The sequence below is a fragment of the Pseudophryne corroboree genome, chromosome 4 (genome assembly GCF_028390025.1).
Source record: "Pseudophryne corroboree isolate aPseCor3 chromosome 4, aPseCor3.hap2, whole genome shotgun sequence".
NCBI lineage: Eukaryota > Metazoa > Chordata > Amphibia > Anura > Myobatrachidae > Pseudophryne > Pseudophryne corroboree.
The window spans coordinates 468,427,701-469,581,133 of NC_086447.1; the positions used below are offsets into that span (position 1 = coordinate 468,427,701).

At 44.8% G+C, this 1,153,433-nt stretch overlaps 2 protein-coding genes, 1 long non-coding RNA gene and 3 pseudogenes across 3 annotated transcripts; 1 reads left to right on the forward strand and 5 right to left on the reverse strand.

The window, feature by feature from the left end:
• Window positions 1-205,763: 205,763 nt before the first annotated feature.
• Window positions 205,764-253,413, reverse strand: LOC134909778 (troponin C, slow skeletal and cardiac muscles-like). Its single transcript, XM_063917037.1, has 6 exons — window positions 253,272-253,413; window positions 214,864-214,894; window positions 212,146-212,292; window positions 210,988-211,102; window positions 209,489-209,625; window positions 205,764-205,917 (listed from the first exon to the last, which is right to left on the reverse strand). The coding sequence occupies exons 1-6, from the start codon at window positions 253,293-253,295 to the stop codon at window positions 205,886-205,888; spliced, it is 486 nt and encodes a 161-aa protein (XP_063773107.1). The 5' UTR covers window positions 253,296-253,413; the 3' UTR covers window positions 205,764-205,885.
• A 148,785-nt stretch (window positions 253,414-402,198) lies between these two features.
• Window positions 402,199-402,317, reverse strand: LOC134912177 (5S ribosomal RNA; annotated as a pseudogene).
• A 697-nt stretch (window positions 402,318-403,014) lies between these two features.
• On the forward strand, window positions 403,015-403,133 carry LOC134912178 (5S ribosomal RNA; annotated as a pseudogene).
• Window positions 403,134-446,836: 43,703 nt separating this feature from the next.
• Window positions 446,837-963,649, reverse strand: MCHR2 (melanin concentrating hormone receptor 2). The gene is made up of 6 exons (XM_063919680.1): window positions 963,416-963,649; window positions 781,301-781,507; window positions 666,101-666,310; window positions 589,702-589,896; window positions 537,697-537,816; window positions 446,837-447,244 (listed from the first exon to the last, which is right to left on the reverse strand). The coding sequence occupies exons 2-6, from the start codon at window positions 781,480-781,482 to the stop codon at window positions 446,920-446,922; spliced, it is 1,032 nt and encodes a 343-aa protein (XP_063775750.1). The 5' UTR covers window positions 781,483-781,507; window positions 963,416-963,649; the 3' UTR covers window positions 446,837-446,919.
• On the reverse strand, window positions 474,211-474,329 carry LOC134913120 (5S ribosomal RNA; annotated as a pseudogene).
• On the reverse strand, window positions 860,712-862,224 carry LOC134911513 (uncharacterized). The gene is made up of 3 exons (XR_010176635.1): window positions 861,711-862,224; window positions 861,256-861,627; window positions 860,712-861,171 (listed from the first exon to the last, which is right to left on the reverse strand). It is a non-coding gene; the product is annotated as an uncharacterized LOC134911513 (long non-coding RNA).
• Window positions 963,650-1,153,433: the final 189,784 nt, after the last annotated feature.

Genomic DNA, 1,153,433 nt, shown 5'->3' on the forward strand with positions numbered 1-1,153,433 from the left:
GGATGTGCGTACTTTTTTTCAGGGAGTTGTACACATTCAACCTCCATTTGTTCCTCCTGCAGCTCCCTGGGATTTGAATCTAGTTCTTAAATTCCTTCAGGGACCTCCGTTTGAACCACTTAAGAGAGCAGATCCTAAATGGTTAACGGTTAAAGTACTCTTTCTACTGGCAATGGCCTCAGCTAGAAGAGTATCAGATTTAGGAGCGCTGTCGTGTAAGTCTCCTTTCCTAAGTTTTTTCCCAGATAAAGCAGTTCTCAGAACCAGATCTGGTTATCTTCCGAAGGTGGTTTCAAAGTTTCACCTTAATGAAGAGATTGTAGTCCCAGCTTTTCAGGTATCGGGACTGTCTGCGGGAGAAGCGTCACTGGACGTAGTCCGAGCATTAAGAATCTACATAGATCATACCAGTGCCATCAGAAAAACAGATTCTCTCTTCATCCTCTACGGATTTCATAGAAGAGGATGGCCTGCAAGTAAACAGACGCTGGCAAGATGGCTCCGAATGGTAATATCAGAAGCTTATTCTCATGCAGATCTCCCTACTCCGGCTAATGTCTCTGCTCATTCTACACGTAAGGTAGGTCCTTCATGGGCAGCACAACAGGGTGCTTCAGCAGAACAGATTTGTAAGGCAGCCACATGGTCTTCCATAAACACATTCATCAGACATTATGCCTTGGATACTTTTGCCTCTCATGATGCAGATTTCGGGCGAAAGGTCCTCCTGTATAATCAGGAGTGTCCCCACCACTAAAACTGGCTTTGGGAATCCCAATGTTATCCTGTGGACCCAGCCAGAGAAATAGACGTTATGGTAAGAACTTACCGTTGATAACATGATTTCTCTTCTGTCCACAGGTATCCACAGGGGTCCCACCCTGACGCACCTGATTTGAGGATCTTGACAATCACTAAACCTCTTCCCTCTTGTATGAAAGGGTGTGCATGTGTGTTCTTATCGCCTAAATAGGTTACTACCTGATGCTCCTGCCTAATCGCTGTGGAAAGAACTGATTTGACTGAGTCAGTGGGCAGGATTATATGGTAAAGCCCCGATGCATCCTGGGAGGCCAGAAATCTCGTGACCGTTTGGTGCTATTTCCGCTGTCGCTCCGGCATATCCCAATGTTATCCTGTGGACATAAGAGAAATCACGTTATCAACGGTAAGTTCTTACCATAACATCTATATTGAATCCACCAAGAGGATAAATTGGTCTATCATCAATATTTAACACATCAATGAGCCAGACACAGGTTAGAATATGGCAATGAGAACACTCCACTTGGGTAATAGATACACTTGGCTCTTATATAGATGATGCAAAAGTTAAACACTAGGTTAGAGATGGAGTCTGCAATCTGGATCTAATTTAAACCAATGTGTTGGTGTTTACACAAAGATGCTCGTTACAGGGATAGTATCAAATATAAACACAGAAAATTCAGTTGGTAACACAATCATTGTTGCCAATATGATGACATTGCAAAATTATGCACAGCATAATAATAATAATAATACATGGTATGGAAAAAAGATAGATCAAACACTGAGAAATACACCAGAAGATGAATTGGTCTTTCCAAAAAGATTTTTTTTCAATAATGTGCCAGACACAGATTTAAACATGACAATGAAAACAATCCACTAGGGTGATCGATTCACTTAGTCCTTATATGGATGTTGCAAATGTGTGCTGAGAGATAATCAAATGCAGCAATCTAGATTTAATTTGTACTAGTGTGCAGGTTTTTCGCAAAAATGTCAGGTACAGTACACAAATAGGTGATATCAAATACAAGCCGAGAATGTTCAATTTGGGGCATGTGAAATGAGCTTGAGGCTGGCTCACAATTACATGTAGAATGAGTCAAGGCTGGCTCACATTCATACATGATAACGGAAAACACCATTAATCTAAATAACAATTGATATAGATGTAAACAGTATGACATACATGAGGAAATCATACCTATTAGAATAATAGAGCAATGGTTTGTGTGATCACAGGTGTATCCATAAAGGGAAAAACATGTTTTTGTAACAAGTACTAGATGATAAGTTTACAAGCATAACATCATCCCCTGATGCATAATATATTGGGGGTAACAGAGGCCAGTGCCGTAACTAGACATTTTAGCGCTGTGTGCAAGAAACTGCATCGGTACCCTCCCCCCCAAATATAAAACAGAGCCAATGTGCGCTGTAGGCGCTAGACAAAAAATAGGATTTTAATATACCTACCAGTAAATCCTTTTCTCGTAGTCCGTAGAGGATGCCGGGGTCTATTTTAGTACCATCGGTATAAACGGTTCCACAGGAGCCTTCGGCACTTTAAGACTTTTTAACAGTGTGAACTGGCTGCTCCCTCTATGCCCCTCCTCCAGACCTCAGTATAGGAACTGTGCCCGAGGAGACTGACAACTTCGAGAGAAGGATTTAACATTAAGCTAGTGGCGAGATTCACACCAGCTCACACCGCTCAGCATGCCTCACAACATGGCATACAGCATAAAACATGTCAACGAGCATGAATAACGTAACAGCAACTGCTGTATAACAACTTAACACATGAGACTTAAGAAGAAAAAAGATAATGCAGAAAAAAGAAGCACTGGGCGGGGCGCACAGCATCCTCTACGGACTACGAGAAAAGGATTTACTGGTAGGTATAATAAAATCCTATTTTCTCTTACGTCCTAGAGGATGCTGGGTCCATTTTAGTACCATGGGGATGTACCAAAGCTCCCAGTACGGGCAGGAAGGTGCTAATGTTCCTGCAGAACTGACTGACCAAATAGAAGGTCGTCAGCAGCCAAGGTGTCAAACCTGTAAAACTTAGCAAACGTGTTTGCACCCGACCAAGTAGGCGCTCGGCAAATCTGCAAAGCCGAGACACCCCGGGCAGCCGCCCAGGAAGAACCCACTTTCCTTGTAGAGTGGGCCTTTACCGAAGTTGGTATCGGCAATCCTGCCATGGAATGAGCATGCTGAATTGTACCTCTAATCCAGCATGCAATAGTCTGCTTAGAAGCAGGACACCCAATCTTGTTGGGGTCAAAGAGGACAAACAAAGCTTGTTTTCCTAATCCGAGCCGTTCTTGCAACATAAGTCCTCAAAGCCCTGACAACATCTAAGGACTTGGAAATGGCTGAAGTGTCAGAAGCCACTGACACCACAACAGGTTGGTTAATATGGAAAGAAGACACAACTTTTGGAAGAAATTGCTGACGTGTTCTTAGCTCAGCTCTATCTTCATGAAAAATTAAGTAAGGGCTCTTGTGAGACAAAGCCCCTAATTCAGACACGCATCTGCCTGATGCCAAGGCCAGCAGCATGACCACTTTCCAAGTGAGAAACTTCAACTCCACCTCCTGCAGGGTCTCAAACCAGTTCGACTTAAGGAACTGCAACACATTAAGATCCCATGGTGCCGCATGGGGCACAAATGGTGGCTGGATGCGCAGAACCCTTTTTACAAATGTCTGAACCTCAGGAAGGGAAGCCAACTGTTTCTGAAAGAAAATTCACAAAGCCGAAAATTTGGACCTTGATAGAGCCTAATCTTAAGCCCGCATCCACACCAGCCTGTAGAAATAGGAAAATACGTCCTAATTGAAACTCCACCGCAGGAGACTTCTTGGATTCACACCAAGAAACATATTTTCTCCAAATACGATGATAATGTCTAGTCGTTACTCCTTTTCTGGCCTGAATAAGTGTGGGAATGACTTCATTTGGAATACCCTTACGGGCTAGGATCTGGCGTTCAACAGCCATGCCGTCAAACGTAGCCGCGGTAAGTTTTGATAATCTAACGGCCCTTGCTGAAGGAGCTGCTCTCGAAGAGGAAGAAGCCGAGGATCTTCTATCAGTAACTCCTTAGGATCTGGATACCAAGCCCTCCTTGGCCAATCTGGGGCAATGAGGATCGCCTTGTTCTTCTTATAATCTTGATAGTTTTGGGTATTAGTGGAAGTGGAGGGAACACATACACTGACTGGAACACCCACTGGGTCACCAGTGCATCCCCTGCTATTGCTTGTGGGTCTCTTGACCTGGAACAATATTTCTGAAGCTTCTTGTTGAGACAAGATGCCATCATGTCTACTTGAGGAACGCCCCAACGACTTGCTACCTCTGCAAAGATTTCTAGGTGGATGCCCCATTCTCCTGGATGGAGATCGTGTCTGCTGAGGAAGTCTGCTTCCAAGTTGTCCACTCCCGGAATGAAGACCGCCGACAGAGCTGTTGCATGTTTTTCTGCCCAAAAGAGTATTTTGGTCACCTCTACCATGGCCGCTCTGCTTTTCGTTCCTACCTGATGGTTTATGTAAGCCACTGCTGTTACATTGTCTGACTGGATCTGTATGGGACGATCTTGAAGAAGATGCGCCGCTTGTTGAAGGCAGTAGTAAACTGCTCTCAACTTCAGAATGTTTATGTGAAGAAGTGTTTCTTGACTTGACCATCTTCCTTGGAAGTTTTCCCCTTGCGTGACTGGTCCCCAACCTCGGAGACTTGCATCCGTGGTCACCAGGATCCAGGCATGAATCCCGAACCTGCGTCCCTTCAGGAGGTGAGAACTCTGTAGCCACCCCAGGGGTGAAATTCTTGCCTTCGCCGACAGGAATATTTTCGAATGCATGTGAAGATGCGATCCGGACCACTTGTCCATCAGGTCCCACTGGAAGACCCTGCAATTGAATCGGTCATATTGTAGAGCCTCGTAAGCCGCTACCATCTTTCCCAGCAGGCGGATGCACTGATGGATCGACACGCGTGCTGGTATCAAAAGTAGCTTGACCATCTTCTGGATTTCCAAAGCCTTTTCCACCGGGAGAAATACTTTCTGTACTTCGGTGTCCAGTATCATTCCCAGGAATGATAACCTCATTGTCGGTTCCAATTATGATTTTGGAAGGTTTATGATCCAACCATGCTGTTGAACCACTGTCAGAGATAGTGTAATGTTCTGCACTAACGTTTACCTGGATCTCGCTTTTATCAGGAGATCATCCAGGTAATGAATTATGTTGACTCCCTTCTTGCGAAGGAGAACCATCATCCCCACCATCATCTTGGTGAATATTCTCGGAGCCGTGGAGAGCCCGAAAGGCAACATCTGGAACTGGTAGTGGCAGTCCTGAACCGCAAACCTCAGGTATGCTTGATGTGGAGGGTAAATGGGAACATGCAAATAAGCATCCTTGATGTCCACCGACACCATAAATTTCTTCTCCTCCAAACTGGAGATTACTGCCCTCAGGGACTCCATTTTGAATTTGTACTGTTTTAGGTAAAGATTCAGCGATTTTAGGTTTAAAATCGATCTGACCGAGCCGTCCGGCTTCGGCACCACAGACTTGAATAAAATCCTGTTTCCCGTTGAAGTACAGGAACTAAGGAAATTACTTTGTTTTGACATAATTTCTGTATTGCGTCCAGCACTTTTATTCTGTCCTGAACAGAAACTGGTAAGGCTGATTTGAAAAATCGGCATGGGGAAGATCTTGAAATTCCAACTTGTAACCTTGAGATACTATCTGTAGTATCCAAGGATACAGATCTGAGTGAACCCAGACCTGACTAAAGAGTATTAGACAGGCCCCCACCCGATTGGACTCCCGTAGGGGAGCCCCAGTGTCATGCTGTGGTTTTAGCAGAAGCAGCGGTTGACTTCTGCTCTCGGGAACCTGATGGTGTTGCAGGTTTCCTACCACTTCCCCGCCCTCGTCCTGCAAAGGGGGGTACCTTTGGCTTTCTTGTACTTATTGGGCCGAAAGGACTGCATCGTATGAGTATGATATCCTTTCTTAGCTGGAGCAGCTGCATAAGGCAGAAATGCTGACTTGCCTGATGTAGTCGTTGAAATCATGGCATCCAGTTTGTCTCCAAAGAGGGCCCCACTATTGTAAGGGAGCGTCTCAATATTTCTCTTTGATTCCGCATCAGCATTCCATTGGCGTATCCATAGTGCCCTGTGGCCTTAAATCGCCATAGCGGAGGATCTTGAACTTAGTAACCCAACATCCTTCATAGCCTCAACTAAATAACCTGCAGCATCCTTGATATGACTGAGTTTGGATCAGGTCATCCTTATCAACTGTGTCTATATTAACTAGCAAGTTGTCTGACCATTTTTCCACAGCATTAACCACCCACGCACAAGCAATGGTGTGTCTGAGTAACATTCCATTAGCTATATAAATGGATTTTAATGTAGACTCTAATTTAAGGTCAGCAGGATCTTTTAATGAAGCTGACCCTGGGGCAGGCAAAATGATTTTCTTAGACAGCCTAGAAACTGAGGTGTCCACCATTGTGTCTTCCTCAGGGAAAGGGTACGCTACACGTATCCTTCTAGGAATAGTAAAAAAAATTTCTGGGTTAGACCAAGATTTTTCAAAAAATGCGTTCAAGTTCGTTGAAGGAAAAAAAGTCACCACCTGCTTTTTATTTCATTTAAAATAATCTTTTTCCTCAGGTAATGGTGTTGCATCAGGAAATTCCAACACCTCTTTTATAGCGACTATCATACTTTTGGCTAATTTGGGGTCTACCCCTCTCAACTCCCCAGTGTCGGAATCTGTGTCTGTGTCCCCTTGCATAATCTGGGCCAGGGACCTTTTTTTGGGAACTGGAGGGGTTTTGAGTGGATGATAGTGAGGGAACAGTAAATAGTCCGTCCTCCAGTCTGTCTCCAATACTTCGTCTGTTGTTCAGACGCAGAAATTTTCTTTGCAAGTTGTGACATATTACTCTGCAACTGTCTCACCCACACTGGCTCCTTCTGACGGAAGGGCCACCACATTACCCTCATGTGCTTCTAATATGGATTCCTCCGAGGAAGAACACTCCCTGTTGTCTGACATGTTACACACGTGTACACACACACAGGGGAGTTTTCAGGGACAGACTCACACTAATGTCTGTCAGAGAAAACACAGAGGGATGTGCCAGTCCACACACCGCGCCTTATATGCAATTTATAAATATCACACAACAGTAGCGCTATCCAATATTAGGTCCGCAGACCTAAATAATAAACATTCCCTTTCCCCCTCTATAACACCCTGGTACTTGTATCAGCGGTTCTTGAGAATACAGCGTTCAGGAGCAGCACTCTGGCGATTCTGCAGGAGAAAATGGCGCCCAGTGAGTGTTCTGCCAAGTCTGAGAATTCCCGCCCCCATTAATGGCGCGATTCAGCCTCATTAAATAATGATATTTATACTGGCTGGGGGTGACACATCAGCGCTTGTGCTGAGAGACATGGCGCGCAGCGGAGCTGGTACCTGTATGCCGCCAACGATGACCGGAGGACCCCTCTCTGCAGGACTCCGGTAATATACTCACCAGCCTTCTGACTGTTAGGGGGTGGCGACAGTGCTGTGGGAGTGAACGCTGGCTAGGCTTGGGCTGTGTTCAGTACCCTTCAGGAGCTAATGGTGTCCTGTCAGCGGAAGCAGAACCATTGAACTAATGGAGAATTTGGTTCCTAATTCCCCCCCTATGTCCCACAAAGCAGGGAAGCTGTTGCCAGCAGCTTCCCTGTAAAATAAAAAACCTAACAAAGTATTTTTCTAGCAGAACTCAGTAGAGCTCCACTAGTGTGCCTCCTGTCTCCCGGGCACATTTTCTAAACTGAGGTCTGGAGGAGGGGCATAGAGGGAGGAGCCAGTTCACACTGTTAAAGTCTTAAAGTGCCGAAGGCTCCTGCGGAACCGTCTATACCCATGGTACTAAAATGGACCCCAGCATCCTCTAGGATGTAAGATAAATTTAGGGGCGTGGCTTCATGGGGAAGGGGCGTGGCCACATAGCTCCCTTTTACACAGTACGGCTGGCAGAGCTCCCTTTTACACAGTACGGCAGGTAGAGTCCCCCTTTTACACAGTACAGCAGGCAGAGTCCCCTTTTACACATTAGGCAGGCAGAGTCCCCCTTTTTTACACATTAAGCAGCAGAGTCCCTCTTTGTTACATATTACAGCAACAGAGCCCCCTTTTTTATACACATTAGGCAGGGAGTGTGTGTGTCTCTCAGGCAGGGAGAGAGACTGAGTGTGTCTCATGTCATGTGTGTATGTTTGTGTGTCACCTGTGGGGGCGATCCGGCTTCCAGGCCTGCCAGGCGCAGACACTCATATGCAGGCGCTCCCAGTCCCTCTCCATTGCTGAGGCGGCGACGGGTCTCACAAGCTGTATGAGCAGAGGCAGCAGCGGCTCATATACGGGAGCTGGCGGCTGCAGGAGCGCTCCCACTCCCTCATTGCAGAGGCAGTGGTGGGTGTGTAACAGCAAATGCCCCCTGCGGCACCACTTGCTGTCCCTTACAGAGGTGGCGACGGAAGACATAATTTCTGGACTGCTTCTACTGTTCTAGGTGTTTGAGGGATTATCAAAAAATTCATGAGTCTACCGGAGGTATTTAGTTATAGGTCTAGTTTCACTTTTACAATGTTGCTCTCTGTTTTTGTTTTTACCATTTTTTGTGTCTCCTGTCTAGCAGTTAGGAAGAAAAATTATGCAATCTTTTTGAAAGGAGCTGGAATTGTTCACAGTGAAACTATATTGTTGTGCTACTGTACCTTCAAACACATTCCTATCCAGTTACATCCTCAATGTACAGTCCACACATATTTTTTCTTTCTTCGCTTCCATATCCTCCTGACCCTAGGCCAACATTGCTGTGTAATCATATTGTAGAGCCCACCAAGAACCTTTGCAATCTGGTGGACCAGTATGCAGTAGATAATACCTATCCTTGTGTATCAATGCCCATACCTCCCAACTTCCGGCATGACGAAATCGTGACTCTCGCGCGGCGGAATGCGCGCTGACCCAAAAAGGGGCATGGTCTTGCATGCGATGGGTGTGGCCTTGCTCGAGTGGGCGTGGTCTTGGTAAACGGGCCATTTTCCGGCCTTTTGGGGGCGTGCCCAGTGCTCCCCGAGCAGCCCCCGCTCCCCTCCCAGCATTGAATACATGCCGTGCGCACAGCATGTATTCAGTGATCACTGGCTGCTTTGCAGAGCAGAGGGTGATCAAAGGCTCTCCCAATGGCCCCCCCGCGGGACACTGCTGCCCGCGCGTGGGACAGGGTCTGAATAGCGGGACTGTCCATATGAATGCCTATTTCCTTATAGATTGGAAGCTTGCAAGCAGGGCCTTCCTACCTCTATGACTATCTGTTATTATACATTTTTTTATCACTGTTGTTTCAAGTTGTAAAGTGCAATGAAATTTGCTGCGCTATATAAACTGTTATTAACAGTTAATAATAATAATATGCTAGTAAAAAGCCCAGATTACTTTTCTTCATTCTGTAGTCATTATGTCAACAACCACAATGCAGCAGTTAAAGGTTAACACGTCGACTCATAATTTCAGCTTAGTTAAAATATTGACATCTAAATGTCGACATCTTCAGAGCACAGTCAAAATGTCGGCAATAGAAATTCTAGGGCTTCTGTTATGCTTTTGGGTTAAGGGTTATCGTTGGCGGTTATGTTGAAAATTGGGTGTCAACAATATATACCTGTTAATTTTTTGAATGGTTTGAACATTATAACCACAGTTATAGAGACATTCATCTGTAATTGGCTTTACACTAATTACCAAGTGCAGTGCTGCCATTAGGGGGTGTAAAGGTGATACACCTATATGGGGACCCAGTAGACTAAGGGGTGGTCTGGTCCAGTAGAACCATTGATTACTCCCTACTTCAAATTCTGCAAATTAGAAAAAGTTCATGGCCAATATCATCGGCGCTTGCTGCTGGCCCAGATATTGATGTATTGAATAACACGAATCAATAAAGTCTTTCACAGCGCTGCTCTTATAATTAGTCTCTAAGGGATACCACAGCTTAAAAATAACTGTAAATCGTCCATATGTCTTATCCACTGTGAATGGACAAATGACTCAGATAAACTTCAGAGTATTGTTCTTATACTGCCACTCCAGTATATACCACGATATTTATGCAATGGACAGTCTATTATGTGTTCACTCCAAAAATGAATTTTTCAATGCAGATGTCAGAAAGGTTAAAAAAAAACACACTTTATTTTAAAAATATCCGCTGTTAAAACAGGATTCGCACTTTGCAAAATCCACTGCATAAACAATATCTTCCTTCTTATATAAAGCAGTATTCAGTGAACATTCGGGCTAGCAGTAGGGTTCTGGGATAGATGGATATTCCCAGGTGGGAGCTCACCAGGTCCGCTGGACGCCGATCTCTTTAGCGGGGGCTCTCTACTTGGGAATTACGTTACCCGTGAAACACTGCCGTTCAGACCCACCTTTCTCAGGCAGGTCCCCCTCCCAGGGATCAGGCCACTGCTGCATCAGACCCATCTTTCTCAGGCAGGTCCCCCTCTCAGGAATCAGGCCCCTGTGCATCAGACCCACCTTTCTCAGGCAGGTCCCCCTCTCAGGAATCAGGCCCCTGCTGCTTCAGACCCACCTTTCTCAGGCAGGTCCCCCTCTCAAGAATCAGGCCCCTGCTGCTTCAGACCCACCTTTCTCAGGCAGGTCCCCCTCTCAGGAATCAGGCCCCTGCTGCATCAGCTTTCTTTCCTAACAGTCGGCCTCAGCCATTATGCCAGCTCAAACTCTCCTCTCTTATTTCCTCTATCCCTATATTTTGGCAAGTGCAGTGTTGACTGTGCACCACACAGAAGAAGACAATATAGCTGCAGTGTGCATAAGCGCTTAAAAGTTCTCCTTGCCATATCTAGGAGTGGGTGAGTTCTGCAATTGCACGGGGTGCTCCAAGTCCTGTTGCCATTGGCCACCAGATGGGCTGCCCTGGCCAACCGGGCAGAGGCTAGACCAAGCAGATCCACCTTCTAATACACTGCTTGGTTGGTGGATTTAGATGAGCGGGTTCGGTTTCTCTGAAACCGAACCCGCACGAACTTCATGTTTTTTTTACGGGTCCGAGCAGACTCGGATCCTCCCGCCTTGCTCGGTTAACCCGAGCGCGCCCGAACGTCATCATGACGCTGTCGGATTCTCGCGAGACTCGGATTCTATATAAGGAGCCGCGCGTCGCCGCCATTTTCACACGTGCATTGAGATTGATAGGGAGAGGACGTGGCTGGCGTCCTCTCCATTAGAAATTAGATTAGAAGAGAGAGAGAGATTGTGCAGAGTCAGACAGAGTTTACCACAGTGACCAGTGCAGTTGTTGTTAGTTAACTTTTATTTATTTTAATATAATATATCCGTTCTCTGCTATATCCGTTCTCTGCCTGAAAAAAAACGATACACAGCAGCAGCCAGTCACACAGTGTGACTCAGTCTGTGTGCACTCAGCTCAGCCCAGTGTGCTGCACATCAATGTATAAAAGGCAAAGCTTATAATAATTGTGGGGGAGACTGGGGAGCACTGCAGGTTGTTATAGCAGGAGCCCCCAGGAGTACATAATATTATATTAATTTAAAATTAAACAGTGCACACTTTTGCTGCAGGAGTGCCACTGCCAGTGTGACTAGTGGTGACCAGTGCCTGACCACCAGTATAGTAGTATATTGTTGTATGTATTGTATACTATCTCTTTATCAACCAGTCTATATTAGCAGCAGACACAGTACAGTGCGGTAGTTCACGGCTGTGGCTACCTCTGTGTCGGCAGTCGGAACTCGGCAGGCAGTCCGTCCATCCATAATTGTATTACAATATATACCACCTAACCGTGGTATTTTTTTTTCTTTCTTTATACCGTCGTCATAGTGTCATACTAGTTGTTACGAGTATACTACTATCTCTTTATCAACCAGTGTACAGTGCGGTAGTTCACGGCTGTGGCTACCTCTGTGTCGGCAGTCGGCAGGCAGTCCGTCCATCCATAATTGTATTATTATTATAATATATACCACCTAACCGTGGTTTTTTTTTCATTCTTTATACCGTCATAGTGTCATACTAGTTGTTACGAGTATACTACTATCTCTTTATCAACCAGTGTACAGTGCGGTAGTTCACGGCTGTGGCTACCTCTGTGTCGGCAGTCGGCAGGCAGTCCGTCCATCCATAATTGTATTATTATTATAATATATACCACCTAACCGTGGTTTTTTTTTCATTCTTTATACCGTCGTCATAGTGTCATACTAGTTGTTACGAGTATACTACTATCTCTTTATCAACCAGTGTACAGTGCGGTAGTTCACGGCTGTGGCTACCTCTGTGTCGGCAGTCGGCAGGCAGTCCGTCCATCCATAATTGTATTATTATTATAATATATACCACCTAACCGTGTTTTTTTTTTCATTCTTTATACCGTCGTCATAGTGTCATACTAGTTGTTACGAGTATACTACTATCTCTTTATCAACCAGTGTACAGTGCGGTAGTTCACGGCTGTGGCTACCTCTGTGTCGGCAGTCGGCAGGCAGTCCGTCCATCCATAATTGTATTATTATTATAATATATACCACCTAACCGTGGTTTTTTTTTCATTCTTTATACCGTCGTCATAGTGTCATACTAGTTGTTACGAGTATACTACTATCTCTTTATCAACCAGTGTACAGTGCGGTAGTTCACGGCTGTGGCTACCTCTGTGTCGGCAGTCGGCAGGCAGTCCGTCCATCCATAATTGTATTATTATTATAATATATACCACCTAACCGTGGTTTTTTTTTCATTCTTTATACCGTCGTCATAGTGTCATACTAGTTGTTACGAGTATACTACTATCTCTTTATCAACCAGTGTACAGTGCGGTAGTTCACGGCTGTGGCTACCTCTGTATCGGCAGTCGGCAGGCAGTCCGTCCATCCATAATTGTATTATTATTATAATATATACCACCTAACTGTGGTATTTTTTTTTCTTTCTTTATACCGTCGTCATAGTGTCATACTAGTTGTTACGAGTATACTACTATCTCTTTATCAACCAGTGTACAGTGCGGTAGTTCACGGCTGTGGCTACCTCTGTGTCGGCAGTCGGCAGGCAGTCCGTCCATCCATAATTGTATTATTATTATAATATATACCACCTAACCGTGGTTTTTTTTTCATTCTTTATACCGTCGTCATAGTGTCATACTAGTTGTTACGAGTATACTACTATCTCTTTATCAACCAGTGTACAGTGCGGTAGTTCACGGCTGTGGCTACCTCTGTGTCGGCAGTCGGCAGGCAGTCCGTCCATCCATAATTGTATTATTATTATAATATATACCACCTAACCGTGGTTTTTTTTTCATTCTTTATACCGTCGTCATAGTGTCATACTAGTTGTTACGAGTATACTACTATCACTTTATCAACCAGTGTACAGTGCGGTAGTTCACGGCTGTGGCTACCTCTGTGTCGGCAGTCGGCAGGCAGTCCGTCCATCCATAATTGTATTATTATTATAATATATACCACCTAACCGTGGTTTTTTTTTCATTCTTTATACCGTCGTCATAGTGTCATACTAGTTGTTACGAGTATACTACTATCTCTTTATCAACCAGTGTACAGTGCGGTAGTTCACGGCTGTGGCTACCTCTGTGTCGGCAGTCGGCAGGCAGTCCGTCCATCCATAATTGTATTATTATTATAATATATACCACCTAACCGTGGTTTTTTTTTCATTCTTTATACCGTCGTCATAGTGTCATACTAGTTGTTACGAGTATACTACTATCTCTTTATCAACCAGTGTACAGTGCGGTAGTTCACGGCTGTGGCTACCTCTGTGTCGGCAGTCGGCAGGCAGTCCGTCCATCCATAATTGTATTATTATTATAATATATACCACCTAACTGTGGTATTTTTTTTTCTTTCTTTATACCGTCGTCATAGTGTCATACTAGTTGTTACGAGTATACTACTATCTCTTTATCAACCAGTGTACAGTGCGGTAGTTCACGGCTGTGGCTACCTCTGTGTCGGCAGTCGGCAGGCAGTCCGTCCATCCATAATTGTATTATTATTATAATATATACCACCTAACCGTGTTTTTTTTTTCATTCTTTATACCGTCGTCATAGTGTCATACTAGTTGTTACGAGTATACTACTATCTCTTTATCAACCAGTGTACAGTGCGGTAGTTCACGGCTGTGGCTACCTCTGTGTCGGCAGTCGGCAGGCAGTCCGTCCATCCATAATTGTATTATTATTATAATATATACCACCTAACTGTGGTATTTTTTTTTCTTTCTTTATACCGTCGTCATAGTGTCATACTAGTTGTTACGAGTATACTACTATCTCTTTATCAACCAGTGTACAGTGCGGTAGTTCACGGCTGTGGCTACCTCTGTGTCGGCAGTCGGCAGGCAGTCCGTCCATCCATAATTGTATTATTATTATAATATATACCACCTAACCGTGGTTTTTTTATACCACCTAACCGTGGCAGTCCGTCCATAATTGTATACTAGTATCCAATCCATCCATCTCCATTGTTTACCTGAGGTGCCTTTTAGTTCTGCCTATAAAATATGGAGAACAAATAAGTTGAGGTTCCAAAATTAGGGAAAGATCAAGATCCACTTCCACCTCGTGCTGAAGCTGCTGCCACTAGTCATGGCCGAGACGATGAAATGCCAGCAACGTCGTCTGCCAAGGCCGATGCCCAATGTCATAGTACAGAGCATGTCAAATCCAAAACACCAAATATCAGAAAAAAAAGGACTCCAAAACCTAAAATAAAATTGTCGGAGGAGAAGCGTAAACTTGCCAATATGCCATTTACCACACGGAGTGGCAAGGAACGGCTGAGGCCCTGGCCTATGTTCATGGCTAGTGGTTCAGCTTCACATGAGGATGGAAGCACTCAGCCTCTCGCTAGAAAACTGAAAAGACTCAAGCTGGCAAAAGCACCGCAAAGAACTGTGCGTTCTTTGAAATCCCAAATCCACAAGGAGAGTCCAATTGTGTCGTTTGCGATGCCTGACCTTCCCAACACTGGACGTGAAGAGCATGCGCCTTCCACTATTTGCATGCCCCCTGCAAGTGCTGGAAGGAGCACCCGCAGTCCAGTTCCTGATAGTCAGATTGAAGATGTCAGTGTTGAAGTACACCAGGATGAGGAGGATATGGGTGTTGCTGGCGCTGGGGAGGAAATTGACCAGGAGGATTCTGATGGTGAGGTGGTTTGTTTAAGTCAGGCACCCGGGGAGACACCTGTTGTCCGTGGGAGGAATATGGCCGTTGACATGCCAGGTGAAAATACCAAAAAAATCAGCTCTTCGGTGTGGAGGTATTTCACCAGAAATGCGGACAACAGGTGTCAAGCCGTGTGTTCCCTTTGTCAAGCTGTAATAAGTAGGGGTAAGGACGTTAACCACCTCGGAACATCCTCCCTTATACGTCACCTGCAGCGCATTCATAATAAGTCAGTGACAAGTTCAAAAACTTTGGGTGACAGCGGAAGCAGTCCACTGACCAGTAAATCCCTTCCTCTTGTAACCAAGCTCACGCAAACCACCCCACCAACTCCCTCAGTGTCAATTTCCTCCTTCCCCAGGAATGCCAATAGTCCTGCAGGCCATGTCACTGGCAAGTCTGACGAGTCCTCTCCTGCCTGTGATTCCTCCGATGCATCCTTGCGTGTAACGCCTACTGCTGCTGGCGCTGCTGTTGTTGCCGCTGGGAGTCGATGGTCATCCCAGAGGGGAAGTCGTAAGCCCACTTGTACTACTTCCAGTAAGCAATTGACTGTTCAACAGTCCTTTGCGAGGAAGATGAAATATCACAGCAGTCATCCTACTGCAAAGCGGATAACTGAGTCCTTGACAACTATGTTGGTGTTAGACGTGCGTCCGGTATCCGCCGTTAGTTCACAGGGAACTAGACAATTTATTGAGGCAGTGTGCCCCCGTTACCAAATACCATCTAGGTTCCACTTCTCTAGGCAGGCGATACCGAGAATGTACACGGACGTCAGAAAAAGACTCACCAGTGTCCTAAAAAATGCAGTTGTACCCAATGTCCACTTAACCACGGACATGTGGACAAGTGGAGCAGGGCAGGGTCAGGACTATATGACTGTGACAGCCCACTGGGTAGATGTATGGACTCCCGCCGCAAGAACAGCAGCGGCGGCACCAGTAGCAGCATCTCGCAAACGCCAACTCTTTCCTAGGCAGGCTACGCTTTGTATCACCGCTTTCCAGAATACGCACACAGCTGAAAACCTCTTACGGCAACTGAGGAAGATCATCGCGGAATGGCTTACCCCAATTGGACTCTCCTGTGGATTTGTGGCATCGGACAACGCCAGCAATATTGTGTGTGCATTAAATATGGGCAAATTCCAGCACGTCCCATGTTTTGCACATACCTTGAATTTGGTGGTGCAGAATTTTTTAAAAAACGACAGGGGCGTGCAAGAGATGCTGTCGGTGGCCAGAAAAATTGCGGGACACTTTCGGCGTACAGGCACCACGTACAGAAGACTGGAGCACCACCAAAAACTACTGAACCTGCCCTGCCATCATCTGAAGCAAGAAGTGGTAACGAGGTGGAATTCAACCCTCTATATGCTTCAGAGGTTGGAGGAGCAGCAAAAGGCCATTCAAGCCTATACAATTGAGCACGATATAGGAGATGGAATGCACCTGTCTCAAGTGCAGTGGAGAATGATTTCAACGTTGTGCAAGGTTCTGATGCCCTTTGAACTTGCCACACGTGAAGTCAGTTCAGACACTGCCAGCCTGAGTCAGGTCATTCCCCTCATCAGGCTTTTGCAGAAGAAGCTGGAGGCATTGAAGAAGAAGCTAACACGGAGCGATTCCGCTAGGCATGTGGGACTTGTGGATGCAGCCCTTAATTCGCTTAACAAGGATTCACGGGTGGTCAATCTGTTGAAATCAGAGCACTACATTTTGGCCACCGTGCTCGATCCTAGATTTAAAGCCTACCTTGGATCTCTCTTTCCGGCAGACACAGGTCTGCTGGGGTTGAAAGACCTGCTGGTGACAAAATTGTCAAGTCAAGCGGAACGCGACCTGTCAACATCTCCTCCTTCACATTCTCCCGCAACTGGGGGTGCGAGGAAAAGGCTCAGAATTCCGAGCCCACCCGCTGGCGGTGATGCAGGGCAGTCTGGAGCGACTGCTGATGCTGACATCTGGTCCGGACTGAAGGACCTGACAACGATTACGGACATGTCGTCTACTGTCACTGCATATGATTCTCTCAACATTGATAGAATGGTGGAGGATTATATGAGTGACCGCATCCAAGTAGGCACGTCACACAGTCCGTACTTATACTGGCAGGAAAAAGAGGCAATTTGGAGGCCCTTGCACAAACTGGCTTTATTCTACCTAAGTTGCCCTCCCACAAGTGTGTACTCCGAAAGAGTGTTTAGTGCCGCCGCTCACCTTGTCAGCAATCGGCGTACGAGGTTACATCCAGAAAATGTGGAGAAGATGATGTTCATTAAAATGAATTATAATCAATTCCTCCGCGGAGACATTGACCAGCAGCAATTGCCTCCACAAAGTACACAGGGAGCTGAGATGGTGGATTCCAGTGGGGACGAATTGATAATCTGTGAGGAGGGGGATGTACACGGTGATATATCGGAGGGTGAAGATGAGGTGGACATCTTGCCTCTGTAGAGCCAGTTTGTGCAAGGAGAGATTAATTGCTTCTTTTTTGGGGGGGGTCCAAACCAACCCGTCATATCAGTCACAGTCGTGTGGCAGACCCTGTCACTGAAATGATGGGTTGGTTAAAGTGTGCATGTCCTGTTTTGTTTATACAACATAAGGGTGGGTGGGAGGGCCCAAGGATAATTCCATCTTGCACCTCTTTTTTCTTTTCTTTTTCTTTGCATCATGTGCTGATTGGGGAGGGTTTTTTGGAAGGGACATCCTGCGTGACACTGCAGTGCCACTCCTAGATGGGCCCGGTGTTTGTGTCGGCCACTAGGGTCGCTTATCTTTCTCACACAGTCAGCTACCTCATTGCGCCTCTTTTTTTCTTTGCGTCATGTGCTGTTTGGGGAGGGTTTTTTGGAAGGGACATCCTGCGTGACACTGCAGTGCCACTCCTAGATGGGCCCGGTGTTTGTGTCGGCCACTAGGGTCGCTTATCTTACTCACACAGCGACCTCGGTGCAAATTTTAGGACTAAAAATAATATTGTGAGGTGTGATGTGTTCAGAATAGGCTGAAAATGAGTGTAAATTATGTTTTTTGAGGTTAATAATACTTTGGGATCAAAATTACCCCCAAATTCTATGATTTAAGCTGTTTTTTAGGGTTTTTTGAAAAAAACACCCGAATCCAAAACACACCCGAATCCGACAAAAAAAATTCGGTGAGGTTTTGCCAAAACGCGGTCGAACCCAAAACACGGCCGCGGAACCGAACCCAAAACCAAAACACAAAACCCGAAAAATTTCAGGCGCTCATCTCTAGGATTTACAGTAAGATGCAGCTGCATTATGATGTCATTACATCATGCAGTGCAACTACACAGTGTATATAAGACCCATGCTCAAGCCAGGACACTGATGAGGTGTGAGCAGACACCATCATTGGAGAGAGGTTCTCATCTCACCCCAGCAGTGCACAGCAGCCCCAGTTCTCAGCAGCATTGCTTGAGCTACGGAGGGGGTGGTCATCTTGTTGTATTTTCCATGGTCACGCTTTGGAAGGGGGATGCTGACAGCCTGGTAAAGGGCTGAATGCTAGTAATATCAGAGGTGGGGATGGCTGGTACTGTAAATCCAGGGGAAGCATTGTGCAAATTTGGAAACAGTTCATGTGGCATATGAACTGGTGTCATTGGTGTTTCTATAATGGGTGCAATGTGTGAGGTGCACACGGGCCCTTGGGTCCAGGGGGAACCTACATCGCACACACTGCACTCATATTTTAATACTTACCTTTCCGGAGTTCAGCGCCGTGTGCTTAAGTTGTGTCGCAGCCAAAATTGCCACTGCGCATGCGCAGTAGTCAAACTGGTCTCCGGAACATGGCTGGTGCCATGTTTACGGAGACCGGTGCATGTGCAGTAGAGTCCGGCACAATGCCAGAGACTACTGTGCTGTTCAGAGGAGGGAGCCCACCTGGTAGTGCACATGGGACCCCTCCTCTGTTAAAATGCCCCTGACTGGGGGACACTAGGGGGGTCATTCCGAGTTGTTCACTAGCTGTTTTCGGTCGCAGCGACGTACTTTCACAAAAGCCGATGCAGTTTCACAGAAGGTCTAGCGACGCTTTTCAGTCGCACTGCTGGCCGCAGAGTGATTGACAGGAAGTGGGTGTTTCTGGGAGGTAATTGACCGTTTTCAGGGAATGTGTGTAAAAACGCAGGCATGTCAGATACAAACGCAGGCGTGGCTGGCCGAACGCAGGGCGTGTTCATGACGTCAAAACAGGAACTAAATAGTCTTAAGTGATCGCAAGCTAGGAGTAGGTCTGGAGCTGCTCAATAACTACATAATCTTTTTTTGTAGCATCACTGCGATCCTTTCGTTCGCACTTCTGCTAAGCTAAGATAGAGGGCGGCGGCTAAAAGCAGCTAGCGAGCGAACAACTCAGAATGTCATAATGTGAACTGGAGGTACTGTATTGCATATTGTGTACTGGTAGCCCTGCGGCTGAGTACAATGTGACATACTGTAACACACCTCCCAACTTTAGGATCATCCATGGAGGGACATTATCGTGCGCCAAATTTTAGGGGGCACTGCCTAGCGAAATGGGGGTGTGGCCTCTCATCAACTGCCGCAATCGCAAGCCATACCCCCATTTTTTGTCATTATGGGTGCATGGACAGCGCTGAGAGAACTGCTGGCCATGCCCTGTCCCTCTCTGCCATGCGCACAGCATCTATTCACCGCTGCTCTGCTCAGAGCAGCGAGTGACAGGAGGGATCTCCCAACTGCACCCCCACCCGCGGGTCACTGCGACCTGCGGGTTGGACAGACCGTGAAAAACGGGACTGTCCCGCCAAAATCGGGACAGTTGGGAGGTATGCTGTAATGTGTACTGGCAGCACTACAATGTGGCATACTGTAATGTGTACTGGCAGCACTACAATGTGACATACAGTAATGTGTACTGGCACTACAATGTGACATACTGTAATGTGTACTGGCAGCACTACAATGTGACATACTGTAATGTGTACTGGCAGCACTACAATGTGACATACTGTAATGTGTACTGGCAGCACTACAATGTGACATACAGTAATGTGTACTGGCACTACAATGTGACATACTGTAATGTGTACTGGCAGCACTACAATGTGACATACTGTAATGTGTACTGGCAGCACTACAATGTGACATACTGTAATGTGTACTGGCAGCACTACAATGTGACATACAGATGTAGCCACCTTTATCTTGAGTGGCTGCGGCGTTTGTCCCGTTCGACCATACGCAGCGTACTGGGGCGTAGCGAGGCGCGCCTAGTCACAGAGAGGCTATCTAATCGCACGGAGACAGACATTTGACGTTTGGCGTTACCTTTACGTGTAATACCTGCGATCAGCCACCAGATGTCGCTTTTTACAATCACCACTGCGCATGCGTGTGGTCTCCCGTAAAATACAATACTTAAATACATAATAAGGACTACTTTACTAAGGCGTCTCATTACGCTGCATACAGTAAATACTCATTACGCTGCATTATTTAATACAGTACTGTATATACGACACCGACGCAAATAGTACAGCATACAGTACTGTATATGATCCATCTACAATACTTTATGAATACTGTATGTGAGCGTCCAAGTCCCGCAGACAAAACATACAGTACTGTAAAACCAGTAGTGTACACTGTCGCAAATGGATGTGTGTTACAAGTTCACTATTGCCTCTCAAGATTAGGAATTTTGTACAGTATGTTATCGTCCTAATCCCGTAGCCATTACAGCATAATCAAAACCAACGGATTTATACATTTGTCTGCGGCGAAGTGGTGAAGTGTTTCGCTTCCTATACTCAGAGTCCAGGGTTCGATTCCTTAAGTACGAATGCATGTTAGTTTTTTTCAGACACTTTATTATTTTTTTTATTCACATAAACCAGGGCAAAGCTGCATGAGCGGTTCTATGCGATCGAGTCCGGTGTACCATAATGTGCAGGTTCTATGCAGGTTAAGGTTCTATGCTCCGTACAGTACACATACAATTCTGTAGCTGGGCAGACTGAATAGAAATGGCTACCACCTATGACTCCTTGCCCCACAGAGGCCCTAGGCTACGGAGCAAGTAATAGTCCAGATTGTACAGACTATGGGGCAATGCTGAAGGAGCGTCACAATCCCCTAGCTAAAATACACAGTATGCACATTATGGTACACCGGACTCGATCACATACTGTAGCACACTGGCAAAATGGCCGCCGCCCCTGAACCCTTGTGCAGGTTATGGGGCAATGCTGAAGGAGCGTCACAATCCCCTAACCAAAATACACAGGGGAGATAGGGATAAGCTACTGTAGGATTGCATACAGTATTACGGTACACCGGACTCAATCGCATAGCACACTGTCAAAACGACCACTACCCATGAACCCCCACCTCCTGAACCCCCACCTCGTGGCAGGCAGCAGTTGGGTATGGAATGAGAAATGGCATAAGCTGTGCAGGCTACGGGGCGATGCTGAAGGAGCGTCACAATCCCCTAGCCAAAATACACAGAGATAAGCGAGGTCTATGCACATTACAGTACGTTACACCGGGCTCGGTCGCATAGCAAACTGACAAAACACAAGTTTTACAGTACATACAGTAAAGCAGGCCAAAGCTGCAGGAGAGTTTCTACTGTAAAGGTTCTATGCACCGTACGGTAATGTACACATACAATTCTATAGCAGGGCAGACTCAATTGAAATGGCTACCGCCTGTGACTCCTAGCTCCTAGGAGGCACTCAGCTATGGAGCAAATAACAGCACAGATTTTGCAGGCTACGGGGCAATGCTGAAGGAGCGTCACAATCCCCTAGCTACAATACACAGGGGTGATAGAGATAATCGAGTGGCTGGAGGGGGGGTCCCCTTGATTTAAGGGGCCCCCACTCCTCCAGGGTACCCCGGCCAGGTGTGACTAGTTGGGTATTTAATTCCATGGCCGCAGGGACCGGTATAAAAGTGTCCCCCGGCTGTGCATTATCTGTCCAGCTAGTGGAGCCCAGTGCTGATTCAAAAAATATGGGGAACCCCTACGCTTTTTTGTCCCCCTTATTTTTTGCACCAGGACCAGGCGCAGAGCCCGGTGCTGGTTCTAAAAAGATGGGGGATCCCGTGTCCATTTTTTCCGTATTCCTGCCGGAATTCGACCGCAATTGCATATACAGTACTGTACCCCTTAATGTCACTGCTTACAGTATACAGTATTTAGACATGAGCTTGTGTACAGTATCTGTCATGAGGTGCTTTTTTCACTGACACTATAACTTTTTTCTATTGTAATATACTGTACAGAGGCGGCAAACTAGCCAAACGGGAATAATCAGCTTCTGCTGAATAAAATGAGATGCTACATGCCTATATTCTGTGAGTGACTGCGGCTCTATGAAATTAAATCAGAAAATTTAAATATGAAATGCATTACTAATGTGTGGCATTACTGTACTGTATGTGTATAAGGTGTACTACAATATTTTCTGGTGTAACATAAGGAAAGGGCACTACTGCATGGTCTAATGCAGTGGTTCTCAAACTTGGTCCTCAGGACCCCACACAGTGCATGTTTTGCAGGTAAACCAGCAAGTGCACAGATGTATTCATTACTAACTGACACATTTTAGAAGGTCCATACAGTAGGTGGAGCTAATTTTTTCACTTGTGATTCTGTGAGACCTGCAAAACCTGCACTGTGTGGGGTCCTGAGGACTGAGTTTGAGAACCTGTGGTCTAATGTAAATAAAGATGAATGTGGTGGGGTGTAATGTGAATAAGGGGCATTACTGTTAGGAGTAATGTGGTACTATGATATGATGTCATGAGAATAAGAGACACCACTGCATGATATAATGTGAATAAAGTTGCAGTACTGTGTTGTGTCATTTCATCTTCGGGTATTATTGTGTTACCATGCCCCTTCCCAGCAAGAACATACTGTACACTGTTTTGGGCTGGCACTAAATGTGCACATTGTTCTTATTTAGATTATAGGGGGTAGGAGCACCAAAATGGGTGATGGTGCTGGGAAAGGGGTGCAGGGTTAGAGGCGGAACTACGTAGCATCTGTGCAAGAGGGCATCAGCCAAAATCTAGCCTAGGGCATCATGTTGGTCAGGTTTGGCTCTGATAATACTGTATACTGTACTCTTACTGTACTTTGCATTCAATACAGATACTGTTTGCACACAGGTTTTACATGAATCATTGGCAATGCTGCAGGAGTGTCTCATTAGGCAATCTAAAATATACCACGACTATGGGTGGGGATACAGTAGGGAAGTTCTGTCACCATAAGCTGTCTGCTGTGTATAGCATATTTCCATCTGAGATGCATTTGTGTGTTTGTAATAAGAAAAAAACATTTTACTGTACATTTAGTGGATACAGTATTTCTCCCCCATAATGACGTATCATACTGTACAGGTACCCTCATGTACTGTACCGTACCATACTGTAAAATTGAATATTTATTGGAAAAACATCAATATTAATGTAAAAAAAAGTATTACAACATCCGATTCCATGTACTGCACTGATCAAAATGTACAGTACTCTTATTCAGGACTTATAAAACTGAAAATAACTGTTCATACACATCAATAACATTACTACTGTATAATATTCTACATTAGTTTATGCAATAATCAGACAAAGGCAATTTTATAATTTTTTTTAATAATGCACCAATTTAAAATTTTAAACAGAAAATACAGTACAGAACTACATATTTGTGGCTTGACCATTTCTTTCGACTACAACAGGTAATACTTTATACAGGTGATTTATATAATTATTACAATGTTCAGGTGTGAGTACTTCTAGCCAAAATTTCTTTATCCCATCCACCAGTTGCTGTTTTGTTGTTGGCTTTGCAACACTCCTAACGTACCTCTTCAATTGAGCCCACACTAATTCGATTGGGTTCATGTCTGGTGATCTATATAAAAATAAAAAAAAAGCGTATAGAAAAAATTAATGACATTACAGTAAATAGAGAAAATTAAACATACAATATTGTACTGTTTATTAAACAAAAATTTTTTTTACAGTACTAGAGTGCTATCCAAAATTTTACTTGTACACTGTTGAAAGAATACTCACTCTGGTGGTGTGCGTTCCCAATTCATACCTTTCTCTTCCATAAATTTGGCTGAGGCGGAGTGTTTAGGATCATTGTCTTGGAATATCCTATGGTGAGTTGGGTAATATTTATTCACAAATGGCACCATACATTCCTCTACTATTGTTTCTTGGAAAAATTTCTTATCCATGATCCCTACAGAAATCAAAAAATGTTGTTCATTAATAAGCAACTCCTTTTATTGTGCAGTTACACGTACTCTACAGTACAGCATGTATTTTTACAGAACACAGGCACAGAATAAAGTATAGTACTGTACCTTCGAAAAATAATAGGGGACCAGCTCCTAATCGTGATATGCCTCCCCATACATGGACTTTCAATGGATGCTTTGGGCGTGGTTTTAAAGAGATATGGTTACGTTTCCTGAATGACATTCTGGAGAACCGCTCAAGGGCAACAGACGATTCATCTGTGAAAATGACATCATCAAACGTTTCACCACTCTCAATCCATCGCCGTGCCTGTTCCACTCTCTTTTCTTTATTCACATCTCTTATCATTGGAGATATCCTGTGAAGAGCCAAAAATAATGAAATCAGATACAGTTATGAAATTACAGATTTACAGATTACTGTATATACAGTAGACTGTATGTGCAGTATACTGTATTATATACCTACTGTATACATTAAACTGTACATACAGTACATTAAGGTACATACAGAGTAATATATATATATACATACTGTACATACACACACACACACACACACACACACACACACAGTATACAGTATGTAATCATCACAATAAGCCGGCAATGCTTCATTGCTGTCTCTGAGTGCCTATACAGTAGGTATCTCTTTTGGGATAGAATATATACAGTATATACACACACACATACTGTATATAGTATAAAGCACACACTCTGTATAATGATTTATGGCATTGTTATATCACGTATCAAGGGATTATTAACAGTGCATTTACTATATGGTTTATACTGCTTTCAGTATTTTACCTTGTTGCGCCAAAGGTCCATCCCATTTTCCGTCGCATCCTTCTGATGCTGGTGGCCGATATGTCCAGGTCATACTTGGAATGGAGAATTCGTTTTATTTGCAAAGCAGTACGCTCATCATCCTCACGAGTTAGTTCCTCCACAATTTGTTGCACTCTCCTACAGTACAATACAGTATGAAAAATATGAATTCATGAACAGCACAATCACAGTTACAATTGATGAAGTTTTTATTTTATTTCCAAAAAATTGTTTATGGTATAAAGCAAGTCATTTAAACATTACAGTAGTGTACAGTACGTACCATGTGCATTTTGTAGGAAATACAAATCTGGGCGTTGTTCTCTCGAATGCATGATAGCGCACCGTTTCTAAAGTGACTATAATGCCACTTTCCTTGAGCCATGCATGGATCTCTTTGATGGTTTTATTTTCTTTTTTCATGTTGGCGATTATCTTGCTCATCGTTTTGTTGATAGTTACTGGCATGTTGTCCAACTATAATTCCTGTATGGAGAAAAAACATTTGTGAATACTGTAGTCTAAAATTTACACATCTGAAAATGCATAAGAGTTTTATGATAGAAGTTAATACTGTACATGTTTACTATCCAGTACCTGATGTTCAAATTTAAGTATTGTATACTGTACAGTACTGAAAATACCACTTCAGTGTTATGGACTGCAATTAGTTTCCTGTATGAAACAGATACAGTAAATAACCCTCCTTGGAAGTGCATGGGCCCTGTGAGACTTACAGTAGTGTACAGCATAAGGGTCGACTGACATGATGTACAAGCATTACATACAGTACATGTCAGTACTGTATGTAAATTCTTCAATTATTGCCTAACAACAATGCTGCTTACTGTATATTAAATACTGTAGGCCTAGAAATGTGCATCTCAATATACAGTAGTAGTTAAAAACACAGGGGCCTATGTGGATAAGCGAGTTCTATGTAGAGATGAGCGGGTTCGGTTTCTCTGAATCCGAACCCGCCCGAACTTCATGTTTTTTTTCACGGGTCCGAGCGACTCGGATCCTCCCGCCTTGCTCGGTTAACCCGAGCGCGCCCGAACGTCATCATGACGCTGTCGGATTCTCGCGAGGCTCGGATTCTATCGCGAGACTCGGATTCTATATAAGGAGCCACGCGTCGCCGCCATTTTCACACGTGCATTGAGATTGATAGGGAGAGGACGTGGCTGGCGTCCTCTCCATTTAGATTATAAGAGAGAGAGATTTACTGGAGCTTAGGACTAGGAGGAGTACTGTAGAAGTGTAGAGAGTGCAGAGAGTTTACTAGTGAGTGACCACCAGACAGTGCAGTTTATTTAATATATCCGTTCTCTGCCTGAAAAAAGCGATACACACAGTGACTCAGTCACATACCATATCTGTGTGCACTGCTCAGGCTCAGCCCAGTGTGCTGCATCATCTATATATATATATATTATATATCTGTCTGACTGCTCAGCTCACACAGCTTATAATTGTGGGGGAGACTGGGGAGCACTGCAGTGCCAGTTATAGGTTATAGCAGGAGCCAGGAGTACATAATATTATATAGTGAGTGACCATCAGACAGTGCAGTTTATTTAATATATCCGTTCTCTGCCTGAAAAAAGCGATACACACAGTGACTCAGTCACATACCATATCTGTGTGCACTGCTCAGGCTCAGCCCAGTGTGCTGCATCATCTATATATATTATATATCTGTCTGACTGCTCAGCTCACACAGCTTATAATTGTGGGGGAGACTGGGGAGCACTGCAGTGCCAGTTATAGGTTATAGCAGGAGCCAGGAGTACATAATATTATATAGTGAGTGACCACCAGACAGTGCAGTTTATTTAATATATCCGTTCTCTGCCTGAAAAAAGCGATACACACAGTGACTCAGTCACATACCATATCTGTGTGCACTGCTCAGGCTCAGCCCAGTGTGCTGCATCATCTATATATATTATATATCTGTCTGACTGCTCAGCTCACACAGCTTATAATTGTGGGGGAGACTGGGGAGCACTGCAGTGCCAGTTATAGGTTATAGCAGGAGCCAGGAGTACATAATATTATATTAAAATTAAACAGTGCACACTTTTGCTGCAGGAGTGCCACTGCCAGTGTGACTGACCAGTGACCTGACCACACTGACCACCAGTATAGTTAGTAGTATACTTATATTGTGATTGCCTGAAAAAGTTAAACACTCGTCGTGTGACTTCACTTGTGTGTTGTTTTTTTTTTTATTCTATAAAAATAAAACTCATTCTGCTGACAGACAGTGTCCAGCAGGTCCGTCATTATATAATATAAAATATATACCTGTTCGGCTGCAGTAGTGATATATATATATATTTTTTATATCATTTATCATCCAGTCGCAGCAGACACAGTACGGTAGTTCACGGCTGTGGCTACCTCTGTGTCTGCACTCGGCAGGCAGTCCGTCCATAATTGTATACCACCTAACCGTGTTTTTTTTTTCTTCTTTATACATACATACTACTACGACATCTCTTTATCAACCAGTCTATATTAGCAGCAGACACAGTACAGTACGGTAGTTCACGGCTGTGGCTACCTCTGTGTCTGCACTCGGCAGGCAGTCCGTCCATAATTGTATACCACCTAACCGTGGTTTTTTTTTCTTTCTTCTTTATACATACATAGTTACATAGACATCTCTTTATCAACCAGTCTATATTAGCAGCAGACACAGTACAGTACGGTAGTTCACGGCTGTGGCTACCTCTGTGTCTGCACTCGGCAGGCAGTCCGTCCATAATTGTATACCACCTAACCGTGGTTTTTTTTTCTTTCTTCTTTATACATACATAGTTACATAGACATCTCTTTATCAACCAGTCTATATTAGCAGAAGACACAGTACAGTACGGTAGTTCACGGCTGTGGCTACCTCTGTGTCTGCACTCGGCAGGCAGTCCGTCCATAATTGTATACCACCTAACCGTGGTTTTTTTTTCTTTCTTCTTTATACATACATACTACTACGACATCTCTTTATCAACCAGTCTATATTATTAGCAGCAGACACAGTACAGTACGGTAGTTCACGGCTGTGGCTACCTCCGTGTCTGCACTCGGCAGGCAGTCCGTCCATAATTGTATACCACCTAACCGTGGTTTTTTTTCTTTCTTCTTTATACATACATAGTTACATAGACATCTCTTTATCAACCAGTCTATATTAGCAGCAGACACAGTACAGTACGGTAGTTCACGGCTGTGGCTACCTCTGTGTCTGCACTCGGCAGGCAGTCCATAATTGTATACTAGTATCCATCTCCATTGTTTACCTGAGGTGCCTTTTAGTTGTGCCTATTAAAATATGGAGAACAAAAATGTTGAGGTTCCAAAATTAGGGAAAGATCAAGATCCACTTCCACCTCGTGCTGAAGCTGCTGCCACTAGTCATGGCCGAGACGATGAAATGCCAGCAACGTCGTCTGCCAAGGCCGATGCCCAATGTCATAGTACAGAGCATGTCAAATCCAAAACACCAAATATCAGAAAAAAAAGGACTCCAAAACCTAAAATAAAATTGTCGGAGGAGAAGCGTAAACTTGCCAATATGCCATTTACGACACGGAGTGGCAAGGAACGGCTGAGGCCCTGGCCTATGTTCATGGCTAGTGGTTCAGCTTCACATGAGGATGGAAGCACTCAGCCTCTCGCTAGAAAAATGAAAAGACTCAAGCTGGCAAAAGCAGCACAGCAAAGAACTGTGCATTCTTCGAAATCCCAAATCCACAAGGAGAGTCCAATTGTGTCGGTTGCGATGCCTGACCTTCCCAACACTGGACGTGAAGAGCATGCGCCTTCCACCATTTGCACGCCCCCTGCAAGTGCTGGAAGGAGCACCCGCAGTCCAGTTCCTGATAGTCAGATTGAAGATGTCAGTGTTGAAGTACACCAGGATGAGGAGGATATGGGTGTTGCTGGCGCTGGGGAGGAAATTGACCAGGAGGATTCTGATGGTGAGGTGGTTTGTTTAAGTCAGGCACCCGGGGAGACACCTGTTGTCCGTGGGAGGAATATGGCCGTTGACATGCCAGGTGAAAATACCAAAAAAATCAGCTCTTCGGTGTGGAGGTATTTCACCAGAAATGCGGACAACAGGTGTCAAGCCGTGTGTTCCCTTTGTCAAGCTGTAATAAGTAGGGGTAAGGACGTTAACCACCTCGGAACATCCTCCCTTATACGTCACCTGCAGCGCATTCATAATAAGTCAGTGACAAGTTCAAAAACTTTGGGTGACAGCGGAAGCAGTCCACTGACCAGTAAATCCCTTCCTCTTGTAACCAAGCTCACGCAAACCACCCCACCAACTCCCTCAGTGTCAATTTCCTCCTTCCCCAGGAATGCCAATAGTCCTGCAGGCCATGTCACTGGCAATTCTGACGATTCCTCTCCTGCCTGGGATTCCTCCGATGCATCCTTGCGTGTAACGCCTACTGCTGCTGGCGCTGCTGTTGTTGCTGCTGGGAGTCGATGGTCATCCCAGAGGGGAAGTCGTAAGACCACTTTTACTACTTCCACCAAGCAATTGACTGTCCAACAGTCCTTTGCGAGGAAGATGAAATATCACAGCAGTCATCCTACTGCAAAGCGGATAACTGAGGCCTTGGCATCCTGGGTGGTGAGAAACGTGGTTCCGGTATCCATCATTACTGCAGAGCCAACTAGAGACTTGTTGGAGGTACTGTGTCCCCGGTACCAAATACCATCTAGGTTCCATTTCTCTAGGCAGGCGATACCGAAAATGTACACAGACCTCAGAAAAAGAGTCACCAGTGTCCTAAAAAATGCAGCTGTACCCAATGTCCACTTAACCACGGACATGTGGACAAGTGGAGCAGGGCAGGGTCAGGACTATATGACTGTGACAGCCCACTGGGTAGATGTATGGACTCCCGCCGCAAGAACAGCAGCGGCGGCACCAGTAGCAGCATCTCGCAAACGCCAACTCTTTCCTAGGCAGGCTACGCTTTGTATCACCGCTTTCCAGAATACGCACACAGCTGAAAACCTCTTACGGCAACTGAGGAAGATCATCGCGGAATGGCTTACCCCAATTGGACTCTCCTGTGGATTTGTGGCATCGGACAACGCCAGCAATATTGTGTGTGCATTAAATATGGGCAAATTCCAGCACGTCCCATGTTTTGCACATACCTTGAATTTGGTGGTGCAGAATTTTTTAAAAAACGACAGGGGCGTGCAAGAGATGCTGTCGGTGGCCAGAAGAATTGCGGGACACTTTCGGCGTACAGGCACCACGTACAGAAGACTGGAGCACCACCAAAAACTACTGAACCTGCCCTGCCATCATCTGAAGCAAGAAGTGGTAACGAGGTGGAATTCAACCCTCTATATGCTTCAGAGGTTGGAGGAGCAGCAAAAGGCCATTCAAGCCTATACAATTGAGCACGATATAGGAGGTGGAATGCACCTGTCTCAAGCGCAGTGGAGAATGATTTCAACGTTGTGCAAGGTTCTGATGCCCTTTGAACTTGCCACACGTGAAGTCAGTTCAGACACTGCCAGCCTGAGTCAGGTCATTCCCCTCATCAGGCTTTTGCAGAAGAAGCTGGAGACATTGAAGGAGGAGCTAACACGGAGCGATTCCGCTAGGCATGTGGGACTTGTGGATGGAGCCCTTAATTCGCTTAACAAGGAATCACGGGTGGTCAATCTGTTGAAATCAGAGCACTACATTTTGGCCACCGTGCTCGATCCTAGATTTAAAGCCTACCTTGGATCTCTCTTTCCGGCAGACACAAGTCTGCTGGGGTTGAAAGACCTGCTGGTGACAAAATTGTCAAGTCAAGCGGAACGCGACCTGTCAACATCTCCTCCTTCACATTCTCCCGCAACTGGGGGTGCGAGGAAAAGGCTCAGAATTCCGAGCCCACCCGCTGGCGGTGATGCAGGGCAGTCTGGAGCGACTGCTGATGCTGACATCTGGTCCGGACTGAAGGACCTGACAACGATTACGGACATGTCGTCTACTGTCACTGCATATGATTCTCTCAACATTGATAGAATGGTGGAGGATTATATGAGTGACCGCATCCAAGTAGGCACGTCACACAGTCCGTACTTATACTGGCAGGAAAAAGAGGCAATTTGGAGGCCCTTGCACAAACTAGAGATGAGCGGATTCGGTTTTACTCGGTTTTACTCGGTTCTCAAAACCGAATCTTATTGGCTCACTGATGTCACGTGTTTTGGATAGCCAATAAGATTCGGTTTTGAGAACCGAGTAAAACCGAGTAAAACCGAATCCGCTCATCTCTAGCACAAACTGGCTTTATTCTACCTAAGTTGCCCTCCCACAAGTGTGTACTCCGAAAGAGTGTTTAGTGCCGCCGCTCACCTTGTCAGCAATCGGCGTACGAGGTTACATCCAGAAAATGTGGAGAAGATGATGTTCATTAAAATGAATTATAATCAATTCCTCCGCGGAGACATTGACCAGCAGCAATTGCCTCCACAAAGTACACAGGGAGCTGAGATGGTGGATTCCAGTGGGGACGAATTGATAATCTGTGAGGAGGGGGATGTACACGGTGATATATCGGAGGGTGATGATGAGGTGGACATCTTGCCTCTGTAGAGCCAGTTTGTGCAAGGAGAGATTAATTGCTTCTTTTTTGGGGGGGGTCCAAACCAACCCGTCATATCAGTCACAGTCGTGTGGCAGACCCTGTCACTGAAATGATGGGTTGGTTAAAGTGTGCATGTCCTGTTTTGTTTATACAACATAAGGGTTGGTGGGAGGGCCCAAGGACAATTCCATCTTGCACCTCTTTTTTCTTTTCTTTTTCTTTGCATCATGTGCTGATTGGGGAGGGTTTTTTGGAAGGGACATCCTGCGTGACACTGCAGTGCCACTCCTAAATGGGCCCGGTGTTTGTGTCGGCCACTAGGGTCGCTAATCTTACTCACACAGTCAGCTACCTCATTGCGCCTCTTTTTTTCTTTGCGTCATGTGCTGTTTGGGGAGGGTTTTTTGGAAGGGACATCCTGCGTGACACTGCAGTGCCACTCCTAGATGGGCCCGGTGTTTGTGTCGGCCACTAGGGTCGCTAATCTTACTCACACAGCTACCTCATTGCGCCTCTTTTTTTCTTTGCGTCATGTGCTGTTTGGGGAGGGTTTTTTGGAAGGGCCATCCTGCGTGACACTGCAGTGCCACTCCTAGATGGGCCCGGTGTTTGTGTCGGCCACTAGGGTCGCTAATCTTACTCACACAGCTACCTCATTGCGCCTCTTTTTTTCTTTGCGTCATGTGCTGTTTGGGGAGGGTTTTTTGGAAGGGACATCCTGCGTGACACTGCAGTGCCACTCCTAGATGGGCCCGGTGTTTGTGTCGGCCACTAGGGTCGCTTATCTTACTCACACAGCGACCTCGGTGCAAATTTTAGGACTAAAAATAATATTGTGAGGTGTGAGGTATTCAGAATAGACTGAAAATGAGTGGAAATTATGGTTATTGAGGTTAATAATACTATGGGATCAAAATGACCCCCAAATTCTATGATTTAAGCTGTTTTTTAGGGTTTTTTGAAAAAAACACCCGAATCCAAAACACACCCGAATCCGACAAAAAAAATTCGGTGAGGTTTTGCCAAAACGCGTTCGAACCCAAAACACGGCCGCGGAACCGAACCCAAAACCAAAACACAAAACCCGAAAAATTTCAGGCGCTCATCTCTAGTTCTATGCACACTAAAAATGGCCACCGACCGTGAACCCCCAGCACGTGGCAGCGCTCGGATATGTAGTGAGATACAGTATGGCATACATTTCACAGTCCAGGGGGCAATGCTGAAGGAGCGTCACAATCCCCTCGCTCAATTACACCGGGATAAGCGAGGTCTATGCACATTACGGTATACCAAGCTGGATCGCTTAGCAACCTGACAAAATGGCCGCCGACCGTGAACTCCCAGCAGGTGGCAGCGTTCGGATATGTAGTGAGATACAGTATGACATACATTTCACAGTCCAGGGGGCAATGCTGAAGGAGCGTCACAATCCCCTAGCTCAATTACATTGGGATAAGCGAGGTCTATGCACATTACGGTATACCAAGCTGGATCGCTTAGCAACCTGACAAAATGGCCGCCGACCGCGAACTCTCAGCACGTGGCAGCGCTCGGATATGTAGTGAGATACAGTATGGCATACATTTCACACTCCAGGGGGCAATGCTGAAGGAGCGTCACAATCCCCTAGCTCAATTACACTGGGACAAGCGAGGTCTATGCACATTACGGTATACCGAGCTGGATCGCTTAGCAACGTGACAAAATGGCCGCCGACCGTGAACTCCCAGCACGTGGCAGCGCTCAAATATGGAGTGAGAGATGGTATACATTTTAAAATACACCGGGATAAGTTGTACAGGCCAGGGAGCAATGCACAGGGACATTCATCATTTACGTATATAAATAATTGTAAACCGTAAATGAAAGAATTACCGGTCAAATACTGTATGACGAAACTGTGTCAATGAGCTGGAACACGTGAGCCTAGCAGAAGTTTTCGAAGGCAGAAACAGAGAGCAAATTATGAGGAGATTTCTGAAAGGTCGGAGAAGATCCAGACAGCAAGTCTGCCTACGAGGAAACAGCTTTGCAAAGTGGGTAGCGGGCGGTGACTGAGACGCTCTTTTATTCACATTCAAAAGTACAGTATGCTCTGTGATTGGTGTAAGGATGAATGCGCCTATATTGGCACCAATCACAGCGGTAAGAATTCCTTTTGTGTGAATGTGAATAAAAGAGCGTCTCAGTCACTGCCCCGCTACCCACTTTGCAAAGCTGTTTCCTCGTAGGCAGACTTGCTGTCTGGATCTTCTCCGCCCTAGCCAGATACAGATACAGCCGCAGTCACGCAAAATATAGGCATGCCGCATATCATTTTAATCAGCAGAAGCTGCTGGTGCCCCTAAGCATAGCAAATGCCCTAGGCATTTGCCTACTGTAGTTTGCCTATGCCTAAGGCCGGCTCTGCTGCACGATGTGATTCACTATGCATTACACTCACTGCACAATACCATATACTGAATGTACACTGCATGACACGCTGCAATTACGCAGCACGATACACTGTGATACATTGCATATACTGTACACTGCATGATACTGTACACTGCACAATCGTAGACCACGTGGATTGTAAAGAACTACTGTATATACACAAGTTTAAAAAAATAACAATTGTTTTTGTAAAACGCATGTCGATCTTTTTCCATGTCAACTTAACGACCATGTCAACCTACAGTAACTGGTGTCAACCAATTTCAAAAGCCGCACCATCTAGGTCGACGCAAAAAAACAAATTGACCTTTTGACCCGGGTTAATGTTTGGTCCTTGTTTAACCATTTGTTTACCACAAATACTGTACAGTGCTGTATAGACCGGATACCTGCTGCTACAGCAGCCCCTGCTATAATGTACTGTACCTGTAACTACAGTAACTTAAAGTACAGTAATCTACAGTAATGTACTGTACTTACAATCCCTTATGGCCTGCAGGCGTCGTGGGGTCCTCCTCACGAGGTCACTCCATCTCCTCTGGAGTGACCTCACCGTTCTCCTCCGGTTGTAAGTCCGGAGGATATCCCTGCTGGCCCTCCTATAAGCTCTCACCTTCTCCTCGTTGCTGGCGAGAGTTCTGTCCCGCCAGCGAACGAGGAGACGCAGCTCACCCAGAGCATAGGGATGGTCCCGTACAGCAGCCATGACCGTCCTTATGCTCAATGAGCGTCTCAGACGTCGTGCGCCTCAGACGTCGTGCGTCTCAGACGTCGTGCGTTCCAGGCATTCAACGTACAGTACTGTAGTTACTGTACTTTGTGACAGTTTCCCTTAGTTTTAAATATGCCCTTTCTTTGACCACAGTATTTTCCACTGTCTTGCCCTACGCCCTTCCCTCCTGGGAGCCTTCACAGGTCTTATGCAATACACAAATACCGAAGATGCACAGTCCGTCAGAATACACTCATTTCATTCCCGCTGTTTAGGTGCATTTAGCGTAAAGAATCGCTCCTGCAGATGTACTTTGATTTATGTGAAACCTGTGTGCATCCTTCCATTGACTGTCTTACAATGTAAATAAAATAATACAGTGCATTATTACAGAAAAAAAAAAAAAAGAAAGAAAGCACATCAGGTCTCGAACCCTGGACCCCCAGCGAGGGAGGTGGGAGCCTTCACCCCTAGCCCACGACACCTCATGAGAGATTTCCAATTTCATGTGTGAAAGTACTGCAAACAGCGCCCGGCCCCCGCCCCATTGCTGTTGGTTTATGCCTTAGAGGACTCGGACGCTCGCATTTGTAAAGCACAGTGTTTTCCTCCGCCTCCTGCTAGCCTGTTGCCCTTCCCCCATGGGAGCCTGCACAGATCATGCAGTAGACAGGGAGGGAATGCAGGTCATGTGCAATACACAAACGCCCACTGTAGTACTGTTTTGCTCACTTACAGTACTGTACTGTAGGTTGCATTTAGCGTAAAGAATCGCTCCTGCAGATGTACTTTGATTTATGTGAAACCTGTGTGCATCCTTCCATTGGATGTACTGTATTGGAGAGAAAAAAAAAATGTTACAGAGAATGTCACGGGAACACATTAAAAATAAGGTTGGCACTTCCTTCCCATTGGTGTTGGTTTACAGTATGCCGTAGTGTACTCGGACGCTCATGTAATTGCATTTCAAAGGCACAGTATTTTCCATCGTCTCCCCCCTACCCCCATCGCCCTTCCCCCCTGGGGGCCTGCACAGGGAGGAAATTCAGGTCCTGTGCAATACACAAACGCTGAAGATCTACAGTACTGTTTTGCTCAGTTGGTAGCGTCAGAATACACTCATTTCATTCCCGCTGTTTAGGTGCATTTAGCGTAAAGAATCGCTCCTGCAGATGTACTTTGATTTATGTGAAACCTGTGTGCATCCTTCCATTGACTGTCTTACAATGTAAATAAAATAATACAGTGCATTATTACAGAAAAAAAAAAAAAGAAAGAAAGCACATCAGGTCTCGAACCCTGGACCCCCAGCGAGGGAGGTGGGAGCCTTCACCCCTAGCCCACGACACCTCATGAGAGATTTCCAATTTCATGTGTGAAAGTACTGCAAACAGCGCCCGGCCCCCGCCCCATTGCTGTTGGTTTATGCCTTAGAGGACTCGGACGCTCGCATTTGTAAAGCACGGTGTTTTCCTCCGCCTCCTGCTAGCCTGTTGCCCTTCCCCCGTGGGAGCCTGCACAGATCATGCAGTAGACAGGGAGGGAATGCAGGTCATGTGCAATACACAAACGCCCACTGTAGTACTGTTTTGCTCACTTACAGTACTGTACTGTAGGTTGCATTTAGCGTAAAGAATCGCTCCTGCAGATGTACTTTGATTTATGTGAAACCTGTGTGCATCCTTCCATTGACTGTCTTACAATGTAAATAAAAAAATACAGTGCATTATTACAGAAAAAAAAAAAAAAAAGAAAGAAAGCACATCAGGTCTCGAACCCTGGACCCCCAGCGAGGGAGGTGGGAGCCTTCACCCCTAGCCCACGACGCCTCATGAGAGATTTCCAATTTCATGTGTGAAAGTACTGCAAACAGCGCCCGGCCCCCGCCCCATTGCTGTTGGTTTATGCCTTAGAGGACTCGGACGCTCGCATTTGTAAAGCGCGGTGTTTTCCTCCGCCTCCTGCTAGCCTGTTGCCCTTCCCCCATGGGAGCCTGCACAGATCATGCAGTAGACAGGGAGGGAATGCAGGTCATGTGCAATACACAAACGCCCACTGTAGTACTGTTTTGCTCACTTACAGTACTGTACTGTAGGTTGCATTTAGCGTAAAGAATCGCTCCTGCAGATGTACTTTGATTTATGTGAAACCTGTGTGCATCCTTCCATTGACTGTCTTACAATGTAAATAAAATAATACAGTGCATTATTACAGAAAAAAAAAAAAAAAAGAAAGAAAGCACATCAGGTCTCGAACCCTGGACCCCCAGCGAGGGAGGTGGGAGCCTTCACCCCTAGCCCACGACGCCTCATGAGAGATTTCCAATTTCATGTGTGAAAGTACTGCAAACAGCGCCCGGCCCCCGCCCCATTGCTGTTGGTTTATGCCTTAGAGGATTCGGACGCTCGCATTTGTAAAGCACGGTGTTTTCCTCCGCCTCCTGCTAGCCTGTTGCCCTTCCCCCATGGGAGCCTGCACAGATCATGCAGTAGACAGGGAGGGAATGCAGGTCATGTGCAATACACAAACGCCCACTGTAGTACTGTTTTGCTCACTTACAGTACTGTACTGTAGGTTGCATTTAGCGTAAAGAATCGCTCCTGCAGATGTACTTTGATTTATGTGAAACCTGTGTGCATCCTTCCATTGGATGTACTGTATTGGAGAGAAAAAAAAAATGTTACAGTGAATGTCACGGGAACACATTAAAAATAAGGTTGGCACTTCCTTCCCATTGGTGTTGGTTTACAGTATGCCGTAGTGTACTCGGACGCTCATGTAACTAATTGCATTTCAAAGGCACAGTATTTTCCATCGTCTCCCCCCTACCCCCATCGCCCTTCCCCCCTGGGGGCCTGCACAGGGAGGAAATTCAGGTCCTGTGCAATACACAAACGCTAAAGATCTACAGTACTGTTTTGCTAAGTTGGTAGCGTCAGAATACACTCATTTCATTCCCGCTGTTTAGGTGCATTTAGCGTAAAGAATCGCTCCTGCAGATGTACTTTGATTTATGTGAAACCTGTGTGCATCCTTCCATTGACTGTCTTACAATGTAAATAAAATAATACAGTGCATTATTACAGAAAAAAAAAAAAAAAGAAAGAAAGCACATCAGGTCTCGAACCCTGGACCCCCAGCGAGGGTGGTGGGAGCCTTCACCCCTAGCCCACGACGCCTCATGAGAGATTTCCAATTTCATGTGTGAAAGTACTGCAAACAGCGCCCGGCCCCCGCCCCATTGCTGTTGGTTTATGCCTTAGAGGACTCGGACGCTCGCATTTGTAAAGCACGGTGTTTTCCTCCGCCTCCTGCTAGCCTGTTGCCCTTCCCCCATGGGAGCCTGCACAGATCATGCAGTAGACAGGGAGGGAATGCAGGTCATGTGCAATACACAAACGCCCACTGTAGTACTGTTTTGCTCACTTACAGTACTGTACTGTAGGTTGCATTTAGCGTAAAGAATCGCTCCTGCAGATGTACTTTGATTTATGTGAAACCTGTGTGCATCCTTCCATTGGATGTACTGTATTGGAGAGAAAAAAAAAATGTTACAGTGAATGTCACGGGAACACATTAAAAATAAGGTTGGCACTTCCTTCCCATTGGTGTTGGTTTACAGTATGCCGTAGTGTACTCGGACGCTCATGTAATTGCATTTCAAAGGCACAGTATTTTCCATCGTCTCCCCCCTACCCCCATCGCCCTTCCCCCCTGGGGGCCTGCACAGGGAGGAAATTCAGGTCCTGTGCAATACACAAACGCTGAAGATCTACAGTACTGTTTTGCTCAGTTGGTAGCGTCAGAATACACTCATTTCATTCCCGCTGTTTAGGTGCATTTAGCGTAAAGAATCACTCCTGCAGATGTACTTTGATTTATGTGAAACCTGTGTGCATCCTTCCATTGACTGTCTTACAATGTAAATAAAATAATACAGTGCATTATTACAGAAAAAAAAAAAAAAAAAAAGAAAGAAAGCACATCAGGTCTCGAACCCTGGACCCCCAGCGAGGGAGGTGGGAGCCTTCACCCCTAGCCCACGACGCCTCATGAGAGATTTCCAATTTCATGTGTGAAAGTACTGCAAACAGCGCCCGGCCCCCGCCCCATTGCTGTTGGTTTATGCCTTAGAGGACTCGGACGCTCGCATTTGTAAAGCACGGTGTTTTCCTCCGCCTCCTGCTAGCCTGTTGCCCTTCCCCCATGGGAGCCTGCACAGATCATGCAGTAGACAGGGAGGGAATGCAGGTCATGTGCAATACACAAACGCCCACTGTAGTACTGTTTTGCTCACTTACAGTACTGTACTGTAGGTTGCATTTAGCGTAAAGAATCGCTCCTGCAGATGTACTTTGATTTATGTGAAACCTGTGTGCATCCTTCCATTGACTGTCTTACAATGTAAATAAAATAATACAGTGCATTATTACAGAAAAAAAAAAAAAAGAAAGAAAGCACATCAGGTCTCGAACCCTGGACCCCCAGCGAGGGAGGTGGGAGCCTTCACCCCTAGCCCACGACGCCTCATGAGAGATTTCCAATTTCATGTGTGAAAGTACTGCAAACAGCGCCCGGCCCCCGCCCCATTGCTGTTGGTTTATGCCTTAGAGGACTCGGACGCTCGCATTTGTAAAGCACGGTGTTTTCCTCCGCCTTCTGCTAGTCCTCCATTCCCATTATGCATTAGCGAACTCAGACGCTCATATATTTTAAAAGCACGGTGTTTATACATTGTACTGTACATTCTTCCTTTTACACAATTACTGTAGTTGCGTCTCCATACACATACAGTACTCCATACTTTTTCCACCGCCTCCCGTTACGCCTACAGTATTGCCAGAGCTGTAGATCAATCCGCCGCTATACTGTACGATCGAAAGTACTGGATTAGTGGAGCATTAGCCACACAGTGGTGGAGATGTGTAATGAATGATGAGTATCTAGATCGCCTCAACGCGCCTGCCTGTGATTAAACTCAGCTATCGCATTAGCGTGACTAAACGCCCGTCTCGGCGGAGAAACAGTCAAGATAAAGGTGGCTACATCTGTACTGTACAGTAATGTGAACTAGGGCACTACTATGGTTCAGAAAATGAACTAGGGCACTATTAAGTGGAATAACATTAGCAACCGCTGTGGTAAGGTGTCTCTCTAGGGGGGTCATTCCGAGTTGTTCGCTCGCTAGCAGATTTTAGCAGCATTGCACACTCCCTCTGGGAGTGTATCTTAGCTTAGCAGAATTGCGAACGAAAGATTAGCATAATTGCGAATAGAAATTTCTTAGCAGTTTCTGAATAGCTCCACACCTACTCACAGATTGCGATCAGCTCAGGCCCTTTCGTTCCTGGTTTGACGTCACAAACACGCCCTGCATTCGGCCAGCCACTCCCCCGTTTCTCCAGATACTCCCATGTTTTTCCCTGACACGCCTGCGTTTTTCCGCACACTCCCAGAAAACGGCCAGTTTCCGCCAAGAAACACCCACTTCCTGTCAATCACACTCCGAACACTACAACGATGAAAATTCTTTGTTCGGACGTGAGTAAATCTACTAAGTTTTGTCTTAAAATACTTAGCGCATGCGCACTGCGTACCATGCGCATTTTAGCCTTAATCGCTCCGTTGCGAAAATCGGCAACGAGCGATCAACTCGGAATGACCCCCTAGAAGCACTGCGATAGGGGCCCAATCAAACTGTTGCTATGAGGCCTACAAAGTTCTAGCTACGCCTCTGATTGCAGGTTTTAAAAGCGATGTAACAAACTAGAGATGAGCGGGTTCGGTTCCTTGGAATCCGAACCCGCCCGAACTTCAGGTTTTTTTACACGGGGCCGAGCGACTCGGATCTTCCCGCCTTGCTCAGTTAACCCGTGCGCGCCCGAACGTCATCATCCCGCTGTCGGATTCTCGCGAGGCTCGTATTCTATCGCGAGACTCGGATTCTATATAAGGAGCCGCGCGTCGCCGCCATTTTCACACGTGCATTGAGATTGATAGGGAGAGGACGTGGCTGGCGTCCTCTCCGTTTAGACTAGAGTACTAGAGAGAGACACAAATTTTGGGGAGCATATTATTAGGAGGAGTACTACTTGCTGCTGATAGTGTGACCAGTGACCACCAGTTTAATTAATCCGTTCTCTGCCTGAAAAAAAACGATACACAGTGTGACACAGTCACATACCATATCTGTGCTCAGCCCAGTGTGCTGCATCATATGTAATACTGTATATCATTATCTGACTGTGCTGAGTGCTCACTGCTCACACAGCTTAATTGTGGGGGAGACTGGGGAGCAGTTATAGCAGGAGTACATATTTTAAGAACAGTGCACACTTTTGCTGCCAGAGTGCCACTGCCAGTGTGACTGACCAGTGACCACTGACCACCAGTATTGTGATTGTCTGCTGACCACCAGTATATTGTGATTGTCTGCCTGAAAAAGTTAAACACTCGTCGTGTGGTGTTTTTTTTTATAAACGCATTCTGCAGACAGTGTCCAGCAGGTCCGTCATTACATAATATATACCTGTCCGGCTGCAGTACTAGTGTGATATATATATATATATTAATTTTATCTCATTATCATCCAGTCTATATTAGCAGCAGACACAGTACGGTAGTCCACGGCTGTAGCTACCTCTGTGTTGGCAGTCGCTCGTCCATCCATAATTGTATACCACCTACCCGTGGTTTTTTTTTTCTATCTTCTTGATACTAGTAGCTTACTTTAGGAGTCTGCAGTGCTGACAGACAGTGTCCAGCAGGTCCGTCATTACATAATATATATACCTGTCCGGCTGCAGTACTAGTGTGATATATATATATATTTTAATTTTATCTCATTATCATCCAGTCTATATTAGCAGCAGACACAGTACGGTAGTCCACGGCTGTAGCTACCTCTGTGTCGGCAGTCGCTCGTCCATCCATAATTGTATACCACCTACCCGTGTTTTTTTTTTTTTTCTATCTTCTTGATACTAGTAGCTTACTTTAGGAGTCTGCAGTGCTGACAGACAGTGTCCAGCAGGTCCGTCATTACATAATATATATACCTGTCCGGCTGCAGTACTAGTGTGATATATATATATATATTTTAATTTTATCTCATTATCATCCAGTCTATATTAGCAGCAGACACAGTACGGTAGTCCACGGCTGTAGCTACCTCTGTGTCGGCAGTCGCTCGTCCATCCATAATTGTATACCACCTATCCGTGTTTTTTTTTTTTTCTATCTTCTTGATACTAGTAGCTTACTTTAGGAGTCTGCAGTGCTGAGTCTGACAGACAGTGTCCAGCAGGACCGTCATTACATAATATATACCTGTCCGGCTGCAGTACTAGTGTGATATATATATATATATTTTAATTTTATCTCATTATCATCCAGTCTATATTAGCAGCAGACACAGTACGGTAGTCCACGGCTGTAGCTACCTCTGTGTCGGCAGTCGCTCGTCCATCCATAATTGTATACCACCTACCCGTGGTTTATTTTTTTCTATCTTCTTGATACTAGTAGCTTACTTTAGGAGTCTGCAGTGCTGACAGACAGTGTCCAGCAGGTCCGTCATTACATAATATATATATACCTGTCCGGCTGCAGTACTAGTGTGATATATATATATATTTTATTTTTATCTCATTATCATCCAGTCTATATTAGCAGCAGACACAGTACGGTAGTCCACGGCTGTAGCTACCTCTGTGTCGGCAGTCGCTCGTCCATCCATAAGTATACTAGTATCCATCCATCTCCATTGTTTACCTGAGGTGCCTTTTAGTTGTGCCTATTAAAATATGGAGAACAAAAATGTTGAGGTTCCAAAAATAGGGAAAGATCAAGATCCACTTCCACCTCGTGCTGAAGCTGCTGCCACTAGTCATGGCCGAGACGATGAAATGCCAGCAACGTCGTCTGCCAAGGCCGATGCCCAATGTCATAGTACAGAGCATGTAAAATCCAAATGATCCAAATCTGTGAGGAGGGGGATGTACACGGTGATATATCGGAGGATGATGATGAGGTGGACATCTTGCCTCTGTAGAGCCAGTTTGTGCAAGGAGAGATTAATTGCTTCTTTTTTGGTGGGGGTCCAAACCAACCCGTCATTTCAGTCACAGTCGTGTGGCAGACCCTGTCACTGAAATGATGGGTTGGTTAAAGTGTGCATGTCCTGTTTATACAAAATAAGGGTGGGTGGGAGGGCCCAAGGACAATTCCATTTTGCACCTCTTTTTTCTTTCATTTTTCTTTGCGTCATGTGCTGTTTGGGGAGTATTTTTTTGAAGGGCCATCCTGCGTGACACTGCAGTGCCACTCCTAGATGGGCCAGGTGTTTGTGTCGGCCACTAGGGTCGCTTATCTTACTCACACAGCAACCTCATTGCGCCTCTTTTTTTCTTTGCGTCATGTGCTGTTTGGGGAGTGTTTTTTGGAAGGGCCATCCTGCGTGACACTGCAGTGCCACTCCTAGATGGGCCAGGTGTTTGTGTCGGCCACTAGGGTCGCTTATCTTACTCACACAGCTACCTCATTGCGCCTCTTTTTTTCTTTGCGTCATGTGCTGTTTGGGGAGTGTTTTTTGGAAGGGCCATCCTGCGTGACACTGCAGTGCCACTCCTAGATGGGCCAGGTGTTTGTGTCGGCCACTAGGGTCGCTTAGCTTAGTCATCCAGCGACCTCGGTGCAAATTTTAGGACTAAAAATAATATTGTGAGGTGTGAGGTGTTCAGAATAGACTGAAAATGAGTGGAAATTATGGTTTTTGAGGTTAATAATACTTTGGGATCAAAATGACCCCCAAATTCTACGATTTAAGCTGTTTTTTAGTGTTTTTTGAAAAAAACACCCGAATCCAAAACACAACCGAATCCGACAAAAAAAATTCGGTGAGGTTTTGCCAAAACGCGGTCGAACCCAAAACACGGCCGCGGAACCGAACCCAAAACCAAAACACAAAACCCGAAAAATTTCAAGTGCACATCTCTATACGTGTATACAAAGCCAGATAAAGATTTAAATATCCTGCAGCGAGTCCTTCTCTCTCTTTTTGATGTGATTTTTTTTCAAATTTAACTCATATTCAGGGAAGATATAAGAGTACCATCTAGTGGTTACATGCTTCAACTACAGATAACATATTGTATAGACAATAATACAAAGTGAATTGGCAAATCAGAGTTTTGCACAGATGAATGGTTTTGACAACATATTTTTTGATCACACAACAATTTTGCAGGACTCAAAATAGAAGGTGCTTATTCAACAATAAAGATACAAATATTAAAACAGAAGATACGTCCCTGTGGTTACAGATTGAATTCCAGAGCTTTTTTCTTTTGCCAGGGGTCCTCTCTCAAGATGATGATGGAATGTAAAAAAAAAAAAAATATATATATATATATGTGTGTAATAAAGTTTTATCACAAAATCATGAAAGTCTTTGAATTATTCAGAAGAAGATAGGCTAGTCCAATCAAGGAGCGTACCCTGACTCACACTTCAAAGGGATGTGTTATACATATAAAGGGATCTTTCATCCACCACCGTGTGTGAAACACCAGCATGCAATGGACCCTTTAAACGGAAGGTAAGCGTACCCCACTCACACGAGAACAGGTTGAATTGAAGCACATAAAGGTTTCTTTTGTGTTAAAGAAATGTTCTTAGCTATTTATATGTGGCGTACCCTACTCACAAGTAGATCAGTTGTATTCACGGGTATCTGGGTTTCTATCGAAGATTCAACTTGTGTGTGATCGAATTACATACCCATGTATGGAATTTCCCCAGATGAGCACCATAAACGATTTCAGCAGCAAAAATCCACATAACATTTTTTTTTCTTTAAAACCCCAAACAATTGGGGTACAAAATAAAAACGTCAAACACAGTACAGATTAAAAAACAAAATCCAACAGGTAACCGTATACCGAGTCTCATAGGTCCCAGAAAGATGGTGTTGATTCACAAAAAATGAGAAAATCCCCCCCCCCCCCAAAAAAAAAATAATTATAATAATCAGGATAAGTATAAAAAAAGAGTAACAGTTGATACCTATGTAGTATAGAGATTTTTCCACACTCTCAGCTGGTCAATGATTTCGGCCCTTCATGAGCCTTTATCAAGACATGCTTAGAGTGTGGAGAGACCAGGGCCAGTATTTACTAAAAATCCGAGTTTGGTCGATTTGTGTTTTTTTTTCTAAGTTCCAATCCGGGAATTTACTAAGCACCAATCTCGGCAGTGTCTGGTCTATTCGTAATGGTTTGAATGACAACGTCCCGAAATACGAATGAATAGACCATCGGTCAAACACGGCTGTTATTTCATAGAATACGGCCATTCACTATTCATTCGTATTTGGGTGTTAGTTTCTGAGTGCTCAAGTGCGGGTTTGTTTTTTTTCGAATCGTTAAAAAAAAGCAATAATTAAATAGACCTGCTTTATCCAGTCGAGTTTGGATAACCATGCACGGATCAGTGAGATCTGTGCATGGTTATCTATGGGAAAGGCTCTGTTTAGTTTAAAATCAGAAAAAAAAATTGCGTGGGGTCCCCCCTCCTAATCATAACCAGCCTCGGGCTCTTTGAGCCGATCCTGGTTGAAAAAATATGGGGGAAAAAATGACAGGGGTTCCCCCATATTTAATCAACCAGCACCGGGCTCTACGCCTGGTCCTGGTTCCAAAAATATGGGGGACAAAAAGCGTAGGAGTCCCCCATATTTCTGAAACCAGCACCGTGCTCCACTAGCTGGGGAGATAATGCCACAGCCGGGGGACACTTTGATATCGGTCCCTGCGGCCGTGCCATTAAAACCCCAACTAGTCACCCCTGGCCGGGGTACCCTGGAGGAGTGGGGACCCCTTCAATCAAGGGGTACCCCCCAGCCACCCAAGGGCCAGGGGTGAAGCCCGAGGCTGTCCCCCCCATCCAAGGGCGGCAGATGGGGGGCTGATAGCCTTTTTGAAAAAATGTGAATATTGTTTTAGTAGCAGTACTACAAGTCCCAGCAAGCCTCCCCCGCAAGCTGGTACTTGGAGAACCACAAGTTCCAGCAAGCGGTGGAAAACCGGGCCCGCTGGCACCTGTAGTACTACTACTAAAAAAATACCCCAATAAAAACAGGAGACACACACCTTGAAAGTATAAGTTTAATACATACATGCACACCTCCAAACATACATACTTACCTATGTTCACACGAGGGTCGGTCCTCTTCTCCATATAGAATCCATGGGGTACCTGTGGAAAAAATTATACTCACATAATCCAGTGTAGATCGGTCCTCTTCTGTTCTCTGTATAATCCACGTACTGGTCAAAAAAATAAAACGCAAACCCGACCACGCACTGAAAGGGGCCCCATGTTTTCACATGGGACCCCTTTCCCTGACTGCCAGGACCCCCCCTGACTCCGGTCTAAGAGGGTTCCTTCAGCCAATCAGGGAGCACCACGTCGTGGCACCCTCCTGATTGGCTGTGTGCTCCTGTAGTGTCTGTCAGGCAGCACACGGCAGTGATACAATGTAGTGCCTATGCGCTCCATTGTAACCAATGGTGGGAACTTTGCGGTCAGCGGTGAGGTTACTTTCGGTCAACCGCTGACCACTTGGCTTCTCCAAGCGGCCCATCTTCTGAAAAATCGGGCCATTCAAGTGCAGTCGAACAATGTAACGACAGTGGCTTACATAAACCAACAGGGCGGAATGAAGAGCAGAGCTGCAATGTCAGAGGTAACAAGAATCATCCTCTGGGCGGAAAAAAACGTGTTGGCGCTGTCAGCAATCTTTATTCCGGGAGTAGACAACAGGGAAGCGGACTTCCTCAGCAGACACGATCTCCATCCAGGAGAGTGGGGCCTCCATCCGGAGGTGTTCACGGAGGTGACAAGTCTCTCAGGTGTACCTCAAATAGACATGATGGCCTCTTGTCTCAACAAGAAGCTTCGGCGGCATTGTTCCAGGTCGAGGGACCCGCATGCCTGGCGGTGGATGCCCTAGTGACTCCGTGGGTGTTCCAGTCGGTATACGTGTTTCCTCCACTTCCACTCATTCCAAGAGTTCTAAAAATCATAAGGAGAACAAAAGTTCAGGCAATCCTCATTGCTCTAGACTGGCCAAGAAGGGCTTGGTACGCGGATCTTCTGGATCTACTGCTAGAAGAACCGAGGCCTCTTCCTCTTCGGGAGGACCTGCTGCAGCAGGGGCCGTTCGCTTATCAGGACTTACCGCGGCTACGTTTCATGGCATGGAGGTTGAACGCCAGATACTAGCTCGGAAGGACATTCCGAACAAAGTTATTCCTACCCTGATACAGGCTAGGAAAGGAGTAACGTCTAAACACTATCATCGCATTTGGAAAAAGTATGTTTCTTGGTGTGAATCCAAGAAATTTCCTACAGTGGAGTTTCAACTGGGACGTTTTATCCTCTTCCTGCAAGCAGGTGTGGATATGGGCCTGAGGTTGGGATCCGTAAAGGTCCAGATATCGGCCCTATCCCTTTTCTTCCAGAAACAGTTGGCTGCCCTCCCTGAAGTTCAGACTTTTTTGAAGGGAGTTCTGCACATCCAGCCTCCCTTTGTACCGCCTACTTCGCCCTGGGATCTTAACGTGGTGTTTCAGTTCCTCCAGTCAGACTGGTTTGAGCCTCTACAGGAGGTTGAGGTCAAGTTTCTCACGTGGAAGGCTGTCACTTTGTTGGCCTTGGCTTCTGCTAGACGTGTGTCGGAGTTGGGGGCTTTGTCATTTAAAAGCCCATACTTGATCTTCCATGAAGATAGAGCTGAGCTCCGTACACGTCCGCAGTTCCTTCCGAAGGTTGTGTCGGCATTTCATATCAACAAACCTATTGTGGTGCCAGTTGCTACTGACTCCTCAATTTCATCAAAGTCCTTGGATGTTGTAAGGGCTCTTAAAATCTGTGTAAAGAGGACTGCTCGTCACAGAAAATCGGACTCTCTGTCCTGTATGATCGCAAGAAACTTGGGTGTCCTGCTTCTAAGCAGACGATCTCTCGCTGGATCAGGTTCACTATCCAGCATGCGTATTCTACGGCAGGATTGCCGTGTCCTACGTCTGTTAAGGCCTACTCTACTCGTAAGGTCGGTTCTTCCTGGGCGGCTGCCCGGGGTGTCTCGGCTTTACAACTTTGCCGAGCGGCTACTCGGTCTGGGTCGAACACGTTTGCAAAGTTCTGCAAGTTCGATACTGTGGCCTCTGAGAACCTGAAGTTTGGTCAATCAGTTCTGCAGGAGCCTCCGCGCTCTCCCTCCCGTTCTGGGAGCTTTGGTACATCCCCATGGTACTAATGTGGACCCCAGCATCCTCTAGGACGTAAGAGAAAATAGGATTTTAATTACCTACCGGTAAATCCTTTTCTCGTAGTCCGTAGAGGATGCTGGGCGCCCGTCCAGCGCTTCGTGATCCTGCAGTGAATACTTCTTGGTAAGTACTGTTTCGTTACTTGGTAAGCAATATTGTTCAGCCGTTGCTGATGTTTCAAGCTAGTTAGCTTGGTTTGCCTTGTGTGTGAGCTGGTGTGAATCTCGCCACTATCTGTGTAAAATCCTTCTCTCGAAGATGTTCGTCTCCTCGGGCACAGTTTCTAGACTGAGTCTGGTAGGAGGGGCATAGAGGGAGGAGCCAGCCCACACTCTCAAACTCTTAAAGTGCCAGTGGCATGGTACTAATGTGGACCCCAGCATCCTCTACGGACTACGAGAAAAGGATTTACCGGTAGGTAATTAAAATCCTATTTTTTTGGAATGTACCAATTTCTTCAGCAGGGTACACTGGTATTCCACAGGGAATAACATCGGGGGTGTAGAGTTGGATCTTAATCCAAGGCATCAACAGGCTAAAGCTTTGACTGTTCCCAGGATGCATTGCACCGCCTCCTCTATAGCCCCGCCTCCAGGCACTGGAGCTCAGTTTGTAAGGAAGCCATTACAAAAGGAGAAAGTGAACAACCAGTGGCTAGACATTTTAGCCAGGCTCGCCACCCACTAGTATCACTTAGATACCGGATGATAGATCAGGTACAACCTTTTCACAGAGGTGGTGACCGTGGTACACGATTACTTCAACTTGAATCGCAATGGATTCATATATTAGGTACCATTTACCCGCGGGGTCTTAATGACCATATAGGTCTCAGTTGTTTTATCTAACATCGGCCCGGGTATATATACTGTCACTGCACCTGAGCAGCATGCAGATGAGTACCTATCCCACTACCATCAGCTCCTGAGTAGGAGTATCAATACATTTAGGGACTTGATAGAGTATACTCTGATTGGTGATGTTTACAATATAGCTTTTCTCTATACCTTTTTTAATATTATGTTTAAGGCCGTGAATTATATATGTACATACTGGGTGCTGACTGCCCCGCTATGCTCCGTCTAGTGTTATGTATGAGGATTTGCATATATCGCTTCTATCATGCACTTAGTTGAAATGGAGGGGGAGTGACATGCCTCCAGCGCTTTGCAAAATGCCTACATGCTTTGCAACCACTGACACATCAGTAAAATACAGTGCTAGCCATAGCAGCGGGCAGGAAAATTAGCATTTTTTGGCTACCATGGTAAGTGGTGATGCTGATGTGCACAGATGGTCACTGCAGCAGCTCAACACGCTGAATCAAATCCCCCCATAGTTATGCAAGGGCATAATAGTCCTCAAGCGCTGCACAGTAGGGGTCCGCCCACTTGGGATGTCGAGTTTCTGACTTCGACGATGCCTGTCTCTGCCACAGCGGCTACGATGCTGCCTTGTATAACTTATTGACTGACCCACTGGGGCCCAGGAAAGCGCTCTGATAAGCGTAGCAGTGAAGCGTATGGGGGCGGAGCTTACCGCAATCTCACTGGGTTGCTGAATCCTGGACTGCGGCACTGTAAGTGCCCATTAAAGTGTATAGCTTTATATCCACACTGCTGCTGGCGCCGCTTCCTGTCTTACAACATGACAGGCGTAGCGGCAGCTGGCAGCAACATTCATGTACAGCACAGGGATGCAGAGCAGGAAGAACGCCTCTCCAGCCAGGCGCCTCCCTGCTTTGCATCCCTTTGCTGTGTGGGTAGCACTGGGCCTGCCTGCACCACAGTACACCACAGCTCACCACATACCACAGCTCACCGTCACCATTGACAGCACCGTCCCCAGGGTGGCGATCACGCCCGCTGCAAATAAGGAGCATCCGCCGGCTGCCGGTCCACGAGCCGTACTAATGATCCTCCCATCTAGCCGCCGGGCATGAGATAGATTGTACGGTGCTTTAGCAAATTTACAATCTATCGTACCTCAGCAAACGCGGGGGGGCTGGTATCGGCTGATCATATGTGCAGCACATATGATCAGCTGATGCGACATGCGACCCAAGGGGCCAAGCACTGTCTTATATACGCATGGTACAGTAGGTCGTGATGTGCATGCAATGGATCGAATGATAGGTCGATATTGTGTATTCGTACACCATATCGACCTAGTGTATGGCCAACCTAACACAGATAATCCCACACCAGTGTATTGTTGTAAAGTCTTGTTGTTATATGAATATAACACCTTGGGAAAATTATGTATCCCTATACGTTTATCTATGAGGTGCTACCCGCTACTCCACTAAAGGTCCATACACACTGGGCGTTTTTGTCCAGCGTGCATGCACAGCGATGATCGCTGACATCGCTGGGCTGAAAAGTGCTCAGTGCATACACACTGAGCACTTTTCCCCGCTGCCCAGCGATGTCAGCAGGGGTGAGCGGCTTTCCATAGCATGACGCTATGGAAAGCCGCTCACCCCTCCATTCATCTACAGGTAATACCAGTAGATGAACGGCGGCCGCCAGCTATGAAGCGGGAGCGCACATCGTTTGGGCATACACACTGGGCGGCTTTAAGCTGAAAGCAGCTCAACACACCAAAAGTGACCAGCTTTCAGCTCCAAATCGCCCAGTGTGTATGGGCCTTAAGACTAAAACACAAGACTGTATGAGATATATATATATATATATACACACACACACACACACACACACACACACACACACACACACACATTAACACACACACATATATATATATATATATAAATGATATAGTACATATAGAGTTATACAATTTTTTTTTATATATATATATATATTTCTCTTACATCCTAGAGGATGCTGGGGACTCCGGAAGGACCATGGGGTATAGACGGGCTCCGCAGGAGACATGGGCACTATAAAGAACTTTTAGTATGGGTGTGCACTGGCTCCTCCCTCTATGCCCCTCCTCCATACCTCAGTTAGATCCTGTGCCCAGAGGAGATTGGGTGCACTACAGGGGAGCTCTCCTGAGTTTCTCTGAAAAAGAATTTTGTTAGGTTTTTTATTTTCAGGGAGAACTGCTGGCAACAGGCTCCCTGCATCGTGGGACTGAGGAGAGAGAAGCAGACCTACTTAAGTGATAGGCTCTGCTTCTTAGGCTACTGTAGACCATTAGCTCCAGAGGGAGTCGGAACGCAGGTCTCCCCCCGCTGTTCGTCCCAGAGCCGCGCCGCCGTCCTCCTCACAGAGCCGGAAGATAGAAGCCGGGTGAGTATAAGAAGAAAAGAAGACTTCAAGGCGGCAAAAGACTTCGGATCTTCACTGAGGTAAGCGCGCATTGCTCCCACACACTACACACACTGACAGGCACTGATGGGTGCAGGGCGCAGGGGGGGCGCCCTGGGCAGCAATATAAACCTCTGGACTGGCATTATATAGATATTAGACTGCGAAGGCAGTTAATATATAAACCCCCACCATTTTTTATACAATTGAGCGGGACCGAAACCCGCCGCTGGAGGGGGCGGAGCTTGGTCCCTCAGCACTAACCAGCGCCATTTTCTCCACAGAGCACTGCAGAGAAGCTGGCTCCCCGGACTCTCCCCTGCTGAACACGGTAACAGAGGGCTGAAAAGAAGAGGGGGGCACTTGTAAGGCGCAGTGAGTGTATTACACGATATTATAATATAAAAGCGCTATATCGGGGAATTTGTTTCCAGTGTCAGTTGGCGCTGGGTGTGTGCTGGCATACTCTCTCTCTCTGTCTCTCCAAAGGGCCTTGTTGGGGAACTGTCCCCTTATAGATATATCCCTGTGTGTGGGGGGGTGTCGGTACGTGTGTGTCGGCATGTCTGAAGCGGAAGGCTCATCCAAGGAGGAGGTGGAGCAGATGATTGGTGTGTCTCTGTCGGCAAAGCTGACTCATGATTGGTTGGACATGTGGAATATGTTAAATGCAAATGTGACCTTATTATATAAGAGAATGGACAAAGCAGAATCCAGGGAAAAAGCAGGGAGTCAATCCACGGATTGGACTGGGTCACAGGGCCATTCAGGGTCTCAAAAACGTCCCCTATCCCAAATAGCAGACACTGATACCGACACCGATTCTGACTCCAGTGTCGACTACGATGATGCAAAGTTACACCCAAGGGTGGCCAAAAGCATTCATTATATGATTATTGCAATAAAAGATGTTTTGCATATCACTGATGACCCCTCTGTCCCTGACACGAGGGTGCGAGTGTATAAGGAAAAGAAACCTGAGGTAACCTTTCCCCCATCTCATGAACTGAATGAAGTATTTGAAAAAGCTTGGGAAACTCCAGACAAAAAACTGCAGATTCCCAAGAGGATTCTTATGGCGTATCCTTTCCCTGTACAGGACAGGGTATGGTGGGAATCCTCGCCCAGGGTGGACAAGGCTTTAACGCGTCTGTCCAAGAAGGTGGCGCTACCGTCTCCAGACACGGCGGCCCTCAAGGATCCTGCTGATCGCAGACAGGAAACTACCTTAAAATCTATTTATTCGCATACGGGTGGGGCATGGGTTTGTAGCGCAGTTGCAGCGTGGACAGATACCTTGTCAGCTGACTTTGATACCCTAGACAGGGATACCATTTTACTGACCTTAGGTCACATTAAACACGCAGTCTTATATATGAGAGAGCTCAAAGAGACGTGGGGCTGCTTGGTTCCAGAGCCAACGCCATGGCTATTTCTGCGAGGCGAGCTCTGTGGACCCGCAAATGGACGGGTGATGCAGACTCAAAGAAGCATATGGAGGTTTTACCTTACAAGGGTGAAGTTTTGTTTGGGGATGGTCTCGCGGACCTGGTTTCCACAGCTACCGTGGGTAAATCTACTTTTTTACCTTTTGTTCCCCAACAGCAAAAGAAAACTCCACAGTATCAGATGCAGTCCTTTCGGTCGCATAAGGCCAGAAGAGGTCGGGGCTCCTCTTTCCTCACCAGAGGTAAGGGTAGAGGAAAGAGAACACCTGCTTCGGCTAGTTCCCAGGAGCAGAAGTCCTCCTCGGCTTCTGCTAAATCCACCGCATGACGCCGGGGCTCCACTGAGGGAGTCCGCACCGGTGGGGGCACGTCTTCGACTCTTCAGCCAGTTCTGGGTTCTGTCAGACGTGGATCCTTGGGCGATGGAGATTGTATCCCAAGGCTACAAACTGGAATTTGAAGAGGTGCCCCCTCACCGATTTTTCAAGTCGGCCTTGCCAGCTTCTTCCCCGGAGAGGGAAGTAGTATTGGCTACAATTCAAAAGCTGTGTCAACAGCAAGTGATTGTCAAGGTTCCCCTGGTCCAACAGGGGAAAGGGTACTATTCAACCCTGTCCGTGGTCCCAAAGCCGGATGGTTCAGTCAGACCCATTTTAAATCTAAAATCCTTAAACCTGTACTTGAAAAAGTTCAAATTCAAGATGGAATCGCTCCGGGCAGTGATCTCCAGCCTGGAAGGGGGGGATTTTATGGTATCACTGGACGTGAAGGATGCCTACCTTCATGTCCCCATATATCCTCCTCATCAGGAGTACCTGAGATTCGCTGTACAGGACGGTCACTACCAGTTTCAGACGTTGCCGTTTGGGCTTTCCACGGCACCGAGGATTTTCACCAAGGTGATGGCGGAGATGATGGTGCTCAGTCACAATTATCCCGTACTTGGACGATCTCCTGATAAAAGCGAGATCGAGAGATCAATTGCTGAAGAGCGTGTCGCTCTCCCTGAGAGTGCTACAACAGCACGGTTGGATTCTCAATCTGCCAAAGTCACAATTGGTTCCAACGACTCGACTATCATTCCTAGGCATGATTCTGGACACGGAACAGAAGAGGGTTTTTCTCCCAATGGAAAAAGCCCAGGACCTCCAGAACATGGTCAGAGACCTGCTAAAACCAAAAAGAGTGTCTGTTCATCAATGCACTCGAGTTCTGGGGAAAATGGTGGCAGCCTACGAGGCCATCTCCTTCGGCAGGTTCCATGCGAGGACATTTCAGTGGGACCTTCTGGACAAGTGGTCAGGGTCCCATCTACAAATACATCAGAAGATAAGCCTGTCCCCCAGGGCCAGGGTGTCTCTCCTGTGGTAGCTGCAGAGTGCTCACCTTCTAGAGGGTCGCAGGTTTGGCATTCAGGACTGGGTTCTGTTAACTACGGATGCGAGCTTCCAAGGATGGGGAGCAGTCACACAAGGAAGAAATTTTCAGGGACTATGGTCAAGCCAGGAGGCTTGTCTACACATCAACGTGCTGGAATTGAGGGCCATATACAACGGCCTATGACAGGCGGAGAATATTCTTCGCGACCTACCGGTGCTGATTCAATCAGACAACGTCACAGCCAGGGCTCATGTAAACCGACAAGGCGGGACAAGGAGCAGAATGGCGATGGCGGAAGTCACCAGGATTCTTCGCTGGGCGGAAAATCACGTAAGCCTTCTGACACCTTGAAAAAGATAGCCTATAGCTATCGAAACGCGTCGGTGAAGGTAGCAGAATACATGTAGAGTTCTCGGCTGTACATGATCAACTCTGGGGACGCCTGGGTGTATCAGTAACAAACGCTGTTGTCTACCATTTTGTGTAGACCATTCCATCTGGTGAGAACCCATCTTGCAGACCATTTTAATGTTGTATGTGTCAATAAATTTTTATGGTAATACACTATTTGGAAATTATTTGATTCACATACATCTCCGGTTGGAGTAAGAAGGGGATCCTTCCTAAGAATTATAGAGAGGCCAGGATACTTGCGAGTCGGTGATCCGCTCTTATTAAGGCGATAATTGTCTACTATTGTAGACCATCACTCGGGGTACGAGTCTGGACCTTTTATTTATCATTCACGTTTAATCTCAATACAGTATCACACTATGTTTGTGTTGTATTTTATTTTAAAGGACATTCATTCCATCTTCCAAAGAGATTGAATTCCTGTTTGGGTTTGTCCTAAAAGCGCTTGGAATAAAGGGTGGCAACTATTGGAATTTGTATGTTTACTGGAAGTGTTGGTGACACTTCAAAACCACTCATCTTTTCGGGCTGCTCCTGTTTTGGCGCACTGTTTGTGATCTTTTTTACTTTGTTTAAGTTCTGTCAGCGGTCTTCATACCGGGAGTGGACAACTGGGAAGCAGACTTCCTCAGCAGACACGATCTCCATCCAGAAAACAGAAAATGTACAGGCAGCGCTACTGATGAAGTGAGTGGAATAGAACAATATTGAGTAATATGACAATTTATTATAATAAAAACAATAAAACTACTAAAATTAGCAATTACTCTCCTCACAATTGTAAAGAATAAATAAAATACATGTACCACATTCAGTTAATATTTCTGTATGTAATTGGATCACTTGGTGTCTGTTCCTGTATATTATGCCCAGATACAGTAAGTCCACTAATTCCATAGAGGCTTGGTTAGAATAGCACAGTTCGGTTGTTAAGATATTTACCGGTCACCACTTTAGAGGTGGAAAGGCTTCCATACATGAGAGTCCATGTTAGATTTAGAATGTCCTCATTTGTATTGGTGAGTGTTGGAGATGTCCTCTTGTTGCTGCACAGCAAGCTGGTAGTGGATCCGGGACTGGTTCAGACACACGCTGATGATCACCAAAACTGAAGTGGTGTGGAACAGGGGGTCTGACGCATTTCGCTGCTCCCCAAAAAGTTTAGCAGCTTTATCAAAGGATACCATACAATGAATGAGTGGGGTTTATATACCCTTTCAAATGAGGAGGATTAATAACACTTGTGCAAATACTCAATCCAATCACTTCATATAGAGTTCAAAACACATGTATAGTGCATAGGAGGCAGACCTATTGTGTAGACTTAGTGCAAACATCGTTCTAAGTTCTATTATTATAGTCCTATATATATATATATATATATATATATATATATATAAACCTTAATTTATCTTGCTCTAACTAGATATAGACCGTTTTTCAGCCAATAGGTGACAATGTTTATTATTTGTTGCTGTAGTAACTGGAGATTATATATCTCTATTGGTTACTAGGTTTGATAGACTTAAGCTACAGCCAATCAAAGCCTGATCAATTGATTGGTGAATAGCGGTCACGTGACCGCAAATGTCGATGACACATTCTGGCATTAAAAATTGTACACCTCTATTGGTTAATGAGGTTGATAGACTTAGGGCATAGCCTATCAGAATCATACCTATTGGTTAGTCAATGGCGGTCACATGACCGCACATGTCGGTGACACATTATCACATTCATTAATCAATGCTTCTTATGTCCCACCCCGAGTCGCGTGACGTACGCCGGTCATGTGGCCGGGTCACATGACGCGGCCCCAGCACGCGACTAGGTGCAAGGACACAGCCGATGTGGTAATAGGATCCTCATATATCGGATAGGAAAGAGGGAGGAGGGGAAATGGCCTCTGTTAGACTCAACAACATTAATTAAAAAAAATAGTTAAGGAAGGTGGTAAAGAATAAAAAATCGATTGCGGTCACATGACCTCTGACGTAACGCAACGTCAGTTTCTATTTCTCTCCTGGTTCCGGCGCTAATCCGTCACCAGGAAATGGACACTTTCTAGAAGGAGAAAAGGACAGGGTCCCAATTGAGAGGGGGAGAGCTCAATACTTAGCGATCTTGGAATAACCATTCCACATTATATGTTTACATAAGGACAAGAAAAAAAGACCATTTATATAGTCATATATATAAGAACCCAAAATGCAGAGAGAACAACAAAGGAAAGAAAAATAGGAATTCTGTCACATAACCAGAGTTATTTTATCCTTAAGACATTATTATGATAATCATGAAATATTATATAGAAGAAATTTATAATAATACGTTCAATTCTACTGCCTCATTCAATCCTTCAGGGTAGATAGAACCTACTTTGTGCATCCAATAAATTTCTTGTTTACAAAGTTTCTTAAACCGATCTCCATCCAGGAGAGTGGGGACTTCATCAAGAAGTCTTTGCAGAGATAACAAGTCATTGGGGACTTCCTCAAATAGACATGATGGTGTCACGCCTCAACAAAAAGCTTCGGCGGTATTGTGCCAGGTCAAGGGACCCTCAGGCAGTAGCGGTAGACGCCCTAGTGACACCATGGGTGTTTCAGTCGGTCTATGTGTTCCCTCCTCTGCCTCTCATCTCAAAAATATTGAGAATTATAGACGAAAAAGAGTACAGACAATACTCGTCGTTCCAGATTGGCCTCGAAGGGCCTGGTATTCAGATCTTCAGGAAATGATCACAGAAGATCCGTGGCCTCTTCCTCTCAGGGAGGACCTGTTGCAGCAGGGGCCCTGTGTATTCCAAGACTTACCGCAGCTACGTTTGACGGCATGGCGGTTGAACACCGAATCCTAGCTGGGAGAGGTATTCCGGAGGAGGTCATCCCTACTCTGATAAAGGCTAGGAAGGAGGTGACGGCGAAACATTATCACCGTATCTGGAGGAAGTATGTATCTTGGTGTGAAGCCAAGAATGCTCCTACGGAAGATTTCCATCTGGGCCGTTTTCTCCACTTTCTACAGACAGGAGTGGATATGGGCCTGAAGTTAGGCTCCATTAAGGTACAGATTTCGGCCCTATCTATATTCTTTCAATAGGAATTGGCTTCTCTCCCAGAAGTCCAGACTTTTGTGAAGGGAGTGCTGCACATCCAGCCTCCTTTTGTGCCCCCTGTGGCGCCTTGGGACCTTAACGTGGTGTTAAGTTTCCTAAAATCTCACTGGTATGAGCCTCTTCAAACGGTGGAATTAAAATTTCTCACTTGGAAGGTGGTCATGTTATTGGCCTTGGCATCTGCAAGGCGGGTGTCGGAATTGGCGGCCTTGTCTCACAAGAGCCCCTATTTGATTTTCCATGTGGATAGAGCAGAGTTGAGGACTCGTCCTCAATTTTGGCCTAAGGTTTCTTCATTTCATATGAACCAACCTATTGTGGTGCCCGTGGCTACGGATGACTTGGAGGACTCCAAGTCCCTGGATGTAATCAGGGCCTTAAAAATTTATGTAGCCAGGACGGCCAGGGTTAGGAAAACAGAGGCTCTATTTGTCCTGTATGCAGCCAACAAAGTTGGCGCTCCTGCTTCTAAGCAGACCATTGCTCGCTGGATCTGTAACACGATTCAGCAGGCTCATTCTACGGCTGGATTGCCGTTACCAAATTCGGTAAAGGCCCATTACACTAGGAAGGTGGGCTCTCCTTGGGCGGCTGCCTTAGGTGTCTCGGCATTACAGCTTTGCCGAGCAGCTACTTGGTCAGGTTCAAGCACTTTTGCAAAATTCTACAAGTTTGATACCCTGGCTGATGAGGACCTCACGTTTGCTCAATCGGTGCTGCAGAGTCATCCGCACTCTCCCGCCCGGTTTGGAGCTTTGGTATAAACCCCATGGTCCTTACGGAGTCCCCAGCATCCTCTAGGACGTAAGAGAAAATAAGATTTTAAACCTACCGGTAAATCTTTTTCTCCTAGTCCGTAGAGGATGCTGGGCGCCCGTCCCAGTGCGGACTAAATCTGCAAGACTTGTATATAGTTGTTGCTTACATAAAGGGTTATGTTACAGTTGGGATCGGTCTTTGACTGATACTGTGTTTTGTTCATACTGTTAACTGGTTGCGTATATTCCAGGTTATACGGTGTGATTGGTGTGGGCTGGTATGAATCTTGCCCTTAGATTAACAAAATCCTTTCCTCATATTTTCCATCTCCTCTGGGCACAGTTTCTCTATCTTAGGTCTGGAGGAGGGGCATAGAGGGAGGAGCCAGTGAACACCCTTACTAAAAGTTCTTTATAGTGCCCATGTCTCCTGCGGAGCCCGTCTATACCCCATGGTCCTTACGGAGTCCCCAGCATCCTCTACGGACTAGGAGAAAAAGATTTAACTGTAGGTTTAAAATCTTATTACAGGTTGAGTATCCCTTATCCAAAATGCTTGGGACCAGAGGTATTTTGGATATGGGATATTTCCGTATTTTGGAATAATTGCATACCATAATGAGATATCATGGTGATGGGACCTAAATCTAAGCACAGAATGCATTAATGTTACATATACACCTTATACACACAGCCTGAAGGTCATTTTGGCCAATATTTTTTATAACTTTGTGCATTAAACAAAGTGTGTCTACATTCACACAATTCATTTATGTTTCATATACACCTTATACACACAGCCTGAAGGTCATTTAATACAATATTTTTAATAACTTTGTGTATTAAACAAAGTTTGTGTACATTGAGCCATCAAAAAACAAAGGTTTCACTATCTCATTCTCACTCAAAAAAGTCCGTATTTCGGAATATTCTGTATTTCGGAATATTTGGATATGGGGTACTCAACCTGTATATACATACAATACAAATCTGAGGGCGCTAACAGGTTTCAAATATTAAAAATCTCACCAACGGTTATCTTAAACATTCTTTATAAAATTTAATCACATGATCAAAAGATATACAGTGTTTACAGAAATCTTTCAGTAATTTTTTCCATCATATGGATAGCGTACAGATATTCAATCTCATTAATAGAAATTCAATATACATCAGTTTGATTGATCAGAATTTACATCAATTTGATTGATCAGATGAAGAAGCCAACGCTTTTTGTCCCGTAGGACTTCCTCAGGGGTATTAGATCTGAACAATAAAAACACATTAACCCAATTAATTCACAATATACAAAACATGATCACATAAATTCATCCAAACCCATTGGTTAGATACAACGTGTTTATGGTAGATGTCAAAAACGTGATTAATTTAATAAAGTAATTAATTAGTGAATAGTTTATTATTTTAATAGTGCCAGAACGTGGATATAGAAAGAGCAGGTGATAAAGGAGTGGTACATACCAGTCGGCGTCTGAGACCGATATCTCTATTGAAGCTTAGAGGTCATAATTTAATTAGACCTATAATTATAGCAGACCTATAGTGAAAAATTAATTTAAAAAAAATAATACTATAACTCTTTAGGTGAATTTCACCACAGTGATAGAAAGAAAAAAGTACATACCTATCGGCATTTAAAACCGATATCGTGGTGACTTTATTAAACGTTAAAGGTCATGGTATAATCGGACCTGAATTAGACCTATAATGTGAATTAATTAATAGGAGTAAGGGACTCTCCTTAAGTGATTTTCACCTAGGTGATATAGTAATAGAGATATATACCAGTACACTGTGTGCTGAAAAACAACACTGTATATTTATAAAAATATAGCCGGCATCAAATCAAGAAGATAGTGCCTAAAAAGTCATACATAAATCCAGAATTATCTTTAAAAGAATTCATAAAAAATTCATAAAAAGGCTACCATACTGCCTTGTATCAAAACCCAAATGGGTAGAATTCACAATTATTACAATTGTTCAATTAATTACAAGACATATAATTTAGTGGCATAAAATCCAGAACAAAAATCAATGCCATTTACAAATACTATGTAGGAACAATGAACCCAGATTGCAGTGCTACTTACAATAATGCTATGCTCCTCTCTCAATATCCAGTGAGTAACTGGGAGAGGTATAAGGGGCCTTAATTTATACTCCCCCCCCCACCACCACCACCTTTGACATTATATTCCCTCATCTCGGGTTGGTTAACCCAGTCCTATAATCAAAATGTACTTTCTTATTATACTATGTAGAGCAACCTCCCGCAATTGATATCACACTATGAAGGGGAACAGTGAGTTTCATAAAAGGCACTTTTTAGACTGATTAAAAGTGTGGAATCGCATGCTTCTGGCATGCGTTCCAAAGCGCGGACTCTGGCTTCCTGCTGTGCGTTCCACCGGGTGTGACGCAATTCCGGTTAGTGCTCTCCGCCTCTGCTGGCCGTAACTGGCGGCTCTAATTCAAAGGAAGAGACTTTACTAGTAGGTGGAACGCTCTTTCCATTAATGCGTTCCACCTAATCTCAGCATGGGTATAACACTTCCTGTTAGTGTATTCCACCTAATGGCGTCGTTCACAATCGTTCCCACATAATCTCACTGATAGTACTTGTCATAAGGAGAGTGGAATCCCATTGGTGCGCTCCACCTATCCTCATTAATAGTCATAACTCCCACATTAAATGGATAAGTTTCAGGAAGACATTGCTAAGATTGAAACTTTTGTTACTAAATTTGAGGAAAGTGAGGAATATGAAAGGGACATTAAGGATTTACAATATAAAATTGATAATCTTGAAAAGGATATTATATTTAGGAAACAAAAAAAACTCCAGTGGGCTAAAAAGGACTACGCAAGTGGTCAGATTTATAATCGTTTTAATGAAAATCATCAGGTAGAGACACAGAAGGGTTTTAGTAGATATCCCCCAAAGATTGACTTTCCATCCAATCGCAGGTGGCAGAGACTAGATTCCCATAGAAGAGATGACCCTGGAAGAAGGGCAGGATATGAGCCCTCTCGGGATGAATACCAGAGAAAATGGTATCCTAGACCCAGGAAACAATCCTCCCAATATTGGGATTCTTCACATTCATATAGAAGAGAAGGTTATTCAGATAGGTTTGATAACCCACGCAATAGGCCCCCCCCTAATTGGAGGTCAGAAAGGTTAACTGATAGGTCAGAAGTGTTTAGATATCCACCCCCAGAGATTAACAGTAAACGCCATTTTTTAGGGGACAGATTGGGAAGACGCCCGACCATTCCGCCTCGTCATTGGAAGGAAGAACTCCATACGAGGTTGGATTCCCCACAAGGCAAAAAAAGAGGTTTTGGCACAGACGAGGAACAAGAGGTGGACGACAGATCCCCCCCAAAAAGGAAAAACCTTCTGACACAGGGGTCATAAACAATTCTTAAAAGGAATTATCAACAGCAGAACTCTCGGTTCTAAGTAAGGGGCTCAAATTTGCTCCAGACCAACACCTTGATAAGTTTGATCTCTTTATAGATTTGAATAAATACATACGCAGTTTGACGGTTCAGCGTAATTTTTTGAAGAATCCCGTTGTTGAATAACAACCTTTGAAAAAAACAAAACCTCTATTGGCCCCACCATCACGATTTTACCCTATGGAATCTAGAGGAAGTCATATTGACATTTTCTATGAGTCCGTTAAAGAAGACTTCCGTAAAATTAAATTATGTGACTCCAGATATACGGGTAATTTGATCCCAGAAGAAAAACAAGCAATTAAACTGTTGAAACAAGATGATGACACCATCCTAAAACAGGCTGATAAAGGGGGTGCTGTGGTCATGCAGGATGTACAGTAATACATGGATGAATCCAACAGGATTCTCATGGATGAAACTGCCTATGTCAGTTTGGATGGAAATCCTACAAATTAGTTTTTTGAACAATTGTCCCTACTTTTGAATAAAGTACTAAAAGAGGGGAGTATATGTATTGAGGAATATAATAATTTATTGGTCAGATTTCCAATTATTCCTATTTTTTATCATATCCCTAAGGTCCACAAAAATAAAGAAAATCCACCCGGTAGACCTATCGTCGCGGGGGTGAATTCATTAACTGCTAACCTTTCACACTATGTGGATCTTAAATTACAGCCCTTAGTTCTATTGAATAAGTCTCATTTGAAGGATTCCACCTCTATATTACACATCTTGAAAGATCTTGTTTGGACCTCTGAAATGATGTGGATAACAATTGACGTCCAAGCATTGTATTCATGCATACCCCATTTGAAAGGAACGGAAGCAGTACGCAACGCTTTAATTCTAAATTCTGCTGTTGATGAAAAAGAGGTTGTATTTCTTTTGGATTGTATCCGGTTCATTTTGGAGCATAACTTCTTTGAATATAATGGGAAATTCTATCTCCAGACCCAAGGGACGGCGATGGGGACAAAATTCACCCCCTCGTACGCCAATCTCTTCATGGCTGCCTGGGAAACCAGTTTCAATTACGGCTGTAGATTTGAGAAAAATATAACTCTATATAAGCGTTATATAGATGACATTTTGATCATTTGGAAGGGGGATCCCGGTTTGGTTCCAGAGTTCTTAGTGTATATCAATAATAACAGCAGTAACCTTAAGTTCACCCATTTGAAAGATCCCACACAAATTGATTATCTGGATTTTTAATTATTGGGGATTTTAGGAGCTCATATTCAATCCAAAACTCATTTTAAGTCAGTGGATGCCAATAGTTACATTTCATACTCAAGCTGCCACCATCCTTTGTGGAAAAAAAGCGTCCCCTACTCTAAATTTTTACGTGTAAGACGTAATTGTAGCCATCTTCAAGACTATTGGTCTCAGTCGCAAGTGCTTGTTGATCGTTTCATACTGAGAGGGTATGATCCCCTTTTAATAAAGGATGTCAGATCAAAGGCCTCCACTATGAATAGAGAATATCTCCTTACCCCTAAACCTAAGGTAGAAAGTATGTTGAAAAATAGACCTTTTCTTACACAGTTTAATAAAGAAAACCATTTGATCAGAAAGGTCTTAGACCGACATTGGAGAATTCTCAAGAAAGATCCTATTCTTGGCCCTCATTTGCCAGTGAAACCACACTTGATCTTTCGGAGATCAACAAACCTTAAGAATGTACTTGCACCAAGCAGGTTTCAAAAAATTAAGAAAACCGTTACAGATAACCAAAATGTATTATTATTTATTAGCAGTTTCTTATATAGCGCAGCATATTCCGTTGCGCTTTACAATTAGAACAACAATTATAGAACAAAACTGGGCAAAGACAGACAGACAGAGGTAGGAAGGCCCTGCTCGCAAGCTTACAATCTATAGGGAAATAGGCATTGATACACAAGGATAGATGCTACCTGTCACATAATGGTTCCCCAGGTTGCTAGGTTCTTAATGGGTTGTATATGATATGATCACCCAGCAATGTTGGAAGACAAAATGTGAGTTTAGGAGAATGCAGGAATAGGTGCGCCAAATAAACAATAATTACAAATAGATGTTTGGTATAATAATATTCAAACTAGTGACCATGTAGTTTTAAATCGTATCTTTTATTCAAAATGATGTTGTGTCTGCATCTGCTGCATTCATATACAGAGGCGTAAGTTCATATCATGCGCCCGGAGGCGCTATTGACAGTGGTGCCCCCACACAACGACGGTGACCCCCATTTACCATAGACAGCATTGGTTACCCCCATATACTACAGACAGCATTTGTGGCCACGATATGCTATATCCCTCAATTTAATTAAAAAAACAAACTTTCAAAAGTATTAATTTATTTTGGACTGAGAGGCCAAGAAAATTAAATTGCATACTGGACACACAAGACAGATAGATACATACATACACACACATATATACATATATATATATGTATATATATATATATATATATATATACCAGGTGTGTTGGAGAATCCAACAGAGGGCACTCACCAGTCCATAAAGATTATAAAGGTTTTTATTGATACATCATAATCACCAGTAGTGTGTCGACGTTTCGACCCATAGGGCCTTTCTCAAGACATTCAGAGAAGACATCCAAACAGCATGCCAGTTACACACATGTGTGTAACTGGCATGCTGTTTGGATGTCTTCTCTGACTGTCTTGAGAAAGGCCCTATGGGTCGAAATATCGACACACTACTGGTGATTATGATGTATCAATAAAAACCTTTATAATCTTTATGGACTGGTGAGTGCCCTCTGTTGGATTCTCCAACACACCTGGTATATGTGAAACCTCTTTGGGGTTATCATGAGGAGCACCCCACGGCGATGACATATGGGACGTGAGTGCGGACACTTCTATGGAATTTTATATATATATATATATATATATACATACATACATACACACACACACATACACACACACGTGTACACACACACATATACATATATACATACATACATACATACATACATACATACATATAGATAGATAACCAGTCGTCTGGCACTCTGTATAAATTAATCAACGCAGGGGTGTCCTCCTAATGAGTGTATAAATGGCAGTCATCCTGGGATCATGGCATAGTCCATTATGGAAAAAACAGAGGCGGCACTCCATGGGCTTCCATATTAATAGTGTATTAAGGTCCAGTAGGATTGCCATTTATATATGTTGAGTATATAAATACTGGCTGCCCGGGAATAATAGTTTAATGTTTAATAACAGACCTCTCAAGTATGCTGGCGGCTTGGAGAGCTGTCGCTGGCTCCAGTGGGACATCAGAGACGTAGACTTCCGCGATCCAGTGCCGAACCTCCTCCCAGCCTCCCTCGCGGGCAGCAGAGCTGAGGAGAGTGAGAGCCGAGGGAGAGCTGCAACGCCCCCTCTGTCACATGGACCAATGGCAGCGCAGCGGTGAGACGGGTTCCCGGGACTCTGCTGTGACACCTACTGCAGCAGCAGCAGGTGTACTACTGCTCGCTGCAGAAGTCATCACCAGCGCGCCTAGCACACACACAAGTAGTGGTTATAGATGGATTCATCTATAACCTACAGTGTCCGTTGTCCGGTGCCTGCTCCTGTGTGCCCCCCTGATGGCTAACGCCCGGCGGCAAAAGTCTCCACTGCCTTCGGGAGTTACGCCACTGTTCATATATGAGCTTATGCAGTTCTTAAAAAGTGGTTGTGGTTAGAATGGGGAGGGGGACGGGGCGGTGGGGAATGGGGGAAAAAATGCGTCTGTGTATCTGGAGAAACAGTGGCAAGTCCGTTTAAGTGAAAGTAGAGACACTCAGATAGGTGGCGTCCCACCTCTGTAGTGTCTGTAGTTCTGCTATAATAACCAGAGCCTCTGGTGGGTGTCTGTATTAATGTCCAATATGGAAAGAGTTCAAAAAACAAATATTGGTACCCCCGGAGGGCCGCTATCGGCACGGGATCCTGATGGTGGCTACTAGTCAGGTAATGAGGGCTCCGGACATACCGTCCACCCCTGTGCTCTGACAAAACGCGGTGTCGCTCTTATGAGCGCAGCGTGGTTGTCTGTGCGATTAGGGAAGCGGTCACCGTCTTGGAGAGGGAGGAAGACAACTGCTTCTAGCCCTGCTGGGCTGTCTGCCATGTCTTCTCCTCTCCTACAGAGTCCCTTACCTTGTCCTCGTAGCTCCGTCTTGTTTCCTCTTGCCGGCGGCCTGCTCCGTTCTTCCTAGACGATGGTGTCCTTCTTTCGCTTCCGGGTTGTTCCGGTCATGTGACCGCGGTGTTCCCTCGGTAAAGTGGCTGTTCTTTTTCACCCGTCCTCGTTTTTCTCTCCCTTAGGCTCTGTTGAAGTTAAAGGGGATGAGTAAAGTATTCTGTGGTGCTGTGTTCTTCCAACGCGTATATCGGCCCGTTACGGCCTTCGTCAGGGAATCTATTTCGGCCATGTTTGATGTGGGCTGTTATAGCCCATCTTTGAAAAAAGTCTCTGTCTCATTGGTTCTCTGTGCAATTAGGAGCGGGGTAGGGGGCGGGTTAGAGAGGGAATGGTGCATTCAGAGGAATAGCACATTTGAAAAAGACAGAATGAATGAAACAATATTGTTACATATCCGGCAAAAATGTGGGGGATAAAATAATAATAATAATATTATAGTAGTGAGTAAATGCCAAACTAATTATGAGCATCCAATGGGGGGGATGACTGTAGATACAATATCCTAATATTAATAATTGATGAAGCTGATTATATATATATATATATATATATATATATATATATACATTTGCATGTGTGTGCACATATCAGTAGAAATATGTATGCACATTTCCACATACACCCATCATATTGTACTGAATGCTTTTATTTAACATATCCTAAGTGCTTGATGTAGATATGTTAATGGTGGTGAATTAAAGTATTATTCCAAAGTTTGTCCTCTGTCTCATGGCCTAACCCCTACAATCACTGATCTTACTTCGTTGTCTATATTCAACCCATAGGGTTTCAAGGTTTTAAGTGTGAACATCCATTTTAATTCTTCCTTGTTTATTTTCCTAGTGAAGTCTCCTCCCCGCCAGTTTTGTTTTACCATTTTTATCCCTAAGATTCTCATCCCTGTTGGGTCTTGTTTGTGTTTCTCTCTAAAGTGATCATTTCTAGGCCCTTTCTTATATTCCTTATGTGCTCTGATATTCTGATCTTTAGGGGTCTCACCGTTCTCCCTATGTATTGTAAATGGCAGGGGCATTCTATTAGGTAAATAACCCCCTTGGTGTGACATGTAATGTGTTCCTGAATGGTAAACGATTCCTGTGTTTTGTTCGTCTGAAAACTAAATGTACCCTTTGTTGTGGTGTGGATGGATTTGCAGTATTGGCAACAGTTACATTGGAAAAAACCCTTGTTCAATTTGTTCCCTGTTAAGGTAGTTTGTACTGTCTCTTTTCTTTCTAAATGACTATGGGTCACTTTAGATTTTAAGTCTGGTGCCTTCCTGTATATTACCTTTGGTTGTTTGGGGAGTATGGTCCCTAATTGTTCATCTTCTAAGAGGATGTGCCAGTGGTCACGTATGATCCTTTCTATGTTTCTGTTCTTACAGCTATATTGAGTTTGGAAAGTGATTTTCATTTGAAGGATTCCACCTCTATATTACACATCTTCAAAGATCTTGTTTGGACCTCTGAAATGATGTGGATAACAATTGACGTCCAAGCATTGTATTCATGCATTCCCCATTCGAAAGGAACGGAAGCAGTACGCAACGCTTTCATTCTAAATTCTGCTGTTGATGAAAAAGAGGTTGTATTTCTTTTGAATTGTATCCGGTTCATTTTGGAGCATAACTTCTTTGAATATAATGGGAAATTCTATCTCCAGACCCAAGGGACGGTGATGGGGACAAAATTCACCCCCTCGTACGCCAATCTCTTCATGGCTGCCTGGGAAACCAGTTTCAATTACGGCTGTAGATTTGAGAAAAATATAACTCTATATAAGCGTTATATAGATGACATTTTGATCATTTGGAAGAGGGATCCCGGTTTGATTCCAGAGTTCTTAGTGTATATCAATAATAACAGCAGTAACCTTAAGTTCACCCATTTGAAAGATCCCACACAAATTGATTATCTGGATTTTTAATTATTGGGGATTCCAGGAGCTCATATTCAATCCCAAACTCATTTTAAGTCAGTGGATGCCAATAGTTACATTTCATACTCAAGCTGCCACCATCCTTTGTGGAAAAAAAGCGTCCCCTACTCTAAATTTTTACGTGTAAGACGTAATTGTAGCCATCTTCAAGACTATTGGTCTCAGTCGCAAGTGCTTGTTGATCGTTTCATACTGAGAGGGTATGATCCCCTTTTAATAAAGGATGTCAGATCAAAGGCCTCCACTATGAATAGAGAATATCTCCATACCCCTAAACCTAAGATAGAAAGTATGTTGAAAAATAGACCTTTTCTTACACAGTTTAATAAAGAAAACCATTTGATCAGAAAGGTCTTAGACCGACATTGGAGAATTCTCAAGAAAGATCCTATTCTTGGCCCTCATTTGCCAGTGAAACCACACTTGATCTTTCGGAGATCAACAAACCTTAAGAATGTACTTGCACCAAGCAGGTTTCAAAAAATTAAGAAAACCGTTACAGATAACCAAAATTTATTATTATTTATTAGCAGTTTCTTATATAGCGCAGCATATTCCGTTGCGCTTTACAATTAGAACAACAATTATAGAACAAAACTGGGCAAAGACAGACAGATAGAGGTAGGAAGGCCCTGCTCGCAAGCTTACAATCTATAGGGAAATAGGCATTGATACACAAGGATAGATGCTACCTGTCACATAATGGTTCCCCAGGTTGCTAGGTTCTTAATGGGTTGTATATGATATGATCACCCAGCAATGTTGGAAGACAAAATGTGAGTTTATGTGGACTGTACAGAGGGGATGTAACTTGATAGGGAAGCTGTGAAGGTTATGTGTGTGGGTCAGAAATTTGGTTGGCTTGTCTGAAAAGATGAGTTTTCAGAGAACGTTTAAAGGTTTGGAGACTAGAGGAGAGTCTTATTGTGCGTGGGAGTGCATTCCACAGAGTGGGTGAAGCCCGGGTAAAGTCCTGTAATTTTGAGTGGGAACAGGTAATACATGTGGATGAGAGACGCAGATCTTGTGCAGAGCGGAGAGGTCTGGTAGGGAGATATTTTGAGATGAGTGAGGAGATGTATGATGGTGCAGTTTGGTTAATAGCCTTGTATGTAAGTAAAAGTATTTTATATTTGACACGGTAGAATACCGGTAACCAATGGAGGGACTGACAGAGCGGATTGATAATGTCAATTATTATCTTAAAACATAAAGCTATACACTATTACCGTGGAGCCGCTATGGCCGCCAGACCACGTGCACGTGCTACGCACTTTGTACGCTATTTGCGTACAGAGTCCCGCACGTGGTACGCACTTGGCGTACACACGCTGCGCTGAGTGTACGGAATAAACACAGCGGGCGCACACACATTTGATAACCTTTAAACCTTGTTAATAAAACACAGTAAAAATATACTTATACTCTAAACCTCAGTAGTCAAATACTGTAATGATGTAACGCTTAAAAACCTTAATTAGCGCTGGTGATACAAAGTATCCGCAGTGCATACACCTTAACAATGCTTATACACTTTAAACAGGTTAAACTACTTTAAAAGCCCAGGCAGGACAGAGGAAACACAACACCGTTTGTTTTGGTTACAACCACAGCAGCTCAAACACCGCCGTGGATTGATTCTAATAAAAGGTAAAACAATACAAGTCATACACTACAAACTAACAAGTAAATCTAAACAGAATAATGGAGAATAATGGCTACAGAGAATATACATACGTGGGGAATCTTTCGCATGTGCGACCTGGAATCCAGTCCTCAGCTGTTCAGGTAGAAAGCCTTCAGAGTCTTGTGTGACCAAGCCTGCTGCAAGCTCTATTTATTCACTTCATCCAAAACAATACAATGGTCACTGTAATCCCTTTGTTCATTGGACACAGGGATATGTCTCTACATTACAGCAAAGGTCATAGGTGGATTTGAACAGGTGGGCTGTGTCTTTCCCCAACTGCTCTGGTGGGAGGTATCCTCAGGATTCACGCCGCATGTGTAATTTACAGCAAATACAGTTAATGTTCATAATCTACTTCTGTACATAACTATACGCAGGAACATGCAATCTTCTCCTAACTAACACCGGAATGTTACCCTTAAAATACCCTACAGCTGGATACTAGACACCACCTTTCAACCTTTATCTGACCCTTCCTATCATGCAAAGAGGAATCTCTCTGTCCAGGAACAGTTTAAACTAATCATACTCGCTGACATGGTCTAGGGGAATATTAACTACAAAATGCACTATTTGGGTTAAATATGCTACGATCGAATCGCACGCTACACGCTCACAAACTGCGCCGTAAATACACATCTTATGCGCACGAGACGCTGGAGCGTCCCCTACGCAACTTGCGGGTATGTGTACGCACGGGGGAACAGGTGCACGAGCAGCGTGCATGTGCATGAGGGGTTAGTACAAGGGGTATGCATCATGATATTTTTTGACTTTGACAGTCCATCCTTTGGCAGTCAACAATAACTGCCACTATCCAAACACTTAAGCAGAAAAATATACAATACAAAGAAATACCTATAAATGATTGGGTGGAGGGAGGAGAGGAGAAGGTGGGAAATGTATGACCTAGTGGGATAGTAAAAGCATGTATGTATGAAATTCATGTCTGAGGGGTCATGTATCATCGTGCCGTTCATGTTCTAGATAAGCTTCGAGGTATTGCGAAGTATACATTAAATCCTTCTTATCCCGTATTAAGGGTCTGTAAGTGGGCTAACAAACACTACCGAGCTCTTTTCAGCTTTTTGTTCCAACAAATGGGGTGCACATTAGTTGATGATACATGGAGGGGGAAAATATGTGAGTGCTAATATATGTACCTATATCACCTGTCGACTATGTGTGTCACTACCTAAGATCGTAGAGATGAAGATAAGAAACATGTGTTATAAATACATTCATATGATAATGTGTGTAATTGTCCTTGGATGTCTATTGAAGTCTTGTCCGGATAGGTGTATCCTTGAGGTGGGTGATAAGCAAAGTTTTTTTTCAAGTGTCCATACGAAGTCTTTTAAAGTCTCTAAAGTGTCTCGCAAAGTCTGTGGAAAAGTTCATCAAATGTCTGTGGAAATGTTCATCATCGGTCTGTAGGACTGTGCATCAAAATCTTCTTCCGAGTGGATGTCTTTTTACCTTGGAGAAAAACAAAGGAGAAACGGGTGAAAGAAACGGACCGTGGAATCACGTCTTATCACAACATTGTCTCGATTGATGGGTCATAAATTAAACCAGTTGTTGTAACAATGCCCTCGCTCCTCAAACTCATCAATTTGGTACTGCGCTTGCAATGTATTAAAATCCGAACACATCTAAATATCAAACCAATCATTATGACAACTCCCAGGATACAAAGGAGAAACTTCCCTACATTCACAATAACATTTTGAGCCCATTCTCCTAAACCTGAGAACCAATTGCGTGGGTTCAACCATGAAACCAAGCCGGTTAGTTCATTACTCACAGCAGTAAGGGTAAGGTTGTGTCTCCTTCGGAACTCCCACTTCAATTGCAAGATATCGTCCATCTTTTGATCTATGACCTCGGTTGAGTCATCAGTGCTGTTTGTGATATACGTACAGCACTTCACACCATACTGAGTTGCTAGGGTGACACAATACCCGCCTGTCACTGCTGTGATGTAATTGAGAACCATCCTGTGCTGGATCAGTTCCGTTTTGTAAGCTTGCAATTCCCTCCCAGTATACCTGAAGGTGTCATCATACATCTAGGTGATATTGTCTATCAGGTTCGCTAGTGCAGTAATATACCTAAAATTTATAATTCCTCTGGCGGTACGGGTGATATCTAACGCGAGTAGGAATTGAATCCCGGTGGATTCGTGGATCAAATCAGAGGCTGCGTGCTCTTTCCTATCTATAAGGTGTCTCTTAACAATGTGTTCGTAGTGAGTGTGAGTGTAAGGAGCTTGAGCATTGCGGTGAACGTCTTTCATCTTATCACGGGTAATGGTCATTACCACATATGAAATATGCATCATCGGGGAGTACATATGGGACAGAATATGACATCACCATATTGCAAACCTTCCAGGTGAAAAATCCTATCCCTAACTTTCTCATCTGTTCAGTACACGTATCAGGCTGTATGATATGCGCACAGTATCCTGGTGATACTTCTCCAACCCGCATGGTCCTACTTCCTAGAGTATACCTATACTTAAAATATTTCCCACCGTCGGCTATTTGGCGTATAAGTTCTGAGTCTACTGGCATTCTATCGGCTCTGTGTGAAAATGCCGTGGTTTGGTTGTTCCATGTCACTTCCCAATTTCCCGGCTTTCGGGGATTGGAAATGTCAAAACATACTAAGGACCTATCCACATGATATTGGTGGAGCTTCAAACTAGGAGGCCTAGAAATATTAAATTTCTTGTCCACCGGTCTCCCACCCCTTAATTCAAGTACCTCGTCTATTGTTAAAGGGTACGGTACTAATCCTGACTTGCTATGACCTTGAGGTACTTGTGAGCACACCCAGCATTCCGTTTGGTTTAAAACCTTACCCACTAATGAGTGATAGTCACTCAATGGATGATGGTCCATGTTGATATTAAGGCTGGACTGACATCTCTGGATGCACCCGTCCTCAACTATGTTTTCACAATTCCTACAGATACAATTCTCTTCAGCTAACAATCCTTCACAATGTCTCCTAGTGTCATGACTACCAGATCGTTTTCTGATACTCGCCTTTGCTCGGTGATTGTGTTGCTCTTGGAATTCTACGAATCCGTCCTTGTCATCAGAACCCATTCCAGATCCTTTCTCGACCTCTCTGGTACTCTCACCGAAATAGACTGCTCTGGTCAACAACAGGGTCAACAGGAAAACCCGGAACGCAGTCTCTTGGGGTAAGTCCATCTTGCAGGAGCAGAAAGAAAGAGTGGTAATGGGAGGTAAAGAAAATAATTAGAAGGGGAAAGAAAACTGGTGCGACAACCGCCTCTAGTCTTTTTGTTCTCTGTGCTCAGATGCCGTCTCAACAGTGCTGCCTCTCAGTCTTCCCAAAACGGACACTCCAGTGATACGATATTCTTTCCGAATCAGCGACCTTTCTGTAAGGAGCATAAATCTTGCATTACCATTTGTTTAACTGTTGTGTGACATACCATCCGTAGAACATGAAAAAACAAAAAGAGAGAGAATAATAGAAAAAGAGAAAAATTGTCAGATTTCCGTTCACCATCAGGCTGTCACACCAACATGTCTATCGGTATCTCTGCACAGTCTCCCCCACCAGTTTGTCCACTCTCCACCCTCTGTGCATGGCCAGGCACCATGATGCTGGTAAGATATACTGGGGTTGGGCAGACCTCTGAAAAGACCAAGTAGACATGTGACGTTTGAGCTGTAGTTCTGCTGGTGAACGTTAGAGATGAAGAGGAAACATTTGAAGATAAATCACAGAGTTTACCTGGCCGCCCCTGTGTCTACAAGGAATGACCTACCAATTACATCAACTGTGACCTCAGGTTTACTACCTAGGCTAATAATCAACTTCACTGGCTGCAAATTACAGGTGCGGCCCAAAATTTTTCCTATATGATCCCTGATTACAATTACGTGCGTCATACAGTGTGTCATGTTCAGGGCTAGGGGGTCGATATACCTTATGTGGGTCTCTAAATCTGCAACTCCGTGCATAATGTCCTTCCCTCTGGCAGTTACAACATTTTACCACACACGACTTACCAACAGGGGTCTGGGGTTTAGGCTGATGTGGCTTCGTTGTCAGGACTTTTATACTTATTGTCATCAGCTTACCCCCCTGTGACTCCCTGTGTTTACTGATGTTCCGATCGTGCTTAACAGCGGACTCTCTTAATGCAGCCACCGAGATACCTCTCCAGTTAGGTTGAGTGGTTTGTACTCTGGTTCTCAACGTTTCTTTTAAACCTTCCATTAATACGGACACTGCTACCTCTCTATGATGCACATTATCCTAACTCTACAATGTGAGGTGCAATTGTCTGTGCATAATGGCCCTCATTCCGAGTCGTTCGCTCGGTATTTTTCTTCGCATCGCAGCGTTTTTCTGCTTAGTACGCATGCGCAATGTTCGCACTGCGCCAAGTAATTTTGCTATGAAGATAGTATTTTTACTCACGGCTTTTTCTTCGCTCCGGCGATCGTAGTGTGATTGACAGGAAATGGGTGTTACTGGGCGGAAACACGGCGTTTTATGGGCGTGTGGATAAAAACGCTACCGTTTCCGGAAAAAACGCGGGAGTGGCTGGAGAAACGGAGGAGTGTCTGGCCGAACGCTGGGTGTGTTTGTGATGTCAAACCAGGAACGACAAGCACTGAACTGATCGCAGATGCCGAGTAAGGTTGAAGCTACTCAGAAACTGCTAAGCAGTTTGTAATCGCAATATTGCGAATACATCGTTCGCAATTTTAAGAAGCTAAGATTCACTCCCAGTAGGCGGCGGCTTAGCGTGTGTAACTCTGCTAAAATCGCCTTGCGAGCGAACAACTCGGAATGAGGGCCAATGTACAGTACCGTACTTACCTGTGGACACGACCTCACCTGTCCCTCCACTAGGGGCCTTCGCTACTGCTCTTACTGGTTTGGCCGTGCCCACCTGGGTGTCCTGTATGGTGGCTGCTAGAGAAAGTGCCGACATCGTGCTGGGCTCACTTTCTCGCTTGTAATCCTGAGGGAAGTTTAAAATGGGGTGCAACTTGCACGGGTTAGAATTTATACATTTATCAGTTTTACTCTTATCGTCATTAATACATTTATTAAGTGCACTCTTATCATATATCAGTATGTCATTCTCTGTAGCCATTTTCTCTCCTGTTATGTATGGTGGTGGTGGTGCTGTTGCTATCAGTTTCCTGCTAGGGTTGGAACCAGCTGCTTGAGCTAATCCCTGTTGTATCTCACCCTCCTGTTGCCATAACTGTAAATAATCATAATGTCTAATCCTTTGCTTTCCGGATTTTATCAGACATATCCTTCTCCTTAAATTTTGCAACACCTCAGGATTAAAACTGCCTACCCTAGGGAACGGTTCCCTATCGTCCACAGTCATTCGTTCCCACTCATTGCATAAGACCTCTGCGTGTGATCCATATTTCTCACACATTATGTACCTCGCTGACCCTTTGGGCCGACATATATCAACGTGAACCCTTGTTGATCGTCCCTTACTTGAGCAACTGGCCCCCATTCTTTGCAGGTATTGCCTTCTCAGCTAATCCTTACAAAAACCAAATTACTCAGTGATAAGGCGACGGTGAAAGTTCTCCGAGCGCTCTCACCCACTCACGCCCCTGTTGGCCAATACACCGAACACTGTGCCCAATGCTGGTCGTACCCAACCTCGGGCTCCTGTGTAACCTCTATTTACTGAGAGCGTGTGGGAGTATGCTACCCCTCCCAGTAAATATCAGTTGTTGGAGATTTCCTGAGTGACCAGCGAAACTCCCTTAAAATAAAAAAACTGTTACACAAATCACGTTACGTGTACAATTAGCGTCTATGACCCCGCAAATTGAGTGGGTATCAAGGTGAACTAACTAATGCACACAGTAACGTGAGGTACAGTCGCACTGCGTATAAGTAACTATTACTTATCCGCCGAACGACCAACGGAATCGATTGTTTAGGCTGCGAAACCTCAGCCGGAGCGTATTCTCAAAATGGGCCTATATGGGTACTACGCAAACCCCCGGGGCTGCGCTCTCTACCTCTGACCTTTCTCAGGCCAGGGTTTTCAGAACTTCGCTTGACCTGGTCAGCGGATTTCTGACTTCGCCGACTTTTTGGTCTGCTGATTGCTACCTTGCTCCTTTATACTTTATACAATGTTAACGTGAGAAAGCCACTCCCACGCCACCAAGTGTCCACTCACCTGATGTGGTCTCCTACGGGATCCCGAATTCTGGGTTCACAAAACTTTTATTGTTTGCACACTCACTCTTGCTCACTCATATACACTTTGATTTTTCTGTACAGAAAATTACTTTCATTCAGGTGAAACAGGCTAATCCCAGAGGTGATGCAATAAGAGAAGGATCTTTTAAACTAAACTTTTGGAAACTGAGCAAATTTTGTGCTATTATCGCGTGGCTACCGTATCGCCTAAACTAAAACAATGCTATTGTGTGATTTGTATTTAGTGGGCGTATCTGTACGCACGTTGCGTAATATACGCCACGTGTGTAGGCCTTTGCGTTGCGTACGCAGTCTCGCACGCTGTCCGAGACACGTGTACAAGGGCCGGATACGTCCGCCGCCATACAAATAACACGCTTCTATAAATGTAAACGATATTCAACTATAATCGCTTACCAAACACCACACAGTATCTCCTGTATAAACCTTTATAACTGGGTCAGGCTGCGTGTGTTTTACAATTACTCCCTTAAATTTTACTTTATATTTCTAACTAAAATAGCAACAAATTTTCTCAGCACGTGATCAATGCTAATGGCAAACAAAAGGGTAGATATGCAAAATACACAAAATACAGGTTTAAATGAATCTAGTAATCAATGCTTCCAATAGTATGATTCATATTGGATTGCTATCTTGCAGAACATACATTGATATAAACACACACACATAATTATAATATTATATCTATGTACCATTCACTGGTCTCCTGAGACTCATTTACTCATTAAGTGCTTCTAATTTGCATATGAATGTGCTTTTGACTGTCTGTGAAGGTGGTTTTTCACTTCCAGGAAAAAAGCAGCCACACAGGTTAATTTGCATTTCAATGGCTATCTTACAACAAGCAGAGTTTAACTGAATCCTAGAGGTAAAGAAAAAAACTTTGTTTATATCTGTATGTGGTTCTTACATGACATATTCATCTTACTATTAACTTTTATTAAGCCCCATCTGAATCTATTTGTAATTGACTATGGCATGGATTAAATAAATGCATTGGTAACTCATAAATGGTGATTTCTTTTTGACCAAGGACGGCTGATTATTCGGGCAGTGAAAATCTGCCATTTAGAAAAAATGACCTTCCCAAAATGGCCACTGCTCCTCCCCCTTCCACATCCATAAGGGTTACACAAAATGGTGGACAGGCCATGTGGTTAGTCCAAAATGGAGGACAAACCATGCGGCTTCCTTTGTCACTAAGAAATCGCACATCATGCGAGCCCCTGAAGTTATTTTACCTTGTTTTGCAACAATATGATCAGATATGCAGAATACAGGTGTATGCTTGTATTGTGTGCGCATTTGGCGCAAAACAGAAATTTACAGATTTAAAATAGCTTTGCATTCTTATCTTCCGGATCCCACCAGCATCCCAACAAACCATGCGGAGCAGACGCTTATCTAATCAGCACCAGTGTATCCCCGACCACAAAACGGCTAACAGGGGATACTACCTTCCCGCCCTTTGCTGATAGATAAAAGTCTGCCTTGTCCTGCTAGGCTGCGCATATGAGGAGAACTGGACGATTGCCCCCAATTGATAATGTCAATTATTATCTTAAAACATAAAGCTATACACTATTACCGTGGAGCCGCTATGGCCGCCAGACCACGTGCTACGCACTTTGTACGCTATTTGCGTACAGAGTCCCGCACGTGGTACGCACTTGGCGTACACACGCTGCGCTGAGTGTACGGAATACACACAGCGGGCGCACACACATTTGATAACCTTTAAACCTTGTTAATAAAACACAGTAAGAATATACTTATACTCTAAACCTCAGTAGTCAAATACTGTAATGATGTAACGCTTAAAAACCTTAATTAGCGCTGGTGATACAAAGTATCCGCAGTGCATACACCTTAACAATGCTTATACACTTTAAACAGGTTAAACTACTTTAAAAGCCCAGGCAGGACAGAGGAAACACAACACCGTTTGTTTTGGTTACAACCACAGCAGCTCTAACACCGCCGTGGATTGATTCTAATAAAAGGTAAAACAATACAAGTCATACACTACAAACTAACAAGTAAATCTAAACAGAATAATGGAGAATAATGGCTACAGAGAATATACATACGTGGGGAATCTTTCGCATGCGCGACCTGGAATCCAGTCCTCAGCTGTTCAGGTAGAAAGCCTTCAGAGTCTTGTGTGACCAAGCCTGCTGCAAGCTCTATTTATTCACTTCATCCAAAACAATACAATGGTCACTGTAATCCCTTTGTTCATTGGACACAGGGATATGTCTCTACATTACAGCAAAGGTCATAGGTGGATTTGAACAGGTGGGCTGTGTCTTTCCCCAACTGCTCTGGTGGGAGGTATCCTCAGGATTCACGCCGCATGTGTAATTTACAGCAAATACAGTTAATGTTCATAATCTACTTCTGTACATAACTATACGCAGGAACATGCAATCTTCTCCTAACTAACACCGGAATGTTACCCTTAAAATACCCTACAGCTGGATACTAGACACCACCTTTCAACCTTTATCTGACCCTTCCTATCATGCAAAGAGGAATCTCTTTGTCCAGGAACAGTTTAAACTAATCATACTCGCTGACATGGTCTAGGGGAATATTAACTACAAAATGCACTATTTGGGTTAAATATGCTACGATCGAATCGCAGGCTACACGCTCACAAACTCCGCCGTAAATACACATCTTATGCGCACGAGACACTGGAGCGTCCCCTACGCAACTTGCGGGTATGTGTACGCATGGGGGAACAGGTGCACGAGCAGCGTGCATGTGCATGAGGGGTTAGTACAAGGGGTATGCATCATGATATTTTTCGACTTTGACAGGATCAGCAGATGAAGAACGTCTGGCGAGGAAGATTAGCCTCGCAGCTGCATTTAAAATGGATTGAAGTGGTGATAGCCTATGTTTGGGAAGACCAGTAAGGAGACTATTACAATAATCAATGCGGGAGTGTTAGGGTCTCCTGCCCTGTGCTGCCACATCGTCATGGCAACCGGGAGACAAGTGCTAGCGGAGTAACCTGAGCGCAGCTGATACTCCGGTTCGGGTCTTTTGCTGTGCAGTGGTTACAGGCTCTGTGCACGGCAGGGGATCCGGTTTTTGTGCTCACAGTCTGTGAGGTCTGAGTGGGGCGTGGACAGCACCTGCTTTATAAGGCCTCTTCTCAGGTTAAGCAGATGCTGCTGAATCTTTGTTGGTTAGTCAGTTCCTGAAAGTTAGCCAGTACTGTGTAGCTTTGTATTTGTTGTTGCTTACTGCAAATAGGCCTGGGGATTTGGTACTACACTCTGCCAATCCAGACCTAGCAGTAAGACTGGAGTCAGTCGTTTAACTTGCTGGGGTTCTTTTACTACTCTGTGAACTTAGCAAGTTTGCGGCTGTATTCTAAGACTTGCCTGCCTAAATCCTGTCTCACTGTGCAAGGTGTCAGGTGTCAGTTTAGTGGCAGTAAGCTGAACCTGTGCACTGCAAGTGAGAATTATGATTGTGGAGACTCTCCTTGTGTCTATCATTCCATCTCTGACCAAGGAGTTTACTGCCACACCCGTTGGTAACCCTTTAGGGTTTTGCTGTTGCCCTTAGCAACAGCATTTCGGGTTCTCTACATATTAAAACACAACATCTTGCTTTTCCCATCTGAGCATTACTAATACTAGGGAGACACCCAGTTCCTTAGCCTCTGGGCTTCTCTGTTCACTTTGTGTGTATTTTGTTACCCTATCACCTTCTGTGTACGTAATGTCATATTCCCCAGTCTGTCTGTGAGTTCATTTGTTTTGCATACCTATCCGTTCAGACACCAGTACATTCCTGCAGGCACTGGTGTGCATAACAGTTCAAACACCAGTACATTCCTGCAGGCACTGGAGTGCATAACAGTTCTGACACCAGTACATTCCTGCAGGCACTGGTGTGCATAACAGGGAGATGATGAGTGCATGGATTAGAGTTTTTGCAGTGTCTTGTGTAAGATAAGGGCGTATTTTGGATATGTTTTTAAGGTGCATGTAACATGATTTAGAGACAGATTGAATGTGTGGAACAAAGGACAGTTCAGAGTCAAGGGTGACACCTAGGCAACGAGCTTGTGGGGTGGATAGTTGCATTGTCAACAGTTATAGAGATATCAGGTTGGTAACTACTCTTAGCTGGTGGGAAAATAATGAATTCGGTTTTGGAAATGTTGAGTTTGAGGTGGCGAGATGACATCCAAGATGAAATGGCAGACAGGCATCCAGTGACACGAGCCACTACTGGTGGTGACAAATCTGGGGAGGATAGGTAGATTTGAGTATCATCAGCATACAAATGATACTGAAATCCAAAGGAGCTGATTAGTTTACCAAGAGAGAAGGTATAGATTTAGAAAAGCAGAGGACCTAAGACTGAGCCTTGCGGTACTCCAACTGATAGAGGTAGAGAAGAGGAGGTAGAATCAGAGAAGTGAACACTGAAAGAGCTATTAGATAGGTAGGATGAGAACCAAGAAAGGGCTGTGTCCTGAAGACCTAGGGATTGTAGTGTTTGTATGAGAAGAGAGTGGTCAACAGTGTCAAAAGCAGCAGAGAGATCTAGAAGAATAAGTAGTGTGTAATGGCCTTTTGATCTAGCAGTGACTAGATCATTCACTACTTTGGTCAGTGCCATCTCTGTGGAGTGTTGGGCACGATAGCCTGACTGAAGTGGATCCAATAAGTTGTGCGAGTTAAGAAAGTGTGTAAGGCGAGTGTAGGCAAGCCTCTCAAGCAGCTTGGAGGGACTGGGTAGCTGAGAAATGGGACGGTAGTTAGAGAGTGTGTTTGGGTCAGAGTTGTGTTTTTTTAGAATGGGAGTAATGACTGTATGTTTAAACAGAGAGGGAAAGATACCAGTAGAGAGAGAGATATTACAGATTTTAGTTAAGGTTGGGATAAGCACAGGAGACAAAGTTTTACTGACCTGTGAGGGTATAGGATCAAGAGGAGATGTAGTGGAGTAGGAGGATGAAAAGAGTGTTGATACTTCATCTTCACTTGTGGGATCAAATGAAGAGAAAGTGCCAGAGGGTTCAGGTAGGGAATTGAGCAGGTCACTGGCTGAGTTAGAGCATACCATTTCATCTCGGATTTTATCAATCTTATCCTTGAAGTAGGAAGCAAGTTCTTGTGCACGGATAGTAGCTAGTGGGGGAAGTGAGGGAGGGTAAAGAAGTGATTTAAATGTATTAAAAAGTCGCTTGGGGTTGTTGGCATGATAAGAGATGAGAGATTGGAAATATGTTTGTTTGGCAGTGTCCAGGGCCTGACGATAGGAGTGGTAGGTAGTCTTATATGTGAGAAAGTCACTTGGATTCTGAGATTTCCGCCACTGACGTTCTACTTTACGTGACAGTTTTTGTAGGTGTCTTGTTGATTTAGAGTGCCATGGTTGGCATCTAAGCCTACGTGGAGTATGATGGGTAGCTGGAGCCACTTCATCAAGGGCACTCTCTAGGGTCTGGTGCAGGTGTGATACAGCAGTATCAGGTGTAGTAAATGTAGAGATTGGTGAGAGCAGTTGTTGCAGAGAAGTGGAAAGTTGTTGAAAATGTATATTGTTAGTATTTCTGCGGGTTAGAGGAGGCTTGCTTGGTTTTAGTGTCCTAGAAATTAAAGTAATAGAAGAGATTGTGAAGGTGATCAGGTTGTGATCAGAGAGAGGGAAAGGAGTGTTAGTGAATTCGGAAACTGAGCAGAGCCTGGTGAACACAAGATCAAGGCAGTGGCCCTCATGGTGAGTAGAGGAGTCGGACCATTGGGTTAGGCCAAGAGAGGAGGTTAGAGAGAGGAGTTTGGATGCATGAACAGATTGTGGACTGTCAAGAGCTATATTGAAATCACCCATAATGATGGTGGAGATGTCAGAGGATAAGAAGTGTGGGAGCCAGGCAGAGAAATCTTCTAGAAATTGTTGTTTAGGTTGCCAAGGAGGGCGATAGATAGCTGCAACACGCAGAGAGAAGTGGTTGAAAATCCTGATAGAGTGAACTTCAAATGAGGTGAATGCGAGTGATGGAACCTGAGGTAGAACAGTGTATGTGAAAAACTGTGACAGTAAGATTCCGACCCCACCACCTTTACTATTATTAGGCCTAGATGTGTGTGAGAAGTGGAAACCACCATGTGACAGTGCTGCAGGGGAGGCAGTGTCTGATTGTGTGAGCCATGTTTCTGTTATAGCCAGCAGATTAAAGTTGTGAGATATGAAGAGGTCATGGATGGAAATTTGTTACAAACAGAGCGTGCATTCAATAAGGCACATTTTAGTGATTTGGAGGGGGATGGGAGACACGTGATATTTAAGAGGTTAGATGGATTTCTATGTTGTTTTTAGACAGCAGAGTGTGAGAGGGAAAGGTGGTTGGGGCCTGGATTTGGTGATATGTCACCAGCTAATAAAAGCAGAAGAGTGAGATAAATCTTGGTGGATGTTTGCGAGTGTTTGTACTGGTGGCCAATTGCGGTTGTCAAAGTACTTGCAGAGAGGAAAGTATAAATCTCATGAGTGTTTAGAAGAGGGGAGTGGAGAATAGAAGCTGTAATGTTTACAGAGGGGTGAGTTTCAGGGTGAGTGTAGAATGTGTTCAATTTGGTGAGAATTCCATGAATTGAAATTAGACACAGTAGTTTGATGAACATGCTGAGGTTGTTTGTGTTTTATGGGTTAAGTGGAGTTAGAGTAAGTTGTTAAAGTAAGTTACCTTTTCTTGATGTTGTTCATTGTTTTTTCAACTGTTTTTTTTAACTGTTCGGATAACACACTTATTAATTCCACACTTAATAAATTCCAGCAAGCTACCCCCAACAAGCTGACCCCTTAACTGACTCTAAGGAAATACTGACTCTGATTAGGAACAGGCCTAACTCTGAACATTTGGTCACCCGATTGAAATGCTAATTGATCATAGAACAAATTGCACAGGGTGGGTCAACAGACTAAAACTACTCTAGCTATTCACAATAAATTCAATCACATACATAGGAAATTACAAGAAAAACATCACATACATTCAAATATAAGATGTGGTTTGTATGCAGCATGTGTGTCAGTCTGAGCCTGGTAGCATAGTAGCAATGAATTCACATACATTCAAATATAAGATGTGGTTTGTACGCAGCATGTGTGTCAGTCTGAGCCTGGTAGCATAGTAGCAATGAATTCACATACATTCAAATATAAGATGTGGTTTGTACGCAGCATGTGTGTTAGTCTGAGCCTGGTAGCATAGTAGCAATGAATTCACATACCTGAGAGATGAGAAGAAAAAAAGGTGATTAGTCCAGTCCCAAGAAGAAGAACTGTTTTTTTTAACTGTTCGGATAACACACTTATTAATTCCACACTTAATAAATTCCAGCAAGCTACCCCCAGCAAGCTGACCCCTTAAATGTTTTGTCAAATGTGAAAAAAGGTTGTATACCTTGTCAAAAATGCATTTGCTGCAAGTTCATGGATCGAACCAAATTTACGTTTAAACTAGACAATGGAAGACTCTACACACTTGATGAAGCAGTGACCTGTATGAGTAATTATGTGATCTATAAGATTTTGTGTAGTCGTGGTTTAACTTATGTAGGAAAAACTAAAAGGCAGCTAAAGATACGCATCCAAGAGCATATGCGCAATATTAAAAACAGAGTGAGGACACATAGTTTACCGAGGCACTATGCAGATAAACATAAGTCTGAAATTACACCTTCAAATTTCAGTTTTACGGTGCTGGAACATATTACGGTACCAATAAGAGGTGGTAGCAGAGATCTGATTCTTTCAACGCGAGAAAGTTATTGGATTTATACTATTAACACCCTAATTCCATCAGGTTTAAATGAAGGGATTGATATTACTTCATTTAAAATTGAAAGTTTAGTACTTCACTTAATATAGAGGTCTAGTCCCTAACACTTGTTTGAAAAAGAAAAGGTTATTAAACATTGATCTATGGGTATAACTTGTTTATATATATATATATATATATATATATATATATATATATATATATTTATGTAGAACTGTGGAAAATACATGTAAATGTAGGAACATTGAATCAGATTGCTTCATCCAGTAGAGTGTCCCTTTAGGATTTCCTTAATGTTAGGGTTATATGTGTAGATCCTCTTGGCAATTAAGAGTATATATCAGGAATCCTTATTAATTTGATTAATATGGGTGGCTTATAGTGGGGCATGGGGTCACTAAATATCAATTTGGCTTCAGTAATTATAGTCAGGAATAGGAGTCTACTAGTAAGTCATTATTATTGATCTTATTTATTGTAAGGGTTTATTAAGAACTAAATCCCATCTACTATGATATTTAATGTGGGAGTTATGACTATTACTGAGGATAGGTGGAGCGCACCAATAGGATTCCCCTCTCCTGATGACAAGTACTATCAGTGAGATTATGTGGGAACGATTGTGAACGGCGCCGTTAGGTGGAATACACTAACAGGAAATGTTATTCCCATGCTGAGAATAGGTGGAAAGAGCGTTCCACCCACTAGTGAAGTCTCTTCCTTTGAATTAGAGCCACCAGTTACGGCCAGCAGCGGTGGAGAGCACTAACCGGAAGAGCGTCACACCCGGTGGAACACACAGCAGGAAGCCAGAGTCCGCGCTTTGGAACGTATGCCGGAAGCATGCGATTCCACACTTTTAATCAGTCTAAAAAGTGTCTTTTATGAAACTCACTGTTCCTCTTCATAGTGTGATATCAATTGCGGGAGGTTGCTCTACATAGTATAATAAGAAAGTAAATTTGATTATAGGACTGGGTTAACCAATCCGAGATGAGGGGATGTGATGTCAAAGGGAGGGGGGGGGGGTAAAAATTAAGGCCCCCTTATACCTATCCCAGTTACTCACTGGACATTGAGAGAGGAGCATAGCATCATTGTAAGTAGCACTGCAATTTTGGTTCATCGTTCCTACATAGTATTTGTAAATGGCATTGATTTTTGTTTTTGTTCTGGATTTTATGCCACTAAATTATATGTCTTGTAATTAATTTAACAATTGTAATAATTGTGAATTCTACCCATTTGGGTTTTGATACAAGGCAGTATGGTAGCCTTTTTATGATTTTTTTATGAATTCTTTTAAAGATAATTCTATGTATATTTATGTATGACTTTTTAGGCACTATGTTCTTGATTTGATGCCGGCTATATTTTTATAAATATCCAGTGTTGTTTTTCAGCACACAGTGTACTGGCATGTATCTCTTTTACTATATCACCTAGGTCAGTGGTTCTCAAACTCAGTCCTCAGGACCCCACACAGTGCATATTTTGCAGGTCACCCAGCAAGTGCACAGGTGAATTCATTACTCACAGACACATTTTAAAAGGTCCACAGGTGGAGCAAATTATTTAAGTTGTGATTCTGTGAGGAGACCTGCAAAACATGCACTGTGTGGGGTCTTGAGGGCCGAGTTTGAGAACCTGTGACCTAGGTGAAAATCACTTAAGGAGAGTCCCTTACTCCTGTTAATTATTTCACATTATAGGTCTAATTCAGGTCTGATTATACCATAACCTTTAACGTTTAATAAAGTCACCACGATATCGGTTTTAAATGCCGATGGGTATGTACTTTTTTCTTTCTATCACTATGGTGAAACTGAGAGTTATATTATTATTATTATTATTTTTTTTATTATTTAATTTTTCACTATAGGTCTGCTATAATTATAGGTCTAATTAAATTATGACCTCTAAGCTTCAATAAAGTCACCCGTCTAGAGATATTGGTCTCAGACGCCGACTGGTATGTACCACTCCTTTATCACCTGCTCTTTCTATATCCACGTTCTGGCACTATTAAAATAATAAACTATTCACTAATTAATCACTTTAATAAATGAATCGCGTTGTGTCAGGAATCTGCATTCTCCATCGCATCACTTACTGTGGAACTACAGGTTCCAGCAGTTCAGTTCTGTTCCAGTTCCAGTTTTCAGTCTACTGCAGCCTGGAGTACACAGTGCTTCAGCTAACTCACAGCTGATCTGAACACCCAATCCAGCGGGGTGTGTTCTCACAGAGATGCAACATCCAATCATCACAGACCAAGGGGTATAAACTCCAGTTCCTGGCTCAGTCTCATCGCCTTGGACAACGTGTCACATCCTTTGAACAGGCAGCTCCTGTCTTCAGTCCTCTGTCTGCAGAGATTCCCCAGTGTATTGGACCTGTGGAACTACAGGTTCCAGCAGTTCCTTTCCAGTTCCAGTCTTCAATCCCCTGTTTCCAGCGATCTCCTATTTCTGGCATTTCCAAGTTGTTTCCCTGTTCCTGTGGAACTACAAGTACCAGCAACCATTCCAGCTTTCCTACAAATCACATTTGGTGTGTCAAGTTCTCCTGGTTCCCTGTGTTCCTGTCTCCAGTGGTTCCCTGTGTTCCTGTCTCCAGTAGTTCCCTGTGGTTCCTCTCATCATTCTGCATTTCTCCTGCTCGCTCCAGACTCCTGCCACAGTTCATTAGCAGTAAGAGACTCTCCTCAGGTGTTATTCATTGCCTAACCTATGCACCTTGTTACCAGCATTCCATTCTGTGCATTGCATCCAGCACTTAACAAACAGGGGCCTTGCTTGGCTAAAGAACTTTTATGTTACAGAGACTGTGTGCTTTTTACAATTAACGGAGTTCTGTTTGCTTCAATCATAGTTACCAGTGACTTTTGAATATTTATTTCCTTGGTTTAAGTTACCATTCATTATTCCTATTATCAGTTGTACCAGTTATCATCCATACTTCAGTTCCTGTTATTTCTGGTTTTGCATTCCACTGTAATTGCATTCTACTGCACATGTTATTCAATTGCTTTGTGATCCCTGTGACATAATAAATATCAGCGCCTATGCGCAGGACTATTCTTCGGTCTCCTCGTGTAATACATCACACCTACACTGACCCACTAGTGCCCCCTCCGGGGACAGACTAAATCAGAATCCTGACACGTATCTAACCAATGGGTTTGGATGGATTTGTGATCATGTATTGTATATTGTGAATTAATTGGGTTAATGTGTTTTTATTGTTCAGATCTAATACCCCTGAGGAAGTCCTATGGGACGAAACGCATTGGGTTCTTCATCTGATCAATCAAATTGATGTAAATTCTGATCAATCAAATTGATGTATATTGAATTTCCATTAATGAGATTGAATATCTGTACACTATCCATATGACGGAAAAAATTACTGAAAGATTTCTGTAAACACTGTGTATCTTTTGATCATGTGATTACATTTTATAAAGAATGTTTAAGATAACCGTTGGTGAGATTTTTAATATTTGAATTCTGTTAGCGCCATCAGATTTGTATTGTATGTATTTGTTTGAACCTTGGCCAACAGAAGGTTCATCTTGAGATGTTGCTCATCTAATACTCCTGAGCGCAATTGGGTACCATTTCTGTTGTTATATATATTTTGTTTATAGTTTGACTAAAAAATATTAAATCTCCATATCTCGGAGGTGGAGCTGCTGCTTAGACCATCACCTCCCTAGCCCGGCTATAGAGTGTTGGAACCTGAGCGTGGTAGTGGCGGGGCGGCCCTTTTGCAATGTCACATCCAGTGACGTCACACAGGGCGGGGGAGGTGCTGACGAATCATTAGCATGTGTGGGGGAAAGCATCCACCGTGCCACCATCATAGGCACAATATGCATTATATTCTGGCAGCGGCGTATGATTCACCGGCGCCGCGGCCGGGGAGGGGTCTCGTGCTGAGGCCGGAGGGCACGGGTCCTAGGATGCTGCCGGCTGCTGTAGAAGGAACATTTTTTTTCTGCGTACATCAGCAGAGGTCTGCAGATGAAGTGGGCCTATTTTGTAGGGTGGGCCTGGAGCTGCAGCTCCATCAGCCCCATTGTTAATCCGGCCCTGAGAGCATGTCCGCTGTGTGGGCGGGGACCCTGGGTCTGACTTCCATAGCAGGGAGATGCAGTGTGGAAGCGGGCACCGTAGGACGGGGAAGCTATGGAGCTCTCTTCCAGGGACTCGCGATGTGGGAGCGGGCAGCGAAGTTACGGAGAAGGAGCTTCTGCTGCAGGATCGGAGAAGGAGCATCTGCTTCAGGAAGTAGCATGTCAGGCAGGAAGCGGAGCACAGGAGGATGGACAGGCTGCAGCGCACACACAGCAGCTGGGGGACGGCACCTGACACCCAGTGGAAGTTGCTCCCTGAGCAGCCGGAGGAGAAGCTGCAAACAGCTGTGTGTGGGGATCCCTAATGTATGGGGGCACCAGGACGGCCGCCCCTGTCGCTCCTCCCTTAATCCGGCCATGCTCGTAGGCATTCCTAATGTACATTGGTTAGACACAAACATGCTGGCGTCGTTGTTTGTCAATTTTGGTCTAGAACCAAAACTGACCTTTAGTAAATTTACTCCCAAATATTTTTCTTTTTAAACTTTGTGTTTCTGTGTCTTTACATTTGTGTCTCTCCATTTGTGTGTCTGACATTATTCCTCCTTTACTGCGTGACTACCTTTTTACTGTACCTCAATTTTTATATCTATTTTTTAGCATTTATCCCCAACACCCACTTTCACAGAGGAGATGAGACTATATGCTGGCCAGTGCCACACTGGTTAGCGACTCGGCAACAGATAGGTAAAACTAATTAGTACTTTTTATTTAAAAAATAATAATTTCTTAAAACACCAAACCGCAAATTTGGTGCCATGTGTCCTGTAAAATTTATTCCCTTCTCTATTGTACATAAATCTGTTATATAAAGATGTTTTATAGGAAAAAAGAAAAGAAAAAGGGAATGTAATCCGAATGTGATAGTATTTCTGAATTATGAAATTTTACAAATCACCAGCAGGTGGCATCCCTAACATATGCCATAAACTCAATCTTGCACAAAGTTGAATTTACTTTTATGGATTATTTTTGACATATAATTTGTCAGAAAACCCACCCACAGGTCATGTTTTCAAGTTTTTTTTTTTTCTGTTGAAGAAGTGGGAAAGCATGACCTGATGAGGGTACTTAGTTGTGAGGTTCTGGTTTACAAGATTTTTTTATATTAAGCTTCTAATTAATATAAATAATACAATATAAAAATCAACATCATTCTATAATAAGCGTGCAAATCATTCACCATTTGATAAACTAAATTGTACCATAAGTGCAGACAAAAACAGACAAAAGTTACGTACAAAAATTAGCGAATGGTATCACTGCACAGTGCACACAAGTGGCATTAAAACAGTCCACAAAAAACGTGTTAAGTTAGTTTTAAAGAGCTTCCTTACTTTTAATAAGCGAAGTGCAAAATTCATTTTAAGGCTTAAGCACTAATTATTAGGCTTCTATTCATGTGTGTGTCAGTTAAAACTGGTGTTTTAAATAGATTTAATTTAGGTGTGCAGTCTAATTTTGCCTGCCTGGGAGCTATAATTAAGATGTATTTGAAAGTGTATGATGTTGCTACATACAGTATTGTATTTGTATGTTGCTAAAAGCCACCCACTTGGTAGCCTCTTATCATATCTCTTACCCTGTAGAGTTCTGGAATCAGGACAGTGTATGCACCTGGCCAACTGGGTATTTCAATTGGTCAACCATACTACAATTGCTATGACCTACTCATGGTGAGAGTGATACATTCCCCTGGTGGTGTGCTGCCCCCAGGCCCCTTCTTATGTAATAAAAACACACTTTCACTGCAGGGCACAATAACTGTTAGTACAGTATGTGTGGTATTGAATATATTAGTAGGACATACAGTACCCTCCAACTGTTCTATAATCAGGACAAAAGGTCTGATCAGCCGGACAGTGGACAAATTTGTTAGCTAATGGGCAAAACCATGTGCACTGCAGGTGTGGCAGATGTAACATTTGCAGAGAGAGTTATAGGCCCTACACATTAGTGGATTTCACTGAAAGATATGAATGATCTTGTTCATTAATGAGTGAGATATCGTTCCTATCTTTCAGTGTGTAGACACCAATGATGAACGATGCGCGGCCCCGCGCTCGTTCATCGTTGGTGCCGGGTCACTTATACATGCAGGCCAATATGGACAATCTCGTCCATATTAGCATGCATTGCTATGGGGCCGGGTGACGGGGAGTGAAGAAACTTCACTCCCCCTGTCACTCCCCCCGCCATCGGGTCGCTCATCGGCCGTATCAGCCGTCAAGCACCTCGGCGGCATATTGCCTAATGTGTAGGGCCCATTAGATTTTTGTGGGTTGTACATGTTTTATCTGCCTCCCCTGCAGTGCACATAGTTTTGCTCATTAGCTAACAAATTTGCTCCTGCAATCAGATCTGAATTAGGCTCTCAGTAAGGATTGCAAATTATGCTAAGTAGCAGAATTTGCAATCCTTGTGAATGCATGCTGGGGGCCGCCCATCGCAGGGCAAGGCCGTCCAGAATGCTGACCGTCACCCCCCCTTCCCCCCGCAGGAGACATGGGCACTTTAAGAAAGACTTTGACTCTGGGTGTGCACTGGCTCCTCCCTCTATGCCCCTCCTCCAGACCTCAGTTTGATACTGTGCCCAGTGGAGACTGGGTGCATTTCAGGAGCTCTCCTGAGTTTCCTGTAAAGAAAGCATTTTAGTTAGGTTTTTTATGTTCAGGGAGCCTGCTGGCAACAGACTCCCTGCATCGAGGGACTGAGGAGAGAGAAACAGACCCACTTCTCTGAGTTTCAGGGCTCTGTTTCTTAGGCTACTGGACACCATTAGCTCCAGAGGGATCGGTACACAGGTCTCACCCTAGCCGTCCGTCCCAGAGCCGCGCCGCCGTCCTCCTCGCAGAGCCAGAAGATAGAAGCCGGGTGAGTATTGAGGAAAAGACATCAGAGGCGGCAGAAGACACCTTGATCTTCATAGAGGTAACGCACAGCACTGCAGCTGTGCGCCATTGCTCCCATTCACCTCACACACCTCGGTCACTGTAAGGGTGCAGGGCGCAGGGGGGGGCGCCCTGGGCAGCAATATAAACCTCTCCTGTGGCAAATGTATATGTATATGTATATATATATATATATATACATGTACAGCTGGGCACTGTACATGTATATAAAGAGCCCCCGCCATGTTATTGAGAAATTTGAGCGGGACAGAAGCCCGCCGCCGAGGGGGCGGGGCTTCTCCCTCAGCACTCACCAGCGCCATTTTTCTCCACAGCACCGCTGAGAGGAAGCTCCCCGGAATCTCCCCTGCTTAACACACGGTGAAAGAAGGGTTTTAAAGTAGAGGGGGGGGCACATAATTGGCGCATATACATAACAAAAGCGCTACTGGGTAAACATATTGTGTTTTTCTCTAATGTCCTTGAGGATGCTGGGACTCCGTAAGGACCATGGGGAATAGACGGGCTCCGCAGGAGATAGGGCACTTTAAGAAAGCTTTGGACTCTGGGTGTGCACTGGCTCCTCCCTCTATGCCCCTCCTCCAGACCTCAGTTTTACACTGTGCCCAGAGCAAGATGGGTGCACTGCAGAGAGCTCTCCAGAGTTCTCTGCCTAGAAGCATTTTTGTTTGGATTTTTTTTTACCTTTTACTACTTTTTCACAGGGAGCACTGCTGGCTCCCTGCATCGAGGGACTGAGGAGAGAGGAGCAGACCTTCTTGTCAAAGATAGGCTCTGCTTCCTCGGCTACTGGACACCATTAGCTCCAGAGGGGGTGAACGCAGGTTCTTACTGGGCGTCCACCCCCGGAGCCGCGCTGCCGTTCTCCTCACAGAGCTAGAAGGACAGAAGACAGAAGTCGTCAGGCGGCAGAAGCCTTCAGCTTCACTGAGGTAACGCACAGCACTGCAGCTGTGCGTCATTGCTCCCATACACCTCACATACTCCGGTCACTGTAAGGGTGCAGGGCGCGGGGGGGGCGCCCTGGGCAGCAATATAGACCTCTGCATGGCAAAAAGACTATATACATGTACAGGTGGGCTCTGTACATGTATATAAAAGAGCCCCCGCCATATTTTACTAAGTTTGAGCGAGACAGAAGCCCGCCGCCGAGGGGGCGGGGCTTCTCCCTCAGCATTCACCAGCGCCATTTTCTCTCCACAGCACTGCTGAGAGGAAGCTCCCCGGACTCTCCCCTGCTTACACACGGTGAAAGGGTGCTTAAAAGAGAGGGGGGGGGACATAATTGGCGGTTTACATATTATACAGCGCTGCTGGGGAAAAACATTTTGTGTTGGTCTCCAGGGTTATTGCGCTGGGGTGTGTGCTGGCATACTCTCTCTCTGTCTCTCCAAAGGGCCTTGACAGGGATACTGTCTTCAGGAAAGGGGTTCCCTGTGTGTGTGTGAAGTGTGTCGGTACGCGTGTGTCGACATGTTTGACGAGAAAGGCTCGCTTAATGTGGAGGGGGAGTGCTTGAATGTCAGGTCGCCGTCGGCAACGCCGACACCGGAATGGGTGGATATGCTGAATGTCTCTGCGGAGCTATGTCAGAAATTGGGAAACTCCTCCCCCTGAAGATTCTCATGTGGCGCGTATGGTAGTTTCCTCTGCTCTGCCAGTAACTACCGTCACCTCTCTGAAGGAATTGACGGATAGATGTGTGGAGGGTTGTTTGAAAGCGATTTACACCCTACCGGGGGCTGGGCATAGGCCAACCATTGCAGCAACTTGGGCTGCTGAACCTGTTGAGGCGTGGGCTCAGAGGCTAGAGGCGGAGCAGCCTTCCGACGCATCTGAGCATGCTTGACAATGTCTCTCGTATATTAACATGTCTTCTCTGTACCTTAAGGAGGTGTTGGCGGCCGGGCTATTATTACGTCCGTCTTGGCCAGACGCATCCTTTGGTTGAGATCCTGGTCAGTGGATATGGATTCCAGGAAAACCCTGGAGGTGCTTCCTTTCAAGGGAGACATTCTCTTTGGAGAAGACCTCAATAAGATTGTGACTGATCTGGCTACTGCTTAAACAGCTTGCCTACCTAGTACGGCTCCTTCCGCACAGAAGGCTAAAAGTACTTGCCCTCTGCCCTTTCATCCTCCAGGTAAAGCAAAAGGTCAGGCGTACCCGAAGCAAGCTCGTGCTTCCAGACCCGCCAAGCCCAGACCAAAATGAGCCTGGGCTGCCAGTCAGCCTGCTTCCAAAACTGACAAGCCTGCCGCATGACTGGGCGGGCCTCCCTCTGGGGGATCCCAGGGTGGGGGGCCGACTTCTAGGTTTTGCCCAGGAATGATTGAAGACCACTTCAGATGCCTGGGTAAGGGAAGTCGTCACTCGAGGTTACGCCGTACCCTTCAAGAATCGTCCCCCTCATCGATTTTGCCTGACAGATGTTCCTTGGACCCTACAAAGGCAAACACTCTGCATATGGTGGTACATTCCCTCCTGACCACAGGAGTGGTAGTACAGGTGCTTCTGGCTCAGAGAGGCAAGGGGTACTATTCACCGCTGTTTCTAGTCCCGAAACCGAACGGGTCCTCGCGGCCCATTCTCAATCTGAAGTCCTTGAACAAGCATGTGCGGGTCTCCAAGTTTCGTATGGAAACTCTGCACTCTCTATTATTCTGGCAATGGAGCCTGGGGACTATATGGTCTCCCTGGACATACAGGATGCCTACCTGCATATTCCTATCGCAGTCTCTCATCAGCAGTACCTGAGGTTTGTGGTTGGCAACCTTCATTACCAATTTCGGGCGTTACCCTTTGGTTTGACAACGGCTCCCTGAGGTTTCACCAAAGTAATAGCAGTCATGACGGCTACACTCCGCCGTCAAGGGGTCAGGATCCTACCGTACTTGGATGATTTGTCGATTCTGGCAAATTCCCCAGAACTTCTCCTGTGTCATCTCAATCTAACGGTCCAGTGCATGAAAGCCCACGGGTGGTTGATCAACTGGAAGAAATCCTCCCTGGTTCCTGCTCGGAGCATGTTACATCTGGGAGCGTTATTGGACACTCACAACCAACGGTTGTTCTTGTCTCAGGAGAAAAGTCCTGAAGCTTCAGGACAGGATTTGATGCTTCCTATCTCGTCTGCAAGTGTCGATACATTCGGCAATGCAAGTGCTAGATCTCATGGTGTCGGCTTTCGACATGGTGGAGTATGCTCAATTCCATTCTCGCCCTCTGCAGATGTTAATTCTGACCAAGTGGGACGGCCTGCCTCACCGGATCAGATCTCACATGATCTCCTTGTCTCCGGAGGTCCGCCTGTCACTGAGCTGATGGCTTCAGGACCAACGATAAAGCAGGGGCCGTCCCTTCTGGATATCCAGCTGGGTCCTGCTGATGACGGATGCCTGTCTGAGAGGTTGGGGCGCGGTGTTGGAACAGCACTCTCTTCAGGGTTGGTGGACCAAGGAGGAGTCTCTACTCCCGATAAATATTCTGGAACTGCGGGCAATGTTCAACGCGTTAGAAATAAAAATAATGTAAAAAAAAAAAAGGGGCAGACTAGATGGGCCAAGTGGTTCTTATCTGCCGACAAATTCTATGTTTCTATGTTTCTATGTCCTGAATGCAAATGTCAATCTATTGCATAAAAGATTAGACAAGGCAGAAGCTAGGGATCAGTCAGGTAGCCAGTCCATGCCTGTCCCTGGGGCGCCAGGTCCTTCGGGGTCTCAGAAGCGCACCATATCCCAGATCGATGACACAGATACTGACTCTAGTGTCGACTGTGAAGATGCAAAATTACAGCCGAAGGTGGCTAAGGGTATACGGTACATGATTATTGCCATTGAAGAGGTTTTGCATATTACTGAGGAACCCCCTGTCCCTGACACGAGGGTACACATGTATAAAAGGAAAAAGCCTGAAGTCACTTTTCCATCCTCATTTGAATTAAGTGACTTGTGCGAAAAGGCTTGGGAATCTCCGGATAGGAGATCACAAGTTCCCAAAAGGATTCTCATGGCGTATCCTTTTCCACAAACTGATAGGATACGCTGGGAATCTTCGCCAAAAGTTGACAAGGCGCTGACACGTTTGTCCAAAAAGGTGGCACTGCCTTCTCAAGATACGGCTTCCCTCAAGGAACCTGCTGATCGCAGGCAGGAAATTACCTTAAAGCACATTTACAATCATTCCAGTACTATTGCTCGACCGGCTATGGCGTGGGCCTGGGTTTGTAGTGCGGTTGTGGCATGGGCAGATTCCTTATCTACGGAAATTGACACCTTAGATAGGGACGCCATTCAAATGACCATAGAGCATATCAGAGATGCTGCCTTGTATATGAGGGATGCTCAGAGAGACATTTGTTTATTAAGCTCCAGAATAAATGCTATGTCTATTTCTGCTAGGCGGCTCTTGTGGACCCGACAGTGGACGGGAGATGCCGATTCAAAGCGGCATATGGAGTCCTTGCCTTACAAAGGGGTGGAGTTGTTTGGAGACGGCCTCTCGGTTCTTGTCTCTACGGCTGGTAAGTCAAATTTCTTACCTTATGTCCCCCCGCAGCATACAAAAAAGGCAACTCATTATCAAATGCAGTCCTTTCGTTCCAATAAAAACAAGAAGGTATGTGGATCATCCTTTGTTGCCAGAGGGAAAGGCAGGAGAAAAAAGCTACACACAGCTAGTTCCCAAGAGCAGAAGTCCTCCCCTGCATCTGCAAAGTCCACCGCATGACGCTGGGGCTTTCCGAGGGGAGGCAGATCTGGTGGGGGCTCGTCTTCGGTTTTTCAGCCACGTCTGGGTTCACTCGCAGGTGGATCCCTGAGCATTAGAGATTGTTTCTCAGAGATACAGGCTGGAATTCGAAGACTTGCCTCCTCGCCGATTTTTCAAATCGGCTCTGCTGGCTTCCCCATCAGAGAGGGAGCTAGTGTTGGCAGCAATCCAAAAATTGTATATTCAACAGGTGATTGTCACAGTTCCTCATCTCCAGCAAGGAGAGGGATATTACTCAACCCTGTTTGTGGTCCAGAAACCGGACGGTTCGGTCAGACCCATTTTAAACCTGAAATCTCTGAACCTGTACTTGAAGAGGTTCAAGTTCAAAATGGAATCACTCCGGGCGGTCATTGCCAGCCTGGAGGGGGGGGATTGGATGGTGTCCCTGGACATAAAGGATGCCTACCTTCATGTTCCGATATTCCCCCCGCATCAGGCGTTCCTGAGATTTGCAGTGCAGGACTGTCACTACCAATTTCAGACGTTGCCGTTTGGGCTTTCCACGGCCCCGAGAATTTTCACCAAGGTAATGGCGGAAATGATGGTGCTCCTGCGCAGGCAGGGGGTCACAATTATCCCATACTTGGACGATCTCCTCATAAAGGCGAGATCTCGGGAGAGGTTGCTGGACAGCGTGTCTCTGTCCATGAAGACGTTGCAGATACACGGCTGGATTCTCAATATATACCGAAGTCTGACCTTTTTGGGGCTGATTCTAGACACAGACCAGAAAAAGGTTTTTCTTCCGATCAAAAAGGTTCAGGAACTCATAGCCATGGTCAGGAACCTATTAAAACCAAAAAAGGTTTCAGTGCATCATTGCATGCGGGTCCTAGGGAAGATGGTGGCTTCCTACGAGGCCATCCCTTTCGGCAGGTTCCATGCAAGGACTTTTCAATGGGACCTCTTGGACAAGTGGTCCGGGTCCCATTTACAAATGCATCAAAGGATCACCCTGTCTCCCAGGACCAGGGTATCTCTCCAGTGGTGGCTGAACAGTGCTCACCTACTAGAAGGTCGCAGGTTCGGCATTCAGGACTGGGTCCTGGTGACCACGGACGCAAGCCTCCGAGGCTGGGGAGCAGTGACACTGGGAAGAAATTTCCAAGGTCTCTGGTCAAGCCTAGAGTCTTGTCTCCACATCAACGTCCTGGAGTTGAGGGCAATATACAACGCCCTGCGTCAAGCGGAGGAATTACTTCGGAGAAAACCGGTTCTGATTCAGTCAGACAATGTCACGGCAGTGGCTCATATATACCGCCAAGGCGGAACAAGGAGCAGAATGGCCATGACAGAAGCGACCAGGATTCTACGCTGGGTGGAAGGCCATGTAAGCGCGCTATCAGCGGTGTTCATCCTGGGGGTGGACAACTGGGAGGCGGACTTCCTCAGCAGGCACGACCTGCATCCGGGAGAGTGGGGACTTCATCAAGAAGTCTTCGCACAGATCACGGATCGTTGGGGACTGCCTCAAATCGACATGATGGCATCCCGTCTCAACAAAAAGCTAAAGCGGTATTGCGCCAGGTCAAGGGACCCTCAGGCGGTAGCGGTAGACGCTCTGGTGACACCTTGGGTGTTCAGATCGGTCTATGTGTTTCCTCCTCTTCCTATCATACCCAAGGTGTTGAGAATAATACGAAGAAGCAGGGTCAGAACAATACTCATTGTTCCGGATTGGCCACGGAGGACTTGGTATCCGGAGCTGCAAGAGTTGCTCGCAGGGGATCCATGGCCTCTTCCTCTAAGGCAGGACTTGCTGCGGCAGGTGCCCTGTCTGTTCCAAGACTTACCGCGGCTGCGTTTGACGGCATGGCGGTTGAACGCCGGATCCTAGCGGAAAAAGGGATTCCGGAGGAAGTCATTCCTACCCTGATCAAGGCTAGGAAAGACGTGACGTTAAAACATTATCACCGTATATGGCGGAAATATGTTTCTTGGTGTGAGGCCAGAGCTGCTCCTACGGAGGAGTTCCATTTGGGCCGTCTACTTCACTTCCTTCAAACAGGAGTGATTTTGGGCCTAAAATTAGGGTCCATAAAGGTCCAGATTTCGGCCTTATCCATTTTCTTTCAAAGAGAATTGGCCTCTATTCCTGAAGTACAGACCTTTGTGAAGGGGGTGCTGCATATTCAGCCTCCCTTTGTGCCTCCGGGGGCGCCTTGGGATCTTAACGTGGTGTTACGTTTCCTCAAGTCACCTTGGTTTGAACCACTCAAAACTGTGGAGTTGAAATACCTCAGGTGGAAAGGGGTCATGTTGTTGGCGTTAGCTTCGGCAAGACGTGTTTCCGAATTTGGCGGCTTTATCACATAAAAGCCCATACTTGGTTTTTCACGTGGATAGGGCAGAGTTGAGGACTCGCCCTCACTTTCTGCCAAAAGTGGTCTCATCTTTTCATGTGAACCAACCTATTGTCATGCCTGTGGCTACATGGGACTTGGAGGATTCCGAGTCCCTGGATGTAGTCAGGGCTTTGAAGATTTATGTGACCAGAACTGCTAGAATCAGGAAGACTGAAGCTTTGTTCGTTCTGTATGCGGCCAACAAGGTTGGCGCTCCTGCTTCAAAGCAGACTATTGCTCACTGGATCTGTAACACGATTCAGCAGGCGCATTCTACGGCAGGATTGCCGTTACCGAAATCGGTTAAGGCCCACTCCACTAGGAAAGTGGGCTCTTCTTGGGCGGCTGCCCGAGGGGTCTCGGCATTACAGTTGTGCCGAGCAGCTACTTGGTCGGGGTCAAACACCTTTGCAAAGTTCTATAAGTTTGATACCCTGGCTGAGGAGGACCTCCTGTTTGCTCAATCGGTGCTGCAGAGTCATCCGCACTCTCCCGCCCGTTTGGGAGCTTTGGTATAATCCCCATGGTCCTTACGGATTTCCAGCATCCTCAAGGACGTTAGAGAAAATAAGATTTTACTTACCGGTAAATCTATTTCTCGTAATCCGTAGAGGATGCTAGGCACCCGTCCCAAGTGCGGACTTCTTCTGCAAGACTTGTATATAGTTATTGCTTACATAAGGGTTATGTTATAGTTTTTCGGTTGAACCGTGGCTATGTTGTTGTTCATACTGTTAACTGGGTAAGTTTATCACAAGTTATACGGTGTGATTGGTGTGGCTGGTATGGATCTCGCCCTTAGATTTACAAAAATCCTTCCTCGTACTGTCCATCTCCTCTGGGCACAGTTTCCCTAACTGAGGTCTGGAGGAGGGGCATAGAGGGAGGAGCCAGTGCACACCCAGAGTCCAAAGCTTTCTTAAAGTGCCCTATCTCCTGCGGAGCCCATCTATTCCCCATGGTCCTTACAGAGTCCCAGCATCCTCTACGGACTACGAGAAATAGATTTACCGGTAAGTAAAATCTTATTTTTCCTGGGTCATATAGCGCTGGGGTGTGTGCTGGCATACTCTCTCTCTGTCTCTCCAAAGGGCCTGGTGGGGAACCTGTCTTCAGAAAAGAGCTTCCCTGTGTGTGTGTGTGGTGTGTCGGTACGCGTGTGTCGACATGTCTGAGATTGAAGGCTCACCTAAGGAGGAGGGGGAGTGTATGAATGTTAGGTCTCCGTCGGCAGTGCCGACACCTGACTGGATGGATATGTGGAATGTTTTAAGTGCTAATGTTAATTTATTGCACAAAAGATTAGACAAAGCTGAAATTGGGGTACAGTCAGGGAGTCAACCCATGCCTTTCCCAATGTCGCCTGGACCTTCGGGGTCTCAGAAGCGCCCACTATCCCAAATAGTTGACACAGATACCGACACGGATTCAGACTCCAGTGTCGACTACGATGATGCAAAATTACAGCCAAAGGTGGCTAAATGTATTCAATATATGATTATCGCAATAAAAGATGTTTTGCATATCACTGAGGAACCCCCTGTCCCTGACACGAGGGTACACATGTATAAGGGGAAGAAACCTGAGGTCACCTTTCCCTCCTCACATGAGCTGAACGAATTATGCGAAAAAGCGTGGGAAACTCCAGACAAAAAACTGCAGATTCCCAAAAGGATTCTAATAGCGTATCCTTTCCCGTCGCAGGACAGAATACGGTGGGAATCCTCCCCTAGGGTAGACAAAGCTTTGACGCGCTTATCAAAAAAGATAGCGCTGCCATCCCAAGATACGGCTACCCTCAAGGATCTTGCTGACCGCAAGCAGGAGGTTACCTTGAAGTCCATTTACACACATTCTGGTACGTTACTCAGACCGGCTATTGCGTCGGCCTGGGTTTGTAGTGCTGTAGCAGCATGGACAGATTCCTTATCAGCGGATATTGAGACCCTTGATAGGGATACCATTTTAATGACCCTGGGGTATATAAAAGATGCCGTCTTATATATGAGGGATGCTCAAAGAGACATTAGTTTACTGCAGTGGTTCTCAAACTCGGTCCTCAGGACCCCACACAGTGCATGTTTTGCAGGTATCCCAGCAGGTGCACAGGTGTATTAATTACTCACTGACACATTTTAAAAGGTCCACAGGTGGATCTAATTATTTCACTTGAAATTCTGTGAGGAGACCTGCAAAACATGCACCGTGTGGGGTCCTGAGGACCGAGTTTGAGAACCTGTTGTTTACTGGGTTCCAGGATAAACGCTATGTCTATTTCTGCTAGGCGTGTCTTATGGACAGGTGATGCCGACTCCAAGAGGCATATGGAGTTGTTGCCTTACAAGGGTGAGGAATTGTTTGGAGAGGGCCTCTCGGACCTCGTCTCCACGGCTACGGAAGGTAAATCAAATTTTTTGCCATATATTCCCTCACAATCTTAAGAAAGCGCCTCATTATCAAATGCAGTCCTTTCGTTCCAATAAAAGCAAGAGAGTACGTGGATCGTCCTTTCTTGCCAGAGGTAAGGGCAGAGGGAAAAATCTGCACAACATAGCTAGGTCCCAGGAACAGAAGTCCTCCCCGGCCTATGCAAAATCCACTGCATGACGCTGGGGCTCCCCTGAGGGAGTCCGCTCCAGTGGGGGCACGTCTTCGACTGTTCAGCCACATCTGGGTTCACTCACAGGTGGATCCCTGGGCAATAGAAATTGTTTCCCAGGGTTACAAGCTGGAATTCGAAGAGGTGCCTCCTCGCCGGTTTTTCAAATCGGCGATACCGACTTCCCCCCTGGAAAGGGAGATAGTGTTATATGCGATTCGAAAATTGTGTCTTCAACAAGTGGTGGTAGAGGTTCCCCTGCTTCAAAGAGGGAAGGGGTACTACTCAACTCTGTTTGTGGTCCCGAAACCGGACGGTTCGGTCAGACCCATTTTGAATTTAAAATCCCTGTACCTTTACTTAAAACGGTACAAGTTCAAGATGGAATCGCTCAGAGCGGTCATCGCCAGCCTGGAAGGGGGAGATTTTATGGTATCTCTGGACATAAAGGATGCATACCTGCATGTTCCCATATATCCTCCTCATCAGGCGTACCTGAGATTTGCGATACAGGATTGTCATTACCAATTTCAGACGTTGCCGTTTGGGCTTTCCACGGCCCCGAGAATTTTCACCAAGGTAATGGCGGAAATGATGGTGCTCCTGCGTAAGCAGGGTGTCACAATTATCCTGTACTTGGACGATCTCCTCATAAAAGCGAGATCACGGGAGAAGTTGCTGAACAGCGTATCACTTTCACTGAATGTGTTACAGCGACACGGCTGAATTATTAATATTCCAAAGTCGCAGCTGAATCCTACAACTCGTCTGCCCTTCTTGGGCATGATTCTGGACCCAGACCAGAAGAGGGTTTTTCTTCCGACAGAAAAAGCGCAGGAACTCATGAGTCTAGTCATGAACCTGTTGAAGACAAAACAAGTGTCAATACGCCATTGCACTCAAGTCCTGGGAAAAATGGTGGCGACATACGAAGCCATTACCTACGGCAGATTCCATGCAAGGACCTTCCAATGGGACCTATTGGACAAATGGTCCAGGTCACATCTGCAAATGCATTAGCGGATCACCCTGTCACCCAGGGCCAGAGTATCTCTCCTGTGGTGGCTGAAAAGTGCTCACCTTCTAGAGGGCCGCAGGTTCGGCATTCAGGACTGGATCCTGGTGACCACGGACGCGAGCCTCCGAGGTTGGGGAGCAGTCACACAGGGAAGAAATTTCCAAGGCCTTTGGTCAAGTCAAGAGACTTGTCTTCACATCAACATCCTGGAACTATATACAACGCCCTACGTCAAGCGGAGATCTTACTTCGCGATCGACCAGTTCTGATCCAGTCAGACAACGTCACCGCAGTAGCTCATGTAAACCGCCAAGGCGGCACAAGGAGCAGAGTGGCAATGGCGGAAGCCACCAGAATTCTTTGCTGAGCGGAGAATCATGTAAGCGCTCTGTCAGCAGTGTTCATTCCGGGAGTGGACAACTGGGAAGCAGACTTCCTCAGCAGACACGACCTGCATCCGGGAGAGTGGGGACTTCATCAGGAAGTCTTCGCGCAGATTGCAAGTCGGTGGGGACTGCCCCAAATAGACATGATGGCGTCCCGTCTCAACAAAAAGCTACAAAGGTATTGCGCCAGGTCAAGAGACCCTCAGGCGGTAGCTGTGGACGCCCTAGTGACACCGTGGGTGTTCCAGTCGGTCTATGTGTTTCCTCCTCTTCCTCTCATACCCAAGGTGTTGAGGATAATAAGAAAAAGAGGAGTGAGAACAATACTCATTGTTCCGGATTGGCCACGAAGGACCTGGTATCCGGATCTGCAGGAAATGCTCACAGAAGATCCGTGGCCTCTTCCTCTAAGGCAGGACCTGTTACAACAAGGTCCCTGTCTGTTCCAAGACTTACCGCGGCTGCGTTTGACGGCATGGCGGTTGAACGCTGCATCCTAGCGTAAAAAGGTATTCCGGATGAGGTTATTCCTACGCTAATAAAGGCTAGGAAGGACGTGACATCTAAACATTATCACCGAATATGTCGAAAATATGTTTCTTGGTGTGAGGCCAGGAATGCTCCTACGGAAGAATTCCATCTAGGCCGTTTTCTTCACTTCCTACAAACTGGAGTGAATTTGGGCCTAAAATTAGGCTCCATTAAAGTTCAGATTTCGGCCTTATCCATTTTCTTTCAAAAGGAATTGTCCTCTTTACCTGAAGTACAGACTTTTGTGAAGGGAGTACTACATATTCAGCCTCCTTTTGTACCTCCGGTGGCGCCTTGGGACCTTAACGTGGTGTTAAGTTTCCTTAAGTCACATTGGTTTGAACCACTTAAAACAGTGGAGTTGAAATATCTCACTTGGAAGGTGGTCATGTTGTTAGCCTTGGCTTCGGCTAGGCAAGTTTCGGAATTGGCGGCTTTATCACATAAAAGCCCCTATCTGGTTTTCCATATGGATAGAGCGAAATTGCAGACCCGTCCTCAATTCCTACCTAAGGTGGTCTCATCCTTTCATATGAACCAACCTATTGTCGTGCCTGTGGCTACACGTGACTTGGAGGATTCCGAGTCCCTTGATGTGGTCAGGGCTTTGAAAATTTACGTGGCCAGAACGGCTAGGATCAGAAAAACAGAAGCACTGTTTGTCCTGTATGCAGCCAACAAGGTTGGCGGCCCTGCTTCAAAGCAGACTATTGCTCGCTGGATCTGTAACACGATTCAGCAGGCGCATTCTACGGCAGGATTGCCGTTACCGAAATCGGTTATGGCCCATTCCACTAGGAAGGTGAGCTCGTCTTGGGCGGCTGCCGAGGAGTCTCGGCACTACAGCTGTGCCGAGCTGCTACTTGGTCGGGGTCAAACATCTTTGCAAAGTTCTATAAGTTTGATACCCTGGCTGAGGAGGACCTCCTGTTTGCTCAATCGGTGCTGCAGAGTCATCCGCACTCTCCCGCCCGTTTAGGAGCTTTGGTATAATCCCCATGGTCCTTACGGAGTCCCAGCATCCTCTAGGACATTAGAGAAAATAAGATTTTAAACCTACCGGTAAATCTTTTTTTCTCGTAGTCCGTAGAGGATGCTGGGCGCCCGTCCCAAGTGCGGACTACTTCTGCAAGACTTGTATATAGTTTTGCTTACATAAGGGTTATGTTATAGTTTTCATCGGTCCCCGACTGATGCTATGTTGGTTTTTCTTACTGTTAACTGGTTAGTTTATCACAAGTTATACGGTGTGATTGGTGTGGCTGGTATGAATCTTGCCCTTGGATTAACAAAAATCCTTTCCTCGTACTGTCCGTCTCCTCTGGGCACAGTTTCTCTAACTGAGGTCTGGAGGAGGGGCATAGAGGGAGGAGCCAGTGCACACCCAGAGTCAAAGTATTTCTTAAAGTGCCCATGTCTCCTGCGGAGCCCGTCTATCCCCATGGTCCTTATGGAGTCCCAGCATCCTCTACGGACTACGAGAAAAAGATTTACCGGTAGGTTTAAAATCTTATTTTCTGCTTGACAGCAGAAATGAGGGTTGCCTCTTGCCGACGCAGCCTCCTTCACTTTAAAATTATTAAAATAAATTAAGTTCTGTTGAGGTTAATCTTCTGAGGGGTTCCTGAACTGAATGACATCATGCCTCTACCTTTTCTCCAGGTCCTTTGCATTTTCTGTAGTGCATAGTGATTCTATTTTACTGCCATCTTCATTGATACAGTATAAAAATTTCTAAGAGCAAATAGGCTCTGGTGAGCAAATATCCCTCTTTCTTATCTTTCTTTCTAAAGAATAAATCGAGTATTCTCCTGAGAGAGCTTTCCAGCCTTTGAGACCCTTTCCCATAGGTAGTTAATAAATGAAACACATACAGTATCTGCTTTAGAGATTCAGTTTAAGTGCTTGAAGCTATAAATCTTTTTTCTAATATATATATATATATATATATATATATATATATATATACATTCTGAACAGTGTGCGGCACTCAGGTTTGCAGAAGAAAATCACCTACCACGGATTTTCTTCTGCAAACCTGAGTGCCGCACACTGTTCAGAATGCATTTACCCCTCGGAAAGTGAGGGCACCAGGGACCAGTGCATTAGTTATTGGAGTGCCGGACCGTCTCCTATTTATATATATATATATATATAAAATGGATTTCTAAAATTGATGGTGATTTAAGCCTTCATACTAATTTGTGGATAGACTATAGGTACAAAGGATATCAAGTTTATTTACCTATCTTCTGTATAGGTTGAAGGAAAATTCTCGTAGTTAGGGAATACAGAATTATACAGCTAACAATAGTAGATGAAACCCTAATCTGAAAGGCAGAAAGGATCATCAATGACAACTCCCACCCCGCCCATGACCTGTTCCGACGGCTGCCGTCTGGCAGGCGGTACATCTTGAGGCTATTGAGGACTGCCAGACATAGAAACAGCTTCTTTCCCTAGGCAACTATCATGTTGAACTCGACTATTGCCTAGACCACTCCACAACCTTACACGGAAGATGCTACTCAAGCACCCGCCATGCTTCCCTTCTCTGTGTTGTGTTATGCTGCATTGTTTCATTGCCGTCCTATTGTGTTGTCTGAGAGCTGTGGTTATCGGAAACAAATTCCTTGTGTATTCTGTATTTGGTACTGATATACTTGCCAATAAAAGTGATTCTGTTTCTAATCTGAAAAGCTAAATTAACTAAAATGAGTCAGAGAGTTATTACTTGTTATAGGATGCGGTTAATTAACTGTCTGTCAGGAACCCGGCGTTCAGTATACCGACACTGGAATCCTGACAGCCTGTGAAATGCTGGCGGACAGAATCCCGACAGGCACCCGGGATTCCCACTCGGGTGGTGGTCCACGCCACCACCTCAGGGGGAATATAATAGGCCCGAGGCATGGCGAGTGCATCAAGCAGACAAGGGAACTCGCTGCGCTGGCTGTCGAGATTCCGGCATCGGTCTCCTGACCACTGGGATCCCAAAAGCTGATATTTCATACAAAATCCCTTGTTACAGAGGCTTTTTGTATATATTTTCTGCTTTAACAGAATCTTCAGATCAGTGAATTAGTGGATACACCACTGTTCTGTATAAGTGACAGGTTCACAGAGTAGAGATCAATATTGTATGCAGTAAAATTATGCAGCCCTGTGGCATGACAGAAAGCTTATTCACGGTGTGATGAGTAGATAGGTATGTCTTATGAGATAAGAGTATTCTGAGATGTCAGCAACTGCTGAAGACAGGAATAGTATTGTAAGCTTTTAAAAATGGATGTTTACATTAGAACTGTGCTTTTATTTATAAACTGAGTGCTGCATAAAGAGTGAGAAAATAAGAGGACGTCACAAAGTCTTATAAGGCATCAAGTAGTGGTCACTCACACCTCCGGCAATCCGTACTGCAGATAGCTGCAAGGAGGACACTTTATTATAGCACTCCTTTCAACTGAGCTTTGATACAGAGCTAACTACTCATTATCTCAAGAACCTGACTTATCAGAAGTGAACCAGATTCCCTGACCTGCATATTGATACACATATGTCATGAATGTATAACCAGAGGTGTGGTGATACCCGTGATAGCGATTCTGCACCTTTCTCATTAGTCATATGGCTCATCTAAACCCTGTAGGAATAATCACAATAGACAACTATTGCTTCATATGATATATTTATTCATGGATAGCTACAGTACATTGGTAACAATGATAAAGATTTCTACAAGAAATGAATTTGTTTTTCAGTTTGGACTCTGTTACATTCAAAACTTACAATTTTAAGTTGCCTTGGTAACTGATGAAGTTACTCGGTTTATTGATTATTTATGCACCTTGCTGTCTGTCATTACAGTGGCTTTAGGATTTTATTTTTTAATCTTGTATGGTTTCATGGTCATTTTCTTTTATTTATCATTTCTTTGATTATGCATTATATGCCAGTGAATTAAATAGAATTTTAACCTATTCTTTTGCGCTCCCTCTTGGTGTTTTACTTTCTTTGTAGACGTTTTGGGGCTGGCTATCCCCTATTTCTGAGAGAGCAACATAGATTCTGGGTCATAGTACCCTGAGATTTTTGGGTGTCTTTTTTCTTGTTCTTTATCCACATCATGGTAGATGTGTTGGGTGATGGACCAATTGGCGCTCAGTGTTTTCCCATAGAAATATTTATTTATAACACAGATAGAAAACAAGGGAGAAACAATAGGAATAAAAAACACTGACAAGTCTTACAACTTGCAATACAGGTGATCCTGAAAACATGGCATGTGAAGCAACATGTGGATAATGCTGAGAGTCTCAAGCAGAGCCCCATTAGTGAGTATGCAGGCACTCAGGGATAGAATATTATATGCAGTTATGGCAAAACAGTGTCCATACACTTCCATTGCTGCTGATGTACAGTATCTTTCTAGTGTCTATACACTCTATGGCTGCCAGTGTATCTGTCCACTGTTCATACACTCCAGTGCTGCTGACATATCTGTCCAGTGTCCATCCACTATCCAGTGTCCATACTATCCAGTGCTACTGACGTATTTGTCCAGTGTTCATACACTGCAGTGCTGCTGATGTAACTTGTACAACTTGTGTGTGGTGTACCCCCCACAGCATTCACATAAATAAATAGTAGTGCTGTCAGTCTGCAGTGTGAGTTGGCACCTGCAAACATTTTCTTCAAAAAATACAGTACTATAATAGTTTTGGTTTTTGTACAACTGGTGTGAGGTGTGGGTGCCATACCCCGCTGTGTTCACATAACATATACGTACTGAGACTTCTCAGGCCATACACCATTGTGTTCAAGTAAATAATACTATTAAACTGCAATTGATTTAGTATAGCGTGTGTGTGTGTGTGTGTGTATCACAATAATCATTTGAGAGAAGAGCAGAATTACCAACCAAATACTAGCATTGCAGCTGCTGCCAGTCATTTACTAATGGTGGTCCAGGCGGCAGAAAGTTTAGGAAAGGGCTCATAAAATGTAAATCTTTCACAATGTTAAACAAAGGGATAGAGGTGTCATTTAAAAAAAAGTGATAAATTAGTGCCCAAAACCAAGAACATTAAGGCTTAAACTGTGTGTTCAGATTCTGAAATCCCTGAGGAGAGTTTAGGGGTATCCGCACTATGGGGGTAATTCCAAGTTGATCGCAGCAGGAATTTTGTTAGCAGTTGGGCAAAACCATGTGCACTGCAGGGGAGGCAGGTATAGCATGTGCAGAAAGAGTTAGATTTGGGTGGGTTACTTTTAGTGATGAGCGGGTTCGGTTTCTCGGAAACCGAACCCCCCCGAACTTCACCTTGTTTACACGGGTCCGAGGCAGGTTCGAACCTTCCCGCCTTGCTCGGCTAACCCGAGCGCGCCCGAACGTCATCATCCCGCTGTCGGATTTTCGCGAGATTCGGATTCTATATAAGCAGCCGCGCGTCGCCGCCATTTTCACTCGTGCATTGGAGATGATAGGGAGAGGACGTGGCTGGCGTCCTCTCCGTTTATTGTAGAACTAGAGAAGTTGATTGGTTTATTGCTTTTGCTTAATTGTGGGGAGGATTGGGGAGCAGCTGTTAGGAGGAGGAGTACAGTGCAGAGTTTTGCTGATAACTTAAGTGACCACCAGTTTTTTTTATCCGTTCTCTGCCTGAAAAAACGCTCCATACCATATCTGTGCTCAGTGTGCTGCATAATATATCTGTGCTGAGTGCTCACACTGCTTAATTGTGGGGACTGGGGAGCAGCTATAGCAGGAGTACAGTGCAGAGTTTTGCTGACAGTGACCACCAGTATACGTTGTCTGCCTGAAAAACACTCCATATCTGTGCTCAGTGTGCTGCTTTATTGTGGGGACTGGGGACCACCAGTATAATTAATATTATATAGGAGGAGTACAGTGCAGAGTGCACTGCTGTACCTACCTCTGTGTCGTCATCCATTAAGTATACTATCCATCTACATTCTATACCTGTGGTGCATTTTAGACAGTTTTGCAGTTTGCTGACAGTGTCCACCAGTATACTATATATATACTTATAGCAGTACGGTAGGCCACTGCTGTACTACCTACCTCTGTGTCGTTACTCGTCATCCATTAAGTATACTATCCATCTACATTCTATGCCTGTGGTGCATTTTAGACAGTTTTGCAGTTTGCTGACAGTGTCCACCAGTATACTATATATATACTTATAGCAGTACGGTAGGCCACTGCTGTACTACCTACCTCTGTGTCGTCACTCGTCATCCATTAAGTATACTATCCATCTACATTCTATACCTGTGGTGCATTTTAGACAGTTTTGCAGTTTGCTGACAGTGTCCACCAGTATACTATATATATATACTTATAGCAGTACGGTAGGCCACTGCTGTACTACCTACCTCTGTGTCGTCACTCGTCATCCATTAAGTATACTATCCATCTACATTCTATACCTGTGGTGCATTTTAGACAGTTTTGCAGTTTGCTGACAGTGTCCACCAGTATACTATATATATACTTATAGCAGTACGGTAGGCCACTGCTGTACTACCTACCTCTGTGTCGTTACTCGTCATCCATTAAGTATACTATCCATCTACATTCTATGCCTGTGGTGCATTTTAGACAGTTTTGCAGTTTGCTGACAGTGTCCACCGGTATACTATATATATACTTATAGCAGTACGGTAGGCCACTGCTGTACTACCTACCTCTGTGTCGTCACTCGTCATCCATTAAGTATACTATCCATCTACATTCTATACCTGTGGTGCATTTTAGACAGTTTTGCAGTTTGCTGACAGTGTCCACCAGTATACTATATATATACTTATAGCAGTACGGTAGGCCACTGCTGTACTACCTACCTCTGTGTCGTCACTCGTCATCCATTAAGTATACTATCCATCTACATTCTATACCTGTGGTGCATTTTAGACAGTTTTGCAGTTTGCTGACAGTGTCCACCAGTATACTATATATATATATATACTTCTAGCAGTACGGTAGGCCACTGCTGTACTACCTACCTCTGTGTCGTCACTCATCATCCATTAAGTATACTATCCATCTACATTCTATACCTGTGGTGCATTTTAGACAGTTTTGCAGTTTGCTGACAGTGTCCTCCAGTATACTATATATATACTTATAGCAGTACGGTAGGCCACTGCTGTACTACCTACCTCTGTGTCGTCACTCGTCATCCATTAAGTATACTATCCATCTACATTCTATACCTGTGGTGCATTTTAGTTTTGCGCAGTAAATATAGTAGTAGGCCATTGCTATTGATACTGGCATACAATTCCACACATTAAAAAATGGAGAACAAAAATGTGGAGGTTAAAGGGAAAGATCAAGATCCACTTCCACCTCGTGCTGAAGCTGCTGCCACTAGTCATGGCCGAGACGATGAAATGCCATCAACGTCGTCTGCCAAGGCCGATGCCCAATGTCATAGTAGAGAGCATGTAAAATCCAAAACACAAAAGTTCAGTAAAATGACCCAAAATTCAAAATTAAAAGCGTCTGAGGAGAAGCGTAAACTTGCCAATATGCCATTTACGACACGGAGTGGCAAGGAACGGCTGAGGCCCTGGCCTATGTTCATGGCTAGTGGTTCAGCTTCACATGAGGATGGAAGCACTCATCCTCTCGCTAGAAAAAAGAAAAGACTTAAGCTGGCAAAAGCACAGCAAAGAACTGTGCGTTCTTCAAAGTCACAAATCCCCAAGGAGAGTCCAATTGTGTCGGTTGCGATGCCTGACCTTCCCAACACTGAATGGGAAGAGCTTGCACCTTCCACCGTTTGCACGCCCCCTCAAGTGCTGGAAGGAGCACCCGCAGTCCAGTTCCTGATAGTCAAATTGAAGATGTCACTGTTGAAGTACACCAGGATGAGGATATGGGTGTTGCTGGCGCTGGGGAGGAAATTGACAAGGAGGATTCTGATGGTGAGGTGGTTTGTTTAAGTCAGGCACCCGGGGAGACACCTGTTGTCCGTGGGAGGAATATGGCCATTGACATGCCTGGTCAAAATACAAAAAAAATCAGCTCTTCGGTGTGGAATTATTTCAACACAAATGCGGACAACAGGTGTCAAGCCATGTGTTGCCTTTGTCAAGCTGTAATAAGTAGGGGTAAGGACGTTAACCACCTAGGAACATCCTCCCTTATACGTCACCTGCAGCGAATTCATCATAAGTCAGTGACAAGTTCAAAAACTTTGGGTGACAGCGGAAGCAGTCCACTGACCACTAAATCCCTTCCTCTTGTAACCAAGCTCCTGCAAACCACACCACCAACTCCCTCAGTGTCAATTTCCTCCTTACCCAGGAAAGCCAATAGTCCTGCAGGCCATGTCACTGTCAAGTCTGATGAGTACTCTCCTGCCTGGGATTCCTCCGATGCATCCTTGAGTGTAACGCCTACTGCTGCTGGCGCTGCTGTTGTTGCTGCTGGGAGTCGATCGTCATCCAAGAGGGGAAGTCGGAAGACCACTTGTACTACTTCCAGTAAGCAATTGACTGTCCAACAGTCCTTTGCGAGGAAGATGAAATATCACAGCAGTCATCCTGCTGCAAAGCAGGTAACTCAGGCCTTGGCAGCCTGGGCGGTGAGAAACGTGGTTCCGGTATCCATCAATAATTCAGAGGCAACTATAGACTTGATTGAGGTACTGTGTCCCCGGTACCAAATACCATCTAGGTTCCATTTCTCTAGGCAGGCGATACCGAAAATGTACACAGACCTCAGAAAAAGACACACCAGTGTCCTAAAAAATGCAGTTGTACCCAATGTCCACTTAACCACGGACATATGGACAAGTGGAGCAGGGCAGACTCAGGACTATATGACTGTGACAGCCCACTGGGTAGATGTATTGCCTCCCGCAGCAAGAACAGCAGCGGCGGCACCAGTAGCAGCATCTCGCAAATGCCAACTCGTTCCTAGGCAGGCTACGCTTTGTATCACCGCTTTCCAGAATAGGCACACAGCTGACAACCTCTTACGGCAACTGAGGAAGATCATCGCAGAATGGCTTACCCCAATTGGATTCTCCTGGGGATTTGTGACATCGGACAACACCAGCAATATTGTGTGTGCATTACATCTGGGCAAATTCCAGCACGTCCCATGTTTTGCACATACATTGAATTTGGTGGTGCAGAATTATTTAAAAAACGACAGGGGCGTGCAAGAGATGCTGTCGGTGGCCCGAAGAATTGCGGGCCACTTTCGGCATTCGGGCACCGCGTACAGAAGACTGGAGCACCACCAAACATTCCTGAACCTGCCCTGCCATCATCTGAAGCAAGAGGTGGTAACGAGGTGGAATTCAACCCTCTATATGCTTCAGAGGATGGAGGAGCAGCAAAAGGCCATTCAAGCCTATACATCTGCCCACGATATAGGCAAAGGAGGGGGAATGCACCTGACTCAAGCGCAGTGGAGAATGATTTCAACGTTGTGCAAGGTTCTGCAACCCTTTGAACTTGCCACACGTGAAGTCAGTTCAGACACTGCCAGCCTGAGTCAGGTCATTCCCCTCATCAGGCTTTTGCAGAAGAAGCTGGAGACATTGAAGGAGGAGCTAAAACAGAGCGATTCCGCTAGGCATGTGGGACTTGTGGATGGAGCCCTTAATTCGCTTAACCAGGATTCACGGGTGGTCAATCTGTTGAAATCAGAGCACTACATTTTGGCCACCGTGCTCGATCCTAGATTTAAAACCTACGTTGTATCTCTCTTTCCGGCAGACACAAGTCTGCAGAGGTTCAAAGACCTGCTGGTGAGAAAATTGTCAAGTCAAGCGGAACGTGACCCGTCAACATCTCCTCCTTCACATTCTCCCGCAACTGGGGGTGCGAGGAAAAGGCTAAGAATTCCTAGCCCACCCGCTGGCGGTGATGCAGGGCAATCTGGAGCGAGTGCCACTGCTGACATCTGGTCCGGACTGAAGGACCTGCCAATGATTACTGACATATCGTCTACTGTCACTGCATATGATTCTCTCACCATGGAAAGAATGGTGGAGGATTGTATGAGTGACCGCATCCAAGTAGGCACGTCAGACAGTCCGTACGTATACTGGCAGGAAAAAGAGGTAATTTGGAGGCCCTTGCACAAACTGGCTTTATTCTACCTAAGTTGCCCTCCCTCCAGTGTGTACTCCGAAAGAGTGTTTAGTGCAGCCGCTCACCTTGTCAGCAATCGGCGTACGAGGTTACTTCCAGAAAATGTGGAGAAGATGATGTTCATCAAAATGAATTATAATCAATTCCTCCGTGGAGACATTCACCAGCAGCAATTGCCTCCAGAAAGTACACGGGGACCTGAGATGGTGGATTCCAGTGGGGACGAATTAATAATCTGTGAGGAGGGGGATGTACACAGTGAAAGGGGTGAGGAATCGGAGGATGATGATGAGGTGGACATCTTGCCTCTGTAGAGCCAGTTTGTGCAAGGAGAGATTGATTGCTTCTTTTTTGGTGGGGGCCCAAACCAACCAGTCATTTCAGTCACAGTCATGTGGCAGACCCTGTCGCTGAAATGATGGGTTCGTTAAAGTGTGCATGTCCTGTTTATACAACATAAGGGTGGGTGGGAGGGCCCAAGGACAATTCCATCTTGCACCTCTTTTTTCTTTCATTTTTCTTTGCATCATGTGCTGTTTGGGGACAATTTTTTTGAAGGGCCATCCTGCCTGACACTGCAGTGCCACTACTAGATGGGCCAGGTGTTTGTGTCGGCCACTTGTGTCGCTTAGCTTAGTCAAACAGCCACCTTGGTGCGCCTCTTTTTTTCTTTGCATCATGTGCTGTTTGGGGACAATTTTTTGGAAGTGCCATCCTGTCTTGATTGACACTGCAGTGCCACTCCTAGATGGGCCAGGTGTTTGTGTCGGCCACTTGTGTCGCTTAGCTTAGTCAAACAGCCACCTTGGTGTGCCTCTTTTTTTCTTTGCATCATGTGCTGTTTGGGGACAATTTTTTGGAAGTGCCATCCTGTCTTGATTGACACTGCAGTGTCACTCCTAGATGGGCCAGGTGTTTGTGTCAGCCACTTGTGTCGCTTAGCTTAGTCAAACAGCCACCTTGGTGCGCCTCTTTTTTTCTTTGCATCATGTGCTGTTTGGGGACAATTTTTTGGAAGTGCCATCCTGTCTTGATTGACACTGCAGTGCCACTCCTAGATGGGCCAGGTGTTTGTGTCGGCCACTTGTGTCGCTTAGCTTAGTCACACAGCGACCTTGGTGCGCCTCTTTTTTTCTTTGCATCATGTGCTGTTTGGGGACAATTTTTTTGAAGGGCCATCCTGCCTGACACTGCAGTGCCACTCCTAGATGGGCCAGGTGTTTGTGTCGGCCACTTGTGTCGCTTAGCTTAGCCATCCAGCGACCTCGGTGCAAATTTTAGGACTAAAAATAATATTGTGAGGTGTGAGGTGTTCAGAATAGACTGAAAATGAGTGGAAATTATGGTTATTGGGGTTAATATTACTATGGGATCAAAATGACCCCCAAATTCTATGATTTAAGCGGTTTTTTAGGGTTTTTTGAAAAAAACACCCAAATCCAAAACACACCCGAATCCGACAAAAAAATTTCGGTGAGGTTTTGCCAAAACGCGTCCGAATCCAAAACACGGCCGCGGAACCGAACCCAAAACCAAAACACAAAACCCGAAAAATTTCCGGTGCACATCACTAGTTATTTTGTTTCTGTGCAGGGTAAATACTGGCTGCTTTATTTTTACACTGCAAATTGGATTGCAGATTGAATACACCACACCCAAATCTAACTCTCTCTGCACATGTTAAAAAAATCTGTCTCCCCTGCAGTGCACATGGTTTTGCCCAACTGCTAACAAAATTCCTGCTGCGATCAACTTGGAATTACCCCCTATGGGGTATATGCAATTAGCGGCGAATCGCGGCAATTTTTCGGCCATTTTTTAATTCGACACAATTCGACCGTAGAATTCCGGCAAGTGGGTGCCGGAATTCAACATATTCAATAAAAAACGGATTCGACAGTCCCGCTGTCGAAAAACGGCCGATTTGACGGATTTTGATCCGATTTTTAAAAAAACGGAAAAAACTGTAAAATAACCCCCAAAAAATGAAGAGACCTTTCTGTGACAGCAGTCACGTGGGGTCTCTGCATTCGGGGAAAGGGGTCCCATGTGTAAACATGGGACCCCTTTCAGTCCGTTTGGTCCGGGTGTCCATTTTTTTTTTTTTTTGCCAAGTACGTGGATTATAATCTGGACACTGGATCAGGTGAGTATAATTTTATTCACAGGTACACGTGGATTCTACTTGGACAAGTGGACAGAGGTCGGCGTGTGAACATAGGTAAGTATGTATGTGTCGACATGTGTGTAATAAAGTTTTACTATCACGGTGTGCGTGTCCTGTTTTTATTTGGGGATTTTTTTCCAGTAGAACTACAGGTACCAGCGGGCCCGTTTTTCTCCCGCATGCTGGTACTTGTGGTTCTCCAAGTACCAACTTGCGGGGGAGGCTTGCTGGGACTTGTAGTACTACTGGAAAAAACAATATTCTTTCAATTTTCTCAAAGCTATCAGCCCCACATCCGCAGCCCTTGGATGGGGTGGACAGCCTCGGGCTTCACACCTGGCCCTTGGGTGGCTGGGGGGGACACCCCTTGATTGAAGGGGTCCCCACTCCCCCAGGGTACCCCGGCCAGGGGTGACTAGTTGGATATTTAATGCCACGGCCGCAGGGCGCTGTATAAAAGTGACCCCCGGCTGTGGCATTATCTGTCCAGCTAGTGGAGCCCGATGCTGGTGTAAAAAATACGGGTGACCCCTACTCTTTTTGTCCCCCTTATTTTTTGCACCAGCACCAGGCGCAGAGCCCGGTGCTGGTTTTAAAAATACGGGGGATCCCCTGTCATTTCCCACCCCGGATTTTTAGAACCAGGACCGGCTCGAAGAGCCCGAGGCTGGTTATGCTTAGGAGGGGGGACCCCACGCCATTTTTTTTCGGGTTTTTACCATTCCATTTAAAAAAAAATATTTTAAAAAATATATAAACAATACTTGTGCCTCCAAAATAGACAAACCAAGTACCTAATCCCTTCTAATATAAATAGATATGCTATTACCAATAAAAAAAACACCAAAAAAAACATGTTTTAAATTTTTTTATTAGATTCCACCACCAAAGTGTGACGGATTGAAAATGACGAATTTACTGTCTAAAAGCACTGTTGTCGAATTTCCAAACTTCAATTGAATATACTTTTGGCGAATTGCCGCATTTGTACCATTGCAGAAATGTCGAATTTGACAAATGTCGAATTTCAAAAAGTCGAATTTGGAAAGTCCGTTTTTTTGACGGAAAGTACTGAATTGCATTGTCGATTTTTTTTTGGGGCGAAAAAGTCCAGTTTTTCGACAATTTCGGGAATTCGACCGCAATTGCATATACCGTGTGAGTCTGACATTTCTCACACTCATGCGGTTGCTGAATGAATGCTGAAAATGTTCAGAAATTATTTGGGCAATAGACAGCATCTCCTGCATGCAACTGTAATGTAAAAAAATAAATCTGATTCACCAAGTTTATCATGTTGGAGAAATATGGGACATGTTCAAATTCACCAAATTGTAATCAATGTAAAATGTGTTATTGGAGTCTTAGTGGGGCAATCCATCTTGCTATGACATCCCTGAGTTTTTCTAACAGATGGACACTGGTATGCTAACTAATCAATCCAGTATGTATAGTGTAATGATTAACATTACTGCTTTACAGCTCTGAGGCCATGGGTTCGATTCCCACCATGGCACTAGCTATGTGGAGTTTGAATATTCTGCCTCTGCTTGTGTTGATTTCATGTGGGTACTCCAGATTCATTTCATTCCACAATCTGAACATACTGGTAGGTTTGTTGCTCACAACCAGAGGCGTAACTACTGCCCCCGCAGCCCTCGCGGTGGCTTGGGGACGAGGGGCTGCGGGGGCGCCACTGACTTAGCACAGATTGACATGCGGACGAGCGTCCGCATGTCAATCTGCGGTCTCCTCCCTCCGCTGCTGTGTTGGAGTGACACGGAGGGCACAGCGCGCGCCTCTCCCGTGTCCCTCCTGGCTCTCCGGCCGGTCTAATAAAGGAAGTGCCGTTCGTGAGCTCTGATTGGCTCACGAACCGGCACTTCCTTTATTAGACCGGCCGGAGAGCCAGGAGGGACACGGGAGAGGCGCGTGCTGTGCCCTCCGTGTTCCTCCAACACAAAGGAGCGGGGGGGGGGGGAGCAGACACTGTGGGGGAATATCTGGCACTGGGGGCATATACCTGGCACTGTGGGGGAATATCTGGCACTGGGGGAAGCAGGCACTGAGGGGCATATGTGGCACTGTGGGGGAATATCTGGCACTGGGGGCATATACCTGGCACTGTGGGGGAATATTTGGCACTGGGGGGAGCAGGCACTGAGGGGGCATATGTGGCACTGTGGGGAAATATCTGGCACTGGGGCATATACCTGGCACTGTGGGGGAATATCTTGCACTGGGGGGAGCAGGCACTGAGGGGGCATATGTGGCACTGTGGGGGAATATCTGGCACTAGGGGCATATACCTGGCACTGTGGGGGAATATCTGGCACTGGGGGCATATGTGGCACTGGGGGGGTATATTTGGCACTGGGGGCATGTACCTGGCACTGTGGGGGAATATCTGGCACTGGGGGCATATGTGGCACTGGGGGGGTATATTTGGCACTGGGGGCATGTACCTGGCACTGTGGGGGAATATCTGGCACTGGGGGCATATACCTGGCACTGTGGGGGAATATCTGGCACTGGGGGCATATGTGGCACTGGGTGGGGGGGTATATTTGGCACTGGGGGCATGTACCTGGCACTGTGGGGGAATATCTGGCACTGGGGGCATATACCTGGCACTGTGGGGGAATATCTGGCACTGGGAGCACGGCCCTAGCAACAAGCACTACCCCCTAGCAACGAGCATGACACCCAGTGCATGAAACCCCTGGCAACGAGCATGACACCCTGAGCATGAAAATCCCTGGCACCGTGCATGGAACCAAGAGCATGAAACCCCTGGCAACGAGCAGGTAATTTAAAAGTAATTAGAAGCCTTACTGTAGAACTTAATGTGTAATGGGCATTACGGTGTGTGGCATAATGTATCACGGACATTGCTGTGTGTGTCATAATGTGTCAGGCATTACGGTGTGTTGTATACTATATCACGGGCATTGTGGTATGTGGTATAATGTCTCAGGATCATTGCGGTGTGTGTCATACTGTGTCACAGACATTGTATGTGCTATAATGTATGAGGGGCATTGCAGTGTGCAGCATAATGTATAACGGGCATTGCGATTCCTGTCATAATGTGTCACAGGCATTACGATGTGTGCATATTGTGTCATGTGCATTATTGTGTGTGGCATAATGGCTAAGGCCATTGCAGTATGTGGCATAATGTATACTGGGCATTACTATAAGGAGGAAAAATGACAAATAATGTAAGGGGCATGAATCAGGATTATTTTTCTTTCCTGTGGTGGCTAACGTCTGGGCATGCAGGTTGCAAAACTGGGGTATAAGGTAGTCTTTCCCTGCAATGACACGCCCCTTTATGCGAAGCCACGCCCATTTCAACGAAGCCACGCCCCCTTTCTGGCGGCGCGCACCTTCGGCGCGTGCATATTTGTCCCTTTACTAGCGAAGAATTTTTTGGATTGGGGGAGAAAAATTTCTAGTTACGCCACTGCTCACAACAACAACAAAAAAGTGTGTATGTGCCAAATGGTTCTTATTTGCTGTCAAATCTAGCTAATTCTTCTTTCTTTCTTTCTTTCTTTCTTTCTTTCTTTCTTTCTTTCTTTCTTTCTTTCTTTCTTTCTTTCTCAGCAACTAAGAAGAGAAAATGCAATGAAAGAAGAAGGTTCAATGATTACCATTCCATTCCTTCTGATCTAGTTCTTATTTATTTAAAACATTCTTGGTTATTTTCTATGGGGTCAAATAGTTTATTAAACTGCCATCCTATCTGCCACTGCACTGTCACTTTATTTCCTAGATGTGCCATGTTTGAAGTTCAACTGACATATGTTTGTGTTGCCCTCTTCTGTTGCCTAGCTAAGTCAGGCAGCTAGCTTGATGCAACCATTTGGTCTAAACTGGATGTAAACTGTATTGTGAGCTGTGAGGTTTTCAAAATTGAGTGGAATGACTAAAAATTAATGTTACTGAGGTTAATAATGCTGTCGGAACAAAACAAAAAAAAAAGGCCCACATTATGTGATTTAGCAGTTTTTGTAATTTTTTTGAAAAAATAAAGATCCAAAACTAAAACCCGTGGTGGTGGTTAAACCAAAACCAAAACATGAAACTTATATAACAGATCCACAACCAAATCACGGGGGTCAGCGCTCATCTCTAATTTGTCTTATGTCCTAGAGGAGCTGGGGTCCATATTAGTACCATGGGGTATAGACGGGTCCACCAGGAGCCATTGGCACTTTAAGAGTTTAATTGTCTGGGCTGGCTCCTCCCTCTATGCCCCTCCTACCAGACTCAGTTTAGAAAATGCCCGGTGAAGCCGGTCACAGCTAGGGGAGCTCTACAGAGCTTCTTTAGAAAAGTTTTTTTTTTAGAGTTTGTTTTTTTACAGGGAGTCTGCTGGCAACAGCCTCCCTGCATCGAGGGACTGAGGGTGGGAGCAGTGTCCGCCCTGCGGGGTCTTGAGCCACTGCCTCCGCTGACTGAAGACTGAGCTCCAGAGGGTATCGATCGCGCCCCGCCACAGGGGAACGCTCACCCCAGCAGCCAGCCGCCACCCCCTCAATGAGCTGAAGTTGGCGAGTTAGTCACTGTCCCCCCTTACAAGCAGGGGGTCAGTATGATACGGGCGGCTTAAGGGTGGGAGCGCGGTATTAACCGTGCTCCCGGACGGCTCAGCGGTACTGCGGTGCGGTGCTGTGAGGGGCGCCCTGGGCCAGCAAGGTACCCTACACTGACCATTTCCAGCCTGTCGGGGTCCGCGGATCTCAGCCAGCACAGAATTCCTCAGGCCAGTATAATCTTAAAGAGCCGGAAGACAGCGCCATTGAAGGGGTGGAGCTTCTCAGAGTGGACCCAGCAGCGTTCAGCACCATTTTCCCTGCCTGCAATCACTTCCAATGGTTGTCCAGGTCCCTCCAGTGCAACTCCAGCTATCTGTACCGTACCAGAGGGTTGTAGAAGGGGGGGGGGGGGCTGTGTTATAGGCTGTGTCACCTATTAAGGGACACAGTCAGCGCGGGTTGGGGTTTCCCTATACTCTTATAGCGCTGCATGTGGGTTGGCTCCAATCTCTGTGTCTCTCTGCCATTCTTGGGGGGAAACTCTGTCTAAATAAATACCCTGTGTGTCTGTGGGGTGTTTGGTGTGTGTGTGACAACATGTCTAGGGACACTGTTTCATATGCTGCAGAGGATTTGTCTTCCCAGGAAGACTCCATTCCATGTAATCAGGATTGCACTGTTGTAGCGCAGATCCCGGCTAGAGAGCCAGAATGGTTAGCCTCTCTGATGGGGACTATTTCCCAGATTTCTAATAGGGTTGCTATGACTGAGCATGCCACTCAGGTCCTAAAATCCTCTATGATTGTATGGTCTGATACTGCTTCCTCGGGGTCCCCTGCGGTACATTCGCAGAAATTCTCATTTCAGATCCCTAAGAGGGTCTTGGTTGCTTTTCCCTTCCCAGAGGAAAATAGAAAGAAATGGGAGTCCCCGCCGATAGTCGACGCCTTTGTCTCCAGGCTGTCTAAACAGGTGGTGTTGCAAGCCCCAGGATCTACCGCGTTGAAGGACCCGGCAGATCGCAAGGTGGATGCTACGCTAAAATCCTTCTACACGGCTTCCGGGGCTATATTACGGCCTACTATAGCCTGTGCTTGGATTGCGAAAGCTATTGCCAGGTGGTCAATCACTTTGCAGGAGGAATCGACTACGATGGATAAAGGTGACGTTGATTTATTTTTACGCCATATTCAGGATTCTGCAGGATTCCTGGTAGATTCCATGAAGGACCTGGGTTCCATGGCTGCGGGGATCTCCTCCATGTCCGTCTCGGCTCGCAGGGGTCTCTGGCTGCGCCAATGGTCTGCGGACGCGGAATCCAGGAAGAGTGTGGAGGGACTACCATATACAGGTCAGGCTCTCTTTGGGGCGGCGCTGGATGCGTGGATTGCCACGGCTACCACGGGTAAGTCTACCTTTCTCCCCTCAGCTGCACTGGTTACGAAGAAGCCTTTTACACCAGCCACGTCACAGTCCTTTCAGCCTGCGAGGTCTAGAAAGAACAAGCCTTCGAACACCTTCAGAGGTGGTCGTGCCAAGGGAAAGAAACCTGCTTCCGCAAGTTCCCAAGCCCAGAAGCCCGCTTCTGATACCCCTATGTCCTCCGCATGACTGTGGACAGCTAGGCCTGGAGAAAGGTCAGGTGGGGGCAAGACTCCGGGAGTTCAGCCACGTCAGGTCTGGACCCCTGGGTCCTGGATATAGTGTCCAGGGGGTACAGACTGGAGTTTCAAGATCCCCCACCTCACCATTTCTTCAAGTCAGGCTTGCCAGCTCTGCTGGCAGACATAACAATTCTTCTGGAGGCCATCAGAAAATTAGTGGTGGCAGAGGTCATTGTTCCAGTTCCACCGCAGCAGTGGAGCAAGGGTTATTATTTGAACCTTTTTGTGGTACCGAAACCGGATGGTTCGGTACGGCCTATTCTGAATTTAAAGTCTTTGAACCCTTATCTCAGGGAGTTCAAATTCAAGATGGAATCTCTGAGAGCTGTCATCTCAGGACTAATGGAAGGGGAGTTCCTGGTGTCGCTGGACACCAAGGATGCTTACCTCCACATTCCCATTTGGTCGCTGCATCAGGCTTACCTCAGGTTTGCACTATTGGACGATCACTATCAATTCCAGTTGCTGCCGTTTGGCCTCTCCACAGCACCAAGGATCTTCACCAAGGTGATGGCGGAGATGATGGTTCTACTCTGCAAACAGGGGGTGAACATAATTCCATATCTGGACAACCTCCTGATCAAGGCGTCGTCCAGGAAGAGGTTGTTGCGATCCATCGCGCTCACGACACAGCTGCTCAGGAAGCACGGTTGGATCCTGAACCTTCCAAAGTCTCATCTGGAGCCGACAAGGAGGCTGTCTTTCCTGGGAATGATCCTCGACACGGAAGTGCAGAGGGTTTTTCTCCCGGTGGAGAAAGCATTGGTGATTCAAACAATGGTCCGGGATGTCTTAAAGCCTACCCGGATATCGGTTCATCATTGCATCTGCCTTCTGGGGAAGATGGTTGCCTCCTACGAGGCTCTGCAGTACGGCAGGTTTCATGCTCGACCTTTTCAGCTGGACCTGTTGGACCAGTGGTCGGGCTCTCACCTACACATGCACAAGAGGATACGCCTGTCTCCGAGAGCCAGGATTTCACTCCTCTGGTGGCTGCACCTTCTGGAAGGCCGAAGGTTCGGAATTCTGGACTGGATCCTTTTAACCACAGATGCAAGTCTAAGAGGTTGGGGAGCAGTCGCTCTGGGGAAACCTTTCAGGGAAGATGGTCGAACCAGGAATCCCTTCTCCCAATAAACATTCTGTAGCTAAGGGCCGTGTACAATGCCCTTCTGCAAGCGGCACACCTTCTACAGGATCGGGCTGTTCAGGTGCAGTCGGACAACGTGACCACGGTGGCCTACATAAACCGACAAGGCGGAACGAAGAGTAGGGCTGCCATGTCAGAGGTGACAAGAATCCTCCTCTGGGCAGAAAGACATGCGGTGGCGATGTCTGCGATCTTCATTCCGGGAGTAGACAACAGGGAAGCAGACTTCCTCAGCCGCCACGATCTTCATCCGGGAGAGTGGGGCCTCCACCCGGAGGTGTTTGAGGAGGTAACTGGTTGGTGGGGGGGTTCCTCACATAGACATGATGGCCTCCCGCCTCAATAAGAAGCTGCGGAGGTACTGTTCCAGGTCGAGAGACCCACAGGCAGTGGCGGTGGACGCACTGGTAACACTGTGGGTGTTCACGTCAGTGTATGTGTTCCCTCCACTTCCTCTGATACCAAAGGTTCTTCAGCTGGTAAGAAGAACAAAGGTTCTGGCAATCCTCATTGCTCAGGACTGGCCAAGGAGGGCTTGGTACACGGACCTGCTGGATCTTCTGCTGGAGGAGCCAAGGCCCTTACCTCTTTGAGAGGATCTGCTACTGCAGGGGCCGTTCACTTATCAAGACTTACCACGGCTACGTTTGACAGCATGGCGGTTGAACACCAGATCTTAGCTCGGAATGGTATTCCGAGTGAGGTCATTCCTACCCTGATACAAGCTAGGAAGGGAGTAACGTCTAAACATTACCATCGCATTTGTAAAAAATATGTTTCTTGGTGTGAGTCCAAGAAGTTTCCTGCAGTGGAGTTTCAACTTGGACGTTTTCTCCTTTTCCTGCAAGCAGGGGTGGATATGGGACTGAGATTGGGCTCCATCAAGATCCAGATCTCTGCTTTGTCCATCTTCTTCCAAAAACAATTGGCTGTCCTCCCTGAGGTTCAGACCTTTTTGAAAGGGGTTCTGCACATCCAGCCTCCCTTTGTGGCGCCAACGGCACCCTAGGATCTAGATGTGGTGTTGCAGTTCCTGCAGTCTGCTTGGTTTGAGCCTCTGCAGGAGGCTGATCTCAAGTTTCTCACGTGGAAGGCGGTCACTTTGTTGGCCTTGGCTTCTGCACGAAGCGTGTTGGAATTGGGGGCTTTATCTTGTAAAAGCCCCTATCTGATCTTTCATGAAGACAGGGCGGAACTTAGGACTCGTCCACAATTCCTGCCTAAGGTTGTATCGGCTTTCCATATCAACCAACCTATTGTGGCGCCAGTGGCTACTGACTCCTCAATTGCTTCAATGCCCTTGGATGTAGTGAGGACTTTGAAGATTTATGTACAGAGGACAGCTCGTATTCGGAAAAGTGACTCTCTGTCCTCTATGATCCCAAGAAAATTGGGTGTCCTTCTAAGCAGTCGATTTCACGCTGGATCAGGTTCACTATCCAGCATGCTTATTCCACGGCAGGATTTCCGTGTCCAAAATCTGTAAAGGCCCACTCTACTTGTAAAGTGGGCGCCTCCTGGGCGGCTGCCCGGGGTGTCTCGACTGTACAACTTTGCCGAGCTGCTACTTGGTCTGGATCGAACACGTTTGCCAAGTTTTATAAGTTCGATACTTAGGCCTCTGATGACCTCAAGTTTGGTCATGCAGTCTTGCAGGAGCCTCCGCGCTCTCCCTCCCATACTGGGAGCTTTGGTACATCCCCATGGTACTAAGATGGACCCCACCATCCTCTAGGATGTAAGAGAAAATAGGATTTTAATTACCTACCGGTAAATCCTTTTCTCGTAGTCCGTAGAGGATGCTGGGCGCCCGCCCAGCGCTGCGCTTTCCTGCATTGGTTTTACAGTTCAGTACTGCCTGGTTCCTAGGTAAGTTCTGCATTATTTACTGTTTCAGCTGTTGCTGAGTTGTTCCGGCATGTTGGCCGGATTTGCCTGTTGTGTGAGCTGGTATGAATCTCGCCACTATCTGTGTAATTCCTTCTCTCGAAGTATGTCATCTCCTCGGGCACAGTTTCTAGACTGAGTCTGGTAGGAGGGGCATAGATGGAGGAGCCAGCCCACACTATTAAACTCTTAAAGTGCCAATGGCTCCTAGTGGACCCGTCTATACCCCATGGTACTAATATGGACCCCAGCATCCTCTACGGACTACGAGAAAAGGATTTACTGGTAGGTAATTAAAATCCTATTTTTAAATATGCTCCACTAATCTACTGATTGCCAGAACAACTCAATTCTATGGAAGAGGATTACTCTCTGACTCCACGTTCCAGTTGCTCCTGCTCTGTGAATGTATCTCCTTTTCCATTCTTTTACACTAAGTTCCTGATCTCCTATAAGCACTCTGTTACACTTAGTGCCTGCTTTATAGTGGTGAGCTTGCAACTGTTTGATTTCCTGCATTTGCTTTTCTGCATTCAACATCTAATCGCTAGTAAGACTCTGTACTCGTTCTCAGCCAGCAGGGCCATCTTAACACCAGCGGCAGTGGTGGGTGGTGCTATCAGTGGCAGCTTTGATGTCCCACGGGCGATAGAGAATGTTCTATCTTCCACTCAGCATGTAGGACCTGGAGCAGTAATTTCTGTTAATTACTCCTTTACTGCACAGATGGTGGGAGATGGAGTGGAAGGGAGAACACTAAACTGTAGAAGGGGGCAGTGGGCTGAATGAAGAGGCCCTGGTACATGACTTCCAGGGAGGTAGGGGGTGTTTAATATGCAGGGAGTGGTGGAGAGTGGTGTTCGCTTAATGGCCCTCATTCCGAGTTGATCGGTCGCAAGGCGAATTTAGCAGAGTTACACACGCTAAGCCTACGCCTACTGGGAGTGTATCTTAGCTTCTTAAAATTGCGACCGAAGTATTCGCAATATTGCGATTACAAACTACTTTGCAGTTTCTGAGTAACTTCAACCTTACTCTGCCTGTGCGATCAGTTCAGTGCTTGTCGTTCCTGGTTTGACGTCACAAACACACCCAGCGTTCGCTCAGACACTCCCCCGTTTCTCCAGCCACTCCTGCGTTTTTTCCGGAAACGGTAGCGTTTTCATCCACACGCCCATAAAACGCCGTGTTTCCGCCCAGTAACACCCATTTCCTGTCAATCACATTACGATCGCCGGAGCGATGAAAAAGCCGTGAGTAAAAATACTATCTTCATTGTTAAATTACTTGGCGCAGTCGCAGTGCGAATATTGCGCATGCGTACTAAGCGGATTTTCATTGCGATGCGATGAAAAATACCGACCGATCAACTCGGAATGAGGGCCAATATTCATACTTTTCAGGTGACAGGGTAGCTTGCTTGACTGCAAATATCTCCAGGTCCTGGAAATAGATTTCTTAGCTTTCAATGGAATAAAAAACTTTGGGGTTCAGAGTTCAGGAGCCAGAGCAATCCACCAATGAAAATCTAAAACTGCATACCAAGTGTGTGGTACTGGAGCAGGAACCAGCTGCTGGAAGGTTGATATCTCTGGTCTGGGCATAGGAAAGACAAGATGCCAGTGTCCGACAAAAGGGTAGAGTCCCAGTTTTTAGAGTATACCCTCTAAAAAACTCAAAGTCATACAGAACCCGAGATACCTGGCTGGGAAGAACAATGACCAGGCTCGGTTGGGGACCACTGCTTTGAAGTCAGTTATCTCTGGTTCCCCTGGGCTGATTTTCAAAAATCTAACACTGGAAAAAGGGGACCCTCGGCTATCAGCCTAGGGACATATACTCCTGGAGCCCTTTGGCAACTGCCCATTTGAGCACATACTGTACAAAAAGATGGCACTCTCAGCCAGTGCTCAGTTCTCACCAAGCACTTGCCTCTCTATCAAGTTCCACAAGTATCTGGACCTCCTGCTAGTATTCCATCAGTTTGAGGTGTCTGGTCTCTACTTCTGGGTAGCTGGGGCTATCACTGAGTGTCAGGTTCGAATATTGTAGCTCTGCATATCCGTGTACAGGTTCCAGATCTGTGCTCTTGTAATCAGTGTACAGTATGAGTTCCTAATTCCTGGTTTTTGACTTCAGTTATTGCTTTGTCCAGTTCAGTTTAAGCTATGTCCATTTCCCAGTAATGGGTTCAAGCTCCAAGTTCCTTGGGTGCAGGGTTTGGGATTGAGCTCTCCAGATAGGTAATACTTCCCTGATACTGTAGTAAACAGGTAGCACTGTTCTTATAATCAAATGACAAGTCTTTAGCTTATGACTGACAGTAAAGTACAATAGGTGAAAACTTTGTAATGTTCCTTTCTTGAACTCATAGTTTGGTGGACAATATATGCATGGTAATGACATCATTATGTCAACCCCTTTTCATCCCCTTAGGAGAGGTTTAGTAAAATTCTAATTATGTAGTTTTCATATTTCCCACCTGCAGAATACCTATGTTAAATTTCATCTTCCTAACATATCAGGAAGTAAGAGAATTAGTGATGAGTCAGAGAGTGAGTGAGAGCTTTCGCATTTTTGTAGTTTATTAAATTCTACCCAATGGAGGTGCAATCCAAATGTTGATCCGATTATCCATTTGGGCGTTATCGTTCATGCAACGCAAGCCAAGCATCAGTAATGACATCATTATGTCAACACCCTTTTCAAACCCTTAGGGGAGGTTTATTAAAATTTTAATTACGTAGTTTTATTATTTCCCACCTGAAGAACAACTATTTTAAATTTCAGTTTCCAAACATATCGGTAAGTAAGAGAATTAGTGATGAGTCAGTGAGTGAGGGCTTTCGCATATACAAGAAAGAAATGGGATTTGTGAACCACACAACTTGGCGCAAGGGGAAGCAGCCTCTGGGAACACTGATCCAAATGGATATCACCACAATCCAAATGGTACACTGGCTTTATTATAGAAGGGTTGGATCAGTATATTCCCTCAGGCGCTAGGGATTCTAAAGGTATGTTGGTCTAAACCGGGACTTTTTTTTTTTTTGGTGTAGATTACTTTCCTAAATGATTCTTGGTAGAGGCATAAATGTAAAGTTGAAACCATCTTATTCCACGTACCCCCACTCACGCTGTTCAGGGGTAAACAGTATACTGTATGTCAAGGTTTCTTTCTCTAACGTCCTAGTGGATGCTGGGGACTCCGTAAGGACCATGGGGAATAGACGGGCTCCGCAGGAGACTGGGCACTCTAAGAAAGAATTAGGACTACTGGTGTGCACTGGCTCCTCCCTCTATGCCCCTCCTCCAGACCTCAGTTAGAATCTGTGCCCGGAAGGAGCTGGGTGCATTTTAGTGAGCTCTCCTGAGCTTGCTATTAAGAAAGTATTTTAGTTAGGTTTTTTTATTTTCAGAGAGCTTCTGCTGGCAACAGACTCTCTGCTACGTGGGACTGAGGGGAGAGAAGCAAACCTTCTAACTGCGGCTAGGTTGCGCTTCTTAGGCTACTGGACACCATTAGCTCCAGAGGGATCGAACACAGGAACCTAACCTTGGTCGTCCATTCCCGGATCCGCGACGCCGTCCCCCTCGCAGAGCCAGAAGACAGAAGCCGGCGGGTTGAAGCAAGAAGACGTCAAAATCGGCGGCAGAAGACTCCTGTCTTCATATGAGGTAGCGCACAGCACTGCAGCTGTGCGCCATTGCTCCCACACTAACCCACACACTCCGGTCACTGTAGGGTGCAGGGCGCAGGGGGGGGCGCCCTGGGCAGCAATTGAGTACCTCCTGGCAAAAAGCAGCATATATACAGCTGGGCACTATAATATGCATGAGCCCCCGCCATTATTTTTACACAAAATCGCGGGACAGAAGCCCGCCGCTGAGGGGGCGGGGCTTCTTCCTCAGCACTCACCAGCGCCATTTTCTCTCCACAGCTCCGCTGAGAGGAAGCTCCCCAGGCTCTCCCCTGCAGAAGAAGAGGGTGAAAAGAGAGGGGGGGGGGGCACATAAATTGGCGTAAAAACAATATATACAGCAGCTACTGGGTTAACACTACGTTACTGTGTGATTCCTGGGTCATATAGCGCTGGGGTGTGTGCTGGCATAGTCTCTCTCTGTCTCTCCAAAGGGCCTTGTGGGGGAACTGTCTTCAAATAGAGCATCCCCTGTGTGTGTGGTGTGTCGGTACGTGTGTGTCGACATGTCTGAGGTAAAAGGCTCCCCTAAGGAGGAGATAGAGCAAATATGTGTGTGAGGGTGTCTCCGTCGACAACGCCGACACCTGTTGGATATGTGTAATTAAGTGCTAAGGTGAATTTATTGCACAAAAGATTAGAGAACAGACAGGAAATCTACCCATGTCTGTCACTCTGTCGCAGAGACCTTCAGTGTCTCTCAATGCTCACTATCCAAAATAATAAACACTGATGTCGACACGGATATTGACTCCAGTGTCGACTACGATAATGCAAAGTTACAGCCAAAATGGCAGAAAAGTATTCAATATATGATTATTGTAATAAAAGATGATTTGCATATCACTGATGACTCATCTGTCCCTGACACAAGGGTACACATGTTTAAGGGGAAGAAAGCTGAGGTAAATTTCCCTCCTCTCATGAGGAAAAAGAGCGGGAATCTCCAGACAAGAGACTGCAGTTTCCCACAAAGAATTCTCAGGCAGTATCCTTTCCCCACTAGGGCCAGGATACGATGGGAATCTTCCCCTAGGGTGTCACGTTTGCCCAAAAGGTAACCTGTCGTAACAGCTGTTCTCAGGGATCCTGCAGATAGCATGCACATTCTGGTACACTACTCAGACCGGCGATTGTGTCGGCATGGGTTTATAGCGCTGGGGCAGCGTGGACAGGTACCTTATCAGCAGAAATTGAGACTCTAGTATGTAGATATATATAGATATATGTATATATAGAGATATATATATATATGTATATTAATGCTGTCTTAAGAGATTTATATATATATATATACCAATCTTTGAACGGCGGCACTCAGAGCAAAAGAGACATGACACTGCAAGTTGTTGCCAACGTTTCAAAGCAGACAGCTTTTTCGTCAGGGCCCTGACGAAAAAGCTGTCTGCTTTGAAACGTTGGCAACAACTTGCAGTGTCATGTCTCTTTTGTTCTGAGTGCCGCCGTTCAAAGATTGGTACATTTGGGGAGTTGCTATGCTCTCCTAATAACGGAAGGCAACAGACGGAGTAATCCTATTATGCTGAGAGTGCCGGGCCACACGCGATATATATATATATATATATATATATGAAACATGCCTAAAGAGACATGAGTATACTGGGTCCTAGAGACAAAGCTATGTCGGTTTCTGCTTGACGTGTCCTGTAGAATATGCAATGGACAGATGATGCCGACTTAAGAGGCATATGGAAGGCTGAGGAGTGTGTGGAGAAGGGTTCTCGGACCTGGTCTCCACAGCTATAGCTGGTAATTCTGTTTTGCCTTATATTCCTGCACAGCCTAGGAAAGCACGACATTATCAAATGCAGCCTTTAGAACAAAGAAACAAGAAAGTCCGAGGTGCGTCCTTTCTTGCCAGAGGCGGGGGCAAAGGAAAGAAGCTGCACAACACAGCTAGGTCCCAGGAACAGAAGTCCTCCCCGGCCTCTACAATAATCCACCGCATGTCGCTGGGGCTCCACAAGGCGGAGCTAGGCCCGGTGGGGGCACGCCTGCATAAGTTCAGCCACAAGTGGGTTCACTCCCTGTTAGATCCCTGGGCAATAGATATTGTGTCTCAGGGATGCAAGCTGGACTTTGAGAAGATGCCACCTCACCGACGGCACTACCGGCTTCCCCCCCACGAGAGGGAAACAGTGTTAACTGCAATGCACAAATTGTATCTTCAGCAGGTGGTGGTCAAGATTCCCCTCCTTCAACGAGGAAAGGGTTACTATTCGACCATGTTTGTCGTACCGAAACCGGACGGTTCGGTCAGACCCATATTGAATTTAAAATCCCTGAACATATACCTGAAAAGGTTCAAGTTCAAGATGGAATCGCTCAGAGCGGTCATCGCAAGCCTGGAAGGGGGAGATTTTATGGTGTCTCTGGACATAAAGGATGTATACCTTCATGTCCCCATTTATCCACCTCATCAGGCGTACCTCAGATTTGTGGTACAGGATTGTCATTACCCATTCCAGACGTTGCCGTTTGATCTGTTCACGGCACCGAGAATATTTACCAAGGTAATGGCAGAAATGATGGGCTTCTGCGAAAGCAAGGAGTCACAATTATCCCATACTGGGACGATCTCCTCATAAAGGCGAGGTCCAGAGAGCAGTTGCTGATCAGCGTAGCACACTCTCGGGAAGTGTTGCAACAGCACGGCTGGATTCTGAATATTCCAAGGTCACAGCTGATTCCTACGACGCGTCTGCCCTTCCTGGGCATGATTCTGGACACAGACCAGAAGAAGGTTTTTCGCCCGGCGGAGAAGGCTCAGGAGCTCGTGACTCGGGTCAGAGGCCTCTTAAAACCAAAACAGGTGTCGGTGCATCAATGCACGCGAGTCCTGGGAAAGATGGTGGCGTCTTACGAAGCCATTCCCTTCGGCAGGTTCCATGCGAGGAACTTTTAGTGGGACCTGTTGGACAAGTGGTCCGAATCGCATCATCAAATGCATCGGCTGATCACCTTATTCCCCAGGGCCAGGGTGTCTCTTCTGTGGTGGCTGCAGAGTGCTCACCTTCTCGAGGGCCGCAGGTTCGGCATACAGGACTGGGTACTGGTGACCACGGATGCAAGCCTCCGAGGATGGGGGGCAGTCACTCAGGGAAGAAACTTCCAAGGGCTGTGGTCAAGTCAGGAAACTTGTCTGCACATCAATATCCTGGAACAAAGGGCCATATACAACGCCCTGAGTCAAGCGGAGCATCTGCTTCGCAACCAACCGGTGCTGATTCAGTCAGACAACATCACCGCAGTGGCTCATGTAAACCGCCAGGGCGGCACAAGAAGCAGGTTGGCGATGGCAGAAGCCACCAGAATTCTTTGCTGGGCGGAGAATCACGTGCAAGCACTGTGAGCAGTGTTCATTCCGGGAGTGGACAATTGGGAAGCAGACTTCCTCAGCAGGCACGACCTCCACCCGGGAGAGTGGGGACTTCATGAAGAAGTCTTCACACAGATTACAAATTGATGGGAACTGCCACAGGTGGACATGATGGCGTCCCGCCTCAACAAAAAGCTACAAATGTATTGCGCCAGGTCAAGAGACCCTCAGGCGATAGCTGTGGACGCACTAGTGACACCGTGGGTGTTCCAGTCGGTTTATGTGTTTCCTCCTCTTCCTCTCATACCCAAGGTGCTGAGTATCGTAACAAAAAGAGGAGTGAGAACAATACTCATTGTTCTGGATTGGCCAAGAAAGACTTGGTATCCGGAACTGCAAGAAATGTTCACAGAGGACCCATGTCCTCTGCCTCTCAGACAGGATCTGTTGCAACAGGGGCCCTGTCTGTTCCAAGACTTACCGCGGCTGCGTTTGACGGCATGGCGGTTGAACGCCGGATCCTAACAGAAAAAGGCATTCCGGATGAGGTTATTCCTACGCTAATAAAGGCTAGGAAGGACGTGATGGCTAAGCATTATCACCGTATATGGCGCAAATATGTTGCTTGGTGTGAGGCCAGGAATGCCCCTACAGAGGAATTCCAGCTGGGCCGTTTTCTTCACTTCCTACAGTCGGGAGTGACTTTGGGCTTAAAATTGGGGTTCATTAAGGTCCAGATTTCAGCCCTATCCATTTTCTTTCAAAAGGAACTGGCTTCTCTTCCTGTAGTTCAGACGTTTGTAAAGGGAGTGCTGCATATTCAGCCCCTTTTGTGCCACCAGTGGCACCTTGGGATCTTAACGTGGTGTTGAGTTTCCTGAAATCACACTGGTTTGAGCCACTTAAAACCGTGGAGTTAAAATATCTCACGTGGAAGGTGGTCATGCTGTTTGCCTTAGCTTTGGCTAGGCGTGTGTCAGAATTGGCGGCTTTGTCACATAAAAGCCCCTATCTGGTTTTCCATATGGACAGGGCAGAATTACGGACTCGTCCACAATTTCTGCCAAAAGTGGTGTCATTTTTTCATTTGAACCAACCTATTGGGGTGCCTGCGGCTACTCGTGACTTGGAGGATGCCAAGTTACTAGAGGTAGTCAGGGCTTTGAAGGTTTATGTAGCCAGAACGGCTGGAGTCAGGAAAACTGAGTCGCTGTTTATCCTGTATGCATCCAACAAGCTGGGTGCTCCGGCTTCAAAGCAAACTATTGCTCGCTGGATCTGTAACACGATTCAGCAGGCTCATTCTGCGGCTGGATTGCCGCCTCCAAAATCAGTAAAAGCCCATTCCACAAGGAAGGTGGGCTCTTCTTGGGCGGCTGCCCGAGGGGTCTCGACATTACAGCTTTGCCGAGCAGCTACTTGGTCGGTTTCAAACACTTTTGCAAAATTCTACAAGTTTGATACCCTGGCTGAGGAGGACCTTGTGTATGCTCATTCGGTGCTGCAGAGTCATCCGCACTCTCCCGCCGTTTGGGAGCTTTGGTATAATCCCCATGGTGCTTACGGAGTCCCCAGCATCCACTAGGACGTTCGAGAAAATAAGATTTTACTTACCGGTAAATCTATTTCTCGTAGTCCGTAGTGGATGCTGGGCGCCCGTCCCAAGTGCGGACTTCTTCTGCAATGCTTGTATATAGTTATTGCTTACATAAGGGTTATGTTATGGTTGCATCAGGTTGGTCTAATGCTCTGTTGTTGTTCATACTGTTAACTGGGTAAGTTTATCACGAGTTATACGGTGTGATTGGTGTGGCTGGTATGAGTCTTACCCTGGATTGCAAAATCCTTTCCTTGTAATGTCAGCTCTTCCGGGCACAGTTTCCATAACTGAGGTCTGGAGGAGGGGCATAGAGGGAGGAGCCAGTGCACACCAGTAGTCCTAATTCTTTCTTAGAGTGCCCTGTCTCCTGCGGAGCCCGTCTATTCCTCATGGTCCTTATGGAGTCCCCAGCATCCACTACGGACTACGAGAAAGAGATTTACCGGTAAGTAAAATCTTATTTTCTGAACCTTTTTGGGTGTGCTTTTCATGTTTGTAACCTGCTGCTAATTGTGAAAGAGTAAAGCACACATCTGCTTCTTCATTTGTTTCCAATTTGTGTTCTCAGGAATAAAATAACAGTCATGGCCCCACAGCCTCCACCCCCACAAATAAAAAAAGTATACAGTACATAACATTAACTCATGGACCAGCAAGCCAAGCCCCACATGAAAAATATAAAACTCATGTGCAGTAGTGCAGTGCACACAGTGACGACATCCTCATAAGGTGAAAAATACCTTCATGGACCTCCCCCAGCCCCAGGCCCACAGAAAAACACATTCATTTACCCTTTGGTCTTCACTTCCAAACATGAGAGTCCACTCCAGGGGCAGCAGGAGGGGCAGGGGGCTTCACTTCAGGTCCAATGTCCAGGCAGGATTTTTCAGTCCACGTCTCCACACTCCACACATAGCACAGCAGCAGTGCAGTAGTACACAGCCTTTGGCACTGCAGAGTGCAGACTGAGCAGAAGCATAGTGTGGCATCATGCAAGCTTGGCTGGCAGTGACAAGCAAAGCCCTACCAGGCCCAAGCAGGCAGATACTGTCTGTGTGTCCTCTGTCAATTCTGTGTGGCTGTCTCACTGGGCATGGGCGGGGTGGCACTGGCAGGCTAGGCAGCAGGAGTGTGAAAAATGTAATGCTGCTGAGCCTGCAACAAGCCCTTCTCTGGCCTGGGCAGGTGCCGCTAGTGTGAGTGACACTGACACACTGTAGTGTCACCTCGTCCTGTCACTCACCACCAGTCCACTACGCGGCTCTGGGCTGTCTGGCATCCTCTCCACTTAAGATGATGGTGAGTGGGTGCAGCTAAAGGGGCGGGCTGACATGGTACTGCACAGTGTTACATCACTGAAGACACAATGCACACTGCTGCACAGCCGGACAGCATCCGGCATAGGGGGATATGTACTATGAACCTTCAAGTAACATAAAGTACAGCAGTTGCCCCTAGCAACCAATCAGCTTCTGTAACTTTATATACTGTTGAAGATAAATGACAGAAGCTGATTGATTACTTTGCAACATCTCCACTTTATCTCTCTCTAAGGACTGTTACATTGGGGCAAAGGGACATTTTTTTTCTTTTAATTACTGTATTTTAAAAGCAGAAAAAAGTGACTTATTACATTACTCTGAATTTGGGTCTTTCACTTGCATATTATGAAGTAAAAATGAGTACCAACAATGGGATTAATATTGCAGAGATAAATATGTCACTATAAGGTTGCTATATAACTTATTGCTTTTCTTAAATATAAAAAAACTCTGACATATTAAACATATCTGATCATTTGAAAAAGATTATAACTCCTACAATGAGCTAGTATTAGAAATACCTACTCTATGGGGGTCATTCTGACCCATTCGCACGCTGCTGGTTTTCGCAGCGGTGTGAATGGGTCGGGACTGCGGCTGTTTGGTGCCCGCAATGCGCACGCGCGTCGTTGCCCAGCCACAGCCGTCGCCGGGCAATAACCAGAAGAAAGAAGAAAGTGATCGCTAACGCGATCGCAAGAAGATTGACAGCGGGGAGGCATTCCGGGGCGGATACTCACAACGCAAGCGTTTGGAGGGCGGATGTCTGACGTCAATCCCGGTACCTGCATCGCTGGATTGATCGCACAGGGTAAGTAACTCTTACCCTGGTCTTGTTTTACAGGAATCTTTTTTTGCATAGCAGGGCTGCACAAGCGTTCACAGCCCTGCTATGCAGAAATACACTCCCCCATAGGCGGCGACTAGTTTATCGCACGGGCATCAAAAAGTTGCTACGTGCGATCAACTCGGAATGACCCCCAATGTGTAATAGTCTAGACTAGTTCTAATTCCATTCACTTCTCTCAGTCTCAGAGCCAGTGAGTGAAATGATGAACAAATGAACTACATGAACTAATCTTCTGAACTAATTTTTTGAGTGAACTAGATCATAATGAACTAATCACCAAAGTGAACTAGATTTCCCATCACTACTTGCCCAGCCAGCTCTCCGTCACAGAGCCACATGGAGACTGCCTATGCCTGAGAGGAGCTGCGCTCTCCGGCTCCCCCTACTGTACATTCAGCCGGCCTCTCAGTTTAAATAAAAGGACAGAGGCTGCTGCAGCGTAATAGACAACCCGAGGAACATATATATATATAAAAAAAAAGACACATTGCTCATCTGCGCAGATGGCTCGGCAGGCAGGGAGGGTTTCCAGGTACTCGGAGCCCCCCCTACGTGCGGTAATGCACTCACCATCAAATGATTTTTCCAGTCTGTGCAGTCTACGTAGCCCAGGACTTACTCCTACAGTGCAATACAAACAGGCTGATCTGGGCCAAAGCTGACGTCACACACCCTCCCAGAAAACAATTGGGAACGTTTGACTTTTCCCTGACACGCCCAGAAAACTGCCAGTTACCACACCCAAACATCCGCTTCCTGTCAGTCAACTTGTGTATGCCTAACAATCTAAATTTTCACACCATTCTTTTGCAGTTTGGCCACTGCGATCATACGCATGTACAATCATTCGATAATTGCCCGTCATGCGAAATCGCAAAACAGAGATCAGGTCTGAATTAGGCCCTATATCGCAAGGTGTGTACGCACCTTTAGCCTCAAAATCTCCATCTTTTATATCCAATGACTCTGAATGGAAAAACGCCTGACTCTAGCCTCAATTTTTGGCAGCTTTGAATTCAATGAAAACTGCAGCCTATTACACTGAAAACTTAAGCAGAAACTTTATGAATAGAAAATGACTATTATCTCATTAAGTAATGACTGAGCTTTACTTTAGTTTCCAACATACTGTATTTTTAAGATTCACATTAATACTTTTTACCACCTGAAATATAAATGTTGTTCAATATAAAAGCAGCTGTTATTTATATCTATGCATGTGCACTGGACTCAGAATGAATGATTGCTTGAATCCGTGCATAAATTTTACACCTGTCTGACTCCTACCTGCTTTGTTTGCTAATAAAGCTTAGGAATGCCTGCCAGAAGAATCTCTGCTTTGTGTTCTAACTTCTGTAAATAATTTGTACAGGCTTGGAAAAAAATGCATTTTAGAATATATAATTATCTGTTTCAAATATAGTTTTGTTTCAACATAGATTTAATATATACAGCTGTTATTTAGTCTGAGGGGCACATTTACAAAGCAGGTGTTTTTCAAGGTGACACTTCTGAGCGTGGTTAACCCCAATACTTAAACAGCAGTTATATGAAAAACATATCATGGCATGCTTTTCATCCATTTTTCATTAGACAAGGATTTGGGGGGGGGGGATAATAATTTGTTTTGACACACACACACACACACACACACACACACACACACACACACACACACACACACAGTGGTGATGTTGCCTATAGCAACCAAGCAAATTCTATATTATTTTCTAGGATGCACATGAGAAATGATAGAAATAATTTGATTGGCTGCTATGGGCACCATCACCACTTTTCATTTTTAGAGCCTTTAGTAAATTTACCCCGTAATCTTTGTTATATTTTTAGTTACTGCATCTGAAAACCCAGGTCTGAGCTACAGTTGTCAGTTCCACAATGCCTGCATGAACCTAGTAGACTGGTCATCTACTGTATCACCATATTCCATCCAGTTTTGATAGTTACCTGCTTCTGCAATCTTATTGATAAATGGCAGCTACTGTATAACATATTATCTGTCACTCACTGCAATAAGCATCCAGATCCATACAATATCATCAATATAGCTGATTTTTAGTAAATGGTCCATGGTTAAACTCATAAATTGTCGTACATTTCCATACACCAAACAAGACATGGCTGCTATGATACACACTTATTTAGACACAGTGAATAATTCACCAAGTACACTCAATGCTCCATAAAAAGTTTAATTACATTATGCAGAGTGTTCTCTGCAAAGCTGCAAAATTGAAACTATGAGGCAAGCAAAACTGTTGCTTAAGTAATTTGGACATTAAAGTTTCCTCGTAATTTAAATTTCACAACTGTCTGGGAAAGTGTTACTGGAGAAGATAACACAATCATCTTCTCCATTAATGCCTGGCTACTACAACATCACAGTATAGAGAGCAAGCCATGTGAGGCAGGTAAGGCAGAGCCACTCCTGTCATACTCCATTTTTTCTATAGTAAAAACTTTGGTATATACTGGTCTATGGTCCTAATTCAAAGTTAATTGTAAAATAAAATTTTCCCCTAATGGGCACAACCATGTGCACTGCAGGTGGGGCAGATATAATATGTGCAGAGAGCATTAGATTTAGGTGTTTTTTTTGTTTCTGTGCAGGGTAAATACTGGCTGCTTTATTTTTACACTGCAATTTAGATTTCATTTTGAACAAATCCCACCCAAAGCTAACTCTCTCTGCACATGTTATATCTGTCCCACCTGCAGTGGTTTTGCCCATTAGAGGAAAATTTTATTTTGCAATCAACCTTGTATTAGGCCGTATGATGGCGGTCATTCCGAGTTGTTCGCTCGTTGCCGATTTTCGCTATGCTGCGATTTGTTGCTAAATGTGCATGCGCAAGGCACGCAGGGCGCATGCGCTTAGTTATTTAACTAAAAACTTAGTAGATTTGCTGTGAATCCTGCGGCGCTTTTCAGTCGCACTGCTGATTTGTGAATGATTGACAGGAAAGGGGCGTTTCTGGGTGGTAACTGAGCGTTTTCCGGGAGTGTGCTAAAAAACACAGGCGTGTCAGGGAAAAACGCGGGAGTGTCTGGAGAAATGGGGGAGTGGCTGGCCGAACGCAGGGCGTGTTTGTGACGTCAAACCAGGAACTAAACGGACTGAGCTGATCGCAATCTGTGAGTAGGTCTGGAGCTACTCAGAAACTGCAAAGAATTATTTATTAGCAGTTCTGCTAATCTTTCGTTCGCTATTCTGCTAAACTAAGATACACTCGCAGAGGGCGGCGGCCTAGCGTGTGCAATGCTGCTAAAAGCAGCTAGCGAGCGAACAACTCGAAATGAGGGCCAATAGGTGAGGTAGGGCTTCATCTCTGATCATAGGCGTGCGCAGCCAATTATATTAGGGGGTGCACCGCCGGAGGGGCGTGTCTAGCACCGCCTTTTGGGCATGTCTAGCACCGCCCAGGGACATGTCTAGCACTAATTTACATTCTCTCAATAAAATCACATGGCTTAATCACATTACACCACACAGTATGAGCCAAATTCACATTACGCCACACAGTATGAGCCAAAATTCACATTACACCACCCAGTATGTGCCAAAATTCACATTACTCCACACAGTATGAGCCAAAATTCACATTACGCCACACAGTATGAGATGAAATTCACATTACGCCACACAGTATGAGATGAAATTCACATTACGCCACAAAGTATGAGCAAAATTCACATTACACCACACAGTATGAGCTGAAATTCACATTACGACACACAGTATGAGAAGAAATTCACATTACGCCACACAGTATGAGAAGAAATTCACATTACTTCACACAGTATGAGCCAAAATTCACATTACGCCACACAGTATGAGCCGAAATTCACATTACGCCCCACAGTATGAGCCGAAATTCACATTAAGCCACACAGTATGAGCCGAATTTCACATTACTCCACACAGTATGAGCCGCAATTCACATTATACCACACAGTATGAGCCGAAATTCATATTATACCACACAGTATGAGCCGAAATTCATATTATACCACACAGTATGAGCCGAAAGTCACATTACACCAAACAGTATGAACCGAGATTTACATTATGCCACACAGTGTGAGCTGAAATTCACATTACGCCACACACTATGAGCAACACATTTTATATATATATATATATATATATATTTATTTATTATGGACAGAGAGAGGCATGCAGGGGGACACACAAGGAGAGAGGCATGAAGAGCAAGAGGGGCATTGGGACAGGGAGGGGCAAGGGGAGAGTGAGAGGCATGGAGAGGGGGGGCGTGAAGGGGCATGGAGATAGTGACAGGCATGGGGGGAGATAGAGGGAGGGTGCCAAAAAGGGGGCATGGCCTACTGAAAAGGGAGCATGGCTTCGCGTGAATGGCACAATCGCGAGCCACGCCTCCAATTTTCACCACTGCACTCCTCTGAACAGAGCAGAGCAGAGAGTGATAGGGAACCTCCCAACTGCCCCACCCCCACTGTGGGACACTGCGGCCCGAGGGAGGAACAGTGGGACAGACCCCCAAAAAACGGGACTGTCCTGCGAAAAATTGGGACAGTTGGGAGGTATGCATTTATGCACCTTACAAATCCTGGAGTGCCGCTGCCTTTCTTGGATTATATACATGGCTTATTTATGCTGAGGGCACCCAGGTACTTTAATTGATTGCAGTGAATGCTGGGCACCAGTGTGTTTTATATATATATATATATATATATATATATATATATATAAAATCCTTTAATAAATATGTATATACCCCCGCCCTCCCCCCCACACGCTGATTGCTGGGCTCACCTCCAGCAGTACTGAGGAGGCCGACAATCAGTGTGTTTATGGGTGCCTGTCAGACATTGCTGCTGCTGAAGGTGAGGCCAACACTGGCAGGTACATCCCCCATAAACAAGCCGTAGTGCCCCCTTAGTTCCTTCCCCCCCCCCACCCCACACACCCCCTGCCACTGCCGCACACACTTTAAAGGCATCTGGCAGCCGAGATACTCACTGACAGGCTAATACCTTCAGTGAGTCTGCATCCTGCTGCCTGCTTCGATTGGCCGCGGCGCACCTAACAGACGGACCTCTCCTCCCTCTATGGCTGGGAGCGGGAAGGATCTCCTTCTCCTCTACGCTCTCCTGTAGCCTGCTCCGTCACCCGGTCTCCGTGCGCTGCTGGTCACATGCAGCAGGAAAGGAGGACGGAGGGGCTGTACTGACTGTGTGCAGGCGTGTGGGGGGTGCCGGACATTAGGGGGTGCCTGTGCGCACCAGGCACCCCCCGTGCGCACGCCTATGTCTCTGATCAAAACTCACCAAATCTACAGCAGTATACGGTATATTGCTGCACCTTTGTATAATGCTCACATGAACTCTCGGGTTCATACAAAATATGTGTGTGTAAGTCTGGCTTTGATTCTAACCAGTGCCTCCCCAGCCATTTACCTCACCACACGTAAACTGCTATTTACGGTACTTAATGTTTTTTGTTGTGTAGCAAGTAGAAAAATGTTAAGAAAATCCTTTAAACCTTACCTTATATAATGTCATCTAAACATGGTTTTATCTCAGGAAAATCCTTATCTTGGTTGAAAACTGCAGGTATTTTCCCAGATATTTTCGTTGAGACGAAGCAAGGCCAAGCGACTCAACTATGCACGATAACATTGGAACTGCGGTGCAGAAAAATGTCAGCAGCAGGTGCTCTGGCCTGATGAGTCAAGATGTTAAACATTTTACTGTAACAGAAGGCAAAACAATGAACAACAAGAAAAACAATGAGTCCTGGAAGTGATGATATGGCCCCCCAGATCTCAACATCATCGAGTCTGTCTGGCATTACATGAAGAGACAGAAATATTTGAGTAAGCCTACATCCACAGAAGATCTGTGGTTAGTTCTCCAAGATGTCTGGAAGAACCTCCCTGCCGAGTTCCATCAAAAACTGTGTGTAAGTGTACCTAGAAGAACTGATGCTGTTTTGAAGGCAAAGGGTGGTCACACCAAATGTTGATTTGATTTAGATTTCTCTTCTGTTCGTTCACTTTGCATTTTGTTAATTGATAACAATAAACTATTAACACTTGTTTAAAGCATCTATCGGTGTGGTATGCATGACCGGTGGTCAGGATACCAGCAGGCAGCATACTGATGCCAGTTTCCCGGCAGCAGAATGTCGGCGGGGGGAAGGGGGGGGGGCGAGCGCTACAAGCCCCTTGCAGTCTCCGGGGCATCGTGCAGTGACCACGATTTCCATTCCCACTCTATGGGTGTCGTGGACGCCCACTAGTGGGAATGGTTACCGTCAGGATTGTGAGCGGGCAGGATGTAGGGGGAAGTATTTTATATATATATATATATATATATATATATAATATATATAATGCCCACAAATCCAGTGCTGGCACTAAAACTACATGTGGGTAATTAAATAAACCTGGTTCTGTTAAGATCAGAGAGGCAGACCTGCTTTACCCCTCAGACACAGTGACAATACAAAAATCAGAATCCAACTCCATTTTATTATTATATGTTAAAGGTGACAGTGACAGAATAAGTAACAATCAGATTCTGAACTCTTTGTTGGAATGCACAACAGAAGGAAACCTTGAAATAAGCTGGCATTGTCTCAGCATAACACAGTTCTATGTAACCCGCAATAACAATAGGCAGGTGAGTTGCAGGAACAGGTAAGCAAGCTGGCGTTGTCTTTATAATAGCAGTCTCGTATAAATAGAAATAACAAGTAGGCAGGTGAGTTGCAAGAACAGGTAAGTAAGCTGGTGTTGTCTTTACAATAGCACAGTCTTGTATAACTATCAATAACAATAGGCAGGTGAGTTGCGGGAACATGTAAGCAAGCTGGCGTTGTCTCTATAATAGCACATAGGTATATTAACTTGAACAGGCACTGCTGGGCGGAGCTTGCATAACACAATCAATAATTATCCGCCTTGGTAATAAAAGCACACAGGTATATTAACTTGAACAGGCACACACAATCAATAATTATCCGTCTTGGTGATAAAAGCACACAGGTATATTAACTTTAACAGGCACTGCTGGGCGGAGCTTGCATAAGACAGTCAATAATAAATAACCTGCAGAACACAAAGCCCTAAACACTTCATTGCTTAGCATAAGCTATCCTCTTTTCTATCAGAACAGTTCCAACGAATGGCAACATTAGCATACACATACATAGCCTCTGAGAGCACTCAACCATAAACAAAACAATCAACCTTGAAATACTACAGCAGTAAGTACCCAGGGGAATAAACACCCCGATCCCCTTTTTACACACTGAGGTACCAATAACCTGAGCGGAGCCTACCGCCTTAATACTGCCGGCACAGTGGATACAGGGGAGCCATCCATATGTTAATTAAACTTGTGGGGCACAGCACTTAAGGGCAGCCTATCCCCTTTTTAAACTTTTCATGCAGGACACAACCTTCAGGGGAGCCCACCCCCTTTTAACAATATGTCCCCCAGTGCAATGTTTGGCAGCGGAAGGGTTAAATCCAGACAAGGTAACTGAGGGGCGTCTTTCCCCTAATAAAACAAATATGCAAGGACTGCAGAAAACTTAGGGGACCCTACCCCCTTTATTACTATTCCCCACGTGCAGAGCTATTGCAGCGGAAGGTGACTTGCGGGAGCAGAGTTATGCAGTGATAGGGGTTACAGGGTTCTCACCACCGCTGCGGTGCTTCTGCTACCTCGGACCCGGCCTCCGGTGTCTTCGGCGCCACCCGGGATGCAAGGCAGCGCGGATGCGCTCCTGGCATAGGTCTTCTCCTCGTCCTGGTCCTTCGCTGGCATCATCTTCTCCGCTCCGGCAGGCGTCTGCTGTTTTCAGGCGGCAGTGGTTCCACTCCTCCAGTCATGATCTTCGGTCCGCGCCGTCCTCTCTTGTGTGAAGCCAGGGGTCCTAGCCGGGGTCTTCTCATCCAGGGTCGTCCTTCGCGGTGCCTGCGCGCCCATCACCTGCCTCTGCCGGGTCACGCGTCTTCCCGAAGCAGCATCCTGGGAAGTCCTTGGGGGGGGGGGGCTCTATTCTGCTCTAACCTTACCCCTCTGGCACGTATATAGCACCTGGGACCTGCTCGTCCTGTTTCCTGAGAGCTGCAGAGCCGGGGGACAGATTTATCTGTCCCTGCAGGTTGCGGCCTGTACTACTGTCGGAGCCGGGGCCTCAATTTGGCTCTGACCCAAGACCTGAGCTCCGGAGCGCGACGAGGAAGACGGGGACCTTACCGGCTTGATCCCGCTGCCTTCTACCAGCACTGGCCCTCTGCGTGTGCCCACCGACGTACCCGCGAGTCCTGGAGCGCCTGGGGTGAAGGAGTGGGTGAGAGACGGAGCCTGCCGCTGGGAGCCGCGGCGGCCATCTTAGATCCCTCCGCACACCATCAGACCGGCTGGAAGCTGCACGCCTGTGAGAGAGGGGTCAGTGGCTGGTCCCTGACTGCCCTCCAGGCTTTCATAATACAATAAACAGCTCTCTTTCTTGCAGGGGAGGATACCTATAAATTAATAAAGTATCCCTGGTCAAACTCCTTCTCACGGGGTACTGTGTTATTATACAGAGGCCATTAACACACTGATACTCTGCAGTCCCTAGATACCTGTATACATCTTGATTTATACTTCTGCAATTCTGCCCCTTGTGTACATTCACGTACGAAGATTACTAACAGCAGGCTCCGGAACGGGGTTCTCTCTTGTGAGGACTCACAGTAATTGCTTTGAGACCCCCCATCCCACCGATCTGCTCTGACAGATAGCCATTTACACCTCTACACCTGTATACGGGCGCACTTGCTGTTGTCACCGTCTTCGGGACTGCCTAACCATATCTACATTTGATTCTTCTTCATTGCACCCGCCTGTTTCAGGGGTGAAGAGTGCCCCTTCAATATACAGGCTGGGATGATGTGATCGTTACCGCTATGTTCTGACCCCTCCCTTGCTCCTGAATACTGTGATATCGTTCCTAACACTTAGCAAGCCGGTGCTATCTCTATCTTGTTTGCCCTCCTTCTCGCTAATTTATTTTGCCTAAACTTACATCGGTGGAATCTGCCTCCCGGAATTATGCCACCTAAACAGCAGAAAGATCAGACACAGGTTCGTCCTGTAACTTTCTTCAAACAATCTCCCTCCACACAGAGCCCAAAGGGACCTAGCATGCCAGATTCCAGCGCTAAACATTCCCCGGAGCGTGATGAATCATCTGCGACATCCAGTAAGGGTCCGACCAAGCTATCACTGCTGGATGATGATGCACCCCTCACATTTGGCTCTGGCTACCTTCAAGGATGATATAACGACAGAATTTAAAGCAGCGTTGCAGTGCTGCCAACAAACGGTAGATGCCATAGGTCAGCGCACAGACCACCTCGAGAATAAATGTGAGGAGGTGGTGAAATCCCACAACGAAGTGATCACTCAACTTGAGGAGTTACAGTCGGAGGTCGCGGACCTAAGACGGAAGACGTGTGAACTCGAGGATAGATCGCGCCGTAACAATATAAAACTCCTCGGTATCCCAGAATCGGTCTCCAACTCAGAACTTAAACAGTTCGTAACAGATCTCTTCATGAACCTCCTCCCCACCAACTCCATCGATGATTTGCTCATCGATCATATCCACCATCTCCCAAAGGCAAAGAACACCCCGAAGGACGCTTCAAGAGACACATTGATGAGGATGCATTACTTTCACATTAAAGAACAAATCCTTCATACAGCTATGCGACCAGATCTGTCGGTATCAATACTGGGAGATTTACAAGTTTACGGGGACCTGTCAGCTTCCACTCTGGCTATGCGACGTTCATTCCATCCGGTGACCGCGGCATTACGGAAAGCCGATATTCCCTATCGCTGGGGATTTCCGACCAAACTCCTTATCAGATGGAACGGCGTTACCAATGTAATCACTTCCCCGGAAGCCGGTATACGACTCTTAGATTCTTGGAAATTGGAGACTACCTCAGCAAAGGCCCCATAGACTCTCAAATTGGATCAAGAATGGTCAGTTGCCGGTAGCTCAACTTGAAGGACTACAGCTCCTACTAGGTTGTATATTGCTGATTGACTTGGTCTATCTATTTGTTCTTGTGTTATTGGAGTTTTATTAATCAGTTCTCCCAGCCGACTTATTTGGCTGATATTGAGCAAAACATTTACGTACGTATGTATAAGACCTGTGTCTCATTATTGATATGCAAACTGTGATAGCGTATACATGATCTTCCTGGCCTCCTTTTTGCTTTCTACCGTCTACTTTCAACCGCCTATTTACCACTTTTGACTATCTCCTTTCTTCTCTTAACTACTATATACAATGTACCGTGTTACCGGTAGATGACTTACGTTTTTGGTCTCCCACCTTCGATGCTCGGGCCGCGGGTATGAGTATTTCCATTGAACATGGTTTATATTTTTCTTTCCCTTGTACATTTTAGCTGAGATCATATACCCTTAACCATGTCATTTTTGCCACCTTCACTGTTATGTGTCATGGGATGTTTCTCACGCTCAATCTCAGACCCCTTGTCATACGTGCGGAACTCAATTACTACCACGGTGGTTTGGTACGTTCCCCGGGAAGTCATGATGTTTATACTCATGTTATACTTTGACTGTTTCAGGAGTGAGGGAGGGTGCCCCCCTCCGCCTCGACCCCATGTGTTGCCTGATTCGGCAACCTCGTCTGGCATCTGTATGGTGCTTACTATGTTTTCTACTCTTGATATTTCTCCCCCCCTTCTATCCTTCCTAGTTCTGGTACACTTATGTTCTCGTTTATTTCATACTGCGGTTTATGTATGTAGATTGACTATAGTATTGTTACCTAAGATACCTAATGGTTAAGGTTCTCTCATTGAACGTTAAAGGTCTGAATTGACCCAACAAACGGCGGCTAGCCCTGAATCACTTTGCAAGGCACACATAGTGGTTCTACAGGAGACTCACTTTATGTCTGCATCTCCACCTTCCTTTAGGGATAACAAATTCCCCACCTGCTATATGTCCAATGGTCCTAAGAAAAAAATGGGAGTAGCCTTTTTATTTTCAAATAACTGTAATTTCTCTCTAGAACATCAGATTTCAGACCAGGAGGGCAGATACCTCATCCTGTCTGGTAAACTAGAGGACAAGCCTGTTACCTTGGCTACAATTTATGCACCCAACACCAAACAAATCCTCTTTTTAAGGAATTTTTTTAAGGCTCTACAGACGCATCGTTCTGGTGCTTTGTTATCATTGGGGGATTTTAACATGGTCCCTGACCCCACTGTAGATCGGTCCTCGTCTCGTTCTGTCTCCAGTGCAGGCTTGTTTCGAGACCATTCCCATTCCTTCAGAAATATTTTACATGAGTATGATCTCTATGATGTCTGGAGAGCCAAGAGCCCGACTTGTAGAGACTACACGTTTTTCCCCCGGTACATGGCTTTTTCTAGAATTGACTTGGCCGTGTCAGATAAATGGTCTCTTCAACAGATGTCGAAGGCTTCTATCCTGCCAGTATCATGGTCAGACCACTCTGCCCTCTCTATCCATTGGGACCTTCGACGTACTAGGACTTCACCCTCCCTGTGGCGCCTTGGAGACTACCTACTTACGAATGCGGAAGCTAAACGATCCATAACGCAGGCCTTATCCCTCTATATTGATACTAATGTCCCAGCTGACACCTCCATATTTACGCACTGGTGTGCTCTCAAAGTGGTGGTTAGGGGTGCAGCAATTCAGGCAGCTGCTTATTTATGTAGAACCTCCCGAGAACAACGGGTAGAGCTCGAAGCCCGTCTTCTAGATTTAGAAAACCAACTTAAGACTAGCCCGTCTAATAAGAAAATTTATCATGACTTACTTCGTACCAGGGATGTAATAAATAAATTGGCCTTGACAGAAGTCCACAAAAATCTATTCCGGTTGCGACAAAGGTTCTATATGCAAGGCGATAGAGCTGGTAGAATGCTGGCTCATAAATTGAGAGGGAAGACCGCAAAGGAGAGGGTGAAATCTATTATCGGTTTAAACAACGTTAAAATAACAAATCCATCTGCAATTGTTGACGCTTTTGCTAAATACTATTCCACCCTCTACAATTTGAAGGATGATTTATCTATCCCACAACCCTCACCGGCTGCCATTGCAGCCTTTTTAAAAGATATACGCATCCCCTCGATTGATTCGGAAATGTTACAAGCTTTAGAACGACCATGGACTCATAAAGAAATTAACCAAGCGATTGATTCACTCCCGTTGGATAAAGCGCCAGGCCCTGATGGGTTCATTAATAAATTTTATAAATGTTTCAAAGACTCCCTAACCCCTATTTTAGATTCAGTTTATAACCATGCTTCCTCTGTCGGGAGCTTTCTGACGGAGATGCTGGAGGCTCGGGTTGTAGCTTTCCCAAAGCCGGGGAAGAACCCCGCTTTGATGCCTAATTATCGCCCCATAGCATTACTGAATACAGATATAAAAATATATGCAAAATTATTAGCCAACAGACTTAATCCCCTTCTCACCTCCCTCCTTCAAGTGGGATTTATCCCAGGTAGACAATCCCCTGACAATACAAGGCGGGTAATAAATGTGATGGACGCCTTCTCCGCTTCAGATGATCCCTTATTATTGCTTTCGCTAGACGCGGAGAAGGCGTTCAATCGTCTGCATTGGGGATATCTTCAGGCAGTATTATGTAAATTTGGACTTATTGGCAGAGTACTCACCTCTATTTTAGCCTTATACTCTAATCCAGCGGCAAGAGTGTGTGTTAATGGAATGCTCTCTCCTTCCTTTTGGATTATGAATGGCACTCGCCAAGGGTGCCCCCTGTCCCCGCTGGTGTTCGCTCTAGCAATAGAACCACTTACTGAGAAAATCAGACCCTCAACCCTAATTAAGGGTATGGACTTTGTGGGACAATCTCATAAGATATGTCTCTTTGCGGACGATGTTCTTCTGACTCTAACTGACCCCATAGAATCCTTGCAGGCCTTGCGCACACTCTTGAATGAGTACTCTGCTGTATTTTACTATAAACTTAATAATAACAAAACAGAAGCGCTTCCCATTAACTTATCACCCTCCCTTCTGTCCGCGTTGAAAGCTGTGTATGCGTATTCTTGGCAGGATAGAAGCCTCAAATATCTGGGAGTTCAGATTACCCCGAAAGTGGATCACTTAATCTCAGCAAATTACCCCCCACTTTTACGTAAATTTACTAATCTGGCCTCCGATTGGATTATGCAACATGTTTCATGGTTAGGGCGAATAGCTGCATTGAAGATGACGATTCTCCCCAAGCTGATGTATCTTTTTCGGACCATTCCTATCCTCTTACCTAATTATCTTCTGTCTAAATTTAATTCTATTTTTAGCTCCTATGTATGGAAAGGTAGAAAACCAAGACTGGCCAGGAAAATGTTGACCCGAACCAAACAGGAGGGGGGCTTGGCCTACCCTGATATACATTCCTATCAATTAGCATGCAGACTGGCACAAATAGGAGCTTGGCAATCCAGTGATGACTATAAATTATGGGTTCAACTCGAACAAGGACTTGTTTCCCCACTCCCCCTGACGGATATATTGTTGCTTCCGAGACGTGAAGGCAAACTGTTTATCGCTAAATCTCTCGCAGCCCAATCTACTCGGAAAGCTTGGCTGGAGGTGAGGAGTAGAGTTGACAATGTCTCCTTCCCCTCCTCCACCCTCTCATTGACAGGCATAGCCTTCCTGATTCCTGATCTGCGATTCGATGCCTGGATCTCCAAAGGGAATTTGTCCCTTCAAGAAGTACTGGCAGACAACACCCTGCTCCCTTTTACGCAAATACAAGCAAGATTCTCATTACCGCATAGGGAATTTTATAAATATCTGCAGCTCAGACACTGGCTCCATGGGGCTTCATGCTCACCTCACGACGTATTCCCATTACCCAAGCTTATCCAGGACTTACTCAGAACAGGAGAAGGCAGGGGAGGCATCACTAAGTGGTATCATTATATTATCAATCCCCTTCCGTCACAGAAAGCCCCTATCCAATTAAAATTAGAGACGGATCTTAGATGCTCCATCTCGGAAGAGGAGTGGGAGGGGGTCTTTCAAATGTGTTTTAAATTAACTGTATGTCACATATAGAATTATTTTATAAACTCCTTCATCGCTTATATTATACTCCTTCCCGTTTACATGCGATGCAACCCTCCACATCTAACCTTTGTTGGCGCAACTGCGGTAATGTTGGGACTTTATTGCATATTTTCTGGGAATGCCCTGTGCTCACCCCTCTTTGGAACTCGTTTTTTCAACTTATAGCTTCTGTATTAGGCCATTATCTAACCCCTCACCCTCGATTGGTTTTTCTCCACCTTTATTATGGTGACCTATCGCCGAGCGATCGATATGTTTTGGGCCATATACTTATCTCTACCAAACTTTTGATTGCCCGCCAGTGGCGCTCCCCCGTGGTCCCCCATATAACAGCAATAGAAAATACTATACAGTCCCACTTTGAGTTTGAAACCGCAGGGGTGGCCTATTCTTCCACAGCGTCTTGCCCTCTCCTACGCTGGCTATCGTGGAACAACTACTGGCATGGTCGTCCCCTAGCGGCCCTGCAGAACACTTAAACACGACTTGATTTATGGTTTCATAGTTACTGTTGGATGGATTCGGATCAACATGATTTCACTAATTTATTTTTTATGTCTGTGTATGTATATGTTTATAAATATATATATATATATATATATAGAAGGTAACAACAATAGGCGGCACTCAGCTGAGTGCCGCCTATTGTTGTTACCTTCTGTCTACATTGGGAGAGTTATTCATCTTCCCCAGGAGGGCACCGCAGTCCATTATCATCACGAGCAGGGAGTGCCGGGACTGTTTGTTTGGATATATATATATATATATATGTATGTATGTATGTGTGTATGTATATATGTGTGTATGTGTTATCTGCATATTTATGTATCTGTTGAAATATTGGTGTACCCCCCTACCCCTTTCCCCCCTTTTTCTATTCTGTATCCCCACTCCCATTTATTTTTGTTCAAATACAAAATAATAAAAATTAATATAAAAAAAAAAGAAATCCTCAGCAACTTTTCCTGTGTCAAAGGAACTCAATACCCTAACTGAAGAACCATGGGTTAATCCTGATAGGAAATTTCAAATCCCTAAAAGGTTGGTATCATCTTTTCCTCCTGACGATAGGAAAAAATGGGAAAATCCACTGATAGTGGATGCATCAGTATCCAGGCTGTCACGAAAAATTGTATTGCCTGTCCCGGGTGCAGCCTTCCTGAAAAACATGGCTGATCGTAAAATTGAGACCACCCTCAAATCCTTGTATACAGCTGCTGGGGTGGCCCAAAGACCCACTATAGCATGTGGATGGATTACTAAAGCCATTGCCAAATGGTCGGGTAACCTAACTGAGGGGTTAGATACAGAGAAGTTCAGATTATTTCTAATAAATAATTAAAATGCCAGCATTAATATATGCTGCGGACGCAAGGCGCATCTTATTACCATATACAATAAAAGTGAGCTGTACATCGCAAACACTACATCCCTTAAGAGAAAACAAGCACTCACACACATTTTCTGAGTTCCAACTCTCAGTGATGTATATATTTGATATTAAAAAGATATGCATACAATATAACACATGTACAGTATATATATGGTTACAGATTTACAATTACACAGGAAGCAGTTGTTACAAAAGAATCCATACAGTTACAGCTAGCATACTTCACCGTATTTGCTCAATGCACATTCCGCTCCATCTTTGAATCTGCCTCAACACCAACAAACAGCAACTACCAGCAGCAGAAAAACAGCAAACAGAGCTTCTTGTGTGACTGGAATCACCTATATACTGTGTATTTTGGGGGAGTACATGTCTGGGACTGAGTCATCTGTTATTGGTCCAGGGGAGGGAACTTTCTCATTCATGATGTGTTATTGGTCAGTTCATATGCAAGCAATGTCCAGCCTTGTGTTATGCACACCAGTGCCTGCAGGAATGTACTGGTGTCTGAACTGTTATGCACACCAGTGCCTGCAGGAATGTACTGGTGTCTGAACTGTTATGCACACCAGTGCCTGCAGGAATGTACTGGTGTCTGAACGGATAGGGATGCAAAACAAATGAACTCACAGACAGACTGGGGAATATGACATTACGTACACAGAAGGTGATAGGGTAACAAAATAAACACAAAGTGAACAGAGAAGCCCAGAGGCTAAGAAACTGGGTGTCTCCCTAGTATTAGGAATGCTAAGATGGAAAAAGCAAGATGTTGTGTTTTAATACGTAGAGAATCCGAAATGCTGTTGCTAAGGGCAACAGCAAAACCCTAAAGGGTTACCAACGGGTGTGGCAGTAAACTCCTTGGTCAGAGATGGAATGATAGACACAAGGAGAGTCTCCACAATCCTAATCCTCACTTGCAGTGCACAGGTTCAGCTTACTGCCACTAAACTGACACCTGAACACCTTGCAGGGTGAGACAGGATTTTGGCAGGCGAGTCTGAGAATACAGCCGCAAACTTGCTAAGTTCACAGAGTAGCAAAAGAACCCCAGCAAGTTAAACGACTGACTCCAGTCTTACTACTAGGTCTGGATTGGCAGAGTGTAGTACCAAATCCCCAGGCCTATTTGCAGTAAGCAACAACAAATACAAGGCTACACAGTACTGGCTAACTTTCAGGAACTGACTAACCAACAAAGATTCAGCAGCATCTGCTTAACCTGAGAAGAGGCCTTATATAGCAGGTGCTGTCCACGCCCCACTCAGACCTCACAGACTGTGAGCACAAAAACCAGCACCAGATCCCCTGCCGTGCACAGAGCCTGTAACCACTGCACAGCAAAAGACCCGAACCGGAGTATCAGCTGCGCTCAGGTTACTCCGCTAGCACTTGTCTCCCGGTTGCCATGATGACGTGGCAGCACAGGGCAGGAGACCCTAACAGTACCCCCCCTCTGACGAGGGGTCAAAGAACCCCTACCACCGGGTTTATCGGGGAACTGCGAGAAGAAAGAGCGTATCAGTCTGGGGGCATGAAGATCACAACTGCGCACCCACGACCGCTCCTCCGGGCCATACCCCTTCCAGTGCACCAAAAATGACAGCCGACCCCGAACCATCTTGGAGTCAAGAATCCTTTCAACAACAAACTCCCTCTGGCCACGTATCAGAAGAGGGGAAGGTCTTCCACTGGAAGAAGGATTACTAATCACCCGTTTTAAAAGGGAACAATGAAATGTTTTATTGATACCCAAAGAACGGGGCAGATCTAACTGAAATGCCACCAGATTGATAACCCAAGTGATCTTATAAGGGCCGATGAACCGGGGGCCTAACTTATGAGATGGCTGTCTCAACTTCAAATTCTTGGTAGACAACCAGACGAAGTCTCCTAATTTGAAGCTGCAGGGTCTTTTCCGCTTATCAAAAACCCCTTTGGTCACTAATGACACAGACACAAGGGCTTTCTTTACTTTCCTCCAAATACCTCTAAGGACCGAAACCACAGAGGAACCACCAGGCGTGGAGTCCAGGGGGTCAAAAGAATTGGCCTTAGGATGATGCCCATACACACAAAGGAAGGGAGAGATCCCTGTAGCAGAGTGAGCTGCGTTGTTATAGGCAAACTCCGCCATGGACAGATGAGCAACCCAGTCAGTCTGACACTTGGAGACATAACACCTGAGGAACTGCTCCAAGGACTGGTTCACCCTTTCAGTCTGCCCATTAGACTGCGGATGGTAGCCTGACGACAAGCTGACAGAAATCTGGAGATCGGAACAAAATGCCCTCCAGAATTTGGCCACAAACTGGGATCCGCGGTCAGAGACCACATCAAGTGGCAACCCGTGGAGACGCACAACATGCAGCATAAATAATTCAGACGTCTGGCCGATGGCAGCCCAACCAGTGGAACGAAGTGCGCCATCTTCGAAAACCTGTCAACGACAACCCAGATGGCTGTCATCACCGAGGATTTGGGCAAGTCCACCACAAAATCCATTGAAATGTGGGTCCATGGCTTAGATGGGATAGAGAGTGGATGTAATGGGCCAACAGGAAACCCTCTAGGAGTCTTATTTCGGGCACAGATGTCACATGCTCGAACCCACTGATCCACATCCTTAGCCACCGAGGGCCACCACACCGCCCTAGATATCAACTCCCGAGTTCTGGCAATACCCGGGTGACCTGCCGACTTCTTGGCATGGAATTCCAGGAACACTCGCTGTCTTAACCTAGGAGGCACAAACAAAAGACCTACCAGAAGGTCTGGAGGAGCCTGCTCCTGTGCTCTAAGGACTAATGATAAGAGGTCCTGGGTAATGCCCACTTTAATACATGATGGGGACACAATGGGCAACGGCTCCTCGGTGGTCTCCTGGATTGGAGCAAAACTCCGCGAGAGCGCATCAGCCTTGATGTTTTTTGACCCAGGGCGATATGTTATCAAAAAATTAAAGCGAGCAAAAAACAAAGCCCATCGTGCCTGCCTGGCATTGAGATGCTTCGCTGACTCTAAATATGCCAGATTCTTATGGTCGGTGAGAATTGAGACCACAAACTTAGCCCCCTCAAGCCAGTGTCTCCACTCCTCGAGTGCATCCTTAATAGCCAACAATTCCCGGTTACCCACGTCATAATTCATCTCGGCAGGCGAAAATTTACGGGAAAAGTAAGCACAGGGATGAAGGCGATTATCAGACACTCCCATCTGAGAGAGCACTGCCCCAATACCCATCTCAGAGGCATCCACCTCCACCACAAAAGGACGCTCTGGATCTGGGTGTCGCAGCACCTTGGCCGATACAAATGCCCTTTTGAGACGGGCAAAAGCCGCTTTATCCTCACAAGACCAGTGAGCAACATCCGCCCCTTTCTTAGTGAGTGCCACCAAGGGCGCCACTATAGACGAAAATCCAGCGATAAATCGTCTATAAAAATTCGCAAAGCCCAGGAAACGCTGAAGCGCCTTCAAACTAGTGGGCTGCACCCAATCCAGGACTGCCTGTACCTTGGAACCCTCCATTTGGAAACCTTCTGGGGAGATAATATATCCTAGAAATGCGATTTGCTGAACTTCAAATTCGCACTTCTCCAGCTTCGCCCCAAGCTGGTGGTCTCTGAGTTTCTGGAGGACTAAGCGTACATGCTTCCGATGTTCCTCCAGGGAATGGGAGAAGATTAGGATGTCATCTAAGTATACAACTAAGAATCTATCCAAATATTCCCTGAGCACATCGTTCATGAAATCCTGGAAGACTGCCGGGGCATTACAGAGCCCAAAAGGCATCACCAAATATTCATAATGCCCTGAGTGGGTATTAAAGGCAGTCTTCCATTCATCCCCCTCTCTTATTCGGATTAGATTGTACGCCCCGCGTAGGTCAATCTTAAAAAAAATGGTGGCATTACGAAGCTGGTCAAACAAGACCGAAATGAGAGGCAGTGGGTATGAGTTTTTAATCGTGATACGGTTCAATTCCCTGAAGTCGATGCAGGGTCGCAACGAACCGTCCTTTTTACCCACGAAGAAGAACCCCGACCTAACTGGAGACTGTGAAGGTCTGATAAATCCCTTAGCCAAGTTCTCCTGAATGTACTCTGCCATAGCCTGAGTCTCAGGACGTGACAGGGAGTACAACCTGCTCTTGGGAAGCTTAGCATTTGGCAACAAATCAATGGCACAGTCATAGGGGCGATGGGGAGGTAGTACCTCTGCAACTTTTTTGGAGAACACGTCCGCAAAATCTGCATAACACCCTGGCAATCCTGGCAAACTTAGCTGCGAGAGCCTGACTGGAAGGCTCAAGCAACTCCTGAAACAATCAGTACCCCAACTAAGAATCTCCCCAGAGACCCAGTCAAATTGAGGATTGTGGGCCCTTAACCAGGGTAACCCCAACACCAATGGGGCAAAAGTACAGACAGTCACATAAAAGGACAATTTTTCAGAGTGTGTGGCTCCAATAAACAAAGAAATCTGGCTAGTGCAAGAGGTAATTTTACCTTGGGATAATGGTTCCCCGTTTAACCCACAAATCTCAATTTCCGATGCCAAGGGTACTAAGGGAACAGAGTGTTTCAGGGCGAATTGGCGGTCCATAAAAACCCTGTCGGCCCCACTGTCCACAAAGGCCTCAGTCTTGACAGTTTGACCGAGGATCTTCAAGGTCACCGGAATGATAAAAGTCTTCTTGGGAAATTCTGACTTCTAGCCTGACAGGATATTTCCCATCACCCTCAGGCCCTGAAGTTTTCCGGCTTTTCTGGGCATGATACTACCACATGACCTTTATTCCCACAGTACAAACACAACCCCTGCTGTCTCCTCCGCGTCTTCTCACGCGAGGAGAGGCGGGTAGCCCCAATCTGCATAGGCTCCTCGGAAAATTCCTCAGAGTCTGAGGTTCCCTTGGGAAAGAAGGAAACCTCGGTCTCACTTTCAAGCCTACGCTCTCTCAGATGTCTATCCACCCGGATGGATAACTGCATGAGCTGATCCAAGCTATCAGGCAAAGGATATTGTACCAGTTGGTCTTTTATCTGGTTAGAAAGACCTCTTCGGTACTGGTATCTCAGGGCTGGGTCATTCCACTGGGTATCATGGGCCAACCTCCGAAACTCCGTACAGTAAACCTCAACTGGCCTTCGCCCTTGCTTAAGGATCGAAATCTGAGCCTCGGCTGAGGCCGTCTTGTCAGGGTCATCATACAACATGCCCAGTGCCGTAAAAAAAGCATCAACACCTTTAAGCAACGGACAGTCAGGCTGCAACCCATATGCCCAGACCTGTGGGTCTCCTTGTAGCAAGGAAATCACTATGCCCACCCGCTGAATCTCCGACCCAGAAGACTGAGGCCTAAGCCGGAAGTATAGCTTGCAGCTCTCCTTGAAACAAAAGAACTGCGAGCGATCTCCAGAAAAATGATCCGGGAGATTTACTTTCGGCTCCTTAACCCCTGAAGGTGCTGCTGCTGCGGGAGCTCCGCCAGCGGCCTGGGAGGTGTGCATTTTAATGGACAAATCATTAAATTGTCGAGTCAGGACCTGCACCTGATCGACCACCTGTTGCAACGTATTTTGAGGGGTATGCTCCATATTCCCACAAAATTTCAACAGGAGTATTAGGCTGCTGAATATGTTATACACACCAGTGCCTGCAGGAATGTACTGGTGTCTGAACTGTTATGCACACCAGTGCCTGCAGGAATGTACTGGTGTCTGAACTGTTATGCACACCAGTGCCTGCAGGAATGTACTGGTGTCTGAACGGATAGGGATGCAAAACAAATGAACTCACAGACAGACTGGGGAATATGACATTACGTACACAGAAGGTGATAGGGTAACAAAATAAACACAAAGTGAACAGAGAAGCCCAGAGGCTAAGAAACTGGGTGTCTCCCTAGTATTAGGAATGCTAAAATGGAAAAAGCAAGATGTTGTGTTTTAATACGTAGAGAATCCGAAATGCTGTTGCTAAGGGCAACAGCAAAACCCTAAAGGGTTACCAACGGGTGTGGCAGTAAACTCCTTGGTCAGAGATGGAATGATAGACACAAGGAGAGTCTCCACAATCCTAATCCTCACTTGCAGTGCACAGGTTCAGCTTACTGCCACTAAACTGACACCTGAACACCTTGCAGGGTGAGACAGGATTTTGGCAGGCAAGTCTGAGAATACAGCCGCAAACTTGCTAAGTTCACAGAGTAGCAAAAGAACCCCAGCAAGTTAAACGACTGACTCCAGTCTTACTACTAGGTCTGGATTGGCAGAGTGTAGTACCAAATCCCCAGGCCTATTTGCAGTAAGCAACAACAAATACAAGGCTACACAGTACTGGCTAACTTTCAGGAACTGACTAACCAACAAAGATTCAGCAGCATCTGCTTAACCTGAGAAGAGGCCTTATATAGCAGGTGCTGTCCACGCCCCACTCAGACCTCACAGACTGTGAGCACAAAAACCAGCACCGGATCCCCTGCCGTGCACAGAGCCTGTAACCACTGCACAGCAAAAGACCTGAACCGGAGTATCAGCTGCGCTCAGGTTACTCCGCTAGCACTTGTCTCCCGGTTGCCATGACGACGTGGCAGCACAGGGCAGGAGACCCTAACACCTTGAAGAAGACATCATAGGGGTTGGCCACTGGTTTCCTGCCCACATGCTTTCTTTCAGGAATGTCCTTTTGTTCTAATAAGAGTGACTTTAGCTTTCATACATTTAATCATAACTACTCATTGCAATGTGCTACAATCTAACCACAGGTATCAAATTAACACAATCATTCCCCTGATTATTTTGACACCAAGCATGACATGTTTATCTTGTTCTGTTCCATTAATACATATACATGATGTTATACTCTATTATATAATTTAATACATTATAATGTCTGGTGCTTGACATGTTTAATTTATGTGTGGTATGAAATATGTGTTGAATATATCTTTGTGGCTTGTCTGTGTGAATGTGTATGCTACCATATATCGCTGTGCACGCTGCGTGTATTTGCACGCACAGCAACTCATCAGTGTGGAGTTTACATGTGCTGTGTATGTAATATTTTTGACTTCGACAATACCTTGCTTCAAGGGGAGTTTATTTTACTCCAGCAACATATACAGGACCCTGCTAACTTTATGGTGGAAGACATAAAAGAAGTAGGCTTGCTTAATGCATGCACCACTGCTATTGCAGTGTCAGCATGCAGGGGCTTATGGCTATGCCAGTGGACTGCTGATGCGGACTCCAGGATGGGCGTGGAAGGCCTACCCTTTACAGGAGAGGCCTTAATTGGAGATGAACTAGGCAAATGGATCTCCAAAGCTACTGTGGGTAAGTCCACATATCTTCCTTCTGCAGCTCTCCCAGCCAAGAAGCCTTACTCAGGTCCCAATTTACAGTCCTTTCAGACTGCCAAGTTTAGGGGCAAGGCCAGAGGTTCTTCTACCGCCGCCAGAGGTGCTAGAGGTAAACCATGCAAACCAGCCACTGCCGATTCTCAGGAACAGAGCTTAAGCTCTGCTTCATCAAAACCTTCAGCATGATGGTGGACTGGCCGGTGGGCGCCCAACTAAAATTCTTCAGTCACATCTGGACAAGTTTGTGCCAGGATCCCTGGGTCATAGATCATATTTCCCAGGGCTACAGACTAGAGTTCCAGGAGTCCCCACCTCACAGATTCTTCAAATCAGGCTTCCAAGTTTCACAAGAGGCAAGTATAACTTTACAGGACACCATTCAAAAACTGGTACAGACTCAGGTCATTGTTCCAGTTCCACCTCATCTGCAAAACAAGGGGTATTATTCCAACTTGTTTGTAGTACCGAAACCAGACTGTTTGGTAAGACCGATTTTGAACCTCAAGTCATTTAACCCGTATTTCCAAGTGTTCAAATTCAAGATGGAGTCTCTGAGAGCGGTGAACTCAGGTCTGGAGGAGGGGGAATTCCTAGTGTCTCTGGATATCAATGGTGCGTACCTTCACATTCCAATCTGGCCGCCTCATCAGACTTATCTACGGTTTGCACTGCAGGACTGTCACTACCAGTTCCAGGCCCTGCCATTTGGTCTCCACAGCACTGAGGTATTCACCAAAGTGATTGCAGAGATGATGTTTCTACTCCGCAAACAGGGAGTGAACATAATTCTGTACCTGGTTGATCTTCTGATAAAGGCACCGTCCTGGGAGCGGTTGTTGGAAAGCATTGGCCTCTCAACCAGAAAAAGGATATACCCAGAGATATTCGGGCGCTGTGAAAATGAGGTGCTTTGCTAAGCTGCAGCCGAATTGTTACAGGGAAGTCACTCCCACTAGGACAAGGATACAACAAAAGGAAGGCTGCGCTCCAAGAGGAAAGAACAATTACTTTCACTAAATGTGTCAATTTTGAAAAAGACAATTTATTAAAAACAATATCCTATGCAATAAACAGTATACCACATGAATTCATGTAATTTAAAAAGGGAATGGTTTACCCGGGTTACAGGGTCAGGACATGTATCAATGACAGCTATTCAGAGGAGTTTCAGAGAGGCACCATCCAAACACCGTATTGCATGAGGTACCCATACACCATACGGGACTTATATTGCACATTCCTCTAACGGTGCATGCAAAGAACAAATTGGACTCTCAATTTTCATAAGAGACTCTTGCTACTGGACTTTAATACAACTAAAGGGCCTTATTTGGAACGGATTCCTTGCACTGTATCATCGATACATGTCCTGACCCAGTATTCCGGGTAAACCATTCCCTTTTTAAATTACATTTTAGTATGGGTGTATACTGGCCCTCCCTCTATGCCCCTCCTCCAGACCTCAGTTAGATCTTGTGCCCAGAGGAGATAGGGTGCATTACAGGGAGCTCTCCTGAGTTTCTCTGTTTACAGAATTTTGTTAGGTTTTTTATTTTCAGGGAGCACTGCTGGCAACAGGCTCCCTGCATCGTGGGACTGAGGAGAGAGAAGCAGACCTACTTAAATGATAGGCTCTGCTTCTTAGGCTACTGGACACCATTAGCTCCAGAGGGAGTCGGAACGCAGGTCTCACCCTGCAGTTCGTCCCGGAGCCGCGCCGCCGTCCTCCTCGCAGAGCTGGAAGATAGAAGCCGGGTGAGTATTAGAAGAACAGAAGACTTCAAGGCGGCAGAAGGCTTCAGATCTTCACTGAGGTAAGTTCAGCAATAAACCTCAAGGATGGCATATTAGACAATATTAGGCTACGGAGGCAGTAAATACATAAACTAGTGATGAGCGAGGTTCGGTTTTACTCGGTTTTACTCGGTTATACTCGGTTCTCAAAACGGCATCTTATTGGCTATCCAAAACACGTGACATCCGTGAGCCAATAAGATGCCGTTTTGAGAACCGAGTAAAACCGAGTAAAACCGAGTAAAACCGAATCCGCTCATCACTAACATAAACCCCCGCCATTTTTTATAAATCAGAGCGGGACCGAAGCCCGCCGCTGGAGGGGGCGGAGCTTGTTCCCTCAGCACTAACCAGCGTAATTTTCTCCACAGAAGCTGCGGAGACGCTGGCTCCCCGGACTCTCCCCTGCTGAACACGGATCAGAGGGCTAAAAAAGAGGAGGGGGGCACAATTATTAATGCAGTGAGTGGGAAAATCATTAGTATAATAAAAGCGCTATCTGGGTTTATTCCAGTGTCAGTTTGGCGCTGGGTATGTGCTGGAATACTCTCTCTCTGTCTCTCCAAAGGACCTGGTTGGGGATTTGTCCCCTTATAGTTATATCCCGGTGTGTGTGGGGTGTCGGTACGTGCGTGTTGGCATGTTTGAAGCGGAAGGCTCGTCCAAGGAGGAGGTGGAGCAGATGAGTGGTGAGTCCCCGTTGGTGGTGCCGACTCAAGAATGGATGGATATGTGGCATATGTTAAATGCAAGTGTAGCATCCTTACATAAGAGACTGGACAAAGCAGAGTCCAGGGAGACTACAGGGGGTCAATCCACGGATTGGACTGACTCACAGGGCCCTTCAGGGTCTCAGAAACGTCCCTTGTCACAAATAGTAGACACGGATACCGACACGGACTCTGACTCCAGTGTCGACTATGATGAAGCAAGATTGCACCCTAGGGTGACAAAAAGTATTCAGTGTATGATTATTGCAATAAAGGATGTTTTGCATATCACTGATGAACCCTCTGTTCCCGACACGAGGGTACACATGTTTAAGGAAAAGAAGCAAGTAGTAACCTTTTCCCCATCTCATGAACTTAACGAGTTGTTTGAAAAAGCTTGGGAAACTCCAGATAAGAAACTGCAGATTCCCAAAAGGATTCTTATGACATACCCTTTAACACGCCTGTCCAAGAAGGTGGCGCTGCCGTCTCCTGACACGGCGGCCCTCAAGGATCCTGCGGACCGCAGGCAGGAGACAACGTTAAAGTCTGTTTATACACATACTGGTACCTTGCTCAGACCGGCAATTGCATCGGCATGGGTATGTAGCGCAGTTGCAGCTTGGACAGATTCCCTGTCAGCTGACCTTGATACCCTAGATAGGGATACCATTTTGTTAACTTTAGCCTATATTAAGGACACAGTCTTATATATGAGAGACGCTCAAAGAGACATTGGATTGCTGGGTTCCAGAGCCAATGCCATGGCTATTTCTGCGAGACGATCCTTATGGACCAGACAATGAACGGGTGATGCGGACTCAAAAAAGCATATGGAGGTTTTACCTTACAAGGGTGACGTGTTGTTTGGGGACGGTCTCGCGGACCTGGTTTCCACAGCTACAGCGGGTAAATCTACCTTTTTACCTTTTGTTCCCCAACAGCAAAAGAAAACTCCACAGTATCAGATGCAGTCCTTTCGGTCGCATAAGTCCAGAAGAGGTCGGGGCTCCTCTATCCTTGCCAGAGGTAAGGGTAGAGGAAAGAGAACCCCTGCTTCGGCTAGTTCCCAGGAGCAGAAGTCCTCCCCGGCTTCTACTAAGTCCACCGCATGACGCTGGGGCTCCCCTACGGGAGTCCGCACCGGTGGGGGCGCGCCTTCGACTCTTCAGTCAAGTCTGGGTTCGGGGATCTGGGTGGATCCTTGGGCGATGGATATTGTTTCCCAGGGCTACAAGCTGGAATTCGAGGAGGTGCCCCCGCGCAGGTTTTTCAAGTCGGCCTTACCAGCTTCTTCCCCAGAGAGGGAAGTAGTGTTAACTGCAATTCAAACGCTGTGTCAACAGCAAGTGATTGTCAGGGTTCCCCTGGTCCAACAGGGAAAAGGATATTATTCGACCCTGTTTGTGGTCCCGAAGCCGGATGGTTCGGTCAGACCCATTTTAAATCTAAAATCTCTAAACCTGTACTTGAAAAAATTCAAGTTCAAGATGGAATCACTCCGAGCTGTAATATCCAGCCTGGAAGGGGGGGATTTTATGGTGTCGCTAGACATAAAGGATGCTTACCTTCATGTCCCCATATATCCCTCTCATCAGGAGTACCTGAGATTCGCTGTACAGGATTGTCATTACCAGTTTCAGACGTTGCCGTTTGGGCTTTCCACGGCCCCGAGGATTTTCACCAAGGTAATGGCGGAAATGATGGTGATCCTGCGCAGGCAGGGAGTCACAATTATCCCATACTTGGACGATCTCCTGATAAAAGTGAGATCAAGAGATCAATTGTTGAAGAACGTGTTGCTCTCCCTGAGAGTGCTCCAGCAGCATGGTTGGATTCTCAATCTGCCAAAGTCACAGTTGGTTCCAACAAGTCGACTATCGTTCCTAGGCATGATACTGGACACGGAACGAAAGAAGGTTTTTCTCCCGTTGGAAAAGTCCAGGACCTCCAGAACATGGTTAGAGACCTGCTAAAGCCAAAAAGAGTGTCAGTTCATCAATGCACTTGAGTTCTGGGAAAAATGGTGGCCTCCTACGAGGCCATTCCCTTCGGCAGGTTTCATGCCAGGACGTTTCAGTGGGACCTTCTGGACAAGTGGTCCGGGTCCCATCTACTAATACATCAGAAAATAACACTGTCCCCTAGGGCCAGGGTGTCTCTCCTATGGTGGCTGCAAAGTGCTCACCTTCTAGAGGGTCGCAAGTTCGGGATTCATCATTCAGGACTGGGTTCTGGTAACCACGGACGCTAGCCTCCGAGGATGGGGAGCAGTCACCCAAGGAAGAAATTTTCAGGGACTATGGTCAAGCCAGGAGTCTTGTCTGCACATCAACGTGCTGGAATTAAGGGCCATATACAACGGCCTTCGACAAGCGGAGAGTCTTCTTCGCGACCTACCGGTTCTGATTCAATCAGACAATGTCACAGCCGTGGCTCATGTGAACCGCCAAGGCGGGACAAGGAGCAGAGTCGCAATGGCGGAAGCCACCAGGATTCTTCGCTGGGCAGAAAATCACGTAAGCGCTCTGTCAGCGGTCTTCATTCCGGGAGTGGACAACTGTGAAGCGGACTTCCTCAGCAGACACGATTTCCATCCAGAAGAGTGGGGACTTCATCAAGAAGTCTTTGCAGAGATAACGGGTCTCTGGGGAATTCCTCAAATAGACATGATGGCGTCACGCCTCATCAAGAAGCTTCGGAGGTATTGTGCCAGGTCCCGGGACCCTCAGGCAATAGCAATAGACGCCCTGGTAAAACCATGGGTGTTTCAGTCGGTCTATGTGTTTCCTCCTCTTCCTCTCATCGCAAAGGTTTTGAGGATCATAAGACAAAAGAGAGTACAGACAATACTCATTGTTCCAGATTGGCCTCGAAGGGCCTGGTACTCAGATCTTCAGGTCATGCTCACAGAAGATCCTTGGCCTCTTCCTCTCAGGGAGGACCTGTTGCAGCAGGGGCCCTGCGTGTTCCAAGACTTACCGCGGTTACGTTTGACGGCATGGCGGTTGAACGCCGGATCCTAGCTGGGAAAGGTATTCCGGAGGAGGTCATACCTACTCTAATAAAGGCTAGGAAGGAGGTGACGGCAAAACATTATCACCGTATCTGGAGGAAGTCTGTCTCTTGGTGTGAAACCAAGAATGCTTCTACGGAAGATTTCCATCTGGGCCGTTTTCTCCACTTCCTACAGACAGGAGTGGATATGGGCCTGAAGTTAGGTTCCATTAAGGTACAGATTTCGGCCCTATCTGTATTCTTTCAGAAGGAATTGGCTTCTCTCCCAGAAGTCCAAACTTTTGTGAAGAGAGTGCTGCACATCCAGCCTCCTTTTGTGCCCCCAGTGGCACCATGGGACCTGAACGTGGTGTTACAGTTCCTTAAATCACACTGGTTTGAACCCCTTCAAACGGTTGAATTTAAATTTCTCACTTGGAAAGTGGTCATGTTATTAGCCTTGGCTTCGGGAAGGTGGGTGTCAGAACTGGCGGCCTTGTCTCACAAGAGCCCCTACTTGATTTTTCATGTGGATACAGCGGAATTGAGGACTCGTCCTCAGTTTTTGCCTAAGGTGGTGTCTTCATTTCATATGAACCAACCTATCGTGGTGCCTGTAGCTACAAGTGACTTGGAGGACTTCAGGTACCTGGATGTAGTCAGGGCATTAAAGATTTATGTAGCCAGGTAGGCTAGGATTAGGAAAACAGAGGCTCTGTTTGTCCTGTATGCATTCAACAAGACTATTGCTCGCTGGATCTGTAACACGATTCAGCAGGCTTATTCTATGGCTGGATTGCCGTTACAAATTCGGTAAAGGCCCATTCCACTAGGAAGGTGGGCTCTTCTTGGGCGGCTGCCCGAGGCGTCTCGGCTTTGCAGTTATGCCGAGCAGCTACTTGGTCGGGTTCAAACACTTTTGCAAAATTCTACAAGTTTGATACCCTGGCTGATGAGGACCTCGCGTTTGCTCCATCGGTGCTGCAGAGTCATCCGCACTCTCCCGCCCGGTTTGGAGCTTTGGTATAAACCCCATGGTCCTTACGGAGTCCCCAGCATTCTCTAGGAAGTAAGAGAAAATAAGATTTTAAACCTACCGGTAAATCTTTTTCTCCTAGTCCGTAGAGGATGCTGGGCGCCCGTCCCAGTGCGGACTAAATCTGCAAGGCTTGTATATAGTTGTTGCTTACATAAGGGTTATGTTACAGTTAAGACCAGTTTTTGGCTGATACTGTTCTTTGTTCATACTGTTAACTGGTTACGTGTATTCCAAGTTATATGGTATGATTGGTGTGGGCTGGTATGAATCTTGCCCTTAGATTAACAAAATCCTTTCCTCGTATTGTCCATCTCCTCTGGGCACAGTTCTCTAACTGAGGTCTGGAGGAGGGGCATAGAGGGAGGGGCCAGTGCACACCCATACTAAAAGTTCTTTATAGTGCCCATGTCTCCTGCGGAGCCCGTCTATACCCCATGGTCCTTACGGAGTCCCCAGCATCCTCTACGGACTAGGAGAAAAAGATTTACCGGTAGGTTTAAAATCTTACTTTCTTCAAGATCGGGCCATTCAGGTTCAGTTGGACAATGTGACGGCAGTAACGTACATAAACTGACAGGGTGGAACAAAAAGCAGAGCAGCAATGTCAGAGATGGTATGAATTCTCCTCTGGGTGGAAAAACATGCCGTGGCGTTGTCGGCGGCCTTCATTCTGGGAGTAGACAACTGGTAAGCAGACTTCCTCAGCAGGCACAACTTGCACCTGGAGGAGTGGGGCCTTCACCAAGGAGGTGTTCCTGTAGTTGACACGTCGGTGGGGATATCCACAGATCGACATGATGGCCTTTCGACTCAACAAGACGCTCAAGCGGTATTGTTCCAGGTCGAGAGACCCACAAGCAGTGGCGGTGGATGATCTGACAAGCCCGTGGGTCTACCAGCTGGTGTACATGTTTCCTCCACTTCCTCTGTTCCAAGAATTGTAAAGAGAATAAAAAGGGAAAAGGTTCAAGCAATCCCCATTGCTCTGGACTGGCCGCGAAGGGCCTGGTATGCGGATCTTCTCATTACCACCGTATCTGGAAGAAGTATGTCTCTTGGTGTGAGAGCAGACAATATTCTGGAGTGGAATTTCATCTGGGACATCTCCTGCTTTTTCTGCAGTCGGGAGTGGATGTGGGCCTATGTCTAGGCTCCATTTAAGTCCAGGTTTCGGCCTTGTCTATTTTCTTTCAGAAACAATTGGCTTCTCTCCAGACGTTCTTGAAAGGTGTTCTGCACTTACAACCTCCCTTTGTGCCTCCCACGGCACCTTGGGATCTCAATTAGGTGCTGCAGTTCCTCCAATCGGACTGGTTTGAACTGTTACAGGAGGTTTACGTAAAGTACCTTATGTGGAAGACCGTCACACTGTTGGCCTTGGCTTCAGCAAGACATGTGTCGGAGCTAGGGGTGTTGTCTGACAAGTGTCCCTACTTAATTTTCTATGAGGACAGAGCTGAACTCAGAACTCGTCAGCAATATCTTCCTAAGGTGGTGTCCGTATTTCACATCAACCAACCTATTGTGGTTCCAGCTGTTACGGACACCTCTGCTACTTCAAAGTCTTTGGATGTTGTGAGGGCTTTGAAGGTGTATGTAAAGAGAACAGCTCTTCACAGGAAATCCGACTGGCTGTACGTTCTCTATGATCCCAATAAAATTGGGTGTCCTGCTTCAAAGCAGTCCATTGCATGCTGGATCAGGCTCACTATCCAGCATGCTTATTCCACAGCGGGCTTGCCAGTTCCAAAATCTGTACAGGCCCACTCTACTAGGGGTGTCTCGGCTTTACAGCTCTGTCGAGCAGCTACTTGGTCTGGTTCGAACACGTTTGCTAAGTTTTACAAGTTTGATAGTTTGGCCTCTGAGGACCTTCAGTTTGGTCAATCAGTTCTGCAGGAACCTCAGCACTCTCCCACCCGGTTTGGGAGTTTTGTTACTTCCCCATGGTACTAAATGGAATCCCAGTATCCCCTATGATGTAAGAGAAAATAGGATTTTAATAACCTACCGGTAAATCCTTTTCTCGTAGTTCGTAGGGGATACAGGGCGCCCGGTGCTACGTTCTTCCTGCACTGTTACTTGGTTCAGTAATGTTGACTGGTTCAGCTGTTGCTGTTCCTGTTTTCAAGTTTGGTTATCATGGCTTTCCTCTTGTTCTGTGTGTGCTGGTTCGTAATCTCACCACTTTCCTTATCTTTCCTTCTCTCAAAGTATGTCTGTCTCCTCGGGCACTGTTTCCTAGACTGAGTCTGTTAGGAGGGGCATAGAGGGAGGAGCCAGCGCACACTATCAAATTCTTAAGTGCCCAAGGCTCCTAGTGTACCCGTCTATACCCCATGGTACTAAATGGAATCCCAGTATCCTCTATGGACTACGAGTACAGGATTTACCGGTAGGTAATTAAAATCCTATTTTTTTGTTTATGTTAATTGCAGACCCATAGGTGACCCAGTTACTTGACAAGAGTAGTCTTGCTTGAGCATCATGACTGTAAAGAATTGTATGTGACCAACTTATTGAAGATTTTGATTAGAAACATACAGTACTTTGGATAATTACTACATTAGCTGTTTATTTCCTAGCATGTATCACAGACTATCCATGGTTAATGGTACAGCTAGTGTGAATTACATTAGCAGAATAGTTCAAGTACTGACATTCCGAGCACTGGAATTTTAACACCACTATTAAAGGAATGACACTGGAAGTATGTAGAGATATATGCTGCTGCCACACATGCTAAATGCTTAACTAATTGGTCATTGAGCTCTTATGTAGACATGCTATTATTAAAAAAAAAAAACAGAACTAATGTACAGAGTTGTTTTATTTTTAGCTTACAAAATAATATATATTAAAGATTGCTATTGTACTTTCCTACTCCTGCAACTCTCCTTGTCTATCACTTTATGCTACAGCAAGTTGCCCTACCTTTGCACCTGTACATGTCCCTGCCTGTCTATGGTCTAACTGTAATGTTGTATAATCATGCTACTGTATATTATTATGTGAAAGATACAGTATGTGCAGGGGAGGTTTAAGAGAGGAGGGATCCTGTGTGCAGTCTCCATAAGCACCATATATTCTAGGCAGTAGCGGATCTTGCTACGGGCAAGCAGGATTTTTGCCCGGGGCGCCGCCACCATCCGCTACTGGTGCAGGTGCTGAGCGGTGCTGTATGGTGCTGTGCGGTGCGCGATGAAGTCATTGTGCACCACACTGCATTGTGGGAACGGCACATAGACGCTAGAGGTCATAATTGACCTCTAGTGTCTATGCCAGTGGTCTCCAACCTTAATTCGGGGTGTGAGCTACTTTTGGAAAATAAAACATCTGAAGGAGCTACCCTTCCCCCCAATGCGCGTGCGTTCCTACAAAAGTGGGTGTGACCTTGCAAAAGTGGGTGTGGCCTCACAACTACAAGTAATGCTCCCCCCCCGCATAGTGCCAGGTTCACAAATAATGCCCATCAGCAGTGCCAGATACACAAATAATGCCCCCCCGCAGTGCCATTTAAAATGCCTCCCACTGCGCCAGATAAAATAATGCACCCTCGCAGTGTCCGATACAGTGCCCCACACAGTGCTAGCCCTTGCTGGCTTCTTCTACTGCCGCTGGTGCTGCTCCTCCTGTATGAGGGACGGAAGGGGAGGAGAGCGCAGCGCGCGCCTCTCCTGTGAAGTACGGAGAGTGGCTGCGGTGAGGGTGACAGAGTCTCCGGCGGCGGCGGACATTTAAAATATGGTGCCGGTAAGTAAGCCAATAAAAACTTGCGGTCCGGCAGCCAATCAGGTGCTGTCACTGCCGGTCCACGAGCTCTGATTGGCTGACGGCCGGCACCATATTAAAAATGATGGGAGGAGGAGTGCCAGTGACTGCCTAAGCCCGTGCGCTCTGTGAGCTACCGAAAATACTACAGCGAGCTACTGGTAGCTCTCGAGCTACGGGTTGGAGATCACTGGTCTATGCGATGCTATGGGAGAGACGTCTGGAGGCGGCTGGAGACGGAGGGCAGCAGCGGTCGGGAAGCAGGAGCGGGGATTGTAAGTATTAATTAATTTTTATTTATTTTTTTCTTTTCTACTCTGCAGGGGGCACAGTACTGGGAGCACAGTACTGGGGGCAATTCTACAGGGGGCACAATACTGGGGCAATACTACTGTGGGCACAGCTACAGGGGGCATAACTGACCACGCCCCTTCTCCATGAAGCCACACCCCTATTTTTTCACCCGGGGCACCGCAAGGTCTAGATCTGGCTCTGATTCTAGGGTCTATTCACAAGGCAGTGAAAATAGTGGAGAAGTATTAGTCACCTTCCAAAGCAGTGTCTTCTGTATCCAGCATCGGAAGCCAGGTCTTCTGCAGCAGGGTGAGTATGTGAGGAGTGTGGAGTGTCTGTGAGTGTGTGTCAGTGTGTATAAGTATGTATGAGTGTGTATGTGTGTGCATGTGTGTGTGAGTGACGCCAGTGTATGTGTCACTCCTGTGTGTGTGTGTATGGAAACTGAAAATCCTGCGGCCACATTTATCCAAGATTGGGCACAAGGTGAGCACGTTTTGTTTTTTACCTCGCTAAATCTCGCTCCCAATTGAATCTGCCCCTAATTGCAAAGACCATGGGGAAAAATTACATTATCCATAAGGAGTTTAATACATGACCTTCTAGGTGATGATGCATTACTTCAAATAGCCTTTTGTGGTTTCATTACCTTTAAGTCTAAGGCTACTTTTTAAATACATTGGGGTAGATGTATTAAGCTTGGAGAAGGCATAAAGAAGTGATAAAGCGGTGATATTTGCAAGGTGATGATGCACTAGCCAATCAGCTCCAATATGTAAATTGATAGTTATGAGCTGATTGCCTGGTGCATTATCACCTTGCACTTCTCACTGGTTTATCACTTCTTTATGCATTCTGCAAGCTTAATACATCTGCTCCAAAGAGTCTTAAGATGAGGAGTTCTGGTGGCATGTTTAATGCTAGAGGAGTACATAAAGGGAAGTATGCCATTTTCAAATGTCCATGTGAATGAAAATTGCGTATCTCTATGTTCAGACTGAACCTCTGTTCATCTGAAGAGCAGGGGCGGATTTAGGGGTGAGGGCGCCCCTATGCACAACCATAATGACCGCCTCCACCTGCCTAATTTTATTTTTAATGATTGGTTATAAGCCCTCATTTGATGATAATCAATTTAATAGAATAATAAAAGAGCCCCTATTACATTTTAATTATGTGTACATATTTACTAAGTAGGACAGCTTACAGGGACAGTCTGTGCTTGTCCTACCACTTTGCTCTCCATTTAAGATAGCATATGATATAGTACAGTGGATATATTTTGCAGTTACCGGTACTTTTTGGGCTGACAGTACAAACACAAGCATGCAAGTGCCTAACCCAAACAGGTGCCACCCCTAGGCACGTGCCTAAAGGGAAATTCCACACTGCTGAAGAGGCATAACAGAGGAGGGCAACTAACATGTATGCCAAGAACAACAAAGCTATGATAATTGATAACATACTTGTACAATACTTAAAAGCAGCCACAGATAGGACCATAACAAATGGTGTGTGAGTGGTGCCATCCCCCAGGGCCCTGGGGATGGCACTGTTGCTGTCCCACAACACCTGCATGTGACTTGCAGGGTGCCTTGAACTACACTGCTGCAGAGCCACCCGGGGCATCCAAAGGATGCTCTGAGCATGCACCCTGCAAAGCTCCCAAGCATCCTTAGGATACTTTGGCAGTGCCCTAGTTCATAGAGCTTGCATACCTGCCCTGTAGGCGTGACATCATGACATCACAGGTTTAGGGAGCTGTGCTGGCACAGGGTGGCCTAGAGCCTTGTTAAGACTCTGGTCGCAGATATTCCTGTCTGCAGATACAGTCTAGGCCTGTACACCTTTTTCAAAATAAAAGTGTTAGAGGTGCTCTATACCAGAAGAAAAGCTCCACGCTGTTGACAATATTGATCATCAACATGGGCCTTGGCAATTGTAAAACCAGCAAGCCCCCCCCCCAACACACACAAATAAAACAGAAGTATCCCCAGTACTAGTGGCTATGACCTATTTATTCCATCATAATTGCTACTACCATCATGGGCTATCACAGCTCATGCTGTAACCACTATTTTCAGTGGTTATTTTGATTGAATTTTATTATTATTATTATTATTATTATTATTATTATTTTTACAAAAATGCTATTTCATCACTATCGAGTTGATGAGAAAGACAAATGTTGGTCTCCTCCAGTATGCCATCATGTGTACTTATGTGCTTTAATCATATCTTCATGTAGATGTAAGATACCGGCAACTCAGAACAAACAAGTAAATACAGGTTTTTTATGACAAGTATTTTAAGTCTAAAGCTGGGTACACACTCAACGATGTGCACCCAGCACGACATTGTTAGCAACAGGATCTGGGCGGGCGGCATTGGCAACTGCACATACACTTGCCGATGCCAGCAGCGATGGCGAGGGCCATGCTGCATACACCAGTATGGCCCTCTCTAGCAATGTCTTCCATTGGCCCTGTATGCAAGGCCAACAGAGGATGTCACTGACAGCACACGGGAGCACACATTGTCAGCGAGTACACACTATATGATGTGCCTGATATGTTGGACTGATCCGCCGGTTCGGACGACATATTATCTAGTGTCTACACAACTTAATTGAGATGCAGCATGTACGGTATGAACATATAGTAATACCATTTACATATTGTTTAGAAAGTCATTTGGTTCTGTAATACTGCTTATTAAGCCACAACATAATGTAGTATTGCACAATTTGATTTTTATGTTTGTTTGTCTTATTAGGTAACATGTTTCACTGAGGTAATTAAATACATATGGCCCTGAATTATCTAGCAAAATGCATAGCCATAACATATAAAAACTCTATAATATGTTATGTGGTACAGTAATAAGGACATGTTACAAAGTCAATAAATAGAACCATACTAGAAAATAAACAGTCCCTTGGTTGTAATGCAAAAAATTGACTTTTGATAGTACAACCTGCAGGTTACATAAAATGAGGTGATACTTTTTAAGTTGTGCATTGCTGAATAAGTTGTGATCAACAGTGAAAATGATGAGTAGTTCTTTCTCATAGGTGTGCATCATTAGTTAGTGGCAAGTTAGGAAGATTTGGGTATGTTTTTGTCCAATCCTAGGTAGGGCCGTCTTTTTATATGGGCATAATGGGCAGTTTCAAAGGGCCCCAGGAGTATAAGGGCACTAGCTGAGTATAAGGGCTGATAGCTGAGGGTCCTCTTTTTCCAGGGGTACCAGATTTTTGAAAATCGGCCCTGGGAAACCAGAGATATCCGACATCAAAGCAGTGGTCCCCATCCAAGCCCACTCATTGCTCTTCTCAGCCACATATATTGGGTTCTGTCTGACTTAGAGCTTTTCTGAGGGTATATTCCAAAAGCTGGATCTATCCCCTTTCAGATGACACTTGTCTCTACTATGCCCAGAACAGGGACGTGCAGTCAGGGGCGGCAGGGGAGGCAGTGCCTCCCCTGTCATAATGATTAATATAATACAAAGATCCTACTTTGTATTATTGTAATCATTTTCAGAATGAAAATGCAGCCAAAGCTATGTGGGAGGCAGCGAGAGCGCTGCCTCCCACTGACAATAATAAAGAGGCTGAAGTGGGGGGCGGAAGGGGGCGGGGCCAAGCTGTGGGCTGGAAAAGCCCATTGAAAAATGAATGAAAAGCGGCACTAGAACGTCTGCCTCATTGACAGGGGGCTGTGCCTTCAGCTCACATCAAGGCACACCCCTGTCAATCAGGCAGACGTGATTGGACAATGGCAGGGGTGGACTGAGCCGGGTGGGCAGAGTGTCAGATGCCATTCCCCCAGGGCGGCCACATTTTAAGTACCGACAGACAGCAGTCCCTTTAGGAGGGAGCGTGACAGTCACTCACCAGCCTCTCCTGCCTGTGGACACAGCTAAACCACGGAGCTTCTGCAGCTCCTCACCTCCAGTTCAGCAGAGCTTGCAGCAGCTTGAGTGCCCTACCCCCTCTCCGGCCACTGACAGCTCCCTGCAGCTGCTGGTGTCCCTCTGCTTGTGGGCAGCAGAGTAATCGTGGTGCTGGGCGCTCAGTGGAGAGATGAAGGGAAGTGCAGAGTGGTGAATCTCCTGGCTCTGGATGCAGACATATTGATGTGTACTGCTGCCAGGTGAGTGCAAGGCCCCATTTAATGTAGCATACCTCCCATTTCTTCACGGGCCCGATTTTAGGGGGCGTGGCCTCTCGATGAGGGGGCGTGGCCTCGTGGCAAGTGCCGTGAATGCAAGCCACGCCTCCATTTTTGTGATTATGGGGGCATGAACAGCGCTCAGTGAGCTGCTGGCCATGCCCCCTGTCCCTCTCTACGGGGGGAGGAGGGGCAGAGCCATAACTAGGTGTGTGCCGATGATGCCTTGCCCACAGCGCAAATGCACTGAGGGCGCACCATTGGGCATCACACCTGCTAGCTCCGAGCCCAGACTGCTGAAGGCGGCGCCACCTGTGTCCCGCTGACGGCGGCGCCGCCCGCCCGTGTCCCTCTGAAGTCACCGCACGCCCGCCTGGACACAACCGTGTCCCACTGAAGCTGCCACCACCCGCCCACCTGTGTTCCGCAACTTCTTCTGAACTCGAAGCCACCGCCGCCCGCCCGCCCGTGTCCAGCTGAAGCCGCCGGCTTCAGCTGGACACAGGCGGGCGGGCGGCTTCAAGTTCAGAGGAAGTTTTCAAGCTGCTGCGGCGTCTGTGTGACAGGCAGGCTTCTCAATGGGCCAGCGGCAGCCCGGCCCCCCTCCCCTGCAATTCGGAAGCCGCTGCCGTCCACAAGACTCCTGCTGCTGAAGCCGCCACCCGCCCTCCTGTGTCCCGGTGAAGCCGCCGCCGCCCGCCCCCCGCCCACAACAGCACATGAGTGACTACACTATACTACAGTACACTATACTACACTACACTACACCCTAAGGGTAGGAGGGGGGTGGGGTGTAAGGGGGAATCTGCCTGCCGTACTGTGTTAAAGGGGGACTCTGTGTGCTGTAATGTGTAAAAGGGGACGCTGTCTGCCGTAACGTGTAAAAGGTGGACGGTGTCTGCTGTAATGTGTAAAAGGGGGACGCTCTCTGCCGTAATGTATAAAAAAGGAGACGCTGTCTGCCGTAACGTGTAAAAAGGGGACGCTGTCTGCCGTAATGTGTAAAAAGGGGAAGCTGTCTGCCGTAATGTGTAAAAAGGGGACGCTGTCTGCCGTAATGTGTAAAAAAGGGGACGCTGTATGCCGTAATGTGTAAAAAAGGGGACGCTGCCTGCCGTAATGTGTAAAAAAGGGGACGCTCTCTGCCGTAATGTGTAAAAAAGGGGACGCTCTCTGCCGTAATGTGTAAAAAAGGAGACACTCTCTGCCGTAATGTGTAAAAAAGGAGACGCTGTCTGCCGTAACGTGTAAAAAGGGGACGCTGTCTGCCATAAGGTGTAAAAGGGGCTCTACCTGGTGTAGTGGCGCTACTGTGTGACGTAATTTGAATAATGGAGACTACTGTGCACCATTATATGAATTGGTATTATTTTGTGGTCACACCCCTTTCCCGTGAAGCCATGCCCCTATATTTTTTACGCACGCCTACGGCGCGCACTACCGCCGGTTTGCGTTAAGGGGGGGCGCCGATGCCGTTTCTTGCACACATGTCTAGTTACGGCACTGAGAGGGGGGTAGTTATGTGACCAGCGGTCAGGAGTCCGCCTTCCCCCTACATCTCGGGGGGACCTCCCCCTACATCCCGCCCGCTCACAATCCCGACGGTCGGCATGCCGACCAACAGGGACTATTTCCCCTCGTGGGTGTCCACAACATCCATAGAGTGGGAATAGAAACTGTGGCTACCGCAGGTCACCACCGAGCCCGCAGCATGTCGAGCGAGCCCACAAGGGGATTGTTGCTCTCGAACCCCACCCGCATGGCATTCCGCTGCCAGGATTCCAGTGTCGGTATGCTGACCAGCGGTCTCACATACCACACCCTGCCGAGAATAGACACTATGCAAGGCCGGGTCTACACCTTGTGGCGCCCAGTGCGAAAGTTTCCACTGGTGCCCCCCCTCCCCGGCAAAACAGTTCACGAAAAATAGGGGCATGGCTTCATAGGGGAGGGTCGTGGCCACAGTTATGCCCCCAGTAGCTGTGCCGCCAGAATTGCCCCAAGTACTTGTGCCCCCCAGTTGATTTGCCCCCTGTAGCTGTGCCCCTAGTGGTTGTGCCCCCCAGTTAATTTGCCCCCAGTAGCTGTTCCCCCTGTAGCAGTGCCCCCTGTAGCTGTTCCCCCTGTAGCAGTGCCCCCAGTATGTGCCCCCTGTAGATCTGCCTCCAGTAGCTGTGCCCCTTGTAGCTGTGCCCCCTGTATGTGCCCCCTGTAGTAGTACCCCCAGTATGTGCCTCCTGTAGTAGCGCCACTTTGAAACCCTAAAAAAAAAAAAATACTTACGAGCCTCGCTCCTGCTTCCGGACCGCTGCTGCCGCTGTCTCCGGGCGTCGGCTCTTCCCTATGGGAGAGATGTCATGATGTCTCTCCCATAGCAGCGCCGCACTGACACTAGAGGTCAATTTTGACCTGTAGCGTCAGTGAGCGATGCGGCGCTCGCTGCAGCCGGGGAGCGGGGAGGGAGGGTGAATCAGTAGCGGCTCTTGTCACGGCAGCGGCGCCCTCAGGGTAGCGGCGCCCCGGGCAAAAAGCCTGCTTGCCCGTGGCAAGAGCCTCTACTGACGCTGTGCACATGCGCACAGCATCTATTCACCACTGCTCTGCTCAGAGCAGCGGGTGACAGGGGGATCTCCCAACTGCCCCCCCCCCCTCCTGACCACGGGACACTGCAACCCGCGGGTGGGACAGCGGGACAGACCGTGAAAAATGGGACTGTCCCGCCAAAATCGGTACAGTCTGTAGGTATGCTGTAGGACTAGCTGTGCTGGTATGGGGAGTGTGACTAGTAGCTGAGGAGTTCCCGCTGTGCAGTTAGCGAGTTTAGCCAGTGCCTCCCCAGGCATTTACCTCACCGCACGTCACTGGCCCAGAACCAGAAATATCAGGCTTCCAGCACTTTGTCCCTACTCCAACTCCACAAGCCTGGTATGCAGTTTTATATTTTCATTGGTGGATTGCTCTGGCTCCTAAACTCTAATCCCCAAATCCCCAGTACCTCCTGAAAGGTGGGACTCTCTAGATTTTTGATCCCATTGAAAGTAGTGATGTGCACCGGACATTTTTCGGGTTTTGTGTTTTGGTTTTGGATTCGGTTCCACGCAGTGCCAGATTAAGGTCCACATGGGCCTGGAGCTGAAATTTCTGAAGGGCCTATTTTGTGCTGCCACAGGGGGTGTGACTAGTGATGTGGGGGACATGACCAGTGCTGTGGGGATGTGGTCTGAAAAGGGGGTGTGGTCTGAGTTATGGACTGTGGCTAGTACCTTTCTACAGTCACCTCAATTGCCTTAAATCAACAGTGTAATGTGAGTCTATAAAAGTAAATGCCGATTGTTAACGTGACTGAAAATGAAATATGTCAGATACAGTAATATGAGTACAACATATGTTTATAACATTTTACAATTAAATGCAAACAGTAATAACAAATCTATGACATCATACTGCATTAAACAAATAAAATAAAACTTGGTCATAAAAGTGGTAAAAAATAGATCTTTTAATCTCAAAAAATGTCAACCATCTTAAGCAATGAATATAGGGTCCTGGTATGTTTAATGGCATACAAAGCGCTTAACCTGCATTTACAGTATTCTAGGGTTGAGCCATTCACCCGAAAAAGATCACCGCAGTTTCCTGAAGTACTGTAAATTGCAGTAGTAAGGACAGCAGCTTTAAATCATCGGCAGCTGTGAGTGCTGGTCATACAGGGTAACAAAATAGAAAGCAGCGTGAACATACCAGTCAAGTGTTCTTTCTATTCTATGGAGTCCCTTTTGTGGCAGGTAGGAAAAACCCCTTCTTACCATTGTTCTGAACTACTGTATTGGCGTTGCGGCGATCATGTGTAGCTGGACTGCAGACTATGTGCACTGGGCGTAGCAGCAGTTCTATGTAGTTGGCGCGCTATATGCGCACTTACTTGTTTCAAACAAACTACGTAAGTGTCTGGTGGCAGCAGCAGCTTAAGGTGAGGTGGTTGCAGAAAGGAGGACAGCCTAGTCCTCAGTGTTCAGGCCACTGGTAAGTCTGGGCTGCGCCCCCCTTTCCCTGTAGATAGTGGTTACCTTGCATAAAGACAATTACATTGTGATGTTTTTAAGTGAGGGTATTAAATGAAGGTGCCAGCATCTGGTGCACTTATTCTGTGATTCCAGGGTGTATTCTCTTTAAATGCAACATTGCGGTCAGCACTGTCTCAAGGGGATCTGGTCTTTAGGTCGACAGTAAGTAGGTTGACCACTATTGGTCGACAGTAAGTAGGTCAACATGGTTTCTAGGTCGACATGACAAAAGGTCACCATGAGTTTTTCAGATTTTTTTTCTTCATTTGTTTTAAACTTTTTCATACTTTACGATCCACGTGGCCTACAATTGGCAACGGTAACCTGTGCTGAGCACAGCGGTAGCGGAGTGAGGCACCTTGCCCGAAACATGGCGAGCGAAGGGAGCCATGCGAGGGGACATGGTGCACTAATTGGGGTTCCCGGTCACTGTACAGAGAAAATGACACAAAAAAAGTAAAAAAACTCATGTCGACCTAGTACACGTCGACCTAGAGTCCCTGTTGACCTGGAAACCATGTCGACCTAGACACAGTCGACCTAAATATAATCTACCTAACATACCACACCCGTCTCAAAACTCAAAGGTAAATATTGCTGCCTGTACTACACTAACTCACTTAACACAGAGCATCAGTGACCACTACATAATACAGAGGGCTTCACTGACGCAATATAATACAGAGAGCATCTATGACGCCATATAGTACAGAGAGAATCAGTGACGACATATACCGAAAGCGTCAGTGACGCCATATAATACAGAGAGCACCAGTGACGCCATATAATACAGAGAGCATTAGTGACGCCATATAATACAGAGAGCGTCAGTGACGCCATATAATACAGAGAGCGTCAGTGACGCCATATAATACAGAGAGCGTCAGTGACGTCATATAATATAGAGAGCGTCAGTGACGTCATATAATACAGAGAGCGTCAGTGACGACATATAATACAGAGAGCGTCAATAACGCAATATAATACAGAGAGCGCCAGTGACGCCATATAATACAGAGAGCGCCAGTGACGCCATATAATACAGAGAGAATCAGTGACGCCATATAATACTGAGAGCGTCAGTGACGCCATATAATACAGAGAGCATCAGTGACGCCATATAATAGAGAGCATCAGTGACGCCATATAATACAGAGAGCATCAGTGACGCCATATAATAGAGAGCACCAGTGACGCCTTATAATACAGAGAGCATCAGTGATGCCATATAATATAGAGAGTATCTGTGATGCCATATAATACAGAGAGCACCAGTGATGCCATATAATACTGAAAGCATCAGGGACACAATAGAATACAGAGAGAGCCAGTGACACCATATAATACAGAGAGCACCAGTGACGCCATATAATACAGAGAGCATCAGTGACACCATATAATAGAGAGCATCAGTGACGCCATATAATACAGAGAGCATCAGTGACGCCATATAATACAGAGAGCATCAGTGACGCCATATAATACAGAGAGCACCAGTGACGCCTTATAATACAGAGAGCGTCAGTGATGCCATATAATATAGAGAGTATCTGTGATGCCATATAATACAGAGAGCACCAGTGATGCCATATAATACTGAAAGCATCAGTGACACAATAGAATACAGAGAGAGCCAGTGACACCATATAATACAGAGAGCACCAGTGACACCATATAATACAGAGAGCACCAGTGACACCATATAATACAGAGAGCACCAGTGACGCCATATAATACAGAGAGCATTAGTGACGCCATATAATACAGAGAGCGTCAGTGACGCCATATAATACAGAGAGCGTCAGTGACGCCATATAATACAGAGAGCGTCAGTGACGTCATATAATATAGAGAGCGTCAGTGACGTCATATAATACAGAGAGCGTCAGTGACGCCATATAATACAGAGAGCGTCAATAATGCCATATAATACAGAGAGCGCCAGTGACGCCATATAATACAGAGAGCGCCAGTGACGCCATATAATACAGAGAGTGCCAGTGACGCCATATTATACAGAAAGCGCCAGTGACGCCATATAATACAGAGAGAATCAGTGACGCCATATAATACTGAGAGCGTCAGTGATGCATATAATACAGGGAGCATTAGTGACGCCATATAATACAGAGAGCGTCAGTGACGCCATATAATACTGAGAGAATCAGTGACGCCATATAATACAGAGAGAATCAGTGACGCCATATAATACTGAGAGAATCAGTGACGCCATATAATACTGAGAGCGTCAGTGATGCCATATAATACCGGGAGCGTCAGTGATGCCATATAATACAGAGAGCGCCAGTGACGCCATGTAATACAGAGAGCGCCAGTGACGCCATATAATACAGAGAGCGCCAGTGACGCCATATAATACAGAGAGCGCCAGTGACTCCATATAATACAGAGAGAATCAGTGACGCCATATAATACTGTGAGCGTCAGTGATGCATATAATACAGGGAGCATTAGTGACGCCATATAATACAGAGAGCGTCAGTGACGCCATATAATACAGAGAGAATCAGTGACGCCATATAGTACAGAGAGCGCCAGTGACGCCATATAATACAGAGAGAATCAGTGACGCCATATAATACTGAGAGCGTCAGTGATGCATATAATACAGGGAGCATTAGTGACGCCATATAATACAGAGAGCGTCAGTGACGCCATATAATACAGAGAGAATCAGTGACGCCATATAATACTGAGAGAATCAGTGACGCCATATAATACAGAGAGCGTCAGTGATGCCATATAATACCGGGAGCGTCTAACCATAACTAACTAACCCCATTATTCCCAATAGCATTTCCCTTATTATACTTCTCCCTCCACCCCCACTCAGGTGCTCACAAACTGCTGCTTTTTTCTATTAAAGTCCCCTCACCTGTTGAAGATCATGTTAATCCTATTAGGGGGGCCACCAGGAGGAGGTAGGAGCTATGTGTGCAGTGCTGTAACACAGCCTCTGTAAGTCCCCAGCGTTGCACCCATCGTAGAGCATTTTTTTTACAACCATAAAATAATCAAATCAGCGGTAGTACAGAGGACAAATGACTTCCCTCTTTCCACTCTGTCCAGTGTCAGTGAGTGTCCTCTCTGCACGGATGCTCACAGTGCAGAGTTGAAAGTTCATCATTCCTTTACTGCTGCTAAGCCGTTTGTGCACATTCTTCCATCCACTCTGGCTTCCCCTGCTATCTCCGCCCCCGGGGTGGACCCTATGTGACGTCATACAGTGCAGGCAGGGCTGAGTGTGGAGCTCCTCACAGCTCCGCTGTTTTTAATGCCAGGGACGCGGCTTCAAGCGAACGGAGGTATTCTCCCAGGCAGGTAGGGGGGCCGGCTGCTGGCAGCTTGTGATAGGAAATTTTTTTTCCTGTCAAAGCTGCCAATCTCCTGTGGGCCTATTTTCATGGGGAGGCCTGGAGCTGCAGCTCCATCCGCCCCATTGTTAATCCGGCCCTGGTTCCGCGGCCGTGTTTTGGATTCGGACGCGTTTTGGCAAAACCTCCCTGAAATTTTTTTGTCGGATTCGGGTGTGTTTTGGATTTGGGTGTTTTTTTACAAAAAAACCCTCAAAAACAGCTTAAATCATAGAATTTGGGGGTCATTTTGATCCCATAGTATTATTAACCTCAATAACCATAATTTACACTCATTTTCAGTCTATTCTGAACACCTCACACCTCACAATATTATTTTTAGTCCTAAAATTTGCACCAAGGTCGCTGGATGGCTAAGCTAAGCGACACAAGTGGCCGACACAAACACCTGGCCCATCTAGGAGTGGCACTGCAGTGTCAGGCAGGATGGCACTTCAAAAAAATAGTCCCCAAACAGCACATGATGCAAAGAAAAAAAGAGGCGCACCAAGGTCGCTGTGTGACTAAGCTAAGCAACCCAAGTGGCCGACACAAACACCTGGCCCATCTAGGAGTGGCACTGCAGTGTCAGGCAGGATGGCACTTCAAAAAAATAGTCCCCAAACAGCACATGAAGCAAAGAAAAAAAGAGGCGCACCAAGGTCGCTGTGTGACTAAGCTAAGCGACCCAAGTGGCCGACACAAACACCTGGCCCATCTAGGAGTGGCACTGCAGTGTCAGGCAGGATGGCACTTCAAAAAAATTGTCCCCAAACAGCACATGATGCAAAGAAAAATGAAAGAAAAAAGAGGTGCAAGATGGAATTGTCCTTGGGCCCTCCCACCCACCCTTATGTTGTATAAACAGGACATGCACACTTTAACGAACCCCTCATTTCAGCGACAGGGTCTGCCACATGACTGTGACTGAAATGACTGGTTGGTTTGGGCCCCCACCAAAAAAAGAAGCAATCAATCTCTCCTTGCACAAACTGGCTCTACAGAGGCAAGATGTCCACCTCATCATCATCCTCCGATTCCTCACCCCTTTCACTGTGTACATCCCCCTCCTCACAGATTATTAATTCGTCCCCACTGTAATCCACCATCTCAGGTCCCTGTGTACTTTCTGGAGGCAATTGCTGCTGGTGAATGTCTCCACGGAGGAATTGATTATAATTCATTTTGATGAACATCATCTTCTCCACATTTTCTGGAAGTAACCTCGTACGCCGATTGCTGACATGGTGAGCGGCTGCACTAAACACTCTTTCGGAGTACACACTGGAGGGAGGGCAACTTAGGTAGAATAAAGCCAGTTTGTGCAAGGGCCTCCAAATTGCCTCTTTTTCCTGCCAGTATACGTACGGACTGTCTGACGTGCCTACTTGGATGCGGTCACTCATATAATCCTCCACCATTCTTTCAATGGTGACAGAATCATATGCAGTGACAGTAATCGTTGGCAGGTCCTTCAGTCCGGACCAGATGTCAGCACTCGCTCCAGACTGCCCTGCATCACCGCCAGCGGGTGGGCTCGGAATTCTTAGCCTTTTCCTCGCACCCCCAGTTGCGGGAGAATGTGAAGGAGGAGATGTTGACGGGTCACGTTCCGCTTGACTTGACAATTTTCTCACCAGCAGGTCTTTGAACCTCTGCAGACTTGTGTCTGTCGGAAAGAGAGATACAACATAGGTTTTAAATCTAGGATCGAGCACGGTGGCCAAAATGTAGTGCTCTGATTTCAACAGATTGACCACCCGTGAATCCTGGTTAAGCGAATTAAGGGCTCCATCCACAAGTCCCACATGCCTAGCGGAATCGCTGTTTTAGCTCCTCCTTCAATGTCTCCAGCTTCTTCTGCAAAAGCCTGATGAGGGGAATGACCTGACTCAGGCTGGCAGTGTCTGAACTGACTTCACGTGTGGCAAGTTCAAAGGGTTGCAGAACCTTGCACAACGTTGAAATCATTCTCCACTGCGCTTGAGTCAGGTGCATTCCCCCTTCTTTGCCTATATCGTGGGCAGATGTATAGGCTTGAATGGCCTTTTGCTGCTCCTCCATCCTCTGAAGCATATAGAGGGTTGAATTCCACCTCGTTACCACCTCTTGGTGGTGCTCCAGTCTTCGGCACGCGGTGGCTGAATGCCGAAAGTGGCCCGCAATTCTTTGGGTCACCGACAGCATCTCTTGCACGCCCCTGTCGTTTTTTAAATAATTCTGCACCACCAAATTCAATGTATGTGCAAAACATGGGACGTGCTGGAATTTGCCCAGATGTAATGCACGCACAATATTGGTGGCGTTGTCCGATGTCACAAATCCCCAGGAGAGTCCAATTGGGGTAAGCCATTCTGCGATGATGTTCCTCAGTTTCCGTAAGAGGTTGTCAGCTGTGTGCCTCTTTTGGAAAGCGGTGATACAAAGCGTAGCCTGCCTAGGAACGAGTTGGCGTTTGCGAGATGCTGCTACTGGTGCCGCCGCTGCTGTTCTTGCTGGGGACACAGTACCTCAATCAAGTCTCTAGTTGCCTCTGAATTAACGGTGGATACCGGAACCACGTTTCTCACCGCCCAGGCTGCCAAGACCTGAGTTATCCGCTTTGCAGCAGGATGACTGCTGTGATATTTCATCTTCCTCGCAAAGGACTGTTGGACAGTCAATTGCTTACTGGAAGTAGTACAAGTGGTCTTCTGACTTCCCCTCTGGGATGACGATCGACTCCCAGCAGCAACAACAGCAGCGCCAGCAGCAGTAGGCGTTACACTCAAGGATGCATCGGAGGAATCCCAGGCAGGAGAGGACTAGTCAGACTTGCCAGTGACATGGCCTGCAGGACTATTGGCTTTCCTGTGTAAGGAGGAAATTGACACTGAGGGAGTTGGTGGTGTGGTTTGCAGGAGCTTGGTTACAAGAGGAAGGGATTTAGTTGTCAGTGGACTCCTTCCGCTGTCACCCAAAGTTTTTGAACTTGTCACTGACTTCTGATGAATGCGGTCCAGGTGACGTATAAGGTAGGATGTTCCTAGGTGGTTAACGTCCTTACCCCTGCTTATTACAGCTTGACAAAGGCAACACACGGCTTGACACCTGTTGTCCGCATTTGTGTTGAAATAATTCCACACCGAAGAACTGATTTTTTGTGTGTTTTGACCAGGCATGTCAATGGCCATATTCGTCCCATGGACAACAGGTGTCTCCCCGGGTGCCTGACTTAAACAAACCACCTCACCATCAGAATCCTCCTTGTCAATTTCCTCCCCAGCACCAGCAACACCCATATCCTCACCCTGGTGTACTTCAACAGTGACATCTTCAATTTGACTATCAGGAACTGGACTGCGGGTGCTCCTTCCAGCACTTGCAGAGGGCGTGCAAATGGTGGAAGGCGCAAGCTCTTCCCGTTCAGTGTTGGGAAGGTCAGGCATCGCAACCGACACAATTGGACTCTCCTTGGGGATTTGTGATTTAGAAGAACGCACAGTTCTTTGCTGTGCTTTTGCCAGCTTAAGTCTTTTCATTTTTCTAGCGAGAGGATGAGTGCTTCCATCCTCATGTGAATCTGAACCACTAGCCATGAACATAGGCCAGGGCCTCAGCCATTCCTTGCCACTCCGTGTCGTAAATGGCATATTGGCAAGTTTACGCTTCTCATCAGACGCTTTCAATTTTGATTTTTTGGTCATTTTACTGAACTTTTGTTTTTTGGATTTTACATGCTCTCTACTATGACATTGGGCATCGGCCTTGGCAGACGACGTTGATGGCATTTCATCGTCTCGGCCATGACTAGTGGCAGCAGCTTCAGCACGAGGTGGAAGTGGATCTTGATCTTTCCCTATTTTAACCTCCACATTTTTGTTCTCCATTTTTTAATGTGTGGAATTATATGCCAGTATCAATAGCAATGGCCTACTACTATATATACTGCGCACAACTGAAATGCACCACAGGTATGGATGGATAGTATACTTGACGACACAGAGGTAGGTACAGCAGTGGCCTACTGTACTGTACTGCTATATATTATATACTGGTGGTCAGCAAACTGTGCAAAATTGAAATGCACCACAGGTATGGATGGATAGTATACTTGACGACACAGAGGTAGGTACAGCAGTGGCCTACTGTACCGTAATGCTATATATTATATACTGGTGGTCAGCAAACTGTGCAAAACTGAAATGCACCACAGGTATGGATGGATAGTATACTTGACGACACAGAGGTAGGTACAGCAGTGGCCTACTGTACCGTAATGCTATATATTATATACTGGTGGTCAGCAAACTGTGCAAAACTGAAATGCACCACAGGTATGGATGGATAGTATACTTGACGACACAGCGGTAGGTACAGCAGTGGCCTACTGTACCGTACTGCTATATATTATATACTGGTGGTCAGCAAACTGTGCAAAATTGAAATGCACCACAGGTATGGATGGATAGTATACTTGACGACACAGAGGTAGGTACAGCAGTGGCCTACTGTACCGTAATGCTATATATTATATACTGGTGGTCAGCAAACTGTGCAAAACTGAAATGCACCACAGGTATGGATGGATAGTATACTTGACGACACAGAGGTAGGTACATAGCATTTGAGTTGCTCTGACCTTGTCTGGTAGTCAGCCACAGATAAACTGAACTGTGTTCTGGCAGCAAGACACATAAGAAATTTACAGTTCCAGAAGGAATACAGTGAGAGCTGTGCAAAGACATTGGGTGCATTTATGAGCATGCTTTATCCACCAAGATAAAAACTGTCAAGTCAACCCATTTATTGAGTAAACTTTGAATCCACGAAGTTCGAACATAAAAATAAAGCCCAACTATCTGTAATCCATATCCCTTTGTAGAGTTAAGGAGACCATTAATTACTGTTGTAAAACTCTGATGCAGGGGAATGGTGACAGCTGATACAGAGGACAGTGCAGAGGACAAACATGAGAGGATTATTCCCTAGGTGTGCAGTGTCAGCTCATCTGCAACATCTAAGGGCTGTAGTTAAGTTATATTGCTCCTGCCAAGTACTGTGTGTGCTAGATGTAGTGGCTCAGAGAGGGAGGGAAGTGGATAGGATACTAACTACCCAGGCTTGTTGGAATGGCCCAGCAGGGGCCTGGGTTCACTCCCTCTTCTCTGCCCCCACTCTTACCTCCCAGCCTTTTATTCAGCCCAGTACATGCTGCTGTGTGCTGGGCCGCAGAGAGTCCTGGGAGGCTGCAGCTGCTGTAATGTTGTATAATCATGCTACTGTATATTATTATGTGAAAGATACAGTACAGTATGTGCAGAAGAGGTTTAAGAGAGGAGGGAGCCTGTGTCCAGTCTCCATAAGCATCATACAGTATATTCTAGAGTCTATTCACAAGGCAGTGAAAAGAGTGGAGAAGTGAGCCAGTGGAGAAGTATTAGTCACCTTCCAAAGGGTGTCTTCTGTATCCAGCATCGGAAGCCAGGTCTTCTGCAGAAGGGTGAGTATGTGAGGTGTGAGGAGTGTCTGTGAGTGTGTGTTAGTGTGTATAAGTATGTATGAGTGTGTGTATGTGTGTATATGTGTGTGTGAGTGACCACTGTGTACAGACGGGTCCATGGTTATCTTGACTAGTTTTCTGCGCCTAGGCACAACATGATTTATTAGCATAAACCCTTCATCTATTGTTCTCAGCTGAAATACAATACAGAGAGCAATACAGATGGGGATTAAGTCATTACAGCAGGGGATTAAGTTCGACTGGCCAGTCTCAGTTAATCCTATTGAAGGTCAAGATAAATGTGGACCCATCTGTATGTGACACTTGTGTGTGTGTGTGTGTGTGTGTGTGTGTGTGTGTGTGTGTGTGTGTGTGTGTGTGTGTGTGTATGAAAACTGAAAATCCTGCGGCCGCATTTATCCAAGAGTCCTGGGAGGCTGCAGTTGCTGGATGCAGCAGTCTCCTCTGCCTGCGGGGGAGGGGCGAGGGGGGGGGGGGGTTAACGATTGCACAGATCGCATCCTCTCTGGATCATATCCTGGCTGAGGGGCACGTGGCACTGTCCTGTTGTCAGTTGGCGGTGCTTCTGAGGTTATGTTTCTGAAGTTATTGAAAAGGGGTGTGACCACATTGCAGCAATTAGGTCATAGCCCCTTCAATATCGAGGCCCCGGCAAGCTCTCTATGGTCCTGGCTGATTGTTTAATAAAATAGTAGACTCTGTCAAAAGATGGTGGTGTACTCATTATTTTCTTTATATCTGTTTTCTTTTACCCACTTCTATTTTTATTTTGTTATTCCAGTCTTGCTGTTGAGTGAAGCAACTCCACGGGCAGAAAATAAAATACATAACTAATGAAATTTGTAGAATTCATACTATTGAACTATTGATGTGCATGGTTGTGGCATTAGTTTTGGCTCTGAAATCATTTTCATGTTTTGGATTTGGCTCTGCACACAATTCCTTGGGGGAAATGTAATAGGGTGTGAGAGTCAGAACGTGAGAGATTTTAGTCAAATTCTCCTGTTTTTTTTAAAAAGTGGCAATCATTTACATGGCAAAATCAACCCGGCAATAATCACCTGGCCTCATCTGGCCATCAGCCTAGAAGTGCTCATCCCATGGCAGGTGTCATCCCATGGCACATTCCTCCTGTGCCTAGTGGGAAATTCACCACAGCTATCAGTAGGAAGAATCGATTTATTCATGAAGAGTGGAATAGTAGAAATAAGAACAGAAATAAAATATGTAAGGGACATATACTAAATGGATTTTTATAACATGGGATGGGAGCAGAGCCAAAGCTTTTTTTTTTTTTAGACATAAAGATATTTGATGTGATTAAAAAGTTTATAATTAACTGAATGTTCAAGATGATCCTGACTGCAGAACTTCTGGCCGCCGTAGGTGAGAAATATCATACAGCAAGCTTCTGGCAAATATTTTTTGGATTGGAGAAAATTGATTGAAAATTATTACAAATCAATATTTTAGCCTGTGTCAGTTGATTAATGTACAATAATCATTACTATTAGATCTTGACATCTGTGGCTTATTTGGGCTGCCAGTCTGCTGAAGAAGATCCAACACCTGTTCCTCTCCTGGTCTCTTGGCACTTCCGAGCCACAGCGGACAGTAATCAGAATTAGGACCATTTAAATCCTCTATAGAGCACCTATTGGTGATTCAGCAGCAGTCCTCCTTATTTTAGTTTAATGTACATAGCTCTATCTTAAAAAACACTAGTGATGTCTGGCGCTATTGTATATATATATATATATATACATATATATATATAAATATGTGTAATTGCGAGTGGGTGCCTATATACACAGTCAAACCCACTCCGCACAGGTATCAGGGAATTAATCCAATACTCTCATACCTCACAAGATCTATCCAGCAGCAACAAAGGTGAAATGGCCTGTGGATATGGCCAACACAATCCACCCGATTTTTAAAAAACCGGGTGTGAACTAAAACAAACAAAACCCCCCCCTTGCGCTATTCAGACTCAATTAGAGGCAACAAGGCTTGAATAATCTCAAATAAGATTATAATTACAAGATGATTTTATTATCTATAAAATTGATCAAATATGAACATATATAATTCATTAATAACTGTAATATGCGCATATACATAAAAATAAGACTAAAACATTAATAATAATACAACTACTAATGAGCATAAGAGGTGGATCATATAACTAACAGTGACCACAGTGGGCTAGACACTGATAACATCCTTGCTTTTAATTTTCAAATAAGACCTTCTCATCAAATGTGTTCATGAGTCATTCATAATTAGATATCATATGATGTAATATATTTGAAGCCTTTGTTTAAAGATCTCTCAATGAATAGAATTCATCCAATTGCTCACATATACTGATGGTGCTTTACTTGTGGGATATCATTCAAAAAGGTCATGGAGGAAGTAATACACACCCGGGACTCTTAGTGCATCGCAAGCACCTGTGAGAACAAAGCTCCCGTCTCAATTGCCACAAATGATGTCCTCCGTCTCCCACTGAAACTGGCTCCCGTGCACACACCTGTATTGGTTTGGAGAGAGAAGTAACAGTCCGGCTCCCGGAGCCCCGCGCACTGCAGGCGCTAGAGATAGATTCCGCTCCTGTTTTCCAGCCGCCGCATATAGCGTCCTCTCGTCTCCTGCGTGTCAGTCTCAGAAACCGCTGCACTTCAATGAGAGCTAACAGCCAAGGTCCACCGGGTCACAGATAGGGCACTTTCTCTGACGCGTTTCGCTTCTAATTGAAGCTTCCTCATAGAGTAAGAAACTTATTAGCAATGTAGCCCTTTTTAAATAGCAGCCTCATATTGGATTGGTGCAATCATCCACCTAGATATATAACACCTGTCTTAGATCCACCTCCTGATCCACCTCCTTGCTCACCTGTTGCTTAATTAACTATTACTATTAACCATTAACTTCTCATATGCCCGCCTGTCTATAAAGAAGCACCTATTTTAAACTGCTTTAACAATATATATATACACAGATATATAAAAATAGATATATCTGCTGGTAATAAAGACATCCTTTTCTTTCCAGATAATTAATCACAGTCACAAACAAATAATCTTAATAATAATATAATAATAATAATATATAAAAATAAAACTTAATAAATTAGTATAAATAATAATTAATAAATAAATTATGAATAGTGAAACAAGTGATCATTTCTCATTATAGAATATAAATCTTCTGGGGATCGAACTCATATCCTTTGCTATGGTAAACCCACACTCTACCTCAAACCCACACACGTCCCTAGTTCAACACAGCAATTCATATGGAAACATCATGTATTAGACCCATAGTTGTTTTATTTATTCAGAACTTCAATATAAACAATCACCATAGTATCCCAGTGTTATATACAAGCAATACTCCATAAATTAAATGTTTAGAGTATATATATAAAGAAAGTAGGCACCATGTGAGTGCTGTTCATTAATTAATTTATTTTACCTTAAATTTAATTTATTTTATTTTAAATTAAAACAGGGACTTGATCCTGTGATCTCAAATCCATAACCACACACATGTACCTCTACTCTATAAACCCATAGTATATAACCTCTAATAATCTCTAATATTATAAAGTGGTCATCCTAATAAAACATTATAGAAACGGTTGCCCCCACATTTAGACTGTTAATTTAAAATCATCATTATTTAATTCCATTCAACTAAGTTTATACCCCCTCGTGAGCGTGGGTCCTGGAAATGGCCGGTATCTGCTGGACCACCATTCCCCCCCACACGTAACAAAGAGGGCCCAACGTTCCTTAGTTAGCAAATGATTCAAAGTCTATACATTCATTCAAACCTGCGGGAGCTAACGTTCTTAACTGAAAAATCCACAGAGCTTCCTTCTCACACAACTTTCGATATCTGTCACCCCCTCGAATAGTAGTCTTAACGTGATGGACTCCTATCACACTCAATCCGTCAGTCTTACCTTGGTGAACATTAGAGAAGTGTTGGGACACACTATGATGAGAGAACTGTTTAAGGATGTTTAATCTATGCTCCCTAAATCTAGTTTTGAGCGAACGGGTAGTGCGATCTACGTATTGCAGGCCACAAGGGCACTGCAGTACGTAGATACAGTATGTAGTGTCACAGTTGATAAATTCACGTATCTCAAATTTCTCTTTTGTGGTATTCGATTCGACATTCAAAGCTCTATTATCTATAAAACCACATGTAATACAACGGCTTTTACCGCATTTAAAACATCCCAATATAGGGGTTGTTGTCAGCCACAGATTACTAGAGGAAACTACTGGGTTGTTTTCTTTTCTTTTCTTCAAAACACTTGGTGCTAATATATTTTTTAAGTTCTTATTTTTCTTAAAGATAATTCTGGGAGTTGAAGCGATTGCTGAATGTAATATAGTATCTTGTTGTAAAATCCTAAAATTACTTTTTATTATTTTCTTAATTTCATGTGATTGACTATTATACTTAGAAACATAACACATTTTAGTTAAATCTCCATTTTCATCCGTATTGAACTTTTGTGGTTTCTTTTTTATTTTCAATAAATGTTTCCTATCAGTGGTCTCTACTTTTTTATGAGCTACCTTCACTAGGGCTTTAGGATATCCTCTGTCAATAAAATCGTTAGCCATAGTGTCCGCCTGATTTTTATAATCATCTAAGGAAGAACAATTCCTACGAAGTCGACTAAATTGACTGAACGGCACGTTTTTTAACCACGGTTTATAGTGATTACTGGAATAATGTAAGAAATTGTTTGTATCAACAGTCTTTTTGTAATTTTTAGTGATAATCTGTCTGCCCTCAGAGGAGATGGTGAGATCCAAATAATTAACGGTGTTTCTACTGTATGAATGTGTGAATTTTAAATTATAATCATTTTTGTTAAGGTACGTGACAAAATTAAGTGCAGAGTTCTCATCTCCATCCCAAATAAAAAACAAATCATCTATGTAACGGCCATAGAATACTAGGTTCGCGCCATATGGGCCTCCCCATATGAATTGATCCTCAAACATGCCCATATAAATGTTGGCAAAACTTGGCGCGAACCTAGTACCCATGGCCGTCCCCAGTGTTTGAAGAAAATACTCACCCTCAAATAAAAAATAATTGTGTTTTAAAATAAATGTGATAGAAGAAAGTATGAATTCTTTGAGGTCTCTTGGAAATCCCACATCCTTACTTAGACATTGGTCCACAGATCTTAATCCTTTTTCATGGGGTATATGTGTATATAATGCTTGCACATCCAATGATATGAAAGCATAATTTGGCTTCCATTCTAAATTCTTAATGGAGTTCAATAATCCCGTCGTGTCTCGGATGTGAGATCTCAAAGAGACGACAAAGCTCTGTAAAAAATAATCAATATACTGTGATAAATTAGAAGTGAGGGACCCTATACCAGAAATAATTGGACGACCCGGGGGTGCAGTGAGGGATTTGTGAATTTTAGGGATGTGGTAAAATATCGGAATAACAGGGTGCTCAATAAACAAAAATTTATGTTCGTCTTTAGAAATCACTTCCTCCCCGAGGGCATCATCCAGCAATCTTCTAAGTTGTATTTGAAAATTCAATGTAGGATCTTTTTTGATTTTTTCATAAAAATCAGCATTATAAAGTTGACTATAAGCCTCAGATAAATAATAATCTCGTTCCAGTAGAACAACCCCCCCCCCTTTATCAGCACTTCTAATTACTAATGACTGGTCACTTTCCAATTCTTTTAGTGCCAGTCTCTCTTTCCTATTTTTAAATTGGAGAATCTTGATTTTTTGGCACAAATATTTTGAAAGTCATCCATAGTTTTTTGTAAAAATACATTATTGTGCTTGATTTATGGTTTGTCGGATTAAAGGATGATTTTCTCTTAAAGGGGGTACCTTTTTTCATATCAATCTGAGTACCTCTTATATCAAACACTTGTACAGGTATATTGGTAGTCTCAACATGATTTTCATCCCATAAATTTTCCAGCTGCATTAGACATTCCATATCCATTTTATCTAAAACTATTGGAGACATTAGATCATCATTCAATTTTTTAGAGGCAAAATACCTTTTTCGGCACAAATCACGAGTAAAGTGGTTCAACTCGACAAACAGGTCAAATAAGTTAGGGCCCTGTGTTGGAGCAAAATTAAGGCCCTTTTTTAGAAGAATGATTTGCTCATCTGATAATTCTCTGTTTGTCAAGTTGAATATACCTCGTCTATCTAATATAATCTGGCCTTTCTCGTGTAACCTCCTTCCACCTCTTCTTCCTCTTGATCTCTTTGTCTTTTGGCAGTATCTCTGATTAAGGGTGTGAACCTGTTGTGTGTTGTGAGTGGCCCTTGTCTTGGGTTTCCCCCTAAAAAATGATCATTTGTTGGATCCTGATAATCTGAACTATACCTACGAGGTCTCCTTCCACTGTAGGCCCTATTATACACTGGAGTATCATTCCTAGGGGTATCCTTTGCCTTAGGATCTCCCCTATACGCAGGTGACCTGTAATGTTGTCCTTTGAAATTGAACTGCCTTCCATTTCTCTCATATTCCGACTGAGGTCCATACTTCCCCTGTCGGTCTCTGAAATTAGTGGAAGGTGGATGCTTTCTATAGGTGCGAACCTTCCCATCTTTATAATCATTGTCATCTCTCAACAATTTTTTATTTTTTGTTTCCACTGGTTCTTTTTCAAACTGTTCTACTCGTTTGTTAGTGTTCTTATCTCTTTCTGAAAAAATGGGTAAATCCTTATATTTAATCAAAGTGTTCTTAATTTCTTCTATTTTCTTACCAATCTCGATTACCTTTTTTTCCCTATAATTGACTAATAATTCAATCAATTTGAACGAACATTCATCAAGATTACGATCCCAATTTGACAATAGTACTGGATCATCCTGTATCCCTAACGTTTTAAATATCCTTAATCCCCGTGGGATCTGTTTACTAGACAGATATTTCTTTAATGAGACACTGTCCCACCAGTGTCTCATTTCATCTTTTAATAATTGCTCTAGTTTATAGAAACTTTTTATCACCTCCCCATCTGTATGGTTAACATTCGTTATGGGTTCGATTTCTTCATCTAACTGTACATATAGTTCTCTTCTAGACAGGCGGGCATTAAAACAAGTGAACTCAGCCATGATTGCCTCAATTAAGTATAAATATACAGTACTAATTCTCTAATAAAAACTCTTAAAAAATCCTGGAGCAGCCGGACATACAATAGACTACCTGGGACCACGCACAATCCCGGTACGTCTTCCACAAACACTTAAAAAACACTAGTGATGTCTGGCGCTATTGTATATATATATATATACATATATATATATAAATATGTGTAATTGCGAGTGGGTGCCTATATACACAGTCAAACCCACTCCGCACAGGTATCAGGGAATTAATCCAATACTCTCATACCTCACAAGATCTATCCAGCAGCAACAAAGGTGAAATGGCCTGTGGATATGGCCAACACAATCCACCCGATTTTTAAAAAACCGGGTGTGAACTAAAACAAACAAAAACCCCCCCTTGCGCTATTCAGACTCAATTAGAGGCAACAAGGCTTGAATAATCTCAAATAAGATTATAATTACAAGATGATTTTATTATCTATAAAATTGATCAAATATGAACATATATAATTCATTAATAACTGTAATATGCGCATATACATAAAAATAAGACTAAAACATTAATAATAATACAACTACTAATGAGCATAAGAGGTGGATCATATAACTAACAGTGACCACAGTGGGCTAGACACTGATAACATCCTTGCTTTTAATTTTCAAATAAGACCTTCTCATCAAATGTGTTCATGAGTCATTCATAATTAGATATCATATGGTGTAATATATTTGAAGCCTTTGTTTAAAGATCTCTCAATGAATAGAATTCATCCAATTGCTCACATATACTGATGGTGCTTTACTTGTGGGATATCATTCAAAAAGGTCATGGAGGAAGTAATACACACCCGGGACTCTTAGTGCATTGAAACATAGCTCTATCTATCTATCTATCTATCTATCTATCTAAAAATTTCCATCCACATCCAGGGACAGGCGCTCCATTAGAAGCCTACCCCTGCCATGTATAAAGTAAAGTGATACAGTAGTATCAGAGATAGTTTTACTTCATGCTTCATACCAACTGCGCTTGCATTAGACTGTGCATGCGCAAGAGGCTGTTGTCAGGGAGTGATCGATCCTCTCCCGATAATTATGCAATATTTTGCCCATTGGCTACAATGGATAGCATCATCACTATTGTTAACAGAAACGGAAATCTATTCAGGGGACATTTACATACACTACCTGAAAAATGAAAGTATCCCCTGCATTTATTTCCATGTTTGCGATCTCAATAGTAAGGATGATATTTCCCACAAAATCTGTACAGTAAATATGCAACTAAAATATAACTGTAACATGTAAATGACTATGTAAAAGACGAAGAGACAGGATCAACTCATAGCTCCCACCGTGGCTGAGGCTGTGCATGGTTGATAATGAGACTTGGCTTTCCTTTTACAGGTTACATTTTCATCTTAACCCAGTGGGAAATGGGGTGTCAGGAGGTATTGCAATGTGTAGTGTTGAGAGGGCAAGTGTGCTATGGCAGGAACATTTGGTTCCAAGGTGGGGACAGAGAAAGGACAATAGGGGAAGAGGGGAATAAGGAAAATATGAAAAGGGAGGTGAGAAGGGTGCTGGTCCCAGAGGAGTAACCAGCCCACAGTAACTAGCCATGCACATACTGTCAGGGTCAGAACTAGGAGCGGGGGGGTGGAAGGCCCAGAGGGCAGAGAAGGGATGTGGGAATAGAGAGGCGGAGCATCCAGAAAGGGGGATATCTCCATCCAGAGACTACATAGACACATTGCCCATGTTAACTCTAGATGGTAGCTGCATCCCGTGACCCAATACATTGACTAGCGCCTCTCAGATTTTAGGAGTTAAGGCTCCCCCTTGCACTCCATATTGGCATCTATGCTAGCTATTTATCAGTGAACCAACACCACTGATTAAGTAACTGGGCTGTACATAGGCCCTCATTCCGAGTTGTTCGCTCGGTAAAAATCTTCGCATCGCAGCGATTTTCCGCTTAATGCGCATGCGCAATTTCCGCACTGCGACTGCGCCAAGTAAATTTGCTATGCACTTAGTAATTTTACTCACGGCTTTTTCATCGGTCTGGCGATCGTAATGTGATTGACAGGAAATGGGTGTTACTGGGCGGAAACAGGCCGTTTTATGGGCGTGTGGAAAAAAACGCTACCGTTTCCGGAAAAAACGCAGGAGTGGCCGGAGAAACGGAGGAGTGTCTGGGCGAACGCTGGGTGTGTTTGTGACGTCAAACTAGGAACGACAAGCACTGAACTGATCGCAGATGCCGAGTAAGTCTGAAGCTACTCAGAAACTGCTACGAGGTGTGTAATCGCAATATTGCGATTACTTCGTTCGCAATTTTAAGATGCTAAGATTCACTCCCAGTAGGCGGCGGCTTAGCGTGAGCAACTCTGCTAAAATCGCCTTGCGAGCGAACAACTCGGAATGACCTCCATAGTTTGAGTCTGCCACTGCTGTGGACTGTCTATTTGTATGGGATCAATGGGCAGTTGCCCAAGGGCCCCAGGAGTATAAGGTCCCTTGTCTGATATCTAAGGGTCCCCTTTTACCAGGGGTGCCAGAGTTTTGAAAATCGGCCCTGGGGAACCAGAGATATCCGACATCAAAGCAGTGGTCCCCATCCAAGCCTGCTAATTTCTCATCCCAGCCAGATATCTCAGGTTCTGTCTGACTTAGACCTTTTCTGGGACTCTGAGCTTTTGGTGGACACTGGCAGCTTGTCTCTACTATGCACAGAACTAGAGCTATCAGCCTTCCAGCAGCTGGTCCCTGCTCCAGCTCCACACGCCTGGTATACAGTTTTATATTTTTGCTGGTAGATTGCTCTGGCTCTTGAACTCTGATCCCAAAGTCCCCAGTACCCCCTAAAAGGTGAGACTCTCTAGTTTTTTTTATCCAATTAAAAGCCAATAAATTTATTCCCAGGAACTAGAGATATCTGCAGTCAAGCAAGCTGCCCTCCCACCGGAAAAAGATGAATATTAAGCCCTCTCCACTATCCACCCCTACCCTGCATATTAAACAACCCCTATTACCCTGGAAGTCACGTACTGGGGCCCCTTCATTCAGCCCAATGCCCCCTTCTACAGTTTAGTGTTCTCCCTCCTGCCCCATCTCCCACCATCTGTGCAGTAAAGGAGTACAGTAATTAGTAGACATTACTGATTCAGATCCTACATGCTGAGTGGAAGATAGAACACCCCCTACCTCCTGCGGGACATCAAAGCTGCCACTGATAGCACCCCCCCAATCCTACCGCTGGATGATGACATTGCTGTGCCCAGCACAGACAGCCCTGTGTCTACAGTTATAATTCACATTTCTTTCTTCAACTATTACCATTAGTAACCTTGTGGCAAGCGAAGCAAGCCACCGCGCCCGAAGCGTGGTGAGCGAAGCAAGCCCGCAAGGGGACTAATTTCAACAAATTGCAAAATGTTTAAAAACACAAAACATCCAAAATTGTATTTTTGTGTGTCAACCTTTTGACCCTGTCGACCTTTTGATTGCCGACCTTTTGACCATGTCGATCTTTTGACTGTCCACCTTTTACTGTAGACCTAATGACTGTCTATCTTTATAATGTCTATCTTCTGTATCGGAACCAATGTGTAAAAAGGGCCTCTACCTGATGCAATGTGTAAAATGGAACTCTACCTTGTGTAATGTGTCAAAGGGGGCTGTACCTGGCATAATGCGTAAAATGGGACTCTACCTGCTGTAAAGTGTAAAATTGGACTCTACCTGGCATAATGTGTAAAAGGGAGCTGTACCTGGCGTAATGTGTAAAAGGGGGCTCTGCCTGGCATAGTGTGTATAGACGACTCTACCTGGCATAATGTATATATGACACTCTACCTTGTGTAATGTGTATTAGTGATACTACAGTGTGGCATAAATTTGAATATTGGAAACTGAATGGGTATCATTTTGTGTCCATGCCCCTTCCCCATGAAGCCACTCCCCTATATTTTTGCAACACACCTCCAGTGCACATTGTCCCAGTTTTACTTATAGTGGTGGGGAGGGAACGAATTCTATTTCTGGCACAGGTCACTAAAATATCTAGTTACGGCTTGTCTGTTTACTTCACACCACCCACCGCCACTGAAGATCTGTTGGCTGGCCCACCTGCCTGTCACACTGGGAGCAACATTGTCAAGAAGCAGCCCTGCATCTCCACTCTCTTTTACTGAATTTTGATCTTTTGCATTTCAGTACTGTGTCTGCAAAGTAGTGCAAACAACATTTTTTTTAATTCATCCATATATACACTTTGGTGTACCATTGACTTGCAGGACAGAGGAATGTAAGCCTGCTGACATATGCCAAACACAATATGGACATGTTCAAGTAATTGGTACACAATTAAAACAACTGGAGACTGTACATTTTCTAGGAGGTGTAACTCTTGTCGATGAAAAAGCTGGTGCTCTAAAACACAATGATAATGCTGGCTATCCATAGTCCTAGCTAGCAGCACTGTCTGGCTGATTGTTTATTTTCTGATTCAGCAGAGATTACTTATTTGTTATCAGCTGTGGCTCTTACCTGGGTGGAAGAGGTGAGCTGCCACTGGCCATGCTGCCTTGTCCTCGCAGCCTGGTCCTCGCCGGCAGCCGGGTCCCTGCACCTGTATAATGTAGTTGACAGGCAACCGGTCCGGCGCATGCGCAAAACTCCGGCAACTATGAACTGCATCGGCTGCAGCCCATGGAAGCCGGCTAGGGCTTCCCAAAAGATTACTTGCAGCTCGATCTGGCAGTCCTTGAGGTAGGAAACAACCCCAATGGAACTGCCTGTCCTGCAGGTGACTGGCAGGTACAATAGGACTTCCAATAGGAAGTCACTGCCAGTTACTGTGTAGCCAGTGCAGTCTCACTGATATCAGCTGAGGTGGCAGATTTTACGGGGAGGGCTGCAGTCCTGCAGTCCATAGGTAAAATCCACAACTGTTTGTTAGCATTGTGGCTATGTTATGTGAGTGTTACATGAATACGTGATCATCTATTCCTATCATTAAACTAACATTTCTATGGGACTATTGAAGGAAATCCCGTTTGATTATTGACAGGTAATACATTGGATATTTGTAGCAATTTGTAATTGTATTTGCAGTCCATTTGATATAATACAATTTGTATTTTGTATATGTACTTAATGTTATCTTATATGGAAAATGCAGCTTGCATTTCTTAATAAAAATATATTTATGTTTTCTATAAAGAGAATCTTCTGTGTGTAAATATCATGCCATTATTTTTTATTTATTTATGTCTTATGTACAAATAGGGTAATGGGATTTAGGGCCTGCTTCAGAGAAGTACACTAATGCAGCTGCAAGTGTGCTTTTATATGCAATGTAACTGCAGATATTAGCAAGTGAAGCTGCTGCTCAGAAATGAAAAGTGACGCCCACCGGAGCGATCACAACTCAGCCGCAATTGCATACACATACACAGCCTCTATGCAAGAAAGGAAATCATTGACTGCTCGAGTAGGTCTATGGCTACGCAGAATGGCTGCAGCAGTAGTCACGCAGGCGCCATGTTTTTGTACGATAGAGTACCCAGCTGTCGTCAGATACACGCCCCGAAAATGGCCATGACATGCCTGCATTTTAACAACCACTCCCCACTTACACCATGTTAACACCTCCAAACGGTCACTTCCTGTCAATCACTTTGCATAGGAATGCTCACTGCGTGTGGGTCCACAGCAACACCTTGTAGCATGCGCAATTCAAATGCAGCACATGTGCAATAGTACGATAATTGCTCAGTTCCATGGAACATCAGCTTTGGGTACTTCTCTGAATCAGGCCCTAAGTCTTTAATGCTTACTCTCTTTCCATACATTTTTATGCTTCATCCATTCTGCCATAGGAAAGTATTCACACTTGCAATCCTGTCCATTTGGAGTAGATGCTACCATTTTAGAATTGGACGCATGTTCAAATGTGAGTGAACAAATGCATGTAAACAGGCTTTTCCTGCATGTGTCCTTCCCTAGATATGTTTTGAGGACAAATTTGGACTCTTCTTCATAAGCCCCAATAGTGTTTTCCCACAGAGTATAAGCTGAGAGTAGAACAGGTGATAAAACATGAAGGACACATAATTATTTATCATTAAGCGGGGTGGTAGAACATAAACATAACAACCAAAAGTTTGGAGTGGGGATCAATGGTGTATTTATAAGGATTGCAGGGTGTGAAGTGCACATGGGCCCAAGGTCCAGGGTGGCCCACAGCACGCTAGAGATGAGCAGTTCAGATTACCTTAAATCTGAACAGCTCCGAACTTGGGGATACAAGTCAAATCCAAGTTCTGACTCAGATATTCCCGCCTGACTTGGATTTCAAATTGAGGCCGAATGTCATCCTCCCGACACCAGATTCTTGTGGTTTTTGGATTCCATATAAGGGAGCCGCGGCCAGGACTTGGAACCAAATCACTCCAGTCACGCTGCTGTATGCTGCACTCTGCTCTGCAGTGTCCATCCAAGTGGCTTTGCGGAATACAAGTGCTGACACTGTGTTCATCTAAGGAGTTATGGTGCTGTCACTGTGTCCATCTAAGGGGCTGTACTGCTGTCACTGTGTCCATTTAAGGGACTATACTGTGCTGTGTCCATCCACAAGCAGTGTCCAATCCCCTTAGTCCAATTTCATCACAGTGGTGCTCCACTAACTCTGCAGGCCCCACCCACTGCATTCACAGTGAGACTCCATCACCATATTTGTCAGCAAAAAAAGTTTAAAAAGTAAAAGAAATTTTAAAAACTTTAAATAAAGTACCCCAGTGCACGTGAGTAAAATCGGTCTGACACTACAAAGTGTGAGCTGAGCTGCCAGTTAAAAAAATAAAAATAAAATATTATTGCATAATTTGTTTGTACTGTTCTGTGCACTGCACCACAGTATGCTGCACCCCATGATGAAAAGCAGTCTGACACAACACAGTGTGAGCTGAGTTGCCAGTTAAAAAATGGATACCGATCAGTTTAGAGAAGAGCAGAAGCAGCACCCAAATACTATCACTGCAGTTGCTTCAACCAGTCAAGATGACAGTACTCGTCATTCAACGTCATCTAAAGGCGATGCTTAAGGGGGTAGAGGGTTTAAAAAAAATCAATCATCTTAAAGTTTAGTGCAGAAAAAGAAAACATAAAATTGCCAACATGCCATTCACATGTAGTGGAAAAGAAAGGCTCAGGCCTTGGCCTTTATTTATGAGTGTTGGTTCTGAAACTGTCAGTGAGGCATCTTTTTCTGCCTCTCATGAGGATGAAAGACCTTTTTCCATCAGAGTCTAGACGAGGTGTAAAAAAAAATAAAAAACCAATAAGGCAGTAGAACAAACTGCGTTTAGAAACAGAAATGTCACAAATCCCTCAGGAGAGTCTAAGTGTGTCCTCGAGTGCTATGTGTGAGCCTGACCCTTCAGAAAAGCTGCCTTTTACCATTTCTGCTCCCTCTGCAAATGTGGGGATAAACAGTATAACTGATGACATAAAAAAGTGAGGATGCAACCATGGAAGTGCAAGAGGATGAGGGGGATATTTGTATAACTGATACCATCACTAATGAAGATGTTATTTATGTAAGAAGCACCAATGGAAGCAACTCTTGGCCATGATAAGACGTTCGCCATTGTCATGCCTTGGCACAGGACCAACAAATCAACATCTTATCCAAATCTTGACATCAATTGCCATTTGTAGCTTTTGTAAAACCACAGTAAGTAGAGGTAGGGATGATCTCCATCTAGGAACCTCCTCCCTGTTATGTTATTTGTAGCGAGCTTATGAAAACGTATAGAAAACATCAGAAACTGGTGCTAAAAAAACTAACAACAATCAGTCCAGCTAGTCTCTCAACTAGATCCCAGCACCTGCAATCTCCACTGTCAACACCTTGATCCTCAATGTCCTCAGTAATGATTGGAGGTAGTATTGCATCCAATTTGTTAAGACTAGGTGACACCTCTCCTATCCAGGATTCCTCAGAAGAATTCTTCAGCACTAGGCCTGTTGCTGCTGCTTGGGATGGATCTTCATTCCAGAAGAAGACCAAGAAGACTACTAGTAGTATTGTAAAAAAACACTATTGACTGTGAAACAATCACTGACGCCATCACGGCTATGCTAGTATTAGATCTGTGTCCAATATCTGCAATTAATGTAGTGGGTTTTACACAGTTAATTGAGGTCCTGTGTCCCTGGTACCAAATTCCATCATGGTTCCATTGTACCAAAAAAGCCATTCCTCAACTGTACCAGGATGCAAAAAAAACCTTAACCATTGGCCTACAAAATGCCATTGTACCCACTGTCCACGTAACCACAGGCATGTGGACAGGCAGTGGTGGGCAAAGTGAAGATTACATGACTGTGGCAGCCCACTGGGTGGGTGAATTGCCTTCACCAGCAGCTGTATCTAACAATGCCAGCTTATTCAGAGGCAGGGTACTCTGTGTATCACAGGCTTTACTATGAGGGCACACCACTGACAGCCTCTTAGAAAAACTAAGGGATCTCATAAAAAATGGATTACCTGACTTGGACTCTCCTCAGGATTTGTCATTTCTGATAATGCCACAAATATTATGAAAGCATTACAGATGCGTGAACTCCAACACATCCCACATTTTGCTCACGCAATCAACTTGGTGGTACAAGGTGTTTTAAAAATTTTTTTACAAGAACATGCAGAACATGCTGTCTTTGGCCCTCTCTCAGTTTTTCCGGAAGCAGCCAGGAAAAAACTCTGTAGACCCAGTGGTGATGCAGAGGAGTCAACACAACATTTTGACATCTGATCAGGTCTAAAAGAATTGCCTTAAATTTTTTACACCTCTACCGTAACTCCATCAGACATGGACACCATCCACAGAATGGTGTAGGATTATTTTATGACACTATACAAATAGGCATGTCACAGAGTCATTTTGACTACTGGAAAGAAAAAAAGGCAATATGGAGGCCCTTGTACAAACTGGCTTTGCATTACTTAAGCTGTCCACCCTTCAGTGTACAGTATACTCAGAAATAGTTTTCAGCAAAGCAGGGAACCTTGTCAGCGATTGGCGTAGGAGGCTACTTCATCAAAATGTATAAGAGATGATATTCCTCAAAATGAACCACAAATTCCAAGAGAAAGCAATTACATCAAAGTTCAGATACTTCTGTAATGGTGGATTCCAGCGGGGATGAAATGATATTGTGTGAGGATGATGTACACACTGGTGAGGGGGAGGATGGTAGTGATGATGACATCTTGCCACTTCAGAGCTGTTAGCAGAGCTGCCTTAAGCCCATTGGTAGCTTGTTTTGTGGGGGCCCAAACAAACTTAGCACTTCACCGACACAAATGTCAGTACCTGTCGCTGAAATGCTTGGTTTGTTAAACTGTGCATGTTCTTTTTAATATCAAACATAAGGGTGGGTGAGAGGGCACAAGGACAATTCCATCTTGTGCCTCTTTTCAAAATAGGCTGTAGTTTTGGGGGACATTAGGGATGAGTTTTTTTTGCATGGATGTTTGTATTTGATATAGCCTTATTTTTATTATGGGCTGCATTTTTGGGGGGCATTGGTGACTGTCTTTTGTTTTATTGTCTTTTTGCAACTAGGCCTCACCTCACAGAGAATATGGACCATACAGTTAGTGCCTACCACAATCAATCAATCTTTTTTTTTAATTCTTTTATTGTCTTTTTGCCGCAGGGCTAAGTAATCATTCACATCAGTTTCTTCCCTAGTGGACCATACAGTTGCCAATGCCTACATCAATAAATCAATCAATCAATTGTTTTTTGTTCTTCTTTTATTGTTGACATAATAAATATAAGCGGGGTGATTCGCTGCTGTGAGATGTAATTTTAATTGTACAACTTGTGTATGTTGAGTTCATCGATATGGATAATGTGGACCATACAGTTGTTTATCATAATCAATTCATTAATAATTTTTCTTTAAATTCTGTTATTGACATTATGTCACTAGGCCTCACCTCACTGTCACTTTGCTCACTCAGCCAGCTAGCTTGGTGCAGTTTATGCTGTGAGCTGTGAAGTGATCAAAATTAAGTGGAAATTAGTGGAAATTAATGTTATTGGGGTTAATAATACTATATGACAAAAAATAATAATAATGTGATTTTAGCAAGTTTTGTAACGTTTGGGGAAAAAATCCAAAACCAGTCACGACATTTTCTCAAAATATAAAAAAAAAAACAGATTACGAATTAGAAACAAAACCAGCAAAAATGGCCAGGCGCACATCTCTACTTATAATGAAGAACACAAGCCATGTTGTGCAACATACTGTACATGTCCTGTTATGGAGCAGACATCTCCAGTAAATCAGCACTCTTCCACTGGAACAAATAACCTGTAATTCATCACATACCCATGGACACATGGCCAATCATGTAGCCGTCAGTGTGCTGGAGACTGGCAGTGATATTTTTGTAGCACACATCCTTTTTATTCTTCTCCCCAGTATTTTCCCCATGGTGATCGGAGAGTGATAACGCCATCACTGTGTAGTGTGAATGCTGCCTAGCCTTAGGTGTATTGATAGATTCTTCAGGTTGTCATACCCAGGCAGTTAGAGGGAGTTTTCAAGTATGACTAAAGTTGGTTAAACATAAGAAATTCCTAACAATATAAGTAAAAAGTATTTATCTATCTATATTCTTTCCTTATTTAATGCAGCGTCTATTGTATTTTTCCTCTTCTCCCTTTGCTTTGTAGAAAGTGTCAGGCAGTGTGAATGCTGGTTTTGCTCCAATCCCCCCCCTCTCCCCGAGCAACAGAACAGCCCAGATTAACAGTCTCATACCCCTTTCAGACATAGGACCCGGGAATTTCCTTGCTTCAGACCCGGGATTTTCACCTCTGAAAAATCCCGGGTTTTTGCTGGGACCCCCTTTCACACTAACTAGGGTATTCAATTATCCGCAAATTCGCAGCAATTTTTCGCCCGAAATTTTTTCGCGGCAATCGGCCGAAAATTGCTGCGAAAACGCTCAGTTTTTCAATTTTCCGCAAATTCGCGGCAATTTTTCGCCTGAAATTTTTTCGCGGTAATCGGCCGAAAATTGCCGCGAAAACGCTCCATTTTTCAACCTATTCAATTCCGACCGGGTTTCACGTGAAAATTCTTGCAGTGAAAAGTGCAGGTGAAAATGGGGAAATCAGCCTGTACCCCAAAAAATGCTAAACTAACATAGTAAAACAGAAGAGAAGTGTGTTAGAGAACATATTAGAGAGTTTTTGGGGACTTAAATTGTGTGAAATGGCGGTTATATGCATTTTTTTTAAATGCAAAAAAATGATAGAAAGCAAGTTTTTTTGAGCAAAATAAATGCTCTCATTAAATTTGGGGTACATGAAAATGGGTATAAGTATATATTTGGGTTATTTTAGGGTACTTTTAAAAAAAGTGGAAACAGACCGATTACTCCCATCTGCAAGCCTAAAAAACACCTGTCCCACTCATAAAGTACCCCAATATACCTGTCCCATACCTTGAACCCCAATTTCCATCACTTTTTACTTTTTCACCCTAAAAATGACATGTCATTATTGGCCAATTAAAAATAATTAAAAACTTCAACGTGCCTAATTAGTCATAAAGGGGGGTGTCCCAGGAGTTCTGTACCATATCCAAACATTTTTACCTTAAAATAGTGACTTTTCCCAACTTTTCACCTGCTTCAGAGAAGGTGAAGTGAAATTAGTGAAAACATGATCACCGATACATTTTCCAGGATAATTGAATAGGCTGTAATTGCATTTCACGTGAAAAGTCCGGTATTTCACCTGAAAACCGGACTTTTCACGTGAAAAGTCCGTTATCACTGCTAATTGAATATACCCCTAAACCTGAGACCTGGGAAATTCCCGGGTCAACCCCTTTCAGACATAAGCCTGGTCTGCCCTGGCAGCCAGGTCAGACCAGGCTACTCTCATGTCACATGTCTTATACACACACACACACACACACACACACACACCGACGTCACACTCGTGCATTTACACACGTCTTACACATACACATGTCACACTCAAACACACACATACATGTAATATACACACACATGCCAAATTCATATACATACACATACACTCTCACTCACTCACCCCAACAGGCCGCCTCTCTGTTTGTTGGCTGCACCGGCTGCTTCAACTACTCACAGCAGCATAGACTACAGCAGCCGGCGCACGCCCCCTCTTTACTCCAGCCTCCTCCAGCCAGCCCCGCCAATCAGGTGCGACCTGGGAGCAAATTCCCGGGTCGCACCTTTCAGACCTAAGCCGGGCTGTCTTCCCAGGACTTGAGAAAAGCACTCATCTCAAGTATGCTCCGCATTGGCAGTATACTGTATGTGCCTGTATAACTCTTCATCATTGTGTCATTGCAGTAGATGCTAATTACATGCCCACTAACTGGTATATTGTTCCTGCTAGTCAAAATGTAGACATGGCTATACAGCTCATTCCCTCCCCCCATTCTCCAGGTGTAAATCTGGCATAGTAGTGTCTTAATCCACCCCTATGTTTCCAGTCTTTACTGGCAATCAGCACAATAGGAAATGACAACATTAGGAGGAAACAAAAGCTGCTGTCAAGTAAGTCTTTTTTGGTGCAAAAATGTCTTTTCTTTAATTTCATGAGAATATATATTTTTTTCAATTGTGTTGAAAATATACTTATTATTTAATTAAGGGAATCAGGGGATGGTCAGACGTAATCTTCGTTTATTCCACACCTTTCATAAACTCCAGGAATTCTGCAAAACATAACATTGAACTAATATAAGCACAGAAAGGGACACGAGAAAAGACCTAGTTTTGCTGTAAAGTAATTATGAGCAATGTCGGACTGGGGGAATGCAGTGGTAGGGGCCCATGTTAGGGGTGTGGCCAGTCTGCACCTCAATGGTTTGACTAACCATTAGAGAGTGCAACGTCTGGGCCCCTTCATAAATATATATAGTAAATTCAGTTGCTGCTTGCATGATAATGTACCAGATTAATAACAGCAATGCACTGTAGAAAATACACCATAGTCCAGTATAAGGTAACGTGTATAATGTAAAATTCAAGTGCACAGCCTGGAACCTGATCCTTAGAGCAGGATGTGGGGCCCCGGGCAGCAGGGCCCACCAGTGGTTTCCCCTGTACCCCTGTGGGCCAGTCCAAGCCTGATTATGAGCAAGGTTGCACATTCACAGTTTATGTTGCAGTACTTCTGGGACCGCCTTTCTGTGAGGTATGGCTACATGATTCACATCATCATGGCCCTTTTCTTCCCAGAACAATGCCACAATTCCTGGCATCATGCAACAGGGGCAGGGCCATGATCAGGCAGTTTGTAGGGAATTGTGTTATTGAGCCCTCCCACCACCCACTTCCCTAGAGAACTGGGGAGGGGGTGTGGGGGGGCTTCTCTCTTAGAAGTCTGGGAGATTTAACCAGATTTCATGAGTTTCCCGAAAATTCATTAAGTAGCAAGGTATGCAGGTTACAGTTACACCAAAGTGTTTGGTGGCATGTAGTAGTGAAAAGCCAAAACAAATAGTAGTACATTTATTTTCAGTACATTATAAACACATATATTAAAGCTAATGCTTTTGTCTTCTGATAAACAAATCTTAATCAACAAAAACATTTTATGTATACTGTAGGAAAAACAACTGTTGCTTAGCAACTGTGTTGTGCAAAGAAAAAAATCTTTCCCTCTAATTTTGGGAATATAATGTATAATTATGAATACAAAAGGAGAGCTTGCAAAAGATTACCTTGTTTGACTTATAGTTATTTTTATGATAGTTCTATGATAAGTTAACTAGTTCAAAGTTTAAAAATGTTACATTTTGCTAAGTACTTTATATATCATTAAGCGTAATATAATAAAATAAATACAGTCCATAAGTGTGGAAACTGCCTTATAAAAAGAAAATGAATAAGGAACTATTAATCCAGTGTCTACATATATGAAATGGGAGTGGGGAACTTTTTAAGGTATGTCCCCATTATGGAGGCCATCTTGGATGCAATTCTAAATTTTTAATTGGGAAGGTAGTCATGTGACATATTAAACAGATGCAGAATTTCATAAGAAAAATAACAATGTTCTTTTTAACTTATTGATTACCAGTTATTTATATAGCGCACACATATTCCGCAGCGCTTTACAGAGAATATTTGGCCATTCACATCAGTCTCTGCCCCAGTGGAGCTTACACTCTACAGTATATTCCCTACCACATACACACACACACACACACACACACACACACACACACACACACACACGCACGCACGCACGCACGCACACACACACACATTCATGCTAGGGTTCATTTTGTTGGAAGCCAATTAACCTACCAGTATATTTTAGATTGTTGGAGAAAAGCAGAGTTCTCGGAAGAAACCCACACAAACACAGATAATATACAAACTCCACACAGTCAGGGCCATGGTGTGAATGGAACCAATACCCTTGGTGCTGTGGGTAAGTAATACTAACCATTACATCATCCATTCTCAAGTTTTAACTGAGTTTTCTTTTGCAGGTAGTGACATATTTCCTTACTCATTACTCATTTCCTTTTTATAAGGGTGTTTCCAGTTTCCACACTTATGGCCCACCCTGTATACTTACAGTTCTAAATAAAATATGATCTGTTACCAATAATGCTAAACTAAGACCAGTGTGATCAATCCTGATGTCACTATTGTCCTTCGCGTATAATACTATGTATTTGATCACTTGTTTTCACAGTCATACACCTCCAAACTTACATTAATGTGGCATTCTGCACTTATTGTTTTTTGGGGCATATTCAGTAGTGGATGGTAATTCAATTCGGTCACAATTGACTAATGTTTTCATATCTGCACATGCACAGGAGTCACACTGCGTATGTGCAGATAAGGTCCTGCATCACAAGCTGCAGTGTAGGCATTGAATGCCTGACAGTCTGCAGCCATTTTGGGATGGGTAAGAGCCGAGGGAGTATTTAAGGAAACGTGGTGTGTTGGCCCCATTTTTGTGTCGTAAAGAAGCTAGTGGCTGCACCTTTGGTTGCAGAATCACTGGCCTTGGAAGCTTAGTTATGGCAGGTATTCTGAGCAACCTTAGGTTTGCTCAGATGCCCGATTGCCGGTGGGATGTTGCTGATGGTGATCCAATGCAGATCTGAGAAGCCAGTGTGGTCTTCAAATTTCAAAAGATGGTACCTGCTGTGTTTATATAACTTCTCAGATCCGCTGATACTGAAGATACAGCACTGACACCACTTACATCCACCTCTGCATCGGGCCCTTATTTACTATATACAGATGTGTCACCTTACATCCTTGCTGCAGTCACGCTAAACAGCCCTTCAAGTCGCGCTATGACGTGGTGGGACTCGGTAGCACCGAGTGTCTATTTTAGCATATTTTGCATCAAAAATGCATCTTAGATGCAATATAATGTATTAGGATGCACAAGCAGCTTCTGCTGATTAAAATGATATTCAGTATGCTTGTATTCTGTGTGTAATAGTGGCTCTATCTGCATCCGAAATGAAACGTTACAGTGTTTTCCAGGAAAACACTGTAGCATAGCATTTTGTATGCAAATACAGTCGCAGTCACACACAGAATATAGGCATGCTGCATATCATTTTAATCAACAGGAGCTGCTTGTGCGTCCTATTGCATTACATTGTGTATAAGACTTTTACGCATTTTAGTACCAAAATGAAAACTGATAGACATACTCAGTTTAAAAAATATCCCGTATCTCGACTGATCAGCAGATCCTCTTTCTTGTAAGCAGCAGTGAGTTGGGTAGGAAATCCCAGCAGTCGGGATCGCATCAGTCAGATGAATGACAGCAGGATCCCGATGGGCAGCATCCCAACACTTTCCAGCAGGTATTTCTACCCTACCTCTAATCCTCACCCTATCCCTAACCCACCCCTTCCACACCCTAACCCTGACCTTCCCCTCCCTCAGCCTAACCCCAATCTCCCCCACCCCTGGTACTTATATCTGGGATGTGTTGGAACTCTGACTCCTGGGATCTCGTTGCCGGTCTTCTGACTCTTGGGATCTGATTGTTGGTATTTTAACTGCATCACGCAGCAGTACAGTATATACTGTATGCCAGTATTTCATTTGTTTATAGGTGGCTATATTATTGGTATATAGATGTAACTCTCATAGCAAATTCCTTCATACCACTAAATTTAAAATGAAAACCAATTTTTAGATAACTTATTGCAAGCACAGACACTTGTACAAAATGTAATAAAATTAGCATGTCAGTATCTTTATTATAACCTTTCACTGACATTGAATACCTACCATCATAATCAATTCTGTCATCATTATTTTTATCCCCATCTCTCATGAGTTCCTCAAGATCATCATCTGTGATTGTTTCACCAGTTGCTTCTAACATGTTTTTCAGCTCCTCTAGGTCAATATATCCATCTGCATTCCTGAAACAGTACAGAAAACTGGTTATTTTGAATTATCAGATACTCAAAAAAATAATAATATCATCTCTATCAATGTAAAAATGAAAAACATGCTTAGAATCTTTTCATTATGAAGTTTTTCTCTTTCTGTGGAGTGTTTTGTTTTTATTTTTTCATAAAAGTTTTTCTCTTTATTTAAGGAGAGGGAAAGTGCACAGAACTCCCAGATTTCTCCTGCCGTCCCTCTATTTGTGAATTACATGCTATGGAGACTGCTATGGGAGATCAATATGTTAACGGTGATGAACAAATCTTATAATTTGAGGAAAAATCATAATGCCATCTCATGATAGTGTTATGTACAGTATACTTTCTAAAACCTCCAGTTATTCTGCACATGTGCCAGCTGTTGGCTCACACAGTACCAAATAACAAAACAGCAGTGATCTCCTCTGAAATTCTGTTTTTTATGCAAATGCAACGCGAGCCATGAACAAAGCAAAAAGGGCCTAATGAGTTCAGAGTCAATGTTACACAGACTACAACCGGTAAAACTAAACCACAGAAGTGTCATTTTGGACCACATCTCCAGAGGGTGTTATCTTGTTAAATTACTGTGATTACAACAAAAGTATAATCAATTAGAAGAGAGATATATATATATATATATACACAGTATATATATATATATATATATATATATAATGCAAGCTTATTATTATTATTATTATTATTATTATTATTATTAAGAATCTCATGGTGATGTGATAATGAAACAATTTTCATACTTAGGGATTAATAGGCATATTAATATTAGTGATGATCCTTACATTTCTTTGGATCAATATCCAATGCCACTATAACAACCATAAAATAAATCATGCATTATATAAAAAATAGTTTCATTGCTGTATTTTATTTAATGGATGAATTAATCTGTTTTAATTGCATTTTGCTAAAAAAAACAGACCCCTTTAGCCTCACCTGATATATTAGCCTGCCTGTCAATGTATACATTATTATAGCAAATTATTTATTGTGAACATTTTACAGATGTGTTGCAGCATAATAGACCCTTGATTGAACTAATTTTACGTTCTATTTACTAGATATCAGTATATTTCAACATACATTACTAACATACACTAGCTAATATCATTCTAAAGATATACAGTATTAAATGAATATCGTCCTTTAAAACAAGAAATGATTGAGAAGCTACATTGTGATCTGTCTACCAATTTTGTTTGCACATGCAAATGCCATCAAAAGTAACAAGGAGCTGGATCAGCATTCTGCATCCATTTTTGGACAGAAACATTTATGATCATGATCATGATTTATTTTTGCTAATTTATGCAGCTTTTTATATATTGCCCTTACTTGTCAAACATGCGGAAAAGGTCTGCTAATTCCTCTTCTGATTTTCCTTTGCTGTCATCTTTCATACACCGGACCATCATAACCAAGAACTCATCAAAGTCTACAGTTCCACTACCTGAAGTGAAGACATTTCAGTTAGAACATTTCACACACACACACTACTGTACATTACCCAGATGTTTAGTCAATTTTCATAAATTAGTATAGCTACAGTACTATTTTCTGCAGGAGCCCAAAAAGAGCTGAGACATAAGCCACAACTTTGAATACATCAGTGGAAAATATATTGTGGGCGGAAGAGACGCCAGTCTCATTGGTTGAGCCAAATTATGGTCATTTGAAAGTGACTGCGCAGACCAATAGGTTGCTTGCTATTGCACTGCACAATCACACAACTTCTAAACTGCACATTCAGCATGGATTGCTCTAAAGCACTCCCTTTAAATTGGATACCGTTGTATTCAGAAAGCGATTCTACATCATATGTAAAGCAAAGAAACAATAAGCAATTCTATTGGTGAGATAAAAGCTTTATCAAAAGAAGACAGAAAGAGGGTTGACGTATTAAAAAAATATATATACATTTTTGCATTGCTTGCACCTTAGGAAATATGCACTCCAAGTTGTGTGTTACATAAAATAAAAATGAACACTTTTGCCTTGTAAATGATTGCTGCTTTAACAAAATGGCCAAATTCGCACAAAATCCCACAAGTTCTGGCAACTCAGAGGCTATTACATTTAGTCCTATAAATTGATAAAATCAGGTTAATGTTTACCAACTAAATATTCTAAAGTGGAAACCTACAGTATTTGCTTTTCACCAATTGAATGGTCACAAATATTGATGGCAAAATTTCAGTTTTCCAGACTTATATTTGTGATTCAATATCTGCAGGTCACATTTGCAGCTCAATGGTCACAGATCATGTTAGAACTTCACATTACAATTTGTGTTTTTAAAAACTTTGAACTCTAAATTTGAACTGCAAGCACTACTGTGTTTAAAATGTGATGTTTGTGTGTCCATAAATTATATTACAGTCAAATTGTATCATGTTGAGCCAGTTTAATGATATTATTATTATTATTATTATTATTATTATTATTATGGAATCTATATTTAAGTAAAAGTTACAAACAAAATGTAAAACTGACCATCTTCATCCACCTCATCTATCATCTCCTGTAGCTCCTCAGGGGTTGGGCTCTGGCCAAGCATTCTCATTACTTTCCCCAGCTCCTTTGTACTGATGCATCCATCTTCTGCGCCTTGAACAAAGATGTCAAAGGCTGCTCTGAATTCTGAAATAATGTAAATATCTTAGTACTTTATCTTGTCAGTAGCATGTTTATGTTAGTCTCTTTAAGGTCAAAAGCATGTACATATTGTCATCATACTGAACAAACTAAATATATGATTAAAACAAATATGCCACATTCTCTAAACGATGTAGGAGAATTGCATTGATTTGTGACATGTGCAGCATAAAGGCATTTATCTAATGAGACACTGGGAAATCTTGCTGTCTAGCTGGATTAATGACAGCTAATAACTGATAGCTTATACTGGTTACAGCATATGTGCTCCTTCCACTATTATATTAAAATACCACAAAAAACATTTACATAAATTCCAGTGTACATATCTTATTTATTATTTATGTGTACTGTATTTCACTATTTTTCGTCATCAGCACTGTTATAAAAAACACAATTTACACTGTAAAGGTGCCCATACACTAGTACGATTTTGCCCGATTTAATTCGATTTCAACGCATCGGGCCGAGAAATCACATGAAAAGTGGCAAATCGCAGGTCAATCCGATCCAATGCGCAGTCCCGTGCTCATCGGATCGGAACCTGTGGATCTCAGAGGCTGCACTACATACATCATATGCAAAAGGACTGCATACAATGTATCGTATGCAATCCTGCCACCCGGGAAGCTGCCGGGCAGTTCAAGGGCAATGTATGCACACTAGTGTATGGCCACCTTACAGGCCAGTAGTGACGGGAGAGATGTGTGCTGAGCGATCTTACCACAGACCGCTCAGCACACATTTCTCCCCCCGCTCAGCACAGCGCGATGTGCTGAGCGAGGGGGGGCACGACGGGCGGCCGCTCACTTCACACAGCACTGAAGTGAGCGACCCACTAGATTGAGCCTGCATGCAGGCTCAATCTAGCACCGGCGATAGCGATGCACGGGGCCGCCCATCGCTATCGCTGGGGGGCATACACACGACGGGTGTAGTATAGAATGCCGGCGGCCAGGCTCCCGGCGACCAGCATACCGGCGCCGGGAGCCCGACCGCCGGCACACCGACAGTGTGGCGAGCGCAAAGGAGCCCCTTGCGGGCTTGCTGCGCTCGCCACGCTGCAGGCACAGTGGTGCGCTACACGCACCATGCTATTTATTCTCCCTCCAGGGGGGTCGTGGACCCCCATGAGGGAGAATAGCTGTCGGTATGCCGGGTGTCGGGATCCCGGCGCCGGTATACTGTGCGCCGGGATCCCGACATTCGGCATACTGAAGATCACCCCACACGACAGATCCGTGCTTAAAATCTAAGCAATCTAGTCAGTTTGCTTAGATTTTAAACACGGATCTCGCCGTTTGTACCCCCTTAACACCTTTTCATTCAATATTGTTTTTATATTGTGCTGAATTTCAAAATACTAAATACATATGTTTAACTGAATTACATTAAATAGGGAAGCTTAGATGAGCAGAATTTTTGTGTCTGGACAAAATGTGCCACATTGGACAATTAAATTCGCTACCTATCTGTCAGCAATGAAAGTAAAGAAAAGAAAGTGAAAGATTGTTAAAACTGTATTTATAGGCAAAGACATTGGGGTAAATGTATATGGGTGTGAGAAGCTGGAAGTGTGAGAATTTGTGCAAGAATGCCCATTTTTTTAAAGCAGCAATTATTTTGCCTAGTAAATTATTGCTGCTTTAAAAATCCAAGCATTCTCGCACAAAGTCCTGCACCTCCCAGGGCCGTCTTTTCGTATGGGCTCAATGGGCTCTTGCCCAAGGGCCCCAGGAGTTTAAGGGCCCTAGGCTGATAGCTGAGGGTCCCCTCTTTCCAGGGGTACCAGATTTTTTTTAAATCGGCCCTGGGGAACCGGAGATATCCGACTTGAAACCAGTGGTCCCCATCCAAGCCTGTTAATTGCTCTTCCCAGCCAGATATCTCAGGTTCTGTCTGAATTAGAGTTTTTCTGAGGGTATAATCCAAACGCTGTGACTCTCCCCTTTCAGTGGTCACTGGCAGCTTGTCTCTACTATGCCCAGAACCAGAGATATCAGCCTTCAAGCAAATGGTCCCTGCTCCAGCTCCACACGCCTAATATGCAGTTTTAGATTTTCGTTGGTGAATTGCTCTGGCTCCTGAATTCTGAACCCCAAGTCCCCAGAACCTTCTGAAAGGTGAGACTCTCTAGTTTTTTATTCCATTTAAAGCTAAGAAATATATTTTCAGTAACTTGAGACATCTGCAGTCAAGCAAGCTGCCCTCCCACCAAAAAAATAATAAATATTAAGCCCACTCCACTATCCACCCCTTCCCTACATATTAAACACTCCATACCACCCTGAAAGCCATGTACCAGGGCCCCTTCGTTCAGCCCAATGCCCCCTTCTACAGTTTAGCCCCATCTGTGCAGTAAAGGCGATATTAGCAGAAATTACTGCTCCAGGTCCTACATGCTGAGCAGAAGATAGAGCACCCCTTACCTCTGAAGGATGGGTAGGGGGCCCAGTGCATTGCTGTACCCAGGGGCCTACACTACTGTTAAGACGGCCCTGGCACCTCCGGCTTCTCATACCATATTACATTTACCCCATTATTTCTGATATTTACCATTTTTCTGCTCCTCTGTAAGTTGCTCAACCTGTAAAAGGGAAAATAAAGCATTTAGACTTATACAGCAGATACAATTACTGATATTCTGGCTATCTATCTATCTATCTATCTATCTATCTATCTATCTATCTATCTATCTATCTTCCTATTTATATTTATACTGTATGTGTCTTTCTATCTATCTATCTATCTATCTATCTATCTATCTATCTATCTATCTATCTATCTATCTATCTATCTATCTATATATGCTGCTATGCTTATAATCACAGCTCCACCGCATTAATGCTGGATTAGCACACAAACAATTAAGAAAAAGGGAGTAAGATAACTTGCAATAGGGAGCGCATAATGTAATAAAGCATCAATAATTATATTAACCATAAAAAGCATATCCAAATGTATTCACAGTCAATACACATAAAATTTAAACTTTTTCCAAAAACATGTACTACATATTAACTTCAATAAAAAGATCCTCTGCTAATTACGTACAAATCCTATATATTGATCAATTATTTTGCTGATACAGGTTGAGTATCCCATATCCAAATATTCCAAAATACGGAATATTCCGAAATACGGAATTTTTTGAGTGTGAGTGAAATAGTGAAACCTTTGTTTTCTGATGGCTCAATGTACACAAACTTTGTTTAATACACAAAGTTAATAAAAATATTGTATTAAATGACCTTCAAGCTGTGTTTATAAGGTGTATATGAAAAAAGGGGGGTGTTGTAGGTGCACTGTCTCTAGCATTACTGATATCATACAGCTTAGCATATAATAAATAGTGGAGTTTAGTTATGAATTGATCAATGCATGAAGCTGCAGCCCCGCGGCAAGGGACTCCACTCTGCTGCAGTACCTAACACTATAGGGGTTTAAACCTGGGGCACGGGACCCCCCAAAAAACCACAGCCAAGCAACCCCAGGGCATCGCAGGGAATAATTATGTGTAGTGAGAAGGATTAAGGGATAGGTGAGAAAAAAAGGGGTGTTATGGGGTGAATTAATATAAGTGAAAAAAATGTGTAACATGTATAATAAACAAACGGTGAAAGTGCCAAATTAAATGTAATGCTGCGATGCCCAGTTGTCGCCCAGCCACGGCAGTCCAGGAGGCCCCGTACCCCAGGAGCCACCCCATTTCTGACCTATTGTTCTGAATAATTGGACTTACCTAGAATTGTGCCATATTCACATTATTTTAACTAGGGTACCTAGCATGACTGCACTTGTGAATATGGCACAATTCTAGGTAAGTCCAATTATTCAGAACAATAGGTCAGAAATGGGGTGGCTCCTGGGGTACAGGGCCTCCTGGACTGCCGTGGCTGGGCGACAACAGGGCATCGCAGCATTACATTTAATTTGGCACTTTCACCGTTTGTTTATTATACATGTTACACATTTTTTTCACTTATATTAATTCACCCCATAACACCCCTTTTTTTCTCACCTATCCCTTAATCCTTCTTACTACACATAATTATTCCCTGCGATGCCCTGGGGTTGCTTGGCTGTGGTTTTTTGGGGGGTCCCGTGCCCTAGGTTTGAACCCCTATAGTGTTAGGTACTGCAGCAGAGTGGAGTCCCTTGCCGCGGGGCTGCAGCTTCATGCATTGATCAATACATAACTAAACTCCACTATTTATTATATGCTAAGCTGTATGATATCAGTAATGCTAGAGACAGTGCACCTACAACACCCCCCTTTTTTCTTCTGTAGAACTACAAGTCTCAGTAGGTAGCACCTCACATTACTGGCAGATATAGGTGTGCAGTCTATGGCCCCTCCCTAGCAAACTTAAGGTGTATATGAAGGATAAATGAATTGTGTGAATGTACACACACTTTGTTTAATATTGGCTAAAATTACCTTCAGACTGTGTGTATAAGGTGTATATGAATCATAAATGCATTCTGTGCTTAGACTTGGGTCTCATCGCCATGATATCTCACTATGGTATGCAATTATTTGCAAAATACGGAAAAATCCGATATCCAAAATACTTCTGGTCCCAAGCATTTTGGATAAGGGATACTCAACCTGTATTAAAATCATGGACACACTGGGTGACCTCCCCTAGTTAACAATTAGCGTTATATTGCCGATTGCTAATTAGGGGTGATCGCCAGTGCATACACACTAAACGATAATGATGAATGATATTGTTCAGTGACATCATCCCCCGCACTCCCCAAACATGCTGCTCAATAATATAGATAAAGTTGAGCTGCATGTTCAGTAGATAATGCCTGATCGAGAATGACCTGCAGGTGCGCGCATCGTTCATCATTCAGGCATACACATTAGATGATATGAACAATAGATCTTTAAAAATAAAAAAAGATTGTTATCATTCATATCATCTAGTGTGTCGTCCAGTGTGTACAGGGCTTTAGACCTAAAGTCATATCCTCTGACAAAAATTACATTATTGATTTGGATGGAGAAACGCATTAGTAACAGCCATTCTACCACTCCAAAAGTTATTCTACTCCACTCTAAAGTTATCAGCCCCATTGGATTGCTGGCCGGTAGTCCCATGACCTACATAAAGTGCTACCACCATCTGCAGCAAACCGTGATGTGATGTGCCCCCCTATGCATGGATTTCAAACTGCGGTAAGGACAATGGGAATCCCAACTCATGGCCAGAATCCCAACGTCAGAATGCTAATATGGGGGGATGGGGGGGGGGGGGGGAATCCCGGAATCAAAATACAGACTCCAGGAATTCCGATCATCCTCTCAGCAGGACATGCTCACATCCTGCCGCGGGATGTGTGTGTGTGTGTTAGGTTTAGGCATTAGAAGGGAGGTTAGGGTGTAGGGATGGGAAGGTCAGGGTTAGGTACCAGGGAGGGAGGGTCAGGTTTAGACACTTAGAGGGGGAGGTTAGGGTTAGGCACCAAGTGGGGAGGACTAGGTTTAGGCAGTGGGGAAGGGAGGATTAGGGTTAGGCACCCCTGGGCAGGGTTAGGTTTAGGCACTCCCAAGGAGGGTTAGGCACCCACAAGGGATGGTTAGGGGTCAATTTACTAAGCATTGGTTGGAGATAAAGTGGACAGAGATAAAGTCCCAGCCAATCAGCTCCTAACTTCCATGTCACAGACTGGGATTTAAAAATGACAGTTAGTAGCTGGTTGGCTGGTACTGTATCTCCATCCAAAGCTTACAAAATAGACCCCTTAGTGTCTTAACTATGAGTCTGTCGGGATTTTTGATGGCCGGAATGCCGTTGTCTGTATTCTGGCCGACGGCATCCCGTCCATTGGGATTAAATACTGAACCCAGGACAACAGATCAGTACATCCTCCAATGTATGTATGAGTGGCTGTAACCACCAATAAACAGGGGTGTGCGAGGTTGAGCAAGGCGCTGACTCCCAGCAATACAGTCAGCGCCAGTGGCGGAACTACCACAAGTGCAAGCGGTGCCTTGCACTGGGGCCCGCCACTGTGAAGGGGCCCAAAGCCAGCGCAGCATGTAATGAGTCAAACTGACTCATTACATGACGCCTGCCGCTGCGGGCCGCTGAGGAGGAGAGTGCTGGGACACAGCCACGGGGAGAAGGAGGAGGAGGGAGGGGGACTGGAGTCGCAGCAGCGCAATGTGATTGGTGGAGGTGCTACTGCAGCTGCCCCTCTCCTTCCATATAGGCTATACTCCGCCGCTGTGAATACTGGGATGCGCTTCCCTCATCACAGCAGCGATGACCAGCCTATGTGGAAGGAGAGGGACAGCAGCAGCGGTGCCACTACCAATTACACTGCACTGCTGTGGCTCCAGTCCCCCTCCCTCCTGCTCCTTCCCTGCCTGCCCGGGATCATCATCTGCCTGACTGCCTGCACTGAGGAGCCAGTAAGTATAATCTATTCTTTCTGTCTGTCTATCTATCTATCTATTTGACTATTGTAATGTGTAAAAAGGGGGATGCTGTCTGCCGTAATGTGTAAAAAGGGGACGCTGTCTGCCGTAATGTGTAAAAAAGGGGGACTGTCTGCCGTAATGTGTAAAAAGGGTATGCTGTCTGCCGTAATGTGTAAAAAGGGGACGCCGGCTGCCGTAATTTGTAAAAATGGGACGCTGTCTCGTGTAATGTGTAAAAAAGGGGGACTGTCTGCCGTAATGTGTAAAAAGGGGACACTGCCGTAATGTGTAAAAAAGGGGGCTGTCTGCCGTAATGTGTAAAAAAGGGGACGCTGTCTGCCGTAATGTGTAAAAAAGGGGGACTGTCTGCCGTAATGTGTAAAAAAGGGGGACTGTCTGCCGTAATGTGTAAAAAGGGGGACGCTGTCTGCCGTAATGTGTAAAAGAGGGGACTGTCTGCCGTAATGTGTAAAATAGAGGGACTGTCTGACGTAATGTGTAAAAAAAGGGGGACGCTGTCTGCCGAAAGGTGTGAAAGGTGGACTCTGTCTGCCGTAATGTGTAAAAAGAGGACACTGTCTGCCGTAATGTGTAAAAAGGGGAATCTGTCCACTGTAATGTGCAAAAGGGGCTCTACCTGGTGTAGTGGCGCTACTGTGCGGCGTAATTTGAATAATGGAGACTACTGTGCACCGTAAAATGAATTGGTATTATTTTGTGGCCATACCCCTTCCCCATGAAGCCATGCCCCTATATTTTTTTGCACGCGCCTACGGTGCGCACTGCCCCTATTTTTCATAAAGGGGGGCGCCAATGCCGTTTCTTGCACACAGCACTAAAATGTCTAGTTACGTCACTGTTGCTAGGTATCCATTTCCCTGGACCTGAGCAGGTCCCCCTCACCAGATCCTCTCCAGGGGTGAGGGGGTGGACTTGGACGGGATGAGGGGGGCCCAAAGCATTTTGTTGCACCTGGTCCCACCGCTCGCTAGTTCCGCCACTGGTCAGCGCTCTCCCTCTGCCTGTCACTCACCAATCATGCAGCAGTTCCTTATTAGATTGTTCCAGGGTTGAGCTTAGCGCAGTTGTGGAGACTGTCTGCGCTCTCCCCAGTATGAATTCACAGCACGGACTGAGGCCCTCATTCCGAGTTGTTCGCTCGGTAAATTTCATCGCATCGCAGCGATTTTCCGCTTAGTGCGCATGCGCAATGTTCGCACTGCTATGCACTTAGTAATTTTACTCACGGCTTTTTCATCGTTCTGGCGATCGTAATGTGATTGACAGGAAATGGGTGTTACTGGGCGGAAACAGGCCGTTTTATGGGCGTGTGGGAAAAAACGCTACCGTTTCCGGAAAAAACGCAGGAGTGGCCGGAGAAACGGGGGAGTGTCTGGGCGAACGCTGGGAGTGTTTGTGACGTCAAACCAGGAACGACAAGCACTGAACTGATCGCAGATGCCGAGTAAGTCTGAAGCTACTCAGAAACTGCTACGAGGTGTGTAATCGCAATATTGCGAATACTTCGTTCGCAATTTTAAGAAGCTAAGATTCACTCCCAGTAGGCGGCGGCTTAGCGTGAGCAACTCTGCTAAAATCGCCTTGCGAGCGATCAACTCGGAATGAGGGCCTGTGACATCTAATTTGAACCTAAAAGGAACATGTACCGTTTAGTCAAGATATAATTATTTATAAGGACATTCTGGCTGGCAGTCATAAGGAACTTCAGGGGAGCCTATCTTAATATCCGCAAACTAAGTGAACAATATTTAGGATTGGTAATCACCAGAGGACCTTTTTATTGAGTGTTATTATTATATATTTTGTTGAAAAAGTTTTATTTTTATGTGTCTTAACTGTGAATAAACTTGTATATACTTTTTACGGTTAATATAATTATTGATTATTTATTACATTATGCACTGCCTATAGTGAGTTATCTCACTCCATCTTTTTCTTACATGCAAAGTAGACTCTGGCACAATGCAAAATTCTACTAAATTGTGAGAGAGGAAGAGGCCTCCACAAAGAGAGCTCACGGGCCAAGTGCTCTTTTAAACCACCCCTTGTATAAGAGGAATGCTTGGGACTCTTGCTTACCACTCAAGCAGCAATTTGACAGCCTACAGTATATTGAATATGTGGCCCAATATTGCAGTATTTGTGTCCTGAAATTTCCCTTCATATTAAATTATTCAGCAGTGATTTAGCAAATGTATATTCTGATGTGAGTATGTGCAATTATTCTGATCTCTCTAAGGGGCCCTATACACTAGCCGATCCGCCGCCAAGCTGCCCGACGGCGGATACGGCCGACGAGCGACCCGGCGGCGGGGGGGCAGTGACGGGGGGAGTGAAGTTTCTTCACTCCCCCCGTCACGCGGCTGCATTGAAGTGCAGGCAAATATGGACGAGATCGTGCATATTGGCCTGCATGCACAGCCGACGGGAGACCAGCGATGAACGAGCGCGGGGACGCGCATCGTTCATTGCTTAAGTCTCCACACTGAAAGATATGAACGAGTTCTCGTTCATTTATGAACGAGATCGTTCATATCTTTCAAAAAATCGGCCAGTGTGTAGGGCCTATAAGTTACTCTACAGCTGCAATCATGTTATGCAGCTGTTATTATTACTAACTAGTTTTCAGCCAATCAAAATGACAGAACAACATATCAGTAATGTCAGGGCCGGCTGTTCATGCCCGAATGGAGCAACACTTGAATTGCTCCATCAGACGCCATCTAGTGGCCAGCGGTATCCAAAACACTTGAATTCCTCCCAGAGAAGCGAGGAGCAGCGTTAGCCTTCAGTTATATAGGATACCAGACAATAAAGCCACTTTCTACATATTTTTGTGTTTAAGATATTTTCACTGGACTCAATTATCCACACGTACGATTATATCTATCAGTGGCGCACGCAGGGGGGGTTTCCGAGCACCCAGAAACCCCCCCTCCACCAAAAAAAAATTAAAGATTCTTTTTTTTTTTTTTGCTGCATGAGTATTATTAATGGCTGTCTAGTGTCCTCTGCAGCCTGCTGTCTTCCTGGTTGCACTTGTAAGTGCTTAATAAAAGTTTACTTTATTTTAATTATAGTACATATATATCCATGTGCGTACATATATGCACATGTATATACATACATATAAACACACACACATATGATATATATACATGTGTATATATACGTGTACTGTATGTGTGTGTGTATATATATATATATATATATATAGGATATGTGGGCATCCGCACAGCACTGTATTACTAGAAGACAACACGGTGGTGCTCAACTCCAAGGAATTTCGGGTTCCTGATAATAGTCTTTTGCAAAAAGAGGGCACTCACCAACAATTTCTTAAAAGAAGGTCAGAAGGTCATTTATTGATACATACGTAGGTCGACGTTTCGATCACATCCCAGTGATCTTTGTCAAGACAACAAAGCAGTGTTGTGTGGTGACAGGGCACCAGAAGCAGTGTGTCAGACATGTTCACATACACAGGTATTTATACCATCATCAATTTGAGTAAACCAGCCCCACCCACATGTGTCACTTCCTGTCAGCTAGTAAACTGTAATCAGGCATTAAAGCCATATAATGTGGTTTAATGTTAGTAGAAAAGAAATGAGTACAAGTCCTAAGTATAGCACCTCACAACAAAGAAAGCATATACTTTCAAAACGTGCTAATATTGTTCAAAAGCGCCGGACACATAACACAGGAAGTGTCCGTGCGTTCCAACGGCTCTTGGAACGCACGCGCTGACCGGAAGTCACTCGCGTGAACCGGAAGTGCTGTATTAAAGGGCCGAACACATGGAGACAGGAAGTGTCAGTGCGTTCCAGCAACACATGGAACGCACACATGTACCGGAAGTGACAAGTGTCTACCGGAAATGACGCCTTATCCATCACAGCCGGAGGAATATTATCAATTGGATTAAAGGAGTGATGCGCGTTACCCTGACAACACAGAATCGCATCTAAGGGGCCATCTAACCTAAGCGTTGTCATTGGGTCAGCTGGAATAACAAATAGATGTTGGTTTACAATAATTTCCAAAAAAAAAAAAAAAAAAGTTAATAAAATAAAAATAAAACATAACTTTTAATAATACCATTAAAACATATCAAATATAATAATAATAAAAATGATGTATATTTTAGGCCACTGGAGACATAGGGCTTTTATGAGGCCGCCATAATTATGGCTGGCGTCAAGAGAGCCACAATGTACTCAAACATATGGTCAAACACACATCAATTATGTCTGCATAAAATGTTGAAATACACCATGACTATAGACTATCACAAAAAGATCCCATAAGGGTTAGCTTCATTTAGACCTTGTGGGATAAGTGTCTCTAACTCGAAGATCCACCGTGATTCACGTCGTTTCAATTTTAATTCCCTATCACCACCTCGGATCGAGGGTGGAATATGGTCAATTAACATACATTTGAGACTTGAAACTGAGTGTTTGTGTTGTAACCAATGTTTGGCTACCGGTTTGTCCGTTTTGTTGGTCTCCAGAGCCTGTCTGATAGAGTAACGGTGGTTCGCCATGCGTTCGCGGAAGCACCGTGTCGTAAGTCCCACATAGTAAAGCCCACAAGGGCAGATAATAATGTAGATCACAAAATCAGACGTACACGACAGCTTGTATTTAATTGGAATTCGTTTTCCACTTTGTGGGTGAGCAAAAGAAGATCCACTCATCATAGATCTGCATGTTGTGCAGTCCGGACACCGGAAACAGCCTATTTTCTTCCTCGTCAGCCATGTTTGATTCGCGATTTGTGGTTGCAGAGTTGGACGCATCAGCAACTGTCGCAAGTTAGGCCCTCGACGATAAGAGTGCATTGGAGGTCTTTGGCTCAGACCCTCCAGTTTGGTATCTGTTGCAACTATAGGCAAGTGTTTCCTGATTGCTTTTTCAGCATTCTTGGTCTTTGTGTCAAACGTGGAAGTAAAAATAAGCCGACCAGGCTCAAGTCTTGATGCAGGTTTCTGACCAATATTTTTGTATTTGACCTTAGCCTTCCTAAGGCATCTGGAGACAACCTTCGGTGAGTACCCTCTCGCAAGAAATCTCTCGGACATTTCGGAGAGCTGTTGATCAGCAGTGACCATAGAGGAATTATTTCGCAACACACGTAAAAATTGAGAGATAGGCATACTTTCTTTTAGGCTTTCTGGATGGTGACTCGTTGCAAACAGTAGTGTATTCCTATCTGTTTGTTTGCGGAACAGGGTAGATCCTAGGTGAGTACCTTCTCGGAAGATCGTAACATCGAGGAAATTAATATAGTCATGGTGTATTTCATAAGTGAACCGAATAGGACTATCAATTGAATTCAGATACTGAACCATTCCATGAAACTCGGACTCCGTGCCCCTCCACAAAATAAAGATGTCGTCAATGTAACGGCCAAAATACACCAGCCTATCTCCAAATTTTGGGACAATATGTGTATTCTCATACTGGTGCATAAATAGGTTAGCATACGCTGGCGCCAGGTTGGAACCCATGGCGGTCCCGTTGCACTGGAGATAGAAATCAGTGCCATAGCAGAAATGATTTTTACTGAGAACAAGTTCTGCCAGTGTTATCAGAAATTCAATGGGGGGACCGCCATGAGCACCACCACTCAGCGCCATCCTAAGTGCTTCAAGTCCAGCAGGGTGGGGGATCACTGTATACAGTGAATTGACATCCATAGATGCCAATAATACATCATCATGAATGTCACCGATCTTATGGATTTTATCGAGGAAATCACCAGTGTCCCTGATGTAACTCCACATATTGCTCACAAGTGGTTGTAAAAAGCTATCTACAAATCGAGCAATCGGTTGCAGAAGAGAGTCATTGGCCGAGATAATGGGGCGTCCAGGGGGAGTGTCAAGGGATTTATGAATTTTCGGCAATGTGTAAAGGATCGGACACACCGGGTGGTCAACAGTGAGATACATGGCAATCTGGGCATCAATCCAATTATTTTGGAGACCCATTGAAATGGTAGAGTCAACGAGTTTTTTTATCCCTGGCATGGGATTACGGGTGATTTTACAATAGGTCTGGGTGTCTGACAGTTGTTGCATTATTTCCCTATTGTACTTAGCCCAATCCTGCACCACTATCGCCCCGCCTTTATCGGCTGGGCGGATCACAATTTGATCATTTTTCTTAAGTGACTGGAGTGCTAGCCTCTGTTGTTTATTGAGGTTGTCATATATATGGTCACCCCTATGTTGTTTCATTTCATGTTCAGTTAGTCTAAGAAAAGATTTAATACTAGGATTGTGAGAAATAGGGTCAAAGTTACTGGGTTTTGAAAAAGTACGATCCTGAGGGGTCTCACAGGGCTGGTTAGAGAAAAATTCCCTAAGCCTAAGTTTCCTGCCAAATTTAAAGTGATCAACAGACCACTGAAAAGCATCGTGTCTTACTGTGGGGACGAAGGATAGACCCAAGGACAGGACTTCCATCTCAGTGGTGGTGAGGGATACAGATGACAAATTAAAGACAGTTGTTAAGTCTTTGTACCCTTGGCTTTTTTTGTGTTTCCTCCCGCCCCTCCTTGTCGGGTATTTGGGGGACGCCTTTCCGGGGGAGTAGTGTTTTTGCGGGTACCCCGACCTAAAAAATCACCCCTGGGTGGTCTAGAATCAGTAAATTCACTGTCAGAGTTAGATTGAGAGGAGCTATCGTATTGCCTCTGAGATCTGAATCGGGGATTGTGTTGGAATCTACGTGTGGAGTTTCTAGTATCCCCTTTCAACCACCTGTAAACCTGATGGTTCGAATAGTCAGAGTTTACAGTGTCTAGTTTTTTCTTTTTAAAGGCAATAAGATCACGCTGATATGTAGATACTTGATCTTTAAGTTTATCAATCCAATTCTCTGATTTTTCACGTGTAAGTGTGTTGAGATGCAGTGTATTAAACTCAGTGAGTTCTTGTCTGACCTTACCCAGTTCGATACCCACTTCCTCTATCACAAGAAGAATCAAATCAAGAGAGCATTTGTTCAATACTCCACACCAACGTGTGCAAAATGACAAATTGTTCCGCCCGATGGTGGGAGTATTGTTAACTCTAAAGCCACGAGGGATTTTTTTATTCCTATAATAATCAGACAAAAATTGACCATGTAGGGTAAGATCTATTTCCCTTTTTCTTAATTTCAACAATTTGTGATATAAATCAATAGGTGTATCATCTGGTAATCTCTGAAAATCACGGTGATCAAATAAAACTTTTTCAGCGTCATCATCAGTGAGTGAGACAAAGTTATTTTGTGCTAGATTCAGCGTAGCCTCATCGAGTATATTACTTGCCCCAAGTGACATAACAGACCTATTACTAAACCAACAGGTTTACAAACAAATGGAAATAAATGAAAATAAATCTTGGTCAAGTCTCATGGAATGGTCAGAAATGAAACAATAGGGAGTGATGTCTAAGTCAAAACTTAAAACAGGCATATAGTTAAAAACAACAGGTTCAACGGAACAAGCTGGTACATAATGCAACTTAGAGCACTGTGACAACCAACACATGCATAGAAGACATTTTTCTGGTAAATCTCACAGGAAAAACAGAGAAACTAAGTCCACAGGTGCTGGATGATAGCAATAGTAGAATATACACGTTTGCCAAAATGTAGGATATGTGGGCATCCGCACAGCACTGTATTACTAGAAGACAACACGGTGGTGCTCAACTCCAAGGAATTTCGGGTTCCTGATAATAGTCTTTTGCAAAAAGAGGGCACTCACCAACAATTTCTTAAAAGAAGGTCAGAAGGTCATTTATTGATACATACGTAGGTCGACGTTTCGATCACATCCCAGTGATCTTTGTCAAGACAACAAAGCAGTGTTGTGTGGTGACAGGGCACCAGAAGCAGTGTGTCAGACATGTTCACATACACAGGTATTTATACCATCATCAATTTGAGTAAACCAGCCCCACCCACATGTGTCACTTCCTGTCAGCTAGTAAACTGTAATCAGGCATTAAAGCCATATAATGTGGTTTAATGTTAGTAGAAAAGAAATGAGTACAAGTCCTAAGTATAGCACCTCACAACAAAGAAAGCATATACTTTCAAAACGTGCTAATATTGTTCAAAAGCGCCGGACACATAACACAGGAAGTGTCCGTGCGTTCCAACGGCTCTTGGAACGCACGCGCTGACCGGAAGTCACTCGCGTGAACCGGAAGTGCTGTATTAAAGGGCCGAACACATGGAGACAGGAAGTGTCAGTGCGTTCCAGCAACACATGGAACGCACACATGTACCGGAAGTGACAAGTGTCTACCGGAAATGACGCCTTATCCATCACAGCCGGAGGAATATTATCAATTGGATTAAAGGAGTGATGCGCGTTACCCTGACAACACAGAATCGCATCTAAGGGGCCATCTAACCTAAGCGTTGTCATTGGGTCAGCTGGAATAACAAATAGATGTTGGTTTACAATAATTTCCAAAAAAAAAAAAAAAAAAAAGTTAATAAAATAAAAATAAAACATAACTTTTAATAATACCATTAAAACATATCAAATATAATAATAATAAAAATGATGTATATTTTAGGCCACTGGAGACATAGGGCTTTTATGAGGCCGCCATAATTATGGCTGGCGTCAAGAGAGCCACAATGTACTCAAACATATGGTCAAACACACATCAATTATGTCTGCATAAAATGTTGAAATACACCATGACTATAGACTATCACAAAAAGATCCCATAAGGGTTAGCTTCATTTAGACCTTGTGGGATAAGTGTCTCTAACTCGAAGATCCACCGTGATTCACGTCATTTCAATTTTAATTCCCTATCACCACCTCGGATCGAGGGTGGAATATGGTCAATTAACATACATTTGAGACTTGAAACTGAGTGTTTGTGTTGTAACCAATGTTTGGCTACCGGTTTGTCCGTTTTGTTGGTCTCCAGAGCCTGTCTGATAGAGTAACGGTGGTTCGCCATGCGTTCGCGGAAGCACCGTGTCGTAAGTCCCACATAGTAAAGCCCACAAGGGCAGATAATAATGTAGATCACAAAATCAGACGTACACGACAGCTTGTATTTAATTGGAATTCGTTTTCCACTTTGTGGGTGAGCAAAAGAAGATCCACTCATCATAGATCTGCATGTTGTGCAGTCCGGACACCGGAAACAGCCTATTTTCTTCCTCGTCAGCCATGTTTGATTCGCGATTTGTGGTTGCAGAGTTGGACGCATCAGCAACTGTCGCAAGTTAGGCCCTCGACGATAAGAGTGCATTGGAGGTCTTTAGCTCAGACCCTCCAGTTTGGTATCTGTTGCAACTATAGGCCAGTGTTTCCTGATTGCTTTTTCAGCATTCTTGGTCTTTGTGTCAAACGTGGAAGTAAAAATAAGCCGACCAGGCTCAAGTCTTGATGCAGGTTTCTGACCAATATTTTTGTATTTGACCTTAGCCTTCCTAAGGCATCTGGAGACAACCTTCGGTGAGTACCCTCTCGCAAGAAATCTCTCGGACATTTCGGAGAGCTGTTGATCAGCAGTGACCATAGAGGAATTATTTCGCAACACACGTAAAAATTGAGAGATAGGCATACTTTCTTTTAGGCTTTCTGGATGGTGACTCGTCGCAAACAGTAGTGTATTCCTATCTGTTTGTTTGCGGAACAGGGTAGATCCTAGGTGAGTACCTTCTCGGAAGATCGTAACATCGAGGAAATTAATATAGTCATGGTGTATTTCATAGGTGAACCGAATAGGACTATCAATTGAATTCAGATACTGAACCATTCCATGAAACTCGGACTCCGTGCCCCTCCACAAAATAAAGATGTCGTCAATGTAACGGCCAAAATACACCAGCCTATCTCCAAATTTTGGGACAATATGTGTATTCTCATACTGGTGCATAAATAGGTTAGCATACGCTGGCGCCAGGTTGGAACCCATGGCGGTCCCGTTGCACTGGAGATAGAAATCAGTGCCATAGCAGAAATGATTGTTGTCTTGACAAAGATCACTGGGATGTGATCGAAACGTCGACCTACGTATGTATCAATAAATGACCTTCTGACCTTCTTTTAAGAAATTGTTGGTGAGTGCCCTCTTTTTGCAAAAGACTATTATCAGGAACCCGAAATTCCTTGGAGTTGAGCACCACCGTGTTGTCTTCTAGTAATACAGTGCTGTGCGGATGCCCACATATCCTACATTTTGGCAAACGTGTATATTCTACTATTGCTATCATCCAGCACCTGTGGACTTAGTTTCTCTGTTTTTCCTGTGAGATTTACCAGAAAAATGTCTTCTATGCATGTGTTGGTTGTCACAGTGCTCTAAGTTGCATTATGTACCAGCTTGTTCTGTTGAACCTGTTGTTTTTAACTATATGCCTGTTTTAAGTTTTGACTTAGACATCACTCCCTATTGTTTCATTTCTGACCATTCCATGAGACTTGACCAAGATTTATTTTCATTTATTTCCATTTGTTTGTAAACCTGTTGGTTTAGTAATAGGTCTGTTATGTCACTTGGGGCAAGTAATATACTCGATGAGGCTACGCTGAATCTAGCACAAAATAACTTTGTCTCACTCACTGATGATGACGCTGAAAAAGTTTTATTTGATCACCGTGATTTTCAGAGATTACCAGATGATACACCTATTGATTTATATCACAAATTGTTGAAATTAAGAAAAAGGGAAATAGATCTTACCCTACATGGTCAATTTTTGTCTGATTATTATAGGAATAAAAAAATCCCTCGTGGCTTTAGAGTTAACAATACTCCCACCATCGGGCGGAACAATTTGTCATTTTGCACACGTTGGTGTGGAGTATTGAACAAATGCTCTCTTGATTTGATTCTTCTTGTGATAGAGGAAGTGGGTATCGAACTGGGTAAGGTCAGACAAGAACTCACTGAGTTTAATACACTGCATCTCAACACACTTACACGTGAAAAATCAGAGAATTGGATTGATAAACTTAAAGATCAAGTATCTACATATCAGCGTGATCTTATTGCCTTTAAAAAGAAAAAACTAGACACTGTAAACTCTGACTATTCGAACCATCAGGTTTACAGGTGGTTGAAAGGGGATACTAGAAACTCCACACGTAGATTCCAACACAATCCCCGATTCAGATCTCAGAGGCAATACGATAGCTCCTCTCAATCTAACTCTGACAGTGAATTTACTGATTCTAGACCACCCAGGGGTGATCTTTTAGGTCGGGGTACCCGCAAAAACACTACTCCCCCGGAAAGGCGTCCCCCAAATACCCGACAAGGAGGGGCGGGAGGAAACACAAAAAAAGCCAAGGGTACAAAGACTTAACAACTGTCTTTAATTTGTCATCTGTATCCCTCACCACCACTGAGATGGAAGTCCTGTCCTTGGGTCTATCCTTCGTCCCCACAGTAAGACACGATGCTTTTCAGTGGTCTGTTGATCACTTTAAATTTGGCAGGAAACTTAGGCTTAGGGAATTTTTCTCTAACCAGCCCTGTGAGACCCCTCAGGATCGTACTTTTTCAAAACCCAGTAACTTTGACCCTATTTCTCACAATCCTAGTATTAAATCTTTTCTTAGACTAACTGAACATGAAATGAAACAACATAGGGGTGACCATATATATGACAACCTCAATAAACAACAGAGGCTAGCACTCCAGTCACTTAAGAAAAATGATCAAATTGTGATCCGCCCAGCCGATAAAGGCGGGGCGATAGTGGTGCAGGATTGGGCTAAGTACAATAGGGAAATAATGCAACAACTGTCAGACACCCAGACCTATTGTAAAATCACCCGTAATCCCATGCCAGGGATAAAAAAACTCGTTGACTCTACCATTTCAATGGGTCTCCAAAATAATTGGATTGATGCCCAGATTGCCATGTATCTCACTGTTGACCACCCGGTGTGTCCGATCCTTTACACATTGCCGAAAATTCATAAATCCCTTGACACTCCCCCTGGACGCCCCATTATCTCGGCCAATGACTCTCTTCTGCAACCGATTGCTCGATTTGTAGATAGCTTTTTACAACCACTTGTGAGCAATATGTGGAGTTACATCAGGGACACTGGTGATTTCCTCGATAAAATCCATAAGATCGGTGATATTCATGATGATGTATTATTGGCATCTATGGATGTCAATTCACTGTATACAGTGATCCCCCACCCTGCTGGACTTGAAGCACTTAGGATGGCGCTGAGTGGTGGTGCTCATGGCGGTCCCCCCATTGAATTTCTGATAACACTGGCAGAACTTGTTCTCAGTAAAAATCATTTCTGCTATGGCACTGATTTCTATCTCCAGTGCAACGGGACCGCCATGGGTTCCAACCTGGCGCCAGCGTATGCTAACCTATTTATGCACCAGTATGAGAATACACATATTGTCCCAAAATTTGGAGATAGGCTGGTGTATTTTGGCCGTTACATTGACGACATCTTTATTTTGTGGAGGGGCACGGAGTCCGAGTTTCATGGAATGGTTCAGTATCTGAATTCAATTGATAGTCCTATTCGGTTCACCTATGAAATACACCATGACTATATTAATTTCCTCGATGTTACGATCTTCCGAGAAGGTACTCACCTAGGATCTACCCTGTTCCGCAAACAAACAGATAGGAATACACTACTGTTTGCGACGAGTCACCATCCAGAAAGCCTAAAAGAAAGTATGCCTATCTCTCAATTTTTACGTGTGTTGCGAAATAATTCCTCTATGGTCACTGCTGATCAACAGCTCTCCGAAATGTCCGAGAGATTTCTTGCGAGAGGGTACTCACCGAAGGTTGTCTCCAGATGCCTTAGGAAGGCTAAGGTCAAATACAAAAATATTGGTCAGAAACCTGCATCAAGACTTGAGCCTGGTCGGCTTATTTTTACTTCCACGTTTGACACAAAGACCAAGAATGCTGAAAAAGCAATCAGGAAACACTGGCCTATAGTTGCAACAGATACCAAACTGGAGGGTCTGAGCCAAAGACCTCCAATGCACTCTTATCGTCGAGGGCCTAACTTGCGACAGTTGCTGATGCGTCCAACTCTGCAACCACAAATCGCGAATCAAACATGGCTGACGAGGAAGAAAATAGGCTGTTTCCGGTGTCCGGACTGCACAACATGCAGATCTATGATGAGTGGATCTTCTTTTGCTCACCCACAAAGTGGAAAACGAATTCCAATTAAATACAAGCTGTCGTGTACGTCTGATTTTGTGATCTACATTATTATCTGCCCTTGTGGGCTTTACTATGTGGGACTTACGACACGGTGCTTCCGCGAACGCATGGCGAACCACCGTTACTCTATCAGACAGGCTCTGGAGACCAACAAAACGGACAAACCGGTAGCCAAACATTGATTACAACACAAACACTCAGTTTCAAGTCTCAAATGTATGTTAATTGACCATATTCCACCCTCTATCCGAGGTGGTGATAGGGAATTAAAATTGAAACGACGTGAATCACGGTGGATCTTCGAGTTAGAGACACTTATCCCACAAGGTCTAAATGAAGCTAACCCTTATGGGATCTTTTTGTGATAGTCTATAGTCATGGTGTATTTCAACATTTTATGCAGACATAATTGATGTGTGTTTGACCATATGTTTGAGTACATTGTGGCTCTCTTGACGCCAGCCATAATTATGGCGGCCTCATAAAAGCCCTATGTCTCCAGTGGCCTAAAATATACATCATTTTTATTATTATTATATTTGATATGTTTTAATGGTATTATTAAAAGTTATGTTTTATTTTTATTTTATTAACTTTTTTTTTTTTTTTGGAAATTATTGTAAACCAACATCTATTTGTTATTCCAGCTGACCCAATGACAACGCTTAGGTTAGATGGCCCCTTAGATGCGATTCTGTGTTGTCAGGGTAACGCGCATCACTCCTTTAATCCAATTGATAATATTCCTCCGGCTGTGATGGATAAGGCGTCATTTCCGGTAGACACTTGTCACTTCCGGTACATGTGTGCGTTCCATGTGTTGCTGGAACGCACTGACACTTCCTGTCTCCATGTGTTCGGCCCTTTAATACAGCACTTCCGGTTCACGCGAGTGACTTCCGGTCAGCGCGTGCGTTCCAAGAGCCGTTGGAACGCACGGACACTTCCTGTGTTATGTGTCCGGCGCTTTTGAACAATATTAGCACGTTTTGAAAGTATATGCTTTCTTTGTTGTGAGGTGCTATACTTAGGACTTGTACTCATTTCTTTTCTACTAACATTAAACCACATTATATGGCTTTAATGCCTGATTACAGTTTACTAGCTGACAGGAAGTGACACATGTGGGTGGGGCTGGTTTACTCAAATTGATGATGGTATAAATACCTGTGTATGTGAACATGTCTGACACACTGCTTCTGGTGCCCTGTCACCACACAACACTGCTTTGTTGTCTTGACAAAGATCACTGGGATGTGATCGAAACGTCGACCTACGTATGTATCAATAAATGACCTTCTGACCTTCTTTTAAGAAATTGTTGGTGAGTGCCCTCTTTTTGCAAAAGACTATATATATATATATATATATATACACATATAGTTCCAGTATGACCGGCACTCCAAACAACTTGTTTAAATACCTGGGTGCCCTCCCACGGTCCAAGCAGAGCAGATACAGTGAGCAAAAACGGGCGGCACTCCACGGATTTTCAAAGCAGGATAGTATCCTGACGAAAGGTGTGATTAAATAGCACCTGAAACGTTGACAATCAAGCTTGTGTAGCTGTTTCATTTTGCTTTGAAAATCCGTGGAGTGCCGCCCGTTTTTGCTCACTATATATATATATGCATGCATGCTTAATATGCTATGTATATGTATGTATGTGTATATGTATATATATATATATATATATATATATACATACATACATATGGAAATATCAAAAGAAGGAAGGTGCGCTCATAGTGCAATTCAATTTAATTCATAAAAGCATATAAAAACAGGACCAGACAATTGATAACACAAGACTCATACCCCAGAGCTGGGCTGTATATCGCGTAATAGATATAATCCACAAGGTAATACGGCAAGCCACTGCACCTGGATCCGGGACCATGCACCGCTCCGGCTGAAGACCGATCTGTCTGGACACCTGCACCAGGAAAGTCAGGGCAATGCAGCCCAAGTGAAAGGTGAGCGTCTGGCAAGCCCCGCCTCATCGCGTTTCGTAATCACTTCGTCAGGAGGGCCTCTGGGGTACGTGTCTTGTGTTATCAATTGACTGGTCCTGTTTTTATATGCTTTTATGAATTAAATTGATTTGCACTATGATCGCACCTTCCTTCTTTTGATATTTCCAGAGACCTGTTGGACAAGTGGTCGGGATCCCACCTCCACATGCACCGGAAGATAATCCTGTCATCAAAAGCCAGGATTTCGCTTCTGTGGTGGCTACACAGTTCTCACCTACTAGAGGGACACAGGTTCGGGATTCAGGACTGGGTCCTGGTAACTACGGATGCAAGTCTCCGAGGCTGGGGAACTGTCACTCAGGGGGAAAGCTTCCAAGGAAAATGGTCAAGTCAGGAAGCCTGCCTTCACATAAACGTGCTGGAATTGAGAGCCATTTACAACGGCCTTCAACAAGTGGTACATCTTCAAGATCATCCCGTGCAGATCCAGTCGGACAATGTAACAGCAGTTGCGTACATAAACAGGCAGGGTGGAACAAAAGCAGAGCGGCAATGGCAGAGGTGGCGAAGATCCTCCTCTGGGCAGAAAGACATGTAAAGGCTCTGTCGGCAATTTTCATTCCGGGAGTTGACAACTGGGAAGCAGACTTCCTCAGCAGACACGATCTCCATCCAGGAGAGTGGGTCCTCCACCAAGAAGTCTTCACAGAGGTGACAAGTCTTTGGGGAGTTCCTCAAGTAGACATGATGGCATCTAGTCTCAACAAGAAGCTTCAGAAATATTGTTACAGGTCGAGAGACCCTCAAGCAACAGCAGTGGATGCGCTAGTGGCCCAGTGGGTGTTCCGGTCGGTGTATGTCTTCCCTCCACTTCCGCTGATCCCAAAAGTGCTCAGGATCATAAGAAGAACAAGAGTTCGAGCAATCTTCATTGCCCCAGACTGGCCAAGGAGGGTTTGGTACCCAGATCTTCAGGAGTTGCTCATAGAGGATCCTCGGCCTCTTCCTCTTCGCGAGGACCTGCTGCAGCAGGGGCTGTGCGTGTATCAAGACTTACCGCGGCTACGTTTGATGGCATGGCTGTTGAGCGCCGGATCCTAGCCCGAAAGGGTATTCCCAAGGAAGTCATCCCCACCCTTATTCAGGCCAGGAAAGGAGTGACGTCGAAACATTACCACCGTATTTGGAGAAAATATGTGTCTTGGTGTGAATCTAAGAAGGCTCTTACGGAAGAGTTTCAGTTGGGACGTTTTCTATATTTTCTGCAAGCTGGTGTGGAGGCGGGCCTCCGATTGGGATCAATCAAGGTCCAGATTTCGGCCTTGTCAGTGTTCTTCCAAAAACAATTGGCCTCTCTTCCAGAGGTTCGTGAAAGGGGTCAGGCACATCCAGCCTCCATTTGTGCCTCCAGTGGCACCATGGGACCTTAACGTGGTGTTGCAGTTCCTTCAATCGGATTGGTTTGAGCCTCTACAAGAGATAGAGTTGAAGTTTCTCACTTGGAAAGTGGTGATGCTTTTGGCATTGGCATCCGCACGGCGGGTGTCTGAATTGGGGGCCTTGTCTCACAAGAACCCTTACCTGATCTTCCATGAAGATAGGGCAGAGTTGAGAACTCGTCAACATTTTCTTCCAAAGGTGGTTTCATCTTTCCACATAAACCAACCTACTGTGGTGCCTGTTGTTACTGACACGTTCACTGAGTCAAAGTCTCTAGATGTAGTTAGGGCTTTGAAGATTTATGTCGCTAGAACAGCTCGAATACGGAAAACAGAGTCTTTGTTTGTCCTGTATGCTCCCAACAAGATTGGGTGTCCTGCTTCCAAGCAGACTATTGCGCGTTGGATCAGAGGTACGATTCAGCACGCTCATACTACGGCTGGATTGCCGTTACCGACGTCGGTAAAGGCCCATTCCACTTGGAAGGTGGGCTCATCCTGGGCGGCTGCCCAGGGGGTCTCGGCATTGCAACTTTGCCGAGCAGCTACTTGGTCAGGGTCAAACACATTTGCAAAATTCTACAAGTTTGATACCTTGGCCGATGAAGACCTCAAGTTCGGTCAATCGGTGCTGCAGGGTCATCCGCACTCTCCCGCCCGTACAGGAGCTTTGGTATAAACCCCATGGTCATGAAGTGGACCCCAGCATCCTCTAGGACGTATGAGAAAGCAGGATTTTGATACCTACCGGTAAATCCTTTTCTCCTAGTCCGTAGAGGATGCTGGGCACCCGTCACAGTACGTACTTTACCTGCAGTTTTGTTATTAAGGGTTACACAAGTTGTGTTATATTAGTTTCAGCATGTTGCTGTAATTGGTGCATGCCTGTTGGTGTGTGTTCTGTTGAATGCCATGTTGTGCGGCATGGTTGAGGTGTGAGCTGGTATGTATATCACCACTAGTTTAAAGTAAATCCTTTCCTCGAAATGTCCATCTCCCTGGGCACAGTTCCTATAACTGAGGTCTGGAGGAGGGGCATAGGGGGAGGAACCAGTTCACACCCATTGAAAAGTCTTAAGAGTGCCCATGGCTCCTGCGGAACCGTCTATACCCCATGGTCATGAAGTGGACCCCAGCATCCTCTACGGACTAGGAGAAAAGGATTTACCGGTAGGTATCAAAATCCTGTTATTGCCATACCCCAGTATATGCGAGTTGGAAAAATACAAAGAATATATAGCCATATGAAATTTTTGGGACATTATCCTACTATTCTCTTTTGGGATTCCTTTATTTGTTTGTCATTGATTATTGCACTCTGGATACAACCTTTCACTGAAATTGTTCCAAATACAGATATTCACCAGTTTCCAGGAGGGCTTTACCTATAGATAAGCTATTTTATGTTTTTATTTTAATCTTGTATGCATGTTTTTTGGGGCACATACGTCACTCAGACTTCCTCACTGGCATATATCATAATTCTCCAAGTCAATCGGCAGCTTCACTGTGCACAGATTGGAACTGCTCATCAGAATGTGATTGATTCCACTTAGGTGAATTAGTATCAGCATCCCTATTCCAGGCACACAATAGGAACACACTTGTTCCAGGTCATAGGGGGTAATTCTGAGTTGATCGCAGCAGGAATTTTGTTAGCAGTTGGGCAAAACCATGTGCACTGCAGGGGAGGCAGATATAACATGTGCAGAGAGAGTTAGATTTGGGTGAGTTATTTTGTTTCTGTGCAGGGTAAATACTGGCTGCTTTATATTTACACTGCAATTCATATTGCAGATTGAACACACCCCACCCAAATTTAACTCTCTCTGCACATGTTATATCTTCCTCCCCTGCAGTGCACATGGTTTTGCCCAACTGCTAACAAAATTCCTGCTGCGATCAACTCAGAATTACCCCCATAGTGTGTTCCACGGGCAGTGTTGCTGCTGGAAACATATCCTGTCTCAACAGTATATAATTTAGTGGGGTGTTAAACTCTTTCCCTATATTGCTACACCAATTTATTAAACTTTTATCCTTTCCCTCTTTCCTCTTAGTGCCTTCACCGAAGTCTCAATCACTTTTACCCATTCCACGAAGCAAGGTTGGAGACACGCTCAGAAGGTAAATATAGACTAAAGTTGCTTTTTGTTTAATCAATAAACTGTACTTGTTTTACATATATCTTTACAATATCATGTTACAAAATCAATATTCACCTAGTGAAATCTACACATACTTTTAAATATTTTACTGTACTGCTCCATTCTCTTCAAACTGGAAAGGAATGTTTAGCAAATAAACAATATAATCATTCATATGTCTATGTAGTTATAAAAGCATCCGGGGGAGGGTTGAAACAATATAGCTTTCCCAATCCTCCTTTCCTACAAAATGACACAGAATTAATACATAGGTGGTCATTCCGAGTTGTTCGCTCGGTAATTTTTTTCGCATCGCAGCGATTTTCCGCTTAGTGCGCATGCGCAATGTCCGCAGTGCGACTGCGCCAAGTAAATTTGCTATGTAGTTAGGAATTTTACTCACGGCTTTTTCATCGTTCTGGTGATCGTAGTGTGATTGACAGGAAGTGGGTGTTACTGGGCGGAAACTGGCCGTTTTATGAGTGTGTGCGGAAAAACGCTACCGTTTCTGGGAAAAACGCGGGAGTGGCTGGAGAAATGGAGGAGTGTCTGGGCGAACGCTGGGTGTGTTTGTGACGTCAAACAAGGAACGACAAGCACTGAACTGATCGCAGATGCCGAGTAAGTCTGGAGCTACTCAGAAACTGCTAAGAGAGGTGTATTCGCAATATTGCGAATACGTCGTTCGCAATTTTAAGATGCTAAGATTCACTCCCAGTAGGCGGCGGCTTAGCGTGAGTAAATCTGCTAAAAACAGCTTGCGAGCGAACAACTCGGAATGAGGGCCATAGTCAATAGTGACATGAGTGTCTTTAGGTGAATCCTGGGATGCAACTCTGATGCTTGAGGCCATATAATGCTGTATACAATATATGAATAAATGTTTTGCTACTGAAAATATATACAGTATATAGACATATAATCTCACAAGTCTCCTTGTGCATGGTACAGACTAAATTATATGGTAAGGGCTCTTTTGCTCTTTATTTTCACAGTTACCGAAGATGATTGCTGGAATAGAGAGACTCTTATACAGTAATTCTTGTAAGGTCTATGCTGCTGAATAGAATAAGGTAGTTTTGCACAGCAACTTGGTAGCATCAGTAATTAGTCATTTGCAGAAAATTATCCTTTCTTGCAATCACGAAATTCTGCTACTGTGCTATTAATTGCATATAAGTGTCTTGGTAAATGAACTCTGGCTGAATCCCTTAAGGACTTGTTTGGCTGCTTATAAAAAGGCTTATACTCAAATATGGTTGGTCCGTCAATAGTAAGCATCTCACAGAAACCACTGGGCTAGCTATAGGCTGCTCCTTTCTTCTAACACTGTATAAAGCAATGCAAGGGTCACCTTCTGTTGTAGTGAAGAGTGACTGCCTCTCTGCGTTAGCTACTGTCATTTGCCTGTTGTAGTATTTCAATACTGAATGAAGGGAGGGATAGCCAACATTATGTATGTCTTGTTTCCTCAGTACCTCATCCCATGGACAGCACTGGCAGGCGGTCTGCTATCAGTGATCCTCCCACTAGGCTTATTTGGTCTCTGGGTCAACCATTCCTCCTTGGACTGCCTGTCCTTATCTGCTTCCCTGCCCCCTCTATGATTAATTTTGGCTTCTCCTCAGCTACAGCACACCCATCTGGCCTCTCAGGTCCTCTCATCCTACCCCCAGGTATTTGCTGCTGCACACACACCCCTCCCTAACTACTGCTCTCCTCCTTTTATAGCCTTCCTTCAGTTTCTTATGCTCCAGGTCTCCTCAGCCTGGAAGTCATCTTCTATCTAAACCATTCTCCAGTTTGCACCTTACAAGTCACTGCTACCAATGTATAAACATACGCATACCTCCTAACTTGTGAAGGTATGAATGTGGGACCTGGCGCTCCTGTACTTGAAAAAGGGGTGGTACCTCGGGTGGAGGGGCATGGTCTTGTGGCACGACCACCATTATCGTCATTTTATGGGCATGCCAAGCACTCCCTGAGCAGCCCCAGCTCACCTCCCTGTATTGATTAAATGCCACGGTCGTGTGCATGGCATCTATTCAGTAGTCATCAGCTTCTTTGCAAAGCTGCGATGACCACAGGCTCTCCCAATCTGCCCCCCACCCCACCTGTGGGATATTGTGGCCTGCGAGCTGGACAGTGTCTGAATAGCAGGACTGTCCTGCTGAAATTGGGTCAGTTAGGAGGTATACATACATACATACATACATACATACATATAAATAAATATATTACACACACAGTGTCGCACTGGGGCATGAAAGGCCCATCGGGGGAATGCAGTGAGAATGACTATACTTAGGGGTGTGGCCAGCCTCAACAGAGGCTTGAAATAAACCATAGTCTTTGTGGAGTATAATGTAATACGTGTATCATGTATAATACAAGTGCACAGTGTGGAACCAGATCCCTAGAGGAAGGGGTGGGCTCTCATGTAATCGTTCCCACCGGGGTTTCCTCTGTACCTGTGTTGGCTAGTCCGACCCTGATTACGCATTACATGACAATAACATCTTGATATAAGCTACCTATTAAAACACACTCACACACGTATACACATTACAACAATATATTTCTGTCTGTCTATGTATATATAATCTAAACTGAGTGACATCTCACAAACCAAGAAAAAAAAATACCCAATGAGTTACTTGGAGAGAGAGGCCACAGCCACACAGGAGTGGTAGAAGTGAGTCCACGTGCACTGCACATCCTGCAATCACTGTTATTAGGCCACTGATGTGTAGATAGATAAACAGTAAATAGGTACAGTAAATAGATAATATATTTGGCCTGTTTCAGAAATGGATGCAGATCACACAGCTGCTTGTGTTTATATGCAGGAACTATGTGATAATATGCTAAAGCTGCAGACGCCCTCCTGCCGGCTTCCCTGTTCCGCTGCTGCATCCGAAGACACAGCATCAGATCACCTGCGAGAACACTGGACCATGGTGCACCACCAACAACAGCAACTCCTTGGATATCGATTTCAGGCATCGCTTATGCACATACACTGTTGGTCTACAAGGTACAAATTATACAAAAACCCATTTCAAAGACATTACTTTAATCCTGTGCGGTACCAAACTAACACCTTTTTTCTGAGAACACTGGACCTTCAGGTTACTCAGGATGTCTGGTGTAATCAGGGCCGGTGCAAGATCTCTCTGCACCCTAGGCAAAGCTTTAGCCTAGTGCCCCCAAACCTGCAATTCCCCCCACACCTCCTGGAATGGAGATGCAGGTGGCCACTGGGTGGACTGCAGTGAAATGCATCACTATACATATACAGAGAAAATGGACAAAACTCAAGGACTTTAAAGTAGAGATGAGCGCCTGAAATTTTTCGGGTTTTGTGTTTTGGTTTTGGGTTCGGTTCCGCGGCCGTGTTTTGGGTTCGAACGCGTTTTGGCAAAACCTCACCGAATTATTTTTGTCGGATTCGGGTGTGTTTTGGATTCGGGTGTTTTTTTCCAAAAACACTAAAAAACAGCTTAAATCATAGAATTTGGGGGTCATTTTGATCCCAAAGTATTATTAACCTCAAAAACCATAATTTACACTCATTTTCAGTCTATTCTGAATACCTCACACCTCACAATATTATTTTTAGTCCTAAAATTTGCACCGAGGTCGCTGTGTGAGTAAGATAAGCGACCCTAGTGGCCGACACAAACACCGGGCCCATCTAGGAGTGGCACTGCAGTGTCACGCAGGATGTCCCTTCCAAAAAACCCTCCCCAAACAGCACATGACGCAAAGAAAAAAAGAGGCGCAATGAGGTAGCTGTGTGAGTAAGATTAGCGACCCTAGTGGCCGACACAAACACCGGGCCCATCTAGGAGTGGCACTGCAGTGTCACGCAGGATGGCCCTTCCAAAAAACCCTCCCCAAACAGCACATGACGCAAAGAAAAAAAGAGGCGCAATGAGGTAGCTGACTGTGTGAGTAAGATTAGCGACCCTAGTGGCCGACACAAACACCGGGCACATCTAGGAGTGGCACTGCAGTGTCACGCAGGATGTCCCTTCCAAAAAACCCTCCCCAAACAGCACATGACGCAAAGAAAAAAAGAGGCGCAATGAGGTAGCTGTGTGAGTAAGATTAGCGACCCTAGTGGCCGACACAAACACCGGGCCCATCTAGGAGTGGCACTGCAGTGTCACGCAGGATGTCCCTTCCAAAAAACCCTCCCCAATCAGCACATGATGCAAAGAAAAAGAAAAGAAAAAAGAGGTGCAAGATGGAATTATCCTTGGGCCCTCCCACCCACCCTTATGTTGTATAAACAAAACAGGACATGCACACTTTAACCAACCCATCATTTCAGTGACAGGGTCTGCCACACGACTGTGACTGATATGACGGGTTGGTTTGGACCCCCCCAAAAAAAGAAGCAATTAATCTCTCCTTGCACAAACTGGCTCTACAGAGGCAAGATGTCCACCTCATCTTCACCCTCCGATATATCACCGTGTACATCCCCCTCCTCACAGATTATCAATTCGTCCCCACTGGAATCCACCATCTCAGCTCCCTGTGTACTTTGTGGAGGCAATTGCTGCTGGTCAATGTCTCCGCGGAGGAATTGATTATAATTCATTTTAATGAACATCATCTTCTCCACATTTTCTGGATGTAACCTCGTACGCCGATTGCTGACAAGGTGAGCGGCGGCACTAAACACTCTTTCGGAGTACACACTTGTGGGAGGGCAACTTAGGTAGAATAAAGCCAGTTTGTGCAAGGGCCTCCAAATTGCCTCTTTTTCCTGCCAGTATAAGTACGGACTGTGTGACGTGCCTACTTGGATGCGGTCACTCATATAATCCTCCACCATTCTATCAATGTTGAGAGAATCATATGCAGTGACAGTAGACGACATGTCCGTAATCGTTGTCAGGTCCTTCAGTCCGGACCAGATGTCAGCATCAGCAGTCGCTCCAGACTGCCCTGCATCACCACCAGCGGGTGGGCTCGGAATTCTGAGCCTTTTCCTCGCACCCCCAGTTGCGGGAGAATGTGAAGGAGGAGATGTTGACAGGTCGCGTTCCGCTTGACTTGACAATTTTGTCACCAGCAGGTCTTTCAACCCCAGCAGACCTGTGTCTGCCGGAAAGAGAGATCCAAGGTAGGCTTTAAATCTAGGATCGAGCACGGTGGCCAAAATGTAGTGCTCTGATTTCAACAGATTGACCACCCGTGAATCCTTGTTAAGCGAATTAAGGGCTGCATCCACAAGTCCCACATGCCTAGCGGAATCGCTCCGTGTTAGCTCCTTCTTCAATGCCTCCAGCTTCTTCTGCAAAAGCCTGATGAGGGGAATGACCTGACTCAGGCTGGCAGTGTCTGAACTGACTTCACGTGTGGCAAGTTCAAAGGGCATCAGAACCTTGCACAACGTTGAAATCATTCTCCACTGCACTTGAGACAGGTGCATTCCATCTCCTATATCGTGCTCAATTGTATAGGCTTGAATGGCCTTTTGCTGCTCCTCCAACCTCTGAAGCATATAGAGGGTTGAATTCCACCTCGTTACCACTTCTTGCTTCAGATGATGGCAGGGCAGGTTCAGTAGTTTTTGGTGGTGCTCCAGTCTTCTGTACGTGGTGCCTGTACGCCGAAAGTGTCCCGCAATTCTTCTGGCCACCGACAGCATCTCTTGCACACCCCTGTCGTTTTTTAAAAAATTCTGCACCACCAAATTCAAGGTATGTGCAAAACATGGGACGTGCTGGAATTTGCCCATATTTAATGCACACACAATATTGCTGGCGTTGTCCGATGCCACAAATCCACAGGAGAGTCCAATTGGGGTAAGCCATTCCGCGATGATCTTCCTCAGTTGCCGTAAGAGGTTTTCAGCTGTGTGCGTATTCTGGAAAGCGGTGATACAAAGCGTAGCCTGCCTAGGAAAGAGTTGGCGTTTGCGAGATGCTGCTACTGGTGCCGCCGCTGCTGTTCTTGCGGCGGGAGTCCATACATCTACCCAGTGGGCTGTCACAGTCATATAGTCCTGACCCTGCCCTGCTCCACTTGTCCACATGTCCGTGGTTAAGTGGACATTGGGTACAACTGCATTTTTTAGGACACTGGTGAGTCTTTTTCTGACGTCCGTGTACATTCTCGGTATCGCCTGCCTAGAGAAGTGGAACCTAGATGGTATTTGGTAACGGGGGCACACTGCCTCAATAAATTGTCTAGTTCCCTGTGAACTAACGGCGGATACCGGACGCACGTCTAACACCAACATAGTTGTCAAGGACTCAGTTATCCGCTTTGCAGTAGGATGACTGCTGTGATATTTCATCTTCCTCGCAAAGGACTGTTGAACAGTCAATTGCTTACTGGAAGTAGTACAAGTGGGCTTACGACTTCCCCTCTGGGATGACCATCGACTCCCAGCGGCAACAACAGCAGCGCCAGCAGCAGTAGGCGTTACACGCAAGGATGCATCGGAGGAATCCCAGGCAGGAGAGGACTCGTCAGACTTGCCAGTGACATGGCCTGCAGGACTATTGGCATTCCTGGGGAAGGAGGAAATTGACACTGAGGGAGTTGGTGGGGTGGTTTGCGTGAGCTTGGTTACAAGAGGAAGGGATTTACTGGTCAGTGGACTGCTTCCGCTGTCACCCAAAGTTTTTGAACTTGTCACTGACTTATTATGAATGCGCTGCAGGTGACGTATAAGGGAGGATGTTCCGAGGTGGTTAACGTCCTTACCCCTACTTATTACAGCTTGACAAAGGGAACACACGGCTTGACACCTGTTGTCCGCATTTCTGGTGAAATACCTCCACACCGAAGAGCTGATTTTTTTGGTATTTTCACCTGGCATGTCAACGGCCATATTCCTCCCACGGACAACAGGTGTCTCCCCGGGTGCCTGACTTAAACAAACCACCTCACCATCAGAATCCTTCTGGTCAATTTCCTCCCCAGCGCCAGCAACACCCATATCCTCCTCATCCTGGTGTACTTCAACACTGACATCTTCAATCTGACTATCAGGAACTGGACTGCGGGTGCTCCTTCCAGCACTTGCAGGGGGCATGCAAATAGTGGAAGGCGCATGCTCTTCACGTCCAGTGTTGGGAAGGTCAGGCATCGCAAACGACACAATTGGACTCTCCTTGTGGATTTGGGATTTCAAAGAACGCACAGTTCTTTGCGGTGCTTTTGCCAGCTTGAGTCTTTTCAGTTTTCTAGCGAGAGGCTGAGTGCTTCCATCCTCATGTGAAGCTGAACCACTAGCCATGAACATAGGCCAGGGCCTCAGCCGTTCCTTGCCACTCCGTGTGGTAAATGGCATATTGGCAAGTTTACGCTTCTCCTCCGACAATTTTATTTTAGGTTTTGGAGTCCTTTTTTTTCTGATATTTGGTGTTTTGGATTTGACATGCTCTGTACTATGACATTGGGCATCGGCCTTGGCAGACGACGTTGCTGGCATTTCATCGTCTCGGCCATGACTAGTGGCAGCAGCTTCAGCACGAGGTGGAAGTGGATCTTGATCTTTCCCTAATTTTGGAACCTCAACTTTTTTGTTCTCCATATTTTATAGGCAGAACTAAAAGGCACCTCAGGTAAACAATGGAGATGGATGGATTGGATACTAGTATACAATTATGGACGGACTGCCACGGTTAGGTGGTATAAAAAAACCACGGTTAGGTGGTATATATTGTAATACAATTATGGATGGACGGACTGCCTGCCGAGTGCCGACACAGAGGTAGCCACAGCCGTGAACTACCGCACTGTACACTGGTTGATAAAGAGATAGTAGTATACTCGTAACAACTAGTATGACACTATGACGGTATAAAGAATGAAAAAAAAAACCACGGTTAGGTGGTATATATTATAATAATACAATTATGGATGGACGGACTGCCTGCCGAGTTCCGACACAGAGGTAGCCACAGCCGTGAACTACCGCACTGTACACTGGTTGATAAAGAGATAGTAGTATACTCGTAACAACTAGTATGACTGACTATGACGGTATAAAGAATGAAAAAAAAACCACGGTTAGGTGGTATATATTGTAATACAATTATGGATGGACGGACTGCCTGCCGAGTTCCGACACAGAGGTAGCCACAGCCGTGAACTACCGCACTGTACACTGGTTGATAAAGAGATAGTAGTATACTCGTAACAACTAGTATGACTGACTATGACGGTATAAAGAATGAAAAAAAAACCACGGTTAGGTGGTATATATTATAATACAATTATGGATGGACGGACTGCCTGCCGACTGCCGACACAGAGGTAGCCACAGCCGTGAACTACCGCACTGTACACTGGTTGATAAAGAGATAGTAGTATACTCGTAACAACTAGTATGACACTATGACGGTATAAAGAATGAAAAAAAAACCACGGTTAGGTGGTATATATTATAATACAATTATGGATGGACGGACTGCCTGCCGACTGCCGACACAGAGGTAGCCACAGCCGTGAACTACCGCACTGTACACTGGTTGATAAAGAGATAGTAGTATACTCGTAACAACTAGTATGACTGACTATGACGGTATAAAGAATGAAAAAAAAACCACGGTTAGGTGGTATATATTGTAATACAATTATGGATGGACGGACTGCCTGCCGAGTTCCGACACAGAGGTAGCCACAGCCGTGAACTACCGCACTGTACACTGGTTGATAAAGAGATAGTAGTATACTCGTAACAACTAGTATGACTGACTATGACGGTATAAAGAATGAAAAAAAAACCACGGTTAGGTGGTATATATTATAATACAATTATGGATGGACGGACTGCCTGCCGACTGCCGACACAGAGGTAGCCACAGCCGTGAACTACCGCACTGTACACTGGTTGATAAAGAGATAGTAGTATACTCGTAACAACTAGTATGACACTATGACGGTATAAAGAATGAAAAAAAAACCACGGTTAGGTGGTATATATTATAATACAATTATGGATGGACGGACTGCCTGCCGACTGCCGACACAGAGGTAGCCACAGCCGTGAACTACCGCACTGTACACTGGTTGATAAAGAGATAGTAGTATACTCGTAACAACTAGTATGACACTATGACGGTATAAAGAATGAAAAAAAAACCACGGTTAGGTGGTATATATTATAATACAATTATGGATGGACGGACTGCCTGCCGAGTGCCGACACAGAGGTAGCCACAGCCGTGAACTACCGCACTGTACACTGGTTGATAAAGAGATAGTAGTATACTCGTAACAACTAGTATGACTGACTATGACGGTATAAAGAATGAAAAAAAAACCACGGTTAGGTGGTATATATTATAATACAATTATGGATGGACGGACTGCCTGCCGACTGCCGACACAGAGGTAGCCACAGCCGTGAACTACCGCACTGTACACAGGTTGATAAAGAGATAGTAGTATACTCGTAACAACTAGTATGACACTATGACGGTATAAAGAATGAAAAAAAAAACACGGTTAGGTGGTATATATTATAATACAATTATGGATGGACGGACTGCCTGCCGACTGCCGACACAGAGGTAGCCACAGCCGTGAACTACCGCACTGTACACTGGTTGATAAAGAGATAGTAGTATACTCGTAACAACTAGTATGACACTATGACGGTATAAAGAATGAAAAAAAAACCACGGTTAGGTGGTATATATTATAATAATACAATTATGGATGGACGGACTGCCTGCCGACTGCCGACACAGAGGTAGCCACAGCCGTGAACTACCGCACTGTACACTGGTTGATAAAGAGATAGTAGTATACTCGTAACAACTAGTATGACTATGACGACGGTATAAAGAAAGAAAAAAAAATACCACGGTTAGGTGGTATATAATTATACAATTATGGATGGACGGACTGCCTGCCGAGTGCCGACTGCCGACACAGAGGTAGCCACAGCCGTGAACTACCGCACTGTACTGTGTCTGCTGCTAATATAGACTGGTTGATAAAGAGATAGTATACAACAATATACTACTATACTGGTGGTCAGGCACTGGTCACCACTAGTCACACTGGCAGTGGCACTCCTGCAGCAAAAGTGTGCACTGTTTAATTTTAAATTAATATAATATTATGTACTCCTGGCTCCTGCTATAACAACCTGCAGTGCTCCCCAGTCTCCCCCACAATTATTATAAGCTTTTATACATTGATGTGCAGCACACTGGGCTGAGCTGAGTGCACACAGACTGAGTCACACTGTGTGACTGCTGTGTATCGTTTTTTTCAGGCAGAGAACGGATATAGCAGAGAACGGATATATTAAATAAAAGTTAACTTAACAACAACTGCACTGGTCACTGTGGTAAACTCTGTCTGCACAATCTCTCTCTCTTCTAATCTATTCTAATGGAGAGGACGCCAGCCACGTCCTCTCCCTATCAATCTCAATGCACGTGTGAAAATGGCGGCGACGCGCGGCTCCTTATATAGAATCCGAGTCTCGCGAGAATCCGACAGCGTCATGATGACGTTCGGGCGCGCTCGGGTTAACCGAGCAAGGCGGGAAGATCCGAGTCGCTCGGACCCGTGAAAAAAAAAGTGAAGTTCGTGCGGGTTCGGATTCAAAGAAACCGAACCCGCTCATCTCTACTTTAAAGTGATAAAGTACACTGTAAACAAAGTCACAACATTTTGTGACTTTGCTCACAATACACTTTCACTTATAAGTCCTTGAGTGCCATCTATTCTTTATGTCTACACGCTACCTAACATGTTAGGAATCGTATAGGACACTAAGGCCAATTTCACATCCCGACCATCATAATCCCGATATTTTGAATGAAATGAGTTAACCCTTTCCCTAACCCTCCCTCCCCGCAGCTTATCCCTAACCCTTCCTGGCAGAGGCGGTCGCTGGGCGGGAAGGAGCGGCACAGCGCGCGTTTGGCCGCCGTTTTGTGGTGTGGTCCGGACAACGCAGGCGTGGCCGGACCGTGCGGGGGGCGGGCCACTGCGACCCTGGCAGTGACGAGTAACTCCCGGCCAGCCGCAGGTGTTGCACTGGCCGGGAGTTACTCTTCAAGTACAAAAGCATCGCCGATGTGTGATGCTTTTGTACTTGTGCTGGGAGGTTCGGGCCTGAGATGCGGGCTGGACTAGCCCTGTGCTGGGTCCCCCCCCCCCCCCCCGCATGTCAGTGTAAGTGATCGTAGCTGTGCTAAATTTAGCACAGCTACGATCAGGTCGGAATGACCCCCATACTAACATTCAGGATGCTTGCTGTCAGGATTCCAGCATTAACATTCTGATAGGTGTCGGGATTCCGTTACCGGTATTCTGAACAGCAGCGTCCCGTGCACCGGGATGCCAACTACATTCCTCTAATTGTATGTGTAAACATATATATTAAACACACAGACATACATATATTTGTATGATCCTTATTGTGTGCCATCCCCCCATCTAGAAATTCATTACTGACCACCCCTCCTCCATTTGTACTGTGTTGTGCCCTAGTGTCTGAGTTTTGCTTATTATGCTGTTTACAAGTGCAAATCACCTATCGGGCTGTCTGTGGTCCGACAGAAACCCCCATGGGTTACTTCCCTTTAAACTGTTTACTTGTTTTTCCCTCGTCATTGGTAGGATTCCTCTTGCAGGCGGCAGCAACATTGCAGCGACGCTGCGGGTGCAGACATGTAGACAGGTGCTTGCTTCTGGAAAGCTGGGATCCAGGAGCCTGGAGGAGAAGCATCAGGGCTATGAGGAGTGGCCATTGTGGCGCCCCTCGGTAGCTATAGTTACATCCGCCTCCTATGTTGCTTAACATGACTTGATGTTACACGTGTCGGCACTGAGGAAGCTCTGAGGCACTATGTGGTACAGCATGATAGCGGCAGCTGCACCTGTTTAGACCCCCAGCAGTGGCCAGCGCAGTGTAAAAGGAGGAGGCATCCTTTATTTTTTTGCTAGATGAATTCAGTGGCACCCTCCAAGGGCTGGCGCCCCTAAAGCTGCCTAATGGTAGAGCCGATCCTGGGTGTAATCACATTGCAGAGGCCAGGAAATCTGCATCAGAAGATGGAGACCTGGCCTCTGCATGCCTACAAAATGAGCTAACATGCTCCTGTTTTCACAACGCTCCCAGATGTTGCCCCCACAGCGTCCAGGTCACTGCAAGTGATGTGCACATGTGCAGTGTGGCATCTGCATATGCACAGAGCTCACACCATAAGAAATGTACATAAACATCGGATTTGCGAACTTCTCTGAATTGGGGCCCATTGTGCACATACATAGTACATTGGGGGTAATTCCAAGTTGATCGCAGCAGGATATTTTTTAGCAGTTAGGCAAAACCATGTGGACTGCAGGGGAGGCAAATATAACATTTGCAGAGAGAGTTAGATTTGGGTGTTTCTGTGCAGGGTAAATACTGGCTGCTTTATTTTTACACTGCAATTTAGATTGCAGATTGAACTCACCACACCCAAATCTATCTCTCCCTGCACATGTTACATCTGCCCCCCCTGCAGTGCACATGGTCTTGCCCAACTGCTAAAAAATTTCCTGCTGCGATCAACTTGGAATTACCCCCATAGACAGAACACACAGAAGAGTCAGATACAAACTCAATTTCTTGACTTCAATAAAATTACCTTAGTTTTATTCTGCAATAATATATCTGCATTGTATACTGCAGTTGAAAACATGTATTTTAACATCATAACCCTGGAATATTTATCCTATCCAGAAATTTCAACTATGACTTCCTGAGCCCATGGCAAGCAAATTGCGGAAAGGTGGATGAAAAAATAGCCATGCTTTTATCATTTGTCCTCTGAGCTGCTGCTATTTAAGAGACAATTGAAGATCACAATAGCATTTGAGAGTGAAATGTGAATCCCATCTGTCACTCACAGTTGAGATAAGAAATATCAGCTGTGCTGCAGTGATTTTATTGTCCTGGCCTTCTAGCCAGATGCCTAGATACTAAGGCACTGGGGAGGTTTAGGAAGCATGTGCCTTACTTGTTGATGTTTAAAGTAACCTAATCCTTACTGCATGTGTCCTATTTCTGGCATGGACATTCAGGGATAGGCCGGAGCAAGATAAAACATTTGATTGTTACAAGTAGCTCAGTACAAGTAGCTACAATGGCATTTAACCTTAGGTTCTTTATCTGCTCTACACACTGAAAGCTAAACCAAATATAGCTCAACCTTTGCATTACCTTATGTAGGCATGAAGATACAGGCTCTGAGTTTACTGATTTAATTCCTTAATTGTTCAGCAGATTATAAATATTAGATCATTCTTCTGTTCAAACATACCATATTGCCAGCACATGCACAAAGTAAAATGTATTTTTCAGCCGTATATTTAAGGCATGCTATACATCTTTTTCACACTACATATATGACTAATATGCTATTTGCTGCATATATTAATGTGATAAAAATGGGGTAAAGAAAAACTTAAAAAGAAAAACAACCATGCACCAAGTGTGTGTGTGTGTGTGTGTGTGTGTGTGTGTGTGTGTGTGTGTGTGTGTATATATATATATATATATATATATATATATATTGTGCGTGTATGTGTGTACATGAATTTACTCCAAACTACTCCCTGTGCATATACATTTTTTCTAAATATGGCTCATACTTAGGTTTGTGTGTGTGTGTATATATATATATATATATATATATATATATAAAAATAAAAAATTGTTTACTGATAGATGTATTTAGGTGTATTTTTAACAACCAGAGGTACACAGTGAAACTATCTAGGGTAATCTTTGGGTGCACATGACACAAATTGAAAACCTAGTAGAAACTGATAAAAATGTGTTAATGCCTAGTCTGGGAGTGTATCTAAAATAATGAAGGTGATACAATTGATATATTGCCGAACACACAAGGGAGTACTAAAACATATGCAACTCTCATATAGCCTATTCCATTGTATACAGCATAAACATTATATACCAATTTTATTTTAACAACATAACACATATTGGGATGGCCTGTACTCATTCATACTGTTCTATGTTGTTATCATGTATACAAGTTGTGGGGAACCAGTAGTACATTGCAGTAGGGCCCTACATTTGTTTTATCAGTCATTACAGGTTTTTTGCAAGTTCTACTAAGACATAATATTGAAGAAGAGCAATGCTGAAAATTATTATATCGCAGCAGAAGGTCATGGAATAATAACTCATGTAATGTGTTCTATTTAAAAGTCATGGCCATCACAGTGTCAGTGCTAATGCTTGACTTGCCAGACAAGCGGCTGTTAATGTATGATGACTACCCATTGTTCAAACTAAAACAGACACACTGTATACAGCTAGGATAATTTCATATGCTTCAAGTAAAATGTAGCTCTTTGAACAGAGAATTCTACATACAAATTCATGAATAGTGAATAGCAGGTGAATTCAACATGTGGCAATCCAGCTGCTGTGGAACCACACATCCCAGCATGCACTGCCACAGCTTTGCTGATAGGGCATGTTAAAACTGTGCCAAGGCATGCTGGGATGTGTAGTTCCGCAGCAGCTGGAGGGTTACATGTTGCATTCCACTTGTGTATAGAATATTGTTTGGGTTTTTTTTGCTTATTTTTTTTCATTTACCAAATGATTACATTTTAATTCAAGAACACTGTATTCATCGAAATCTGGTTAAACCATGTAATTGTATATAACTATTCAGAGAAAAAAAATAGGATTCTTGCATTTTGCAAATTGTAGCTGCTTAAATTCTGATGTTTCACTAGAGGGTCATTTAAGTAAGACAGTTCCGTGGCTACAGAATGTGTGTCCATTTCATCACTGTGCTAAGTCATAGCCAAAGACAGGTTTCAAGGTCAGTGTCCTGTTAGAATGCTTTGCAGGCCTGTGGCTTTTTCAGTTACTGGCACTGTGGAGGCTTGCAGGTCTCTCAATAAGCACTTACTGTACCTACAAACAATGATAGTTGGTACGTATTCATGTGCATACTATAGTTTTAAATTGGAATGAAATAAAAATAATAATAATCAAAGGCTTAAACTAATTGATATTTCAATTACTCAATTCCCTAACCGCACAATGAAATACAGCACACAGTTTCTATATCTTACCTATTTTTTTTATTTCATACTTTTTTTTGGCCAATATTAACTATTCATACTGAACTGCATTTATTGAATAAACATATTCAAAATTATGGTAATTGTACCATCTACATTTGTCCTCATGTGATTCTTCTTATTTTTAATCATTAAACTGTATAGTGCTATAGAAAAAAATGGAAAAAACATCTAAGTTATAACTGCTGTAAAGTCTAGAGACAATGATAACATTATATAACTGTACTGCTGAAAGGTACAAGGTAGCAAGGTGAGAGACTCTACACATTAAAATAAAAAAAATCCACAGACTAATATTGTCTTAGAATTGGGTTATGCTGTTACTTGTTGTACTTTCCTGTGGCTGAGATTATGACATATTCTATAGACAACTCTAGATTTACACTTTTAATCAACTTCATCAACCTTTATGTAGCTCAGAGACAATTGATACATGTACTGTGTTTTGTTAATGGAATATACAAAGTAAACACAAGCAAATTTAAAGTTTTCCTTAAAGATAAAGAAAGCACTAATTATTAATCAAACACAATATCAACATAGTTTAGTAACAAAATCCTGTCTTTCTTTTCTCTAATATTGTTGTCAAATTTGATGGTAAAAATGACACTTACAGCTGCTTTGTAAATATCATCCATGATGTGTGAGGTTGGTAAGCGTCCTGTAGAGGTGAAACGGATGATTTAAATGACAATTTAGGGCTTAGCTTATATATAGGACACAGGAAGAATCTTAGAGTGCCTCTCACTGGTGATCCTGCTGAACACATCACTCATTTAACAGTTTCCGTCCCATCCCCTTGGAAACATAAGACTACCATGTAACACATACTGTACTCACAAGTGCATTTATTTATATACTCAATGGAAACTGAGATAGCACAGATTTTTATTCCTTATTCAGAGCTAGTCATTATGAAAACTTTATTAAGCATAAGTTACCTAAAGCTGTGCATAATAGCATTATCTGCTAAAATTATTATTAATTTAGTATCAGTATTTATTTTTTAATAAAAAAAAATAATGAAGATACTGTAAGGATACAAGATCTTTTGTAGCAGAAAACTGCAGGACTATTAATACAGAGCAAAAAAACAAAAATGCAGCAAATCTAACTGGGATGGGACTTTAGCCTTCAGAATGTGAAGCACCATAGTTACACAGCAGCCTCCCACAGCCCTGACCAGATGGACACTTCATATGTCTGCAACATTTCTGAGCATGCAGAGTAAATGTCACAACCCTGCAAATCTATAATAGCAGCATTTCAACACTTATTTCAGGGGATAGTTTATTAAGGAATAGAAAATGTTTCAGGCTAATAATAAATATGAAAAAATAAATAAAACAAACTGACACTTTTATGAAAAAGCCACTTTCATAACAGTGTGCATTTATATGATTCTGGTTCAGCCTGAACCTATCTTCAGCAATGTTTTACCCATGAGATATATGGTTGACATCTCTGATTTTCACCCACTCAGGTTTGTGATGTTTTCCACTTTTTTTTTTTTCAATGCACTTTAAAATTCGCATACTATAAAAATCTAAATGATTACCTGGATACTGACTGCACAAAACTCAAATAATGTAAAGGAATTACGAGAACGGGAAGAGATAAAGAGAATGATAAAGTGAAATGAATAGCTGAATAGAGTAAAATATGCCCTAGTGATACAAAAAGTATAAGTAAGCTACACTTGCAACAGAGATACTCAAAATTGTTTTAGGACCTAATATAAATGACCCAACAAGCAGTTTCCCAATAGCCAGGAAACTGCGCATGCGCAGGACCAGGGGTGTTGCGGGGGTGGCTCTGGTGGAGCGCGAGCTCTGGGCACCGGATAAGTTAGAGGGTACGCCGCCTGCTCTCCCTCCCTCTGCCTCTTTCTGCCTCGGCTGCTACAGCACCTCTCTCTGCCCTGGCTGTTGCAGCACCCCTGGCTGCCACAGCTGCTACAGCACCTCTCTCTGCTTTAAAGCAGTAACACCTCTCTCAGACCCAGTTCCTCTCTTTGCATTAGAAGCTGCAGAGTAACATGTATAAGTGGCTCTACTGTATGTATAACCTGTATAAGTGGCTCTACTGTGGTCTAACGTGTACAAGTGGGTCTACTGTGGCATAACCTGTAAAAGCGGCTCTACTGTGGTATAACATATATAAGCAGTTCTACTGTGTTGTGTAACGTGTATAAGGATCTTTATTGTGAAACATAACGGGTAAAAGGGGTACTACTGTGTGGTGTAATGTGAATAATGGACACTACTGTGTGGTGTAATGTGAATAATGGACACTTCTGTGTGGTGTAATTTGAATAACGGACACTACTGTGTGGTGTAATGTGAATAACGGACACTACTGTGTGGTGTAATTTGAATAACGGACACTACTGTGTGGTGTAATGTGAATAACGGACACTACTGTGTGGTGTAATGTGAATAACGGACACTACTGTGTGGTGTAATGTGAATAACGGACACTACTGTGTGGTGTAATGTGAATAACGGACACTGCTGTGTGGTGTAATGTGAATAACGGACACTACTGTGCGGTGTAATGTGAATAACGGACACTTCTGTGTGGTGTAATGTGAATGACAGACACTACTGTGTGGTGTAATGTGAATAACGGACACTACTGTGTGGTGTAATGTGAATAACAGACACTTCTGTGTGGTGTAATGTGAATATCGGAAACTTCTGTGTGGTGTAATGTGAATAACGGACACTTCTGTGTAGTGTAATGTGAATAGCGGACACTTCTGTGTGGTGTAATGTGAATTACGGACACTACTGTGTGGTGTAATGTAAATAACGGACACTTCTGTGTGGTGTAATGTGAATAACGGACACTACTGTGTGGTGTAATGTGAATAACGGACACTACTGTGTGGTGTATTGTGAATAATGGACAATATTGTGCGGTGTAGTGTCCATAATGGGTAATACTGTTCAGTGTAATCTGAATTGATACTATTCTGTGACCATGCCTATTCCCCATGAAGCCACACCCCTATATTTTTGGTGCACTGTCCTTATTTTAAACATGGGGGGCGCCCAATGGAAACTTTTGCCCTGAGCTCCACAAAGTCTAGAACCAGCCCTGTCACCAATTTAGGATTTTTAAATGTTTTTTCTTTTCAAATGTAACATGCACCCAATTCAGTACAGGGGAGGGGGTGCATAAACATACCCTTGCTCGAGGCACCATGGCACCTAGCTACACCGCTGCACAGGATCCATTTTGTACCTGTGCAGAATGTGTCCTGCGATCGCATCACAGATATGCAAATGACTCTGCCTGATTGACAGGCAAACGTGTTCATGGAGAGGGAAGGGGGCAAGGGGGACTGGCGTTGCTGGAAACGTAGGCATGCTGCCACTGTTGTCCTGGAGTGGCGAGGCCAAGGACTGCAGTTTCCTAGAACTCGAAAGCCACCCTGCAACAAGTAGTCTGAGTAAGCGATGTTCATCCAGACTGCGATGCGATCACAGTATTGCTATCACAAATGCAGGAAGACGGTGCTATGCTGTATGCCATATTTGCTGGTATAATTTATTTAACAAACAGATAAATCTGGAAAGTCAATATTCAAAATGAATAAACAGAACTTCAGATGTAGGTAGGCATGAACAGAATATAAATACAGAATATCAAATGTATAACATCACTTGCATAGCATAATGTAGATTAATGATTGTGCCAACACAAGGCTCTCTTTAATTACGTAGAGGTGGTAAATGTAGAGTCACAGTATATCAGCATAGAGTCTAAGTAAATCAAAGGACTAGGATGGGTCCAGAGCTCCTTAGTACAGCTGGCAAGAAACCCCAGGGTAAGTCTAACACAGTTCTTACCCTCTAGGTGGATGCTGGTAGCTGAGGTGAGTGCAGATGGTGATCATGATACAGAACAATCAGGTAAAACTCAGCGCTGCTGCCCACACAATATTAATTAGAGAAACTGATCCACCTGCAGCCGTCTTGGAGGAATACCCAAAAACCTTCAGAAGAACAATTTAGCAAAAAGAAATGTCAGACTGGTCTGATCCGTATATTTAAAATTGTATTTTATATACACTAAAAGTTACAAAATAAAATCCCAGCTGGTGTCAAAACAATATAAATTTCACACATATATTAGAAAAAGTAATAAATAAAACAGCCAACTGTATGCCACTTATTATTCAGTTCTGTATACAGGTTGTCGAAGTCAAAAAATATTGCAGTACACACATCATGTACAAACTACACACAGATGGCCTCCGTGCGCGTACTTGTTCTGCCGTGCGTGCGCATATTCGCAATTTGCGTATGGTCGCTCCCGCGGTCCTGTGTATTAGCGCGTGGTATGAGTAATTACGGTAGTGTTTGTAAACGCATGGAAAAGCCATAAACACACATTATATATTTAATCCAAATAGTGCACAATGTACACATAGTCTCCCTGCACCACACCAGCAAATTACACTACTTTAAATGGTATCAGAACAAAGGGATTCACCTTTACAGGATAGGAGGTGGACAGAACTAGGTTATAAGGTGGTGTTTGGTATCCAGCTGTAGGGTATATTAAGGGCAATATTCCGGTGTTGGTTTGCAGAAGATCGCACGCTCCTGCTAATAGTTATGCGCAGGAGCAGAATATAAATATTAACTGTATTTACTGTACACTTGGTATGCGGCGGGAACCCAGAGGAGACCATCTGCAAGTGCACCTGGAACAGACATTGCCCACCTATTCAAACCGACCTATGACCTCTCCTGTACTGTAAATGACCATCCCTGTGTCCAATGGACAAAGAGATTACAGTTTCCATTGTGTTAGGTTTTGGACTATTGTATAAAAAGCCAGCTGCATGCCCGGTCCCACACAGACTCTGAAGGTCATCTACCTTGATGACTGAGGACCGGGCCGGGAAGCGCAGGCGAAACCAAAACGTATGTACCATTGACTGTAGCCATTTTGCTATTGTATTGTATTGTTGTTATTGTAACCCACTTTCAGCAATTATATGTTGGTGTGTCAGAACCCAGCATCTTAAATACAATCTGGTGTCATGTCTATTTTCCCTGCTAAGGTTATAAGTGTATTTCAGTCACACGTGTAGCTGCTAAGTGCTCACGGAGTGTTTTTGGGTGTGTACGCACTGCGTGTACTTTGTACGACCAGCACGGCGTTTGTACGCAAAGTACGTACACGGTACGGGGCTTTGTACGCTAACAGTGTAAAAAGTACGTAGGCTAAGGTTTGATCACAGCGGCCGCAGCGGCTCCATTTTAAAGTGTATTTGATGTGTTTTTAAAGTGATGCTTTTAGTCCTGTATGTAAATCGACATTTACAATTGGGGGCTCGATCCGCTTTTTCACATGCTCGCAGGCTAGCAGGTCAGAGCAGACTTTAATCTGTCAGCAGAGGGTGGTAAGTTATCTACGTAACCTTTTTCTGGTTTGGGGATGTTCTAAAAACCCTATTTGTGTGGTGTTAGATTGCGTCTGCTCTGTCTGGTCTTCAGAGGTGCTGATAGAACCCATAGATAAACATGAAAAAAAGCTATTTAAAACTGTAATTTTTTTTGGCACCAAAAGCATACACAAAGGGCACCGATACTTTGCATACCCTCTCACATATTGTTGCCACAAGGTATAGATTGCTAGATCCGTTTAGATCTGTGTGAATTCGGATATATTTGTTGCTATATAGATAAATTTGAATTGTGTGTTAAGGGAATAATTATAAAGACACAAAACGCAGATCTGGCCCAGTCATAAAGGGTTACACAGAACAAGTGTGGGCTGTGTCTAGTGGGCAATAGTTGTTTTTATTGCTCACATTTATCGAAGTTGTGTGATTTGCTTTATTGCGTACGCACATTTTTACATGTGGTACGGAATGTGAGGACAGCGTACAAAAACGTGCACATGGCGCAAGGCCGCACACGTGGCATAGGGGTATGCATGGTTGCGTAATTACGCAAGCTTGCGTAGGGTTGTGTGTGCATAATAAAACCACACGATAGTTGTTCAATTAACGTAGGATAAAATACTTTAAATACAATAGCACATAATTATCCGATTTCAAAAGCAGATTAGTATAAGACTTTTGTTTAAACTGTATTGCCTCTGGGGGAAGAGCTGCCGATCAGAAAGAGTGGAAATTTTTTTCTGTACAGAAAAACGCTGTGTATTTGTGTGTGCTGAAAGCAGGAGTGAGTGGATTGAACCCCGTGAATTCGGGATCCCGTCGTTTGGTACACCAAGTAAGTGGAGGCTTGGCTGCGTGAGGCGGCTGACTCATGTTAGTATAGATTGAAGTACGCAAATCTTGAGGAGATTTGCAGAGGAGCATAATAGGGAATTGTGCATTGTCTAGTATTGAAGTAAAAAGATTTTTCTTTTGTTACGCTCCGACTGAGGGTCGCAGTTTGTACATCGACTCGTGGTCGTAAGGCGGCTAGGTAACAAGTACCTATACGCTGTGCGATTGGACCGCATGTTTGTGGGTGCGATACGTAGCGCAACTTGATACCCCTTTTACGAGCTTTTGTGTAAAATCGCGGTATCATTAGCGCCGTGTAGAGCATACGCAAGCGTGATTTGTGTATAAGTGCATAAGGGAGTTTTCGCTGGTCTCTCTCAGGAATCTCTCCAGCAGTGGATATTTGCTGGACAAGGTAAGCCAATCCTAACACTTCCAGTGAATAGAAACCAGTTAGGGACCTCACTGGGTACGCGGTGGTCACTTTTGGATAGAGTCGTGGTACATCAGCGGAGAAGGAGTGGGTGAAAGCGCTCTAAGAAATTTCACCGTCTATTCGTGTTGTGCATTGGGGATTGTGTAAAAGGAAAAAGTCCACAATGGGATCCAATTGCACAAGCGGTGGACGTATGGTAGCCAGGGTTCAGGTTGAAGAGCCGCAGCCCAAGGGGTCAGCGAGGTTTATTATGTGTGGGAAATATGGTCCACATGCTGAAGATTTTTTTTCTGAGTGGTTACGTATGACTGCAGAAGATAGGGTATCATTCCATAGGGTGGGCAGCTTTGAGCCAGAGGTATTACAGAACTTAAGGATAAGGATATGTCTGATAAAATCCAGAATACAAAGGATTAGACATACAGATTGTTTAAACTTGTGACAGCAAGAGGGGGATGTGCAAAGGGAATTAGCTCACACAGCAGGTTCCAAACCTAGCGGGAAAATAATGGCGACCGCACCACCACCACCATATATTGATGGGGAGAAAGTTGCTACAAGCAATGGTGCACTGGTACAGGATAAGAAAGTAATTGAGAAATGTACTAACGCTAATCCTTGCCAGCTGTATCCCATTTTACATTTTCCCCAGGATTGTGAGCAAGAAGATGAGCCCAGCACGATATCGGCACTCTCTCTAGCGGCCACCATACAGGACACCCAGGTGGGCACGACCCAACCACCAAGAGTAGTAGCGAGGCCCCCTGGCAGAGGGATAAGTGAGGTTGTGTCCACAGGTAAGTACGGCACCATACACTATGCAGAGATAATAGCTCCCCACATTATAGAGTAAAGCCAGAATGATGTAGTTGAATTAAATCCCGTAAGGGTGATTGCAGTCCCAAATGGGAAGACTGACGCTCAGGGAGTAACTCCCATCAGGAACATTGCCATGCATTGTCCTTGGTCCCGAGCAGAGTTAAGGTCAATTATGTCTGAATTTCCCGATCCCAGGAAAGATCTAGTCAGATGCGAGAAGTTCATTAAAGAGTTAGGTAATGCCCACGAGCCCACAAATAAAGATTGGCGAACAGTGCTACGGGTGTGTTTACCCTCAAATATTGACACCACGAAATTCATAACAGATTGTAAGTTAGACGCAGAGGTACCTCTCACTGACGAATACAATCAGGAGAATGTACAGCAAATCAATCTGCAATTAGGAGTGTATTTCCCTACTGTTGTCAAATGGAATAAAATCTTCTCCATAAGACAAAAGGAAGGTGAAATGGCATCCGAATATTTCCATCGGGCACTGCAGGAAATAGCTAGATACACTGGCATTGAGGACATTAAAGATAATGCACACCATAGGGAGGTAGCTGTTTCTGTATTAATGGACGGATTAAAGGAGGCACTGAGAACAAGAGTGCAGACCTCTCTACCTAACTGGAGAGATATCTCGGTGGCTGCATTGGGAGAGTCCGCTATCGAGCACGACCGGAACATCAGTAAGCACAGGGAGTCACAGGGTGATAAGCTGATGATAGTAAGTATACAGGCTCTTACAACAAAACCACATCAGCCAAGACCCCAGACCCCTGATGGTAAGTCACGTGTAGTAGTATGCTATAATTGTCAGAAGGAAGGACATTACTCAAGGGAATGTAGGAATAAAGGGACACATAATGTATACCGACCCCCTAGACCAGGATATGAACCACGCTATAACACTCATAATTGGGAACAGGGACCACACAGAGGGGAAACACAGATGTATCCACCCAGGAGGGACTGGCAGACCTCCGAAAACTCTCAGTTATCCCCCTCACATATTGTAGCTGCCAATGTGCTGCGGGAGGGTCTCACTACACAATAAAGGTTGGGCCACACCTGTAGTCTGCAGCCAGTGAAGTTGATTGCTAGCCTTGGTAGTGAACCTGAGGTCACGGTTGATGTAGCTGGTGTACCATTACCTTTTCTTGTAGATACAGGGGCAGCCAGGTCAGTGTTGAATTCCACATCAGTTGTAAACACCACGGGAAAAATGATTTCGGCAATGGGAGTAACAGGAACGGTGCAACAATACCCTTTGAGTAGGCCTACAGAGATTACGATAGGGCCCTTGCAAACCAAACATTCTTTTCTGCTGGCTGCATCGGCTCCGACTAATCTACTCGGCAGAGATCTATTGTGTAAAATGCGGTGTGTCATATACTGTATTCCTGAGGGTGTCTTTTTAGATACACCTGAGAACCATGCTCAAGAAGTACAAGATATACTAGACACCCCTCAAAGGCTAATGTCGCATTCTACTGTTATAGACACATGTCCATCATAGTTAGAGGAAATGATCTCGCAAATACCGGGTTCCCTTTGGACTAAAGATGGACAGGACACTGGATTGATGACGAATGTAGCTCCAGTAGCAGTACAAGTAAAAGATGGTAGGATAGCTCCAAAAATCCGTCAGTATCCTCTAAAGCCAGAGGTAGAGTTAGGAGTGTACCCTGTCATAGAGCGGCTGCTACAGCAGGGCATCCTAGTCAGGATGTCCAGCACCGCCAATAGTCCCATCTTCCCCATGAAAAAGAGTGGGGGGAAGGGTTATAGGCTAGTGCAGGATCTAAGGGGGATAAACAAGATAGTTGAGAGCCAATTCCCCGTAGTGCCCAATCCAGCTGTCATCCTCATGCAAATTCCCTCTACTGCAAAATTCTTCACTGTCATTGACCTCTGTTCTGCTTTCTTTTCTGTCCCTCTTCACCCTGACAGCCAATACCTTTTTGCCTTTACGTACAGGGGTGTACAGTACACCTGTACTCGTCTTCCCCAAGGTTTCATTGACAGCCCGAGCATTTTCTCCCAGTCTTTGCATGACTGTTTACAATCCTTTAAACCTGAGAGTGGATCAGTGCTAATACAGTATGTCGATGACTTATTGTTGTGTTCTGACTCACTCGAATCATCCTTGAAAGATACGAAACAGCTTCTGTTTCATCTTTCCCATACAGGACACAAGGTTTCAAAGGATAAGTTGCAGTTGTGTCGGACCAGGGTCAAATATTTGGGACACTGCTTGACACAAGGACTTAGACACCTCACCGCTGATAGATTACAGGCGATTCGCGACATGACTCTGCCACAAACTCAGCAACAGATCCGCACTTTCCTTGGAATGTGTGGGTACTGTCGAAACTGGATTCCAGGGTTCTCTATACTGGCTTTACCATTGCAAGAAATGGTCTCTTCGAACAAACCAGAATGGATCTCTCACACAAATGAGTCTGAACTGGCGTTTGATAGACTCAAACAGTGTCTATCACAAGCACCTGAATTAGGTATGCCAGATTATGAGAAGCCTTTCGAATTGTACGGTACAGAAAGTGCTGGGTGCGTGGTAGGAGTCTTAACACAGAGACATGGTGATGCCAGCAGACCGGTAGCTTACTACAGTGCACAGTTAGACACTGTAGCGCGGTCTCTCCCCACTTGCTTGCGAAGTGTTGCAGCGATAGCTTTGCTGGTAAGTAAAAGCAAGGACGTAGTGTTAGGACATGACCTGACCATCCATACACCTCATGCAGTATCAGCCTTGCTAAACTCCACCAAAACCAGTCATGTCTCATCTGCTCAGTTTACAAAGTGGGAATTATCACTGATGGCCCCTGTAAACATCACCATTAAGAGATGCAGCTCACTAAATCCTACAACCTACTTGCCAAGTGTGCCTGGACAGGCACAAAGGGTGGATGATGAGAATGATGGTGAAGGAGAATTTAGTGCAGATACTGATGCGCATGATTGTATGGAATACCTGAATCAAACTTTTACAGCGAGACCTGACATTAGTGACAATCCACTAGAAGGAGTAGACTTTACCTTCTACACTGACGGTAGTTGTCACAGACAGACGGACTCGGGAGACCTGTGCACTGGATACGCAGTTGTAGATGACAGAGGTATCATAGAAGCTGAACCCCTTGGCCCACTGCACTCAGCACAAGTTGCTGAGCTGGTCGCCCTAACCAGAGCGTGGGAATTGGCCAAGGGTAAGACAGCTAATATATACACAGACTCTAGGTACGCCTTTGGAGTGGTGCATGATTTTGGGGCCCTATGGCGCCTCAGAAATTTCATGACGGCAGCTGGCACACCTGTAGCGCATGTGTCCTACATCAAAAGGCTTCTAACAGCAATACAGGAACCAGAGTGGCTGTTATCAAGTGCAAAGCACACACAACCAAGACCCAATTTCACTTGGTAACAGCCGGGCAGACGAAGCTGCTAAATCAGCAGCAAGCACCCCCATACAGATGAACATCACGTCACTGATGACATTTAACACGGTCAACACACAACAGCTAATCGAAATGCAAAATTTGTGTTCCCTACAGGAAAAGGCAGTTTAGAAGTCGAAGGGGTATAGTCAGGAGTCCTCAGGACTTTGGACAGGTGGACATGGTAAGCCAGTAGCCCACAGAGCATATCTTCCAAGCCTAGCTGAGGCGGCACACGGTCTGACTCATCTAGGCAAGAGGGTATGTGCAAGCTGGTAAGAGCCTACTGGAGTGCGCCAGGATTCTCTTCTCAGGCAGGTAAGAGAGCAATGACATGTTTTACTTGCTTGAGGAAGAATATTGGAAAGACAATACCAACAGAGCCATCCCATATCCCTCCGACAGACGGACCATTTCAGGTAATACAAATCGACTTCATACAGTTACCACCCTGTAGGAATTTGAATTATGTGTTAGTATGTGTTGATGTGTTTTCCAACTGGGTAGAAGCATTCCCCGCTGCCACAAATACTGCTGTGTTCACTGCGAAGAAAATCGTGCAGGAATTTGTGTGTAGATATGGTATCCCTAGAATGATTGAAAGTGATAGGGGTACCCATTTTACAGGTGAAGTCTTTCAGGTCATGAGCAAACTGATGGGTATTAATAGCAAGCTGCACACTCCTTACCGACCACAGGCGAGTGCGAAGGTAGAGAGAGTGAACAGCACTATTAAGAACAAGCTGAGCAAAGTGATGGCTGAGACTGGATTACTGTGGCCAGAAGCTCTGCCGGTAGTTTTGTACAGCATCAGAACCACTCCCAGGTTTCCGCTTAACTTATCACCCTTTGAAATTCTTTTTGGCCGACAACCTCATGTGGTCGACAACCTCAGGATGATTTGAAATGCAATAATGAAGTGACTGTGAAATATTTGGTTGGGATGAGCCAGCAGCTGAGAAATCAACAAAGAAATCTAAAGCTGGTGATTCCTGACCTACCGAACAGTAATTGTCATGACATAGAGCTTGGGGATTATGTGATGATTCAAAATTTTCTACGTTCAGGTTGCCTCATTACAGGTGGGAAGGACCGTACCAAGTCTTGCTAACCAGCACAACAGCATTAAAGGTCGCCGAAAGAGAGACTTGGGTCCACTCGTCCCACTGCAAGAAGGTCGCTGACCCGGAGAAAACTCGTGACAAAGAGCAGAGTGGAGAGAACCTCGTATCACTAGAGTGTTTGTTCAGGGAAAGCTGAGAGGTAGGACTGTTGAGACGGCACCTGAGCGCGGAGAACAACAATACCAGAGGCGGTTATCGCACCAGTTTTCTTTTTTTCACCTCCCACTACCCTTCTTCCCTTCCTCCCCATTCTTGTCTCCCTTCTCTTCCCTTAACAAGATGGATCTACCCCAAGAGACTGCGTTTCGGGTTTTCCTGTTGATTCTGTTTTTGACCAGGACTATCTGTTTTGGTGAGGGTTCCAGAGAGGTAGAGCAAGGATCTGGAATGGGTTCTGATGGCGAGGATGGATTTGTAGAATCTCAGGAGCAGCACATCACACGAGTAAAGGCCGGTATCAGAAAGCGCTCTGGTAGTCATGGAGCTCAGAGGTAATGTGAGGGGTTATTGTCTGAAGAATATTGTATTTGTAGAAATTGTGAGAACATAGTTGAAGACGGGTGCATCCAGAGATGCCAGTCCAACCTGAATACTGACATGGACCGTCATCCGTTGAGTGATTACCACTCACTTGTGGGTAAAGTCTTAAACCAGACAGAATGCTGGGTGTGCTCGCAAGTACCTCATGGACAGAGTAAGTCAGGATTAGTACCATACCCTTTAGCAATAGATGAGGTACTCGAATTGCGGGGTGGGAGACAGGTGGACAAGAAATTCAATATATCTAGGCCTCCTAGTTTGAAGCTCCACCAGTATCATGTAGACAGGTCCTTATTGTGTTTTAATATTTCCAATTACCGAAAACCAGCAAATTGGGAAGTGATGTGGAATAACCAGACAATGACTTTTCACACAGAGCTGATAAGATACCTATCGACTCTGAACTTGTACGCAAGATAGCCAACAGTGGGAGGTATTTCTGGTATAGGTATACACGTGGAAGCAAGACCATGTGGGTTGGAAAAGTATCGTCAGGGTATTATGCCCATATCATCCAGCCCGATACTTGTATTGAGCAAATGAGAGAACTAGGGATTGGTTTCTTCACCTGGAAAGTTTGCAACATGGTGATGTTACATTTTGTCCCCTATGTTCTCCCAGATGATGCCTATTTCATATGTGGGAGGAAAGCGTACAAGTGGCTTACTCCGAGCTCTGAGGGATTGTGTTACATTGGAAGGGTACTACCAGAGGTCATGACCATAACCCACGATAGAATGAAAGATGTTCACCGCAGCGCTCAGACTCCTTATACTCATACTCACTATGAACACATCATCAAGAGATACCTCATAGGGCAGAGCACGCAGCCTCTGATTCGATCCATGAATCCACTGGGATTCAGTTCCTTCTCGCCTTAGATATCACCCGTACTGCCAGAGGAACTATAACTTATAGGTACATCCATGCGCAAGCGAACTTGATAGATAATATCACTGAGATGTATGATGACACCTTCAGGTATACGGGAATGGAGTTACAAGCCTACAAGAAGGAACTGATCCAGCACAGGATGGTCCTTAATTATGTTACAGCCGTGACAGGGGGGTACTGTGTTACTCTGGCAACTCAATATGGTGTGAAGTGCTGTACATATATTACGAACAGTACTGACTACCCCACGGAGCTCATCGATCAGAAGATGGACGAGATCTTGCAGTTTAAGTGGGAGTTCAGGAGGAAGCACAACCTTACCTTAGTGACTGTGGGTAATGAACTGACCGGCTGGGTCTCATGGTTGAACCCAAGCAAATGGTTCTCAGGTTTAGGAGAGTGGGCTCAAAATGTCACTATGAGTGTGGGGAAGTTTCTCCTTTGTATCCTGGGAATCATCATAATTATTGGGTTGATATTTAGGTGTGTTCAAATTCTGACGGGGCGCAAGCACGGCACAAATTTGATAAGTCTAAGGATCGAGGGCGCTGTTACAGCAGCAGATTTAATTTATGATCCATCCATAGAGACAGCATTATGACAAGGATTGCAAATGAATTTCATGGCCTGTGTCTTTCACCCGTTTTTCTTTGTCTCCCCCTCTGCCCAGATACATCCAACCGGAAAAGACGTCAGCCCTACCCAAAGTGTTTATGTGAATGTATTTTTATATATGTGTCTTATCTTCATCTCTGCAACCTCCAGTTAACGGCACACATAGTCAACAGGAGATATCCACATATACTAGCACTCACATATGTTCCCCCTCCATGTATCATCAACTAAATGTGCACCCCATTTGTTGGAATAAGAAGCCGAAAAGAGCTCGGTAGTGTTTGTTTGCCCAGTTACAGACCCTTAATATGGGATGAGAAGGATTTAATGTATACTTTGCAATACCTCGAAGCTTATTTATAACATATACGGCACGATGATACATGCCCCTCAGACATGGATTCATACATACATACTTTTTACTATCCCACTAGGTCATACATTTCCCACCTGTGCTGCAACTCACCTCCGATCATCCAAGCTTCTGTATATATATATATATATATATATATATATTGTATAGATATTTTTCTGTTTATTGATTAGTTAGTGGGAGTTATTGATGACTGCCAAAGGGTGGACTGTCGAAGTAGAAAAATATTGCAGTACACACATCATGTACAAACTACACACAGATGGCCTCCGTGCACATACTTGTTCTGCCGTGCGTGCGCATATTTGCAATTTGCGTATGTTCGCTCCCGCAGTCCTGCGTATTAGCGCGTGGTATGAGTAATTATGGTAGTGTTTTAAATGCATGGAAAAGCCATAAACACACATTATATATTTAATCCAAATAGTGCACAATGTACACATAGTCTCCCTGCACCACACCAGCAAATTACACTAGTTTAAATGGTATCAGAACAAAGGGATTCACCTTTACAGGATAGGATGGGACAGAACTAGGTTATAAGGTGGTGTTTGGTAACCAGCTGTAGGGTATATTAAGAGCAATATTCCAGTGTTGGTTTGCAGAAGATCGCACGCTCCTGTGAATAGTTATGCACAGGAGCAGAATATAAATATTAACTGTATTTACTGTACACTTGGTATGCAGCGGGAACCCAGAGGAGACCATCTGCAAGTGCACCTGGAACAGACATTGCCCACCTATTCAAACCGACCTATGACCTCTCCTGTACTGTAAATGACCATCCCTGTGTCCAATGGACAAAGAGATTACAGTTTCTAATTGTGTTAGGTTTTGGACTATTGTATAAAAATCCAGCTGCATGCCCGGTCCCACACAGTCTCTGAAGGTCATCTACCTTGAAGACTGTCGAAGTCAAAAATATTACATAAAAAGAACATACAAACTCTACACATTAAAAGTCGCTATACTTGCAAATACGCGCAGCGAGCATAGCAATATATGGTAACACACGCATTTACACAAATATGTCACAGAGATGGATTCGACACTTATTTCATGCAGTACATAACTATAATAATATCAAGCGCCAGACATCATGATGATTTAAAATTATATAATGAAGTAATGTCATGTATGTGTATTATTTGAACGAAACCAGATACACCTGTCATATTTGGTATTAAAGCAACCAGATTAATGTGTAGATTCATTTGATACTTGTTATTAAGTTGTAGGACATTGCAACAAATAATTATGATTAAATGTATAAAAGCTAAAATCCCTTTTATTAGAACAATAGATATTCCAAACAGGCAGTGGACAGGAAGCTCAGGCCAGCCCCTTTGGATGTCCCCAAGGCTGAACCTGTTTAGCATATACAAAGAGACTAGTGACTCATCATGAATTAGTAAATTCCCTCCCCCAAACTAGATAACACATTGCTGATCACACAGGAAGTCAGTTCTTGTTTTGGTCTCAGAGTAAGATGGAGTCCCAGCATGATTTTACAGAGAGAGAGAGAGAGAGACATAAGCATTGAGGGAATGGTATTGTATTCCTGGCCTGTAACTGTGTGTAACTGTATGTAACTGTAACTGTATGTATTAACTGCTTACTGTATGAGTTGTAACTATAGGTATACTGTACTTTGTAATATATTGAATCCATATCTTTTTAATAACAAATATATACATCAATGAGCTTTGGAACTCAAATAATGTGTGGGTGTATTGTTTTCTCTTATGGGATGCAGTGTTTTGCGATGTACAGCACACATTCATGGCAAAAGGTAATAAGATGTGCAGGCGTTTACAATATATATTAGAGCGGGCATTTTAAATATTTGTGAGGAAACAATTTGGCATTCACATTACTGAGGACCGGGCCGGGAAGCGCAGGCAAAACCAAAACGTATGTACCATTGACTGTAGCCATTTTTCTATTGTATTGTATTGTTGTTATTGTAACCCCCTTTCAGCAATTATATGTTGGTGTGTCGGAACCCAGCATCTTAAATACAATCTGGTGTCGTGTCTCTTTTCCCTGCTAAGGTTATAACTGTATTTCAGTCACACGTGTAGCTGCTAAGTGCTCACGGAGTGTCTTTGGGTGTGTACGCACTGCGTGTACTTTGTACGGCCAGCACGACGATTGTACGCAAAGTACGTACACGGTACGGGGCTTTGTATACTAACAGTGTAAAAAGTATGTAGGCTAAGGTTTGATCACAGCGGCCGCAGCGGCTCCATTTTAAAGTGTATTTAATGTGTTTTTAAAGTGATGCTTTTAGTTCTGTATGTAAATCGACACTTACAAGGTATTAGTATGTTTGGCAGCTGAGTTTCACAGCTGTGCTTTATTTAATGGTTAAGTAGTTATAGTTTCGTCATAAAGCAAGCAATATTAGTTTGGCTCTGTTAATATAGATAGCGCATTTTGGGGTATATGCAATTGCGGTCGAATTGACGCAAATGTCGAAAAACGGGGCATTTTCGAAAATAAAAAAAAACCTGTCGAATTGGATTCGACAATGCAATACAGTACTTTTCGTCAAAAAAACTGCTGTTTTAGATTTGACTTTTTGCAATTCGACATTTCTCAAATTCGACATGTCTGCAATGGTAAAAATGCGGCTTTTCAACAAAAGTATATTCAATTGAAGAATGTCGATTCAGCAACAGTGCTTTTCGACAGTCATTTCGTCAATTTCATTCTGCCTCATTTTGCTGTCATGATCTAATAAAAAATTTTAAAAACATGTTTTTTTGTGTGTTTTTTTGATTGCTAATAGCATATCTATTTATATTAGAAGGGATTATCTTCTTGGTTGTCTATTTAGGAGCCACAATTATTATTTAATATATTTTTTAAAAGAATATATTTATTTTTTTACTAACTAAAATAATATGGAGAGATCAGAGCATGTTTTTCAGTGGGAAGGAGTGGGAAAGGGAATGGGTTAAAATTTCAGAAAAAAAATGCGTGGTGTCCCCCCTCCTAAGCATAACCAGCCTCAGGCTCTTTGAGCCGGTCCTGGTTGTAAAAATACAGGAAAAAAATGACATGGGATCCCCCGTATTTGAACAACCAGCACTGGGCTCTGCGTCTGGTCCTGGTGCCAAAAATACGGGGGACAAAACACGTAGGGGTCCCCCGTATTTTTCACACCAGCACCGGGCTCCACTAGTCACAGAGATAATGCCACAGCCGGGGGACACTTTTATATAGGTCCCTGCGGCCCTGGCATTAAATCACTAACTACTAACTAGTCACCCCTGGCCGGGGTACCCTGGAGGAGTGGGGACCCCTTAAATCAAGCGGTCCCCCCATACAGCCACCAAAGGGCCAGGGGAGAAGCCCGAGGCTGTCCCTCCATCCAAGGGCGGCAGATGGGGGGCTGATAGCCATGTGTCAGAAAAAAGAATATTGTTTTTTTTGTAGCAGAACTACAAGTCCCAGCAAGCCTCCCTCGCAAGCTGGTACTTGGAGAACCACAAGTACCAGCATGCGGGGGGAAATGGGCCCGCTGGTACCTGTAGTTCTACTACAAAAAAATACCCAAATAAAAACAGTACACACACACCGTGACAGTATAACTTTATTACATACATGCACACCGACATACACACATACTTACCTATGTTGACACGAAGTGTCGGTCCCCTTCTCCACGTAGAATCCACGGGGTACCTGTAAATAAAATTATACTCACAACAATCCGGGGTAGATCGGTCCTCTTCTTAGTTTGTAATCCACGTACTTTGCAAAATAAAAAACGGAAACCACGGACCACGCACTGAAAGGGGTCCCATGTTTAAACATGGGACCCCTTTCCCCGACTGCTGGGACCCCCTATGACTGCTGTCAAAGAGGGTCCCTTCAGCCAATCAGGGAGCGCCACGTCGTGGCACTCTCCTGATTGGCTGTGCGTGTCTGAGCTGTCAGGCGGCGCACTCGAGATACACTGTAGCGCATAGGCGCTCCATTGTATCCAATGGTGGGAACTTTGCGGTCAGCGGTTGACCGCGAGGTTATGTGGGGTGTTGTGAGTATAATTTTATTTACAGGCACCCCGTGGATTCTACGTGGAGAAGGGGACCGACACTTCGTGTCAACATAGGTAAGTATGTGTGTATGTCGGTGTGCATGTATGTAATAAAGTTATACTGTCACGGTGTGTGTGTACGGTTTTTATATGGGTATTTTTTTTGTAGTAGAACTACAGGTACCAGCGGGCCCATTTCCCCACTGCATGCTGGTACTTGTGGTTCTCCAAGTACCAGCTTGCGGGGGAGGCATGCTGGGACTTGTAGTTCTGCTACAAAAAACAATATTCTTTTTTTTGACACAAGGCTATCAGCCCCCCATCCGCCACCCCTGGATGGGGGGACAGCCTCGGGCTTCACCCCTGACCCTTGGGTGGCTGGAGGGGGGACCCCTTGATTTCAAGGGGTCCCCACTCCTCCAGGGTACTCCGGCCAGGGGTGACTAGTTAGTGATTTAATGCCAGGGCCGCAGGGACCTATATAAAAGTGTCCCCCGGCTGTGGCCTTATCTCTCTGACTAGTGGAGCCCGGTGCTGGTGTGAAAAATACGGGGGACTGCTATTTGTTTTGTCCCCCGTATTTTTGGCACCAGGACCAGACGCAGAGCCCAGTGCTGGTTGTTCAAATTAGGGGGATCCCATGTCATTTCCCCCCCCGTCTTTTTACAACCAGGACCGGCTCAAAGAGCCCGAAGCTGGTTATGCTTAAGAGGGGGGACCCCACGCAATTTTTTTCACAATTTTTTTAACACTTTGTGCCATCCATGAAGTCGAATCCAGGACGCACACTATCATCAATTGGTCCGTTTTTCGACAGCGGGACTGTCAAATCCATTTTTTATTGAATATGCCGAATTCGGGTCCCGGCGGCCGGGATTCGACTGTCGAATTGTGTTGAATCCAAAAACGGTCGAATTCTAGCCGGAATTCGACCGCAATTGCATATACCCCATTATCTGTTAGTAAAATATGCAGGATTTTCTCTATTTGAGTTAAGGTTATATTACCTGTTACATTAAAATTCATGGCCAGGAACTCAGAATTTCTTTGTAGCAACCACACAAGATGGCTGGATCCTCTGGTAAACTGGGGCAGTTAATGGATCTTCCAGCCGCTGGTGAAATAAGGATACACTGGAAAAAGCATTAAGGACACATTGACATGCCTGCACTGGTGTTTCTCCAATAAACATCTCCATGGGCAATCAATTGTGGTAACCCTGGACAGGGCTGCAAGTTCCGGAATGCACCAGCAGCTGGGAGACCCAATAACCGCTCCAGCTGTCGACACCCCAGCATGCGTATTACAGTCTGTTGGAGAGAAGTGTTTGCATCCAACATTCTGATGTATGACTGATGAAATTGTTGATTATCCTCCATCATACACAGGAATATACAATGGAAATGATTGTTGTCAGTGCGAATATGCTCCATCAGGTTTGCCACACTGGTCACCTCAGTAGTCAGTGCCGAGATGTCTCTGTTGCTCCTGTGCCTGTATTTAGTCAGGTCATTGATTTGCCTCACTTGGTTTGTGAAAAATGTCATTTGTTCGGCTTGGTAGTGGGATAATGTGGTCCAAAACATTTATTCAAGATTTTGTGGTGGTGGTGTCTGGCTGAGTTGTGGTAGTGGTGTAGGCAGCATTGGTGGTGTTGTGGATGGGTTTAGTTTGGAATACCTACAATCAAAAACTGGGGTCAAAATCAAGACAAGGTCAAAATTAGAGATGTGCACCAGAAATTTTTCGGGTTTTGTGTTTTGGTTTTGGATTCGGTTCCGCGGCCGTGTTTTGGATTCGGACGCATTTTGGCAAAACCTCACTGAAATTTTTTGTCAGATTCGGGTATGTTTTGGATTCGGGTGTTTTTTTTCAAAAACATCTCAAAAACAGCTTAAATCATAGAATTTGGGGGTAATTTTGATCCTATAGTATTATTTACCTCAATAATCACAATTTCCACTCATTTCCAGTCTATTCTGAACAGCTCACACCTCACAATACTATTTTTAGTCCTAAAATTTGCACGGATGTCGCTGGATGACTAAGCTAAGCGACCCAAGAGGGCGGCACAAACAACTGGGCATCTAGGAGTGGCACTGCAGTGTCAGACAGGATGGCACTTAAAAAAATTGGCCCCAAACAGCACATGATGCAAAGAAAAGAGAAAAAGAGGTGCACTGTGGTCACTGGACGGCTAAGCTAAGCGACACAAACACCTCAATATCACAGGAATTACTCGTTCTAATTAATGGTATTATTGGTCCAAATCACTGGAAGAAAATTACAAACTCACTGGAATTATTCGTTCTAATCAGTGGTATTATTGGTCCAAATCACTGGAAGAAAATGACAAAATCACTGGAATTGTTCGTTCTAATCAATGGTATTATTGGTCCAAATCACTGGGAGAAAATGACAAAATCACTGGAATTATTTGTAAACATTTGTAGAAAGTCGCTGCTTTCTGATTACAGAAATGCTCAGATATTCCTGCGAATCCACAATCCCTTCCCAGTGGAAAAAGAAATTGAGAAACCGTTGTTTGAGAACGTTTGTTCTTTTTCCCTTACAAAGGAACAAACCACTTTCCAAGAAGACTGACGTTTTGGGGATTATGGAGACATAATGTTTTTGAATATAAATCCTAAAGCAGGTGGTGTATTAGAGCAAAAGAGTGCAAGAGACCAGCCATGCAGTTTCTGAAATATTATGACAAAATGTTACTATATTTCATAAGCACTCATTCCTAACTCTGCTAAGTACTGTTTGGTATACTGTATCTGGCTTCCATGAGGTAGTTGTCTATTATTTCAGCTTCCATTGACCTTTTTGAAAGCGGTAGAAGTCATCTTCTATTTTTTTTTTTTTTCATTTTTTCCCCCCTATTTTTAATTTTCTTCTGCATAGCCCAGTAAAATGTTGCAATGTTAAGTATTGATTTGTGCCTTCTGGGGGTCCACTTCTTTACCAAACCTAGCAAAATCTCATCCTAACCCTCTGTTCCACGTTCTCTATGTACCCCATCTGTGTCACCCATGTATGTCTACCCCTCCCCTTCAGATTGTAAGCTCTCGCGAGCAGGGCCCTATTCCCTCATGTGCTTATCCTTTGTCTTACTTTAATAATCTTCAACTGTACCACATCCAGCAGTCTTCTGCCACCTGATACTTATTCCAGTGTCATCTGCTGATGTAACTATGTTTATTTACCCTGTACTTGTCCTATACTGTCATCAACTGTAAATTGCTATTTTCCTGTTTGATTATTTATGTACTCTATAATTGTGCGCTGCGGAACCCTTGTGGCGCCATATAAATAAAGGATGATAATAATAATAATAATAATATAGGGTGTACAATCCCCAGGTGTATCTCACACATCGCTCAGTACAGATTACAGGATGTATAAAATCACTAGGTGTATAACACACGTCGCACAGTACAGTATACAGTGGGGATCAAAAGTTTGGGCACCCCAGGCAAAAATTCATTTTAATGTGCAAAAAGAAGCCAAGGAAAGATGGAAAAATCTCCAAAAGGCATCAAATTACAGATTAGACATTCTTATAACATGTCAAAAAAAGTTTGATTTTATTTCCATCATTTACACTTTCAAAAGAACAGAAAACAAAAAATGGCGTCTGCAAAAGTTTGGGCACCCTGCAGAGTTAATACCTTTGGCAAGTATCACAGCTTGTAAACGCTTTTTGTAGCCAGCCAAGAGTCTTTCAATTCATGTTTGAGGTATCTTCGCCCATTCTTCCTTACAAAAGTCTTCCAGTTCTTTGAGATTCCTGGGCTGTCTGTGACGCACTGCTCTTTTAAGGTCTATCCATAGATTTTCAATTATGTTGAGGTCAGGAGATTGTGAAGGCCATGGCAAAACCTTCAGTTTACGCTTCTTGATGTAATCCACCGTGGATTTTGAGGTGTGTTTAGGATCATTATCCATTTGTAGAAGCCAGCCTCTCTTTAACTTCAGCTTTTTCACAGATGGCATCAAGTTAGCGTCCAAAATTTGCTGGAATCTTATTGAATCCATTTTTCCTTCTACTCGTGAAATGTTCCCTGTGCCACTGGCTGCAATACAACCCCAAAGCATGATTGATCCACCCCCATGCTTAACAGTTGGACAGAGATTCTTTTCATTAAATTGTGTGCCCTTCCTTCTCCAAACGTACCTTTGCTCATTCCGGCCAAAAAGTTCTATTTTAACCTCATCGGTCCACAGAACTTTATTCCAAAATGCATCAGGCTTGTCTATATGTTCATTTGCAAACTTCAAACGCTGATTTTTGTGGTGAGGACGTAGAAGAGGTTTTCTTCTGATGACTCTTCCATGAATACCGTATTTGTACAGGTATCTCTTTATAGTGGAATAGTGTACCACAACTCCAGTGTCTGCCAGATTTTCCTGGAGGGATCGTGCAGTCAAACGTGGATTTTGACTTGCTTTTCTCACAATCCTGCGAGCTGTTCTGTCTGATATTTTTCTTGGTCTTCCAGATCTTGCTTTAACTTCCACTGTTCCTGATGACTGCCATTTCTTAATTACATTCCGAACAGAGGATATGGGCATCTGATAATGCTTTGCTATCTTCATATAGCCTTCTCCTGCTTTGTGAGCATTAACTATTCTCAGTTTCAGTGTTCTACACAACTGCTTAGAGGAACCCATGGTGCTGATTGTTGGAGCAAGGTCAGATGAGTCTGGGCTTTTAAAACCTTTGAGATTGACATCCCCTGGTCTTTCCAGACGATGATTGAGAACAATCCATGACACTGCCAGGTCTCAGCTGTCCAAAGGGGGCAGTACAAGGTATTAACTCTGCAGGGTGCCCAAACTTTTGCAGACGCCATTTTTGTTTTCTGTTCTTTTGATAGTGTAAATGATGGAAATAAAATCAAACTTTTTTTGACATGTTATAAGAATGTCTAATCTGTAATTTGATGCCTTTTGGAGATTATTCCAGCTTTCCTTGGCTTCTTTTTGCACATTAAAATTAATTTTTGCCTGGGGTGCCCAAACTTTCGATCCCCACTGTACATACTGGTCACAACAATGCAGCAGATATTGAGCACTGATCAGGATACTAGAAGTGACACAGAGCTGCAAGATACAGCAATGGCCTACTGTACTGTACTATATGTATACTGCTGGTCACCAAAATGCTGCACTGTCCTACTATATACTGCTCACAATAATGCAGCACAGAGATAGTATACTTGACACAGATCTGCAAGATACAGCAATGGCCTACTGTACTGTACTATATATATACTGCTGGTCACCAAAATGCTGCACTGTCCTGCTATATACTGCTCACAATAATGCAGCACAGAGATAGTATACTTGACACAGAGCTGCAAGATACAGCAATGGCCTACTGTACTGTACTATGGTGGTCATTCTGCTATGGTGCCATTTCTTGCTAAATGTGCATGCGTATGGTACGCAGAGCACATGCACTTAGTTATTTAACTAAAAACTTAGCAGTTTTGCTGTTGATCGTGCGCTGCTTTTCAGTCGCACTGCTGATCGGTGAGTGATTGACAGGAAAGGGGCGTTTCTGGATGGAAACTGAGCGTTTTCCGGGATTGTGCTAAAAAACGCAGGCGTGTCAGGGAAAAATGCGGGAGTGTCTGGAGAAATTGGGGAGTGGCTGGCCGAACGCAGGGCGTGTTTGTGACATCAAACCAGGAACTAAACGGACCGAGCTGATCGCAATCTAGGAGTAGGTCTGGAGCTACTCAGAAACTGCAAGAAAATATTTAGTAGCAATTCTGCCACTCTTTCATTCGCTATTCTGCTAAGCTAAGATACACTCCCAGAGGGTGGTGGACTAGCATTTGCAATGCTGCTAAAAGCAGCTAGCGAGCGAACAACTCGGAATGAGGGCCCATATATATACTGCTGGTCACCAAAATGCTGCACTGTCCTACTATATACTGCTCACAATAATGCAGCACAGAGATAGTATACTTGACACAGAGCAGCAAGATACAGCAATGGCCTACTGTACTGTACTACTATAATTATATACTGGTGGTCCCCAGTCCCCACAATGCAGCACACTGAGCACAGATATTTGCAGCACACTGAGCATAGATATGGAGCGTTTTCAGGCAGAGAACGTAGATATTTTCAGCACACTGAGCACAGATATTTGCAGCACACTGAGCACAGATTACGGAGCTTTTCAGGGAGAGAATACAGCCACGTCCTCTCCGTTCAATCTCCAATGCACGAGTGAAAATGGCGGCAACGCGCGGCTCATTATATAGAATACGAATCTCGCGAGAATCCGACAGCAGGATGATGACGTTCGGGCGCGTTCGTGTTAACCGAGCAAGGCGGGAAGATCCGAGGCTGCCTCGGAACCGTGTAAAATAGGTGAAGTTCGGGGGGGTTCGGATCTCGGAGAACCGAACCCGCTCATCTCTAGTCAAAATACAGACATTTAAAATGTCGACAGGTCAAAATGCCGGCACAAGTTTTTATTTTTGCTTTTTTGGTGTTTATGTTGACATAGGTCGACATGGACACCGTGCTTTGGGCACGGTGTCTCGCTGCGTTCAGCACACTATTATGTTCCCCCTCCAGGTTCACTGGGATGGTGAAGTATGAACAAGTCGGTTTCAATGAAAAATCCTGAAAAAATCATGTCGACTTTTTGACCTGTCGACATTTTAAATGTCGGTATTTTGACCTTGTCTGTATTTTAAATGTCAGTATTTTGACATTGTCTGTATTTTGACCATCGGGATTTTGGTTGTAAGTAAATTGACCGCATCCCATTGTGGATGTCTCATAAACTGGCATCAAATATATCATCAATGTTTCCTCTTCTGTTTTGGAAGGCTGAAAACTGTATCTGCTGGTTGCAGCTCACTTTGAACGTCCTCTGAAACTAAGGATGAGAAGTGTGTAATTATATTGGGGGTCATTCCGACCTGGTGCACGCAGGCTATTTTTTGCACTGCTACGACCAGGTAATCGCCGTCTACAGGGGAGCAGGTTAGGGCTGTGCAGGGCTGCAATCGCTTGTGCAGAGAGCTGCACAAACAAAAAGGTTGCAGTCTAAGCACAGCTCAGGACTTACTCACCCGCTGCAATGATCCGGCTTGGAGCTGACGTCAGGAACCCTCCTCTTCAATGGCTGGGCACGCTCACGTTTTTCCGGACACTCCTCGAAAACGGTGAGTTGCCACCCAGGTCTGCCTTCTGCCTGTCAATCTTCTAGCATTCGCTGCTGTGAACGGCTTCTTCGTAAGGTCCGTCGCTCCGCGGCGATGGGCGTCACCGGCGACCAACGCACCTGCGCATTGCCGCCCACGTGCATGCGCAGTTCAGACCCATTCGCACGGCTGCGAGAAATTGCAATGTGCGAACGGTTCGGAATGACCCCCATTGTACAATGTGAAGTGTTTTTTGCAAGTTTAAAACATACCTTTAAAATACAAAGCACTATAGCCAAGATTTATCAAGCCTTGGAGAGTGATAAATAGCACGATGATAAAGTACCAGCCAATCAGCTCCTAACTGTCATGTTACAGGCTGTGTTTGAAAAATGACAGCTAGCAGCTGGTTGGTTGGTACTTTAACCGTGCAATTTATCACTCTCCAAGGCTTGATAAATCTGGGCCATTATTTCTAAACCTTAAAAAGTTTAGATGAACAAACATTTTAATTAGCTTATACTTTTAAATTTAAATACAAATAAACGTATAATGTGTTGTTGTTGTTTGTTAGGGAGCACATCACTACTTCTATAATGTTTGATTTACATTTTTGTAAATTACATCGTCCTTGTAGTTTGTTTAAACATTTGGACTTTAGCTACATAATTTAACTTAAAAAAAAGTGTTTTCACAAGATTGCCAAATTGCATTTTTAAGATTTTTTTTTACAAATAAAGTGTGTGAATGAATGTAGCATGGGGACCGAGGATGGTTGCATGCTCACAGAGCACCCATCCTCAGCTCCCCAGTCACCACTACTCTGGGGAGGGAGTGCATTGGCGCTGGCCTTCCGGGTCGAGACCTCCATGGACTCGACCCATCCAGAGCAGCAGGAGGGACCGAGGAATGCAGAGGAATCAGACCTGGTGCGGCTTCTCTCGCTTCCTCATCACATCCGCCGGAACCGCTGCCTTACCAAACTCGGGAGGGGACTCACCTGGGGTCTGGGTCAACCCCTTCTCAGTCCCACTAGAGGCCTGCTGCCCTTCCTCTCCAGTCATGCCCAGTGCCGCTGGTGTTGGCTCTCCACGGACCTCCGTTATGGCCTGCTTCCGGGAATCGAGCCGTGGGCTGAATTTCTCAGCTGGCTCCTGTGTAATTGGTGAGCTCCGCAGGCATTAGCGTGAAGACTGCCTTCAGCGGGCGCTGCGCTTCCAGCTGCAAGCGGTCTGCCCCTGTGGATCCTGGCTGCCTCCTGAAACTGAATACCTCTCTGGTCTCCCTTCCAGTCTGCTTTTGAGGGGGATGATCGTTCAGGCACTGGTCCACCATCTTTCCTTAGGGATTGCTCGGCCTACTTGCTGGACTTAATGAGAAGGCTGAAGAGATCCAGCTACCGTCATCTCCCCCATGGGCTCACAGACTATTTCTACTTCACTTTTAGTTTACTCTGCTATTTGAATGGTTTAACTCTCTTCCCCCACCCACACATTTCTCATAATCTTGATCTTTAGTTTTAAGAACCTTTTCATTCACTTATGTTTTTATTGTGCTGGATTGTTTTTGCTTCATACTGCCATGTCCCCGCCCCCCCCATACACACACTGTATGCTGTACCTATGCAATGCAAACCATCCAACATTTTACACATAAAAACAAGTACAAATTAGGAAAGGGGCGTGGTCATGGCTAAAGGGGGCATGGCCACTCCCCTTTCCTATACTTTCTTATACTTTCAATGTAAATTTAGAGATTAAAAAATTGGTGGGAAGCCCTTTTTGGCAGGTACAGACCATAAAAAGGTACAGTTGGAGGGTATACCTATGTACTGTACCTCCGCTGATGCACCCACTGTCAGCAACAATCTAACGAGTGCGCCCCAAATGGCTGCCTCAGATGGTTCATCTGCGGGCAGGATGTGCTCCATGTGGATCTTTCCGTACAGGGTATATCATACTACTACACATGTGTCAATCTTCCCATATATGTGTTGGGCCCTTGTATGGCTCACCTCCCACAATGTAACCTTCGTAGTGCGCCCAACTTGCTGCCTCATCTGGCATGCTTGTGGATGAGATGTGCAATACATGGACCTGATAGTTTTATTGGTACCCTACTCTTAGCATTGGGACACTGCAATTCACCCCATTTTGTGTCATCTCTTCTAGAGGTCACTTATTTTACCCAGGGTAATCCTACACAGTGCAACCAGGATGGTTGACTCACCTGGTATCTTGTATGGTTGAAATGGACAACCCGTAGAAGTTATTACTTAAAATGCCTACACCATGGCTGGAGAAGAGAGCACTGCTGCTCTCCTCTCTCCAGTGTTCTTCACTATAATAATTCGGGGTACTCACCCCCTGGATTTCCTTTCTGGGGGCTCCCTGTCCCTCCCTGTGGGTACCCTTAGCCCTGTGGTGTGTGCTGCGGAGCCTGGGAGTGGTTTTCACCGCTCTTGCAGGTTGCGGCCTTCACACAGGCGGAAGCCGGGGACTCGCGTACTCCCGGCGCCCGCGTCTTGAGCTCCACGGCGGGAGCGTGGCACCGGGGAGCGGCGCGGACCCCGCAAACAAGCTCCGGACCACTCAGGAGACCCCCCCGGACCTCCGGAGCGGACACCCCCCGAGGCAAAGGGTCGGAGGGACGCCGGGCAGCGGGAGTCGGAGGTGGAACAGACGGCCAGTGAGACTCGGTGGCCATCTTTGACCCTTCTGGTGTGCTGGAATTGAGGTAGCAGGGTGCTTTTGCAGCGGTGGGGGTCTCTGGGTTGGGGCTTATTCAAGTTTGGTGGCCCTCCGGCATTGTTCCCTCCCTGCTCCTACCCTGGGGCCCCTGTAGCGGGATTGGTGCATTTATTTTCTTAAGTGGAGTAACAGACCTACACTAGACACCAGTCTTTTCTACTGCACCTGCCCCATCTAGTGGCCTCTAGATGCAATAGCCCACATTTATTTTTCATTGTGCTGGATATATAATACATATTGCTCTGCAGACTTCATCGGACCGCAGATTTCCAGGTTCCCGCTGAGTCAATCGCCGCGATGTCCACATGGATGAATAATATTATGTTCTGATAGCTATGTGAAGGCTCCGCCTGTGCCCGAATGTTCTTATGACATGATATGACAACTCGACAATTCTGTGGATCCTTCCTAGATTGACGCTCCAGACGCCTCCTACCTCCGGTTCCTCTACCTTTGTCATTCAGCGCTGCTATGCCTCCCAAGAAATACAAGGCTGCTAAAACTGTTTCCCAGGTGGCGTTCTTTAAACCTTCTCCCCAGGCCGCTAAAGCTAAGGACGCACGGGGTGGCGCCTCTAAACCTGCTGCTCTCGTGTCCTCACCGCTTAGAGATACGCCCGCCCCGGCCACTGCACACACCAGCTCCATTGCCGACAGCGAAGTGCTTACGGTGGGTGCTATGAAGCAGCTCCTAACGCAATTTAAGGATGAAGTCGTGGCAGAATTTAGAGCAACTATGAGGGAATGCCAGCGATCTATTGACGATATCGGAGGTCGCACCGATCACCTAGAAACGAAAATGGGTGAAGTGGTGTCGTCGCACAACGACCTAATCTCTTCACATGAACTGCTCCAAACTGAGGTCATGACGCTTAGAGACAAACTTTAGGATATTGAAGACAGATCGAGGCGTAACAACTTAAAGCTATGAGGGGTTCCGGAAACTGTCGCTAATAGCGCTTTAAACGACTTTGCAGTTGACCTCTTCAGCAAACTCCTTCCATCAAACTGCCCCGCGGACTTCTTAATTGATCGTATCCATAGGCTTCCAAAAGCCAGGAATGCCCCCGATGGTGTCCCCCGAGATGTCCTTATGAGGCTACACTATTACCATGTGAAGGAGGCAATCTTGAAAGCTGCCCGACCCTCGGACGCTGCGTCAGAGGCTTTGGGCGCACTTCAAATTTTCGGAGACTTGTCCCCTGCTACTTTGGCGAAACGGCGCTCTCTTTACCCCATCACATCTGTGCTACGTAAAAAGAACTGTCAAAGTCAAAAATATTGTAAATGCATACACCATGTACTAACCCCATACACATGCCCGCTGCGCATGCACTTATTCCGCCGTGCGTGCACATATCCGCAATTTGCGTAGGATCGCTCCTATGGGTATTTACGGCGGAGTTTGTGAGCGCATAGAGGGTTTTCAGAACATTACATATTTAACCCAAATAGTGCACTTTGTACACATAGTTCCCCTACACCACATCTGCAAGTATCAACAGTTTAAATGATTCCAGGACTAAGGGATTCGCCTTTGCATGATAGGAGGGGACAGACGAAGGTTATAAGGTGATGTCTAGTATCCAGCTGTAGGGTATTTTAAGGGTAACATTCCGGTGTTATGATCGCATGTTCCTGCGTATAGTTATGTGCAAAAGTAGAATATAGATATTAACTGTATTTACTGTATATTATGTATGCGGCGGGAATCCAGAGGATACCACCCACAAGAGCAGTTGAGAAAGACATCGCCCACCTTTTCAAATCAACCTATGACCTCTCCTGTAATGTAAAGACGGATCTCAGTGTCCAATAGACAAAGGGATTACAGTAACCATTGTATTGTATATGGAAGGTGTGTATAAAAGCATGTTGTTGCCTGGCCGGTCGGAAGACTCTGAACGCTTTCTACCTGACAAGCGGAGGACCGGCCGGGTTGCGCAAGCGAACATTCTCACGTATGTACATTGACTGTAGCCATTATTCTGTTTAGATTTATCTTGTTAGGTCTGTAGTGTATAACTTGTACTGTTACCCCCTTTTCAAATAATCCACTGTGGCCTTAGAACCCTGTGGTTCACTACATATCGGTGTTGTGTCCTCATTTCCCTGCTAGGGTTTAAAGCGTATTTAACTGTATAAGGTTTAAAGTGTATTGAAAGGTGTGTGCGCATATCGGGTACTTTATACCTTCAGCGCTGCGTAAAGGTTTAAGGTGTATCATCATTACAGTGCTTTTCGTCACAAGGTTTAGAGTGTAAGAATAACATTGCATTGCATCACGAATAAGGTTTAAAGTTTATCAAGAGTGTGCGTGCGCTGTGCGTACTCTATACACCCAGCGCGACGTGTGTACGCTAAGTACGTACGACGAACGGGACTCTGTACGCAAATAGCGTACGAAGTGCGTAGCGTGTGTATTAAGTCTAGCGGCCGCAGCGGCTAAATGGTAAGAGTGTGTTTAGAGGTATAGCTTTGTGGTTTAAGATAATATCGACATTATCAGAACATTCTATACAGATGGGGATTCCCTACGAAGTTGCTCATCTCCCGAGAGGGGTCCACAGTCGTTATAACGAACGTCGAGGAGGGTAAAAAGATCCTAGCATCATGGAACTCTGCAAGTTCTCCTACACACACATCTCCCGACCGAGGCCTTCAGCGGGACTGGGCCTAATCGGCTGCAGAACTTTGAGTATTGTTTGATTTGCTGCACTTGCTTTGTTTTCATGTTTCCTAATTAGTTTGTCATGTCGTATATTCCTATGTTGCATTAACTCCTTGGCGTTTATCTGACGAAACCGCCTGCCAGTTTAGCGGAGAAACGCGTAAGCAAGGCACCAGCACCTGCATCTTGCTGTCCGTTACTACCTACCTTCTCTGACTGCCGGAAAGTCTCCAAACAGGGTAAAGGCTACAGCGGGACCGAGCTAAGGAGGTCCGCACCCTGTTCATTCTAAAGCCGCTATAGCCGTGAGTAACCTGTGACAATTATTGTTGCTAGACAGCACAGGGGTGGAGTGTATCGCTGCAGCCAAGATCCAATACAGCTGACTCCCCCTGTCAGCAGCAAAAAGCTCACAAGTGAGTGAAATTATCATCTTATATCCTTATTCCGGCTAAAGAGATCTAATATGGCATTATACAAATTGGGGTCGTGGCATACCGCTGTGGACAGCTGAATACACAGCGCTCTCCCCCTGCTCTACCCCTGTCAACCTTATCAATCTGAACAAGTGGCCAAAATTAATGACTGCACCTTGTATTCCGGCATTCTTAAAGAGACGGCTGTCCAAGAGTAACAATTGTTACTAAGTATACACATATATAAAAGATACTTCATGGACACTTTTTACAAATGAACTTTAAGGGCAATTTTTTATGAGTTACTGTATGTGGATTAGAGTATTTTTATACATGAATTTATACATATATATGGTTTTATGTTTTATGTTGTTAATTGGAGTACGAATAAATTAAATATATTTAAAATCCAATAAGATTCAAGCGCTCCCTTGATAGTGTATGCTATTTTTCCTATATAGTTTATCTGAGGAGGTTGTTTATGTGAATTGTGAGTGCTTCTAGAATGTTTTTCAGTGTTGCCTCCTCACCGGTATTTCTTTGTTTACTGTCTGTCTCTGCTACCCCGACTGCCACCCACATTTCTTTGTTGGCTGGGAATTCTACTTAAGTTTCATTCACTCCCGGTGGCGGTCGGGGGCCCGGAGACGGGGTGACGAGAGACCACATTTAGTTTAACTTAGGTTCGTGTGCGGGCGGATTGACACTACCCCCCACCGTTTATCTCTGAGTCGCCATGGTTAGGCGTCCAAATGTGCCCCCGAGAGGGGTTAAGGTTCTGTTTATTCTTTCTGTTATTTCTTTCTGTATTCCTTTTCTCTTTTGTCCTTTCTTTTCCCTTTCCACTCTATTTGTCCGGGTATGTTACACACACTTTTTACTTGCCAGTTGGTTGTAGATAGGAACGTATTCCCCGACAGTTTTACATTATGGTTAACATTGTCTCTATAAATGCAAAAGGGCTTAATTCCCCGCACAAGAGGAGATTAGCGCTTAATTATTTTCATAAGCTTAAAGCTCAAATCATAGCAGTCCAAGAGACTCATTTTATAAAATCTGCCCCTCCGCGGTTTACTAATGGGAGATTCCCCCATTGCTCTTTGACTAACGGGCCGGCTAAGAAGGCGGGAGTGGCAATCTTGATATCTCAGCATTGCGCGTTCTCCCTTGCTTCGCAATATTGCGACCCTGAGGGGAGAATCCTTATTCTAGTAGGTACTCTTGAAAACAAAGAGGTGACATTGGTTTCCCCTAACACCAAGCAACTAGCACTTTGCAGGAAACTCTGCGCTAAGGTGCAACAATTGGCTAAGGGTGCTTTACTCTTAATGGGGGATTTCAATTTGACTTTGGACCCTTTAGTCGATAATTCTGGCAAGCGACCCCCACTCTCCAGTCAGCTCCATAGGAATGCAAAGGGCTTTAGCCAGCTATTGGCGGAATATGATCTTTTAGACCTCTGGCGCGTTAAGCATCCAATGGAAAGAGATTACACATTTTATTCCTCGGCGCACGCATCCTACTCTAGAATAGATCTAGCAATAGCAGATAAGTGGACCCTACAGTCCATCCGTAAAATAGTCATCCTTCCCATGTCCTGGTCGGATCACTCCGCACTATTCATTGTATGGGATATATATAATAGAAAGGTTACCCCGGCCCCCTGGCGTTTGGGTAAACTCAGTCTTCTTCAGCCGGAGACAGGCGATCCAATCCACCTTATATTATTATCTTTCTGAGAACTCTCCCCAGGAGACGTCTATCTTCACATTCTGGTGCGCCCTCAAAGCAGTGACACGAGGGACGGCAATTCAAACAGCGGCTAAACTTAAACGGGCATATCGCAAACAATTTGAACAAGCTGAGCTTACAGTCGCCTCCCTGGAGAGTTCTCACAAGGCACATCCGCATGATAAAGCACTTCTTAAGTCTTTGAAAGAAGCAAGGGAGGCGGTGAATGTCTTCTATCTAGCGGAGGTTCAACGCAACCTTCATAGATTGATCCAAAAATTATATGTTTATGCTAATAGGGCGGGTAGACTGCTGGCGAGGAAGCTGAGGGGTAAGAAGGCTAAAGAAAAAATTCACATTGTCCATTCGGATAGGGGTAACAGAGTCTACAATCCAGACGGAATTGCAGATGTCTTTGCATCCTATTACTCCAAACTATACAATCTGAAGGGGGACTCTTCTACCTTCCAACCTACAGGCGTAGATGTTCAGAATTTTCTGAGCAACTTACCTCTCCCCTCGCTGTCGCCGGAGTCTTGTAGCTCTTTAAGTGAGCCTTGGACTTTAGCTGAAGTCGAAAAGACTATTGACTCCCTCCCAGCAGATAAGGCCCCGGGTCCAGACGGTTATCCTGCCGGTTTCTATAAATCCTTTAAGGAAAGCTTGGACCCGGTGCTCTTGTCGGTGTTTAATGAAGCCTCAGAGGCAGGCCACTTTCCTAAAGAGATGCTGGAAGCTCAAATCATTACCATTCCCAAACCGGGAAAAACCCCCACCTCCGTCCAAAATTTTTGACCGATCGCTTTATTAAATACGGATTTAAAAATTTACGCCAAATTAATTGCCAACCGTATCAGCCCTTTTCTCCCCTCTCTTATCAACCCTGATCAAGTGGGTTTCGTACTGAACAGACAGGCCCCGGATAATACCCGCAGGGTGATTAACGTGATTGAGCATTCAGCCGGTAGAAGAGAACCCCTCCTAGTCTTGTCTCTTGACGCCAAAAAGGCTTTTGACAGATTGAATTGGGATTTTATGAGATTAACTATGGACAAATTTGGCTTCTCTGGAAGGATCTTGGACTCTATTTTGGCTCTTTATTCCTCCCCTAGTGCACTGGTCTTTGTTAATGGATGCCTTTCCTCACCCTTTAATATCTCAAATGGCACGCGTCAGGGATGCCCGCTATCCCCTCTTATCTTTGCACGGGCAATAGAACCCTTGGCTGCTTGCATTAGATCTCGGGATGCGATTAGTGGCCCTGTTATAGGGGGCATTTCTCACAAAATTAGCTTGTTTGCGGACAATATTCTGCTATGTCTCACTGACCCCAAAGCTTCCTTGCCAGTCTTGCATGAGGTCCTTCAAAGCTATTCAGATGTCTCTTTTTATAAGTTAAACACAAATAAAACTGAAGCCCTCCCATTCCATATACCCCCGGCTGTGGTCTCTAAGTTGAAGGATAGGTATAAATATGCCTGGAAGTCCTGCTCCCTGAGATACCTGGGGATAAACTTAACCAGAGAAGATAACTTGATTGAGTGTAATTATGACCCGTTACTAAAGGCATTTACTAAGCTGACTGGGGAGTGGATGCTGCAGTAGGTGTCTTGGTTGGGTAGGATTGCTGCTGCTAAGATGGTTCTTTTGCCGAAATGAATGTATCTGTTTCGCGCTATACCAAGGCCCCTTCCCAGACCCTTCTATAATAAATTTAACCAGGTCCTGACCAGATATGTGTGGGGAGGATCTAGACCAAAAATTGCTAAGAAGACTCTTGTTCGGCCTAAACTGTCTGGGGGGGTAGCTTTCCCAGATATAGAAAAGTACCATGTGGCATGTCTGATAAGTCAGTCTAGGGACTGGTTTGACACCACGAGTCTGAAGCCATGGGTTATTCTGGAAGCCTCATGCTTGGACGCTGTTTCTCTCCCTGATATGTTTTGGTTGCCACTGCCCGCTGCTCGGAGTAGGGCCGAATCCTGTAAGTCTATTAAAACGACCATAGATTCCTGGCATAAATTAGTACTCTCTTCAGAAGAGCTTCATTTACCCGCCCCCTGCCTGTCGTTAACTGCTCTTATGTCATTGATCCCCAATGTTTCCCTAGTGGAGTGGACTCGGAAGGGGCTCACTACCGTGGGCGATTTATTTGAAGGGGACATCTTGATGTCCTTCTCTCAATTGCAAGAGAGATTTGGGATTTGGACTCAGGATTTCTTTAAATACCTGCAGGTGAGAAGTTGGCTGCACTCATGTACTCCCTCACATCTCCACAAATTGTCTCTTCTGGCTTACATAGTCAACCGACTGGAGACACCCTCGCATAAATATGGGATTACGTGGTGGTATCAATTTCAAATGACAAATGGCCCCCAGATGTAATTGAAAACTCATACTTTATGGGAAAGGGATGGTATATTTGGGTCTTGTTTTAAAGTCTCCAAGTGTGCTAACCACTCAGAAATATTTTACAAGCTTATATAGAGGGCCTACTTCACCCCTGCCAGACAGCACAGAATCTGGCCTTCCCAATCTAAATCATGTTGGAGTAAATGCGGCTCCACGGGGGATATCTTTCATGTCTTTTGGGCATGTCCTCGTATACAACCACTTTGGAGAGAAGTTTTAAATATGGCCGGCATGGTGTTGGGGCTCAGCATCCCAATGGACCCAGCTCTAAATAAAATTATTATTATTTATTATTACATTTAATGTTTGGTAAAATTTGTGCAAACCATTCACTACTCTGATCATGTAGTTCTAAAAGTGTGTATGGTGCAATGTTAAAGGGTCTATTCATGAAGCAGTGAAAAGAGTGGAGAAGTGAGCCTGTGGAGAAGTTGTCCATGGTGACCAATCAGCTGCTCTGTACAATTGTAAATGTCACCACAATGCTGATTGGTTGTCATGGTCAACTCCTCCACTGGTTCACTTCTCCACACTTCACTGCTTCGTGAATAGGACCCCCCCCCCCCAAAAAAAAAAAAAACAAACAACCAAAAACAAAAACAAGAAGCTGTGGAGAATGCTGACTTGTCTCTTCAGACAGTGCCAGGACGGTCATTTTCGTGGAGGTGCAGAAATGGACCTTAAAATAGTGTGAAAAAAATATTGTATACAACAAAAATTGAAAAGCATTCTAAAGAAATAACTTTAAAAACGTAATTAGCAGCTTCCTCAGCATCATTACCATCACGCTGTGTGGGTGCTAGTCTCTGTGCAAACGTAAAATGAAAACATGACTTTTCAAATAAAAGGCATATTACATTAAAACAATACAAACATGTTCTTTATTAAAATAAGAACAAAACTAAGAAATTACAGTTTTTTTAACCTTATAAATTGTGCGTACTTGTTTCAAATTGAATTATCTTGTTTTAAAAACATTAAAAATTATATTGCAATTAATAACTTGTTTATGGGGGTCACAATACATGGGAAATATGTAAAACTAATGTAGGCCGGGATGTAATAAAATCTGGGTTTGGTGGCTGTGCGGGGTGCCGGTCAAACTCAGAATTTTTTTTAAACTTAAGTAAAGCAAAGCCAGTTTGTGAAAGGGCCCCCAAATTGCTTTTTCTTTCCTGCCAGTAGTGAAACGGACTGTTTGACATGACTACTTGTATGATATCACTAAAATAATCATCAACCATTCTATGAATGGTGACCGTATGATATGCAGTCACTGTAGACATGTCACTAATTGTAGGCAGTTTCTTCAGTCTTGACCACATTTAAAAAGTTTTTGGTGACTGATCTGCATCACCATCAGTGGATCTCTTAGGAAAATTTTGTTTTTCCCTGGCAGCCAAAGTTGCTGGGGAAACTGAAGGAGGAGATGTTATCATGGCAGTGTCACAATACGTGTGAGAATGAATATATATATAACATTGCAATGTACTTTCACAATACGTGTATGAGAAAGAAAAATTAGACAAACTACTGTATTAAGAAATAAGACAACAAAGTTTACAAGACTACTTACACTCAAAGATCAGCACTCAAAAATTGACAATACCAAAAGCCACCAACACACCAACTCACAGGCACTCTCCACTCAAGTCCTCTAACTAAACCCATGAGGTGCAGACGTTTGGGGCATATTTAAAAGGCTCTGGCAAATGTGACACTTTCTACCAATGAAGAAAAATATCTTAAGCAGCTTCCGCATTCACTCTTATTTTTCAAACATGGACTGGAATACTCTTGACTAAAACACGGCTGACAAACACAAATCCATACATCACTGAAAAACATGATTACGGAAAACACAACTAACATAAATTTCCATACTAGAGTAAGAAAAAAACTCACATGTCCGATTGATCATCAGTATTTAAAAACATGCAAACTTGGGTCAAATGCGAATCTTAGTAAATTTACCCCCTATAGTATAATCCACAAAAAAAAAAAAAAAAGTACCTCATCTAGTGCGTGATGTTCCAACTCAGTTTATTGGTCAATTATTGCAGATATTGTCTAAAGACTCCAGGGTAAATTTACTAAGGTAGGAGTTTTTTTTAGAACTGGTGGTGTTGCCCATAGTAGCCAATCATATTCTATCTATTATCTTCTAGAATCAACTTGATAATTGTTAAGTAGAATCTGACTGGTTGCTATGGGCAACATCACCAGTTCTAAAAAAACTCCCACCTTAGTAAATTTTCACCCAAAGTCTTTATGCAGACCCTCCAACATTACCCCTTCCATTCCTGTGCTTTATCAGTATCTCCCAGTCTCCTCAGCTGAACTTGCAGGTATGCACTTCCTCCACACACAACCAAGGGACCATCAGCTCCCTCCATGTTGCTTTTTTCGCTTATGATGGCTCCTGCCCTTAGCCACACCTCCAGCTCCACCTCCAGGATATATTCTGCAGCTCCCCTGGCTATGAATGACACTCAATAAATCTCTCCTCTTATTGTCATTAGTGATGAGCGGGTTCGGTACCTCGGGATCCGAACCCCCCCCCCCCCTCCCGGACTTCACCCATTTTACACGGTTCTGAGGCAGACTCGGATCTTCCCGCCTTGCTCGGTTAACCTGAGGATTCTCGCGAGATTCGTATTCTATATAAGGAGCCGTGCGTCGCCGACATTTTCACTCGTGCTTTGGAGATGATAGCGAGAGGACGTGGCTGCATTCTCTCAGTTTCTGTGTTCAGTGTGCTGCAAATATCTGTGCTCAGTGTGCTGCAAATATCTGTGCTCAGTGTGCTTGCAAATATCTGTGCTCAGTATGCTGAAAATATCTACGTTCTCTGCCTGAAAAATGCTCCATATCTGTGCTGCATTGTAGTATACAGTAGGAGGACAGTGCAGAATTTTGCTGACCACCAGTATACATAAAGCAGTACGGTACAGTAGTCCATTGCTCTACCTCTGTGTCGTCAAGTATACTATGCATCCATACCTGTGCTGCAATTTAGTTGTGCGCAGTATATAGTAGGAGGACAGTGCAGAATTTTGCTGACCACCAGTATATATATAGCAGTACGGTACAGTAGTCCACTGCTCTACTTCTGTGTCGTCAAGTATACTACAAAAGTTCAGTAAAATGACCCAAAAATCAAAATTAAAAGCGTCTGATGAGAAGCTTAAACTTGCCAATATGCCAGTTACGACACGGAGTGGCAAGGAACGGCTGAGGCTCTGGCCTATGTTCATGGCTAGTGGTTCAGATTCACATGAGGATGGAAGCACTCATCCTCTCACTAGAAAACTGCAGTGCCACTCCTAGATGGGCCAGGTGTTTGTGTCGGCCACTTAGGTCGCTTAGCTTAGCCATCCAGCGACCTTGGTGCACCTCTTTTTTTTTTTGCATCATGTGCTGTTTGGGGACTATTTTTTAAAAATCTGCCATCCTGTCTGACACTGCAGTGCCACTCCTAGATGGGCCAGGTGTTTGTGTCGGCCACTTGGGTCGCTTAGCTTAGTCACACAGCTACCTCATTGCACCTCTTTTTTTCTTTGCATCATGTGCTGTTTGGGGACTATTTTTTAAATCTGCCATCCTGTCTGACACTGCAGTGCCACTCCTAGATGGGCCAGGTGTTTGTGTCGGCCACTTGGGTCGCTTAGCTTAGTCACACAGCTACCTCATTGCACCTCTTTTTTTTTTTGCATCATGTGCTGTTCGGGGACTCTTTTTTAAATCTGCCATCCTGTCTGACACTGCAGTGCCACTCCTAGATGGGCCAGGTGTTTGTGTCGGCCACTTGGGTCACTTATGTTAGCCATCCAGCGACCTTGGTGCACCTCTTTTTTTCTTTGCATCATGTGCTGTTTGGGGACTGTTTTTTAAATCTGCCATCCTGTCTGACACTGCAGTGCCACTCCTAGATGGGCCAGGTGTTTGTGTCGGCCACTTGGGTCGCTTAGCTTAGTCACACAGCTACCTCATTGCACCTCTTTTTTTCTTTGCATCATGTGCTGTTTGGGGACTATTTTTTAAATCTGCCATCCTGTCTAACACTGCAGTGCCGCTCCTAGATGGGCCAGGTATTTGTGTTGGCCTCTTGGGTCGCTTAGCTTAGCCATCCAGCGACCTTGGTGCACCTCTTTTTTTCTTTGCATCATGTGCTAATTGGGGACTATTTTTTAAATCTGCCATCCTGTCTGACACTGTAGTGCCACTCCTAGATGGGCCAGGTGTTTGTGTCGGCCACTTGGGTCGCTTAGCTTAGCCAACCAGCGACCTTGGTGCACCTCTTTTTTTCTTTGCATCATGTGCTGTTTGGGGACTATTTTTTAAATCTGCCATCCTGTCTGACACTGCAGTGCCACTCTTAGATGGGCCAGGTGTTTGTGTCGGCCACTTGGGTCGCTTAGCTTAGTCACACATCTACCTCATTGCACCTTTTTTTTCTTTGCATCATGTGCTGTTTGGGGACTATTTTTTAAATCTGCCATCCTGTCTGACACTGCAGTGCCACTCCTAGATGGGCCAGGTGTTTGTGTCGGCCACTTGGGTCGCTTAGGTTAGCCATCCAGCGACCTTGGTGCACCTCTTTTTTTCTTTGCATTATGTGCTGTTTGGGGACTATTTTTTAAATCTGCCATCCTGTCTGACACTGCAGTGCCACTCCTAGATGGGCCAGGTGTTTGTGTCGGCCACTTGGGTCGCTTAGCTTAGTCACACATCTACCTCATTGCACCTTTTTTTTCTTTGCATCATGTGCTGTTTGGGGACTATTTTTTAAATCTGCCATCCTGTCTGACACTGCAGTGCCACTCCTAGATGGGCCAGGTGTTTGTGTCGGCCACTTGGGTCGCTTAGGTTAGCCATCCAGCGACCTTGGTGCACCTCTTTTTTTCTTTGCATTATGTGCTGTCTGGGGACTATTTTTTAAATCTGCCATCCTGTCTAACACTGCAGTGCCGCTCCTAGATGGGCCAGGTATTTGTGTCGGCCACTTGGGTCGCTTAGGTTAGCCATACAGCGACCTTGGTGCACCTCTTTTTTTCTTTGCATTATGTGCTGTTTGGGGACTATTTTTTAAATCTGCCATCCTGTCTGACACTGCAGTGCCACTCCTAGATGGGCCAGGTGTTTGTGTCGGCCACTTGGGTCGCTTAGCTTAGTCACACATCTACCTCATTGCACCTTTTTTTTTTCTTTGCATCATGTGCTGTTTGGGGACTATTTTTTAAATCTGCCATCCTGTCTGACACTGCAGTGCAACTCCTAGATGGGCCAGGTGTTTGTGTCGGCCACTTGGGTCGCTTAGCTTAGCCATCCAGCGACCTTGGTGCACCTCTTTTTTTCTTTGCATCATGTGCTGTTTGGGGACTATTTTTTAAATCTGCCATCCTGTCTGACACTGCAGTGCCACTCCTAGATGGGCCAGGTGTTTGTGTCGGCCACTTGGGTCGCTTAGCTTAGTCACACATCTACCTCATTGCACCTTTTTTTTCTTTGCATCATGTGCTGTTTGGGGACTATTTTTTAAATCTGCCATCCTGTCTGACACTGCAGTGCCACTCCTAGATGGGCCAGGTGTTTGTGTCGGCCACTTGGGTCGCTTAGGTTAGCCATCCAGCGACCTTGGTGCACCTCTTTTTTTCTTTGCATTATGTGCTGTTTGTGGACTATTTTTTAAATCTGCCATCCTGTCTGACACTGCAGTGCCACTCCAAGATGGGCCAGGTGTTTGTGTCGGCCACTTGGGTCGCTTAGCTTAGCCATCCAGCGACCTTGGTGCACCTCTTTTTTTCTTTGCATCATGTGCTGTTTGGGGACTATTTTATAAATCTGCCATCCTGTCTGACACTGCAGTGCCACTCCAAGATGGGCCAGGTGTTTGTGTCGGCCACTTGGGTCGCTTAGCTTAGCCATCCAGCGACCTTGGTGCACCTCTTTTTTTCTTTGCATCATGTGCTGTTTGGGGACTATTTTTTAAATCTGCCATCCTGTCTGACACTGTAGTGCCACTCCTAGATGGGCCAGGTGTTTGTGTCGGCCACTTGGGTCGCTTAGCTTAGCCATCCAGCGACCTTGGTGCACCTCTTTTTTTCTTTGCATCATGTGCTGTTTGGGGACTATTTTTTAAATCTGCCATCCTGTCTGACACTGCAGTGCCACTCCTAGATGGGCCAGGTGTTTGTGTCGGCCACTTGGGTCGCTTAGCTTAGTCACACAGCTACCTCATTGCACCTTTTTTTTCTTTGCATCATGTGCTGTTTGGGGACTATTTTTTAAATCTGCCATCCTGTCTGACACTGCAGTGCCACTCCTAGATGGGCCAGGTGTTTGTGTCGGCCACTTGGGTCGCTTAGGTTAGCCATCCAGCGACCTTGGTGCACCTCTTTTTTTCTTTGCATTATGTGCTGTTTGGGGACTATTTTTTAAATCTGCCATCCTGTCTGACACTGCAGTGCCACTCCTAGATGGGCCAGGTGTTTGTGTCGGCCACTTGGGTCGCTTAGCTTAGTCACACATCTACCTCATTGCACCTTTTTTTTTTCTTTGCATCATGTGCTGTTTGGGGACTATTTTTTAAATCTGCCATCCTGTCTGACACTGCAGTGCAACTCCTAGATGGGCCAGGTGTTTGTGTCGGCCACTTGGTTCGCTTAGCTTAGCCATCCAGCGACCTTGGTGCACCTCTTTTTTTCTTTGCATCATGTGCTGTTTGGGGACTATTTTTTAAATCTGCCATCCTGTCTGACACTGCAGTGCCACTCCTAGATGGGCCAGGTGTTTGTGTCGGCCACTTGGGTCGCTTAGCTTAGTCACACATCTACCTCATTGCACCTTTTTTTTCTTTGCATCATGTGCTGTTTGGGGACTATTTTTTAAATCTGCCATCCTGTCTGACACTGCAGTGCCACTCCTAGATGGGCCAGGTGTTTGTGTCGGCCACTTGGGTCGCTTAGGTTAGCCATCCAGCGACCTTGGTGCACCTCTTTTTTTCTTTGCATTATGTGCTGTTTGGGGACTATTTTTTAAATCTGCCATCCTGTCTGACACTGCAGTGCCACTCCTAGATGGGCCAGGTGTTTGTGTCGGCCACTTGGGTCGCTTAGCTTAGTCACACATCTACCTCATTGCACCTTTTTTTTCTTTGCATCATGTGCTGTTTGGGGACTATTTTTTAAATCTGCCATCCTGTCTGACACTGCAGTGCCACTCCTAGATGGGCCAGGTGTTTGTGTCGGCCACTTGGGTCGCTTAGGTTAGCCATCCAGCGACCTTGGTGCACCTCTTTTTTTCTTTGCATTATGTGCTGTTTGGGGACTATTTTTTAAATCTGCCATCCTGTCTAACACTGCAGTGCCGCTCCTAGATGGGCCAGGTATTTGTGTCGGCCTCTTGGGTCGCTTAGCTTAGCCATCCAGCGACCTTGGTGCACCTCTTTTTTTCTTTGCATCATGTGCTGTTTGGGGACTATTTTTTAAATCTGCCATCCTGTCTGACACTGTAGTGCCACTCCTAGATGGGCCAGGTGTTTGTGTCGGCCACTTGGGTCGCTTAGCTTAGCCATCCAGCGACCTTGGTGCACCTCTTTTTTTCTTTGCATCATGTGCTGTTTGGGGACTATTTTTTAAATCTGCCATCCTGTCTGACACTGCAGTGCCACTCCTAGATGGGCCAGGTGTTTGTGTCGGCCACTTGGGTCGCTTAGCTTAGTCACACATCTACCTCATTGCACCTTTTTTTTTCTTTGCATCATGTGCTGTTTGGGGACTATTTTTTAAATCTGCCATCCTGTCTGACACTGCAGTGCCACTCCTAGATGGGCCAGGTGTTTGTGTCGGCCACTTGGGTCGCTTAGGTTAGCCATCCAGCGACCTTGGTGCACCTCTTTTTTTCTTTGCATTATGTGCTGTTTGGGGACTATTTTTTAAATCTGCCATCCTGTCTAACACTGCAGTGCCGCTCCTAGATGGGCCAGGTATTTGTGTCGGCCTCTTGGGTCGCTTAGCTTAGCCATCCAGCGACCTTGGTGCACCTCTTTTTTTCTTTGCATCATGTGCTGTTTGGGGACTATTTTTTAAATCTGCCATCCTGTCTGACACTGTAGTGCCACTCCTAGATGGGCCAGGTGTTTGTGTCGGCCACTTGGGTCGCTTAGCTTAGCCATCCAGCGACCTTGGTGCACCCCTTTTTTTCTTTGCATCATGTGCTGTTTGGGGACTATTTTTTAAATCTGCCATCCTGTCTGACACTGCAGTGCCACTCCTAGATGGGCCAGGTGTTTGTGTCGGCCACTTGGGTCGCTTAGCTTAGTCACACAGCTACCTCATTGCACCTTTTTTTTCTTTGCATCATGTGCTGTTTGGGGACTATTTTTTAAATCTGCCATCCTGTCTGACACTGCAGTGCCACTCCTAGATGGGCCAGGTGTTTGTGTCGGCCACTTGGGTCGCTTAGGTTAGCCATCCAGCGACCTTGGTGCACCTCTTTTTTTCTTTGCATTATGTGCTGTTTGGGGACTATTTTTTAAATCTGCCATCCTGTCTGACACTGCAGTGCCACTCCTAGATGGGCCAGGTGTTTGTGTCGGCCACTTGGGTCGCTTAGCTTAGTCACACATCTACCTCATTGCACCTTTTTTTTTCTTTGCATCATGTGCTGTTTGGGGACTATTTTTTAAATCTGCCATCCTGTCTGACACTGCAGTGCAACTCCTAGATGGGCCAGGTGTTTGTGTCGGCCACTTGGGTAGCTTAGCTTAGCCATCCAGCGACCTTGGTACACCTCTTTTTTTCTTTGCATCATGTGCTGTTTGGGGACTATTTTTTAAATCTGCCATCCTGTCTGACACTGCAGTGCCACTCCTAGATGGGCCAGGTGTTTGTGTCGGCCACTTGGGTCGCTTAGCTTAGTCACACATCTACCTCATTGCACCTTTTTTTTCTTTGCATCATGTGCTGTTTGGGGACTATTTTTTAAATCTGCCATCCTGTCTGACACTGCAGTGCCACTCCTAGATGGGCCAGGTGTTTGTGTCGGCCACTTGGGTCGCTTAGGTTAGCCATCCAGCGACCTTGGTGCACCTCTTTTTTTCTTTGCATTATGTGCTGTTTGGGGACTATTTTTTAAATCTGCCATCCTGTCTGACACTGCAGTGCCACTCCTAGATGGGCCAGGTGTTTGTGTCGGCCACTTGGGTCGCTTAGCTTAGTCACACATCTACCTCATTGCACCTTTTTTTTCTTTGCATCATGTGCTGTTTGGGGACTATTTTTTAAATCTGCCATCCTGTCTGACACTGCAGTGCCACTCCTAGATGGGCCAGGTGTTTGTGTCGGCCACTTGGGTCGCTTAGGTTAGCCATCCAGCGACCTTGGTGCACCTCTTTTTTTCTTTGCATTATGTGCTGTTTGGGTACTATTTTTTAAATCTGCCATCCTGTCTAACACTGCAGTGCCGCTCCTAGATGGGCCAGGTGTTTGTGTCGGCCTCTTGGGTCGCTTAGCTTAGCCATCCAGCGACCTTGGTGCACCTCTTTTTTTCTTTGCATCATGTGCTGTTTGGGGACTATTTTTTAAATCTGCCATCCTGTCTGACACTGTAGTGCCACTCCTAGATGGGCCAGGTGTTTGTGTCGGCCACTTGGGTCGCTTAGCTTAGCCATCCAGCGACCTTGGTGCACCTCTTTTTTTCTTTGCATCATGTGCTGTTTGGGGACTATTTTTTAAATCTGCCATTCTGTCTGACACTGCAGTGCCACTCCTAGATGGGCCAGGTGTTTGTGTCGGCCACTTGGGTCGCTTAGCTTAGTCACACATCTACCTCATTGCACCTTTTTTTTTCTTTGCATCATGTGCTGTTTGGGGACTATTTTTTAAATCTGCCATCCTGTCTGACACTGCAGTGCCACTCCTAGATGGGCCAGGTGTTTGTGTCGGCCACTTGGGTCGCTTAGGTTAGCCATCCAGCGACCTTGGTGCACCTCTTTTTTTCTTTGCATCATGTGCTGTTTGGGGACTATTTTTTAAATCTGCCATCCTGTCTGACACTGCAGTGCCACTCCTAGATGGGCCAGGTGTTTGTGTCGGCCACTTGTGTCGCTTAGGTTAGCCATCCAGCGACCTTGGTGCACCTCTTTTTTTCTTTGCATCATGTGCTGTTTGGGGACTATTTTTTAAATCTGCCATCCTGTCTGACACTGCAGTGCCACTCCTAGATGGGCCAAGTGTTTGTGTCGGCCACTTGGGTCGCTTAGCTTAGCCATCCAGCGACCTTGGTGCACCTCTTTTTTTCTTTGCATCGTGTGCTGTTTGGGGACTATTTTTTAAATCTGCCATCCTGTCTGACACTGCAGTGCCACTCCTAGATGGGCCAGCTGTTTGTGTCGGCCACTTGGGTCGCTTAGCTTAGCCATCCAGCAACCTCGGTGCAAATTTTAGGACTAAAAATAATATTGTGAGGAGTGAGGTGTTCAGAATAGACTGGAAATGAGTGGAAATTATGGTTATTGAGGTTAATAATACTATGGGATCAAAATGACACCCAAATTCTGTGATTTAACTGTTTTTGAGGGTTTTTTGTAAAAAACAACCCGAATCTAAAACACACCCGAATCCGACAAAAAAATTTCAGGGAGGTTTTGCCAAAACGCGTGTGAATCCAAAGCACGGCCGCGGAACCGAATCCAAAACCAAAACACAAAACCCAAAAAATTTCCGGTGCACAGTCATGTGTGGCTTTTCCTTAACCCGTGCCCGCTGCCCGTCTGCTAGACTCCACAGAGAGTCTTCTTCATAAGGTAAGGCAGCTGCTCCAAATATCAGCGATATCTCAGGGGAACATCTACTGCTTCTGCCGCCTCTCAGGTAGCCAGCTTCTCTCATTATGGGCTGCTTCTCCAGAACTCTCCTCTCACTACAGCCGCTGATTAGCAGGTAGACAGCTGCTCTCCTCAGACCAACTGTCAGTGTCACTACCTCAGTGCTATTTATAGTTTTTCTTGGGTTGTCATGGCAACCTTCAAACCATCCAACAGTTCACCCCATAACTGGCACTCCTAAATTTTTATCCCTCTCACTGAATCCTAAATCCTGGCATGTGGTCATACTGGAAAGCTGTAGAAGGATAACAGCTGTTGTCAGTTACCGTACATGTGCCCCTCAGGTACTGAAGACATTGCTTTGGTGTAAGATACTAAAAAAATATATAATTTTTTTTTTTTACAAGCTCTATAATTCTTTATTTCAGACAGGAAAAAAAGGTAACTACCACTAAAAGAACAATTCTAGTCTGTCACGCTCGGCGTAAGTTGGGGTTCCGACAACCGAGTTTTGGTGAAGGGAGAGCTACCTGTGAGGAGAGTAAATGAGGTGGCTGAATGTAATTCCTCCTCATGGGGTGGAAGCCAGTGTTAACGTTGGCCGGAGGGTGTAAAGAAAAGGAGGACTCCGTAGGAAGATAACTGTAGTTTTAATGAATAATCAGGCTGTACATGAATATTGGAGAAATAGAAGAAACTGGAAGAATTAGAGTCTATGGTTAAATGACTTGAAGAGTGAAGCTGAAGAACTCCGGTCAAGAAATGAAGACTGTGATTTGTGTTTGAAAGACGAGGCTGAAGAACTTGGACTTTGAAGAAATGAAGACTTCTGCGGGAACCGCCGTTAGCACCTGGAGCTCCTCTACAACCTGGGACCCCGTGAGCGCTTCCACGAGTGGCAACGGACTTAGACAGCAGGACTGCAGCAGCGTTTAGGTCACCGATAGATGAGAGCAACCAGGACCAGGGAACCAGAAGTAACCTGGGAGCACAGAGCTGGAGAATCTTTCACAAGGAGGTAACGTGAAGCACTGGCACTCTCCCTCTGAGCCAGCCCCCTATTGTAATTGGAGAACACGCAGGATTGGCTGGACACAGATTGGGAACTTCATTGGTAATACTCTGGTCTCCAACATGGCTGCCCCCAGCACAGGAGACATACTTAGCTGTTAGCATACAGCTTTAGCCAGCTTCTGTCTCTGACACACTATACTGTGTCACCACTAGAGGACCGTACCGCATCGATCCCCGCCGCAGTGCCACTCTGTCCAGACCCTCGGCCCCCAGCCCTTGACAGACGCACATCCGTCCAGGAGTACCCACCGCCAGCAGCTCCCTGCTGCTGCAGCCGCGCCAACCAACGGGATGGCAACCCGCGGGAGCAGCCGCCGGAGGTAAGGCTCCGGAGCCTGACAGTACCCCCCCATTTTTAGGGTGGGCTCTAAACAACCTTGTGCTTTCATTGGATTGTTGGTATGAAAGGCCCGGACTAAACTTGGAGCGTGGACGTCCTCTTCAGAAACCCAGGACCTTTCCTCCAGTCCATATCCCTTCCAATCAATAAGATATTGGAGATGACCATATCTTTTACAACAGTCAAGAATCCTATGAACTTCTAATTCTTCTCCTTGAGCAGCTTGCACCTTGGGAGGTCTAGGGAGCGCAGCCCGAAAACGGTTAAGTATGAGAGGCTTCAGTAAGGAGATGTGAAATGCATTTGGGATCTTCATGTATGGAGGCAACGTCACTTTGTATGCTACTGGATTCAATACTTTTTCAATAGGATGTGGTGGCCAAATTCTCCTGTATATACTCAGACATCGCTTGGGTTTCCGGGAGAGGTAAAGGTTATGTTCGGCCTCTGGGAGGTGTTTTACCAGGCAGTAAATCGATAGGGCTGTCCCAACTTCGGTGGGGAGGCAAGGCATTCACCCCTTGCTTACTGAAGACGTCCAGAAAGGGCTGATAGGCATCTGGGAGATCAGTATAGTGTAGGGTAAGGAGTGGCTTGACGGTGAATAAACAGCTTCGAGAACACGACTCCCCCCAAGCGAGTACATCCATAGTTTGCCAATCCATGCAGGGGTTGTGCTCCTGTAACCATGGGAATCCTAGGATTATTTTTTGAGAGGGTTTAAGAATTACCAGGAAAGAGATAACTTCAGAATGGAGAATACCAACTTTCATCTTCAGAGGAACTGTACAGTGGGTGATGATCCCTTCAGGGATATAACTTCCGTCAACCGCGGTGATAGAGATAGCTCGCTCCAAAAGAGTGGTTGGTATTTCAGACTGTTGGATTAAGGCGGAAGTAATGAAACTTTCTCCAGCTCCAGAATCCAAAAGTGCTGTAACATGAAGGGAGGTAGAGGGAAGTTCCAGACATACAGCCAACAGTGATTCCTTCCTGGTAAATTGGTTGGGGAATGCTCCTAGCTTAACCTATCCTGCGTAAGCAAAGAGCAAGAGTTTCCCGGTCGTTGAATATAAGACTTAACAAAGTGGTCGGCCACCCCACAAATCATGCAGTGTCACGATCCGGGTTATTGGACATCATTATTTACCTTCCAAGTGTCTCCTGAGACTGGCCCAGCGTTCCAAAATGGGATTCCATCTGCGCTGTCTGCGTGCAGCGCGCTGTATATCATTACCTCAAGTCTCTTCCCTGTGATCCCACAGCGCTGTCATGACAGTCCTACAGCTTAGTTACACTGTTTGTAAGAATGGCGTCTCCTGCCCTCCGTGGCCTCCGCCGCCATTACTGCTGTTTACCACATGGAATATGCAAACAGACTTTCCCTCCAAATGCAAACATGGGGGCAGCCATGTTTTTCCTCATCACATGTCATTTCACAGCCTATCCGCTGCACTCTGGACTCTGCCTAATTATCCAGCCAATGCCTGCTTCCCAGCTGGTATAAATATCCTGCTCCTGGGCTGGATAATCGTCAGTGCTTTGGTTGTCTAACCTATACACGTCTCTCCTGCTTGTGGATTCTAGTGCTTGTTTCTCCGGGTATTCCAGCTCCTGTGATTCAGCTCCACTATGAGACCCGCACCTGTTTCCATCTTGCAGTGCAGCCTGACTTTTGCAGTGTTCCAGCATTGCTCCTGATTACTCCCTACGATCAGACACTGGCATCCTGCTTCCATCATTGGTCCTGCTTCGCTTCCAGCCTCCAGCGGTGTCCTGGTATTGTTTTCAACTCCTCCTTTCTGCAGCACCGCTCTCTATACTCCACAGCGTACTTACCACAGCCTACCAGCTTTCCACAGTGCTCCTGAATCGCTGGTATTCTGCTAGCGGTGCTCCACAGTGTCTTCAGTTTATTTCAATGTCATCAGCGGTATTCCTATATCGCCTGCATCAGTGACCACTCTACCATTGAACCACAGCGTCCATCGATGCTCACCATCGGACTCTAAATCTACAGTGGTGAGTTCTGCACACCTTTCATTCATACCTATTTCATCCGGCACTCTCTGCAATTACCAAGTACCATCTACTTCTGTGCATCTGTGTTGCTCCAGCCTCTGTACACCATCTGCTGGGCAGTACCAGTTCATACCTCTCCTCAGTGGTTAGCTGTGGCATACGGACTTACCATCTCCAGTTCTGGCAAGGACTCTGTAATATTCTGTTCTGCAAGAAACAGCACTAATTACCCTGTGCTTCGGGGAACTGTAGTGTAATTTACCACTGCACATCTTCTGTGACGTTTTGCATATCCAAGGTGTCTTAAGCTCTGTGTTCAATAAAACTGACTTTACCTTTTTACAACTTCGTTGTCGTGGTCACACATTCGGGCAAACGGTACTAGAGCTCCTGTATGTCTAGGAACCCTATACTATCTCCCCGGTTCATCTACACATCAGCCCCTACATCTGAGGCTTCCCAAGGTCAGCCTCAGCCCTCAGTTGTGACACAGAGGTTGCCCTGTCTGCATCTTTGACGTTCCTCATTGGTGAGACGAGAGCGGTTGACCTGCATGGGTTCTTCAGTAGATGGTGAGGATGGTCTAGGAGTGGGACAGGCCCGAGGTTTGGGTCGCTCGAACCTTGTTCTCTCAAGACAGCACTCCTTGTATCTCAGATCAATCTTGTTACATAAAGAAATTAGCTGATCGAGCTTAGCTGGCACATCCTGAGTGACCAGGTCGTCTTTAATTTTGTCGGAGATACCGTTCCAAAAGGCGGCAAATGAGAGCCTCTTTATTCCAGCCCACTTCGGAAGACAGAGTACGGAATTGGATCACGTACTGGGCGATGGAACGGGTTCCCTGACGCAGATGCAGAATCTTCAAAGAGGGAGAGGTGGTCCGGCCTGGCTCATCAAAGATTTTACGAAAAGTTGCCATGAATTCCGGGTAATTCGAGAGTACGGGATCAGTTCTCTCCCATAAGGGTGAAGCCCAATCCAGAGCTGGTCCGGTCAGAAGTGAAATGATGTATGCGATTTTGATCCTATCTGATGGAAAGTTAGCTGACTGAAGCTCAAACTGGATCTCACATTGATTGAGGAACCCTTGGCATTGCTTTGGACCACCGTCAAATTTACTGGGTTGCAGTAGTTGTAAACGAGGAACTGGAATAGACACTGGAGGATTAGGTGCTGGCGGATTGGAAGCTGGAACCGGAGTCCGAGATGTGGAATTGGCTGCGTGAAGAGAATCCAAATGAGTGGACATATTCTGCATGAACTGTACAATCTGTGCCTGCATGGCCTCCTGTTTATTTAGACGAGACAGAATATCCACAGAGGCATCGCACCCGGTAGCCTGCTCACGTGCCGGATCCATTGGGCCAGTGCTTACTGTCACGCTCGGCGTAAGTTGGGGTTCCGACAACCAAGTTTTGGCTGACGGGACAGCTACCTGTGAGGAGAGTAAATGAGGTGGCTGAATGTAATTCCTTCTCATGGGGTGGAAGCCAAACTAAGTGTTAACGTTGGCCGGAGGGCGTAAAGAAAATGAGGACTCTGTAGGAAGATAACTGTAGTTTTAATGAATAATCAGGCTGTACACGAATATTGGAGAAATAGAAGAAACTGGAAGAATTGGTTAAATGACTTGAAGAGTGAAGATGAAGAACTCCGGTAAAGAACTGAAGACTGTGTTTTATGATTAAAAAACAAGGCTGAAGAACTTGGACTTTTAAGAAATTAAGACTTCTGCGGGAACTGCCGTTAGCACCTGGAGTTCCTCTACGACCTGGGACCCCGTGAGCGCTTCCACGAGTGGCAACGGACTTAGACAGCAGGACTGCAGCAGCGTTTAGGTCACCGATAGATGAGAGCAACCAGGACCAGGGAACCAGAAGTAACCTGGGAGCACAGAGCTGGAGAACCTTTCACAAGGAGGTAACTTAAAGCACTGGCACTCTCCCTCTGAGCCAGCCCCCTTTTGTAAGGGGAGAACACGCAGGATTGGCTGGACACAGATTGGGAACTTCATTGGTAATACTCTGGTCTCCAACATGGCTGCCCCCAGCACAGGAGACATACTTAGCTGTTAGCACACAGCTTTAGCCAGCTTCTGTCTCTGACACACTATACTGTGTCACCACTAGAGGACCTTACCGCAGGGATCCCTGCCACAGCGCCTGGCTCTCCAGACCCTCGGCCCCCTGCCCTTGGCAGCCGCACATCCGTCCATGAGGACCCACCGCCAGCAGCTCCCTGCCACCGCAGCCGCGCCAACCAGCGGGACGGCAACCCACGGGAGCACCCGCCGGAGATAAGACTCCAGATCCTGACATAGTCCAGTGAATAAACTATATACAATATACAATACCTTCTGGTCCATGCGTAGTTGGTCAAGGGTTCATCCTACGTGTTGATGATGCTAAATATTCCATCAGGCTAGGCCAGAGATTTTCAACCTTTTACAACTCGCGGCACACTGAACAAGATCTAAATATTGCCAAGGCACACTCAAATATAATGGTGATGCATGGTGCAGTTCCCTGTCCTAGGATGTCATGTCGCTGCTTCTCCATAGGTAACACCTGAGCCACATCTGAGAAAGCCAGAAGAGCCCAACACTGCCGGGGCCCAAAATTAGAACTGGCTCTGCAACCACCAAACCCACCAGTATTGATAGTTCCAGGGCCTCAGTAGTGGCAAAACAGTGATGGCCTGGCTCTGCTTCTATGGCAGCACACCTGGAGACTGCTCAGGGCACAAAAACACTGGGCTAGGTTATGTTAGAATAACCTTTAAGGTAAAGAAAAAGCCAGTAGGTTTGAAATCATGGCAGCACAATATTCAGACTTAAATCCCATCAAGCTGGTTTGGGATCACCAGCATAGAAGTATGAAAACAAAGCAACCTACAAGTGCAATATATTTGTGGGATGCTGTGTAACAGTAGGGATAATTCAGACCTGATCACTAGCAAGTGATTTTTGCACTGCTGCGATCAGATAGTCGCCGCCTACAGGGGAGGGTATTTTAGCTGTGCAAGTGTGCAAAGGCATGTGTAGCAGGGCTGTACAAACAGATTTTGTGCAGTCTCTGCGCAGCCCAGGATGCTGCGATCACATCAGCCTGTCCATGACTGGAATTGACGTCAGGAACCCTCCCTGCAAACGCATGGACACGCCTGCATATTTCCAGACACCCCCTAAAAACGGTCAGTTGACACCCACAAATGCCTTCTACCCTTCGATCTCCTTGCAATCGCTCGTGCGAACGGATTTGTCGCACAAACCCATCGCTGCACGGCGATCCGCTTTGTACCCGTGCGACGTGCCTGTGCATTGCGGTGCATATGCATGCGCAGTTTGGACCTGATCGCCTGCTGTGCGAAAACGCACAGCAGCGATCAGGTCTGAATTACCACCAGTGTTGGGAAGAATTCCTGAACAATATTTGATTTCCATTGTAGAAGGAGTGCACAAGTGTGTTTGGCGGATATATCTGTAAAAGGTGGCTACTTTGATGAGTCAAAAATTCAGGTTAAACTTTGTTACACCAAATGATTTTGATTTAATTTTTATTTCCAACTGTTTTTTTTTTGTACTATGCTTTCATTTCAGAGTACAGTGAGACATGAAACTGCATACATTTTAATAAAACTAGAAAGAAATTAATGTGTTCTTAATCTTTTGACCAGTGTATAAAACACAAAAATAAGTAACTCATGGAGTTTGCACAGAGATTAAAAAAAGTCAAAATGTACAGACAAGCACCTGTCCTGCTGACATTCTTTGTTATCCTAACCTATACTGAGATTCATTTTCTAATCAAACATTAAGGTACTCGCTTTGTCATTAAAGGATCAAAGGGCATTAGAAATAATATACTACAAAATAATTTTATGCAGAATTTTTTAGCATTATGCAAAACCATCTCAAATTATAATATAATTCAGACACAATCTACAAAACTGTGCACCTCGGGTGAAGATTTATTGATTTCCTTTGATTGAAATACATACATTTTAGTTATTACTTTTCTTTTTAGGAAAGTATATCTGGAATGAGATAATAGGCTACCGTTTTTATGTGAAAACTAGTTAAAGAACTACGTATGTGTCTTGCCATTGGAACAGCAATGTAGAATATTGGAGCAATACAATTTACTGACATAAAAATGGCAAAACAGAAAAACATGCTGAATTAGTGAATCCCTGTTATTCATTCCATGAATCAATATTTAATTTGTACTCTGCAAATGATAATAAATGATTTATTTACTCTCCTCTGATCTGAACAAATGCAACTTTTCGGAATTAGCATCATAATTTACATTATATGATGTGTGTCAGAAAGACAAATACATGTACAATTCATTTGTGCGCAAAGACAGGTGCAATCTATTCAAATTGCAACGAACAAGTAAATATAGGTTTTCTAGCACCATAACATTTTTTATACATTAAACTATTTTAGAATCAAATAAAAACATTTGGAATGTGTCGGCACAATATAACATCGGCAGTGGGGGCAAAAGTGTATAGGTTCTGCAAATAAGCTGTGTATAGAAAGCATGTTACACTGAGGTAAAGGACTTCTCTCAAAGTTGGATGTATACGAAAGTTGAGGTTGTGTGTCTTGTTGTGATTCCCAACTGTTTTTCCTGGCAAGCTGCACTTGTAAGAAGACCTGGGATGGATATTGGAAGGGACATGTAGACTCAAAGTACAAACATGGCATGTTGTAGTAGTGCCGCTTACACACGTAACGCCCCCTGTGGTAGTTCCACTTTTATAAATAACGCCCGCTGTAGTAGTGGCACTTACACATGTAACTCCCCATGCAGCAGAGACGCTTATACACGTAACACCCCCTGCAACAGTGACACTTACATACGTAACGCCCCCTGCAGCAGTGACACTTACACATGCAACGCCCCCTGTACCAGTGCCACTTACACACGTAACACCCCCTGTACCATTGCCGCTTACACACGTAACACCCACTGTACCATTGCCACTTACACACGTAACGCCCCCTGTACCAGTGCTGCTTACACACGTAACGCCCCCTGTACCAGTGATGCTTACATGTAACGCCCCCTGCAGCAGTGACACTTACACACGCAACGCCCCTGTACCAGTGCCGCTTACACACGTAACGCCCCCTGTACCAGTGCCGCTTACAGTAGCGGATCTTGCCACGGGCAAGCAGGACTTTTGCCCGGGGCGCCGCCTTCCGGAGGGAGCCGCACCATGGCAAGATCCGCTACTGCTGTGCCCCCCGCTGCCCGCTGTGTCCCCCCGCTGGTCCCGCTGTGAAGGGAACTAGACGCTACGCGTCTAGTTTCCCTTCGTGGAGAGGACCTTTGCTGTGAGGTGCGCGATGACGTTATCGTGCACCGTACAGCAAAGGTCCTCTCCATGAAGGGAACTAGACACGTTCCCTTCGTGGAGAGGACCTTTGCTGTGCGGTGCGCGATGATGTCATCGCGCACTCCACAGCATTTCAGCGGCGCTACTCTACTGTACAGGGGGTGTAACTGACCACGCCCCTGTATGAAGCCACGCCCCTATTTCCCGCCCGGGGCACAAAAAGGACTAGAACCGGCCCTGGCCGCTAACACACGTAACGCCCCCTGTACCAGTGCCACTTACACACGTAACGCCCCCTGTACCAGTGCCGCTTACACACGTAACGCCCCCTGTACCAGCGCCACTTACACATGTAACGCCCTCTGTACCAGTGATGCTTACACACGTAACGCCCCCTGTACTAGTGCAACTTACACACATAACGCCCCCTGTACCAGTGCCGCTTACACACGTAACGCCCACTGTACCTGTGCCGCTTACACACGTAACGCCCACTGTACCAGTGCCGCTTACACACATAGCGCCCCCTGTACTAGTGCCGCTTACACACGTAACGCCCCCTGTACCAGTGCCGCTTACACACGTAACGCCCCCTGTACCAGCGCCACTTACACATGTAACGCTCTTTGTACCAGTGACACTTACACACATAGCGCCCCCTGTACTAGTGCAACTTACACACATAACGCCCCCTGTGCCAGTGCCGCTTACACATGTAACGCCCACTGTACCTGTGCCGCTTACACACGTAACGCCTCTTGTACCAGTGCCGCTTACACACGTAACGCCCCCTGTACCAGTGATGCTTACACATGTAACGCCCACTGTACCTGTGCCGCTTACACACGTAACGCCTCTTGTACCAGTGCCGCTTACACACGTAACGCCCCCTGTACCAGTGACGCTTATACACGCAATGCCCCCTGTACCAGTGACGCTTACACACGCAACACCCCCTGTACCAGTGACACTTACACACGTAACGCCCCCTGTACCAGTGCTGCTTACACACGTAACGCCTCTTGTACCAGTGCCGCTTACACACGTAACGCCCTCTGTACCAGTGACGCTTACACACGTAACGCCCCCTGTACCAGTGCCGCTTACACACGTAACGCCCCTGTGCCAGTGCCGCTTACACACGCAACGCCCCCAGTACCAGTGACGCTTATACACGCAATGCCCCCTGCAGCAGTGACGCTTACACACACGCAATGCCCCCTGCAGCAGTGACGCTTATACAAGACGCAATGCCCCCTGTACCAGTGACGCTTACACACGCAACACCCCCTGTACCAGTGACACTTACACACGTAACGCCCCCTGTACCAGTGCCGCTTACACACGTAACGCCCCCTGTGCCAGTGCCGCTTACACACGCAATGCCCCCTGTACCAGAAATGCTTACACTCGCAATGCCCCCTGTACCAGTGACGCTTGCACACGCAATGCCCCTGAAGCAGTGACGCTTATACAAGACGCAATGCCCCCTGTACCAGTGACGCTTACACACGCAACACCCCCTGTACCAGTGACACTTACACATGTAACGCCCCCTGTACCAGTGACACTTACACACGCATTGCCCCCTGTACCAGTAACGCTTACACACGCAACGCCCCCCTGTACCAGTGACGCTTGCACACGCAATGCCCCCTGTAGCAGTGACGCTTACACACATTATGCTGCACAGTCACACATATACCACATACACATATACATATACATACACAGCACACACATACTGTACATGCATTACACACATACAGTACAAATAGACACATTCTGTAGATACACACACACACACACACACACACACACACACACACACACACACTTTCTCACTCCCTCTCCATCAACTCACCATCTGGCTGGCCGACTCTGTAAGTATTCTGCCTTCTGTCTTCCTCTGCAGCATGGCCATGGTCCCGTGTAGCTCCGCCCCTCAGCACCGGTAAGCCCTGCCCCTTTTTCAGGCTGGATACACACAGACACTGGACTACTGTCAGGGGGGGTTAGGGGGAAGCTTCATGCTGCCGGTGCCGCTGCCTGTCAAACAGTGTGACAGGCACAGCAGCCGGCAGCAGCAGCAGGGGCCCAGGCGCAGCAGCGGGGATGCAAAGCAGGGAGAGCGCCTCTCCAACCCTGGCGCCTACTTGCTTTGCATCCCTTTGCTGAGCGGGTAGCGCCGGCCCTGGTCCTGGGAAATGTCAGAAATGCACTTTGCAGGGACACGACTTGCGGGTACTTCAACCCTGGTGCAAGTTGAAAATTGGTGATGATAGCCACAGCCTGTGTCTTATTTATCATATGGTGTATCTACTCCAGGTCACATTTAACATCTGTAGCCAACTCAGAATAGGTTGTGAAATGCAGCCAACTTTGACTAAGGTCCAAAGTGCACAATTTGGGAAAGCCATAGCTGTGAAAGGATCACTTAGGAGTTTAGGGGGACATTTACTAAGCAGTGATAAGAACGGAGAAGTGAGCCAGTGGAGAAGTTGCTCATGGCAACCAATAAGCACTGAAGTAACATCTATAATTTGCATACTTTAAAATGATACAGAGCTGCTGATTGGTTGATGGGGCAACTTCTCCACTGGCTCACTTCTCCGCTCTTATCACTGCTTAGTAAATGTCCCCCTTAGTATGAATACCTACAATGAAAATCCTGATAGTCAAAATACTGATGGTCAAAATCCTGACAAGGTCAAAATACCAATATTTAAAATACCGACAAGGTCAAAATCCCGACATTTAAAGTGTTGAAAGGGCAAAAGTCGACACATGGGGGTATATTTACTAAGGTCCCGATTTTGACCGAGATGGTGTTTTTTCTTCAAAGTGTCATCTCGGGAATTTACTAAACTCAAATCACGGCAGTGATGAGGGCATTCGTATTTTTTTGGAACTCAAAGAAAAAAAATACGAATGAATACACCATCGGTCAAATACGCCTGTAATTTGGTAGAACTCGGTCATTTACTAAAAAGTGTAATTCACAAACACTGCCGGCAATAGCCAAACACTGCCGTGAAAAAATACAAATCGTAAAAAAGTGCTAAAATAAAACAGACCTGCTTTTTTTTTACCGTGTTCTGATAGGCATGCACGGATCCATGAGATCCGTGCATGTTTATCAGTGGGAAGGGGTGGTAAAGTGCTAAATTTGTTGTAAAAAAATGCGTAGGGTCCCCCCTCCTAAGCAAAACCAGCCTCGGGCTCTTTGAGCTGGTCCTGGTTGAAAAAATATGGGGAAAAAAGTGACAGGGGTTCCCCCATATTTAATCAACCAGCACCGGGCTCTGCGCCTGGTCCTGGTTCCAAAAATACGGGGGACAAAAAGCGTAGCGGTCCCCCGTATTTCTGAAACCAGCACCGGGCTCCACTAGCCAGATACATAATGCCACAGCCGGGGGACACTTTTATATTGGTCCCTGCGGCCCTGGCATTACATACCCAACTAGTCACCCCTGGCCGGGGTACCCTGGAGGAGTGGGGACCCCTTAAATCAAGGGGTCCCCCCCCTCCAGCCACCCAAGGGCCAGGGGTGAAGCCCGAGGCTGTCCCCCCTATCCAAGGGCGGCGGATGGGGGGCTGATAGCCTTTTTGTCAAAATGTGGATATTGTTTTTAGTAGCAGTACTACAAGTCCCAGCAAGCCTCCCCCGCAAGCTGGTACTTGGAGAACCACAAGTACCAGCATGCGGAGGAAAACCGGGCCGCTGGTACCTGTAGTACTACTACTAAACAAATACCCCAATAAAAACAGGACACACACACCTTGAAAGTAAAAGTTTATTACATACATCCACACCTCCAAACATACATACTTACCTATGTTCACACGAGGGTCGGTCCTCTTCTCCATGTAGAATCCATGGGGTACCTGTTGGAAAAATTATACTCACATAATCCAGTGTAGATCGGTCCTCTTCTGTTCTATTTGTAATCCACGTACTTTGCAAAATAAAAAAACGGACACCCGACCACGCACTGAAAGGGGCCCCATGTTTTCACATGGGACCCCTTTCCCCGACTGCCAGGAACCCCCCCAGACTTCTGTCTAAGAGGGTTCCTTCAGCCAATCAGGGAGCGCCACGTCGTGGCACCCTCCTGATTGGCTGTGTGCTCCTGTAGTGTCTGTCAGGCAGCACACGGCAGTGATACAATGTAGCGCCTATGCGCTCCATTGTAACCAATGGTGGGAACTTTGAGGTCAGCAGTGAGGTTACTTTCGGTCAACCGCTGACCGCAAAGTTCCCACCATTGGTTACAATGGAGCGCAGGGGTGACTAGTTGGGTATGTAATGCCAGGGCCGCAGGGACCAATATAAAAGTGTCCCCCAGCTGTGGCATTATGTATCTGGCTAGTGGAGCCCGGTGCTGGTTTCAGAAATACGGGGGACCCCTACGCTTTTTGTCCCCTGTATTTTTGGAACCAGGACCAGGCGCAGAGCCCGATGCTGGTTGATTAAATATGGGGGAACCCCTGTCACTTTTTCCCCCATATTTTTTCAACCAGGACCGGCTCAAAGAGCCCGAGGCTGGTTTTGCTTAGGAGGGGGGACCCCACGCATTTTTTTTTTACATTTTTAACAATGTTTTATTTTTTACGAAAGGTGCACAATGAAGCCCAGCACGGATCTCACAGATCCGGCCGAGATTCATTGTGTTAAAGTCGGCAGTGTTTTACAATTCACTCCCGTAAAACACTGCCAAAAAATACGAATGACATCGACATCGGTAAATACGAAAATGCAGAATACGACAGCTTAGTAAATTAGTCGTAATAAATTCAAAAAGTTGCAAATTTACACTTTTGATGTCATTCGTGTTTGAACTTTAACCTCATTCGGAAAAATAAGATTTTTAGTAAATATACCCCATGGTTTTCATTTTTGTGTGTGTGTATGTCGACATAGGTCGCTTGTCATGCTTCGGGCACTTTTATATCCCCCTCCAGGTCCTCTGGGATGGTAAATTATGAACAAGTCGGTTTCATCGAAATAAACAGGAAAAACGCATGTTGACTTTTTGACATGTCGACATTTTAAATGTTGGTATTTTGACCTTGTCGGTATTTTGACCATGTCAGGGTTTTGACTGTCGGTCAATGGTTGTCGGTATTTTGACCGTCAGGATTTTGATTGTAGGTAAATTTACCACATCCCATCACTTAGTAGTGCTTTGTCACAAAAGTTAAAAAATAATCAAGACAGACTGTGCTATAAGGTGAGTGTGCATTCCTTTATGCAAAATGGACATGCGCCATTATAATCTCCTGCTGCTTATCACCTCAAAATAACAGAGAACCATTGCCTCATAAGAATTATTCAACAATGGTATTAAAGGTGGAATTATATTATAATGATTATAATTGTAGTGGTTTATAATGGGTTGTGCTCAATTACTGTAGAAAACAAAGTTGAAAACAGGAATGTAGAAGACAAGGACTGCTGGCCAGACTGTATAGGAATGTACAATGGCCCTCATTCCGAGTTGTTCGCTCGGTATTTTTCATCGCATCGCAGTGAAAATCCGCTTAGTACGCATGCGCAATGTTCGCACTGCGACTGCGCCAAGTAACTTTACTATGAAGAAAGTATTTTTACTCACGGCTTTTTCTTCGCTCCGGCGATCGTAATGTGATTGACAGGAAATGGGTGTTACTGGGCGGATACACGGCGTTTCAGGGGCGTGTGGCTGAAAACGCTACCGTTTCCGGAAAAAACGCAGGAGTGGCCGGGGAAACGGTGGGAGTGCCTGGGCGAACGCTGGGTGTGTTTGTGACGTCAACCAGGAACGACAAGCACTGAAATGATCGCACAGGCAGAGTAAGTCTGGAGCTACTCTGAAACTGCTAACTCGTTTGTAATCGCAATATTGCGCGTACGTCGGTCGCAATTTTAAGAAGCTAAGATTCACTCCCAGTAGGCGGCGGCTTAGCGTGTGTAACTCTGCTACATTCGCCTTGCGAGCGAACAACTCGGAATGAGGGCCAATATACACAACAGTGACGGAACTTGTAGGTGGTGGGATCATGTGCAAAAATATGCTTTGAACCCCCCTCCTTCACGACACCCTAAATATATAATATGCCAAATGGAAGTGAGTGATGGAGAGGCAATGGGTGACAGATAGCAGTAGATGGTGTCAGGGAGTGGTAGAGGGTGACTGGGAGAGGCAATGGTTGACAGGGAGATATAGAGGGTAAAAGGAAGAGGTAGATGGTGACAGGGAGGTACAGTGGGTGACAGGGAGAGGTAGATGGTCATAGAGAGAGGCAGTGGGTGAAAGGGAGGGTGACATGGAAAGGTAGAAGGTGACAGGGAGACAAATGGTGATGGAGAACAGGGGGATGTACCTCAGTGTGGGGCAGGAACACAGCCTCTGCTCTGTCTGTGAGAGGGGGCCATGCCTCCTGTGCTTTCCTCAGTTCAGCACCCAGCCAGGCAGGCTCTGGCAGTGCCAGCTACTGGCGGCTACTGCTGGCCATGAGCTGCCTCTAATTCACAGACAGCTTTCTGTGAAGTAGCAGCAATATGCAGCAGTAATCGTCACTGCTGATACGTGGCAGGACTCCTCTGTGAGTCTGGCACAGATGGCTCTACATACACACACAAGGTCAGGCTGCCTCGCTAAGACAAGGCATGGGATCGCCCTGTTTTCTAATAACCAGCACTAGGATGACCCAGCTGGGGCAACTGATGCTATTGGTCAGTTCGTGGCCGTTCCCACACTCTGACCAATCAGTGTGTTCTTATTCATTCCAATAGAGAGTGTCCCAGAGAGACCTCCCATTCATGATGTGGCTCCTGGAGGCTCAATAGCACTGGTTGTTTTTTTTTGCTAAGATTTGGGGATGCTATGAGGACCAAACAGGACATAAATGCCTATGGGTGCTATATGCCTGGGCATGCTTGCAGCTGCAGGTTGACCAAAGCTTGTTGTCTTTGAGAAGTCGGATCCCCATGTCCCTAGGTATATCCGTGTAAGTGGTGGTCCATGATTGCAGGGGACAGACATCCAGTTCATTACAGCCCAATTTGTCATATTAGCCTTGATACATTATAGCCCAAGTTGGCCAGAGGGCTGGATGTCTATTAGAAAATTAGCAGTGGGAGTATGGTACTGGTAATCCTGCGGTAATCCTCCAACAAGTGTGGCTTGTTGGATGCTGCTGCCAGCTGGAAACAGGAGTCTGTACTCCAGTAAGAAGACAGGGGGCTCAACTTGCACATGGTGACACGTTTCATCCCATCTCCAGGTTTCCATTAGAGGGGTGTTGATGCAAACGGTTGCCCTGCTATACAATCCCTAACCAGCAAGATAAAAGGTACTTCACTTTTTCTGCTCTCAGTACCACTATATTTGTTTAATAATAGGAGACTGCTTTGCAGAGACTGCACAAGGGAGGTTATGAGGGAGCGTAGCGCACCCGTGCATTATCCTTCCAGGGTGTGATACCAAAATGCCGCCTTCTCTGTAGTGATAGGAGCCTGGTGCAGCACTCGGCTCCTGGCAGTGGGAAAGAGCCAGCACTTCAGGCAATTGTCTCAGGGGGCAGCCCAGCATCTCCGGGGAAGCTGGCATGCCCCCAGAATGATGTCCCAGGGGACTTCCCCACAGGGCCACGCCCCCATATTGATGAGGTTGGGGGCTTCCACAACACATCGCCCTATCTGTGAAGCTATGCCCCCTCTTCAGGCATGTGCGCAGGGGGGCTCTTGGTCGCACCAGGTCTCACTGACGACGGTGCTGCCACTATTGCATTGTTAGTCTACTATCTCCAGAGTCAGGTGGTCAAGACATTTTTCTTCCCATGATAACTGTACGTTGGGGGTTATTCAGGTTTGTTGGCAAACCAAAAAAAAACACACTAATGGGCAAAACCATGCTGCACTGCAGGTGGGGCAGATATAACATATGCAGAGAGAGTAAGATTTGGGTGGGTTATATTGTTTCTGTGCAGGGTAAATACTGGCTGCTTTATTTTTACACTGAAATTTAGATTTAAGTTTCAACACACCCCACCCAAATCTAACTCTCCATGCACATGTTACATCTGCCCCACCTGCAGTGCACATGGTTTTGCCCCTTAGTATGCTTTTTAGGATTGCTAACAACTCTGAATAAGGCCCATTATGTTGATCTGTACACCTCATTGAGAAACAAAGGGGTGAATTTATTAAGAATCGTGTTTGGTTGAGAAGGATTAAACATGCTGGGCATTGCTGGGTTTCATGCTTGTTTTTCTTTTTAAGACGCATAGATTTACTAAGAATCGTATATCACTGAATCATGTATCTCAATGATCTATGCAATTGTGTTTAGTCGTGTGCAAGTTTAGTTATATTAGGCAGAAAAAAACGGACCTGCCTGTGAAGCTGCGTGTTCTGCAGAAGCCTGTTTTATGTCATTACCTAAACATGTTTGAATTATTTTCCTCCACATGAATAAATGATTGAGTCAGTTTCTCTATAATATGTATTAAGTAGTATGTGTTGTTCCTGGGTTTTCATAGGTAGTGTAAAGTATGATATCAGTGTTTCTTTTCTCCTTACAAGTGGATGCTTAATGATTTTGAAATGAATGTCAGTGAATTACTGATATTGCCAGGCAAGTTAAAAATGTTTCATCTTTTGTACAGTATTATTTGTGCTTTACAGGATTATACAACAGCGGTGCTGCCATTGGTGAGAAATGGGACAGTTTCTTGGTTATAGTATTTGTGTAGGCAGATTAATTTGGGAGAATTGAGATTGGTATGGTAAGTATACTTATGATGTGTACATCCATGATAATTAATGCAATTCAATGTGACTTTAGCTAATGGTGTTGTCGCCACGCTTAAATAGATTGTTCTCGACATATTTGCTAAATCCTATAATAAAATAATGGTTACTAACTTTGAGCTTTAGAAAGTACTATGCCAAAAACCCTGTATGCTATAGCATCTGTTTTATCATTATACGCAGATTCCTGTAATGCCACCTTTAGCTCAATATGCCCAAACCAGAGTTTATTATTTTTCCCACTGCCAAGGGGTCACCAAGTCCTCTCAAAGCTCCCTTACTTTCAGTCACATCCAGAGCCGGATTAAGAAGGAGGGGGGGGGGGGGGGGGGGGGGGCTCTGGGGGTAAGTACACCGGGCCTCCCATCTGAAAGGGCCCTCTGCCACCCATCGCAGATCGGATCTCTATTACCGATTGGCGGCGTGGTACTGTGATTCCCACTGACACCACACCGTGTATGCCGTGTTGTGAAAGTGTACTACTCACACTCTCACTCTTAGCCGCCGTCCGCCGGCGCTGATCCTCCCCCTGCCTAGTAACCAATGGGAACCTGGCGCCCGCACGTGATGTGAAGACATCACGCCATGCGCTGCAGCTGTCTTCTCCTGTACCTACCGCGCCACGGGCAGCCTTCTCCTGTACCCTAAGGACCTGTACCCACCGTGCACTGTTAGCTCCTTCCAGTCCTCAGGTGTCAGCCAGTGGGGCAAACTTGCTGTAAGGTATTTGCTACAAAATAATCAGTGCCTTGACTATAATATAATGCTACAAGTGCGTGGACTGTAAGATAATGCTACAAGTGCCTGTAATATAATGCTTCAATGCATGGGATATAATATAATTCTACAAGTGCATGGACTATTTACAGTGCTACTCGTTCATATCATTCAGTGAGTAGGTGCGTTCATCGTTGGTGCCGGGTCGCTTATGCATGCAAGCCAATATGGACAATCTCGTCCATATTAGCTTGCACTGCTATGGAGCCGGGTGACGGGGGGAGTGAAGAAGCTTCACTCCCCCCGTCCCCTCCCCCCCACCGCCGGGTCACCCGTCTTCCGTATCGGCCGTCGGGCAGCTCGGCGGCGGGTCGCCTAATGTGTGGGGCCCATAAGGGCTTAATTCAGATCTGATCGCAGCAGCAAATTTGTTAGCTAATAGGCAAAACCATGTGCACTGCGGGAGGGGCAGACAGGGCCAGACCCAGAACTAAATGACAGGGGGGGCACCATGACAGGAAAAAAGGGGGAGGGGGTTTGTGTGCGCATGGTCTCATGGAAAAGTGGGTGTAGCCATGCAACAAGGGGTGTGGACTCAAGGAGAATGCCATATCCACGAGCTATGCCCTCATTTTCATCACACTTCCTCACCCACTCCCATTATGCCAGCCTCCTCACCAACTCCCCAGCCCTTGCCAACCTTTGTCTCCTCAGTCCTCACCCACTCCTTTCAGCAGTCACATCCAGGCTTTGGCCTCCAAGTGACAGTCTCTATTCCCCCTCCTGGCACCGCTTCCCTCAGACAGCACTGATCAGCTCCTGACTGCTTTTCTGAAGACAGGGAGAGGCAGTGGGTGATATTTAGAAAGGCAGTGGGTGAAGCCAGGGAATGGCTGACAGGAGGAGGCAATAGGTGACACTAGGAGGAGGTAGTGAGTGACTAAGAAGATGACGGGGAGAGGGCGTGGGTAACGGAAAGGGTGACAGGAGAGAGAATTGATGGGGAGAAAAAGGGGAATATGGAAAGGCTGTGGGTGACAGAAAAGGGTGACAGGGAGAAGCAGAGGGTGACAGAGAAGGTGACGGGAAGAGGCAGTAAGTGAGAGGGAGAGGGTGGTGGGGAGAGGCAATAAGTGACCAGAGAGAGAGGGTGATACAGAGATATTGACACAGGGGACTGGCAGTGAGTGATGGGGAGAGATAGTGGGAGATGTAGAGGAAGTGGGTGACAGGGAGAGGCAGAGTGTGACAGAAGAGGGTGAAAGGGAGAGGCAGTGGATGATGCTAGGGAGAGGCAGAGGGTGACAGAGTGAAGGTGACAAGAGAGGCAGTAAGTGACAGGGAGAGAGTGACGGAGAGAGGCATTGGGTGACACCAGGGAGAGGGTGACAGGCAGTGGGTGAGAGGGAGAGGGTGACAGGTAGTGAGCGAGAGGCAATAAGTGATGCCAGGTAGAGGGTTAAAGGTAGTCACAGAAAGGGTAGTGGACAAGTGGAATAGCCTCCCATCAGAGGTGGTAGAGGCTAAGACTGTAGAGCAATTTAAACATGCTTGGGATAAGCATATGAATATACTTACAATGAATTAAGGTTCAAAAAGGGTTGAGATTACCTAAAGGATAAAAAAGGGGCAGACTGGATGGGCCAAGTGGTTCTTATCTGCCGTCAAATTCTATGTTTCTATGTAATGAAGAGAGGCAGGGGTGACACCAGGAAGAGGGTGATAGGCAGTGGGTGCCTAGATATTTATGCAAACACCAAATTTTAGTTTTTAATGTATTTGTTAAAAAATAAATCAAGACAAGGCAATTGTAGGAGCATGTGTTTTTGCAATAAAAAAAAAAAGAAGGTCGACATCTCCAGGACAAATTTCAAACTTACTGTACAAATACTAGTAAAAAAAAAAGTGTGGTACTATGGCCCTCATTCCGAGTTGTTCGCTCGCAAGCTGCTTTTAGCAGCATTGCACACGCTAAGCCGCCGCCTACTGGGAGTGAATCTTAGCATAGTAAAATTGCGACCGACGGATTCGCAATATTGCAAATAGACCTCTCTTAGCAGTTTCTGAGTAGCTCCGGACTTACTCTGCCATTGCGATCAGTTCAGTCAGTGTCGTTCCTGGTTTGACGTCACAAACACACCCAGCGTTCGCCCAGACACTCCTCCGTTTCTCCAGCCACTCCCGCGTTTTTCCCAGAAACGGTAGCGTTTTTTTACACACTCCCATAAAACGGCCAGTTTCCGCCCAGAAACACCCACTTCCTGTCAATCACATTACGATCACCAGAACGAAGAAAAAACCTCGTAATGCCGTGAGTAATATTCCTAACTGCATAGCAAATTTACTTGGTGCAGTCGCAGTGCGAACATTGCGCATGCGCAATAAGCGGAAAATCGCTGCGATGCGAAGAAAATTACTGAGCGAACAACTCGGAATGACCACCACTGTGTTAAACCCATCAAGGAAATAGAAATACTTTTCTTTGTATAGAGACTGTTACAAGAATCATCACTAATTAATCAATTACCAGTGGGGTAAAACGCTATAAAGTGTGCCCACAGGCATTTTATATGTTTATCCATGTGTTTTATGTTTGTGATGTGTTCCGGTACTAGAGAGTTTTTTTTAGCATTACCAGTAATATATATAAAAACCTGCACTTATAATTCACCTGGTTTTTATTTATTCTTACTCATTTATACAAATGAATTGAAATTTTATTCATAACTCTGTCTCATTGTGCACATTTTTTATAGATATAAAATAAAATATTTAAACACTCAAGCTAGAGGTGTGCTAAAACACTACATTTATCACATTATCACATAAGTGCTACTATTTGGTACTATGGCTGGCGAACCCCCCAAACCCCCCCCCAAAAAAAATACCTTCACGCTCCGGCTGGAGCCCAGGAGGCAGTGTCCGTTACGGCCCCACTTTGCATGGCTGGAGATCCTGAATGTAGGGGCGGCTGCCGGCTGGACATTGTGCCACTCTCTAGCCGCTGGAGAGTGACACAGGCTTAAAGGCAGAGGCGAGCTGAGGATCAGGCAGCGGCGTTGGCTGGGGCAGGGTGGAGCCTGCAGCCGCGGCTGAGACTGACAGGACATGTTAAGTCTCAGCGCGGCGGCTGTGGATGTTATTGCATCGGCGGCGGCGGCAAGGGTGAGGGCGGGAGAGTTGCTGCATTATAATAAAAAATCTTGTAAACGACAGGGGGGGCACGTGCCTTGGTGCCCCCCCCTAAATCCACCACTGGGGGCAGATATAACATATGCTCGGAGAGTTAGATTTGGGTGAGGTGCATTTAAACTGAAATCTAAATTGCAGTGTAAAAAAAAAGCAGGCAGTATTTACCCTGCACAGAAACAATATAACCCACCCAAATCTAACTCTCTCTGCAAATGTTATATCTGCCTCCCCTGCAGTGCACATGGTTTTACCCATTAGCTAACACATTTGCTGCTGCGATCAGATCTGAATTAGGCCCTAAGCACAAAAGTTCAGCACCTGACTAAATGGTGAGAATAAAGGGGGGTACACACGTAGCAATGTGTGTTTAAATTCTAAGCAATCTGACTAGATTGCTTAGATAAGAAGCAGATATTGCTCTGTGTGTATGCCCCATAGCGATAGCGATGTGCGCCCCACGCTTCGCTATCGCTGACTCTAGATTGGTCTGTCTAATCATCTAGTCAAATCGCTCGCTTCACCGCTGTGTGAAGTGAGCACCCCCCCTCGCTCAGCACACATTGCGCTGAGTGCTGAGCATGGGGAGATGTATGCTGAGCGGTCTGTGATAGATCGCTCAGCACACATCTCCTCATGTGTACCCCCTTTGGGATACCCAATCCTTCTTTAATTATAGCAGGAAACAGATGCATGATGGAAATGATTATGTTATTATTATTGAGAGCTTTTTATACAGTACATATTTTGTAAAACAGGAAATAGTTTTTGTTGCAATTCACATAGTTTCATGTCTCAATGTACACTGAAATGAAAGCACAGAACAAATAACCAATTGGATATAAGAAAAAAAGAAATCATAGTAAGACTTTGTTTAACAACAGTTTATAAATTTTTTGGGCTCAAGGTTACCACCTGTCAAGATGCACTCTTGTGATTCCTTTTATTCTGTCGTCTTCTTTAGATGGATACGTTTGCCACCTGTATGTATGGATTTCTCTACATAGTGTATGTTTAGTTGTGTGAAGCTTCATAGTTTTACTTATGGACAGAAGTGTCAGAATATTTTAGGTTGGGAGAGCAAGATTTTGGCACCCCTGGAGGTAAAGCCACTGGGGAGGAGTAGGCGGTACCACTGGAAGGAGGAGAAGGAGGCGGCAGCACCATCGAGGAGGCCAGAAGTCCCAGCGACGATGGGGGTAGGAGGAGCCTGGGACAGCCAGCAAGCACCATCTTCATGTTAAATGTGAAGCTGGCCACTGGGAAGCACATTTTACAACATGAAAAGGCTGCCGCTGCTCTATCCCTGCATTGCATGGAAGATGTAATGTGCAGTCTTTCATCTGACCGCACATAGCTCCTCCTGTATATCAGCGCATCTCTCATACTGCACGGAGGATGTAATGTGCAGTCTTTCACCTGACCGCACATCGCTCCTCCTGTACATCGGCACCTCTCTCATGTTGGAGGGGTGGGGGAGCTGCCCCACCCCCCATTCCGGCACCTCTGCTTAGAGATGATGTCTGCTCTGAGTCCTAATGGTGAATTTACTAAAGCTTCTAAAACATATAATGCCCAATTCACCTTCTGTGTATGCACGTCCTACTGAACTTTGTTTCTCCTCCATCCTCTGGCATAACTAGGGTATTTGTCACCCAGAGCAAGATGAAAAATTTAATTTTTAAACCTATGACAGCCTCCTGACACCCCACCCACCCAATGATGCTATCTCCGGCTGCATACCTAATCCTCGCCCCATCTTACACCTATTGGCAGGGCACTGGGGAGATGCAGTGAGCGTCAATGGGTAGAGACAGTGGATGACAGGTAGTGGGTGACACTAGGGAGAGACAGTGGGTGACACTAGGGAAAGATAGTGGGTGACACTGGGGAGAAGCAGTTGGTGACAGGCAGTAGGTGACACTGGAGTGAGGCAGTAAGTGACACTGGGGAAAGGCAGTAGGTGATGATTGGGAGAGGCAGTGGTTGACAGGCAGTGGGTGATGCTGGAGAGAGACAGTGGGTGACAAGAGTGGGAAACACTGGAGAGTGCAGTACAGTTACAGGGTAGTTAGGGCAGTATAGTACAGTACTGTACAGGGAAGTATCAGTTAGAGTGATTAAGGCAGCATAATATAGTGTAATAGAGAGTAGCTCTAGAAGCAATGTACACAGGGCCAGCCTGACAACTATGCTTGGAACGCAGGCACATAGAGCGCCACACTGGAAAGGATACTGCCGCTACTAAGTGCTACCACTATTAATATGCTGTGCAGCCGCACGTGGGCCGTGACTAAAAGCCCTGGGGACGCATTCTGGATGGAAGTCAAGAGAAGGAAGGGCAAGGGGGGTATCTCCTCTCATCTCAGCCTGGGAGTTCCGCCTCTCTGCCTGTTTCTCCAGGAGCGGGGACTGCCCCAACACCATGCTGACTGGAGCTGCCTGGCGCCAGGAAAGCTGTCTAAGATCCCTGCAGCTTCTATTCAGCATCCGGCTCTACTCAGCCTCACACTGGCTGCTGGGATTTACAAAGGAAACCAGAGATCACTGCTGCACCGCACTGCTATGTCTTTGTCACTCACCAGCAACCTCTAACCTAGCTCCCTTTTATAACATTTTACCTGGTGACCTCCCTGGCTCCTCCCCTCTGCCCTCTGAGTGACTGCCGGGAAAAAGATTGCTGGTGCCACAGGAAGGGGAGTAACAGCCCTGCTCCTGCGTGTTATGATTCCAGCACTCTGGTCTGAGGAGATCTTATAACAAGGACCTGAGCACTGGAACGTAATGCTGGAAAAGGGAGCGGGAATGGAAAATAGCCCCTGGCGCCCTAACTCCGTTGTCTCGCCCGTGCTGTCAGAAATCCCTTGCGAGACTATGGTTGCTTGAGCCCATGGCAGCTGTGTTTGAAGGGCGGATTACGTCTGCCCAACTCCGATGCCCCCTCAGGTCTTAATGGGAGACAAAGGGAAATCCGAGACAGGGTGATAACAAGGGGCCCTCTAACTCAGCAACAAAGCCTGGGGCTACAAGCTAACTTAAAACTAGAATATGTGCGGAAAAACCGCCAGGGAAAAGGACAACCAAAATATCCACTTGTCCACTCTCCTACCCGGCACCGCCGAGTTCCGGAGAGGACTTGTGGATGCGGAACCCTCCGCAAATGCTCCGAAACAGAATACAAAATAAAGCGGGCTGAGCCGCAGCACACGGCAGAGCCGCAACTCACGAACACCACACGAGATTCTCTGGCGACCGTGGCGGACAATAGGGGACCAGAAGACTTCTTGGAATGAGATGACAACTCCAACATTCAGGAACTCTGAGGACAGGAATGACCGGACACAGCAGGACTGGAACAGACGTTCAGCAAACCTAAGCAGCATGCAGGAAGCTATTACCGGCGTCTGTGTGAAGCACTGAGAAAGTATTTAACAAGGAGTCCTCCAATCAGATGTTCAGAGTCTGATTGCCCTAAATGCTGTGCAGCTGCCCTGCTGCACGCCCAGAAGATCAGTGTGTGTGTGTACTAAATTGACCCTGCAACGGGGAACGCGGTCCGCCCGTGTCGTCCCCGTTGCTAGGGTCCAGGCGGCTCATCGCGCCCGGCATCCCTGCGTTGCTAGGGAGCTGGTGGCTATGCACGCACGGCGTCCCAGCGTTGCTAGGGACCCGGTGGCTAGCACGCTTGGCGTCCCTAGTTGCTAGGCGCCGGGCCGCGAGGACATCGCGGACCCCGGCGCCTAACAGTACCCCCCCCCTTGACGAGGGGTCAAGGAACCCCTAAAGCCAGGTTTCTGAGGAAATTCCCGAAAAAATGCCCTCTTGAGCCTAGGGGCATGAAGATCCTTATCCAGGACCCAAGACCTTTCCTCCGGACCATAGCCTTTCCAATGAACTAAAAAATAAAGCCGACCCCGGGACAATTTGGAATCAAGAACTTTCTCTACCAAAAACTCCTGTTGTCCCTGTACATCCACTGGAGATCTACCCTGAGAGATCCTCCGAGGAAATCTACTGGAAGAAACGTATTGTTTCAACAGGGAACAGTGAAAAGTATTTCCAATCTTGAGAGATTTTGGTAAACGTAGCCGAAAGGCAACTGGGTTGACCTTCTTAATAATAAGAAACAGTCCAATAAATTTGGGTCCCAGTCTAGCCGAGGATTGTCGAAGCCTGATGTTGCGAGTTGACAACCACACTTTATCTCCCACCTTAAAAGTGCAAGGACGTCGGAGCCTGTCAGAAAATTTCTTCTCTCGGAAGGCCGCTTTTCTGAGAGCAAGGTGCACTTTTTTCAAAATTGCTCTGAGATGGGAGGTCAAGGTTAGCGAGGAGACTGGAGAATGATAAAAAAAAGAATTGGCTCTGGGGTGAAAACCAAAAACTGAAAAGAATGGAGACTCTTTGGTGGAGGAATGACAAAAGTTATTGTAAGCAAATTCAGCCAAAGGGAGAAACTCGGACCAATCATTCTGGAGTTTGGCTGAATACAAACGCAAATATTGTTTTAATGACTGGTTGACTCGTTCGGTTTGCCCGTTAGACTGTGGGTGGTAACCATATGTTAAAGACAGTTTCATCTTCAATGAGGCACAGAAACATTTCCAGAATTGTGCGATGAATTGTGGACCCCGATCAGAAACAATATCAGTGGGCAACTCATGAAGCCTGAACACATGGCGGAGGAACAAAACTGCCAACCCTTGAGCAGAAGGCAATCGGGGAAGAGCAATAAAATGAGCCATTTTACTAAAACGGTCCACTACCACCCAAATGACTCGGAATCCGGCTGAAAGGGGAAGGTCAACCACAAAATCCATGGAAATATGAGACCATGGCCTGAGAGGAACAGCTAAAGGCATGAGTTGCCCGATAGGCAACGAACGAGGAACCTTATGCTGTGCACAAACCTGGCATGAATGAACAAATTCCTTAACGTCTTTAGAAAGACTAGGCCACCACACTGAGCGAGAGACTAATTCCAATGTCTTAGTGATTCCCGGATGCCCTGAGACTTTGTTGTCATGAAATTCAGTTAAAACAGTGGCTCTCAAAAATTCAGGGACATAAAGACGACCAGCAGGAGTAAGTCTAGGAGCTTGGTGTTGAAGCTGGTTTAACTGGGTAAATAAATCCTGTGTGAGGCCTGCCCGGATGACCGAAGACGGAAGTATGGGGGTAACAACAGGATTGCTATTGTGAACCGGAAGAAAGCTACGTGACAGGGCATCAGCTTTTGTATTCTTGGAACCAGGCCTGAAAGTGATTATAAACCTGAAACGAGTAAAAAATAATGCCCAACGTGCCTGCCGAGCATTAAGCCGTTTAGCTGATTCAATATATTGCAGGTTCTTATGGTCAGTCAAAACCGAAATAGTATGTTTAGCTCCCTCCAGCCAATGCCTCCACTCCTCGAAAGCCCATTTCACCGCCAGTAACTCCCGATTACCAACGTCATAGTTGGATTCAGCGGAGGAGAATTTCCTGGACATAAAGGCACAAGGATGTAACTCCAGAGACTCCGGATCCTCTTGAGAAAGGACAGCCCGCACTCCAACTTCTGAGGCATCAACCTCCACAACAAAGGGCAATTCCGGATTAGGATGTCTAAGGACTGGAGCCGAGACAAAGGCTTGTTTCAAGGCCTGGAAGGACAATTCAGCTTCATGCGACCAGTTGGTAGGATCCGCTCCTTTTTTTTGTCAGAGCTACTATGGGAGCAACCAGGTCAGAAAAAGAATGAATGAACCTCCTATAATAATTCGCAAACCCTAAAAAGCGCTGAATTGCTTTTAAATTAGTGGGTTGCGCCCAATTAAGGATGGCCTGGAGCTTCTTTGGTTCCATGGAAAATCCCTGAGGAGAAATTATGTACCCTAAAAAAGATACTTCCATGACGTGAAAATCACACTTTTCCAGCTTGGCATATAAATGATTCTCACGTAACTTTTGAAGAACCAGACGCACCTGGGTAACATGTTGTTCCATTGATTCAGAATAAATCAAGATGTCGTCTAAATAAACGACCACGAATTTCCCTAGGAAGTCACGGAGAACATCGTTAATGAGGTCTTGAAAAACTGCCGGAGCATTAGACAGGCCGAACGGCATCACCAGGTATTCGTAGTGACCTGACTGAGTGCTGAAAGCCGTCTTCCACTCATCCCCAGATTTAATTCGGATGAGGTTGTAAGCTCCTCTAAGGTCAATTTTAGAAAAAATCACAGCAGAACGTAACTGATCAAAAAGTACAGAAATTAACGGCAAAGGATAGGTGTTTTTAATGGAGATCTTATTCAGGGCCCTAAAGTCAATGCATGGTCTAAGCGAGCCATCTTTTTTCTCCACAAAGAAAAAACCTGCACTTACAGGAGATTTTGATGGTCTAATAAATCCCTTCTCTAGGCTTTCCTGAATATAATTATTCATGGCCGTAGTTTCTGGCCCGGACAAGGCATATAATCTCCCCTTAGGCAAAGTGGCACCTGGAACTAGCTCAATTGCACAATCATAAGGCCGATGGAGAGGCAGAATGTCCGCATTGCCTTTGGAGAAGACATCGGCAAACTCTTGGTATTCCACAGGAATGAGCTCTGGAACGATTGCTGCAACTCTGACTGGATACGAAATACATTCCTTAGCACAAAATGTACCCCAATGGGAAATCTCCCCGGACCGCCAATCAATGGTGGGATTATGAAAGGCAAGCCAAGGGTGACCCAGAACAACAGGAACTGCCGGGCAATGTGTAAGGTAGAATTCAATATCTTCGGAATGTAAGGCTCCTACTGTAAGTACTACTGGAGGTGTACGGTGAGTAATTACCCCATTGGAAAGCGGACCCCCATCTAAGCCGTGCATGGTGATACATCTATCTAATGATAACTGTGGGATGCCTAAGGCCTTAGCCCAAGTTAAATCCATAAAGTTTCCTGCAGCTCCACTGTCGACAAAAGCCGACACCAAAGAACTGAGGCTGCCAAAGGAAACCTTAACAGGGACTAAAAGAGAGTTGTTCGAGGAGATAAGCTGCAGACCTATGAACCCCCTCACAATTTACCTGGTCAAAGCGTTTCCCGACTTGTTCGGGCAATTACGAGCAAAATGTCCCTTACCACCACAGTATAGACAAAGACCGGAATTTTGTCTTCTGGTTTTTTCCTCAGGAGACAGCCGGGAGAGACCTATCTGCATGGGCTCCTCGACGTCCTCTGGAAAGGAATATACACAAGGACTAGACCTTACAGATGTTCCTCTTTCAGCCCTCCGCTCTCGGAGACGACGATCAATCTTTATAGCAAGCTCCATGAGTTTATCGAGAGTCTCAGGAGCGGGGTACTGGAGAAGACTGTCTTTAATAAATTCAGATAAACCGAGGCGAAACTGACTGCGCAGGGCCGGGTCATTCCAGCCACAGTCGTTCGACCAACGGCGAAACTCGGTACAATAAACCTCCGCAGGATTTCTACCTTGTTTGAGAGCGCGCAGCTGACTCTCAGCGGACGCCTCTCTATCTGGGTCATCATACAAGAGCCCTAAAGACTTAAAAAAGGCGTCTACAGATAACAATGCAGGATCCTCTGCTCTTAAACCAAATGCCCAGGTCTGAGGACCCCCCTGGAGTAAAGAAATAATAATCCCAACCCGCTGAGATTCATTACCAGAGGATGTAGGTCTTAAACGAAAATAAAGTTTACAGGATTCTTTAAAATTAAAAAATTATTTTCTATCAACGGAAAAACGGTCGGGCAAATGCATCTTTGGTTCAGGGACTACCTTAGGGGAGGCTCGCAAAAGATCTTCCTGCGATCTCACCCGAAGAGAAAGATCCTGAACCATCTGAGTAAGTTCTTGAATCTGGTTGACTAAGAGCTGACCGGGATTTGGCCCTAAACCTGTCGGATTCATGAGGCCGACAAACTCTCACAAAAACAGAATGAGAAAAAATTATACCCCGTTTAATTTTAAGTTTTGGTATGGCCGGTAATAATGTTATGATTCCAGCACTCTGGTCTGAGGAGATCTTATAACAAGGACCTGAGCACTGGAACGTAATGCTGGGAAAGGGAGCGGGAATGGAAAATAGCCCCTTGCGCCCTAACTCCGTTGTCTCGCCCGTGCTGTCAGAAATCCCTTGCGAGACTATGGTTGCTTGAGCCCATGGCAGCCGCGTTTGAAGGGCGGATTACGTCTGCCCAACTCCGATGCCCCCTCAGGTCTTAATGGGAGACAAAGGGAAATCCGAGACAGGGTGATAACAAGGGGCCCTCTAACTCAGCAACAAAGCCAGGGGCTACAAGCTAACTTAAAACTAGAATATGTGCGGAAAAACCGCCAGGGAAAAGGACAACCAAAATACCCACTTGTCCACTCTCCTACCCGGCACCGCCGAGTTCCGGAGAGGACTTGTGGAAGCGGAACCCTCCGCAAATGCTCCGAAACAGAATACAAAATAAAGCGGGCTGAGCCGCAGCACACGGCAGAGCCGCAACTCACGAACACCACACGAGATTCTCTGGCGACCGTGGCGGACAATAGGGGACCAGAAGACTTCTTGGGATGAGATGACAACTCCAAGATTCAGGAACTCTGAGGACAGGAATGACCGGACACAGCAGGACTGGAACAGACATTCAGCAAACCTAAGCAGCATGCAGGAAGCTATTACCGGCATCTGTGTGAAGCACTGAGAAAGTATTTAACAAGGAGTCCTCCAATCAGATGTTCAGAGTCTGATTGCCCTAAATGCTGTGCAGCTGCCCTGCTGCACGCCCAGAAGATCAGTGTGTGTGTGTGTACTAAATTTACCCGGCAACGGGGAACGCGGTCCGCCCGTGGCGTCCCCGTTGCTAGGGTCCAGGCAGCTCATCGCGCCCTGCGTCCCTGCGTTGCTAGGGAGCCGGTGGCTACGCACGCACGGCGTCCCAGCGTTGCTAGGGACCCGGCGGCTAGCACGCTTGGCGTCCCTAGTTGCTAGGCGCCGGGCCGCGAGGACATCGCGGACCCCGGCGCCTAACACTGCGTGGAAAGAGAGACGCTGCCAGCCCATCTCACACCACAAGCCACGCTGATCTAAAGTGGATCTGGCCCCAGGAGTAAGTGAACTTATGATTGTCACTGCCTGCAGCTGTCACCCCGGCCTCCCCAGTCACCTGCTAGCTTCCTGTCACTCATATAGTATACTACATATAGTATTAATGGCACCAGGGACGTCAGAACATTTTTCGGGGGGGGGGCAAGATAAAATCTCAGTTTGGCGCCCCTAATTTCTGGCCGCTGTAGATGGGTCAATTGTACCTGTACGGAACTCTATGGAACAGCTGGGAGTAAGCGACCCCTTATATACATTATGTCGGGTAAACACCCCTTACACACAATATGCCTGACTGAGCCCATTATATACATTGTAGTGCACCTCCTCCATCTCATTCCTGTGCTCCACTTTCCTACCCCTTCCTCACGGTCAGCAACTATGCAGCTGCTTACTCCGTTGTCACCTCACTAGCAGCACGTCTCTGCAGAGCTCAGACACTGGCGGAAACAAGGTGGGGGGCAGAGAACACGGGGCCAGAGCCGGCCCTAGGCATAGGCAAACTAGGCAAATGCCTATGGCATTTGGAATGCCATGGGGCACAAGCAGCTTATGCTGATTAAAATTATATGCAGCATGCCTATATTCTGTGTGTGACTGCACTGTATCTGCATATGAAATGCTATGTTACAGTGTATTCCTGGAAATCACTGTAACGTAGCATTTCGTATGCAGATACAGCTACAGTCGCACACAGAATATATGCATGCTGCATATAATTTTAATCAGTAGAAGCTGCTTGTGCATCCTAGTCACATAACAATGCAAATAAGATGCATTTTCTGCAAAAAAAGGTGCCATGATGTTAGCAGAGCTTGCCTAGACCTACCAGTTGACACAAGCCAGGTGTCTCCTGCTGCATGGTGTATTGAGGCAAGATGTATGAGGACACATCTGTATCCAAGCAGAGGCAGAGGTCACAGTGTTATTGGCCATGTGTGCTGTGTACAGTGGGGGCATTACTCTGTGGTATTATGTGTATAAAGGTATTACTAATGTGTGGCATTATGTGTATAAGGTGCTCTACTGTGTGGCATAATGTATAGAAAGGGCACTACTGTGTGGTCTAATGTGAATAAAGAGCAATATGGTGTGGTGTAATGTGAATAAGGAGCAATTCAGTATGATGTAATGTGAATAAGGGGCACTACTGTGAGGAGTAACGTATATAAGGTAAAGTGGTACTACTGTGTGATGTAACGTGAATAAGGGACACTATCACATGATATAATGTGAATAAAGTTGCACTATTGTGTGGCGTAATTTGAATTGGGAGTAGTATTGTGTGGCCATGCCCCTTCCCAGCAAGAACACATGCTTTTGGTGCTGTGCGCTGAATATGCGCACTGTTCCAGTTTACAATATAGGAGGTAGGAGCACCAAAATGAGGACTGCTATGGGTGAGGTGTTGCTGGGAAAGGGGTACAGGGTCAGAGGCGGAATTAGCGGTGCTAGGGGGCACCAGACAAAATCTTGCCTAGGGCATCATATTGGTTAGGGCCGGCTCTGCACGGAGCAGGCAGCTTCAGCACTGTCCGCGCTGTATTAGAGCAGTGTGTTACTTCTTCTTAGAAGAAGTAACAGGTCTGTGAGAGCCAGAAATCTTGCTGCTTGGTAGGTGTCCAAATATTTATTTTCCACAAGAATATAAGACAAATTGTTTAAAAATCATACAATGTGATTTCCTGTTTTTTTCCCCTCCAGATTCTGTCTCTCCCAGTTGATGTGTACCTATGATGGAAATTCCAAATACTTTTTTGCCCCACTGTATGTATGTGTGTATATATTAGAGATGAGCGCCTGAAATTTTTCGGGTTTTGTGTTTTGGTTTTGGGTTCGGTTCCGCGGCCGTGTTTTGGGTTCGAACGCGTTTTGGCAAAACCTCACCGAATTTTTTTTGTCGGATTCGGGTGTGTTTTGGATTCGGGTGTTTTTTTCAAAAAACACTAAAAAACAGCTTAAATCATAGAATTTGGGGGTCATTTTGATCCCAAAGTATTATTAACCTCAAAAACCATAATTTACACTCATTTTCAGTCTATTCTGAATACCTCACACCTCACAATATTATTTTTAGTCCTAAAATTTGCACCGAGGTCGCTGTGTGAGTAAGATAAGCGACCCTAGTGGCCGACACAAACACCGGGCCCATCTAGGAGTGGCACTGCAGTGTCACGCAGGATGTCCCTTCCAAAAAACCCTCCCCAAATAGCACATGACGCAAAGAAAAAAAGAGGCGCAATGAGGTAGCTGTGTGAGCAAGATTAGCGACCCTAGTGGCCGACACAAACACCGGGCCCATCTAGGAGTGGCACTGCAGTGTCACGCAGGATGGCCCTTCCAAAAAACCCTCCCCAAACAGCACATGACGCAAAGAAAAAAAGAGGCGCAATGAGGTAGCTGTGTGAGTAAGATTAGCGACCCTAGTGGCCGACACAAACACCGGGCCCATCTAGGAGTGGCACTGCAGTGTCACGCAGGATGTCCCTTCCAAAAAACCCTCCCCAAACAGCACATGACGCAAAGAAAAAAAGAGGCGCAATGAGGTAGCTGTGTGAGTAAGATTAGCGACCCTAGTGGCCGACACAAACACCGGGCCCATCTAGGAGTGGCACTGCAGTGTCACGCAGGATGGCCCTTCCAAAAAACCCTCCCCAAACAGCACATGACGCAAAGAAAAAAAGAGGCGCAATGAGGTAGCTGTGTGAGTAAGATTAGCGACCCTAGTGGCCGACACAAACACCGGGCCCATCTAGGAGTGGCACTGCAGTGTCACGCAGGATGTCCCTTCCAAAAAACCCTCCCCAAACAGCACATGACGCAAAGAAAAAAAGAGGCTTTTTACTGATATTTGGTGTTTTGGATTTGACATGCTCTGTACTATGACATTTGGCATCGGCCTTGGCAGACGACGTTGCTGGCATTTCATCGTCTCGGCCATGACTAGTGGCAGCAGCTTCAGCACGAGGTGGAAGTGGATCTTGATCTTTCCCTAATTTTGGAACCTCAACATTTTTGTTCTCCATATTTTAATAGGCACAACTAAAAGGCACCTCAGGTAAACAATGGAGATGGATGGATTGGATACTAGTATACAATTATGGACGGGCTGCCGAGTGCCGACACAGAGGTAGCCACAGCCGTGAACTACCGCACTGTACTGTGTCTGCTGCTAATATATAGACTGGTTGATAAAGAGATAGTATACTCGTAACTAGTATGTATGTATAAAGAAAGAAAAAAAAACCACGGTTAGGTGGTATATACAATTATGGTCGGGCTGCCGAGTGCCGACACAGAGGTAGCCACAGCCGTGAACTACCGCACTGTACTGTGTCTGCTGCTAATATATAGACTGGTTGATAAAGAGATAGTATACTCGTAACTAGTATGTATGTATAAAGAAAGAAAAAAAAACCACGGTTAGGTGGTATATACAATTATGGACGGGCTGCCGAGTGCCGACACAGAGGTAGCCACAGCCGTGAACTACCGCACTGTACTGTGTCTGCTGCTAATATATAGACTGGTTGATAAAGAGATAGTATACTCGTAACTAGTATGTATGTATAAAGAAAGAAAAAAAAACCACGGTTAGGTGGTATATACAATTATGGACGGGCTGCCGAGTGCCGACACAGAGGTAGCCACAGCCGTGAACTACCGCACTGTACTGTGTCTGCTGCTAATATATAGACTGGTTGATAAAGAGATAGTATACTCGTAACTAGTATGTATGTATAAAGAAAGAAAAAAAAACCACGGTTAGGTGGTATATACAATTATGGACGGGCTGCCGAGTGCCGACACAGAGGTAGCCACAGCCGTGAACTACCGCACTGTACTGTGTCTGCTGCTAATATATAGACTGGTTGATAAAGAGATAGTATACTCGTAACTAGTATGTATGTATAAAGAAAGAAAAAAAAACCACGGTTAGGTGGTATATACAATTATGGACGGGCTGCCGAGTGCCGACACAGAGGTAGCCACAGCCGTGAACTACCGCACTGTACTGTGTCTGCTGCTAATATATAGACTGGTTGATAAAGAGATAGTATACTCGTAACTAGTATGTATGTATAAAGAAAGAAAAAAAAACCACGGTTAGGTGGTATATACAATTATGGACGGGCTGCCGAGTGCCGACACAGAGGTAGCCACAGCCGTGAACTACCGCACTGTACTGTGTCTGCTGCTAATATATAGACTGGTTGATAAAGAGATAGTATACTCGTAACTAGTATGTATGTATAAAGAAAGAAAAAAAAACCACGGTTAGGTGGTATATACAATTATGGACGGGCTGCCGAGTGCCGACACAGAGGTAGCCACAGCCGTGAACTACCGCACTGTACTGTGTCTGCTGCTAATATAGACTGGTTGATAAAGAGATAGTATACTACTAATATTATATATAATAGAGATGAGCGCCGGAAATTTTTCGGGTTTTGTGTTTTGGTTTTGTGTTCGGTTCCGCGGCCGTGTTTTGGGTTCGAACGCGTTTTGGCAAAACCTCACCGAATTTTTTTTGTCGGATTCGGGTGTGTTTTGGATTCGGGTGTTTTTTTCAAAAAACACTAAAAAACAGCTTAAATCATAGAATTTGGGGGTCATTTTGATCCCAAAGTATTATTAACCTCAAAAACCATAATTTACACTCATTTTCAGTCTATTCTGAATACCTCACACCTCACAATATTATTTTTAGTCCTAAAATTTGCACCGAGGTCGCTGTGTGAGTAAGATAAGCGACCCTAGTGGCCGACACAAACACCGGGCCCATCTAGGAGTGGCACTGCAGTGTCACGCAGGATGTCCCTTCCAAAAAACCCTCCCCAAACAGCACATGACGCAAAGAAAAAAAGAGGCGCAATGAGGTAGCTGTGTGAGTAAGATTAGCGACCCTAGTGGCCGACACAAACACCGGGCCCATCTAGGAGTGGCACTGCAGTGTCACGCAGGATGGCCCTTCCAAAAAACCCTCCCCAAACAGCACATGACGCAAAGAAAAAAAGAGGCGCAATGAGGTAGCTGTGTGAGTAAGATTAGCGACCCTAGTGGCCGACACAAACACCGGGCCCATCTAGGAGTGGCACTGCAGTGTCACGCAGGATGGCCCTTCCAAAAAACCCTCCCCAAACAGCACATGACGCAAAGAAAAAAAGAGGCGCAATGAGGTAGCTGTGTGAGTAAGATTAGCGACCCTAGTGGCCGACACAAACACCGGGCCCATCTAGGAGTGGCACTGCAGTGTCACGCAGGATGGCCCTTCCAAAAAAACCTCCCCAAACAGCACATGACGCAAAGAAAAAAAGAGGCGCAATGAGGTAGCTGTGTGAGTAAGATTAGCGACCCTAGTGGCCGACACAAACACCGGGCCCATCTAGGAGTGGCACTGCAGTGTCACGCAGGATGTCCCTTCCAAAAAACCCTCCCCAAACAGCACATGACGCAAAGAAAAAAAGAGGCGCAATGAGGTAGCTGTGTGAGTAAGATTAGCGACCCTAGTGGCCGACACAAACACCGGGCCCATCTAGGAGTGGCACTGCAGTGTCACGCAGGATGTCCCTTCCAAAAAACCCTCCCCAAACAGCACATGACGCAAAGAAAAAAAGAGGCGCAATGAGGTAGCTGACTGTGTGAGTAAGATTAGCGACCCTAGTGGCCGACACAAACACCGGGCCCATCTAGGAGTGGCACTGCAGTGTCACGCAGGATGTCCCTTCCAAAAAAACCCTCCCCAATCAGCACATGATGCAAAGAAAAAGAAAAGAAAAAAGAGGTGCAAGATGGAATTGTCCTTGGGCCCTCCCACCCACCCTTATGTTGTATAAACAAAACAGGACATGCACACTTTAACCAACCCATCATTTCAGTGACAGGGTCTGCCACACGACTGTGACTGATATGACGGGTTGGTTTGGACCCCCCCCAAAAAAGAAGCAATTAATCTCTCCTTGCACAAACTGGCTCTACAGAGGCAAGATGTCCACCTCATCTTCACCCTCCGATATATCACCGTGTACATCCCCCTCCTCACAGATTATCAATTCGTCCCCACTGGAATCCACCATCTCAGCTCCCTGTGTACTTTGTGGAGGCAATTGCTGCTGGTCAATGTCTCCGCGGAGGAATTGATTATAATTCATTTTAATGAACATCATCTTCTCCACATTTTCTGGATGTAACCTCGTACGCCGATTGCTGACAAGGTGAGCGGCGGCACTAAACACTCTTTCGGAGTACACACTTGTGGGAGGGCAACTTAGGTAGAATAAAGCCAGTTTGTGCAAGGGCCTCCAAATTGCCTCTTTTTCCTGCCAGTATAAGTACGGACTGTGTGACGTGCCTACTTGGATGCGGTCACTCATATAATCCTCCACCATTCTATCAATGTTGAGAGAATCATATGCAGTGACAGTAGACGACATGTCCGTAATCGTTGTCAGGTCCTTCAGTCCGGACCAGATGTCAGCATCAGCAGTCGCTCCAGACTGCCCTGCATCACCGCCAGCGGGTGGGCTCGGAATTCTGAGCCTTTTCCTCGCACCCCCAGTTGCGGGAGAATGTGAAGGAGGAGATGTTGACAGGTCGCGTTCCGCTTGACTTGACAATTTTGTCACCAGCAGGTCTTTCAACCCCAGCAGACCTGTGTCTGCCGGAAAGAGAGATCCAAGGTAGGCTTTAAATCTAGGATCGAGCACGGTGGCCAAAATGTAGTGCTCTGATTTCAACAGATTGACCACCCGAGTAGATAAAGTCAACCTTTCTGTCAAACTTGACAGTTGTTAACGCCCCCTTGCCCTAGGACCCGCCCCCTTTTAATATTAAATGATAGTGTTTTATATCGCTTAATATAAAATTAATATAAAATTTATAGTGTTCGATATTAAACCGTATTAAAAATTGTCGCGTAACACCAGTCGCAGAGTGTCGCGCAACACCCCGTCGCAGTATGTCACGCAACGCGGCGCGTCAAATCAGGCGGATGAAAGATGCATATTACACAGTGTTAAAACCAGGTAGTTTTAGCGGTATTGATAAATATTATGGGTCGGTTAAAAATAAATTTAAAAGATCCGACGTAAGAAAGTGGTTACAAGAACAAGACGCCTACACGCTGCACAAGCCAGCAAGAAAAAACTATAAAAGGAACATGATTTGTGTATCGGGTATAAACCAACAGTGGCAATGCGATTTGGTCTCGCTGATAGATTTGTCAAAATACAACGATGGCGTTAAATACATATTAACAATCATCGATATATTCAGTAAGAGGGTGTGGGGTGAAAGTCTGGCCGCTAAGAATGCAGCAACAGTCGCTAATGCTTTTGAAAAAATATTCCAGCGCGGTGATGTGCCGATGAAGCTACAAACCGATAATGGTAAAGAGTTTCTAAACAGAAGCCTAAAAAAGGTGTTAGAAAAATACGGTATAAAACATTTCACGACCAATAACGATGTGAAAGCGGCTGTTATAGAGCGCTTCAATAGGACTTTAAAAACACGCATGTGGCGCTATTTCACGGCAAAGAATACCTACAGATATATAGACGTTTTACAAGACTTCATACGCAGCTATAATAACACATACCATAGAACGATTAAGTGCGCTCCAAACGATGTGAATGACTCTAACGCGTTGAGTGTCTTCAAAACGACCTACGGTGATTACTTTAGAAGTAAGAAAGCCCCAGTTTGTTTAGGAATCGGTGACCACGTCCGTATTTCTAAATATAAGGACATATTTCAGAAAGGTTACGAACAGAGCTTTTCTGAGGAGATTTTTGTTGTACATAGTGTGAACACTAAAGGGATTAAACCGCTTTATAAGTTGGCAGATCTGTACGGTGAAGTTATAACAGGTAGTTTTTACCCCGAAGAGCTTCAAAGCATACCAAAAAACTATAACAGAGTTTACAAAGTGGAAAAGATTTTAAAAAATAAGACGGTCAGAGGCCGTAAATACGCTTTAGTCAAGTGGCGCGGTTACCCCGCAAAATTTAACAGTTGGGTCGCAGCATCGGTGATAAAAGACATATAAAGATCATCAGTATCTAACAAGACGAGCGATGGATGACAAGTCGTTCTACATAACCTTACCCAGCAACGCATCGGCTGTTACCTTCCCGCAAAATAAGATTTCTAACTATACGACAAAGTTGGCTAAACCGATAGACTTAAATGGCGAATGGGAAGTGGCACTTACTGAGATACAATACCCGCATACGTGGAATACATTGGATTTACAAGATTGTAGACTGCAATTATCATGGGATGGAACGGCGGAACAGCCGGTGGCGAGAGTCGCGAGTTTGTGCATTAAACCCGGTTTTTATGAGACAATCGAAGCGTTACTGAACGTAATCAACGCTGAAATTGTACAACTGAAACTGGACGTTGGATTAAGACTAACGTATGATCCATTTGCACGCGTTGTAACATGTGACAGTAAACTGTTGTATCAAATCCACGCCGGTTCTAAGCTGACATGGATACTGGGTTTACAACCTAAAACTAATATTTCTAAACCATGCGCCGACATCAAAGGCGGCCAATATACGATGTACGTGTACACAGACATTATCGAACACCAACGGGTCGGGGATAGTTATGTACCGCTACTTCGCACTGTTGAAATGAAGGGTTATAACAATGAGGTTGTCACAATACGATACGAGAAACCCGATTACGTACCATTGTGCAAAACACATTTTGACACGATAGCCATAGAGATAAAGAACGACCAAAACGAGAACATGGCATTTAAGTTTGGGAAAGCGATCGTGAAGCTACACTTCAGGCGCCGCAAAACTGAATTTTATTAACTAAGCAGAATGGTCGCTGTAAAAAATTATGGCGATCCGGGACTCTATGCGCAATATTATAAAACTCAAGCCGGTAATGGATTACCAGGTTTTCACGGCAGCGCATACATGTACGGCTGCGGTTTAGGCGGTATTTTTCGAAGTCTTTTCAGAAAAGCTGTTCCTCTTTTCCGGAGAGGTTTAGAGTTGGCTAAACCGCATATGAAGACAGCGGTTCGTAATATAGCGAAAGATGTTATCGGGCAAGCCACAACGGCCGTTGTGAATAAGATACACGAGGCGAACCAGGCAAAGCAAGACGGTTCAGGACTAATATATACAAGAAAAGGCGTGTCTAAAAGAAAACGGAAGCGTATGATAACGCTTCCGCCTTGGGACATACCCTTTTTAAATAAAAAACAGAGACGACGCAACTCAAAGAAGAAGAGAAAGCCGAAGAGTGCCGTTGGTGATATTTTTTAAACATGTCTTTCATACACCACGAATCCGTTGAATGTGCAAAAACAGAGCTGGATCTTTTTGACGTGCCCCCGACACAAACTAGCATAGAAAAAAGTCTATACGTCGAAGTTCAACCTTTAGCGGCGTTATCCGACACAGCACCGCTTGAATTTTATATAGCAGCCAGCGGTGAACACTACTACGATCTGAACAATACGCTGTTGTACGTGACATGCAAGATCGTACGAACCGATAACACGCCGATACCGCAAGGTGCGCGGGTCGCGCTTATTAATTACCCAATAGCGACCTTATTCAACCAAGTGGATGTAACTCTGGGCGACAGGCTCATATCACAATCCAACAATCTTTACGCATACCGCGCGTACATTGAGACTATATTAAATTACAGCTCGGACGCGTTGTCAACAAAACACACAACAGGACTATTTTACAAAGATGTGGATGGTGAATTTAACAACACGGCGCTGGACGGCCCGAATACGGGATTCAAAAAACGAGCAGGCGCAACAACGCAGAGTCGCACTGTTGAACTGCTAGGCCCGCTTCACTGCGACCTTTTCCATCAACATAAACTAATTTTAAACGCCGTTGATCTGAAGATTAAACTAACCAGAAACAAAGACGCATTCTGCTTAATGTCATCTGAGGCGGATGCCTTTAAAATACAGATCACAGCTGCATCCCTGTTCGTGAAAAGAGTTCAGGTCTCACCGGCCGTGCGGATTGGGCACGCGCAGGCTCTGTTAAACGGTAACGCGAAATACGCGATTGACCGCGTTGGGATGAAAATCTACAGCGTACCAGCAGGCAGTAGAGTATTTAATCTAGAAAATTTATTTTTAGGACAAGTGCCGAAAACAGTTATAGCCGGTTTCGTGGATAACGAATCATTTTCAGGAATACATAACAGGAACCCCCTGTGCTTTGAACACAAAAATGTAAGTTTTGCGTCCCTTTATCTGGATGGAACGCCGCACCCCGCCAAGCCATTTCAACCCGACTTTGAAAGCGGTAATGCTGTAAGAGAGTATATGTCACTCATACAGATCACAAATAAGCAGAAATCTGACAATGGTATACTGATTGACCGCGAAGAGTACATCAGGGGCTACACGCTATTTGCTTTTGACCTTTCACCAGAACAGGAGTGTGGAGAACACCTTTCCCTGATAAGAACAGGCAATCTACGTGCCGAATTCCGCTTTGCAGAAGCGTTGGACCGGACAGTCAATGTGATAATATATGCTCTATTTGATAACATCATCGAGATTAATCAAAGGCGCGATGTGCTGTACGATTATCTATAAATGAAATAAACTAACACTATGCTGCTGAAAAAATGAACACATTACAGATAAACTGTATTCTGTACGCCGTGCAAAGCACAAGGCATATTTTTAAAGGAACGTATCCGTGCGATATGTTGCCGGTCAGTAAACTGTCGCAATACCCCTGCGCGTTTGTAATCAATACGCATAGCAGCGGGCAGCCGGGTGAGCACTGGCTGGCCGCTTATTTTAACGAACAGCGTGAATGTTACTTTTTTGATTCTTACGGGTTAGCCCCTGACAGCCCCCTATTCCCAAAAGCGATAATAAATTTTTTAAACTTGAATTCAAAAAGTGTTTATCACCAAAATAAGCAGTTGCAAAATTTTAACAGCACCGTTTGCGGTCAATATTGCATATACTTTATATTTTACATGTGTAAAAAATACAAATATGTGGATGTACTGGCCCGTTTTAGTGATGACACAAAACGTAATGATTGTTTTGTTTCAAATTTTGTAAGACGACTCCCAAGAAGCCATTGTCTGAGTCATTATGAATATAGATATATACAGAATTGTGTAACTTGTAACCAACGCTGTGCGTGAAGCGTTTTATGTACAACGTGTCATAACTATGACACGTTGTACATAAAACGCTTCACGCACAACGCTGTGTGTGAAGCGTGTTACGCACAACGTTGTATTGTTTGTGTAACTTGTAATCAACATTCTGTTTGATACGTTTTATGTACAACGCATCATATCTATGATGTTTTTCTAATAAACAACGTTGTTTATTAAACTTTATATCGTGTGCTTGAAATTTCTTCCGTTTACAGCAATAGAAACAAAGAACAAAACGTTGTTTTATAAAGCATAAGCATATTTTATTGATATATGTATATATATATATATAACACGGTAAAGATGCATTTAAAACATTACATAAAATATTATTGACATAAGTTAAACATTGTGGCGCAAAATACCAACACAAAATACAGTGTATAAAAATAATATAAATTAGTTATATGTTATAGTTTCAGCCACTGTGAATCCTGAAATAGATTTACGGATCTTTTCCTAGGCAGTAAGTAACCGTGCGGTGTTGTTAAACCTGGGGGACTTAAAACATTTATTCGCCCTTTGTTAAGGGTTTGTAACGACATGGGCGATGTCACAGCGCCATCAGAGTCATCCTGCATCTCAGCTTTTAATCGTTCTAAACACATTCTATTCCCCGCATTGGCTATGACGGTTGAGGGAATATTCAATTCAGACATAGCCCGCATAAATTCAGGCCAACCATTCGGTATATTACGGATCGACACACCGTTACTTTGCGTGATGCTTCTTATTAAATCTAACATGTTGGAACCAGGCACAGTGACACCTTTGTACAGAAACTCCCCTTTACTGTTCCAGTCTGTGATGTGTTTAGAGCGTGTCATTTTACTCAATAGTATTTCACAGTTTTTCTTATACCGGTCATTAACACCGCTCAAAAGCTCATGATAAACAGCATCGGGGGCAATAGGCTGTGTCGTATTATTTGATTCATCAACAGATTTTGCAACGGGTGATAAAAGAGCTAAAGTTGACATTTCACTATCAGCCTGCTTACTCAACACCAGGTATCTCTGCAACAACATTGTATATCGCTTTGCTTTTTCATATTCTGATAAATCATTATTCTGTAGTATTTTCACGATCTCTACATCTAGACCGTGCGTTGCTGTTTTACGTATGTCGTCGCTGTTCGTTTTATTATGTAAACGTTCTATCTGATTCTGAGGCACCAGATACATTTTCTCAGCGTACTCCATCAGCGATTAGACAATAGTCCTGTAATTAGCGGTATAGCAAAACCAAGCAGCGAGCCGATAAAACCACCCGACTGTTTAACCAGAATCTTCTTTTTTCCAATGGCACATTTCTTATTACAAAGTGATTTTATAAGCGCACGCTTCTTTTTAAGGTAGTTCAGCTGCCGCTGAGACAGCGGTATTTTGCCTTTAAGCGTGTTGAGCGCTATCTCACAAATGGCCGTGACTAAATCGTTTGAAGCGTTGGATAAAATAGCATTTCTTTGGATTGGTGTTGCTTTAATTAACGTTTTTAAAAGCACCCAATTACGTCTTATCCGCCCCGACATGTTCACCGTTGTTAGAATGGCAACAAGTGACTAAAGGTTGTACTGTTATAGCTTTATAGAACCACGCTTCTTAATGACAAAAGCGACAGGCTTGTCTGGTGGGAATAAGCCGCTTCGTAAACGATAATCGTCAAGAGCGTTGTTTCTTAAATCAACCAGCAAATACCCATAAGGGGCAGCCGTCGCGGATTCATAGGATTCGAGAAAAAAACGATGTTTCGATGGGTACATTTGTCTAGCCAGAATGCCCACCTGCATTTTATCCCTGGGGTTTTTGAACAGGACCATATATTTTGTGTTTAAATGTATAGTTCTGCTCTTTTTACCTTGACAAAATATGTTTTGGACAAGGTACAGGATACTGAGATTACGATGATGTACATACTTTGTGAAAGCCTTCTCAACCTCAGAATTATTACTTGCCGCGTCCATCAAATCATCAATCACTGTTAAATTAACCTTATCAGGGGGAAAAAGTTGATCATCGCTAAAAGACTCTGGTAACCCCTCTATAAAGCGCGTACCGGGGTAATCACGCAGAAGTTGGTCGTATATAGGTTGCCAACAGGTGTAAAACCAAACAACATTATCAGGTACATGAGTCATATGTGTTGCAGCGTGTTGCAACAGCGTTTTGACAAAATAACTTTTACCCGAATTGGACGGCCCCGCTAAAATACATGAGAAAGGGTGTTGAAATCTGGTGTCCATCTTAATAGCCGAACGGCAGTGTTGTGAAGTTGTCCGTAAGAGACCGTTTAGTATAAACACACCTTTGCGTCTTCTGCAAAGTACGCGTCTCTATCTGCCAGCACTTTTTCACACGTACTATACCGGGTTGACGGATCACAACCTTTTTCTGGTCATCGCCTTCGGGGTTTAAAGGATAATCTAAGACCAGTTCTTTCAGGCTGTCAAAGTTAACGTGCTGCGCATTATCAACATTGAGCGTTATACCTTTAACTTTTAAACAGGTCTTTCCGTTGTTTAGTCGATAGCCGTATGACTTGGGACCGGCTGAGACAAATTCTGTTATATGTGTGCCTGTGGGCAGTTCGCTGGTCAACTCACCTAAATAATCACCCAATGGCGGGCTCCAGTCACCGGGTCTACTGACAAAAATTACAGAATCGGTGTCGTGATAAAGACATCTATCTTGTAATCTATACAGTAGTTTGTACAGTTCAACACGTGCATAAGCCGTTGTAAAGATGGCTATAGTTACATTTGAAATTGCACCCCTGGTGTAATGATCTTTGGAATACTTCCAATTTACCATAACTGTATCATCGTCAATAAAATCCAAAGCGGACACGTCATAGTACGGTAAGAACGCGTATTCAAAAAGTTTGTCGGGGTCAGTCACTAGACACGTATTGGGCATGTTGCTACGTTGACCAAATTTACCCCATAAGGAATTTAAAAACAATTTTGAAATTTGTCTTTTAGCGGGGTTGATTTCTATGTGTTCGGGTCGTAAAGACACGCCTTCATTTTTTTGATAGGCGTCTATATACTCTTGGCGTTTCTCGGCGTCTGTACACCATTCGGGATAACCAGAGGCCTCTTGTTTATCCCTGAGGTGCGTTTTAATGTAGCCTGAAAACAATTTGTCAGATCTCTCATCAAAATGCCACACCTCATAGATTTTACATACCTTGTAACCCATTTCTACAGCCAAGTTTAGTTCCACGGTACACCATGTACCGATGAGCGCACGTTTTTCTGAATCATGAACGCACGGCTCAGTCTGTCCAGACTCAGCGCATGTGCGACATAATGGAAACATTAACTTGCCGCCCATTTTAACCGGCAGAACCGGAAAGAATAGGCCACGAGGTGGGTAAACTTTAACCCTGGCAAAACCGAAATACTTTGTGACATCACCAAAGTCCTTATAAATAATGCGTGGGTGCTGTATAGGATACGTTTTGGTTTTATTAACATACGGATAGAGGCTGGTGAAATCAAAATAGTGTATTTTTTCATCACAGCCTGTTTTGTGATACAGCTTTATGGCGTTTGTGCGCCCGCCATAAAGAGCATCACGTGGCTCCAAGGGTTCGGGTAAATCTTTACCCTTCAGAAAAGCCTGTAGATCCGCATCAGAATCTAGCATAGACTTCCATTCACAACCCCAGATTTCACGTATCTGAAATCCACAACGTTTAAGGTAGTGCAACTTTACCTGCGTCTTGTGGTGTAATTGACCGTAGGTCGTTTTAGTCAGTTTGTTTTTATCATCGGCGTTGATACAAGCACCACAGCCGTGGTAAAAACAACCTTGGAATTCAAATGCAGTGGGTGTTCCGTTAATCACGGCATAACCATCCAGGCTGTATTTACCAACTTTCTTCTCACCCCCTTGTAAAGCGTGTCTTATACTCACCCCTTCTTTGTGTTCTATGTACATTAACCACTGTATGGCGGGCGTTGAGTAACGCTTCTGCGTCTTGTGATAACCGAACCCTTGGAGCCACGTGATGCTCTTTATGGCGGGCGCACAAACGCCATAAAGCTGTATCACAAAACAGGCTGTGATGAAAAAATACACTATTTTGATTTCACCAGCCTCTATCCGTATGTTAATAAAACCAAAACGTATCCTATACAGCACCCACGCATTATTTATAAGGACTTTGGTGATGTCACAAAGTATTTCGGTTTTGCCAGGGTTAAAGTTTACCCACCTCGTGGCCTATTCTTTCCGGTTCTGCCGGTTAAAATGGGCGGCAAGTTAATGTTTCCATTATGTCGCACATGCGCTGAGTCTGGACAGACTGAGCCGTGCGTTCATGATTCAGAAAAACGTGCGCTCATCGGTACATGGTGTACCGTGGAACTAAACTTGGCTGTAGAAATGGGTTACAAGGTATGTAAAATCTATGAGGTGTGGCATTTTGATGAGAGATCTGACAAATTGTTTTCAGGCTACATTAAAACGCACCTCAGGGATAAACAAGAGGCCTCTGGTTATCCCGAATGGTGTACAGACGCCGAGAAACGCCAAGAGTATATAGACGCCTATCAAAAAAATGAAGGCGTGTCTTTACGACCCGAACACATAGAAATCAACCCCGCTAAAAGACAAATTTCAAAATTGTTTTTAAATTCCTTATGGGGTAAATTTGGTCAACGTAGCAACATGCCCAATACGTGTCTAGTGACTGACCCCGACAAACTTTTTGAATACGCGTTCTTACCGTACTATGACGTGTCCGCTTTGGATTTTATTGACGATGATACAGTTATGGTAAATTGGAAGTATTCCAAAGATCATTACACCAGGGGTGCAATTTCAAATGTAACTATAGCCATCTTTACAACGGCTTATGCACGTGTTGAACTGTACAAACTACTGTATAGATTACAAGATAGATGTCTTTATCACGACACCGATTCTGTAATTTTTGTCAGTAGACCCGGTGACTGGAGCCCGCCATTGGGTGATTATTTAGGTGAGTTGACCAGCGAACTGCCCACAGGCACACATATAACAGAATTTGTCTCAGCCGGTCCCAAGTCATACGGCTATCGACTAAACAACGGAAAGACCTGTTTAAAAGTTAAAGGTATAACGCTCAATGTTGATAATGCGCAGCACGTTAACTTTGACAGCCTGAAAGAACTGGTCTTAGATTATCCTTTAAACCCCGAAGGCGATGACCAGAAAAAGGTTGTGATCCGTCAACCCGGTATAGTACGTGTGAAAAAGTGCTGGCAGATAGAGACGCGTACTTTGCAGAAGACGCAAAGGTGTGTTTATACTAAACGGTCTCTTACGGACAACTTCACAACACTGCCGTTCGGCTATTAAGATGGACACCAGATTTCAACACCCTTTCTCATGTATTTTAGCGGGGCCGTCCAATTCGGGTAAAAGTTATTTTGTCAAAACGCTGTTGCAACACGCTGCAACACATATGACTCATGTACCTGATAATGTTGTTTGGTTTTACACCTGTTGGCAACCTATATACGACCAACTTCTGCGTGATTACCCCGGTACGCGCTTTATAGAGGGGTTACCAGAGTCTTTTAGCGATGATCAACTTTTTCCCCCTGATAAGGTTAATTTAACAGTGATTGATGATTTGATGGACGCGGCAAGTAATAATTCTGAGGTTGAGAAGGCTTTCACAAAGTATGTACATCATCGTAATCTCAGTATCCTGTACCTTGTCCAAAACATATTTTGTCAAGGTAAAAAGAGCAGAACTATACATTTAAACACAAAATATATGGTCCTGTTCAAAAACCCCAGGGATAAAATGCAGGTGGGCATTCTGGCTAGACAAATGTACCCATCGAAACATCGTTTTTTTCTCGAATCCTATGAATCCGCGACGGCTGCCCCTTATGGGTATTTGCTGGTTGATTTAAGAAACAACGCTCTTGACGATTATCGTTTACGAAGCGGCTTATTCCCACCAGACAAGCCTGTCGCTTTTGTCATTAAGAAGCGTGGTTCTATAAAGCTATAACAGTACAACCTTTAGTCACTTGTTGCCATTCTAACAACGGTGAACATGTCGGGGCGGATAAGACGTAATTGGGTGCTTTTAAAAACGTTAATTAAAGCAACACCAATCCAAAGAAATGCTATTTTATCCAACGCTTCAAACGATTTAGTCACGGCCATTTGTGAGATAGCGCTCAACACGCTTAAAGGCAAAATACCGCTGTCTCAGCGGCAGCTGAACTACCTTAAAAAGAAGCGTGCGCTTATAAAATCACTTTGTAATAAGAAATGTGCCATTGGAAAAAAGAAGATTCTGGTTAAACAGTCGGGTGGTTTTATCGGCTCGCTGCTTGGTTTTGCTATACCGCTAATTACAGGACTATTGTCTAATCGCTGATGGAGTACGCTGAGAAAATGTATCTGGTGCCTCAGAATCAGATAGAACGTTTACATAATAAAACGAACAGCGACGACATACGTAAAACAGCAACGCACGGTCTAGATGTAGAGATCGTGAAAATACTACAGAATAATGATTTATCAGAATATGAAAAAGCAAAGCGATATACAATGTTGTTGCAGAGATACCTGGTGTTGAGTAAGCAGGCTGATAGTGAAATGTCAACTTTAGCTCTTTTATCACCCGTTGCAAAATCTGTTGATGAATCAAATAATACGACACAGCCTATTGCCCCCGATGCTGTTTATCATGAGCTTTTGAGCGGTGTTAATGACCGGTATAAGAAAAACTGTGAAATACTATTGAGTAAAATGACACGCTCTAAACACATCACAGACTGGAACAGTAAAGGGGAGTTTCTGTACAAAGGTGTCACTGTGCCTGGTTCCAACATGTTAGATTTAATAAGAAGCATCACGCAAAGTAACGGTGTGTCGATCCGTAATATACCGAATGGTTGGCCTGAATTTATGCGGGCTATGTCTGAATTGAATATTCCCTCAACCGTCATAGCCAATGCGGGGAATAGAATGTGTTTAGAACGATTAAAAGCTGAGATGCAGGATGACTCTGATGGCGCTGTGACATCGCCCATGTCGTTACAAACCCTTAACAAAGGGCGAATAAATGTTTTAAGTCCCCCAGGTTTAACAACACCGCACGGTTACTTACTGCCTAGGAAAAGATCCGTAAATCTATTTCAGGATTCACAGTGGCTGAAACTATAACATATAACTAATTTATATTATTTTTATACACTGTATTTTGTGTTGGTATTTTGCGCCACAATGTTTAACTTATGTCAATAATATTTTATGTAATGTTTTAAATGCATCTTTACCGTGTTATATATATATATATACATATATCAATAAAATATGCTTATGCTTTATAAAACAACGTTTTGTTCTTTGTTTCTATTGCTGTAAACGGAAGAAATTTCAAGCACACGATATAAAGTTTAATAAACAACGTTGTTTATTAGAAAAACATCATAGATATGATGCGTTGTACATAAAACGTATCAAACAGAATGTTGATTACAAGTTACACAAACAATACAACGTTGTGCGTAACACGCTTCACACACAGCGTTGTGCGTGAAGCGTTTTATGTACAACGTGTCATAGTTATGACACGTTGTACATAAAACGCTTCACGCACAGCGTTGGTTACAAGTTACACAATTCTGTATATATCTATATTCATAATGACTCAGACAATGGCTTCTTGGGAGTCGTCTTACAAAATTTGAAACAAAACAATCATTACGTTTTGTGTCATCACTAAAACGGGCCAGTACATCCACATATTTGTATTTTTTACACATGTAAAATATAAAGTATATGCAATATTGACCGCAAACGGTGCTGTTAAAATTTTGCAACTGCTTATTTTGGTGATAAACACTTTTTGAATTCAAGTTTAAAAAATTTATTATCGCTTTTGGGAATAGGGGGCTGTCAGGGGCTAACCCGTAAGAATCAAAAAAGTAACATTCACGCTGTTCGTTAAAATAAGCGGCCAGCCAGTGCTCACCCGGCTGCCCGCTGCTATGCGTATTGATTACAAACGCGCAGGGGTATTGCGACAGTTTACTGACCGGCAACATATCGCACGGATACGTTCCTTTAAAAATATGCCTTGTGCTTTGCACGGCGTACAGAATACAGTTTATCTGTAATGTGTTCATTTTTTCAGCAGCATAGTGTTAGTTTATTTCATTTATAGATAATCGTACAGCACATCGCGCCTTTGATTAATCTCGATGATGTTATCAAATAGAGCATATATTATCACATTGACTGTCCGGTCCAACGCTTCTGCAAAGCGGAATTCGGCACGTAGATTGCCTGTTCTTATCAGGGAAAGGTGTTCTCCACACTCCTGTTCTGGTGAAAGGTCAAAAGCAAATAGCGTGTAGCCCCTGATGTACTCTTCGCGGTCAATCAGTATACCATTGTCAGATTTCTGCTTATTTGTGATCTGTATGAGTGACATATACTCTCTTACAGCATTACCGCTTTCAAAGTCGGGTTGAAATGGCTTGGCGGGGTGCGGCGTTCCATCCAGATAAAGGGACGCAAAACTTACATTTTTGTGTTCAAAGCACAGGGGGTTCCTGTTATGTATTCCTGAAAATGATTCGTTATCCACGAAACCGGCTATAACTGTTTTCGGCACTTGTCCTAAAAATAAATTTTCTAGATTAAATACTCTACTGCCTGCTGGTACGCTGTAGATTTTCATCCCAACGCGGTCAATCGCGTATTTCGCGTTACCGTTTAACAGAGCCTGCGCGTGCCCAATCCGCACGGCCGGTGAGACCTGAACTCTTTTCACGAACAGGGATGCAGCTGTGATCTGTATTTTAAAGGCATCCGCCTCAGATGACATTAAGCAGAATGCGTCTTTGTTTCTGGTTAGTTTAATCTTCAGATCAACGGCGTTTAAAATTAGTTTATGTTGATGGAAAAGGTCGCAGTGAAGCGGGCCTAGCAGTTCAACAGTGCGACTCTGCGTTGTTGCGCCTGCTCGTTTTTTGAATCCCGTATTCGGGCCGTCCAGCGCCGTGTTGTTAAATTCACCATCCACATCTTTGTAAAATAGTCCTGTTGTGTGTTTTGTTGACAACGCGTCCGAGCTGTAATTTAATATAGTCTCAATGTACGCGCGGTATGCGTAAAGATTGTTGGATTGTGATATGAGCCTGTCGCCCAGAGTTACATCCACTTGGTTGAATAAGGTCGCTATTGGGTAATTAATAAGCGCGACCCGCGCACCTTGCGGTATCGGCGTGTTATCGGTTCGTACGATCTTGCATGTCACGTACAACAGCGTATTGTTCAGATCGTAGTAGTGTTCACCGCTGGCTGCTATATAAAATTCAAGCGGTGCTGTGTCGGATAACGCCGCTAAAGGTTGAACTTCGACGTATAGACTTTTTTCTATGCTAGTTTGTGTCGGGGGCACGTCAAAAAGATCCAGCTCTGTTTTTGCACATTCAACGGATTCGTGGTGTATGAAAGACATGTTTAAAAAATATCACCAACGGCACTCTTCGGCTTTCTCTTCTTCTTTGAGTTGCGTCGTCTCTGTTTTTTATTTAAAAAGGGTATGTCCCAAGGCGGAAGCGTTATCATACGCTTCCGTTTTCTTTTAGACACGCCTTTTCTTGTATATATTAGTCCTGAACCGTCTTGCTTTGCCTGGTTCGCCTCGTGTATCTTATTCACAACGGCCGTTGTGGCTTGCCCGATAACATCTTTCGCTATATTACGAACCGCTGTCTTCATATGCGGTTTAGCCAACTCTAAACCTCTCCGGAAAAGAGGAACAGCTTTTCTGAAAAGACTTCGAAAAATACCGCCTAAACCGCAGCCGTACATGTATGCGCTGCCGTGAAAACCTGGTAATCCATTACCGGCTTGAGTTTTATAATATTGCGCATAGAGTCCCGGATCGCCATAATTTTTTACAGCGACCATTCTGCTTAGTTAATAAAATTCAGTTTTGCGGCGCCTGAAGTGTAGCTTCACGATCGCTTTCCCAAACTTAAATGCCATGTTCTCGTTTTGGTCGTTCTTTATCTCTATGGCTATCGTGTCAAAATGTGTTTTGCACAATGGTACGTAATCGGGTTTCTCGTATCGTATTGTGACAACCTCATTGTTATAACCCTTCATTTCAACAGTGCGAAGTAGCGGTACATAACTATCCCCGACCCGTTGGTGTTCGATAATGTCTGTGTACACGTACATCGTATATTGGCCGCCTTTGATGTCGGCGCATGGTTTAGAAATATTAGTTTTAGGTTGTAAACCCAGTATCCATGTCAGCTTAGAACCGGCGTGGATTTGATACAACAGTTTACTGTCACATGTTACAACGCGTGCAAATGGATCATACGTTAGTCTTAATCCAACGTCCAGTTTCAGTTGTACAATTTCAGCGTTGATTACGTTCAGTAACGCTTCGATTGTCTCATAAAAACCGGGTTTAATGCACAAACTCGCGACTCTCGCCACCGGCTGTTCCGCCGTTCCATCCCATGATAATTGCAGTCTACAATCTTGTAAATCCAATGTATTCCACGTATGCGGGTATTGTATCTCAGTAAGTGCCACTTCCCATTCGCCATTTAAGTCTATCGGTTTAGCCAACTTTGTCGTATAGTTAGAAATCTTATTTTGCGGGAAGGTAACAGCCGATGCGTTGCTGGGTAAGGTTATGTAGAACGACTTGTCATCCATCGCTCGTCTTGTTAGATACTGATGATCTTTATATGTCTTTTATCACCGATGCTGCGACCCAACTGTTAAATTTTGCGGGGTAACCGCGCCACTTGACTAAAGCGTATTTACGGCCTCTGACCGTCTTATTTTTTAAAATCTTTTCCACTTTGTAAACTCTGTTATAGTTTTTTGGTATGCTTTGAAGCTCTTCGGGGTAAAAACTACCTGTTATAACTTCACCGTACAGATCTGCCAACTTATAAAGCGGTTTAATCCCTTTAGTGTTCACACTATGTACAACAAAAATCTCCTCAGAAAAGCTCTGTTCGTAACCTTTCTGAAATATGTCCTTATATTTAGAAATACGGACGTGGTCACCGATTCCTAAACAAACTGGGGCTTTCTTACTTCTAAAGTAATCACCGTAGGTCGTTTTGAAGACACTCAACGCGTTAGAGTCATTCACATCGTTTGGAGCGCACTTAATCGTTCTATGGTATGTGTTATTATAGCTGCGTATGAAGTCTTGTAAAACGTCTATATATCTGTAGGTATTCTTTGCCGTGAAATAGCGCCACATGCGTGTTTTTAAAGTCCTATTGAAGCGCTCTATAACAGCCGCTTTCACATCGTTATTGGTCGTGAAATGTTTTATACCGTATTTTTCTAACACCTTTTTTAGGCTTCTGTTTAGAAACTCTTTACCATTATCGGTTTGTAGCTTCATCGGCACATCACCGCGCTGGAATATTTTTTCAAAAGCATTAGCGACTGTTGCTGCATTCTTAGCGGCCAGACTTTCACCCCACACCCTCTTACTGAATATATCGATGATTGTTAATATGTATTTAACGCCATCGTTGTATTTTGACAAATCTATCAGCGAGACCAAATCGCATTGCCACTGTTGGTTTATACCCGATACACAAATCATGTTCCTTTTATAGTTTTTTCTTGCTGGCTTGTGCAGCGTGTAGGCGTCTTGTTCTTGTAACCACTTTCTTACGTCGGATCTTTTAAATTTATTTTTAACCGACCCATAATATTTATCAATACCGCTAAAACTACCTGGTTTTAACACTGTGTAATATGCATCTTTCATCCGCCTGATTTGACGCGCCGCGTTGCGTGACATACTGCGACGGGGTGTTGCGCGACACTCTGCGACTGGTGTTACGCGACAATTTTTAATACGGTTTAATATCGAACACTATAAATTTTATATTAATTTTATATTAAGCGATATAAAACACTATCATTTAATATTAAAAGGGGGCGGGTCCTAGGGCAAGGGGGCGTTAACAACTGTCAAGTTTGACAGAAAGGTTGACTTTATCTACTCACCCGTGAATCCTTGTTAAGCGAATTAAGGGCTGCATCCCCAAGTCCCACATGCCTAGCGGAATCGCTCCCTTTTAGCTCCTTCTTCAATGCCTCCAGCTTCTTCTGCAAAAGCCTGATGAGGGGAATGACCTGACTCAGGCTTGCAGTGTCTGAACTGAATTCACGTGTGGCAAGTTCAAAGGGCATCAGAACCTTGCACAACGTTGAAATCATTCTCCACTGCACTTGAGACAGGTGCATTCCACCTACTATATCGTGCTCAATTGTATAGGCTTGAATGGCCTTTTGCTGCTCCTCCAACCTCTGAAGCATATAGAGGGTTGAATTCCACCTCGTTACCACTTCTTGCTTCAGATGATGGCAGGGCAGGTTCAGTAGTTTTTGGTGGTGCTCCAGTTTTCTGTACGTGGTGCCTGTACGCCGAAAGTGTCCAGCAATTCTTCTGGCCACCGACAGCATCTCTTGCACGCCCCTGTCGTTTTTTAAAAAATTCTGCACCACCAAATTCAAGGTATGTGCAAAACATGGGACGTGCTGGAATTGGCCCAGATTTAATGCACACACAATATTGCTGGCGTTGTCCGATGCCACAAATCCACAGGAGAGTCCAATTGGGGTAAGCCATTCCGCGATGATCTTCCTCAGTTGCCGTAAGAGGTTTTCAGCTGTGTGCGTATTCTGGAAAGCGGTGATACAAAGCGTAGCCTGCCTAGGAAAGAGTTGGCGTTTGCGAGATGCTGCTACTGGTGCCGCCGCTGCTGTTCTTGCGGCGGGAGTCCATACATCTACCCAGTGGGCTGTCACAGTCATATAGTCCTGACCCTGCCCTGCTCCACTTGTCCACATGTCCGTGGTTAAGTGGACATTGGGTACAGCTGCATTTTTTAGGACACTGGTGACTCTTTTTCTGAGGTCTGTGTACATTTTCGGTATCGCCTGCCTAGAGAAATGGAACCTAGATGGTATTTGGTACCGGGGACACAGTACCTCCAACAAGTCTCTAGTTGGCTCTGCAGTAATGATGGATACCGGAACCACGTTTCTCACCACCCAGGATGCCAAGGCCTCAGTTATCCGCTTTGCAGTAGGATGACTGCTGTGATATTTCATCTTCCTCGCAAAGGACTGTTGAACAGTCAATTGCTTACTGGAAGTAGTACAAGTGGGCTTACGACTTCCCCTCTGGGATGACCATCGACTCCCAGCGGCAACAACAGCAGCGCCAGCAGCAATAGGCGTTACACGCAAGGATGCATCGGAGGAATCCCAGGCAGGAGAGGACTCGTCAGAATTGCCAGTGACATGGCCTGCAGGACTATTGGCATTCCTGGGGAAGGAGGAAATTGACACTGAGGGAGTTGGTGGGGTGGTTTGCGTGAGCTTGGTTACAAGAGGAAGGGATTTACTGGTCAGTGGACTGCTTCCGCTGTCACCCAAAGTTTTTGAACTTGTCACTGACTTATTATGAATGCGCTGCAGGTGACGTATAAGGGAGGATGTTCCGAGGTGGTTAACGTCCTTACCCCTACTTATTACAGCTTGACAAAGGGAACACACGGCTTGACACCTGTTGTCCGCATTTCTGGTGAAATACCTCCACACCGAAGAGCTGATTTTTTTGGTATTTTCACCTGGCATGTCAACGGCCATATTCCTCCCACGGACAACAGGTGTCTCCCCGGGTGCCTGACTTAAACAAACCACCTCACCATCAGAATCCTCCTGGTCAATTTCCTCCCCAGCGCCAGCAACACCCATATCCTCCTCATCCTGGTGTACTTCAACACTGACATCTTCAATCTGACTATCAGGAACTGGACTGCGGGTGCTCCTTCCAGCACTTGCAGGGGGCGTGCAAATGGTGGAAGGCGCATGCTCTTCACGTCCAGTGTTGGGAAGGTCAGGCATCGCAACCGACACAATTGGACTCTCCTTGTGGATTTGGGATTTCAAAGAACGCACAGTTCTTTGCGGTGCTTTGCCTTTTGCCAGCTTGAGTCTTTTCAGTTTTCTAGCGAGAGGCTGAGTGCTTCCATCCTCATGTGAAGCTGAACCACTAGCCATGAACATAGGCCAGGGCCTCAGCCGTTCCTTGCCACTCCGTGTGGTAAATGGCATATTGGCAAGTTTACGCTTCTCCTCCGACAATTTTATTTTAGGTTTTGGAGTCCTTTTTTTACTGATATTTGGTGTTTTGGTTTTGACATGCTCTGTACTATGCCATTGGGCATCGGCCTTGGCAGACGACGTTGCTGGCATTTCATCGTCTCGGCCATGACTAGTGGCAGCAGCTTCAGCACGAGGTGGAAGTGGATCTTGATCTTTCCCTAATTTTGGAACCTCAACATTTTTGTTCTCCATATTTTAATAGGCACAACTAAAAGGCACCTCAGGTAAACAATGGAGATGGATGGATTGGATACTAGTATACAATTATGGACGGGCTGCCGAGTGCCGACACAGAGGTAGCCACAGCCGTGAACTACCGCACTGTACTGTGTCTGCTGCTAATATATAGACTGGTTGATAAAGAGATAGTATACTCGTAACTAGTATGTATGTATAAAGAAAGAAAAAAAAACCACGGTTAGGTGGTATATACAATTATGGACGGGCTGCCGAGTGCCGACACAGAGGTAGCCACAGCCGTGAACTACCGCACTGTACTGTGTCTGCTGCTAATATATAGACTGGTTGATAAAGAGATAGTATACTCGTAACTAGTATGTATGTATAAAGAAAGAAAAAAAAACCACGGTTAGGTGGTATATACAATTATGGACGGGCTGCCGAGTGCCGACACAGAGGTAGCCACAGCCGTGAACTACCGCACTGTACTGTGTCTGCTGCTAATATATAGACTGGTTGATAAAGAGATAGTATACTCGTAACTAGTATGTATGTATAAAGAAAGAAAAAAAAAACCACGGTTAGGTGGTATATACAATTATGGACGGGCTGCCGAGTGCCGACACAGAGGTAGCCACAGCCGTGAACTACCGCACTGTACTGTGTCTGCTGCTAATATATAGACTGGTTGATAAAGAGATAGTATACTCGTAACTAGTATGTATGTATAAAGAAAGAAAAAAAAACCACGGTTAGATGGTATATACAATTATGGACGGGCTGCCGAGTGCCGACACAGAGGTAGCCACAGCCGTGAACTACCGCACTGTACTGTGTCTGCTGCTAATATATAGACTGGTTGATAAAGAGATAGTATACTCGTAACTAGTATGTATGTATAAAGAAAGAAAAAAAAACCACGGTTAGGTGGTATATACAATTATGGACGGGCTGCCGAGTGCCGACACAGAGGTAGCCACAGCCGTGAACTACCGCACTGTACTGTGTCTGCTGCTAATATATAGACTGGTTGATAAAGAGATAGTATACTCGTAACTAGTATGTATGTATAAAGAAAGAAAAAAAAACCACGGTTAGGTGGTATATACAATTATGGACGGGCTGCCGAGTGCCGACACAGAGGTAGCCACAGCCGTGAACTACCGCACTGTACTGTGTCTGCTGCTAATATATAGACTGGTTGATAAAGAGATAGTATACTCGTAACTAGTATGTATGTATAAAGAAAGAAAAAAAAAACACGGTTAGGTGGTATATACAATTATGGACGGGCTGCCGAGTGCCGACACAGAGGTAGCCACAGCCGTGAACTACCGCACTGTACTGTGTCTGCTGCTAATATATAGACTGGTTGATAAAGAGATAGTATACTCGTAACTAGTATGTATGTATAAAGAAAGAAAAAAAAACCACGGTTAGGTGGTATATACAATTATGGACGGGCTGCCGAGTGCCGACACAGAGGTAGCCACAGCCGTGAACTACCGCACTGTACTGTGTCTGCTGCTAATATATAGACTGGTTGATAAAGAGATAGTATACTCGTAACTAGTATGTATGTATAAAGAAAGAAAAAAAAACCACGGTTAGGTGGTATATACAATTATGGACGGGCTGCCGAGTGCCGACACAGAGGTAGCCACAGCCGTGAACTACCGCACTGTACTGTGTCTGCTGCTAATATATAGACTGGTTGATAAAGAGATAGTATACTCGTAACTAGTATGTATGTATAAAGAAAGAAAAAAAAACCACGGTTAGGTGGTATATACAATTATGGACGGGCTGCCGAGTGCCGACACAGAGGTAGCCACAGCCGTGAACTACCGCACTGTACTGTGTCTGCTGCTAATATATAGACTGGTTGATAAAGAGATAGTATACTCGTAACTAGTATGTATGTATAAAGAAAGAAAAAAAAACCACGGTTAGGTGGTATATACAATTATGGACGGGCTGCCGAGTGCCGACACAGAGGTAGCCACAGCCGTGAACTACCGCACTGTACTGTGTCTGCTGCTAATATATAGACTGGTTGATAAAGAGATAGTATACTCGTAACTAGTATGTATGTATAAAGAAAGAAAAAAAAACCACGGTTAGGTGGTATATACAATTATGGACGGGCTGCCGAGTGCCGACACAGAGGTAGCCACAGCCGTGAACTACCGCACTGTACTGTGTCTGCTGCTAATATATAGACTGGTTGATAAAGAGATAGTATACTCGTAACTAGTATGTATGTATAAAGAAAGAAAAAAAAACCACGGTTAGGTGGTATATACAATTATGGACGGGCTGCCGAGTGCCGACACAGAGGTAGCCACAGCCGTGAACTACCGCACTGTACTGTGTCTGCTGCTAATATATAGACTGGTTGATAAAGAGATAGTATACTCGTAACTAGTATGTATGTATAAAGAAAGAAAAAAAAACCACGGTTAGGTGGTATATACAATTATGGACGGGCTGCCGAGTGCCGACACAGAGGTAGCCACAGCCGTGAACTACCGCACTGTACTGTGTCTGCTGCTAATATATAGACTGGTTGATAAAGAGATAGTATACTCGTAACTAGTATGTATGTATAAAGAAAGAAAGAAAAACCACGGTTAGGTGGTATATACAATTATGGACGGGCTGCCGAGTGCCGACACAGAGGTAGCCACAGCCGTGAACTACCGCACTGTACTGTGTCTGCTGCTAATATATAGACTGGTTGATAAAGAGATAGTATACTCGTAACTAGTATGTATGTATAAAGAAAGAAAAAAAAACCACGGTTAGGTGGTATATACAATTATGGACGGGCTGCCGAGTGCCGACACAGAGGTAGCCACAGCCGTGAACTACCGCACTGTACTGTGTCTGCTGCTAATATAGACTGATTGATAAAGAGATAGTATACTACTAATATTATATACTGGTGGTCAGGTCACTGGTCACTAGTCACACTGGCAGTGGCACTCCTGCAGCAAAAGTGTGCACTGTTTAATTTTAATATAATATTATGTACTCCTGGCTCCTGCTATAACCTATAACTGGCACTGCAGTAGTGCTCCCCAGTCTCCCCCACAATTATAAGCTGTGTGAGCTGAGCAGTCAGACAGATATATAATATATATAGATGATGCAGCACACTGGCCTGAGCCTGAGCAGTGCACACAGATATGGTATGTGACTGACTGAGTCACTGTGTGTATCGCTTTTTTCAGGCAGAGAACGGATATATTAAATAAACTGCACTGTGTGTCTGGTGGTCACTCACTATATAATATATTATGTACTCCTGGCTCCTGCTATAACCTATAACTGGCACTGCAGTAGTGCTCCCCAGTCTCCCCCTCAATTATAAGCTGTGTGAGCTGAGCAGTCAGACAGATATATAATATTATATATAGATAATAGATGATGCAGCACACTGGCCTGAGCCTGAGCAGTGCACACAGATATGGTATGTGACTGAGTCACTGTGTGCTGTGTATCGCTTTTTTCAGGCAGAGAACGGATTATAAATAAAAGTGGTGGTCACTGGTCACTATCAGCAAAACTCTGCACTGTACACTACTGAGTACTCCTAATGCTCCCCAAAATTAGTAAATCGAGTGTCTAAACGGAGAGGACGCCAGCCACGTCCTCTCCCTATCAATCTCAATGCACGTGTGAAAATGGCGGCGACGCGCGGCTCCTTATATAGAATCCGAGTCTCGCGATAGAATCCGAGCCTCGCGAGAATCCGACAGCGTCATGATGACGTTCGGGCGCGCTCGGGTTAACCGAGCAAGGCGGGAAGATCCGAGTCGCTCGGACCCGTGAAAAAAAACATGAAGTTCTGGCGGGTTCGGATTCAGAGAAACCGAACCCGCTCATCTCTAATATATACTGGTGGTCAGGTCACTGGTCACTAGTCACACTGGCAGTGGCACTCCTGCAGCAAAAGTGTGCACTGTTTAATTTTAATATAATATTATGTACTCCTGGCTCCTGCTATAACCTATAACTGGCACTGCAGTAGTGCTCCCCAGTCTCCCCCACAATTATAAGCTGTGTGAGCTGAGCAGTCAGACAGATATATAATATATATAGATGATGCAGCACACTGGCCTGAGCCTGAGCAGTGCACACAGATATGGTATGTGACTGACTGAGTCACTGTGTGTATCGCTTTTTTCAGGCAGAGAACGGATATATTAAATAAACTGCACTGTGTGTCTGGTGGTCACTCACTATATAATATATTATGTACTCCTGGCTCCTGCTATAACCTATAACTGGCACTGCAGTAGTGCTCCCCAGTCTCCCCCACAATTATAAGCTGTGTGAGCTGAGCAGTCAGACAGATATATATAATATTATATATAGATAATAGATGATGCAGCACACTGGCCTGAGCCTGAGCAGTGCACACAGATATGGTATGTGACTGAGTCACTGTGTGCTGTGTATCGCTTTTTTCAGGCAGAGAACGGATTATAAAGTAAACTGCACTGTCCTCACTAGTAAACTCTCTCCACTCAGTCTCTACACTTCTACAGTAACAGTACTCCTCCTAGTCAGCTCCAGTAAATCTCTCTCAGTCTCTTATAATCTAAATGGAGAGGACGCCAGCCACGTCCTCTCCCTATCAATCTCAATGCACGTGTGAAAATGGCGGCGACGCGCGGCTCCTTATATAGAATCCGAGTCTCGCGATAGAATCCGAGCCTCGCGAGAATCCGACAGCGTCATGATGACGTTCGGGCGCGCTCGGGTTAACCGAGCAAGGCGGGAAGATCCGAGTCGCTCGGACCCGTGAAAAAAAACATGAAGTTCTGGCGGGTTCGGATTCAGAGAAACCGAACCCGCTCATCTCTAGTATATATATATATATATATATATATATATATATATAGCTTGGTAAATGATAGGTGCTAAGTCCTGGGTTGTATTTAAAATTGCATGCCTGGGGGGAAAAAGTGATTTAGATGAAGAAGTCTGCACTCAAAATAAATGTTTCAATAGCGCTTGAAAACAGGTCTGGCAGTAATATCAGGACACTACAGTATTCTCCCAGTGCTGTAAAGTAATAAATATACTGTAAATACCAGTCATCTGTTGGACAGGATTGCGTTCCTCCTGCCTGCTGCCGACATCACTGCCTCCTCCCTGCAACTATGTCTGAGGAAGTGAGTGACTGGAGGGGAAGGGAGGGAGAAGGACAGATCTACACAGATGTGGCTGTTCCTGTGAGTCACTGATTATCTGCTGTAGGGGGAGAATTGTTGCCAGCACCAACCCAGCACAACTGAACTTAGAATCTTCCACTCTAGGTCTGTCCTGTCCTGCACCGCATGAGAGAGATGTTTGTTGATCGCGCTTCAGCACTGTGGGGTAGCGCCAGTGGTGCAAGTAGAAAAAATGTCTTACGGGTACTGTGTGCCAATGGGTGTGGCCAATGAAAATGGGGGCGTGATACACATATGGGGGGAGGGGCAGATACACGTATGACCCCAATAGTGCCAGATACACATTGCCCCACAGTGCCAGATATACATTGCCCCACAGTGACAGATATACATTGCCCCACAGTGCCAAATACACATTGCCTCACTGTGCCAGATACACAAATGCCCCCAGAGTGCCAGATACACAAATGTCCCCAGAGTGCCAGATACACATTGCCTCACAGTGCCAGATACACATTGCCCCACAGTGCCAGATACAGAAATGCCCCCAGAGTGCCAGATACACATTGCCCCACAGTGCCAGATACACAAATGCCCCCACTGTGTCAGATATACATTGCCCCCCAGTGCTAGATACAGAAATGCCCCTACAGTGCCAGATATGCCCCCAGTGCCAGATACAGAAATGCCCCCAGTGCCAGATACACAAGTATGCCCCCATTGCCAGATATGCCCTCAGTGTCAGATATGCCCCAGTGCCAGATACACATGTCTCCGCAGTGCCAGATATGGCCACAGTGCCAGATACACATGTCCCCCCAGTGCCAGATATGGCCACAGTGCCAGATACACATGTCCCCCCAGTGCCAGATACACATGTCCCCCCAGTGCCAGATATGCCCCCAGTGCCAGATACACATGTCCTTCAAGTGCCAGATATGCCCCCAGTGCCAGATATCCCCCAGTGCCAGGTACACAAGTCCCCCCCAGTGCCAGATATGCTTCCAGTGCCAGGTATACATGTCCCCCCCAGTGCCAGATATGCTCCCAGTGCCAGGTATACATGCCCCCCCAGTGCCAGATATCCCCCAGTGCCAGGTATAAATGCCCCCCCCCAGTGCCATATATCCCCCAGTGCCAGGCAGGTATACATGCCCCCCCAGTGCCAGATATCCCCCAGTGCCAGGTATATATGCCCCCCTGTGCCAGATATGCCCCCAGTGCCAGGTATACATGCCCCCCCCAGTGCCAGATATCCCCCAGTGCCAGGTATACATGCCCCCCAGTGCCAGATATCCCCCAGTGCCAGGTATACATGCCTCCCCAGTGCCAGATATCCCCCAGTGCCAGGTATACATGCCCCCCCAGTGCCAGATATCCCCCAGTGCCAGGTATATATGCCCCCCTATGCCAGATATGCCCCCAGTGCCAGATATCCCCCAGTGCCAGGTATATATGCCCCCCTGTGCCAGATATGCCCCCAGTGCCAGGTATACATGCCCCCCCAGTGCCAGATATCCCCCAGTGCCAGGTATACATGCCCCCCCCCCCCAGTGCCAGATATCCCCCAGTGCCAGGTATACATGCCCCCCCCCAGTGCCAGATATCCCCCAGTGCCAGGTATACATGCCCCCCCCCCAGTGCCAGATATCCCCCAGTGCCAGGTATAACATGCCCCCCCCAGTGCCAGATTTCCCCCAGTGTCAGGTATACATGTCCCCCCCCCCCCCTCCTCCCCTGCTCACCGCTGCCGTCTGTCTGTGTGAGGGGAGGAGAGCGCAGCCTGCGCCTCTCCTTCCCCTCAGATCAGCGGCGGTGCGGCGGGGACGGCGGGTGCAGCGGGGAGCAGCAGAGGGAGGGAAGAGGAGCGGCGGCCCGTCGGTGTGGGTACGGCGTACCCACGGCTAAATTCTTACGGGTACACCGTACCCACCCGTACCCACACACTTGCACCACTGGGTAGCGCTGCTGATAGTGGTGGCAGGCACAGGCGGGCAATCGCGTGTCCGGGTGGATGGCGCCTCTCTCATGTTTGGGGGGAGCTGCTCCCTTGCCCCCCCCACCCCACACACACACACACACACATTCCGGCTCCCCTGAATGGCACTATACTGGAAACTACTGAGGAGGAAAGGGATCTAGGAGTCACTATGTGTGACTTAAAGGCAGGTAAGTAATGTAACAGAGCAATGAGGAAGGCTAGTCAGATGCTTGGTTGCATAGGGAGAGGAATCAGCAGCAGAAAGAAAGAAATAATGTCACTGTATAGGTCATTGGTATGGACTCATCTAGAATACTGTGTCCAATTCTTGAGGCCATATCTCAGAAGGATATTAATACATTAGAGACTGTACAAAGAAGAACAACTACAATGATCTACATCACAAACATACCCAGAAAGACTAAAAATCTCAATGGGGGGTCATTCCGAGTTGTTCGCTCGGTAAAAATCTTCGCATCGCAGCGATTTTCCGGTTAATGCGCATGCGCAATGTCCGCACTGCGACTGCGCCAAGTAAATTTGCTATGCAGTTAGGAATTTTACTCACGGCTTTTTCATCGTTCTGGCGATCGTAATGTGATTGACAGGAAATGGGTGTTACTGGGCGGAAACAGGCCGTTTTATGGGCGTGTGCGAAAAAACGCTACCGTTTCCGGAAAAAACGCAGGAGTGGCCGGAGAAACGGGGGAGTGTCTGGGCGAACGCTGTGTGTGTTTGTGACGTCAAACCAGGAACGACAAGCACTGAAATGATCGCAGATGCCGAGTAAGTCTGGAGCTACTCAGAAACTGCTACGAGGTGTGTAATCGCAATATTGCGAATACATCGTTCGCAATTTTAAGATGCTAAGATTCACTCCCAGTAGGCGGCGGCTTAGCATGAGCAAATCTACTAAAATCCGCTTGCGAGCGAACAACTCGGAATGACCCCCAATATGTATAGTTCTGAGCAGAGAAGGGATAGGGGGGACATGATAGAAACTTTCAAATATATCAAGGGTTTTAAAGTCTTAGGGTGGAATTAAAATGTTTGAAAAGTCAGTTGGGTGTCTGTTTTTTCCTGTCTATTAGATAGGAAAAAACAGACAGTAGAGTAGAGGCTAAGACAGTAGATTAATTTAAACATGCATGGGATAAACATAAGGATACCCGTACAAAGATATATGGATCAAATAAGGTTTCAGGTAAAAATATGGTAAAAAAGGGACAGACTAGATGGGCCAGGTGGTTCTTATCTGCCGTCAAATTCTATGTTTCTATCTTTCCAGTCACCTTCTATCCTCCTGTCACCCACTATCTCCCAGTCACCCACTCTCTCCCTGTCTCCCCTGCCTCTTCTTAGGATGTAATTGATAGATTTAAATGATTCATAAGCAAAGACAAAAAGTGTAAGAAAGGAAAATGTTTTAGTGATAAAACTGCTGGGGAAGGGGAAGCGATGAGGCACCTGTAACAGCACCACCATGTGCTGATTAGCTGGAGACTACAGTCTGCATGACCACCACAGAAGCAGGTAAGCAGAACATAAGTGACCTGGGAACATGTCCACCCTCTATCTCACCCCCATGTCTCCCTCTCTCCCCCATGTCTATCTCTGCCCCTGATCTCTCCCTCCCATGTCTCTCTCTCTCTCACCCCTATGTCTCTCTCTCCCCCATGTCTCTCTCTCTCCCATGTCTACCCCCTCTCTCTCCCATGTCTCCCTCCTCTCTCTCTCTCCCATATCTCCCCCCTCTCTCTTATGTCTCCCCCCTCTCTTTCATGTCTCCCCCTCTCTCTCATGTCTCCCCTCTCTCTCTCTCTCTCTCTCTCTCTCTCTCCCCCATGTCTGCCTCTTTTTCTCTCCCATGTCTGTCTCTCTCTCCCATCTGTCTGTCTCTCTCTCTCTCTCCCATGTCTGTCTGTCTCTCTCTCATGTCTGTGTCTCTCTCCCATGTGTCTCTCTCTCTCCAATGTCTGTCTCTCTCTCCCATGTCTGTCTGTCTCTCTATCTCTCCCATTTTTGTCTGTCTGTCTGTCTCCCTTTATCTCTCCCATGTCTGTCTCTCTCTCCCATGTCTGTCTCTCTCCAATGTCTCCCTCCCTCTCTCTCTCTCCCATGTCTCCTTCTAATTCTACCCCTGGTTCTCTCTTCCCCATGTATGCCTCTCTATCTGCCCCAATCTCTCTCTCCCTCATGTCTCCCTGTCTCTCTCTGTCCATGGTCTCTCACCCCAATATCTCCATCTCTCCCTGTGTCTTTATCTCTCTTCCATGTGTCCCTCTCTCTCTCCTCTCTTTCTGCATGTCTCCCACTCTCTGCCCCTAGTCTCACAGTCTCTCCCCCATGTCTTCCTCTCTCTCTGTCCCTGGTCTGTCCCCCCCATATCTCCCTCTCTGCCCCTGGTCTGTCCCCCTCTCTGTCTGCTCTTGGTCTCCCTCTCTCCCCATGTCTCCCAGCCCATGGTGTGTCTCTCTTTCTCCCCATTTCTCCCTCTCATCCTCATGTCTATCTCTGCCCCTGGTCTCTCCCTCCCATCTCTCCCTCTCTCTCTGCTCTTGGCCCCCCACTCTCCCCATGTCTCCCAGTCCATGGTGTGTCTCTCTTTCTCCCCATTTCTCCCTCTCCCCCATGTCTATCTGTGCCCCTGATCTCTCCCTCCCATGTCTCCCTTTCTCTCTGCTCTTGGTCTCTCTCTACCCCATTTCTTTCTTTTTCTCTCTGCCCCTGTTCTCTCTCCCCATATCTTCCTCTGTCTCTGCCCCTTGTATAGCTCTCTCTCTCCCATGTCTCCTCCCACTCCCTGCCCCTGGTATCTCACAGTTACTCATCCAAAAGGTGAAATTACACTCTTTGACTGGAGGAAATTAAACTCCTCCAGACGACCATGCCCCCTTTTCAAGAGCGTGAGCAGGGTTTTTCTTGCGCTCTTCATTTTGCCCTTGGCGCCATAGACCCTAGTTACGCCTCTATATATAACGTTACAGTGCAGAAAAACTAAACTGGCTACAGTACTGTATCTTAAGAGAAACCTCTTGTACTCACCCCATTTTTGTGGTCACTCTCCTGGCAGGTAATATTATTTGGGATTGGTTTTGTCCATTTATGCCCATGTCATTTTTTTTTTTCAAATTTTTGGGATATATTGATGTGTGAAGATCTAATTGTAACATTTACATTATTAGGGCAACCTCATTATTTTATTCATAGAGATTAGTACAGTGTTTCCCAACCTCATTCCTCAAAGCACACTAACAGCATACCTCCCAACTGTCCTGATTTTTGCGGGACAGACCAGTTTTTTGGGACTGTCTTGATGTCCCACCCATGAGCCGCAGTGTCCCGTTGTGACGGGGGGAGGTTGCAGTTGGTAGCATCCTGGCACTTGCTGCCCTGCATTTATTCACAGCAGACAGATGGACTTGGGGCATGCTAGCAGCTTACAGAGCACTGGGCATGCCTCAGTTATGAAAATTGGGGCGTGACTCACAATCACGGCACTCCTACGAAGCCATACTCCCTTTTCATAGGCCCCACCCCCTTTTTTGTCACACGTTGCTCCACGGCACAAGGAATTCCCTCTTTACCAGCTCCAAATGTTGGGAGGTATGTAACAGTCCAGGTTTTTGATATCCATCGTCAGCACACTGTAGATGGTTAAATTAAGTAATCCGTGTGAGAATGACTAATATGGCTATTCTTAAAACCTGAACTGTTAGCAGTGGAAGCAGAGCCCCCCACAGTGCAGAGGATGGGGGGGAATACTTAGCACATATAATCATACATGTTATGCTGTATGTAATATATGTGCTGGCTAGTTATCCTGGGGATCGGCAGAGCTGTGTGTATTAAGCCGCCTTGCAGCACCCAGGACTGAGCATTAGGGTTCACTATCCTTCTAAGTCTGCCCCCAGACACCCATTGGTTAGTTTCGGGGCTGGGCTTAGAAGGAGAGTGAAGTATAATGCTGAGTCCTGGGTGCCACATGGAGACTTAATACAGACAGCGATGCCAATCCCCAGGATAACCAGCCAGCACATAAAGCATAACATGTATGTTTATATGTGCTTAGCACGCCCCCCCCCCCCCTGCACTGCTTGGTCAGGGCTGCAGATACCCCTGACTGTTAGTGTGCCGTGAGGACCGTGGTTGGGAAACACTGATTAGGGACTAAAGGTGGTGACTATGAAACATAAAAAATTAAACTCCTGCAAACTTTAAAATCAGGCTGTATCACCTTTCACAAATCATTGTAAAGCTTGACTGAAATATTAAGCAACGTATGAATGTGATGTTTGTCGTGATATTGCCACCTACTGGTGACTTTGGAACGGAACCTAAACATAAAAATCTAATCACATCTATCCAACATTGATGCATCATAGAGACAGTTTATTAATATACTATACATAGTGGGTGATGTATTTTGAGCTGTAAAATCCATCAATTTAAGGACTTCAGTAATCAGGTAAATAATATTTCCTACAACTCCAAGGTGTATTTTATAATCCATATCATAACAGTTCAGGTAATTTAAGCTAGTGATGAGCGGGTTCTGTTTCTCGGAAACCGAACCCCCCCGAACTTCACGCTTTTTACACGGGTCCGATGCAGACTCGGATCTTCCCGCCTTGCTCGGTTAACCCGAGCGCGCCCGAACGTCATCATCCCGCTGTCGGATTCTCGCGAGGCTCGGATTCTATCGCGAGACTCGGATTCTATATAAGGAGCCGCGCGTCGCCGCCATTTTCACATGTGCATTGAGATTGATAGGGAGAGGACGTGGCTGGCGTCCTCTCCATTTAGAGAAGACTAGAGAGTAGTAGAGACACTTGATTTACTAATTTTGGGGAGCATATTAGGAGTACTACTTGCTGATAGTGTGACCAGTGACCACCAGTTTAATTAATCCGTTCTCTGCCTGAAAAAAAACGATACACAGTGTGACACAGTCACATACCATATCTGTGCTCAGCCTCAGTGTGCTGCATCATCTATGTAATACTGTATATCTGACTGTGCTGAGTGCTCACTGCTCAAACAGCTTAATTGTGGGGGAGACTGGGGAGCAGTTATAGCAGGAGTACATATTTTAACAGTGCACACTTTTGCTGCCAGAGTGCCACTGCCAGTGTGACTGACCAGTGACCACTGACCACCAGTATATTGTGATTGTCTGCCTGAAAAAGTTAAACACTCGTCGTGTGGTGTTTTTATTCTATAAACGCATTCTGCTGACAGTGTCCAGCAGGTCCGTCATTATATAATATATACCTGTCCGGCTGCAGTAGTGATATATATATATATTTTTTATATCATTATCATCCAGTCTATATTAGCACTGCAGCAGACGCAGTACGGTAGTCCACGGCTGTAGCTACCTCTGTGTCGGCAGTCGCTTGTCCATCCATAATTGTATACCACCTACCCGTGGTGTTTTTTTTTTCTATCTTCTTGATACTAGTAGCTTACTTTAGGAGTCTGCAGTGCTGAGCTGACAGTGTCCAGCAGGTCCGTCATTATATAATATATACCTGTCCGGCTGCAGTAGTGATATATATATATTTTTTATATCATTATCATCCAGTCTATATTAGCAGCAGACGCAGTACGGTAGTCCACGGCTGTAGCTACCTCTGTGTCGGCAGTCCCTCGTCCATCCATAATTGTATACCACCTACCCGTGGTGTTTTTTTTCTTTCTATCTTCTTGATACTAGTAGCTTACTTTAGGAGTCTGCAGTGCTGAGCTGACAGTGTCCAGCAGGTCCGTCATTATATAATATATACCTGTCCGGCTGCAGTAGTGATATATATATATTTTATATCTCATTATCATCCAGTCTATATTAGCAGCAGACGCGGTACGGTAGTCCACGGCTGTAGCTACCTCTGTGTCGGCAGTCGCTCGTCCATCCATAATTGTATACCACCTACCCGTGGTGTTTTTTTTTTTTTTTCTATCTTCTTTATACTAGTAGCTTACTTTAGGAGTCTGCAGTGCTGAGCTGACAGTGTCCAGCAGGTCCGTCATTATATAATATATACCTGTCCGGCTGCAGTAGTGATATATATATATATATTTTTATATCATTATCATCCAGTCTATATTAGCAGCAGACGCAGTACGGTAGTCCACGGCTGTAGCTACCTCTGTGTTGGCAGTCGCTCGTCCATCCATAATTGTATACCACCTACCTGTGGTGTGTTTTTTTTTCCTATCTTCTTGATACTACTAGTAGCTTACTTTAGGAGTCTGCAGTGCTGAGCTGACAGTGTCCAGCAGGTCCGTCATTATATAATATATACCTGTCCGGCTGCAGTAGTGATATATATATTTTTTTTATATCATTATCATCCAGTCTATATTAGCAGCAGACGCAGTACGGTAGTCCACGGCTGTAGCTACCTCTGTGTCGGCAGTCGCTCGTCCATCCATAATTGTATACCACCTACCTGTGGTGTTTTTTTTTTTTCTATCTTCTTGATACTACTAGTAGCTTACTTTAGGAGTCTGCAGTGCTGAGCTGACAGTGTCCAGCAGGTCCGTCATTATATAATATATACCTGTCCGGCTGCAGTAGTGATATATATATATATATTTTTTATATCATTATCATCCAGTCTATATTAGCAGCAGACGCAGTACGGTAGTCCACGGCTGTAGCTACCTCTGTGTCGGCAGTCGCTCGTCCATCCATAATTGTATACCACCTACCTGTGGTGTTTTTTTTATTCTATCTTCTTGATACTAGTAGCTTACTTTAGGAGTCTGCAGTGCTGACAGTGTCCAGCAGGTCCGTCATTATATAATATATACCTGTCCGGCTGCAGTAGTGATATATATATATTTTTTATATCATTATCATCCAGTCTATATTAGCAGCAGACGCAGTACGGTAGTCCACGGCTGTAGCTACCTCTGTGTCGGCAGTCGCTCGTCCATCCATAAGTATACTAGTATCCATCCATCTCCATTGTTTACCTGAGGTGCCTTTTAGTTGTGCCTATTAAAATATGGAGAACAAAAATGTTGAGGTTCCAAAAATAGGGAAAGATCAAGATCAACTTCCACCTCGTGCTGAAGCTGCTGCCACTAGTCATGGCCGAGACGATGAAATGCCAGCAACGTCGTCTGCCAAGGCCGATGCCCAATGTCATAGTACAGAGCATGTAAAATCCAAAACACCAAATATCAGTAAAAAAAGGACTCAAAAATCTAAAATAAAATTGTCAGAGGAGAAGCGTAAACTTGCCAATATGCCATTTACCACACGGAGTGGCAAGGAACGGCTGAGGCCCTGGCCTATGTTCATGGCTAGTGGTTCAGCTTCACATGAGGATGGAAGCACTCAGCCTCTCGCTAGAAAAATGAAAAGACTCAAGCTGGCAAAAGCACAGCAAAGAACTGTGCGTTCTTCGAAATCACAAATCCACAAGGAGAGTCCAATTGTGTCGGTTGCGATGCCTGACCTTCCCAACACTGGACGTGAAGAGCATGTGCCTTCCACCATTTGCACGCCCCCTGCAAGTGCTGGAAGGTGCACCCACAGTCCAGTTCCTGATAGTCAGATTGAAGATGTCAGTGTTGAAGTACACCAGGATGAGGAGGATATGGGTGTTGCTGGCGCTGGGGAGGAAGTTGACCAGGAGGATTCTGATGGTGAGGTGGTTTGTTTAAGTCAGGCACCCGGGGAGACACCTGTTGTCCGTGGGAGGAATAGGGCCATTGACATGCCTGGTGAAAATACCAAAAAAATCAGCTCTTCGGTGTGGAAGTATTTCAACAGAAATGCGGACAACATTTGTCAAGCCGTGTGTTGCCTTTGTCAAGCTGTAATAAGTAGGGGTAAGGACGTTAACCACCTCGGAACATCCTCCCTTATACATCACCTGCAGCGCATTCATCATAAGTCAGTGACAAGTTCAAAAACTTTGGGCGACAGCGGAAGCAGTCCACTGACCAGTAAATCCCTTCCTCTTGTAACCAAGCTCACGCAAACCACCCCACCAACTCCCTCAGTGTCAATTTCCTCCTTCCCCAGGAATGCCAATAGTCCTGCAGGCCATGTCACTGGCAATTCTGACGAGTCCTCTCCTGCCTGGGATTCCTCCGATGCTTCCTTGCGTGTAACGCCTACTGCTGCTGGCGCTGCTGTTGTTGCTGCTGGGAGTCGATGGTCATCCCAGAGGGGAAGTCGTACTCGTAAGACCACTTTTACTACTTCCACCAAGCAATTGACTGTCCAACAGTCCTTTGCGAGGAAGATGAAATATCACAGCAGTCATCCTGCTGCAAAGCGGATAACTGAGGCCTTGGCATCCTGGGCGGTGAGAAACGTGGTTCCGGTATCCATCATTACTGCAGAGGCAACTAGAGACTTGTTGGAGGTACTGTGTCCCCGGTACCAAATACCATCTAGGTTCCATTTCTCTAGGCAGGCGATACCGAAAATGTACACAGACCTCAGAAAAAGACTCACCAGTGTCCTAAAAAATGCAGTTGTACCCAATGTCCACTTAACCACGGACATGTGGACAAGTGGAGCAGGGCAGGCTCAGGACTATATGACTGTGACAGCCCACTGGGTAGATGTATGGACTCCCGCCGCAAGAACAGCAGCGGCGGCACCAGTAGCAGCATCTCGCAAACGCCAACTCTTTCCTAGGCAGGCTACGCTTTGTATCACCGCTTTCCAGAATACGCACACAGCTAAAAACCTCTTACGGCAACTGAGGAAGATCATCGCAGAATGGCTTACCCCAATTGGACTCTCCTGTGGATTTGTGGCATCGGACAACGCCAGCAATATTGTGTGTGCATTAAATATGGGCAAATTCCAGCACGTCCCATGTTTTGCACATACCTTGAATTTGGTGGTGCAGAATTATTTAAAAAACGAGAGGGGCGTGCAAGAGATGCTGTCGGTGGCCAGAAGAATTGCGGGACACTTTCGGCGTACAGGCACCACGTACAGAAGACTGGAGCACCACCAAAAACGCCTGAACCTGCCCTGCCATCATCTAAAGCAATAAGTGGTAACGAGGTGGAATTCAACCCTCTATATGCTTCAGAGGTTGGAGGAGCAGCAAAAGGCCATTCAAGCCTATACAACTGAGCACGATATAGGAGGTGGAATGCACCTGTCTCAAGCGCAGTGGAGAATGATTTTAACGTTGTGCAAGGTTCTGCAACCTTTTGAACTTGCCACACGTGAAGTCAGTTCAGACACTGCCAGCCTGAGTCAGGTCATTCCCCTCATCAGGCTTTTGCAGAAGAAGCTGGAGACATTGAAGGAGGAGCTAACACAGAGCGATTCCGCTAGGCATGTGGGACTTGTGGATGGAGCCCTTAATTCGCTTAACAAGGATTCACGGGTGGTCAATCTGTTGAAATCAGAGCACTACATTTTGGCCACCGTGCTCGATCCTAGATTTAAAACCTACCTTGGATCTCTCTTTCCGGCAGACACAAGTCTGCTGGGGTTCAAAGAACTGCTGGTGACAAAATTGTCAAGTCAAGCGGAACGCGACCTGTCAACATCTCCTCCTTCACATTCTCCCGCAACTGGGGGTGCGAGGAAAAGGCTCAGAATTCCGAGCCCACCCGCTGGCGGTGATGCAGGGCAGTCTGGAGCGACTGCTGATGCTGACATCTGGTCCGGACTGAAGGACCTGACAACGATTACGGACATGTCATCTACTGTCACTGCATATGATTCTCTCCCCATTGAAAGAATGGTGGAGGATTATATGAGTGACCGCATCCAAGTAGGCACGTCAGACAGTCCGTACTTATACTGGCAGGAAAAAGAGGCAATTTGGAGGCCCTTGCACAAACTGGCTTTATTCTACCTAAGTTGCCCTCCCACAAGTGTGTACTCCGAAAGAGTGTTTAGTGCCGCCACTCACCTTGTCAGCAATCGGCGTACGAGGTTACATCCAGAAAATGTGGAGAAGATGATGTTCATTAAAATGAATTATAATCAATTCCTCCGTGGAGACATTGACCAGCAGCAATTGCCTCCACAAAGTACACAGGGAGCTGAGATGGTGGATTCCAGTGGGGACGAATTGATAATCTGTGAGGAGGGGGATGTACACGGTGATATATCGGAGGATGATGATGAGGTGGACATCTTGCCTCTGTAGAGCCAGTTTGTGCAAGGAGAGATTAATTGCTTCTTTTTTGGTGGGGGTCCAAACCAACCCGTCATTTCAGTCACAGTCGTGTGGCAGACCCTGTCACTGAAATGATGGGTTGGTTAAAGTGTGCATGTCCTGTTTATACAACATAAGGGTGGGTGGGAGGGCCCAAGGACAATTCCATCTTGCACCTCTTTTTTCTTTCATTTTTCTTTGCGTCTGTTAGGCGCCGGGGTCCGCTCGTCGGTGCGGCCCGGCGCCTAGCAACCAGGGACGCCGTGCGCGTACAGCCGGCGGCTCCCTGGCAACGCTAGACGCCGGGCGCACGGAGCCGCACGGACCCTAGCAACGGGGACGCCACTGACGGACCGCGTTCCCCGTTGCTGGGTCCATTTTAATTAATAGGACACCTGTTTCCTGGCCATGCAGCTAGGCAGCTGTATGGCATCTAATCCAATCAGCCTCTAAACAGCTGATTGGAGGACTCCCTGTTAAATTCACTTCCTGGGCTTCTCACAGACGCCGGTAATAGCTTCTTGCATGCTGTGTCTGTTTGCTGAGAGTGTTTCCAGTCCTGCTGTATCCGGTCGTTCCTGTTCTCAGTTGTCCTGTACTCGGAAGTCGTCATCTGTTCCTGGAGTCCTGACTGAGCACCTTTGAACATCCAGTGGTGTTCGTGAGTCACGGCATAGCCGTGTGTTGCGGCTTGGCCGCTTTATCATTTATTATTTATTAATTGTGTTTCGGAGCTTTTGCGGAGGATTCCGCTCCCACAGATCCACTCTGGTATCCAGCGGTGCTGGGTAGGAGTAACGGACTAGTGGATTTTGGTTGTCCTTTTCCCTGGCGGGTTTCCGCACATACCTCAGCTTTTGTCAGTTAGCTTGTTGCCCCTGGCCTGGTTGTTTAGTCAGAGGGCCCCTTGTTATCACCCTGTCTAGGATTTCCCTTTGTCTCCCATTAAGACCTGAGGGGGCATCGGAGTTGGGCAGACATAATCCGCCCTTCAAACGCGGCTGCCATGGGCTCAAGCAACCATAGTCTCGCAGGGGATTTCTGACAGCACGGGCGAGACAACGGAGTTAGGGCGCCAGGGGCTACTTTCTATTCCCGCTTCCTTCCCCAGCATTACGTTCCAGTGCTCCGGTCCTTGCAATAGGACCTCCTCAGACCAGAGTGCTGGAATCATAACATTATTACCGGCCACACCCAAACTTAAAATTAAACAGGGTTTGATTTTTTCCTTATTCAGTTTTGTAAGATTTATCGGCCTCATGAATCCCACTGGTTTAGGGCAAAATCCTGGCCAGCTCCTAGTTAGCCAGATTCAAGAACTTACTCAGATGGTTCAGGATCTTTCCCTTCGGGTGAAGTCGCAGGAAGATCTTTTACGAACTTCCACGAGGGTAGTCCCTGAACCAAAAATGCACTTGCCTGACCGCTTTTCTGGTGATAGGAAGGAGTTTTTTAATTTTAAAGAGTCCTGTAAACTTTATTTTCGTTTAAGACCAATCTCCTCAGGTACTGAATCTCAGCGGGTCGGAATTATTATTTCTTTGCTCCAGGGGGATCCTCAGACCTGGGCTTTTGGTTTAAAAGCAGAGGATCCGGCATTGTTGTCAGTAGACGCCTTTCTGGGGTCTTTAGGGCTTTTGTATGATGACCCTGATAGAGAGGCATCCGCTGAGAGTCAGTTACGCGCTCTCAGACAGGGTAGAAATCCTGCAGAGGTTTATTCTACGGAGTTTCGCCGTTGGTCGAACGACTGTGGCTGGAATGACCCAGCCCTGCGCAGTCAGTTTCGCCTCGGCTTATCTGAGTCTATAAAAGACAGTCTCCTTCAGTATCCCGCTCCTGAGACTCTCGATAAACTCATGGAGCTTTCTATTAAGATTGATCGTCGTCTCAGAGAGCGGAGGGCTGAAAAAGGAGCACCTGTCAGGTCTACTCCATGTGTATTTTCCATTCCTGAGGACATAGAGGAGCCCATGCAGATGGGTCTCTCCCGGCTGTCTCCAGAAGAAAGAGCCAGAAGGCAAAACTCTGGTCTTTGTTTGTACTGTGGGGGTAAGGGTCATTTTGCCCGTAATTGTCCGAATAAGTCGGGAAACGCCTCGACCAAGTGAATTGTGAGGGGGTTCACTTTGGTCTGCAGCTTATCTCCTCGAATAACTCCCTTTTAGTCCCAGCTAAAGTTTCCTTTGGCAGCCTCTGTTCTTCGGTGTCGGCTTTTGTTGACAGTGGAGCTGCAGGGAACTTTATGGACTTAACGTGGGCCAAGGCCTTGGGTATTCCTCAGTTAGCTTTGGGTAGGTGTATCACCATGCATGGTTTAGATGGGAGTCCCTTGTCCAATGGGGTTATTTCCCTCTGTACACCCCCTGTACTACTTACGGTAGGAGCTCTTCATTCCGAAAAGATTGAGTTTTTCCTTACCCATTGCCCAGCAGTTCCAGTGGTTCTGGGTCACCCTTGGCTGGCCTTTCATAATCCCATCATTGATTGGCAGTCGGGGGAGATCTCACAATGGGGTACCATCTGTAATAAGGAATGTATTACATTTCCCGTCAGAATAGCTGCTGCCATTCCCGAACCCATTCCCGTGGAATACCAGGACTTTGTTGATGTATTTTCCAAGGGCAATGCGGACATTCTGCCTCCCCATCGGCATTATGATTGTGCTATTGAGCTAATTCCTGGTGCCACATTGCCAAAGGGAAGGTTATATGCATTGTCCGGGCCAGAAACTGCGGCCATGAATGAGTATGTTAAGGAGAGCCTAGGGAAAGGATTTATCAGGCCATCTAAATCCCCTTTAAGTGCAGGCTTCTTCTTTGTGGAGAAGAAAGATGGATCACTCAGACCTTGCATTGACTTTAGAGCCCTGAATAAGATCTCAGTTAAAAATACTTACCCTCTGCCGCTGATTTCTGTCCTCTTTGATCAGCTGCGTTCGGCTGTGATTTTTTCTAAAATTGACCTGAGGGGAGCGTATAACCTCATCCGAATCAAGTCGGGAGATGAATGGAAGACGGCGTTCAGTACTCAGTCGGGTCACTACGAGTATCTGGTGATGCCGTTCGGCTTGTCTAACGCTCCGGCAGTTTTCCAGGATCTCATTAACGATGTGCTCCGTGATTTTCTAGGAAGATTCGTGGTCGTTTACTTAGACGACATCCTGATCTATTCTGACTCTATTGAACAACATGTTACCCAGGTGCGTCAGGTTCTTCAAAAATTACGTGAAAATCACCTATATGCCAAGCTGGAGAAGTGTGAGTTTCATGTCACGGAGGTATCCTTTTTAGGGTACATTATTTCCCCTCGGGGATTCTGTATGGAACCTAAGAAGCTCCAAGCCATCCTTAGTTGGGCGCAACCCACCAACTTAAAAGCAATTCAGCGCTTTTTGGGTTTGCGAATTATTATAGAAGATTTATTCATGCTTTTTCCGGCCTGGTTGCTCCCATTGTGGCACTGACTAAGAAGGGAGCGGATCCTACCAACTGGTCACGTGAAGCTGAGTTATCCTTTCAGGCCTTGAAACAGGCTTTTGTCTCAGCCCCAGTCCTCAGACATCCCAACCCTGAATTGCCCTTCATTGTTGAGGTTGATGCCTCGGAGGTTGGAGTGGGGGCTATCCTATCTCAGAAGGATCCGGACTCTCTAGAACTACATCCTTGTGCCTTTATGTCCAGGAAATTCTCATCCGCTGAATCCAACTACGATGTTGGTAACCGGGAGTTACTGGCTATTAAATGGGCTTTCGAGGAGTGGAGGCATTGGCTTGAGGGAGCAACACATACCATTTCAGTATTGACTGACCACAAAAATCTTCAGTACATCGAATCAGCTAAGCGGCTGAATGCCCGGCAGGCTCGTTGGGCTTTATTTTTTACTTGTTTCAAGTTTATTATCACCTTTAGGCCAGGTTCCAAGAATACCAAGGCGGATGCCCTGTCACGCAGTTTTCTTCCAGTTCATAATAACAGTCCTGTTACTTCCATACTTCCGTCTTCAGTCATTTGGGCAGGCCTCACACAAGATTTATTTACCCAGTTAAAGCAGCTTCAACATCAAGCTCCTGGAAATACTCCTGCTGGTCGTCTTTACGTCCCTGAGTTTTTGAGAGCTACTGTTTTGACCGAGTTTCATGATAGCAAAGTTGCCGGGCATCCGGGGATCTCTAAGACTTTGGAATTAGTCTCCCGCTCAGTATGGTGGCCTGGTCTTTCTAAAGACATTAAGGAGTTTGTTTTTTCTTGTCAGGTCTGTGCACAGCATAAGGTTCCCCGTTCCTTGCCTATCGGGCAACTTATGCCCTTAAATGTTCCTCTCAGGCCATGGTCTCATATTTCCATGGATTTTGTGGTAGACCTCCCTCTGTCAGCCGGATTCCGAGTCATATGGGTGGTAGTGGACCGTTTTAGCAAGATGGCCCATTTCATTGCTCTTCCCCGACTGCCATCTGCCCAGGGATTGGCAGTTTTGTTTCTCCGCCATGTTTTCAGACTTCATGGGTTGCCCACTGATATTGTTTCTGATCGGGGTCCACAATTCATTGCACAATTCTGGAAGTCTTTTTGTGCCTCATTAAAGATGAAATTGTCTTTAACATCCGGCTACCATCCCCAATCCAACGGGCAGACCGAGCGAGTTAATCAATCATTAAAACAGTATTTGCGTTTGTACTCAGCCAAACTCCAGAATGATTGGTCCGAGTTTCTTCCTTTGGCGGAGTTTGCTTACAACAATTCTTGTCATTCCTCCACTAATGTGTCTCCATTCTTTTCAGTTTTTGGTTTTCACCCCAGAGCTAATTCTTTTTTTCAACATTCCTCTGTTTCCTCGCTAACCTTAACCTCTCATCTCAGAGTCATTTGGAAAAAAGTGCACCTTGCTCTCAGAAAAGCGGCATTTCGAGAGAAAAATTTTTCTGACAGGCTCCGGCGTCCTTGCACTTTTAAGGTGGGAGATAGGGTATGGTTGTCGACTCGTAACATTAAACTTCGACAAACCTCAGCTAGATTGGGCCCCAAATTTATTGGACCATTTCATATTAAAAAAAAAATCAATCCAGTTGCTTTCCGGTTACGTTTACCAAGAGCTCTCCGGATCGGAAATACGTTTCATTGCTCCCTGTTGAAACCATACGTTTCTTCCAGTAGATTTCCTCGGAAGATCTCTCAGGGGAAATCACCAGTAGATGTACAGGGTCATCAGGAGTTCTTGGTGGAGAAGGTTCTCGATTCCAAATTGTCCCGGGGTCGGCTTTATTTTCTGGTGCACTGGAGAGGCTATGGTCCAGAGGAAAGGTCTTGGGTCCTGGATAAGGATCTCCATGCCCCGAGGCTCAAGAGGGCATTTTTTCGGGAATTTCCTCGGAAACCTGGCTTTAGGGGTTCCTTGACCCCTCCTCAAGGGGGGGGGGTACTGTTAGGCGCCGGGGTCCGCTCGTCGGTGCGGCCCGGCGCCTAGCAACCAGGGACGCCGTGCGCGTACAGCCGCCGGCTCCCTGGCAACGCTAGACGCCGGGCGCACGGAGCCGCACGGACCCTAGCAACGGGGACGCCACTGACGGACCGCGTTCCCCGTTGCTGGGTCCATTTTAATTAATAGGACACCTGTTTCCTGGCCATGCAGCTAGGCAGCTGTATGGCATCTAATCCAATCAGCCTCTAAACAGCTGATTGGAGGACTCCCTGTTAAATTCACTTCCTGGGCTTCTCACAGACGCCGGTAATAGCTTCTTGCATGCTGTATCTGTTTGCTGAGAGTGTTTCCAGTCCTGCTGTATCCGGTCGTTCCTGTTCTCAGTTGTCCTGTACTCGGAAGTCGTCATCTGTTCCTGGAGTCCTGACTGAGCACCTTTGAACATCCAGTGGTGTTCGTGAGTCACGACATAGCCGTGTGTTGCGGCTTGGCCGCTTTATCATTTATTATTTATTAATTGTGTTTCGGAGCTTTTGTGGAGGATTCCGCTCCCACAGATCCACTCTGGTATCCAGCGGTGCTGGGTAGGAGTAACGGACTAGTGGATTTTGGTTGTCCTTTTCCCTGGCGGGTTTCCGCACATACCTCAGCTTTTGTCAGTTAGCTTGTAGCCCCTGGCCTGGTTGTTTAGTCAGAGGGCCCCTTGTTATCACCCTGTCTCGGATTTCCCTTTGTCTCCCATTAAGACCTGAGGGGGCATCGGAGTTGGGCAGACATAATCCGCCCTTCAAACGCGGCTGCCATGGGCTCAAGCAACCATAGTCTCGCAGGGGATTTCTGACAGCACGGGCGAGACAACGGAGTTAGGGCGCCAGGGGCTACTTTCTATTCCCGCTTCCTTCCCCAGCATTACGTTCCAGTGCTCCGGTCCTTGCAATAGGACCTCCTCAGACCAGAGTGCTGGAATCATAACAGCGTCATGTGCTGTTTGGGGGGTGTTTTTTGGAAGGGCCATCCTGCGTGACACTGCAGTGCCACTCCTAGATGGGCCAGGTGTTTGTGTCGGCCACTAGGGTCGCTTATCTTACTCACACAGCTACCTCATTGCGCCTCTTTTTTTCTTTGCGTCATGTGCTGTTTGGGGAGTGTTTTTTGGAAGGGCCATCCTGCGTGACACTGCAGTGCCACTCCTAGATGGGCCAGATGTTTGTGTCGGCCACTAGGGTCGCTTAGCTTACTCACACAGCTACCTCATTGCGCCTCTTTTTTTCTTTGCGTCATGTGCTGTTTGGGGAGGGTTTTTTGGAAGGGCCATCCTGCGTGACACTGCAGTGCCACTCCTAGATGGGCCAGCTGTTTGTGTCGGCCAATAGGGTCGCTTAGCTTACTCACACAGCTACCTCATTGCGCCTCTTTTTTTCTTTGCGTCATGTGCTGTTTGGGGAGTGTTTTTTGGAAGGGCCATCCTGCGTGACACTGCAGTGCCACTCCTAGATGGGCCAGGTGTTTGTGTTGGCCACTTGGGTCGCTTAGCTTAGCCATCCAGCGACCTCGGTGCAAATTTTAGGACTAAAAATAATATTGTGAGGTGTGAGGTGTTCAGAATAGACTGAAAATTAGTGGAAATTATGGTTATTGAGGTTAATAATACTTTGGGATCAAAATGACCCCCAAATTCTATGATTTAAGCTGTTTTTTAGGGTTTTTTAAAAATAACACCCGAATCCAAAACACACCCGAATCCGACAAAAACAATTCGGTGAGGTTTTGCCAAAACGCGTTCGAACCCAAAACACGGCCGCGGAACCGAACCCAAAACCAAAACACAAAACCCGAAAAATTTCCGGTGCTCATCACTAATTTAAGCATCATAATCTACCTTATGTGATAATCATCTCTTTAGAATCTGGTAAGAAGAAATAGTCAAGACCTGGACATATTATTCTCTCATGATGGCATTTATTAAAATAATGAATATTATACTTTTTAAATGATGCATTTCATGTAAAATATACATTATTGTTGTTTTTATTTGTGCATATGCACACAAATAGTGTCTGGACCGAATTATAAATACATTTGAAAATTGTATTTATAAACAGACACAAATGCAAAGTAAATAAAATAAAAAATTAAAATCCATTAAACACAAATATCCATTTCCTTAGACTTTAAAAAAATCATATGGAAACATTCTTAACAGATACAAACTGAATGCAATTATCAATAAAGTAATGCAAATAGGTTGGTGCTGCTTCATGTAACAGCAGCCACTCTAATAGACTGCAGAATGGGGGTATTTTCACCTCCGGACAGACTCATGTGCATTAGTGTTCAGGACTTCAGTACCTTGGTTGGATTTATGGTCACTGTTCTTTTAATTTGTATCCACTCCAGTGTCTTCCAATGCCCTGTCATCATGTTTCACAAATACATCAAAGGTGTTTTCCTCACACCAGTAGATACCCAGCTTAAAGAACCTTGATGTCATTTGCATAAGGTTTGATACTGTAGAGCAAAATTATCATCAGTATTTTGCATTTAGTACTGCTATTCACATTAGGAATTATACAGTACTGAGTCAGATGCATATGCATAAAAACTAAAAATTCACTCATAAATATGGTATTTATAACCTTTACTGGGTTTGAGGTATCTCAATATTTATTAAGCTCTTCATCAGTAGGATATGTGCCAGGTTTACATTAGGCATACATAATAGATACACTTATACCCAACCAGGTAATAAGCCCAAGAAAATATGGAACACTTTTCTTGACAGCAATAAAACACATTCACTATGATTTAAATAAGAAACCCTCTAAAATACAGCAGGCATAATTTACCTTTTTTTGAAAAAAAAAACAAAACACAGAAAATCATATAATGTATGCGTGAGACGTAAAGGAAGCACTGTCCACAATTCCCCATTCAGAAGCAGCTTGCTAGCACTTATTAAGATTTCCCGAATTCTAGTATACTATATTATCTCACGATGTACCATAGACTAACTGAAGACAGACTGCAAGTAAAGTCAGGAACACGACAAGTTAGTAATGTAACCTGTAAATACCAATAGCTAGCTGAACCCGAGAGAATAGACTACCTTTGCTCTGACACTGAAGTATGCCCTGAGATGTCCATTGGAGAGATTTATCAAACACGCTAAATAGAAAAAGGAGAAAGTGCCCATAACAACCAGTCAGCTTCTAGCTATTAATTCTCTCCACCTCCCCCCTAAACCTTATCCCTTCCTGCCTTCTCCGCTACCTCTCTCCTCTGCCTGTTCCCATCTTGCCCACATCCTGAATCTCTCCCTCTCTTTAGGCACTGTCCCCTCATCCTACAAGCATACCCTTGAGCATATTTTCTACAACCACCTTACTGACTTTCTTTCCTCCCACTCCCCGCTTGACCAGTTTCAGTCTGGCTTCTGTCCTCTCCACTCACTGCCCTCATGAAAGTCTGCAATGAAGTCCATGCTGTCAAATCCAAGGACCACTACTTTTTACTACTATTCTCCTTGATGTCACTGCTGCTTTTGACACTGTGGCAGTGGTGTATCTATAATGGGTGCAGTGTGTGCAGTGCACATGGGCCCCTGAGCCATTTTTTCGGAGACCTGCACATGCGCTGTAGACTCTGGCACTCTGCACATGCGCTGTAGACTCTGGTCTCTAGTGCTCACTCAGAGCGCTAACAGAGCTGCCACTGCAGGCTACGGGACACAAGAGGAGGGGGCCCACACACAGAGACTGTACATGGGTCCCTTCCTCTCTAGATACACCCGTGCACTGTGGACCACCCTTTCCTGCTACAAATCCTTAACTCCATTGGTCTGCATGATACTGCTCAATCCTAGCTTTCCTAATACCTCTCTTACTGTTTTTTTCTCTGTCTCCCCTCATGACTCCCTCTCCAACAGTGTCTCTGCTATCTCTTCTTGGATGTCCCAGCTCTTTCTTAAACTTAACATGTTTAAGACTGCGCTGATCATCCTCCCACCCTCCCATATAACCTCACCTCCCATAATTTTATTATCTATTGATGGCACAACTCCTCTAGCACCCAAGTACACTGTGTTAGAGCTATCCTTGTCTCCTTCCTTTTCTTCAAACCACACATTCAGTAATTCTAGAGTGCTTGCGTTTCCATCTCCAATATATTTTTAGGATCAGACCCTTTCTCACCCCGAATGCTACTAAGGCCCTCATACACTCACTTTAATCTCCATATTGGAATGCTGTAATCTCCTCCTATATGGCCTCCCTGACCAGGGGTGTATTTAGGGGTCCGAGCGCCCCTGGCAAAGTAAAGGACTGGTGCCCCCCCCCCCCATATTTGAAATAGGGAGGGCACGTGTGCCAAAAAAGGGTTTGGCCACTCAACAGTACCCCAATTCAAATTACACCAGAGTAGTGTGCCTTACTCACATTACACAGCATAGTAATGTACATTATTCACGTTATGCTACACAGTAGTACCCCTTATACACATTATGCCACACAGTAGTGCCTATATATATATATATATATATATATATATATGGGAAGGCGTGCACACTCCTGGGAAAGTGGGCATTCCTGGGAAAGTGGGCATGGCCTCACAATTTTTTATAATGATATCAAACTATAAATATATAATCACACCCCCTACACATGCGCACACACAATTAGCAGCCTTACACACAATACCCACAGTAGTTCTCCTTACACATAATGTCCCCAGTATAGTGTCAGATGCACATAATGTCCCCCAGTATAGTGCCAGTTACATATAGGCCCCCACAGTGCCAGATACACATATGCCCCCACCGAGCCAGACACTCGTATGCCCCTACAGTGCCGGACACTCGTATGCCCCTACAGTGCCACACACTCGTATGCCCCCACAGTGCCGTGCACTTGTATGCCCCCACAGTGCCGGACACTCAAATGCCCCCACAGTGCCAGATACACCTATGCCCCCACAGTGTCAGATACACATATACCCCCACAGTGCCAGACACACATATGCCCCATGTTGATTTTACTATTAAAGGCAGCACTTTTAGGTAGATTCACTTTTAGAGGTGACAGCTATCCCCCCACCCCGTGTAGTTCAACAACAGCAGGGATGCCCATTAATGATCAAAGAATGCAGCAGCAGCAGCCACTGCAATTGGCGACGGGGTCCAGCACTGCACCACAATACAGGCAAGAAACTCTACATAAACTACACCCCCCAGCAGCCGCTGCTGTATACTGTGAACGTTACTGGGCATCCCTGCTGATGAGGAACTACACGGGGTGGGGGTATAGCTGCTGCCTCTAAAAGTGAATCTACCTACTGCCCGTGGGTGGCACCTCTGGGCGGCGCCCCCCCTCGGCTGGCGCCCCTGGCGAGTGCCATCCTGGCCAATAGGAAGATACACCCCTGTCCCTGACTACCACCTCCCTCTACTACGATCTATCCTCAGTGCTGCTGCACGGCTCATTTTCCGCTCCAAACATACTATGTCCACCTCCCCTCTCTTACAAACCTTCAACCATTCCTCACCGTTGCTTACAAAGCCCTGACCCATTCCTCTCCCATTTACATATCTGACCTGTTCTTACTTTGACTATCTTGTACTCCATACTGCCTACAACGGCACATAACCCTCATTTTCTGCCACTCTGATGCTTATTTCTGTGTCCTGACCCCTGATGCAGAATTGTTTATATACCATGTACTTGTCCTACATTGTCTTGTACAGTAAGTTGCTGTTTTCTTGTTTTCTTCATTTGTTTATGTACTTTGTTAGTTGCTGCAGAACCCTGTGGTGCCATGTAAATAAAGGATGATAATAATAATAATAATAATAATAATAATAATAATAATCTAGCACCTTCTATAAAATGACATACTCATGTTGCTCTGGACAACTTCTCCAGTTTTTCTATTAGATGCTTTGATATGGGATGTAGTCTGCATGCTGGCAACAGAATCCCGACTATAAGTATGCCGGGGAGGATTAGGGTGCGGGGGGTTTGGGCTGGGCTATGGGTGTAGGGTTAGGATTAGGCTGCGGGAGAAAGGGTTAGATGTAGGCTGCGGGGAGGGAGGGTTAGGGTTCAGGGGAGGTTTCGAATTAGGGTTCTTTTACTGTGGTGCTCCTTTTGGGATTCTGCCCAGTTGGGATGCCAGTGTCAGTAATTTCTGACCACTGGCATCCTGAATGCTGGTCTCCCATACCCAACCCCTTTGATACGTCTTCCCATAAGTGTGATAGTAGTCACGTGCAAACATAGAAGAGGAGAGACACTATAATAAACACTATGCAGTATTTGGGACCAGAATGGGAATCCTGTCTGAATACTGCTGAATCGGGTAAAGCTTTTTGGTGTTTATTAACATAATTAACAGGTATTGAATTAATACCTTGATGTCACAAAACGTGGTTCCCATTACTGAGTCCAGTGTTGTCACCTTTCTGCTATCTGTGTTCCTGCTGGTTGGCTCTGGCATCCCTGAGACTTCTGAACACTCATTTGTAATAGTGGCTGGCAGGGCTGGTGTGATATGGTAAGCCTAGTATGCATTGCAGGGACAAGCCGGTCTACAGAGGTGCTCTCCCTGCTCTGCTGCTATCCACTATTGCTGTGCCTGTTAAACTGCATGACAGGCAGCATCAGAGCAGCAGCATCAAAGTACTTCAGTGTCAATCCGATCTGCCAGTGCTGCTGCTATAATTAGGACTTTTTTGCCTGTTACAAAAACCACCCAGTGGCATCCTACTGCCTCCTCCAGCAGGCCCTGACCCCTCCCATGGCCCCAACCTCCCCTCCTTTCCCCAGGACGTGCAACTCTATCTCTGCAGTACAAGTAACATACTACTCACCAAGAAGGCAGGGACACAGGATCTAAATGTCATTGAAGACCTTCAGATGGTTACATCCTGTGAGCCACACACCCTCCCTTGGGGCATGACCCCCCCCCCCCCCCCTCTCCCAGGGCCAGGCTACAGCATAGCTCAGATGTCAGTGCCAGTGACCAAAGAATACAGATGCCTCAGGCAGGCTTATTTTGAAGTTCCACATAGTATGTGTCCTGACCCTGATCCCATGTCATGTCCTCCACCTCCTCCAACAGGTTTCTTCTTGTGTCTTTTCATTTTTTTTATCATTTATATCAACAGCGTCTCAGCCCATCTTCTTTCAATGCCAGCGATTCTGCCCATCCTCTATGCCATCCTTTCTTCCCTTCCTCTGCACCAGCCTCTCTGCCCATCATCTGTCTACACCAGCCTTGCTGCCCATCCTCTGACTGCACCAGTCTTTCTACCCCCTTTCTGTCAGCACCTACCCCTTTTCCCTTCCTCTGCACCAGCCTTTTTGCACCTATCCTCTGTGCCATCCTTATTTCCCACTACCTCTACCCATCACCTTCTCCTGGTCACCCTCTCTCTCCTGTCACCCACTGCTTGTCACTCTCTCTTAGTCACCAACTGTCTCTCCATGTCACCCACTGCCTCTTCCCATCACCAAGTCTCTCTCCTGTTACCCTCTTCCTTTCACCCACAGCCTTTCCCTTTCACCTACTTCCTGTCACCCTCTACCTCTCCCTATCACCTCCTGCCCTTCACTGTCACCCTCTGCCCATCATCAACTGCCTCTCCCCATCACCCTCTGCCTCTCCTCATCCCCCACTGTTTCTCCCTGCCTTGTTTTCTTTGTCACCCTCTACCTCTCCCCAATGTCACCTACTACCTCTCCACAGCATCACCTACTTCCTCACCGCAGTGTCACCAACTGCCATTCCCCAGTGTCACCCACTGCCTGTCACCCACTGCCTCTTCAATTCGTAAGAGGGTGCAAAGTTATAGTTTAACGTGGGCACAGAACACCCTAGCACCAGCCCTGGTTGCTGGCATCCCACTACTGGTGGTTCCTTAATCCCTGTCATTCTGATCCATGACCATGGTCATCTGTGATATGATCACATGACCTTCTCTGCAAACTAGCTTCCAGCAATTTGTTACATATTACACTCCCTACAGTGCCCTATTTAAACCAGGAATTGCTGACAGCACATTAACAGTGTAATTTGTCTTCCTGAAGATCAGTAACTATTTTGCATTCCAGCATTCTGTTGTAGTTACCTGCTCCAATATATGTTTCATGGCATTCCGCACATGTAACAGCTATTTGCCTCGGCATTTGTTTCACAGTATTCAGCATGGGTTGGGGCTGAAATGCCGGGGGTTGGGATGCCGATGCTCAAAATACTGACCATGGCATCCTAATGGTTACAATCCTGACAGTGGTCAGGAAACAATTATAACTACCCACCCTAACCCTCTCCTCCCACAACCTAAACCTCCCTCCCCACAGCCTAACCCTCCCTGGTGGTGCCTAACCCTAACCCTCCTTTCCAGCAGCCTAAACCTAACCTTACCCCCAGCAGCTTACCTCTCCGATGGCCCAGCAGTCCATCAGTCGGGATCATGGCTATAAAGATGCCGGCGCTGGCAATGTGATCCTATTTGGGAAGCCAGTGCCAGCATTCTGATACATGTCGGGATTCCGTGTCTGTATTTTAACAGCCAGGATCCCGACAGCCTTCAGCACCTGTTCTAGATATCTGCATCAGTATTTGCTTCACACTGTTCAACACATATTCCAATTACCTGCTCCAATATTTGCTTCACAGCATTCTGCCTCAGTGTGTCCCAGCAAGCTTGCTTAAGTATTTGCTTTACAGCATTCAGCCTCAGCGTGTCCCAGCACATCTGCTTAAGTAATTGCTTCACAGCAAGACTCAGTGTGTTACAGCCAACAAGTTCCAGAATTTTTAGCAGCCTGCATCATCTGTGCTCACTGCACCTGATAATTATATCTATAGCTCCTGCAGCCTGCTTCTACTGTAGTACAACAACCAGTTCCAGTATCTCCAACAGCCTACTCCAGTTGTGCTTCTGGCAGCCGACTCCAGTATATTATTGCAGTCTGCTTCAGATTTACCAATATACAACTACTACCAACGGCTATCTTGATAGCCTGCATTTAGGGGGTTACTCAGAGATGGATGCAGATCTTGCTTCCCACAGCAAGATCTGTGTCCATGTCCTCACATGCTGGGGGCTGCTCAGCACAAGGAAAGGTCACCCAGCATGTGTGTGGCATTGCCTCATGATGCATCCGCAATTTAATTGCGGATGCATCAATTTAAGGTGACCCCTGCCTGCACAGGCTGGCTGTGCTGGCAGGCGGTCCACCGCCATTTTTTCTATCAGAGCAGCTGCATGTGACATCATGTAGCCTCCCTGAAAATGCTTGTGATACGGCCTCATTTCAGCTGCCACGCATCCGCAACACCGAAGCGTCGCAGCACGAACGCCTACCGCTGTCAATCAGCTTGCAGCAGCATCCTTCCAGGAAGTTGCCAGAAGATGACGGGCCATGCACGCTCACTGCGGCCGGTGCGCATGCGCAGACCAGATGGATGCGGCTGATGTGTATAAATGCATAGCTGCGACTATCTCTGAATAGGCTCAGCTTCTGTCCCTTATCATTCTGCAGCATCAGTCTTTACTGCTGCAAGGGGTCTATGAGTAATACTGTAGTAGAGCATGGCCATCAACTTTGTTTACACTCCAGCAGAAACAGCTAGCTCAAGGGGTACTGTCTCAAATCAACAAATGCCCAGTGACGTGACACATGAAGAGCCTCAATCTGGGACTTCCAATAACAAAATGATTTATGAAAGGGATCCGAAAAAGTAATGTACACAGGAAATGTCAATGTGACTATCACTGTGTCACAATGACTAGCATCCTGGGATCTTGGGCTTGATTATGACCAGGATACTGAACAGTACATGGAGCTTACATGTTTTCACCATACAGTGCTATGGAATTCTAATGGTGCCTTCTAAATAATAAAAATAATAATAATAATAATAATAATAATAATAATAATGTATTTTTGGTTTACGCAACACTAAATGTGCTTAATTACCATATATTTATTATTATTTTTCAAGGAAGGCCTGCTACTTCTGGGCCAGTGCTCTGGGCTTTCCCCCAGGCTAAAATGTGTGGGGGGCCAGGTACTCTGATTCCCTTACATAGAGCAAAGCAATAATGATAAATTAATTGACTACTCAATAAAATTGGTCCCACTGGATGAGGAATGTTTGTACTTGCAGGCGTGTAGCGAGGGTGGCTCCATTGGAGCGCGAGCTTCAGGTGCTGAATAAGTTAGAGGGTGCGCTGCCGCCCACCAACCCCCCTCCCCTCCCACGGGCCACTGTACTGGCAGCCGGGGAGAAGGAGGGGGAGAAGCAGAGGGGGTGCTCTTGGACTCAGAGATGAGTTAGGGAACAGAGCAGGCCAGCGGCAACAGCAGGAGACACTGACAGCCAGCACATGCCGGAGCTCTGCTCGCCCTCTTTATGTGTCTCACTGTCTGTTTGTAACTGTGCAGCAGGGTTACTTCTATCCTGCAGCACCACTCTCTGCCCCCACTGCTGCAGCACCTCCCTCTTTCCTGGAAGCTGCAACATGTCTCTACTTCAGATGCTGCAGCAGCTCTCACTGCCCTAGCTGCTGCAGCACCTCTTTCTGCCCCAGCTTCTGCAGAATCTCTTTCTGCACCAGCTGCTGTAGCACCTCCCTCTGCCTCGGCTGCTGCAGCACTTCTCTCTTCATTGATGCTGTAGCACTTCTCTTTGCCCCAGCTGCTGCTGCAGCACCTCTCTCTGCAGCACCTCTTTCTGATGAGACTGCTGCAGCACTTCTCTCTACATTGAAGTTGCAGCACCTCTCTCTGCTCCAGCTGTTGCTGCAGCACTTCTCTGCATTAGAATCTTTAGCACCTCACTCTGTCTATCAGGCTGCTGCAGCACCTCTCTCTGCTCCTCAGGGTTATGCCGCACAGCTCTCTCTGCCCGTCAGGCAATTTTAGGACATTATTTTAATTGAAGCATAGTGGGATTTTCAGGTCTGGGATGGCAGTTCTAGGGTATTATTTTCATTGGGGGATTACCAAATAGGGGAGGGGGGGGGGGTTTTGGTGCATTATTTTCATTGAGTGTTTGGGGGGTTTCAGGTTTGTGGGGGGGGAGGACATTTGGGGCATTAGTTTGATTAAGGTACTGAGAGATTATCAGATCTGGGCGGGTTAGTATTGGGGCATTATTTTCATTCAGAGATTGGGGAGTTATCTGATCTGTGGAGTGGGGTCACATTTGGGGTTTTATTTTCAGTGAGGAATTTGGGGGTTGTGAGGTCAGATCAGTCAGGGCATATATAGTGTTTTTTTTATTTATTTGAAATAAACAAGTAAATAGTTAAATTCAGCTACTTCCATAGCTGGTCTACCATGGTGTAATGTGTATAAGGGGCTAAACCATAGTTAAATGTGTACAAGGGGCTCTACTGTGTGGCATAACGTGTATAAGGGGTACTACTGTGTGGTCTAATGTGAATAATGAACACTTGTTACAGGTGGGTTAAGTTCGAGGAAACCCAGATGGGTGGATTTCCAGAAAAGCACTTCAACAAATGACGTGAATATATAGAAATATGAATTTATTTTATACTTAGCTAAGGTTATTGATCAATTCAGCAGATGTTCAATACAGCAATCACATCAGCATACTCAGGAGCCTCGCCCTCTGTGTCTAGAGGCTGAGTTATATTCAGATCATCCCGGTACTTCTGCAGTTCGTGTTTCATCCAGGTTGTCTAGGCTGCTTTAATATTGAAAATGTCTGTCTAATATAGGCTGGAAAATTCTGAGTAAGCATATTTTATATGTACAAAGTTCATATTACAAAATATACATAAATGCTAAGAAACAGTAGGGGGCAATGTTGCCTCAATTTTGAGTGTTAGAAATAACATAAAAATACCAATGTGTAACATGGATTGTATAGATTAACACACAAGGTGAAACACCATTGTCTCAATATGAAGATGCAAACATTCCAATGTTGACATATGTCCAACTCCAAACACTTGTCTTGTTTTTGTCTGTCTCATATAACCAGACAAAGGACATTGCCCTTGCTTGTAAAATACCTGTGTCAGAAATACTGACACACCCAGAACATACCAGTTTGTAATAAATATATATATGTTTCCCTTGTATTAAATATATATATATTTCCCGCTTCTTGTCCTATTAAAAACACCATATTATATTCATAACAAACACCAACCACCTTTCTAAAGATATAAAATAAAGTACTCATATAATAATCAAATGATGTAAAAAACATGACTTGTATATTGGGGGTCATTCCGAGTTGTTCGCTCTGTATTTTTTTGTCGCAACGGAGCGATTAGTCACTAATGCGCATGCGCAATGTCCGCAGTGCGACTGCGCCAAGTAAATTTGCTATGCAGTTAGGAATTTTACTCACGGCATTACAAGGTTTTTTTCTTCGTTCTGGTGATCGGAGTGTGATTGACAGGAAGTGGGTGTTTCTGGGCGGAAACAGGCCGTTTTATGGGTGTGTGCGAAAAAACGCTACCATTTCTGGGAAAAACGCGGGAGTGGCTGGAGAAACGGAGGAGTGTCTGGGCGAACGCTGGGTGTGTTTGTGACGTCAAACCAGGAACGACAAGCACTGAACTGATCGCAGATGCCGAGCAAGTCTGGAGCTACTCAGAAACTGCTAAGAGGTGTGTGGTAGAGATGAGCGCCGGAAATTTTTCGGGTTTTGTGTTTTGGTTTTGGGTTCGGTTCCGCGGCCGTGTTTTGGGTTCGACCGCGTTTTGGCAAAACCTCACCGAATTTTTTTTGTCGGATTCGGGTGTGTTTTGGATTCGGGTGTTTTTTAAAAAAAACCCTAAAAAACAGCTTAAATCATAGAATTTGGGGGTAATTTTGATCCCAAAGTATTATTAACCTCAAAAAACATAATTTACACTCATTTTCAGCCTATTCTGAACACATCACACCTCACAATATTATTTTTAGTCCTAAAATTTGCACCGAGGTCGCTGTGTGAGTAAGATAAGCGACCCTAGTGGCCGACACAAACACCGGGCCCATCTAGGAGTGGCACTGCAGTGTCACGCAGGATGGCCCTTCCAAAAAACCCTCCCCAAACAGCACATGACGCAAAGAAAAAAAGAGGCGCAATGAGGTAGCTGACTGTGTGAGTAAGATTAGCGACCCTAGTGGCCGACACAAACACCGGGCACATCTAGGAGTGGCACTGCAGTGTCACGCAGGATGTCCCTTCCAAAAAACCCTCCCCAAACAGCACATGACGCAAAGAAAAAAAGAGGCGCAATGAGGTAGCTGTGTGAGTAAGATTAGCGACCCTAGTGGCCGACACAAACACCGGGCCCATCTAGGAGTGGCACTGCAGTGTCACGCAGGATGTCCCTTCCAAAAAACCCTCCCCAATCAGCACATGATGCAAAGAAAAAGAAAAGAAAAAAGAGGTGCAAGATGGAATTATCCTTGGGCCCTCCCACCCACCCTTATGTTGTATAAACAAAACAGGACATGCACACTTTAACCAACCCATCATTTCAGTGACAGGGTCTGCCACACGACTGTGACTGATATGACGGGTTGGTTTGGACCCCCCCCAAAAAAGAAGCAATTAATCTCTCCTTGCACAAACTGGCTCTACAGAGGCAAGATGTCCACCTCATCTTCACCCTCCGATATATCACCGTGTACATCCCCCTCCTCACAGATTATCAATTCGTCCCCACTGGAATCCACCATCTCAGCTCCCTGTGTACTTTGTGGAGGCAATTGCTGCTGGTCAATGTCTCCGCGGAGGAATTGATTATAATTCATTTTAATGAACATCATCTTCTCCACATTTTCTGGATGTAACCTCGTACGCCGATTGCTGACAAGGTGAGCGGCGGCACTAAACACTCTTTCGGAGTACACACTTGTGGGAGGGCAACTTAGGTAGAATAAAGCCAGTTTGTGCAAGGGCCTCCAAATTGCCTCTTTTTCCTGCCAGTATAAGTACGGACTGTGTGACGTGCCTACTTGGATGCGGTCACTCATATAATCCTCCACCATTCTATCAATGTTGAGAGAATCATATGCAGTGACAGTAGACGACATGTCCGTAATCGTTGTCAGGTCCTTCAGTCCGGACCAGATGTCAGCATCAGCAGTCGCTCCAGACTGCCCTGCATCACCGCCAGCGGGTGGGCTCGGAATTCTGAGCCTTTTCCTCGCACCCCCAGTTGCGGGAGAATGTGAAGGAGGAGATGTTGACAGGTCGCGTTCCACTTGACTTGACAATTTTGTCACCAGCAGGTCTTTCAACCCCAGCAGACCTGTGTCTGCCGGAAAGAGAGATCCAAGGTAGGCTTTAAATCTAGGATCGAGCACGGTGGCCAAAATGTAGTGCTCTGATTTCAACAGATTGACCACCCGTGAATCCTTGTTAAGCGAATTAAGGGCTGCATCCACAAGTCCCACATGCCTAGCGGAATCGCTCCGTGTTAGCTCCTTCTTCAATGCCTCCAGCTTCTTCTGCAAAAGCCTGATGAGGGGAATGACCTGACTCAGGCTGGCAGTGTCTGAACTGACTTCACGTGTGGCAAGTTCAAAGGGCATCAGAACCTTGCACAACGTTGAAATCATTCTCCACTGCACTTGAGACAGGTGCATTCCATCTCCTATATCGTGCTCAATTGTATAGGCTTGAATGGCCTTTTGCTGCTCCTCCAACCTCTGAAGCATACAGAGGGTTGAATTCCACCTCGTTACCACTTCTTGCTTCAGATGATGGCAGGGCAGGTTCAGTAGTTTTTGGTGGTGCTCCAGTCTTCTGTACGTGGTGCCTGTACGCCGAAAGTGTCCCGCAATTTTTCTGGCCACCGACAGCATCTCTTGCACGCCCCTGTCGTTTTTTAAAAAATTCTGCACCACCAAATTCAAGGTATGTGCAAAACATGGGACGTGCTGGAATTTGCCCATATTTAATGCACACACAATATTGCTGGCGTTGTCCGATGCCACAAATCCACAGGAGAGTCCAATTGGGGTAAGCCATTCCGCGATGATCTTCCTCAGTTGCCGTAAGAGGTTTTCAGCTGTGTGCGTATTCTGGAAAGCGGTGATACAAAGCGTAGCCTGCCTAGGAAAGAGTTGGCGTTTGCGAGATGCTGCTACTGGTGCCGCCGCTGCTGTTCTTGCGGCGGGAGTCCATACATCTACCCAGTGGGCTGTCACAGTCATATAGTCCTGACCCTGCCCTGCTCCACTTGTCCACATGTCCGTGGTTAAGTGGACATTGGGTACAACTGCATTTTTTAGGAGACTGGTGAGTCTTTTTCTGACGTCCGTGTACATTCTCGGTATCGCCTGCCTAGAGAAGTGGAACCTAGATGGTATTTGGTAAATTGTCTAGTTCCCTGTGAACTAACGGCGGATACCGGACGCACGTCTAACACCAACATAGTTGTCAAGGACTCAGTTATCCGCTTTGCAGTAGGATGACTGCTGTGATATTTCATCTTCCTCGCAAAGGACTGTTGAACAGTCAATTGCTTACTGGAAGTAGTACAAGTGGGCTTACGACTTCCCCTCTGGGATGACCATCGACTCCCAGCGGCAACAACAGCAGCGCCAGCAGCAGTAGGCGTTACACGCAAGGATGCATCGGAGGAATCCCAGGCAGGAGAGGACTCGTCAGACTTGCCAGTGACATGGCCTGCAGGACTATTGGCATTCCTGGGGAAGGAGGAAATTGACACTGAGGGAGTTGGTGGGGTGGTTTGCGTGAGCTTGGTTACAAGAGGAAGGGATTTACTGGTCAGTGGACTGCTTCCGCTGTCACCCAAAGTTTTTGAACTTGTCACTGACTTATTATGAATGCGCTGCAGGTGACGTATAAGGGAGGATGTTCCGAGGTGGTTAACGTCCTTACCCCTACTTATTACAGCTTGACAAAGGGAACACACGGCTTGACACCTGTTGTCCGCATTTCTGGTGAAATACCTCCACACCGAAGAGCTGATTTTTTTGGTATTTTCACCTGGCATGTCAACGGCCATATTCCTCCCACGGACAACAGGTGTCTCCCCGGGTGCCTGACTTAAACAAACCACCTCACCATCAGAATCCTCCTGGTCAATTTCCTCCCCAGCGCCAGCAACACCCATATCCTCCTCATCCTGGTGTACTTCAACACTGACATCTTCAATCTGACTATCAGGAACTGGACTGCGGGTGCTCCTTCCAGCACTTGCAGGGGGCATGCAAATAGTGGAAGGCGCATGCTCTTCACGTCCAGTGTTGGGAAGGTCAGGCATCGCAAACGACACAATTGGACTCTCCTTGTGGATTTGGGATTTCAAAGAACGCACAGTTCTTTGCGGTGCTTTTGCCAGCTTGAGTCTTTTCAGTTTTCTAGCGAGAGGCTGAGTGCTTCCATCCTCATGTGAAGCTGAACCACTAGCCATGAACATAGGCCAGGGCCTCAGCCGTTCCTTGCCACTCCGTGTGGTAAATGGCATATTGGCAAGTTTACGCTTCTCCTCCGACAATTTTATTTTAGGTTTTGGAGTCCTTTTTTTTCTGATATTTGGTGTTTTGGATTTGACATGCTCTGTACTATGACATTGGGCATCGGCCTTGGCAGACGACGTTGCTGGCATTTCATCGTCTCGGCCATGACTAGTGGCAGCAGCTTCAGCACGAGGTGGAAGTGGATCTTGATCTTTCCCTAATTTTGGAACCTCAACTTTTTTGTTCTCCATATTTTATAGGCAGAACTAAAAGGCACCTCAGGTAAACAATGGAGATGGATGGATTGGATACTAGTATACAATTATGGACGGACTGCCACGGTTAGGTGGTATAAAAAAACCACGGTTAGGTGGTATATATTATAATAATAATACAATTATGGATGGACGGACTGCCTGCCGACTGCCGACACAGAGGTAGCCACAGCCGTGAACTACCGCACTGTACACTGGTTGATAAAGAGATAGTAGTATACTCGTAACAATTAGGATGACACTATGACGGTATAAAGAATGAAAAAAAAACCACGGTTAGGTGGTAGGTATATAATAATAAATAATACAATTCTGGTCGGACGGACTGCCTGCCGTGTGCCGACACAGAGGTAGCCACAGCCGTGAACTACCGCACTGTACACTGGTTGATAAAGAGATAGTAGTATACTCGTAACAATTAGGATGACACTATGACGGTATAAAGAATGAAAAAAAAACCACGGTTAGGTGGTAGGTATATAATAATAAATAATACAATTCTGGTCGGACGGACTGCCTGCCGTGTGCCGACACAGAGGTAGCCACAGCCGTGAACTACCGCACTGTACACTGGTTGATAAAGAGATAGTAGTATACTCGTAACAATTAGGATGACACTATGACGGTATAAAGAATGAAAAAAAAACCACGGTTAGGTGGTAGGTATATAATAATAAATAATACAATTCTGGTCGGACGGACTGCCTGCCGTGTGCCGACACAGAGGTAGCCACAGCCGTGAACTACCGCACTGTACACTGGTTGATAAAGAGATAGTAGTATACTCGTAACAATTAGGATGACACTATGACGGTATAAAGAATGAAAAAAAAACCACGGTTAGGTGGTAGGTATATAATAATAAATAATACAATTCTGGTCGGACGGACTGCCTGCCGTGTGCCGACACAGAGGTAGCCACAGCCGTGAACTACCGCACTGTACACTGGTTGATAAAGAGATAGTAGTATACTCGTAACAATTAGGATGACACTATGACGGTATAAAGAATGAAAAAAAAACCACGGTTAGGTGGTAGGTATATAATAATAAATAATACAATTCTGGTCGGACGGACTGCCTGCCGTGTGCCGACACAGAGGTAGCCACAGCCGTGAACTACCGCACTGTACTGTGTCTGCTGCTAATATAGACTGGTTGATATTTAAAGAGATATTAGTAGTATACAACAATACTATACTGGTGGTCAGGCACTGGTCACCACTCCTGCAGCAAAAGTGTGCACTGTTAATTAATATAATTGTACTCCTGGCTCCTGCTAACAACCTGCAGTGCTCCCCAGTCTCCCCCACAATTAATTATAAGCTTTTAATTTATACATTGATGACTGTGCAGCACACTGGGCTGAGCTGAGTGCACACAGACTGAGTCACACTGTGTGACTGACTGTGCTGTGTATCGTTTTTTTTTTCAGGCAGAGAACGGATATAGCAGAGAGAAGTGAACGGATATATTATATTAAATAAAAGTTAACTAGCAACTGCACTGGTCACTGACTGTGGTAAACTAACTCTGTCTGCGACTCTGCACAATCTCTCTCTATCTAATCTATCTATCTCTATTCTAATGGAGAGGACGCCAGACACGTCCTCTCCCTATCAATCTCAATGCACGAGTGAAAATGGCGGCGACGCGCGGCTCCTTATATAGAATCCGAGTCTCGCGATAGAATCCGAGCCTCGCGAGAATCCGACAGCGTCATGATGACGTTCGGGCGCGCTCGGGTTAACCGAGCAAGGCGGGAAGATCCGAGTCGCTCGGACCCGTGGAAAAAAAAGTGAAGTTCGTGCGGGTTCGGATTCAAAGAAACCGAACCCGCTCATCTCTAGTGTGTGGTCGCAATTTAGAGAATCTCTCGTTCGCAATTTTAAGAAGCTAAGATTCACTCCCAGTAGGCGGCGGCTTAGCGTGTGTAAAGCTGCTAAAAGCAGCTTGCGTGCGAACAACTCGGAATGACCCCCATAGTCTGTATGCAACCTGACATGTAATGGGTAACTAGTCCTAACTTCAGTATGTTTACTCATACTGTTCTTTGTATTTGGTGCTAAAGTAAACACATGAGAGCATGAGACTGATAATAGTGAAACGTATATTTTTGTATCACTCCTTACAACACTACTGTGCCATGTAATGTGAATTGGTACAATTCTGTGTCCATGCACCTTCCCAATGAAACCATTATTTATTTATTATTGCCAGTTATTTATATAGCACACACATATTCTGCAGATAATATTTTGCCATTCACATCAGTCCCTGCCCCATGGAGCTTACAATCTATGTTCCTTACACACACACACACACACACACACACACACACACACACACACACACCAGGGTTAATTTTTGTTAGGAGCCAATTGAGTATTGTGGGAGGAAACCGGCGTTCCCGGTGGAAACCTACGCAAGTATGGGAATATACAAACTTCACACAGGGCCATGGTGGGAATCGAACCTATGACCTCAGTGCTGTCCTATATATTGTTGTTGCAAGCCTTCGGCATGCACTGACCCTACTTTAAACATGAGGGCACCTAAAGGAAACTTTTCGCGCTGAGCTCCACAAGGTCTAGAACTGATCCTGTCACCAGTTTTGCATTTTTAAATATTGTTTCTTTCAAATGTAATATGCCACCACATGTTGTCTAGGCCCTCAATTCAGTACAGGGGAGGGGGGCGCCAAAACATACCCTTGCTCCGAGCACCATGGTGCCTAGCTATACCTCTGTGTACTTGGGAATGGGAATTCAATTGTAAATTCCTCTTTATCAGGGACTGTACATAGCATCTAATTGTACATCACTGGTGAATATGCTGGCACTCTTTAAATAAAAGCATAGTATTAATTGTGAGGAGAGATGTATCAAGCCTTTGAGATAAATAAAGTGGAGAAGTTGCCCAATCATTTTCTAATTGTCATTTCATAAACTGTGTATGTTGTCAAATTTTGGCGTGTGTGATTTGTGTTAATTTTGGGGTTTTCGCATGGGAAGTTGCTTCGGAATTCGTACTTGAATGCACAGTAGAATGCGTTAGAAGTCACATACCAGCACACAAAAAAACTCATGCTTTTATTTGCTGCACAAGTCGCTCCTCAAATCCAACCACAAGTTGCACCTTAATTCACACCAAAAGTTGAGGAAGAGCAGCAAAATCCCGAAACGCATTCTGATTGGTCAAAAAATTCACATGCTACAGTGACAGCACCATGTTGTTATAAAAACGCCCCCAAGGCACCGGAAACACGTGCATTTGGTGGTGTTTGTGGTGGAGTGTTTGTTGAGGTCGTTGGAGAGTAGAGTTATAAATTGAAATTACGATTGTTGCCTGGGATCACAAATTGTCTTGTAATTTTCTGTTGTCTTGGTCAGTTTATAAGTATGTCTTAGTTTTGTCCTGTGTCATTTTACGTTTTGTCTTGTCATTATTTATGAGTGCCTGTAGTGTGTGTGTGTGTGTGTGTGTGTGTGTGTGTGTGTGTGTGTGTGTGTGTGTGTGTGTGTGTGTGTGTGTGTGTGTGCCTTGATGGTGTGGAGGGATTTCTTATTTGCTTTCATTTATCAGTGTTAAGTGTTTTGTGTTGTGATGGAGGAGAGTGGAAGCAGGAGGCCTGAGGACAGTGGGAGGAGGAGGCCTGAGGAGTTGGACTCTGATTTAGAGGAGGTATCTGTACAGTAGCCTGTGTGTGACACATACAGGGAGGATGAGGAGGATGATGTGGAGGATGATGAGGAGTCTGTGCCTGTGGGCAAAACAAATAATGGGTGCAATGTCCGATTCACATATATAGAGAATGTGGCCCTGGTAAAGGGAGTTATGTGGAATTATGACAGCCTGTTTGGCCGCTACTCATCCAGGACCAGTAGGTGCAGGAAGTCTGCTTTGTGGGGCAATATTATGGATGAGGTGAGCTGCTTGGGCCCACTGAAGTGCATTGTGGAGAGGGCCAAGAAACATTTTAATGATATAAAACATTGGGTGAAGAAAAAGATGGCCACTGTGTCCCACCTGAATATGCAGAGAGGCGCAGGCTCCCCCTTCCAGCAGGAGTGGTTGAAGTATGAAGAGCCACTGTGTGTGATAATTCCCTCATTGGTGGTTGAGATGCTCCATGTGCATGACACAGATGCCCCACCAAAGTAAGTATTATCCTAATGCTAACCGTTATCATGTTAGTTTAATGTGATCAGTGTGACTGTTGTTGTAACATTTAAACAACTGTACTGTGTGTTTTGTGTTGGTCTGCTCATGTCAGTAAGTTTTGCTTATTCTTAAAAATCTAACTTTACCTTTACTAGTGTCACTGCTAAAGGCTGGTTGTTTTTTTGTTTAGAGTAGACCCATCAGTAAACACATTATATTTCTGTTACCATCCGCAAAATGTTTAAAATTAGACCTATAACAGTTAAGTTGTATGTCTGCTCTGGTAATGGTTTGCCCAGTGTACATTGGTTGACTTTCATTGATGTTTTCAAATGTTTTATTTTTTATTTTTCCCCCTATCTCAATATCACATCACAGGGGAAAGTGGCAAAGGGAAGAAGAACCATTCCGCCCACCCCAAAAGCAGCTGCACGCTGAGCCTGGTAAGTACATTTCCAAGAATGTGTTGTGGTCAGTCTCGCAAAACAACATTATCTTTTCATTTTAACATGCTTAATTTCTTTATGGCCCATCTGCCAGACAGCCACCACCACTGTCTGCATCAACATTCAGGAGTAGGGAATAATCGGCACCTGGGAGGCCAACACACACCTCCATGTGCACATCTATTCGGTGAGTCTCTACAAAGAAGAATGAAAAGGCTTAGCATCTTAGTCAAATATGTTTTAAAGCACCTTTGATTACATAAACTTCTGGTAATATGTCTGAAGTGAAAAATAATTTCTAAGTTGCACAATAGAGGAGTTTAAGTCGGACAAAAATCTGCAGATACTGCAATGTTTAAAAACAGTATTCTTGAGAAATGAGTGTAGTTTGGTATGATGAACTCCACATTTGTTTTGAATGATGAATACTACATCATACTGTACTTCATCCTGTTTCCATTTGTTCCACAAAATAAAATGGCAATCTATTTTTTTGGTGTTTATTTATTTTTTGAGGGGGGGAGGGGGGTCTTCCTGTGTGTTTTACTTTGTATTTTTGTGGCAGATACCACAATTGGTCATTGTGCTGTGTGTACACGTATATTTCCTCCTTTCACTCTAAAGGGCCCCATACACTAGTACGATTTTACAAGATTTCATACAATTCCAATATATCCTGTCGAAGTCAAAAATATTACATAGAGAGAACATACAGACTACACACATTATAAGTCACTATGCTTGCAAATACGCGCAGCGAGCACAGCAATATATGGTAACATACGCATTTACACGGACATGCCACAGAGAAGGATTTGACACATATTTCATACAGCATATAATTATAATAATATCAAGCACAAGACATCATAATGATTTAAAATTATATAATGGAGTAATGTCATGTATGTGTATTATTGGAACGAAGCAAGATAGACCTGTCATATTTGGTATTAAAGCAACCAGATTAATGTGTAGATTCATTTGATACTAGTTATTAAGTTGTAGGACATTGCAACAAGTAGTTATGATTAAATGTATGAAAGCTAAAGTCACTGTTATTAGGACAATAGACATTCCAAGCAGTTTGTGGACAGGAAACTCAGGCCAGCCCTTTTGATGTCTTCAAGGCTGAACCTGGTTAGCATACGAACAAACCAGTGACTCATCATGAATGAGAAAGTTCCCTCCCTTAGACTAGATGTGTGCACTCCCCCAAACTAGATAACACATTACAGAGACACACAGGAGTTAGTTGCTGTTTTGTCCCAGACGATGGTGGAGATGTTGCCAGACCAGTTCCTGTATTTATTTGCAAAGAGAAAGAGTGATATGGAGGGAAGAATATATGTGAGAAAGATATGGTAATTGTATCACTGGCCTGTAACTGTAACTGCATGTATTAACTGCTGACTGTATAAATTGTAACCATGTAACTATATGTATACTGTACATTGTGATATATTGAATACATATCCTTTTAATAACAAATATATACATCAATGAGCTTTGGAACTCAGAGAATGTGTGGGTGTATTGTTTTCTCTTATGGGATGCAGTGTTTTGCAAAGTATAGCGCACATTCATGGCACATGGTAATAAGATGTGCAGGCATCTACAATATATATTAGAGCGGGCATTTTAAATATTTGTTAGAAAGCAATTTGGTATTTACAATTGAGGGCTCGATCCGGGTTTCACATGCTCACAGCCTAACAGGTCATAGCTGACTTAATCTATCAGCAAAGGGCGGAAAGTTATCCTACGTAACCTTTTCCTGGTTGGTAAATGTGCTGAAAACCCTATTTGTGTGCTGTTAGATTGCGTCTGTTCTGTCTGGTCTGCAGAAGTGCTGATAGAACACGTAAAACAGGAAAAAAAAGCCATTCAAAAATCTGTGAAATTTTTTTTGGGCACCAAAAGCATACACAAAGGGCACCGATACTTTGCATACCCTCTCACATTGTTGCCGCAAGATTTAGATTGCTAGATTTGTTTAGATCTGTGTGAAGGAACAACAAAGGAGTGACCCGGCACTGGTCATACAAAGGATACACATTTAATAAGGAGAAACCAAAATTGGACGATTTTATATAAATTCTCAATTCTGTGTCCAGTTTGTTGGTGCGCCCAGAGCCAGAGAAAACATATGTCAACAAGGGGAGAAGAAAGAAGGCTCTTGTGTGGGCGTACTCTTATTTAATTGAAATAACTTATAGGGATTATCAAGTTAATCATAAGTAATGCTGATAAAACATAACTTTATTGCAATATTCTTTAAGATCAGTGTAATTGCCCATTGTAAAAAATATATGATCCAAAGTAAGGTTTATGCACATTGGGTTAGATTGAAGGAAATATAATAAAATGTTCTGGCCCTGCCTCAGGGAATGAGATAAGAAAGGATGTAGACACTTCAAAGTCGTACACCCATTTCAACCCGACCAGTACAGACAATCTGTATTAATGAAACCAATATATGGTCAATTGAGTAGTAAGTCTGTCAGGGTCAAAATTATTGACAAGACAGTACAAGGTTCATACTGTTTGTCAGGCGACTGCACAAATGTGTTAGAATAACCTATAGCTATGTATGTACTTTGAGGACTAATGTTGGTCCTTCAGATTGAAATATACACAATCTCAGGAGAAAAGTTGATGAAAATTTAGAAACAAGTGGTGATGCTGCTGTTGATGTCATATACCACACATCATATGAAATGATTGATACTCTACAACACTGGGTATTCCCTGTGAGTCTCCTCTTCAGGTACTGACCCAGCCCAACACTGTTTCGCTTCCAAGATCGGACGAGATCGGGCATTAGCAGTGTGGTTTGATAGTAGAGAAGGTGGGTCAGACTCCAATGAGAGTGCACCTAAATAAGAGAATGTGACTGTTTTGTCACAAGAGTAAAGTGTGGATCTGCTTTCTATGTTAGGCAGGAGACATCAAATCCCACAGCTGTGGAATTGTGCCCCAGGATCATAGATGAGTGTCCACGGAAAGGAAAGTGGTGAAAAAATAGAGACCTCACAAGTTTGCTCTGACTCATCCGTGACATGAAGATATTTAAACAATTTGTTCTTTGTCAACTATGCAAAATTCCTATATACATAGGAGAAAGGCCAAAGCTAATATAACTCAATAACAGTAATGAAAAAATATAGATCACTGATATCAGTGATCTATATTTTTTCATTACTGTTATTGAGTTTGGCCGCAGCGAGTTTGTCGCTTCTAGCCGCAGCATATAAGTATATATTTGAACGCAGTTACACCTAGACCTTATACATAATCTGTACCTGTATCTTTTAGAGATTTACTCTGTACATCATGTGATTTCTGTTTTTAGCCTAGCTGGTTCATCTTTCCCAGCCGCAGCATTTTTGTGATTGCACCTATATTAATGGATACATCTGTGTTTAACCATATGATTTGATGTCTCCTGCCTAACATAGAAAGCAGATCCACACTTTACTCTTGTGACAAAACAGTCACATTCTCTTATTTAGGTGCACTCTCATTGGAGTCTGACCCACCTTCTCTACTATCAAACCACACTGCTAATGCCCGATCTCGTCCGATCTTGGAAGCGAAACAGTGTTGGGCTGGGTCAGTACCTGAAGAGGAGACTCACAGGGAATACCCAGTGTTGTAGAGTATCAATCATTTCATATGATGTGTGGTATGTGACATCAACAGCAGCATCACCACTTGTTTCTAAATTTTCATCTACTTTTCTACTGAGATTGTGTATATTTCAATCTGAAGGACCAACATTAGTCCTCAAAGTACATACATAGCTGTAGGTTATTCTAACACATTTGTGCAGTCGCCTGACAAACAGTATGAACCTTGTACTGTCTTGTCAATAATTTTGACCCTGACAGACTTACTACTCAATTGACCATATATTGGTTTCATTAATACAGATTGTCTGTACTGGTCGGGTTGAAATGGGTGTACGACTTTGAAGTGTCTACATCCTTTCTTATCTCATTCCCTGAGGCCGGACCAGAACATTTTATTATATTTCCTCCAATCTAACCCAATGTGCATAAAACTTACTTTGGATCATATATTTTTTACAATGGGCAATTACACTGATCTTAAAGAATATCGCAATAAAGTTATGTTTTATGAGCATTACTTATGATTAACTTGATAATCACTATAAGTTATTTCAATTAAATAAGAGTGCGCCCACACAAGAGCCTTCTTTCTTCTCCCCTTTTTGACATAGATCTGTGTGAAAACGGATACATTTGTTGCTATATAGTTAAATTTGAAATAAAAGTATTTAAGGAAGTAAAAATAAAGCACAACACGCAGGTCTGGCCTAGTCATTAAAGATTACACAGAACAAGCGGTTGTGCTTGTGAGCGAGTATAGTTAGCAGTGCTCACATTTATAGAGTTGTGTGATTTGTTTTATTGCGTACTTACATTGATACACGTGGTACGGAATGTGAGGACAGCGTAAAAAAAAAAAAAATGTGCACGTGGCGCAAGGCCGCACACGTGGCATAGGGGTACGCACGGTTGCGTAATTACGCAAGCTTGCGTAGGGTTGTGTGCGCAATAATAAAACAACACGATAGTTTGTTCAGTTAAAAGGTGGGACAGTAGCTATGCTATAATAGCACGTAACTATCCGGTTTCAAAAGCAGATTAGTATAAAACTTTTGTTTAAACTGTATTGCCTCTGGGGGTAAAAGCTGCCAATCAGAACGAGTGAAAATTTTCTGTACAGAAAAACACAGCGTATTTGAATGAGTGAAAGCGAGAGTGAGTGGGTTGAACCCCGGAATTCGGGATCCCGTTGTTCGGTACACCAAGTGAGTGGAGGCTTGGCGGCGTGAGGCGGCTAACTCACGTTAGTATAGATTGGAATACGTAAGTCATGAGGAGACTTACACAGGAGCATGGTAGGGAATTGTGAATTGTGATTGAGACCCATATAGTTTTGTTGATACGCTCCGGCTGAGGTTTCGCATCTTGTGATTCGATTCCAGTGGTCGTAGGGCGGATAGGTAACAAGTACCTATACGCTGTGCGATTGGACCGCATGTTTGTGGGTGCGATACATAGCGCAACTTGATACCGCGATTTTACGCAAAAGCTTGTAAAAAGGGTATCATTAGCGCTGTATAGAGCAAACGCAAGCGTGATTTGTGTTCAAGTGCATAAAGGGAGTTTTCACTGGTCTCTCTCGAGAAAATCTCCAACGACAGATATTTACTGGAAAGGGTAAGTTACTCCTAAAAACTTCCAGAAAATATAGGTCAATTAGGGGCCCTAAGTTGGGTACATCGCCATCGCTATCGACAGTGTATGGTAATACCGGCCAACGTGGGCGAGAGTGGGTGAAAGCTCTCGGAGAACTTTCACCGTCGGCTTATATTGAGTATTTTGGTGTTTGTGGGAAAAGGCCCACAATTATGGGAGCCAGTTGCTCAACTAAGGGACGTATGGTAGCCAGGGTTCAGGTTGAAGAGCCGCAGCCCAAGGGGTCAGCGAGGTTTGTTATGTGTGGAAAATATGGTCCACACACTGAAGACTTTTTGTCTGAATGGGTACGTATGACTGCAGAAGATAGGGCATCATTCCCTAGGGTGGGCAGCTTTGTGCCAGAGGTACTGCAGAACGTAAAGATTAAAATATGTCTGATAAAATCCAGAAAACAAAGGGTCAGACATACAAATTGTTTAAACCTGTGGCAGCAGGAGGGGTTGGTGAGTTTGATCCTAAGGTATTGCAGGTGGTATGTCTAACAAGAGTCAGATAAGACAAGAATGGAAATATAAGAACTGTTTGAACTTGTAGCAACAATAAACAAGTAGGAAGAAAAAAAGAGAATGCAAGACCGCCATATGTAGATGTGGAAGCAGTTACGGCCAGCATACAAACTATAGAAAATAATAAAAATATGAAAAATATGACTGTAACCTATATATGTACTAATGAATGTTGAAGTTTTATTTAGGAGGAGAAGGTGACCTGATTGTTTTCAGCCATTTCTCATGCACTCAGAGGAGTATCCAACCGGTAAAAGAAGAGCAGTAGCCTGTGGAGGAAGTGGCTGAGACCAGTGGAACTGGTAAGTATGGTATCACTCGTGTACATATATAGTAAACCCCCCCCCCCCAAAAAAAAAAAAAAAATAATCAAGAAAGTAACGTCAGAAATGGAGAAAAACCTGTCCGCACTTTAGTATTTGCCAGTAGGAAAGCGGACAGAGACAGGGTAACCCCCGGGTATTTCTTTCAGTTACCATATAAGAAGTATTCATTCCTAGTAATGCCCATAGTCAAGATGAGCTCGGAAAAGTTTGTTGGACCATGTACAGACCCTTAATACGGGATGAGAAGGATTGAATGAATACTTTGCATGACCTAGAAGCTTGTTAACCTTTTTTTTTGTCTTTTTCAGTTATAGAAAACTCTCCATCTTGATAAGATCACTGGTAAACACTAATTCGGCAAATGGGAGGTAGCTGTCTCTGTGCTAATGGATGGGCTCAATAAGGCATTGAGGGTCAGGGTGCAGACTTCTATGCCAAATTGGAAAGGGGTCACAGTAGCTAATCTTAGAGAGTGTGCTATTGAACATCTCAAGAATAGTGCTAGGCGCAGAGAACAACAGGTGGAGAGGTTGAGGACGGTAAGTATACAGGCACATACAGGAAAGACCCATCAGTCCAAACCTCAGATCCCTAATGGTCAATAATATGTTACACTTGTAGGAAGGAAGGGCATTTTGCCAGCGATTGTAGAAGTAGTAGGACACATAGTCAATATAGACCCCCTAGACAGAAAACACAAGCCACATTATTAAACACATAGATGGGACCAAGGGACATATAGTAAGGAATCACGAATCATATAGAAAACACAGATTCGGTTAATGGGAAGAACAGAATATATGCAACATTACCCTTAGAGGGGTTAAGATGGGGCCTCTAAACTTTTGCTTCTTTTTCCTAGCAGAAATGTCCCCTGATTAACTTAACAGGAGCTTTGTTAGATATGATATACATATAATGTGCTCCCGCTCAGGAAGTACAAAGTATGTTAGACACCCACGAAGACTAATGTTACATTGCACTGTTCTAGATGCATGTCCATCACAGGTAGAGGAAATTATCTCACAGATACCGGGTTCCCTATGAACTTAGGATGGACAGGACACTGGATTGATGGCTGGGATAGTCTCAATAGCGATACGACAAACACAGAATTTTTTTAAGGGGAGTAGACCAAGTAGAGAATCACTTCCCCATAGTGCCCAATCCAGTTGTCAAATTTTTATTAAATTTTCTCCACCTCTGCAAATTCATCTGTCACCAACCTCTATTCTGTTTCTCTACAGTTTCCTCTTCATCTTTTGCGTTCACACAGGATGGTACAATACATGGACCCAATTACAGTTCAAACTCCACATGCATAGGTCCTTCAGAATTTCTGCCCAAACCCAGCATATCCCAACAGCATGATAACACCAATATTACTGCAGTGTGCCTTGTCATGCACAAAGGGTGGAGGAAGGATGAGAATACTGGTGAAGGGAAATTTTGTATAGACACTGATATGCCTGTTGGTGAATGGCAAACCTGGCATTTTCTTTTTCATTTTCTTCTTCTTTCTCTCCTCTAGAGATGTTTTTTTTTTGAGTTATGCTCTTGGTACTCTACTTTGCAAACACACAACGACTTCGTACAGTTAACACCCTTTAGGAATTATTGTTATGTATTGGTGTGCACTGATGTTTTCTCAAACTGGGTAGAGGCATTTCCTGCCGCCACGGATGCTGCTGTGTTTACCGGAAAGAAAAAAATTGCGTAGAAATTTGTGTGTAGATAATGGTACCCCTAGAAGTAGGAGCAAAGCTTGAAATTGTACTATTGTGATCATAGATACTGCCACTAGTATTATGTAGCATCGGAACCACTCCCAGAACTTCACTTAATGAATCACCCTCTTCAAAATTTGTTTTTGTTTTGGTATTTGTGTCTTTTTTGTTGTTTTTGGAAGACAACCTCATGTCATGATTGATCCGCACAATGAGCAGAAATACACCAATGAGGTGACAGTACAGTACCTTATTGAGATGAGCCAGCATTTGAGAACTTGACAAAAGAACTTGAAACTGTTGATTGCTGGTATGCCAAATACTAACTGTCTTGATTGTGAACCAAGAGACTGTGTGATAGTTCTTACGCTCAGGTTGCCTAATAGGTGGGAAGGACCATACCAAGTTTTGTTGACAGCACTATCCCAGTGAAAGTAGCCCGAGAGAGAGACCAGGGTCCACGATTCCCATTGCAGGAAAGTCGGTAGTCCGGAAAGAACTCGTAAATGGAGTGAGATCGCAAAAGTATCACCAGAGACTCTGTTCCATGAAGACTGAGAGGTGGCACTGTTGAACATTACCTGAGCGTACTAAAGGATTGCAGAAAGACCAGTTATTGTAATTGATTTGTTATGAACAAGAGTTGTTTTGTTCTATTTCTCTTTTCTCTCTTTCCCGCTGACAAACATTTTTTTTCAGGACATTCTATTTTTGCAAGGTTTTTTTTATGAGGAGTCGAGTGTGGGACTGGAACTGGTTCTGGAGGAAGGAGTGATTTCCTTAAAGGATCCCAGGATTAGCTGATCAGTTTGTTAAAGCCAGAGAAAAATCAAAGGTCTTGTAGTTATGGAGTTCGGAGGTAATCAGGAACAATCAGACAATGGCTATTCACACATTGCAGATAAAGAGCTCATTAATATATGTGGAAGAAAGGTTTATGAGTGGCTCTCTCCGAACTCCGAAGGTTTATGTTATTTAGGAAGGACACTACTTATAACCCTTGTTCAATGATTAAACAGACCTAGCATACATTCCAGAAATGGAAACAATGTTCAGAAAAGGATAGGAATATGTAGATCAGGCTTTTTCAACCAGTGTGCCGTGGCACACTAGTGTGCCGTGACCAGTTGCAAGGTGTGCCGCGGAGTCAGAGCAGCTTCTTGCACCTTCAAAGTGCACTGTTGGCCCGGGCTCTTCTTAGGGGAGCAGTCATGCTCTGGCCGTGACCTATGCCTTGATGACACGGCGGTGTGATATCATAGGTCACAGCCGCCACATCTCACCACCCAGCCAGCCCATCCACCTGCATACACATCTTTCAGTTCCCGCCTGCATCCACAGCTTTCCTTGCCCACCCACATCCACACCTGCCCGACCTCCTGCTGCTCAGTATGCGCAGCACTACACTATGAACAACCCCCGCCACTGAGTGACAGGGAGGAGGACAGCTGACCGGTAGGGGCTAATATTTGTTATGTTATCTCTCCTGTGGGGAGCAATAGGATTTATGGAGTTATGGGGGGAACAATCTGAATAATTCATGTGGGGAGCAATAGGATTTATGTGAGGAGAAATGTGATTGATTTATGTGTGAGCAACATGATTTATGTGGGGAGCAATGTGATTGATTTATGTGGGGAGCAATAGGATTTATGTGGGGAGCAATGTGAATGTTTTTTCTGTGTAGGCCAGTGTACAGTATGGGGTAAATTTACTAAGGTGGGAGATTTTTAGAACTGGTGATGTTGCCCATAGCAACCAATCAGATTGTATCTATTATCTTCTAGAAGCAGCTAGACAAATGTTAAGTAGAATCTGATTGGTTGCTATGGGCAACATCACCAGTTCTAAAAAAAACTCCCACCTTAGTAAATTTACCCCTATGTGTGGATTTTTTTTGTTCACCGTGAGGGCCAATGTGTGTTTTTTGTTTTTTTGCCTGTCGGGAACTGATAGTGTGCCTTGACAATTTTGAAATATTGTGCGGTGTGCCGCGAGTAAAAAAAGGTTGAAAATCACTGATGTAGATCATGAAAATTTGATGTCACTTTAACGATTTGTTTGTGTCTTCTTCATCTACCCAGCAGAACCTCAATCGAATCCGAACATCAGTGTACAAAGACATAGGTACATGTATATGTGAAATGTTCATCCAAAACAGACATTAAAGGCCAAAGCACTGTCCCAGCATACTCTATAGGTTGAATGTTGTCCCACACCCAACCAGTGGTCCCGTGACTGCCGAGTGCATATAGAGGATGTCTCGTCCTCCTCCCTGTCTTCCCCAAATATGGTCAAACATCTGATTTGCGAAATGAATACATACTTGTGTCTAGGTCACCGATTATTGTCTGAAATATTTTTTTTCTTATGTTAAAAATTTATGGCAGTTATTGTTTACTGCCAAAGGGTGGACTGTCGAAGTCAAAAATATTACATAGAGAGAACATACAGACTACACACATTATAAGTCACTATGCTTGCAAATACGCGCAGCGAGCACAGCAATATATGGTAACATACGCATTTACACGGACATGCCACAGAGATGGATTTGACACATATTTCATACAGCATATAATTATAATAATATCAAGCGCCAGACATCATAATGATTTAAAATTATATAATGGAGTAATGTAATGTATGTGTATTATTGGAACGAAGCAAGATAGACCTGTCATATTTGGTACTAAAGCAACCAGATAAATGTGTAGATTCATTTGATACTTGTTATTAAGTTGTAGGACATTGCAACAAGTAGTTATGATTAAATGTATGAAAGCTAAAGTCACTGTTATTAGGACAATAGACATTCCAAGCAGTTTGTGGACAGGAAACTCAGGCCAGCCCTTTTGATGTCTTCAAGGCTGAACCTGGTTAGCATACGAACAAACCAGTGACTCATCATGAATGAGAAAGTTCCCTCCCTTAGACTAGATGTGTGCACTCCCCCAAACTAGATAACACATTACAGAGACACACAAGAGTTAGTTGCTGTTTTGTCCCAGACGATGGTGGAGATGTTGCCAGACCAGTTCCTGTATTTATTTGCTGAGAGAAAGAGTGATATGGAGGAAAGAATTTATATGAGAAAGATATGGTAATTGTATCGCTGGCCTGTAACTGTAACTGTATGTATTAACTGCTGACTGTATAAATTGTAACCATGTATACTGTACATTGTGATAAATTGAATACATATCCTTTTAATAACAAATATATACATCAATGAGCTTTGGAACTCAGAGAATGTGTGGGTGTATTGTTTTCTCTTATCGGATGCAGTGTTTTGCGAAGTATAGCGCACATTCATGGCACATGGTAATAAGATGTTCAGGCATCTACAATATATATTAGAGCGGGCATCTGATGCGCATCCCCGTGACTGTGGATAGGAACCCCTAGGTCGTTGGTGCTGCACTAAATATATATCGGAATTGGATGGAATCGGACGAAAAAAGTGTGTTTTTTGTGCAGGTGATAAATTGCATGCGATGTATCACAGGGAAGTTTGACTGGCATTCTCAGAACACTCCCAGCCCCCGTAGCCCTCTATCCATCCCATCAGATATATGTTATGGTACAATTGTATGCTGTACGATATATTGCATGCGATGTATAGCAGGTTCATCAATCGCATGCAATATATCTTATGCAAAAATAGCACAAAAGTACCAAATCGTATGGAATCATTCCCAGGATCCTCCCAGGGGAGTTCAAGGGAAACTGTATCCGACTTCAGCCTCAGACACATCGTTGTAGTGTATGGGGCCCTTTACTGAAATCTACTAAAATTTGTGTTTCAGATTTCAGTCGAGTTTGATCTCGGCTGACATTGGCCATTTAAAAATGCTAATTTCTCTTTCGTCCTAGAGGATGCTGGGGACTCCAAAAGGACCATGGGGTATAGACGGGATCCACAGGAGCTTGGGCACACTGAAAAGACTTTGACTGGGTGTGAACTGGCTCCTCCCTTTATGCCCCTCCTCCAGACCTGAGTTAGAATTTGTGCACAGGACTGACTGGACACTCACTAGGGGAGCTCTCCTGAGTTTCTCTAGAATATACTTTTATTAGGTTTTTTATTTTCAGGGAGACCTGCTGGCTACGGGCTCCCTGCATCGAGGGACTGAGGGGAGAGAAGTCAGACCTACTTCTACTTAGTTCAAGGGCTCTGATTCTTAGGCTACTGGACACTATTAGCTCCAGAGGGTTCGATCACTTGGTGCGCCTAGCTGCTTGTTCACTTGGTGCGCCTAGCTGCTTGTTCCCGGAGCCGCGCCGTCACCCCTCTCACAGAAGCCAGAAGAAAGAAGCTGGGTGAGCATGCAGAAGGCAAAAGACTTCAGTGACGGCAGAAGACTTCAGTAACGAGATACAGCACAGCGGTAGCGCTGCGCTCCATGCTCCCACTCGCTTCACCAACGGCACTCACAGGGTGCAGGGCGCTGGGGGGGGGCGCCCTGGGCAGCAGTTACTGAGGTCTGGGAAGCTGGCAGAAGGCTTTTCGGTGCCTCGGCACCGTTTTTCATACCCCCGCCGGCATTTTTAATTTTCAAATTTTAGTGGGCTGAAGTGCAGTTTTGTGGTGCATATTTATTGTCCTTAGAGCAGCGCTGTCTACATATATTCTTTGGTGGGATATATGGGCGCTGGGGTGTGAGCTGGCATACTCCCTCCGTGTTTCTCTATCCAGGCTTCCTTGCGGGCCTGTTCCCTAGCTGAGGCATTGTGTGTGTGTGTGTCGGTGTGTCAATACTCCGTGTCAGCATGTCTGAGGCTGAATGTTATTCCCCGGAGGAGGTTGCTGGGGGAGCAGATGCGGGTCTGGAATTGGCTCTGTCGGCGCAGCCGACACCTGATTTACTCACATTGTTAAGTACACTTAATACAAATGTGGCCTGTTTGTCAAAAAGGTTAGATAAATCGGAGTCTCAGACACAGGTGTGGAGGAAATCCTTGGAGGATGCTTTGTCTCAGGTGCAGACCACATCGGGGTCGCAAAAGCGGCCGTTTACCCAAGTGGTAGATACGGATACCGACACAGATTCTGATTCCGAGGTCGACTTCACTGAGGCTGCATTACATCCGCGGTTAGTTAAGAGTATTCAGTACATGATTGTGGCTATAAAAGATGTTTTACACATTTCTGACGAACCTGCGGTGCAGGAAACAAGGATTTGTCTGTTCAAAGGGAAAAAACCTGAGGTGAAGTTTCCCCCCTCTCATGAAATGAATACTCTTTGTGAAAAGGCTTGGGAGTTGCCGGACAAGAGGTGGCAGATTCCCAAGAGAATTTACATGGCGTATCCTTTCCCCTCTGATGACAGGGAAAAATGGGAGTCGTCTCCAAATGTCGACAAGGCTCTATCCCGGTTGTCTAAGAAGGTGGCGCTTCCGTCCCCTGACACGGCAGCTCTCAAGGATCCGGCGGATCGTAAGCTGGAGACGTCTCTGAAGTCCATTTTCGCTAATACGGGTGCATTGCTCAGACATGCTGTGGCGTCGGTATGGGTGAGTAGTGCTATTGCTAAATGGGCTGAAAATTTAGCTGCTGATATGGACACGCTTGATAATGTTCTTTTAACTCTTGGTTATATCAAGGACGCTGCAGATTACCTGAAGGATGCGGCGAGGCATGTTGGTCTCTTGGGATCAAGGGCCAATGCCATGGCGATCTCGGCCAGGAGAGCGCTGTGGATTCATCAATGGAATGCTGATGCCGACTCCAAGAGAGCTATGGAAGCTCTCCCCTTCAAAGGTAATGTCTTGTTTGGTGACGGCTTGGCTGATCTGGTGTCTACCGTGACGGCGGGTAAGTCATCTTTTCTTCCTTATGTTCCCACACAACAGAAAAAGGCACCACATCAGCAGATGCAGTCCTTTCGTCCAAATAAATACAAGCGTGGAAAAGGTTCGTCCTTCCTCGCTTCAGAGGGTAGAGCAAGGGGAAGAAAGTCGCCTGCAGTATCAGGTGCCCAGGACCAAAAGTCCTCCCCTGCCTCTACCAAGTCCATCGCATGACGCTGGGGCTTCCCTGGGGGAGTCCGGACCGGTGGGGGGCCGTCTGCGAATCTTCAGTCAGGTCTGGGTTCAATCAGGCCTGGATCCTTGGGTCCTAGATATAGTATCTCAGGGATACAAGCTGGAGTTTCAGGAGGTGCCCCCTCACCGTTTTTTCATTTCGGCCTTACCAGTGTCTCTTCCGGACAGGGAGGTGGTGAAGGCAGCAATACAAAAGTTGTGTCAACAGAGGGTCATAGTTCCCGTTCCCCCATCCCAACGGGGGGAGGGGTTCTACTCAAGCCTCTTTGTGGTACTGAAACCGGATGGTTCGGTCAGACCAATTCTGAACCTAAAGTCCCTCCATCCATACTTGAAGGTTTTCAAGTTCAAGATGGAATCTCTTCGAGCTGTGATTTCCAGCCTAGAAGGGGGGGGGGCTTTATGGCGTCAGTCGACATAAAGGATGCCTACTTACACATCCCGATATATCCTCCGCATCAAGCTTTTCTCAGGTTTGCGGTACAGGATTCTCATTACCAATTTCAGACGTTGCCGTTTGGGCTTTCCTCGGCCCCGAGGATTTTCACCAAAGTCATGGCAAAAATGATGGTTCTCCTTCGCAAGCAAGGGGTTACCATTATCCCATACTTGGACGATCTCCTGATAAAGGCGAGGTCCAGGGAACGGTTGCTGAGAAATGTGGATTTGTCTCTGTCCGTTCTGCGACAACACGGTTGGCTGCTAAATCTGCCAATGTCTCAGTTGATTCCGACAACTCGGTTGCCTTTTCTGGCATGATTCTGGACACGGGCTTACGGAAGGTGTTTCTTCCGGAAGACAAAGCTCTGGAATTGCAGACGATGGTCAGGGAACTTCTGAGGCCGAAAAGTGTGTCGGTTCATCAATGTACTCGGGTTCTGGGGAAAATGGTTGCAGCGTACAAAGCTTTTCCGTTTGGCAGGTTTCATGCCCAGGTGTTTCAGTGGGATCTGCTGAGCAAGTGGTCCGGGTCTCACCTGCACTTGCACCGGAAGATAAGTCTATATCCCAAGGCCAGGATTTCTCTCCTGTGGTGGCTACAAAGTTCTCACCTCCTAGGAGGGCAACGATTCGGTATCCTGGATTGGGTCCTGTTGACAACAGATGCAAGTCTCCGAGGCTGGGGCACAGTCACCCAGGGAAGAAATTTCCAGGGGAAATGGTCGCTTTAGGAATCTTGTCTCCACATAAATGTTCTCGAGTTAAGAGCCATTTACAACGGCCTACTACAAGCAAGAAGCCTTCTTCAGGGTTGGCCTGTCCTGATACAGTCGGACAACATCACAGCGGTGGCGCATATAAACCGTCAAGGCGGAACAAGGAGCAGGGCGTCTATGGCGGAGGCCACAAGAATCCTTCGCTGGGCAGAACAGCATGTGAGTGCTCTGTCAGCAGTCTTCCTTCTGGGAGTGGACAACAGGGAAGCAGACTTCCTCAGCAGACACGATCTCCATCCGGGAGAGTGGGCTCTTCACCAAGAGGTATTTTTACAGAAGTGACGAAGCATTGGGGAACTCCGCTGATCGACATGATGGCGTCTCGCCTCAACAAGAAGCTTCCGAGGTATTGTTCCGGGTCAAGGGACCCCCAAGCCAGTGCAGTGGACGCCCTGGTAACTCCGTGGGTGTTTCAGTCGGTGTATGTGTTCACTCCACTTCCTCTCATTCCAAAGGTACTGGGAATCATTCGACGAGCAAGAGTACAAGCGATTCTTGTCATTCCAGATTGGCCAAGAAGGGCCTGGTATCCAGATCTTCAGGAATTACTTGTGGAAGATCCTTGGCCGCTCCCTCTAAGAGAGGACCAGTTATTGCAAGGACCATGCGTGTTTCCAGACTTACCGCGGCTGCGTTTGACGGCATGGAAGTGTAGCGCCAAATCTTAGCTCGGAAAGGTATTCCCATGGAGGTCATTCCCACTCTCCTTAGGGCGAGGAAGGAAGTTCCGGTGAAACATTATCACCGTATTTGGAGAAAGTATGTTTCGTGGTGTGAGACTAAAGCTGCTCCTGCGGAAGAATTTCACTTGGGTCGGTTTCTCCATTTTTTGCAGGCAGGTGTGGATGCCGGCCTGAAATTGGGTTCCATCAAGGTGCAGATTTCGGCTTTATCTATCTTCTTTCAGAAAGAATTGGCTGTTCTCCCTGAGGGTCAGACTTTTGTGAAGGGAGTGATGCATATCCATCCTCCGTTTGAGCCCCCGGTGGTACCATGGGATCTTGACGTAGTCTTACAGTTTCTTATGTCTTCCTGGTTTGAACCTTTGCGTAAAGTTGACTTAAAGTTTCTCACTTGGAAGGTGGTCATGCTGTTGGCTCTGGCATCTGCCAGGCGGGTGTCTGAGTTGGCGGCGTTATCTCACAAGAGTCCATACTTGACCTTCCATTCGGATAGAGCGGAATTGAGGACTCGTCAACATTTTCTGCCGAAAGTGTTTTCTTCGTTTCACATTAACCAACCTATTGTGGTACCTGTGGCTACAGATGCTGTGGCAGTTCCAAAGTCTCTTGATGTTGTGAGAGCTTTGAAGATATATGTCGCCAGAATGGCGATGGCCAGGAAAATGGAGGCGCTGTTTGTCCTGTATGCTTCCAACAAGATTGGTCATCCTGCTTCGAAGCAAACTATTGCACGCTGGATTTGTAGTACGATTCAGCAAGCTCATTCTTCGGCTGGGCTTTCGGTGCCAAAATCAGTGAACGCCCATTCTACCAGGAAGGTGGGCTCATCTTGGGCGGCTGCCCGAGGGGTCTCGGCACTTCAGCTTTGCCGAGCAGCTACGTGGTCGGGTTCAAACACCTTTGCTAAGTTTTACAAGTTTGATACCCTGGCTGAGGAGGACCTCGTGTTTGCTCAATTGGTGCTGCAGAGTCGTCCGCACTCACCCGCCCAGTCTGGAGCTTTGGTATAGACCCCATGGTCCTTTTGGAGTCCCCAGCATCCTCTAGGACGTAAGAGAAAATAGGATTTTAGTACCTACTGGTAAATCCTTTTCTCCTAGTCCGTAGAGGATGCTGGGTGCCCATCCCAATGCGGACGGTTACTTACAGTGTATTCTTATTAGTTACATTGGTTTACACACGGGTTGTGGATTTGTTGTTTCAGCTTGTTGCTGTAGTTAAATTCATACTGTTATCTGGTTTACTGTTACTCCGGTTGTACGGTATGTTGTGGTGTGGGCTGGTATGTTCTAGACCTTAGTTTGAACAACAATCTTTTCCTCGAAATGTCCGTCTCTCCTGGGCACAGTTCCTATAACTGAGGTCTGGAGGAGGGGCATAGAGGGAGGAGCCAGTTCACACCCAGTCAAAGTCTTTTCAGTGTGCCCAAGCTCCTGCGGATCCCGCCTATACCCCATGGTCCTTTTGGAGTCCCCAGCATCCTCTACGGACTAGGAGAAAAGGATTTACCGGTAGGTACTAAAATCCTATTTTTTTTAAAACAAATTTGGTAATTTGATAAACAACCGTGTTTGTTCAATTTGAGTTTTCCGATGTCGAGCAGGGTGATCCGTGCAGGGCTTCATTGTGTTAAGTGTGTAAAAGAGTTAAAATTTAAAAAAAAATTGTGTGGGGTCCCCTTCCTAAGCATAACCAGCCCTGGGCTCTTTGAGCTGGACTTGGTGCTTAAAATACCAGGGAAAATATGCTTAGGGGTCCCCCAGTATTTTAAGAACCAGCACCAGGCTCTTCTCAGTGATCCATGCATGATTCTCCAAACACACCAGCCAAAAGTAGGTCTATTTGAAAGTTCTCTTTCTGTACGAATTCCATCCTTTCGCGGCAGTGTTTGTGTAATGTCGGCAGTGATTGATAATACGAATTCTTGGTAAATTCCCGTGTTCTATGAGGTGTATAAGAAAAACCAACTGTGTTTGGTCGATGTTGTATTGATCCATATTTGAGTGGTCGCCCCTGAAATTGAATACGAATTGACCCAACACTGCCATGTTTAGCGTTTAGTAAATTACAGAGAAGCATTTTTGTCCACAAATGCAATCTCACATGGAATCGGGAGCCTATTAAATTTCCCTAAATGTTTTTCTTTAGATCCACAGAGTGATGTGTTTCGCTCACCAAGATTAGACCCTGTAGAAACACAAAAAGACACATTTACTTTTAATTTGTATGCGAACATACCACCACAGGCCCAAACTCCAAGCCCACACAGCCCAGACAAAGCCTACCACACAAACAGGTGCCTCAGCTTACCTGACCTCCATGGCAACATTCCATGGCTGGCATGTGGATCTATTAGATAAGCATGCAATTTGTGCAAACATGACAGCAATCTTTATGAAATGAATTCCAACTTCCTGATTTTAAATCAAAATATAACTACTCTGAATGAAAATGTCTGTAATGTCAACAAAAATTTGTCAGAAAATTTCAGCATGATATCTAGAAATTTAGAGGCACTAATCAACTCAAACATGGCCTTTCAAGATAATTTATGATGACTCATTGAAACCCAAAACAATATTCCCAGGGTCATAGTTGAAAATATGAGTTTCCTAGGCCAACAAATTGGTGTTCGCCTCCCTGAAGGCTCAAGTACTGCCAGTAGCAGTGCCAACCCCTCACCTGCACCAATGCCACACAAGCGTGGGGCCCACACAAGAGGTGGTCCTTGCTGCTTTTTAGCCTCCCCTAGACAACCACCTAAAAAGGTGATCCAAATAATGAATTCAAAATATCATACACAGATACACTGCTCAAAAAAATAAAGGGAACACTAAAATAACACACCCTAGATCTGAATGAATTAAATATTCTTATTAAATACTTTGCTCTTTACATAGCTGAATGTGCTGACAACAAAATCACACAAAAATTATAAATGGAAATCAGATGTATTAACCCATGGAGGTCTGGATTTGGAGTCACACTCAAAATTAAAGTGGAAAAACACACTACAGGCTGATCCAACTTTGATGTAATGTCCTTAAAACAAGTCAAAATGAGGCTCAGTAGTGTGTGTGGCCTCCACGTGCCTGTATGATGGTCTCCTAAGGGATATCCTCCCAGACCTGGACTAAAGCATCCGCCAACTCCTGGACAGTCTGTGGTGCAACGTGGCGTTGGTGGATGGAGCGAGACATGATGTCCCAGATGTGCTCAATTGGATTTAGGTCTGGGGAATGGGCGGGCCAGTCCATAGCATCAATGCCTTTGTCTTGCAGGAACTGCTGACACACTTCAGCCACATGAGGTCTAGCATTGTCTTGCATTAGGAGGAACCCAGGGCCAACCGCACCAGCATATGGTCTCACAAGGGGTCTGAGGATCTCATCTCAGTACCTAATGGCAGTCAGGCTACCTCTGGCGAGCACATGGAGGGCTGTGCGGCCCCCCAAAGAAATGCCACCCCACACCATTACTGACCCACTGCCAAACCAGTCATACTGGAGGATGTTGCAGGCAGCAGAACGTTCTCCTTGGCATCTCCAGACCATGTCACGTCTGTCACATGTGCTCAGTGAGAACCTGCTTTCATCTGTGAAGAGCACAGGGCGCCAGTTGCGAATTTGCCAATCTTGGTGTTCTCTGCCAAATGCCAAACGTCCTGCACGGTGTTGGGCTGTAAGCACAACCCCCACCTGTGGATGTCGGGCCCTCATACCACGCTCATGGAGTCTGTTTCTGATCGTTTAAGTAGACACATGCGCATTTGTGGCTTGCTGGAGGTAATTTTGCAGGGCTCTGGCAGTGCTCCTCCTGTTCCTCCTTGCACAAAGGCGGTGGTAGCGGTCCTGCTGCTGGGTTGTTGCCCTCCTATGGCCTCCTCCACGTCTCCTGATGTACTGGCCTGTCTCCTGGTAGCGCCTCCATGCTCTGGACACTACGCTGACAGACATAGCTAACCTTCTTGCCACAGCTCGCATTGATGTGCCATCCTGGATGAGCTGCACTACCTGAGCCACTTGTGTGGGTTGTAGACTCCGTCTCATGCTACCACTAGAGTGAAAGCACCGGCAGCTTTCAAAAGTGACCAAAACATCAGCCAGAAAGCATAGGAGCTGAGAAGTGGTCTGTGGTCACCACCTGCAGAACAACTCCTTTATTGGGGGTGTCTTGCTAATTGCCTATTATTTCCACCTGTTGTCTATTCCATTTGCACAACAGAATGTGAAATTGATTGTCAATCAGTGTTGCTTCCTAAGTGGACAGTTTGATTTCACAGAAGTGTGATTGACTTGGAGTTACATTGTGTTGTTTAAGTGTTCCCTTTATTTTTTTGAGCAGTGTATATACAAATATTTTTTTCATTCATTTATATGTTAAAACCAAAGCAATTAATATTATCTTCTTTTGTGATTCCTTAAAAACATCTATTGTTTAATTTGTTATGCTGGAAAAAAGGCATTGGGGGTAACTCCAAGTTGATCGCAGCAGGAAATTTTTTAGCAGTTGGGCAAAACCATGTGCACTGCAGGGGGGGGGCAGATTTAACATGTGCAGAGAGAGTTAGATTTGGGTGTGGTGTGTTCAATCTGCAATCTAATTTGCAGTGTAAAAATAAAGCAGCCAGTATTTACTAGAGATGAGCGCCTGAAATTTTTCGGGTTTTGTGTTTTGGTTTTGGGTTCGGTTCCGCGGCCGTGTTTTGGGTTCGAACGCGTTTTGGCAAAACCTCACCGAATTATTGTTGTCGGATTCGGGTGTGTTTTGGATTCGGGTGTTTTTTTCCAAAAACACTAAAAAACAGCTTAAATCATAGAATTTGGGGGTCATTTTGATCCCAAAGTATTATTAACCTCAAAAACCATAATTTACACTCATTTTCAGTCTATTCTGAATACCTCACACCTCACAATATTATTTTTAGTCCTAAAATTTGCACCGAGGTCGCTGTGTGAGTAAGATAAGCGACCCTAGTGGCCGACACAAACACCGGGCCCATCTAGGAGTGGCACTGCAGTGTCACGCAGGATGTCCCTTCCAAAAAACCCTCCCCAAACAGCACATGACGCAAAGAAAAAAAGAGGCGCAATGAGGTAGCTGTGTGAGTAAGATTAGCGACCCTAGTGGCCGACACAAACACCGGGCCCATCTAGGAGTGGCACTGCAGTGTCACGCAGGATGGCCCTTCCAAAAAACCCTCCCCAAACAGCACATGACGCAAAGAAAAAAAGAGGCGCAATGAGGTAGCTGTGTGAGTAAGATTAGCGACCCTAGTGGCCGACACAAACACCGGGCCCATCTAGGAGTGGCACTGCAGTGTCACGCAGGATGGCCCTTCCAAAAAACCCTCCCCAAACAGCACATGACGCAAAGAAAAAAAGAGGCGCAATGAGGTAGCTGACTGTGTGAGTAAGATTAGCGACCCTAGTGGCCGACACAAACACCGGGCCCATCTAGGAGTGGCACTGCAGTGTCACGCAGGATGTCCCTTCCAAAAAACCCTCCCCAAACAGCACATGACGCAAAGAAAAAAAGAGGCGCAATGAGGTAGCTGTGTGAGTAAGATTAGCGACCCTAGTGGCCGACACAAACACCGGGCACATCTAGGAGTGGCACTGCAGTGTCACGCAGGATGTCCCTTCCAAAAAACCCTCCCCAAACAGCACATGACGCAAAGAAAAAAAGAGGCGCAATGAGGTAGCTGTGTGAGTAAGATTAGCGACCCTAGTGGCCGACACAAACACCGGGCCCATCTAGGAGTGGCACTGCAGTGTCACGCAGGATGTCCCTTCCAAAAAACCCTCCCCAATCAGCACATGATGCAAAGAAAAAGAAAAGAAAAAAGAGGTGCAAGATGGAATTATCCTTGGGCCCTCCCACCCACCCTTATGTTGTATAAACAAAACAGGACATGCACACTTTAACCAACCCATCATTTCAGTGACAGGGTCTGCCACACGACTGTGACTGATATGACGGGTTGGTTTGGACCCCCCCCAAAAAAGAAGCAATTAATCTCTCCTTGCACAAACTGGCTCTACAGAGGCAAGATGTCCACCTCATCTTCACCCTCCGATATATCACCGTGTACATCCCCCTCCTCACAGATTATCAATTCGTCCCCTCTGGAATCCACCATCTCAGCTCCCTGTGTACTTTGTGGAGGCAATTGCTGCTGGTCAATGTCTCCGCGGAGGAATTGATTATAATTCATTTTAATGAACATCATCTTCTCCACATTTTCTGGATGTAACCTCGTACGCCGATTGCTGACAAGGTGAGCGGCGGCACTAAACACTCTTTCGGAGTACACACTTGTGGGAGGGCAACTTAGGTAGAATAAAGCCAGTTTGTGCAAGGGCCTCCAAATTGCCTCTTTTTCCTGCCAGTATAAGTACGGACTGTGTGACGTGCCTACTTGGATGCGGTCACTCATATAATCCTCCACCATTCTATCAATGTTGAGAGAATCATATGCAGTGACAGTAGACGACATGTCCGTAATCGTTGTCAGGTCCTTCAGTCCGGACCAGATGTCAGCATCAGCAGTCGCTCCAGACTGCCCTGCATCACCGCCAGCGGGTGGGCTCGGAATTCTGAGCCTTTTCCTCGCACCCCCAGTTGCGGGAGAATGTGAAGGAGGAGATGTTGACAGGTCGCGTTCCGCTTGACTTGACAATTTTGTCACCAGCAGGTCTTTCAACCCCAGCAGACCTGTGTCTGCCGGAAAGAGAGATCCAAGGTAGGCTTTAAATCTAGGATCGAGCACGGTGGCCAAAATGTAGTGCTCTGATTTCAACAGATTGACCACCCGTGAATCCTTGTTAAGCGAATTAAGGGCTGCATCCACAAGTCCCACATGCCTAGCGGAATCGCTCCCTTTTAGCTCCTTCTTCAATGCCTCCAGCTTCTTCTGCAAAAGCCTGATGAGGGGAATGACCTGACTCAGGCTGGCAGTGTCTGAACTGACTTCACGTGTGGCAAGTTCAAAGGGCATCAGAACCTTGCACAACGTTGAAATCATTCTCCACTGCACTTGAGACAGGTGCATTCCATCTCCTATATCGTGCTCAATTGTATAGGCTTGAATGGCCTTTTGCTGCTCCTCCAACCTCTGAAGCATATAGAGGGTTGAATTCCACCTCGTTACCACTTCTTGCTTCAGATGATGGCAGGGCAGGTTCAGTAGTTTTTGGTGGTGCTCCAGTCTTCTGTACGTGGTGCCTGTACGCCGAAAGTGTCCCGCAATTTTTCTGGCCACCGACAGCATCTCTTGCACGCCCCTGTCGTTTTTTAAAAAATTCTGCACCACCAAATTCAAGGTATGTGCAAAACATGGGACGTGCTTGAATTTGCCCATATTTAATGCACACACAATATTGCTGGCGTTGTCCGATGCCACAAATCCACAGGAGAGTCCAATTGGGGTAAGCCATTCCGCGATGATCTTCCTCAGTTGCCGTAAGAGGTTTTCAGCTGTGTGCGTATTCTGGAAAGCGGTGATACAAAGCGTAGCCTGCCTAGGAAAGAGTTGGCGTTTGCGAGATGCTGCTACTGGTGCCGCCGCTGCTGTTCTTGCGGCGGGAGTCCATACATCTACCCAGTGGGCTGTCACAGTCATATAGTCCTGACCCTGCCCTGCTCCACTTGTCCACATGTCCGTGGTTAAGTGGACATTGGGTACAACTGCATTTTTTAGGAGACTGGTGAGTCTTTTTCTGACGTCCGTGTACATTCTCGGTATCGCCTGCCTAGAGAAGTGGAACCTAGATGGTATTTGGTAACGGGGGCACACTGCCTCAATAAATTGTCTAGTTCCCTGTGAACTAACGGCGGATACCGGACGCACGTCTAACACCAACATAGTTGTCAAGGACTCAGTTATCCGCTTTGCAGTAGGATGACTGCTGTGATATTTCATCTTCCTCGCAAAGGACTGTTGAACAGTCAATTGCTTACTGGAAGTAGTACAAGTGGGCTTACGACTTCCCCTCTGGGATGACCATCGACTCCCAGCGGCAACAACAGCAGCGCCAGCAGCAGTAGGCGTTACACGCAAGGATGCATCGGAGGAATCCCAGGCAGGAGAGGACTCGTCAGACTTGCCAGTGACATGGCCTGCAGGACTATTGGCATTCCTGGGGAAGGAGGAAATTGACACTGAGGGAGTTGGTGGGGTGGTTTGCGTGAGCTTGGTTACAAGAGGAAGGGATTTACTGGTCAGTGGACTGCTTCCGCTGTCACCCAAAGTTTTTGAACTTGTCACTGACTTATTATGAATGCGCTGCAGGTGACGTATAAGGGACGATGTTCCGAGGTGGTTAACGTCCTTACCCCTACTTATTACAGCTTGACAAAGGGAACACACGGCTTGACACCTGTTGTCCGCATTTCTGGTGAAATACCTCCACACCGAAGAGCTGATTTTTTTGGTATTTTCACCTGGCATGTCAACGGCCATATTCCTCCCACGGACAACAGGTGTCTCCCCGGGTGCCTGACTTAAACAAACCACCTCACCATCAGAATCCTCCTGGTCAATTTCCTCCCCAGCGCCAGCAACACCCATATCCTCCTCATCCTGGTGTACTTCAACACTGACATCTTCAATCTGACTATCAGGAACTGGACTGCGGGTGCTCCTTCCAGCACTTGCAGGGGGCGTGCAAATGGTGGAAGGCGCATGCTCTTCACGTCCAGTGTTGGGAAGGTCAGGCATCGCAACCGACACAATTGGACTCTCCTTGTGGATTTGGGATTTCAAAGAACGCACAGTTCTTTGCGGTGCTTTGCCTTTTGCCAGCTTGAGTCTTTTCAGTTTTCTAGCGAGAGGCTGAGTGCTTCCATCCTCATGTGAAGCTGAACCACTAGCCATGAACATAGGCCAGGGCCTCAGCCGTTCCTTGCCACTCCGTGTGGTAAATGGCATATTGGCAAGTTTACGCTTCTCCTCCGACAATTTTATTTTAGGTTTTGGAGTCCTTTTTTTACTGATATTTGGTGTTTTGGTTTTGACATGCTCTGTACTATGCCATTGGGCATCGGCCTTGGCAGACGACGTTGCTGGCATTTCATCGTCTCGGCCATGACTAGTGGCAGCAGCTTCAGCACGAGGTGGAAGTGGATCTTGATCTTTCCCTAATTTTGGAACCTCAACATTTTTGTTCTCCATATTTTAATAGGCACAACTAAAAGGCACCTCAGGTAAACAATGGAGATGGATGGATTGGATACTAGTATACAATTATGGACGGGCTGCCGAGTGCCGACACAGAGGTAGCCACAGCCGTGAACTACCGCACTGTACTGTGTCTGCTGCTAATATATAGACTGGTTGATAAAGAGATAGTATACTCGTAACTAGTATGTATGTATAAAGAAAGAAAAAAAAACCACGGTTAGGTCACTGGTATATACAATTATGGACGGGCTGCCGAGTGCCGACACAGAGGTAGCCACAGCCGTGAACTACCGCACTGTACTGTGTCTGCTGCTAATATATAGACTGGTTGATAAAGAGATAGTATACTCGTAACTAGTATGTATGTATAAAGAAAGAAAAAAAAACCACGGTTAGGTCACTGGTATATACAATTATGGACGGGCTGCCGAGTGCCGACACAGAGGTAGCCACAGCCGTGAACTACCGCACTGTACTGTGTCTGCTGCTAATATATAGACTGGTTGATAAAGAGATAGTATACTCGTAACTAGTATGTATGTATAAAGAAAGAAAAAAAAACCACGGTTAGGTCACTGGTATATACAATTATGGACGGGCTGCCGAGTGCCGACACAGAGGTAGCCACAGCCGTGAACTACCGCACTGTACTGTGTCTGCTGCTAATATATAGACTGGTTGATAAAGAGATAGTATACTCGTAACTAGTATGTATGTATAAAGAAAGAAAAAAAAACCACGGTTAGGTCACTGGTATATACAATTATGGACGGGCTGCCGAGTGCCGACACAGAGGTAGCCACAGCCGTGAACTACCGCACTGTACTGTGTCTGCTGCTAATATATAGACTGGTTGATAAAGAGATAGTATACTCGTAACTAGTATGTATGTATAAAGAAAGAAAAAAAAACCACGGTTAGGTCACTGGTATATACAATTATGGACGGGCTGCGGAGTGCCGACACAGAGGTAGCCACAGCCGTGAACTACCGCACTGTACTGTGTCTGCTGCTAATATATAGACTGGTTGATAAAGAGATAGTATACTCGTAACTAGTATGTATGTATAAAGAAAGAAAAAAAAACCACGGTTAGGTGGTATATACAATTATGGATGGGCTGCCGAGTACCGACACAGAGGTAGCCACAGCCGTGAACTACCGCACTGTACTGTGTCTGCTGCTAATATATAGACTGGTTGATAAAGAGATAGTATACTCGTAACTAGTATGTATGTATAAAGAAAGAAAAAAAAACCACGGTTAGGTCACTGGTATATACAATTATGGACGGGCTGCCGAGTGCCGACACAGAGGTAGCCACAGCCGTGAACTACCGCACTGTACTGTGTCTGCTGCTAATATATAGACTGGTTGATAAAGAGATAGTATACTCGTAACTAGTATGTATGTATAAAGAAAGAAAAAAAAACCACGGTTAGGTCACTGGTATATACAATTATGGACGGGCTGCCGAGTGCCGACACAGAGGTAGCCACAGCCGTGAACTACCGCACTGTACTGTGTCTGCTGCTAATATATAGACTGGTTGATAAAGAGATAGTATACTCGTAACTAGTATGTATGTATAAAGAAAGAAAAAAAAACCACGGTTAGGTCACTGGTATATACAATTATGGACGGGCTGCCGAGTGCCGACACAGAGGTAGCCACAGCCGTGAACTACCGCACTGTACTGTGTCTGCTGCTAATATATAGACTGGTTGATAAAGAGATAGTATACTCGTAACTAGTATGTATGTATAAAGAAAGAAAAAAAAACCACGGTTAGGTCACTGGTATATACAATTATGGACGGGCTGCCGAGTGCCGACACAGAGGTAGCCACAGCCGTGAACTACCGCACTGTACTGTGTCTGCTGCTAATATATAGACTGGTTGATAAAGAGATAGTATACTCGTAACTAGTATGTATGTATAAAGAAAGAAAAAAAAAACACGGTTAGGTCACTGGTATATACAATTATGGACGGGCTGCCGAGTGCCGACACAGAGGTAGCCACAGCCGTGAACTACCGCACTGTACTGTGTCTGCTGCTAATATATAGACTGGTTGATAAAGAGATAGTATACTCGTAACTAGTATGTATGTATAAAGAAAGAAAAAAAAACCACGGTTAGGTGGTATATACAATTATGGATGGGCTGCCGAGTACCGACACAGAGGTAGCCACAGCCGTGAACTACCGCACTGTACTGTGTCTGCTGCTAATATATAGACTGGTTGATAAAGAGATAGTATACTCGTAACTAGTATGTATGTATAAAGAAAGAAAAAAAAACCACGGTTAGGTCACTGGTATATACAATTATGGACGGGCTGCCGAGTGCCGACACAGAGGTAGCCACAGCCGTGAACTACCGCACTGTACTGTGTCTGCTGCTAATATATAGACTGGTTGATAAAGAGATAGTATACTCGTAACTAGTATGTATGTATAAAGAAAGAAAAAAAAACCACGGTTAGGTCACTGGTATATACAATTATGGACGGGCTGCCGAGTGCCGACACAGAGGTAGCCACAGCCGTGAACTACCGCACTGTACTGTGTCTGCTGCTAATATATAGACTGGTTGATAAAGAGATAGTATACTCGTAACTAGTATGTATGTATAAAGAAAGAAAAAAAAAACACGGTTAGGTCACTGGTATATACAATTATGGACGGGCTGCCGAGTGCCGACACAGAGGTAGCCACAGCCGTGAACTACCGCACTGTACTGTGTCTGCTGCTAATATAGACTGGTTGATAAAGAGATAGTATACTACTAATATTATATACTGGTGGTCAGGTCACTGGTCACTAGTCACACTGGCAGTGGCACTCCTGCAGCAAAAGTGTGCACTGTTTAATTTTAATATAATATTATGTACTCCTGGCTCCTGCTATAACCTATAACTGGCACTGCAGTAGTGCTCCCCAGTCTCCCCCACAATTATAAGCTGTGTGAGCTGAGCAGTCAGACAGATATATAATATATATAGATGATGCAGCACACTGGCCTGAGCCTGAGCAGTGCACACAGATATGGTATGTATGTGACTGAGTCACTGTGTGCTGTGTATCGCTTTTTTCAGGCAGAGAACGGATTATAAATAAAAGTGGTGGTCACTGGTCACTATCAGCAAAACTCTGCACTGTACACTACTGTGTACTCCTAATGCTCCCCAAAATTAGTAAATCAAGTGTCTAAACGGAGAGGACGCCAGCCACGTCCTCTCCCTATCAATCTCAATGCACGTGTGAAAATGGCGGCGACGCGCGGCTCCTTATATAGAATCCGAGTCTCGCGATAGAATCCGAGCCTCGCGAGAATCCGACAGCGTCATGATGACGTTCGGGCGCGCTCGGGTTAACCGAGCAAGGCAGGAAGATCCGAGTCGCTCGGACTCGTGAAAAAAAACATGAAGTTCTGGCGGGTTCGGATTCAGAGAAACCGAACCCGCTCATCTCTAGTATTTACCCTGCACAGAAACAAAATAACCCACCCAAATCTAGCTCTCTCTGCACATGTTATATCTGCCTCCCCTGCAGTGCACATGGTTTTGGCCGACTGCTAAAAATTTTCCTGCTGCGATCAACTTGGAATTACCCCCATTGTTAATATTATGCTGATTAGAAATCATTGGTGTTTATTTTATACTGATTATTAAGCATTGAAGCCTATAAAAAAATAATAATATTTTTTTACATTGGATTTGTATTTCTCATGTATATTTCTATGCAGAAAAAAACGTACTTGAATTTGTCACCTGTACACGATTTCTATGGTTACAAAATTTTAATGTGAATTTTGTTTGATGCCTTTTTCTGGCTTGTTTACCAAACTTTAACAGCACTTTAATGTGAAATCACTAACATTATAAGCTGGTGTGTTACTAATAAAACCTAATATATGTCAGTTTTTTGTTTCATTGCTAATATTTATCAGTGTAAAACCTGTTTGCATGCAATTAGGTAATAGGAAACATAAGGCACATTAGAAGTGTTAACTGATTTTGCTCTTTTTTTTTTTATACAAATGTGAAAATACAGTCGTATACTAGTGAAAGTGAATGGGCCCTCATTCCGAGTTGTTCGCTTGGTAATTTTCTTCGCATCGCAGCGATTTTCCGCTAATTGCGCATGCGCAATGTTCGCACTGCGACTGCGCCAAGTAAATTTGCTATGCAGTTAGGTATTTTACTCACGGCATTACGAGGTTTTTTCTTCGTTCTGGTGATCGTAATGTGATTGACAGGAAGTGGGTGTTTCTGGGCGGAAACTAGCCGTTTTTATGGGTGTGTGTGAAAAAACGCTGCCATTTCTGGGAAAAACGCGGGAGTGTCTGAAGAAACGGGGGAGTGTCTGGGCGAACGCTGGGTGTGTTTGTGACGTCAAACCAGGAACGAAACTGACTGAACTGATCGCAGTTGCCGAGTAAGGGGCCCTACACACTGGCCGACCCGCCGCCGAGCTGCCCGACGGCGGATACGGCCGACGAGCGACCCGGCGGCGGGGGGCAGTGACGGGGGGAGTGAAGTTTCTTCACTCCCCCCGTCACGCGGCTCCATAGAACTGCAGGCAAATATGGACGAGATCGTCCATATTGGCCTGCATGCACAGCCGACGGGGGACCAGCGATGAACGAGCGCGGGACCGCGCATCGTTCATCGCTGGAGCCTCCACACTGAAAGATATGAACGAGTTCTCGTTCATTTATGAATGAGATTGTTCATATCTTTCAAAAAATCGGCCAGTGTGTAGGGCCTATAAGTCTGGAGCTACTCAGAAACTGCTAAGAAGTGTCTATTCGCAATTCTGCTAATCTTTCGTTCGCAATTTTACTATGCTAAGATTCACTCCCAGTAGGCGGCGGCTTAGCGTGTGCAAAGCTGCTAAAAGCAGCTAGCGAGCGAACAACTCGGAATGACCACCATGGGCCAAATACAGGGCCTAATTCAGAGTTGATCGCAGCAGCAAATTTGTTAGCAGTTGAGCAAAACCACGGCCCTCATTCCGAGTTGTTCGCTCGCTAGCTGCTTTTAGCAGCCGTGCAAACGCTAAGCCGCTGCCCTCTGGGAGTGTATCTTAGCTTAGCAGAAGTGCGAATGAAAGGATCGCAGCGCTGCTACAAAAAAAGATTGTGCAGTTTCTGAGCAGCTCCAGACCTACTCCTAGCTTGCGATCACTTCAGACTATTTAGTTCCAGTTTTGCCGTCATGAACATGCCCTGCGTTCGGCCAGCCACTCCTGCGTTTGTATCTGACACGCCTGCATTTTTACACACACTCCCCCTGAAAACGGTCAGTTACCTCCCAGAAACACCCACTTCCTGTCAATCCCTCTGCGGCCAGCAGTGTGACTGAAAAGCGTCGCTAGACCTTGTGTGAAACTACTTTGGCTGTTGTGAAAGTACGTCGTGCGTGCGCATTGCGCCGCATATGCATGCACAGAAGTGCCGCCTTTTTACCTAATCGCTGCGCTGCGAATGAAAACAGCTAGCGAACAACTCGGAATGACCCCCCACGTGCACTGCAGGTGAGGCAGATATAACATGTGCAGAGAGAGTTAGATTTAGGTGGGGTGGGTTCAAACTGAAATCTAAATTGTAGTGTAAAAATAAAGCAGCCAGTATTTACCCTGCACAGAAACAATATAACCCACCCAAATCTAACTCTCTCGGCAAATGTTATATCTGCCCCCCCTGCAGTGCACATGGGCCCTCATTCCGAGTTGTTCGCTCGCTAGCTACTTTTAGCAGCATTGCAAACGCTAGGCCACCACCCTCTGGGAGTGTATCTTAGCTTAGCAGAATAGCGAACGAAAGATTAGCAGAACTGCTACTAAATATTTTCTTGCAGTTTCTGAGTAGCTCCAGACCTACTCCTAGATTGCGATCACCTCGGTTCGTTTAGTTCCTGGTTTGACGTCACAAACACGCCCTGCGTTCGGCCAGCCACTCCCCCGTTCCTCCAGATACTCCCGCGTTTTTCCCTGACCCGCCTGCGTTTTTTAGCACACTCCCGGAAAACGCTCAGTTACCACCCAGAAATGCCCCTTTCCTGTCAATCATTCACCGATCAGCAGTGCGGCTGAAAAGCGCCGCACAAACACCAGCAAATCTACTAAGTTTTGTGTAAAATAACTTAGCTCTGCATACCATGCGCATGCGCATTTAGCAACAAATCGCAGCATAGCGAAAATCGGCAATGAGCGAACAACTCGGAATGACCACCATGGTTTTGCCCAACTGCTAACAAATTTGCTGCTGCGATCAACTCTGAATTACCCCCACAGTCACATACTTCATCTCAAAGTGTCATGTGTAATGTTAAGCACTCTTTCTGAACTCTCTACAACACATATTTCAGTAGAACATAAATGCTAGGCAACAGGACTACAATCTTCACTTTGAAGGGCATGACCTGTGTTGATTTTGGTAGGAGAAGTAGTTAACCACAAGTAAGGTGAAACACTCATTTAGAGTGAAGGGAAGACACACATCAGTTAACACTTTGTGGAATGGATACATTGTGCAGGATGTTGAGTAATTTTAAAAGTATTGCTATATATATTTTCACTGAAGGAAAAAAAAGTAATGTGTAATATACTTACTGTAAAGGGGTTTGGTATGGCTTGCCGGTAGTCAGGATGCCGGCAGTCACATGACTGACTGTGGCATCCTGACATTGAAGAGCCCAACATCGGAGGGGTAAGTATTTTTAATCTCCCCCAAACCCTACCCTAACCCTCTTAGGGATGGCAGCTAGGGCTAACCCTCAAGGGGTGGCAGCTGGGGCTAAGCCTTGTTGGGGGGGGGAGGTTTGCTAGGGATAACAACCCAACCTAGCTCCTAACCTTAACTCCCCTAGTGCCTAACCCTAACACCCCCGGGCCCTAACCCTAAGGCGAACCCCTATACTTACCTTCGGGATATTGGCTGTCGGTGTTCCGGCACCAGTATAATGAGTGGTTGTTCCTGATTCCAGTGTTTGTCACATGACTGCCAGCACCCCGAACTTCTGTACACGACTGCCAGGATGCCATCCTCTGTGAAGTAGTTGACTATCAACCGAAAGCCCTAACCTGTCTCTTACTCTCTGAGCTCACAGAGTCGCCAGATGAAACCAGAAGCCCTGCCTGCTGTCTGTGTGTTTCATAATCCAGCAGGACTGGTTGATTAAGGCACAGATTATGCAATGCATAGCATCAAATTATAATGTCACATATATTATCAATGGCATACAACATTGTCCCATAGATCAGTTAAGACAATGGAACCTAGATTTTAATAGCCCAAATGTATGTTCTATACCAGATCAAGTGGAGTTATGTGCATCATTATACTTGTGTTCTGCAGGACTACCTGGAAGTGACAATGGAGTCAGAAGCCAGGAGAAACATCCATATCCCGAGTCCCCTGTAATGTTAAAAATGACATCCCTCCAACATTTGTCCTACCTCAAATTTAGCAAACAGGGATGACTGGCTGAGGATCAAGAAATCATGGCAAGATCCAGGATCACAACACTTATAGTTCTTTGGTTTGCATCACAAACCACTTGCACATTGGTGGGATAGGTGTGGTAGCAATTTAAAAACATATATGCTCTTGCCACTGTGACTCCTGGCTAGGGAAGCAGATATACTGTAGGTGCCGGAGAGGGTCTTGATTGCGGAAAGGACTTGACCCATAGCATGATAAAGTGGCTTAGGAGGTCCCTACCACCCTCCTGTGAAGTGCAGAATAGCCAGAAGTTTATGTAGGCCTAATAAGGCTCTTGACCATGCAGTGTCTGGCTCAAGCAGAGCTTTAACAAGGACATACATGTGCTTTAAGTTGCAGCAAAAGAGGCAGAAATTCTGCATTACCTTATCATCAGAGACTGCAATGAGGTTCAACTGCTCATGAAACAACCTAGGTCTATGTAGGCTCTGCAGCACCCCTACCTGCTGGTCTGTTCTGTTTCTTGCTCCTGGGTCCTTTTAGTCAGCTGGTGCAGGCCATATGAAATCAGTGCCTGGGTCCAGGCTACACCATAACTAAACTCAGCCATGGTTGTGAGCAGAAAGAGAGACCTGCAGGTAACTTGGTGGGCTTTTATTAGCATTCTGATTGGTTTAGTCTTAATTATAATGGTTTTTACATGTTGCTTTTGGAAGTGGTGCATGGAGGTGTTATTTTTGTGTGATTTTGGTGGTGCTTTTGTGTCTTAGGCTAAATAATGGTTCATACATGTCAACACGTTCAAAAAAATAGTGCATTGAGTTGCGATTTAGTTGAGATTTTGGTGTGAAGTGGAGCAATTTGAAAAAAAAATTATAAGCTGGTTTGCAATTTCCACTGATACCAATGTTATTTGGGCAATGTTTGGGCCAATGGTGATTTTCCACAATTTGGAGTTCGAAGTCACTTGCTGCTCTGATTGTGTGGCCACCACCTGGCCCTGCTCGAAGACCCCTAGAATTGTGGGGCCCTGAGCTGCTGCCCAGTGTGCCTATACATTAAGATAGCCCTGACGCAAGCAGTGGATGAGGGATCTGCATATTGCATATTTTTTCACAGCTGCTGCATACAAAGATTTGTGACATTTGCATCCACATCTGACCCAGGCCCATAGCAATACAAGAAAGGAATAAATGTGCCCATTGGTAACACTATGTCTAGTATTTGTGGACTACATACAAAAGCAGCTAGTAAATATCTTGCATGCAAAAAGAAAAATGCATTTGCACCTTTGATTTTGTTTTGCTCTCAACTCTGAATCATCCCCAAATAGTGCTCTGCCTGCGAAACGTATGTAATTCAGAATAATACTGTACCTACTCATTACAGGTTGCACTTCAGGCACACTAATTACTTCTCACCTTTGGACTTATTCTGGCTGGAACCATTGTACTCATCATTGAAACTTGCACCAATCCCATGGTACTCAGTGTATGGCCTCCAATGTAGGTAATTAAGCATCAGCCAGTTCTGTGATACACCAGGAACACTCCCATAACACAAATGTAAGACAGTAAAGCTCTATGAGACTAAATAGTCACTTATCGGTTATCACCCAGGAACGTCCAGTACATTTCTCCGGCAGGGTCCACAGGTTATCCACAGGATAACAATGGGATATGATGGAGCGACAGCGGATTGGCACCAAACGATCACAAGCTTTCAGTCCTCCCAGGATGCAACAGGTCCGTCCATATATCCCCGCCCACTGGCTCAGGCAAATCAGTTTTTTGTTTGTGTGCGGCAGGAGCCGGACCATGGTCAGAGGGCTGCTGTTCTTGGCAGCCCTAAGCTTTCTTATTTTATTTTTATAGTCTTACTATGTTTTTGAGCAATCTTTCTTAACAGCGTGTTATACGCATATTGGAAAGAGTCGCTCCAACAACTCTCCGCCGGGTCGCAACAACGCTTACCCATATGTACAGTGCTGTCTCGACGGGCGTCTGTGTCGGATATACTAGCAGGTCCAGCAGACGTTACCAGACTGTGGCCGGAGCACGGGGAGAAGGTAAGGCATCAGTTCCACGTAGTCGGGGAATTTGGACACAGCCGCAATGTATTAGGAGGAGACTACCAAACAGTAGCTGACGCGCCGCCACCACGGGTGCTCCAGCGCAAGGCCTTAGGGATCATAAGGCACCAGGATTAGTATGAGGCTGCGATCCCTAGGGTTGATGTCAGCGGTGGGGAGTTAGACGCTCTCCTGGTCACCCCTCCCCCCAGTTCATGACCAGTTTCCGCGAGTCTCCCACCATGAAGTGTTGCCTCACTTCCATCTCAGACGCTACCACGAGGGGTCTCGGTCGCAGCATAGGCCACTGCGTCTGTGTTCACTAATCGCTACCGCGAGGAGACCCGGTCGCAGTACAGGCGTCTGTATGACTGGTGCATCTGTATGCACAGTGCGTCTGTGTCCACTTAGAGTTCCCGGAGCGACAGTGTACACTAGTAGCGTCTGGATACACTCAGCGGGGGTCATTCCGAGTTGTTCGCTCGGTAAATTTCATCGCATCGCAGCGATTTTCCGCTTAGTGCGCATGCGCAATGTTCGCACTGCGACTGCGCCAAGTAAATTTGCTATGCAGTTAGGAATTTTACTCACGGCTTTTTCATCGTTCAGGCGATCGTAATGTGATTGACAGGAAGTGGGTGTTTCTGGGCGGAAACTGGCCGTTTTATGGGCGTGTGAGAAAAAACGCTACCGTTTCTGGGAAAAACGCGGTAGTGGCTGGAGAAACGGAGGAGTGTCTGGGCGAACGCTGGGTGTGTTTGTGACGTCAAACCAGGAACGACAAGCTCTGAACTGATCGCAGATGCCGAGTAAGTCTGGAGCTACTCAGAAACTGCACAGAGATGTCTTTTCGCAATATTGCGAATCTTTCGTTCGCAATTTTACTATGCTAAGATTCACTCCCAGTAGGCGTAGGCTTAGCGTGTGCAAAGCTGCTAAAAACGGCTTGCGAGCGAACAACTCGGAATGACCCCCCGCGTTCGCTAAAGTATTGATCGATCTTGGAAGTGAGGTGAGTCTCCCTGTATCCCACTCTACTAAGTACGGGTTATACAGCACTAAATTTCTATCTACTTTGTCAGTATGAATAGTTAAGTTTAAGTGCCCATATGAGTCTGTGTAAATTACTGTGGTTTTCATCGCATTGCTTCTGAATACTTTAAGATCTGTATAAAACAGTAATATGTACTCCTACATAATTTACAATGTGTTTGTAGTTGATTATGTGCTCTTATGACTAATATATAACATGTGACTTACTGCTAGTGTGATTATTGACTTTATTATATGTTTGTCAGTTGCTTCTTCTGGTCCTCAATGCTGGTGCATGGGTAGGGTCAGATTGATATCACTTTAGAAGGTTAAAGTAATTTCAGTCACAGATTGTATAGTACACTGTTAAAGTGCTTTATCATGTCTAAGAGAGGCAAAGGTGACGAGGGTACACTCATAGTAACACCAACACTCATATCATGTTTGTCTTGTTTGTCTTGCAAAACTGTATTATCCTCTCAGGATCTGGTACAGGATGGTCTATATGCAAATTGTTTTGCATTTCAGCAGATTACAAGGCAGATCCATGTTCAACATCAGGTACAGATAGATGCACCTTGGGCGATGTTTGCACAGACCTTGTCCAGTATAGCTGAACGGGTAATTCCTACAGCTTCGCTACCAGGAATGGGGTACACTAATAACCCATACATGCAGCTCCCTATCTATGGTATACCATTTCCCTCACCAGCTTCTTCAAAGAGACAAGCTGATAAACCAAGTGTAAGTAAACCGTCAACTACACAGGTTACACAGGATGATTCATCGGATGATGAAAGCTCTATATACTTTACTTCGGCATACGAAGAACAAGTAGAAGGTCTCAGCTCAGTGGATATAGCTGAGTTAATTAGAGCAATAGAAGCCATTCTATCCTTAGAGCAGTGGTTCTCAAACTCGGTCCTCAGGACCCCACACAGTGCATGTTTTGCAGGTAACCCAGCAGGTGCACAGGTGTATTAATTACTCACTGACACATTTTAAAAGGTCCACAGGTGGAGCTAATTATTTAACTTGTGATTCTGTGAGGAGACCTGCAAAACATGCACTGTGTGGGGTCCTGAGGACCGAGTTTGAGAACCTGTGCCTTAGAGGATTCAGCAGAGCCTGTGTTCAAAGCCAAGGCACCTGTATTTAAACGGCCCAAAGTAGGTAAGACTGAGTTTCCAAGGTCAGACCAGCTAACGGAAATCATGGAGGAAAATTGGGCTACACCCAGTAAAAAATATAGAATTCCCAAAAAATGGGATTCCAATTATTCTTTTCCAGCTGGGGACTGTTTAAAAACCACTTAACTGACGATTTTTCCCTTCAAAAGCGTTAATAACATTGCTTTTTAATACTTGTTTTATTTAATGAAGTTTAAAAAGATTTTTTTTAAATATTTAAACATTATATTATGCACATCTGCAGAACTGATCTCCTCGTCAAAAACGGGGGGACAGGGTGGGACGGCGCAGTCGCATGAGATCTGACCATGCCAGTTAAGTGGTTGGGAAATGGCTCCCAAAGTAGATACGCATGTCATTCGATTAGTGCGAAAATCTATATTTCCTTTGCCATCAACGTCATTGGATGATGTCACGGATAGAAGAGTGGATGGTTTTCTGAAAACCATATTTTCTCTGTCTGGGGCAGTCATAAGGCCAGCCATGGCTTCAGCTTGGATGGCAAAAGCAGTTGCTGCCTAGATAGAGGTACTGGAAGACGGTCTTTCAGCACCTTCAAGGGAGCAAGAATCCTATATAGCTCATATAAAACAGGCTGCAATATTCTTGGAAGAAGCAGCATTATATATGAGCACTATCGCCTCCAGGGCATCAGCTTCAACAATAGCTGCTCACAGAGCAGTTCGGTTACGTACAAGGAAAGCTGATTCAGAATCTAAGAAGGTTCTGTAATCTTTGCATTTTACGGGAAGTATTCTGTTTGGTAAAGAATTGACAGATATTCTGGAGTCAGAAGCAGACTCCAAAAAGGTAAAATTTCCTTCCACATATAACCCCAAATGTAGGGGCCCGCTTTTCGGCCCTTTGGGTCACAAGGAAAAGCAAAAGGAAAAAGTGGTCATAAGCAGCCCCAATATAATAAATTTGGTAAGGCAAAAAAGCAATGGGCTACCAGAATGCCAGCATCCAAACCAGAGAATAAGCCATCAGCCTGATGGTGCGGGCCTCCTCCTGGGGGACCCCATGGTAGGGGGCCGACTTCTTCAGTTTGCACAGATATGGCAGAAGTCTACAACAGATGCCTGCGTACAAGAAGTGGTATCTCTAGGTTATGTTTTTCCCTTCAAGAAGCATCCTCCTTGAAGGTTCTTCTGCACCATCAGGTAGAGATGAAGGCCAGAGCTTTGCAAGTAGCACTTCAGAAATTGCTTCAGTCAGGAGTAATCATTCCAGTACCCCCTGTACAATGGGGACAGGGATTTTACTCCAACCAGTTTTTGGTTCAGAAGCCAAATTGATCATTCCAGCCAATTCTCAATCTCAAAATGCTGAACAAATACATTTGGGTCCCACGGTTTCACATGGAGACGTTACGCTCCATAGTTTTGGCCATGGAACCAGGGGATTATATGGTATCCCTGGATATTCAGGATGCTTACATGTTCCTATAGCACTGTCCCATCAGTGCTATCTCAGGTTCGCTATCCTCCAGCAGCATTTCCAGTTCCAGGCATTATCATTTGGGTTAGCTACGGCACCCAGAGTATTTACCAAAATCATGGTGGTTATGGCAGCTTATCTTCACAAGCAGGGAATAAGAATTTTTCTATACCTCGACGACCTGTTAATTATAGCACAATCACAGGAAGTGCTCCTGGACCATCTCCAACAGACAATAACATGTCTGTAGAGACACCGATGGCTCACAAATTGGGCAAAATCATCTCTAGTTCCGTCACAACAGATGACTCACTTGGGGGCTGTACTGGATTCAAGTCTGCAGAAAATATTTTTACCAAGATAGCCAAGGTACAGTCAAGGACTCAGGAGTTGTTACACAGTCAAACAATATCAATCCACGCAGCGATGCGACTGATGGGTTTGATGGTGTCAACATTCAACATGGTGGAGTATACACAATTCCACTCAAGATCTCTGCAGCGTCTGATTCTGGCCAGATGGAATGGAATACAACAGACAATATAGAAACAGACTATGGTACTTTCACACAAGGTAAGAAAGTCATTAGCCTGGTGGCTACAAACATCCCATCTAGACAAAGGGAGACCCTTTTGGATATCAGATTGGGAGATCCTGACAACAGATGCCAGTCTTCGGGGCTGGGGAGCAGTGTCCGGAAGATTATGGTTCCAGGGACAATGGACCACAGAAGAAAGTTACCTGCCAATAAATCTGTTAGAACTTCGGGCCATATACATGGCACTGATTCAGGCAAAGGACACTCTTCAAGGAAGACCAATCCAGATCCGCTCAGACAATGTAACGGCGGTAGCATACCTCAACCATCAGGGAGGAACGCGCAGTCAAACAGCAATGAAGGAGGTAAGTCACATACTAAAATGGGCAGAAATCAATCTTCCAGCATTGTCCGCAGTATTCGTTCCGGGAGTCCTAAACTGGAGAGCAGATTTTCTCAGTCGACAAGTCTTTCAGGCAAGCGAATGGGCTCTACACCCGGAAGTCTTTCAGACTCTGGTAGACAAGTGGAGTTTGCCAGAGCTAGATCTCATGGCGTCCCATCTGAACAACAAAGTACACGTATACGGGTCAAGAACAAAGGATCACGGAGCGATCTTTGTGGATGCCCTGTCAGTGAAATGGGACTTTCATCTGGCGTATCTGTTTCCTCCGATCATCCTGCTATCCAGGGTCGCGAGGAAGATAAACGAATCTAAAGGTGCCATGATTCTAATAGCTCCGGCTTGGCCCAGAAGGCATTGGTACACAGATCTGCAGAGAATGTCGATGGATGCTCCACTTCTGCTTCCTCATCGTTCAGATCTACTAATGCAGGGTCCTTGTTTTCACAGTCATCTGGATCGACTATCGTTGATGTTGTGGCTCTTGAAACCTCTTTCCTGAAGTCAAGAGGATTCTCATAAGAGGTAATTCAAACAATGCTCAGAGCAAGGAAACCCTTCTCAGCTCGCATTTATCACCGAATATGGCAGGCCTATATTCATTGGTGCAGTGAATGAAATATAGACCCTAAATCTTTCCAAATTTCTAGGGTCTTAGATTTCCTTCAGGCGGGAATGGATAAAGGTTTGAAGGTGGCTTCCTTGAAAGTACAAGTATCAGCATTGATTGTATGGTTCCAAAAGAAAATTGACAATTTACAGGATGTGCGTACCTTCTTCCAGGGAATGCTGCGCATTCAACCTCCTTTTGGACCCTGCCAGAGAAATATACATTATTGTAAGAACTTACCGTTGATAACGGTATTTCTCCTAAATCCACAGGTTCCACAGGGATCCCCACCTGACACACCTAATTTGAGGATCTTTCTACTCACTAAACATCTTCCTTCTTGTACGGAAGGGTGTGCATTTGTTTCTTCTCGCCTGGTTAGGGCTCTACATGATGCTCCTGCCTAAATGCTTTGGAATACAACTGATTTGCCTGAGCCAGTGGGCGGGGATATATGGATGGGCCCATTGCATCCTAGGAGGACTGAAAGCTTGTGATCGTTTGGTGCCAAACCGCTGTCGCTCCATCATATCCCATTGTTATCCTGTGGAACCTGTGGACTTAGGAGAAATACCGTTATCAACGGTAAGTTCTTACCATAATGTCTATTTTCAATACACTACTGAGACAATGCATCTCAATCCTTTCTGCAACTTTTTAGCAACATAGGGGGTCATTCAGAGATGGTCACAGATTTTGCTATTGCAACAAAATCTGTGACCATACTACTCACATGCTGGGGGGCCTCCCAACACAGAGCAAGGCTGCCCAGCATGCGTCACCCCACGATACAATCACAATTCAATTGCAACTGCATCGAATAGAGGTTGACAACAGGCGACGTCATCAGCCTACTCCTGAAAGCGGCCATGACATGCCTGTGAACACAGCGGCTGCATCCAGGACCAAATAAAACCCCTAGACCAGTGGTCGGGGAACAGGGGTAAATTACCCCAAATGGGGTAAAAATTAAATTCCTGGGGGTAATGGACGGTCGCGCTGCTGAGACACAGCCCCGTCCAGCACCGGCCGGCTCGTGATGTGACATGCTGACGTCATACCGTGCTCCCATTTGCCCGCCCTGCGCTGTGCTCCTGGCCGCGCTGTGCTGTGTTCCTGGCCGCGGTGTGACATGCTGATGTCACACCGTACTCCCTCATGCCTGCCCATCCTCCTGCGCTGTCCTGTCCTCCCGCCCGCGACCCACCAACCCACACACAGAACTTGAAGTGTTCTGTGGCTACCGCTGACAGAGTTCCGCAGGATCAGACAGTGGCCCACATAACAGTGGGAAATTCCCACTGACATTACTGAGGTGAGGATGTGACCATCTGTCTCCCAAAAGTCGTCACTCCCCCCCCCCCCCCCCCCCCCCATCCTTCTTTCTTACATTCATTCTTCTGTTTTGGGGAGAAAGTGTTAATTAACCTATTCATTTGAAAAAAATATATGTAAAAACACTATCTCAGAAATGCTATATAAACAGTGATAACCAGTATATATGCACAATATTATATGATTTCCTTCCTTTAAAATCAAGGGGGTAACGTCGGCGTATCTAAATATATTTTGGGGTAAAAGGTAAAAATGTTTCCTTAACTCTGATTCAGTATCAGCCCTGTTGTGTTTTTATTACATTTATTGACTTTACATTTTTACTTCTCCCAATACAAGAAATGTAGTTATTATTACAGCTTTTATATAAAAATATATTCCCACACATTTAGAAACACTCTGTTATGTGTGTGAAGGATTAAACTATGGTTACAGAAAACAATGACAGTAACGTCATATTTTCATTTATTAAATACTTTCAGCAGAAGATCTATAAATACACACCTACTCAAGGTTGAAACATTTTATTACTTGAGAAAACAAAACAGCAACACTTGCTTATGTGTTTTATAAGGCATTTATTAAATATTCATTTTGAATGCAACATACTATTATTAATACTTTTAAATGAAATGTTCTCTGTATATGATGTTAGCAGTAATGGGACACTGTACACAATATGTATACAAATAAAATTTTCCCTCATTAACTGGGTGGATGGAACTGTTTTATTATAATTGTGGCATACTGTAAAACTGTGGCATATTATAAAATGGCACTGTACATTATAAAATGGCACACTGTACATTATAAAGTGATTAATGAGTCATAGTGTGCAGTATTTTCTTGAGCACAAATAACAATCAAATCTATGTATGCAATTAATATTGATTTAAATCATGTGCATTTTATTATGTTGTATTACATTTGTGTTTTACTCATTTCTAGCTGCAGAGGTTTTGTGTGTCTGGGCTAAGCCCCCACAAGGTCCTGTAATCAGAAAATGAACTCTATATAGAGAGGTTTACATTTAGAAATCACTATGGGGTCTATTCATCACTTAATTTATACAAAAGTAGGAGAAAATTAACATTTCCACCTACTTTTGTATAAATTGTCAGGGCCATGCATTATAAAGGTAATGCAGGAGATATCATGGATATCAGTCCCGTTATTGTCCACTGTCCCCCATACACTAGTATGGGGACCTAATGTCATCAAGCTCTGAAAATATAACATTTTTGGAATTTGAGTGTGAGAACCTTCACAGTCTTCAGATTTTTGGGCAGATGTATTAAGCCTGGAGAAGGGATAAAGAAGTGATAAAGCAGTGATAAGTGGAAGGTGATAATGTACCAGCCAATCAGCTCCTAACTGTCATTTTTCAAACCAGTAATGATTGGCTGGTGTGTTATCACCTTGCACTTATCACTGCTTTATTACTTCTCCGGGTTTAATACATCAGCCCCAGTATTTGTTCCCGCACCTCGCTCCTTTCGTCATGCATGTGTGCACCCAAGTTCGCACATGCACAGTAGCACTGTCAAGACAGATTCTGCACAAGTAAAGTAGCAGTGAAAGGATCTGCAGGAATAGCTGATCTTCGGATCAGCTCCACACTGGAGTAATGTTGAATTGCTCTGGTGCTCATCAGCGAGTTAGATCCTTCATTATCGGGGATCATCTGATAAGTAACATAATGAATAGATCTCTTTAGTAACACACAGATATGCAGTACAACATAGCATCCAGTCAGCAATTCACAGATACATATTTACAGTTAACATAATCATGTAGAGAAGGGTTGTGTATGGAATCTCGGCGGCCGGGATCCCGGTGGTCAGAATACCGAAGCTGGGATCCTGGTGGTCAGAATGCTGGTAGCGGTGCTTGGTGGCTCACCACAGGTTCTATTCCCACTCTATGGGTGCCGAGTGGGAATAGCCCTGGCGCAGCTGTCGGCATTCTCGGCGGTCAGGATACCGGCATAGGTATTCTGACCGCCGCGATCCTGACCACCGGGATATTAACTACATTCCATAGTGCAGGCCAATAGAAAGAGGGAAAGAAGGGGAAAGAATTCCTGCGCACTGGAAAGGGTATATAACACACTTTTTTAGGGTGTTGAAAACACCATAAAACAATTTTTTTGATGATTATATGTGAGATCCTTTCTTTATCCACCAAAAATCTTCACATTAGTATATATACCATATGTATTATTTCTCACAAAAGAATATATACCATACGTCTTATTTCTCGCAAAAGAAATAAAACAAAACAAAAGAGGAAAGTCTCGTAATAAGTTCATAAAATGTATAAAGTCCGGTCAAAGTCCAAAAAGAAAAAACAATCTGTTGCTTATCTGGTATCCTCCTTATTGTTTGTAGTAAGTCGTTCCCACCGTATATGATTCCTTGTCTGGCTCCTCAATGTAGGTGCATGCAAAACAAATAATGGGGAATCATGGTGCAGACTTCTACAAATTTATTCAAAGAAACAATGTTTTACAATTAAAATGCGTACCAAAAAAGACCTTCCAGGAAGGCACAGTAAAAAGCAAGTAAGGGTATTTGTTGAGCTCCCCCTTATAGAGCTGTACCTTCACCAGGTCCTGGGCAGCAAGGGCACCTTGCTGCCCAGGACCTGGTGAAGGTACAGCTCTATAAGGGGGAGCTCAACAAATACCCTTACTTGCTCAACAAATACCCTTACTTGCTTTTTACTGTGCCTTCCTGGAAGGTCTTTTTTGGTACGCATTTTAATTGTAAAACATTGTTTCTTTGAATAAATTTGTAGAAGTCTGCACCATGATTCCCCATTATTTGTTTTGCATGCACCTACATTGAGGAGCCAGACAAGGAATCATATACGGTGGGAACGACTTACTACAAACAATAAGGAGGATACCAGATAAGCAACAGATTGTTTTTTCTTTTTGGACTTTGACCGGACTTTATACATTTTATGAACTTATTACGAGACTTTCCTCTTTTGTTTTGTTTTATTTCTTTTGCGAGAAATAAGACGTATGGTATATATTCTTTTGTGAGAAATAATACATATGGTATATATACTAATGTGAAGATTTTTGGTGGATAAAGAAAGGATCTCACATATAATCATCAAAAAAATTGTTTTATGGTGTTTTCAACACCCTAAAAAAGTGTGTTATATACCCTTTCCAGTGCGCAGGAATTCTTTCCCCTTCTTTTTGATTGTTATTTTGTGATTGGTGGAGTCACCTAAAAATTCCAGCAGCCAGTTTACTAGCAAGGATCGCAGGTGGTACCGCTGTCTTTTTTATCAATAGAAAGAGGGCCCTGCGACATATGAGTTTACAATCTAGCGTAAATTAGACAATGAAAGCTACAGTAATTGCTGTTTTGTTGCTATAATTTGCTGCGCACTTGTTCTTTTTTGCAATGTTAATAATAACTGTTTTTGAGAATATATAGTAGTGTGCAAATGTCTCTACAGCTGCCAGCACCCAAATGAGTAGATTATGGGGGTAATTCCAAGTTGATCGCAGCAGGAAATTTTTTAGCAGTTGGGCAAAACCATGTGCAGTGCAGGGGGGGGGGGGTGCAGATATAACATGTGCAGAGAGAGATAGATTTGGGTGTGGTGAGTTCAATCTGCAATCTAAAATGCAGTGTAAAAATAAAGCAGCAGGTATTTATTTACCCTGCACAGAAACAAAATGACCCACCCAAATCTAACTCTCTCTGCAAATGTTATATCTGCCCCCCCTGCAGTGCACATGATTTTGCCCAATTGCTAAAAAATTTCCTGCTGCGATCATCTTGGAATTACCCCCTATGTGTGCACAATATAACCTTCATGATACCTAGAACGTGAAAAAACAAATCTGCATTAATTTGGTAAACGTAAGTGTTGCACAATCAGTGCTTGATTAAACCCTGCGGAGGTCCCCAGGCAGTCAAAATCTCACTTCACCCCCTCCCCCTTCCCCTCCTCCTTCCCCCATGCAAATTATCTCCTAATATGTTTTTAGTTTGACCAACCAACAGTCTTTGATCTGGAAATTGTAATGTGAATCTGATGTCTATGGTTTATGTACTTTAAATTGTTACTGGGTACATTACATCAATACAGTATTTTCTCTATAGAGTATTTGGGGCCTAATTCAAGGTTAATCGCAGAAGCAAAATCTTCCTCTAATGGGCAAAATCATGGTGGGGCAGATGTAACATGTGCATTTAGATTTGGGTGGGGTGTGTCCAAACTAAAATCGATGACCACCAGTCCATGGACATCCGGGTTTATGACCCGGGAGTCCGTCTGTGCATACGCAGTGATGCAGCGTCCGTGGGGGATGCTGGAAGGGATCCCTCTGACAGTTCCATTGTGTAAAGAAGCCCATAGGCTTCTATAGGGTAACGTCATCTGTGTCACCTCTGTCTGTGTGCCCTTCCCCTTTAGAATGTAAGCTCTCACAAGCAGGGCCTTGTGTCTTTCGTTCTCTTACTTAAACTATCTTCTGCTCCATACTCCCTTCGACAGCACCAAATCCCTCAGTTTTCTGCCACCCTAATACTTATTTCAGTGTTGTCTGCTCATGCAGCTACAGTATGTTTATATACCGTGTACTTGTCCTATATTGTCTTGTACTGTAAATTACTATTTCCTTGTTTTGCTTATTTGTTTATGTACTCTGTAACTAGGTGCTGCGGATCCCTTATGGTGCCATATAAAGGGTATTATTATTATTATTATTATTAATAATAATAATAATAAAAATAATTATAATAATGATCCTGTGACCTATTACCATCTATACATGTACCAACCTCAGATTGTCCTCGACTAGGCCTCTGCCTGAACCCTTTGCCTAATTTGTTTCTTTGTGTTTCTTTTGCTGACATTCATCACCTTTTATTGTGTTGTACTCTAATTTCCCTCCTTCCATCCTGCCACTGGACTCCAATTCAGTCTCCAGACCATTACACGGACAGAGAACAAAATAAGAATGTCCTGGTTACAAGCATACAATGTACAGTGTAACATAGTAACATAGTTTCTGAGGTTGAAAAAAGACAATTTGTCCATCGAGTTCAATCTATGTGTGTTCTCCTACGCTGTATTATCTTTTAGGACTGATTTTGTCTGGTGCTAATGTGTAGGAGTTTTATTGCTCAGATGTCATACACAGGCTTGGACTGGCCCACAGGGGTACAGGGGAAACCACCGGTAGGCCCCACTGCCTGGGGGCCCTCCTCCTCCTCTAGGGATCAGGTTCTAGACTGTGCACTTGAATTATATATTATACATATGTTACCTTATATTGCACAGGATTATGATGTATTCTCTACAGTACATTGCTGTCATTAATCTGGCACATTATCAATCTGGCACATTATCATGTATGCACTAGCATTAATTACTATATAAATTATCAAGGAGTCCAGACCAGTTACTTTATAATGGTTAGCCAAATTTCTGTGGTGGGTGGCCACACCCCCTTTGGAGGCTGGCCACACCTCTAATCATGGGCCACTACCACTGCATACCCCTGGTGGGCCCTTTATGCTCCAGTCTGACCACTGGTCATACAACATGGGTTTAATATTTGCAAATAGAGTGACTCCAAACTTTCCAATTTGTGGGAACTGTCTCTCCATCCAGGACTTTTGTCCTGACTGGCATGGAGGCTGGGAGATATTCCCAGCTCAGTGGTATGTGGCAGGTGCACACAGTAATGTAGATGTCTTTCTAATAGTGGGAAGAGACTATGGGTGGCATCAAAAGTGCTAGACATCTCTCAGGGAGTGATCCTGTTGCCATGTTACCATGCTGTCTTTTCATACAAGCACTACAGATTTTACACGTTTCAACACAGCATGCTTCCCAACTGTTCCACTTCTCATTGGGTCAGTCCCAGATTGGGCAGACTGCACCACAAACAGAACATTCCTCCTGATTCACATGTGATTTGGGAGGTGTTACGGTGTTGTGCTTGGTGGAGGCTGGTAGCTACTGTACATAGCGCATGTGGCATACAAATTGCATTGTTTTTATTTTCTGTATACTATACTACATGTAACACTTTTACAGAAGGAATGTACAGTAAGTTGAATGTCTAGTACATTTAATTTACCAAAAAATACATTCATTTTATTAATTTAGCTGGGGCAAATTATGTTAACTTGGGGAGGCTGTATACTTATAATGTTTTACAAGGTTTTTCCACATTTGAATATGTTTTCTTGATTCTATTTTAACAATATATATATATATATATATATATATATATATATATATATATTAAGAATACAATAAAGTGCCGGATTGCAGACATGTTGTACTCATCGATATTCACCCAACATGTTAAACATTAAATGCAAATTATACCTACACAAGAAAAAAATAATTAAAAGCTGGATTTCAAAGTGTTATCAAAATTGTTCAGCTCACGTTCTGATATTTTCATTTTGGTTTTTGTACATTCAGAAAGTCTTTTCCGGAAGTTTCCACTGAGCAGTACATACAGGAAAGGATTGATGCTACTGCTGGCATAGCTGAGGCAAATGGAACAATAATAACTGACATAAAAAATGAAAGTGGGTTTAGCAATCTGAAGGTTCACTATCTGTATCACATGGTAGGGTGCGGCACTGATGATGAACACTCCCACCAGTACTAGAACCATCTTGGTCAGTCGTAACACTCTTTGCCTTGGTAAGCTGTTGTTGTAACTGGAACAAAGCAAGAAAGAAAAATATATTAGAATTAACAATGGTACTGAATTGCAGTATTGGACTTTCTGCAGGACACCAAACTTAATAGAAACTACTTTTGATCACGACATTGACTCTACCAGTTTTGTTTTATACGCACAATGGGGTATATTTACTAAGATTCGTAATTTCCGAAAATAGGTCAAAGTTCAATCACGAATGACATCGACAGTGTAAAACTGCAACTTTTTGAATTGATTACGATGGATTTACTAAGCTGTCGTATTCGTATTTTTCTTTGCTTCCGATGTCGATGTCATTCGTTTTTTTTTACCTATTTTTACGGCAGTGATTAGCAAAACACTGCCGTTTTTTTTTACAATCAATCTCGGCCGGATCTGTGTGATCCGTGCTGGGGTTCTTATTTTTTTTTTTTTTTAATTAAACAATGTAAAATCCCCAAAAAAAATGCGTGGGGTCCCCCCTCCTAAGCATAACCAGCCTCGGGCTCTTTGAGCCGATCCTGGTTGCAGAAATATGGGGAAAAAATTGACAGGGGTTCCCCCATATTTAAGCAACCAGCATCGGGCTCTGCGCCTGGTCCTGGTTCCAAAAATACGGGGGACAAAAAGAGTAGGGGTCCCCCGTATTTTTAAAACCAGCACCGGGCTCCACTAGCTGGACAGATAATGCCACAGCCGGGGGTCACTTTTATACAGCGCCCTGCGGCCGTGGCATCAAAAATCCAACTAGTCACCCCTGGCCGGGGTACCCTGGGGGAGTGGGGACCCCTTCAATCAAGGGGTCCCCCCCCCAGCCACCCAAGGGCCAGGGGTGAAGCCCGAGGCTGTCCCCCCCCCATCCAATGGGCTGCGGATGGGGAGGCTGATAGCCATTTGTGATAATGAAAAGATATTGTTTTTAGTAGCAGTACTACAAGTCCCAGCAAGCCTCCCCCGCATGCTGGTACTTGGAGAACCACAAGTACCAGCATGCGGCGGAAAAACGGGCCCGCTGGTACCTGTAGTACTACCACTAAAAAAATACCCAAAAAAACACAAGACACACACACCGTGAAAGTATAATTTTATTACATACATACATACACACATACATACATACTTACCTTATGTTCTCACGCAGGTCGGTCCTCTTCTCCAGTAGAATCCAAGGGCTACCTGTTGAAGAAATTCTACTCACCAGATCCATGGGTCCAGGCTCCTCGGCAAATCCAGGGTTAATCCACGTACTTGAATAAATAAATAAAAACGGTGTCCCGACCACGAACTGAAAGGGGACCCATGTTTGCACATGGGTCACCTTCCCACGAATGCCAGAAACCCACTTTGACTTCTGTCTAAGTGGGTTTCTTCAGCCAATCAGGGAGTGCCACGTTGTAGCACTCTCCTGATCAGCTGTGTGCTGCTGTCCTCACTGACAGGCAGCACGCGGCAGTGTTACAATGTAGCGCCTATGCGCTACATTGTAACCAATGATGGGAACTTTCTGCCCTGCGGTTGACCTAAAGTGACGTCACCGCTGAGCAGAAAGTTCCCAGCATTGGTTACAATGGAGCGCATAGGCGCTACATTGTAACACTGCCGTGTGCCGCCTGTCAGTGAGGACAGCAGCACACAGCTGATCAGGAGAGTGCTACAACGTGGCACTCCCTGATTGGCTGAAGAAACCCACTTAGACAGAAGTCAAAGTGGGTTTCTGGCATTCGTGGGAAGGTGACCCATGTGCAAACATGGGTCCCCTTTCAGTTCGTGGTCGGGACACCGTTTTTTTTTTTTATTCAAGTACGTGGATTAACCCTGGATTTGCCGAGGAGCCTGGACCCATGGATCTGGTGAGTAGAATTTCTTCAACAGGTAGCCCTTGGATTCTACTGGAGAAGAGGACCGACCTGCGTGAGAACATAAGGTAAGTATGTATGTATGTGTGTATGTATGTAATAAAATTATACTTTCACGGTGTGTGTGTCTTGTGTTTTTTTGGGTATTTTTTTAGTGGTAGTACTACAGGTACCAGCGGGCCCGTTTTTCCGCCGCATGCTGGTACTTGTGGTTCTCCAAGTACCAGCATGCGGGGGAGGCTTGCTGGGACTTGTAGTACTGCTACTAAAAACAATATCTTTTATTTTACAACAAAGGCTATCAGCCCTCCCATCCGCAGCCCATTGGATGGGGGGGGACAGCCTCGGGCTTCACCCCTGGCCCTTGGGTGGCTGGGGGGGGGGGGACCCCTTGATTGAAGGGGTTCCCACTCCCCCAGGGTACCCCGGCCAGGGGTGACTAGTTGGATTTTTGATGCCACGGCCGCAGGGTGCTGTATAAAAGTGACCCCCGGCTGTGGCATTATCTGTCCAGCTAGTGGAGCCCGGTGCTGGTTTTAAAAATACGGGGGACCCCTACTCTTTTTGTCCCCCGTATTTTTGGGACCAGGACCAGGCGCAGAGCCCGATGCTGGTTGCTTAAATATGGGGGAACCCCTGTCATTTTTTTCCCCATATTTCTGCAACCAGGATCGGCTCAAAGAGCCCGAGGCTGGTTATGCTTAGGAGGGGGGACCCCACGCAATTTTTTTGGCAAAAATAAGCACTTTCCCACCCCTTCCCACTGATATACATGCACGGATCTCATGGATCCCTGCATGCATCTCAAATCACGGAAAAAAAAAGCAGGTCTGCTTTTTTTTAGGACTTTTTTACGAGTTGTAATTTTTCACGGCAGTGTTTTGTGTTTTTTTGCTTTGCACTTCTTAGTAAATGACCGAGATTCATATCTAAACAGGCGTAATTTGACCGATGGTGTATTCATTCGTAATTTTTTACCTGAACTAGCAAAAAATTACGAATGCCCTCATCACTGCCGTGATTAGTGTTTAGTAAATGACCGAGATTAACCGAGATGACACTTTGAAGAAAAAACGGCATCTCGGTCAAAATCGGGAGCTTAGTAAATATACCCCAATGAGTGTAGTTTCAAAACCAACTTGTTTCAAGCAAATTGATACTACTTGGGACAGATTGCCCTCATATGTATGAGCAGGCTACAAAATAGCAAGTTAAAAGAAACTGTTGCTAAATATGTTACACCTGCTGCTAGACTAATAGCTTGCTATATTTAATTGCCTTTATCATTCTTTCTATTGTGGATGTGAAAACCGGCCGGTGGTTGCTTTTTTTATATGCTTTTTTACGTGTGTTTTTAAATAAATTGTAAAACTATTCAATTCCTGTGCGCTGTAATATTTTTTCTTCTTTTTTTTAAAATATATAAAATCAGCATCCTCTTAAGTAATTACAAATACACTCGAAATTCGGTTCACTCTGATTATATAGTTTACCTTAGTGAATCAGCATTTACCAAGTTACATTTTCAGTTCTGGAATATGGAAATGGTTGTGCACTCTAGTATGGAGTTATGTAATGTACCTAAAATGACCTCTCTTTTATGATTTTAAATTAAATTAAGCTTGCTCTCCAACACAATATTTGTTTTTTTTTGTGTATCCACAAAATGTGGCCTGATGGATGGAAATTGTATGTGTTCCTGCATTGTATGCACAGAAATAAATGTGTATTTATTTTATACCTGAATATAGAGCTATATGCATCATACTTACCTACTCTCCTGGAACTGCTCACAATTTTTGGGAAGTAATCTGGGCTATGGACACATGCATGGGAGGGTTCTGAGTACTCAATAGCAACCGATCAGATATATTTATTTATATATAAGCATCGTTAATTAGTACTTCTTTGGACTAACATCTATAAATGTAGATCAAAGAGCTATAAATTATTTGTTTAACCGGTTCCTTTTTGTGGATATGTCACAATGTCTAGGAGAAAATCTTCACTTGGTCATGACAGCGCTGTGACTAAAAGGAAGAAACGAGGATAGTGCGGAGAGAGAACATCACCTCTTAGGAGACAGAGAGAGATCTGCTTCTCGGCATCACACAGAAACCCAGCTGCAGAGAAGTACTCGCCTATCCTTGCAAGGAGAGCAAACTCATTTACATAACACCCTACATCAGGCATTCCCAACCTTGGTCCTCGAGGCACACTAACAGTATAGGTAACAGACTTCCTTTATCACTGACTTCCACCGGAGTGGAGTTGGTTGTTGCAGTTTGTATATACATACGGGATCCGTCTGAAGATCGACAGTGTCTAGGTCGACAATGTTTAGGTCGACCACTATAGGTCGACAGTCACTAGGTCGACATGGATGGAAGGTCGACAGGGTTTCTAGGTCGACATGTGCTAGGTCGACAGGTCTAAAGGTCGACATGAGTTTTTCACAATTTTTTTTTTATTTTTATTTTTTCATACTTAACGTTCCACGTGGACTACGATTGGAACGGTAAAGTGTGCCGAGCGAAGCGAAGGCACCATGCCCGAAGCATGGCGAGCGAAGCGAGCCATGCGAGGGGACGCGGTGCACTAATTTGGGATCCCGGTCACTCTACGAAGAAAACGACACCAAAAAAAAAAGTCCTCATGTCGACCTTTAGACCTGTCGACCTAGCACATGTCGACCTAGAAACCCTGTCGACCTTCCATCCATGTCGGCCTAGTGACTGTCGACCTATAGTGGTCGACCTAAACATTGTCGACCTAGATACTGTCGATAAAACGAACCACACCCATACATACATGGAACCCCCACACACATCCCACCCAGTAAAGCCTACATTTGTCCCTGGCACCCGGAAGAGTCGTGGATCTCCTATATCTGGCTCACTTACTACTGTAGTGGGCAGGATGATTAGAATGATGATAACGGTGGTATATGGGTAGTGGATGAGGCCAATATGATCTCATCTTGGCCCTGTCCATTGTTCTCAGGCTCACTATTCCCTGCATTTTGCTGTGAAGGGTGGGGCCTAATGATGCAAATAGTCTGGCTCCACCCCAATCAGCTGCCACCTACATCTTCTTTCAGGGCTTCTCTTGAAAGGGGAAATTAAACAAGTTGTCCAGTATGATATGCATCTTGTAGTCTGCCCACACGTGGGAGTCTACTTACTAAGCCTTGGATGGAGATAAAGAGGACAGAGATAAAGCACCAACGCTGCAATTATGGCGGTACGGGGTGGTACGGTGTACTGGTAAGAAATTCCCAGCTGGTACGCCGTACCGCTGGGCCATCCACCATACTGCATCCCGCTGGCTTCTGTGTGAGGGGAAGAGAGCACAGCGCAGCACCTCTCCTGCCTCTCAATTCTCGGTGATGCCCAGTCTCACCATCTCACTCTCCAGCGGTGGCAGCGGGGAGAATCTCAATAAGGCACCAGTTTGCTAGCCAATCAGAGCTCGTGGACCGGCAGCCGCTGCACCTGATTGGCTGCCGGTCCGCAAGCTCTGATTGGCTAATGAACAGGCGCCTCATTTGAGATACCTGCTGCTGGAGTCCTCACCGGACTTCTGGAGCAGTGAGGGGCAGGAGAGGCACTGCGCTGCACTCTCCTCCCCTCACATAGCAGAAACAGAGGCAGCGGTGACCGGGGGGTGGGGGTGGGCAAATGTACTGTATATCTGGCACAGTGGGGGCAATGTTTATGTGGCACAGTAGGGCAATGTACTGTATATCTGGCACAGTGGGGCAATGTATATCTGGCACTGTGGGGCAATGTATATCTGGCACAGTGGGGCATTGTGTATCTGGCACAGTGGGGCAATGTATATCTGGCACAGTGGGGCAATGTGTTTCTGGCACTGTGGGGCATTGTATATCTGGCACAGTGGGGCATTGTGTATCTGGCACAGTGGGGCAATGTGTATCTGGCACAGTGGGGGCATTTGTGTATCTGGCACAGTGGGGGCATTTGTGTATCTGGCACTGTGGGGGCAATGTATATCTAGCACTGTGGGGGCAATGTATATCTGGCACTGTGGGGCAATGTATATCTGGTGCTGTGGGGCAATGTATATCTGGCACTGTGGGGCAATGTATATCTGGTGCTGTGGGGCAATGTATATCTGGCACTGTGGGGCAACATGTATCCGGCAGTATTGGAGTCATATGTGTGTCTGGCCCCCCCATATGTGTATCAAGCCCCCATTTTCATTGGCCACGCCCCATGTGGCATTTGACCACGCCCATTTTTTTGGGGCGCACGCACCTTCAAGGCACGCACACAGTACCTATAGGACATTTTTTCTACTTGCACCACTGTAAAGCACCAGCCAATCAGCTCATATCTGTCATTTTTCAAACACAGCCTGTGATTGGCTGGTGCTTTATCTCCATCCAATTTATCTCCATTTGAGGCTTAGTAAATAGACCTTTGATACTACTCATAATCATTACACAACTGGAAAATGTCCATAGCCTGCAGTTGGGTCAACATGCTTGTACTAAAGTGTGAGGCAGCTGAAATATATACAACTGTATATCCTCCATAGATACTTTTGCTCAAGTCTTAAGCACGTACAGTTAAAAAAAATGTGCTTTACTAACTGGCATATGTTTTGCTCTGAATACACTTTTCGATTAAACTTCCTCTGACAGCACTGAATACATATTCAGATAATGCACTATTATATGAACAGGAAAGTGTCTCAAAGGTGCGTTTTGATCATGCTGGCCACTGCAGATGTTTTTTCTATCTACATTTATGTGGTCCATAATCAGGTGGAATTACTATAGGGTTCAACATTTTTGTACATAAATTGCAGAATTTAGGGGGTCATTCCGAGTTGATCGCACGCTGCTGATTTTCGCAGCACAGCGATCAGGTAAAAAAATGGCAAAACTGTGCATGCATATGCACCGCAAATCACACACACGTCGTATGGGCACAAAGAGCATCGCTGCTGTGCACTGGATCTAGCGAAGATTCCATTCGCACAGCCGATCGCAAGGAGATTGACAGGAAGAGGGCGTTTATGGGTGTCAACTGACCATTTTCTGGGAGTGTTTGGAAAAATGCAGGCGTATCCAGGCTTTTGCAGGGCAGGTTTCTGACGTCAGTTCCGGGACCTTCATCGCTGCAATCATCGCACAGAATAAGTAACTACAGGGCTGGTCTTGTTTTGCACAAAGGAGGTCATTCCGAGTCGTTCGCTCGGAAAATTTCTTCGCATCGCAGTGATTTTCCGCTTAGTGCGCATGCGTAATGTCCGCACTGCGACTGCGCCAAGTAATTTTGCAATGAAGATAGTATTTTTACTCACTGCGTTTTCTTCGCTCCGGCGATCGTAATGTGATTGACAGGAAATGGGTGTTACTGGGCGGAAACAGGCCGTTTTATGGGCGTGTGGGAAAAACGCTACCGTTTCCGGAAAAAACGCGGGAGTGGCTGGAGAAACGGAGGAGTGTCTGGGCGAACGCTGGGAGTGTTTGTGACGTCAACCCAGGAACGACAAGCACTGAACTGATCGCAGATGCCGAGTAAGTCTGAAGCTACTCTGAAACTGCTAAGAAGTTTGTAATCGCAATATTGCGAATACATCGTTTGCAATTTTAAGAAGCTAAGATTCACTCCCAGTAGGTGGCGGCTTAGCATGTGCAATACTGCTAAAATCGCCTTGCGAGCGAACAACTCGGAATGACCTCCAAAATGTTTTTGTACTGCTCGGCTGCACAGGAATTCGTACACTTGCAAAGCGAAAATACACTCCCCCGTGGGCAGCGACTATGCTTTTGTATGGCTGCTTAAAGTAGCTAGTGAGCGATCAACTCGGAATAACCCCCTTAGTGTCTGATAATCCTGTAAAAATGCAGATTTGGTTGGATTGTGAATAGATTTTCTCTTCTCCTGGGAGGGAGTTTTGGTAACAGTTTGCTGCATTTCATTACTTCACTCATCATCACTGACTGGAGGCCGTTGTGAATGCAGTGACGCATTTTATCTTGGAGATATTTCCTTTTCTTCCAGTGTGAATGAGAGTGCGTAGGCATTCCTTGGCAATGAGCAAGCATTGGCATTGCTGAGTAATAAAGTAGGTCTCAAATACTTCACACTGTATTATCTTATTTGTTTTAACTGTTTTATTATCAGATGCATTGTCTAATTAAATTCTGCAAAAACATTAATGTTCACAATGCCTGTTTATAAAATAATAATAATATATATATATATATATATATATATATTCATTGAAGCATAAAATAATAAAAACAAGCTAATACAATCAATGCGTAAATATTATACATCAAAGTAATTTGAAACATAAACACATGAACAATGAGCGTGTCATCCAAAGAATCCATGCTTATTAATCATGTCTATATCGTCCATTTGAAGTCAGTGAACAATAAACACATCAAATTACCAGTTGTTAATAACTTTAATCTTTAATAGTAGCAAATAATAGCATGCCTCCCAACTGTCCTGATTTTCGCGGGACAGTCCCATTTTGTGGTTCTGTCCCGCTGTCCCACCCACAGGTAGCAGTGTCCCATGGTGTGTGTGTGTGTGTGTGTGTGTGTGTGTGTGTGTGTGTGGGGAAGCAGTTGTGAGGCTCCTGTCACTAGTTGCCATGTTATCAGAGTTGCAGTGAATAGACACTGTGTGTATGCGCACAGTGTCTCTTCACAGGAAACGGGGGGCTGGGGGCATGCCATCAGCCCACAGAGCACTGGGCATGCCCTCACAGTGACAGAAAATGGGGGCATGGCTTGAGATTGTGGCACTTCACCGAGACCACCCCCCTTTCCCACAGGTCACATTCCCTTTTTGGGCGCAGGCGCACCTGCGGCACACAGAAGTCCTGACTCATCACCTTCATAAATTGGGAGGTATGTAATAGTCCAGTCGAAGTCGAAAATATTATTGTCACATGCACCAAGTACAAACACCACACAGATGGCCTCCGTGCGTGTATTTGTTCTGCCATATGTGCACATGCCCGCAATTTGCGTATAACCGCTCACGCAGTGGTGCGTATTAGCACGTGGTATGAGTAATTACAGCCTTGCTAAACTCCACCCAAACCAGACATGTCTCATCTGCTCAGTTTACAAAGTGGGAATTATCACTGATGGCCCCTGTAAACATCACCATTAAGAGATGCAGCTCACTAAATCCTGCAACTTACTTGCCAAGTGTGCCTGGTCATGCACAAAGGGTGGAGGATGAGAACAATGGTGGAGGATTTAGTGCAGATACTGATATGCATGATTGTATGGAATACCTGAACCAAACTTTCACTGCGAGACCTGACATCAGTGACAACCCACTGGAAGGAGTAGACTTTACCTTCTACACTGATGGTAGTATCCACAGGCAGATGGAATCGGGAGACCTGTGCACCGGATATGCAGTTGTAGATGACGAAGGTATCATAGAAGCTGAACCCCTTGGCCCACCACACTCAGCACAAGTCGCTGAGCTGGTCGCACTGACCAGAGCATGTGAGTTGGCCAAAGGTGAGTCAGCTAATATATACATGGACTCTAGGTATGCCTTTGTAGTGGTGCATGATTTTGGGGCCCTGTGGCACCTCAGAAATTTCATGATGGCAGCTGGCACACCTCTAGCGCATGCGTCCCACATCAAAAGGCTTCTGACAGCAATACAGGAACTGGACAGAGTGGCTGTTATCAAGTGTAAAGCACACACAACCAAGACCCAATCTCACTTGGTAACAGCCGGGCAGACAAAGTTGCAAAATCAGCAGCAAGCACAACCATACGAACTAACATCACATCACTGATGACATTTGAAACAGTTAACATGCAACAGTTAATTGAAATGCAAAATTCGTGTTCCCTACAGGAAAAGGCAGTCTAGAAGGCGAAGGGATATGGTCAAGAGTCCTCAGGACTTTGGACAGATGGACACGGTAAGCCAGTGACCCCCAGAGCATATCTTCTAAGTCGGCAAATGGTCTGACTCATCTATGTAAAGAAGGTATGTGCAAGCTGGTAAGAGCCTACTGGAGTGCACCAGGGTTCTCTTCTCATGCAGGTAAGAAAGCAATGACATGTTTTACTTGCTTGAGGAAGAATATTGGTAAGGCAATACCAACAGAGCCATCCCATATCTCTCCTACAGACGGACCCTTTCAGGTAATACAAATCGACTTCGTACAGTTACCACCCTGTAGGAATTTTAAATATGTGTTAGTTTGTACCAATGTCTTTTCCAACTGGATAGAAGCATTCCCCGCTGCCACAAATACTGCTGTGTTCACTGCAAAGAAAATCATACAGGAATTTGTGTGCAGATATGGTATCCCTCGAATAATTGAAAGTGATAGAGATACCCATTTTAAAGGTGAAGTCTTTCAGGCCATGTGCAAACTGATGGGTATTAATAGCAAGCTGCATACTCCGTACCGGCAACAGGCGAGTGCAAAGGTGGAGAGAATAAACAGCACTATTAAGAATAAATTGGGCAAAGTGATGGCTGAGACTGGATTGTTGTGGCCAGAAGCATTGCCACTAGTGTTGTACAGCATCAGAACCACTCCCAGGTCACCGCTTAACTTATCACCCTTCGAAAAAAATTTTGATCGACAACCCCATGTAATGATAGACCCCCAGGATGATTTTAAATGCAATAACGAAATAACTGTGCAATACTTAGTTAGGATGAGCCAGCAGCTGAGAAATCAACAAAGAAATCTAAATCTGGTGATTCCTGACCTACCGAACAGTAATTGTCATGACATTGAGCCTGGGGATTATGTGATGATTCAAAAAATTTTACGCTCAGGTTGCCTCATAGACAGGTCGGAAGGACCGTATCAAGTTTTGTTGACCAGCACGACAGCACTAAAAGTTGCAGAGAGAGAGACTTGGGTCCACTCGTCCCACTTCAAGAAGGTCGCTGACCCGGAGAAAACTTGTGACAAAGAGCAAGGTGAAGAGAACCTCGTATCACTAGAGAATTTGTTCTGGAAAAGCTGAGAGGCAGGACTGTTGAGACGGCACCTGAGAACGGAGAACAACAAAATAAAAGACGGTTGTCGTACCATTTTTCTGTTTTTCACCTCACCCCCACTGCATTTTTCTTTTATTTTGTTTCCTTTCTTATTTTTTCTCTCTCTTTGCTCCTTAATGAAATGGATCTACCTCAAGAGAATGCGTTTCGGGTTTTTCTGGTAACTCTGTTTTTGATCAGGACAATATGTTTTTGTGAGGGTCCCAGAGACATCGAGCAAGGATCTGGAATGGGTTTTGATGGCGAGTACAGATTTGTAGGATCTCAGAAGCAGCACATCACTCTAGTAAAGGCTGGTATCAGTAAGCGATCTGGTAGTCACGGGGCTCGGAGGCAATGTGAAGAGTTATTGTCTGAGGAATATTGCATATGTAAGCATTGCGAGAATATAGTCGAAGATGGGTGCATTCAAAGATGTCAGTCCAACATTAATACCAACATGGGCCAACATCTGTTGAGTGATTACCACTCATTGGGGGGTAAGGTCTTAAACCAGACAGAATGCTGGGTGTGCTCACAGGTACCTCAATGACAGAGTAAGTCAGGATTAGTGCCATACCCTTTAACGATAGATGAGGTACTCGAATTACGGGGTGGGAGACCTGTGGACAAGAAATTAAATATATCTAGGCCCCTAGTTTGAAGCTCCACCAGTACCACATAGATAGGTCACTGTTGTGTTTTAATATTTCCAATTTCCGAAAACCAGGAAATTGGGAAGTGACGTGGAATAACCAGACAATGACCTTATCACACAGAGCTGATAGGATTCCTATTGACTCTGAACTTGTACGCAAGATAGCCACTAGTGGGAAGTATTTTCGGTATAAGTATACACGTGGGATCAAAACCATGTTGGTTGGAAAAGTGTTGCAGGGGTATTGTGCCCACATCGTCCAGCCCGATACTTGTACTGAGCAAATGAGAGAACTAGGGATTGGTTTCTTTATAAGGAAGATTTGTGAATGATGTTGTTACATTTTGTCCCCTATGTTCTCCCAGATGATGCCTATTTCATATGTGGGAGGAAAGCGTACAAGTGGCTTACTCCGAGCTCTGAGGGGTTGTGTTATATTGGGAGAGTACTACCAGAGGTCATGACCATAACCCACGACTAAATGAAAGACGTTCACTGCAACGCTCAGCATCCTTATACTCATACCCATTATGAACACATCGTCAAGAGACACCTCGTAGATAGGGCAGAGCACTCGCCTCTGATTTGATCCATGAATCCACCGGGATTCAGTTCCTTCTCACATTAGATATCACCTGTACTGCCAGAGGAACTTTAAATTATAGGTACATCCATGCGCTGGTGAACTTGATAGATAATATCACCGAGATGTATGATGACACCTTCAGGTAAACGGGTAGGGAGTTACAAGCCTACAAGAAGGAGCTGATCCAGCACAGGATGGTCCTTAATTACGTTACAGCTGTGACAGGTTGGTACTGTGTTACTCTGGCAACTCAATATGGTGTGAAGTGCTGTACGTATATTACAAATAGCACTGACGACCCCACGGAGATCATCGATCAAAAGATGGACGAGATCTTGCAGTTGAAGTGGGAGTTCAGGAGGAAACACAACCTTACCTTGACGGCTGTGGGTAATGAATTGGCTGAGTCTCATGGTTGAACCCACGCAAATGGTTATCAGGGTTAGGAGAGTGGGCACAAAATGTTATTATGAGTGTGGGAAAGTTTCTCCTTTGTGTCCTGGGAGTCATCATAATTATTGGTCTGATATTCAGGTGTGTTCGAATCTTGACGCAGCGTAAACACAACACAAATTTGATGAGTCTAAGGAGCGAGGACGTTGTTACAGCAGCAGATTTGATTTATGATCCATCCATAGAGACAGTGTTATGATAAGGATTGCAATTGAATTTCATGGCCTGTTTCTTTCACCATTTCTCTCTGTTTCCCCCCTCTACCCAGAAACATCCAACCAGAAAAGACGTCATCCATGCCCAATGTTATGTGAATGTATTTTTATATATGTGTCTTACCTTCATCACTGCAACCCTCAGTTAATGGCACACATAGTCGACAGGTGTTATCCACATATAGTAGCACTCACATATGATCCCCCTCCATGTATCATCAGATAAATGTGCTCCCCATTTGTTGGTATTAGAAGCCGAAAAGGTGAGGGTCAAAAGCCCTTGCCCGAATGGAGCTCGGTAGTGTTTGTTTGCCCAAGTACAGACCCTTAATACGGGATAATAAGGATTTAATGTATACTTCGCAATACCTCGAAGCTTGCTTAGAACATATACGGCACTATGATACATGCCCCTCAGACATTGATTCATACATACATGCTTTTTACTATCCCACTAGGCTATACAATTCCTACCTACAACTCTCCCCCGATCATCCAAACGTTGTATATATTGTATAGGTAATATATTTCAGTTTATTAAGTGTGGTAGTTATTGATGACTGCCAAAGGGTGGACTGTCGAAGTCGAAAATATTATTGTCACACGCACCAAGTACAAACACCACACAGATGGCCTCTGTGCGTGTACTTGTTCTGCCATACATGCACATGCCCGCAATTTGCGTATAACCGCTCAAGCGGTGGTGCGTATTAGCACGTGGTATGAGTAATTACGGTAGCATTTGTATTCACATGAAAAAGCCACAAAGACACATTTCATATTTAATCTACATAGTGCACTATTTACACATAGCCCACATGCACCACACCAGCGAGTTACACTTGCTTAAAGGGTACAATAACAAAGGAATTCACCTTTACAGGATATGAGGGGACAGAATTAGGTTAGGAGGTGGTGTTTGGTATCCAGCTGTACAATATATTAAGAGCAATATTCCGGTAGCAGTTTGCAGAAGATGGCATGCTCCTGCACATAGATATACACAGGAACAGAATATTAATATTAAACTGTATTTACTGTACTTTGATATTCGGCGGGAACCCAGTGGAGACCATCTGCAAGTGCACCTGAACCAGGCATCGCCCACCTATTCAAACCGACCTATGACCCCTCCTGTACTGTAAATGACCAGCCCTTTGACCTATGGGTGAAGAGATTACAGTTTCTATTGTATCATGAACTGGACAAATGTATAAAAAGCCAAGCTGCCTGGCCGGTCACACATTCTCTGAGGGTCATCTAGCCAGATTGACTGAGGACCGGATTCGGGTGGCGCTTGCGAAACAAACGTATGTATCATTGATTGTAGCCTGTATCTCTTATTGTGAATTGTATTACTATTGTAACCCCCTGTTAGTAAATAACTGTTGGTGGGTCGGATCCCAACATATTTAAATGCAATTGTTGTCGTGTCCCTTTCCTGCTAAGGTTTAAAGTGTATTTCAACCACACGTGTAGCTGTATTGTGCCTACCGCGTGTCGGTGTGTACGTAAAGTGTGTACTTTGTACGTCTGTTGCGGCATGTGTGCGCAAAGTGCGTACATGGTACGGGCCTGTGTACGCTAACTGGGTAAAAAGTACGTAGGTTAAGGATTACATTCAGCGGCCGCAGCGGCTCTAATTTTAGTGTAAAGGTATAGGCCCTCATTCCGAGTCGTTCGCTCGGTATTTTTCATCGCATCGCAGTGAAATTCCGCTTAGTGCGCATGCGCAATAATCGCACTGCGACTGCGCCAAGTATCTTTGCTATGAAGAAAGTATTTTTACTCACGGCTTTCTCATCGCTCCGGCGAACGTAATGTGATTGACAGGAAATGGGTGTTACTGGGCGGAAACACGGCGTTTTATGGGCGTGTGGCTGAAAACGCTACCGTTTCCGGAAAAAACGCAGGAGTGGCCGGAGAAACGGGGGAGTGGTTGGGCGAACGCTGGGTGTGTTTGTGACGTCAAACCAGGAACGACAAGCACTGAACTGATCGCACAGGCAGAGTAAGTCTGGAGCTACTCTAAAACTGCTAAGTAGTTTGTGCTCGCAATATTGCGAATACATCGGTCGCAATTTTAAGATGCTAAGATACACTCCCAGTAGGCGGCGGCTTAGCGTGTGTAACTCTGCTAAATTCGCCTTGCGACCGATCAACTCGGAATGAGGGCCATAGCTTTTCTGTCCTGTAAATTAATCAGCTTTATCAGTCCAGATTGGCATATATGGGATCTCAAAATTAACCTTGGCTCGGTCCATACTAAGTTTGACTGACTCATCCTGAAGTAGTTATCTCATTTGTACTCACAGTGATTCTAGGTTTTGATTGGAAAATGCATTATATTGATAAAACTATCCCAAGTCTCATACAAATGTTGCATACATTTTACCTTGTTTAGGACAGCCTCCACCCATTCCATAAGGAAAATATAAAACATACTGTATATAATCCCTCTGTAAGAGGTGGTATGTATCCACATTCATTTATCATATTTGATAATGTCTCTGTGAAGATAGGTTGGCTCTATGAGATATATGATAATACATTTTCAAATATGTTATTGCAGGAAACATTAGAGAAGGGAACTGTAAGCCTAGTAGATGCTGTCAAATCAGGATATGCTCTCTCCAAGTAACAATACCAGAAGTACCTGTATACACTGTAATGATGGATTTGCGTCTTGGGAGCACAGTGGTTAACATCTTGGCCTGAGGACTAGCCAAATCAACACTAGTGGATGTATAAGCAACTGAGCTGCAATATTGATAATGCCCTAATGATAAAATTAACAATTCTTAAGATGTAATATTAAGTTTGTGCAAATGTTATGACTGTGCAGTTATCCACATTATCATCCAAGTTTAGAAATGGATAAAGCTTTGGGGTGGTGCACTCTGTGTATCAACACATTGGGTCTGATCCAGAGAAACACAGAATATCTTAATTACCTTGATTGATTAGCTTCATCAGTCTGCACACAGAAACTATCTTTATTATATTGTGGCAGGGAATTCCTTATATTCTGGTGTGTATACAGAAAATGAAACGTAATCATAAAAGTATGTTTGTACAGAATAATTTGATTGGTTAAGCTCAGGGCCATCTTAGCAGTGTAGGCCCCTGGAAAAAGCAATGCACTGGGGCACCTACCCATCCTCCAGCGGTAGAGATGGGGGTGCTATCAGTGGTAGCTTAGATGTCCCGCGTGTGGTGATCAGCCTGTAGGAACTGGAGACGTAATTTCTGCTAATTAATCCTTTAATGTACAGATGGTGGGAGATGGAGCTTGGGGGAGAACACTAAACTGTAGAAGGGGGCATTAGGCTGAATGAAGGGGCCCCAGTACATGACTTCCAGGGTGGGAGGGGTGGATAGTGTCCTTGGGGATCAGAGTTCAGGAACCAGAGCAATCCACCAATGAATACTGCATGCCTGGCATGTGGAGCTGGAGCAGGGACCACCTGCTGGAAGGCTGATATCTTTAGTTCTGGGAATAGCAGAGACAAGCTACTAGTGTCCTCTGAAAGGGGGGAGTTGCATCTTTTGGAGTTTACCTCAGAAAAACTCTAAGTCAGACAGAACCTGAGATATCTGGCTGGGAAGAGCAATTAACAGGCTTGGATGGGGACCACTGCCTTGAAGTCAGCTATCTCCGGTTCCCAAGGGGCGGTTTTCAAAAATCTGGTACCCCTGGATAAAGGTGACGCTCAGCTATCAGCCTAGTGCTATTACACTCCTGGGGCCCTTGGGCAACTGCCCATTGTGCCCATATGAAAAGACGGCCCTGGTTAAGCTAATAACACTTATTTGCTATGAATATCACTTAAAGATGTTATGGATTACATCAATTCAAAACTTGTTAGCCTAAAGAGAATAGGGTATATTTTACTAAAGTGCGGGTTTTGGAAGTGGAGCTGTTGCCCATAGCAACCAATCAGATTCTACTTATCATCTATCCAGGACCTTCTAGAAGATAATAGATAGAATCTGATTGGTTGCTCTGTGTCTGACCATGGTGGATCCAGTCCGAGGACCTCACCAAACCATCCAATCTGTAGCAGTGATCGACAGTAAATATAAACATGTAAAAGGAGAGCATTGTTCCTCATTAAAGATTTACACTTGTCTTTCACATACTGCTTAATGAGATAGTTTTAATATAAATATCAATATACTGTTACAAATGCTTAAAAAAGATCTAATTAACCTTCACAAGATTCACATTATTAATAAATGCATTACTGCAAAGAAAAAAATTATAATAAATACAGATATTCCTGTAAATGTACTAGTTGCAATAGAATCAACAATAAGGAGGGTATTTATCAAAGCTTGGAGAGAGATACAATTGTGAAAGCCAACCAATCAGCTCCTAACTCATTTTTCAAAGAAAGCCTGTAGAATGCAAGGCAGAAGCTTACTAGATAGTACTTTATCTCTCACAATTTTATCTCTCTCTGAGCTTTAATAAATACTCCCTAAAGACTTAGGACCTGATTCTAAGTCACACACAACTTTGAATGTGGTCCCAAAAGTTGGGAGGTGCTCTGCCCCCCCCCCCAGAAAGGATGAGCAAGTCTCCTGCCTCCGCTGCCAGCCCCCGCACCCCCTCCTCAGCTGCCCCCAAAATGGAGCACCAGTGGGTGGTCCGAGGGAGACCGCGTCATCGTAGCTCTGCACCCCGCTATCTAGTGCCTGATTCCTCGCACCCTGCTATCCTATGCCTGATTCCTTACCACTAGAGAGTGGGGGGCTGGGCCACGATGACGTATTCATGCCACCACACCCATCGAACATGCCCCCTTCCCACCAGACACGCCCCCTATTTGAGGACCAGGCTCCTGCAGGAGGGGGCGGCAAATATGTTGTAAATTCATCTTTGTAAATGTAAACATGACAAGTTGTATGCGTCTTAGCTGTTTCTTGTGGATGGTAAATGGGCATTTCTGGGTAGTAGCTGTGTAGCAACAATGTGAATGCATGCAAGAGAAGGCGTGGATGTGAAGCCAGAGTGACTCACTGCTCTGAGTCAAACGTATGCATTGTGGATCCCAAATGTGGTCAAATTCCTGCACCTCTCGAGGGGTGGGCATAATAGTCAATAATGATTGGCTCTCACTTACAGAAGAGCGGTACAGTACAATTGCATGTCTACACTTGAAAATAAAAATATATCTACAGTAGTTGCAGTAACATAATGTTTGCATTTCATTCATATCTGGTTGTCAGAGCTGTGTTTGCTCTACGTACAATTTAGAATCAGGCCCCTTATCATTTAACTTCCTGTAATGTACAGATAGTAAATGTTTGCATCAGACAAAAGTGTAAGTTAACATCCTTATTCCAATTACATGTAAATTATCTATATACATCAATGACTCCCACAGAAATAGAGGTGGTAGACTATCACTATCTATCTGTAATCTGCACAGCAGTGTCATTGTCTCCTGGACTTCTGTACTCCTGTCTATTGACCAGTGTTCTGATTCACCTGTTATCTGCAAATCACTATCAGTCTGTGAGCCAGGCCAAATACTGGAGATCAGCAATCTGCATGGCCCCAGTATCGTCTGCAGGATTCCTGCAAACCTGCCTGCTACTTTGTGTTTCTTGCTCTCCTTTGTTCTTTCTAATGGAAGTTGGCCATGGTCATTAGAGGTTAAGCCTGTACTATGGCTAGTAGCGTAAGTCCTGAGGGAACCTGAGTAACGGTAAGCGTTACTAGCGTTAAGGGAAAGGTGGCTGCCATTAGGCTAGGAGACCTGCTAGTCAGTTCTACAGGTCTTATCTTTTGACGTACATGGGCAAGCACCAAGACAATCTACAGCTATCATAACATTAACCCTTTGTGCAACAAGTTCAGTCTAAACCTCAGGACCCCAATGCAACTCTGTAAAACTTTATGATCGATGAACTCCAACGTTTAAATTGCTGGTGAAGACTGTGTTTAGGAACATTAGGGAAAATAGTGTATTTTTCTGAGTCTTAGTGACTTTAGTCAGTTTTTGCAAATTATTTATTCTTTTTTTTCAGTATCTTCTTCATGGTCAATGTGAATATTGCACTAATTAATACCTGCAAAACTGTGGTTATTTCGATTCTAAATCAGTATATTTTAAAACACATTGAGTAATCCAGTGTATTGTGAGCTGTCAGTTGAATTAGTCTTTTTCTTGAATGCCATGAATTGAATTAGTCTTCTCAATGTCAGTGTCTTGATCATTGTGATTGTGTGAACCAATTAATCTTTTTCTATCCAGAATTCTGTGCAGTAAAATAAAGAATATTTACAGTATGTATCTCTCTGAACCACCCACATCGAACAAGGTACGGGGAAACATTTTAGGGAAGGGCTCCATCACCAATGTTATCTATCCTTAACATCAGCCAACCCCATGGTTTTACAACAGTGCCTTATATAAAAAATAATGTTCTTTGTTCATATTACACCCACCTGTATATATATTTGTATGACCATGAAAATGCGTACATTAAAACAGTGGAACAGCATTTTACAAAAACTTTATCAATTGTAATGCCACTCTGCTACATGTATATTACATGTCATTTCTCCTTTACTTATCGAAGGGGCGGGGGTTAATGAAATTCAACTTAGCTGTTTTATTCTGCATTTACCATTACTCTTCATTTTCAAAAGGTCGACTGGAAAAGGTAGACAGTAGCAAAGGTCAACAAGCACAAAAGGTCAACATTGTCAAAATGTCAACATGGAAATGGTTGACACAAGATTTTTAAGATTTTTGGATGTCATTTTCTCATTCATCATATGTGACTACAATTAGTGCAAAAGGATATCCTCAAGTGCTCACTATGCTTGCTACTCTTTCGGCAATGTTTTGTCCACTGTCACCCTCTGCATCTCCTTGCCACCCTCTGTCTCTCCATTTTACCTCTCCCTGTCACCCTTTGCCTTCTGCTGTCACCCTCTGACTCTACCTGTCACCCTCTGACTTTCCCCATCACCCACTATCTCCTTGTCATCCCCTTCCTGCCACCCTCTACCTCTCAATGTCTCTCTAGTCACCACTTATCACCCTCTGCCTCCCCAGTCACCCTCTGCTTCTACCCTTCACCCTCTGCCTCTCTCCATTAACTCCCCAATCACTCACTGCTTCTCACTAACTATCTCTTCCTGCCTTCTACCTCTCCCAGTCACCAGCTGCCTCTACCAGCCACCTCTACCGGTCACCCACTGACTCACTAGTCACCGCCTGCCTTATCGCCACCCCCTATGTCTTCTGATGTCACCCGCAGCCTCTCCAGCTATCATGCACTGCTTCTCCACAGTCACCCACTACATCTCCTCGTAGGGTAGAGGAGGGGTACTCAGAGCATAATTTTGCACTTGGGCCCACCACTCGCAATTTCCACCACTGGACCAAAAGCATCCTGCTTCTATCAATTTGGATGGGTGCAAGACTCCTGTGGGACTTTGTTCTTGTAGTCATGTGACCGCTCACTCTGGCACCAAAAACAAATCAGGTCACCCTACCCACTTCAAATAGATGCCAGAGTATTCTGACATGGCTTGCGATTTGACCTGCTTTCTGACCGATTGGCTTATGACAATATTCTTTTTAGCTCTTCCTGTAGACCATCAAATCTTTTCTTTGTATGAGATTTCCATTTGGAACATGTTTCTTTTGCAATATGTATGTAGGACTAGTATTTATATATTATAATATGCCACAGCTCAGTTAATTAGCATATCATTATCCTAGCTGCATCAAGTAACATATTTCGCCCACTTTCACAGTGAATACCATTTTTTATTCTCTCTGCTATGCCATCCTCTTTAGGTTTGAGTGATAATGTAATCACAATGTATTGTAAAAATGTCTGCTCACTTGTGCATTCAGTCCCACTGTCTGCAAGGAGTAGTTTATACATCCTGCCAAATATGTAGCTTACAGCAGTGATATGCGCTGATGTGAGGCAGAGCCTTTCCTGTCACACTAACGTATACGCCAGAGATTTGGCTAGTATATTAAAAATACAAATTATGTATTAGAAATATCTTCTTTGTATTATTCTCATCAATTTTTTTAAACATTTTTTTTATTGAAGCAAATGTATTTGACAGTTTTCAGAAATCAGGATTAAGTCACTAATCATGACAATAAAAAATATAGTTCAAATAAGCTGATAAGGCATTTTTGAGACATCATATTAGACAGATTGAGAAGTTTTTATATGAACAGTTTACAAAAGTATATGTTAATCACAGCCTGAGCATTGCATTGCTCCAAACACTTTTTTTTCCAAAATTTCCCAACCAAAATGGGGAGAGCATGAGCTACGGCCGTAGCCCATGGTCACAGAATAAACTGTAAGTTTTTATTTAAACTACATACTGTATGTGGTTTGAACTGTATTCCATTGAGGGCTAAATAAAAATAACCGGAAAACAGGACTGAAGTTGTTATTGAACTGGAAAAATCTCTCCTCTGTGAAACAACATTGTTAAGAAGGCCCTACTAAACATACAAAAAGAAAAAGAAAAACCCAACACACATATATATATATATATATATATATATATATATATTTTTTTTCCCTTCTCTTCTCTTTTTAACTGAAGTTACAACAAAAGAAAAAAGACATCCCATCTATAAAGTGGCTATATCCAGGAAGGCCTTCTGACACAAACTAAAGTGCAAATGAGAGATATAAAATCAAATGATACATCCCTACACACACAGATGGATGTTATGATAACTATCTGATATGGCCTAATGGGTCAGAGTAGCAGGATGTGGTAGATATATAAACATAAGCACCTATTTACTATTCTACAATGAAAAGAAAAAAAGAAAATAAATAAATAAAACATCTTAAGATAACCTGGGACTTAAAGATTGAGGTATAATATAAATCCCTCTAGAGAATTGGTAAGGTTATAAGAAATGTTCACAACAAAAATGGTAACAAAGCAATCACATAGCAAAAGCAGTGTTGGTATCACAAAGTTATGGTTAGCAGGGTGAGAGCAATAGAACATGGGTCATTAACCATCTCTTCATGTAATTGCCCCTAATGGACTTAAGTAGAAGGGTAAAGTAAACATAGTGAGGGGTGAAAAACAATAGCACAGGAATAGGTACCATGATACAGGTATGGACGTGGTTAATCTAAAGCTGTAAATGACAAAGTCAGAAGTAAAGGTGCCAATTAGTGACCTCTGAGACAATTTGTGCAGAACCTGAACTGATAGCAGCTTCCGATCATGTTGTATAGCCTGTATTGAGTGAACAGTACGCACCATTGTGTCCCCTTGTCTCGAGACAGAGATACCGTCCATCCAAGTGTTAGGGTATGAGTCACTCTGAGTATAAAGGAAGCTAGACGTGGGGGGATTAACCCCTTCCAGGTGCTGGGGACAGCAAGCAGTGGGATCAGGCATCACTACAGGTGAAGAAATTTCAGTTGTGGATGCATCCGCAGACCAAAATGCAGGAACCTTAAAATCTACCAAGGCGTTTATTCGAGATAGCAGACGATTGATTCGGTTATCCAAATATGATAGTAGGAGATCACTCAGTTCCTCAGTTAAACGATCCAGCGCTTCAGTAGACATATTCAGGGAATAGGGGTTGCTCTTGGCGACTGGAGAGAGATGTAGGGGAGGCACCTCAGCTCTGCCCAGCAGCAAACTGAAATGATGACCCAGCAGAGAGATCTAATACCTCCAATGTAACGCGGAGTTGCAGCTGCAGACAAAAAGATTTCTCCTTTGAAAGCAGGCTCCAGCGACTTGCAAGCCTTGGAAGAGGAATAGGTGAGTGGGAAAGACTTGCACGTTCTCCCCGATAATCGTGCCTATAAAATGGCGGGCGGTCATACGCGCCTGATACCTTGCAGGCTGGATTCCGTCGTGATAAGAGTGGCTCCAGATCCAGCCAGGACCCATACAGTAAGTGGCAGTAGGGTGTTAGAAAGTCTGTACGTGGCTGGGTAAAAGCAATCCCAGAGTAAAGCTGCAGTTTGGAAGCAGTTTTTGAGCAGCTGAGTCCAGAGCCCATATAAAATGCGGCCACACGTGGTGCCCTGCCCACCGGAAGTCTCTATTCTCATCAATTTTATAGTCAAAACTCTGGAGTAAAAAGTCTATGACAGATGGGGCCCTGCCTACCCTGCCTATCTTTTCTGCACATCTCTGATCCAATTCCAATTCCAGGAGTATATACTGCTGCACCTTTACATAATGATATTGAGTATCTCCTGAACATCATCCTTTCTGTTAAGCAGGAAGAGTATTATTGAGCATAAAATAATAGTTCCTGCAGTATCAGAATGCTTATTAGTCCATATTTGTACAGTTGTATAAATTACAGTGTCAGTTTCTCTCTACAACAGTCTGCTGGTTCTTGGAAAATATTTCATACAATTTGCCAGTGGTTGTAGGCCCTCATTCCGAGTTGATCACTCGCTAGCTGCTTTTAGCAGCATTGCAAACGCTAGGCCGCCGCCCTCTGGGAGTGTATCTTAGTTTAGCAGAATAGCGAACGAAAGATTAGCAGAATTGCTACTAAATAATTCTTTGCAGTTTGAGTAGCTCCAGACCTACTCCTAGACTGCGATCACCTCAGTCCGTTTAGTTCCTGGTTTGACGTCACAAACACGCCCTGCGTTCGGCCAGCCACTCCCCTGTTTCTCCAGCCACTCCTGCGTTTTTACCTGGCACGCCTGCGTTTTTTAGCACACTCCCTGAAAACGGCCAGTTTCCGCCCAGGAACACCCACTTCCTGTCAATCACACTACGATCACTCGAGCGATGAGAAAAAGTCGCTCGAGCTTGTGTAACTCTCCAAAGTTTTGCGTGAAAGTACTTAGTGCATCCGCGCTGCGTACTATGCGCATGCACATTTTTGCCATTTTTTTACTTAATCGCTGCACTGCGAAAATCGGCAGCAACCGAACAACTCGGAATGACCACCGTAATTCCCTGTTGTGATTGACATTTATTGGTAAACTGCTCAATCAGATTGTGATGTCACTCAGGTGCTAAAAGAGAGGGGTAATTCTGTGTAAGAAAAAACATTTTGTTATCCCTAATGCATACTGAGTGAATACTAATACTACATAATAATCAGATAATACAGAGATCTTAGTTGCGTATATCTGCAGATATAGGGTTAAGCCCCCAGGCCGATCGGCAAGGCATCTCCCTATTGTGATGGATGCAGTTGTTATCCTTACAGGTGAGTTTCTACACTATTAAGTGTCTGTCTTTAAGACTAGAGGGCAAGTTTACTAAACTGCCATTTTGGCTTCTATTGCAAACCAATAGCATGAAAGGTGATTTAGGGCCTGATTCTGAGCTGGGAGTAAAGAAACTGTACACATGGACAAATCACGATACAATGCAGATGAGACTACAGTACATACAATTACGTGTGAGTAAATAGTGACTGCTTTTGCTTGTAACCCACAAGGCTGGACAGTTTTATCATAAAACAGCAATTTATTAGCTTTCAGCTACTGTAGGACACAGCGCACTCAAATCTAAATCTCTGTACATTTTAAATCTGCCCCACTTGCAATGCAGCATGGTTATGTCAATGTGCAGTTACTTGCTCTTTTTTGCTTCAGTTACAACTCAGAATGAACCCCTTAGTATATAAAAATAAAGCGCAGATAGGAGTGGGTCACATTTCACCTTTTATGCAAGGAGCCGGCCGGGGGTAGTAGCCGGTGGTAGCGGTAGGAACAGACAGGCCTCCCTTTCTGCCGAGTGTCCGGGCCTGAGACTCCACTCCCCCTCCCCAACGATGATGGCCCTGTTCTAGTCTAAAAATAATGCCAGATTATAATTTCACGATAGAAGTACAGATGGGTCAACCTTTATCTTGACTAGTTTTCTGTGCCTAGTCACAACATGAGTTATTAGCATAAACCCTTCATCTATTGTTCCCAGCTGCAATACAATACAGAGAGCAATACAGCAGGGAATTAAGTCATTACAGCAGGGGATTAAGTCCGATTGGCCAGTCTCAGTTAATCCTATTAAAGGTCAAGATAAATGTGGACCCATCTGTAGTTGTCTAATGCATGTGTAAATCTGATGAAGACTGCTGAAAAATGACAACAGAAAAAGGTGAAGTCACCTAACTCATAAAAATGGCAATACAACAAGAATCATACTCACATAATCATGTGCTAAAAACCAATTTTCAATCACAATAATAACCAGAATATTTATCAAAAACTGTTCACTGGTATATCTATTGTCATCTGTGTCTCCAAGCAATCATGTAAAAAAAAGGCATGTAAAGCAACACAATAGTGTAATATTGTCTTTTAACAGTACATCATCATCAGGTGAAAGCAGGAGGAATGAAGTATTCCACAAAAGTCCAATGATTCAAAACACATATAATTCTTTAAAAGAATGATGCTTACATTAGAGATGAGCAATTCGGATTCCCTGGAATCCTAACCATTCCGAACTTATGGAATCAGAGTCTTGGATTCCAGATCGAGGCCAAAAGTCATCCTCCAGGTTGCACCGTCTGTAAAGTATAAATCTGTTGTCTATATGTCTATTGTACACATCCAGTGCTTACATGGGAGAGGAGATAGTTCTTGCATTTTTAGAATGAACGTGGTAATGACCTTCAAAAGTGTCGGTTACGATAGTATAACCGGCTGCAGAAAGAAATAAAAAAATTGCAAAACAACATAATACTTATATAATCGGCCTTCTTGTTGGACAATTGGGATTCTTGTGTCTTTTGGGCACAAACCAGTAACCAGTCTGTACACAAACATTCCTCATGATAGAGGTCTTGAAGCCATGAGACAACTCCTGATTAAGAGCACGTATTATAATGGTCTGGATATAAAAACATTTCAATCACTTCTGGAGTTGACACTGAAAATATTTTTTTTTGTTTGATAGCTCTTACTATATTCAGAAGCTTGGCTGTGCAATGGGGTCCTGTGTGGCCCCGTGCTTTGCTAATTCTTTTATGTTTCAGGTAGAACAAAATGTATTATTCACAGACCAAAACATTGCTAGAAAAAAATCTCCTTTTACTGTTGCTACATAGATGACATCTGCATCTTTTGGTTGGTGAATTAATAGCTGATTTGGCCTCTAACAATATGAGAGATGACAACATTAAATTTTCTTTTGATTATAGCGACAAATCAATTCACTATTTAGATGTCGAGGTAATACTGCGGGGAAATGAGATTGTAACATCTGTGTTCACAGGGGGATTTGGTTTGGATCCGCACAGGAAAAATATTAAGGTAATGAACATAGATTTGTACAGAAATTGTAGAAAACTGTTCAAGAAACCAACAATACCGAGCTAAAAGATCCTTAGTGAAGGTATCTGAAAAATTATTAGTGGTTGGTGGTGCTCCCAGAGTCAGTAATAATAGTACAAAGGAAAGAAAAAAGAAAGACTCTGTGTTGGGGCACGCTTTGAAATATATAATACATTTATTAAGACTTAGCTTTTAATACAATGAAGTATAAAATAAAGGAGAGAATTTGATACCAAAAAATGTTCAAAATACACAAAATATACATATAGTAATAAGCAAAATAAATAGAATAAACACACAATATTTAGGTTGTATATGGTATACAAGTGAATTGGAAACAGAATTCCACACAGGGAGAAAAATAATAATCATATACTGTTTAGAATCAAACTCAGTTAGCAAAGTCACTAACGAAAATCAGATTAGACTGATAAAGAGTTAGGAGCACCTGTGGTGAAAAAATACATATTAAGAACAATTGACATGCCTGAGCTGATCAGAAAATGAGGGGTACCAATCAAAACCATACAAATATAATCACAATGGTGATAATTATGGGTAGGTACCTATTTATTAATCTAATGAAACCAGGATAACAGGCATAAAAGAGTATAATTTATAATTGAAAAATCAATTAACATATGTTAATCCCCTGGTAGGGACTCTGTTTGCTATGAAGAAGATCCAAGAGGGAAAGGGCGTTTGAAAGAATTAGATACCAAAATGGTATACATAGCCAAACATAAATTGCCTAGGAGAATGTCATAAGATTAAATAAAATTCTAAATAGAGTAAGGAATATTGATAAATAACCCAAATAAGGATATAGGAAGTTCGGAAGTTGCTTTAACACTTCTACTGTTTGTGGTCGAAGGTTCCTTTTTTACTGCACCTGATATTCCCAAATGGTCACCCAATAAGGTACTAATCAGGCTTGCCAACGCTTAGCTTCCAAGATCGGATGAGGTTGGGCGTTTCCGCTGAAATGTGGCAGTAATTGAAACACTATGACACAAATGAGAGGGTGTAATGGAGGAGCAACAAGGGTACTTCTGCTGTCCAGTTAATAGCGCAGATTCTCTGTTGCTACAAGCATTGCAGAGAGTGGTCTCGCATCTGGATGAGAGGGTACTGAGAAATAGATGAGGTAGTCGAAGAACAGGGAGGGGACCCCACCTTCTGCTGTCCACTGTCTTATAAAGTTATAGCGGACAGTGGATGAGAGAGGTAGGTTAGGCTCACCTATTGAAAAGAAAAAGGAGGGCGTGGGTATAGTTATGAAATCGCAAGGGGTATAGCAGGCTAATGAGATTTAGATCAAAAATTAATGTGCCTGGGAAAATTTTTCTTTTCCTTTTTGATAAACAAACAGAAGGAGCTCAGTTAGGCTGCCTCATAATAATTAAGAGGTATCTGGATATTTATAGTAGCCTATAATAGAGTGCTAATAGGTAAAGTACAGACTAGCATATAGGAAAAAATGAGAGCAGGTAATAAGAAGTCCAGTTATGCTGGGAAAAATTGCTAATAAGAACATTTTTTTGGGGAGAGGAAGAGGGTAGTTATTTGGCAAAAAAAAAAAGGTTTAGGATCAAAAAATTGGCAAACAGAGTAAAGCAAAAATTTGTATATATCAGGTTAAATAACACAATAGTAAGATGTCCCTAGTGGGCACATACAATACCAGGGGATACCAAGGAGTGATCTGAACTATGGAGAGTTCAGCATCACTATGCACAGACGGACCGTTTCACCAGGGTGGCTTGTTCACTGTCACATCTGTGTTCCAAAAAGAAGTAGATAGAAACACTTAATTACACACTTCAAGCCATCATCCTCCGGCTTTAAAACAGAGAATTCCTTACAATTCTTGAGTATAGTGAGGATTTGCGGTGATCCGGAAGATGCCAACAAACAGAATGATCTTCTATTAACAAAGTTTTTGGTGACAGGATATGCACCTAAACTGTTAAAAAAGGAAAAAGTACTACAAACTTCAAGATCCATGGCTTTAGCGTCATCTAAAAAAAATCTGCTCTGGAAGATAGAATTATTTGGCCTAATGACTTTACAACAGGTTCTAAAAATGTAATAACAGCTAGGAACATTTGGTCGGTAATCAGTTTGGATGCCTCTCTACAAACACTTAATAATAAATCTATTATGCCGGGCTATAGGAGAGGAATGAATGTTAAAGATACAGTATGGTGGTGAAGAATGATTTATCAAGAATTAAACCACAACAGAATAAAAACATTTTGTTACTCGAACGCCTGGAGATTTCAGATGTTTACGCTGCACTGCTTGTGGTTACCTGGAAATTGGGGACACTTTCTTGCATCCAAGATCAGGAAAGAAATTTGAAATTGCTTATCCACTTACTTGTTCGAGTACTCATGTAGTGTACTATATACGCAGTGTCAGACTGGAGCATGTAGGGCCCACCGGGGGAATGCAGTGATAGGGGCCCAGCCTCCACAGAGGCTTGAAATACACAATAGTCTAGTGCAGTGTAATGCAACATATATACCATGTTTAATACAAGTGCACAGACTGGAACCTGATCCCTTAAGGAAGGAGTGGGCCCTCAGGCAGTAGGGCCTACCTGTGGTTTCCCTGGTAATCCTGTGGGCCAGTCCTACCATGTATATACGCTGTCCATGTGGTCTATTCTACATCGCAAAGAGCTCCAGAACATTTAAAGAACGGATGGCCATGCATTGTTCGAGTATCAGACTAGCTGATGGTGACAAATCTTGTGAACAACCAGTTGCTCGCCATTTTAGAGAATTAAAGCATTCCCTGGCATCTTTACATTACAAAATGATTGACTGGGTGCCGCCGAATACCAGAAGAGGTGATAGGAATAAGGTCCTCCTCCAGAGAGAGGCATTCTGGATTTATACTTTACAGAAGATGCAACCTTATGGTCTTAATTAAACATTTTCATATAATAGTTTTTTTGTGAATAGTTCTCTATCCATTTATATCTTTTTGAATACTATTAATATAGTCCTGATTTAGTTATGGTATTGTTTTCCATATGTATGAATATTGTCTTTGCCAGTCTAGACAGTTATTTGCTTAAGCTACGTACTCTTATTGATGTTAGATGTATATTATAATAATAGAATTAGTTACTATAATGGATCAGGTCCATATATTTGGATTAATGAGCAATGGCATGTTGCTATAAACCGTTGTTTAGAATATATATTGTAACATTTCTGTAGTCTGTAAGTTTTTGTGTTTTGTTGTTTGATAGGGAGTAGTGAGGTGACTGGTGGTAGATACTAGATAGAGAGTAGTGTTTGGCATTTGAAGGAGTTTCAAAAAATTAAATAATGAAATAGCACCTGCTGCATTTCCAACTCAAAACACAAGGCAGCACCAGCATTAACTACCATACACAATGCAAATATCACAAACATTAGCTACATTTAAGGATATTCAAAGAGCGGAACCTATTACATGTGATTTCCTGCAAAAAATTGCAAGTTTTAAAAGTGCGATTTGATGTGATTTTTAGGTCACATCAAAACTCACAATCTATTATATTTCACCCCTGGTAACAATCCTATTACTTAAGATTTCTATCAGGTATGAAGGTTTTCTCCTTAGAAATTTTCATGTAAATATTTTTTTTATAGTAGACCGCATACTGTATAAGAACTGTTACATACAGTAGAAGATTTAGATAGTACATTGTATCAAACAAAACAGTGAAGATGCATCAACGATGAATGATGTGCGTGTCGCAATCATTCATCGTTAAACCATCATCGTGGATACATGCCAATCAATTTGGATGATATACAGTAAATGTATGTACTCTCATATCGTCCAAATTGACCATCGATATCGTACAGTGTGTAGTAAAAATCGACCATCGATAATATTGTTGGTTGATAATATCAGTAATCAAAAACATTGCCCAGTGTGTAGGCCCCTTAACAATTAAAAGTCTAACATACAAAATGTACACATCTAGGTTAATATAAACAGAAGCATTTGAAGAAATAATCTTTCTAAAGTTTGTGTGAGTCTCTATAGTGCTTTTTAGATGTATAGTATTTAGTATTGTATGTTCATATAAAAAAAATTCATTGTATGCACAATTGATGAATAAATCCCTTTGGTATTATACTCATAGGACCTTTTCTTGATCGATAGCACTTCAAGCGATCTGACTCCACTGATTTCAGTTTTCTTCTCCTTAACCTTTAGTGTTGTGAAGCCGCTTACAAAAAAAAGTTTAAAAAAAAGCCCACAATGGAGCATTATCTCAGATACATAGTTTTAAGAATACACAAATCGACTGGCACTCATTGATCGATAGAGATTCTGACAAACTGTAAAAGGATTATTATTTCTTCAAATGCTGTATGTTTAAGATATGTTTTAAGGAGAAAAACCTTCATACCAGATTGACAGCTTGAATCAGAGGCAGAACTTGTGAGTGGAGGGCCCAGGTGCAAAAATTTGGGCCCCCCACCTCCACTCCAACCCACGTTCACAATATGCCACACAGCAGTGGGTGACAGGGAAAGGCAGAGTGTGATAGCATAAGGCAGGGTGAGGTAGAGGGTGATCGGGAGGCATTAAGTGACAGGGGTACAAGCACAATGTCATGCGCAGTATGGAGAACAAGGGGCATGTACCTTGGTGGGGGCTCACCGGTTGTGAGCTGCCTGTGGTATCCCAGATGTTGATGAGGGCACAGATATGCTATCCCAAGGTGCAGGAGGGAAAGGGGATTCCAGAGCACAGCATTTGTAGAATATGTGAGTGACGGTAGGTTATTGGGCCAAAATCAGTGTGAATTAGCACCCAGTTGGGTGAGAAAATGAATTATTGGATGTACACCCTTGAGAGTAAAAATGTATATGCAAAATGAGGAAGAAAAAAGTGCTCTCATTATATCAGGGATAAAACCTAACTTTTATTAGTAGGTGTTTAAAAAAAATACATAAAGTAATGCTGTAGTATAAAAATCAAGTACAACTGAATAAAAATGAAAGTAAATATTCAATTGCACCCCTCTGTTATTCCATATAGCGACTGGGTGTCAGTAATCTATGTACAGTGCATACGGAAAGTATTCACAGCGCTTGTCTTTTTCCACATTTTGTTATGTTACAGCCTTATTCCAAAATGGAATAAATTAATTTTTCCCCCTCAAAATTCTACACACAATACCCCATAATGACAACATGAAAAAAGTTTTTTGAGATTTTTGCAATTTTATTAAAAATAAAAAACTAAGAAATCACATGTACATAACAGCCTTTGCCATGAAGCTCAAAATTGAACTCAGGTGCATCCTGTTTCCATTGATCATCCTTGAGATGTTCCTACAGCTTAATTGGAGTCCACCTGTGGTAAATTCAGTTGATTGGACATGATTTGGAAAGACACACACCTGTCTATATAAGGTCCCACACTTGACAGTGCATGTCTGAGCACAAACCAAGCATGAAGTCAAAGGAATTGTCTGTAGACCTCAGAGACAGGGTTAGCTTTATTCTTTCTACAAGCTGGCATCATCCCAACTGGCTGAGGACAATTCCAAAAGGGCAATTCACTAGGTTAAGGAGAAATTGTTCCAAAAAATCTGACTACATAACACAGGGCAGTAAACGAATAGCAAAATTTAAAGAGAAGGAATATGAGGAAAGAATAGTAGAAGAGGCCTTCAACCAAGTCGGAAAGGCAGACAGACTACAGCTACTAAAATATAAGGACAAAACGGAAGGCCAACATTCAAAAGAAGTAATATTCATTACCAATTACACACAACAAGCAAAATCAGTACAACGCATCCTTAACAAACACTGGCCGCTATTGATGGAGAATGAAACTTTGGGTGATCTTCTAAATACAAAACCCAATGTACTGTAGTTTTCAGAAAAGCACCGGATCTGAAACAAAAACTAGTACATAGCCATATACTGTACCACCTAAATGAACCATGCAGTCCAACATTAACCAATTAGAACCGAAAAAGGTTTCTACCACTGTGGAACATGTCAGGGATGCAGGAATGGGGGACCACATAGCACCAAACCATTAACTGGTTTTAAATCAAACAATACAGAAAAAACCTATGCCATTAAAGATAGACTCATATGAAATAGTAAAGGAGTTATTTACTTGTTAGAATGTGGGTGCAACAGACAATACGTGGGCCGAACAACACGTCCACTTAAAACATGAATCAGCGAACACATTGGCAACATCAAAAGGGGATATGAGGACCATAACCTCTCAAAACACTTTGAAACCATCACAGTAGTGACCAATGCTCATTAAGATTCATGGAAATAAATGAAGTACACCCCAATTAGAGGGGGGAAGGGGGGGGGGGATTTCACAGAGAAGTTAAATACCATAGAACTTAAGTGGATGTATGAATTAAGAACCTTGTCTCCATTTGGATTAAACCTTGATAATAAAGTAAAATCAATTATATGCAAGAGATAATTATTACACCCCCCCAAGTGAGGTGTAAAATATGTATTTAATTCATTTATTTTTACATATTGACTTATATATTTTTACACAGCACCTCCCAATTAAGAGACAATGGATTTATTATTGCTTCACCGCATTATACCCTGATATTCAAGGGAATAACCAAATGATAAACACTAACTTGAGAACGGAAAGAGGACGTATCAGGCTGATATCTGAGGAATAAAGACACTAATTGAATCAGTACTGGTCACACCAATGAGATCAAGCCAGCCAGGATCATGTGACCATTAGTGTGGAGACACAGTCTTTAAAAATCACAGGAAGCACTTTACAAACTCACACTTCCCCCCAGAGGATGGCCCCAAGTGGGGTGAAATGCGTTGGCGCCAAGAACAAACACATTGAAAGCTTTTACAATTGCAACAAAGTGTTCACTATGGAACAACACAGTCACCCGGTCATGTGACCAAGAAACCCAGAAGTGGTATGAGTTACCTAGCAACCGGAGAGAGGAGGACCAGGGGCAAGAAGCCGTGATGGAACACGGTGGATGGCGAGAGGCGGCAGCTGAGGTGACTCTCCATATGTGGCGGGGGGTACACAGGGAGCAGCTTTAAGAAGTGGTGACTGTGATCACCCCCTCCCTAGGCAAGTTCCACCTTCCAAGCCAACCGGCTTCCGGAAGGAACGTCTGTACCCGGACACACCACTGGTAGCTGGGGCACAGGAAGGGAGGACCAATCCGCAGGCCTCTATCTCCTTACCTTAGCCCACATCAGCATCAAATCACCATGAAGACCCTCAGAAATTCTCTTTAATTAACTGAGTGTGCATATACCATTTACAGACATGCGGGACGCCGCAGTCTGTTATTGAACTTCATCTCATTTATAGATTTTAGCAAGAATATTTTTTGCTTCACTTGAGACGTTATATTTTTTATTTTTTTCTTCAGCAGCAAATTCATTTATTGTTATTATTATGCATGCAGCTAGTTTACAACAGGACTCTGACACTACTGGACTTCCTTTTTGACAGAACTGTTTGATTCATTCATTGCGGAACAACTTGCACAGTGAATTTTTTATGTACTACATGTATTGATAATAACGCATACCACTGTTATCTATTATTGTGATTTTCAGCTAGTTAAGTATTGATGAGAAATATATTCAAGTTTATATACCTATTATTTTTCTAATTAGCTGATCATATTGAGATAAATGTCAACACCATAATTTACGTATTATGGTGTTCATATACCCCAGGACTCAGCGCAGTACTCTTGGAATATAAAATTGACTGTACTTAGGTTGGTCACCTAGATAATACAGCTGCTTATCCCAACAAATCAGACACTCAGTGCGCAAATAACAAAACCAACCCATGTAGAAGCGTGGACTACACCGTTTTGTTTAGGGGCATATTGGCCAGGATGTATTGGAAGCCGATAATTGTGCCTGGGAAATTATCGCACAACATTGAACATTACAAATGTGCGTCTATTTCCCGGAACTCGGTTAATGTAATGGCGTCCATCTTTTTAGTTCACAATGCAAATCAGATCTAACTTCTCATGGAATATTTATTCCAGGAAATGTCAGATTTTTTCAAACTAACCAGATAGCTTCTGTTATTTTAACAGTTGCATAGTGATATAACTCAACCTTTGGCACCCAAAAGTCCCATGACTAAAGCAAGACACACTTTAAATAATCCCAAATCCTCCAGGATGCACAAGCAGTTTATGCTTTTTTAAATGATATGCGGCATGGCTATATTCTATGTATAATTGCAACTGTATCATCACACCAAATTATGTTACAGTGTTTGGCTGAACATTTTGTGTGCAGATGCACTTGCAATTATTGCACAATCGGGTAAATGGCGCTCGTGTGTCTGGATATTCTGTGGGGGCTGCAGCCTGTAAATGAAGCACCTCCAAAAATGACTTCACATAAACAAGAATAATAAAGGGGTTTTACAGGTGCGCCTGAGAAGGATTGTGTCTGCAAAGAATAGTAAAAATGACCTCTTTTCCTGATTTAGAATACAATCGGTAGGTTACTGTGGTCAACAAATGAAAATAAGTAAGTATGTAAATATCTTGATAATCACAAATGAGAGTAAGTAAGAGAGTAATGGTCTTGATAATAACAAGAAGGCAGTAAACAATATAATGAAAATAAAACATGTCTTTTTATTTTTAGAATATGTTGTTATATCTAATACTTTAAGAATGAATGAAAAAAAGGGGGGGGGGGAGGGGGGGGGTACCGGGGAGTTGTGGGCTAGGGAGAGATTGAACTGCTAACAATGTAGCAGTGAAAAAATCCCTGATGTATACAGGTGTTAATAGGAATATAGTTATTGTGGTAGTTACACTTCAGAAAAGTGGCGTCCCACCTCTGAGTGAAGTCTGAGATAATTGAAATTGTCCAGAGCTGATGATGGGGCTAAAATGTCTTTTTGGCACCGGTGGGATCCAAAAGCAAAAACAAAAAGAAAATACGGGGTACCCCTGAGTTGCCACTGGCAATAAGGGATCAGGATAGGGCTATTGCTAGGGTAGTGAGGACTCCGGACAGACCGTACCCCTCTACGCCCTGGATCACCCCGATGTCGCTCTAATGAGCGCACCGTGGTGCCCTGGGCAGAAGGGGATAGATCGTGAGTCTTGGAGAGAGAGGTAGGGGCTGCTTCTAGCACTGTCAGTGCTGTCCGCCGCGCCTTCTCCTCTCCTACAGAGTCCCTTACCTCTAGTTTCTGCTCCGTCTCCTTTTTCCCTCTGCCAGCGGTCTGTTCCGTGTCTGCTTTACCCGGCAAGGCGTCCTCCCGCACTTCCGGGTATTCCGTCCACGTGACTAGGCTCAGGTGTCCCCGGGTCTCGTCTCTAGCGTCTTTCTTCCTTCCTCCTCCAGGTCACCGTTCAGTCGCTCTGTTAATTCGACGGGGGTATGAGAAATAAATGTAGATGAGATGTATGATTCATGCGCTCCAACGCGTATCGGCCAGTGTTGGCCTTCGTCAGGGAGTCCTGTTCCACCATCTTGGATGTGGGCTTTTTATGCCCACATCCAGCGGAAGTGGCCTAATAGATTTACTTCATAATCAAAAAAAGGGGGGGATGGGTATGGTTTGAAATAGGAGGTTTTTTAGGGGGAAACAGTTGAAAATGGAAATAAAATAAATCTAATTATAATATTAAAATAAAATAAAATAAAAATAAACATAAAAATAAGATAAAAATAAAAATAAAAATAAAGAAAAATAAAGAAAAATAGAATCAAAATAATAATAATAATAATAATAATAATAATAAAAGTAAAAATAAGATAGGAATAAGTGAGGGAAATTGAGATTTGAATTAGTGGGTTTTAACCCTCTTGTTCCTATGTGTCCATAAATTAATAGATGGACGTTGTATTATTTATAATGCTTATTGCAATGTTGAACTTCAAATTCATAGAAAAATAATAATAATAATAATAATAATAATAATAGGAAAAAATAATATAATATAATAAAAATAATACTAATAGTGAAGAAAAATAATAATAATAATAATAATAATAATAGATTCGTAATGATCAATATTCATGATGCGATTTATTAATCAATAATGACAAAGAAGTGAGATGTCTAAATAAGTGGGTTTTAAACCTCTTTCTCCTATGTGTCCATATGTTAGTGAATGAATGCTGTAATATTTACACTTTTACGTCTATGTGTGTAGCTGCATGCACACAAGTAAACTAAACTTGGGTCACTGATCACTTGCCTGTGATTATTGCTCTAACCTCATTGTCTAGGGTTAACCCATGGGGTCTTAAAGTCTTTAGTGTGAACATCCATTTTAGCTCTTCCTTATTAATCATCCTTATAAAGTCCCCCCCTCTCCAGTTTTGTTTCAGCATTTTTATCCCTATAACTCTTTGTCATTATTGATTAATAAATCGCATCATGAATATTGATCATTACGAATCTAAAGTGCAACACTGCAGATAAGTAATATAAATATTACAGTATTCATTAACTAGCATATGGACATATAGGATTAAGAGGTTTAAAACTCGCTTATTTAGAAATCTTGATTTATTTTTATTATTGTTTTTGTTTTTATTTACTTATTATTATTAATTATTAATTATTATTAATTTTCATTATTATTATTTTACTATTATTATTATTATTATTATTATTATTATTATTTTTCTTCACTATTAGTATTATTTTTATTATATTATATTATTTTTTCCTATTATTATTATTATTATTTTTTTCTATGAATTTGAAGTTCAACATTGCAATAAGCATTATAAATAATACAACGTCCATCTATTAATTTATGGACACATAGGAACAAGAGGGTTAAAACCCACTAATTCAAATCTCAATTTCCATCACTTATTCCTATCTTATTTTTACTTTTATTATTATTATTATTATTATTATTATTATTATTATTATTATTATTATTATTATTATTATTTTGATTCTATTTTTCTTTATTTTTCTTTATTTTTATTTTTATTTTTATCTTATTTTTATGTTTATTTTTATTTTATTTTATTTTAATATTATAATTAGATTTATTTTATTTCCATTTTCAACTGTTTCCCCCTAAAAAACCTCCTATTTCAAACCATACCCATCCCCCCCTTTTTTTGATTATGAAGTAAATCTATTAGGCCACTTCCGCTGGATGTGGGCATAAAAAGCCCACATCCAAGATGGTGGAACAGGACTCCCTGACGAAGGCCAACACTGGCCGATACGCGTTGGAGCGCATGAATCATACATCTCATCTACATTTATTTCTCATACCCCCGTCGAATTAACAGAGCGACTGAACGGTGACCTGGAGGAGGAAGGAAGAAAGACGCTAGAGACGAGACCCGGGGACACCTGAGCCTAGTCACGTGGACGGAATACCCGGAAGTGCGGGAGGACGCCTTGACGGGTAAAGCAGACACGGAACAGACCGCTGGCAGAGGGAAAAAGGAGACGGAGCAGAAACTAGAGGTAAGGGACTCTGTAGGAGAGGAGAAGGCGCGGCGGACAGCACTGACAGTGCTAGAAGCAGCCCCTACCTCTCTCTCCAAGACTCACGATCTATCCCCTTCTGCCCAGGGCACCACGGTGCGCTCATTAGAGCGACATCGGGGTGATCCAGGGCGTAGAGGGGTACGGTCTGTCCGGAGTCCTCACTACCCTAGCAATAGCCCTATCCTGATCCCTTATTGCCAGTGGCAACTCAGGGGTACCCCGTATTTTCTTTTTGTTTTTGCTTTTGGATCCCACCGGTGCCAAAAAGACATTTTAGCCCCATCATCAGCTCTGGACAATTTCAATTATCTCAGACTTCACTCAGAGGTGGGACGCCACTTTTCTGAAGTGTAACTACCACAATAACTATATTCCTATTAACACCTGTATACATCAGGGATTTTTTCACTGCTACATTGTTAGCAGTTCAATCTCTCCCTAGCCCACAACTCCCCGGTACCCCCCCCCCTCCCCCCCCCCCCTTTTTTTCATTCATTCTTAAAGTATTAGATATAACAACATATTCTAAAAATAAAAAGACAAGTTTTATTTTCATTATATTGTTTACTGCCTTCTTGTTATTATCAAGACCATTACTCTCTTACTTACTCTCATTTGTGATTATCAAGATATTTACATACTTACTTATTTTCATTTGTTGACCACAGTAACCTACCGATTGTATTCTAAATCAGGAAAAGAGGTCATTTTTACTATTCTTTGCAGACACAATCCTTCTCAGGCGCACCTGTAAAACCCCTTTATTGCACTTGCAATTATACACAGAATATAGGCATATCACATATCATTGGATTCAGCTGGATCGACTTGTGCAATTTAGTACACCCATTTGTGGCCAAGACACATTTTTTCAGGGGAAAAATAAAAACATTGCATGTACAGTATGTGGAGTATTTAATTAGAGCAAAGTCTGTTGGGTTTTGAAAGTGTCAAAATGTATTGTACAGTGTTTATTTCATGCAAATGTCCTTTAAAAGTGTATTTGTAATTGATTAACAACATTTTCATAACTAAGTTGGCCAAACAAAAACACCTCAAAATTTTTGAGAGTTTTAGAGCTGTTTGTGTCCGACTTGCAATATCAGACTCCATTACATCGGAAGAGTTGTATGGTCAACATGGCCAAAATATCTGGATTCGAATTTTATCGGGCGCTCTACTGTAGAGCAGAAAGCATCCAAAATATCCATTATTTGGGCATGATTCAGGTTGGATTGCAAATTCTAAGTAGCAGAATATGCAATCCATGAAATCGCATGCTGGGGGCCGCCCATCGCAGGGCAAGGCCGTCCAGCATGTTGACCGCCGCTCCCCACTTCATCAAACAGAAATTGTGATCACATTGCAATTTCTGCATGAGAGCAGAAATTAGGGTTGTCTCCTGCCGAGGCCCGCCGCCATCTTTCCAGTCATGCCTGCTGCGTGTGATGTCACGCAGCCATCGCAATCATGCCCATGCCATGCCCCCCGTTTTGAGGTCACCACCCTGTTTCACTGGCTCCATCTCAGTAAAGCTCCATCTCCGCCAGATTGACAGGCAGAGGTGATCACATTTTGTACGATCCCCCACAGAATATGCGGGCGCATGTGCAGGACGGGCACTCAAATGCGCCTGCATCGTTTTTGTAATTTTTGTGGTTTGTGATCCAACCTGAATTGCGCCCTTTGGCCACTAATACATTAGCTGTCTTTGTAAAATGAATCAGACATTTTGCCGTTATTGGCTCCCATTACTCCTTGGCCATAGTATTGCTTTGAAATGAAAGTCATCCCAATGTTAAACCAAGTGTAGCAGCTATCTTTAAGTGGTCTAATATAACCAAGGGCTGTACCATTTTATTCAGGCATATTACTGACATATAAATGAATGTAACCCACTGTAATTATCCATAAACAATAGCACCGTATAAATAAATAAATATCAGTAGGGAGATATGATAGAAATTGATACAGTATAAGCGAAATTGAAAAGATAGAGTATTTAAAATAATCTAATAAAAACTAATAAAAACATTAGTACCATAAAATCATTACTAAAAAATATATAGCAACAGAATCCAAACAAGAGAAAACAGATACCATCATAAAAAGGGAGTAATTTCATAATCATCTCTAAGTCCATTAGGAACCATCATGTTTAATTCAAATATACAGAACATCTCACGTCTAGATAATTTATTATCCAAATCACCTCATCTAAAACCCAAAATAACATGCAATATGGCTTTTTTTTTTTGTTGAAAATATATTTATTTAGTTTTCACAATGAAGCAAAGAAAGATACATACATCTGTGCAGTCTCGGAAATGGGACAAAGAAGACATCCAGACATGGCAAAAGATAATACTGGCATAACATGATGTCTCTTACTAAGAAAAGTACAATACAATGGTCAAAAGGATTCCGTATTAGGGAAGGCTGAGATTAAAAAGGCAAAAAACAGAGCCGAGGATTCAACCTTCAATCAAGTAAGAAAATGTACCTGCACAAATAGCATATCGAAGAAAACCAGTAAAATAGAGAAAATAAACAAAGAAGGAACAAGAAGGACGGACTGCAAAGGGACGGAGGGGAGGGACATAGGGTGCGGACACTCTGTCGGCAATGGACATATAAAAGCTTTTCTGCGACAGGCATATAACAGGATGAGAAAAAAATATATAAGTGAGTTCAGGAAACAGGCTTGGAACAAACATTAATAGAGTAAACAAATAATTTTAAGTGTCAATGGCAATGCGACGCAGTAAGAACCATTTTGTCGAATAAAATAAAGATAACACATGTTTTTGCTGAGAAGAATCTAAAGATTCTATAAATGGGCCCCATTTTTTGTAATAGCGTATAACATTACATTGAACGTTGGGCAGAGTGGACTGGCGATCTAAGTATAAGGTACAAATAATGCGTGAACGTAAAGTATCAAGCCTAGGAGGAGATTTGACAATCCAAGTAGTAAGAATCATCTTTTTCCCTAAAGTTAGATTAACATATAGTAACGGGATAAGGTGTTTGTGTTGTGATGGGATACCCCAATCCGTAAGGATCAGGCCAAGCATTGCTCTGCAGTTCAACTTTAGTTTGAGATGGAATGTGGAGTTGATAAACCATAATACTTTATACCAGAATTTTTTTTATTTTAGGGCAATTACGAAAACAATGTAGAAGTAGAGCATTGGGAGCTCCGCATTTCAGACATTTCCCAGATTCAGAAGGGACCATATGTTTCCATTGGCCTGGTGTGATATAGGCCCTCCCTGTGCGTAAATTTAACACGTGTCTCTTGAAGTTGTGTCGAATGGAGCGTTTTGCGAATATTAGGAAAATTGACAATTCTTTGTGAGTTATGGGAGAAAGGTAATCCGCCTCCCAACTCCTAACAATGGAAGCCCATATCTTTGTTTCAAACCCAGACAGTATGTACCAATAACGGTAAGAAGTTTTATAAGGTGAGAGCGAAACTAAGGCAACAATATGTGTGAGAGGGTCAATGTTAAGGGTCGGATCATGTGAGGGGGGTAAGGAGAGGACACAGTGTCTTAATTGCAGGTACATAAAAAAGTCAGCATGTGGGACCTGGTATTTGTTGATTAAGTCAGAAAAGGACATTAATACACCTCCAGGATCATATACATCTTTAATTAATGCAATGCCCTTATGTTGCCAGTGGAAGAACCTCGCATTGTCTAGCGCTGCTGGAAAACATGGGTTACCACAAAAGGATGTCAATTTAGAGTGAGCCTTAAGTGATTTATTTACAGACCACCATGCCATATAAGCATATTCTATATGGCTTTAAAAGATAAACAGTTCACACTAGAAGCAGTGGCAGTTTTAGGTGCGGGTTAGCAGGGCAGGCACCCAGGGCACTGCGGTCGGAGGGTGCGGCTGCAGTCACCCCGCCAGCCCGTCAGTGCCCAGCCACTGCCTGTACCCCACACCTTGCTGGCCGGGACCACTCCTGGCTGACTCCCGCACCACACACAGCACCAGCCAGCTCCCCCTGGCTGCCTCCCACTACCTGAACCCCAAACAGCGCTGGCTGGTACCCACCCCTGACTGTCTCTTGCTGCCCGCAACCCCATACTATATATATATACACGAGGGTTGTCCAAAATGCCTAAATGCTCATAACTCAAAATTTATTATAGATACAGATTTGAACATTTGCAGTAAAATACTTTGAAGTCTTAGTATCAGAATGACTGTACTCAAAAAAATCACCATCTGCCCTCAAACATTTTCTCCACCTCTCAACCCAAGCTGTGAAGCCACTTTGGAAAAATTCTATGGGCCAAATGTAATAGAGTGAGAGTTTCAGAAAGTGAGAGATTTGGTAAGGTTTTTCAGTTGTTGTTTTTTTAAGTGGCAATCATTTACACTGCAAAACCAGGTTTATCTTGTTGTGTAAATGATTGCCATTTAAAAAAACCCTGCAAAACCTTACCAAATCTCTCACTTTTTGAAACTCTCACTCTATCACATTTGGCCCTAGGGGTTGGTGTTTGACCCAGGAATGTATGGTGTTTTTAGCAACCTCTATGTCATCAAAATGTTGACCCTGGAGACAGTTTTTGAGAGGGCCAAACAGATGATAGTCAGAAGGGGCCAAATCAGGACTGTATGGTGGATGTGGAATTATTGCCCAACCCCATTTTGGCAATGGCTACAGATGTTGCCATCGAAGTGTAAGGTTTGGCATTGTCATGGTGTAAGATGACATTTGCTAAAAATGGAATTGTTGCCCTTTTTTTGCGGATGGATTCTTTCAGCTTCTTAAGTGTAATAATGTATTGATCACTGCTGATTGATTGGTTTGGTTCCAAGTGATCAACGAGAATAACACCTCGGCAATCGCAGAAGAATGTGGCCTTGACTTTGTTTATGGATCGCTGTGATTTAAAGTTTTTTGGCCTAGGTGAACTTGGGTGTTTTCATTGCTTTGATTGGGCCTCTGTTTCTGGGTCATAAAGGAATACCCAGGTCTCATCTCCTGTAGTGACATTTTCCAAAAACGTCTCAGGATTGGCTTCAAAGTTGGTCAAAAGTTAATTGCACACTTCCACCCTCTGGGCCTTATGATCCCCGATTAATTGCCTTGGAACCCATTTAGCACACAATATCCCAAATCATTCATTATTGTTTCTACAGCGCCATGGCTACGTTCAAGCTCATCACTGATATCTCATATATATATATATTGAGTAACCCTTATCCAAAATTCAAAATTCCACATTTTTGGCTCCTCTACTGAGATAATGACACATATATTATATATTATGTGTATATAGATATATTATGCAGATATATAATATATTATACATATATATGTGTCATTATCCCTTCAGGGGAACCAAAAATGTGTGATTTTGAATTTTGTATAAGGGATACTCAACCTGTATGTGTATATATATACATTTTTATATATATATATATATATATATATATATATATATATATACATTTTTATATATATATATATATATATATATTTATTAGAAACAAAAGAAGCCCTATCTAGCGCCAGATAAAGAGCTACACCTCAGAGAAATACCTCCTGTTAGACAAGGTATTAGGATAGAAATAAAAAGTGTGATCTCTCCCATTGTGAAAATTGGATATTAACCCCTGATGAAGTCCTAAGGACATACATCTGAGAAAATCTGTTGAATATTGGAAGTTCTATCTGTCTAATAGCCGCCATCAGAGAAAAACTCTACAGATGATTCCAAAATAATATGTGTATGTACAGTCGATGTATGTGATCCTGAATGAGATCTATTTGCATTTTAGACGTACGCAACAATGTTAAGAAATTCATTGTTCTTTTTATGATAATAAAATAATTTTTATATTCATTTGTATTCATTGACTAAGGTGGCATAGCTCCCTTGAGAATTCTCCACACACTATATATATATATATATATATATATATATATATGTATATATATATATGCAGTAGCGCCCTCCACCTTCAACACCATAAACTACCCTGTCACTGCCTAGTTCCTCTGCAAGTGCTCCACACCAGCTTGGCCCCATTCAGTCCTTTATGTAACTTAGATTTTATGACTTACTGTATTTGTCTTAAGATTTGTACCATGTATGTATGCACTTTGTTTATTGTTACAGACAGTTTTTGACTTACTGATTTGGTTATTTCTCTACCTCTAAAGTGTGTTGTGCTACTCATATATTTTGATAATTTGGTTACTATGGTGATGGCTGTATTGTATACGTCCTCAGGCCACACATAGTCCCAGAGTTTGACAAATTGCACTTTGTGTGAAGCTATTAAAGCTGCTAGTGTTTCTATATACTTTTATCCCTGGAGAAGAATATATACAATTAAATCTTGGATCACATCCTGTTGTTTGACCTGTTGCTACAAGTGTTGGCGTGAACTGATATTGGGTGCCAGAGGAAAATAGTATTATAGAAGAAAAAATGCCATATTACGACAGATTGAAAAAAGACCTCAAACATTGCTATGTTCTAACAAAACAATAGACTGTTCGAGCATCTATCCGGTGTGTTGTGGCATTTTTCTGCAATATATATTTAGATCCTTTGTCTGGATTTTTATGTAGCTTTGGTGAAGTTATATAAAAGGTATTATTACAGAGGGAACATTTGTTTTTGTTTTTTTTGTAATTCTTTTTTAGATTGTTGATTGTTGGGCCTGTTTTGGAGGTGGGAGTAAAGCAAAAAATAACAAGTAATTGTGTACAGTACCTGCACAAACCATGCTGCTGCATCGGGTAGAAATACATTTAATTATCTCTGCATGCAGGTTCAATACTGTCTCTTTTGCTTGTAGCACACCCAAATCTAATTTCTCTGCACGTTATATCTGTCCCACCAGCAGTGCAACATGAATTTGCAAGGTGCAGAGTTACTGTACTTGCTCTTTTTTGCTTTACTCCCACCTCAGTGAGAATCAGCCGGGAGTTTATTCCAACCTTGCCAGCACTATTCATGGGTATATTATTAAGGACAATAATGCACTTCACAGCTGCTTACCAAAGAACCCTTTATTTTCTTAACATAGCATGGAGGTAGGTAAATGTAGCCTTACAAAAAAGAAGAATAAGCATACTTCAAAACTTTAAATGGAAATGTCTCCTGCTTTACAATCCTTTATCATTTACTAACCATCTACAGAACCACTACAAATAACAACACCTAACACAGAAGACTAGTAATGTCAATATATACTGTATATATATATATATATATATATATATATATAAAACAAGATTTATTGTAAGAACTTACCGTTGATAAATCTGTTTCTGCAAGGTACACTGGGCTCCACAAGGAATAACATTTGGGTGTAGAGTAGGATCTTGATCTGAGGCACCAACAGGCTCAAAGCTTTGACTGTTCCCAAGATGCATAGGGCCGCCTCCTCTATAACCCCGCCTCCATGCACAGGAGCTCAGTTTTCGTTAACCAGTCCAATGCAGTAGCATGTAACAGAGACAACAATTGTTAGAAGCCACACACACCACACACTCATGACAGGAGAGGATGTCAGTGGCTAATTCCATACCAACCCAAAGAAGCCAAGTGCGTCAGAGTGGGCGCCTTGTGGAGCCCAGTGTACTTCGCAGAAAGAGATTTAACAATGGTAAGTTCTTACCATAAATCTCGTTTTCTGCGGCGGGGTACACTGGGCTCCACAAGGAATAACATCGGGGATGTCCTAAAGCAGATCCTTATGGGAGGGGATGCACTGTAGCGGGCACAAGTACCCGGCGTCCAAAGGAAGCATCCTTGGAGGCAGAAGTATCAAAGGCATAGAACCTTATGAATGTGTTCACTGAGGACCACATAGCCACCTTGCACAAGGGTCGCACCACGGCGGGCCGCCCAAGAAGGTCCAACAGACCGAGTAGAATGGGCAAGGATGGTAGCAGGAGCTGGAAGACCAGCCTGGACATAAGCATGTGCAATCACCATTCTAATCCATATGGCCAAGGTCTGTTTGTTAGCAGGTCAGCCACATTTGGGAAATCCAAACAGTACAAAGAGAGAATCCGACTTCTTAATGGAGGCAGTTCTCTTCACATAGATACGGAGAGACAGTACCACATCCAAAGACCGCTCTTTGGAGGACAACTCAGGAGAACTAAAGGCCGGAACTACAATCTCCTGGTTAAGGTGGAAGGAAGACACCACCTTAGGCAAATAACCAGGGCACGTTTTAAGAACTGCCCGGTCCCAGTGAAAAATCAGATATGGGGACTTACAGGATAAGGCACCTAAGTCCGAGACTCTTCTAGCAGAAGCAATAGCTAGCAAAAACAAGACCTTAAGGGAGAGCCACTTAAGGTCTGCAGATGCAAGAGGTTCAAACGGATACTCTTGCAAGGCCTCCAGAACCACTGACAAATCCCAAGGGGCCACTGGTGGTGCATAAGGAGGTTGAATCCGTAACACCCCCTAAGTGAAAGTATGAACATCAGGCAGGGTAGGAATCTTTCTCTGAAACCATACCGACAAGGCAGAAATGTGAACCTTGAGGGATGCCAGACAAAGGCTTAAGCCCAGGCCCTGTTGTAGGAAGGCCAAAAGTTTGGCCATACTAAACTTGTAAATGTCATGGTTATTAGACGCACACTGTTAGGGTCCTGGTGCTCAGAACAAGGGAGAAGTTATGAAGTGAGTCCAGAGCACCAGGACGTAATACTGGATTTGGTGAAATGGAACGGGAATAGCCCCTGGCACCCTACCTCCGTTGTTTTACCCGTGTTGTCAATTCACGCTTGCAGGACTATGGTTTCTTGGGCCCATGGCAGCCGCGTTTGAAGGGCGGGTTAGGTCTGCCCAACTCCGATGCCCCCTCAGGTCTTTAAGAGAGACAAAGCGTGAACTGAGACAGGGTAATAACAAGGGGCCCTCTAACTGAAACAACCAAAGCCAGGAGCTACTAACTAGGCTAAAACTAAATGTATGTGCGGCTTGTCGCCAAAGGAAAAGAACAACAAAGGAAATGCTGACCACACGCCGACACAATACTTTTGTGTACCGGCGGTGACAGCATAAGCAGAACCCTCTGCAAAACACCAGTGACAGATACAACCAAGGAATACAGCGGCCTAGGCCGACGGACTCGGCAAAGCCACTACTCACGGAACCGGTACAAATACTGGCAAATGAACAGGAACCCCCAATGCTGCCGACACAGACTCTCAGAACTGGAGGACAGGCAGAATCCCAAACGACAGACCGGTGGACACCAAGAAGCCAGAAACTCGACCAGGCATAGGCAAAGCCACAGGACTTCTGGACTGGAACGCTTCACGGCAGGACACGGGATCAGACACAGGAATCGACACAGGGACTGACACAGGAATCGACACAGGAAGCAGCTAGACAGACACTGCTAGACAGGAGCTCAGGAACTGGCAGGAACAAGCTCAGAACTCAAGCACTCTGGAAGACTGGAAACCTAGAAATATCACCAGCGTCTGAATTGCACTCAGCCAGCATATAACAGAGAGGCCTAATTAATTATGTCATGCAGCTGCACTGTTGCATGACTCCAAACTGACAAGATGCAATTAGCAGCCAGGTGAGGCTGAACACATGGGAACAGGCTGCAATTACACAGACTCACCACTGACAGAAAACAATAATCTTCTAAACCAGAGCAAAGGGAAATCCTGGCCTGCAAGAGAACTAAAAACATAAAATAGGAATGAACCACTACCTGTGGTTCATAACAGTATCCTCTCCTTAAGGGTGAGCTCCGAGCACCCCATGACACCCACGGGGAACATAAACAGAAGTATAACAAAAAATACATAACCAAAATGCAAAACAGGAATGAGCCACAGCCGTGGCTCATAACATTACCCCCCCCTTGAGGAGGGGTCAAAGGACCCCAAAATTCAGGCTTTCCAAAACAAAGGATACAAAAAAAAAACCTGACACACTGGTCTAACAGAAACAAGCTGTGGCAACAGCTTGTAACGGTGCCCCCCCCTTGACGGTGGCCACTGGACACAAGACAAGGAAAAAAAAATCTTATTTTTTCTTTTTCTTTTATATCAAGGCAAGAGTCAAAAAATAAATAAATTATTTCTTCTTCTTCTTCTTCTTCTTCTTTTTACAAAGCTCTTTAGGTCTGACCAAGGTAATTCCCCAAACATTGTCTGACCTGATGGTACCACCCAGCAAGGCTGCGTTCAAATCAGAGATAGGTTTCTTACCCTTGGGAGCTGAACTTTCAGGCAAAGTACTCCTATTAGAAGAAGAAGACAGAAAAGCACATCCTGCAGTCAAAACAACGGGCTGAGACTCTTGTGCCGAGTTTACAGTATTTGGTGGACTCTCAGCAGACAAGACGGGTGACTTAGAGGAACCTGAACCAATTTCTTTGGAACCATATCTTTTAATAACTGCATCACTGAATGCTGGGGGATCCTGAAGAATGGGATCTTCAGCTTTCATTAGGCTGGTCGCCCACTCAAAAGGCTCTCCTCTACAGGAATATATCAGATAGAGCACTAGGTTCTCTGAAGTGATGCCCAGAAATGGTCTAGACAACATAATGATGTAATAGTGTTTGTAAAGCGCCAGAAATTGGACTAAGTCCCCATCAAAGATTATGGATGTTGAGATATCAACAGAGTCAGGATCTGTTTCCTTCCCATCTGACTGACTAGAGTGCTTTGCTAGAACCTGGTCACTATTGACCTTACTCGAGGCTGAGACTCTCTGAACCCCACCTGGGGCAGTGACTTTCTGAACCCCACCCGGGGCAGTGACTTTCTGAACCCCACCCGGGGCAGTGACTTTCTAAACCCCACCCGGGGCAGTGACTTTCTGAACCCCACCCGGGGCAGTAACTTTCTGAACCCCACCCGGGGTAGTGACTTTCTGAACCCCACCCGGGGCAGTGACTTTCTGAACCCCACCCGGGGCAGTGACTTTCTGAACCCCACCCAGGGCAGTGACTTTCTGAACCCCACCCGGGGCAGTGACTTTCTGAACCCCACCCGGGGCAGTAACTTTCTGAACCCCACCCAGGGTAGTCACTTTCTGAACCCCACCCGGGGCAGTGACCTTTGGGAACCCCACTGGGGTCAGCACCTCGGATTCTTTTACTGGGACCGAGCCGTCGGCCTCCCCCACTGGGACCGAGCCATCGGCCTCCCTCACTGGGACCGAGCCATCGGCTTCCCTCACTGGGACTGAGCCATTGGCCTCCCTCTCTGAGTCGATAATTATCGAAGCTTCTCCTGGGACTATGACTTCCGGGACTTTTGCTGAAGCTATAACCTTCAGAACCTCCACAAATGCTATGCCTCTTAAGTTCTTTCCAGGGGAAGCGACCTCTAGACCCTTCTTTGAGGCTGCGTCTCTCGAGACCCCACTTGGGGATATTACTTCAAAGATCCCTTCTGGGGTTTTACTTCTCGAGTTCCCTTCTAGAACTATGGTTTCAGATCCTCTTTCTGGGGTTGCACTTTTCAAGTCCCTACCTGGGGTAACAGCTTCTGAGACCCCTTCTGGTAAGGACACCTGAGCTATAAAATTTGACGTCCCTCTATAACCTAGAGCATCGGGTACCGCTCCAGCGCTCTGGGCATCGGGTACCGCTCCTGCGCTCTGGGCATCGGGTACCGCTCCAGCGCTCTGGGCATCGGGTACCACTCCAGCACTCTGGGCATCGGGTACCACTCCAGCACTCTGGGCATCGGGTACCGCTCCAGCACTCTGGGCATCGGGTACCGCTCCAGCACTCTGGGCATCGGGGTACCGCTCCAGGACTCTGGGCATCAGGTACCGCTCCAGGACTCTGGGCATCGGGTACCGCTCCAGGAACCTGGGCATCGGGCACCACTCCAGGAACCTGGGAATCGGGCACCGCTCCAGGGGCTTGCAACTCTGCTTCAACAGGAACCTCAAGAGAGGAGAGAAACATTCTCCTTTGGTTCCTGAATCTATAATGGGGCTCCCTAGCCCAAGGACCCCAATTATAGGACAGAGTGCTTTTAAGTGTGGGTTGTGTGACAAGTACCTCTGCCACAGTAGAGACAGGAGTAGGTCTTGTGTCCTGACTAAACTTGGCCAGAGGGCAGGACTTGTCGCCACACTTTGGCTTGCGCAACTCACAGGTCTGCAGATAGTGGCCCAAACCCCCACAATATAGGCATAAGTTTAAGTTTCTGCAACGCAGACGCTCCTCTTCTGAGAGCCTGGGCCGTAGAAAACTTTTAAAACTTTTATCTTCAATTAAACCAGAGGATTCTCTTGTCACCATACTGTGAACAAGAGTCTCTTTAGAGATAGATGTACTCTCAATGACTTCTGGCAAGATGAGCAAGATTTTAGTCAGAAGGTTTTGCAGTTGCTTTAAGGATTGCTGCAAAACTTCTAGTCGCTCAGGTCTCAAAGCACTGAAAGCAGAGTTCAGGGCTGAGAGAGATGCCTGCAGGGCTTGCATAGTAGACATAGGAGGATTTAAAACTAGACAAGACAAGACAAGGCAAGACTAGACAAGGCAAGACTAGACAAGGCAAGACTGGATTTTTTTTTTTTTTTTAAATACCGGATTGGATATTGCACTCTGAGTTCTAGACATGACTGGATTTCTAAACACCGGACTGGATTCTGCACATGGAATTCTAGACAGGACTGGATTCTAAACACCGGACTGGATTCTGCACACTGAATTCTAGACAGGACTGGATTCTAAACACCGGACTGGATTCTAGACTAGACACTGGACTGGGCCAAAAAAGAAAAAAGTTTTATTTCTTTTTTGTGGTATGGCTGGTGATAATCTTAGGTTCCTGGTGCTCAGAACAAGGGAGAAGTTATGAAGTGAGTCCAGAGCACCAGGACGTAATACTGGATTTGGTGAAATGGAACGGGAATAGCCCCTGGCACCCTAACTCCGTTGTTTTACCCGTGTTGTCAATTGACGCTTGCAGGACTATGGTTTCTTGGGCCCATGGCAGCCGCGTTTGAAGGGCAGATTAGGTCTGCCCAACTCCGATGCCCCCTCAGGTCTTAAAGAGAGACAAAGCATGAACTGAGACAGGGTAATAACAAGGGGCCCTCTAACTGAAACAACCAAAGCCAGAGGCTACTAACTAGGCTAAAACTAAATGTATGTGCGGCTTGCCGCCAAAGGAAAAGAACAACAAAGGAAATGCTGACCACACGCCGACACAATACTTTTGTGTACCGGCGGTGACAGCATAAGCAGAACCCTCTGCAAAACACCAGTGACAGATACAACCAAGGAATACAGCGGCCTAGGCCGACGGACTCGGCAAAGCCACTACTCACGGAACCGGTACAAATACTGGCAAATGAACAGGAACCCCCAATGCTGCCGACACAGACTCTCAGAACTGGAGGACAGGCAGAATCCCAAACGACAGACCGGTGGACACCAAGAAGCCAGAAACTCGACCAGGCATAGGCAAAGCCACAGGACTTCTGGACAGGAACGCTTCACGGTAGGACACGGGATCAGACACAGGAATCGGCACAGGGACTGACACAGGAATCGACACAGGAAGCAGCTAGACAGACACTGCTAGACAGGAGCTCAGGAACTGGCAGGAACAAGCTCATAACTCAAGCACTCTGGAAGACTGGAAACCTAGAAATATCACCAGCGTCTGTGAATTGCACTCAGCCAGAATATAACAGAGAGGCCTAATTAATTATGTCATGCAGCTGCCCTGTTGCATGACTCCAAACTGACAAGATGCAATTAGCAGCCAGGTGAGGCTGAACACATGGGAACAGGCTGCAATTACACATACTCACCACTGACAGAAAACAATAATCTTCTAAACCAGAGCAAAGGGAAATCCTGGCCTGCAAGAGAACTAAAAACATAAAATAGGAATGAACCACTACCTGTGGTTCATAACAGTATCCTCTCCTTGAGGGTGAGCTCCGAGCACCCCATGACACCCACGGGGAACATAAACAGAAGTATAACAAAAAATACATAACCAAAATGCAAAACAGGAATGAGCCACAGCCGTGGCTCATAACACACACCAAGCAAAGTAAGAATTCCAGACCCTATGGTAAATCCGAGCAGAAGCTGGCTTATGGGCCTTCAACATAGTTTGAATGACGGCCTCAGAAAAACCCTTGGCCCTCAGGACGGAAGCTTCAAGAGCCACGCCGTCAAAGCCAGACGGGCCAAATCCTGCTATATACAACGGCCCTGAACGAGAAGATCTGGACATTGTGGAAGTAGAAGGGGACGATCTAACAAGAGGCCCTGTAGATCTGAGAACCAGAGCTGTCTGGGCCACGCTGGAGTGAACAGAAGCAGGATTCCTCCTTCTTGTTTGAACTCCCTTATTACTCTGGGCAGGAGTGACACCAGAGGGAACACATATGACAGCTGAAAGCTCCATGGGATTGCTAGTGCGTCTACGAACGCTGCTTGAGGATCCCTTGTCCTTGCTCCGAAGACTGGAACCTTGTGATTGTGTCAAGATGCCGTCAAGTCTACATCTGGAAGGCCCCACTTGTCCACGAGGAGTTGAAATACATCTCGATGGAGGCTCCACACTGCTTCCCAGTTGAGGACCACCGGAATGAATACTGCCGATATGGCTGGCAGATGGTATTCCCCCCATTGAAGAATAATTGATACTTCCCTCATTGCCATGCGGCTTCGAGTGCCACCCTGATGATTTATGTACGCCACGTGGTGGCATTATCCAATTGTACTTGACCAGGTCTGTTCTGTATCAAATGTTGGGCCAGCTTCACTGCATTGAACACTGCCCACAGTTCCAGAATGTTTATTGGAAGGAGAGAATCCTCCTTGGTCCACAGACCCTGAAGGGAGTGTTGATCCAACATCGCACCCCAACCCCTCAGACTGGCATCCGTCATCAGGAGGACCCAGTTGGAGATCCAGAAGGGACGAACCCCGCTCAATCGGTGGTCCTGAAGCCACCAGCTCAGTCAGGGGCGGATCCAGAAGAAAATGATAGGGGGGGCACCATGGAAGGGGCAAGTACATTTGCGTGTGGCTTCGGTGCATGTGAGGTGGCGTTTCTTATACAATGCCCACAGTTGTAGCGCTCATTATGCAATGTCCACTGTACTGGTAGTGTCCCTTATATAGACCCTACAGTAGTGGTGCCCCATATGCAATGCCTTATTGTCCCCAGTAGTAATGTTGCCTGTAGTAATGCCCCCAGTCATTATGCCCCCAGTGGTAATGCCCCTGCAGTTATGACCCCAGTAGTTTACCCCCCCCCCCTTTAGTTTATCCTCCCAGTGGTAATGCCCCAGTAGTTTAGCCACCAGTAGTAATGCCCCCCTGTAGTTTGCCCCATTGTAGTTTAGCCCCTGTAGTTATGCCCCTCTTGTAGTTTAGCCCCCAGTAGTAATGCCCCCAGTAGTTTGGCCCCTGTAGTTATCCTTCAGTAGTTTGGCCCCTGTAGTTATGCCCCCAGTAGTTTGGCCCCCCTGTAGTTTAGCCCCCAAGTAGTAATGCCCCTGTAGTTAAGCCGCCAGTAGTAATGCCCCTGTAGTTACGCCGCCAGTATTAATGCCCTCCTGTAGTATGCCCCCAGTAGTTAGCACCTTTGTAGTTGGCCCCCAGTAATAATGTCCCCCAGTAGTTTGCCCCCAGTAGATGCCCCCCAGTAATAATGTCCCCCAGCAGTTTGCCCCCAGTAGATGCCCCCCAGTAATAATGTCCTCCAGTAGTTTGCCCCAGTAGTAATGCCCCCTAGGAGTTTGCCCCAAATAGATGACCCCCCAGTAGTAATGCCCCCTACAAGTTGGCCCCCAATAGATGACCCCCCAGTAGTAATGCCCCCAGTAGATGCCCCCCCAGTAATAATGCCCCCAGTAGATGGCCCCCAGTAAAAATGTCCCCCAGTAGCTACCCCAATAGATGACCCCCCAGTAGTAATGCCCCCTACAAGTTTGCCCCCAATAGATGACCCCACAGTAGTAATGCCCCCAGTAGATGCCCCCCCTTAATAATACCCCTAGTAGATGGCCCCCAGTAAAAATGTCCCCCAGTAGCTGCCCCCAATAGATGACCCCCCAGTAGTAATGCCCCCAGTAGATGCCCCCCAGTTATAATGCCCCCAGTAGTTTGCCCCCAGTAGTAATGCCCCCCCCAGTAGTAATGCCCCCTGTTTATGCCCCCCAGTAGTAATGTCCCCCTGTAGTTTGCCCCCAGTTGATGCCCCCGCTGTATTAAGGAAGAAACAAACATCATACTTACCGAGCCCCGTTCCCGCTTCCAGACCGCTGCAGTCCTCCTTGGGCGTCCGCTCCTCAGTCAGCACTATGGGAGAGACGTCATGACTGATGTCTTTCCCATAGCGCACACCGCACAGTGACAGCGCCGGAAGCCGGAGCTCAGTACTGAGCTCCTGCCTCCAGCTGCCGCTGTGCAGGGAGACAGGCGCCCGCTGGTAACACAATCTCAGCGGGCGCCCGTCATCTCCCTGTGCGGCACCAGCGTCGGGGGGGGGGGATGGAGGTTACATATGACAGGGGGGGCATGGGCCCAAGTGCCCCCCCCCTGGATCCGTCACTGAGCTCAGTGACAGACGGACCTCCGGAGACAAGGAGATCATTTGAGACCTGATCCGGTGAGGCAGGCCATCCCACTTGGCCAGGATCAACTTCTGTAGAGGACGGGAATGTCGAAGGCCGACACCATGAGACCTAGCACTTGCATTGTAGAACGTATCGACACTTGTTTATGAAAAGCATTGAATCTTGTCCTGATGTTTCAGGATCTTCTCCTAAGACAAGAACAACCGGTGGTTTTGAGTGTCCAACAATGCCTGCAGGTGTCCCATGCTCTGAGCAGGTACCAGGGAAGATTCCTTCCAGTTGATGAGCCACCCGTGAGTTTGCATAAACTGGATTGTCACATCCAAATGACGTAGGAGAATATCTGGGGCGTTCGCCAAGATTAGTAAGTCATCTAGATACGGGAGAATCCTGATCCCCTGACTGTGTAGCACAGCCGTCATCACCGCCATGACTTTGGTGAATACCCGCGGAGCTGTGGCCAAACCAAAGGGTACTGCTCGAAACTGGTAATGAAGGTTGCCAATAGCAAACCTCAGGTACTGCTGATGTAACATTGCAATAGGAATATGCAGGTAGGTATCCTGTATGTCCAGGGAGACCATATAGTCCCCAGGCTCCAAGGCCAGAACAATAGAGCGTAGAGTTTCCATCCAAAACTTGGAGACCCTCACATACTTGTTCAAAGACTTGAGATTGAGAATGTGGTGCGAGGACACGTTCGGTTTCGGGACTAGAAACAGCTGTGAATAGTATACCTTGCCTCTCTGAGCCAGAGGAACCTGTACTACCACTCCTGTGTCCAGGAGGGACCGTACCACCGAATGAAGAGTTTTCGCCTTCACCGGATCCGAAGAGACGTCTGTCAGGCAAAATCGATGAGGGGGGCGATTCTTGAAGGATACGGCGTAACCTCGAGTGACGACTTCCCGTACCCAGGCATCGGAAGTGATCTACTGTGATTAACGTGCTGATCCCTCTTTGATCGCACATGCACCTTTTATAATATGCCTTTTCATTATATGCTTTCTTTAATAACTTGTTTTTATATAACATGCTCATATAATATGCATAACATTCATTGACTATGGTGTTCGGGTACTGTAATCACTTCACTCTGTCTGTTTGTAGTATTTCCAGTGCGCTCGGGGCGCCGGGACAGGCGTCCTGGTTGCTATGACAATACGCCACGGCGCGCCTGATGACGCACTGGGAAGGCGAAGGGGACCGAGCCGGAACTGCCGGGACTTGGACGGCGCGGGGCACGGTGGCGAGCTTCTTTTTTAGTATTTAGGTAAGTGTGAGTTTGCTGTTTTGTATTATGCACCTTGACAAAGGGGTGGCTTAGCCCCGAAACGTTGGTATCTGCATGGTGACTTGTTGAAATACACTTTACCACATGTTAAGTATCCAAGTGCCGCAGTACTTTCTTTCGTCATATATATATATATATATATATATATATATATATATGGAAGTAGTGTTCGGCACTCTGCACTTGTTATCTGTAGCAATCTGCTCCGGTGCCCTGCCAACTGTTGTCAGTATATAGGAAGAGGAATAAGCTGGCACTCAGAGACTTGAAATGAATCATTCAGACTACGTGGATAAATGCCAACGTTTCAGGGTGTTACCCCTTTTATCAAGACAACCATATAGTACAAAACAGTAAAAACTTATACCTTACCTAATCACCGCGTGTGCAGTCCAGCCACGGCGCCCGCAGAGACCCGATGACGTCATTGGCGCTGGCCAGCGCCGGCGACCCGGCGTCAGAGGGGGGAGTGGCGAAGACGTGAAGAGTGACCCATCACCATAGATACCAAAATAAAAAAACGGCTGTGGGAGAGAATGCAATACATGTATACTTCATGTCCAGAGTTATGCAGTGCATAGAGCTGCCATGGTGGAATAAGACAAATTGTTAACGCTGCATAACCACTCTATGTTATTATTAAAAGACCATGAATGTTGGCAAAAAATGCCTAAATAAATACTATGCTGTGGTGTCTCAATCACAAACCCCATATACAAGGTGTGATTATTGGCAATGCTATTTACCACATCAATTACACTTAAATTATCTTAATGTAAACATAAATCATATAACCTTATATGGTCTATAAAGTATAATAAGTATTAAAGAAAACAAGCATAGGAAAGTATATCATTGAGTCCCAGGGGTTTGACGGTCTGTAACGTATGGATCCAGTTGGCCTCCTTCGGTAATAGCATACGGCCTCTGTTACCTCCTCTTGAGGATTCTGACACTCCATCGATGATTTTGTAACGGATTGACGAGATGCTGTGATTGAATTCTTTGAAGTGCCTAGCCACCGGTTGGTCCCCTCCTCGACCTTCTAAGGCAGCTCTTATACTAGATCGGTGTAAGGCAATTCTTTCTTTGAATTGACGAATAGTCTTTCCTATATAGAGGAGGCCACAAGGGCACTTGATATAATATATCACATACCGGCTAGTGCATGTATAAGATCTCTTGATCTTAAATTCTTTGCCCGACCTTGGATGATGAAAGATGGCACCTGGTTCCAGGCTGCTACATGTGGTACAACCGAGGCATCTAAAATTACCCGGTTTTCGTGTTAGAAAATTTGTGATCTGTGGCGGTCTGAGGTTGGTGATGTCATTATGTACCACAGCATCTTTAATGTTACGCCCACGACGATAAGAGGGTAAGATGGAAGTGTCTTTGAGAGCCCTAAGATGTTTATCTTGAGTTACAATTGGCCATATTTGTCTTGCCTTTCGCATGACTTCCACATTAAATGTGGAATAATCTTGTGGCCATACTATGCAGTTGGTTTTCTGCTTAGACTGTGATTGTAATAATAGATGTGAGCGATCTTGTGTCAGTGCTCTTTCTTTGGCTTTTTTTAAAGGTTTTAATTTGTACCCTCTGAGAATAAATTTCCGTGTCATGATGTCAATTTGTTTGCTTGCTTACAAAGGATCACTACATATGCGCTTAATTCTGATAAACTGCGAATAGGGTAGTCCCCATTTCAGGGCTGGAGGATGGTGACTATTCGCATGTAGAGTAGTGTTTCTGTCAGTGTCTTTCACAAAAAGAGAAGTGTGTAATTGATGGGAAACGTCTTGTCTGACGGAAACATCTAAAAAATGAATCTCTTCGAAGCTAGAGGAAAAAGTAAACTTGATGGAGAGATCTAAGTTATTGATCTCTTGCATTGCTTGCAGGAAGCTTTCTTCAGTGCCTGACCATAAGACAAAGATGTCATCGATGTATCTGTAGTATGCCTTGATGTTATCGGATACTTTGGGATTAAACAAAAACAAATCGTTTTCGACTTCGCGCATGAAGATGTTGGCAAAGCTCGGTGCCACGCAAGAACCCATCGCGCAGCCCGAACTTTGCCTATACATTTTCCCATCGAACAAAAAATAATTATGTGTCAGGGTCAGCTCTAAAAGCTGAATGAAGAACTCAGCATCAGGACCAGAATATTTTTGGGAACCTGTAATGCAACGTCTAACCGCCTCAATACCTCTGTGATGAGGAATGTTGGTATATAGACTAATTACATCGATTGTGCACATCAGATATTTTTTAGGTAGACGGGATAATTTCTCAATCTCTACCAAAAATGCAGTAGTGTCCTTAAGACATATTGACTGATCTTGCACAATCGGTTGTAAATAAAAATCTAGGAATTTTGATATATTGTAAAAAAGGGAATCCCGGGCTGCAATGATTGGGCGGCCGGGGGGACATGTGGAATTCTTGTGGAGTTTAGGGATGGTGTATAACACCGGAATTACCGGCCATTCCACTGTAAGTAAATCCTTGGTCCTGGAGTTGATGATACCCTCCTTAACGGCTTCATCCAGAATTTCATCTATTTCTGCTTTGTAAAGCGTCGTTGGATCTGAAGGTAGCAGTTGGTAGGTGGCTGTGTCTGCAAGTTGTCTGTAGATTTCTGTTTTATATGCCTGTAGGTCTTGTACCACTATGCCTCCGCCCTTATCCGCCGGGCGGATGACAATATCAGTGTATTTGGCCAGGTTATTCAAAGCCATGTGTTCAGCAACTGATAAATTATTATCCTTAGTGTTGTATTGTGGCTGGAGATCATCATAAACACCATTGATATGGTTAATAAAACATTTGATGTTTAGATTGGTGGAAATCGGATCAAAATTTGAAGGTTTGTGTAGAGGAATATCTTGCACCAGAGAGGATGCATTATCTCCAAAGTGTTCCTTCAGTCTAACCCTCCGACCGAATTTATACAGGTCCACTTTGTTGGTAAATGCATCAGGTTTCCTGGTTGGGACATACGACAAGCCTTTGTTGAGGACGGCTAGCTCGTCTGATGTTAAAATCCGGGTAGATAAATTGAAAACTATGATAAATTGAAAACTATGTTTTCTTGTTCTTGGCTTTAACATCAAGGCATACTACAGATACATCGATGACATCTTTGTCTTATGGTCAGGCACTGAAGAAAGCTTCCTGCAAGCAATGCAAGAGATCAATAACTTAGATCTCTCCATCAAGTTTACTTTTTCCTCTAGCTTCGAAGAGATTCATTTTTTAGATGTTTCCGTCAGACAAGACGTTTCCCATCAATTACACACTTCTCTTTTTGTGAAAGATACTGACAGAAACACTACTCTACATGCGAATAGTCACCATCCTCCAGCCCTGAAATGGGGACTACCCTATTCGCAGTTCATCAGAATTAAGCGCATATGTAGTGATCCTTTGTAAGCAAGCAAACAAATTGACATCATGACACGGAAATTTATTCTCAGAGGGTACAAATTAAAACCTTTAAAAAAAGCCAAAGAAAGAGCACTGACACAAGATCGCTCACATCTATTATTACAATCACAGTCTAAGCAGAAAACCAACTGCATAGTATGGCCACAAGATTATTCCACATTTAATGTGGAAGTCATGTGAAAGGCAAGACAAATATGGCCAATTGTAACTCAAGATAAACATCTTAGGGCTCTCAAAGACACTTCCATCTTACCCTCTTATCGTCGTGGGCGTAACATTAAAGATGCTGTGGTACATAATGACATCACCAACCTCAGACCGCCACAGATCACAAATTTTCTAACACGGAAACCGGGTAATTTTAGATGCCTCGGTTGTATCACATGTAGCAGCCTGGAACCAGGTGCCATCTTTCATCATCCAAGGTCGGGCAAAGAATTTAAGATCAAGAGATCTTATACATGCACTAGCCGGTATGTGATATATTATATCAAGTGCCCTTGTGGCCTCCTCTATATAGGAAAGACTATTCGTCAATTCAAAGAAAGAATTGCCTTACACCGATCTAGTATAAGAGCTGCCTTAGAAGGTCGAGGAGGGGACCAACCGGTGGCTAGGCACTTCAAAGAATTCAATCACAGCATCTCGTCAATCCGTTACAAAATCATCGATGGAGTGTCAGAATCCTCAAGAGGAGGTAACAGAGGCCGTATGCTATTACAGAAGGAGGCCAACTGGATCCATACGTTACAGACTGTCAAACCCCTGGGACTCAATGATATACTTTCCTATGCTTGTTTTCTTTAATACTTATTATACTTTATAGACCATATAAGGTTATATGATTTATGTTTACATTAAGATAATTTAAGTGTAATTGATGTGGTAAATAGCATTGCCAATAATCACACCTTGTATATGGGGTTTGTGATTGAGACACCACAGCATAGTATTTATTTAGGCATTTTTTGCCAACATTCATGGTCTTTTAATAATAACATAGAGTGGTTATGCAGCGTTAACAATTTGTCTTATTCCACCATGGCAGCTCTATGCACTGCATAACTCTGGACATGAAGTATACATGTATTGCATTCTCTCCCACAGCCGTTTTTTTATTTTGGTATCTATGGTGATGGGTCACTCTTCACGTCTTCGCCACTCCCCCCTCTGACGCCGGGTCGCCGGCGCTGGCCAGCGCCAATGACGTCATCGGGTCTCTGCGGGCGCCGTGGCTGGACTGCACACGCGGTGATTAGGTAAGGTATAAGTTTTTACTGTTTTGTACTATATGGTTGTCTTGATAAAAGGGGTAACACCCTGAAACGTTGGCATTTAACCACGTAGTCTGAATGATTCATTTCAAGTCTCTGAGTGCCAGCTTATTCCTCTTCCTATATACTGACAACAGTTGGCAGGGCACCGGAGCAGATTGCTACAGATAACAAGTGCAGAGTGCCGAACACTACTTCCATATATTTGCATCCCGTTTGGATTAGGTTCCAATAAGGACTGTTCGGGCACCTATTTGTTTGCAGTATCATTTAAAGACTGCTGCTGATTTTTAACAGTTAACTGGCTGGAGAAGCATGACCACTGCAGATGCAGTACCAGGATTTTGCAGTGTGACACTTCCAGTGGGAGAAGGACTATGTCTGACTGATTCTGAAGCAGAGTCGATTTTATTCACTGATAAATTAGAGGATGCTTGTGGAGCAGAAACAGCAGAACAAGTATTCGCAACCCTAAATCGCTTAAAGAGAAGGGAAATCGATTACTATTTCCATGGAGTAACACTATCGGACTATTACCGTGATAAAAAAATCCCTCGTGGATTTAGGATCCGCAACATTCCGACAATTGGTCGACACAACCCAGAATTCTGCCGACGTTGGGCTGCAGTTTTAAACAAATGCTCGTACGACTTGATCCTCTTAGTTATAGAGGAATCGCGTAGGGAACTGGGTCTTTCTAAAGAACGAACCACAGCGTATGAACAGAGTCATACTGACATTATTCAAGCGGAGACATCCCTTGATTTATTAAATAAACTTTCAGTGGACATTGAGAAATATCGCCAGGAACTTATTCAGTTTAAAAAAACAAAACGCAACACTGTGGACAGAGATTACTTGGAACAAAAAGTGTATACTTGGGCATTCAGTCGGCATCCAGACACCAACAGGAAACCCAAATTCAGACGGCAGAGAAAATTTAATCTGGAAACAGACAATTCCAGCGCCCAATCGTCCAGTGACGCAGAATGTGTAGAGGCTACGACGTCAAAAAACTTAAAAAAAACCCCAGCGGGGGTCACAACTCGGGCAGCTCGTCAACCCAAAAAAGGCCCTACACCCGCAGAGGTGGACAATGGACAAGGCAAATCAAACAAAGCCAAGAACAAGAAAACATAGTTTTCAATTTAACTACCCGGATTTTAACATCAGACGAGCTAGCCGTCCTCAACAAAGGCTTGTCGTATGTCCCAACCAGGAAACCTGATGCATTTACCAACAAAGTGGACCTGTATAAATTCGGTCGGAGGGTTAGACTGAAGGAACACTTTGGAGATAATGCATCCTCTCTGGTGCAAGATATTCCTCTACACAAACCTTCAAATTTTGATCCGATTTCCACGAATCTAAACATCAAATGTTTTATTAACCATATCAATGGTGTTTATGATGATCTCCAGCCACAATACAACACTAAGGATAATAATTTATCAGTTGCTGAACACATGGCTTTGAATAACCTGGCCAAATACACTGATATTGTCATCCGCCCGGCGGATAAGGGCGGAGGCATAGTGGTACAAGACCTACAGGCATATAAAACAGAAATCTACAGACAACTTGCAGACACAGCCACCTACCAACTGCTACCTTCAGATCCAACGACGCTTTACAAAGCAGAAATAGATGAAATTCTGGATGAAGCCGTTAAGGAGGGTATCATCAACTCCAGGACCAAGGATTTACTTACAGTGGAATGGCCGGTAATTCCGGTGTTATACACCATCCCTAAACTCCACAAGAATTCCACATGTCCCCCCGGCCGCCCAATCATTGCAGCCCGGGATTCCCTTTTTTACAATATATCAAAATTCCTATATTTTTATTTACAACCGATTGTGCAAGATCAGTCAATATGTCTTAAGGACACTACTGCATTTTTGGTAGAGATTGAGAAATTATCCCGTCTACCTAAAAAATATCTGATGTGCACAATCGATGTAATTAGTCTATATACCAACATTCCTCATCACAGAGGTATTGAGGCGGTTAGACGTTGCATTACAGGTTCCCAAAAATATTCTGGTCCTGATGCTGAATTCTTCATTCAGCTTTTAGAGCTGACCCTGACACATAATTATTTTTTGTTCGATGGGAAAATGTATAGGCAAAGTTCGGGCTGCGCGATGGGTTCTTGCGTGGCACCGAGCTTTGCCAACATCTTCATGCGCGAAGTCGAAAACGATTTGTTTTTGTTTAATCCCAAAGTATCCGATAACATCAAGGCATACTACAGATACATCGATGACATCTTTGTCTTATGGTCAGGCACTGAAGAAAGCTTCCTGCAAGCAATGCAAGAGATCAATAACTTAGATCTCTCCATCAAGTTTACTTTTTCCTCTAGCTTCGAAGAGATTCATTTTTTAGATGTTTCCGTCAGACAAGACATTTCCCATCAATTACACACTTCTCTTTTTGTGAAAGACACTGACAGAAACACTACTCTACATGCGAATAGTCACCATCCTCCAGCCCTGAAATGGGGACTACCCTATTCGCAGTTTATCAGAATTAAGCGCATATGTAGTGATCCTTTGGAAGCAAGCAAACAAATTGACATCATGACACGGAAATTTATTCTCAGAGGGTACAAATTAAAACCTTTAAAAAAAGCCAAAGAAAGAGCACTGACACAAGATCGCTCACATCTATTATTACAATCACAGTCTAAGCAGAAAACCAACTGCATAGTATGGCCACAAGATTATTCCACATTTAATGTGGAAGTCATGCGAAAGGCAAGACAAATATGGCCAATTGTAACTCAAGATAAACATCTTAGGGCTCTCAAAGACACTTCCATCTTACCCTCTTATCGTCGTGGGCGTAACATTAAAGATGCTGTGGTACATAATGACATCACCAACCTCAGACCGCCACAGATCACAAATTTTCTAACACGGAAACCGGGTAATTTTAGATGCCTCGGTTGTACCACATGTAGCAGCCTGGAACCAGGTGCCATCTTTCATCATCCAAGGTCGGGCAAAGAATTTAAGATCAAGAGATCTTATACATGCACTAGCCGGTATGTGATATATTATATCAAGTGCCCTTGTGGCCTCCTCTATATAGGAAAGACTATTCGTCAATTCAAAGAAAGAATTGCCTTACACCGATCTAGTATAAGAGCTGCCTTAGAAGGTCGAGGAGGGGACCAACCGGTGGCTAGGCACTTCAAAGAATTCAATCACAGCATCTCGTCAATCCGTTACAAAATCATCGATGGAGTGTCAGAATCCTCAAGAGGTGGTAACAGAGGCCGTATGCTATTACAGAAGGAGGCCAACTGGATCCATACGTTACAGACTGTCAAACCCCTGGGACTCAATGATATACTTTCCTATGCTTGTTTTCTTTAATACTTATTATACTTTATAGACCATATAAGGTTATATGATTTATGTTTACATTAAGATAATTTAAGTGTAATTGATGTGGTAAATAGCATTGCCAATAATCACACCTTGTATATGGGGTTTGTGATTGAGACACCACAGCATAGTATTTATTTAGGCATTTTTTGCCAACATTCATGGTCTTTTAATAATAACATAGAGTGGTTATGCAGCGTTAACAATTTGTCTTATTCCACCATGGCAGCTCTATGCACTGCATAACTCTGGACATGAAGTATACATGTATTGCATTCTCTCCCACAGCCGTTTTTTTATTTTGGTATCTATGGTGATGGGTCACTCTTCACGTCTTCGCCACTCCCCCCTCTGACGCCGGGTCGCCGGCGCTGGCCAGCGCCAATGACGTCATCGGGTCTCTGCGGGCGCCGTGGCTGGACTGCACACGCGGTGATTAGGTAAGGTATAAGTTTTTACTGTTCTGTACTATATGGTTGTCTTGATAAAAGGGGTAACACCCTGAAACGTTGGCATTTAACCACGTAGTCTGAATGATTAATTTCAAGTCTCTGAGTGCCAGCTTATTCCTCTTCCTATATATATATATATATATATACATACAGTAAATATAGCAAAACACAGCAAATACTGGATGTATATCACAGGGTATTTGTACCACACAACTCTGACTGTATGCATTATTTCGTAACTAACACTGTCCACTGACAGGTAGAATACTTAAGTGTCCTGTAAAATGCACAGCGCTGACGTGCAGGCGGCTTTACAGAGGAGGATTTGCCCAAGCAGTCCCAGGAACAGCGCAGCTCTGTGTAATGGCGGCTGACAGGGAGTGAGGGAGAGATATGCAGCTCCAGGGCAGGAACATTTGCCTAAATCCTGCCCTGTGGCTAGGGGAGGGGCTACCGATCAGGGATTATACCCCGTGCTGGCTTCCCCACCATCCACTGCGGGCTGTCAAACAAATGGTTTTATGAAGAAAACCGACCTGTGCCCAGTGCCCTGGTGGCTAGTGGAGCCCCTGTCCCTTACAGTGTCCACGCCAGCGCATGCGGCCCGCCAGAGCCGGCCATAGGCATAGGCAAACTAGGCAATTGCCTAGGGCATTTGATATGCCTAGGGGCATCAGCAGCTTCTGCTGATTAAAATGATATGCGGCATGCCTATATTCTATGTGTAGAATTTCATATGCAGATACAGCCACAGTCTCACACAGTATACAGACATGCTATATATAATTTTAATCAGCAGAAGCTGCTTGTGCATCCTAGCCACATAGCAATGCAAATAAGATGCATTTTCATAAAAAAAAGGTGCCCGACGTTGGGGCAAGATTTATGAGAACACATATGTATCCAAGCAGAGGCAGAGGTCACAGTGTTAGTGGCAGTGTGAGTGCTGTGTGCATGTGGGTGGGTTGGTTGTGCAGTAGTGTTCAGAATATGTGTAAGGAGCATTATGTGTGTCATGTAAAAACACATTAATGTACAACATATGTGTAAAGTGGCACTATGTGTGTCATTATGTGTATAAGGGCATTAATAATGTGCGGCATATGTGTAGGGGGCACTATGTGTGTCATTATGTGTATATGGGCATTAATAATGTGCGGCATATGTGAAAGGACATTATGTGTAAAAGGGCATTAATAAAGGTTACCATAATGTGTAAGGCGCATTATGTTTATAAGGACATTAATGTGTCTCATATGTGTAAGGGGCATTACTGTGTGGAATTGTGTATAAATGCATTACTAATGTGTGGCACTATGTGTATAAGGTGCTCTACTATGTGGCGTTGCGTATAGAAAGGGCACTACTGTGTTGTCTAATGTGAATAAAGAGCAATAAGGTGTGGTGTAATGAGAATAAGGAGCAATTCAGTGTGATGTAATGTGAATAAGGGGCACTACTGTGAGGAGTAACGTTTATAAGGTAAAGTGATACAGTGGGATGTAATGTGAATTATGGACACTATCGCATGATCAAATCTGAATAAAGTTGCAGTACTGTATGGCGCAATTGGAATTGGGGTTACTGTTGTGTGGCCATGCCCCTTGCCAGCAAAAACACACCCCTTTTTGGGCTATACGTTAAATGTGCGAACTGTTCCTATTTAAAATATAGGGGGTACAAACACCAAAATGAGGACTGCTATGGGTGAGGGGTGATGGTGCTGGTAAAAAGGTGCAAGGTTAGAAGCAGTACCAGCGGTGGTGCTAGGGGGCATCAGCCAAAATCTTGCCTAGGGCATCATATTGGTTAGGGCCGGCTCTGCGGCCTGCCTCCCACTGGCCACGCCGGATCGCAGTTACAGCGGGCCAAAGAGACCCCCTTACCTCCCCCTGTATGCGGCAATGCGGCGGGTGGACAGCGGCGAGTCTGTGACTAACCAGAAGAACCCCCGGAGCCTCCGCTGTAATTACCCGGCAACCAGGGCTCGGGAGTATACAGCACCGCTGTGGGAGTGATGGAGCTGCAGCAGGGGATGTCTGACTAACATCTAGACACTACTGCAGCCCTTGAAGTCTTCAGATTTTCTTTCCTTCTGGAATAGCTTTTTCTTTAGGGCTGCAGGAGCAGCCCCCCTGTTGACTGCCTGCTACTGCAAGGCACCAACTACAAAACTGAGCTCCTGTGCACGGAGGCGGGCTTACAGAGGAGGCGGCGCTATGCATCTTGGGAACAGTCAAAGCTTTGAGCCTGTTGGTGCCTCGAATCAAGATCCTACTCTACACCCCGATGTTATTCCTTGTGGAGCCCAGTGTACCCTGCAGCAGAAATATATAAATTTTAAAAAGAGAAGAAGAGCGCTAAGGGTAAAAATAATAATTGTTGTAACTAATGGTTAAAATGATAGTGTTATAACTAGTGGCACCTGTAAAAAAAGAGGGTTGATTAGTTTCAGTAATGTTTACACTCTTTTGAGTGAGTATTTGGGTAGCAGATGTTTCACGGTGATACAGTACGTGGTATGGTGAATCTTACCCCTATCTTTCCCTATCCGGAGTGATGACTGAGCGGCTGTTAGATGGGGGCCGCTTCCGTTGTTGAGGCCGATGGCAGGGCTCCGGCGTGCTTTGCTTCCGCTGCGTCCAGCGGGCTGTGGAACGCACGCTGTCAGTCTCTTCCTCCGGCCACGGGTGATGACGTCTCCATGTTGCGGCCAAGCTCGGCCGTGTTTTGCGCTATCCCAATTGAAAGTTAGAGGGTTCTACAATGGCTCCAACGCGTTTCATGCGACAGCAGCGCACTTTTTCAAGGAGTGTGATAAAACTTATACGTTTATTTTGGTTTTTATTACTAAAAGTACCGGAACTTCCGCCCCGGAAGTGGTCATAGCATTTAGCGGGAATCACATGTTCTTAAAGAATACTTTAAAAAATATTTTAAAAATACTAATATGTATTTTTAGGTGCCACAGGTATATGGTTTTAACATAATTAGGTATTAGAAAGGGAAAAATTTGGTATTATTAGTTTTTTTTACTAAAATAAAAGGATGGTTTTGTTTCTAAGAGAAAAGGATTTATTTAATTTATAGTTTATACTACGCTAAAAGAAAGGGATTTAATTCAATGTCTACGTTTAACCCTCTTGGTATTAAAGTTTTTAGCTCGAAGATCCATTTTGTCTCCACTTTTTTCAGTTCTTCTGATATGTCTCCACCCCTCCAGTTTTTTTCTACTTTTTTGATGACAAGAAACTTCATCCCGGCTGGGTTTCTGTTGTGGGCCTCAGAAAAGTGTTTTGACACATTATGGGTTGCTAATCCTCTTTTTATGTTATTGATGTGTTCTGCAAATCTGACTTTGGCTGTTCTTTTGGTTTGTCCAACGTATTGTAGTTTGCAAGGACACTCTAATAGGTAGATAACCCCTTCTGTTCCACAACTGAGAAATTGGTTGATGTGATATGTTTTTCCTGTTGATGTGGACATGTAACTTGTTTGATTTTTTGTGGTTTTTTCACTGATGGTGCACGCTTTGCAGTTTAAACACTGGTGGAAGCCTTTCGCCATAGGGTTGGTTCTATTTTGTTCTGTTTGGTGAAGATGGCTTTTCACAATCGTTTGTTTCAATGATTGTGCCTGTCAATATATAATTCTGGGTTTCTCTGGTAGAATCTTCTTGAGGGTTTCGTCCAATTGCAGAATGTGCCAATGTTTTCGGATCATGTTTTCTATTGGTGCTGTGTTACTGGTGAATTGGGTGATGAATGGTAATTCAATCTTGTTATCTTGTTTTTCTCTATATTTAATGAGTTATTTTCTGTCAGTGTCGGTGAATCTAAGGATATGTTTTTGTATTTCGGATTCTGAATAACCTTTTTCTATGAAATTATTTTTAAGTCTTTCACTTTGAAGTTTGAAGGTGTCATCATCTGTGCAATTTCTATGGATTCTTTGCATTTGCCCACCTGGTATATTTCTAATCCAATTTCTATGATGGTTGCTGCTGGTTGGGAGTGTGTTGTTACCATTTACTTCTTTAAAGTGGGTACGGGTTTTGAGGAGTTGGTTTTCTATATAGATTTCTAGGTCTAGAAATATCACCTGTTGTTTACTTGTTGTAGTTGTGAATTCAAGGTTTAGTTGATTGTTATTGATGTAATTGATGAATCTCTGTAGATCTTCTTCTGGTCCATCCCTGACAAAAATTACGTCGTCTATATATCTGTGCCAGCATACTAGACCCTCTGTGAATGGATTTTTTGTCCAAATTTTGTCGTCTTCCCATTTCGAGACGAACAAATTGGCGTAACTGGGGGCCAGTGATGTACCCATGGCGGTCCCGCATTTTTGGAGATAGAACTTTTCGTCATACCAGAAGTAATTGTGAGTTAGTATAAAGTCTATGTTTGCCATGATGAAATTTACTTGTCGAGTAGGTAGTTCAGTTTAGGTGGAAAGATAATGTCGAGTATGTTCGCATCTCTTTTCATGTGAAATGCAAGTGTACAGCGACTTGACATCTGCTGTGCCCAATGTGTATGTTGATTTCCAGTCCAGTTTTTCTATAATTTGCAGTATGTGGATTGTGTCCTTTAAATAACTTCTTTGCTGTTTGACTACATTCTGAAGGAAGAAGTCTGTATATTTTGATAAGTTTGAAGTGATTGAATTTATCCCAGAAATAATCAGTCGTCCTGGTGGTTGTGGTAAATGTTTGTGGATTTTTGGCAAGAAGTAGAAGGTGGGGATCTTTGGGTTCTGTTGTTTCAGGAAGTCTAGTTCTTTTTTGGTAATAATTCCCAATTGGAATCCTTCCTCTAGATTAGGGGTGGGCAACATGCGGCCCGCGGGCCGGATGCGGCCCGCGGACCAATTCTGCCTGGCCTGCTGTGCCCCATCAGAGTGCAATGACAAGCAGCCTGACAGGCTGAGCCGCTTGTCATTGCGCTACCCTGCTCCCAGACGCGGCGCCGCTAAGGAAATCCCGGTCACGTCACAGGGTCAGCTGACTGGGATTTCCTCTGTTGTTATATGCTGGGGTCAGCTGTCCGGAACTCTGGTAGGCTGACAGCCAGTCCCCGTGTGACGGAGCTCTAGTCACTCGCGACCCTGCATCCTGACCTCTCCGAGTCCTCCCCTTCAGTGTGAGGAGCATGAGTGGCCAAGGAGGAGCGGGACTCAGGCAGGCTGGCAGCTTGTTTCTTAGACGTCACAAGGAGCCTGATTAGCATCAGCTGTGTGTTGCTGGTAAGTATGTGCACTGCAGGCGTGCTCTGTTCTCCAGGAGTTTGTTTGGGGCCGGCTGCGGGCACATATGGATGTATCTGCAGCCGGCAGCTGCTACAGTGGGGTGGGATGGGCAAGAGGGGGTTTGTGGATGGCTGCTGTGTGTGGAGCGTGGGAGGCAGGTGTCGGATGCCGGCTGCTGTGTGTGGGGAGGGGGTGTCAGACGCCGACTGCTGTGTGTGTGGAGGGGGGTGTTGGATGCCAGCTGCTGTATGTGGAGGGGGTGTCGGATGCCGGCTGCTGTGTGTATAAGGGGGTGTCGGATGCCGGCAGCTGTGTGTGGAGTGGGGGAGGGGATGTCGGATGCTGGCTGTTGTATGTGGAGTGGGAGAGGGGGCTGTCAAATGCAGTGGGTGGGGGGTCTCTCTGGCTGCAGCTATACTAACAGGGGGTATCTCTTTGGCCACTGTTATGTACTGGAGGGATGATGGATTGGGGTGCTAGATGCTGCCTGTTGTGTGCTGTGGGGGAGAGGAAGGGGGTGTATTGTGATTGTGACTCCAGCCACTGCTCTGTACTGGAGGGGGAGGTAATTTTGGCCACTGCTGTGAGTTTGGAAGATGGGGGTTGTGGAGGACGGCTGCTGTGTGTGATGGTGGGGTGTGCTTACCGCTAAGGTTGGGGGTCAAGGGTAAGGGGGGTATGACAAGGGGGGCCCCCAGAGATATCAGTGTACCGGGCCCCAATATTTCTGTTGCCAGCCCTGGCAGCGGCCAGTGACTGAGGAGAAGAGCACACGGGGGAGAAGGAGGGGGAGGAGGGAACCGCAGCAGCGCTGTGTAATTGGTAGAGGTGCTGCTGCTGCTGTCCCTCTGCTTCACCATAGGCTGCCCTCCACCGCTGTGAATACTGGGAAGTGCATCCCAGCATTCACAGCAGCGGGGAACAGCCTATGGTGAAGCAGAGGGATAGCAGTAGCGCCTTCACCAATTACACAGTGCTGCTGCGACTCCCTCCTCCACCTCCCTCCTCCTCCTTGCCCGGGATCTCTGCAGAAGCTGCACCGAGGAGCCTGAGCCAGCAAAAAAAGGGGACGCTGTCTGCCGTAATGTGTAAAAAAGGGGACGCTGTCTGCCGTAATGTGTAAAAAGGGGGACGCTGTCTGCCGTAATGTGTAAAAAGGGGACTCTTTTTGAGTATTTTGTGTGTGGCCCTCGAATATTCGCTGGAAGTGTTAAGCGGCCCCCCAGCTGAAATAATTGGCCACCCCTGCTCTAGATGCTCATACAGTTCTTTTGTGAACCTCTGAGTGGGATCTTGGTCTAGAACGGTGTAGGTTTCTACGTCCCCCAACAATCGTTCTGCTTCTTCTTCATATTGTTCTTTTTGCATGATCACGATCCCTCCGCCTTTGTCGGCGGGCTTAATGACTATTGTTTCGTCCTTTTTCAGTTCTTTCAATGCTGTGCATTCTTCTTTCGTTAGATTGTGTTTTATTTTCTGTCTTTGTGGAATTTTTTCAATTTCTTCTTCCATTAATTTTTGAAAGGTGTTGATAAATGGACCTTTACAATGAACCGGATTGAAAACAGATGTTGGTTTGTACTGTGTATGTTGGTATTGTTCAATAGGGTGTTCTGTTGTGGTTTCTGAATTTTGGAAAAACTTTTTTATACTTAATTTCCTGATGAATTTTTGAAGGTCTATGTATAGTTTGAAATTGTCTATTTTTGAATGTGGAGCAAATTTGAGTCCTTTTTTTAGCAATTGCATTTGAGACACAGTTAGTTCTTTTTTACTCAAATTGAATATGGTAGTCTTTGATTCTGTGAGTTCATTTATCTTCTTGTTTCCTATTCCTCCTCTAGTTCCCCGTTTCTTTAATCTTTGTGTTTTTTTTTACTCTTTTGTTCTGTGGTGATGTTGATTGGTTGGGTGGTTTCTTCATTATGTGACTGTTTTCTAAAAAAACTTCGAAGTCTTCATCTGAGGAATCTTCTTCAGTATTGTCACAGTGGTTCCTTTTTACTGATTGTTTTCTTTTTCCAGTTTGTTGTGAAGTACCTTGATTGGACTCCTTTTCTTGATTTTTTCTTTGGATCTCTTTAAGCAGTGTTGTGAATTGTTCTTCATCTTCTTTTATTGCCGTTCTGTATCCTTGGTTGAAGGAGTTTTGATATGTAAAATTTCTATAGTTATAGGGTTTATATTCTCTTTGTCCTCTATGCATGGGTTTTTGATGAATCAATGGTCTTTTTTCTTCTATTTTTTTACCTGGTTGGGATTTATAAATGGTGGATTTTCTCATATTCATTGTCTGTGTGTGTGAATTTTCTTCCCCGGTTTTGTAAAGGTTTGATTGTTTGAATAGTTCTTTTTCATTTTGGGATTTCTGGTAGGTGTGTTGTTCGTCCATGTCTCTTTTAAATTTCTTTTGTTTTTGGTTGATTATATTCCCTTCCAATTTGCTTATTTTGTCATTGGTCATCTTCATTAGCTTGCCAAAATCCTCCAGTTTTGACAGAGGTTGAAATCTAGTTTCGTAAATCTGTATGTTTTCATTGATTTTACTCAATGACAATTCTCTGTCCTTCACTATTAATTTCATTAGATTTTGAAAACAGGTATCCAATATTTGGTTCCATTGTTCATAAAAATCAGTCTGTAAGGGATCGAAGGTGGCATTTGTTTGCATTCTAAGACCTCTGGGAATCATATCATTTTCCAAATATTTTTTCAATGTGGTGATTTCCCACCATTGTTTAGTTTATTGGGTATATAATTTTTCTAATTTTAGAAACTGGCTGCAAAACCTTTCCTCCTCTATAGGTGGGTCTATTGGAACATTGGTAATGGAAAATACAGCCTCTATATTGTATCTGTTATTATTATGTAATCGGTGAATGGATTTATATTGTGTCATTTTAGCAGCAGCAATTAATAGCAGACTATATAAAACAAAAGTAATGCTGCGCTTGTAATAAGCAGCTCTTATAAATTAGGTAATGGTTTAAAAAGAGAAGAAGAGCGCTAAGGGTAAAATAATAATTGTTGTAACTAATGGTTAAAATTATAGTGTTATAACTAGTGGCACCTGTAAAAAAGAGGGTTGATTAGTTTCAGTAATGTTTACACTCTTTTGAGTGAGTATTTGGGTAGCAGATGTTACACGGTGTTACAGTACGTGGTATGGTGAATCTTACCCCTATCTTTCCCTATCCGGAGTGATGACTGAGCGGCTGTTAGATGGGGGCCGCTTCCGTTGTTGAGGCCGATGGCAGGGCTCCGGCGTGCTTTGCTTCCGCTGCGTCCAGTGGGCTGTGGAACGCACGCTGTCAGACTCTTCCTCCGGCCACGGGTGATGACGTCTCCGTGTTGCGGCCAAGCTCGGCCGTGTTTTGCGCTATCCCAATTGAATGTTAGAGGGTTCTACAATGGCTCCAACGCGTTTCATGCGACAGCAGCGCACTTTTTCAAGGAGTGTGATAAAACTTATAAGTTTATTTTGGTTTTTATTACTAAAAGTACCGGAACTTACGCCCGGAAGTGGTCATAGCATTTAGCGGGAACCACATGTTCTTAAAGAATACTTTAAAAAATATTTTAAAAATACTAATATATATATATAATTCAAATTTCTAACATTTAAACTTGTGTGAAACCGGAGATATTTGTTGCTATATAGTTAAAAATAAAATAAATATTTAAGGGAGTAAGAGTAAAATCACAAAATGCATTTCTGGCCCAGTAGTAAGAGGGTTAAAACAGAACAAGTGTGGATTGTGTTTAGTGGGCAATAGTAGTTTTTATTGCTCACATTTATCGAAGTTGTGTGAGTTGTTTTATTGCATACGCACATTAGTACACGTGGTACGGAACGTGAGGACAGCGTACAAAAACGTGCACGTGGCGCAAGGCTGCACAAGTGGCATAGAGGTACGCACGGTTGCGTAATTACACAAGCTTGCGTAGGGTTGTGTGCGCATAATAAAACCACACGATAGTTCGTTTAGTTTAAAGGTGGGATAGTAGCTACGCTACAATAGCACCAAACTACCCGGTTTCTAAAGAAATTTAATATAAAAACAAAATTTAGTATAAATAATTTTTTTTAATTGCCTCTGGGGGTAAGGCTGCCAACTTGAGTGAATCCTAATTTTCTGTACAGAAAAACCAAGTATACCTGAGCGAGCGAACGTAGGAGTGAGTGAAATTCGAACCCCGTAATCCGGGATCCCGTCGTTTGGTACATCAAGTGAGTGGAGACTTGGTGGCGTGAGGCAGCTGACTCACGTTAGTATAAGGTTTAATACGCAAATCGTGAGGTGATTTGTAAAGGAGCATGATAGTGCATTGTATTGCGAAGTATTGAAGTTAAAAGGTTTTTGTATTACGCTCCAGACTGAGGGTCCCAGTTTGTATAATGACCCGTGGTCGTATGGCAGATAAGTAACAAGTACCTATATGCTGTGCGATTGGACCGCGCACTTGTGGGTGCAATATATATAGTGCAACTGGATACCCCTTTATGAGCTTTTGCGTAAAATTGCGGTACCATTAGCACTGTATAGAGCATACGCAAGTGTGATTTGTGTATAAGGTTATAGGGAGTTTTCGCTGGTCTCTCTCAGGAAAATCTCCAGCGGTGTATATTCATTGGAATAGGTAAGTCACTCCTAAACACTTCCAGTGAATAGAAATCAGATAGGGACCTCACTGGGTACGCGGTGGTCACTATTGGAGTGAATCGTGGTACTCAGCGGAGAAGGAGTGGGTGAAAGCGTTCTAAGAACTATCTCTGTCTATTTGTATTGTGCATTGGGGATTGCATAAAAGGAAAAAGTCTGCGATGCGATCCAGTTGCACAAGCGGTGGACGTTTTGTAGCCAGGGTTCAGGTTGAAGAGCCGCGGCCCAAGGGGTCAGCGAGGTTTGTTATGTGTGGTAAATATGGATCACACACTGAAGACTTTTTGTCTGAATGGGTACATATGACTGACAAAGATAGGGTACCATTCCCTAAGGTGGGCAGCTTTGAACCAGAGGTACTACAGAACTTAAGGTTAAGGATATGTCTGATAAAATCCAAGAAACAAAGGATTAAACATACAGATTGTTTAAATTTATGGCAACAGGAGGGGGATATGCAAAGGGAATTAGCTTGCGCAGTAGGTTCCAAACCTAGCGGGAAAACAATGGCGACCGCACCACCACCACCATATATTGTGGGGGAGAAAATGGCTACAGGCAATGATACATTGGTACAGAATAGGAGTGTAATTGATAAATGTACTAACCCTAACCCTTGCCAGTTGTATCCTGTTTTAAATTTTCCCCATGACTGTGAGCAGGAAGATGAGCCCAGCACGATATCGGCACTCTCTCTAGCAGCCACCATACAAGACACTCAGGTGGGCACGGCCCAACCAACAAGAGCAGTAGTCAGGCCCCCTAGCGGAGGGATAAGTGAGGTCGTGTCCACAGGTAAGTACGGTACCGTACATTATGCAGAAACCATAGCACCCCACATTGTAGAATCAAACCAGAATGATGTAATTGAATTCAATCCTGTCAGGGTGATTGCAGTCCCCAATGGGAAGACTGACGCTCAGGGAGTAACTCCCATCAGGAACATTGCCATGCATTGTCCCTGGTCCCGGACAGAATTAAGGTCAATTATGTCAGAATTTCCCGATCCCAGAAAAGATCTAGTCGCATGCCAGAGGTTCATTAAAGAGTTAGGTAACGCCACCGAACCCTCAAACAAAGATTGGCGAACAGTGCTACGGGTATGTTTACCCTCCAATATTGACCCCGCGAAATTTATAACTGATTGTAATTTAGACGCAGGAGTACCTCTTACTGATGAATACAATCAGGAGAATGTACGGCAAATCAATCTGCAATTAGGAGTATATTTCCCTACTGTTGTCAAATGGAATAAAATCTTTTCCATAAGACAAAAGGAAGGTGAAATCTCATCTGAATATTTCCATCGAGCACTGCAGAAAATGTCTAGATACACTGGGATCGAGGACATAAAAGATAATGCGCATTACAGGGAGGTAGCTGTTACTGTATTAATGGACGGGTTAAAGGAGGCATTAAGAACAAAGGTACAGACCTCGCTACCAAACTGGAGAGGTATTTCGGAGGCTGCATTGAGAGAGTCCGCTATCGAGCATGATAGGAACATCAGTAAGCACAGGGAGTCTCAGGGGGAAAAGCTGATGACTGTGAGTATAAACACACTTACAAAAAAGTCATATCAGCCGAAACCTCAGACCCCTGATGGTAACTCACGTGTAGTAACCTGCTATACTTGTCACAAAGTAGGACATTACTCAGGGGAATGTAGGAATAAAGGTACACATCATGTATATCGACCCCCTATACCAGAATATGGACCGCACTACAATGTACCTAATTGGGATCAGGAACCGCGTAGAAGGGTTTACGAGCCACACGCAGGGGAAACAAGGAGGTACCCAACAAGGAGGGACTGGCAGGCCTCCGAAAACTCACAGCTACCCCCTTCACATATTGTAGCTGCCAATGCGCTGTGGGAGGGTCTCACCACACAATAGGGGTTGGGCCACACCTGTAGTCTGCAGCCAGTGAAGTTGATTGCTAGCCTTGGTAGTGAACCTGAGGTCACGGTTGATGTAGCTGGTGTACCATTACCTTTCCTCGTAGATACAGGGGCGGCCAGGTCAGTGTTAAATTCAACAGTAGGTGTAAAAACCACGGGTAAAACAATTTTGGCAATGGGAGTAACAGGAACGATGCAGCAATACCCTTTGAGTAGACCTGAAGAGATTACGATAGGGCCCCTGCAGACCAAACACTCTTTTCTGCTGGCTGCATCGGCTCCGACTAATCTGCTCGGCAGAGATTTATTGTGTAAAATGCGGTGTGTCATATATTGTACTCCTGAGGGTGTCTTCTTGGATATACCCGAGAATCACGTTCAAGAAGTGTAAGATATATTAGACACCCCTCAAAGGCTAATGTCGAATTCTACTGTTATAGACAAGTGTCCATCAAAGGTAGAGGAAATGATCTCACAAATACCGGGTTCCCTTTGGACCAAAGATGGACAAGACACTGGATTGATGGCGAATGTAGCTCCAGTAGTAGTGCAAGTAAAAGATGGTAGGATAGCTCCAAAAATCCCTCAGTATCCTCTGAAGCCAGAGGTAGAATTAGGAGTGTACCCCGTCATAGAGCGGTTGCTACAACAGGGCATCCTAGTCAGAACGTCCAGCACTGCCAATAGTCCCATCTTCCCTGTGAAAAAGAGTGGGGAGAGGGGTTACAGGCTAGTGCAGGATCTAAGGGGGATAAACAAGATAGTTGAGAGCCAATTCCCCGTAGTGCCCAATCCAGCTGTCATCCTCATGCAAATACCCCCTACTGCAAAATTCTTCACTGTCATCGACCTCTGTTCTGCCTTCTTTTCTGTCCCTCTGCACCCTGACAGCCAATATCTTTTTGCTTTTACATACAGGGGAGTACAGTACACCTGGACTCGACTTCCCCAAGGTTTCATTGACAGCCCGAGTATTTTCTCCCAGGCCTTGCATGACTGTTTACAATCCTTTCAACCTGAGAGTGGATCAGTACTAATACAAAATGTCGATGACTTATTGTTGTGTTCTGACTCACTCGAATCGTCCTTGAAAGACACGAAACAGCTTCTGTTTCATCTTTCCCAAACGGGACACAAGGTTTCAAAGGATAAGTTGCAGTTGTGCCAGACCAGGGTAAAATATTTGGGACATTGCTTGACTCAAGGACTTAGACACCTCACTGCTGACAGAATACAGGCGATTCGCGACATGACTCTGCCACAAATGCAACAACAGATCCGCACTTTCCTTGGAATGTGTGGGTACTGCCTAAACTGGATTCCAGGGTTCTCTATACTGGCTTTACCTTTGCAAGAAATGGTCTCTTCAAACAAACCAGAACGGGTCTCACACACAGATGAGTCCGAACTGGCCTTTGAGAGACTCAAACAGTGCCTATCACAGGCACCTGCATTAGGTATGCCAGATTATGGGAAGCCCTTTGAATTATACAGTACAGAAAGTGCAGGGTGCGCAGCAGGAGTTTTAACCCAGAGACATGGTGATGCCAGCAGGCCGGTAGCTAACTACAGTGCACAGTTGGACACCGTAGCGCGGTCACTCCACACATGCTTGCGAAGTGTTGCAGCGATAGCTTTGCTAGTAAGTAAAAGCGAAGACGTAGTGTTAGGACACAACCTGACAATCCATACACCTCATGCTGTATCAGCCTTACTGAACTCCGCCCAAACCAGACATGTCTCATCTGCTCGGTTTACAAAGTGGGAATTATCACTGATGGCCCCTGTAAACATCACCATAAAGAGATGCAGCTCACTAAATCCTGCAACTTACTTGCCAAGTGTGCCTGGACAGGCACAAAGGGTGGAGGATGAGAATGATGGTGAAGGAGGATTTAGTGCAGACACTGATATGCATGATTGTATGGAATACCTGAATCAGACTTTCACTGCGAGACCTAACGTTAGTGACAACCCACTGGAAGGCGTAGATTTTACCTTTTACACTGACGGTAGTTGCCACAGACAGACGGACTCGGGAGACCTGTGCACTGGATACGCAGTTGTAGACGACAGAGGTATCATAGAAGCTGAACCCCTGGGCCCACTGCACTCAGCACAAGTTGCTGAGCTGGTCGCCCTAACCAGAGCGTGTGAATTGGCCAAGCGTAAGTCAGCTAATATATACACAGATTCTAGGTATGCCTTTGGAGTGGTGCATGATTTCGGGGCCCTATGGCGCCTCAGAAATTTCATGACGGCAGCTGGCACACCTGTAGCGCATGCTTCCCACATAAAAAGGCTTCTAACAGCGATACAGGAACCAGACAGAGTGGCTGTTATCAAGTGTAAAGCACATACTTACAACCAAGACCCAATTTCACTTGGTAACAGCCGGGCAGACGAAGCTGCTAAATTAGCAGCCAGCACCCCCATAAAAACGAACATCACATCACTGATGACATTCAACACAATCAATACACAACAATTAATTGAAATGCAAGATTTGTGTTCTTTACAGGAAAAGGCAGTCTGGAGGTCAAAGGGATATGGCCAGGAATCCTCAGGACTGTGGACAGGTGGACAAGGTAAGCCAGTAGCCCCCAGAGCATATCTTCCAAGCTTAGCTGAGGTGGCACATGATCTGACTCATCTGGGTAAAGAGGGTATGTGTAAGCTGTTGAGAGCCTACTGGTGTGCGCCAGGATTCTCTTCTCATGCAGGTAAGAGAGCAATGACATGTTTTACTTGCTTGAGGAAGAATATTGGAAAGTCAATACCAACAGAGCCATCCCATATCCCTCCGACAGACGGTCCTTTTCAGGTAATACAAATCGATTTCATACAGTTACCACCCTGTAGGAATTTAAAATATGTGTTAGTTTGTATTGACGTATTTTCAAATTGGGTAGAAGCGTTCCCTGCTGCCACAAATACTGCTACGTTCACTGCAAAGAAAATTGTGCAGGAATTTCTGTGTAGATATGGTATCCCTAGAATAATTGAAAGTGATAGGGGTACCCATTTTACAGATGAAGTCTTTCAGGTAATGTGCAAACTGATGGGAATTAATAGCAAGCCGCATACTCCGTACCGTCCACAGGCGAGTGCAAAGGTGGAGAGAGTGAACAGCACTATTAAGAACAAGCTGAGCAAATTAATGGTTGAAACTGGATTGTCGTGGCCAGAAGCTTTGCCACTAGTGTTGTACAGCATCAGAACCACTCCCAGGTCTCCCCTTAACCTATCACCCTTTGAAATCCTTTTTGGTCGACAACCTCATGTAATGATAGACCCCCAGGATGATTTGAAATGTAATAATGAAGTGACTGTGAAATATTTGGTTGGGATGAGCCAGCAGCTGAGAAATCAACAAAGAAATTTAAAGCTGGTGATTCCTGACCTGCCGAACAGTAATTGTCATGACATTGAACCTGGGGATTATGTGATGATTCGAAATTTCTTACACTCAGGTTGCCTCATAGACAGGTGGGAAGGATTATATCAAGTCTTGTTAACCAGCACAACAGCATTGAAAGTCGCCGAAAGAGAGACTTGGATCCACTCGTCCCACTGCAAGAAGGTCGCTGACCCGGAGAGAACTCGTGACAAAGAGCAGAGTGTAGAGAATCTCGTATCACTGGAGTGTCTGTTCCGGGAAAGTTGAGAGGCAGGACTGTTGAAGGGCATCTGAGCACAGAGAGTAACAAGAGCTAGAACGGTTATAGTACCACTTTCTTTTTTCACCTCCCCCTATATTTTTTCCTTTCTTTTCTCCTTCTTATTTTCCTCCTTTCCCCTAACGCAATGGATCAATCACAAGAGACTGCGTTTCGGGTTCTGTTAGTAATTCTGGTTTTGATAAGGACAGTTTGTTTTTGGTGAGGATCCCAGAGAGGTCGAGCAGGGATCTGAAATGGGTTCTGATGGCAAGTACGAATTTGTAGGATCTCAGGATCAGCACATCATTTTGATAAATGCTGGCATCAGTAAGCGCTCTGGTAGTCAAGGAGCTCGGAGGCACTGTGAGGGGTTAATGTCTGATGAATATTGCATTTGTAGGAATTGTGAGAATATAGTTAAGGATGGGTGCATCCAGAGATGTCAGTCCAACCTTAATATCGACATGGACCGTCATCCGTTGAGTGATTACCACTCACTAGTGGGTAAGGTCTTAAACCAGACAGAATGCTGGGTGAGCTCACAGGTACCTCAAGGTCAGAGCAAGTCAGGATTAGTACTATACCCTTTAGCAATAGATAAGGTACTCGAATTACAGGGTGGGAGACCGGTGGACAAGAAATTCAATATTTCTAGGCCCCCTAGTTTGAAGCTCCACCAGTATCATGTAGACAGATCCTTACTATGTTTTAATATTTCCAATTACCGAAAACCGGGAAATTGGGAAGTGACGTGGAATAACCAGACAATGATCTTTTCACACAGAGCTGATAGGATACCCATAGACTCTGAACTTGTACGCCAAATAGCCAACAGTGGGAGGTATTTTCGGTATAGGTATACTCGTGGAAGCAAGACCATGTGGGTTAGAAAAGTATCGCCAGGGTATTGTGCTCATATCATCCAGCCCGATACTTGTACTGAGCAGATAGAACTGGGGATGGGTTTCTTTACTTGGAAAGTTTGTAATATGGTGATGTTATATTTTGTCCCTTTTGTTCTCCCAGATGACGCCTATTTCATATGTGGGAGGAAGGCGTACAAGTGGCTTGCCCCTAGCTCAGAGGGATTGTGTTACATTAGGAGAGTACTGCCAGAGGTCATGACCATAACCCATGATAAGATGAAAGACGTTCACCGCAGTGCTCAGGCTCCTTATACTCATACTCACTATGAACACATCGTCAAGAGACACCTCATAGATAGGGCAGAGCACGCAGCCTCTGATTTGATCCACGAATCCACCGGGATTCAATTCCTTCTCGCATTAGACATCACCCGTACTGCCAGAGGAATTATAAATTATAGGTATATCCATGCGCTAGCGAACTTGTAGATAATATCACTGAGATGTATGACTACACCTTCAGGTATACGGGAAAAGAGTTACAAGCTTACAAGAAGGAACTGATTCAGCACAGGATGGTCCTAAATTATATCACAGCCGAGACAGGTGGGTACTGTGTTACTCTGGCAACTCAATATGGGGTGAAGTGCTGTACGCATATTACAAACAGCACTGATGACCCAACGGAGATTATCGATTAAAAGATGGACGATATCTTACAGTTGAAGTGGGAGTTCAGGAGGAAACACAACCTTACCTTGGCGACTGTGAGTAATGAACTGACCGGCTGGGTTTCATGGTTGAACCCACGAAATTGGTTCTCAGGTTTAGGAGAGTGGGCTCAAAATGTTATTATGAGTGTAGGGAAGTTTCTCCTTTGTATCCTGGGAGTCGTCATAATTATTGGTTTGATATTTAGGTGTGTTCGAATTCTGACGCGGCACAAGCACGGCACAAAATTGATGAGTCTAAGGAGCGAGGGCGCTGTTTTAGCAGCAGACTTAATTTATGACCCATCCTTAGAGACAGTGTTATGATAAGGATTGCAAATGAATTTCATGGCCTGTTTCTTTCACCCGTTTCTCTTTTGTTTCCCCCTGTGCCCAGATACATCATTCCGGAAAAGACATCTGCCCTACCCAAAATGTTTATGTGAATGTATTTTAGATATGTGTCTTATCTTCATCTCTGCAACCTCCAGTTAATAGCACACATAGTCGACAGGTGATATCCACATATACTAGGACTCACTTATGCTTCCCCCTCCATGTATCATCAACTAAATGTGCACCCCATTTGTTTTAACAAGAAGCCGAAAATAGCTCTGTAGTGTTTGTTGGCCCATTTACAGACTCTTAATACGGGATGAGAAGGATTTAATGTATACTTTGCAATACCTCGAAGCTTATTTAGAACATATACGGCACGATGATACATGCCCCTCATGCTTTTTACTATCCCACTAGGTCACATTTCCTACCTACCACTCTCCCCCGACCGTCCAAAACTTCTGTAGATATTGTGTAGATATTTTTCTGTTTAGTGATTAGATAGTGGCAGTTATTGGTGACTGCCAAAGGGTGGACTGTCAAAGTCGAAAAATATTGCAGTACACACATCACTTCCAAACTACACACAGATAGCCTCCGCGTGTGTACTTGTTCTGCTGTGCGTGCACATATTCGCAATTTGCGTATGGTCGCTCCCGCGGTCGTGAGCATCAGCGCGTGGTATGGGTATTTACGGTAGAGTTTGTGATCGCATGGAAAGCTATCAAAACACATTACATATTTAATCCAAATAGTGCACAATGTACACATAGTCCCCCTGCACCACACCAGAAAGTAACAACAGTTTAAATGGTTTCAGAACAAAGGGATTCACCTTTACAGAATAGGAGGGGACAGAACAAGGTCATAAGGTGGTGTTTGGTATCCAGCTGTAGGGTATTTTAAGGGTAACATTCCGGTGTTGGTTTGAGGAAGATCGCATGTTCCTGCGGACAGTTATGTGCAGAAGCAGAATATAGATATAAACTGTATTTACTGTACATTATGTATGCGGCGGGAAGCCAGAGGAGACCACCCACAAGAGCAGTTGGAATGGACATCGCCCACCTATTCAAACCGACCTATGACCTCTCTTGTACTGTAAAAGTGCATCCCTGTGTCCAATGGACAAAGGGATTTCAGTATCCATTGTATTGAGTTTTGGAGGAAAGAGAGCTTGCTACAGGCCTGGTCAGACACAAGACTCACAAAGTTATCTATTAGATGACCGAGGACCGGGCCGGGAAGCGCAAGCAAATCTACTCACGTATGTACCATTGAATGTAGCCATTTACTCTGTTATATTGTATTGTATTATTTGTATTGTAACCAGCTTTCAGCAATAGTACGCTGTGGTTTCGGAACCCAGCGGTTTAATCACAATCTGGTGTCGTGTCTTCATTGCCCTGCTAAGGTTTAAAGTGTTTTATCATTGCATTGCATTACTGTAAAGGTTTAAAGTGTATCTCTGGGTGTGTGCACGCTGTGTGTACTTTGTACCCCCAGCGCAGCGTTTGTACGCAAAGTCCGTACAGTGATACGGGACTCCGTACGCAAATAGTGTATAAAGTACGTAGCGTGTGTACTAAGTTTAGCGGCCGCAGCGGCTCCATGGTAAAGTGTATTCTAAGTGTGTATAAGGTATAGCTTTCATTCCTGTAAGATAATCAGCATTATCAATATATATATATATATATATATATATATATATATATATAAAGAAAACTAAAAAGCTTTACATATTGTGCAAATCCTAGACAAATTGCTATCACAATTGAGACCATGGTGATATTTTAATATTTTCTTTTTTAAGAAATGTGAAAAAAAACAGGAAAAGTCAGAAGTCTCTTCTTGGAACCTATCTTTTTGTATTTCCTTTCTCAGGGGATGATGTAGATCAGTGGTTAATTTCATAATCAGCTCTGAGGAAGAATATACAGTATGAAGTTCATTGTATACAATGATAGGTAGATGCTCACTGCATACCCTCCAACATTTTATACATAAAAATCGGTACACATTAGAAAAGGGGCGTGGCCACGGGTAAAGGGAGTGTGGCCATGCCCCCTTTCCTATACTTTCAATGGAAATCGGTACACACCATAAAAAAATGCCACTGTACCTGCTCAAAGGTACAGTTGGAGGGTATGTCATTGGTTGCTTTACTATCCTTGTGGTATGAGTAACTTTTATCAAAAATGATTTGGCACACATATGGTATAATGGTGATATTTAAACATGAACACATATGAAGCAAATAGGTTATCTATATTCCACGTGTTTGCTACGGGTTGGGTATGCGTGACCAGCTGTCACCATGCCAATGCCGGTATCCCGGCTTTCAGATGCCTGCCGGGGGGGAGGGGGGAGGGGGGGGGGGTAAGCAGAACCAAGCCCACTGCAGGCTCGCTGCGCTCACCCCACTGCTCTCGCCATGCTGGAAGCTTGGTGGCTTGCTACGCTCGCCACAGGTTATAGTCACACTCTATGGGTTTCCTGGACACCCATGAGTGGGAATAGTCCCTGTTAATCGGCATATTGACTGCCAGGACTGTAAGGGGGCGGGATACCAGCGTCGGTCTTGTGACCAGCGGTCTCCTGACCGCCAGTCACGTAATTACCTCCCGTTTGCCTCAGTAATTGTTTCTTACAATGGCTCTTGCTGTACCATTTCTGTGCATTTGGTTAATATGAAAACCTACAAATACATCCATTCAGTTTGAAGTTCTGATTAGTCAATAATCTGAATTTTATTGCTGTGTCTATACACTTATTTGCTGTAGTATTAGACTAATCATTTACATTTTAGGATGGTATTGCCATTATATTAAATATTGTATCTTTTGACAGTAGAGTCATACATGTATTGAATGTACTGTATGTGCCCTTGAAACATTTTTTTTCCTTTTGACTAATAAGCTTTCTCTGAGATTAAGCATACTTATTTTAATAACTTTCTTTGATTATTAATGTCAATAGTGTAGATACAAATGGAAATGTTTCTAACAAGGGTAACTGACTTATTCATAAAGATTGTCTGGTTTCCATCTATAAAATTCATTGCTGTTATATAAAACATATATTGAAGTATAGCACTACAATAGTTTGAGCTCTTTTAATGCCAATTCTGTACCTCTTATTCCTCAGTGTGACCAGTAGCGGATCTTACTATGGGCACGCAGGATTTTTGCCCGGGTTGCCGCCGTCGTCCAGAGGGCGCCGCCGCCGTGGCAAGATCCACTACTGGTGGTGGCAGCCGGTGCTGTGCGCGATGACAGCATCGCACACCACGCGGCATTGTGGGACCGGCACATAGACACTAGGGGTCATAATTGATAATTTAAAAAAGCAGTTGTTATTGTTATTCATTTTTTGTTGGGACTGGTTGAAGGTAGGGAGGCCTATTTATTAAACAATGGTGATGTTGATTTAACACTGGGGGAAGGATGCCTTATGGATGAATTGAATCAGTGTTGGACTGGGGCATGAAAGGACCCTGTGGGACTGCAACAGTAGAGCCCTGCTGAAGGAATATGGCCAACCACCTGAAGAGGAAAGGCTGACCATCAGAGGTGCAGAAAAAAGAACAATATTTGCCTGGGCACCTCAACTGTTTGATTCTTTGTCATGTCAGTCAGCGTTAGGCCTCTCTCCAACCCATACCAACCATTTCCAATACATGGGTCATGCTCTGTACTCAATTTCTAAGTGCATGCAGCCAGAGAAGTAACTAGACATTTTGGTGCCCTGTGCCAGAAAGAGAATTGATGCCTTCTCCCCCCATATTCAAAATATGGACATTGTGTACAAAAAGGCACATGGCAAAATTATAGGGGTATGACTTTATAGTGAAGGGGTGTGGCTTCATGGGGAAGGGGCATCACATTACACCACACAGTAGTGTCTGTTAGTCACATTAACATCTGTAATTCAAATGATGACACGCAGTAGTACCCCTTATACATGTTACACCACACAGTAGTACTCCTTATGCACATTATGCCACACAGTAGTACCCCTTATACACAATACACCATACAGTAGTGCTCCTTTTACATGTTATGCCACACAGTAGTAACCCATATACATGTTACGCCACACAGTAGTACCTCTTATACTGTATACATCACACCACAGTAGAGTTGCTTATACATTTTACTCCATAGTAGAGCCCCTTATACATGTTACACCACAGAAGAGCCCCTTATACACATTATGTCATGTAGAGCCACTTTAAACCACAGTAGAGCCGCCTATACATTTTATGCCATAGTAGAGCCCAGATAAAGCCCCTTATACACATTATGCCAGCTGACAGGTGATCCCAGATGGATGCAGCACTATCTGCAACAACCTGGTTACCTCCCTGCATGCAGCTCACTCATTAGCACAGTAGTATGAAGTCGGACATACATCCTAATTATCTTTGCAGTGGGTTAAAGTCCTGACTCAGAGGGCTGGAAATCCAAATATGGGCTGTGCAGGCTGAATCAGTTCTAATGAAGGTACTATTCTTTTCTATCAGTTCTAGCAGATGCTGCTTTTTCTAATTGCTGCTTGTCTAAACCATGGGGTGTTATATCAGTTATTGTAATAAACTGTTAATTCTTAGACTATTTGGAGTGTTTATATACTGTATGTGGAGTTTGGCATAATCTCCAAGCACCGGGAGTCCTACTCTCCCTATGCAGTGAACGGGACCTGGGTCAGATGACCCGGGTTACCCGTTCATAATGCCCTGTAACTTGTGTCCTTCTCTGACCAACCCTGGTATCTAGCCAGGTTGGATTCCCAGGATACTGGACCTGGGTTAACCCTTTTACACCGAGCCACAACCCAGGTTAATGGAGGTGTAAAAGGGGAATTAGTAAAGAAAAGCTATTTTATTATTATTTATATGAATTCAACTGACACTAATTTTCCAATCAGAGATGGGTGAATTCATTTTTCCAATTCTGAAATTAGGTTTAAATTTAGAGATTGGTTGGCAACCCTTCGTCCCTCTAGAATTAGAGCAAGGCAAATTTAGTGGATTAATACAGCACATCTCTATCCAACTAACAAATCAGCATAAACTTTATTTCAGGAAAAATAGGCAAAATTAAAAAAAAAACTTTTCAATTAAACCCATAACTGTCTTAAATAATGATATTTAAAATATACATTTATTTGTCTTTTTCTCCCTTTCATTTGACAACAAAAACACCTGTAACAAAGTTATATGGTTCAATAAATATAGATAGGTATAGAAGTATAGTTTCATATTTATCTCTTAATCTGTAATTATTTATCTCACATCATTCCATGTCTATACATGCCCTATATTTCAATGTATACAAAATTTAAAAAAAATCTAAAAATAACTCCTAATAAGTAAAAGTAAACAAATGTACATATTTTTCTATTGCATTTTGCCAATTTATATTTATAATATTAGTCAGCTTTTGATACAAAATAAATTAATATTTCTTGTTAGTAAAACCCTTAAAAATACAAGTGTTTTGTTAATGTGGATGCTTCTACTTTAGTTATTCTGATGTAGTTTCAAAATAAATTAAGATCTCTCCAAAATGTCTTCTAAATAAGAGACAAATGTATTTTAATGTAAATGCTTCAATCTTTAGGCCAAACATAAAGATCTATCAATTACAAGGTTACATAATATTAGTCAGCTTTTGATACAAAATAAATTAATATTTCTTGTTAGTAAAACCCTTAAAAATACAAGTGTTTTGTTAATGTGGATGCTTCCACTTTAGTTATTCTGATGTAGTTTCAAAATAAATTAAGATCTCTCCAAAATGTCTTCTACATAAGAGACAAATGTATTTTAATGTAAATGCTTCAATCTTTAGGCCAAACATAAAGATCTATCAATTACAAGGTTACAACCCACAGGCTTTTCCACAGCACAATTAAATCCAGTGGTGTTTTATACCCCTTAAGCAGATTTTGAAATGGCTTTGACATGATCCTTTACCATGTTCTAAGAGATTAAAGCTGAACACTTTGTTGCAAACCAATTTAACGTGCCCTATCCATATTAAGCTTTTCAATTTTCCTTTACCTGACCTTTTTAGCAAAGATGAATATGGAATTCAAATAAAGAGATGCAGAAATGAATGATTTTCTATCTTTATCACACTTTAAACTGGCTATAATTTTTTTTTCCACTCAGTTAGCAATGAGGTGATGTATCATTCTCAGCTTTTCGTACTTCACAATCACAGTATATCATAGTTCACAAGTGGTAAATATAATGCAGGGTATAATGCAATACAATACAAATGGTTTTATTGTCACTAAAACAATAAGAATGAATAAGTAAAATTTCAATGCAGTACACCTATATTCCAGTCATATATAAAACAAAATGTTAAGAATTCAAACCAACAATTACAGAAGGGGAAAAAAACTACTAGTCTGGCAACCAAGACACCTGTAACATTTCCCGGAGGGCAAAAGAGAAAAGACTGAATGACATGGATGACTATAATCCATAATCATCTCATTTGCCTTAGCTAAACTTCTCATATCAAATACGTCATCCAACCCGGGCAAATATTGGCCAATGATCCTCACAGCAGAATAAATTACCCTAAGCAAAGCGATATGATCGCATTTGGTATTACCATGCCACACCATAGTCAGCAGACTCTCAATCACACAGCAGTAAAAATGAACAAGAATCGGTTTCTGCAAACCCTCTGCCCGAAGTCTCCTCATAAAGAAAAGGTGTTGCTGAGTCTTTCCAACCACAGCCGTGATATGCGAAGACCACGTCAAGTCCTCCAAAAAATTAATTCATAGGAACATATTTCCACAGACCCTCTCCACTACAGTATATTACCATCCAGGAGCAGCGGCTGTATGGAGGTTTTCCTTTACTCCCTAAAGTCAATCACCACCTCCTTTGTTTTCTTGAACGCAGATTATTGTTCTCTCCGCACTCAACAAGTTGTCTAACTTCCTCCATGTAGCTACTGTATTCTCTATGAAACTAAGAAAAGTCAAGCTGGTTCTCCTGGATAACAGTCAAATGTGTATTGAAAGCGCAAGAAAGATAAAAAAATACTAAAATTAAAAATTTTAGTAAAGATACCTGCTAATTGATCAGCACATACACACGTAAAACTTTATCCGGAATACAATCTGGACCAGGAGCCTTCCTAGCATGTTTTCTCTTAGACTAATGGGCCGATGTGGGAGAGATGTGTGCTGAGCGAACCGCTCAGCACAGTGCGATGTGTGCTGAGCGTGCGGGGGGAGACGGAGGGACTGCTCATATCACCCAGCGGGTGAAGTGAGCGACCCGCTAGATTGCCTGCATGCAGGCCAATCTAGCACCAGCGATAGTGATGCGCGGGGCTGCGCATCGCTATCGCTGTAGGGGGTACACACGGAGCGATAATGCTTAAATTCTAAGCAATCTAGTCAGATTGCTTAGAATATCGCTCCGTAAGTAACCCCCTTAAGCCTAATTTTAGATTCAGATAGATAAAGAGGACTATCTGATAGGTGAAAGGTTTTATGATTCTTTTTGCAAGAACCCATTAAACTTTTTTTTTTTTTTTTTTTTTGCAGTACTTAAAGTATATATTTAGCATTTTTCTTTATTAACTGCTCATGTAACATACTGTATTTCTCTTGTGATTTTGGTATATGGTAAATATTAATTGGTTGTTTTTTCTATCATACTTAAAATCAGATACTCCATTAAATGGATGGTAATTGTCTTTGAAGTCATGTATGTTTAAATGTGTTTTTACATTATTATCACCTATGCATGTATAGTATGATGTGTTATTGTTAGAAGTTTAGTTGCCAGAAATATGCTAACGATAGAGGCAGGGAAGCAGATACTGTACCTATTTCAGTACTGTGAAGGCATCAAGTCAGTTCACAATGAAAATGGTTGTACTCTATACCACAAGGCCTATGAAGTCACTTGGTTTTTGTGACATGGCAGTGTTTTTTTGGCGAGGAATAGTTGATCATAAATAATCTAAGGAAATATGCAGCTGCATCATTTTGATCACCACACTTGTTTATGGCAAAGGCGCAAACAATTTATCATCTCTTCTTTATAGGGAATGCAATCTCTCAACTACATTGTAATATTAGTCCAGATTAGTAACAGCACATGACCACCTGCACTTTGTATAACAGCATTAACTAAATTGTTCCCAAGGAGGAGATGAATCAAGCCTTGGAGAGAGATACAGTGGAGAGAGATAAAGTGCTATCTAATCAGCTCCTAACTGCCATATTACAGGCTGTGTGAAAAATGACAGTTAGGAGTTGGTTGGCTGGTGCTTTATCTACATCCACTTTTTCTCTCTCCACGGCTTAGTACATAGACTCCTTTTTTTATCTCTCTCCAAGGTTTGATACATTGTCCACCTTATCACTTCCATGTGTAATACTATTGTAGTTTTAGCAGTATCCTTTAGGATGGGACTCAAGACTAACAGACACCACCTGTATATTAATTTTCAGTAATGAGCAGATTTGTTTTTAAATTAAAATAAAGATACATCACAGTATCATGGGCATTTTAAGAGAGGGAAGGGGGCCGTGTGCAGACTCCGGGTAGGACCCCTGCTCTCCACTGTGCAGTAGACTCCAGCAGTGTGCCAGAGTCTACTGTGCATGCACAGGTCTCCGGAAACATGGCACCCACCATGGTCCAGAGACTAAATACCAAATGCGCATGCGTGACGTCCATTATTAAAGTGATTTATGCTGCAGCTGCTGTGGCTGCAGCTCCCGTCGCGGGACTCCGGAAATGTAAGTATAAAAACAGCATGGTTGCAATGTGTGTGATGTGGGCCCCCTTGGACCCAGGGGCCCATATGCACCTCACACATTGCACCCATGATAGAAATGCCAATGAACAGTACACTTTGTAAGTTATCTCTGTATCTAGTTGATAAAGCAGGGTGTAGGTTCAATAATCACTTACCGTCCTGCAGTTTTATTTTGATGATACATTTCCCACGTGTAACATAAAATTAAAATGTAGCAGGCCACTATTAGTGGTAAAGGAAAGAAGAATGTTGTGATTGTCAAGTATAATGTATACCTGTAAAACAAAATATAAGAAAACAGAATTAAATTAACTTACATTAGTCATTTAAAGAACATCACAACAATAGAGTCAATTCTGGCCTCATGTGTACAACATGATCTCCAGAACATCATTGTTCATGTTCTTAAGACTGTTTCCTCAGTATTCAGTATGGCTAGCTGGTGTCAAATTGTACAGTAGATTGAATATGAGGTTACCTGGCACATTGTATGCCACATGGATGCATTGGGCAAGTAAGTGACTAGCATGTGTGCACAAAAGCTTTGTCTATGATGTTAAAGGACTTATTCAGGACTTAAACAGGATGGAAACAGACAAACAACATTACAGCAAAGGAACAGACATACAACATGCCTTTCAACCTCATGCAAACTCATCTGTCCATTTAAACGTATGTACATATGTTTATCTCTCACATCCCCATACAGTCTAAGAACAGTTGTTATATTATGATTTGCTTGCAACTCATGTATGTTTTTTTATGTAATGTTTTGCTTGTAATTTGCATTGCATGTGTGGGGAAGTTTCTCAGTGAAACATAGTTTATTATTACATGCTGTCTGGTGTTTACCTCCTTTGATCGTTTGGTCATTTGTGGTCAGGTGTACTATATCTTTACATTTAGTGAGGTGTAGTCATGGTGTAAAGGACAGAGTGTGATTCCTGATTAGTAAAAAAAACAAAAAACAAATACCAAACACTGAGCAACATCACCAAACAGGTAATTTCAACTTGAAACTTGTCATTTATTTTGTACTGTCTGGACATGGCTACTAATAACAGATGCACAGACACAATTCTTAAAGTTATATGTGCAAATACCAGGAGCTTAGGAGACAAAATTCCAGAGCTAATTGCGATAATGACAAGGGATAACCTGGATATTGTGGCAATTATAGAGTCATGGTGCAATGAAAATCATGACTGGGACATAGCTATACCAGGATACAATTTATTTAGGAAGGACAGAATGGGAAGAATAGGAGGAGGGGTAGCAATGTATGTGAAAAAAAGCATAAATGCTACTTTAAAACAAAAAAATTGAAGACAAAATTGAGTCCCTTTGGGTCACCATAGGAACCAGGGAGAAGGACATTATTCACATTGGGGTGATCTATAGACCATCAGGCCAGGGGCAGGATTTGGACAGGGACCGATTATTGGACATCACTAAAATGGCTTTAAAGGGAGAAGTCATAATCATGGGAAACTTTAATTTACCTGTTGTAAATTGGGAGGGGTCTTTTGCAAGTTCAGCTACAAGTGGCAGATTTCTAAATTCCCTACAGGGAGCTTCTCTCCAGCAATTGGTGAGGGAGCCCACTCGCAAAGACTCAATATTAGATTTCATTCTTACAAATGGTGACAGGATATCAGACATATATGTGGGTGAGCACCTCGGATCCAGTGATCATCAAGCAGTATGATTTAGTATAAAGACTGGATCCAACTCCTGTCACACAAAAACAAAGGTGTTGGATTTTAGAAATGCTGACTTTGCAAAAATGAGGAGATGTTTAAGTGATTCATTGGCGGACTGGAGGAACTTGGAAGGAGTGCAGGAGAGGTGGGAAAAACTTAAAAGTGCAATACTAAGGGCAACAGACCTTTGTATCAAAAGGGTTAGGAAAAGCACCAGGAAAAGGAAGCCTATGTGGTTCACAAAAGAAGTATCAACTAGTGTGAAAGCAAAAAAGATGGCTTTTAGGAAATACAAACAGACTCAAAATAATAACGACAAAGAGGTGTATCTTGACAGATGGAAGGATGCTAAGAAAGTGATCAGACGTGCAAAGGCAGAAGCTGAGGAAAAAATGGCCCAGTCAGTATATAAAGGGGGGCAAAACTTTTTTAAAGTATATAAGTGAAAGGAGAAAACCAAATGGAGGAATAATAAGACTTAAGACAGAGAGTGAGCATTTGGAGGAGGGAGACATGGCAATAGCAGATCACCTAAATAATTATTTTTGCTCAGTATTTACTACAGAAGGAGAAGGGAAGGGGCCACAGTTAAGTTGCAAGGACATTCATAAAAAGAAGGTAGATTAAAGTACATTTACAGAGGAGAAGGTCCTAATGGAACTTTCAAAACTAAAAGTGGATAAATCAATGGGGCCAGATGGGATACATCCAAGGATACTAAAAGAGCTAAAAGATATGCTGGTGACACCTTATCATAATTATTTAACCAGTCACTAAATGCAGGTGCCATTCCAGAGGACTGGAAAAGAGCAAATGTAGTTCCACTGCACAAAAGTGGAAGTAAGGAAGAAGTAAGTACCTACAGACCAGTAAGCCTTACATCAGTAGTAGGGAAAGTAATGGAAAAACTATTAAAACAAATAGTTGTGGAATATCTTAAATCAAACAACTTACAGTATCCAAAACAGCATGGATTTACTGGTGGGAGATCATGCCAAACAAATCTTATTGACTGTTTTGACTCTGTGGCGAAAATAATAGATCAAGGGGGAGCTGTAGATGTAGCATATCTAGACTTTAGTAAGGCATTTGACACTGTCCCACATCGCAGACTGCTAAATAAACTTGAAAGCATAGGGGTGGATTATAAAACAGTTAAATGGATAAGAACCTGGTTGCAGGATAGGAAACAGACAGTTGTCGTAAATGGAGTGCAATCTATGGAGGGAAATGTTACTAGTGGAGTACCCCAGAGACCTGTACTTGGACCAGTTCTTTAATATCTTTGTTGGTGACATTGCAAATGGTATTGAAGGGAATGCCTTTTTGCAGATGATACAAAGATATGCAACAGGGTAGACACACTGGGAGGGTTAAAACAAATGACTGATGACCTAGGTAGGCTTGAGAAATGGTCAGGAACATGTTTAATGCTAAAAAATGCTAAATCATGCACTTCGGTCTCAAAAACCCAAGGGCTAACTATAGTATCAAGGGTACTATAATGGAAACTACTGAGGAGGAAAGGGATTTAGGAGTCACTATTTCAAGTGACTTAAAGGCAGGAAAGCACTGCAACAAAGCAATGAGAAAGGCAAGTCAGATGCTTGGTTGCATAGGGAGAGGAATCAGTAGCAGGAAAAAATAAGTAATAATGCCACTGTACAGGTCATTGGTACGGCCCCATCTGGAATACTGTGTCCAGTTCTGGAGACCATATCTCCAGAAGGATATAAATACATTAGAGAGTGTACAAAGAAGGGCAACTAAAATGGTGCATGGCCTACATCATAAAACTTATCCGGAAAGGCTAAAAGATCTTAACATGTATAGTTTGGAGGAGAGAAGGGAAAGGGGTGACATGATAGAAACTTTCAAATATACCAAGGGTCTTAACAAAGTTCAGGAGGGAAACATTCTTCAAAGGAAGAGAAATATTAGAACTCGAGGACATACACTGAAACTGAAGGGCGGGAGGTTCAGGGGAAATTTAAGGAAAAATTACTTCACAGAAAGGGTAGTGGATAAGTGGAATAGCCTCCCATCAGAGGTGGTAGAGGCTAAGACGGTAGAGCAATTTGAACATGCTTGGGATAGGCATATGAATATCCTTACAAAGAATTAAGGTTCAAAAAGGGTTGAGATTGCCTAAAGGATAAAAAAAGGGGCAGACTAGATGGGCCAAGTGGTTCTTATCTGCCATCAAATTCTATGTTTGCATGTTTCTAAGGTTGACTGAGAGAAGAGAGGTATGGTGTGGACTTCAAAGTAGGAGAAGTCAAAGCAAATGATTCTGAAGGTTAAACAGTCATTTGGTTCAGAAGTGTGAATCTATTTCAGCTTGTATAGAGTGAGGAGGATCTAAGGAATGCAGCATTTCAGAGATGCACAAAGGGATGCAAAGGAGGGCACTGTGGGTGAGTAGGATGGTGGTCATTAGGTCGATATGAGTTAGATCAACATACATTGTTTTGTCGACATGCATTAGGTCGACATGATCATTAGGTCGACATGTACTAGGTCGACATGGAAAAAGGTCGACATGAGTTTTGTGACTTTTTTGGTGCCGTGACTAAGGGGCCCACTAATGTCCAGACCAGCAATTAGTTATCACCCTACCCCCCACCGCAGACGATTTTGAGCAAGGTCAGATGATTGGCCCAGTACAGAGAGCAGGTTGGGCCCACTGCCTGATTAATTTGCCACTTAACTTAGGGAGGTAGGGCTGACCTTTTGTGTGCTGGACTGATAGAGGAGTCCTGCCACCTATCAGTGCTTATGATCACAGCCACTTACTGCCTCTAAATAACAGACAGCTGTACATTTTTTTCTGATTCACAGTTGTTTGTGAGTTAAAGGAAACTCACAACCAGTGTAACTGACACTGTCAGAGTCTGCATGACTGAATGCCAAACTAAGGTAAGCACAAGGGGTGGGAGCCCCTATAAGGGACATAACAGAGGCTGCTGTGTTCCTTCTCCCACCATAGTGTATGCCCCCTTCTCTCCGCACCACGCAGGACACTGTGCTTGCACCTCTTTCACCTGCTGCCTGTCCCTTTCTCCCATCTCCTTCCCATTGACTTACTGCCTCTCCCTGTCACCAACATCCTCCCTATCATTCACAGCCTCTTCCTGTCACCCACTGTCTCCTCCTGTCACCCACTGCCTCCCCCTGCCACCCCCTCTCTGTCTCCCCTGGCCTTCTGATGTCACCCACTGCCATGTGGCATATTGTGAACTTGGGTTGGGGTGGAGAAGGGGGCCCAAATTATATTTTTGCACCTAGGCCTACCACTAACAAGTTCCACCACTGGTTCATTGTTTTGTTGTCTTACCAAGACTGCGGATACCACATGGCATGAAAGGGACCTGTAAAGTGGAGAATGAGGGATATGTGAGAGTGTGTTTACTTAAAAATATAATAAAATATACAATGTCCACATAATGTCTTTATTTTAAAACATTTCTACATGTGGACTACAGGTGCCAGTGGGCCTTTCATACAGTATCTGGGCATGCTGGCACTTGTGGTTTTACAAGTGCCATCATGGCAGGACAGGTTTTTGGGGACTTTTGGCCACCTGTAAAATGCAATCTTAATCAACTCTTTTATGGCTATTTCCCCTGCACCCACTGCCACCAGAGGTGCAAGGAAAGTAGTCATTGGTGGGGGGACCCCATTATTATTATTTTTTAGCAGGGGTCCCCACTTCTCTAGGGATTCCTGCCCTGGGATGACCAGTTTGGTGCTGCTTGCCATTATTGCAGGGGTATTCCATGCTGTGCGTCAAACAGAGGTGGGCTGGGCCAGGGGGCAGGGAGGCAGTGCCTTCCTGGCCGGTCCCATTTTCAGCAGGATGGGTCAGCTGTTGGTAACTGCAGTGTTTCTCAATGGGCCACGGAGTGCGCTGTCTATTGCTGGAGGAAGTAGCAGTTCCCGGCCATGAGTTACCGCATGTACAGTGCAGACTTGTGGACCTGCCCACTTTGTATGCATCTCTCTCCTCATTCTTCCAGTGTCAGGTAGTCTCAGTTACTGAATCACTAGGTGGCTGCCACAATTAAGGATATGCCATCATCCTTGGTGTGCCTATCCCCAGTAGTCCCCAGCTATTTGTCTCTAATCCCTGGCTCCCTGTCTACCACCACCAACATTCAGCCACCTCCTTTTCCTGTCCTTGGCTCCCCTCCACCTTTTATAAAAAGCTTTACACCTGTCCCTCCTATCCCCGCCTCCCTAAAGGACACAGTAACAAGTCAGCTGAGATTGAGGTAAGAACCCCCTTATTTTGTGTATCCACCTTATCTATAACATGTCACGCTTAATCTTTTTATGTGTGGGTGTATTTGTGTATTTCTCTTTTAGTATTTTTTCTGTTTTATTGCTGTTTATGACTTTACATTCTGTTTAGAATGATATAATTTATTTCCTATTTTCATTGTATCTATTTCAATGTCTAGGGTATATATTTTTCTTATTATCATTGGCCCTCATTCAGATGTAGTTGGAGTTGCTATCGCTGCTGCTTACATAGAAACAGCAGCAACAGCACTAATATGGTAGAGCACCAGGGGGCGTCACGCCCCATGAATACACACAGTGGTTTAATCTGCTACACAATTCAAATTGGCCTGTCAGAAATCTTTATAAGATTTTGCTGTCTGTTACAAGCTCTTCATATGTAGCAGCCACTTCAATAGTAGCACATGTAGAAAACAAATTAAGTAAAAGCTTGTGGAGCTGTTAGACTGCAAATAGAGGTGGCCCAGAACATTTTCAATCTATTTTTAAAGACTGCAATTGTACATAGTAATGAATTAAGAAAGACAATGTCCAAACAGCACCTTTACTCACTAATGATCTTTTCATATTAAACAAAAATTAGTTTTGTCCGCTACTCATGATACTGTGATTAACAAATTTCGATCCATGTTCAGTGGCATCTTATACTCTAGGAAAAGGAAGGAACCTTTTAGTTAACACTACAGCAAACTGTGTAATTCAGTCTCGGTTTGAATTATTTAAAAAATAATTCCTTTTACGCACACCTTACTGAGATGTGATGCCATGTGTAATCTGGATTTCCATCCTTTCCTGCTTGCTTTCACTATTGTTTCAAAACAAGTATAACTGTACATTTAAATTGAGCATAAAAAGTAACAGGAACGAAAAGGCTAAAAGTTACATATTATCATTACACATAGGCAGTATTAGCTGCAAAGTACATAAAGTTATTTCAGATATAGGCAATCAAATTAATAAAAAAAATAAAAATAAACAGGCATAGTGCTCAAAAATATTAGCCAATACAAAGTTATAATTACATTATTTATTACAATTATTCACAAATGCAAATCTACACACACACACACACACACACACACACACACACACACACACACACACACACACACATACCCACCATAAAATGATATAGTACAAAATGTTGTCACGTTTTCTTGGTCCCTTGATGAATGTAGGACCAGAACATTGAATGATCAAATTACAGTTAAACGTAAGAAATGTGTATGCCGTTATTTTGTACTTCCCATAAAATTAGCGGGAATGTGTTTTGAGCTCTATTTATTTAACACTTGTAGCTCCTTGCACATTGAATCAGGAGCGGTCTTACATTTTTCCTAGAAACGCCATGGCAGCAGTCTCATAAATTTACAGTATGTGAGTTTTTCCCCATATGGATTATGTTGGATCAATAAAAGAAAAAGATTGTGGGAAAGGATTTATTACACTTACTGCACTATAGAAAAATATGGGTAGCAAGGCATTGGCTTTTTAATGATGCATTATTATCCATGCACTTACAGTATATGTATTCAGATGGGGCACTATGAATTATTTATTTAGAGGGGGCATTATGTTTATTTATTCACTACTAAGTACACATTAAAATAGTATTTGCTATTTCCCTGGAACCCACTGGCAGTGGGAACCAAGAAGATCCCGATCTTACTTAGCAGTGGGCCAGGCATCTCTAGGTGTGGACTGAAGGCCCTGCATTGCCCCATTACAGTACTGGGACTTTGAGTCGCACTGGTCTGCTAGAAAAGGGGATTTTTTTTCCATTTCTTAATATAAATTGCATATACTGTAGCTCACATGGCAAACAACATATACGATTTGAGTTGTCTTTCCTCTCACATCCACCTCTTTTTTCCTGGGGACATTTATAGAAGATTTTGCTATAGTCTGTCAAACTGCAGAGTAATAAATGTAACATTTTGCATGATTTGCATTAAAAATAGGCTGGCAATGTTTAATGTGGTGATTTGAAAACCAGCAGTTTTGTTTTTAGTAGCTTTGCCTTTATTAAATCTTTAGCATCACATTAAACCATATGTATGTAAATGGTTCCGGTATGAAAGATAGATAGTGTCTAGTTAGACAGTCAATAGATAGACACCATATGTTAGACAGACATTAGGTCGACAGGGTCAAAAGGTCGACAGAGTCAAAAGGTCAACATGGAAAAGGTCGATGGGTCAAAAGGTCGACAGGTCAAAAGGTTGACAGAGTCAAAAGGTCGACATGAACAAGGTAGACACCATGTTTTTTTTATTTTTGTGGTTTGTGTGGATAGTTTTGTCATCTGGGACCCCAAATTGTAGATAGGCATACCCTCGCTGGGCTCGCTTCACTCGCCACGCTTCAGGCACGGTGGCTCGCTGCGCTCGCAACAAGGTTTATAACCAACTCTATGCCGACATGGATAGAGAAAGTATGAAATAGTCCAAAAACATGTTACATAAAAAAAAAATTGTCTATCTTTTTTATGTCGACCATTTCCATGTCGACCTTTTGACCAGGTTGACATTTTGACCTGTCGACCTTTTGACCCGTCGACCTTTTGACCCGTCGACCTTTTGACCCTGTCGACCTAATGTCTGTCTAATATATGGTGTCTATCTATTGACTGTCTAACTAGACACTGTCTATCTATCAAACGGATAGGTATGTGAATATACTCTTGAATCTAAGGTTACACATTTCTTAGGATGTATGTCACTCAGAAGGAAAATGTTGGACATAAGTACATACTATATGCACATTTGTTGAAACACTAATGGGAATCTTTCACCTTCATCTCTATGTTTGAGGGAAGGGGAATTGTTGCGTTGGCTGGATGTCTTCCTAAACACAACAAAACAGTTTTGTTCTGCATTCCTTAGTCAAGAGGGTTAAACAAGATAGTTGTGACTACTGTTGTAAAAACAGGTCCCAATGTTCACATGATCTTCCTTATTTAACTATAATGCCATATTAATATAGCTACCTTTAGAATGTACAAGATGGCTATAGCTCTATAGTCAGAGGCTGAGTAGGTGTTATGATTCCCGTACTCCAGACCAGATGAGATCTTATGGCAGAGGTCTGAGTACTGGAAAGATATGCTGGTTACGGGAGCTGGAAAGCCTAGTAACCCCTGGCGCCCTAACTCCGTTGTCTCGCCCGTGTTATCAGAAATCCCCTGCGAGACTATGGTTGCTTGAGCCCATGGCAGCCGCGTTCGAAGGGCGGATTATGTCTGCCCAACCCCGATGCCCCCTCAGGTCTTAATGGGAGACAAAGGGAAATCCGAGACAGGGTGATATTAATTATGCCGTGCAGCTGCATGCTGCACGGCCAGGATGCAATTTGACCTGATTCATTAGACCTAGCAACGGGGAACGCGGTCCGACAGTGGCGTCCCCGTTGCTATGGTCAGAGCGGCTCCGTGCGCCCGGCGTCTAGCGTTGCTAGGGAGCCGGCGGCTGTCTGCCTGCGGCGTCCCTAGTTGCTAGGCGCCGGGCCGCACTGATGGGCGGACCCTCGGCGCCTAACAGTACCCCCCCTTGAGGAGGGGTCAAGGAACCCCTAAGGCCAGGCTTCTGAGGAAATTCTCGAAAAAACGCCCTTTTGAGCCTCGGGGCATGGAGATTCTCATCCAGGACCCAAGACCTTTCCTCTGGACCATAACCTCTCCAATGCACCAAAAAATAAAGCCGACCCCGGGACAACTTGGAATCGAGAACCTTCTCCACTAAGAACTCCTGCTGACCCTGTACGTCTATTGGTGATTTCCCCTGAGAGATCTTGCGAGGAAATTTACTGGACGAAACATAAGGTTTTAACAAGGAGCAATGGAAGGTATTTCCGATCCGTAAAGTTTTTGGTAACCGTAACTGGAAAGCCACTGGATTGACTTTTTTGATAATTTGAAATGGTCCAATAAATTTAGGACCCAATCTGGCTGAGGTTTGTCGAAGTTTAATGTTGCGAGTCGACAACCATACCCTATCTCCAACTTTGAAAGTGCACGGCCGCCGGAGCCTGTCAGAAATTTTTTTCTCCCGAAATGCCGCTTTTCTGAGAGCCAGGTGCACTTTTCTCCAAATGAGTTTGAGATGAGAGGTCAAGGTCAGTGAGGAGACAGAGGAATGTTGAAAAAAGGAATTAGCTCTAGGGTGAAAACCAAATACTGTAAAAAATGGAGATACATTGGTGGAGGAATGACAGGCATTGTTGTAAGCAAACTCTGCTAACGGAAGAAACTCAGACCAGTCATTTTGGAGTTTGGCCGAGTACAAACGCAAATATTGTTTTAAAGATTGATTGACTCGCTCAGTCTGCCTGTTGGATTGGGGATGGTAGCCAGACGTTAAAGATAATTTCATCTTCAATGAGGCACAAAAAGACTTCCAAAATTGTGCAATGAATTGTGGACCCCGATCAGAAACAATATCAGTGGGTAACCCATGGAGTCTGAAAACATGGCGGAGGAACAAGACTGCCAATCCCTGGGCAGATGGCAATCGGGGAAGAGCAATAAAATGGGCCATTTTGCTAAAACGGTCCACTACCACCCATATGACTCGGCATCCGGCTGACAGAGGGAGGTCCACCACAAAATCCATGGAAATATGAGACCATGGCCTAAGAGGAACATTCAAGGGCATAAGTTGACCGATAGGCAAGGAACGGGGAACCTTATGCTGTGCACAGACCTGACAAGAAAAAACAAACTCCTTAATGTCTTTGGAAAGACCAGGCCACCATACCGAGCGGGAAACTAATTCAAAAGTCTTAGCGATCCCCGGATGCCCGGCAACTTTGCTATCGTGAAACTCTGTCAAAACCGTTGCTCTCAAAAACTCGGGGACATAAAGACGACCAGCAGGAGTATTACCAGGAGCTTGATGTTGAAGCTGCTTCAACTGGGTAAATAAATCTTGTGTGAGGCCTGCCCGAATGACTGAAGACGGAAGTATGGAAGTAACAGGACTGTTGTTTTGAACTGGAAGAAAACTGCGTGATAGGGCATCTGCCTTGGTATTCTTGGAACCTGGCCTGAAGGTGATAATGAACTTGAAACGAGTAAAAAATAAAGCCCAACGAGCTTGCCGGGCATTAAGCCGTTTGGCTGATTCAATGTATTGAAGATTTTTGTGATCAGTCAAAACTGAAATGGTATGAGTGGCTCCTTCAAGCCAATGCCTCCACTCCTCAAAAGCCCATTTAATAGCCAGTAATTCCCGGTTACCAACATCGTAGTTGGATTCAGCAGATGAGAATTTCCTGGACATGAAGGCACAAGGATGTAATTCTAGGGAATCCGGATCCTTCTGAGACAGGATAGCCCCTACTCCAACCTCCGAGGCATCGACCTCAACAATGAAAGGCAATTCTGGGTTGGGATGTCTGAGGACAGGGGCTGAGACAAAGGCTTGTTTCAAGGCCTGAAAAGATAACTCCGCATCACGTGACCAGTTGGTAGGATCTGCTCCCTTCTTAGTCAGTGCCACAATGGGAGCAACTAGGTCAGAGAAAGAGTGAATAAATCTTCTATAGTAATTTGCAAACCCTAAAAAGCGCTGAATTGCTTTTAAATTGGTGGGTTGCGCCCAACTAAGGATGGCTTGGAGCTTCTTTGGTTCCATACAGAATCCCCGAGGGGAAATAATGTACCCTAAAAAGGATACCTCCGTGACATGAAATTCACACTTCTCCAGCTTGGCATATAGGTGATTTTCACGTAATTTTTTTAGAACCTGACGCACCTGGGTAACATGTTGTTCTATAGAGTCAGAATATATCAAAATATCGTCTAAGTAGACTACAACGAATTTTCCAAGAAATTCACGGAGCACATCGTTAATGAGATCCTGGAAAACTGCCGGAGCGTTGGACAGGCCGAAAGGCATAACCAGATACTCATAGTGGCCTGACTGAGTACTGAATGCCGTTTTCCACTCATCCCCTGACTTGATTCTGATGAGGTTATATGCTCCTCTCAGGTCAATCTTAGAAAAAATCACCGCCGAATGTAGCTGATCAAAGAGGACAGAAATCAGCGGCAAAGGGTAAGTATTCTTTACAGAGATTTTATTCAAGGCTCTAAAGTCGATGCAAGGTCTGAGTGATCCATCCTTCTTCTCCACGAAGAAGAAGCCTGCACTTAAAGGGGATTTAGATGGCCTGATAAATCCTTTCCCTAGGCTTTCTTTAACATACTCATTCATGGCCACAGTTTCAGGTCCGGACAATGCATATAACCTTCCCTTAGGCAAAGTGGCACCAGGAATTAACTCAATAGAACAATCATAAGGCCTATGGGGAGGCAGAATATCCGCATTGCCCTTGGAAAATACATCAACAAAATCCTGGTATACCACAGGAATGGGTGCGGGAATGACAGCAGCAATTCTGATGGGAAGCGTAATACATTCCTTATTACAGATGGTACCCCATTGTAAGATCTCCCCCAACTGCCAATCAATGATGGGATTATGAAAGGCCAGCCAAGGGTGACCCAGAACCACAGGAACTGCTGGGCAATGGGTAAGGAAAAACTCAATCTTTTCAGAATGCAGAGCTCCTACCGAAAGTAGAACAGAAGGTGTACAGAGAGAAATAACCCCATTGGACAATGGACTCCCATCTAAACCATGCATGGTGATACACCTACCCAAGGCAAACTGAGGAATACCTAAGGCCTTGGCCCATGTTAAATCCATAAAGTTCCCTGCAGCTCCACTGTCCACAAAAGCCGAGACCGAAGAACAGAGGCTGCCAAAGAAAACTCTAGCTGGAACCAACAGTGAATTATTTGAGGAGATAAGCTGTAGACCAAAGTGAACCCCCTCACAACTCACTTGGTCGAGGCGTTTCCCGACTTGTTCGGACAACTACGGGCAAAATGTCCCTTACCCCCACAGTATAAACAAAGACCAGAATTTTGCCTTCTGGTTCTTTCTTCTGGAGACAGTTTGGAGAGGCCTATCTGCATGGGCTCCTCTATGTCCACAGGAATGGAAAAAACACAAGGAGTAGACCCGACAGATGCTCCTTTTTCAGCCCTCCGCTCTCTGAGACGACGATCAATCTTAATAGAGAGCTCCATGAGTTTATCGAGAGTCTCAGGAGCGGGATACTGAAGGAGACTGTCTTTTATAGACTCGGATAAGCCGAGGCGAAACTGACTGCGCAAGGCTGGGTCATTCCATCCACAGTCGTTCGACCAACGGCGAAACTCTGTACAATAAATCTCTGCGGGATTCCTACCCTGTCTGAGAGCACGCAACTGACTCTCGGCGGATGCCTCTCTATCAGGGTCATCATACAAAAGCCCTAAGGACCCCAGAAAGGCGTCTACAGACAAAAAAGCTGGATCGTCTGTCTTTAAACCAAAAGCCCAGGTCTGAGGATCCCCCTGTAGCAGAGAAATAATAATTCCTACCCGCTGAGATTCCGTACCTGAGGATACTGGTCTTAAACGAAAATACAGTTTACAAGACTCTTTAAAATTAAAAAACTGCTTTCTATCCCCAGAAAAACGGTCAGGCAGATGCATTTTTGGTTCAGGAATGACCCTCGGGGAAGTCCGTAACAGATCTTCCTGTGACCTCACCCGAAGGGACAGATCCTGAACCATCTGAGTAAGCTCTTGGATCTGGCTAACTAAAAGCTGGCCAGGATTTGGCCCAACACCGGTGGGATTCATGAAGCTGACAAAATCTCCCAACTGAATAAGGGAAAAAATTAACTCCTGTTAATTTTAAATTTTAGTCTGGCCGGTGTTAATGTTATGATTCCCGTACTCCAGACCAGATGAGATCTTATGGCAGAGGTCTGAGTACTGGAAAGATATGCTGGTTACGGGAGCTGGAAAGCCTAGTAACCCCTGGCGCCCTAACTCCGTTGTCTCGCCCGTGTTATCAGAAATCCCCTGCGAGACTATGGTTGCTTGAGCCCATGGCAGCCGCGTTCGAAGGGCGGATTATGTCTGCCCAACCCCGATGCCCCCTCAGGTCTTAATGGGAGACAAAGGGAAATCCGAGACAGGGTGATATTAATTATGCCGTGCAGCTGCATGCTGCACGGCCAGGATGCAATTTGACCTGATTCATTAGACCTAGCAACGGGGAACGCGGTCCGACAGTGGCGTCCCCGTTGCTATGGTCAGAGCGGCTCCGTGCGCCCGGCGTCTAGCGTTGCTAGGGAGCCGGCGGCTGTCTGCCTGCGGCGTCCCTAGTTGCTAGGCGCCGGGCCGCACTGACGGGCGGACCCTCGGCGCCTAACAGTAGGGAGTATTATACTGTTCCAATAAATTGGGAGCATAGACAGAATAGGTACTACTGTACTTAGGTGTTTTTAATATGATAACTTGTTATCAGTTGTTAACAGTTATAAGAATAGTGTAGGAGAGTAGTCAATAAACACAGCAGTCAGGTCAGTATACAGGAAGTCATCAAGTACGTAGAGTAGTCAGGAAAGAAGCTACTGTACGCTGGGGAATAATTTAGCCCAAACTCCTAGGTCCCTGGATAGTTTAGGCAGGGGCGTATTTACCTATTGGTCAGGATGGCGCTCGCTAGTGGCGCCAGCAGAGGAGGGGCGCCACCCAGCAGTGCCACCCATTGCCAGTAGGTAGCAGCTGAATCCGTTCTTCTTCGCCCCCACCGGGTAGTTCCTCACCTGCTGTGACAGCCAGCAATGAACACATGATGCAGCAGTGGGCACCGGGGTCCGGCACTGCACCGCACTACAAACAAGAAACTCTACATAAACTACACCTCCCAGCAGCCCTTGCAACCAGTAGCTCCAGACAGTAAGTGCTGCTGGGAGGTAGAGTTTATGTAGAGTTTCATGTTAGTAGAGTGGTGCAGTGCCCCCGGTGAAAATTACAGCGGCTGCCGCTACTGCTTGCTGTGTTCATTGCTGGCTGTCACAGCAGGTGATGTAACACCGGGGGGGGGGGGATGCGCGTGCACTTGTTCTGCCGTGCGTGCACATATCCGCAATTTGCGTATGGTCGCTCCCGCGGTCCTGCACATCGGCTCGTGGTATGGGTATTTACGGCAGAGTTTGTGTACGCATGGAGAGCCATCAAAACACATTACATATTTAATCCAAATAGTGCACAATGTACACATAAAGGGTATATTTACTAAGGTCCAGATTTTGACCGAGATGCCGTTTTTTCTTCAAAGTGTCATCTCGGTAATTTACTAAGCAAAAATCTCGGCAGTGATGAGGGCATTCGTAATATTTTGGAAGTCCTAGGAAAAAATCACGAATCAATACACCATCGGTCAAATACGCCTGCAATTTGGTAGAAATCGGGAATATATTAAAAAGTGCAAATCACAAACACTGCCGACAATTGCCAAACACTGCCGTGCAGAAATACAATTCGTGAAAAAGTGCTAAAAAAAACCAGACCTGCTTTTTTATCCTGTGTTTGGATAGGCATGCAGGGATCCATGAGATCCTTGCATGTTTATCAGTGGGAAGGGGATGGGAAAGTGTGTATTTTTTGGAAAAAAATTGCGTGGGGTTCCCCCTCCTAAGCAAAACCAGCCTCGGGCTCTTTGAGCCGGCCCTGGTTGCAAAAATATGGGGGGGAAAATGATAGAGGTTCCCCCATATTTAAACAACCAGCACCGGGCTCTGCGCCTGGTCCTGGTTCCAAAAATACGGGGGACAAAAAGCGTAGGGGTTCCCCGTATTTCTGAAACCAGCACCGGGCTCCACTAGCCAGATACATAATGCCACAGCCGGGGGACACTTTTATATAGCTCCCGGCGGCCCTGGCATTACATAACCAACTAGTCACCCCTGGCCGGGGTACCCTGGAAGAGTGGGGACCCCTTCAATCAAGGGGTCCCCCCCTCCAGCCACCCATGGGTCAGGGGTGAAGCCCGAGGCTGTCCCCCCCATCCATGGGTTGCGGATGGGAGGCTGATAGCCGTTGTGTAAAAAAATGAATATTGTTTTTAGTAGCAGTACTACAAGTCCCAGCAAGCCTCCCCCGCAAGCTGGTACTTGGAGAACCACAAGTACCAGCATGCGGAGGAAAACCGGGCCCGCTGGTACCTGTCGTACTACTACTAAAAAAATACCCCAATAAAAACATAAGACACACACCTTGAAAGTATAACTTTAATACATACATACACACCTCCATATACACATACTTACCTTATGTTCACACGAGGGTCGGTCCTCTTCTCCATGTAGAATCCATGGTGTACCTGTGGAAAAAATTATACTCACATACTCCAGTGTAGAAGCCTCTTCTTCTTTTAATCCAGTTGTAATCCAGGTACTTGTCAAAATAAAAAAACGGACACCCGACCTCGCACTGAAAGGGGCCCCATGTTTTCACATGGGACCCCTTTCCCTGAATGCCAGAAACCCCCTCTGACTTATGTCTAAGAGGGTTTCTTCAGCCAATCAGGGAGCGCCACGTTGTAGCACCCTCCTGATTGGCTGTATGCTCCTGTACTGTATGACAGGCGGCACACGGCAGTGTTACAATGTAGCGCCTATGCGCTCCATTATAACCAATGGTGGGAACTTTGTGGTCAGCGGTGAGGTTACTTTCGGTCACCCGCTGACCACAAAGTTCCCACCATTGGTTATAATGGAGCGCATAGGCGCTATATTGTAACACTGCCGTGTGCCGCCTGTCATACAGTACAGGAGCACACAGCCGATCAGGAGGATGCCACAACGTGGCGTTCCCTGATTGGCTGATGGAACCCACTTAGACATAAGTCAAAGGGGGTTTCTGGCATTCGGGGAAAGGGGTCCCATGTGAAAACATGGGGCCCCTTTCAGTGCGAGGTCGGGTGTCCGTTTTTTTATTTTGACAAGTACCTGGATTACAACTGGATTAAAAGAAGAAGAGGCTTCTACACTGGAGTATGTGAGTATATTTTTTTCCACAGGTACACCATGGATTCTACATGGAGAAGAGGACCGACCCTCGTGTGAACATAAGGTAAGTATGTGTATATGGAGGTGTGTATGTATGTATTAAAGTTATACTTTCAAGGTGTGTGTCTTATGTTTTTATTGGGGTATTTTTTTAGTAGTAATACTACAGGTACCAGCGGGCACGGTTTTCCTTCGCATGCTGGTACTTGTGGTTCTCCAAGTACCAGCTTGCAGGGGAGGCTTGCTGGGACTTGTAGTACTGCTACTAAAAACAATATTCATTTTTTTACACAACGGCTATCAGCCTCCCATCCGCAGCCCATGGATGGGAGGGACAGCCTCGGGCTTCACCCCTGGCCCATGGGTGGCTGGAGGGGGGACCCCTTGATTGAAGGGGTCCCCACTCCTCCAGGGTACCACGGCCAGGGGTGACTAGTTGGTTATGTAATGCCAGGGCCGCCGGGAGCTATATAAAAGTGTCCCCCGGCTGTGGCATTATGTATCTGGCTAGTGGAGCCCGGTGCTGGTTTCAGAAATACGGGGGACCCCTACGCTTTTTGTCCCCCGTATTTTTGGAACCAGGACCAGGCGCAGAGCCCGGTGCTGGTTGTTGAAATATGGGGGAACCTCTATCATTTCCCCCCCATATTTTTGCAACCAGGACCGGCTCAAAGAGCCCGAAGCTGGTTTTGCTTAGGAGGGGGACCCCACACATTTTTTAAAAAAAATTTAACACTGATTTTTTTTTTTTTTAAAGTGCACAATGAAGCCCAGCATGGATCTCTCAGATCCGGCCGAGATTCATTGTATTAAAGTCAGCAGTGTTTTACAAGTCACTCACGTAAAACACTGCCAAAAAAAACGAATGACATCGACATCGGTAAAACTGAAAATGCAGAATACGACAGCTTAGTAAATTAGCCGTAATAAATTCAAAAAGTTGCAAATTTACACTTGCGATGTCATTCGTGATTGAACTTTGACCTCAAACGGAAAATTACGAATCTTAGTAAATTTACCCCATAGTCTCCTTGCACCACATCAGAAAGTTATAGCTGTTTAAATGGTTGCAGAACAAAGGGATTCACCTTTACAGGATAGGAGGGGACAGACTAAGGTTATAAGGTGGTATTTGGTATCCAGCTGTAGGGTATTTTAAGGGTAACATTCCGGTGTTGGTTAGAGGAAGATAGCATGTTCCTGCGTATAGTTATGTGCAGTAGTAGAATATAGATATAAACTGTAATTACTGTATATTATGTATGCGGCGGGAATCCAGAGGAGACCACCCACAAGAGCAGTTGGGAAAGACATCGCCTACCTTTTCAAATCAACCTTTGACCTCTCCTGTACTGTAAAAGTGCATTCCTGTGTCCAATGGACAAAGGGATTACAGTATCCATTGTATTGCTTTTGGAAGAATTGTATAAATAAAGCCTGCTGCAGCCCGGCCAGACACAAGACTCACAACTTTATCTATTTGATGACGGAGGACCGGACCGGGAAGCGCACGCGAATATACTCACGTATGTACATTGACTGTAGCCATTATTCTGTTATATATTGTCTTGTATTGTAGTGTATAATTTGTATTGTAAACCCCCTTTCAGAAATAATCCACTGTGGTGTCGGAACCCAGCGGTAAAATCACAATTGGTGTTGTGTCCTCATTGCCTTGCTAAGGTTTAAAGCGTATTATCATTGCATTGCATTGCTGTAGAAGGTTTAAAGTGTATCTCTGGGTGTGTACGCACTGTGAGTACTTTGTACTGTCAGCGCGGCGTGTGTACGCTAAGTCCGTACACTGTACGGGACTCTGTACGCAAATAGCGTAAAAGGTGCGTAGAGTGTGAATTAAGTATAGCGGCCGCAGCGGCTAAAGGTTTAAAGTGTATTTACGGTGTGTTTAAGGTATAGCTTTTCTTCCTGTAAAGATAATCAGCTTTATCAATTGGGGGCTCTCCGGTCTTTCACATTTTTACTGCTTAACAGGTCACGAGCAGACTTAATCTATCAGTATAAGGGTGGACAGGGATCCTACGTATCCTTTTCTTGGTCGGTGGATGCACTGAAAACCCTACTTAATTGCTGATTAGACGGTGTCTGCTCTGTATGGTTTGTAGGGATGCTTGTAGAACTCGTACGGTAAGCAGGAAAAAAGCTATTTAAAATCGGTGAATTTATTTTTGCCGCCAAATGCGTACACAACAAAAGCGTACACCCTTCCCCTGTGCATACTCTCCCACATTGTTGCCATAACATTCAGATTACTAGATTCATAATATAAATATTAAGGAAGTAAGTGTAAAACACAAATGCAGTCTGGCCTAGTTATAAAGGTTTATGCAGAGGAACTGTGTGGCGTGTTAAGTGAGCGATTATAGTTAATATTGCTCACATTTATAGAAATTGTGTGAGTTGTTTTATTGCATCCGCACATTGGTACACGTGGTACGGAATGTGAGGACAGCGTACACAAAACGTGCACGTAGCGCAAGGCCACACACGTGGCATAAAGGTACGCACGGTTGCGTAATTACACAAGCTTGCGTAGCGTTGTGTGCGCATAATAAAACCACACGATAGTTCGTATAGTTTAAAGGTGGGATAGTAGCCACGCTACAATAACACAAGATTGCCCAGTTTCCAAAGTTTAGTATAAAACCCTTATTTACTGTATTGCCTTTGGGAGTAAAGCTGCTTGTCTGAATGATAATTTTCTGTACAGAAAAATAAAGTGTATTTGAGTGAGCGAGTGCAGGAGTGAGTGAATACTGAACCCAAGAACTAGGTGGACTAGGTGGATTGCTAGGTGGTCTAGGTGGACACACTGGGTTAGTAGAGGCCCGGTGGCGTAGGGTTCGCAACCTTGCATTAAGAACTAAGTGGACTAAGTGGTCTTGGTGGACTGAGTGGTATCCCATACAACTCTAGGTAGTCTACTAGGTGGTCTACAACAATCGTAGGGCATATAGATAACTAGTATCTGTAGGCTGTGCTATTGCATCACATGTCCGTTTGTTCTGCATAGCGCAATGTGACATTATTGTGTCACATTTGCTTTGGAAGAGCATACACAGACGTGTTTGTATAGACAAAGGGGTTTTTCTTTGATAACTTCGGGAAATCTCCCTGGTGGGCTTCACTGGAAAGGGTGAAGGATAGTTATCTAATTTTTCTGTTTTTCACCCTACAAACAATTCCAGTTGAAAGATACCAAAAAGGAAATTTTTACTGCCTCTCTCAGGAAAATTTCCAAACAGAACTTCCACTGAAAGAAATTACGGTGTAAGGTCTGATAGGAGCCCTAAGTTGGGTACATTGCGATCCGCTATCAACAGTGTATCGTTGTATTGGCCAGCGTGGGCGCAAGCGAGTGGAAGGCGCTCAGGTATACTTCCACCGTCTACTTATATTGAGTATTTTGGTTTGTGGGAATTTTTTAAAAGTATTAGAAGAGACCCACAAATATGGGAGCCAGTTGCTCAAGTAAGAGGCGTTTAGACAGGGTTCAGGCAGAATTGTGGCCAAAAGGCTCAGCAAGGTTTATCATGTGTGAAAAATATGGTTCACACACAGAAGGTTTATGCAATGAGTGGATATGTATGACCAACAATGATAGGGTACCATTCCCTAGAGTGGGCACCTTTGAACCAGAGGTATAGCAGAACTTAAGGTTAAGGATATGTCTGATAAAATCCAAGAAACAAAGGATTAAACATACAGACTGTTTAAATTTATGGCAACAGGAGGGGGATATGCAAAAGGAATTACTGTAGCTCGCGCAGCAGGTTCCAATCCTAGCAGGAAAACAATGGCGACGGCACCACCACCACCATATATTGTTGGGGAGAAAATGGCTACAGGCAATGATACATTGGTACAGAATAAGAGTGTAATTGCAAAATGTACTAACCCTAACCCTTGCCAGTTGTACCCCATTTTAAAATTTCCCCAGGACTGCGAACAAGAAGATGAGCCCAGCACGATATCGGCACTCTCTCTAGCAGCCACCATACAAGACACTCAGTTGGGCACGGCCCAACCAAAAAGAGCAGTAGTCAGGCCCCCTAGTGGAGGGATAAGTGAGGTCGTGTCCACAGGTAAGTACGGTACCGTAAATTATGCAGAAACCATAGCACCCCACATTGTAGAATCGAACCAGAATGATGTAATTGAATTAAATCCTGTCACGGTGATTGCAGTCCCCAATGGGAAGACTGACGCTCAGGGAGTCACTCCCATCAGGAACATTGCCATGCATTGTCCCTGGTCCCGGACAGAATTGTGGTCAATTATGTCAGAATTTCCCAATCCCAGAAAGGATCTAGTCGCATGCCAGAGGTTCATTAAAGAGTTAGGAAAAGCCACCGAACCCACAAACAAAGATTGGCGTACAGTGCTACGAGTATGTTTACCCTCCAATATTGACCCCGCGAAGTTCATAACTGATTGCAATTTAGACGAAGAAGTACCTATCACTGATGAGTACACTCAGGAGAAGGTACGAATATTTCCATCGAGCACTGCAGGAAATGGCTAGATACACTGGGATCGAGGACATTAGAGACAATGCACATCATAGGGAGGTAGCTGTTTCAGTATTTATGGATGGGTTGAAGGAGGCACTCAGAACAAGGGTACAGACCTCTCTACCAAACTGGAGAGGTATCTCAGTGGCTGCATTGAGAGAGTCCGCTGTCGAGCATGATAGGAACATCATTAAACACAGGGAGTCACCGGGGGAAAAACTGATGACAGTAAGTATACAGGCCCTTACGGCAAAACCCCATCAGCCAAAAACCCGGACCCCTGTTGTTTGGGACAGACCTAGAACATGTTTCATCTGTAGGAAGGAAGGGCATTTTGCCAAAGACTGTAGGAGTGGTAGAGCGCATAGCCAAGATAGAACCCTAGACAGAGAATACGAACCACACTACTACTCACATAATTGGGATCAGGGACCACATAGGAGAAGTTACGAGCCACATGCAGGGGAAACAAGGAGGTACCCCCCATGGAGAGATGGGCAGACCTCCGGAAATTCTCAGCTACCTCCCCCACATATCGTAGCTGCCAACGCGCTGCGGGAGGGTCTCCCCACACAATAGGGGTTGGGCCACACCTATAGTCTGCAGGCAGTGAAGTTGATTGCTAGCCTTGGTAGTGAACCTGAGGTCACGGTTGATGTAGCTGGTGTACCATTACCTTTTCTTGTAGACACAGGGGCGGCCAGGTCAGTGTTAAATTCAACTGTAGGTATGAAAACCACGGGTAAAACAATTTCGGCAATGGGAGTAACCGGAATAGTGCAACACTACCCTTTGATTAGACATGCAGAGATTACGATAGGGCCCTTGCAAACCAAGCATTTTCTTGCTGGCTGCAGCGGCTCCGACTAACCTGCTTGGAAGAGATTTATTGTGTAAAATGCGGTGTGTCATATACTGTACTCCTGAGGGTGTCTTCTTGGATATACCTGAGAATCACGTTCAGGAAGTGCAAGATATATTAGACACCCCTCAAAGGCTAATGTCGCATTCTGCTGTTATAGACAAGTGTCCATCAAAGGTAGAGGAAATGATCTCACAAATACCGGGTTCCCTTTGGACCAAAGATGGACAAGACACTGTATTGATGGCGAATCTAGCTCCGGTAGTAGTGCAAGTAAAAGACGGTAGGATAGCTCCAATTCCCCGTAGTGTCCAATCCAGCTGTCATCCTCATGCAAATTCCCCCTACTGCAAAATTTTTCACTGTCATTGACCTCTGTTCTGCCTTCTTTTCTGTCCCTCTGCACCCTGACAGCCAATACCTCTCTGCATTTACATACAGGGGAGTACAGTACACCTGGACTCGTCTCCCCTAAGGTTTCATTGACAGCCCAAGTATTTTCTCCCAGGCTTTGCATGACTGTTTACAATCCTTTCAACCTGAGAGCGGGTCAGTATTAATACAGTATGTCGATGACTTATTGCTGTGTTCTGATTCACTCGAATCGTCCTTGAAAGACACGAAACAGCTTCTGTTTCACCTTTCCAATACGGGACACAAGGTTTCAAAGGATAAGTTGCAGCTGTGCCAGACCAGGTTAAAATATTTGGGACATTGCTTGACTCAAGGACTTAGACATCTCACCGCTGATAGAATACAGGTGATTCGCGACATGACCCTGCCACAAACCCAGCAACAGATCCGCACTTTCCTTAGAATGTGTGGGTACTGCCGAAACTGGATCCCAGGATTCTCCATACTGGCTTTACCTTTGCAAGAAATGGTCTCCTCGAACAAACCAGATCGGATCTCGCACACAGATGAGTCCGAATTGGCCTTTGAGAGACTCAAACAGTGCCTATCACAGGCACCTGCATTAGGCATGCCAGATTATGGGAAGTCTTTTGAATTATACGGTACAGAAAGTGCAGGGTGCGCAGCAAGAGTTTTAACCCAGAGACATGGTGATGCCAGCAGGCCGGTAGCTTACTACAGTGCACAGTTGGACACAATAGCGCGGCCTTTCCCCACATGCTTGCGAAGTTTTGCAGCGATAGCTTTGCTAGTAAGTAAAAGCGAAGAAGTAGTGTTAGGACACAACCTGACCATCCATACACCTCATGCAGTATCAGCCTTACTGAACTCCGCCCAAACCAGACATGTCTCATTGGCTCGGTTTACAAAGTGGGAATTAGCACTAATGGCCCCTGTAAACATCACCATAAAGAGATGCAGCGCACTAAATCCTGCAACTTATCTGCCAAGTGTGCCTGGACAGGCACAAAGGGTGGGGGATGAGAATGATGGTGAAGGAGGATTTAGTACAGATACTGATACGCATGATTGTATGGAATACCTGAATCAGACTTTCACTGCGAGACCTGACATCAGTGACAACCCACTGGAAGGCGTAGACTTTACCTTTTACACTGACGGTAGTTGCCACAGACAGATGGACTCGGGAGATTTGTGTACTGGATACGCAGTCATAGATGACAGAGGTATCATAGAAGCTGAACCCCTGGGCCCACCGCACTCAGCACAAGTTGCTGAGCTGGTCACCCTAACCAGAGCGTGTGAAATGGCCAAGGGTAAGTCAGCCAATATATACACAGATTCTAGGTATGCCTTTGGAGTGGTGCATGATTTCGGGGCCCTATGGCGCCTCAGAAATTTCATGACGGCAGCTGGCACACCTGTAGCGCATGCATCCCACATAAAAAGGCTTCTAACAGCGATACAAGAACCAGACAGAGTGGCTGATATCAAGTGCAAAGCACACACTTACAACCAAGACCCAATTTCACTTGGTAACAGCCGGGCAGACGAAGCTGCTAAATCAGCAGCCAGCACCCCCATACAAACGAACATCACATCACTGATGACATTCAGCACAATCAACACACAAAAATTAATTGAAATGCAAAATTTGTGTTCTCTCCAGGAAAAAGCGGTCTGGAGGTCAAAGGGGTATGACCAGGAGTCCTCAGGACTCTGGACAGGTGGACACGGTAAGCCAGTGGCCCCCAGAGCATATCTTCCAAGCTTAGCTGAGGCGGCACACGGTCTGACTCATCTGGGTAAAGAGGGTATATGTAAGCTGGTGAGAGCCTACTGGTGTGCGCCAGGATTCTCTTCTCATGCGGGTAAGAGAGCAATGACATGTCTTACTTGCTTGAGGAAGAATATTGGAAAGTCAATACCAACAGAACCATCCCATATCCCTCCGACAGATGGCCCTTTTCATGTAATACAAATTGATTTGATACAGTTACCACCCTGTAGGAATTTAAAATATGTGTTAGTCTGTATTGCTGTATTTTCCAATTGGGTAGAAGCGTTCCCTGCTGCCACAAATACTGCTACGTTCACTGCAAAGAAAATTGTGCAGGAATTTGTGTGTAGATATGGTATCCCTAGAATAATTGAAAGTGATAGGGGTACCCATTTTACAGGTGAAGTCTTTCAGGTCATGTGCAAACTGATGGGAATTAATAGCAAGCTGCATACTCCGTACCAACCACAGGCAAGTGCGAAGGTGGAGAGAATGAACAGCACTATTAAGAACAAGCTGAGCAAAGTGATGGCTGAGACTGGATTGTTGTGGCCAGAAGCTTTGCCACTAGTATTGTACAGCATCAGAACCACTCCCAGGTCCCCCCTTAACCTATCACCCGTTGAGATTCTTTTTGGCCGACAACCTCATGTAATGATAGACCCCCAGGATGATTTGAAATGCAATAACGAAGTGACTGTAAAATATTTGGTTAGGATGAGCCAGCAGCTGAGGAATCAAAATAGAAATCTAAAGCTGGTGATTCCTGACCTACCGAACAGTAATTGTCATGACATTGAACCTGGGGATTATGTAATGATTCAAAATTTTCTACGCTCAGGTTGCCTCATTGTCAGGTGGGAAGGACCGTTCCAAGTCTTGCTAACCAGCACGACAGCATTAAAGGTTGCCGAAAGAGAGACTTGGGTCCACTCGTCCCACTGTAAGAAGGTCACTGACCCGGATAGAACCCGTGACAAAGAGCAGAGTGTAGAGAACATCGTATCACTGGAGTGTCTGTTCCGGGAAGGTTGAGAGGCAGTACTGTTGAGACGGCACCTGAGCGCGGAGAACAACAAGACCAGAGGCGGTTGTCGCACCAGTTTTTTTATTTTCTCCATCCCCCACTACTCTCCTTCTCTTTCTCCCCCTTCTTGTTTCCCTTCTCTTCCCTTAACAAGGTGGACTTACCCCAAGAGACTGCGTTCCGGGTTTTCATGTTAATCCTGTTGTTGGCCAGGACAGTCTGTTTCGGGGAGGGTCCCAGAGAGGTCGAGAAAGGATCTGGAATGGGTTCTGATGGCGAGGATGGATTTGTAGAATCTCAAGAGCAACATATCACTCGACCAAAGGCGAGTATCAGAAAGCGATCTGGTAGTCAGGGAGCTCGGAGGCACTGTGAAGGGTTATTGTCTGAGGAAAATTGCATTTGTAGGAATTGTGAGAACATAGTCGAAGATGGGTGCATCCAGAGATGTCAGTCCAGCCATAATATCAACATTGACCATCATCCATTGAGTGATTACCACTCACTAGTGGGTAAGGTCTTAAACCAGACAGAATGCTGGGTGTGCTCACAAGTACCTCAAGGTCAGAGCAAGTCAGGATTAGTACCGTACCCTTTAGCAATAGATGAGGTACTCAAATTATGGGGTGGGAGACCGGTGGACAAGAAATTCAATATTTCTAGGCCCCCTAGTTTGAAGCTCCACCAGTATCATGTAGATAGATCCTTATTATGTTTCAATATTTCCAATTACCAAAAACCGGGAAATTGGGAAGTGACGTGGAATAACCAGACAATGGCGTTTTCGCACAGAGCTGATAGGATACCCATAGACTCTGAACTTGTACGCCAAATAGCCAACAGTGGAAGGTATTTCCGGTATAGGTATAGTCGAGGAAGCAAGACCATGTGGGTTGGAGAAGTATCACCAGGGTACTGTGCTCATATCATCCAGCCCGATACTTGTACTGAGCAGATGGGAGAACTAGGGATTGGGTTTTTCACTTGGAAAGTTTGTAATATGGTAATGTCATATTCTGTCCCCTATGTTCTCCTCGATGATGCCTATTTCATATGTGGGAGGAAGGCGTATAAGTGGCTTGCCCCGAGCTCAGAGGGATTGTGTTATATTGGAAGAGTGTTGCCAGAGGTCATGACCATAACCCATGATAAGATGAAAGATGTACACCGCAGTGCTCAGGCTCCTTATACTCATACTCACTATGAACACATCGTCAAGAGACACCTCATAGAGAGGACAGAGCACGTAGCCTCTGATTTGATCTACGAATCCACCGGGATTCAATTCCTTCTCGCATTAGACATCACCCGTACTGCCAGAGGAATTATAAATTATAGGTATATCCATGCGCTAGTGAACTTGATAGATAATATCACTGAGATGTATGACGACACCTTCAGGTATACGGGAAGGGAGTTACAAGCTTACAAGATGGAACTGATCTAGCACAGGATGGTCCTTAATTATATCACAGCAGTGACGGGTGGGTACTGTGTTACTCTGGCAACTCAATATGGTGTGAAGTGCTGTACATATATCCCGAACAGCACTGACGACCCCACGGAGATCATCGATCAAAAGATGGACGATATCTTGCAGTTGAAGTGGGAGTTCCGGAAGCCTTACCCTGACGGCTGTCGGTAATGAGCTGACCGGCTGGGTCTCATGGTTGAACCCACGAAATTGGTTCTCAGGATTAGGAGAGTGGGTTCAAAATGTTATTATGAGTGTAGGGAAGTTTCTCCTTTGTATCCTGGGAGTCGTCATAATTATTGGGTTGATATTTAGGTGTGTTCGAATTCTGACGGGGCACAAGCACGGCACAAATTTGATGAGTTTGAGGAGCGAGGGCATTGTTATAGCAGCAGATTTAATTTACGACCCATCCATAGAGACAGTGTTATGATAAGGATTGCAAATTAATTCCATGGCCTGTTTCTTTCACCCGTTTTTCCTTTGTCTCCCCCTCTGCCCAGATACACCCATCCGGAAAAGACATCAGCCCTACCCAAGAATATTTCTGTAAATGTTATGTGAATGTATTTTAGATATGTGTCTTATCTTCATGTCTACAACCTTCAGTTAATGACACACACAGTCGACAGGTGATATCCACATATACTAGCACTCACATATGTTCCCCCTCCATGTATCATCAACTAAATGTGCACCCCATTTGTTGGAACAAGAAGCCGAAAAGAGCTAGGTAGTGTTTGTCGGCCCACTTACAGACCCTTAATACGGGATAAGAAGGATTTAATGTATACTTCGCAATACCTCGAAGCTTATCTAAAACATATATGGCACGATGATACATGCCCCTCAGACATGGATTCATACATACATGCTTTTTACTATCCCACTAGGTCATACATTTCCCACCTACAACTCTCCTCCGACCATCCAATCATCTGTAGATATTGTATTGATATTTTTCTGTTTAGTGATTAGATAGTGGCAGTTATTGGTGACTGCCAAAGGGTGAACTGTCAAAGTAAAAAAAAATTGCAGAACACACATCACATACAAACTGCACACACATGCCCACTGCGCATGCACTTGTTCTGCCGTGCGTGCACATATCCGCAATTTGCGTATGGTCGCTCCCGCGGTCCTGCGCATCGGCGCGTGGTATGGGTATTTACGGCAGAGTTTGGAGAGCCATCAAAACACATTACATATTTAATCCAAATAGTGCACAATGTACACATAGTCTCCTTGCACCACATCAGAAAGTTATAGCTGTTTAAATGGTTGCAGAACAAAGAGATTCACCTTTACAGGATAGGAGGGGACAGACTAAGGTTATAAGGTGGAATTTGGTATCCAGCTGTAGGGTATTTTAAGGGTAACATTCTGGTGTTGGTCTGCGGAAGATCGCATGTTCCTGCGGATAGTTATGTGCAGAAGCAGAATATAGATATAAACTGTATTTACTGTATATTATGTATGCGGCAGGAATCCAGAGGAGACCACCTACAAGAGCAGTTGAGAAAGACATCGCCTACCTTTTCAAATCAACCTTTGACCTCTCCTGTACTGTAAAAGTGCATTCCTGTGTCCAATGGACAAAGGGATTACAGTATCCATTGTATTGCTTTTGGAAGAATTGTATAAATAAAGCCTGCTGCAGCCCGGCCAGACACAAGACTCACAACGTTATCTATTTGATGACGGAGGACCGGATCGGGAAGCGCACGCGAATATACTCACGTATGTACATTGACTGTAGCCATTATTCTGTTATATATTGTCTTGTATTGTAGTGTATAATTTGTATTGTAAACCCCCTTTCAGAAATAATCCACTGTGGTGTCAGAACCCAGCGGTAAAATCACAATTGGTGTCGTGTCCTCATTGCCCTGCTAAGGTTTAAAGCGTATTATCATTGCATTGCATTGCATTGCTGTAGAAGGTTTAAAGTGTATCTCTGGGTGTGCACGCGCTGTGAGTACTTTGTACCGTCAGCGCGGCGTGTGTACGCAAAGTCCGTACACTGTACGGAACTCTGTACGCTAATAGCGTAAAAGGTGCGTAGAGTGTGAATTAAGTATAGCGTCCGCAGCGGCTAAAGGTTTAAAGTGTATTTAAGGTGTGTTTAAGGTATAGCTTTTATTCCTGTAAAGATAATCAGCTTTATCAATACATATATGTGTATGTCGCAGTGCCGCCGACCACAGCCTCCTCCTCCTTGCACCGCCGCCCTCTGCCTCCTCTGTTACACCGCGACCGCTCTCAGACCTTCTCTGCAGCTCCGCTTTCTCTGCACCATGCCCGACCACAGCCTCCTCATCCACCGCTCCGCAGACCACAGCATCCTCAGCACCACCGTTGCTAAATAGGTAATCCTACGCTGCTGCCTTTCTCTTTCCCTAGTCCCTACTGTATGCCCTTGCTGCCCCTCTCTCTGTCTCTCTCCCTTCCCTATGTCCCTGCTGTCACTTTCCCTGTCCCTATGTCCCCACTGTCACTTTCCCTGTCCCTCTGTCACTCTCCCTGTCCCTATGTCCTGTCCCTGCTGTCACTTTCTCTGTCCCTCTGTCACTGTCCCTGTCCCTATGTCCCTGCTGTCACTCTCCCTGAATTTTGTCTCATTCCATGTGGCATAATGTGAATTTCAGCTCATTCTTTGTGCTATAATGTGAATTTTGGCTTACACCATGTGCTATAATGTGAATTTTGGTTCATACCATGTGCTATAATGTGAATTTCGGATAATTCTGTGTGCTATAATGTGAATTTCGCCTCATTCTGTGTGCTATAATGTGAATTTTGTCTCATTCTGTGTGCTATAATGTGAATTTCAGCTCATTCTGTGTGCTATAATGTGAATTTCGGCTCATACCGTGTGCTATAATGTGAATTTTGGCATATACCATATGGTATAATGTGAATTTCAGTTCATACTGTGTGGTATAATGTGAAAGGGGCACCAGAGGCGTCACTAGGGTTGGTGTCACCCGGTATGGTAACTCATGGTGTCACCCCACGGACCTCCTTCCGTATCACACCACACGGGAACCCTTTTTGTACTAGTTTTACTAATATATATATATATATATATATATATATATATATAAACATCAATAATCCCCGGCACTCCAGACCTATTTGTTACTGGCTCCAGTGCCCTGCTGGTGGGTAAGATATCCCACATATGCAGAGTCCATAGAATAGGCGGCACTTGGAGACTGAGAATTAATGAAAAACCCCTCAGGGTGTGTTTATTCAAATGGTGACGTTTCGGGGAGAGTCCGAAGAAGGGGAAACTCTCCCCGAAACGTCACTGTTTGGATAAACCCCTGCAGGGTTTTGGTTTTCATTAATTCTCAGTCTCCGAGTGCCGCCTATTCTATCTAGTCTATACTATCTAGCCTATTCTATCCTTATACTATCTAGTACTGGTGCCCTTTACACATTATGCCACTGAATGAGCCAAAATTCCCACAATGCCACAGAGTATGATCCTATATTCACATTATGCCACACAGTATGATCCACAATTCACATTATGCCACACAATATGATCCAAAATTCACATTATGCTACACAGTATGATCCAAAATGCACATTATGCCAAACAGTATGATCCACAATTCACATTATGCCACACAGTATGAGTCAAAATTCACAATATGCCACATAGTATAAGCCAAAATTCACAATAGGCCACACAGTATGAGCCGAAATTCACATTATGCCACACAGTATGAGCCAAAATTCACATTACGCCACACAGTATGAGCCAAAATTCACATTACGTCACACCGTATGAACCAAAATTCATATTACGCCACACAGTATGAGCCAAAATTCACATTACGCCTCACAGTATGAGCCAAAATTCAGGGACAGGGAGAGTGACAGAAAGTGACAGCAGGGACATAGGGAGAGTGACAGGGAGTGGTAGCAGGGGCATAGGGACTGGAAGAGTGACAGCAGTGACAGAGAGAGTGACAGCAGTAATGGTGGGGGACACTGGACAGGGTGGGAGACACTGGGATGGGGGGCAGTTATGGTGGGGGACACTTGGCAGGGTGGGAGACACTGGGATGGGGGGCAGTAATGGTGGGGGGCACTGGACAGGGTGGGAGACACTGGGATGGGGGGCAGTAATGGTGGGGGGCACTAGACAGGGTGGGAGACACTGGGATGGGGGGCAGTAATGGTGGGGGGCACTGGGCAGGATGGGAGACACTGGGATGGGGGGGCAGTTATGGTGGGGGACACTTGACAGGGTGGGAGACACTGGGATGGGGGGCCGTAATGGTGGGGGGCACTGGACAGGGTGGGAGATACTGGGATGGGGGGCAGTAATGGTGGGGGGCACTGGGCAGGATGGGAGACACTGGGACGGGGGGAAGTTATGGTGGGGGACACTTGGCAGGGTGGGAGACACTGGGGTGGGGGGGCAGTAATGGTGGGGGACACTGGACAGGGTGGGAGACACTGGGATGGGGGGGGGCAGTTATGGTGGGGGACACTTGGCAGGGTGGGAGACACTGGGATGGGGGGAGTAATGGTGGGGGACACTGGGCAGGATGGGAGACACTGGGATGGGGGGGGCAGTTATGGTTGGGGACACTTGGCAGGGTGGGAGACACTGGGATGGGGGGCAGTAATGGTGGGGGACACTGGACAGGGTGGGAGACACTGGGATGGGGGGGCAGTTATGGTGGGGGACACTTGGCAGGGTGGGAGACACTGGGATGGGGGGCAGTTATGGTGGGGGACACTGGACAGGGTGGGAGACACTGGGATGGGGGGGCAGTAATGGTGGGGGGCACTAGACAGGGTGGGAGACACTGGGATGAGGGGGAAGTAATGGTGGGGGGCACTGGGCAGGATGGGAGACACTGGGATGGGGGGGCAGTTATGGTGGGGGACACTGGACAGGGTGGGAGACACTGGGATGGGGGGCAGTAATGGTGGGGGGCACTGAACAGGGTGGGAGACACTGGGATGGGGGGGCAGTAATGGTGGGGGGCACTGGGTAGGATGGGAGACACTGGGATGGGGGGAAGTTATGGTGGGGGACACTTGGCAGGGTGGGAGACACTGGGATGGGGGGGGGGCAGTAATGGTGGGGGACACTGGACAGGGTGGGAGACACCTGGATGGGGGGGCAGTAATGGTGGGGGACACTTGGCAGGGTGGGAGACACTGGGATGGGGGGAGTAATGGTGGGGGGCACTGGGCAGGATGGGAGACACTGGGATGGGGGGGCAGTTATGGTTGGGGACACTTGGCAGGGTGGGAGACACTGGGATGGGGGGCAGTAATGGTGGGGGACACTGGACAGGGTGGGAGACACTGGGATGGGGGGGCAGCTATGGTGGAGGACACTTGGCAGGGTGGGAAACACTGGGATGGGGGGCAGTTATGTTGGGGGACACTGGACAGGGTGGGAGACAGTGGGATGGGGGGGCAGTAATGGTGGGGGGCACTGGACAGGGTGGGAGACAGTGGGATGGGGGGGCAGTAATGGTGGGGGGCACTAGACAGGGTGGGAGACACTGGGATGGGGGGGCAGTAATGGTGGGGGGCACTAGACAGGGTGGGAGACACTGGGATGGGGGGGCAGTAATGGTGGGGGGCACTGGGCAGGGTGGGAGACACTGGGATGGGGGGTAGTTATGGTGGGGGACACTTGGCAGTTTGGGAGACACTGGGATGGGGGGGCAGTAATGGTGGGGGGCACTGGACAGGGTGGGAGACACTGGGATGGGGGGGCGTAATGGTGGGGGGCACTGGGCAGGATTGGAGACACTGGGATGGGGGGGCAGTTATGGTGGGGGACACTTGGCAGGGTGGGAGACACTGGGATGGGGGGGCAGTAATGGTGGGAGACACTGGGATGAGGGGCAGTAATTGTGGGGGACAGTGGGCAGAGAGCACTGACCTTGGGTTGCTGCTCCTGTCAAAGCTTGGCCCTGCACACTGGCTGCAGCACTGCACTAATACACAGCAGCCTGCTGAGCAGTCCCTCCACTCCGGCTGCTCCTGGGATCTGGCAGCCTGCTGTTTGTGAGGTGGCTGCCAGGGATAGTGCCCAGCCCCAGCGTCAGGAATCCACCATCAATGAGACTGAGCTGTGCGGACAGGAGGCAGGGCTTCCCGGCTTCTCTCCAGCTCTGAGCCTCTCGGGGACCGGAACCAAGCACTGAAGTTACGATTGCCCCCCTGCTGACAAAGGTACACTTCCCCGCCTGCAACACTCCGACATGGGTCTGTACTGTCTGACAGTGACAGCGGGGAGAAGGGGGTGTGGACAGCGCCGCGGCCTGCAGATATGTGTCTCGCCTCTCAGATTGCTGGATGGGAATGGGATGCGGGCTCGCGGCTCTATTTGGTGTCACCCCATTGAAGGGTGACACCCGGGTGCGGGCCGCACCCCCCGCACCCTCCTCATGACGCCACTGAGGGGCACCAGTACTAGATAGTATAAGGGGTCCTACTATTGTGGTGCATAATGTGTATAAGGTGTATATGGTGTGGTACACTGCACTGAAGGACACTCCCCCTTTTGAGTGACCACACCCCTTTGTCCAGAGCGGCGCGTGCATAATTGCAACCTTCACTTTTCCATACCCCCACTTCAAAATTTCCACTTCGACCACTGTACATATCTATATCAAAAAAATATTCAGACTGGCACTACACTCAACAAAATAGATGGTCTGGTGCCCCCAGTGTAAGGTGTATACAATGATGGATCCCCCGTTGCTGGGGGAGACATAAGCGGCACTCCAGAGACTTAGTGAAGACGTCAAATTTAAGTTCAATGCATAAAAAATACACAGACATTTCGGGGCCCGCACGCCCTTTCTTCTGGAGTGCTGCTCCTGTCTCCCCTAGCAACAGGGGAAACAACATTGTGTGTATGTGTGTGTGTATATGTGTATATATATATATATATATATATATACACACACACACACACACACACACACACACACACACGCCAGAGGCAGAACTCTGGGAGGCAACGGGCTCCTGCTTTGAAGGGGGGCACCTCTCCTCCTGTTCCATGTGTTCAGCGACATTGATCAATTAAGTTAATTGACAGCAGCTGGTATCTCTTCCGTAGCCGACTTCCCCACTAGTCACTGCACCTTACAAATCACACCCTCTTTATTATAGATACACTGGAAGCAGACAACTTACTGATGAAGCTATTTGCTCCTATAAAGGAAACATGAGAATTCTAACTATATGAAGTTATTTCTCTGACAATTACAAGTAACTTCATATAGTTAGAATTCTCATACTTCCTATGCAAGAGCAGATATCTCCATCAGTAAGGTGCATGCTTCCAGTGTAAAAGGTTGTGGGTCCTAATCCTGGATATGACACTTGCAAATTAATTGTCAGAGAAATAATCAGCATTGTGAGTGACTGAGCAGATCTATGTAGTGTTTGGTTGGACCCCTACATAGATCTGCCTAGTTGCAACGGGTTTTGTAGTAGGATCATATAGTTAGAATTAGAGATGAGCGGGTTAGTTTTTACTCGGATCTCATAACGGCATCTTATTGGCTCACGGATGATAAAAAGGATGGGGGGGGGGGGGGGGGGGCACCAACATTTTTCTTGCCTCCGGGCAACTGGGACAAACTTACTACACTGACACACGCACAGGCGGCACTCAGAGACTCCAAAATAATGTCCCAACAGGGTGCTTTTATTACTGTGCTGTGTAATGTGAGTAAGGGACACTTCTGTGTGGTATAATTTGAATTGGGGTACTATTGAGTGGCCACATCTTTTATGACATACGCACCTTCCCTATATCAAATATGGAGGGAGGGGGGGGCGCCAGTCCTTTACTTTGCCAATGGCGCTTGGACCCCTAGATACACCCCTGACTTTAGGTACGGGATCCCGACAGTCAGGATGCTGACACATTTTGGTAAGTACTATAACTCTTCCCCTAATCTACCTCTCCCACAGCCTAATCCTAACCCTACCCTCCCGCAGCCTAACCCTAACCTTCCCCTCCTGCAGCTCAGGGACTTGTCATATTCCCTGTCAAACTCATGAGATTTTATATAAGGACTATTAGAATAATACAAAGAAGATATACATAAACATCTTCTTTGTTTATTGTAATCCTTTTTATTAGAGATGAGCGCCTGAAATTTTTCGGGTTTTGTGTTTTGGTTTTGGGTTCGGTTCCGCGGCCGTGTTTTGGGTTCGACCGCGTTTTGGCAAAACCTCACCGAATTTTTTTTGTCGGATTCGGGTGTGTTTTGGATTCGGGTGTTTTTTTCAAAAAACCCTAAAAAACAGCTTAAATCATAGAATTTGGGGGTCATTTTGATCCCATATTATTATTAACCTCAAAAACCATAATTTCCACTCATTTTCAGTCTATTCTGAATACCTCACACCTCACAATATTATTTTTAGTCCTAAAATTTGCACCAAGGTCGCTGGATGACTAAGCTAAGCGACACTAGTGGCCGACACAAACACCTGGCCCATCTAGGAGTGGCACTGCAGTGTCACGCAGGATGTCCCTTCCAAAAAACCCTCCCCAATCAGCACATGACGCAAAGAAAAAAAGAGGCGCAATGAGGTAGCTGACTGTGTGAGTAAGATAAGCGACCCTAGTGGCCGACACAAACACCGGGCCCATTTAGGAGTGGCACTGCAGTGTCACGCAGGATGTCCCTTCCAAAAAACCCTCCCCAATCAGCACATGACGCAAAGAAAAAAAGAGGCGCAATGAGGTAGCTGACTGTGTGAGTAAGATTAGCGACCCTAGTGGCCGACACAAACACCGGGCCCATTTAGGAGTGGCACTGCAGTGTCACGCAGGATGTCCCTTCCAAAAAACCCTCCCCAATCAGCACATGACGCAAAGAAAAAAAGAGGCGCAATGAGGTAGCTGACTGTGTGAGTAAGATTAGCGACCCTAGTGGCCGACACAAACACCGGGCCCATTTAGGAGTGGCACTGCAGTGTCACGCAGGATGTCCCTTCCAAAAAACCCTCCCCAATCAGCACATGACGCAAAGAAAAAAAGAGGCGCAATGAGGTAGCTGACTGTGTGAGTAAGATTAGCGACCCTAGTGGCCGACACAAACACCGGGCCCATTTAGGAGTGGCACTGCAGTGTCACGCAGGATGTCCCTTCCAAAAAACCCTCCCCAATCAGCACATGACGCAAAGAAAAAAAGAGGCGCAATGAGGTAGCTGACAGTGTGAGTAAGATTAGCGACCCTAGTGGCCGACACAAACACCGGGCCCATTTAGGAGTGGCACTGCAGTGTCACGCAGGATGTCCCTTCCAAAAAACCCTCCCCAATCAGCACATGACGCAAAGAAAAAAAGAGGCGCAATGAGGTAGCTGACTGTGTGAGTAAGATTAGCGACCCTAGTGGCCGACACAAACACCGGGCCCATTTAGGAGTGGCACTGCAGTGTCACGCAGGATGTCCCTTCCAAAAAACCCTCCCCAATCAGCACATGACGCAAAGAAAAAAAGAGGCGCAATGAGGTAGCTGACTGTGTGAGTAAGATTAGCGACCCTAGTGGCCGACACAAACACCGGGCCCATTTAGGAGTGGCACTGCAGTGTCACGCAGGATGTCCCTTCCAAAAAACCCTCCCCAATCAGCACATGACGCAAAGAAAAAAAGAGGCGCAATGAGGTAGCTGACTGTGTGAGTAAGATTAGCGACCCTAGTGGCCGACACAAACACCGGGCCCATTTAGGAGTGGCACTGCAGTGTCACGCAGGATGTCCCTTCCAAAAAACCCTCCCCAATCAGCACATGACGCAAAGAAAAAAAGAGGCGCAATGAGGTAGCTGACTGTGTGAGTAAGATTAGCGACCCTAGTGGCCGACACAAACACCGGGCCCATTTAGGAGTGGCACTGCAGTGTCACGCAGGATGTCCCTTCCAAAAAACCCTCCCCAATCAGCACATGACGCAAAGAAAAAAAGAGGCGCAATGAGGTAGCTGACTGTGTGAGTAAGATTAGCGACCCTAGTGGCCGACACAAACACCGGGCCCATTTAGGAGTGGCACTGCAGTGTCACGCAGGATGTCCCTTCCAAAAAACCCTCCCCAATCAGCACATGACGCAAAGAAAAAAAGAGGCGCAATGAGGTAGCTGACTGTGTGAGTAAGATTAGCGACCCTAGTGGCCGACACAAACACCGGGCCCATTTAGGAGTGGCACTGCAGTGTCACGCAGGATGTCCCTTCCAAAAAACCCTCCCCAATCAGCACATGACGCAAAGAAAAAAAGAGGCGCAATGAGGTAGCTGACTGTGTGAGTAAGATTAGCGACCCTAGTGGCCGACACAAACACCGGGCCCATTTAGGAGTGGCACTGCAGTGTCACGCAGGATGTCCCTTCCAAAAAACCCTCCCCAAACAGCACATGACGCAAAGAAAAATAAAAGAAAAAAGAGGTGCAAGATGGAATTGTCCTTGGGCCCTCCCACCCACCCTTATGTTGAATAAACAAAACAGGACATGCACACTTTAACCAACCCATCATTTCAGTGACAGGGTCTGCCACACGACTGTGACTGATATGACGGGTTGGTTTGGACCCCCCCCAAAAAAGAAGCAATTAATCTCTCCTTGCACAAACTGGCTCTACAGAGGCAAGATGTCCACCTCATCATCACCCTCCGATATATCACTGTGTACATCCCCCTCCTCACAGATTATCAATTCGTCCCCACTGGAATCCACCATCTCAGCTCCCTGTGTACTTTGTGGAGGCAATTGCTGCTGGTCAATGTCTCCGCGGAGGAATTGATTATAATTCATTTTAATGAACATCATCTTCTCCACATTTTCTGGATGTAACCTCGTACGCCGATTGCTGACAAGGTGAGCGGCGGCACTAAACACTCTTTCGGAGTACACACTTGTGGGAGGGCAACTTAGGTAGAATAAAGCCAGTTTGTGCAATGGCCTCCAAATTGCCTCTTTTTCCTGCCAGTATAAGTATGGACTGTGTGACGTGCCTACTTGGATGCGGTCACTCATATAATCCTCCACCATTCTTTCAATGGTGAGAGAATCATATGCAGTGACAGTAGACGACATGTCCGTAATCGTTGTCAGGTCCTTCAGTCCGGACCAGATGTCAGCATCAGCAGTCGCTCCAGACTGCCCTGCATCACCGCCAGCGGGTGGGCTCGGAATTCTGAGCCTTTTCCTCGCACCCCCAGTTGCGGGAGAATGTGAAGGAGGAGATGTTGACAGGTCGCGTTCCGCTTGACTTGACAATTTTCTCACCAGCAGGTCTTTCAACCCCAGCAGACTTGTGTCTGCCGGAAAGAGAGATCCAAGGTAGGCTTTAAATCTAGGATCGAGCACGGTGGCCAAAATGTAGTGCTCTGATTTCAACAGATTGACCACCCGTGAATCCTTGTTAAGCGAATTAAGGGCTCCATCCACAAGTCCCACATGCCTAGCGGAATCGCTCCGTGTTAGCTCCTCCTTCAATGTCTCCAGCTTCTTCTGCAAAAGCCTGATGAGGGGAATGACCTGACTCAGGCTTGCAGTGTCTGAACTGACTTCACGTGTGGCAAGTTCAAAGGGCATCAGAACCTTGCACAACGTTGAAATCATTCTCCACTGCGCTTGAGACAGGTGCATTCCACCTCCTATATCGTGCTCAATTGTATAGGCTTGAATGGCCTTTTGCTGCTCCTCCAACCTCTGAAGCATATAGAGGGTTGAATTCCACCTCGTTACCACTTCTTGCTTCAGATGATGGCAGGGCAGGTTCAGTAGTTTTTGGTGGTGCTCCAGTCTTCTGTACGTGGTGCCTGTACGCCGAAAGTGTCCCGCAATTTTTCTGGCCACCGACAGCATCTCTTGCACGCCCCTGTCGTTTTTTAAATAATTCTGCACCACCAAATTCAAGGTATGTGCAAAACATGGGACGTGCTGGAATTTGCCCATATTTAATGCACACACAATATTGCTGGCGTTGTCCGATGCCACAAATCCACAGGAGAGTCCAATTGGGGTAAGCCATTCCGCGATGATCTTCCTCAGTTGCCGTAAGAGGTTTTCAGCTGTAAGCGTATTCTGGAAACCGGTGATACAAAGCGTAGCCTGCCTAGGAAAGAGTTGGCGTTTGCGAGATGCTGCTACTGGTGCCGCCGCTGCTGTTCTTGCGGCGGGAGTCCATACATCTACCCAGTGGGCTGTCACAGTCATATAGTCCTGACCCTGCCCTGCTCCACTTGTCCACATGTCCGTGGTTAAGTGGACATTGGGTACAACTGCATTTTTTAGGACACTGGTGAGTCTTTTTCTGAGGTCTGTGTACATTTTCGGTATCGCCTGCCTAGAGAAGTGGAACCTAGATGGTATTTGGTAACGGGGGCACACTGCCTCAATAAATTGTCTAGTTCCCTGTGAACTAACGGCGGATACCGGACGCACGTCTAACACCAACATAGTTGTCAAGGCCTCAGTTATCCGCTTTGCAGCAGGATGACTGCTGTGATATTTCATCTTCCTCGCAAAGGACTGTTGAACAGTCAATTGCTTACTGGAAGTAGTACAAGTGGGCTTACGACTTCCCCTCTGGGATGACCATCGACTCCCAGCAGCAACAACAGCAGCGCCAGCAGCAGTAGGCGTTACACGCAAGGATGCATCGGAGGAATCCCAGGCAGGAGAGGACTCGTCAGAATTGCCAGTGACATGGCCTGCAGGACTATTGGCATTCCTGGGGAAGGAGGAAATTGACACTGAGGGAGTTGGTGGGGTGGTTTGCGTGAGCTTGGTTACAAGAGGAAGGGATTTACTGGTCAGTGGACTGCTTCCACTGTCACCCAAAGTTTTTGAACTTGTCACTGACTTATTATGAATGCGCTGCAGGTGACGTATAAGGGAGGATGTTCCGAGGTGGTTAACGTCCTTACCCCTACTTATTACAGCTTGACAAAGGGAACACACGGCTTGACACCTGTTGTCCGCATTTCTGTTGAAATAGTTCCACACCGAAGAGCTGATTTTTTTGGTATTTTCACCAGGCATGTCAACGGCCATATTCCTCCCACGGACAACAGGTGTCTCCCCGGGTGCCTGACTTAAACAAACCACCTCACCATCAGAATCCTCCTGGTCAATTTCCTCCCCAGCGCCAGCAACACCCATATCCTCCTCATCCTGGTGTACTTCAACACTGACATCTTCAATCTGACTATCAGGAACTGGACTGCGGGTGCTCCTTCCAGCACTTGCAGGGGGCGTGCAAATGGTGGAAGGCGCATGCTCTTCACGTCCAGTGTTGGGAAGGTCAGGCATCGCAACCGACACAATTGGACTCTCCTTGTGGATTTGGGATTTCGAAGAACGCACAGTTCTTTGCGGTGCTACTGCTTTTGCCAGCTTGAGTCTTTTCATTTTTCTAGCGAGAGGCTGAGTGCCTCCATCCTCATGTGAAGCTGAACCACTAGCCATGAACATAGGCCAGGGCCTCAGCCGTTCCTTGCCACTCCGTGTGGTAAATGGCATATTGGCAAGTTTACGCTTCTCCTCCGACAATTTTATTTTAGGTTTTGGAGTCCTTTTTTTACTGATATTTGGTGTTTTGGATTTGACATGCTCTGTACTATGACATTGGGCATCGGCCTTGGCAGACGACGTTGCTGGCATTTCATCGTCTCGGCCATGACTAGTGGCAGCAGCTTCAGCACGAGGTGGAAGTGGATCTTGATCTTTCCCTAATTTTGGAACCTCAACATTTTTGTTCTCCATATTTTAATAGGCACAACTAAAAGGCACCTCAGGTAAACAATGGAGATGGATGGATACTAGTATACAATTATGGACGGACTGCCGAGTGCCGACACAGAGGTAGCTACAGCCGTGAACTACCGTACTGTGTCTGCTGCTAATATAGACTGGTTGATAAAGAGATGTCGTAGTATGTATGTATGAAGAAGAAAGAAAAAAAAACCACGGTTAGGTGGTATACAATTATGGACGGACTGCCGAGTGCCGACACAGAGGTAGCCACAGCCGTGAACTACCGTACTGTACTGTGTCTGCTGCTAATATAGACTGGTTGATAAAGAGATGTCGTAGTATGTATGTATAAAGAAGAAAGAAAAAAAACCACGGTTAGGTGGTATACAATTATGGACGGACTGCCGAGTGCCGACACAGAGGTAGCCACAGCCGTGAACTACCGTACTGTACTGTGTCTGCTGCTAATATAGACTGGTTGATAAAGAGATGTCGTAGTATGTATGTATGAAGAAGAAAGAAAAAAAAACCACGGTTAGGTGGTATACAATTATGGACGGACTGCCGAGTGCCGACACAGAGGTAGCCACAGCCGTGAACTACCGTACTGTACTGTGTCTGCTGCTAATATAGACTGGTTGATAAAGAGATGTCGTAGTATGTATGTATAAAGAAGAAAGAAAAAAAAACCACGGTTAGGTGGTATACAATTATGGACGGACTGCCGAGTGCCGACACAGAGGTAGCCACAGCCGTGAACTACCGTACTGTACTGTGTCTGCTGCTAATATAGACTGGTTGATAAAGAGATGTCGTAGTATGTATGTATGAAGAAGAAAGAAAAAAAAACCACGGTTAGGTGGTATACAATTATGGACGGACTGCCGAGTGCCGACACAGAGGTAGCCACAGCCGTGAACTACCGTACTGTACTGTGTCTGCTGCTAATATAGACTGGTTGATAAAGAGATGTCGTAGTATGTATGTATGAAGAAGAAAGAAAAAAAAACCACGGTTAGGTGGTATACAATTATGGACGGACTGCCGAGTGCCGACACAGAGGTAGCCACAGCCGTGAACTACCGTACTGTACTGTGTCTGCTGCTAATATAGACTGGTTGATAAAGAGATGTCGTAGTATGTATGTATAAAGAAGAAAGAAAAAAAAACCACGGTTAGGTGGTATACAATTATGGACGGACTGCCGAGTGCCGACACAGAGGTAGCCACAGCCGTGAACTACTGTACTGTACTGTGTCTGCTGCTAATATAGACTGGTTGATAAAGAGATGTCGTAGTATGTATGTATAAAGAAGAAAGAAAAAAAAAGCACGGTTAGGTGGTATACAATTATGGACGGACTGCCGAGTGCCGACACAGAGGTAGCCACAGCCGTGAACTACCGTACTGTACTGTGTCTGCTGCTAATATAGACTGGTTGATAAAGAGATGTCGTAGTATGTATGTATGAAGAAGAAAGAAAAAAAAACCACGGTTAGGTGGTATACAATTATGGACGGACTGCCGAGTGCCGACACAGAGGTAGCCACAGCCGTGAACTACCGTACTGTACTGTGTCTGCTGCTAATATAGACTGGTTGATAAAGAGATGTCGTAGTATGTATGTATGAAGAAGAAAGAAAAAAAAACCACGGTTAGGTGGTATACAATTATGGACGGACTGCCGAGTGCCGACACAGAGGTAGCCACAGCCGTGAACTACCGTACTGTACTGTGTCTGCTGCTAATATAGACTGGTTGATAAAGAGATGTAGTAGTATGTATGTATAAAGAAGAAAGAAAAAAAAACCACGGGTAGGTGGTATACAATTATGGATGGACTGCCGAGTGCCGACACAGAGGTAGCTACAGCCGTGAACTACCGTACTGTGTCTGCTGCGACTGGATGATAAATAATGATATAAAAAATATATATATATCACTACTGCAGCCGGACAGGTATATATATTATATAATGACGGACCTGCTGGACACTGTCTGTCAGCAGAATGAGTTTTTTATAGAATAAAAAAAAAACACCACACAAGTGAAGTCACACGACGAGTGTTTAACTTTTTCAGGCAATCACAATATAGTATACTACTAACTATACTGGTGGTCAGTGTGGTCATGTCACTGGTCAGTCACACTGGCAGTGGCACTCCTGCAGCAAAAGTGTGCACTGTTTAATTTTAATATAATATGTACTCCTGGCTCCTGCTATAACCTATAACTGGCACTGCAGTGCTCCCCAGTCTCCCCCACAATTATAAGCTGTGTGAGCTGAGCACAGTCAGATATATAATATATATATACATAGATGATGCAGCACACTGGGCTGAGCAGTGCACACAGATATGGTATGTGACTGTCTTGTACTCCTGGCTCCTGCTATAACCTATAACTGGCACTGCAGTGCTCCCCAGTCTCCCCCACAATTATAAGCTGTGTGAGCTGAGCACAGTCAGATATATATACATAGATGATGCAGGCATGCAGCACACTGGGCTGAGCAGTGCACACAGATATGGTATGTGACTGAGTCACTGTGTGTACCGTTTTTTTCAGGCAGAGAACGGATATATTAAATAAAACAACTGCACTGCTGGTGGTCACTGTGGTCAGTCACTAAACTCTGCACTCTCTTCTACAGTATCAGCCTCAGGTCAATCTCTCTCTCTCTCTCCTAATCTAAATGGAGAGGACGCCAGCCACGTCCTCTCCCTATCAATCTCAATGCACGTGTGAAAATGGCGGCGACGCGCGGCTCCTTATATAGAATCCGAGTCTCGCGAGAATCCGACAGCGTCATGATGACGTTCGGGCGCGCTCGGGTTAACCGAGCAAGGCGGGAAGATCCGAGTCGCTCGGACCCGTGAAAAAGAACATGAAGTTCGTGCGGGTTCGGATTCAGAGAAACCGAACCCGCTCATCTCTACTTTTTATAGTTAGTATTCACCAACTTTGTGGAGTTTCCTGGAGCTGCAGGGAGTCAAAAGATGAGGCAGCAATAGCCATGCCTTGGATCTACAGTCAGATGTTGCTTTGCAGAGCTGGGTACAGGGCTACACCACGGACAGTAAAGCTGCACAGCACAGAAAGGGAGCTAATAGAGGCATGTCTGAGAGTGGGGGCGGGCCTTGTGCACTAATGGACACTTGAACATGTCATGTGACCAGGAAATGCACTCAGATGCAGTTAATTTACCGGCTGTTGGAATCCCGGCATTCAGGATACCGACAGCTGGGGAAATGCTGGCGGTCCAAATCCCGACCCAAGCCCAGTATTCCAACTCGGGTGATGGTCCAAGCCACCACCCAAGGGGGAATATAATAGTGTGGCGAGTGAAGCGAGCCCGTGAGGGGACTCGCTGCGCTCCCCGCTAGTATTCCGGCTGACGGGATTCCAGTGTCGGTCTCCTGACCGCCGGGTACCCAACTACTGGTAAATCATACCGAACCCACTGCACTGTAGTCGGAGATCAGTCAGCATCAGCAAGAAAATGCACAGGGACGCAGGTAGGAGACTCAATGGACACTGTAGCTTAGTGTAGAGAGGGGAGAGTTACAGTAAGTAGATGGTGACACAGGCATCCAACATTCAGACCCATCCCCATGTGTGCCTCTTCAGCCATTCACCTCATCACACGTCACTGCTAAAGCCTATTCTGAAAGTTGGGATTCCGCTATCGGTATTGAGACCATCAGCATCCTGACTGTCAGGATACTGACTACATCCCCTCTGGACATGATATTATACATGAAAGGGGCAGAGAGTAGGGACTGAGGTTGCCAGTGATATTGGCAGTGCTGCCAATGTGCTGTTCAGTCTCACAGACTCCAGGGAGCAGTGCAGACAGGTCCACCTGCTGTAGTCTGCAGGCAATAATACTAAAAGTTTGCAAGCTTAATTGCTTAGTTAACTTCTCAGAATAATTGGCAAATGAGCGGTACCATAAAGTGGGCCCCGCTCACCCCCTACCCCCAGTACCTGATGAAATGTAGCTCCTGTGGTGCCATCTTTCTGGTAATAACTTTGAAAACATGGCATTCACGCAGAAGAGAGCAAAGACTCTGGCACAGTCCACAATCAGTACTTGCTAGGTCCTATGCGATGCCATCTTTCTGAATACATCGCTAACAAGATGGCGTTGTGCAAGAAGCATAGGTAGATGGTGCACCTCATGGGAGTTACAGTGGGCAGTCAAGGGTACATAGTGTGCAGTATGGGGCCCCCCATGGAGGCATGTGCAATGCACACTGCACCCATGATAGATACGCCACTGCAGGAGACTGCTGAATAATTTGATAAGCGACACTTGTATATTGTGTGTGACTGAGTCTGTATACAGAGCATAACAACGGAACTTGCATTGGAAAAAAGCTGTGACTACCACATTGTAGCACTTCCTATTAGAGATGTGTGCCAGACTATTTTTGCTGGATTTGGCTCCGATTTATCATCCAGTTTTGGATATGGACTTTTCTTTTTTTGTTAAAATTTTTTTTACAAAAAAGGGTAAAATCACACAATTTGGGACTATTTTCGTTCCTAGAGTATTATTAACCTCAATAACATTAATTTCCAGTCAATTTTGACCACCTCACCACAGCTCACAATATTGTTTTCACCAACAATGGGCAAAGGCTGCAGCGAGCTGGAGGGTTATTAAACGGCAGAGCAGCGGAACAAACACATGCAGTTTATAGCACATCTATGAAACATTCACACAGCATACTGGGGTATAGTGCACAGAACAGTACAAACAAAACATCTATATATTTTTTGTCTTTTTCTTTTTTGAATTTGTAGCTTGGTTCAAACTGTATGCAGTCACAGGGCTTTGAACAAAAAGTACTAGGGTAAAGTGCACTAAACAGTATAAACAACAGAAATATATATTTGATTTTTATGTTTTTAACTTGCAGCTCAGTTCAAACCGTGTGGATCACAGGGCTTATAGATGCATGTGAATAAAGCGACCAAACAGTACAAACATTAGCAATATATATTTTTTAAATTCGGTTCAAAATGCGTGTATCACAGGGATTTTAGATACAAGTGAACAAAGCATAGGTTAAAGTGCACCAAACAGTACAATTTACAGCAGAGCACAGCACAGCATACAGCAGCATGCCCCCTACACAGTCACTATACATCTCACAACCACATGTGAGTCTGGACACAGCCAATACATCATAGTATAGCACAGCATACAGCAGCGTGCAGTGTGCCCCATACACAGTCACTTTAGAGCAATGCCCCTTGAGAGACTCTGGACACAGCACAGCCAATACCGCAGAGAATAGCACAACATACAGCAGCGTGCAGTGTGCCCCCAAACACACTCACTATAGAGCACAGCCACTTATGAGACAGTGTGTGTGTGGCATTGCATCTATGCACACTGCGGGAGATGACTTTACTACTAGCAATAGCACACATGGTAATGCATGGATGCCCATCGCTGTATGGTTTCTATATGGTTAATTAAAATGCTATTGCTACAGTAAGTACCTGGCCTCAGACATCATATACTTGAAAAGGAAGGGTTCTTTACTGTAAGGGTGGTAAAGCTGTAGTATTCCCTACACAAGAGGTAGTGAATTTACTAACAATTTAAAAATGGATTAGATGCTCTGCTTGTAAGAGATGTTATCCTGCCATCAGAACTTGGACCCAAGGCAGGATTTTTAGGTGGGGGGGGGGGGGGGAGGTGTTTCCAGATTTGTTTATACAGGTTGAGTATCCCATATCCAAATATTCCGAAATACGGAATATTCCGAAATACGGACTTTTTTGAGTGAGAGTGAGATAGTGAAACCTTTGTTTTTTGATGGTTCAATGTACACAAACTTTGTTTAATACACAAAGTTATTAAAACTATTGTATTAAATGACCTTCAGGCTGTGTGTATAAGGTGTATATGAAACATAAATTAATTGTGTGAATGTACACACACTTTGTTCAATGCACAAAGTTACAAAAAATATTGGCTAAAATTACCTTCAGGCTGTGTGTATAAGGTGTATATGTAACAAAAATGCATTCTGTGCTTAGATTTAGGTCCTATCACCATGATATCTCATTATGGTATGCAATTATTCCAAAATACGGAAAAATCCCATATCCAAAATATCTCTGGTCCCAAGCATTTTGGATAAGGGATACTCAACCTGTATATCAGACTTTTAAAAATATTTCCTTTATTATGATTTATTATGATTTTATATACTTATACATAATACATATATACTGTATTGCAGAGAGCGAGAGAGAGGCATTGGGTGAGAGAGAAAGACATGGGGACATGGGGAGAGAAAGACATGAGGAGAGAGGGAGAGAGACATGGGGAGGAAGAGTGACAAACAGACATGAGGAGAGAGGGGGAGGGAGAGAGAGACTACCACAGTGTGAGAAATATACACAGGGAGAGAGAAAGACACAGGGAGAGAGAGACAGACACAGGGAGAGAGAGACATACATGGGCATAGAGGCAGACATGAAGAGGGAAGACATTGAGTGCTCACCTGGCCAGCATCTGTTATTAAACATGTACCCTGCATGATCTGCAAAACACCCCACCCCACTCCACATATGGGACACAAACCTAGTGCAGTCAGTGGGGACCAGCCCAGCCTCTCCGTGTAAAGGACAGCTGCAGCTGCTGCGGTACAGCCTGCAGCTGAGCTCCTCTGTCTCAAAACCCCCCCAAACCTGTCACCTGTGCCGGCGGGCAGGGGGGTTTCAACATGTGGGCACATATCTACAGTACTTGCTCCTCACTTGCCAGCTTCGGTCTCTCCTCCCCATCCCCACTGGTTTCCTCACCTGTCCCCGCTCCTGCCCACCATCCAATGCATCCTTCTTTCAGCTTCTCCGTACTCCTCCGCAACCCACCGACAGCATAAGGGAGGGCCGAGCACATTGTGGGAGTCAGCTGGGGCTGCATGGGGGCTGGAGGCAGAGCATCTGATCCAGGGGCCGGGAGAAGGCAAAGCTGGTGGCAGCACTACTTTGCTGCAGGTTGTACAGTGGGTGCGCTAAGTAACAAAGGATTTGAGCGCACACCACATACTGTATAGGGCAGCGCTGCAGTGGCAAGAGTCGGTGACCGGTGGTGACTAGAGAGAGAGAGAGAGCAGCTGTGTGGGTTGTGCTGCCAGATGGTGTGCCCATGATGCATGTGTGCTGTGGGCAAGGCACCACTGGCACACAGGTAGTTACGTCCCTGGTGGAATACCTCCAATAGAGCAAAAAATATTCAATTTTACTATTTTTTCACAGAAGTATTTATGTTGTATATTGTATTAAATAATTTGTTTTTATGTTTAACCAAATAAAGTTATATTTTAGTATAAGTAATTCAAATAAGAGTGTCCAACAAAACAGTCTTCTGTCCTTCCTCTTCATGATCATGTGGAATATACTGACAATTTGACAGTATATCACAGAAGTTCCAACTTCATAAAATTAACTAGTGTTCATTTGTATTTTGATAGAATAGCCATTTGTGAATATATAAAAGAGCCTGTAACAAGATTTGTGTAATAGGCATATGAGATAAAATGAGCTTGGTCAAAACTAGAGATGGACGCAAACACCTATGTTTTGGGTCTAATTTTTCACCGTATTTTGGTTCTGGCAAGTGTAATGGTTTGTAATCGCTTTCTGGGTCTGGTAAAAATCTATTAAAAAAATTGGAAAATCATTGATAAAAAGCAATATAAAAACATGTTTTTTTCAATCAAAAACTCAAAATTTTGATTTAAAATCTGAACTCTGAACCACGGAAAGATCCTAACCGGGATTTGGATCGAATTGGATCTCCTTGGGAGAACTGAACTGGATTTTTGTTTGGTTCGAATTTAAACATTTTTTGTGTGGATTAGAATTTTTAGAGAACTTGAATGTACAGCTCTAGTTAAAACTACATTTAATAAAAAGTCACTTCTGAAGGTAAAGAGTGAAGATTGGTCAAAGGACCTTGGGGAAACAATGGTGGTTCAATAAGCAATAAGCAAGGTTATCACATATGTAAAATCCTTTATTACATTTTAATTTTCCACCAGGCCAGAGCAGGCAGACCACATATTCCCTTCACTGCCATTAGTCTGCGCCTCATATCCGTTATAAAGATGGGTCCCTTGTCATTTTTACCTGCAGCAGTGGATTTTTGCTGCACATTTGCCGTAATTAGTGTACACTCTGCCTGCAGGTACACTGCATACGCACCCACGATCCACTATTGTGGTTTACATGCTTTTAATATTTTTTTTTTATTGTGAGTGTTTAGGATTAATAAATTAATTTTGTGCATGCCAATACTGCACTATGGGGGTCATTTCGAGTTGATCGCTCGCTTGCTACTTTTAGCAGCCGTGCAAATGCATATTCGCCGCCCACGGGGAGTGTATTTTCACTTTGCAAGTGTGCAAACGCGTGTGCAGCCGAGCGGGATGAAAATGTTTTTTGCAGTTTCTGAGTAGCTCTGGACTTACTCAGCCCTTGCAATCACTTCAGTCTTTTTGGTCCCGGAATTGATATCAGACACCCGCCCTGCAAACGCTTGAACACGCCTGCTTTTCTCCAAACACTCCCTGAAAACGGTCAGTTGCCACCCACAAATGCCCTCTTCCTGTCAATCTCCTTGCGATCGGCTGTGCGAATGGATTCTTCGTTAAATCCATCGCCCAGCAACGATCCGCTTTGTACTCGTACGATGCGCCTGCACATTGCTGTGCATACGCATGCGCAGTGGTAACCTGTTCGCTGCGCTGCGAAAAATGGCAGCATGCGATCAATTCGGAATGACCTCCTATGTCCTTTTTTCTTTTCCTTTGAGATGATAATTATGTGGATTATTGGACGGCTGGTGAACAGCTGGCAGAAACTCCATCCACAATCGTGGTTTATCTATCCATACCTATAAAGTCCTTTTATAAATAAAGCAGATTGTTGGGAGTGCTGCAGTATAGGACGACGCATCCATACTATGAGGATACCTTCACCAATTAGTGTAATTAATATTAGAAACTTGGGTCGTCTATCAAAGCTACTAATTCATGTAAGGATTTTATTACATCCAGTATTTTGTGTTTGCGCCATGTTGTGAAAAAAAACATGTTTTTTTTGTGTGCATTTTTAAAGCCCAGCGAGGGGTCTTCACTTTTTTCATAGGGGCTGCACCACTGAGTGGCATAATCATTGTTTTAAATTGAGTATAATTTTGATGACGCCAGTTCAGACGTTCAAGATGAGCAGCGATCTGGATGGCAATCATGTCCACCACAGATGACAATAATCTGCATACCATTAATTATATGTATATGTACGAGTTTCCTAAATGTACACAATACAAGGTCTTGTTACCTCATTTATTGAACCACCCTCGTATATACGGATTCGGATATGGGGTGTTGTTAGTCTGAATTTTGGAAATGACAATGAATATCCCACACTCCTGCTAGGGAGGCCAATCCCAGGATCGGGATCGGCGGGATCCCAGGATGTAGGGCAAGAAACGGCCGGGATTCAATCCCGGGATTGGAAGCTCCAATCCCGGGGACTGAGGGATCAGCGTTGAGCGTCCTCAGGACACTCAGGTGCTGCCCGGCTTTCTCCTCCCAGTTCACCAGTGCAGCGTGATGTGCAGTGAGAGGTCACGCTGCACCGTCACACGCCGCTGGGAGCCACTGGGAGAGAGCTGATGATGTGTCCCACCCGCCGCCGGTTTCTGGTGAGTTATGTGTGCGGGGCAGGTCGATGGGGGCGGCCACACAGGGAAAAGCCAATCCCGGGGATCCCGCGATTGACCATTTTTCAATCCCGATACCTGGGATTGAAAAATTGGCCCGGGATTGGCCTCTCTAACTCCTACTCATTTGTAATAGCCTTTTAGTGGGTTAATTAGTTTAAGCTGAGTTTTCCAGCATATGTCATAGCAGGAATACAGAGGTCATGGACAGTATTGGATTTGTTAGCTGCTATATCTCTGGAAAACTATGGTACATGGTAACCAAGAATGGCAGGTCCTAAGTGTGGGATGGTTATGTAAAAAGTATATTTTTATATATATTTATGAGCTATACATGAGAATTGTAAAGAGGGATATACAGGTGTCATGTGATGATAGGATGATTACTACTTGTCTCAATTTCTGTAAATAATATATTAACAACTGCTGTTGCCAATTTGCACTTATTGGTATCAGTTCTTGGTGAGTTACAGGTAAGTCTTTGTGAGCACAGTCATGACATTTTAGCCATATGCTCTTTCAGTAAACCTAATCTAATAGGCCCATACCATACATTATATTCATTTTACTAGCATTTTTTATGGCTGCTAAAATGCATTATACATCATACCTACAGCCATATTTTACTAGCATTACTGTAGCATTCTGTTTGCGGTTTGGTTTTTAGAATGCATTGTGTTCTATGTTTTTTTACTATGTGTAAACTCATAGGGGAGGGTTACAGCAAGCTTAAAACGTCAATGACAATTTTAGTATAAAAATATATGAAATGCAATTTGCATTTTTACATTTTTAAAAACAGCAGTGAGGACAAGGCCTTGCATTAAGGGGGTCATCCCGACTCGATCGTAGCGTGCTTTCGTTTGCACAGCTGCGACCGGGTCACTACTGGGACCGTAATGCGCACGTGTGTCATTGCCCGGTGACGGCCGATGCCGGGCAACGACACTGACTATGAAGAAAGCGGTCGCAGCGGCGACCGCAAGAAGATCGACTGCAGGAAGGCGTTCCGGGGTGGCAACTCACCGTTTGGAGCCGTTTTCGGGGATTGTTAAGGAAAACGCAGGCGATTGACTGCAGAAAGGCATTCTGGGGTGGCAACTCACCGTTTGGAGCTGTTTTCGGGGAGTGGTAAGGAAAACGCAGGAGTGTCCAGGCAAACGGAGGGCGGATGTCTGACGTCAAAGCCGAGCCCATCATCGTTGGATCCGTCGCACAGGGTAAGTATGTCTTGGGCTGGTCTTGTTTTGTAGGAAACTTTTTTAGCATAGCAGGGCTGCACAAGCGTTCGCAGCCCTGCTATGCTAAAATACACTCCCCCGTAGGCGGGGTATAGTTGATCGCACGGGCTGCAAATTGTTGCTTGGTGCGATCAACTCGGAATTACACAATATAGTGTGTTGTATATGTGGTACCCAACATTATATAAAATCATATTGATCATGATACATTTTCTTCTAGCCTGCCCATTTGAAAATAATGTGAATGATAAGTTGCTACATATAAAGGGTAACTGTTCAGTGAAAAACAATCAATAGGATCACATTAAGAAAATAAGAACCTTTATACATTGCTGGGAGCTTTAATTAAAGCTTTTTCTAAAGTATAATTTAATTGAGAGGAAAATTGCTCATTATTATTTTTTTGCATACCTACCAAAGAACATCATTAGGTGTTGTAAGATCAAATGCACAGCTTTCCAATCCATCTTTGAACTGAATGACCTTGGAATAGACCCAGACAGGGAACACAACAACAAAAGATGCCGCCCACAGAAGTATGTTCACACGAATAGTCTTTGATATTGTCCTCAAGCTTGTAAGACGAAATGGCTGCACAAGAGCCATATATCTGTAACATAAAAAATATTTGGACTAAAGTGAAATGAGAAAGGACACTTTGTATTATACAGAGCATGAAATTATTATTTCCCAGGTGTTTTTATTGAATACTTACACAATCAGGAGCCAAGACAGCCACTGTGCAAATAAAGTAATTACTGGTATCAGTTTCACTATAAGGAACATATTCAAGCCTTAAAGAGTGACGACGTGGAGAAGTTCTAAAGGTGCTAGACAAATGACAGGAGCTGATTGGTTGCTAGTAGCAACTTCTCTTATTTGTTACTCTCCAAGGCTTGATACCTCTCTCATGCCCACACTGGCGTGTGTAGATGGCACTTCCAATGCACATCCATTATCTGTTCTGGAAAGGTGCAATCTGAAGATGCACCTAAAGCCCCCCATATATTTAAACACCATTTCCCTGACCGGAACCTCTGATCCACAGCCATCAATAACCTAGCGATCTGTCGGGGAATCAAGGAAAGTCTTCATTTTAAAAGTTCAAGATTTAACAATCCCGACCAAGGAATCAAGATCTTCAAACTTGTTTAATATTCCTAATTCCACGACCTGGCCATTGGGGGTCAGAACATTGCATCAATAGGTCGCTGATGTATGATGGTCTTTACTTTGAAAAAAACATTACATGTTTCCAGTGAAGAATCAGTAATTTAAAGAATGAGTAAATGATACTGATTTATCAAAACATATCTTGCACAAATCTTGCAATAGATTAGTGTAATTTTACAGAAGAAGGTATTTATTCTTTAATTTAAACCAGTAGATTAGTGAAGATCTCTACCATTTAGCTCACTGTGAACTACTGTACTTATATTATAGGTGAATATCTGTATCGTAATGTAACTACATTTTGCTCAGTGTAGGAGCATGTACAGCTGTCAGGCATGTGGGGGAGTTAATAATATAAAGAAAGAAATAGTAAATGGTTTGAAGCTGCAACCTCAGTTGCCTAATGGCTCAAGGAATGTTCCACTAGATGTGACAAGATTTACAAGATGATAAGCTAACATTTGGATCCTGTTCCCACAAAAGTACACTAAACAGCTAGAGCAAGTACAGTATGAGAAGAGATCTGAAACAGGGATAGCAAGTAAAGACATATGACCTTATTTATCAATGAGCGATAAATTCTACCAGCCAATCGGCTCCTAACTGTCATTTTTCAAACACAGTCTGTAACATGGCAGTTAGGAGCTGATTGGCTGGTGCAGTTATCACTCACAGTGAAATGTATCACTCATTGATAAATAAAGGCATTAAAATGTAAATAAAGGTGTCTAATTACTAATCCTTGGATGGAGATAAAGTGGACGGAGATAAAGTACCAGCCAACCAGCTCCTACCTGTCATTTTTAAATCCCTGGCTGTGAAATGGCAGTAAGCAGCTGATTGGCTGACACTTTATCTCCATCCACTTTATCTCCATCCAAGGCTTAGTAAATAGACCCCTAAGGGAAGGAAGGGGTATCAGGAAAAGAGTCAGCAGAGAGAAAGAACAATTGGAATAGGATACATAGACCAGGGGCACCAAGGCATAACAATACAGGTGAAAAAGTTGGTAAATATTGGTAGGCTAGACACTCTTTCCTTCCCTCCTGTGGCTAAAAATGCAATGTACAGTACTTGTCCCAACCAGGCAGCCTCCTTCTATAACTCTTTCCTAACCGCTGCTCTCGACTCTGTGGCTCCCCCCTCCTCTGTCCCCCTCCTCCGCTCCAAACCCCAACCCTGGCACACCAAACTAACACGTTTCTTACAAAAGTGCTCACGTTCCGCTGAACGCTCCTGAAGGAAATCTCACTCTCTGCCAGACTTCCGCTATTTCAAGTTTATTCTCTCCTCCTACAGCTCTGCTCTTTCCCTCGCCAAGCAGTCCTTTTTCCAAGCACTCATCTCTTCTCAGTCCTCCTGTCCACGCCATCTCTTTGAAACTTTCAACACTCTCCTTCACCGCCCTCCTCCTCCCATCCCATCCTCCCTCACTGCCACTGACTTTGCCTCCTTCTTCATCTCCAAAATTGAGGACATCCACCACGACATCTCCCGTCGTCACCCCTCTGCTACCCCCCTGCCCCCATCATCCCTCCCCTCCATCTATCCCACCCTGTCCTCCTTCCGTCCCAGTTCAGAAAAGTTAGTCCACTCCCTCATCTTATCCTCCCCCCCTCCACCTGCCCCCTGGACCCCCTTCCCTTCCGTCTTCTCCGCTGCCTCTCCTCCACTGCCTGCTCCCACCTTACTCACCTCTTTAACCTGTCACTCTCTACCAGCATCTTCCCCGCACCATTCAAACATGCTCTGGTCTCACCTATTCTCCAAAAACCCAACCTCGACCCCTCATCACCCACTAACTACCGCCCCTCCTTTGGCCTTCAATACCACCTCTATTCTGATGACACACAACTCTACCTTTCCTCTCCTGATCTGTCCCCCGCTGTCCCCTCTCAGGTTTACAGATGCCTCTCCGCAATCTCCTCCTGGAAGTCTGAGCGCTCTCTGAAGCTCAACATGGACAAAACTGAACTCATCATCTTCCCCCATCCAGAGCAACACCCCCGACCAATATCTCTATCATTGTTGACAACACCACCATCTCCCCAGTTCCCCAACTCCACTGCTTGGCCATCACTCTTGACTCCTCCCTCTCCTTTGCACCCCACATCCAAGCTCTGGCACACACCTGTCGGTTCCAGCTACGCAACATTGCTCGTATCAGGCCATATCTCTCCCAGAGTACAACTAAACTTATCCACTCACTGGTCATCTCACGACTTGACTACTGCAATGTTCTCCTCACTGGCCTCCCATCTTGCTCCTCTCCAATCTGTCCTGAACTCCGCAGCTAGGCTTATCTTCCTCTCCCGCCGCACCACATCTGCCACTCACCTTCGACAAAATCTACACTGGCTCCCATTCCCCTACAGAATCCTCTTCAAACTCCTCACCCTCACATACAAAGCCATCTCTAATTCCACTGCTCCCTACATCTCCAACCTCCTCTCCCTTCATACTCCCTCCCACCCCCTACGGTCGACCAATGACCGTCGCCTCTCCACCACCCTGGTCACTGCTTCCCATGCTCATGTTCACGACTATGCCCGTGCTGCACCCCTTCAGTGGAACGCACTCATCCACTCCATTAGACTCTCCCCGACCTTGCAAAGCTTCAAACGGGCACTAAAAACCCATCTATTCATCAAAGCATACCCTCCCGATGCATAACCCAGTCCTGAGGCCGCGCCTCCACCCCCCTGCCTCATGCCGTGAACATCTCAGCCTTGCTTGCATACTGCCATCAGGCTACCTCCCGCCTGCTTGCACCTCTTGTTATTGTCTGTCGCCCCTCCCCACTAGATTGTTAGCTCTTCAGAGCAGGGCCCTCTTTCCTCTTGTTATCTAAGCCCTCATCTCGACAGCATTTCACTCAGCGACCATCTTTACCTGTTTTTTCTCCTGCTAGTAAAGACTCATCTCCATCTATGGCCACCAGTCCCTATTAGCACGATGATCACTCCCTCAATACTTACATCTTAGCTGTATTATGTCTTGAGAATGTGTGGTGCTCTTTGTTACCTGTACTCTATTTCTGTTATTTATTTACTGTAATGCTAAGTTTTGTCTCCCTGTACTGTCCTTTGTATGGCGCTGCGAAACACTTGTGGCGCCTTATAAATAAAATGTAATAATAATAATAATGCCCATTGATGAGTTAGTAGAATATCGATAGTGTGACCATTATCTAAACCAAGGGTAGACAACCTGTGGCACTCCAACTACTCATCCCTGCCACCATTTTAACATACCTTAACAGAAACACTGTGACACAGGTCCTGCTGTGTAGTTTCAAAGCAGCTGGAGTACCACAGTTGCTTACTCCTGATCTAATCTGTTCACCTCTTGTCTGTTGTGCTGTGCTGGAATTATATTTTTGTTAAATTACTGTGGCAATTAATCTATTATTGGTGTAAATAGTGGTAATAACAGGTGATAATTACCAGATAAACATGGCAACTTGTAATAATTAGGGCCCTAATTTGAACAAGCAGTAGGTAATAAAGTAAGAAGTGAAATGAAGGATATTCATAGGAGTGGTAAACGCCACTGAGCGTAGCTACTGCAGTGGTGGAAGTTCCGGAGGCAATGGAGTCGGTCGCCGCCGGGCTCCAGCACTGAGGGGGGCACACGGACCGACCGTCTCCATTGCCTCTGGTTAGCTCCACGTCTTGCGTCTGTGCGGTAGCCACTTGTAATGTGCTGACCGCATCCCATCTAGAGCAGCGCTGCAATGCAGCACTGTGTCACTCCACAACGACTGTCGGAGGCTGAGTTTTCTGGGACTGTCAGGCAATGCGCCTACCTCCTGACAGTCCCCCAGCCTGTCTCCCGGAAGCTCTATCTTCCTCTGCCGCTGTGTGTGTGTATATAGGGCTGTGTGTGTGTACAGTATGTATGTATGTATGTATGTATGTATGTATGTATGTATGTATATGGGGCTATGTGTGTGTGTGTGTGAGTGTGTACAGTGTGTATGTATATATATGGGGCTGTGTGTGTGTGTATATAGGGGTGTGTGTGTGTGTGTGTGTGTGTGTGTGTGTATATAGGGGTGTGTGTGTGTGTGTGTGTGTGTGTGTACAGTATGTATGTATGTATGTATGTATTTATATGGGGCTGTGTATGTGTATATAGGTGTGTGTGTGTGTGTGTGTGTGTGTGTGTGTACAGTATGTATGTATATGGGGCTGTGTGTGTGTATATAGGGCTGTGTGTGTGTACAGTATGAATTTATGTATGTGTGTATGTATATAGGGTTGTGTGTGCGTGTGTATATATACAGTATGAGGCTGTGTGCGTGTGCACATATGCTACTAGAAAAAAATATATAATGAAGGCGCACAATTGTATGGACAAATAAAAAAAAAAATTCTAAAAAATAATAAGCAGCTGCTGGTTTGATTAAAAAATACTATTCTTTAATTATATTAAAATATGTTTGCTAAAAATAGATCATTAAAAGAGTGATTTATCAAACGCATACATGAACAAGTGGGAAATCATTGCACTGTGTGTCCCACATAGAATAAATATCAGTTTTTAATAAATAAACAATAGTGTTTGCTAATCAAACCAGCAGCTGCTTATTATAATTTTTTAGAATTTTTTTTTTATTTGTCCATTCAATTGTGCGCCTTCATTATATATCTATTTTGTTTTTCTTTTATCTTTTTTTTTTTTAAATCTGTTTATTGTTTTATTTAGTTTATCTATTTATAGTACCTATTGGCTGATGGATACCCAGATCCACTTTGTGATGGCAGCCATCAGATGGTGATTAATATAATTACATTTACTTTTTATAAATTTAGAGCCCAGTTTGATATTGCGTGCACATATGGAGCTGTGCATATCCGCATATGGGACTGTGCGTGTATGGGACTGTGCGTGTAAGGGGCTGTTTGTGTATATGTGGCTGTGTGCAGTGGCGAAAGTATTGGAGACAATGAAGTCAGTCGCCAGTTCAGAAAGGGGCACCCTGACCTTTTTACATTGCCTCTGGTGAGCTCCCTCCAGTCTCTGTGCACCAGCCACTATGTGTATGGACAACGCTGCAGTACAGTGCACAGCAGCATCATTCTAAAATCTCAGTGGCTGGGAGGAGGTGGTGCTTGCCGATAGTGTCAGGCACCCGACAGGGTTGGTTCTAAATCGGAGTGGGAGAAGGGACCTTCTGACGTCACTAGGGGGGGAGACACGTCACCAGGGGGAGGAGCTACGGCCGAACAGGGTACCCGAACAGTACCCTCGCGTGCTCGCTTCGCTCGCCACCGGGTTACTAAAGGTAATAGTTGGTGGTGTGGATAGTAGAGGAACTATCCCACTGGCCTAGCTCCTCCTTTTTGTGTTGTGGCTCCGCCCCCTGACGTAAAAGGTCCCTTAGGCCACTTGAATCTAGCATCTACCCTCCCGACAGCCTTGCTGCCCGTCTCCTGCAGCCCACCAGCTTTCTTATTCCGACAATTCCCCCTCCAAATGGCTCATGCTGCTTAGGAAGGTTCTCTTGGAAGATGCCTTTCATTCATATCTGCAATAGATGAGGAGGCTGTCTGTATATGTGGCTGTGTGTGTATATGTGGCTTACTGTGTGTATGTATATACAGTATGTGGCTGTCTGCTTCTGTGGCAATGTTTGTATGCGTGTGTGTATATGTGGCTGTGTGTGAGCAGGGAGGGAGCACGCTATTGTCTAATTCGCCTCCGGCCAACTTGTTTGAACTTACGCCCCTGAGCTACTGTGAATGTAAAGCTCATGTCCTAACAAGGAGGTAGTATGAAAAATGTCCTCCATTGTTAAGGTTTTGGCCATTTATATAGAAGTTATATACCAGCTGAAGTACCCATTGCATGGGTTTAAATGTTCCCGTTATTAAGTTATCAATGAGTTGGATGTAACTGTCAACATATTGAAAAGAATTAGTAGCTTAGTAGCTCTTCCAACACTCTATTGAGGTGGCTGCCCAGTGTCATCCTTTTTTTGGGGGTGTCGCCAGTAGCCCTGATCCCCAGCCTTTCTTTCTGTTCAATTTTATAATCAATTTTCCATTGAAAGATGGGTGTAAAGTTTTCCTTCTGATATCAATGTTGCTATTCCAAGGCTTTTGAGTACACAACATTTTCTGTCTTCCCACCTCCATTTCTGTCAGTTATTTCAGGTCATTGAATTATGGTCATTTATGTCAGTTTTTACAGTTCATGCAAGCTTTTATCCAAATCCATCCAGTAGAAGGCCCTACTACAGGCTCCCTGTGTCAAAGTTGTGTCTGGTGTACACCATCCGGAGGTCTGACTGGGACCCCAACCCCTAGTATGTCTTCTGGAATCCAATGTTACCACTCTATGAAGTTTTCTTCCAAGTCCATCCAGTGGAAAGCCCAGAACAGGCTCCCTGTGTCAAAATTCCTCACAGCATACACCACTGGGAAGTCCAATTGGGACCTCAACCCCCTAGTATGTCTTCTTGGATACAATTTTACCACTCCGTGAAGCTTTCTTCCAAATCCAACTAGTGGAAGGCCCAGAACAGGCTCCTTGGGTTAAAGTTCTGTCCAGCGCATTCTGCCATGAAGTCCGAATGAGATCCCTAACCCCCTAAAACCTGGCCAAGATCCAACTAGTCCACCTTGCGTTGGTTTCATCCCAATCAGTGCAGGGGTGTCTGCATGCATAACCGGACAATCAAATAGACCAATGAATTTTATATATAAAATTTTATATATAAAATTTTATAATTTTATTGCGATTGACATAAACACTTCTTTAAGCTAGCTTACCACTAAAATAACGACACACTAAAATAACGACACGGACACGGTTAGCTCTAGTAAAAGGTCAGACGATATTTATTGATCGCTGACCTGTTCTTTAAACTATAATTGTAATTGAATTGATTTTATATTGGAGGATGGCAAAGGAAAAGTCGCTACCAGACACCAGCTCCAGTCATTTAGATTGAAACACAAAAACTGAGGAGGGGACTAAACCACAACACCGCCTCCTCCCTGCATAACCCGCATTGTGCAGGACTCACCACTCTTTTCTCTGGCAAACGTTCGGTTCCCGCAGGGGAACGTCTAAATGTCCAACCGCAAAATAAGGACACACCTGCCGTCCTTCTAAAGAGGGTGCCCCACAATGACCACTTATGCCCATCTGACCGCTGGTTGGTAGCGACTTCCCGCCAATCTGGCTGTCAAGAGCCCACCGAGAAAGACAAGATGCAGGAAAAACTATGGCCCTCATTCCGAGTTGATCGCTCTGTATTTTTCATCGCATCGCAGTGAAATTCCGCTTAGTACGCATGCGCAATATTCGCACTGCGACTGCGCCAAGTAATTTTACAATGGAGATAGTATTTTTACTCACGGCTTTTTCATCGCTCCGGCAATCGTAATGTGATTGACAGGAAATGGGTGTTACTGGGCGGAAACAGGCCGTTTTATGGGAGTGCGGGAAAAAACGCTACCGTTTCCGGAAAAAACGCAGGAGTGGCCGGGGAAACGGGGGAGTGTCTGGGCGAACGCTGGGTGTGTTTGTGACGTCAAAACAGGAACGACAAGCACTGAACTGATCGCACAGGCAGAGTAAGTCTGAAGCTACTCTGAAACTGCTAAGTAGTTAGTAATTGCAATATTGCGAATACATCGGTCGCAATTTTAAGAAGCTAAGATTCACTCCCAGTAGGCGGCGGCTTAGCGTGTGTAACTCTGCTAAAATCGCCTTGCGAGCGATCAACTCGGAATGAGGGCCTATAATCAGGGCGGGCGGGAGGGCATTCCAAAATGGCAAGAGGAAGTCTGAGGCACATGACTATGGCTTATATATTATTCCGAGACCAACCCCTAAACCCTTCACGGACAGCCCTATAATCCTATAGGAAAAATACCAGAGAAAACACTAATCTACCTAACAACTGCTTAGTCATAAACAATCAATCAAAAAATTGGGCTCTTATATGGCCTCATGCTTATGCAGCCTTCAGCTAATCTAATATATATGGCAGGGATGGGGAACCTTCGGCCCTCCAGCTGTTGATGAACTACACAGCCCATCATGCCTTGCAACAGTTTTAGCATGGCCAAATAGCAAATCTGTAGCAAGGCATGCTGGTATGTGTAGTTCAACAGCAGCATGCGGGCCAAAGGTTCCCCACTCCTGATATATGGCCTTAGCCCCGAAAGGGGTGGAGTTTTTTAGTTTAAACCCCTCCAGTATTTTAAATTGGATACACTAAACTCCCTAATCTACAGGTGGCTGCTTCTGCTCTAAGTTCAGTTGTTCCACCAGGCTTTTGGTCTGTGAGAAGAATAGACAAATAAGGCACTGTAGTATTTTATTATACAAAACTACACACTTGACACAAAATAGAATAAATTCTGCGTGTGTGTTGCTTGAAGACAATAAGGGTGTTTACTGTGATTAATGAAATCATAAGTACTAGGTATGATACACTCAGATATTCACTAGTTCTCTATATAGCTAATCAGTTTTATATGAAAGAGAATGGCAGCAACATTTAATGGTATGTTACATAAGACCACTGACATAAGATTCATCTCCCAGTAAGATTTCTAGAAGCAGTTGTATGACATATTCTGTATACCAAAGAGGCAACAATTTCTAGTTAAAATAAAAACCTAATTTACATAAATATAAACATTAATATGCAAATTACTCAATGAAGAGTGATTAGTGAATAACAGATTATAAATTGGCTTCATAAGGTGATGACTTTGAGAAACTGAAGCTGAACAGTATTCCCCCACAGAGATAAGTGTTAGTGAATAAAGAACAAGCTACAGTGTGCAGATTGGGGGGAGGGAGAGGGGGGGGGGGGGGGGGGGGTTGAGAAGTCTGCAGTAGCTGTTTGAATGTTGGAGGTTCATTTGTGTCTACAGACAATATATAAAATGTTGTCATTACTATTTGAAATTCAGATTAAGGACCTAACTCAGCTTCAGTTGCAGTTTTGCTATTTTAGCAAAACTGCAATTGGTTGTGATCGCATGCTGCAGGCCACCCAGTACAGAGCAAGGCCGCCCAGCATGCAAATACCCGGCAGCGATGCAATTCAATTGCTTTGTGGATGCCCCCCTGCCTTCACAGCCAGGCTGCAGAGGCAGGAGCAGAGCCGCCATTTTTAAGGTCACAGCGGCCGCGTGTGACTTCATACGCCTGCCATGAACCCACCCCCATTTCAGAAATGCCCGCCCAACAGCACATCACAACCCCCGCAATGCTACCTCAGACTGCCCCGTGAATGCCTCTGCTTGTCAATAAGGCAGAGGCGTTTGCATAAGTGATATGCGATCACATCTCACTGTGTGCGCACACACACTATGACTGCAGCGCGTGCGCACTAGGGATTAATAGTTCAGTATGCGATCACATCAATGACGCGATCCATACAAAATACGACCCTAAATACTATTAATCTATAGAGATAAGTATCCATCAATAAAACATAAATGTGCAGACAAACATTCAAGATGACTGCAGCTGGATGAACCTGGGAGGTTGACCTCTGCAATGTAACAATAAAAAAGACACATTGCATTCAATATGTTGCAAACACAAAACCTTATTCAGCAGCATACACTGCTCAAATGCGATCACATCCCTCCCAGTCCCGCCGTAGGGGCTGCGCTGCGCGTGCGCAGGCCAGGGAGATGCTATCACATCTCACTGATGTGAACACCTCTGTCTGATTGACAGGCATAGGCGTTTGCAGGACAATCAGGGGTGGTGACGCGGTGAAAATGACGGGATGTGGCCGTTTTCAGGGCATCACACGCAGCCGCTGCAACAGAAAACATGGCCACCCTGCGTCTGCATTCACAGCCAGGCTGCGCAGTAATGGGTGTGAACTAATTCAGTGATGCAACAGGAATTGTGATCACATTCCTGGTGGACATTTGCATGCTGGATGGCCACCCCAAAAACACCGCCGCCCCGCCCTCATTTTCCCCACCTACTCATGCATGTGACATCATGCAGCCACCCAGAAAGCACCGCCGACCTGCACCCACTTTTCTTGCCCACCCCGCAAACGCTTCTACCTGTCAATCAGGTAGAGACCTTCGCAGTCTATGTGATTGAATTTGCTGGCCGCGTACGCGCAGGACGGGACCTGGGCATGCGCATTAGTGCAGAGAATGGGGAAATTGTGTGACCTCAATAACCCCCACTATAAGGAGTAAGAAAACATCACTACAAAAGAGCATTAATTCAGACTGCTTCAGTTAACATATACCTGTATGTGCTTTGAGGAATAAATATAAGGGATGCAGACATGTTTATACCCTATGTTAATACTGGAGAAGCACCCATTTCAGATTATTATCGAAGGGTATATTAAAATATATTAGAAATTATATGGTATCAATTCAAAATCCCAGCAATCAGCATCCCAACAGTCAGAATGCTGACAGCGGCATGCCAACATTCAAAATTCCTGCGGAACCCGGTGAGTATTTTAATACTTAAGCTGCGTACACACGGTGCGAACTGTGCGGCAGCCGATACTGATTATATTGACGCCGGAGCCTTGAGCCTCCGGTACAGACAGTATTGACCCTACCTGCACCTACTATATTTCATTGCTATGCCGATCCCGCGGTACCGTGCATCGGCATTGCAAGGTGCATACACATGGTGCGAGATGCACTATATTTACTTCCGATATGGACTATATAGTCTGTATTGGAGGTAAAATTGCACCATGTATATGCACCGTTACCCTAAACCTAATCCTAACCCACCTCTCCCTCAGCCTAACCTAACCCTCCTGTCCAGCAGCCTAACCCTAACTGCACTCTGCAGCCTATCCCTAACTATAACCCCAGTATTTATCGTCAGGATCTGATGAGATTCTGACAGTCATGATGCTGCTATCGGTATTTTGGCAGGCGGGATAGTGACTGCTGGGATATTAACTTCATCCCATTAGAAAAGACTGAATATCTAGGGGTGAGACTGGAGTAATAATCCTCCTCAGCTACTTAGAAATAAATGATGGGACTGTATAGTAATAAATAGCACCACAAGAATTACTATCTATTTAAGAGGAACAATACAGACTCTATATATCTGACCAATTTTAGTTCATGTTTTCTTTCTACAATACACACATCTATTTTTTTAATACTTTGCTTACTACAGGACATTTAGGAATATTTTAGAATAATTTAGCAAAATATATGTGTTATATTAACTAGTGGCGGATGGCACGCCTATAGGAAACACAATCAGTATTTCCCTGTGGCATTTACATTGGCCAAAATGGGCTTTATATATAAACATAAAGGGGGGTACACACGAAGCGATAATCTAAGCAGTCTGACCAGATTGCTTAGATTTTCAGCAAGATCGCTCCGTGTGTAGCCCTAACAGCGATAGCGATGCGCAGCCCCGCGCATCGCTATCGCTGCTGCTAGATTGGCCTGCATGCAGGCCAATCTAGCGGGTCGCTCACTTCACCCGCTGGGTGAAGTGAGCGGCCCCCCGTCTCCCCCCGCACGCTCAGCATAGATCGCGCTGTGCTGAGCGCCGGGAGAGATGTGTGCTGAGCGGTTCGCTCAGCACACATCTCTCCAGCATCAGGCCGTGAGTACTGGCCTTAAGTCTCATTTTAAGCAAAAACAGATCCGGCTGACTCAGATAGGCAAACAATGCATACATTCACTTCTCTGCATGCACTGCGCTAAAAAAAAAAGCACAATTTGATCTGTGCAAACTTATCTGTTCAGGGGGGTACACATGGAGAGATCCGTGCTTAATTTCTAAGCAATCAATTAAGCACGGATCTCACTGTGTGTATGCCCCATAGAGATAGCGATGCGCGGCCCCGCACATCGCAATTGCCGGCTCTAGATTTGGCATGCATGCAGGCACAATCTAGTTAGAGCGCTCATTTCACCGCTGGGGGAGAGATGTGTGCTGAGCGGTCTGTGATAGATCGCTCAGCACACATCTTCCCGTGTGTACCCCCCTTTAGATTCAGAATCAATCTCACAAGGTGAAGGATGCAGCAACTGATAGGGAGCCAGGAACACAGAATACAATTTGCATTCTATAGAGGTGACAGAATGTTCTTTGTATAAATGTCACTATAATTCTCTCCATATTGTAAACTGATCAGTAGAATGTGTTCTGTATTCAGTACAGTTATTTGAAATAACAAATATTTATATATTTGGCTGTGTAACGCCACGTCACACCCTCACTGGTCACATCTAATTGTCATTACAGAATGCTTGGGCCAAGTGCTTACAGTATGTTTTAGGAACAGAGCAAACCGTGCTAATATTCCCTTGCTTATTGTACATGAATAGTGCCAGTATGGGAATAAGATCAATAATATAATTTATTTGTGATACTCACTAAGATTTAGATTTTCCTCTGCAGGAGACCTCAGCAGATGCAATGCCAGTTATTAGCATATATGCGCAGCATAGCCAATAGCTGTATACTGGTAGAGCAAACACATTTTAACAATTGGATTTGGAAATGAATAGGTGTTTCCTGTTCACACATGTAACAATGGGGCAGATGAATTAAGCCTGGAGAAGTGATAAAGAAGTGATAAGTGGAAGGTTATAAACGCACCAGCCAATCATTACGGGTTTGAAAATTGTCAGTTAGAAGCTGATTGGCTGGTGCGTTATCACCTTCCGCTTATCACTGCTTTATCACTTCTCCAGGCTTAATACATCTGCCCCAATATTTGCCTAATTCAAGCATGTAGACCAATCATATCTATAAATAAATAAATAAATAAATATATGATGTGTACAGTACCTAGTTTTAGGATTGCCAATGCAACTACTATAGGTAGAATGCTTAATTAAGAGCACTTGTTAACAGGGTAATTTATATTTAAACAATTCTTTTATTATTTATTTTCAAAATTTTAGAGAGGTAGAGAGTAGAAACAAATAAGAGTGGGTGCACCTTTATTTGAAAATAAATTCACATACAGTTGGCTAAATGGAAACGGAACATTCAGAAAACTCTGCCAAACAACACAGTCACAGTTAGAGCATGTAATGGATCCATTCCCATATTGCTCAGAACCACTCCTGTTAGACAAAACAAATCAGATAGAAGAGGGGTCTGCCTTAATTTCTGAAGTATATTCATGCAAACTGAACCACTTAATGAGATGATAGGAGGAAATACTGGAACAGGGTACCCCAATCTTGAAAAACAGAAGGCAGGATTGTGTGGGGCTACTTTATATATTTTGCCAGTAAATTTTAGGGGGTTGGCTTACAGATTGGTGTATTTAGAGTTTGGTGTCACATGGTACAGTATAAGCTTTGTAAAGAAATGCACACAAGACACACAGGCGCCATTAGGAGGTTTAATAATCTGATATCTGCACTGGACCTCAATAATAACCATGGAGAGAGAAGGGTGTGTTTTGTTTCCATGAATGTGTGATAACAGCTTTAGCAGCTATTAGGATTTAACCCAGAACAGATCTCTTTTTTTTTTTAAAAAGGGTAACTATGAACCCCCTCACAAAACCCTGTTATGAAGACCTTCTCTTATTTACAGTCTCTTAAGACACAACAGAGGATCAAATACAACTTGAGCCACCTTGAAAGAGCCACACTGAGGGATATAAAACATAATACTTGGGTGCAGTGGCAGATTTTTCCTATAGGCTGCAGGACTGCAGCCCCCCAGGTAAAATCTGCCACCTGATCGGCTTCACTGGCTTGACTGCACTGGCTTCACTGTGACTGGCAGTGACATCCCATTGGAAGTCCTACCTGCCAATCACCCGCAGGATGGGCAGTCCCATTGGGAGGTGTTTCCTCCCTCCGTGACTGCCAGTTTGAGCTGTGAACAGCAGGGAGCTGGCTTCCTGTAGGAAGCCACTCCCTGCCACATCGTCAGCCCTACCCAGCTTCTACGGGCTGCTGCCAATGCAGCCCTTAGAAGATGGCGGTATGCACATGCGCACACAAGCCACTGCTTGTGCACATGCGCAGATCCTGGCACCTGCCAGGTCCATTGTAGAGGCGCTGGGACACAGCTAGATGGTGCCGGCTCTCACTTCTCCCTCTCCGGGCCCCGCAGCGGCAGCCCCATTGCCAATAAAAGGTAGGAGCAGTGACTGCTTAGGTGGCAATTAGGTACCACAGCATATTACAAAGAAGCCATGAGACAAATTTCTGATGCTTCCACTTATCTAAGGTTAAGGGGTGACCTGACTGTGTACTTTGAGAACTGACATGACACCCTGCTGGAAACTGCTTTGGCTAATAGATAGACAGATTAACAGATCTATAACTTTCTTAAAACAGATATTTCTATCTGTCTGTTAGGATTAACCTCTGGAGTTTTTGCTGAAACACAACCAAGCAATGTAGCAGTAAACAGTAAGCATTTTAATGAATGAAAAACAGGAACAAACAAAGAACTCCACTTGGTAATGCAGACACAGGATAATATGCAAACAGGCAGACAATGGCAGGTATTCATAATAATATGAAGATGAATCACTTATTAAGTAGAAGACTTAGAAAAGTCCAGAAATAATACTAGAAGGATAACCTGAACTGGTACAGAGGTTCCTTAAGGGTAGTAATGCCTGTTAGGCCCAGACAGCCTAAATAGGCCAATATCAGGTGTTGTCCATGTTAATTAATTATCAGGCACCTGACAACTCCACAGAGTCAGGAGGCCTAGTGACCCCTAGTGGTAGGGAAACACATACATAGCAAGAGAACAAAACGAAACCGGACAAACACACATAACACTGCTCTATTCTACACTTGTTGCCAAAAATACATAAGACCTTAATTGACTCACCCAGGAGGCCTGTCATCTCTGCTCGCAATTCATTATTTTCCCCTGTGGTGAAATATCTTGACAGTTTTCTCCAGCTACAGTATGTGTCAGGAAGGTTTATAGCTATCTTAAGGATACTAATGACTTTATAACGGGTATCACTACTTTACTGAGCTCTGAAGACTCACTCTTAGTGACTATGGACATGTCTTTGTATACGGTTATCCCTCACTGTGAGGGCATTGAGACTGTTAGAAGGTCACTGATGGAAACACATATAGCCTCACCACCTGTGGAAGTTTTATTGGATTACTTGAGATTACACTTACGTGTAAGTAACTACTAATTTTCATAGTGAGCATATTGATTTTTTGGATGTAACAGTATACACCACAGCCACTTGCTATGGCCACAGACTATTCAGAAAAAACACTGATTGGAATACTCTTTTATGTAAGGAAAGCCATCATCCATGCTCATTGAAACAGAACCTTCTAGTGTCCTAATATCTCAGAGTTCTACAAAACAATTCTGACCCTATGACAGCTGAGTAGCAACTGGAAGATATGACTCCACGGTTTACCCAAAGGGGTTACTGTGACTTCACTGTGTCATGTTGTCTTCAAAAAGCTTATAAAAATTTACAATGATGGAAATAGTAGAAAAGATCCTAGGATTTCTGATAACCCATCTGTGGTGACTACCACCTATGACACTTCTGGTCCAGTAGTATGTAAGGCAATTAAAAAACACTGGCCAATATTTACCACTGGCTCTACTTTGAACAAGAGTATACCTAAGAGGGGTTATAAGAGGGGCCCTAATTTAAAGGACCTTTTGCTATGCCCTGAACTCACTATGACTCATGATACATCAAGTTGTTTACCGGCACATAAACCTGGATACTTCCATTGTGCTAACTGTACTACATGTAGGAGCAAGTCTCCTGGTAATTTCAGTCATCATCCACATATTGGGTGCAGGATTATGATAAAACTTCAAGTTACCTGTAAAACTGATCATGTCATTCATACCCTGAACTGTCCTTGTCAATGGCTATTACCACAGGGATAACAGGAAAGCTTGTTGCTAAGCATTTCCAAGAAGCACAACACTCACTGGTGACACTTAAATGTATGATTATAGACTGGATTCCTCCATTGAATAAAGGTGGAAACTGAGCAAAAAAACTGCTACAAAGAGAGGCCATGTGGATGTACAAGCTGGATAGAATTTTACCACGTAGACTAAATGAATCCATCCATCCAATATGGAACCTTTTTAGATGGGGAATAAAACACTCATTGGGGGTGCTAACTCACGTAGAAGATCAATATAAGTCTTCAGTTTCTCCATATGGATTGGGATCCACTGTGGGCCTCTGTGGAATTGATATTGATTGGATTGTTTTTCCAATTTTGTGAAATTACCCCTTTTTTATTGTTGATATTTTTGATTTCTCTCTCTATACTGTGGTTTGTTTGTTTTTTGTGTGGTGCCTTTGGGCTCTGGAATAGTCTGTGACCATAACATCAATCGGCAAATGCTGCAAGTGAATGTTTCTAAGATTACTATGGTATTTCAGCTCAAAACAATTTGTGGAGTGTATACATGATCGTAGGACTAAAAGATGGAGTGGGAGTCGCTAGCCAATCCAAAAAATATAGTACCATGAGTTATCAATCAATTGAGATATTTTCACATTGGTATGTATAAATACATAAAAAGTGGAATTATAACTACTCTTCCATAAGCACTCCTGGTTTCCCTATACGTAAATCAATTAAAAAGAAAAAGAAACCCTAGACGTATATATATTAGAATCCTGCAGATGCATGTAAAAAATGGTTTGATACTTTGAGTTTTCTGGATAAGAGTTTTTAAATAACTAGGGACACCATAACAAGAAACTAGTTTATTATAAGAATGGTCTGCTCCAAGTGTTTTATCTCACCTCTCCTAGATCTCTCCTTTATTACATATTCAGCAGTGCCCCTTTTAGTAACTCTAGAAAGATACACTTGGATACAAATTCATGATTGTATGGAATTGCACAGGAGGCATCTCTAGGAAACAGATGCCCCTTGTTTGCGAGATCCAGGATGCAGCCTGAGGATGCAGCCTTGGATCACAATTTTGAAGAATGGGGCCGAGTGTCTTCCCCGCTACGCCCCCCAAATGTCTCAGCATGTCAATCATGATGTGGCTGACTGATGAGTCCCATGAACGATATTGCAAGACCTGTTCAGCACATGCGCAGAATGGGTCTTGCATCCATGCAGACCCCGAACTATATTTGTATGCAAATCAAAGGGTTTATATACAAATATGAATTATGCCCTCAGTGGTCATGTTTTTGTGCAGCACTAAATTACTGAACAACAATACAGTAATTGACTTTTTAGAAAGTGAAGTATAAGTGATTGAGTTTTGATATAAGTACCACCTTCGCATATGCCTCTTCTGTATCCTTCAACCTATTTTAAATTCACTTGTAAATTGTTTAATAAAACATCAAAAGAAAGTTAAAATAAATAGAAAGAAAGAAAGAAAGAAAGAAAGAAAGAAAGAAAGAAAGAAAGAAAGAGAACGAACTAGAGAAAAGAGATCTTTCTGAAAACCTCAGCAAATTCAGGACAAATATTTCAGTCGCTGAGTTTGTTGTATTATTTACTTTCATGTTCTGAAATGCGTCTCTTTCATCTTTCTTTTTGGAATCATAAAATATATCAGCCAGCAACAGGCGATCAAATGAGTCCTCTGCTCTTAGTCAAATATATAATCCTGTCATTTGTCTTGAAACTGAGGGACAGCTTGTAACCATATCAGTAGTTTGCTGCTTAAATTCATGTTAAGATTTGTATTTCTTAAGTATTCATCACACTATGCTTTTTACTTTCATATTTCCAAAATTCATAATGTTATGATGAATACAGTATGTTAATTAACTCAAAACATACGTTATCTTAAAAACATTTATATTTTCTATTCCACCATATTACAGACGACAAAAAGGAAATATTGAAATGGCATTTTTTCAACTTTTACAATCTTGCTGCCTTTAAAATAAAAGGACCAGAAAACTGTTGTTGATGGATGGAAAAGTAATAGTACAGTATAGCAGACTAGAAAAATAAAAAATGGACACAGTGCTGTTAAAACAACCGTATATAAAGGATTCTCTCTCTTAAAAAGCATAATGCAACAGATGGAAATTTAAAAACAATGTATTTAAAAGATGAAATACACATATATATCATCAATTATAAAAGATATCCAGAAAAATATACAGTCAATGACAAAAACATACATATAATGTAATGTATTAAAACAGATTCTACACATAGGTTTTCATAGTAAAATCTGCACTCGAAAATTAAAATTTCTATGTTTATATATTTGAATGACATGCACAAAATGTATATAAATAATACAATACTCCAACAAGGCAAAGCAAAAATAAACAACCTACTGAATCAAATGAAGCATCCCCTGAGTTTTTTATTGCAATGATGGAGGCGATGTCTCAGTATTAGAAAACTCTATGAAATTAGAGTACCCCTGAGATTTTTGAGTTAGAGGTAGAGATTTTCCCCTATAACTGAACTTCATAATGGCTTATGCAGTGAAGGGGTGCAATAATAACTGTAATTGTGGGGCCTGGGACTGACAAAACAGGATTCCCCCTATAATCACCATCCGCAGTCACCCATTGATGGCAGCCCTGAGAGCAGGCAAATCCCAAGTAAGGTGGGCGGTACTGGTGGACAATGAGGCCATTGAATTGTGTCATCATGGCTCCAAAAAACAAAAAAAAGGTGAATAACAATAGCGATGAGTAGCAATTGTCTGAATAAATCATTGTTGTCTGTGGAGAGCATATTTATTTAAAATGTTAAATTGATCCCAGTTGCTGAAGGAAGTTCATCCAGTCAATTAAAGGTTAAATTATTACCCTTTGAGAGGTGTCAAAACAGGACTTGAAATTTGTGACCAAGTAAACTTTGCAGGCTGTTTCCATCCATTTTACTGAAACTGTGGTAATAAAATCTCCCCTTTGTGCATGACCCTCCAGCATTTCTTCAGTAGATCTTCTCAGACTGCTGCCAACAGCTGCTTTTGACACATAGCCAGGACAGGCCCTGGACTCCAGTCCCCCCTGATGGCGGCCTTGCCTGTTGCTGCCTCAGGGCTTATAAACTGTTTGCAGTAATTTGCCTGGAATGGGCAAGGCTTACAGATATAAATTCCCCACCATGATACTGTGGAGCCCCACCTCCTCCCAGGACTATGCAACAAGCTACTATAAAAGGGAACTTTTATATAAGTGTTGTGTCACTCTCCCCTATTTGATCTCCTGCAGTGCGTAGGTAAAACAGAGAGGGGGGCTTATTTATTAAACATGGATGCTGTTGATGTAATATCAGGTCTGCATATGGGAGAAGGTTCTCTCACTGCTAGTGTTTGCTATTTCATGTACAGAGGTGTATGGAGGCAATGGAGTCGGCTGCCGCCGGGCTCCTGCTCTGTAGGGGGGCACCTTTCATCCTGTTTCGTGACACCATTCAATTAAGTTAATTGACAGCCGCTGCTATCTCTTCCGTGGCTGACTCCTCTCCCTCACTAGTCCCTGCACCTTACAAGTCACACCCTCTTTATTATAGATACACATTTTAAAAGTGTCCTACCCAGGATTAGAGCTAACAACCTATTACACCTAAAATTACAACCTAAAATAATTGCCAGAGAAATAAGCAGCATTGTGACTGAGCAGATCTATGTAGTGTGTGGCTGTACACTACATAGATCTGCCTAGTTGCAATGGTTTTAAAGTGAGTAAGTAGCTTTATATAATTAGTATATGCAGGCTTGCTATGCAAGAGCAAACAGCTTAATCAGTAAGGTGCCTACATTCAGTGTAACAGGTCATGGGTTCTCTAACCCTGTGTATGACTGCTAAGAAATGTGTGATTTAAAATAAATGACAATGAAATATAAATATATATTTATAAAAAAAATTCTCAGGACACAAACACATATTTTATGCATATTTTGTGTATATATATATATATATATATATATATATATATATATATATTAGGGATGAGCAGGTTCGGTTCCTTGAGAACCGAACCCTACCGAACATCATGTCCCGAGCCCGGCTCGGGTTTTCCCACCAAACTCGGAAACCAGAACGAGGCAAAATGTCATCATCCCGCTGTCGGATTCTCACGGGCTTTGGATCCCATATAAACAGCTGTGTGTCGCCACCAATTTCACTCCAGACTTGGAGAGTGAGGGAGACAGACCTCTATCTCTCTGTGGGTGGTGGCGTGGGGTTAGTGTGTGCTCTGTTGGGGTGCTGCTGCAGTCACTGTGGTGTATCTGTGCTGTGTTAGGGGTGTCCCTGCTGTCCTGGCTGGCGCTGGTGTTACTGCCGGGTGCTGCAGCTGTACATATGTGTTGCTGTCCTGGCTGTCACTGTGTTGTAGAGGGGCACTGTGAAATATAGGGGTGCTGATGTATTACTAACATCACACTGACCCTGTCTACTATAAAAATTTGGGTGCAGTTCTTACAAATTAAAAGCACACTGTTCCCTGCATGCTGTGAAATATAGGGGTGCTGATGTCTTAATAACATTACACTGGCCCTTTCTGCTATACAATTTTGGGTGCAGTTTTTACAAATTAAAAGCACACTGTTCCTGTATGCTGTGAAATATAGGGGTGCTGATGTCTTAATAACATTACACTGGCCCTGTCTGAAATAAAGGTTTGGGTGCAGTTAAAATTAAATCACGCTGTTCCTGTAGGCTGTGAAATATAGGGGTGCTGATGTCTTAATAACATTACACTGGCCCTGTCTGCTATAAAAGTTCGGGTGCAGTTAAAAATGAAAAGCACACTGTTCCTGTATGCTGTGAAATATAGGTGTGCTGATGTCTTAATAATATTACACTGGCCCTGTCTGCTATAAAAATGTGGGTGCAGTTCTTACAAATTAAAAGCACACTGTTCCTGTATGCTGTGAAATATAGGGGTGCTGATGTCTTAATAACATTACACTGGCCCTTTCTGCTATAAAATTTTGGGTGCAGTTTTTACAAATTAAAAGCACACTGTTCCTGTATGCTGTGAAATATAGGGGTGCTGATGTCTTAATAGCATTACACTGGCCCTGTCTGCAATAAAAGTTTGGGTGCAGTTAAAATTAAATCACGCTGTTCCTGTAGGCTGTGAAATATAGGGGTGCTGATGTCTTAATAACACTACACTGGCCCTTTCTGCTATAAAAGTTTGGGTGCAGTTAAAAATTAAAGCACACTACTCCTGTATGCAGTAAGAATACAGGGGCACTGTGAAAATAAAGGGGCACTGTTCTGTGTGCTGTAATAATAAAGGGGTGCTGTCCTGTGAAATGGAGAACAACAATTTGGAGGAAAAAATACAGTATAGTACTAGTGCTGAAGCTGCTGCTGCCACCAGTCATGACATTGACGATGAATTTCAATCAACATCGTATGCTACAGCCGATGCCCAAAATCATAGGGGGCGTGTAAATTCCAAGAAGCAAAAATTAATAATCTGAAAAAAAAAAAAATGATCTGATGAGAAATGTAAAATTGGCAATATACCATTCACTACACAAAGTGGCAAGGAAAGGCTAAGGCCTTGGCCTATGTTCATGACTGGTGGCTCAGCTTCTCATGCTTAGCTTAGCCATCCAACTACCTCATTGCTCCTCTTTTTCTGCTTTCCATGATGTGCTGTTTGAGGCCTATTTTTAAAATCTGCCATCCTGTCTGACACTGCAGTGCCACTCCTAGACGAGCCAGGTGTTTGTGCTGCACACTTGTGTCGCTTAGCAAAGTCATCCAGCTACCTCATTGCACCTCTTTTTCTTTTTTGCATGATGTGCTGTTTGGGGCCTATTTTTTAAATCTGCCATCCTGTCTGACACTGCAGTGCCACTCCTAGATGGGCCAGGTGTTTGTGCCACACACTTGTGTCGCTCAGCAAAGTCATCCAGCTACCTCATTGCATCTCTTTTTCTTCTTTGCATGATGTGCTGTTTTGGGCCTATTTCTTTTTAAACTGCCATCCTGTCTGACACTGCAGTGCCACTCCTAGATGGGCCAGGTGTTTGTGCCGCACACTTGTGTCGCTTAGCTTAGCCATCCAGCAACCTCATTGCACCTTTTTTTCTTTTTTGCATGATGTGCTGTTTGGGGCCTTTTTTTAAAATCTGCCATCCTGTCTGACACTGCAGTGCCACTCCTAGATGGGCCAGGTGTTTGTGCCGCACACTTGTGTCACTTAGCAAAGTCATCCAGCTACCTCATTGCACCTCTTTTTCTTTTTTGCATGATGTGCTGTTTGGGGCCTTTTTATTTTTTAAATCTGCCATCCTGTCTGACACTGCAGTGCCACTCCTAGATGGGCCAGGTGTTTGTGCTGCACACTTGTGTAGCTTAGTTTAGCCATCCAGCTACCTCATTGCACCTCTTTTTCTTCTTTGCATGTTGTGCTGTTTGGGGCCTATTTTTTTTAAATCTGCCATCCTGTCTGACACTGCAGTGCCACTCCTAGATGGGCCAGGTGTTTGTGCCACACACTTGTGTCGCTTAGCTTAGCCATCCAGCTACCTCGGTGCAATCTTTTGGCCTAAAAACAATATTGTGAGGTGTGAGGTGTTCAGAAAAGACTAGAAATGAGTGGAAATTAATGTTATTGGGGTTAATTACCCCCAAATTCTGTGATTTTAGCTGTTTTTATGGTTTTTTTTTCAAAAATCATCCAGATCCAAAACCAAAACACGAAAGGGTGGTTTGGACAAAACCAAGCAAAACCAAAACACGAAAGTGGAATTGGAACCAAAACCAAAACACAAAACACGAAAAATGCCCGCAGCACATCCCTAGTTTGGACACACCCCACCCAAATCTAACTCTCTCTGCATATGTTATATCTGCCATCCCTGCAGGGCACATGGTTTTGCCAAACTGCTAACAAATTTGCTGCTGCGATCAACTCTGAATTACCCCCGTTGTTAACTGAGGATGTAGCAGGCACGGATACAGAGGGGGGCGGTGGGGGGGGGGCGGTGGGGGTGTCGCCCCCCCTAGCACACTCCTGCCTACGACAAACTGTCTGTGAAGTCTTGCTCCTTAACCCCTTCCTATCTCAGCTGGCTGTCAGCTATACTGAGTGGTGTGAGTCGCAGCAGCTCACAGTGGGTGCCCCTTCCTCCACACTCACCCTTTTGGCCTGCACAGCAGTTAATCAATCAACATAATTTGTTGATTGAGACTGCTTTCATCTCCCCAGCTCTCAGTCTGTGCTGATAACAGATCCAGGAAGTGGCTGTGTGTTGGGGGCGTGGCTTCAATTACATGAGAGGCTAGTGGGCTAATAGAAACAGTATAGTGTGTTGACTTTTCTGCACAGTGAGAGCATGCTGGATTCCTGCACCCAGAGACCAGCCAGCTGCCAGAGGGACTTTCCGGCCAACCTGTACCATTGACCAGCCTGTGGAAGAGGGACCATACTACCAGCCTGTTGCAGAGGAACCAGCCAGTAAGAGATCTTAGTGCTATATCCCCTAGGGCAGGGGTGTCAAAGACAAGGCCCGCGGGCCAAATCCGGCCCGCCAGACCTCGTCTGATGGCCCGCGGTGCCGCCGCCATGAAACCCCCTTCTCCCGAGTGCCCAGCTCGGGGGGGGCGGGGTTTCGCGGAATGACGCGATTGCGTCGTGACGTCACGGCGCAAACGCGTCATTCAACGAAACCCCGTCGGAGGAGGGAGAAGGGAGCCGCGCAGACGAGGAGGGAGAGGCGGCTGAAGAGCGGCGAGAACCGCTTCAAATGTAAGTCAGCCCCTCTCCCTTCCTCTCTTTCTCTCTCTCTCCCTCCTTCCACCACCTGCCGCAATGTGTAAAATGGGGACCTGTGCCTGCCACAATGTGTAAAATGGGGACCTGTACCTGCCGCTATGTGTAAAATGGGGACCTGTGCCTGCCACAATGTGTAAAATGGGGACCTGTGCCTGCCACAATGTGTAAAATGGGGACCTGTACCTGCCGCTATGTGTAAAATGGGGACCTGTGCCTGCCACAATGTGTAAAATGGGGACCTGTACCTGCCGCTATGTGTAAAATGGGGACCTGTGCCTGCCACAATGTGTAAAATGGGGACCTGTGCCTGCCACAATGTGTAAAATGGGGACCTGTACCTGCCGCTATGTGTAAAATGGGGACCTGTGCCTGCCACAATGTGTAAAATGGGGACCTGTGCCTGCCACAATGTGTAAAATGGGGACCTGTACCTGCGGCTATGTGTAAAATGGGGACCTGTGCCTGCCACAATGTGTAAAATGGGGACCTGTGCCTGCCACAATGTGTAAAATGGGGACCTGTACCTGCCGCTATGTGTAAAATGGGGACCTGTGCCTGCCACAATGTGTAAAATGGGGACCTGTACCTGCCGCTATGTGTAAAATGGGGACCTGTGCCTGCCGCAATGTGTAAAATGGGGACCTGTGCCTGCCGCAATGTGTAAAATGGGGACCTGTGCACTATAAAAGGGGGCACATGGCTGGGCACTATAAAAGGGGGCACATGGCTGGGCACTTTAAAAGGGGGCATATGGCTGGGCACATATAAGGCAGGTGGAGCGGTAAATTTTGGATAGACCTACAGATACAACCGGCCCTTTGATGGGGACCAAACTGCTGATGCGGCCCCCGATGAATTTGAGTTTGACACCCCTGCCCTAGGGGATCCGGTCTGAAGATCGACAGTGTCTAGGTCGACAATGTTTAGGTCGACCACTATAGGTCGACAGTCACTAGGTCGACATGGATGGAAGGTCGACAGGGTTTCTAGGTCAACATGTGCTAGGTCGACAGGTCTAAAGGTCGACATGAGTTTTTCACATTTTTTTTTTTCATACTTAACGATCCACGTGGACTACGACTGGAACGGTAAAGTGTGCCGAGCGAAGCGAAGGCACCATGCCCGAAGCATGGCGAGCGAAGCGAGCCATGCGAGGGGACGCGGTGCACTAATTTGGGATCCCGGCCACTTTACGAAGAAAACGACACACACACAAAAAAAAATATCCTCATGTCGACCTTTAGACCTGTCGACCTAGCACGTGTCGACCTAGAAACCCTGTCGACCTTCCATCCATGTCGACCTAGTGACTGTCGACCTATAGTGGTCGACCTAAACATTGTCGACCTAGACACTGTCGATAAAACGAACCACACCCATTCCCTAGGCAGGGTATTACAGGTTGAGTCTCCCATATGTGCAACACAGTAGAACAGAGGATGTCTGTAGTAATGTATAGGTTTTAAAACATTCATTGTATTTCATAATATTAAACATTACATATCACGTCCTGTCAGTGAAATACTAAAATTATAGAGAGATGCGTGTAAAACTACAGAAGGAAAGTGTGCATAAAAATGCTATACAAAAAATATGGTGTATGCTAATCTGTCCTCTATTTGGTTAATTTCTCATAGATAACACCATACTCCTTCTATGAGGTATCAACTTGGAATTGTCCTCACCGTATAATTCACCTACAAGGTGGCCTCACAGTAGCCTCACAAATGAGTATTAGTTACAACTGTCTTCAAGTTCCTGTATAGCATCGGTCCTATAATGTGCATCAGTTTATATATCAGTGGGAGAGATCCCTTGATTATAAATGGCACCCTAATAGCTGGTAGAGATATATTGCAAGATAAACAAGTAAAGGATTTGTTAGTGGGTGTTTGGTATAATAATCACTTCTACAACACATCAAATCAAAGTTCCCCAATATGACATCTATCCAAATCCCTAAAAATATTTAAATTCCTTGATATGGTGCGTCCTCGGGAGCCTCACTCTCTTATAACTGATGTCATTACAGACAAGGGGCCTAATTCAGACCTGATCACTGCTGTGCATTTTTGCACAGCAGCCGATCAGGTCTGAACTGCGCATACGCCGGCGCATGCCAGACAGCCGATGGCCATCTCAGCCCTGCCAGGCAGAGGCGGTCGCTGGGCAGGAGGGTGCGGGCCAGTGGCATTTGGCCGCCTTTTTAGGGGTGCGGTCCGGGCAACGCAGGTGTGCCCAGACCGTGTGGGGGGCAGGCTGCGGCTGCTGCGTGACATCACACACAGCCGCTGTGACCCGGTCAGTGACTAGTAGCTCCCTGCCTGTGCGCAGGAGCTGCGCTGGTATGGAACTACTCATCAAGTACAAAAGCATTGCCGCTGTGCGATGCTTTTGAACTTGTACAGTGGGGCAGAGCCAGACATGCGGGGCGGACAAGCCCTGTGCTGCCCCCCCCCCCCCCCCCCGCATGTCTGAGTAACTGATCGTAGCCGTGCAAAATTTTGCATGGCTACGATCAAGTTTGAATTATGCCCAATGTCTTGTCACTGTTGTTGCCACAAATGCCATATTTTGATGGCCCTCTATTATACCATCCATATGTTCATCATAATTTATGACACGTCATGTACAGTTGTGATACCTACAGTATACAAAGTTGTAATTCCCTAATATTGGGGTATAGCAAAAAAATATACAATTAAAGCAGAATGCCTGGATTAATTATGATTGACTTATTCTATATCAGCACCTCATATTAACATAAGAAACATTAACAATCTGATAATAGATATATAAAATAGACAATCCTAGCAGTGCGCACAAGCAGAAAAAAAGCAGCTCGGTGAACTCAATATTTAACTTAAAGGTATCCTCACATCTTCACCAAATATGTGCCAAAAAAGGTTGAATAGAAGTTATCCAGCGCTACTGCATACAGTATGTAGGTCATTCATAAATATACCACTTCAGATACAGCAGATGTCATATCTCACAGTATACTTCTTATTAGGCTCATTCAGATATACCCAAAATGTTAGAGATAAGCAATTTATAGTGAAATACTGTTTAATAATTGTAAGATTTAATAAGAGAAAAACAAAAACATATAAACTCCACACAGATTACAGGTATTTCCAAGTGGCCAAATTTTGACAATTACCAGCTAGACATGAACTGTTTTTAAGCAGTTCAGAATGCACCTGAAACAGTGCAAGTCCTGGGTTCTCCCACTGGTGCAGGCTCAGGTTTGGCTGAAATTTATAATTATTAAACAGTACTTCACTATAATTGCTTATCCTTTTCATTTTGTGGATAGCTGAATGAGCCTAATAAGAAGTATGACATCTGCTGTATCTGAAGTGGTATATTTATGAACAACAAACATATGCAGTAGCACTGGCTAAATTCTATACAACAATGTGATAATACCTATAATTCCTTTACTTAACTGTATCAATCAGATATCTTTGGTATACTAGCAACATTGTTCTGGAAAAAAAAGGGTGGTGGGGGGATTTCCCAAACCTATGTGACACATAGATGCAAAAGGGATTTTAATCTACGGGTGAACTCCTGCGAGTATTACGTACTCTCACTTAATCCTGGTTAGTCTCAAACTCCATTATTGGACAATTACAAATGTGGAATTCATCTGTTAGGGTTGGCAAGTGTTGAGTACTGTGTGGGATTATCAAATAATTGGCCTAACCCCCCAAGACTCTGTGCCTAAAATCCCCTTGGTACTATTCAGCAGTTCCCCTTATTATAATAATAATAATATAACAGGGTATTATAATGTGTCTTCCCTTCCTGGTTCAGTAACACATAGTATGCCAGTTGTTACCATTTGTATCCATAAAAGTTGCTAGTATCCCAAAGAAAGGAATTATAGGTATTATCACATTGTTACTGTTTCTCATTTTAATATAATGCGCTTCTATAGAGTCAGTCAATCATCAAGGTTTATGATAATACTGTATTTCATAACGACGTTGACATATAAACCTTGATGATTGACTGTCTATATCAGTACCTCATATTAAGATGAGAAATAGATGCAAATAATTACTCCAGACATTTTGTTTTTATTGAATTATTTTATTTCATTTTCTTTTGCTATACCCCAATATTATAACTTTTTATACTGTAGGTATCACAACTGTACGTGACGTGTCATACATTATGATGAACATAAGGCGGGATTTGGATAGATGTCATATTGGGGAACTTTGCTTTGATGTGCTGTAGAAGTGATTATTATACCTAACATCCACTAACAAATCCTTTACCTGCAATTATACCTATTTGTGTGATGGAGGAATTTGGACTGGAGAGGGGAGGAGTCAATATGAGAGAGGGGAGGAGTCAAGATGAGAGAGGGGAGGAGTCGGGACTGGAGAGGGGAGGGGGTCAAGATTAAACCGTAAACCGCCCCCCCTAAAAGAAAAGTCTAGATCCGACCCTGGGATGTAGTACGGGAGAGACTAAGTAAAATTAAGATGGACTACACACCAGGGTTCTTATGGAACTTAACTCAGAGATATCGAGGCCCCTATGTTTGATTTTAAGTGAGTCAATTACATCAGGAATGATACCGAAGGACTGGCATACAGCAGAGGTAGTCCCAATATTTAAAAAGTGAATTTAAACTCATCCCGACAACTATAGACCAGTAAGTTTGACATCTATAGTTGGGAAAATACTGGAAGGTATATTAAGGGATAATATATTAGAGTACTTAGATACTTCCAAGGTTATTAAAAGGAACCAACATGGTTTTGTGAAGGACGGGTGTAGTAGGGTATGCCGGCAGCCGGGCTCCCGGCGGCCAGTATACCGGCGCCGGAATCCTGTCCGCCAGCATACCGACAGCTGGGCGAGCGCAAATGAGCCCCTTGCTGGCTTGCTGAGCTCGCCACGCTGCGGGCACGGTGGCGCGCTACGCATGCAATGCTATCTATTCTCCCTCCAGGGGGGTCGTGGACCCCCAAGAGGGAGAAAAAGTGTCGGTATGCCGGGTGTCGGGATTCCGGCACCGGTATACTGTGCGCCTGGATCCCGACAGCCGGCAAACTGAAGACCACCCGTGAAGGACAGGTCATGTCAAACTAACTTTATAAGCTTATACAAGAAAGTGAGCAAAAATATTGATCAGGGTAAAGCAGTGGATGTGGTCTTTCTGGACTTTGCTAAGGCCTTTGATACAGTGTCACATAAGAGACTAATTTTCAAATTGAGACATCTTGGGGTGGGTAACACTATTTGTACTTGGGTAAGTAATTGGATGTACAACAGGGAACAGTGAGTGGTGATTAATGGGAAGTTCTCTGAATGGGCCTCAGTGCTTAGTGGAATACCGCAGGGTTCAGTACTCGGGCCATTGCTGTTTAACATATTCATTAATGACCTAGGAGTAGGCCTAGAAAGCACAGTGTCAATTTTCACAGACGATACTAAACTGTGTTGAGTAATTAATTCAGATAAGGATGTTGAGTCTCTATGGAATGACTTATCCAGACTGGAGGTCTTTGCAGACAAATGGAGAATGAGGTTCAATATAGAAAAAATTAAAGTTATGCACTTTGGGATTAGGAATAATTGGGCAGCATATAAACTAAATGGCGAAAATGTAGGGATAACGGTGGTTGAAAAGGATTTGGGTGTGCTCATTGATAATAGACTCAGTAGCAGTACGCACTGTCAAAATGCAGCAACAAAAGCAAATAAGGTGTTAGCTTGCATAAAATGGGGAATGGAGACAAGGGATGAGATGTAATTCTGCCACTGTATAAATCATTGGTACAGCCGCACCTGGAATATTGTGTACAGTTTTGGGAACCGCAGTATAAAAAGGATATCTTGGAAATAGAAAGGCACTGAATTATGAGGAAAGACTCGCAAGGTTAGATATGTTTACAATGGAAAAGAGGCGGCTGAGTGGGGACATTATTAATATTTATAATTGCATTAAAAGACAATACAAGGACTTATCAGATGATTAATTTTTTTATACACAAAGGTGGAAAGGGTTCTTTACAGTAAGAGCAGTAAGGATTTGGGATTCTCTACCAGAGGAGGTAGTAATGGTGGACTCACTAAATAACTTTAAAAATGGATTAGATAAATTCATAAATGATAGAAATATCCAAGGTTACAGGATCTAAATGATATTTAATTTTTATAAATACAGGCTGAACTTGATAGACTTATTGTCTTTTTTCAACCTCACCAACTATGTAACTATGTAAATCACAATATATTCAGCTAGACAGTACTTCTGTGACATCAGAAGAATACATTGCGCTAGACAGTGCATCTGTGACATCACCATACCTCCCAAATTTACAGTTCCCTAAGGAGGGACACACGCGCGGCGAAGTTGCGCGCGCTCCTGGAAAAGGGGTGTGGCCTAAGAAAAGGGGGCGTGGCTTTGTGGGATGGCCCCCGTTTTCATCACTGAGGGGGCATGCCCAGCGCTCTGTGAGCCGCTGGCATGCCCCCTCTCCCTCTGAATCCAGTGAATAGACGCTGTGCGCATGCGCACAGCGTCTATTCACCGCTGCTCTGCTAAGCAGGGCAGCGAGACACAGAGACTCCCAACTGCCCCCCCCCACCGCGGGACACTGCGGCCCGCGGGTGGGACAGTGGGACAGTCCCCAAAAAACGGGACTGTCCCGCGAAAATCGGGACAGTTGGGAGGTATGCATCACTATGCATTCAGCTGCAGGAAGCTAGACAGTACCTCTTGACATCACAATGCATTCAGATGCAGGCAGCTAAATAGTACCTTTGTAGCATCACAATGCATTCAGCTAGAGAGCATCTCTGTGAAATCACAACGCATTCAGCTACAAAGTACCTCTGTGACATCACAATTCATTTACAGTAGCTACATAATACATCTGTGACATATCACAAAAATGCATTCATCTAGAAACTACCTCTGTGACATTCCATTGAATTCAGCTAAACAGTTCCTCTGTGATTAGTGATGTGCACCGGACATTTTTCGGGTTTTGTGTTTTGGTTTTGGATTCGGTTCCACGGCCGTGTTTTGGATTCGGACGCATTTTGGCAAAACCTCCCTGAAATTTTTTTGTCGGATTCGGGTGTGTTTTGGATTCGGGTGTTTTTTACAAAAAACCCTCAAAAACAGCTTAAATCATAGAATTTGGGGGTAATTTTGATCCCATAGTATTATTAACCTCAATAACCATAATTTCCACTCATTTCCAGTCTATTCTGAACACCTCACACCTCCCAATATTATTTTTAGTCCTAAAATTTGCACCGAGGTCGCTGGATGACTAAGCTAAGCGACCCAAGTGGCCGACACAAACACCTGGCCCACCTAGGAGTGGCACTGCAGTGTCAGACAGGATGGCACTTCAAAAAAATAGTCCCCAAACAGCACATGATGCAAAGAAAAAAAGAGGCGCAATGAGGTGGCTGTGTGACTAAGCTAAGCGACCCAAGTGGCCGACACAAACACCTGGCCCATCTAGGAGTGGCACTGCAGTGTCAGACAGGATGGCACTTCAAAAAAATAGTCCCCAAACAGCACATGATGCAAAGAAAAAAAGAGGCGCAATGAGGTAGCTGTGTGACTAAGCTAAGCGACCGAAGTGGCCGACACAAACACCTGGCCCATCTAGGAGTGGCACTGCAGTGTCAGACAGGATGGCACTTAAAAAAAATAGTCCCCAAACAGCACATGATGCAAAGAAAAAAAGAGGCGCAATGAGGTAGCTGTGTGACTAAGCTAAGCGACCCAAGTGGCCGACACAAACACCTGGCCCATCTAGGCGTGGCACTGCAGTTTTCTAGCGAGAGGATGAGTGCTTCCATCCTCATGTGAAGCTGAACCACTAGCCATGAACATAGGCCAGGGCCTCAGCCGTTCCTTGCCACTCCGTGTTGTAAATGGCATATTGGCAAGTTTACGCTTCTCCTCAGACGCTTTTAATTTTGATTTTTGGGTCATTTTACTGAACTTTTGTGTTTTGGATTTTACATGCTCTCTACTATGACATTGGGCATCGGCCTTGACAGACGACGTTGATGGCATTTCATTGTCTCGGCCATGACTAGTGGCAGCAGCTTCAGCACGAGGTGGAAGTGGATCTTGATCTTTCCCTATTTTACCCTCCACATTTTTGTTCTCCATTTTTTAATGTGTGGAATTATATGCCAGTATCAATAGCAATGGCCTACTACTATATATACTGCGCACAACTGAAATGCACCACAGGTATGAACGGATAGTATACTTGACGACACAGAGGTAGGTAGAGCAGTGGCCTACTGTACCGTAATGCTATATATTATAAACTGGTGGTCAGCAAACTGTGCAAAACTTAAATGCACCACAGGTATGGATGGATAGTATACTTGACGACACAGAGGTAGGTAGAGCAGTGGCCTACTGTACCGTAATGCTATATATTATATACTGATGGTCAGCAAACTGTGCAAAACTTAAATGCACTACAGGTATGGATGGATAGTATACTTGACGACACAGAGGTAGGTAGAGCAGTGGCCTACTGTACCGTAATGCTATATATTATATACTGGTGGTCAGCAAACTGTGCACAACTTAAATGCACCACAGGTATGGATGGACAGTATACTTGACGACACAGAGGTAGGTAGAGCAGTGGCCTACTGTACCGTACTGCTATATATTATATACTGGTGGTCAGCAAACTGTGCAAAACTTAAATGCACCACAGGTATGGATGGATAGTATACTTGACGACACAGAGGTAGGTAGAGCAGTGGCCTACTGTACCGTACTGCTATATATTATATACTGGTGGTCAGCAAACTGTGCAAAACTTAAATGCACCACAGGTATGGATGGATAGTATACTTGACGACACAGAGGTAGGTAGAGCAGTGGCCTACTGTACCGTACTGCTATATATTATATACTGGTGGTCAGCAAACTGTGCAAAACTGAAATGCACCAAGGTATGGATGGATAGTATACTTGACGACACAGAGGTAGGTAGAGCAGTGGCTTTCTGTACCGTACTCCTATATATTATATACTGGTGGTCAGCAAAATTATGCACTGTACTCCTACTATATACTACAATGCAGCACAGATATGGAGCGTTTTTCAGGCAGAGAACGTATAATACTGGTGGTCACTGGTCAGCAAAACTCTGCACTGTACTCCTCCTATATAATACTGCTGGTCCCCAGTCCCCACAATAAAGCAGCGTGAGCACAGATATATGCAGCACACTGAGCACAGATATGGAGCGTTTTTCAGGCAGACAACGTATACTGGTGGTCACTGGTCAGCAAAACTCTGCACTGTACTCCTCCTATATAATACTGCTGGTCCCCAGTCCCCACAATAAAGCAGTGTGAGCACAGATATATGCAGCACACTGAGCACAGATATGGAGTGTTTTTCAGGCAGACAACGTATACTGGTGGTCACTGGTCAGCAAAACTCTGCACTGTACTCCTCCTATATAATACTGCTGGTCCCCAGTCCCCACAATTAAGCAATGTGAGCACAGATATATGCAGCACACTGAGCACAGATATGGAGCGTTTTTCAGGCAGACAACGTATACTGGTGGTCACTGGTCAGCAAAACTCTGCACTGTACTCCTCCTATATATACTGCTGGTCCCCAGTCCCCACAATAAAGCAGTGTGAGCACAGATATATGCAGCACACTGAGCACAGATATGGAGCGTTTTTCAGGCAGACAATGTATAATACTGGTGGTCACTGGTCAGCAAAACTCTGCACTGTACTCCTCCTATAATACTGCTGGTCCCCAGAATAAAGATATGCAGCCCCCTGAAACAAAGTGAGAGGACGCCAGCCACGTCCTCTCACTATCATTTCCAATGCACGAGTGAAAAATGGCGGCGACGCGCGGCTGCTTATATAGAATCCGAATCTCGCGAGAATCCGACAGCGGGATGATGACGTTCGGGCGCGCTCGGGTTAACCGAGCCATACGGGAGAATCCGAGTATGCCTCGGACCCGTGTAAAATGGGTGAAGTTCGGGGGGGTTTGGTTTCCGAGGAACCGAACCCGCTCATCTCTATCTGTGATATCACAATACATTCAGCTAGACAGTACCTCTGTAACTTCACAATGCATTCAGCTAGACAGTATCTCAGTGATATCACAATGCATTCAGTTAGACAGTACCTCTGTGACATCACAATGCATTCAGCTAGACAGTACTTCAGTGATATCACAATGCATTCAGTAAGACAGTACATCTGTAACATCACAATGCATTCAGTTATACAGTACCTCTGTGACATCACAATGCATTCAGCTAGACAGTACTTCAGTGATATCACAATGCATTCAGTAAGACAGTACATCTGTGACATCACAATGCATTCAGTTATACAGTACCTCTGTGACATCACAAAGCATTCAGCTAGACAGTACCTCTGTGACAACATAAAATATTCAGGTAGACAGTACCTCTATGACATAACAATACATTCAGGTATACAGTACCTCTGTGACATCACAATGTATTCAGCTGCAAAAGCTAGAAAGTACCTCTGTGACATCACAATGCATTCAGGTATACAGTACCTCTGTGACATCACAATTCATTCAGCTGCAGACAGCTAGACAATACCTCTGTGACATCACAATGCATTAAGGTAGACAGTACCTCTGTGACATCACAATGCATTCAGCTAGACAGTACCTCTGTGACATCACAATGCATTCAGCTGCAATAAGCTGGACAGTAGCTCTGTGACATCACAGATGCATTCAATTAATACCTCTGTGACATCACAATGCATTCAGGTAGACAATACCGCTGTGACATCACAATGCATTCTGCAGGCAGCTAGACAGTACCTTTGTGATATCACAATGCATTCAGCTATACAGTACCTTTGTGACATCATAATGTATGCAGCTAGACAGTACCTCTGTGATATCACAATATATTCAGCTAGACAGTACCTCTGTGTCATCACAATGCATTCAGGCTAGACAGTACCTCTGTTACATCACAATTCATTCAGTTGCAGGCAGCTAGACTGTACCTTTATGACATTACAATGCATTCATGTATACAGTACCTTTGTGACATCATAATGCATTCAGCTAGACAGTACCTCTGTGACATCACAATATATTCAGCTAGACAGTACCTCTGTGACATCACAGGGCATTCAGGTAGACTTTACCTCTGTGACATCACAATTCATTCAGCTACAGGCAGCTAGACAGTACCTCTGTGACACCATACTGCATTCATCTAGACCAGGCATGTCAAACTCATGGTCATCCAGCTGTTGTGAAACTACAAGTCCCAGCATGCTTCACCAGCTAATCAGTGGAAGGTATGCTGGCAAAGCATGCTGGGACTTGTAGTTTCACAACAGCTGGAGGGCCACGAGTTTGACATGCCTGATCTAGACAGTACCCACCGGAGTCTCTAGAGAGGAGAAGGCCTGTGTGCAGGCTCTGCTTGGACCCCTCCTCTCTAGCTGGCAGCATTGTACAGCACTGAGCACTAGGGTCCCTTGGGGACCCTAGCGCTATCCCAGAGCCAGGAAGGCATGCGCAAATCACCGTGAAAATTGTGTGGCAGCATTTTTCCCAGTGATTTTCCTATTCCTATATTGAGCTAGACAGTACCTCTATGACATCACAATACATTCAGCTAGACAGCATCTCTGTGACATCACAATGCTTTCAGCTAGACATTTCCTCTGTGACATCACAACGCATTCAGTTAGAAAGTACCTCTGTGACATCCAAATTCATTCAGCTAGACAGTACCTCTGGAACATCACAATGCATTCAGCTATACAGTACCTCTGTGACATCACAATGCATTCAGCTGTACAGTACCTCTGTGACATCACAATACATTCAGCTAGAGCTAGACAGTACCTCTGTTACATAACAATGCATTCAGCTATGCAGTACCTCTATGACATCACAATACATTAAGCTAGACCAGAGGTTATCAAACTCGGTCCTCGGGGGCACACACAGTGCATGTTTTGCAGGTAACCCAGCAGGTGCACAGGTGTATTAATTACTCACTGACACATTTTAAAAGGTCCACAGGTGGAGTTAACTATTTCACTTGCGATTCTGTGAGGAGACCTGCAAAACATGCACTGTGTGTGCCCCCGAGGACCGAGTTTGAGAACCTCTGAGCTAGACAGTACCTCTGTTACATCACAATACATTCAGCTGCAGGCAGGTAGACAGCACCGCTTTGACTTCACAATGCATTCAGATACAGGCAGCTAAACAGTACCTCTTTGAAATTACAATGCATTTAGCTAGAAAGTACCTCTGTGACATCACAATGCATTTAGCTTGAGAGTACCTCTGTGACATCATAAGACATTCAGCTAGACAGTACCTCTGTGACATAACAATATCTTTAGCTAAACAGTACCTCTGTGATATCACAATACACTAAGCTAGAAAGTACTTCTGTGACATGACAACGCATTCAGTTAGACTGTATGCTGTGACATCACAATGTAGTCATGCATTCAGCTGCAGGTAGCTAGACAGTACCTCTGTGACATCACAATGCATTCAGCTAGACAGTACCTCTGTGACATCACAATGCATTAAGCCGCAGGCAGCTAGACAGTACCTCTGTGACATCACAATGCATTTAGCTAAACAGTATTTCTGTGACATCACAAGACATTCAGCTAGACAGTACCTCTGAGACATCACAATGCATTTAGGTAGACCGTACATCTGTGACATCATAAGACATTCAGCTAGACATTACTCTGTGACATCGCAATACATTCAGCTAAACATTACCTCTGTGACATTACAATGCATTCAGCTAAACTGTACCACTGTGACATCACAATGCATTTAGCTAAACAATACCTCTGTGACATTACGTCATTCAGCTGCAGGCAGCTAGACAGTACCTCTGTAACATCACAAAACATTTATCTTGACAGTATTTCTGTGACATCACAAGACATGTGTCTAGACTAGAGATGTGCACTTGAAATTTTTCGGGTTTTGTGTTTTGGTTTTGGGTTCGGTTCCGCGGCCGTGTTTTGGGTTCGACCGCGTTTTGGCAAAACCTCACCGAATTTTTTTTGTCGGATTCGGGTGTGTTTTGGATTCGGGTGTTTTTTTCAAAAAACACTAAAAAACAGCTTAAATCATAGAATTTGGGGGTCATTTTGATCCCAAAGTATTATTAACCTCAAAAACCATAATTTCCACTAATTTTCAGTCTATTCTGAACACCTCACACCTCACAATATTATTTTTAGTCCTAAAATTTGCACCGAGGTCGCTGGATGACTAAGCTAAGCGACCCTAGTGGCCGACACAAACACCTGGCCCATCTAGGAGTGGCACTGCAGTGTCACGCAGGATGGCCCTTCCAAAAAACACTCCCCAAACAGCACATGACGCAAAGAAGAAAAAAAGAGGCGCAATGAGGTAGCTGTGTGAGTAAGCTAAGCAACCCTAGTGGCCGACACAAACACCTGGCCCATCTAGGAGTGGCACTGCAGTGTCACGCAGGATGGCCCTTCCAAAAAACACTCCCCAAGCAGCACATGACGCAAAGAAGAAAAAAAGAGGCGCAATGAGGTAGCTGTGTGAGTAAGATAAGCGACCCTAGTGGCCGACACAAACACCTGGCCCATCTAGGAGTGGCACTGCAGTGTCACGCAGGATGGCCCTTCCAAAAAACACTCCCCAAACAGCACATGACGCAAAGAAGAAAAAAAGAGGCGCAATGAGGTAGCTGTGTGAGTAAGATAAGCGACCCTAGTGGCCGACACAAACACCTGGCCCATCTAGGAGTGGCACTGCAGTGTCACGCAGGATGGCCCTTCCAAAAAACACTCCCCAAACAGCACATGACGCAAAGAAGAAAAAAAGAGGCGCAATGAGGTAGCTGTGTGAGTAAGATAAGCGACCCTAGTGGCCGACACAAACACCTGGCCCATCTAGGAGTGGCACTGCAGTGTCACGCAGGATGGCCCTTCCAAAAAACACTCCCCAAACAGCACATGACGCAAAGAAGAAAAAAAGAGGCGCAATGAGGTAGCTGTGTGAGTAAGATAAGCGACCCTAGTGGCCGACACAAACACCTGGCCCATCTAGGAGTGGCACTGCAGTGTCACGCGGGATGGCCCTTCCAAAAAACACTCCCCAAACAGCACATGACGCAAAGAAGAAAAAAAGAGGCGCAATGAGGTAGCTGTGTAAGCTAAGCAACCCTAGTGGCCGACACAAACACCTGGCCCATCTAGGAGTGGCACTGCAGTGTCACGCAGGATGGCCCTTCCAAAAAACACTCCCCAAACAGCACATGACGCAAAGAAGAAAAAAAGAGGCGCAATGAGGTAGCTGTGTGAGTAAGATAAGCGACCCTAGTGGCCGACACAAACACCTGGCCCATCTAGGAGTGGCACTGCAGTGGCACGCAGGATGGCCCTTCCAAAAAACACTCCCCAAACAGCACATGACGCAAATAAAAATGAAAGAAAAAAGAGGTGCAAGATGGAATTGTTCTTGGGCCCTCCCACCCACCCTTATGTTGTATAAACAGGACATGCACACTTTAACCAACCCATCATTTCAGTGACAGGGTCTGCCACACGACTGTGACTGAAATGACGGGTTGGTTTGAACCCCCACCGAAAAAGAAGCAATTACTCTCTCCTTGCACAAACTGGCTCTACAGAGGCAAGATGTCCACCTCATCATCATCCTCCGATATATCACCGTGTACATCCCGCTCCTCACAGATTATCAATTCGTCCCCACTGGAATCCACCATCTCAGCTCCCTGTGTACTACTTTGTGGAGGCAATTGCTGCTGGTCAATGTCTCCACGGAGGAATTGATTATAATTAATTTTAATGAACATCATCTTCTCCACATTTTCTGGAAGTAACCTCGTACGCCGATTGCTGACAAGGTGAGCGGCGGCACTAAACACTCTTTCGGAGTACACACTTGTGGGAGGGCAACTTAGGTAGAATAAAGCCAGTTTGTGCAAGGGCCTCCAAATTGCCTCTTTTTCCTGCCAGTATAAGTACGGACTGTCTGACGTGCCTACTTGGATGCGGTCACTCATATAATCCTCCACCATTCTTTCAATGGGGAGAGAATCATATGCAGTGACAGTAGACGACATGTCCGTAATCGTTGTCAGGTCCTTCAGTCCGGACCAGATGTCAGCATCAGCAGTCGCTCCAGACTGCCCTGCATCACCGCCAGCGGGTGGGCTCGGAATTCTGAGCCTTTTCCTCGCACCCCCAGTTGCGGGAGAATGTGAAGGAGGAGATGTTGACAGGTCGCGTTCCGCTTGACTTGACAATTTTGTTACCAGCAGGTCTTTGAACCCCAGCAGACTTGTGTCTGCCGGAAAGAGAGATCCAAGGTAGGTTTTAAATCTAGGATCGAGCACGGTGGCCAAAATGTAGTGCTCTGATTTCAACAGATTGACCACCCGTGAATCCTTGTTAAGCGAATTAAGGGCTCCATCCACAAGTCCCACATGCCTAGCGGAATCGCTCTGTGTTAGCTCCTCCTTCAATGTCTCCAGCTTCTTCTGCAAAAGCCTGATGAGGGGAATGACCTGACTCAGGCTGGCAGTGTCTGAACTGACTTCACGTGTGGCAAGTTCAAAAGGTTGCAGAACCTTGCACAACGTTGAAATTATTATCCACTGCGCTTGAGACAGGTACATTCCACCTCCTATATCGTGCTAAATTGTATAGGCTTGATTGGCCTTTTGCTGCTCCTCCAACCTCTGAAGCATATATAGGGTTGAATTCCACCTCGTTACCACTTCTTGCTTCAGATGATGGCAGGGCAGGTTCAGGCGTTTTTGGTGGTGCTCCAGTCTTCTGTACGTGGTGCCTGTCCTCCGAAAGTGTCCCGCAATTCTTCTGGCCACCGACAGCATCTCTTGCACGCCCCTGTCGCTTTTAAAAAAATTCTGCACCACCAAATTCAAGGTATGTGCAAAACATGGGACGTGCTGGAATTTGCCCATATTTAATGCACACACAATATTGCTGGCGTTGTCCGATGCCACAAATCCACAGGAGAGTCCAATTGGGGTAAGCCATTCCGCGATGATCTTCCTCAGTTGCCGTAAGAGGTTTTCAGCTGTGTGCGTATTCTGGAAACCGGTGATACAAAGCGTAGCCTGCCTAGGAAAGAGTTGGCGTTTGCGAGATGCTGCTACTGGTGCCGCCGCTGCTGTTCTTGCGGCGGGCGTCCATACATCTACCCAGTGGGCTGTCACAGTCATATAGTCCTGACCCTGCCCTGCTCCACTTGTCCACATGTCCGTGGTTAAGTGGACATTGGGTACAACTGCATTTTTTAGGACACTGGTGAGTCTTTTTCTGACGTCCGTGTACATTCTCGGTATCGCCTGCCTAGAGAAGTGGAACCTAGATGGTATTTGGTAACGGGGGCACACTACCTCAACAAATTGTCTAGTTCCCTGTGAACTAACGGCGGATACCGGACGCACGTCTAACACCAACATAGTTGTCAAGGCCTCAGTTATCCGCTTTGCAACAGGATGACTGCTGTGATATTTCATCTTCCTCGCAAAGGACTGTTGGACAGTCAATTGCTTGGTGGAAGTAGTAAAAGTGGGCTTACGACTTCCCCTCTGGGATGACCATCGACTCCCAGCAGCAACAACAGCAGCGCCAGCAGCAGTAGGCGTTACACGCAAGGATGCATCGGAGGAATCCCAGGCAGGAGAGGACTCGTCAGAATTGCCAGTGACATGGCCTGCAGGACTATTGGCATTCCTGGGGAAGGAGGAAATTGACACTGAGGGAGTTGGTGGGGTGGTTTGCGTGAGCTTGGTTACAAGAGGAAGGGATTTACTGGTCAGTGGACTGCTTCCGCTGTCGCCCAAAGTTTTTGAACTTGTCACTGACTTATTATGAATGCGCTGCAGGTGACGTATAAGGGAGGATGTTCCGAGGTGGTTAACGTCCTTACTCCTACTTATTACAGCTTGACAAAGGCAACACACGGCTTGACAAATGTTGTCCGCATTTCTGGTGAAATACTTCCACACCGAAGAGCTGATTTTTTTTGTATTTTCACCAGGCATGTCAACGGCCCTATTCCTCCCACGGACAACAGGTGTCTCCCCGGGTGCCTGACTTAAACAAACCACCTCACCATCAGAATCCTCCTGGTCAATTTCCTCCCCAGCGCCAGCAACACCCATATCCTCCTCATCCTGGTGTACTTCAACACTGACATCTTCAATCTGACTATCAGGAACTGGACTGCGGGTGCTCCTTCCAGCACTTGCAGGGGGCGTGCAAATGGTGGAAGGCGCATGCTCTTCACGTCCAGTGTTGGGAAGGTCAGGCATCGCAAACGACACAATTGGACTCTCCTTGTGGATTTGGGATTTCGAAGAACGCACAGTTCTTTGCGGTGCTTTTGCCAGCTTGAGTCTTTTCATTTTTCTAGCGAGAGGCTGAGTGCTTCCATTCTCATGTGAAGCTGAACCACTAGCCATGAACATAGGCCAGGGCCTCAGCCGTTCCTTGCCACTCCGTGTGGTAAATGGCATATTGGCAAGTTTACGCTTCTCCTCCGACAATTTTATTTTAGATTTTGGAGTCCTTTTTTTACTGATATTTGGTGTTTTGGATTTGACATGCTCTGTACTATGACATTGGGCATCGGCCTTGGCAGACGACGTTGCTGGCATTTCATCGTCTCGGCCATGACTAGTGGCAGCAGCTTCAGCACGAGGTGGAAGTGGATCTTGATCTTTCCCTAATTTTGGAACCTCAACATTTTTGTTCTCCATATTTTAATAGGCACAACTAAAAGGCACCTCAGGTAAACAATGGAGATGGATGGATACTAGTATACTTATGGATGGACCAGCGACTGCCGACACAGAGGTAGCTACAGCCGTGGACTACCGTACTGTGTCTGCTGCTAATATAGACTGGATGATAATGAGATGAAATTAATATATATATATATATATATATAATATCACTAGTACTGCAGCCGGACAGGTATATATATTTATTATGTAATGACTGATGACGGACCTGCTGGACACTGTCAGCTCAGCAGCACCGCAGACTGCTACAGTAAGCTACTATAGTAGTATGTATCAAGAAGAAAGAAAAAAAAAACACGGGTAGGTGGTATACAATTATGGATGGACCAGCGACTGCCGACACAGAGGTAGCTACAGCCGTGGACTACCGTACTGTGTCTGCTGCTAATATAGACTGGATGATAATGAGATGAAATTAATATATATATATATATATAATATCACTAGTACTGCAGCCGGACAGGTATATATATTTATTATGTAATGACTGATGACGGACCTGCTGGACACTGTCAGCTCAGCAGCACCGCAGACTGCTACAGTAAGCTACTATAGTAGTATGTATCAAGAAGAAAGAAAAAAAAAAAAAACACGGGTAGGTGGTATACAATTATGGATGGACCAGCGACTGCAGACACAGAGGTAGCTACAGCCGTGGACTACCGTACTGTGTCTGCTGCTAATATAGACTGGATGATAATGAGATGAAATTAATATATATATATATATATATATATATATAATATCACTAGTACTGCAGCCGGACAGGTATATATATTTATTATGTAATGACTGATGACGGACCTGCTGGACACTGTCAGCTCAGCAGCACCGCAGACTGCTACAGTAAGCTACTATAGTAGTATGTATCAAGAAGAAAGAAAAAAAAAAACACGGGTAGGTGGTATACAATTATGGATGGACCAGCGACTGCCGACACAGAGGTAGCTACAGCCGTGGACTACCGTACTGTGTCTGCTGCTAATATAGACTGGATGATAATGAGATGAAATTAATATATATATATATATATATATATCACTAGTACTGCAGCCGGACAGGTATATATATTTATTATGTAATGACTGATGACGGACCTGCTGGACACTGTCAGCTCAGCAGCACCGCAGACTGCTACAGTAAGCTACTATAGTAGTATGTATAAAGAAGAAGAAAGAAAAAAAAAACCGGGTAGGTGGTATACAATATTATTTATATATTATATACAATTATATATATATATATATATATATATTAAACTGGTGGTGATTATTAAACTGGTGGTCAGGTCACTGGTCACACTATCAGCAACTTGCAAGTAGTACTCCTAAGCAGACAATCACAATATATATTATACTGGTGGTCAGTGTGGTCACAATGGCAGTGTGGCACTCTGGCAGCAAAAGTGTGCACTGTACGTTATATGTACTCCTGAGTCCTGCTCTCAGACTCTAACTGCTCCCCACTGTCAGTGTCTCCCCCACAAGTCAGATATACATTATACAGTCACACTATCTATCTATCTATCTATCTATCTATCTATCTATCTATCTATCTATCTATCTATCACTTCAGCAAGTAGTAGTACTCCTCCTAATGCTCCCCAAAATTACTACTGTGTCTCTCTCTACTCTAGTCTCACTCTCTTCTTCTCTTCTCTATAAACGGAGAGGACGCCAGCCACGTCCTCTCCCTATGAATCTCAATGCACGTGTGAAAATGGCGGCGACGCGCGGCTCCTTATATAGAATCCGAGTCTCGCGATAGAGTCCGAGCCTCGCGAGAATCCGACAGCGGGATGATGACGTTCGGGCGCGCTCGGGTTAACTGAGCAAGGCGGGAAGATCCGAGTCGCTCGGCCCCGTGTAAAAAAAACTGAAGTTCGGGCGGGTTCGGATTCTGAGGAACCGAACCCGCTCATCTCTAGTCTAGACAGTACCTCTTCATAAAGTATTCAGCTAAGTAGTACCTCTGTGACATCCCAATACATTCAGGTAGACAGTACCTCTGTGACATCACAATGCATTCAGCTGCAGGCAGCTAGACAGTACCGCTTTGTCTTCACAATGCATTTAGATGCAGGCAGCTAAACAGTACCTCTTTGACATTACAATGCATTCTGCTAGACTGTACCGCTGTGACATCACAATGCATTTAGCTAGACAATACCTCTGCCACATCACGTCATTCAGCTGCAGGCAGCTAGACAGGGGTGTAGTATGAGTTGACAGTGTCCGAGTCCTAGGCAGCCAGCTTACCGGCGCCGGGATCTGGACCGCCAACTTGCCGACAGTGGGGTGAGCACAAATGAGCCCTTTGCGGGCTCGCTACGCATGCCACGATATCTATTCTCCCTCCAGGGGGGTCGTGGACCCCCAAGAGGGAGGAAAGGTGTCAGTATGCTGGTTGTCGGGATTCCGGTGCCGGTATACTGTGCGCCGGGATCCCAACAACCGGTATACTGAATACCACCCGCTAGACAGTACCTCTGTGACATAACAATGCATTCAGCTAGAGAATAACTCTGTGACATCAAAATACATTAAGCTAAACAGTACCTCTGTGACATGACAATGCATTCAGCTAGATTGTATTCTGTGACATAAAATGCATTGAGCTGCAGGCAGCTAGACCGTACCTCTGTAACATCACAAAACATTTATCTTGACTGTATTTCTGGACATCACAAGACATGTAGTTAGACAGAAACAATATAGAAACCAGCGCTGGCCGTGCAGATATACATAATCTGGACAGTTTTTAAAATTAAAAAATAAACAATTTATTTACCAATGAACATTAAAAAAAAAAATATATATAAAAGGATATGTATATGTATAAAAGCTAGTGAAATGTAAACAATGCCATCGAAATGGTTTGAATTAAGCTGCCAACTAATTTAAATATTTTTGAATTCAGCCGATCCACCAAAAAGGTTCCTGTAAATTAGTCCTCATAGGCTAGGACCTCTACCAAATAATAACAGTCAGCAATAAACACTGGATATTACCAGAACAGTTTGAATCATCCCTTGATGTGCTGTCAGCTTTAGGAGCTTAAATTGATAATCCAGGTGGTGGACTGCAGTGTCCATTATATGCCAAAGGTCGATATCAGGAATCCAAGATTGCTGGTGTGGTGTCGGCTATCAGATACAGGCTCCGGCTAGACAGTACCTCTGTGACATCAAAAAGTATTCAGCTAAGCAGTACCTCTGTGACATCCCAATACATTCAGCCATACCTCCCAACTGTCCCGATTTTCGCGGGACAGTCCCGTTTTTTGGGTACTGTCCCGCTGTCCCACCCGCGGGCCGCAGTGTCCCGCGGTGGGGGGGCAGTTGGGAGGCTCTGTCTCTCGCTGCCCTGCTTAGCAGAGCAGCGGTGAATAGACGCTGTGCGCATGTGCACAGCGTCTATTCATTGGAGACAGAGGGAGACGGGGCATGCCAGCAGCTCACAGAGCGCTGGGCATGCCCCTTCAGTGACGAAAACGGGGGGCGTGGCTCGCGATCGAGGTCCTCCCGAGAAGCCACGCCCCTTTCCATAGGCCACGCCCCCTTTCCGGGAGCGCGCGGGTGTCCCTCTTTCAAGAAGGCAAAAGTTGGGAGGTATGCATTCAGCTAGACAGTACATCTGTGTCATCACAATGCATTCAGCTATGCAGTGCCTCTGTGAAATTACAATGCATTCAGCTAGATCAGGGGTGGGCAATTATTTCAGCTGAGGGGCCACTTGACATTTCCTGTCAGTATCCGAGGGCCACATACAAAATAGCAGCTCGCCCCACTTTCCAAAAATATAGGGACATGGCTTCATGTGGAAGGGGTGTGAGCAAAAAATAATACAGATTCATATTAGGCTGCACAATAGTCTCCATTATTCAAATTGCGCCACACAGTAGCACCACTTACATACATTACACCAGGTAGAGCCCCTTTTACACACATTACGGCAGGTAGAGAGCCTTTTTACACATTAACATTTTATTTAGGATAATTATTGTGCAGCAAACAAATTATCCAGTGTCTTATGGCCCCTGGGAAAGGTGTGACACAGTGACAGAACACGGTGGGGGTGACACAGTGACAGAACACGGTGGGGGTGACACAGTGACAGAACACGGTGGGGGTGACACAGTCACAGAACACGGTGGGGGTGACAGTGACAGAACACGGGGGGGGGTGACATGGTGACAGAACATGGTGGGGTTGACAGCGACAGAACACGGGGAGGTGACACAGTGACAGAACACGGGGGGTGTGACACAGTGACAGAACACGGGGGGTGTGACACAGTGACAGAACACGGGGGGGGTGACACAGTGACAGAACACGGGGGGGGTGACACAGTGACAGAACACGGGAGGTGTGACAGAGTGACAGAACACGGGGGGTGTGACATAGTGACAGAACACGGGGGGGTGACAGTGACAGAACACGGGGGGTGACACCGTGACAGAACACGGGGGGTGACACCGTGACAGAACACGGGGGGGGTGACATAGTGACAGAACATGGGGGTGACATGGTGACAGAACACGGGAGGGGTTGGTACAGCGAGAGCTAAAGATCTCTCCCCTAAAACCTAAAAACATTCTGACGCCACTGCCCACACACACAAATATACGCACACTATCACACACACACACACACACACACACACACACACACACACACACACACTTTCTTTCACTTTTCCCATTAACTTACTGATCTGGCTGGCAGTGGCAGGAAGGATGGATCTGTAGCAGTCTGGCTCTTGTCCCGTGTAGCTCCGCCCCCTGAGGTCCCGTGTAGCCCCGCCCCCTCATCGGCACGTAGCCCCGTTCCCTTTTCGGCTGAACACAGCCGTTGTCACTGGGGACTCTGGAGGAGGCTGCTACAACGCAGCAGCAGGAGCAGCAGGGGAGAGAGGCACCGCTGGCAGCTTGGAGGTACTGCAGTGCAGAGCAATGACAAGCAGCTCAGCCGGGCAGGATCGGTTTGCGGGCCGCATCCGGCCCGCGGGCCGTATTTTGCCCACCCCTAAGCTAGATAGTATATCTGTGACATCACAATGCATTCAGCTGCAGGCAGCTAGACAGTACCACATTCACTACACAATGCATTTAGCTAGATGACATTATAAGAAATTCAGCTAGACAGTACCTCTGCGACATAACAATATATTCAGCTAAACAGTACATCTGTGACATCACAATGCATTCAGCTAGAGAGTACCTCTATCAAATAAAAATGCATTAAGCTAGACAGTACCTTTGTGAAATCACAAAGCATTCAGCTAAACAGTACCACAGTGACATCACAGTGCATTCAGCTGCCAGCAGCTCGACAGTACCTCTGAGACATCACAATGCATTTAGTTAGACCATACCTCTGTGACATCAGAAGACATTCAGCTAGACAGTACTGTGTGACATCACAATACATTCAGCTAAACAGTACCTCTGACATTAAAAATGCATTCAGCTGGACTGTTCCGCTGTGACATAACAATGCATTTAGCTAGACCAGGCATGTCCAAACTGCGGCCCTCCAGCTGTTGAGAAACTAAACATCCCAGCATGCCCTAGCATTCTCTGACAGCAACACTGTGTCAGGGCATGCTGGGATATGTAATTTTACAACAGCTGAGGGACGCAGTTTGGACATGCCTGAGCTAGACAATACCACTGTCATATCACGTAATTCAACTGCAGGCAGCTAGACAATACCTCTGTGACAGCACAATGCACTCAGCTACAGGCAGCTAGACAGTACCTCTGTGACATCACAATACATTTAGATTGACAGTATTTCTGTGACATCACAAGACATTTAGCTAGACAGTACCTCTGTGACATTATAAAATTTTCAGCTAAGCAGTACCTCCGTGACATCTCAATACATTCAGCTAGACAGTACCTCTGTGACATCACAATGCATTCAGCTGCAGGCAGCTAGACAGTACCTCTTTGACGTCACAATGCATTTAGATGCAGGCCAGGCAGCTAAACAGTACCTCTATGACATTACAATGCATTTAGCTAGACCGTACCTCTATGACATCAGAATCCATTCAGCTATACAGTACCTCTGTGACATAACAATATATTCAGCAAAACAGTACATCTGTGACATCACAATGCATTCAGCTAGACAGTTCCTCTGTGTCATCACAATATATTCAAAAAGAGAGTAACTCTGTGACATCACAATTCATTCAGCTGCAGGCAGTTATACAGTACCTCTGTGACATCACAATGCATTCAGTTGGAGAGTACCTCTGTGACATCACAGTACATTAAGCTAGGCAGTACGTCTGCGGCATAACAATGCATTCAGTTAAACTGTACCGCTGTGACATCACAATGCATTCAGCTAAACAGTTCCTCTGTGCCATCACAATACATTCAGCTAGACAGTACCTCTGTGACATCATAATATATTCAGCTAGGCAGTGCCTTTATGACATCATAATATATTAATCTAGGCAGTACTTCTGTGACATCACAGTACACTCAGATAGACAGTAACTCTGTGACATTATATTGCATTCAGCTGTAGGCAGCTAGACAGTACCTCTGACGTCACTCACAATGCATTTAGATGCAGGCAGCTAAACAGTGCCTCTGTGACATTTCAAATTGCATTCAGCTACAAAGTACCTCAGTGATATCACAATGCATTCAGCTGCAGGCAGCTAGACAGTACCACTTTGACTTCACAATGCATTTAGATGCAGGCAACTAAACAATACCTCTTTGACATTACAATGCGTTTAGCTAGACAGTACCTCTGTGACATCATAAGACATTCAGCTAGACAGTACCTCTCTGACATCACAATACATTCAGCTAGAGAGTACCTCTCTGACATCACAATACATTCAGCAGCAGCTAGACTGTACCTCTGTGACATCATTCACAATGCATTTAGCTAGACAATACCTCTGTGACTATTCCCACTCGTGTGTGTCCACTACACCTATAGAGTGGAAATAGAACACGTGGTGACCTAAGGTTGTCACCGAGCCCACAGCATGGCGAGTGCAGCAAGTCCGCAAGGGGCTTGTTGCGCTCGCCCCCCCTGCCGGGATCCTGGCATCGGTATGCTGACTGGCGGAAGCATACCACACCCCTTTGTGACATCACAAGACATTCAGCTAGACAGTAACTCTGTGACATCACAATGCATTCAGCTAAACAGTTCCTCTGTGTCATTACAATACATTAAAAAAGACAGTACCTCTGTGACATCACAATTCATTCAGCTAAACAGTACATCTGTGACATCACAATGCATTCAGCTAGAAAGTACCTCTGCGACATCACAATACATTAAGCTAGACAGTACCTCTGTGACATTACAATGCATTTATAAAGACAGTACATGTGACATCACAATGCATTCAGCTGCAGGCAGCTAGACAGTACCTCTGAGACATCACAATGCATTTAGCTAGACAGTATTTCTGTGACATCATAATATATTCAGCTAGACAGTACCTCTGTGACATCACAATGCATTCAGCTAGACAGTACCTCTGTGAAATCACAATGCATTCAGCTAGACCAGTGTTTTTCAACCGCTGTGCCGCGGCACACTGGTGTGCCGCCAGCGGTTGTCAAGTGTGCCGCCGCCGCCGCCAGAGATCCCTGCTGATAGTCCCCATATGCTGCCGTCTTCACTATACAATGACCGCGTAAGAGCTGCCTGCGCTGCCCGAAAGTGATACTGATTTACAGCATCACTATCGGGCAGCGCAGGCAGTTCTTCTGCGGTCACTGTATAGTGAAGACGGCAGCTCTCCTGCGGGCCCGCCTGTGACCCCCTACGACGTAGCGTGACTCATAGGTCACGTACACATCACCATCCAGCCCGGGTAGCGTCTAGTGTACCTTCATGGCCCGTACTGCTCTGTTCTGCTCCTCACTGCTCCTGCCGCTAAGGGGGAAAACAAAAAAGGTTTGGGCCAGTGCTTTATGATGTGTGTGCAGTGCCATTACTATGTGTGTGGTGGCGTTACTATGGGGGTCAGGGTCTCTGGTGGCATTACTATGGGGGTCAGTGTCTGTGGTGGCATTACTGTGGGGGTCAGTGTGTGTGGTGGCATTACTATGGGGGTCAGTGTGTCTGGTGGCATTACTGTGGGGGTCAGTGTCTCTGGTAGCATTACTGTGGGGGTCAGTGTGTCTGGTGGCATTACTGTGGGGGTCAGTGTGTGTGGTGGCATTACTATGGGTGTCGGTGTGTTTGGTGGCATTACTATGGGGGTCAGTGTGTCTGGTGGCATTACTGTGGGGGTCATTGTGTGTGGTGGCATTACTATGGGGGTCAGTGTCTCTGGTGGCATTACTGTGGGGGTCGGTGTGTGTGGTGGCATTACTATGGGTGTCGGTGTGTTTGGTGGCATTACTATGGGGGTCAGTGTGTCTGGTGGCATTACTGTGGGGGTCGGTGTGTCAGGTGGCATTACTATGGGTGTCGGTGTGTTTCGTGGCATTACTATGGGGGTCAGTGTGTCTGGTGGCATTACTGTGGGGGTCAGTGTGTGTGGTGGCATTACTGTGGGGGGCAGTGTTTCTGGTGACATTACTGTGGGGGGCAGTGTGTCTGGTGGCATTACTGTGGGGGACGGTGTGTGTGGTGGCATTACTATGGGTGTCGGTGTGTTTGGTGGCATTACTATGGGGGTCAGTGTGTCTGGTGGCATTACTGTGGGGGTCGGTGTGTGTGGTGGCATTACTATGGGGGTCAGTGTGTCTGGTGGCATTACTGTGGGGGTCGGTGTGTGTGGTGGCATTACTATGGGGGGGCAATGTGTGCAATTACTATGGGGGTCAGTGTGATGGCATTACTATGAGGGTCAATGTGTGGAATTACTGTGGCAGTGTGTTCAAGTACTGCGCATTATTTTAATAACTGTTGGGGACAATGTGTCTGTGTTTTTCCCCTTGAGGACAAATATGGACAAATATGTTTGTTTTATTTCCCTGTATGTGTTTTATTTTTCCGTGGGGTACCGATGGTGTGCCTTGGCAATTTTTTCCGCGAACTGAAAAAGTTTGAAAATCACTGAGCTAGACAGTACCTCTGTGACATCACAATACATTCTTCTAGACCAGGCAATTCCAACCACGGTCCTCAAGGCACACGAACAGTGCAGGTTTTAGTAATATCCAGGCTTCAGCACAGGTGACTTAATTAGTAACTCAGTTATTTTGATTTAACCATCTGTGCTGCAGCCTGGATATCACTAAAACCTGCACTGTTGGTGTGCCTTGAGGACCGTGGTTGGGAATGCCTGTTCTAGACAGTACCTCTCTGACATCACAATACATTCAGCTAGACTGTACCTCTGTGACATCACAATGCATTTAGCTAGACAATACCTCTGTGACTATTCCCACTCGTGTGTGTCCACGACACCTATAGAGTGGAAATAGAACACGTGGTGACCTAAGGATGTCACCGAGCCCACAGCATGGCGAGTGCAGCAAGTCCGCAAGGGGCTTGTTGCGCTCGCCCCCCCTGCCGGGATCCCGGCATCGGTATGCTGACTGGCGGAAGCATACCACACCCCTCTGTGACATCACAAGGCATTCAGCTAGACAGTAACTCTGTGACATCATAATGCATTCAGCTAAACAGTTCCTCTGTGTCATTACAATACATTAAAAAAGACAGTACCACTGTGACATCACAATGCATTCAGCTAGAAAGTACCTCTGTGACATCACAATACATTAAGCTAGACAGTACATCTGTGACATTACAATGCATACAGATAGACTGTACCGCTGTGATATCACAATTAGCTAGACAATACCTCTGTGACATCGCAATTCATTCATCTGCAGGCAGCTAGAGAGTACCTACTGTATGTGAAATCACAACAGGGACGTGCAGTCAGGGGAGGCAGGGGAGGCAGTGCCTCCCCTGTCATACTGACAAAGAAGATATTTATAACATATTCTGTGTTATATAAATCTTCTTTGTATTATTCTCATCATTTAGGCTGTGAAAATGCAGGCAGCTGTGGATGGGAGGCAGCGGGAGCAGTGCCTCTGGCTGTCAATAATAAAGTGGCTGATGTGGGGGGCGGGGCTAAGCCACTGGCAGAAAAAGCCCATTCAAAAAAACGAGGAGAAGAGGCAGCTCTAACTCTGCCTCATTGACAGGGCTGTCCCCTCAGCCTATATACAGAGCACGCCCCTGCCCCTCTCTGGCTCTCCCCTCTGTCTATCATTCTGACACTGCCCCTTTCCTCCAATCACCCCTCCCATACACGGAGAGGAGGTCTGTGAGGATCTGGCTTTGAATGTGGGTGAGTAGCATGTTCCCCGCGGCTCCCCTCTCCTGTAACACAGCCACAGTACATACAGTTTTGTGTTGAAGCTGCAGCAGTGCAGCTTATCCCCTGGCCAGTGTGATGAGCTCCGGCCACCTGGCCACATAACATCAGCCCAGCCCGAGGCAGAGGCACCCAACCTGCCAGAGCAGGGGCTGGTGACACCACTTACCCCTCTCATTACAGCTCCTTTCCTGTTCGGCACTCAGTCTGTTGGGGGCGGACCCTGTACACACAGACTCTGACAAGTGAATGCAATTTAGTATAGATGTAATATATGGATTAGTCAGTGTGTTTGTATGGCTGAGCCAGTAGTGTAGGGGTTAGGCATGCTGGCTAGCAACCAAGAGGTCCTAGGTTCAATCCTCACTGAGGGTTGCAATTATATTTATTTAACACATTGATTTTTATGATTATATTTTAACCATAACTATCTGCTCTAGGCATCAGTTAGGTTGAATGCTGGAGGACATGGTTTTGATTCCCAACTAGGGTGAAATGTTTCTATTTGTTTCACAAAATGTTGTTTTCATAGACTTTTAATATTCCAAACAAAACCTACTTGCTGCAAGTAGCTTGGTGGCCTAATGGTTAGGTGCTCTGCTTTAGAATGCTGTGGTCATGGGTTTGATTCTTTGCTAGGGTATGTATGTTTTTAATTCTGAATTGATTATTAAAATATAGTTAATGTCTCTAAGACATTATACATTATATTATTTTCTACTGTGAAGGATTTCTGCCCCTCCCCACTGGCGGATACTAGCCAGTGCCTCCCCAGCCATTGACCTCACCGCACGTCACTGAATCACAATGCATTCAGCTAAACAGTAGCTCTGTGACATCACAATGCATTCAGCTGCAGGCAGCTAGACAGTTCCTCTGTGACATCACAATGCATTCAGCTAGACTGTACCTCTGTGACATTATATCACAATACATTTATAAGGACACTACCTGTGACATCACAGTCCATTCAGCTAGACAGTACCTCTGTGTATTCACAATGCATTCAGTTGCTGGCAGCCAGACATTTCCTTTTTGACATCACAATACATTCAGCTAGACAGTACCTCTGTGACATCACATTGTATTTAGCTAGATAGTACCTCTGTGACATCACAATGCATTTAGCTAGACAATACCTCTGTGACATCGCAATTCATTCAGCTGCAGGCAGCTAGACAGTATCTCTATGACATCACAATACATTCAGATAGACTGTTCCTCTGTGACATCACAATGCATTTAGCTAGACAATACCTCTGTGACATCGCAATTCATTCCGCTGCAGGCAGCTAGACAGTACCTACTGTATGTGAAATCACAATGCATTCAGCTAAACAGTAGCTCTGTGACATCACAATGCATTCAGCTGTAGGCAGCTAGACAGTACCTCTATGACATCACAATACATTCAGCTAGACAGTACCTCTGTGACATCACAATGCATTTAGCTAAACTGTGCCTCTGTGTATTCACAATGCATTCAGCTGCTGGTAGCTAGACATTTCCTTTTTGACATCACAATACATTCAGCTAGACAGTACCTCTGTGACATCACATTGTATTCAGCTAGATAGTACCTCTGTGACATCACAATGCATTTAGCTAGACAATACCTCTGTGACATCACAATGTATTTCGCTGCAGGCAGCTAGACAGCACCTCTGTGACATCACAATGCATTCATTTAGACAATACCTCTGTGACATCACAATGCATTTAGCTAAACAGTACCTCTGTGATATTACAATGAATTCAGCTAGGCAGTACCTTTGTGACATCACAATGCATTCAGCTAGACAGTACCCCAATGACATCATAATACATTCAGCTATACAGTACCTTTGTGACATCACAATGCGTTCAGCTGCTAGACAGTACCTCTGGACATTACAATGCATTCAGCTAGACAGTACCTCTGTGGCATCACAATGCATTCAGCAATACAGTACCTCTGTGACATCACAATGCATTCAGTTAGACAGTACGCCTGTGACATCACAATGCAGTTAGCTAAAAATTACCTTGGTGACATCACAATGCATTCAGCTAGACAGTACCTATGTGACATCACAATGCATTGAGCTAGACAGCACCTCTGTGACATCACAATGCATTCATTTAGACAATACCTCTGTGACATCACAATGCATTCAGCTAAACAGTACCTCTGTGATATTACAATTAATTCAGGTAGGCAGTACCTTTGTGACATCACAATGCATTCAGCTAGATAGTACCCCAATGACATCACAACACATTCAGCTAGACAGTACCTTTGTGACATCACAATGCATTCAGCTGCTAGACAGTACCTCTGGACATTCCAATGCATTCAGCTAGACAGTACCTCTGTGACATCACAATGCATTTAGCAATACAGTACCTCTGTGACATCACAATGCATTCAGTTAGACAGTACGCCTGTGACATCACAATGCATTCCGCTAGACAGTACCTCTGTGACATCACAATGTATTCAACTGCATGTAGCTAGACAGTACCTCTGTGACATCACAATATATTCAGCTAGACAGAACCTATGTTACATCACAATGCATTCAGCTAGACATTACCCGTGTGACATAACAATGCATTCAGCTATACAGTACCTCTGTGACATCACAATGCATTAAGGTAGACAGTACCTCTGTGACATCACAGTGCATTCATCTAGACAGTACCTCTGTGACATCACAATTAATTTAGCTAGACATTACCTCTGTGACATCACAATGCATTCAGCTAAATAGTACTTCTGTGACATCACATTTCATTCAGCTAGACAGTACCTCTGTGTCTTCACAATGCATTCAGCTGCAGGCAGCTAGACATTTCCTTTCTGACATCACAATACATTCAGCTAAACATTACCTCTGTGACATCACATTGTATTCAGCTAAATAGTACCTCTGTGACATCACAATGCATTCAGCTATACAGTTCCTCTGTGACATCACAAATGTACATATCCCTTTTTCAAGGCCCCATCATTCAAGAATTAAAAAAGCAGCAGCAGGTGTTGAAAGCAGTGAGAGCATGGCAGTCTGCCAAGTGTCTTGAATGTGCTGGAGCAGTTGATTTCTGCCTCACTCAGAAAGGACTTTCTACTGCAAGGACAGTACGTCCAGGGCCAGATTAACAATGGAGCTTGGGGCGTATGGAGCTCCAGCTCCATGCCCCCAATCAAAATAGGCCCATAGCATCTGCTTCTGCTGTAGACTGGAAAACAAATGTTTTCCTGCTACAGCAGCCTGCCAGTGGTCCCTCGAGGTCCCTCCGACCCCCGGCAGTGGGCTGTGACCCCCCCACCAGTAGCACTGGTGGCCTTAGCATCCTAAATACTGGCGCAGGAAAAAACTGTATTCACACGCCGGTGCAGTTGAAGGCTTCACTAGAACTCCCTGCACCTCATATACAGTCATGCAGCGCCTCCTCTTAGCCATGTGACTTACTCCTTTCTCTCTTCTTTCTCCTTTCTATTTTTCAAAGATGCATGCATGCAGCGAGTGACAGGAGCCTCCCAACTACCCCCCCCCCCCTTCCCCTGCGGGATATTGCAGCCCGTGGGTGGGACAGCGGGACAGTCACAAAAGAACAGGACTGTCTTGTGAAAATCAGGATATTTGGGATGTATGCACACACATACATAAATATGTAAATAAAGCACTGGTCACTCACCCATATCAGTAGCCCCCCATCACACTCCCCACACCCCCTGCGAGAGCACAAAATAGGCCCTTCAAATATGTCAGCTTCACGCCCATGTGGACCTTAATCTGGCATTGGGTACGTCAAGCTTCACACTACTGTTTGCATGATGCATGCACCTAGAAGGGGTGGTCTTCAGTATGCCGAATGTCGGGATCCCAGCGCACAGTATACCGGCGCCGGGATCCCGACACCCGGCATACCGACAGCTATTCTCCCTCGTGGGGGTCCACGACCCCCCCTGGAGGGAGAATAAATAGGGTCTCCTTTGCGCTTGCCACACTGTCGGTAAGCCGGCGGTCGGGCTCCCGGCGCCGGTATGCTGGTCGCCGGGAGCCCGGCCGCCGGCATACCGTTCTACACCCCCTAGGAGCAGTACTAGCAATATTGACCACGCATTTAAAGTGGATGCAAAGGGGTTGGAGGAGGCCTCCTACTGACTAATTCATACCCATGCCTTTTTTTACTATGCCAGAAGTAAAGATGCGACCAAGGCAATTATTGTGGTTTGCTTTCACTCCTCTGATGACTGGCCACACTCCCTCAGCCAGCTGGCCACATCACATCAGGGTGCTGCTGATTATCTATTTAAGGACAGAATGTAAAGTTTCATGTCTTAAGGGTCCTAGACATTAGCCGATCCGCCGCCGAGCTGCTCGACGGCGGATACGGCCGACAGGCGACCAGGCGGCGGAGGGGCAGTGACGGGTGGGGTGAAGTTTCTTCACTCCCCCCGTCACCGGCTGCATTGAAGTGCAGGCAAATATGAACGATAATCGTCCATATTGGCCTGCATGTTCAGCCAACGGGGGACTAGCGATGAACGAGCGCGGGGCCGTGCATCGTTCATCGCTGGAGCCTCCACACTCAAAGATATGAATGGTATCTCGTTCATTTATGAACGAGATCGTTCATATCTTTGACTGATGTCGGCCAGTGTGTAGGGCCTATTAGAGTCACATTTATTATCATTATTTTTACAAAGAAAATGTGAAATAGGGTGTTTTCACACCCTTTTCACATTTTTTTAGTATCACTCCACACATGAAAAAATGATCCAAACCCTTTAATTGTAACCCACATCGCATTTCCATTTTCCCATACTTATAATAGAAAATGCGATATGGGCAAAATTACAAAAAAAAATGTAAAAAAAAAAAACACAGCAGTGTGCCCTGTGATAATTTCGCCAGCTCAGGTCTCCTGGCAGAGAAAGCTGTGTGGGGTCCAGGCTCCGGTGATCAGCTATGTGTGTCCTTGGATGCAGATAGTGATAAATAGGCCCCTTAGACTGCTAAAGTAAGTACCAGATGTTGAGCAGCTTAAAGGAAACAAACTGCACCATCAGTGGCGTAAGTTCATACCAGGCTCCTGGATGCAAGATAATGGTTGGTGCCCCCCCCCCTACCAACAAGCTAACCCCCGCAACACACAGAGACTTATTCCCCTCACCACCAACATCGCAACCTCAGCAGAACCCAAAGACAAACTTCCCGTCTAACACCACAACGTCAGCAGCTGCAGCACCCATGGTTACTCTCACCTCAATCTAAGCAGCACCTAGAGCTTCACTTACCCATACTTGCCTACTTTTTAAGTATCCTCTACGGGAGAAGCCCAAAGAGGAGATGCAGCAGGCAACTTTGGGTGGCAGGGGCCCAAATGTGATGTCATTAGACCCCACCCCCAAGTGGCACAAAAGACTGTGATTCACTGGTCTGCGGGTACGGGGCAGGGCTAAATTACTAAATCAGCCCCACCCCTTCAGACAGCTGCCGGTAGTCTATCCATTTTATCCTTATCCTGCCCACTAAGAAGCGGACGTGATTATGTGCGATGTGGGAGAGTCACCTACCATTCTGGGGCTGCGGGGGGACTACCCGAAAAATAGGGAGACTCCCACAGCTTCCAGGAGGTTAGGCAAGTATGCACTTTCCCCGTAACCAACACTCCAGCAGCAACTAGAGACACACTACCCCACTTAACGCCCCAACCTCATCACCAAGAGTCACCACCAGCGCCGTAACTACCTATGTGCCAGGTGTGCCTGGCACAAAGCGCAGTTACACTGAGGGCGCACGGCCAGCGGCATGTAATGAGTCAAATTGACTCATTACATGCCGCCTCTGCTGGGTGCCATGCGCCACGCTGGAGGGAGAGCAGCGCCGGACGCAGAGAAGGAGGAGGAGGGAGGGGGACTTGAGCCGCAGCAGCGCTATGTAATTGGTAGCGACGCCGCTGCAGAACTCCCCTCTCTTTCTGTATTGGCTGCCCGGCGCTGCTGTGAATGCTGGGATGCGGTTCCCTCATCCCAGCATTCTCAACAGCGGGCAGCCAATGCAGAAGGAGAGGGGAGTGCTGCAGTGGCGCCTCTACCAATTACATAACGCTGCTGCGGCTCAAGTCCCCCTCCCTCCTCCTCCTTCTCCCCTGTGGCTGCCCGGGATCTCTGCCAGCACGAGGAGCCTGACTGCCAGCGGGAGAGATGGTAAGTATCTCTCTCTCTCTCTCTCTCTCTCTCTCGTGTCTGTCTGCCGCAATGTGTAAAAAGGGGGACTGGCTGCCGTAATGTGTAATAAGGGGGACGCTGTCTGCCATAATGTGTACAAAAAGGGGGATGCTGTCTGCCGTAATGTGTAATAAGGGGGACGCTGTCTGCCGTAATGTGTAATAAGGGGGACGCTGTCTGCTGTAATGTGTAAAACGGGGGACACTGTCTGCTGTAATGTGTAATAAGGGGGATGCTGTCTGTCTGCCATAATGTGTACAAAAAGGGGGACGCTGCCTGCCGTAATGTGTAATAAGGGGGACGTCTGCCGTAATGTATAATAAGGGGGACGCTGTCTGCCGTAATGTGTAATAAGGGGACGCTGTCTGCCGTAATGTGTAAAACGGGGGATGCTTTCTGCTGTAATGCGTAATAAGGGGGACGCTGTCTGCCGTAATGTGTAATAAGGGGACGCTGTCTGCCATAATGTGTAAAACGGGGGACGCTGTCTGCTGTAATGTGTAATAAGGGGGACGCTGTCTGCCGTAATGTGTAAAAAGGGGGACGCTGTCTGCCGTAATGTGTAAAAAGGCACGCCGTCTGCCGTAATGTGTAAAAAGGGGGACTGTCTGCTGTAATGTGTAAAAAGGGGACGTTGTCTGCCGTAATGTGTAAAAAGGCACGCCGTCTGCCGTAATGTGTAAAAAGGGGCTCTACCTGGTGTGGTGGCTCTACTGTGCAGCGTAATTTGAATAATGGAGACTACTATGCACCTTAGTATGAATTGGCATTATTTTGTGGCTACGCCCCTTCCCCATGAAGCCACGCCCCTATATATTTTCATGCGCCTGAGTCGCGCACTGCTCCTGTCTTGTGTAGGGGGGGCGCCAATGCCGTTTCTTGCACACAGCGCTAAATTACCTAGTTACGGCACTGGACACCACTACCAGGGATTCAGTATGATATGCCGGCTGTCGGGATCCCGGCATTCAGGAGACTGACGCCAGGATCCTGACAGCTGGATTATCAGTGGCAAGCGCAGCATGTCCCTTCGCTGGCTTGCTGCGGTTGCCACTCTTTGGGCCCTTCGGTTGCTAAAGGGTTATAATAATTATGACCACTGCAGAATGCAGAGAGTGTTGCTGTGACCACCAGATAATGCAGAGAGCACCACTGTGACCGCTGCATAATGCAGAGAGCACCACTGTGACCGCTGCATAATGTAGAGAGCATCGCTGTGCCACTGCAGAATGCAGAGAGTGTTGCTGTGACCGCCAGATAAAGCACGTAGCGTCACTGTGACCACTGCAGAATGCAGAGAGCGTTGCTGTGACCACTGCAGAATGCAGAGAGCGTCGCTGTGACCGCCAGATAATGCACGGAGCGTCACTGTGACCACTGCAGAATGCAGAGAGCGTTGCTGTGACCACTGCAGAATGCAGAGAGCATCGCTGTGACCACTGCAGAATGCAGAGAGCATAGCTGTGACCATCAGATAATGCAGAGAGCGCCACTGTGACCGCTGCATAATGCAGAGAGCATCGCTGTGGCCACTGCAGAATGTAGAGAGCGTTGCTGTGACCGCTGCATAATGCAGAGAGCATCGCTGTGACCACTGCAGAATGCAGAGAGCATAGCTGTGACCATCAGATAATGCAGAGAGCGCCACTGTGACCGCTGCATAATGCAGAGAGCATCGCTGTGGCCACTGCAGAATGTAGAGAGCGTTGCTGTGACCGCCAGATAATGCACGGAGCGTCACTGTGACCACTGCAGAATGCAGAGAGCGTTGCTGTGACCACTGCAGAATGCAGAGAGCATCGCTGTGACCACTGCAGAATGCAGAGAGCATAGCTGTGACCATCAGATAATGCAGAGAGCGCCACTGTGACCGCTGCATAATGCAGAGAGCATCGCTGTGGCCACTGCAGAATGTAGAGAGCGTTGCTGTGACCGCTGCATAATGCAGAGAGCATCGCTGTGACCACTGCAGAATGCAGAGAGCATAGCTGTGACCATCAGATAATGCAGAGAGCGCCACTGTGACCGCTGCATAATGCAGAGAGCATCGCTGTGGCCACTGCAGAATGTAGAGAGCGTTGCTGTGACAGCCAGATAATGCACGGAGCGTCACTGTGACCACTGCAGAATGCAGAGAGCGTTGCTGTGACCACTGCAGAATGCAGAGAGCGTCGCTGTGATCACTGCAGAATGTAGAGAGCGTTGCTGTGACTGCCAGTTAATGCACGGAGCGTCACTGTGACCACTGCAGAATGCAGAGAGCATTGCTGTGACCACTGCAGAATGCAGAGAGCGTCGCTGTGACCACTGCAGAATGTAGAGAGCATAGCTGTGACCACTGCAGAATGCAGAGAGCATAGCTGTGACCACTGCAGAATGCAGAGAGCATAGCTGTGACTCACCTGCCTACTTGTTATTGCTGGTTATGCGAGACTGTGCTATGTAAAGACAACGCCATCTTGCTTACCTGTTCCCGCAACTCACCTGCCTACTTGTTATTGCTGGTTATACGAGACTGTGCTATTTAAAGACAATGCCAGCTTGCTTACCTGTTCCCGCAACTCACCTGCCTACTTGTTTATTGCTGGTTATACGAGACTGTGCTATGTAAAGACAAAGCCATCTTGCTTACCTGTTCCCGCAACTCACCTGCCTAATTGTTATTGCTGGTTATATGAGACTGTGCTATTTAAAGAGAACGCCAGCTTGCTTACCTGTTCCCGCAACTCACCTGCCTAATTGTTATTGCTGGTTATATGAGACTGTGCTAGTCATATCAACGCCAGCTTGCTTACCTGTTTCCCGTAGTTCACCTGCCTAATTGTTATTGCTGGTTTTACGAGACTGTGTTATTTGTGGACAATGCCAGCGTATAAGTACTCCTGTCGTGTATGTAAACAAAGTGTTTGTGACATAATTTTACAAACTCTGTCAATGTCACCTTTATTATTGTGATTGCTTAAAGTGTGTTACAATAAAATTGTGTTGTACCTGTTGCGGGTCATTCTGTGTCTGCTCAATAAAGGGGAGTTTTACGCTTGCCTCCCTGTCATGGTGTGCTGATACAACGAAATTCCTGAAGATCGTCAGCTGCAGTTGGAGCACTCAACACACCTTCGGACCGGGGTGTTACAGATATAACCCCCCCTTCCCCCAAAAACACATTAATACATCACCCCCAGCACAGACAGTATTAGGACAACACCTCCCTCCTCTCTACACAACCAGGAAAGAACCAATACCCTTCCCATTGCATAAGTATTTCTTCACCCCCACTGGGCACTTACTTGTCCAGTAGGAGGATCTGTCTTGTCGCTGTCATGCTGAGCTCCAGGAAACAGGAACAGAATAGTCTACACAGACATTTGAGGAATCAGGGTACATTGAAGGGGCGGAGACTTAAGATGAGGGGGCAGGGTCTTGGCCAGGGTCAGAAGGTAGTATATTAGAAAAGTCAGAATAGTGGAGTGGGCAGGGACTCAGGGTGAGGGGCGGGGTCATGGCGAGTGGCAGAATGGTCAGACAGGGTAAAGGAGGGGGCGGGGACTCAAGAAGAGGAGAGGAGGCAAGTCATGGTGAGTAATGTGAGAATGGTCAGAATGGGTAGTAGAGTGAGCGGGGACACAGGGTGAGGGGGCGGGGTCATGGAAAATAACATTGGAATGGTCAGACAGGCTGGTGGAGTGGGCGGGGACTCAGGGTGAAGGGGTGGGCTCATGGCGAATGATGTTAGAATAGTCAGAAGAGGGGGCTGGAACTCAGGGTAAGGGGCGTGGGTCTTGGACAGGGACTGGAGTGGGGAGAATCAGTAGAAGAGAAGAGTGACAGACAGTAAAGAGCAGGTTGGGCGGAGACTCTGGGTTGTCAGGCAGAAAGGGGAGGGATTACCAGTGGTGCGGAGAGGCAGGGGGAGCAGGTACAAATTACCCGGGCCCAGGTTGCTGGAGGGGCCCGGGGGGACCCGGGTCCACTGACCCCCTCCCAAGGACATAGTACTCTGGCCGGCAGGCAATGGTGCCATTCACCTGGTGATGTCTTCAGGAAGATGGCGCCGCACATAGAAACAATAGAAAATCTTTGCTCTCTAGTGGCCAGCGTCATCTTCACAAATATCACTGGGAAGATGGAGCGGGTCGGGAAGGAGATACCCGCTTCCAGATCAAGTAAGATAGGAAGTGGGTTCCCTCCCCCTGCACCCCTATGTTAAAAAGGCACCCCCCTATGTTAAAATGGCATCCCTCCTTGTGGAGCACGCTCGGCGGCCCCACAATTATTTTATTATTCACTTATTTTTATACTAAAGGGCGTAGTCATACCCACTTAATAAGCCACGTCCCTAGGCCTTTGCCGGGGCACGGCATGACTCTCAATGGCCCTGGGGATTACACTGCAGAATGCTGGTATTCAGGGGGTAGCCATTTCAGAGTCAGAAGGATCCGCTACTGCAGTAGCACAAACTCAGGAGTGCACAGTGCAGCCATGAACTGCTTGGATATGACTGACAGCCGGACACAGGCAAAGAATGCTGTGCTGTGCCAAGCAACGCTGATGGTGATAAACACACAGAAGATGAGTGTGACGATGGAGTAGCGGTGTCCCCTGGAGGTTTGGAGCCCGGCGGCAACCGACTCCATTGTCTCCGGGAGTTCCGCCCCTGTGCACCATAATTGTGAAATAAATGATTTGATATCAATATAACATACATAATACAACACAGGAAAATTACTAATGTGATTAAATAAGTGAAAAGAAAAAAGAAAACTAAGTAACAACATACTGTAAACACACATAAACAAAAACCCATGTACAGTAGTTTTCTGTATGTAATAAATATAAAAATCAACAGTTTTGTTACTTCACACTGTCCTGATTAGTAGTAAACACAGGTATAGGGTGGAATTGTAACTCTCAAATGTGTTACACAAAAACAACAATCCTATTAAACAGATAAATTGTGTGTACTGTAAGTAAATCACTAATACCAAGTTAGTATATACACCTGTATAAGAAATGTATAGATTTTACACACAAGGAGAAAGGGGATGCAATTAAAATGCCGGCGGTTCGGGATCCCGGTATTCAGGAGACAGACGCTGGAATCCCGACAGCCAGCATTTTGCCAACGCTAGCATGCTGGCGCCTGCCCCTAATTTCCACTCGGTTGGTGGGTCCATGCCACTAACCAAGTGGAAACAGAACCTCTGGCGAGCGAATCTCATCACTGGGCCCACAGCGTGGCAAGCACAGTGAGCCCGCAAGGGGACTCGCTGCTGGTATTCTGGCAGATAGGATGCCGCTGTCGCTATACTGACAGCCAGCATTCCGTCTGCCGGTATATCATACCAGACCCGGAGAAAGGGGTTAGGATGAGTTAAACAGAAGATCAGTTGAATAAGAAACAATGCATATAAACCGTATAGGCTTAAAGGGATCAGTATGATTTACTGGCGGGCGGGATGCCAGCTGTCCATATCCCGACAGCAGCATCTCACCCACCAGAATACCGGCATCAGGGCGAGCGCAAAGAGCCCCCTTACGGGCTTGCTGCACTTGACACACCGCAGGCTTGGTGGCTCGCTGTTCTCGCCACAGGATCTATTCCCAGGAATAGTCCTGTTTTGGCGGGATTCCGTCTGGTGACATTGCCTGCTGCCAGGATACTGGCACCGGCAAATTAAACGTCTTCTGCTCAAAGAATGCTGCAAAACAATACAGCATGCATTCACTGTGGGCACAATAAGCTGCTGTTCTAAGAAATATACATTATCATTTATCAGATAAATACAGTAGATAGTATGTATCAGGATTCAATCATAAATGTTCATTATTATTTGTTGTTTACATTGAATAAACCAATTTACAAAAGTTTAGTTAGTGTGTCTGTGGAGTAATCACATAATCATTAACACATATTGAATTGTGAGGCATGTAGTAAATCACAAAAGAATAACCTCTGGACACAGATGCAGGCTAGCAGTGCCAGATTAAGGACCTGATGGGCCTGGAGCTGAAATTTATGAATGGCCTTGTCGAAGTCGAAAATATTACACACACACACACCACGTGCAAACACCACACAGAGTGGACTCTGTGCGTGTGCTTTTTCGCTGTGCATACGCATACACGCACGCTATGTACACTGGTTCACGAGCCCTGCGTACTGGCGCGTGGTATGAGTATATACGTTAGCATACGCATTTGCACAGAAAAGCTACAAAGACATTTTCAATATTCAATTCATATAGTGCATAATTTACACATAGTCTCCACACACATTGCTAGCAAGTTACATTTACTCAAAGGGTAGAACAATAGAGTTATTCAGCTTTACAGGATGTGAGGGGACAGAACAAGGTTAGGACTTAGTGTTTGGTATCCAGATGTGCAGTATTTTGAGATCTACATTCCGGTTGTTATGTGCAGTTAATCGCATGTTTCTGCGCATAGATATGCGCAGAATTGTAATAATCACAAATACTGTAAATACTGTACTCTTGATATTCGGCGGGAACCCGGTGGCGGAGACCTGCAAGCACACCTGGACCAAGCATCGCCCACTCATTCAAACCAACCTATGACCCCTCATGTACTGTATATGACCTGCCCCTTGACCTATGGAAGAAGAGCTTACATTTCCCATTGTATTGTATTTGGACACATTGTATAAAAGAAAGGCTCCCTGACCAGGCTCGTGACCGATTGCACCTGAATGAGGAAGAGGCTGAGGTGCTGGGTGGTAGGATGGTTAATAGGTTGGAGGAGCTTTTAAACTAGGAGCCTGGGGGGAGGGTTTAGCTAGAAACTATGGGTCATGCTGCGAGTATAGTAGGGATGGTGGTAGTGAGATAAATGGGGGTGGAGAAGGGGGGAGGGAAAGTGCAGCCGGTAAGGGTATTTACATGGGTTCTATTAAGGGTGTTAAGAAAGGTATTGCTAAAGCATTAAATAATAACAATTATGTGTCATCATTACAGACTATAGAAAATGTTGTACGGGACTTAAGGGAAAATACTTATCTCAGGGCGGTGAATTTAGACAGGAACATTGGGTTGACCAAAGAGAAAAGTAAGGTGGGCAATACTAAGTACGGTGGGGTTGGAGAGGGAGCGAGAAGGACAGTCTGTATCAGTAACTCTACGGATGCACTCGTTAACCAGGATGAGAAATCTTTAGGAAAAAAAACAAATAAAGGAACCGATAAACTAAAATGTATGCTTGCAAACGCAAGAAGTCTAGCAGGTAAAATGGGGGAATTGGAATTGTTAGCATCAAAGGCTGAGTATGATATTATAGGTATTATGGAAACATGGTGGGACGACTCTCACGACTGGTTTGCTAACTTGGAGGGGTATTCTCTTTTTAGGAGGGACAGGGCTAACAAAAGAGGAGGAGGTGTATGTCTTTATGTTAAACCATCACTTAAACAATACCTAAAGGAGGTTATCTATGAGGAGACTGCCGATAATGTGGAGTCACTATGGGTAGAAATCTCAAGTGGGGGAATTGATGCAAAAAAACTAGTCATAGGCACGTGCTACAAACAGCCAGATATTAGCATACATGAGGAAGAACAACTATTGCACCAAATCAAAATGGCTGCGGGATTGGGGGATATCCTTGTCATTGGGGATTTTAATTACCCGGATATAAACTGGAGTAACGATTCATGTGCTAAAGCGAGGGGCAGAAGGTTCTTAAATATGTTTAGGGATCACTACTCTTCTCAATTAGTCGAGGACCCAACTAGGTGTAGAACTACCCTGGATCTAGTAATTACTAATAATGTGGACATTATATCAAACACTAAAGTTGGGGAGACTTTGGGTAACAGTGATCACTATATGATCACATTCAACATCAGTTTCAGGAAACATAGCTACAGGGGTTCCACCAAAACTTTTAACTTTAGGAAGGCTAATTTCAGTATGCTTAGATGTGCACTTAACGACATAGAGTGGGAGGTTCTGTTTAATAACAAGAACACTTCGGAAATGTGGGATGTTTTAAAAGGTTTGCTGGATAGCAATATTCATAACTTTATTCCCATGGACAGTAAACACAGGAGTATTAAACTCAAACCGATGTGGCTTAACAAGAAGGTTAAGGCAGAAATGGATTTTTAAAAAAAGCGAGCTTTCAAAGCATTTAAATCTAATGGAAAGGAGGAGTCTTTCAATTATTACAAGGAGTGTAATAAGAAATGCAAAAAAGCAATAAGAGCAGCTACAATGGAAAATGAAAAGCAAATCGCTATAGAGAGTAAAACCAATCCTAAAATGTTTTTTAAATACATAAACGGTAAAAGGTTAAAAAATTAGAATATAGGTCCATTAAAAGATGAATTAGGAGAATTGATAAATGATGATGAAATAAAAGCGGAAATACTGAACAAATTCTTTTCATCAGTATTCACCAGTGAAGAACTGATGGTGGGAGTAGAGCATAACAATTGTGACAGTAATGATTCATGGTTAGATACTTGTTTAAGCGAAGAAGTAGTCCGGGAGAGACTAAGCAAAATTAAGATTAATAAATCACCTGGTCCTGATGGACTTCACCCAAGGGTTCTTATGAAGCTTAGTTCACAACTAGCATGACCCCTATACTTGATTTTCAATAGTTCAATTAGATCAGGCATGGTACCGAAGGATTGGCGTATAGCTGAGGTAGTGCCATTATTTAAAAAGGGATCCAAAAATCTTCAGGGAAACTACAGACCAGTTAGTTTAACATCTATAGTGGGGAAAATATTGGAAGGAATTCTAAGGGACGTCATACAGGAGTATCTAAAGTCCGCTAGGATTATTAGCAAGAACCAGCATGGGTTTGTGAGGGACAGGTCATGTCAGACTAACTTAATTAGCTTCTACGAGGAAGTGAGCAATAATCTTGATCAAGGAAAAGCAGTGGCTGTGGTCTTCCTAGATTTCGCAAAAGCCTTCGATACAGTTCCTCACAGGAGACTGATGATCAAATTAAAGGAGATTGGCCTAGGAAAAACTATTTGCACATGATAAATGATGACGAAATAAAAGCGGAAATACTGAACAAATTCTTTTCATCAGTATTCACCAGTGAAGAACTGATGGTGGGAGTAGAGCATAACAATTGTGACAGTAATGATTCATGGTTAGATACTTGTTTAAGCGAAGAAGTAGTCCGGGAGAGACTAAGCAAAATTAAGATTAATAAATCACCTGGTCCTGATGGACTTCACCCGAGGGTTCTTATGAAGCTTAGTTCACGACTGGCACGACCCCTATACTTGATTTTCAATAGTTCAATTAGATCAGGCATGGTACCGAAGGATTGGCGTATAGCTGAGGTAGTGCCATTATTTAAAAAGGGATCCAAAAATCTTCCGGGAAACTACAGACCAGTTAGTTTAACATCTATAGTGGGGAAAATATTGGAAGGAATTCTAAGGGACGTCATACAGGAGTATCTAAAGTCCGCTAGGATTATTAGCAAGAACCAGCATGGGTTTGTGAGGGACAGGTCATGTCAGACTAACTTAATTAGCTTCTACGAGGAAGTGAGCAATAATCTTGATCAAGGAAAAGCAGTGGATGTGGTCTTCCTAGATTTCGCAAAAGCCTTCGATACAGTTCCTCACAGGAGACTGATGATCAAATTAAAGGAGATTGGCCTAGGAAAAACTATTTGCACATGGATAAGCAGCTGGTTGGATAGCAGGGTACAGTGAGTAGTGGTCAACGGGAAGTCCTCAATCTGGTCCCCAGTAGTCAGCGGAATACCTCAAGGGTACGTTCTTGGACCACTACTGTTCAACATATTTATCAATGACCTAGAAATAGGCCTGGAAAGCACAGTGTCAATCATTGCAGATGATGCTAAACCGTGTAAGGTAATTAATTCAGAATTGGATGTGGAGTCCTTGCAGAATGATCTATCTAAACTTGAACTCTGGGAGTCTAAATGGAAAATGAGGTTCAATACAGACAAATCCAAGGTTATGCATTTTGGGACTAAAAACAAACTTGCATCCTACATATTAAATGGGGAACGCCTAGGGGAAACAGAGTTGGAAAAAGATTTGGGGGTATTCATTGATAATAGGCTTAATAACCGTACACAATGTCAAAACGCAGTAAAGGAGGCAAGTAAGGTGCTAGCGTGCATAAAAAGGGGTATTGAGACAAGGGACTCGGATGTAATCATGTCGCTGTATAAAGCATTGGTACGTCCGCACCTGGAATATTGTATTCAGTTTTGGGCACCATTGTATAAAAAAGACATCAGTGAACTCGAAAGTATTTAAAGGCGAGCTACTAAATTGATTAAAGGCCTAGAAGGACTGTACTATAAGGAAAGACTTACTAGGCTGAATATGTCAGGGGCGGAACTACTGGCAGTGCAGCCAGTGCATTGCACTGGGGCCCCGCCACACTCAAGGGGCCCACAGCCGCCGGCATTACAATGAGTCACAATGACTCATTGTATCATGCCGCCACGGCCGCGAGCTACACTCCCGCCCGCCGCCCGTGTCACACATAGACCTTGGGCACCAGCTACGCTGCCGCCCGCCGCCTGTGTTATCACAGTCAGCGCCTGCGGCAGCTCGGCTAAAGGGGGAGGAGGGGTCCCGGCCGGAGAGGGTGGAGGGGCCGTCCCTCCCTCATACAAACCCTACTGGTCTCACTGGCTGCTTCTGAAAGGAGGGAACGCTCTCCTATCTCCTCCTCTTTCCAGCGCCTCCTCCTCCACACGTCCTCCTGCATTGTAATAAAATGCTGGTGCTGCAGGAGCTGCTAGTCATTCCATATGTGCAGCAACAGCCCCTGGTAGGAATTCGTTATTTTAAATGTCTTTAATTGTGTTGCATATGTATAATTATATATATATTTATTTATTTATTTTATTTATTTATTTTTATATTGAGTTTGCATCTCTTGCCTTGTAAAAATGGGACACTGTCTGCCGTAATATGTAAAAATGGGGACGCTGTCTGCCGTAATGTATAAAAATGGGGACGCTGTCTGCCGTAATGTGTAAAAATGGGGACGCTGTCTGCCGTAATGTGTAAAAATGGGGACGCTGTCTGCCGTAATGTGTAAAAATGGGGACGCTGTCTGTCGTAATGTGTAAAAATGGGACACTGTCTGCCGTAATGTGTAAAAATGGGACGCTGTCTGCTGTAATGTGTAAAAATGGGGACGCCGTCTGCCGTAATGTGTAAAAATGGGGATGCTGTCTACCGTAATGTGTAAAAATGGGGACGTTGTCTGCCGTAATGTGTAAAAATGGGGACGCTGTCTACCGTAATGTGTAAAAATGGGGACGCTGTCTGCCGTAATGTGTAAAAATGGGGACGCTGTCTGCCGTAATGTGTAAAAATGGGACGCTGTCTGCCGTAATGTGTAAAAATGGGGACGCTGTCTGTCGTAATGTGTAAAAATGGGACACTGTCTGCCGTAATGTGTAAAAATGGGGACGCTGTCTGTCGTAATGTGTAAAAATGGGACACTGTCTGCCGTAATGTGTAAAAATGGGACGCTGTCTGCCGTAATGTGTAAAAAGGGGACGCTGTCTGCCGTAATGAAAAGGGGACGCTGTCTGCCATAATGTGTAAAAGGTTGACGCTGTCTGCCGTAATATGTAAAAGGTTGACGCTGTCTGCCGTAATGTGTAAAAGGTTGACGAAGTCTGCCGTAATGTGTAAAAAAGGGGAATCTGTCTGCCGTAAGGTGTAAAAGGGGCTCTACCTAGTGTAGTGGTGCTACCGTGCAGCGTAATTTTAATAATGGAGACTACTGTGCACCGTTATATGAATTGGTATTAGTTTGTGGCCACACCCCTTCCCCACGAAGCCATGCCCCTATTTTTTGTGCACGCCTTCGGCGCGCACTGCCCCTGTTTTGCATGGAGTAGGGGGGGCTCCGATACCGTTTCTTGCACACAGTGCTAAAATGTCTAGTTACGGCACTGTTGCTAGGTATCCATTTCTCTGGCCCTGAGCAGGTCCCCCTCACCAGATCCTCTCCAGGGGTGAGGGGGTGGACTAGGATGGGATGGGGGGGGGGGGGCAAAGCATTTTGTCGCACATGGGCCCACCGCTCGCTAGTTCCGCCACTGGAATATGTATACACTAGAAAAGAGGCGCCTAAGAGGAGATATTATTAATATCTTCAAATATGTAAAGAGACATCACAAAGAGTTATCAGAGGAATTATTTTTTAAAAGAACACAGTTTAGGACACATGGGCACTCGCTGCGACTGGAGGAGAGAAAGTTCCGAACGCAACGGAGGAAAGGGTTCTTCACTGTTAGGGCAATCAGGATGTGGAATTCCCTGCCAGGGAAGGTTGTAATGGCGGACTCTGTAATTGGATTTAAAAAAGGAATGGATAATTTTCTGAATGATAAAGCTATCCAAGGTTATAATACTTTAAATATCAACGTGGTTAATCCGGGGGTAACATGAGTTATAGTAGCTAACTAGTCATAAAACATTATTTAGAAAGTATGTAGAATCATCACAACTTAAAACAGGTTGAACACAATGGCCAATTTGCCTCTACTCAACCTCAAATACTATGTTACTATGTTACCTTCAACCACCTCAGTTTCCTTCCCCTTTTTGCTTATATGAAGCATACACCACGTGTTTGACCACTGAATAAAAAAATACAGAAAAAACACAAGCTATGGCTTATTTTTGTGTCACGAGCCAATTAACCTACTGCTATATTTTTGGATTGTGGAAGGAAACGAGTACCCAGAAGAAACCCATGTAAGCACGGGGAGAATATACAAACCCCACACAGTTAGGACCATACTGTGGCAAACGTAGGATTTCTAGAGGGGGGTTTCCAAATGCAATCCACAATCTTCCACTCTTCAGAACATTGGAGCAAATATGGGATTCTGGGGGAGTGGTATAAGAATCTAATAACGACCATGGATATTAATGTAAACATTGGTCTTTTTATACACTGTATAGTGTACAGAATACAGTATTAATAATTAACACTATAGATGGTCTATAGTATAGGCTGGATTAACCATAATATGACTAATACAAATAAGATAATTGGTCAAGAAAAGGTTAAACATACAGTATTATAATAAATAAATTCTCCCACCTCATGTTAAGGCTGCTGACTCTTCTTCCTGGTAGCTACTTTCTGGTCCAGTAAACTGATTGAGGACTCAGATCCACACAAACAACAAACTTGGCAAAAGAAGCTGCCATCACAGGGCATGTGCAGCAGCTCTTCTCTGTCCCTTAAGCTGCATGATGTGGCGACAGCACTAGTAATCGCATTATATACCAGTGCTATTGTTTTCAGAATTTGAGCCACTCGCCAAGAGGAGGTGGTTTCCAGGCATCCGGAACCCCCCCTTCCTTCCCCTGTGTTTGCCTATGCCATGGTGGGAATCAAACCCATGACATTATTGCTGTAAGGCAGTAATGCTAACCATTACATTGTCTCTTATAACGTTTTTATTTTTAATGCTGATGATGGAATGTTTGTAGTCTTCTATTTTCTGATTGAGAACATATATTATCAATGTTGATATCTATTCATATGCTATGCTCTTGATTGCTTTTTTTGTAATATATCTACTTTTTAATGCTTTATTAAAAATAAACATTTATGTGTAATACTGTGTGCTCCCTTAATATTATATTGTAATATAAATGTACAATATACTTGTAACATGTACACCTTGAAAAAAGGGCTGATCCAGCCCTGAAAACATAAACAAGATAGATAGATAGATAGATAGATAGATAGATAGATAGATAGATAGATAGATAGACAGACAGACAGACAGACAGATAGACAGAGAGACAGACAGGCATACAGTACATACACACAAACACACATGTAGGGGAATTGGCAGTGTATGTGCAAGCTGGAAATCTTGTCAGAGCAACTGGTTTGTCTAAAGGGCACTACACACACAGCAATGTGCTGCCGAGGTGCCCGACGGCCGATACGGCCGGCGGCCGACCCGGCGGCAGGGGGGAGTGAAGTTTCTTCACTCCCCCCATCACCCGGCTCCATAGCAGTGCATGCTAATATGGACGAGATTGTCCATATTGGCCTGCATGCATAAGCAAAATGGCACCAACGATGAACGAGCACGGGGCCGCGCATCGTTCATCGTTGGTGCGTACACACTGAACGATATGAACGAGTACTCGTTCATTAATGAATGAGAACGTTCATATCGTTAATGGAAATCTTGAAGTGTGTAGGGCCCTTAAGAACATTAATGGGCTTTTCACAATTGAGTCATAATTTATTTCTAATTTAGTCAGATTTGCCTGACAGTTTCCCTTTCAATAATAATAGTATTGTTAGTTTTATTACTATTGTGTTTATTCATCAAATTATTTATGTACATAAATAGGCTTGTTTTTGCACTCCAAATGCTAATTTTGTGGACACGCTGTATAATGAATGTTCTATAGCCTTAACTTGGTAGGTGCAATTCTGAAGGAATTTTCTCTGTGTAACTGGGAGAAAATAACTATTCCATGTAGAATAAAGGTAAGATACTGTAGATCGTTAGGTCTGCTCAGAAATAGCATGCACTACATTTTACGTGGTTATCTTGGAACAAATACCATTAAAACTGCTTGGAGCACAGCACATTCCTGAAATATACATGAAACATGGGCTCTTTTTTTCTTACCTGAATTTATTAATAAATATATTTGGTTGAAATGACCATTTAAACACATGTCTTGGGTAACTTGTTTTAAAAAAAATAATAATGTATACACATTACAGGTGCAGGAACACAAAGGAAGACAGATGTTTGCACTGTAGCTGCACACTGTAATTAAACTCCACAGTGTATGCTTTATTATTAGCATTTATTCATATAGCTTGAGCATATTACCTGGCACTTTCCAACTGGAAATAAGCACAGTAATAAAATGTGACTGGATATTAACAAAGCAGTAAAATTCCCTTGCTAACAATTTTGAAGATTATTCATTGATATTTTTTTTAATCATACTGCCAGGGCCGTCTTTTCGTATGGGCTCTATGGGCTCTTGCCCAAGGGCCCCAGGAGTATAAGGGCCCTAGGCTTATAGCTGAGGGTCCCCTCTTTCCAGGGATACCAGATTTTGGGGAACCAGAGATATTTGATGTCAAAGCAGTGGTCCCCATCCAATCATTTTAATTGCTATTTCCAGCCAGATATATTGGGTTCTGTCTGACTTAGCATTTTTCTGAGGGTATACTCCAAAAGCTGGGACTCTCACCTTTTGGTGGACACTGGAAGCTTGTCTCTACTTTGCCCAGAACCAGACATATCTGCCTTCCAGCAGCTGGTCCCTGCTCCAGCTCCACACGCCTGGTATGCAGTTTTATATTTTCACTGGTGAATTGCTCTGGCTACTGAACTCTAATCCCCAGGTCTCTAGTCCCTCCTAAAAGGTGGTACTCTCTACTTTTTTTTATCCCATTCAAAGCTAAAAAATCTATTTCCATGAACTTGAGATATCTGCAGTCAAGCAAGCTGCCCTCCCACCAGAAAATGATGAATATTAAGCCCACTCCACTGTCCAACCCTCCTTTGCGTATTAAACACCCCCTACCACCCTGGAAGTCATGTACTGGGGCCCCTTCATTCAGTCCAATGCCCCCTTCTACAGTTTACTGTTCTCCCTCCCGCCCCATCTCCCACCATCTGTGCAGTATAGGAGTAATTAGCAGAAATTACTGCTCCAGGTCATACATGCTGAGCGGAAGATAGAACACTCCCTACCACCAGTGGGACATCAAAGCTGCAGCTGATAGCACCAACCAACCCTACTGCTGGAGGATGGATAGGTGCCCCAGTGCATTGTTGTGCCCAGGAGCCTACACTGCTGTTAAGACAGCCCTGCATACTGCAGTCAGTTGCACAAGCAGCTCACTTTTACTACTATACAAGACTTGTCTCTGCCAAACTATGTAGCTACTAGAGTGTAGCTACAGATGATTTATCACCTGAATCTCACCGCAATTCATCCAGTGATGTCTCTGCCCAGTTGAGAAATGGTAAATCGCTATGTGCTATCTCTTAACTATGTGTTATTGTACATGACTCTGCAGTCTAAATAACATCATATGTCTGAGTAAATATTAGTCACCAAACTTATAAGGACAGACCATTTACATGCCTCTAGAAAAGTATCTGCATGTACAAAAGTATGTCACTGTGTTATTGGAGCACCACAGTGCTGTACAGCTGTACAGTACTTTGCCCAAGAGAGATTGGTACCTTATTGTATCAAGTTTATCCTGTTATGTTCAATAAAACTTACACTGGTTTGGAATCAATTGACAGTTCACTTACCAACTTGCTGGCACCTGCCATTATCACACCCCACAATTTTGTTTTAGCTTTCCCTTCAGCAAAAGATAATGTGGTTAGCCAGTATTTTGCTAAAAAATACTGTGATCCTCTCAGCTACACTAATCAAAAACATTATTTTTTGCACTCTTTGCAGATGGTACCATCTTGTCCTGTTCATGTACTCTCTATAAAAAATGTCTTTTTCGCACAATAAGAGCCTCATAATATTAAAATGATTGTCATATGCCCTCTACAACTCTACTTTTAATGTAATAACCTTAAAAATCTTAAAAATCCTATCATTAACAGTAGTCATGAGGTTCATCTATATTGACTATTACATTGATCTTCTTTCCCACTTATTACATCACTCCCATACTCCACTCACATACTTACTCCCTCACTCCCATACTCAATCCCCAGGTTGACCCTCACCCTCTTCCCTTACTGTCCCTGTTACACAGAAGTTAAAACCATTGGGTGGAATGAAAAATTTTTTGGTCTCCCTGAGCCTGACAAAGCAATTCAATTGTTCCTCCTCCACGTGCAAATACCCGCAGGTACCCATTATTTCTGCTCACACCCTCCGGAGGTGGCAAACATTAATGTGCAAAAAGTTTGACTTTTCACACACTTGTCAAACCCAATAGTTTATTTGGCTTTAGCCACTTGATTCCTATAAACCCAATCTAATTGTATGTAACTTGTGGCCTTTCAGCAGAACAACTGCATATTGCTCGGTCTAAAGTGACAGGTGATCAGATGCGAGTACCTGCGCAAAAGCAATTGAAACGCCCCCTATGTGTTTTACTGTAAGTAATCTCCTATACAACTATCAAATTGCTGATCCTTATACCACTTGTCCATTGTCTCTGTTTGCTTTTGATACTAATAATCATTTGCTAGTTGTAGTGGAATATGTTCTCCACTCTTTCTTCTATTCTCTTCTCTTTATTTTATTTTGGCAAAAACATCAATAAAAACATTACTTAAAAAAAGTAAGCATTATAGTTTCATGCAAACCTATGTTTATGAAATGAAACAATTTCTTTCTTTGTGTAAATCTTTCTAATGTTTACGGTATACTATTTGCATGAATCTACATATAAGTAATTTAGTTACTGTAACATATTTAAAAAAGACACCTGTTTACCTGTCTAGACTCATTGCAGTCATAATGGCGGTACAGGCAAATTGATTGCAGGTATCCAGAGATGTAATTATAGTACAAAGAGGACTTCCAAAGACCCATTCTCCTCCCCGAGCCCACTGATGGATTAGAAATGGCATTCCAATAATGTGAACAAGATCTGCCACTGCCAGATTGCAGATGTAGATGTCAGGTATAGTTTTTCTTCTAGATCTGTTATTAAAAAAATAAAAATTGATAAATAATTCATTTTTAAAACACTATTGCTACAATGTCATTTGTACAGTATGTTGACATTTACAGTTACATACAGAATACATAAAAAAGTAACTTTAGTATTAAATATGACTATCTGTTTAGCAAAGTAATGTCTGGGATGTTAGACAGTTTATGTTCTGAACCACCTAACTGGCTAATATTTATTTTAAAAAAATGTTCCCAAAATTGTTTATTTTTTATTATTAAATTAAGTAAATACTAGCTATTAAAACCTGATTCACTATAACTTTTTTCTTACAAAAATGCAAAATCAAGTTAGATAGCTATAAATTGTTTATAATGAACTCCAAACTGCTAATCTCCACTCCATGACCAATATGTCTACATTCTAACCATCACATGACACCTAAGAGCAGGTGGGGCTGCAGCACAGTCCAAAATTCAAATAAGAGAGCCACACCAACTGCCACCCCAAACACTGGCAAACATTGCCGTCCGGGACTCAGTGGCAGTTTGTGTGGCTCCCCTATTTGAATTTTGGACTGCGTGCAGCCACACCTCTGGAGCCACCACTGCCTAAGAGTCAATAGCTTAAGGAATAGCATGACGGCACTGGATGCTAGACTGGATTCAGTGGAACGCACTCCCCCGCTCCATTAGACTCTCCCCAACCTTGCAAAGCTTCAAACGGGCACTAAAAACCCACCTATTCATCAAAGCATACCCTCCCGATGCATAACCCAGTGCTGAAGCCGCGCCTCCACCCCCCTGCCTCATGCCGTGAACATCTCAGCTTTGCTTGCATACTGCCATCAGGCTACCTCCCACTTGCCTGCACCTCTTGTCATCTGTCTGTCGCCCCTCCCCACTAGATTGTTAGCTCTTCAGAGCAGGGCCCTCTTTCCTCTTGTTATCTAAGCCCTCGTCTCGACACATTTCACTCGCAGCTCTCCCCTACTCAACGACCATCTTTATCCTGCTAGTAAAGGCTCATCTCCATCTATGGCCACCAGCCTCTAGTAGTACGATGATCACTCCATCAATACTTACATCTTAGCTGTATTATGTCTTGAGAACGTGTGGTGCTCTGTTACCTGTACTCTATTTCTGTTATTTATTTACTGTAATGCTATGTTTTGTCTCCCTGTACTGTCCTTTGTACGGCGCTGCGAAACACATGTGGCGCCTTATAAATAAAATGTAATAATAATAATAATAATAATAACAGTTGACATCTAATTTGTGACAGAAAAAAGGTAATTGTCTTGTATCTGCTTTAGTTGCAAGGAGGCAGAGCTTAGAATTAGAATATTACAGTAATTTAATAGCACTTAATAGCACATACTTGCTCTACAACTGTAATAGTACCCAGATGATACCCAGATGATATGGAAGAAATGCTAAATAATGCATGGCATATGACTGTCTCTCCATGCATTATACTTTGTGACTCATGGCCCTCATGAAATCAACTGTCATTTAATGACCTGATAACTCCAATCAAGATTGGGTTGCCTGAGATGCAAGTGAGGATGAGAATATACACACCTCATACATTCATACAATTTCTAGGGAGACAAGATTACAGGGTGCTACAAAATCTACACATGTAATCAGTTATTTCACAAATGTTATAGGAAAGGTCTTAGATAGCAGGAGATAAATAGCAAATAAAAAGAGGAAAAAATGGAAAATACTTGAATAACTGTAATACATCTTCAGAGATTTCTCTACTTTATGTCCATAGTAGGTACAGTAGATAAAAATAAAAAAATGAAACATGACATGGTTATCTAGTTTGAAGGTTACTATGTGCGTACTGGTAGAAAATCATTTTTCTCTTCAATCAGTGTTGGTACAGTATCTTTGGTTTTCAACTCTAGAACATATCATTTAAAATAGAACAATGAGGGTTGTGAACGTTCTTTTCCCATGAGAATATTGTTGGTAAGAAAATTGCCCCTAGCAATAATACAGTTGTACAGTATGCTTGTAACACCAATACATTTCTCACTGCCACTCTTGGTATCTAAAGTCATTTATTTACACTTACAGTATCTGCTTCAATAAAATTCCTAACTCGGTTATGTTGTTCTGTTGTGACAAAGTGACAACATAAAAAAAAAAAATCAGAGAAATCTGAAAGCATTAGGAAAACATGAAGCAATACAGTGCAGTCCGTAATGTCAACTAATATACTTTATCTGTATAAATTATTTATCGTATAAAATGGCAGCAATAATCCCAATCTACAATTTAAGATAATATACTTTTTGTAAATTATTGTTGTAAATTCAAATGTAAATATACATTATTTGCATATGCAATTATAGATCAAAGGTAATACATTGAATAATACTGCACATCTGATGAATTTCTTAATGAATGACCTTTTGGTAATCTAGGTGCTGGGGTTTAAACGTTCAAGTGGTTATTTCCTTTCAAAGTCCTAAAAGAAGTGAGCAAATTTGAAAGGGTTAATTACTTAAAATACTTCAATAAACCATTGGGCATATTTACTAATTACCGTTTTTCAGACTCGATAAAATTTTTCATTGCCTCTATTTGTGGCAATAATAAATTTACATGTCTCTGGTTTTGGATGGAGCAGAGATTGAGTATAGTCAAGTGTCACACATCTCACCAGCCGGTGAGTACATTCAGGATGCGGGTAGTGGTGCTGAACCCTGGAAAGGTGTTTGGAGCAGGTATATTGCAGGTCTCACTGGAGCTAAGTGGTACACAACCATGCACCACTGTGCCACTCTTACATAATGAAAAGATGGCGTAGCACATGTGCAGTGGCCATCTTGGTACAGTCACTGAAGCCTCCTTGGTGGCACAATAACAAGGATTCTGCGCAGTAGCACACTCCATTCTAAACATCCCCCTCGCTAAGATGTTCTATGCTACACAAACATTCAGTCAAAGCTTTCTTATATCAAGAAAGGTAGGGTCATGCACATAAAACACATAAACAAATCATGTGACTTTGGTCAAGTCTTTTTGGTAGACTGTCAGAGTTCACTCACTGACAGCATGGACTATAACAACAGCCTCTTGACTCATGAACCTGGAACTGCTGTCACTGTCATGGAAATCATACTGGACTTCCACTCAGATCTTGACATTGGCGCTTTGACATTCTGAGGATCACTGAATGCTATATCTGCAAATTGCTCATCATACCTCTTAGGTGGTGTCATGATTCCAGCCTGCCATCAGGTACAGCAATCTACTGTAGAACAGTTGACTTGTGACAGTGCACACTTTGGTCACTTAGGATAAATATACAATGTGTACTGCCACCACGAAGAAAATTAAGGGAGTCTTTGCATTCTCTGCACAAAATGTATATTTTGCACTTAATTACACATAGGTACTTTATTACACATTGACCTCACAGGCTTGCAAGTTCAACAAGAAACATGGAGAATATGCTAAATTAAATGTATTTAATCTGAAATATATATCTCCAAGGTTTAGTGACAAAAAGATATTACAAACATTGACATACATAGGAAAAACGAGTTTTATGGTAAGAACTTACCGTTGTTAAAACTCTTTCTGCGAGGTACACTGGGCTCCACAAGGATGGACAATGGGTGTAGAGTAGGATCTTGATCCAAGGCACCAACAGGCTCAAAGCTTTGACTGTTCCCAGAATGCACAGCGCCGCCTCCTCTATAACCCCGCCTCCCTGCACAGGAGCTCAGTTTTTAGTTAACCAGCCCAATGCAGTAGCAGGAAAAGAGACGACACGGTTAGTAGCCACATACACCACACTCTCACAACAAGAGAAGTGCCAGCGGCTAATGCCATACCAACCCGAAGAAGCTAAGTGCGTCAGGGTGGGTGCCTTGTGGAGCCCAGTGTACCACGCATAAAGAGTTTTTACAACAGTAAGTTCTTACCATAAAACTCATTTTCTGCTGCGGGGTACACTAGGCTTCACAAGGATGGACAATGGGGATGTCATAAAGCAGTTCCTTATGGGAGGGGATGCACTGTAGCAGGCACAAGAACCTGGCATCCAAAGGAAGCATCCTGGGAAGCGGCAGTTTCGAAGGCATAGAACCTTATGAACGTGTTCCCGGAGGACCACGTAGCCACCTTGCACAATTGGTAAAGGGTCGCACCACATTGGGCCACCCAAGAAGGTCCAACAGACCGAGTAGAATGGGCCGTAATGTGAGCAGGAGCTGACAGACCAGTCTTCACATAAGCATGTGCAATCACCATTCTAATCCACCTGGCCAGGGTCTGCTTGTGAGCAGGCCAGCCACGTTTGTGAAATCCAAACAAAACAAAGAGAGAATCAGATTTTCGAATAGAAGCAGTTCTCTTCACATAGATACGGAGAGCCCGTACCACATCCAAAGACCACTCTTTGGGAGACAAATCATGAGAGACAAAGGCTGGAACCACAATATCCTGATTAAGGTGGAACGAGGACATCACCTTCGGTAAATAACCGGGACGAGTCCGAAGTACCGCTCGGTTACGGTGAAAAATCAGTTATGGGGAACTACAGGAAAGGGCCCCCAAATCCGACACTCTTCTAGCAGAGGCAATAGCCAGCAAGAACACCACCTTAAGGGAAAGCCACTTAAGATCAGCTGAACCAAGGGGTTCAAATGGAGGCTCCTGCAACGCCTCCAAAACCATCGACAAGTCCCAAGGAGCTACAGGCAGGACATAGGGAGGTTGGATACAAAACACACCCTGAGTGAAAGTATGAACATCAGGTAAAGTCGCAATTTTTCTCTGAAACCACACCGACACGGCAGAAATATGAACCTTGAGGGAGGCCAGACGCAGGCCTAAATCCAGGCCCTGTTTCAGAAAAGAAAAAAGTTTGGCTGTACTAAACTTGGAAGTGTCATAATTGTTAGATGCGCACCAAACAAAGTAGGAATGTCAGACCCTATGGTAAACCCGGGCAGAAGCCGGTTTCCGGGCCCGCAACATAGTTTTAATGACCTCTTCAGAAAAACCCTTAGCCCTCAAGATGGAAGCTTCAAGAGCCACGTCATCAAAGACAGCCAGGCTAGATCCTGGTAGACACAGGGGCCCTGAACAAGGAAGTCTGGGCGTTGTGGAAGTAGAATTGGAAGCTCTGATGATAGGCCCTGCAGGTCTGAGAACCAGTGCCGTCTGGGCCACGCTGGAGCTATGAGAAGCAGATTTCCTTTTTCTTGCTTGAACTTCCGAATTACCCTGGGCAGGAGTGACACCGGAGGGAACACGTACGGCAGCCGAAACCTCCACGGCACCGCCAGCGCATCCACGAATGCTGCTTGAGGATCCCTTGTCCTTGCTCCGAAGACCGGAACCTTGTGATTGTGTCGAGACACCATCAGATCTACATCTGGAAGACCCCACTTTTCCACTAGGAGTTGAAACACTTCTGGATGGAGGCCCCACTCGCCGGCATGCACGTCCTGACGACTGAGAAAGTCTGCTTCCCAATTCAGGACTCCTGGAATGAATATTGCCGATATGGCCGGTAGAGGGCGTTACGCCCAATGTAGAATCCGTGAGACTTCCTTCATTGCCAAATGGCTTCGAGTGCCGCCTTGATAATTTATGTAAGCCACTGTGGTGGTGTTGTCCGACTGTACTTGAACAGGACAGTTCAGAATTAAATGCTGGGCCAGGTTCAATGCATTGATAGAGAGGAGAGATTCCTCCTTGGTCCACCGACCCTGAAGGGAGTGTTGCTCCAGCACCACGCTCCAGCACCGCGCCCCAACCTCTTAGACTGGCATTTGTCGTCAACAGGACCCAGTTGGATATCTAGAAGGGACGGCCCCTGCACAATTGTTGGTCCTGGAGCCACCAGAGCAGCGACAGACGGACCTCCAGAGTCAATGAGATTTGAGTCAATGAGGGGGCGAGAATGGAATTGAGCATACTCCACCATGTCGAATGCTGACACCATGAGGCCCAGTACCTGCATAGCCTAATGTATTGACACTTGCGGATGAGAAAGGAAGCAACGAATCCTGTCCTGAAGCTTCAGGACCTTCTCCTGACACAAGAACAACCTCTGGTTATGAGTGTCCAATAGCGCTCCCAGATGCACCATGCTCTGAGCAGGGATCAGGGAGGATTTCTTCCAGTTGATGAGCCACCCGTGGGCTTGTAGAAACCGGACCATCATATCCAGATGACATAGGAGTAGTTCTGGGGAATTTGCCAGGATTAACAAGTCATCCAGATACGGCAGTATCCTGACCCCTTGACGGCGGAGTACCACCGTCATCACCACCATTACTTTGGTGAAGACTCACGGAGCCATTGTTACCAAAAGGTAACGCCCAAAACTGATAGTGGAGGTTGCCAATAGCAAACCTCCGGTATTGCTGATGTGATGCTGCTATAGGAATATGCAGGTAAGCATCCTGTATGTCCAGGGAGACCATGTAGTCCCCAGGTTCCAAGGCTAGAACTATAGAGCGAAGGGTTTCCATACGGAACTTGGAAACCTTCACAAACCTGTTCAATGCCTTGAGGTTGAGAATGGGCCGGGAGGACCCATTCGGTTTCGGGACTAGAAACAGCGGAGAATAGTACCCACGGCCCCTCTGTGCAAGAGGCACCTATACTACGACTCCTGTATCCAGGAGGGTCTGTACCACCGAATGCAGAGTGTTTGCCTTTGCCTGGTCCGACGGGACGTCTGTCTGGCAAAATCGATGAGGGGGTCGGTTTTTGAAGGCTATGGCGTAACCTCGAGTGACGACTTCCCATACCCAGGCATCTGGTATCCCCGTACCCAGGTATACCCTAGAAGCCGGCCCCCCACTATGGGATCCTCCAGGGGGAGGCCCGCCCCATTGTACGGCAGGCTTATCGGTCTTGGAAGCTGGCTGACGGGCCGCCCAGGCTCTTTTGAGCTTCGGCTTACCAGGTTTGGAAGTGCGGACCTGCTTGTTGTACGCCTGACCTTTTGCTTTACCTGAAGGACGAAAGGGGTGAAAGGAAGTACCTTTAGCCTTCGACACAGAAGGAGCGGTACTTGGCAGACAGGCAGTTTTGGCAGTAGCCAAGTCAGCTACTATCTTATTTAAGTCCTACCCAAACAGAATATCTCCCTTGAAAGGCAGTACCTCCAGGGTTTTTCTAGAGTCCAGATCCACAGACCAGGATCTCAGCCACATTATCCGTCGAGCCAGGACTGACGTAGTAGAGGCCTTGGCTGCTAGGATACCGGCATCAGAAGCCGCCTCTTTAATATAGCGAGAAGCTGTGACAATATATGACAAGCATTGTCTAGCATGGTCAGAGGAGATATCAGCTTCTAACTCCAAGGCCCATGCTTCAATAGCCTCTGCAGCCCATGTAGCTGCAATAGTGTGCCTTTGTGCAGCACCCGTGAGGGTGTAAATCGCTTTAAGACAACCCTCCACACGTTTATCCGTAGGCTCTTTTAGAGACGTGATGGTAGTGACTGGCAGAGCTGAGGAAACCACCATCCTAGCCACATGTGAGTCCACTGGAGGAGGCGTTTCCCAATTCTTAGACAGCTCTGGCGCGAGGAGATAGCAAGCCAGCATCTTCTTTTGAGGCACAAACTTCATACCCGGGTTTTCCCAGGGTTCCTGACGTATATCCACTAGAGATGAGCGGGTTCGGTTTCTTTGAATCCGAACCCGCACGAACTTCACTTTTTTTTCCACGGGTCCGAGCGACTCGGATCTTCCCGCCTTGCTCGGTTAACCCGAGCGCGCCCGAACGTCATCATGACGCTGTCGGATTCTCGCGAGGCTCGGATTCTATCGCGAGACTCGGATTCTATATAAGGAGCCGCGCGTCGCCGCCATTTTCACTCGTGCATTGAGATTGATAGGGAGAGGACGTGTCTGGCGTCCTCTCCATTAGAATAGAGATAGATAGATTAGATAGAGAGAGATTGTGCAGAGTCGCAGACAGAGTTAGTTTACCACAGTCAGTGACCAGTGCAGTTGCTAGTTAACTTTTATTTAATATAATATATCCGTTCACTTCTCTCTGCTATATCCGTTCTCTGCCTGAAAAAAAAACGATACACAGCACAGTCAGTCACACAGTGTGACTCAGTCTGTGTGCACTCAGCTCAGCCCAGTGTGCTGCACAGTCATCAATGTATAAATTAAAAGCTTATAATTAATTGTGGGGGAGACTGGGGAGCACTGCAGGTTGTTAGCAGGAGCCAGGAGTACAATTATATTAATTAACAGTGCACACTTTTGCTGCAGGAGTGGTGACCAGTGCCTGACCACCAGTATAGTATTGTTGTATACTACTAATATCTCTTTAAATATCAACCAGTCTATATTAGCAGCAGACACAGTACAGTGCGGTAGTTCACGGCTGTGGCTACCTCTGTGTCGGCACACGGCAGGCAGTCCGTCCGACCAGAATTGTATTATTTATTATTATATACCTACCACCTAACCGTGGTTTTTTTTTCATTCTTTATACCGTCATAGTGTCATCCTAATTGTTACGAGTATACTACTATCTCTTTATCAACCAGTGTACAGTGCGGTAGTTCACGGCTGTGGCTACCTCTGTGTCGGCACACGGCAGGCAGTCCGTCCGACCAGAATTGTATTATTTATTATTATATACCTACCACCTAACCGTGTTTTTTTTTTCATTCTTTATACCGTCATAGTGTCATCCTAATTGTTACGAGTATACTACTATCTCTTTATCAACCAGTGTACAGTGCGGTAGTTCACGGCTGTGGCTACCTCTGTGTCGGCACACGGCAGGCAGTCCGTCCGACCAGAATTGTATTATTTATTATTATATACCTACCACCTAACCGTGGTTTTTTTTTCATTCTTTATACCGTCATAGTGTCATCCTAATTGTTACGAGTATACTACTATCTCTTTATCAACCAGTGTACAGTGCGGTAGTTCACGGCTGTGGCTACCTCTGTGTCGGCACACGGCAGGCAGTCCGTCCGACCAGAATTGTATTATTTATTATTATATACCTACCACCTAACCGTGGTTTTTTTTTCATTCTTTATACCGTCATAGTGTCATCCTAATTGTTACGAGTATACTACTATCTCTTTATCAACCAGTGTACAGTGCGGTAGTTCACGGCTGTGGCTACCTCTGTGTCGGCACACGGCAGGCAGTCCGTCCGACCAGAATTGTATTATTTATTATTATATACCTACCACCTAACCGTGGTTTTTTTTTCATTCTTTATACCGTCATAGTGTCATCCTAATTGTTACGAGTATACTACTATCTCTTTATCAACCAGTGTACAGTGCGGTAGTTCACGGCTGTGGCTACCTCTGTGTCGGCACACGGCAGGCAGTCCGTCCGACCAGAATTGTATTATTTATTATTATATACCTACCACCTAACCGTGGTTTTTTTTTCATTCTTTATACCGTCATAGTGTCATCCTAATTGTTACGAGTATACTACTATCTCTTTATCAACCAGTGTACAGTGCGGTAGTTCACGGCTGTGGCTACCTCTGTGTCGGCACACGGCAGGCAGTCCGTCCGACCAGAATTGTATTATTTATTATTATATACCTACCACCTAACCGTGGTTTTTTTTTCATTCTTTATACCGTCATAGTGTCATCCTAATTGTTACGAGTATACTACTATCTCTTTATCAACCAGTGTACAGTGCGGTAGTTCACGGCTGTGGCTACCTCTGTGTCGGCAGTCGGCAGGCAGTCCGTCCATCCATAATTGTATTATTATTATAATATATACCACCTAACCGTGGTTTTTTTTTCATTCTTTATACCGTCATAGTGTCATACTAGTTGTTACGAGTATACTACTATCTCTTTATCAACCAGTGTACAGTGCGGTAGTTCACGGCTGTGGCTACCTCTGTGTCGGCAGTCGGCAGGCAGTCCGTCCATCCATAATTGTATTATTATTATAATATATACCACCTAACTGTGGTTTTTTTTGCATTCTTTATACCGTCGTCATAGTGTCATACTAGTTGTTACGAGTATACTACTATCTCTTTATCAACCAGTGTACAGTGCGGTAGTTCACGGCTGTGGCTACCTCTGTGTCGGCAGTCGGCAGGCAGTCCGTCCATCCATAATTGTATTATTATTATAATATATACCACCTAACCGTGGTTTTTTTTTCATTCTTTATACCGTCGTCATAGTGTCATACTAGTTGTTACGAGTATACTACTATCTCTTTATCAACCAGTGTACAGTGCGGTAGTTCACGGCTGTGGCTACCTCTGTGTCGGCAGTCGGCAGGCAGTCCGTCCATCCATAATTGTATTATTATTATAATATATACCACCTAACCGTGGTTTTTTTATACCACCTAACCGTGGCAGTCCGTCCATAATTGTATACTAGTATCCAATCCATCCATCTCCATTGTTTACCTGAGGTGCCTTTTAGTTCTGCCTATAAAATATGGAGAACAAAAAAGTTGAGGTTCCAAAATTAGGGAAAGATCAAGATCCACTTCCACCTCGTGCTGAAGCTGCTGCCACTAGTCATGGCCGAGACGATGAAATGCCAGCAACGTCGTCTGCCAAGGCCGATGCCCAATGTCATAGTACAGAGCATGTCAAATCCAAAACACCAAATATCAGAAAAAAAAGGACTCCAAAACCTAAAATAAAATTGTCGGAGGAGAAGCGTAAACTTGCCAATATGCCATTTACCACACGGAGTGGCAAGGAACGGCTGAGGCCCTGGCCTATGTTCATGGCTAGTGGTTCAGCTTCACATGAGGATGGAAGCACTCAGCCTCTCGCTAGAAAACTGAAAAGACTCAAGCTGGCAAAAGCACCGCAAAGAACTGTGCGTTCTTTGAAATCCCAAATCCACAAGGAGAGTCCAATTGTGTCGTTTGCGCTGCCTGACCTTCCCAACACTGGACGTGAAGAGCATGCGCCTTCCACTATTTGCATGCCCCCTGCAAGTGCTGGAAGGAGCACCCGCAGTCCAGTTCCTGATAGTCAGATTGAAGATGTCAGTGTTGAAGTACACCAGGATGAGGAGGATATGGGTGTTGCTGGCGCTGGGGAGGAAATTGACCAGGAGGATTCTGATGGTGAGGTGGTTTGTTTAAGTCAGGCACCCGGGGAGACACCTGTTGTCCGTGGGAGGAATATGGCCGTTGACATGCCAGGTGAAAATACCAAAAAAATCAGCTCTTCGGTGTGGAGGTATTTCACCAGAAATGCGGACAACAGGTGTCAAGCCGTGTGTTCCCTTTGTCAAGCTGTAATAAGTAGGGGTAAGGACGTTAACCACCTCGGAACATCCTCCCTTATACGTCACCTGCAGCGCATTCATAATAAGTCAGTGACAAGTTCAAAAACTTTGGGTGACAGCGGAAGCAGTCCACTGACCAGTAAATCCCTTCCTCTTGTAACCAAGCTCACGCAAACCACCCCACCAACTCCCTCAGTGTCAATTTCCTCCTTCCCCAGGAATGCCAATAGTCCTGCAGGCCATGTCACTGGCAAGTCTGACGAGTCCTCTCCTGCCTGGGATTCCTCCGATGCATCCTTGCGTGTAACGCCTACTGCTGCTGGCGCTGCTGTTGTTGCCGCTGGGAGTCGATGGTCATCCCAGAGGGGAAGTCGTAAGCCCACTTGTACTACTTCCAGTAAGCAATTGACTGTTCAACAGTCCTTTGCGAGGAAGATGAAATATCACAGCAGTCATCCTACTGCAAAGCGGATAACTGAGTCCTTGACAACTATGTTGGTGTTAGACGTGCGTCCGGTATCCGCCGTTAGTTCACAGGGAACTAGACAATTTATTGAGGCAGTGTGCCCCTGTTACCAAATACCATCTAGGTTCCACTTCTCTAGGCAGGCGATACCGAGAATGTACACGGACGTCAGAAAAAGACTCACCAGTGTCCTAAAAAATGCAGTTGTACCCAATGTCCACTTAACCACGGACATGTGGACAAGTGGAGCAGGGCAGGGTCAGGACTATATGACTGTGACAGCCCACTGGGTAGATGTATGGACTCCCGCCGCAAGAACAGCAGCGGCGGCACCAGTAGCAGCATCTCGCAAACGCCAACTCTTTCCTAGGCAGGCTACGCTTTGTATCACCGCTTTCCAGAATACGCACACAGCTGAAAACCTCTTACGGCAACTGAGGAAGATCATCGCGGAATGGCTTACCCCAATTGGACTCTCCTGTGGATTTGTGGCATCGGACAACGCCAGCAATATTGTGTGTGCATTAAATATGGGCAAATTCCAGCACGTCCCATGTTTTGCACATACCTTGAATTTGGTGGTGCAGAATTTTTTAAAAAACGACAGGGGCGTGCAAGAGATGCTGTCGGTGGCCAGAAAAATTGCGGGACACTTTCGGCGTACAGGCACCACGTACAGAAGACTGGAGCACCACCAAAAACTACTGAACCTGCCCTGCCATCATCTGAAGCAAGAAGTGGTAACGAGGTGGAATTCAACCCTCTATATGCTTCAGAGGTTGGAGGAGCAGCAAAAGGCCATTCAAGCCTATACAATTGAGCACGATATAGGAGATGGAATGCACCTGTCTCAAGTGCAGTGGAGAATGATTTCAACGTTGTGCAAGGTTCTGATGCCCTTTGAACTTGCCACACGTGAAGTCAGTTCAGACACTGCCAGCCTGAGTCAGGTCATTCCCCTCATCAGGCTTTTGCAGAAGAAGCTGGAGGCATTGAAGAAGGAGCTAACACGGAGCGATTCCGCTAGGCATGTGGGACTTGTGGATGCAGCCCTTAATTCGCTTAACAAGGATTCACGGGTGGTCAATCTGTTGAAATCAGAGCACTACATTTTGGCCACCGTGCTCGATCCTAGATTTAAAGCCTACCTTGGATCTCTCTTTCCGGCAGACACAGGTCTGCTGGGGTTGAAAGACCTGCTGGTGACAAAATTGTCAAGTCAAGCGGAACGCGACCTGTCAACATCTCCTCCTTCACATTCTCCCGCAACTGGGGGTGCGAGGAAAAGGCTCAGAATTCCGAGCCCACCCGCTGGCGGTGATGCAGGGCAGTCTGGAGCGACTGCTGATGCTGACATCTGGTCCGGACTGAAGGACCTGACAACGATTACGGACATGTCGTCTACTGTCACTGCATATGATTCTCTCAACATTGATAGAATGGTGGAGGATTATATGAGTGACCGCATCCAAGTAGGCACGTCACACAGTCCGTACTTATACTGGCAGGAAAAAGAGGCAATTTGGAGGCCCTTGCACAAACTGGCTTTATTCTACCTAAGTTGCCCTCCCACAAGTGTGTACTCCGAAAGAGTGTTTAGTGCCGCCGCTCACCTTGTCAGCAATCGGCGTACGAGGTTACATCCAGAAAATGTGGAGAAGATGATGTTCATTAAAATGAATTATAATCAATTCCTCCGCGGAGACATTGACCAGCAGCAATTGCCTCCACAAAGTACACAGGGAGCTGAGATGGTGGATTCCAGTGGGGACGAATTGATAATCTGTGAGGAGGGGGATGTACACGGTGATATATCGGAGGGTGAAGATGAGGTGGACATCTTGCCTCTGTAGAGCCAGTTTGTGCAAGGAGAGATTAATTGCTTCTTTTTTGGGGGGGGTCCAAACCAACCCGTCATATCAGTCACAGTCGTGTGGCAGACCCTGTCACTGAAATGATGGGTTGGTTAAAGTGTGCATGTCCTGTTTTGTTTATACAACATAAGGGTGGGTGGGAGGGCCCAAGGATAATTCCATCTTGCACCTCTTTTTTCTTTTCTTTTTCTTTGCATCATGTGCTGATTGGGGAGGGTTTTTTGGAAGGGACATCCTGCGTGACACTGCAGTGCCACTCCTAGATGGGCCCGGTGTTTGTGTCGGCCACTAGGGTCGCTAATCTTACTCACACAGCTACCTCATTGCGCCTCTTTTTTTCTTTGCGTCATGTGCTGTTTGGGGAGGGTTTTTTGGAAGGGACATCCTGCGTGACACTGCAGTGCCACTCCTAGATGTGCCCGGTGTTTGTGTCGGCCACTAGGGTCGCTAATCTTACTCACACAGTCAGCTACCTCATTGCGCCTCTTTTTTTCTTTGCGTCATGTGCTGTTTGGGGAGGGTTTTTTGGAAGGGCCATCCTGCGTGACACTGCAGTGCCACTCCTAGATGGGCCCGGTGTTTGTGTCGGCCACTAGGGTCGCTTATCTTACTCACACAGCGACCTCGGTGCAAATTTTAGGACTAAAAATAATATTGTGAGGTGTGATGTGTTCAGAATAGGCTGAAAATGAGTGTAAATTATGTTTTTTGAGGTTAATAATACTTTGGGATCAAAATTACCCCCAAATTCTATGATTTAAGCTGTTTTTTAGGGTTTTTTTAAAAAAACACCCGAATCCAAAACACACCCGAATCCGACAAAAAAAATTCGGTGAGGTTTTGCCAAAACGCGGTCGAACCCAAAACACGGCCGCGGAACCGAACCCAAAACCAAAACACAAAACCCGAAAAATTTCCGGCGCTCATCTCTAATATCCACTAGGTGATCAGAGTGAGGTAAAACTTGTTTAACCACCTTCTGACGCTTGAACCTATCAGGTTTCTTAGGAGGGACGGATGGCTCGGGATCATCCGTAATCTGTAGAATTAACTTAATAGCCTCCAAAAGATCAGGGACATCCACATGTGAACTACCCTCCCCATCAGTCGTATCTGAGTCAGAAGCTGTGGGGTCAGTGTAAGTGCCATCTTCATCAGACGAGGTGTCAGTGACAGCAGTGGATTGTGGGGAGACAAGCGCTCGCTTAGAGGACCCCTTGGACTTAGGAGAGCGATGGTCAGACTTTTTAGTAGTCAGGGACTGGTTCAACTTCTTCAATTGAGCAGATAAATCATCCGCCCACGGCGGGTTAGCTGCAGGGACCACATACGGTTGTACCGGCATTTGGGGTCCCATAGGGGGTGTTAGTTTATGAACTAGCGTATGCAGAAGCGTGGAAAAAGCGGCCCACGGTGGGTCATTATGTGCCTCCGTTGCCACAGTCCCACTGGGGGGCAAGGAGCCCCCAGAACCAGAGCCTACAGCTGCTATATTCCCCTCATAGGGATCTGTGGCTTCAGCAACACTGGCAGTGTGTTCAGCCCCAGAACCGTTACCCTCAGAAGCAGACATGATATAACTTGCAGTATCAGGTAACACAGTACAATTGGCAGCAGCACAATACCTCTTACCCAAACCCCTGCGCAGTGTAGTCAGCACTAGCAGAGATAAAGGAGAGATATGGTGACTAAATCACAGAGAAAAATACGTAGTAAAGTATATCTTTTGTGAAAATCCTATATCAATATAAAACCTGACGCACCAAGCCCCCTCAGGTTCTAGAATATAGGGATAGCAGGTTGAGTGAAAGACATGAAATGGACACCACTCAGCTATCTAATGCACACACAGATAGTCACAGTTTGTACAATGCAGAGGTTATTACTAACAATAATACTGCACTGGACTAGCTTATATATATAGCTATATAGTCAATAGATATAACACTACACAGTAAGAACTGGATGTATATCACAGGGTAATTGTACTAGAAAACCCTGACTAAATGCACTCTTTCTTAACTAGCACTGTCTAAAAAGGCAGGTAGAATACTTAAGTGTCATGTAAAGTCACAGCACTGACAACCAGGCGGCTTTACACAGGAGGATTTGCCCAAGCAGTCCCAGGAACAGTGAAGCTGAGAGATAATGGCGCCCAGACACTGACAGGGAATGAGGGAGAGACAGATATGCAGCTCCAGGGCGGGAACATTTGTGGGAAATGGTGCCCTGGGGCTGGGGGAGGGGCTTCAGGTCTAAGCCTTATCCCCCTGCTGGCAAAACCACCGGGTACTGTGGGCTCTATTAAACTGGTTTAGAGAGAAAACCTGACCTGCGCCCATGCCCTGGTGATCTAGTGGGATCGCCTGTACTGCCACAGTGTCCACCGCCAGCGCGCGCGGCCCACCTCCCACTGACCACGCCGGATCGCGATAAGGACCGGGTCCCGCTTGCGGGACCCACTCACCACCTCCCGAAGCGCGTCACACGATCCCGGAGAGCCCCCGTCGTGTTTGCCTGACGTGAAGAAAACCGGAGCCTCCTGCTGTAGTTACCCGGCAACCAGGGCTCGGGAGTGTACAGTGCCGCTGGGGAGAGCTGGAGCTGCAGCAGTGAATGTCTTCTGACATTTACCACCACTGCTGCCCTTGAAGTCTTCACTTTTTCTACAAAACTGAGCTCCTGTGTAGGGAGGCGGGGTTATAGAGGAGGCGACACTGTGCATTCTGGGAACAGTCAAAGCTTTGAGCCTGTTGGTGCCTCGGATCAAGATCCTACTCTACACCCATTGTCCATCCTTGTGGAGCCCAGTGTACCCGCAGCAGAAATAGAATTTCATGGCCCTCTCTAACTTATGCTGTTTCTCCAGGAGGTCTTAGTGTATCTGTGTGGTTGTATCAGAAACATCAGTGCTCCAGGAGGTTTGGAGGTGGGGACTGGCATGTGCTGGGTGGCTGGATGGGTGTGGTGGTTGGAGCTGTAGCAGGAGTAGTTAGTCCTGCCAGCACTGACACTGTTGCCAGGACTGCAGTCATGGTCATTGTGACAGTTTCCGCTACTGTCATTGGCCCATCTCTGGGAAGTGGAGTCCTGTGCTCAGCTGCACAGGCGGTGCTATCAGGAATAAGTTGCAGTTGGTGACTTGAAGTCAGAGGCCCAAGGGGAGGCTCTTGCAGCAATGGGTAAGTCCTTGGTTGATTCCCTGGAATCAGGCACCCTGGGTGGTGTGGAGGTCAGTGGGCATAATCATAGCCATGGACATGGCTATGGAATGAACAGTGGTGGCCAGAGGTGGAGGTATGGGAGATGTTGCTGGAAATCTGGTTTGAGAAGGGGCTGCTATTGGAAGTGACATCTGCAGAAGGAGAGGTGACAAAAGTGTGTAAAAAGAGCTTACGTGGGTTTGAGACTTAGACTGTGCCATTTGAACCCTTCACTGCCAAGTTTGTTTATGGCTAATGTACAGTCTCGTCCAAGTAAGCTGGATGCCATACACGGGGAGGTGGCAAATACACATCACCTAAGAATTTTTTCTATTTTTTGTATTTACGCAGTCCCGGCTGAATAAATATGACAGATGCTGCTGTTGGCTTTGGAGATATGACTTTATTTAGGGCAGATAGGTCACCTGCCTCAAGCAAGCGGAGGGGTTGCTGTGTTTGTATTTGTGCAAATAAAGTGGTGTTCAGATGCCACTGTCATTGAGTCATTTATTGATTAAATGCAGACCGTTTTATCTGCCCAGAGAAATTAGGGCAGTAATAATTATGGCTGTCTTATTCCTCTGCAGGCAAATAAGGGTTGTGCTCTGGACTTATTTTATGGTGCCCTGGTTAAGTTGCAATCTGCCTATTGTGGCTGGTGAATTTAATGTAGTGGATTTAAAATCAATCCTACCAAAATTTTACAAGAATATTGCAGTTCCAACTCAAGGAGGGGACATTTTAGATCAAGTATACACAAACTTTATAATGGATTACGAGACTGTTATGTCTGCCCACAAAGTAAATCAGATCATGTTTCAGTTTATTTTATTCCAACTTATGTACCCATAGTTTAGCAGACAAGGTTCAGAAATCTGTGGTAAATGTGTCCGTAGATGTAGACCTCCCTACTCTTATGGTTCTAAGCAACATTTACTGTTCCATGGAGAGCGTAATGGTTAGAAGAAGTTTTAGGGTATTTTCCAATGAAAAGCCCCAGAAAAAAGGTGAAGTTTGCTTTCTACTTAGGGGATGACATAGGACCTTTAAGGCTGGCAACAAGGATGACTATTAAGCTGCTAGAGTCGATTTAAGGAGAGGAATTAGACAGGTTAAAATAAGTTACTCGGCTAAAATGGGGAAAAATGCTGTCAAAATACTGACTGAAGGCGTATGTGATTATGTAACAAAATCTTACAGATTATACAGTAAAACCGGTGGATGTCAGGAAGGTGAAAAGGTCTTTGGTAAAGGATTTGAATGTGTTTTACTCCAGGAGTTAATAAAGATATTGGGCCAGATGTACTAAGCCTGAAAAGTGATAAATATCACAGTGATAAAGTACCAGCCAATCGGCTCCTAACTGTCATTTTTCAAACACAGCCTGTAATATGGCAGTTAGGAGCCGATTGGCTGGTGCTTTATCACAGTGATATTTATCACTTTTCAGGCTTAGTACATCTCCCCCATTAATTTGAATGTTCTGGTACTGGAACAGAGGGCAGAAGCAGCTTGCTTGGTGCTTGATGAACTGGCAGTTAGGCAGTGTCTGCATTCTGTGGACCCTGGTAAGGCTGCAGGCACAGATGGCATCCAGGGGAAAGTCCTAAGGGAATGCAGTGATCAGTTAATTGGATTTTTCTGGCTCACTGCTTGGACCTTAAATGTTTTAAGACTACCACCATAATTCCCATCCCCAAAAGAGGGTTGCCAAAATGTTTAAATTACTATAAGCCTATAGCCCTAACATTCTTGGTGCAGATATGCTTTGATCTTTTGGTACAGGAACATGTTAAATCACTTTCTATGGGGGGGGGGGGGTACTCCCCTCAGCTCACCTATAGGCTAATCGTTTGACTGTCTTACACCAGGCTCAATCACATTTAGAAGGTAGGAATACTTACATGCAAATTTGATTTGCTGATCTTAGCTCTGCTATCAACACTATTGTTCCCAGTTCTTTGATTGCTAAATTATTTTATTTGGGATTAAATAGTTTTACTTGTAGGTGCCAGTAACACGTCTTATCAGACAGGCCCCAGGTGGTTAAGCTCAGGGAAATAGTTTTGAAGGAGGCAGTGTTGAATGTAGGAATTCCACAGGGGTGTGTTCTTAGTCTGGTACTGTATTCACTATTCAACCATGACAGCAAGTCAACTGCAGAATCCATTAAGATTGTTAAATTTGCAGACGAAACCATTATTGTTGATTTAATACAGTAAGTGGTGAGGATAGAGAAGTTAGGTCAGTAGACTGTTTGAATGGAGTAGGGAAAACTGCTTACTTTTGAACATATTCAAAAGAGATAGCAATTGACTTCAGGAAGTGGAATACTGCTCATATGGTACCTGTCTTCTTAGATGGGTTGACCATTGAGCAGGTTGCATCTTTTCAATTTTTTATTTCTAATACTGAAACATGGTCTCTGAACTTCACTTTTTTATTTCGGCTTGTGTCAGCAAATGGACCTTGTTAAACTTTTATTGCAGCATTGTTCTGGCCTACAGGATTGCTGTATGGTTTGTGAATTGCACTATTGCAGTACATAAAAGGCTTTGGTTAGAACTGCTGGTAGAATAATTGTTGTTTTACCATGTTTTCAGGAGATCTACAATAAGAAAGTCCTGAAGAAATCAAAATCTATCTTAGAAGATTCAAGCCATCTGAACCATGCGATTTTTGAAAGGTTACCATCAAACTGGCATTCCCTCGCATACAAAATGGTTGCATAATAGTTTTTCCATTCTTCTGCTTGCATGTTAAATGATCAAAATGTTCTTGTTTGAATTTTATTGAGCGGTCTTGCTGATTTTTATTGGAACATAACTGTTGCCTGCTTTATTACATGGTAATGTTTTAAAAAAAAAATTTCCGTTTACATCACTTGATGTTTGTTATTGACTATTATTTAGTTATTTATTTATTAGCACGTTTCTTATATAGCGCAGCATATTCCGTTGCGCTTTACAATTAGAACAACAGTAATAGAACAAAACTGGGCAAAAACAGACAGACAGACATAGTGGTAGGAAGTCCCTACTCGCAAGCTTACAATCTATAGGGACTATAAAAGTATTTGTATATAGGCAGTACTTCCAAAAATTCTGAAATGTTTTATACATGGTTTTCTGTTTGACCACACTTCAGTAAGTGTTATGTACTTTAGGGCAACGGTAAGAAAATGTGTTTTGTTTTTTTAGATAAACTGCTGTGGACATGGCTTCCACTCAAAACTGTTTATCTAGGCCTGCATCTTTTAGCATAAATCTTTTGTGCTTTACTAGTGTATAGGGCCGTATTCACGGCACGATTTGAGGAGAGATGTGTGCTGAGCGGTTCGCCCCCCCCGCTCAGTACAGCGCGACGTGTGCTGAGTGTGCGGGGGGAGACGGGAGGGGCGCTCATTTCACCCAGCGGGTGAAATGAGCGACCTGCTAGATTGGCCTGCATGCAGGCCAGTCTAGCACCAGCGATAGTGATACGCGGGGCTGCGCATCACTATCGCTGTGAGGGGTACACATGGAGTGATCACTGCTTAAAAGCTAAGCAATCTAGTCAGATTGCTTAGATTTTAAGCAGCGATCGCTACGTGAGTACCCCCCTTAAGGTTCGCTCATTCACATACACTGTTTTTTTCTGCAGCCATCTGTCTATGTGTATATGCAGGATACTTGAAAATAGGATTTTAATACCTACCGGTAAATCTTTTTCTCTTAGTCCGTAGAGGATGCTGGGGATGCTTCAAGAACCATGGGGTATAGACGGGATCCGCAGGAGACATTGGCAAACTATAAGACTTTGAATGGGTGTGAACTGGCTCCTCCCTCTATGTCCCTCCTCCAGACTCCAGTTATAGGAACTGTGCCCAGGGAGACGGACATTTAGAGGAAAAGGATTTATTTAATTATTTAACTAAGGTGAGATATATACCAGGTCACACCACTAACACGCCGTACAACATGGCATTCAACAACAACGCATGCAACGGCATGACCAACAACAGTCACAGAGTGACGAAACTCAGCGCAACACGAGCGTAACTATAAGCAAACTGCAGATACAGCCCGCACTGGGACGGGCACCCAGCATCCTCTACGGACTAAGAGAAAAGGATTTACCGGTAGGTATTAAAATCCTATTTTCTCATACATCCTAGAGGATGCTGGGGATGCTTCAAGAACCATGGGGTTTATACCAAAGCTCTAGAACGGGCGGGAGAGTGCGGATGACTCTGCAGCACCGATTGACCAAACAAGAGGTCTTCCTCAGCCAGGGTATCAAACTTGTAAAACTTCGCAAAGGTGTTTGAACCCAACCAAGTAACAGCTCGGCAAAGTTGTAACGCCAAGACTCCCCGGGCAGCCGCCCAGGATGAGCCCACCTTTCTGGTAGAATGGGCTTTCACCGATTTTGGTAACGGCAATCCTGCCGTAGAATGACCCGGCTGAATCGTATTACAAATCCAACGCGCAATAGTCTGCTTAGAAGCAGGAGCCCCAATCTTGTTGGGAGCCCACAGGACAAACAGAGCCTCTGTTTTCCTAATCTGCGCCATTCTGGCGACATAGATCTTCAAAGCTCTGACCACATCGAGAGACTTTGACTCCGCCAAGGCGTCAGTAGCCACTGGCACAACAATTGGCTGGTTAACATGAAATGATGAAACCACTTTCGGCAGAAATTGCTGACGAGTTCTCAACTCCGCTCTATCAGCATTTAAAATCAAATAGGGGCTTTTGTGAGACAAAGCCGCCAACTCAGACACTCGCCTTGCAGACGCCAAGGCCAACAACATGACCACTTTCCAAGTAAGGAATTTTAAGTCAACCTTGCGCAAAGGTTCAAACCAATACGATTGCAAGAATTGCAACACCGCATTAAGGTCCCATGGTGCCACTGGGGGCACAAAGGGAGGTTGGATGTGCAGCACGCCTTTTACGAAGGTCTGAACTTCTGGAAGGGAGGCCAATTCTTTTTGAAAAAAGATTGACAAGGCTGAAATCTATACTTTAGTAGAGCCTAACTTTAGGCCCGCATCCACACCTGCTTGTAGGAAATGGAGCAAACACCCCAGGTGAAATTCTTCCGTAGGAGCCTTCTTAGATTCACACCAAGACACATATTTTCTCCAAATACGGTGGTAATACTTTGCCGTTACTTCTTTTCTAGCCTGAAGAAGTGTAGGAATGACTTCCCTGGGAATACTCTTTCGGGCTAGGATATTGTGTTCAACCGCCACGCCATCAAACGCAGCCGCGGTAAGTCCTGATACACGCACGGCCCCTGTTGTAACAGGTCCTCCCAAAGAGGAAGAGGCCAGGGATCTTCTATGAGCAACTCCTGAAGATCTGGATACCAGGTCCTTTTTGGCCAATCCGAAACAATGAGGATCGCCTGAACCCTTGTTCTTCTTATAATTTTTATCACCTTTGGAATGAGTGGAAGTGGAGGGAACACAAAAACCGACTGAAACACCCACGGTGTCACTAGGGCGTCCACCGCTATCGCTTGAGGGTCCCTTGACCTGGAACAATATCTCTGAAGTTTCTTGCTGAGGGGGAACGCCATCATGTCCACTTGAGGAACTCCCCAATGACTTGTCACTTCTGCAAAGACCTCTTGATGAAGACCCCACTCTCCTGGATGGAAATCTTGTCTGCTGAGAAAGTCTGCTTCCCAGTTGTCCACTCCTGGAATGAAGACCGCTGCTAGAGAGCTGGCATGTCTTTCCGCCCAGCGATGAATCTTCGTGGCCTCGGCCATCGCCACTCTGCTCTTTGTTCCGCCTTGGCGGTTTATGTACGCCACTGCTGTCACGTTGTCTGACTGAATCAACACCGGCAGACCTCGAAGAAGATGTTCTGCTTGCAGTATGCCATTGTGGATGGCTCTAAATTCCAGAATGTTTATATTGTCAAAGTCGAAAAATATTGTAATGCATATACCCTGTACTAATCCCATGCACATGCCCGCTGCGCGTGCACTCAGTCCACCGTGCGTGCACATATCCGCAATTTGCGTAGGATCGCTCCTGCGATCATGCGCGTGGTATGGGTATTTACGGCGGAGTTTGTGAGCGCGTAAAGGGTTATTAGAACATTACATATTTAACCCAAAAAGTGCATTTTGTACCCATAGTTCCCCTACACCACATCAGCGAGTATCTACAGTTTAAACAGTTCCAGGACTAAGGGATTCGCCTTTGCATGATAGGAAGGGTCAGATAAAGGTTGGAAGGTGATGTCTAGTATCCAGCTGTAGGGTATTTTAAGGGTAACATTCCGGTGTTGGTTAGAGAAAGATCGCATGTTCCAGCGTGTAGTTATGTACAAAAGTAGAATATAGATATTAACTGTATTTACTGTATATTATGTATGCGGCGGGAATCCAGAGGATACCACCCACAAGAGCAGTTGGGGAAAGACATCGCCCATCTTTTCAAATCAACCTATGACCTCTCCTGTAATGAAAAGACACATCTCTGTGTCCAATGGACAATGAGATTACAGTGACCATTGTATTGTGTATGTAAGTTGTGTATAAAAAGCCCATTGTTGCTTGGCCGGTCAGAAGACTCTGAACGCTTTCTATCTGACTAGCGGAGGACCGGCCGGGTTGCGCTTGCGAACATTCTCACGTATGTACATTCTCTGTAGCCATTACTCTGTTTTAGATTTATCTTGTTAGCCTGTAGTGTATGATTTGTACTGTTTTACCTTTTGAAATAATCCACGGTGGCCTTAGAACCCTGTGGTTTCAACTACAAATCAGTGTTGTGTCCTCACTTTCCTGCAAGGGTTTAAAAGCATATTTAACTGTATAAGGTTTATAAGTATTGATAAGGTGTACGCACTGCAGGTACTTTATACCGTCAGCGCTACTTAAGGTTTAAGGTATAACATCGTTGCAGTACTTTGCTGCTAAGGGTTTAAGGTGTAATCATATCATTACATTGTATTACTTATAAGGTTTAAAGGTTATCAATTGTGTGTGCGCACGCTGAGCATACTCTGTACACTCAGCGCAGCGTGTGTACGCCAAGTACGTACCACGTGCGGGATTCTGTACGCAAATAGCGTACAAAGTGCGTAGCGCGTGTATTCAGTCTAGCGGCCATAGCGGCTCCACGGTAAAAGTGTATCTAGAGGTATAGCTTTATGGTTTAAGATAATATCGACATTATCAATTGGGGGCATCGTCCGGTTTTTCCTCATACCCGCAGCCTAGCAGGTTTACGCAGACTTTATCTATCAGCAAAGGGCGGAAAGGTATCCCCCGTAAGCCTTCTCTTGGTTGGTGGATACACTAGTGCTGATTAGATAAGCGTCTGCCCTGCATGGTTTGTAGGGATGCTGGAGAGATCCGTAAGGTAAGAACGCAAAGCTATTATTTTTTAAAAAATTTTTAAATCTGTGAAATTTCTGTTTTGGCGCCAAATGCGCACACAACACACACATACACCTGTATTTTGTACTTTGCATATCTGCCCACATTATTGCCATAAGTAGCGATTATTAGATTCATTTTGACCTGTACTGAGAAAATTTGTTGCTATTTAGTTAAAATATAGAGTTAATAGTTAAGGAAGTAAGTGTAAGACGCACACGCAGCCTGGCCTAGTTGTAAAGGTTTATACAGAAGAAACTGTGTGTTGTGTTAAGTGAGCGATTATAGTTAAATATCGTTTACATTTATAGAAGTGTGGGATTTGTAGTACTGCGGACGTACGGCCTTTGTACACGTGTCTCGGACAAAGTACGGGACTGCGTATGCAACGTAAAGGCATATACACGTGGCGTGTTTATGCAACGTGCGTAAAAGTACGACCGCTAAGTACAAATCACACAATAGCATTTTTTTAGTTTAGGCGAGATACGGTAACCACGCGATAATAGCACAAATTTATCAGTTTCCAATATTTAGTTTAAAAACCTTTTTTACTGTATTACCTCTGGAACTAAGGCTGTTTTATCTGAATGAAAGTTAATTTTCTGTACAGAAAAACCAAAGTGTATATGAGTGAACGAGCGTGAGTGTGCAAACAATAAAGGTTTTGTGGACCCAGGGAATTCGGGATCCCGTAGGAGACCACACCAGGTAAGTGGACACTTGGTGGCGTGAGAGTGGCTTGCTCACGTTAACATTGATTAAAGTACAAAGGAGCAAAATAGTAGATATCGCAGACCAAAGGTCAGCGAAGGTATAGAGTACCGCAGACCAAAGGTCAGCGAGGTTTTTGTTTAGAGAGCGCAGCCCAGGTGGTTGGCGTAGAACCCATATAGGCCCATTCAGATACGCTCCGGCTGAGGTTTCGCAGCCTGAAAAATGATTCCATTGGTCGTAAGGCGGATAAGTAACAGTTACCTATACGCTGTGCGATTGGACCGCATGTTCGTGGGTGCAATACTTAGCTCAACGTGATACCCTTTTACGAGCTTTGCGTAAAATCGCGGGATCATTAGCGCTGGGTGTAGCATACGCAAGCGTGATTTGTGTAAAAAGTTTTTTGTTTTAAGGGAGTTTCGCTGGTCACTCAGGAAATCTCCAACAACCAATACTTACTGGGAAGGGTAAGTCACTCCCATATACTTTCAGTAAATAGAGGTTACACAGGGGCCCTAGGTTGGGTACGTACCGGCGCTGAAGACAGTGTTTAGGTGTATTGGCCAACGTGGGCGTGAGTGGGTGAGAGCACTCGTTGAACTTTCACCGTTTCCTTATATTGAGTATTTTGTTTTTTTGTAGGAATTAGCTGAGAAGGCAATACCTGCAAAATATGGGGGCCAGTTGCTCAAGTAAGGGACGATCAACCAGGGTTCAGGTTGATATTCCGCGGCCCAAGGGGTTGGCGAGGTACATAATGTGTGATAAATATGGATCACATGCAGAGGTTTTATGCAATGAATGGGAACGTATGACTGCGGAAGATAGGGAACCATTCCCTAAGGTAGGCAGTTTTAATCCAGAGGTGTTGCAGAATTTAAGGCTTAGGATATGTCTGTTAAAATCCTGAAAACAAAGGATCAGACACGCAAACTGTTTACATTTATGGCAACAAGAGGGTGATATGCAGAGGGAACTAGCTCACGCAGCCGGTTCCAACCCTAGCAGGAAACTGATAGCAACTGCACCACCACCACCGTATATTACAGGGGAGAAAGTGGCTACAGACAATGGCATACTAATATATGATAAGAGTGAATTTGATAAATGTATTAATGCTAACCCGTGCAAGTTGTATCCCATCTTAAACTTCCCTCAGGACTGCGACCAAGAAGATGAGCAAGCACGATATCGGCACTCTCTCTAGCAGCCACCATTCAAGACACACAAGTGGGCACGGCCCAACCAGTAAGAACAGTAGCAAAGGCCCCTAGCGGAGGGACAGGTGAGGTCGTGTCCACAGGTAAGTACGGTACAGTATATTATGCAGAGACAATTGCACCTCCCATTGTAGAAGCAACTCAGAATGATGTAATTGAACTAAATCCTGTCAGGGTGATCGCAGTCCCCAATGGGAAGACTGACGCTCAGGGAATCACTCCCGTCAGGAACATTGCTATGCATTGTCCTTGGTCCCGGATAAAATTGAGGACAATTATGTCTGAATTTCCCGATCCCAGAAAGGATCTAGCAGCATGTCAGAGGTTTATTAGAGAATTAGGTAACGCCACCGAACCCACAAACAAAGATTGGCGGACAGTGCTGCGGGCATGTTTGCCCTCCAATATTGACCCTGTGAAATTCATTGCTGATTGTAAATTAGACGTAGAAGTACCTCTCACTGATGAATACACTCAGGAGAATGTACGACAGATCAATCTACAGTTAGGAGTATATTTCCCTATTGTTGTCAAGTGGAATAAAATCTTTTCCATAAGACAAAAAGAAGGTGAAACTGCTTCTGAATATTTCCATCAAGCACTGCAGGAAATGGCTAGATACACTGGGGTCGAGGACATTAAGGAAAATGTACATCATAGAGAGGTAGCTGTGTCAGTATTAATGGGCGGCTTAAAAGAAACGTTGAGAACAAGGGTACAAACCACTCAACCTAACTGGAGAGGTATTTCGGTGGCTGCATTAAGAGAGTCCGCTATCGAGCACGATCGGAACATCATTAAACACAGGGAGTCACAGGGGGATAAGCTGATGACAGTAAGTATAAAAGCCCTGACAACGAAGCCACATCAGCCAAAACCCTAGACCCCTGATGGTAAGTCGTATGTAGTAAAATGTTATAATTGCCAGAGAGAAGGACATTACGCACGGAACTGTAATTATAAAAGCACGCATAATGTATATCGACCCCCTAGACCAGAACATGACTCACAGCATAACACACGTAATTGGGATCAGGGATCGCATAGGAGGAATTATGAGCCACACGCAGGGGAAACAAGGAGGTACCCACCTAGGAGGGACTGGCAGACCTCTGGAAATTCTCAGCTACCCCCCTCACATATTGTAGCTGCCAGCGCGCTGCGGGAGGGTCACAACATACAATAGGGGTTAGGCCACACCTGTAGTTTGCAGCCAGTGAAGTTGATTGCTTGCCTTGGAAATGAACCCGAGGTTACAGTTCATGTAGCTGGTAGATCACTACCTTTCCTTGTAGATACAGGGGCGGCCAGGTCAGTGTTAAATTCAACGGTAGGTATGAAAACCACGGGTAAAACAATTTCAGCAATGGGGGTAACAGGAGTAGTGCAACACTACCCTTTAAGTAGACCAGCGGAGATTACAATAGGGCCTTTGCAGACCAAGCATTCCTTTTTGCTGGCTGCATCGGCTCCGACTAATCTACTTGGGAGAGATTTATTGTGCAAGATGAGGTGTGTCATATATTGTACTCCTGAGGGTGTCTTCTTGGATATACCCGAGAATCACGTTCAGGAAGTGCAGGATATGTTAGACACCCCACAAAGGTTAATGTCACACTCTGCTGTTATAGACAGGTGTCCATCCAAGGTAGAGGAAATGATCTCCCAGATACCGGAATCCCTCTGGACCAAAGATGGACAAGACACTGGATTGATGGCAAATGTAGCTCCTGTAGTTGTGCAAGTAAAAGATGGTAGGATAGCTCCAAAAATCCCACAGTATCCTCTGAAGCCAGAGGTGGAATTAGGAGTGTACCCAGTCATAGAGCGCTTGCTACAACAGGGCATCTTAGTTAGGACGTCCAGCACTGCCAATAGTCCCATCTTCCCTGTGAAAAAGAGTGGGGGGAGGGGTTACAGGCTAGTGCAGGATCTAAGGGGGATAAACAAGATAGTTGAGAGCCAATTCCCTGTAGTGCCAAATCCAGCTGTCATCCTCATGCAAATTCCCCCTACTGCAAAATTTTTCACTGTCATTGACCTCTGTTCTGCTTTCTTTTCGGTCCCTCTGCACCCTGACAGCCAATACTTGTTTGCATTTACATACAGGGAAGTACAGTACACCTGGACTCGCTTACCCCAAGGTTTCATTGACAGCCCAAGTATTTTCTCCCAGGCTTTGCATGACTGTTTACAATCCTTTCAACCTGAGAGCGGATCAGTATTAATACAGTATGTAGATGACTTACTGCTGTGTTCAGATTCACTCGAGTCGTCCTTGAAAGACACAAAACAGCTTCTGTTTCACCTTTCTAATACGGGACACAAGGTTTCAAAGGATAAGTTACTGTTGTGCCAGACCAAGGTAAAATATTTGGGACATTGCTTGACACAAGGACTTAGACACCTCACCGCTGATAGAATACAGGCGATTCGCGACATGACTCTGCCACAAACCCAGCAGCAGATCCGCACTTTCCTTGGAATGTGTGGGTACTGCCGAAAATGGATCCCAGGGTTCTCCATACTGGCTTTACCTTTACAGGAAATGGTCTCCTCGAACAAACCAGATTGGATCTCTCACACAGATGAGTCTGAACTGGCATTTGAGAGACTTAAACAATGCCTATCACAGGCACCTGCATTAGGCATGCCAGATTATGGGAAACCTTTTGAATTGTACGATACGGAAAGTGCTGGGTGTGCGGCAGGTGTCCTAACCCAGAGACATGGTGATGCCAGCAGGCCGGTAGCTTACTACAGTGCACAGTTGGACACCGTAGCACGGCCTCTCCCCACATGCTTGCGAAGTGTTGCAGCGATAGCTTTGCTAGTGAGTAAAAGCGAAGATGTAGTGTTGGGACACAACCTGACCATCCATACACCTCATGCAGTATCAGCCTTACTGAACTCTGCCCAAACCAGACATGTCTCATCAGCACGGTTTGCAAGGTGGGAATTAGCACTAATGGCCCCTGTAAACATCACCATAAAGAGATGCAGCGCACTAAATCCTGCAATTTATCTCCTGGGTGTGCCTGGACAGGCACAAAGGGTGGAGGATGAGAATGATGGTAAAGAAGGATTTAGTATAGACACTGACACACATGATTGTATGGAATATCTGAACCAAACTTTCACTGCAAGACCCGACATTAGTGACAACCCACTGGAAGGCATAGATTTTACTTTTTACACTGACGGTAGTTGCCACAGACAGACGGACTCGGGAGACTTGTGTACTGGATACGCAGTCGTAGATGACAAAGGTATCATAGAAGCTGAACCCCTGGGTCCACCGCACTCAGCACAAGTTGCTCAGCTGGTCGCCCTAACCAGAGCGTGTGAATTGGCTAATGGTAAGTCAGCCAATATATATACAGATTCTAGGTATGCCTTTGGAGTAGTGCATGATTTCGGGGCCCTATGGCGCCTCCGAAATTTCATGACGGCAGCTGGCACACCTGTAGCACTTGCATCCCATGTAAAAAGGCTTCTAACAGCGATACAGGAACCTGACAGAGTGGCTGTTTTCAAGGGCAAAGCCCATACTTACAGTCAAGACCCAGTGTCACTTGGTAAAAGCCGGGCAGACGAAGCTGCTAAATCAGCAGCCAGCACCCCCATACAGACAGATATCACACAACTGATGGTATTCAATACCGTCAACACACAAAAATTAAGTGAAATGCAAAATTTGTGTTCTCCACAGGAAAAGGCAGTCTGGAGGTCAAAAGGATATGGCCAGGAGTCCTCAGGACTCTGGACAGATGGACAAGGTAAGCCAGTAGCCCCCAGAGCATATCTTCCAAGCTTAGCTGAGGCGGCACACGGTCTGACTCATCTGGGCAAAGAGGGCATGTGTAAGCTGGTGAGAGCCTACTGGTGTGCACCAGGATTCTCTTCTCATGCGGGTAAGAGAGCAATGACATGTCTTATCTGCTTGAGGAAGAATATTGGAAAGTCAATACCAACAGAACCATCCCATATCCCGCCGACAGACGGCCCTTTTCAGGTAATACAAATTGATTTCATACAGTTACCACCCTGCAGAAATTTAAAATATGTGTTAGTTTGTATTGACGTGTTTTCAAATTGGGTAGAAGCGTTCCCCGCTGCCACAAATACTGCTACGTTCACTGCAAAGAAAATGGAGCAGGAATTTGTGTGCAGATATGGTATCCCTAGGATAATTGAAAGCGATAGGGGTACCCATTTTACAGGTGAAGTCTTTCAGGTTATGTGCAAACTGATGGGAATTAATAGTAAGCTGCATACTCCGTACCGCCCACAGGCGAGTGCGAAAGTGGAAAGAGTAAACAGCACTATTAAGAACAAGTTGAGCAAACCTATCACCCTTTGAGATTCTTTTTGGTCGACAACCCCATGTAATGATTGACCCCCAGGATGATTTGAAATGCAATAATGAGGTGACTGTAAAATATTAGAGATGAGCGGGTTCGGTTTCTCTGAATCCGAACCCGCCAGAACTTCATGTTTTTTTTCACGGGTCCGAGCGACTCGGATCTTCGCGCCTTGCTCGGTTAACCCGAGCGCGCCCGAATGTCATCATGACGCTGTCGGATTCTCGCGAGGCTCGGATTCTATCGCGAGACTCGGATTCTATATAAGGAGCCGCGCGTCGCCGCCATTTTCACACGTGCATTGAGATTGATAGGGAGAGGACGTGGCTGGCGTCCTCTCCATTTAGATTATAAGAGACTGAGAGAGATTTACTGGAGCTGACTAGGAGGAGTACTGTTACTGTAGAAGTGTAGAGACTGAGTGGAGAGAGTTTACTAGTGAGGACAGTGCAGTTTACTTTATAATCCGTTCTCTGCCTGAAAAAAGCGATACACAGCACACAGTGACTCAGTCACATACCATATCTGTGTGCACTGCTCAGGCTCAGGCCAGTGTGCTGCATCATCTATTATCTATATATAATATTATATATATCTGTCTGACTGCTCAGCTCACACAGCTTATAATTGTGGGGGAGACTGGGGAGCACTACTGCAGTGCCAGTTATAGGTTATAGCAGGAGCCAGGAGTACATAATATATTATATAGTGAGTGACCACCAGACACACAGTGCAGTTTATTTAATATATCCGTTCTCTGCCTGAAAAAAGCGATACACACAGTGACTCAGTCAGTCACATACCATATCTGTGTGCACTGCTCAGGCTCAGGCCAGTGTGCTGCATCATCTATTATCTATATATAATATTATATATATCTGTCTGACTGCTCAGCACACACATCTTATAATTGTGGGGGAGACTGGGGAGCACTACTGCAGTGCCAGTTATAGGTTATAGCAGGAGCCAGGAGTACATAATATATTATATAGTGAGTGACCACCAGACACACAGTGCAGTTTATTTAATATATCCGTTCTCTGCCTGAAAAAAGCGATACACACAGTGACTCAGTCAGTCACATACCATATCTGTGTGCACTGCTCAGGCTCAGGCCAGTGTGCTGCATCATCTATATATATTATATATCTGTCTGACTGCTCAGCTCACACAGCTTATAATTGTGGGGGAGACTGGGGAGCACTACTGCAGTGCCAGTTATAGGTTATAGCAGGAGCCAGGAGTACATATTATATTAAAATTAAACAGTGCACACTTTTGCTGCAGGAGTGCCACTGCCAGTGTGACTGACCAGTGACCTGACCACACTGACCACCAGTATAGTTAGTAGTATACTTATATTGTGATTGCCTGAAAAAGTTAAACACTCGTCGTGTGACTTCACTTGTGTGTTTTTTTTTTTTTTATTCTATAAAAATAAAACTCATTCTGCTGACAGACAGTGTCCAGCAGGTCCGTCATTATATAATATACAATATATACCTGTCCGGCTGCAGTAGTGATATATATATATTTTTTATATCATTTATCATCCAGTCGCAGCAGACACAGTACGGTAGTTCACGGCTGTGGCTACCTCTGTGTCTCTGCACTCGGCAGGCAGTCCGTCCATAATTGTAATACCACCTAACCGTGGATTTTTTTCATTCTTCTTTATACATACATAGTTACATAGACATCTTCTCTTTATCAACCAGTCTATATTAGCTGCAGACACAGTACAGTACGGTAGTTCACGGCTGTGGCTACCTCTGTGTCTGCACTCGGCAGGCAGTCCGTCCATAATTGTATACCACCTAACCGTGGTTTTTTTTCATTCTTCTTTATACATACATAGTTACATAGACATCTTCTCTTTATCAACCAGTCTATATTAGCTGCAGACACAGTACAGTACGGTAGTTCACGGCTGTGGCTACCTCTGTGTCTGCACTCGGCAGGCAGTCCGTCCATAATTGTATACCACCTAACCGTGGTTTTTTTTCATTCTTCTTTATACATACATAGTTACATAGACATCTTCTCTTTATCAACCAGTCTATATTAGCTGCAGACACAGTACAGTACGGTAGTTCACGGCTGTGGCTACCTCTGTGTCTGCACTCGGCAGGCAGTCCGTCCATAATTGTATACCACCTAACCGTGGATTTTTTTCAGTCTTCTTTATACATACATAGTTACATAGACATCTTCTCTTTATCAACCAGTCTATATTAGCTGCAGACACAGTACAGAACGGTAGTTCACGGCTGTGGCTACCTCTGTGTCTGCAGTCGGCAGGCAGTCCATAATTGTATACTAGTATCCATCTCCATTGTTTACCTGAGGTGCCTTTTAGTTGTGCCTATTAAAATATGGAGAACAAAAATGTTGAGGTTCCAAAATTAGGGAAAGATCAAGATCCACTTCCACCTCGTGCTGAAGCTGCTGCCACTAGTCATGGCCGAGACGATGAAATGCCAGCAACGTCGTCTGCCAAGGCCGATGCCCAATGTCATAGTACAGAGCATGTCAAATCCAAAACACCAAATATCAGAAAAAAAAGGACTCCAAAACCTAAAATAAAATTGTCGGAGGAGAAGCGTAAACTTGCCAATATGCCATTTACCACACGGAGTGGCAAGGAACGGCTGAGGCCCTGGCCTATGTTCATGGCTAGTGGTTCAGCTTCACATGAGGATGGAAGCACTCAGCCTCTCGCTAGAAAAATGAAAAGACTCAAGCTGGCAAAAGCAGCACAGCAAAGAACTGTGCATTCTTCGAAATCCCAAATCCACAAGGAGAGTCCAATTGTGTCGGTTGCGATGCCTGACCTTCCCAACACTGGACGTGAAGAGCATGCGCCTTCCACCATTTGCACGCCCCCTGCAAGTGCTGGAAGGAGCACCTGCAGTCCAGTTCCTGATAGTCAGATTGAAGATGTCAGTGTTGAAGTACACCAGGATGAGGAGGATATGGGTGTTGCTGGCGCTGGGGAGGAAATTGACCAGGAGGATTCTGATGGTGAGGTGGTTTGTTTAAGTCAGGCACCCGGGGAGACACCTGTTGTCCGTGGGAGGAATATGGCCGTTGACATGCCAGGTGAAAATACCAAAAAAATCAGCTCTTCGGTGTGGAGGTATTTCACCAGAAATGCGGACAACAGGTGTCAAGCCGTGTGTTCCCTTTGTCAAGCTGTAATAAGTAGGGGTAAGGACGTTAACCACCTCGGAACATCCTCCCTTATACGTCACCTGCAGCGCATTCATAATAAGTCAGTGACAAGTTCAAAAACTTTGGGTGACAGCGGAAGCAGTCCACTGACCAGTAAATCCCTTCCTCTTGTAACCAAGCTCACGCAAACCACCCCACCAACTCCCTCAGTGTCAATTTCCTCCTTCCCCAGGAATGCCAATAGTCCTGCAGGCCATGTCACTGGCAATTCTGACGAGTCCTCTCCTGCCTGGGATTCCTCCGATGCATCCTTGCGTGTAACGCCTACTGCTGCTGGCGCTGCTGTTGTTGCCGCTGGGAGTCGATGGTCATCCCAGAGGGGAAGTCGTAAGCCCACTTGTACTACTTCCAGTAAGCAATTGACTGTTCAACAGTCCTTTGCGAGGAAGATGAAATATCACAGCAGTCATCCTACTGCAAAGCGGATAACTGAGGCCTTGACAACTATGTTGGTGTTAGACGTGCGTCCGGTATCCGCCGTTAGTTCACAGGGAACTAGACAATTTATTGAGGCAGTGTGCCCCCGTTACCAAATACCATCTAGGTTCCACTTCTCTAGGCAGGCGATACCGAGAATGTACACGGACGTCAGAAAAAGACTCACCAGTGTCCTAAAAAATGCAGTTGTACCCAATGTCCACTTAACCACGGACATGTGGACAAGTGGAGCAGGGCAGGGTCAGGACTATATGACTGTGACAGCCCACTGGGTAGATGTATGGACTCCCGCCGCAAGAACAGCAGCGGCGGCACCAGTAGCAGCATCTCGCAAACGCCAACTCTTTCCTAGGCAGGCTACGCTTTGTATCACCGCTTTCCAGAATACGCACACAGCTGAAAACCTCTTACGGCAACTGAGGAAGATCATCGCGGAATGGCTTACCCCAATTGGACTCTCCTGTGGATTTGTGGCATCGGACAACGCCAGCAATATTGTGTGTGCATTAAATATGGGCAAATTCCAGCACGTCCCATGTTTTGCACATACCTTGAATTTGGTGGTGCAGAATTTTTTAAAAAACGACAGGGGCGTGCAAGAGATGCTGTCGGTGGCCAGAAGAATTGCGGGACACTTTCGGCGTACAGGCACCACGTACAGAAGACTGGAGCACCACCAAAAACTACTGAACCTGCCCTGCCATCATCTGAAGCAAGAAGTGGTAACGAGGTGGAATTCAACCCTCTATATGCTTCAGAGGTTGGAGGAGCAGCAAAAGGCCATTCAAGCCTATACAATTGAGCACGATATAGGAGGTGGAATGCACCTGTCTCAAGTGCAGTGGAGAATGATTTCAACGTTGTGCAAGGTTCTGATGCCCTTTGAACTTGCCACACGTGAAGTCAGTTCAGACACTGCCAGCCTGAGTCAGGTCATTCCCCTCATCAGGCTTTTGCAGAAGAAGCTGGAGGCATTGAAGAAGGAGCTAAAAGGGAGCGATTCCGCTAGGCATGTGGGACTTGTGGATGCAGCCCTTAATTCGCTTAACAAGGATTCACGGGTGGTCAATCTGTTGAAATCAGAGCACTACATTTTGGCCACCGTGCTCGATCCTAGATTTAAAGCCTACCTTGGATCTCTCTTTCCGGCAGACACAAGTCTGCTGGGGTTGAAAGACCTGCTGGTGACAAAATTGTCAAGTCAAGCGGAACGCGACCTGTCAACATCTCCTCCTTCACATTCTCCCGCAACTGGGGGTGCGAGGAAAAGGCTCAGAATTCCGAGCCCACCCGCTGGCGGTGATGCAGGGCAGTCTGGAGCGACTGCTGATGCTGACATCTGGTCCGGACTGAAGGACCTGACAACGATTACGGACATGTCGTCTACTGTCACTGCATATGATTCTCTCAACATTGATAGAATGGTGGAGGATTATATGAGTGACCGCATCCAAGTAGGCACGTCACACAGTCCGTACTTATACTGGCAGGAAAAAGAGGCAATTTGGAGGCCCTTGCACAAACTGGCTTTATTCTACCTAAGTTGCCCTCCCACAAGTGTGTACTCCGAAAGAGTGTTTAGTGCCGCCGCTCACCTTGTCAGCAATCGGCGTACGAGGTTACATCCAGAAAATGTGGAGAAGATGATGTTCATTAAAATGAATTATAATCAATTCCTCCGCGGAGACATTGACCAGCAGCAATTGCCTCCACAAAGTACACAGGGAGCTGAGATGGTGGATTCCAGTGGGGACGAATTGATAATCTGTGAGGAGGGGGATGTACACGGTGATATATCGGAGGGTGAAGATGAGGTGGACATCTTGCCTCTGTAGAGCCAGTTTGTGCAAGGAGAGATTAATTGCTTCTTTTTTGGGGGGGGTCCAAACCAACCCGTCATATCAGTCACAGTCGTGTGGCAGACCCTGTCACTGAAATGATGGGTTGGTTAAAGTGTGCATGTCCTGTTTTGTTTATACAACATAAGGGTGGGTGGGAGGGCCCAAGGACAATTCCATCTTGCACCTCTTTTTTCTTTTCTTTTTCTTTGCATCATGTGCTGATTGGGGAGGGTTTTTTGGAAGGGACATCCTGCGTGACACTGCAGTGCCACTCCTAGATGGGCCCAGTGTTTGTGTCGGCCACTAGGGTCGCTAATCTTACTCACACAGTCAGCTACCTCATTGCGCCTCTTTTTTTCTTTGCGTCATGTGCTGTTTGGGGAGGGTTTTTTGGAAGGGACATCCTGCGTGACACTGCAGTGCCACTCCTAGATGGGCCCGGTGTTTGTGTCGGCCACTAGGGTCGCTAATCTTACTCACACAGCTACCTCATTGCGCCTCTTTTTTTCTTTGCGTCATGTGCTGTTTGGGGAGGGTTTTTTGGAAGGGACATCCTGCGTGACACTGCAGTGCCACTCCTAGATGGGCCCGGTGTTTGTGTCGGCCACTAGGGTCGCTAATCTTACTCACACAGCTACCTCATTGCGCCTCTTTTTTTCTTTGCGTCATGTGCTGTTTGGGGAGGGTTTTTTGGAAGGGCCATCCTGCGTGACACTGCAGTGCCACTCCTAGATGGGCCCGGTGTTTGTGTCGGCCACTAGGGTCGCTAATCTTACTCACACAGCTACCTCATTGCGCCTCTTTTTTTCTTTGCGTCATGTGCTGTTTGGGGAGGGTTTTTTGGAAGGGACATCCTGCGTGACACTGCAGTGCCACTCCTAGATGGGCCCGGTGTTTGTGTCGGCCACTAGGGTCGCTTATCTTACTCACACAGCGACCTCGGTGCAAATTTTAGGACTAAAAATAATATTGTGAGGTGTGAGGTATTCAGAATAGACTGAAAATGAGTGTAAATTATGGTTTTTGAGGTTAATAATACTTTGGGATCAAAATGACCCCCAAATTCTATGATTTAAGCTGTTTTTTAGTGTTTTTTGAAAAAAACACCCGAATCCAAAACACACCCGAATCCGACAAAAAAAATTCGGTGAGGTTTTGCCAAAACGCGTTCGAACCCAAAACACGGCCGCGGAACCGAACCCAAAACCAAAACACAAAACCCGAAAAATTTCAGGCGCTCATCTCTATAAAATATTTGGTTAAGATGAGCCAGCAGTTGAGGATCAAAACAGGAATCTAAAACTGGTGATTCCTGACCTACCAAACAGTAATTGTCATGACATTGAACCTGGGGATTATGTAATGATTAGAAATTTTCTACGCTCAGGTTGCCTCATTGACAGGTGGGAAGGACCATATCAAGTCTTACTAACCAGCACGACAGCATTAAAGGTTGCCGAAAGAGAGACTTGGGTCCATTCGTCCCACTGTAAGAAGGTCACTGACCCAGAGAAAGCCCGTGACAAAGAGCAGAGTGTAGAGGAAATCGTATCACTGGAGTGTCTGTTCCGGGAAGGTTGAGAGGCAGGACTGTTGTCACGGCACCTGAGCACGGAGAACTACAAGACCAGAGGCGGTTGTCGCACCAAAATTTCTTTTTCCTTTTTATTATTTTCTCCATCTCCCATTCCCTTTTCTCTCCCCTTAACAAGATGGAATTACCCCAAGAGACTGCATTCCGGGTTTTCCTGTTGACCCTGTTGTTGACCAGAGCAGTCTGTTTCGGTGAGAGTACCAGAGAGGTCGAGAAAGGATCTGGAATGGGCTCTGATGGCAAGGACGGATTTGTAGAATTCCAAGAGCAACACATCCACCGAGCAAAGGCGAGTATCAGAAAACGATCTGGTAGTCAAGAAACTAGGAGGCACTGTGAAGGGTTATTGGCTGAGGAAAATTGTATTTGTAGAAACTGTGAAAACATAGTTGAGGACGGGTGCATCCAGAGATGTCAGTCCAGCCTTAATATCAACATGGACCGTCATCCATTGAGTGATTATCACCCATTAGTGGGTAAGGTTTTAAACCAAACAGAATGCTGGGTGTGCTCACAAGTACCTCAAGGTCAGAGCAAGTCAGGACTAGTACCGTATCCTTTAACAATAGATGAGGTACTTGAATTACGGGGTGGGAGACCGGTGGACAAGAAATTTAATATTTCTAGGCCCCCTAGTTTGAAGCTCCACCAATATCATGTGGATAGATCCTTAGTATGTTTCAACATTTCCAATTCCCGAAATCAGGGAAATTGGGAAGTGACATGGAATAACCAAACCATGGCATTTTCACACAGAGCTGACAGAATGCCCGTAGACACTGAACTTATACGCCAAATAGCCGACAGTGGAAGGTATTTCCGGTATAGGTATACTCTAGGAAGTAGGACCATGCGGGTTGGTGAAGTATCACCAGGGTACTGTGTGCATATCATACAGCCTGGTACGTGTACTGAACAGATGAAAGAGTTAGGGATAGGATTTTTCACTTGGAAGGTTTGCAATATGGTAATGTCATATTCTGTCCCATATGTTCTCCCCGATGATGTATATTTCATATGCGGGAGGAAGGCGTATAAGTGGCTTGCCCCAAACTCAGAGGGATTGTGTTACATTGGAAGAGTGTTGCCAGAAGTTATGACCATAACCCATGATAAGATGAAAGACGTTCACAGCAATGCTCAAGCTCCTTATACTCATACTCACTATGAACACATCATTAAGAGACACCTTATAGATAGGACAGAGCACGCAGCCTCTGATTTGATCCACGAATCCACCGGGATTCAATTCCTGCTTGCGTTAGACATCACCCATAACGCCAGAGGAATTATAAATTATAGGTATATCCACGCGCTAGCGAATCTGGTAGATAATTTCACTGAGATGTATGATGACACCTTCAGGTATACAGGGAGGGAGTTGCAAGCTTACAAAACGGAACTGATCCAGCACAGGATGGTCCTCAATTATATCACAGCGGTGACAGGCGGGTACTGTGTCACTTTGGCAACTCAGTATGGTGTGAAGTGCTGCACGTACATTACAAACAGCACTGATGACCCAACTGAGGTCATAGATCAAAAGATGGACGATATCTTGCAGTTGAAGTGGGAGTTCCGGAGGAGACACAACGTTACCCTTACTGCTGTGAGTAATGAACTGACCGGCTGGGTCTCATGGTTGAACCCACGCAATTGGTTCTCAGGTTTAGGAGAATGGGCTCAAAGTGATGAGTTTAAGGAGCGGGGGCATTGGTACAGCAACTGATTTAATTTATGACCCATCAATAGAGACAATGTTGTGATAAGACGTGATTCCACGGTCCGTTTCTTTCACCCGTTTCTCCTTTGTTTTCCCTCAGCAAAAATACACCCATCCGGAGAAGACTTCAATCAACACCCAAGAATGATTATGCAAATGTTATGTGAATGTATTTTTGATATGTTTCTTATCTTCATCTCTACAACCTTCAGGTAGTGACACACATAGTCGACAGGTGATATCCACATATTAGCATTCACATGTGTTCCCCCTCCATCAACTAAATGTGCACCCTATTTGTTGGAACAAGAAGCCGAAAAGAGCTCGGTAGTGTTTGTTGGCCCACTTACAGACCCTTAATACGGGGTGAGAAGGATTTAATGTATACTTCGCACTACCTCAAAGCTTATCTAGAACATATACGGCACGATGATACATGCCCCTCAGACATGGATTTCATACATACATGCTTTTACTATCCCACTAGGTCATACATTTCCCACCTACACCTCTCCTCCTACCATCCAATTATCTGTGGATAATGTATTGTATATTTTTATCCAACCATCTGTAGATATTGTATTGTATATTTTTCTGTTAAATGTTTAGATAGTGGCAGTTATTGTTAACTGCCAAAGGGTGGACTATCAAAGTCGAAAAATATTGTGATGCATATACCCTGTACTAACCCCATGCACATGCCCGCTGCGCGTGCACTCAGTCCGCCGTGCGTGCACATATCCGCAATTTGCGTAGGATCGCTCCTGCGATCATACGCGTGGTATGGGTATTTACGGCGGAGTTTGTGAGCGCGTAGAGGGTTATTAGAACATTACATATTTAACCCAAAAAGTGCATTTTGTACCCATAGTTCCCATACACCACATCAGTGAGTATCTACAGTTTAAACAGTTCCAGGACTAAGGGATTCGCCTTTGCATGATAGGAAGGGTCAGATAAAGGTTGGAAGGTGATGTCTAGTATCCAGCTGTAGGGTATTTTAAGGGTAACATTCCGGTGTTGGTTAGAGAAAGATCGCATGTTCCAGCGTATAGTTATGTACAAAAGTAGAATATAGATATTAACTGTATTTACTGTATATTATGTATGCGGCGGGAATCCAGAGGATACCACCCACAAGAGCAGTTGGGGAAAGACATCGCCCATCTTTTCAAATCAACCTATGACCTCTCCTGTAATGAAAAGACACATCTCTGTGTCCAATGGACAATGAGATTACAGTGACCATTGTATTGTGTATGTAAGTTGTGTATAAAAAGCCCATTGTTGCCTGGCCGGTCAGAAGACTCTGAACGCTTTCTATCTGACTAGCGGAGGACCGGCCGGGTTGCGCTTGCGAACATTCTCACGTATGTACATTCTCTGTAGCCATTACTCTGTTTTAGATTTATCTTGTTAGCCTGTAGTGTATAATATGTACTGTTTTACCTTTTGAAATAATCCACGGTGGCCTTAGAACCCTGTGGTTTCAACTACAAATCAGTGTTGTGTCCTCATTTTCCTGCAAGGGTTTAAAAGCATATTTAACTGTATAAGGTTTATAAGTATTGATAAGGTGTACGCACTGCGGGTACTTTATACCGTCAGCGCTACTTAAGGTTTAAGGTATACCATCGTTGCAGTACTTTGCTGCTAAGGGTTTAAGGTGTAATCATATCATTACATTGTATTACTTATAAGGTTTAAAGGTTATCAATTGTGTGTGCGCACGCTGAGCGTACTCTGTACACTCAGCGCGGCGTGTGTACGCCAAGTTCGTACCAAGTGCGGGACTCTGTACGCAAATAGCGTACAAAGTGCGTAGCGCATGTATTCAGTCTAGCGGCCATAGCGGCTCCATGGTAAAAGTGTATCTAGAGGTATAGCTTTATGGTTTAAGATAATATCGACATTATCAATGTATAGACAAGCTTTCTGACTTGACCACTTTCCCTGAAAGTTTCTTCCCTGCGTGACTGCTCCCCAGCCTGGAGGCTTGCATCCGTGGTCACCAGGATCCAATCCTGAATCCCGAACCTGCGTCCCTCCAGAAGGTGAGAACTGTGCAGCCACCAAAGAAGGGAAATTCTTGTCCTGGGAGATAGGATTATTTTCAGGTGCATGTCCAGGTGAGACCCGGACCACTGGTCCAGCAGGTTCCACTGAAACACCCTGGCATGGAACCTGCCATACGGAATAGCCTCGTAGGGTGCCAACATTTTCCTCAGCAACCGAGTGCAGTGAAGAACTGACACCCTTGCCAGTTTCAGAATCTGTTTTACCATGTTCTGTATTTCCAAAGCTTTTTGCACTGGAAGAAAAACTCTCTGCAATTTTGTATCCAGAATCATACCCAGGAACGACAGCCGTGTCGTTGGATCCAACTGTGATTTTGGCAGATTTAGGAGCCAACCGTGTTGTTGCATAATCGTCAGTGAAAGAGCAATATTCTTCAACAATTTCTCCTTGGACCTGCGCAGGAGAACCATCATTTCCGCCATTACTTTGGTGAAAATCCTCGGAGCCGTGGACAGACCAAACGGCAACGTCTGAAATTGGTAATGACAATCCTGCACAGCAAATCTCAGGTAAGCCTGATGTGGAGGATATATGGGGATGTAAGTAGGCATCTTTTATGTTGACCGACACCATAAAATCCCCCTCCTCCAGACTGGAGATCACTGCTCGTAGAGTCTCCATCTTGAACTTTAATTTTTTTAGAAAGAAATTGAGGGATTTTAGGTTTAGAATCGGTCTGACTGAGCCATCCGGCTTCGGGACCACGAACAAGCTTCAATAAAAACCTTCCCCCTGTTGAGACGAAGGCCCGTGACAACCACTTGTTTTTGACACAACTTTAGTATCGCAGCGCTTACTATCTCCCTTTCTGGAAGAGAAGCTGGCAAGGCCAATTTGAAAAATCGGTGAGGGGGCACGTCTTGAAACTCTAATTTGTACCCTTGGGTTACTATGTCTATTATCCAAGCATCCAGGCCCGAGCGTACCCAGACCTGACTGAAGAGTTTGAGATGTGCCCCCACTGGAGCAGACTTCCGCAGAGGAGCCCCAGCATCATGCGGTGGATTTGGTAGAAGCCGGAGAGGACTTCTGCTCCTGGGAACTTGCCACAGCCTGTGACCTTTTTCCCTTTCCTCTCCCCCTCGCAGCCAGGAAGGAGACCCACGTCCTTTTTTGAATTTTTTTGGGCCGAAAGGACTGCATCTGATAGTAAGGCGATTTCTTCTGCTGATGACTTACCCGCGGTAGCCGTAGAGACCAGGTCAGTGAGGCCGTCACCAAACAAGACCTTACCGTTAAACGGTAAAGACTCCATTGCCTTCTTAGAGTCAGCATCAGCATTCCACTGGTGAATCCACAATGCTCTCCTAGCTGAGACTGCCATGGCATTGACCCTTGATCCCAAAAGGTCAATATCCCTTACCGCTTCTTTTAAATACGCTGCAGCGTCCCTGATGTGACCCAAAGTCAAAAGCACACTATCCCTGTCCAGGGTATCTACCTCAGAGGACAAGTTATCCGCCCACTTTTCAATAGCGCTACTCACCCAAGCCGCAGCAACAGCGGGCCTGAGTAGCGACCCTGTAGTAACATAAATGGATTTCAGGGTATTTTCCTGCTTACGATCCGCAGGATCCTTCAGGGCTGCCGTGTCAGGGGACAGAAGCGCCACCTTTTTGGATAGACGCGATAAAGCCTTGTCTACCGTGGGGATTGACTCCCAGCTGTCCCTGTCCCCAGAGGGGAACGGATATGCCATTGGAATCCTTTTGGGAACATGTATCTTTTTGTCAGGATTTTCCCAAGCTTATTCAAAAAGAGCGTTCAGTTCATGAGAGGGAGGAAACGTTACCTCAGGTTTCTTTCCTTTAAACATACAGACACTTGTATCAGGAACAGCAGGGTCCTCAGTGATATGTAAAACGTCTTTTATCGCCACAATCATGTACTGAATACTCTTAGCCAGTTTTGGATGTAATCTGGCATCACTATAGTCGACACTGGAATCAGAGTCCGTGTCGGTATCTGTATCTACTATTTGGGCAAATGCACGGTTCTGACCTGTGACAAAGCATCCTCCATGGATTTCCTCCATGTCTGGTTCTTAGACTCAGATTTATCAAATATCTTAGCCAACTAAGTCACATTTGTATTTAAAACACTCAACATATTGACCCAATCATCCGTCGGCGGTGCCGACACTGTCACTCTCACCGAACTGTCTGACCCCACACCAGCCTCCTCCTGGGAAGAGCATTCAGCCTCAGACATGTTGACACACACACGTACCGACAGCCACAAACACACTGGGGCTATAGGAGACAGACCAGTGGCGGAACTAGCGAGCGGTGGGCCCAGGTGCGACAAAATGCTTTGCCCCCCCCCCCCCCACACACACCCCCCCCCCACACACACACATCCCATCCAAGTCCACCCCCTCACCCCTGGAGAGGATCTGGTGAGGGGGACCTGCTCAGGGCCAGAGAAATGGATACCTAGCAACAGTGCCGTAACTAGACATTTTAGCACTGTGTGCATGAAACGGCATCGGAGCCCAACCCGTGCATGCTAAACAGGGGCAGTGCGCGCCGTAGGCGCGCGCAAAAATACATAGTGGCGTGGCTTCGTGGGGAAGGGGTGTGGCCACAAAATAATACCAATTCATAAAACGGTACACAGTAGTCTCCATTATTCAAATTACGCCGCACAGTAGCACCACTACACCAGGTAGAGACCCTTTTACACCTTACAGCGGACAGATTCCTCTTTTTACACATTACAGCAGACAGCGTGCACTTTTTACACATAACGGCAGACAGCGTGCCCTTTTTACACATAACGGCAGACAGCGTGCACTTTTTACACATAACGGCAGACAGCGTGCACTTTTTACACATAACGGCAGACAGCGTGCCCTTTTTACACATAACGGCAGACCGCGTGCCCTTGTTACACATAGCGGCAGACAGCGTACACTTTTTACACATAACGGCAGACAGCGTGCCCTTGTTACACATTACGGCAGACAGCATCCCCTTTTTACACATAACGGCAGACAGCGTCCCCTTTTTACACATTACGGCAGACAGCGTGCCCTTGTTACACATTACGGCAGACAGCGTCCCCATTTTTACACATTACGGCAGGCAGATTCCCCATTTTTACACATTGCGGCAGGCAGATTACCCCTTTTTACACATAGCGGCAGGCAGATTACCCCTTTTAATACATTACATCAGGCAGTCCCCCCTTTTTACACATTGCGGCAGGCTGATTCCCCCTTTTTACACATTACATCAGGCAGTCCCCCCTTTTTACACATTGCGGCAGGCTGATTCCCCCTTTTTACACATTACGTCAGGCAGTCCCCCCTTTTTACACATTGCGGCAGGCTGATTCCCCTTTTTACACATAGCGGCAGGCAGTCCCCCATTTTTACACATAACGGCAGGCAGGCCCAAGAAAGAAAGAAAGAAAGAGAAAGAAAGAAAGAAAGAAAGAAAAAGAGAAAAAGAAAGAAAGTAGAATTATACTTACCCTCTCCGCCGGCTCAGGCTCCTCGGTGCAGCCGCGTCAGACGATTCCCGGGCAGTAGAAGAGGTGGAGGATGGAGGTGAAGAAGGGAGCCGCAGCAGCGCTTTGTTACTGGTGGAGGCGCTGCTGCTGCTGCCCCTCTGCTTCCCTATAGGCTGTTCTCGGAAGACAACCTATAGTGAAGCAGAGGGGCAGCAGCAGCAGCGCCTCCACCTGTAACAAAGCGCTGCTGCGGCTCCCTCCTTCACCTCCCTCCTCCTCCTTCCCCCCGTCAGTGCCGCTGCTCCTCTCCTCTCCGGGCGGCTGTGCGCTGCGGGCAGCAGTTGCCCGCAGCGCACAGCGGCATGTAATGAGTCAGTTTGACTCATTACATGCTTGGGCCCCTGGACAGAGGCGGGCCCCAGTGCAACGCACTGCTTGCACTGCCGGTAGTTCCGCCTCTGAGACAGACCCAAAGCAGAGCCTGTTAGAAAGACACAGACAGAGTTCAGCCAGTTCACATCCAGCGCCTATCCCGTTTCTGAAGTCAGTAACAAGACTGCCCAGAATTGCTAGCGCTTTTATTATATAAAATAATTCACCAATCACTAGTGCCCCCTCCCCCAGTTTTGCACCCTATTACTTGCACAACAGTGTGGAGGATCAGGGCCAGCGTCTCTGCAGCCTTCTGTGAAGAGAAAAATGGTGCTGGTGAGAGCTATGCGGCTAAGCCCCGCCCCCCGACATGGCGCGCTTAGGTCCCGCTCAAATTTTTTATACTGGCGGGGGTCCCTTAACAAGTGCCTGGGCACTGTTATACTCTATTCCAGTGCTATTTGAGGCCCCCCATGCTGCCCAGGGTGCCCCCCCTGCGCCCTGCACCCTGCAGTACCGTGATCAGTGTGGGAGCATGGCACGCAGCGCGGTACCTCAAATGTGTCTTCTGCTGTCACTGAAGTCTTCTGATCTTCTCATACTCACCCGGCTTCTATCTTCTGGCTTTGTGAGGGGGGTGACGGCGCGGCTCCGGGAACAAGCAGCTAGGCGTACCGTAGTGATCAAACCCTCTGGAGCTAATGGTGTCCAGGAGCCTGAGAAGCAGAGCCCTTGAACTCTTAAGAAGTAGGTCTGCTTCTCTCCCCTCACTCCCGCGATGCAGGGAGCCTGTAGCCAGCAGGTCTCCCTGAAAATAATAAACCTAAATAAAGTTTTTTTCTGAGCAATTCAGGAGAGCTCCTCAGTGTGCATCCAGTCTCGCTGGGCACAAAATCTAACTGGAGTCTGGAGGAGGGGCATAGAGGGAGGAGCCAGTTCACACCCATTCAAAGTCTTATAGTGTGCCCATGTCTCCTGCGGATCCCGTCTATACCCCATGGTTCTTGAAGCATCCCCAGCATCCTCTAGGACGTATGAGAAATGCATTTAGAGCAGGTATATCTCGGGTCTTACTGGAGTTAAGTGCTAAACAGCCATATACCATCGTGTCACTGTAAAGAGTGACACAATGGTATAAGGCTGTGTAGCACTTAACTAAGGTCAGTGTCCATCTTGGTACAGTCACTGAAGCCTCCCCGGTGGAACAGGAACATTAAGTCTGTGCAGTAGCGCACTCCATTCTTAAACATTACATGCAGGGAGACGGAATCTGAAATGGAGCCTGTCCCTGTGATGTGCAAAGAAGTAAAATGATTGCAAAAGCAATTATTTCCCTTCTATATTGGAAGCATACTGTAGGACGTTCTGCGCATGAACGGGTAGCAGTCCACATGAGTGGCGGCCATTTATGGAGAAACCCTCTACTGGTAATTTTTGCAAAATAGAATTTCATTGACTACTATAGGGTACTACCACCTGAGGAGTGCATCTTCATATCAGGACCAAGCTCCAGAATGTTTCGCATTCCAGAGCTTGGAAAGTCTGATAGCTTTGCAGCCCCTATAGAAAACCTTTCTACCGTAAGTCTTACTGTAAGGGATTCATGTATATATTTTTTTTGCATCTAAACACAGTTTCAAAAAACACCTAGTGTAGACTGAGATGAAAGAGAATGCTATCCCAACAATTACATGCCTCAGCCAGCTAAAAGCTGTAACAGTGATATTTAATATGTGGTTGTGCAGAAAATGAAGGCCAGCTTTTACAAAAATACTTTCCAGGTAAGTGCATCTCAAAAGTTATGAAGTATTGAAAATTGTAGAGATGCCATGAAACAGATGTTCCATGGGGGGTAATCAACTTTAATCCAACTCTTTCAAATCACTTTAGTGATGTCAGAGAAGTTAGAAGTTTTAAGATCCTAGTCATTTTACAAGGAATTGTCAGTTTGGGAAAATCAATCAATAGACTGATTTTCACTTTGTCTTTTCTCAGGCACAGGATATGTAACTGAAATAAGAACGCAAAAGAAGAATGGATACAGCACGCCCAATCCGTGTTTGCTTAAAATCAGAAGATTGCTAACTTGGGGTTAAACCAGTTCCCCTTTAGAAAAATTCTGTAAACAACTATAAGCAAAATGAGTAGCGCCTTAACTAATCCTATAGTTCAAAAATCCAACTCATGTATCAAAATACCACTGTTTAATAGAATAAATATCAAATCAATTTACATAGACAATCAACAGTAAAATATTATTGGATAGAGCAGTGTAAATATCACTTGAAATTATAAACAGCATATAAATGTATAAAGTGCCCTTCTATTTGTGAGGCAAGAGGTCTGGTCTGTGTTCCTTAGTGCCCCAGTGGGTCCACTGGTGGCATGAACAGTCCACAATGCGAAATGATGGACAATCAATAGTGAAAGGCACAGAATAATCCATTTATGCAGCACTGAGTCCAGCATGCATATATTAGATGGCTGATATCCTAGGGCAGTATATATAAAGTCTCATGCATTAGTAATATGTGGCACAGCATACCTCCCATCATTTATAATATGGAAAGAGGGACCTTTATGCTCGTTGAAGCCTCGCCCGCCCAAAAAGGGGCATGGCCACGGGAAAAGGAGGCGTGGATTTGTTTCAATGCCACAACCGCATGCCACGCCTCCCATTTTCGTCACTGAGAGGGAATGCCCAGTGCTCTATGAGCTGCTGGCATGCCCTCTCTCCCTCTGTCTCCTGTGAGTAGATGCTGTGCGCATGCGCACAGCGTCTATTCCCCGCTGCTCTGCTAAGCAGGGCAGCGAGTGCCAGCGTCTCCCAACTGCCCCACCCCCCCTCAGGACACTGCGGCCAACGGGTGGGACAGTGGGACAATCCACCAAAAAACGGGACTGTCCCACGAAAATTGGGACAGTTGGGAGGTATGGGCACAGTGTAGCCAATGGCTATAGTTATTTCGCTGAAGAATGAACCTGCCACATTAAAGGTCTATACTTACTGTATGTTCTGCCGGCCAATTCTGGATGCAATGTATAGTCTCAGATATAAGATTACTCAGATATATCACTGCAGCAGCTGCACCGGCTATGTCATACTCCTGCCATCACACACACATAGATTGTAACATGGCTGCAGTCTGATTAGTGTGTGTGAGCAGCTATTAGGAATAAAAGTGGTCACTCCGAGTTGCTCGCTCGCTAGCAGTTTTTAGCAGCCGTGCAAAGTGCAAACGCTATGCCGCCTCCCACTGGGAGAGTTTTTTAGCTTAGCAGAAGTGTGAACGGTTGTATCGCAGAGCAGCTACAAATTTTTTTTGTGTAGTTTCAGAGTAGCTCAAAACCTACTCAGCGCTTACGATCACTTCAGACCATTCATTTCCTGATTTGACGTCACAAACCCACCCAGCGTTCGTCCAGCCACGCCTGCGTTTTTCCTGGCACGCCTGCGTTTTTCCGCACACTCCCTGAAAATGGTCAGTTTGCACCCAGAAACGCCCACTTCATGTCAATCACTCTGCGGCAAGCAGTGCGACTGAAATGCATCGCTAGACCCTGTGTAAAACTACATCGTTCGTTGTGCCCGTACGTTGCGCGTGCGCATTTCGGCGCATACGCATGCGCAGAACTGCCATTTTTTAGCCTGATCGCTGCGCTGCAAACAAATGCAGCTAGCGATCAACTCGGAATGACCACCAAAGTACAGGTAAAGCTCATTATATATGCCCCAGATCAGTGCAGAAGCCTCTTTCTGTGCAACTGTGGTGCTTGATAGGCAATACAGGCTGCTCAGTGGAAGGTCTCTGTGAGGAATCTCTGCTGCCAGCTGATAAGATCAAAAAATAGGTAGTGCTGGAGTCTTTTTCCTGGATCTCTCGGGTTTAGCAGGCTGTAGAAGTCACAATAGGAAATACAGTGCAGTGCAGGGAATCAGCTCTATCCAGCATTCCTTAACTAGTTTCTCACTTGAGCGTTTCATCAGAATCATTCGGATGGTGTAATGGATAACATTACTGCCTCACAGCCAGTGTCGGACTGGGGCATGTAGGGCCCACCGGGGGAATGCAGTAACAGGGGCCCATGTTTAGGGGTGTGGCCAGTTTGCTGAGGGGGTGTGGCCTGCCACCACATTGGTTTGACTAACCGTTAGAGAGTGCAACATCTGGGCCCCTTCATAAATATATACAGTAAATTCAGCTGCTGCATGTATGATATATAACAGATTAATAACAGCAATGCACTGTAGAAAATACACAATAGTCCAGTATAAGGTAACGTATGTATAATGTATAATTCAAGTGCACAGTCTAGAACCTGATCCTTAGAGCAGGAGGTGGGCCCCCTGCTCTAAGGATCAGGTTCTAGACTGTGCACTTGAATTATACATTATACATATGTTACCTTATACTGGACTATTGTGGGGCCCGCTGGTGGTTTCCCCTGTACCCCTGTACCCAGGCCCGGCGCTGCCCAATCAGCAAAGGGATGCAGTGCAGGTAGGCACCAGGATGCAGAGGCGCTCTTCCTGCTCTGCATCCCTGTGCTGAGTTCCCCTGCTGCTGCTGTTGCCGGCTGCTGCTGCTCTTGTCACACTACTACAGATACAGGCAGCGGTGCCGACAGCCTGAAGAATCTGTCCCCCCTCTCCCGGTCAAAGCAGCAGAGAGAGCAGTCACAGTGTGCTTGTGGAGGGCAAAAGGGGCGGGGCTAATACGGCCGGAGGGGCGTAGTTACATGGGTTCGAGGGGCGGGGCTACACGGACCAGGCTGCTGTGTTGAAGAGGGAGAGGAAGCTGCTCCTGATCCAGCCAGCCAGATTTAGGTAAGTGGAGGGAAAGAGAGAGTGAGAGAAAGTGAGTGTGTGTGTTTGTGGGGGGGGATTATGTGTGTAGGTGGCACTACTATTGGGGGGATTATGTATAAGTTTTACTAGGGGCACTTTACTGTATGTCTAAGTGGAGGTACTTCTGGGGGCACTGCACTGTGTATAAGCAGCACAACTACTGGTATCACTACGCTGTCTGCCGTAATGTGTAAAAAGGGGACGCTGTCTGCCATAATGTGTAAACAGGGGGCGCTGTCTGCCGTAATGTGTAAACAGGGGACGCTGTCTGCCGTAATGTGTAAAAAAGGGGACGCTGTCTCCCGTAATGTGTAAACAGGGGACGCTGTCTGCCGTAATGTGTAAAAAGGGACGCTGTCTGCCGTAATGTGTAAACAGGGGACGCTGTCTGCAGTAATGTGTAAAAAAGGGGATGCTGTCTGCCATAATGCGTAAACAGGGGACGCTGTCTGCCGTAATGTGTAAAAAGGGGTACGCTGTCTGCCGTAATGTGTAAAAAGGGGGACTGTCTGCCGTAATGTGTAAAAAGGGGACGCTGTCTGCCGTAATGTGTAAAAAGGGGACGCTGTCTGCAGTAATGTGTAAAAAAGGGGATGCTGTCTGCCATAATGTGTAAAAAAGGGGACAGTCTGCCGTAATGTGTAAAAAGGGACTCTGTCTGCTGTAATGTGCAGAAAAGGGGACTCTGTTTGCCGTAATGTGTAAAAAGGGGGACGCTGTCTGCCGTAATGTGTAAAAAAGGGGACGCTGCCTGCCGTACTGTGTAAAAAAAAGGGGACGCTGTCTGCCGTAATGTGTAAAAAAGGGGACGCTGTCTGCCGTAATGTGTAAAAAGGGGACGCTGTCTGCCGTAATGTGTAAAAAGGGGTACGCTGTCTGCCGTAATGTGTAAAAAGGGGGACTGTCTGTTGTAATGTGCAGAAAAGGGGACTCTGTTTGCCGTAATGTGTAAAAAGGGGGACGCTGTCTGCCGTAATGTGTAAAAAAGGGGACGCTGCCTGCCGTAATGTGTAAAAAAAAGGGGACGCTGTCTGCCGTAATGTGTAAAAAAGGGGACGCTGTCTGCCGTAATGTGTAAAAAGGGGACGCTGTCTGCCGTAATGTGTAAAAAGGGGACGCTGTCTACTGTAATGTGCAGAAAAGGGGACTCTGTCTGCCGTAATGTGTAAAAAGGGGGACGCTGTCTGCCGTAATGTGTAAAAAGGGGACGTTGTCTGCCGTAATGTGTAAAAAGGGGGACTGTCTGCCGTAATGTGTAAAAAAGGGGACTCTGCTGTAATGTGTAAAAAAGGGGATGCTGTCTCCTGTTATGTGTAAAAAGGGGGACTGTGTGCCGTAATGTGTAAAAAGGGGACGCTGTCAACCAAAATGTGTAAAAAGGAGGACTGTCTGCCGTAATGTGTAAAAGGGGACGCTGTCTGCCGTAATGTGTAAAAAGGGGATTATATCTGCCGTAATATGTAAAAGGTGAACTCTGTCTGCCGTAATGTGTAAAAAGGGGAATCTGCCCGCCGTAATGTGTAAAAAGGGGCCCTACCTGGTGTAGTGGTGCTACTGTGCGGTGTACTTTGAATAACGGAGACTACAGTGCACCGTTATATGAATTGGTATTATTTTGTGGCTACACCCCTTCCCCATAAATCCATGCCCCTATATTTTATGCGCGCGCCTACGGCGCGCACTGCCCCTGTTTTACATAGAGGGGGTGCTCCGATGCCGCTTCTTGCACACAGCGCTAAGATGTCTAGTTACGGCACTGTTGCTAGGTATCCATTTCCCTGGCCCTGAGCAGGTCTCCCTCACCAAATCCACTCCAGCGGTGAAGGGGTGGACTTGGATGGGATGAGGGGGGCCCAAAGCATTTTGTTGCTCCTGGGCCCACCGCTTGATAGTTCCACCACTGGCACAACTACTGGGGGCACTGTGTATAAGCAGGACAACTACTGGGGGCACTGTATATAAGCAGCACAACTACTGGGGGCACTGTATATAAGCAGCACAACTACTGGGGGCACTGTGTATAAGCACCACAACTACTGGGGGCACTGTGTATAAGCAGCGTTACTACTGGGGGTACTATGTGTGTCAGTGGCACTCTTACTGGGGCACTATGCATATAAGCAGTGCTACTCCTCAGGGCACTATGCGTGTTATCTGCGCTATTACTGAGGGCACTATGCGTGTCAGCTGCGCTACTACTGGGGGCACTATGCGTATAAGCGGCGCTACTGCATATGGTGTAATGTGAATAAGATTATGCTACTGTGTTGAGCAATTTGAAATAGGGATACTATTGTGTGGCCACGCCACATCCTTGTGAGACCACACACCCTTCTTCTTTGTGTGCCATCCCTCTGTAAAGTAGTTGTACTTGTGTGGGTTTCCTTCCAGAATCCAAAAATATACTAGTAGGTTAACTGGCTTCCAAAAAAATTAACCCTAATGTGAATGTGTGTGAATGTACATGTGGTAGGGAATATAAATTGTTAGCTCCACTGGGGCAGGGACTGATGAGAGTGGCCAAAATATTCTCTGTAAAGCGCTATGGAATACGTGTGCGCTATATAATTAACTGGTAATAATAATAATAATAATAATAATAATATTTTACTATTGATTGTCTATGTAAATTGATTTGTTATTTAATCTATTCAACAGTGTTTTTTTTTATCCATGAGTTGGATTTTTGAACTATAGAATTGGTTAAGGTGTTACTCATTTTGCTTATATGTAACTGAAATGTAATTGAGTATGCTGGTTTATATACCCTTTTATTTTATTTAAAATATTTGCAATCTATTACTGTCTGTTTTTGTTTTACATTTTCTGTTGACTATTAAATACCATTTAACCACTTAACTGACAAATTGTTTCCACCAAAACTTTTAATTTCATAAAGTTTAAATACTTCACTCCCTCAAGAATAAATAGTCCATCTAGCCAGCATTATCACCCTCAGCACCTACTGGTAATATATCCATGGGGCACAGCCTCCACCCTCACCCCCAATGTCAATAAGCCCCCACTATTTAGTGACCCCCCCCACATATAGGTTATTTTGTTTTGTAATACAGTAGATATATCCCTCCCAGCCAAAAAAAACTGTGGCGCATCATACCTCCTTTCCCCCCACCCCCAGTGCCAAAAGATGACCCTCCCATTATCCCCCCTCTCTGTGCTATCCCCTCACTATTGGGCAGATGTATTAACCAGGAGAAGGCATAAGGAAGTGATAAACCAGTGATATGTGCAAGGTGATAAAGGCAGCAGCCAATCAGATCCTGACTGTTAATTTACATATTGGAGCTGATTGGCTGGTGTGTTTATCACCTTGCGCTTATCACTGGTTTATCACTTCCTTATGACTTCTCCAGGTTAATACATCTGCCCCCTTATTACAGAGTACAGTGGAGTGTGGGTTACAGGGAGGCCTGATCATTAGTGAGAACACCACAGTTGTGCTGGGAGGGGAACACTCATTTACTTCTGGTGCATGCGCTACGGAATGCTGCATTCTGGAAACTTTGGGAGTAATGACGGTGGTCAGAGTAGCAGTAGGAAGTCCGTTCTGCACTTTTCCAGAATTACTTTCCTCCATACAGAGAGGGACACAGCCGGGCAGCACCATCATACAGTATGTGACCTGCCTAGGCCACACACTTCTGGCTGCGGTCGTATCACATATGTTTAAGCCAGGCACAATTTGGTTGTTTTTTTTTTAAACATATTAATGTGCAAAGGAATCCATAGTTATTTTGGTAACATTAAATTTTAAGGCACAAATTATTAGAACAGCAATGGATTGTTTAACGTAAGTGGCGTTAAGTGTGGGTGAACTGTAGGTTGTCCAGATATATCAAATAAATTAACTAATTATGAACAACAGTAAGTGCTCATAGCTTTGGGAAAATCTCTTGGTTATACGTACAAGGCTATATAAAGGGGAGTGTAGGATATTAAAGGGGGATTTTAATCATTATTAAGAGGACAGATGGTTTGGTTTGATCATCCACTGCACACTCCCAGGCAGAGGTGAAAGTGGGCCTGAACGGGGCGCAACTGCATTCCGTCACTTCTAATTGGTTCCGCCTCCATCCGGTCACTATGCAGCATCGGGTCTTGGGACTGTACATTTTTTTAAAGCTGTCCGCAACCGCCAGTCAATCCCAGCTCGCAGGCAGACTGGCTGCCGATTAAAAGAATGGGAGGCTTTAAAAAAAAAAAAAACTAGTGTGATTCAATCACGGCTTGTGGACCGCCAGCCAATGAGAAGCTGCCAACTTTAACTGCACTGCAGCTGGAACCCAGCTGATGCTTCCTGCTCCTCCTCCATCCCACTCCCAGTGCAGACAGAGGTGTATCTCAGGGGATTGACAGGAGCAGGGTGTGAGATGGGGGAATGACAGGAGCAGGGGGTGAGATGGGGTAGTGAGAGAAGCAGGGGGTGAGATGGGGGAGTGAGTGGTGTAGGGGGTAAAATGGGGGAATAATAAGAGCAGGGGGTGAGATGGGGGAGGGAGAGGTAAATAAGATTGTGCTACTGTGAGGCATTATTTTGAATTGGGGGTAATACTGTGTGGTCTTGCCCCTCCCACGCCCCCTTTTTACAGTACATGGGTGGTGGGGGAGATGAGTTCCCCAACTCTCCAGGACCACTTCAAGCCCTGCTCACAGGTCACACAGACTCAACTCAATGAGTTAAAAATGTGAACATTATCATTAAATTATAAGGCACCAAACAAAGTCACAACACTATACAGCGGAAAGTTAAGCAAAGCAAAGACATGGAGCAGTAAATGAAAAATACTTGTCAAGAAGCATAATAATGTGCATTAGACATAATAGGAAACGTATAACATGGTCAGAATACCGACCGCAGCATCCTGACGATTAGAATCCCGTCAGGGAAAGGAAGTATACTTACCTTCACCACATGGCCCCATAACCATAGCCCTCCCTCCCTAGAGCCTAAACCTAACCCTCCGTGGTGGCACCTGAACCAAACCCCCCTTCCTGCAGGCTAAACCTAACCCTCTCCTACGCAGCCTAACCCTAATCCCCTGGGCCGCAGCCTAACTCTAACTTCCCCACCGAGCCACAGCCTAACCCCCCCTAACCCGCTCCGTGGCCTAAACCTAACCCCCTGTGCATCGTACCTCTCCAGAGTCCCGGCACTTGGTGGTTTGGGATCCTGGCAGTCGGGATTCCGGCACCGTGCAGGTGATCCTATTCAGGATACTGGTGACAGTATTTTGAGTAGTTTCGGGATCCCGGTGTCGGTATGTTTGACTGCTGGTATCCAGACTGCCAGAATCTTGACCGGATCCCCAAAAACGCACAGGTGGATGAGGTGGGACAACAGTTTTTTGGGGGGTGGCCACATGTTTATTTTTAAATTATAACAAAACACAGGTCATAATCAGTAAGATGATGATGATTCACGTAACAAAGATGGATGAAACACTTCATAGTGCATTAATATGCTTTACTCAAACACATGCATTTACAGCTATTATGCTTTGCTATATGATTATGTATTTTAGTAATGTTAAGTTGGTTCATTTGCATACAGCATCAGTTAAAAGGTGGTAACAGTGTTCACAGGTTGTCAAAAAGATTATTTTTTATGCATAGCAAAAATAAAAAAATGCATGTTACTGTGCACTGAAATAACTCTAAAGAGAACACAGTTTTTACAATATTTCCTGTTACTCTAGAATGGATCTTTAAAAAGTTGATATATCTAAAAATATAATTGGAACACTGAACAGATTTTAAATAGATATATAGCATGCATAGCTGTCTTAACAGCAGTGTAGGCCCCTGGGCACAGCAATGCACTTCGACCCCTACCCATCCATCAGCGGTAGGGGTGGGGGGTACTATCAGCGGCAGCATTGTTGTCCCATCGGGGGGGGAGGGGTGTTCTATCTTTTGCTCAGCATGTAGGACCTGGAGCAATAATTACTCCTTTACTGCACAGATGTGGTGGGAAGGAAAACACTAAACTGTAGAAGGGAACATTGGGCTGAATGAAGGGGCCCTGGTACATGACTTCCAGGGTGGTAGGGGGTTTAATATGCAGGGGAGAGGTCGATAGTGGAGTGTGCTTAATATTCATCATTTTCCGGTCGGAAGGCAGCTTGCTTGACTGCAGATATCTCCAGTTCCTGGAAATAGATTTCTTAGTTTTAATGGGATAAAAAAAACTAGAGAGTCCTGTGATGTTAGTGTATTAGAATGCTTAATATTTGTAGACACTCCCGTACTAATCTGTGTAAGCCTGAATCTTCAGTGATGGTCCCTAGGACCAGGGGGATGCTGGGAAGTGGGTGGTCCAGTGTGCAGTGTGTCTGGAGTTGGTGGTGGAATAAACAGCACAGCAGTGAACTCACATGTCTCTGTGTCCTGATGACTGGATTTACAAACGGGTTCACTACGGCTGGCCGGCGGTCGGGCTCCCGGCGACCAGCATCCCGGCGCCGGGAGCCCGACCGCCGGCTTACCGACAGCTTGGCGAGCGCAAATGAGCCCCTTGCGGGCTCGCTGCGCTCGCCACGCTACGGGCACGGTGGCGCGCTACGCGCGCCACACTATTTTATTCTCCCTCTATGGGGGTCGTGGACCCCCACGAGGGAAAATAATTGTCGGTATGCCGGCTGTCGGGCTCCCGGCGCCGGTATACTGAGCGCCGGGAGCCCGACCGCCGGCAAACAGAAGACCACCCTTTACAAACATATGAACAAAACATGGTGTCAGAAGAAGTTTAACGTGGACTGCTAGTGCTCTCAGAGTGTGAAAGAAACCTGCAGCAGTCTGTAAGGATGTGATACTCTGTGTCTGCAAAGCCTGCCGTGTGCTCCTCTCTTCAAAGAGTGAGCAACCATGGATAAACTAGCTCCTCCATCCGGCATGCTGATGTCTGGTAACTTATCTGAAAACTGGAAAAGATTTAAGCAAAGGTTTAATATATATCTTGCTGCATGTGGAGCTGATACAGAGGCTGACAAAACGAAGGCATCCATTTTCCTCCATGTGATAGGAGAGGATGTGCTGGACATTTATAATAGTTTTCAGTTTGATGAGGGGCAGAATATGGTGCTATCTTCTATAATGCAAAAGTTTGAAGATTACTTTGTGCCAAGGAAAAATGTGACATGAAAGATATAAGTTTTTCACATGTGATCAGAAGTCTGTAGATGGATTTGATCAGTATGTTACAGAGCTGCAATCACTCAGTAAAACCTGTGAGTTTGGTGATTTAAAGGATTCACTGATTAGAGATCATATTGTCTGTGGAATACCTGATAATGGACTCAGAGAGAGATTGCTGAGAGAGCAAGACCTAACACTAGACAAAGCAGTGACTATGTGTAGATCTGCAGAAATAACTAGATTGCAAGCCAAAAAGTTACACAAGGAAGTTGATGCTGCTGTCCATGTAGTGCAGAAAACAGAGCCACGCAAACCTCCATTCTCAAGAATGAAGCAGTCTAAGCCACAGTCTAATAAGGAAATGTGTAGTAGATGTGGAAATGCTCGCAATCCTAAAATGTGCCCTGCTTATGGTAAAACCTGCATGAAATGTGGTAGACTTAATCACTTTGCCAAATGCTGTAAAATCAAAAGTGAAACAACCAATGTGCATGCTGTTAAACAAACAGGAATTCTGTGTGGATTGCATTGAACTTTGCAGTGCAGATAAGAAAGAATGGATTGTCCCTTTAACTGTGAACGAGATTGTCATTCCCTTTAAGCTTGATACTGGTGCGCAGGTGAATTTAATATTGTTTAAAGACTATAAGACTTTTAGAGTTAAACCTAAAATTCATCCAGCCAAAGTGAAAGTTACAGGGTACATTGAGGAGGAAATTCCTGAGAAAGGTATTTGGGTGCAGAAAGGTATTGTGCAAGCACAAGTAGCACCAAGATCTTATACTATACGTACAGAGCATGGAACGGAAGTAAGAAGAAATCGGGTGGATTTAAGATCTCAACCTAACCATAATGAAGACAACATGACTGTAGAATACCCTTCCTCTGACATGTATGATGATCCTCATAATGGTGAACAAACCACGATTCTAGAAAGGTCCAACATGGTAGATGAAACACACTGTGTATGAAAGACCCAAAAGGGAAATATGCAGACCTGAGAGACTCATTGAAACGTGTTAGATGATGTTCTTAATATGACGTTGTTAATTGTTGCATTGTTGCATTGAAGCGTATAGGGCTTATCTTTAAAGACAAGAGGATGTGATGTTAGTATATTAGAATGCTTAATATTTGTAGACACTCCCTTACTAATCTGTGTAAGCCTGAATCTTCAGTGATGGTCCCTAGGACCAGGGGGATGCTGGGAAGTGGGTGGTCCAGTGTGCAGTGTGTCTGGAGTTGGTGATGGAATAAACAGCACAGCAGTGAACTCACATGTCTCTGTGTCCTGATGACTGGATTTACAAACATATGAACAAAACAAGTCCCACCTGTCAGGAGGTACTGGGAACTTGGGGATCAGAGTTTAGGAGCCAGAGCAATCCACCGATAAAAATATAAAACTGCATACCAGGCGTGTGGAGCTGGAGCAGGGACCAACTACTTGAAGGCTGATATCTCTGGTTCTGGGCTCATTAGAGACAAGCTGTCAGTGTCAAGTGAAAGGGGAGTCCCAGCTTTTGGAATATACCCTCAGAAAAACTCTAAGTCAGACAGAACCCGAGATATCTGACTGGGAAGAGCAATTAACAGGCTTGGATGGGGACCACTGCTTTGAAGTCAGATATCTCCAGTTCCTAGGGCCGATTTTAAAAATCTGGTACTCCTGGAAAGAGGGGACACTCAGCTATCAGCCTGGGACCCTTTTACTCCTGGGGCCCTTGGGCAAGAGCCCATTGAGCCCATACGAAAAGACGGCCCTGATAGCATGCATTCTGATGAATATCACAATTTATGTTTACCTTACCGTATGACCCCACAATTAGACGACACTCGAACAATTACAACTAAAGCAGCTGACTGGCTGCTCCCAACATTAAAATCCTGTAACTAGCTGTTTAAACTTTTTTTTTTCTTCATTTTAATTTTATGTTTCATGATGCAGCATTATTCATCAAAGGCTGTAACGAAGGAGATATGACTTATACTGTAGCTCGTTTTTACAGCCTGCTACGATAGTTTCCATGCCCCTCATACTACAGTATGGGGATGTAGAAATTGAGAAATTCATTAATCTCTGAAAATGCATTATTTTTGGGATTTGCAAGTGAAACTGTTCGCCATCCTGAGATGGCATTCAGTTTCCAGATGCAGCAGAGGGGTCTGAAAAGGTACCTCCCTGCGGTGTCCTCTTACCTCCAGCTGCTCCCCTCGGCTCCCAATCAGTCCTCATGCAAGCCAAGGCAAGGGAGAGGTCACAGCAGCGGCAGCAGGGGACAGGCACCAGGCTGCGGGCTGCATATCTGAGCAGGGAGTGTGTGTTGGGGGAGGGGGGGGGGGCACAGGTTGCAGTGGTGGGGGTAGGGGGGTTTGGGACTGGACAGATACCAGTGGGGTTGGCGGGGGGTTATCCTCCATTGGCATCTTCTCTTTTCTCCTGCTGCTCTGACCTTGAAGACAGGCTGCAAAGAGTTTTGGAAGAAAAGTGAAAAAAAGTGTATCTTGACTTGAGACACAGCATAGGGATGCAGTTAAAACACCAGCTGTCAGGACCCCGGCGATCAGGAGACCGAAGCAGGAATCCCAATAGCCGGTGAAATATCACTGGTCACTGCAGATTTTTCCCATGCGGTTGGTGGGTCCACACCACCAACTGAGTGGGAATATGACCTGTGATGAGTAAAGCGAGCCACCGTACCCTAAGCATGGCGAATGCAGGGAGCCAGCGAGGGGATTCACTGTCTTGCTGCCAGGATTCTGACAGACGGGATGCCGTTATCGGTATACTGACAGACGGAATCCTGTCTGCAGGAGAAAAGTGTCCCATTTCTGAAAAGCTGTCCCCGCTAAAGGAGAGCAGCTTTTCGAAAGTGATAATTTTAGTAGGGAGGCATGATGAAAAAAGTGGAATTGAAAGAGTATTGGAAAATAAGGTTTCTCATATCACAAATTGTTGTTGATGAATATGCACTTTAGCACTATTAGTATGACATCATCTTAAGGTCCTTCATATGACTAAGACTGAGGGGCATTTTTAATAATGAGCGATATTCTTGCTTTCATTTGTTCTAATCTTAACGGTGGTCCAAGCAATCAGCTCCTGTCATGTGTTTGAAAAATGACTGTTAAGAGCTGATTGGTTGGAGCACCATTTAAGATTAGTAATGAGTGATAACAAGAATATTACTTATTATTAAATATGCCCTAAGATCATTATTACCTCTTTACAAAATTATTAGTCAAAATATTTTGTAAGAAACTGTCCACAAAAAAAAAGAATTTGTTTGTCTGAGCTGCCCCCCAAAGAAGACTTCTTTTGAGTGTGTTCCAGTTATTAAAAAAAAATAATAATTAAAAAAATATTTTTACTGATGTCTAAAAAACGGCAGTCTTTTCTAATTCAGTTTAAAAATATTGCATATTTGAAGAAGTGTATCTTGACTTGAGACACAGCATAGGGATGCAGTTAAAACACCAGCTGTCAGGGCCCCGGCGATCAGGAGACCGAAGCAGGAATCCCAATAGCTGGTGAAATATCACTGGTCACTGCAGATTTTTTCCATGCGGTTGGTGGGTCCACACCACCAACTGAGTGGGAATATGACCTGTGATGAGTAAAGCGAGCCACCGTACCCCAAGCATGGCGAATGCAGGGAGCCAGCGAGGGGATTCACTGTCTTGCTGCCAGGATTCTGACAGACGGGATGCCGCTATCGGTATACTGACAGCCGGAATCCTGTCTGCCGGTAAAGCATATGTATTTCACAGCATATATTACTGTTCTGTGTGCAGTATTATTTACTGCAATAAGATCACCTTTTCTGTTTCTAGTGTGTAAAAATAAAAGCCCCACTCTTCTTTTATAATTGAATAAAACTGTTTTTCCAGTGTCAGTGACTGTGTGTGGTGATATCCCTCCATCATCTGCACCCACACAACAATTAAAGCTGCATGTTAAAGGTAACAGTTTTCCCTCCTTTCCCAATCTCATTGTATGTTCACAAGCTTTACTATAAAATCGGGTGTGGTATAGCGATCCTATTGTCATTTTACTGACATTCATTAGTCCGACAGTGCTTGTCAGACACTGGAGGTTTCCCGTCAAATAATAGTTAGACATTAATCATAGTTCGACAGTGATAAGCTAGACAATGTAATTAAACCGACATACAAAAGACCGACAGCGTATACACAGACAAAAACAAGTCAGACATTTATCCTTCAGTTACAAATTAGACAGACACTGGTAAAGACCGACATTTAATACGTAGACACCTAAAAGACCGACAGGGCATTTATGAGACAACAATTAGACTGACACAAACATAACACCGACAAAGATTGCATAGACATTTAAGAGACCGACAGCAGATACATAGACAGTTAATAGACCGACGGCGCATTTATAGACAAATATAAAGACCGAAATGTCCTCATTCAGACATCAATTACACCGACACACTAAAAGACCGACAGGGCATTTATGTGACAACAATTAGACCGACCTAAAGAAAACACTCATAATGAACGCATAGACATTTAAGAGACCAACAGGCATTTGTGAGACAACAATTAGACTGACACAAACATAACACCGACAAATATTACATAGACATTTAAGAGACCGACAGCACATACATAGACAGTTAATAGACCGATGGCGCATTCATAGACAAATATAAAGACCGAAATGTCCTCATTCAATTAGACCGACACACTAAAAGACCGACAGGGAATATATGAGACAACAATTAGACCAACCTAAAGAAAACACTCATAATGAATGCATAGACATTTAAGAGACCAACAGCGCTAACATAGACAGTTAAAAGACCGACAGGACATATATCAGACATTAATAAGACCGACACAGGAAAATTCAGACATAGCATTCATATCCAAAATATAATATTACACATAACAGACACATAACAGACAGTTATTAGACTGGTATTCTTACTCAGAAACAGGACCATATATTCAGTCCTGAGACTTGTAATTCACCCACACCACCCACCCCTGTACACTCAGTCATGGCGTCGCGTCCATACCCAGACGCAACTCTCTTAATAGCTATTGCGGGTGGACAGGACTCATAGCGTCTCATCCTGGACGGCACCTCTACCGCCTGCAATAGCTGCTAAGGGGTGCGGGGAGGTGGTGGTGGTGGGGAAATAGCGGGGGTACGGAAGAGGGGTGACTGAGCCCAGAAATAGCGGGAGTACGGGAGAGTGGTGACTGAGGAGAAGGGGTGTGCTGCAGGGACTGGGGGGAAGGTGTGTGTGTGTGTGTGTGTGTGTGTGTGTGTGTGTGTGTGTGTGTGTGTGTGTGTGGGGGGGGGGGTGCTTCACTTTAGCCTGTATGGGTTGGCCTTGCCAGTAGGACCGCTGACAGGGCTGGCTGGGACCTGTAGTTCCACGGATGAGAGTAGCGCCAGGGGTTGCTGGGTTGACGATGAGCTATGGTGGTAGCTCTTGATGGCGGTATATGAGTATAGGGCTGTCCAGGACTGGATGCTGGGACTCCCGTCCACTTCACCCGCAATAGTTATTTGGAGCAAAGGGTGCAGGTGTATACGCAGCGACATGTCTGCATATAGGAGGGTAGTGTTGGGAAACTTAAAGTCTCAGAAGTCTATGAAATTAATATATGGGCCCCTGTACTAATAATCTGTCAGTCTTTTGCGTGTCGGTCTTATTGGTGTCTATTATATGTTTTGTCGGTAATTTACTGTACCTGTCTATGTATATGTCGGTATTTTGCGTGTTGGTCTTATTAGAGTCTGTTATATGTATTGTCAGTCATTTAACTGTCTAGGTATATGCTGTCGCTCATTTACGTGTCGGTCTTCTTGGAGTCTATTATACTGTATGTACTGTCGGTCATTTAGCTGTCTATGTATGCGCTGTCTAACTTTTGGGATTGTCTTGTTTCATTGATGTCGGATAAATTACATTTCAGTCTCTTTTACTGTCTATGTATGTGCTGTCGGTCTTTTGCGTGTCGGGCTAATTCAAGTCTGACGTGTGTTCTGTCGGTCTTTTGTGTGTCTGTGTATATGCTGTCGGTCTTTTGTGGTTCAGTATACTTCATGTCTGATGGATGCTGTGTCGGTCTATTTTGTTGTCTATGTATGTGCGGTTGGTTTTGTTGTTGTCGATGTTACTGTTGTCTGACGTGTGCACTGTCAGTCTTTGTTATGTCGGGCTGTTGACCTTTTCGGTGTTTTACTTGTCTATACAATATATTTGTCTAAGGTTTATCTGTCGGTATTTCACAACTGTCTGACTGGTGTGTGTCTATCTTCTGTTGTCTGTCTTTTTACTGTGTGCATTGTGTCGGTCAGCGTGTCATCCGGAACCCATAAAATCATGGATCAGTCAACAGATGAGCAGATGCATCCCAGTACTAGTACTGCAGCTGCTGCCAGTCATAGTACTTATTCAACAACTACTAGAGGTGGTCTAGGGGAAAAAAGGTATAAATGGCACCTGAAATTGAAACAGTATTTCACAATGGTAAAGAATACATCACCTCTAATTACGAAAGGAAATTTTACTGCTGAAAAACTATAAAATTGGCAGCATGCCGTACACCACATACAGTGACAAGAAAAGGCTCGGTCCACTTTCTTTGTGAGTCCTGTTTCATGCACTAGATTTCCTATTGTAAAAGCCAGGGCCAAACACAGTGAGGCACCTTCTGTAACTTTGCATTCAACACCTTCCAGATGTGTCACATTTAAAACAGGCAAATCAGTGTACAAAAAGAACACTAAGGCTGTAGGACAAACTGTGTGTGCACAAACTGTACAAATCCCTGACAAGAGTCAAAGGGTTTCCACAATTTCTATGTCTGAGCCTGACATTTCTGATTCTGACACTGGAATCCTAGTGCTCAGTTTTCTGAACCCTCTGCAAATGTGTGTATAAGTAGTAGTAAAAGTAACAATGTTTTAGTCATGGAAATATAGGATGCTACTGTGGAAGCGCAACAGTAGTATCTGATACTACAGAGGATGTTGATGATGAATGTTTTGGACAAATAGCAGTTGATACAAGTAAAAGTAAGTCAGCCACCAGTGGCAGCAGTTCTTGCCAGTGGTAAGAAGGACTTTGTCATGCCTGGGCACACTTCTTTCGTGTGTAATAATTTTTCCCCAAATCCTGAAAACATTTGTCAAGGCATCTATAACAGTTGTAGTGCAAATTAAGGTATGTAAACCATTTAGGCACCTTCCCCATGTTACATCATTTGCGGTGAGTTCATGGAACTAATTTATCAAATTCCCCAGATCCTGTAAAATTATGACAAGCAGTACAGCATCAGCTACCAACACCATGGACAGATCCCAGTAAATTCCACTGCCAACAAGTTCATCATCAACCCCATTAATGAACAGCGGTATTGTCCTCCTGATTCCAATTTGCAAAGACTACTGACTCCTGCCCTATACAGGATTCACCAGGAGAATCCTTGCCCACTAGAGCTTCTGCTGCTGCTGGGGGTCATTCTTCATCCTAGAAGGGACCAAGGACCAAGAAGACTAGTTTCAAACAACAATTGACTGTGATGCATGTTTTAAGCAATGAATATGTAACCTGTGTTTCCTTAATCCAGGAGCAAGGACCCACCTAGGATTACCACGCCTAACCAAATTTCCACAAATAAAATTGGTGGCAAAGAAGCAAGCATTGGATTTTCTTCATTGTTTCAAAAACTCAGGTCACAAAAGTTCACAGTGGAATATATATTCAGTGGAAGAATTTCTTCTTCTTTACCTGAGCTCACCTTAAACAGGTAAAAATTACCTTGAAAGGGGTTGCAGTCATGACTGCCGGTCACAATACCGGCCCCTAAATCTCGCCCGCTCACAATCCCGGTGATCGGCATGCCAACCAACAGGGACTATTTCCACTCGTGGGTGTCCACGACACCCATAGAGTAGAAATAGAACCTGTGGTGAGCCCACTGCTGGGATACCGGCGTCGGTATGCTGAACGCCGGTATACTGACCACCGGTCACGCATACCCAACCCCTCGAAAGGTATCCATATGTGTTTCTTGCATAAACGAGACTAGTTGGAAAGATAATACCTCCAAAGAAGAAATCAAAATGAATAGTTCCTCATGGTGTTTAAAAGTTTATTTACAACACATGGAAAAACATGTATGTACTCATACAGGTAAGCAATATGTTTCACAAAAATACTTAAGGGTTATTGTGTACCACAAATGACCTTTTGGGAAAGGCACATTTAATAGGCAAGAAGGAAAAGATGGAAACTCCCGGGTATATCACCTCCTACCTTTGGTGTGTGACTTCTCCCGCTCCCGTGGGGTAGCAGCTGGCTGTCTCCTTCACCACCAATGCATTTCAGACTTGGTGCTTTATCAAGGTGTGTAGGAGTACTGCCATGACATTCTATTTATGCCTTAACTAAATCATGTGGTACAGATTTTTCAAATGTCCCGCCCACCTTTAGAACAATATTAAAATCTACATTAATATTACTAAATTAACATTGTAAAGAGGCTTACATAAAGAGCAATACTATATAAGTGTAAATAGTGGTAAAAAGGGGTAAACTAAATACATAAAACAAAGAAAACAGCTAAATGATACAATTATCCTCACACCATAGAATCATGTAAAAAAACCAGGAGTGGATCAGGCGGGTTGGATACAGTATCACAGTTGACAGGATGCCGGCTGTCAGGATCCCGCCAGCCCTAATACTGGCATTGAGCACAGCGAGTTCCCACGCGGGCTCACTGCCCTCGCTACGCTTTGGACCCAGCAGCGAGCTCTCCACATCCTGGGTTCTATTCTCCTTCCTGAGTGGGAATGCCGGGTGTGGTCGGTATTCCATCCGCCGGCATTTTACCAGCTGACAGGAATCCGGCATCAGGATCCTGAACACCGGGATCCTGACAGTCAGTATATTAACTAGATCCCAATCAGTCATAGTCCTTTAAAAATCCAAAATAGTCCATAAAAGGCAAAATATAGGGATCTTCAGTGTCCATTCCTGTGTTTAACCATTCACAGAGGTTCCACTGTGATTTTTCAGTGCACTTGCGGTATTTGTCCAATGGAACGCATACCCGAAATCTTCTTCTGATCAGCCAGAAACCGGAAGTTGATACAGGTTGAGTATCCCTTATCCAAAATGCTTGGGACCAGAGGTATTTTGGATATGGGATTTTTCCATATTTTGGAATAATTGCATACCATAATGAGTTATCATGGCGATGGGACCTAAGTCTAAGCACAGAATGTATTTATGTTACATATACACCTTATACACACAGCCTGAAGGTAATTTTAGCCAATATTTTTTATAACTTTGTGCATTAAACAAAGTGTATCTACATTCACACAATTCATTTATGTTTCATATACACCTTATACACACAGCCTGAAGGTCATTTAATACAATATGTTTAATAACTTTGTGCATTAAACAAAGTTTGTGTACATTGAGCCATCAAAAAACAAAGGTTTCACTATCTCACTCTCACTCAAAAAAGTCCGTATTTCGGAAAATTCCGTATTTCGGAATATTTGGATATGGGATACTCAACCTGTATTTGAAATACATACTTTTGATTAATGAAAATATTCTATGGGGTCATATAGTTTATTTTAACTGCCATCCTGTCTGCCACTGCTGTGCTCCTACAGTATGTTTCATAAATATGCTATATTCTTTTAAAGTGCTGTGTGTTTGTTTGTACCATTGCTTTGTTGATTAGTTTAGCTAGTCAGCTAAATATTGGCTTGGCTATATTGTGAGCTGTAAGGTTGTTAAATTGACTGGAAATGGTCATTATTGATGTTAATGATACCGTAGGAACAAAAATATGTCCAAAATACATGATTTTAGTTGTTTATCAAATTTAAAGAAATCGAACACAGAATCAAAATACTTGAGGGTGGTTTTGGGCAAAACTGAAAAACAAAAGACTGAGGGGTAGATTTACCAGCCTTCTTTAAGGGGTAATGCGCTATCTGCACACGTTATGTGCCGCAGATAGCGCATCCCCTGATGTATTATCCCGTCGAATCGCTATTGTAAGCAGGGGCGGTATGTGCCAGCTGCCTTATCAGCACCTCTATCTGTTAGACAGAGCACCGATAAGCTTGCTCACTTATGAACGTTCGGTGTGCCCAAACGTTAGTCTTTCCTACCCTGTTCCTTTTCGCCTCTAAGATCCGGCGCTGCTGGTCTCCAAACAGTTACTCTTTTTTTTTCTTTCTCTCAATAAACTTTATTGTTTTAATACACGCTTTCAAACCGTGCATGCACCCTTATAACTCCCGAAAGGAAGGCTGGGCGTTACGGGTCGGCGCAGGCGCAGATAATGCAGCCGAGAATGACAGCCTGTATGGGAAGACGCGTATCCCCAGAGGGGTGAGATACCGCGCTCCCATAACGAACATAGCAGCCTTAATAAATGCACCGGAAAACAGGTCCTGCTTCACCACGATAATGTGGTGAAGCGGGACCCTGCATATAAAGATCCTTATCTGCATTTTAATAAATGTACCCCACAGGGTGCTTTTTCCAAAATCAAAACAGGTGAGTTTGCGCACGTCTTTATATTATATGAGCCACTGCAAAAAAAAAAAGATAGATCTTAATGAAAGATGCTGCTTAAGAATTCGTTTAAGCCGTCCATTGATTTTATTAACGGCCTCGCCGTCCACCCCCCTACCTTCTTTTCTCCCCAATAAACACGCGGACAACTGAATTGCGATTTAAAAGGTCACAGCCAAATTTATTGATTGGATTAGAATTGGTACTCTATAAGTGGGTGGCGAGAAAGCAGTGCATACCCCCGGCTACAGCCTCCATATTAATTTCTCCTCAATTAAACAACGGGGCGGAACCTAAGTCCCGCCCTTGCGCAAGTTAGCTGAGCGGTACCACTTCCCCTCATCGGCATAGCACCGGTCCACCCTTAAGATGACGACCGTGTCGGCCCTTGAGGCCACGACAAATTCGCCGAGTATCTGGGGAAGTGCCGGCCAACCGACGTTGCGCTACTACAGACCGCCGAGGAGCACTGCTTGCCGCGCCTGCTGGACCTCTTTTGCCAGACCATAATTAAAGACCGAATTGGCCTGACGTTGCCACCACCGGACGTAAACTTCAATTCAAATTCCAGTTACCTCACCTTCGCCCTGGTGATAGCGAAAACTCTGGATTGCCTGTCGGTGCCACCACCGAAATTAAAAAATGTTCAATTCCTAAATACCAGGGCCAAATTGCCCTACCAACTGGGCGGGAGGGTGGGTGCCTTCTTGTATCCTTGATCAGCCTGAAAGAGGGAGCCTGCCTGGCACTCCTGCTCTTTTGTACCTCCCAGGTAACTCTCCTCCCCCTCTTACCTATAGGATGCTGCTATGCTACCTGCTCTATCCCCCCCCCCCCCTCCCCTCCCCTCCCCTTTTCTCTCCCTCCTTGCCCTAGGCTCCTTCTTTAAAAAACCCAGGACGCTTATTTATTCTCGGGCCTAGTTTGTCCCTCGAATTCTTTAAGCCGTCCATTGATTTTATTAACGGCCTCGCCGTCCACCCCCCTACCTTCTTTTCTCCCCAATAAACACGCGGACAACTGAATTGCGATTTAAAAGGTCACAGCCAAATTTATTGATTGGATTAGAATTGGTACTCTATAAGTGGGTGGCGAGAAAGCAGTGCATACCCCCGGCTACAGCCTCCATATTAATTTCTCCTCAATTAAACAACGGGGCGGAACCTAAGTCCCGCCCTTGCGCAAGTTAGCTGAGCGGTACCACTTCCCCTCATCGGCATAGCACCGGTCCACCCTTAAGATGACGACCGTGTCGGCCCTTGAGGCCACGACAAATTCGCCGAGTATCTGGGGAAGTGCCGGCCAACCGACGTTGCGCTACTACAGACCGCCGAGGAGCACTGCTTGCCGCCATAGCCTGGTTCCTAGAACCCAGGCCCGCCACCCCCTGCTACCTCATGCCTTCCACTGACGCTTTCTGCTATGTTGCCCAAGAATATAGCTAAACCTTCCTCTGTCAGGTGTACCCCGCCTTGCCTGAATAGTCCCTCCTCTCCGAACCTCAACAACGGGTGCCTGGCGATCGTATCGCCTTCTCCCGTTAAGAGACGGGCTACCGCCCTGTTCACCTTTCTTCTGACCCTTTGTAACCCCGTGCCCCCCTGTGCCCTTGGGACTATCTCGGACCATGTGATCCGTGTATTAGGCCACCGGCCCTTCAACCCTTGTATGCCGGCTTGAATTGCCGTAATCGGCTCGCTCCCCTAGCTTTTTCCTAGATCGCTGCCCCCTAGACCTTTTGCCCTCCTGAAAAGTAGAATTACAAATAACCGTTACCCCCTGTTGTATGCGGACCTATGGTGCGAACTTTCGCGCGACCCATATGAAGGTGAAAACCACAAAACCTCTTTTTGTTTGAGGGCAAAATTGGAAAAAGTCCTTCATTCCCCCATTTATGGCGGGCAGCTTAAGGCCTTGGGTTTCGCGAAAGACGCCGAGCTGCCTTCTAGTCTTGCTTTTCCGCGCGTAAGTGTACCTTGTACGCTCCTGATTTCCCCCTGGCCAGATTTTTGGTCTCGCCCGCTGGCAACCCCTTACGTGCCACTACTGCCATGTCTTGTCAGTTGATAATTACACTTTCAAATGTCATGACGATGCCTCCACCGAAAAAAAAAAAAAAAAAAACAATTTCTACATCCTAACGGTGCCAATAAAAAATTTCTACATCCTAACGGTGCCGAAATTAAAAACACAACAATTCTACATCCTAACGGGTTCAATCCGGTTAGGTATACTCATCATATAGCGCCCTATGATCTATACCTAGCAACTGACATATGACATAAGACACCCGAGAGTGCATACAAACTCCACAAAGAATGCTCTTAACTGGATTGAACCCATGACCTAAGCACTGTGAGGCCGTAATACTACCCATTGCCACATACTGGTGCGTTTACGCTGACTTGATATTCATGCCTTGCGCCAGACTATAGTTGTCCTACGTTATCCCGTCTACCGCTAAGGCACATGCAGCCTTGACCCCTACTTTATGCAGAGATGAGGTATTATTCAGCCCTTAAACCTTCGCTTTGCGCCTGGACCTTTTGCTTTCCTTTTCCTTCTGTCCTGTCTACCTTATTATGATACCATAAGTGACCATCATATTGCACGTTCACTAAAGTAGCTTTGATGGGTTTTTACTGTGATCGCTACCGCTACTTGTTGCATTTTGTATGACCGTTCGGTTCTGGAACAAACTTATTCAGCGCTTAAAGGCATAGCTAGTAACTGTAATATGAATTAAGAACTGGGATTGAACCCATGACCTCAGCGCTGTGAGGCCGTAATGCTAACCATTGCCCCATAAATGGTGCGTTTCTGCTATTCTGCTACCTAAGTGAACATAATACTGCGTATTCCCCAAAGCCGCTTTGATGGTTTTTCTATTGAGATCGCTATCGCTACTTGCTTTGTCTCCCAGGCCTGCCTTTTGTATGACACTCAGGTTATATAACAAGCGGTTATCATTATAACTATATACCACATAATACAATGCCAGGGGATTAAACCATGCGTTTAGCACAGTGGAAGTTGTACTGCGTAGCGCTGGGCTGTACCGCACTATGCAAATCGTGGTCTGTCTATTTTTTATTTATTTTTATTTATTCATTATTATTATTATTATTATTTTTGGTTTTTGTTACTGCCTCGTTATGCTCTGTGTACCCATGCATTTTTCTAATGTATGGACTGTGCAAGGCATTGCAAATCGCCTGTGACGCCTTCCTACTAACTGCAATACAATAATAATGGAGCTAAGGCCACGGGTAATACTGAAAAAATTTGCTAGTATGAACGTTATGGTGCGTGACTGTCCCCCACTGATCTGTATTATACTGTTCTTATATACCTACTATCAATGCAATAGTACATGCTCACGGCAATGCGATGACTGTTCTGCCTTATATTATATAATTCATCGCTATTCCCCTCTATAATGTGCAAAATACCCCCCGGCCATTCGATCCGGTATTAAGCTTTATATTAGCCCGCTAGTATACCTATGATGCTGAAATATGCTCTTGCCGCCATGCCCTCAGTAATCATTACGCTGTATACCTAGTACGACCCGTACCCTGTAATATACCCATGCGGCAATGACATCGCTGATTTGCTTTATCTCGTATACTTCCCCTTTCACACTGCCGCCCGTACCCGGTATTTTGCCATTTTAACTGGCTTCCTAAACGGGTCAAAACTGCGATGTGAAAAGGGGTCCCCTTCAATTTACCGCTTTCAACTACAGGTATTTTGAACGGTAAAAGAAGGGTCCTCCCCGTTTCAGTCCCATTTCACTGTGCAGTGTGAAAGGGTCTGAAACGGTATTTGCAAGCCCCAGCAGGTCATAGGCTGTCTCCATGTGTGATGTCAGCAGCCACAACCAGGAAACAGCTTGGAAAACACCGGAGACCCATGTGAGAGTGGCTTTATAAACTTTTATACTGCAAAGCCACTATAAAATGTCTCATTGGAGTGATGAAGAGGTGAGGGAGCTGCTTTAGGATCAGAGGGGATGAGGAAATCTGCAGACAAATTACTGGGACAGTCAAGAATACCCTCATATATAAAAACATAGCAAAATGCTTCAAGCTGCTGGGTTCCATCGTACTACTATCCAAATTTATTAATAATTAATTAATTAATACTTATTAATAATGTGTGGTTAGAAAAGTCCATTTATAGCGACAACCACTGTTTTCTATGGGTGAAACGGGTTCAGTGTGAAAGGTACCAAAAAAAAATTAATGAAATGGTAATATACTGGTTACAACATGAGATGTGAAAGGGGTTTAACTGCTCAAACCCGTTTTAAGAACCGTTTCAAATACCGTTTCAAAAGCAGGTTTTGCGATGTGAGCAGCATTGCTAGTACCTATTCTACCCTGCAATATATACACGCCGTTGCACTTCTGCGATCCTTGCATCACTCGCATATTATAACCTTATCATACTTTATACGCTGTAATTTAATACTGACTGCAATGTAACCACTGACCCATGTTATACTGTCTACTATGACACTATTACACACTATGCGCTGCCATAACCCCCACAACCCTGTAATTCTACCCAGCCCCCCACTGCCCTTTTATTTCCTTTATTTATGTATTTTTATTTTTACACCCCCTCCCTCGTATACCTTACACTGGTCACCCTGCTGGGAGGGGTTATGTGCAGGGGAGAAGATGAAAGGGAACCACCACCATTGTTGGAGGAGGGGAGATAAGATAACCCCCAGCCAGATAGCGTCTGCTGGACATGCTATCAGTAATTAAGAAGGGGGGAAGCTATTGTATTACTGTGAGAGCAAAGATTTTATGCGGGAAGCCTTAGCAACGGGGAAGGGGGGGGGGGGGGTTGCTTAGATGTGGTGTTTGCTATCCCTGCAGCAGCTGAATGTCCCATGCGTTTGTCTTTTAAAACCAACTCCAAGGCTGGAGTGATTATCTTATGTTTTCTTACCAGACAGTCGCTTTAACCCACTAAGCCATAGCGCAGAAGCCATACCCCTAGCCTGTAAATACATGATACTTATCTGGGTGGTCCCTCTGCGTGCCTCCTAAGGAATCATTAGATTGCAAAGTTTCGCGTGGGTCCCCCTGAAGCTAAGCCGTAGGGAGAAGCGAGACGAGTAGCCTGATCATCTGTAAGTAAGTACAGTAAGTGAGAGGGAAAAGTACCCTATTACAAAGTAACATGACCGAAAAGGGAACATTCATGGAAATAATTAATTAACTAACAACCCAATAACTTGAATTAATAAATAGGCTGGCTGATTGATATGGGTATTGGTACTGGCTAGCGCCCGTGCAGCCTGGCGGATATGGCGGGGCTGATACCCGGTGGAGTGGGCTGCGGCGGGCCAGCAGCTTGCCCACTGCGGATAATGGGCTGTGGGGAAGTGCTGTCCCGCATGCCACCCGAGGGGGGGGGGGGGGGGGGGGGGAGCGCTGCAAGCTGCTGCCCCCATCCCACTTGCTCTGGCTGTGCAAAATGAGTGTTTAGCAACTATTTTTCTATATAAACATTACTCAATTACCGACATAGGAGTATACACAGATAAAATGTAAGCTAACATGGTGCTGTTATAAAGAATGAGAAACTGTGACCTGTAAAATGTGGATTACTCCAAATGATCTTTACATTTTTGAAATCTTACTTTCCTATAATGTTATATTTTCATGTTATATTTTTATTGTATCATATTTACTTACCACTTTGCTCTTATTATTTTTATTGTATCATATTTATTTACCACTTTGTTCTTATTTTGATTAAAGATTTAGAACACATTCTGCTGTACCGTTTACCTTTAATTTTTAGTTAAAAACATGAAAATACTAATAAAAGTATTTTAAAAAGGAAAGCATGTTAAGTTTCTTAGTGAGAAGTAGAGTATTCCACCCACAGCAATCACGGGCTCCTGCGGTGGTGTCTGTCCCGCCGGAGCCGCTATCTGTGCCTGCTGTCGCTGCTGGGCGCGTACCTGCGTGTGTCGGTACGCGCCGCTACTGTGCAGCGTCGCTGGGGGTGTGAGTGCGGGCTCTGGCGGCGGCCTGTTAAGTTTCTTAGGACCTGACCCGCCGTAGACGGGGATTGTAGCTGCTGCTGTGGCTGGGCGGCGCCGAGCGTGACGCGATCGCTCGGCGCCGGAAGGAGGGGGGGGGGTGCGGCCTGCGGCTGGCTACGGGCTGGCTCGCCGGAGCCTGCTTCCGGGCCGCCGCGCGCCAGCCACGTGCGTAGGGGTGACGCGGTCGGCGGTCTCGCCGATCCCGTCCGGGGCCCTCGGGAGTGAGCAGCGTGCTGTGAACCGTGCGCTGCCTGGTCCGCCTGGATGAGGCGCCGGGGGGCGGGGGCATTCCTCCTGGGTCTGGGCATTCTGGTGTGCGGGCGCTAGATGACTGGGCTGCGTTTGGTGCAGTGAGTATATTTTGTGGTGAACTGTAAGGAGGGGGGTCTAGATTTTGGGCTGCAGTGTGTGTATAACTGAAGTGTATGAGAGGGGGCTTATAATAAAATTGTACTTATTCCTTTCCCTTGATTCCAGGAGCTGTGAGGTGGGTGCCTTCTTGTATCCTTGATCAGCCTGAAAGAGGGAGCCTGCCTGGCACTCCTGCTCTTTTGTACCTCCCAGGTAACTCTCCTCCCCCTCTTACCTATAGGATGCTGCTATGCTACCTGCTCTATCCCCCCCCCCCCCCCCCTCCCCTCCCCTCCCCTTTTCTCTCCCTCCTTGCCCTAGGCTCCTTCTTTAAAAAACCCAGGACGCTTATTTATTCTCGGGCCTAGTTTGTCCCTCGAATTCTTTTAGTATCATAGTCTTCTGTATGTATACCAGCATCTAAACTACTGTGGGTTAAATATAGTCCAGGGTGTGCTGCTGTTGCAGTCTCAAGCTATCTCTATTTCTAGACTCCAATAAAATGTCATCCTGCAGATAATTTAAAGAGGTTTTGCATTTGAACTAGAAACTGTATTATTTTTAGGATGCAGGTGTTGGAATATTATTATATTGTGCTATATGACTTTGTAGACCAAAGGATTATATTTAATTATGAGTATTCGTGCTGTGCAAAGACTTTTTACATTTGGTTTAAGACACAGACTAACTTTAAACGCATGTCAACACCTATCAGCTATTAATGTGCATTTCAGACACTAATTAATGCCTGAAAAACTACATGTATAGTATAGCTTAGTTTCTGCAACCTCCCCATCAGGAAGTGCCAATTTATTTATTTTTTAAAGCATCACATGTGGATCAATTGGCAGCATCGGCATTTCTGAAATCAATGTAACATCATTAACTAGCATACATAGAAATCATTGAAAAAATACATGACTGCTTACCAGAGATGTGTGGGTTCTGTTTTCTGAAAACCGCACCAACCCATTTCCGAGTGAATCCGGGCCCCGGCTCGTGTTTTCCTGCCAGGCTTAGATTTCAAAATGAGACAAAATATAATCTTAACGGCACCGGATGTTGTTTTGGATTACATAAAAGCCCCTCCCTCTGTGATTTATCACACAGGACGCCAGAGGATTAAAGTATGAGGCTGTGGGCTGCAGCACTGTGACTGTGACAGCGAAGGTGTCACAATCATGGTCTTAGCTGCCCTAACAGGTTTAAACAATACTTTATTGCTGTATCCAGGGGCGTAGCCAGGACTTTGTGGGCCCAATAGCAACATTATAAAGGGGTCCCCATCCCAATGCTTCTAGAGAGACACTTCTCTGCAGCAGTTGTTAATTTTATGCCCTCTAATAGTGCCCTAGTTCATTTTCTGAACCATAGTAGAGCCTTATTTAATGTTATTCCCCATAGTAGTGCCCTAGTTTCTTTTATAAATCGCAGTAGTGCTTAAGTTCACCCTATGTCACATTTCAGAGTTGCCAGTACACATTATGCTGCTCAGTACCCCCAACTCACATTATTATATATAGTGCTCCCTGTTCATATTCTGCCTAATTGCAGTGCCCCGGTTCATATTATATAATTTTAAAATGCCCTCAAGTTCATTTTATACCACAATACAATGAGCAGGTCCAGGGGCATACCTAGATATATTGCAGGCCCCATGGAAAAAGTTTGAAAGGACCCCTACATACCACTCAATGGCTAAAAAAAATGATATAACACATGTAACTTTGACAGGGAAGGTGGGCCCCTCTCAGCTCTGGGCCCCATAGCAGCTGCACTGCCAGCACCTATGGCAGTCAAGAGCCGAGATGGGCCCAGGTACTTTTCAATGGGCGTGGTCTAATCACAGGGCAAAAACCATGTATCCTTAGAAAAAAATACTGAAAAAAATTAGAGATGTGCGGATTCGGTTTAACTTGGATTTACTCGGTTCTCAAAACGGCATCTTATTGGCTCACGGATGTCACGTGTTTTGGATAGCCAATCAGATGCCGTTTTGAGAACCGAGTAAATCCGAGTAAAACCGAATCCGCTCATCTCTAAAAAAAATAGTATTTTAAGCACCTCCATTGCCACACTGCAGCCCAGTATACAGCAGCGTGTGCTGGGCTGAGAAAAGAGCTGCTGCTGCTAGGCAAGGGGGAGGGGGCCTGGACCCCTACTGGACCCTCACTAGGCCCCTCCACCAGAAATGGGCCCGGGTAATTTGTATCCTCTCCCCACCTCTCTCGGCACCACTGGCTATGATCTTGGCTGTGGACTGTGCTGAAGTACTGCTCTGTGGTTCACTCAGGCCAAATGGCATCTCTCTTTGATACAGTACTGTGTGTATTGTCATAGGCTGGCAGAATAGGGTGCTGGTACCAGGGCTGGAGTTCAGGGTTGGGTTGCGGTCTCTGCACTCAGGTGCCCAGTACTGTTTTACCTGAATTGTTCCTCCATTCTGATTTCCTCATCAGGATTCCAGGACCAGGTCTTGCATCAGAGCAGTACCAGGGATATAGCTTCCACAAGCTCTTTTATGGTTACATAAGACTCTCATTCCTGATTTGGATTCCGATTCTGTTTTGTCAGTACTATGCTGATTTTAGTTCTGGGGCCCTTGTAGCTGGAGTGTGTCTCTGGACTGGTTGTTAATCACCAAGTGAGAGGTCACCGAAAGACCTGTGGATCCTGGCTCCATTTCACTATCTTTGCTTATCACCAGTCCATGGTTCCTGTGCATCATTAGTAGAGATGAGTGGGTTCGGTTCTCAGAGAACTGAATCCCCTCGAGCACCATGCTCCGAGCCCGGATCAGTATCCAGCTCAGGACTTCCCACCAGACTCGGAAACCAGAACGAGGCAAAACGTCATCATCACGCTGTCGGATTCTTACGGGTTTTGGATTCCATATAAACAGCCGCGCGTCGCAGCAATTTTCACTCCGAACTTGAAGAGTGAGGGAGACAGACCTCTGTCTCTCTCTCTGTGTGCTGGCGTTGGGTGGGGTCAGTGTGTGCTCTGTAGGTGTGCTGTTCCTGTCACTGTGGTGTCCCTGTGCTGTTCTGTCTGTCACTGGTGTTTCATGTGCTGTTAGGGATGCTGCAGCTGTACATGGGTGTTGCTGTCCTGGCTGTCACTGTGTTGTACTGGGGACAGGGGCACTGTCCTCCTGTATGCAGTAAAATACAGGGGTGCTGGCTGTAAATTCAGGGGTGCAATAAAAATAAATATACACTGGCTCTGTCTTGTATGCTGTAAAAATTCAGGGGTGCTGTGAAAATAAATGTACACTAGCCCTGTCTTGTATGCTGTATAAATTATGGGGTGAAGTGTAAATAAATATACACTGGACCTGTTGTGTATGCTGTAAAAATGCAGGGGTGCTGTGAAAATAAATATACACTGGCCCTGTCTTGTATGCTGTTAAAACCCTGGGGGGCAGTGAAAATAAATGTACACTGGCCCTGTCTTGTATGCTGTAAAAAATCTGGGGTGCAGTGAACATAAATGTATACTGGCCCTGTCTTGTATGCTGCAAAAATTCTGGGGTACAGTGAAAATAAATGTACACTGGCCCTGTCTTGTCTTGTCTGCTGTAAAAATTCAGGGGTGCAGTGAAAATAAATGTACACCGGCCCTGTCTTGTATGCTGTAAAAATTCAGGGTACAGTGAAAATCAATGTACACTGGTCCTAAATGCTGTAAAAATACAGGGGTGCTGTTGTTAAAATAAAAGTACACTAGTCCTGTGTGCTGTAAAAATACAGGGGTGCTGCTGTTAAAATAAAAGTATACTGGTCCTGTAGGCTGTAAAAATACAGGGGTGCTGCTGTTAAAATAAAAGTACACAGGTCCTGCATGCTGTAAAAATACAGGTGTGCTGCTGTTAAAATAAAGGTACACTGGTCCTGTATGCTGTAAAAATACAGGGGTGCTGTTGTTAAAATAAAAGTACACTGGTCCTGTATGCTGTAAAAATACAGGGGTGCTGTTGTTAAAATAAAAGTAGACTGGTCCTGTATGCTGTAAAAATACAGGGGTGCTGTTGTTAAAATAAAAGTACACTAGTCTTATACGCTGTAAAATACAGGGGTACAGTGAAAATAAATGTACACTGGCCCTGTCTTGTATGCTGTAAAATTACAGGGGTGTTGTGAAAATACAGGGGTGTTGTGAAAATACAGAGGTGCTGGTACTGTCCTCAGGTGCGATGTTTAGGCCAGACCTTCAAAACACTGTATGGGAAAAGGAGGCTCCTACCACCATTTGCATGCCCTCTGCAAGTGCTGTGAGGAGCACCGCCAGTCCAGTTGCTGATATTGAGATTGAGGATGTCACTGTAGAAGTACACCAGGATGAGGAGGATATTGGTGTAGCTGGCACTGAGGAGGAAGTTGACGATGAGGATTCTGATGGTGATGTGGTTTGTTTGACAATTGTTGGCCATGGGATGAAAAAGCCCATTGTCATGCCTGGACAAAATACCAAAAAAGCCACCTCTTCGGTGTGTGTCAGGAACTGGTGCAGAATCCGGAAGTACCAAGTGGTTGACATTACCCTGAACAGAGGCACGGAGTCTAACACGCCGGGAGGTTTTCACCAGGGAACCCCGCAGGGGGATATGGGCTTTGCGGCTGAATAGTATGTTTCAGGAATCCAGCTGTAATTACAGAATGCAGACACCTGTGGAGTCAGTTGCTGAATGCAGGAACTGAGGCACTGGGAGACAACTATGCAGGATTTAGCTGTGACCTGTAGTTACACAAACTGAGGCAAAGGTAAATCATAAGAATAACTTACAAAACATGAGTAATATGCTCAGGATTAGGAATTATTTCTCCACAAATCCGGACTTTAGGTGTCAAGCCATGCGCTGCCTTTGTCAATCCATAATAAGTAGGGGTATGGAAGTTAACCACCTAGGAACATCCTCCCTTATAAGTCACCTGCAGCGCATTCATCATAAGTCATTGTCAAGTTCAGAAACTTTGGGTAATAGCATAAGCAGTCCACTGACACCTAAATGATCTGGTATGTTTGAATATTATTTCTCTGTGAGGATGAGGATGTAAACACTGAAGGGAGGAATATGTCTGGCTTGTCAGGCTGAGGCATGCTGTGGGCACAGAGGTTAGCATTGCTTCCTCTCACAGTCCTACTTATAGCATGAAATGATTTTCAACTGTAGCGTGGTAAGCTCCACTAGGGCAGGGACTCAATAACAAAAAATTCACTGCACAGACCAGCTTAGTACTAGTGATGTGCACCGGACATTTTTCAGGTTTTGTGTTTTGGTTTTGGATTTGGTTCCGCGGCCGTGTTTTGGATTCGGACGCATTTTGGCAAAACCTCCCTGAAAATTTTTTGTCGGATTCGGGTGTGTTTTGGATTCGGGTGTTTTTTTTTACAAAAAAAACTCAAAAACAGCTTAAATCATAGAATTTGGGGGTCATTTTGATCCCATGGTATTATTAACCTCAATAACCATAATTTCCACTCATTTCCAGTCTATTCTGAACACCTCACAATATTATTTTTAGTCCTAAAATTTGCACCGAGGTCGCTGGATGACTAAGCTAAGCCACCCAAGTGGCCTACACAAACACCTGGCCCATCTAGGAGTGGCACTGCAGTGTCAGACGGGATGGCAGATTTAAAAAATAGTCCCCAAACAGCACATGATGCAAAGAAAAAAAGAGGTGCAATAAGGTAGCTGTGTGACTAAGCTAAGCGACCCAAGTGGCCGACACAAACACCTGGCCCATCTAGGAGTGGCACTGCAGTGTCAGACAGGATGGTAGATTTAAAAAATAGTCCCCAAACAGCACATGATGCAAAGAAAAAAAGAGGTGCAATGAGGTAGCTGCGTGACTAAGCTAAGCGACCCAAGTGTCCGACACAAACACCTGGCCCATCTACGAGTGGCACTGCAGTGTCAGACAGGATGGCAGATTTAAAAAATAGTCCCCAAACAGCACATGATGCAAAGAAAAAAAGAGGTGCACCAAGGTCGCTGGATGACTAAGCTAAGCGACCCAAGTGGCCGACACAAACACCTGGCCCATCTAGGAGTGGCACTGCAGTGTCAGACAGGATGGCAGATTTAAAAAATAGTCCCCAAACAGCACATGATGCAAAGAAAAAAAGAGGTGCAATGAGGTAGCTGTGTGACTAAGCTAAGCGACCCAAGTGGCCGACACAAACACCTGGCCCATCTAGGAGTGGCACTGCAGTGTCAGACAGGATGGCACTTCAAAAAACAGTCCACAAACAGCACATGATGCAAAGAAAAAAAAGAGGTGCACCAAGGTCGCTGGATGGCTAAGCTAAGCGACCCAAGTGGCCGACACAAACACCTGGCCCATCTAGGAGTGGCACTGCAGTGTCAGACAGGATGGCAGATTTAAAATATAGTCCCCAAACAGCACATGATGCAAAGAAAAAAAGAGGTGCAATGAGGTAGTTGTGTGGCTAAGCTAAGCGACCCAAGTGGCCGACACAAAAACCTGGCCCATCTAGGAGAGGCACTGCAGTGTCAGACAGGATGGCAGATTTAAAAAATAGTCCCCAAACAGCACATGATGCAAAGAAAAAAAGAGGTGCAATGAGGTAGCTGTGTGACTAAGCTAAGCGACCCAAGTGGCCGACACAAACACCTGGCCAATCTAGGAGTGGCACTGCAGTGTCAGACAGGATGGCAGATTTAAAAAATAGTCCCCAAACAGCACATGATGCAAAGAAAAAAAGAGGTGCACCAAGGTCGCTGGATGGCTAAGCTAAGCGACCCAAGTGGCCGACACAAACACCTGGCCCATCTAGGAGTGGCACTGCAGTGTCAGACAGGATGGCAGATTTAAAAAATAGTCCTCAAACAGCACATGATGCAAAGAAAAAAAGAGGTGCAATGAGGTAGCTGTGTGACTAAGCTAAGCGACCCAAGTGGCCGACACAAACATCTGGCCCATCTAGGAGTGGCACTGCAGTGTCAGACAGGATGGCACTTCAAAAAACAGTCCACAAACAGCACATGATGCAAAGAAAAAAAGAGGTGCACCAATGTCGCTGGATGGCTAAGCTAAGCGACCCAAGTGGCCGACACAAACTCCTGGCCCATCTAGGAGTGGCACTGCAGTGTCAGACAGGATGGCAGATTTAAAATATAGTCCCCAAACAGCACATGATGCAAAGAAAAAAAGAGGTGCAATGAGGTAGTTGTGTGGCTAAGCTAAGCCACCCAAGTGGCCGACACAAACACCTGGCCCATCTAGGAGTGGCACTGCAGTGTCAGACAGGATGGCAGATTTAAAAAATAGTCCCCAAACAGCACATGATGCAAAGAAAAAAAGAGGTGCAATGAGGTAGCTGTGTGACTAAGCTAAGCGACCCAAGTGGCCGACACAAACACCTGGCCCATCTAGGAATGGCACTGCAGTGTCAGACAGGATGGCACTTCAAAAAATAGTCCTCAAACAGCACATGATGCAAAGAAAAAAAGAGGTGCACCAAGGTCGCTGGATTGCTAAGCTAAGTAACCCAAGTGGCCGACACAAACACCGGGCCCATCTAGGAGTGGCACTGCAGTTTTCTAGCGAGAGGATGAGTGCTTCCATCCTCGTGTGAATCTGAACCACTAGCCATGAACATAGGCCAGGGCCTCAGCTGTTCCTTGCCACTCCGTGTCGTAAATGGCATATTGGCAAGTTTACGCTTCTCATCAGATGCTTTTAATTTTGATTTTTGGGTCATTTTACTGAACTTTTGTTTTTTGGATTTTACATGCTCTCTACTATGACATTGGGCATCGGCCTTGGCAGACGACGTTGATGGCATTTCATCGTCTCGGCCATGACTAATAGCAGCAGCTTCAGCACGAGGTGGAAGTGGATCTTGATTTTTCCCTATTTTACCCTCCACATTTTTGTTCTCCATTTTTTAATGTGTGGAATTATATGCCAGTAATATATCAATAGCAATGGCCTACTGTACCGTACTGCTATATATTATATACTGGTGGTCAGCACAATTATGCACTGTCCTCCTACTATATATACTGCGCACAACTTAAATGCACCACAGGTATGGATGGATAGTATACTTGATGACACAGAGGCAGGTAGAGCAGTGGACTACTGTACCGTACTGCTATATAGTATATACTGGTGGTCAGCACAATTATGCACTGTCCTCCTACTATATATCCTGCGCACAACTTAAATGCACCACAGGTATGGATGGATAGTATACTTGACGACACAGAGGTAGGTAGAGCAGTGGACTACTGTAGCGTACTGCTATATATTATATACTGGTGGTCAGCAAAATTATGCACTGTCCTCCTACTATATATACTGTGCACAACTTAAATGCACCACAGGTATGGATGGATAGTATACTTGACGACACAGAGGTAGGTAGAGCAGTGGACTACTGTACCGTACTGCTATATATTATATACTGGTGGTCAGCACAATTATGCACTGTCCTCCTACTATATATCCTGCGCACAACTTAAATGCACCACAGGTATGGATGGATAGTATACTTGACGACACAGAGGTAGGTAGAGCAGTGGACTACTGTACGGTACTGCTATATATTATATACTGGTGGTCAGCAAAATTCTGCACTGTCCTCCTACTATATATACTGCACACAACTAAAATGCACCCCAGGTATGGATGGATAGTATACTTGACGACACAGAGGTAGGTAGAGCAGTGGACTACTGTACCGTACTGATATAATACTGGTGGTCACTGGTCAGCAAAATTCTGCACTGTCCTCCTACTATATACTACAATGCAGCACAGATATGGAGCGTTTTTCAGCACACTGAGCACAGATATTTGCAAGCACACTGAGCACAGATATTTGCAAGCACACTGAGCACAGATATTTGCAGCACACTGAGCACAGATATTTGCAGCACACTGAACACAACTGAGAGAACGCTGCACATTCTCTCCCTATCATCTCCAATGCACGAGTGAAAATGGCGGCGACGCACGGCTCCTTATATAGAATACGAATCTCGCGAGAATACGACAGCGGGATGATGACGTTCGGGCGCGCTCGGGTTAACCGAGCAAGGCGGGAGGATCCGAGTCTGCCTCGGAATCGTGTAAAATGGGTGAAGTTCGGGTAGGTTCAGATTCCGAGGAACCGAACCCGCTCATCACTACTTAGTACTATACCAAACACACCCAAACTCAACTTGCCCCATTCGGGGCTGCTGTGGGGGCTCAGGAGGGGCTGCTAAACATCTAAGGGGCTGCTTTATTTAAAAATTAAATATGAAAAAATAAACAAAATGCACAGGTATGCTCACATGCGTGTAACTGGGAGCTGTGAAAAACAAAAATAAGGCATCTGTCACAAAATATGTAAATAAAAATGCAATTAAAAAATGGCAAAAAATAAACCCACAAGATTTTCACAAAATAAGTTTCTAGACTCTGTGGAGGGGAAAATGTCCAATCTTAATCCTGTTGTATAAACCAGTTTATTTCCATCCCAGCATTAAATCTGAGATTATTTTAATCCCTGAAAATGGAGAAGGGGTACAATTTTGGAGGCTTTGGCCCCTAGTTTTTCAGTTTGTCCAGTAATGTGGTAATTATATATTTGCTTGGTTGAAGTCCTTTCCGTTCCACACCAATATAGCAGTGGAGGTGAAAACCTGTCTGTTGTTCCTGATTGGGTGTGCCTCTCTAATTTGTAATCACCTTCTTGACACTGTTCTCTTCCTCTTGCCTCTTGTCATAATGTGAAAAGTCATCAAAGAAGGAGGTGGTGTGTTTGTAGCTATCTATGATTCAGAGAACTTGGCAAGCTTTTTCCAGGGGGACCACCTGACCACCTGTCGCTGAAATTATGGGTTTTTTAACCTCTGCATGTCCTGTTTAAACAACATAAGGACTATTCCATCTTGCGCCTCTTTTTTTTCTTTGCATTAGGTGCTCTTTGGGGCCTATTTTTTTAAAACTGCCATTCTGTCTACCACTGCAGTACCACTCTTAGATTGGTGTTTGTGCCGCCCACTTGTGTTGCTAAGCTTAGTCATCCAGCAACCTCGGTGCAATATTGTGGGGTGTGAGGTGTTCAGAATAGACTGGAAATTAGTGGGAATGAATATTATTGAGAATGATAATACCGTAGGATCAAAATTACCCCCAAATTCTGTAATTTTAGCTCTTTTTATGTTTTGTTTTTTTCAAAAAACATCCAGATCCAAAACCAAAACCCAAAAGAGTGGTTTTGGCAAAACCAATCCAGATCCAAAACACGAGCTGATATCCAGATCCAAAACCAAAACACAAAACCCGAAAAGTGTCTGACGCACATCTCTAATTATTAGTGTGCCTTATCTCCTGTAAAACCTATAAGTGCAAGTAACATCAAGCATCCCCATTTTCTGTTTGTCTCAGCTCATACCCAGGTATCTGAGCTGGATCTAAAGGATTCCAGAACCGTGACAGTAGTTCTGTGGGGTTCAGCGCTGCTGTGACTGTGTCAGACTGTCCTTGAAGGGCTGTGGGCTGCAGCACTGCTGTAACGGTGTCCATGAAAAGGATATATAATAGCTCAGTTTCAATCTACACATGGCAGCAGAACACAGAGAAAGGAGAAGAGAGGCATAGCGTTTTCAAATAAATTGAGCACTTAAAGGCAAAACCAGTAAAAGCTGCACTGTGTCAAAACTGTCAATCATTATTAATATTATTTAAAAAACAAAAAACAAAAGAGGCACTGTAGGCTGCAACACTGTGAGGGCAGGTGTAGTGTTAAAAACATGTAAACTAAAACTGTGTCAAAAACATTGTTCATTATGTGCCACCATTACTTGAAGCACTCTAAATCACAGTGTGTTGTTAAAAACTAAATAAATAATAATAATAATAATAATAATAATAATAAAAAAATAATGTTCATCAGGTTATTATTATTATTATTATTATTATTATTATTCAATTTTACTTGTAATGTGCCACACGTGGTTTGCAGTGCCATAGCTACATGACACTATAGAACAATGAAGGGTAGACATGACATCACATTACATTAATCAAAAATCTCAATACACAATACAGCTGGAATGTAAGGTAGGCAAAGGAGTAATTGGCATACTATTAGTGGAATGCAGCCATTGGGAAATATGAATGACAGTCTGTGAAAAGAGATGAAAAGAGATGCAAGTTAAATGGCTGCTGAGTAGGTGAGGGCTGTAGTAGAAGTGTGAGAGGAGAGGGATGCTAGATTATGAGAGAAGAGTACCTGCTTACAAACTAGGGGAAGAGGGAAGACAAACAGGTGACATGAGGTGTGAACAAGCATGAGGGCAGGAGTAAGGAGGGTAGTGTTGACCAAGTCATGATTCAGTGGGTGGGGAGAATGACCTTGAGACTGGTTATGTGGTGGAAAGGTACGCTTTGATGAACAGGTGGGTTTTCAGTGGTCAGAGGGAGGGAAGAACGGCCTTGGGACTGGTTATGTGATGGAAGGGTACGCTTTGATGAACAGGTGGGTTTTCAGTGTCCATTTGCAGCTCTGCAAGGTCAGTGAGAGTCTAATAGAGTGAGGAAGTTTGTTCCAGTGAAAGAGGCGAAATCTTGTATTTGAGTGTGATATGCAGTGACCAGGGTGGAGGAGCCTACAGTCATTGACCGACCAGAGAGGGCAGGAGGGAGTATGTAGAGCAATGAGGTTTGAGATGTAGGAAGCAGTGGAGTTGGAGAGGTCTTTGTAAGTGAGGGTGAGAAGCTTGAAGACTACTCCGTAGGGGAAGGGGAGCCAGTGCAGATTTTGGTGAAAGGGAGTAGCAAATAAGGAGTGGCGGGAGAGGAAGATTACTCTAGCCACATAATTGAGAACAGATTTGAGGGGAGGGAGATGGGCCAGTGAGGAGAATGTTGCAGTAGTCGAGCCAATAAATGACCAGTGAGTGAATAATAAGTTTAGTCGCACTCTGGGAGAGGAATGGCTAGATGTGAGTGATATTGCACAACTGGAACTGACAAGATTGAGCCAGAGATTGAATGTTGTGAATCATAGAGAAGTTGAGTGATACTGAGGCAACGTAGTTGAGGAACAGTGGAGATGATGTTGTTGTCAACAGTGATAGCGATTTTTTTTTTTTTTGGGGGGGGGTGAAGACTCTGGATGGGGGGAAGATGAGTTCAGATTTGTCCATCAGACATATATAGCGGCAGATGCTCAATTAGCTTAGTGATATCATCCAGGTGCTTGAAAGGGAGGGGTATTTCTAAGCAAGAAAAAAAGTCCACACCCTGCACCTAGATATAGCGCTAGGGACCCCAAATATACAGAAAGGCCTTGATGTGGCTTTGGGGATTATTCATACATTTGAGCAAATATATGTAACCGAGATCTCTGAATTCTAATATTGTGTGGAATTTAAATCTGGTTACTGTTATCATTCAGGGTGCTGGGGGAAACAAAATTCCTTTTTTTTCTTGCTCAGATTTGTGCATGTTGAGCTTCAGGGACTGCTTAAACATCCAGGAGGAGATGGTGGAGAGGCATCTGGATACCTGAGAGAGGACGGAGGAGGAGAGGTCAGGAAAGAAGAGGTATAGTTGCTTGTTATCATAGAGGTGGAATCGGAGGCTGAAAGGGGAAAGTATAAAAATAAGATAGTGGATTTTGTTGACCATGGTGGAGGGGAAAGTGGACAAGAATGGATGGGTGGATGAAAAGAATGGATGGGGGAACAGTGCTGCAGAAGGGAGACAGTATGAGATTTCATGCCAGATTGCCTCAATTTAGGAGGTGAAGGAGGAGACAAAGTCAGTGGCACTGAGGAAGGATTGTAGAGGTAGACGGGGACAAAGGAGGGTGTTGAAAGTATCAAAGAGGAGGTGAGGACTGAGAAGAAATGAATGATTAGAAGAAGGATTACTTGGCAAGGGAGAGGGCAGGACTGAAAGAATAAAGGATAAATGTAAAATGGTGGAAGTCCACCAGAGAGTGAGAGTGTGTGAGCATTATTACTGTGAGCATTATTCAGGAATTGGGTCAGTTTGGAGTCCAGGGTTGGGGTTTCAAATGGTAGAGGGGGTTAGAGGAGATGGGGGTAATAGAATCAAGATGAAGATGGGGTTGTAGAAGGAGGCCGCCTATTTGGGGGAGGCCATGGTGGCTAGAGGAGAAATGAGAAAATCAACGGAGGAGCCAAGGCCAGCTGGGTCAAGAGTCTTGAGATTGCATCTAGTGACAGTGGATCTGGGTGAGGGCGGGATGGGAGGAGATGAGAGATTGAATGAGAGTAGATGGTGGTCAGAGAGGGGGAAGGGAGAGTTGTATAGGTCAGACCACACAGGTGAGTAACGATGAGGTCAAGAGAGTGGCCAAGAAAGTGAGTGGAGGTGGTGGTCCATTGAGCAAGGTCAAAGAAGAAGGAAATAAGATTAGTGGATGCGGGGTTAGAAATGTTAATATAGATGTTAAAGTCACCAAGAATGCTACAGAGGGGGTCGGAGAAGAGGAAGTGTGGAAACCAGGCAGCGAAGTTGTCAAGGAAATTTTAGGAGTGACCAGGTGGGCAGTAGATAACAGCCACTCTGAGCTGAAGAGGGTAGAAGAGATAAAAAGAGTGGGCTTCAAAGGTGAAGAATGAAAGGGAGGGCTCTGGTAGGATGATGGTGCAGTTGGGGGATAGGAAGATGCCCACTATGACACCTTGATGGTTGTCAGGTCTGACAGATGTTGATAAGGATGCTTGGATAGTGTGTGTGTGTGTGTGTGTGTGTGTGTGTGTGTGTGTGTGTGCGTGTGTGTGGGAGGGGGTCTAGAAGTGAAGGGTAATGAGAGCAAGCAGAGAAGATTGGTATGGGACAGGGTTGAGGAACCATGGCTCAAGTACAGTACAGTTTGCCACTATTACTAGAAGCGCTGTGAGTCGCAGTGTGTAAAAAAATAAAACTTTTGTGTGTTGTTCAGGCTCAGGCATTAGAATGGTGGAAGATAGTTTTAGTGACAATTTACAAATTTGCATGTCATACAGTCCCTTTGAATACTGTGAGGAAAAAAAAGGCAATTTGTATCCCCATGTACAAAGTACAGTAGCATTGCTTTACTTAAGATGCCCACCCTTCAGCACAGCCAGGAACCTTAAGATTGATCCGTGTAGGAGAGTGCTTCTTAAAAATGTGGAAAAGCTGATGTTCATAAAGATGAACTACAAATTCCATGAAAAAGACCTTTCCCACCAATTACATTAAAGTGCAGAGACTTCTGTAATGATGGATTCCAGTGGGGATGAGTGAATATTGTGTGATGATGATATTAACACTGATAAGGATGAAAAATCTGATGAAGAGAATGACATCTTCCAACTGTAGAGAGGAGTAACAATACTGTTAGCTGCCTTAAGCCCTTTGGTAGCTTGCTTTGTGGGGGCCCAAACAAACCAAGCACTTCAGCCACAAAAGTGGCAGTCCCTGTCGCTGAAGTGCTTGGTTTGTCAAACTATGCATGTTCTTTTTAATATAATATATGTGTGTGTACATATATATATATATATATATATATATATATAAACTATGGGTGGTAGGGACACAGTAACTTCATCTTGCACCACTTTTAATTTTTAGTATGTGCTGTATTTTTAAGGGGCATTGGTGATGGTCTTCTTTGCAGAGACAAACATTTTTATTTGTATTACTAATACATTACCAATTTGCAACATATTTTTAAACAGAAATAAACTGCTGTGCATTTGTGCCACTGCTCTGTAGCTTAGTTTAGAAAGCCAGCCTTTGCCCAATATTGGTGAAAAATATTGTGAGCTTTGAGGTGGTCAAAATTGGATGGAAAAGACTGGAAATTAATGTTATTGGGGTTAATAATACTTTAGGAACAAAAAACAGACCAACATTATATAATTTTAGCTATTTTTAGCAAGTTATTTAAAAAATCCGGACACAAACACTTGAGGGTGGTTTTGCCAAAAACGGAAAACAAAAACAAAACACTGAGGGTGATTTTGGCAAAACCAAAACAAGGGGGTCTGCACAAAACTCCAACACCAAAAAGGGCTTGCAACAGAAACAGGTATATGAATTATGGAGGTCATTCCGAGTTGTTCGCTCGCAAGGAGATTTTAGCAGAGTTGCTCACGCTAAGCCGCCGCCTACTGGGAGTGAATCTTAGCATCTTAAAATTGCGAACGAAGTAATCGCAATATTGCGATTACACGCCTCGTAGCAGTTTCTGAGTAGCTTCAGACTTACTCGGCATCTGCGATCAGTTCAGTGCTTGTCGTCCCTGGTTTGACGTCACAAACACACCCAGCGTTCGCCCAGACACTCCTCCGTTTCTCCGGCCACTCCTGCGTTTTTTCCGGAAACGGTAGCGTTTTTTCCCACACACCCATAAAACGGCCTGTTTCCGCCCAGTAACACCCATTTCCTGTCAATCACATTACGATCGCCAGACCGATGAAAAAGCCGTGAGTAAAATTACTAAGTGCATAGCAAATTTACTTGGCGCAGTCGCAGTGCGGACATTGCGCATGCGCATTAAGTGGAAAATCGCTGCGATGCGAAGATTTTTACCGAGCGAACAACTCGGAATGAGGGCCTATATACAGTATAACAGACCTTAAATCAATCTAGGTTCAGAATCATACTTTTCCACACTGCTTTCCAGATGATGCAGAGTGCATCCATAAATAAATCATAGAGTATACATGAAAAGTGAATCAGCATATTAGGAGTTAAAACATCGCTATTCTTTCTCATAACCATCAAATCTTCCTATCATATGGATACATTCTACAAGACTGATCATGTGAGCACAACCTGCTATAAATAGTTGTATTATAAGAAGATAATTACACCATGATTTTATCATCTATTTTAGAAAATAATTGCATCCTGAAAATGGTGGATCTTGATTTATAAAGCAGAAGGATCTGTTTACAGATTAATCCCGGTGAGTGTAATTTCACAGCTGACAGGTCAGCCTATGTTTTCATTTTACATCAAGGCAGAAAGGTGAGTGACCTTTATTCACAAATAAAAACTGTATCCATACACAGTGTGGTCTATACTTGCCTACTCTCCTGCAATTGCTGGGACACTCTGGATTTTTCGGGCAATCCCCAAAATCACCGGAAGCGTGGCCAGGATGAGGAGTTTTTATGGGGAATCGCGTACTGGAGGAGGGGCTTAATGACACAAATTTGCATAATTTAGTACCAACCCTTCTCACGGACCAACGAAACGCTGCATTGTTTTGGAGATGGGGACGTGCGGTGAGCTAAATGGCTGAGGAGGCACTGGTTAGCACCAGAGCCAAATTTACACACAATACACACACTATGAGCCAAAGGGTACATCTGTGCATTATACACAGGCGCAACAGTATAAACTCCTATAAATTTGGCGAGTTTTGATCAGAGATGTGCAGAAAAGATAGGCAGAGGCCTAGTGACTGACAGCCTGGCCCCGCCCCTCAAAGGTGAAAGCAGTGTCTACTCTTCATACTTCTCCCGAAGAGGAGACTTTAAAGGTAGGCAAGTATGCTGTTGTCTATTGTATCTTCTTCATTTTTGCATATCCTGTACACAAGAGCAATTCCTAATTTATTCCTTTATGTAATTGCAACATCTAATATAAGTGAATGCACATGTATTTTCCTTAGTTTAATTGGTACACATTAACTAGAATGTATGTAGAGTATATCTTGCGTTGTTTTGTACTGCACAAGTTCCAGAACTAAGTGTACACTTGTACAGTTGTATGCATAATTGGGCTGTGCTGGGACATTCTCAGGGGTTAATGTAAGCCAGTAGGGGCGGAACTGCGCAGCAAGGAGATGCCGGGCGCCTGCTGACATTGTGTAACCAGCGGCGCCTGACTCTCCCTGCACAGCGGAAGCTGGAGGCAGGAGCTCCGGCTTCCGGCTTTGTCAGTGCGCACTATGAGAGAGACGTCATGACATCTCTCTCATAATGCTGGGGAGTCGGACACTAGGAGGATCACAGCGGTTGGACGTGGGAGCGGGGCTTGGTAAGTATGGTGTTTTGTTTTTTTTAAACATGTGTGACTACTACTGGGGGCATAACTACAGGGGGGCTAAACTACAAGGGGGCAAACTACAGGGGGCATTACTACTGGGGGCTAAACTACAAGGGGGCTAAACTACTGGGAGCATTACTACTTGGGGCAAACTATTGGGGGCAAACTACATGGGTCTAAACTACAGGGGCTAACTACTACTGGGGGCATAACTACAGGGGCGCATTACTACTGGGGGCATAACTACAGGGCATTACTACTGGGGCATAACTACAGGGGCTAAACTACTGGGGGCATTACTACTTGGGGCAAACTACATGGGGCTAAACTACAGGGGCGCATTACTACTGGGGACATAACTACAGGGGCGCATTACTACTGGGGGCATAACTACAGGAGCATTACTACTGGGGGCATTACTACTGGGGGCATTACTACCGGGGCTAAACTACTGGGACATTACTACTTGGGGCAAACTACATGGGCGCATTACTACTGGGGGCATAACTACAGGGGCATTTCTACTGGAAGCATTACTACTGGGGGCATAACTACAGGGGCACATTACTACTGGGGGCATAACTACAGGGGCATTACTACTGGGGGCATAGCTACAGGGGCTAAACTACTGGGGACATTACTACTTGGGGCAAACTGCTGGGGGCAAACTACATGGGGCTAAATTACAGGGGCGCATTGCTGGGGGCATAACTTCAGGGGAACATTACTACTGAGGGGCATAACTACAGGGGTGCATTACTACTGGGGGCATAACTACAGGGGTGCATTACTACTGGGGGCATAACTACAGGGGCATTACTACTGGGGGCATAACTACAGGGGCAGTACTACTTGAGGCAAACTACATTAGGCTAAACTACAGGGGCTAAATGACTGGGGGCATTACTACAAGTGACGTTACTACTGGGGGCAATACTACACAGGGGCATTACCATTAAGGGCATTACTAGTGAGGCACTACTAATGAGGGCATTGTAAAGGAGGCACTTCATAAGGGGCATCACTACTGGGGACATAAGGGGCACTACTACTGGGGGTATTGCATAAGAGGCACCACTACTATGGGCTCTATATAAGGGGCACTACCAGTACAGTGGACATTGCATAAGGAGCACTACTACTGTGGGCATTGTAAAAGGGGTGCTACTGCTGTGAGCATTGCGTATTACGGGGTGCTACTACTGTCGGCAATATGCGTATTAGGGGTGCTATTACTGTGGGCATTATTACTATTGTGTGACCACAACCCTTTCCTTTTGAGACCATGCCCTTTTTGGGAGCATAGGCGCGTGCAATACCTTTACTGCATGGGCGCGAGGGGGAGGGGGGGTGAGTTCCACCACCCCTCTAGGACCACTTTAAGCACTGGACATTATCATAATGGGAAAGTTCAGCGAGAGGTGGTCCACAGTGCCATACGCAGGGCAAACAATAAGAAAGCACAGGGTAGAAAAATTACAGTACAAATAACAGCTCAATACAGTAGACTTTTTAACATATCACCATTTGCATTAAGACAAAGAGGGAGATTTATCAAAGCTTGGAGAGAGATAAAGTACAGACCAATCAGTTCTGTCATTTTTCAAACACAGCCTGTAAACCAACAGAAACTGATTGGCTAGTACTTTATGTCTCACCGCTTTATCTCTTTCCAAGTTTTGATAAATCTCCCACAAGGACATAATTGTCATTTTTCTTTCCTTATTTAAAGACTAAAGGCAGTGCCACAGATTCAGTATGGAATGCCGGCGCTGGGGATTCTGGCAGTCAGAAGAACGACACCGGAATCCTGAAGGTTGGAAAGCCGACAGCTATGATTTGGTGCTGCTCTCCCTTAACCCTAACCCTCCCCTCCCGTAGCCTAACCCTGACTTCCCCCTATAGTGCCTAACCCTAACCTCCCTGCGGTGCCAAAACTTAACACTGCAACCTAAACCTAACTCTCCCTCCCCCACAGTCTAACCCTTACCCCCCCCCCCCCCCCCCCCCAAAGCAGTCTAACTCTAACCTTCCCAGGGGTTGTCTAAGCTAACCCCCTCCCTGATGTTGGTGTCCCAACCTTTTCAGGATTCCGGCGTGGCATTGTGACGGCTGTCGGGATTCTGTCATCGGTATTCCAACATTCGGTAAATTAACCGCATCCCGATGCCACGCTGGACGGTATTTTAAATGATATAGCTCATTTTCACCCTTCTGAGCGGCATTGTTTAAAATATTGCCCAGTGTGACCGGTGCAAACGATGTGTGCTTCCGCGGGTCGTCAACGAGGTAGTCTGTCATCTGTCCCTGCAGCTCAGTTCTGGCTATATCATTGATGACACGGTGCATATCATTCAGTGTGTGCGGCACGACTGATGATTGAAGAACCATATGCAAGGCTCCCTGGACACTGCCTGACTCCATTTTGATTTATGCATGTGGCGCTGCTGGCTTGACACAGAGGAGCAGATCTATATCTAAAATTGGTCTGTACAGTTGTTCATTGATCTGGCCACACCACTGCCCACCAATGCACCCTTGCCTCATATCACCGTGGCTGTGCATGTCCCCCTGGCCAGCATGTTACCCAGGCCAGTATATCACCTATGAGACCTATATGTCACCCAGGCCACCTCTATGTCCCTTCTGTACACCAATTTATTCAACTGTAAATTGAAGACTTTTTTTTTACAGTTTATAGATGTTCTAAAAAAAATTTACAAGAAATGTCTGAAAATAAGGACACATTTTTCAGATTTTCATGATTCTTCATGATTCATTGAATTATACAGAGAAAATGAGTGCGTATGGAGAATCAAATCCAAAGATTACGCCAACAAAAATAAGAAGAACCTGGCACTCCAGAAGCTGGTCATGTACTGCAAATGTCGACACACTGATGCTGACATCAGATGGGTAAAGAAGATTTCTGGACTGTCTTCTTGAAGGAGCACAAGTAATTCAAAAAGTCACAATGATAAGGAGCTAAGGCGGATGAAGGCCTATAGTCGTCACTCTCGTATTATGACCTTCTCCAATTCACATTTGAGAAAGAGCCCAAAAGTATGTCGCATTGCTCAATGATGGGAGGCACGTCCAAGGATTTGGAAGAGGAGGGTGCAGGGAGCCAAGATGTGGTAAGTAGACACACACAGATCAGACACACCCTCTATAATGTTTTTTGTAAAACCTTTACAGGGGTTAACTAACTTGTGAGACATTGGCAAGAGTGAAGAAGTGTGCCAGTGGACATTTTGCCCATGTAATCCAATCATCTGAAAAATATAATTTTGGAGATTTTACTTGTTAAATGTTTCCTCACAGCTCATTGGTTGTCATGAGCAACCTCTCCACTGGCATATCACCACTCTTATCACTACTTTTCCTTTTCCATTTCTCCGGGTACTTTTCATACTAAATGTTACATGTACTAATCTTTCTTTTTTATTTACAGTTCCCCCACCTTGGACATAGAAACCTCCATCATTGAGCAACCAGAGCTGGAAGTGGACAGAACACCACCTCCGCCTGCCACTAAAAAGGAGAAGACTGGCGTCCAAGGCTTCCTGCTCTGTACCAAGTGAAGAAGATTTTCTCAAACGCGCAGATGAGTATCTGAATCAGCCATAGGATGACAACATGTTTTTTTGTATGAATCTCACCAAAGAAATGAACAAAATGGACCTGGGCCAGTGTGTTCATTTTAAGCATATCATATACGATGGGATGGTATGTGTGCTGGATGGACAATTACCCCAGCGCACTGTGCTACTGTCACATACGATACAGCAGTCCACTCCACCAGTCCCCAGATATGACCCATGCAGTGTATCCATCACCATTTCCTCCTCCGCAAGCCCCCTCCTTTTCTACATTGCGTGTCCTTATGCCACCAACCACCCATCCCAGTAACTCTTCAAGTGACATGCACTCAGCTTGGCTGAGTGCACAGGACACTCTTCATGGCGAGCAAGATATTTTTTAATTCTGATTTTTTTTTTCTTACGCGATTTTTATGTTTGAGAAAACCTTCAGCACTTGCTCTTGCGTGTCACGCTTGGCTTGAGTTGGGCATCTGACGACTGATAATTGACTGAGGGAGCAGCTATCGGCAAAGGAAGGAAATGAGGTGGTTGAATGTAGTTATTACTCAGGGATTGAAGACTTAGGCCCGAACATGTACATGGGGTAGGCAATGAGGACAATGAACGAGAACGATACACTGAAAAAAGATTAATTCAGCTTTACTGAGACCTCAATCATACACAACGACTAGGCAATAAGTCGAAGTGAATTCTGAAAGACGAAATGTTCGTGACTTGTAAACGATGCAGAAGAATACTGAATGAAGAAGTGACCTGTAATTTATAAACGATGCTGAAGAACTCTGAATGAAGAGATCATTTGTGATTTGTAGACGATGCTGAAGAACACTGAATGAAGAAATGACTTGTGATTTGTAAACAATGATGAAGAACACTGAATGAAGAGTTGACTTGTGATTTGTAAATGATGCTGAAGAACACTGAATGAAGAGACGACTTGAAGAACGATGCTAAAGAGAGGATCGCTGTGAGCACCGTCAGCAAACGGAGACCCTCTACCAGATAGAGGACCCAGCGGTTAAACCGCAAGAGCAGGTGGACTGGGAGCAAAGCACTGCAATAACAGAACTGACCACAGGGCGGCCACGACAGAAGCAGGATACCAGGGGTTAATCTGAGAGCACAGAGCTTGAGCACCTTACAGCAGCAAGTAACTTGAAGCACTGACACCATGACTAAGCATCAACCCCTTTTTATAAGGGAAGACTGCACCGGACTGGCTGGATTCGAACTGGGATACCTATTGGCTTGGCTTGGTCTCCAACATAGCGGTTTCCTGCACAGAGGACACATGTGGAACCAGCACACAGCCACTACCTCTGGTCTCAAGATCACAAGTCTGGAAATTGACAATCTTCGTCTTTACCCTATTGATGTCGGCATCACTGTTGTTGCCTGAGCAGTACATGACTGAATGGTGGAGTGTCAAGTTTTTCTATTATGTTGACCTAATCTTTGCACTTGAGACACTTATTTCCCATGTTATATTCAGTGGATCCAGTCCAGAGGTCTGTCCCTTTTTTAAAAAAAATAAAAAGCTAACTTCATTTTTTGTATTGTGTTCTTATTTGAGCCATATTATGGGGGGAAGGTGGCGGGGTCTGGGGTGGAAGGGGGGTAGAAGTGGAGGAATTTGTTAGGTAGGGGGTATAGGTGGGCAAGGGGTAAATAGAGGACATAGGGTGGAGGGGTAAATACGGGGTATAGTGGGATGAAGGTGGAGATTTGGGGGGAAAAGGATTTGCTAGAGGTTGGATTTATAAGGGGTTGGATTGGGGGTTATAGGGGGAGGTTTAGATAGGATGCATGTTCATAATATATATATTATACACACATACATACATATTAGTTCCTTGAGGTCCGCACCCACATCATATGAATAATTGTGATAATAAATGCAAGATATCAATGTTTCGTTACCCACACCGACCCTTTACAAAAGGCCATGTGGGGATCGAAACATTGATATCGTGGATGACCTGATGTGAATAAACCCCCTTTTTATGTATATGTATGTATATATATATATATATATATATATATAGTTTCTGTAAACGGATCGGCACTCACCTACCAAATGGTAATATGCTCCGGTGCCATCTGAAAAATCATTTACACCGACAATTCTGCTACATACAGCGGCACTCGGAGACTTGGTAAAGTGGCAAAAAGGTGCTTTTACTAAATCATAATGACAATTTGCATTCCAACGTTTCGGGGTGCGGACCACCCCTTTGTCAAGGTGCTCAAAGGACCCCATATTGAATCCAGATAAACATATATATTAGAGATGTGCGCTGGGCCATTTTTGCTGGATTTGGATCTATTTAATCGGCCGGCTTTGGATTTGCCAAATCGCAGTGGCCGGCTTTGGATTTGTTTTTTTCTTTAAAAATTTACAAAAAAAGAGCTAAAATTACTTAATTTGGCTCTTCTTTTTTTTGTCCCTAGAGTATTATTAACCTCAAAACCATTAATTTTCAGTAATTTCCACTCAGTTTTGACCACCTCACAGTTCACAATGGGGGTAATTCCAAGTTGATCGCAGCAGGAAATTTTTTAGCAGTTGGGCAAAACCATGTGCACTGCAGGGGGGGGGGGGGGGGGGGCAGATATAACATTTGCTAGAGAGAGTAAGATTTGGGTGTGTTATTTTGTTTCTGTGCAGGGTAAATACTGGCTGCTTAATTTTTACACTGCAATTTAGATTGCAGATTGAACTCACCACACCCAAATCTATCTCTCTCTGCACATGTTATATCTGCCCCTGTTAGGGTCTCCTGCTCTGTGCTGCCACGTCGTCATGGCAACCGGGAGACAAGTGCTAGCGGAGTAACCTGAGCGTAGCTGATACTCCGGTTCGGGTCTTTTGCTGTGCAGTGGTTACAGGCTCTGTGCACGGCAGGGGATCCGGTGCTGGTTTTTGTGCTCACAGTCTGTGAGGTCTGAGTGGGGCGTGGACAGCACCTGCTATATAAACCCTCTTCTCAGGTTAGGCAGATGCTGCTGAATCTTTGTTGGTTAGTCAGTTCCTGAAAGCTAGCTAGTACTGTGTAAACTTTGTATTTGTTTGTTGCTTACTGCAAATAGGCCTTGGGATTTGGTATTACACTCTGCCAATCCAGACCTAGCAGTAAGACTGGAGTCAGTCGTTTAACCTGCTGGGGTTCTTTTGCTACTCTGTGAACCTAGCAAGTTTGCGGCTGTATTCTCAGACTTGCCTGCCAAAATCCTTTCTCACTGTGCAAGGTGTTCAGGTGTCAGTTTAGTGGCAGTAAGCTGAACCAGTGCACTGCAAGTGAGGACTAGGATTGTGGAGACTCTCCTTGTGTCTATTATTCCATCTCTGACCAAGGAGTTTACTGCCACACCCGTTGGTAACCCTTTAGGGTTTTGCTGTTGCCCTTAGCAACAGCATTTCGGGTTCTCTACGTATTAAATCACAACATCTCGCTTCTTTCCATCTGAGCATTCCTAATACTAGGGAGACACCCAGTTTCTTAGCCTTTGGGCTTCTCTGTTCACTTTGTGTTTATTTTGTTACCCTATCACCTTCTATGTATGTAATGTCATATTCCCCAGTCTGTCTGTGAGTTCATTTGTTTTGCATCCCTCTCCGTTCAGACACCAGTACATTCCTGCTGGCACTAGTGTGCATAACAGCCCCCCTGCACTGCACATGGTTTTGCCCAACTGCTAAAAAATTTCCTGCTGCGATCAACTTGGAATTACCCCCAATATTGGCCCTCATTCCGAGTTGTTCGCAGCTGTTCATCGCATCGCAAACGGCGGAAACCCGCAAACTGCGCATGCGCGGGTGCTGAACAGCGCGTGCGCAAAGGCAGCGATACGACGCCTGTGCAAAATTACTAACAGAAATTTCTCTCTTACTACACCACCAAAAACAGGGAGTGACGAAGGCGTGACAGAGGCGCGGCTTCGCAATCTGACGACATGGGCGTGAAAGTGGGCGTCTAGTGTGGGAGTACGCAACCAGCAGTAGGCGTGTTTTGAGCAGAAATGCATTTCCGATGGTAAAATTAACACAACAAATGATCACTATCTTGACGCAGCATAGGAGTAGGTCTGCAGTTACTCTGCATTTGCGAAGTACTGTTACAAGTGTGTATGCAATAATTAGCAGTTAATTTGAGAGCCCATTCATCTGTTGTCCAATTACTTCCTAAACACTGCTCTGCTGAAATACTGCAAACAGCAATTGTGTGGACACATTACATGTTTATTGTAAGCACCTATAAATCTGACACGCTGCCAAATAAGGCATGATTTGTTTTAGTTATTAACTAAACATTGATGTTAAATGCATGTTTTAATTTTGTCTTAAATACTACCAAATGCAAACAAGTGGAATTAACCAAACTTCAAAACTACATCAGCAACATCTAAACTACATAAAAATATTCCTTTGTATATCACAAATATCATGAGCAACATAATGCAGCATACACTTTTTTTTTTTAGAAAAATGTTTAACTTTGGTGCGAATATCTGACATATTATGTCATGTTGCCCCTAGTAACCCAAGAACCTAGTTGTAAATACTATTTTAATATGGCCAGTAAAGTGTTGTGCAAGGCATACCTGTTGCATTTTGAAAGATGCAATGTTTGTATGAATATTCGGATTGTTCCCTTGTTCCACAAGTGTCTATATGCCATGCTAAACTTTACTGGGCTAAGTTTTACATAATGCATTAACTTTAATAAAGTACACAAACATAATTGTTTTAAATATTTTTTTTACTGCAAAAATATATTCATTGGTCCAAACAACATGGCTACAGGGGAGCATCACAGGCAAAGATGGGCATAGCAGCAAGCAGATGCCACTGACACAAATCACATAGCAGAACCCAGTACTAGGGAAACTCCATCTTCTGACAAAATAATAATTTTAATGTTAATAAATAATATGGTGTGAACACCCAGCCAGACATATTTTTTGGGGGAACTGAGTTAGATTCTGGAGCCAACACACAAACACAACAATACACAGCACGCTAGGAAGAGGACGATGGCTCTGGTGTACAGGAAAAAAAGTTCACAGGCTACAATATACCAAAACAGAAATATATCTTTTCACTTTGAGGGAGTTTGCCATTCTGGCCACACAAGCCAACACAAAAAATACATCGAGCCAACATGAAAAACATGGGTGCTGCCCATCTGGAGAGACATCACTTTCTCTTTTTTTTCCCGCCTGATGATGTTCTTCCTGGCTTGGTCTGCGAAGCGACCTTCGAGGGCCCTGCCCAATGGGATGTTCTTTCTGGGCAGAGGGAGGGGAGGGAGCAGATGTGGCTGGCTCTCTGCCACTGTGGGCAAGGGAGACAGCGGTGTCCTGAAACCCTTGCAAGATGGAATTTGCAATGTCTTTGAAGGAGGAGGCGAGTTGCTCTTGGCCCTGCCTGATCTCTGCCAGACCTTGGCAGAGTTGAGCTACACCTTGCTCCACACTGGTTCTGTGCTCAGTGATCCGGATAGGTATCTGGTTAACCACCCGGATCATCCTGTCTTGAAACGCATTCAGGCTCTCACCATACCTTGCTATTTCAGACAGGATGGCCGGGATAGCAGAGGGTTGGGTGGGGGGTCCAGTTGGAATCTGGATTGGTGGGATTTGTGGTCCCACAGTGCCAGAGTCACTAGGTCCCTCCACCTCAGCCTCAGCCACATAACCCTCCTCTGACTCTACCTGCTCACCCACCTGTGCTGTGTTATGTTCAAAGGAAATAGAAGAATGAGTGGAAAAAGATTTTTACAATTAAACATGAGACTTTTTGAACCACTTAATGAGTTGTTTATGAATATGTGTGTAAACTTATCTGGCAAGTCATGTGCCGTCAGTATTTCAGGCAGGTCCGTGTCCATATGAGACACCCCTACCCCCTCCTCATAAGTGACACAGGGCATCGCCATCTCCTCAAGTTCTGTGTGCTCCACAGTGGCAGCTGGCCCTCCCCAGTTGCCCTCGAGGCATTCCACTCCGCAGACCTCTTGCCCTTCAGGCGGGATTTGAAGTCGGCCCAACTACATATGTGGGGTAAAATAGGGGTAAGGTAGAGTAAAATAATGAATACCTACTTTAATATATAGTACACATGTTATGCATTTGGTTGCTATAGGCAACATCACATCTAACTAACTTTTTAAGAATACTTGGCACAGATAATGGACTGGCAATATACACTTACCGTCTTCGAACTTCCTGTGATGTTCGGAATATTGAGCCGACTTCATTAACAGAATCAGTGATGTCCCTCCAGATTCTATCTTTGGTTGCAGCACCCATGTTTTTTGGTCCTCGATGTATTTTTGACATGGCCTGTGTGACCAAAACACGCAACTCCCTCTTAGTGAATGCGGGCTGCCTTTTTTTTCTCTTTGAAGTAGCCTGTGAGCTTTGGTCCTGTTCCTCCTCACCATCTTCCTCTTCACTAGCTGCTTGTGTAGTTTGTGTTTGTGCGGCTAATGCAGAATCTCCCTCAGTTACCCCAGTATGTATGTCTGGCAGGGTATCCTCTCCTAACTGCTGGGTATCAGAAGTTGGAATGTCTCTAGTACTGGGTCCTGCTACTTCAGAATCCGCCTCTGCGGATTCCATCATCTGCCTACGCAATGCTAGGCGCCTTTGTGTCAATGCGGACATCTGCTGCTGCACGCGGTCCATCTCTGCTGCCAACTGCTCACGAGTAGCCATGTTGCTAGTGGCATGTCTGTTCGCACAGGTGTGTAGCTATTTATACTGTAGCTGCGTGTCCATTGCGGTAATTCACACAGGTGTAAATTATGCTAATTCTGTGACTAATTGTACTGCTTATTTAACAGTCTGGATTGCAGCCTGTGTGAGTAGGTGTATGATGTCAGAAGCAGCTTTGTGCTCTTTCAGAGAAGGTGGTCGTGTTTGCTACAACTTTGCTGAGTGAGTTATTTTTTCAGAATATTGCAGACAAATGGGCATTTGTAAGCTTAAAAATGTATTAATGTTGTGTTGCGTAGTGCGTATTTTTTGCTCCGTTTCTTTTGTTAGTATTACTAAATTAGGCAATTACCAAACCAAGTATGTATGGGTGTGCAATGGAAGTTTCTACTTTTTAAAACAGGGTATAACTATTTTGGTGGATAACTGTTTGACATATAAATGGATTCTTATGGCATATGTTAGATTTTTGTTACCTGTACTTTATAGTGTGTCTGTTCTATTGTTCACACTAGATACTTTATTTATTATAGTCCTTTTCTGTCTCTTGTAGGTGTCTCTGTGATTATTAATTTCCATACATTTTATAGGCCAAGTCGGCATTTTTCATTTTATTTTCAAACCCCAATTGGCTGCCTTAATATATTGAGCAGGTAAGTAGCCTATCTCAGTGTGTCCTGCTGTTTGTTGCAAGTGTCTATCTGATCTCTTAGACTCCTTTTCTGTCTCTTGTAGGTGTCTCTGTGATTATTAATTTCCGTACATTTTGTAGGCCAAGTCGGCATTTTTCATTTTATTTTCAAACCCCAATTGGCTGCCTTAATATATTGAGCAGGTAAGTAGCCTATCTCAGTGTGTCCTGCTGTTTGTTGCAAGTGTCTATCTGATCTCTTAGACTCCTTTTCTGTCTCTTGTAGGTGTCTTATTTTTTCGATTTAAAAGCATTTACTTTTGACAAAGTATGGCTGATTTTTGCTGTATTTGCAAATAAAGGCCACCCGTTTTAATGTTGCATATGTGTTTTGTGTTTTTTTGCATTTTGTTTTGTATTTGTTTTCATAAAATGAGTCATACTTATTTTCAATACTATATATTGTTGCATTCATTAAATGGGTAGTGTTGTTTTGCATTTTTGATTTTTAATTTGTGATGTAAACCTATGTTGTGGAGAATTAGCTAATTTTTTTAATATTATTTTTTTTTTCTTTCCGGATCCTAATGAAATCTATAAGAAATGGAGTACGCACAAGCAGTAAGTTAACACCGATACACTTTTATTTTGAATATGGATGACAATGTTTTTTTAACGTTTGTTTTTTGGTGTCATGATTCTTACCTTCTTTTTAAGTTGGTGATGTCTATCCATGTTGGTGCGGAAGCACTCCCAACCCAACCCACAGAACCACTCCCACCCCAACCGCCGCAAGCCCTCCAACACCAACCGGCTCCTCATCATTCAAGGCAACGGAGGCGTGCTAGGCCACCAATTTTCCGTACCCGTGTCCTTCTTTTTGGGATGCCTGATGATGTAGTGTTGTGTAGATACAGACTGCCACCTCATCTAATCCTAGACACTCTCTCCATAATAGAGAGTGATCTAGAACAATCCATTAGGTATCCTACAGCAATACCAGCATTGACACAATTCCTTGATGTGTTACATTTTGCGGCCACTGGTTCATACCAGCATGTTGTGGGAGATCTGGTTGGCATGTCGCAGGGCCAGTTCAGTAAGGTCCTGCGGCGTGTCAGCCAGGCTTTCCTTAAGAGAGTGAAGCAATTTATTTCTATGCCTTTGGATGTTGGTGCCCTGGATGTGATGAAGCGGCAATTTGAGGAAGGTGGTAGTCGCTTCCCACACGTTATTGGGGTTGTGGATGGCACACATGTAGCTATTGTACCACCAAGACATAATGAAGAAATTTTTCGAAACAGGAAACTGTTTCATTCTCTGAATGTAATGGTTGTTTATGGGCCATCCCTCCAGATCCTGTCCCTGAATGCTAAGTTCCCGGGGAACTCCCATGATGCCCATGTCATTAGACAATCAGGGATATGGCAGAGATTAAGATCGATGGAAGGACAAGACATGTGGTTATTGGGTGAGTATTGTTGCATATTTGTGTAAAAAGTTTATTTTTTAATTTTTAATTATTAAAATATAATTTTGATCTTTTATTCTCATCAAACAGGAGACCGTGGATATCCTTGCACCCCCTGGCTCATGACTCCTTACAGTAAGCCCAGGCCAGGACCACAGATGGCATTTAACTCTGCGCTTACTGCCACTAGACAGCTGGTGGAGCGCACGATTGGTGTCCTTATAGGGCGCTTTCATGTGCTCCACCGCACTGGTGGTGACATCATGTATTCGCCGGAGATGGTAAGTAAAATTGTGGTCCTGTGCGCTATCCTACATAACATCGCTGTAAGGAGTCGCGTTGAGCTTCCTCAAACAGAGGAATTGCCTGATGAGGAGCCAGGGGTTGGGCAGACAGTTGGTGGGGGGAGTGTTTCCCAGAGGGGAAATGAAATAAGGGCACACATTGTGCAAGATTATTTCAGGTATAGTGAATTTTTACATATTTTAAAAATATTTCCCAAAGTCACTGTATGTTTATGTTCAGTTTGTTCTGATGTCATTTAGGTAGCTATTGAAAGTTCATAGTGTAATTGTTTTGGTGTGTGTGTCTATATTATTCGTTGTTTATGTTAAAAATCTTACATATTAACCTTACAATGTATTATGAAACAATCTGCTGTTGTTTTTTTTTTATTATATTTACTTTGCATAATTGGTTTAATAACTGTTTGATTATTGCTTATTTTTTTGTGCTTCTGTTTTCATTACAAAATACACAACATATGATCCTAAATGTTGTAAACTCTGTGACTTTGTGCAGCTGATTTTTCTTGTCAAATGTGGTGAGTACACAGATTGTAACAATTAATTTTCTAAAAATGTGTGTGTGTGTGTGTGTGTGTGTGTGTGTGTGTGTATGTGAGTGTGTGTGTGTGTGTTTGTGTGTGTGTGTGTGTGTGTGTGTGTGTGAGTGTGTATGTGAGTGTGTATGTGTAATTGTGAGTGTACGTATTTTTTTGTATGTTCTTCAGCGGCTGCAAATTTCCGCTATAGCGAACTACCCCCGCTGTCCTTCACAGCAATGCACAAATCAATAAAGTTTATGCAGTGCACACATCAATAAAGTTTATCAGATGACACCATAAATCTACCACCAATCACATGCCAACACACACTAAAAACATAAGCCCATATATGGAAAACGCCATTGCCATCATGCGCGCAGCAGCTTTCACACAACGCGAGCTGCGCGTCTTGGTAGCGGTAATTGACCGCCGCGTAGGCCGCACAGGGCCCTTTATCCCAAATAGGGTAAAGCGCGAGGCCTACGCGGAGGTCCGCCGCCTATTGCGAACCCGCGTCCGGAGCAGGAGGAGCATCATCCAGCTCGAGAGGCGCTGGAGTGACCTCCGCCGACGCACGCCGGACCTGTTGGCGGAACTCCGCCAACAAATCCGAAATAGACGTCGTCGCAGTAAGTTTCAGATTAATTACATAACACTGAGATTATTAGCATAAACTTTGCAAAATTTCAATTAGTGATAGTGTGAAAATTTGCACACTGACAATGAACTATTGTAGACTAAACATGACACAGTGTGTGTGGTTAGGGCAAGCAGTACTGACTGTGTAGCAAGGGGCTTCTGAAAATGTGAATGTTGTTGGCCACAGTTGCTACACAGCCTGTCAACTGAACCCAATAACTTGCTCAGTGGGTTTAATTTTATAATGTGGGAGGTTTTTAGAACTGGTGATGTTGCCTATATCAAACAATCAGATTCTATATATTATCGGATAGAAGCAGCTTAATAAATGTTACGTATAATCTGATTGGTTGCTATGGGCAACATCACCAGTTTTAACATTAAAATTTTTTATTAATGTTACCCGTCTCTTTAACATGGGACAGAACAGAGTATTAGGAATATGCTGATGTTATACATTTTTATGCTACAACCTAAATATTACATTTGTCATTCTAGGGTGAGCACAACGGCAAGCTGCTGCTGCTGGGAGCCCACACCAGTCCCCTTCTCAGGCCCCCTCCCCTTCTGTCGCCCCATCCCTCTCTCCTTCCCAGTCCCCTTCTCAGGCCCCCTCCCCTTCTGTTGCCCCATCCCCCTCTCCTTCCCAGTCCCCTTCTCAGGCCCCCTCCCCTTCTGTTGCCTCATCCCCCTCTTCTTCCCAGGCCCCTTCTCAGGCCCCCTCCCCTTCTGTTGCCCCATCCCCCTCTTCTTCCCAGGCCCCTTCTCAGGCCACCTCCCCTTCTGTTGCCCCATCCCCCTCTTCTTCCCAGGCCCCTTCTCAGGCCCCCTCCCCTTCTGTCTCCCCATCCCCCTCTTCTTCCCAGGCCCCTTCTCAGGCCCCCTCCCCCTCTCCAGCCCACTCCCCCTCTCCGGCCCCCTCCCCCTCTCCGACCACCTCCCCCTCTCCGGCCCACTCACCCTCTCTTTCCCAATCCCCCTCTACGGCCCACTCCCCCTCTCCGGCCCAATCCCCCTCTCTTTCCCAATCCCCCTCTCCGGCCCAATCACCCTCTCCGGCCCAATCCCCCTCTCTTTCCCAATTCCCCTCTATGCCCCCCTCCCCCTCTGTGTCCCAAACCACCTCTCCACCACCCTCACCCTATCAATCTCAACCACCCTCTGTAAGGTCCTCCCCCTTCCATCCTCTTTCACAAATCGACCCTCCTTCCCCCATCCTGCCTCCTTCCCCCATCCAACCTCCATCCCCCATCCAGCCAACCTCACCCATTCAGTCTCCATCCCCCAGCCAGCCACCTTCGCCGCCATCAGAATGGGCAGCAGAGGCCCCGGAGCCACTTGAGGGAGGTGGGCAAGTGACAGAGGAGAGTAAGTTCACACACATTGTTTTTATTTTTTTTAAAAGTATTTTACGACACATTCAAAAAAATGCAGTGTTGTACTGTGGCCAATCTTTTGTCAAGGTTAAATGCTTGTCTTCTTCATCATGGTATGGATGATGCATTTACATTTGTGTGAGGAACATTATATGTACAGTGTCTACATCTGCAATGTTATGGATGCCCACTCTGGGTCACCAATCACTATGTCGACAGGTTTGCCTGCACAACAGGGTTTGTATGTGAAACATTATATGCCAAACATTTAGACCTGAGTGGTACTTTTTGTGTGGTTTTACTTATACAATTGTGCCTGGTTGTTGCAATATTTGCACATTAAAGTCGCAGGAGTCACTTTGTTAGGCAGGCTAAGGACACAGTGATTTGTGCTGTGAAAGTTACACTCCTACTATTTAGGCATTTACTTTTTGAAAGCTGTTAGACCTTATGTTGTAAGGCAGGCTTTCATGGAGAGTGGGCATGCTAGGATATGTGGTCCTTCTGAAGATGTGGATATGCAGTGTGATGATGCAGGAATAAAAACAACAAAGAAAAGACTGCTTCACTCCAGATGTGAATGAATCCCTGCATGAGGCTACATTTACTAAGATGGTATTACTATTTAAGTTGGGATGTTGCCCATAGCAACCAAGCAGATCATACTTTTCATTTATTTTGCATCTTCTACAAGATAATATGTTGCATTTGATTGGTTGCTATGGGTAACGTCCCATCTAAAATATTACTCCTATATTACTGTATGTACCCCATGGTGTTGTACACTTTGTTTTTAAAAACCCCCCAAAAATCTTGCTGAGCAGGCTTGTGTGTTGTTCTGCTAATGTTTTCTCATTAAAACATCCATGATGTAGTTACTTGGCCATTAAAGCAGGCCTGCCAAAACTGCGGACCTCCAGATGTTGAGAAACTACACATCCCAGCATGGCCAGACACAGCTTCTGCATTCTCTGACAGCAAAACTGGGTCAAGGCATGCTGGTATATGTATTTTCCAGACAGCTGGAGGGCCGCAGTGTGGACATGCCTGCATTAAAGTGTGCTTTGTGCCTTGTTTGTATAATAGGTAATGTGAGAAAGTTAGTAATGTTTATTTTGCATCTTAATTTCAGATGTTGCGGTTGGAGATCCCATAAGTTTGGCAGGAATTCTGGCAAACATGCACCAGCAACTTATAAATTTGCTGGAAAATGTAGATTTACTGCAAAAATTTGTTTCAAATAAAGTCTATTATAAAAAAAATTTAAAAAAATTTGATTAAAAAAATACAAATAAATATTTTTGTTTCAAGTTAATCGGGTGTTGTGTTTATTTATGCAATAAAGGAACTGCAGATTGGCTAGCAGAAATTGGTTAGCTTAAACATTTCAGACATGTAACTTAAAAATGTGAATTTAAAATTAAAAACGAAAATAAAAAAACAAAATAGTTAGGAGCTTATTGATTAAAAAAACATGTTAACACATTTATTCACACACTACACCTCTACACTTAAAAAAAAACCAAAAACATTTACCACTTCTATATTTTAAATTACTTATTTTTAATGTGGATGGCCAATTATGCATACAAAGTGTTCTTCAGCTATTATTTGAAGACTTAATTGGTCATGACCATTAACAATCATTACACTAATTGGATTCATAATTGAGGAAGGCTTGTGGAGTCTTATTTAACTTAAAAGAATAAAAAACCATTGCTGTGCGTTTTTTTAGCAAAAACGTGTGCAATTTTAAGAGCAATGTGTAAATCTACGAGAAGTTAGGATTTTTACGATGAGGTTTGTGGTATTGCGATGGGTTCGCATTAGTGCAATGTCATTTGGCATACGCCTACTTTGTGTACTACTGTGTACGAAATTGCAAAAATACGTTGGGGCGGATATTCGCTATTATGCAACGTATTCGCAATTTTGCAAATATGTTGTGCGACCGAAAAGAATAGCGAACAACTCGGAATCATCCCCATTGTTTTCACCAATATTGGCCAAAGGCTGGCTGGCTAAACTATGGTGTACAGTGTGGGTTGAAATGGATACAGTGTGGATCAGATACAGTGTGGGTTAGATACTGTGTAGGTCGGATACAGTGCTGGATACATTGCTAGTCGGATACAGTGTGTGTTGGATACAGTGTGGGTCGGATACAATGCAGGATACAGTGCAGGGCGGATACACTAATATTGCACTTACTGTGACAAGGGATGCCGGTGGTGCCCTCAGTGCGGTAATGTCGGCAGTGCAGGGGCACTGGCAGAGTCCTCATTGTGTGGTTGCCAGTGGTGTTGATACTGCTGGGGTGCTGGTGGTGTTGGCAGTGACAGTGGTATCCTCAGTGCAGAGTTGTTTGTGGTGTCAGTACTGCTGGCTGTGTCGGCAATGCAGTGGTGCAAGGGGTATCCTTACTGCAGAGGTGTTGGCAGTGCGGGGTTGCCGGTGGTGTCCGTACTGCTGGGATGCTGGTGGTGTCTGCAACACGGGAGTGCTGATGAAGTCCTCAGTGTTGGGGTGTGTCAACAGTGTGGGAGTGCCAGCTGAGTCAGCAGTGCGGCACCCGGTTGTGTTGGCTGTGCAGGAGTGGCAGCGGGTTCCTCAGTGCAGGGGTGACGACAGTGTCGGCAATGCAGGAGTGGCGGCGATGTCTTCAGTGCTGGGTTGTGTCAGCAGTGTTGGGGTGCCAGCTGACTCAGCAATGCAGAGGTACCGGTTGTGTCAGCAGTGCAGGAGTGCTGGCAGTCTCCTCAGTGCAGGGGTTTTGGCAGCACAGGAGTGCCAACGGTATCTAGAGTGCGGGGGTGCAGGCAGCGTGGGGGTGTCGGCAGTGTGTGTGGGAGCATCGACAGTGCGGGTTGTGGTGTCACAGCGGTGCGGGCGGCCATTTTTACTTATTAAAGTCTATGGGATATGCTGATTGGCTGAGAACCATGACATACGGCTCTCTCAGTGGTCATCCCCATAGAATTTTTAAATTGGCGCCCGAGGCGAACACGCGAGATCTGACACAGGATCTCCTCTTGTTTGCCTTGGGCCGGGCTAGAGACACCCGTGGCAGATCCGAGCCCCAGGCTCGACTACCCGGATAGGGGATATTCGGAGCGATTCGGATTTTCCCAAATCCGAACTGCTCATCTCTATATATCTATCTATCTATCTATCTATCTATCTATCTATCTATCTATCTATCTATCATAGGTAAAATAATGGGGTGCACTCACCAGTCCTTCAGTTTTGCTTAAAAAAGTCGTTACCACAGCATCATTGGTGGTGACATGTTTGACTTTGAATATGATGATGTAATAAAGTCTTAGATGATTTGTCCATTTTCCAATGATTGGCAACAAATGGTTGATTGCCATTTGCCAGATCTTACAGATTATCTGGCAGATAATTGTATAGCGTATGCCCAGTTTAATGGGCCCTACACATATAAAGATCCGCCGCTGAGCTGCCCGACGGCGGATACGGCCGACGGGTGACCCGGCGGCAGGGGGCAGTGACGGGGGGAGTGAAGTTTCTTCACTCCCCCCGTCACCCGGCTCCATTGAAGTGCAGGCAAATATGGACGAGATCGTCCATATTGGCCTGCATGTACAGCCGACGGGGCACCAGCGATGAACGAGCGCAGGGCCACGCATCGTTCATCGCTGAATGTTATCTCGTTCAATAATGAACGAGATCGTTCATATCTTTGAGGAATATCGGCCAGTGTGTAGGGCCTATAAGAATGTGTTTCACCACAGGTGATGGCAATCATAATTTAAGAGGGAAGTCCAAGAGCAACGCAATCTGTCCCCCCTGGAGATGGTCATGTTGAGAGGTATGCTGTAGATAAAAATGTGGTAGTACTATGAGTGATTCACAATAATGTTTCTCAGTTAGCTGTCTGTGTTTAAGTGGTGCCACAGCTGTAAAGACTAATCTGAATTCAAAATCAAACACTGGAAGGACAGAAATGTATCACATTTTATAATAAAAAGTTATTTCCATCAACTATTGTAATACAGTAATAAATGATTAAGCAGAGGTATGTTTACTAAGTCAGGCATTCCCAGCCTCGGCCCTCAAGGCACACTAACACTGCAGGTTTTAGTGATATCCAGTAGCAGTCCAACCCTGCCTGGATATCACTAAAACCTGCACTGTTAGTGTGCCTTGAGGATTGAGGCTAGGAATGCCTGGCTTAGTAAACAGACCCCTGCTTAGTCATTTATTACTGTATTATACATATGTTACATTATACTGCACAGGACTATGGGGTATTTTCTACTTTGCATTGCTGTTATTAATCTGGTACATTATCGTGCATACACTAGCAGTATTTACTATATATATTTATCAAGGGGTCAATACCATGCACCTTAATGGTTAGGCAAACCAATGTGGTGGCTGGCAAGACTCCCTCCAGAGACTAGCCACACCCCTAAACATGGGCCCTACCACTGCATTCCCCCGGTGGGCCCTTCATGCCCCAGTCCGACACTATATCCAGGCTTCAGCACAGATGGTTAAATCAAAATAACTGAAGTATTATTTAAGTCTCCTGTACTCTAGCAGGTATATCAGTAAAACCTGGACTGTTAGTGTGCATTTAGGACCGAAGTTGGGAATGCCTGCATTAAGCATTGGAGAGAAATACAGTGGAGAGAGGTAAAGCACCAGCCAACCAGTTCCTAAATGCGATGTTACATGCAGTGTTTGAAAAATGGCAATTAAGAGCTGGTTGGTTGGTACTTTCTCTCCAAGGCTTGGTAAATAGACCCATGAGAAAATGTAAAGCATATATTTTGAAACATTATACCATAGCATACCTCCCAACTTCAGAACTCCTGAAATCGGGATCTGCCGCGTTAGAGGCACGACTGTGGCTAGAAAGGGGATAGGGGCTTCAAAATGGGGATGGGCCTCGTCAAAAGGGGCGGGGCCTTGTCACACAACCCTCGTTTTTGTCATTTTGGGGGCAAGCCCAGCGCTCCCCGAGTAGCTGGGCAGCCCCCACCTCACTCTCTAGCACTGTTTAGATGCCATGCGCAGGTGCACGGCAGGGGTGTATCTTCCTATTGGCCAGGATGGCACTCGCCAGGGGCGCCAGCCGAGGAGGGGCGCCTTCCAGGGGTGCCACCTGCGGGCAGTAGGTAGATTCACTTTTAGAGACAGCAGCTATCCCCCCACCCCCGTGTAGTTCCTCACTAGCAGGGATGCCCAGTAATGATCATAGTATGCAGCAGCAGCTGCTGGGGGGTGTATGTAGAGTTTCTTGTCTGTATTGTTGTGTGGTGCTGGACCCCGGCGCCAATTACAATGGCTGCTGCATTCTTTGATCATTAATGGGCATCCCTGCTGTTGAGGAACTACACGGAGGTGGGGGGATAGCTGTCGCCTCTAAAAGTGAATCTACCTAAAAGTGCTGCCTTTAATAGTAAAATCAACATGGGGTCATATGTGTGTCTGGCACTGTGTGGGCATAAGTGTCTCTGGCACTGTGGGGGCATATGTGTATCTGACACTGTGGGGGTATACGTGTATCTGGCACTGTGGGGGCATTTGAGTGTACGGCACTGTGGGGGCATTTGAGTGTCCGGCACTGTGGGGGCATTTGAGTGTCTAGCACTGTAGGGGCATATGAGTGTCTCGCTCGGTGGGGGCATATGTGTATCTGGCACTGTGGGGGCATATTTGTATTTGGCACTGTGGGGGCATATGTGTATCTGGCACTATACTCGGAGGCATTATGTGTATCTGGACCAAACAAAAAGAAAAGACTCTTTTGCTGCGCCTGTGTGTAATGATCTATTATAAATAAATATAAATTGAACCTGGATCTTATGGCGTGGGAAAACACGTTCGTCACTATAAGGAGATGTGCAGTACTCCTGTGGGGTTAATCGAATTATAGAATGAAAATAGAGGTGCTCATGAGAAACACACACCAAAATATCACAGGTTCAGTATCAGCCAAGGAATAATACAGAAAATATAAAATATATATATTTATTAATAGTGATATAAATACTATTTCATAATGGATAATTCACAATTGATATTCCTTATGATTTTAGCATGATATATAAGATACAATAGTTTAAAAATTACATGAATTATCTAAATCTTAATAGTATATTAATATACTTGAGAAATCACTGAACTATACGATTCAAGAAATGTGTATCAGAATGTTGCAGTCTCTTTTAGAAACACTGTTGCCACAGCTGCTAAACGTGATTCCTGAATGTGTCACATTGACTGCACGTATTATTGATAGTCAGCATACTGTAAATGAATATGTGAAATACCTCTCCACAAGGGCTGGTGAACCCGAGCGTCCCCGGGTGAGTCCAAAAGTTGCCCAGTAGATAAAGAGGCTGGAGGGTACGTAGAATATCTGAATCTGTCGGCCGGCTGCACGGTTTGTTTGATTACCGTGCTTGTTTCACCTTGCAAGTGCTGTGCAGGTAATTGTGAGCGGCAGATGTATAGCTGCTGGATCGGGTGGTATCCTAAGCCCGGGTGTATGTGTGCGTTCCTTCCAAGCTACCTGGACGTGCACCGTCCGCCGGTAAAGACCGAGGTGGAAATTCATCCGGCTTCACCATCAGCAGCCGCGGACGGCTTTCTACGTGGCCACACGATCAGCTGCAGACGCCGCACGGCTACGGCAATCATCTCCAGCGTTTTCCACCTCGGTCTTTACCGGCGGACGGTGCACGTCCAGGTAGCTTGGAAGGAACGCACACATACACCCGGGCTTAGGATACCACCCGATCCAGCAGCTATACATCTGCCGTTAACAATTACCTGCACAGCACTTGCAAGGTGAAACAAGCAGGGTAATCAAACAAACCGTGCAGCCGGCCGACAGATTCAGATATTCTACGTACCCTCCAGCCTCTTTATCTACTGGGCAACTTTTGAACTCACCCGGGGACGCTCGGGTTCACCAGCCCTTGTGGAGAGGTATTTCACATATTAATTTATGCTGACTATCAATAATACGTGCAGTCAATGTGACACATTCAGGAATCACGTTTAGCAGCTGTGGCAACAGTGTTTCTAAAAGAGACTGCAACATTCTGATACACATTTCTTGAATCGTATAGTTCAGTGATTTCTCAAGTATATTAATATACTATTAAGATTTAGATAATTCATGTAATTTTTAAACTATTGTATCTTATATATCATGCTAAAATCATAAGGAATATCAATTGTGAATTATCCATTATGAAATAGTATTTATATCACTATTAATAAATATATATATATTTTATATTTTCTGTATTATTCCTTAGCTGATACTGAACCTGTGATATTTTGGTGTGTGTTTCTCATGAGCGCCTCTATTTTCATTCTATAATTATGTGTATCTGGCACTGCACTACTGGGGTCATGTGTAACTGCCACTATACTGGGGGACATTATGTGTAATGAGAACTACTCTGGGTATTGTGTGTAAGGCTGCTAATTGTGTGTGTGCGCATATGTAGGGGGTGTGATTATATATTTATAGTTTGATATCATAATATAAAATTGTGAGGGCACGCCCACTTTCCCAGTAGCATGCGCGCCTTCCCATATACATATATGGGCACTACTCTGTGGCATAATGTGTATAAGGGGTACTACTGTGTAGCATAACGTGAATAATGTACATTACTGTGTTGTGTAATGTGAGTAAGGCACACTACTGTAGTGTAATTTGAATTGGGGTACTATTGAGTGGCCACGCCCTTTTTGTTGGCACACGTGCCTTCCCTATTTCAAATATGGGGGGGGCACACGAGTCCTTTACTTTGCCAGGGGCGCTCAGACACCTAAATACACCCCTGGCGCACGGCATCTAATTCAGTGATCACCGGCTGCTTTTCAGAGCAGCGGTGATCACAGGATCTCCTAACTACCACCGCGGGACACTGCGACCTGTGGGTGGGACAGCGGGACAATGTCCGAATAGCGGGACTGTCCCGCTGGAATCGGGACAGTTGGGAGGTATGCCATAGGTCAGTGATGGCTTACCTTGACACTCCAGCTGTTGTTGAACTACACATCCCAGCATGCCCTGCATCAGTTTTAGCATGGCCAAATAACAAAACTGTAGCAGGGCATGCTGGAATATGTAGTTCAACAACAGCTGGAGTGTCAAGGTTAGCCATCACTGCCATAGGTTCTCAAATTCTATCCTGAGTAACTCTAAACAGTTCATGTTTTCCAGGTCTCCTCACAGAATCACAAATTATATTATTAGCTCCACCTGTGAATCTTTTAAAATGTGTCAGCGAGTAATGAGTATACCTGTGCTCCTACTAGGTGACCTAGAAAGTGTGAACTGTTTGGGGTCCTGAGGACCGAGTTTGAGAAGCTATGCATTATACTGTTAAAAACTGTCCTCTAGTAATGCATGCTTTTTGTTTATTTTTAAAACAAGTTTTAATACCTTATAATAGTGACCAATACTAGGATATTTCCAACTAATCCAGTGGAGCAGATTATTCCAATGAAAGAGGGGAGAATAACAGTTTCTGCAGTATTAATAAGATGATATTCATTTCTCATACTCCATGTTTTATTGAACATGTCTCCAGTACTATTCCAGGAGGTGATCTGCATTTCATTCATTATTATACACTTCCTCTGTCTTAATCTGCAACAAGAAAAGACATATTTAGTTCATGCATTGAAGTCCTTCACATACTGTAACAAGCCATCTACACAATTCTCAGTCGCCATGGGAAAAGATTTGTAAACTGAAAAGGCATAATCAGAGGATCTACTTTTTCCACTAAAGAAATCCACATGAAATATCTTCTAAACATAAATCATTAGGGAACCCAGTAAAACTCTTTAAATCACTTCTATAATTTAAAACAAAAGATCAAACAATAATATGCAAAACCACACTTCCCTTATCAGTGTCACTAGCAGAGCCGGCGCTAACCAATATGATGCCCTAGGCAAGATTTTGGCTGGTGCCCCCTAGCACCACCGCTAGTTCTGCAGGAGATGCCTGGCATGAGTCAGCTGGCAGCTCTGCTAACGTCGGCTGCCTTTTGTTTATGAAAATGCATCATATTATTTGCATTACTATGTGGCTAGGATGCACAAGCAGCTTCTGCTGATTAAAATGATATGCAGCATGCCTATATTCTGTGTGCGACTGTGGCTGTATCTGCATACGAAATGCTACATTACAGTGATTTCCAGGAATACACTGCAACGTAGCATTTCGTATTCAGATACAGCTGCAGTCACACACAGAATATAGGCATGCTGCATATAATTTTAATCAGCAGAAGCTGCGGGTGCCCCTAAGCATACCAACTGCCCTAGGCATTTGCCTAGTTTGCCTATGCCTAAGGCCGGCTCTGGTCACTAGGAATACATAAAAGTAGTAAAAGAACATTACTATAAAAAAAATATAATTCTGAAAAGATACAGGAATGAATTTAAAAAAAAAATATTACTGCACCTGTATCATAACAGAAATTATATGAATATACAGTATACCACATCTTAAATCAAACTAGTTCAAAACTGTGCCATTAAACCCATATTCAAGTTAAAGATACAGCTGTGCAAAATGTGTGCTGTCTGGAACAGTAAATCCTGAATAACATGCTTAGAGCATAGGTTCTCAAACTCGGTCCTCAGGACCCCACACAGTTCATGTTTTCCAGTTCTCCTCACAGAATTACAAGTGAAATAATTAGCTCCACCTGTGGATCTTTTAAAATGTGTCAGTGAGTAATAACTAGTGATGTGCACCGGACATTTTTGGGGTTTTGGTTTTGGATTCGGTTCCGCGGCCGTGTTTTGGATTCGGACGCGTTTTGGCAAAATCTCCCTGAAATTTTTTTGGCGGATTCGGGTGTGTTTTGGATTCGGGTGTTTTTTTTTACAAAAAACCCTCAAAAACAGCTTAAATCATAGAATTTGGGGGTCATTTTGAGCCCATAGTATTATTAACCTCAATAACCATAATTTACACTCATTTCCAGTCTATTCTGAACACCTCACACCTCACAATATTATTTTTAGTCCTAAAATTTGCACCGAGGTCGCTGGATGACTAAGCTAAGCGACCCAAGTAGCCGACACAAACACCTGGCCCATCTAGGAGTGGCACTGCAGTGTCAGGCAGGATGGCACTTCAAAAAAATAGTCCCCAAACAGCACATGATGCAAAGAAAAAAAGAGGCGCAATGAGGTAGCTGTGTGACTAAGCTAAGCGACCCAAGTGGCCGACACAAACACCTGGCCCATCTAGGAGTGGCACTGCAGTGTCAGACAGGATGGCACTTCAAAAAATAGTCCCCAAACAGCACATGATGCAAAGAAAAAATAGAGGTGCACCAAGGTCGCTGGATGGCTAAGCTAAGCGACCCAAGTGGCCGACACAAACACCTGGCCCATCTAGGAGTGGCACTGCAGTGTCAGGCAGGATGGCACTTCCAAAAAATTGTCCCCAAACAGCACATGATGCCAAGAAAAAAAGAGGCGCAATGAGGTAGCTGTGTGACTAAGCTAAGCGACCCAAGTGGCCGACACAAACACCTGGCCCATCTAGGAGTGGCACTGCAGTGTCAGACAGGATGGCACTTCAAAAAATAGTCCCCAAACAGCACATGATGCAAAGAAAAAAAAAGAGGTGCACCAAGGTCGCTGGATGGCTAAGCTAAGCGACCCAAGTGGCCGACACAAACATCTGGCCCATCTAGGAGTGGCACTGCAGTGTCAGACAGGATGGCAGATTTAAAAAATAGTCCCCAAACAGCACATGATGCAAAGAAAAAAGAGGTGCCTGACTTAAACAAACCACCTCACCATCAGAATCCTCCTTGTCAATTTCCTCCCCAGCGCCAGCAACACCCATATCCTCATCCTGGTGTACTTCAACAGTGACATCTTCAATTTTACTATCAGGAACTGGACTGCGGGTGCTCCTTCCAGCACTTGCAGGGGGCGTGCAAATGGTGGAAGGCGCAACCTCTTCCCGTCCAGTGTTGGGAAGGTCAGGCATCGCAACCGACACAATTGGACTCTCCTTGGGGATTTGTAATTTAGAAGAACGCACAGTTCTTTGCTGTGCTTTTGCAATCTTAACTCTTTTAAGTTTTCTAGCAGGAGGATGAGTGCTTCCATCCTCATGTGAAGCTGAACCACTAGCCATGAACATAGGCCAGGCCCTCAGCCGTTCCTTGCCACTCCGTGTCGTAAATGGTACATTGGCAAGTTTACGCTTCTCCTCAGACGATTTTGATTTATATTTTTGGGTCATTTTACTGAGCTTTATTTTTTTGGATTTTACATGCTCTCTACTATGACATTGGGCATCGGCCTTGGCAGACGACGTTGATGGCATTTCATCGTCTCGGCCATGACTAGTGGCAGCAGCTTCAGCACGAGGTGGAAGTGGATCTTGATCTTTCCCTATTTTACCCTCCACATTTTTATTCTCCATTTTTTAATGTGTGGAATTATATGCCAGTAATATATCAATAACAATGGCCTACTACTATATATACTGCGCACAACTGAAATGCACCACAGGTATGGATGGATAGTATACTTGACAACACAGAGGTAGGTAGAGCAGTGGCCTTCTGTACCGTACTGCTATATATTATATACTGGTGGTCAGCAAACTGTGCAAAACTGAAATGCACCACAGGTATGGATGGATAGTATACTTGACGACACAGAGGTAGGTAGAGCAGTGGCCTTCTGTACCGTACTCCTATATATTATATACTGGTGGTCAGCAAAATTATGCACTGTACTCCTACTATATACTACAATGCAGCACAGATATGGAGCGTTTTTCAGGCAGAGAACGTATAATACTGGTGGTCACTGGTCAGCAAAACTCTGCACTGTACTCCTCCTATATAATACTGCTGGTCCCCACAATAAAGCAGTGTGAGCACAGATATATGCAGCACACTGAGCACAGATATGGAGCGTTTTTCAGGCAGAGAACGTATAATACTGGTGGTCACTGGTCAGCAAAACTCTGCACTGTACTCCTCCTATATAATACTGCTGGTCTCCAGTCCCCACAATAAAGCAGTGTGAGCACAGATATATGCAGCACACTGAGCACAGATATGGAGCGTTTTTCAGGCAGAGAACGTATAATACTGGTGGTCACTGGTCAGCAAAACTCTGCACTGTACTCCTCCTATATAATACTGGTGGTCCCCAGTCCCCACAATAAAGCAGTGTGAGCACAGATATATGCAGCACACTGAGAACAGATATGGAGCGTTTTTCAGGCAGAGAACGTATAATACTGGTGGTCACTGGTCAGCAAAACTCTGCACTGTACTCCTCCTATATAATACTGGTGGTCCCCAGTCCCCACAATAAAGCAGTGTGAGCACAGATATATGCAGCACACTGAGCACAGATATGGAGCGTTTTTCAGGCAGAGAACGTATAATACTGGTGGTCACTGGTCAGCAAAACTCTGCACTGTACTCCTCCTATATAATACTGCTGGTCCCCAGTCCCCACAATAAAGCAGTGTGAGTACAGATATATGCAGCACACTGAGCACAGATATGGAGCGTTTTTCAGGCAGAGAACGTATAATACTGGTGGTCACTGGTCAGCAAAACTCTGCACTCTACTCCTACTATAATACTGCTGGTCCCCAGAATAAAGATATTTGCAGCCCCCTGAAAGTTCTGAAACAAAGTGAGAGGACGCCAGCCACGTCCTCTCACTATCATTTCCAATGCACGAGTGAAAAATGGCGGCGACGCGCGGCTCCTTATATAGAATCAGAATCTCGCAAGAATCCGAAAGCGGGATGATGACGTTCGGGCGCGCTCGGGTTAACCGAGCAATACTGGAGTATCCGAGTATGCCTCGGACCCGTGTAAAATGGGTGAAGTTCGGGGGGGTTCGGATTCCGAGGAACCGAACCCGCTCATCACTAGTAATAACCATACCTGTGCATCTGCTAGGTGACTGGAAAATGTGAAACGTTTGGGGTCCTGATGACTGAGTTTGAGAACCATTGGCTTAGAGCATAGGCAGGCTCAGCGCTACCCGCTCAGCAAAGGGATGCAAAGAAGGTAGGCGCCTGACTGGAGAGGCGCTCTCCCTGCTCTGTTTCCCCGCTGCTGCGCCAGGGCCCTCTGCTGCTGCTGCCGGCTGCTGTACCTGTCACACCGTTTGACAAGCACTGGTGCCGGCAGCTTGAAGCTTCCTCCTACCCACCTGCAGTGTCCGTCAGTGTCCGTCCTGGGCTCTGGCCGAAAAGGGGGTGAAGCTAAATGGCACCGAGGGGCGGAGCTAGATGGGACAAGGCTGAAGAGGACAGAAACTGCTACAAATCCCACCAGCCAGATGGTATGTTGAAGGAGTGTGAGTGAGAAAGTGTGTGCGTGTATCTGTGTGTGTGTGTGTGTGTGTGTGTGTGTGTATCTATGTGTATGTGTATCTACAGTATTTGTGTGTATGTATATGTGTGTGTGTATCTGTGTATGTGTGTGTGTGGAAGACAGTGTATATGGCACTGTGGGGCAATGTGTATCTGGCACTGTGGAGCATATCTGGCACTGGGGGCATATGTGTATCTGCCACAGTGGGGGTGTATCTGGCACTGTGGGGGCATATATGGCACTGCTGGGGGCATTTGTGTATCTGGCACTGTGGGGCATTTGTGTATTTGGCACTGTGGGGGCATATCAGGCACTGTAGGAGCATACTGTATCTGGAACGGTGGGGCATATGTGTATCTGGCACTATTGGGGTCATATGTGTATATGGCCCCCCATATGTGTATCAAGCCCCTATTTTCATTGGTCCTACCCACTGTACCACTAAGACATTTTTTCTACTTGCACCACTGGTGGGAGGGAAGGCATAATTTGTATAAATGGCACTTCTGAGAGCATTATATATAACCGGCGCAACTACAGGGGCTATTATGTGTATAACTGGTGCTACTACAGGGGCTATTATGTGTATAACTGGTACTACCACAGGGGCTATTATGTGTATATCTGACACTACCACAAGGGCTATTATGTGTATAACCGGCGCTACTACAGGGGCTTTTATGTGTATAACTGGCGCCACTACCGGGGACATTATGTGTATAAACAGCACTACTATGTGCAGGGTAATGTGAATAAGATTGTGCTACTGTGTGTCATAATTTGAAATGGGGGTAATATTGTGTGGCCATGCCCCTTCCTTGTGAGGCCACTCCTCTTTTTGCAGCACGCCTTCCCTTGGTAAAATATGGGAGGGCGCAAATTTATCGTTTGCAGGGGGGGAGCCGAACACCCTAGCACTGGCCCTGAGCATAGGTTTGAAATTAATGGATTTAACCACTTTCCTGGCGTGGTCATATCAAATGCGACCACACCAGGCTGGGCTTTCCCTGACAAGGTTCCATTTAATGTGACTAGTCAGAGACTCCCACTGTGCGGCTGCTGGAACATTTTCCAGCAACTGCCACTCTCAGAGGGATCTCCTGGCCCCTCTGCTTCCTCATTATCTCCCGCAGTTCCTATCATGCTGCCAGTCACTGCTAAATGAGCAGCCTGGTGGCATCCCACCCACCCAACTGCTGCACAGATTAGTAGTCACTGGTGAAATGTAATAGAAACCATCCTTACCTTGCTGTGTACACCCAGTAGCTGCAGAGCGGAGCAGCCACCGAGAAAATGTGAGTTTGCGATGGTCGTGATGTTCCGATAATCGATGGTCCGATATTTCGGCCATCAATGTTTTAACCAATGTTTCAAAAATAAATGGAAATTTTTTTATTTTTGTTTTTTAAGAAAATCGTGTTGTATATGTTTTAAATAGATGTAACCCTAATCCAGTCATTAAAAAATTAAAATTTCTGAGCGGTTATTAAAAACGTTATTAGCCAGTTAAGTGCTTTCACATTAATTGCATTTCTGTGAATGTGACCTATACCAGTGTCACACTTTTAGCTATTTGGATTGGAATCAGAAAGCAATTAGTAATTTTTTTTTAACAAAACACACAATTCAGCACAAGCTGCATAGTACACGTTTTGCATATTACATGTAAGATTTCAGATGTCCTAGAACAATTCATACCAGTATCGGACTAGAGCATGAAGGGCCCACTGGGGGGATGCTGTGGTAGGGCCCATGCACATGGGTGTGACCAGCATCCAGTGGGGGTGTGGTTAGCTACCACAAAGGCTTTATACTGCCTAGGACTATGGTGCATTTTCTACAGTATATTGCCATTAGATAGTATAATGTCTGGTCCCCTTTCTAAATAAATATACTGTAGTAAATAATACCAGACTTGCCTACTTTCCCGGATTCTGTGGGAGACACCTGGTTTCTCGGGTAGTCCCCCGCAGCCCCGGAAGAGCGGGCACCCCTCCCGCATTCTGCCCACTTCCTAGAAAAGTAGGCAGAATGGGGAGCTAAATAGTGCTGAATCAAGGACCCGGCGGAGGGGGTGGGGCTTAATGATGCATTATATGCTGATCGCGTCATTGAAGCTCCGCCCATATGCAAATACCGCCCAGTCGTGTTATTTGCTTGTGCAGTGGGTGGGGCCTAATGGCGCCATTGGCCCGGCCCCGCCTCCATCGCTGTCCACTTGCTTCTCCTCTCCGAGTATCTCTCGGAGTGGAGAGAAGAAAAGTAGGTAAGTATGGTAAATACTGCTAATGTATTCATGATAATGTGCCAGATTAACAACAGTAATACACTCTAGAAAGTAGACCATAGTCCTGTGCAGTATAATGTAACAAAAATATAATGTATATTTTAGAGATGAGCGCCTGAAATTTTTCGGGTTTTGTGTTTTGGTTTTGTGTTCGGTTCCGCGGCCGCGTTTTGGGTTCGAACGCGTTTTGGCAAAACCTCACCGAATTTTTTTTGTCGGATTCGGGTGTGTTTTGGATTCGGGTGTTTTTTTAAAAAAACACTAAAAAACAGCTTAAATCATAGAATTTGGGGGTCATTTTGATCCCAAAGTATTATTAACCTCAAAAACCATAATTTACACTCATTTTCAGTCTATTCTGAATACCTCACACCTCACAATATTATTTTTAGTCCTAAAATTTGCACCGAGGTCGCTGTGTGAGTAAGATAAGCGACCCTAGTGGCCGACACAAACACCGGGCCCATCTAGGAGTGGCACTGCAGTGTCACGCAGGATGTCCCTTCCAAAAAACCCTCCCCAAACAGCACATGACGCAAAGAAAAAAAGAGGCGCAATGAGGTAGCTGTGCGAGTAAGATTAGCGACCCTAGTGGCCGACACAAACACCGGGCCCATCTAGGAGTGGCACTGCAGTGTCACGCAGGATGGCCCTTCCAAAAAACCCTCCCCAAACAGCACATGACGCAAAGAAAAAAAGAGGCGCAATGAGGTAGCTGTGTGAGTAAGATTAGCGACCCTAGTGGCCGACACAAACACCGGGCCCATCTAGGAGTGGCACTGCAGTGTCACGCAGGATGTCCCTTCCAAAAAACCCTCCCCAATCAGCACATGATGCAAAGAAAAAGAAAAGAAAAAAGAGGTGCAAGATGGAATTGTCCTTGGGCCCTCCCACCCACCCTTATGTTGTATAAACAAAACAGGACATGCACACTTTAACCAACCCATCATTTCAGTGACAGGGTCTGCCACACGACTGTGACTGATATGACGGGTTGGTTTGGACCCCCCCCAAAAAAGAAGCAATTAATCTCTCCTTGCACAAACTGGCTCTACAGAGGCAAGATGTCCACCTCATCTTCACCCTCCGATATATCACCGTGTACATCCCCCTCCTCACAGATTATCAATTCGTCCCCACTGGAATCCACCATCTCAGCTCCCTGTGTACTTTGTGGAGGCAATTGCTGCTGGTCAATGTCTCCGCGGAGGAATTGATTATAATTCATTTTAATGAACATCATCTTCTCCACATTTTCTGGATGTAACCTCGTACGCCGATTGCTGACAAGGTGAGCGGCGGCACTAAACACTCTTTCGGAGTACACACTTGTGGGAGGGCAACTTAGGTAGAATAAAGCCAGTTTGTGCAAGGGCCTCCAAATTGCCTCTTTTTCCTGCCAGTATAAGTACGGACTGTGTGACGTGCCTACTTGGATGCGGTCACTCATATAATCCTCCACCATTCTATCAATGTTGAGAGAATCATATGCAGTGACAGTAGACGACATGTCCGTAATCGTTGTCAGGTCCTTCAGTCCGGACCAGATGTCAGCATCAGCAGTCGCTCCAGACTGCCCTGCATCACCGCCAGCGGGTGGGCTCGGAATTCTGAGCCTTTTCCTCGCACCCCCAGTTGCGGGAGAATGTGAAGGAGGAGATGTTGACAGGTCGCGTTCCGCTTGACTTGACAATTTTGTCACCAGCAGGTCTTTCAACCCCAGCAGACCTGTGTCTGCCGGAAAGAAAGATCCAAGGTAGGCTTTAAATCTAGGATCGAGCACGGTGGCCAAAATGTAGTGCTCTGATTTCAACAGATTGACCACCCGTGAATCCTTGTTAAGCGAATTAAGGGCTGCATCCACAAGTCCCACATGCCTAGCGGAATCGCTCCCTTTTAGCTCCTTCTTCAATGCCTCCAGCTTCTTCTGCAAAAGCCTGATGAGGGGAATGACCTGACTCAGGCTGGCAGTGTCTGAACTGACTTCACGTGTGGCAAGTTCAAAGGGCATCAGAACCTTGCACAACGTTGAAATCATTCTCCACTGCACTTGAGACAGGTGCATTCCACCTACTATATCGTGCTCAATTGTATAGGCTTGAATGGCCTTTTGCTGCTCCTCCAACCTCTGAAGCATATAGAAGGTTGAATTCCACCTCGCTACCACTTCTTGCTTCAGATGATGGCAGGGCAGGTTCAGTAGTTTTTGGTGGTGCTCCAGTTTTCTGTACGTGGTGCCTGTACGCCGAAAGTGTCCCGCAATTCTTCTGGCCACCGACAGCATCTCTTGCACGCCCCTGTCGTTTTTAAAAAAATTCTGCACCACCAAATTCAAGGTATGTGCAAAACATGGGACGTGCTGGAATTGGCCCAGATTTAATGCACACACAATATTGCTGGCGTTGTCCGATGCCACAAATCCACAGGAGAGTCCAATTGGGGTAAGCCATTCCGCGATGATCTTCCTCAGTTGCCGTAAGAGGTTTTCAGCTGTGTGCGTATTCTGGAAAGCGGTGATACAAAGCGTAGCCTGCCTAGGAAAGAGTTGGCGTTTGCGAGATGCTGCTACTGGTGCCGCCGCTGCTGTTCTTGCGGCGGGAGTCCATACATCTACCCAGTGGGCTGTCACAGTCATATAGTCCTGACCCTGCCCTGCTCCACTTGTCCACATGTCCGTGGTTAAGTGGACATTGGGTACAGCTGCATTTTTTAGGACACTGGTGACTCTTTTCCTGAGGTCTGTGTACATTTTCGGTATCGCCTGCCTAGAGAAATGGAACCTAGATGGTATTTGGTACCGGGGACACAGTACCTCCAACAAGTCTCTAGTTGGCTCTGCAGTAATGATGGATACCGGAACCACGTTTCTCACCACCCAGGATGCCAAGGCCTCAGTTATCCGCTTTGCAGTAGGATGACTGCTGTGATATTTCATCTTCCTCGCAAAGGACTGTTGAACAGTCAATTGCTTACTGGAAGTAGTACAAGTGGGCTTACGACTTCCCCTCTGGGATGACCATCGACTCCCAGCGGCAACAACAGCAGCGCCAGCAGCAGTAGGCGTTACACGCAAGGATGCATCGGAGGAATCCCAGGCAGGAGAGGACTCGTCAGAATTGCCAGTGACATGGCCTGCAGGACTATTGGCATTCCTGGGGAAGGAGGAAATTGACACTGAGGGAGTTGGTGGGGTGGTTTGCGTGAGCTTGGTTACAAGAGGAAGGGATTTACTGGTCAGTGGACTGCTTCCGCTGTCACCCAAAGTTTTTGAACTTGTCACTGACTTATTATGAATGCGCTGCAGGTGACGTATAAGGGAGGATGTTCCGAGGTGGTTAACGTCCTTACCCCTACTTATTACAGCTTGACAAAGGGAACACACGGCTTGACACCTGTTGTCCGCATTTCTGGTGAAATACCTCCACACCGAAGAGCTGATTTTTTTGGTATTTTCACCTGGCATGTCAACGGCCATATTCCTCCCACGGACAACAGGTGTCTCCCCGGGTGCCTGACTTAAACAAACCACCTCACCATCAGAATCCTCCTGGTCAATTTCCTCCCCAGCGCCAGCAACACCCATATCCTCCTCATCCTGGTGTACTTCAACACTGACATCTTCAATCTGACTATCAGGAACTGGACTGCGGGTGCTCCTTCCAGCACTTGCAGGGGGCGTGCAAATGGTGGAAGGCGCATGCTCTTCACGTCCAGTGTTGGGAAGGTCAGGCATCGCAACCGACACAATTGGACTCTCCTTGTGGATTTGGGATTTCGAAGAATGCACAGTTCTTTGCTGTGCTGCTTTTGCCAGCTTGAGTCTTTTCATTTTTCTAGCGAGAGGCTGAGTGCTTCCATCCTCATGTGAAGCTGAACCACTAGCCATGAACATAGGCCAGGGCCTCCGCCGTTCCTTGCCACTCCGTGTGGTAAATGGCATATTGGCAAGTTTACGCTTCTCCTCCGACAATTTTATTTTAGGTTTTGGAGTCCTTTTTTTACTGATATTTGGTGTTTTGGATTTGACATACTCTGTACTATGACATTGGGCATCGGCCTTGGCAGACGACGTTGCTGGCATTTCATCGTCTCGGCCATGACTAGTGGCAGCAGCTTCAGCACGAGGTGGAAGTGGATCTTGATCTTTCCCTAATTTTGGAACCTCAACATTTTTGTTCTCCATATTTTAATAGGCACAACTAAAAGGCACCTCAGGTAAACAATGGAGATGGATGGATTGGATACTAGTATACAATTATGGACGGGCTGCCGAGTGCCGACACAGAGGTAGCCACAGCCGTGAACTACCGCACTGTACTGTGTCTGCTGCTAATATATAGACTGGTTGATAAAGAGATAGTATACTCGTAACTAGTATGTATGTATAAAGAAAGAAAAAAAAACCACGGTTAGGTGGTATATACAATTATGGACGGGCTGCCGAGTGCCGACACAGAGGTAGCCACAGCCGTGAACTACCGCACTGTACTGTGTCTGCTGCTAATATATAGACTGGTTGATAAAGAGATAGTATACTCGTAACTAGTATGTATGTATAAAGAAAGAAAAAAAAAACACGGTTAGGTGGTATATACAATTATGGACGGGCTGCCGAGTGCCGACACAGAGGTAGCCACAGCCGTGAACTACCGCACTGTACTGTGTCTGCTGCTAATATATAGACTGGTTGATAAAGAGATAGTATACTCGTAACTAGTATGTATGTATAAAGAAAGAAAAAAAAAACACGGTTAGGTGGTATATACAATTATGGACGGGCTGCCGAGTGCCGACACAGAGGTAGCCACAGCCGTGAACTACCGCACTGTACTGTGTCTGCTGCTAATATATAGACTGGTTGATAAAGAGATAGTATACTCGTAACTAGTATGTATGTATAAAGAAAGAAAAAAAAACCACGGTTAGGTGGTATATACAATTATGGACGGGCTGCCGAGTGCCGACACAGAGGTAGCCACAGCCGTGAACTATCGCACTGTACTGTGTCTGCTGCTAATATATAGACTGGTTGATAAAGAGATAGTATACTCGTAACTAGTATGTATGTATAAAGAAAGAAAAAAAAAACACGGTTAGGTGGTATATACAATTATGGACGGGCTGCCGAGTGCCGACACAGAGGTAGCCACAGCCGTGAACTACCGCACTGTACTGTGTCTGCTGCTAATATAGACTGGTTGATAAAGAGATAGTATACTACTAATATTATATATACTGGTGGTCAGGTCACTGGTCACTAGTCACACTGGCAGTGGCACTCCTGCAGCAAAAGTGTGCACTGTTTAATTTTAATATAATATTATGTACTCCTGGCTCCTGCTATAACCTATAACTGGCACTGCAGTAGTGCTCCCCAGTCTCCCCCACAATTATAAGCTGTGTGAGCTGAGCAGTCAGACAGATATATAATATATATAGATGATGCAGCACACTGGCCTGAGCCTGAGCAGTGCACACAGATATGGTATGTGACTGACTGAGTCACTGTGTGTATCGCTTTTTTCAGGCAGAGAACGGATATATTAAATAAACTGCACTGTGTGTCTGGTGGTCACTCACTATATAATATATTATGTACTCCTGGCTCCTGCTATAACCTATAACTGGCACTGCAGTAGTGCTCCCCAGTCTCCCCCACAATTATAAGCTGTGTGAGCTGAGCAGTCAGACAGATATATAATATTATTTATATATAGATAATAGATGATGCAGCACACTGGCCTGAGCCTGAGCAGTGCACACAGATATGGTATGTGACTGAGTCACTGTGTGCTGTGTATCGCTTTTTTCAGGCAGAGAACGGATTATAAATAAAACTGGTGGTCACTGGTCACTATCAGCAAAACTCTGCACTGTACTGAGTACTCCTAATGCTCCCCAAAATTAGTAAATCAAGTGTCTCTCTAATCTATTCTAAACGGAGAGGACGCCAGCCACGTCCTCTCCCTATCAATCTCAATGCACGTGTGAAAATGGCGGCGACGCGCGGCTCCTTATATAGAATCCGAGTCTCGCGATAGAATCCGAGCCTCACGAGAATCCGACAGCGTCATGATGACGTTCGGGCGCGCTCGGGTTAACCGAGCAAGGCGGGAAGATCAGAGTCGCTCGGACCCGTGAAAAAAAACATGAAGTTCTGGCGGGTTCGGATTCAGAGAAACCGAACCCGCTCATCTCTAGTATATTTCTAGAGCACAGTCTAGAATCTGATCCCTAGAGGAGGAGGTGGGCCCACCGGGGGTTTCCCCTGTACCCCTGTGGGCCAGTACAACCCTGATTCATACTGTATGTACCCTAGGACACTGAATAAAATGACACAAATTGTGAACTAATGGAATATTCATACTTCAATTATGTAAATTGCTTGTCAGTGCGCACCTTTGTCAATGACCTTGTATATGTTTTGTATGGCTATTACAGTTGCAAAAAGTGACAGTGTATTCACTATTCAGTTTATTTATTGTTTGTTGAATTCATGCAAACATAGCATTTCATTCATAATTTGGCTAAAACAAATAATATGGTTGTGTTATTTAATATTACTAAAACAGAATAAAGTACCGGTAATTACGTGTTCCCATAATATGTACTTTATATTTTTAATACACTTGTCTGCTCATTGCCACACAGTAATTAATATGCCCACAAAATAATGATTAAACTTAACCTGTCCTTGGAGAAATGAGAGAGCTTTGCAGTGAAAGGGCCTCTGTGATGAAAGGTGACAGATCATGTGTGCCGGTGCTAGTGCAGACTATATAGTAGTGATGAGCGGGTTCGATTCCTCGGGATCCGAACCCCCCCGAACTTCACCCATTTTACATGGTTCCGAGGCAGCCTCGGATCTTCCCGCCTTGCTCGGTTAACCCAAGCGCGCCCGAACGTCATTATCCCGCTGTCAGATTCTCGCGAGATTCGTATTCTATATAAGGAGCCGCGCGTCGCCACCATTTTCACTCGTGCATTGGAGATGATAGCGAGAGGACGTGCAGCGTTCTCTCAGTTTCTGTGTTCAGTGTGCTGCAAATATCTGCTCAGTGTGCTGCAAATATCTGTGCTCAGTGTGCTTGCAAATATCTGTGCTCAGTGTGCTGAAAATATCTACGTTCTCTGCCTGAAAAACGCTCTATATCTGTGCTGCATTGTAGTATATAGTAGGAGGACAGTGCAGAATTTTGCTGACCACCAGTATTATATAGCAGTACGGTACAGTAGTCCACTGCTCTACCTACCTCTGTGTCATCAAGTATACTATCCATCCATACCTGTGCTGCATTTTTGTTGTGCGCAGTATATATAGTAGGAGGACAGTGCAGAATTTTGCTGACCACCAGTATATATACAGCAGAACGGTACAGTAGTCCACTGCTCTACCTACCTCTGTGTCGTCAAATATACTATGCATCCATACCTGTGCTGCATTTTAGTTGTGCGTAGTATATAGTAGGAGGGGACAGTGCAGAATGTTGCAGTGACCTCCAGTATATATATAGCTGTACGGTACAGTAATCCTCTGCTCTACCTACCTCTGTGTCATCAAGTATACTATGCATCCATACCTGTGCTGCATTTTAGTTGTGCGCAGTATATAGTAGGAGGGCACAGTGCAGAATGTTGCTGTGACCACCAGTATATATATAGCAGTACGGTACAGTAGTCCACTGCTCTACCTCTGTGTCGTCAAGTATACTATGCATCCATACCTGTGCTGCATTTTAGTTGTGCGCAGTATATAGTAGGAGGGGACAGTGCAGAATGTTGCTGTGACCACCAGTATATATATATAGCAGTACGGTACAGTAGTCTACTGCTCTACCTACCTGTGTCGTCAAGTATACTATGCATCAATACCTGTGCTGCATTTTAGTTGTGCGCAGTATATAGTAGGAGGGGACAGTGCAGAATGTTGTTGTGACCACCAGCATATACATAGCAGTACGGTACAGTAGTCCACTGCTCTACCTCTGTGTCGTCAAGTATACTATGCATCCATACCTGTGCTGCATTTTAGTTGTGCGCAGTATATAGTAGGAGGGGACAGTGCAGAATAATGCTGTGACCACCAGTATATATACAGCAGTACGGTACAGTAGTCCACTGCTCTACCTACCTCTGTGTCGTCAAGTATACTATGCATCCATACCTGTGCTGCATTTTAGTTGTGTGCAGCATATAGTAGGAGGAGACAGTGCAGATTGTTGCTGTGACCACCAGTATATATATAGCAGTACGGTACAGTAGTCCACTGCTCTACCTACCTCTGTGTCGTCAAGTATACTATGCATCCATACCTGTGCTGCATTTTAGTTGTACACAGTATATAGTAGGAGGGGACAGTGCAGAATGTTGCTGTGACCACCAGTATATATATAGCAGTACGGTACAGTAGTCCACTGCTCTACCTACCTCTGTGTCGTCAAGTGTACTATGTATCCATACCTGTGCTGCATTTTAGTTGTGCGCAGAATATAGTAGGAGGGGACAGTGCAGAATGTTGTTGTGACCACCAGCATATACATAGCAGTACGGTACAGTAGTCCACTGCTCTACCTCTGTGTCGTCAAGTATACTATGCATCCATACCTGTGCTGCATTTTAGTTGTGCGCAGTATATAGTAGGAGGGGACAGTGCAGAATGATGCTGTGACCACCAGTATATATATAGCAGTACGGTACAGTAGTCCACTGCTCTACCTACCTCTGTGTCGTCAAGTATACTATGTATCCATACCTGTGCTGCATTTTAGTTGTGCGCAGAATATAGTAGGAGGGGACAGTGCAGAATGTTGCTGTGACCACCAGTATATATATATAGCAGTACGGTACAGTAGTCCACTGCTCTACCTACCTCTGTGTCGTCAAGTATACTATGCATCCATACCTTTGCTGCATTTTAGTTGTGCGCAGTATATAGTAGGAGGGGACAGTGCAGAATGTTGCTGTGACCACCAGTATATATATATAGCAGTACGGTACAGTAGTCCACTGCTCTACCTACCTCTTTGTCATCAAGTATACTATCCATCCATACCTGTGCAGCATTTTAGTTGTGCGCAGTATATATAGTAGGAGGACAGTGCAGAATTTTGCTGACCACCAGTATATATATAGCAGTACGGTACAGTAGTCCACTGCTCTACCTCTGTGTCGTCAAGTATACTACAAAAGTTCAGTAAAATGACCCAAAAATCTAAATTAAAAGCGTCTGATTAGAAGCGTAAACTTGCCAATATGCCATTTATGACACGGAGTGGCAAGGAACGGCTGAGGCCCTGACCTATGTTCATGGCTAGTGGTTCAGATTCACATGAGGATGGAAGCACTCATCCTCTCGCTAGAAAACTGCAGTGCCACTCCTAGATGGGCCAGGCGTTTGTGTCGGCCACTTGGGTCGCTTAACTTAGCCATCCAGCGACCTTGGTGCACCTCTTTTTTCTTTGCATTATGTGCTGTTTCGGGACTATTTTTTTAAGTGCCATCCTGTCTGACACTGCAGTGCCATTCCTAGATGGGCCAGGTGTTTGTGTCGGCCACTTGGGTCGCTTAGCTTAGTCACACAGCTACCTCATTGCACCTCTTTTTTTCTTTGCATCATGTGCTGTTTGGGGACTATTTTTTAAATCTGCCATCCTGTCTGACACTGCAGTGCCACTCCTAGATGGGCCAGGTGTTTGTGTCGGCCACTTGGGTCGCTTAGCTTAGTCACACAGCTACCTCATTGCACCTCTTTTTTTCTTTGCATCATGTGCTGTTTGGGGACTATTTTTTAAATCTGCCATCCTGTCTGACACTGCAGTGCGACTCCTAGATGGGCCAGGTGTTTGTGTCGACCACTTGGGTCGCTTAGCTTAGTCACACAGCTACCTCATTGCACCTCTTTTTTTCTTTGCATCATGTGCTGTTTGGGGACTATTTTTTTAATCTGCCATCCTGTCTGACACTGCAGTGCCACTCCTAGATGGGCCAGGTGTTTGTGTCGGCCACTTGGGTCGCTTAGCTTAGTCACACAGCTACCACATTGCACCTCTTTTTTTCTTTGCATCATGTGCTGTTTCGGGACTATTTTTTAAATCTGCCATCCTGTCTGACACTGCAGTGCCACTCCTAGATGGGCCAGGTGTTTGTGTCGACCACTTGGGTCGCTTAGCTTAGTCACACAGCTACCTCATTGCACCTCTTTTTTTCTTTGCATCATGTGCTGTTTGGGGACTATTTTTTTAATCTGCCATCCTGTCTGACACAGCAGTGCCACTCCTAGATGGGCCAGGTGTTTGTGTCGGCCACTTGGGTCGCTTAGCTTAGTCACACAGCTACCACATTGCACCTCTTTTTTTCTTTGCATCATGTGCTGTTTGGGGACTATTTTTTAAATCTGCCATCCTGTCTGACACTGCAGTGCCACTCCTAGATGGGCCAGGTGTTTGTGTTGGCCACTTGGGTCGCTTAGCTTAGTCACACAGCTACCTCATTGCATCTCTTTTTTTCTTTGCATCATGTGCTGTTTGGGGACTATTTTTTAAATCTGCCATCCTGTCTGACACTGCAGTGCCACTCCTAGATGGGCCAGGTGTTTGTGTCGGCCACTTGGGTCGCTTAGCTTAGCCATCCAGCGACCTCAGTGCAAATTTTAGGACTAAAAATAATATTGTGAGGTGTGAGGTGTGAGGTGTTCAGAATAGACTGGAAATGAGTGGAAATTATGGTTATTGAGGTTAATAATACTATGGGATCAAAATGCCCCCCAAGTTCTATGATTTAAGCTGTTTTTGAGGGGTTTTGTAAATAAACACCCGAATCCAAAACACACCCGAATCCGACAAAAAATTTTCAGGGAGGCTTTGCCAAAACGCGTCCAAATCCAAAACACGGCCGCGGAACCGAATCCAAAACCAAAACACAAAACCCGAAAAATTTCCGGTGCACAGCACTACTATATAGGGCCAGCAGACCTGCAGAGCAAGCTTACCAGAAGAAGGAGGTATTGGAGCATCTGACTGGAACATGTACAGTCCACAGACTTCATGTCAGTGTATTTGTGTGAATTTATTGAGTGCTGTACTGTAAGGGGTCAAGCAGTAAAAAGAGTGGAGAAATGGACTGGTGGAGAAGTTGCCCATAGCAACAAATCAGCTTTGAGGTAACATATTCTAAGTGCATTCTATATAATTATCGGTAGAAGTTGATTTGTTACCATAGGCAACTTTTCAATTTGTCCATTATTTTCATTGCTTGATACATCACCCATTATATAAACATCTTGCACTATGCTTGTAAGCAAATGCAATTGTGATTCTCTAGGGTACAGAATCACAATTGCAAGTGAAAATGCCACCCAGGAATGAAAAGAGACGCCCACCAGAGCCATCACAAACGCAATTGCAAGGGACTACACATTAGCGAGCTCTAAGCAATTATGGAGAAGATCAGAACTAAAGGTTGGCCTACGCAGATTGGCCACAGCAGTAGCTCACATACAATCACACAGCCGTCAGAAGATACACTCCCTGAAAACGGCCATGACATGCCTGAGTTTTCCCAAACACTTCTCTTAAACTCCCTGTTAACACCTCCAAACTGCCACTTCCTGCCAATCACTCTGTGACAAAGTTCTGAGTACGAGTGGGATCGCAGCACGCACATTGCGAACACAACACATGCACAGTTTGCCAAAAATTGCTCCGTTGATAACCGGCAATTGCATACAAACATTAATTAGGCCCTATATATTAATAAGAAACTTTTTTTTATCATGCAAAATATGCTACAAAAATGTTGTTTCTTGACGGCTGATTGCAGTAAGTTGTTTCTTTCTTTTCGTTTTTTTGCTTTGTTACAAAACCCAGCATATAAATTTCCCCTCTACAAATCCTGCAATTGCCCCTGATAATGATTCTCAACACTCTTTACTTATGTAATACCCCTTTCACATCTCCAATGCCAGATCCCACTCGGGAATTGGAAACGGGTTCTTCCTGGGTGGGATACGGCATTAGACCCTAACAGCAGGCTTCCCGACCCGTTGCCATAGCGGCGGGGGGGCGAAGCCAGCAGATGAGCTCATCTCCGCGCCACCTCTCACTATGTAGTGAACGGGTCCCAGGTCGCATCGACCTGGCAACCCATTCACACTGCCACTGACCCGGTATTCAACCAGGGAATAACTCTTTTTATAACCCGGGTTGAATTACCGGGTCAGGCGACCTGGGAATTCTTCATGGCCCCTTTCACATTGCACAGTGACCCATGTCGACCCGCCAATATACCGGGTCGATACCAGGTTATTTGTGCGATGTGAAAGGGGTAATACAGTGCTATGCAAAAGTTTTAGGCAGGTGTGGAAATAAATGTTCTAAAGTAAGAATGCTTTCAAAAATAGAAGTGTTAATAGTTTATTTTTATCAATTAACAAAATGTAAAGTGAATGAACAGAAGAGAAATCTAAATCATATCAATATTTGGTATGACCACCCCTTGCCTTCAAAACAGCATCAATTCTTCTAGGTACACTTGCACACATTTTTTAAAGGAACTCGACAGGGTGTTTTATTAAACATATATATACATTTATATCACACTTGCCTACTTTTGAAAAAGCATTTCAGGGAGATTGTGAAAGTAACACCTATCAGCAGACGTATACTGCTACATCTAAGAGGTGTGTCATAAAACTTAAATGTAAATGAGCCCCACAGTTTGTAAGATCTACTTGTTGAAGAAAAGACACTGATATTTTTCAGGAATTGTTCGTGTATTGTGTTTTAGACGAGCTTCCATATGCTGTAAGTGGCCAAGAGAAACCTTATTTAAAATGCATGTAGCCATAGGAATCATTAGGGGTCTATTTACTAAGTCTTGGATGGAGATCAAATCGCTGGAGATAAAATACCAGCCAATCGGCTCCTAACTGTTATTTTTAAAACACAGCCTGTGGCATTGCAGTTAAGAGCCGATTGGCTGGTACTTTATCTCCAGTGACTTTATCTCCATCCAAGGCTTAGTAAATAGACCCCAATGTGCCTTATAACAATGCAGGAAATAGCACTGATGAACTAATCTGAATGTATGTATTTCTGATTTATTTTTTTACCCCAAGAATGTAAAGTAAAATCAGGGAGATTGCTGGTCTATTCAGGGAGTGAGGGAGATTGCTACTATTTCAGGGAGTCTCCTGCAGAATGAGGGAGGGTAGGCAACTCTGATTTATATACTGTCCTGAAAGCATTTAGCATGGAACACAAAACACACATGCTACATTTGTTTCATATGTAAAGGGGAGTACATACTAGAGATGTGCACTTGAAATTTTTCGGGTTTTGTGTTTTGGTTTTGGGTCCGGTTCCGCGGCCGTGTTTTGGGTTCGACCGCGTTTTGGCAAAACCTCACCGAATTTTTTTTGTCGGATTCGGGTGTGTTTTGGATTCGGGTGTTTTTTTTCAAAAAACACTAAAAAACAGCTTAAATCATAGAATTTGGGGGTCATTTTGATCCCAAAGTATTATTAACCTCAAAAACCATAATTTCCACTCATTTTCAGTCTATTCTGAATACCTCACACCTCACAATATTATTTTTAGTCCTAAAATTTGCACCGAGGTCGCTGGATGACTAAGCTAAGCGACCCTAGTGGCCGACACAAACACCGGGCCCATCTAGGAGTGGCACTGCAGTGTCACGCAGGATGGCCCTTCCAAAAAACACTCCCCAAACAGCACATGACGCAAAGAAAAAAAGAGGCGCAATGAGGTAGCTGTGTGAGTAAGATAAGCGACCCTAGTGGCCGACACAAACACCGGGCCCATCTAGGAGTGGCACTGCAGTGTCACGCAGGATGGCCCTTCCAAAAAACACTCCCCAAACAGCACATGACGCAAAGAAAAAAAGAGGCGCAATGAGGTAGCTGTGTGAGTAAGCTAAGCGACCCTAGTGGCCGACACAAACACCGGGCCCATCTAGGAGTGGCACTGCAGTGTCACGCAGGATGGCCCTTCCAAAAAACACTCCCCAAACAGCACATGACGCAAAGAAAAAAAGAGGCGCAATGAGGTAGCTGTGTGAGTAAGATAAGCGACCCTAGTGGCCGACACAAACACCGGGCCCATCTAGGAGTGCAAATGGTGGAAGGCGCATGCTCTTCACGTCCAGTGTTGGGAAGGTCAGGCATCGCAACCGACACAATTGGACTCTCCTTGTGGATTTGGGATTTCGAAGAATGCACAGTTCTTTGCGGTGCTTTTGCCAGCTTGAGTCTTTTCATTTTTCTAGCGAGAGGCTGAGTGCTTCCATCCTCATGTGAAGCTGAACCACTAGCCATGAACATAGGCCAGGGCCTCAGCCGTTCCTTGCCACTCCGTGTGGTAAATGGCATATTGGCAAGTTTACGCTTCTCCTCCGACAATTTTATTTTAGATTTTGGAGTCCTTTTTTTACTGATATTTGGTGTTTTGGATTTTACATGCTCTGTACTATGACATTGGGCATCGGCCTTGGCAGACGACGTTGCTGGCATTTCATCGTCTCGGCCATGACTAGTGGCAGCAGCTTCAGCACGAGGTGGAAGTGGATCTTGATCTTTCCCTAATTTTGGAACCTCAACATTTTTGTTCTCCATATTTTAATAGGCACAACTAAAAGGCACCTCAGGTAAACAATGGAGATGGATGGATACTAGTATACTTATGGATGGACGAGCGACTGCCGACACAGAGGTAGCTACAGCCGTGGACTACCGTACTGTGTCTGCTGCTAATATAGACTGGATGATAATGAGATGAAATCAATATATATATATATAATATCACTAGTACTGCAGCCGGACAGGTATATATATTTATTATGTAATGACTGATGACGGACCTGCTGGACACTGTCAGCTCAGCAGCACCGCAGACTGCTACAGTAAGCTACTATAGTAGTATGTATAAAGAAGAAAGAAAAAAAAAACCACGGGTAGGTGGTATACAATTATGGATGGACGAGCGACTGCCGACACAGAGGTAGCTACAGCCGTGGACTACCGTACTGTGTCTGCTGCTAATATAGACTGGATGATAATGAGATGAAATCAATATATATATATATATATATATAATATCACACTAGTACTGCAGCCGGACAGGTATATATATTTATTATGTAATGACTGATGACGGACCTGCTGGACACTGTCAGCTCAGCAGCACCGCAGACTGCTACAGTAAGCTACTATAGTAGTATGTATAAAGAAGAAAGAAAAAAAAAAACCACGGGTAGGTGGTATACAATTATGGATGGACGAGCGACTGCCGACACAGAGGTAGCTACAGCCGTGGACTACCGTACTGTGTCTGCTGCTAATATAGACTGGATGATAATGAGATGAAATCAATATATATATGTATAATATCACACTAGTACTGCAGCCGGACAGGTAGATATATTTATTATGTAATGACTGATGACGGACCTGCTGGACACTGTCAGCTCAGCAGCACCGCAGACTGCTACAGTAAGCTACTATAGTAGTATGTATAAAGAAGAAAGAAAAAAAAAACCACGGGTAGGTGGTATACAATTATGGATGGACGAGCGACTGCCGACACAGAGGTAGCTAGAGCCGTGGACTACCGTACTGTGTCTGCTGCTAATATAGACTGGATGATAATGAGATGAAATCAATATATATATATATAATATCACACTAGTACTGCAGCCGGACAGGTATATATATTTATTATGTAATGACTGATGACGGACCTGCTGGACACTGTCAGCTCAGCAGCACCGCAGACTGCTACAGTAAGCTACTATAGTAGTATGTATAAAGAAGAAAGAAAAAAAAAAACCACGGGTAGGTGGTATACAATTATGGATGGACGAGCGACTGCCGACACAGAGGTAGCTACAGCCGTGGACTACGTACTGTGTCTGCTGCTAATATAGACTGGATGATAATGAGATGAAATCAATATATATATATATAATATCACACTAGTACTGCAGCCGGACAGGTAGATATATTTATTATGTAATGACTGATGACGGACCTGCTGGACACTGTCAGCTCAGCAGCACCGCAGACTGCTACAGTAAGCTACTATAGTAGTATGTATAAAGAAGAAAGAAAAAAAAAAACCACGGGTAGGTGGTATACAATTATGGATGGACGAGCGACTGCCGACACAGAGGTAGCTACAGCCGTGGACTACCGTACTGTGTCTGCTGCTAATATAGACTGGATGATAATGAGATGAAATCAATATATATATATATATAATATCACTAGTACTGCAGCCGGACAGGTATATATATTTATTATGTAATGACTGATGACGGACCTGCTGGACACTGTCAGCTCAGCAGCACCGCAGACTGCTACAGTAAGCTACTATAGTAGTATGTATAAAGAAGAAGAAAGAAAAAAAAAACGGGTAGGTGGTATACAATATTATATATATATTATATACAATTATATATATATATATATATATATATATATATATATATTAAACTGGTGGTGATTATTAAACTGGTGGTCAGGTCACTGGTCACACTATCAGCAACTTGCAAGTAGTACTCCTAAGCAGACAATCACAATATATATTATACTGGTGGTCAGTGTGGTCACAATGGCAGTGTGGCACTCTGGCAGCAAAAGTGTGCACTGTACGTTATATGTACTCCTGAGTCCTGCTCTCAGACTCTAACTGCTCCCCACTGTCAGTGTCTACCCCACAAGTCAGATATACATTATACAGTCACACTATCTATCTATCACTTCAGCAAGTAGTAGTACTCCTCCTAATGCTCCCCAAAATTACTACTGTGTCTCTCTCTACTCTAGTCTCACTCTCTTCTCTATAAACGGAGAGGACGCCAGCCACGTCCTCTCCCTATGAATCTCAATGCACGTGTGAAAATGGCGGCGACGCGCGGCTCCTTATATAGAATCCGAGTCTCGCGATAGAATCCGAGCCTCGCGAGAATCCGACAGCGGGATGATGACGTTCGGGCGCGCTCGGGTTAACCGAGCAAGGCGGGAAGATCCGAGTCGCTCGGCCCCGTGTAAAAAAAAATGAAGTTCGGGCGGGTTCGGATTCCGAGGAACCGAACCCGCTCATCTCTAGTACATACGGCAGATCCGTGCTTCATTTCTAAGCAATCTGACTAGATTGCTTAGAAATTAAGCATGGATCTCTTCGTGCATAAACCCCACAGCGATAGCGCTATCGCTGGTACCAGATTGAAATCTCCCCGTGTGTACGGCCCTTACTACAGTAGCTGAGCAGACGATACAAAGCTTCAGTTAAAGAGTGCAGATGAGGGATTACATATCCATCAGAGCATCAGAGGACAATGACTGCAGCACGCTATTGTGTATTCATACATGCATTACAAGATACTTCTGATATTCTGGCACGTAGCTTAATGTGAATACAACTGATGACACAATTTTTTTTTATTACAGAAGGCTCACATTTGTTTCCTGACACTTTGATATATCTAGTATATTTTCAAATGTTACAATCTCTCAGAAGTGATACAATAATGTATATGTCAATCATCGACGAAAAAATGCATGAACGTGTACTGTAGAAAATGCTGGAAGCAGTAAAAAAAAAAAAATGACTGTGAAAGGAGATGCAAATAACCAGGGACGCTTTCAATCAGGAATACATTGGAAATCATGCTACAGTAATTGAAGGGACCTCAATAACACTTTACTAAAGGCCCATAAACATTAGACGATGTCACTCTGTGAGCGACATCGTCTAACGTCTCCCCCTCCCGGGCCGGCCGGTCGGCGGCCGCCTGTACGCACTGAGCGATATGACCGCTCATATCGCTCAGTGACGTCACGCCCCCGCCAGCCCTGCATGAAGGTTGTGGACGACAGTCCACATCCTTCATGCATGCCCTACCGACAGCGACGATCGTTGCCGACCCGCGGGGCCGCGCATCGATCGTCGCTGGCGGTATACACACTTAACGATATAATGAGCGACGTCGCTCAAGGAGGGGGAAAATGAGCGACGTCGCTCATTATATCGTTAAGTGTGTATGGACCTTTACTTACACATGTAAAATACATACTATAAATAAATAAATAAACTAAATAAATAAATACAGCTATTAGGAAATTTTTCTAGTTAGAGTTTTCATTTGATATTAGTTTGTTAATTACAGGTCATGGATGAATTCTCAGAGGGTAGGTGAACTGAAATGCCTATTTTAGTGTGATTTATACAGTGTCATCACAAACAGAGTGCAGGGGGTATGGCCTGGTGTCATATGCCGGGTGCAGTACCCCCTTGAAGGGGTGACACCAAAGTGCCCGCAGATGCTGGCTCTTCTGCATTCACAGCAGCCGGGTGCTGCAGTTTGATGTTCTCCTGCAGCACTCAGCTCCTGTCACAAATGAAGAGCCAGCAATAGGCACAGCCCTGTCTCCAGGGGCAGCCAGTATCTGAAGGGATGCTGGACACGCCCCCAGAGTGACAGATCAGAGAACCCCAATGAGACCATGCCCCTTTAATTAGGCCACATCCCACAGGGTGTCACTGTACACCGGGTGTCACCACGGGATGCAGTTAATTTACTGGCTGTCGGGATCCTGGCAGTCAGGAGACAGACACCGGAATCCCAACAGCCGGCAAAATGCTGCCGCATAGAATCCTGACCAGAGCTCCAAATGCCCACTGGGGTGGTGCTCCATGCTACCACCCGAGGGGGAATATAATAGTGTGGCGAGCAAAGCTGATTGCCAGGATCCCGACCACCGGTATTACATACCGGACCTGTCACCGTACCCGGTGACGCCTCTGGATTTTTAGATCTGCCCCAGACAGAGAATGTTAATGCCACTCATGAAAGGATGTTTGGAGTTCATTAGAATTCAAATCTCTGAGTAGAGCCTATGATCACGAAGCCCAACATCTTTTCACATTTAGGCCTGTGAAGCAAGCATATAAAGGAATAAATAAACCACCATATAGAAAAGGTGTATTTAATCTGGTTATTCAGGTGTTATTGCACATAAGCAGAAATCAAAGTTTCAAAATAAAAGTAAGTTTATTAATATAGCTGTCTTTCTCCAATAGGACCCAAGGCGCTTAATAGATACAATAAACATAGGCCCTCATTCCGAGTTGTTCGCTCGCAAGCTGCTTTTAGCAGCTTTGCACACGCTAAGCTGCCGCCTACTGGGAGTGAATCTTAGCTTATCAAAATTGTGAACGAAAGATTCTCAAAATTGCGAACAAAAGATTAGCAGAATTGCGAATAACACTTCTTAGCAGTTTCTGAGTAGCTCCACACTTACTCGGCATCTGCGATCAGTTCAGTCAGTTTCGTTCCTGGTTTGACGTCACAAACACACCCAGCGTTCGGCCAGACACTCCTCCGTTTCTCCAGCCACTCCCGCGTTTTTCCCAGAAACTGTAGCGTTTTTTCGTACACACCCATAAAACGGCCTGTTTCCGCCCAGAAACACCCACTTCCTGTCAATCACATTACGATCACCAGAACGAAGAAAAAACCTCGTAATGCCGTGAGTAAAATACCTAACTGCATAGCAAATTTACTTGGTGCAGTCGCACTGCGGACATTGCGCATGCGCATTAGCGACTAATCGCTCCGTTGCGACAAAAAAATAACGAGCGAACAACTCGGAATGACCCCCATAATACAGTACAAAAACAATGTAGTACAGAAAATAGCTTCATAAAATACAGAGAGCATGGAGATACAAAAGACATTAAAGGAATGCTTGAGTAAACAGGAAAGTCTTGGGTCTCTTTTTGAAAGATTCTAGAGTGGACGCCTCCCGAAGTGTGCAGGAAAGTGAGTTCCATACAGGCGGAGCCGCATGACTAAAAGCTCAACCTCCAGATTAATTACGGGAAATTCTAAGTACTGGTAAAAATCCTTCATCTACAGACTGCAGAAATCCATTGGGGCAGTATGGAATCAGAAGCTGCTTCAGGTACCTAGGGCCCTGGTCATGTAGGGTTTTGAAAGTCAGTAAGCCATCTTGAAAACAACATGCCATCTTACAGGCAGCATGTGGAGGGAGAAAGAATAGGTGTTATGTGGCTGGAACGGGGCTGGTTGGTTAATAGCATGGCAGCTGCGTTTTGTGTCAGCTGTAAGCTGTGCATCTTTTGCTGGGAGGTCTAGAGGGCACTGCAGTAGTCTTATCGAGGTCGCATAAATGCGTGTATGACTTTTTGCAGATATTCTGAAGGAATTAAGTGCTTGATACTGGATATGTTCCACAGATGAAAGAATGAGGATTTGGTTGTGGCTAATATCTAATCTTTAAATATCAAGCCTATATCCAGGACAATGCCAAGGTTCTGTACATGATCAGTGTTTTGTAATTCTGAGATCCCAAGTGTAAGTCCAGTTGGTTGGCTATGCGCGGTCTTGTCCTTTGATGTTGAGGTCCTATCATAAGGACCTCTGTTTTCTCAGGATTCAGTCACCGCCAGCTTTAGCATATGTCAACTGGATTTTGACGTGAAATTGATATTTCTATGATAGCTGGGAGCTTGGAAAATCATAAAAAAATACTTGAAGGCTATACTTAAGAATCATTTGTAAATCATTTGGATGTATGGTATCAGAGACAATTTACTGCCTCTGACCATAGTAACAGTGCAAATCATTAGGCATACAAACTGAGGTCCCTGACACATACATACATTCTAGTGGAAAAAGCTTTATAGCAATGTTAAAAAGTCCTTATGGATACAGAAGTGTGTGCAATGCAGCAATGGAAGATTTGTCACCAACAGGGGTGTAGCCATCCCATGCAGTAACACATTCCCGATTTCCTCACCTCTGTATCAACACAACCCCATAGCGACACATCCTCCTGCACTGCTACTATATGCTCTTCATTTTGCTGTCACTCTGTTGGGTCATTAGCAGTGCCATTAAACAGATGGTAGTTCTTAGGCTTTTAGAGGATAATTGCTCTCCCTGTGACATTCGATTTAAGAAGTTTTTTCTGCTTCAGACATGTAAATGAATGTGCTTAGTTTGCATGCAAAATTTAGTTTTAAAATCCCATTCTTGCTCTGATTACGGCAATGAAAATAAATTATACAACAGTCTTTAAAATGCAACAGAAATCAGACATTTTTTGTTAATTTATTTGTAAATAACTACCTGTATTTTTACTTTAAGTAAAAAACAATGCTGAATCTATTGTCTGAACATTCTGGCTTATTTCAGAGTGCAATGTGTCATAACTTTAATAATGATGTCATAACTTTAATAATGATGTCATAACTTTAATAATGATGAAGTCTGGTGATCCATTAACAAAATATATTTACTGGGCTGTGGCTCAGCCTGTCTTTCAGAGTAGAACTAAAGCGGTGAGATGGAATGCGCCTAGTGGCAATCTTGTGATATAATAATTACATCATCAAGACCTAGAGCTCTGCAACCACTTCTCTGTAAAGACAGATGCATGGTAGCTAATTTGATTGGCCACCATGTTGTCTGTCACAGACATATCTTTGTTGAGTACCTCCCCAACAAGCAATTCCCACCACTTTCCCTACTGTTGGGTGCAAAAAGGCAAGGTAAAGAAAACTTTCTGACGAAGAGAAAAAAATAAAAAATAAACACTGTGACGGACCTGTCTTGAGATCTCACATAAGGCTGCATACAATGAGGGTGAGGTACAGTACATATGTGGCTCTGGGGCTGCAGGTTAAGAAAGGCTGCTTTAAATCTACCCTTTACATCTGGTCTGGCCAACCTGTGGTTCTCCAGCGTTGTAAAACTACACTCTCAGCATGCCGTGCCACAGTTTTTCCATTTCCTAATAGCAAAACTGTGGAAGTAAATGCTGGGACTTATAGTTTCACAACAGCCGAAGAGCCACAGGCTGGCCAGGCACAATTTAAATTTAACAAGAACCTTATAAAAACAGTTTATAAGGGTCTACTGCCCTGCCATCAACAATAAATATTAACTCCCTCTCTATCATTTGCAAATCCCTCTGGGCAGGCTCGTGCCAACACAACACTACGGAGCTCAAAACGGAGTCTGTACTCACCCATGCTGATAGAACTGGAAAACCGTAGCCAAACACAGGTTTTTTTTTGGGGTTGCCTGGAAACCCCCCATCTCTTGGCAAGTGGCTCAAATCATGACCACAATAGCAATGGTATATAATACAATTACTAGAGGTGCCGCCACATCATGCAGTTTAAGGGACAGAGGAGAGCTGCTGCACATGCCCAGCGGTAGGAGCTACTTCTACCAAGTTTGCTGTGTGTGTGGATCTTCACTCAGTGCTCTAGACCAGAGAGTAGTTACCAGGAACAAGAGACAGGACCCTTACCACGAGGTGGGAGAATGTGTGCTTAAAAAGTGCAGTGCAGTACTGGTTCTATTATATTTGTGTATTTATTTATTTATTATGGGATATATAACCTTTTCCTGACCACTTATTTATATTATTTAAATATGTTTGATACAGCCTATACTAAGACCATCTATATTGGTAATTATTAATACTGTATTCTATTAGTGATGAGCGGGTTCGGTTTCTCGGAAACCGAACCCCCCCGAACTTCACGCTTTTTACACGGGTCCGAGGCAGACTCGGATCTTCCCGCCTTGCTCGGTTAACCCGAGCGCGCCCGAACGTCATCATCCCGCTGTCGGATTCTCGCGAGGCTCGGATTCTATCGCGAGACTCGGATTCTATATAAGGAGCCGCGCGTCGCCGCCATTTTCACACGTGCATTGAGATTGATAGGGAGAGGACGTGGCTGGCGTCCTCTCCGTTTAGATAGAGAGTGAGACACTTGATTTACTGGAGCATTAGGAGTACTCAGAGAGTGCAGAGTTTTGCTGATAGTTATACTAGTGACCACCAGTTTTATTTATTATTTAATATAATCAGTTCTCTGCCTGAAAAAAACCGATACACAGTCACATACCATATCTGTGCTCAGCCTCAGTGTGCTGCATGATAATATCATCTATGTATATCTGACTGTGCTGAGTAGTGCTCACTGCTCACACAGCTTAATTGTGGGGGAGACTGGGGAGCAGTTATAGCAGGAGTACATATTTAACAGTGCACACTTTTGCTGCCAGAGTGCCAGTGTGACTGACCAGCAGTGACCACCAGTATATTGTCTGCCTGAAAAAGTTAAACACTAGTGTGGTGTTTTTTTTTTTTTATTCTATAAACGCATTCTGCTGACAGTGTCCAGCAGGTCCGTCATTCATTATATTTCTATCTTCTTCATACTAGTAGTTTAGGAGTCTGCAGTGCTGACAGTGTCCAGCAGGTCCGTCATTATATAATATATACCTGTCCTGCAGTAGTGATATATATATATTTTTTATATCATTATCATCCAGTCTATACTAGCAGACGCATTACGGTAGTCCACGGCTGTAGCTACCTCTGTGTCGGCAGTCGCTCGTCCATAATTGTATACCTACCTGTGGTGGTTTTTTTTTTTTCTATCTTCTTCATACTAGTAGTTTAGGAGTCTGCAGTGCTGACAGTGTCCAGCAGGTCCGTCATTATACAATATATACCTGTCCTGCAGTAGTGATATATATATATTTTTTATATCATTATCATCCAGTCTATACTAGCAGACGCAGTACGGTAGTCCACGGCTGTAGCTACCTCTGTGTTGGCAGTCGCTCATCCATAATTGTATACCTACCTGTGGTGGTTTTTTTTTTTCTATCTTCTTCATACTAGTAGTTTAGGAGTCTGCAGTGCTGACAGTGTCCAGCAGGTCCGTCATTATACAATATATACCTGTCCTGCAGTAGTGATATATATATATTTTTTATATCATTATCATCCAGTCTATACTAGCAGACGCAGTACGGTAGTCCACGGCTGTAGCTACCTCTGTGTCGGCAGTCGCTCGTCCATAATTGTATACCTACCTGTGGTGGTTTTTTTTTTTTCTATCTTCTTCATACTAGTAGTTTAGGAGTCTGCAGTGCTGACAGTGGCCAGCAGGTCCGTCATTATACAATATATACCTGTCCTGCAGTAGTGATATATATATATTTTTTATATCATTATCATCCAGTCTATACTAGCAGACGCAGTACGGTAGTCCACGGCTGTAGCTACCTCTGTGTCGGCAGTCACTCGTCATCCATAAGTATACTAGTATCCATCCATCTCCATTGTTTACCTGAGGTGCCTTTTAGTTGTGCCTATTAAAATATGGAGAACAAAAATGTTGAGGTTCCAAAAATAGGGAAAGATCAAGATCCACTTCCACCTCGTGCTGAAGCTGCTGCCACTAGTCATGGCCGAGACGATGAAATGCCAGCAACGTCGTCTGCCAAGGCCGATGCCCAATGTCATAGTACAGAGCATGTAAAATCCAAAACACCAAATATCAGTAAAAAAAGGACTCAAAAATCTAAAATAAAATCGTCGGAGGAGAAGCGTAAACTTGCCAATATGCCATTTACCACACGGAGTGGCAAGGAACGGCTGAGGCCCTGGCCTATGTTCATGGCTAGTGGTTCAGCTTCACATGAGGATGGAAGCACTCAGCCTCTCGCTAGAAAAATGAAAAGACTTAAGCTGGCAAAAGCACAGCAAAGAACTGTGCGTTCTTCGAAATCACAAATCCACAAGGAGAGTCCAATTGTGTCGGTTGCGATGCCTGACCTTCCCAACACTGGACGTGAAGAGCATGCGCTTTCCACCATTTGCACGCCCCCTGCAAGTGCTGGAAGGAGCACCTGCAGTCCAGTTCCTGATAGTCAGATTGAAGATGTCAGTGTTGAAGTACACCAGGATGAGGAGGATATGGGTGTTGCTGGCGCTGGGGAGGAAATTGACCAGGAGGATTCTGATGGTGAGGTGGTTTGTTTAAGTCAGGCACCCGGGGAGACACCTGTTGTCCGTGGGAGGAATATGGCCATTGACATGCCTGGTGAAAATACCAAAAAAATCAGCTCTTCAGTGTGGAAGTATTTCAACAGAAATGCGGACAACATTTGTCAAGCCGTGTGTTGCCTTTGTCAAGCTGTAATAAGTAGGGGTAAGGACGTTAACCACCTCGGAACATCCTCCCTTATACGTCACCTGCAGCGCATTCATCATAAGTCAGTGACAAGTTCAAAAACTTTGGGCGACAGCGGAAGCAGTCCACTGACCAGTAAATCCCTTCCTCTTGTAACCAAGCTCACGCAAACCACCCCACCAACTCCCTCAGTGTCAATTTCCTCCTTCCCCAGGAATGCCAATAGTCCTGCAGGCCATGTCACTGGCAATTATGACGAGTCCTCTCCTGCCTGGGATTCCTCCGATGCATCATTGCGTGTAACGCCTACTGCTGCTGGCGCTGCTGTTGTTGCTGCTGGGAGTCGATCGTCATCCCAGAGGGGAAGTCGTAAGACCACTTTTACTACTTTCACCAAGCAATTGACTGTCCAACAGTCCTTTGCGAGGAAGATGAAATATCACAGCAGTCATCCTGCTGCAAAGCGGATAACTGAGGCCTTGGCATCCTGGGCGGTGAGAAACGTGGTTCCGGTATCCATCATTACTGCAGAGCCAACTAGAGACTTGTTGGAGGTACTGTGTCCCCGGTACCAAATACCATCTAGGTTCCATTTCTCTAGGCAGGCGATACCGAAAATGTACACAGACCTCAGAAAAAGACTCACCAGTGTCCTAAAAAATGCAGTTGTACCCAATGTCCACTTAACCACGGACATGTGGACAAGTGGAGCAGGGCAGACTCAGGACTATATGACTGTGACAGCCCACTGGGTAGATGTATTGACTCCCGCCGCAAGAACAGCAGCGGCGGCACCAGTAGCAGCATCTCGCAAACGCCAACTCTTTCCTAGGCAGGCTACGCTTTGTATCACCGCTTTCCAGAATACGCACACAGTTGAAAACCTCTTACGGCAACTGAGGAAGATCATCGCAGAATGGCTTACCCCAATTGGACTCTCCTGTGGATTTGTGGCATCGGACAACGCCAGCAATATTGTGTGTGCATTAAATCTGGGCAAATTCCAGCACGTCCCATATTTTGCACATACCTTGAATTTGGTAGTGCAGAATTATTTAAAAAACGAGAGGGGCGTGCAAGAGATGCTGTCTGTGGCCAGAAGAATTGCGGCACACTTTCGGCGTACAGGCACCACGTACAGAAGACTGGAGCACCACCAAAAACGCCTGAACCTGCCCTGCCATCATCTGAAGCAAGAAGTGGTAACGAGGTGGAATTCAACTCTCTATATGCTTCAGAGGTTGGAGGAGCAGCAAAAGGCCATTCAAGCCTATACAACTGAGCACGATATAGGAGGTGGAATGCACCTGTCTCAAGCGCAGTGGAGAATGATTTCAACGTTGTGCAAGGTTCTGCAACCTTTTGAACTTGCCACACGTGAAGTCAGTTCAGACACTGCCAGCCTGAGTCAGGTCATTCCCCTCATCAGGCTTTTGCAGAAGAAGCTGGAGACATTGAAGGAGGAGCTAACACAGAGCGATTCCGCTAGGCATGTGGGACTTGTGGATGGAGCCCTTAATTCGCTTAACAAGGATTCACGGGTGGTCAATCTGTTGAAATCAGAGCACTACATTTTGGCCACCGTGCTCGATCCTAGGTTTAAAGCCTACCTTGGATCTCTCTTTCCGGCAGACACAAGTCTGCTGGGGTTCAAAGAACTGCTGGTGAGAAAATTGTCAAGTCAAGCGGAACGCGACCTGTCAACATCTCCTCCTTCACATTCTCCCGCAACTGGGGGTGCGAGGAAAAGGCTCAGAATTCCGAGCCCACCCGCTGGCGGTGATGCAGGGCAGTCTGGAGCGACTGCTGATGCTGACATCTGGTCCGGACTGAAGGACCTGACAACGATTACGGACATGTCGTCTACTGTCACTGCATATGATTCTCTCCCCATTGAAAGAATGGTGGAGGATTATATGAGTGACCACATCCAAGTAGGCACGTCAGACAGTCCGTACTTATACTGGCAGGAAAAAGAGGCAATTTGGAGGCCCTTGCAAAAAATGGCTTTATTCTACCTAAGTTGCCCTCCCACAAGTGTGTACTCCGAAAGAGTGTTTAGTGCCGCCGCTCACCTTGTCAGCAATCGGCGTACGAGGTTACATCCAGAAAATGTGGAGAAGATGATGTTCATTAAAATGAATTATAATCAATTCCTCCGTGGAGACATTCACCAGCAGCAATTGCCTCCACAAAGTATACAGGGAGCTGAGATGGTGGATTCCAGTGGGGACAAATTGATAATCTGTGAGGAGGGGGATGTACACGGTGATATATCGGAGGATGATGATGAGGTGGACATCTTGCCTCTGTAGAGCCAGTTTGTGCAAGGATAGATTAATTGCTTCTTTTTTGGTGGGGGTCCAAACCAACCCGTCATTTCAGTCACAGTCGTGTGGCAGACCCTGTCACTGAAATGATGGGTTGGTTAAAGTGTGCATGTCCTGTTTATACAACATAAGGGTGGGTGGGAGGGCCCAAGGACAATTCCATCTTGCACCTCTTTTTTCTTTCATTTTTCTTTGCGTCATGTGCTGTTTGGGGAGTAGTTTTTGGAAGGGCCATCCTGCGTGACACTGCAGTGCCACTCCTAGATGGGCCAGGTGTTTGTGTCGGCCACTTGGGTCGCTTATCTTAGTCACACAGCTACCTCATTGCGCCTCTTTTTTTCTTTGCGTCATGTGCTGTTTGGGGGGTGTTTTTTGGAAGGGCCATCCTGCGTGACACTGCAGTGCCACTCCTAGATGGGCCAGGTGTTTGTGTCGGCCACTAGGGTCGCTTAGCTTACTCACACAGCTACCTCATTGCGCCTCTTTTTTTTCTTCTTTGCGTCATGTGCTGTTTGAGGGTTGTTTTTTGGAAGGGCCATCCTGCGTGACACTGCAGTGCCACTCCTAGATGGGCCAGGTGTTTGTGTCGGCCACTTGGGTCGCTGAGCTTAGTCATCCAGCGACCTCGGTGCAAATTTTAGGACTAAAAATAATATTGTGAGGTGTGAGGTGTTCAGAATAGACTGAAAATGAGTGGAAATTATGGTTATTGAGGTTAATAATACTTTGGGATCAAAATGACCCCCAAATTCTATGATTTAAGCTGTTTTTTAGGGTTTTTTGAAAAAAACTCCCGAATTCAAAACACACCCGAATCCGACAAAAAAAATTCGGTGAGGTTTTGCCAAAACGCGTTCAAACCCAAAACACGGCCGCGGAACTGAACCCAAAACCAAAACACAAAACCCGAAAAATTTCCAGTGCTCATCACTATATTCTATACAGTTTCCTGTATATAAAAAGATCAATGTTTAGGGTCATTACTATGTTCTTCAAATGCTCCCCCAGACTCCCGCACTTACACCATTGTTCCGCAGAGTGCAAAATTGTGGATTGCAGTTGGAAACCACCCTCTAGAAACCCTGCGTTTGCCACTGAAACCAAAACACACCCAGAAAACAATTTTAGTAATCACAATCTACTGAATTCATCGGGTTTAAAGGCCACCAAGCTTATTCAGAACCTCAGCTATTCTTCCCTGTAAAACTACAATGGAAAACTGTAATGTCAGATACAGTAGACCTACATAAAAAACAAAGTTCAGTCAACAAGCTTATTTCAAACATGTCAGCAGAACACATTCAATATTTCTAGAAAATCTTAAAACAAGTAGAAATCAATAAGATCAATATCAATAAAATAAGATAATATGTTTTTATTCTTAGAAGACAAATCTATATGGTAAAGCAAGTATAACAATAATCAGAATGTTCATTGATACATTTGCATGTCCATGGACATTCACCTCCCCTTGACACCATCTATCTCCTAATCATAACACAGATTTAACATCCAGACACATTGATTAGAATGTATGGCACTATGGGGTTAGCAAAAAGTTATACAGTATACAGTGTACAGTAAAATGTTTTTTTCTTATTACAAACACACAAATGCATACCAGATGGAAATCTGCTATACACAGCAGACAGCTTATGGTGACAGAACTTACCTACTGTATCCCCACCCATAGTCGTGGTATATTTTAGATTGCCTAATGAGACACTCCTGCAGCATTGCCAATGATTCATGTAAAACCTGTGTACAAACAGTATCTCTATTGAATGCAAAGTACAGTAAGAGTACAGTATACAGTATTATCAGAGCCATACCTGACCAACATGATGCCCTAGGCTAGATTTTGGCTGATGCCCTCTAGCACAGATGCTAGTTCCGCCTCTAACCCTGCACCCCTTTCCCAGCACCATCACCCATTTTGGCGCTCCTACCCCCTATAATTTAAATAGGAACAATGTGCACATTCAGTGCCAGCCCATAACAGTGCATGTTCTTGCTGGGAAGGGGCATAGTAACACAATAATACCCCCAGATGAAATGACACAACACAGTACTGCAACTTTATTCACATTATATCATGCAGTAGTGTCTCTTATTCTCGTTACATCATATGATAGTACCACATTACTCCTAACAGTATTGCCCCTTATTCACATTACACCCCACCACATTGATCTCTATTTACATTAGACCACAGGTTCTCAAACTCAGTCCTCAGGACCCCACACAGTGAATGTTTTGCAGGTCTCACAGAATCACAAGTGAAATAGTAAGCTCCACCTACTGTATGGACCTTTTAAAATGTGTCAGTGAGTAATTAATACAGTAGACCTGTGCACTTGCTGGTTTACCTGCAAAACATTCACTATGTGGGGTCCTGAGGACCGAGTTTGAGAACCACTGCATTAGACCATGCAGTAGTGCCCTTTCCTTATGTTATGCCAGAAAATATTGTAGTACACCTTATACACATTATGCCGCACATTAGTAACGCATTTCATATTAAAATTTTCAGATTTCATTTCATAGAGCCGCAGTCACACACAGAATATAGGCATGTACTGTAGCATCTCATTTTATTCCGCAGAAGCTGATTATTTCCGTTTGGCTAATAGTGTCAGTGAAAAAAACACCTCATCACAGATACTGTACACAAGCTCATGGGAAATTTTTTTGCAGTAGAACTACAGGTACCAGCGGGCCCGTTTAAAAATACGGGGGATCCCCTGTCAATTTTTTCCCCTTATTTTTACTACCGGGGCCGACTCAAAGAGCCCGAGGCTGGTTATGCTTAGGAGGGGGGACCCCACGCAATTTTTTTCATGATTTTAACCCATTCCCACCCCTTCCCACTGAAAACCATGCTCTCTCTATTTTAGTCAGTTAAAAAAAAAATATTATTTAAAAAAATATATAAATAATACTTGTGTCTCCTAATAGACAAACCAAGTACATATCCCTTTTAATATAAATAGATATGCTATTAGCAATAAAAAAAAACACACACAAAATTTTTTTTTTTACATTTTTTATTAGATTCCGCCAGCAAAGTGAGGCGAAATTAAATTGACGAAATTACTGTCGAAAAGCACTGTTGTCGAATCGACATCCTTCAATTGAATTGTAAAAAAGCCGCATTTTTACCACTGCAGACATGTCGAATTTTAAAAATATCGAATTGCAAAAAGTCGAATCTGAAACGTCCGTTTTTTGGTCGAAAAGTACTGTATTGCATTGTCGAATCCAATTCGACATATTTTTTTTGTCGAAAATGCCCCGTTTTTCGACTTTTGCGGCAATTCGACCGCAATTGCATATACTCCCTACCAAGGGGACTTGGCCGCTGACTTACTGTACTGTACCACATCCCTGACTTTAATGAACCACACTGTTGCTTAAGCTCCTTGTTTTGGGTCTGTATACTGTACATTACACACCATTTCTTATTTGATCATTCTTCGGGACCTCATTGCCTCTGTGTACTGTCATTTTAGCGAGGGGATTGTGACGCTCCTTCAGCATTGCCCCGTAGCCTTCAAGACTACTGCTATCTCTCACTCCATCTACGAGCGCTGTCTGCCACGCGGTGGGGGTTCAGGGGCGACGGCCATTTTGACAGTGTGCTATGCGATCGAGTCCGGTGTACCGTAATGATAGACCTCGCTTATCCCTATCGCTTCTGTGTATTTTAGCGAGGGGATTGTGATGCTCCTTCAGCATTGCCCCGTAGCCTTCAAGACTACTGCTATCTCTCACTCCATCTCTGAGCGCTGCCTGCCACGTGGTGGGGGTTCAGGGGCGACGGACATTTTGACAGTGTGCTATGCGATCGAGTCCGGTGTACCGTAATGATAGACCTCGCTTATCCCTATCGCTTCTGTGTATTTTAGCGAGGGGATTGTGACGCTCCTTCAGCATTGCCCCGTAGCCTTCAAGACTACTGCTATCTCTCACTCCATCTCCGAGCGCTGTCTGCCACATGGTGGGGGTTCAGGGGCGACGGCCATTTTGACAGTATGCTATGCGATCGAGTCCGGTGTACCGTAATGATAGACCTCGCTTATCCCTATCGCTTCTGTGTATTTTAGCGAGGGGATTGTGACGCTCCTTCAGCATTGCCCCGTAGCCTTCAAGACTACTGCTATCTCTCACTCCATCTCCGAGCGCTGCCTGCCACGTGGTGGGGGTTCAGGGGTGACGGCCATTTTGACAGAGTGCTATGCGATCAAGTCCGGTGTACCTTAATGTGCATAGACCTCGCTTATTCCTATCGCCCCTATGTATTTTAGCGAGGGGATTGTGACGCACCTTCAGCACTGCCCCGTTGTCCGCAAAATTATGTCATCACTCGCTCCATAGCTGAGGGCCTCCATGGGGCAAGGAGTCACAGGCAGTAGCCATTTAGATTGAGTCTGCCCTGCTACCGAATTGTATGTGTACCGTATGGTGCATAGAACCTTAACAGTACATCTGCTCCTGCAGCTTTGCCCTGGTTTATGTGAATAAAAAAAATTATAAAGTGTCTGGAAAAAACTAACATGCATTCGTACTGTACAGTACTTTAGTAATAGAACACAGGACTCTAAGTATAGGAAGCGGAACACTTCACCACTTCGCCGCAGACTGATGAATAAATCCATTAGTTTTGATTAAGCCATAATGGCTACGGGATTAGGATGCTAACATACTGTACAATATTCCTAATATCAATAGGCAATAATGAACTTCTTACACGTCCATTTGCGTCAGTGTACATTACTGGTTTTATAATGAGAAAGTGAAAACTGGCGCTTATGTGTTTCTCCAATAATAATTAGTGACTGTGGATCAATTTCAATAAAAATAACATAAAATTTATTACCTATACATCACAAACTAAAAACATCCTAAACATATAAATCAGATAAAAAATTGAGGCATATATGGAGCTGAGAAATGTTTAAAGGTGGCTGCTTTCAAAGTGTTGAACTGCGACGACCACCACAAGTGTTCCACTTTCAAGACGGATCCAGATATGGACTTTTAAACCTGCCTTTTGGAACTTTGAGGAATTTCATCTGTGCAGCATTGATGGGAGAGACCCAGTTTGTTCCATTGCCGCAGCTTGCTTGCTGAAAAATCTCCAGGCCTCTGGAAGTCTCCATCAACACGGGTAATACCAGCTGTACATATTCCCTCTCACCAGAGAACTTTGCACAAGGCACTTAGTCCGGGATCCTTTTGTGGACACTGAAAGCAGCCACCTTTAAACATTTCTCAGCTCCATATATGCCTCAATTTTTTATCTGATTTATATGTTTAGGATGTTTTTAGTTTGTGATGTATAGGTAATAAATTTTATGTTATTTTTATTGAAATTGATCCACAGTCACTAATTATTATTGGAGAAACACATAAGCGCCAGTTTTCACTTTCTCATTCTAAAACATTTTTCAGGGACTGACAATCCCTTCTGGCAGCTGTGACAGCGCGTCTGGGCCATTCTCTTTATTACTGGTTTTATGTTGCTTTGTCTGCGGGATTCAGCGTAACGAGACACACTAGTAAAGTAGTCCTTACTATACAGTATACAGTATTTCAGTATTATATTTTACGGGAGCCCACACGCATGCGCAGTGGTGATTGTAAAAAGCGACATCTGGTGGATGATCGCAGGTATTACACGTAAAGATAGCCTCTCTGTGACTAGGCGCGCCTCCCTACGCCCCAGTACGCTGCGTATGCTTGATCGGGACAAACGCCTCAGCCACTCAAGATAAAGGTGGCTTCATCTGTACAGCTTATTTAACCTAGCGACTGCATTGCTCCACAGGCATTTATCTACTTTGTACTGCAAAGCTGACTGCAGGCAGCGTGGCCTAATGAAACGTTTAAACGCTGCAACAACTTATAACTTGTATATGCAATTATTAGGGGTCTATTTACTAAGCCATAGATGGAGATAAAGTGCACGGAGATAAAGTCCCAACCAAACAGTTCCTGTCATTTTTCAAACCCAGCCTGTGACATGGCAATTAGGAGCTGATTGGCTGTACTTTATCTCCGGCCACTTTATCTCCATCCAAGGCTTGGTAAATAGACCCCTTAGTGTCTGTGCGACTAGGATCAGCGTATGATAATGCTCATTGTTTGGGACTGGGGTTTTGATGTATGCTATATGTAATAGGACAATAGGCATACCTCCCAACATCATTAGCAGGCAAGGGTGTAGCTACCATAGGTGCAGGCAGTGCTGCTGCTATGGGGCCCAGAGCTAGGAGGGCCATCTTCCCTATCAACGATACATGTGTGTTATAGACATTTTCACCATTGGGTGTTACATAGGGGCCCTCACAAACTTGTGCCTTGGGGTCTACAATATATCTAATTATGCACCTGCATCTGTTCATTGTAATGTGGCATAAAATGAGATGGAGGGAAATATAATATTACATAGTGGGTCACTGTAATGTGGCACAATATGAAGTGGAGGCATTATAGTGTGGCATACTGTGAACTGGGGTCACTGTAATGTGGCACATGAACTGGGGCCACTGTATGTAAAAATGTGAATTGGGGGTACTGTGTTGCTGTCAGCCCTGCAATGTGTCAGCCCTGCAATGTGACATAATGTGAGCTAAGGCACAACTATGGTTCAGAAAATTAACTAGGGCACTATTATGGGTCATAAAATGAACTACTGCTGCAAAATATTGCTATGGGGCCCGCAAAGTGCTGGCTACGCCTATGTTAGCAGGTAAAGCAGGACTCTATTGCGTGTCTTTGAAAAGGGCCGTGGTCTATGGGGAAAGGGACATTTATTTATTATTAACAGTTTCTTATATAGCGCAGCATATTCCGTTGCGCTTTACAATTAGAACAACAGTAATAAACAAAACTGGGTAAAACAGACAGACATAGAGGTAGGAAGGCTCTGCTCGCAAGATTATGATCTATAGGGAAATAGGCATTGATACACAAGGATAGATGCTACCTATTGCATAATGATCCACCAGATTGCTAGGTTCTTAATGGGTTGTATGATATGGTCACCCCGCAATGTTGGCCAAGTGTCAGGAGGGTGTGAGAGTAAAGAAAGACAAGATATGTGATGTTATGTGGACTGTACAGAGAGGATGTAATTAGATAGGGAAGCACTGACGGTTATGTGGGTGGGTTTGGAATTTGATAGGCTTGTCTGAAGAGGTGACTTTTCAGGGAACGTTTAAAGTTTTGGAGACTAGAGGCAAATCTTATTGTGCATGGGAGGGCATTCCACAGAGTGGGTGAAGCCCGGATAAAGTCCTGCCATTTTGAGTGTGAACAAGTAATGCGTGCAGATGAGAGACGCAGATCTTGTGCAGAGCAGAGAGGTCGGGTAGGGAGATATTTTGAGATGAGTGAAGAGATGTATGTTGGTGCAGTTTTGTTAATAGGCTTGTAGTTGTATGTCAGTAAAAGTATTTTATATTTAATACGGTAGAATACTGGTAACCAATGGAGGGACTGACAAAGCGGATCTGCAGACGATGAAAGTCTAGCAAGGAAGATTAGCCTCGCAGCTACATTCAAAATGGATTGTAGTGGTGTGAGCGTATGTTTGGGAAGACCTGTCAGGAGACTATTACAATAATCATTGCCGGAGATAATGAGAGCATGGATTAGAGTTTTTGCTGTGTCTTGTGTAAGATATGGTCGTACTTTGGATATGCTTCTTATATGTATGTAACATGACATTGAGACAGATTGAATGTGGGGAACAAAGGACAGTACAGAGTCAAGAATGACCCCTAGGCAGTGAGCTTGTGGGGTAGGGATGAGTACCGAGTTCTCAACAGTGATAGAGATATCAGGTTGGTAACTACTACTGACCGGTGGAAATATAATTAATTCTGTTTTGGAAATATTAAGTTTGAGGTGGCGAGATGTCATCCAAGATGAAATGGCAGAAAGGCATTCAGTGACACGGCCCAATACAGATGGTGACAAATCTGGGGAGGATAGGTAGATATGAGTATCATCCACATACAGATGGTACTGAAATCTGAAAGAGTTGATTAGTTTGCCAAGAGATGTGGTATAGATAGAGAAAGCAGAAGACCTAAGACTGAGCCTTGCGGAACTCCAACTGAGAGAGGTAGCAAAGAGGAGGTTGAATCAGAGAAACAAACACTGAAGGAGCGATTAGATAGGTAGGATGAGAACCAAGAAAGGGCTGTGTCCTGAATACCTAGAGATTGTAGTGTTTGTATGAGAAGAGAGTGGTCAGCAGTGTCAAAAGCAGCAGAGAGATCAAGAAGAATAAGTAGTGAGTAATGGCCTTAGATTTAACAGTGACCAAATCATTCACTACCTTAGTCAGTGCTGTCTCTGTAGAGTGTTAGGCACTGACTGAAGTGGGTCCAGTAGGCTGTGTGAGTTAAGAAAGTGTGTGAGGTGAGTGTAGGCAAGTCTCTAAAGTAGCTTGGAGGGGCATGGGAGCTGATAGATGGGACGGTAGTTTGAGAGAGAGTTAGGGTCAGAGTTTTTTTTTTTTCCAGAATGGGAGTAATCACTGCATGCTTGTACAGAGAAGGAAAGATACCAGTAGACAGAGATTACAGATTTTAGTTAAGGTTGGGATGAGCACAGCAGACGGAGCTTTACTAATTTGTGAGGGTATAGTGGCCCTCATTCCGAGTTGTTCGCTCGCTAGCTGCTTTTAGCAGCAGTGCAAACGCTAAGCCGCCACCCTCTGGGAGTGTATCTTAGCTTAGCAGAAGTGTGAACGAAAGGATCGCAGCGCTGCTACAAAAAAAAATTGTGCAGTTTCAGAGTAGCTGCAGACCTACTCCTACCTTGCGATCACTTCAGACTATTTAGTTTCTGTTTTGACAACATGAACATGCCCTGCTTTCGGCCAGCCACTCCCCCGTTTCCCCAGCCACTCCTGCGTTTTTATCTGGCACGCCTGCGTTTTTACACACACTCCCCGAAAACGGTCTATTACCACCCAGAAACACCCACTTCCTGTCAATCACTCACCGATCAGCAGTGCGACTGAAAAGCGTCGCTAGACCTTGTGTAAAACTACGTCGGCTTTTGTGAAAGTACGTTGCGCATGCGCAGTGCGCACCATACGCATGCGCAGAAGTGCCGATTTTTAGCCTGATCGCTGCGCTGCGAACAACGGCAGCTAGCGATCAACTCGGAATGACCCCCAGAGTCAAGGGGAGAGGCAGTGGAGTAGGCAGATGAAAAGAATGCAGATACTTCATCTTTATTTGTTTGATCAAATGAAGAGAAGGTGTTAGAGGGTTCAGGCAGGGAATTGAGCAGGTCACTTGCTGTGGAAGAGCATACCATTTCATTTCGGATCTTATCAATCTTGTCTTTGAAATAGGAAGCAAGATCTTGCGCACTGACAGTGGCTGGTGGGTTAGGTGAGGGAGGGACAAGAAGTGATTTAAATGTATTAAAAAGTCGCTTGGGGTTAGAGGCTTGAGCAGAGATGAGAGATTGAAAATATGTTTGTTTGGCAGTGTCCAGAGCATTACAATAAGAGTGGTACACTGTCTTATATGTGAGAAAGTCACTTGAACTACGAGATTTACGCCACTGGTGTTCTACGTGAGAGTTTTTGTAGGTGTCTAGTGTATTTAGAGTGCCACGGTTGACATCTAAGTCTACGTGGGGTGTGATGGGTAGCTGGAGCCACTTCATCAAGTGCTGTTTCTAGAGTTTGGTTAAGGTGTGACACAGCAGTCTCAGGAGAGGTGAATGTAGAAATTGGTGAGAGCAGTGGTTGCAGTGAGGTAGATAGTTGTTGAAAATTAATAGCGTTAATATTTCTGCGGGTTAGAGGTGTCTTTGTAGACTTCAGGGACATTGAGTTAGAAGTAATGGAGGAGAGCATGCAGGTGATAAGGTTGTGATCTGAGATAGGGAAAGGAGTGTTAGTGAGTTCAGAAACAGAGCATGATTTTGTGGGAGTGCCGCATCTCGAGCCCCACCCCCATTTTCAACACTGGGCAGCATGCTCAGCACTCAGTACCTATTGTTCCAGTTCAATCCCGGTGTCCAATTACCAGCTATCCAGTTACCAGCTATCCTAGTTCATACTAGTTCTAGCGTGGTCCTGTATTCTGTACATCAAGGACTGTTACGTCTGTGCACCTGCTAGCAGTTCAAGTTTCACTACATACTCCAATCCTGCTCTGACGTACTGTATGAGGAAGAACTACATTAGACCTTCCAGCTTCTGTCCAGCACCCACCAACTCCATTACTGTTAAAACCCTTGGACCGGTTTCACAGACAAACACATCCGTGACAAGAAGAACTTGTTCATATTATTTTATACTTGGATTTACAGCATATCATGCAAACAAATTACATTCAAATACAGGCTTGTGCTCATGAATCCAATAGCAATTTCTTAATAAAGTACCTAAACATGGAAGATAAATTACTGTACCAGGGAATTTTTATTTTTGTCTCTTCATATTTATTTTTTTATAAAAAAGCAGATATGTATTCCAAAGTGCTGCCAAAAGAAAGCCATGTTTTCTGAGAAAAGAAAATCAATTTTGTAAACTAGAAAATACAAAAGGTTATCACTGGAGTTTAACAATATGAAAGTTACTCTGTCACAGAGCCACATCAAAAGTATTGATGTAACAGTTAAGCAGAGGTAAGAGTTTAACATTTGAAAATCCCTTTTCCTTCCAATTTTCTGAAATGTACTGACAGTCAGCTTGTTTGATTGCCCTTTTATTTGTGCATTGCAAAAATGTGTTAAACAACTAATTCAATTAACAGACATAGGGTTCGTACACATTAGACGACGTCAATCTGTGAGCGACGTCATCTAATGCTCCCCCTCACGGGCCAGCCGGTTGGTGGCCAACTGTACACACTGAGCGATATGACCGCTCATATCGCTCAGTGACGTCACGCCTCCGCCAGCCCTGCATGCAGGTCGTCGACGAAAGTCCAGATTCTGCATGCATGCACTGGCGACAGTGACGATCGTTGCCGACCCGCGGGGCCGCGCATCGGTCGTCGCTGGCGGCATACACACTTGCTGATAAAATGAGCAACGTCGCTCAGGGAGGGAGAAAATGAGCGCCGTCGCTCATTTTATCGGCAAGTGTGTATGGGCCTTTAGGGGTCCAGATTGATAGCATATTCAATGTGATCTGGGCGAGATATTAGCACCCAAGATCGCATTGCAATATGCGATGACTTCAGCTGGATGTATAAGCACCCGCAGAGACGGGAACACAGAAAAGGAGCCTGCCCCTGTGATGTGCTCAGTGAGCTACCAGCCTAATGTGCATGCGTAGTCCCGCTGACAGCACAAGCACTGCAGCCACTTCCAGGGAAGGTTCCAGGGGAACCCTCTGCCAGCTAGGAATGTGGTGAGGAGCCCATAGGCTACAACAGGCTACCGCCATCTTTGGATGGTAGTAGCAGCGGGGGTCAATTGCTGAAATGCATAACAATTTGGAAATTGATAACTCTGGCAGCATTGTGCCTGACAGCATGTGGCTGTCGGCAGGAAGGAAGGGATTGCAGAAGGTAATAGAGATACTGTATTTGCTGCGGTCCGTCCTACATACATTCAGGGGATACACAATATTTGCAGCTAACCCCTGAAAACGTGTGTTTTGGGGGGAAAAGCCACAAATATATTTGATAAGTGGACCCCTTAGACGACAACTAATCTTGGAAAATGAAACATTTTTCCTTTTCATTCATGCATAAGTGGGCCCCTTACAGTGCCGTAACTAGGCATTTTAGCGCTGTGTGCTAGAAACGGCATTGGCGCCCCCCCTTATACAAAACAGGGGCAGTGCGCGCCCCAGGCGAGTGCAAAAAATATAGGGTTGTGGCTTCATGGGGAAGGAGTGTGGCCACAAAATAATACCAATTCATACTACGGTGCACAGTAGTCTCCATTATTAAAATTACGCTGCACAGTAGCTCCACTACACCAGGTAGAGCCCCTTTTACACATTATGGCAGACAGCGTCCCCTTTTTACACATTACGGCAGCCAGTCCCCCTTTTTACACATTACGGCAGACAGCGTCCCCCTTTTTACACATTACGGCAGACAGCGTCCCCTTTTTACACATTACGGCAGACAGCATTCCATTTTTACACATTACGGCAGACAGCGTCCCCCTTTTTACACATTACGGCAGGCAGCGTCCCCCTTTTTACACAGTACGGCAGACAGAATAGAAAGATAGAGAGAGAGATAGATAGACAGAGACAGAGATAGATAGATAGATAGATAGATAGATAGATAGATAGATAGATAGATAGATAGATAGTAGATTGTAACAGGCGGCACTCAAGCAGACTCTTAGTAGTTGAAGAAAAACGGTTCGTTTATTATACCGACATGTTTCGGGGAATACCCCGTCCTCAGGGCCTAACCAGCCAAACTGAACCACAAAATACACTTATATACACACTATACATGAATGAGACATACAACCATAACCATACTCACCTGCTTCACGGCGCCAAATGTCTGCTCGTGGGTACGGTCCCGCTCCTGCGTCGCCCGCGTGTGACGTCATCATAGGCAAAAAGTGCCGGATCGTCACCGTGGTTACAGGACGCTCCTTAGCTCAGCTCCACTATCCGCCCACTACGGAAGCGTGCGTCTGCGTCACCGGTCCCACAATTAACGTCGGGCCGTGTCACAGGAAGGTGGCCATGGCTACCTAGGAAAAACAATGAGACAATAATAAGTGAAACATAACAATTGGCAGACATAACAATAACATAGTGCTGTTAAAAAGCTGTAGCCTAAGTCTATTACCCCTGTACCAGTGTGGTATAACCGGTGGAACTATCCATCCCCCCCCTCCCCCCCCCACCGGGACTAACCCAAATACCTCATATAGTAATTGATGCAAAATCAACACCTTAATCATAAAGCAGGTATATTAAAATAATATTAATGTTTAGAGGAAGCACTGTAGCCCTAAGTTCTCGTTTAAACCCCCTGGTGACAGCGTTCCCAGCTGATGGATCCATCGCGTTTCTTTCTGCAATAGGGTCCTATTCCAATCTCCACCCCTAAGGGTGTTTGGCACCTGATCGATTAATATGGCCCTTAAGCTTGCCACGCCATGTTTGGCCATCAGGCAATGGCGAGCGAACGGTTGTTCGCTCGTTCCTTTTTCGTATGCTTTTTTAATAGCACTTCTATGGAGTGACATACGTTCGCGAAACTGCCTTATGGTCTTGCCAACATAGGCAAGACCACAAGGACAAGTTAATAAGTAAACCACATGCGTGGATGTACATGTCAAGCGATGTTTTATCATGAGTTTCTTACCGGTCATAGGATGATTAAAGGAAGTTCCTGTAATTAAAGTATTGCAAGTGGCGCAGCCTAAACATCTATAACATCCTTTTTTAGACCTGAGAAAATGCATTTCTTGATTTTTTGTAAGGTTAGACACATCAAGTTTCATGACATAATCCCCGATGTTCCTGCCACGGGTGTGGCTAGGCAACAGCGAGGTATGCGCTAATGATGTCAAAGCCGGGTCAGTTTGGACCAATGGCCACAACCGTTTGGCTCTTTTAACCCCATCGTCAGACCCAGTAGTATATTTATTAACCCAAGGTAATCTAGGACCTATCTGGGCCTGTGTCTTAATCCTTGGGTGCAACGCCTGATCTCTAGGGATAGCCAAGGCCCTGTCTCTAGCCTGTGCCAATGCTTTCAAAGGGTAACCCCTTTCAGCAAACTTAAGTAACATAGTGTCCATGGCTTCCACTGTCTCAACTGGGTCAGACGTGATCCGACGGACACGCATGAATTGAGAAAATGGCAAGCCTCTGCATAACGCAGGTGGATAAAAACTCTGAAAACTCAGTATTGTGTTGCGATCTGTACTTTTGACGTAAAGTGTTGTAGACACCCGTCTGTCCTTGATGGTTATGGTAACGTCTAAATAGTTAATCTCTTTTTCGTCAATCACAAAGGTAAATTGTACGGCATGTTGCGTGCCATTGTGGTCTTCCCATAGTGAGCACAATTGGTCCTTGGGGCCCTGCCATAGCACCAGCAGGTCGTCAATGTAACGCCTATACAGGACGACAGCCGGCGCTACCGCGGTGTCCAAAAAGAACATTTTTTTCTCCACCTGGTACATAAACGCGTTCGCGTACGATGGGGCCAGCGCCGACCCCATCGCACACCCCTGGATTTGTAACCAAAATTTGCAGTTAAAGACAAAATAATTCCTCCTGAGTATACGATCCAACAATGACAGGAAAAAAGGAACATCAGGACCCAAATAAGCCTCATTATCCTGGATCAGCAGTCTAACAGCCTCCACACCTGCATCATGAGGGATGCAAGTGTAGAGGCTGGTGACATCCGCGCTACAGAGCAATGTCCCCTCGGGCAATGAGCCCAACTTCTGTAATTGCAATAATAAATCAGTCGTATCCTTTAAATATGAGGGCAAGGCCTGCACACACGGATTTAAATAAGAATCCAAGTAAACTGATATTGGATGGTATAAAGAACCCCTGGCCGACACTATGGGTCGACCAGGGGGGTCCACCAGCCTTTTATAGACCTTAGGCACTGTATAGAAAAGGGGAACCTTGGGGAAATCAACCTGTAAACTTTTACACATCTGGGGAGTAATCACACCCTGACCCACTGCCGACTCAAGGAGTGCATCAAGCACATTCTTATAACCTCGGGTAGGGTCCGTGGAGAGACGCTCATAGGTATTGATGTCACCGAGCTGTCTCTCGCATTCTTTAACATAATCTACAAGGTCTTGTACCACTATGGACCCCCCCTTATCAGCCTTACGAATTACTATGTCCGATCTTTGGGACAGCCCCTTAAGTGCATCCAATTCGAGCCTGGACAGATTCGGATGTGTGTCCCTCATTTGTCCATTGTGGACCTCAGACTCCAACATTCTTGTAAATGTCCGAATAGACGGATTCAGACTAGGAGGGTCAAACTGTGATCGTGGGGATATCCTTTGGAGTTGTGTGGGGATCATAGGGTCAGAAGTACTGGTGGATTCTTCCCCCTTATTATTAAAATATTCACATCTCCGAAGTGTTCTGCCCAGCCATTGTACTTCGACCTTCCACTCCAAGGCATCTGGGGAGACGGTGGGGACAAAAGACAGTCCCTTAGACAAAGTCCGGTATTCAATGTCCGTCAACGGTGTAGAAGATAAATTAAATACAGTTTCCTTTATTTTCTCGGCAGCTTGGGAGCGAATGTGTCTTTGGTTCTGCCCCGCCCTCCTCGTCCTCGTCCTCTGCCTGGTGTGCGATCTGAGCGAGTTTGCACACCCTGTGGATGCTGGCCTAAAGGAGCGTCCTGTAACCACAGTGACGATCCGGCGCTTTTTGCCTATGATGACGTCACACGCGGGCGACGCAGGAGCGGGACCGTACCAACGAGCAGACGTTTGGCGCCGTGAAGCAGGTGAGTATGGTTATGGTTGTATGTCTCATTCATGTATAGTGTGTATATAAGTGTATTTTGTGGTTCAGTTTGGCTGGTTAGGCCCTGAGGACGGGGTATTCCCCGAAACATGTCGGTATAATAAACGAACCGTTTTTCTTCAACTACTAAGAGTCTGCTTGAGTGCCGCCTGTTACAATCTACTACATAGAGGACTTGCTTTGCCTCTCATGGAGGGCACCGCTGCACATTGAATTTCGGAGAGGGAGTGCCTGGTTTGCTTACCCTGTATCTGGAAGCTCAGAGTGTCGGCGGCTGCCATTCATTACACTGACTTTTGCCAAGGCACCCCTCAAAGCATATTTATTAGATGTTACCGCATACAGGACTGAGACTTATTGCCTAGCTGTTTGCCTTACTGTACCGAACACCCGGTGGTATACCCCTGGGAGAGCCTTCACCATTTAAGCAGGCACGGCACTTCAGAAATTGGAAATGTCTGACATTAATTCAGAAGTTGACATTGCTCTGGACTTGATACAACGGGACGCGAGTGAGCGCCTCAGCTTTTCCGATGCGGAGGCGAGAGCTATTTTAGTGGAGACGACTTGAGGATGATACAGTGAAAAGCTCTAATGATGAATTATTTAAAAAGTGGTTAAGGATGAAGCAAAAAGAGTGTGACTTCATGTATCATGGGATAAGCCTGTCCGACTATTATCGGAGTAATATGATCCCCCGGGGCTTCAGGATACGCAACTCACCCACGATCGGCCGCTTCAGCACCTCATTCTGCCGCCGGTGGGTTGCGATCCTAAATAAATGCTCAATGGACCTCATCTTGCTAGTAGTGGAGGAGTCCACTAGAGAGCTTAATAACATCCGAGAGCAACTCCTAGCATTTGATGGTGAGCATAAGCCAGTACTTCAGCTAGACACACAAACGGATTGGATGACTAGATTGAATAATCAAGTCGAACAGTACAGACAAGAACTGATACGCTTTAAAAAGGAAAAATTGGTAACTGTGCAGAGGGATTACCAGCAGCGGCAGGTTTATCCCTGGTTAAGTGGCTCTTGCGCATCACAGGAACACCAATACCGTAACCAACGCCAACAAACACGCAGATGGCGCGAACAACGGGGTGGCACCAGTACATCGGCTAGTGATTCGGAAGGTGGGCCTAGTGTGATGAATACCCCAGAAGGACAGTTCCCTTTAGGCCAGCATCCACAGGGTGTGCAAACTCGCTCAGATCGCACACCAGGCAGAGGACGAGGACGCGGAGGGCGGGGCATAACCAAAGATACATTCGCTCCCAAGCCGCCGCGAAAATAAAGGAAACTGTATTTAATTTATCTTCTACACCGTTGACGGACATTGAATACCGGACTTTGTCTAAGGGACTGTCTTTTGTCCCCACCGTCCCCCCAGATGCCTTGGAGTGGAAGGTCGAAGTACAACGGCTGGGCAGAACACTTCGGAGACGTGAATATTTTAATAATAAGGGGGAAGAATCCACCAGTACTTCTGACCCTATGATCCCCACACAACTCCAGAGGATAGCCCCACGATCACAGTTTGACCCTCCTAGTCTGAATCAGTCTATTCGGACATTTACAAGAATGTTGGAGTCTGAGGTCCACAATGGACAAATGAGGGACACACATCCGAATCTGTCCAGGCTCGAATTGGATGCACTTAAGGGGCTGTCCCAAAGATCGGACATAGTAATTCGTAAGGCTGATAAGGGGGGGTCCATAGTGGTACAAGACCTTGTAGATTATGTTAAGGAATGCGAGAGACAGCTCGGTGACATCAATACCTATGAGCGTCTCTCCACGGACCCTACCCGAGGTTATAAGAATGAGCTTGATGCACTCCTTGAGTCGGCAGTGGGTCAGGGTGTGATTACTCCCCAGATGTGTAAAAGTTTACAGGTTGATTTCCCCAAGGTTCCCCTTTTCTATACAGTGCCTAAGGTCCATAAAAGGCTGGTGGACCCCCCTGGTCGACCCATAGTGTCGGCCAGGGGTTCTTTATACCATCCAATATCAGTTTACTTGGATTCTTATTTAAATCCGTGTGTGCAGGCCTTGCCCTCATATTTAAAGGATACGACTGATTTATTATTGCAATTACAGAAGTTGGGCTCATTGCCCGAGGGGACATTGCTCTGTAGCGCGGATGTCACCAGCCTCTACACCTGCATCCCTCATGATGCAGGTGTGGAGGCTGTTAGACTGCTGATTCAGTATAATGAGGCTTATTTGGGTCCTGATGTTCCTTTTTTCCTGTCATTGTTGGATCGTATACTCAGGAGGAATTATTTTGTCTTTAACGGCAAATTTTGGTTACAAATCGCGGGGTGTGCGATGGGGTCGGCGGTGGCCCCATCGTACGCGAACGCGTTTATGTACCAGGTGGAGAAAAAAATGTTCTTTTTGGACACCGCGGTAGCGCCGGCTGTCGTCCTGTATAGGCGTTACATTGACGACCTGCTGGTGCTATGGCAGGGCCCCAAGGACCAATTGTGCTCACTATGGGAAGACCACAATGGCACGCAACATGCCGTACAATTTACCTTTGTGATTGAAGAAAAAGAGATTAACTATTTAGACGTTACCATAACCATCAAGGACAGACGGGTGTCTACAACACTTTATGTCAAAAGTACAGATCGCAACACAATACTGAGTTTTCATCCACCTGCGTTACGCAGAGGTTTGCCATTTTCTCAATTCATGCGTGTCCGTCGAATCACGTCTGACCCAGTTGAGACAGTGGAAGCCATGGACACTATGTTACTTAAGTTTGCTGAAAGGGGTTACCCTTTGAAAGCATTGGCACAGGCTAGAGACAGGGCCTTGGCTATCCCTAGAGATCAGGCGTTGCGCCCAAGGATTAAGACACAGGCCCAGATAGGTCCTAGATTACCTTGGGTTAATAAATATACTACTGGGTCTGACGATAGGGTTAAAAGAGCCAAACGGTTGTGGCCATTGGTCCAAACTGACCCGGCTTTGACATCATTAGCGCATACCTCGCTGTTGCCTAGCCACACCCGTGGCAGGAACATCGGGGATTATGTCATGAAACTTGATGTGTCTAACCTTACAAAAAAATCAAGAAATGCATTTTCTCAGGTCTAAAAAAGGATGTTATAGATGTTTAGGCTGCGCCACTTGCAATACTTTAATTACAGGAACTTCCTTTAATCATCCTATGACCGGTAAGAAACTCATGATAAAACATCGCTTGACATGTACATCCACGCATGTGGTTTACTTATTAACTTGTCCTTGTGGTCTTGCCTATGTTGGCAAGACCATAAGGCAGTTTCGCGAACGTATGTCACTCCATAGAAGTGCTATTAAAAAAGCATACGAAAAAGGAACGAGCGAACAACCGTTCGCTCGCCATTGCCTGATGGCCAAACATGGCGTGGCAAGCTTAAGGGCCATATTAATCGATCAGGTGCCAAACACCCTTAGGGGTGGAGATTGGAATAGGACCCTATTGCAGAAAGTAACGCGATGGATCCATCAGCTGGGAACACTGTCACCAGGGGGTTTAAACGAGAACTTAGGGCTACAGTGCTTCCTCTAAACATTAATATTATTTTAATATACCTGCTTTATGATTAAGGTGTTGATTTTGCATCAATTACTATATGAGGTATTTGGGTTAGTCCCGGGGGGGGGGGGGGGGGGGGGGGGATGGATAGTTCCACCGGTTATACTACACTGGTACAGGGGTAATAGACTTAGGCTACAGCTTTTTAACAGCACTATGTTATTGTTATGTCTGCCAATTGTTATGTTTCACTTATTATTGTCTCATTGTTTTTCCTAGGTAGCCATGGCCACCTTCCTGTGACACGGCCTGACGTTAATGCAGGGACCGGTGACGCAGACGCGCGCTTCCGTAGTGGGCGGATAGTGGAGCTGAGCTAAGGAGCGTCCTGTAACCACGGTGACGATCCGGCGCTTTTTGCCTATGATGACGTCACACGCGGGCGACGCAGGAGCGGGACCGTACCCACGAGCAGACGTTTGGCGCCGTGAAGCAGGTGAGTATGGTTATGGTTGTATGTCTCATTCATGTATAGTGTGTATATAAGTGTATTTTGTGGTTCAGTTTGGCTGGTTAGGCCCTGAGGACGGGGTATTCCCCGAAACATGTCGGTATAATAAACGAACCGTTTTTCTTCAACTACTAAGAGTCTGCTTGAGTGCCGCCTGTTACAATCTACTACATAGAGGACTTGCTTTGTCTCTCATGGAGGGCACCGCAGCACATTGAATTTCGGAGAGGGAGTGCCGGGTTTGCTTACCCTGTAGATAGATAGATAGATAGATAGATAGATAGATAGATAGATAGATAGATAGACAGATAGAGTAGATACTTACCATCTCTCCCCACTGGCTCAGGCAGTCAGGCTCCTCGGTGCAGGTTTCATGCAGCAGATCCCGGGCAGGGGAGAAGAAGGAGGAGGGAGGGGCACTGGAGCCACAGCAGCGCTATGTAATTGGTAGTGGTGCCGCTGCAGCTGTCCCTCTCCTTCCGAATTGGCTGGCCGCCGCCGCTGTGAATGCTGGGATGAGGGAAGCGCATCCCAGCATTCACAGCAGCGCCGGCCAGCCAATGCGGCAGGAGAGGGACAGCTGAGCGGCGCCGCTACCAATTACATAGCGCTGCTGTGGCTCCAGTCCCCCTACCTCCTCCCCTGCCTCCGGAGCTGCTCCTCTCCTCCGGCGCGGCATATACAGCACAGGCGCCTGTAATGAGTCAATTTGACTCATTACAAGCCGCTGACATAGTTACTGGTCATTGCGCCCTCAGGGCGACTACGCTGTGTGCCAGGCACACCGGGCACACACGTAGTTACGGCTCTGGCCCCTTAGAAGACATTGGATATAAAACATTTTTAATTTTCATGATTGCTTAAATAGTAGAAGATACATTCATCAGGTCTGACCAAATTTTAATTTAGGTTAAAAATGTAAATCTCAATACAGGTTGAGTATCCCTTATCCAAAATGCTTGGGACCAGAGGTATTTTGGATATCGGATTTTTCCGTATTTTGGAATAATTGCATACTATAATGAGATACCATGGTGATGGGACCTAAATCTAAGCACAGAATGCATTTATGTCACATATACACCTTATACACACAGCCTGAAGGTCATTTTAGCCAATATTTTTTATAACTTTGTGCATTAAACAAAGTGTGTCTACATTCACACAATTCATTTATGTGTCATATACACCTTATACACACAGCCTGAAGGTCATTTAATACAATATTTTTAAAAACCTTATGTATTAAACAAAGTTTGTGTACATTGAGCCATCAAAAAACAGAGGTTTCACTATCTCACGCTCACTCAAAAAAGTCCGTATTTCGGAATATTACGTATTTCGGAATATTTGGATATGGGATACTCAACCTGTATATAATGTTGTCTCAACAGGGATGTTTTTTTTTTTGTATAAACAAAGAAGTGCAGATGGAGCCATGCTAATTGTATCAATATATAAAGAAAAGTATACATATTACCTGTTTTTTCGCAGATAGGCCGCATAACTGCCATGAGTTTGGTAAACACCCTGGGTGATGAGGCAAGAACAAACGGCAGTGCCTGGAATTGGAAATGCTGATGCAGTACAGCAAATTGTAGGTATTGCTGATGACAAGGTGCTATAGGCACATGTAGGGGATGCGGTCATGTGACCACCGCTCGGGATCCTGGAGGTCACCATGCCGATGCCGGGATCTTGACTGATCAAACGCCTGACAGTCGGCATGCCAACTAGCGGGGGCTATACCCACTCGTGGGTGTCCACGACAGCCATAGAGTGGGAATAGAACCTGTAGGGAGTGCAGTGAGCCACCAAGGCCGCTGTGTGGTGAGCGCTGCTCACTGTCCCCCCCCAACGGCATTCTGTGGTCAGGATCCCGGGGTCGGTATACTGACCTCCGGGATCCCAACCGCCATTCTCACAGCCCCAACCCACATGTAGATATGCATCCTGTATATCCAGGGAAACCATAAAATCCCGCCGGCTGCATTGCCAGGACTGTGGAACGAAGTGTTTCCATGCAAAATTTGGGTACTCTGAGGTACTTGTTTAGCTCTTTAAGACTGAGTATCGGACAGTAAGACCCATTGGGCTTCTAAACCAAAAGAGAGTAGAATAGAACCCCTGGCCTTGCTGGAACAGGGGGACAGGAATAACCACTCCCGATTACAGTAAAGTCTGAATTACTGACTGACATTGCCTGTACCTTGGAAAGGTCCGCAGGAGGACTGGTAGGGAAATATTGTCTGGGGGAATGCTTTAGGAAAGATATTGCGTCCACGTGAGAGACCACTTCTTGTGCCCAGACATCCATTGTGATCTGACACCATGCATGAGCGAATTGAAGTCGGCCTCCCACCATAGGGTCCCCCAGGGGGAGGCCCACCCCGTCAGGCAGAGGGTTTATTCTTGGATTTTGTAGTTGTATGTCTAGTTGCTCTGGATTGTTTAGGCTTGGACTTGGAAACCTTAGTGGTGTTAGTCTGTCTATGTAAAGACTGACCTTTTGCCTTAATCTGTACCCGAAAGAGCCGAAAGGATGAGGGCCGAGGCTATGTAGAGGAATCTACAGGCAGGCATGCTGTCTTATAGGTTGCCAGATTGTTGACGATCTTGTCCAATTCTGGTCCAAAAGAGAATACACCTATGTATGGCAGTGATTGTAAGGCCTTTTTAGCATCTGAATCTGCCTTCCAGGAACACAGCCAAACAATGCGTTGGCTGAAGCTGCTTTAGAGGACAGGAGAGCAGTATCTAGAACTGACTCACCAATGTAAAAAGCTGCATCTTTAATGTTGGCTAAAAGCGTAACTTGTTCCGCTGTGGCCTCTTCTGTTAAACTGTTGTCCAGGGTTTCAGCCCATTTTTCAATAGCTTTAGTCGCCCAGGCCGTAGCTGTGGCAGGTATTGCAATGGCACTTGTAAGTGAATATACTGATTTAAAACACACATCTAATTGCCTATCTGGTAAATCCTTAAGGGTGAAGGCAGTCGGAATAGGCAGGATAGAACTTTTGATTAAACATGTCACATGGGTAGGTGGTATTTACCTTTTAGAACAATCAGTAAATGGTAATGAAAAGGATAATGGGGACAGTGTCGGACTGGGGCATGAAGGGCCCACCGGGGGAATGCCGTTATAGGGGCCCATACTTAGGGGTGTGGCCAGCCTACGAAGGGGGTGAGGCCAGCCTCCACAGAGGCTTGAAATGCACAATAGTCTTGTGCAGTGTAATGCAACATATCTACCATGTATAATACAAGTGCATAGTCTGGAACCTGATCCCTAAAGGAAGGAGTGGGCCCTCAGGCAGTGGGGCCTACCGGTGGTTTCCCTGGTACTCCTGTGGGCCAGTCCAACCCTGAATGGGGATAAAAGGAGCTTAACCTTCTAGGAACAGTAAATTTATTTACAGGAGTTTTCCACCCCCTGTCCATAGATTCAGTGAAATGATCCGAGTGTGGAAATTCAGCTATAATCACCTTTTGTTGTTTAGACAGGAGACTTTTAGGGGCCGGTTCAGGATCTTCTAGTTGCAGACAGAATTTAACCGCCATGACTAAAGCTGCCACATTACATTTCAATTGTACTCCCGTGCTGCTGCTGTCTGTGAGGGGAGGAGAGCGCAGCGTGCGCCTCTCCTGCCACTCACTCTCCGGCGCCGGTCCGTGAGCCAATCAGAGCTCGCGGACCGGCAGCTACGGCTGCCGGATCGCGAGCTTTCATTGGCTCACGGACCGGCGCCTAGAAGAGAGACACAGCCGCCGGAGAATGAGGGGTAGGAGAGTCGCACGCTGCGCTCTCCTCCCCTCACAGACAGCAGCCACACGGTGAGCAGCACAGGGGAAGGGAGGGGGGGGTCGTCGTCATGTATAGCTGGCACTGGGGGCATTGCTGGCACTAGGGAGATGTATATCTGGCACTGGGGGGCATATCTGGCACTGTGGGGACTCTAGGCACTGGGGGCATTGCTGGCATTGTGGGGACATATTTATCTGGCACTTGGGACGAGGCTGAAGTTAGATTGTGCACTTGGGGGACGTATCTGGCATTGTGGGGACACTAGCATTGGGGGCATAGCTGGCACTGGGGACATATATATCTGCCACTAGGGGCATAGCTGGCACTGTGGGGACAAGTATATCTGGTACTGGGGGCATAGCTGTCACTGGGGGGAAATGTATATCTGGCACTGTGGGGGCATGTATATCTGGCACTGGGGGCATATCTGGCACTGTGGAGACACTGGCATTGGAGGCATAGCTGGCACTTTGGGGACATATATCTGGCACTAGGGGCATAGCTGTCACTGTGGGGGCATATATATCTGGCACGGGGGCCATATCTGGCACGGGGGCATAGCTGGCACTGGGGGGAAATGTATATCTGGCACTGGGGGGACATGTATATCTGGCACTGGGGTCATATCTGGCACTGTGGGGACACTGCATTGGGGGCATAGCTGGCACTTTCGGGACATATATATTAGTGATGAGCGGGTTCGGTTTCTCGGAAACCGAACCCCCCCGAACTTCACGCTTTTTACATGGGTCCGAGGCAGACTCGGATCTTCCCGCCTTGCTCGGCTAACCCGAGCGCGCCCGAACGTCATCATCCCGCTGTCGGATTCTCGCGAGGCTCGTATTCTATCGCGAGACTCGGATTCTATATAAGGAGCCGCGCGTCGCCGCCATTTTCACACGTGCATTGAGATTGATAGGGAGAGGACGTGGCTGGCGTCCTCTCCGTTTAGAGTAGACTAGAGAGTAGTAGAGAGTAGAGACACTCGATTTACTAATTTTGGGGAGCATATTAGGATGGAGTACTACTTGCTGATAGTGTGACCAGTGACCACCAGTTTAATTAATCCGTTCTCTGCCTGAAAAAAAACGATACACAGTGTGACACAGTCACATACCAACCATATCTGTGCTCGGCCTCAGTGTGCCCTCAGTGTGCTGCATCATCTATGTAATACTGTATATCTGACTGTGCTGAGTGCTCACTGCTCACACAGCTTAATTGTGGGGGAGACTGGGGAGCAGTTATAGCAGGAGTACATATTTTAACAGTGCACACTTTTGCTGCCAGAGTGCCACTGCCAGTGCCAGTGTGACTGACCAGTGACCACTGACCACCACAGTATATTGTGATTGTCTGCCTGAAAAAGTTAAACACTCGTCGTGTGGTGTTTTTATTCTATAAACGCATTCTGCTGACAGTGTCCAGCAGGTCCGTCATTATATAATATATACCTGTCCGGCTGCAGTAGTGATATATATATATTTTTTATATCATTATCATCCAGTCTATATTAGCACTGCAGCAGACGCAGTACGGTAGTCCACGGCTGTAGCTACCTCTGTGTCGGCAGTCGCTCGTCCATCCATAATTGTATACCACCTACCCGTGGTGTTTTTTTTTTTTCTATCTTCTTGATACTAGTAGCTTACTTTAGGAGTCTGCAGTGCTGAGCTGACAGTGTCCAGCAGGTCCGTCATTATATAATATATACCTGTCCGGCTGCAGTAGTGATATATATATATATTTTTTATATCATTATCATCCAGTCTATATTAGCAGCAGACGCAGTACGGTAGTCCACGGCTGTAGCTACCTCTGTGTCGGCAGTCGCTCGTCCATCCATAATTGTATACCACCTACCCGTGGTGTTTTTTTTTTTTTTTCTTCTATCTTCTTGATACTAGTAGCTTACTTTAGGAGTCTTCAGTGCTGAGCTGACAGTGTCCAGCAGGTCCGTCATTATATAATATATACCTGTCCGGCTGCAGTAGTGATATATATATATATATTTTATATCTCATTATCATCCAGTCTATATTAGCAGCAGACGCAGTACGGTAGTCCACGGCTGTAGCTACCTCTGTGTCGGCAGTCGCTAGTCCATCCATAATTGTATACCACCTACCTGTGGTGTTTTGTTTTTTTCTATCTTCTTGATACTACTAGTAGCTTATTTTAGGAGTCTGCAGTGCTGAGCTGACAGTGTCCAGCAGGTCCGTCATTATATAATATATACCTGTCCGGCTGCAGTAGTGATATATATATATATTTTTTTATATCATTATCATCCAGTCTATATTAGCAGCAGACGCAGTACGGTAGTCCACGGCTGTAGCTACCTCTGTGTCGGCAGTCGCTCGTCCATCCATAATTGTATACCACCTACCCGTGGTGTTTTTTTTTTTTTTCTATCTTCTTGATACTAGTAGCTTACTTTAGGAGTCTGCAGTGCTGAGCTGACAGTGTCCAGCAGGTCCGTCATTATATAATATATACCTGTCCGGCTGCAGTAGTGATATATATATATTTTATATCTCATTATCATCCAGTCTATATTAGCAGCAGACGCAGTACGGTAGTCCACGGCTGTAGCTACCTCTGTGTCGGCAGTCGCTCGTCCATCCATAATTGTATACCACCTACCTGTGGTGTTTTTTTTTTTTCTATCTTCTTGATACTACTAGTAGCTTACTTTAGGAGTCTGCAGTGCTGAGCTGACAGTGTCCAGCAGGTCCGTCATTATACAATATATACCTGTCCGGCTGCAGTAGTGATATATATATATTTTATATCTCATTATCATCCAGTCTATATCAGCAGCAGACGCAGTATGGTAGTCCATGGCTGTAGCTACCTCTGTGTCGGCAGTCGCTAGTCCATCCATAATTGTATACCACCTACCTGTGGTGTTTTTTTTTTTTCTATCTTCTTGATACTACTAGTAGCTTACTTTAGGAGTCTGCAGTGCTGAGCTGACAGTGTCCAGCAGGTCCGTCATTATATAATATATACCTGTCCGGCTGCAGTAGTGATATATATATATATTTTATATCTCATTATCATCCAGTCTATATTAGCAGCAGACGCAGTACGGTAGTCCACGGCTGTAGCTACCTCTGTGTCGGCAGTCGCTCGTCAATCCATAAGTATACTAGTATCCATCCATTTCCATTGTTTACCTGAGGTGCCTTTTAGTTGTGCCTATTAAAATATGGAGAACAAAAATGTTGAGGTTCCAAAAATAGGGAAAGATCAAGATCGACTTCCACCTCGTGCTGAAGCTGCTGCCACTAGTCATGGCCGAGACGATGAAATGCCATCAACGTCGTCTGCTAAGGCCGATGCCCAATGTCATAGTACAGAGCATGTAAAATCCAAAACACCAAATATCAGTAAAAAAAGGACTCAAAAATCTAAAATAAAATTGTCGGAGGAGAAGCGTAAACTTGCCAATATGCCATTTACCACACGGAGTGGCAAGGAACGGCTGAGGCCCTGGCCTATGTTCATGGCTAGTGGTTCAGCTTCACATGAGGATGGAAGCACTCAGCCTCTCGCTAGAAAAATGAAAAGACTCAAGCTGGCAAAAGCACAGCAAAGAACTGTGCGTTCTTCGAAATCACAAATCCACAAGGAGAGTCCAATTGTGTCGTTTGCGATGCCTGACCTTCCCAACACTGGACGTGAAGAGCATGCGCCTTCCACCATTTGCACGCCCCCTGCAAGTGCTGGAAGGAGCACCCGCAGTCCAGTTCCTGATAGTCAGATTGAAGATGTCAGTGTTGAAGTACACCAGGATGAGGAGGATATGGGTGTTGCTGGCGCTGGGGAGGAAATTGACCAGGAGGATTCTGATGGTGAGGTGGTTTGTTTAAGTCAGGCACCCGGGGAGACACCTGTTGTCCGTGGGAGGAATAGGGCCATTGACATGCCTGGTGAAAATACCAAAAAAATCAGCTCTTCGGTGTGGAAGTATTTCAACAGAAATGCGGACAACATTTGTCAAGCCGTGTGTTGCCTTTGTCAAGCTGTAATAAGTAGGGGTAAGGATGTTAACCACCTCGGAACATCCTCCCTTATACGTCACCTGCAGCGCATTCATCATAAGTCAGTGACAAGTTCAAAAACTTTGGGCGACAGCGGAAGCAGTCCACTGACCAGTAAATCCCTTCCTCTTGTAACCAAGCTCACGCAAACCACCCCACCAACTCCCTCAGTGTCAATTTCCTCCTTCCCCAGGAATGCCAATAGTCCTGCAGGCCATGTCACTGGCAATTATGACGAGTCCTCTCCTGCCTGGGATTCCTCCGATGCATCCTTGCGTGTAACGCCTACTGCTGCTGGCGCTGCTGTTGTTGCTGCTGGGAGTCGATGGTCATCCCAGAGGGGAAGTCGTACTCGTAAGACCACTTTTACTACTTCCACCAAGCAATTGACTGTCCAACAGTCCTTTGCGAGGAAGATGAAATATCACAGCAGTCATCCTGCTGCAAAGCGGATAACTGAGGCCTTGGCATCCTGGGCGGTGAGAAACATGGTTCCGGTATCCATCATTACTGCAGAGGCAACTAGAGACTTGTTGGAGGTACTGTGTCCCCGGTACCAAATACCATCTAGGTTCCATTTCTCTAAGCAGGCGATACCGAAAATGTACACAGACCTCAGAAAAAGACTCACCAGTGTCCTAAAAAATGCAGTTGTACCCAATGTCCACTTAACCACGGACATGTGGACAAGTGGAGCAGGGCAGACTCAGGACTATATGACTGTGACAGCCCACTGGGTAGATGTATGGACTCCCGCCGCAAGAACAGCAGCGGCGGCACCAGTAGCAGCATCTCGCAAACGCCAACTCTTTCCTAGGCAGGCTACGCTTTGTATCACCGCTTTCCAGAATACGCACACAGCTAAAAACCTCTTACGGCAACTGAGGAAGATCATCGCAGAATGGCTTACCCCAATTAGACTCTCCTGTGGATTTGTGGCATCGGACAACGCCAGCAATATTGTGTGTGCATTAAATCTGGGCAAATTCCAGCACGTCCCATGTTTTGCACATACCTTGAATTTGGTGGTGCAGAATTATTTAAAAAACGAGAGGGGCGTGCAAGAGATGCTGTCGGTGGCCAGAAGAATTGCGGGACACTTTCGGCGTACCGGCACCACGTACAGAAGACCTGGAGCACCACCAAAAACGCCTGAACCTGCCCTGCCATCATCTGAAGCAAGAAGTGGTAACAAGGTGGAATTCAACCCTCTATATGCTTCAGAGGTTGGAGAAGCAGCAAAAGGCCATTCAAGCCTATACAACTGAGCACGATATAGGAGGTGGAATGCACCTGTCTCAAGCGCAGTGGAGAATGATTTCAACGTTGTGCAAGGTTCTGCAACCTTTTGAACTTGCCACACGTGAAGTCAGTTCAGACACTGCCAGCCTGAGTCAGGTCATTCCCCTCATCAGGCTTTTGCAGAAGAAGCTGGAGACATTGAAGGAGGAGCTAACACAGAGCGATTCCGCTAGGCATGTGGGACTTGTGGATGGAGCCCTTAATTTGCTTAACAAGGATTCACGGGTGGTCAATCTGTTGAAATCAGAGCACTACATTTTGGCCACCGTGCTCGATCCTAGATTTAAAACCTACCTTGGATCTCTCTTTCCGGCAGACACAAGTCTGCTGGGGTTCAAAGAACTGCTGGTGACAAAATTGTCAAGTCAAGCGGAACGCGACCTGTCAACATCTCCTCCTTCACATTCTCCCGCAACTGGGGGTGCGAGGAAAAGGCTCAGAATTCCGAGCCCACCCGCTGGCGGTGATGCAGGGCAGTCTGGAGCGACTGCTGATGCTGACATCTGGTCCGGACTGAAGGACCTGCCAACGATTACGGACATGTCGTCTACTGTCACTGCATATGATTCTCTCCCCATTGAAAGAATGGTGGAGGATTATATGAGTGACCGCATCCAAGTAGGCACGTCAGACAGTCCGTACTTATACTGGCAGGAAAAAGAGGCAATTTGGAGGCCCTTGCACAAACTGGCTTTATTCTACCTAAGTTGCCCTCCCACAAGTGTGTACTCCGAAAGAGTGTTTAGTGCCGCCGCTCACCTTGTCAGCAATCGGCGTACGAGGTTACATCCAGAAAATGTGGAGAAGATGATGTTCATTAAAATGAATTATAATCAATTCCTCCGTGGAGACATTCACCAGCAGCAATTGCCTCCACAAAGTACACAGGGAGCTGAGATGGTGGATTCCAGTGGGGACGAATTGATAATCTGTGAGGAGGGGGATGTACACGGTGATATATCGGAGGATGATGATGAGGTGGACATCTTGCCTCTGTAGAGCCAGTTTGTGCAAGGAGAGATTAATTGCTTCTTTTTTGGTGGGGGTCCAAACCAACCCGTCATTTCAGTCACAGTCGTGTGGCAGACCCTGTCACTGAAATGATGGGTTGGTTAAAGTGTGCATGTCCTGTTTATACAACATAAGGGTGGGTGGGAGGGCCCAAGGACAATTCCATCTTGCACCTCTTTTTTCTTTCATTTTTCTTTGCGTCATGTGCTGTTTGGGGGGTGTTTTTTGGAAGGGCCATCCTGCGTGACACTGCAGTGCCACTCCTAGATGGGCCAGGTGTTTGTGTCGGCCACTAGGGTCGCTTAGCTTACTCACACAGCTACCTCATTGCGCCTCTTTTTTTTTCTTTGCGTCATGTGCTGTTTGGGGAGTGTTTTTTTGAAGGGCCATCCTGCGTGACACTGCAGTGCCACTCCTAGATGGGCCAGGTGTTTGTGTCGGCCACTAGGGTCGCTTAGCTTACTCACACAGCTACCTCATTGCGCCTCTTTTTTTCTTTGCGTCATGTGCTGTTTGGGGAGTGTTTTTTGGAAGGGCCATCCTGCGTGACACTGCAGTGCCACTCCTAGATGTGCCAGGTGTTTGTGTCGGCCACTTGGGTCGCTTAGCTTAGCCATCCAGCAACCTCGGTGCAAATTTTAGGACTAAAAATAATATTGTGAGGTGTGAGGTGTTCAGAATAGACTGAAAATGAGTGGAAATTATGGTTATTGAGGTTAATAATACTTTGGGATCAAAATGACCCCCAAATTCTATGATTTAAGCTGACACCCGAATCCGACAAAAAAAATTCGGTGAGGTTTTGCCAAAACGCGTTCGAACCCAAAACACGGCCGCGGAACCGAACCCAAAACCAAAACACAAAACCCGAAAAATTTCCGGTGCTCATCACTAATATATATCTGGCACTGTGGGGACATGTATATCTGGCACTGGGGGCATATCTGGCACTGGGGGGAAATGTGTATCTGGCACTGTGAGGCATATATGTATCTGGCGCTGTGGGGCATATATGTATCTGGCACTGTGGGGACATATGTTTCTGGCAGTGTGGAGGCACCCATTTTTTTAAAATTTTATATGTATGTGGCACTGTACAACAAAACTAAAAACTGAGTTATGACAGAAGGTCATACTCCTACAAACGTCATAACGAAAGGTGTGCGCACAAAATGGGGTGTGGCTTTGTGAAAACTAGGCCACGCCCCCATTTTTGAGCGCGCGCCGATACTGGCTCTTACCCTTGACTACAGATCTTTTCTGGCTCTTTGCCTCTGACTGGTTGGCCACCCCTGCTGTACAGAGTTGGCAAATACCTCGAGCATGGTGGATGGAGAGGTGGGGCAGTTATAGGGGTATATGCAATAGCGGGCGAATCGCGTCATTTAATCCGCCCCTGTAAAATTCGCCCGCACTCGCCAGCCGCAGCCCTGTCGCCGGGACCCTGAATTCACCATATGCAATGTAAAACGGATTCGACCCACCCCCAGGCGGATAACGGCCAATCGGCGAGTAGTGGGCGTCCCGAATTCGCCTTCCCGCCGAAAGCAGCCCTTTATTAGGGCTTGTTTGCTGCGTGCTCTGCAGCCATTTTGTGAACCTGCAGAGAGGTGTGAGGAGGTGCAGAGCTAGCAATTTGGTTGTTTGCTGTGGATATCGTTTGGACACCCCAGCAGGCTTTATTCCAGGACAGTCAGGAGGATTCCTGTTACCCCGGAGGAGAGCCATTTTAGGAGCTTTTACAACATTTGTAGGTAAGTACCACATGTGTGTCTGGTGTTGCATGTATGTGTTTGTGTAGTGGGGGTTGCCATGAGGTGTACATGGGGTGTTTGTGTATGTGTGCATGTGTGCAGGTATGTGTATAGCCCCTTGCTTGTGTTGCTGCATTTTTTGGTAGAGACTTGTGTTTTGGGGTAGTTTTTCACGTTTTTTTTTTATTCTTTAAATGACTTTTTGGGTCTTCTATTAGCATTGGTGTACCTCCTGAGTGTGCTGGGATGTTTTTTGGCCATTTTGGGGTGATTTGGAGCAAGTTTGGTCGACAGCCTGGTCGACATGTGCTGTGGACTGTTTGGCAAACATGTGTTTTCCCTCCTCATTTAGCATTGGTGTACCTCCTGAGTGTGCTGGGATGCTTTCTGGCCATTTTGGGGTGATTTGGAGCAAGTTTGGTCGACAGCCTGGTCGACATGTGCTGTGGACTGTTTGGCAAACATGTGTTTTCCCTCCTCATTTAGCATTGGTGTACCTCCTGAGTGTGCTGGGATGCTTTCTGGCCATTTTGGGGTGATTTGGAGCAAGTTTGGTCGACAGCCTGGTCGACATGTGCTGTGGACTGTTTGGCAAACATGTGTTTTCCCTCCTCATTTAGCATTGGTGTACCTCCTGAGTGTGCTGGGATGCTTTCTGGCCATTTTGGGGTGATTTGGAGCAAGTTTGGTCGACAGCCTGGTCGACATGTGCTGTGGACTGTTTGGCAAACATGTGTTTTCCCTCCTCATTTAGCATTGGTGTACCTCCTGAGTGTGCTGGGATGCTTTCTGGCCATTTTGGAGTGATTTGGAGCAAGTTTGGTCGACAGTCTGGTCGACATGTGCTGTCGGCTGTTTGGCAAACATGTGTTTTCCCTCCTAATTTAGCATTGGTGTACCTCCTGAGTGTGCTGGGATGCTTTCTGGCCATTTTGGAGTGATTTGGAGCAAGTTTGGTCGACAGTCTGGTCGACATGTGCTGTCGGCTGTTTGGCAAACATGTGTTTTCCCTCCTCATTTAGCTGTGGTGTACCTCCTGAGTGTGCTGGGATGCTTTCTGGCCATTTTGGAGTGATTTGGAGCAAGTTTGGTCGACAGTCTGGTCGACATGTGCTGTCGGCTGTTTGGCAAACATGTGTTTTCCCTCCTAATTTAGCTGTGGTGTACCTCCTGAGTGTGCTGGGATGCTTTCTGGCCATTTTGGGGTGATTTGGAGCAAGTTTGGTCGACAGCCTGGTCGACATGTGCTGTGGACTGTTTGGCAAACATGTGTTTTCCCTCCTCATTTAGCATTGGTGTACCTCCTGAGTGTGCTGGGATGCTTTCTGGCCATTTTGGGGTGATTTGGAGCAAGTTTGGTCGACAGCCTGGTCGACATGTGCTGTGGACTGTTTGGCAAACATGTGTTTTCCCTCCTCATTTAGCATTGGTGTACCTCCTGAGTGTGCTGGGATGCTTTCTGGCCATTTTGGAGTGATTTGGAGCAAGTTTGGTCGACAGTCTGGTCGACATGTGCTGTCGGCTGTTTGGCAAACATGTGTTTTCCCTCCTAATTTAGCATTGGTGTACCTCCTGAGTGTGCTGGGATGCTTTCTGGCCATTTTGGAGTGATTTGGAGCAAGTTTGGTCGACAGTCTGGTCGACATGTGCTGTCGGCTGTTTGGCAAACATGTGTTTTCCCTCCTCATTTAGCTGTGGTGTACCTCCTGAGTGTGCTGGGATGCTTTCTGGCCATTTTGGAGTGATTTGGAGCAAGTTTGGTCGACAGTCTGGTCGACATGTGCTGTCGGCTGTTTGGCAAACATGTGTTTTCCCTCCTAATTTAGCTGTGGTGTACCTCCTGAGTGTGCTGGGATGCTTTCTGGCCAGTTTGGGGTGATTTGGAGCAAGTTTGGTCGACAGTCTGGTCGCCATTTTGTGTGGGTCAGCCATTTTGTGTGGTCAGCCATTTTGTGTGGGTCAGCCATTTTGTGTGGGTCAGCCATTTATACATGTATGTATGTATGTATGTTTATTTTATTTTTATTTTATTTTATAACAGAGATGTCAAAGGACAAGCAGACCCGATCTGCCCCTTCCCCCACACCCTCGGATCTATCCCTGCATAGCAACGAGGAGTGGGAGCCAACCCAGGAGGCGGATACGACCGACCAGGCATGTAGTGACCAGCCGCGGTTGTCAAGGGCCCATGAGAAGTCCAAGAAAAAGCCTAGTAGAAAGGTACTAACCACACCTGCAGACACATATAGCATCAAACTTTACCCACTGTAGTTTGTGCAATGCCATGCACACCTACTGGAATATGTGCGCAATGCCAGGGATACTGACACTCACAGGTACATACCGATCTTATTAAAATTTTTTTTTTTTTTTTTAATCCCTAAAGGCAAGTAGCCAGCCAGAGGAGCAGTCGGAGGAGGAAGCCTCTGGTGAAGATGCAGGACCGAAAAAGCCGCGTGGACCCAGATACACTGAGGCGGAAAACTGTACCCTAGTGGATTGCGTCGACAGGTCCTACGACGTTTTGTATGGACCAAGGGCACAGACAACAGCAGCTAGGACAAAGCGAAGCATCTGGGAATCCATTGCGAGTCAAGTCACTGCAATATCTGGAAACCACCGGAGCACCAGAAATTGCTTGAAGCGGTACAGTGATTGCCGCAGACAGACCAAGAAGAAGATGGGGATTCAGCGCCGACATGAGACAGCTACGGGAGGTGGCCCGGCTCTCAACCTGAAGTGGCTACCCTGGGAGGATGTTATTAGAAGGCGCATGAACCCTGCCATGGTCGAAGGAGTTCGCGGAGGTGTGGACTCTAGCCGTCCTGCTGGCTTTCCCGAGGAGGAAGAACCGCCCAGAAGACGGAAGAAGGCGGGAGATAAGCCGTCCAAAAGGAGGTCTGATGGTAAGAATACATTCACATGAGCTGTACTTCCCTTTAAAATTTTTGTATGTGCTAATGTGCTTTTTTTTTTTTTTTTTTTTTCAGACAGGCCTGCCCGGAGGACATCACCTGCGCACAGGACATCGCCAGCGCACGGACCGTCACCTGTGCAGCAGGCATCAGCAGCAGCGCGCGGACCATCAACTGCGCCGCAAGCATCGCGAGCACACAGATCGTCACCTGTGCGCCACAGTTCGTCATCGCGCAGTTTGTCACCTGTGCACCAGACGACGTCAGCGCACAGACTATCACCTGTGCGCCAGACACCGTCGGCGACCACACCACAAGATGGGCGCCAAACTACAGCTCCTGCGCGCAGGCCATCACCAGATCGTCGTCTCTCCAGGAGCTCTGGGACTGTGACTGAAGAGCCTCAAGACACAACCCTTCTGGACCCATCACCCGATCTGTTTGAGTCTACAGGGTTAACAGACGAAACTTTTCTTGGGTTTGAGGACAGCCGTGCAGACGTATCCAACCAGACCCTTGAAAAGTCTTCCGAAACGAGGACAAGTGGAGCTCCTGGAGCAGCGGCATCACAGGATGGAGAAGGTTTGTATTTATTTTGTGTGTGTGTGGGAGGGGGGGGGGGGGTCAGCAGTTGTGTAAAGTTTATTAACTTTCCCAAAAAAATTATTTTGCAAACAGTGGTGCCACGGACCAGCAGCGGACTAGCTTCGGGGATTGGTTCCTACTTCAGGCCGGATCTCCTACAGGAGTCGTCAGAGGATGACGAGGTGGAAGTGCAGGAGGCTCCAGTTGCTACATCCCTGTGTGAGTAAATTGAATTGTGAGCCTTTAAAAAAATGTATGATGAATGTGTATAATATTGTCTGATTTTCTTTTCAGCTGCCCAAATCCAAGTGGTGGCAGACATCCAGGAAGGGCAGAATCCCTCAACTGTTCAGAGGGTTCACACCCTGGCATCGGAGATTGGGACCCGCCAGGATACGTACACAAATGTCGTGGGAAGCAGACTGGACAACATTGAGAGGACAATGGAGAAGATGTCAAACAGTCTGCTTGAACTGCAGAAGACTCTTTCCGACAGCACGGCCACAATACTACAGGTCAGAATGCAAGATCATAGGGAGAATATGAACGTACTTCACATTCTGGCCGAATCCATGACCCGGCTCGTGGACAACAGCTCATGTCTGGCAGAAAGCAATAAAAACATGTCGGAGAGTCATCGACACTCCTCATCCAGCCAACAGGTCATCGCAACCACACTGCAGATGATCTATGATAAGCTCCCAGGACCAGCTCATCAACACGCTGGTGATCCACCATATCCGCCGTCGCAAGCCACAAGGACGCCTCGTACCCTTCCTCAAGTCCCATCCCAGTACAGACAGTCACAGATGTACCAGGGATATACAGGGATGTACCCCACCCCCCAGATGCCTCCACCACCGGCCACACAATCTTCAGCCGCATGGGCACAGAGGCCCAGTCAACATACTACCCAGCCTCCCAGGACATCCACGCCCTATCAGGGGGAAGAAGATAATCCGGACAGACTTCCACCATAAACCCGGTTGTATTGTTTTATTTACTTATAAATGTTTTTCATGTATCCCTTTCTTCCCCTCCCATTAGTTTTTTTTTTTTCTTACTATTGTTTTCTGTGTTGGGCTTCCCCACCCGTGACCGGGTACTACCAAGGAGCTTTGTGTAGGCATACATATGCGGGCGCGTGTGGTAACGGATGAAAGCTCCTTGTGGCTACATGTATGATGGGCCAAAGAGCTATTCTGATACCACTTTTTTCTTCCAAAAATCCTTTTTGTAATGGTGTACAGTAGGCTTTCATTGTGTGAATTTACTATTCACTAGTCTGTGTTTTTGACTTATTCATAGGATTGGTGGGGAAAAATGAAGTGGACGGCATAAGTTCGTGTTGTGCGTACCAAGGTGAGTAGAACCATGTTTCAATGTATCTATTCAAGAAACTTTGAACCGCATGCCTTTGTAGAACCACACAGTCCAGCAATGGGTCATGCTGGGCTGTGTTGTTCCACAAATGTTAGCGTTTCAAAGTGCTGACCACTGACGCCACTATTTCACTTTGAACCGCATGCCTTTGTAGAACCACACAGTCCAGCAATGGGTCATGCTGGGCTGTGTTGTTCCACAAATGTTAGCGTTTCAAAGTGCTGACCACTGACGCCACTATTTCACTTTGAACCGCATGCCTTTGTAGAACCACACAGTCCAGCAATGGGTCATACTGGGCTGTGTTGTTCCACAAATGTTAGCGTTTCAAAGTGCTGACCACTGACGCCACTATTTCACTTTGAACCGCATGCCTTTGTAGAACCACACAGTCCAGCAATGGGTCATGCTGGGCTGTGTTGTTCCACAAATGTTAGCGTTTCAAAGTGCTGACCACTGACGCCACTATTTCACTTTGAACCGCATGCCTTTGTAGAACCACACAGTCCAGCAATGGGTCATGCTGGGCTGTGTTGTTCCACAAATGTTAGCGTTTCAAAGTGCTGACCACTGACGCCACTATTTCACTTTGAACCGCATGCCTTTGTAGAACCACACAGTCCAGCAATGGGTCATGCTGGGCTGTGTTGTTCCACAAATGTTAGCGTTTCAAAGTGCTGACCACTGATGCCACTATTTCACTTTGAACCGCATGCCTTTGTAGAACCACACAGTCCAGCAATGGGTCATGCTGGGCTGTGTTGTTCCACAAATGTTAGCGTTTCAAAGTGCTGACCACTGACGCCACTATTTCACTTTGAACCGCATGCCTTTGTAGAACCACACAGTCCAGCAATGGGTCATGCTGGGCTGTGTTGTTCCACAAATGTTAGCGTTTCAAAGTGCTGACCACTGACGCCACTATTTCACTTTGAACCGCATGCCTTTGTAGAACCACACAGTCCAGCAATGGGTCATGCTGGGCTGTGTTGTTCCACAAATGTTAGCGTTTCAAAGTGCTGACCACTGACGCCACTATTTCACTTTGAACCGCATGCCTTTGTAGAACCACACAGTCCAGCAATGGGTCATGCTGGGCTGTGTTGTTCCACAAATTTTCATTGAAAAGAAATGAACATGAATTTAGTGTGTCTTTACTTTAATATACTTTTTTTCTTTTCCCCACAGATATCTATATACACAAGAAAAGAATGTAAAGAAGAACAAACTACTTTTTTGTTTTAATTAACTTTCAAACTTTATTTAAAAAATAACATTTTTCTTCAATAAACTTTTAAAAATAGAAGTTTCCTGTGGTTTTTATTAAAATTTGTAATGCAGTTGAATTGTACGTAAGTAGATTGCCCAGGGAACATCAGGGGAACTGTGTCTCTTCACATCCACGCCACTTAGGAAGGATACACCGGAAGACCTGTGGAAGAGAACAGTATGAGCTTCCAGATATGGGTGATAGTGTCACCCTGGGACTGGAAAAAAGAGGTACATACAACAGTCCACACAACACAAGCGGGTTGCAGCGGCCCAAATGCAACCCTCCGGCACTTGCATCACTACACATCCAAACATTCCCTGACTAGCATTGCTGTTTCAGGGAATGTTTGGATGTGCAGTCTTGCAAATGCCGGAGGGTTGCACTTTGGACTAGAGATGAGCGGGTTCGGTTTCTCTGAATCCGAACCCGCCAGAACTTCATGTTTTTTTTCAAGGGTCCGAGCGACTCGGATCTTCCCGCCTTGCTCGGTTAACCCGAGCGCGCCCGAACGTCATCATGACGCTGTCGGATTCTCGCGAGGCTCGGATTCTATCGCGAGACTCGGATTCTATATAAGGAGCCGCGCGTCGCCGCCATTTTCACACATGCATTGAGATTGATAGGGAGAGGACGTGGCTGGCGTCCTCTCCGTTTAGAATAGATTAGAGAGACACTTGATTTACTAATTTTGGGGAGCATTAGGAGTACTCAGTACAGTGCAGAGTTTTGCTGATAGTGACCACCAGTTTTATTTATAATCCGTTCTCTGCCTGAAAAAAGCGATACACAGCACACAGTGACTCAGTCACATACCATATCTGTGTGCACTGCTCAGGCTCAGGCCAGTGTGCTGCATCATCTATTATCTATATATAATATTATATATATCTGTCTGACTGCTCAGCTCACACAGCTTATAATTGTGGGGGAGACTGGGGAGCACTACTGCAGTGCCAGTTATAGGTTATAGCAGGAGCCAGGAGTACATAATATATTATATAGTGAGTGACCACCAGACACACAGTGCAGTTTATTTAATATATCCGTTCTCTGCCTGAAAAAAGCGATACACACAGTGACTCAGTCAGTCACATACCATATCTGTGTGCACTGCTCAGGCTCAGGCCAGTGTGCTGCATCATCTATATATATTATATATCTGTCTGACTGCTCAGCTCACACAGCTTATAATTGTGGGGGAGACTGGGGAGCACTACTGCAGTGCCAGTTATAGGTTATAGCAGGAGCCAGGAGTACATAATATTATATTAAAATTAAACAGTGCACACTTTTGCTGCAGGAGTGCCACTGCCAGTGTGACTAGTGACCAGTGACCTGACCACCAGTATATATAATATTAGTAGTATACTATCTCTTTATCAACCAGTCTATATTAGCAGCAGACACAGTACAGTGCGGTAGTTCACGGCTGTGGCTACCTCTGTGTCGGCACTCGGCAGCCCGTCCATAATTGTATATACCACCTAACCGTGGTTTTTTTTTTCTTTCTTTATACATACATACTAGTTACGAGTATACTATCTCTTTATCAACCAGTCTATATTAGCAGCAGACACAGTACAGTGCGGTAGTTCACGGCTGTGGCTACCTCTGTGTCGGCACTCGGCAGCCCGTCCATAATTGTATATACCACCTAACCGTGGTTTTTTTTTCTTTCTTTATACATACATACTAGTTACGAGTATACTATCTCTTTATCAACCAGTCTATATATTAGCAGCAGACACAGTACAGTGCGGTAGTTCACGGCTGTGGCTACCTCTGTGTCGGCACTCGGCAGCCCGTCCATAATTGTATATACCACCTAACCGTGGTTTTTTTTTCTTTCTTTATACATACATACTAGTTACGAGTATACTATCTCTTTATCAACCAGTCTATATATTAGCAGCAGACACAGTACAGTGCGGTAGTTCACGGCTGTGGCTACCTCTGTGTCGGCACTCGGCAGCCCGTCCATAATTGTATATACCACCTAACCGTGGTTTTTTTTTCTTTCTTTATACATACATACTAGTTACGAGTATACTATCTCTTTATCAACCAGTCTATATATTAGCAGCAGACACAGTACAGTGCGGTAGTTCACGGCTGTGGCTACCTCTGTGTCGGCACTCGGCAGCCCGTCCATAATTGTATATACCACCTAACCGTGGTTTTTTTTTTCTTTCTTTATACATACATACTAGTTACGAGTATACTATCTCTTTATCAACCAGTCTATATTAGCAGCAGACACAGTACAGTGCGGTAGTTCACGGCTGTGGCTACCTCTGTGTCGGCACTCGGCAGCCCGTCCATAATTGTATATACCACCTAACCGTGGCTTTTTTTTTCTTTCTTTATACATACATACTAGTTACGAGTATACTATCTCTTTATCAACCAGTCTATATATTAGCAGCAGACACAGTACAGTGCGGTAGTTCACGGCTGTGGCTACCTCTGTGTCGGCACTCGGCAGCCCGTCCATAATTGTATATACCACCTAACCGTGGTTTTTTTTTCTTTCTTTATACATACATACTAGTTACGAGTATACTATCTCTTTATCAACCAGTCTATATATTAGCAGCAGACACAGTACAGTGCGGTAGTTCACGGCTGTGGCTACCTCTGTGTCGGCACTCGGCAGCCCGTCCATAATTGTATATACCACCTAACCGTGGTTTTTTTTTCTTTCTTTATACATACATACTAGTTACGAGTATACTATCTCTTTATCAACCAGTCTATATATTAGCAGCAGACACAGTACAGTGCGGTAGTTCACGGCTGTGGCTACCTCTGTGTCGGCACTCGGCAGCCCGTCCATAATTGTATACTAGTATCCAATCCATCCATCTCCATTGTTTACCTGAGGTGCCTTTTAGTTGTGCCTATTAAAATATGGAGAACAAAAATGTTGAGGTTCCAAAATTAGGGAAAGATCAAGATCCACTTCCACCTCGTGCTGAAGCTGCTGCCACTAGTCATGGCCGAGACGATGAAATGCCAGCAACGTCGTCTGCCAAGGCCGATGCCCAATGTCATAGTACAGAGCATGTCAAATCCAAAACACCAAATATCAGTAAAAAAAGGACTCCAAAACCTAAAATAAAATTGTCGGAGGAGAAGCGTAAACTTGCCAATATGCCATTTACCACACGGAGTGGCAAGGAACGGCTGAGGCCCTGGCCTATGTTCATGGCTAGTGGTTCAGCTTCACATGAGGATGGAAGCACTCAGCCTCTCGCTAGAAAAATGAAAAGACTCAAGCTGGCAAAAGCAGCACAGCAAAGAACTGTGCATTCTTCGAAATCCCAAATCCACAAGGAGAGTCCAATTGTGTCGGTTGCGATGCCTGACCTTCCCAACACTGGACGTGAAGAGCATGCGCCTTCCACCATTTGCACGCCCCCTGCAAGTGCTGGAAGGAGCACCCGCAGTCCAGTTCCTGATAGTCAGATTGAAGATGTCAGTGTTGAAGTACACCAGGATGAGGAGGATATGGGTGTTGCTGGCGCTGGGGAGGAAATTGACCAGGAGGATTCTGATGGTGAGGTGGTTTGTTTAAGTCAGGCACCCGGGGAGACACCTGTTGTCCGTGGGAGGAATATGGCCGTTGACATGCCAGGTGAAAATACCAAAAAAATCAGCTCTTCGGTGTGGAGGTATTTCACCAGAAATGCGGACAACAGGTGTCAAGCCGTGTGTTCCCTTTGTCAAGCTGTAATAAGTAGGGGTAAGGACGTTAACCACCTCGGAACATCCTCCCTTATACGTCACCTGCAGCGCATTCATAATAAGTCAGTGACAAGTTCAAAAACTTTGGGTGACAGCGGAAGCAGTCCACTGACCAGTAAATCCCTTCCTCTTGTAACCAAGCTCACGCAAACCACCCCACCAACTCCCTCAGTGTCAATTTCCTCCTTCCCCAGGAATGCCAATAGTCCTGCAGGCCATGTCACTGGCAATTCTGACGAGTCCTCTCCTGCCTGGGATTCCTCCGATGCATCCTTGCGTGTAACGCCTACTGCTGCTGGCGCTGCTGTTGTTGCCGCTGGGAGTCGATGGTCATCCCAGAGGGGAAGTCGTAAGCCCACTTGTACTACTTCCAGTAAGCAATTGACTGTTCAACAGTCCTTTGCGAGGAAGATGAAATATCACAGCAGTCATCCTACTGCAAAGCGGATAACTGAGTCCTTGACAACTATGTTGGTGTTAGACGTGCGTCCGGTATCCGCCGTTAGTTCACAGGGAACTAGACAATTTATTGAGGCAGTGTGCCCCCGTTACCAAATACCATCTAGGTTCCACTTCTCTAGGCAGGCGATACCGAGAATGTACACGGACGTCAGAAAAAGACTCACCAGTGTCCTAAAAAATGCAGTTGTACCCAATGTCCACTTAACCACGGACATGTGGACAAGTGGAGCAGGGCAGGGTCAGGACTATATGACTGTGACAGCCCACTGGGTAGATGTATGGACTCCCGCCGCAAGAACAGCAGCGGCGGCACCAGTAGCAGCATCTCGCAAACGCCAACTCTTTCCTAGGCAGGCTACGCTTTGTATCACCGCTTTCCAGAATACGCACACAGCTGAAAACCTCTTACGGCAACTGAGGAAGATCATCGCGGAATGGCTTACCCCAATTGGACTCTCCTGTGGATTTGTGGCATCGGACAACGCCAGCAATATTGTGTGTGCATTAAATATGGGCAAATTCCAGCACGTCCCATGTTTTGCACATACCTTGAATTTGGTGGTGCAGAATTTTTTAAAAAACGACAGGGGCGTGCAAGAGATGCTGTCGGTGGCCAGAAAAATTGCGGGACACTTTCGGCGTACAGGCACCACGTACAGAAGACTGGAGCACCACCAAAAACTACTGAACCTGCCCTGCCATCATCTGAAGCAAGAAGTGGTAACGAGGTGGAATTCAACCCTCTATATGCTTCAGAGGTTGGAGGAGCAGCAAAAGGCCATTCAAGCCTATACAATTGAGCACGATATAGTAGGTGGAATGCACCTGTCTCAAGTGCAGTGGAGAATGATTTCAACGTTGTGCAAGGTTCTGATGCCCTTTGAACTTGCCACACGTGAAGTCAGTTCAGACACTGCCAGCCTGAGTCAGGTCATTCCCCTCATCAGGCTTTTGCAGAAGAAGCTGGAGGCATTGAAGAAGGAGCTAAAAGGGAGCGATTCCGCTAGGCATGTGGGACTTGTGGATGCAGCCCTTAATTCGCTTAACAAGGATTCACGGGTGGTCAATCTGTTGAGATCAGAGCACTACATTTTGGCCACCGTGCTCGATCCTAGATTTAAAGCCTACCTTGGATCTCTCTTTCCGGCAGACACAGGTCTGCTGGGGTTGAAAGACCTGCTGGTGACAAAATTGTCAAGTCAAGCGGAACGCGACCTGTCAACATCTCCTCCTTCACATTCTCCCGCAACTGGGGGTGCGAGGAAAAGGCTCAGAATTCCGAGCCCACCCGCTGGCGGTGATGCAGGGCAGTCTGGAGCGACTGCTGATGCTGACATCTGGTCCGGACTGAAGGACCTGACAACGATTACGGACATGTCGTCTACTGTCACTGCATATGATTCTCTCAACATTGATAGAATGGTGGAGGATTATATGAGTGACCGCATCCAAGTAGGCACGTCACACAGTCCGTACTTATACTGGCAGGAAAAAGAGGCAATTTGGAGGCCCTTGCACAAACTGGCTTTATTCTACCTAAGTTGCCCTCCCACAAGTGTGTACTCCGAAAGAGTGTTTAGTGCCGCCGCTCACCTTGTCAGCAATCGGCGTACGAGGTTACATCCAGAAAATGTGGAGAAGATGATGTTCATTAAAATGAATTATAATCAATTCCTCCGCGGAGACATTGACCAGCAGCAATTGCCTCCACAAAGTACACAGGGAGCTGAGATGGTGGATTCCAGTGGGGACGAATTGATAATCTGTGAGGAGGGGGATGTACACGGTGATATATCGGAGGGTGAAGATGAGGTGGACATCTTGCCTCTGTAGAGCCAGTTTGTGCAAGGAGAGATTAATTGCTTCTTTTTTGGGGGGGGTCCAAACCAACCCGTCATATCAGTCACAGTCGTGTGGCAGACCCTGTCACTGAAATGATGGGTTGGTTAAAGTGTGCATGTCCTGTTTTGTTTATACAACATAAGGGTGGGTGGGAGGGCCCAAGGACAATTCCATCTTGCACCTCTTTTTTCTTTTCTTTTTCTTTGCATCATGTGCTGATTGGGGAGGGTTTTTTGGAAGGGACATCCTGCGTGACACTGCAGTGCCACTCCTAGATGGGCCCGGTGTTTGTGTCGGCCACTAGGGTCGCTTATCTTACTCACACAGTCAGCTACCTCATTGCGCCTCTTTTTTTCTTTGCGTCATGTGCTGTTTGGGGAGGGTTTTTTGGAAGGGACATCCTGCGTGACACTGCAGTGCCACTCCTAGATGGGCCAGGTGTTTGTGTCGGCCACTAGGGTCGCTAATCTTACTCACACAGCTACCTCATTGCGCCTCTTTTTTTCTTTGCGTCATGTGCTGTTTGGGGAGGGTTTTTTGGAAGGGACATCCTGCGTGACACTGCAGTGCCACTCCTAGATGGGCCCGGTGTTTGTGTCGGCCACTAGGGTCGCTTATCTTACTCACACAGCGACCTCGGTGCAAATTTTAGGACTAAAAATAATATTGTGTGGTGTGAGGTATTCAGAATAGACTGAAAATGAGTGTAAATTATGGTTTTTGAGGTTAATAATACTTTGGGATCAAAATGACCCCCAAATTCTATGATTTAAGCTGTTTTTTAGTGTTTTTTGAAAAAAACACCCGAATCCAAAACACACCCGAATCCGACAAAAAAAATTCGGTGAGGTTTTGCCAAAACGCGTTCGAACCCAAAACACGGCCGCGGAACCGAACCCAAAACCAAAACACAAAACCCGAAAAATTTCAGGCGCTCATCTCTACTTTGGACATGTCGGGGTGATTTTGGACAAGGGAGTTTTGGGCAATACATCTCACCTGAGGGGGGGTTGTCTGCTACATGGCGGAGGGTCAGGTCCACATCACCAGTAGGTCGCCCATGGAACATCAGTTGAAATGTCGTGTCTCTTCACATCCACGCCACTTGGGAAGATACATCGCAGGACCTGTGGAAGAGAACAGTTTGAGCTTCCAGATATGGGTGATAGTGTCACCCTGGGACTGGAAAAAAGAGGTACATACAACAGTCCACACAACACAAGCGGGTTACAGCGGCCCAAATGCAACCCTCCTGCACTTGCATCACTACACATCCAAACATTCCCTGACTAGCATTGCTGTTTCAGGGAATGTTTGGATGTGCAGTCTTGCAAATGCCGGAGGGCTGCACTTTGGACATGTCGGGGTGATTTTGGACAAGGGAGTTTTGGGCAATACATCTCACCTGAGGGGGGGTTGTCTGCTACATGGCGGAGGGTCAGGTCCACATCACCAGTAGGTCGCCCATGGTAGAGTTGGATAAAAGGATCAAATATTTGCGGTAACCCAACAACAGGATAAAACAGGGGGTAACGAACTGTACAAACATGGCCTGGGGATATACATCAACAGGATGTAAAACTCTGAAATACATAAATGAAGAGGTTTTTTTAAAAATATTCCAATGTCAGTTTACACGATAATACAAATGTTGTCAGTATACTCACAGGCAACTGCAAAATAATTTTGGATCAATGTCCGCCGGGAATCCTCTCCTTCGTCCATACCCGCCGGTAGAGCAGAAGACCGGTTCCCGCGTCGGAAAGCACTGCGACGAAGAGTCACCGGCAAACGGTTTGCGACACATATGTTGTGTAAAATACAACATGCATTTACCATGCCGCAAACCTTCGCCGGTGAGTACAAAAGAGCACCGCCGGAAGTGTCTAAACATCGAAACCGGCTTTTAAGTACACCGAAGGCACGTTCAATTATTTGCCTCGATGCAATGTGTGTCTCTTGGTAACGTTTTTCTGCTCTACCGACAGGATTAGACAATGGGGTCAAGAGCCACGGTTTGTTTGGATAACCCGCATCGCCTATAGAAAATATAAAAAAAATGTTAGGTACTTGTAAAAAAAAAAAAAAAAATAATAAAAATCAAAAAAATTGAAATATATACCTAACAGCCAGCCACCAGGCATGTTTCCTGTTTCAAACTTGTCAAACAGCGATGACTGGCTTAGGATGAAGGAGTCGTGAGATGATCCAGGAAATCCCACAAAAATGTTCAAAAATCTCATGTTTACATCACAGACCGCCTGCACGTTCAGGGAATGGAACTGTTTTCGGTTCCGAAAACATTCCTCCGAATTCCGTGGCGGTCTGATCTGCACGTGGGTACAGTCAATCGCGCCCAGCACATTGGGAAATTTGTATTTATTGAAAAAGCCTAATTTTATCTCACGACATTCGCTGTCCGTCTCTGGAAATGTGATGTACTGGATCGTCAATTTGCGGAAAGCCCTAATGACCTGGGTTATACAGCGCGACAGTGTCGACTGTGAAAAACCGCATGTTTGAGACAGTGTAGGCTGGAATGTGCCTGACGCCAAAAAATGTAACGTCCCCAGCAGTTTCTGAAAACCGCTGATTGCACGATTTGTCCGTGCCCGAGGTTCCAAGTCGGCCTCCAACAGAGCGTACAGCGAATATATGTCGCGAGTCGATAAGCGATAATTTTGTATCACCTCGAACTCGCTGAGATCCTCCAGTTCACGCCTAGTGCGATACTGGCGTGGACGTGGAAATGAAACCCGCAATACTGGCTCACCCAATGCAGACATTTGCTGACCTGGATCCTGATGTTCATCAGCACTTTCTTCCTCCATCATGCTTGCAGCCAGCATGAACATCACAATCTGGTCAGAAAAAGGCTCCATCATTGTAGTCAGTACAAAAATAGGAATGTGTTTTAAAACGCTGGAATTTTCCTAAAAAAAACGATTCCACAGAGCTGACTGTAAAATGGCTCCTTCTCCCTGTAGTCTCAAACCTGGGAGTGAGGAGATAGGAGGGGCTTTGCAGAAGTGTATCCTGGGTAAAACTGTGGAATCATGGGTAAATTTCCCTCAGGAGATTGAAGAAAAAAAATCCTTTAAAAAATCAATTAAATAATACTTGTGAAGCAAAAAAAGACAAACCAAGTAGATAATCCTTTCAAATATAAATAGATATGCTACTAGCAATCCTCAAATATTAAAAAAAATCATGTACTAAAAATTTTTTTTTAGATCCCGCCAGCCAACTGAGGCGGACTGAAATAGTCGAATTTGCGGTCGAAAAGCACTGCTGTCGAATTTCCAAACTTGAATTGAATATGCTTGGGGCGAATTGCAGCATTTGTACCATTGCAGAAAAGTCGAATGCGGAAAAAGTCGAATTTCCTAAAGTCGAATTTTGAATGTCCGTTTTTTTGCGAAAAAGTACTGTACTGCATAGGCGAATTTATTTTTGGGGCGAAAAAGTTCCGGAATTCGACTATTTCTGAAATTCGACCGCAATTCGACTGCAATTGCATATACCCCATAGGCTGATAAACAGGCTGTAATGTATGTGGTAAGCCCTGTAATGGCTGAACTGCCTGAGGTAAAGCCTGATATGGCTGTGGAAAACCCATAAGGGGAGCCACTACTTAGGTTGCCCTTTGATCTACTAATTTTGCCAGCATATATGAAAAGTAAGCCCATGGGGACTCTTGTACAGAAGCAGGAGGTGCTGAGGGACCTGGGGGTGCCGAGAAATTAATGCATTGGCCATCCTGCATTAAATCCTGAGGTAAAACCTCTGTATTACATGTCCTGCATGACAGTAAAGCCGGTGTCCCAGCTTGTTTTTCTACCCTGCTCTTGTTAGACATAACTGCAAGGAATGTACACACACAATATGGTATATGCAACATGTAACTTCAGCAAGCAAACAAATGTGACAGTAATCCTACACAATTACAACAATTTGTACTGTGAGGTAAAACAACCCCTATACCAGTATTAAAGAGTTAAAGTGAAATAAAAGTACAGGGAAAGCTATATAATGTACAGTAAGATGATAGAAATACAGATAGCAGCACTAGCATAAGTCACATACAATGCAGAAATGACAATTTGACTGCAGCGAGCACTGATATCAATTACTCAGCCTATTAATATGAAGCTGGTAGGATGCAGCATGCTGTATAACCTGTGCCAAAGGAGAGGTATACAGGGAGACCGGACCCAGCGTTCCCGGAGACTTGCAGCACTGTAATGGTTGCCTGGTGTCTGAGAAGAGCAGCTCTGGGAGGGAAGGCCGCAATGGAATGGCGCCCAGAGCTGGGGGAGGGGCTACTGTGGCAGTGCTGGCCTCCCCATGCTGACTTTCAACCATCGGTTCCCTGGCCTGTAGAATCATACCTCCCAACATTGTCAATGTGCAAGAAGGGACATTTCAGCATGCTGGAGGTGTGTGGTCGCAAAAAGGGGCGTGACCTCTGGGAAAGGGGACATGGCTTTGTGGGAATGGAGCAATCGTGAGCCACACCCACGTTCTAGTCACCATGGGGGCATTCCCAGAGCTCTTTAAGCTGCTGGCTATGCCCCAGCCTCTTTGCCTCACGTGAAGAGACGCTTTGCACATGCAACTTGATGAGTGACAGGAGCCTCCCAACTGCCCCCTCACCACCACAGGACACTGTGGTCCGCAGGTGGATAGTCCCCCAAAAAATGGGACTGTCCCACGAAAATTGGGACAGTTGGGAGGAATGTGTAAAATTTCCCCAGCGCCAGTTTTATTTAAGCACTTCCCTTGTGGTCTAGTGAAACCCTCTATGTCAGGTATGTCCAAACTGAGGCCCTCCAGCTGTTGTGAAACTACATATCCCAGCGTGCACTGACACAGTTTTTCTGTCAGAGAATGCTAAAGCTGTGTCTGGGCATGCTGGGTTGTGTAGTTTTGTCTCCTGGACCGGCGGTTATAAGACTGTCGAGACGGGGTCCCTTAAGAGGGAACCCGCCTTACCTTATCCCCATGTTTCCGGTTGCAGTCCGGGGATTCCTTCTGCTTCTGCTACTGAAGGATACGCCGGGGAACCCCCAACAAAATCACCTGGATAGGTGTTGCGGCTCCATTGGGTTGTAGGTGCAGCAGCAATGGCATCTCATGGACTGCCTAGCGCTTTCTGCTCAGTTAGCAAGTACTAAAAAAATGTAAAAATAGCTAAGCTTGGGCTGCAAGAGCAGCCCCACTGTTCCATGGTGACCCAGCTCCTGCTGGCAACGGAAAAACACTGAAGAGTCTGGGGCTCAGTGGCAAGCGCAGGATTTCTGGAAGGGGGTTTCCAAATGCAATTGCAAATATCCCACTCTGCGGAACATGGAATACAGTATAGATGAGCTGTAGTATAGGCTGTATCTAATGGGCCCTACACACTTTGCGATCCGCCACCGAGCTGCCCGGCGTCGGATACGGCCTACGGGTGACCCGGCGGGGGGGGGGGGAGATAGTGACGGGGGGAGTGAAGTTTCTTCACTCCCCCATCACCCAGCTCCATAGCAGTGCAGGCAAATATGTACGAGATTGTCCATATTGGCCTGCATGCACAAGCGACGAGGCACCAGCGATGAACGAGCGTGGGGCCGCGCATCGTTCATCGCTGGTGCCTCCACATTGAAAGATATGAACGGTATCTCGTTCATTAATGAACGAGATCGTTCATATCTTTCAGTATTATCGCCCAGTGTGTAGGGCCCAAAACATATTTAAAAAATATACAGTACATAAGATAAGTGGTCAGGAAAAGGTTAAACATACTATAATAAATAAATGCACAAACATTATAGAACCAGTACTGAACTTTCTAAGCACACATTCTCCCACCTCATGGTAAGGCTTCTGTCTCTTCTTTCTGGTAGCTACTCTTTGGTCCAGTGCACTCAATGAGGGCTTAGAACCACACAGACAGCAAACTTGATAGAAAAAGCTGCTACCACTGGGCATGTGCAGCAGTTCTGCATGATGCGGTGCCAGTTCTAGTAATCATATTATATACCATTGGTATTGTTGTCATAATTTGCCACTTGCCAAGAGGAGGGGGGTTTCTGGGCAACCGGAACCCCCCCCCCCCTGCGTTTGCCTATGGGGCTGGGGGTGGGGTATGAGAGGATAGGGACCTAGTGCATCCTGGGAGGCTCTCAAAGCTTTGCTGTTCGGTGCCAGTCCTGGTCCCCACCTATCATACCACAAGGTTAACCCTTTGGATACCATGGATCCCGAGGAAGAAAGTACATTTTTTAAATATAATTATTAGAGATAATGTAATATCATATCAATACAGTCTGTAAAGATGAACAAAAAGGATAACATTGTAATCTACTGATAGAACAAATAATATATTTACTTAGGGTATATTCAATTGATGTTGGATCCTTTCCGATGGAAAGGATCTGACATTTCAGTATTCAATTAGCGGACAAATGATTTGGCCGTTCCCGAAAATGCCAATCCGACTTTTTTTAAAGTCGGATTGACATTGTTAGAAACGGGGCTAAAACCTGTCGGATTTGGTCGTGAATCCGACAAAACACGTGCTCTCCGACAAGTCGGATTTTCTGACTTGTCGGATAAATGGGAGCTTGATTGAATAGGTTGAATCTGGATTCGACCTAAAACTCCCGTTTATCCGACAAGTCGGGAAATCCGACTTGAATTGAATACAGCCGAGTCTTAAATATCTGACTAGTGCTTTATAAGGGATCAGATGAAGTAATTACGGAAAGCTTAATTTACTGTAAAACACCACAAAGCTTTAAGAAAACATCCTGTCTGATGAGTGGCATGATGTCTAATTGCAGCGATGATGAAAGTAACAAATGTTCCAAACTAAATATAAGTTATTTATGTTAGCTCCTTACATATGTCTAAATGTATTGGTTGCCTTGGATCTACATGTACAGACATTTTATCTACAGCTTGATTTCTTTCTTTTACATTTTCATAAAGATGAGGACGGTGCCATGACATCCCTGACACAGCTGATTTGTGCCACTCCACTAATTGCAAGCATTGTTTGCATGAAAAGCCCAGGAAGCAGTCTGATTTAGCACGTGCTACAGTATCACAAGCTGAAATTGTGAGTTAATGAAAACCATAGATTATTACATGGCAAAAATACAAACATACTCATTTGTATTTTTTACTTTCAGCAGATTACTAATAACATGGGGGGTCATTCCGAGTTGATTGCTCGCCAGCAGTTTTTAGCAGCCGTGCAAACGCTATGCCGCCGCCCACTGGGAGTGTATTTTAGCTTAGCAGAAGTGCGAACGTTTTTATCGCAGAGCGCCTGTAAAAAATTTTTGTGTAGTTTCAAAGTAGCTCTAAACCTACTCAGTGCTTGCGATCACTTCAGACTATTCAGTTCCGGATTTGACGTCACACACCCGCCCAGCGTTCGCCCAGCCATGCCTGCGTTTTTCCGAACACTCCCTGAAAACAGTCAGTTGACACCCAGAAACACCCACTTCATGTCAATCACTCTGCGGCAAGCAGTGCAACTGAAATGCATCGCTAGACCCTGTGCAAATCTGCAAATCGTTCGTTGTGCCGTACGTCATGCGTGCGCATTGCGGTGCATACGCATGCGCAGAACTGCCGTTTTTTAGGCTGATCGCTGCGCTACGAACAAATGCAGCTAGCGATCAACTCGGAATGACCACCTTGGTACCCTCACTAATAAACACTGTTGCTGGCATCAAAGAGGTGTAAACAAACACTTTTGTCAGATGGCAGTCAACCAAAGTGATGAATCAGTACCTATCTGTCTCATGAAGAGGAACTGGGACCACTGTGTTGGTGATCATTATCTGTGATATGCAAAAACTTGCTGTGAAACTGTACCAACTGCGAGCATTTTAGATATCAAGTGTGTAAACGATTCCACAGGGAGATTGGGTCAGGGGTCAGACTAGATGTGTGTGTTTGCAAAATAACAGTATACCGCAAGACCATTAATAAAATGAAAAAAATTATAAACATACATATGTCATGTCACGGCGGATCAAGAATGGGTAAATCCTTTAAGAATATTGTAATGCAATGTCAAACCTCCCAACTGTCCTGATTTTCACGGGACAGTCCCGTTTTTTGGTACTGTCCCGCTGTCACTAAGTTTGTATTGGTAAATAAATACTAAGTATACTGCGACTTAAATATCCATATACACATGAGATGACACATCAATTATGATTTCTATAAAATTGGTGATTTATTTGTAAAAAAGAATAGATGTGCAATTTAAAAGGGCTCAATTAATACCGGTATTAAATAAACACACATAACATGTAAGACAAGACAAACATAAAAGCAATCCCTGTGGGCACACTTGCTTCGTGATTTACCCCACTGAGAAACAGATTCCTCTGAATTAGAGCAAAGCCTCAGAAAACTGCACTGATTTTGAAAAGTGCTGATGAAGAGACTGTGTTCATGAAACAGTCTGGTGCAGAGGCGGAACTACCGGCAGTGCAAGCAGTGCGTTGCACTGGGGCCCGCCTCTGTCCAGGGGCCCAAGCATGTAATGAGTCAAACTGACTCATTACATGCCGCTGTGTGCTGCAGGCAACAGCTGCCCGCAGCGCACAGCCGCCCGGAGAGGAGAGGAGCAGCGGCACGGACGGGGGAAGGAGGAGGAGGGAGGTGAAGGAGGGAGCCGCAGCAGCGCTTTGTTACTGGTGGAGGCGCTGCTGCTGCTGCCCCTCTGCTTCACTATAGGCTGTCTTCCGAGAACAGCCTATAGTGAAGCAGAGGGGCAGCAGCAGCAGCGCCTCCACCCGTAACAAAGCGCTGCTGCGGCTCCCTCCTTCACCTCCGTCCTCCTCCTTCTCTCCAGCCCGGGAATCGTCTGACGCTGCACCGAGGAGCCTGAGCCAGCGGAGAGGGTAAGTATAATTCTTCTTTCATTCTTTCTTTCTTTCTCTCTTTCTTTCTTTCTTTCTTTCTTTCTTTCTTTCTTTCTTTCTTTCTTTCTTTCTTTCTTTCTTTCTTTCTTTCTTTCTTTCTTTCTCTTTCTTTCTTTCTTTCTTTCTTTCTTTCTTTCTTTCTTTCTTTCTTTCTTTCTGTCTCTTTCTTTCTTTGTTGGGACTGCCTGCCGCTATGTGTAAAAATGGGGGACTGCCTGCCGCTATGTGTAAAAATGGGGGACTGCCTGCCGCTATGTGTAAAAATGGGGGACTGCCTGCCGCTATGTGTAAAAATGGGGGACTGCCTGCCGCTATGTGTAAAAATGGGGGACTGCCTGCCGCTATGTGTAAAAAGGGGGAATCTGCCTGCTGCAATGTGTAAAACTGGGGAATCTGCCTGCCGCAATGTGTAAAAAGGGGGAATCTGCCTGCCGCAATGTGTAAAAAGGGGGAATCTGCCTGCCGCAATGTGTAAAAAGGGGGAATCTGCCTGCCGCAATGTGTAAAAAGGGGGAATCTGCCTGCCGCAATGTGTAAAAAGGGGGGACTGCCTGCCGCTATGTGTAAAAATGGGGAATCTGCCTGCCGCTATGTGTAAAAAGGGGGAATCTGCCTTCCGTAATGTGTAAAAAGGGGGACGCTGTCTGCCGTAATGTGTAACAAGGGAACGCTGTCTGCCGTAATGTGTAAAAAGGGGACGCTGTCTGCCGTTATGTGTAAAAAGTGTACGCTGTCTGCCGTTATGTGTAAAAAGTGTACGCTGTCTGCCGCTATGTGTAACAAGGGCACGCTGCCTGCCGTTATGTGTAAAAAGGGGATGCTGTCTGCCGTTATGTGTAAAAAGTGCACACTGTCTGCCGTAATGTGTAAAAAGGGGGACGCTGTCTGCCGTAATGTGTAAAAAGGGGACGCTGTCTGCCGTAATGTGTAAAAAGAGGAATCTGTCCGCTGTAAGGTGTAAAAGGGTCTCTACCTGGTGTAGTGGTGCTACTGTGCGGCGTAATTTGAAGAATGGAGACTACTGTGCACCGTTTTATGAATTGGTATTATTTTGTGGCCACACCCCTTCCCCACAAAGCCACGCCACTATGTATTTTTGCGCGCGCCTAAGGCGCGTACTGCCCCTGTTTTACATGCAGGGGTGGGGCTCCGATGCCGTTTCTTGCACACAGTGCTAAAATGTCTAGTTACGGCACTGTTGCTAGGTATCCATTTCTCTGGCCCTGAGCAGGTCCCCCTTACCAGATCCTCTCCAGGGGTGAGGGGGTGGACTTGGATGGGATGTGGGGGGGATGTGGGGGGGGGGGGCAAAGCATTTTGTCGCACCTGGGCCCACCGCTCGCTAGTTCCGCCACTAGTCTGGTGGATGCAGGGGTTAACAGTAGTGTGATCGGGTCAGGATCTCTCCTTCCGTATTATAAGCACAGTCCTGTAATCTTTACCCTGATTTTTGGAGTGTCGTGATGTCCTTGCTGAATGATGCAGCGCTGGTGCTGTCTGCCGGCAGCCTTAGGTGGAGTCCAATTATGGCTGGAGGGATGATCCGGAATTTAAAGTGCTGTAGTGCAAAGTCCCAAAATGGAGCAGGTGTCCAAAGGTGTGCCAAGATGTAGCATGAGTTGAAATCACAGCAGAGTGGAAAGGCTCAAGTTCTACGCATTACGCTGGTTCCAGAGCATCCAGCATCCAGCTTCCTCAGGAGCATGCTTGGGACTTTGCACTACAGCACTTTAAATTCCGGATCATCCCTCCAGCCATAATTGGACTCCACCTAAGGCTGATGCTACTTCATGGGATCTATGATTCAACATATCCGGGTTGACCCTTAATTTCTGAGCGTTGGGCTGGAACTCGATTACACCGCAATCTTGACGAAGCCTTACTAGGTGTAACGCGTAGATCACGGAAGGAATCGATCCCGCTCCGTACAGCGCCCGGAAGTGAGACAACGGAGCCAGACGGACGGGTGTCTGCCGGCAGACAGCACCAGCGCTGCATCATTCAGCAAGGACATCACGACACTCCAAAAATCAGGGTAAAGATTACAGGACTGTGCTTATAATACGGTAGGAGAGATCCTGACCCGATCACACTACTGTTAACCCCTGCATCCACCAGACTGTTTCATGAACACAGTCTCTTCATCAGCACTTTTCAAAATCAGTGCAGTTTTCTGAGACTTTGCTCTAATTCAGAGGAATCTGTTTCCCAGTGGGGTAAATCGCGAAGCAAGTGTGCCCACAGGGATTGCTTTTATGTTTGTCTTGTCTTACATGTTATGTGTGTTTATTTAATACCGGTATTAATTGAGCCCTTTTAAATTGCACATCTATTCTTTTTTACAAATAAATCACCAATTTTATAGAAATCATAATTGATGTGTCATCTCATGTGTATATGGATATTTAAGTCGCAGTATACTTAGTATTTATTTACCAATACAAACTTAGTGAGCGCTGAACTATATACTTTTTTTAATACATGCTTCCCTTATAGTGGGTCTGTGTAGTGCACCCACCAACAGTTCTCAGCAGCCACTAGTTTGCGAGGTTGCAGGACGGAGTAGCGCAGTTCTTTAACAACCCCCTTTTATACTGTCCCGTGGGCCGCAGTGTACCGCGGTGGGGGTGAGGCAGTCTGGAAGCTCCTGCACTCGCTGCTCTGCGGTGAATAGATGCTGTGTGCATGCGCATAGCGTCTATTCAGTGGAGACAGTAGGAGAGGGGGCAAAAAAAACGCTGGGCATGCCCCCTCAGTGTTGAAAACGGGGACGTGGCTCGCGATCGCGGGCCCTCCCGTGAAGCCATGCCCCTTTTCCATTGGCCATGCCCCCTTTTCGAGAGTCCCTCTTTCGATATTAAGAAAGTTGGGAGGTATGCAATATTATAACTGGACCACTGTGGACCCTAGTGTCTGACATTTAAGGAAATTAAAGTGACACTTAGGTCACCTGGACAATGCAGCTCACCTAAATCACAGTCAGTCACAGTCATATAAGATCATGATCACGAATATCTGTTAACGATTTATTATGAACTTTAGTACTGTTTGTAATGAAAATGATCACCAAGATATTTTATTAGAATTGGTATTCGTACTGTACATCGTGTCATAAAATGCCAATACTGTAGATGGCATAGGAACAACTCTTACCTAAGTAGGCAGCGGAAAAGGAGATGTCGGGTCAGGGGCCTAATTCAGATCTGATCACTCGCTAGCGTTTTTTTACACTGCTGCGAAGAGATAGTCGCCGCCCATAGGGGAGTGTATTTTCGCTTTGCAAGTGTGCAAAGGATTGTGTAGCAAAGTTGTACGAACAGATCTTGTGCAGTCTCTGCACAGCCCACGACTTTCTCAGCCGCTGCGAACACTTCAGCCTGTCTGGGACCAGAATTGACGTGCGGAACCCTCCCTGCAAACGCATGGACACGCCTCCGTTTTTCCAACCACTCCCAGAAAATGGTCAGTTGCCACCCACAAACGGCTTCTTCCTGTCAATCTCCTTCCGAACACCCGTGCGAATGGATTCTTCACATAAACCCATCGCCGAGCGGCGATACGCTTTGTACCTGTGCGAGGTGCATGCGCATTGCAGTGCATACGCATGCGCAGTTCTGACCTGATCGCAGCACTGTAAAAACCGCTAGTGAGCGATCAGGTCTGAATTACCCCCTAGGAGTCTTAATATGACTGAATAGGGTCTCAGTGGGCTAGGAGGATTCCTGCACTGTCCGTTATATACACATGGCTAGTAAAACCATTAAACAATAGGGAGGAACAAGCAGTGGAATAGGGCAAGTCAGAAATCTCCATTTTCAAAGGCAACTTACATTTTCTACACAATCTTATGAAGGAGTGAGGGGAACAACTTTTATTTTCCAAAATTGAGCAATGGATGCTTTAATAGCAAATAAGATACAGTATGTCTCAAAATGTATCTCAAATGTTTAAGGTAATCTTGTTAAGATGGAAGAGAGCCTTGGGCAGAGCTCAATAGGAGTTGAGAAAATATTAGAAATTAAAACCTTCCCCCCCTTTCCCCCAACCCCCCACCCGCTCCACAATGGGGAAATAAAGTGGCAGACCCCAAAAAGCCAAATCATTCCAATCGGAGAGCAATCTCAACAGCAGGCTAGAGATTGTTCTGTCTACATTTTGTGGAGTTTAGCAGTAGTGAGATACAGCCTATTCAATTAATTAATTTGTGTTTCCACATGGTTTGAGCATTGGGTGAAATGCTGGTCTTAAAATCAAATTTCCACTAGTGATGAGCGGGTTCGGATCCTCAGGATCCGAACCCGCCCGAACTTCACCTTTTTTTTGCACGGGTCCGAGCAACTCGGATCCTCCCGCCTTGCTCGGTTAACACGAGCGCGCCCGAACGTCATTATCCCGCGGTCGGATTCTCGCGAGATTCGTATTCTATATAAGGAGCCACGCATCGCCGCCATTTTTCACTCGTGCATTGGAGATGATCGTGAGAGGACGTGGCTGGCGTCCTCTCAGTTTCTATGTTCAGTGGGCTGCAAATATCTGTGCTCAGTGTGCTGCAAATATCTGTGCTCAGTGTGCTGCAAGTGCAAATATCTACGTTCTCTGCCTGAAAAACGCTCCATATCTGTGCTCAGTGTGCTGCAAATATCTGTGCTCAGGCCCTCATTCCGAATTGTTCGCTCGTTAGTTTTTTTTGCAACGGAGCGATTAGTCGAAAACTGCGCACGCGCAATGTTCGCAGGGCGCCTGCGCCAAGAAAATTTGCTAAAACGTTTGGTATTTTACTCACGGCCTAATGAAGAAATTTCATCATTCTGGTGATCGGAGTGTGATTGACAGGAAGTGGGTGTTTCTGGGCGGAAACTGCCCGTTTTATGGGTGTGTGCATAAAAACGCTTGCGTTTCTGGGAAAAATGTGGGAGTGTCTGAAGAAACGGGGGAGTGTCTGGGCGAACGCAGGGTGTGTTTGTGACGTCAAACCAGGAACGAAAATGACTGAACTGATCGCAGTGTAGGAGTAAGTCTCGAGCTACTCAGAAACTGCTAAGAAATTTCTATTCGCAATTCTGCTAATCTTTCGTACGCAATTCTGCTATGCTAAGATACACTCCCAGTAGGCGGCGGCTTAGCGTGTGCAATGCTGCTAAAAGCAGCTAGCGAGCGAACAACTCGGAATGAGGGCCCAGTGTGCTAATTGCTTTATTGTGGGGACTGGGGACCAGCAGTATTATATAGTAGGAGGACAGTGCAGAGTTTTGCTGACCAGTGATCACCAGTATTATACGTTCTCTGCCTGAAAAACGCTCCATATCTGTGCTGCATTGTAGTATATAGTAGGAGGACAGTGCAGAATTTTGCTGACCACCAGTATATCTATATATATAGCAGTACGGTACAGTAGTCCACTGCTCTACCTCTGTGTCGTCAAGTATACTATCCCATCCATACCTGTGGTGCATTTCAGTTTTGCACAGTTTGCTGACCACCAGATATATAATATATAGCAGTACGGTACAGTAGGCCACTGCTCTACCTACCTCTGTGTTGTCAAGTATACTATCCATCCATCCCTGTGGTGCATTTAAGTGGTGCGGTGTATATATAGTAGAAGGACAGTGCATAATTTTGCTGACCGCCAGTATATAATATATAGCAGTACGGTACAGTAGGCCACTGCTCTACCTACCTCTGTGTCGTCAAGTATACTATCCATCCATCCCTGTGGTGCATTTAAGTGGTGCGGTGTATATATAGTAGGAGGACAGTGCATAATTTTGCTGACCGCCAGTATATAATATATAGCAGTACGGTACAGTAGGCCACTGCTCTACCTACCTCTGTGTCGTCAAGTATACTATCCATCCATCCCTGTGGTGCATTTAAGTGGTGCGGTGTATATATAGTAGGAGGACAGTGCATAATTTTGCTGACCGCCAGTATATAATATATAGCAGTACGGTACAGTAGGCCACTGCTCTACCTACCTCTGTGTCGTCAAGTATACTATCCATCCATCCCTGTGGTGCATTTAAGTGGTGCGGTGTATATATAGTAGGAGGACAGTGCATAATTTTGCTGACCACCAGTATATAATATATAGCAGTTCGGTACAGTAGGCCACTGCTCTACCTACCTCTGTGTCGTCAAGTATACTATCCATCCATACCTGTGGTGCATTTCAGTTTTGCACAGTTTGCTGACCACCAGTATATAATATATAGCAGTACGGTACAGAAGGCCACTGCTCTACCTACCTCTGTGTCGTCAAGTATACTATCCATCCATACCTGTGGTGCATTTCAGTTTTGCACAGTTTGCTGACCATCAGTATATAATATATAGCAGTACGGTACAGTAGGCCACTGCTCTACCTACCTCTGTGTCGTCAAGTATACTATCCATCCATACCTGTGGTGCATTTCAGTTGTGCGCAGTATATATATTAGTAGGCCATTGCTATTGATATATTACTGGCATATAATTCCACACATTAAAAAATGGAGAACAAAAATGTGGAGGGTAAAATAGGGAAAGATCAAGACCCACTTCCACCTCATGCTGAAGCTGCTGCCACTAGTCATGACCGAGACGATGAAATGCCATCAACGTCGTCTGCCAAAGCCGATGCCCAATGTCATAGTAGAGAGCATGTAAAATCCAAAAAAATAAAGCTCAGTAAAATGACCCAAAAATCTAAATAAAAATCGTCTGAGGAGAAGCGTAAACTTGCCAATGTGCCATTTACGACACGGAGTGGCAAGGAACGGCTGAGGGCCTGGCCTATGTTCATGGCTAGTGGTTCAGCTTCACATGAGGATGGAAGCACTCATCCTCCTGCTAGAAAACTTAAAAGAGTTAAGATGGCAAAAGCACAGCAAAGAACTGTGCGTTCTTCTAAATCACAAATCCCCAAGGAGAGTCCAATTGTGCGGTTGCGATGCCTGACCTTCCCAACACTGGACGGGAAGAGGTGGTGCCTTCCACCATTTGCACGCCCCCTGCAAGTGCTGGAAGGAGCACCCGCAGTCCAGTTCCTGATAGTCAAATTGAAGATGTCACTGTTGAAGTACACCAGGATGAGGATATGGGTGTTGCTGGCGCTGGGGAGGAAATTGACAAGGAGGATTCTGATGGTGAAGTGGTTTGTTTAAGTCAGGCACCCGCGGAGACACCTGTTGTCCGTGGGACGAATATGGCCATTGACATGCCTGGTCAAAATACAATAAAAAACACCTCTTCGGTGTGGAATTATTTCAACAGAAATGCGGACAACTGGTGTCAAGCCGTGTGTTGCCTTTGTCAAGCTGTAGTAGGGGTAAGGACGTTAACCACCTAGGAACATCGTCCCTTATACGTCACATGGAGCGCATTCATCACAAGTCATTGACAAGTTCAAAAACTTTGGGTGACAGCGGAAGCAGTCCACTGCCAACTAAATCCCTTCCTCTTGTAACCAAGCTCCTGCAAACCACACCACCAACTCCCTCAGTGTCAATTTCCTCAGCCAATAGTCCTGTAGGCCATGTCACTGTCAAGTCTGACGAGTCCTCTCCTGCCTGGGATTCCTCCGATGCATCCTTGAGTGTAACGCCTACTGCTGCTGGCACTGCTGTTGTTGCTGCTGGGAGTCGATCGTCATCCCAGAGGGGAAGTCGGAAGACCACTTTTACTACTTCCAGTAAGCAATTGACTGTCCAACAGTCCTTTGCGAGGAAGATGAAATATCACAGCAGTCATCCTGCTGCAAAGCGGATAACTCAGGCCTTAGCAGCCTGGGTGATGAGAAACGTGTTTCCGGTATCCACCGTTAATTCACAGGGAACTAGAGAATTGATTGAGGTACTGTGTCCCCGGTACCAAATACCATCTAGGTTCCATTTCTCTAGGCAGGCGACACCGAAAATTTACACAGACGTCAGAAAAAGAGTCACCAGTGTCCTAAAAAATGCAGTTGTACCCAATGTCCACTTAACCACGGACATGTGGACAAGTGGATCAGGGCAGACTCAGGACTATATGACTGTGACAGCCCACTGGGTAGATGTATTGCCTCCCGCAGCAAGTACAGCAGCGGCGGCACCAGTAGCAGCATCTCGCAAACGCCAACTCGTTCCTAGGCAGGCTATGCTTTGTATCACCGCTTTCCATAAGAGGCACACAGCTGACAACCTCTTACGGAAACTGAGCAACAACATCGCAGAATGGCTTACCCCAATTGGACTCTCCTGGGAATTTGTGACATCGGACAACGCCACCAATATTGTGCATGCATTACATCTGGGCAAATTCCAGCACGTCTCATGTTTTGCACATACATTGATTTTGGTGGTGCAGAATTATTTAAAAAACGACAGGGGCGTGCAAGAGATGCTGTCGGTGGCCCGAAGAATTGTGGGCCACTTTCGGCATTCAGCCACCGCGTGCCGAAGACTGGAGCACCAGCAAACACTCCTGAACCTGCCCTGCCATCATCTGAAGCAAGAGGTGGTAACGAGGTGGAATTCAACCCTCTATATGCTTCAGAGGATGGAGGAGCAGCAAAAGGCCATTCAAGCCTATACAGCTACCTACGATATAGGCAAAGGAGGGGGAATGCACCTGACTCAAGCGCAGTGGAGAATGATTTCAACGTTGTGCAAGGTTCTGCAACCCTTTGAACTTGCCACACGTGAAGTCAGTTCAGACACTGCCAGCCTGAGTCAGGTCATTCCCCTCATCAGGCTTTTGCAGAAGAAGCTGGAGAGATTGAAGGAGGAGCTAAAACAGAGCGATTCCGCTAGGCATGTGGGACTTGTTGATGGAACCCTTAATTCGCTTAACCAGGAATCACGGGTGGTCAATCTGTTGAAATCAGAGCACTACATTTTGGCCACCGTGCTCGATCCTAGATTTAAAACCTACGTTGTATCTCTCTTTCCGGCAGACACAAGTCTGCAGAGGTTTAAAGACCTGCTGGTGATAAAATGGTCAAGTCAAGCGGAACGTGACCTGTCAACAGCTCCTCCTTCACATTCTCCCGCAACTGGGTGTGCGAGGAAAAGGCTAAGAATTCCGAGCCCACCCGCTGGTGGTGATGCAGGGCAGTCTGGAGCGAGTGCTGACATCTGGTCCGGACTGAAGGACCTGCCAACGATTACTGACATGTCGTCTACTGTCACTGCATATGATTCTGTCACCATTGAAAGAATGGTGGAGGATTATATGAGTGACCACATCCAAGTAGGCATGTCAGACAGTCCGTACGTATACTGGCAGGAAAAAGAGGCAATTTGGAGGCCCTTGCACAAACTGGCTTTATTTTACCTAAGTTTCCCCCCCTCCAGTGTGTACTCCGAAAGTGTTTAGTGCAGCTACTCACCTGTCAGCAATCGGTGTACGAGGTTACTTCCAGAAAATGTGGAGAAGATGATGTTCATCAAAATGAATTATAATCAATCCCTCCGTGGAGACATTCACCAGCAATTGCCTCCAGAAAGTACACAGGGACCTGAGATGGTGGATTCCAGTGGGGACGAATGAATAATCTGTGAGGAGGGGGATGTACACAGTGAAAGGGGTGAGGAATCGGACGATGAGGAGGAGGTGGACATCTTGCCTCTGTAGAGCCAGTTTGTGCAAGGAGAGATTGATTGCTTTTTTTTTGGTGGGGGCCCAAACCAACCAGTAATTTCAGTTACAGTTGTGTGGCAGACCGTGTCGCTGAAATGATGGGTTTGTTAAAGTGTGCATGTCCTGTTTATACAACATAAGGGTGGGTGGGAGGGCCCAAGGATAATTCCATCTTGCACCTCTTTTTCTTTCATTTTTCTTTGCATCATGTGCTGTTTGGGGACTATTTTTTGAAGTGCCATCCTGTCTGACACTGCAGTGCCACTCCTAGATGGGCCAGGTGTTTGTGTCGGCCACTTGGGTCACTTAGCTTAGTCACACAGCTACCTCATTGCGCCTCTTTTTTTCTTTGCATCATGTGCTGTTTGGGGACTATTTTTTCAATCTGCCATCCTGTCTGACACTGCAGTGCCACTCCTAGATGGGCCAGGTGTTTGTGTTGGCCACTTGGGTCGCTTAGCTTAGTCACACAGCTACCTCATTGCGCCTCTTTTTTTCTTTGCATCATGTGCTGTTTGGGGACAATTTTTTAAATCTGCCATCCTGTCTGACACTGCAGTGCCACTCCTAGATGGGCCAGGTGTTTGTGTCGGCCACTTGGGTCGCTTAGCTTAGTCATCCAGCGACCTTGGTGCAAATTTTAGGACTAAAAATAATATTGTGAGGTGTTCAGAATAGACTGGAAATGAGTGTAAATTATGGTTATTGAGGTTAATAATACTATGGGATCAAAATGACCCCCAAATTCTATGATTTAAGCTGTTTTTGAGGGTTTTTTGTAAAAAAACACCCGAATACAAAACACACCCGAATCCGACAAAAAAATTTCAGGGAGGTTTTGCCAAAACGCGTCCGAATCCTAAACACGGCCGCGGAACCGAATCCAAAACCAAAACAGAAAACCCGAAAAATTTCCGGTGCACATCACTAATTCCCACTATAAGAGAGGTTTAAATTTACTGACATAGATTGAGTCCTGTAGAAAACAAGAAAGTCAGACCACCCCTGCTGCAACCTCCATGAGATCACCATCAGGAAATACTGTAATGAGCACCTCGTTTTAAGCATTACATTTGACCAATTTAATAGCAATTGTATATTTCTAGAGGGGGTAAGCCAAATTGTACTCCTTGGGGTAAATTTACTAAAATGGGAGTTCTATTTAAGATGGGATGTTGCCCTTAGCAACCAATCAGATTCCAGGGGGTAAATTTACTAAAATTCGTAATTTTCAGAATGAGGTTAAAGTTCAAACACGAATGACATTGAATGTGTAAAATTGCAACTTTTTGAATTTATTACGCCTCATTTACTAAGCTGCCGTATTTTACATTTTCGTGTTTACCGATGTCGATGTCATTCGTATTTTTTGGCAGTGTTTCACGGGAGTGAATAGTAAAACACTGCCGACATTACAACAATGAAACTCGGCCGGATCTGTGAGATCCGTGCAGGGTTTCATTGTGCATCTTTAAATAAATACTGAAAGTTTGTAGGGGTACCCCTGGCGCTTGGTCTCTTATGGATGATTTCTGAGTGTCCTACTCAGAAGCAATGAACATCTATCACATGCCAAATGTTTATAAATGGCCTGATCAAAAGCAATACATATCTGACACATGTGACTCAATCAATGAAGAGGAAACTTTGCGGTCAGCGGATGACCGAAAGTAACCTCACCGCTGACCGCAAAGTTCCCACCATTGGATACAATGGAGCGCATAGGCACTACATTGTATCTCTGCCATGTGCTGCCTCACAGACACTACAGGAGCACACAGCCAATCAGGAGGGTGCCACGACGTGGCGCTCCCTGATTGGCAGAAGGGACCCTCTTTGACAGGAGTCAGGGGGGGTCCTGGCAGCCGGGGAAAGGGGTCCCATATGTAAACATGGGGCCCCTTTCAGTGCGTGGTCGGGTTTCCGTTTTTTTATTTTGCCAAGTACGTGGATTATACAAAGAACAGAAGGTACAATGGATTATGTGAGTATAATTTTTTTCACAGGTACCCCTAGGATTCTACATGGAGAAGAGGACCGAGCCTCGTGTGAACATAGGTAAGTATGTATGTTTGGAGGTGTGCATGTATGTAATAAACTTATACTGTCACGGTGTGTGTGTCCTGTTTTTTTGGGGGTATTTTTTAGTACTAGTACTACAGGTACCAGCGGGCCCGGTTTTCCACCGCATGCTGGTACTTGTGGTTCTCCAAGAACCAGCTTGCGGGGAGGCTTGCTGGGATTTGTAGTACTGCTACTAAAAACAATATTCTCATTTTTTACACAAGGCTATCAGCCCCTCATCCGCCGCCCTTGGATGGGGGGGACAGCCTCGGGCTTCACCCCTGGCCCTTGGGTGGATGGGGGGGACCCTTTGATTTAAGGGGTTCCCACTCCTCCAGGGTACCCCGGTCAGGGGTGACTAGTTGGGTATGTAATGCCAGGGCCACCAGGACCACAATAAAAGTGTCCCCCGGCTGTGGCATTATGTACCTGGCTAGTGGAGCCCGGTGCTGGTTTTAAAAATACAGGGGACCCCTACGCTTTTTGTCCCCCGTATTTTTGGAACCAGGACCAGGCGCAGAGCCCGGGGCTGGTTGATGAAATAGGGGGGAACCCCTGTCATTTTTTTCCCCATATTTAGTCAACCAGGACCGGCTCAAAGAGCCCGAGGCTGGTTTTGCTTAGGAGGTGGGACCCCACGCATTTCTTTTTACAAAATGTAACACTTTACCACCCCTTACCACTGATAAACATGCACGGATCTCACGGATCCGTGCATGTCTATCAGAACACGGTAAAAAAAAGCAGGTCTATTTTAAAACTGCTTTTTTTTACGATTTGTATTTATTCACGGCAGTGTTTGCCTATTGCCGGCAGTGTTTGTGAAATACAAATTTTAGTAAATGACCGAGTTCTATCAAATAACAGGCGTATTTGACCGATGGTGTATTAATTCGTATTTTTTTTCTTTGACTTAAAAAAAAAATACGAATGCCCTCATCACTGCCGAGATTTTAGTTTAGTAAATTCCCGAGATGACACTTAGAAGAAAAAATGCAAAATCGGTCAAAATCGGGACCTTAGTAAATATACCCCCAGGTATTATCTTCTAGAACACAGGTTCTCAATCTCGGTCCTCAGGACCCCACACAGTGCATGTTTTGCAGGTCTCCTCACAGAATCACAATTGAAATGATGAGCTCCACATGTGGGCCTTTAAAAATGTGTCAGTGAGTAATTAATACACCTGTGCACCTACTGGGTTACCTGCAAAACATGCACTGTGTGGGGTCCTGAGGACCGAGTTTGAGAACCTCTGTTCTAGAAGGTGTTAGATAAATGAGAAGTAGAATCTGATTGGTTGCTATGGGCAACATCGCATCTTATATAGAACTCCCATCTTAGTAAATTTACCCCCATGATTATCAAACAAAATTAGAGAATTGCCCTATAGTAAATTTGCCATCAAGGATAAGACCTACTGTAGTTGTGCAAGGGAATTAGGTATACGTTAGCGATCAGTTTAGTAATGGCAGAGATACTGTAAGATAGTAAGCACAAACATAACTATTATTGAGAATTACCCCATCCCAACTCTTCAAAAACCCAATACAGAATAGGAGAGAGGGCATGTAAGTTTTTAGGAGTTCTCAGTAAATCTAACAATGGAAATTTTGGAATTAGTGCTTTCTCCAAATCCACCCAAGGTTTATTGTGGGGAGGTGAGGGTCAATCCAGTAGTCATGCGAGAATACATGCATATTGACAATTTTCCAAATTAAGGACATAGGGAACCCCCTGAGACTTGGGGTCTATAAGCTGTGTGTGTGTGTGTGTGTGTGTGTGTGTGTGTGTGGGTGGTGGGGGGGGGGGGGGTTGTGTCCTTTTAACTATGGGATTTAACATCTGTGTATTTGAGGTAAAACATCTTCTGATGTAAGATATTGGGACAAATGTAAGAACAGTTGATATGGGAGAGAAGTGGTATCAGCGCATGTTATGTACACTGATTCCACTTCTGCCCCATGTATTACAGTGGTGATGCATGCCGAGTGACCATTCAGACATCTGCAGCTATCAGTCTTCACCAGCTGCAGGTGTCATTGCCTATACACCACAGCCAGGGTAGACAGACAGTGCTGTCCTTGACTGCTGGCTCTGGGCTGCATGTGAGATCTTGCAATAATAGCGAGATATTGTGCATGCCCAGTGAGCATGGGTAGGAGTGAGACACGGCGAATCAGCACTAAGCTCATGCACTGTGTGGCTAGAGCAGAGTCTACTGGAGGGGGGAATTTTGATTTCCCCACTTCGTCATTTGAGATGATCATACATCTCAGTGCTATTGCTTCCTGGTTTGCCTCGGGAAAGAGAGGATGGATCTCCTGCCTCCCAGTCCTCCTCCTAGTGAAGAGGGTAGAATAAGGAGATAATCAGTGGAATCACAGCGCCGTTGTGAAAGGGGTAGGGCTTAATGACACAAACTGCATCATTTAGCCCTCTCCCTGTGGACCCACGAATTGCGGATATTTTTCTGTGTTAGGGGCTGGGCCTAATGACATGACAGTAGGTCTCAGTCAATAGCTTGCAGCACCTCCTCTCCAGGCTTCTCCCAGAGAGCAGACAAAATAAGTAGATACAGTAAGTACTGTTTGCCTTGGATGATGCTTTCATATGGTAATGCAGCAGGAGTCCTCTGGTATAAGTAGGTGCCTCCTGTATGCATAGACGTGCGCATGGGGGGTGCCTGGTGCGCACAGGCACCCCCTAATGTCCGGGACCCCCCTCACAAACAGCTGTTGCTGCACTCCCGGACCAAGCAAGGTGGAGACTCTGCCCAGCAAAACCTGTTGCCGCAACCTGCACCCTGAGCCGGCACGAACAGAACAGGGAGTGCGGCTCCTACTCACCAGTGGAACAGTACACCCCCCCCCCCACCCTGGAAAGCGCTGCAAACTTGTAGTTGTAAACCAAGTGACCTCACCAGGATAACCCCAGCTGATATGCTGCCGCACAGCAGGCACCAGGAATTATAACATTGAAGAAAAGAGAAGGAGGCCGCAATCAGGTGGGGTTATCCCAGTGAGGTAACTTGGTTTAAAACAGTCTGCAGCGCTTTCCCGGAGGTGGGAGGTCTGGTGTCCCGTTCCTACACAAAACAGTTGTCCGCTGGTTCCTCCTTGTAAGCCACGGAGATGGGCATGTACAGGGGAGCTCCTGCGTTAGGCGAGCAACTCCACCCAGCAGTTACCAGGAGACTCACTGCACTCCACGGCACTGGACAGCAGGTGAGGGGGTGCCAGCTATGCCCAGCTGAGCTACAGTATGTTTTAAAGATGTACTGTATATTCAGTATATTTTTTAACTTTTATGATAATACTGTAGTTTGATCATAACTCCCAACTTGCTTTCTTGTTAAATAGTGAGGTCATTGCGTGCCAAAATTAGGGGGAGTTGGCTTTACAGACGGGGGGGTGCGGTTTTGTTGGTAGGGGACATGGCCACGAGGCAATAGCTACGTTCGCAGGCAACCCCCCCTCCCCCCCCCCCGGTTTTTGTCAGTATGGGGGCATGGACAGCGCTCAGGGAGCTGTCGGGGAATAGACGCTTGCGCACAGCATCTATTCACCGCTACTCTGCTCAGAGCAGTGAGTGACCCAATTGCCCCACCCCCCTACCGCGGGACACTGCAACCCGTGGGTGGGACATCGGGACAGACCGTGAAAAATGGGACTGTCCCACCAAAATTAGGACAGTTGAGACGTATGGTCTGGTGATTACTGTGGTGCATTTGGTAAAGCAGGGTAGGTTTGTTTGTTTTGGGTAGTCATTTGTACCATGCTATATGAAGATTCGGGGGTTAGGTTTAGGCTGTGAAGAGGGGGATTAGACAACCCCCAGGAGGGTTAGAGATAGGCTGCATGGGGCAAGAGTAGGTTTAGGCTGTGGAAAGGGGGGTTAGTTAAGAGTCAGAGAGACACAAAGTGAGGGGGATGGCACGAGATGTAGATGGGAGATGATAGCGTGGAAGAGAAACACAGACAGGAGATTATGACATGGCTGAGAGAAGAAGACACAGGGAGGAGATGATGGCGTGGCTGAGAGACGATGAAGGGAGGAGATGATGGCATGGCTGAGAGACAACACAGGGGGGAGATTATGGTGTGGCTGAGAGATGCAGGGTAATGATGATGGTGAGGTTGAGAGATACAGGTGGGAGATCATGGTGTGGATGAGAGACACAGGTGGTTGATGAGAGGGCAGGAGGTGACATGAGTCTGGTTGAACCTCTGTATCAGTAGCGGATCTTGCCACGGGCAAGGAGGACTTTTGCCCAGGGCGCCGCCTTCCGGAGGGCACCAGCGCCATCCGGAGGGCGCAGCACCATGGCAAGATCCGCTGCTGCTGTGGTGCCCCCCGCTGCCGCGTCCCGCTGTCCCGCTGTCCGTTGTGAAGGGAAACTATACGCTACGCGTTTAGTTTCCCTTCGTGGGCTGCCCGCTGTGAAGGGAAACTAGATGCTACGCATCTAATTTCCCTTCCTGGAGAGGACCTTCACTGTAATGATGTGCGGTGCGCGTTGACTTCATGGCGCACCGCACAGCAAAGGTCCTCTCCACGAAGGGAACTAGACGCTTAGCGTCTAGTTTACCTTCGTGGAGAGGACCTTTGCTGTGCGGTGCGCGATGACGTCATCGCGCACCGCACACCCTACAACAGTACAGGGGGCGTAACTGACCACGCCCCCTGTATGAAGCCACGCCCCCTAATGCCACCCGGGGCGCCAGAAGCCCCGGAACCGGCCCTGCTCTGTATGATGATGACATTGGTTATATTCCTATACAAAATAAATACCTATAAATCCACAGTAGCTGCTCTCAGAAGGTGCTCTGAACACCTAATAAAACAAAGCTAGTATTGTCTAGGATACATAAACAATAAAGAAAGCGCTTAAATAATACAATAACAATTTATTATCAGATAAATCACTTAAAATGCAATATTGCTGATCATTAAAAGAATGAAAGAAACCGCACTAATGGAGACCACTGAACTAATCAATTGTATAAAATTGTGTTCCCAAACCAATAAGGGAAAAGAGGAAACAGTTCTCAATTTGAGCTGAGGAATGAGAATGTTCAATGTCCCACCAATTAGGTGATAGATGGTTACAGGAACAATAGAACCATAGCAGGTCCACTTAATCCTCTTGAAAAGGTTGCAACATTTATTGAGATAATATACGGAATTCAGCTGTGGGAGGAATCCGCTAAATTCCGTATATTATCTCAATAAATGTTGCAACCTTTTCAAGAGGATTAAGTGGACCTGCTATGGTTCTATTGTTCCTGTAACCATCTATCACCTAATTGGTGGGACATTGAACATTCTCATTCCTCAGCTCAAATTGAGAACTGTTTCCTCTTTTCCCTTATTGGTTTGGGAACACAATTTTATACAATTGATTAGTTCAGTGGTCTCCATTAGTGCGGTTTCATTCATTCTTTTAATGATCAGCAATATTGCATTTTAAGTGATTTATCTGATAATAAATTGCTATTGTACTATTTAAGCGCGCTCTTTATTGTTTATATATCCTAGACAATACTATCTATATTCCTATACAAATAGGCATCTTCCGGACCATGTGATATCCTACATGAATATTGAATACCAAATGAAGACACTGTCTGTCCAGGGAGAATACATTTCTTCAGAGGTTCCCCTTTGTGAGAAACCATCATATAGGTAAGGGAATGTCAATAGGCGATGCTAGAAAAGCTCAGTAGGTGGAGCTAGACACACACCTCCAACGGTGCACCCCCTAATAAAATGTGCTGCAAACGCCTATGCCTGTATGCATGTGTGTTCCAGTGTTGCACTCGGGGACTTAGCATCAGATCACTATGCAACACCATTGGCCAGCTGAGTAACCTTGAGATTACACAGACCGGCCACTTCAACTCCATTTTTGAAGCCAGAAAATCTCCATCAGAAGTCGGAGACCCTGGCCTAGGCACTGCCACAAAATGGAGGGAACATGTCTTCATTAACTTGTAGGTGAAACACCTTCATTTTGTAAAACAGAGACCATCACCATCCCCTAGAGCCCCTATAAGGCTGCTGATTGCCAATAACCTGACAACTGTAGCTACTTTGTGACGGTTGTTGTTGGACCCATACTGCACATGCGCAGTAAGGGTGCTGCGCATACGTAATGTACTGAACATCAGTACATTACAACTTTGCCAAACTAGCAACCAGACCTGAATCTGGCACATTGTTTGCTAGGAAACTATTCACATTAAAAATTTACTATATTGGTTCAAGGGAGGTAAACAAGGAAAACATGGCTTCACTAATGGGAGATTGTAAGGGGTATGGGGAGGGTAAAGCCACCCATACACAACACCAACATTCATCCATACATCCAACTAACCAACTTTCCATCTTATCTGTCCTCATTAGAGATGAGCTAACCCTGAGGAAGACCAGTCGGTTGAAACAGCTGTCGGGCTGTGTTTGCTGTATTTGCTGTACTTCAACATGCTGTTTGGTTAAGGAATAAATCCTGTTTTTCTTTCATCTACACGTGAGTGCTGGCTTGTTTACTTTTTCTGCATCACTGGAGAAGTGAGTGTCTTTTTATATATATATATATATATATATATATATATATATCACACCAGCAAACACGGCACTCACTAAGTCCTCAATGGTATTAAGAACACAATGGAAAAAGCCGGTGCCTTCCAATGGTAGCAGCTGGCGCTGTAACCAAATAATATATCCAGAATTACGGCGGCACTCACGGCATCCAATAAAGAAACAGACACAGGTCTGATATCAACGTTTCAATGTTATTACAACATTTTCGTTGTAATAACATTGAAACGTTGATATCAGACCTGTGTCTGTTTCTTTATTGGATGCCGTGAGTGCCGCCGTAATTCTGGATATATATATATATATATATATATATATAAAATACAGGATTATCCACACAGTGGAACAGATAGCACTCTCCAGACTTTACTTCAATAAATCAGCAAAAAAGTATTTAATGTAAAGGTAATCTCACAGTTCCAATGTAATATCCATTTCCGACGTTTCGGTCCAAACCAGGGCTTTTGTCAAGGAGTTACAACGTGGTTAAAGCAGTCATCATCACAGCGTGGCCAGCATATTTGGTAACTGTATATATATCAGGATAGCAGCCGGCACTCGCTCCTCTCACTGTACTATGCCCCGGTGCCTCCCAAAACAGGTCTCACAACCAGATACACGTGGGGAAATGGTGGCACTCGCGGGACTTAACTCCAGTAAATAATGGACACAGCGGTCACAAATCGAATATCAACGTTTCGTTAATTTAATAACGTCATCAGGATCCTGATGACGTTATTAAATTAACGAAACGTTGATATTCGATTTGTGACTGCTGTGTCCATTATTTACTGGAGTTAAGTCCCGCGAGTGCCACCATTTCCCCACGTATATATATATATATATATATGTAGTGTTTTTTAGTGATGAGCGGATTCGGTTTTACTCGGTTTTACTCGGTTTTACTCGGTTCTCAAAACGGCATCTTATTGGCTCACGGATGTCACGTGTTTTGGATAGCCAATAAGATGCCGTTTTGAGAACCGAGTAAAACCGAGTAAAACCGAACCTCGCTCATCACTAGTGTTTTTTAGGGAGCGCCTAGTTTGTTTGTATATTAACGTTGGTCCACTAGTATATAACTGATATTCAAGCTAATGATCAAGATAACAGATAAATTCCTCACATAAAGGCAATTGAGAACACCCAATATTGATTTCATTATAAAAGCTATTCATTAATTGTAAAAGTTCATTCCGACATTTTTGACATTTACACAAATGCATCAGACTAAAAGTGGTTGACAAAACACTTGAGGATGCCTTAGCTTGGGCAGAGCTGTTATTAGCCACTTTACTCTGTTATATTTCGAAAATGCGTATCACCACAATTTTTTTTTCTATAGGCACCCTATGGATTCTACTTGACAAGGGGACCGAGGGGCACCGCGGGACAGTAGGTACTGTAAGTATATGTGAGTGTGTAAGTGTGTTTTATTAACGTTTTACTATCATGTTGTCTGTCATGTCTTTATTGGAGTATTTATTTTTTCTATGGAACTACAGGTACCAGCAGGCCCTTTAATGTACCGCATGCTGGTACTTGTGATTCGCCAAGTAACAACCTTTCGGGAAGGCTTGTTGAGACCTGTAGTTCCACAGCAAAGCTAATTGATTGGTATGTTCCACTTTATCTATCTCCAAGGCTTGATACATCTTCACCATAGACTCTAAAAGGAGTAACTGTATAATCGTGATGTTTATAAATACTGGAAATGCTTACAAGACTATAAATAAGCATACAGTATATGAACACCTCCCATTGCAAGATAATTTATGAATGTGCTTAAACAGATGAGTTGGTCTACTCTACATATACAGTATGACTGGTGGGAAAATGAAGTCATAACATATTTATGAACTTATCATTTTTACCCTCATTTATTTGATTATAAATGATACATATTATTTGTAATTTCTATATGTTTTATTAACTTAATTGATTATTATCACGTGTTGATATATTGTATTAATTCATTTATATTGTTATATAATTTCTATGTATTCTTTTATATATTGCATTAGTATAAGGTCCTTTTTGAATTGCATCAAAAATGTACACACTTCTCCTTCTGGATAGTAACTATTCAATTTGTTAATTTAGGAAAGATTACCAGTATCAAGCAGCACTCACTCACTCACTCACTCACTAGTAAGGGAAGCATAAACCACTATACCTGACAACATAAGGGTAAAAATGAGCACTTTAGATAACATCTGGGCTCCAACAGCTGCAAAAATTATGCCTCCTTAAATATATATTAAGTTCCGTTTGACTCAAAACATATAGTACAGTTGTTACTTGTTGCACGTTATTGTCAAAACTGTGCACACAGACATGGGGAGGACAATACAGACAGTCGCAGGTTGCATGCTCAGCACGGACTTCTACAGTATGCGTAGCCAGCGGCGGCACAAGAAGTGACCACATCGGACAGAGATACTTACAAATAACTGAAATATTTATGAAAAAGATCCATATGTCTCAATTCTAGCATTTTCTCATGTATCTGTATTCTAATATATGTTTAATGCACTTCACTAGCTAGGATTATAGTTTGAAATGTTCAAAAAAATGTTCTTTATACAAAATGGATTAATTATACCTTGCACATTACAGTGAAGGATTCCTTGCTTTTAATTGACATGGTGGAGGTGGCGTTTGGCTGTTCTCTAATTGACCCTTATATCAGCACATAACAGCAATTCAGATGGAGAAACAGAAAAACATTTTTTTTCCCCTAGTCACTAATATAATAATATGTAGTGAAGGCTATAATCTTTTTGTTTATCAAACAATTCCAGTGATTGTGTACAGGGGTGAAACTGGAGTTTTCCTTTCAAAACTGAGTCATTAAAATAATTATTATGATTATGTAAAATGTTTGTTCTATACATGTGCCTATAATCTACTGTAACAGTCTACCTTCACTGTTTAATAAAAATCTATTTATTATGCATTCTATTTAATAAATCAAATATGGGTATTATTGAAATCATAGTGTGTGTTCTATGCCACAACAGAACATCTCAAGTAATGGAAAACCAAGAATTATACATGGGATGCTTGAATTTACTGCCATCTATGCCTGGTGTGCATTTCTTACAGGTATGTGCGACCCTGTAGCGTACATGAGCTATTGGTCTCCATCACTATTCTTTAAACAGCACATTTGAAAATAGCTTATTTAGAAGCTGAGAACAATTTATCAATGAACCACTATGAGTGGCATTGCCTCGGAATTAACCTTTCCACTCTGAAATTTCCAGTGCTCGCAACTTAGAAAGAACATGTACTGTAGGTAATCTAATTATTTTGTTTCCCATAACCAGACTCATTATTGCTATTGCTAATACCTCTTTCATAGGTGGAAGCTGGGAATTTGCAGGACCTATTTTGCATTCACACATGCAGAAATCCTGGCACATTCACGTGCAATAGCTAGTGATATGCACCGGACATTTTTCGGGTTTTGTGTTTGGGTTTTGGATTCGGTTCCGCGGCCGTGTTTTGGATTCGGACGCGTTTTGGCAAAACCTCCCTGAAAATTTTTTGCCGGATTCGGGTGTGTTTTGGATTTGGGTGTTTTTTACAAAAAACCCTCAAAAACAACTTAAATCATAAAATTTGGGGGTCATTTTGATCCCATAGTATTATTAACCTCAATAACCATAATTTCCACTTATTTCCAGTCTATTCTGAACACCTCACACCTCACAATATTATTTTTAGTCCTAAAATTTGCACCGAGGTCGTTGGAAGACTAAGCTAAGCGACCCAAGGGGCCGACACAAACACCTGGCCCATCTAGGAGTGGCACTGCAGTGTCAGACAGGATGGTCGATTTAAAAAATAGTCCCCAAACAGCACATGATGCAAAGAAAAAAAGAGGTGCACTGTGGTCGCTGGATGGCTAAGCTAAGCGACACAAGTGGCCGACACAAACACCTGGCCCATCTAGGAGTGGCACTGCAATGTCAGGCAGGATGGCACTTCAAAAAAAATAGTCCCCAAACAGCACATGATGCAAAGAAAAATGAAAGAAAAAGAAAGGTGCAAGATGGAATTGTCCTTGGGCCCTCCCACCCACCCTTATGTTGTATAAACAGGACATGCACACTTTAACAAACCCATCATTTCAGCGACAGGGTCTGCCACACAACTGTGACTGAAATGACTGGTTGGTTTGGGCCCCCACCAAAAAAGAAGCAATCAATCTCTCCTTGCACAAACTGGCTCTACAGAGGCAAGATGTCCACCTCCTCCTCATCGTCCCATTCCTCACCCCTTTCACTGTGTACATCCCCCTCCTCACAGATTATTAATTTGTCCCCACTGGAATCCACCATCTCAGGTCCCTGTGTACTTTCTGGAGGCAATTGCTGTTGAATGTCTCCACGGAGGAATTGATTATAATTCATTTTGATGAACATCATCTTCTCCACATTTTCTGGAAGTAACCTCGTACGCCGATTGCTGACAAGGTGAGCGGCTGCACTAAACACTCTTTCGGTGCACACACTGGAGGGTGGGCAACTTAAGTAAAATAAAGCCAGTTTCTGCAAGGACCTCCAAATTGCCTCTTTTTCCTGCCAGTATACGTACGGACTGTCTGACGTGCCTACTTGGATGCGGTCACTCATATAATCCTCCACCATTCTTTCAATGGTGAGAGAATCATATGCAGTGACAGTAGACGACATGTCAGTAATCGTTGGCAGGTCCTTCAGTCCGGACCAGATGTCAGCACTCGCTCCAGACTGCCCTGCATCACCGCCAGCGGGTGGGCTCGGAATTCTTAGCCTTTTCCTCGCACCCCCAGTTGTGGGAGAATGTGAAGGAGCAGCTGTTGACGGGTCACGTTCCGCTTGACTTGACAATTTTCTCACCAGCAGGTCTTTGAACCTCTGCAGACTTGTGTCTGCCGGAAAGAGAGATACAACGTAGGTTTTAAATCTAGGATCGAGCACGGTGGCCAAAATGTAGTGCTCTGATTTCAACAGATTGACCACCCGTGAATCCTGGTTAAGCGAATTAAGGGCTCCATCCACAAGTCCCACATGCCGAGCGGAATTGCTCTGTTTTAGCTCCTCCTTCAATGTCTCCAGCTTCTTCTGCAAAAGCCTGATGAGGGGAATGACCTGACTCAGGCTGGCAGTGTCTGAACTGACTTCACATGTGGTAAGTTCAAAGGGTTGCAGAACCTTGCACAACGTTGAAATCATTCTCCACTGCGCTTGAGTCAGGTGCATTCCCCCTCCTTTGCCTATATCATAGGCAGATGTATAGGCTTGAATAGCCTTTTGCTGCTCCTCCGTCCTCTGAAGCATATAGAGGGTTGAATTCCACCTCGTTACCACCTCTTGCTTCAGATGATGACAGGGCAGATTCAGGACTGTTTGCTGGTGCTCCAGTCTTCGGCACGCGGTGGCTGAATGCCGAAAGTGGCCCGCAATTCTTCAGGCCATCTCTTGCACTCCCCTGTCGTTTTTTAAATAATTCTGCACCACCAAATTCAATGTATGTGCAAAACATGGGACGTGCTGGAATTTGCCCAGATGTAATGCACGCACAATATTGGTGGCGTTGTCCGATGTCACAAATCCCCAGGAGAGTCCAATTGGGGTAAGCCATTCTGCGATGATGTTCCTCAGTTTCCGTAAGAGGTTGTCAGCTGTGTGCCTCTTCTGGAAAGCGGTGATACAAAGCGTAGCCTGCCTAGGAACGAGTTGGCGTTTGCGAGATGCTGCTACTGGTGCAGCCGCTGCTGTTCTTGCTGCGGGAGGCAATATATCTCTACCCAGTGGGCTGTCACAGTCATATAGTCCTGAGTCTGCCCTGCTCCACTTGTCCACATGTCCGTGGTTAAGTGGACATTGGGTACAACTGCATTTTTTAGGACACTGGTGACTCTTTTTCTGAGGTCTGTGTACATTTTCGGTATCGCCTGCCTAGAGAAATGGAACCTAGATGGTATTTGGTACCGGCGACACAGTATCTCAATCAAGTCTGTAGTTGCCTGTGAATTAACGGTGGATAACGGAAACACGTTTCTCACGGCCCAGGCTGCCAAGGCCTGAGTTATCCGCTTTGCAGCAGGATGACTGCTGTGATATTTCATCTTCCTCGCAAAGGACTGTTGGACAGTCAATTGCTTACTGGAAGTAGTACAAGTGGTCTTCCGACTTCCCCTCTGGGATGACGATCGACTCCCAGCAGCAACAACAGCAGCGCCAACAGCAGTAGGCGTTACACTCAAGGATGCATCGGAGGAATCCCAGGCAGGAGAGGACTCGTCAGACTTGCCAGTGACATGGCCTGCAGGACTATTGGCTTTCCTGTGTAAGGAGGAAATTGACACTGAGGGAGTTGGTGGTGTGGTTTGCAGGAGCTTGGTTACAAGAGGAAGGGATTTAGCGGTCAGTGGACTGCTTCCGCTGTCATACACAGTTTTTGAACTTGTCACTGACTTATGATGAATGCGCTGCAGGTGACGTATAAGGGAGGATGTTCCGAGGTGGTTAACGTCCTTACCCCTACTTATTACAGCTTGACAAAGGCAACACACAGCTTGACACCTGTTGTCCGCATTTGTGTTAAAATAATTCCACACCGAAGAGGTGATTTTTTTTGTAATTTGACCAGGCATGTCAATGGCCATATTCGTCTTACGGACAACAGGTGTCTCCCCGGGTGCCTGACTTAAACAAACCACCTCACCATCAGACTCCTCCTTGTCAATTTCCTCCCCAGCGCCAGCAACACCCATATCCTCATCCTGGTATACTTCAACAGTGACATCTTAAATTTGACTATCAGGAACTGGACTGCGGGTGCTCCTTCCAGCACTTGCAGGGGGCATGCAAATTGTGGAAGGCGCCACCTCTTCCTGTCCAGTGTTGGGAAGGTCAGGCATCGCAGCCGACACAATTGGACTCTCCTTGGGGATTTGTGATTTAGAAGAACGCACAGTTCTTTGCTGTGCTTTTGCCAGCTTAAGTCTTTTCATTTTTCTAGCGAGAGGATGAGTGCTTCCATCCTCATGTGAAGCTGAACCACTAGCCATGAACATAGGCCAGGGCCTCAGCCGTTCCTTGCCACTCCGTGTCGTAAATGGCATATTGGCAAGCTTACGCTTCTCCTCAGGCGCTTTTAATTTTGATTTTTGGGTCATTTTACTGAACTTTTGTGTTTTGGATTTTACATGCTCTCTACTTTGACATTGGGCATCGGCCTTGGCAGACGACGTTGATGGCATTTCATCGTCTCGGCCATGACTAGTGGCAGCAGCTTCAGCACAAGGTGGAAGTGGATCTTGATCTTTCCCTATTTTAACCTCCACATTTTTGTTCTCCATTTTTTAATGTGTGGAATTATATGCCAGTATCAATAGCAATGGCCTACTAATATATATACTGCGCACAACTGAAATGCACCACAGGTATGGATGGATAGTATACTTGACGACACAGAGGTAGGTAGAGCAGTGGCCTACTGTACCGTACTGCTATATATTATATACTGGTGGTCAGCAAACTGTGCAAAACTTAAATGCACAATAGGTATGGATGGATATAGTATACTTGACGACACAGAGGTAGGTAGCGCAGTGGCCTACTGTACCATACTCCTATATATTATATACTGGTGGTCAGCAAAATTATGCACTGTACTCCTACTATATACTACAATGCAGCACAGATATGGAGCGTTTTTCAGGCAGAGAACGTATAATACTGGTGGTCAATGGTCAGCAAAACTCTGCCCTGTACTCCTCCTATATAATACTGCTGGTCCCCAGTCCCCACAATAAAGCAGTGTGAGCACAGATATATGCAGCACACTGAGCACAGATATGGAGCGTTTTGCAGGCAGAGAACGTATAATACTGGTGGTCACTGGTCAGCAAAACTCTGCACTGTACTCCTATATAATACTGCTGGTCCCCAGTCCCCACAATAAAGCAGTGTAAGCACAGATATATGCAGCACACTGAGCACAGATATGGAGCGTTTTGCAGGCAGAGAACGTTTAATACTGGTGGTCACTGGTCAGCAAAACTCTGCACTGTACTACTCCTATATAATACTGCTGGTCCCCAGTCCCCACAATAAAACAGTGTGAGCACAGATATATGCAGCACACTGAGCACAGATATGGAGCGTTTTTCAGGCAGACAACGTATACTGGTGGTCACTGGTCAGCAAAACTCTGCACTGTACTCCTCCTACATAATACTGCTGGTCCCCAGTCCCCACAATAAAGCAGTGTGAGCACAGATATATGCAGCACACTGAGCACAGATATGGAGCGTTTTTCAGGCAGACAATGTATACTGGTGGTCACTGGTCAGCAAAAATCTGCACTGTACTCCTCCTATATTATACTGCTGGTCCCCAGTCCCCACAATAAAGCAGTGTGAGCACAGATATATGCAGCACACTGAGCACAGATATGGAGCGTTTTTCAGGCAGACAACGTATACTGGTGGTCACTGGTCAGCAAAACTCTGCACTGTACTCCTCCTATATAATACTGCTGGTCCCCAGTCCCCACAATAAAGCAGTGTGAGCACAGATATATGCAGCACACTGAGCACAGATATGGAGCGTTGTTCAGGCAGACAACGTATACTGGTGGTCACTGGTCAGCAAAACTCTGCACTGTACTCCTCCTATATAATACTGCTGGTCCCCAGTCCCCACAATAAAGCAGTGTGAGCACAGATATATGCAGCACACTGAGCACAGATATGGAGCGTTTTTCAGGCAGACAATGTATACTGGTGGTCACTGGTCAGCAAAAATCTGCACTGTACTCCTCCTATATTATACTGCTGGTCCCCAGTCCCCACAATAAAGCAGTGTGAGCACAGATATATGCAGCACACTGAGCACAGATATGGAGCGTTTTTCAGGCAGACAACATATACTGGGGGTCACTGGCCAGCAAAACTCTGCACTGTACTCCTCCTATATAATACTGCTAGTCCCCAGTCCCTACAATAAAGCAGTGTGAGCACAGATATATGCAGCACACTGAGCACAGATATGGAGCGTTTTTCAGGCAGACAACGTATACTGGTGGTCACTGGTCAGCAAAACTCTGCCCTGTACTCCTCCTATATAATACTGCTGGTCCCCAGTCCCCACAATAAAGCAGTGTGAGCACAGATATATGCAGCACACTGAGCACAGATATGGAGCGTTGTTCAGGCAGACAACGTATACTGGTGGTCACTGGTCAGCAAAACTCTGCACAGTACTCCTCCTATATAATACTGCTGGTCCCCAGTCCCCACAATAAAGCTGTGTGAGCACAGATATATGCAGCACACTGAGCACAGATATGGAGCGTTTTTCAGGCAGACAACGCATACTGGTGGTCACTGGTCAGCAAAACTCTGCACTGTACTCCTCCTATATATTACTGCTAGTCCCCAGTCCCCACAATAAAGCAGCGTGAGCACAGATATATGCAGCACACTGAGCACAGATATGGAGCGTTTTTCAGGCAGACAACGTATACTGGTAGTCACTGGTCAGCAAAACTCTGCACTGTACTCCTCCAATATAATACTGCTGGTACCCAGTTCCCACAATAAAGCAGTGTGAGCACAGATATATGCAGCACACTGAGCACAGATATGGAGCGTTTTTCAGGCAGACAACGTAAACTGGTGGTCCCTGGTCAGCAAAACTCTGCACTGTACTCCTCCTATATAATACTGCTGGTCCCCAGTCCCCACAATAAAGCAGTGTGAGCACAGATATATGCAGCACACTGAGCACAGATATGGAGCGTTTTTCAGGCAGACAACGTATACTGGTTGTCACTGGTCAGCAAAACTCTGCACTGTACTCCTCCTATATAATACTGCTGGTCCCCAGTCCCCACAATAAAGCAGTGTGAGCACAGATATATGCAGCACACTGAGCACAGATATGGAGCGTTGTTCAGGCAGACAACGTATACTGGTGGTCACTGGTCAGCAAAACTCTGCACTGTGCTCCTCCTATATAATTCTGCTGGTCCCCAGTCCCCACAATAAAGCAGTGTGAGCACAGATATATGCAGCACACTGAGCACAGATATGGAGCGTTTTTCAGGCAGACAACGTATACTGGTGGTCACTGGTCAGCAAAACTCTGCCCTGTACTCCTCCTATATAATACTGCTGGTCCCCAGTCCCCACAATAAAGCAGTGTGAGCACAGATATATGCAGCACACTGAGCACAGATATGGAGCGTTTTTCAGGCAGACAATGTATACTGGTGGTCACTGGTCAGCAAAAATCTGCACTGTACTCCTCCTATATTATACTGCTAGTCCCCAGTCCCCACAATAAAGCAGTGTGAGCACAGATATATGCAGCACACTGAGCACAGATATGGAGCGTTTTTCAGGCAGACAACATATACTGGTGGTCACTGGCCAGCAAAACTCTGCACTGTACTCCTCCTATATAATACTGCTAGTCCCCAGTCCCTACAATAAAGCAGTGTGAGCACAGATATATGCAGCACACTGAGCACAGATATGGAGCGTTTTTCTGGCAGACAACGTATACTGGTGGTCACTGGTCAGCAAAACTCTGCCCTGTACTCCTCCTATATAATACTGCTGGTCCCCAGTCCCCACAATAAAGCAGTGTGAGCACAGATATATGCAGCACACTGAGCACAGATATGGAGCGTTGTTCAGGCAGACAACGTATACTGGTGGTCACTGGTCAGCAAAACTCTGCACAGTACTCCTCCTATATAATACTGCTGGTCCCCAGTCCCCACAATAAAGCTGTGTGAGCACAGATATATGCAGCACACTGAGCACAGATATGGAGCGTTTTTCAGGCAGACAACGTATACTGGTGGTCACTGGTCAGCAAAACTCTGCACTGTACTCCTCCTATATATTACTGCTAGTCCCCAGTCCCCACAATAAAGCAGCGTGAGCACAGATATATGCAGCACACTGAGCACAGATATGGAGCGTTTTTCAGGCAGACAACGTATACTGGTAGTCACTGGTCAGCAAAACTCTGCACTGTACTCCTCCTATATAATACTGCTGGTACCCAGTTCCCACAATAAAGCAGTGTGAGCACAGATATATGCAGCACACTGAGCACAGATATGGAGCGTTTTTCAGGCAGACAACGTAAACTGGTGGTCCCTGGTCAGCAAAACTCTGCACTGTACTCCTCCTATATAATACTGCTGGTCCCCAGTCCCCACAATAAAGCAGTGTGAGCACAGATATATGCAACACACTGAGCACAGATATGGAGCGTTTTTCAGGCAGACAACGTATACTGGTTGTCACTGGTCAGCAAAACTCTGCACTGTACTCCTCCTATATAATACTGCTGGTCCCCAGTCCCCACAATAAAGCAGTGTGAGCACAGATATATGCAGCACACTGAGCACAGATATGGAGCGTTGTTCAGGCAGACAACGTATACTGGTGGTCACTGGTCAGCAAAACTCTGCACTGTGCTCCTCCTATATAATTCTGCTGGTCCCCAGTCCCCACAATAAAGCAGTGTGAGCACAGATATATGCAGCACACTGAGCACAGATATGGAGCGTTTTTCAGGCAGACAACGTATACTGGTGGTCACTGGTCAGCAAAACTCTGCCCTGTACTCCTCCTATATAATACTGCTGGTCCCCAGTCCCCACAATAAAGCAGTGTGAGCACAGATATATGCAGCACACTGAGCACAGATATGGAGCGTTGTTCAGGCAGACAACGTATACTGGTGGTCACTGGTCAGCAAAACTCTGCACAGTACTCCTCCTATATAATACTGCTGGTCCCCAGTCCCCACAATAAAGCTGTGTGAGCACAGATATATGCAGCACACTGAGCACAGATATGGAGCGTTTTTCAGGCAGACAACGTATACTGGTGGTCACTGGTCAGCAAAACTCTGCACTGTACTCCTCCTATATATTACTGCTAGTCCCCAGTCCCCACAATAAAGCAGCGTGAGCACAGATATATGCAGCACACTGAGCACAGATATGGAGCGTTTTTCAGGCAGACAACGTATACTGGTAGTCACTGGTCAGCAAAACACTGCACTGTACTCCTCCTATATAATACTGCTGGTACCCAGTTCCCACAATAAAGCAGTGTGAGCACAGATATATGCAGCACACTGAGCACAGATATGGAGCGTTTTTCAGGCAGACAACGTAAACTGGTGGTCCCTGGTCAGCAAAACTCTGCACTGTGCTCCTCCTATATAATGCTGCTGGTCCCCAGTCCCCACAATAAAGCAGTGTGAGCACATATATATGCAGCATACTGAGCACAGATATGGAGCGTTTTTCAGGCAGACAATGTATACTGGTGGTCACTGGTCAGCAAAAATCTGCACTGTACTCCTCCTATATTATACTGCTAGTCCCCAGTCCCCACAATAAAGCAGTGTGAGCACAGATATATGCAGCACACTGAGCACAGATATGGAGCGTTTTTCAGGCAGACAACATATACTGGTGGTCACTGGTCAGCAAAACTCTGCACTGTACTCCTCCTATATAATACTGCTAGTCCCCAGTCCCTACAATAAAGCAGTGTGAGCACAGATATATGCAGCACACTGAGCACAGATATGGAGCGTTTTTCAGGCAGACAACGTATACTGGTGGTCACTGGTCAGCAAAACTCTGCACTGTACTCCTCCTATATAATACTGCTGGTCCCCAGTCCCCACAATAAAGCAGTGTGAGCACAGATATATGCAGCACACTGAGCACAGATATGGAGCGTTTTTCAGGCAGACAACGTAAACTGGTGGTCACTGGTCAGCAAAACTCTGCACTGTACTCCTCCTATATAATACTGATGGTCCCCAGTCCCCACAATAAAGCAGTGTGAGCACAGATATATGCAGCACACTGAGCACAAATATGGAGCGTTTTTCAGGCAGACAACGTATACTGGTGGTCACTGGTCAGCAAAACTCTGCACTGTACTCCTCCTATATAATACTGCTGGTCCCCAGTCCCCACAATAAAGCAGTGTGAGCACAGATATATGCAGCACACTGAGCACAGATATGGAGCGTTTTTCAGGCAGACAATGTATACTGGTGGTCACTGGTCAGCAAAAATCTGCACTGTACTCCTCCTATATATTACTGCTGGTCCCCAGTTCCCACAATAAAGCAGTGTGAGCACAGATATATGCAGCACACTGAGCACAGATATGGAGCGTTTTTCAGGCAGACAACGTAAACTGGTGGTCACTGGTCAGCAAAACTCTGCACTGTACACCTCCTATATAATACTGCTGGTCCCCAGTCCCCACAATAAAGCAGTGTGAGCACAGATATATGCAGCACACTGAGCACAGATATGGAGCGTTGTTCAGGCAGACAACGTATACTGGTGGTCACTGGTCAGCAAAACTCTGCACTGTACTCCTCCTATATAATACTGCTAGTCCCCAGTCCCTACAATAAAGCAGTGTGAGCACAGATATATGCAGCACACTGAGCACAGATATGGAGCGTTTTTCAGGCAGACCACGTATACTGGTGGTCACTGGTCAGCAAAACTCTGCACTGTACTCCTCCTATATAATACTGCTGGTCCCCAGTCCCCACAATAAAGCAGTGTGAGCACAGATATATGCAGCACACTTAGCACAGATATGGAGCTTTGTTCAGGCAGACAACGTATACTGGTGGTCACTGGTCAGCAAAACTCTGCACTGTTCTCCTCCTATATAATACTGCTAGTCCCCAGTCCCTACAATAAAGCAGTGTGAGCACAGATATATGCAGCACACTGAGCACAGATATGGAGCGTTTTTCAGGCAGACAACGTATACTGGTGATCACTGGTCAGCAAAACTCTGCACTGTTCTCCTCCTATATAATACTGCTGGTCCCCAGTCCACACAATAAAGCAGTGTGAGCACAGATATATGCAGCACACTGAGCACAGATATGGAGCGTTTTTCAGGCAGACAATGTATACTGGTGGTCACTGGTCAGCAAAAATCTGCACTGTACTCCTCCTATATATTACTGCTGGTCCCCAGTTCCCACAATAAAGCAGTGTGAGCACAGATATATGCAGCACACTGAGCACAGATATGGAGCGTTTTTCAGGCAGACAACGTAAACTGGTGGTCACTGATCTGCAAAACTCTGCACTGTACACCTCCTATATAATACTGCTGGTCCCCAGTCCCCACAATAAAGCAGTGTGAGCACAGATATATGCAGCACACTGAGCACAGATATGGAGCGTTGTTCAGGCAGACAACGTATACTGGTGGTCACTGGTCAGCAAAACTCTGCACTGTACTCCTCCTATATAATACTGCTAGTCCCCAGTCCCTACAATAAAGCAGTGTGAGCACAGATATATGCAGCACACTGAGCACAGATATGGAGCGTTTTTCAGGCAGACAACGTATACTGGTGGTCACTGGTCAGCAAAACTCTGCACTGTACTCCTCCTATATAATACTGCTGGTCCCCAGTCCCCACAATAAAGCAGTGTGAGCACAGATATATGCAGCACACTTAGCACAGATATGGAGCTTTGTTCAGGCAGACAATGTATACTGGTGGTCACTGGTCAGCAAAACTCTGCACTGTACTCCTCCTATATAATACTGCTAGTCCCCAGTCCCTACAATAAAGCAGTGTGAGCACAGATATATGCAGCACACTGAGCACAGATATGGAGCGTTTTTCAGGCAGACAACGTATACTGGTGATCACTGGTCAGCAAAACTCTGCACTGTTCTCCTCCTATATAATACTGCTGGTCCCCAGTCCTCACAATAAAGCAGTGTGAGCACAGATATATGCAGCACACTGAGCACAGATATGGAGCGTTTTTCAGGCAGACAACATATACTGGTGGTCACTGGTCAGCAAAACTCTGCACTGTACTCCTCCTATATAACACTGCTAGTCCCCAGTCCCTACAATAAAGCAGTGTGAGCACAGATATATGAAGCACACTGAGCACAGATATGGAGCGTTTTTCAGGCAGACAACGTATACTGGTGGTCACTCGTCAGCAAAACTCTGCACTGTACTCCTCCTATATAATACTGCTGGTCCCCAGTCCCCACAATAAAGCAGTGTGAGCACAGATATATGCAGCACACTGAGCACAGATATGGAGCGTTTTTCAGGCAGACAACGTATACTGGTGGTCACTGGTCAGCAAAACTCTGCACTGTACTCCTCCTATATAATACTGCTGGTCCCCAGTCCCCACAATAAAGCAGTGTGAGCACAGATATATGCAGCACACTGAGCACAGATATGGAGCTTTGTTCAGGCAGACCACGTATACTGGTGGTCAGTGGTCAGCAAAACTCTGCACTGTACTACTCCTATATAATACTGCTAGTCCCCAGTCCCTACAATAAAGCAGTGTGAGCACAGATATATGCAGCACACTGAGCACAGATATGGAGCGTTTTTCAGGCAGACAACGTATACTGGTGGTCACTGGTCAGCAAAACTCTGCACTGTTCTCCTCCTATATAATACTGCTGGTCCCCAGTCCCCACAATAAAGCAGTGTGAGCACAGATATATGCAGCACACTGAGCACAGATATGGAGCGTTTTTCAGGCAGACAACATATACTGGTGGTCACTGGTCAGCAAAACTCTGCACTGTACTCCTCCTATATAACACTGCTAGTGCCCAGTCCCTACAATAAAGCAGTGTGAGCACAGATATATGCAGCACACTGAGCACAGATATGGAGCATTTTTCAGGCAGACAACGTATACTGGTGGTCACTGGTCAGCAAAACTCTGCACTGTACTCCTCCTATATAATACTGTTGGTCCCCAGTCCCCACAATAAAGCAGTGTGAGCACAGATATATGCAGCACACTGAGCACAGATATGGAGCGTTTTTCAGGCAGACAACGTAAACTGGTGGTCACTGGTCAGCAAAACTCTGCACTGTACTCCTCCTATATAATACTGATGGTCCCCAGTCCCCACAATAAAGCAGTGTGAGCACAGATATATGCAGCACACTGAGCACAGATATGGAGCGTTGTTCAGGCAGACAACGTATACTGGTGGTCACTGGTCAGCAAAACTCTGCACTGTTCTCCTCCTATATAATACTGCTGGTCCCCAGTCCCCACAATAAAGCAGTGTGAGCACAGATATATGCAGCACACTGAGCACAGATATGGAGCGTTTTTCAGGCAGACAACATATACTGGTGGTCACTGGTCAGCAAAACTCTGCACTGTACTCCTCCTATATAACACTGCTAGTGCCCAGTCCCTACAATAAAGCAGTGTGAGCACAGATATATGCAGCACACTGAGCACAGATATGGAGCATTTTTCAGGCAGACAACGTATACTGGTGGTCACTGGTCAGCAAAACTCTGCACTGTACTCCTCCTATATAATACTGCTGGTCCCCAGTCCCCACAATAAAGCAGTGTGAGCACAGATATATGCAGCACACTGAGCACAGATATGGAGCGTTTTTCAGGCAGACAACGTAAACTGGTGGTCACTGGTCAGCAAAACTCTGCACTGTACTCCTCCTATATAATACTGATGGTCCCCAGTCCCCACAATAAAGCAGTGTGAGCACAGATATATGCAGCACACTGAGCACAGATATGGAGCGTTTTTCAGGCAGACAACGTATACTGGTGATCACTGGTCAGCAAAACTCTGCACTGTTCTCCTCCTATATAATACTGCTGGTCCCCAGTCCCCACAATAAAGCAGTGTGAGCACAGATATATGCAGCACACTGAGCACAGATATGGAGCGTTTTTCAGGCAGACAACATATACTGGTGGTCACTGCTCAGCAAAACTCTGCACTGTACTCCTCCTATATAACACTGCTAGTCCCCAGTCCCTACAATAAAGCAGTGTGAGCACAGATATATGCAGCACACTGAGCACAGATATGGAGCGTTTTTCAGGCAGACAACGTATACTGGTGGTCACTGGTCAGCAAAACTCTGCACTGTACTCCTCCTATATAATACTGCTGGTCCCCAGTCCCCACAATAAAGCAGTGTGAGCACAGATATATGCAGCACACTGAGCACAGATATGGAGCGTTTTTCAGGCAGACAACGTATACTGGTGGTCACTGGTCAGCAAAACTCTGCACTGTACTCCTCCTATATAATACTGCTGGTCCCCAGTCCCCACAATAAAGCAGTGTGAGCACAGATATATGCAGCACACTGAGCACAGATATGGAGCTTTGTTCAGGCAGACAACGTATACTGGTGGTCAGTGGTCAGCAAAACTCTGCACTGTACTCCTCCTATATAATACTGCTAGTCCCCAGTCCCTACAATAAAGCAGTGTGAGCACAGATATATGCAGCACACTGAGCACAGATATGGAGCGTTTTTCAGGCAGACAACGTATACTGGTGGTCACTGGTCAGCAAAACTCTGCACTGTTCTCCTCCTATATAATACTGCTGGTCCCCAGTCCCCACAATAAAGCAGTGTGAGCACAGATATATGCAGCACACTGAGCACAGATATGGAGCGTTTTTCAGGCAGACAACATATACTGGTGGTCACTGGTCAGCAAAACTCTGCACTGTACTCCTCCTATATAACACTGCTAGTGCCCAGTCCCTACAATAAAGCAGTGTGAGCACAGATATATGCAGCACACTGAGCACAGATATGGAGCATTTTTCAGGCACACAACGTATACTGGTGGTCACTGGTCAGCAAAACTCTGCACTGTACTCCTCCTATATAATACTGCTGGTCCCCAGTCCCCACAATAAAGCAGTGTGAGCACAGATATATGCAGCACACTGAGCACAGATATGGAGCGTTTTTCAGGCAGACAACGTAAACTGGTGGTCACTGGTCAGCAAAACTCTGCACTGTACTCCTCCTATATAATACTGATGGTCCCCAGTCCCCACAATAAAGCAGTGTGAGCACAGATATATGCAGCACACTGAGCACAGATATGGAGCGTTGTTCAGGCAGACAACGTATACTGGTGGTCACTGGTCAGCAAAACTCTGCACTGTACTCCTCCTATATAATACTGCTGGTCCCCAGTCCCCACAATAAAGCAGTGTGAGCACAGATATATGCAGCACACTGAGCACAGATATGGAGCGTTTTTCAGGCAGAGAACGTATAATACTGGTGGTCACTGGTCAGCAAAACTCTGCACTGTACTCCTCCTATAATACTGCTGGTCCCCAGAATAAAGATATGCAGCCCCCTGAAGCAAAGTGAGAGGACGCCAGCCACGTCCTCTCACTATCATTTCCAATGCACGAGTGAAAAATGGCGGCGAGGCGCGGCTCCTTATATAGAATCCGAATCTCGCGAGAATCCGACAGCGGGATGATTACGTTCGGGCGCGCTCGGGTTAACCGAGCCATACGGGAGAATCCGAGTATGCCTCGTACCCGTGTAAAATGGGTGAAGTTCGGGGGGGGGTTCGGTTTCCGAGGAACCAAACCCGCTCATCTCTAGCAATAGCCCAGGATATACTGTATCAGCATGTGTATTAGAGGTCTCTGAACTGTACAAAAGTAAGCATGAGCACAGGACAACAGCTGGACATATATCTTCCACCTAATCCTGCCACACCTGCAGTACCTGCTCCGGCAGTAACGCGCAATCGGATCTCCATGTACTGCATAAGGATCTTTTAGTAAATAGAGCATGGATTTACCATTTTACCACCAGAATTCTTTTTGTTAACCTGCTTTGTTTATTTATACCTGATATTACCCACACTGCCTCCAAACATACGTGTTGTGAAACAAACAGATTTATAGAACTATATAAATAAATCTAACATATATAGTAAAATCATAAAAATATACTGTTTTAGGGGGCGTGGCCTGACTGCCTAATGGTGAGGTCCATGCTTAACTGAGCTCCTGCTAAGGTGGCTCTGATCTCACCTTTTCCTGCACATCCGACCTCCCAGTCCCCTCACCCAACCACCGGAGCCCCTTCTGCTGACCTGTCTGCTGTTTGGGGAGCAGTGGGACCCACTGGCTGCAATCCGCGGACCGGGGACTACCTCTGCCGGTGAAGCCGCGGCCTCCAGTGACAGGCCGCTCCCGGAGGCACTGCGTGGCCGGCGTGGAGCTCCGGAGCTCGGACGAATTCAGCGGCGGCTGCGGGGATACGTCACCCGCCCGGATCCTGGATGCTTCGGCTGGCCGCGGCCTACACACTCCCTGAAGCCGGGGACTGGATTTGCGGGCGGACCCGGGCCGGACTTCCAGAAGTGGCCGGGACGGTCCACGGAGCCTCTGGCTGTCTGCCTCATCCTGCTGCACCTCCTGACTGCCTCTGGGGCCCCTATAGGGCTGAAGGCTACAGGTACCTTCTCACATGTCAGCTTGTATAATGCTCTGTCTGAGGTGGCATTAGTTACAGTCATTGGCCACCTTTACTTTCTGTTCAGGGGTCTGACTCTAGGTGGACTGAGGATTGTGGTCCCCCCTCCTCAATCCTGACTCTGTACTCCCCCCACTGCAGCTACCCTGCAGCAGTCAAGGGCCTGCTATACCCCTTGCAAGTACCCACTGGATGCTGCGATCAGAGTGATCTGGGGTCTGACCAAGCTCGGTGATCTACTGCATGGGAAACCTCATCCTCTCTCCCCCACACCTTCTATTTGCAATCCGCAAAAGGTCTCCCGCTACCCGCGAGCTGTCTTGCTCTCACCTGCTGAAAGTTCACGAATGGCCGTTACCCTCTTCTAAGGGGCACGACAGCTATATCCTTGTCTCTCCACAGCGTACTCTGATATAATGCCCCTACTTGGATTCTGCTGATCCATTTTTGATACACTGACCCCCTCCAGTGGTCGCTGTTTCCCACGGCTACGATATTGCCTTTCCTGCCTATACAGTCTGGCCCTGGTGTTCTTCGCGGCTGCGATGGTCTCTGGATGAATAACACCCAATGGTCAGCCTGACCACCTCATAACCCACCTGTGTCAATCCCTATTCTCTACCCCACCACTTCTTCCCCCTCTCTATTGCAACTTTACTGGAGAAGATAGCCCTCTCCCTGGCCTGCATCCACTATGTCACAAAGGAACAAGAAAGCTCCCCAGTCCTCTGCAAACTTCTTCGGCAGCAAGGCTAAGGGTCCCCAGAACATGGCGCACTCCCCGGAGTCCCCTTCGTCACCACGCTCTTCGGAGTTGGGTATTGACCCTCAGATACAGGCAATGATGTCCGGCCTCCTGGAAGGCGTGCAAACAGCCTTTAAGCAAGAACTGTCCAAAGCTGTCTTGGATTTCAAAATGGAGATTGCCTCACTTGGAAATCATACGGATGCCTTGGAGACGAAGACTGACGACTCTAGACCACAAACTCTCGAGGCTCCATGCTGAGGTTGAGACCCTGAAGGAGCGCCAAGAGGACCAAGAGAATCGATCCCATCGCAATAACTTGCGCATACGTAATGTGGCGGAATCAGTCCAGAGCTCTACGTTGCCCTCCTTCTTGAAAGACCTTTTCCAGCATTTAGTCCCGGACTTATCTGATGAGGATTGCCTCTTTGATAGGGCACAAAGGGCCCTGCGGTCCAAACCTTCAACATCACAACCCCCTCGGGACATTATAGCCCGTCTCCAATATTACCGCACGAAGGAAAAAATAATTGCTTCCGTCCGGGTTTCCTCTGATATAGCCTTCCGGGGCATGCAATTGCAGATTTACCAGGACTTGGCACCCTCGACCATCCAGAAACGACGGGACCTCCAACCGATTACTAGGCTTCTACGCCAACACCAAATTCGATATCGCTGGGGATTCCCCTTTCAGTTGCAGATTTCTTTTAATGGCATCAACTATACACTTAAGACCCTGGCACAAGGGCAGGAACTGCTTCGCAAGCTTGATCTCCTTCCAGAATCATCGTCCTCCTCTGTCGACCCACCTGCCTCACCGAAATCACAATGACCCCATCTGCCTCAGCTGGACTGGACGAGAGTGTCTCGTCATAGGGGTGAAGATGATGCTCCCCCCTGATTGCCTGCCCTCTTTTCTACTATTGGTTTCACTATGCCATTGTACCAGTTTGCTGGAGGTTCCCCCTGGACTGGACTGACCGTCCCTGGTTCTTTGGACTTCCTTTGTTTCGTTTTATATGTTGATTGATATTTTGCCTTTAATGTTCTATATCCAATGACTATAGTTTGTTTTTGTTTGGTACTGGGGGCCCTCCACGGAGCGGGTTGACCTGGTCCCTGCTTCATCCTGGTCCCTGGTTTATCTCAGGCACTTTCTATGATAGTTCTTTAAATGTTCCACCTGTTATGTTTTCTATGGTACATTTTGTTTTCAGGTTCATGGTCACAAGATGACCGGTCATTTTGTGGTTTGGTCCTAGGATGCCTAACCTACCATGTGGACCACATGTTGTTGCTATACTATTCCCCTTCCCTTTCCTTCCTTCCCAGTTCTCCCCCCACTCTTTCCCCCCACTTCTCCTTCCCCCTTCCTTCCCCTCCTGACACAGGTTTTATCTTTGTGTGTTATACTTTTTTGGCCTCGGCCATTTTGTTCTCGGTCAGGCCGTACAGCCTGATACGGTGGTTCGTGCCACTACACCCATGCTCCCTGCTTTGATTGCTTTATTGACTATGTTTTTCTTTAGTTTGGTGGTCCTGTTATGGGCCCCAGTGCTGCAGGCTTTCTGCCCGAATGGGCTTTTTTCCCTCTCTTCTTGCTCTTCTTTACTTTCCTTCTGTGCCTTCTTTTCTCTCATTCCCCTTTTTTCCCTTGTCCTCGTGGTGGGTTCTGGGTATACATTCTACTTGCCCTTATTCCTTTATGGGTAGTTAGGTCTCGGGAGGCCTTTGTTTTTGTACCCACTTTTTTATGACTCTCAATGAGATTTTGTTACTCAGGCCACCATGCCCCTAAAGATATTATCCGTTAATGTAAATGGCCTCAACTCCCCCAAAAAACAGACGGTGCTCCTGAGCGCCTGTAGATGTGAGAAAGCTGACGTCGTTTTTCTTCAGGAAACCCACCTTACGGGCTCCCATACACAACTCCGCGGTAGGCAATTTACACAAACTTTTTTTGCTTCAGCAGATTGTGAGAAACGTGGGGTTGCAACTTTAATTAATCGCCACGTTCCATTTACACATAGCAAAACTGTGGCGGATCCAAACGGTCGGTACTTGGTGGTTATTGGTACCCTCCGTTCTGAAGTCCTGACACTTATTTCTGTATATGCTCCTAACCAGGATCAGCCTCAGTTTTTCCATTCCCTTTTCCGTCACATTGGCAAGGTTGCACAGGGCCACATTGTGTTGGGTGGGGATTTTAACACCATTCTTGACCCCAGTTTAGAAAGGACTGGTCCCCCCCTTGCCTCTAGAGCTTCACACACGCTTGCAGCCTCCCTTAAGTTTCATGAACTGCGGGACTCGTGGTGTCTCTGCCACTCTGTAGCCAGAGACTATACCCACTATTCAGCCCCGCTTCAACATTACACCCGGATCGATATGTTACACATTTCGTCCTCCATTGCCTCTAAAATTACTGATGCGGGAATAACCCCTTTCACTTGGACTGACCATTCCGGTGTTTACATTCTCATGGATCTGCATCATTCCGCACACACTGTTTGCAAATGGCGATTCGATGAATCCCTGTTGCTTAACCCGTCAGTCTCCACGGAAATACAAATGGCGATAGAACAATATTTTACTGAGAATACCAGGCCTGATGTCTCTTCTAGTATAATTTGGGAGGCTCATAAGGCCACCTTGAAAGGTCTCCTTATGGCACAGACCTCCTCGCTGTGCAAGAAAGCGATGCATGAGATACACTTGTTAGAATCTCAAATAGCTACCCTAACCACCCAGCATAAACTAACTTCCTGCCCTACCTTACTTGCACAAATCGCTAACTTACAAAGCCAACTGAATGCGCTTTTGTCCCGTCGTGCGACACTCATTCTGCGGAAATTAAATCAGAAATTCTATGACAAGGCGGACAAGTTAGATTCCCTGCTGGCGAATAAATTACGACGTAAACAGGCAACTGGCGCAATTAATAAATTGTATTCCCGAACTCTGGGTGAGCCTACTTACGACCCTAAACAAATGGTTGATGAGTTTAAGGACTACTATAGCTCTCTTTATAACTTGACGACCCCGACGCATTCCCCTTCCCTCGACCCGGAAGGTTACGTTCCTACCTGTCCTCAACCCCTCTGCCGGGCATATCCACAGCTCAATTTAGACACACTAAATCAGGATATCTCAGTAGAGGAGACGTTAACAGCTGTGAAATCCATGCGGTCCTCAGCCGCTCCCGGAACTGACAGTTTCACGGCACACTACTATAAACACTTTGCTAAAATATTAGCCCCTTACCTTACCGCCCTCTTTAACCAGATATTGGGGGGGCGCATCCTTTGCTCCGGCAACTACTCAAGCTGATATTGTTGTGATCCCTAAGCCTGACAGAGACCCCACTCAGTGCAGTAATTATAGGCCCATTTCATTGCTCAATGTTGATTTGAAAATTTATGCGAAAATCCTAGCTTTGAGATTGGCCCCCCCTTCTCCCTGCACTGGTACATCCCGATCAGGTTGGATTTATTCCAGGCCGACAGGCCTCCGATAACACCAGAAGGGCCATTGATATTATCCATTCTATCCACCAACAAAAGTCCTCCTCACTGTTTATGATGGTGTCTCAGCACTGTATCGCAATTCCTCAGCGCGGGTCTCTGTCAATGGGGTCACTTCCTCATGCTTTGAGATATCTAGTGGTACCAGACAGGGATGCCCGCACTCGCCCTTGATTTTTGCCCTTGTCATGGAGCCTTTAGCAGCCAGGGTTTGTCTCAATCCGAATATTACAGGGATTCGAATCGGCCGCATGGAACACAAAATTGCACTTTATGCTGATGACGTACTGGTTTCTCTTTCAAACCCGACAGCGTCATTCTCTCCTCTCCTCTCTGAGATTGACCTCTATTCACAATACTCGGGTTATAAGATTAGCGCTACTAAAACAGAAGTGCTCGATTTTTACATTACCCCTGCGTCTAGGTCGCAACTTGAATCAACATTTCCATTTTCCTGGCATAACCGAAAACTCAAATACCTAGGTATTTATCTAACCCACAGGCACCATCAACTCTTTCAGGCGAATTTCCCACGTCTTTTGGACCAAATTCGCTCTGATCTCCAAACTTGGTCCTCCTATTTCATTTCATGGATTGGACGTGCCAATTCTGTAAAGATGAATGTTCTTCCCAGACTTACTTATCTTTTCCAGACGCTCCCGATCTATATTCCCACCTACTTTTTTAAATTCTTGCAGCATCAAACTTCCCGTTTTATTTGGGCCAATAAACATCCTAGAATTAAACTTTTGCTGCTACAACGGCCTTCCTGGGGCGGAGGCTTAGGCATACCCAATTTTAAATACAATTACCACGCAGCCCAGATGGCATCCTGTGTTCAGTGGTGTGACCAGGGGCGGACAAGGTGTGGATAGCTATCGAAGCCGGCGAGCTGGGACTCTCCCCACGCTCTTCCCTCTTGTGGCTTCCGAGAACCGCCTGCCCTCGTGCCACCTCATCTCACCCAGTGGTGGCCCATTCTTTATACATTTGGGAACTTGTTGTGAGGAAACATCAATTGGCCCCTAACCCATCCCCCCTCATACCTCTGTTCAATAACCCTGCCTTCCTCTGGGAATGGTTAAATCTGCTTTCTCACTCTGGAAAGAGGGAAACGTTGCCTTTCTTAACGACATTACCTCTAGCACACCCTTCCCTCCGTTTACCCAGATTCAGACACAATACTCTCTCCCTCATAGTGAATTTTTCCGCTATCTTCAACTTAGACACTTTCACTCTGGGGTTCATACCACCCTCTCTTCTAGGCCTCTCACCACTCTTATATCAGATCTCTATACTTTACTATTGCAGGGCTCTGCTACTCCCAGAGATCACAGAGAATTGGCCTGGGAGAGGGATCTGGGTGTCACTTTGGATGAGGAGGAATGGGGTGAAATATGGAGTAATGCGTCCTCTAGCTCTATCTGTGTTAGGATAAAGGAAAATGTGTGTAAACTGGTATATCGTTGGTATTATGTACCTTCTCGTTTGAAGGCGATGTTCCCTGATATAACAGACGGCTGTTGGAGGGGTTGTGCTTCTGAGGGGACATACAGATATGTCCTGATATATCATTGCTGCGTACCGCATAGCGGGCGCCATGCAACTCGCGCCAGCTCCTTGCGCTATAAGTCCCGTTATAAGTTGCGTTGTAAATGTGACGTCACGGTATAATTGTAACATGCATTCTACTTTCTGTCCACCAGATGTTGTTTTTCCTAAACTCTATGGCGAATGCCTCAAATAGCCAACGGACCCGTCGTAGCGCTACCTACTGATTGGCTGACGGGTTCGAATCCTAGCGGGACCAGAATTATTATTTTTTGTGGATTCTTAATGTCATTTTTAATGGAATGGGAAAAGTCAGAAAAAAAATGCTTGGGGTCCCCCCTCCTAGGCATAACCAGCCTCGGGCTCTTCGAGCCGGTCCTGGTTCTAAAAATCCGGGGGGGAAACGGACAGGGGATCCCCCGTATTTTTAAAACCAGCACCGGGCTCTGCGCCTTGTGCAAAAAATACGGGGGACAAAAAGAGTAGGGGTCCCCCGTATTTTTTACACCAGCATCGGGCTCCACTAGCTGGACAGATAATGCCACGGCCGGGGGTCACTTTTATACAGTGCCCTGCGGCCGTGGCATTAAATACCCAACTAGTCACCCCTGGCCGGGGTACCCTGGGGGAGTGGGGACCCCTTCAATCAAGGGGTCCCCCCCAGCCACCCAAGGGCCAGGGGTGAAGCCCGAGGCTGTCCCCCCCATCCGAGGGCTGCAGATGGGGGGCTGATAGCCTTGAGAAATGTGAAAGAATATTGTTTTTTCCAGTAGTACTACAAGTCCCATCAAGCCTCCCCCGCAAGCTGGTACTTGGAGAACCACAAGTACCAGCATGCGGGAGAAAAACGGGCCCGCTGGTAGCTGTAGTTCTACTGGAAAAAAATACACAAATAAAAACAGGACACGCACACCGTGATAGTAAAACTTTATTACACACATGTCGACACACACATACTTACCTATGTTGACACGACGTTCGGTCCACTTGTCCAAGTAGAATCCGTGGTACCTGTGAATAAAATTATACTCCGGGAGATAATCCACGTACTTGGCAAAAAAATAAAACGAACACCCGGACCAGCGGACTGAAAGGGGTCCCATGTTTACATATGGGACCCCTTTCCCCGAATGCCGGGACCCCACGTGACTGCTGTCACAGAGGGTCTCTTCAGCCAATCAGGAAGTGCCACGTCGTAGCACTCACCTGATTGGCTGTATGCGAGTCTGCTGTCAGACAGCGCATCGCAAAGCCTCTCCATTATATTCAATGGTGGGAACTTTGCGTCAGCGGTGAGGTCACCCGCGGTCAGCGGCTGACCGCGGGTAACCCCACCGCTACCCACAAAGTTCCCACCATTGAAACTAATGGAGGGAGCTGTGCGATGCGCCGTCTGACAGCAGACGCGCATACAGCCAATCAGGTGAGTGCTACGAAGTAGCGCTACCTGATTGGCTGAAGGGATATTCTGTGACAGCAGTCACGTGGGGTCCCGGCATTCGTGGAAAGGGGTCCCATGTGTAAACATGGGACCCCTTTCAGTCCGTTTGGTCCGGGTGTTCGTTTTTGTTTTTTGCCAAGTACATGGATTATAACCTGGACACTGGATTGAGGTGAGTATAATTTTATTCACAGGTACCACGGATTCTACTTGGACAAGTGGACCGAACGTCGTGTCAACATAGGTAAGTATGTGTGTGTCGATATGTGTGTAATAAAGTTATACTATCCCGGTGTGCGTGTCCTGTTTTTATTTGGGTATTTTTTTCCAGTAGAACTACAGGTACCAGCGGGCCCGTTTTTCTCCCGCATGCTGGTACTTGTAGTTCTCCAAGTACCAGCTTGTGGGGGAGGCTTGATGGGACTTGTAGTATTACTGGAAAAAACAATATTCTTTCATTTTTCCAAAGGCTATCAGCCCCCCATCCGCAGCCCTTGGATGGGGGGGACAGCCTCGGGCTTCACCCCTGGCCCTTGGGTGGCTGGGGGGGGACCCCTTGATTGAAGGGGTCCCCACTCCTCCAGGGTACCCCGGCCAGGGGTGACTAGTTGGATATTTAATGCCACGGCCGCAGGGCACTGTATAAAAGTGACCCCCGGCTGTGGCATTATCTGTCCAGCTAGTGGAGCCCGATGCTGGTGTAAAAAATACGGGGGACCCCTACTCTTTTTGTCCCCCATATTTTTTGCACCAGCACCAGGCGCAGAGCCCGGTGCTGGTTTTAAAAATACGGGGGATCCCCTGTCCTTTTTTCCCCCGGATTTTTAGAACCAGGACCGGCTCGAAGAGCTCGAGGCTGGTTATGCTTAGGAGGGGGGACCCCACGCATTTTTTTTTTCTGACTTTTCCCATTCCATTAAAAAATTATTTTAGTAGATTCCGCCAGCAAAGTGTGGCGGATTGAAAATGACGAATTTACTGTCTATGTCATTAATGTGACATCTTGGAAGGCTCCATTAAGGTTTGTACACAGACACCGGACAAAATCCGTTAATAGTACAACACATCAAAACACATCATATATTTACCTGGAGTACCAACTCATAAAATGGTCAGCACTGGCATAATGGTTACAGTGTCCGCTTGCAATGCGTGCATCCCGTGTTTGTATTCTGTTGAGACCAGAATTATTATTTTTTTCAGGTGAATTTATTTTTATATATTTTTTTTTAAAGAAATACACTTGTTTGGTCTGTTTTTTCTTTCCCGCTGGGCTCCATTATGTTTTGTACACAGACACCGGATAAAATCCGTTATGGGTATACCACATTGCAGGCGGTGGGGAAGCAAATTCAGTTTGCACGCATTGTGGGCTACAGATTCAATCCACGGTTTGTGGACTGCATCCGGCGTCTTACTGTACATCAGGCAAAAATGGCAGGGAGACGCTACGTTAGAGGGGAGCTTCTGATCCTGCTTAGGTGGCGGGACCGGCCATTTACTACGAACTTGGAGAAGCGGCGGGCTTACAATAAAGCCCGCCTTGAGATCCGAGCAAAATATGGCCAGTCCTGCAGCCTCAGGTCACTCCAGAGGAAGTGGAGTGATCTGGTCACCAGGGAGCCCAGGAAACTGTAATTACTGCGGCTGTCCCTGAGGAGTAAGTACAGTCCAGTACTGCACATTATTACTACTGTATTTAAGTAATGTACATTTCTCTAATGTCCTAGAGGATGCTGGGGTCCATTTAGTACCATGGGGTATAGAGAGGTCTGTAGGAGCCATCGGCACTAAATGACATTAAACGTGTGGGCTGGCCCCTCCTCCAGACGTCAGTTTAGAAATTGTGCCCGGAGGAATCCGTTTGGATGGGCGACCATGTTAAGGTCGACAGTCATTAGGTCATTAGGTCGACCACTATTGGTCGACAGTGACATGGTCGACATGGACTCATGGTTGACACATGAAAATGGTCGACATGACAGGTCAGCATATGAAAGGTCTCCAGTGATGAATACTCACCACTCTTTTGACTTCTGGCTCTGTTAGGGGGTGGCGGCAGTGCTGCGGGAGTGAGCACTGGCCAGGCTTGGGCTATGTTCAGTACCCTCAGGAGCTAATGGTGTCCTGTCAGCGGAAGCAGAGCCATGGAACTTAATGAGAAGTTGGTTCCTACTTCATACCTCCAAACTTTCTTATGTTCTAAGGAGGGACACATGCGTGGCGAAGCCGCGTGCTCCCGAAAAGGGGATAGGGCCTATGAAAAGGGGCGTGGCTTCGTGGATGCCCCGCAATTGCTAGCCACGCTAAGCAGGGCAGCGAGATCTAGCATGCAGGCCAATCTAGCACCAGCGATAGCGATGCGCAGAGCTGCGCACCGCTATCGCAGTGGGAGGTACACACGGAGCGATCATGCGTAAAATCTAAGCAATCTAGTCAAATCAAAGTGATCGCTCCGTGAGTATCCCCCTTAAGTCCCACAAAGCAGGGAGACTTGCCAGCAGCATCCTCTAGGATGTTAGAGAAATACAGGCGTTCCGAAACATACAGTATCTGAGTGAGCCTAATAATGAGTATACTGTGAGATACTCCATATGCAGTAACCTTTTTGGTTGCTTTAAGAAATGTCCTTTACAATATGGCTATCCCTGCCCCCCAGTCAAAACCTGTTTCTGCAGACACTACTGTTCAATTAGCAGCAGTTGAATGTGTATTCAGAGTAAAGTGGATTAACTCTTCGCTATTGTTTAGAAATGTAGTGTCTGCAGAAATGGTGTTTGACTGGGGGGAGGGACAGCCATACAATACTGTATGTTATACTGTAAATGACATTTCTTAGCAAACAGAAAGCCCTCCTTGTGATACATTTCTCTGTGAGTGAAAAATTGCACCAGCAAATCAGCTCATAACTGTCAATTTTCAAAAACAGTCTGTACCATGACAGTTAGGAGCTGATTGGCAATGGCTGAAACATTACTTACCGAGTAACAATGCAGTGCTCAACTAAACAAAGTGGTACTGATCATCAGGGCAGCGGGCGGCAGTGGAGCATAAACCGAGAGGAGCAGCTGCAGCAATTTATCACTGCTGCTGGGCTGCCCCTGTCACCCCAGGATCAGAGTTGGCAGCAGGTGTTGTGGCAGCCTGGATGGTGTGCATGGCTTATTACACCTGCATTAAAATAAATGTTGCCAGCATGAGGGGTATCAAATGCAAAAAGGATATACAGCATATTCTCTTGCATACTGTATATCAGTGTGCCTAAGTTCACGGCTCCCTTATATTATAAATTATCATATGTCACTTCAAATGCTGCCATAATATCTAAAAGGGGGAGCTCTGCGTGCCGTAATGTCTAAAAGGGGGCTCCACCTGCCATACTGTGTAAAAGGGGGCTCCACCTGCCGTAGTGTGTAAAACGGGGCTCCACCTGCCGTACTGTGTAAAAAGGGGCTCTACCTGCCGTATTGTGTAAAAGGGGAGTCTACCTGCCGTATTGTGTAAAAGGGGACTCTACCTGCCGTGGTCATGGTTGACACATGAAAATGGTCGACATGACAGGTCAGCATATGAAAAGGTAGACATGGCTTTTTTTTAAATAGATTTTTAACTTTTTCATGCTTTACTATACACGTGGACTACGATTTGGAATAGTAACCTGTGCCGAGCACGGCGGTAGCGGAGCGAGGCACCTTGCCCGCAGCATGGCTAGCGAAGCGAGCCATGCAAGGAGACGCGGTACACTAATTCGGGTTCCCCGTCACTTTACGAAGAAAATGACACCAAAAACAGTCCAAACATCCATGTTGACCTTTTCATGTGTCGACCATTGCCATGTGTCGACCATGAGTGCATGTTGACCATGTCACTGTCGACCAATAGTGGTCGACCTAATGATTGTCGACCTTAACATGGTCAACCACTCATACCGGAACCATGCCCGGACGCCACACACCATACCGCAATGCTCGTTATACCCTATGCCACACACCGCAATGCCCCTTATACATTATGCCACACACTGCAATCCCCTGAAACATTATACCACATACCACAATGCCCATGATATAGGTGTGGATCATAGAATCGACAGTAACTAGGTCAACAATGTTTAGGTCAACCACTATTGGTCAACAGTACCTAGGTCGACAGGGTTGGAAGGTCGACATGAGTTTTGTTTTTGGTGTTGTTTTGTTCATAAAGTGACGGGGAACCCCAATTAGTGCACCGTGTCCCCTCGCAGTAGAGGGCTCAGACTCTACTGCACATGCACAGATCTCCGGGAAAATGGCGCGGCGGACATTTTCCCAGAGATTTCTCTACTGCGCATGCGCAGAACTCTGTGAAAATGAGTTTTAACAGCACCTGTGACGTCGGCGCGGGACTCCGGAGAGGTGAGTATTACCCAAATGGGTGCACTGTGTGTGGTGGGGGCCGCCTCTGGACACATTGCACCCATTATAGAAACACCAGTGCCTGTGACACATTATGACACACCGCAATGTCCGTGATACATTATGCCACACACCACAATGCCCATTACACATTAAGTCCTACAGTAAGGCTTCTAATTACTTTTACATTACTGTACCTGCTCGTTGCCAGGGGATTACTTGTACAGGGGATCCGGTCTTGGGGTTGACAATACTTAGGTCGACAGTGTCTAGGTTTGCCACAATTGGTCGATAGTAAGTAGGTCAACAGGGTGTCTAGGTCATCAGGGCCTCTTGGTAGACATGTACTATATCGACATGACAAAAGGTTGACATGCATTTTTCTAAAATGTTTTCATTTTTTGAACTTTTTCATATTTTACGATCCACATGGGTTACGAATGGGAATAGTGACCAGTATCCGATTATATAGTCAACCATCATTAGGTCAACATTCATTAGGTTGACCACTAATTGGGGTTCCCGGTCACTCTGTGAAAAAAACGATACCCAAAAATGTCAATAGTACCATGTCGACCTATTTTCATGACGACCTAGCACATGTCCACTTATAGACCATGTCCACCTATCAACACTGTCGACCAATAGTGGTCGACATAATGACTGTCAACTTTAGTGTGGTGCACCCAATGACCGTTACCCCGTGTACCTAAGCACCTCCTCAGCCATTATTTACTGTTACAGCATTCAATATGTGCAGTAATGTACTGTTTCTAAGGGCACTGTACATTCCTTTTTGTACCCAGGGCGTCAGCAGCGGATAAGATGGCGAAGGGCCCAGCAGCAGATAAGGTGGCGAAGGGCCCGGCACCACTCTTTCACTGCCATACCGGGGACCAGCGCCACAAGCAGTAAGTCTTGTACTCTCTTTATTGGGTACTCTTTATACCAGTGGTTCCCAAACGTTTTTGAGTCACGGCACCCCTAGGCCAAAAGTTTCTTATTGAGAAATTTAGAAACAAATAAATAAACAAAAGTAAAATGTGCTTGTACAGTACTGTATGTCATCCTTAGGTTCAATTACTGTATGTGGTGAGGGACAGGATTCACTTCTGATTGCCCAAATACTGTACTGTAATTTATGATTGGAAGACCCCAGCACTGATTTTGCCTATTACAGTGACAATAAATATTTGAATTGTTTCTTGATCACCCCTGCAAGCGTCTATTTTTATTTTTGAGATTTACCAGTGTCTGTGAAACTGATCATAGATGTGCTAAATTTAGCACATCTACGATCTGATCTGAATTAGGCCCCAGGTGCGATTTGCACCTTGTGAAATGTACAGTAAACCATGAGGGTATGAATGCTTTTGTTTGATTACTGCTGGGGACAATGGTAATGCTGTGGCCAATGTGTTTAATACAGGCACCCCTGGACCAATTCCTCCGCCGCCGGCATTTGCGGACCCGCCTCGTCCTGGTAAGACATTTTTGTTAAGTTAAGGCTCATTTCACCACTGTTTCTAAGCCTTATTCCCCACCCTGTGCCTCTTATCCTACACCTCCCACTGTGCCTCAGCTTCCCCTTGTCTTTTAGCCTTTCACTGCTCCTGTGGCTGAGCCTCCCCATGTCTCTGCTGTGGAACATCATGATGTCACGTAAACTGTGCTTTATAGGGTTCCTTGGGGGCCTGGTACAGTACAGTATTTACAGTCATTTATCTTTTTTCCCATAAAACAGGTACAGGCCAAGTTCCAGTGCCTATTACAGTGACAATAAATATTTGATCACCCCTGCAAGCGTCTATTTTTATTTTTGAGATTTACGGGCATTGCATAGGAGTCTTGATCACCCCTGCAAGCGTCTATTTTTATTTTTGAGATTTATGGGCATTGCATAGGAGTCACTTTATAAGCGGGACATAAGGGGCACTCCTGGGGACATAAAGGGCACTACTACTGGGGGCATTTCTTTTATGGGCTCTACTGTACATAAGGGGCACTAACAGTACAGTGGCCATAGCATAAGGGGCAATACTACTATGGGCATTGTATAAGGGGCAGTACTGCTGTGGGCATTATGTGTATTAGGGGTGCTACTGCTGTGGGCTTTGTGTATGAGGGGCACTAATGTGTGTCATAACATGAATAAGGGACACCCCTACAGTACAGTATGTGGTGGAATGTGAATAAGATTGTGCTACTGTGCATCATAATTTTAATTGGGTATACTATATATATTGGGCTATGCACCTTGATTTTTGACCAGGGCGCTATGGCCCGGACAACCTGACTAGGGGTACAGTCATAATAATGTTATTTTACATGCATACTGTTCATAAACTTTGATAAAGTGCTGTACAGTATACTGTACAGTACTCAACCTGTCTTACTGTTCTAATACTGTACATTGTTTTTTATTTTCACAGACCAACTCCGGCGATTGGTCCTTATACTGAGGGCGGTAGTCCAACAAATGTTTGTTTATATTTTACGTTGCTTATGAAAAAATAGTTTTTTGTTTTTTTCCTTCCAGTTTTTTTATTAAAGTTTTTATATAATTTACAGTTATTTTGTGTTATTATAATTTGTGATAGTTTCCACCTTAGTACACTAAGGGGGGTATTCAATGCCAGACAAGGGGGCCAGAAGGTTCTGAAAATGGGACTTTTCACACATTTTATAGGAGAAGTTGCTTTCTCGTATTCAACGGGGTCCCGCGTTGCTTGCCCCCCACCCTCCCGGCGAGGCAAAAACGGCATGTCATTTATAACGTACAGTATTGTATGGCTGTCCCTCCCCCCAGTCAAACACCATTTCTGCAGACACTACATTTCTAAACAATAGCGAAGAGTTAATCTACTTTACTCTGAATACACATTCAACTGCTGCTAATTGAACAGTAGTGTCTGCAGAAACAGGTTTTGACTGGGGGGCAGGGATAGCCATATTGTAAAGGACATTTCTTAAAGAAACCAAAAAGGTTACTGCATATGGAGTTTGTTCATGAATGCACCACTTCGGATACAGCATACTGTACAGTATATCATACAGTATCTCACAGTATACTCATTATTAGGCTCACTCAGATACTGTATGTTTCGGAATGCCTGTATTTCTCTAACATCCTAGAGGATGCTGCTGGCAAGTCTCCCTGCTTTGTGGGACTTAAGGGGGGTACTCACGGAGCGATCACTTAGATTTGACTAGATTGCTTAGATTTTACGCATGATCGCTCCGCGTGTACCTCCCACTGCGATAGCGGTGCGCAGCTCTGCGCATCGCTATCGCTGGTGCTAGATTGGCCTGCATGCTAGATCTCGCTGCCCTGCTTAGCGTGGCTAGCAATTGCGGGGCATCCACGAAGCCATGCCCCTTTTCATAGGCCCTATCCCCTTTTCGGGAGCACGCGGCTTCGCCACGCATGTGTCCCTCCTTAGAACATAAGAAAGTTGGGAGGTATGAAGTAGGAACCAACTTCTCATTAAGTTCCATGGCTCTGCTTCCGCTGACAGGACACCATTAGCTCCTGAGGGTACTGAACATAGCCCAAGCCTGGCCAGTGCTCACTCCCGCAGCACTGCCGCCACCCCCTAACAGAGCCAGAAGTCAAAAGAGTGGTGAGTATTCATCACTGGAGACCTTTCATATGCTGACCTGTCATGTCGACCATTTTCATGTGTCAACCATGAGTCCATGTCGACCATGTCACTGTCGACCAATAGTGGTCGACCTAATGACCTAATGACTGTCGACCTTAACATGGTCGCCCATCCAAACGGATTCCTCCGGGCACAATTTCTAAACTGACGTCTGGAGGAGGGGAATAGAGGGAGGGGCCAGCCCACACGTTTAAAGTAATTTAGTGCCGATGGATCCTACAGACCTGTCTATACCCCATGGTACTAAATGGACCCCAGCATCCTCTAGGACATTAGAGAAATGTACATTACTTAAATACAGTAGTAATAATGTGCAGTACTGGACTGTACTTACTCCTCAGGGACAGCCGCAGTAATTCCAGTTTCCTGGGCTCCCTGGTGACCAGATCACTCCACTTCCTCTGGAGTGACCTGAGGCTGCAGGAGCAGGACTGGCCATATTTTGCTCGGATCTCAAGGCGGGCTTTATTGTAAGCCCGCCGCTTCTCCGAGTTCGTAGTAAATGGCCGGTCCCGCCACCTAAGCAGGATCAGAAGCTCCCCTCTAACGTAGCGTCTCCCTGCCATTTTTGCCTGATGTACAGTAAGACGCCGGATGCAGTCCACAAACCGTGGATTGAATCTGTAGCCCACAATGCGTGCAAACTGAATTTGCTTCCCCACCGCCTGCAATGTGGTATACCCATAACGGATTTTATCCGGTGTCTGTGTACAAAACATAATGGAGCCCAGCGGGAAAGAAAAAACAGACCAAACAAGTGTATTTCTTTAAAAAAAAATATATAAAAATAAATTCACCAGAAAAAAAATAAAATTCTAGTCTCAACAGGATTCGAACACGGGATGCACGCATTGCAAGCGGACACTGTAACCATTATGCCAGTGCTGACCATGTTATGAGTTGGTACTCCAGGTAAATATATGATGTGTTTTGATGTGTTGTACTATTAACGGATTTTGTCCGGTGTCTGTGTAGAAAGAAATTCGTAATTTTCAATCCGCCACACTTTGCTGGCGGAATCTAATAAAATCATTTTAAAACATGTTTTTTTTGTGTTTTTTTATTTGGTAATAGCATATCTACTGTATTTATATGAGAAGGGATTAGGTACTTGGTTTGCCTATTTAGGAGGCACAAGTATTATTTATATATTTTTAAAAGTATTATTTTATTTTATTTTTTTAATGGAAAGGGAAAAGTCAGAAAAAAAAATGCGTGGGGTCCCCCCTCCTAAGCATAACCAGCCTCGGGCTCTTCGAGCCGGTCCTGGTTCTAAAAATCCGGGGGGAAAACGGACAGGGGATCCCCCGTATTTTTAAATCCAGCACCGGGCTCTGCGCCTGGTGCTGGTGCAAAAAATACGGGGGACAAAAAGAGTAGGGGTCCCCCGTATTTTTTACACCAGCATCGGGCTCCACTAGCTGGACAGATAATGCCACAGCCGGGGGTCACTTTTATACAGTGCCCTGCGGCCGTGGCATTAAATATCCAACTAGTCACCCCTGGCCGGGGTACCCTGGAGGAGTGGGGACCCCTTCAATCAAGGGGTCCCCCCCCAGCCACCCAAGGGCCAGGGGTGAAGCCCGAGGCTGTCCCCCCCATCCAAGGGCTGCGGATGGGGGGCTGATAGCCTTTGGAAAAATGAAAGAATATTGTTTTTTCCAGTAGTACTACAAGTCCCATCAAGCCTCCCCCGCAAGCTGGTACTTGGAGAACCACAAGTACCAGCATGCGGAAGAAAAATGGGCCCGCTGGTACCTGTAGTTCTACTGGAAAAAAAATAACCAAATAAAACAGGACACGCACACCGTGATAGTAAAACTTTATTACACACATGTCGACACACACATACTTACCTATGTTGACACGACGTTCGGTCCACTTGTCCAAGTAGAATCCGGGGTACCTGTGAATAAAATTATACTCACCTCAATCCAGTGTCCAGGTTATAATCCACGTACTTGGCAAAAAAACAAAAACGAACACCCGGACCAAACGGACTGAAAGGGGTCCCATGTTTACACATGGGACCCCTTTCCACGAATGCCGGGACCCCACGTGACTGCTGTCACAGAAGGTCCCTTCAGCCAATCAGGTAGCGCTACTTCGTGGCACTCACCTGACTGGCTGTATGCGCGTCTGCTGTCAGACAGCGCATCGCACAGCTCCCTCCATTAGTTTCAATGGTGGGAACTTTGCGGGTAGCGGTGGGGTTACCCGCGGTCAGCCGCTGACCGCGGGTGACCTCACCGCTGACGCAAAGTTCCCACCATTGAATATAATGGAGAGGCTTTGCGATGCGCTGTCTGACAGCAGACTCGCATACAGCCAATCAGGTGAGTGCTACGATGTGGCACTTCCTGATTGGCTGAAGAGACCCTCTGTGACAGCAGTCACGTGGGGTCCCGGCATTCGGGGAAAGGGGTCCCATGTGTAAACATGGGACCCCTTTCAGTCCGCTGGTCCGGGTGTTCGTTTTATTTTTTTGCCAAGTACGTGGATTATCTCCCGGACACTGGATCAGGTGAGTATAATTTTTTTCACAGGTACCCCGGATCGTCGGAGACGAGACGTGCCAGTCGGCGTGTCAACATAGGTAAGTTTTTTTTTTTGCCAAGTACGTGGATTATAACCTGGACACTGGATTGAGGTGAGTATAATTTTATTCACAGGTACCACGGATTCTACTTGGACAAGTGGACCGAACGTCGTGTCAACATAGGTAAGTATGTGTGTGTCGACATGTGTGAAATAAACTTTTACTGTCACGGTGTGTGTCTCCTGTTTTTATTTGGGTATTTTTTCCCCAGTAGAACTACAGGTACCAGCGGGCCCGTTTTTCTCCCGCATGCTGGTACTTGTGGTTCTCCATGTACCAGCTTGCAGGGGAGGCTTGCTGGGACTTGTAGTACTACTGGAAAAAACAATATTCTTTCACATTTCTCAAGGCTATCAGCCCCGCATCCGCAGCCCTTGGATGGGGGGGACAGCCTCGGGCTTCACCCCTGGCCCTTTGGTGGCTGGGGGGGGACCCCTTGATTGAAGGGGTCCCCACTCCCCCAGGGTACCCCGGTCAGGGGTGACTAGTTGGATATTTAATGCCACGGCCGCAGGGCACTGTATAAAAGTGACCCCCGGCTGTGGCATTATCTGTCCAGCTAGTAGAGCCCGATGCTGGTGTAAAAAATACGGGGGACCCCTACTCTTTTTGTCCCCCGTATTTTTTGCACCAGCACCAGGCGCAGAGCCCGGTGCTGGTTTTAAAAATACGGGGGATCCCCTGTCCGTTTTTCCCCCGGATTTTTAGAACCAGGACCGGCTCGAAGAGCCCGAGGCTGGTTATGCTTAGGAGGGGGGACCCCACGCATTTTTTTTTCTGACTTTTCCCATTCCATTAAAAATGACATTAATGACATAGAGATCCAATGGCATTGTGCATTACATATTTAGGGCTATTTGAAGCAAATGAACCGGAAATGATGTCCGAAATGTACATGCTGTTTATGATAGTCAAAGGGTGCACCGTGGTTGGGGTTAGTGCTTTGTTACAACGAGCTCAGCTGGAAATAATAAACAGACCAAACAAGTGAATTTCTTTAAAAAAATATATATAAAAATAAATTCACCAAAAAAAATAATCTCTGGTGTCAACAGGATTCGAACACGGGATGCACACATTGCAGGCAGACACTGTAACCGCTATACCACTGCTGACCACAATATGAGTAGGCACTCCAGGTAAATATATGATGTGTTATGATGTGTTCTACTCCAATACCCCTTTCACACCGCAGCTTATACCCGGTATTTTGCCGTTTTAACTGGCTTCCTAAACGGGTCAAGCTGCGATGTGAAAGGGTCCCCTTCAGTTTACCGTTTTCAAAATACCTGTATTTTGAAACGGTAAAAAAGAAGGGTCCTACCCGTTTCAGTCCCATTTCACTGTGCAGTGTGAAAGGGTCTGAAACGGTATTTGCAAGCCCCAGCAGGTCATAGGCTGTCTCCATGTGTGATGTCAGCAGCCACAACCAGGAAACAGCTTGGAAAACACAGGAGACACATGTGAGAGTGGCTTTATAAACGTTTAAACTGCAAAGCCATTATAAAATGTCTAATTGGAGTGATGAAGAGGTGAGGGAGCTGCTTTAGGATCAGAGGGGATGAGGAAATCTGCTGCCAAATTACTGGGACAGTCAAGGATACCCTCATATATAAAAACATAGCAAAAATGCTTCAAGCTGCTGGGTTCCATCGTACGACTATCCAAATTATTAATAAAGAATTAATTAATAATTATTAATAATGTGTGGGCCAGAAAAGTCCATTTATAATGACAACCACTGTTTTCTATGGGTGAAACGGGTTCAGTGTGAAAGGTACCAAAACGGTAATGAAATGGTAATTTACTGGTTACAACATGAGATGTGAAAGGGGTTTAACTGCTCAGACCCGTTTTAAGAACCGTTTCAAATACCATTTCAAAAGCAGGTTTTGCGATGTGAAAGCAGCATTAGTGAACGTGCGGCACCGTACTTAACATGGAGCATTCGCCACCTAGCGGTGAAAATGTGTATTACATGGCTTGGGACACAACGCACGCCTTAACGTTATTACAACTCGCGATTCAGGACCCTAAATAGCGCGCTATGAGCAACGGTGTATGAGGATACATCTGTACATGCATATTTGGTGGACCTGCCTGAAGCTAGTACCTTTATGGAAAGTAGTTGTCCAACTTCTTTCATCCCTATTTTCCACCCCAATCCCCCTGGACCCTAAATACTCTACTGCCTCTAGACCTTCCGACTTTAACTACGCATCAGAACAAGTTATAACATCATGTGGCTACAGCCACGACTTGTCAAATTGCGAAGGCCTGGAGGTTGCCCTCCCCACCATCCCTACAATCCGTTGTCACTTACATTTGGTACGTTTATAAGATGGAATATATGACCAGTGTCATTAGACAATCTGCCAGGGCGTTTGATAAATTCTGGGCACCCTGACTCACTTCTCAAAACGCCCCCTCCCCAGTCGGTAGCTGATTAAGCTCCGCACCCTTGTTTTTATGTTGGCTGCCACTCGGACCTCCCCTCCTCTTCTATCTACTTCCCCTTTTGCCCACAATCTTGTTTCTTCCTTTTCCTGTCTCTATACTTCCCGTTCTCTCACTCCCCTGGGCTGGTTGGTCACACCATAGACCTAGAGGACTCTTTCTTTTCTTGCACTATCTCTGTCGTCTCACTTAAAAAAAAAAAAAAGGATTTACTCACTTGATTATTGTTATTTCTTTGTTGTGTACATCTCAATACTATATTGTTTTTCTATGCCTATGAAACACACCGTTTATGTGTATTACTGTAAATCGACTAATAAAACTTTTCTAAAAAATAAATAAATATATATACTGTTTTAAAGTGCCTACCTTAATTGACCGGAATACATAAGTGTGACCGGGGGTCAGGATGCGGCGGTCAGAAGACCAACAGCGCCATCCGGATGAGATTGTGAGAGTCCTGACAGGGGTTCGGTAAGTGCACTTACCCTTCCCTCTCCGCCCTAACCCTAAACCTCCATTCTCACAACCTAACTTTAACCCTTCCCCCCCTCCCTGCAGCATAACCCTAACTCTCCCCAGTGGAGCCTAACCCTAACCAACTCTCCCCGCAGCCTAACCCTATATCTCCCACCCTGCAGCCTAACCCTAACCCCCCTAGTGCCTAAACTGACCCCCCCCTTCCCCCCCCCCCCCCCCCCCCCCGCACAGCATACTTACGATTGTGATACCGGCTGTCTGAATTCCAGAGTCGGCCTTTTTAACTAATGCTGGGATTCTGGTGCCGGTCTTCTGGCTGCATGTCGCGATTACGACACAGGGATTTTGACTGCCAGCATTCCAACCGGCAGCATATTGAACGCATCTCATTTAACCACCTGCCAACTTCTATCTATCAACAGTCTCTTCTTCCTTTACTGGATAGCTGACCCCAATATTGTCATTATGATGAAAGTATGAGATTTGTTTCACATTGGTTATTGATCGCAATTGTAAAATGACTGAAGCTGGTTGGTTGGTAATTTATCACTCTCCAAGGCTTATTACATCTGCTCCACAGAAACAGAAGCTGACAATGGCTGACAGAAAGGCTCCTTAGGTTCTTTTTATGAGCTCGACCAATATGGCGGCTACTAGAGGCTGAACAGGAAGAAGTGACAGCAAGATAGCAGCACCCAGAGGAGCATCACAGGAGCAGAGCCTTGGCAAAGCCAACACCAAGGAGGCCAGAGCAGGGATGCTGGCTGGAACCCTGACATAGCAAAGCTAGCCGGGATCGACTGAGGCTTCCCATGGTGAGTTACACAAGAGCCCTTAAACCTAATCCATATCTATGAGGGGGATAAATGGGAGAAGGCCTTCACACAAAGCATGGCCTGTGCAATTCCCAATCATATATGAATTTGTTCTTTAAGGGCTTACTGAAAACACTCAAAATTAATGCATCCAAAAGTGGAGAAGGAATATTTCTGTTGAAAAGGAAATCCATCAATGAGAATTATTTTCAAAGAGGTTCACCTTTGCTATGGTCAGCTATAACATGGAAAATCAAGATCTCCTGGTCATCATGGTCCTTGATGACTGAAGGCACTCTTGGGAGTGGGCTAGATTCTCTCTCACTAATTTTACTAATCATAAGACCCTGAAGTATATTTAGGGGCAAAGAGGCTAACCTCTTGGCAAGTGCTGTCCCTAAACAGGTTTAGCTGGTGATGTTCCAAGTTGAAGCGGAATAACTGAAAGTGTCCAAGTTACCCAAAGGAAAAAGTTTAATTACATTTAGTTCTGTAACAAACACAGGACTTGCCTTAGCTACTCTTATGGATGTCAGTCAACTTGGGACGGGTGTAGTACGGGTGACCGGCGGTCTCCTGACCGCCGGACACCTTACCGACACCGGGATCCCGGCAGCATACCGACGCCAGGATCCTGGCGCCAGGATCCCGCCAGGATCCTTGCAGGCTTGCTGCGCTCGCCACGCTGCGGGCTCGGTGGCGACCTGCGGTCGCCACGGGTTCTATTCCCACTCTATGGGTGTCGTGGACACCCACGAGTGGAAATAGTCCCTGTTGGTTGGCATGCCGACCATCGGGATAGTGAGCCGTCGGGCTCGCGGAGGAGGTCATGTGACTGTCGGTCAGCCGACCGGCGGTCACATGACTACCACCCCTTGGGACAGACCTCTTGTCCATAGTTATCTGTTCTGTTTGAATTACTTCTGCAGGAAATCCCAAAGCGATCTTAATGGGCCTTTTATATCTAATAATATAATGTTCACTAATGATATTGTTATTGTACTGTATGTCACCTACTATATACAGGTTAGTTGTAGTCTTTTTATATATATTTTTTTTTTTTATTGAAGCACAAGCATACAGATATTGCATATAATAGATACAGCACAACTCTTGTAACATTTTGATACCAGTACATTAATCCCAGAGAGACAATGTTGTTACAAGCTGATCAAAAGAATAATAAGAAAAAAGCAGAACAAAGAAAAACAAAATCTACTTGAGAAATATACAAGATACTCAATATGATGGCTTCACCTGATGCTCAGCTTCACCACTAATATTTCTACATTTTCCAAACCAAAATGGGAAGCAGCTGCTGGTCTGCAGTCTACTTCCCTGAAAAACAAAAAGGAAATTGCACTAAACATTGTGTCAGATACAGCCAGCCAATTGCTATCGCCAGTATGCCTGCATACAAGAACTATGGGGCAAAGGCGGTGGAACTTAGAAGAACCCACCAGCCCCTTTCATGTAGGCTTTATTCCGTTGCAATGCAACAAATAACGGAAAGACATAGAGTGCGTATGATAGTTTAAAGTATATGCAAATTTAAGATATATTAAACAGGGCAACCAAACCAGATTACATTATTGCATTTTATGTCAATAGGGTTGCAAAGTAAGAGCAATATAGTGATACACACATTAGGCTGACTAGGAGAAAAGCTGATCGGTCTGATAATGTTAAATCTTAATGCATACTTTGCTAAGAAAACCATTACGAAAACACAGTATAATTGTGAGGTTATATAAAATAGGCGTGCAAAACTGACTAGGCAGAACAGGTTGAAAATAAAAAACATGAAATCAGAAAACAGGGGAAAAGGTGAAGGGGGTGTGTGTGTGTGTGTGTGTGTGTGTGTGTGTGTGTGTGTGTGTGTGTGTGTGTGTGTGTGTGTGTGTGTGTATGTGTGTGTGTGTGTGTGTGTGTGTGCGCGTGTGGTGGGGGGAAGGGGGGACATGACTAAACCAGCCTAGTTGAACATTATTAGCTAGGAATTAAACATTAATTGAAAGAACAGGGGCGGGGAGGGTGAACTAATAGGAGGCTAGCCTGACTGAGCTAGACAATTTTAAATGAACAATTTGAGAGAAATATACTATTGATCATAAAACAGTATATGTGACTCACAGAACCTAGTGGATGCTCAAATGGCTATAACAAGGATAGTTGATACATGAAAGAATAACACAGTAAATAAGACACTAATGTCTTGCAGAGAAATACAAGCAAACACGTCAATTGTATGATGGTGTCCAGAGGCAATCATAACCAGGAAAACATATGTATTTATATCAAAGTAGCATAGTGTTCATGTTACAGAACCCACAAGGCCCTGAAATAGAGGTAAGACATATAATGTAACACGGAACTGAAGCAGACAGATAGAAAACTGATACAGGTAAACAGTGTGGTAAGTAGACTAAGTATGAAAAAATACAGTGCAGACTGTGTTTCTAACAATCCTAGATGTCTGACGCAATCCAAAGAAAGTTATTGCAGAATACGATTGAGAGTCACATCTCAGGATCCAGGCAGGAAAAGATGTTACTTTCAGATTGACCAGGTGCCCATGGAGATAGATAGAACTTGAATGGAGGTTAGGATCCCAGTGACAGGACTCTAGAGGAGGTGAAGTCTCATCCTCTGGAACATGAACAGGCTTCAGAATAATAGATGCATTCTGTGGAGACAATGGAGGGACTGGGACATCACTCACAGAGCCACTCCACTTTTCCAGGGGAGTTTCAGTTTGAGGAGACTAAACTGGAATGTCCAGAAATCGGTCCAAATGGGAAATTAAGCTGTTAAAATTGTCATCCAAGTAAGACACCAAAAGTTTACCTAACTCTGTGGCAAGAGAGGCAGCAGGTGTAGTTACAGCAGGTATTTCCATAATTTCACTGAAATAGCCACTCCAGCTGCTAAATACCGCAATTAAAGTACTTATGAGTAGTCAGAGTGCCCCCAAACAGCTACACTCAATCAATAGCAAATTGGGCAGATAAGACTACTAATCTGGTGACACTGTAGTCCCAGGCAAATTAGTTCCGCTAGCCTTGATCATAGTGAGGATAGGGTGATTAATTAGCAGGTGTCATGAGCCACTGCTATGGCTCATTCATGTTTGCATTTTGTTTATGTATTTTATGTTATATTTCTGTTTGCATGCCAGGTTTTCTCATGTACTTGTTTAGAGTACTGTTGCGGGCTGCCTTTGGTGAGTCTGTGTAACTGCATCCTGGCTTCTGTATGTGTCGCCTGTGCAGCCTCACCTGTCAGGTAATTAGGCCATTATGTGGTGAGTCTGTGTAACTGCAGCCTGTCTCCTGTATGTGTGGCTTATGCTCTCTCACCTGTCAGTTATTTAGACCATTACCTTGTGTCTGGCTTCGAGCCATCCTGATTGGGGCATGCTTCCTTTATTACCCAGCCTGCCTTTCACCTGATGCCAGTGATAGATACATGTTCCTGTCTGTACCTGTGTCCAGGCCCTGTTATATGGTGGAATCTTGAACCTGTCGGCTCAAGAGAGATCCTGTCTATCTGTGTTGTACCCGTGACCAGGAGACCCTGCTCGATTGATAACCTGACCAAATCCAGCCAGCCTTGTATTCAGATTTTTGCTAAGCAGTGTGTGGAGTTCCACACAGACACTGTCTTGCTGATATCTCTGAATTATTACATCTTAGAGCATTCAGTGAGAACCTGTCATCTTCTATTAGATCCTGTCTGCCTGTGTTGAACCCGTGACCTGGAGACATTGCCAGTTTGATTACCTGACCAGAACCAGCTAGCCTTGTGCTCAGGTTTTTGTGGAGTTCCCACACAAACACTGCTTGCCTGTATTTTTGTATTATAACATCTTCTAGCATTGTTGCTGTCACAGTTTATTAAGTCACTTATAACATCTTCATGCATTGTTGCATTCACAATCACTCATATATTCAGTGTCTTAGCTTTCAATACTCTGTGTCTTGGTTCCTATGTTGGGATTTCGGTGACTGTGCCACATATAATCTGTTCATTGTCCTATCTGTATTCTCTCCTACTGGTAGTCTCATTAGTCTTAGCTCGTTTTCTCCTTATTCTCCCTCAGTCTCAGTTGGTGCCTTGTTACCTCGTAAGACCTGTGGGCATCGGAGTCTGGGCGGACCTAATTCGCCCATTGAAATGCGGCTGCTAAAGGAGAAGACTAGCTCTGCAGGCGCCAACCGACTACTGGAAAAAATAACAATGTTAGGGGTAGAGTCGGTGTTGCAGCCATTTCCCTTTCCCAGCTGCAGCTCACACGTCAGGACCAGGAACTCCACAGTTGCCACCCGTACTCCCGAGTTCCGGGCACTCAGTTCGTAACAGCACGGAAACAGTTCAACACAAAGTGGTCAGGTGCTCCTTCCAAACCACGAGCAGATGCTGCAGAAGACGAGGGGGAGAGCCGCAGCTTTCAGAAAGCAGCAGGATCACTGCGGCCAGGCAGTCCAGGCTGAGTCACAGCAGGGACCAAGAGAAGAGACAGCAGGAGAGCTGCGGTGGCTGCAGATCTTGGAGAAGATAAAGGGACCCCTGCAACAGGAAAGTCTCCCAGTTTCTCCCAATTTTCACGCCCAAGATGGCGGACGGGCCGTCATAGATGCCTGAACATTCCAGGCTTGACTCTGGCATAAAGAAGGGGACTCCAAACCCCACGGTAGCGGCAATCCACTGCTAAGAACAGCGGTGATGCAGCCGTCACCATCCAGCACAATAAGCCTACTTATATTATCAAAAGTAAGGCTGAGGGATGGAGCTCAAGTAAAATGCGGCCACTTGAGGTGCCCCGCCCACCGTAAGTCCAGTTGTAGTCTCTTTATTTAACCTTCTTTTCCTTAGAACTTGTTGTATTCGACGGAGCTCAATTGAATATGCAATACATGCAATAATACAGTGGTCCATGATCAATATTTCTTGATTAAGTGAACAAAACAGAGGTGATAGTCATAGTAAATTGAATGATATCTTATTAGACACAATAGTATAAATTTACCTTGGAGAAGTGAAACATATAAGGAGTATACAGGTACAAGCTCAATAATAAATATAAGGAATGTCCACTTGGACATGGCCGCAAATGGGAGGGGCAGGTTTGGAGGGGGCGCAGAGAAGATCACTTCAATCCACCCAAAAATCCCCTGCCTCTGCAGCAGAAGTCGCTTAGGGTACAGCGGGGATCCACTGTTACTGGCACCGTTAAAGAAACTACAGCTCCTAGCAGCCCTTGCTAGTCGCCTGTGTCTGTAACCCAGGGAGAGAGCTGGGAGAGCAGGAGCGGAGCAGCCCCAGCAGAGCGTTCATTCATCCTGTGCCCCCCAGAAACCCCCTGTGCCAAGCCAGCTTGCTGCCCATCAAAGTGCTGACGATGCTGACTGCCCGCAGCTTTGTTATTGGTTCATGTATCCAATTTCCTATTACTTACACTTTTCTACATTATTCCATCTTCTTGCCAGTACCACCCTCTGCTCCTGTCCTCACTCCTTCCTTTCCCATACGGATATCTCAATTGCTCCATCCTGTCTATAGCCAGCATATTATATAATCTTCATACATACGGAGCGCTGATTATTAATCCCCCATCTGGTAGTACATCTCCCACACTGTCTGGCTGAAAACATATAGATATAAATAATTAGATAGATAGATAGATAGATAGATAGATAGATAGATAGATAGATAGATAGATAGATACTACTGTGGAGTAATGTGTATTAGTGGTACCACTTTGGTATAATGTGTATATTATTACAGTATACTGGTATTGTCTCTCAGTTAGGACGTGTGACCTAATAATAAAAATATGAAAACTTTTTTTTTAGGGGGGTGCAAAAAATTATTGCCTTGCCCCAGGTGACAAAACTCCTACTTTTGGCCCTGACTTGACTGAGTGTATAAATAAGAAGATACTAATACTAACCCACCCATGTACTTTTTTTAATTTACTAACCCACCCATGTACTTTTTTTAATTTATATGCTGAAACTAAATATTGATTCAGTAATATAGGTATAAGGTTATATGCAGTCATGCACTCACAGTAGATTGTACTCAGGAAGGAAAGTCAGAATGTTGCACTGTGTACATGCTTCAGCCTTGGTATGCAATCTATCACTTCACAGAAAAATTATTTTAGTTGTGAAAAGCAGGCACATTACATCTCAAATCAATGTATTCACTGTAGGATTATATAATCATAAATGACCAATTTTCTATTTGAAACAAAACATAAATACTAGCTGTAAAAGATACAGTTGTAACTTGTTTACACTTCATTTAGGTGTAACATTTGTTCTAAACCATGGCAACTAATTACTTTTTATCCATCTAATGCAAATAAAACAATGAAAAGGAAGCAGCCAGTTGATTGCTATGTAATTTTACTAACAGTATATTTAAGTGCAAAACGGAAGCTGTAAATTTATCTATATTACAGTGCCTTTATTTCTATACTAACCTAAACTAAACTATAATCCATTACCATTTTCCCAAGGTAAATTATAACGGACACATTTACTGATGTCATTGTCTACAGTGGATTATTTTAGTAATTCACAGAAAAACTAACAGTATGTCTTGATTTGAAATTTAATGTGGGAGATCATTTCCAGAGAGAGCCCTTAACTCAGTACTGTATATCTGAAATTCTCCCCAGACAAAATCTGCTGTATCAGTAAGACATTTACTACTATAACAATAGGAATTCCAATGTTTCTCCTGCCCCCACACTGATGTATGCCCAATGGCAGCTATTCAAATTCTCTGCCGAAGGGGGGGGTTAGCATAAGGTCTGCTCACAGAAATGTGTGAAAAGTGTCCCTTTTTCACATCATGCTCAGTACTCTAATTAGGTTTAGCCATTTTGCTTGGTCAGGTAGTAAAAGGTTAAGGCATATAGATAAACATAATAATCCTCCTAGCATGGTGCTACGGTGTCAGGACCAGACTGCCGATCTGGCACTTCTGGCATGTGCTAGTACAGCCGATTGTCTGCTGGGCCGGACTAGTCCCACAGAGAGCCAGGAGTCCACACACTCCTGATTCGCGACAATTGAGGAAAAATTACTTCACAGAAAGAGTAGTGGACAAGTGGAATAGCCAACCATCAGAGGTGGTAGAGGCTAAGACAGTAGAGCAATTTAAACATGCATGGGATAGACATAAGGATATTCTTACAAAGAAATAAGGGTCAAATAAGGTTTGAGGTGAAAATATGGTAATCAAGGGGCAGGCTAGATGGGCTAAGTGGTTCTTATCTGCCATCACATTCTATGTTTCCCTGCCCCCGTGTGCCATGTGATGCGCCCCCGAAGCGTGCCTCTTCATGGAAATGGGGACATGCCACGAGTCCATGCCCCCTGACTCGCTGCACGCCCCCGTGTATCGCGTCCATGCCCCCCCCCTTCTTCTGTGACATACGCGCATTCACAAATGCCAGGGCCAATTCAGAGCCTCAGTCCGTCCCTATACGGTGTCCTGAACATACTATGGAGTAATTTCACCATTTCCAAAACTCTGCAATGCTAAGCTACTGTTTGTTGTATTATTTACAGTAACACACATCACTGGGTCTCAGTCGCTAAGGGATGGTGCTTTTAGGGTCATAGGGAGTAATCGCAGCAGCAAATTTGTTAGCAGTTGGGCAAAACCATGTGCACTGCAGGTGTGGCAGATATAACGTGCAGAGAGAGTTAGATTTGGGTGGGTTATTTTGTTTCTGTGCAGGGTAAATACTGGCTGCTTTATTTTTACACTGCAATTTAGATTTCAGTTTGAACACACCCCACCCAAATCTAACTCTCTCTGCACTTGTTATATCTGTCCCCCCTGCAGTGCACATGGGGGGTCATTCTGACCCGATCGCACGCTGCAGTTCCTCGCAGCCGTGCGATCAAGTTGGACCTGCGCATGCGTGGCGGCGCATTGTGCAGGTGTGTCATTGCCCGGCGCCGGCCGTTGCCAGGCAGCGACGCTGCTAGCGAGGAAAGCGGTTGCAGCGGCGACCGCAAGAATATTTACAGGAGGAAGGCGGAACCAGGCGGCAACTCACCGTTTATGGGGAGTGGTGAGTCCAACGCAGGCGTGTCCAGGAGTTTGGAGGGCGGATGTCTGACGTCAATTCTGGGACCTGCAACGCTGTATCGATCGCACAGGGTAAGTAAGTCTTACCCTGGTCTTCTTTTACAGTAAAACTTTTTTTGCATAGCAGGGCTGCACAAGCGTTCGCAGCGCTGCTATGCAGAAATACACTCCCCCATAGACGGTTTCTAGTTGATTGCACGGGCAGCAAAAAGTTGCTATGTGCGAACAACTCGGAATTACCCCCATGGTTTTTCCCAACTGCTAACAAATTTGCTGCTGCGATCAACTCTGAATTACCCCCATAATATTGTAATATAACTAATAAGCAAATAAAATGGCACATAGGGACTATTAGATTGGATGTTATGTACTTCTGACCACATACAATGTAATTTGGTTGTTAATCTTGATTGTGGAATTAATATATCATTGGATTATTTACACAGTCAAAGGATAACTATAGTATGATTTTAGATCTGATGTATGTCTAACAATTTTTTAGTCAAGTCATATTTTAAATAACCAAACAATTCTGCCACACACACATACTAAATTTCAGGAACAGCACCCAAATTGTCTGACCCCTTGTTACAATGTGTGACCAGTGGTCCATGATAAAACGTTAACCATGTCAAATGTGAAACTGACTTTCCATGTGAAGAGCTTATCTGTATACTCATGACTACTGTAATTATGATAGTGTGAAGGGTTGGGGATGGAATCTCGGCGCCCGGGATCCCAGAGACCAGAATACCGACATGGGGGTCCCGGACGCCAGGATGCCGGCAGCGGGACAAGCAATAGAAAGCCCCTTGCAGGCTCACCGCACTCGCCACAGGTTCTATTCCCAGTTTATGGGTATCGTGGACACCCACGAGTGGGAATAGCCCTGGCACCGCTGCCAGCAGTCTCCGTGATCGGAACCCCGGTGTCGGTATCCTGAATGCCAGAATCCCGACCGCCATGATATTGACTACATCCCAGTGTGAATATACAATGTACTTACAGAATTATGCTCATTGTGTTCCTGTGAAACTCAGACAGCATTAACCATTTCACTGATTAGTTAAAAAAATAGATTTTTTTTTACTATTTGATTAAGAACATAACTTTTAAAAATGTATTTAACTATTTTAGTATTAAAATATTCCCATTTTAACATTACCCCACACCCCCTAGTTTTAATTGGTCCCCATTGTGGCAATAGATTACCATTGACATTATCCCCCTTGTGGTTAAATATCCAAGTGGCATTATCTCACAACTCCCAGAAGGATGATGGATGCTGACCTTAACTTCAGGACTGACTAAGAACCAGAATGGAGGTGCGAAGTATAATGTATTGGTGCGAAATCTGTGTTTGCAGCCCGCAGCATGCAGGCCACAGCCCTCTGTCTGGGTTACTATGCACAGGGCTGGTATGCACTGAAGTAGGAACTGATAATTTACCGTGAGGTGTACAGTATAACATGGAGTCGTCAGACTGGGTCAGGACTGGAACAGTACACAGGGGTAGCAGGAACAGGGAACAGGACACAGAAGGGGCAGGAACCAGGAACAATACACAGGGATAACAGGAACCGGGTACAGAACTATAACAGAATTAGCACAGGAAAAGCACAAGTCTGTAATGCAGAAGATAGGTATAAAAGCTTATACTCCGGCAGACTACCTTTTAATAGGGAGAAGATTCACGTTTTGCGCCAAAGGTGACTTCACATTTGACGTGCATATCGATAAATTACAGACAGGTCGTTGTGCGCAACCCTGTGGGAAATGTGGCCACATGACATACCAGAGAAGGACACTAGCAGGAGGTAATGATGGCTGTCACAATGTCACTGTAGCAGACACCTACAGACCCCTGCCTAAAGAAGAACCACTGCAGCAATGGGAAACCAGTGCTTAAAGCATTTTTTCTCTATCCCACCAGTGGTCACTTCCTGTGAATAACTCTGCAATGAAATCCTCACTGGATTTCACTGCATCGCGAAGGCACCTTTACACATGTGCAGTGACATCAAGGTGCATGTGCAGTCTGCCAATAATCACTCAATTGCAAAAACATTGGCATAGTGAACAATTTTGAATCAGGCCCTTTGTGCTTTTCTTAAGAAAAAAAATTATAAATAGCAAACATTTTCATTTAAATACTATTCAAATAAACTGAAAATTGATTACAAATTAAAACTTAAAAAAAGGTGATTTGGGGGTAATGTGAGGCTACTCATTAAAAAAAAAAAAGTAAAAAAAATGATAAGATATTTAGTAAAATTACGTAAATACTTTAATTAAATTTGGGTGCAAAAAAAACGAAAATTGTTGATTTTGGGATAATTTAAGGCTACTTTTTGCACAGCAGTAATGACGTGCAGTAACTATTAGCCCAGTTAAGCTAATTGGAAACTTCCAATTGCCTTAGTCATTTGGGGTTGTCTCAGCGATTCTGAACTAAGTTCCGCTATTTTACCTTTATAATAGAGAATTTCTCTGACTTTTCACCTGCTCTAAATCTGAAAAAAAAGCTAGTAATTCTTATACAAATTACTGCCGCTCAATTTCTCACATCTATTTGAATATTGAATACTCTGCACCTGAAATTTTGGCCTTAGGGTGGGGGATTTCTTTTTTTAATTATACAATATCACAAATGGCTATATGTGGATTTTCTCCCACTGTGATATCATTGAATTTCCTCAATAGATCCAGAGTGTCCTTTAAATATCATAATAGTGTTGCCACAAATCTTAAATTATATAGAGCTGATACTACAGGCTTCCCTATGGGTATTATTTTCTCATTCTTATGTACTATAGGCAACATGTAGAAGATCAGTGTAACTCGTATGCTCTGTTAATGATCTGGTCATATTTTGCCTGGTAGTTTGTGGTGGCGTTCAATAGGAGTTTCTTATAGCATTGCTGGTTATTGAGTTGTTTCTTGGCTTCTAATAAATGCAGCTCATTGCTCCAGATCACAATATTACCCAATTTATCTGCAACTTTAATTTGTACATCTGCCAACTGCTTAATTTGTTTGAAGGATTCTAGTTTCTAGCTGTTAAAATTATTTTATAGTGACATATATTTGGTTTGTACATATTAGCCAAGTGTCTGGACAGTAGGCACCCCAAGCATGAATATCCCTATCTATGAGAATATAGGGCCTAATTCAGACCTGATCGCAACAGCATTTTTCTCTGATGGGCAAAACCATGTACAGTGCAGGTGGGGCAGATATAACATGTGCAGAGAGAGTTAGATTTGGGTGTGGTGTGTTCAAACTGAAATTTAAATTGCAGTGTAAAAATAAAGCAGCCAGTATTTACCATTCACAGAAACAAAATAACCCACCCAAATCTAGCTCTCTCTGCATATGTTATATCTGCCCCCCCCCCCCCCCCCCCTTCCTGCAGTGCACATGGTTTTGCCCATTAGAAAAGGTCTGAATTAGGCCCATAGTCTCTTAACCACTGAACTGGCATGGTCAGATCACACGCGATAGCGCCACCCCACTGTGTCCCCCAGTTTTTGACGAGGAGATCTGTTCTGCAGATGTGCATAATATAATATTTCACAAGTGCATAAAAATACTTAAATTATATTTACTTATTAAAAATTTTATAAATGGTTTTGAATGGGAAAATCGTCAGTTAAGAGGTTAAGGAAATTATACAGATTTTTTTCTTAGATATTAGTCTAGGTGATTCAGGGGCTGTTTCAGCATGGGTTGTAGTTGTGCGAAAACTGACACAGCTACAACCCTTTACACAGACATATGGGGGGACGCCCAGCACAGGACAAGTCCACCCCACATGCCAGGTCCTGCCCTCCCCCTAACATGCGAGCGCTTTGCTCGGAAGCGAAGCACTCGCATAATTAAGGTTGCCCTCTGCCTACGCAGCATACCCGCCAACTTTTGGGTCGCAGCACCCGCATGTGACACCACGCAGCCCCCGCAGGCCGCCCCGCAAATGGTCCAAACATGCCTGCCTATCTGGACTACACCCCCCACATCGCAATACCACCTCCTTAATGCCACATCGACGCCCCGCAAATGCCTCTGCCGGTTAATCAGGCAGAGACATTTGCATATACGAGATGCCATCGCATCTCACTTATGCTTATGTGCAGTGCGGCTTCTGCATGTGTGCACACTGAAAAAGGGCTTCAACATGCGGACGGATCGTAGATGTGTTCCATGCTGAGTTGAGTCCTAGGTTTTTAAATTTGCTAATTCAGTTAAAATATCCACCTTTGAATGGTCTTCATCTGAAAGAGTACTACTGTATTATTGAGCCATATGATATTTTTCTAGCGGAACTTTCCTACCAGATCTTTATGCCATTTAAATCTATCAAATCTCATCCTGGGTGAAAATGACAATTCTTTACTGAGTAGATCAATTTGGTCCAGTGATAATGCATCTGTTTATTTTTCCCTGAGATTTTGGTGCAGATTTGAGTTCCCTGGTATGTTTTTTCCTCTGTGTGTGCATGAGGAACTTTAAAAAAAAATCCCTTCCATTTAAATACCATACCTGTAGCATCATTTTTATCACAAGCAAACTTTAATCTTTTTGTCAGTGATTTTTTTCATATTTTGATAAAATCTTTATATCTCTCTGGAAGAGGCACTGAAAATTCACCTATTTTTCATATATTTTTAATTGGCCTTATAGCATACTTGCCTACTGTCAAAGTCAGAAAAATATCTCTATGCACACTACCATATTTGCACCTCACACAGGTCCGTGCTGCGCATGCGTACGCTCTCCCGTACGTGCGCATACTCACAGTCGCGGGCACCCGCAGGCGCACGGTATGCGTATTTACGGTAGAGTTTATGTGATCGTAGCGTGCGACTCAATCGTTACATATTTTCACTATATAATGTATTTTGTAGATCATGGTCCCTTTGATAGATTCTGAAAGTTTGGTTAATATAGAATGTTCATGAACAGAGAAATCCCTCTTTGTTTGATACGAAGGGTCAGACAGGAGTAATACAGTGGTGTTTAGTATCCATCGGAAGAATATTTAATTAGAAATATTCCGGTGTTGGTTTGAAGCAGATCAATCGCTCGTGCGAATAGTTATGGACATAAGAAGTTTATGAACATTTACTTTATTTGCACTTTATTACCCATGCGGCGGGAAACCCAGTTTCCCTCCCACCTGAGCTGTTGGAAATAGTCACAGCCCACCTGTATGAATCAACCTATGACCTTTTGTTATAATGCAAGGAGGAATTCCTGTGTCCAATGAACAATGAGATTGTAGGGACCATTGAATTGCATTGTGTGTGGGGCATAAATAGAAAGGCCGATCACATCCAGCTCTCACTCTTCAACGGTTATCATTGCTGAAAATCGGGAGCTGGATGTCCAGAGGCGCATGCGATCGTTTCCTTTGTGCGTAAGTTTTTCTCCGTAATCCTACTGTTTCTCTCTTGTTATTATGGGCCATATCTTTCTCTCTCTTCTCTTTCTCTCATTTTTCTCTTAAACTTAATTGTATTGTATTTACTGTGTAGTTACCTGGTTAGTTAGTCTATGTTATATTGTAGTGTATGATTTGTATTTGTATTAATTATTTTGCAAGTATATCATTCAAAATATATATATATTAGGCGTTGGACCCTAAGCCCAGGTATCTGTGTATTTCTTATAGAGTTAAGTATTCTCAGAGCGTCGGTGACGCTCAAACTGCTTTTAAGCTAGTAAGGTTATACTGTGTTGCATTTACTCCATATCACTACACAAAGGGTTTACTGCATAATACACTGTTTATGGTTTAGATATAAAGGTTTTACATTGTGAGCGTATGCGCCGCTGGTGATCTCCTCGTGGTCTCGAGCGGTCGCATCGCTATAGCGAATCATTACGGTAGTCGGCAGCCAATAGCGTGCCTGCCAGTGATCTCTTGGCCGTGAGCGAACGTAACGCTTGAGCGTCTCGACCACGGCTAAGCGATTGTTACGCAACGTGCGTACCCTTACGGTACTTCATACGTAGTTAGCGTACAGTGTTCTTAGACCTCATAAAGGGTATTATATAAGATAAATAATCTGCTGTAACACTACTTTTGAAAACTAGTTTCAGGCAGATTCAAGGTGGTACCAGAATGTCTCCGCGGTGCGCCGTTGAGGGTGTGCCATGGGTGTGTCTAGTTCCACCTATGGGCATATTTATTGCCACTCAGGGGTGTGTCCTGCAATGGCAGGTTAAAACTACAGTACTAAAAGCACAAAAAAAAATAATTAAAGAGTAATAATATACTGTAGGTGCACTTTATATTAATGTACCGTGTACATTTGTGGCAAGAGAAGGACAAATAGAAAATCTATACACTGTACACTAGTGCGGGATTGTGTGTACGTAGATTTATACATACATATATATATATATATATATATATACACATATATATATATATACACATATTACAACCAATATAGACAGCGCCATAATATATTATATTATAAACAGCACCCACTCACCCATATTACACCTAGTACACAAATACACACAGCAGCAGTGCCGTAACTAGGCATTTTAGCGCTGTGTGCAAGAAATGGCGTTGGCGCACACACACCCCTATGCAAGATAAGGGTAGTGCGCGCCATAGGCGCGCAAAAAATATATAGGGGCATGGCTTCATGAGGAAGGGGCGTGGCCACAAAATAATACCAATTCATACTACGGTGCACAGTAGTTTCCATTATTCAAATTACGCCGCACAGTAGTGCCACTACACCAGGTAGAGACCCTTTTACACATTACGGCAGACAGAGTCCCCCTTTTTACACATTACAGCAGACAGCGTCCCCTTTATACACATTACAGCAGACAGTGTCCCCTTTTTACACATTGCGGCAGACAGCGTCCTCTTTTTTACACATTACAGCAGACAGTGTCCCATTTTTACACATTACGGCGACAGCGTCCCCTTTTTTACACATTACAGCAGCCAGTCCCCCTTTTTACACATTACGGCAGACAGCGTCCCCTTTTTACACATTACGGCAGACAGTCTCCCTTTTTACACATTGCGGCAGACAGAATAGATAGATAGATAGATAGATAGATAGATAGATAGATAGATAGATAGATAGATAGATAGATACCATCTCTCCCCGCTGGAAGTCAGGCGCCTCGTGCTAGTAGATCCCAGGCAGCCGCAGGGGAGTAGGAGGAGGAGGGAGTGGGACTGGAGCCGCAGCAGCGCTATGTAATTGGTAGAGGCGCCGCTGCAGCAGTCCCCTCTCCTTCCGCATTGGCTGGCTGCCACTGTTAACGCTGGGATGAGGGAAGCGCATCCCAGCATTCACAGCAGCGCCGGGCAGCCAATGCGGAAGGAGAGGGGACTGCTGCAGTGGCGCCACTACCAATTACATAGTGCTGCTGCGGCTCCAGTCCCCCTCCCTCCTCCTCCTCTCCTACCTCCGGTGCTGCTGCTCTCCTCCCCTGCCTCCGGCTTCAGCGTGGCGCACACAGCAGAGGTGGCTTGTAATGAGTCAGTTTGACTTATTACAAGCCGCTGGCCGTTGCGCCCCCAGGGTAACTGCGCTGTGTGCCAGTCACACCTGTAGTTACGGCGCTGCACAGCACCATGTTATATTGTGTTATACACAACCCCCCCTCATATTACACACAGCACCATATTACATAATACACAACCTCCTCCCCCATATTACACCCAGCGCCATACTAAATTACACTATACAGAGCCCCCCACTCCCCCATATCACCCCAGTACACACAGCACATACTACACTATATGGAGAGTCCCCACTCCCCTATATCACCCAAGCACATACTACACTACATGGCGAGCCCCCACTCCCCTATATCACCCCAGCACATATTACACTATATAGAGAGCCCCCACGGCACATATTACACTATATATAGCCCCCATTTCACCCCAGTACACACAGCACATATTACACTATATTGAGCCCCCACTCCCCCATATCACCCCAGCACATATTACACTATATGGCGAGCCCCCACTCCCCTATATCACCCCAGCACATATTACACTATATAGAGAGCCCCCACAGCACATATTACACTATATATAGCCCCCATTTCACCCCAGCACACACAGCACATATTACACTATATTGAGCCCCCACTCCCCTATATCACCCCAGCACATATTACACTATATGGCGAGCCCCCACTCCCCTATATCACCCCAGCACATATTACACTATATATAGCCCCCATTTCACCCCAGTACACACAGCACATATTACACTATATTGAGCCCCCACTCCCCCATATCACGCAAGCACATATTACACTATATGACGAGCCCCCACTCCCCTATATCACCCCAGCACATATTACACTATATAGAGAGCACCCACAGCACATATTACACTATATATAGCCCCCATTTCACCCCAGCACACACAGCACATATTACACTATATTGAGCCCCCACTCCCCCATATCACCCCAGCACATATTACACTATATGGCGAGCCCCCACTCCCCTATATCACCCCAGCACATATTACACTATATAGAGAGCCCCCACAGCACATATTACACTATATATAGCCCCCATTTCACCCCAGCACACACAGCACATATTACACTATATTGAGCCCCCACTCCCCTATATCACCCCAGCACATATTACACTATATGGCGAGCCCCCACTCCCCTATATCACCCCAGCACATATTACACTATATAGAGAGCCCACACAGCACATATTACACTCTATATAGCCCCCATTTCACCCCAGCACACACAGCACATATTACACTATATTGAGCCCCCACTCCCCCATATCACCCCAGCACATATTACACTATATGTATAGCCCCCACTCCTCCATATCACCCTAGCACATATTACACTATATGTATAGCCCCCACTCCCCCATATCACATTCCCCAAGCACATATTACACTATATGGCAAGCCCCCACTCCCCTATATCACCCCAGCACATATTACACTATATGTATAGCCCCCACTCCTCCATATCACCCTAGCACATATTACACTATATGTATAGCCCCCACTCCTCCATATCACCCTAGCACATATTACACTATATGTATAGCCCCCACTCCTCCATATCACCCTAGCACATATTACACTATATGTATAGCCCCCACTCCCCCATATCACATTCCCCCAGCACATATTACACTATATAGTGAGTCCCCACTCCCCCATATCACCCCAACACACAGCACATACTACACTATATGGAGAGCCCCCACTCCCCCATATCACATCACCGCAGTATACCACTCACTTACTGTTGCTTCATTGCTCCTTCCTGAAGAGCAGGAGCCGACCCTGGGACAGTGAGGTGGGAGCAGGCAGCCCAGGGCAGGCACAATCAGGACCAGTAAGAGGAGCAGGAAGAGGAAGCTGGCCTGATACACGCAGACTACTCAGAGTATGGTGGGCGGGGCCAGACACAGTGAAGCAAAGCCCTGGCTGAGCCGGCTCATTTGCTTCACTATACTGCACAGCTGCTCCGCTGATTATCCTCTGACACTGCCGCTGCCTAGCACGCCTTCGCTCACACTGCCTCCTACACATTGTGCCACCGCTACCCACCACAAACCCGCATGGGCGGCCGTGACGCTTCTCCTGCATGCGCAGCCCAGATCTTTATGGAGGGAGGAACACTATAATTCGGGAGGGCTGGTAAGGTTTGCGGGGCAGCGGGAGGCTCATGTAAAAATCGGGAGCCTCCCGCTGAATGCGGGAGGGTAGGCAAGCCTGCCTCATAGACCTTCAATTTATTTTGTACATTGTTCTAAAATAAAGTTATGTTTTATATTTATTTGCATCAAATTGAAAGAGCATCTTTTATATTGTATTCTACCACCCAAGTCTTAATGTTCCAGAAAATAGATCATAGGACGGATACACTCTGGGTTATAAACCTCTTGAAGTAATTTTTTGTTTGAAAAAGTTTTCAAATGTCGACAAATCCCATCATATCCTTTTCTGTATTTGTAATGTTTTTTTTAATACATTTATATCTTCATCCCAGTGAGCTAATTGCTCTGTTTCTTTTCTAATCTCATCTGTGAAGATCATTTTAATAGCTTTTTTTTTTATTATTTAGTTCTGTTGAAATACTAAAGGTACTCATATTGCATTGACCAGTAGGTGCAATATGCTCTCTGCTGGTTTTGCAATCTCAGAAAAGTATTGTACAAAAGTTGAAAGAAAATCACACAAGTGTTTCAATTTATATACTGTATAATTATGTCACTATTTTACTGAGATAATCGGATACATATGAACAAAATTGTGTCTTTGTAATATTAGTAGCTGGGAGGTGATCCCTAGAATAAAATTACCGTATTTTCCGGACCATAGGACGCGCCTGACCATAAGACGCACCTAGTTTTTGGAGTAGGAAAACTGGGAAAAAAAGAGCCAGCATACACACACAGACACACACACACACACACACACACACACACACACACACACACACACATCAGAGCCAGCATACACATAGACACACACACACACACACACACACACACACACTCATATTGTAGACAGTACCAGTGGTTCCCCGCGTCCAGGCTCTCAGCTAACGCTGCCCGCGGTGCACTCCTGAGGAGGGAGGTGTGGGGGAGCGGGGGGAGTCACATGATGCCGGCTCTGAGATGCGGCGCGCTCTGCTGATGACGGCGCAGCAGCAGCATCCAGGACCCGCCGGTTCCCCGCGTCCAGGCTCTCGGCTAACGCTGCCTGCAGGGAAACTCCTGAGGAGAGAGGAGGTGTGGGGGAGCGGGGGGAGTCACATGATGTCGGCTCTGCTGTTGGGCTCTGAGATGCGGCGCGCTCTGATGACGTTGCAGCAGCAGCAGCATCCAGGACCCGCCGCTACCCGCAAACTTCATCTGCATTGGCTCTTATTCGCTCCATAAGACGCACATACTTTTCCCCCCACATTTTTGGGGAGAAAAAGTGCGTCTTATGGTCCGAAAAATACGGTAGATATCAGAGTTTAGGGAATGATAGTATTCTTTTGTGGAGCACACATATTTAATGATGATAGTCTAACTACTGTATATCCTTTATAATTTATTACTTTAAAGCAAAATACAAATACCCAATATGATGTAAAGTGTATATGAAAATAAATAAAATGGTGTCAAATAGAAATATATAGGTAAATTGACTTTTTTTTATTGATAACAAATATCACCTTTGTAGTGGATTTTATGGAATAAATAGACATGAATTTTTATATTCTATTATTACCATTTCAGGATCCTGTAATGCAAATCAAGACCTACAGTACTGTACAGTATAGGCAGGATATTAAATAACTTAATAGGCTCTAATTTATGTTAGACCAATCATCACTGTGTGAATCTTTATCACTACAACTAATAATGTGGATAAATATATCCATTTGTATTTGTATAACTTGCTTACCACTGCTATAGTGAAATATAGATGGTTATAGTGCAATACCCTGAATGCCTCTCTGCCGTTTCATCTTGGATGTCATCTTGTCACCTCAAACTTAATATTTCCAAAACAGAGTTAATCATATTTCCACCGGCCAATAGCAGTTACCAACCTAATATTTCTATCACTGTTGAGAACTCGACAATCAACCATACACCACAAGCTCGCTGCCTAGGTGTCATACTTGACTCAGAACTGTCCTTTGTTCCCCACATTAAATCTATCTCAAAATCATGTTACATTCATCTAAGAAACATATCCAAAATACGAGCATACCTTACACAAGACACAGCAAAAACTCTAATCCATGCTCTCCTTATCTCCCGCATTGATTATTACAATAGTCTTCTTACTGGTCTTACCAAGGAAAGACTCTCACCATTACTATCCATTCTGAATGCAGGTGCGAGGCTAATATTCCTCACTAGACGTTTATCGTCTGCAGACCCACTATGTCAGTCCCTCCATTGGTTACCTGTATTTTACTGTATTCGATATAAAATACTGTTACTTACACAAAAGGCTATTAACCATACTACACCAACATATATCTCTGCGCTTATCTCAAAATATCTCCAAACCCGGCCCCTTCTCTTGTCACAAGATCTACATCTCTCATCCACACTCATTACTTGATCCCATGCACGATTAGAGGACTTTCTTCGGGCTGCACGCACTGTGTGGAATGCCCTACCACGTACATTAAGACTCTCCTCTAGTCTACAAATCTTCAATCATTCCATGAAAACTCACCTATTCAGACAAGCTTATTAAATTCCAGAACCGCTCACATTAGCTTCATAGCTTTTTTTATCCAATTAGATCCCCACAGTACAGTCCAAACAACGTCCCCCACATATTTCATTCTTCACTCTCCCTTCCTCCTGACCCTGGTTCATCCTTGTGTATCAATGCCTATTTCCCCATAGATTGTAAGCTTGTGAGCAGGGCCCTCCTACCTCTATGACTGTTTGTTATTAACCAGATTTGTCTTCTCATTGTGTCCAGTTGTAAAGCGCAAAGGAATTTGCTGCGTTATATAAGAAACTGTTAATAAATTAAATAAATAAATAAATAAATAATACATTCCATCATAATAAAAAGCAGTGGGGCTATTCACTGCTCTAATATTAAGCTGTTCCTAAAGTTTTATTTATTGCAAATTGAACTGTTTTGTTTAAATCAGCTTAATTTAACTACCTAAGATCAGTGGCAAAACTCCTGTGGATGCAGGGGGTGCAGCTGCTATGGGGCCCTGACTGCTTCCATGGCCCACTGCTCCTGCACCATGTCATGGGCTGCCTCCAAGGCCCTTGGCTTCCCCTTCACCCTCACCCATGGACAGAACGACTGCTGCCAATAGCATCCCCGCAGGCTGCAGCTGCGGAGGATGCAAGGGGAGGATGTTCGTGGAAGTGGGACAGTGCCACAATTCACGGGTATTTAGGGGGCATGGCCTAATGCCATGAAGAGCCCATCCTCATCAGAGACCTGTGGCTGTGTTGTAGTCTGGTAGTGCTCTCTCCCCCTATCTGACACTCTCTCTCTTGTTCCTCCTTCTCTCTCTCTCGTTCTCTCTTTTTCTATCCCCGATACTGTCTCTCTCCCTGACACTCTCAGGATCGTTGGTTAGCAAAATCTATGTACAAAATATATACACATATTCTTTTTTCTTTAGCTAGTACTATTCTCCATTTGCATATTTCAACTCAGGATTAACACATCATAGCTTTGTCAAAAACAGTTGCCCGATTCTTTTACACTACTGGCCACAAATCAGAGGTTTGTTCGAAATCCAAATGAAACCTTTAGGTACTTATGTGTATTCATATTCAGCTATTTTTCTAGAATAGAAGTTTGATAATGTGGCTATTTTATGAACAGAGGAGAATAGATATTTATGTCAGTCATTACTGAAACTATAAATTGTGCATTGCATATAAACATATCAATAGTCAGTGTATGAATACATAATACAATAAATCAATTTATTTATAATACAATAAATCAATTATATATCAATAGATCAATTATTTACTAGTCTATAATGATCTCAATAAATCAATTTACTTATAATACAACAAATCAATCATATATCAATAGATCAATTATTTACTAGTCTACAGTGATCTTTTATATGTGACCATTCAAGTGTAAAGTAGAAAATAAACTAATACTAATAGTGGAAACACATTCAAATTATATATATATATATATATATATATATATATACACAGTATATATACTGTAGAGATAGATATAATTGTGCATTTAATGAGAAAAAAAATTACTGTAAATATAAAATGGGTGTAAGATGTGATATAATTATATGGTGTAATCCAGTGAAATTGGTAAAAACATATTCTGACTTTCTTCACATAAATGTGTAAACACTATATTGGCATTATTATACTGTAGATGTGTGTTGAAACTGGTCTATTGTGATATAATAAATAAAAAAAATTGTATTCAAGACCGATACTTATATTTCTGTACATATACACTGTACTTTATTAATATTACTAATATGCATTTATCACTGACAATATTATCATGTAGCTAATTTTCTGTCTTTTTATCTTATATATTATATACATATCTTTATAATGGTGTCCTTCATGAATATAATATACTGTACATTGGTAATACACCAATTCCTTGTTTGGTAATTCCAATCCTCATTTAATGACTGCTGATATTTTTCATAGCATCTGTCAACGTAACCTTATGTTACACTTCTCAAGAAATGTAATCATACTGAAGATTCCAAATGTCATTTATTAATAGTATATCCAAACAGACTCGGGAAATGTATTAATTAACCAGACTATAAAGTCCCTCACTTTTATCTTAATTATAAGAAAGATGCAAATTGTATGTTTCATTGAGTTAATCTCTTGATAGAGTACCCATATTGTAGATCCATTTGCTTTCTCTCCTCAAATTGAGATGATTGGTCCAACATTTAGATCCTAATAATGAAGAGTTATTTTAATATCCGATAGCCTTGATTTGCATTACTGGAACTTTTTAAAGAAATTGCTTGCAAAATTATATCAGGGGGTGATGATAAAGAGCAAACAGTTATACCCCTTTCAGACCGCAAATGGCGGGTCGCACCTGGTAGCTGTACACGGTGCTTCCTGGGTGCGACCCGCCTCAGGTCCCTTTCACACTGGCGTACCCAGCCCAGCATATTGCCGGATGTGTGATGTCAGCAGTGACGTGCATGGAGGTGGCGTTTGGAGATCAGATGATCTCCACGTACCGCCCGTCCATACAGTGTGAATGGGGAATGTGTCGCATCGACCCAGCAACCTGTTCACACTGCACAGCAACCCAAGTTGAAGCCGTATTCAACCCTGGTCGCTACCCAACCCGGGATATTTCCCCTGGGCCCTTTCAGACCACACAACAACCTGGGTTATGCGAGCTCACGTGCAATAACCCGGGGTTACAAGCTGGTGGTCTGAAAGGGGTATTACAAAACTAGATGTACTGTAGCTGTAATGAAAAATAAATAAAATAACCCACTATAGCACTCCTTGGGAGCAGCTGGCTAAAACAGAAAAAATGGGGTGTCACCTAACACCCACTAAATGACATCTTTTAATGAAGAATGTACATCAGGTGATTCCTTTTCTCCATATATATGTCCTGTGATATATCGCATTCACAAAAGTGTGGAGGATGCCGGAATCATCATTATATTCAAGGCTATTTCTAGCCCTGAAAAGGGTAAGTGTAATGTCAGCCTTTTAATTTACGTTTAACAATCTTACAATAAAGTATATTGTATATTTTCTTTCATGCTTTAAGAAACATTTAACAAAGTGATTTCTTTTTCTTTTTGTTGGTGTGTTGGGAACCCTATGTTTGCTCACCGTGGTCTCCTGGTGTGCTACGTGCATGGGGATTTACACGTTTTTATTCACACAAAGAAAGGAAAGGTATTGTTATATTGAAATATATACAACTGTCTATTCAGTTGAAATGATTACTGATTCTGTGTGAACGCCTGAATTGCTAGGTACCTATATTTTTGTTTCTAGACACAGCTGTAATTTACCAGATACAAGTTAAAAGTACAAAAAAAAAGAAAAAGTCTGCCCAACCAACTGCATCTGAGATGAACAAATACTGCTAAATTCAAGAGGCATTTAAATAAAAATACATTTTTCCACAATTCTCAAGTTTTGCCAAAAATCAGTTGAATAGTTCTGTTAACAATTTCTGATGCTTTACCCTATAAAATTAGTGAATTTGGAATTTCTGCACAGATTTTCTTCATCAAGCAATTCTTGCCTACTTCATACAGTATGTAAGCTTAATTGATTTTGATTACATAATTTACTTGCTTGTTTGAAGAGTAGCAGGTGTTTCTTCTAATATGCAGTAATGTTACTGAGGATTATTTTTAGTTTATATAACAAATGATTGAAATGCAGATTTCATAATACAAAATCATGATAGTCTCAGGGACTGTATGTATGTTTTTATAAATGTATCTTAAAGTTAATTTGAGATAGCAAAAAAAACAGAAACAGGTCAGGAGGAGAACGAAAATGAAATAAATACTTTGACAACTGAGCTTTGCTTTTATGGTGAGATCAGGGTTATTGGCTAATGTTTTAAAATAGTAGTAGTAATAATAATAATAATAATAAAGTCCTAATAAAATGTTCTGATTTGATTTACAATTACACTTGAATCATTGGGGGTCATTCCGACCTGATCGCACACTAGTTATTTTTTGCAGCACTGCGATCAGGTCAAAACTCGGCAAAACTGTGCATACGTATGCACCGCAATGCACAAGACATGTCGTACAGGTACATAGCGGATCGGTGCTGGGCGATGGATTTAATGAAGAATCCATTCGCACAGCCGATCGCAAAAAGATTGACAGGAAAAAGGCGTTTATTCGTGTCAACTGACCGTTTTCAGGGAGTGGTTGGAAAAACGCAGGCGTGTCCAAGGGTTTGCAGGGTGGGTGTCTGATGTCAATTCCGGGACCAGACAGGCTGAAGTGATCGCGGCGGCTGAGTAAGTACAGACCTACTCAGAAACTGCACAATCTGTTTTTGTACTGCTTGGCTGTACAAGCGTTCGCACACTTGCAAAGTGAAAATACACTCCCCCATAGGCGGCAACTATCTGATTGCAGCGCTGCAAAAAATAGCTAGCGAGCGATCAACTCGGAATGACCCCCAAAGTCTCTTAAATTTTCTTATCACTTTCTTTAATTTACATTGGGGGTCATTCCGAGTTGATCGCTGTGCAGCCGAGAAGTACAAAAACAGTTTGTACAATTTCTGAGTAGGTCTGAACTTACTCAGCCTCTGCAATCACTTCAGCCTGTCCGAGGCCGGAATTGATGTCAGACACCCGCCCTGCAAACGCTTGGACACGCCTGCGTTTTCCAACCACTCCCTGAAAACGGTCAGTTGACACCCATAAACGCCTTCTTCCTGTCAATCTTTTTGCGATCAGATGTGCGAATGGATTCTTCGTAAAATCCATTATTCAGCAATGATCCGCTTTGTACCCGTACGACGCGCCTGCGAATTGCGGTGCATATGCATTGCGGTGCATACGCATGCGCAGATTTGACGAGTTTTGACCTAATCGCAGAGCTGCATGCGATCAGGTCGGAATGACCCCCATTGTCTCTTGCCTTTAAGTCACTCAGGGTCAAAGCACTATGCAGTAAGCTATAGGTAACTACCAGGGACAGACTGGGGCTGTATAACAAGCGGCTATCTCAATCGGACATACAATGTATTCATCATTTGGGGAACCTTATACCCAAGGGGCTCAATGTTGATTTCGAATTAAAAAGCTTTTTAACATAAAAGGTTTCTAACCATAAATCTCATCTATTAATATAAATTTGCTTTTAGTATAAACTTGGTTTATGGTGCATAATGTTGCATCTCCCTCGAATTTTAATTTTAAGATCCTATTCATTCCCTTGATTTATGCTGTTTATGTACTTTCTCTACAGCACTTTGCATCTATGTAAGGACTCCTCTTTTATTATGAATTTTATTATGAATTATATATATTTATAATATATATAATTCATGTTATTTATGCACTTTCTTTACAGTACTCTATATCTGTGTGAGGATTCTTTTTTTATGTTTACTAATGGAATGTCCCCTTAATGTTTTTTATTTTATTATTATTACTATGTTTTTGCATATATACATTGGATGAGTTGTACCCTCTGATCTCAAAAGGACGTTCTATATATTCCCGGCTTCTGTGGACATCACTATGACAACTTTTGTTTACAATAAAGCAAAGCCCCATATTAGAATCATTTCCAGGACTACAGTTTGGAAGACGGACTTAGGAACGCCTGATGACATCTTCCTGTTGAATGGAATGCAAATGTTGCGTTACTTCCGGTTTCTGGTTTTGCCACACGCGCGGTCGGCAGATGGCGCTGATGCCGGAGAACAAGGACACCTGTTGTGACTCATAATAGGGGCTATAAAAGGACGGTTTTGTGAACCTGTGCCACACTACTGATGAAGGACATTAAGTCTGAAACGCGTTTAGCATGGCTCTGGACGTCTTCTTCACCTTTCTGAACACTGGGGTATGCTGTTGGACTTTACCCACTATCCGGAAGTGGGTAACTGTTGTTTCCTTGGACCATCTTTGGATTACCAGGAGCGACCCTTGCTGTTTGCCTTTGTGGGATCTAATCAGGGCCGGCTCCAGGCCTACTAGCACCCTGTGCGAGAAAATGTAAAAGCGCCCCCTCCCATACTCTACGCGCGCGCTCCTGGAAAAGTGGGTGTGGCCTCTGAAAAAGTGGGCGGGGCCTCACAACGTCATATTATCACACTACAAATAAATAAATATATTTTCACACCCCCTCTACGCACACAATTAGCAGCATTACACATAACAGCTACAGTAGTGTTCCTTACACACAATGTCTCCAGTATAGTGCCAGCTACACATAATGTCTACAGTAGTGCAGTGCCAGATAGACATTAAATGCCCCGCAGCAGTGCCAGCTACACATGACATGCCCCCAGCAGTGCCAGCTACACATGACATGCCCCCCAGCAGTGCCAGATAGACATGATATACCCCCCCAGCAGTGCCAGATAGACAGGACATGCCCTGCTGCAGTGCCAGCTACACATGATATGCCCCCCAGCAGTGCCAGCTACACATGATAGTGTTCACTCTAGGATTTTTTTAGGGCAGGGGTGCTGATCATGGGGCGGGCACATTTTGCATTTGGGAGGGCACATATTAAGTTAGAAGGGCAAAATTAGGTACATACTGTAATGCTTGTTGCTCCGTTCAAAATCATGGACCTTGCGCGCCGAAGGCGCGCATCAAAAATTTAGGGGCGTTGCTTCGTGGGGAAGGGGCGCGGCCACATAATAGTGGCAATTCGCATTACACCACACAGTAGTGCAGCTAATACACATTGCACCAGGTAGAACCTCCTATACACACTGCGACAGGTAGAGCACGTTAAGACACTTTGTGCCAGGCAGAGCACGTTAGACACTTTTCACCAGGCAGAGCACGTTAGACACTTTGCGCCAGGCAGAGCACGTTAGACACTTTGCGCCAGGTATTGCACTGAGACATGGGAACACTACATGATATGCCCCCCAGCCGTGCCAGCTAGACACGACATGCCCCCCAGCCGTGCCAGATGCACATGACATGCCCCCCAGCAGTGCCAAATGCACATGACATGCCCCCCCAGCAGTGCCAAATGCACATGACATGCCCCCCCAGCAGTGCGAGAAACATAATTGCCCCCACAGTGCCAGATACATAAATGCCCCCCACAGTGCCAGATACATAAATGCCCCCAACAGTGCCAGATACATAAATGCCCCCCACAGTGCCAGATACATAACTACCCCCCACAGTGCCAGATATATAAATGCCCCCCACAGTGCCAGATAAGCCCCCACAGTCCCAGATAGATAAATGACCCCACAGTGCCAGATACATTAATGCCCCCTCACAGTGCCAGATAAATGCCCCCACAGTGCCAGATACATTAATGCCCGATCACAGTGCCAGATAAATGCCGCCACAGTGCCAGATACATCAATGCCCCCCCCCCCCAGTGCCAGATATGCCCCCGCAGACCCAGATAGATACATGACCCCACAGTGCCAGAAATGCCCCCACAGTGCCAGATACATTAATGCCCCCTCACAAGGCACAGATAAATGCCCCCACAGTGCCAGATAAATGCCCCCCACAGTGCCAGATACATTAATGCCCCCCCACAGTGCCAGATAAATAAATCCCCCCCACAGTGCCAGATAAATGCCCCCCACAGTGCCAGATAAATGTCCCCCACAGTGCCAGATACATTAATGCCCCCCCCCCAGTGCCAGATATGCCCCCACAGTCCCAGATAGATACATGACCCCACAGTGCCAGAAATGCCCCCACAGTGCCAGATACATTAATGCCCCCTCACAGTGCACAGATAAATGCCCCCACAGTGCCAGATAAATGCCCCCCCCCCACAGTGCCAGATAAATGAATGCCCCCCACAGTGCCAGATACATTAATGCCCCCACTGTGCCAGATAAATGCCCCCCACAGTGCCACATATGCCCCCAGTACCTGCCGTGCCGAGGGAGGGGGAGTGCTGCTGTGCGCGCCGCTGTCTGACACAGAACTGTGCGCGATGTGCGGCGCTGGTGTCTGACATCAGACGCCGGTGCCGCATAGCGCACACAGCTCACTAACAAGCGGGAGGACAGCAGGGGAGATCAGGGCCGGCTCCAGGCTCCGACATGGCGGCGCCAGCGCGCGGCGCCCTTTCAGGGTGGCGCCCTGCGCGGCCGCTCGAGTCGAACATGCCTCGAGCCGGCCCTGGATCTAATAAAGCTGTGTTTTAAACACTTGTTTGTAAGTGTACATCTGTATTAAATATCTTTTTGTTTTTACCTATTTGCACTATTTGCTTGTATTTTGTTTTTTTATGGTATCCTTCACAATGTTCTGGAATATATATGAAAAGGTCTCAAACAAAACAAAATAGTGTGGTTTGGTCTGCGCTAAAATGTGTATAGTGGCAGCCTATGTGGTACAAATGAGCCTTCACCAAGACCCCAAACAAGAACCAGACACAAGATGTAGTGACCACACCCGGCGCTACCTATTCACCCAAATGAACAATTCTCCTTAACAGCTTACTTTTTCGGTAACAATCGTGTTTACAATTGATGTCGTATAAGTCTTATTTCAAAGAAGACTCATGTCTGAAAAATTAAGACACACAGAACATAGTGCAACCAATTTTGGTAATAAACAGATAAAGAATTTATTTGTTCAACTCACATAAATATGAGTCAATATAGCATATCATCCACCAGATGGCGTTGGTCCTTAGTTCTCACAGGAACTTCAATGCAATATTGCAAAAACCTCTACTAGATGGTATGGGACATCAATCCCCGCAGATATACTGGAAACTCAGAAAGATAGATATATGGTGCAGTACGGCTTAACCATAAAAGAGTTTTATTCTGACAAAAACACACTTACATAAAACAAATAATTAAAAGCATATATCACCCATCTGGGATCAATACTGGAGACCAGATTCCAAACAGAGCCAGCTGTAACTACGTCGTGAACGGGTTTCCAGATAGCAAGAACCTGAGTTTGCAGTATATCTGCGGGGATTGATGTCCCATACCATCTAGTGGAGGTTTTTGCAATATTGCATTGAAGTTCCTGTGAGAACTAAGGACCAACGCCATCTGGTGGATGATATGCTATATTGACTCATATTTATGTGAGTTGAACAAATAAATTCTTTATCTGTTTATTACCAAAATTGGTTGCACTATGTTCTGTGTGTCTTAATTTTTCAGACATGAGTCTTCTTTGAAATAAGACTTATGCGACATCAATTGTAAACACGATTGTTACCGAAAAAGTAAGCTGTTAAGGAGAATTGTTCATTTGGGTGAATAGGTAGCGCCGGGTGTGGTCACTACATCTTATATATGAAAAGGTGTTCCCTGCCATCTGAACTACTACACCAGACCTATGCTGCTTTGCCATTGTGAGATAACCATTATGCTGATACCAATCACTTGTTTGTAAGTGGACATCGTGAATTAAAAATTCATTCTATAATGATGGTCTGCATTATTATATGTTTTTTTTTCTTTTACATGTAATATTGTGGAATTGTATGAACAAAGAGGAGTTTCTCCATACCTAAATTTCCTTCAAGTAAACCTGGTTTCTACTCATAAAGCGGTTGTGGTTTGAGGTGTGATCTATCACCATATAGGGTTGAACGTGTTATTCTTCCTAGTGCTTATTAGTTTTGTAATACTTCTTTTCTTATGTATTCTTGAGTAAATTGAATGCTTACTCCTATACACAACTATAGCTGCATTGTGGGGGACTTTTATTGTGCACCATTGCTGAAATTTCTTTCCAGTTTACAGTTTTATTGTGCGCACATATCACAGACATGCACAAAAAGGGGGTGTGGTCACAGCTCACATGGGCATGCCGCTGGTCATGGGGCCCTAGCCTCGTGTCATGCTACCATCTCTCTATGCTGGGTGACCAATCAGAGTGCCAGGAGATGGAGCCACTCAGCAAGCACCTGTTTATGTGAGCCAGAAAGATGAGCTGTGTTGCAGGAGACTGAGCTGCTCGGCCAGCCCCAGTCTCTCTGCGTGGCCGGCCCAGCCCATCAGTCATTCTGGAATTTGACAGAAGTGCCAGATGGGCAGTCTAGCCCTGGTAACTACAGACAGATAAATAGCCCCAGTAGACTTGGATGCAGCACCCCCAGACAGATGCATCTCAAGGGGTGCACGGGGAATGTGTACCAGTGACGTGTGGTGGGCTGAGGCAGGTGAAGCAGAGCCTTTCCTGTCATACTTACATTTGTACCAGAGTTTTTATTGTATAAAGTATATGAAAAATACAAAGAATATGTTTGAAATATCTTCTTTGCATTATTCTAATCATTTTTATAGCCAAAACTCTGGAGTAAAAAGTCTATGTCCTGCTTATCTTTTCCGCACATCTGTGATCAAAACTCACTAAATTTCCAGGAGTTTATACTGCTGCACCTGTGTATAATACCCACATGTACCCTTTGGCTCATATTTTGTGTGTAAATCTGGCTCTGGTGCTAGCTAGTGCCTCCTGAGCCATTTAGCTCACTGCACCTCCCTGATGTGTACCACACCCGGATTTCACCCTTCCATGGGTGACACCATAATGCAGGTTCCTCCCCAGTGACAAGGAGCCAGGGGGCTGCACTGTGACATTCTTGTGCAGCACCTAGCTTCTGTCATAGAGAAGGAGCCGACAGTGCAAGTGCAGCCAGAGTCTCCAAGGTAATGCCCCCTCCCAGCGAGGCCATACACCAGATGGTAGTAAACATAGGCTTCCAGCGAGACCACACCCTTCCTATGAGGCCATGCTTCCTTTTTGAACTTGCGCGATGACCCCCGTACTGCCTCTGCCCTCAGATTCTGTTTTGTTGTGGGTACAATATTGCAAGTACTGTAGACAGCAAATTGATAATTTAGCACAACTTTAATTAAAGACTGTTACAGAAATGCTTGACCTTATTATGTGGGGACAATCAAAGTGGAGTAAAACACAATAGTTACTGTATGAACAAATGGTACATACAGAGCTGAAATATATTGCAGACATTAGCATATAACATGTACACCAACACATACCCAGAAATAATCATCAGGTAACAGGCTACAAAACAAATGTCACAGCCGCTCAGAGTATCAAAAATGGATATTAAAAATCATGATGATGATTCCCCTGTGACCAGCAATAGAGGATCCTAGACAGATTTAAGCTTTCTTAAGAAAGCCCGATTCCCACCTCTCATCACACCTTACAATTGTTTTCTACTTCCAATAAATATGAATAAATCCCTGAAGTACTGTCTGGGAATACAATATAAATGTTGATCAGAAGGAAAAAGGCAATTATATTTTTTTTATTTTAAATATTAAATCTACAGTATGTCAGTCCATTGCTACTGTAGTTATCAAAGCAGATACTGAACATTTATTGCTATGACTAAGATTACTATAATAAACCTGGTTCAATTTTTGGAAATGTTTAAACCTGGGATCCTTCCCTAGACCCCCAGAAATGTTTATTCAACTTAGCAGGGTCCTTAAGCTTACACTAAGCAGGGAGCACAAGATCTCTGCAGGAAGATAGAAATATCAGCTGGCTCCTGATTGGCTGGCCATGTGTTGGTCAATTTAGAAGCCAGCATTCATTTCTAGCAGCTAGATCAGATCCCTCCTCTAGCAGTAATAAGCATGCATAGAAAACAGTGGAACAGACCAAAAATATGGGATGCGGTCAAGATCCCGCCGGACGGAATCCCGGCGGTCGAAATACCGACACCAGAATCCCGGCCAGCACAATCCCGACATATTCTCCCTTCGTGGGTTTCCACGCCACCCATAGAGGGAGAATAAAATAGTGTGCCGAGCGTAGCGAGGCAGCGTGCCCGCAGCTCGCCACCCCTGTCGGGATTGTGCTGGTCAGGATTCCGGTGTCGGTATTTCGACGCCGGGATACCGTCCAGCGGGATTTCGTACTGATCCCAAAAATACATAGTACTAGAAACAAGTACTACTGAGTGTAAAATCACTAAGCGTCAGGTTTGCTGTCAAATCAGACAGCAATTGACAGCAGTTTAGTGTCTAAATTATAAAAGTATTAACTATGCATCAGTTTTGAGTAATTTAAGATCCGCCATCAGAACTCATTGGATTTGAAGCCCCAATCCTGCTGCATAACTGCCGCAAATCCAGTGAAAATCCATCATCAATAAGCACACTGCACAGATCTGTATGATCTATGCAAGTTTAGCTGTGTTTACAGTGTTGAAAGGAGTAAAACTAGGAATAGCATGGCGTGAATTCCCCTCCAAACTGATAACTATTCCTGCGCCTTTAAGCCTTGGCTGGTATTGTAAACTATGAGGGGTTGGAAGGGGAAGGGGGGGTAAGAGGAATGGGGGGGGGGGCCTACTTTTTTTCAATGCCAGCTTATGCTCAGAGGCTGGTTATCATTTTGGAGTAGGATTTATTTGTTTACTCGTGTTACAATGTAAACACAGCTAAGCCTGCACATACATACTGATCTGTGCAACTCTTAAAACAAACTTGCCTGCAAGAGGCAAGTCTATTATTTGGAAGGGTTTGCTGTCAGCTTTGCAGCAGGTTCCTATCCCACCACATAGTATTTTCGGGCTTCTTTACTTCTTCTGAAAAGAACATCGATGGTGAGCCAATGATCTCTTGTGTTCTAAAGGCTGTATATTTGGTGAATTTTCACTAAATCAATGAATCTCAAACCTGTTAAAAAAAACCTACTATATACTGATGATTAGTAAATATACTGCTGCATGTGATTTTAATATGGACAACATCTTAAAATAGGCAGACTCAACATTACAAAACTTTACTTCATGTAATCTAGTTTCCTTATGCAATAATAATAGTAGTAGTAGTAATAATAATAATAATAATAATAATAATAATAATAATGTAATAAATGTAGACACCTTCCTTCCTTAACAACAACCAGCAGTGGCTTCCCATCGATCGTTGATGGTTTTGCCATGGAAGACTTAAATCAGATGTTTCTCTACTATCCATGGCTTTCTGTCAATGATATTGTCTTTCCCCCAAGCACAGAGCTTAGCCCTATATCACTAAAGGTGCATACACATGGTGCAATGTAACCTTACGATTTTGACTATATAGTCAAAATCATAAGGAAAATTAGTACAAATCACATCGTGTATATACAGCTTGCGATATCGATGCGCGCTACCGTGGGGTCGGTATCGCAAGAAAAGATAGACTGTGCAGGCAAGTCAATCTTGACTATATGGTGTACAATCTCTTATATAGTATAGTCAAAATTGGTACTTTGTCAAAAGCTCAAGTTAAAATAGTCAATATCAGTGTGAAGTTCAGGGCTCCAGGGATTTCAGGGGGAAATCGCAAAGTCAAAATCGGACATAGCCAATATCTCACTGTGTGTATGCACCTTAAGCCCCACACCTGAACATAATTGTCTTGCTATGCTCCCCAGCAGATATGTCCATCAATGGATGCAAACCATTAATAGTTCACCGTCAATGGGTTCATGCCATCGATGTTACTCACTGATGGCACCATCAATGGTGAACAGTATTGTAGAGAGCTGTCTGGGGCCCTGGCAATTATTGTGGGGGCATGGTCTAATTGCAGGACCCATGATCACTCTCCCTTAGGGGATAAAAATTGGAATAATTATATATGGCAATGCGCAATGAACAAGGGGGTGCTGTGAGCCCCTCAGCCATTGGCAAATGCAGAGGGGTGCACGATCAGTGAGAAATCTTCCACCCCCTGCACAAGAAGAGGCTGCCGCTGCTTCTCAGTGGCAGCAGACACTCTGGCCCCACTGTAGCTGTGCTGGGTGGTGGAGAGAGGAGAGACAGGTAGGGGGGGGCAGGCCTGGACTCCTGCTGGGTCCCTCCAACAAGTCCAGGTAATTGGTACATGCTCCCCCTGATCTCAATGGCCCTGATGGTGACCATCGCTGACAAACCCACCGATGGCCGTCCTTGCTTCCTTTTCAGGTTACAGCTGCCCCTTGGTGCTTTAGTCATTTCCAGACTGTTTCTGGCTTAACTAGGCTCTTTGAGTAGACCATCTCCTCCAGTTAATAAGCGTTTGGACTGCCACACTACTACTTCATTTACCTATCAACAGTGAAACTGAGATCATAACATAAAATAATTCAGTTTTCTATACAGTATTTTTATGCCACTTTTTCACTGTAACCTCAATGTCCACCAAATATATCATCAGTTCAATAAAAAGTAAATTTAATGTATTGATTTAATGATATTCACTATAATGAGAGTATTATTGTAGCCCATGTAGCAATCTTGTGGAATGATCATCTAAAATGTGCTATAGTATGACTGTTAATTATGTAAGTTGCATTTATGGCCAGGAAAGAAACAGTTACTATATTTAGCACTACCCTTTTCTAAAACAATTTCATGTTAATTTGTTAAATTAGGACATTGCTAGAAAAACACCATTGTCAGTTCAACCACTTGAAAAGACTGCAAGGTCATAATCTTTATTCACTGTAGCAAGAACAGAGGACTGTGATGATTCAATGACAAACATCAACTCAGAAACCTGCAGTACCGTACTTACTTTATTTTTAGTAACAATGATAAGCTGTAGAATGTTTGTGCTGGGATTCATACAGCTTATGAAAGATATTGTTTTTGTTTTGCCTTATCTTTCTGTAAAAATATATATATTTTGTGCAATTTTGAACTTTATCTGCTCATCGCTAAAAAAAGACAAATCAATTCATATTACATATTATTTTAGATAACAAAATAATTCAACAATGGCATGTAAAATATATATTTTCACAAATTAGACTGCTGCAGAATTAATTTTTAAGGCATACAAACTACGATCTGTTCATTAAGCAAATGTAAGATGATCACACTATAACACACTATAACCTTGTATTTTTCAAGTAGCAATAAAAAAATATATTACAGTACTTAGAACATATACTGTAAGTTAGGGTTACTCAATTTATGATAGATCTAACAAGAACTGACAAGAAAATCATTTTCATGTTCTGCAACTTAATTCAAGAACTTTACAAAATCGTTATACAAATATTCCACAAAGATATATTATGCTTGGATATGTTATGTGAACAACTTTAAAATAGGTATTATACAATATAATATAATATGATATAGTATTGTACTATATAATATAGATATTGAATAACAAGTATTCCCACATACTAAACTGAAAAGACATTGTACAAATACTGTACAATGTGTCCAAAGATTCCAGAGCACATACTGTACCTACCTTTCTCTTTTTGGAGTAGGCAGAGGGGTACAGCAAACAAATAAAGCTCCTGCTTCTTCTTTACATCTTTAGAAAGAGACTGGTGAATTAATTATGTTGCACATTACATTATCCACAAAGTTAAAGGTTTTCAGTACATTAAAGAGGTCTTTATAAGTATGCATCAGTAAAAGCTGGAAGTGGTACGAATTTCAGCCCTTCTCGGCAGTGAGAGAAGAGAGAGCTGTGGTCTGTGTATAAGGTACAGAGGGAATGTGCAGGAAGAGAGCCTCCTAGCTGTTCACCTAAGGAAGGCGTCTCTTTTCAGCACAAAGAGGTCTGCTTTAGTAATGTAATCAGGCTGAGTGACCAAGTTGATTGTGCTGTTCCAGGTATCTTGATGTTGTTATTTTATTTTATTTTTTGCTTCACTGGTATTATTTTAGTTTAATGCAGGTAGTAAACAATCAACCTTCAGTCATGAATAGAGGAAATTTGTATTTTTTTCATTTGCTATACTTAATATTTATTTGTAGTCCCAAGATTAACATTTCATTTACTGTATATGGGTAAATCGCTATATACTTTGTAGCTGTATCTAGCTGCAGTGTATAAGCAGTATACAGTATGTAATTCTGGCAAGTGAAATTCCATTGCTTTTCAGTAATGTGCATGTACAGTACGACCTCAGTCTCTGTTATTTTGCGCCTTGCCAGACCTGAACTATTGATGGTTTAATAATTTACTGTTTTACCCTGTTGGTAAATACACCATCAACCATCGATAGTTAAAACCGTTGATGGTCATCCCTAGAATGATCTCCATTTTTGTTTGGCATAAATCTGTGAGTTTGGAATTGTGTGTTCAAACCAGGGCCGTAACTAGGTGTGTGTCGATGGTGCCTTGCCCACAGCGCAACTGCACTGAAGGCGCACCATCAGGCAACACACCCCCATGTACTGTACGAGCATTTTAGTTATGCTGTCCGCCGGCGCCGCCGCCTCTGTAAGGGATGGGGAGCGGTGGCGCAGGACACAGCACAGTCCCCCGTGCGGAAACTCCTCCTGTGACACCCGCCGCCGCTGCAAAGGAGAGGGAGCGGGAGGGAGAGGGAGCCGCCTGTTGCTGTAAAGGAGCCGCCGCTGCCTCAGCTAATTCCTCCTGTGAGACCCACTGCCGCTGCAAAGGAGAGGCAGCAGGTCTCACAGGAGGAATTAGCTGAGGCAGCGGCGGCTCCTATACGGCAACAGTAGCGCTCCCTCCCCTCCTTCTTTGCAGCGGCAGCAGGTCTCACAGGAGGAATTAGCTAAGGCCCTTAGCTAATTCCTTCTGTGAGACCTGACGCCGCTGCAAAGGAGGAGGAGAGGGAGCGCTACTGAGCCGCCTGTTACCGTATAGGAGCCGCCGCTACCTCAGCTAATTCCTCCTGTGAGACCCGCCGCTGCTGCAAAGGAGGAGGAGAGGGAGCGCCACTGAAGCCGCCTGCAGGCCCTGCTGCTGTTGTTTTAAAATGGTAAATGTTTTTTACATAAACCTGACGCTATTGATGCAGACCCGCACATGTCTTGCGATGTTTGCAACCTTATTTATGTATACAATTTTGTTTTGTTAATGAACACATTTTACTTCTGTGAATTTGGATATAAATACATTAAGACTCGGCATCAGCACCCATGTGTTTTGCAAGGGAGCAAAAGGTCAATGAATGTGATCTTTGCTCTTGGTCCACTAATGTCTTAAAAGCTCTGACTATTATCCATTCTGTCTCATCATGGGAGAGACAAATTTCATTGTGCATATTACTGATACTTATCACATCTGTGTCAACATCATGTGGAGGATTGTATCCAGGCTCCCTTGTGTCGCCCCAACCTGGAGATGAACAGCCAATTGCTGATGGTTCCCTTTTATATAAGTCAACCTACAAGTGGCAGCATTCATTTCCCATATCTCCTTTTCTATATGTGTTGCTCTGAAAGCAACAGAACTCACGAACCATAGCTCATTCTGACTATGCCAGTGTATCACTCCGCTTTATGGGAAGGGGCAGTGATAGGATAGTCTGTAAACGAGGTGATAATAGGACAATCTGCATGACAATACAACCAGTTCACACACCATTTGTAGAAGGGCTCAGGGGGTTCACAGCTGCTGCTGTAGAGTGGCACTACATCACTCTCTTGTTATAAGGCCCTTAGCTAATTCCTTCTGTGAGACCTGCCGCCGCTGCAAAGGACGAGGAGAGGGAGCACTACTGAGCCGCCTGTTGCCGTATAGGAGCCGCCGCTGCTGTGAGACCCGCCACCGCTGCAAAGGGGGAGGAGAGGGAGTGCCACTGAAGCCGCCTGCAGGCCCTGCTGCCGTTTGACCCGCCTCTGCTGATGACGCCAGCGCCGCATCAGCAATGGAGTAGGAGTGGGAGCTTCTGTAGAACAGTGTCTTCGCCTGTCAGGTTGCCGGATCGCCCCCACAGGTGACAACACACACACACACACTTGCACTCTCCCTGCCTAATGTCTCACACACACACACACACACACACACACACACTCTCCACGTCTAATGTGACACACACACACACACACACACACACACTCTCCACGCCAATGTGACACACACACATAAACACACACACTCTCCCCGCCTAATGTGACATACAAACACACTCTCCCTGCCTAATGTGAAAAAGGGGGCTCTGTTGCTGTAATATATAACAAAGGGGGACTCTGCTGCCTAATGTGTAAAAAGAGGAGACTCTGCTGCCTTAATGTGTAAAAGGGGGACTCTACGTGCCTAATGTGTAAAAGGGGACTCTACCTGCCGTACTGTGTAAAAGGGGGACTCCGCCTGCCGTAATGTGTAAAAGGGGGACTCTGCCTCATGTGTAAAAGGGGACTCTGCCTAATGTGTAAAAGGGGACTCTATCTGCTGTACTGTGTAAAAGGGGGACTCTGCCTGCCGTAATGTGTAAAGGGGGGACTCTACGTGCCGTACTGTGTAAAAGGGGAAGTCTACGTGCCTAATGTGTAAAAGGGGACTCTACCTGCCATACTGTGTAAAAGGGAGCTATGTGGTTACACCCATTCCCCATGAAGCCACAGCTGTATATTTTTGGCGCGCGCCTACGGCGTGCATTGGCCCTGTTTTATATTTGGAGGGGGCGCGCCGATGCTGTTTCTTGCACACAGCACTAAAATGTCTAGTTACGGCACTGGTTCAAAGCATGCATGGGGGATCTAGACAGGACATACATGTGAAGTTGTATGTAACATGTCCTGGCTTCCTTTCCTGGGAATCAGAGGCTGCCGCAGCATGCCTAACGCTGCCCAGCCTGTCAATCATCCTTTAGCTTGTCCCCGGACTCATGTGGAACCAGCCAATGGGAGTCCAGGGGTGGGCTAAATGATGATTGACAGGCTGAGCAGTGTGTGGCATGCTGCGTTGGCTGCTGATTCCCGGGCAAGGAAGTCAGGGCATATGTTACATACAATTTCACATGTATGTTCATATGTCCTGGCCAGTTTCCCTCCAGCAGCCTTTGGACATCTCCGATGATGGTGGGTGAAGAACAGGCCCTGCACTATCCCATGCAGTGCCCCTAAAACCGTAGAATGATTGACAGGCTGCCAGCGTTAGGGGGCAGGCTCGTACACATTGCTGAAAATGGAGACTGGACTCCTGTTTTCTGGGAGGGCTGAGGCCAGGGTCTGCGTCAGTTCCGTCAGACATTCTGAGTTAGCCTCGGCTTTCTAAAATGACCGATGCAACCAAGATCGCAACCATCAGTGATCCGAAGCTGCATCTTCGGAAGCAGCACTCAGATCGTAGATGCTGACAGGAGGCGTTTTCTTTCCTACAGATGCCTTTTTTTACACATCACTGCTGCATCCAAAGATGCAGCACCGATGTGCTCTGCATCAATATCTGAATTAGGCCTTTAGTTGGGAAAATTCCAAATATGCAGTTCTGCTGGCTAAAAACAACCTACAGCCATCCTGTCAATCTACGATCTACAGCAGGCATGTCAAACTCAAAATCCCATCTGGGCCGAATAATTAAGGTCTAGGATTGTGTGGACCGCAAGAAAAAGTCTTATATGCAAGTTTGAAAGGATTATTAGAAAAATCAACAATAGAGTTCAAACGTTTTATCATAAATTTACTTTATAGTTTTCTTCCTGATACTTGACACCTCTTTGCTGTCACCAAGTTTCAAATTTCAGGATAAATCTTATTGCATGTGATAACTTTTAAAACTGAACCACATATCAATGTGAGCGGGGAGCTGTGTTATTCCCCCTCATATATCACTGTATAGTCCCCTCTCCTCTATATAATAATAATAATAATAATAATAATAATACCACATATCAGTGTGAGCTGGGAGCTGTGTTATTCCCCTTCATATATCACTGTATAGTCCCCTTTCCTCTATATCATAATAATAATAATAATAATAATAATAATAATACCACATATCAGTGTGAGCTGGGAGCTGTGTTATTCCCTCTCATATATCACTGTACTGTCCCTCTCCTTTATATATGAATAATACCACATATCAGTGTGAGCTGGGAGCTGTTATTCCCCCTCATATATCACTGTATAGTCCCCTCTCCTCTATATAATAGTAATAATACCACATATCAGTGTGAACTGGGAGCTGTGTTATTCCCCCTCATATATCACTGTATAGTCCCCTCTCCTCTATATAATAATAATACCACATATCAGTGTGAGCTGGGAGCTTTGTTATTCCCTCTCACAGAGCCGACCATAGCTATAGGCAAACTAGGCAATTGCCTAGGGCATTTGATATGCCTAGGGGCATCTGCAGCTTCTGCTGATTAAAATGATATGCGGCATGCCTATATTCTGTATAGCATTTCATATGCAGATACAGCCACAGTCTCACACAGTATATAGGCATGCTGCATATCATTTTAATCAGCAGAATCTGCTTGTGCATCCTAGCCACATAGCAATGCAAATAAGATGCATTTTCATAAAAAAAGGTGCCAGATGTTAGCATTGAGGCAAGATTTATGAGGACATATCTGTATCCAAGCAGAGGCAGAGGTCACAGTGTTAGTGGAAGTGTGAGTGCTGTGTGCATGTGAGTGGTTTGCGTTTATCAAAGTTTCACAACTGCGCCTGTGTAAAGATGTTATAGATGTTGTATAAAAGAACCAGAAGTGAAAAACAAACGATCTGAATAATAATGTTTAATAAACTATCATAAATGTTGTAAATTCATAATTTGCAAAAATGCAAACCCTAGTGACCAAAAGAAAGTTTGGTATTACGTAGATAAGAAATGAAAAATAAAAATAAAATGAAAAAATAAAAATAAAATGAAAAATATCTGGGAAGTCTGTATTGTTTGAGATTAAGAATTGAAAATTGTTACCAGTCCAAAAGAAAAATTACTTATGTGGTGAAAATAGAGTGTGGCGTCCCACCTCTTTCACACCTTAGGTGTAGTCCTGTACTCACTTGAGTACACAGTGAAATTGGAATTTCTGAACTGATACTGGAGTTTACGGAGTGAAGAGTCCGTTACAGATGTTATAAATCAATCCTCTTCCCAGAGGGTGGTGATGATCTTGAGTGCGGTCACTTTACTAATCTAGATAATGAAGTGAGGTCAATAGTGATGAACTGAGGCCAAAGTGATGAACTGATAACAATACAGTCATACACCTTGCGAACCACATATCCCTATAAGGATCCCCAGATTAACGGATGGAATAATATGACCATCTTCCCCCCCAAAACCCCCCACCCCCCCATTTCTCTTGCATCTTCAATATACCACCCACCATAATATTAGGTCTCAAACAGATTAATAACTGTTAATCAGGGTAAAAACAATTAAATATTAAGACCTGAAACCCTACAATAGATCAATTAATTTGGGTTTTAGTTTAACATAATTTATGCATTTTTTTAGTAAAACCACAACTTATAAATATTATCCGCCAACAGAATATTAAAGACTTAAAATGTCACATTTTCATGATCAATTAAGAATTTCCAAGAATAACAGAAATTGATGAATCTATTCCACCTGATCAGCAATTCATTGTCAAGCAATTGTATTGGTTGTAATACACTAACAATATACGAAGTCACTCTACCGTTCAAGTATAATTTTATTTTATTATATATATATTTTTCATATTTTTATACATACTGCTCAGTGTTTACTATGCACTGCAACTGAAACACTTTGTATCACCTAGTTTCAATAATACAATGCAGCTGTCTGCGTAGTTGATTTGCAGAACTAAATGAACACACCCATTTGTATGACACAATTATCATGGGCATAAAAAGCCCTCAACAAAGATGGCGATTAAGGACTCCCTGAGGAAGACCCAGACGGGTCGATACGCGTTGGAGAGGAGAGAGGAAAGACAGTACTACACTTCCAAACTTTTCCAGATATCCACACAGACCACAGTGGCTTTCCAAAAACAAATCCAGACTGAACACACGTATGATACAAGAATTGCGGAGGAAGTTTGAACCGCGCGGCCAAGAGGGGAGAAGATCAGATAAGCAGAGCACCGATCACCAGGCGCAGAGAAGACCGATCAGAGCCGTGGAAGCAGTCGACGGGATCAAGCATAGGATACAAGGTAACTCACTCCGTAGGAGGGAGGGTTCACGGCGGACAGTCCCCTTGTGGGTCCCGAAGCCTGTGATACCTTCCCCCCAGAGACGTGACCGCATCCCCCGGTCTCGGCAGGCGGTGGACGCCAGTGGATACGGGCGCCTCCCGTGGTTCGTGACAGAGGTGACAAGCGGGGAGTCCGGAGTTTCTAGTCACCTTGTCCCCTATTCACCTTGTTCCTCCGCTATCCATTTGGGGTACCCCTTAGTAAAGTGACCGCACTCAAGATCATCACCACCCTCTGGGAAGAGGATTGATTTATAACATCTGTAACGGACTCTTCACTCCGTAAACTCCAGTATCAGTTCAGAAATTCCAATTTCACTGTGTACTCAAGTGAGTACAGGACTACACCTAAGGTGTGAAAGAGGTGGGACGCCACACTCTATTTTCACCACATAAGTAATTTTTCTTTTGGACTGGTAACAATTTTTCAATTCTTAATCTCAAACAATACAGACTTCCCGGATATTTTTCATTTTATTTTTATTTCTATTTTTTCATTTTATTTTTATTTTTATTTTTCATTTCTTATCTACGTAATACCAAACTTTCTTTTGGTCACTAGGGTTTGCATTTTTGCAAATTATGAATTTACAACATTTATGATAGTTTATTAAACATTATTATTCAGATAGTTTGTTTTTCACTTCTGGTTCTTTTATACAACATCTATAACATCTTTACACAGGCGCAGTTGTGAAACTTTGATAAACGCTATTTAATTTCTGGAGGCTTTGGGTTTAGCCCCAATCACGTATTGCTGCCACCCTCATAATATCCATATAGATAGAGCGCTGGTTACATTTGCATTTATGTGAGTGGGTTGGTTGTGCAGTAGTGTTCGGAATATGTGTAAGGAGCATTATGTGTGTCATGTAAAAATGCATTAATAATGTGCAACACATGTGTAAGGGGCACTATGTGTGTCATTATGTGTATAAGTGCATTAATAATGTGTGGCATATGTGTAACAGGGTACTACTGTATGTGTGTCATTATGTGTAAAGGGGCACTAATAATGTGCGGCATATATGTAAGGGACATTATGTGTAAAAGGGCATTAATATAGGTTGTCATAATGTGTAAGGCACATTATGTTTATAAGGACATTAATAATGTGTAAGGGGCATTACTGTGGAATTATGTATATAAATGCATTACTAATGTGTGGCATTATGTGTATAGGGTGCTCTACTATGTGGCGTTGCGTATAGAAAGGGCACTACTGTGTCATCTAATATGAATAAAGAGCAATAGGGTGTGGTGTAATGTGAATAAGGAGCAATTCAATGTGATGTTATGTGAATAAGGGGCTCTACTGTGAGGAGTAATGTTTATAAGGTAAAGTAATACTACTGTGGGATGTAATATGAATTATGGACACTATCGCATGATCAAATGTGAATAAAGTTGCAGTACAGTGAGGCGTAATTGGAATTGGGGTTACTATTGTGTGGCCATGCCCCTTGCCAGCAAAAACACACCCTTTTTGGGCTGTGCGCCAAATGTGCGAACTGTTCCTATTTAAAATATAGGGGGTACAAACACCAAAATAAGGACTGCTATGGGTGAGGGGTGATGGTGCTGGGAAGAGGTGCAACCAGTGGTGGTGCTAGGAGGCACCAGCCAAAATCTTGCCTAGGGCATCATATTGGTTAGGGCCGGCCCTGCCCTCTCATATATCACTGTACTGTCCCTCTCCTTTATATATGAATAATGCCACGTATCAGTGTGAGCTGGGAGCAGTGTTATTCCCCCTTATATATCACTGTATAGTCCATACCCTCCAACTTTTCTATGCTGAAAATCGGTACAGATGAGGTGTAGGGTAGAGATGAGCGCCGGAAATTTTTCGGGTTTTGTGTTTTGGTTTTGGGTTCGGTTCCGCGGCCGTGTTTTGGGTTCGACCGCGTTTTGGCAAAACCTCACCGAATTTTTTTTGTCGGATTCGGGTGTGTTTTGGATTCGGGTGTTTTTTTCAAAAAACACTAAAAAACAGCTTAAATCATAGAATTTGGGGGTCATTTTGATCCCAAAGTATTATTAACCTCAAAAACCATAATTTACACTCATTTTCAGTCTATTCTGAATACCTCACACCTCACAATATTATTTTTAGTCCTAAAATTTGCACCTAGGTCGCTGGATGACTAAGCTAAGCGACCCTAGTGGCCGACACAAACACCGGGCCCATCTAGGAGTGTCACTGCAGTGTCACGCAGGATGTCCCTTCCAAAAAACCCTCCACAAACAGCACATGACGCAAAGAAAAAAAGAGGCGCAATGAGGTAGCTGTGTGAGTAAGATAAGCGACCCTAGTGGCCGACACAAACACCGGGCCCATCTAGGAGTGTCACTGCAGTGTCACGCAGGATGTCCCTTCCAAAAAACCCTCCCCAAACAGCACATGACGCAAAGAAAAAAAGAGGCGCAATGAGGTAGCTGTGTGAGTAAGATAAGCGACCCTAGTGGCCGACACAAACACCGGGCCCATCTAGGAGTGGCACTGCAGTGTCACGCAGGATGTCCCTTCCAAAAAACCCTCCCCAAACAGCACATGACGCAAAGAAAAAAAGAGGCGCAATGAGGTAGCTGTGTGAGTAAGATAAGCGACCCTAGTGGCCGACACAAACACCGGGCCCATCTAGGAGTGTCACTGCAGTGTCACGCAGGTTGTCCCTTCCAAAAAACCCTCCCCAAATAGCACATGACGCAAAGAAAAAAAGAGGCGCAATGAGGTAGCTGTGTGAGTAAGATAAGCGACCCTAGTGGCCGACACAAACACCGGGCCCATCTAGGAGTGTCACTGCAGTGTCACGCAGGATGTCCCTTCCAAAAAACCCTCCCCAAACAGCACATGACGCAAAGAAAAAAAGAGGTGCAATGAGGTAGCTGTGTGAGTAAGATAAGCGACCCTAGTGGCCGACACAAACACCGGGCCCATCTAGGAGTGTCACTGCAGTGTCACGCAGGATGTCCCTTCCAAAAAACCCTCCCCAAACAGCACATGACGCAAAGAAAAAAAGAGGCGCAATGAGGTAGCTGTGTGAGTAAGATAAGCGACCCTAGTGGCCGACACAAACACCGGGCCCATCTAGGAGTGTCACTGCAGTGTCACGCAGGATGTCCCTTCCAAAAAACCCTCCCCAAACAGCACATGACGCAAAGAAAAAAAGAGGCGCAATGAGGTAGCTGTGTGAGTAAGATAAGCGACCCTAGTGGCCGACACAAACACCGGGCCCATCTAGGAGTGGCACTGCAGTGTCACGCAGGATGTCCCTTCCAAAAAACCCTCCCCAAACAGCACATGACGCAAAGAAAAATTAAAGAAAAAAGAGGTGCAAGATGGAATTGTCCTTGGGCCCTCCCACCCACCCTTATGTTGTATAAACAGGACATGCACACTTTAACCAACCCATCATTTCAGTGACAGGGTCTGCCACACGACTGTGACTGAAATGACGGGTTGGTTTGGACCCCCACCAAAAAAGAAGCAATTAATCTCTCCTTGAACAAACTGGCTCTACAGAGGCAAGATGTCCACCTCATCATCATCCTCCGATATATCACCGTGTACATCCCCCTCCTCACAGATTATCAATTTGTCCCCACTGGAATCCACCATCTCAGCTCCCTGTGTACTTTGTGGAGGCAATTGCTGCTGGTCAATGTCTCCACGGAGGAATTGATTATAATTCATTTTAATGAACATCATCTTTTCCACATTTTCTGGATGTAACCTCGTACGCCGATTGCTGACAAGGTGAGCGGCGGCACTAAACACTCTTTCGGAGTACACACTTGTGGGAGGGCAACTTAGGTAGAATAAAGCCAGTTTGTGCAAGGGCCTCCAAATTGCCTCTTTTTCCTGCCAGTATAAGTACGGACTGTGTGACGTGCCTACTTGGATGCGGTCACTCATATAATCCTCCACCATTCTTTCAATGGTGAGAGAATCATATGCAGTGACAGTAGACGACATGTCCGTAATCGTTGTCAGGTCCTTCAGTCCGGACCAGATGTCAGCATCAGCAGTCGCTCCAGACTGCCCTGCATCACCGCCAGCGGGTGGGCTCGGAATTCTGTGCCTTTTCCTCGCACCCCCAGTTGCGGGAGAATGTGAAGGAGGAGATGTTGACAGGTCGCGTTCCGCTTGACTTGACAATTTTCTCACCAGCCGGTCTTTCAACCCCAGCAGACTTTTGTCTGCCGGAAAGAGAGATCCAAGGTAGGCTTTAAATCTAGGATCGAGCACGGTGGCCAAAATGTAGTGCTCTGATTTCAACAGATTGACCACCCGTGAATCCTTGTTAAGCGAATTAAGGGCTCCATCCACAAGTCCCACATGCCTAGCGGAATCGCTCCGTGTTAGCTCCTCCTTCAATGTCTCCAGCTTCTTCTGCAAAAGCCTGATGAGGGGAATGACCTGACTCAGGCTGGCAGTGTCTGAACTGACTTCACGTGTGGCAAGTTCAAAGGGCATCAGAACCTTGCACAACGTTGAAATCATTCTCCACTGCACTTGAGGCAGGTGCATTCCACCTCCTATATCGTGCTCAATTGTATAGGCTTGAATGGCCTTTTGCTGCTCCTCCAACCTCTGAAGCATATAGAGGGTTGAATTCCACCTCGTTACCACTTCTTGCTTCAGATGATGGCAGGGCAGGTTCAGTAGTTTTTGGTGGTGCTCCAGTCTTCTGTACGTGGTGCCTGTACGCCGAAAGTGTCCCGCAATTCTTCTGGCCACCGACAGCATCTCTTGCACGCCCCTGTCGTTTTTTAAAAAATTCTGCACCACCAAATTCAAGGTATGTGCAAAACATGGGACGTGCTGGAATTTGCCCATATTTAATGCACACACAATATTGCTGGCGTTGTCCGATGCCACAAATCCACAGGAGAGTCCAATTGGGGTAAGCCATTCCGCGATGATCTTCCTCAGTTGCCGTAAGAGGTTTTCAGCTGTGTGCGTATTCTGGAAAGCGGTGATACAAAGCGTAGCCTGCCTAGGAAAGAGTTGGCGTTTGCGAGATGCTGCTAATGGTGCCGCCGCTGCTGTTCTTGCGGCGGGAGTTCATACATCTACCCAGTGGGCTGTCACAGTCATATAGTCCTGACCCTGCCCTGCTCCACTTGTCCACATGTCCGTGGTTAAGTGGACATTGGGTACAACTGCATTTTTTAGGACACTGGTGAGTCTTTTTCTGACGTCCGTGTACATTCTCGGTATCGCCTGCCTAGAGAAGTGGAACCTAGATGGTATTTGGTAACGGGGGCACACTGCGTCAATAAATTGTCTAGTTCCCTGTGAACTAACGGCGGATACCGGACGCACGTCTAACACCAACATAGTTGTCAAGGCCTCAGTTATCCGCTTTGCAGCAGGATGATTGCTGTGATATTTCATCTTCCTCGCAAAGGACTGTTGGACAGTCAATTGCTTACTGGAAGTAGTACAAGTGGGCTTACGACTTCCCCTCTGGGATGACCATCGACTCCCAGCAGCAACAACAGCAGCGCCAGCAGCAGTAGGCGTTACACGCAAGGATGCATCGGAGGAATCCCAGGCAGGAGAGGACTCGTCAGAATTGCCAGTGACATGGCCTGCAGGACTATTGGCATTCCTGGGGAAGGAGGAAATTGACACTGAGGGAGTTGGTGGGGTGGTTTGCGTGAGCTTGGTTACAAGAGGAAGGGATTTACTGGTCAGTGGACTGCTTCCGCTGTCGCCCAAAGTTTTTGAACTTGTCACTGACTTATTATGAATGCGCTGCAGGTGACGTATAAGGGAGGATGTTCCGAGGTGGTTAAAGTCCTTACCCCTACTTATTACAGCTTGACAAAGGCAACACACGGCTTGACACCTGTTGTCCGCTTTTCTGTTGAAATACCTCCACACTGAAGAGCTGATTTTTTTGGTATTTTCACAAGGCATGTCAACGGCCATATTCCTCCCACGGACAACAGGTGTCTCCCCGGGTGCCTGACTTAAACAAACCACCTCACCATCAGAATCCTCCTGGTCAATTTCCTCCCCAGCGCCAGCAACACCCATATCCTCCTCATCCTGGTGTACTTCAACACTGACATCTTCAATCTGACTATCAGGAACTGGACTGCGGGTGCTCCTTCCAGCACTTGCAGGGGGCGTGCAAATGGTGGAAGGCGCATGCTCTTCACGTCCAGTGTTGGGAAGGTCAGGCATCGCAACCGACACAATTGGACTCTCCTTGTGGATTTGGGATTTCGAAGAACGCACAGTTCTTTGCGGTGCTTTTGCCAGCTTGAGTCTTTTCAGTTTTCTAGCGAGAGGCTGAGTGCTTCCATCCTCATGTGAAGCTGAACCACTAGCCATGAACATAGGCCAGGGCCTCAGCCGTTCCTTGCCACTCCGTGTGGTAAATGGCATATTGGCAAGTTTACGCTTCTCCTCCGACAATTTTATTTTAGGTTTTGGAGTCCTTTTTTTACTGATATTTGGTGTTTTGGATTTGACATGCTCTGTACTATGACATTGGGCATCGGCCTTGGCAGACGACGTTGCTGGCATTTCATCGTCTCGGCCATGACTAGTGGCAGCAGCTTCAGCACGAGGTGGAAGTGGATCTTGATCTTTCCCTAATTTTGGAACCTCAACATTTTTGTTCTCCATATTTTAATAGGCACAACTAAAAGGCACCTCAGGTAAACAATGGAGATGGATGGATACTAGTATACTTATGGATGGACTGCCGAGTGCCGACACAGAGGTAGCTACAGCCGTGGACTACCGTACTGTACTGTGTCTGCTGCTAATATAGACTGGTTGATAATGAGATGTAGTATGTATAAAGAAGAAAGAAAAAAAAAACCACGGGTAGGTGGTATACAATTATGGATGGACTGCCGAGTGCCGACACAGAGGTAGCTACAGCCGTGGACTACCGTACTGTACTGTGTCTGCTGCTAATATAGACTGGATGATAATGAGATGTAGTATGTATAAAGAAAAAAGAAAAAAAAAACACGGGTAGGTGGTATACAATTATGGATGGACTGCCGAGTGCCGACACAGAGGTAGCTACAGCCGTGGACTACCGTACTGTACTGTGTCTGCTGCTAATATAGACTGGATGATAATGAGATGTAGTATGTATAAATAAGAAAGAAAAAAAAACCACGGGTAGGTGGTATACAATTATGGATGGACTGCCGAGTGCCGACACAGAGGTAGCTACAGCCATGGACTACCGTACTGTACTGTGTCTGCTGCTAATATAGACTGGATGATAATGAGATGTAGTATGTATAAAGAAGAAAGAAAAAAAAAACCACGGGTAGGTGGTATACAATTATGGATGGACTGCCGAGTGCCGACACAGAGGTAGCTACAGCCGTGGACTACCGTACTGTACTGTGTCTGCTGCTAATATAGACTGGTTGATAATGAGATGTAGTATGTATAAAGAAGAAAGAAAAAAAAAACACGTGTAGGTGGTATACAATTATGGATGGACTGCCGAGTGCCGACACAGAGGTAGCTACAGCCGTGGACTACCGTACTGTACTGTGTCTGCTGCTAATATAGACTGGATGATAATGAGATGTAGTATGTATAAAGAAGAAAGAAAAAAAAAACCACGGGTAGGTGGTATACAATTATGGATGGACTGCCGAGTGCCGACACAGAGGTAGCTACAGCCGTGGACTACCGTACTGTACTGTGTCTGCTGCTAATATAGACTGGTTGATAATGAGATGTAGTATGTATAAAGAAGAAAGAAAAAAAAACCACGGGTAGGTGGTATACAATTATGGATGGACTGCCGAGTGCCGACACAGAGGAAGCTACAGCCGTGGACTACCGTACTGTACTGTGTCTGCTGCTAATATAGACTGGATGATAATGAGATGTAGTATGTATAAAGAAGAAAAAAAAAACCACGGGTAGGTGGTATACAATTATGGATGGACTGCCGAGTGCCGACACAGAGGTAGCTACAGCCGTGGACTACCGTACTGTACTGTGTCTGCTGCTAATATAGACTGGATGATAATGAGATGTAGTATGTATGTATAAAGAAGAAAGAAAAAAAAAAACACGGGTAGGTGGTATACAATTATGGATGGACTGCCGAGTGCCGACACAGAGGTAGCTACAGCCGTGAACTACCGTACTGTGTCTGCTGCTAATATAGACTGGTTGATAATGAGATGTAGTATGTATAAAGAAGAAAGAAAAAAAAACCACGGGTAGGTGGTATACAATTATGGATGGACTGCCGAGTGCCGACACAGAGGTAGCTACAGCCGTGGACTACCGTACTGTACTGTGTCTGCTGCTAATATAGACTGGATGATAATGAGATGTAGTATGTATAAAGAAGAAAGAAAAAAAAAACCACGGGTAGGTGGTATACAATTATGGATGGACTGCCGAGTGCCGACACAGAGGTAGCTACAGCCGTGAACTACCGTACTGTGTCTGCTGCTAGTAGACTGGATGATAAATAATGATATAAAAAATATATATATATATCACTACTGCAGCCGGACAGGTATATATTATATAATGACGGACCTGCTGGAGTGGACACTGTCTGTCAGCAGAATGAGTTTTTTAATTTTTATAGAATAAAAAAACAACACACAAGTCACACGACGAGTGTACTTTTTCAGGCAGACATTCAATCACAATATACTATACTGGTGGTCAGTGTGGTCAGGTCACTGGTCACAGTGGTCAGTGGTCAGTCACACTGGCAGTGGCACTCTGGCAGCAAAAGTGTGCACTGTTTAATATATACTCCTGGCTCCTGCTATAACCTATAACTGCTCCCCAGTCTCCCCCACAATTAAGCTGTGTGAGCACAGTCAGATATTATACATAGATGATGCAGCACACTGGGCTGAGCACAGATATGGTATGTGAGTGTGACTGAGTCACTGTGTATCGTTTTTTTCAGGCAGAGAACAAGAACAGAACGGATTATTAAATAATAATAAATTATAAAACTGCACTGGTGGTCAGGTCACTGGTCATCAGTCACTAGTATAACTCCTCCTAAGCTCCAGTAAGTAAATGAAGTGTCTCACTCTCACTCTCCTATCTATTTTAATTTCTAAACGGAGAGGACGCCAGCCACGTCCTCTCCCTATCAATCTCAATGCACGTGTGAAAATGGCCGCGACGCGCGGCTCCTTATATAGAATCCGAGTCTCGCGATAGAATCCGAGCCTCGCGAGAATCCGACAGCGTGATGATGACGTTTGGGCGCGCTCGGGTTAACCGAGCAAGGCGGGAAGATCCGAGTCGCTCGGACCCGTGTAAAAAAACATGAAGTTCGGGCGGGTTCGGATTCAGAGAAACCGAACCCGCTCATCTCTAGTGTAGGGGAGTGTCCATGGATAATGGGGGCATGGCCACATGTAAAATGGGTGGCATGGTAAGTCGAAGTCCATATCTTTCCCCATGGTACAGCTGGCCATGGAGAGGGGGAAGCTGGTTCAGGACAGTGTCCTCTATGGATAGAGGACAGCAAGCAGAGCAGGCAGTGGTACATTGACCGTTCGTGACCGAGGATATTTAAGGGGACTCACAGATCTTGCTTAAACTAAGTGTACTTTGAGGTAACTGTAGAACTGAACGGAGCTGCGCTGTGTGACTGAGCAGTGCTGACAGGCTCCTATACTGCCCGCACAATCAAGTATAAAGTACTAGCTTTGGGGAGTGCTTTGCCCGCTCCTGTCACCCGGTCCCTAGCCGTGCCTCCGGACACCACCTCCTGGTTCTGCCCTCTATCTCATTACTGTGCTGTATCTGTGGCTGTACCGCTCTGTCTCTCCGCCCAGACTCCCGCCCTCATCTGTGCTCCAACCCATTTTCAGTCCCGTGTGAGCTGCAGTGTGCAGACAGCCATGGAGTGACAGGGATGGGAGCCGCCTGTCACTGAGCAGAGCTTCAGGAGTTCGTGATCCCGCAGTGCTGCTAAGAAATCCGGTACACGAGTTTTATCCGGGACAGACCATAAAAAATTGGTACTGTACTGGATAAAACGGTACAGTTGGAGGGTATGACAGTCCCCTCTCCTCTATATAATAATAATATTACCACATATCAGTCTGAGCTGGGAGCTGTGTTATTCCCTCTCTTATATCACTGTATCATGCTTGTCTACTTTTGAAAACTAGTTTCAGGGAGATTGTAGGTGTAAGCCGAATGCAGCGTGTCATGCTTCTCCCAAAGGGCGTGTCTATTGCCACAAAGGGGCGTGTCCTTCATTGTTAGGTGCACACTCCGGTGACTATATGGGAATTAATATGTTTTTATTGTTTTTGTCTCACCCAAAATGGGCATCCCCATATGGGAGAAAGTGGGCAAGATGCATCATAGCTTGGAAAGTGATAAAATGGAGAGAGAAAAAGTACCAGCCAACCAGCTTATAACTGCCATGTCACAGGCCCTGTTTGAAAAATGACACTTAGGTGCTCATTGGCTGGTCATTTATCACTCTCCATTTTATCATTCTCCAAGCGATGATGCATCTAGCCCAATATCCTTTAAACATGGATTTTCAGAGGGCAGCATTTAAATCTAGCTTTTACAACAGACCTTCTAACACATAATAAGCCTAATCAATATAAAACAACCCCCAAAAGGAGCAACACGGATGGTGTAATGATCAACATTACTGTCTCACAGCACTGAGGTCACGGGTTCGATTCCTACCATGTCCCTAACTGTGTGGAGTTTGTATACTCTCCCCAGTGGCGTCACAAGGGGGGTGCGGGGGGTGCGGCCCGCTCCCGGGTGTCACCCGCCGAGGGGTGACACCAAAATGCCGGCTCCTGCAGAGTGACAGAAGCCGAGTGCTGCACTGTTATATTATGTGCAGCACTCGGCTCCTGTCACTGTGTAGGAGCCAGCACTGCAGGGACAGCACCTCCCGGGAGTCAGCCCTCACCACCCACACACCCCAGTGAAAAAAAAAAAACGGGTGTCGGGACGTGAAGCCCCGCCCCTTCGCAAAGCCCCGCCCCCTCTGTGTGCCTGCAATAGACTAAAAACGGGTTCCGCCCGCGAAGCACCGCCCCTCTATTTAAGCCACGCCCATTCCTGTGAATTCCCGCCCCCTTTACACTTGCTGCCGCACCGGGTGTCACAGAGGTGAGTGACGCCTCTGACTCTCCCCGTACTTGTGTGGGCGTCCTCTGGGTACTCCGGTTTCCTCCCACAATCCAAAAATATACGGGTAGTACATTTAATTAGGCTCCCAATAAAATTAACCCTAGCGTGATTGTGTGTGTACATGTGGTAGGGAATATACATAGAGTGTAGACTGATGTGAATGGCCAAATATTCTCTATAAAGTGATGCAGAATATGCCTGCGCTATAAAAATAACTGGTAATAAATAATAATAGAGAAAAAAAAACAGCATTTAGAGATGTGCAGCGGGCACTTTTCGTGTTTTGTGTTTTGGTTTTGGTTCTAATTCCCCGCTCGTGTTTTGGTTTTGGCTTGGTTTTGCCAAAACCACCCTTTCGTGTTTTGGATCTGGATGATTTTTGAAACAGCTAAAAATCACAGAATTTGGGGGTAATTTTGCTCCTACGGTATTATTAACTTCAATAACATTCATTTCCACTCATTTCTAGTCTATTCTGAATAACTCACACTCCACAATATTGTTTTTAGGCCTAAAAGTTGCACCGAGGTAGCTGTATGACTAAGCTAAACGACACAAGTGTGCGGCACAAACACCTTGCCCATCTAGGAGTGGCACTGCAGTGTCAGACAGGATGGCACTTTAAAGAACTAGGCCCCAAACAGCACATCATGCAAAGAAGAAAAGAGGTGCAATGAGGTAGCTGTATGACTAAGATAAGCGACACAACTGTGCAGCACAAACAATATGGGACGTGCTGGAATTTGCCCAGATATAATACATGCACAATATTGGTGTCACAGGATAGCGTACCCCTAAACCAAACACACACGGCAAAGCCTGTAAAATTAATTTGGATAATAATAACCCTTTTATTTGAAGCTATTATAATAATATGCAGCACAGGCGAGCGTACCCCTACACCACACGGGGCAAACTCTTTAAAAATTATTTGGGTAATAATATAAGTAATGTATATAACCCTTTAATTTGGAGAAAGTAATATACAGCACAGGACACCACCACTGTACTTATGGCAGTACAAGACACCACCACTGGACTGATGCAGCACAAGACAGCACCACTGGACTGGACTTAAATGGCAGTACTCCTGGACTTATACGGCAGTGCCCCTGGAGTTGTACGGCAGTGTCAGACAGGATGGCACTTAAAAAACTAGTCCCCAAACAGCACATGACGCAAAGAAGAAAAAGAAGTGCAAGATGGAATTGTCCTTGGGCCCTCCTACCCACCCTTATGTTGTATAAACATGACATGCACACTTTAACAAACCAATCATTTCGGCGACAGGGTCTGCCACACGACTGTGGCTGAAATGACTGGTTTGTTTGGGCCCCCACTAAAAAAGAAGCAATCAGTCTCTCCTTGCACAAACTGTCTTTACAGAGGCAAGATGTCAACCTCATCCTCATCCTCCGATTCCTCACCCATTTCACTGTGTACATCCTCCTCCTCGCAGAGTATTAATTCATCCCCACTGGAATCCACAGTCACAGGTCCCTGTGTACTCTCTGGAGGCAATTGCTGGTAAAGGTCTTCCCGGAGGAATTTATAATTCATTTTTATGAACATCATCTTCTCCACATTTTGTGGAAGTAACCTCGAACGCCGATCTCTGACAAGGTTACCGGCTGCACTAAACACTCTTTTGGCGTACACACTGGAGGGGGGGGGGGGCAACATAGGTAAAATAAAGCCATTTTGTGCAGTGTGTGTCTGACATGCCGTCACTCATATAATCCTCCACCATTCTTTCAATGGTGACAGAATCATATGCAGTGACAGTAGACATGTCAGTAATCATTGGGAGGTCCTTCAGTCTGGACCAGATGTCAGCACTCGCTCCTGACTGCCCTGCATCACCGCCAGCGGGTGGGCTCGGAAATCTTATCCTTTTCTTCACAGCCCCAGTTGTGGGAGAAAGTGAAGGAGGAGCTGTTGATGGGTCACGTTCTGCTTGAATTGATAATTTTCTCACCAGCAGGTCTTTGAACCTCTGCAGACTTGTGTCTGCCGGAAAGAGAGATACAACGTAGGCTTTAAACCTAGGATCGAGCACGGTGGGCAAAATGTAGTGCTCTGATTTCAACGGATTGACCACCCTTGAATCCTGGCAAGCGAATGAAGGGCTCCATCCACACGTCCCACATACTTTGCGGAATCGCTCCATCTTAGCTCCTCCTTCAATTTATCCAGCTGCTTCTGCAAAAGCCTGATGAGGGGAATGACCTGACTCAAGCTTGCAGTGTTTGAACTGACCTCACGTGTGGCAAGGTCGAAGGGTTGGAGAACCTCGCACAAGACGGAAATCATACTCCACTGCGCTTGAGTCAGGTGCATTCCCCCTCCTTTGCCTATATCGTAGGTTGATGTATAGGCTTGAATGGCCTTTTGCTGCTCCTCCATCCTCTGAAGCATACAGAGTGTTGAATTCCACCTCGTTACCACCTCTTGCTTCAGGTGATGGCAGGGCAGGTTCAGTCGTGTTTGATGGCGATCCAGTCTTCAGCACGCGGTGGCTGAATGCTGAAAGTGGCCCGCAAATTTTCGGGCCACCGACAGCATCTCCTGCACGCCCGTCATTTTAAAAAAAATTCTGCTCCACCAAATTAATTGTATGTGCAAAACATGGGACATGCTGGAATTTGCCCAGATGTAATACGCACACAATATTGGTGGGGTTGTCCGATATCACAAATCCCCAGGAGAGTCTAATTGGGGTAAGCTATTGTGCAATGATGTCCCTCAGTTTGCGTAAGAGGTTGTCAGCGGTGTGCCTCTTACGGAAAGCGGTGCCTAGCCTGCCTAGGAATGAGCTGGCGTTTGCGAGATGCTGCTACTGGTGCCGCTGCTGTTGTTGCTGCAGGAGGCCATACATCTACCTAGTGGGCTGTCACAGTCATATAGTCCTTAGTCTGCCCTGTTCCACTTGTCCATATGTCCGTGGTTAAGTGGACAGTGGGTACAACTGCATTTTGTAGGACATTGGGGACACTTTTTCTGATGTCTCTGTACATTCTCGGTATCGCCTGCCTAGAGAAGTGGAACCTATATGGTATTTGATACCGGGGACACAGTACCGCAAACAGTTCCCTAAGTCCCACTGAACTAATGGCGGATACCGGACGCACGTCTAACACCAACTTAGCTGTCAAGGCCTAAGTTATCTGCTTTGCAAAAGGATGACTGCTGTCATATTTCATCTTCCTCACAAAGGACTGTTGGACAGTCAATTGCTTACTGGAATTAGTACAAGTGGTCTTCCATCTTCCCCTCTGGGATGACGATCGACTCCCAGCAGCAACAACAGCAGCGGCAGCAACAGCAGGCGTACCACTCAAGGAACCTCCGGAGGAATCCCGGTTAGGAGAGGACTCCTCAGTCTTGCCAGTGACATGGCCTGCAGGACTACTGACGATCCTGACTGAGGAGGAAGTTAACATTGAGGGAGTTGGTGGTGTGGCTTGCAGGAGCTTGAGTACAAGAGGAAGAAGGGATTTAGGTGTCAGTGGACTGCTTACGCTCTTACCCAAAGTTTCACAACTTGACACTGACTTCTGATGAATGCACTGCAGGTGACGTATAAGGGAGGATATTCCTAGGTGGTTAACATCCTTACCCCTACTTATTACAGATTGACAGAGGCAACACATGGCTTGACACCTGTTGTCCGGATTTGTGGAGAAATAATTCCACACAGAAGAGGTGGCTTTTTTGGTATTTTGCCCAGGCATCACAATGGGCTTCTTCATCCCACGGACAACAGGTGTCTCCCCCGGTGCCTCATTTAAACATAGTAACAGTAACATAGTATTTGAGGTTGAATAGAGGCAAATTGCCCATCGTGTTCAACCTGTTTTAAGTTGTGATGATTCTACATACTTGCTAAATAATGTTTTATGACTAGTTAGCTACTATAACTCATGTTACCCCCGGATTAACCACGTTAATATTTTCAGTATTATAACCTTGGATAGCTTTTTCATTCAGAAATGTATCCATTCCTTTTTTAAATCCAATTCCCTGGCATTACCACCTTCCCTGGCAGGGAATTCCACATCCTGATTCCCCTAACAGTGAAGAACCCTTTCCTCTGTTGCGTTCGGAACTTTCTCTCCTCCAGTCGCAGCGAGTGCCCACGTGTCCTAAACTGTGTTCTTTTAATAAATAATTCCTCTGATAACTCTGTATGTTTAACCTTTTCTTGACCAATTATCTTATTTGTATTAGTCATATTATGGTTAATCCAGCCTATACTATAGACCATCTATAGTGTTAATTATTAATACTGTATTCTGTACACTATACAGTGTATAAAAAGACCAATGTTTACATTAATATCCATGGTCGTTATTAGATTCTTATACCACTCCCCCAGAATCCCATATTTGCTCCAATGTTCTGAAGAGTGGAAGATTGTGAATTGCATTTGGAAACCCCCCTCTAGAAATCCTACGTTTGCCACAGTATGGTCCTAACTGTGTGGGGTTTGTATATTCTCCCCGTGCTTGCATGGGTTTCTTCTGGGTACTCGTTTCCTTCCACAATCCAAAAATATAGCAGTAGGTTAATTGGCTCGTGACACAAAAATAAGCCATAGCTTGTGTTTTTTCTGTATTTTTTTATTCAGTGGTCAAACACGTGGTGTATGCTTCATATAAGCAAAAAGGGGAAGGAAACTGAGGTGGTTGAAAGTAACATAGTAACATAGTATTTGAGGTTGAATAGAGGCAAATTGCCCATCGTGTTCAACCTGTTTTAAGTTGTGATGATTCTACATACTTTTTAAATAATGTTTTATGACTAGTTAGCTACTATAACTCATGTTACCCCCGGGTTAACCACGTTGATATTTAAAGTATTATAACCTTGGATAGCTTTATCATTCAGAAATGTATCCATTCCTTTTTTAAATCCAATTACAGAGTCCGCCATTACCACCTTCCCTGGCAGGGAATTCCACATCCTGATTGCCCTAACAGTGAAGAACCCTTTCCTCCATTGCGTTCGGAACTTTCTCTCCTCCAGTCGCAGCGAGTGCCCACGTGTCCTAAACTGTGTTCTCTTAAAAAATAATTCCTCTGATAACTCTTTGTGATGTCTCTTTACATATTTGAAGATATTAATAATATCTCCTCTTAGGCGCCTCTTTTCTAGTGTATACATATTCAGCCTAGTAAGTCTTTCCTTATAGTACAGTCCTTCTAGGCCTTTCATCAATTTAGTAGCTCGCCTTTGAACACTTTCGAGTTCACTGATGTCTTTTTTATACAATGGTGCCCAAAACTGAATACAATATTCCAGGTGCGGACGTACCAATGCCTTATACAGCGGCATGATTACATCCGAGTCCCTTGTCTCAATACCCCTTTTTATGCACGCTAGCACCTTACTTGCCTCCTTTACTGCGTTTTGACATTGTGTACGGTTATTAAGCCTATTATCAATGAATACCCCCAAATATTTTTCCAACTCTGTTTCCCCTAGGCGTTCCACATTTAATATGTAGGATGCAAGTTTGTTTTTAATCCCAAAATGCATTACCTTGCATTTGTCTGTATTGAACCTCATTTTCCATTTAGACGCCCAGAGTTCAAGTTTAGATGGATCATTCTGCAAGGACTCCACATCCAATTCTGAATTAATTACCTTGCACAGTTTAGTATCATCTGCAAAGATTGACACTGTGCTTTCCAGGCCTATTTCTAGGTCATTGATAAATATGTTGAACAGTAGTGGTCCGAGTATGGACCCTTGTGGTATTCCGCTGACTACTGGGGACCAGGTTGAGGACTTCCCGTTGACCACTACTCGCTGTACCGTGCTATCCAACCAGCTGCTTATCCATGTGCAAATAGTTTTTCCTAGGCCAATCTCCTTTAATTTGATCATCAGTCTCCTGTGAGGAACTGTATCGAAGGCTTTTGCAAAATCTAGGAAGACCACATCCACTGCTTTTCCTTGATCAAGATTATTGCTCACTTCCTCGTAGAAGCTAATTAAGTTAGTCTGACATGACCTGTCCCTCACAAACCCATGCTGGTTCTTGCTAATAATCCTAGCGGACTTTAGATACTCCTGTATGACGTCCCTTAGAATTCCTTCCAATATTTTCCCCACTGTAGATGTTAAACTAACTGGTCTGTAGTTTCCCAGAAGATTTTTGGATCCCTTTTTAAATAATGGCACTACGCCTATCCTTCGGTACCATGCCTGATCTAATTGAACTATTGAAAATCAAGTATAGGGGTCGTGCTAGTTGTGAACTAAGCTCCATAAGAACCCTTGGGTGAAGTCCATCAGGACCAGGTGATTTATTAATCTTAATTTTGCTTAGTCTCTCTTGGACTACTTCGCTTAAACAAGTATCTAACCATGAATCATTACTGTCACAATTGTTATGCTCTACTCCCACCATCAGTTCTTCTCTGGTGAATACTGATGAAAAGAATTTGTTCAGTATTTCCGCTTTTATTTCGTCATCATTTATCAATTCTCCTAATTCATCTTTTAATGGACCTATATTCTCCTTTTTTAACCTTTTACTGTTTATGTATTTAAAAAACTTTTTAGGATTGGTTTTACTCTCTATAGCGATTTGCTTTTCATTTTCCATTTTAGCTGATCTTATTGCTTTTTTGCATTTCTTATTACACTCCTTGTAATACTTGAAAGACTCCTCCTTTCCATTAGATTTAAATGCTTTGAAAGACCGCTTTTTTATCCATTTCTGCCTTAACCTTCTTGTTAAGCCACATCGGTTTGAGTTTAATACTCTAGCGTTTACTGCCCATGGGAATAAAGTTATGAATATTGCTATCCAGCAACCCTTTTAAAACATCCCACATTTCCGAAGTGTTCTTGTTATTAAACAGAACCTCCCACTCTATGTTGTTAAGTGCACATCTAAGCATAGAGAAATTAGCCTTCCTAAAGTTAAAAGTTTTGGTGGAACCCCTGTAGCTATGTTTCCTGAAACTGATGTCAAATGGGATCATATAGTGATCACTGTTACCCAAAGTCTCCCCAACTTTAGTGTTTGATATAATGTCCACATTATTAGTAATTACTAGATCCAGGGTAGTTTTACCCCTAGTTGGGTCGTCAACTAATTGAGACAAGTAGTGATCCCTAAACATATTTAAGAACCTGCTGCCCCTCGCTTTAGCACATGAATCGTTACTCCAGTTTATATCTGGGTAATTAAAATCTCCAATGACAAGGATGTCCCCCAATCCCGCAGCCGTTTTGATTTGCTGCAATAGTTGTTCTTCCTCATGTATGCTAATATCCGGCTGTTTGTAGCACGTGCCTATGACTAGTTTTTTTGCATCAATTCCCCCACTTGAGATTTCTACCCATAGTGACTCCACATTATCGCCAGTCTCCTCATAGATAACCTCCTTTAGGTATGGTTTAAGTGATGGTTTAACATAAAGGCATACACCTCCTCCTCTTTTGTTAGCCCTGTCCCTCCTAAAAAGAGAATACCCCTCCAAGTTAGCAACCCAGTCGTGACAGTTGTCCCACCATGTTTTTCCGTAATACCTATAATGTCATACTCAGTCTTTGATGCTAACAATTCCAATTCCCCCATTTTACCTGCTAGACTTTTTGCGTTTGCAAGCATACATTTTAGTTTATCGGTTCCTTTATTTGTTTGCTTTCCTAAAGATTTCCCATCCTGGTTAACTAATGCATCCGTAGAGTTACTGATACAGACTGCCCTTCTCGCTCCCTCTCCAACCCCACCATACTTTTCTCTTTGGTCAACCCAATGTTCCCATCTAAAATCACCGCGCTGACATAAGTATTTTCCCTTAAGTCCCGTACAACATTTTCTATAGTCTACTAATGATGACACATAATTGTTATTATTTAATGCTTTAGCAATACCTTTCTTAACACCCTTAATAGAACCCATGTAAATACGTTTACCGGCTGCACTTTTCCTCCCCCTTCTCCACCCCCATTTATCTCTCTACCACCATCCCTACTATACTCGCTGCATGACCCATAGTTTCTAGCTAAACCCTCCCCCCAGGCTCCTAGTTTAAAAGCTCCTCCAACCTACTAACCATCCTACCCCCCAGCACCGCAGCCCCTTCCTCATTCAGGTGCAATCCGTCACGAGAAAAAAGATGGCGCCTGACTGAAAAGTCCACCCAGTGTTCCAAGAACACAAACAACTCTTTCCTACACCAGTCTCTGAGCCACACATTTACCTCCCTAATCTCCCTCTGTCTCCCTGGGCTAGCGCGTGGCCCTGGTAATATTTCTGAGAAAATTACCTCAGATGTCCTTTTTTTTAGTTTCTGGCCTAAGTCCCTATAATCTTTCTTAAGGACATCCCACCTACCACTAACTTTGTCATTGATGCCAACGTGCACCAAGACCGCCGGGTCTTTCCCAGCCCCTCCCAACAATCTATCTACCCGGTCCGCGATGTGCCGTACCTGAGCACCCGGGAGACAACAGACCATACATCGATCACGGTCCCGGAAGCAGATTGCTCTATCTGTCTTCCTAATGATAGAGTCCCCTACCATCACCATCTGCCTGGGTGCCTCTCTAGCTTTCATCCCATCTGAGCCAGAGGGACCACTCCTCCGGTTGCTAGAGGGAGCAGTCTCCTCCGGCTCCGTCATTTCGTCGTTATCATCCACCGAATCTTCGTCCAATCGGGCAAATTTGTTCGGGTTTGAAGATGTCGTGCCTCCCCCTCTTTTTCTCTCTTCTAACAGTGACCCAACTGCCTACCTGATTTTCCTCATCTACCAGTGACCCCTGCTGCAGCTCCTCCTCTAAACTTGCTCGAGATTGTGAATATCCCTCAGTCGCGTAACGGTCTGCTCTAGACAGGGCCGGTGCTAGGGTGTTCGGCGCCCCCCTGCAAACTATAAATTTGCGCCCTCCCATATTCCTTTGGTGCGCGCCGGGAAAAGGGGTGTGGTCTCACAAGTAAGGGGCATGGCCGCACAGTAGTACCCCCATTTAAAATTACGCCACAATGTAGCACAATCTTATTAATCTTATACGTAATGCTCCACCCGTAGTAGTAGCGTCCTTATATGTAATGCACCCCAGTAGTAGTAGCATCCTTATACATAATGCCCCCCTAGTAGTAGTAGCATCCTTATACATAATGCCCCCCTGTAGTAGTAGTGTCCTTATACATAATGCCCCCCTGTAGTAGTAGTGTCCTTATACATAATGCCCCCCTGTAGTAGTAGTGTCCTTATACATAATGCACCCCCGTAGTAGTAGTGTCCTTATACATAATGCACCCCCGTAGTAGTAGTGTCCTTATACATAATGCACCCCCGTAGTAGTAGTGTCCTTATACATAATGCACCCCCGTAGTAGTAGTGTCCTTATACATAATGCACCCCCGTAGTAGTAGTGTCCTTATACATAATGCCCCCCTGTAGTAGTAGTGTCCTTATACATAATGCACCCCCGTAGTAGTAGTGTCCTTATACATAATGCACCCACAGTAGTAGTAGCGTCCTTATACGTAGTGCACCCCCAGTAGTATTAGCGTCCTTATACGTAGTGCACCCCCAGTAGTATTAGCGTCCTTATACGTAATGCCATCCCAGTAGTAGTAGCGTTCTTATACGTAATGCGCCCCCAGTAGTAGCACCATCCTTATACATAATGCCCCCCGCAGTAGTAGCATCCTTATACGTAATGCCCTCCCACCAGTAGTAGTAGCATTGTTATACGTAATGCCCTCCCCCCAGTAGTAGTAGCATTGTTATACGTAATGCCCTCCTGGTAATAGTAGCATCCTTATACATAATGCCCCCCAGTAGTAGTATCGTCCTTATACATAATGCCCCCGCAGTAGTAGTGGCGTTCTTATACATAGTGCACCCCAGTAGTAGTATCATCCTTATACGTAATGCCCCCAGCCCCAGTAGTAGTAGCGTCCTTACACGTAATGGCCCCCCCATTAGTAGCGTTGTTACACGTAATGCCCCCCTGTAGTAATAGCGTCCTTATACGTAATGCCCCCCCAGTAGTGGCGTCCATAGAGCGCGCGCACAGACATACCACACACACACAATTCACACATATATACACACACATACACACCCACCATACACACACACACACACACACACACACACACATACACACTTCTCTCTCACCCTACACTTACCTAATCCAGTCTCTCTCTGTACAGCAGCCAGGTCCGTGTAGCTCCGCCCCTTATGCCCCGTTTAGCCACGCCCCTATCGTCCCGTGTAGCTCCGCCCCCTTCTGTCCCGTACTCGGAGCTCTCACAGTGATGAGATGAGGTGAGGGGAGGGAGGAGGCGTATCATGCTGCAGGTGCCCGCTGCCAGTGCCTGTCATACAGTGACAGACACAGCAGTGGCAGCAGCAGGGGGGACAGGACGGCGCAGCAGGGAAGGGATGCAGAGCAGTGAAGGTGCCTATGCGTCCCAGCGCCTCCCTGCACTGCATCCCTTCGCTGAGCGGGTAGCGCCGGGCCTGGCTCTAGATCAGTTACCTGGGCTTCCAGGGCAAGCGTTCGCTCACATCTCGTGCATATGTATTCGCCCTGGGTCGGCTGCTCCAGGTGCGCATACATCTTGCACGACACGCACTGAGTGAGACTCTAAATCACGGCCCCTCCCATTGTTTGAGAACTCAACTCCCTATTACCTTTCGAAAGTACAATAAAGAGAATAAAAACCTACTAACCAATACAATAAATACACAATAAGTAAGTAATCAATACTTATCTGAGTCGGACCTCTCCTGCGGCACCGATACGACACCTAGCAGTTGCAGTTTTTCCAGCTCACTGCACCTCCTTTTCACGCGGCTTCCAGCTCCTTCTGCTGATTCCAACTCACATACACTTACAAATCCAAGGTACACTTTGAAATACAAGCTCCCTTACAATGAGCAAACCACATCACCATCAGAATCCTCGTCAACTTCCTCCTCAGCGCCAGCAACATGCATATCGTCATCCTGGTGTACTTCAACAGTGACATATTCAATTTCAATATCAGAAACTGGACTGTGGGTGCTCCTTCCAGCACTTGCAGGGGGCGTGCAAATGGTGGAAGGAACCACCTCTTCCCGTCCAATGTTGGGAAGGTCAGGCATCGCAACCACTGACACACTTGGACTCTCCTTGGGAATTTGTGATACCATCTCAGAACGCACAGTTCTTTTCTGTGCTTTTTACAGCTTAACTCTTTTCATTTTTCTAGCAGGAGGATGAGATCTTCCATCATCATGTGAAGCTGAACCACTAGTCATGAACATAGGCCAGGGCCTTAGTCGCTCCTTGCCACTCTGTGTTGTAAATGGCATATTGGCTTGGCTTGTTTTTTTACGGAATTATATGGATTTATATGGATTATATGGCAGGATCACTGGATTTATATCGCAGTACAACTGGATTTATATGTCAGTACCACTAGAGTGGAGTTATACGCCAGTACCACTGGAATTATACGGCAATATCACTGAAATTATAGGGCAACATCACAGGAATTATATACCAGTATCCCAAGAATTATATGGCAATATCACTGTAATTATACGCCAGTATCACTGGAATTATACGGCAATATCACAGGAATTATACGCCAGTATCCTGAGAATTATACGGCAGGATCACTGGAATAATACGGTAGGATTACTGGAATTATACGGAAGGAAAACTGTAATTATACGGCAGGATTACTGTAATTATACGGCAGGATCACTGGAATTATATGGCAGGATCACTGGAATTATACGGCAGGATCACTGAAATTATACGGCAGGATTACTGGAATTATACGGCAGGATTACTGGAATTATATGGCAGGATCACTGGAATTATACGCCAGTACCACTGTAATTATACGACAGGATTACTGTAATTATACGGCAGGATCACTGTAATTATACGGCAGGATTACTGGAATTATACGGGAGGATCACTGGAATTATACAGCAGTATTACTGTAATTATACGGCAGGATCACTGTTATTATACGGCAGGATCACTGGATTTACACGGCAGGATCACTGTAATTATACGCCAGTACCACTGTAATTATACGTCAGGATTACTGGAATTATTCGGCAGGATCACTGGAATTATACGGCAGGATTACTGTAATTAGACGGCAGGATCACTGTAATTATATGGCAGGATTACTGGAATTATACGGCAGGATCACTGGAATCAGTGCCGTAACTAGGTATGGGCGGATGGTGCGTTGTCCTGGGCGCACCATCAACATCCACCCCGTTTGGCCACCCCAAGCAGCACTACCTAATATAGCAGCGTTGCGCACAGCTCCTTTTCTGCTGGATGGAGCGCTGCTGATATGCTTACAGGCAGCAGCAGCAGCAGCGCTCTCCCGCTCCCCCCCCCTTGACTCCAGCAGCACACTGAAAACAGACCAAGGATGCGCCTTCCAGCTCCTTCTGGCGGGGAGCCGTGCGGAGGATGTGCGTCACCTACATGGAGACTTCCCCTGCCGCTGCCATGGCCGCCCACACTTCCAACGAAGAGCAGCTCAGACCATCAATGGGTGAGGGCTCTGAAGCAAGTCCTGCGGGGATGGGGTGTTTACAGCGGCAGCCAGACCTGGGAGGAGTGGATACTTGCGGTGGCAGGTCCACATAGGGGTGGTCGGGATATTGTAGCTGGCCGGCCAGTAACTGTCACAACCAGAGGACACAACCACTGTGACTGGACAAATGCAGCACAATACACGGAACACTGAGGACACTGAGAGAACGGAGACACACGCTCACTCTTCACTCTCCAATGCCGGAGTGAAAATGGCGGTCATGCGCGGGTCCTTATATGGAATCCAAACCCCGCGAGAATCTGAAAGCGGGATGATGACGTTTTGCCTTGTTCTGGTTTCCGAGTCAGACGGGAAAACCCGAGCCGGGCTCAGATCCGGGCTTGGGACGTGAAGTTCGGTAGGGTTTGGTTCTCTGAGAACCGAACCCGCTCATCTCTAATTTCAATGTAAACATCATATCGACCTACACAACCACTGTAAAGCAATTTGACATAAAATGGATGTAAGTGGACACATAACAAGCCATGTTTAGGGATATCCATGCTTGAAAACAGACCATGACATCACATTTGCGCAAAAAAATAAAATATTAGGTCACCTATGCTCAAGCAGTGCTAGACTTAAAACATGGAGTTTCAGGGGGCAGCATTTAAATCTAGCTTTTACAACAGACCTGCTAACACGGTATGCAGTTAAAATACCATACGTCGGGATCCTGGCGATCGCAATACCGGCTCCAATATCCCAACAGGGCTATAATCCCGCCACCAGAATACCTGCGAGGTAGGTGTTTCTTCCTCTGTGGGTGTCCACGACACCCATAGAGGGAGAATAGAACCTGTGGCAAGCGAAGCAAGCCACCATGCCCGCAGCATGGTGAGTGCGAGCCCGCAAGAGGCCTCGATGTGCTCGCCCCCCCTGCCAGCATTATAGCGGACGGTATGCTGCTGTTGGTGTAGTGAAAGCCGGCATCCCATATGCTGGGATACCATACCGATCCTGCTAACACATGACAATCCTAAACAATGACATAGACCATCCCTTTCCTAACGCTCACCCTAGTACCCTAACCTAACCATAAACATTTACCCTAACACCCTATCCCTGGTCCTAATAGCCTAACAACCCTAACCCAACTGTCATTACAAACCTCTCCCTTACCATAACCCCTAATCATAATATCTAAACCCCAACCGCTAAACCAACCCTAATATTTAATCCCTAATACCCAAACTCCTAAACCAAACTAAACCTAATACCCTACACCCCATCCCCTAAACTAACCCTTATACCCTACTAACCCAACCCTAATACTTTAGCCCTAAAGGGCAGAATGGATGGGCCATTTGGTTCTTATCTGACGTCAAATTCTATGTTTCCCTGAAAACTATAATACAAAGAGCAGCATACCACAGAGATTTGTGTATGGGTAGCGTAGGATACAGTAACACTGACCCTGTCCCTGTAATGCTGACCCTGTCCCTGTAACGCTGACCCTGTCCCTGTAACACTGTCCCTGTAACGCTGACCCTGTCCCTGTAACGCTGACCCTGTCCCTGTAACACTGACCCTGCCCCACAACACTGGCACTATCCCTATCCCTGTAACACTGACCCTTTTCCTGTAATACAACACTGACCCTATCCCTGTAACACTGACCCTATCCCTGTAACACTGTCCCTGTAACCCTGTCCCTGTAACACTGGCCCTGTCCCTGTAACACAATACTGACCCTATCCCTTTTACACTGCCCCTGCCCTATTAATGCTTACTATAATGCTGACCCTATTCCTGTAACTCTGACACTATCCCTGTAACACTGGCCCTGTCCCTGTAACACTGACCCTATCCCTTTTACACTGCCCCTGCCCTATTAACGCTTACTATAATGCTGACCCTATTCCTGTAACTCTGACACTATCCCTGTAACACTGGCCCTGTTCCTACAATACTGTCAGTGCTCCTCCTAGGATGAGTGATAGTCAGCTTGGGCTTACAAGTAGCAATAACATGATTACATGGAATATCATGTAACCACAAGCACTGGCTCATGCTGCGCCTCACACACAGTAGACACTCAGCACCCACTTTGTTAATTTTCTCCAGCTCTGCCCTGCTCTCCCCACCCCAGCCACATGCACCTCCATCCGTGACGCAGGCTGGCTTATTTAGTTAGGGGGGGGGACTGCTGCTGTAATGTGTAAAAAAGGGGGATTGTGCCTGCGTAATGTGTAAAAATCTGGGAGCATACCGTTATGTGTAAAAAAGGGGACTCTGCCTGACGCAATGTGTAAAGTGGGGGTCTCTGTTGCAGTAATGTGTAAAAAAAAGGGGGGACTGTCTGCCGTAATGTGTAAAAACGGGGACACTGTCTGCTGTAATGTGTAAGAAGGGGACGCTGTCTGCCGTAATGTTAAAAAAGGGGACGCTGTCTGCTGTAATGTGTAAAAAAGGGGACGCTGTCTGCCGCAATGTGTAAAAAGGGGGACTGGCTGCCGCAATGTGTAAAAAGGGGGACTGTCTGCTGTAATGTGTAAAAAGGGGGACGCTGTCTGCCGTAATGTGTAAAAGGGGCTCTACTTGGTGTAGTGGCGCTACTGTGCAGCGTAATTTGAATAATGGAGACTATTATTTTGTGGCCACGCCCCTTCCCCATGAAGCCACGCCCCTATATATTTTTAGCGCGCCTACGCCGCGCACTGCCCCTATCTTACATGGGTGGGGGGCGCCAATGTCGTTTCTTGCACACAGCACTAAAATGCCTAGTTACGGCACTGGCTGCTGCTGCTAATTAAAATTAATGCTAAAAAAAACGGACAGCAGCACTGATGGATCGGCGGCCAGGGGGGGTTTCTAGGTACTCGGAACCCCCCCCCTGCGTGCGCGTATGTATTGTGCTGCATCAGTCCAGCCAGTCACAGTGTTGGTGTTCTCTGCTGCCATATATCCAGTGTAGCTGTATAAAGTGTTGTTGTGTTGTGCTGCATCAGACTAGTGGTAGTGTCCTGTTCATCAGTCATTCCAGTGACGATATACGCTGCTGCTATATGTCCACTGCTGCCATATAATAATAATAACAACAACCACAAGTCCCTTACAGTGTTGTTGTGTTGTGCTGCATCAGACCAGTGGTAGTGTCATGTTCATCAGTCATTCCAGTGACGATATATACGCTGCTGCTATATGTCCACTGCTGCCGTATAATAATTATAACAACAACAACAACCACAAGTCCCTTACAGTGTTGTTGTGTTGTGCTGCATCAGACCAGTGGTAGTGTCCTCTTCATCAGTCATTCCAATGACGATATACGCTGGCGCTATATGTCCACTGCTGCTGTATAATAATTATTACAACGACAAGTCCCTAACAGTGTTGTTGTGTTGTGCTGCATCAGACTAGTGGTAGTGTCCTGTTCATCAGTCATTCCAGTGATGATATATGCTGTTGCTATGTCCACTGCTGCCGTATAATAATTCTAACAACAACCACAAGTCCCTTACAGTGTTGCTGTGTTGTGCTGCATCAGACCAGTGGTAGTGTCCTGTTCATCAGTCATTCCAGTCATTCCTTTGCCGCATATTGTCTCATATAACTCCCAAAAAATAATGGAGAACAAAATTTTGAGGATAAAATATGGAAAGATCAAGAAGAACCACTTCATCCTAGTGCTGGAGCTGCTGCCACTAGCCATGACATAGACGATGAAATACCATTAACGTTGTCTGCCAAGGCCGATGCCCAATGTGATAGTAGAGGGCATGTAAAATCCAAAAAGCCAAAGTTCAGTAAAAAGAACCAAAAAAAGAAATTTAAATCGTCTGAGGAGAAACATAAACTTGCCAATATGCCATTTACGACACGGAGTGGCAAGGAACAGCTGAGGCCCTGGCTTATGTTCATTGCTAGTGGTTCAGCTTCACAGGACGATGGAAGCCCTCATCCTCCCGCTAGAAAAATTAAAAGAGTTAAGCTGGAAAGAGCACAGAAAAGTACTGTGCGTTCTGAGATGGTATCACAAATCCCCAAGGAGAGTCCAAGTGTGTCGGCAGTTGCGATGACTGACCTTCCCAACACTGCAATCCCCCTGCAAGTGCTGGAAGGAGCACCCACAGTCCAATACCTGATATTCAAATGTCACTGTTGAAGTACACCAGGATGAGAATATGGGTGTTGCTGGCGCTGAGGAGGAAGTTGATGATGAGGATTCTGATGGTGATGTGATTTGTTTAAGTCAGGCACCGGGGGAGACACCTGTTGTCCGTGGGATGAAGAAGACCATTGTGATACCTGGGCAAACTACCAAAAGAGCCACCCCTTCGGTGTGGAATCATTTCTCCACAAATCCGGACAACAGGTGTTAAGCCATCTGTTGCCTCTTTCAATCTGTAATAAGTATGAGTAAGGATATTAACCACCTAGGAACATCCTCCCTTATACGTCACCTGCTGCGCATTCATCAGAAGCCAGAGTAAAGTTGTGCAAGCCACACCACCAACTCCCTCAACGTCAACTTCCTCCTCAGTCAGGAACATCAGTAGTCCTGCAGGCCATGTCACTGTCAATACTGAGGAGTCCTCTCCTAACCGGGATTCCTTCGTAGGATCCTTGAGTGGTACACCTGCTGTTGCTGCCACTGCTGTTGTTGCTGCTGGGAGTCGATCATCATCCTAGAGGGGAAGTCGGAAGACCACTTGTACTACTTTCAATAAGCAATCGACTGTCCAACAGTCCTTTGTGAGGAAGATGAAATATGACAGCAGTCATCCTTTTGCAAAGCGGATAACTGAGGCCTTGAGAGCTATGTTGGTGTTAGACGTGCTTCCGGTTTCCACCATTAGTTCAGTGGGACTTAGAGAATTGTTTGAGGTACTGTGTCCCTGGTATCAAATCCCATCTAGGTTCCACTTCTCTAGGCAGGCGATACCGAGAATGTATATAGACGTCAGAAAAAGAGTCACCAGTGTCCTACAATATTCGGTTGTATCCAGTGTCCACTTAACCACGGACATGTGGACAAGTGGAATAGGGCAGACTAAGGACTATATGACTGTAACAGCCCACTGGGTAGATGTATGGCCTCCCACAGCAACAACAGCAGCGGCACCAGTAGCAGCATCTCGCAAATGCCAACTCGTTCCTAGGTAGGCTACGCTATGTATCACCACTTTCCTTAAGAGGTACACAGCTGACAACCTCTTACAGAAACTGAGGAACATCATCGCAGAATGGCTTACCCCAATTGGACTCTCCTGGGGATTTGTGATATTGGACAACGCCACCAATATTGTGCGTGCATTACATCTGGACAAATTGCAGCATGTCCCATGTTTTGCACATACAATTAATTTGGTGGTGCAGAATTTGTTGAAAAATGACAGGGGTGTGCAGGAGATGTGGTCGGTGGCCCGAAAAATTGCGGGCCACTTTCGGAATTCTGCCACTGCATGCCAAAGACTGGAGCGCCAGCAAACACTCCTGAACCTGCCCCGCCATCAACTGAAGCAAGAGGTGGTAACGAGGTGAAATTCAACACTCTATATGCTTCAGAGGATGGATGAGCAGCAAAAGGCCATTCAAGCCTATACATCCACCTACTATATAGGCAAAGGAGGGGTAATGCACCTGACTCAAACGCAGTGGAGAATGATTTCCGTCTTGTGCAAGGTTCTCCAACCCTTCGAACTTGCCACAAGTGAAGTCAGTTCAGACACTGCCAGCTTGAGTCAGGTCATTCCCCTCATCAGGCTTTTGCAGAAGCAGCTGGAGAAATTGAAGGAGGAGCTAAGATGGAGCGATTCTGCAAAGTATGTGGGACTTGAGGATTCGCTTTGCCAGGATTCAAGGGTGGTCAATCTGTTGAAATCAGAGCACTAAATTTTAGCCACCGTGCTCGATCCTAGTTTTAAAGCCTACGTTGTATCTCTCTTTCCGGCAGACACAAGTGTGCAGAGGTGCAAAGACCTGCTGGTCAGTAAATTGTCAACTCAAGTGGAACATGACCCGTCAACAGCTTGTCCTTCAATTTCTCCCGCCACTTGGGCTGCAAGGAAAAGGATAAGATTTCCTAGCCCCCCCACTGACGGTGATGCAGGGCAGTCAGGAGCGAAAGCTGACATCTGGTCCAGACTGAAGGACCTGCCAACGATTACTGACATGTCTACTGTCACTGCATATGATTCTGTCACCATTGAAAGAATGGTGGAGGATTATATGAGTGACAGCATCCAAGTAGGCATGTCAGACAGTCCGTATGTATTCTGTCAGGAAAAAGAGGCAATTTGGATGCCCTTGCACAAACTGTCTTTATTTTAGCTAACTTGCCCCCCCTCCAGTGTGTACTCCGAAAGAGTGTTTAGTGCAGCCGGTAACCTTGTCAGCGATCGGCGTAGGGGGTTACTTACACAAAATGTGGAGAAGATGATGTTAATCAAAATTAATTATACATTTCTCCGGGAAGACATTTACCAGCAATTGCCTCCAGAAAGTACACAGGAACCTGTGATGGTGGATTCCAGTGGGGACGAATTAATACTCTTTGAGGAGGATGTACACAGTGAAAGGGGTGAGGAATCAGAGGATGAGGTCGATATCTTGCCTCTGTAGAACCAGTTTGTGCAAGGAGAGATTTATTGCTTCTTTTTTGGTGGGGGTCCAAACAAACCAGTCATTTCAGTCACAGTCGTGTGGCAGACCCTGTCGCTGAAATGATTGGTTTGTTAAAGTGTGCATGTCCTGTTTATACAACATAAAGGTGGGTGGGAGGACCCAAGGACAATTCCATCCTGCACCTCTTTTTCTTTTTGCATCATGTGCTGTTTTGGGACTAGTTTTTTTAAGTGCCATCCTGTGTGTAACTGCAGTGCCACTCCTAGATGGGCCAGGTGTTTGTGCCGCACAGTTGTGTCACTTAGCTTGGCCATCCAGCTACCTCATTGCATCTCTTTTCTTCTTTGCATCATGTGCTGTTTGGGGACTAGTTTTGAATAGTGCCATCTTGTCTGCAACTGCAGTGCCACTCCTAGATGGGCCAGGTGTTTGTGCCGCACACTTGTTTCACTTAGCTTAGTCATACAGCTACCTCGGTTCAGTTTTAAGGCCTAAAAACAATATTGTGAGGTGTTCAGAATAGACTGGAAATGAGTGGAAATTAATGTTATTGAGGTTAATAATACAGTAGGGGCAAAATTACCCCCAAATTCTGTGATTTAGCTGTGTTTTTTTTTTAAATCATCCAAAACCAAAAGCAAAACACGAAAGGGAGGTTTTGGCAAAACCAAGCGAAAACCAAAATACGAATTGGAATTAGAACCAAAACAGAAAACACGAAAAGTGCCAGCCGCACATCTCTAATTTCCAGTGAATTTTGACCCCTTCACAGCTCACAATATTGCTTTCATTCGCTTTAGGCTAAAGGCTGCAACAAACTGGCTGGTTACTAAGTAACAAAGCAGAGGCACAAACACACAGCAGTTTATAGCACAACTATGAAACACTGCCATTCAGCAGTGGCAAAAATGAAAAGTGGTGCAAGATGGAATTGTCCTTGGGCCCGCCAACCACCATTTTGATGGATATTAAAAAGGACATGCACAGTTTAACAAATCAAGCACTTCAGCGACAGGGACAGCCACTTTTGTGACTGAAAAGCTTGGTTTGTTTGGGCCCCCACAAAACAAGCTACAAATGGGCTTAAGGCAGCCAGGCTAACAGCTCTACAGTGCCAAAATGTCATTGCATTTCCATCCTCATCCTCATTAGTGTGTACATCATCCTCACACGGGATACATATGATGTCGGGATACCAGCGGGTGTCGGGAATCAGTTCCCTGAACACGGGGATCCCGATTGCCAATAACCTTACTGCATCCTCCTCACACAATATCAACTAATCCCCCATTGAATCCACCATTACAGAAGTCTCTGTACTTTGAGGTAATTGCCGGCAAAGGTCTTCCTTGTGGAATTTGTAGTTCGTATTGGTGAACATCATCTTTTATACACTTTGAGGAAGTAGCCTACAATGCCGATTGCTGACAAGGTTCCTGGCTGTGCTGAAAACTCTTTCTGAGCACACACTGGAGAGAGGGCAGCTTAAGTAATGCAAAGCCAGTTTGTACAAGGGCCTCCAAATTCCCTTTTTTCCTTCCAGTAGTCAGAGGTACTCTGTGATATGCCTGTTTGTATGCTGTCATTAAAATAACTTTCCACCATTCTTTGTATGGTAACATATTAGATGGAGTTATGGTCGAGGTGTCACTATTTTTGGGTAATTCTTTTAGACCTGACCAGATTTCAACTTTTTTTAACCCAGTGCTTGGGTGGGGCCTGCGGTGTCAGTGCAGTACCACTGAGATGGACACCACACAGTCACTTAGATGGACAAAGCACCACCACTTAGATGGACACAGCACAACCACTTAGATGGACACAGCACAGCCACTTAGATAGACACAGCACAGCCACTTGTAGATGGACACAGCACAGCCACTTTTGGATGGACACCACAAAGCCACTCTGAGATGGACACCGCAAAGCCACTCTGAGATAGACACTGCTCAGCCACTCTGAGATGGACACCACAAAGCCACTCTGAGACAAACACTGCAAAGGCATTCTGAGACAGACACCGTAAAGCCATACTTGCCTACTCTCCAGGAATGCTTAGGAGGCTCCCGTAAATTGAGTAGCGCTCAGCCATTCAAAGATCGACAGCGCTCAGCCACTCTGAGATGGACACTGCACCTCAGAGATGGACACTGAACAGCCACTCAGGATGGACATTGCTCCTGGCATTGCTCCCGGCCTCCCGAAAGAGTGGGCAGGTCTCCCGGCTGGACTCCCCCAACCACAGTCCCCGGAAGTTCCCCGCAGCTGGCGCTGTCCCGCAGGAGGTCCAATTTGCACTTGCAGCGTCGGTAATCTCAGCAAAGTGTAGCAGGGGTTGGGCCTGTCCCATTTGGTGTAACTGGCCCATGCCACACCCCCTCATGCCACGGCTGCGCCCCACACTTTGCCGTGATTTGGAATCTGAGCCAGATGGAAAAACCCAAGCCAGGGCTCGGAAAGACTTGGATCTCTGATGTTTGGAACGGCTTGGATTTTACAAGATATGTTCGGTTTTTTTATACATATTATATGATCATCTAAACATGCTAAGCACACTGAATGAGTTACAAAATATAATAAAACAATAACTTGTGATCCTTCATTCACTAGGTCGTAAACACAAGGCCGGATGCAAGAAAAACATTGTGCACAAGCACTCAATGTTTTACTTATGTGCATGCATCGAAGATGCATAGCTCCTAAGTCCTGATGGTCACCACTGGTAAACACAGATAGGAAATGCATGGAGATCATGCAGTTCTGATAGGCATTCTTAGATGGCAACAGGGGGTGGTGGCTGTAGTTAGTGGGCCTGATGGTGGTGTGCTGGTGTCAGGGACTGTCAGAAAACACAGCTCCTCTGGTCCTTTTGGCAAAATACCGTCAGACTTTCAGAGAAACCTTAGGCTTGGCTGATGAACACCCGCTGGTGAACCTTAGTGTGCTCCATGGTGGATTAGAGCTGCAGCTGGTAGTCATCTCAATAGACAGCCTATCAATTGCCATAATAGCGACATGGCTGCGACAGGGCCGGATTAACAATGGGGCTGATGGAGCTTGAGCTCCAGTCCCACTCCCCAAAATAGGTCCACAGCATGTGCAGATATTGTTGCTGCTGTAAACAGGAATTTTTCCTTCTACTGCCACCTGCCCTGCAGCATCCTAAGCCCCCTCCAGCCTCAACACCCGAGACTCCCCTCCCCTGGCTGCGGCGCAGGTGGATCAAATGATGCTGGTGGCATATACGCTTTGTCTATGATGGTAGCTCAGTAGAAGGCTTTCCCAGCCCTCCCTGCGCTGCATACACTGTGACTCGGTGACTCCTCCCCACCAGGTGACATCATGCATTGCAACTTCGCAAAGTCCCCGCCACTACGGCGCCCGGCCCCAGTTTCCGCAACAAATGCATTCCAGGCTGGCCTGTCTGACAGAAAGTGCAACAGCTCCGTGAAGGTGAACCGGTTGGCTGCGGCAGGGTATCTGAGGTGAAGCATGAAACCTTGGACTGTATTAGCACTGCTGCTCTAATACAGTTATGGGCAGGCTGAGGCACTCTTAGTAAAGATATAGGGACACAAACTATAATATTCATAATGTTTACATATATAAGAATTTATAAATATGCACAGATATACAGTGCTATATATATATATATATATATATATATATATATATACAGTATATATAAACTATAGATATATATTGTATAGTATATATGTGTGAATATATATATGTGTGTGTGTGTGTGTGTGTGTGTGTGTGTGTGTGTGTGTGTGTGTGTGTGTGTGTGTGTGTGTGTGTGTGTGTGTGTGTACTGGCTGAGTATCCCATATCCAAATATTCCGAAATAAGAAATATTCCAAAATACGGAATTGTTTGAGTGAGATTGAGATAGTGAAACCTTTGTTTTCTGATAGCTCATTGTACACAAACTTTGTTTAATCCACAAGGTTATTAAAAATATTGTATTAAATGACCTTCAGGCTGTGTGTATAATGTGTATATGAAACATACATGAATTGTGTGTATGTACACAAACTTTGATTAATACACAAAGTTATTAAAAATATTGTCTAAAATGACCTTCAGGCTGTGTATATAAGGTGTATATGAAACATAAATGCATTCTGTGCATAGGCTTGGGTCCATTCGCCATGATGTCTCATTATAGTATGCAATTATTCCAAAATAAAGAAAAATCCGATATCCAAAATACTTCTGGTCCCAAGCATTTTGGATATGGGACACTCAACCTGTATATGTATGTATATATATATGTATATATATATATATATATATATATATATATATATATATATATATATGTCCTATATAATAGTCCAGATCTGTCACTCTGTGACTGTGTGGCTAACGCTAGTCACAGCCATAGACTCACAGATCTGGTCAAATATCTCTCCGCCATGACGGGCCGCCGTCAGGTGGGTGCTGGGGGCCCAACTGTCCAGCATCCGGCTACTTTGACAGAGAGTGGAGGGCCCGGGCCATCAGCCACCACCTGCTACTGAAAACAAGTGTGGTGGGGACGGGGGATGGTCACATGCTTACAGAGTTCCCATCCCCGGCCACACACTTGCGGTAACCCATGGAGTTCCCCCGCCGCCACCAGCACTACAGGGACAGAGCACCATTTCCTCCCCCCGCAATGGTGTGAGCCAAGCCCGGCCAGTCCTCACTGATGGAGCGGAGGGATCATCACGTAGGCCGGCCGCCACCGTGCACAACCTCCGCACTGCTGAGAGGCTGCCATCAGAACATCGCTGTTGGCCCTCCTCCTGCATCCACCACTGGACCCTCGGTTGGCTGTGCCGGGTATAGGGAAATGAACAGCTCAGATGGACATGCAGCGCGGCACGCCATCCTGCCGCCCACTCTCCTTCCCAGCCACCTCCTCTGTTCTGGAGCTGCTCCGTCTGCCAGGTGATCCGAGGAGTGCTCAGAGCTTGGGGATCGGTTCTATTTCAGCTCAGGGCCTACCCCTCCAGTGGAGACCACCAGGACTGGACTATTATTTACCTCTGCAGGATGGCCACACAATCTGTATATGTCCGCTTCCTCAGGTGTGGACCTTCCCCTCCAGGTGAGAAGGGAGCCGTGGGGGGAAAGTGTAGGGATCAGACCGTCGCCATCATCTTGCTGTCTGAAATACTGCCTTCCTGCTGAGGGGCCACCATATAATTACCCTGGGTAATCCTACGTATATATATATATATATATATATATATATATAAAATATTATTTTTGCCTATTTGGTCAGTATGGGCCCCAGAAATTCTGATGGCAGCCCTGTGTAGGGCTATGGGGCTGTGTGTGTGTGTGTGGTGGGGTGCTATGGGGCAGTGTGCGTGTGGCTATGGGGCAGCGTGTGTGTGTCTATAGGGCAGTTTGTGGGTGGTGGCTATTTGGTCAAACTTCTGGTGGCAGCCCTGCCACCATATTCCCTGCTGTACGCGTCATCCTCCCTACGGTTTCCAACTCCTGTGCTGCGGTAAGGAGGATGGCTGAGCCTGGCCACAGGATGCCATGAGGCGGAGGATGTGGCCACCTACCACGGTTGCTGCGGCCACCAAGGATCCCCGTATCCCCTTGCATGAGTCTCTGTCAGCTGCAGGAGGCGCGCCCTGTGTATGTCACTGCCCGGCGCCTTCCCACCTGTCACCTGCTGCTGCTGCAGCCTAGGCGCAACCCTGACTGTGAACCCCCGCCGCCATTACCCGGACAGCAACAGCAGCACCAACAGCAAGTGTGAGGGAGTGCGAATCCGGTTCACTACAGCACTGCTGCTGCTACAGCTTCAGTGTGTGTGGTGTATTGTGTATAGTGTGTGCATGGGGTATGTGAACAGTGATTCATGTGTGAATGGTATGATGTATATACAGTGCCCCTTCTCCACCCGCGGCACCACCACACCCGCCCCTCCACCACCCGCGGAACCTCCACACCTGGCCCTCCACCAACCACGGCACCACCGTAATCATCCCTCCCCTACCCGCTCCACCATCCGCATCACCCCCGCACCCATCACTCCCCCAACCACAGCACCTACTAGGTGATTCGTCGTGCCCTGCATGCGCTGTTCACGCCATCGCAAGGGGCTACGGCCCCTTAACCATCGCACGCCCTCTGTCCGTGCAATATTTCACCACTCACAAAATTATGATTGGAGGTAATACTCCATATAACAAAAAAAATGTTGCACGTGGCTTGCCAGGGTTAAGGGGGCGTAGCCCCTTCCGACAGTGTGTAGAGCACCCGTAGGGCCACCTAGTATATCTATATCTATATATATATATATATGTCCCTGCTGGGCCTCTTCTGTTGTCCCCCCACTGACCTCCTTTCACCCCTCTGTTGAGCTGGCTGCACCTGATCACACTGCTGGCTGAGCTGGTCCCAAGGTCCGCTAACCCTGTGGCTGGGCCGACTTACATTGATGGCTGGGCCAGGTCACAGTGACGGCCCCTAGCCGTGCTTTCGCTCAAACCAGAAGCTGTTTTCTGCTCTGAAAAGTGGGCACATCCGGGTACTATTAGCCAGAAGCAGCAGGGACACACAGGGCTAGATGCATCATCGCTTGGAAAGTGATAAAATGGAGAGTGAGAAAGCGTGAGCCAATCACCTCCTGTCATTTTTCAAACACAGCCTGTGACATGTCAGTTAGGAGATGATTAGCTGGTACTTTTTCTCTCTCCATTTTATCACTCTTCAAGCGATGACGCATCTAGCCCACAATGTCCAGACAACAGTGCGGACATCAGGGATTATATCATAGGGGCAGTGCAGAGTTGGAGTACAAGAGCACATGAAAAACGGAGGTAGTTTCCCTGTGGACAGGACAGGCAGAATGGAAAATGCAATGCAAGAATTGGGGCAGGGGGGTGGAAACAATGCAAGATATAGAGAGCAGGGGAGGGGGTGGACATACAAGACACAGGGCAGAGAGGGGGACAATACAAAGATATAGTGGATAGGGACAATACAAGACATGGGGTGGGGTGGTGATATGAACAATACAAGAAATAGAGAGCATGGGGGAAGGGACAATACAAGACACAGAAGGCAGATGATGGAGAGTACAATGCAGGATATACAAATGAGGAGGAGGCAGACAGCACAAAGCAGGATATACAGTATGTATGGGGATACAGACAGCACAATGGAATGCATACAGCTGGGGAATGGGGCTGGCAGCACAATGCAGGATATGCAGATGGGGTGGAGGCGGACAGCACATTGCAGGACATACATATAGTGGGACAGACACCACTAAGCAATCATTACAGATGGGGAGAGGGGTAGACAGCACAAAGCAGTACATACTTATGGCGGGTCGGATAGCTCAATGCAGGACATACAGATGGGGGATGGGGCAAAATGCAGGGCATACATATGGTGATGGACGGACAGCACAATACAGGACATACGGATGGGGGACACAGACAGCACAATGTAGGACATACAGTTGGGGGGGACAAGCAACACATTGCAGGACTTATAGATGAAGGAAGGAGACACCACAATGTAGGACAAACAGTTGGGGACAGGGGGTAACACAATGCAGGACATCCTGTACAGATGAAGGGGGCAAAAGGGAAAGTACAGAATATACAGCTGAGAGGTAGCACAATACAAAACATATAGTGAGGAGGCTTTGTGCAACAAAATCAAGATATGGGGGTTATACCAATAAAACACATACAGGCATGTGGAAGGACTATGGAGCGGAGGGAGATTGTGTGCAGGATGTACTAATCTTGCGGTGTACATTCCACCATACATCGCCGATCATTGCACCGATACCAATCGCATATGCACTAACATATGCGATTGGTATTGCGAAGGACAGCTCTTCCGATAAAAGCTGTCCTTCGAGATGTGCTCCTTTCCATGGACTTCCGGGTTCATGACCCGAGAGTCCATCTGTGCATGCGCAGAGACGCGGTGGCCGTGAGGCATGCTGGGAGGGATCCTTTTGCTGGCATTACCCTCCGCATCGGAAACCCGGCAGCTGGTGGTTAGTGCAAACGGAAAATGCGGTAAAACCCAGCAATTTGTTTTACCGCATTTTCCCATTAGTGCATCCCACCCTGAAATTGCTGAAGGTAGGCGCTAGCTATTCCCTCCTCGGTGCTAGCCACACCCAACTCTCCCTGTACAGGCCACACCCCAATAGCAGTAGTCCCGCCCTCAGAAAACGCCCCCCTCCCTCCCCAATATTGGTCACACACCATGCGGCAGCACACAACAGACCTTTCACAAATTTCAGCTTCAGACCCATCTGAACTTTAATCTGTCAGCCGCTGCGACAAAAGTCGCTGTCGCTACTGCTTAAAGTCCACCTCTGAATAAGGCCCACAGTCCTGTTCACCCTCTTCAGCACTGACACTGACCTGTGTATAGATTGCTTATTAAGATCATCGGTGCAGCCACACTATATACCAGAGAACATACTACCAGTGGGCAGGAATGCAAGATCAACAGCACAGTACGTAAAGATGTTCAGCCATTCATCTATCTTTTGTTCCTGGAATCTACTGTATATAGGAGTCCCACAACCACACTTGACATTTTGAGCATACCCCGAGCAACAAACATCTTATTGAGGTATCTGTTATTGATGAGGCTCCGATCCACCCCATGTGGCTCTCAGGCACGGGCGTAGCCAGAACTTTGTGGGCCCCATAGTAGCATTTTCAGGGGGCCCCTGTCCCAGTGCTTTTAGATAGATACATTTCCACAGCAGTTGTTATTTTATGCCCTATATCATACCTCCCAACATGACCCTCTCCAGGAGGGACAGAATGCTCTGCTCCTGGACTTCCATCTTAATTTATGATTGCCATCATCTGTGCTGAAACACCTTTCTTATCCATTAACCTGTTCACAACAGGTGATGGCAATCATACATTAAGCGGGAAGTCCAGGAACAGAGTATGCTGTCACTCCTGGAGAGGGTCATGTTGGGAGGTATGCCATATTAGTGCCATACTTCATTTTCTGTAAAGCAGTAGTGCCTTAGTTAATGTTATGCCCCATATTAGTGCCCCAGTTTATTTTATGAACCAAAGTAGTGCACTAGTTCACATTATGTCACATTGTAGGGCTGCTAGTACACATTACGCGACACAGTACCCCCAATTAACATAAATACTGTATGTATATATATATATATATATATATATATATAAAAATATATATATATATATATATATATATATTGTAGGCCCCGAGGCATAAGTTTGTTGGGGCCCCTATGTACCACCTATAAGTTTGTTAGGGCCCCTATGTACCACCCAATGGTGAAAATTTATGTAACACATGTTCAGATGACCGGGTTCGGTTCCCTGAGAACTTCACGCTCTGAGCCCGGTTCCGAGCTGGGGTCGGGACTTCCTGCCAGACTCGGAAACCAGAACGAGGCAAAACGTCATCAACCCGCTGTCAGATTCTTGCAAGATTCGGACTTTGTATATTTTGCGCCTCCCGCCCCGCTATCTTCACTCCAATCCTGGAGAGTGCAGCGAGAGGATGTGTCTCCTCAGTGTCTGTGTGGGAAAGTAGCGTGGCACGTGGGGTGGATACCTGCTCTTTTATATCATTCCAGTAGTGCTGTCTTGTGCTGCTTCAGTCCAGTGGTGGTGTCTTGTGCTGCATCAGTCCAGTCACAGTGGTGGTGTCCTGTGCTGCCATAAGTCCAGTTCTGCTGTATAAGTCCAGTTCAGTGGTGCTGTCTTGTGCTGCATTAGTCCAGTGGTGGTGTCTTGTGCTGCATCAGTCCAGTCACTCCAGTGGTGGTGTCCTGTGCTGCAATAAGTCCAGTGGTGCTACTGTATAAGTACAGTCGAGTGGTGCTGCATCAGACCAGTGGTGGTGTCCTGTGCTGCCATAAGTCCAGTGGTGCTGCTGTATAAGTCCAGTCCAGTGGTGCTGCCATATAAGTCAAGTCCAGTGTGCTTCCGTATAAGTCCAGTCCAGTGGTGCTGCCAGATAAGTCCAGCGGTACTACCGTATAAGTCCAGGGGTACTTTTGTATAACTAGAGTGGTACTGCCGTATAACTCCAGTGGTGCTGTCCTGTGCTGTATATTATTTACTCCAAATAAAGGGGTTATTAATATTTAATCCAAATAACTTTTACAGGGTTTGCCCTGCGTGGTGTAGGGGTATGCTCCTCTGTGCTGCATTTTAATAACTCCAAATAAAAGGGTTATTAGCCAAATAATTTTTACAGGATTTGCTGTGTGTGTGTGGTTTAGGGGTATACTCTCCTGTGCTGCATATTATTATAATAACTCCAAATAAAAGGGTTATTATCTAAATAATTTTTACAGGCTTTGCTGTATATGTGGTTTAGGGGTACGCTCTCCTGTGCCACATATTGTTATATAACTCCAGAAAAATAATGGAGAACAAAAATTTGGAGGATAAAATAGGGAAATATCAAGAACCACTTCCTCCTAGTGCTGAAGATGCTGCCACTAGTTATGACATAGATGATGAAATGCCATCAATGTCGTCTGCCAAGGCCGATGCCCAATGTCATAGTAGATGGCATGTAAAATCCAAATAGCCAAAGTTCAATAAAATGACTCAAAAAAAGAAATTTAAATCGTCTGAGGAGAAACGTAAACTTGCCAATATGCCATTTACGACAGAGAGTGGCAAGGAACGGCTAAGGCCCTGGCCTATGTTCATGACTAGTGGTTCAGCTTATCATGACGATGGAAGCCCTCATCCTCTTGCTAGAAAAATGAAAAGAGTTAAGCTGGCAAAAGCACAGCAAAGAAGTGTGTGTTCTAAGATGGTATCACAAATCCCCAAGGAGAGCCGAAGTGTGTCGGCGGTTGTGATGCCTGACCTTCTCAACACTGGACGGGAAGAGGTGGCTCCTTCCACCATTTGCACGCCCTCTGCAAGTGCTGGAAGGAGCACCCACAGTATAGTTTCTGATATTCAAATTGAAGATGTCATGTCAGGAATCGACTTACCAGACTGGCGTCCGTCCGCCGCTGCGGACTCCGTCCTGGCTCCCTGCGGTCACCTGTCGCCTATGCCCCTGCCATGGGACATCATCAGGGTCCTGGGAGCGCTCCTGAGCCAGCGGGCGTGTGCGCGCCGCGTCCCCGCTGGGCCGCGGCGTGGGCGCCGCCATGACAGTTTCCAAACAGCTAGTATACTGCGGCCAATCCGGTGCGTGGCCGCACCCACTGTCCTTTCCTCCATCCAATCCCTGCACACCATGGGGTATATAGGAGGCTACAGTTTCACCTCACAGGCATCCTGGACTTTGTGTCATTCTGACAACCTGCATGAAAGGATCGGCTCCTGTTTCTCCTGAGTTCCTGGTTCTCTGCTAAGAACTTATACTCCTGGTGATTCTGCTTGCTCCCGTGGAACTTCAAGGCTCAGCAATACCAGCAACCTGCATTGGGCTTCACACTCATCACCACCTTGTGTGCTTCAGCCTGCAGTTGAAGACTAAACTCCAGGTGTGTTCATTCCTCCACCTGTGACACAGCTTGCTGCTGCCAGTGCCTCATCACCTGCACTGTGAGTTGGTCTCCTGCTTATGCTCAGGTTTGCAATAACCATCAACTGCCTTAGTTCTCTGTTTTAAAACCCTGCTCTGGTTTTCAAACCAGAATCATTTCATTGACATTCATTCTGTTGTTTTATATTTCCGGATATGATTTCTCAAGTCACCTATCATCCATTGCCATAGACTATTTGTTATCATTCCAAGTGTTTTCTCATCTGATATATTATTTCTGCTGCATTTCTGTTTAAACTTATCTGCTGAATAAAATACCATTGCGCTCATGCGCAAGAACGTGATACAACCTCCTCGTCTCTTTCCTCCTACCTCCACTGACCCACTAGCGCCCCCTCCGGGGACACAGACCAAACACAATCTGACAGTAAGTCCAGGATCGATGGACTCGGATGGTGGACGGAGTGTGGGGTCAGAGGCCTTGCAAAATCTGGTCTCCCGTCTGGATGGTCAAGAGGTTGCGCAGCAGCAGATGCTTCACTTTCTACAAGGGATGTCCTCCCGATTGGATACACTGCAGCAGTCCCTGCCAAGTGTACTCTCACCTACTGTTACCCCAGCACCTGCCAGTGCTGTAAGTTCTTCTATGTCGGCTGCATCAGCTCCAGTGTCACGTCTGCACCTGCCCGTGCCGAGCAAATATGATGGCAGTCCTAAATTATGTCGCGGGTTTCTTAATCAGTGCGAAATACAGTTTGAGTTATTACCACATAACTTTCCTACACCAAGGTCCAAGGTTGCCTACATCATTTCCTTGCTCTCTGGATCTGCTCTGAATTGGGTGTCTCCTCTGTGGGAACGTGCTGACCCTCTGATCAATAACTACTCAGACTTCGTGTCAACCTTTAGACGGATCTTTGACGAGCCTGGTCGTGCAACATCAGCTTCGGCAGACCTGATCCAACTTCGTCAAGGTAACCGAAGCATGGGACAATATGTCATCCAGTTCCAGACGTTGGCTGCAGAAGTCCAATGGAACAACCAAGCTCTGGTAGCAACCTTCTGGCACGGACTTTCGGATCGGATCAAGGACGAACTGACAACCCGTGACATTCCTGTTCAACTGTCTGACTTGATCTCCCTGTGTATAAAGCTGGACTCTCGCATCCGCGAACGCAATAATGAACGTGCTCGGAGTGAGCCTCGCAGAGTAAGGTTCATACCTTCTGTACAGTTTCAGCCTCCTTCTTCTGACGAGCCTATGCAGGTAAATAGGTCCCGCCTAACCCCTGAGGAGCGGGCAAGAAGAATACGAGAGAGGCTTTGCCTATACTGTGCTGCTGCGGGTCATCAAATTAACTCCTGCACGATGCGTTCGGGAAACGCCAGATCCTGACTTGTAAGGGAGGAGTCAAGTTAGGATCATTCAGTCAAGCTCCTTCTCAACAAGATCTCATTCTTCCAGTGACGCTAGAAACTTCCGTTGGGCTCCAGTCTGCGTCAGCATTAGTGGACTGCGGTGCTGCAGGAAATTTTATCACCCAAGCTGCGGTAAACAAATTTTGCTTGTCTACCTGTGAACTCTCTTATCCTGTATACATTACTGCTGTGGATGGTAGTAGAATCTCTAAAGGGAACATTTCACATCAAACTACCCCAGTGGTTCTGGGAGTTGGATTTCTCCATTCAGAAGTGATCAAGTTCCTGGTCATCCCTCAAGCCACCCAGGAAATTGTCTTGGGCATGCCTTGGCTTCAACTACATAACCCACAGTTCGACTGGACAACGTTGCAGCTTACCTCATGGAGTTCACACTGTCATCATTCCTGCTTAGCCCAAGTGTGTCCCATCAAGTCTACCGAAGTAAAGTCACAGCTAACACTCCCAGCAGCTTATCAAGACTTCGCAGACGTCTTCTGTGAAAAGGCTGCTGATATCCTGCCGCCCCATAGGGAATGGGATTGTCCCATCGATCTCCTTCCTGGCAAGAAGCCACCCAGGGGGCGCACCTACCCTTTGTCTGTTCCTGAAACAGAGGCGATGAGTAATTACATCAGAGAGAATCTTCAGAAAGGATTCATCCGTCCGTCATCATCACCCGCTGGTGCAGGTTTCTTCTTCGTCAAAAAGAAGGATGGTGGATTACGTCCATGCATCGACTATCGGGGTCTCAATGACATTACCATCAAGAATAGTTATCCTCTACCACTTATTACCGAACTTTTTGATAGAGTTAAGGGGGCTCGCATCTTCACCAAGTTAGATCTCCGCGGTGCCTATAATCTCATCAGAATCCGGAGTGGTGACGAGTGGAAGACAGCCTTCAACACTCGAGATGGCCATTATGAATACCTGGTAATGCCATTTGGGTTAAGTAATGCTCCAGCAGTATTCCAACACTTCGTGAACGAGATCTTTCGTGATGTCCTGTATAAGTACCTTGTTGTTTACTTAGATGATATTCTTATCTTTTCTCAAGACCTTCCATCTCATCGCCTACAAGTCTGTGAAGTTCTCCGACGTCTTCGTGAGAACCGTCTCTACGGGAAATTATCTAAATGTACCTTCGAAGTTCCCTCTATACCCTTCCTGGGGTATATAATTTCCGGATCGGATCTTCAGATGGACCCGGCAAAATTGGAAGCCATTGCCAATTGGTCCATTCCAAACTCCCTCAAATCTATCCAGCGGTTCCTGGGTTTTGCCAACTATTATAGAAAATTTATTCGAGGATTCTCCACTCTCATCGCTCCTATTACCAACCTGACTCGGAAAGGGGCAGATCATTCCAACTGGTCAGAAGAAGCCTTGGCAGCCTTCCGGAAGATCAAGCTAGCCTTTATGTCTGCTCCAGTGCTGTCACAGCCAGATGTCAACAGGCCGTTCGAGTTGGAGGTAGATGCCTCTACAGTTGGGGTTGGAGCTGTTCTCTCCCAGAAGGGATCTGATGGGAAAGTTCACCCTTGTGGATTCTTTTCTCGCAAGTTTCTTCCCGCAGAAGCTAACTACTCCGTGGGAGATCAAGAGTTACTGGCAATCAAACTGGCTCTCGAGGAATGGAGATATCTCCTAGAAGGGGCTAAACATCCGTTTAACATCTTCACGGATCATAAAAACCTGCTATACCTAAAGGCAGCTCAGTGCCTTAACCCTCGCCAGTCCAGGTGGGCTATGTTTTTCTCACGTTTTAATTTTAGGCTTCATTTCCGCCCAGGTTCACAGAATGTGAAAGCCGACGCATTATCCCGGTCCATGGAATCAGAAGAGGGAACATCTGACTCTGTGCCACATTCCATCCTGAGTCCCGTGGTTTTCGCTGCCTCTCAAGTCTCTCCAGCTCCACCTCCGGGTAAGACTTTTGTTTCCCCAGAACTCCGTCCCAAGTTGCTAGCTTGGGCCCACCAATCCAAGTTCACTGGTCATCCTGGTGTCCTGAAGACATTCAAGTTCCTTTCTGCGTCATATTGGTGGCCGAAGATGAAAGTGGACATCCAGGATTTCGTGGCATCCTGTCCGAAATGTGTGCAGCACAAGACTCCTCGTCAGTCTCCAGCAGGTCAGTTACAACCCTTATCTGTCCCTAATCGTCCTTGGTCTCACCTATCAATGGATTTTATCACTGATCTTCCACCTTCTCAGGGACATAACACTATTTGGGTTGTAGTGGACAGATTTTCCAAGATGGCTCATTTCGTTCCTCTCCAGGGTCTCCCTTCTGCCCCGAAACTTGCCCAGATCTTCCTACAGGAGATCTTCCGTTTACACGGTTTACCCTCCGAAATAATATCTGATCGGGGGGTACAGTTTGTAGCGAGGTTTTGGAGGGCCCTCTGTTCTGCCATGCAGATAAAATTGAAATTCTCGTCATCATACCATCCTCAGACGAATGGGCAGACAGAGAGAGTCAATCAAGAACTTGAGACTTTTCTAAGGTTATATGTGACATCCTCCCAGGATGATTGGTTCAATCTGCTCCCATGGGCCGAGTTTGCCCATAACTTTCGTTACCACACTGCTACAGAAACGACACCATTCTTTGCAGTCTATGGGCAACATCCCCGAGTACCTGAATTCCAAGAACTCCCTCACATGGATGTTCCTGCTGCCACTACTGCTCTGACTCAGTTTTCCTCCATTTGGAAAAGAATTCATGTTTCCCTCAAAAAAGCCTCCAGTCGATACAAGATCTACGCCGACCGCAAGAGACGTGCGGTTCCCCATTTGAAACCGGGGGACAGGGTTTGGTTATCAACCCGCAACCTTCGTCTCAGGGTCCCATCCATGAAGTTTGCACCACGCTTCATTGGTCCTTACCCTATTGAGAGTGTCATCAACCCAGTGGCTTACAAGTTGAAATTACCACCTTCACTTCGTATTTCTAATGCCTTTCACATTTCTCTCCTCAGACCTCTAATCCTAAACCGCTTTCAGAATACTCTTCCAGTAGGTCCCAAGGTTCGAACTCAGCGGGGCGTGGAATTTGAGATCAACAAGATTCTGGACTCTCGTTGCCGGTATGGACGTCTCCAGTACCTGGTCGATTGGTTCGGTTATGGCCCAGAGGAGAGAAGCTGGGTGAATTCATCTGATGTCCATGCTCCTAGGTTGGTCCGTGTCTTCCACAGCACTCATCCCTCCAAACCACGTGGGTGTTCGGTGTCCACCCCTAAAGGAGGGGGTACTGTCAGGAATCGACTTACCAGACTGGCGTCCGTCCGCCGCTGCGGACTCCGTCCTGGCTCCCTGCGGTCACCTGTCGCCTATGCCCCTGCCATGGGACATCATCAGGGTCCTGGGAGCGCTCCTGAGCCAGCGGGCGTGTGCGCGCCGCGTCCCCGCTGGGCCGCGGCGTGGGCGCCGCCATGACAGTTTCCAAACAGCTAGTATACTGCGGCCAATCCGGTGCGTGGCCGCACCCACTGTCCTTTCCTCCATCCAATCCCTGCACACCATGGGGTATATAGGAGGCTACAGTTTCACCTCACAGGCATCCTGGACTTTGTGTCATTCTGACAACCTGCATGAAAGGATCGGCTCCTGTTTCTCCTGAGTTCCTGGTTCTCTGCTAAGAACTTATACTCCTGGTGATTCTGCTTGCTCCCGTGGAACTTCAAGGCTCAGCAATACCAGCAACCTGCATTGGGCTTCACACTCATCACCACCTTGTGTGCTTCAGCCTGCAGTTGAAGACTAAACTCCAGGTGTGTTCATTCCTCCACCTGTGACACAGCTTGCTGCTGCCAGTGCCTCATCACCTGCACTGTGAGTTGGTCTCCTGCTTATGCTCAGGTTTGCAATAACCATCAACTGCCTTAGTTCTCTGTTTTAAAACCCTGCTCTGGTTTTCAAACCAGAATCATTTCATTGACATTCATTCTGTTGTTTTATATTTCCGGATATGATTTCTCAAGTCACCTATCATCCATTGCCATAGACTATTTGTTATCATTCCAAGTGTTTTCTCATCTGATATATTATTTCTGCTGCATTTCTGTTTAAACTTATCTGCTGAATAAAATACCATTGCGCTCATGCGCAAGAACGTGATACAACCTCCTCGTCTCTTTCCTCCTACCTCCACTGACCCACTAGCGCCCCCTCCGGGGACACAGACCAAACACAATCTGACATGTCACTGTTGAAGTACACCAAGATGAGGATATGGGTGTTGCTGGCGCTGAGGAGGAAGTTGACAAGGATTCTGATGGTGATGTGGTTTGTTTAAATCAGGCACCGGGGGAGACAGTTGTTGTCCGTGGGATGAATAAGCCCATTATCATGCCTGGGCAAAATACCAAAAAAGCCACCGCTTCGGTGTGGAATTATTTCTTCTTTGTCTTTGTCAATCCGTAATAAGTAGGGGTAAGGACGTTAACCACCTAGGAACATCCTTCCTTATACGTCACCTGCAGCGCATTCATCAGAAGTCATTGTCAAGGTCAGAAACTTTGGGTAAGAGCATAAGCAGTCCATTGACACCTGAATCCCTTCTTCCCATTGTACCCAAGCTCCTGCAAGCCACATCACCAACTCCCTCAACGTCAATTTCCTCCTCAGTCAGGAACATCAGTAGTCCTGCAGGTCATGTCACTGGCACGACTGACGAGTCCTCTTCTAATTGGGATTCATCGGGAGGATCCTTGAGTGGTACGCCTACTGCTGCTGCTGCGGCTGCTGTTGTTGCCGCTGGGAGTCGACCGTCATCCCAGAGGGGAAGTCGGAAGACCACTTGTTCTACTTCAACTAAGCAATTGACTGTCCAACAGTCCTTTACAAGGAAGATGAAATATGACAGCAGTCATCCTGCTGCAAAGTGGATAACTAAGGCCTTGACAGCTATGTTGGTGTTAGACGTGCATCCAGTATCCACCATTAGTGCAGTGGGATTTAGACAATTGATGGAGGTAATGTGTCCCTGGTACCAAATCCAATCTAGATTCCACTTCACTAGGCAGGCGATGCAGAGAATGTACAGAGACGTCAGAAAAATTGTCCTCAGTGTCCTAAAAAATGCATTTGTACCCACTGTCCACTAACCACGGACATTTTGACAAGTGGAACGGGGCAGACTAAGGAACATATGACTGTGACAGCCCACTGGGTAGATGTATCGCCTTGCGCAGCAACAACAACAGCGGCACCAGTAGCAGCATCTCAGAAATGCCAGCTCGCTCCAGGGCAGGCTACGCTCTGTGTCACTGGTTTAAGTAAGAGGCAAACCGCCGACAACTTCTTACAGAAACTAAGAGAAATCATTGCCCAGTGGCTTACACCACTTAGACTCTCCTGGGGATTTGTGACATCAGACAACGCCTCCAATACTGTGTGGGCATTAAATCAGGGCAATTTTCAGCATGTCCACTGTTTTGCTCACACAATAAAGTTGGTGCTGCAGAATTTTTGAGAAATGACAGGGCTGTGCAGGAGATGCTTTCAGTGTTCCGAAAAATTTCGGGACACTTTCGCCATTAAGCGACTGCGTGCCGAAGACTGGAACGCCAGCAAACACTCTTGAACCTGCCCTTCCATAACTTGAAGCAAGAGATTGGAACGCGGTGTAACTCAACCCTCTGTATGCTTCAGAGGATGGTGGAGCAGCAAAAGGCCATTCAAGCCTATACATCCACCTATGACATAGGCAAAGGAGGGGGTATACAACTGACTCAAGCGCAGTGGACATTGATTTCCACGCTGTGCAAGGTTCTCCATCCCTTCGAACTTGCCACACGTGAAGTCAGTTCAGATGCTGCCAGCTTGAATCAGGTCATTCCCCTCATCAGACTATTGCAGAACAGCTGGAGAAAGTGAAGGAGGAACTAAGACAGAGCGATTCCGCTTGGTATGTGAGGCTTGTGGATGAAGCCCTTCATTTGCTTTGCCAGGATCCGAGGGTGGTCAATCTGTTGAAATCAGAGCACTACATTTAGGCCACCGTGCTCAATCCTAGGTTTAAAGTCTACGTGGTGACTCTCTTTCTGGCGGACAGAAGCCTGCAGATGTTCAAAGACCTGATGGTGAAAACACTGTCAGCTGAAGCTTCTCCCACAACTGGGGCTGCCAGGAAACAACTTAGATATCCAATTCCTAAACAGCCCGCTGGCAGTGATGTGGGGCAGGCAGGACCAACTTTGGACATCTGGTCCGGACTGAAGGACCTGCCTACAATTTCTGACATGTCTATTGTCACTGCATATGATGCTTTCACCATTGAAAGAATAGTGGAGGATTACATCGGTGACAGCATCCAAGTAGACATGTCAGACAGTCCGTACCTGTACTGGCAGGAAAAAGAGGCAATTTGGAGTCCCCTATACAAACTGGCTGTATTTTAAATAAGTTGCCCCCACCTCCAGTGTGTACTCCGAAAGAGTTTTAGTGCACCCAGTAACCTCGTCAGCTATAAGCGTAGGAGGTTACTTCCACACAATGTGGAGAAGATGATGTTCATCAAACTGAAGTATCAATTCTTCCGGGAAGACCAGGCTCCAGAGAGTACAGAGGGACCTTTGGCGGTGGATTCCAGCGGGGACAAATTAATACTCTGTGAGGATGTGGATGTACACAAAACTGAAGGGGGTAAGGAATCGGTCGATGAGGATGACTTCTTGCCTCTGTAAAGCCAGTTTGTGCAGGGACAGATTAATTGCCAGCTTGTTTTGTGGGGGACCAAACGAACCAATAATTTCAGCCACAGTCATGTGGCAGACTCTGTTGCTGAAATGATTGGCTTGTTAAAGTGTGCGTGTCCTGTGTATACAACACAAGGGTGGGTGGGAGGGCCCAAGGACAATTCCATCTTGCACCTCTTTTTTTCTTTGCATTATGTACTCTTTGTGGCCTAGTTTTTCAAACTGCCATCCTGTCTGCGACTGCAATGCCACTTCTAGATGGGCCAGGTGTTTGTGCCTCACACTTGTGTCGCTTAGCTTAGTCACCCAGCGACCTCAGTGCACCTCTTTTTTTTCTTTGCATCATGTGCTCTTTGGGGCCTAGTTTTTAGAACTGCCATCCTGTCTGCCACTGCAATGCCACTCCTAGATGGGCAGGTGTTTGTGCCTCACACTTGTGTTGCTTAGCTTAGTCACCCAGTGACCTCGGTGCACCTCTTTTTTTCTTTGCATGATATGCTCTTTGGGTTCTATTTTTTAAAACTGCCATCCTGTCTGCCACTGCAGTGCCACTCCTAGATGGGCCAGGTGTTTGTGCAGCACACTTGTGTTGCTTAGCTTAGTCATCCAGCGACCTCAGTGCACCTTTTTTTTTCTTTGCATTATGTGCTCTTTGGGGCCTAGTTTTTAAAACTGACATCCTGTATGCCACTGCAGTGCCACTCCTAGATGGGCCAGGTGTTTGTACTGCACACTTTTGTCGTTTAGCTTAGTCATCCAGCGACCTTGGTGCAACCTTTTTGGCCTAATAACAATATTGTGAGGTGTGAGGTGTTCAGAATAGACTGGAAATGAGTGGAATTGAATGATATTGAGGTTAATAATACCGTATGATAAAAATTACCCCCACATTCTGTGATTTTAGCTGTTTTTATGTTTTTTTCAAAAATCATCCAGATCTAAAACCAAAAACCGAAAGGGTGGTTTTGGCAAAACCAAACCAGATCCAAAACAGGAGCGGGGATCACATCCCTAAACAAATGTAACTATGACAGGGAAGGTGGGCCTCTCCCACCACTGGGCCCCATAGCAGCTGCACTGCCTGAACCTATGGTAGCTATGCCCTTGCTCTCAGGTCAAGCCTTCTCTTCTGTTATAGCGCATGTATGCACATTGCTGATGGCCATCATACATGGCAGTGGGAGCTGTGGTTCTCACTATGTATGTCCTAGACGGGAGGGATAATAGAATTATATAATTGCTGGTACAGTTGAACTGTTTTAAATTATTAACATTTCTAGCTACACTGAATTTATGAAAGGTTAGAAACATTATGCACTATTGTGTGGATGTATACTGTATACTTGTTTCCTGAAGTTATAATTGAGAAAGAAGAGGAGCTATTACACTAGATACGCTATGTTAGACAACAATACAAAAGAAGGTAATTATCTTAAATAAATGACCCAGGGGGGTTAAGCTTTGGAAATATGCATGGAAAAAAGAACAATTTTAGCGGCATCTTTTTGTCAGTCTCTATTGAAGTTAGTCATTAATAACATTATACAGTACTGTATGATGGTCTTCCTTCCTTCTAGGAGTCATGAATCATTCTAGAGTCATGCAGAATATCTTGCTCATGATTATGTGTTGAGATCAAATAAAAACATTTTTATATACAACAAATATAATTCATATTTCCAAACTAATTGTAATGGTTATTATTGTTTAGCTGGTTCTGAGAATTACTGGAATTAGTGATATACTAAGATTCAAATCATCCAGCTGTGCAACACTCATAATGTACTGTACGTGCAATAGTATACACTGTCACCCAGAAGCTTTCCAAGCTGTAGGATATAAACTTAATTAGACTATAATCAACTTCACTCAAGAGATTTCATAATTAAGTTTCATGCCATGGCAACCTTTCGTGAATCTTGGTCAACATAACTGGTAATTAAGATCTGAATTATCAAAGAAAAGTTAGGGATAATTAGTCTTATAAATATCACCCATTCAGACACTTAAATGTTTAGAGAATCTTGAAAATATCATGTCTGAATGTTGACAATTGACAGATACTTTTTAGGGGCTGCTGTTCATATTTTCTTTTTATCAATTATACATATTTACCATTTATAGTGTGCAACCTGCTCAGTAAAGAGATGCAATGCAGGGAGGCACCAAGCTGGGGTGGCACTCTCCCTGCTCTGAAACCCTGCTGATGTCCGTTGTTGCTACTGGCTTCCACTGAGTCTGTCACACTGTATGACAAGCTTGAAGTAAACGCCTACCCACCCTTAAAGCATCAGTAATCAGGACCCACAAAGGGGGTGGAGCTACATGGGAATGAGGGGATGGAGCTACGTGGAGCTGAGGGGGTGGAGCTACACAGGAACAGGGGTGTTGTGTATGTCAGAATGAGAGGATGAGCTGCTACAGATCCACAATGTAAAAGACGAAAAGAATACTTAACCAGCGCTATCCATAGTTTCCCCCAGCTTTAGGTTCGTCTCATTGGTCCTTTCATTTTCAGAAGCGTGGTACCATATGGAACGAACAAGAAGTTTTTATATAGTGAAATACCGTTTAATATACACCTACAAATTAACAATAGTACAATGACAATTTAAAATGAGATCAGATTTTTGACATAATCGTTAAGGAAGCGGGTGAAATATGAAATTACCAGAATTAATGGGAACTGTGATTAAACAGTCCCTATCAGCGCATATGTCCCAATATGGGTGCTCCGGATCAGCCCACATGCAATGCAGATCGTCAATGCTAAATCCTGGTGATATCACCGCAAACACTACCGCCTCCGCAGGAACACCAACGCGTTTCCACCCCTAGCCTGGGGTCTTTATCAAGGTAAGTCAGAATACTGATCTCTCCATTGGAATCCATATTTAAATACCCATACACCAATCCTAACAAATATAACACATCTGAGTCCAGTATTGCAATTAGTCCTTCTTAATAATGTCCCTTCTAGATTGCCGTCCGAGTCCCGGCGTCTATTTCCGCGTGTACGGGTTGCCATGGAAACCGGCCTCAGATCGCGTCATTCCCGTGACGTTACTCTGAGCTTTGATGTTCATTTGTGGGTATGTTCTCATGGCGCCCGCCGCCTTGGATCCTCGCGTGTATGCGGGTTGTCATGGCAATCGACCTCCATTTGCGACACTTCCAGTGACGTTAATCTGGGATTCAACGTCCATTTGTTGATATGTTGCCATGGTACCCGGTGCCTCGGATCCTTACATTACATCACTTCCGGCAACCGCTTGTAAATAAAAACATCATGTTTATTAATGCTCGCTTTGAGAATGGAATTAGGATTTCTTATTTATAACACCTTCCAAATTACTATTGGCCTTATATTTACATCCCTAAATCAAAATCTTCACAGACTCGGAGTGAGACAATGCATCACTTCCGGTGACGTCATGAGCAGATGTAAACAAACACTCTTATCTAAAAACACAATATTAAAACCACGTATTAATTTCAAACAAACATAGTTTTAGCAGCATGAACCCAAGGATAGCAGCATAGTTCATCATATTTTAAATATATTAAAATATATTAAAAACCTGCTACGACTATTATAAACAATGTTAAAAACAGTGTTAAAAGACATAATTAAATACGGGTGACTAAAATTAAATCCAGAAAGTAATTAGCAGCAAAAATGGGGAAGAATAAGTGCAGATTCTTATAGGAACCATTTTAATTCAAATTCGGCATTCAGGCCCCCTGGTTTTAGTGTTCCTAAATCAAAAATGGCCTTCATTTCAGCCCTTGCTAGTTGATTAATTTTGTCATTTCGTCTCCAATGACCTTTTATATGTCTAATGCCGCAGAACATCTTAATGGCCCCTGTGTTCCCTTGATGGTGCGTTTGGAAATGTTCTGACAAAGAATGTGTTGTCAGTCCATTCCTAATGTTCCGCAAATGTTCGCTAATGCGAACCTTTAGAGGTCTTGTTGTACGTCCTATGTACCATAATCCGCAGCTGCAACTAACGGCATATACAACATTAGAGCTGTTGCAGGTAATGAAGTCATTTATTTTACAATTTTTTCCATTGATGGAAACTTCAGTAATTTTATTGGTCCCCACTTTTATGCCTGTGCAACCCATACATAACCCACACCTAAAGAAACCCTTGGACTTAATAGTACTCATTGGCTTCTTTGTTGGTAGGGCACTTTTAACCATGGCAGTTTTAGGGTTAGGGGCCCTCCTAAATATACATTTTGGTTTGATCGGAGGATGACTACCAATAATCGGATATTTCCTTAATATTCCCCAATGTTTCTTTAGGGTGTGTTCTATATTTTTATATTGACTGTTGAACGATGTAAAAAATGCCAATTCAAATTTGTTAGTCTCCTTGTTGATTGTACGGGGTTGTATAAGATCTTTCCTTTCGATGATTTACACTTTATTTAAAGCTACAGATCCAGCCAGCCAGACTTTGTTAGGTAAGTGGAGGGAAACTAAGTGAGAGAGAGAGAGAGAGAGAGAGAGAGAGAGAGAGAGAGAGAGAGAGTGTGTATGTGTACAGGGCCGTGCGAGCCATGCAATCGCATGGGGAGCTGTGGCCAGAGTCTGCAGCAGTTTTCCATGCAGTCTAGCCAACCGCATGTAATACTACTGAAAATGTCCCACCCAAAATGGCCACCACCATAGAGGAGACAAATGCTAGACTTCCTAAAGATTCTGGACATTACTGTGTGGTGCATGATCTGGTGCCCTGGGTATTACTGTGCAGGGCATAATATGGTGTCCTGGTCATTACTGTGTATGGCAAAATCTGGTGTCCTGGGCATTACTGTGTGGTGCATAATCTGGTGTTCTGGGCTGGGCATTACTGTGTGGGACATAACCTGGTTTCCTAGGCATAACTGTGTGGGTCCTAATCTGGTGTCCTGTTCTTTTCTGTGTGGGAGCAGAATATGGTGTAATGAGCACTGTTATACAGGACATTACAGTGTTTGGCATAATGTGTAAGGTAATATTTTCCTGCATTGCTACGACCATTGTAGGGGGAGAGCACATTTTTTAATGTTCGCACTGGGAGACAAATTGTCTAGAAATAGCCCTTCAAGTGTGTGCATGGGGGATCATTATGTGTATAAGCAGTGATCCTACTGTGGCTAATGTTTATAAGGGGCACTACTACTGTGAGCATTATGTTTACAAGGGGCACTACTACTGTGGGCACCGTGGGTATAAGTTGCACTACTGTGGGCATTATGTGTATAAGGGGTGATGCTACTGTGGGCACAATGTGTATAAGCAACACTACTGTGGGCATTATGTGTATAAGGCACTACTACTATGGGAATTATGTGTGTAAGTGGTGCTACTACTGTGGGGCACTATATGTATAAGCAGTATTACTACTGTGGGCATTGTGTATAACTGGCACTTATATGAGCATTATGTGTATAGGGTGCTACTACTGTGGGCACTATTTGTATAAATGGCACTACCATGGGTATTGTGTAAGGGGCACTACTACTGTTAGAATTATGTGTGTAAGTGATGCTACTATTGATGGCACTGTGTATAAGCAGTGCTGCTACTATGGGCACTCTGTGTATAAGAGACAATATTGTGGCCATTATGTGTAAGGGGAACTACTACTGTGGGCATTATGTGTAAAGGGCACTACTACTATGGGCGTGACGTGTATAAACAGCACTACTACTGTGGGCATTATGTACAAGGGGCACTACTACTGTGAGTATGTGTATAAGCAGTGCTACTACTGTTTGCATTATGTATGTAAACAGTTCTAATACTGTGGGTATTATGTATAAAGGGCACTACTACTGTAGGTATTGTGTATAAGCGGTGCTACTGTGTGCATTATGTATAAGGGGCACTACTACTGTGGGATTTATGTGTATAAATGGTGCTACTACTATGGTCATCAAGTGTATAATCGATACTACTACTGTGGGCACTGTTTATAAGTGCCACTACTACTGTGGGCATTATGTAAGTGGCACTACTACTGTGGGCACTATATGTATAATCAGTGCTACTGCTGCGGGCATTGTGTGTAAGCAGCACTACTACTGTGAACATTCTGTGTATAAGTGGCACTACTACTGTGGGGATTATGTATAAGGGGCACTACTACTGTGGGTATTATGTATATAAGTGGCACTACTGTGGCAACTATCTGTATAAGTGGCACTACTACTGTGGCCATCATGTGTAAGGCGCACTACTACTGGGGACATTCTGTGTATGGGACACTACTACTGTGGACAATATGCAAAAGAGCTACTACTGTGTGCATTATGTGTGTAAGCAGTGGTACTACAGTGGGCATTATGTAGAAAGAGTGCTATTATTGTGGGTATTATGTGTATTAGTGGTGCTACTACTGTGGGCATTAAGTGAATAAGTGGCACTGCTATTGTGGGCATTATGTGTATAAGCTACACTAATACTGTTGGCATATATAAGGGGCTCCTTCCACGCAATTATTAATCTGGCCCTGAGGTAATGTCACATATTGATGGACATGAATGGGCTACTAGCCTTCATTTTTCTAAAAGCTATTTTTCTTCAAAAATGGGTTAAGATTATTTTAGATTCATATTTTCTTATTTTTGGATTGGTGATTGTGGTAGAAATGGAATCTTCTCTCAGCCAGTGGCATCACAAGGGAGTGCGGGGGGTGTGGCCCGCACCCTGCCACCGTGCACTGGGGTAATCTACAGGACCACAGTATTGATAAGGAGCTGTGTCCAATTATCCACTGTTACAGCATATGACTCCTAACTTTAACTGCTAATGCAAAAAAGAATAATGATGTGGGCGCTCAAGGGAAATCTTAGTACAACGGCTGCTGGTTTTGTAAAAATTCAATAGCATTTATTGGTAAAAAGATTTTTTAGAGCAAATCAACATATATATGGCTAGAATGCCATAGGCAATATCTATACACAAAGAAATAATATAAACCAAGTTACAACAGTGATACAAGAATATTAAAAAGTTAATAATAATAACTGTGTCCTGGGTCCCAGGACTTATATAAATGTTAAGGCACTATCCCTGATTTAAGTTGTTAGTTCTTTTGCATGCATGCAGCTGTAATTAATAATAAGAGTTTAGTGCTTGTGCAAACTTATGTGCACTTTGCGGGAAAGAAAGGCCGAAGATGAACAACGCCTGTGTATACTTCACCAAATGGTGTGGCCGGATTCAAGGTATGCCAGTCCCGCAGCTGTCTCCCTCCGTGTAGCTGGCCGCACTGCGGCGGTTCTCTTAGGGCTGTGCCTGCTGTGTGTGGTACAGTGTCCTTCAGGCTTGCACTTAGCTTTAGCGGGAACGGAGACAGGGAGCCGTGTGTATGAATCCTGGGTAGCAGGGGACGCTACGATGCCGCAACCGGAAGCCGCGAACCACATCATTCTTCTTCTTTGTATCAGTCAGGTGGATATCCAGGTCCACCATTGTGGGCAGCTAGTAGGGCGATCCTTACACAATAGTAGTTATATTATAATAATTTCTTTTTAATATATATTTCTTTTATATTGCATTATTTTTCTGTTATATTTTTCTGTTATATTAATCAGCGCCCACTTTTTGTCCTTGGGATTCTTTCCATCGACTACCCCTTTTTTTGCTAATGCAAAAAACTGTTTATTCCTATTGACTCCTTCATTCTTCACCAGCATCATGAACATTGTTTGGCTTACTGCTTCATTTCATAACTCCCATAAATATTGCTTTGCTAACTGTTTCATTACATAACATCTATAAACATTGCTTGCCAATCCTTTTCTGGCAACCCTTGAACATTGGGCCTAATTCAGATCTGATCGCAGCAGCAAATTTGTTAGCTAATGGGCAAAACCATGTGCACTGCAGGGGGGGGGGGGGGGGGGGGGGCAGATATAATATGTGCAGAGAGTTAGATTTGGGGGGGGGGGGGTTCAAACTGAAATCTAAATTGAACTGTAAAAATAAAGCAGCCATTATATACCCTGCACAGAAACAATATAACCCACCCACCCAAATCTAACTCTCTCTGCACATGTTATATCTGCCCCACCTGCAGTGTACATGGGGGGTCATTCCGACCCGATCGCTCTCTGCAGTTTGTTGCAGTGCAGCGATCGGGTCGGAACTGCGCATGTGCCGGCGCATGTGTCTCTGAGACAGAGGCGGTTGCTAGGTGGGAGCGGGCTGAACGGCGGCGTTAAGCCGCCATTTAGGGGGAGCTGTCCGGCCAACGCAGGCGTAGCTGGACCATTGGGGTGGCGGGCTATGGCAGCTGTGTAACATGTCACGCAGCAGCTGCGGCCAGCGGGAGTGACGAGCAACTCCTGGCCAGCCGCAGAAGCTGCGCATGGACGGGAGTTACTCCTCAAATACAAAGGCATCGCCGCTGTGCGATACTTTTGTATTTGTGCGGGGGGGCCGGTACTGACATGCGGGGCGGACTAGCCCTGTGCTGGGCGTCCCCCCGCATGTCTGAGTTTACGATCGTAGCTGTGCTAAATTTAGCACAGCTACGATCAACTCGGAATGACCCCCATGGTTTTGCCCAACTGCTAACAAATTTGCTGCTGCGATCAGATCTGAATTACTCCCATTGTCTGGTTAAATTACAGTCAAGGATAACTAACTATTTATTGCCCTAAAAGACTTTAGGCCACTTAGGGATTTTTAGTGCTAATTAGTTCTAACCACCTGGTAAACATATTATAAAAGTGCATTGACTGATGTGTAATCCAAACGGATCTTACATAATTGTTTCTAAGGTGTTGATTTAAAGGCATTAATTCTGTATTAACCGTGACTGCATTGAAGTGCGAAGTGTATTTGCATTGACTGTGAGTGTCCCAAAACCCAGAACCGTGATTTTCTTTATTTTCAATAAAGCCTTAGTCACTGTTCTAACAAGTAGTGACTGTGGGGGTCCTGTGGGGTTGCCCTCATCTCTCTGCCAAAATGTACATGGGAGTGCAATCCAGAGCTCTTCAGGAGGCTGAAACTTGAAAGTATGTGGATTATAAAATATTTAAATGGTTAAGAAACTGGTTGCAGGATAGGAAACAGACAGTTGTAGTAAATGGAGTGCAATCTATGGAGGAAAATGTTATCAGTAGAGTACCCCAGGGATCTGTACTCGGACCGGTTCTCTTTAATATCTTTGTTGGTGACATTGCAAATGGTATTGAAGGGAAAGTATGCTTTTTTGCAGATGATACAAAGATATGTAACAGAGTAGACACACCAGGAGGGGTAAAACAAATGATTGATGACCTAGCTAGACTTGAAAAATGGTCAAGAACATGGCAACTACAGTTTAATGCTAAAAAATGCAAAATAATGCACTTGGGTCTCAAAACCCAAAGGCTAAATATAGTATCAAGGGTACTATAATGGAAACTACCAGTGGCAAACTCAGGATTTGCATGGGGGGGTTTCCAGAACTGGGCGGAGCCAATCACGGGGTGCGGACTGAGGTGACCCAGTATATGCTGGGTCCGTAAAACTAGTGTGTGTGTGTGTGTGTGTGTGTGTATATATACACACACACACACACACACATACATAGAATGTAAGCTCTCACGAGCAGGGTCCTCTTCCCTCATGTGCTTACCCTTTTCTTACTTTAATAATCTTCAGCTGCACCAAATCCAGCAGTCTTCAGCCACCTAATACTTAATCTAGTGTCATCTGCTGATGTAGCTATGTTATTTACCCTGTACTTGTCCTATATTGTCGTCAACTGTAAGTTGCTGTTTTCCTGTTTGATTATTTGTTTATGTACTCTGTAATTGGGTGCTGCGGAACCCTTGTGGCGCCATATAAATAAAGGATAATAATAATAAGAAGAATTTACTTACCGATAATTCTATTTCTCGTAGTCCGTAGTGGATGCTGGGGACTCCGTAAGGACCATGGGGAATAGCGGCTCCGCAGGAGACTGGGCACAAAAGTAAAGCTTTAGAACTACCTGGTGTGCACTGGCTCCTCCCCCTATGACCCTCCTCCAAGCCTCAGTTAGGATACTGTGCCCGACGAGCGTACACAATAAGGAAGGATTTTGAATCCCGGGTAAGACTCATACCAGCCACACCAATCACACCGTACAACTCGTGATCTAAACCCAGTTAACAGCATGATAACAGAGGAGCCTCTAGAAAAGATGGCTCACTACAGCAATAACCCGATTTTTTGGTAACAATAACTATGTACCAGTATTGCAGACAATCCGCACTTGGGATGGGCGCCCAGCATCCACTACGGACTACGAGAAATAGAATTATCGGTAAGTAAATTCTTATTTTCTCTAACGTCCTAAGTGGATGCTGGGGACTCCGTAAGGACCATGGGGATTATACCAAAGCTCCCAAACGGGCGGGAGAGTGCAGATGACTCTGCAGCACCAAATGAGAGAACTCCAGGTCCTCCTCAGCCAGGGTATCAATTTTGTAAAATTTTACAAACGTATTTGCTCCTGACCAAGTAGCTGCTCGGCAAAGTTGTAAAGCCGAGACCCCTCGGGCAGCCGCCCAAGATGAGCCCATCTTCCTTGTGGAGTGGGCATTTACAGATTTTTGGCTGTGGCAGGCCTGCCACAGAATGTGCAAGCTGAATTGTTCTACAAATCCAACGAGCAATAGTCTGCTTAGAAGCAGGAGCACCCAGCTTGTTGGGTGCATACAGGATAAACAGCGAGTCAGATTTTCTGACTCCAGCCGTCCTGGAAACATATATTTTCAGGGCCCTGATTACGTCTAGCAACTTGGAGTCCTCCAAGTCCCTAGTAGCCGCAGGCACCACAATAGGTTGGTTCAGGTGTAACGCTGAAACCACCTTAGGGAGAAACTGAGGACGAGTCCTCAATTCCGCCCTGTCCGAATGAAAAATCAGATAAGGGCTTTTACAGGATAAAGCCGCCAATTCTGACACGCGCCTGGCCCAGGCCAGGGCCAGAAGCATGACCACTTTCCATGTGAGATATTTTAACTCCACAGATTTAAGTGGTTCAAACCAATGTGACTTTTGGAACCCAAAAACTACATTGAGATCTCAAGGTGCCACTGGAGGCACAAAAGGAGGCTGTATATGCAGTACCCCTTTTACAACGTCTGAACCTCAGGGACTGAAGCTAGTTCTTTTTGGAAGAAAATTGACAGGGCCGAAATTTGAACCTTAATGGACCCCAATTTCAGGCCCATAGACACTCCTGTTTGCAGGAAATGTAGGAATCGACCCAGTTGAATCTCCTCCGTCGGGCCTTACTGGCCTCGCACCACGCAACATATTTTCGCCAAATGCGGTGATAATGTTTTGCGGTTACATCCTTCCTGGCTTTGATCAGGATAGGGATGACTTCATCCGGAATGCCTTTTTTTTTTCAGGATCCGGCGTTCAACCGCCATGCCGTCAAACGCAGCCGCGGTAAGTCTTGGAACAGACAGGGTCCTTGCTGGAGCAGGTCCCTTCTTAGAGGTAGAGGCCACGGATCCTCCGTGAGCATCTCTTGAAGTTCCGGTTACCAAGTCCTTCTTGGCCAATCCGGAGCCACGAATATAGTGCTTACTCCTCTCCATCTTATCAATCTCAGTACCTTGGGTATGAGAGGCAGATGAGGGAACACATACACTGACTGGTACACCCACGGTGTTACCAGAGCGTCTACAGCTATTGCCTGAGGGTCCCTTGACCTGGCGCAATACCTGTCGAGTTTTTCCCAACGGTTTATAATCATGTGGAAGACTTCTGGGTGAAGTCCCCACTCTCCCGGGTGGAGGTCGTGTCTGCTGAGGAAGTCTGCTTCCCAGTTGTCCACTCCCGGAATTGCTGACAGTGCTATCACATGATTTTCCGCCCAGCGAAGAATCCTTGCAGCTTCTGCCATTGCCCTCCTGCTTCTTGTGCCACCCTGTCTGTTTACGTGGGTGACTGCCGTGATGTTGTCCGACTGGATCAACACCGGCTGACCTTGAAGCAGAGGTCTTGCTAAGCTTAGAGCATTGTAAATGGCCCTTAGCTTCAGGATATTTATGTGAAGTGATGTCTCCAGGCTTGACCATAAGCCCTGGAAATTCCTTCCCTGTGTGACTGCTCCCCAGCCTCGCAGGCTGGCATCCGTGGTCACCAGGACCCAGTCCTGAATGCCGAATCTGCGGCCCTCTAGAAGATGAGCACTCTGCAACCAACACAGGAGGGACACCCTTGTTCTTGGTGACAGGGTTATCCGCTGATGCATCTGAAGATGCGACCCGGACCATTTGTCCAGCAGGTCCCACTGGAAAGTTCTTGCGTGGAATCTGCCGAATGGGATTGCTTCGTAGGAAGCCACCATTTTACCCAGAACCCTTGTGCATTGATGCACTGAGACTTGGCTCGGTTTTAGGAGGTTCCTGACTAGCTCGGATAACTCCCTGGCTTTCTCCTCCGGGAGAAACACCTTTTTCTGGACTGTGTCCAGGATCATCCCTAGGAACAGAAGACGAGTCATCGGAACCAGCTGCGATTTTGGAATATTGAGAATCCAATCATGCTGCCGCAACACTACCTGAGATAGTGCTACACCGACCTCCAACTGTTCCCTGGATCTTACCCTTATCAGGGAATCGTCCAAGTAAGGGATAACTCGAAGGAATATCATCATTTCGGCCATTACCTTGGTAAAGACCCGGGGTGCCGTGGACCATCCATACGGCAGCGTCTGAACTGATAGTGACAGTTCTGTACCATAAACCTGAGGTACCCTTGGTGAGAAGGGTAAATTTGGACATGAAGGTAAGCATCCTCGATGTCCCGAGACATCATGTAGTCCCCTTCTTCCAGGTTCGCAATCACTGCTCTGAGTGACTCAATCTTGAATTTGAACCTCTGTATGTAAGTGTTCAAAGATTTTAGATTTAGAATCGGTCTCACCGAGCCGTCCGGCTTCGGTACCACAACAGTGTGGAATAATACCCCGTTCCCTGTTGCAGGAGGGGTACCTTGATTATCACCTGCTGGGAATACAGCTTGTGAATGGCTTCCAAAACTGTCTCCCTGTCAGAAGGAGACATCGGTAAAGCCTAGGAAACGGCGAGGGGGAGACGTCTCGAATTCCAATTTGTACCCCTGAGATATCACCTGAAGGATCCAGGGGTCTACTTGCGAGTGAGCCCACTGTGCGCTGAAATTCATTGAGATGGGCCCCCCACCGTGCCTGATTCTGCTTGTAAAGCCCCAGCGTCATACTGAGGGCTTGGCAGAGGCGGGAAAGGGTTTCTGTTCCTGGGAACTGGCTGATTTCTGCAGCCTTTTTCCTCTCCCTCTGTCACGGGGCAGAAATGAGGAACCTTTTTCCCGCTTGTCCACGAAAAGACTGCGCCTGATAATACGGCGTCTTCTCATGTTGCTTCCAAATGCCGTTTGGAATCCGCATCACCTGACCACTGTCGTGTCCATAACCCTCTACTGGTAGAAATGGACAACGCACTTAGACTTGATGCCAGTCGGCAAATATTCCGCTGTGCATCACGCATATATAGAAATGCATCTTTTAAATGCTCTATAGGCAAAAATATACTGTCCCTATCTAGGGTATCAATATTTTCAGTCAGGGAATCTGACCACGCCAACCCAGCACTGCACATCCAGGCTGAGGCGATTGCTGGTCGCAGTATAACACCAGTACGTGTGTAAATACATTTTAGGATACCCTCCTGCTTTCTATCAGCAGGATCCTTAAGGGCGGCCATCTCAGGAGAGGGTAGAGCCCTTACAAGCGTGTGAGCGCTTTATCCACCCTTGGGGGTGTTTCCCAACGCACCCTAACCTCTGGCGGGAAAGGATATAATGCCAATAACATTTTAGAAATTATCAGTTGTTATCGGGGGAAACCCACGCATCATCACACACCTCATTTAATTTCTCAGATTCAGGAAAACTACAGGTAGTTTTTCCTCACCGAACATAATACCCCTTTTTGGTGGTACTCGTATTATCAGAAATGTGTAAAACATTTTTCATTGCCTCCATCATGTAACGTGTGGCCCTACTGGAAGTCACATTTGTCTCTTCACCGTCGACACTGGAGTCAGTATCCGTGTCGGCGTCTATATCTGCCATCTGAGGTAACGGGCGCTTTAGAGCCCCTGACGGCCTATGAGACGTCTGGACAGGCACAAGGTGAGTAGCCGGCTGTCTCATGTCAACCACTGTCTTTTATACAGAGCTGACACTGTCACGTAATTCCTTCCAACAGTTCATCCACTCAGGTGTCGACCCCCTAGGGGGTGACATCACTATTACAGGCAATCTGCTCCGTCTCCACATCATTTTTCTCCTCATACATGTCGACACAAACGTACCGACATACAGCACACACACAGGGAATGCTCTGATAGAGGACAGGACCCCACTAGCCCTTTGGGGAGACAGAGGGAGAGTTTGCCAGCACACACCAGAGCGCTATATATATATATACAGGGATAACCTTATATAAGTGTTTTTCCCCTTATAGCTGCTGTATCTTTAATACTGCGCGTAATTAGTGTCCCCCCCCCTCTCTTTTTTAACCCTTTCTGTAGTGTAGTGACTGCAGGGGAGAGCCAGGGAGCTTCCCTCCAACGGAGCTGTGAGGGAAAATGGCGCCAGTGTGCTGAGGAGATAGGCTCCGCCCCCTTATCGGCGGCCTTATCTCCCGTTTTTCTATGTATTCTGGCAGGGGTTAAATGCATCCATATAGCCCAGGAGCTATATGTGATGCATTTTTTGCCATCCAAGGTGTTTTTATTGCGTCTCAGGGCGCCCCCCCCCAGCGCCCTGCACCCTCAGTGACCGGAGTGTGAAGTGTGCTGCAGTGCTGTGCGCTACCTTGTTGAAGACAGGACGTCTTCTGCCGCCGATTTTCCGGACCTCTTCTGTCTTCTGGCTCTGTAAGGGGGCCGGCGGCGCGGCTCTGGGACCCATCCATGGCTGGGCCTGTGATCGTCCCTCTGGAGCTAATGTCCAGTAGCCTAAGAAGCCCAATCCACTCTGCACGCAGGTGAGTTCGCTTCTTCTCCCCTTAGTCCCTCGATGCAGTGAGCCTGTTGCCAGCAGGTCTCACTGAAAATAAAAAACCTAAAACTAAACTTTTCACTAAGCAGCTCAGGAGAGCCACCTAGTGTGCACCCTTCTCGTTCGGGCACAAAATCTTAACTGAGGCTTGGAGGAGGGTCATAGGGGGAGGAGCCAGTGCACACCAGGTAGTTCTAAAGCTTTACTTTTGTGCCCAGTCTCCTGCGGAGCCGCTATTCCCCATGGTCCTTACGGAGTCCCCAGCATCCACTTAGGACGTTAGAGAAAATATTAATAATATATCTTAAGTTTTTTTAAGAATAAAAAACTTTTTTATACCTAAATATATGAGGTATATATTTTTTGCCAGTTCATATGATTTCGGGAAGTGGATTGTATCCAGACCATTTTGCTGTGGTGGAGTTGGAGTGAAAGATGCCTTTCAGCGCACATAGGGCCCAAACTAAAGGTGAGCTTTACACCAATGAGATGAATAGAGATATTGAGTTGGAACATATTAATGGTGAAGATTTGAAAGAAACCTTGATAGGAACATAGGGCTTTGCCCACAGGTCAGTGTTGGACCTTTCTTGTTAAGATAATTGAAAATTGAATGCATATATGGTCCCAACATCTCTTTTCTTTTTGAGGATATCTGTATTTGGAGGCCTGCAGAAGGATACACACTTCTTTAGAAAACAGCGCTTGGGAAACGTTCCATTTTTATTCATTCTGTGTCCAGTTCTGGAGACCATATCTCCAGAAGGATATAAATACATTAGAGAGTGTACAAAGAAGGGCAACTAAAATGGTGCATGGCCTACATCACAAAACTTACCCAGAAAGGCTAAAAGATCTTAACATGTACAGTATGCAGGAGAGAAGGGAAAGGGGAGACATGATAGAAACTTTCAAATATACCAAAGGTTTTAACAAAGTTCAGGAGGGAAACATTCTTCAATGGAAGAGAAGTATTAGAACTCGAGGACATACACTGAAACTGGAGGGAGGCAGGTTCAGGGGAAATTTAAGGAAAAATTACTTCACGGAAAGGGTAGTGGATAAGTTGAATAGCCTCCCATCAGAGGTGGTAGAGGCTAAGACTGTAGAGCAATTTAAACATGCTTGGGATAGGCATATGAATATCCTTACAAAGAATTAAGGTTCAAAAAGGATTGAGATTACCTAAAGGATAAAAAAAAAAGGGGCAGACTAGATGGGCCAAGTGGTTCTTATCTGCCGTCAAATTCTATGTTTCTATGAGACAGACTACGGCGGGAAGGTACAGGTAGGTACACCTGCAATCACCCGACTACTAGTGACTTATCACACTTTCTCCTCTCTTAAAACAACCCAGCATTCCCCAAAGCATTTTTACCATCGATGGTAAAAGTATTCAACACTGGCCATAAACTATCAATGATTTGGAATAATCAATGGTCAGTCTGTGTAATAATCAGCAGCAATAGTTTCTTCAGCTCCAGGAAAGACAGTTTCATGAAACACCTTTAAAATTCAATAACTCTGCCTATAGAGATATCTATTAACAGGGGTTAATTCACAGTAAAAAGTAGAAATTCAGGGACACACATCCCTATAAGGAAATATAAGTTTGCAGAAACATAGAACTGGGCTAAATCTTTAAACCAAAAGAGTCTGCAATTTTCCCTGTTATATTGTGACCATCCCATACTGTCATAGTCTTGTGTTGGTTGTGTATTTTGCAGAATGTCTCAAGCTGTTCTTTCCCATGCGTAAGTGCAACCAGCCCAGGCTAGATCCTCAGCATCATCATCATCATCATTATGGGTCTTTGCTTTGCATCTGCAACCACCTGACAGTCAAATCCCCAGCTGTGTCTATCTACCCCTATCAATATTGCATATGACCTTATAATACTCACTATGGGCTTGCAAGCCCTTTTCTTCCACAGTGCTAACGTGGAGGCAAATGATGATAGCAGGACTCTTAGCAGAGTCATATGCAAAAACATTTTTGGTGCACATGCACATTATGAAAATATGTATTTTGTGGGCTTGTGTAGGCGGGTGCTATTGTTATTATGCATGTCCTGCCTCAAGTGTTCACTGGGCTCTGGTGCAGCAAACCTCAATCCTCTTCCACAGCCCCTAGATGATAGCAGTCTGGTGGAAGAAATCTATGCTCTGTATCTAATCTACACTTATTTGACTTTAAGCAGGAAATTCAATTGGTTGCAGGAAATTCAATGGAAGGGCAGAAAATGAGACGTGGTGAATTTTACAGAAATTCAGAGCAAGTCTAATGTTTCCTAAAATCTCTGGGACTTGCTCAGAGATCAGGTTACAGTAGTCAAGGAGGGGAATGAGTGAGTGAACAAGTTTTTGGGCAATGGGAAAAATGTAGAAGAAATTGTGAGAGGACTGTGTGAGAGACTGGATTTAAGAGTGAAGTTGAGAGTGGAGTTATCAATTACACCAATGCTGTAGGCATGGGGAACATGGTGATATTGTTGACTGAGAGGAGGATTTGTGTAGGAATAGTGATATTAAAAAGGGAAATGTTGATGAGCACAGATTTGGTCTTCATAATTTGAGGTAGAATTGGGACATCAGTGTTCAGATGGCAGAGTTAGTTGGACTCAAAAGATAGGAAAGAGAGAGGTCCCTATACATTCCTTGGGATGTTTTTGCCCTAATTAGTTTATAATTTTCCAATTATAACACTCTCCTGATTGCTAACCTAAAAGCTTCCTCCTCTGGGCAGTCTGCAGAAAGGTTACAACCTGCAGTTTATTGCAGGTACCTTGCTAACAAACATAATTATATTTTTAGTAAGTAAAATAAAACAAAATAAAATAAACAATAAATAAATGTACATTATTTAAAAGTAATTTCAGTACAGTTATCTCATTTTAGAATAGTTATCCCATTGAGTCCTGCAGAAAAATAGGGTTATCCCAAAACATAAATCATAGCAAATTATGCCTAAATAAAAATAGTTTATTTTGGTAAATACTTCACATACTATAATTGTGATGAAAGCTTTCCTTTACCTTTAGGATTGGTGACTTGTGGTAGACATGGAATCTTCTCTCAGCCAGTGGCATCACGAGGGAGTGCGGGGTGTGTGGCCCGCACCCGGGTGTCGCCCTCCGAGGGGTGTCACAAAAATGCCAGCTCCTGCTCAGTGACAGGAGCCGGGTGCTGCACTGTAACATTATGGGCAACACTTGGCTCCTGTCACTGTGTAGGAGCCGGCGCTGCAGCCCGCATCTCCCGAACGCCCAGAGTGATGACAACAGGGGTTGGGATGTGAAGTCCTGCCCCCTCCCATGAAGCCACACCCATTTCCCTGCAAAACCCCATCTCTTTTTCCGCTGTGCCGCATTGATTGTCACTGAGGTAAGTGACACCTCTGCTCTCAGCAATAAACTTTTCTGATTCTAGCAAAAGCAGGACGACAAAGCACCTAGATAGAATAAATGAGAGACATTCACCCATTGTAATATTTGTAATGGGTGCAGTGTGCACACCCTGCACTCATTTTTATTTTTAATACTTACCCTCTGGAGTCCTATGTCAGCAGCAGCAGCAGCAGCTGCTGGTATCACTGGGGAAATAGCGTGGCAGCCATTTTCCCAGTGTATCGCGCAAGCACAGTGGGAAAATCACAGGGAAAATGGCCACATCTTCATTTTCCCAGTCCTGCGCATGTGCAATAGACTCTGGGACAGGTATAGGGTCCCCTAGTGCCCAGTTATCTCATTTTAGAATAGTTATCCCATTTAGTCCTGCATAAAAATAGGGTTAATCCAAAACATAAATGATAGCAAATTATGCCTAAATAAAAATAGTTTATTTTGGTAAATACTTCACATACTATAATTGTGATGAAAGTGTTATTTATATTTTCTTTGTACTGTATACTGTAAGTTAATACATTTAAAAGAATTTGAAAGTCCCAGTTGGATATTGTGTGTGCTGTAATCAGTTTGTGTTCCTTTCAATATCCATCAAATATGCCTGGTGCATAAAGCACTTTGACCTTATTGTCAAGAAAATCCATCCAAAACAAATTTTGCATAAACAATTTCCTTACAACAGATGTCGTTGTATATTCTGTCGTTGTATATTCTGTGATGTGAGGCCCAATAAGTATATTCCTCCCCTTCTTTATACAGTATATATTACTGACTTTTTGACCTGTTAGGGACTGCTGCACATGTATTTTCCGGGCTGTCACCAATTCTGTATTTTGTTTTTTTTAATAAGTTCTGAAGTGCACTAGATATAAAAAGCGATATATATATATATATATACTGTATATATATATATATATATATATATATATAAAGGATGGGAGGCACGGCACTCCACACGGCTTGAATAATTCACTCTTACAACAGCATGAGCTGTTGTAAGAGTGAATTATTCAAGTCGTGTGGAGTGCCGTACCTCCCATCCTTTGTTACTTCCTCGTTCTGGCACCCGGCGCACAGACATTACAAGGGAGAGCCGGACCATCTATTGTATATATATATATATATATATATATATATATACTGTATACTGTATATATTTTGACCAGGACAGTGCTGGCTAAGCTCAGTAGCTTATTCAACAGATACAATTTAATATAAAATCTTAAAATATCATTCTATATTATGAACCAATTCAAATTTGATCAGCAATAAATAACAATTGAAAACTAATGGTGATATTCTCTATTATCAACACTGCCCAGAGGAATCTAAATATGGCTTGGCTAAGGTAAACTTTTTAGTAAATTAAAGCTGCATCTTAAAACTGATGAAAATTGCATAAGTTCAATGCGTAAATACTAGTGTGGACATCTCTTGGTCTTTGGACTACATGTTATCAGAGTCAGTATTTGTCCAAACAATAATAAATGTTCTCCAAGTAGCTAGAATAATACCGAGCAAGGTAGGTAATATTACCAACTTGTGATGGAGCTTGGAAGTCTGTCCTAAGGTATTAGCAAAGGAGCCTTTGCAGTAGATGAGTGTTGGACGGTAAATTTTAGAGAATGGATAAATCCAATGTGCTGGTCCAGATGCATCAATTAAAAGGCCTAAAGTGTCTACAGAGTCCAAGTGAGGTAATAAACTTAACACTTTTTAATATCCATGAAATCAATCATGTAAAACACAAAAAAGCATCACAAAATTGACTTAATTAATATGCGCATATATAAAAAACACCAATATAAAATATAATAAAATGATAATTAATATTGATTGAGCATAAGAGGTGGATCATATATCTAAATTATTATAATTGACCACAGTGGATTACTCTAATATTTGTAAAGGTACTGATGTCCTTATTTTATTGTATTCCTAAATAGGACAGTCCCGTTAGGTGTGCTTAAATATCTCTTGGATTAAATAACATGTAGTATAGTATAGATGTAGTTTTTTACCAATTGATGGAATTATCCATGTGCTCACAGAAAGAAAGATTCTTTACTTGTGGGAGTTATCCTGAATCCTGGAGGATAAATCGAACACTCTATGAGGAAGCTTCAATTGGAAGCGAAACGCGTCAGGGAAAGTGCCCGAATTGTGACCCAGTTGACTATATCTGGTGGTTCCCGTTGATGTGCATCGCTGCTGCTTTTGAGGCTGATAGTTGGGAGAAAGGAGGACGCTATACGCGGCGGCTTGAGGACGGGAGCATACTCAGCTGACAGGCGCCGGCGGTGCGCTGAGCTCCAGGAGCCGGACTGTCCTTTCCCCATAGCCTACAAGGTGTGTGCACTGCTTATTGGAGCTATTGCAGTGGGAGACGGAGGACGCCACGAGTGGTGGTCAGAGAACGGGAGCCGTAATATACAACAGGTGCTTGCGGTGCACCAAGCCCCGGGTGTTTGATTTATCCTCCAGGATTCAGGATATCTCCCACAAGTAAAGAATCTTTCTTTCTGCGAGCACATGGATAATTCCATCAATTGGTAAAAAACTACATCTATACTATACTACATGTTATTTAATCCAAGAGATATTTAAGCACACCTAACGGGACTGTCCTATTTAGGAATACAATAAAATAAGGACATCAGTACCTTTACAAATATTAGAGTAATCCACTGTGGTCAATTATAATAATTTAGATATATGATCCACCTCTTATGCTCAATCAATATTAATTATCATTTTATTATATTTTATATTGGTGTTTTTTATATATGCGCATATTAATTAAGTCAATTTTGTGATGCTTTTTTGTGTTTTACATGATTGATTTCATGGATATTAAAAAATATTATAAAAGAATTAATGTATTGAGTATATTCATGCCCTGTTGCCTCTAATTAATCATATTAGCGCGAGGAGTCTTTTAGAATTTTCTTAGCTTGCATCTGGTTTACATCAGGTGGAATTGTGTTGGCTATATCCACAAGCCAATTTTCCTTCGCTGCTTTGTAGAATATATTGTTTTTTATTTTCAAGACTACACATATATATTAATCTTTATACTCTAATGGTTTGTATATATGTGAGGTAGGTGTGTATGTGGATGTATGCACCTATCCACAGTTATACATACGTTTGTATATATAGTGATTAGCGCCAGACACTATTAGTGGTTTACAAATAAACTTAACACGTTTTATTGTGGAACGTACCCTCAACTTCCTCAGAAGTATATATATATGCAGATTACAGTGTATATTGTAGGTTAGATTGGTTATCTGGTGATTTATGTTGATCATTTTGATCTTTCAAAACAGAAACAGTTATATAATTATCTCTTTAACAGAAATACAGTGCACCCAGAAAATATTCACAGCGCTTCACTTCTTCCACATTTTGTTATGTTACAGCCTTATTCCAAAATGGAATAAATTATTTTTTCCCCTCAAAACTCTACATACAATAAACCATAATGATAACATGAAAAACTTTTTATGAGATTTATGCAAATTTATTAAAAATAAAAAACCTAAGAAATCACATGTACATACATAAGTATTGACAGCCTTTGTTCAATAATTTGTTGATGCACCTTTGTCAGCAATTACAGCCTCAAGTCTTCTTGAATATGATACCACAAGCTTGGCACACCTATCTTTGGGCAGTTTTGCCCCTTCCTCTTTGCAGCACTTCTCAAGCTCCATCAGGTTGGATGGGAAGCATTGGTGCACAGCCATTTTCAGATCTCTCCAGAGATGTTCAGTTGGATTCAAGTCTGGGCTCTGGCTGGGCTACTCAAGGACATTCACAGAGTTGTCCTGAAGCCACTCCTTTGATATCTTGGTTGCGTGCTTAGGGTCGTTGTCCTGCTGAAAGATGAACCGTCGCCCCAGTCTGAGGTCAAGAGTGCTCTGGTGGAAGTTTTCATCCAGGATGTCTCTGTACATTGCTGCATTCATCTTTCCCTCTATCCTGACTAGTCTTCCAGTTCCTGCTGCTGAAAAACATCCCCACAGCATGATGCTGCCACCACTATGCTTCACTGTAGGGATCCTATTGCCTGGTGATGAACGGTGCCTGGTTTCCGCCAAACATGATGCCTGGCATTCACACCAAAGAGTTCAAACTTTGCCTCATCAGACCAGAGAATTTTGTTTCTCATAGTCTGAGAGTCCTTCAGGTGCATTTTGGCAAACTCTAGGCAGGCTGCTAAAAGCTTTATACTAAGGAGTGGCTTCCGTCTGGCCACTCTACAATACAGTCCTGATTGGTGGATTGCTGCAGAGATGGTTGTCCTTCTAGAAGGTTCTCCTCTCTCCACAGAAGAATGCTGTAGCTCTAAGAGAGTGACCATCGGGTTCTTGGTCACCTCCCTGACTAGGGCCCTTCTCCCCCGATTGCTCAATTTAGACGGCCAGCCAGCTATAGGAAGAGCCCTGGTGATTCCGAACTTCTTTAATTTACGGATGATGGAGGCCACTGTTCTTATTGGGACTTTCAAAGCAGCAGATATTTTTTTGTACCCTTCCCCAGATTTGTGCCTCGGGACAATCCTGCCTCAGAGGTCTACAGACAATTCCTTTGATTTCATGCTTGGTTTGTGCTCAGACATGCTCTGTCAAGTGTGGGACCTTATATACAGAGGTGTGTGCCTTTCCAAATCATGTGCAATCAACTGAATTTACCACAGGTGGACTCCAAATAAGCTGTAGGAACATCTCAAGGGTGATCAGTTGAAACAGGATGCACCTGAGCTCAATTTTTAGCTTCATGGCAAATACCTATGTACATGTGATTTCTTAGTTTTTTATTTTTAATAAATTTGCAAAAATCTCAAAAAAACTTTCTTCACATTGTCATTATGGAGTATTGTATGTAGAATTTTGAGGGAAACAAATAAATTTATTCCATTTTATAATAAGGCTGTAACATAACAAAATGTGGAAAAAGTGAAGCACTGTGAATACTTTCCGGATGCACTGTATATAATGTTCTACAGAATAGACTAGCTATATTAATAAAAGTATAATCTTAACGGCTAGGGATTATCCACCAGGAAAACATGTAACCACAAACCTTTGGTGTACAGTATGCTTCAGATCACTAATGTAAAAGCCATGTCTGAGACTGAGAATACTATTTTCATGTGAATTATTTAATCAATATATTTAAAAGCAGGTGGTGGAAAAAGGAACAGTTCCTGAGGCTTCGATACCCTTGCTTTGCAAAACATGTTATTGCACTTTTTAGATTTAGAAAAATGCTGATAAAATTACAGGCCTGTCAAATAATTTCAACTTGTATGCACAATTCTTCCCAGTGCAATGACTCCATCAATGCATGATGATAGCCGCTTAAAACATGGAAAGGAAAATATGCCGATATAATTTGACAATCAAGCTCCTTATATAAATCTGAACTGTAAGAAAATCATGAGTAAACTACAATGAGATATTGAAATAATGTCATACTAAAAGTGAGAGGTATGAAAAAATTGCTTAAGGCAATGAATAAAACAATGTGTATTACCAGTGTCAGTTATGTTCTTAGGTGGTGAATTTGCAAAACCAGAAATACAGATAAATCATAGAGTAGATAATTAATGCTAAAAAAGTGAAAATGTTGAAGGTATCTACAATGTGACAATGGCATTGTCAAAATGCTCTTTAGCTACAAATTGAGAACAAAATAGAAAATGTGATTGCTGGTGCAATATATGGAAATATCACTTTGGATATATGTTGCACAGTGATGTGTGTGTGTGTGTGTGTGTGTGTGTGTGTGTGTGTGTGTGTGTGTGTGTGTGTGTGTGTGTGTGTGTGTGTGTGTATATATATATATATATATATATACCAACTAGGACAAATGAGGCGGCACTCAGAGTCTTCAAACAAGTGAAAAATTGTAATGGTGCTTCAACGTTTCGGGGTCTCCCCCTTCGTCAGGAATAATGCAGTGCAAAATACAATGTGTTTAAATAGAACTTACCCTCCTTCAGGAACATCCCATCCAGCGTGCATCCGTGGCCGCGCCATCCCGGCGCCCAGCCCGCCGTCCTCAGCGTCTCAGCGGAAGTGACGCGTCGGCGCCTGGAGGCGCGTCCACGGGCCCGCTGCCTAGCAACAGAGAGGGATGTAAACACCCATTACACACAGTGGTGACATCTCTCTACATACAGGATGGCACAGTGGTGACATCTCTCTACAAAAAACCAACTGATCGTAACACCATCCTTAGATACGACAGTTGCCATCCATTATCCACTGTTAGGAGTGTGCCTTACTCTCAACTTTTGAGAGTGTGTAGAATTAACAGCAATATAGCTGAGAGGGACAAGCAACTAGACGAAATGGAATCTAGACTGCTTGCCAGAGGTTACCCCCGGCAATTATTGGCACAGGCTAGAAAAAAAGCCTTAAGTAAGAATAGAATTGAAAGCCTGATACCAAAGAGAGCAAAAAAATTGGGCGATGTCATACCCTGGGTGTGTGACTTCAATGCACACAGTAACCATACACAAAAGCAGGTAAAGAAACTATGGCCACTAGTAGTTACAGATCCCGATCTACCAATGTTTCGCCATCTGAGAGTCATGCCTAGCTTCATGAGAGGAAGGAGCATTAAGGACATGATAGTTAAAACAGACATGGCAAAATTTAAAGAAACATCAAAGCATTTCTTGCAACGTAAAAACGGTTGCTTCAAATGTACAGGGTGTACAACTTGCTCGCATATGTCGGTAGGAGATAGTATAACACATCCCTGTACAGGTAAAAAATTCCCCATTAAATGGCCATTAACCTGCACTACCAAATTTGTAGTATACGCCATCATCTGCCCGTGTGGCAGATACTACATTGGCAAGACTGAATGCCAATTTAAAATCAGGATGGCACAGCATAGGTTGGCCATCCGGAATGCTTTGGCATCAGGCAAGGGGGACCAACCCGTAGCAAAACACTTTGTCGAACACAGACATACCATGGCTACCTTTAAACACAGAATCATAGACCATGTGCCTGAGTCTATGCGAGGAGGTAATAGGGGAAAAAAACTCCTACAACTAGAGTCTAGATGGATCCATAGGTTAAACACACTTAGACCTGATGGGTTAAATGACAATCTGGGGCTTATTAACTTTATCTAAGACAGGATAGCTGTTCCTGTGTCTATAGTTAGCAGGATGACATAAAACATAAAATTTAAAATTTGCGCAGGATATCTGTAAAACTCCATGCTCAGTGTCGGCACCATTAGTATAAATATGAATAGAGTATGGTGGAGTCAAAAGGGTGGTTTCATCTGGGCATGTCAATGAGATATTGTGTTGTGTATTATTAACTGTCACTTTGTGTTTTTCACTAATTGCCTGAAATTTTTTAAAAAAAGTTGTGTATATGCACATGTTATTAATGTTTTATTGTCTAGCACTATTTTAAGAGAGTACACTAATTTTTATCTTCGTTGTATGATAATTGTATAGACACGGGAACAGTGACTCAAAGCAAAGTTCACGTCCCTGTATCACTAATGGGTGTTTACATCCCTCTCTGTTGCTAGGCAGCGGGCCCGTGGACGCGCCTCCAGGCGCCGACGCGTCACTTCCGCTGAGACGCTGAGGACGGCGGGCTGGGCGCCGGGATGGCGCGGCCACGGATGCACGCTGGATGGGATGTTCCTGAAGGAGGGTAAGTTCTATTTAAACACATTGTATTTTGCACTGCATTATTCCTGACGAAGGGGGAGACCCCGAAACGTTGAAGCACCATTACAATTTTTCACTTGTTTGAAGACTCTGAGTGCCGCCTCATTTGTCCTAGTTGGTATCCATCTGGTATTTATACCTGGAGGAGGGCACCGGAGCAAGTTAGCCCCATTGCTGGGACATAGCCTAGTGCCGGAGCATAGAACTGGCTATATATATATATATGTATATATATATACATACACATACCCTCCAACATGACCCGTCCCACTAGGTACAAAATGCTCTGTTTCTGAACTTCCCTCTTAATTTATTATTGCCATCACATTTGAAGAAACAGCTTTCTTATCATTTAACTAGTTCAACACAGGTGATGGAAATCATAAATTAAGAGGGAAGTCCAGAAACAGAGCATTTTGTACCTAGTGGGGCGGGTCATGTTGGAGGGTCTGTGTATATATATATATATATATATATATTTTTTTTTTTTTTTTTTTTTTTACTGTATATATCTACAGCACTTGCCATACCTAGGAATGGGATGCAAACTAGTATGTGAATGTGTGGTGGATTAAATGCCTTTGTTTATTTTGGTTAATTTTTTTTGTATTAATCTTATTGTGATCACATCTTGCCATGCACCATTGCACCTCTGTGTGAACTCATTTTGTTTTTAACCTGTGTCATCTGCTTCCTAGTAGTTTTGCAGCAGCTATGCTTGGTGACTGTCTCACCTTTTAAAAGCCACAAATCAGTTGGCAGGTGAGCGCTAAGCCAGTTAGCATACATTAAGATTAATTGAGATGTGATAGCAGTTACCAGGTTTATAGTTCTGAGTGATAGAGTATTACTTGCAGAAAAATGGGGTCCCTTGAAGCTTAAATGCATTGCTTAATGCAAGCTTACATGCATTGATCAATTCATGAACCAAAACCTCATTATTTAATTATTTATTATGATGAGTGCTGGTCTCTGTGTTCTTTATTTACATGAACCTGGGATTGGTAAGTGCAAATTTGCACCCCTCACCTGGCAATGGCGAGTGCAGTGGATTAATGCCTTTATATACATACATACATTATAATATCAGTGTTCCTGATGTATGTTAGCAGTTGCAACAGTTGCATTACCAAAGGCACTATGGAACTGATGCAGCTGAACACAAGGCTGTTTGCAGAGTGTACTTTGCGTGTTTTCATATTGTGTATGCTCTGGAATAATGGGTATGCAATTACGACAATACACATATCAGGCGCATCTTCACATACAACTGAAGGGGAGTATCTGAGCTGTTAAAGGGTTTTCCTATATAGGTAATATTCCGTGACAGTGACCGAGTGTCAAGGAAGTTGCTGGCAATGGGGGTCATTCCGAGTTGTTCGCTCGTTATTTTTTTCTCGCAACGGAGCGATTAGTCGCTAATGAGCATGCGCAATGTCCGCAGTGCGACTGCGCCAAGTAAATTTGCTATGCAGTTAGGTATTTTACTCACGGCATTACGAGGTTTTTTCTTCGTTCTGGTGATCGTAATGTGATTGACAGGAAGTGGGTGTTTCTGGGCGGAAACTGGCTGTTTTATGGGTGTGTGTGAAAAAACGCTACCGTTTCTGGGAAAAACGCGGGAGTGGCTGGAGAAACGGAGGAGTGTCTGGGCGAACGCTGGGTGTGTTTGTGATGTCAAACCAGGAACGACACTGACTGAACTGATCGCAGATGCCGAGTAAGTCTGGAGCTACTCAGAAACTGCTAAGAACTGTCTATTCGCAATTCTGCTAATCTTTCGTTCGCAATTTTGATAAGCTAAGATTCACTCCCAGTAGGCGGCGGCTTGGCGTGTGCAAAGCTGCTAAAAGCAGCTTGCGAGCGAACAACTCGGAATGACCCCCAATATAGGGTTGTATGTAATTGCGTATCAGGGATATGCCTGGTGCTAGTGCACACTGATAATGATGATGACCATAAAACCAAGTATACTTATAAGGACAGTTCAGCCCACGAGATACTTATAGCTATTCAAATTTATAATTTATTTCTACTTATAATTTATATTTATTTACATGTGCATAATGCTGGTACAATTACAGCCTTATAATATTTAATATTTTCCATTATTATTGAAATAAATGAATTTAGGAGATGAGTACATGACATGTTATTTTATCTAGTTTCTTTTAAAATGTTGCTAAATCTATGCAAAGTGCTCAACATTTTGCAGATGAATCATTATTTCTCTAACGTCCTAGTGGATGCTGAGGACTCCGTAAGGACCATGGGGAATAGACGGGCTCCGCAGGAGACATGGGCACAAACATGAGCACTTTAAGAAAGAATTTAGATTCTGGTGTGCTCTGGCTCCTCCCTCTATGTCCCTCCTCCAGACCTCAGTTTGAATCTGTGCCCGGACGAGCTGGGTGCTGTTCAGTGAGCTCTCCTGAGCTTGCTGTGAGAAAGTATTTTGTTAGGTTTTTTATTTTCAGGGAGCTCTGCTGGCAACAGACTCCCTGTATTGTGGGACAGAGGGGAGAGAAGCAGCCCTACTCTCTGAAGATAGGTCCTGCTTCTTAGGCTACTGGACACCATTAGCTCCAGAGGGATCGTACACAGGATCTCACCCTCGTCGTCCGATCCCAGAGCCGCGCCGCCGTCCCCCTCGCAGAGCCGGAAGACAGAAGCCTGGTGAGCATAAGAAGCAAGAAGACTTCGAAATCGGCGGCAGAAGACTCCAGTCCAGTGCCATTGCTCCCACACACACCTCACATACTCCGGTCACTGTAAGTGTGCAGGGCGCAGGGGGGGGGCGCCACGGGCAGCAATTTGAACCTCTTTGGCAAAAGTTTAGCATACATACAGTTGGGCACTGTATATATGTATGAGCCCCCGCCAAGAAAATGTATATTTAACCTGGACAGAAGCCCGCCGTCGAGGGGGCGGGGCTTCTTCCTCAGCACTCACCAGCGCCATGTTTTTTCTCCACAGCACCGCTGAGAGGAAAGCTCCCCAGCCTCTCCCCTGCAGATACACGGTAGAAGAGGGTAAAAAGAGAGGGGGGGGGCACATAATTAGGCACAAAAATCATTATAAACAGCAGCTACTGGGTTAACATTAAGTTACTGTGTTATTCCTGGGTTATAAGCGCTGGGGTGTGTGCTGGCATACTCTCTCTCTGTCTCTCCAAAGGGCCTTGTGGGGGAATTGTCTTCAGATGAGCATTCCCTGAGTGTGTGGTGTGTCGGTACGTGTGTGTTGACATGTCTGAGGTAAAAGGCTCCCCTAAGGAAAAGATGGAGCAAATATGTGTGTGAGGGGTGTCTCCGTCGACAACGCCGACACCTGTTTGGATATGTGTAATTAAGTGCTAAGGTGAATTTATTGCACAAAAGATTAGAGAACAGACAGGGAATCTACCCATGTCTGTCCCTATGTCGCAGAGACCTTCAGAGTCGCTCAATGCTCACTATCCAAAATAATAGACACTGATATCGACACGGAGTCTGACTCCAGTGTCGACTACGATAATGCAAAGTTACAGCCAAAATGGCAGGAAAGTATTCAATATATGATTATTGTAATAAAAGATGATTTGCATATCACTGATGACTCATCTGTCCCTGACACAAGGGTACACATGTTTAAGGGGAAGAAAGCTGAGGTAAATTTCCCTCCTCTCATGATGAAAAAGAGCGGGAATCTCCAGACAAGAGACTGCAGTTTCCCACAAAGAATTCTCAGGGAATATCCTTCCCCTACTAGGGCCAGGATACGATGGGAATCTTCCCCTAGGGTGTCACGTTTGCCCAAAAGGTGGCCCTGACTTAACAGCTATCCTCAGGGATCCTGCAGATAGCGTACACATTATGGTACACTACTCAGACCGGCGATTGTGTCGGCATGGGTTTATAGCGCTGTAGCAGCGTGGACAGGTACCTTATCAGCAGAGATTGAGACCCTAGTATGTATATATATATATATATATATATATGTATATATATAGATATATATATTAAAGATGCTGTCTTAAGATACATATATATAAAACATGCCCAAAGAGGCATTAGTCTACTGGGTTCTAGAGTCAACGCTATGTCGATTTCTGCTTGACGTGTCCTGTAGATATGCAATGGACAGGTGATGCCGACTTAAGAGGCATATGGAAGGCTGAGGATTTTGTGGAGAAGGGATCTCGGACCTGGTCTCCACAGCTATGGCTGGTAATTCTGATCTTTTGCCTTATATTCCTGCACAGCCTAGGAAAGCACAACATTATCAAATGCAGCCTTTCGATCACAAGGAAACAAGAAAGCCTGAGGTACGTCCTTTCTTGCCAGATGCAGGGGCAGAGGAAAGAAGCTGCACAACACAGCTAGTTCCCAGGAACAGAAGTCCTCCCCGGCCTCTACAAAATCCACCGCATGTCGCTGGGGCTCCACAGGCGGCGCTAGGCCCGGTGGGGGCACGTCTTCGTAATTTCAGCCACAAGTGGGTTCACTCCCTGTTGGATCCCTGGGCAATAGATATTGTGTCTCAGGGATACTAGCTGGACTTTGAGGAGATGCCCCCTCACCGACGGCCCTGCCGGCTTCCCCCCACGAGAGGGAAATAGTGTTAACTGCAATTCACAAATTGTATCTTCAACAGGTGGTGGTCAAGGTTCCCCTCCTTCAACAAGGAGGGGGTTATTATTCGACCATGTTGTAGTCCCGAAACCGGACGGTTCGGTCAGACCTATATTGAATTTAAAATCCCTGAACATATACCTGAAAGGGTTCAAGTTCAAGATGGAATCGCTAAGAGCGGTCATCGCAAGCCTGAAAGGGGGAGATTTTATGGTGTCTCTGGACATAAAGGAGGCATACCTTCATGTCCCCATTTATCCACCTCATCAGGCGTACCTCAGATTTGCGGTACAGGATTGTCATTACCAATTTCAGACGTTGCCGTTTGGTCTCTCCACGGCCCTGAGAATCTTCACCAAGGTAATGGTGGAAATGATGGTGCTCCTGCGGAAGCAAGGTGTCACAATTATCCCGTACTGGGACGATCTCCTCATAAAAGCGAGATCAAGAGAGCAGTTGCTGAACAGCGTATCACTTTCTCTGGAAGTGTAACGGCAACATGGCTGGATTCTAAATACTCCAAAGTCGCAGTTGGTTCCTACGGCTCATCTGCCTTTCCTAGGCATGTTTCTGGACACAGACCAGAAAAGGGTTTATCTCCCGATAGAGAGAGCTCAGGAGCTCATGACACTGGTCAGGAACCTGTTAAAACCAAAACAGGTGTCAGTGCATCACTGCACTCGAGTCCTGGGAAGGATGGTGGCATCATACGAGGCCATTCCCTTCGGCAGGTTCCATGCGAGGACCTTTCAATGGGACTTACTGGACAAGTGGTCCGGATCACATCTTCAGATGCATCGGTTAATCACCCTATCCCCCAGGGCCAGGGTGTCTCTCCTGTGGTGGCTGCAGAGTGCTCACCTTCTTGAGGGCCGCAGATTCGGCATTCAGGACTGGATCCTGATGACCACGGATGCAAGCCTCCGAGGGTGGGGAGCAGTCACACAGGGAAAAAAGTTCCAAGGTCTGTGGGCAAGTCAGGAGACTTGCCTTCACATCAACATCCTGGAACTAAGGGCCGTATACAACGCCCTACGTCAAGCGGAGACCCTGCTTCACGACCAACCGGTTCTGATTCAGTCAGAAGCCACCAGAATTCTTCGCTGGGCGGAGAATCACGTAAGCGCACTGTCAGCAGTGTTCATCCCGGGAGTGGACAACTGGGAAGCAGACTTCCTCTGCAGGCACGACCTCCACCCGGGAGAGTGGGGACTTCATCAAGAAGTCTTCACGCAGATTACAAGTCGGTGGGAACTGCCACAGGTGGACATGATGGCATCCCGCCTCAAAAAAAAAAAAAAAAAAAGCTAGAGGTATTGCGCCAGGTCATGAGACCCTCAGGCGAAAGCTGTGGACGCACTGGTGACACCGTGGGTGTTCCAGTCGGTCTATGTATTTCCTCCTCTTCCTCTGATACCCAAGGTGCTGAGGATAATAAGAAAAAGAGGAGTGAGAACAATCCTCATTGTTCCAGATTGGCCACGAAGGACCTGGTATCCAGATCTGCAAGAAATGCTCACAGAGGACCCGTGGCCTCTTCCTCTAAGACAGGACCTGTTGCAACAGGGGCCCTGTCTCTTCCAAGACTTACCGCGGCTGCGTTTGACGGCATGGCGGTTGAACGCCGGATCCTAGCAGAAAAGGGCATTCCGGACGAGGTCATTCCTACGCGGATGAAGGCTAGGAAGGACGTGACAGCTAAACATTATCACCGTATATGGCGAAAATATGTTTCTTGGTGTGAGGCCAGGAATGCTCCTACAGAGGAATTCCAGCTGGGCCGTTTCCTTCTCTTCCTAAAGTCAGGAGTGAATTTGGGCCTAAAATTGGGTTCCATTAAGGTCCAGATTTCGGCCTTATCCATATTCTTTCAAAAAGAGTTGGCTTCTCTACCAGAAGTTCAGACGTTGGTAAAGGGGAGTGCTGCATATTCAGCCTCCTTTTGTGCCTCCAGTGGCACCTTGGGATCTTAACGTGGTGTTAAGTTTCCTGAAATCACACTGGTTTGAACCACTTAAAGCGGTGGAGTTAAAATATCTCACGTGGAAAGTGGTCGTGCTATTAGCCTTGGCTTCGGCTAGGCGTGTGTCAGAATTAGCGGCTTTGTCACATAAAAGCCCCTATCTGGTTTTCCATATGGATAGAGCAGAATTGCGGACCCGTCCACAATTTCTGTCAAAAGTGGCGTCATCTTTTCATATGAACCAACATATTGTGGTGCCTGTGGCTACTCGTGACTTGGAGGATTCCGAGTTACTGGATGTGGTCAGGGCTTTGAAGGTTTATGTAGCCAGAACGGCTAGAGTCAGGAAAACGGAGTCACTGTTTATCCTGTATGCATCCAACAAGCTGGGTGCTCCTGCTTCAAAGCAAACTATTGCTCGCTGGATCTGTAACACGATTCAGCAGGCTCATTCTGCGGCTGGATTGCCGCTGCCAAAATCGTTTAAAGCACATTCCACTAGGAAGGTGGGCTCTTCTTGGGCGGCTGCCCGAGGGGTATCGGCATTACAACTATGCTGAGCTGCTACTTGGTCAGGTTCAAACACTTTTGCAAAGTTCTACAAATTTGATACCCTGGCTGAGGAGGACCTATTGTTTGCTCAATCGGTGCTGCAGAGTCATCCGCACTCTCCCACCCATTTGGGAGCTTTGGTATAATCCCCATGGTCCTTACGGAGTCCCCAGCATCCACTAGGACGTTAGAGAAAATAAGATTTTACTTACCGGTAAATCTATTTCTCGTAGTCCGTAGTGGATGCTGGGCGCCCGTCCCAAGTGCGGACTTTTTCTGCAATACTTGTATATAGTTATTGCTGCAATAAGGGCTATGTTATTGTTGCATCAGGGTTGAACTGATGCTCTGTTGTTGTTCATACTGTTGACTGGGTAAGTTTATCACAAGTTATACGGTGTGATTGGTGTGGCTGGTATGAGTCTTGCCCTTGATTTCCAAAATCCTTTCCTTGTACTGTCAGCTCTTCCGGGCACAGTTTCTCTAACTGAGGTCTGGAGGAGGGATATAGAGGGAGGAGCCAGAGCACACCAGAATCTAAATTCTTTCTTAAAGAGCCCATGTCTGTGCCCATGTATCCTGCGGAGCCCGTCTATTCCCCATGGTCCTTACGGAGTCCCCAGCATCCACTACGGACTACGAGAAATAGATTTACCGGTAAGTAAAATCTTATTTTCCTTCTCTAGCCTTAATCCCCTCATCTGCTGCCAGATTTCTTCCGTCAAGCAATGACAGAATTGGTGTTTTACACAACCAGAGCATGATCAGGGACAGAGCATTGAAAATACAACAGAGAGGAGAGAGAGAGAATTAGTGGACAATGGACATACAGTATAGGTAGGATTAATGTTCCGCTCAATGAAACACTGAAAAGAAAAGTGCATAAAGAACTTTTGTTTTTAAATTGGCCACTAACTACGAACACTGCTTAAGGATATTCAATATTACATTTCTGCTGCTTTCATTATTAATATCTGTATGATGGCTTGTGTAAAACTATCAGACATGCTTTTGTTCTTATATCGAAAGTCTAGTGATGCTTATCTGAGACTTTCTCCTTCAGCTATTGGGCTATTATCTCTTAATAATTCGTCAAGAAGACGTCTCAGTGAAGCTCTTATGCTCCTGTGGTTGTATGTGCTTACTATCATATTTATCTTAGAACTAATAGAACCTTTACTGTAGTTCCTCATTGTCATCAGTTAGCTGTGTATACAGTGTTAGTGCAAACAGTATAATAGGTGAGGAGGTCACTTGTTGTATTTAAATAAAACCTTTATTTTTTTTTTACTAATTTGTCTAATACACTAGTTGAAAACATTACACCCAAACAACATATTAACTTATTTTGAAACCGCTGTTTGTGTTTTCACATTGAAATGTGGTGCTTTCAAAACTGCTGTGTGCAATCTAAATAGTATTGCTAAATGCAGTTCTCCCACTAACATGCCATGTTTTCTAAAAGACATTTACTTGTGTTGCTCATATTGCACCATTACCTGCATATTGCAATTGTTTGCATAATGAATAGCACTCATGCTACAGTAAAATAAGAACAAACAATACACAGTAGGTTTAATTTTGTTTTTATTTGTAATTATGGACAAAAAGATTGTTTTGTACATTATTTTTTTATAAAAAATAAGATTTTAATCACCGGTAAATCTATTTCTCGTAGTCCGTAGTGGATGCTGGGGACTCCGTAAGGACCATGGGGAATAGACGGGCTCCGCAGGAGACTGGGCACTCTAAGAAAGATTTAGTACTACTGGTGTGCACTGGCTCCTCCCTCTATGCCCCTCCTCCAGACCTCAGTTAAGGAAACTGTGCCCGGAAGAGCTGACATTATAAGGAAAGGATTTTGGAATCCAGGGTAAGACTCATACCAGCCACACCAATCACACCGTATAACTTGTGATAAACTTACCCAGTCAACAGTATGAACAACAACAGAGCATCAACAATGGATGCCCACATAACATAACCCTTTATTAAGCAATAACCATGTACACGTATTGCAGAAAATCCGCACTTGGGACGTGCGCCCAGCATCCACTACGGACTACGAGAAATATATTTACCGGTGAGTAAAATCTTATTTTCTCTAACGTCCTAGTGGATGCTGGGGACTCCGTAAGGACCATGGGGATTATACCAAAGCTCCCAAACGGGCGGGAGAGTGCGGATGACTCTGCAGCACCGAATGGGCAAACACAAGGTCCTCCTCAGCCAGGGTATCAAACTTGTAGAACTGAGCAAATGTGTTTGTACCCGACCAAGTAGCTGCTCGGCAAAGCTGTAATGCCGAGACTTCTCGGGCAGCCGCCCAAGAAAAGCCCACCTTCCTAGTGGAATGGGCTTTCACTGATTTTGGATGCGGCAAACCAGCCGCAGAATGAGCCTGCTGAATCGTGCTACAGATCCAGCGAGCAATGGTTTGCTTTGAAGCAGGAGCACCCAGCTTGTTGGATGCATACAGGATAAACAGCGAGTCAGTCTTCCTGACTCCAGCCGTTCTGGCTACATAGATCTTCAAAGCCCTGACTACATCAAGCAACTTGGAATCCTCCAAGTCACGAGTAGCCGCAGGCACCACAATAGGTTGGTTCAAATGAAAAGATGACACGCGCCTAGTCGAAGCTAAGGCCAATAGCATGACCACCTTCCACGTGAGATACTTTAGCTCCACGGTCTTAAGTGGCTCAAACCAGTGGGATTTCAGGAAACCCAACACCACATTGAGATCCCAAGGTGCCACTGGTGGCACAAAAGGGGGCTGAATATGCAGCCCTCCCTTAACAAACGTCTGAACTTCAGGAAGAGAAGCCAGTTCCTTTTGAAAGAAAATGGATAGGGCCGAAATCTGGACCTTTATGAACCCCAACTTCAGGCCCATAGTCACTCCAGACTGTAGGAAGTGCAGGAACCGACCCAGCTGGAATTCCTCTGTAGGGGCCTTCCTGGCCTCACACCAGGCAACATATTTTCGCCATATACGGTGATAGTGTCTTGCTGTCACGTCCTTCCTAGCCTTTATCAGCGTAGGAATAACTTCCTCCGGAATGCCTTTTTCCGCTAGGATCCTGCGTTCAACCGCCATGCCGTCAAATGCAGCCGCGGTAAGTCTTGGAACAGACAGGGCCCCTGTTGCAACAGGTCCTGTCTGAGAGGCAGAGGCCACGGGTCCTCTGTGAGCATTTCTTGCAGTTCCGGGTACCAAGTCCTTCTTGGCCAATCCGGAACAATGAGTATTGTTCTCACTCTTCTTCTTACGATTCTCAGCACCTTGGGTATGAGAGGAAGAGGAGGAAACACATAGACCGACTGGAACACCCACGGTGTTACCAGTAAGTCCACAGCTATCGCCTGAGGGTCTCTTGACCTGGCGCAATACCTTTGTAGCTTTTTGTTGAGACGGGACGCCATCATGTATACCTGTGGCAGTTCCCATCGATTTGTAATCTGAGTGAAGACTTCGTGATGAAGTCCCCATTCTCCCGGGTGGAGGTCGTGCCTGCTGAGGAAGTCTGCTTCCCAGTTGTCCACTCCCGGAATGAACACTGCTGACAGTGCTTGCACGTGATTCTCCGCCCAATGAAGAATCCTGGTGGCTTCCGCCATCGCCACTCTGCTTCTTGTGCCGCCCTGGCGGTTTACATGAGCCACTGCGGTGATGTTGTCTGACTGAATCAGCACCGGTTGGTTTCGAAGCAGAGGCTCCGCTTGACTCAGGGCGTTGTATATGGCCCTTAGTTCCAGGATATTTATGTGCAGACAAGCCTCCTGACTTGACCACAACCCTTGGAAGTTTCTTCCCTGAGTGACTGCCCCCCACCCTCGGAGGCTCGCATCCGTGGTCACCAGGACCCAGTCCTGTATGCTGAACTTGCGGCCCTCGAGAAGGTGAGCACTCTGTAGCCACCACAGAAGAGACACCCTGGCCCTCGGGGACAGGGTGATCAGCCGATGCATCTGAAGATGCGATCCGGACCACTTGTCCAACAGATACCATTGAAAGATCCTCGCATGGAACCTGCCGAAGGGAATGGCTTCATATGATGCCACCATCTTTCCCAGGACTCGCGTGCAGCGATGCACCGACACCTGTTTCGGTCTTAAGAGGTCTCTGACTAGAGTCACAAGCTTTTGAGCCTTCTCCGCCGGGAGAAATACCTTCTTCTGGTCCGTGTCCAGAATCATGCCCAGAAAAGGCAGACGTGTTGTAGGAATCAGCTGCGACTTTGGGATATTCAGAATCCAGCCGTGCTGTTGCAACACTTCCTGAGAGTGTGCTACGCTGATTAGCAACTGCTCTCTGGACCTCGCCTTTATGAGGAGATCGTCCAAGTATGGGATAATTGTGACTCCTTGCTTTCGAAGGAGCACCATCATTTCTGCCATTACCTTGGTAAATATTCTCTGTGCCGTGGAGAGCCCAAACGGCAACGTCTGGAATTAGTAATGACAGTCCTGTACCACAAATCTGAGGTACTCCTGATGAGGTGGATAAATGGGGACATGCAAGTAAGCATCCTTGATGTCCAGAGACACCATAAAATTCCCCTCTTCCAGGCTTGCAATGACCGCTCTGAGCGATTCCATTTTGAACTTGAATCTTTTCAGATAAATGTTCAGGGACTTTAAATTCAATATGGGTCTGACCGAACCGTCCGGTTTCGGTACCACAAACATTGTGGAATAGTATCCTCTTCCCTGTTGAATGAGGGGAACCTTTACCACCACCTGCTGGAGATATAACTTGTGAATTGCCTCTAACACTACTTCCCTTTCCATGGGGGAAGCTGGCAGGGCCGATTTGAGGTAACGGTGAGGGGGCATCACTTCGAATTCCAGCTTGTATCCCTGAGACACAATCTGTATAGCCCAGGGATCCACCTGTGAGCGAACCCACTTGTGGCTGAAATTTCGGAGACGCGCCCCCACCGCTCCTGGCTCCAGTGGAGCCCCAGCGTCATGCGGTGGATTTAGTGGAAGCCGGGGAGGACTTCTGTTCCTGGGAACTAGCTGTATGGTGCAGCTTCTTTCCTCTACCCCTGCCTCTGGCAAGAAAGGACGCACCTCTGACCTTCTTGCTTCTTTGTGATCGAAAGGACTGCATTTGGTAATACGGTGCTTTCTTAGGCTGTGAGGGAATATATGGCAAAAAGTTTGACTTCCCAGCCGTAGCTGTGGAAACTAGGTCCGAGAGACCGTCCCCAAACAATTCCTCACCCTTGTAAGGTAACACCTCCATGTGCTTTTTGGAGTCGGCATCACCTGTCCATTGCCGAGTCCACAGGACCCTTCTGGCAGAAATTGACATTGCATTTATTCTAGAGCCCAGTAGGCAAATGTCCCTCTGGGCATCCCTCATATATAGGACAGCGTCTTTTATATGCCCCAGGGTCAGTAAAATGGTATCCTTGTCTAAGGTATCCATTTGCTCAGACAGATTATCTGTCCATGCTGCTACAGCACTACACATCCAGGCCGACGCAATTGCCGGCCTCAGTAGAGTACCTGAATGTGTATAAACAAACTTCAGGATACTTTCCTGCTTCCTATCTGCAGGATCCTTTAGGGCAGCCGTATCCTGTGACGGCAGGGCCACCTTCTTAGATAAGCGTGTCAGAGCTTTATCTACCCTAGGGGAGGATTCCCAGCGCATCCTGTCCGTTGGCGGGAAAGGGTACGCCATAAGTAACCTTTTGGAAATCAGCACTTTCTTATCGGGGGAATCCCACGCTTTCTCACATAATTCATTTAACTCATGTGAAGGGGGAAAAGCCACCTCTTGCTTTTTCTCCCCATACATATAAACCCTCTTGTCAGGGACAGGGTTTACCTCTGATATGTGCAAAACATCCTTCATTGCTATAATCATGTAGCGGATGGCTTTAGCCATTTTAGGCTGCAATTTTGCATCATCGTCATCGACACTGGAGTCAGAATCCCTGTCGATATCTGTGTCAACAATTTTGGATAGTGGGCACTTCTGAGACCCTGACGGCCTCTGCGCTGTAGGATCAGGCATGGGCTGAGACCCCGACTGTCCCAAGGCATCAGCTTTATCCAACCTTTTATGTAAGGAGTTTACATTATCATTTAACACCTTCCACATATCCATCCAATCAGGTGTCGGCGCCGTCGGCGGAGACACGTCATTCATCTGCACTTGCTCTGCCTCCACATAGCCCTCTTCATCAAACATGTCGACACACGCGTACCGACACACCACACACACAGGGGATGCTCTATATGAGGACAGGACCCCCACAAGGCCTTTTGGAGAGACAGAGAGAGAGTATGCCAGCACACACCCCAGCGCTATATGACCCAGGAATAACACAGTAACTTAGTGTTCACCCAGTAGCTGCTGTATATATAATTAATGCGCTAAATTTATGTGCCCCCCCTCTCTTTTTACCCTTTCTACCGTGAGTCTGCAGGGGAGAGCCTGGGGAGCTTCCTCTCAGCGGAGCTGTGGAGAGAAAATGGCGCTGGTGAGAAGCTGAGGAAGAAGGCCCCGCCCCCTCAGCGCCGGGCTTCTGTCCCGCGATTTTGTGTAAAATTAATGGCGGAGGCTCATGCATATAACAGTGTCCAACTGTATATATGCTGCTTTTGCCAGGAGGTACTTAATTGCTGCCCAGGGCACTGTGCCCTGCACCCTACAGTGACCGGAGTGTGTGGGTTAGTGTGGGCGCAATGGCGCACAGCTGCAGTGCTGTGCGCTACCTCATATGAAGACAGAAGTCTTCTGCCACCGATTTTGACGTCTTCTTGCTTCAACCTGCCGGCTTCTGTCTTCTGGCTCTGCGAGCGGGACGGTGGCGCGGCTCCGGGAACGGACGACAAGGTCAGGCTCCTGTGTTCGATCCCTCTGGAGCTAATGGTGTCCAGTAGCCTAAGAAGCGCAACCTAGCCGCAGTTAGTAGGTTTGCTTCTCTCCCCTCAGTCCCACGTAGCAGAGAGTCTGTTGCCAGCAGAAGCTCTCTGAAAATAAAAAACCTAACTAAAATACTTTCTTATTAGCAAGCTCAGGAGAGCGCACTAAAATGCGCCCAGCTCTGTCCGGGCACAGATTCTAACTGAGGTCTGGAGGAGGGGCATAGAGGGAGGAGCCAGTGCACACCAGTAGTACTAAATCTTTCTTAGAGTGCCCAGTCTCCTGCGGAGCCCGTCTATTCCCCATGGTCCTTACGGAGTCCCCAGCATCAACTAGGACGTTAGAGAAATTATGTTTGTTTTAATTTTTGTTTAAAGAAAAAACAAGCAGAGGCATATATTTGAAAACAACACAAAAACATCAGCAAACACCTGGTCGTGCAGAGATGCAGCTCACAGTGCTCAATAGCCAATCTCAGCCAACACCATACCTATTTGGCAGGAAGGAGCTGCACATTGTAATCACTCAAACCAAAAGAAATATGGGGCAAGCAACTATTGGGAGCACATCTGGCAAGACTATTCAACGTCGCCCTCTTTTTTTTGCGGCCTGAAGGGAGTGTTCAGGGGAGTGGCTTCTGCTAACTGACTTGCCAGTTCCCTGGCCAGAGACGTGTTGTTCCTGGCCAGGGCTGGAGGATGGGCAGGGCCGGTCCTAGACCTTGTGGCGCCCAGGGCGAAAGTTTCCTGTGGTTTAAATTTTTGAAACACTATAACCTTGCTCAGCATGCAGAGCTTCAATGGCAGGCATGTCAGTGTCCATGTCCGAAACGCCTACCACCTCCTCATCGACCACACAGCTCAACATCATCTCCTCCAAGGTGGTGTATTCTAAACTCTCAGGGAGTCTGCCACCACCCATCATCCTCACATGGCGCCACCGGGCACCCATCTTCCCCTTCAGTCAGCACTTACAGTCAGCCCATCTACAATAACATACAATATAGTTTTTTATTTGTTAGTTTGGATATTTTATTTTTATTTTTAGTGAATGCAGCATTTTTTGGTGATTTTTTTGTAAAGAAAACATGTCCTTGCTTTCGTAAATTAAAAACAAACAAAAACAACCTACTGGACATCACTTTGTCAAACTTGTCCTTGAACATAGAAACACTATGCTCAGACAGACATTCCCAAATGAATGTAGTCATACATTTATGTTTTTATTATATTAATGAAGTCTAACCATATTTTGTGTACATTATGAAAGACAAAAAAATGTATGCTTATTTGTTGAAACTGTAGTAGTGGTTGCCATTAACAATGAAATGTTGTTTTCATTTTGGAAAACAGAAAACAATTGGTTGGTCCCTAAACACATACCCACCTTCCTGAAGAATAGCAAAGTTCAACAGCATTTTAAAGCATGTCTTACATATTCACATACATCTATATACAGTCTTTTTGTTAGTTTTATAGTATGTACAAACCGTCTTTTCACTTCTTGCGATGTGCGTACGATGGCTGCCTCCACATTCATGGCATCCGTGATTTCCTGCCAGATGCGCTCCCTTGTTGCAGCTCCCATATTTTGTGGCCCATGATGAATTTGTTCCATGGCTTGAGGGACTAGAATGTCCAGCTCCCTCCTGCCAATTGGGTTTGTCTCTTCTTCTTTTTTGTGTTGGCTGTGATTGACTTTGTTGAGTTGGCTACTGGTTCCTGGTTGTGGTGTGGATAGTGTGGAATTTGCCTCTTCCTGGGTATTGGGTCTTTGAGGCTGGGGTAAGGTGTGGGCTGACTGGGCACTGGTTTCAGGTCTCTCATCATCTGCATGGCAAGGTGTTTGGTGCTATTGTCTCTCTGCCTGTGCTGCCTCTACCCAGTGCCGTTTCTAGGGGCGGGCGAGCCGTGCAACCGCACGGGGCGCCCGCCGTGGCACTATGTTACTCCTTCTCGCCTCTCCCGAGCGCTCCTGCTCGGGGGGCGGAGTTTCACAGAATGACGCAAACGCGTCATTCCGCAAAGCCCCGCCCCCCGAGCAGGAGCGCTCGGGAGAGGCGAGAAGGAGAAGCAAGAAGAAGGAGGAGGCGGCCGGCGCGAGGGACGTGAGGCGGCGGGACCGAAGAGCGGGAAGACGTAAGTATTCTCTCTCTCTCCCCCCCCTCTCCCCCTTCCTTCTCCTCAGCTTGAAACCTGCCTGCCGCTGCCGCACTGTGTAAAATGGGGGCACCTGCCTATGGGGATACCTGCCTGCCACACTGTGTAATATGGGGGCACCTGCCTATGGGGATACCTGCCTGCCACACTGTGTAATATGGGGGCACCTGCCTATGGGGATACCTGCCTGCCACACTGTGTAATATGGGGGCACCTGCCTGCGTACTGTGTAATATGGGGGCACCTGCCTGCGTACTGTGTAATATGGGGGCATCTGCCTGCGTACTGTGTAATATGGGGGCACCTGCCTGCGTACTGTGTAATATGGGGGCACCTGCCTGCCACACTGTGTAATATGGGGGCACCTGCCTGCGTACTGTGTAATATGGGGGCACCTGCCTGCCACACTGTGTAATATGGGGGCACCTGCCTGCCACACTGTGTAATATGGGGGCACCTGCCTGCGTACTGTGTAATATGGGGGCACCTGCCTGCGTACTGTGTAAAATGCGGATATCTGCCTGCCGTGCTGGGTAAAATGGGGATACCTGCCTGCTGCACTTTGTAAAATGGGGATACCTGCCTGCGTACTGTGTAAAATGGGGGCACCTGCCTGCGTACTGTGTAAAATGGGGATACCTGCCTGCGTACTGTGTAAAATGGGGATACCAGCCTTCCGTGCTGTGTAAAATGGGGACACCTGCCTGCCGCGCTGTGTAAAATGGGGACACCTGCCTGCCGCGCTGTGTAATATGGGGACACTTGCCTGCTGGAATGTGTAAAAATGGGACTTTTTTATTTTTATTTTTCCCCCACTGTGGTGGGTGTGATGATATCAGATGAGGCCATGCCCACTTTAATGAGACCACGCCCATTTTAATCAGGCTACACACCCTTGTCGGGAGCGCGCGCGCCTACGGCGCGCGCATGCTTTTTCTTTTTATGGCTATATGGGGGGGGGGGACACACTTTTTTTTTTAAGAGCAATAGGGGGGGGGGCGCATTTTGAAATCTCGCACTGGGAGCCAAATTGTCTAGAAACGGCCCTGCCTCTACCTATGCTGCATGCATCTCATCAGCTCTTATGTGTGCCTGAGCTGATGCCTTAATTAGTTGTGTTCTTCTATCCATGGTGGTGGCACAATGCATACCAAAACGGGGTTCGTTTTTTATAGATGTGAACGCACACTTGATAACATCATGCACAGGTGCTGTATACACGTTTTCTCCATTAGAACTAATTGTGTGCCTTATTTAAGGAGTTGCTGTGCTTCTGCTTTGGTGGGTTATACTGAGCTGGAGAGGAGAGCCTGCTTGTTTATGAGATTTATGAGAGCATTTGTGAGTGTAATTTCTAACATAAAACATTTATTAAAAAATGCATTAATTTGAGTTTTTATATGTTACTTCTAGGTTATACCTTACCAATTGTAGAAATTTGTTCTCCGCTGGTAAGTATTGTGTAAGTGTAACCCTCCCTTATATCTGATAAGGTTACCCAATCTAATAATGTGCCTCCACCCAAGCTATTGCTTTAACAACAGGCTGCCTGGGATGCCTGATTTCTTACAGTATGTAAAATGTAGTGGTTAAGTTATCTATAGATGTGTGTGTATGTATGTATATATATATATATATATATATATACACATCAGTTAATCACAAATTACTCATGTACCTGTTCTTCTTTCCAGCACTTCAATCAACGTCCAGTGACAGCAGATGGTAAGTATTATAATTTTAATAACATATTACACATCATGCACATATACCAAGATTATGCATACACCATATATATTATTTCCTAGCTACCCCACACTCCTATACAATTCAATTGCATGCAATACACAAAAAATATTTGGTTCTAACCTCACTAAATGAGTGACCCGGGTACTCTGTAAATATTGGAATATGCGCAAGTTGGGGCCCATAAATACCTTTTCACTTTGTAATACTAGTATTCTAGAGTTTATGCTGTACCAGTCTTTAAATTTAGCTCACTACCAGCTCTTAACCTTGGATAGTAACAAAGTCTTCTAGGAAGTAGTAAAGTCTTTATAGTTGACTACTTTAAGGTTAACTTTCCTTACTTTGGCCCTCATTCCGAGTTGATCGCTCGCAAGGCGAATTTAGCAGAGTTGCTCACGCTAAGCCTACGCCTACTGGGAGTGTATCTTAGCTTCTTACAATTGCGACCGATGTATTCGCAATATTGCGATTACAAACTACTTAGCAGTTTCAGAGTAGCTTCAGACTTACTCGGCATCTGCGTTCAGTTCAGTGCTTGTCGTTCCTGGTTTGACGTCATAAACACACCCAGCGTTCGCCCAGACACTCCCCCGTTTCTCAGGCCACTCCTGCGTTTTTTCCGGAAACGGTAGCGTTTTTATCCACACGCCCCGAAAACGCCGTGTTTCCGCCCAGTAACACCCATTTCCTGTCAATCACACTACGTTCGCCAGAGCGAAGAAAAAGCCGTGAGTAAAAATACTATCTTCATTGTAAAATTACTTGGCGCAGTCGCAGTGCGAATATTGCGCATGCGTACTAAGCGGAATTTCACTGCGATGCGAAGAAAATTACCGAGCGAACGACTCGGAATGAGGGCCCTTGTTTCCAATACACTGCAGATGGCCAACTTAGCAGAGTGTATAAATAAAAGAAACAATATATCTCCTTTGTGTCTTATGTCTCACTGTGCTGGCTTTAGAAACAAATGGCATCAGGTTCTTGGCATCCAGATAAATTAGTTCAGTAACTTACAGTCTTTAGATATATAGAATTAAAATATATCTGGAATATCCTTTATAGTCTCTCTCTTTTCCTATGTTTATTACTACCTATAAATCCAAGTGGTTTCAGTGTTCTTGTTTCCCTTTTACTCTAATATCCTTAGTCTTACTCAACTACATAGGCAGTTTCATCTCCCTTGTGGATATGAATATATACAATTATGATCTCCATCACTGTAATGGTACCTAATAGATTAGGGTACCAGTCCTTCCCCTTTTCTCATCAGATGCTTACGTATAGACAGTTAAAGTAAACCATAGGGAAGTTACAGTACATTCTACTGACTTGGCTATGAGGGAATCCAAATTTGCAGAGTAGACTGAATACCACTATAGATTGTCACTATTTTCTTCCCTTGTATTAGTTAAAGTCTCTTGCCAAACCACTTTACGTCAGTACATATGCTTAGTTCCTTATAGGAATAACTCTCCGTAGCTATTATATTATAATACTCTGTGTAGCCTGGCCCCAGTATCTACCGATGGGGCTGTCCCAGACTATTAGTTAGTCTTTGAATAATATAAATGGGAGGCAAATTATTTCTTCTCTCCCTCTCTAATGGCTTTGCTGTATAATTTCTCATTTACTATAGCCAAGTGTCATTTCTGCCTGTGGTGCAAGGTGCAGTATATAAATTTGGTCACTTACACCTCCTTATAGCAGCTGCTGTAGATGAGTACTCCCCCCGACTCCTACCTGATGCTCTCTAATTGGCTTCTGTACTGCTCTGTATCTGGTGCAGGTGGTGCCTCTGACTGTGCCTCCCCGCTTCTAGGGCAGCGATCCTCCCTAGGCATCTGACTGGCTCCCTTCTGTTACCATGGAGCCGCATCCTCTTCTGGCTACTGCTTCTGCTCCCTGATGCTACAGCGGCTCAGCCGAAGCCTCTCTGGCCGTCTCTCCGTGCCACTTCAGACCCTCTATGCTGCCTCCTCCGCGGCGCCGCACACCCAGACACCAGGAGCTTCTCTGGCTGCCTCACGCCGTCTGCTAGTGGTGCTTCTACCTCCCCCTCCGCCCCCTTCGGGAACGGGTAAGCCTGGTGCTGGTGCAGCTACTCGGTCTCCAATAGCGCCGCCGTATGTTCACAGCATACAAGCTCTTTGTGGCAGCGCTCTGGAGGACCAAGTGCCCACACTGGCCAGGGGAACAGCAGTCTGAATGTCCGCCAGCGGGAGCGCCTTTTATATTATTCTAGCTATCCGCTCGTGGACTCCCCCTCTGCACCTGGCACTAACTTACCGTCTCGCGGGTTCTCTCCACTCTATACTGCTCCTACACTACCGGCGCGCGGGTCCCTCTCTTCTGCACACGGCCCTCTCCCTCTGCACACGGCCCTAATTACCGGCACGAGAACCCCTCTAAGAACAACGGCAACAGCACCAACACCCCTAAACACACTCCCCCTCCATCTTTCCCAATGTACACAAAAAAACACACATCCCTTTACTTGGAACAACACAACCCCCCTTTCTATTATGTCCACAATTAAGTATATATATATATATATATATATATATAAAACACAAATTCCCAAGTGCGCTAAAATGGAATGTATTTACACACTTCTTCAGGCGATAATTTCGTCAGACTGTAGACTGGAGGATATTTAAAACTGGGGACCTGTAACCGACACCCCTCACCAAAATAGTCACCCAAACAAGATGCCAATCGGCCAATTAGTAAAAAGTTGTTTTAATAACATGTAATTGAACATATGAGTTTTTACACAGTTCACAATATAAAATTATATGAATAAAATACAACCAAAAGAATACACAGCCAACATGTTTGTGAGATGGATCCTAGATACCCCTCACCTTTTGCAAGGTGCGAGCTCGACAGGGAGTATCTTCACAAACTAGATTGTGATCCTTTGACTGACAAACCCAACGCGTTTCGTCTTATCGACTTCATCAGGGGTAACTTGTTTGGGAGATAATAAAACTAATTCTATTTAAGACTGCTATTGAAAAATTGGGGGAATTATGTATACGTAGTATAAAAACAGTACCTACCGAGTATAGAAAGAGGACTAATTTGCTCTCAATGGATTTGTATAGATGATCCTATCCTAAAATGGATATAAACCACACATTCTTACATGTGTTCATTTGATGGAACTAATGAAACATTATTAATATTATTATAGTTGTCGACTAGACATACCTCAAAAAAGGATTATTCGAAATATGTCGGGACTTAATAAGTGAAGCTCTTATATCCGGACTCCTAATGGATATTTCTTCTAAAAAAGTATAACCAATTAAGTGATGATGTTTTATATGGACTGCCTAATAACGAGAGAAAGGGAGAATCCAATATGGACCAATTTAGGTAGTCAGCTGCCTATTTGGTTCTATTAGCTGATCATAGGAAATACCATACCTTAAAGATAGTTTTGGCGTAAAATCTTTGTCAAACCGCCTATAGGAATTATTGATTCTAGCCTCCTAGGAGTGTTGACAACCGAATATCGGCATTTTTGTAAACTACCTAATAGAAAACAAAAATTATATTATTCACAAAAACATACCTATTGATATAATTTAATAATTAAGGTAATTTGGTAATCCAATTTACTATAGACATACCTAAAAAATGGTATCCACTTTTAAGAACCGAGACTACTTCTAATTCAAATATTGACCTTCATACAGTAGAAAACTCTGAAAAGATCAATATTAATTTTTATTGTTTTATATTAATTTTTAATGAAAGGTGTGTCAGTCATTGAAAATCACTTACAGATATACATATAAGTGTACATACCCAGAATTAAATGGCTGGTTTGACAATCTCAAAGGTATAAATGATGTGACTTCCTCAATAGGTCTCACAGAATGGATCTTTTTAGAAAAATGGAAACATTATCACTATTTCCAAAAGGCATAGTTCTAACCACAACAACTTCAAATTAGTCTCATAAAAAACAATCCTTTCAGCAGATGGAGACATTGTCACCATTTGCAAGAGGCACAATTCTGATGGTGAGTATAATACCTATATTCACTGTGTCTTGTAAAAAAGGGCTTTTCAGGAAATATTGTCACTATTTATAAAGGGCACAGTTCTAATAAAGTTAGTACCAGCCTTAACCTTTATAGTGATTGATTCCAATAAACCATCAGGAAAATTATTTTCATAGTAATTAATTAGAGCCTTCAAAAAATTAAACAAACAAAGATAATAGACAAATAATTAATTCCAATAAACCAGCAAGAGATTTACATTCACAGTTATTAACTGAAGCATTCAGAAAAATGAAACAAACAGAGATGATGTGTGCACTCACCCTGGGAAAACTTTAGCTGCATGTGGAAGTCACAGAGTAAAGCAGTGATTGCTGCAGCTGCTATTTAAATTACTTGCCTGCATACATCACTTCCTTTAATTAGAGATGGCTTCTAATAGTTAAATCATCCTAAATGAAGATTAAACTTTACTTATAGATTCATACTTCTCTTCTATGAGGATCCACAAATAAAATTGCCTGCTTCCAATATGTTGTGCCTTTAGCTAATGTACTTGGTAAACTTTTTATTCATGTTAAAAAGGCTAAATTGCTCACACCTGACCGGAAGACCGTATTTCCGGTGTACGTTCCAATATGCGTTCCACCTACTGTGACATCACCAAAAAGGCTGTTTTAATGGCGCAACCTCTCTCACGGGTCATAACTTCTCTCTGACGCGTATCACATCTGACGCGTCTCTCTGACGCGTAGCGCATCAGGGGACATGTAGTCTCCTTCTCATAGACCTCCCCTCCCCTCTGACGAGCAACGCGTTATGGGGCACGTTATTACCTTCCCCTGACGTGTAAATACAATCCATCTTAGCGCACTTAAGAATTTGTGTTTTATTCTGTATGTTTTGAGGTCTTCCAACAAAGATCTCTCCCGAAGTGCTGCTCCCAGGTTGGCGCGAGATAAAGATACTATTGTGTTTTATATATATATATATATATATATATATATAAAATTTCATACACAAACATTTTATTCATATATATATATATATATATATATATATATATATACATACATACATACATACACATATCTTCTTTTCTTGTATAAATTAATCACATTAATTAATAATTTCATATTTATATTTACATATTTATTAACTTAACCTAATATTAGCCTACATAAGTTTGCAGTGATGTGTTGTGTATGCACATGTGGCATGGGTATTAAATGGGTGTTTTCTTTTGTGTGTTTTGTCAAGGATGCATGTATTTCTGTTACCATTTGTGCTAAATTTGGCTTATTTTAAGTTTCAGAAGATTTCCTTTTGTCATATTTGTAGTCAATTTTTTTTATAAATTCTCTTATCTGGTAAGTATGTGTTTGGCCGCAGTGATGTTTTGTGTTTGCACAGTGGTTTTTTTTATGCTTGTAAAGGTTTTTTATATGGTATTTGGATTTGTGTTTTAGTTAAATACATTTTTTTGACAATGTGTGGTGTTTACCCTCCGCCTGTTTTAGTTTTACAGTGGGTTTTGCACAGTGTTTTTTAAGTGTTATTGTTTAATATTTTAAAATACGTTAATAATTTGTTTACTTTTCCTCCTGTTGTTTTGATGGAGAACATATCTCCTGTAAGTATGTTTTTTAAATGTTTTTTTAAAATCCTTTTTGGGTTTCTTTGTAATGCCTTTACTAACAATCTGTTTCCTAATATTCCAGTTTGCTAGAGTGGTGTTAAGTTTCTGGCTCTATGGCCAACCCCAACATGGTCTTCATTCTCAAAGGCAAAGGAGGCGTGCAAGGGATAGGATTTTCCAAACCAGTGTCACCCTATTTGGTTTGCCTGATGATGAGGTGGTACATCGTTATAGGCTGCCACCTCACGTTATCCTGGATACTAAATAATAGAGAGTTATCTAGAGAGCCAAACAAGCAATCCTACACCAATTCCTCCACTAACACAATTCTTATCTGTGTTACACTTTTGCGCTTCAGGATCCTTTCAGCATGTTGTGGGTGTTCTGGGAGGCATCTCCCGGGCATCATTTTCAAGATCCTGAGGTGCATAATAGCTGCTTTTTTGACGTGCGCAAAGCAGTTCATTTCAATGCCATTGGATGTGGAGTCCCTAGCTGTGGTGAAGCAGCAATTTTGAGAAATTGCTGGCTTCCCACACATTATTGTGGCTGTGGATGGAACACACATACCTTTGGTGGCTCCATCCCATAATGAAATAATCTTTAGGAATAGAAAAATGTTCCATTCTTTGAATGTGATGGTCGTTTGTGGCCCCTCCCTCCAGATTCTTTCCCTGAGTGCCAGGTACCCAGGAAGTGCCCATGATTCTTATGTGATTCGGCAATCAGGGATATGGCAAAAATTATCCACGTTGGAAGGCGGTGACACGTGAATTTTGGGTGAGTGATGCTGACATTGGTATTTGAGCATGTGTGTTTTTTTAAAATTATTAGTAAAACTCATTTTTAATTTCACCCTAACAGGAGATAGTGGATATCCTTGCACCCCCTGGCTCTTGAGTCCTTATAGCAGACCAACACCAGGGCCACAATCTGAATATAACACTGTGCTTACAGCCATCAGACAAGTGGTGGAGCACACTTTTGGCCTTTTGAATGGCTGATTTAGGGTGCTCCACCGCACTGGTGGTGACCTCAAATATTTGCCAGAAATGGTTAGCAAGATAATGGTCCTGTGTGCAAAATTGCACAATATTGCCATAAGGAGTCATGTGGCATTGCTGGAACAGGAGATCTTGCCACCAGAGGATCAGGAGCATGGGGTTGGCCAGATTCTTGGGCCAGAGAACAGGTGGGGATATCAGACCCAAGACAGAGTTGTTAGGCGACATTTCAGGTATGTTTTAAACATGGTGTTGCAGGACATATTTTAAAGAGACAACAACATAAATTTTTGCAGGAAATATGTTTCAAGTTTGCTAACAAATATTCATAAACAAACTAATTTACATAAAAAATATAAAAATATATTGTTTGGTAAAATACTGTTTAATAGTGCTTGCTCATAATAGTGATGGCTTAAGACAATAGTGTTTTGTTTTATACAAGCACAAACCCTATGACTTTTACATGTTGAAATATGCATTGCATATATTATGGAGCAACAACAGTAGTGATTATGAAGTGTTGTCAAAGCAACATTGATGTATTTAGATAGACTACAGAACTTTGGTATGTACAGTCTGAATTTTTTTGAATGATGGGGGCTGATAGGGCTTGTGTAGATGGATAAAAAATGTATTTTTGTAAGGCAATTAGAGGAAAAAAACATCAGTTAAAACATTAGTAAACTTGTAAATGCAGTATTTGTTTGTGTTCTTGGTTCATTTAATGTGTAGGATTATACTGCTGTACACTTCCTAAATGCGAAAAAAAACAATCATACAGTGTTTCAAATTTTCTGTTTTTATAAATCGTGCTGCTTTTTGGAACATTAGAAAACAATGCTAACCGTTATGACGTTATGTGACCTAAGACAAAACATTATGTCTATAACTGTAGTATAGTAACAAGATTTTTTAATTCTCCTTAATAAACACCTGGAATGTTCAGTTGAGAAGAGAAGTTTCTAACATTTGGTAAGTGTGTGCAAATTTATCGGTGCAAATTGATACTCTTCGCAATTGCGAATGCATCCCCTTTATAATCCTCCATGTTATGTCCATGGGCATCAATAAAGTTTTTTTGTATTAATCTGCATCACAGCTGATGACCAATCATTAGCAGGCAGACTGTATAAATATTAGCATTTAAGAATAATACGCACATTGGCACCATGCGAGCAGCCATGTTCACCCACCGTGAGCTGAGGCTGCTGACTGCTGACATGGACCACCGCACAGGCCCATATATTTCCAATGCCCGGAGGTGTGCTGTCTACATGGAGTTACGCCATAAGATCTGGCGCAACATGCGCACCAAGCGCAGCATCACACAATTGGAGCAGTGCTGGTCAGATCTATGGTGCCGCCAGCTGCAACTGCTTGGGCGCCTACGCATAGAAATATCTGCAGGTAAGTTTACATACTGTAGCATTTCCGATGGTATGATTGTGGGTATGAGTGTGTTTATGTGCCAGCCAAATGTAGGGTAAAAGTTGCAGCCGGTAGTGTACGTATGTGAGGTTGTGTCCAGAGAGTGCAAAAGTGCATGTTTTTTGTCTGTTCTTTAGGATCACCAAAAAAACTGTCTTTTTAGAAAATATGAATAATATTATTATTATTATTATTATTATTATTATTATTATTAATAATAATGGTAATAAGTAATTTTAATGTATAATAATTTAAAATGTAATAATTTACAACACAAATAATGTATAAAAAACATTACTTTAACAACACTAAACATGTTTGTGCTACATTGTTATTGTTCATATTTACAAATAATATATTTAAAAAAAAGTTTATGAAAATTGTAGGACAGTTATATTGAGTTATTTTATTCTATGGTAGGTAATGAAGAAAAATTATGTTTACGTTACAAATGATTGTTGCCTAGTTTAAACTGTATTTCTCTCTCCTTAGGCAGAACACAACGGACAGGAAGGAGAAAAGTATTTCCCCCCTTAACCTCCTTCCCCCACTCAAACTCCATCCCCCTTTCAAACTCCTTCCCCCTCTCAAACTCCTTCCCCCTCTCAACCACTAGCCCCCCATGAACTGGCCCTCCCCTCGTAATCTGATCCCCCTTCCCCATCCATTCTTTGTCCTCCTTTCATGCCCCTTCCCCATCCATACTCCACCCCCCTTTCATGCCCCTTCCCCATCCATCCCCCTTTCATGCCTCTTCCCCATCCACCCTCCAACCCCTTTCACAACTCTTCCCCCATCCAACCTCCACCCCCTTTCACAACCCTTGCCCCATCCAGCCGCCAACAGCCCATGAAGAAGAGAATGAGTAAGCAACTGCTGTACAAAGAAATCACAATAATGTTTTTTTAAGTTTAATAGAACTTTATTTTTCAGTTTTTGCTGTAGTCCAACATATTCCATTTGGCTTTACACTTGGAGGTAAACTGAAACATGACAAAGGGGTAAATTTACTAAGATGTGGGTTCTATTTCAGATGGGATGTTGCCCATAGCAACCAATCAGATTCCAGGTATTATCTTCTAGAAGGTTCTAGATTAATGAGAAGTAGAATCTGATTGGTTGCTATATGCAACATTCCATCTTAATAAATTTAACCTATAGAGTTTTGAAGGCCCTACTCCCAATATTTAATACTATATCGTATTAGGAAGGAGACACAATGCTAGTAACTATTTCTAGCACTATCTTAGTGGCCACAACCAGGGGCGTCAGAATGGTTGGGGTAAGGGGGCAGCTCGCCCCCCCACAAAGATGCGAGAGGCGCCTATCAATTATAGCAGAGGAGGGGCAGACGGTCAGGTGAAACACCGCTGCCGGCTGCTACACTAAACAAGCTGATGTGCAGCAGCAGCTCCTCCTGCTTCCTTATCGCACTGCATCTCATTGTGTCTCAGAGTGACTTCAGCCTTGTGTGTCTCAGGTGGGCCTGAACTCCTCTATAGTGCCACCTCCTCTTCCACAGTAGCTCTGCTTCCAACCACAGTGGGAGCCCCCTTCCTTCCAGTAGCTCTGCCTGGAAACTCTCCTGCAGCCATGGAGGATGTAGCGCGAGAGGGGACACCAAGCCTGCCCCTGCCTGCTCTGCCCCTGCCCTGACCGGCTCACAGTGGCAGTGCCGCGATTCACGGCATTTTGTGGATGGAGCCTAATGCCATGAAGTGCCCGCCCCCATAAGATACCTGTGCTGTACTGTAGTCTGGTAGTATATGTCTGGTAGGCTCTCTCTCTCTCCCTCCCTTTCCCTCTTTCTCTCTCCCTGACACTAGCTCTCCCTGTACCTGACACTGTCTCTCTGTCCCCTCCCCACACTCTCTCTTTGACATTGTCTCCCCCACTCTCTTCCTAACACTGTCTCTCTCTCTCTCTCCGTTGCACTGTCTCTCTGTCCCTGATACTGTAGCTCTCTCTCTCTCCCTGACAAGTATGTTTCTCTTTCCCTCTCTTTGACACTGTCTCTTTCTCCCTATTACTCCCTAACACTGTCTCTCTCCCTGACACTGCCTCTCTCCTGACACTGTTTCTCTCTCTCTCTCTCTCTCTCTCTTTCATTCTCTCTCCCTGACACACTCTCTTTCCCTGACACTCTCTCTCATCTCTCTCTTTCTCTCCGTCTCCCCTCTTTTTCTCTCCCTGACACACTCTCTCATCTCTTTATTTCTCGCTTTCTCTCCTTTTTCTCCCTCTCCCTCTTTCTCTCTTACTCTGACACTATCTCTCTCACTTCCTCCCCCCTCCCTCCATCTCTCCCTCTTTCTCCCTGACTCTAGCTCTCTCCCTCTCCCTGTCTCCTCCCCACACTCTCTCTCTTTGACACTGTCTTCCCCAGTCTCGTTTGGACACTCTCTCTCCCTGGAACTCTCTTTCTCTCTCTGTGATACTGTCTCTCCCTCTCTCCCTGATACTGTGTAAATATCTCTCCCTGGCACTGTCTCTCTGTCCCTGACACTGTCTCTCTCCCCCTCACATTGTATGTCTCTCTTTCCCTCTCTTTGACACTATCTTTCTCCCTCTCTCTCCCTAACACTGTCTCTCTTTCTGACACTGCCTCTCTCCTGACACTGTTTCTCCATCTCTATCTCTCTCCCTCTCTTTCTCTCCCTGACACTCTCTCTTCTCTTTCTCCCTGACACCCTCTCTCTTACTCATTCCCTCTTTTTCCATGAAACCTTTCTCTCTCCCCCTGATACCCACTTTGTCTGTCTCGCTCTCTCCTGCTACCCCTAAGGGGAATTATAGTAAAAACAGCGGGGGCAGTATTTACGCCTCCGTATCACCCCATCCTGCATCAGCCGCCTCATCACTGCCTCTCCTCCCCTCCTCCCGCCTACCTGCCACCCTCCCTCCCATAACCACCAAATTTTTCTTCGACCACTGCCTATGGCCTGGGATCCCAACATAGCTCCTGCGGAACCACTGCCTGGCTGAAGAGACAATGCAGCCTCCTCCCAGAGACCTCCAGGAAATTGCTCTCCTCACATTCTGCTGCTGATAATATAACTCTCTCTCTCTCTTTCTACATCTCTCTCTGTCTCTCTCTCTGTCTCTCTCCATGTATCTCTCTCTCTCTCTCTCTCTCCATCTCTCTCTCCATTTTTGTTATGAGGTATAACACAAGGGGGCGACATTTATCGATTTAGCGATGCCAAATGGAAATTATATCTTGCCCCCCACCCCCCCCCCCCAACCTAAAAACATTCTGATGCCCCTGGCCACAACACATTGCAAAGACAGTCCTGATGTGATTGTAAATAAATATGAATGCTTTTGAAAGTCATGTGGGTTGTTGTGGAATTTTTTAGCCTTGTTTGAAGAGGCTAATTTACAGGGTATGAAGGCAACATTTAAGCCTACAGGACAGTGTTATCATGTGTGGGAGGCCATTAGATAGGGTGGGTAGTGGTACAAGAAAATCCTGCAATTGTGTTTGTGCACAAGTGAGCTGTGCAGATGTCAGATGCATAGTCAAGAGTTGGAGTTGGGTGTTATTTTTAGATAAGGGAAGAGATATATGTTTATTTATGAGATATGTGTTTTAAAATTTTTTTTATATGTGAGTAAGTTTTTAACAAAAAATACAGTAGCATATGTGAATGCAATGGAGGGACTGACAGAGTGGATTTGACTTGTGTTTAAAATTAGCTTTGCAGGTGCATTCTTAATTGATTGTAGTGATGATGATTATTAGAATAATATTGCATTAGGTTTGTAATCTTTTTTTCTTTCTCATTTTCCCCCACTTATTAGAGACCCTGAGGTTGGAGATCAGAACCGGGCGATCCGTATGGAGCTGCTGGCTGCTGGCCATGCAGGCCCACATCCTGGCCCTGCTGGGCACTGTTCATAATTTGTTACATTTGTTTTGATTTATTTTTATATCATCATTGTTTAAAGTTGTGGGTTTTTTATTTAAAAAAGTAAACTTTTCAAATGTAAATATTGTGTATAGTTTTTATTAAACATAATCCTTATCTAGTTTGATCTGTCTGTTTTCTATGTCATCTATCCTATGTTTTTTCTATGTGTCTTTTTACTTTTTTCAACATTTCATTCATGTGTCTTTCCATACGTTTTTTGTTTGTGGGTTCACAACATAACTATTTTAAAATACAACATATTTTAAAATATAGTATTTTAAAATAATATTGAGTGTATTGTGCAAATAGGACATCAAACATATTTTGATTATATGTTTGGTGCCTTAATTGTTGAATGTCATTGAGTAATTAGGTTGTCAAACTCTTCAATTTGCAGTGTTTGATCACTTAATTGTTCAATTACATTTTGAATCCTTAGGTTTTTTTTTGTACTTTGATAAAGGCCTTTAGGGGTATTTCAGACTGCATCCCTGCAGCGGCAGTGATCGCAGTCTGAATTACTATGTGCAGTGCGCATGTGCTGCCAGTGAGATGCGAAAGCATCTCACTGGTGCGATCGTCTGCCTGACAGGCAGAGGCTGTCGCGCGGAGGGAGGGGGCATGCCAATGGTGTTAGAATGCCGTTGGCAGGGCATGGTCCGGACAACGGAGGCGTGTCCAGACCATTGGGGGCGCAGGCCGTGCTGGCTGTGTAACGTCACACGCAGCCGCTGTGACCTGGGATGCGGCGGTTGTTAGCACGGAGTGGATACTGGCTGGAACCAGTTAAATAATAAATGAACTTGGGAGCGATGAAATATGAACTGAAATGTAGAACTTGAGAGCGGAGAAATAATAACACCGGTGGAGAGTGGTAAAGTGTAGAAAGGACACCGGCCCTTTAAGAGAAGCTGTACTCTGCTGGAAGCTGAGCTGGAAGCAGGTAATGTTGTAGCTGGAAACAGATGAATCCACAATGGATTGGAGAGTCAGGCTACACCGCAGGTGGAATGCTGGTGCGGGTCTCTATGGTGGAAGTCTTGAGACAGGAGCTGGAACCTGGAAGACAATCACAGGAGAGAGACAAACAGGAACTAGGTTTGACAACCAAAGCACTGACGCCTTCCTTGCTCAGGCACAGTGTATTTATACCTGCAGCAAGGAAGGGATTGGCTAGGCAATTATGCAGATTATCAATACTGAGAACAGATTGGTGGAAATGATCAGCTGACAGAATCCAAGATGGCTGCGCCCATGCAGACACTTGGAGGGAAGTTTGGTTTGTAATCCATGTGGTAATGAAAACAGTAATGGTGGCGCCGGCCACCGGAGACAGGAGGCGCCAGACTGACAGATGCACATCCAACCACGCGGACACAGCGGAGGCCGCGGCTGACGTAATCGCCACTCAGACACTCTGCATGCAGAAGTTCAGGGACGGCGGCGGAGGCCGCGGGAGACGCCATGCCAGGTGTAATATGGCGTTTACTGTGACAGCGTCCCAGAGTGACAGGAGAGGATACAGGAATGTACACATCAGGATAACAGATGGGATCCGGTCCTGGAGCGCTGAGCCAGCCTTAGGAGGCATCTGATGGGTAAGAAATGGCGTCCAGATACCCGGATCGTGACACGGGTGCACCAGCGCTAGGCCTTAGGGATCAGAGGCTCCAGGAATAGTATGAGGCCGCAATCCCTAGGGTTGATGTTAGCAGTGGGGAGTTAGACACTCTCCTGGTAGCCCCTCCCCCCGGTACATGACCAGTTTCCTCCAAGTCTCCCGCCATGAACTGTTTCCCGCTTCCGTCTCGGACGCTGTACACGAAGGGGACCCAGTCGCAGCATAGGCGGCTGTGTGATGGGTGCGTCTGTGTTCACTGAGCATCTGTGTTCACTATAGGTTCATAGAGCAGCAGTGTACACTAGTAGCGTCTGAAACCACTCAGCGTTCGTAAACGTATTGATCAGTTCTGGAAGCGAGGTGAGTCTCCCTGTATCCCACTCTACTGAGTACGGGTAATACAGCACTAAGTCTCTATCTACCTTTTTGAGTACAAATAGTTAGATAAGTGCCTATTGCATATGAATCTGTATACTATTACTGTTTCTTTCGCTATGCGTCTGAATACGGTAGTTCTTTTTAAACATGATTCAGTAATATGTTCTCCTACATAGTTGAAATGTAGTTGATGATGTGCTCATATTGCTTATTATACTAATGTATAACATGTGACTGACTGCTAGTGTGATTACTGACTTTACTATATATTCTGTCATGGGTAGGGTCGCATTGTAGGTCAATTTAAAAAGTGTAAAGTGATTACAGTCACAAATTGTGTAGTACAATGTAGAAGTGTTGATTATTTATCATGTCTAAGAGCGGTAAGCGTGAGGAAGATACACTAACAGCAACACCAACACTCATATCATGTTTGTCTTGCAAAGCTGTGTTAATCTCTCATGATCTGGTTCAGGATGGTTTGTGTGCAAATTGTTTTAGCTTTCACCAGGGTCTCTTGAAAAATACATGGTAGATTCAGGTGCAGGTTGATCCACCTTGGGCTTTGTTTGCACAGACATTATCCAGTATAGCTGAACGGATAATTCCTCCAACTCCTGTACCAAGGATAGGTTACACGATTAACCCTTACATGCAGCTTCCCACCTGCTGTTTATCACTTCCAGCAGCAGCCTCTCAAAGAAACAGGCTGATAAGCTAGTGGTAAGTGAATTTTCATCCTCACAGACTACACGTGTTTCAGATGAGGATTCATTGGAGGCTTGAAAGCTCAATAAATTCTACTTCGGCATATGAAGAGGAGGAGGTAGGTCTCAGCTCAGTGGATATAGCCGAGTTAATTAAAGCAATGAAAGCCATTCTATCCTTAGATGATTCAGTAGAGCCTGTGTTAAAAACTGAGGCACCTGTGTTTAAACGTCCCAAAACAGTTAAGACTGAGTTTCCAGGGTCAGATCAGCTGACAGAAATCATGTAAGAGGCTTTGGGCTATGCCAAATAAGAAGGTTAGAATTCCTAAGAAATGGAATTCCAATTATCCTCTTCCAGCTGGGGATTGTTTAAAAAGGGAGGTGGCTCCTAAAGTAGATACGCATGTGATTCGATTAGTGCGATAATCTACATTACCTTTGCCTTCAACATCATTAAATGATGTCACAGATAGGAGAGTGCTTGGTTTTTAAAAAATATTTTTTCCCTTTCTGGGGCAGTCATAAGGCCAGCCATGGCTTCATCTTGGATGGCAAAGGCAGTGGCTGCCTGGGCTGATGCATTGGAGGGGGACTTTTCAATAGCATCTAGAGAGCAAAAATCCCATATACTGTAGCACATATAAAACAGGCTGCAATATTCTTGGAAGAAACAGCATTGGATATGGTTACTATTGCCTCCAGGGCATCAGCTTCAACAATCGCTTCTCGCAGAGCAGTTTGGCTACGTACGTGGAAAGCTTATTCAGAATCTAAGAAGGTTTTGGAATCTTTGCCTTTTCCAGGACATATTCTTTTTGGTAAATAATTGACAGATATTTTGGAGTCAGTAGCAGACTCCAAGAAGTTTCCTTTCACATACAATTTCAAACCTAAAGTTCCAGCTTTTTGACCCTTTCGGTCTCAAGGAAAAGCTAAAGGAAAAAGTGAAGGCAGGCAGTCCAAATACAACAAGTCTGGTAAGACTAAAAAGCATTGGGCTACCAGAGGACTGGTTGGTAAAACAGATAATAAGACATCAGCCTGATGGTGCGGATCTCCACCTGGGGGATCCCAGGGTGGGAGGCCGACTTCTTCAGTTTGCACAGATCTGACAGCAGTCTAGTAACAGATGCCTGGGTGCAGGAAGCGGTATCTCTAGGCTATGCTTTTGACTTCAAGAAGCACCCTCCTCGAAGGTTTTTTTGTACTAGCCCATCTCGAGTAGAGGCGAAGGCCAGGGCATTGCAAAAAGCAGTTCTGAAATTGCTTCAGTCAGAAGTAGCCATTCCAGTTCCTCCTACACAATGAAGACAGGGTTTTTACTCCAACCTGTTTCTAGTTCAGAAACCAAATGGGTCATTTCGGACCATTTTCAATCTCAAAGTGCTGAACAAATACATTTGGGTACCTCGGTTTCATATGGAGACTTTACGTTCCATCATTTTGGCCATGGAGCCAGGGTTTTATATGGTATCCCTGGATATACAAGATACCTACATGTTCCTATAACACTGTCCCATCAGTGCTATCTCAGGTTCACTATCCTCCAACAGCATTTTCAGTTCCAGGCCCTACCTTTTGGGCTAGCCACAGCCCCCAGAGTATTTACCAAGATTATGGTGGTAATGGCAGCTTATCTCCGCCAGCAGGGGATTAGAATTTTTCCATACCTCTATGATCTTTTAATCCTGGCACAGTTGCAGGAATTGCTCCTATGTCATCTGCAACAGACAATAACGTGTCTGCAAAGGCACGGGTGGCACATAAATTGGTCAAAATCGTCTCTGGTTCTGTCACAGCGAATTACTCACTTTGGGTCAGTACTGGATTCAAGTCTTCAGAGAGTAATTTTACCTCTGGACAAGATATCCAAGGTTCAGTCAAGGATTCAGAACTTGCTACACAGTCAAAAGGTATCCATTCATGTAGCAATGCATGTGATGGGATTGATGGTGTCAGCATTCAACATGGATTATGCACAGTTCCACTCGAGGCCTCTGCAGCATCTGATTCTTGCCGAATGGAATGGGTTGCATCAGATGATAAAAGCGCAGAAGATGGTTCTTACGATAGAAGTAAGAAGGTCATTATCATGGTGACTACAGACATCCCATCTGGACAAGGGGAGAACCTTTTGGATATCAGATTGGGAAATTCTGACAACAGATGCCAGTTTCCAGGGCGCTGGGGAGCAGTGTCAGGAAGGTGTTTCCAGGGGAAATGGACCAAGGAAGAAGGTTGCCTGCCAATAAATATATTGGAATTCAGGCCATATACATGGCACTGATTCAGGCAAAGGACATTGGGGGTCATTCCGACCCGATCGCAGTGTGCTTTAGCTCGCACAGCTGCGATCGGGTCACTACTGCAAACGCGCAGGGGCTGTAATGTGCACGCGCGTCGTTGCGTCGCCGGGCAATGACGCTGACTACGAAGAAAGCAGTTGCAGCGGCGACCGCAAGAACATTAACTCCAAGAAGGCGTTCCGGAGCGGCAACTCACCACTTGGAGCTGTTTTTGGGGAGTGATAAGGAAAACACAGGCATTTCCAGGCGAATGGAGGGCGGATGTCTGACGTCAAAGCCATGTCCATCATCGCTGGATCCGTTGCACAGTGTAAGTATGCCCAGGGCTGGTCTTGTTTTGCAGGAAACTTTTTTAGCATAGCAGGGCTGCACAAGCGTTCGCAGCCCTGCTATGCTAAAATACACTCCCCCATAGGCGGAGTATAGTTGATCGCATGGGCTGCAAAAAGCAGCTTCGTGTGATCAACTAGGAATGAGGGCCATTCTTTGGGGGGAAACCAGTTCAGATCCGCTCTGACAATGCGATGGCAGTAGCGTATCTCAACCATCAGGGAGGAACTCGCAGCCAAAAAGCGATGAAGGAGGTAAGTCACATACTAAAGTGGGCAGAACTTCATCATCCAGCCTTATCCACAGTGTTCGTTCTGGGAGTCCTAAACTGGGAAGCGTATTTTCTCAGTTGACACACAAGTCAGGCAAGTGAATGGGCTCTACACCTGGAGGTCTTCCAGACTGTAGTAGACAAGTGGGGGTTGCCAGAGAGTCCCATCAGAACAACAAAGTTCTCGCATATAGGTCAAGAACAAAGGATCCCAGCAGGGCCGGATTGGGAACAAAAAGCGGCCCTGGAGAATTTTGTACTAGTGGCCCCACATGGACAGCACCAGAGATGTAAGGTCTAGCCATGGGCCATGGCAGCAGCACCCTCCCCTAAAGACTTTCCAGATAGTGGGCATGTCCAGCATCAAGGGGGAAGTTAAAAAGAAATAAAATTAAATATTATGAGCACATTATATGATACACCTTCAGAATTTAGGAAACTATATCATTCTTTAGAAAGATATATTTTCTTGCTTATTACACCAACCGTATCCCAATCACTATTCACTCAATCTTATATGATAGCCAAGCAGGCAGACAGAGCATACACTAGATCATCTGCAATCACAGGCTAAGTGGCAAAGTCATTTTCATATATGCAAATTATTTTACATCCTATTCATTATGTCTATAAAAAGGACCACATGTCCTCAAACAAAACAGGCCCCACAGGTGCGTCGGCCCACCGGGAATCTTCCCTGTAAACCGAGCGATCTTTGTGGATGCCCTGTCTGTGAGATGGGACTTTCATCTGGCTTATGTGTTATCTCCAATCACTGTATTACCTTGGTGAGAAAGATAAAGCAAGGAAAGGGTGCCATGATACTAATAGCTCCGGATTGGCCCAGAAGGCATTGGTACACAGACCTGCAGAAAATGTTGATGGATGCTCCACTTCTGCTCCCTCAATGTCCAGATCTACTGACGCAGGGTCCTTGTTATCACAGACATCTGGATCGACTGTCTTTTACGTCGTGGCTCTTGAAACCTCTATCCTGAAGTCAAGAGGATTCTCACAACAGGTAAGTCAAACAATGCTCAGAGCAAGGAAACCTTCCTCAGCTTGCATTTATCACCGTATATGGCAAACCTATATTCATTGGTGCAGTGAACGGAAAATGGACCCTAAGTCTTTCAGAGTTTCCAGGGTCTTAGCATTCTTTCAGGCAGGAATGGATAAAGGTTTGAAGGTGGCTTCCTTGAGAGTGCAAGTGTCAGCATTGTCTGTATGGTTACAAAAGAAAATTGCCAACTTACAGGATGTACTTAATTTTTTCCAGGGAATGCTGCACATTCAACCTCCTTTTGCTCCTCCTACAGGGCTTTGGGAGTTAAATTTAGTCCTAAAAGAACTTCAAGTTGCCCCATTTGAACCACTTAATAAAATGGATCTTAAATGGTTGACAGCTAAAGTTCTCTTTCTGCTGGCTATTGCTTCAGCTAGCCGAGTGTCAGATTTAGGGGCATTGTCATGTCATTCCCCATTTCTGATTTTTTTTCTCCAGATAAAGCAGTTCTCAAAACTAGATCTGGGTATCTTCCCAAGGTGGTGTCTAAATTCCACCTTAACGAAGAAATTGTAGTCCTGGCTTTCCAGGCCTTTCTGCGGGAGATGCATCGCTGGACGTGGTCCGTGCCTTAAGGATCTACGTGGATCGTACCAGTGCCATCATTCTCTACGGATTTCACAAGAGAGGATGGCCTGCTGATAAACAGACACTGGCAAGGTGGCTTTGGATGACGATTTCAGAAGCATATTCTGAAGCTGATCACTCTGTTCCGGCTAATGTCTCTGCTCACTCTACTCGTAAGGTAGGTCCGTCATGGGCAGCACAACGTGGTGCTTCAGCAGAACAGATATGTAAGGCAGCCACATGGTCTTCCATTAACACATTCATTAGACATTATGCCATGGATACCTTTGCCTCTCTTGATGCTGAATTCAGGCGAAGGATTCTCCTGTCCAATCAGGAGTGTCCCCACCACTAAATTGCTTTGGGAAATCCCAATGTTTTCCTGTGGATAACCTGTGGACCCTGCCAGAGAAATATACATTATGGTAAGAACTTTCCGTTGATACCGGTATTTCTCCTAAGTCCACAGGTTCTACAGGGATCCCACCCTGACGCACCTGATTTGAGGATCCTTTTACTCACTAACCTCTTCCTTCTTGTACGGAAGGGTGTGTATGTATGTTCTTCTCGTCTGATTAGGGCTATCTGTGATGCTCCTGCCTTGAGCTTTGGAATACAACTGGTTTGCCTGAGCCAGGAGGCGAGGATATATGGACAGGCCCGTTGCATGCTGGGAGGCCGAAAAGCTTTGACCGATTGGTGCAAATCCACTGTCGTATCATCATATCCCAGTGTTATCCTGTGGACCTTGGGGACTTAGGAGAGATACCATTCTTACCATAATGTATATTTTCCTATATGATCTGAATCACCCCCTGAGTTAGTTGCCCAGATGCTTAGTTCTGAGGCAGCTTCAAGTAATACAATTACTATTTGCCCAAAATAATCTGTGTCAGTGTCACCAACTACTCCCCCCCCCCCCCCACCCCACCGTAGGCTACGCACAAGTGGTGGAAAAGTAATAGGGCAGGGTAGAGGCAGTAATAAAGAAGGCCAATATGACTATTTTTTTATGTAAATTTATTTGTGTTATCCTTCATTGTTTGTAAATGACATAATGTTAGAATTATGTGTATTCAATACACATATCCAAATGCTTGCTTACTTTTATGCTGAAACTAACATATTTTAGTAGAAATGTATATATCAGATGAATAATGTGTTTTGGTATTCTTTTATATACACACAACAAAGGGCCTGATTCAGAGTTGATTGCAGCAGCAAATTTGTTAGCAGTTGGGCAAAACCATGTGCACTGCAGGGGGGGGGGGGGGGGGGCAGATGTAGCATGTGCAGAGAGAGTTAAGGCCAGTACTCACTGGCCGATTTGGGAGAGATGTGTGCTGAGCGAACCGCTCAGAACACGTCTCTCCCCCCGCTCAGCACAGCGCGATCTGTGCTGAGCGTGCGGGGGGAGACGGGGGGGGGGGCGCTCATTTCACCCAGCGGGCAGGCCAATCTAGCAGCAGCGATAGCGATGCGCGGGGCTGCGCATCGCTATCGCTGTGGGGGCTAGTCAGATTGCTTAGATTTTAAGCAGCGATCGTTCCGTGAGTACCCCCCTTTAGATTTGGGTGGGGTATGTTCAAACTGAAATCTAAATTGCAGCATAAAAATAAAGCAGCCAGTATTTACCCTGCACAGAAACAAAATAACCCACCAAATCTAACTCTCTCTGCACATGTTATATCTGCCACACCTGCAGTGCACATGGGGGGGGGGGTCATTCAGACCTGATCGCAGCCTGACGTTTTTCACAGCGCAGCGATCAGGTCACTACTGCGCATGCATATGCACCGCAATGCGCAGGCACGTCATATGGGTACAAAGTGGATCGTTGCTGGGCGATGGATTTAACGAAAAATCCATTTGCACAGCCGATCTCAAGAAGATTGACAGGAAGAAGGCTTTTATGGGTGTCAACTGACCGTTTTCAGGGAGTGGTTGGACAAACACAGGCGTATCCGGGCGTTTGCAGGGCGGGTGTCTGACATCAATTCTGGAACCAGACATGCTGAAGTGATCGCAGCGGCTGAGTAAGTTCAGATCTACTCAGAAACTGCACAAACTATTTTTGTCCCGCTCAGCTGCACATGCGATCGCACACTTGCAAAGCTAGAATACACTCCCCTGTGGGCGACGTCTATGTGTTTGCACGGTTGCCAAAAGTAGCTAGTGAGTGATCAACTCGGAATGGCCCCCATGGTTTTGCCCAACTGCTAACAACTTTGCTGCTGCAATCAACTCTGAATTACCCCTAGTCTAAAATCATTCTTGAAATGTTTGAAATACAAGTTAAAATTGAATAAGAAATCAAGATGGTGTATATAAGCTTAAACCAAATATTAATTTGTGGTTTATGAAAACACACAACATATACTGTATGTTTTCTACATTATTTTCCTAACATTACAAACACTTACCAAAACAGAGATCAAAATATTTATGTCAGTCAATGCCATTATTTTCCAAGAAAATTACACCATTTCTGAAATAATGTTTATTTACAAAAATCAAACCTATCAAGTTAATAATTTAGTAAATAGTATTATGAAAAAAACATTCAATTTAAACACACTAATCTGAAAAATACTGGCGTATAATTCTCTGATGAACTGCATTCCCCCGTATATTTACCATATACCCTGGTGTTATTGGGTCTGGCTCCTCCACAACAGCAGCAATGTCCCCAAGGTCAACATACCTCTGACCCAGGGCAATGTTATATAGCATGCAGTATGTCTGGATGATGTCAGCAACTTTTTTTACATCATAAAGTAGGGTTCCAGACGTCCTGCACAAACAACGAAACCTGCTCTTCGGCACCCCAAATGTCAGCTCAATTACATTTCGGGTGGCAGTGTGAGCGCGGTTGTACTGGTGTTGAGAAAAAGCCTTGTGGTTTTGACAGAGGTGTCATGAACGTAGTCTGACGCCCATATCCTGAATCACCTCTATTGATAAAGAGGGGAAAGGGTGTGTCAATTAATGGTCTGAGTTTTTAATGTGAATACTTTTTAAAACCAATAAAAATGTTTGATACATATTTAAAGGAACAATATCGTATATAGATGCATACCATTTAAAGTGACAGTGCATATTTACTGTTTAGGAATTTAAATGACAACATATACACATTTTAGCATACGGAGAAATAACATAATAACAGCATTCAGTGTGTGTGATAGGCATTAAGATACATACTTCAAACTTATATGCAGTCACATAATTACAGCTGTTGTAAAAACTACATGTATAAGGGTACATCAAATGACATATACCAAGAAGCCAGTCCTCTGGCATGTTTCCTTCCTCAAACTTCTCCCACAGGGCTGACTGGCACAGATATAGGAATCATGGCAAGACCCTGGGTAACCTGTAGCCACACTGAGAATGCAGAGATTAGTACCACCTGCACATTGGGGGAGTGGTAGCCTTGTCTATTTACAAAGACATAGCTCCTCAAGTGCGGTGACTTGAACTCAATATGGGTGCACTCTATAGCTCCTAGAACATTAGGGAATGATGAGAGCCTAGAGAAATCTACCTTCAGTCCTGCCACTCGGACTCACGTCTGGGGAATGAGATATATGTATGCCACAACTTCTTCAAGGCAGCTAACACTGGAGTTACATGCCTAGAGAAAGTGAATTGTATAATCCCCAACACAATGAGACCACAGACTGATAAGAGCCTGTGGCAAAAAAGTGTAGGGCACACTTTAATTTGGGATCCGGTCTCTAGGTCGACAGTAACTAAGTCGACACTATCTAGATCGACAACTATTGGTCGACAGTAACTAGGTCGACAGGGTCTCTAGGTCGACATGTTCTAGGTCGACAGGTCAAAAAGTTGACATGAGCTTATCACGATTTTTTTCTTTTTTTCGAACCTTTTCATACTTAACGATCCACATGGACTACAATTGGAACGGTAATACGGTAATCTGTGCCGAGCGAAGCGGAGTGAGGCACCTTGCCCGAAGCATGGCGAGCGAAGCGAGCCATGTGAGGGGACATGGTGCACCAATTGGGGTCCCCAGGCACTCTACAAGGAAGACACCAAAAAATCATAAAAAACTCATGTTGACCTTTTGACCTGTCGACCTAGACCATGTCAACCTAAATACCCTGTCAACCTAGAGACCCTGTCGACCTAGTTACTGTCGACCAATAGCGGTCGACCTAGACACTGTCGACCTAGTTACTATCTACCTTCCATACCACACCCCTTTAATTTATGCAGCCCAAGCACTGCATTGTTGCTGCCAGTCAAAGGATCCAAATCATCTCTCACCAGCTCATAAAAGTTCAGGAGGTTTGTGTGATTGAGCCTAAACAGCTGAACCACCTCCTGATCTGAGAGAGAGTCCAGGTCCACCCTCTCTCTATAGGTATGCCTGGCACACATTCTAATAGGGATCGGGTAAAGCTAATGAGACATCCCACTGCACAACTCCTCCAAAGTGTTCAAACCACAGACATACAGATATGTCCTCTTACAACTTTGCTCCATGCACTACAAGTTGTGTTACACATAACGCAGGAGTGCCGTATGAAAAAAACTGTAACATTTAATTTTTAGCCACTATTACACACAGAAAAATTAAAATGGTAGCTAGGACATGCCCCTTTAGTGGGTTCAAGCGCAAGTATGCACCCACCCACCCCGTAAATACCACGAGTTACATGCCATGATGCACAAGCTGACCACTCCCCCTTCCCCCAATCATTGTGCGCCCCTGTCATTTTCTTCTAAATCTGCCCCTGGGCAGAGGTCCTGCTTTGGGCTGGCTACCGCAATTGGAGTTCTCAGCAGCGGGAACTTTCAAGGCAGGAACAGCCAGTGAGGGGAGCATTACTAATGTGGGGCATATGTGAAAGGTGCACTACTGTGTGGCAATTTTGTGAATTACGGGCATTGCTAATGTGGGGCATATGTGTAAGATGCATTACTGTGTGGCATTATGCAGGGTTGGACTTGTCCACAGGGAAAACCCCCGGTGGGCCCCACTGCCCGAGGGGTGCTGCATCAAATTGGCTATGGCCAGCTCTGGGAGAGGGGGTGGGAAGTGAACCAGGAAGCACATTCTATTAATAACTGTCAAAGTCTGTAAAGGAGGCCAGGGGCAGTGTGTCATTTGGGACTGTGGGCTGCAGCACTCAGAGGCACAAAACGTCATTAGGAGGATTTTAGGACTAGTCAGGCTGGAGCTGTAGCACTGTGTTGTACTTGTTTTAACTAAGCTTAAATCCAGTAAAGGCAGGAACTCTGTGTAATTTAAAAACGCCATTAGGAACATTGTGTTTATCTTAAAGGGGCAGTGTAGGTACTGTCATTTAAAAAAAAAAAACCACACCAAATGATCTTTCTTTTATTCTCTATTCCATCTTCTTTCTCTGCCTTACAGTATTTCACACTCTCTTCTTTTTCTTTTTATCATGTATACTTATAAATTTACAAACCTCATAGCCATATTCAAATTGTTTAGGCAAAGCAGCTATTATTGTATGTCATCAGCTAGAACTCCCTGAATTACTCAGGTTTTGTTGGTCTTGCTATTAACTAGAGATGAGCGGGTTCGGATCCTCGAGATCCGAACCCCCCCGAACTTCACCTATTTTACACGGTTCCGAGGCAGCCTCGGATCTTCCAGCCTTGCTCGGTTAACCAGAGCGCGCCCGAACGTCATCATCCCGCTGTCGTATTCTCGTGAGATTCGTATTGCATATAAAGAGCCGCGCATCGCCGCCATTTTCACTCGTGCATTGGAGATGATAGCGAGAGGACGTGGCTGCGTTCTCTCAGTTTCTGTGCTCAGTGTGCTGCAAATATCTGTGGTCAGTGTGCTGCAAATATCTACATTCTCTGCCTGAAAACGCTCCATATCTGTGCTGCATTGTAGTTGTGCGCAGTATATAGTAGGAGGACAGTGCAGAATTTTGCTGACCACCAGTATATATATATATATATATATATATAGCAGTACGGTACAGTAGTCCATTGCTCTACCTCTGTGTCGTCAAGTATACTATCCATATCTGTGCTGCATTGTAGTTGTGCGCAGTATATAGTAGGAGGACAGTGCATATCTGTGCTGCATTGTAGTTGTGCGCAGTATATAGTAGGAGGACAGTGCAGAATTTTGCTGACCACCAGTATATATATAGCAGTACGCTACAGTAGTCCATTGCTCTACCTCTGTGTCGTCAAGTATACTATCCATATCTGTGAGGCATTGTAGTTGTGCGCAGTATATAGGAGGAGGACAGTGCAGAATTTTGCTGACTACCAGTATATATATAGCAGTACGGTACAGTAGTCCATTGCTCTACCTCTGTGTCGTCAAGTATACTATCCATATCTGTGCTGCATTGTAGTTGTGCGCAGTATATAGTAGGACAGTGCAGAATTTTGCTGACCGTCAGTATATATATATATATATAGCAGTATGGTACAGTAGTCCATTGCTCTACCTCTGTGTCGTCAAGTATACTATCCATATCTGTGCTGCATTGTAGTTGTGCGCAGTATATAGTAGGAGGACAGTGCAGAATTTTGCTGACCACCAGTATATATATATATATATATATATATATATATAGCAGTACGGTACAGTAGTCCATTGCTCTACCTCTGTGTCGTCAAGTATACTATCCATATCTGTGCTGCATTGTAGTTGTGCGCAGTATATAGTAGGAGGACAGTGCAGAATTTTACTGACCACCAGTATATATATAGCAGTACGGTACAGTAGTCCACTGCTCTACCTCTGTGTCGTCAAGTATACTATCAATATCTGTGCTGCATTGTAGTTGTGTGCAGTATTATAGTAGGAGGACAGTGCAGAATTTTGCTGACCACAAGTATATATATTTATTTATCTCTGCATCATGTGCTGTTTGGGGACTATTTTTTTAAGTGCCATCATGTCTGACACTGCAGTGCCACTCCAAGATGGGCCAGGTGTTTGTGTCGGCCACTTGGGTTGCTTAGCTTAGCCATCCAGCAACCTTGGTGCACCTCTTTTTTTCTTTGCATCAAGTGCTGTTAGGGGACTATTTTTTTAAGTGCCATCCTGTCTGACACTGCAGTGCCACTCCTAGATGGGCCAGGTGTTTGTGTCGGCCACTTGGGTCGCTTAGCCATCCAGCGACCTTGGTGCACCTCTTTTTTTCTTTGCATCATGTGCTGTTTGGGGACTATTTTTTTAAGTGCCATCCTGTCTGACACTGCAGTGCCACTCCTAGATGGGCCAGGTGTTTGTGCCGGCCACTTGGGTCGCTTAGCTTAGTCATCCAGCGACCTCAGTGCAAATTTTAGAACTAATAATACTATTGTGAGGTGTGAGGTGTTCAGAATAGACTGGAAATGAGTGGAAATTATGGTTATTGAGGTTAATAATACTATGGGATCAAAATTACCTCCAAATTCTATGATTTAAGCTGTTTTTGAGTTTTTTTTTTTTTTAAACTCCCGAATCCAAAACACACCCAAATCCGACAAAAAATTTTCAGGGAGGTTTTGCCAAAACACGTCCGAATCCAAAACACGGCCGCGGAACCGAACCCAAAACCAAAACACAAAACCCGAAAAATGTCTGGTGCACATCACTACTTTTAACCTGTATGACCTGTATTGTTTCTTGCTGCTGTTGTTTTCTATTCTTGTTTTTCTTCTAGAAAAAAAGATTGCACAAAAAAATGCTATTTAGTTGCACTGTTTGACTTAAAGGGCCACTGTGTCATTGAAAAATAATATTCATTATGTGCCACCATTATTAGAATCGTTGTTAGTCGCAATGTGTAAAAAATAAAAAAAGAACGTGTGTTTTCAGATTCAGGCACTGTGTTAACAAAATAACATTGATTAGGTGCAATCTTTACTAGAAGTGTTGTGAGTCGCAGTGTGTAAAAAAATAAAATAAAACTGGTGAGTTTTCAGGTTCAGGCACTGTGTTAAAAAATAACATCTACAGTATGCCATTGTGGATCAGTCGATAGAAGATCAGGAGCAGCTACCCAATACTAGTGCTGAGGCTAGTGATTATTGTACTTCAACATCTACTAAAGGTGGTCCGGGGGACGCAACGTTTAAGAAAGAACATCTTAACTCTAAACAATATTTTACAATGTTAAAGAAAACATCACCTCTAATAATAAAGGCAAAATTTACTGCCAAAAAATTTAAAAATTGGCAACATTCCATACACCACATGCAGTGGCAAGGAAAGGCTCAGGCCATGGTTTTTCTTTGCAAGTGGTGGTCCTGTTATTGCCAAGGCTGTTTCATGCACTAGAATGCCTATTGCAGAAGCTAGGGACAAACACAGGCATCTTCTTCTGTAACCTTATATGATAATGATAATGCAAAACCTTCTTGCTCTGAGTCTAATAGAGGTGTCACCTGTAAAATAGGCAGATCAGTGCAGGAAGAGCAAACTATATGCACAAACTATACAAATCCCTGAGAGTCCAAGCATGTCCAAGAATGCTATGTGTGAATCTGACATTTCTAACACTTATGGAGCTGTACGCTGAACTAGCAAGACCTCTATTTTTGATCTTCATGGATTCGGTTAAATCGGGTATGGTTCCCATGGACTGGCGTATAGCGGAGGTAGTGCCGATATTTAAAAAGGGGAGCAAAGCTGAACCAGGTAATTATAGGCCAGTTAGTCTTACCTCTATAGTGGGGAAAGTATAGGAAGGTATTCTAAGGGACAGTATTCAAAAGTTCCTTGAAGCAAATAAGGTCATTAAAAGGAACCTACATGGATTTGTGAAGGACAGATCATGTCAGACCAACTTTCTTGGCTTTTATGAAACAGTAAGTGCGAACCTGGATCAGGGTAAGGAAGTGGATATAATCTTTTTAGACTTTGCCAAAGCTTTCGACACTGTACCACACATGCGTCTTATCTATAAGCTACAAGAAATAGGGCTAGAGAGCACAATATGCACTTGGGTCAGTAACTGGTTAGATAATAGGGAGCAGTGCGTTGTGGTCAATGGATCATTTTCAAATTGGACCAAAGTACTAAGTGGTGTGCCACAAGGGTCTGTACTTGGACCACTTTTGTTCAACATTTTCATCAACGACCTAACAGTAGGTCTAGAGAGCATGGTGTCAATTTTCGCAGACGATACCAAATTGTTTAAGGTTATAAATACAGAGGGGGATGCTGAGTCTCTTCAGAATGACTTAACTAAACTGGAATCATGGGCAGCAAAATGGAGAATGAGATTCAACACAGACAAGTGTAAGGTAATGCACTGTGGGGGCAAGACCAAAAATTACACCTACATACTAAATGGGGTAATATTAGGGGATTCTGTACTGGAAAAAGACTTAGGGGTTCACATAGATAACAAATTAAGCAGCAGTGCCTAAAGTAGGAGTGCAGCAAAGAAGGCTAATAAGATATTAGCATGCATAAAATGGGGAATTGATGCAAGGGACGAGAGTATTATACGCCCATTATATAAATCACTAGTGAGGCCACCTCTTGAATACTGTGTGCAATTTTGGGCACCATATTACAAAAAGGATATCCTGGAGCTAGAAAAGGTTCAGAGGCAGGCAACCAAACTAATCAAGGGCATGGAGACGCTGGAATACGAGGAAAGGCTTGCAAGGCTAGGCATGTTTACATTGGAAAAGAGGAGACTAAGAGGGGACATGATCAACATCTACAAATATATAAGGGGTCATTACACAGAGGTTGGGAGGTACCTGTTTTCTACAAGATCAGCACAGAGAACACGTGGTCACTCGCTTAGGTTAGAGGAGAGGAGTTTCCGCACATTGAGGCGAAAAGGTTTTTTCACAATAAGGACAATACGTGTTTGGAATTCCCTGCCTGAGAGAGTAGTAACTGCGGACTCCTTTAAGAATGGGTTAGATCAATTCCTATTGGATAAAGAGATTCAGGGTTATGGTGCGTAGGCACGCATTATAGTTAATTTAACTAGTCCTAACATAAAAATAACTAGTCCTATAATAAGACTGCATAGGAGACCACAAATAGGTTGAACTCGATGGACAATTGTCTTTTTTCAACCTTAGTTACTATGTTACGCATAGAGAAGCCTCCTTCCACCATTTCTGAACCCTCTGCAAATGTGGGAATAAGCAGTACAAGTAAAGATGGTGAGATATAAATTGAGGATGATACTATAGAAGTGAAACAGGATGAGGGGAATATAATGAGGATTTTGTTTGTGTCACAGTACTGTAAGTCAGGCACCAGTGGCAGCAGTTTTTGCCCATGATCAAAAGAAGGCAACTGGCATGCATGGGCAAGGCCAATTTTGTGTGGAATAATTATTTCCCAAATCCTGACAATACTTATCAAGCCATCTGATTCTGTACCATCTGTGAAGCCAAAGTAGAGGTATGAATGATAACCATCTTGGAACCTCCTCCCTCTTACGTCATTTGCAGCGAGTTCATGCAAAGTATTTGTGAAAATATAAAAAATTCCACTAAAATAATACCAAGCAGTCCAGCATCAGCTAGATCCCAGCACATACAATATCCACTGCCAAAACCTTCATCATCATTCTCTTCATCAATAATCAGAGTTAGTCCTATCCCCATCCCAGATATACAAATTTAACTAAAAAACTTTTTTCTAAACAACTGCCAGGGACGTGCAGTCTGGGGAGGCATTGCCTCCCGTGTGATTAGTTATTAAAATAATATAAAGAAGATACTTATGACACATATTCTGTGTCATAAGTATCTTCTTTATTTTATTCTAATAATTGTAGGTCCTTCAAGTACTTTGGGAGGCACTGATAGCAGTGCCTCCCGTGGATAATGGGAACGGGACAGAGTGGGGGGCGGGGCCAAGCACGGGGCTGTAAAAGCCCATTAAAAAATATATGGAAAGCGGCACTTAAACAAGTGCCTCGCTGACAGGGACACCACCCCCATGTCAGCGAGGCACCTGTGATTGGACAGTGGATCCAGTGCTGGATCCGCTGTCCAATCACACACATGCGGCGCTGGAGGCGGCGGGTCCCGGCGGTGAGTGTCGCTGGAGGTAGCCGGGAGGGAGCAGTGGCCCTGGAGTGTGTGCGGCTCTCCTCCGTCCTCCCGCTGACCCGAGCGGTGGTGTGCCTGACCCGAGCGGTGGTGTGCGGCTCTCCCCCTCCTGCGCCCTCCCGCTGACCGGAGCTACTCTCCCTCTCCTCCGGCAGCGTGCGGCTCTCAGCAGGTAGTGTGTGTGTGTGTGTGTGTGTCTCTCTCTCAAAGGGGACACCCATACATTCGTTGCCTAATACTAATTTTTTTTAATTTTAAGTAACTGAGTTGGCCGCAAACAAATTAACTATGATGCCAACGGAAAAACAAATTTTTCAAGCTGCACATCCCCCCCCCACACCTTCCTGCTTATCCCTGTCATTTGGCATGATCCCAACCCCTGGCGGTCCTTGCTGCGTTGTTGTTGAATTACATTGCAAAGTCATGCTGCACCAGCCCTTCTCTGCTTTATCCTGCTGCTGCGACCTGGGCCACCTAAGAAGAGGAGCTGGCAGCCGTCATGGAGAACCGCCACTTGCTGCATCTATTACAAGGTGCTAAAATGCTGGTTTATTGCTGTGTTAGCCTTTGTGTGTGTGTGTGTCTTACCAGCTCAATATCTTTTCCCCGTATTTAATTAACCCCCAGCCTGCCACGCTGTCACTTGCACCTGTTACATGTGACTTCTACACGATACCTGCTCTCATAGGTAGCCTATTGGTCCACCGCAGGCACCGTATGTACGAACGTACAGGACCCATCACCTCCGATCATTAAACAATGGCACATATGCCTGGAGGTGACGGGTCCTGTACGTTCGTACATACAGTGCCCGTGGTGGAATAATAGGCTACCTATGACAGCAGGTACCGTCACGAAGAAGTCACGTGTAACAGGAGATGCGGAAGCAACTGACAGCGCAGTAGGCCGAGGATTAATAGAACATACGGGGAAAAGACATCAGGCCGGTAACAGGTTTTACTGCTATATTACTGCTTAGTACATCCCGCCATCACTCTCTCTCTCTCTCTCTCAGTTTGTAAGTATAATGTTCATTTTTACAGGTACCCCTACCCTATTGGATTCTACTGGACAAGTGGACGTGATTGGCGTGGGATGTAGGTAAGTGATCTGTCTCTCATATATACCGGTACCCCTATTGGATTCTACTGGACAAGTGGACGTGACTGACGTGGGATGTAGGTAAGTATGTGTGAGTGTGTCAGTGTGTTTTCATAAATTTTTACTTTCACGGTGTGTGAGTTGTGTTTTTGTTTGTGTATTTTTTTTGTTGTAGAACTACAGGTACCTGCGGGCCAGTTATTTCCCCGCATGCTGGTACTTGAGGTTCTCCAAGTACCAGCAAGTGGGGGAGGCTTGCTGGGCCTTGTAGTGCCACAACAAAAAACAATATATATATTTTTTTTACACACATGGCTATCAGCCCGGCACCCACCGCCCAGGGGTGCTGGGGACAGCCTCGGGCTTCACCCCTGGCCCTTGGGTGCCTGGAGGGGGGTGACCCCTTGATTTAAGGGGTCCCCACTCCTCCAGGGAACCCCGGCCAGGGGCGACTAGTTGGGGGGGTAATGTCACGGCCGCAGGGACCTATATAAATGTGTCCCCCGGCTGTGGCATTATGTCCCTGGCTAGTGGAGCCCGGTGCTGGTTGCAAAAATACGGAGGACCCCTACATCTTTTGTCCCCCGTATTTTTAGAACCAGGACTGGACTAAGAGCCCGGTGCTGGTTGTCAAAATACGGGGAACCCCTGTCCAATTTTTTCCCCAGTATTTAAACAACCAGGACCGGCTCAAAGAGCCCGAGGCTGGTTATACTTAGGAGGGGGGGACCTCACGCATTTTTTTTTTTTACATTTTTTTAACCCATTCAGATCCTTCTCCATTAAGTTAATGGAAGCCCTGGACAACAAAATTGCATTCATGTCCTCCTCGCACTCCCTTCCCAGTCCCAAACACTAATTATTATTTTTTCTATAAAAATGTACAATATACAATAAGTATGATGAGCAGGCAGGCAGAAGGCATTGGCGGCATCAGACTGAGATGCAAATTAGTGGAGGAGGCCTGGGTCAGTTGATGGTGGGCGAGCTTGTAAGCCATTGGTGGTGGCAGCGGGCATCGGCTCAGAGGCAGTAGCGGGCATTGACTTGACGGCGGTAGGGGTCATCGGCAGGATGCGGCGGACATTATGGCTGTAGTGCCTCACCAGCCACTGACCTCACCGCATGCCACTGACAACTGCATCTACTGTATATTTATATGATGAAAGCAATCAAATAAATAATTCCTTAAAACACTAGGTCCAGTTTGAATAAATACCTATAATAGATGTATAATTATTTTAATACTGTCACAACTCACAATATAGCTGAATGCCAATTGTTTATGCAAAAATATCACTCTTTTATATTTACATATATATATATGCCTTGAGTGCCGCCGCTACTTCACTGCACTGTACTGTGGAACTTGTTTCACTTGGAGGGCACCAAAGCCGTTGTTTTGAATGAGGGGAGTGCCGGACCCATCTGCCATTTATCTCCTATATAATAGCCCAGATCTGTGACTTTGTGCCTCATTTGCTAATGCTGGGCGGAGTCACTACACTGGGCGGAGATAGTCAAATGAGTCACAGATCTTGGCAAATCTATAGGAGACTAGGAAAAGAAGCAGATGGTATGGGCATGGCAAAGGCAGGGGTGCATACCTCCCAGCTTTCTTCAGGCAGACAGGGGTGCATACCTCCCAGCTTTCTTCAGGTAGGAGGGACACACGCGTGGCGAAAATGGGGCGTTGCCAACGAAAAGGGGGTGTGGCTTCCCATTTTCATCAGTGAGGGGGCATGCCCAGCGCTCTGTGAGCTGCTGGCATGCCCCAGAGGCGGATTATGAGTCCGGGGGGCCCAGGGCACTTGAGACAGGGGGGCCCTATATCATTGCTGTGCCTGCTGTGGGTTTGGGGGGTGTGGCCTATTCGTGGCCGCGTGGTCATGCCCCCTTATGCAAATTCCGGGATTATTTTTTTTTATAGGATTTTGGCCCCTCAGCTAGGGGTAAATCCAGAGGGGGTGGTCGCTCCCCCCTACAAACCCGCACAGGCAGAAGAAAGCAGGGAGTCTGCTGCCTCCCTGCAACACCACAGACCTGCCAACACGCAGCAGCGTGTGCCGACTGTAGCACAATGCTGCTGCTGTTGCTGGCAGGACAGGGGAGCTTCAGAGCTGGGACAGAGCTACTCCAGCCGGGGGGGGGCCTAAAACTGTGGGGCCCGCGGTACGTACCCCCTGGGGCCCTCCCCCTTAATCCGGCTCTGCTGCCGGACCCCCCCTTAGTCCTTACCCCCTGATGCCCCCTCTCCCTCTGTCTCCACTAAATAGACGCCATGCGCACAGCATCTATTCCCCACTGCTCTGCTAAGCAGAACAGCGAGTACAGGAGCTTCCCAACTGCCCCCCCACTGCGGGATACTGCGGCCCGCGGGTGGGACAGCGGGACAGACCCAAAAAAATGGGACTGTCCTGCGAAAATCGGGACAGTTGGGAGGTATGGGGGTGTGTGAGGGGGTATGCCGTACAGACAGACAGGCACCGGCTCACCGTGTGCTTGAACCCCCACATCAGCATACTCAGCAGGGGCTCTCTGGCGTGGAGGAGCGTCACTTTCTGGCACACTCCACACTTCTTAGCTGCAGTTTTGTGGGGCACCTGCCACTGTGCAGGTTCCGTACTGCCTCTGTTATCTCCAGCCCCGGCAACCCCACCGCTAGCTGCAGCACTGCTGCCCGCAGTGAGGTGCGCCCAGCTCCTTCTCACACTTTAGCTTGCGGGCAGCGCTGCAGAAGAACGCACCCCTCCTCCCTCCAGCCGCAGCGTCTCCTGGGGGCAAACCAGTCACTCCCAGTCTCCCCTTACCACAGTGCCCGGCAGCCGCGAAGTCTGCACCGCATGCATGCTATGACCCCCTCCTCCCTCCAGCCGCAGCGTCTCCTGGGGGCTAACCAGTCACTCCCAGTCTCCCCATACCACAGTGCCCGGCAGCCGCGCGAGGTCCGCGGTGTGTGACTGAGGAGTGGGAGGGAGGGTTGCGGACGGGCTGAGGAAGCAGGACTCCAGCCTGAGAGAGTCAGCCATGCCAAGTCTCCACCAGCAGTAGATCCCAACAGGTTGGAGTGGAACAGCAGCAGTGACTCCGGTAAGACACATCTGTCTGTCACCACTGTTTTGTCCCTAATACCAATCTCTCCCGTGCCCTGTGTTCTGTCATGTCCCTGTCACCCCTGGCCTTGCCCTGTCATCCTTATCCTGGCCCTTTCACCCTTATCCTGGCCCTGTCACCCCTGTGCTTGCCCTGTCACCCCTGTCCTGGTCCTGCTGACCCTACCCTGGCACCCCTATCCTGTCCCTGTCATTTCTGTCCTGGCCCCGTTACCCCTGGCCTTGCCACATCACCCCTGTCCTGGCCCCGTCAACCCCTGTTCTGACCCTGTCACCCCTGTCCTGACCCTGTTACTGCATACCCTCCAACTTCCTTTTTGGCAGGTACAGTACCTGCAGCACCACCAGACCCCTCCCCAATGCACCACACCTCCGCACCTTCCACTCCACCACATGCGGCACTCCACCCCTCCCCCACGCGCTGTGCCTCCACACCCCCTACAGCACCCGCGGCTCCCACTCCCCCGCCCCTCCACCACCCACAGCACCTCCAGACCCCCTCCACCATCCACCCCCCATATATGTCTCCCATCACACCTGCCCCCCCCTCCACCCGCAGCATCTGCAGACACCCTCCTCCATCCGTGGTCCCCCCCCCCTCCCCCACCTATGGCACCCCCACACCTGCCCCGCCGCCACCTGCAGCGCCTCCAGACCCCCTTCCCCATCCGCCGCACAACCCGAACCTGCCCCTCCCCCACCCCCGGTGCCTCCGGACCCCCTACCCCCCCCCCCCCCCCCCCGGCAGCCTTGCCCCTTCCCATCTCACAGCACCTCCGGAACCCTTCACCCATCCGCAACATCCCCGCACCTGCCTCTCCCCCACCCCTGGCACCCCTGCCCCTCCCCCACATGCAGTGCCTCTGGACCCCTCCCCCATCTGCAGGCCCCACTCCTCTGCCCCTCCCCCACCCGCAGCACCTCCCGACCCTTCCCCATCCGGGCCCCCTCCCTGCATCCGCCCCCCCCCCCTCCACTCGCAGCATCTACAGACACCCTCCCCCATCCGCAGTCCCCCCCCCGCACCCGCGTGCCCTGCAGGTGCTGTTCATGCCTTCACAAGGGGCTGCGCCTCCTTCACCATCGCACGCACTTTCATTGTGCAATATTTAACCACTAATAAAGGAATGCAGGTAATACTCCATATAATAAAAATATTGAACCTCAGAAAGGCATGCAAGGGTTAAGGGGGCGTAGCCCCTTGCGATGGTGTGAAGAGCACCCGTAGGGCGCGATGAAGCACCTAGTATATACATAAATGTATATTACAAATCTCGCTTTCTTGATCTATCAATCTATGCTTCTTTCTATTGCTCCACTGCTAGGTTAACAATTAACTAACAATCAGCATGCCTAATTAGTAATTAAGACACTACTTATAAGTCCAGTAAGACAATCCAACATACAGTATCCACAATCCCTGAAGAAGTCTGGTTATTCAGGAGAAACGTGTTGCAGAAAATAGTCACACAAGGAACATTGGACCCACTGTGTTGTCAGTGTGGTGTGTTCACCAAGTGCAGTGTGTCCAAGTGCAGTATTCCATCTTGCACAACTTTTCTTTTCATTATGCGCTGTATTATTGAGGGGCATTGTTTCGGTCTTTTTTTACATAGACAAACATTTTTATTGGTTATTGCTTTACTACATTACTAATTTGCAACACATTTTTAAACAGAAATAACTGCCATGGATTTGTGCCATTGCTCTGTTGCTTAGTTTAGCCAGCAAGCTTTTGGCCAATATTGGTGAACACTATTGTGAACTGTGACGTGGTAGCTATTGACTGGAAATGAATGTTACTGAGATTAGTAGTGCTGTAGGAACAAAAACACAATATAACCAAATAAACTAAATATTCCCAATACAACAGATAAAATATAATTATACAATATAATAACTACACAATACCATACAATATTGCCTAGGTAGGATATAACCAATACCATATAATCAATTAGTGGATTCCATGGGTAGGACCAGGGCTAGGAAAGTAACTGTGTTGTTTTTTCTTAACACTATGCGACGTGAGGTGCCAACTGTGTCATCACAGTGGTTTTGGCAAAATCAAAACACTGGGTTCCACAGACATTTAATTTTTCATTGCTTCCATGATGAAAAGTACAGAGTACATTGCTGACTCTAGGATCGGACAATTTAGTGAACAGATAATTTTCCTTCTCCCTCTATTCTCAGCCAAATTGAAAATAACATGAAATAGAGCCATCTAGTCAAGATACAAAGCATTGACAGTATGTATTTAGAAAGTAAAATAATATTACTGAATTAATTACAACATATATATTGTGTATATTGTTGCATTTTGAAACAATAGCAACAAATCCTGTCCCAATACATAGGTTTACTTCTATTAATCAAAATATTTGACATTATTAGTGATGCATTTGTCACTTGTATATATGAGTTTTCCTTACAAAGGAGGCTAATGGAGACATATATCATGAAATACTGGTTCTAGGCAGGTGACAGTGTACAGATCTGTAGATCATTAGATATGATAAAATATAACTGATGGTGTTAAGAACTTTTTCTGTCTAGAGAAAATAGAAATCTAACTTTTTGCAGTATGTTTTTTGGCATACTTCCCAATGTGTACAGGTGGGGAATTGCTAGATGTAATAGTAGGTTTCTTTTAATGTCAAATTTGAAAATGTAGCTATGCCTCAATAGTTAATTTTAATGTAACACCTGTTAAACTGAGTACACCAAAGCTAATTGCCAATTCAAACAAAAGATTTGAAAGTCTTGCCAACATTTAGATAAGCAGTTAGAATGCATAGATAGTGAAAAATAACAACTCGGGTTAAAAAAGGGTAAAGAAAAGATGAGAACAAATTGGTTGTAGCATGAAATGATGGTATAGGATATACTGTAGGTAAAATTATATAATCATGTATTATGATCAAAATTATATAAAATCTGACGCCATGCAATACATAAAAAACCAACTACATATTTGAAAGTACTAATCACGCAAACTTGTTTTTTAAGTATGCATATTATCACAATTTCATTTGTGAAGCTTACACATGGAGGACAGCTTAGGAATAGAGGGTGCTGCTTTTAATCTTGACTCAAAAACTTGGGTAAATGCTAAAACCTCTATATGGTTTATAGTGCAAGTACAATTGTGCATAGTTAGTGTCAGTCATTTGTGCTTTCATAAGATTATGCCGCTTCCTTTACTGATCTTCTCTGGTATTTTGTAGGATACTGAAAATGTTAAGAAAAAGGGTTTGAACTATTTAATACAAGTCATCAAGAACAGTAAAACCAGCATCATACAGTACTGGCTACTATAATATTATGCCTTTCATGATCATCATCCTTGTCTTATATTTCATGCTTTTGTCCTAAAATATCAATTGTTTCTCCGTCTTTGATAAAAAAAAACAATGGACATCTGTTAGTGGGGATAGATTGTGGGGAATGGGCAAGGCATCATGGCACCCCCCTTCCCCCCTCTCCCTACCTCCCATGTCTATTAATCGGAGGTTGTGTTCAGCATTTACAAACATGCTGGTCAGCATCTATTCGGTGACAGCGCAATGCAGCTGCTGGAGGTATGGTGTGTTCCCGCGAGTGCTGGTCGAGGCTTGGCTGCGGGTGGGTTGCAGTACCTAGGGCCTCCGCTACCCTACTAATATGCCCATACATACATATTGTGCCCATTCTGGGTTCCATCTGCGTTTGATTAGCTTACCCCCTGTAGCTGGCTAAGCCACACACAACACATTTCTAATACACCTATTCTTGCGTGTGTCTAAGGGATTTTAAATGAAATAGGGAGTGAATTATTGATCCTAATAAACACCAGAGAACAAAAAGATTGTGTGACAAAAAGAGAATTCATACTATACATAATGATTTATATAATTAATTTATTAAACCAGATTTACATTTTAACAGTCGGCTATATATGAAACACATAAACTGTAAATATTAGCTTGTTGCTATATTTTGTATTAGGCAATTGGTTATTATGGAAAAGGAAATATAGGATGTAGTACCCAAAAGGAAGCCAGTAGCACAGTTTGGCAGAATAGTACAATGGGGGTCATTCTGAGCAGTTTTTAGCAGTCGTGCAAACGCTAAGCCGCTGCCCTCTGGGAGTGTATCTTAGCTTAGCAGAAGTGCGAACGAAAGGATCGCAGAGCAACTACAATAAAAAATTGTGCAGTCTCAGAGTAGCTCCAGACCTACTCACTTCAGACTGTTTAGCTCCAGATTTGACGTCACAAACACGCCCTGCGTTCTCCCAACCACGCCTGCGTTTTTTCGAACACTCCATGAAAACGGTCAGTTGACACCCAGAAACGCCCCTTTCCTGTCAATCCCTCTGCGTCTGAAAAGCTTCGCTAGACCTTGTGTAAAAATACTTCGCCCGTTGTGAAAGTACGTCGCGCGTGTGCACTGCGCCGCATGCGCAGAAGTGCCGCTTTTTCACTTAATCGCTGCGCAGCAAACATTTTTATCTAGCGATCAACTTGGAATGACCCCCAATGTCACCAATGAGGTCATACAACAGGTAAAAGTATATGATAAGTAAAAACAATAGGAAAGAAACTGGTGGAAAATGAATACTGAAACAATACAGATGGTGAGTAAGACAGGAAATAGTCAGGTAGATCAGTCAGGTAGCGAATGATCAGAATCCAAGGACAGATGGGTGGATTGATAAGCAAGAAAGACATGAACTCAAAGTGACAATAGCGCTTTGAAGTACATGGCCATTATTTTAAACCACAAAGTGATATAGTAATGGACTAGTGTTTATGAGAATACCTCACAATTGGGATGATTTACATGTAGACTGAAACAGCATCACTGCTGCTGACTTTTAAGTACTGTAGCAGTGTTTCTAAGATATGGCAATGCAGCAGGAGGCGTCTTATAAAAGTAGATTTCTCCTGCATACATGTGTGATCCACTTCTGTGTCTAATGATGCAGCATCAGATCGCATGTGACACTATCAGCTATCTGTGTAACCCAGAACAGTTACGCAGACCGGATGCGCAGCTCCATTACTGATAGCAGGACACTCCATCACTGTGGCCTCAACACTCCAACAAACCAGAAGCAACACGCCATAGCAGCACCCTCCCCGCCACCAAATGGCTGAAGACTGTGACTCAACGGACGTCTGCAGCCTCACTGAGTCCAATGACACAGGACCCATACTGCACATGCGCAGTACGGGTCTGGCACATGAGCAATGTAACAACCATCAGTCAGTTGTGCTTTTCACACTATAGTGACCGACCTGAATCACTCCTAATATTATTTTTTGGCTGGCAATTAAATACTAATGACTTACTGTAAAAGGAAGTCATATGCGCAGGCCAGAAGCTCTTTAACAATGGTAAAGTTGTTGGAAAAAGATAATTTCACAAACTCTGGATGGTAACCCATACTTTAGCACTGTCTGGGACCCAGAAGGGGATTTGAACTTCGCTGCACCAAACACGCAGGTCACGGCCCTCTGTCTGGGTTCCTAAGTACAGGGACTGCTATACACTTGTAAAAGTGTGCGCTCCCGGCCTGCCAATCAAGCGCATAGGCAAAATTGGAGGAGCACACAAAAAGCTATGAATTCACCCCCCACAGCCCAGGGGTGGTGGCCATACCCCCCAGTCTTCATCCCTGGTCCTTGGGTGCCTGGAGGGGGGGAGACCACTTTATTATAGGGGTCCCCACTCCCACCAGGACACCCCGGCCAGGGTGACTAGTTGGGGGGGGGTGATGCTGTGGCCGCAGAAACCTGTACAAAAGTGACCCCCCCTGGCTAGTGGAGCCTGATGCTGGTTCCAAACATATTATGGGAACCAGGACCAGTCCAAGAGTCCGGTGCTGGTTGTTAAATATGGGGAACCCCTACACATTTTTTTCCCTGTATTTTAGCAACCAGGACCGGTTTAAAGACCCTGGGCTGGTTATGCTTTTGGGGGGGTCTTGCATGTCTTTTTTTAGTTTTTACTTTTTTAACCAATTTTAACACTTTACAGACAGAAGCATGCACAGATCTCACTGAACTGTGCATGCTTCTGTCAATCTCGCCAACCAGAAGCTGGTCTATTTATTGGCAAAATTTTGGTAATGTTTTAGGTGCAAGTTGTAAACTCGCATTCCTATTACATTGCCTGAGTTGTATGCTTGCAATGGCAAAACTTCTGGATGCGAGTTTTGGGACTGCAGAAAACGTGAGTTTGCATGTTTCTGCACCCCATTACATCGCTCGAGTTTGCAAAATGTGCGAGGTTAGCACTAAACTCGCACATTTTGCAAACTCGCACTCCATTACATTTGGCTCTGTATAAGTATTCATTAGAACAAGCCATACATATATTCACCATATACTGTGCTTGCACGTCTTCTCCCTTCCCCATTCCAGCTCTCTAAGTCAGGCATGTCCAAACTGCGGCCCTCTAGCTGTTGTGAAACTACATATCCCAGCATGCCCTGATACAGTTTTGTTGTCAGAGAATGCTAAAGCTGTGTCAAGGCATACTGGGATGTGTAGTTTCTCAACAGCTGGAGGGCCGCAGTTTGGACATGCCTGCTCTAAGTAGAGGAATTGCAAGTGTAATATGCAACCAAATTTGTATGAAAATGCATATTTTGTGCAATACAATGACCATGCCAACCCTTAGCATGAATACAAATAAACTTATAGTATACCTCCCAACATGACCCTCTCCAGGAGGGACACAATGCTCTGCTTCTGGACTTTTCTCTTAATTTAGGATTGCCGGCACCTGTGTTGAGCAGGTTAGTGGATAAGAAAGGTGTTTCAGCACAGGTGATGGCAATATAAATTAAGAGGGAAGTCCAGGAGCAGAACATTCTGTCCCTCCTGGAGAGGGTCATGTTGGGAGATATGCTTATAGAATGAATCATATGTATTGGTAACCATATTGGCTAATAAAACTGATAAATGACATACAGTATATTCAACAAATTTCAAAGTTGTCCTATAAGCCTGCCTTCCTTACATTGTCCTTCTGTCTAATATTTCTATTTAACAATTATCATGATGAGCAGCCTCAGTCAAAGAATGATCATCATTAACAAATGCAACGTGCTAAATGTACAATTAACATATTCATTTGCATCTTGGTTTCCTGGTTTGTCTGGTCTCACATACTGAACCTCCTCAAAGAGATTTTGATGTCTTTTCACATGTTGGATCAGGGCTGACATTGCAAGCTTTGTTGTATGGAACCCTTGACTGGCCCTGTTTTCCTATTCTATGGAAATAGAAATACTCATCATCTTGTTAGCCATGTAACAATAAATAGCTGAGCTTTTCATCTTCCAGTGAAGTCTTGCCACAAAAATTGTGCACAACGGTGTACAGAGTGCTTCAGTGGGATATAGACATTTTTATTTTTATTGTGGCACGGACAGCATAGTTCCACATAGAGTTAATGTGGAACATCAGGATTTCCCAGGTTTAGCAGAGCATCAGGACTGAAGGGTCCAGTCCAGGTTTTGCCTCAGTCGGTTGTCAGCCAGAAGCTAGGCTAATTAACAGCACCTGTAATCTGCCTTTAAGTATGTGTTCAGTGAACAGAGGGCAGTTAGTGCCCAGGCGATAGGTGAGAGTGTGAGGTTACGTTAGGAGCCATTTGGAACATGCACTGTTTGTGATTACCAGTATTTGGACTGTTATCTGCTGTTGGGAGAACTGCCTGTAAACTTGACCTGCAGATCCTCATATGAAGCTGCATCCTGCCTGAGGTGGAAGTAAAAGTGTATTGGATTTTACCCTGTCTATGTGATTTCTGTCACATTATATATTAATATATTTTCAATATAAATAAAAATGCAGTTATAACAAAAAAAAAATTGTTTATCTTTTATTCAAAATGTAAGTAGGGATAGTCAAAGAATATAAACTATTAAAAATGTTTTGATGCTAGTCTGCACATCAAGGCTCAAGATGCTGTTCTATTCACATAAAATGAGTCTATAGGTCCATATACACTTGCCGAGGTGCCCTGCCCGACGATTTATACGGCCGGCGGTGGGGGAGGGGAGAAGCTGACTGGGGGAGTGAAGTTTCTTCACTCCCCCCATCATCCGGCCCCATAGCCCTGCATGCTAATATGGATGAGATTGTCCATATTTGTTTGCATGTTTTAACAAGCCGAGCATCGTTCATCGTTGGCGTATACACACTGAAAGATATGAACGATATCTCGTTAATTAATGAACGAGATCGTTCGTATCTTTCAGTATTATCAGCCAGTGTGTAGAGCCTATTAGTGAAAGATGGTCAGTGATACAAAATGTTCTTTTTTGTTTGCAAAACAGTTTTAGATTGCAACATGAAGTAACATATGACTGTATTCAATTAAACTAGGCATACAGTAATGGTTTTTTAACCTACCTGTATTGAATTTAGATAGTTATAGTTTAATTGCTATTATTCAATAGAACAAAATAATATAAAGTTAAACAAAACAAAAATAAATATAGATACAAGTATGAATATCTACAATATATCAAGTTCCTTCTATGGAGGATAGGACGATAAAAATTTAGAAAAAAGTGTGTGTGTGTGTGTGTATGTGTAAAAGAAATATAGAAAAATAATAATTGATCAAATCAACATTGTAACTACTGTGGTCTATTTGTATCAATTCCTTGTTGCCTCAATAAAAAATAAATAAAAAAAAAAGAAAAATAATAATTGAAAAAAGACGAAAAACTTAACAAGATCCTATTGGATAAACCGCTGATTGGGGGGCTAATTCAGTTTGGATCGCAAATCGCGATCCAACCGGAATTATTATGATCGCATGTGCATGCACAGCGCCCATCCTGCACATGCACCCGCACTTTCTGCGCGGGTGGGGGGTGCCAAAAATCCTATCACCTCTGCCTGTCAATCAGGCAGAAGCGGTCACGGGGCATAAGGGGCGGCAACGCATAATTTGCAATCCTTATTGAATTAGGCCCTGTGTGCCCAAAAAAGCAGCTAATTTAAAGAATAAACTGTTTCCAAGTGCTTTAAGGATGTCAGGCATGCAAATCCTCAGGACATCATCCCAACATTCAAATCAGCAACTGGGGAAACTCTTAACATACAAGAATCTATTACATGTGAAACTATTGGAGCAGTTTATTTGTTGGCAGGACCGCCATCAAGGGGGTGCCCTGTGTACACTTGTCCCGGGCACGGCCACTCTGACAGAGAGTGGAGGGCTCGGGCTGCTCAAACATCCTGCTGTCGCTATTCCCGGCGGCGGATGCCGCCGGTGGGACTGACCGCGGCTGCTGAAGCTGGCATCGGTGGTCTACTCATCTCCACCCACCGAAGATCTGCCGGTGGGACTGACTGCAGCTGGTGAAGCTGTCATCGGCGGGCCGCAGGCTGCTTCCCTCCGCCTGCCGCCACCCGCTGCAGATCCGCGCCGCCCACCGCCTATCATAACAAGCAAGCTGCAGCTTGCTGTTTGATAAAGTTTGTTGGAGCCGGATGTGGCGCGGCGTGACGCAAAGAAGAGCCGCAGCTCAGGACAGGAGCAGCAGACACAGACAGTAGGAGAGAGAGAACGGATTTGTAAGTATGTCTGTGACTTTGTGTGATTCATACCTCCCAACATGATCCTCTCCAGGAGGGACACAATGCTCTGCTCCTGGACTTCTCTCTTAATTCCTGATTGCCAGCACCTGTGTTGAACAGGTTAATGGATAAGAAAGGTGTTTCAGCACAGGTGAGGGCAATCATACATTAAGAGGGAAGTCCAGGAGCAGAGCATTCTGTCCCTCCTGGAGAGGGTCATGTTGGGAGGTATGGTGATTGTTGTTGCTGCGTGTCTGTGTAGAAGTTTTTTTTTTTCAAATATATATTTAGTTTTATTTAACCCCCCCCCCCTTTTCCGGGGGGGGGGGGGGCTATTGCCTACGTTGTCAGTCCCGGGTCCCACAGTTTCTGGTGGCAGCCCTGTTTGTTGGAGTGCCCTTGTGGCCTCCAATACATAGGCTGAACAGTTGAAAAACTCAGTGTAAGATGGGCTAAACACATAAGGAATGTTAAGTGGAAATGAAATACTCATAGTGTATCTAAACACTTTCCCGAAGTCATCAATGGCGATCCTACTGCCCCTGAGGTTTCTTGGAATCCAAAAGTATCAAATCCATTACATAGCTCAAATCTGTATGGAGGAGGAGGTGCTGTACCAAGGTGATCAATGCATTTTTTTTAATTAATAACTGTATTTTTATGTATATTGGAAATATATTAATATATAAACATAAAAATATCTATATCCCAATGAAAACGCTCTCTACACCCTTGTGTACATTTTCAAAAGAAAGGGGGGCCCCCAGTTAGTAGATTGTACCTGTCCAGAGGGATTCTTTAGGGTTTAGCGCAGTCAAATCAATCTGTGCTTTACTCTTGCCACAACAATGCCTGGAATGTATTTTTTTTTAAATGAGGAAATATATTTGTGCTTATTTGTTAGGTTGTAAGCAATGGAGAATTACAAGTCATGGCATAAAGTATAATGCTATTAATAGGGACAAGATGGGGTAATTGCTTTTGAACTGCAACTTGTGTGGCAGATAATTGTTTTTACTTGTATCATGGGGATGCAGTCAGCCGGGTCAGGATGATGTGGGTCAGGATGTCGGCGCTTGAAATACCAGTGCCGGAATCCAGAGCCGGCCTTAGGCATAGGCAAACTAGGCAAATGCCTAGGGCATTTGGTATGCTTAGAGGCACCACCAGCATCTGCCGATTAAAATGATATGCGGCATGCCTATATTCTGTGTGTGACTGCGGCTGTATCTGCATACAAAATACTACATTGCAGTGTATTCCTGGAAATCACTGTAATGTAGCATTTTGTATGCAGATACAGCCGCAGTCGCACACAGAATATAGGCATGCTGCATATCATTTTAATCAGCAGAAGCTGCTTGTGCATCCTAGCCACATAGTAATGCAAATAAGATGCATTTTCAGAAACAAAAGATGACTCATGCCAGGCATCTCTTGCAGAACTAGTGGCGGTGCTAGGGGGCACCAGCCAAAATCTTGCCTAGGGCATCATATTGGTTAGGGCCGGCTCTGCCAGAATCCCAACATGTGGGTGAAATCCCTGCACCAGAACTCTGACTTCCCTTGAAATAGTGACGCTGGAATCCCAACTGCTGACATTCCAGACGTAAGTATGCCGGGGTCTTCTACATTTTAGCTGTGGGGGGGGGGGGGGGGGGGGGTTAGGGCTAGGCTGTGGAGAGGAGTGTTAGGTTTAGGCACCCTGGGGAGGGTTAGGGTTAGGCTGTGGGGAGGGGAGGGTTAGGCTACGGGGAGGGGGGAGTTAGGTTTAGGCACCACCGGGAAAGGTTAGGGTTAGGCTGGGGGAAAGCAGGGTTAAGGTTAGGGGGGTAAGGGTAGGGTAAGAGGCGTAGTATGGTTTGCCGGCGGTCGGGGTCCCGGCGACCAGCATAACGGCGCCGGAATCCTGACTGCCGGCATACCGACAGCTGGGCGAGCGCAAATGAGCTCCTTACGGGCTCGCTGCGCTCGCCACGCTGCGGGCACGGTGGCGCGCTAAGTGCGCCACGCTATCTATTCTCCCTCCAGGGGGGTTGTGGACCCCCAAGAGGGAGAAAATATGTCGGCAGTCGGGATTCCTGCGCCGGTATGGTGGTCACCGGGAGCCCGGCCGCCGGCAACCAGAAGACCACCCTAGGGTAAGCATACAGTACTTGGGATTGGGATTCTGAGCATCGGGATGCCAGTGTCGTTCACATGACCGCTGGCAACCCATCCACCGGTATTTTGTATCACACTCGTATCATGGTCCTGCTAAATGGCAGCTGCATCTAATGGCATGACTGTTTACACTCCATAATAACTGCGTAATACAATTTTTTTCAAGCAGATTAAAATAAGCTGTCTAATGCTCTATACTTTTGTCACGAAGATCTACAAAAATACGAGGCTGAAGTTAGCTTCTTATTCGGCCAGCTTCTTATTCACTTCTTATTCAAGCTCTAGCTTCTTATTCACTTATTATTCGAACTCCATCTTCTTATTCAGATCATTCAGTTTTGCAAGGGTTAATGAGTCTTGGGCCACAAATTTGACACCTTAAATCAACAGAGTGTGGTCACTTACATATGACCCACTTGTATTTTGCTTGGCCCAAAGCTGTTTTGGGCATGAAATACACTGGCAAAGTGGGCACAAACACCATATTTTGCCATTTTGAATAAGTAGCTGTAGTTTGCAAGGGTTAGCCAGTTTTGGGCCACAAATTTGACACCTGAAATCAACAGAGGGTGGTCACTTGCATGTGACCCACTTGTATTTTGCCTGGCCCAACGCGGTTTTGGGCATGAAATACACTGGCAAAATGGGCACAAACACCATATTTTACCATTTTGAATAAGTAGCTGTAGTTTGCAAGGGTTAACCAGTCTTGGGCCACAAATTTGACACCTGAAATCAACAGAGGGTGGTCACTTACATATGACCCACTTGTATTTTGCCTGGCCCAACGCTGTTTTGGCCATGAAATACACTGGCAAAGTGGGCACACACACCATTTTGTAAATTGCCATTTTGAATAAGTAGCTGTAGTTTTGCAAGGGTTAACTAGTCTTGGGCCACAAATTTGACACCTGAAATCAACAAAGCGTGGTCACTTACATATGACCCACTTGTACTTTGCTTGGCTCAACACTGTTTTGGGCATGAAATACACTGGCAAAGTGGGCACATACACCATATTTTGTTCCTAGTTCCTTCCGGCCCATTCTAAACCTCAAGTCTTTGAACAATTTTGTGAAGGTTTCCAAGTTCCGTATGGAAACCCTTCACTCTATTGTTCTGGCTTTGGAGCCCATGGACTATATGGTATCTATGGACACACAGGAAACTTACTTACGTATACCTATTGCCATATCGCATCAACAAAACCTGCTATTGGCAACCTACATTATCAGTACGGATGGTGTAATGGCATTACTGCCTCACAGCACTGAGGTCATGGGTTCGATTCCCACCATGGCCCTAACTGTGTGGAGTTTGTGTATTCTCCCCGTACTTGCGTGGGTTTCCTCCGGGTACTTCGGTTTCCTCCCACAATCCAAAAATATACTGGTAGGTAAATTGGCTCCCAACAAAATTAATACTAGTATGAATGTGTCTGTGTACATGTGGTAGGGAATATAGAATGTAAGCTCCACTGGGGCAGGGACTGATGTGAATGGGCAAATATTCTCTGTACAGCGCTGCGGAATCTGTGTGCGCTATATAAATAACTGGTAATAAATAAATAAATAAATAAATAAATTCCAGGCCTTACCTTTTTGCCTGACCACGGCTCCGCAAATCTTCAACAAGGTCATGGCGGTTATGGCTGCCCTACTCCGCCGTTAGGGTATCAGGATCCCACCAGGTCTGGACGATTTGTTTATCCTGGGAAACTCCCCAGAGGTTCTCCTCCATCATCTGGAACTGACGGTCCAATTTCTGCAAGCCCACGGATGGCTCATCAACTGGAAGAAATCCTCCCTGGTCCCTGCTCAGAGCATGGTGCACCTGGGGGCATTGTTGGACACACTCAACCAACGGTTGTTCTTGTCTCAGGAGAAGGTCCTGAATCATCAGGACAGTATACAATACTTCCTTTCTCGCCCACGAGTGTCGATACACTCGGCGATGCAACTACTAGGCCTCATGGTGTCGGCTTTGGACATGGTGGAGTATGCTCAGTTTCACTCTCGCCCTTTGCAGAAGCTAATCCTTGCCAAGTGGGACAGCCTGCCTCACCGGATCAGATCTCACATGATATCCTTGACTCCAGAGGTTCGTCTGTCACTGACCTGGTGGCTACGGGACCAACAATTGAGCAGGGGTCGTCCCTTCTGGATCTCCAACTGGGTCCTTCTGACGACGGATGCCAGTCTGCGGGGTTGGGGTGCAGTGTTGGAACTACATTCGCTTCAGGGTCGGTGGATCAGGGAGGAATCTCTCCTCCCGATAAATATTCTGGAGTTGCAGGCAGTGTTCAATGCTCTGAAACTTGCCCTGACTCTGGTACAGAACAGGCCTTTTCAAGTACAGTTGGACAATGCTACCATGGTGGCGCACATAAACCATCAAGGCGGCACTCGAAGCCGCATGGCAATGTTGGAAGTGTCAAAGATCCCTCACTGGGCGGAACGCCATCTGCCAGCCATATCGGCAGTGTTCATTCTGCGGGTCCTCAACTGGAAAGCGGACTTCCTCAGTCGTCAGGACATACACGCCAGAGAGTGAAGCCTTCATCCTGAAGTATTTCAACTCCTAGTAGACAAGTGGGGTCTACCAGATGTAGACCTGATTGCGTCTCAACACAATGACAAGGTTACGGTCTTCGGAGCAAGAATAAGGGATCCTCAAGCAACGTTCGTGGACACACTGGCAATTCCATGGAACTTTCGGCTGCCGTACGTATTCCCTCCGGTGTCACTCCTGCCCAGGGTAATAAGGAAGTTCAAGCAAGGAGGAATCCTACTTCTACTCGCTCCAGCATGTCCCAGAGTACTTTGCTTCTCAGACCTACAGGGTCTCCCGATAGAGCGTCCTCTTCTTCTTCCACAATGCACAGACCTCCTAGTTCAGGGCCCCTGTGTCTACCAGGATTTGGCCAGTCTGGCTTTGACAGCATGGCTCTTGAAGCTTCCGTACTGAGTGCCAAAGTTTTTTCTGACGCGGTCATTCAAACGATGTTGAAAGCCTGTAAACCAGCTTCGGCTTGGATTTATTATAGAGTCTGGAATTCTTACTTCACCTGGTCTGCTGCTAAGAATTATGATGCATACAAGTTCAGTACTGCAAAACTTTTGGCATTCCTGCAACAGGGCCTGGACTTAGGCCTTCGTCTGGCCTCCCTCAAGGTTTATATTTCAGCCTTGTCGATATGGATTCAGAGAAAAATTGTGTCTCTGCCTGACGTTCATACTTTCACTCAGGGTGTTCTAAGGATTCAACCTCCCTATGTCCCTTTGGTGGCTCCTTGGGATTTGTCTGTTGTTCTAGATGCCCTGCATGAGGCTACGTTTGAACCACTTGAGTCTGTGGACCTTAAGTGGCTTACACTTAAGGTCTTGTTTTTGCTGGCTATTGCCTCTCCTAGACGGGTTTCGGACTTGGGTGCCTTGTCATGTCGGTCACACTTTCTGATTTTTCTCTGTGACCGTGCGGTTCTTAGAACTCGCCCTGGTTATTTACCTAAGGTAGTGTCATCTTTCCACCTTAGCCAAGAGATTGTGGTTCCGGCCTTTATCTCTCCTGATTTGTCCTCCAAAGAGCGGTATTTGGATGTGGTACGGGCTCTCCGTATCTACGTGAAGAGAACCGCTTCCCTTAGGAGATCGGATTCTCTATTTGTTCTTTTTGGTTTTCATAAACGTGGCTGGCCTGCTAATAAGCAGAACTTGGCCAGATGGATTAGAATGGTGATTGCACAAGCTTATGTACAGGCTGGTCTTCCTGCAACTTTCAAGGCCCATTCTACTCTACTCTTGGGCGGCCTGCCGTGGCGCCTCCCTCGAAAAATTGTGCAAGGCGGCTACGTGGTCCTAAGTGAACACGTTCATTAGGTTCTATGCCTTTGATACTTCCGCCTCCCTGGATGCTTCATTTGGATGCGGGTTTCTTGTGCCCGCTACACTGCATACACTGTGGAATACTAGTGTACCCAGCTGCAGAAAAGGAGATTTATGGAAAGAACTTATCCTTTGTTAAATCTCTTTCTGCGAGGTACACTGGATTCCACAGGGCACCCACCCTGACGCACTTAGCTTATTTGGGTTTGCATGGCATTAGCCGCTGGTACCTTCTCCTGTTGTGAGAATGTGGGTCTGTGTGGCTACTAACTGTTGTCGTATCTTTTACCTGCTACTGCATTGGACTGGTTAACAAAACTGAGCTCCTGTGCATGCAGGCGGGGTTATAGAGTAGGCGGTGCAAGGCATCCTGGGAACAGTCAAAGCTTTAGCCTGTTGGTGCCTTGGATCAATATCTAACTCTACACCCCGATGTTATTCCCTGCGGAATCCAGTGTACCTCGCAGAAAGAGATTTAACAAAGTTAAGTTCTGAAAATAAATCTCCTTATTATCAGATTCTTATATAGCGCAGCAAATTCCGTTGAACTTTACAATTGTAAACAACTGTGAAAAAACAAATCTGGGTAAATACAGACAGATATAAGGTAGGAAAAATGTACAAACAAAAAACTAGTTAACCCTTGCAAAACTACAGCTACTTATTCAAAATGGGAAAATACGGTGTTTGTGTGTGTGTTTGTGTGTGTGTGTGTGTGTGTGTGTGCCCACTTTGCCAGTGTATTTCATACCCAAAACAGCATTGGGTTTCAGGTTAGGGAGACTCCCGCACCAGATTATAGATAAATGATCCTTTGTAGGGAATATTTGTAATATAACATATTGTGCTGACCAAACAAATATTTCAACACAATTGTATTGAAGTGGTGCTGCTTGTTGATCTAAATATATAGATTTGATGAAGAAGAAGAAAAGCAAATCAACTTTTAATAGCAGCACTCATTCCCTAAATTCTTTTTAATAACAAATATATTTTATTCAGATATTTTATTAGTTATAATGTAAGCTTCGAAAAAGATTCTCAATACCCACATGTGATATAAGTGCCTTTATTATTACCACATATGATGAATTATATGTCCCCTTGTAATAGAGGGGACAAATAGAGTGAAATATTAAAACAATAGAGACAGAATAACGTGTAAGAAAAAAAAATTAAATTTATGTGTATACAGATGTATTTAAAAGAAAATGCTGGTATGCTGTCTTGATTTATAAATCAATAAATACCTGTGATTCAAGAAATTATTAATTTGTTTAATTTATTAAAACAACCACTGACTCCTTTTAGCCAGTGATGTTTATACAGGGTTACAGAATGTGTCAGTGTTGTGACATTTCTAGTGAATTCTCAATTTTGTAGATCACAATGCAACATTTGTTGCTATATAGTGATGTGATAAGAATGTTAGGAACAACACTGCAAACATCCAGATGATAGTTTGTCTGTCTGTTTATTTATACGCATAAGGCTCTTATTGCCTTCAGTAATGCCGGTATATGATTACACGCTGACAAATGGTTCTTTGATATTGGGTATTATAAATTACCCCTGTTGGAATGTATGCTCATTAGCCACTACTCCTTAGTTGATATCCTGCTATTACAGTAATACCGTCGATGAAGATTGCAATTTCACACAGTGCTATCTTAAAAATAAGCCTGCTTCAGCACCTCTTTATAAGATTATATAGGAAGGAGACATAGAATCTATGTATGACACATATGATTCACGAGTTGGTAATTCCATCCTTTCATAACCACTGTTTAATATGGTCCCAGTGATATATGTTCACAATGAATAGAGCATGCCAAATTTTTGAGAGATATAAATGGCTTATTTTAATCTCTCATATATTGATGTAACAATTACAGGACCTGTTGTTGCCTCAGTATCTAGTAACATAGTAACATAGTATCTGAGGTTGAAAAAAGACAATTATCCATCGAGTTCAACCTATTTGTGGTGTCCTCTGCATGATGATTTGACTATATAGTAACTATAATGCATGACTATGCACCATACCCCTGGATATCCTTATCCAATAGGAATTTATCTAACCCATTCTTAAAGGTGTTGACAGATTCCGCCATTACAACTCCCTCGGGCAGGGAATTCCAAACACGTATTGTCCTTACCGTGAAAAAGCCTTTACGCCGTATTGTGCGGAATCTCCTCTCCTCTATCCTGAGCGAGTGTCCACGAGTCCTCTGTGTTGATCTAACCAAAAACAGGTCCCGCGCAAGCTCTGAGTATTGTCCCCTTATATATTTGTAGATGTTGATCATATCCCCTCTTAGTCTCCGCTTTTCCAATGTAAACATGCCTAGTCTTTCAAGCCTTTCCTTGTATTCCATCGTCTCCATGCCCTTAATTAGTTTGGTCGCCCTCCTTTGTACCTTTTCAAGCTCCAGGATATCCTTTTTGTAGTACGGTGCCCAGAACTGTACACAGTATTCAAGGTGTGGCCTCACTAGTGATTTATATAATGGGAGTATAATACTCTCGTCCCTAGCATCAATACCCCGTTTTATGCATGCTAATATCTTATTAGCCTTCTTTGCTGCAGTCCTACTTTGGGTACTACTGCTTAGCTTGCTATCTATGAGGACACCTAAGTCCTTTTCCAGTACAGAATCCCCTAGTTTTACCCCATTTAGTAGGTAGGTGTAATTTTTGTTCTTGTTACCACAGTGCATTAACTTACACTTGTCTGTGTTGAAGCGCATTCTCCATTTGGCTGCCCATGCTTCTAATTTAACTAAGTCGTTCTGAAGAGACTCGGCATCCTCCTCTGTATTTATAGCCTTACACAATTTGGTATCATCTGCAAAAATTGACACCATGCTCTCTAGACCTTCTGTTAGGTCGTTAATGAAAATATTGAACAATAGCGGTCCTAATACTGAGCCTTGCGGCACACCACTTAGCACTTCAGTCCAAGTTGAAAAATATCCATTAACCACAACGCGCTGCTTCCTATTATCTAACCAGTTTTTGACCCAAGTGCATATTGTGCTTCCTAGCCCTGATTCTTGTAGCTTGTATATAAGTCTCATGTGTGGTACAGTATCAAACGCTTTGGCAAAGTCTAAAAAGATTACATCCACGTCTTTACCCTGATCTAGGTTTGCGCTCACTGTTTCATAAAAGCCAAGTAAGTTGGTTTGACAGGATCTGTCCTTCATAAACCCATGTTGATTCCTTTTAATGACCTTATTGGTTTCAAGGAACTTCTGAATACTATCTCTTAGAATACCTTCCAATACTTTCCCCACTATAGATGTAAGACTAACTGGTCTATAATTACCTGGTTCAGCTTTACTTCCCTTTTTGAATATAGGCACTACTTCCGCTATACGCCAGTCTTTGGGAACCATACCTGATATAACTGAATCCTCAAAGATCAGAGATAGCGGTTTTGCCAGTTCAGAGTGAAGCTCCATTAGAACCCTTGGATGAATACCATCGGGCCCTGGTGATTTATTAATCTTTAAATGTTTTAATCGGTGACAGACTACTTCCTCGCTTAAATAAGTACCTATCAGTGTGATATTGTCCTTATTGAGATTGTGTGTCAGTCCCTGAATTGGGTCCTCTCTAGTGAATACTGTTGAAAAAAACTCATTTAGTGTGTTCGCTATGTCATTATCATTTTTGCTTAAGACTCCCAACGTGTCCTTCAAAGGGCCTATACTCTCCTTTTTTAATCTCTTGCTATTGATGTATTTAAAGAATTTTTTGGGATTTGCTTTGCTTTCCTTTGCTACTAGTTTTTCAGTTTCTACTTTAGCCGCTCTTATTTCCTTTTTGCAATTTTTGTTACATTCCTTATAGTGCTGAAATGACTCTGCTTCCCCGTCAGATTTGTATTTTTTAAATGCTCGCCTTTTCTTGCCCATAAGTTCCTTAATCTTTTTGTTAAGCCACATCGGTTTATGATTTTTATTCCCTTTTTTGCTACTCATAGGAATATATTTGAGTGTATTTTTAGCTAGCAGGAATTTTAGTACCTCCCATTTCTCCGTAGTATTTTTTCCTAAAAACATACCTTCCCATTCAATATCCCTGAAAAATACCCTCATCATTTCAAAATTTGCTTTGCTAAAATTTAAAGTCCTAGTTGAGCCAGTATAGGGCTGTTTGTAGAAACTGATATTGAATGTGACCATATTATGGTCGCTGTTTCCTATGGGTTCCCCTACTATAATACCCGATACCAAATCCTGATTGTTTGTTAATACCAGGTCTAAGATTGCATTGTACCTAGTTGGTTCCTCAATTAGTTGGACTAGGTAGTTATCATTTAGTGTGTTTAAAAACATACTGCCCCTAGCAGTATCACATGAATCGTTTTTCCAGTTTATCTCTGGATAGTTAAAATCTCCCATCACTACTATGTCTCCTACTCCTGCTGCTTTTTCAATTTGCTTTAGTAACAATTCATCATCAGATGCGTTGATACCAGGCGGCCTATAGCATACACCCAATACTAACTTTTTTGTTCCTTTTTCCCCGCATGCAATTTCTACCCATAGTGTCTCAACAGTGTCTACAGTACCCTCCTGAGTATCTTCCCATATATTAGGTTTTAAAAACGGCTTTACGTACAGACACACCCCTCCACCCTTTTTATTTAGTCTGTCTCTCCTAAACAGTGTATAGCCCTCTAGATTGACTGTCCAATCATGAGATTCATCCCACCAAGTTTCAGTAATGCCTATAATATCATACTGTTTGCTTGCTGCAAGTATTTCTAGTTCACCCTTTTTACCAGTAATGCTTCTGGCGTTTACATACATACAACTAAGATAAGTATTTTCCCTTGCATTAGGGACATCTTTCACCTTATGTGGCAAGGATGACCTGTAATCGTCATTGGTTAGTGCTTTGGTAAAATCCCTTTTAGTACCCATGTTAATAACCTTACTGCCTGCTCTTACCCTCCCCCCAACTTCTCCCCCATTTTGTTTACTACCGCCATCCCCACTATTCTCACTGCATGACCCGTAGTTTTTAGCTAAACCCTCCCCCCAGGCTCCTAGTTTAAAATCTCCTCCAACCTTCTAACCATCCTTCCCCCCAGCACCGCTGCCCCCTCCTCAGTCAGGTGCAATCCGTCACGACAAAAGAGATGGCGTCTGACTGAGAAGTCCGCCCAGTGTTCCAGGAACACAAACCCCTCTTTCCTGCACCAATCCCTAAGCCACACATTTACCTCCCTAATCTCCCTCTGCCTCCCTGGACTAGCGCGTGGCACGGGTAATAATTCCGAGAATATTACCTTAGATGTCCTTGCCTTCAGTTTCTTTCCTAAGTCCCTATAGTCTTTCTTAAGGACATCCCACCTTCCGCTAACTTTGTCATTGGTGCCAACGTGCACCAAGACCGCCGGGTCTTTGCCAGCCCCTCCCAACAATCTATCTACCCGGTCCGCGATGTGCCGTACCCGAGCACCCGGGAGACAACAGACTGTACGGCGATCACGGTCCCGGTAGCAGATTGCCCTATCTGCCTTCCTGATGATAGAATCCCCTACCACCACCATTTGACTAGGTACCTCTCTATCTTTTATCCCAACCGTGCCAGAGGGACCGCACCTCTGGATGCTAGAGGGAGCAGTCTCCTCCGGCACCGTAATTTCTTCGCTATCATCCTCCGATTCCTCGTCCAATCGGGCAAATTTGTTCGGGTTTGATAGTTCGGAGATGTCGTGCCTCCCCCTCTTATTCTTCCTTCTAACTGTGACCCAACTGGCTACCTGATCATCATCCTCTTCTACCAGTGACCCCTCCCGCAACTCCTCCACCGTTCTGTCTAAACTACGCTCGAGATTGTGAATCTCCCTCAGTCGCGTAACCGTTTGCTCTAGATCAGTTACCTGGGCTTCCAGGGCAACAGTTCGCACACACCTCGTGCAGATGTATTCACACTGGGCCGGTAGCTCCAGGTGTGCATACATCTTGCACGACATGCACTGAGTGAGGTCCTCAATCACAGCCCCTCCCATATTGTTTGCAAGGTCTAACTCCCTGTTACACTCAAAGAAAAAGCAGCAAAAATAAAAAATAGAAGACAAGCAATATCACTTATACAATAATTAAGCTGGCTTATACTTATCTATCTTTGTGCGGTTCTTGGTCCTTCACTTTTATGCAGCCGTAGTACTCTCTCCTGTGGCACCTATACTCCACTTAGCAGTTGCAGTTGTACCAGCTCACTGCTCCTCCTTTTCACTCGGTTTCCAGCTCCTGCTAAGAAAAAAAAATAAAAAATGCCCCTCACACCCGCACAATCACAGCCCCTCTGCTACTCCAAGTAAGAGACCCTCTCACTCACTCACAAGGTCAGCCCCTTGCAGTCTCACCAGAAGTTTAATGGTACTGTAAATGTGTGTTCCTGATTGTGTATTATAAAACTCACCTTTATCTGTATTCTAACTCACCTTTATACTGTTTCCAACTCACTTAGAAATCCCAGCAGCACTTTGAAGAGACCAGCCCCACAGAGCAGGCTCAAATAGTCTGGTCACTGCTTATATAGGCTCACCCAGCTGTTTCAATCAGCCCCTCACCCTCCTGATTACTCCTGATTACTCACACCTGAGTTAACCCCTCAGGCTATCACCTCACACTTTTTTTTTTTTTCCTCCAAAAGAAAAACACAAAAAAAAAACCCAGTACAGATGTATTAAAACAAAAAGAAACAGTATAGATACGATACAATCAATCAATCAGAATCAGATTACTTTCTCTCACAAAATTAATATCTCTGTATGGATAGACAGAGATTAATCAGAGTTCACCTTTATACTGTTTCCAACTCACTTAGAAATCCCAGCAGCACTTTGAAGAGACCAGCCCCACAGAGCAGGCTCAAAGAGTCTGGTTACTGCTTATATAGGCTCACCCAGCTGTTTCAATCAGCCCCTCACCCTCCTGATTACTCCTGATTACTCACACCTGAGTTAACCCCTCAGGCTATCACCTCACACTTTTTTTTTTTTTCCTCCAAAAGAAAAACACAAAAAAAAAAAACCCAGTACAGATGTATTAAAACAAAAAGAAACAGTATAGATACGATACAATCAATCAATCAATCAATCAGAATCAGATTACTTTCTCTCACAAAATTAATATCTCTGTATGGATAGACAGAGATTAATCAGAGTTCACCTTTATACTGTTTCCAACTAACTTAGAAATCCCAGCAGCACTTTGAAGAGACCAGCCCCACAGAGCAGGCTCAAAGAGTCTGGTCACTGCTTATATAGGCTCACCCAGCTGTTTCAATCAGCCCCTCACCCTCCTGATTACTCCTGATTACTCACACCTGAGTTAACCCCTCAGGCTATCACCTCACACTTTTTTTTTTTTCCTCCAAAAGAAAAACACAAAAAAAACCCAGTACAGATGTATTAAAACAAAAAGAAACAGTATAGATACAATCAATCAATCAATCAATCAGAATCAGATTACTTTCTCTCACAAAATTAATATCTCTGTATGGATAGACAGAGATTAATCAGAGTTCACCTTTATACTGTTTCCAACTCACTTAGAAATCCCAGCAGCACTTTGAAGAGACCAGCCCCACAGAGCAGCCAGTAGCTGGTATTGCAATGCGGCACAGGCATGCACTGATAATTGACACTTTGGTGTATATTGTAAGGTTTTTCACAAGCAATCTTGATTTATTCACAATCTTCTTAATTGATATCCTGCAATCACAGCAGTATCCTTAGAAAAAACTGCAAATTCGCACAGTACTAGCTCAAAAGTGAATCTGCTTTAGCACCTCTTCATTGCATAATATAGGAAGGAGACATAGGAATTGTGTATGCATTTTAATATTACTACAAATAATGCTGTCTTAAATAAATAGATAATTCAAACACATATAATTCCCAGAATTATAATTATATCCTTACACAATCACTGTTTGTTGTTATCCCAGTGATGTGTGCTCACAATAAATCGAGCATGCCAGAATTCTCAGAGGTGTTAATAGCTTGTTTGAATCTCTCATATATTAACAATTCAAGCCCCTGTTGCTGCCTAAATGTCTGGCTGGTATTGCCATGCAGCACAGGTATACATAAACAGTTACCCCTTTAGTATGTATTGTAAAATTTGTTAGAAGCAAGTGGCTAGCACTTGGAGGAAACCCTCCTGTCTTCTGTATTTACTATGCCAGCATGTATCTTTTAATCTAAGTAGTAACCCTTACTAATAATTCTGATGTACACAGGATGTTAATACATAACAATATTAGTACTGACAGCGCACAGCAAAGCCGATGCGCATTTCACTTTATTAAGCTTCGTCAGAATTATTAGTAAGGGTTACTACTTAGACTAAAAGATACATGCTGGCATAGTATATACAGAAGACAGGAGGGATTCCTCCAAGTGCTAGCCACTTGCTTGTAACAAATTTTACAATACATACTAAAGGGGTAACTGTTTATGTATACCTGTGCTGCATGGCAATACCAGCCAGACATTTAGGCAGCAACAGGGGCTTGAATTGTTACGTCTATATATGAGAGATTCAAACAAGCTATTAACACCTCTGAGAATTCTGGCATGCTCGATTTATTGTGAGCACACATCACTGGGATAACAACAAACAGTGATTGTGTAAGGATATAATTATAATTCTGGGAATTATATGTGTTTGAATTATCTATTTATTTAAGACAGCATTATTTGTAGTAATATTAAAATGCATACACAATTCCTATGTCTCCTTCCTATATTATGCAATGAAGAGGTGCTAAAGCAGATTCACTTTTGAGCGAGTACTGTGCGAATTTGCAGTTTTTTCTAAGGATACTGCTGTGATTGCAGGATATCAATTAAGAAGATTGTGAATAAATCAAGATTGCTTGTGAAAAACCTTACAATATACACCAAAGTGTCAATTATCAGTGCATGCCTGTGCCGCATTGCAATACCAGCTAGATACTGAGGCAACAACAGGTCCTGTAATTGTTACATCAATATATGAGAGATTAAAATAAGCCATTTATATCTCTCAAAAATTTGGCATGCTCTATTCATTGTGAACATATATCACTGGGACCATATTAAACAGTGGTTATGAAAGGATGGAATTACCAACTCGTGAATCATATGTGTCATACATAGATTCTATGTCTCCTTCCTATATAATCTTATAAAGAGGTGCTGAAGCAGGCTTATTTTTAAGATAGCACTGTGTGAAATTGCAATCTTCGTCGACGGTATTACTGTAATAGCAGGATATCTCAAAAAAGAAATTGATAGCAGCCTTGCGCTTGTTAATTGCTGCTAGTTCTAATGCAATAGAGGAAACACCCAATACCTCCTATTTGACACAGATTTACACAAAAAGAAAAAATGCTCAAAACTAGCGCTCTATACACATAAAATGAAGATGTTCAATATTGACACGCAGAAATCCCCTGTGTATTCTCTCTCCTGGAAAAACACTTACAGGTTGTTTCTTTCACGTGTGTCCATAAAGGTATCTTTAAACAGCTTACAGATTTCACCCACTGGTATCACAGTATTCTTTCACTATTTAGCTGACAGTGTATAACTTACATTAGATTTCTGTCCCGCGTTCCCATAAAGGTATCTTTATCCTCTCTGTGTGTTGGTATCCAATAGGAATTCCCAGCAGAACACACTTGCTTTCCAAAAAGGATTTTTATTTAAAATACAAAAAAGTCATAAAAATAAGTCCGCATACATGAATTGGAACTGGGTATCGGCAGTTGATGTAAAACCCCGTGAAAGAACGCACCGGCTGCAGACAGGTAAGCGCACCGCACGGAATCCGAATCACCGATCTCCAGGACCTTCTGAGCACAGACACAGGACGGCTTCGACGCGTTTCTGGGAGTCCACTCCCCTTTTTCAAGAAGTGCCGTCCTCTTCCTCTAGTCCGATATTTATACTCTCAATACACATACAGCTGACTACAATAATTAGCTATACAGGCAATTATTTAAAAAACAGTAAAAAGAACTTTATAAAAACATTAATAATACATTTAAACCTTGTTTCCTTGTTGTTAATACTATCAGCTGTCTGCTTAATCCAAGGTTTTACATATATTGTGCTGCAATCTGTATTTATATTCCAGATGCCCATTATCCAAATCATTAATGATTATTAAAGTGGGCTGTCCCGTATTATATAATTACCCCACAGATTCCTTTCCAATACAATTTACATGCATTACAAAGAACAACAAAAAAATAGAGAACAAAAAACCAAGGACACCCGTAATATATGAGCTGCCTCCGTGTGCAGACTTGTACATTAATATCAGATCCCATTATCTGTATTGTCCGGGACGGAAAAACGGAAAAAAAGGGGACCCGTGGAGCCTATGGTAAAAATGTTTTAGAATATACACGGAAGCATCCCACAGACGGGTTCCCCGTATTACCTAATTTACAAATATGACATAAACTGGAGATACAGACACCCTCCTCCGGGGAAAATGCAACAACCAATATCCCTCGATCCGTAGGGCTATTTAAAGTTGCCATGGTAACTGCCCGATCATGTGACCGGCGGCAAGAGGATTTAACCGAAAGTATTCTATCACCTTACTTTCATTCCGCCAGCGTTATATAGAATCTTCATATCGGAAGGTGCATCTCCCTCAGGGCAAAAAGAGTATCAATCCTCCAGCATATAAGGATTACAAACATAATGTGACTGTCTGATGTTATAAAGTCCTCCAAAAGGGCATCCTTTTTCTTTCTTCCATGGGAGTTATGGCCACAGTCCATAGCATATTCTTTCCAAGGTTAGATCCCTCATATAAGTTGGGAGAAAGAAAAGACAAAACAACACCATACAAGTGTATTAATTTACTGATTTTTTAAATAAACCATTTTGTCTCGAAATCCATGTTGAGACCATTAGGTGTTAAAGTTCTCAATTCATATATAGTTTTCATCTCTAATTTTGCTAGATTAATTTCTGTATTTTTAGTTCTCCAGTTGCCCTTCCCAATTTTTATTCCGCAGAAGCTTTTTAAACCTTTTATGTTACATTCATGTTTTTCCTTAAAATGGAGGGATACACTATGACCTTCCAAACCATTTCTGATGTTTCTAACGTGTTCATTCATTCGCTCCTTGAGCATTCTACTAGTCCTCCCCACATATTGGGTACCACATTGACATTCTAGCAGATAAATGACATTTTTACTACAGCAGGTAATAAAATCCTTAATGGGTAATGTTTTTTGTGTCTGATTTGATTTGTAATGTGTTAGTTTAGTAGCCTCTGATTTACAGTTCTTACACATATTGCAGCTACCACAACGATAAAAACCTTTCGATGTCTACATCATAAACAAATTTTGGAATCTTTCCTTTTAAAGGAAGCTCAAATTAAAGTGGATTATTCTAAAAATACTTATTACCGCTGGGGGGGTAAATCGGGGAAAATTTTGGCCTACATGGCAGGTCGACAACGGAAGAAACAATTCATTATAAAAATCCTAGATCCAAGCTCTAATACAATGGCCGCTAAACCTGCTGACATTAACAGTATATTTCATTCATATTTTACTTCTCTTTATGAAGACGCACCAATTGACCCCCTTTTGTCAGAATCCTTTTTTAAAGAAGCCAATTTACCATATTTAACAACTCAACAGAAAGAATTCCTTTCTAGTGACATAACAGAAGAGGATGTCAGAGTTGCCATTGATAGTCTACATCTCAACAAGTCACCGGGCCCTGATGGATTTAATGGGAACTATTATAAGATACTAAAAGATGATATCATTCCTTCCATGACTCATGTTTTTAAACAGATTCAGGAGGGAAAACTCAACTACCCTACATTTAATGATTCCTATACCATATTATTATTGAAACCCAATAAAAATCCAGATTTAGTAGCCTCATATAGACCCATTACTCTCCTGAATCAGGATTACAAAATTCTCTCTAAAATTCTGGCTTCTCGCCTACAAACAATCCTTCCTTCTCTCCTGACACCCCACCAATCTGGATTTACTCATGGCAGGAATATGGTTCGCAATGTCCGTATGGCAATAGCGGCTTTATATTCCTCAACAATTCAAGACCACTCCACTAACATATTGTTGAGTTTAGATGCCGAAAAAGCTTTTGATAAAGTTTTATGGCCACATTTATATGCCATATTACAACAACGAGGGTTTGGTTCTTCCTTTATTAATTTACTCAAATATTTATATAGCTCCCCTAAAACAAAATTATTAATTAATGGACTTTTGGGTGACCCTATTCAAATGTTTAGGGGAACTCGACAGGGATGCCCTCTATCCCCCTTACTTTTTAACCTTGCACTAGATCCTTTGTTGAGAGTACTCCAATCCTGGCCCCTTTTCCGAGGTATGTCCTATGACAATGCGGAAATCAAGATAGCTGCTTTTGCAGACGATCTTCTCTTGTTTATCTCTAATCCACACGAATGTTTAATGCCCCTTCTCTGTAAACTAGAAGATTTTGGAAGGATATCAGGTTTTACCATAAATCACTCCAAATCTACCATCATGGCCCTAAGCGCCTCCTTTCGTAGAAATACATTATCGGTTGGTGATCTGAAATGGGCAGATACTTACATCCCTTATTTAGGAATTCGCCTCCCTAGAAATATCCATGATTTATATATCACGAATATTAAAAGTAATATTGATACAGTTCTTAAAGAATTGGACGGGTGGCAACACTTAAAATTATCCTTTCTAGGTAGAGCCAACCTTATAAAGATGATTACCTTCCCGAAGCTGCTATATCCTATTCAGGTTCTACCACTCGTATTTACCAAGACAGATCTCAAAAGAATTGAGGCAGCCTTCAGACAATTTATTTGGAAAAAAATGAAACCGCGCCTTAGTCTCCGATTGCTACAAAGAACTAAATCAGAAGGAGGTATTAATTTTCCAAATATGGAAATCTATAACTATGCTGCTGTATGCAGACATATTAAGGATTGGATCTCGCACTCTGATTTATATTCCAATTATTTAGTAGAACAGTCCTTTCTAACCAATATAGATTTAGTTTGTTTTTTACACCTCCATAAATCCGACATACCAGCAGGAGTACTAGATAACCCTCTCTTAATGTCAGCGTGGTCAGTTTGGCATACAATTCGTAATAAATGGAAACTCAATGCCTCATACTCTTTGTTTCTTCCTTGGCTTGGCAATGTAAACTTTCAACATGGTTTGGCATCTAGCCCCTTTTCTCTGTGGGCTCAGCAGGGGCTTACCACAATTCACCAACTTACCGATACAATTACACAACGTACTATTACGTTTTCTCAGGCTCAATCTAAATTTTCTTTTCTAAAAATTCACAATTTAGCCTTTTTGCAAGCACAGCACTATGTCTCAAAGGTGACCTCTTGTCTTTCTCCCATGGACTGGAGGAACCAGTTGGATACCTCCCTTCGATCTACATCTAACACTAAAGGAGATATTTCAAGATTCTATAAAATATTGCGGACACCATATTATGAAGGCCACTATGACACAGGCATCACCAGATGGCAGAGACACTTTCCTGATCTTAGCGAAGCAACCATTCTAGAGGCGCTTTTATATTCCAATCGTACCCTCCCAACCATTATGTACCAGGAAATGTTTTTTAAAATCTTTTATAGAGGATACCTATCACCTTCTCGTTGTCAGTTAGTGGGGATGTCCTCCACTTCAACATGTCCAAAATGCACTCGACCTGAAGCTACTCTTTATCACTGTCTATGGGATTGTGCTTATATCAAAAAATTCTGGTTTCAAATAAAACAATTCGCTATTTCAGACTTGGTTAATTTTCTACCACTGTCCCCTGAATGGGCCGTTTTTGGAATATTGACAACCACTTCTAGAATATCTCCGGGTTGTCGCAAGCTACTGTTGATTTTATCAGCTGTGGCAAAAAAATGTATATTACAACAATGGATACACCCATCTCCCCCTTCCTTACAAATGTTTAAAGATAAACTCTTTCATGTATTCAAAATGGATTGGATGGAAACTTCGTTACATAAAGAACAACGCATAGCGAAATTTTTTGAGATTTGGGACTCTTTTATTGACACTTTAAACATTTCAACAAAAACTCAGATTCATAATTGTTTTCGTACAACTCTATGGTATGAAACTGCAGTATTTATATCCGAACCTCCGATCCGACTGAGTTAACGCCCATTTCCCTAGTACCTCTCCCCCCCCCCCCCCCCCTCCCTCTTCTTCTTGATCACGGGGCTACAGGCGACCCCTTTCCCACCTTCCTCCCTTTATATCATACGAACATCCATTTGTCATTTTATGCTCTTCTATTCCTTCTCTTCTTCTCTCCTTCTTCTCTATATTTTCTTTCCTTGGAAGAATAAATTCTCCCTTACTCTTTTCTTATTGATTGAATGTATAAGATTTTGATAATACACAAATCCTATATTTTGGATATAACAATTTGAACTACAATTATTTTCTACTGTATTGTTCTCTTAAGTATTATCTTACTTAATGCTTTGTTGACATTGTATTGGAAAATGTTTTAAGTGAAAATTAAAATAAAAACATTTTGGAAAAAAAAAAAAAAAAAAAAAAACCTTTCGATGTTATCCTTGTTTGTCTTTTTTCTACTTCCAACGCACTTTTAACTAACATGGTTTTAAGATTATCAGCCCTTCTGTAAGTAAATTTCGGTGTGGTCATTATGTGATCTTTTAATAACGGATCCCTAGTAAGTATACCCCAATGCTTTCGTATGATCCCTTCCACTTGTTTATATTGGGATGAAAATTTACTTATAAAATTTATACCTTTTATTTGGTCTTTAGCCTTTTTAACATTACCGATTAATTCCTCCTGTGATAGAGCTCGGTTCTCTATTTTTGCTCTATGTACTGATTCTATATTATAACCCTTCTGAATAAAATCCATTTCCATAGAGGATGCTTCAATATCAAACAATTCATCTGTGGTGCAATTGCGTCTGAGTCGTCTAAACTGACTCTTGGGTATACTTCTTACCCAATTTTGATGATGATTACTTTCTTGATTAATGTAAGCATTACTGTCTGTAGGTTTTTTATAATTTGTTGTGAATAATTTTCCTCCTTCTGAAATGATTGTTAAGTCAAGAAAATTAACCTTTTCTTTACTAATTTCGAAGGAAAGTTCAATATTTTGGTTATTATCATTAAGATATGTACAGAAGGAATCCAACACACTCGGCGATGCGCCGCCGAGGTGCCCGACGGCCGATACGGCCGACGAGCAACCCGGCGGCGGGGGGGCAGTGACGGGGGGAGTGAAGTTTCTTCACTCCCCCCGTCACCCGGCTGCATTGAAGTGCAGGCAAATATGGACGAGATCGTCCATATTGGCCTGCATGCACAGCCGACGGGAGATCAGCGATGAACGAGCGCGGGGACGCGCATCGTTCATCGCTGGAGTCTCCACACTGAAAGATATGAACGAGTTCTCGTTCATTTATGAACGAGATCGTTCATATCTTTCAGAATATCGGCATGTGTGGCCTATAAGGAGTAGTGGCTAATGAGCATACATTCCAACAGGGGTAATTTATAATACCCAATATCAAAGAACCATTTGTCAGCGTGTAATCATATACCGGCATTACTGAAGGCAATAAGAGCCTTATGCGTATAAATAAACAGACAGACAAACTATCATCCGGATGTTTGCAGTGTTGTTCCTAACATTCTTATCACATCACTATATAGCAACAAATGTTGCATTGTGATCTACAAAATTGAGAATTCACTAGAAATGTCACAACACTGACACATTCTGTAACCCTGTATAAACATCACTGGCTAAAAAGAGTCTGTGGTTGTTTTAAGAAATTAAACAAATTAATAATTTCTTGAATTACAGGTATTTATTGATTTATAAATCAAGACAGCGTACCAGCATTTTCTTTTAAATACATCTGTATACACATAAATTTAATTTATTTTTTCTTAAGGGCCCTACACACTAAAAGATTATCTGTCCAATCTGGCTGATTGGAAAGAAAATCTGGCAATGTCTGGGAGCAAATGGCAATTCACTATTTACTCTCAAACATTGGAAAACAGACAAAAATGGACTTTAAGACAAATTGGTTAAGTTTGTTTCATTAAACAAATTTATGTGAACTGTTTTTGTCCATTTTCTTGATTTTGGTAGCAAATTGTTGATTGTTATTTGCTCCCAGCCATTGCCAGATTTTCTTTCCAATCAGCCAGATTGGACAGATAATCTTTAAGTGTGTAGGGCCTATTACACGTTATTCTGTCTCTATTGTTTTAATATTTCACTCTATTTGTCCCCTCTATTACAAGGGGACATATAATTCATCATATGTGGTAATAATAAAGGCACTTATATCACATGTGGGTATTGAGAATCTTTTTCGAAGCTTACATTATTACTAATAAAATATCTGAATAAAATATATTTGTTATTAAAAAGAATTTAGGGAATGAGTGCTGCTATTAAAAGTTGATTTGCTTTTCTTCTTCATCAAATCAAAACAGCATTGGGCCAGGCAAAATACAAGTGGGTCATATGTAAGTGACCACCCTGTGTTGATTTCAGGTGTCAAATTTGTGACCCAAGACTAGTTAACCCTTGCAAAACTACAGCTACTTATTCAAAATGGCAATTTATGAAATGGTGTTTGTGCCCACTTTGCCAGTGGATTTCATGCCCAAACCAGCGTTGGGCCAGGCAAAATACAAGTGGGTCACATGCAAGTGACCACCCTCTGTTGTTTTTGGGGGTCAAATTTGTGGCCCAAGACTAGTTAACACTTGCAAAACTACAGCTACTTATTCAAAATGGTAAAATATGGTGTGTGTGCCCACTTTGCCAGTGTATTTCATGGCCAAAACAGCGTTGGGCCAAGCAAAATACAAGTGGGTCATATGTAAGTGACCACTCTGTTGATTTCAGGGGTAAAATTTGTGACCCAAGACTCATTAACCCTTGCAAAACTAAATTTTCTGAATAATAAGCTGGAGCTCGAATAAGAAGTGAATAAGAAGCTGGCCGAATAAGAAGCTAACTTCAGCATCGTTACAAAAATAGGTATCTTTACATTGAGTACAACTGAGAAATGTTTGCCACCCATTCAATTTAATAAGAAATCTTAGCTTAGACAATTATTTTTTCTGTGCTATATTACCATTAACACTGGCAATTCTTTTTTTCTTGCACAACGGGGGTTATTTAGATGTGTAAGGAAACAAAAAAATAAGCAAGTAGGCCACATCATGTTGCACTGAAGATGGGGTAGATGTAACGGTATCCGTTCACATGGTCGACCATGTTATGGTTGACAGTCATTAGGTCGACCACTATTGGTCGACATTGACATGGTCGACATGGACACATGGTCGACACATGAAAATGGTCGACACGTGAAAAGGTCGACATGAGTTTTTTTAACTTTTTTTTCTTTTGGGGAACTTTTCCATACTTTACGATCCACATGGACTACGATTGGAACGGTAAAGTGTGCCGAGCGAAGCAAAGGCACCATGCCCGAAGCATGGCGAGCGAAGCGAGCCATGCGAGGGGACGCAGTGCACTAATTGGAGTTCCCAGTCACTTTACGCAAAAAACGACACCAAAAAAAGTTAAAAAACTCATGTCGACCTTTTCATATGCCCATGTCGACCATGTCAATGTCGACCAATAGTGGTCGACCTAATGACTGTCGACCATAACATGGTCGACCATTCATACCGGAACCAGATGTAACATGTACAGAGATAGTTAGATTTAGGTGGAGTGTGTTCAAACTGAAATCTAAATTGCAGCATATTAATAAAGCTGTCTAACATTTGTGGGTTAAATGCATGAAAAGACAGTATTACCCTGCACAGAAAAAATAAAAAATTAATTTTCTCACCTTGCGTAGAAAAATGGTTTGTTTGAGATAAGTTACGTCCCTTATTTTGCCCTGCTTCCAAATCCGAATCAGGCCCAATGTACAGTACTAAGCAGAAGACATTGGGAGGGCCTGTAATAAAAGCAGCATTGCCAATTGTGTCTTGTGATTATGGGGTACCTTTTTGAATATGCTGCGCCGAATAACATGGCAATGACATCTCGAAGGTGTAGTTATATTAAACTGGCAGGCTATTTATCTGTGCCGCCAGAGCCGGCGCAACCCGCTCAGCAGAGCCTGCAAAGCAGGGAGACGCCGACTTCGGAGAGGCGCTCTCCCTGCTCTGAGACTCTGCTGCTGCCGGCTGCCAAAGCGCCTATCAGACTGTATAGGCAGTGGTGCAGCAGCATGAGGCTCCAGAGCCCAGTCCACCCGTGGCGCTGATCTCCACTCCCCCTCCCAGCAGAGAATGCAGAAGGGGTTTCACTCTGTCCACACAGGCTGGCCACTTTCACTTTCTGTTCCTGCTGGGAAATTATGACATGAAGCCTTCTATGTTCTCCCTGCACTCTGGTTTCTGAGCCCTCCCCCTGGCCTCTACATGCTGATGCAGCTGATGCAGGAGCTTGAGTGTGGGTTTAATTCCAAGTTGATCACAGCAGGAATTCTGTTAGCAATTGGGCAAAACCATGTGCACTGCAGGGGAGGCAGATATACCATGTGCAGAGAGAGTTAGATTTGGGTGTGGTGTGTTCAATCTGCAATCTAATTTGCAGTGTAAAAATAAAGCAGCCAGTATTTACCCTGCACAGAATTAAAATAACCCACCCAAATCTAACTCTCTCTGCAAATGTTATATCTGCCCCCCCCCCCCCCCCCCCCCCCTGCAGTGCACATGGTTTTGCCCAACTGCTAAAAAAATTCTTGCTGTGATCAACTTGGAATTACCCCCTGTGTTCAGGGCAGCCTGACTCTGCCAAAAGTTTAACTCTTTGAAAACCTTGTTATCTACTGTAATGTATTCTCCTGCTGCAAGTGTGTGCTTCCAAGTGTTATTGTTTACCAGAGCTATATATTGCATGTGTGTACAGTATGTGTGTGTGTGTGTGTGTGTGTGTGTGTGTGTGTGTATTATACACACACAGGGGGGCATTTATTATATGTATAAGCAGCACAGATACGGCGGGCATGTGTATAAGCGGCATTGCTACCATGGGCATTATTGTGTGTATAAGCGGCACTGATACTGTGGGCATTATTGTGTGTATAAGCGGCACTGCTATCATGGGAACTGTGTAGCATAATGTGAATATGGGGCAGTACTGTGTGACGTAATATGAAATAGGAGCACTACGTGCGGTGTAATGACAATAATATTGTGCTACTGTGTGGTGTAATTTGAATTGGGGGTACTATTGTGTGGCCACGTCCCTTCCTTTTGACCCCTTTTTTGCAGCACGCGCCTTCAGTGCGCACTGTTCCTTTAGATGGTATGGGGGTTAGGGCACAAATATGTAGTTCAACCAACTCTCCAGGTCCACTTTAAGCCCTGAATAAGGGGCACTACTGTGTGTCGTAAAGTGACTCTGCTATGTGGTATAAAATGAATCAGGAGTACTGCGTGCGGTGTAATGTGAATTAAGATTGTGCTACTGTGTGGCGTAATGTAAATTGGGGGTACAATTGTCTGGGAACACCCCTTCCTTGTGAGACCACACCCCTTTTTGTGGCACGTGCCTTCGGTGCTTGCTGTCCCCTTATTAAGTATTGGAAAGAGGGCGCAAATTTATAGTTTGCAGGGAGGCGTCAAACACCCTAGCACCGGCCCTGTGTGCCGCCACGTGCAAATGATAATAATCTTCACATAACTGATCTGTTTTGTCCATGTCATACGCTACATAAATTATTATTCTTGTTAGTCCACTTTTTAAATGCTCATCATCGTTAGCCCTGTATACATGGTGAGACAACTTGGAATGACCACCGTAGACTGTGCAGGCAAGTCAATCTTGACTAACTAGTGCAGCGGTGGCCAAACCGCGGCTCTCGAGCCGCATGCGGCTCTTTCATCCTCCGCATGCGGCTCGATCCGCTCCCGGCCACCGCTGCCCGACACACAGCAACTTCTAAGGTCTCTCCGGCGTGTGAGGAGAGGGGAGGAGAGCGCAGCGCGCGCCTCTCCTGCCCCTCTGACTCCTGCGGCGGTGTCTATCTTCAATTCGGTGCCGGCCCATGAGCCAATCAGAGCTTGCGGTCCGGCAGCTAAGGCTCCTGATTGGCTGCCGGACAGCGAGCTCTGATTGGCTCACGGGCCGGTGCTGAATTGAAGATAGACACCCCCCGCCGGAGTCAGAGTAACAGGAGAGGTGCGCGCTGTGCTCCCCTCACAGCAGCAGCACGGTTAGCAGCACTTTGGGGGGGGGGGTGAACCACTGTGCGGACATGTGTATCTGCACTGGGGGCATAGCTGTCACTGTGGGGGCATGTGTATCTGCACTGGGGGCATAGCTGGCACTGTGGGGACATGTGTGTCTGCACTAGGGGCATAGCTGGCACTGGGGGCATGTGTATCTGCACTGGGGGCATAGCTGGCACTGTGGGGGCATGTGTATCTGCACTGGGGGCATATCTGGCACTGTAAGGACATGTGTATCTGGACTGGGGGCATATCTGGCACTGTGGGGACATGTGTAACTGCACTGGGGGCATATCTGGCACTGTAAGGACATGTGTATCTGGCACTGGGGGGCGTAGCTGGCACTGTGTGGACATGTGTATTTGGCACTGGGGGCATAGCCGGCACTGTAAGGACATGCATAGCTGGCACTGTGGAGACATATGTATCTGCACTGGGGGCATATCTGGCACTGTGGGGGCATTGTATCTGGCACTGGGGGCATAGCTGGCACTGTGGGGACATGTGTATCTGGCACTGGGGGCATAGCTGGCACTGTGGGGACATGTGTATCTGGTACTGTGGGGGCATGTGTATCTGGCACTGGGGGCATATATTTATCTGGCACTGTGTGGACATATATGTATCTGGCACTGTGGGGGCGTATATGTATCTGGCACTGTGGAGGCACCTATTTTTTGGCATTTTTATATGTATGTGGCACTGTACTGGGGCATTATATGTATGTGGCACTGTACAACATGACTAAAAATGGTGTTATGACACAAGGTCATATTCCTACAAAGGTCATACCGAAAGGTGCGCGCACAAAAATGGGGTGTGGCTTTGTGAAAACTAGGCCACGCCCCATTTTTGTGCGCGCACCGTAGGCGCGCGCATGATAGTGACTCTTACCCTTTACTATGGATGTTTTCTGGCTCTTTGCCTCTGACTGGTTGGCCACCCCTGATCTAGTGTACTATCTAGAGATGTGCACTTGAAATTTTTCGGGTTTTGTGCTTTGGTTTTGGGTTCGGTTCCGCGGCCGTGTTTTGGGTTCGACCGCGTTTTGGCAAAACCTCACCGAATTTTTTTTGTCGGATTCGGGTGTGTTTTGGATTCGGGTGTTTTTTTCAAAAAACCCTAAAAAACAGCTTAAATCATAGAATTTGGGGGTCATTTTGATCCCAAAGTATTATTAACCTCAAAAACCATAATTTCCACTCATTTTCAGTCTATTCTGAACACCTCACACCTCACAATATTATTATTAATATTAATATTAAAACCACGGGTAGGTGGTATACAATTATGGATGGACGAGCGACTGCCGACACAGAGGTAGCTACAGCCGTGGACTACCGTACTGTGTCTGCTGCTAATATAGACTGGATGATAATGAGATAAAATTAAAATATATATATATCACACTAGTACTGCAGCCGGACAGGTATATATTATGTAATGACGGACCTGCTGGACAGTGGACACTGTCTACAGAATGCGTTTATAAAAACACCACACGACGAGTGTTTAACTTTTTCAGGCAGACAATCACAATATACTGGTGGTCAGCAGGCAATCACAATATACTGGTGGTCAGTGGTCACTGGTCAGTCACACTGGCAGTGGCACTCTGGCAGCAAAAGTGTGCACTGTACTTAAAATATGTACTCCTGCTATAACTGCTCCCCAGTCTCCCCCACAATTAAGCTGTGTGAGCAGTGAGCACTCAGCACAGTCAGATAATGATATACAGTATTACATATGATGCAGCACACTGGGCTGAGCACAGATATGGTATGTGACTGTGTCACACTGTGTATCGTTTTTTTTTCAGGCAGAGAACGGATTAATTAAACTGGTGGTGGTCACTGGTCACTGGTCACACTATCAGCAAGTAGTACTCCGTCCTAAGCAGACAATCACAATATACTGGTGGTCAGTGTGGTCACTGGTCAGTCACACTGGCAGTGTGGCACTCTGGCAGCAAAAGTGTGCACTGTACTTAAAATATATTATTTATGTACTCCTGCTCTAACTGCTCCCCAGTCTCCCCCACAATTAAGCTGTGTGAGCAGTGAGCACTCAGCACAGTCAGATATACAGTATTACATATGATGATGCAGCACACTGAGGCTGAGCACAGATATGGTATGTGACTGTGTCACACTGTGTATCGTTTTTTTTCAGGCAGAGAACGGATTAATTAAACTGGTGGTCAATGGTCACACTATCAGCAAGTAGTAGTACTCCAGTCCTAATATGCTCCCCAAAATTAGTAAATACTAAGTAGTGTCTCTAACTCTCTACTCTCTTCTCTATAAACGGAGAGGACGCCAGCCACGTCCTCTCCCTATCAATCTCAATGCACGTGTGAAAATGGCGGCGACACGCGGCTCCTTATATAGAATCCGAGTCTCGCGATAGAATTCGAGCCTCGCGAGAATCCGACAGCGGGATGATGACGTTCGGGCGCGCTCGGGTTAGCCGAGCAAGGCGGGAAGGTTCGAACCTGCGTCGGACCCGTGTAAAAAGGCTGAAGTTCGGGGGGGTTCGGATTCCGAGGAACCGAACCCGCTCATCACTAGTACTATCTAGTACAAAGTATAGTCAAAATTCAGTTCTCCTCCGGCTCACCTAACCAGATATGTGCCTGGTGCCGCAGGGAGATGCTGGGCGCCCGCTGAGATTGTATTACCAGCGGGCGCCCGGCTATCTCTCCACAGTGGAAGCCGGCGGCAGGAGCTCACTACTGAGCTCCTGCTTCCGGCTCCCGGCTCTGTCAGTGTGCACTATGGGAGAGACATCATGACGTTTCTCCCATAGTGCTAAGGAGCGGTCGCCAGGAGCACTGCAGTGGCTGGACGCGGGAGCGGGGCTACTACTGTACTGGGGGGATTTACTACTGGGGGGGTGACATTACTACTGGGGGCTAACTACAAGGGGGCTAACTACTGGGGGCAAACTACAAAGAGGCATTACTACTGGGTGCAAACTACAAGGGGGCTAACTACTGGGGGGCATTACTACTGTACTAGGGGGCATTACTACTGGGTGCTAACATAGTGCTAAGGAGCGGACGCCAGAAGGACTGCAGCGGTCGGATGCGGGAGCAGGTCTTGGTGAGTATTGTGGGTTTTTTTTATGTTTGAGTGTCAGTGTATCAGCGGCGCACCTACTGGGGGCAAGCTACAAGGGGGCATTACTACTGGGGCAAACTACAAGGGGGTTTACTACTGGGGGCAAACTACAGGAGGGCATTACTACTGTACTGGGGGGATTTACTACTGGGGGGCGGCATTACTACTGGGGGCAAACTACAAGGGGGCTAACTGCTGGAGGCAAACTACAAGGGGGCTAACTACTGGGGGCAAAATAAATGGGGGCATTACTACTGAGGGCAAACTACAAGGGGGCTAACTACTGGGGGGCATTACTACTGTACTCGGGGGCATTACTACTGGGGGCTAACTACTGGGGGCTAACTACAAGGGAGCATTACTACGGGGGCAAGCTACAAGGGGCCTAACGACTGGGGGCAAACTACAAGGGGGCATTACTAGTGTACTGGGGGGTATTACTACTGGGGTCTAACTACAAGGGGGTATTACTACTGGGGGCAAACTACAGGGGGCATTACTACTGGGGGCAAACTACAGGGGGGCATTACTACTGGGGGCTAAACTACAGGGGTTACACTACTGGGGGCTGATAATGTTGATATTATCTTAAACCATAAAGCTATACCGTTAAACACACTTTTACCATGGAGCCGCTACGGCCGCTAGACTTAATACACACGCTACGCACTTCGCACGCTATTTGCATACAGAGTCCCGTACGTCGTACGTACTTAGCGTACACACGCCGCGCTGGGTGTATAGAGTACGCACAGCGCGCGCACACTCTTGATAAACTTTAAACCTTATTAGTGATACAATGCAATGTTATTCTTACACTCTAAACCTTGTGCCATAAAGCACTGTAATGATGATACACCTTAAACCTTTATGCAGCGCTGAAGGTATAAAGTACCCGCTATGCGTACACACCTTATCAATACACTTTAAAACCTTATATAGTTAAACACTTTAAACCCTAGCAGGGAAATGAGGACACAACACCGATATGTAGTTGAACACTGGGTTCTAAGGCCACAGTGGATTATTTGAAAGGGGATGACAGTACAAGTTATACACTACAGACCTAACAAGATAAATCTACAACAGAATAATGGCTACAGTCAATGTACATACATGAGAATGTTCGCTTGCGCAACCCGGCCGGTCCTCCGCTTATCAGGTAGAAAGCGTTCAGAGTCTTCTGACCGGCCAGGCAACAACAGGCTTTTTATACACAACTTCCATATACAATACAATGGTCACTGTAATCCCTTTGTCTATTGGACACAGAGATGCATCTCTACATTACAGGAGAGGTCATAGGTTGAGTTGAAAAGGTGAGCGATGTCTTTCTCAACTGCTCTTGTGTGTGGTATCCTCTGGATTCCCGCCGCATACATAATATACAGTAAATACAGTTTATATCTATATTCTACTTCTGCACATAACTATACGCAGGAACATGCAATCTTTCTCTAACCAACACCGGAATGTTACCCTTAAAATACCCTACAGCTGGATACTAGACATCACCTTATAACCTTTGTCTGTCCCTTCCTATCATGCAAAGGTGAATCCCTTAGTCCTGGAATCGTTTAAACTGTTGATACTTGCTGGTGTGGTGTAGGGGAGCTATGTGTACAAAATGCACTATTTGGGTTAAATATGTAATGTTCTGATAACCCTCCATGCGCTCACAAACTCCGCCGTAAATACCCATACCACGCACAGGATCGCAGGAGCGATCCTACTCAAATTGCGGATATGTGCACGCACGGCGGAATAAGTGCCCGCGCATGTGTGTGTGGTTAGTACATGATGTATGCATTACAATATTTTTCGACTTTGACAGTCCACCCTTTGGCAGTCAACAATAACTGCCACTATCTAAACTTTAAACCAGGGCCGGCTCTAGGCATGTTCGAATAGAGCGGCCACGCAGGGCACCACCCTTAATGGGCGCCGCGCGCTGGCGCCTCCATATTCGAACATGGAGCCGGCCCTGCTCTGCAGCATCGTGTGACTTGAGTGAGCTATACGCGCTGAGCGGCGCCGGTGTCTAACGTCAGACGCCGGCGCTGCGCAGCGCGCACAGCGCACTCAAGCGCCTTGGACTTGGAGGCTTCCTGGCCGCCCGCCCGCCAGCACCCCTGCACCCCCACACCCGGACCCGGACCTGCACTGCCGCACCCGGACAGCAGTACTCCTCCCCCTCCAACGCCGCAGGTATTTGGGGGGGGGGCGGCTGAGTGAATCATTTATGGATGGCACTGTGGGGGCATTTATCTGGCACTGTGGGGGCGTTTATCTGGCACTGTGGGGACATTTATCTGGCACTGTGGCACTGGGGGTATTTATCTGGCACTGTGGGGGCATTTACCTGGCACTGTGGGGACATTTATCTGGCACTGTGGCACTGGGGGCATTTATCTGTCACTGTGGGGACATTTATCTGGCACTGTGGCACTGGGGGCATTTATCTGGCACTGTGGGGGCATTTATCTGGCACTGTGGGGACATTTATCTGGCACTGGGGGCATTTATCTGGCACTATGGGGACATTTATCTGGCACTGTGGGGGCATTTATCTGGCAGTGCGGGGACATTTATCTGGCACTGTGGGCATTTACCTGGCACTGTGGGGACATTTATCTGGCACTGGGGGCATTTATCTGGGGCACTGGGGCATTTATCTGGCACTGTGGGGGCATTTATATGGCACTGTGGGGGCATTTATCTGGCACTATGGGGACATTTTGGCACTGTGGGGCATTTATCTGGCACTGTGGGGGCATTTATCTGGCACTGTGGGGACATTTATCTGGCACTGTGGGGACATTTATGTAGCACTGTGGGGGCATTTATGTAGCACTGTGGGGGCATTTATCTGGCACTGTGGGGACATTTATCTGGCACTGTGGGGGCATTTATCTAGCACTGTGGGGGCTTTTCTGTATCTACATAGCTGGCACTGTGTGGCCATTTATGTATCTGGCATTGCTGGGGGGCATGTCATGTGTTGCTGGCACTGCTGGGGGGCATGTCATGTGTAGCTGGCACGGCTGGGGAGCATATCATGTAGTGTTCCCGCTAGGCGTCTGTGGTTAGGCAAAGTGTCTAACGTGCTCTGCCTGGCGCAAAGTGTCTAACATGCTCTGCCTGGCGTAAAGTGTCTAACGTGCTCTGCCTGGCGCAAAGTGTCTAACGTCCTCTGCCTGGCGCAAAGTGTCTAACATGCTCTGCCTGGCGCAAAGTGTCTAGGAGGTTCTACCTGGTGCAGTGTGTATTAACTGCACTACTGTGTGGTGTAATGCGAATTGCCACTATTATGTGGCCACGCACCTTCCCCACGAAGTAACGCCCCTAAATTTTTGCTGCACTGTCCATGCTTTAACATGTAGGTAGATGAGCACCAAGCATTACAGTATGTACATCATTTTGCCCTCCTAACTTAAAAATGTGCCCTCCCTGCCCTAAAAAGTGAACACTATCGTGTAGCTGGCACTGCTGGGGGGCATATTGTGTGTAGCTGGCACTGCTGGGGGGCATATCATGTCTATCTGGCACTGCACATTGTGTATCTTGCACTATACTGGAGACCAGTAGCGGATCTTGCCACAGGCAAGCAGGACTTTTGCCCGGGGTGCCGCCTTCCGGAGGGTGCTGTGTCCCCCGTCCGCCTCCGCTGCCGTCCCCGTCCGCCTCCTGTGAAGGGAACTAGACGCTATGCGTCTAGTTTCCCTTCGTGGAGAGTAACTTTGCTGAGCGGTGCGCGATGACGTCATCGCGCACCGCACAGCAAAGGTCCTCTCCACGAAGGGAACTAGACGCATAGCGTCTAGTTTCCCTTCGTGGAGAGGACCTTTCGCTGTGCGGTGCGCGATGACGTCATCGCGCACCGCTCAGCATTCAAGCAGCGCTAGCAATGTACAGGGGGCGTAACTGACCACGCCCCCTGTATTAGGCCACGTCCCTTTTCCTGCCCGGGCACAGAGCGCCCTTGAACCGGCCCTGCTGGAGACATTATGTGTATCTGACACTATACTGGAGACATTGGCCCTCATTCCGAGTTGATCGCTCGGTATTTTTCATCGCATCGCAGTGAAATTCCGCTTAGTACGCATGCGCAATATTCGCACTGCGACTGCGCCAAGTAATTTTACAATGGAGATAGTATTTTTACTCACGGCTTTTTCATCGCTCCGGCGATCGTAATGTGATTGACAGGAAATGGGTGTTACTGGGCGGAAACAGGCCGTTTTATGGGCGTGCGGGAAAAAACGCTACCGTTTCCGGAAAAAACGCAGGAGTGGCCGGGGAAACGGGGGAGTGTCTGGGCGAACGCTGGGTGTGTTTGTGACGTCAAAACAGGAACGACAAGCACTGAACTGATCGCACAGGCAGAGTAAGTCTGAAGCTACTCTGAAACTGCTAAGTAGTTAGTAATCGCAATATTGCGAATACATCGGTCGCAATTTTAAGAAGCTAAGATTCACTCCCAGTAGGCGGCGGCTTAGCGTGTGTAACTCTGCTAAAATCGCCTTGCGAGCGATCAACTCGGAATGAGGGCCATTGTGTGTAAGGAACACTACTGTGGCTGTTATGTGTAAGGCTGCTAATTGTGTGCGTAGAGGGGGTGTGAAAACATATTTATTTATAGTCTAATAATATGAAGTTATGAGGCCACGCCCTCTTTCCAAGAGGTCACACCCATTTTTCCTGGAGCGTGCGCCTTCGGCGCGCGCATAATGGGGGGGCGCTTTTACATGTTTTCGCTCAGGGTGCTAGTAGGCCTGGAGCCGGCCCTGCTTTAAACAGAAAAATATACAATACATATCTACAAATGAAATACAATATGAGAGTGCGCTTATTAAATCCGATGTAGATTTTATTTTATATAGTAATAAAAACTTATAATTATATACATATAATTCTATATGCTTTAATACCAGCCGGCCGGCTTTATACACACTTACTTACAATAAAATTGCTTAATATAAAATTGGGACACAATTTCTAAGTATTTAAATTTTCATTAGGCTGAGTTTTTATCCACAGCTCCAATCTATCTGCATAAGTCCAAAAGATTATTGTCAGCTTGTTATACCAATTATATTAATTAGCAGACTCTTGTTCAGATTTCTGATACCAAGTGATCAGTTCAGTGTTAATCCAAACCACCGCTTTCCTCACAGCTGAACAGTCCGTTTAAGGCAGTTCATAATACTTTGTTACAACTGTAACTGTTTGAGATTAATATGTATCAGGTTGAAATTAGTGTACCGTACAGATGCTTCCGTTCTCCAGCTTGCAAGCATGCATGCGACGTCCCTCCTGGTTAGTGTTTCTCGTCACTGTCCGTTAGCTCTGGAGGGGAATCACTTCATAAGTCGCTCTCCATTTTTTCTCCCGGCGGCTAGCCGTATGGCTGGAATAATTCCTCGTCAGCCTGACTGGAGAATGAAGGATCTGTCGGCAAAGAAGACATGCACAACCCTGCGCCTTCAGGGTGTAGGCAGACGCCGGCCAGTGGATAAGCAAGATTGCTGCTGTCTGTATGAGAGTGTTTGACAGACGCGTTTCCCCGCCTACTCGAGAGTATCAGCGGCTTCCTCAGTGTCAATTTCTTTACTCTCTCTTACTTCCTTTAAATAACCCTATGGATGGTATACACATGTGCAACAAGACCATTTCACTAATTATCTTGGCCTATTAACTCTATATTGCTCTATTAGTATATATTCATTTGTCGCAAGATTTATATATCTGCAGCAAAAATGATTATTTACTTATTTAATCTTTTAGAATTTTTTATAAATCACAATTTAAATCATAATACTTATATAATATTCATATAAAAGAGCCATTGTATATAATAATGATAATATATATAATAAAAAACAATCTTTTTTCCAATAAATAATAAAAAACTCTTAATAGATCATTTTTTATATATATTAAAAAATAATAAAATAAATAATATTACTATATTGCAGCTACAATTAATAGAGGTAGAAATAGAGACACGCATACTTATAACCACAACATCTACCTCTACAGGTTCCTGTGTGTATGTGTGTTGGTTTTATATTAAATACATTACACATATATCATTAATATACATATTGCTATCACCCAAATATTTCTTTCAAGGGATCGATATATTCCCATATTAATCACACAGAAACTGGTAATATTTTACTCATTACAAACATCATCGTATTTTTCTTATTTTTCTGATATTCCCCCAAAAAAGTACATTTTAAAGTACATTTTAAAGCACATTTTGACACGCATTTTCAAGCACAGAGATATGGTATTTTTCTTCCAATCTGTTATAAATATAATGAATTCCTATATCAGTGTAGACATGTCAATAATATTTATTACATATGTCATGATTTTATAGATAATTTTATAATTAATTTTATATATAGATAATATTTATAATTAATAATTAATAATTGATATTTAATTTTTAATTTTTAATTTTTCATTTTTCATTTTAGATTTTAGGTATTTATGGGCCATTAGGACTTTATATATACTCAGACGGGTACCACATGTGTAGTGTATGCCCCTTTATATCCCATTTAATTCTACAGTATCATTAAGGCCTAATGGTACCATGGTATCCATTCTAAAGATCCAATAGGCCTCTCTCCTACGAAGCCTGTTGAATCGGTCTCCTCCTCTGATAGTCATTTTTGTTTGTTCAATACCTATCATGGTTATATTTTCCCATTTCCCTTTCTGACATTGTATGACATGGTCTGATAGGGGGTGTTTTGTGGACATGCAATTAATGAAATCCTTGATGGCAAAGGACTCATTGGTTATAAAGGACTGAAAGTTACTACTTTTTCTAGGTATGTTATTACATGACTGACAGTTGCTTTTTCCACATTTATGGTATCCAGGTGGCCTCACAGGAAGCCAGGTATTGGATGTATCCGAGATGGGTTTTCTACTTTTAACAAAATGACTTGGTACTAAAATTTTATGCAGATTGTCTGCTTTTCTAAATATGGTACCCCCTATTGGGTTGATGTATGGTTTTAATACATCATCCAGGAGCAGTAATGAGGTATTTTTCTTGATGACCTGACTAATTCTATGTGCACTGCTGTTATATTGTGTGATGAAGGATAGGCTTCTATCTTTCTTATTATTACTATTTTCCTTTGCCGATTTTGATTTGAGTAATGTATCCCTTTCTATTTTTTCTACCTCTGAATAGGCTTTATCCAACAATGCTTGTGGGTAGCCCTGTTCGGAGAATGATTCCATAAGTTTTTTTGCTTGAACCTGATATGACAGAATAGACGTGCAATTTCGTCTTAATCTGACAAACTGACCCCTGGGGATATTGTCCTTCCAACACTGCTTATGGGAGCTTTTATAGTTTAGATATCTATTTTGATCAACTTCCTTGATATGAGTTTTTGTGACTAAAGTGTCATTCTCAATATACAGCTCTATATCCAAAAAACTAATATTTGTAGTGCTATAGTGAGATGTGAATTTGAGACCATATTCATTATTATTGAGACTGTTAAAAAAACTGTGAAGTGTTTCAATCGTGCCACCCCAAACAATAAATAAGTCATCTATAAACCGGCCATAGTAGACCAGACTCGCCCCGAGCCCCCCCCCCCACACATGTTCGTCCTCAAAGGCTCCCATGTAGAGGTTAGCGAAGCTCGGTGCGAATCTGGCCCCCATCGCCGCACCGCGTGTCTGTAAATAATACTGATTGTCGAATATAAAATAATTATGTGATAATATAAATTTTATCGCTTCCACAATAAAGACACGCAGAGAGTCCATAAGGCCGCCTTGCTTTAAATAATAATCAACCACAGAGACACCCTTTTTGTGTGGTATATTAGAATATAGTGCTTCTACGTCGCACGTGACTAAATAATAGTGTTTTTTCCATGTAATTTTATTTATAAGGTTTAAAAAATGTTGTGTGTCTTTTATGTGCGACCTTAGGCTCTCTACGTGTCCCTGCAAATGATGATCGACAAAAAAAGATAAATTATTTGTTAATGACCCAACACCAGAAATTATAGGTCGCCCCGGTGGATTGGTGAGTGACTTGTGAATTTTTGGTAAAACATAAAATGTGGGTGTGATAGGGTGTGTACAAAGTAAAAAATCAAATATTTCTTTGGATATAGAGCCATCCTCCATAGCCTGATCAAGCAATCCCGTGTATTGTTTTTGAAATAGGACGGTGGGATTTGTATCTATTTTAGTATAGAATTTCATATCCATCAATTGTCTAGAGCATTCTAGGACATAATTTTCCGTATCTAGTATTACAATCCCACCGCCCTTATCCGCTGTTTTTATTATAATTGATGAATCTTCCCGCAGTGATTTCATAGCCATACGCTCCCCAGGGGTCAGGTTATCCCAATATCTACCATCATCTGACTTTTCACAGATGTCCCTAAATTTGGCAAGTGTGGATTTGTAGAAACTATCTACAAAAGGGCCCTTATAAGATAAAGGGTAAAAATCTGTTTTCTTTTTAAACTTATTTGTCCTTACATCAAATATTGGGATAGTTATCTCTGAATCACCTCCATCTACGGCTCCCTCCTGTCCCAAGCACTCGAGGATCTCCCTTATATGATCATCATCCGCATCAAGTACTATAGGTACTTCATCACTTAGGTTCTTTTTTAAGCCTTTAAGTGCAAAATATCTTTTTCTGCTGAGTGTGCGGGTATAACGATTTAGATCAACGAATAATTGGAACAGGTTTGGCCTAGCTGCAGGTGCATAATTGAGGCCCTTTTCAAGTAATAGGGGGTACCATATTTAGAAAAGCAGACAATCTGCATAAAATTTTAGTACCAAGTCATTTTGTTAAAAGTAGAAAACCCATCTCGGATACATCCAATACCTGGCTTCCTGTGAGGCCACCTGGATACCATAAATGTGGAAAAAGCAACTGTCAGTCATGTAATAACATACCTAGAAAAAGTAGTAACTTTCAGTCCTTTATAACCAATGAGTCCTTTGCCATCAAGGATTTCATTAATTGCATGTCCACATATGTTATTTATTTAATTTCGTGCCAATGTGGAAAACAATATATCGGGCGAACTACAAGAACATTACATGTAAGATATATGGAGCATAGGAGAAATATAATGAAAGGAGCAAAACACCCCCTATCAGACCATGTCATACAATGTCAGAAAGGGAAATGGGAAAATATAACCATGATAGGTATTGAACAAACAAAAATGACTATCAGAGGAGGAGACCGATTCAACAGGCTTCGTAGGAGAGAGGCCTATTGGATCTTTAGAATGGATACCATGGTACCATTAGGCCTTAATGATACTGTAGAATTAAATGGGATATAAAGGGGCATACACTACACATGTGGTACCCGTCTGAGTATATATAAAGTCCTAATGGCCCATAAATACCTAAAATCTAAAATGAAAAATGAAAAATTAAAAATTAAAAATTAAATATCAATTATTAATTATTAATTATAAATATTATCTATATATAAAATTAATTATAAAATTATCTATAAAATCATGACATATGTAATAAATATTATTGACATGTCTACACTGATATAGGAATTCATTATATTTATAACAGATTGGAAGAAAAATACCATATCTCTGTGCTTGAAAATGCGTGTCAAAATGTGCTTTAAAATGTACTTTAAAATGTACTTTTTTGGGGGAATATCAGAAAAATAAGAAAAATACGATGATGTTTGTAATGAGTAAAATATTACCAGTTTCTGTGTGATTAATATGGGAATATATCGATCCCTTGAAAGAAATATTTGGGTGATAGCAATATGTATATTAATGATATATGTGTAATGTATTTAATATAAAACCAACACACATACACACAGGAACCTGTAGAGGTAGATGTTGTGGTTATAAGTATGCGTGTCTCTATTTCTACCTCTATTAATTGTAGCTGCAATATAGTAATATTATTTATTTTATTATTTTTTAATATATATAAAAAATGATCTATTAAGAGTTTTTTATTATTTATTGGAAAAAAGATTGTTTTTTATTATATATATTATCATTATTATATACAATGGCTCTTTTATATGAATATTATATAAGTATTATGATTTAAATTGTGATTTATAAAAAATTCTAAAAGATTAAATAAGTAAATAATCATTTTTGCTGCAGATATATAAATCTTGCGACAAATGAATATATACTAATAGAGCAATATAGAGTTAATAGGCCAAGATAATTAGTGAAATGGTCTTGTTGCACATGTGTATACCATCCATAGGGTTATTTAAAGGAAGTAAGAGAGAGTAAAGAAATTGACACTGAGGAAGCCGCTGATACTCTCGAGTAGGCGGGGAAACGCGTCTGTCAAACACTCTCATACAGACAGCAGCAATCTTGCTTATCCACTGGCCGGCGTCTGCCTACACCCTGAAGGCGCAGGGTTGTGCATGTCTTCTTTGCCGACAGATCCTTCATTCTCCAGTCAGGCTGACGAGGAATTATTCCAGCCATACGGCTAGCCGCCGGGAGAAAAAATGGAGAGCGACTTATGAAGTGATTCCCCTCCAGAGCTAACGGACAGTGACGAGAAACACTAACCAGGAGGGACGTCGCATGCATGCTTGCAAGCTGGAGAACGGAAGCATCTGTACGGTACACTAATTTCAACCTGATACATATTAATCTCAAACAGTTACAGTTGTAACAAAGTATTATGAACTGCCTTAAACGGACTGTTCAGCTGTGAGGAAAGCGGTGGTTTGGATTAACACTGAACTGATCACTTGGTATCAGAAATCTGAACAAGAGTCTGCTAATTAATATAATTGGTATAACAAGCTGACAATAATCTTTTGGACTTATGCAGATAGATTGGAGCTGTGGATAAAAACTCAGCCTAATGAAAATTTAAATACTTAGAAATTGTGTCCCAATTTTATATTAAGCAATTTTATTGTAAGTAAGTGTGTATAAAGCCGGCCGGCTGGTATTAAAGCATATAGAATTATATGTATATAATTATAAGTTTTTATTACTATATAAAATAAAATCTACATCGGATTTAATAAGCACACTCTCATATTGTATTTTTTTTGTCTATATTAGGGGTAAATGACCTAATACCCCTGAGAGAGCTGCTTTTGAATCCGACAATTGCAGCGCCAGGAACACTGTGCTGATATCTACAAATGATTGGATGGTAGGAGGAGAGGTGTAGGTGGGAAATGTATAACCTAGTGAGATAGTAAAAGCATGTGTGTATGACTTCATGTCTGAGGGGCATGTATCATCGTGCCGTATATGTTCTAGATAAGCTTCGAGGTATTGCGAAGTATACATTAAATCCTTCTTATCCCATATTAAGTAAGTAATAATAGTACTTACATAGTACTTACATAGTAAGTGGGCAAACAAACACTACCGAGCTCTTTTCGGCTTCTTGTTCCAACAAATGGGGTGCACATTTAGATGATGATACATGGAGGGGGAACATATGTGAGTGCTAATATATGTGGATATCACCTGTCGACTATGTGTGTCACTAACTGAAGGTTGTAGAGATGAAGATAAGACACATACAGTATGTACAATACATTCACATAACCTTTGCGTAATCATTCTTGGGTGTTGATCGAAGTCTCTTCCGGATGGGAGTATTTTTGCTGAGGGAAAAACACAGGAAAAACGGGTGAAAGAAACGGGCCGTGGAATTCATTTGCAATCCTTATCACAACATCGTTTCTATAGATGGATCATAAATTAAATCTGCTGCTGTACCAATGCCCCCGCTCCTTAAACTCATCAATTTTGTACTGCGCTTGCGCCGCATTAAAATTCGAACACGCCTAAATATCAAGCCAATAATTATGACGACTCCCAGGATACAAAGGAGAAACTTTCCTACACTCATAATAACATTTTGACCCCATTCTCCTAAACCTGAGAACCAATTGCGTGGGTTCAACCATGAGACCCAGCCGGTCAGTTCATTACTCACAGCAGTCAGGGTAAGGTTGTGTCTCCTTCAGAACTCCCATTTCAACTGTAAGATATCGTCCATCTTTTGATCAATGATCTCAGTTGGGTCCTCAGTGCTGTTTGTAATATACGTGCAGCACTTCACACCATATTGAGTAGCCAATGTGACACAGTACCCACCCGTCACGACTGTGATATAATTGAGGACCATCCTGTGCTGGATCAGTTCCGTTTTGTAAGCTTGCAACTCCCTTCCCGTATACCTGAAGGTGTCGTCATACATCTCAGTGATATTATCTATCAGGTTCACTAGCGCATGGATGTACCTATAATTTATAATTCCTCTGGCAGTACGGGTGATATCTAATGCGAGAAGGAATTGAATCCCGGTGGATTCGTGGATCAAATCAGAGGCAACGTGCTCTGTCCTATCTATGAGGTGTCTTTTAACGATGTGTTCATAATGAGTATGAGTATAAGGAGCTTGAGCACTGCGTTGAACGTTTTTCATCTTATCATGGGTTATGGTCATAACCTCTGGCAACACTCTTCCAATGTAACACAATCCCTCTGAGTTTGGGGCAAGCCACTTATAAGCCTTCCTCCCACATATGAAATAAGCATCATCAGGGAGAACATATGGGACAGAATATGACATTACCATATTGCAAACTTTCCATGTGAAAAACCCAATCCCTAACTCTCTCATCTGTTCAGTACAAGTATCAAGCTGTATGATATGCGCACAGTACCCTGGTGATACTTCTCCAACCCACATGGTCTTACTTCCTTGAGTATACCTATACAGAAAATACCTTCCACTGTTGGCTATTTGGCGTATAAGTTCAGACTCTACGGGTATCCCTATCAGCTCTGTGCGAGAATGCCATGGTCTGGTTATTCCATGTCACCTCCCAATTTCCCGGCTTTCGGGAATTGGAAATGTTGAAACACACTAAGGATCTATCTACATGGTACTGGTGGATCTTCAAACTAGGGGGCCTAGAAATATTAAATTTCTTGTCCACCGGTCTCCCACCCCATAATTCGAGTACCTCATCTATTGCTAAAGGGTACGGTACTAATCCTGACTTGCTCTGACCTTGAGGTACTTGTGAGCACACCCAGCATTCTGTCTGGTTTAAGACCTTACCCACTAGTGAGTGGTAATCACTCAATGGATGACGGTCCATGTTGATATTAAGGCTGGACTGACATCTCTGGATGCACCCATCCTCAACTATGTTTTCACAATTCCTACAAATGCAATTTTCCTCAGCCAATAACCCTTCACAGTGCCTCCTAGTTTCCTGACTACCAGATCGTTTTCTGATACTCGCCTTTGCTCGATGGATGTGTTGCTCTTGGAATTCTACAAATCCGTCCTTGCCATCAGAACCCATTCCAGATCCTTTCTCGACCTCTCTGGTACTCTCACCGAAACAGACTGTTCTCGTCAACAACAGGATTAACAGGAAAACCCGGAACGCAGTCTCTTGGGGTAAGTCCATCTTGTTAGGGGGAGAGAAAGGGAACAAGAAGGGGGAGGAAATGGGAGATGGAGAAAATAATAAAAAGGAAAAAGAAAACTGGTACGACAACCGCCTCTGATCTTATTGTTCTCCGCGCTCAGGTGCCGTGACAACAGTCCTGCCTCTCAGCCTTCCCAGAACAGACACTCCAGTGATACGATGTTCTCTCCGAGTCAGCAACCTTTCTGTAGGAAACATAAATCTTGCATTATAATGTGTTTAACTGTTGTGTATTATCAGTTGTGTGAAGTAAACCATCCGTGGAAAGTGAAAAAGAGAGAGAAAATAATAAAAAGAAAATTTGTCAGATTTGCGTTTACCATCAGGCTGCCACATACATCATCATCATGTCTATCGGTATCTATGCACAGTCTCCCTTCACCAGTATTTCCACTCTCCACCCTTTGTGCATGGCCAGGCACAGTGATTCTGGTGAGATATACTGGGTTTGGGCAGACCTCTGAAAAGACCGAGTAGACATGTGACGTTTGAGCTGTAATTCTGTCGGTGAACGTCAGAGGTGAAGAGGAAACTTTGAAGACAAATCACAGAGTTTAGTTACAAAGAAGATTTTACAAAGTTTGACATATGGATTGGGCACTACGGGGAATGATTCCCTAATCAGGCTGTTCCCTTAAAAAAAATTCTATGTGTGTTATATCTCTACTGGGACTATCCCAGCCATCAATCCAGTGTCTTGTCCATTCTAAGTTCATAGGGAACCCGGTATCTTTGAGATAATTTCCTCTACCTGTGATGGACATGCTTCTAAAACAGTGAAATGCAATATTAGTCTTCGTGGGAATATGGGTATTTTAACATATTTTGTGCTTCCTGGGTGGGAGCACTCTATATGTATACCATCTCTAACAAAACTCCTGTTAAATTACTTAGAGGTCACTTCTGCTAGAGAGAGAGAAGCAGAAGTTTAGAAGCCTCCTCCTAATCTCCATAAATTCTGTCACAAGGGTAAAGTTGCATTTATTCTGTTCTTCCCATTAACTGAATCTGTGTTTTTCTATACTGTATCGTGATTCCTTACTATATGTCCCTTGATCCTGTCTATGTTTTTAATAACGTGGCTTATTTATTCTGTCTAGGGGTCTATATTGGCTATGTGCTCTACTACTCCTACAATTTCTAGCAAAATGTCCTTCATTTTTACAAATGTAACATATCTTAGGTCTTTTGTTACTACTAGGGTTTTGGGGTTTGGGCTGATGAGACTTTGGTGTAAGAGCCTGCATACTTTCAATCCTCAATCTCTCCTCTCGCAGCTTTCTACGCCTAGCAATATTCCTATGGTGTTCAGTTGTGTACTCTCTAAGGCAAGCTACTGTGACCCCTCTCCAACCAGGCAAAGAGGTTTGTACTCTGTCCCTCACTGTTTTATCGAGTCCGTCCATCAGCGCAGAGACAACCACCTCTCTGTAATTTTCATCATTCCCTGCATCCGATACCCCTATGTATCTATCCATTATGTGTAGGGCCCGATGGAAATATTCAGATGCCATTTCATTTTCCCTCTGCTTTAAGGAGAAAATTTTCCTCCACTTATCAGTTGTGGGGAAATACAACTCTAGTTGTCTGTTAATTCGTTCTATATTTTCCTGATTGTTTCTGTCAGTCATAGGACTATCCAATTCTAATCTACAATCAGTGATTAATTTTAGGGTGTCAATATTAGGGGGTAGGCAGGCTTTCAAAAATGTCCGCCAATGTTGGTTTGTCGGTTCATACACATTACCCAGATCTCTGATAAATTTCTGACATCTGGCTAAATGGTTCTGAGGGTCGGGGAATTCTGAAATGATTGATCGCAGCTCATCTCTGGGCCACGGGCAATACATTGCATTATTCCTGGTGAGGACTACTTCCTGTCTATCGGTTCCCCCGAGTTACTATTTCCAAAACAGGGTGTAATCCTACCATTCCGTTCCTAATCTGTTTACTGTGTGGTGTTGTTGTTTCTGTGTAATGAACTGTCTCATACTTACCGGTAGCTGTGACCTCACCAGTTCTTTCATTAGGGAATATTATTACTGCGCTACCTGGTTGGACAGGCCCCTCCTGAGTGTCCTGCAAAGTGTCTGCTTGGAGGAAAGCTGCGATTTGGCTGAATCCTTCATC

What these genes read in the sequence shown, in the direction of transcription:
- LOC134909778 (XM_063917037.1), bottom strand. Translation starts at nt 253,295, where the DNA reads ATGGATGATATTTACAAAGCAGCT. An exon ending in TACAGAGGAGCAGAAAAATG is followed by an intron (nt 212,293 to 214,863) that starts GTAAATATCAGA and finishes ACATTATTTCAG; the next exon opens with AATTCAGAGCAGCCTTTGAC. An exon ending in TGACAGAATTGATTATGATG is followed by an intron (nt 205,918 to 209,488) that starts GTAGGTATTCAA and finishes TATGTTTTGCAG; the next exon opens with AATTCCTGGAGTTTATGAAA.
- MCHR2 (XM_063919680.1), bottom strand. Translation starts at nt 781,482, where the DNA reads ATGAATGAAATGCAGATCACCTCCTGGAATAGTACTGGAGACATGTTC. An exon ending in ACTGCAATGAGTCTAGACAG is followed by an intron (nt 589,897 to 666,100) that starts GTAAACAGGTGT and finishes TTTATGTTACAG; the next exon opens with ATATATGGCTCTTGTGCAGC. An exon ending in CAAAATAAAACTGCAGGACG is followed by an intron (nt 447,245 to 537,696) that starts GTAAGTGATTAT and finishes GCTTTGTTCCAG; the next exon opens with TTACAACAACAGCTTACCAA.